General features: G+C 45.3%; 2 protein-coding genes across 2 annotated transcripts; one reads left to right on the top strand and one right to left on the bottom strand.

The window, feature by feature from the left end:
- The first annotated feature begins 398,148 nt into the window (after positions 1–398,148).
- SELENOP (selenoprotein P) lies at positions 398,149–424,225 on the top strand. The gene is made up of 5 exons (XM_069627213.1): positions 398,149–398,701; positions 400,173–400,393; positions 407,997–408,209; positions 410,985–411,102; positions 422,342–424,225. Exons 2-5 carry the CDS (start codon positions 400,191–400,193, stop codon positions 422,678–422,680), a joined length of 873 nt encoding a protein of 290 aa, XP_069483314.1. The 5' UTR covers positions 398,149–398,701; positions 400,173–400,190; the 3' UTR covers positions 422,681–424,225.
- On the bottom strand, positions 423,771–1,115,778 carry CCDC152 (coiled-coil domain containing 152). The gene is made up of 7 exons (XM_069627214.1): positions 1,113,633–1,115,778; positions 1,067,637–1,067,705; positions 733,646–733,710; positions 666,349–666,451; positions 626,465–626,592; positions 561,951–562,037; positions 423,771–424,433 (listed from the first exon to the last, which is right to left on the bottom strand). The coding sequence occupies exons 3-7, from the start codon at positions 733,673–733,675 to the stop codon at positions 424,311–424,313; spliced, it is 471 nt and encodes a 156-aa protein (XP_069483315.1). The 5' UTR covers positions 733,676–733,710; positions 1,067,637–1,067,705; positions 1,113,633–1,115,778; the 3' UTR covers positions 423,771–424,310.
- Positions 1,115,779–1,153,433: the final 37,655 nt, after the last annotated feature.

Raw genomic sequence — 1,153,433 nt, 5'->3', positions numbered from 1 at the left:
GTGCCTCCCCCGACAAATACTACACCCCACCGACCAACGGCACCCCCGCCATATGAAAGCACAAGGGAGCGAGCCCAGACAAGTACACAAAGGGTGGACATAGAAAAGCTAACAGATGATTTACAATCAAGGTTCTCAATAGCGAAAGATGAGCTCTCAAGGATAAAAGACATATGTGAACAAACAGCACTTAATGCTGCAAGATCAGGGCGCACGTCTAGAGCGCCGAGCGAGAATAGAACACTTGAAGATGGGTGGAAAAAAGGTGAGATACTGTTCAGAATTGAGGAAGAACCAACACGAATAATTGAAGTAGGGGCACGAGAGGGAGGTATCAATAATGAAGAAAGGCCTATAGGGGACACAGAGGAACTACTATGTGATATAAGGGACGATGTAGAAGAAAGCGACAGGTTGAGCATGGCGATGGGAGGGGGAAGTGAAGGGGTGGATGGTACATGCTCACTGAGAACACTGGATGATGAGTGGACGGGGCGATTAAGGAACAGGGTGGGGAAAATGGCATCACTGGGAACATCAGCAGCCAAAACAGGTCCAGATGCAACGACAAAAGGAAGGCTACAGCTCCCATTGATACATTGGGGAGGAGGGAGGCCGAATTATATCCCATGGGCTCAGATGGATAAAGCCAATTTATTAAAGCTATTGCCCCCGTTATCGGGAGGGGCAAGTAAGTGGATATACGCCTTCGAGAAACACACTGCCGGGGTACCCCTAGCAATAGGAGATGTAAAGAGCTTGCTCGTATCAGCAGTGGGGGATCAGGCTGAGAGAGTATGGGTTAAGGCCGGTTTCCCGGGAGTAACATTAGACTGCGACCGCCATGACGGAGCCTCCTTTAACACAGTGCGTGCCAGGGTTTGGGATGCCTTGCGGGAAACATTCCCAGATACGCCAGACTTACAGTCAGTAATGCAGTGTACATGAATGACGGGGAGGAGGCTATGGATTACATTTTTCGGGTCCAAGAGATGTGGAGAGCAGAAACGGGCACGCCCTGGTATCAATCGACATCTTTATTTTACTTCATTATAAAAAGAGGGCTCCGAAAGGAAGTGCAAAAGGCGCTCGACAAGATAGCAGGTATTGAAGCAAAGGGATGGCCTGAGATTCAGAGCATAATAGTACAACATTGTAAGCGAATAAAAGAAAGGGAGAAGGAGGTGGCACAGAAAAGATTGGCAGACGAAGCGAAATTAGTACAGACAAAGTTGGTGAAGGTTGCAGCAGCAGTAGCCGCGCTCCCACACAGCCGGGAGGGAGATGATGAGGAGGAGGGGCTGATAGCAATACAAGGAAGGATGGCAACTAATTGGGCGGGAACAGGACAGCGGCAGTGGAACGAGCAGGAGCAAGGTGGAGGTCCGCAGTGGCAAGAGTGGACCCCTCGAGGGGGACGAGGTGGGTTCAGGGGCCGAAGAGGAGGTGGTCCAGGGTACGGGGGAGTGGGAGGAAACGGATGGCAAGGTCCCAGAGGTGCACAAGGAAGTTGCTGGAGCTGCGGGAGATGGGGGCATTACTCTAGGGAGTGCAGAAGCAGACCCAACAACGGGTTCCAAGAGGTAGAACATTATGGCCACCCCCACCCGGGGAGCCCATATGGTCTTCCGATGGGACAACAGCAACCGATAAACCCAGGCCAAGGAAATAATGAACAACAACAGAGACACCAGTATAGAACACAGAGCCACCTACAAAACAATGACAATATGCAGTATACTCCAGGCAACCCTTTTGTGACAGCAGCAAACGGGGCCCCCGCGCCCGCACCTTATAGCGGCGTATCAGTGATTTCAGGGAGTGTCTTTAATGAAGGGGGGGCGATGAGACACCCCGCATAGGACAGCCCACAGAGAACACTTGCGTGTCCAGTTCTATCTACCACCTACAATGCAGCAGAGGAACCATTGGTAGGGGCGCAGATAGGAGACAAGCAGTTCAAATTCATGGTTGATTCGGGAGCGGAGAAATCATGCATTAGAGAGGGCCGGTTCCCGTTATCTAACCAGAAGTTAGAGACGCAGGGGTTCTCTGGGGCTGTAATTGAAGTTCCTTACACAGAAGCATTGGATGTAACAGTGGGGGGTAAGACTGTGAAGACACCTTTACTGTATTATGAACACTCGCCAATAAATTTATTAGGAAGGGATCTCCTGAGTAAACTCAATATGACCATATCCTTTACTGAGAGGGGTATAGTGTGTTCAACGCCCGGAATATGCCCATTGCGTGCAATGTTGTTAGTACAAGCTTACACAACCACACAAGAAGTACGGGGGTTGCCGGAAAACGAGGAAATGTTTATCGCAGGGCTAAAGACATTGGCCCTCATAATTCCAGAGTTGAGAAAATGGACTGGAGGATCCCAGCAGAGTTCCTCTTCCGCCCCATAGGGTGCCCCGATACAGCCCCAGGGTCAGTGGTATCATTAGACCTGCACGCTGTACAGGTATCAGCGAAAAGGATTGTTGTGATTGGATTAGATACGGAAGGATGTGAGTGGCGTACAGTACTGTGCACGGATGCCAATATCGCCCTAAGAGACCTAACAGACGAGGATCTCTTTTCAGATACAGAGGGGGATGGTGAAATTGTAATGGAAATAGCAATGCCCTGTGACATTTTGATTCAAGCTAGGGAAGTCCCCGCTCAACTGATGGCAGTGGTGGGAGCACCGCCGTCATTTTTTGATGACGACATGAGGCTCGTACCAAATAATTTGTGGACAACAGGCCCCCATGATGTAGGGCTGTTGCACGGAGTACAGCCTGTGGTAATAAAACTAAAGCAAGGAGCGATTTTACCCCGAGTGAAACAGTATCCATTGTCCCGTGAAGCTGAAGAAGGGATAAAAGAGACAATAAATGCACTACTAGCACAAGGGATAATAGTGCCTTCAAACTCCCCATGTAACACATGTATTTATCCAATCAAAAAGGCAAAAGGAGGGTCCTGGAGGATGATACAGGATTTGCGCCCTCTAAATGATGTAATTCAGAAGGAGTTCCCTCTGGTCCCGAACCCTACATCAATACTATGCAGCATCCCGAAAGTGGCATCACATTTCACAGTAGTAGACTTGAAAAACGCATTTTTCTCAATACCCCTGGCTGAAGAGAGTAGATACCTTACAGCATTTACACTGTGGGGTAAAAGATATGAACACTGCAGACTACCACAGGGATACTGTGAGAGCCCGAGCATATTCAACCGCATATTGCATGAAGACTTGGGAAACCTATCAGTTGAGAGTACGATTATTCAGTATGTAGATGATTTATTAGTGTGTGCACAAGATGAAGTAACATGTAGAAAGGATTCAACAACCCTCCTCACTCTACTAGCTGACAAGGGGTACAAGGTAGACAAGGAGAAGCTACAGTACTGCCTGACAGAGGTCTTATACTTGGGACAGCTGATATCAAAAGATGGAAAAAGAATAATTCCCGACAGGGTAGAAGCAATAAGATCAGTAGGAGAACCCACAACAGTGAAAGACATGCAGAAATTCTTGGGGATGTGCAACTATTGCCGAGCATGGATATTAGACTATGCAGCATACACGAGGCCCCTCCTACAAGCACTCAAGGAGGCACAACAGGAGAACAAAAAAATAGAATGGTCAGAAGAAATGAGCACATCATTCCAATCATTAAAAGAGCTAATTTCAAGCGCTCCAGTGCTTGCAAACCCTGATTATGGACGCGATTTTTTCCTATTTTCACACTGCAAGGGAACACTCATGACAGCTGTACTGACACAAAAGACGTCCCTGGGACACAAGCCTCTGGCTTACTATAGTGGTACTTTAGATGCCTTGATGCAAGGCCATTTCGCGTGCGAGCAATCGCTCGCTGCAGCCGCGTTCGCGATTGAGAAAAGCGCCACAATAGTAATGGGTTGCCCTGTGACGTTGTTTGTGGAACATTCATTATTTGCAATACTTGAGAGGTCAAAAAGCACACTGACAACACAGCGGGCAACAGCCTATGAGATCATATTGTCTAGCGCCAATATCCATGTGGTGAGATGCAAGACAGTAAACCCCGCAACATTCATTACGGAAGCATGCACACTAGAGGACATGCAGGAGCACAATTGTGCTACTTACACAGGAGAGAGAGGGGAGGACACAGTGGTGTGTGAGAACGCTCTGAGCGAGGGGGAAGTGTACTTCGTGGATGGGTCTGCATCAATTGACGTGGACACGGGAGAAAGACATGTCGGTATGGCAGTAGTGAGGTTAGAGGACGGTGAGTATGAAACACTGGTACAATACCGCCTCCCATCACATTACTCCGCATAAGCAGCAGAACTGATTGCGCTCATTGAAGCACTACATGCAGCAAAAAGTTGCGCAGTGACAATATACACAGACTCAGCTTGCATGACAACGACAGTACATGGAGGTCTAGCGAGATGGGGACGGAGGGGATTTCGACGGGCAGACGGAACACCAGTACAACATGCAGAATTGTTGAAAGAGTTGATTGAGGCCCTACAAAACCCTACTGCAGTAGCAATAGTGAAGTGCCAAGCACATACATCGAACACGGACGTTGTGTCTTTGGGAAACGCGGCAGCGGACGCTGCCGCCAAGGAAGCTTCCTATTTTCAGAAATATGAAGCAGGTGAGTACCTGTTGCAGCACAAGACAAACGACGAGCTCCCAGAAGGCTACAGCATGATGCCTATATCACAAATATTAGAATTACAGGAAGGAGCTAGTGCAGACGAAAAATTGATGTGGACAAAAAGAGGGTGCAGCAAGTCGGCAACAGACTTACTGTGGAGACAAAACAACTCCGGGAAAGTGGTAATGCCAATCAAGTTATTAGAAATTGCGTTTCAACAACTACACTTCCCTGCACATAGTACCAAACAGCACATCGCAGCAGAAATACAGGAAGAATGGTTCGTGCCCTGTCTCCAGGAGCACGTATCTCGATTAGCAATGGAATGCACAACATGTCAGATCTACAATTCAGGAATGACATTACGCACACTCCGGGGAACAATTCCTAAACCCATTGGCCCATTCAGAGAACTGCATATTGATTAGGCAGACATGGGGGAAAGGTGTAATGGCGCACGGTACATGATCGTGGTTGTGTGCCCATTCTCAAGGTGGGTGGAAGCTGGACCATGTGCACGACCTGATGCCAAAAGCGCCGCCAAGTTCCTAGTGAGGGAGGTGTTCCCGCGCTGGGGAATTTGTGACGTGATTCGCTCAGATAATGGCACTCATTTTGTAAATGAACTTTTCAAGGAAGTCACTACGTTATTGGGAATAAAACACAAGTTGTGTTCGATTTATCATCCTCAAAGTAATGGCGTAGTGGAAAAGATGAACGGACTGTTAAAAGGCAGGTTATCAAAACTATGCTTTTCACTTAAAAAGAATTGGATTTACTGTCTGCCCCTTGCGCTATTCGAGCTGAGAAATCAGCCGAGCAAAGACCACCATTTGTCCCCGCACGAGATCGTGACTGGGAGACGAATGTGCACAGCACACTCTCCACTGCGCGAACACTCAGATGCACACAGAAGCGCTGCGATATTGGGGGATGAATTTACAGATTATCTAAAGAAATTGACAAGGGCAGCGCGCGCGATATCAAAGCAACTCTCTCCACCCTTCACTAGAGAGGAGGGAAACATAGCAGGGTCTGTTACAGAGCCTGAACAACAGCTACAGCTGATGCCGGGTGACTCAATTTATGTCAGAAGTTTTGTGCGTCGATGGAATGCACCACGGTTCCATGGCCCTTACGAGGTAGTGTTTTGCACACCCACAGCAGTGAAAGTCAAGGGTTTAAGGTACTGGGTTCACTTGACAGATGTACGAAAAGCATATAGTAGCGTGCAGGAGGAGGTGGATGAGGAGACACAGACAACAGCAAACGATGCAACTGAACAGAGTGTCTAAAAATGGACTTGTGTATGTGTGTTAGTGCTGGGCCTGAATGGGAAAATGACTGATGGGTATACTTGCATTGCCTTTTAGATGTTACTCAAAAAAAAAAAAAACGAGTTTTTCCTTTTTTTATCCTGAAGACTTATATCAAATAAATGAAGTGATCAAATTATGACATGTTTACACCCTTATCTGTGAATACCCTTCCCCGCAACCCTACCCACTTCCATTCGCCGTCAATATATATAATGGCACTGATGGTGCCAACAAAATGTTTACATGCAAGCACTTAATGCACTTTTATATCTCAAACAGGAGCTACCATGGCATCTAACGGGCAGCCTGCAACGGATAGAATCAGTAGAATAAGAGAATTAGTACATGAGAGATGCAGATATTCGTATGAGTGTGGACTATCTGTGTGCATTACGTTGTTTTTTATACTAATGTTTGGCCTGGTTACATATTGGTTTGTAGCGTTCATCTCTATCGAGATGTACGAGGGGGGAGGGATTAACAGTACTGGGATTAACAGCACTACTGGGACCAATACAACTGCAAGTGTCAATACTAGGGAAGGTGATTTTTTGGTATGGTATGGAACTAAACTTGTATGGGGCTATCATACCACACCATCCAATGCTGTCATCTTACAAAAGAAAGAGCCACAAGGTGGAATGCAAAACAACACAGTGCCTCCACCAGGGATATCTAATTACAATGCCCACAGTTTAAATGACCGAAACCCGTCTGCCATATCATGGTTGTATAACACCCCCACCAGCCAGCCTGCCCCCATACTAAAAAACAACCTGCAAGATAACGTCAGGGACGAACAGAAAAAGCTGCTAGCAATACACAAAATATTATATGATGCATGGGCCGAGGGGGGCGGGAATGAGAAAGGGGGGTCTATTTTATCTCTCTGCCAGGAAGTTGGGAAGTACATGAGGAACAAGAACAACAGACGGAAGAGAGAAGCAGGGAGAAGAAAGTATGATGAGTACTATGGGTTAGGTCTAGATAAGATGGAAGACCCACGACACCCCCACCAAACAAATAAATGGTATGCAGATATGAGTGCCACAGCTAAACAAACAACAAATGAGAGCTGTTATGTCTGCTCCCTCATCCCTCACGCTTCAGGTACACCCAAAGTATTGCTACCCAAAGAGTTGCCAATTATAGATGCCCAATGTCTCCTTCATCTCACGTTATGCAGGATTAAGAACACCTTCCAGGCACACAAAGTTACTTTTCGAATGCTGCAGAACGGGAAAACGTGCTATCCAAAAACGGTAGGGGTGGTATGTTTGAAAGAACCGTTTTTTGCAATACAAGGGACACTTTTTTCTGATAACAAATGGAAGGATGAAGAAGTAATGTGCAAAGCTGAAGCACTGAGAGGTGTGGCACCAGAGAAATTGCAGTGGATAGAAGAAACATGCACACCAGTATGGAAAGAACACATTTCAAAACTAACTTGGGTAACCGCCATTAAAAAACCTTTCAAACTACAGAACGAAATAGACTATGAACTATGCTTTAAAGGAGAGGGGAAGACCTCTATGGGAACAAACAAGAACTGTAACAAGACCCTCACCATCCCAGATCTGAGAAAAGGAACAGCGGCCCTCATGGACACAAACTGGGTATGCGGCAACCAGGCATACCTACACCTCCCCCCGTCATGGAGTGGCAGCTGCTCAATGGCCACTCTGCACTCAGCCCTAATGGTAATACCAGAAAGCCACATCGACGGGAGCAAAAAGACACAGAAACAAATACAACAGAGTGCAGCCCAGCCGACTGCGGAGTCACAAATGTATGTCCTGTCTTCCGGAAACAAGGGAGAGGTGCTGACCCGTAACAGACCAGCATCAAACTACATATCAAAGGAATCATCAGAACTATTTGCTCAGATCCCAGATAAATATCGATTATTCAGCTCAGCAGAAACATTCTTTGCCTCACTCGTCTCAAGTGTCCAAGCAAGAGCAAATGCAAAATGGCTCCAGATAACACGCTGGGAATTGATTCAGCTGGCGAACGACACTGAAGAAGGGTTCAACGTAATAAAAGTGGAACTAAGGGCTTTACGGCTGATGACCATGCAAAACAGGTATGTCCTGGACCTGTTGACGGCGATGGATGGAGGTGTTTGCCGAAAAATAGGAAGTGCCTGCTGCACTTTCGTACCTTCTGAAGACGCAGAAAATGGCTCCCTGTCCCATGTGATCGAAGCAGTCCACAAACTAGGAGAAAAAATGAAAATGGAAGGTGGAGCAGAAGACAGTACGTGGTTCGATAACATCTTCTCCTGGGTCCCCTCATGGCTTGGAACAACTGTGAAATTTTTGATGCCAGCTGTGGTGTTCCTCCTTTTAATTTTTTGCCTGTGCCAGGTTGGTCTTCGAGTTTGTGCTAACGCAGTACCAAATGGTGCAATGATGATGGTGACAATGGGCAACACCCGTGGGACAATACAAAACATGCAGGAAGTGCAGGTACAAACAGGAACAGATGACACACCAAGATATCAGCTAGTGCCTATCTATCACGACAAAGATATCATAGATAAAGCATGGCACACCACCATTAGAGAGCCCCGTGTACTAGAGTGGTACCAGGAGGTGTGGGTAGATTTGGCGGGAGATGGCGGATGTATATACCTGACTTGTACCCCGGATGAATATGCCAGAAGAGGGGAAAGGTTACGGGGGGTGTGCAGAGCATGGATGCCCATAAAAGGCACACCTGCATGGGACGAGGCAGTGATGGACGAAGCAGAATGTAGAAGGCTGGAGGACTTAAAGTATTCGTTACTTAAGTAACGAAAGGGGGGAAATGTAGGGGAGGAGTGGTCCAAAAGACCCCCCTCGCCCACATCTCCACCCCAGGTGAGGGCCATGGCTCATCGGGCGTCCCCTCCTTACCACCAGGGCCCAGGTGGTGGATGGCTCACCTACTGAAGACATTGCCCGCATGTATTGAATTTAGCTAGGCCTCAGAAACCATTTTGTCCACTAAAGATGGTGTGAGCTCAGCGCACTGTAGCACGGCCCCCACCCTCGGAGGGTTCCAGTTATCCCTGTCACCGCAGCACCCTGGCAGATCCGCTGCGAGCCCGTTCCCACGAACAAGACGGACATGAGCTAGCATACTACATTAACATTGTAACATTTCACCTTCCGCAGTGTATCCTCGCTCCCAGCATGACCCGGCCAGCGGGCCTGGGCGATGAAGAGAACGGTAAAATGGTCATCAGATGGCAGAAAGTCTTTACATATTAATGCCAAGACCACTTGCAAAGTATGCCTTTCTCCACAAAATCTCTTATATTACAAGAACCTGTAAAATGTATAAACATAGAAAGCATGCTTCCATGATATAAGCAACAGCGAGCCCACACCACTGCAGTTGGGTACTAATAATGAAGGAGCGTTCCAGGGATCTATTTGTTACGTGTATCACTGGGAAACTTACACTCCATGGTTTTGCGCTATAACTGAACTAATGCTGCTAGAGTACACGAGAAGACGAATGCAACCACACAGAGGGCTCATGTGAAAGATGCGCGAGAATGCACGTGTCATGTGTGTATGTCTAAGCCCCTTATGTGCCACCACCGTCACGTACAGTGGCGGGTCATTTTCTATGTACTCCACCAACCTTACTCTACTACCTCACTTACTGCAAATGTATATGCATATAACCAAATACTGTAGTTGTTAAAGCATAGTGTACGGATAAGGTGCTCAGACTGGGTATAATCGAGACACATCCAGCAAAGTTGAAATGCATGTTTTAAAGTGATTTGAATAAGTATTATAGAGTGTTCAAATGTGTGTGATGTTTTTACCTAAAGTCGGCAACACACGAGGGAGATACCTTTGTGAATACGTGCAAGGCCATTCCCCCTCCCACCCTGCGAAGGCTGCCAAAACATGAGAGCAGAGGCCCGCGCCGCGCTGCTCCACCTCCCCCAACCAGACTGGAGCCGCTTCAAAGATTTGTAGCCCCCTCTGCAGCACCCAAGGCCGCGGCCCGCCACCTGCATTATTTACAGCACAGCAGTAAACCTCTGCCTGAACACACACTTCCAAAGGCGCCCCCTCGTAAACCCCCTAACCCACCGGATCATCTTAGACTTATGGCCCTGTGCAATCAGGACACCCAACACTTTGACAACACACAGCGGCACATCCATAACAACTTCTAACAAGACAGAAAGGCCTGTACCGCCCGTCCCAGGCCCTGAAGCTTAGCACCTCGACCTATGGCCCCGGTCAACAGGACACTGGTAACCATGTCCTGACGTATTACCATCAGACCCCTCACAAGGTGCATTCCTCCTGTGTTGCATTAACCTGTAGAATAACCTATTGGAAGATTTACTAAAGAAGATAATATTGCAACGACTGAATGACTGCGGTGTGCATGGCCTAGGGCAAATAAGTCAGGAAAAGACATTCATCTCTGACACTGGCCGCGATGGCACAACAACACCGCCCGGATGAACTCAGCCAACCTACCAGGCCCAGCCCAACCCACGAGGCTGACCAGTGACGTTCTCCAGCCAAGACCAACCGCATCGCAGCAGCACCTATAGTTAGTCATCGCCACCCAATCCCATTGAACTTGTGCCCCCTATAGTATGTAGGTTCTTATGACGTTTTTTGTAAATATATACGCCTGTCTTTGCTATTGTCAGACAGAGCGCTCTCGGAGTTTGCAGAGTTCTTTGCATGCCCTATTCTGATTGATAAACTCCCATTTAAGCTCACCCGCACTCTGTCTTGGCTTTATTCCCGATTTGGGAGAGTCCTTTATTGTCTCTCATTGCGGGGAGGATCGTGCTGGCTGGGGACGCATGCCTTCATCTTCCATGAAATAAAAACGACACAACGCATACCCGATTCCTGGAAAAATCCATACTGATCCCATTATTTAAGAAGGGAAATCAAAGTATACCTTCAAATTACTGGCCTATCGCTTTACTGGATATCCCAGGACAGATTTTCGCGAGATTGCTCCTAAAAGATTTTAAAAATGGCTTAAAGAAGCAAAATTGATGGTCCGAATCAATCAGTCTTCATAGCAGGATTAGGAACAGCTATCTATCTGTTAACCTTAACACCTCTAAAAAAGAGAGCCTGGTCATCTAAACAACCAATATACCTGGCATTTATTGATTTCCAACAGGCGTTTGATTCTATATCTAGGGTGCATCGTCGGCAAAAATTAGCAAATGCAGGCTGTCCAAATTACCTCTTGCAAACAATAAAACTTTATTTAATTACCTCTGTGAAGGTCAAATTAACGCAGGAAGGTCTGCTATCTAAAGACATCCTTACGATGAAGGGTTTGAAACAAGGGTGTATTCTAGCTGCAACACTCTTTAATCTTTATTTTAAAGATCTGTCTAAACATCTACAAGGTGCACAAACCTACCCACCAAAACTGGGCACGGTACATATTACATACCTTCTGTACGCAGATGACTTAGTCATATGTGATCAAACCCCAATCGGGTTGTAAAGACAACTGCAAAATCTAGCTCAATTTGCTTCAGACACCAGGCCTGTCATAAATATAAGTAAATCAAACATACTGCGGTTGATGCCAAACCCAACAGCGAAGAAATTGTCAGTATTCTATTGGAAAATAGGAAAACAAACAGTAGATATAATTCACAAATATAACTATCTAGGAATAATCTAAATAATAAAAGAGGAGCTAAAACATAAAACCCAATTAATGTGCTCACAGGCAAAGTTAGTCCACAAGAAATCCAGAAAATGTTCTTACCTTCCAGTAATAACATTTTATAGAGAAAAAGTAATTCCCACCATAATTCAAGGCGCACACGCTAAACTACCAGAAGACCATCCAGATTGGGATTATTTGGAAGGGTTCTTCTGGAAGAATATTCTAATGAGCTAGGACTGGCATCAATGAAGGCAATTGTATCTTGGAATGCCATAACTCTTATAATACATGTGTGAATAAGGAACCATTCCAGGAGTCGCTTATTCCAATATTGGCTACACCAGTAGAATCCCAAGGAACCTGCTGATCTCATGGAAAGAATATTGTCTAGCAAGCAAGGCCTTGGCAGATATTGGCAAAGCGTTGATTAATACGAACCCTAACAGAGCCAAACAGAAATGTTGGCCTGCTGATTGGAATGCAACCTGGTCAGACTGTATTAAATATAAAGCCTTCGCTAATGGGCACTTCATATTGAAAAAAATTCAATGTGATTCCACAGTATCTGGTAAAGTTCCCTGACCAAATATATCGGACCCAACTCATGCGCTTGCACTTCAGACTTTGACCAACAAATGCGCTAGTGGCAGTAAGACTTTGTGACAAATAGAAAGCAATGTGTGGCTTTTGTAAATTGCCATCCCACCCAGAAACACTAGAACACCTGGTGGTTGAATGTACACTGCTGAAAATGTTAAGACATGAGCATTTCCATACATTTTTCTTAGGCTATCGTATGTTAACCCTTCAGCAAACGTGGATAATGATTTTCAATGCCAACCACATATGTCTAAATATAGCCGCAATGAGGTTCTTTGACGAAGATAGACGTTAAGCATGAGATATTGTAGAAACTACATTGGTTTGATACATAGAAAATGTAAATGTGTAGTAACATAAACAAAGATATTAGTGCCAGAAGGTAGCCCATGTGTTGTATTGCCTTAGTCAAATATATTGTATTACATTTAGTTGTTATATGATTTTAAGAAAACGAGAGAAATTGACTGTATTGTATGTCTTTTCCCTTTGTATTTTATCTGATTGCTTTTGTTCTTTTTTTACATATATTTGTAAAGTTGAATGTCAAATAAAACAAGTAATTTTAATTAAAAAATTATGAATAGATTTTTTCCCCTCAAAACAAAGAAAAGGAGTCTAAGGGCCTCATTACGAGTCTGGCGGTAAACCCGCCGGTGATACCGGCGGCTTGCCATCAGACTTGAAAATGACTGTCGTCTGGCTTCCCGGTAACACAGAGGTATTGCAACCCCGGTGGCCAGGAAGTCAGGCGCCAGTAATTCTGTAAGGCCCTATTCCCATGGAGTCCCATTGGACTCCATGGGAATGGGGACCACGGAAGCCCCAGCACTGTGTACAAAGGTGCCGATGCTTCGTGAAAATCTGCGGGCGGGTGCATTACGAGTGTTTGGTAACAACGGTGCCGGTAGGCTTACCTGCACCGTTGTTACCGGACCGGCACACTCGTAATGAGGCCCTAAGTGTTTGTTCCTCCTCCTTCACTTCATCCCATTCACAGCCGACATATAGCTTGATACAGCAGGCAGCAATCAACAGACAGTGGGCCTCATTATGAGACCGGCGGTAGCCGTGCCGGTAAAACAGGCACGGCTGCCACTGGAATAATTTTTTTGCCGGCACCCGGGAATGGGCAATTACTGGGGTTTACGGCCCCTGCGGACCCGGTAACAACGGTACCGGCAAGCTTACCGGTACCGTTTTTACCGGACCGACAATCTTATAATGAGGCCCAGTAAGACTGATCACACCTTTAAAGCCCTCTGATCACTTCATCTGTGCTGGACACAGATCCTGTATTGAACGTCCCAAAGAAGTCTCATGTTCTTTAGCGAGGCATACTGCACAGCATGGTTGGAGTTACTGAGTGAGTTTAAATGCCAGGTGGATGTACAAGACCATAGCATGCATGGTTAAAGGATACAGATGTGTACCTTCTCTAGCATACACACATTAGAGGGATTTGAAGCAACAGCCCGAGGGATGTACACATGCACCGTACTGTAGCATAGATTCAATCAGGACACTGCAGAAAAGAATTAAGCCCCAGGAAGTCCTCACCTCAGTCCACTGCCACCCCCTCGACCATTCCCCACTCATCAGCTACATACTGCTGCCATATGTTTGGTTTCCAGGTGTTCTGTGTTTTTGTGCTCTCTGTATTTCTCTTTGTTTCTTTAATGTTTGACATAACTGTGTCCCTCTCTCTGTCTGACTAAACTCCCCCCATTTCTTCTGTAACTTACAGTGCTCCAATTCTATGGTACTGGGCTATATTGAATTGAAAAGACAGTTTCACTTTATTTTTTTTTACAAAAGCCCCCTGCGCCAGAGATGGCCATCATCTGGCTATAAATGTGGACACTGGCAGGCACCATTCGGCTCATCCTGGACAAGGTAAGTACATTGCTCTGCTCACCATCTGCTAGGTTCTCCCTATGTCTCTTTCTGTTTCTCTCTCACTCTCCCCATTTATCTCTCTGCCACTTTTGCATTTCTCTCTCTTTCAGTTGCTCTCTCCCATGACACACTCTCTCTCTCTCTCTCTCTCTCTCTCTCGCTACGTTCATCTGTCGCTCTATCTTTCTTTCTCTCTCACTATCTCTGTGCATGTCTCCCTCTCTCCATGTATATGTCTCTGCTCTCTCTACCTCTCGTTGCCTCTCTCTCTCTCTCTCTCTCTCTCTCTCTCTCTTTCTCTCTTTCTTATGTTTATAGTATGTTTATTTTTCTTTACAGAAGCCTCCCACCCATGAAATGAAGAAGGGGTGAGTCTGCCGGTCCCCCCAGCACCTCAGGATGCTCTCAGTTTTCTAGCCTGAAAACCCTGCACCTTCCATCCCACCACAGACACACAGCACAGCACTTGTTCACAGAACTGTCACATCACAGGGGGCTTTTGCTGAATCGTATCCAAAGTGCACACTGGTTCAGTGACACTTTCGACATGCTGTTGCAGAGCAGGTGGGCACCTTTTTTTTAAATCAACTATTGAACTTAAATTTGCTAAGGAGTATCAGGAGGTTGACGATGGAGTGGGATTGTACCAGACCTGATTCCATGTCCAACAGCACTGATCGACTTCCACCTTCTTGTCAATCCTGCCCACACAAGTACCTCCTGCATCTTCTCACAGGTACCCCTGCCTTCTCAACCAATAACCTCAAAAGTTTCACCTGCCCTCAGTCAAATACCCCCACCTTCTCCTCATCTCCCATCCAGGTTCCCTGCTTTCTTCTCACCCACGATCACCCAGGTACTACTGCCTTTTCTCACCTGACCAACCCAGTCACCACTTCCTTCTCTCCCACACCTACCGAGATCCGACTGACTTCCACTGCCCTTCCTGTTTTATGCTCAAAATGCTAGGCACACCCAAAGCCCACTCCATGGCTCCAAAGAAAAAGATATTCTACTGCTAGATTACGCACTGGACATCATTTCAGTAGTGCACAAGTACGTCATTATTAGTATCTGTAAGCAATGCCTGAATGATATCATCTCCTTATTGTTCAGACCATGGGCCACTTTTGAGTGGTTTGAGCAGCAGAGAAAATAAGTGAATCTCGATGTATTGGACAACAGGGCATGCCTTCATGCGACGACAGTCCTTGCCTTCGTGCATGCAAGGTTGGATACCGGGCTTGTTAAGAATAAAATAAACACATTCTTGTAGATGCAAATGGGGAAGTCATGATTACCCCCTCTTACACTTCACCCCTATGCCCTTTATTCCCCCGAAACCAGTAGCTGGCCGTCAAAATCTCCCTGCCCCATATTCCTATTCCATTTCTCGCCCCAGGATCACTGAGACCACTGGCTGGTCTTCTGCCAGTTATCGAATGTCCTCTCTGTTCCTGCCCCACCTCTTGTATCCTTGGTCCTGAAACCCAGTGGTTGGTCCACTGGCAGCTTTTTTACATTCCCCCCTCTACCTGACCCACCCCTCCACATCTTGGTCCCGGCGATGAGTGGCTGGTCCACTGGCACCCATCAGGCTTTCCCCTTCACATCCTTCAGATACAATGGGCCGCTCTTTGCTGAAATACTGCATGTAATTTACTATACTATGATTCACTGATGATCTTGCTTCCAACATAAAACCTTTGTCAACGGTTATAGTAAGTACTTATTAATTTTATTTGTTAGGCGACTGACGCGGTATAAAGATTGAATTACACAATATATGGCTAAGAGCATTCAAGGGGAGCATGCAGTTCATTTGCATATAGTTTGCTGCCCCATTGTACTGCACCACCATGGGCAGCACCTTTTTAATGTGGGTTATAATCCTTAACCAGGTATCTGGGGTCAAGGCCTAACAAAAAACATTGAGGTGCTCTACACAGAGTACGAAGTGAGTAGAAGATATCAGCAACCAAGTTTCAGTACCTTTGTTTTGTACTGGTAACAGTTCCACTACTTTTTACAAACATTTTCACCATTCTGGAACTATTCTTTTTGAAGTTGAAGCATACTTCTTAATTTTACCACACTATAGCAGTTACGCCCACACTGCAATCTCTTTAACCATACATTCATGATAGCTGGATGACCTCTTAGTCTGGATGAACTTAGCTAGCATCATTTTAGCCAGGAGAAGATGGAGGGAGTCCTGCCAATATAAAGATGGAATCGCTCCCCACAACCATCTTCTCCTGATGTTTGGCAAAGTTGTCAAGTTATTATCCCAGGTTAAATGCTTAGATGATAAAGTGGATAAAGATACAGGACATTTGCCTGGGGTGTTATTTTATCATCAGGTGGGTATGCACGATTTGTCCCTTTATGTCACTGGACAAGTGTGCAGTTGTCATAGGAGCCTCAGTGGCTCGTTGTTTGGACAATTCTGATTCATTGTTGGCAAGTACTTCAATGAAACGTATTAAAAGACCCCATGTGGCACAAAAATCCTTCATTTATGGATGTAGGAAAAATGATCTTCTCCAAGCTGCTCACAGGAACCTTCTGCAGCTTTCCGTAGAGTAGCGAATTCACCTTAAGATTCTATGCATCATCCTCCTTCTGCCTAACTGAAGGATGGCATAACTGAAGGGGCCCCTGAGGGACCCTCGCATGTAGAAATAAGGCACAATCACCACACACGAACTGATACGCCAGACACAAGGTTGTAGTCGCAAAATCTAGGGTTTATTGCAAAGCAAATAGTTTCAGTTGGCCAACTGGTCTCACGCCCCGCGACGTGTGTGCTACCAGACCTCAGGGGACGCAAGAACCCAGAAGAACATACAACAGTTACATATATACAAAACAAGCATCTTGTAATCAGTAGTGACACATTCTATACCGCCCCTAATGCATTCCCTTTGAACCAGGAACGATGATTGACAATAGTGACGAGTATGACACATTCTAACATCTATTTAGCAACAGTTTGCAATTTCTGCAAGCCCGCAGACACAATTCTTCGTTTTAAGAACACAGCACTTCGGTTTCTACAGGCAAGCTGTGCGTAGGGAGAGACACATTCCAGGCCTTGCTATCTCTTCGTTTCTATTAGTGTACCGAGGGGTCAACTTGCTCTCCAAGGTTCTACCATGCTCAGGAGAGGGGGGCCACAAAGAAGAGCGAAGGAGAGCATAATTCAAGTCATTTTAATGTTCGCTGTAGCATTTCTTCTGTGCTTACCCAGACTAGTGGGCACCTGTTCTGATTAAAATGCCTCACTGTTCATCCTTCAAGGATATATGCGGGAGGGACCGGGCATTTCTGTCTGACCTACTGGGTTATGCTTCAACATGCCACTCGCGGCCTTGCATCGCGCACCAGTGAAGCAGAATGTTATTTCAGCAAAGCAGTTTTACATGGGGCAAAACGGCATCGTTAGAGAAAACAGGGAGAAGACAAAATGGCGATTTTAGTCACTTTAAAATGGCCGCACCTTTGTCAAGCTTAAGCTACATTTTTCTAATACTAAACACATGAGGCGGTTGGTCTTCGGACAACAAAATATCGATCGAGGGGGTGTCTATTTTTTCTGGACTGACAAACCCCTCCTTTTGGCTGTATGCCAAACGCCTCATCCATACATTGCATCTTCCTCTGATGAAGTATCTGAGTCAGATTCTCGCACACTACTGGTCTCCTCTTCATTGTCATCAATATCAATTGACATGAATTCTTTTACTGTCTTTGATTCCTCATTACCGTGAGTGTTTGTTTTAGTAGTGTTTTTTCTTTCTACCATTTGTACACATCCTTCACTTATCTCTACGGGCATACTATAGGTAGACAATGTATGCAACAACAACATGTCATGAATATTCCTAGTATCGCTACTAAGATTGCAAATAGTTTCCATCCCCAGGATCGTAACACTTCCCAGAACCAGGAACTTATGTTAATTTCCCAACCTCCTTCAGAGGGATGAAGATCAGAGATCAAAACATGCAATTTTCTTATCGCTTCGAAAATCGTGGGGGAGGAGTCACTTACAAATACGCAACACACTGATCCAACAATTTTTCAAACACTGCCGCGATCAACCAGAATTATATCTAGCGCCATTGTATTTTGAAGTGACATTAATCTAATTCCTTTTTCCTCAAGGCATTTCCGGACTCAAGCTCGGAGTCTGCCTGTACCACTTTGACAGATTATGGCGGGCGCCCACGTGAAGATGCAATTTTTGTTTCAGGCTGTGGTATGGCAAGAGATGGTGGGCACCAAAGCGGTACACGTTTCGTGTCAGCCAGCAGTAATGCAGATTCTGCTGGACAACGTTGGGGCACTCTTTGCCTTTCCTCTTTTACAGCAATCTCTTCAAGCTTTATTTCAAAATCAGGCAGTTTTTGTGGCAGAGATCTGGCAACTGTGTCTTTTGTTTCTGTAAACGCTGCTTCTTTCTGGTCCCCTCGATCAGTCAAGTTTGCAGATGGTGAAGGGACCTTCTTGGCGTGGGTTGCGTGTATCCACGCCTTGCGCCCATCCACTCAAATGGCCGTCTGCGTTGTCAGAAGTATCAGATAGGGACCACGCCACCATCTGGGTGCTAATGATGTTTTTCTCTCAAAAATTTGAATTAGCATCCAGTCTCCTGGCCCAGGTGCGTGTCCCGGGCCAGTGTATCTGATCAGCTATTCCTTCTGCACCTGCTGATGAATCAAACGCAATTTCTGGATTAACAGGTTACAATAGATGCTGAGCACAGGATATTCCATATCCCTCAGCCTTCTCGGATGAGGGGCATTCTAAACATTCGCCGTTCTCCCCATGACTATTTCATATGAGGAGAGCCCAGTTTTTGCCTGTACAGATGTTCACATGCACAGTAGCGCTAATGGTAACGCATCTACCCAATTTAGCTTGCTTCCTGCGCATATCTTACTAATCTTAGATTTCAAGATTCCGTTGTGGTGTTCAATAAGACCGGCCGACATCGGATGTCTCAAACAATGGAATCGCTTATCGATCTGGAGACCTGCGCAAATCTGTAGTATTACCGCGCCCACAAAATGAGGATCATTGTCCGACCATATAACACGGGGTAAGCCAAACCGAGAGAAGTACACTTTTAACATTACTTTCGCCGTGCTCATGGCAGTGCAGTCTTTTAAGGGATACGCTTCCACCCACTTGCTAAATGCACATATGACCACCAGTACATACTTCAAGTTTTGGCAGCTCTCCATCTCTATGAAATCAAAATGGATTACCTCAAATGGCATAGAAGGAGGGCCAAAACTGCCTGTTGAAGTCACTGTTCCCTTTCCCACATTGTGTTGTAGACATGTGATGCAGTTCTGGACCAACCTCTCTGCATTTTTCTTTGTGTGCATTCTCCCATACCGTGGCTAGATGCTGGACAGTTCTTTTGGCACAGGTATGAGTGGGGCTGTGGGCCATCATGACAATTGCCTTTAAATAGGAATTGGGCAGCATCCACTCTTCTTGTCCACCCAACAACCCTCTAGATCTAACTCTGCAGAGCCCTCAGCCCACCCTCTAATTTCATCAGCAGTAGCTGCAGTAGCATTTCATCAGCAGTAGCTTCTGCCTGCATCTCTTTGACAGTAGCTATTCCATTTTCTATCATGCAGGGCACTTCTTCCGACTGTACTGTTAACATTATGGTATTCAAGTCAGTGGCAGTTTGCTTCGCAATCCTGTCTGCAAATGCATTTCCCTCTCCCACTTTGCATGTTACTTTTTTATGCGCCTCGCATTTCACTATCGCCAGGTGCTTTGGACACATAAGTGCAGACAATAATCGTACAATCAAAAGGCCATGTTGTATTCTAGCCCCATGTGATGTTAGGAAACCTCTCTCAGCCCATAGTCGGCCAAAGCTATGAACCACGCCAAAGACGTACTGACTGTCAGTATATATATTCACACTCAAGTTCTCTGAAATCTCACAAGCTCTGGTCAATGCAATTATCTCTGCGGCTTGTGCAGAGTTGTAGGGGATTCTTTTACTCTCCACAATACTTTTCAATGTGGTGATAGCGTAAGCGGCAGTTGATGTGCCATCAGGTAATTTAAAACAAGAGCCGTCACAAAACAGCTCTCCATCTGGCTCTTTTTGTGGGGTATCTGTTAAATCAATTCTCCCCTTCGTTTCTTCCTCAGTAACCATTAAACAATCATGGGGAGGTGTTTCATTTACATCAAGTTCCTCCGTGTGCAGTGGCATTAATTCAGCAGGATTCAAAGCGCTACACCTCATAATTTGGATGTGTGGTACAAAAAGGATAATTTCACGCTACAGGGTCAAACGCAGAAGAAAAATAGCCGCATGGCCTATTTCTTCCACCTTGTTCCTGTGTCAAAACAGCCAACGCACAGCCTTCGCTCTCATGCACAAACAATCTAAAAACTTTTTCGTAATTTGGTGTGCCCAAAACTGGAGCAGAACACAACACAGTCTTGAGTACCTCAAATGCTCTCTGACATTCTTCATTGCACTGCAAAGGCTTCACCACATCCTTCTTTGTCAGTTCCACCATCGGCTTCACAACTAATGCGAAGTTGACAATCCACTGCCGGCAATAGGAAGCCATGCCTATTATAGCTCTCACTCCTTTCTGTGTTTTTGGAATAGGCATACCAGAAATGCTTTCTATTCTCTCTGGCATCAGTCTTCTCCCTTCTTTCGAAAGTAGGTAACCCAAATAAGTCACCTCCTTTCGAGAATATTGAAACTTTTTTAAACTTGCTTTGTGGCCATGCGCTGCCAAATGTGTTAACAACAAAACAGTACTTTCTTTACAAATCTCTTCTGTATCTGCAGCGATCAACAAATCATCTATATATTGCAACAATACACAACCTGTCAGTAACTCTAGCATATCTAGCTGTTCTTTCAATGCTCTACTATAAATACTTGGACTTTCTGTGTAGCCTTGCAGGATACGCGTGAAAGTGAATGATCATCCTCCTAACGTGAAGGCGAACAGATATCTGCTCTCCTTGTGTACTGGAATACTGAAAAGAGCATTCTTCAAATCAATAACACTAAAATATTCTGCAGATGCAGGAATCATTGTCAAAATCGTGGTGACACCTAGGACCAATGGAAAATGAGGATCTACTACCTTGTTTAGTGCACGCAGATCAATTATGAAACAGAACGGTACCTCATTACCGCCTTTCTTATACGCCGGAAGAATGGGGCTGTTACATATACTACCTGTAATCTCTTCAATCACTCCCAACTTTACCAAATCAGACACGATGCTCTTCAATCCTTTTCTCCTTCTGCTGAGATTTTGTACAGCGGAATACCTGGTAACGTTACTCCTTCTTTTAATAACATTTTCACTGGCTCTATCTTCAAACATCCCACATCATTATCATTTGTTGCCCATACACAAGTTGGCACTTCACTTAATTCCCCTGGCAAAGGTTTAGACAAAAATTCAGATACTGGTACATCCTGCGGAGAAATGGTCAAAAATACTCCATCCGGCGTACAGTGGATAACTGCACTCAGCTTTTTCAATAAATTCAATCCCAATAGATTCTCCCCACAATTTTCTGTTAAAAGGAATGGACAGTACTCAGTGAACAGGCCTAACGTTACTGCTACTGGTTGGGACACTGGGTTAATCACTGGGGTACCTGCGAACCCTACTGAAATATTTCTTTGCCCTGAGAGTGGTATTTCTGGAACCAAGTGTTGGTCTATCGAACACTTTTGTGCCCCCGTATCCACGAGGAATCTGTGCTCACTATCCCCGACTTTCATTTCTACATAGGGTCCTTTCTGATTCACGGGAATAGACACTGGTTCCAACCCCTGTCTTGGGCTGTCCTATTGGGGAAATAACACATCATCCGATATGTAATCGCTGCTGTTATTATAATATGCATTCGCGCGAGTATCAAAAATGTTCCGGGCCCTCCGTCTATTTCCATTTTGCATATTCTGCTGGCCCTGATTCTGAGGAGGGGTTTGATTTTGGGTTTGGACACCATTCCCTTGACTATTTTGGTGTTGCTGCATATTATTTCTGTTATGCCCAATTGCTCCTGGATGCCCTCTGTGCTATCTTCTCTGACCGTACCCATTTCTATTTTGCAGGTGTGGGCATTGCGCTCGCCAGTGACACTCTTCTCTACAATATGTGCATTGATTCAATCCCAGGGGCCCTCCGTGCATGTTCGAATTACCTCTGCCCTGGGCGTTTCCTCTGCCTCGATTGTGATTGTGTCCCGCTACCTGTTGGAGTAGCACCTCAACCATTGTTCGCAATGCTTCTATTCTCATCGGCAAGGGGTATTCATTACATATCTCATTTATTTCCTTTGCAGGAATACTAGGATCTGAAATCCATTTCAACGCCTCTCGCATACACACTCTTAAGGTCAGTCACCTGTCTTTCTTGATGACGGCAGATATCGCCGTTGTATATATGGCTCTACCGCTTCAGTTCTAACTCTCCTAATTACCCTACTCCTATACCCAGGTGTGGCAAACATTTCAGTATGTTCATCGTCAAGTTCTCCTTTCAGTTCAAAAAGCCGATCTACATGTTCCCTGATCTCTACATCCTTCCCTCTACAACGGGCCAGAGCATTCAAATCTAACAATCGTTGCGGTGGTAACTTCCCAAGTTTCTGTTTCCATCTTGCCACCAAATATTCACCCATGCATTCCAACAATACCTGTCTTTCATTGCTTCTCCTGAAGTCAAATATCGAGGCCATCGCTGCCGTCTCATCATTCCCATCTATATACAATTCGGCCTGTTCTCACAACTCCTACTTTCTTTCCTTACTAATCGCGCTACGAGTCACTCTCGCACATCCACTCTGCCCGATCCCTTCTTCCTTTTCACCAGATTCAAGTTCACTTACAGGGGGGGCAGATGGGACAGAAACGATCTCCACAGATGGGGCCACGGGAACGGGCTGTATCTGTATCTGTTGCAATGCTGATTGGCTAACCAGAGGCACCGTGTGTGCAGTCTGTGGCTGTGCTAGGGTCTGAACAGATGGGAGGGGCTGAGCAACAAGAGGGGGTTGACTAACAGCTACTGACGCAGCCTTCTGAGTGTCTTGCCTTGGGCCTTGCTTTGTGTCAGTCAATATTTTTTCTATCAATTCGTCTGATGAATGCAATTCTCGTTGTTGATATATTTTTTCTATACTCAACTGATCGCGTCTATTTGATTTTCTCAAGCTATTACTCCACTCCTCCTCAGATTTTGATTTATGCCTGCGCGCATGTTTTTCTATACTTTTAAAATGGAGCATGGCTTCCCTCCTCCAATCGCTAAGGATATCAAATGCCGCAGGGCGTGTTTTCTTCTTCATTAACACCTTCTCCAAATTAGCTATCCTCGCCATCTCGAAACTCCCATGTTCCGGCCACTGAAAATCTTCCTGCTTTCTGGTTTGTCTATGCCAAATCTCACAAAACATTATCGCTCCCACACCATACTTCACATACATCTCATACGCAGGCGTTCCCACCGGTGGCGCGACCTGGCCAGTTTCCAAAGATTGTCCGCTGCAGCGGAAAAACCCCGCTAGGGTGGACAATACCCCAGGCATGTTTTAACCTTACCCTCAGCTAATCAAACTTACACTGGGCGTTTGATTTTGCAAAATCAACTCTCAACCAATATCAGGATTACTTAGAAATCGGGGCACGACTCACCTGATTAATCAATTTGTCTTTTCAAGACACAATTCGTCTGTATACTGACGCAACCAATGACGTTGTGTCTGCGTATCTTGGCTCACTCTGCCTCGTTTCGGGCCCCTCGCCTCCTTGTTCTCTGGCCGGGCACGTCGATCAGGGATCAGATGTGTGCAGACCTGCAGAAAGGAGTCTCATCGCTTACGCAGGAGCGCCCCGAACACCTCTTGATCCCGGCTCGATCGTCCCGTCCTTGCCGTTCTTTCCGCCTTCCTTATTTCTCAACATACACGATGGAACAAGTGGGGGAGGGTCCCTATTCGGGCCTCATCTAGAAGGGGCCCCTGAGTGACCCTCGCATGTGGAAACAAGGCACAATCACCACACACAAACTGATACGTCAGACACGTGGTTGTAGTCCCAAAATGTAGGGTTTATTACAAAGCAAATAGTTTCAGTTGGCCAACTGGTCTCACGCCCCGCAACGTGTGTGCTACCAGACCTCAGCGGACGCAAGAACCCAGAAGATTATACAACAGTTACATATATACAAAACAAGCATCTTGTAATCAGTAGTGACAAATTCTATACCGCCCCTAATGCATTCCCTTTGAACCAGGAACGATGATTGACAATAGTGACGAGTATGACACCTTCTAACATCTATTTAGCAACAGTTTGCAATTTCTGAAAGCCCGCAGACACAATTTTTTGTTTTAAGAACACAGCACTTCGGTTTCTACAGGCAAGCTGTGCGTAGGGAGAGACACATTCCAGGCCTTGCTATCTCTTCGTTTCTATTTGTGTACCGAGGGGTCAACTTGCTCTCCAAGGCTCTACCGGGCTCAGAAGCTGGGGGGGCCACAAAGAAGAGCAAAGGAGAGCATAACTCAAGTAATTTTAATGTTCGCACTAACATTTCTTCTGTGCTTACCCAGACTAGTGGGTACCTGTTGTTCTGAATAAAATGCCTCACTGTTCATCCTTCAAGGATATACGCGGGAGGGACCGGGCATTTCTGTATGACCTACTGGGTTATGTTTCAACATGCCACTCGCGGGCTTGCATTGCGTACCAGTGAAGCAGAATGTTATTTCAGCAAACAAGTTTTACATGAGGCAAAAAGGCATCATTAGAGAAAACAGGGACAAGACAAAATGGCGATTTTAGTCACTTTAAAATGGCCGCGCCTTTGTCAAGCTTAAGCTACATTTTTCTAATACTAAACACATGAGGCGGTTGGTCTTCGGCCAACAAAATATCGATTGAGGGGGTGTCTATTTTTTCTGGACTGACATAACATGATGTGCCCCGAGCCTAACATTTGGTCTATGGAGGGTCATAGACTATTAATCTCTGGGACTCTGCCACACCAGAGAAAATAAGACTTTTGGTTTTGTGACCCGGATACAGGAATACAATACGTTTTTCTAGCAGAGTTCTGACCAGCGAGTAGAGGTGATTGATTTCACAACAGCAATATATAAATGTTCCAAATGACTGACTGACTGAGAGACAAAATGAAAAACAATACAGAGGGGTCACCTTTGCCCGTTCCACACACGTAGCTGTGAACCTGCCCTGGTAACAACCTGTGACTGATGTGTTGCATCATACACCATCAATCCCCTGCCGGAGCCTCACTTGCACTACTCCATTTAGTATACTTCTACCAGTGGCCCTGAAAGAGTTCGGCTCTGTTGGTGGGTTTGTGCGTATGTGTGAGGTACCCTTTAAATTGTGTCCAGATTAATTTGATAGGCTTTCAGTCAGGTGATTCTCAGGGCATTAGTTACAAAGTGAGCCCCTGTTACCACATAAAGTACATTTAGATGAATCATTGTCCTGTCCAATGTGTAATTTCCGGGTTAATGCTGCTTCATATATGACAAATGCTCATTAATTATCTGCTTTATAAAGAAGGCTGTGTCCCTTATGCCCTCAAAAGAACTTAGTGGACTTGGCACCTTCTTAAAGATGCTGTACCAGTCCTTTACTTTGTCTGAATGCTTTAGGGCAGACTAGCTCTTAAGGAGTCCTTTCCTCCTGAAGGCCATCATGTTGATCCATTCCAGGGGTAGGGTAGTCTTGTCCATAAAAAGGAAACCCTCATAGTATTCCCCAGTCTCCAACCATGCCTTCATGTGGCCCACCCACACTTCTTTATTGACATTGCAGATCAAAGAGCATAGCCCGCAGAGTCAGAATTAGGTATGGTTGTGATAAAATAAATAAAGACTGCCATGGTTATCACTCTAATATAAAGAAAAGAGGACAAAGGAAAGCCAAAGCAGTACGAATAAGTCATGGTCATAATAAAAGAAATGAGCACTGTCCTGGTCACCACCTTAATCAAAGCAATAGAGGGCAAGAGAGGCCTAAGGATTCAGAATAAGTAATGGTGAGACATATCATAGTTTCTGATCTTGCATGTGATGCTGCATGCATCACCTCCCCAGACAAGCAGCCAAGTCCAGTAACTGATCTTGCTGCCCTCCACTTCCAGCCCAGCAAGAATGGTATATGAATCCTATTCTGAACCTGATTCTGTGATCTCATCATCGACATTAGCTGCCACACAGTTATCTCATTGTCTTGTTGACGCATCTGCTCTACTGTTGATGTTTAAAGTTGAGCACAAATACAAGGGAATGTCACTATACGGTAGCAACAGGGGTGTGTGCGAGCATGTATGTGCTCGACCGGTGCTCTGTCTGTAATCATTTACTCAGTGGTTAGTATTGAGTTGAATGCATGTGCACTGCAATACATGAGAAGGCTGCCTCACCCTGACACAGTTAGGTGGGAGAAAGAATACATCTATGTAAAATAGCATTTTGGTCTGTAAAATTGGGAGTCTAATCACTATATAGCGATGGATAACAAATATGGTAGTCCGCATCCTAAAGTATAAAGTACCACACCCCACAGCACCCACATCATCTACAGAATACAGTTATGTATAACATTTACCCATCTCCCTGCATAATTCTCCTCTTTGGTCTGCAGCCTTTCCCACTGGCGATGTAATAGATGTAAATCACAACAGTTATGAGCCATTGCTGGATTGCCATAATAAAATAACCAGAACTAAATATCTCCTTTAGCTTGCCACTCTGGGCAGATGTATTGTGCTGCAGGTACAGAAGCTCTCTAAGGTGAAGTAGTTAATTGGTTGCAATACACAAAGTATAACTGGACAGTTGTCTTCAAAATGGGGTCCGTTAAATGGGGTAGAACGAGAGGAAGAGGGGCGCAGAATGCATAGAAAAGCCCGTGGTTTCATTGGGTACCATCTAACGTGCAGCCATCAATGCTTAGCACCTTCTTCAGCACTTCTTTAAATTCTGGGCAGACAGAAATAATCCAGGTAAGATGGTGAAAACACCTTGCAAAAGGTCATGGGTGGTACTGGGTACACTGCCCAAGGATAACATCTCCATTTCAGTGAGGCGTCCTCACCCACAGTAACCCAATGAAAAATGTAAAGGCGGCAATGAACAAGAGATACATCTGGAGCCAAAGAATGCAAGATACTCCATAATATGCGTATGGCTTTTAAAAAACAGAGCCATGATAAACAACAGTAAATGACAATCACATTACACGCTGCAATGCAAGACTGACTACTGGTCAGGACATGTCTATTTTTATGTGGAATGTTTACGGATTAAGCTTTACACCATATAGCTCTTTGTTACAAAAGCAACAAGATCAAAGGAGGCGGAATCGCAGTTATACACAAAGAACAGGGCCGAGCATCACACATCATCACAACCAAATCAGAAGACTATGAATCGCTCCTCATCAAGAGTGAACACAATGACCAATCCAACATAGAATTCCTCCTAATCTACAGACCACCATCTTACAACCCTAACTTTGCAACGAAACTAGTGGACACGGCCGTCATGCTATCAACCCACCATGACAACCTAGTCACACTTGGTGACTTCAACATATGGTTCGAAAAAGCAAATGATTCCACAGCAAACTCACTCTGCGCACTCCTGGAAACTTTGCATTTCAAGCAAATGGAATAGTGAATGGATCCACACAACGCCGGACACACCCTGGATGCAATTTTCTGCATGGAAGGACTATGCGCATCCACGCCACCAACACCAATGGTGTGGAGCGACCACCAATTAATACCATTGTACATCACATCCCAAACCTGACTATGGGATGGGAATGAACTACTCCACACCATCAAAAATAAAATAAAAGAACGTGGACCTAGAGGCCCTAACAACTCTTCTAGATTGAACCGTCCCAAGAGAAAGAGAACCCACTGATACAAGCATAGATACAACAGAAGACACACTCAACAATTGGATCACCATGGCCCTGGACCAATTAGCACCAGCCAAAACATTCAAAGCAAAACCAAAATAACTGGCAGCAAAATGGTTCACAGAAGAAATGAAAGAACTAAAAAAACAAATATGCAAAATGGAAAAGAATGGAGAGACCAATACACCGGACAAAACATAATAAAATAGCAAAGACAACTTAAACTGTACAGTCCTCAAAGCAAAAAACAACACCACAAGAATAGAATCGGAAAACAATCCACAGAAAGAACTTTTCAAAATCATCAAACATATTAAAAAAACCTCTTCCTACAAAAATTCCATCACTCCAACACAAACGCTTTGTGACAACATCACCAACCACCTAAGAACAAAAAAAGACACAATCCAAGATATCATCAAGCTAGCTCGGGCAAATACAATCATCACTGCCAGACCACAGACACCAGACGATACACAAATTACAGCAAAACTCACCTGCCTAGAACCAATCACAGAGGAAACCTTTGCCACACTATTCAAGGACACCAATCTTGCAGGATCTCCAAGGGACGTCTACCCCCGGGCGTCTTCACGGGAATACTCAACAACTTAACCCCTGCAACACACTTCCGGAACCTAATGAATCTATCTCTGAAAAGAAGGATAATACCTTCCTCCTTCAAATCAGCATACATTACCGCTGATAAAAAAGGAATCAGAAAGCGGAGAAGCCACACAGCAACTACTACAGACCGATATCCAACCTGCCCTACCCAGCGAAGATCCTGGAGAACCACGTGCACAAAATCCTTTTCAAACACATTGAAACAAATAGAATATTCGACCGATCACAAGTTGGATTCAGACCAATCAGAGGAACAGAATCAGCACTCTCATCAATATGGGATGGTCTGAAAATAAACGCAGACAACAATTCCCAATCAGCCCTCATTCTACTACACATATCAGCGGCTTTTGACACAATCAGCCATGCAACACTAATAGAAACATTTATGGAATGTGGCATACAGGAATCCACACTACAGTGGCTTACCTCATTCATAACAAACCGAACCAAAAGGCCTACCTACCACAGTTCACCTCAAACACCAAAAATGTATCCTGCGGAGTCTATCAAGGTTCCAGCCTCTGCCCTCTACTCTTCCAGATGTACATGTGGCCACTGATGAAAATCATCCGATCCCATGGACTTATCACCTACAATTACGCAAACGACACACAACTGATTGCGAAAACAAACCGAACATAGGAACAAAATAACAACCTCAACAACTGTCTCTACAACTGGATGACAATGAACAACCTCAAACTGAACGCAGCAAAAACAGAAATAATGCGCTCACCCACAGGATTCAACGGAGGGAACCCACAACTGGACTGGCCGACATCAAGGGAACGCAACCAGAAACTACCGATGTAGTAAACAACTTAGGAATACGCGTGGACAACGGACTATCGCTGGAACCGTAAGTCAACGCAATCGCCAAAAAATGCTTCTTCCTCCTACGACTACTCAGAGAATTACTCAACTACCTCTCCATCCCTCACAGAACCATCACAATCATATCCTTGATACTCACAAGAATTGACTATGCAGACAGCATCTACTTAGGAATGCCAGAAAGACTCACCAATAAACTCCAAAGAGTGCACAATACATTAGCAAGGATCCTACCAAGACTAAACAGAAGAGACCACATCACTCCAGCATTGAAAAGCCTACACTGGTTCACAGTAAAAAAGTGCATCAAATTCCAAGTGCTCTGCATCGTCCACAAAGCCTTGCACAGACAAGGAGCAGAATTCCCCAAAGACAAGATTAGCGTTATCGGCCAGGAAGGGAACTAAGATCCAGCAACGACCTACAAACAAAGACATTACAAAAAGAGGAAATTCTGCGGAACAGCGTTATCAAGTTGAATCGCCAACACCTGGAACAACATGGCCAAGTATTTAGAATCACAGAAGACGATTTCACCTTCAGGAAACTGGCCAAAACCTGGCTATTCAGCAGACAATGACAACCTAGAAGGGACAGCGGCAACAACACCACCACAAACAAACAACAAGAAAGGAGACGAGATAGGCCAGAGAACTACAAACAAGAACCTGGCTAGATACCATCAAACGGCAACCAAAGGGCCATCCAGATAGAGGCCACAACAAACTGGCTGACCTTACTAACCTTTCCCTTCCTGCTACTCCTACATAACTGACACCTCTGCATAAGAAACTGGACGAGCCACACTACATTTAAAGCAAACATAGAACCATTACTATGCCCACACCTAGAGTACAACACCCTGCATAGCCCATAACAGTTAACAATGCATCTACACATCAGGATAGAGTATTACCTTGCAGATAGGACCACCTGTGATTCTGGATCCCTTATGGACACTATCCAATCCAGTGCACACAACAAACCCCTTGTAACACACAAGGGCAACACAAAACACTACCACACACGCGAGGAACATAATCATACCCATATGGTGATAATGCATGAGGCCTCTCACTAATAACCACATGCAAAACAACACTCACAGATGCCAGTACCTCCTGGTTCTGAATCTATCCTTTCACCCTTCTGCCCATTAACCACCCCTCGCCCCTCCCCTCTTGCAGAGCCACACGAGCGCCTGGAGACTGCCCCTGGGTGGTAGCGGTGCGTGGTACAAATCAACATAACATAACAAATCAAATATAAAAGCCAAAAAATAGGCCATCAGAGGTGAATGCCCTCACTCATTTTTGCAAACCACACTCGATTTATTTATAAGGCCATTGGGGGAGCTGAGAGTCTAAACCAGCTCCAATAGCTTCTCACCATTGAAGGTTAAGGCTCTAGAAACTACACTATCAATGCTATGGCTATGAAGCACATATAAGCATGGACACATCATCACACACCTCCATGCGCTCAAGTCGGGGGAATCGTGCACCAAGCACAGTTTCCATCTGCCCATAAATAAAAGGGTAGATACACTTTATCCTTATATTATTGTAACACTCATTTTGACAAAGAAGTGCATTTATTTTAATCCTGTTGTTCTTTAATAAATCAAATGAAAACAAAACAAGGTCTAGTCAAAAAGGCGAAAATAGAGGTGGTTTTCAAGCCCAGGTCTCACAACTGCTCCCATTTAAGCATAGATGAACATTAATGCACCCCCATTTGTCACAGTGCACTCAGCTCGGGCAAAACCTAGTGAATGAGCAGTACTGTGTGTAGTGCCACATTGTAAACCTTTTCTGCAAATAAACGGATTGTAATATATCAACACACTAGCCAACCCCACCCAAGCACCCTAAAAGGAATACTCTTTCCTGATCCATAGAAACTGCAGCATCACCAGTGAATATAAAGAACATGCCCAATGCCCGCAGCAGTGACTTCGCGACTATGGATACAATACATGATTTTCCAATCAGGTGTACAAAAGACCCCTTTGTACACATCACGGAAAGCTACTTGTTGAGAAAGACAAGCCAATACAACACAAAGGATAGTTTGTGTTAAGACCTTTAGCAAAAATTGCTCTGACATCAAAACATGTCTTAAAGAAGATTGTCCAATGGTAAAAGCCTGTCTGCATGCTTATGGAGACCCTCTCTTTGCCCTCAAAAGAGGTAAAAAGGGATTGCCAAGTGCACACACATATTTAAAACAAATATCCACGGTAGCATTTTCCCCTTGGTTGACTCATTTTTGAACTTCCAGCCAAGAAGGTTTCACCTAGAACTCTTTTGGGTCCTCTGTCATAGAGATGAAAACAATGACTACCAATGAAGAGGCTCACCTTTGTCCTTAACCATCCTGAGGGCCTATGTGGGGTGAATAGCTGGCTGTAGAATTCCTATTTACACTGGAACACTGGTACCCAGGACTCTGCCTTCTGGTGGTGACATAATCCTCCAAGTTCTCTATAAAAATCTTCCTGGTTGGGAAGGGCAGAAGAAAGGACTCATCTTGCCCCTCGGAACCATGGACTGGGTCTCCCCGCTGAACTAAGAAAGCAACCCCATGCTTTGCCAGCAGCTCTAAACTCCCTTAATGCTGGTGTGGGCAACTTCGTCACCATCCAAGCGCCTGCAACTGAACCATCTTTGACCTCAACACTTAACACCCTCTGTATCTTTGAGTTTCGCTCAACACTGACGGTGCAGAGTCTTCCAGTGCTGCCAACCCAACATAACCTTCAATTCCCAGTGACTTACACCCGCAGGCCATCGCTGAGGCCTTCAATTCCCAGTGACTTACACCCGCAGGCCATCGCTGCGGCTGAATAGCACCTCCTCGCTGGAACCTATCGCTGATGCTCCCTGAATAAAGTGCATCTCAGCAGCGAAAGTACCAAGACTGCCATTTCAACTCTGAAAACTCTGGCTTGGGGATGATCAATATAAAGACAAGGACATAAGTATTTGACAGGGCCCTATCCCCGTTAATTGCCTTAAAGGACCATATTGACTTTTAAGCCCCTCTTTACCTTCTAAGAGACATGTTCAAATACCTTGATATTTTTCTGCTTAAATCTTTACTTGAGCTACCCTGTATGCAAACCCAGAGTGACCCTTATTTTAAAGTTCTTTGAGTTTTCCCTTATAGGGGTTGGGTCAGTAGTGTTTTTATTAGTTGTTAGCATTTTTGTTAGTTTAATAAAATCTCCTATTTTTAAAGAAACTTGGTATTTTGGTATCACTGCACTATTGTGGTTTGAGTTGCTTCTGTACCAGCTTGCCTCTCTTGAAGAGTATAGCCTGCCCTCGGCCCACGTTAACAAAAGAGGTGACAGAGGGATACTTGGCAGCCTTTTTCACCTTAATGTTTGGGATCACTGCTGGTTTAGTAGTCGTGTGTGGAAGAGAAAGGCGCATTAGCCACTACTCATCGCTATATCCTTGCAGATCAGTAGTCATTTTGTCATATTTCTTATCTTGATGGATAACAAAACTTTTCTACAGTGGAACATGTGAGCAGTTAAACCTTGTTTCTATGATGTTTCTTTTTTTAATGTTTTGTTCTCAGAGAGAACTGGATTAGAGGATTCTGGAGAACCTCAACCTCTCCATATTTTAATGACAGGCCATAGGTTCATCTAATTGGTAGGGTGATCCTTTGACCTAGAACCAATTGGTAGACTGTTTATGCACACTGGCACCGAGCATAATCAATAAAGTATTGCGCTTAAAGTTTTTTTTAAACATAAACAAGGAAGGTAAAGGAGAGATAAAGAAAAGAATATATGAATTATGGCTTTCACTCCTGCTGTGAGGGGTGGACATGGACTTTAACCGCCCGCCAGCCCATTCTCAGGTAGGCCAGAGTGAAGTAAAGGCCTCAGCGAGGGCTGTGGAGCGTTAAAGGACATGCCCGCCCCCCACAATTGGGGTGAAAGCCATTTGCCCCAGGATATCCGGGGTGCCAATGTTTATTTTATTCTCGGCAGACACACTAAAATACAAAATGGCCACCACCATAGAGAAAAAGGGGATTAGTACCTTTTCCATTTCTATGACGGCGTCTAGTAGACGGAAGGAGTACTGTGTAGGTAAGTGGGTAAGGAGGGAGGGCGTGGAAAGGATTATGGTTTGTTTTGGTGGGATGGAGAGGTGGGGAGGCAACAGTGAGAGACTCCCTTGTTGCCTTCCCACATAAAATAAGATGGTGCCATCCAGGGAAGGGTTGGTGTATTCTCGCCCCCTGTTTCCAGCCACCTGATTGACTAATTACTCTTCCTGGGGTGTGAATAGCAGAGTAAACTGTCAACAATGCTTATTCAGAAACCAACCAGCAGACATATCAAGTGCTTGCAATCTATTTAGCTCTGTGCATCAGTCATACAGTGTAGGAGGTGTATCTGCCAAGCACCTGTTCATAAATTGCTTGCAGCAATAATCACTAAAAGAAAAAGTAACTTCACCTTGAGAAGCAGGGATACTGGGAAATTGACAATCAGTGTAACTAAAGTGGGACTTTCCCGAACCTCTTTCTAAAATATAATAAATAGATATTTACCGATCTTGGAACAACATTTTATTAGCATGGATAGGAAGTAAACTGGCCACTTCAAACAAACTTTTGCACCATATTTTAATATTTTGTTCAAACACATTTAGCATTTTTTAAAGACTGTAGTTGAAACAAAGTATGCCTTTGTAGGCTGTCTTTTAATATGCAGCTCTATAATTAATATTTTAATTCCATAGCTTTCTGCAATGAGATAGTTGGCATGACCTGCCCTATTTATTCATCCTCATAAAACTTGTCTTGAAGTGGATTTGTACAGACATTTATAGCCTTTGATAAGCAGGATTTGAAGCCTTGAACTATTGGCATTAATGTCTACTCTATCCAAGCCTTTCTCAGTATTTGAAGATAAACATGGATGGTATCAAGTTTCCTGTGTGGTTCTGAGGGTCCCTTGAGGATTGACTAAGGGACTGTGAACTTCTCAAAGCTGGAGGGTCAGCAGCTGGGGGTTGGAATGGGGAAGACCCTCTTGCCCCAGAGGTGCCCTGCAAAAATATATGTGACAAACCGCAGAGGCATTTAGAGCTTCTCACTGGTGATCGATTCTGGAACTTGAATCAATTGTGGACCCATACACCTGGGAAACATAGACCACATGGAAGAAGGGAAGTCAGGCTCTCCCGAAAACTCCATGTTTTCAATTCCACTGAAACTGGAGACTTTGTAGCTACCGCTCTTTTAAGGAAAGCGAGATACAGTGGTCGAATAGAACCATCAACATCTTTGACTGTACTCACATGGGTGCCGGAATCCCATCTAAAGCTACAGAGGGAGAGAGATACATTAGGAATTGGAATGGAGACACCAGAGTTAGCCATCCATCACACTAGGCCTCCATTCTCTCTTTTTTTATATAATTTATTTACATTTTAACAAACATAACATTAAATAACATTAAACAATCTAAACATCAAGTGAAAAAAGTCAAATTTCATAATTAAAAATACTTGAAAGCAGAATAGCATCCACACTAGCCAAACCTAACCCCCAACTCCCGCCTCTGGCAAAAAAATAAATTCTATTACTAAAAACCAGCGAATCTCCCCCAAATCTTATGGTAAGAGGTCAATTTGTTTTTCAGTTTATAGATCATCCTTTCTACCTTTGACAGTTTTTGTATCTCATTAATCCCATCCTCCAGTACAGGGGCTATCTTAGACTTCCATCCCCGAAGAATCATACATTTACCAACTATAGCACCTCTGAACAACCATTTCTTTTGAACCTCCATTCTCATACAGTTAAGAGAAGATCAACCAAGGGAGTCACCTCGAGTACAGGGTTAGGACATGAAAAGCAGAGAGAAGACTGCCCACGAGGAGGAACCACCAAGCCCTAAGTCCCTAATCATAACTGGAAGCCATTCTCAGGGTTGAGGCTCACCAGCTGATCCCTACACCAGCCCCCAGAAGAGAAGGATCTGTGTGATTTATTTGCTGCAAAATTTCCCGTGACAGAAATGTCTGCATTTAAATGTTCTGTTTTTTTTTCTTCGGGATAGCTGCGGGGGTGTCCCCCGCAACTCCCACTCACTATACTGTAAAGTATGGTGAGCGGGGTTTTGCGGGGGACACCCACGCAGCCCCTGCAGCCTTTTTTCTTTTTTTACGGACCCCACCAAAACATACATACCACCAAAGGTTCGAACTTTTAGTAGTTCGAACTTTCAGTGGTAAGGTTTTTAGGTCTTTTGGTGGGGTCGGTAATATTGACCCAGTAATTTCGTCCTATACTGAAGAGAAGCCTGAGTTCCTTTAACCTTAAAATAGACTGAACGCAGGATCAGGGTATGTCAGGGGAGAGAGGACTGCACAAGAGGGGCGGCAAGCCAAACTCAAGGCCCACAACAAGGATGGAAGGCATCCCGGGGGGAGCCCAACAGCCAATCCCCCTCCCAGCTAACACACAAGTTCCCTTTTACCAGAGAGAGGCTGAAAGGTGGGAACTCAGCACTATCTGTTTGTCATAGTGAGATTCATAGCCGGTCAAGTGGCACAGCGAGTAGAGCGCTCGCTTTGACATCAGTGCAGAGCTTGCGAACGCAGGTTCGAATCCCGGCAGCGCCAAACTCAGCGTTTCATCCTTCCGAGGTCGATAAATGAGCACCACACACCGTGGGTAATAATAAGCAGCGCTCAGATACCTGAGGGTTCGTAGCGCTATATAAATGCCAAATTATTATTATTATTATTATTATTTTGGAGTAAGTTCTGGAGACAAGAGATTGGAGACAGGTTTTTTTGCAGGAGGGGCAGAGCCCAGGATACAGGAGGAGAGGGACCAGAGGGCTAGGCCACATTGGAGCCTGAGAGCTGGACCTGAGAGCTGGAAGAAAGGCCCAGGAGATCAAACAGGGGATCTACGAGAACTGGGATAGGTAGAAAGGGAGTGTGAGCATGGTGGCTAAAGAGACCAACACTAGTAAGTTGACAGAAGACAGTGAGTATACTAACAGAAGTGAAGCCATAGGTGAAACATGTGGGGATAGTAACAACAGTGCCCAAAGGGGTGAAGAAGAGAAGAATAGTAACAACAGTTCCCAAAAGTATGAAGAAGGAGGGTGGAGTGACAACAGTATGTAAACGGATGAATAAGGTGGTGATAATGGTGATAATGTCAATAATGTTGAAGCTGGTCAAGAAGGTGAGAACAGCGGCAGCAGTGCCCAAATGGGTAGAGAAGGCGATAAAGAGAGTATACAGATCAGAGGTCATTGCATAAGGCTGAAGCTTTGGACAGGAGAGAATGTTTATGGAGTACCTGCTAGAGGGATGTGAAATTGAAGAGTGGGAAAGAGAGTATTCAAACCTAGAGTGGTCACAAGAGTAGAAGGAACTGATGAGGAAAGAAGAAACCAGAGAGCAGAAAAAGGAGCCCGAGTGTTCAGTACAGTTCCTGAAGGTGATTGATAAGAGCAAGAGAGAGCCCCATGCACTTGGAATAAGAGATGGTAGAGCAACCCGACGGGAAACAGCAAAGTAGTCTGATACATTCTGGTCCACATTACATGTTTGGAACTTACCATGCCAGCGGCGCAGGCTCTTCCATCCCAGAGTATTGGATCCTAAATCTCCCATGGTGGTAGAGCACTGTAAGCCACAGAGGATGGGGATACTGAAGGAAGACAATACACCAGCAATCAACAACACAAGGTCCAGAACGAAAAAAAGTAAGAAAAGTGAGACTTCACTGTGAGATCGGTACTGCTGCGAACCATCAGAGGAACACATGAGAAGGAACATTCACACCCTTCCCTCACCTCCCATCGAGGAGTACGATACACTCCTACTCAAAACCAATCCTCAGACATCCATCACCATTCTTATAATCTATGACAACCTATTGTGTCTAATACACCATACACCGACATTCCCCTTCTCATTACAACCTTCTTAAAACCAGCCACAAAATGTATAATCTTAGGTGACCTTAACCTGGGGTTCATTGATCCTACGGATCGCAAAGCTGCCTCTTTGGTTCCTGCACTTCAAGATATGCACTTCACACAACTTGTCACTGCCCCCACCCACACCAAAGGGCGCACCCTTGATTGGATATTGACAACCAACTCTTTCATTGACATTACTCACATCAGCTCTGTGCCCTGGTCTGATCATCACTTGATGGAATTTAAATTGACTTACACCATCCTTGCCAACAACACCCCTCCCAATACCCACACAAATCTTGGCCAGAAGCACAAGAAAACTCACACGAAACACTGAAGCCCCCTTTAATCGCTCACCTAGAAATCCGTCTTCTGATTGCAAGAACCCCACTGCTCTCACCAACCCCTACCACTCGAGCCTCCTTGCCACGCTAGATCAGCACTCCTGAATAAAAACAAATCATCGAAACCATACAAACCTACCAACACGTGTTATACAGATGAGCTGGTTTCGCTCCGCAGAAAGAAAAGAGCTATTGAGCATCTGCATAAGAAACACTCCACCTCTATCAATGCCACCCTCTTCGCCACCGCCTCCAAAACATATAAAAAGCAATTCTCCACACCAAAGCTACTACCTATGACAATAGAATCACGAACGCCATCTCCAACAGGAACTTCACTATGCTGCATGAATTAAAGAACCTGAGTGCACCAACCTCTCCAGTTAAACCAGACAAAGCCTGGTGCACCAACATTCAAACCACCCTTTCCTCTAAAATCAACCTTCTTTGCAGCAATATCTCCTCCAAGAAAGCTCTGCTAGCAGCCAAACACACTCCATAGAATACCACTATACCACCCGACCTGAACTATTCCACCTCCCTGACTGAGTCGATCGCCCGCTTCTCCTTCTTACCTGTCACCCAAAAAATGGTACTTAATACTATCCAGGATCTTAAACCCTACAATTGTAAGGGAGACACCTGCCCTGCTCACATGATAAAGCTTTACGCCCCCAGCCTGACTGACCCCTATCATCACTGAATTTGTCAATTCCTCCTTCGAATCCTGTGAAGTACCCACAAATATTAAAGCAGCTACCCTTCTCTTGACCCTACAGTCCCCACAAACTACAAACCTATCACAACAGTACCTTTCCTGCTCAAAATCATAGATCGCATTGCCTACCTCCAATCCCAACAATTAGTACTGAAACACCTCTCCTCGACCGATGAATTCAACTCTATAGAATCAGAGGCACTGGCAACCTGTCCTCCCTCCTCTTTCTGCACTTGCTGACTGCTTTTGACCTGGTAGACCACGATCTGCTCTGCCAAAACCTCTCCTCCACCTTCCACTTCCCCCCGGACAGCATTCCCTAGATAAAATCCGTCCTTACCGACCGCACATCCAGAGTCTTCATGGGCAACCATGCAGATGATCCCATCCCTGTCCCCCTGGGTGTCGCACAAGGCTCCTGTCTCTCCCCCACTCTCTACAACACCTACACTAAACCCTTTTTTGACATACTTTTTTTTTTTTTTTTAATAGATTTTTATTGATTTTTCAACTCAAACAACAATGCAAACCAAACAGCAGTGCAATGAACAATATTCCAATAAACATTTAACCATTAGTGCGCACTACTCCCCTGATCCCTCCCCCCGCGAGCCATTTTCCATGTCTTGTTCCGCTTCTGTTGCACATGAGCGAGCATCGTCATCATCTGGATCTCCCGAAACCCCTGTCCCGAATATGCGGGATATCAATGTCTTCCATGCCATCAAAGAGCCCAATTCCTCCTCCCAGGACATACAACTCGCCTCCTGCCACACCGCTGTCTCAGCCTCCGCCCATTTCTGTAGGTCATTCCACCACACCTCAACCCGTGGCTTGCTACATTTTTTCCAGCCCATGGCTATTCGTCGTTTGGCCAGCACATACGCTAAGTCTTTCAGTTTGCTTACATGTTTCTGCTGCCGAGGTCTGGGAAACCCACCCAGAAGGCATGCCCAGGCGGTGTCTATGGCAAGCGTGACCCCTCTCTCTCTCAGCTTGCGCGCCACCTCCCTCCAGAACCCCTCCATCACTGGGCACGCCCAAAACATATGCGTCATGTCCGCATTTTCTTCGTCGCATTTGGGGCACGCCTGTCTGCCTGCATTCCGAAATTTGGATATCCTCAGAGGGGTCATGTACGCTCTGTGCGTGACGTACAGTTGTATTTGCTGCAGTCTGGCATTTCGAGACACTTTCCTGTGGTACCCCAAGGCCCGTTCCCACGTCCCATCTCCCATTTCGATCCCCACCTCGCTCTCCCATTCCAATCGTAGGCTTGTCAGTTCCTTCCCAACTTTCGACATCACCATCTCATACAGCCTAGAAATTTCATGTCCCCCTTCCGTTGTATCGTATATCCCTGCCATCGTAACCTCCGAATCATCTGCCATGGTATTCTCAGGCCACAGTTCCCGAATTTTCTTCCCCAATCTGTGGTATGTAACATATTGGCCTTCGTGCAATCCAGTCTCCTCGCTAAGTTCTACAAACCCCTTAATGGCACCCTCCTGCCACACATCGCCCAATGTCACCAACCCCACCGATTCCCAGTAGGTCCTAATAATACCCCTCAGCTGTCCATCCACCCCCGCCAGGGCAACCAGTGGAATTTGCGGAGAACACGGAAGTGGGTCACCCATCATTGTACATGCCCGTCTCCACACCTTCCACCCCAGCTTCACCATCGCCGGGTACCTTCTCGTGACAGCCTCGGGCAACCAAATGACCTCCTTTAGGAATAATGGGGCACAATCTTGCCCGAATAGTCTGAGTTCTGGGGTCTCTTCATCGGACAGCCATTTAGACACAAACTGTAGTTGGCTCGCTATGTAATACGCCTCAAAGTTTGGGAGTTTGACTCCCCCCTTTTCATGAAAGTTCTGTAACTTCCAGAGCGCTACTCTGTTACGAGTACCATGCCACAGAAACTCTCTGCAAACCCCATTTATTTTAGTGAAAAAGCCCTTAGGGATCATGTATGGGATGTTGCTAAAGTAATGTAGCAGCCTAGGCAGAACTACCATCTTAATCATCGCCCCACGCCCCATCATCGCTAGGGGCAACTTCTGCCAAAAGCTCATACATGCGCGTATCTTCTCAACAGCCATCTCCGTGTTGCACTTGTGTTCTTCCTCCACCGTGTGGTAGATATCTATTCCCAGGTAACGGAATGTATTGACTGACCAGGGCACCTGGAGCACCGGCAGCCGCTCCGTGGGAACACCCCTATAGCAGCCCAACGGGAAAATGTACGATTTCTGGGGGTTGACCGCTATGCCCGACAACCTCGCATATCTCCCCATCACGTCCAGGATACATTGTAAATTCTCCTCCGGATGACTCAAGTACAATAACAAGTCATCCGCATACAGGGATATCAGATGGTTTTCTCCCCCCACCTCAATGCCCACGATATCATACTGCTGCCGCAGGTACAGTGCCAAAGGCTCCAGGGCCAAGATATACAACATCGGGGACCAAGGACACCCCTGTCTAGTGCCTCTACTAAGCTGCCATCTCTCGGATATAATCATGCCCGTCCGAACTCTAGCCAGCGGAGCGCTGTACAGCAGCTCCGCCCATCTAATATATCCTGGTCCCAGTCCGTATTCTCTCAAGGCCGCCAGCAGCCACTTCCAATTAACCGAGTCGAAGGCTTTAACAGCGTCCAACGACACTATCGCCATTTCCCCATCACTGTTAGATCCCATTTCAATCACCCGGTGGAGTCGTCTATGGTTTTGGGCAATGTTCCTCCCCGGGACATATCCCGTTTGGTCCGGGTGTACCAGTTTGCCTATCACCCTCCGCAGTCTGTTGGCCAGGACAGCCGTTAGTATTTTGCTGTCCTGATTCAGCATAGATATTGGTCTGTACGACCCACAACTATGCCCGGGTTTATTAGGCTTAGGGAGCGGTATAATAATCGCTTCCCTGAGCGATTCCGGCAGCCTCCCCTTCTCGAACGCCTCATTAAGCATATCAAGCATCGGGGGGAGTACTTCCGCTCCAAAAGTTTTATAAAATTCACTGGGCAGGCCGTCCGTTCCTGGGGTCTTGCTAGTGGGTAGCTGCCGGACGACCGCCTCCAACTCCCCTAGTGTTATTGGGGCATCTAGTTCCTCTCTCTCCTCCGTGCTTATCCTGGGCAGCCCGATATCTTGCAGGGTCTCCAACATTTCCTCCCGGTCGCCGCCGCCCGGATCCCCATACAATGCTTTATAGTAATTTACGAATTCCTCATTGACACCCTCCTGGGTATCTATCTGCTCCCCATCTTCTCTAATTATTGTCCTAATCGGGGGACTTGGGGTTTCTCTTTTATATAACCATGCCAAAAGACGACCCGTTTTATCTCCTCCAGCATGTTGCCTCTCAGTATACTTTTTGTAATTTAGATTACAGAGCCTCCCCCAATGTTCTGTACACTGCTGCTGCAGTTTAAGCACCAGCTCGTTATCTATATGCTCGCTCTTCAGCGCCTTTTCCAGCTCTCTCTCCGCCTTCTGTAAATCGACCAGGGCCCCGTTCTGCAAACCTTTCGATTTAGCAATCGCCACCCCTCGTACCACAACCTTAAAGGCCTCCCACAGAGTTCCCGCCGAGTCAACGCTGCCAGTGTTGGTATCGAAATAGCTAACTATTTCCTCCCGCATGTCTTCCCTAAAAGCCTGGTCTTTAAGCGCCTCTGCGCGCAGGCGCCACGTCGGATCCGCGCTCTGGGGCGGCCATATTGCCATCCCACCACCATAGGCGAGTGGTCCGAGAGGACCCTCGCTCTATATTCCGCACTAGACACATCCACCAAGACGTCCGACGTGGCAAAAATATAGTCTAGCCTAGTGTGCAACCGCTGCGGGGCCGAGTAATGCGAGTACTGTCTCTCATTGGGGTGCTTGGTCCTCCACACGTCATCGAGCTCAAAGTCCCGCAGCAGCGTCCGCAGCGCCCGGGCTGCCGGGGCGGGCCTAATCACCTTATCGTCGGATCTGTCCATCCCCGGGTTCAACACACAGTTAAAATCCCCTCCCCAGAACACCGCACTCCCCACACACCAGCCCAAGTTGGTACTCATGGTCCGGAAGTACTCTGCCGTGCCCTGGTTCGGGGCATACGTGTTCACTACACACATCTCTCTGTTCTCGACTACCCCTCTCACCATAGCCAGACGCCCATCAGTATCCACAAGTTCCTGCTGCAGTTGAAACGGGACATGCGGCGCCACCCAGATCAGCACGCCTCTAGCATAAGCTGAGTACGCGGATCCTACCACCGTTCCACCCCACTTTTTCTTCACCAGCTCTAGTTTGTCTCGGGTCAAATGCGTCTCTTGCAGTAATGCGACGTCTATCTTTTGTCGCCTCAAGTACAACATAACTTTGTTCCGTTTAAGATAGCTATTGAGGCCCCTGACGTTCCATGTCAACAATTTTAGCTCCCCCATGATGTACTGATATCTTGCACTCTCCCCCCGACCATCCCCGCTCGTTCATGCTATCCAGAAGTCTCATCCAAAATCTTCCCTCAGGGCTCGCGATCCCATTCAAACCTCCCAACACTATGTACACCCCAACTACCCCCACACCCCCCATTCCCCCTGCCCGTCCCCTCCCCCCCAACTCCCTCCCCAACTGTTGCCCAGCTCCTTCCCGGGAACTCAGGCCCCCCCACATCTAGTTCCGGCTGTTACACACAGAGCCCAGTAGGGTAAAGTCGCCCTAGCGGCCACTTAACTAAGAAATACTAAACGGGGGTGAATGGACCAGCCCCGAAAGGCTCCCATGTATGACAACAATTACAGTGCAAACAGTGCATTTAACATCCAGTTCCAAGCCCGGCCTCCCCAGGCCACAGCAATAACTATAGTCAAATCCCATAGTCTCCGGCAACCCCCTCTCTCGTCGTAGAGCACTTATCTCTCATTGCCACCTTCATCCGCCTGGACCTCCGACTCCTGGGGGCTGCCCTGCATGTCCAGCCAACCCATGGCTTCCTCCGGTGACTCAAAAAACAGGGATCTATTATTGTGGATCACCTTTAATTTGGCCGGGTAGAGGAGCATATATTTCTTCCCTGCCTCTCTCAGTCTTCTCTTGACCGCCCCGAAGTTCATCCGACTCCTCTGCACCATCATGGTGTAGTCTGGGTAGGCCGTTATAGTGGCCTCCCCCCTTTTGATGGTTCCTCCTTTACGAAAATGCTCTAAAATCCTTTCCCGGTCACGGTAGTTAAGGATTTTGGCTATCATTGGCCTGGGCGGACCGCCCGGTGGAGGCCTCCTAGCCAATGCTCTATGTGCTCGCTCCACCGCAAAACCCTGCGACAGCGCACCCCTGGTGATCTCTTGGAGCAACATATTTTCAATGAAGTCCGTGGGGTTATGACCCTCCAATCCTTCCGGGATGCCCACAACACGGATATTGTTCCTTCGGGCGCGCCCCTCCGCTTCTTCGGCCCTGTTCTCCAAGTTGCGTACTTTCTGTTCCAAAATATGCAGGTCGGCCTTGTGTGAGGCACAATCTGCCGTGTTGGCGCTGCCCTCCTTTTCCAGGCTCTCTGTGCGCTCCGATAGGGCCTTCACATCCTGTCGAAGCAGGTTCACCTCCTCCCGAACTTCTCCGACTTTGAGGTCGAGCGCTGTTTTCAGGTCCGCCACCACCATTTCAAGCTTGGCCTCCCAAGCGCTTTTCAAGTCCGCTTTCAGTTCAGCGAGAGCAGCTAGCACGTCCTGATTTGGGCTAGCCGCGGCCATGGGTGGCTTCTCCTTGGTCCGAACACTCTCTGGGCCCGTCGGTGTCTTGGTAAACTCGTCCAATGTGGGCTGCTTTACTCTCTGTCTGACGGCCTTATTCGCCATTCCACAGCCACTGTATGCCGTGGGCCCGTACACGCGACCCCGTCGTAGGATCAGCCACTATCCGAGTGTCCTCCAAAGGTCAGGGCCAAAGCACGTGGTCCGTTACACCGGTCAGCTCAGGCGGGTCCTAGTGCCGACCGCCGACCGTCGCCGACCGTTTCCCAGGCCCACGTTGGGTCATCGGTGCCCACAGAGAAGCGCCGACGCTCTCCCAAAGGCTTATCTTTATCTCCACGGCCTGCACCGCCCACGTCGCCGCCGATCACCGCGAGGGTGTACCTTTCAACGCGTTTGTGTCCCCTCCATTGTCCGGTGTGGCCGCCATTTTCTCTCCGTCCGGTCCGCAACTCCAGGAACTTTGATGGTATTTATCTACCGTTGCCGGGCTTGTGGAGGTTTCAGCTCTTCAATAGTTGTGCAGCTCACATTCATGGACGGGTACTCTCGTTTCTGGCCTGCGGGAGTTAGTGCCAATGCACTATTGCACAGGATGAATGTAGGATCTCCGGGAGCTCTCCCAAGAGCGCGTCCTCTCACATGGCTTCCAAGCCACGCCCCTTCCTTTTTTGACATACTTGATGCTCTAGGCATCATCTATACCAACTTTGCAGACGACATGCAAATTCTCATCCCTATCTCAGGCAACCTCACAAATGACACCAACATCTTTAACAAAATCTTCTGCACTATCCAAAACTGCATGGCCACCCATAATCTCTGTCTCAACAATGAGAAGACTGAGCTACTCATTGTGGGCTCTCCCTCTCGCCTCAAATCCCTTGACCCCTCCTACTCCGTTCTCATCATACACGGCACAGCTATCCCTGTCCTCAAACATGCCAAAACCCTGGGAGTTTACCTTGACGCTGATATATCCATGACAAGGCACATCAATTCCCTCTCCAACTCTACAGCCCACACTGCAAAACGCATTGCACTGAGCAGACAATTCCTAAACTGTGACAACTGTCTCACCCTCTCAACAGCGGTCATCCAGAGTAAACTTGACTATTTTAACGTGCGGTTCAGGGGCACGCCCGCTTCCAACTTAGCAAAGCTCCAATTGCTACAAAACAAAGCGCTTGGCCTCCACAAATCTGACCACATTTCAGCAACTCGTCGTGAGGTCCACTGGCTACCAATAAAATCGCAAATTGATTTAAAAACACTATCCATTGCACACTGCTGTATCTACAATGATGCACCTACATATCTGAACAGTCGCATTACACAGAAACATCACTGTCGCTCTCTCCGCTTTTCTAATCATCTCACCCTGATGGTTCCACGCTTCAAACACGCTACAGCAGGATGGATCAGCTTCAGCACCACTGCCCCTTCTTTCTGGAACTCACTCCCTTTCCATTTAAGAAATGAACCTTCCTACCCAGCCATCAAGAGACTATTAAAAACCTGACTGTTCAGTAAGTACGACCAAACCTCACTCTGGATTTACATCCTACATTATGACCTGATTATTGACTATCTGCTACTTTGATTGTATCTCTACTCTATTATTGCCACCTGTACAAACACTGGAATACCAGTGGGTCTGGATGTTACACAAATGTTAAAAATACAAATTAAATAAAAATATTATATGTATTTAGATGTAGCTCAAGGCGTGCCTTACAGACAGGAGACAGTCAATGAAGTACTAACCCATATGTATTCTATCAGTAGATATGTTCCTCTAACCAACCCCTCACGTCAGTAAGTTTTACAGTTTGCCACGTAGGATGACATCATAAATGATGCGAATTGGGTATAAAACCTCTGTGTAATCAAGTTTGTGTATGAGTGTGCAAGCACCAGTCCAATGTCTGCCAGTTTGTCCTGCTTTATTAAATTGAGAATAAAGTAGTACTTTGCCATATTATTTGAGTCTGTCCGGTTATTTGGTCTGAGATCTTTATTGGTAATACCATCTAGCTCAAGAAACGCTTCAAGGTGCTAGAACACATTTGTTTTACAAATACTTCATTGTGATAGCAGTATCTAGACCAGATGAGACTGGTATTTAGAAATTGATAGCTCAGGGAATTCATTGATTACCGCTAGTTATTCTTCTCCTACATCACATCACAGTAAACCCTACTTGTTTTACACACCACCACCAGGTCCAATAAATATGTTTTTTAATATATTCAGATTCATTTAGCATGTGGTTTGGTGGCTCACATATCTGCGTTAAGAAACATAAGCAAATGTGCCTGCTCATGAAAGAACACATGCAAACAAATGAGTATGCTGGTGTAAAATTCAAGATGGGATGGCAGGAGATGTGCATAGTTCACTGTCTCCAATGTACCTAGTACAGCACAAGCATCATATTCGCTGCTCGAACAACATGTGTGATCTTGGGCGGATCAGGTTACCTCACGGGGCCTACTAACTTCTTAAACTGAGATCACCAAAAGTGATGCAGTACAGTTTGCACTATAAAAACAAGCTAGCTGTATCCATGTATGTCTAGCATGTCGGGCGTTACCTGGCAAGGGGTGACAGAACACAAGAACACGGGTGATGGAGTCTACAAGCAGCAATGAAACCCAGCACTTGCGAGGCTGCAGCTTCAATGATCGCTGCACTTGGTGTTTATAACAGTGCCCATCATGTCAGGCAGTTTCTAGCCTGGTATGGATGCAGCGGGCATGTGAGGCTTCAACAGATAAAAGAAGATGGCAGTGACTGGCCGTATGAGGCAGTCATATGGAAGCAGTTCCCCAGGCCTATGATGGTTCTGATAGGTGAGTGTCCGGCATATCATGCAGCCATTCAAATCAAACTTTAGAATCAACAGGGGTAGCAGGAATACGATCCCATTCTTTTGGAGCCCACTGATGACATCACAGGAATTATCAGGCCATGGCCCAAGACTTTGGTGCAAGCTTCGCTGAATCACGTGGCAGAAGCATTTTCAACAGTTGTTATTTGGCACACACAGGTATCTACGAAAACTTGCAAATCCAAGAAACAGACTTAAGCCTGCTTGCAGCCACTAATTTGGGGAGCCTCATTATCACAAGCATAATGGCCCGTACTATGTGGTGGCATACCATAATATGGTGTATGCAAAGTCCGCTGCCAGGCAGCTGCTGCAGACAGAATGTTTGGAATGAAGGTGATAGCAAAGATTATTGATTGCATACTTCGCATTTTGATTGGTCTAGAGGAAGTCAATAATGATGTCCATGGGCTAATTACTATAAAACTATTCGGCGTCCGATTGGTTAAACCGCAGGGTTTGCAATGGAGTCTGCAGGGTTTGCCAGCAGCAACATAGGGGCAGTGGTTGTGAACCCAAAGTACCCCTAGTGTGTGTTTATAGAGGTAGCCAGTTAAACTGAACATTCCTAGCCCCAGTCACAGTCTGCAGTCGGAAGAATGAAGCGAACCTTGACCGTCAATGGGTTTGAATTCGCCTTTTCTCAACAGACTGCAATGTGGCGTGATAGTGCCACGTATTTCATCATAGAAACTGCACCTGGTAAATAAAGTAGCTCAAAGTTTACCGGAGGATTTCAAAAACAAACTGGAGATTAAAGCTGGGCAAGGACGCCGATCACAATCGTGCACAGTTAAAATCAGGCCTCGCTTCCTGAACAATGAGAGAGCCAGTGAGCGCAGGCCCGGAAGGCCGAACACACAGCTCAGGTAAACATTAACTCAAGTACTGCAGCCAGAAAATGGGCCTTCCTGGAAGCACTGCCAGAGTGGGGATTATTAAGGATTCGGTCAAAATGATGGTGGTTTAGGTCATTTTACATATACAGCATAGTGAGCGGGGGTTGTAGGGACACCCTGTAGCTGACTAGACCCAACCAAAAAAAAAAAGGCTGCCGGGGTGTCCCCGGCAACACCCGCTCAGCATACTATGCAGTATAGTGAGCGGGGGTTGCAGGGGACACCCCTACAGCTGTTCTGACCAAAAAAAGAAAAAGGCTGCAGGGGTGTCCCCCGCAACATCCTGCTCACTATACTGTACAATATAGGGACTATACAGTATAGTGAGCAGGGTTTGCGGGGACACCCCTGCAGCTGTCCCAACCAAAAAAAAGAAAAGGACCCTGCGGTGCCAGTTCCCGATCACGGAAGTGAAAGGGAGCTGGTGTTGCAGGGACCAGCGAGACGGAAGGAAAGGTAAGTAGGGGTGTCGGGTGTGGGTGGGGATGGGGGGATGGAGGGGGTTTGAGGGAGTTAGGGTTTCTATAGATTTGGGGTTGTTTTCCTTTGGATGACCGAATGGGAAATGTACAAACAAGATATACTCTGACTTACGGAAACCTGGCTAACAGCCACCTCGGGCCCCATGTTTCCCCAATTCTTGTTTGAGGGGTATAAAATAATTTATGAAGACAGGATAGCTGTTACATTTAATGCCACCCTTAACGTTACTACTGTACGGTAGTCCACGATTTGACCATGGAAGCTTTTTTAGTGTGCTTGGAAATCTCTGCTTCCGACTTTATTCATTTTCTGCTGGTCTATCGTCCGCCTGACCCGTATACGTATTTCCTACTACCTTTTCCTGGAACTTGTGGCTTCGCTTCACCTGAAATATGTAAATCTTATAGCGCTAGGTGACTTTAATATCCGCTTTAACCCTCCTCTTGTCCCTACTCTAGATGCTTTTTTTGAGGGTTTTGTGGATCTGGGTTTAACCCAACATGTCACTTAACCCACCCATCTTCTTGGGGGGATCCTGGATCTGCAGTCCCCGGTCTGGTAGTCCACCCCTAAGTGCCTGACCCTTGGTCTGAAAACTTTCTGATCCCTTTTTCAGTACCCCTTGGAAGTTCCCCTCCTACACCGTCTAGAGGCACGGTTCTTAAGAGGAAATGGCATGGCATTGATAAGTCTGTCTTGGCATCTGCGATGAAGACTAAATGTCCTAGTGACTTGCCTGTGGATTTTGCCACCCTATCTCATGCGCTGCTAGCTACTGCAGATCAGTTGGCACCTTTTAAAACCATGCAGCTACATGGCCGCCCGTCTCAGGATTGGTTCACAGAACAATTGAGAGTGGCTAAACTGGGACTTCGCCAAGCAGGGAACCAAGAAGCGCTCTTCTTAGGGTCCTTGTGATAAATTGGCCTTTGCCTCACTTTCCAGAAACTACCATCTGGGTATTATGTCAGCCAAACAGACATGTTTTACTATCAAGATTGAAACGGCACTCAATCAACCGAAGGAGCTGCTTGAGCTAGCTACCTCTGGCTGGGATACCTTCCCTGTATTCTCTGATGAGGCCATATTGAAGGCCATCACTCACCTGAAATCCGCAGCTCCATCAGACCCTTTTCCTCTATTCTTAAAGCTCTCTTGTCTGAGATTATCCATCTGGTGATGCAGGCGGTAAACCATTCTTGTTGCTCTGGTGTGATCCCTAAAGAACTTAATCAGGCTATCGGGGTCCCTCTTTTAAAGAAGACGTCACTCGAGGCCTCTTTTCTGTCCAACTTCCGCCCTATCTCTCTATTTCCCTTCTTTATGAAGCTTCTTGAGGCCTTGATATCTCCACTTCTTTCCAGGTTCTTGAGACCCCTTTTAGTCGGGTTTCCACCCAGGAGAGGTACCAAAAGTGTCCCTGTTTCAGTAATGGATGATATGGCCAGGCTGGTCGATGGAGATAGGGTGGGGGCCCTAATTCTGCTCGATCTATCAGTGGCCTTCAACACTGTCGACCACCCCATACTGGTTCCATGTAATAACGTCCCTGCAAAAATGTCGCCTGGCAAAAAAGTAACCCAAAAATTGCCGTTTTTGCAGGGACATTATTACATTGAAATTTCTTTGTTTTTCAAGAGGAGCGGGGAAGCCCCACAACACCTGCTCCCCTTCATCCCATATATATGATAACCACATACAATGTCACCCTGAACTTTTCCCAGCGACATTTTGTATGGTGACCATATATATGGGGACATTTTTACCGGATATCTCCATACTCCTATCGCGCCTGACCTCTATTGGCATCTCAGGTCCTGTCTTGTCGTGGTTTACCTCTTTTTTGACCGGTCAGGGCCAATCAGTATCTTTACCTCCTTTTTTTTTCTCGTTTCTCTCTTCTCTTTCCTATGATGTCCCCCAGGGCTCTGCCTTGTCCCCAATGTTATTTAACATCTATATGTGCAGCCTTTGGTTGACCTCATCCGCTCTCACGACTTCAGGTGCTACTCATACGCAGATGACATGCAAATCCTGGTCCGTTTTGATCGGGACCCGGAGGAGGTGTTGTGCTGTCTGTGTGAATCCTGGTGACCGTGGGGGAGTGAATGGGTGCCAATTGTTTCAAACTCAACGGGGACAAGACTTAGGTCCTGGTGGTGGGCTCCTCCTCTGAATCCTGTTCTTGGTCCTCAGCCTTCTGGCCATCCTCACTGCGTGACTTTCTTATTCCAGTGACGGTAGTTAAAAATCTTGGGGTCTATCTCTCTGCTTCTCTGTCCATGGCGTCACAAGTGAGTGCAGTGTGTCAGACTGGCCACTTCTTACTGAGGGTACTTCGGAAGATCCTGCCCTTTCTTCCTCCTTCTCTTCACCCTCTAGTTGTGGCGTCTCTTATTTCCAGCAAGCTGGACTATTGTAATGCTCTCTTCCTGGGCCAGTCCTCGGGCATAATCCATCGCCTGCAACTGCTGCAGAACCTGGCTTCTCGGACAGCCACAGCCACCGCTTATGATATGATATGATATTTTATTTGTATCACGCTCGTACACAAGTGTTTCAACATTAGCCCAATGCTACATTCTTTGCACTGGCTCCCGGTGAAACATAGAATAGTCTATACATCTCTCTGTCTTGTTCACTGGGCATACTACCAGGATTTTGCTGATTGCTTGTGGGATAAATTCACTCACTATATTCCTGGCCGCCCTCTTCCATCAAGTAGTGACTGTCTGGTCGTTGTCCCCCGATTTCATCTTCAAAGAGTGGGCGATCAAGCCTTTTCGGTGGCCACCAGTAAGTTAGGGAATGGTCTCCCTTTACCTTTGAGGCTGACCACGAACCACCTGCACTTCCATTGCTTGTTAAAAAGTCTGCTCTTTCATTAGTCCCCTAGATTTATGCTATACTACTGTGATTATCCTCATGCCACGATGCCTTTGGGTGTACGGGCACATTTTAAATCTGAGTAACATAACATAACATAACATAACATACTGATGCTCTTTGAGGAGTAAAGATAGCTACAGATTCTGCTCGGTAGGGGACACATGCGCCCAAGGATTAGCAAGCATATGCCACAGCATGGTAACCACAGGGGTGAGACCATCACCAGGGACACTGACTGACCAGCAACTGAACCCCTGGATAGGAACACTATCATGCATTTACTGCAATTGATATAGCTAATCGTACAAAGTGACATTAACAGCCACAATGCCTCAAACCCTCTAAACAAGCTGGAATCCATCATCCATTTCTCCGCCACCGGAACATTCCAACATTCTGTTGGCTTCTTGAATGGAATGTCGCTGCCAAAATGTTCAGGTCTCCCGACCCAGGTCTTAGAAGCGCTTCCGCAACATGCCCATAAATGGATTTGGATCCACGCAACTCATCAATGTCAATAAAGAGAGGGTTGACTTCCCAAATATCGTAAGTGCCCTGGACTGCACACATGTCCCATTGGTCCCACCTTAGACAAGGAAGCAATTGTTTAGAAAAATTGAAACAGCACCCCACCAGAAGCATCAAAATGACATGCGATGCTGATCTTACCATCACCCACTACTTTCCCCTGGTTCCTGCACACATAAACGCACACAACGTAGTGATCCTGTGGAACAGTCCCTGCCAGGCTTTATGGAGACCCATATCACCTGACAGGCATGACATCTAGTTACACAACAAAACCTCTGTAATGGTGGCAGAAAGTGATGCCACTAACCACACATCAACAACCCTGTGGGCCAGATGCACCCTCCCCATTCACCCATTCCCCTCACTGCCACCCCACTCGCCTCCCTGGGCATACTCATATGGTGTCCACTGGTGGGTGAAGAGGTGGGGGTGAATAAAGATACCGCGGAATAGCACAAGGTACGCCTCAAACTCTGCATGTGGGAATTCTGTGACTTCTCAGTGTTGGCATCCAGAATATCCCATGGGCTACCACTGGAACTGTATCAGACCACAGACAATTCAGGGAATTATTAAAGACTCACCTGTTCCTGCAATAATCGATTGCTTAATCGCTATGGTTCTCTAGCTACTGTTCCATCTACTAGTCCATTAAACCCAGGAGGCTGTTTCCGGATGAAAGATGAGGGGTCTAGCACAGTTTTGCTTGAAGACGTTGTGTATGCCCTCACACTATGCCATGTCTATATAAGGCAGTCAACTCATGATATTGCCGGTTGCCCTGGTAGTTGACTCCACATGTATGCACATGAATAGATCACAAATATCATTAAGGTCTTTTTAAGGCAAGATTCAAGTTTCTCCACTGAACAGGTGGACGCCCTAGTGTATCCCATTGAAACAGGGGGAAATAACCATTGGTTGTGCACGCTGCATACATCATGCATAAGGCATTGTGTGCCAATTCCAGCACGAGAACATACTGGCAGACAGTGATTATGATGATGATGATGATGATGATGATGAGAGATATCTAGGACGTGTGCAGCCAGACAGGCGGGATGGGTGGATTTTCCCACCAGGAGGTTCTTGACAATTTCTTAGTTAGGGAGTGGATGCCGGTGCCCAATACTTACTTCACACATGGGTGTATGATGCAAAGTCATTTTCTACAGTTTTGAACGCAGTTACAGTACCAAAAGTATTACAAAGATCCAAGAATGTATCATTTGAACACATGTTTTTCCTTAATGATATTGTATATCACCCCACACCCCAACAACAGTCCTAAAATACATCATCCTCACCACCCGCCACACTGTCCTCAACAGCACTCCTTTTGAGGCCTATATTTTCTATGCCCTGTACTCCATGGTCTAGCAGAGTAAGGAGGTGGGGAAGACTGGAAGCTCAGGTGGGTCTCTGTCAGGGACTGCTGGCTGCTGATTCCTCAGTGGGGGGCTGATGTAGTGGTGATGGAATCCACATGGTCTACCTGTTGTGCCAGGGTCATGGCTGGCTTCAGTCTCACCAAACTCCTAGAGGACCCCTGCAACATACGATGTGTGGCCCCCCTAATATGCTGGCTCTGCAGGGTCGTAGCTGATTCCAACCCCATGAAGTTGCCAGAAATGCCATGCAGAGTGAGTCCCAACTTCTTTGTCATGTGGCCATAATTCTCCTGGATTTGCAGCTGCAACACCACCTGCTTTTCCGCCTTTGGCATCCTGCTGCTGATGCATTGCAAGGAGCCTCCTCATCACTTTCTGATGTTGTGAAACAGTGCAAAGGCCCCAGGACTCTTCATCCCCCTCACGCCCCGTTGGAGGGTTGGTGATATCATCAGAGTGTAATCCCCACCCTGTTGCGCCTACAGGATCCTGGTCATCATCAGGCATGCTGGGATTTATTTATGATGATGACAAAGGCGAATATCCTTTGCTTGCTGTCCCCCATGATGGACTAGGCTCAGTTACATATGCAAATGGTGGCTCCTCCTCAGCCTTCCCATTGACATAGGAACCCCAGGCAGTAGACAGTGGAGTACCCCTTCACCTAGTACCAATGGTGTTGGGCTGAGAGGAGCTGCAGTGGAAGGCGTGTGTTGATGTGACTGCCATAGCCAATGGCTTTTTCCAAGGGTATCTTCAGCACCAAACCCTCTGGCCACCTGCAATAGCTGAGTTGGCAGGGAGGGGGCAGAGACTGGGGTTGAGCAAGTGCCAGTGGGAGGGTCCAACTCGATGTCATCATGAGGACTCAGCTGCACAGACACCTCAGCAACCACCCGCCATTTTGGAATAATACATTTGGAATATTACATATACCTTTGAAATTCAATGGTCACTTGGCCAAATGCACATATATTCCGCTCTACATCAACAGCTTAAATATATATTTCCCCATTGTCATACTTGTACTACTGCTATTGTAGGTGCGAGCCCTGCTACTCAAATATACTTCTGTATTCAAATACTTAAACATGGTGGTATGTTTGACACCTAGGCGCCTGTCTGTGGAATGCTTAAATGTGCTGGCCCATTTCACAGGTATATTATACCTCTACAAACTCACGTAGCCTGTTCCGCACACATGTCTCTGACTTCAAATGCTTGAACTTGCTGGCCTAGTGTACACATGCCAGCCCAGATAACGCATACCTTTGCTATCACACGTCAGTACCTTTAATTATGAAGCATACATTATAATGCTCTGGCACCAGAACAGAAGCCCGCTCAGAAAATAAATACATTATTACATTAAGATTCTCGAATCTACGCAAATATAAGTAAGGGTGGACAAGTGTTGGTGTGCTTTATTGTGTGCTATGTGTTTGGTTACAATCACTCCTCCATGAAACGTAACAGTTACGTTAATATAATTGTGTATTTTGAAAATAAAATTGAGTTTTTCTGGTCTTTAATTGATTAGGCAAACATTGGCCATTTTCAAATAATTGTTGTTGACATAAAATAGCAGTATTTGTGGGTAGGGTTTAGGGATTGTATAATTGAGGGAGGGTTACCGTGTCCTTGACCTATGGACTTCATGCCTTGTAGCCAGGCAATAACCTGACTGCCCATTGCTCTCGCAGTTCAAGCACACATTTTACAGCCTTCCTGATACGACAGACACGTCCCGGAGACAGTGCCTGATTGCTATCGTCACATGATATTGCTGTGCTGATAACCCGTGCTGTCGCTAAGCAACACAGCAGACAGGGCTAGAAGATGATGGAATGCCAGATTTCAGCATGCTTCACCCCCCTTTGTAGCCCTCCTCGAACAAACCACTATCTTTCCTGGCCATGCGCTACACTGGGAGCTAAGGCACTAGGGCTTCTGCATATCCTCTTTACTTTACCATTTTGACTTCTTCATACTGGTACAGAAAAGGTGTGACTTTAAGGGGTTAATAATCACTACCATTGAGAGATGCCATTGATGTCTGGGGGACTTAGTAGCGCCCTGGCAAGGAAGCTCTTTACTTTGCAAAGACCGTGAGATCGACAAGTGCTGTCCTGGGAGGGAGCAGTCCATCCTTTTCTGGAGGAAAAACCCATAGGAGATGACCAAGGGGCACTGGCAGCAGGGGCTCTTGAGGTACACATGAAGACACATGCCCTGCACTTCATTTTGGAAGGGGAGCCCATCTGTGAGAGGCGGGGTAGAAACCCCCTCAGAGGAGACAATCCTTGAACAAGCAAAGAGGAGAGCACTTGTGTTCCAGCCCCTCTCTTTTCACAAGAAATCCCTGCAAAAGAGGCTGTGCTGGCTGGGGTATGGGCAGCGCTAGGGGTTCCATCTATCTGGGCATAGCATGGCAGTACAGGTTGGGCGGATGTGTCTGTGTCAGAAAGGTGAGCACTCCAAGAGAAACCTTTGGTCATGTCTGGATACCTGGGTTTTGGTCAGGGAAAATACCCGGCACGTTAGGTTCACAGGATCAAGACTTGACTACTGTAATGCACTGTTCCTGGGCACCTCTACCAAAAACATGACCAAACTTCAGACTATACAAAACGGTGCTTTGAGAGCAACCACAGGAATACCCAAGAAAGAGCAAATCCCGTCAGCTAAGAGGAACACTGGCTCCCAGTAAAAGAAAGCACTTGCCCTCACCCATAAGTGCATCCACCTCACTGCTCCACCAGTCCGACCAAAACTCCATATGCAAACATGCTCACGATCCCCAGAATACCTAACCGCACTGCATTGAAATGCCCTGCCACCACCCCTGAGAGCAGACGTCTCTCACCTAGCATTCCATAAGCCGCTGAAAACTATGCTCTTCATCTAAAACTCATCAAGGACAGAAGCTTTACTCATTCTCATGTTGTAGCTAATATCTGTATCTGAATGCGCATAGAATGCAAAGAGAATGTACCACAAACTCAGAAAGTAACTGCACTCCTGATATGTTTTCCATCACATGTATGTAATGTTTTCGTAACTAAGTCTGCCACAAGTAACAGTGCCGCGATGCCTTTGAGCTGCATATGCACTATATAAATGTAAAAAATAAAATAAAAATAAAATAAATAGGTTGTTCGGGTATGCATACACCAACATATATCATTCGGGCCTGGCATGAGGAAAAGCTGGTAAAGTGTGTGTGTGCATAGTGTACGTCTCAAGCAATGACAACCTTAAAAGAATGTGGAGTTACCGAAGACAACTTGTGTGCACATGCCCGGCCAGAGTTGCCTGTTTGCCTTCATCATGTGTCAGTTGACTCTGCATTATTCTTGGGGGATTGAATGATGTTTAACCCCTTATTCCCCCTGCCCGCCACCTCCCCCACACAGAACCGTTGATTTTCAACCATTGTGGAAAACACCACTTTGTCAAGTCAAGTAAAAAAATGCGAATTAAATGAGCAGGCACAAAAGAACATAAATAGACATGAAACAGAAAACATTTCCAAAAAAGCATGTACATTTTTTGCGTTTCCTCCACATAATATGATGACGTATATGAGGTGGACATTTCATTTCAGTAAATCTGATTAAAATGATCTGTAGAAAAAAAGGTGCATTCGATTTCAGACTGGTAAGTCCACAATCAGTGAAAGAGGGTCATTTCAGTAGTCTTGCGAAGTGTCCCCCTTCTAAATCCTCAAACTTACCTCATCTTCGTCCATATTCTGCTCGTCTTGTAACTTGGCTAGCTACATTTTCTTAGCAAAATCACTTGTATAAAAAAGTTTTTTTTAAATAAAAATATTTTGAAAAGTGTAAATAATACGTTTTGATACATCTGTATTGAATTAATAATAAACATGGTTTTATTAACATATGTTATAAACACATTTATGTAACCTATTTTATAAATAGTTTTCGTTTTTTCCCAATTCCCGTCATAAATGTGACGTCCCAGTTTATGGTAGCGCGCATGCGCGGGCCTCGTTGTGGACCCGCGCATGCGCAGTAAGAATAAACTGCGTCCGTGCGGCAGTTGCCGCCGGGACGCGTAGCAAGCAACATCACGTCCCGTGTCCTCCTTACATGAGTGCGTGTGCATATGCATGTGAGGGCCGCGGGCCATATGTAACAACTGGCGACGAGGCGGGATTGCCGCCACAGCGTTCGCCCAACGTACGTCGGCGCACAATCAGAATCATTGCGCGAGGACACGACGTGGACCGAGCGTGAACGTCCTTTTCTCCTCAGAGCAGTAGCGGCCTGAAAAGGTGCTCGTGCGCTGCTACCCAGAGAAGAGAGGGTGAATTTTTGGAACATTTGACTGTCCCCAACAACCTGGGGACAATCCAAAAAAAAAAAAAGAAAAAAAAGCCAGACACAAGGGAAAAAGGCGACAGACAACAGCAGGAGGTACGTTGAGCCTTACACCAGCCAGGTTTGCGGCCTCTAACACACCCAGAGGTGCCTGTGCAACCTGTGAAGATGGCCAGTAGCGACGAAGATACAGAAGTTGCGACAAGAGCGGTGAGGACACAACAGGGGTCGCTGTTGCCAATGCAGGAGTTTGACACGTCGGGGCCCCCGTCCAAACTAGGACCCAGGTGGCTACTATGGGTTAAGAAGCTTGAGATGTACTTTACAGCGACCGGAACCACCAACGATGATGCAAAAAGGGCGTCCCTTCTGTATTCGGCCGGGCTGGACGTAATGCGCATCTACGAATCACTCACCCTGCCAGTAGTTACTGACAACACTGTCAAGACTGCGCTAGAAAACCACTTCATTCCACAGTCGAATGTCGACTATGAAAGATTTTTGTTCTGCAGAGAGAAGCAAAGGGAGGAAGAATCTCTCGATCAATTCTGCGCCAGACTGAGAGTGATGGCCAGCACATGTCGCTCGGACAACAACGAGTTGATGATGAGAAACCAGGTCCTCCAGGGCTGCAGCTCAGGTAAATTGCGGCGACAAGTGCTGAGAGAGCCGGGGTGGGCACTGCAGCAGATACTAGATAGTGGCCGGACGTACGAGCTGGCAGAATCCATAGGAGCGAGCATGGACGCAACGGTTAGGCCAAGCGCGCGGGAAGAAGCTTTTGCCATAAACAAAAGGACAAAGCTGAAGGACAAGTGGGTCCTGAAGACAACGGAGGGCAGAGATCCTACAACACCCGGATCACTCTGCCAAGACTGCGGATATGACCTGCCATATGTAGAGGAGTGTCCTGCTAAAACAAGATCCTGTGGACGGTGCAATAGACCGGGGCACTATGCTCGCATGTGCCGCGCCCCTGCTCCGGTGCCTACGCAGAGAGGCCCCGCGAGAGCAAGGGGCAGCGGTTTCAGAAGGCAGCGCAGCATCGCAGCTCTCGAACAGGAGGTACGGAGATTGCAACTTGCAGAGGAAGAGGAAGAGGAGGAGGAGGACGAAGAAGAAGTGTTTTTCATTTCAAACATTGCCTCAGAAAGCAAACGGAAGAGACAACCCAGGTGTGTGGTGAACATACTGGGCGTGCCGACGCAGATCTTCATCGACACCGGAGCATCCGTATGCGTGCTGGCGGAGGAACATTATCTAAGACTCCCAGGCCCGATGGCACTGGACAAGTCCATGGCGAAGATATTCACTTTTGGAGGAGACACCCTGTTGCCACTCAAGGGTGTGTTCGTGTAACCGGTATCGAGAGGGGAAAACACCATCAAGGCAAAATTTTTTGTCACGAACGTTAGCCCTCACTCGCTACTCAGCTGCGCTGCATCGGAGGCCCTCAATTTGGTTCACTTTGCATATGGAGTATACCATATTGACATCGAAACGCTGCTGGACGAGTTCTCAGGCATCTTCGAGGGAATAGGGAAGCTGAAAGCACCCCCAGTACGCCTACATATCGATGAGTCCATCAGACCGACAGCCCTCAAGCACCGTAGGATTCCGTTCCACCTAAGGGAGAAGGTGAAGGAGGAACTCCGATCACTCGTGAATATGGACATTATTGAGAGAGTGGAGGGGCAGACACCCTGGGTGTCACCGATTGTGTTGGCTCCCAAGCCGAAACAGCCCGGGGCGGTGAGAATTTGCGTGGACATGCGCCTCCCAAATGCCGCAATCAAGAGGGAGAGGCACATTACTCCAACTCTAGATGACATTATCGGTGAGCTTCAGGGGGCAAGAGTATTCTCAAAGCTGGACCTACGAGCTGGCTACCATCAGCTTGAACTGCACCCGGACTCCAGATTCATAACAACCTTCATGACGCATGACGGCCTATACTAATTTAAACGCCTGAGCTTCGGTGTTTCGTCAGCTGCCGAAGTATTTCAGAACACCATCAGGGGGGCGCTGGCTGGCCTTAAAGGTGTATTGAACATGAGCGACGACATCTTAGTTTTCGCGGACTTGGAAAGGGAGCACATGAAGAGGCTGGAGAACACGCTCCAGAGACTGAAGAACTTAGGACTCACCCTACATCGACAAAAGTGCGAGTTCTTCAAGGACCGCATTGGTTTCTTCGGATTCATCTTCCATGCGGCCGGTGTATCACCTGACCCGGCCAAAGTCAAGGACATTAGGGAAGCTGCCCCCCCCACAGTCCCCCACGGAAGTAAGGAGCTTCCTGGGCATGGTAACTTACTGTGGGCGTTTCATCAAAGGGTTGGCGTCGCTGGAAGAACCGCTCAGAGTGCTAACAAGGAATGACGCCGCGTGGAAATGGGGTGCCAGTGAACAAGAGGCATTCCAGACCCTGAAAAACGCCCTATCCGATGGGGACACCATGGCATACTTCAACCCCAAGGTGGAATCGGAGGTAGTGGTCGATGCGAGTCCAGTGGGAGTAGGGGCTGTGCTGCTGCAACCCGATGAACGCGGGGACATGCGTCCCATAGCCTATGCAAGTAAGGCCTTTTCAAACACGGAAATGAGATACTCGCAGATCGAACGGGAGGCGTTGGCCATCCTGTGGGGCTGTCGCCATTTCCGTTTATACATCCTGGGAAAACCTGTCGGGGTGGTGACCGACCACAAGCCGCTAATGCCCATACTGGAAGGCGTGTCATCTAAGCCGCCCCCCAGGATCGAAAGGTGGATGCTGGCCCTGATGGAGTATGGGGTGAAACTAATTTATCGACCAGGAATGAACAACCCGGCCGACTACCTGTCGCGCCACCCCAGCAAGGAAAACTCTGTCACCGACATTGGGGCGAACGAATGCCACGGGCTGCTGTGTCAGGTGGTGGATGGGTCCCTTCCAATGGCACTCTCAAGAATTGCAATAGCGACGGAATGCTCCAATGACAAGGTTTTTTGCCATCATCAAAACCGCCGTGAGGAGCGGTGATTGGAGGGAGGTGCTGCGCAACAACTCGCGCCGACAAGTAGAGGCCCAGAGAGACCTCCAAGCACTCTGGAAAGTGAGAGATGAACTCTCCGTCTCAGACGATGGGCTAATTCTTCGAGGGAGACAAATCGTCATCCCACGGGCACTGAGGACAAGGGTGCTCGAACTGGCCCACATTGGTCATCAGGGGGTTGTCAAAACGAAGGCTCGGCTGAGACCCAAAGTATGGTTCCCGGACTTGGAGGGGAGAGTGGAGAGCTTTTTGAGGAGATGTGTGGCATGCCAAGCGGCAGCCCCAGGAGACAGAGCCCCGCCAATAAGGTCGATGGAGCGCAGTAGCACACCATGGGGGACTGTCCACGTGGACTTCGGTTCGACTGGTCGTGGCATGTACTTTCTGGTAGCAGTTGACCAATGGTCCAGGTACCCCGAGGTGGAAGTCGTAGAGTCGACGGCGACGGAGTTCGCGACGAAGGCGTTGGACAAAATGTTTGCCACACATGGATTCCTGGACCTCCTGTGCTCAGACAACGGGCTGCCGTTCACGGGTAGCCAGTTCGCAACTTACCTCCGGGAAAGGGGGATCCGGCATCGCAGAGTGTCCCCACTCTGGCCACGAGCCAACGGGGAGGCCGAGAGAATGATGCAGACTCTTAACAAGGTCCTAAGAATTTCCACCAGCGGCGGTGAAGACCTGGAGAGAAAATTAGTGGCGTTTCTAAGAGAATATCGCACGACGCCCCACCAGTCCACGAGAGTGGCTCCCGCCGAAGCACTGTTTGGACGATGCCCGAGGGGAATGCTACCGGAAGAGGAGGGCCGTCTGCCAGGGATAATCAACAATGAGGGAGTCCAGGAAGAACGGGCCAGGCGTAACGACAAAGAAAGTGAACGGAGGGGTCTGCAGGAAAAGGAGGTGCGAGTAGGGGACACAGTCCTGGTCAGAAACCGGCACCCCGAAGGGAAGCTGTCCCTGTCATTTGAGCCGCGCCCGTGGAAGGTAACGCATGTGAAAGGCACGATGGTGACGGCAGCCTGCGACCGAGGAACAGTCACGCGCAACTGGTCGTTCTTCAAGAGACTCGAAGTGCCCGCTGAGAACGGGGCTCCGGAGGAATCCGTGGGTCGGGAGGAGCCACCTGGAGATCAGGAGGGTGAGCAGAACAGGGACTCCACTGGCTCTGAACGGGAGTGTGCCACTCCGCCCACCACCTCGCCAAGGTACCCGGTCCGCCGGGAGCGGAGGCTACCAGGGCATCTCAAGGACTACGTCCTGGACTCAGGTGACTGAAATGAGAAAGTGAGGTGAGACTTCAAGTTGTTAATGCGACCGCCCACATGGTCACCAGTTGTGCAGGGTGTGCACACCCCGAAAGTTTACACTGTTTTGGTTAAAGTTGAAAAGGGATGTGACGTCCCAGTTTATGGTAGCGCGCATGCGCGGGCCTCGTTGTGGACCTGCGCATGCGCAGTAAGAATAAACTGCGTCCGTGCGGCAGTTGCCGCCGGGACGCGTAGCAAGCAACATCGCGTCCCGTGTCCTCCTTACATGAGTGCGTGTGCGTATGCATGTGAGGGCCGCGGGGCCCTATGTAGCAATAAACATGCATTATTTGCCTTGAAGAAGCCTTTCTGCCGTGAAACTTGGGTTGGCACTGAATTAAGGAACTGCAATGATCACATGCACGCCAACAACAATTAATCAGTTTCATGTATTTCTTTGATGCATGCATAATTGCTCGCAAAAGATACAAGGAGATCAAGCCTCTCAGGTCTGAGTTCACTCTTTACTAAACCTGTTTAGTAAGAAACTTGCTGTAAAAGCATCGATTTGTATTCTTTTGTGCACCTGAGATTGCGTTGTTGTAATCTGAGTGTTGTGGGTTTAGTACTTTTCAGGTTTCGTGGTCTTTGAGCTGTACCAAATGTGCCATTCGTGCAGCTTCGGTGTTTGTGTTCTGCACCTTTTGTTTTCATTTACAGGGGGCTATGGCCTGGGATCTCATTACGGAATAACGGCGGATGGAAATTTTCCCCCCACTTGATAGTTAACCCCACTTGGTAGTGGGATTAAACATTGGTGTGCAACCAGCAACTCAGATGTTTTTACCTACAATATTCCTTATTCTGCAGTATTGACTATGATGGCAAGGGATGATGGGAATTGTAAGCCAACATTTATGCAGGGCAGCAGGTTTCTCACGCCTGAATTACAAGAAATATTCTATTATGTCTGCCCAGATGGTAGGAAGGACTTAATGGTCGTTTTGTACCGCCTGCCTAACCGTTTCTGTCCCTTAGACCTTTGTGACCACGAACCATGCCCTCAACCAATGCTGTGGTCTCTGCAAGGCCCCCCAGTTCCTCCCACTAAATCTGCCCTATTTTAGACTTCCTTACATCTGGTTTACATTGTGTGGGCTTCCTCTATCTGCCATGGGCTGCGTAATACTACAAAGTTATTCAGATCTGGCAATACTGGAGGGAAGGGCTGAATTACACAAGGGGATGCTAATGCAGTCCACCTAGTCCTACTCCACTCAGGCCAGTGTAAACAGTGGTCCCCACTGGTGGTCTTTCTAGTACCGGCAGGAGCCTTCATCTGATGCCACGTGGTTTCTGTAATGGTCGGCGGGGCCACCCACTGCCCCCATATCTGTACTGAGGCCATTTCATGAACATGGGCCTGCAGTGTTCAAGGCAGGGAGTTTTCTTGGCCACCAATGGCCAAGCAAATTCTGTACACCTTCCTTCATCACCATACAGTGGCAGCCATTTTGCAAGGAACAGTCGATCCGTATCAGGTAATGAGAGATGTGCTGAATGCTGTATTACAGGGCTTACATTTTGTTTTCATGCTGTTTGGTACAGTGATGCTTTTTTCACTTTTGTGCTACTGGTGTAACTGTATTATTGATAGAGTTTGATTTGTTGCATGTTACTAATAAGTGATTTTTTTTCCATGCCGTTTGTACAGGTCAGTAGTACATGTGGTTAATAAGTGGTGCTGTGCAGTCTGACACACGTGCCTAAATACGGACACATTTTTGTTGCCCACCCTCTCTCACATACTAAAACAACTGATTAAGTTAAGTAGGCAGTTGGGCAACTACCGGAAAAAAATAGCACAACAACATTTTATAAGTCTGGGTTACTATGTACGTTGTGGTTATAGTTGTAGATTGTTGCCTGTAAAACCTCCTTTAGTGTACCTTACCTAGTGCAGTGCTATAAGTTCCATCCATTTTCAAAATGAACATGTATTATCCTTTTTTAAAGGGAGCAGGCACTTCCATGATGCTTGGCCAAACAAAGACACATATTTGGAGAGGCGGCCATTCTGATCTGCGTGGGAATGTGTTATCTATGTCCCATTGCATTGTGCAATACTCTGGTGGCTGGCCCCACAACCTGGTGTACAGGTGTCCATTATCACAGGCTTTCCATAGATATTCAGCGTTGCTGCAGCGTATAGGCCATTCATTGATGGCACTATGTAATAGGGCACTCATACGAGCATACATCAGTTCACTTGCACACATGGTTAATAGGTGGCACTATGCAGTCTGGCACAAGTCATGTAAATGCGGCCATGCTAAATCTGTGCCACTTTGGGTCTGGTGAAACATAGGGCTTTGAGTTTGTGCTTCTGTAGTTTTCACAGACCTTTGCATTGACATTTATTGTTTATTTAAAGGGAGCACGCTACTAAATGAAACAGGGCTGAGCACTGACAAATGTTGGTGATGTGCCCAGTCTGATGTGCATGGGTAATCTACTATTTTAATATATGTACCATGGCAGTGTGCAGTACTGCTGAGCCATGCACCTGCCATTGCTGTACAGGAGTGCTCTATCACAGACTTTAATATGCAATGCTTCGCAGCTAGGCACCAACATAGAATAAACAAGCTTGCAGTACTTTAGGCCATACACATTGGGCGCGTAGCCAAACTAAACCTGTGCGTCTGTTGCATTTGACACGTTAAAAACACCGGGCTGTGAGTCTGTGCTTCTTATGTGCTTCTCACAGGTGTTTGCATCAGCCCGTTTGCAGTTTTTACTAATTGACCAGTTGTAGAATAGATGATGCCCTCTTTGTGTTATATACAAATAAAAGAGATGTCGAAAAGACACACACACATGCGCGTATTTTCCAATGCTCAATGTAGGTTGTTTTTCTCCACTGAATATAAAGTAATCTCATTTGCATAATTTACATATTAAGCGCACATGGGTGTTTGCATACGGAAATGTTAAGTAATGTAACTTCAAGTATAGGTCTTATAATATGAATAGCCAAAATGAAGTGTGAATTTATATGGCAAACAACCTTCTATAAAATACTCTTATCTCAAGGAAAGACCACATGTCTTCACAAAATTTTGAGAAATAATGTCTGGTTTTAAAGCAGTTTCTGTTAAAGCCCTTCTGTTGTAGAGTGAGTTAGGTGGCATGCAGGTCAACATGGAATTGAAAAGCTAATTGTCAAACAAAGTCATAGGCAAAAATGATGCTGCCATTAATGGGACAAGTTTGGATGTAGTGCACACAGTGAGCGTCCCGTGAAAATGTGATTTTTATAAACTCTGAGATGCACAGAACCTATAATTATACAATTGTGTAATTGCTCTCCTGAATGTTTGTGATTCAAAGATGTCAGATCCTGGAAGAAGGGAGTAGCAGGAAATGAAACCAGAACATATAACCGGGATTCCTGTATTTAGACGTTTTATTTGAAAAAGCCAATAGGAAAGAAGTGAGTGTTAGATGTTTCATTTTCCTTTGGTATTACATGACATTTTGCAATTAAAATAAGAAAATCACACATCTGTTGGATACACTTACCTATTTATAGAACACTGTGGAATCATTCTGCCTAAAATCTGTAATTCAGTGATGTCAGTTGCTATTGGGAAGGCTAATAAGCAAATTAAACCAACATGTAAGAAAGCATTCTTATGTGAGAGAGCCAATTGGAAAAAGGTGGGTGTTAGATTTTTCTGGAGACCAATCAAATAAATCGACTAATAGGAAACAGCTGTATATCTCCTTAAAGGTAAAATTTGCTTGGTATTAAAACTCAAACACACTGGACGAAGGGAGAGTTGTGGAAAAACAAAGACACACGGGAGCCCATCCAACAGAGTTCACCAGGGAGAGAAGGCAGATTGGATGACCTAGCTAATGTGTAAATACCTTTAAAGGGAGAGCATAGCTGAAACTGATTTGACTGAATGCAGAGGCATATTTCCCAATGTAGTGCTAGTTAACTTGAAAGTGATTTTGAAGCATGAGCAAAGACAGAACTGTCAGCTTACATGACAGAGCTGTGTGTGGCTAGTCAGCGTGCTTACCTGACCTGTGACTTTCAAAGAGAAATAACAAGTAAGAACCTATTCACTGAGATTATTTAGACATTTCCCTGAGAATGTATTACATCCCAGATAGCATTTTAAAGCATTTGGGGAGCTCTGTCAAAAAGTTATTTAACTGAAAATGTGAATATAGCACAATATGTATGTGCTCCTTGATTTATTATTAAAAGTGAACTCTTTGGTGGTCTCATTATATTAGGACTTTCTCCTACAATGTGGGATCTCTGAAAGCTTTAGACATCTCACATTAAATGTGGAATGACAAGTTCTATGGTTGCTGTCTGTCATGGTCTATAAAGTAATTGAAATCTAGTCCTCAGTGGCACATTGTACTGGGTGTTGTGAGAGTGAAATAATTGATTCCTTTAAATTAGTGAGTGAATTAGGCCCCACTGTCACAGTATTCAACAAGAAGAAATAATTCTGAGAAATCCAAGCTTTCATAGTTGTTTCCAACATGTCTAACATCATAAAAGAGGCAGTCGAGTAGTGTCTATTCCTGACATTCCGTATTCTGAGCACAGCTTCACCTTTTGATGTCAGAGTGGATGTGTGTTTAAAGTAAGCATATTTCTGTGATGCCAAAAGTTGATAATGGGTTCACAAAAGATTAAATCAATATTCATTTGTTTACATACATTTTGAGTGAAGTTGACAATTAGTCCTGATTTATATTCAAGCACAAGTACAGTACCATTGTAATGCAAGTCTGCAATCACCTTTCTCATTATTTTGATGCCAGTTTATTGAAATGTCTTTGAGAGTGAGGGTGGGATAGTTATGCTAAATTATTAAACTCAAGATTGTCCAAGAATGGAAATAGAAATTCAAAATACAAATGTTAACACTAATCTTGTTCGGGGAAGGGGAAGGTTCCTTGGGTAGAGTATCACCCAAATGATAAATAATCCAAGAACACACACTTCTCTATTTGCTAATATTCACTAATCTCTCATGGTATTTTTTCGGCACATTCAATGGCTACTACAAACATACACAACACATGTCTTGGGAGGATAGCTCAGTGGCAACATGCTCGCCTTGGAAGCAAGACGACACAGAGCAACACAGGTTTGATCCCTCGGTCTGCGCTTAGAAACCTCTGGGTACTAAGCGTGTTATAAATAACCTATCATATTATGTCACACATTTATATAATTGAACACAAAAGACGATTCCTTAAAGACTTGTGTGTTCCTATACACATTTGTCCAAAGGACTCTAGGAATGATAGCTGCAAAGCAGGAGCATAGGAGAAACAATAAAGCTGGGGGCAGGGGGAATAATGAAAGCAATGTGATATATTACTGACACGTCCAATCTTAGAGCAAACCAAACTGCAACTGCAGAGTTTCTGTGTTCCTTCAAGGCATGTATGCATTACTCTATTTTTTGAGGGAAAGCAAAGTATTCCAATATTACAATCATAATGACTCTCTAAATTGCTGTTTATTCACATATTGCTTGGTAGTGACAATTGTAAACAAATATGTGTTTCCAGATATTATTTATTTTACTCATGATAGCTCAGTCATCTCTCTAGGCCATCATTACATATTAAATATATCAATGCCATCCACATCCAAGCAGAATATGAGCAGTATGTGGTTGACTGCAGAGAGATGCTTACCTGCTCATTTTAAATACAGAGCCTTACAGAAAATTGTGGGCAGGTCAATTTTTAACCTACAAAGACCCCAACTGTGTCAGTTTAACTGATAATTGGATATCTGGTATTTGGCAGGCCATAGGTGAACGATTTTGCATGTCAATGGCTGAAGAAGTCAATTTATATTCTTGTGGTTTACTCTTGTCTTTTGGACATCAATATAATGTAATAAAAATGCAAGTTCTGCTTGGTGAAAAGGTGCGCACTTATCAATTGTGAGAGTAGCACTGTAAAAGGGGAGGTGCTCCTTTTAATCGTTAGATAAATAAAGCCCAAAATAAAAGTAACGTTATATAAAAGAAATACAGGGGCACTGGTAAGTATAACCAAACCTAAGGGTAGGCTAACACTTGGTAACTAGGCCTTACAGCATGCTTTGCAGCAAACGTGTGTTAGCTTTTTATTAATTTGCAGCAAAGCCACATTGGCTGGTAACACATTGCAGGTCCCATGATCCCAGGCTGTTATGGTAAAAAGCAAACAATAGTTGTTATTTTTCTGAGGTCACAGATTAGAACCCATGAGCGCCGCAAAAGGCAAGGAGAGCATAACCATTTAATAACATTTAATAATTCAAAATGTTTAGATGGAGTCAAAAGAACCATGGAAGATAGATTCAAATTGCCCCTTAGTACATTTTGCCTGTGAAGAAGGTTGGAGAGTTCTGAATATGTAAAATGTTATAGCAGTATATCCGTGGTTCAAGGCTCTGATAGTGCCATGGTAGAATGCATTTCTCATGAGAAAGTAAATGAGATGACCGGGACAGATGAATAAAGTTTGCTGGTCATCTGAAATGTTTCAATGAATTGTCATTATAATGTGGGAAGTGGGGGTCGGACTGTGTAGTCACATATTATAATTGAGGGTGGTGTGGGAAGGTTTATGGACCCAATTACAGAACATAATGTATGTTTTTCTATAAGGGTACAATGTGCGAGCGCCAATCAGCTCAGCGTGGAGAGACTTTTTTATGTTGCAAAGTTACTAATGTTGATTAGCTTAATCGTTATAAAAGTCTTAGATTTAGGGGCATTTCATTGACAGGGCCTTTTCATGCAGTTCTGTTCCACGATATGTTTGAATATAGCTGTCCCAGCTGCGTTTGGGCCCTGAATAAACCTGCGTTACGTCTGGCCTGCATACACTCCTTATTTGACAACTTTTGCAATTTTAATTGGTGAGTTCTGTGGCGACCCCCGCCACCCGAGTATCGAAATCCCAGTGAACCCTTTTGTCCTGCATCCCCTGCTCAGAAGAGTGAGGGGATAAGTGCTTGTCTAACCTCAGACTCTGAAAAGTGAGGAGATAAGGGCACACTCCACCCTCTCTGCTTCCTCTGCCCCTATCTTAATGCCATCTGAGAATGTAATATAGCAACTTAAAATACAGGGACCCTTGGTATGGATTAGACTTATGCTGTATTCAATAAACAAAATTCTCAGGAGGGGGATACCATACTGGTGGATCTAGTCACAAACACAGATTTCTGGACTTTGATTTTGTCACCCAGAGTGCTGACAGTGCCATTCTACATATAAACAGCAGCTCTTCAGCACAGGCTTTCATTTAGGTAATGTATGTAATGTAATTTGTCAATTTGTATAGCGCCTTTTCCCATTGGTATGGCCTCAGAGCGCTGTAACAACCTTGGGGGACCGAAGTCCAAGGTATGGGAAAATTCATCAGAGGAGTTTAGAATGTGTGGTTGCATTTTAAGCAATAAGAACATGGACCGGGTTGGCCAAGTTGTAGTAAAGCAATGTCCATGCTTGAGATAGGTTGCTTATAAGTAAGTTTACTTCCAGTTCTTAGGTTATATGTTACAGGACAAGACATCAAGTATAAGACAATAGATCACCGGCACCCATCACCCAGGGAGGAAGGCACCAACTGACCTGTAACAGAACACTCACCACAACATTCTCACACTCATACATCAACATTCCACTTGCTACTTGCATGACATCACTGAGCAGCTCAGGCAGGCTGAGGAGTGTATCATAACACATCTCCCTCCTTACCGAAACATATACACAAACAATAAGCACTTTACATACAGGCAAGTCACATCACCTTCCACCATACAACTTCACGAGTACTCCCACAGCTATGCAATTCCAAACTTCACCTACATATTCAGGTCACTCTCAATACTAACACAAATCACCTTCAGTCTATCCCTGCCACGGACAGACTCTAGACTCTCACTCTAGACACAGCCAGCCCGTACACAAGGCTAAAACTACCCTACAAACCAAACGCCCACCAAAATAACATATATTCTTCTGCCCGCCCCCGCCACAGGCGAGCCTCCAGGCTGCCACCCTGGAGCACAGCTTGTCATCCCGGCGCAATACTAGACATCCAAGAAGACAACAAAATCACCATGCCTTGTAAGAAAACTCATAAAACCGCTAACCACTGTTGGAATATCGCCAACTATGCCTAAATCACGAACATACACAGATCATCAATGGACTAGGCCATGAAGCCCACTCAACCACACCAAGGTATACAGATCCTGCAATAACTTGAAGACGCTGGCCATCCATCTCCAAGACCACCAAGAAAACAATGGGGTTGGCCTAAACGCTCATCTCAATGGCAGTACTTACATGTCCCATGATCCGGACCTTGGATTACCTTGGCCAGGATTTACATCTAACACACACAGAAAACAACTGGTAAGACAACTCTTCATCTTGGACAGCACACTTCCCTTTAGCCAATATGTTCACCAGAGGGCGTCCCCAACCAGTACAACAGGTATTTCTAAGAGAACCACTACCACAACTTCATCCAACAAAACCACCTGTCCATTACAGATACGAGTCAACTTCTTCAAACAGTGCACTACTATTGTTCCTAAAATCACAGGTCCTTAAACACCTTATGAGCCCCATCTCGCTCTCCTGGGCGCAGCACTCCCAATTAGCTATGGGCTGCTGAGCTGGGACAGAAAGACTGTTGCAGGGCTTTGTGCTGTGGGGCTCCTACCTCCTCCCTTGTCCACCCTGGGTGATGGGTATGCTTACTTGGGGGCGGTGATGTCTTCTTCTTTCCTTTGTCCTGTTGGTTCCTGCACCCTCCGCAGCAGGCCTCTGCAGTCCCCCTCCTTTCCAGCTTTCCTTTTTACCAGGGTTCTTCTTCCAGAGATCCTCGTCGCCATTGTAGTAAAGCAATGTCCATGCTTGAGATAGGTTGCTTATAAGTACGTTTACTTCCAGTTCTTAGGTTACATGTTACAGGACAAGACATAAAGTATAAGACAATAGATCACCGGCACCCATCACCCAGGGAGGAAGGCACCAACTGACCTGTAACAGAACACTCACCACAACATTCTCACACTCATACATCAACATTCCACTTGCTACTTGCATGACATCACTGAGCAGCTCAGGCAGGCTGAGGAGCGTATCATAACACAAGTCCCTCTTAGCTACCTATGTTGAACTGGCATGTGGATGGGTGCTGTGAGTTAATCAGGAGAGTATGTGAGTGTAGGGGACTCATGTGTCCAGCTGGACTGAATTTTTGTTGTGGGACATAGCTGCATTCTTATGGAGAGGTGTTGTGTGACGTGCCTTAAAATAGAGTATGATAGCAGGTGCGTGTGGGTAGGTGGCCTTGCCTTCAGCTACCTTCCATCAATATGTCGTGCGATATATACCCCTGTGTCATGGCTTATTTCTAAGTTTCACAGATGTGGTGCAGATTCTGTCCTGTGATCTGCTGGAGTATATTCTCACTGTTGTTCAGTACAATTCATGAAGCGTTCATTGCTTCCTCGCCAATCTGGCAGGTGGTTAAATAACCCAAAGTGTGGAATGGGTTTGTCATGGTGTGGGGGGCAGGTCTTGAGGGCCTTTAGGAAGGCGAGGTGATCCTCTAAGCAGCAAATGCTAATGGGAATTGAGTTCCATATGGTGGGGACATGGACGAAGGAGGATTCCCCTATTCTAGTTTATTAAAAGTGAGGGCTTACAAGGAGGAGTGTGGTGCCTGATTGCGGCTTTCTATTGGGTTGGTAATGGTTGAGCTTGTGTTGAAGGTATTCTTGGCCTCTCTTGTGGAAGGTATGGTGGGTGATGCACATGGCTTTGAAAACGGACCTTTGCCCGACAGGGAGCCTGTAGAGGACATGGGGTGGGTTTGATGAGCTCTTTGGGGACAGCGGCCAGGAGTAGGTTAGCTGTGGTGTTTTAGACCTGTATAGTATTTTATTGTGTAAGTCATTAGTAATTCAATGGTGTTCTGTTTTACATTGTTATTCATATGTACAGATGGGCTATACATATGGAATGTAGAATGTACTGGGAAGCCAGGATACTAAAATGTTAGACTGTATTGGTTGTAGGAATGATGCACAGGAAAGCATCAGTTATGAAGCTGTTTATGATGTGACCGGTGGGTTATTAATCCTATACTTAAATAAACATATAAAACTACAAAAGTGGTGTGAGAAGATATTTCAGTGGCGACGAGGATGGGATACTTAAAAAATGGCAACACACCGATTAGCCATTGCTTATAAAACATTATCAGGAAGATTAAGCATTTTAAGGAAGAAAGAAGTATCTTGGAAACGTGGGAAGACTTTTCTGTAACTACACTGCTTCATTTGTTTATGGAGGCATTTGGACTTGGCAAAGAGGCATATCTGGAGAAAGAGAAGCTTCACTGAGAACAAGTAAGTCAGGCACTTTGCATTGAACAAGTATCCCCATTGGATTAAGATATCCAGAATGTGTGTGTTTTAAACATAGAATAGGCATGAGACTGTATTTAATATCTCTACTGGAGTTGCGAGTTTTCAATCTTAAAGGATCTCTCATGTGAGTTTAATGTTACTTAACTGGAGTAAATGAGAAAGTACGATGCAAGGCTTTTAAGTTTTCATAACAAAATAAATGTGTGCCAGTGGAGGAAAACTCGTAATACTGCATATGTGCCAATAATAAATATGTTTTAATTGTGAACAAAAACCACATACGGCACCATTGCAGACCACATAGCTGAAGTTGTATTATTTGAAACACACGATACGCATTATTCAAAGAGCTTCCTAAATAAGTGATTCATCGAACAGCTATACAATTCATTAGCAGCAAACAGAACTCCCAACAAATGTATGGATTGAAAAACATGCTGAAAATGAAAAATTACATTTAAAATTTGCTGTATCCCAATTAATTACAATGCCAGAATAAAAGGAACATTTGCAGATTAACACCTTCTACAAGAAATAAAGGTGATAAGGAAACAACAATCACAATAATAAAGTGAACAATTTTAAATCAGAAATGCTGAAACAATTGAACATAATATATATAAAGATATATGGAGTAAGCCATAAATAACAAACATCAAGATATATGTAATGAAAAATAATTCTTCCAAGTAAAGAAACATAGCTAGGTATATCACCTCTCGATTATTTCATGAATACAAAGGGTGAACCAAACTTTCCATGGAAGCGATGGAAAAAAAGATTCAATCATTATGTTCTTGCTGCCCATGGATTGAACTTTCCTAATGAAAGAAAAAAATGTCTGTTGATACATTGTTTCGGTCATTATGTGCAAGAACAATTTGCAAATTTACCAGCACTTTCTGAAGAAGATGCTTTTGGTCTTACTGAATATGAAAAATGTATCAAAATATTAGATAGCCATTATGACAAAACAGTCAGCATCATTCTAGAAAGATATCATTTTGGCAATAGAAAGCAAGAAGAGAATGAAACTGTTAAGCAATATATCACTGCTTTGCAAGGTTTGGCCACATCCTGTGATTTTGGGATTACACTTAATTAAAGACTTTGTGATCAGTTCATGTTATAATGCAAAGATAGCAAAATAAGAGAATCTCTTTGGGCAAAAGGAAATCCTTCTTTAGAAGAAGTAATTAGAGTTTCAAAAGAGGTGGAGCATACCAGTAAGTGTGTGAAAGAACTTGAAAGGAGAAATGATGATGATAATAAGAAAGAGAAAATGGCACATATTCTAGATGTATTGGCTATAGAGGGAAATGACTATACAAAGAAAAAAGGTTTTATCAAGAAGGAAATAATGAACGTGAAGAAAAAATATATAAAGACTAAATACAAAGGAGAAGAACATGAAAAACGTTGATGTTACTGGTGCAATAGCCTGTTTCATTTAGCTTCAAGTAATAAATGCCCAGCCATAAAGGAGTTATGCAAGAGATGTAATAGGTGAGGGCATCTCACTAAGTTTTGTAAAACTAAAAAGGAAAACATAAATTGTTTGGAAGAACTATGTGAACGTTCTGAAGAATGTACTTTTTCGGTTGTTCATTGTTAGAACAAGAATGATGATGATGCTGACAAGGAAAGGCCCATGGCTATGATAGAATTGAATAGTAAGAACCTGGAAATGGTAATTGATTCTGGTGCTAAATATACCCTATTGCCCAATAATGGGCCTGATTCATGGAAGTGTTTTATAATGGCGTAGTCCCATAGGAAAATGTTCCATGAATAAGGCCCTATATGTTTGAGAAAATATTTGGAACCAGTGTAAACATAAATGTGATTGACATTAACCCAGTGGCGTATGGACGAAAGCGAATTGATCTTATTGGGTGGTTTTGGGCAGAAATGAAAGGAATGCAACCACTACTAAGCTGGTCTCACCAGGCTAGATTGAAGATTAAGTTGGATGCGGCTGTGGAGGAATCCATTTATGCGGTTTAGGTACCCTGTTACCAAATATAGCTGAAATTTTATGCTAAGATTACGAGTACGTTAGATCTAAGGTCAGCTTACCACCAAATAATGTTACATCCTATGTCCAGAGATATTACGGCATTCATTACAAGTGAGGGTTTGTTTCGGTGCAAAAGGATGCCTTTTGGTCTTGTATCTGTGGCATCGGTGTTCCAACGTGTGATGTATCATCTTTTCAATCAAATGCAAGGAATTTTGTGTTTTCAGGATGATGTCCTGATTTATGGTAAAGATCAAATGGAACATGATGATAGATTATACAAGGTATTCGATATATTTAAAGATGCTGGACTTACCTTGAGTAAAGATAAATGTAAGTTCAATAGATCTATCATATTTTATTTGGGCCCTGAAATATCAGAAAAAGTAATTAGTCCTAAAGAGGATTTAGTTAATAACATCCTGAATTTTCCTAGTACAGAAAAGAGAAACATATTTCATTTTTAGGGATGGCTGAGTATTGTGCAAAGTTTATTCCTGAACTAGCCAGTAAGACATTTCAAATGAGGAAGTTAGTAAAAAAAAAGTGAGATTTGATTGGAATAAGTTATGTGAAAATGAGTTCAACAATATCAAGTTAGATTTGAAAGCTGCACCCACTCCTAAAGCTTTCAATCCAAACAATACTATTATTATTACAACTGATGCCTGTAATCACAGTCTTGGAACTGTTTTGTCGCAAATAGATGGTAGAAGTGAGTTTCCCATTGTGTTTGCGTCAAGAGTGCTAAAACAAGCTGAGACAAATTATTCCACAATTGAAAAGGAGTTGTTAGCTGTAAGATGGGCTGTTGAAAAATGTAGATCATTTATATGGGGAACTAAGTTTGTGATTAGGTCTGACCACAAACCCCTTAAGGAAATTCTCACTACTAAGGGACTTGACAAGACGTCATCCAGAATTAGGAAATGGGTAGCAAGTCTACAAGAATACAATTTTAGTGTTGAATTCATTCAAGGAGTAAAAAACAAATCAGCTGATTGTCTGTCGAGATTAACCAATGTGGTTGAAAGTGTGAAATATGAGCAGCATTGTAATGATGAGGAACACATTTTGAGTATATGCCAAGATATTGTATCTGAGGAGGAATGGCTGACAGCAATTAATCTAGATGCAACTCTCACTAAAGTGAGGGAATTACTAACAAGTGGTATGAAGGATAGTGAGATCAGGAAAGGTGTATTGCCAGATGCAGTGAGACATGTATTTGATGAGTTACATTTACATGATGATTTGGTGTTAGGAATGGAAAATTATTTCCTCCTGAAGGAGTGAGGAAGAAGATATTACAAATAGCTCATGAGGGACATCAAGGGTTGACCAAAACTAAGCAGAGAGTTAGACAGGATTTCTGGTTGCCTGTTGTTGATCTGGAAGTGGAAAGACTCATTTGTGATTGTTGTACCTGTGAAGACTCAGCTAAGGGCTATGTAACCAGGCAGATTCTGATGACTATAACCTCAATTCCCACTATGCCATGGGATCATGTTGGATTAGATATTGTAGGTCCTGTAAGAAGTCAGGGCAATTTTAAATATTGCATGGTACTCATAGACATGTTTTCCAGGTGGGCAGAAATTGAGTGGGTGCAAAACATTTGCTCGAAAGATGTGATAGCGTTTTTGGATAACATTTTCAAATGTGAGGGATATCCAACCATGATTATCACTGATAACAGTGTACAATTGGTGTCACAAGAGATGAGTTTGTTTCTTAAGGAGAATGGAGTTGAACACAGGACAAGCTCTATCTATCATCCCCAGACTAATGGAATCGTAGAAAGATTCAAAAGGTTATTAACAGCATTAGGTGTTCATTAAGTGACAATACCGATGGGAAAAAGGCGGTAGAAGATACCATATTTGCTCATAGATTTACACCACATTCCACTACGGGGATTTCACCATTTGAGATATTAAGGGTTAGGAAACCCAATACCAGGTTGTGTCCAGCAATGTCCAGCAATGTTGATTGTGAAGAAGTTAGCAGAAAAGTGTTGCAGAGGCAGGAATATAATAAAGAGTGGTATGATGTGAGAAATGCAGTTATGGAGTCCCAAATTAAAGTTGGTGATTGGGTGAGAATAAAACTCCCAGGGGTCAATGCCAGAGGTTTGATCAAATGGTCTGATCCCATTCAAAACGTTTAAAAGATTTCATGGTGCCATGAAGGTATCAGATGGGAGAGTGTGGCATCTCAATAGAGTATGTAAATGCTCAAAACAAGAGAATGATGGGAAAAGACAAGTTAAGGTTAGAAAGGAAGTGGAACAAAACAGAGGCATTCAAGCTTTTAAGAATGATCGCAATAAACGTATATTTACAAGACCATTGTATCTGAAAGATTATGTAAGTTGAAATTGTATCTCATGTTGTTCTGTACATCTCTGTCAGGTACTGCATTGCATATCCAAGTTACTTTCAACTTAGTAAATAATCGGAATACTTCAACATCAAGTGTATATTTTTCTGTACACATGTTACATTTTATTGTTGTGAGTCACTGTAACGAATGGAGGTGTGTAGTATTTTATTGTGTAAGTCATTAGTAATTCAATGGTGTTCTATTTTACATTGTTATTCATATGTACAGATGGGCTATAGGTATGGAATGTAGAATGTACTGGGAAGCCAGGATACTAGAATGTTAGATTGTATTGGTTGTAGGAATGATGCACAGGAAAGCATCAGTTATGAAGCTGGTTATGATGTGACCGGTGGGTTATTAATCCTATACTTAAATAAACATATACAACTACAAAAGTGGTGTGAGAAGATATTTCACCCGGATGGAGCTTTCTAAGTTGATATACAGGGGTGCCCAGATAAAGGGAATTAGCTCAGTCTAGGTGGGAAAGAACAATAGTCATGATTTATGTGACTCTGTGCAGGTAGGAGAGGTAAGGGAAGATGCGGCTGAGAATGGAGGGATGTAAATAGCAACATTTTGACACAGTGTTGATGTGGTGTGAAAGTGTCAGATCAGCATCCATGGTGCATCCCAGGTTCTTTACGGAGTTGGATGTGGCTGGAGGATGGCCTATGGAGGACGGCCAAGGGGTAGGTTGGGGGAACAGTGTTGTGTGGGTTTTTCTGCCAAAAGTTTTGGTTCTTTGATGAGCAGGTGGCAAGTCGTCATCCAGTGCTCAACTTCTGAGAGTCATGAGGTGAGGTCAGGTTGCATATGCATTTTGTAGTAATACTTTGGTAACTACTTTTGTAGAATTAAGGTACTATGAGCTGTGTAAATGTGTGTGTGCCATGTATTTCAGTCATGGACCTGCTTTTGGTTTGCTGAGTTTTAAGTGATTTTAGTGGCAGAGTAGATTGGTTACATTTGGAGGTGGGCCTGCAGGTCATACCTTGTCTTTAAGTGTTTGAGGATGTTGTCTTTTTGGTCAGTTAATTTGTCTATGTTCTTTGTTGTGATCTCTCCGGAGTCAGGCTCAAGAAGAGTTTTATGTGATGCTAGTATTCCTTAGATAATCAGGAGTATAACTTTAGGTGGGCTATAGACAAAGCTACACATGTAGGTAATTTAGATGGACATTGATGAGTCTGTAAAGTAAATTTATGGACAGTACAATGTTCTTAACGCTGTTCCCAGAGGTACCCTTTTCGCTGTTAGTGCACATGTGTAGTATGAGTGGTATATGTGTTTGGGGGCACAATTGCACGTGAGAGTGGTTTGTCTGGTGAAATTAAGTGCTTAGTGCACATACACATGCTGCTCTTGATGCTTGTCTGGGGCTACGTGTGTCTTTTAATACTGAATGCATGTCAGGGTGTGTGGACCTCTGGTGACGCAGTGTGTCTGATTACTTGGAGTGTCTAACAACATGGGTGTTGCATCTGACAAAAGGGATGCAGTGTGCTATTTACCTGACCCCTGGCAGAGGTAGCTGCAGGGGTAGTTTGTGTCTAAGTGGAAAACTGTCTAGGTTGGCATGTACTGTACCCACACGGGAGGCACAAGATAAGTCTGTAGGTTTGAGTGGTATGCCTCTTGGTTTCCTGCTAAGTGTCCCCTTTATGCCACAGTTGTCATGCGCAGTGCTGGAATCTTTGTGTTGATAATAAGTGGGTCGGATATCAGTTGGAGTTTCAGTTGGCCTGCGTTTGTGAATGGGTTTTAGTATGCCCGGCTTTGGACATCCGTGTGAATGAGTGATGTAGCATTTCAGTTGGTAGTAAACAGGTATATGTTGCATCTTTGGCTTGTGAGGCTGCATATCGTGCATGACATCCAAGAATGTTTGTGGAATGCTGGTGCATGATGTGTGAATGACAGTTCAGGAGAATGTTGGATTCATGGTTTCAGTGAGTGTCACTGAAATAAGGCTCCAGTCGCCCGTTCCGGGTAACACCTTTACTTACAGTTCTCAAGATAGTTACAACAAAGCCCACCGACGTCTTCCTTGCCAGTCTCCCTCTTCTACCTGGCTCTTTTAGAACTTTCATCATGTCGCTGTGACTGGATTCCGTTCCACATTCTACTCCAACCTGGCTTCACATGAACACTCTACATACCCATGTATGTAACACACCTCCCTTCCTTTCTCTTATCACATCTCACACATAGCTTGGTATCTTCACCCTAGCCACTCTCCACTGGTTCCACACTTGAACACCTTCAATCCTTATCACCCCCTTCATCGCCATCTCAACCCACGCTGGGTCTTTAATTTAATTTTTTATTTTATTCTTTTTGCATTTTAAAGCGCTCACACAGCCAGGGGGCATCGAGACGCTGTTACAGAATTTTTTTGTTGTCTTTTTAAAACATTTTTTTTTATCATCTTTATTTATAATTTCCAAACAAATCCAAACAAGGAAGGATAACAACATAATAAGAACAACAGAAACAGCTTTAAACCTTCCCATAAATTCCATTACATTAAGCATTTCTCAGATTGAGATACATGGAAATGAGCAATAAAAAACAAGAACAAGAGTGCATATTTATAACGCGCTTAAATACACAGAGGTTTCTAAGCACGACCCAGGGATCAAAATACAACGTATGCCTCTTCCTTTTGGATTCTTACCCAATCTCCTTCCTCAATGAATGTCACCTTCTCTGGCCGTTTTGCATTCGCCTTCCTCACTCCGTCATTCCTTCTGCTCCATACCTTCTCTCTTCCATACTGACCACTGTTGACGCTCTCGCCCATGAAGGACACATTATGCTATTGGCTTTCCTTCTCCTCATCATTTCAAATGTGCTCACTCCTGTGGTAGCATGCAGTGTCATCCTAAGGGCACACATCCTCTCTCCCATCACCTCCTTTTTTCTCTTTCCAGATACATCCGCCATCCTCACTGCTTCCATGATACTCCTATTCATCCTCTGTACCATCCCATTACACTCTAGATGGTATAATGCATACTTTTGTGCACTACACTGACTCCATTAAATTATTTTTCCATCACATCCCCCGCAAGCTGTGTTCCAATATCTGTCCTGTCAGTATACTTCTTGGGAAGTGCTGCCTTTCAAATATCTGCTCCAAAAACCTCCACCATTAAACCATTCAAATTCCTCACAATTTTGAACTGAACAATTTGGAAAACGTATCCACTAAAACCACCACAAATCGGCCATGTGACCCTCCAACATCAAAGGCACCTAAAATGTAAATGGCCAATTCTTCCTACACGTCCTTCGGAACCTCAACATCAACCCAGGACAGCCTCACTGCCTTCTCTCCCTTATAAAACCTTTCACATTTCACACAGCTTCCCAGTCTCTTCTCTATCACCTTTTTAAATCCTGGCCACTAATAATCTTCTCTTAATGATCCCTTGGTCCTAATGATACATATGTACCCTGAATGGGCTATGCCCATCAATGTATTACTCTAGCTTTCAGGGACGACCTCTCTGCCCCAACTTTATACTATTCCTTCCTCCACACTCAGTTCAATCCTCACTTCCCGCAACATTCTCGTGTCCCCTTTCAGTGTCCATTTTTGTGGCCATTCACCTTTCATACCTTGTATGGCACACATGATATACTTGGCAGTGGTTGAGAGCGGTGCTCTACTTTTTAAAATTAAGTTTTACTGTTCCTTTCCTTGTATTTTAAACGAAACCATTCCGAAATGGTTTTGTTTTAAAATAAAAGTGTAGGAAGAAGTACAAAATGGTACTTCAGTGCATTGCACTGAATGTTCCCTTAAACCGAAGGCACATTTGTTTGAGGGTTTGTATTGTGCTTGGCAATGGGTTTTGTGGGGAGCGTGTCATGCTAGCTGGGAACACAGCTCCACTATTTCTTTACATACACTTCGACCATTGATCCTTGGCCTTCCTCAATGCATATGTCCATCTGTGCGACCTGTCACACCATCATGCCTTACAAATTCTTGCTCCATCTATCATACATCGTCTCCCGTCTCTTTACCACCCAACCATGATAAACAAACAGCCATTTTGTTGTCACGACTTGGTATTACTGGTATTGTATATGTGTGACTTTGCACTCTAGCTGCCAAACCTACAACAGTTCGTGACATTTGATCTAATCCCTTTGATTCTAAAATATCCTTTAGTGGCCTATAATCTGTTGGGCCTGTTTTATTTGACCATGCTGTCTAACTACAGCTGGTATCTCTCCTGAAGAGGATACTTTACATATTTGGGCGGGGGGGTGAGTGGTATCTCCTTGGCTGGCCTGCCATACCACTTATTATGGGCTCCTGTTGTAGGTTCCTGAACGGTTGTCACGACTCTTGTAAATAACATGATGCTTTCCTACTCATAGAGCCATTATGAGCCTCTTGTAGAAAAGTTAGGCTACTTCATTATACACAAAGTACAGGTCCAAGTAACTTTTAGTCTATGTTACGATAGGACCAGCCCACTGGCCATCTTCATCCTTTCCAGGTCATATCCAACTGACACTCTCAGAACATTCACTCAAAACAGGTTCCATGTAATAATCTCCCAGCAAAAATGTCCCGACAAAAAAGTCGTCGTTTTTTGCGGGGATATCATTACATTGAACATGCGGGGGACACCCCCAAAACCCCTGTTTTTTTTATTCTTTAATTGGGAGCAGGGGACATCCCTGCAACCCGTCCCCATGCATAATATCTCCATATATAATTTTGCCAATTGCTTTTCCCGGCAACATTATTTATGGGGACATTATTACCTGATACCCTCAAAACATACATCTAACTTTCTGTTGATCTATCACTCATGCATCCGACACAACAGTCTGCTAGCATTCATAGATGGTCAGCAGAGCAAGCAGCCGTACAAACATAAGATACACAATCATACCATATAAACCTTCAATTCTGGCATGTTTCAGATAACCTTCTTATGCTTAAATATTGGACTATAGCAAACACACCAAGCTCTCATGCGGTTAAAACGTAATGTTTGTGGGCAGTCAGGGTTGATAGAATGGGTAGGGAAAACAGGGGAGCCCACCCAGCTTTGGACAGTAGTGTCTTAAAGGTCCTTCCGGAAATGTAAAATGGAATTGGGGGTCAGTGATATCTGCGTTGGTAACTTGTTCCAGATGCAGTGCGCATAGCAGGAAATTGACTTCTTCGAAAATGCTGCTTCACTCAACACTTATTATTCCCCTCTGAAGCCCCTTCCCCCTTCCATGCCAGCTCCTCTGATACGACTGCACCTTTATTTGTAACCCCTGAGTGTGTCCCCTTTGTACAGCCCTCCGCTGCATCCCAGCTAGGTTTGCATTTTTGTCATTTTGTTATCATCAAGTTAACACAAGGTTTGCAATGATCTTCAGTAGTGTAAGAAAAATGGTGGTCTCCTGGTTATCTCGCTTGGAAGTTAGTGAAGTAATTACTGTGACACTTTGTTCCATACGAATTGGTTCGTTTTTATTAGTGGTGGTTGTACTTGCATTGAGTTATTACATACTCATAGTTGTTTTTGAGAAACACTGTTTCAACCTAGATAAGCAAGTTAGGTCAGCCGACACGTGTTTCGACCCGTACGGTCTTTCTCAAGGCATTTAATTCTGGTGTGTGCCCTCTGTGGGGCTCTGTTAGAATGTGGACTGTCCTTACAGCAGTCCAGGCTCCTGTTGGCGCACCGCCGCCGAGGACTACAGAGAAGCACTCAGGGCCCAACAGGAGCCTGGACTGCCGTAAGGACAGTCCACATTCTAACAGAGCCCCACAGAGGGCACACACCAGAATTAAATGCCTTGAGAAAGACCGTACGGGTCGAAACACGTGTCGGCTGACCTAACTTGCTTATCTAGGTTGAAACAGTGTTTCTCAAAAACAACTATGAGTATGTAATAACTCAATGCAAGTACAACCACCACTAATAAAAACGAACCAATTCGTATGGAACAAAGTGTCACAGTAATTACTTCACTAACTTCCAAGCGAGATAACCAGGAGACCACCATTTTTCTTATCCAACCAAACAGGGGCTTGGGCTAAATCCCTACAATTACTCCTGTGATCTTGCTCATGATCAATATAACTGGAGCTCAGCACTGGCAGGTTCCAACCCTAGAGCCTAAAAACTACCTTATCTTCAGTAGTGTGTTGCACATGCTTAAGGATACTTCCAATATAGCATGCGTTCAGTCTTTTGTAATTGCAAACATCACTCCCTCATACATTTTTCACCTGTGCAGTGCTGACGAAGACTGAGAGTTTGGTAGTTAAATCAGTAATGCCCCAAAACGCTGAGATGATAATACAAAGAGGTAAAAAGGATGGTTACCTACCAAAGTCACTCAAATGAGTAATTACATTCTGCTATTGAGGGGAAATGAGAACTAGTGCGACATTTTGTTTTTAAAGCCATCGAAGTACAGCACCCTCTTTTAGGACTTCCAGGAGCTAGTCTAGACATTTGGAATTTAGAGTACCTAGTCCAAATAAAACAGAACCCCGACCTGATGTCTTCAGAGATATGATTTTGTTCATGTCATTAGTCAGGAATCCAATCAAAACTGTTGCTGTATAATGTTTAAGACGATATTTTGCTGCTACTTTGAAGCCCAGTCAATTGTCTGCAAATTGTGGAGTAACGCCTAAAAGCTCACACCAAAAAAAATACAACCCAATAGGGAAAAAAGGCCCAGCACACCTCTCTTAAGGAGAACAAGGTTTAATTTCACAAAAATACAAGCACGTGCCAGCAAAGAATTCCGCAGCCACGGAGTGCTTTGATGAAAACTGAATGAACAGCAAGTTATAAAGGTACACAGCGCAACAAGTGATGTAGATCACGGTTACCAGTCAATTGGTCGAAAACATTTGGTCGACAGGACAACTGGTCGACACCATTTGGTCGAATGCCAAATGGTCGAATTTTTTTTTTTTTTTTTTTTTTTACCCCTTTTTTTTTTTTTCCCCACACGAAAACCCACAAAACACATATAAAATAAAAAAAAAAATTCGACCATTTGGCATTCGACCAAATGGTGTCGACCAAATTGTAGTCGACCAGTTTGCTGTCGACCAATTGACTGGACACCGTAGATCACATAGGTTACAAATCCGGGTAGCTAGATCTGCGACCCTATACACATATACCCTGCTCAATATGGGATGGCAGGTGATTGGTCCCACCATCATCTGTCCATCTTCTTCCATGTGGGTTCTTCCTTCTTCCATCATCGGGTACACAGGCACTAATTGGCAATCTAGTTATACAATTCATTATTTTCATAGCACTACAGTGCACCTGGTAACAAGGACATGAGCGAGGCGGATAGTTTCGATGTTGTGATAAACTGCAAGAACCCCCGCTCAAATACCAGACACGCCAGCGCCTCCACAACTTCCCCACCCACAGTACTAAATGTGTTACCTTCTCCCCTGGCACCTCGCACCACAAATCACATGAACCAATGGTGAGGGCAATCCGTCACTGCTCTCTGATCTTCCTGATCGTTTGGCCATTTTATGTATTTATGACCAGGGGTCTTGTGCTGGTCTGTTGCTTTAAATTCTTGTGTCCTGTGCTCGGGGATCCCTGGCCTCTATAAAGTAGAAATAGGGGCTAGCGAAGGCTTGGCGCACTCACCCTCCTTCTCGTGGGATAGCTCTTCAAAGACTGAGTACGACCCTCTCTTGGTCTTGCAAGGCAAATTCCTTCTGGGTGACATGCATTTATGATAACAGATAATGGAGAACTGTGTGTTTTAGATTGAACTAACTTCTGCAGGGCTGTCAGGGCTGCGAACAAGAGACACACGTATACCTTGTTAGCTCTTGGGACAGAATTAAGCATACTGGCATAGCCATGTCACTAGGCCTCAATTTCAAAATGGTGTCTTACTTCTAAAATGGCATCTACTGCACAAGTGATGTAAATACTAAAATTCACTATGTTTCCACTACAATCCTGCTTCTACGGGGGACCCGCTCCACATTCTTCATGTTCCCTGACAAAATATCTTTCTGCAATTGCCTCATCCGAAATCGCAGAGGAGCCTGGGACATCCGCTCCTGCTCCCCAACAAAATGTGGCAGATGCCTATGTGTGACTTAATTCCCCACAGGAGGAGACGGTGCTCACTTGTAGCTGAATGAAGAATATTACCAGTGCACTGAATATAGATAATTGTAGAAGCTGGCCATCTCTCAGAATCTAGACATATGTAGTTTATGGCCCCGTGTTCATCCCAGTTTAATTTGCAATGTGCCCGCTGTACTGAATTTGAGTCATTGAAGATTGCAACCATTGTATGGAGGCTAATTATTCAGCTGAATAAAGAATTTAGCCTGGGCACTGAATCTAGGCGAAGGAAGAATTAAGTCAATGTCTGAATCTAGAGGAATGTAGATTGTAGCCAGTCTTGAATCTGATAGAATGTCGAATGCAGCTTTGCATAGATCTTAAGTGCTTTTAGAATGTGGCCTCCTAATCAAAGTTAGGTGACCTGAAGGGCATTCGTGGCAGCCGTGGCATTAAGTCCAGTTAATTGTCAGAATGTAGTCAATGCATTGAACCTTTCACACTCCATGAATATGGAATCTAGCCGAAGGCATGGCCATCATTCCGCATGCATCTGCTATCATACACCACTCGAAGACTCTATGCACAACACCTCTGCCATAAGAATGCAGCTACGGTTCACGACACAAATTCAGTAGGTAGCTGCACACATAATGACTCTTCCCCTCTCACATACCCTCTCTACACCATCCATCCACATGCCAGCTCGACATGGGTGGTTAGCAAGGACATGGCCACCCCTCAGATCATAGTACTGGCTAATATGCACACACACATAACAGCATCTCCTCAAACTTTCCCTTGCCTGGACTTTGTTTCCCAAGGGCATTCAACCTACAGCGAGTTGTGACCATAATAATGGTGAAAGGCGCTATAGAAATGATGCATTCAATTACCTGTAGACATCTCAGGTGGTGCTTATGCTCACATATTCCTTGTTTGGAAATGATACTGGATGCTTACCTTCTATGCTACAGCACTTGCATGATCCGAATTGTCGCAAGGCCTAGTAGGATCGTTTTGTCATTACCTTGTCCTTGTTTTTTCCTGTCTTTTCCTGTTCTTCACCCCCTGCATTGCATTGTTGTTATAGCACTTGCATGTTCCGAATGTCTCAAGACCTAGTAGGATCCTTTTTATTTAGTTTCTCCCCTGCCCCCCGCCCCCACCTTTTTGTCTTGATGCACTTTGAAACACCATTTGGCTGTATAAGCGCATTACATATAACCAATAAATAAATAAAAATAAATAAAATATAAGATAAATGGAACTCTGTGATAGGGTCAGTAGCCTCCAAGCAAATTAAACTGATTGTGAAGTAGTTCAGGGTACACCTGGTACATTCAGAGCCACTTCTCCATATCCTGATGAGGGATATACTGACTCATGGATAGCAGAAGCACAACACGCACACCTTGAGAACAGGACAATGCTGTGTAACATGGATTCAATAACCCGACTCTCTCATTCATCCTCCCAATGTAGATAAATTGAGTATTACGAATATTACATCACTTAGAAGCTGAAAGAATGAGCTATGGACCGCTATACAAATTTATGTATTTATTTGTTTATTGGTCACTTGTTAGGTGCTTATACAACAAGCAAAACCGTCTCAAAGTGTCCCCAGGGAAACAGGGTGGGGACAGGGGAAGGTAGACAATGAACTACAACAAAGATAAATAATTGAATCAATAGTACAAACAAATCATGAGAATATAATTGGGCATTGTGAGGAGTCAGAATGTGCAAGTGCAGAGGGGTGGGGTGTAAGGGATAGGTGCTGTGGTGCTCATGAAGAAGTGCTTGGGGTGAAGTGCTAAGAAGGGAAATGTAAGTGCAACCTCCCATGGGGAGGGTGAGCCTAAGCAAGTGCAGTAAATAGACAGCAGCTGGGATGGGAGATGTGGGGGGTCAGGGCCCCGATGATACATAAGATCCCTGCACATCAGTCATGCTACTGTATGATTAGCAGGGAAGAGAGGAGGAGAAGGAAGATGTAAAGAGAAAGGTCTTTAGGCTTTTTTGAACTTGAGGAGGTCCTACTCAGGACGCAGAGGGGGAGGGAGGTTATTCCACAGAAGGGAGGCCGCCGAGGAAAGGGATTGATATTTAGCAAACCGTTTCACATGCAAGCAGTTGGTGCCAGAGAAACGCAGGAGTCTAGATGGTGAATATTTGGTCAGGAAGCGTTGAAGATAAAGTGGTCCCTGGCCCCAGATAGCCTTGTGGATGATACAGAGGGATTTGAATTTGATCCGTGCTGAGACCGGGAGCCAGTGAAGGTTTTGTAGGGCAGGAGCGATGCGGTGCCTGAGCTTGAGGCCAAAGATAAGTCTTGCTGACCTATTCTGGGTTAGCTGGAGGGGTCGCAGGTTAGACGAAGGAAGATTACGGAAGAGGCTGTTGCAATAGTCTAGCGTGGGAAGAACCAGAAGACAGGTAACATTTAGTCTCGGTAGATGAGGAAGGGTATAGTTCCTTTGAGAAGTAAGAGCTGAAAGTGGGACTTCTTGACAATGACCTGAATATGAGGGATGAAGGAAAGGGAGGAGTCGAAGATGACTCTGAGATTCCGGGCTTCAAAGGAGGGGGCAAGGGGAGAGCCCATGGGGGAAGACCAGAGTGAGCGGAAGAAGTAGGGTGCATGGGACCCAATAGAGAGAATCTCTGGTTTGCTGGCATTGAAGCAGAGGTCATTAGCAGTGCACCAGGCCTGGATGGCAGAGAGGCAGTCAGGGATGAAGGAAGGTGCAAGGGCGTCAGTAGGAAGTTTGAAGAAGAGTTGTGTGTCATCAGCGTAGCACTGGAATTTGGGGGAGATGGAGGCAATGAGGCGTGCCAGGAGAGAAAGTTATATGTTAAAGAGGCAGGGTGAAAGAATGGAGCCCTGGTGGACGCCACAGGTGGAGGAGGAAGTAGGGGAGGAGAAAGGGCCCAAAACAATTTTGGAGGAACGGTCAGTTAGGAAGGAGGTAAGCCAGTCCAGTGCCCGCTCCGAGATACCAAGGCTATAATGGAGCCTTTTTATGAGGATGGAATGGTTCACTGTGTCAAATGCAGAATAGAGATCAGGGATGCAAGCAGTTCTTCAAGAAATATGAATATAAGTTCCATATAATGGTGAATACATAGAGTTCTCGTGTAAATTGCATTTTTTGTTGGTGATCCCTGAAAAAGGCATGAGGCCTGAAGAAAATGTATGAACAAGAATTCCCATAACCACTCCCTCACTAGACTTCTTATCTGCCATCCTTCCACCTTACACTAAACATATCCGAGGACCAAACATACCCCAGCAGGCTATCATCTTGAAAATCCCACACGTCTGTCTACTAGCTCCTGACAAACTCCACACCAAGACACCCCATTACATCCCACTCCATCATACACACCCGCTCAGACATGCTTGCAAGAAAGGACTTGCTAGGAAGCAATGGAGCATGATAACAACACCTAGTACACCCTTCTGGCAAATACCACAGGTGCCCCAACGCTTCTCATTTACAATCTTATTAGCACCATCAAATTGACTTTCTTGATCTTCATGCATCAAACCATCAGGTTACATACACATCTTGCCTTTCCCATGTTTCCCCACTAACTCCAACCCCTCCCTCTTTCTTACAGGACCTATCACCAAGAGGCCACCAAAAAGTCGCAAGGTGTGCAAGACCCGATTGCCTTACATCGTATTACTCTGAAAGCACAGCATATAAGCAGTGAATAAACTGTCACACACCTATAGGAAGACTCTTGCAGACAATGGGGCTCGTGTCTGAAAGAGAGCAAATAGTGAAAAGCAGTATATTTCTGGCTTAGAAGAAACCCTTCACCTCCACTCTCCAAACTCAAGAAATTGAACTTGCTCTCAATCGTCAACACTAAGGACGTGGCACGGCCCTCGGCCCCAGGGATCAGGCTCCACTGCAGGTTTTATGGGGAAAGCACTGTATTGGTGACAATCATTAGACAGAAAATTCAGCAGGCCCTGGGAGAGGGCAATTTCATTCCTTTGTAAAATGTCACCCCATCAGTGGTAACACAAGACACTCCTCTCCTCCATACCTATTCTTATCGTGAAGCAGAAACTCCTGAAATGTGATTCACGTCCAGAAATGCGGCAAAGCTGTATATTGGGAGCAGCACGCCACGATATGCTGGAGAACTCTGTTTTGTTCAGAATCAACACGTCAACGGTTTTGTGAACATTGTCAAGCTTTCAGGCAATTGACCGTTTGTGAACTTGACTTATGTCTACGAGCGTTTTACTTTTTTTTGTTGTACCAAAGTTAATAATTGCTGAGATGTGCTTTTTGGTTCACATACACTTGTATGACCTGCACTGTTGATGCCTCACACATCACGAGCAAAACAACATTTCTGCTGATTCTGCAGTGATTTCCCTGCCGTGGCTTCCTGTCTCATGGCTGAGGGAACTAACATTGCTTAGCAGATTAAAAAGGTTAAGTAAAAAAAATAACTTGTCAGCAAAAATAAAATTGAAATTCTGGATTCTTCGCAGAGTAGCTGACTTATTTAAAATTAATGCCCCCAAATGTTCCCCTTAACGAGAAAGACCCCCCAATGCGTTTTCGTACACGCCTCGAAGACCATTTTGTGTTCACAGTCAATCTCGTAACAAAACATATTTACTTATTCAGAAAATATTGGTTAATTAATCATACTCTGTAATAAAAAATGTATATCATCCCACTTCAATAGTGCAAAAATATAACAACATTAATATAGACGTCATGAAAATCTCCACTCACATTTAAGACAGCAAAGTTATCCTACACTAAACGAAGCAAAACAGCTACAACACAAACACTAAAGTGCATACAACCGACATAGATATCATGTGCAGAAATGCAATGTGGATTCCAAGTCAATGTAGGCTGGACCTTTAGGATAGCTCAGGGGCAATTCAATGACGGGTCCGAGCCTAGAAACCGCTGGGTATTAAGTGTGTTATAAATAACCAATTACAATTACAAATGTAGAAACGGGATTGCCACAAGTCCACCCTATTTATAAAAGCTTTCATCAATACAACTGTTTTCACTATTGCCTGCCAACTTATGTTTCGGCTGTGGGGGTCCAAAGATTCCTTGAACCAGCCTTCTTCGGGGCATGTCGCTTTAAGACAAGGGAGACAATTATCTGTAGTGCATCTAAAAGATAAATAGAATACATTTTTATTTGATCAATGTTAACCCCTTATTGTCTATTGAAACAAGCGATGCATAGTAGATTCATGCACCTTATTAGCTGGAGTTGTTTGGCTCAACTGCCAATTGTGTGTGGATTTCTCAATGTGTCTTGGTATGAATGAATGGCCCCCTCAACGTGCATTCTGGGTGCAACCCCCATGCTGCAATCAGGAGAAAAACGATGGCGACCTTCACAGTAGTTTACTGTGTTGTAAAACACTATATGGAAAGCTAATACTGCTCTCTAAAGGAAGCCTACCTAGTAGAGTCTGAATCAATCGTGTTTCGTGTAGTGTGCTTCCACCTACAAGACCATCAAACTAACAGGTTGTACACCTGAGTTCAAATCTCTTTAATTTCCTAGAACTGTCAGTGTCAGGAAATGTAATGGTGACCGTATACGATTTTTCAGTTTTGTTAGACACCAGGTCCTAATTCACAGAAGTATTGTATAATGGCAACACCCCATAGGAAAACGTTCTGTGAATTAGGCCCTATATGTGAAATTGGTGGTACTTTCTCATGGTAGCCTGCCTTACCTGAGCCATGTTTTGTGTGCAATGCTCCCACATATAAGACCAGAGCAAACCGATTCCCTTTGCCAGAAACCTAGCACATCTGCATCCATCAAACATCTTTTATTCATACACTTAATATCAAAGGAGCAGAGCCTAAGATGGGCACTTTGTGTAAAAGGGCCACTCTAGCAACTAGTGTTCAACGCCATTCAGAAACCCCACTTACTTAAAGGAGGAATGAATGTTCCCTTCTTAACGCACTGTCAAGTCTGACATAAATGCTTAAGGAACAGCTAGGATTTTCTATGTATAGGCCGAAAGGTACTCATTTATGAATTGAAGGTTCAAAAGGTTTGGAGTTTTGGTCGGGATAGCCGGTCCCCTGCGCACAGTTTTAACATTGTATTATAATATTGCCTGCAGCCTAGCACATGGTTTGTCAGAGAACCAAAACTCCAAGGTTCCCGAGAGGTTAGGTACTAGGTGGGGTGGCAAACCTTGTTGAGTGTGGGCGCTGGCAGTTGGTGGTTGTCCAGCTTCTGTGAGGTTATCTTTGTACTGAGTTTAGATAGTTTGTTGAAAATAGAGACACATCAATCCTGAGCTGTTTTTGTATATGTTTTTTAATGTACTTAAGAACATATGAAAATGTCTGGCAACATAAGCCGTGTGAGGTGAAACAAAAAGCCGACACACGTTTCGACCGTAGTCTTTATCAAGGCTGTGATATGTGAAGTGTTCGGTTATATATGTGCAAATATTGGCGGCACAGTGGTGATTATCGGATTAAAACATTCATGGTTACAGCACGGTCAGGTAAGGAAACCATAGTCAGCAAAATGGGTAAATTAAAGAAAAAGGAAGTGACAGTGTTGGTCGCTTTACATAGAATTGTTCGCATGTTAAAGTGGTGTGGCGTGAGTTGTGGTGGTTGGACATCACATTACAAGGTAGAGATAAACATCATAAACATCCATAATGGTACATGATAAGGATCATTTGCTAGCAATTTAGCATGAGTAGCACAGTACCAAGGAAAAGGAGGAAGAAAGAGGAAAAATAGGGAGAGAATTAGGGCAAAATTGTGTTGCATAGAGTCAGAGGTTTGAATGAGCAGTTGGGCAGGGCTGCCCATGCTTACCAGACAATTGTGGGTGTCTTTGTTGACAGTTGAAAAAGTCAGCAGGCATCCCTATTAGGGTGCAACCTGCAAGCTGGATAGCTTATCTGAAAACAAGATAGGTGGAGCTGTCAGGTTAGGAGCTCTGGCTGGTGTGCACAATTATTGATAGGGCAATTAATGAGAGTTTGTTCATTAAGGTTCTCCGTTCAGATCAATTTGAAGGAGGGGTCTCTATGCGTTGGTAACAATGATTGAGGGCGAGTGCTCCTGTGTGGTTATGGTCCGTTGGCCTGGGTCAGCAAGTTGTGATGTGAAGGGTCTGAGGTGAAAAGGTTGGTGGTGGAGTCCCACTGTATGATATTCATAAAGGCAGCTAAAACAGCGTGAAAGTTGGAAAATGAAGTAACCACGGTATGCGTTGCAATAGTCCATGTGACTAGTCACCAAAGCTCCTATAACTGCAGACATTCAGAAGGAAATGGCCTGTAAGGGGAGATTTGTTCTTAGTGTTAGCAGGACCTCATCCACCTGCCCTTGTTGTAAGCCAGATGGCATGGTCCAGGCTTAGGTGTCGTCAATGCTCCGTGATTGGGTGGTCAAACAGATTTCAGTTTAGCTCTAATTCCTATGGAGTGGTAAAATGGAAGGGTATGTTTTAACTTCAAAATACAGTACGGGAATGGTGACAATGTTTGGAAGAGGTAGTGGCACTGTTAAAATTAAAAAATAAAAGTATTGAAACTCCTCTCCAGGGAAACCCCCCGCAACCCCCCACCCAACGCAAACCCCCCAAAACCCCATATATATATATATATATATATATACGGTCAATTGTGAAAAGGTCAATTGTGACCCTTTAAAATTGGTCAATTGTTCATTCGAACAATTGTAAACAATTTGGTGTATACCGGTCTCCTTGCTCCAGTGCTGCTCTCCAGGAATGTGAAATACCAGCACTGTTGGGAGTGCTCATGGGACTCTGGTCACATTTCTAATACCTACCTTGTGGTCTCACTACTCCGGTGACCCTGCCACCTCTATAGTGGTGCCACCGCCACCATACATACGAGGTCCTTTGTTTGTTTGTGTTTTGGCTCTGTAGGAGTATCCACCATTTGATGTATTTCCAGACAGAGCTCACAGGGGATTTGTCCTAAAATATCTATACTCACCTCCAACACTTCTGTATAGGAGGTGAGTATGAAAAGGGTAGCAATGCAAGAAGTTACTGTTCTCACATTACTTGAATTTGTAAATTGGCTAGGATGACATTGAGTTATGAAGAGAGTAATTAGTTTACTATTGTTTTTTAGATTACGTTGCTCAACCCATCCTCCTGCGAGGCAACACACAGTTGGTAGTTATCCTCTGTCCTGATAAAGGTTGGCAGAATTGAAGGGCAAGAGATGTGATGCCCTACTCAATATCAACCGAAACATGTGTCACCTGTGAAATCTCCTGAAGTAGATACAGAGGTACACACCTGTAAACTAGAATTGGTTTAAGTTTATATTAATATTGTGTTGTATGATATGGTGACACTATGACATCATTTTTTAATACATTAGAGAGTTTGTGTGTGTGAAGAGTGTGAAAGTGTATGAATGATGGATTTAAGGCTATGAGCATCTTTTTAGATATGAAATTTGTGATGTATTGATATGTGATGAATTAAAATCATTATCTATGAATCATTGAAACATAAGCCAGAGTACTCTGTCATCTTTTATCTATTGGTCAATTTTTTTGTCACATGTGTTTACTCACCTGGAGGACCTTAGATTTCGACCAGGTACCGTCTATTTTTCTAGCTGCCAAATCCTCCATGAACTGGGCATAATGTTAGAGCAGATATCGGAGTTACATTGGTCACAAGAACTTGCCGAGACAAGGGAAGAACACATGGAAGGAGCCCTAAAAGCAATGAAAGTGGAAGACATTAAGGCAGTACAGGGTTGTCTGTCACCAAATGTAAGAGGCACAGGCAAAGGTGGGCTATGCATAGACAGACAAATACTTTGATTTCAACAACTAAACAGTGTGAATATTATGGCAGTCATTTATCACATTCAGGGAGGCATCCTGCATGAGCCAGATGTGCGGTTGTTGTAGGAAACCGAATCACTATTCAATGGTCTACCACTTATTGGTCTACACTCAATGGAATAGCACAACCATGAACACATACAATTAATGTGGCCAGCATCAATCTCATCATGGTAGACCTATCTACCATAACCAGTGGTGAAGAGAGGCAGACAAAGTCTTCCTCAATTCAACAATCTTTGTGGTCACATCAAGGAAAATATGGCCATCTAGGCGTAGGGTGAGAATTGACATACTGGACTTTCTCGTTCTTTTAGGTATAGATCTGAGAATCACTGTGATGGCTAAAAAACAGTTTCCTTCTATCGAACCACGTCCATCATTGCTAACTGTATTTTTACATTTTTTTATTTGTATTTTAGCAACTCAAAAAAGAAGCTCCATTTAATCCATCATCAATCATATATTAATCCTAATACTCTAAAAAGAACAGAAAGCTGAGAAACGGAGAGAGAGGGAAGGAAGAGGGAGGGGAAATGATATGATATGATATGGCATTTGTAACACGCCTATACACAAGTGTTTCAAGGCGCAGACGAGGCATGGGGGGAACTAGGGGAGACAGACAATGATCCTACTAGGCCAGGTGTCATTCAGATCGCGCAAGTGCAAGGGTAGAGGGGAAGGGAAAAGTGCATGGGGGAAAGGGAGAGGGGAAAGAGCAGTACAGGGTTATTAGCATACAGCATACAGGATACATAACAAGGGCCAGCTAAGTGCATACAAGTGCTGGGAAGGGGGGCTGTAGGGATACAGACACAGTCCCGTAGTGCAGGGGTTGCCAGGGAGGCAGTGCAGGGGAGAGTGGCTGGGCCAAGGACCGAGAACGGTGAGTGGCCCAGTTGCAGATTCAGTGCAGTTTCAGTAGTATTAGCAGGGGAGAGGGGGAGAGAAAGCAGAGGCAAAGAGGAAGGTTTTGAGGTGCTTCCGGAACCGGAGATGGTTCTCCTCAAGTTTCAGGGAGGAAGGAAGGCTGTTCCAGAGGGAGGCCCTTGCAGCGGAGAGAGATCTGCCCCCAACTCGTTGTTTGGAGAAGCGGCTGACCCTGAGGGAGTTGGAGGCGGATGAGCGAAGAGCTCGAGAAGGAAGATATTTAGGAAGAGAGAGTTGAAGGTATTTTGGCCCAAGGCCCCAGACGGCCTTGTGGACAATGCAGAGGGTTTTGAACTTGATCCTCGCAGTCACTGGGAGCCAGTGTAGTGATTTCAGTCCTGGAGAGATACAGTTCCTGGGCTTGAAGCCAAGGACAAGTCTCGCAGTCCTGTTCTGTGTGAGTTGCAAAGGGCGGAGAGTAGAGGCGGGCAGATTTAGATAGAGGCTGTTACAGTAGTCCAGCTTCGAGAGAACCAGGGCTCTAGAAACAGTGAGCTTCTGGGGGAAGGAGAGGAAAGGAAGGATACCTCTGAGGAGGTGTAGCTGGTAGTGTGACTTCTTAGAGACGTCGGATATGTGAGGAGAGAAGGAGAGTGTAGAGTCGAAGATGACCCCAAGGTTTTTTGCCTTGCAGGTAGGAGCAGGAAGAGGGCCCAGAGAGGCCGGCCAGAGAGCTGCAGGGAAGGAGGGAGTTGGTGTGCCGATGAGTAGAATCTCAGTCTTACTGGCATTAAGGCAGAGGTCGTTGGCGGCACACCATTCCTGGATAGCAGAAAGACAGTCATATATGAGGGAAGGAGAAGAGGAGGCCGAGGGTAGCCTGAAAATGAGCTGTGTATCATCCGCATAGCACTCAAAGTTGGGGCCGAGAGCAGCGATGCGGTGGGCGAGAAGTGCCAAATACTGGTTGAACAGCCAGGGAGAGAGGTTAGATCCCTGGGGGACACCACAGGTAGAGAAAAAGATGTCAGAGAGGAAAGACCCCAGTTGGACCTGGGAGGGCCTATTGGAGAGGAAAGAGGAGAAAGGAATGAAGTAATTCCACATAAGTCCTCATTAACAGCACTTGCAATCTTATATCATCCTTAAGCCATTTACAATGACACGTTCAGTTATAGTAATCCAGCCTCCCATGTTCACCTCGCCTTTTCATGCTTGCTCTTAAATACGGCCTCCAAAAACTGAACGGCTCCAAAAACCAAGGTTGATCAGTCTCCACACAGTAGCAAATTCCACCAATCGTCTAGGGAAATTGAAGTAAACTTATTCAGAGTGCTTAAAAAGAGTTTTTTTCTTAAGCTCCTAAATGTTCTAAAAAAGATCAGCAAATGTCCCAGGTTTTCCTCCGAATCCAAGTAATTACAGAACCTCCAATGTATTGTTTGAGTCCCCTTGAAGTTTGTATTTCATCAGAGTGTAATCCCACTCCATTCATCCTCACCATCAGAGTTGTCCCGGTGTGCAGTGCCTTTAGCTGTTGCAAGATGTCCTTTGGACAGCCCCACCTTGATAGCTTCTCCCGCAGCATGGGTCTGCTCACACTGTCGAACGCCCAAACAAAATCAATAAAGGTGACGTACGTTTTTGATTTCCTCTCCAAGTCCCTGCTGTTAGGCAGAATCCTGGGCAGTGCCCTTAGGGACCACTACACAAGATTAAGACTACAGGTGGTAGTACAATTTCACCTTTGGTACAAGCCTGTACTACACAGTCAGAGTGGTATCAGTAGCGGAGCAGCCAGACTTATCTCAAAAGCAAATGAGCAGTAGTAGAGATTACACAAAGGACTACAATTACTGTGACTCACGCAAACACTGACTAAAGGGTTTTGGTTAAAAAAGTAAAAGTACATTTATTTTAAACCATTTGTTCACAAAACACCTCACTTCTAATAAATTAAAACCACACTTCAAAATACACTACACACAACCAATTCCCCTTGTGCAGAACAATTCAAGGTAAGTACCTTTGGATTTGATAGACCGGTGTTGTGAAACAAAGACGTTACCGGGGGTTATCACGCGGTCACTTTTTTGACAGTAATGACGGTTTGGTCTTACGAAAGAGAAGCGTACCCACAAACAGAAATGTTACCGTAGTCAAACACACTTAGCACATGAATTAACACAAGAGAGTTGGGGATAAAAATCATAGCAAGAAAAAACAATTTCCCAGGAACAAGCTACCTATTGGTGTCACACATTTGGGCTTAAGGTCTAGACAAAGATTTGGCACATTTTGACAATAATCTTGTGTTTGAAGTAAATACCACAAGATATAACGCATAGGCTAGTGTTTTACCACAAATATATTAAATTTTATTAATCTTCATAAAATATTGAGCCCGGTGGGTTCAATTATTAAAAGAACACAAAAAACAGTAGAGATAAATCACAATCCTGTTAAATAGCATGAAACAATCATATAGAGATGAAAAATGTGAGTCAACTTGTTTCATCCTGATCCTATATCAAAACACTGTTGTTTCTCAAGGTGATGTTAGTAATTCTAAGGGTGACTTGTCAACATGAATATTTTCATAGTGAAGCTATTACAAAAAGTCCCCAGTTGGTACAATCTGTGGGCATAAGCCCATCTATACAAAGTGTCAAAATGTTGTATATATCAAAAGAGGCGAAATGTTGATGTCATTGTGAGATAAGAACCGGTCAGAGATGTTGTTGAAGATCATATGTTCACACTCATTTTAATAAAATAAGATTGTTGCAACCTCTCATAGATGCAGGATTGGGATTATTTAAACCGGAATAGACCCTAGATATAAGGATGTTCAAAAAGAAGAACAAGGTGAAGCAAATTACCACGTAATTATTTGTGTAAAAAAAGGTTCCATTCGATATACAAATTTAGTCCACTGTTGACCGAATCTTGTTTATGGATCCATTTTTGTTCTAATTTGCGTAAATTGAGGTCCCTGTCTCCCCCTCGGGGATGTTGATCGAGAGTTTGTAGGACAAACCAGGTGAGATCATTGAAAGAGTGTTTCATTTTACTATAATGATCTACTAGTGGTTTGTCTTTGATGTTATTTTTGATACATGAACGATGTTCCCCTATTCTCGTTCTTGCATTTCGAAAGTTTTCATCCTCACTCACTTAAAGAAAATCTTCCATTTGGACAGTTTCTGAGGATTAGGCGAAACTGCTCAGAAAAACAAGATTTCCTAGTCCACAGCGAAAAACTAAAAAATAACCTAAAAGTAAGGGGCTATCCGCCCCATATCATCAGAAGATCCTATAAAAGGGCAAAAAACACCCCTAGAGCTGCCTGCCTTGTAAAACAGGACCGTGTAAAACAGGACCGTACGCAGTTGAAAAAATCACCTGTGTAACAACCTACACCCCGATCAGTAATGCTTTGAGGAGAACCATTCTCAAACACTGGAAAATGATTAATACTGAAGCTTTTTCTATTCCTCCCCCCCGTTTTGCGTTTAAACGGTTACAAAATATCGGGGATAGATTGGTTCACACGTATCCGAGACAACCCACTACGTCATTGACTCAACCCACATTATGGAGTCTCCCGCCAGTTGTAGGCCATTTTAAATGTGGAAAATGCCTAATGTGCAATTTCACTAAAAATGTCAAAAGCGTTGAAGTAAAAACAGGAACATGGACTTTGAAAACCTTTTCCAACTGTGCAACGAAATGGGTAATCTATTGCATCATTTGTCCATGTAATCTCATGTACATTGGTAAATCCAAACGTACTATCAGAACGAGAATAGGGGAACATCGTTCATGTATCAAAAATAACATCAAAGACAAACCACTAGTAGATCATTATAGTAAAATGAAACACTCTTTCAATGATCTCACCTGGTTTGTCCTACAAACTCTCGATCAACATCCCCGAGGGGGAGACAGGGACCTCAATTTACGCAAATTAGAACAAAAATGGATCCATAAACAAGATTCGGTCAACAGTGGACTAAATTTGTATATCGAATGGAACCTTTTTTTACACAAATAATTACGTGGTAATTTGCTTCACCTTGTTCTTCTTTTTGAACATCCTTATATCTAGGGTCTATTCCGGTTTAAATAATCCCAATCCTGCATCTATGAGAGGTTGCAACAATCTTATTTTATTAAAATGAGTGTGAACATATGATCTTCAACAACATCTCTGACCGGTTCTTATCTCACAATGACATCAACATTTCGCCTCTTTTGATATATACAACATTTTGACACTTTGTATAGATGGGCTTATGCCCACAGATTGTACCAACTGGGGACTTTTTGTAATAGCTTCACTATGAAAATATTCATGTTGACAAGTCACCCTTAGAATTACTAACATCACCTTGAGAAACAACAGTGTTTTGATATAGGATCAGGATGAAACAAGTTGACTCACATTTTTCATCTCTATATGATTGTTTCATGCTATTTAACAGGATTGTGATTTATCTCTACTGTTTTTTGTGTTCTTTTAATAATTGAACCCACCGGGCTCAATATTTTATGAAGATTAATAAAATTTAATATATTTGTGGTAAAACACTAGCCTATGCGTTATATCTTGTGATATTTACTTCAAACACAAGATTATTGTCAAAATGTGCCAAATCTTTGTCTAGACCTTAAGCCCAAATGTGTGACACCAATAGGTAGCTTGTTCCTGGGAAATTGTTTTTTCTTGTCATGCTCTGACCACATCCCACAAGCCCCTAATAAAAAAGTGGTCCCTTGCTCATTAAATTTCCCTAGATAAAAATCATAGGCAATATTTTTGTCAAGGCAGATAGAATCAAGAGACACTTTCTAAAACGTAGATAAAAGTCAATAATCCTGCGCCAGTGTCAATGGGACAGGGGTCCTCTTGTCGAGGATCACAAGGTTAGAACAGTTCACGATTCGAGATTGCCAGGAGTACTTAGATATTGTCAAAAGGGAAGCAAAAGTTATAAGAGGGAAGGAAGATAAGGCCAAGCCTTTGGTAAGGAGAAAAGGGGTTCACACTAGTTCCTCGAAGTCAGACACAGTACCTTATTCGTATGAAGAAGAGCTGGTGCCAAGGCAGTTGTTCCTGGTAGTTCCTGCAGACTCACGGTTCCTGAAGCTTCAGTCGTAGGGACAAGAAGGAGAACATCTGGAGCGATCTGCACTACCCAGGGATGAAGCCAGCAGCAGCAAAAGCAACGGTGAATAAAAGGTGCACTCCTTTAAAACAGGAGAGGCTCTTCAGATGGCTATCTGGACCACTACAGCTGTGTGCAGCGATTTCGACCAAGAAGAGGATCCTCTGCCTGCGGAAGGTGAGCTGGTTGATTCCACCAGGCTCAAGGGAAAAAGACTCCGGACTGGATCTTCTCTTGTCGTTAAACGGTAGATAGCTCAGGACTGCAGCAGGGCTTCACCGGGACTCGGGAGGTTCAGCAGCCGTCTTCTTCTCCGCTTCTCTTCGGTTCTTTGCAGTTCCAGTGGCGACTCTGACTTTCAGCTCAAGAGTCCTGCCTGTTATGCCAAAATCCCCCATTCACACAGCCTGGCTGTCAATCACTCAGCAGGGGGGTTGTCCGGCCTGGACAACACCTCAGCCAATCACGACAAAGTGTGACTTGGGTTTCCAAGGATACCCTCTGCAGAGGGTGACTACACCCCTCCCTCACATTCAGCCCACCTAGACACCTAGAGACAAAGGAGGGCTTCTGGACTGAAGCCTGCCAAAGGTCGGCGAACAAAGGAGGCAAACCTGGTTTGCCGCGCAAAGTAAAACACAAGAAGGACTTTAACAAAAAGAAATGGCGATAAAACCCAACCAGGGCCGAAATAAAAAGTATTTGGTCAAGCGGGTTTAAGTTCATGGCTAATATAATAGCCTAAAACAGTACTCCGTTTATATAGTATAATCGCGGTAGAAAAGTTAGGGTAGATACCACTGCCACCAGCCAAGTCTTAGTATTAAGAGAGCAAAATAAAGCTCAGAGAGGTACAGACAAGGGACGGGAATTAACCCTTTGCAATACTCCATGTAAGATGGGGTCTACTGGGTCTGTAGTTTTAAATGACTACTTAAAGTAAATGGCAACTTTACCTGTTTCTGGGGGACAGTAGTCAGCCCCAGAAAAATGGAGTCAGAGGGAAGTCTCAAAGACAACCCTGTGTCACTGCACGGAAGGTGCTGTGTAACACACAAAAAAGTGGGGCTCATGGAGTGGTGTAGCTCCAGAGCCCAAGATCACACAAACAGTAAAAATACACATGGCAAAACACAATTAAGAGTGGGAAAAAGGGCTCACACTCTTACCAGGTGGAAAAAATAAACCCCTGAAATCCAGCAAAGCTGCTGAGGGACTCACTAGGTGAGGGAAATTAGCCATAAATGAGAATTCTCCCTAACACCTGCTTTTCAAGAGTGTAATTAGTGCAATATTCGGGCTAGTACCAAGCCCTTTTACAAAGCCCGACTGGAGGCAGTCCATGTGGCCCTCGCTTTCAGCCCATCTGTTCAGCCGTGCCAACAAGCATGACCCAAATATCTTCCCCATTACATCCAGGCAGGCGATAGACCAATAGTTCTCTGGATCGTCCCTACTGCCCCTCTTAAATATTGGGATGATAACAGCCCGTCTCCAGGAGTCAGGGATAACACGTTCCTGCACAATGCTTCTAAACACCATGGACAGCAAATTCGCCCACAACTCCGGCTTCTCTTTTAGCATTGCATTAGTCAGGCCCATCGGGGCCGGGGACACGAGATGAGCAGGACTTCCTGATCAAACCCAAAAGGTCCTCCACGTTCTTCTCTGCCTGCCATTCACCTTTCCACCCATCCTCCTTATCCACTACCATTTGGGTTTTAGAGGAATAAAGGGATTTATAATTGGCCAGCCAGGCGGCTTTTGAGACTGCATTTGCTTGATTGGCGTCTTGAGTAGAATTAATATTCTTCATTAGGGCCCAGACCTCTCCCGGGCTCTTTTTACTTAGTGCTTTCAGCATGACCTCTAAATTCTGCAGCAGCATGGCGGCTTTCTGCCCCCGTAGCTACTACTTATGTTATGTTATGTTATTTTGCATTCATATAGCGCCTTATATACCATTGGTATGGTCTGAAGGCGCTGGTAGGTTGAACGCCCTTGGGAACCGAAGTTCGGGTCAGTAGAGAGAGTAGAGAGAGTCCAAAGGTGCGTGTGCGCACCAGGTATGTGTGCAGCTGGTGCGGAATTCGTGTGGTAGCTGCTTCTTGGCGGTAGGTGTGGTGGTTGAGAGATCAGGAGTATGTGTTCGCTCTGGCAGGATTTATCCAGACTGAGTGTGGCTGTGTTAGGCCTGAGGAGAGCGCCTGGCTGGGGGTGTGAAACCAGCAGTGTTTACTTAGAGTGATGGGGAGTGAGCGGGAGATGTTGATATGAGAACAGTTATACCGAATGGTGTCATAGTATCTCTGTGTTCTAGTTGAGTGGTGGTGTAAAGAAGAGAGTAAGCGTGGGGTATGGTATGATATATGTTCTAGCCATTCTTTAGGGCCTTGGTAGCCAAAGTTAGGGACTCCTCATCCAATTCTTTTAGGCATCTTAGTACTTTCCTTAGTACCCTTCTTTTGGCTACGACAGCGCTGTTATAGGTGTGGAAGTGTTTTCCTAGGCCACTTCTTTGACCACATTTTGTAGTCATAAATGACTGCAAGATCAGAGTATAGTCATAGAGGGTATCGAATACTTTTGGTTCCTATACATTAACTCTTTCTGAGTATTGTGCAGACAGGCACTTTATGCTCTTGCAGGCCATGCTTAGGCTCCATTGAGTGCTTCTACTGACGAGCTCATCCCAGTCTCGGCCTTCCGATTGAAAACTTCCATCTTCAGTCTTAGCAAGTTATGATCACTTGCTTTAGTTTTCTCCAGCTCAAATGTTTTTATTCTCGGGATTAGGTATCTAGAGACAAAGATATAGTCAATTATCGTTGATTGCATACATCTAGACCAGGTTGGCTTACAAGGGATATCACCATTGAAACAGCCATTACCAATGTGAAGATCCCCTTGGTCCATTGCTCCTATCCATGCAAGCCCTCTTCTTTCAGATTATGTTAAATTCAATTTCTCAGTTCTATTTATAGAACCCTTTTTATTTAGGCACGTGATGTTCAGATCCCCAAAAATTATTAAGGAGGATGACTCTTCGGTCACATAGGTTTCATCAATAAGATCGCCGGTTTTACTTATAAATTCCACCACACCCAGCTCCACTGGGTTCCAGTTGACATTTATAATTGTCAGATGACCCTCTCTCCTTTTTGGTCTGGCCAGATTGGTGTACTGCCAGCGTAGGGCCAGCTTTTGAATGAAATTATTTGGGTTCACCATGCTCATCACTTAGAGGCCCATCCCATTTCTTAGGCAAAATGACAGACCTGCAGATGGTCTACCCACCACTGCCACTTAACCTTTATCAATGCAGACAGTGTAGCCACCCAAGCTCGGTTTTTCACACATCCAGGTCTTCTGCAGGCAAATTAGGTCAAAATCTCGTAGCTTGACTCCCCCCGCCCCCTTTTGAACAAATGGGAGAATCCCTTGGTGTTCCAAGAGCTTAATTCCAGAGACCTGAAGTTGCGTCTCTCGGACTGTTACTGGAGGTGTGGTCTTGCTAATACCCTCGGTAGCCAAGACCATGAGTTTTCCCCTGGAGTGACGGTTGTCACCTTCTTGGGAATTTCCACCTTTCTTACTGACTTCAAATCTCCATTCATTGTGATCGACAGCCTCAGTTTTTCTCTTCCTGGATCAGCATGCTCTTTTTCTTCATTGAGTCTGTAAGGACCCCTTGGCTGCCTTGATTTTGTCACGCCCACCATATCAACCATGTCCACTTTGTTCTGTGTTTGTTTGGTAATACTCAGATGACACCTTTTTTTAGGAAGATAGTCCTCACTTTTTCTGGGGTTTGGTTCGATAGACTCTCCATTCCCATCACTGTTGTAAAGTCGAAACCCAAAAGTCTCAAACTCCCACATGTTTCCATTAAAATGTGTTTCACAACAGGTGAACGAATGTGGAGAATAACTGCATCCATCTGTGCCTCGGCTATGAATTCAATCACAGACAGGTCTTCCGTAGAAATCTGTCTCAAGTTCGGGATGAAGTGAAATAAAGCTAGGATGTTATGTCTATTCAAGATTAAGGACTCTTCTCTATCCAAGATTCTTTCCACACGCAGGCTGCAAGTTTGGCCTCCTTTTCTTTCTTTTCTGGGTCCACACTCATTCAGTTTTATTAGTGGGCAATCTTATTTTAGGAACCCTATTCGTCGCTACTTGTGGTATTCTACGTTTTCTCCATAAATGCTCTTTTTTGCTCCAGTGTTTGTTTGTTTATTTATTTGTATGGTGCACCGAACCAGGGGATATCTGGGCGCCTTAGCATAAGAGGTTACAAGTATATTTTCAGCTTAGTTACTATAGATACAATGGTTACAATATATACAATGATACAGTAATACAATAGCTGCAATGAGTTATACACCGAAAGAAAGAGTGAGGGAGCACATATACAAATGTAAAAGTACAGAAGAGTTACAAGGTAGACGGAGGATGTTACTAGGTGGAGTCATAGGCGTTGGAATAGTCAATGAGTAGTCAGTGATACTTGTGTATGCCAGGCTAGCGCTGAACATTAGTGTCTTTTGTGACAAGCCACTTAATGGTGTTGTGCCTGAACATGAGGAAGGGTTGGTTGACTCACAGTGAAAGGGGTAAGGCGTTTCAAGCTTGCGCTGACATGACAGGGAAACTACTTCCCCCCTGCCTTTTTTAACTTAAATCTGGGCACCACCAGGCATGCTCAGTTGATTGCCCTAGTGGGACGTGTGGTGGCTTTGTTAGTGATTCTCTCACAGAGGTAGATAGGGGCTGCTTGATTAACGCACTTATGCGTTAGTGATAGAGTTTTAAGCATAATTATGTCCTTGGTGGAGAGCCATTTGATCTGTCTCCTTAGGTGCGAGATGTGTTCTCTCCTGGGTATTCCATGAGCTGCTCTAAGAGCATTACTTTGCAGAATCTGGGTTTTGTTAATGATGTGTTTGCTTGACCCCAAGTACAGAGAATTCCAATAATCCAGTTTAGAGAGGATAAGTGCACGCGCTAGAATGGTGCAGCTTTCTTTGGACAGTAATGGTTTGCAGGCTCTGATCAGCTTACACGTGTAAGCTTTAGAAGATGCCATGGTGCTGACTTTTTGGTTGAGTGTGAAGGTGGAGTCGAGGTAAAAACCTAGGGGTTTTACTTCTTTTGCCACTTTAACGGCATTGCCATCGATATTGAAGGTAGTGTAGTTTGATCCTAATTTGTTGAGGTTAGTTGTGGAGCCGAGTATTCGAAGCTCGGTCTTATCATCATTTAGGCATAGGCCGTGTGTGGCTATCCAGGCCTGGATGATGAGGTATATTTTATTCACCAAGTCCTTGTCATACTTACCCGAGAGAGGTATGAGGATCTGGGTGTCATCTGCATAGTTAGTGTTGGTGACACCCAGATGGTCTAGGTCATCGAACAATGGGTTTGTGAATATATTATACAGTGTCAGAGAGACACAAGAACCTTGTGGCACACCACAGGTTATCGGGATCGGGTCTGCCGCTGCTAGTGGCGAGAAGACTTGCATGGTCCTGTTGTTCAAGAATTAATTAATCCAGGTAATGGCGCCTTGTAAAAAGTGCGCCGCCGAGGTCAGGTGTTTGCAGAGAACTTGGTGGTCCTCCAGATCAAAGGTGGCCCAAAGGTCAAGAAGTAACAGCAGGGCTGTTTTTCCTTTATCTTTTAGTTCATCACTCTGTGTTTTAAATCTATTAGAGCTGTCTAAGTACCATGACTTGGTATAAAGCCTGATTGGCGGGAACCAAGGAGGAGGTTTGACTCTAGGCAGTCCTGAATTTGGATATACGCTACTTTGTCAAGGATCTTCAGTAGAAATGGTACAGTGGTGATTGGACTGTAGTTGGTCGGGATTGATGGATCCAGAGACTGTTTTTCCAGGAGGGGTAGGACCCAGGACTCCTCAGATGAAAATGATGAGTTGATTCATTTGGTTATGAATGGTGCCAGGTCTCTAGCAGCGTCTTTTATTATCGGTGCCGGGCAGCTGTCTCCTTGACAATTAGAGGGTTTGAGTGAGAGGATGACCTTTTCTACCTCATAAATCGAGACATGGGAGAAGCTGAACTGGTTTGGAGGTTTGCTGGTAGGGGATAGTGTTAAGCTGTGCTTATCAAAGTGGGGTAGGTTAGCTTTTTTATTGGCAATCTTACTTTGGAGTGATGAGATTTTGTTCTGTAAGGCGTTCTGGATACTTGTGCACCAGGGTTTGACCTTGAGAGATGGGAGCTTCCATTTCCCTTAGGATGGTTAACAGTTCCTTTGAGCTTGAGCTAGCTTGTTGATCCTTTCATTATAGGATTCTTGTTTGGTACGTATGATTTAATTTTTGTAGAGGGTGGCTAGGTTGGTCAGGTTGATTTTGTTTTCCTCAGTAGGATTGAGTTTCCACAAAGATTCAAGCTTTCTCTTTTCCGTTCTCAGTGCTTTTAGGTGGGGGGTGAACCATGAGTTCAAGTGTGCTTTTGGTTTGCCTTTCATCATCTTAAGTGGGGCAATAATGTCTAGAGCTTTTGTCATGGTGACATTATAGGCGTCTACTAGGTTGTCTGGACTCGTTGAGTTTGGAAGTAGGTTGAGAGTGGGTAAAATGAGCGGAATAAGCTTATCTGAGGTAATATTCTTTTTGTTTCTCGTGGGGAGGGGTGGTGCAATTGGAATGACCTTGGACTGGCAAGGTAAATGATATCAAGCAGTGATCTGTCCAGGATTGAGGTGTTTTTGATGTGATAGAAGTTGCTCAATTGAGGTCTGCTACCCAGTCAAGGGTTCTCCCTTTGTTATGGGTGGCTTGGTTCTCTCTTTGGGTAATCCCCAGTTCTGTTAGTACGTTGGAGATGGCTAGAGCGTGGTGATCGTTAGGGTAATTGAATCCTAGGTTAAAATCTCCTAGCAGGAGAATTTGGGAGGTCAGTTTGGTGTTCTCGGAGAGAATTACAGAGAGGTCTTCTTCGAATGACCTAATCGGTCCTGGTGGTGAATATATTAAGTATAAAGTTAATATGTAAGAATTGGAGATTGGTCATTTAGCTGTGAGTAGTTTACAAGAATTAATGGCAGGAGAGGGGTAAATGCTCATAGCAGGTTGGATTTGGCAATGAGAGCCATGCCTCCACCTGTGGTGTCAGCTCTGTCTGCTCTTATGATTTAATATTTATCAGGTATAGCTAGAAGGAGGGTGGGGCCTGCGGCGGCGTGAGGCCATGTTTCTGTTATAGCGAGGAAGTCAAAGTCCTTAGCAGTGATCAGATCTGCTATTTCAGTAGGATGTGCCACTAGGGATCTGACATTGATTGAGGCGCCCTTGATATTCGAAGGGTCCTTAGCTGCTACCTGCGGTTTGTTCTGGGCTGTTTTGGTATGAAGGTGGATGGGGTCGTTAATTATTATGTGTGATGTACCATGACATGTTTTAAGAGTTGAGCCTGCAGGAGAGGCTAAGTAAGATTTTTTGTTTCAGGCGTGAGTATTAGTTATGATGTTGTTGTTGCCCATGGGGTAAGGTTTGTTTTAATGAATTGTATTAATTTATTTATTTATTTAGCGCACCAAGCCCTGAGGCAACTGGTCACATTTCTTAGTACATAAGGCATAGCATATTTACAGTTACAGGAATAGTAAATCACATAATTTACATGCAAGAAAGAAGTCAATTTAAATATCACACAGAGTACAAAGTATATACAGTATGGACAGTTGGAGGAATGAGTATTCACAGAAGAACTGGTGTGAGGTGATCGGCATCGAGGTAGGTTAATTTTAATTTTCATTCAGAGTGAGCCAGGATTTGGCCTCATTGCAGAATTTGTGGATGGATGGTTCTAACCTAATGTTATGTGGTAGTGGATTCCAGGTTTAGGCTGCGAGGACTGGGAAGCTTTTACTCCCTGTTTTTTGCAGTTTGTACCTTGGAATGATGAGGTAAATAGAGTGGGAGGATCTGGTTTGTCTTAGTGAGGAGTGGAGTTTGAATTTGTCACAAAGGTATTTGGGTGTCTGATTATGTGTACATTTGTGTATGAGGGAGAGAGTCTTGAATTTGATTCTTTGGTTAATTGAGAGCCAGCGGACGCTGCATCTCATCTCAGAAATGTGCAGTTTTCTGGGGAAGTTGGTGGCTACTCTTAGTGCATTGTTTTGATAGAGTTGTAGTTTGTTTAGGTTGTGCTGGCTAGTGCCTAGGTAAAGTGCATTGCAGTAGTCTAACTTGGTTAGTACAACCGCCCTGGCCAGGGTGATGCAATTTTCAGTCGTAAGGCAAGGTCTGCATTGATGAGCTTGCATGTGTAAGCAGTGGTGGAAGCTGTAACATTTATGTGTTTGTCTAGTGAGATGGTGGAATCAATGTACATACCTAGTGTTTTGAAGTCTTTAGAGACTTTGATGTTATTACTGGCAATGTTGAAAGTGTTAAAATTGTTGTCTAATTAATTCAGTGGGTTCCCACTAGGAGAAGCTCAGTCTTGTCGTCGTTGAGGCAGAGCCCGTGTTGTGCCATCCACGCTTGGATGATAAGGTAAATGTTGTTGAGTCGTTGTGAGTTTGTGTCGTAGTTGCCTGTGAAGTGTATGAGAATTTGTGTGTCGTCGGTGTAATTGGTGTATGAGATGCCCAAGTAGTCAAGTTTGTCAAAAAGAGGTTTTGTGAATATGTTGTATAGTGTAGGGGAGATACAGGAGCCTTGAGGGACCTTGCATGTGACCGTCTCTGGTGGTGCCGATGACGTGTGTGCGAACACTCTGGTTGTTCTGTGGTTCAGGAATGACTGGATCCAGGAGGTGGCGTCATTGGAAAAGTCGACAGCAGAGGTGAGATGATTGCAGAGGGTTTTGTGGTCGACCAAGTCAAACGCCGCTGATAAACCTAGTAGGAGAAGGATGGCAAGGTTGCCTGAGTCCTTGATATTCTCAATTAGGGTTACTAGATCTATCAAGGCTGTTTCGGTGCCGTGTCTGGGTCGGAATCCGGATTGACGTAGCCCTATGAGGTTCTTGCTTTCCAGGTGGTGCTGGATCTGCAGGTAAGCTGCTCTATCGATGCTCTTCTGGAGGAAAGGTACGGTGGTGATGGGTCTGTAGTTGGAAGGGTTATTGGGATCAAGGGATGGTTTCTTCAGGAGTGGGGTCACACATGCGTCCTTGAGGTTGGTAGGGATGGAATTAGTCTTGAAGGAGGTGTTGATTATGGAAGTGATAAACGGGGTGATCTCCTTAGCTGTTTCTTTTATGATTGGTGCAGGGCAGATGTCGCCCATGCATCTGGAGGGTTTTAGGCTTTGTATTATTTCTTCTACTTCTTTGACACTGAGTTGGTTCAATTTGAATAAGTCTTTTTTCGGCAGGGAGTGGTGTGCTTATTGTGGGTGCCGGGGGTTTGTTTGATAGGTTTGCTTTTTTGGTTTCAATTTTCCTTTGTAGGAGCTCAAATTTGTCTGACAACGCCTTTTGGATGTTCTGACACCAGGTAGCGTCTTTGGAGCAGGTAGTTGGGGGAGGTGTGGGAGATTCTAATTCTCTGGGAATATTGAACAATTCTTTGGTATTCGATTTGGCATTTTGAATACGGTCGTTATAGGAGTTGGATTTGGCTAGAAAAATGGCAGATTTATAGGTCGCAGAGGCTTCTGGGAAGTTTTCTTTATTTGTAGCTGATGGGAGGTTTTTCCAGCTAGCTTCAGCTGCTCTTTTGTTTTTGTGCAGAGTTTTCAGTTGTGGGGTGAACCAGGTATTTAGGTGGGCAGTGGGTTTGGCTTTGCAGAGCTTTTGGGGTGCCATTTTGTTAATGGCGTTTAGGAGGGTGGTATTATAAAGGTTGACCAGATGAGTGGGGTCCTCACTGGGGAATGAAGGAATTGGAAGGTAGTTCGTGGAGTTTAGTTATTCTGGCCCGAAGTTTAGAGTTTCTGACTGAAGGCGAACATGGAGGCTTGGTTTGGGTAAGGGGTGGAAGGTGTGTCGGTTGGAGGGTGGCATGCGATTAGAACCCATACTGTAGGCGGGTCCTGGCTGTGTAGTAGAAGTCAGCAAAAGATGGGCATGGAAACATTGGATGGTTAGAGGTAGATGGTCATCTTTGAGCTGAGGGTACAGTCTGGGAGACGTAATTGCAGTAAAGATATTGATATCCTTGCTAGTCCAGTCAGCCCTAAGGCAATTGTTTGGGGTTATTGCACACACTTGTGATCTGACATGAAGTGTAGAAAACAGTAATTTTAGCAACAAAATCCTGAATACGTGCATAGTGCAACCTGCCCCTGTCATCCAGCCCTCTGGCCTACCAAGACGGCTACTGGCCACCCAACACCAGCCACCTACATATCCGGGGACAGATGATGATGCCTTACAAAAAGCTGGGGACAGCACAGAGGGGTCACCAGACCACACATCATACCATCGGCCAGCCTTCAGCCCCTCTGACCTACACAGCCCACCTCCACCACTAATGCCCAATAAAGGGGACATGAATGCACACATCTGCAGCATCAAGCAGAGTCACAGTGAGATGGCCGATCTTGTGAGGCAGCAGCTCACAGAGTCCTGCATGATGCGTGAATGTGTGCAGGCCAGCAGCCGGCGCTGTCCCCTTGCCCTATGCCAACCTACCCCCGTCTTGATTGTGCTGGCACAAACAGTCCCGACGGGAATGAGGGTGTCTCTGCACTTGCAGAGTCCCTCACCCATACCCTGCAGGCAACCCTAGACTGAAGGGATGTCCATGGATCCGACCCCCCCTCCACCATCACCACACCAGCCAGCTCACATCAGAGGAGCCAGCTGCTCCCTGCAGCTGGCAGGGTCACCAGGACAAGGCAAGGCCTGTGACAAGAAGCCAAGAAAGTGACTGTGACCCACAGCATCACTGAAGCCCTCTGATTTGTATTTGGAAGTGTTTGGGGAGGGAGTGTTTGGGGGTGTTTGGGGTGGGAGTGTTTGGGGTGTGTGTTTGGGGAGGGAGTGTTTGGGGTGGGTGTGTTTGGGGAGGGTTGGTGGGTCACACAATGTATCATGCAAATTTTTCTGTTCAATAAATACATATTTTTTATTTTTATTTTTATGTAACATATAGTTTATTACAAACTTTTATTACACCACACCAGTACTTGCTCTTCAATTGTTCACTCAATTATTATTATTATTTTTTTTTTATGGATTGACTCCACCTCTGATTATTTACTTCTTTCCACAATCAGTCCATGATTTTATCCAGAAAATGTAGTACTGAGCAGGTTAAGTGCACCGAACTCCCACTCAAGATACAGAGCCAAAAATCATCCATATTGTCAGTTTTTGGTGCAAATTTACTCAAATGTAGTGATCTTTGATCGTTAAGTGAGGGGCATTCAATGATTAGATGTTTTATGGATTCAGTCTTTACTAAGCAGTATCTACAAACATCGTCCTTTGCGTCACCAATATGTCTCAAAACCAACATTTGTTTAGTTTTATATGCATTTAAGCGCAATCGAAGAAAACCATCACAATGATGGCGGGAAGGAAATTGTTGCAGATAATTAGGCATTTTTTCCAGTTTATTCATCGTGGTTCCAAGGTCTAATGCTGTGGGCAAACTTTCATACTTCGACAGATTTTGGATCCGAGACCACTGTTTCAGCCTTTTTTTTTTCTCGCAATTTGCGGGTGTACTTACAGGGTTTCCATCGGGATGTTGGCTGCTTGCATGATTGTTTTCACCCTTTGAGACCATGACAGAAGTATACCAGCATACGGATGGTTGTCAGATGGTGCAAATATTTTGTATGCTGGTTCAGGATTGGAAATGATCATCTTTCTCAATAGTGCCATTGATTTCCATATCACAACACCATATAGTCCATCCAATGCTAGTTCATGTCTGATAATGGTCGTGGATATATAATTTGACAACCTCAGGAGACGCCTCCAAAAAATGCCTTCAAGTTGTGGCCAGATCTTATAATCGATGCTCCATCCTGCTTCCACCCCAAATGTAATCGCGGGTACTACTTTCTGCAGGTAGAACGTGCGTATTGGTGTTAAGGTGAATTTTCCAAATAAAGTCTGAATTCTGGCTCCTTGTAGGGAAAATGTTCGAATACGCTGGTATAGATCTTGCACCCAGCTCCATTCCCGTATCGATGTATTGACCATTATCCCCAAATATCGGATTTCATCAACTGCTTCAATCACTTCATTATATAGTTTCCACTTGAAGTTATTGTTTTTTCTTCCTCTCGATGGACCGAATTTCATAATATTTGTTTTTTTAACATTTATTCTTAGTTAATTCCCGTCCATGTAACTTTGTAGTTTTAGAAGGAGTCCTATTTGGGTTAAATCAACCAAGACCAGGTCATCCACATATGTTGCGCAACTAATATGATGGCCATTAATTTTGGGAGGGAAGCAATTGACGTTAGCTAGGGCAATAGGAACGTCAACAATAAACAACTTAAATAGTGCCAATACCAGGGGACAGCCTTGTTTTACCCCTTTGTTTGTGACAATTGCTTCAGAAAGATCTCTTTTTTCATTTAATCTGATCCGGATTGATGTTTTTGAATGTAATGCTTTTATCGGGTGCAACAAAGTTTTCAGACACTTCCAGTTTACAAGTTTCTGCCATAGCATCTCATGATTTATGGTATCAAAGGCCTGTTGCAGATCAATAAAAGCCAATAAAAGATTATACTTCTTTTTCACTGCTTCGAATTTTAACATGTTTACTATTTCCAAGTTGATCTCAGTACCGACACCCTTGATAAAACCCACCTGACGATCATCTGATATTTTGGTCTTGTTTGCCCACGCTGATCATTTTTGTTGTAGAAATGTGGCAAATACCTTGCCGATCGTATCCAGAAGGGCAATCGGGCGATAGTTAGCCGGATCAGCCCGATTGCCCTTCTTAAAGATCGGCAAAATTATCGCCTCAGTCCGCGAGGATGGAAGTGTCCGTTGTTCAGCTATTTTACTGAACAGCTTCTCAATGAATAAGAACCACTCATGTTTGTGTGCTTTCAGCTTCACATTAGTGATACCATCGGGCCCTGCAGCTTTTGAGTTTTTAACTTCACAATAACGTTACATATATCTTCGTTGGTCTCTCTTGTTTCCCAGCAAATGTCATCTGACACTATTTTCTTCTGAGTTGATGTTAGTGTCGTTGAAAAAACCTTCTGGAAATGTTTTATCCAGTCGCCTTCAGCTACCCCATTTGTCAACATAGCAGGTTGATTTACAAACCCTCTATTCAAGATTTGCCAAATCTCTCTTGTGTTATTTGTTTTATTTAATGACAACATTTCCTCCCCCCGTTCTTGATCTCGCTGATAGTCAAAAGCTTTTAGCCAATTTCGATATTTTTGTTTTCGTTGTTTAATCATTCCAAGGGCAGATACACCAAGGCGAGATTTTAGTTCACGTAAATCTTCCTTCAGTTGTTTCCTTTCTTTCTTTAGGCTCCAACTCCAAGTATGAGTATGTATTTTTACATTTTGCATTTTCTGTGAGGTTCTGAGGCTTAGACATGGTAATAGTGCAGCATAGTTTATCGAGTCACACGTTACTTTGTCTACAGCCTGGAAGGCTTTCGGTCAATTTAGTTATTTGTTTCGCATTTAACCTAAACCTATTTCGCCCGCAGTTTACTTGTAATACTTGACACGACTTTGCAGCCACATATTTTCGACATATCGACCACGACATCACCAGCACATCATGGTCGCTGTTTTCTGTTGGCACAATCCTTAGTTTGTTAATTTTGTTAGCCCGATTTGTTGACGTCCAGATGTAATCTAGGATCTTATTGTACCCCATGTTGTGCCAAGTGAAGTTCGGTGGTATATCACAATTAACATTGCCATTAACCATGTCACAGTCACGTGCTTCCATTTCAGCATCCCATCTGGATTTTCTAGATTTTAAAATCTGTTCTTCATTATTATGATCCAATATTGGCTCCTTGTTAACATCAAACCATGTACTGTTCATGTCCCCACACACGATAATCGATATGTCTTGATGACTCATTTGGTTGTTATCGATTATCGTCATCACTGATGATATAAATGTCTCTGAGGTGATCTTTATGTGGTTCCAATAAACAATGCTCAAGAGCAAATTGTGTACTTTCTGTATTAGTCCAATAGGATGTCAAAGCAAGGTTGATTGAACAAAACTGTTTGGGTTGTTTTCTTCTATCACCTCCCAGTTTGTGCCAATATTCAGCATTGTTATTAAACCAGAGAAGGGACGACCTTGAGAATTTTTCTCAGCTGGATTTATCAATGTTAGGTCGTCGTCCTTTACTGGTGGAGTTTGCATCCATGTTTCCTGTAAACATATGGAAAAGTTGTCAGTCAGATCTACTGGGAAGTCATTGTATAAATGGCGAACTCCACGATTGTTCCAGGATATCAGTGTCGATAGTCCATCATGTCCAATTTTATCTAGCAAATGCTTCCTTATCACATGTTTGGAGTTTCCAGTCAGTGAGTGAGAGAATGATTCGGTATTCAGATGTTTCCTTATCTCATCACGTCGCTGTTCAATGGAATTCTTGGTGCCAGGCTTCTCATTGATATCAACTTGGGTTGAGCTTGCAATCGGTTCATCTTCAGAGATCTCGGAGCCCAAACGCAATAAGTCTTCTTTCGCAGCCATCAGGGTTTTACGTACTGCCTGTGATTTTATGTACAGCAGGACCCGATCCACATGCTCTTCTGACATGTATTCCACTATGCAAATATCTTGAGTCGTGATGGTCCTTAACGCAGGCACAGAATGCAACAGCCGAATAACATTTCCTCTATTCAGGTTGACATTGTTGTCGTCAATGAAGACATTCTCAGTCCTGATTTTTTGTGTGAGAGCTTTCGGTTCTCCCTGGTATTGATCTTCAGCTAAATAACATTTTCTCAATTGTTGAGCTGACGCTTGTTTTGGATTCAATGACGCTTGAGTTTTACGCTTGGCGTCAGATTCACTCTTTACTTGTCTTTGAGGATTTTTTTCTGAAAAATCAGCTGGTACAACAAGTCCTTCGGTTAAAACTCCTTTCAAGATTTTATGGGCCTGTGATTTTGCAGGATGTTGCGCCCTGTTTGGTCTCTGTCTCACAATCTCTGAGGAACAGTTTTGGTGGTTTTGGAACGCCTCTTGAGAATCCAAACTACAATCCTCCTTGATGCCATGAGAGTACGTAGACAGGTTGCAGAGATATACAGTTGGGGCCAAAGAAAGGGTGGTATTTGCGTCAGAATCAAATCTCAGCAGCTTTTGATGAGCTTTCCGCATTTTTGACCTTCTTGGTATGGTCAGTTTTCTCTCTCGAGAATAACTTTGGTTTACAGGGTGTAGTTAAATTCATTATACATTTTCTTGAGGTGCTGGTCTGTTTTTTAAGATAGAGCTGTTTTTCTTTTTTTCCGTTTTTTTGGTGGGGCGAAGCGCCATGTCTTGAGTTTTCGGTGTATTCACTTTGATGGGTGGATTCTTTGCACCGCCACTGCATATCCCATAAGACACTTTGGAGGTTGAGCAATGAGGAATTTCAGAAAGCTTTTCAGCAGATTTCGCATTCTCATGCTCCCTATTTGTTGTATCAAGTATCTCTTCAGGGCTTCTTTCAATATGCTTTAATGTCCTCGGTGGAATCACCATGTCTATTCCAAGTGGAGTGCTGCTCGCCGACCCATCAGTGATCATAGTGCTGCATGAGCTCGGCGACCGAGAGTTTCCTACCAATTGAACTGTAAGAGCTTTCATTCCATTGACTTTGCTCATATTCCTCCCATCTACTTCCATACTGCATTGTGTACCAGCATGTTTTCCACAATGCTCCGATCTCGATTTTGAGGTTGTTATTATGTTGGTATTCACAGTCGTTTGTTTCGTATAGCCAAGGACGGCCTCCATTAAGGAGGTCTTTTCAATGTTTTATTTCAAAATTAGATTGTGTACTCTGTTAAACCAAGATTCAGACTTTCCGGCTTCCATTTCCAGTCGTAGTTGGAGCGCCAAGGATAAGCTTTCAATTTTTGCTATTTTTTCATTTAGATGACCTATTATCGCTCCATTGTTTTGAATCGCTTCATTTAAGTTTTCCTACAATTTTATAAACGGTATTAGTGCCAATGAGGTGGCGGGCAGCACATTGTTGTAGATCTGGATTGCCACTGCAACAGACAGATTCGATTTTATATCAGCCTCTTTCACAGCTGGGGTGCATAGACTTCCATTACTTGTGTTCCATTGCTCAATACGTGTACAGATTGGAGGACTACTCGTCCCTTGTGGCAGCTGGGCAGAGACACCCAAAATACTTGGTGTCTTAGGAGTTGAGCAGTTTGATGGCCTCTTTCCCCTTTGCTGAATTTCAACAGCTCGTTGTTGGGGGTTATCAAGATGGCCGATTTGTAATACTGCATCTGTTCCTTATATATGTTGGAATTCAAACACTGGCCCCGCCCCACTCTGACGGTCGTCGGCTACACTTCGTGCTGTCGAACTTATTTGCAAGTTTTGTGGAGGTAAGCCTGCTCCATGTATTTGATGTTGAGCGATGCATTTATTAGCGCTAAGCCATTTGTTGTTTCTGTGGTTTGATTTTGAAAAGCTCTCCGACAAATTTTCTCTCATCATTTCAAAATCAGCTTGTAATCTCTCAGTCAATCTCGCCTCGCGTCCCACTAAATAGAATCCCATGTTCGGTGTGGCCACTGTATTCACTGGAAACAACCGACTGGTATTACTGCCGTGCGGGAGGTGAATGCTAATGGCGGTTGCCATGCCTGTTGATCCTTTCTTCTCAGTCGCCTTAAAAAGCATGGTATTTTTCATTGCAGGTGTGCAGGCATCGTTATTTCCTCTCACAACATGTCCTGTATGATATCGCTCTGTATCGGGGTTGATGACACCATTGATCGCCTGAGGGAAAGTGAATTTGAACAAGTGTGTGTCGCTGAACGAACATGGCACCTCAAGCTCAAGAAGCTCAGTGTCGGTCACATCAAAAGGAGATTGAAAAGCTCCAGCGTTCACTTCAATCACAGCGGAAACATCACTGTGGCTTAGAGGCACATTAGAATTAATGATGCCTGCGTCGCTGGCACAGGCAGCTCCTGATGTAGCAACAACAATCCCTGCACATTGAACTTCAACAATAGGATCAATCTCAGCCGGTGCAGCAGCAGTCTCTTTCATTTCCGCAGTACTTTGTTGTGGCCGCGGACATTGCAATACTAAAAGTCTGTCCGCTACTATTTGTGCCAGAGTAGGACACAGGACTGTAGCTGAACCTAATGAAGGGACAGGCAACAGCTCCTCATACTGATCACTCAACCAATCATACCCCCTAAGGTATATGCATACATATAGTTACGCACAGTAATTCAATACGCCTGGACATTCATCATTTGTGTGGTCTGCTTTATTGGTGCTGTATGTCACGTGCAGTGAGGGCCATTGGTTGTATGCAGTGGATGGGTGGTTAAAAGAAGTTCTCAATAATTTCCTGTAGGGCTGCACGCCCATCCCTGACATCAATGTGTACATGTTGTCGCATGTCTTGAGCTGCATCCCCATCTCTATCGTCTTCAGCGTAGCTGATCTCATGTCCGGTGGTAGGGGTATGTTGCATCTGATGCACATATTGTGCTACATCACAAAGGCCAGGGATATCTTCCCCACCTTCAATGACCTGTACATGAGTGCCCCCCGACCAGTGCAGAAACCGAAACGTACCTTCAACAGTCCAAAGGTCGGCTCAATAGTTTTCTGGGTTCGCACGTATGCACGATTGTAGGCCAATTCCTGCTTAGTCTGGAGGTCTCCCACATGGGTCATCAACCACGGCACTAAAGGATACCCTGGATAATTAGCAAGGGATTGGACACAAGATGAGCCATTACATGCAAGTGACTGGACAGTGCTTACATCTATGGATGCTGCTCTGAATGTCGTCCTGGATGAGCTCCACGAGTTCCAGCATGGTCTCCCTATTTAGACGGTACAGGGTATGGATTTGCCCATCAGTCATGGCCCAGGATGTTCCCCTTGTACGGAGAATTGGTGCAACCTTGCGAGTCGCCACTTGCATGGCATTGTTCATCATCCTCCTCCTCCTCATCCTCCTCCTCCAGTGCCTGTCCTCCTATTACCACTGATGCAGCTCCTGCTCATACAGCTGCACTCCAGTGTGCAGTACCACCAGGTCCATTGCTACGACTATGAGTGGCAGCATGATTGTTTTGGTCAGTGCGTGTGGAGTGGGTGGGGTCCTTTTTAGCAGTTTCAGTGCTCATTGTGTGCACCTGGGTGCATTGGGTGCACCTTTGGCCTGTTCTTCTCCACCTGGGCCTGTTTACCGCCTGCTCCACGATGCCTGTGTTTCCGGAACGGATTTGCCATTAATACCGGCATTTTTGTGCCAGTGTTTCCGTTAAAACCGCTATCGTAATGCTGCCTTATTTCCGTTGGCCCAGTGTTTTTCGGCACTGATTACACTAGGTCCCGTTGTATCCGTTAACTGTGCTATTGGAAATGGTGGCACAGTGTGCAGTGTTACCGGCATCAGTGTTACCAGCATTGCCTCTGATAGTACTGCGGTCCGGAAAAAGTGCTAGTAAAATGATTTACCAGCACTTTATTTCTGGACCGTCACACTTGTAATGACCCCCATGGGCTCTTAGGTTTGCTGATAGAAGTCAAGAGATAAGGGGGAACTCAAGGAATAATTTTCAAACAACGGTACCCGTGTGGAGAATGTCCCGATCGGATGGCAGGCTTAGAAGGCATACATATATAGTAGCTATTAAAAGGTCAAAGCTAAGAAAGATAAGGAAAATCTAAATAAGCAAGAAATAAAAGAGGATGGGCAACTCAAGAGGAACATTGCATACCAGAATTCAACATCACATATGTTGTGCAAAGACAATCCTCTGCTTTCCCATGCATAAATATTGGGACAATGGGGACAAGCATGGATGCTTTTTAGCCCACAACTAAAGAGTTCGTCAATAAGAAACTATATTAATCATAGATGAGGCCTTTAGACAGCTTCTGTGCAGCACAAAAATGCCAAAACAGCTCCCTCCTGGAATATTACCAGACACTATTCAGCGCTAGTCTGTCAAAAGAAGAAGAGATGAATAATGTTCTGGCAGGTATCAAATCCCAAACTGACACTACAGGAAAGTGAAACCATTAACTCACCACTAGGTGTTTCAAAAGTTGATATGGGTGATATTGGAGACACAACAGAGCAAGTGCCTGTGTCCCAATGGCCTCTCAACAGACCTTTAGCATTTCTTCCTTCCTGAACTAGTGGGCAGTCTATGCCCCATTTATAATGATGGCTTTTCATTTGGCTGTGATAAGAAGGTTTTCCAGGAATCCATAATCAATGTTACTGCCAGACCAGGAAGAGACTCTGGTGTATGTGGAAACTACAGACCCATCTGCTTCATTAGCAGAGACATTACATGATTGACTCAGATCTTAATGAAGAGGATTGAATGCCTGGATCTGCGGCTCCTGCACCCCGAACTGGATGGCTTTTTGAATAATTGGAATATCCAACATTATAGGAGATTACTCACAAGTGCCATATGCCACAGCCACAGAACGAAACCACTGGGGCCCTTCTTAGTGTCTGCTTGGAGAAGGCATTCATAATCTTAGGCCAGAATTCTACTTGTGGAGTTCCCTTGTCCCAAAACATGTGGCTTGTTCCCTGCTGGTTTTCATGAACCTTTGGCTTTTATCGTGGGGGAATTCTACTGAATTCTACTGAAGTCCCCTTGCCAGTGCATACCTTTTCATGCCCTGGCCCTAGGATGATTCAATCACCCTACAATTGTGTTGTGGAATAGGCTGAGGCAGCTGCATCTGTAACTATTGGGGTGCTAATGTACGTTTTAAGTCCTACCCCCAACCAGTTTGTTTTTTGCTATCCCTTTATCTCTGTGGACCAAAAGGCACACCTAACATGGCAATTATGCTGATGTTGGCTCACTCTGAGGCCAGCGCTGTAATCCCTTGGTGTGGTTGAAACTGGTTAAGCCTGGTTTTCTGCCCCAGAAATGCTAAATGAAGAACATGTAAGAATGGACCTGAGTGTGTGCTGTTTTTTGGCGCCAGCCTGATTGGTTGGCTCCCAAAACATTTGTGTGTCCGCTGTGTGTGTGATTAGAGGGTTGTCTTAGGTCAACCCCCAACTGAATCTCTTTATGTAGGAGCATCCCTGTCCATTCCTCATGTTCTCATCTGAATTCCTGGAGGATTACACTGAAGATGGGATATTGCATTTGAGGACCTGGTTTAGACACAGTGGCAGAATCCTGGCTCCTTTGTCCCAGTTTTTTTCTTGGCTGCTGGAATTCCTCCATGAGCTTTTCTTTGTCCTCCCAGCCTACCCGCTGCAAAACGAGATGTCCCATGCTTGGATAGTGTCAGGGTTGTTGCTGTGCTCCTTCCCCAGGAAATCCTCCTGGACAAACCTTCTTGAGATAGGGAGCCCTACAATCCTTTAATAGTGGTGGGACACCACACCACTATTCAGCTCCATCTTGATCCATTTTAGGAAGCTTCCATCCATTGGTCCATCATGGAACAGTACTTTGTTGGCTGGCTGCTCTGCCTTGCCCCTGAGCTACCCTCGTTCCTTGGGTTGGGTCTCTCCATCTTCCTGGTGCCTTTCCTGTCGTTGATGCTGGTTCTGGCCAATAGTTCACCCTCCTGAAAACACAACACAGATTCTTCTTCTTTCCATCTGTCTTTGTCAACGCTGGCCCATGGTACCGCCCCAGCCCTGAAAAACAATCCTTGCACTTGCTGGGTTCTCCTGCAAAATCTACAGTTATTGGTAATGTAAGTCCTACGTTGAAGGCTGGCACACAAGACTGGAGCCTGTCTGTACCCGGCCTTCCACAAGAATCCTGTGCCTTTACTACATTGTGGCCCCAGTAAGCTGTCCTTCACACATGGTGTGTGCCGTACCTTCAGGGACTACCATCCCCATTCTAACAAAGGACCCAGAGGCACGTCTAAAGATGGCCACCACGGCCTACTGCTGCAGGCAGCATCTCCGAGCAAGGCCCGCAGGAGTCCCTCTTCCCTGCTCTGATTGGTGGATGGAGAGCGAAGCCCTCATTGTGCCGAGAGCCGACAGGCGAAGCTGGCACAGTCTGACATCGAAGGCCAGCAGACAAGGCTGGAGCCTGTCTGTGCTGGGCATTCCACAAGAATCCTGTGCCTTTACTACATTGTGGCCCCAGTAAGCTGCCCTTGACACATGGTGATATGATATAATATGGCATTTATAATGCACCTATACACAAGTGTTTCAAGGCGCGACAAGACAAGGGAGGGGGACAAAGGGAAGACAGAGACAACGATCTTACTCGGCCAAGTGACATTGAGATATGATAAGATATGATATAATATGGTATTTGTAACGCGCCTATACACAAGTGTTTCAAGGCGCGACGAGGCAGGGAGGGAGGGAAACAGGGGGAAGACAGACAACCGATCTTACTAGGCCAGGTGTCATTCAGATCGCGCAAGTGCAGAGGTAAGGGGAAAAGGAGAAAGTGCAGGGGGAGGAGGTGGGGGGGAAGTGCAGTACAAGGTAAGTAGCGTAATAAAATAATAAATAATAAATAAAAAGGGCCAGCTGGTGGCAAGTGCGAGGTAAGTGCAGAGCAAGTGCTGAGAAGTGCTGGGAAGGGGGGCTGTAGGGATACAGTGACAGTCCCACAGTGCAGGGGGAGCCAGGGAGGCAGTGCAAGTGGAGAGTGGCTGGGCCCTGGACCGAGGTCGCTGAGAGTGGCCCAGATGCAGGTTTAGTGCAGAATTCAGTGGGGAGTTAAGCAGGTTTAGCAGGGGAGAGGGAGTGAGAAGGCAGAAGCGAAGAGGAAGGTTTTGAGGTACTTCCGGAACCGGAGATGGTTCTCCTCAAGTTTCAGGGAGGCAGGAAGGCTGTTCCAGAGGGAGGCCCCTGCTGCGGAGAGAGATCTACCCCCAGCTCGTTGCTTCGAGAAGCGGCTGACCATGAGGGAGTTGGAGACGGATGAGCGAAGGGCTCGTGAAGGAAGATATTTAGGAAGAGAGAGTTGAAGGTATTTAGGCCCCAGAAGGCCTTGTGGACAATGCAGAGGGTTTTGAACTTAATCCTCGCAGCCACTGGGAGCCAGTGAAGAGATTTCAGTCCTGGAGAGATACGGTCCCTGGGCTTGAGGCCAAGGACAAGTCTCGCAGTTCTGTTCTGGATAAGTTGCAGAGGGCGGAGAGTGGAGGCAGGCAGATTAAGATAGAGGCTGTTACAGTAGTCCAGCCTTGAGAGAACCAGGGCTCGGGAGACAGTGAGCTTCTGGGGGAAGGAGAGGAAGGGAAGAATACCTCTGAGGAGGTGCAGCTGGTAGTGTGACTTCTTAGAGACGTCAGATATATGAGGAGAGAAGGAGAGTGTGGAGTCGAAGATGACCCCGAGGTTTTTAGCCTTGCAGGTAGGGGCGGGAAGGGGGCCAAGGGAGGCCGGCCAGAGAGCTGCAGGGAAGGAGGGAGTGGGTGTGCCGATGAGTAGAATCTCAGTCTTACTGGCGTTAAGGCAGAGGTCATTGGCAGCACACCCTTCCTGGATAGCAGACAGACAGTTGGAGATGAGGGAAGGAGAGGAGGAGTTCCGAGGGTAGCCTGAAAATGAGCTGGGTATCGTCCGCATAGCACTGGAAGTGGGGGCAGAGAGCGGCGATGCGGAGGGCAAGGAGTGCCAGATACTGGTTGAAAAGCCAGGGAGAGAGGTTGGATCCCTGGGGGACACCACAGGTGGAGAAAAAGATGTCAGAGAGGAAGGAGCCCATTTGGACCTGGGAGGGTCGACCGGAAAGGAAAGAGGTCAGCCATGCCAGAGCCTGACCAGTGATACCCAGGTTATCACGGAGACGGTTGAGCAGGATGGCATGGTTGACAGTGTCAAAGGCAGAGGAGAGATCGAGCAGAATGAGAACACAGGGAGTGTTGGAATCGAGGTTAAGGAGCAGGTCCTCACGGATGTTCAGGAGAGCAGTTTCCGTGCTTCTGGCCGCTCTGAAGCCGGATTGATGGTCATGAAGATTACCAACAGATTCAGCATGGAGGTTAAGCTGGGAGATGGCCAGTTTCTCCAGGAGTTTGCCCAGGAAGGGAGTAATTGAGATTGGGCGATAGTTGGCCGGGCAGGAGGGGTCGGAAGAGGGTTTCTTGAGGAGGGGGTGCACAAGGGAGTGCTTGAGGGGGGATGGGAAGACTCCAGAGGCGAATGAGTGGTTGCAAAAGTCAGCCAGGGCAGGAGCCAGGGAGTCGATGTGGTCCTTGATGGTTTTGGAGGAACAGGGGTGAACCTGTTTAGACGAGGCTTTCATAGATCGGACTTGTCTGGAAACCTCATCAGCAGAAAAAGGTGGAAAAGCAGAGAAGGAGGGCGGAGGGGCTGCTGCAAGAGAGCAAGAGGAAGAGCCGGGAAGAGAGGGAGGGAGGAGAGCGGAGGAGAGCGAGGACAGGATGTCCTGAGTTTTTGAGATGAAGTGCGAGGCCAGTGCAGTGCAGAGGGCCTGGGAGGGGACAGGAGAGGTAGAGACTGCAGCAGGGTTGGCCAGCTCCTTGCAGATTTTAAAGAGTTCGGCCGAGTTGTTAGATGCCTCAGAGATGCGGGCTTGGATAAGGGCTCTCTTCTTGGTGAGAACGGAGAGCCGGTATTGCCTTTGGAGCAGGCGGCAGGCCAGTTTGTCAGAGGATGAACATGAAGCACGCCATTTCCTCTCTGCCACCCTACACTTGCGTTTTAGGGTGACGAGATCCGAGTCATACCAGGACGCCATTTCCTCTCTGCCATCACGCAAGTGCACGGGAGAGGGGTGGGGAAAAGTGTGAACTCCACATAGGCATAGTGAATGCATTTTATGACATGATTGGGTTCCATGGTGTGAGTGGTGCCATTGATTGCACCCATGTGTCACTCAGACACCCCATAGCCACTGAACATCTATTAAGAAACAGGAAACACTGGAACTCTGTGAATGTACAGATCATATGTGACTTGGCCAATATCAGGAGAGGAGAGAAGAGGGGGCAGTGCAGTACATGGGATCACACAATAACAAGAAGTGCGGCCAACGGGTGGCAAGTGCAAGGTTAAGTGCAGACAGCAGGTGTCAAAAGTACAGGTATGAGGACTGTAGGGTTACAGATACAGACCCAAGTGCAAGGTTTGCCCGGAGGACAGTGCAGGTGTGCAACTGGGCGGGAAGGGGACCCGGGCCTGAGATCCGAGGGTAGCAAGGTGAACAGTGCAGTTTCAGCCAGGAATTCCACAAGGGAGAGGAAGAGAGAAGGCAGAAGCAAAGAGGAAATTATTGAGGTGCTTCCAGAACCGGAGATGGTCCTCCTCAAGTTTCAGAGAGGCAGGGAGGCTGTTCCAGAGGGAGGCCCCAGCCAAAGAAAGAGAACTACCACAAAATTGTTGCTTGGAGAAGCGACTGACCCTGAGAGAGTTGGAGGCAGAGGAGCGAAGAGCTGGAGTAGGAAGGTATCTACAAAGAGAGAGTTGGAGGTATTGAGGCCCCAGACCCCAGAAGGCCTTGTGGGCAATGCAGAGGGTCTTGAACTTAATCCTCACAGCCACTGGGAGCCAGTGCAGAGATGGCACAGCTGGAGAGATACGATCCCTGGGCTTGAGGCCAAGAAAAAGTCTCACAGTCCTGTTCTGGATGAGTTGCAGAGGGCGGAGATTAGATCCAGGCAGATTTAGAAAGAGGCTGTCGGAGTAGTCCAGCCTAGAGAGAACCAGAGCTCTGGAGACAGTGAGCTTCTGGGGGATGGAGAGGAAAGGAAGAATACCTCTGAGGATATGCAGTTGGTAGTGTTCTTAGCCTCACTGGTGTGAGCAGGAAGAGGGCCAAGGGAGGCCGGCTAGAGAGTGACAGGAAAGGAGAGTGCAGGTGTGCCGATGAGAAGAATCTCTGTCTTACTGGCATTAAGGCAGAGATCGTTGGAGGCACACCACTCCTGGATTGCAGAAAAACAGTCAGAAATGAGAGAAGGAGAAGAGGTGGCAGAAGGGAGCCTGACAACGTGCTGAGTGTCATCCGCATAGCACTGAAAGTTTGGGCAGAGAGCAGCAATGTGGTGGGCAAGAGGTGTCAGGTATTGGTTTAACAGCCAGGGAAAGAGGTTACACCCCTGGGGAACACCACAGGTAGAGAGTGAGATAGAGGAGAGGAAGGACCCAAGTTGGACCTGATAGGGTCGATCGGAGAGGAAAGTGCTCAGCCAGGCCAGGGCCTGATCGGTGATACCCAGGTTATCACGGAGTCGGTTGAGCAGGATGGCATGGTTGACCGTGTCAAAGGCAGATGAGAGATCGATTAAAATGAGGACAGAGAGAGATTAGTATCGAGGTTGGAAAGATGTTCAGGAGATCAGTTTCCATGCGTCTGGCTGCTCTGAAGCCAGACTGATGGTCATGGAGACAACCAACAGATTCAGTATGAAGATTAAGCTGGGAGATGGGCAGTTTGTCCAGGAGTTTGCTCAGGAAAGGAGTGATGGAGATAGTTAGCGGGGCAGTAGGGGTCGGCAGAGGGTTTGCTGAGAAGAGGGTGCACAAGAGAGTGCTTCAGGGGGGGAGGGAAGGCTCCAGACCAGTGTTGAAAGAGTGGTTGAAGAGTCAGCCAGGGCAGGAGCAAGGTGTCAATGTAGTCCTTGATGGTATTGGAAGAACAGGGGAGACACTGTTTTGACGAGACTTTCATAGATCAGACTTGTCTAGATACCTCATCAGGGGAGAACAGAGGAAAGGCAGAGAAGGAGGGAGGAGAGGTGGCCAAAGGCGGGCCAGAAGTAGAGCAGAGAGTAGAGGGAGGAGGGGGAGAGGACGTGAGACTGGACAGGCTGTCCTGGTGTGTGCATTCCCTTCTAGGACTATCATGCCTGTTCTACCAAGGGACCCAGAGGCACTTCTAAAGATGACCACTGCCGCCTACTGCCACAGGCAGCATCGCCGAGCGAGTCCTGCAGGAGTCCCTCCTCCCCGCTCTGATTGGTGGATTGAGAGCCAAGCCCTCACTGTGCCCCGGAGCCAGCCGGCAAAGCCAGTTCAGTCCGACATCTAAGGCGGCAGACAAGGCTGGAGCCTGTCTGTGCCTGGCAGGCACCCACACTTTATGGTATGTTCCCATACACGCTTGCAATGCCATGTCACTCTCCACAGACCCCGAACCATCACTTGCACCACATGATTGCCATCACTGCACTTTATTTGATCTGATTACCTTTTATGACCAGGAGACTGCCCTGGCTACACATGTCTCTATCTCCCCCCAAAATGTACAGCAACTGCAGACCTTGTCATCGCCCCCTCCCCTGTTTCACTATATCCCTAAAGGCACTAACGCCTATCAACATCACGTTATTCTGCTGATCACTTGCAGAGCCTTGCCTACGTTGCAAATATAACTTCTGGCATCCTACCTATCACAATTTGTGCAGCCAAGTGCTGCTAATGTAACATCCTGTAATTTACCTACTGTGACTATGACTTGTGCAGCCTTGAGCTGCTAATGTAACTTTTTGCAACCTTCCTATCATGACTTATGCAGGGCTGCGCTGCTAATGTAAGTACCTATAACCTACATATTATGACTAGCGCAAACTTGAGCTGCTAATATAACTTCCTGTAACTTACCTACTATGACTAGTGCAAACTTGAGCTGCTAATATTACTTCTGGTAACTTAACTACTATGACTTGTACAGCCTTCGGCTGCTAATGTAACTTCTTGCAACCTACCTATCATGATTTGTCCAGCCTTTGCCTGCTAATGTAACTTACTGTAACGTACCTACTATGAGGTGTGCAGCCTTGTGCTGCTTATGTAACTTCCTGTAACTTACCTACCATGACATGTGCAGCCTTGTGCTGCTTATGTAACTTGCCTGAAACCTACTTATTATGTCTTGCACAACTTAGGGCTGCTTATGCATTAACACCTGACATCAACTTGTAACACCTTTATCCACTGTAAATAGCGCCTAGATGCCTCAGGGCTTTGTGCGTGGCTGTATATGCAAAATAAATAAATAGTTGTCTCCAGGCAGAGGCGTAGCCAGGATTATCTAACAAGTGGAAGCTAAGGTTGTCGGTCCCACTGCAGTGACATTAACATATCTAAATGCCCCACACAGCGCTGCTGAGTGGCCATTTACAGATTTTGGATAGGCCTTGCCCGCTCAGGTCCTACCCTGTTTACGCTTCTGTCTCCAGGTCATGGAATCTTGATATATATTGTTTATCTTCAGGGATTCCCTGGGACTAGGATTATAGGGGTTTGCTTCCCCACTCCACTGTGTGTCGCCACTGACTCCCATTGGCCTGCATCCTGCTTGCATCTATGCTTCTACAGCTGGCTGGATCTTGGAGCAGGAGGTTCTTCGGCTGCACCTATTGGATAGAACAACTACTTGCCTCGCTTTAACTCATACTTGCTGCTTTCCTTTGGACTTTGTCTCATAATTTTGCATGGGAACCTTTTACACATTTTTAAACTCCCCATAAAGTGAAATTAATACTTACCTGAACCTCAACAATGGTTCTGGGTCTCTCCATAGGTTCCTGGAGTTTCACACCAAAGACTAGATTTTTTGCTGATAGTTATTTTAATTCAACCTTTTTTTATGAGTGGTATTATAAGCCATATTATTATTTTAACTTCTGATGATCCTCTTGATATTGTTTAAATTGTTTAACCTATTCACCTCCTATAGCATCCATATTTAGATACAGGATTTAGCTGTGGGTAACCAGTTTTACTGAACACTAGAGGCTTTGAGAAATACTGTGTCTCTTAGGTATTGGCATAGTGAATGTGACTGTGCAATGTATTTTACTGATGTGTGGGAAAGCCTTTATTATTCCCTACCCTTTACATTATACAGCGCTGCGCCTGACACCAGTTGTAGATCTGCTACTATCTATTAGGAGTGGAATGTGGCTGACCTAAGACCCGTTACTGTTTTCATCTGTGTTGGGTTCAATTGCACCTGTCCACCAAACTTCTCCCGTCCATGGAGGGAAACCTGACATCTCTGCCATTTCTACCCATGGAAGATTTGGTCTATCTTTTGGTTGGAACCCAGACTTGCCTTTAGTATGGATGGGTTCATCACCCCTCACCAGGCAGCTGTGGAAAAATCTTCTTTACACATGCCGGGGATGTGGATTGGGGTTTCCTCTTCAAGACTCTTGTATGGATGATCTCTGAAGAGCCATTTGTCAAATTGTCCAGCAGCCTCTATGTGGGGTTTACTGCAAAGATGAACTCCACATAGGCATAGTGAGGGCATTTTATGACATGATTGGGTTCCATGGTGTGGGTGGTGCCATTGATTGCACCCATGTGGCACTGAGACACCCCATAGCCACTGAAGATCTTTTAAGAAACAGGAAACACTGGCACTCTGTGAATGTACAGACCATATGTGACTCGGCCAATATCATCTGGAATGTAAATGCCAACTTCCCAGCCATAGCACATCAATTGAAGGCAGGGAGTATCGGGGAGATCTGGTTGCTTGCTTGGTTACTCCTGACACACAACCCTCAACACACGCTTCTCTGAGAATATGCAAAGACTCCTCACCTGATGCTTCTCTTCTCCACAGATGACAGTGAGTACTCCCTGAAAAGACACCTACTTACCCCTTTCAGCAACCCATTGATGGGGGGTGACATCAATGCTACAACACAGCACAGCTCACACACCCAATATCCCATAGAGCAGGTATTTGGACCACTCAGAGGCAGTGCTACTGTATGACCTACTGACCGTATGCACCATAATAGTTATCTGTGCAGTGCCACAAAACATGGCAGTCAGACGAAGCTTGCAAATTGAGATCTACCCAGATGTACGACTACATCCTCCCATCCCGCATGGTGCAGTTGATGGACAGAGGAGGCCAGCAGCTGGATTCCGTTATGACCTAGTTTGGGGTATTCAGGGAGAATCTCTCTGCGACCTGGATGAGTCCCTTTGATTCGTAAAGTTAGTCTGATTATGACCTTTGTCGCATATGAGCCATCTGTGGAGTTAGCTCCTTACTCCAAAAATGGGTAAGTAACGAAAAAATGACACTACTCAACATGCGCCATTCCGTTTTTTTTTTCTTCAATTATGGCCTTCGGTTTACACGTGTTTCGGCCTGGGGGCCTTTTTCAAAACCGAACATGAACCCAATGATGCATAACTTTACTTCTTGCAATTGGGTAAGATAGTGTTCATAGATAGCTCAGTCCCCAGTCAATCCCTTTGCTATTCTAGATTGAAGGAGTTGAGTTCTCCTGGCCACAATCCTAGTAAGGCAAGGAGGCCGCCAGGAGTACTCAGCTTGTGTAAACGAAGGACATACTTGCAAATAAAACTGAGTGGCGCATGTTGAGAAGTGTCTTTTCCTCGTTTTCTTACGTTATGACCTCGTTGCAAGATGTTTCACCTGAGCAGGCATGTGTGCTGGATAACCCCCCCTGCCAGCATGCATGATGACAAAGTGAGTGGTCAGGCAGCGGCCGAGACTGTATCTGACATGCAAGTGCCCTCAGAGGCACATCCCATCCCTTGGCAAGAATTAGGATGCCAGGTAATAGAGGGGTCAGGGCAATGTAAGTATACCATTGATCAGTACACTTTCCCTCTGCTGTAAGCAAATAATTATTTATTTATTTATTATTTGTTTTAACCTCTTTGGTTTTTACAAAAATCAAAAATCCATCTTCCAACTTGGGACACCACTTTTGTCCGGCGAGCAGACTCCCTGTCGAGCTCGCGAGCACTTCTACTCCATGCGTGCTGGTAGGCCACTTGTGACAGGAGTATTGGCCCTTCTGAGTGCAACGTCCAATAATTTAGCTGTCATCCTGGTCCATCTGGGGGAGTCTCCTGCGATTAGCCGATACCAGCGAGTTTCTTCGTCCAGTGTAGTTTCATCTGATGTAAGTGGTGCCAATTATTTTTGCCTTTCTGCTTCTAAGGCTGGGCACGACATAAGAAGATGGTAGATCGTTTCAGCTTGAACTGTATCTTCACATAGGCGACAGTGGGAATCAGGGACACGAGCTTGTGAAGCCAAGATTTCCTTTGTGTTCAGTAAATTTAGTCGCGCTCTCATAAACATTTTCCTCAGCTTCTTCTCTGGGAATCTCTCGCAGTATTTTAAAGGGACCCTCGGACAATTGTGGGTAGGAGGAAGGTGCTCTAGGGATTTGTACTGCAGGATCCTTTCACTGATGTTGATCCAGTCCTGGTTTTCCAATTTCCTCTTTACTCTCCCAGGATTACTTAGGAGCGTTTCAGTCGAGCATGCCACTTCGTCCAGTTTTTCGTGCATTTTTTTGACCCATTCTAGTAGAGGTTTACAGGTTCCCTTGGAGATTTCGGTTTCCATGAGTCAAAAAATCGGCGGCGAGCTGGGAGACAGAATTTTCCTGTACCGTTGTACAGCACTTTGGGTTACCACTGAGGCTACAGATGGTAAGCCTAAGTCACGTCGTATTGCTGGCATGGGTGCAGATTTTGGCAAAGCCAGGACTGACTTCCATAGGTAACCTTCGAGCTTAGTCCAGGTTTCCGGTGGTAGGTTCAGATTCGCCGCCATTCCATAGGTTAGTGCTGGTATTACTTTGGATTTGTAAAACTGGAGCGCTGGTGACCACGAACATTTTCCAAATTTGTTATCTACAGCACGAGTTTGGGCTGTTAGGCTTTGGATTTTTTCCCACAGAGAGTTCAAGAGGGAGTTATCTTTCAATGTGTTGTCAATCACAACGCCCAGGTATTTGAATTCTTTCACTGATTCGATTTTTGACTTGTTCAGATACCATGAGTGTGTCGTCTGTGATTCTTTAGTGGTTTTGCAGAAAGAAATGATTTTGGTTTTCTTTGAGTTGATCTTTAGGTTGTTATGTTCCATATATGTGGATAGGTTGTCAATCTGTCTTTGGAGGCCAATGACCATTTGATCCAGTAGGATCAAGTCATCCGCATACCACAGTCTTGATATTTTTACTTCTCCCAGCTTCGGAGGGAAGGCTCGCACCTGATCTTCTGTTGTTTGAAAGTCGCCGATAAAATCTATGAAAAGTGCAGGTGCCAGCGGTCAGCCTTGTTTGACGCCTCTTTTTGTGTAAATCCTGTCTGATAGGGTTCCCTGTTGGCTTAGTCGAACTTGGAGTGATGTTTTCGTGTGCAGGGCCTTGATTGGGTCGAGAATCGGCCCTGGACATTCCCAATTTGCTAGTTTGGACCATAGTATGTCTCGGTCCACTGTATCAAAGGCCTGCGATAAGTCGATCATGGCCATGTGGACGTTTGGGGCGCTTCCCTTCACTTTGGCCTTGATGGTGTTAAGGATCAGAAGGTTTATTGCTGTTCCCGCTCCCTTTTGAAAGCCGGTCTGGAGAATGTCTAGGGCCGGTGATTTCTTGGCCCACTCTTTGAAATGGCTGAGTATCAGTGAGGCAAATATTTTTCCGATGATGTCTAGTAAGACAATTGGTCTATAGTTGGATGGGTCGGTTCTGATCCCTTTTTGTAGATTGGTACGAGGACTGCCTCCGTCCAGGTCTTCGGGATCTGTTTTCGTTTTACACATTGGTCGAACAACTCTCTGATCATACTCGCCCAGGCTTTAGGATGCTGTTTCAGGTCTGTGTTGGTCAGTCCATCTGGTCCCGGGGCCCTGGAGGATTGTAGGCGTGAGTTTGCACTCAAGATGTCTTCCAGAACTGCCACGTTGGTCCAGCAATCGTTTTGGCCCCCAGAGAGTTGGAGTGGCGTGAACGGCGAGGTGCCGGGGGATGGTAGGGCATAGAGTTCCGTAAAGTGTACGATCCACTGTTGTTCTGTGACGTCTCTGAGGATCTGGAAGGAATTCTGGCCATTAGATGATTTTAGTAGGGACCAGAAGTCGCGGCTGCTCTTTGAGGCCCAAATTTTTAGCATGGCCTCTGCGTCATTCTGGTATAAGTTTAGCCGTTCTCGCTTGAGCCATGTTTTGTAGATTGCTTTCCCCCTTTGCTAGGCCGTCCAAGCTTCATCGATGTTACATTTGGTCGCCACTCTTTTCAGTTTTCTAATTTCTTTGCGCTTGGCTACTAGTGTTGCGTTGAACATGTGGCTGTAGGTGGGTCAGTGCCGATTTATCCCCCCAAAGTTCACTTTGTGAGGTACCAGTAGCGATACATATTCTGGCCGAGGATCTTCTGAGCCATTAAGCAAATAATGACTCAAGGGCGACTTCTTTGATAAGTTCTCAAGAACAACCTAATAATCCTACAGTATCTCTATACCCACGCATGCATCTTCCATCAATATTCCTGTATTGATTGGCCACAGCACCACTTGTGAAATGGTAAAGACATACCCTCATCTCCTTGGTAAGGAATGCGATGCACAGCACAGCTGCAATTAACAACAACACATGTCTTATCCTCAGACATAAATAATAATAAAAATAAATCATGATGCCACCAGGCACTAAATGACCACATCAACACAACGAGAAATGAAGAATGGAAACATATGCCTGTGGACAGAAAGTAATGTACATGCGTGCGCTTGCTGTGTCTCAGCAATGTCCCCTCTCCGCTAGGACCGTCTCTTCTTGCAGGTTGGGCTGCTGGTGTCGAGGGATGCTTTGCAATGGCTGACACAGGATGAAGTGCTCCTACTGGACCCTTCCGGCATTTCAACCACCTATCCCTCTAGAACAGCTTCCATTAGGTTGACTAAAGCCATGCGTTTAGCAAGATGCCTAGTCAGTAGCCTTCACTGTCTACTGGCTAATCACTGGATGTCATTATGCAGTACTGACAACCCTTCCTCAGTTGTCCTAAGACCTTCCTCAGTTGCCCTGAGCCCTTCCTCAGTTGCCCTGAGGCCTTTCCCAGTTGCCCTCACCTCTTCCTCAGTTGCCCTCAGCCCTTCCCCAGTTGCCCTCACCTCTTCATCAGTTGCCCTCAGCCCTTCCTCAGTTGCCCTAAGATCTTCCCCAGTTGCCCTCAGCTCTTCCTCAGTTGCCCTCAGCCCTTCCTCAGTTGCCCTCAGCCCTTTCTCAGTTGCCCTCAGCCCTTCCTCAGTTGCCCTCAGCCCTTCCCCAGTTGCTCTCAGCCCTTCCCCAGTTGCCCTCAGCTCTTCCTCAGTTGCCCCCAGCCCTTCCACAGTTGTCCTGAGCCCTTTCTCAGTTGCCCTCAGCCCTTTCTCAGTTGCCCTCAGCCCTTCCTCAGTTGCCCTTCCTCTGTTGCCCTCTGCCCTTCTCCAGTTGCCCTCAGCCCTTTCTCAGTTGCACTCAGCCCTTCCTCAGTTGCCTTTTGCCCTTCTCCAGTTGCTCTCAGCCCTTCCTCAGTTGCCCTCAGCCCTTCCTCAGTTGCCCTCAGCCCTTCGTCAGTTGCTCTCAGCCCTTTCTCAGTTGCTCTGAGCCCTTCCCCAGTTGCCCTCAGCCCTTCCTCAGTTGCCCTCAGCCCTTCCCCAGTTGCCCTCTACTCTTCCTCAGCTCTTCCTCAGCTCTTCCTCAGGTGCCCTCTGCTCTTCCTGAGTTGCCTTCAGCCCTTCCCCAGTTGCCCTCAGCTCTTCCCCAGTTGCCCTCAGCTCTTCTTCAGTTGCTCTCAGCCCTTCCTCAGTTGTCCTGAGCCCTTTCTCAGTCGCCCTGAGCCCTTCCTAGTTGCCCTGAGCCCTTCCTCAGTTTCTCTCAGCCCTTCCTCAGTTGCCCTAAGCCCTTCCTCAGTTGCCCTCAGCCCTTCCTCAGTTGCCCTTCTTCAGTTGCCCTCAGCCCTTCCTCAGTTGCCCTTAGCCCTTCCTCAGTTGCTCTCAGTCCTTCCCCAGTTGCCCTAAGCCCTTCCTCAGTTGCCCTCAGCTCTTCCTCAGTTGTCCTGAACCCTTCCTAGTTGCCAGGAGCCCTTCCTCAGTTGCCCTGAGGCCTTCCTCAGTTGCCCTGAGCCCTTCCCCAGTTGCCCTCAGCTCTTCCTCGGTTGCCCTCAGCTCTTCCTCAGTTGTCCGCCGCCCTTCCTCAGTTGCCCTCAGCCCTTCCTCAGTTTCCCTCAGCCCTTCCCCAGTTGCCCTCAGCCCTTCTCCAGATGCCATCTGCCCTTCCTCAGTTGCCCTCAGCCCTTCCTCAGTTGCCCTCAGCCCTTTTCCCGTTGCTCTCAGCCCTTCCTCGATTGCCCTCAGCTCTTCCACAGTTGCCCTCAGCCCTTCCTCAGTTGCTCTCAGTCCTTCCTCAGTTGTCATGAGCCCTTCCTCAGTTGCCCTGAGCCCTTCCTAGATGCCATGAGCCCTTCCTCAGTTGCCCTCAGCCCTTCCTCAGTTGCCCTTCCTCAGTTGCCCTCAGCCCTTCCTCAGTTGCCCTCAGCCCTTCCCCAGTTGCCCTCAGCCCTTCCTCAGTTGCCCTTAGCCCTTCCCCAGCTGCCCTCAGCTCTTCCTCAGTTGCCCTCTGCCCTTCCTCAGTTGCCCTCAGCCCTTTCCCAGTTGCCCTCAGCTCTTCCTCAGTTGCCCTCAGCCCTCATCCAGTTGCCCTCAGCTCTTGTTCAGTTGCCCTCAGCCCTTTCCCAGTTGCCCTCAGCCCTTCCCCAGTTGCCCTTCCTCAGTTGCCCTTCCCCAGTTGCCTTCAGCCCTTCCCCAGTTGCCCTCAGCCCTTCCCCAGTTGCTCTCAGTCCTTTCCCAGTTGCCCTCAGCCCTTCCTCAGTTGCCCCCAGCTCTTCCTCAGTTGTCCTGAGCCCTTCCTCAGTTGTCCTGAGCCCTTCCACAGTTGTCCTGAGCCCTTCCTCAGTTGCCCGCAGTCCTTCCTCAGTTGCCCTCAACCCTTCTTCAGTTGCCCTCAGCCCTTTCTCAGTTGCTCTCATCCCTTCCTCAGTTGCTCTCTGCCCTTCCCCAGTTGCCCTCAGTCCTTCCCCAGTTGCCCTCAGTCCTTCCCCAGTTGCTCTCAGCCCTTGCTCAGTTGCCCTCAGCCCTTTCTCAGTTGCCCTCAGCCCTTCCTCAATTGCCCTTCCTCAGTTGCCCTCTGCCCTTCCCCAGTTGCCCTCAGCCCTTCCTCAGTTGCCCTCAGCCCTTCCCCAGTTGCCCTCAGCCCTTCCTTTGTTTCTCTGAGCTCTTCCTCAGTTGTCCTGAGCCCTTCCTCAGTCGCCCTGAGCCCTTCCTAGTTGCCCTGAGCCCTTCCTCAGTTGCTCTCAGTCCTTCCTCAGTTGCCCTCATCCCTTTCTCAGTTGCCCTCAGCCCTTCCTTAGTTGCCCTTCCTCAGTTGCCCCAGCCCTTCCTAAGTTTCCCTGAGCCCTTCCGCAGTTGCCCTCAGCTCTTCCTCAGTTGCCCTCAGCTCTTCCTCAGCTGCCCTCAGCCCTTCCTCAGTTGCCCTTCCTCAGTTGCCCTTCCTCAGTTGCCCTCCCTCAGTTGCCCTCAGCCCTTCCCCAGTTGTCCTGAGCCCTTCCTCAGTCGCCCTGAGCCCTTCCTCAGATGCTCGCAGCCCTTCCTCCCTCAGCCCTTTCTTAGTCGCCCTCAGCCCTTCCTCAGTTGCCCTACCTCAGTTGCCTTGAGCCTTTCCTTAGTTGCCCTGAGCTCTTACCAAGTTGCCTTCAGCCCTTCCTCTGTTGCCCTCAGCCCTTCACCAGTTCCCCTCAGCTCTTCCTCAGCTCTTCCTCAGTTGCCCTCAGCCCTTCACCAGTTGCACTCAGCTCTTCCTCAGTTGCCCTCAGCCCTTCCTCAGTTGCAGTTCCTCAGTTACCCTTCCCCAGTTGCCCTCAGCCTTTCCTCAGCTCTTCCTCAGTTGCCCTGAGCCTTTCCTAGTTGCCCTGATCCCTTCCTCAGTTGCACTAAGCCCTTCCGCGGTTGCCCTCAGCTCTTCTTTGGTGCTCTTTGCTTCCTGCACTATGGCCAGACGGTATCCACACCTTCCCTGGATAGGCCTCGAAGCCCCTCACGTAGAGTGCTTTAAAGGGAGGTCAGGTGCGTGGAAATCGTCATCGGGTACATCCCATCCTCTTCGGAGGTGTATGGAGTTAACCTTTGCCTGTTTCCACAGGTCACACAGGGTTTATTGTCATGGTGTTAGTGGGGCTGGTTAAGTACTATGGTCCTGGTCCTCCTCTGTCAGAGGTCTTCACGTCAGCCTCACTCGGGGTTTACCACTACCCTCACTGTCATTCTTCATCCCGCTCCACAGTGGCATGTAAGGGTTGACTATTTAGTTAGTGGCTTCCTACTGAGCAACATTTTTGTGGAAAGGGGATTGTGCATTATTCAATGTCTTTCTTGTGGTGCATATGATGCCATCAGAATCATATCAGAGCAGGTCTATGGGTTATGACTCCTGGGATCTCCTTACCTGGTCATTGACCCACATTGTCACTTCAACTATGAGTTACACACATACGCGCACCGGAGCAAGTCCCGGTCAAGTCCCGCTTAGCCGCTGATCGCTGCTGACCACATTTGGATTTTTGTCGTGCTGTGTGAACTTTGGACATTGTTTACTACAACGCCCAGAAGGCTTTGCTGCCGTTTGTGTGGGCGGTGCTATAAAGCACTGGGAGCGCGCGCACCGCACGCGCGCACCAGAGCAAGTCCCGGTCAAGTCCCGCTTAGCCGCTGATCGCTGCTGACCACATTTGGATTTTTGTTGTGCTGTGTGAACTTTGGACATTGTTTACTACAACGCCCAGAAGGTGAATTATAACTGAATTTCACTACGATCTACATGAGTAGATTTGGACTGGAACTAATTCACTTTTCTCTTTCATAGGCTTAGCTGCCGTTTGTGTGGGATGTGCTACAAAGCACTGGGAGCACCGGCAACGCGCGGGCGCACCGGAGCAAGTCCCGGTCAAGTCCCGCTTAGCCGCTGGTCGCTGCTGACCACATTTGGATTTTTGTTGTGCTGTGTGAACTTTGGACATTGTTTACTACAACGCCCAGAAGGTGAATTATAACTGAAGCTCACTACGATCTACATGAGTAGATTTGGACTGGAACTAATTCACTTTTCTCTTTCATAGGCTTTGCTGCCGTTTGTGTGGGCGGTGCTATAAAGCACTGGGAGCGCGCGCACTGCGCACGCGCACCGGAGCAAGTCCCAGTCAAGCCCCGCTTAGCCGCTTTGCTGCGCTTGTCGCGGCGTCAGGCGAGGTTATTTACTCTGTATTTTTGTTGCCCTTTGATATTGTTGTTTTTGACCGCTTTTGACTGAAAATGAAACGCAGCATTTCATCATTAAAAACAGGCATGCCCCCAGCCTCGGTTCTACATTTCTCAAATGGAGAAAACCTTGCTAAAAACTTGTCATCTGCCAAAATCAAGAAACCACGCTTGAGTTCCACTCCTCGTGTGAACAACGTGAGTTTAAAATCTAAAACCAAAGCAGAAATATTAGCTGGGATGGATATTCAGCCTTTTTGTTGTGACTCGAGTGTTTCATCCCTAGCTATACCTACCAAAGCTAATAATACACACAATCCATCTGGCCGCTCGAATGATTTGTCTGTTGCTGAAAAAATGGATTCAGTTGTCCCCACAATCAAGTTGGTAGCGGAGGAAGGCATAACAAAAGACTCGGTTGAACCCGCCCTTGCGGTAGCCGGCACCGTCATCTTTGCTAAAGAAAATGTGTCTCTTACAGACAGCATCTTATTAAATAATGTATTGACAGGTACTGCTGTTCCTCCCACTGAATCTCTTGAGCCTGCTGTCAGTTCTATAACTGCCTCCACGAAGTCGACAACATCTCCTACTCCAAATATGGGGGTTATGCCTGTAATTGATCTTGACTTCAATGCTACTGCTTTCTCATCTTGCACTCGTTCAGAAAATTTGTCAAAATCCCCCATACTGTGCACAAATATCAGTGCTGCTCAGTCTTTAGCAAATTTGTCATTCATAGCCCCTACTCCGCGTAAAATTCCTACTCAGGGCATCATAGAATCAGGGTCGGTTGACCCCCCTAGCGTAAATAGAGGGATTGCCCTCATGTCTATGAATACTGCCATCTTAGCCTTAGCAAAATTGGTTGAGGCTCTAGTCACAAAGGCTGATTTGCACTCCACTCAACTCAATCAGCTATTGGCAGAGCATCTTACGCTTGCTTCCAAATTGGAGAGCTTGTCTCAAGCTGACATCCCCCTGAGTAGCAAGAGGTCTATAGCCTCTCAGACTTACCTCCCGTCTCCTGTCTGCTCACATGCTTACCAGACTATTCCTTGTTTTTTGAACCCCATAACTGATCATGTGAGTGGCACATATGACACTGCCCTGGGTCTCCCTCAAAAAGCCACATATCCTTTGTTTGATGGAAATTCAAACCCTTTTGATGTTAGTAGGTTGTGGTTTAAAAAGCCTCCCCCCGCAAAAAAATCTAAAAACATTAAAGCTGTGGCCAAATGTCCTTCGCAAATTAAATCTTTTTTCAAAAACCTCTCCATTCCAGCTGCAAATGCTGTAGTTGCGGCCAAAGTGATCGCCAAAAAATACTCCGCACAATCGCAGACACGAAAAGCAGGTTCCTTCCGTTGTCGGTAGCCCCGGTGGTCGATCATAGTCCTTTAAATGACCTGATTCGTGTTGCTACTGACATGTCTAAAAACTCTCAGCAAAATCAGGCATCTAATGATCCTTCATTTAATGCGGCCCCTTCGATGATTTGAAGTATATAAAGTAACGCGACTCAAAGAATGAAGGCACGCGATCAATGAATACATGGCACTTAAATCTGTCCCTAAAAATGTGACTTTTACCACAAATGACCCAACTCTTGCTGTAAAATCTGCTGTGTCTGATGCACAGCGACCGCAAATACCCTCACAGAATGTTCCGAAGGCTGCGCCTAGACAAACTGTCCCTCTAGCGCATCCTCCGATTGAACCAATTGTCTCTTCACGTGAAACTGTTGCTGCTGGAGACATAGAATTGCTGATCCAGTCCTCTTTGACCAAGTTTTTCGAGAATTCTGTTTTTTCTCAAACTAAAGCCTGTCCAGTAGATCAGCAAAATTCTAAAATTTTGCCTCCAACAGAAAATAAAAAGCGCAGGACAGTAGGATTTAAGCGCCCTGCGGTTCATGCATTGACACTTACCTGTCTGCCCGCACCAGCCAAACAATACAATCTCAATCGTGCTTCTGTCCTGGCAATTCTTGGAGAAATAAACAGGGAAGTAAGTGGGCACCACTAGTTTAGAAATTTTTATATATCCAGGAAGATGTAGAGGTAAAAAATGTATAATGGTAGATATTTGAATGGAGCTCGCTGTGACAAGTCTGGAGACACCCGGACTTCAAAATACACCAACAGCTAAAGACCAAGTAAGAATACAAGGTCACACAACCTCTCTCAAAAAGGGCCCAGATCCGGGCATTCAGTCAAGACATTCAAAAAAAATATAGTTCTTATCAAGGTATCACAGAAGTACTTCAAGGTTGGTAAATAATAAAGATGAGGTTGTCAGTTGATTTTCATATAGTATTTTATCGGAAGAATAAAGCTGTCACTAATATTTCCTTAGTGAGGGAGCATTTGCCGCAACCCATATATATTTCAGACTAAAGCCAATGCATTTCGGAACATTTTTCCTTCATCAGGGCAGGTCTATGTAATTCAACATTGAAAAAATAATATGCCGATTATAATACACACAATACAAACAGTGATATAAATAATGAAAACATACCGATCAGTAGCAAGTCTACACATGTTCATAAAATAGAGAAAAACAAAAATAGAGAAAAACAAAAATGTAACATAGTAAGTGGATTAATGGTAACCAAATACAAAATGAGAATCAGAACAAGAACTGGTTTTACCTTGGAAGATTTGTATGGGAGCTGACAAGTGTTAAAGCTGCCCACAGTAGGGTGCAGCGGTGCGGCATGCAGCAGGCAGCCGTAATGTTAACACGTACGTGTTTCAGAGTGAAATCTGTTTGGAAACAAAGGTCGGGTTGAGAATGTCAGCGTGTCTGACAGGATCTGTGATAAAGGCAGAGTGAAATGGAAATGCTAGCGAAAATCGCGGCGAGAAAGTCGCGTACCTTAACGCATCTGGAGCACAGAAAAGCTCCTGCGTGTAGCCGCCGTGCTTAGATTCCACTGAGCAGTGTTTAGGCGGTTGCCTGGACGACCGCTCGTGTTATCGTACACGTGACTCACGAGCGCCATTAAGTAGCCAGTGCTCGCGGATCACGCTGCATACAGGTGTGGGCCTGCAACATTACACAAATTAACCAATTTAGAGGCATGCTAGGGTGAAATTAACCAATTTAGAGGCATGCTAGGGTGAAATGCATCCTAAAAATCAAATTTAGCTAGAACCTAAAATGTGGAGATTTTCATAGATATAGAAAAAACACTCAAATATGATGAACATGGGTGATGAAATAAACAAACAAGTGTGGATGTATCTAAAATATTGGAAGTAAAGCAGAAAACAAAACAAAATACAAAATGCAAGATACACGTTTTAGCGGGATGCACTATGTTGAAAATTAGTGCATAGGCAAGGCTGGTACAAATATGTGCAGTCATGAAAAGTAAAGAAAGGTCAACAGACAGAATTCATTAGGCATATCCTCGTCCAAAGTGGTGTTGCCCACAGGAGGCAGCATTCTTGTTTGGTCAGTATGTGATCCATCTCATATTTAAACATGAAACAGTTGGCGTAAATTGGTGCCATGGTGGCACCATGGTGCCTGAGGTTTGTAAATAAAACTTATTGCAGTGTTGAAAATAGGAATTTTCAGAGATGAATTGCAACAAAGCTAGAATAAATTCTTTTTGTGCGCGTACATCCGGTGATTGAAGTAACAGCCATTCAACGGCTTCAATGCCGAGGTTGTGTGGAATGGAGGTGTACAAACTTTTGACGTCTATGGTGAACATAAATTGGTTCTCTTGTGGGTTGACTGAATTCAGTTTTTGCAGAAAATGGGTAGTGTCTCTGGTGTAGGTCGGGGTTTTCTGTATCAGCGGTTGAAGGAAAAAATCAATGTAGATTCCTAAGGGTTGGTTGAGACTGTCCATCCCTGCGACTATGGGTCTCCCAGGGGGTTTTCTGAGATCTTTGTGGATTTTTGGAAGTGTGTAGAAGTTGGGAACTCGTGGGTGGTTGTTAAGGAGAAACTTGCGTGTATGTTCATTAATCCATTCCAGTTCCAATGCTTTATCAAGCAGGATAGCCAAGTTGTTTCTGATAGAGACAGTGGGATCATGATCTAGTCTGGCGTATGTAGTATCATCCTGAAGTTGCCTATAACATTCGGCATCATAATCCACAGTATTGAGAATCACAAGGGCACCCCCCTTGTCAGCTGGTCGAATTGTGATTTGTGTATCGCTGTACAAATCTTTAATCAATCTCATTTCATGCGGTTTAAGGTTTTTGTATGGTGGAGTTCTGTAGTTGATCCGTTCAAGATCGTGGGTAACAAGCTTCTGAAAAATCTCTATAGAGGGTACATTGATGGGTGGTACAAATCCGCTTTTAGCCCTAAATTCCTGAAAGTCTGACATTTGGTCTGGTTTGTCAATGATTTCAAGTTCTTCGAAAAATACTTTAAATTTCAGCTTTTTTACAAATTTATATAGTTCGATCTTGCTATTGAACAATGTAGTCCCATAGGTCGGTACAAAGCTGAGACCTTTTTGGAGTGTTTCTTCTTCTGGTTTCCTTAGGATCCTGTCCGAGATGTTAATGACTACATTTTCCTCTGTTGTAGCCGTGTCTGTGGTTTTGGTCTTTGGTTTCCTCCTCCCCCTGCGGGTTCTTTTGGGCGGGCGCCTAAAAAAGCCGAGGTGGGGGGTATTTGTACTGATGGACTAGTTGTGCGTTCCGGGATGGTAGTTGTTTGTTCTGCCGACATGTGGACCCGTTATATCGACGATATCTTCGGTGTATGGACAGGCACTGAGCAACGATTCGATGAGTTCCATGAATATATCAATAGCATTGACCCACGGATACAGTTTACCAGAGAATCATCACGAGAGAAAATTACATTTCTTGATGTGCAAATTACAGTGAAAGATATGACCTACAAGACTACATTATTCCGGAAACCAACCGATCGTAATAATCTTCTCCACAGGCTGAGTTTCCATCAACCCAGCCTTCTCAGGAATCTACCATTCAGCCAACTACTACAAGTGAAAAGGATTGTTAGTGACCCTGAAGACTGCATTGCACAACAACTGGTAATGAAAGAGAAATTTCTTCAGAGAGGCTACCGCCAAGAGGAACTGGATCTTGCTGCTAATAGAATCAATAGCCTCGATCGGGACACCCTACTCTCTGCTTCAAAGAAACCGGTTAGGGAATTGAAATCACTGATGTATGTCTCGAAATTTTCAATTCAAAGTAACAAAATCAAGAACACAATCAAGAAACATTGGAACATTTTTAAGGACGACATAAGAGTCCAGGATCTATTTAGTGAAGCACCAGTATTTGCCTTCCAGAGGAGCAGGAATCTTAGGGATGAACTTGTCCAGACAAGATTACCTCCAACCAAAATGTTTACACAGCGCATGGGTACATTCCCCTGCCTCCATTGCATTAACTGCAACTCGGTAATCAAAGGAAACGTTATCTTTCACCCACGAACAGGCAAAAAGATTTTTCTAAAAACATTTGGTACCTGTGACAGCACCAACATCATTTACGGCATTAAATGCCCATGTGGAAAATATTACGTGGGCCAATCCACCAGAGCTGCAAAGATCCGATGGAACGAACACCGATCCTGCATCCGAACTTCCAATCCAAACTCTGCTGTGGCACGACAATGGGCCACGAATAACCACAATTTGTCACAGATCAAATTCCTGGTGTTAGAAGTTCTAACCAGAAACAATCCCCACGAGGACTTGGGCCTACGTCTTAATCGTAGAGAAACATTCTGGATCGATAAACTCTGTAGTTTGGTCCCCCATGGTTTGAACGAAGAGATAAATTACCATTGTTATATTTGAATCCATTTCTGCACGCTTATTGTGCTGGCTGTTGATGTTCCTGTTGTGCTCATACCAATACTGACCAATATGTTTAAAATGTTTAAGACATCATGCATCACTAGGACTGCTTGTGATCTTTGTATTCTCCTCGTCCAACCTCCCGGACCTTGGTCTGGGACCCAAGGTGCTGCCTCCTGTGGGCAACACCACTTTGGACGAGGATATGCCTAATGAATTCTGTCTGTTGACCTTTCTTTACTTTTCATGACTGCACATATTTGTACCAGCCTTGCCTATGCACTAATTTTCAACATAGTGCATCCCGCTAAAACGTGTATCTTGCATTTTGTATTTTGTTTTGTTTTCTGCTTTACTTCCAATATTTTAGATACATCCACACTTGTTTGTTTATTTCATCACCCATGTTCATCATATTTGAGTGTTTTTTCTATATCTATGAAAATCTCCACATTTTAGGTTCTAGCTAAATTTGATTTTTAGGATGCATTTCACCCTAGCATGCCTCTAAATTGGTTAATTTGTGTAATGTTGCAGGCCCACTGTATGCAGCGTGATCCGCGAGCACCGGCCACTTAATGGCGCTCGTGAGTCACGTGTACTATAACACGAGCAGTCGTCCAGGCAACCGCCTAAACACTGCTCAGTGGAATCTAAGCACGGCGGCTACAAGCAGGAGCTTTTCTGTGCTCCAGATGCGTTAAGGTACGCGACTTTCATGCCGCGATTTTCGCTAGCATTTCCATTTCACTCTGCCTTTATCACAGATCCTGTCAGACACGCTGACATTCTGAACCCGACCTTTGTTTCCAAACAGATTTCACTCTGAAACACGTACGTGTTAACATTACGGCTGCCTGCTGCATGCCGCACCGCTGCACCCTACTGTGGGAAGCTTTAACACTTGTCAGCTCCCATACAAATCTTCCAAGGTAAAACCAGTTCTTGTTCTGATTCTTATTTTGTATTTGGTTACCATTAATCCACTTACTATGTTACATTTTTGTTTTTCTCTATTTTTGTTTTTCTCTATTTTATGAACATGTGTGGACTTGCTACTGATCGGTATGTTTTCATTATTTATATCACTGTTTGTATTGTGTGTATTATAATCGGCATATTATTTTTTCAATGTTGAATTACATAGACTTGCCCTGATGTAGGAAAAATGTTCCGAAATGCATTGGCTTTAGTCTGAAATATATATGGGTTGCGGCAAATGCTCCCTCACTAAGGAAATATTAGTGACAGCTTTATTCTTCCGATAAAATACTATATGAAAATCAACTGACAACCTCATCTTTATTATTTACCAACCTTGAAGTACTTCTGTGATACCTTGATAAGAACTATATTTTTGAATGTCTTGACTGAATGCCCGGATCTGGGCCCTTTTTGAGAGCGGTTGTGTGACCTTGTATTCTTACTTGGTCTTTAGCTGTTGGTGTAATTTTTGGAGAAATCCCGGAATTGGATGACATCGGCACTATTGATATTGAGCTTGTCGAATTTATTAACCAAACAAACCGCACGTCTGTCAATCTTTGGTTCAACTTGAGGATTGTGGTAAACATCATATGGGCTGTGAAAACTCAATTGTTTGAGCTGGGCTTTAAGCTCCAGACCATGTCGGACTCTTCAGACTCTCTGGTAAATAGTCCTTGGATTCCACACCTAAACCAAACTTTAAGTAAAAACCAGTTATCAATTCCCAAAACATGCAAGTGTGACGCCAAAATCAGTCAATGTTAGAATCAGGTTTTGATAAAACCAGCTTTGTCCTTCATTAGTTGGAATTCTAGAGGTCACAGTCATTTGTTAAATAACAAGAATGTGTGGTTAATTGATCATGATGTTGTTATGTTGCAAGAATCCTGGTTCATTAATGTGCCATCATGGAACAATTTTGATGTTCTTTTAATCCCAGCAGTAAAAGGATTGTGGGGTCATCCCACATCGGGCTTGTTGACGGCCGTTAAGCAGTACACATCCTTAAAAATCGAGCCCTGGTATTCTCCAAATCCTTTTTTACAAATGACAAAAATCTTTGGGACCAAGCTTTCTTGTGCTGCTATAAATGTCTACTGGAATCCGGCGGGCATTTCGGATGATTGCTTCCTGGATTGTATGGCTAAAGCCCTTGATATTGTCATACTCGAAAGCCTTACTGACCTTATCCTTGTAGCTGGTGGCCTAAACCTCCATTGTCTGGGGCCTCCACGTCATCTTGAAAGAACGCGGCTCGAGAAATGGTTAACCTTTGTGAAGTCCCGAAATTTGCACATGTTAAATGGAGTCTTCCCACAGGACATTCCGCCGAGGTCTACCTGGCATCGAGGTGGGTCCACAGGAATTATAGACTTCATGTATACTTCAGCACACATGTTAAATAATGTCACAGCTTTTCAAATAATTCAAACAGAAGCAAGTGATCACAATATTTTACATATGATTTGGACCTCAAAGTCTGAGATTAATCAATCTTATTCTGTATCCATTCCGGGTTCCTTTAGCGTAAATTCTGCTCGGAACAGAATGACATGGACTGAGTCTTCCCTAGCAGCATTTAGGGACTGCTATCACGCTGAGTTGATGAGTGGAAAGGGAGGTCCTGGCTCTGACAATATACTATATTATGATCTAATGCAATTATTTCAACCAGGGTCCATTGCACACAAACATAAACAAACTCCTCATCTCCACACTCATGATCACGAAATAGGAGCTAGGAAAGCTAGGCTGCATGCAGATAAAAGAGCTATTGCCAAGTTGCCGCTATCTATGCGTACTGGCGCCCTATCCAACATCAAAACTAAATATAGAAACTGGGTAAGAGGTTTAAGAGCCAAGCTTTATCAAATTGATGGAAACAACATGTTGAAGGCCTTGGCCACTAAGAATACAGCTCAGACATGGAACATCATAAATCAAGCCACAGCAGGGCATCAGGTGGCCATTCAGATGAATGATGTCACGGAGGACAGGTGGATTCAACATTATTCTGCCTTATTTGCTGCTCCACCTGCACGGTCAGGTTTATTTATACCTGACTCCTTACCTCCTTTCCACATAGCATTTGACAAAGATGATATCTTGTGTTGTATAAAACAAGTAAGTAATTCCGGGGCCCCTGGCCCGGATGGTCTGTCGAATAGACATCTTAAATGTTTCCCAGCTATTTGGGCAGATATCCTTCTTCTTATATTTGAAACTATCAATGCCACTCAGAAGATTCCCTTGTCATGGAAACAGTCTATTGTTATTCCCATCTATAAGAAGGGTGAGAGAGCCAATCCAGCCAGCTATCGTCCCATTTCACTCCTTGACGTACCCGGGAAGATTTATTCCCGATTATTATTGAGGAAGTTGAAAAACTGGGCAAACAAATGCTCCAATGTAGATCCCCTGCTATCAGGCTTTGTCAGTGGCCTAGGCACTCTACCCAATATGATTACAATAAACATGCTTAAGTCTAAATATGCCATTAGAAAACAATCTTTATATTTTGCTTTTATTGATTTTCGTTCAGCGTTTGACTATATAAATCGTAACTTACTATTCCACAAGTTAAACGCTCTTGGATGTCCCGCTTCCTTGTTGTCAATTATCATGCAGCTACATACTGAGACCTCCATGCGTGTAAGGCTCTCCATTGAAGGCCATCTTTCTTCATCTTTTGCTACTTTTCTGGGTTTAAAGCAGGGGTGTATATTGGCGTCAATTCTGTTCAATCTGTTTATTTTTGACATGGGTCATTCCTTTCTTAGAATACTTTCGGATGCCCCTGAACTAGGTGGCCAGTGTATTCCGTGGCTTCTTTACGCTGACGATCTTGTATTAATTTCCCAAACGCCAATGGGTCTTCAGAATTTATTATCTGCCTTATCCAAATATGCTCTGGAGAACCAACTGATTGTAAATCTTGAAAAACCGCAGATTATGGTCTGTAGGCCCCTGGGGAGAGCAAACTTACGAAATATTGTTTGGTACCTACAACAAGAACCAATGGACATAGTTCTGGAATACAAATATTTGGGATTATTTATTCAAAATAGTGTGGGTGACTCTAGATACTCGAACATGTTGCGAGCAAAACTTTTTCTTTTACATCACAGGCAAAAATTCTTGTCTACAAGTATGGAAAATTTTCGTTAAAGCACCTGCTATTGTTTTACGAGCAAAAAGTCATCCCCATTCTCACATATGGCGCCGAATCAAAACTGTACTCCAATGATCAGGCTTGGGACAAATTGGAGGCGGCCTTTTGTAGAAAGGTACTCCACTTGCCAAACTGTTTGCCCATGCCTATCCTGCGTTTTGAATTGGGTATAAAACCATTATCCAGCAGGGTCAAATGGAGCATGTGCTCTTTCTTTCGTAAGTGTTTGCTTGGTGTCACTCACAATAACATATTGAGCACGGTTGCCAGATATTTGTCTTCATCCTCTCTGACCTTCCCCTCGAAATGGCGAAGTTCAGTTTTGAATACTCTATTGGAAGCTGATATTTCCTTACAGTATTTAATTGAAAATCCATCAAGAGCCAAAGCTAAATATTATCAATGGGTTTGGATTCAAAACTATGATATTTGTTTAAAATATAGAGACTTTAATATAAAAACTTTTGGTATTAAACGGTTGGGGCAAGCTGCCGGCTATCTTGTGAAATGTCCTTTGGCAAAAATAAGGAATCAGTTTTTACGAGTAAGGATGAACTTGTGGCCCACGCGGGAAGTACTGGTGAGGCGAAAAATCATTCCTGCTGATCAAAATTGTTGTCGATTTTGTGAATCTTCTTTTGCAATAGAAACGTTGCAACATATGATAGTAACATGTCCATACTTAAAGGCCATACGCACTAAACAATTCACTAATTTAATGAACTTGCATTTGGCATGGGATGAAGGTGAGACATGGAGCATTTTAGTTAATAGTCCTAGATTTACGGTCATGAAGTCCTTGGTACATTTCTTGGAAACCATTTTACCTACGGAAATTTGTTTTTAAATTACTTAGTGTCACAATTTATGTGTGTTATCTTGTTTACATGGGTCTAGGCATGCATACGTGTTTTGTGTTCTCTGTGATTTTTAAGTTGCTCCAGTGTCTTTCTTTTGTCCCCTTTTGCTCCAATGTGAAATTCGAAATATTCATAGTTTTATTTTGTATAATTAATTATGTAATTTTGAAAAGTTGATTTATTTCAGCTGTATCAAAAAAAATAAAAATAAAAAGTTACACATATTTTCATGTCAAGCCCCGATGTAGCTCTTTGCATTTCCCTTTGTGAGTTGATGTCAATGTGCCATTTCAAGCATGCGGCTGACATACAAACACACAAGATGACATGACTACATGTCCCATAGGTGTCTGCACATGTGTACACTGTGAGATTTGGAGATGGGCCTACTTGTGAATAACACGCTACCACACATGCTATGTGAGGCACATAAGTTGGGTACACAATGTGGCTGCCTGCTCCTCTGAGCATTGCCTCTCCGCAGCGCAGACAAATGCACACAGATTGATTCATGACCATGAAACTTTAAAGTCTCGCCTGGCCCAGATGTGGCTCTATCTGGTCTGCTTATGATGTGGTTTGATTTGAAGTATTTATATAGCGCCAATAGTAATCCAAGCAGACTGTACTGCATCTGGGCACAGGTGTTATGGGTGATAAGGACTATGCACCTATGGCCTCTACAGCAACAGTGTTTATCATGTGAGCTACAGCCTCCTCCGCTGGTGTTAGGGTGTTCTCATATGGTGGTGTAATGGCTGTGATGTGCTGCCTCTTTTTGTAACACCAGCGCTTTTATATTTCTTTGGGGTGTTGTGTGGTCCTGCATACAGCATTGGCATTTATTATTATTATTTATTATTATTATTATTATTATTATTATTATTATTATTATTATTATTATTATTATTATTATTATTATTATATTTATTGAGCACTGACCTAGCTTTGAGAAGCAATGGAGCACTTTACTGAGGTAACAACAGAATGGATATACATCAGGATACAGAGGGGCAGAGAGGAGGCAGAGAGGAGGGGTACACCTATACAGGGTGCCGGGGAGGAAGGGGGCAAACGAGGTGCAATGTGTCAGGAAAGGAGGTTCCATGTTCTTGGGGCGCAGGCAGAGAAGGCTTGTTTTCTAGTGCTTTCCTTTTTGCAGCAGCAGATTTTAAGTCTGCACGTGTCCTGGTTTCCGGTGGTGCACTGGATGGAAGTTCAGCTCATTGGGTATTTCTGAAAGCAATACAGGACCTTTGGAATTGCAGGTTGAGTGTGTGTACATGCTCCATCATATGTATCTTTTGATGGCATCCCGCACTTCCTGCTTAAAATCTCTTGCACGCCAACCTTGACCCCTTCTTGTCTGCCCCCACTGTCACTGCTGTAACAGGGGGCCCGCAGCCCCCGTGGTGCTGGGGGCCCAGCCAGCACATGTAGTGGGAAGGGGCCCCAATTGGAAAAAAAAAAATAATTTAAATTTTTTTTTAATTTCTTTTTGAAATCACTTTGCCTTCATAAAGAAATTATTTCTGTAACAGAAATAATCTGCCTGATTCATGGAACTATTTGAGTGTTTGAATTATTTGAGTGAAAAACGCACGCAAATCATGAATAGGCTGAATGTCTTTATGAAGACAGAGTGACTACAAAAAGAAACTTTCTTTTTGAAGTTCGAGGGCTCCCCATACCTCATGACATGGAGGACCCCAGGAATGAGGCCTCCATGTCATGGTGTGGGGGAGCCCTATGACTTCAAAATGAAATACTTTATTTTTGAAGTCACTCTTCCTTCATAAAGAAATGATTTCCGTTATGGTTGGGTCCTTAACAGAAATAATATCTTTCTGAAGTCAGAGTGATTTAAAAAAGAAACAATCAGCCTTATTATATGTTTGTCAGTAGCCTTGCCGGTAAAACTGGCAGGCTGCCGCCAAACTTGCGCTTTTTTCCCAGCACCCACGAATGGGCAATTACCGGTTCATTAAGGCACACCGGACCCGGTAATTGCCCATTCGCGGGCGCTGTAAAAAAATGCTCCCCATTCCCATTTGATCCCCATAGGATTCAATGGGAATGGGCAGCTTGGATGCACAGGCACCATTCAAAATGGTGCCGGTGCATCCGACATGCTCTGCTCGCAGGTGCCTCCCCGGCCACCAGATCTGACCTGGAGGGTGGGAAGGCACCCGCGAGCAAAACTCGTAGTTTGCCGGTCTGGTAACAAATGTACAGGCAAGCTTTCCGGGACCGTATTTACCGGACCAGCAAACTTATACTGAGGCCCAATTTCTTTTTGAAGTAATAGGGCTCCACTCAACCTCATGACGTGTGCCTGTGTGATTGTATTGTGAAAGGGTGTACACTTCAATGTAGAGGTGGCTGCCTGTGTGAGTGTATGGTGAAAGTGTGTACACTTAAATGTATGGGTGGCTGCCTGGGTGTGCCTGAATGGTGAAAGGATGCACACTTAAATGTATGAATGGCTGCCTGGGTGTGCCTGCATGGTGAAAGGGTGCACACTTAAATGTATGAATGGCTGCCTGGGTGTGCCTGCATGGTGAAAGGGTGCACACTTAAATGTATGAATGGCTGCCTGGGTGTGCCTGTATGGTGAAAGAGTGCACACTTAAATGTAAGGATGGCTGGGTGTGCATGCGTGTATTTGGTGAATGGTGTTTGTGCTTGTGTTGAGGGGTACAACAAAACCTACATTTCGGGGGGCTGATCCTTCAAATGTTTGGAGAGGCGCTAACTTCAAGGGTGGTGGGGGAGGCAAACTTATTTGTGTGGGGGCATCTAACTTCTTTACGCTTTTTAATGAGACTATTCTAGAGCAGCTTCAATGTTACAAACAGTTAACTCTCTCCTTTCAGTGTGAAAGCACCCACTTATGAACTGTTGTGAGAATGAAAGGTCTCCTGTTCCCTTTCTACCCTTCCAATCACTTCCCTGGCATGAAAGTTCTAAACATACATCACAATTTCAATTGCCTAAAAAATTTAGCATTTGAATGCAGGTACTAACAGTGAAATGCTTTACGTTAGTAACTGCTGGGCCCTTGTTAACAGTGAAACCCAGGTGCCATGTAACATCTGTGTCCTATTCTGTCCGCCAACTGCTGTGAAGGTCAGCCAGGTTGAGTCAACATAGCCCAAAGTTTCTGGGGGTGAGTGCTGCAGCCTAGTCAACGGAATATTGTTAAGCCCCTACTTTTGTTTAATGCCTTAATTACTTATTGGTAATCATCATTACTCCTAGCCCTATTCTTCCTTGTCCCTGTACTTGTGTATGAGGTATTATGCCTCAGACACAAGCACTGGGATGAGGTAGAGGTACATGGAGGTAATGACTGACTTAGCTACCTAGATCTTCATTATTCGTAAACCACTCTTCTTCATCCCAGTACTTACCTATGAGGTAAAGAGCCTCAAATGTAAGCTGAGGGACGTGAAGGTAATTCTGGGCCAAGGAGCTGATTTTGGAGGTTGTGGTAGGGCATGGGAGGGAGAGGGGATGTGTGGGCGGTGGGATTGTGTGTTAAATCATAATGGTTGTCCAGGTCCAGGCTAAACAGGCATGATATGTGGTATTAGTGGCTAGAAGGGCATTTTGGTGCAGCCAGTCTAGTTATTCCTGAGTTTGGTATGACTTTTTTTTAACTGCACATTTCTGATGAAGCAGTCCTGCTAAGTGTAATTACCTGGCTAGATTGGCATTTGGGTGCTGCCAGTCTAGCCATTTCTTACTGCAGCGTTGTATATTTATTTGAGCATCTCTGATAAAATGATATGATATAAGTCTATTATAACATGCCTGTACACCAGTATTTCTTGGCGTGACAAGCAATGGAGTGACGGTAGAGGGTAGACAAGACAAATGATCTTGTGTCATTCAAATCGTGCAAGTGCGAGAATGAGAAATGCAAGGGGAAAGGGAGGGGGAAGTGCAAGGAAGAAGGGAGGGGAAAACAGGGCTGTAATGCTCTGAGAAAGTGCAGCCAGGACAGTGCGGCTCTGGGTAGTGCAAGGAGAACAAGGGGCTGTAGGATTACAGTTACAGTACCTAAGTGCGTGTTAGGCTGGAGGCAGTGCAAGGGTGACTGATCAAGAAAGAGCCTGGACTTAGTGAGACTCTGAGGGTAGCCAAGCAACCAGTCGTTACAGCAGACAGGTAGGTCAGCAGGGGAGGGAGAGCGCAAAAGCTGAGGAGAAGAGGAAAGCTTTGAGCTGCTTCCGGAACATCAGGTGGTCCGCTAAAGTTTGAGAGGGGCAGGGAGGCCATTCCAGAGGGAGGCATCTGCAGAGGAGAGAGATCTACCCCCACTCTCTGCCTGAAGAAGCGTTTAGCCCTTAGAGAGTTGGAGGTAGCCGGGGGAAGGGCTTGAGAAAAAAGGTATTTGGAAGAATGAGTTGGTTGTAGTGGGGGCCAGACCCCAGAAAGCCTTGTGGACAATGCAAAAGGTCTTGAACTTGATTCTTGCAACCACCGGGAGCCAGTGGAGAGATTTCAGGGCTGTAGAGATATGATCCCTGGACTTGTGGCCAGAGATAAGTCTTGCTGTCCTGTTCTGGATTAGCTGCAAAGGGCAGAGAGTAAAGGAAAGCAGCTTGAGAAAGAGGCTGTTGCAGTAGTAGACAAAAGGGCTCTGGAGTCAGTGAGCTTCTGGGGGAAAGTGAGAAAGGGGAGAGTCCCTTTAATGAGGAGCAGCTGGTAGGTAGTGGGACTTCTTGGCAATGTCTGAGATGCGAGGAAAGAAAGAGAGAGTGGAGTCGAAGATGCACAAAGGTTTTTTGCGTCACAGGAAGGCGAAGGAAGAGGGCCCAAGGTGGGCGGCCAGAGTGAGAGAGGGAAAGCAGGAGCAGGGACCCCAATGAGATGGATCTCCATCTTAATGGCACTAAGGTAGATATCGTTGGAGGTGCACCAATCCTGAATCACCGATAGACAGTCAGGAATGAGCAAGAGATGAGAGGAGCCTGAAGGAAAGCTGAGTGCCATCCGCATATCACTGAAAGTTAGAGGAGAAGGTAGACATCATGTGGGCCAAAGGGGCCAAGTAGAGGTCGAACATTTCAGGGTGAGAGGATAGAGCCCTGGGGAATGCCAGAGATAGAGAGAGAGGTGGTGGAGAGAAAGGGGCCAAGTTGGACCTGGAAGGGGCAGTCCAAGAGGAAGGAGGTCGGCCACTCCAGGGCCTGATCCATGATGCCCAGGTTCTCACGTAGTCGATTGATCAGGATGGCGTGGTTGACTGTGTCGAAAGTAGAGGATAGATCAAGGAGGATTAGGACAGAAGGAATGCTGCAATGAAGGTTCGAGAGCAGATCTTCACGGGTGTTCAGGAGAGAAGTTTCCGTGCCTCTGGCAGCTCTGAATCCTGACTGATGATCATGGAGACAACCGACAGATTCAATATGGACAGTAAGCTGGGAGATGGGCAGCTTTTTTCCAAGAGTTTGCACAGGAAAGGGGTGATGGAGATTGGGCGATAGTTTGCCGGACAGGTAGGATCGGCAGACTGCTTCTTGAGGAGTGGTGCACAAGCGAGTGCTTAAGGGGAGAGGGGAACATTCCTGTGGTGAAAGAGTGATCACAGAAATAGGCCAAGGTGCAGCGAGGGTGTCAATATTGTCCTTGATGGTTCTGGAGGAGCAGGGGAGCACCTGTTTGGATGATGGCCAAAGGAGGTCCGAGAGAGGAAGCGGGAGAGGAAGAGGAGATAGGATGTCCTGAGTTTTAGCAGAGAAGTGAGAGGCCAGAGCCCTACTTAGGGCCTGGGAGGGAACAGGAGAGGTGGAGACCGCAACTGGATTCACCAATTCCGTGCAGATTTTAAAGAGTTTGGCTGTGTTGTTAGAGGCAGCAGAGACGCGGGCCTCAATGTGTGCTCTTTTCTTGATGAGTGTTACTGCTTCGACTGGCATTTTTGTGCAACCAGTGTAGGTATGTTTAAATGTGGCCTGGCATGCTTTACTGGAATGTTATAACGTGTCTACACTGGTCTACATTGTGCAGCCAATGGGACATGTTTTCAATGTCGCATGGCATTTTTAATAGCAAAGCATTAATGTTCCTGTGCACTGTTGGTAACTTGTATGTATTGGATTGATGTTACCCTACAAAACACTCTGGCTTTTTAGCCATTTATTCTCAGAAAGTGTGCTGTATATTGCATTAAAAAACATATTTATATATTTCTCCTAGTACAGTGTGGGGCATACCCCTTCAGCAGCACGTTCATGCGTATTGTGCAGGCGTGATAATCTGGGCCTGCCCAGAGTGTAGCACGACCCATGATAAGTTGCCGAGTTGGGGGCGGGGGCTCAGCATGGCTCGCAGGGGGGCCCCACATTTTGTGTTACGCCACTGCCCACTGTCCTTGGTTACATCTCTTTTCTGGGGATGCCTCTGGATGGTGTTTGCTGGCTTGCAAAGGAATCTTCTAGTGCTGTGTGCTGATTGAATGGTGCTTCATGGATTTTCGTGAGTTTTCGTGGGAGGTTGCGTACAATTCGGGGGCATCTGGCTTGATGCACACGTTTCTGATGCAACATTATACACATAACTGCATTTTGTTTATTTATTTATTTTTTCATTTGTTACAGCGCACAAAGCCCATGCGCATCTAGCCGCTATACGGACATTTACCAGGTAACAAGACAAAGAAGCAGTTTGGAGGCTATTCAAAGATGAGACGCGCATAAACATAGGGAGACCAATAAGTAAGTCTTGAGTTTTTTCCTGAGCAGAATGTAGGATTCATGCGTGCATGCACATTTGAGAGATTCGCTTGTAACATGCACATTGCGTGAGGCATACCATTATTTGTGCTTCATTTGCACACGTACCCGAGCATGCCGTGCAGTGCATTTATTTTTGCAATGTTTCATTGTGATACATGCCGCACAGTGGGATGTGCGATGAAGCAGGCATCTCGTTGAGATGCCGATGCTTTGGAGCATCGGACCCCCTGTGGTTATGTGGATGGGAGGCAAGGGATGCAGCATAATGGCAGCACAGTGATCAGGCTATTGATAAGTCTTCTGTTTTTCGTCAGTTTTGCAAAGATTGCGTAAGAAGAAAATAATTCATGTTTTGAACTGACAGAAGATAGTTGCACAAGAACTGGCATATATGCAAACTCCTGCGGCCCTCGTGCCAATAAAGCAAGCTTAGTCATGGGACATTTTGGATGAATGCCAAGGCGAGTGGCTGCAGGCATTTGGATCGGCGCATAACGCATTGAAAGAACTGCTGCTGCACCCTGGGACCACGAATCAATTGTTTGTTTTTCTGTGTTGAATTCTTCTTGTGATGAAGGCGGGTGGAGACAAGGCAAGTAGTTTATTGAAGGGTGCAGGGTCGAAGGGCAGTGAAGTAAAAGGCACATTCTGTAATTTAAACCCACAGAAAGAAATGTTTAGAATCGTAAAGGAAGGTAAAAAAAAAGAAACTTCCTGCAACAACAATCTTGTACCTGCGTTATCCCTATGCAAATAGCATTACAGCCCACCTAAGAGCAAATAAAATAGAAGCACTACAACAGGCCACCGCCACCCTCCCCTTCCGCCGCAGGACCACAAATAACAACCTTGCAGAAACCATCTCTCCAACAGCACACACAACACTCGATCGATTTGAAGCTATACGTTAGGACTTCTTCGACAAACTATTAAAAGATACCAACATTCAGCGACCCATGGACTGACAGCCTACAACTAAGCAGAGGACACAGAACTCATTTTCAAGATAACTAACGACCCAGACAATGCTCTCAATAAATGCCTCACCAACATAAACACCTGGATGGCAATAACAACCTCAAACTAAACAACCTCAGGACTGCTGTCAGACAGCAATGGTACGAGCGCAGACCCACAGCACAGCACCTAAGAAGGTAATTGTTGTCACCATCTTGACCACTTAACTTAATTGTAATTAGAGGAAAATCGCACTTTGTGCTTAATTTGTAACATAGAAGGAAACTGCTAGTGTGAAAACCACAGAAACTAAGTTTGGATATTTGCAGCACTCGGTTGTGATTATTGGACTAGTTTGACTTTGCAAACATTCTGATCCTTGACTGTATGCTGGAGGAGATTTAAACTCCGGTATACCACGTTCTCACTTTCTTGCCACCACTTTAGTTACCTTGGAATTGCAGTGCATCCCGAGCATTCTCGGGCTACAACACGCACCAGAACTGGGAACTACATTTCCCAGAATACCTAACATCACATTTAGGGAAACGTCAAGCACTTCAGCACCGGCGCTTCCGCAACGAAGCCGGTCTACGCCAGTCCATGGCGCCCATCGGCGTGTCGGTGGAAAACTCTGTCCAAATCGCTCCTGCACTGAAACAAATCAACAGGTATGGGTTATTCCAAAATTTGCCACCTGTTGGCACAAACAATAGGCTTACAAAAGCAACAGTCAAAGCCTACCTTAACTTCAGAGATGTCGTCACTAGCACACACACCAAAGATAATTCTTTAAAACTTATTGAAAACCCAGCTTCTGACAAACCTACTGTCCACCTTAACAATACCGACCACAGACAAATGCACACTGAAAACACACCTAAAAAATCAAACACAACAACCAGACTCCCTGACCTACCACAACTTAAAATCGGGCTACTCAACACAAGATCACTAAACAAGCATTCCCAAGAAATACATGACTACATATCAGATAAAAAACTCAACATTCTATTTCTCACTAAAATATGGCTATGAGAACCAACAGGCCCTACCATTGAGGTTGCCGTACCAACAGACTATACCATCTATTTTAAAAACAGAGAGACAGGGAAAGGCTTCGGAATGGCAATAATTGCCAGACAAACCCTAAATCTCTTCCTAGCACCAATACAGTGCACCGGCTGTGAAGTCTTGCTCCTCAAACTCACACCTATTCAAAATAGTTGCCTCAATATTATCGTCATTTGTAGACCACCCTCGTTAGTTTCGGATTTCAATGATGAACTCACACTACTCCTAAACAATCTCAAATCACCAAATGTAGGCACTATACTACTTGGTGACCTTAATAAATGGCGAGGAAACACCAAAGACTCAGGAGCCATACATCTAGAACAGGACCTACTCAACTGCTCCTATTTAATAATAAACAATGAGCCCACCTCCATCTCAGGAAACCAACCTGACTGGATAATTAACCACAATATTGAGACAACAGTTCCAGCAACACACCCATGCATTTGGTCCGACCACTACACAATTGAAACCATACTCACACCAAAACACGAAATTGACAAAACCATAAATACCCCAAACAAAGTGCAAGGGAGGAACCTAAAAAAAAATAACACTGCTATACTCACTCAAGGAATTGAGCACATCATGAGCACTTCAAATGACAGTGATTCATGTGATAAGATAATACAAACCTATAACAACCATTTTCAGGAACTCCTAGAAACCCATGCTCCTGTAAAGGTCAAACAGGTCAGGCCCAACATAAACCATCAAAAATGGTTCAATGAAGAATCCATTGCGCTCAAACAAGAAAAAAGAAAACTTGAAAGGAAATGGTTAAGAAGCAAATAAAACCAACTGGAAGAATGCACACATGGAATACAAGAATAAGCTGACCACATTAAAAAAAAACACTTTAATGAAAAAATTTACTCGGCCACAAACTCCACAGGTAAACTCTTCCAAATTCTGAAATCCATAGAGAAACCCAAAGCCCTCTCCCCACAATTTCAACCCACCAAGGCGAAAATGTACAAATAGCATTTCAAAACAAAATACTCAAAGCTAGAGAGACTATAACAAAGTGCAAGACAATCATCCCACCCCAACCCAACCATATCAGTGAAGAAACCCAAAAAAACAAACTCACAGTCCTACATTTCAGTTCACACCTATAACCACAGACATAATGAGGAAAATTCTCTTCAAAATAAACTGCATATCATGTACAGAAAACGTACTATCACCAAAACTGATCCTCGATAACCCAGAAATATTCATTCTATTCCTTACACGAATGGTAAACGCCTGCTTCAGAGACCACATTGTTCCAACAACAATGAAAACAGTCAAAGTCACACCCCTGCCCTAAAAACCAGAACTAAATCAACAGGACCCATCAAATCTTCAACCCATCACCAACTGTAATTTCCTATAGAAAATATCAGACAAGATTGAGACAGAACTACAAGAGTAAGTAGACAGCAACAATCTTCTCCACCCACAGCAGTCAGGATTCAGAAATGCACACAGCATTGAATCCGCCCTATTGGATCTACAGACAGAAATGCTGGGACTACTGAACAGGGGTAAAGCAGGATTGCTGATCTTGCTGGACCTCTCGGCAGCTTTCGATTTGCTGGATCACCGGAAGCTCTGAGATGCCCTAGACCATGTCGGAAACTGCTCCCAGGGAGCCATTGATTGGATATTGTCTTTCCTCTAAGATAGAGAATCTAAAATAATCTGGGGAAACCATGCATCTACAACTAAACCAGTAGATTGCGGTGTCACAGAAGGAGCCAGCTTCGCTCCACTTCTGTCCAATTTGTACCTACAGTGCCTATGCACATTGCTAATCCAACCTGGCATATTATTTACGAATTTCGCTGATGACACACAGTTGGTGTTCGAACTCACTGGAGATTATAACCAAAATAGCACAAAACTAACATTCATCTACAACACCATCGAAGCCTGGATGAAGGCTAACTGGATGTGCCTCAACGGCACCAAAACGGAGCTTATGATCTTTGGCTCACCTCATGCCAGAAAAAAACTCTGTCCTGTTTACTCTACATATAATATCAAGGAAACACCAATTATAATGTCAGAAAAAGTGAAAACACTGGGAATCTATATGCAGGCATCACTTGGAGCAGAAGCCCAGGTAGCATACTTAAAAAGAAACTGCCAATACTACCAAAAGCTCCTGAAGAAAATCAAACCCCTATTAAATAAGCAAAACAGCACAACCATAGCTAGAGCCACTATTCTTTCAAGATTAGACTATGATAATGCCCTAATTATGGGAGCCAGTAAAAAATGCATAAATCAATGCAAGGTGATCCAGAACAACGCGGTCAGAACCATCACAGACAAAACAAAAAGAGAACACATCACAGGAGAAAGGAGGGACTTGCATTGGCTAGCAATAGAGGAACGAATCACATTCAAATCTTTGATGTTGGTTAACCACTCCACAAATGGAAATGGCCCTATATACCTCCAAAAGCAATTCAAGAGATACGAACCAACTCGAAATCTCAGATCCATGAGCAAAGGTCTCTTACAGACCAAGCCATCAAAAAACTCAAATGGCGCAGGCAGGGCTAACCCTACCAAAGCAATAGCGAAATCAAACACACTACCAGAGATTTTAAGAACCGACTCAAATCTGAAATGTTTTAAAAAGAAGCTAAAAACCTTCCTATTTAAATAATCACCTTCTAATTTGAGCACCGTTTAAATTGATCCACACACACTTAATTGTTGTCCCGTCACCATGTCCATGTCTGTATGGAAAGCGCTCTGATGCCTGTGGGTTGCAGCGGTATACAAATAAATAAATAAATAAATAAATAAATAAATAAATAAATAAATAAATAAAATAAACCTAACCATAAAATGAATATTAATTGCCCCACAAGAAAACAGTCCAAAACAGGCATCCCTCTCATGGCCCCGGACAATGAAAACCCAACCACAGATGTCAACAGTGATGAAAAATCTGAGACTCACGGACAACGGTCTCATCTTGGAGCCACAAGTCAACGAGATAGCTAAAAAATACTTTAACCTCCTCCAATTAATAAAGGAATCTTCCTTTACCTCAGCTTCGCACACAGAACACTCACATTCATCTCCTTGGTATTATCAAGAATATAATATGCAAATAAGATATCCCTGGGAATGCCCGAAGGCCCCACCAAAAAACAACAAGGCATCCAAAATACTGCAGCAAGACTACTCCTGAGATTAAAAACAAGGGACTGTATCACACCTGCCCTATAATGTCTACACTGGCTACCAATAAAGAAACACATCAACTTCAAAGTCCTCTGTATTGCCCATAAATCACTGCACGGACAAGGAGCCAAATTCATCCAAACAAAAATCACCCAATACCAGCCGAGGGAGGACTAAAGATCCAGCATCGACCTACAAATAGAAACAAGACACTATGAGAAAAGAAGATTTGGAGGAACTGCCTTTTCCTGTCTAATAGCCAAACTATGGAACTGAATACCAAGAAAATAAGAACAACGGAAGACCACCTTATTTTCAGGAAAAGTCTAAAAACATAGCTTTTCAACTCTCCGAGACAAACACAGACCAACCATTTAACAACCGCTCCATAAAAGATCCACCCAACACACAATCAAAAACTGGAAACGAGGAAAACTAGGGATACATTTGAAATGGGAAAAACAATCATAACTACAAACACCAGGCTCTCTAACCGCTCCTTCTCTCACACACAGCCCACACTCCTCACCTACAACACACGAACATCACTCTAACCAAGCTACAAACCCAACCACCTCAGAACACAAACAAATCAAACACTGTCCACTGCCCATACGGACACAACAAACTCAGTGCACAAAACAAAGCACATCCAGAAATCTCACACACACAGACACCAGTTGCTCCTGGTTCTATATGCATTGACAGATGAGCACAACATCTATCCTATCCCTCTCTCCCTTACTAATCAACCCTACCCACTTTTTCTTACAGAGCCACGTGGGCACCTGCAGGCCAAGAAAATGTCAACGGTGCGTGGTATAAATCAACATAGCATAACATAGATGGAACATAAGGTAGAGCCTTTGCAGGCATGACAGCATGGTACAAGAGTAGTAGGGGAGCTATGCACAAAGGAGGCAGAATGTGGCATGCTCCCCCCTGTGCTGAGTAATGCTGCACAGGCGAAATGGCATGCAGGGAATGCACACTCACAAGGCAAAGGCTGAAAGAGCTTGTGGGAAACATGTACTGGTCTCAGAAATTCGGTGAAACAGTCTGCAAGAGCCACAACAGGAATAACCCAGGCCCCCTGTCTTTCTACCATTGACCACCAACTGCATGCCAAAGGCTGAACGTACTTTGAGTCACGAGGGTCTGCAAAGGCAGGCCAGAGGCTCCAAAGTGCCTAGAGAAGGTGTGCACAAGGAGCGGGACCAACATGCAACTGCAGCCAGAAAACCGAGGAAGGACGTGGAATTCTGGTAACGTTGAGTCCCATAGTTGTCACCAGAATATGTTGCAATGAAAGAGGCTAGAGACAGGATATCGTAGGTTGTTTATTGAGTGGGAAACACGGGTTACACATCTGGAGGATAGTAAAGTAATGGCCATAATGAGCAGCTTGAAATCCTGGAAAACAGACATTCTCAGATGGAGCATCTTTCTTCTCATGGAAAGGAATAGAAAAAAAAGAGGGCAGGGACAGCCACATGAAAACAACTCAGAACACAGAACCTAATCCTTATTCTTAGTTGTGTATCCTCTCATACGTGTTCTTAACCTGGTTAGTGATCCCTGCACATTCATGTCATCGGAGCTGCATGAGGAAACAGGATTATCAGTAATCCCACGAGTGGCATTTTCTGGAAATATAATTTTGAAAACAATATCACCTTCCAGGATACTTTACCGAGCATGGAATAATAAATAAAGTAAGAACACAATGGTGTTCTAATTTAGTAGCATAGAGAAATGGCTCTTAAATCAAGATGCACAGAATGCAGCCCTTAACATTCAGACAGACAACACAAATCAACCTCAGTTGGAGACTGATATAATATGTGTACATTATCTATGATTGGACTCAATTTATCATTTTGTCTTGATAGAAAGACTCTTAAAGGAATGGTTCGGTCAGAAATTTTTATTGCAAAAATAGATAGGCAATAATAAATAAAACTGATTGGCACTTTCTTTTTTTTAAGTCCCTATGTAAAATTTTGAGCAATTGAAGCTCAAAATTTACAAAAGCAAGCACATGAGGACATCCATTTTGTGAAATCGATGCCCGCCTGTGCTTGCTTTTGCTTTTACGGCACTAATGAAGGAAAAGCCAGCCAGCTGTAGTAAACAAAAGCTACCACTGGGTGGCTTTTCCTTCATTGGTGCCGGGACTCGGAGGACGCAGACCGGAGACTACAGGCAGAAAAGCTGCAGCAGCATCTCGGTAAGTGCTATTTTTTTTTAAAGCACTAGCTGCGTTTTTTTTCCTACGTTTTCCGGGCTGGAGGAGCCCGGAAAACTTAGAAATAAAACTGCAGCTTTAAAAATGTTGTATTTATGTTTGCGGTAGCTTTTCAAGCTACCACAAACATAAATACAACGTTATTGTGTTAATCATCAATAACATTGTGACGTCATCAATAACATTTGTGATGTCATCTTTGATGTCGTGGGTGTTAGTCTTAGCAGTGCACGGTGGTGGCGTGAGTTATGGTTGCTTAGCTTCCCATAACTGGCGTATTTCTGGGGGTTTTCGGTTTTACTCGTAACCATAACATCCTGTTGAGAATGTTATTTTACTGAATTTCATAGGTTTTTACCAGTGCACACTTAATCTGCTACAAGTTCCGTATATTGTACTCACCCCCAATGTAGTATCTGTAGGATGCGTGGACGGTACAAATGTCCACGGACAGAAGATAGCATCCCCAATGCCCAGAAGGACAGGGGAGAACAGAAAATGTTCTACCCATCAACCAACAAACACATATACATAAAGCAATGTTAGTTATATTTACTACACCCAAATATACCTTTTTGTAGAAATGATTACTTGAAAATGTGCAAATTATTTATTATTTAATGACACACAATATAATGGAATGCACCAAGCATAAACCATAAGTGTACACTTCATATTATCACTTCAATACAACTGTTCATAGAGACTGACATACACCAAGCGCTTATTCTAAAACAAAAAGCAACATATTTTCATTTTGACAGAAATGGCTAACAGACTTGAATGGTTAGAGGAGAAATTCCCAAAAGAAGAAATGAGTGATGATAACATCTCTAATGTAAAAAAATAACGGCATTTGTATAGACCTCCCTAAAATAATCTTTTCTTTTTTTCTTACAGTACATAGTTTTCATGAATAAACACGCCGCAGTTTTATTATACACAATCCCAAGAATCAAAAAGAGAAGCCTTATCCCCAACTGTAAATAATCAAATCATGAATTTATCTACAGAATTGGATGAACTAAATAATGATTTTTTAAGAACTTTTACAATATGTAAAAAATCATGTCATTAAACTTTTCCCCTATCACTTTCCTTCTTGCACCTGCCCCCTTGTCCTCAGCAATCATCCCCATCAAATTCTGAAAATTAAAATCAAAGACACTTTGATGAAACCTCACTCCCTTCTCCCCATCATCATTATTGTACAGAAATATCTAATTCTCCTATTTATTTTTCCCATTCCGATACCCCATCCTTTTCATGAATAAATGTATTTTTTTATACTATGTTGCATATTATTGTGTGATATTATGAGTCCGCGGACAGTATGACTGTCCATGGTGTCCACACTCAAAATGGAGGTGCCCCTGGAAAGGCGTGGTGTCCGGACATACCTGTTTACGCATGACGGTTTTAATTAGCCTGCAGACAGCACACCTGTTCTACAGACACCCACGCGCATGCACCCTCTGATTCCTGCCCGATGGGTGTCCGCGGACGGCTGTCATGACCGCGGACGTCTCCAGACGTCATCATGTGAACGCACCCATGCAGCATGACAGCCTAGTCGCCGACGGTGTTCATGCTCCGTGGACTGTTTAAAAGTGCATTTTCAGGCAATCTAAGGTGTTTCAAGCAGAAACTTTACCTTTCCACCGCTCACAGACCCATTCATGATTGATCTGGCAAATCTTTTCTACTTTTCCATGACTATTTATGACTCGGTAGTCCGCGGACAGCACGCCTGTCCATGGATGGTTCCTCTGAAGGGACGCTCCCATTACCTTTCCTCAGTCTCAATCTGGCTATCCAGGTGAGAGCATCTTACAGCATCTGCAATACTGCATCAATGAAATCTGATATGGTCAATACTCCTCCACCACCACCACCATCACCATCTGGAGGGCCTGGACAGGGGAACAGGCCCAATGATACAGATCAGGATGAAGAGGAACATGAAGATAAGGTGGAGAAAGTCCCTATATCCAGCACCCAGAGTGAGTCCTGGGTGTGGGAATTTTTCACAACCATTGAGGATGTCCCAAAGGCTCATGCAGCGAAGTTTAGATGCACTGAGTGCAAAGTCTTACTCAGTCACGGAAAACCCAAGTGCTCTGAGGAACACAGTACCTGTCTCAGGGAAAAGTAGACTGTATTTATTTCATTATTATTAGTATTCATAACGTAAACATGTATTACAAAACAAAAAGCACTATTTTTTTCATTTTGACAGAAATGGCAAACACACTTGAATGGTTAGAGGAGAAATTCCCAAAAGAAGAAATTAGTGACGATAACATCTCTAATGTAAAAAAATAATGTAATTTGTATAGACCTCAGTAAAACAATATTTTGTTTTTCTTACAGTACATAGTTTTCATGAAGAAATACACCCCAGTTTTATTATACACAATCCCAAGAATCACAAAAAGAAAAGCCCTATCCCCAACTGTACATAATCAAATTATGAACTTATCTACAGAATTGGTTGAACTAAGTCATGATTTTTGAAGAACTTTTACAATATGTGAAAAATCATGTCATTAAACTTTTCCCCTTTCACTTTCCTTCTTGCACCTGCCCACTTGTCCCCAGCATTCATCCCCATCAAATTCTGAAAAGTCAAATCAAAGACACTTCGATGAAACCTCACTTCCTTCTTCCCCTCATTATTATTATACAGAAATACCTAATTCTCCTATTTATGTTTACCATTCAGATACCCCATCCTTTTCATGAATAAATGTTTTTATGTATTTCGCGAAGGACGACAAGGACTGTTGACTGTGGGAAATGCTGCTGGAAACGCTGCTGGTGTGAACGCGACAGCGCGGGTCTGATTGTAGCGTGCAGCGTTGCCGACGAACGAAGGCGCGTGGAAGGGGGACGTCTTGTAACGCAACACAGGAAGCTGCCTGGAGGTGAATTGTGAAAAGATTTGCATGGACTGTATGCAGAGAGCGTGTCAGTTAATAGCCACGAGTGTGTCAGGTAATAGGCACTTAATCGACTGCCTGATTACAAGCATACCAACGATTTGATAATTAGTTAAAAAAAAAATATATATTTTCTTTTCTTTAGGCAGCTGCTATTGGTCTGGTGTGGTGTGACAGTCCCCCGCTAACCCCACCCGCTTGCTATAATTACCCAAGGTGCAGCGCACCTGCGCACGCACGGCGAAGGACAACAAGGACTGTTGACTGTTCACTGTTAGCTGTTAGCTATAGCACGATAGCTATTTCTACATTAGAACATATTCAAACAGAATTCAGTCTAAGACTAGTGCAGGTAAGAAAAAGAGGTAATTTTTGACTACGGTTGCGAAAAGTTTGTATCATTGTTAAAAATGAAAAATAAGAAATCTAAACTGCCAACTGTCATTAAAGACCCACGGGCAGACTTTTTTGCGGCAGTATCCACGCGCAGAGCTAGCTTAGCTAGGGCTGCGGCTTTACCACTCCCCCGCAACAGTCTGATGAAGAAGAAGAACAAATTGCAACTGTTCAAATAACTTGAAAATAGGCAAGGATAAGGGAATTGAGGAGCTACAACTGAATGTTAACTCACAATCCTTGTTTGCTGAAGAACTAACTGACCTCTCGCAAAAAGAGGTTTTGAAAGAAATGTGGTCTGAGTTAGCTAACACACAAGGGGAAGTAGGCTCAATCGAGCAATTGGATGATGACACCCCTAACGTATTTAGAACAGCTGACTTACACACCTTTCAACCGGACGATACTTCTGTTTCAATAGTCTCCAATGGAATGGACTCGAATAATGAGTTACCTTTGGACAAGTCTGACAATACTGATATTTGCACAATGATGGGGATTTTTAACCAGTTAATTTTAAGTGAATCAAAAAGACAAACATATCTACTATTACAAATTAACATATCTGTCCAGCAGGTACCGGTTAAGCTTAATGAAATCTTAGCTAAACCAGTAATAAAACCTGCAACCGGTAAAAAGCCAGAGGTCACTCTTATGAATTCTGAAAAAATATCTAATCCTGTAGCTATTGTTATAGAAGACTCGCAGAAACAGAGTAACCCAAATAAAACAAACTTGGCGGGGTCTAAGACTACGGTATTAGCGACTGAACTTTGCCTCCATCCAAATGGGGAAAAATTAGGAGGAAAAGTAAATATATCAAAAAAGGAAAAATAAAAGCTAACACAGATGCAAAATAAAAATAAAAACAAACATTTCTCTAAAACATCGCGTACATTTTTAAGAGATGTGAATTTCAAAAACATGATAGAAACTGAACGGCAAGATCTGATAGGTCCGGACAAGTTTAACATTGGAAAGAAACACACAGATACGGAAGAGACCACTACTGTAAGAGGTGGGGAGGCTAAAGCTAACCAACTCTTGCAGCAGGAAGTTTATCATGAATCTGAAAAAAACATCTCTGAAACTATGAAAAAATAAAAGAAGGAATCCTTAGATATCGCATCACAGCTGTCGTCGTTAAAAACTGGCATGGCAGATATCTTTGAAATTTTTAAAGCCAACGCGATAATACCTATTGCAATACCGAAATCTAAAAACCCGACAGCTGGGAGTGATAAGTTTCCGGTAGGCAACACTGTAGGCCCAATTACAATTTCTGAAGACTACAACACTAAACAGGTGTTAAACTCGAATATAAGTCTTAAAACTAGATCGCCTGGTGTGACTACACCAACCTGCGCAGGGCGTATGTGGCAACAAAATGAAATGCTAACTTCTGATAGTGAAATTGTGAATGCACTTTTAGAAGATATTAGTAATAAAACGGAACTAAGCAAGAAGGAGCACATTAATAAAATCGAAGAAGTGAATAGTAAATGTGCAAATGAGACGGAAAAGGAAAGGGTCTTAACCAACAAGACATTACTAAGATAGTAAGAAAGATTTTAGAAGAACATAATAACAATAAAAATTCACTCGAAGAAACAAAACCTGGTCTAGAAGTGAGAAATACACAAAAACCGTATGAAAATTACGAAGAGGACGATGAACTTCTAGATTTGAAAAATCCAGCCAAGGATGAATTGCCAAGCCTAATACTCACTACTTTATTTCCAGAAGGTAGAAAGATAATCTTGAACCGCCCTTATATCATGTCACTATTTGCAACGATCCCTGCACTTGAAATGATATCCCCTGCTGAAATTGTATTGGTGGACTTTATTCATAGAAAAATACTGGACTATGTCCGACTAGTAATTCCATCAGCGCTAGTCAGAATGTTGCTGTTAAAAGAGGCCGAAACTTTGCAATGTAAAGGGTTTGACATATATCAATTTGCTGACCCTGACCTCAAGCAAGGTGGGAACTATGCCTCATATGGGAAAGAAACGTACCCTAATTCAGAAATAGCTAAAGCATCGTAAATAGCTGATATACGCACGGAGAAGGTGGAACTAAGAGGCCTGACCCTTGCCTTGAAAAATGCAATTGAATCGCTGAAGGTTTTGGCTAAGCCACTTTAGCCATAAAGGTAAAGTCTCCATAGCATCCTGGAATTCGAGAGGTCACGCTCAGTTGTTATGTAACATAGAAGTAACAGATTATTTGAGTAATTTTGAAGTGGTGTTTATTCAAGAAACTTGGGCAACTACGCAATTAGCTTGGGAGAATTATTACACTTGGCAGATACCCGCTGTCAAAGGCGAGAAAGGAAGACCCATGGGTGGCCTCCTCACTGCGTGTAAATTTACCATGGAACCCGCCAACATAAATGTATGGGCAGACCTAGAGGTTTTCCTAGCAGTTACTTGTAACATCAGAATAGGAGACACCCGTATGAATGTATGCATCATCAATATCTACTGGAACCCTCTTAAATACACCGAAAGTCAATTGTTAAAAGAAATAGACACTGTAACACATAAAATTGATGTATGGAGGGAAACAAAGTCCAACAACTTTGTGTTAATGGCTGGTGACCTAAATGCTGACTGCACTCTTAGTAAGGCAGAGATTAATGAGCTGCTATGGAATATAGATGGTGCAGATAATAAATCCAAAACTATGTCATCTAGCAACAAACGAAGAGGCGCCATTTGGATGAACTTTCTGGAAGTGATGGGGTTAACCAAAATTCATAATGACAAACAGGCATGGCATGCTAGGGGTTTTTGCTCTATAGTAGACTATCTTTTTGTAACTGACGGTTTGCAACGTTTTATGTCACAGCTAACAGTAGTAGAAATGCCTACTAGTGACCATAACCTACTTTTAATAGAAATCCCACATACAGAGAATTTGAAAAAACACTCAATCTGTGATGAAGAAATACTTACTAACATCAAAGGTACGAGGATACGATGGTCTTATACCAAAACTAAAAAATTTACTTCGGCACTGTTTAAAGATTGAGGATTCATGTCGAATGAAGAGAAAATTACAAATCTGTCCGTAAATGGATTTACTGATTATATAAACACAATTACACAAAAAATATGCACAAACAAAGTAAGTAATACTAAAAGAAGGACTCATATTCCTGTGTTCGATAACCAGACCTTAGTAAAAAAAAAAGAGTTGAGACAAGAAATTCGCAAGTTGAATAACGGTACCGATTCCATATCGGAGAAAACTAACCAAATAAAAAAATTAAAACAAGCATATAAAAACTGGCTAATTGCTCAAAAAGTGTATCGGGAGCAAACTGATGGAGAAAAAATGCTTGCAGTAATTAATAGCAAAAACACTTCCAATTTTTGGTTACTGCTAAATGATACTTTGATTACGCAAAAAGAGATTCTTTTCACGCAAATTAGTGAAGACACATGGAAAAAACACTTTGTAGCTTTATATGAGATGCCCTGTGATGAAAAATTATCTGAAACTAATCTTATGAGAAAAAATGAAAAGGTTATATGGGATCTGGATATCTCCTCATTCTATATATCTAAGATGATTGGGAAAGCTAAAAAATCGGGAGGCCCCGGGCCAAACAACTTATCTAGTTTGATAATGAAAACGGATATTTACCTGTGGGGGGAAATTTTACATATACTGTTTACCGACATAATTGTTAACAAAGTAATCCCAGAATCATGCAAGCTTGCTATTGTGATTCCTATTTACAAAAAGGGCCTAAGGTCTGCCCCTGAAAGTTACAGGCCTATTCAATATCAGACCCTGACTATAAGAGTTTTACGTCCATCATACTAAAAGATCTGGATGAATGGATTATCAGATGTAATGTTCTTGATATCAAACAAATAGGTTTCAGGAAAAAACTGGGCACAGACTGTGGTGGTTTGGTCTTGAAAAGTTTGCAATCAAAAACTCTCAGAAAACAAGGTGCCTCAATTTTTGTGGCGTCGATGGATCTCTTTAAAGCTTTTGACCTGGTGGATCGACACATACTATGGGAAACATTAAGAGATCTATCTATTTCGCCTCATCTTCTTGAAATGATTATAGAGTTATACTCTAACACAAAAATTTAAATCAGACTTAACTCTGAAGGGAAGTTATCCTCTGAACAGCTAATTCCGAACGGATTGCGACAGGGCTGTAAACTGGCTGCCACTTTATTCAACCTTTACGTTTGTAGAGCTGGCAAATAAATGAAAGGTAAGGGCTTGATAGCACCCAAATTAGGTGATACCTTCATAGAATGGTTAGCCTACGCAGATGATTTTTTACTTTTGGATTGTACCAAGGATAGTCTGCAGAGACTCATAAATGCTTTTATGGTGTTTATCTCCAGTATTCGGTTAAAGATCAATGCAGATAAAACAACTATTATGTGCCCGTGTAAGACTTGTAAAAATCATTTGTGGTTATCTTGGTCTTGTCAAGGAAAAAAAAATCACCTGCCAAAAGTCTTTCAAATATCTAGGATATCATTTTGTAGGTAATAGCTCTACGGTGATGGTGAAAAGACAGTTAAGAACTAAAGCTGACAAAATTTTAAGACAGATGCGTAAATTTGATGCGAAATTTGGGAGATTTACAGCAATACTGTTAAAACAATTTTACATCATGTCATGTATCCCTAAATTGGTAAATGGTCTAGAATTTTATGAGCTGGAAAATACTGATTTGATAAAAAAAACTGGAAAGTGTCATCTGGAAAGGGGTTTTATACTTCATTCCCAATAATATTTCAGTCGAAGTAATCAGATATGAATTTGGTTTACAGTCTCTGAGATCCATTATTGCTTGGAAAAAAATACTATTATGGAGAAAATGTTCACTCACAAATATTAATTCTCTATATATGTTAGCGGGGAAGGGTGCAACAAATGTTTTTTGTACAAAATTGAAAGAAGACACTGAAGAAATACTGGGGAATTCAGGTATATCATTTGAGCTGCTAGTAAATACTCCGCTGAAAGTAAAAAACATTTTGAAATTTAATGATTGGCAACTGACGCTTGACGCAGTAGCACAATCGAAAACAGTGAATCAAGTCTATTCATGCTGGAAACTCAAACCCCGATTGGAATTTTATTTGGAAAAATATCCGTCAAGAAACTTTAGAAATATTTTTATGAGATTCCGTTTTGATGTTCTTAAAACTAACTATGTTTTAAAAAGATGGAATATGTTAAAAGATGAGTGGAGCTGGTGTAAATATTGCAAAAAAGAAGGGGTGAAAGAAACCCTGTTGCACCTGATTCTGTTATGCCCTGCACTACTGAAGGAACAAATACAATATTTTCAGCAATTCATAAGATACCTGCACTGTGTAGACAGGGACTTGTTATGGTTTCAGATTCGACATAATAACTCAACGGTATTGAAACTTAGAATCATAGCTTTTTTAAAGAACTTCTGTGCACTTTCATGAAATGTTATACTAACTTTGATATGTAAAACTTGTATTTTATGAAACTAAGATTTTAGGAAAACTCAAATAAATAAATAAATAAATAAATAAATAAATAAATGTATTTATAGTATGTTGTATATTATTGTGTGATATTTCATTTTTTTAAACCCCAATTATGAGTCCGCAGACAGTATGACTGTCCGTGGTGTCCACACACAAAATGGAGGTGCCCCTGGACAGGCGTGATGTCTGGACATACCTGTTCTTGCATGACGCACCTTTAAGTAGCGCGCGAACAGCACACCTGTTCTACAGACACCCACTGCATGCACCCTAAGATTCCCGCCCGATGGGTGTCCGTGGACGGCCATCATGGCCACGTATGTCTCCGGACTACATAATGTGACCGCACTCATGCAGAGTGATGACCTGTTCGCAGACGGTGTCTATGCTTCGCGGACCGTTAAAAAGTGCATGTGTCTCTATCCCTCCCGCCCACCCCCCGCTCATGCCCCGTGTGTCTCTCTCCCTCCCCCCACCCCCGCTCATGCCCCGTGTGTCTCTCTCCCTCCCCCCACCCCCGCTCATGCCCCGTGTGTCTCTCTCTCTCCCCCCACCCCCCGCTCATGCCCCGTGTCGGTGGCCAGCAGAGGGCTGAGGAGCGGGATCTGCCGCACATACTCATGTCCGTGTTTTTGTTTGTCCCGCCCACCCCCTGCTCATGCCCTGTGTGTCTCTATCCCTCCCGCCCACCCCCCGCTCATGCCCCGTGTGTCTCTATCCCTCCCGCCCACCCCCCGCTCATGCCCCGTGTGTCTCTATCCCTCCCGCCCACGCCCCGCTCATGCCCCATGTGTGTCTCTCCCCCCCACCCCCGCTCATGCCCCGTGTGTCTCTATCCCTCCCGCCCACCCCCCCGCACATGCCCCACGTGTCTCTTTCCCACCCTCCACACCCACGCTCTTGCCCCGTGTGTCTCCCCCCCCCCCACCCCCGCTCATGCCCTGTGTGTCTCTCTCCCTCCCCCCACCCCCGCTCATGCCGCGTGTGTCTTTAGCCCTCCCACCCACCCCCTGCACATGCATCGTGTGTCTCTAGCCCTCCCACCCACCCCCCGCTCATGCCCCGTGTGTCTCTAGCCCTCCCACCCACCCCCCGCTCATGCCCCGTGTGTCTCTAGACCTGCCACCCACCCCCCGCTCATGCCCCGTGTGTGTCTCTCCCTCCCCCTGCTCATGCCCCGTGTGTGTCTCTCCCCTCACCCCCTACTCATGCCCCGTGTGTCTTTAGCCCTACCACCCACCCCCCCGCTCATGCCCCTAGCCCTCCCACCCAGCCCCCGCTCATGCCTCGTGTGTCTCTATCCCACCCACCCACCCCCTGCTCATGCCCCGTGTGTCTCTATCCCTCCCACCCACCCCCTGCTCATGCCCGTGTGTCTCTATCCCGCCCACCCACCCCTGCTCATGCCCCGTGTGTCTCTATAACTCCCACCCACCCCCCGCTCATTCCCCGTGTGTCTCTCCCCTCACCCCCTACTCATGCCCCGTGTGTCACTAGCCCTCCCACCCACCCCCCGCTCATGCCCCTAGCCCTCCCACCCACCCCCCGCTCATGCCCCGTGTGTCTCTATCCATCCCACTCACCCCCGCTCTTGCCCCGTGTGTCTCTATCCCTCCCACCCACCCCCCGCTCATGCCCCGTGTGTCTCTATACCTCCCACCCACCCCCCGCTCATGCCTCGTGTGTCTCTATATCTCCCACCCACCCCCCGCTCATGCCCCGTGTGTCTCTAGCCCTCCCCTTACCCCCCGCTCATGCCCCGTGTGTCTCTCTCCCTCCCCCCACCCCGCTCATGCCCCGTGTGTCTCTATCCCTCCCACCCACCCCCGCTCCTGCCCCGCGTGTCTCTAGCCCTCCCCCCCACACCCCGCTCATGCCCGTGTGTCTCTCTCCCTCCGCCCCAACCCCGCTCATGCCCCATGTGTCTCTCTCCCTCCTCCCCACCCCCGCTCATGCCCCGTGTGTGTCTCTCCCTCCCTCCACCCCCTGCTCATGCCCCGTGTGTCGCTCCCCTCACCCCCTACTCATGCCCCGTGTGTCTCTCTCCCCCCCACTCCCGCTCATGCCCCGTGTGTCTCTCTCCCTCCCCCCACCCCCGCTCATGCCCTGTGTGTCTCTAGCCCTCCCACCCACCCCCCGCTCATGCCCCGTGTGTCTCTAGTCCTCCCACCCCCCACTCATGCCCTGTGTGTCTCTAGCCCTCCCACCCCCCGCTCATGCCTCGTGTGTGTCTCTCCCTCCCCCACACCCCCCGCCCATGCCCCGTGTGTGTCTCTACCTCCACCCCACCCCCTGCTCATGCCCCGTGTGTCTCTCCCCTCACCCCCTACTCATGCCCGTGTGTCTCTAGACCTCCCACCCACCCCCCGCTCATGCCCCTAGCCCTCCCACCCACCCCCTGCTCATGCCCCGTGTGTCTCTATCCCTCCCACCCACCCCCCGCTCATGCCCCGTGTGTCTCTATCCCTCCGACCCACCCCCCGCTCATGCCCCGTGTGTCTCTCCCCTCACCCCCTACTCATGCCCCGTGTGTCTCTAGCCCTACCACCCACCCCCGGCACATGCCCCTAGCCCTCCCACCAACCCCCCGCTCATGCCCCGTGTGTCTCTCCCCTCCCACCGACCCCCCGATCATGCCCCGTGTGTCTCTATCCCTCCCACCCAGCCCCCACTCATGCCCCGTGTGTCTCTATCCCTCCTACCCACCCCCCGCTCATGCCCCGTGTGTCTCTCTCCTTCCCCCCACCCCCTGCTCATGCCCCGTGTGTCTCTCTCCCTCCCCCCAACCCCCGCTCATGCCCCGTGTGTCTCTATCCCTCCCACCCACCCCCGCTCATGCCCCGTGTGTGTCTCTCCCTCCCCCCCACCCCCGCTCATGCCCCGTGTGTCTCTATCCCTCCCGCCCACCCCCCGCTCATGCCCCGTGTGTCTCTCTCCCTCCCCCCACCCCCTGCTCATGCCCCGTGTGTCTCTCTCCTTCCCCCCACCCCCGCTCATGCCCCGTGTGTCTCTCTCCCTCCCCCCAACCCCCGCTCATGCCCCGTGTGTCTCTATCCCTCCCACCCACCCCCCGCTCATGTGTCTCTATCCCTCCCGTCCACCCCCCGCTCATGCCCCGTGTGTCTCTAGCCCTCCCGCCCACCCCCCGGTCATGCCTCGTGTGTCGCTATCCCTCCCGCCAACCCCCGCTCATGACCCGTGTGTCTCTATCCCACCCACCCACCCCCCGCTCATGCCCCGTGTGTCTCTATCGCTCACGCCCACCCCCCGCTCATGCCCCGTTTGTCTCTATCCCTCCCACCCGCCCCCCGCTTATGCCCCGTGTGTCTCTATTCCTCCCACCCACCCCCCGCTCATGCCCTGTGTGTCTCTCCCCCCACCCCCGCCCCGTGTGTCTCTATCCCTCCCACCCACCCCCCCGGCTCATGCCCCGTGTGTCTCTATTCCTCCCATCCACCCCCCGCTCATGCCCCGTGTGTCTCTATCCCAGCCACCCACCCCCCGCTCATGCCCCGTGTGTCTCTATTCCGACCACCCACCCACCGCTCATGCCCCGTGTGTCTCTATCCCTCCCACCCACCCCCCGCTCATGCCCCGTGTGTCTCTATAACTCCCACCCACCCCCCGCTCATGCCCTGTGTGTCTCTATCCCTCCCTCCCACCCCCCGCTCATGCCCCGTGTGTGTCTCTCCCTCCCCCACACCCCCTGCTCATGCCCCGTGTGTCTCTCCCCTCACCCCCTACTCATGCCCCGTGTGTCTCTAGCCCTCCCACCCACCCCCGCTCATGCCCCCAGCCCTCCCACCCACCCCCGCTCATGCCCCCAGCCCTCCCACCCACCCCCGCTCATGCCCCGTTTGTCTCTCCCCTCCCACCCACCCCCCGCTCATGCCCCGTGTGTCTCTATCACTCCGACCCAACCCCCGCTCATGGCCCGTGTTTCTCTATCCCTCCCACCCACCCCCCACTCATGCCCCGTGTGCCTATATCCCTCCCACCCACCCCCTGCTCATGCCCCGTGTGTCTCTCTCCCTCCCTCCCACCCCCGCTCATGCCCCGTGTGTCTCTATCCCTCCTGCCCACCACCCGCTCATGCCCCGTGTGTCACTCTCCTTCCCCTCCTACCCCCGCTCATGCCCCATGTGTCTCTCTCCCTCACCCCCACCCCCGCTCATGCCCCGTGTGTCTCTCTCCCTCACCCCAACCCCCCCGCTCACACCCCGTGTGTCTCTCTCCCTCCCGCTCACCCCCGCTCATGCCTCGTGTGTCTCTAGCCCTCCCACCCACCCCCCGCTCATGCCCTGTGTGTCTCTAGCCCTCCCACCCACCCCCCGCTCATGCCCTGTGTGTCTCTAGCCCTCCCACCCACCCCCCGCTCATGCCCCATGTGTCTTTATCCCTCCCACCCACCCCCCGCTCATTCCCCGTGTCTCTCCCTCCCCCCACCCCCTGCTCATGCCCCGTGTGTCTCTCCCCTCACCCCCTACTCATGCCCCGTGTGTCTCTAGATCTCCCACCCACCCCCCGCTCATGCCCCTAGCCCTCCCACCCACCCCCCGCTCATGCCCCGTGTGTCTCTATCCCTCCCACCCACCCCCTTCTCATGCCCCGTGTGTCTCTATCCCTCCCATCCACCCCCGCTCATGCCCGTGTGTCTCTAGCCCTCCCACCCACCCCCGCTCATGCCCCGTGTGCCTCTCTCCCTCCCCCCCACCCCCGCTCATGCCCCGTGTGTCTCTCTTCCTCCCGCTCACCCCCCGTTCATGCCTCGTGTGTCTCTCTCCCTCCCCCCACCCCCGCTCATGCCCCGTGTGTCTCTAGCCCTCCTACCCACCCCCGCTCATGCCCTGTGTGTCTCTAGCCCTCCCACCCACCCCCCGCTCATGCCCCGTGTGTCTCTAGCCCTCCCACCCACCCCCCGCTCATGCCCCATGTGTCTCTAGCCCTCCCACCCACCCCCCGCTCATGCCCCGTGTGTCTCTAGCCCTCCCACCCACCCCCCGCCCATGCCCCGTGTGTGTCTCGACCTCCCACCCAGCCCCCGCTCATGCCCCGTGTGCTTCTAGCCCTCTCACCCACCCACCACTCATGCCCCATGTGTGTCTCTAGCCCTCCCACCCACCCCGCGCTCATGCCCCTAGCCCTCCCACCCACCCCCCGCTCATGCCCCGTGTGTCTCTCCCCTCACTCCCCGCTCATGCCCCGTGTGTCTCTAGCCAGCCCTCCCACCCACCCCCCGCTCATGCCCCATGTGTGTCTCTAGCCCTCCCCCCAACCCCCTGCTCATACCCCGTGTGTCTCTCCCCCCACCCCCTGCACATGCCGCGTGTGTCTCTAGCTCTCCCACCCACCCCCTGCTCATGCGCCATGTGTCTCTCCCCTCCCTTCCACCCCCCGCTCATGCCCCGTGTGTCTCTCCCCTCCCCCCACCCCCTCTCATGCCCTGTGTGTCTCTCCCCTCCCCCCCACCCCCGCTCATGCCCCGTGTGTCTCTCCCCACACTCCGCGTGTCTCTAGACCTGCCACCCACCCCCCGCTCATGCCCTGTGTGTGTCTCTCCCTCCCCCTGCTCATGCCCCGTGTGTGTCTCTCCCCTCACCCCCTACTCATGCCCCGTGTGTCTTTAGCCCTACCACCCACCCCCCCGCTCATGCCCCTAGCCCTCCCACCCAGCCCCCGCTCATGCCTCGTGTGTCTCTATCCCTCCCACCCACCCCCTGCTCATGCCCCGTGTGTCTCTATCCCTCCCACCTACCCCCTGCTCATGCCCCGTGTGTCTCTATCTCGCACACCCACCCCTGCTCATGCTCCGTGTGTCTCTATAACTCCCACCCACCCACCGCTCATTCCCCGTGTGTCTCTCCCCTCACCCCCTACTCATGCCCCGTGTGTCTCTAGCCCTCCCACCCACCCCCCGCTCATGCCCCTAGCCCTCCCACCCTCCCCCCGCTCATGCCCCGTGTGTCTCTATCCATCCCACCCACCCCCGCTCATGCCCCGTGTGTCTCTATCCCTCCCACCCACCCCCGCTCATGCCCCGTGTGTCTCTATACCTCCCACCCACCCCCCGCTCATGCCTCGTGTGTCTCTATCCCTCCCACCCACCCCCCGCTCATGCCCCGTGTGTCTCTAGCCCTCCCCCTACCCCCCGCTCATGCCCCGTGTGTCTCTCTCCCGCCCCCCACCCCGCTCATGCCCCGTGTGTCTCTATCCCTCCCACCCACCCCCGCTCATGCCCCGCGTGTTTCTAGCCCTCCCCCCCACACCCCGCTCATGCCCGTGTGTCTCTCTCCCTCCCCCAACCCCGCTCATGCCCCATGTGTCTCTCTCCCTCCTCCCCACCCCCGCTCATTCCCCGTGTGTGTCTCTCCCTCCCCCCACCCCCTGCTCATGCCCCGTGTGTCGCTCCCCTCACCCCCTACTCATGCCCCGTGTGTCTCTCTCCCCCCCACTCCCGCTCATGCCCCGTGTGTCTCTCTCCCTCCCCCCACCCCCGCTCATGCCCCATGTGTCTCTAGCCCTCCCACCCACCCCCCGCTCATTCCCTGTGTGTCTCTAGTCCTCCCACCCCCCACTCATGCCCTGTGTGTCTCTAGCCCTCCCACCCCCCGCTCATGCCCCGTGTGTGTCTCTCCCTCCCCCCCACCCCCCGCCCATGCCCCGTGTGTGTCTCTCCCTCCCCCCCACCCCCTGCTCATGCCCCGTGTGTCTCTCCCCTCACCCCCTACTCATGCCCGTGTGTCTCTAGACCTCCCACCCACCCCCCGCTCATGCCCCTAGCCCTCCCACCCACCGCTTGCTCATGCCCCGTGTGTCTCTATCCCTCCCACCCACCCCCCGCTCATGCCCCGTGTGTCTCTCACCTCACCCCCTACTCATGCCCCGTGTGTCTCTAGCCCTACCACCCACCCCCGGCACATGCCCCTAGCCCTCCCACCAACCCCCCGCTCATGCCCCGTGTGTCTCTCCCCTCCCACCAACCCCCCGATCATGCCCCGTGTGTCTCTATCCCTCCCACCCAGCCCCCACTCATGCCCCGTGTGTCTCTATCCCTCCTACCCACCCCCCGCTCATGCCCCGTGTGTCTCTCTCCTTCCCCCCACCCCCTGCTCATGCCCCATGTGTCTCTCTCCCTCCCCCCAACCCCCGCTCATGCCCCGTGTGTCTCTATCCTTCCCACCCACCCCCGCTCATGCCCCGTGTGTGTCTCTCCCTCCCCTCCACCCCCGCTCATGCCCCGTGTGTCTCTATCCCTCCCGCCCACCCCCCGCTCATGCCCCGTGTGTCTCTCTCCCTCCCCCCACCCCCCGCTCATGCCCCGTGTGTCTCTCTCCCTCCCCCCAACCCCCGCTCATGCCCCTTGTGTCTCTCCCCTCACCCCCGCTCATGCCCCGTGTGTCTCTATCCCTCCCACCCACCCCCCGCTCATGTGTCTCTATCCCTCCCGTCCACCCCCCGCTCATGCCCCGTGTGTCTCTAGCCCTCCCGCCCACCCCCCGGTCATGCCTCGTGTGTCGCTATCCCTCCCGTCAACCCCCGCTCATGCCCCGTGTGTCTCTATCCCACCCACCCACCCCCCGCTCATGCCCCGTGTGTCTCTATCGCTAACGCCCACCCCCGCTCATGCCCCGTGTGTCTCTATCCCTCCCGCCCACCCCCCTGCTCATGCCCCGTGTGTCTCTATCCTTCCCGCCCATCCCCCGCTCATGCCCCGTGTGTCTCTATCCCTCCCGCCCACCCTCCGCTCATGCCCCTTGTGTCTCCATCCCTCCCGCCCACCCCCCGCTCATGCCCCGTGTGTGTTTCTCCCTCCACCCCACCCCCGCTCATGCCCCGTGTGTGTCTCTCCCTCCCCCCCACCCCCGCTCATGCCCCTTGTGTCTCTCCCCTCACCCCCGCTCATGCCCCGTTTGTCTCCAGCCCTCCCACCCACCCCCCGCTCATGCGCTGTGTGTCTCTATCCCTCCCACCCACCCCCCGCTCATGCCCCGTGTGTCTCTATTCCTCCCACCTACCCCCCGCTCATGCCCCGTGTGTCTCTCCCCCCACCCCCGCTCATGCCCCGTGTGTCTCTATCCCTCCCACCCACCCCCGCTCATGCCCCGTGTGTCTCTATTCCTCCCACCCACCCCCGCTCATGCCCCGTGTGTCTCTATCCCTCCCACCCACCCCCCGCTCATGCCCCGTGTGTCTCTATTCCGACCACCCACCCCCCGCTCATGCCCCGTGTGTCTCTATCCCTCCCACCCACCCCCCGCTCATGCCCCGTGTGTCTCTATAACTCCCACCCACCCCCGCTCATGCCCTGTGTGTCTCTATCCCTCCCTCCCACCCCCCGCTCATGCCCCGTGTGTGTCTCTCCCTCCCCCACACCCCCTGCTCATGCCCCGTGTGTCTCTCCCCTCACCCCCTACTCATGCCCCGTGTGTCTCTAGCCCTCCCACCCACCCCCCGCTCATGCGCTGTGTGTCTCTATCCCTCCCACCCACCCCCCGCTCATGCCCCGTGTGTCTCTATTCCTCCCACCTACCCCCCGCTCATGCCCCGTGTGTCTCTCCCCCCACCCCCGCTGATGCCCCGTGTGTCTCTATCCCTCCCACCCACCCCCCGCTCATGCCCCGTGTGTCTCTATTCCTCCCACCCACCCCCGCTCATGCCCCGTGTGTCTCTATCCCTCCCACCCACCCCCCGCTCATGCCCCGTGTGTCTCTATTCCGACCACCCACCCCCCGCTCATGCCCCGTGTGTCTCTATCCCTCCCACCCACCCCCCGCTCATGCCCCGTGTGTCTCTATAACTCCCACCCACCCCCCGCTCATGCCCTGTGTGTCTCTATCCCTCCCTCCCACCCCCCGCTCATGCCCCGTGTGTGTCTCTCCCTCCCCCACACCCCCTGCTCATGCCCCGTGTGTCTCTCCCCTCACCCCCTACTCATGCCCCGTGTGTCTCTAGCCCTCCCACCCACCCCCGCTCATGCCCCCAGCCCTCCCACCCACCCCCCGCTCATGCCCCGTTTGTCTCTCCCCTCCCACCCACCCCCCGCTCATGCCCCGTGTGTCTCTATCACTCCGACCCAACCCCCGCTCATGGCCCGTGTGTCTCTCCCCTCCCACCCACCCCCTGCTCATGCCCCGTGTGTCTCTCCCCTCCCACCCACCCCCCGCTCATGCCCCATGTGTCTCTCCCCTCCCACCCACCCCCCGCTCATGCCCCGTGTGTCTCTATCACTCCCACCCACCCCCCACTCATGCCCCGTGTGTCTATATCCCTCCCACCCACCCCCTGCTCATGCCCCGTGTGTCTCTCTCCCTCCCTCCCACCCCCGCTCATGCCCCGTGTGTCTCTATCCCTCCTGCCCACCACCCGCTCATGCCCCGTGTGTCACTCTCCTTCCCCTCCTACCCCCGCTCATGCCCCGTGTGTCTCTCTCCCTCACCCCCACCCCGCTCATGCCCCGTGTGTCTCTCTCCCTCCCCCCAAACCCCCCGCTCACACCCCGTGTGTCTCTCTCCCTCCCGCTCACCCCCGTTCATGCCTCGTGTGTCTCTCTCCCTCCCCCCACCCCCGCTCATGCCCTGTGTGTCTCTAGCCCTCCCACCCACTCCCTACTCATGCCCCGTGTGTCTCTAGCCCTCCCACCCACCCCTGCTCATGCCCCCAGCCCTCCCACCCACCCCCCGCTCATGCCCCGTTTGTCTCTCCCCTCCCACCCACCCCCCGCTCAAGCCCCGTGTGTCTCTATCACTCCGACCCAACCCCCGCTCATGGCCCGTGTTTCTCTATCCCTCCCACCCACCCCTCACTCATGCCCCGTGTGTCTATATCCCTCCCACCCACCCCCTGCTCATGCCCCGTGTGTCTCTCTCCCTCCCTCCCACCCCCGCTCATGCCCCGTGTGTCTCTATCCCTCCTGCCCACCACCCGCTCATGCCCCGTGTGTCACTCTCCTTCCCCTCCTACCCCCGCTCATGCCCCGTGTGTCTCTCTCCCTCACCCCCACCCCCGCTCATGCCCCGTGTGTCTCTTTCCCTCCCCCCAACCCCCCCGCTCACACCCCGTGTGTCTCTCTCCCTCCCCCTCACCCCCGCTCATGCCTCGTGTGTCTCTCTCCCTCCCCCCACCCCCGCTCATGCCCTGTGTGTCTCTAGCCCTCCCACCCACCCCCCGCTCATGCCCTGTGTGTCTCTAGCCCTCCCACCCACCCCCCGCTCATGCCCCATGTGTCTCTATCCCTCCCACCCACCCCCCGCTCATTCCCCGTGTCTCTACCTCCCCCCACCCCCTGCTCATGCCCCGTGTGTCTCTCCCCTCACCCCCTTCTCATGCCCCGTGTGTCTCTAGATCTCCCACCCACCCCCCGCTCATGCCCCTAGCCCTCCCACCCACCCCCCGCTCATGCCCCGTGTGTCTCTATCCCTCCCACCCACCCCCTTCTCATGCCCCGTGTGTCTCTATCCCTCCCATCCACCCCCGCTCATGCCCCGTGTGTCTCTAGCCCTCCCACCCACCCCCGCTCATGCCCCGTGTGCCTCTCTCCCTCCCCCCCACCCCCGCTCATGCCCCGTGTGTCTCTCTTCCTCCCGCTCACCCCCCGTTCATGCCTCGTGTGTCTCTCTCCCTCCCCCCACCCACGCTCATGCCCCGTGTGTCTCTAGCCCTCCTACCCACCCCCGCTCATGCCCTGTGTGTCTCTAGCCCTCCCACCCACCCCCCGCTCATGCCCCGTGTGTCTCTAGCCCTCCCACCCACCCCCCGCTCATGCCCCATGTGTCTCTAGCCCTCCCACCCACCCCCCGCTCATGCCCCGTGTGTCTCTAGCCCTCCCACCCGCCCCCCGCCCATGCCCCGTGTGTGTCTCGACCTCCCACCCAGCCCCCGCTCATGCCCCGTGTGCTTCTAGCCCTCCCACCCACCCACCACTCATGCCCCATGTGTGTCTCTAGCCCTCCCACCCACCCCCCGCTCATGCCCCTAGCCCTTCCACCCACCCCCCGCTCATGCCCCGTGTGTCTCTCCCCTCACTCCCCGCTCATGCCCCGTGTGTCTCTAGCCAGCCCTCCCACCCACCCCCCGCTCATGCCCCGTGTGTCTCTAGCCCTCCCCCCCACCCCCTGCTCATACCCCGTGTGTCTCTCCCCCCACCCCCTGCTCATGCCCCGTGTGTCTCTAGCTCTCCCACCCACCCCCTGCTCACGCGCCATGTGTCTCTCCCCTCCCTTCCACCCCCCGCTCATGCCCCGTGTGTCTCTCCCCTCCCCCCACCCCCTCTCATGCCCTGTGTGTCTCTCCCCTCCCCCCCACCCCCGCTCATGTGTGTCTCTCCCCACACCCCGCTCATGCCCCATGTGTCTCTCCCCTCCCACCCACCCCCTGCTAATGCGCCGTGTGTCTCTCCACTCCCACCCACCCCCCGCTCATGCCCCGTGTGTCTCCCTACTCCCACCCACCCCCCGCTCACGCCCCGTGTGTCTCTTCCCTCCCACCCACCCCCCGCTCATGCCCGTGTGTCTCTCCCCTCCCACCCACCCCCCGGTCATGCTCTGTGTGTCTCTATCCCTCCCACCCACCCCCCGCTCATGCCCCGTGTGTCTCTATCCCTCCAACCCACCCCCGCTGATGCCCCGTGTGTCTCTATCCCTCCCACCCACCCCCTGCTCATGCCCCGTGTGTCTCTATCCCTCCCACCCACCCCCCGCTCATGCCCCGTGTGTCTCTCCTCTCCCCCCCACACCCCGCTCATGCCCCGTTTGTCTCTATCCCTCCCGCCCACCCCCCACTCATGCCCATATCCCTCCCACCGACCCCCTGCTCATGCCCCGTGTGTCTCTATCCACCCACCCACCCCCGCTCATGCCCCGTGTGTCTCTATCCCTCCCACCCACCCCCGGTCATGCCCCGTGTGTCTCTATCCCTCCCACCCACTCCCCGCAGATGCCCCGTGTGTCTCTAAATCTCCCACCCACCCCCCGTTCATGCCCCGTGTGTCCCTCCCCTCCCCCCCCCCCTGCTCATGCCCCGTGTGTCTCTATCCCTCCCACCCACCCTGCTCATGCCCCCTGTGTCTCTATCACTCCCACCCACCCCCCGCTCATGCCCCGTGTTTCTCTATCCCTCCCACCCACCCCCCGCTCATGCTCCGTGTGTCTCTATCCCTCCAACTCCCACCCCCAGCTCATGCCCTGTGTGTCTCTATCCCTCCCACCCGCCTCTTATGCTCCGTGTGTCTCTATCCCCTCCCGCCCACACCCGCTCATTCCCCGTGTGTCTCTATCCCTCCCGCCCACCCTCGGTCATGCCCCATGTGTCTCTATCCCTCCCGCCCCCCCGCTCATGCCCCGTGTGTCTCTATCCCTCCCGCCCCACCCCCCCGCTCATGCCCCGTGTGTCTCTATCCCTCCCGCCCACCCCACGCTCATGCCCCATGTGTCTATCCCTCCCGCCCACCCCCCGCTCATGCCCCGTGTGTGTCTATCACCTCCCGCCCACCCCCCACTCATGCCCATATCCCTCCCACCGACCCCGTGCTCATGCCCCGTGTGTCTCTATCCCTCCACCCACCCCCGCTCATGCCCCGTGTGTCTCTATCCCTCCCACCCACCCCCGGTCATGCCCCGTGTGTCTCTATCTCTCTATCTATTAAGAAAACAATTATCATTTCAATATTCAACATATTAACATTACGAATATTATACCTTCATCTTGTACGCTGCACACAATGTTATGTTTCTGTATGAGTAGCTTAGTATACCAGATAGAACCCCATAATAGAATGCTATTTATATCAATGCATCGTCCAATGCACTAATTAGGGTATGATATTTATTGCAATGATCCTTGACACTTGTTTTGCAACATTATAATAAGAATCCCTTGTACACATATTTCATGAAAAGTCCATACACATGTGATGTCATCAGTGATGTCATCAATGACATTTGTGATGTCATCTTTGGTGTCCTGGGTGTTAGTCTTAGCAGTGCACGGTGGTGGCGCGAGTTATGGTTGCTTAGCTTACCATAACTGGCGAATTTCAAGGGTTTTTCGTTTTTTCTTGGAACCATAACGTCCCTTTGACAAAGTTTTTTCACTGAATTCCATAGGTTTTTAGTAGCGCAACTTAACCATAACGTCCCTTTAACAACGTTTTTTCACTGAATATATATATAGATATATATATAGAGAGAGAGAGAGAAAGAGAGAGAGAGAGGGTTCCTGCTACTTACCCTGTAATAAGCTTCTCAATAAGCATATTCTCTTTTTTAACCACTCTTTTTTTTTCTTTGAATACTGTCACTTTTAATACCACTTCTCCCATTATAAAACTCAGCGTTAAAATTCCAGAATGCAAAGTTAAAACCAGGACTTCATGGAAGCTTGCAAAGTATTACATGTACATTGAATGAAAAATGGAAAATGCTGCACATTTATAAATATTTCTTTTACCAGCATTTTCATTAAAGTTTTAATAGAAAGCAAATGCAAACACTTTTAAGTGCCACTCGGTGTGTGTACGTTTAATAACTTTGGAGCACATACATACATACATACTTGCTAACATAAAACATTCCAATCTGCAGATGCATATCCATTCCTACTTGTTTCTCTGCATTCTGGGACTTGCAGTCAAACTCTTCTAATAGAAAAAGTACAACTACAACTCCCACAATACAAAGACAATACCCAACACTTAATTAGCACGTACATATTAGAATGCATCATATTGACAAGTATACATGCACTGCCAACATATTAAACTTTCACACAACAGGTGCCACTTAAAAATGTTCTGTACATCTTTACCATCTGCTTTTCTTTTCTTTTACAAAAAAGTTACACACAGTGCTGCTATAAATTCACATATTAATTTTTTAACTTTCATGAAAATGCTCCTAAAAAGAAACATTTTAAATGCTCTGCATTTTCAATTTTTCATTCCTTATGAATGTCACACTTTCCAGCCCCACTAATTACATCCCTTACACTGCCACCATTCTTCAGCTGCTCACACATACATGTATACCACCAAAGTATCTATATGCAACACTTCCCCTTATGTATGAAGTACTCTTCTTTCCAAACCACTACTAGAAGATACCACACACTGCTGCAACAATAATCCTCCATTGCATTACTACCAGGCTACAGTTTCCCTATTGTTTAAAAACAGTGCAACACATTACAAATACATTGCACCAGAAACACAGCACTTCCTTCATTACAATCAGCAGCACTAAAGTAAGCTACAAATAAACCTTTTTCTTACACACATTTTTGCCCTGTTCCCTCTAACCTACCAAATAGCACTACTCATATTCCAATTGTTCTAACAACATATTGGGCCTCATTACACGGATGGCGGTAAGGGTTTACCGGTACCAGTATTTTACCAGTACCGGTAAATCCTTACCGCCTTACTACGAGGTCCCTTTGCGGGTTGGGGAATTTAACGCCTGCTTTTTGAAGGCGTTAAAAACCAACCCGCAAAGGGACCAGGGAGCTAATTAGCGCCTTCCCCATTCCCATAGAGCCCTATCGGGCAAAAATGGGAATGGGGAAGGGCAATGGTGGAAGGGGGAATTACCGCCCCGCCAACCTTGGAATAGGGCGGTAATTCCCCTTTCCACCAAGGCGGTGCCGGTATTTTACCGGCATGAACTATGGCGCTAATAGCGCCATGGTTCACCGCCATCCGTGTAATGAGGCCCACTGCTTTAAAACAAATTTTATTGATTTTATTCAACAATCAACCAAACACAAAACCAAACAATAAACAACTGTTCTACATTTCAAGTGTCATGTACAGTTTTTAATATGTCCACCGCCCCCTGACACCGCAGTCGCCCCAGTTGAGCCTACCCTACATCACCACCTTCTACCTCTCTCTCTGAAAGCACTTCTCCCTCCTCCCCCTTCAAGGAACCATCGTCCTCTGGGCCCGTCTGGGCAGACCCGGACAATGTAGCTATTAGATGTCTCCAAGCTGTCAATGGGCCTCATTACGACTTTGGAGGCAGGCTGCCTCCAAAGTGGGGTCCGGGTCCGGGTTCCTTGAATGAGGAATTACCAGGCCATTCCAACCTTGGAGGACCCGGTAATTCCTCATTCAATTTACCCATCCCCATTCCCATTTGAGCCCCCATAGGGCTCAATGGGAATGGGGAGGGAGCTAACAGCGGGCCCGTTAATAACGGCCCCGTTGTTAGCTCCCTGGTCCCCTCGCAGGTCCCGCAAATGACATCTGGTCTGACCAGACGCCCAGAGCGGGTCCTGCAAGGGGACCTCGTAATAGGGCGGAATGGTTTAACGGCCCTGGCACCTTTACTGGCGCTGTTAAACCCATTCCGCCAGCCTCCTAATGAGGCCCTATGTCTCTGTTTCATCTTCTCCTCCTCTATTAGCTGCCTAACTCCACACCACCGTCTCTGCGTTTGCCCATTTCAATAGGTCGTGCCACCATACTTCTATTTTTGGTCTATTGCTTGCTTTCCAGCTCATCGTAATTATATGCTTGGCAAGTATATAAGCCAGGCCTTTGAGTTTGCTCACATGTTTCAACTTCTGCGGTCTAGGGATCCCCCCCACCATACATGCCCATACAGATTGCACCTCTAGACTAATCTCCTTCTCACTCAACCGGTGGGCTACTTCCCTCCAGAATCTCCTTATTTCCGGGCACGCCCAAAACATGTGTATCATCCCCACATTTTCCTCCTTGCATTTGCGACATGTTTGTGTTCTTGCATTTTTAAACTTGGCTATTTTCTGAGGGGTCATGTACGCTCTATGGGTGGCATACAGCTGGATTTGTTGAAACCTCACGTTTCTGGACACTTTTTTGTGGTATCCCTGCACTCTTACCCATAGCCCGTCACTCATCATCTCTCCAGCTTCCTCTTCCCAGTCCCGTCTCAACTGGATCACTTCCTCTTCCACCTTTGACATCAGCAGTTCATAAATTCGGGAGACCTCATGGCCTCCGTCCGACACATCATGAATTGTTTCTATGACCGTGGCGGGCTGACTTTCCAGCGCTGCTTCCGACCATGTATCTTTAATTTTCCGAATTAGCCTATTATACGTGATGTACTGTCCTCGGTGTATCCCCGTGTCTGCCACCAGTGTGTCAAACTCCACCTCCTCCCCATCCTGCCATATATCCCCCAGTGTTGCTATACCACTCGGATCCCAATGCTTCGGGACTGCCTTCGGTAGTTGCTCATCTACTCCATATAGTGCCACTAGCAGTATCTGTGGGGAACACAGAACCAGGTTTTCTATGGTCGTGCACACCTGTCGCCATATCTTCCATCCCAAATCTAACATTGTAGTCCCCCCGCCTTGCTGTGTTTTCATCAACCATATCCATTTGTTCAGGAAAAATGGGACTAATTCCACTCTCAACAGCCTGGACTCCGATGTGGAGTCCTCTGATAGCCACCTCGCTACATATTGTAACTGGCTGGCCAGATAGATCTCAAAATTGGGCTTATTGATGCCTCCTCGGTCATGTGTATTTTGCAGTTTCCATAATGCTATCCTGTTCCTGGTATTGTGCCATATGAACCCCCTGCATATGCTCTGGAGTTTGGAAAAGAACCGCTTGGGTTATTTACAAAGTAGTGCAGTAGCCTAGGCTGCACTACCTTATTCAACCGTGCTATCCTATCCCTCATGGTTAATGGTAGCCTGGCCCAGAACTTCATGCTGCTCTCAATGTTAGTCACTGTCTTCACTATGTTTTGTCTATGCTACTTTTCTGTGCTGTGGTATACATCAATCCCCAGGTATCTAAAGGTTCTGGTTTCCCATTGTATCTGTAATATCGGCAATTTCTCCCGTGGTATTCCTTCATATCTACCCAGGGGGAATATGCAGGATTTCCTGGGGATCACTGTGATGCCCGATAACACAGCGTATTGGCCCATTACTTCCAGATATATTGTACATTTTCTTCGGGGTATCTTAAATACAACAGCATATCATCAGCATACATTCAGATAAGGTGCTGTCCCCCTTTCGTGCTAATACCCACTTCTCAATACTGCTGCCTCAGATATATTGCCAGGGGCTCCAGCGCCAAAATGAACAGCATCGGAGACCACAGATAGCCTTGCCTAGTACCCCTACTGAACTGCCATCGATCTGGGATGGTGCTTCCTGTCTTGACCCGAGCCAGCGGCTTACTGTACAGCAATTTAACCCATCTCAAGTAAGTGGGCCCAATCCCATATTCCTTCAAGGCCGACAGCAGCCAAGGTCACTTGACGGAGTCAAAGGCCTTCACTGCATCCAGCAAAATTATTGCAACTTCCTGGGGTTTCTTTTCTGTTTGTTCTATTACGTGATGGAGCCTAATGAGATTATCAGATATACTTCTGCGTGGAACATACCCAGTCTGGTCAGGATGTATGAGCTTGTTAATAACCGGTCACAGCCTATTTGCTAGCACTGCCGTAAGTATCTTACTGTCTTGATTAAGCATGGATAGCGTTCTATAGGACCCACAGTCCATGCTTGGTTTATCAGGTTTGAAAAGCAGGATGATAATTGCCTCCCTCAGAGACTCTGGCAGCATCCCCTTCTCCAACGCCTCATTGAACATTGCCGATAATGGAGGGAGCAGCTCTACATTGTACATCTTGTAGAACTTGCTAGGGAGTCTGTCCGCTCCTGGAGCTTTTCTGGTTAGTAAGAGCTTGATTAATGCTTCAAGCTCCTCTAACATAATTTGGACCTCTAAGTTCTCTCTCTCTAACAACATAGTTAACATACTTTTTCCATAGCTCAACTTTATTACCTCTTTTTTCCAACAACGCCTCTTACATTCATAAATAACAGACTCTTTTACTAAAAGTACTTCACCATGACCATATATACCCACTAACTTCCTTTTACTATTACAGGAAAGAAGGAAATTCCTGAAGACACCAACCAGATGAAGACTACTCTTCACATCCTACACAGTAAGTACATTATTATAGTATTAATCTGTCTGTTATTGTAACAGTATAGTTCCGCTGTAAATTAGTCTACAGTATTTGTTTCAAATCAACAACATTTATGTCACTCGTACTCATTATATTTCAACATGCGCACTCTTTCTATTCTCATCTAAACACCATCATTACAACACCTACTGTTCTCCTCAAAACATCATAATGTCCCTACTTATTCATTCACACTGCCACTCTCTTACTCGCTAACCCAAACCCTTCAAAACTCTACACACTCTTACTCTTACAACCTTCACACCCATAACAATCATCCCACTGCAAAATCGCACAGCACTCTATTCATCTCTACCATCGCATTCTGTCATGCGCCAGCCGTGGAAGTGCTAGCAGCAGTAGATTTTCCAGTGACAGATTGTGCTATCTGTCCTTAACATTCTAGTCTTCCCTCAAGATGGCCACCGCATCTATATAGGTGGGCGGTGACTGCAGCTCCCTGAGTTATATGCTTGCACTGTGCAGTTTTGGGAGTTCTAGTGTTTGTCCTCTTGTAGTTTTTCCTTGCCTTTATTCTTCTCTATTCTGTACTCTGTTCTTCCCGGTTTTGCTTTACCTGTTTGTCACCCACGTCTCTGCGGTTCTTTCTGTTGCCTATCATCCAGCTGTTGTCCTACTTTAACCACTCTAGATCTTAGTCCGCTCTTTTTGTGCAGTTTCTGAAAATACTTTACCTTTTTCTGAACCCTCTCTTGGGTTCTCGGTTTCTCCCGCTTCGGCCGCAACCTGTTCTGCGTTTCACTCTGGCATCTGCTCTGTCGGCATTCTAGCCAGTACTTCTCTTTCTCACTACTCACCTGCAAGGGCACTCTGTGTTCGGCTCTGCTTTCTGCTGGCAACCTTAGAAGTTTCCAGAGTTCTCCTCTCGGTTCTGTGCTCACGCGCAGCATATCTTCCATCTGTTCTGTCCTTAGTCTGCAGTTAACGCTTAACCTGACTCGGAGGGAGCAGACCGTGTGCCTCGTTGTGTAAGCTTCACTCACGGCACTAGGCACCTTTCCTCAGGTGTTTCCTAACCTTCACCTGACGCCTTCTTCCAAAGGAGGAAACAACCATCATAGAACTCAGTTACCTGTGCATCTTGTCACCCAGCTCCACCTTGTCAACTGTAGCTCCGTAAGCAGAGACTCACACAGCTGGACTACCTCAAAGCCTGCATTCCTCAGTTGTCATCAAACCACCAGGCATTCAGTGTTTTTTAAGCCAAGGCGGCTTTGTCCCTGATTTTGGGAGCTTGCCCCTCGGAGTTCCCCTGGGCGTGGGTGAGCTATCAGGCCAAGGTGGCCTCCGAGGGAGCTTGTCCCTACCTTCACCAGAAGAAGAAGAAGAAGCCTAAGTAACCCAGGAAGTCTCATTGCAAGAAGTGTTCTGAATCCCAGGACAGCTCAGTGGAAGAAACAGGTGAAGAGGACTCACGGGAGGGATCCTCCATGCTTGACACATTCACACACCGATACACAATACATCCATATACTTTCCACAACTTTCACACCCACATTTTCTTTTTCCCAGCAGACCCAACAGAATGCCTACTAAAAAGCAAATCCGTTGAAAAAGAAAAAATACAGCAGATGAGAAGAAAAGCAAGCCATAGGTCATCAACCTCTAAAACAATGTATAGAACACATTAAAACAAAGCTGCACTACCGTCACTCAACAAAACTGAACCAGCAAGCACTAAAAAAAGTAAGGTCCCTCTTCCAAAAACTAAAACTAAAAGAAAATGTATTAAAAAAACCAAACCTACTAATGAACCTAACATTATATCTACCAATGTTAAAACAGCTGAAAATTCACTATGTACCCTTAAAAACTACCATAGAAGGTTAATCCAAGAAGCTCTAATTAACAGCACATTTCTACTGAAAATAAAATTGTTTATATTAATTTTAAACAGAATGAAATCACTAACTAAATTAATCAGTAAATTACAAAAAACACTTCTAAACATGTGCAATATCAGTATAGCTTTTCAAACTTCTGTGAAGTTGAATGGGTCCACACATGCAGCACAGAAACATATTTCAATGAAGAGGCTTATAAACAAGAACAAAACAAAAAACAGTTGTCATAGACAGTAATGGCTGACGGTATGAAATGGTAGAATACACCATTATTCGCATACACAATCCATCCAGTATACAAATGGACATGCAGCTCAATCTGCAACGTACGCCAACAATCCCTCAAATCTTTACGACAATTCCTCAATCACTATGTGAAACTAAAAGACAAAAGTAGAATGAAAACTTTACAAATCATGCACTCCTGTCCAGTGCCGCAGCCACACTGCACTGTGAGGACATTCATTACCCTGCAGTTCGGGAACTGTTTGCAAAAGCAAATTCCAGAACATCAAAATATTAGCAACACACCATTCCACTGTACAGAATCTTGTGAATAGATTGTACTATGCAAAATATCCTGCTCTGCAACTGCTAAATTTAAATAACATTCTCCTACATGGAACAGCCAAACAACTCCTCCAACAAATAGAGCACACTGAAAGTAAATATCTTGGAACTGAAGTTCACTTAGGAAATGTAGTACCTTCAGAAAACATTAGTGAAAACCTTACAAACACCAATCTCCTAACAAACAAATACAAAAGGAAATAGCATAGTTTCAAAACGCATCTGCTGAAATACCAGACCAAGTATGTGTCTGTTGTCGCAGAATGTTTATAAAAAACAGCTCAAAAATAGTAGATATGGCCTACAAAATAGATATAGGACAATGAGGAATCCCAATGGTTCCAATTAGCTTTATATCTAACAACAGAAAATAAATACAAAATAACTGACCCCTCAATAGTTTGCACATACTTTAATGCAAAGCTTGAAACTAACCAAATGCAATATGTGCTGTCACTAATAACTTATAAATGTTCCCACTTCCAAAGGCTCTCAGATAACTTAACTTACATGAGAGCATTATAATCCCACAGTACACCCATTTCAAGCTCTAATACGCCTTCAACCTAAAACAGCCAACTTGCCTCCTTCTGTGTTACTAAAAGGCATTCATGGCAAAGTAGTATATTCTAGGAGTACAATGGCCAATAGATCAATCTTTGATTGTACTAGTTAATAGTGTACCAACAAGAGACAAAAACATTTTGCAACAACTTGTTGACTTAAACAAGGTTAGACAAGCCCTACAGTATCTGAGAGAAAACAATGAATACTACAAAGATATAAATCTATATAGAGGAGAACGTAAGAGAATCCACCCAAATAATTTGGAATAGACCACCAACTGGCCAATTTGAATGTGTTGATCCTATTACTGCAGCCAACATTTTGGACCAGTATACAATTCACCCACTTCACTCCAAAGGCACCATAGAAGATGCATTAGAAACATTTCACATGTGTCAAGCCAAAGGAGCTCCAATGAGCATATAGGGGAAAAGTGTAGAAGCACGGTCCATTCCTCTGCTCTTTCCTACAGGAAAAGGTAGAAGATATGAGGAAAGATCCACACAAATAACTGCATCAGAATATCGCTCTTTACAAATGTATTCTAAAGACCCCAGATTCAGACAAAATGTAGAATACATTTTCCACCTCATGTACGAAAGTGAACTATCAACTCTATGTTATGGATTTGCACACACATTAAAAACAGGATGTCATTTTTTAAACATGTCCGCTACCCAACTGCTTCAAAAGATAAAAGACAAAGATGACGTTTTGCAGTCAAGTATCACAAATCACTCACTTGGCAAACATGCGTGGTACAAAAGAATACGGGTTCCGACATCACACTGATGTACGTTGTATGCTGAGGAACCTAGGCCCACCCACGTGGTTTGTTACTTTAAGTTGTGCAGAATACACTTGGGATGACTTGCATGACTTCTTACACACAGCAAACCAAAATACAGATGGAATAGACATATAAACACCAGGAGAACTCTGTTTTCTTGACCCTGTGGATGTTCAAGGTACTTTCACCACCGCTTTATTGCCATGCTGCACTTCATCTGCAATAAAACTACCCCTCCACTGGGAGAAGTGGAACACTTATTTTGGAGAAAAGAATATCAATCCAAAGGAGCACCACACATCCACATGGTTTTGTGGATAACGGATGCACCCAAATTTGGCCCTGACAGTGATTCCACTGTTTTACAGTTTATTCAAAAATACATAACCTGCAACATCCCCTCAGAAAACACACATAGTGACCTACATACACAAATCTTGTGCTCCCAAAAACATACGTGTGGAAAATACTGCCGACATAGATATAAAAAACAAAGGTAAATAATATACCAAATGTCACTTTGGCTTCCCTAGACCAGTTACAGAAAAAAGAAAAAGTAAGTATCTTGATACCTTCTGCTAGACACAGTGTAAAAGGCAAATTGCCTAAAAACACATTCAACATTAAAAGGGACGAAGCATCAAAGTTGTGCTGTTGCAAGATATGTGACAACCTATCTCACCAATGCTGAGAAAACAGAACTAAAAAAGACCTCTGGGATGACATATCATCTGACAAAACACTGTCACAAACAGTGTACAGCTTCAGTATAAAAATGCTCTCCCATAGAGAATGCGGATGCTATGAAGCTGCAGACAGTTTAACAGTTACAGCCTTATATGGCAAATCTGAACACATTATCTGGCTAAACCTTGATCCAGCTTTATCCCGAAAAAGAGGACTGACATCCTACCAAGAGATAGAAACAATAGCCACAAATGATCCCAACAGCTGGGACATTTAAAAAAATAATTTAATAGACACATACTACCCAAACAGAAGTCCTGCTTTGGAAAACATGTGCCTGTACCACATAGCCCAAAACTACTCCACCTAAAATAATGTCACACCAGATGAAACAACTGGCAAATATGTAGCCTCAACTTGTGAAGAAAGCCTAGTCAGATTTACCAAACCCAGTATAATTAATCATATTAAATTATCATTTAAATCTCTGCAACATAGGGAACTTTATTACATGGCCCTAGTGCAACTTTTTAAACCATGGAGAAAAGAAGAAGAATTATTGGTTAACCATGCCTCATTTGAAGCTGCATTCAATGCAAATGAAAGCAGTATAACAAATGCCAACTTCAAGCAATACATAGAAATGTTGGACAATGAACACCAACAAGAGGAATATGTTGAAGCTCAACTAGATAAAGACACTTCGGGGGCAGTCAACCTTCCCTTTCAGGAAGCCAAAATCCACCTGGAGAACCACTCATTCTAAATGAAGCAGAAATAGCCATGACCGAAGTAGAAAACACCATGTATCCATATAAACAATCGGAATAAGACTTGTCAGTGCTTAAATCACAGTTGAATGATGAACAACTCACCATTTATCGAGAAGTCACTTAAGAAATTGAACATGGTTTTAAACATGAAACTAATAGTTGTAGCTGTACAAATTATAAACCTCTGCTCCTGTATGTAAGTGTGCAAGCTGGTTCTGGAAAAACATTCTTAATTAAAACAATCAGCACATTTCTACAAAACTTAGCAAACAACCTTTCGGCTGTTGTAACAGCCCCCACAGGTGTAGCTGTCTACAACATAGGAGGTGTAACCTTACACTGACTACTGCTCTTTCCAGTAGAACACTAAAGCAAATTAGAATGCTACAAATTGTCAGCAATATGCAGAATTCAATATCAAATCAAAGTGCCCCTAATAGATGAAGTAAGCATGTTGGCTTTAATTCACCCCAGAATTCAACTGTTTGGAGGAAAACACATTAATGTTTTTGGAGATCTCCTACAGTTGACACCAGTGCAAGGCCAACCTATTTTCAAAACATTAGGACACAAGCAATGCTGCAAAACACCCAACAGCATAGGAAATGTACATCTCTGGCAACATTTTCAGTACAGAGAACTAACTCAAAACATGCATCAGTCTGCAGATGTCACCTATGCTAACATTTTAAAAATCATCAGATTGGTCTACTTAGTAAAGATGCTAAATCCATGCGCTGCATGGGTGAACCACATCTGCTGCTGATGTAATGGAACAATTAACTCAACAAAATATAAAATCCATGCCCTTAATCCCATCCCTAGCAAACTGCAGGCAATTCAATGAAACAATGTTAAAAGAAGAAATGCAACCCATACATCATATCGGCTCCACAGACAAAAGAGAAGTGCATGGCATGACCCTCCCTATGTGTCAGCAAGCAACAGCATAACTAAATAGTTTAGAAACATCTATCTCCAACAGAGCTGTATTGTACAAAATGTTAACATTGGGTCTCATTACAAGTTAGCCGGTCCGGATATAACGGTGCCGGTAAAACATTGCCGGCACTGTTTTCCAGACCAGCTAACTACGAGTTCTGTGGCCATGTGGTGGTACACCCACCAGGACTGACCTGGCGGGCATAACACCACACAGCCACAAACAGACGTGGAAACACCAGCACCATTACAACATGGTGCCAGTGTTTCCACTTCCCCTTTCCCATGGAGTCCTCTGGTTTTACCGGCACGGCTACCGCTGTATTCGTAAGGAGGCCCATTGTGTCTAAACTGCAAAGTAATTCTAAAACGTAACCTTGACATAAAACAAGGTTCAATCAATGGAACAATTGGTACAGTTGTTGCATCCAAACATACCCACATGACTACAACATTCAGTTTGTCAACATCCACTTTGACAAACTTGCAGAAGTTAAAGAAATCAGACATCACTAGCATGATTCCTTCTTTTCAAAGACATATATGTATGCAGAGAACACTTTTCTCTGTCTCTTGCATATGCTGTCACTATTCACAATTCGCAAGATCTAACCCTAGATCACGCATTGATTGACATTGGCAGCACAGTCTTTAAGGAAGATATGAGTTACGTAGCACTTTCACATCTACGTTCACTTGAGGGTTTATTCCTAGTTAACTTTGATGCAAATAAAGGCAATGCTGACATTCCTTGCATCCTTGAATATGACAGGCCATGTAGACTGTACATTCCATGTCTAGCTATGTACCCTGTACCTCAAAAAATTAAACCTTTAAAAAGAAAAGTAATACATACAGAACCAAGAAGAGATCTCCCAACAATACCACCAAAGAAACAAAAAAACAACTGCTACTCCATCAGAAGACATAAATACAACTATTTCTTCTAAAAAAAACAAGTGCAGGCCTATCTAATAAACTAGAATCATAATTCTCTGGTTCATTTATATTTAGCAACACAACTGGAGTAAATTGCTTTGCAAATGTAGCAATTCATCTTCTCTTCGAATTACCACCAATTGTTCAAACATTTACTTAAACAGCTCAGACCAGTTGTGTTTACAAATGGTTGTCCTTGATAGAAATGCCACAAATAACCCTGACAACACATACAGTGTGTCAGGTATAAGGCTAGAATTGGACTTTTTTTTATATGAATGGTGAAATCCACCATAAACACACAGGAAGATCCACAAGAATTTCTAATGTACTTACTACAAGTACTAGAGACCAAACACATACCTATAAATCAAATCTTACAGATTTCATACACATGGAAACATACATACAGTCTCTGCAACCATGTTTCACAAAAGAGCATCCCTAATGAACGATTTGTGTATGTATCCATACCAAATTGTGAATCCGTTCCATTTCACCAGCGTCTGTTTAATGCAAATCATGGTATATTATGAATTTTTTGCAATTCAGACAATCGTTCCACCATACAATAAACTCACATATAGGAAATCTGATACTAATGCTTTTATGGTACAATGCAGATAGTACCAACAACAACTGTAAGCTTACTAGCTACACACACGGCCAAGTATCTCTTGGCAAGAAAACCTTCAAAACAGTAGGTATAATCTACCCCGCTGCTGCCACAACCACTGCAGGCCACTATACTGCATATGTTAAAAAAATAAGTGGTTGGTTTGAATGTAACAACACTTCCGTTACTCTAAAACATAGGTTACCAGCAAATCTAACAAATGACTACTTAATATTCCTTAAACCCACATTTATCCACAGTTAGAATACACCAACTGGTATCTAACTGTATACATAATACTACAATACTACTTTTAAAAGTCAAAATAGTTAGAATATGCCAACAGGTATCTAACGACTTTCTAAAATACCCTTCATTGCACTACACTTCAAATACGCCATCACAATTCTTCTTACTAGAACACTTCTTCTAACATCAAATATACTTAGAGTACACCAACCGGTATCCAAGCACTTTAATAATTCACTTAAGTACTTCAAAAAAACATGCTGTCAAACGCACACTCACATAAATGTAATTTCTTTTAAAAATCATGTATGGATTTTTTTTTCCCAGTGACCCAATGATTATTTCATGTCAATACAACTTTTACGAATTAACTTTAACACAAAGTCAGTATGTGATTGATTGACAGCACCTTCTAATTTTTCTAAAAATCTATTTTTGATTACATACAAAAAATACCAATAAAATACAATAGTGTAGCACACACTAATGTTGTACCAAACAAAGTACATAGAATGTACTGTTTATGAGGCTCTAAAAAGTACATACATATGTGAAATTGTATGTACTTAAGCATTTTAAACTATCCTGCTTAACATATTATACTGTGTTTTTTCACAGAGACAGAACCACAGATGTCTCCTTCATCACCATCTGCAACTAAGTAAACCTACCAAATGTAATCCTATTTGCTATGGTCACAAACAAACAAATACAAATTCGATAACCACTACCCTCAATTGTGCTGTACTTCAATTGTATTATGCCACCATATTACAAATACTGTATACTTCCCCTACCGTACCTATAATTACTATACACATATTACTATAGTGTATGTAGCCACTGGCCATATTCTTGGAGGCATGGCCGCTACCCTGAATTGTACCGTACTTCAATTGTATTTTGCCACCATATTACAAGTACTGTATACTCCTGAACAGTTATTAACAAACAATGGGGCAATTTCTATAAATTGACAGGGTATTGCCCTAAGTAAGTAATGTTCACACAAAAAGTTAGGCAACACACAACTGTGTAGAAGCTACTAGCAGCTATCTAAAAACCCAAGACTAGGTCCAGTTCGTAAAACCAAACCCGGAAAAGGTTTTTTACTGTGGGGTGGACTCAAATCTATTCATAAAGAGAAGGAATAGAACAAGGTTGTGGCTGAGGACAGAAGGATAGAGCGAAATAGGAGTGCTATCCCTGCCTAAGGTGCACTGTTAGCTAGGTTGTGGTGTTACAACGCCTATCTAAAAGTGATAGAATAAGAATAAAATTACCACTTCTATGATATGTAATACGTTCAACCTTGCGAGTCCCAACCCACTCTCTTCCAGATTACTTAGATCGGGAGAGACTACCAGTGAAAACAAGGGAAAGGAAAAAAGAGTAAGCCCAGTCCATAATCTGATGTAATTTATATGTTTTTCAGTTGAGATAAAACAATACTGTGGAGTGAATTGGTTAAAGGTTGGGTTCCCACACTGTGGGTTACCCGCATTAAACCCCATAGTAAAAGTCCTGGGGCTGTTTGTCCCCTTTGGAGTGTGTCATAGGGTTACTGTGTGGCAACATACAGTTTTGTTCTTTATTATTCTTGTCTGTCCCAAGTGGCCTTGAGACATTTGCCCCTTTGCACCTGAAATCTGGTTCAGTAATACTTGTTAAACAGAGTTTGCTTATTGACCTTGGAAATCTTGAAACGTAATCTCCTTGAGATATTTGATAGGAGAATCTGCACAAGTCTGTTCACCCCTTTCCCCCGCTTCTCACTACCTTCAGCCCACCTGGCCAGGTTGATCTCTTCCTCTCAGAGTGGGCTGACCTCTCCTCTTCTCTCCTTGTCTCTACCTCTCAACTTCTCGTCCTGGAGACCTCAACATCCACCTGGATGCTTCTAATCACACCTCAGGACTTTTTTTTCCGCAATCTCTATGACACACTCTCTCTCTCCATTCTTCCATCTGGTCTGACACACCTGGCCGGACATACATTCGATGTTCTCATCTCTTCTAACATCCTCCTCTCTAACCCACTCACCACTCCCCTCTCTTGGACTGACCACTTTCTACTCTCCTCTCACCTAAAACTCTCTGTACCTCAGACAAAGCCCACCCCAGCACTGCCACCTACATTTGCGGTTATTCGACCCATGAAGCGTGTCAGTGGATGCTTTTGCCACTACTTTCTCTGCCCCTCATACCCCTGCGGCTGACTCACACCCGACAGAGCACTCTCCAATCTGCGTCTTTCTATCTCCAACACTCTGGACATCCTTGCCCCAGTCATGAGAATTGGGCTAAAGTCTACCAAAGGCAATACAGACACTCTGTCTTGTCCAAGAAGAGAGTCCACATTCAAGCCTGTGTCTCTGCAAACTCTAACAACACGGCCAAACTCTTTAAAATCGGCAATGAACTGGCCAATTCTGCTGCAGTCTCTACTTCTACTGTTCCCTCCCAGGGCCTCTGTATGGCACTAGCCTCTCACTTCACCACTAAAACTCAGGACATCCTGTCCTCTATCTCCTCTTACTCTCACTCTCCCTCCTCTCGCAGCCCCCCTCTGGCCAACTCTCCCTCTCCTCCCCCTTTCGCCTCTTTCTCTCTGACAACACTCAACGAGGTTTCTAGACAAGTCCGATCTATGAAAGTTTCTTCAGACAGGTGCTTCCCTGCTCCTCCAGAACCATCAAGGATCATATTGACACCCTTGTTCCAGCCTTGGTCGATTTTTGCAATCATTCCTTCATCACTGGAACTTTCCCCTCTCTCCTCAAGCACTCCCTTGTGCACCCCTTGCTCAAGAAGCCTTCTGCCGATCCTACCTGTCTGGAAAACTATCACCTGATCTGTATCACCCCTTTCCTGGGCAAACCCCTGGAAAGGATGTCCATCTCCCAGCTTACACTTCACACTAACTCTGTTGGTTGTCTTCATGAGCATAAGTCTGGCTTCAGAGCAGCCAGAGGCATGGAAACTGCTCTCCTGAACACCTGTGAAGATCTGCTCTCTAACCTTGATTCCAGCATTCCTTCTGTCCTCGTCCTCCTCAATCTCTCCTCTGCTTTCGACACAGTCAACCAAACCATCCTGATTAATCGACTCCGTGAGAACCTGGGCATCACAAGTCAGTCCCTGCAGTGGTTGACCTCCTTCCTCTTGGACTGCCCCTACCAGGTCCAACTTGGTTCCTTTCTCTCTGCCACCTCTCTCTCCACCTGTGGCATTCCCCAGGGCTCTATCCTCTCACCCTGGTTCTTCAACCTTTACTTGGCCCCTTTGACATACCTGATCTCTACCCTCTACTCTAACTTTCAGTGTTATGCAGATGACACTCAGCTCTCCTTCAGGCTCCCCTCAGCCTCCTCTCCTTCCTCGCTCATTCCTGACTGTCTATCTGCGATTCAGGCTTGATGTGCCTCCAACGATGTCTGCCTTAATGTCAGTAACATGGATATCCTTCTCTTAGGGACCCCTGCTCCCTCTTTCCCTCTCTCTCTCTGGCCGCCCTCCTTGGACCCTCTTCCTTCACCTTCCTCTGAGGAAAAACACATTGCTTTCATCTTTGACTCCACTCTCTCCTTCTCTCCTCACATCTCGGACATCGCCAAGAAGTCCCACTACCAGCTTTCCCTTCTCAAAGCTACTCTTCCCTTTCTCACCTTCCCCAGGAAGCTCACTGTCTCTGGAGCCCCGGTTCTCTCTAGGCTGGACTACTGCAACACCCACTTTCTCAATCTGCATTCCTCTACTCTCCGCCCTCTGCAACTAATTCAGAAATGGACTGCGAGACTTATGCTTGGCCTCAAGCCCAGGGACTGTATTTCTCCAGCCCTGAAATCTCTCCACTGTCTCCCGGTGGCCGCAAGTATCAAGTTCAAGACCCTTTGCATTGTTCACAAGGCTTACTCGGGCCGGGCCCGAATTACATCCGACGCTCTCTTCTTAAAAACCTTCCTTCTCAAGCCCTCTGCTCAGCTACCTCCAACTCTCTAAGGGTCAGACGCTTCCCCAGACAGAGAGTGGGTGGTAGATCTCTCTCCTTTGCAGGTGCCTCCCCCTGGAAGGGTCTCCCTGTCCCCCTCAAACTTGAGCCAGATCACCTGAAGTTCCAGAAGCAGATCAAAACTTTTCTCTTCTCCTCTGCATTCTCTCTCTCCCTCCCCTGCTGACCTACCTGACTGCTGCACTGACTGGCTGCTTGCTACCCTCAGAGTCTCACTGGGTACCAGGCTCTCTCCGGATCAGTAACTCTGCAGTCCCTTGCCTCCTTGCACTTACCCAGAGCCACGCTGCACTGGCTGCACTACTCGGAGCATTGCTGCCCTGTTCCCCTTCCCTTTCCCCAGCGCTCCCCCACTCCCCTTGCACGTCTCGTTCTCACACTTGCACGATGTGAATGATACAAGGCCTAGTAAGATTGTTTGTCTTGTCCTCCATCTGTTTTCCCTCCCTTGTCTTGTAGCGTCTAGAAACACTTTTGTACAGGCGTGCTATAAATGACGTATCAGTTCATATCTATTAAAAGACACGGAGGTGAGCATTATGCTTTAACTCTCTTTATTGCCACTCTGCAGCAGCTTTAAAATTAAACATTCTTTATTTTTTTCTCTTCAAAATACTGTTAAAAAAACATAGAAAACTCAGGGGACTACAACACCCCATAAGTCTACTGTCTCTTGTAGTCCTGAACAACTTATTATTTTTATTCATTTTTACATTTATATAGCGCACACAAACCCTTAGGCCTCACAGCATTAACTCTGCAGTCCATCAATCCTGACCCAGTTATCCTTATGAGCCACATCCTGCCCGGGTCCCTTCCTCTTTCTTTTGCTGCTCTGACAGAAGATGAGTATTGTTTTCTCTTGGCGCTTGGCCTTATGATGTTTATACAGTTAGCGCTGTCAGTGGATTGATCCCAGACATTTGCATATTGTTATTCGGTCTAATTCTATTAATGATTTTCATTTGTATCTGGTGTATTGCGCATATGAGCGCATCACCATTGGAAGCCCGGAGGTAGCCACTCTCAGGCATAGTGTGTTAGGAGCAAAGCTGTACCAGAGCCGTAAGTGAACTTGCCCACATAAGGCTGCAAATTCAGCACTCGCAACTCATTTTAGCGGTTTCTGCAAGTCATTCCGCAGGGAGCCCTGAGGACCTTCGGGGAGTGGTTTGGAGCGACCTCTGCTGCGATAAGCAGCAGCTTGCCCGTGTGACATCTGTCGCTCACCACAGCACGACACAATGACGGTTAGAGGCTGCGGCAGCAGCAACGTAGCAATGGCACCACGCCCGAATTTCCAAAAGCCTCAATTTAGCTGGCGATATCAACCACAGGCACCCAAATTCTCGCAAGTTTGAATTCCTGAACAAGAGACCCCATAGATTTTTTTTCCCAAGTATGGGGCTGAAATGGTGCATTTTACAGCAGGAAAAGTTACCAAAAAGCCATAAATTTACAATCAGTTCTAAAGGGGAACATGTACATTCGATGTCACCAACAGCAGGCAAGAACATTGTAGAACACAACACATTTGAATGATCACTGTTTCCACAGTGTAAGACAGCACTGTCACTGATGTAACACATTGGCATGCTGGTTGTGCCCAAAATATGCCTCTGTAGCAACATGTCTATGCTGGCTGTTCCCAATTTAGGCCAACATTGTCCTGTACAAATCATTATTTGATGCTGCCTGGGCAATATATATGCCAGCTTGTCTCGGGTGGAATATCATAATTAGACAGAGGTAGCTCAGTATGTTTGTATGCCACGGTGCTGCTAGTCTTATTAAAGTCATGTGCAATATGCTAGGGTGCCGCTCAGTATTTCAGGATCCTGTTCAATGTGGCAGAGGTGCTGCTCAACATGCCTAGGAGGCTGCCAGCAATATTATACTGCTGCTTGATGTTCTTTAATGCAGAGAATAAAAACAGCATGCTGTTCTATGTGCCAGAGTCCTGTGCACCATAGTAGGGGGATTCCACACTGCAGGACACTGAGCAATGCAGCATTGGTTTGCCATCAGTATGGCAGGGTGTTGCATATATGTCTAGCGCTACTTCTCAGTGTGCTGCTGATATTACAAATTTCTACTTCATATGCTACTGTGCTGCTAAATATGGCAGAGTGCCCATCAATGAGTCAACGTTGCTTAATGTACTGGGATGAGATTTAAGGTATTGGGGCACAATATTAAGACAGCAGACAGTTCCTTGCTGACTCCCTTCAGTAAGCTGTCCTGGATGCCCCCCAGTGATGATTCAGACCTGCAAGATTACCTAAACCCCAACTGAGTAGATTTAATACATGATTAACCTCCACATAGCTCTCCAGGAGTCTGGCCATGAATAGAAGATTTGAAATGGGCATGTATGTAACAGAGTGATCTCAGCTAGATCTTTAAAGAAAATTAGTTCTAAGAGCATGTTTGTACTGGTTGGGATATATGTATTAGGTACGTTGGTACTTGCCTGAAGGAGGCGTGTACCAGTTAATTTACTTAGGTAGGGAATCTCAAATTGCAAGGCAAATCTATGGCTGGGTGTTGGCCTGATTCAAAGTGTTTGTGCTCGAAGTCATAATAATGCATTCATTAAGCCACAGGGAACATTGCCTAAAAGTACATTATGTAGCTGTGTTTTGAAACTGGTCTTAAAGCTTCCTGTCTTAGTTTTCTCTCTCCGACATTATATCTCCACAACCTGGTTTCTATGCAAAGATGGCTTCTCCTCGTCCTATACAATTTATTTTCTTAATATGCTCTGTGTGCGCTTGGTTTAATTCAGAGCTCTCTCGCTATTTGTAATGTAGAATACCTTTTGCCGGCACTCCCGCGTGGCTTGTTTTTTACTCCATTTGCAGGCCGATTCATGGAATGAATGAGCGCTGAAAAAACCGCGCACCCGTGCGAAAACGTGCGATTCGCAGTGAAATCGCAGTGCAAGTGCGATTATCGCACAGAAAACAGCGCACATCTATTCATGGAAGTCCGTGCACGCGCAAAATGTGGGATGTGCGCTGAAAAAGTGCGTAGCGCACGCTGGCGCACACTGGCGCACAGGTCATCGAATGCCGTGCGATAAGGCCACAGCGAATTCGCACATAGCGCGGCGCACATAACAAAAGTAGGCGTAACACGGGGCGTTACACGCAGAATGGGGAACAACTCGTGAAAATGTGGGCGTCACGGGGGAAGTACAGGAGGCAAGTGCGTGGAACGCCCACACGCTCGCCTACAACACGTATTCATGGAATCGAATAGGGAAAAACAGCGCAGAGAAGTTTCACACGCGATCGGGCCTGGGGGAGCGTGTGCGTGTATTTCAGAGGTGCGCGAGAAGTTTCACACGCGATCGGGCCTGGGGGAGCGTGTGCGTGTATTTCAGAGGTGCGCGAGAAGTTTCACACGCGATCGGGCCTGGGGGAGCATGTGCGTGTATTTCAGAGGTGCGAGAGAAGTTTCACACGCGATTGGCCTGGGCGCGTGTATTTCAGGGGTGCGCAAGAAGTTCCACACGCGATTGGCCTGGGCGCGTGTATTTCAGAGGTGCGCGAGAAGTACCACACGCAATCGGGCCTGGGGGAGCGTGTGCGTGTATTTCAGAGGTGCGCGAGAAGTTCCACACGCGATTGGCCTGGGCGCGTGTATTTCAGGGGTGCGCGAGAAGTTCCACACGCGATTGGCCTGGGCGCGTGTATTTTAGGGGTGCGTGAGAAGTTCCACAAGCGATTGGCCTGGGCACGTGTATTTCAGAAGTGCGCGAGAAGTTTCACACGCGATCGGGGCTGGGGGAGCGTGTGCGTGTATTTCAGAGGTGCGCAAGAAGTTTCACACGTGATCGGGCCTGGGGGAGTGTGTGCGTGTATTTCAGAGGTGGTTGAGAAGTTTCACACGTGATTGGCCTGGGCGCGTGTATTTCAAGGGTGCGCGAGAAGTGCAACACGCGATTGGCCTGGGCGCATGTATTTCAGATGTGCGCAAGAAGTTCCACACGCAATCGGGCCTGGGGGAGCGTGTGCGTGTATTTCAGAGGTGCGCAAGAAGTTCCACACGCGATTGACGTGGGCGCGTGTATTTCAGGGGTGCGCGAGAAGTTCCACACGCGATTGGCCTGGGCGCGTGTATTTCATGGGGTGCGCGAGAAGTTCCACACGCGATTGGCCTGGGCGCGTGTATTTCAGAGGTGCGCGAGAAGTTCCACACGCGATCGGGCCTGGGGGAGCGTGTGCGTGTATTTCAGAGGTGCGCGAGAAGTTTCACACGCGATTGGCCTGGGCGCATATATTTCAGAGGTGCGTGAGAAGTTCCACACGCGATCGGGCCTGGGGGAGCGTGTGCATGTATTTCAGAGGTGCGCTAGAAGTTTCCCACGCGATTGGCCTGGGTTCGTGTATTTCAGGGGTGCGCGAGAAGTTCCACATGCGATTGGCCTGGGCGCGTGTATTACAGAGGTGCGCAAGAAATTCCACACGCGATCGGGCCTGGGGGAGCGTGTGCGTGTATTTCAGAGGTGCATGAGAAGTTCCACACGTGATTGGCCTGGGCGTGTGCATTTCAGTGGTGCGCGAGAAGTTCCACACGCGATTGGCCTGGGCGCGTGTATTTCAGGAGTGCGCGAGAAGTTCCACACGCGATTGGCCTGGGCGTGTGTATTTAAGGGGTGCGCGAGAAGTTCCACATGTGATTGGCCTGGGCACGTGTATTTCAGGGGTGCGCGAGAAGTTCCACACGCGATTGGCCTGGGCGCGTGTATTTCAGAGGTGCGCGAGAAGTTCCACACGCGATCGGGCCTGGGGGAGTGTGTGCGTGTATTTCAGAGGTGCGCGAGAAGTTTCACACGCGATTGGCCTGGACGTGTGTATTTCAGAGGTGCGTGAGAAGTTCCACACGCGATCGGGTCTGGGGGAGCGTGTGCATTTATTTCAGAGGTATGCGAGAAGTCCCACACGTGATTGGCCTGGGCGCGTGTATTTCAGAGGTGCGTGAGAAGTTCCACACACGATCGGACCTGGTGGAGCGTGTTCGTGTATTTCAGAGGTGCGCGAGAAGTTTCACACGCGATTGGCCTGGGCGCGTGTATTTCAGAGGTGCGCGAGAAGTTCCACACGCGATTGGCCTGGGCGCGTGTATTTCAGAGGTGCGCGAGAAGTTCCACACGCGATTGGCCTGTGTACGCGATTCCATTGGACCAAAGGCCCTGACAGCGCAGGCGCGTCTGTGACGTGACACGCGCGGGCGTGTCCCTGTACCCGGGGGAATGTTACAAGACCAAAAACTGCACGTCCAAGTGTCAGCCCGCGTAATTGGAGGATAGTGCCTGAGTGCGTATACGCGGAAGTGACGTTGGACGTGTGGTGCAGTTTAAAAGGTACGTGTAGTACGTCATTTCCTTGTACGTGCTTCTTGTGGAGAGCGAGTGGGTGAAATCTGTACTTCTTGTCGGTTCACACGCGATTTACTTCACAGCGTTTCTAGTTCGTACTCCCTGTTACCTCTGTCAGTATTTTTCTGATTTTCTCTTCGACCTGTTTCCTCAAACAGCATTGACTTCTCCTTTTGTCCTGTCTCCTCAGACAGTGTACAAATCTTCTTTTGGCGGGGGTGTTGCCAACGCTCTTTTCCCAGGCAGACAGTGAGTCGCGCACGTATTTACCAACTGTGCTAGCGTCGTGTGTAGCGTACCCCTTCAGAGGTCATTGTAGGCTGCGTGTGACACTGCATGTGACACGCATACGTTCATTTTTGTGTTTCTTGGTTCCACAGCGTAGTGCGGGTTCCTTTTCCCACGCACGTGGTCTATGAGGGGTCGCGTGCACATCATTTTCTGTTTTAGGGGTGCCTGTGTGTTGCGTGACCCGTCATCTTTCCCCAGGGGTTCCATACAGCCTTGCTAGAGCACTTGGGTACGGATTCCATCTAGTACCCTACCCCTTTGACCCCCAATTGCCCAGGACAATTGTCCACTGCAACTCCCATACGCACAACTCCATCAGTGCCATGGCTCGGAGGCGAGCAAGTGGTAACGGTGGTAAAGGTGGCCGAGCCTCAAGAGGTGGGCATGGTGGGCGCGGTAGGGGACGTGGCCAGGATTTGCAGACTACCCCTAGCCCCCCACGTGTGGAGGACCAGTCAAGGACACACCCCCCCATGGTTGAGGGAAACGTGGCTGACACCATCCCTGCTCAGCCCTTGTTGGACCGGCCCGTTGTGGCACCAGACCTAGCACAGGGTGACTCCCAGGCTGACTTCCAGGTCGCCAAGTCTAGGCCACGGGTGGCGGCGCAAGCCAGTGTCACCAGGCCACGTGGTACAGGGGCAGCCATGTCATCTGCTGCCCCGAGTAGGCGGGATGGGGAGGCTGCAGGGGCAGCTGCAGCTCCGTCCACCCCAGCTCTGACTCTCCCAGCCAGGACAGTGTTGGTCCCGGTACATCACACTGAGGTTCCCCCTGCCATCATCACACTTCAGCTAATGCCTGCAGAAAGTCATGTGGTCAGTGTGCCATCGCACACTACTACTACACAGTCCACCGGTGCTCCTGCCTCTAGTGTCCAGAGCGGCGTAGGGCACTCTGGATCCCCACCACCCACAAAAAGAAAGAGGAAGAGTGCTCGTCCAGTACAGGCTGATGACCCCGACACGGCTACACGGTCCGGCACGCCAAGGAAGCCTAGCTTCAATGATGCCAAACTGGATGCACTTGTGCAGTATGTGTCCGAACATGACGCCGAAATGTTGGTCACTTCATGGTGTAGGATCACACCTGCTCGACGTCAGGCACACTGGCAGTCCATCGCGGACAGCATATGTGCCCTTGGGTTTGTGAGACGCACAGCTGTTGAGTGCTACAAGCGCTGGAACGACCTTAAGCGTAGGGCAAAAAAAAGCTGGCCTCAAGTCATGCTGCAACTCTGGTGACTGGAGGTGGGTCTCCACAAGAGGACATTGAACTCACTCTACATGAGCATGTTGCTGGGACCTACGTCACAGAGGAGCAGATCCAAGGTGTGGGAGAACTGCCAGATTACGAGGCATTGTCCGGTGAGTGCACATGCATGTGTGTGTGATCCATGTGTATGTTGTTTGTGGGAGGGGTTCTGGTTGAGTGCCAGGTCAGGGTGTGTGTGCCTGAGTGTTTTGGGCCACCCATGTGCTTCATCCAATGCATTCAGCGCCCCGGGATTTGGGTATTACAGTATCCCTTCTGCCCACAGTAGGCATTTTGCACTACATCGCGCCAGTTGCCCTTGAAGTGGCATCTTGCAACAACATTGTTCCGTATTTAGCTGTGTTCATTCAGGCTGATTGTAGAAATTCACCCGGTTCTACTGCGCATCACTCTGCCCTATTGTCACATATATGACATGCCTATGGTACATGCCATCTGTGTGATGGCATGTGTCATGTATGTGTATTGGACATGCCACTCCCAGGCCAATGTGTGATGGCACTGCTAGCCAGCATGCAGCTAATGTGTTGCTCTCCCATCTTGGTGTCATCAGTGTCTGACATTTTCCTCCCCTTCCAACTCATGGACAGTGCATGCATGGGAGAGTTATAGTTATGTGGGATATGTGTAAATCAAGTACTGGTACTGTAGCTTGTCTGGCCTAATAGCGTGCCATGGTGCTAATGCCTGTTTCCATTTTTTGTCTTTCATGTTTTTGCAGAGGATGACGCACCTGATGCTGTTGAGGGAGAGGAGATGGTGCAGGCCCAGGAGGGATCTGAAGCATGACCAGGCACCAGTGGGGGACGTGGTTTGTTGGTGGGGGAGAACCCTCTCTTGCTGCAGGCCATACTGTCCAGGGGTGTCCCTGGCTGCACCTCCCCAGAACTCTTTTCAGGTGTTGATTCGGATGAGACCTATGTGGATTCGCAGGTATGTGTTCATGGAAGGGATACTGTTCTGTCCGACCCACCTGCACCAGGGGTAGAGCCCATTATGGGGATGTCATTGTTGGTAGGTGCGCCTGTGGTGGTTACGGATGCAGGGCCACACTCCGCAACATCTGATCCTGTTCCTGGGCCAGCAGTTCAGAGGGGAAATGCAGTCCTGCAGCCTCAGGCAGTGCCGACACAGCAAGGCGCAGTTCGCCTTGCCCCAGACAGGTGTGGTGCCCGCCAACACGATGGCCGTCCGCCACCGGGCAATACCGCATGGGAGCAATCCATATACGGTATGGCCAACCAACAGGCAGCATCATCAGAAATGATTGCTCAAGCCATGGAGAGGGTGGCCACTTCCATTGTCCCCCCAGAAAGGCAGATGGAGCTACTACAGCAGGCAACAGACTCCATTTGCCAATCAGACAGGGAGGACATGTTGGCGTCCAACAGGGACAGACAGGCGGCCCTGGACAATCTGAGGGAATCAATTTCTCTAGATGCCCAGGGACAGAGGGAAGCCCTGAGGGGAGAGGTCCGGCACCTCAGGCAGACTCTTGTGGACCTTGAGGCTTCCACTGTCACCAGGACGGAACAGCTGCTGGAGCGCATCACCCGTACGGTCTCAGCAGAGATGCAGGCAACTCGGGCGGAGGTCCGGGCAACACGTCGGGTGTTGCATGGAGATCTCCGCACCATATCCCTTCAGAACGAGGCCTTCCACACCCGCATGCTTGCTGCCATGGAGGACCAAACTAGGGCTTTGCGTGGGCTGCCTCCCATAGCACCACAGCCTCATGTGGCAGCAGCAGCAGAGGTTGAGGAGAGCGAATCCAGCAGTGAATCTCCCACAATTTAGTAGCCGTGCAGGCCATGAGCCCATGAAGGTGTTTCTTTTCCCCAACATTCACACAGGTGGCTGTTGGTGGGCACCCTGTCCTCGGACCTCCTGGGTGGCCTCCCCCAACCCCTCTGGCCCACACATGGCCATTTTTGATTTTTGATTTTTGATTTTTTGTTGCAGTGTGTTGCCTTGTGTGGCTCACGTGGGCATCCACTGTATTCCGGCTGGGCACATGCAGGCTTGTCCTGAGTTTGGGTTAGATGCTTGGGTTCGTGAGACACACACCCCTCCTGCTTCCCGTTTCCATGGGCTTGCAAAGGGTGTGCCCAAGTGACAGTGACTTACACAGTGACGTTGGACTCCCACGACATGTGTGGACAGTCTGTAGTCAATGCTGTGTATACATTCCTAGTGCATATTGTTGTTGTATTGTGCACTGCATGGTGTATTGATGTGTGCTTGTGCATCCATGTCTCCCGCCTAATTTGCAGGTTCATTCCTCATGTCTTCACAAGGCCTCCACTTTGGAGATGGAGCTCATGTTGTGAGCAGTGGACTTACAGATGTGCTTGGCAACAACACTGTACAGTTGGAGGTGGTGGATGTGCTGGCATTCTCATGTTGTAAGACTACGTATCCTTTACCTTAGTACTGTCATGTTAATGCTATGTCGATTGTATTGTGGTAAGTATTTGGTCATGTCTGTTGTTATTTCTACATTTATGTGGGCATATTGTGTGTGGCCAGTTTCCATTAGGGACACTGTACTTTGTGACACGTGTCATGTTTGGGGGATGACTTTGTTTGCTCTCACATGGCATGTCATGCCATGGTGTGTTGGGTGGCGGTGCTGGGGAGGGGTTGGGTGACATGGCACTGTTGTCATGTTGTATCTTGCAAGGGGGTAATGATTTTAGCAGCATAGAATTGTGTCTTTTGAACACAGCATTGGTGGTGTTTGTGTAGGTAGGGAAGCACACAATGGAACCTTTCCAGATGTACAATCTCAGGCTGGTATGGTTGTGACAGTTGACTGTCCATTGACACATCATAATTGTCAGTTACAATCATCATTGATTGTCAGCTGGTATGTGCCAGGGCTGTGTGCACTCCACAGGGGTGTGATTTTATGTGAAGTAATTAGCCACGAGCTGCGTACGGGCTGCCTCACCCCGTGCCCTTTCCCCTCCCATGCGCAGTGGGCATGCATGTGGTTGGGGATGTGGGGGCACCACCATGTCCACGGCCAGGCCCCGGCGTGTTGCAACGTTGTGCCACTATTATCCTGCACACTACTGGGGGAGCGTATAACAGCTGCCCGCCAGAACGGTCAAGGGAGCGGAAGCGTGACTTGAGCACTCCGAATGTGCGCTCCACGATGCCCCGGGTTGCAATGTGGGCTGTGTTGTATCTTACCTGGGGTGGCGTGGTGGGGTTCCGAATTGGCGTCATCATGTGGGTGCTGAGAGGGTAGGCACTGTCCCCTGGGGAGGTGGTGATGGGTATCATTAGTGGGGTTGTGACATTACTCAGTATTTGACATGCATGCATGCGCAGTGGCATTTATACTCACCGAGCAGCCATGTATCGCCATGCCGCCCAGCTTCTATGTCCCGGTTTAGGGTAGACATTCTGTAGATGAAACTGTCGTGGGTGGAGCCTGGATAGTTGGCGTATACCGAGGTGATGATTTCCTTGGCATCACATACTACCTGGACGTTGATGGAATGCCAGTGCTTGCAGTTTCGATAGATGTGCTCAGTTGCCCTGGGGGGACGTAGAGCCACATGGGTGCAATCAATGGCACCTAGCACTTTGGGGAATTGTGCCAACCTGTAGAAATCCTGGGCGACAGCCTGCCTTTCTGCAGGTGTTCTGGGCAGGTATATGTGCCTGCGGACTGATGGGCGTGCAGTGATGATGGCCAAGACCTGGTGTAGGCAGCGTGACTGCGTGGCCTGTGACACCCCCGCCCACTATGGCACTTGTCCGCTGAAATGATCCAGTGGCCAAGAAGTGCAGTACATTGAGGACCTTCTCCAGGAGGCTGAGTGCTTGGGAGCACAGGGTGGTTGATGTGAGGTCATCCTCCCACTCACTGACCAGGTCGAGTATTATGTGAGGTGGAAACCTGTACCTCCCATACACATGGTCATCAGGCATCCCAAAAAGGCTGGTTATGGGTGTAAAAATTCTGGCCCTGACTATCCTCCTCCTCCTGCGGTATCCCACGGCCACTGCTGCTAGGAACGGTATGTTCATCCTGGCGTCTGAGCTTGTTTGTTGTTTGCGTGCACTTTTATGCTGTGCGGGTGGACGTACGCCTACTTCCTGCTGGCGTACGTGTTTCCGGATTGGCCACGTTCGATTCCATGAATACGTGTTGTAGGCGAGCGTGTAAAACTTCCCGCGCACCCCTGGAATACACGTACCCAGCCCAATCGCGTGTGAAACGTCTCGCACACCCCTGAAATACACGTACCCTGCCCAGTCGCGTGTAAAACTTCTCGCGCACCCCTGAAATACCCGCACCCAGCCCAATCGCGTGTAAAACTTCCCGCGCACCCCTGAAATACACGTACCCTGCCCAGTCGCGTGTAAAACTTCTGGCGCACCCCTGTAATACCCACACCCAGCCTAATCGCGTGTAAAACTTCCCGCGCACCCCTGAAATACACGTACCCTGCCCAATCGTATGTGAAACTTCTCGCGCACCCCTGAAATACACGTACCCAGCCCAATCGCGTGTGAAACTTCCCGCGCACCCCTGAAATACACGTACCCAGCCCAATCGCATGTGAAACTTCCCGCACACCCCTGAAATACCCGCACCCAGCCCAATCGCGTGTTAAACTTCCCGCGCACCCCTGAAATACACGTACCCAGCCCAATCGTGTGTGAAACTTCTCACGCACCCCTGAAATACACGCACACGTTCCCCCAGGCCCGATTGCGTGTGGGACTTCTCACGCACCCCTGAAATACACGTACCCAGCCCAATCGCGTGTGAAACTTCCCGCGCACCCCTGAAATACACGTACCCAGCCCAATCGCGTGTGAAACTTCCCGCGCACCCCTGAAATACCCGCACCCAGTCCAATCGCGTGATAAACTTCCCACGCACCCCTGAAATACACGTACCCAGCCCAATTGCATGTGAAACTTCTCACGCACCCCTGAAATACACGCACACGCTCCCCCAGGCCCGATCGCGTGTGGAACTTCTCGCGCACCCCTGAAATACACATACCCAGCCCAATCGCGTGTGAAACTTCTCGCGCACCCCTGTAATACACGTACCCTGCCCAATCGCGTGTAAAACTTCTCGCGCACCCCTGGAATACCCGCACCGAGCCCAATCGCGTGTGGTACTTCTCACACACCCCTGAAATACACACACATGCTCCCCCAGGCCCGATCGCGTGTGAAACTTCTTGCGCACGCGTGTTCCCGAAACCCGTAATACACGTTCCCCGCTTTGCGTTTGCTGTTTGCCAGTCCGGTGAACTGGTCCAGGGTTGGCGCAGCCCTTGGCGATGGTTTTGCGATCTTGATGGCTTTTCCTTGCGCGAAGGCGTTCTTGGGGGCATAACTGGCGCTGCTGCAGGCTCGCTGCGCCACTCTGTGCCACGTCTGCTTTTGGAGGCGAGAATCCATGAATACGCTGTGCGCGGAAATTGATTTCATCGCACGCGGCTGGCGCAGACATTCGCACGGGCACGCTGTGCGCCAGCCGCGTGCGACACTTTTGTGAGGAATTACATGAATCGGCCTGTAAATGTCGTGTAGGATTAGCGTAGCATTTAATGAATTGCTCCCTTCCACAGGCACCAGTGAAATGATGTCACTTGCAGAAGCTTACTTTATCCATGTGTTTAACACAGCACATTTTGTTTAGGTATAAAATCCCTGCACGATTAAAATCTGTTTAATATCTGTCTTAATGCAGATTCATTGCCCAGGCTATTGCCAGTGAAACAGCAGTGCTGCTCTTCGCCACCCACCTGCCCTCTGCTCACAGAGTCCCCACAGTGAGTAGGGTGACCTGGGGCAAGAGAGAAGCCCTGCCCCCTCGCCAAATAAATAAAGAAGCCGGCCCGATTAATTTATTCATTTGGCCAATGTTTGTCGGGTCCATGGACCCGATTAATTTAATTCTGTAATGTTGGTCGGACCCGAACAACATTGCAGAAATAAATAAATTAATCGGGTCCACGGACCCGACAAACATTAACCAAATAAATAAACTGGGCCGTGCCCTGTAACTTCCTCCGGTGCCCCCTTGCATGGGTCACCAGAGGCAGTAACAGTCCTACCCCACGTGCCGCTCCTCTACCACAGACCGATTAATGTATTTATTTGGTTAATGTTTGTCTGGTTCGTGGACTCGATTAATTTATTTATTTCTGCAATGTTGGTCGGACCCGCCAAACTTGTAATGAAGCCCATAGTCGCAATTTGCCATTAGACGTACTAGTGAGCACCGTAGGGGAGATCCACTATGAACTTTCAAAAAGTCCAATTATGTATCTTTCCCCTATCTCAACTGGCATTCTACTCAACTCCTTTCTGATCATAACTATCCTAAGTCTGTGCTTGGTTAGTATAGCTCATTCACACAGGACTCTTTAATGCCACCTCCACTTAAACTGCTAATCTTTTAGTGGAAAACACGGGGATACTGCTCCTTAATATCATGGTAAATTTGTAATTCCACATTGCAGAAACTGCTCTTTCCAGGAGGATTACCTTTCATTCATACGTCTCCCCTGAGAACTCAGCCGACTAAGGAAAGTCTCTTAGTAGCAGCACAACGTTTGGCATGGGTGGAACACCCCCTTATGTGCCACTCTCATATGATATCATCAAGTTTATATAATCGGATTAAGGTTATTGAAATAAGTAAAATTCATAGAGCATTGCAAACAAAATGTGCCTATAGGAGCAAAGACAGCCAACCACAACAGGGAAAAGGCACCACTAACCACAACGGTAGCTGGAAAGGAAGGTGTGTATCTGCTTTCTAACAGGTGAGAGGTCATATATTAGGTGAATATTTGCCCAGGAAGGGAGTTCCAAATCCTCAGCACCTGACCAGCCAATGTAATGTCGTCTCTAGCCTTGTCTTTGGAATGTGGCTCCAAGAGAAGTATCAGATTTGTAAACCAAAGGACTCCGGAAGGGTATAAGGATAGAGGTTTGCTGCTAAATGATGAGTAGTCAAACCGTGGAGGATTTTAACACCAAACAGCAGATCTTAAATATATTCTGGCTATGAACAGGCAGACAATTGAGCAGCGAGGAGAAATGATATACAAAACCAGAATATTTGAGGCAAAAGATCAGTATTCTGGACAGACTAAAGATGTTGGGTCTTACAAGAAGAGAGTTCAATGTCAATAGAATTCACATAATCCAATTCTGAATTAATCTACAACCCACCACAACATGAGGGGCATCCATTGGGATAAAAGGTAGGGTACATCTTAGCTGTTGAAGCTTAAAGAACAAGATCTTTATTGGCTTGACTTTCTTAATGAAATGTGGACGATAGTGAAAAAGAGACGAAGGATGCAGAATGTGTTACAATATAGATGACAAAGCCCAAGAAGACCTTCTGTTCTTGAAGAGGTAAGTTTGAGGCCACTGTCTCTAATCGATGGCTAACCATCTCTATGTATAATGAAAGTTAATCACCTGAGTAAATACTGGCATAGAGAAATATTTGCATGTCATCGGCCCAAGAATTGTAACAGTAGCTCAGAAAGCAAAGAGGATTCATGAAGGGGACCATATGAATATTAAACTGAAGTAAGGGAGACAGGGTGCACATCAGGATGCCAAAGTTCACCACTAAGAGAGCAAGCTGAAGGATACAAACTCAATTGAACAGTGTGTCTTTCTCCGAAATGAAAGAACAGAACCAATTCAAAGGGACCCCATGTACATGTGTCGATTGTGACAACCTGTTAATCATCAACTCATGGTTGATGCCATCAAATACAGTTGCGAGGTCCAACAGGATGATTTGGAATAGGAACTCCAAATTGGCCTGCTTCAGGTGGTCTTCTCAGACGGCCAGAAAGGTAGTTTTGGTGAAAAACCAAACTAAATGGTATCCAGAAGTGTATTTTGTTCCAGATACTTTACTTAGCTATTGTGGGACCTCTTTCCCGAGTTTTCTTTATAACATCCAGTGGGGTCCAGCTGCAGTGCAGATATCTAAGAGGATAGTGGGGTCCCAGGCAGATTCCATCAGCAAGTTAACATGAATTGTTTTAAAGGAAGAGGTACTATGCCCAATGACAAAAAAAGTGCCCCAGCAAGGTAAAGGCAGAGAAAATAGGTCAAGCGGAAAGGTATTTTTAAAGGAGAAAGAGTCACAAGGGATTGTAATCCAAGAATTTATGAGGCCAAGTAAAAAGCAAGCATCCTCGCAGTCTGAATATCTTCAAGTTTAGTTGCAAATAAAAGGCTCATGGTATCATAGCTTACCTGGGAGCCAGTGCCTTCTCATGGTACATGGAGGAACAAGAATGTCCTGGATAATTTATAATAATTTCTGGGCTTGTTAAGAGCTGTGCATAATTGGGTCTACACAAAACAAATTTCAGCTTCAAAAATTGCTTATTATTCATTACAGGTTATTGATTTCTTTAGGGAATCGGTTCACAGACATCCAAAAAAACAATTGTTTCATTGTGTACGAACGCCTAGGTTGCCAGGTTGCACTTAAGGAGCAGATGTGTGAGTTTGACTCACAGGTTTGTAATGTTTAGATGTAAAACTTTGAGTCAGTGCAGCTATGCCTGAGGCCTTTCCGATGGCTAGTTGAAGTGTTTGAAGAAGGTCAAACTGGACTTATTGTCATGTTGGAATGGGTCAGATTTGTTAATAGTGTAATAGAAAAGATTAAACAGACACAGGACATGATCTGACATGGGGAGCCCTAGTGACATCTTGGGATAGCTTGCTATTCTGAACAGAACTCGGTCCAGTGACTCTTGTTGTGAGAGGGAGTTGGCAGTCATTAATGCTGCGAGTTACAATTATTGGCACTGGCAGATTTAGAAAGTAAATCTATCAGAAAGTTAAAATGGATCAATATCAAAGGGGATGACGCACCCATGCCCTAAAAACGCAAGAGCTGAGGAAACTTGATATTGGTCTCGTGTATGTGTGGGCAACAGCTCAAGAGAATTTTCAAAATCGGGTTAGCCTTATTTAAGCCCCATAAGCACTGCTGGAAATAGAGTAGGAGGAGAGGGGAAATTGCAAAATCGTATGTGTTTTTTAAAGAGAAATGCTAGGCCACAGCCCTATGTGTTCTCCCTATTAGCCGATACAATAGTATTGTAGTATGAAATTAAGGTTTGAAACATGGTTGAACAATCACCTTCAGCCAGGATTCCACATTAAAAAATCAAAGTCAAATTCATGAACGTTACCACAATGTGAGAAGCATTAGTGGCAGCCAATCTGACATTCAGTAGGGCACATTTGAACTCAGAAGTGGGGATGTTGTGTCTTCTGTGTGTTCTATACTTTATTTGTCATGTTGCTATGTCCATTCCCGCTCCATGGTTACTAGAATGTTTAGAGGAGACTGAAGGGTGGTTCTCCACAGTGTGGTGGAAGATACTGTTGGGGAGGGAAGAGACAGAGGGCAACCTGGAGCAGGGGCTCACTGTATAATTCATCACCTCTGTTGAACCTACATACCTGTCTGCTTGCAGTGTATGGAACATATTTGTAATGAGGTGGTCCTGAGGAAGCGAGCCCCTGTTGGAGGTTCTCTGCTGGTGATGCATGTGGAGCCAGTGCCAAGCTAGCATCTCTCCCCTAATGACTGCAGCAAAGTGTGCTGCTATGGTTTTTTGTGTGGCTGTGATTTGGTGATGGTCGTGGTCTCCGGGTGTCAGTGAAGCCCCGGTCTCCATCACTCCTTGTGAGTAACGGACCACTTGCAGTTTCTCCGGTAAGGAGGAGGTGGGAATCATGGATTGGAAATTGTGGATTTGGATAGCGCATATTGTGACCCCCCTCTGCTGACATCCTTGGCGCTCTTCCTCCCCCAAAGTGGTACTGCCCAGGCGCAATCCCATGCACGAGGGGCTGTAGGTGTTCATAACGAATCACATTCTGCTGAAGCAGTCGGCAGGGTTGAATCAATTTTAGAGGAAAAGATCATCCCACATGGAGAGGAATACAAATGGAGGGAAACCATTGCTTGTCCTAGTACTCGCAACATTATGGTGAATGCGTGAGAACACTTGTTGCGGTGGTCTCACACATGGGAGGCAGAAAGACTAGTCAGAGAAGGTCTGCCCCTTTAGACCCTCTCCCAGCAGCCTGGTAAACAGCTGTTCTCTCTTTAACATAAATAAGGGGGAAGAGGAGTGTTTCATTGCACATACACAAGGAAAAATAAATACATATACAAGGATAACAGTGTTGCAAAATGCAGAATGTTCCTGGTCCTCCTGCGTTCATGGCACACCCAGGTAACCTTAAAACAAAATTGGACATGAAAAAAGGGTTCCTGCGCTGTTTAAGGATAACATGGTGATGGAATGAAGGGATGGATAGGAAAGTGTTTCTACTCATGCATTGCCTACCAAAGAATATGATACCCTACTGGCCATGGCGAAGGGGGAGTGAAATTGCTAGTGAATTGGATTGTGCGTTGAGGAAGCTGGACAAACATTTCAATCCAAAAGTCAGCCGCATCTTGAAACGGTATAATTTTGCCATGTCAGAGCAAACATCTGGAGAATCAGTAGAAGAATATGTAATGGCATTTAGGAAACTTGCGGGGACGTGCAAAGTTGGGGATAAATTTAACAAGCACATATGGAATCAGTTTATGGTAAAGTGCAGTCAAGATAAAATAAGAGAGCAACTATGGCTGAAGGCCGAAACTACTTTCTATACCTGCTGCATTAAGGGAAAAGGGGAAAGAGTTGAAAAGATTGTGCGAACAAGGGATAATAGAATGTTCTGGAGCTGTGGAGTGGTTGTCACCCTTGGTGGTAGCCAAGAAGGCAAATGGAGATGCAAGGTTGTGTGTGGATATGTGCGAAGTGAATGAGTGTGTTGTAGTTGATCCGCATCCTCGACAAGACACTTTTGAGCCTGATTGATGATGCGAGTGTGTTCACCAATATGTACTTGGCATTTGCATATCATCAGATTGACTTACATCCTAAGTCTAGAAGGTATACAGTGTTTATATCCTACAATGGGATATTTTAATTTAAACGTATGCCATTCAGATTAGTATCAGTGGCTTCAGTATTCAAAAATGTATGTATAGACTGTACAGATATCTGAGAAATGTGTTCTGTTTTCAGGATAACATTTTGGTTTGTGTGAAGGATGTATTGGAACATGACAACATTCTAGAGAAAGTGCTGATTTGAGTGAAAGGGGACTTACCTTGAAAAAGGACAAGTGTTTCTTTAGACAAAACAAAGTTGAGTGTCTGGGCCATGTGATTTCTAAAAGTGGGGTGAAGTCAAAGGACCTTAAAATTGGTGAAAGTACCACAAAGTACTGCAGTGAAAGAGTGAGCTTTGATTGCTTTTAGGGCTAGTTGGGTTCTATTAAAAGTTTATAAGAAACATCTCTGAAAAAATTGACATTATGAGGGAGATGTTGAGGAGGAATGCAGAATTTCAATGGGATGATCATTGTGATGAGGAATTAAAGGACATAAAAGGTAAAATTAACTTGCAGGACCATTAGGTCAAGTTGAGACCAGAGGTAAAACTATAATAATCACAGATGCAAGTGATACAGTGTTGGGTGCTGTGTTATCTCAGTTGATAGTGGCAGGGAGGTGATCGTTGCACATGTATCAAAAGTTTTGAAGGGAGTGGAATGTAGGTATTCCGTTATAGAGAAGGAAGCATTAGGATGTGTGTGGGGAATAGAAAAATGTTGATGTTTTGTATGGGATCACACATTTATATTAAGTGACAGACCACAAACCTCTTAAAGATATTTTTGAAAGTAAGGGTATGGAAAAGGTATCCATGAGTTATGCGAGTTGGGTAACACACCTACAATGTCATGTTTTTGAGGTGTAAATTGTATCTGGAGAACAGAATGTGTTTGATGATCATTTGTCAAGGATGAAGATAGAGGTGGAGCGAGGGCGTGAAGTGGCTGGATGAAATAAGCAAGTATATGCTACCCATAATGGGATCATCGGAAAAAAATAATGGGAAGCTGAGTGTTAAAATGATGTATGTATTAAAGAAGTTAGAGGGTATGTGGAGGGGAGGTAAGAGGGCCAAGTTGCGCGAAGAACAGATTCTAAGGACAGAAATTAAGAAGTGATTTTGGGAAATGAAGAGTGAACTTGGTTTAGAGAATGGTTTATTGTATCGGTCAGGTAGAGTGGTAGTGCTGTGTGGTCTCAAGGATCGACTCATTGACATAGCACATGAGGGGCATATCAGATTTCCAATACAAAAGATGTTCTGAGAGCAGATTACTGGTGAATGGGTTTTTAGCAAGCAAGTGGAGGACAGGCTGAAAATGTGCTCAGGGTGTAATGAGTATGCAAAGGGTCTTAGAGCATTGGAACAACCGTTGATGATGCACAAGCTACCCAAGGGTGGGTGTGAAGAGCTTGCTATGGACATATTAGGATCCATGAAAGGTGGGTCTCGAGCTGAAAATCATGTGTTGGTTTTCGCAGATTTGTTTTCCAGATTGGTAGAAGTAAAGGTGGTTAGGGAGACCACTGTGGAGACTATTGAAAAGTTCCTTCAAGAGATTTTAGCTTGAGAGGGAGCTCCGAGTAGCATTTCAACTGACAACTGACATCAGTTTGTGGGAGAAGGAATGAGGATATTTCTAGAAAAGCAAGGAATAACGCACAAGAGGATAGCCTTATATCATCCACAAATGAATTGGGTTGTGGTGAGAGAAAATACATACCTTGTTGAATGCATGTAAAGGAGAATGCTAATTAACATTATCACAAGACAAAGTGTGTAATGAGAGCAGAATCAGAGAGAGGTGATGCAGTAAAGATAAGGATGGGTAAGATGCAGTATAAGAAAGGGGCTAAGTATGGGCCCTCAGTGAAGTTCAAGGATGTGCTGAGTGGTGGGGTCAGGTTGGAGAATGGTCAGGTATGGAATATGATGAGGGGGGTCATAGCGTAAGATTGGTTGTCATCAGATGCCAGAATATAAATGGCTGTATAGAGTTAGAGTATATGAATAATAAATATAATGTGGAACTCTATATTATAAGGAAAGGAGATATTTTGTATCTTCTGTGTATTCTATACTTGTATGTGTTATATTGCTATGTATATTCTTGCTCCATGGTTACTAGAATGTTTAGAGGTAACTGGAGGGTAGTGTTCCAGAGTGTGGTGGAAGAAATCGTTGGAGGGGAAGAGACATTGGGCAACCTGGAGCAGGGGCTTACACTGCATAATTAAGAAGATCAGTTGAACCTACATACCAGTCTGCTTGCAGTGTATGAAACAGGGCCAAGGCAGGTAATAAGTGTGGTTAAATATTAGGGAGTAAAATCATGAGGATTCCATTATGAAGCTTTAAGTGCATGTCCCTGTGGAAAGTATTGATATATCTCATCTTTATGACCAACTCTCACTAACTGACAGGAGAAAGTCAGCATGGGTGAGATTTAGGATTAATTCCCCATTGAAAGGTGTCTATAAAGGACAGAGGAGAAAGTGGGTAGTGGAAAACACAAAGAATGCCACTTCATACCGGAACAGCACCTAATAGGAATGGTGCATACGCAAGTGTTTTAAGCCCTGTGGAGCCTGCAGATGATGCTGAGTGGCTGGACATTTCAATCCAACTACCTCCTTAAATCCTTACCCACCATGCCCTAAGGCTATGCCTAGCCACTTAATTTTTCTGCCTCCACTCACTTCCTAACTTTACTCAATGCACAGAATAGTATATGTAGAGCATGACTAGACCATACCTCCTAGGGCTAGAGCATCAAATATTACTGTTCATGATGGTTTGACAGGATGTTTAATAGGTTTGTCACCCTGTGCCATCAGTCCATAGTCTTCAGACTTGGGCAGCACTGCCTCAACCTCACTGTTTACACAATTCTCCCTATCTATCTCTGTGTCCAGGAGCACACTGTATGAATCTAGATGTAGATTATATATCATCAGGTTCTACCACCTGTATAACAGTTTCCACCTGCAATACCATGTGTTTAGAGGAGGGGAACATATCACCATCCTGTGCTTCATGACCCCCCTTAAATAGTTCCATCTACAAGTCCGACTTCCTATCTCAAGGCCCTACTCCTTGTGGTGCAACAAATTGTGGCTTGAGTTTTGCTACTTGGATTTCTTCCATATTTGAATTTGCCCCAAGAGGGAAGGTTTAAAAGCTGTGAGAGGTGTCAGGGGATGTAAGCCTAATACAAGAGACCGGAGCTTGAAGTGCATGTGACATGGATATGGTTTGGGCGTACAAAAATGAAATGAAATTAAATTGGGTTCCTATATCGCACTTTATTATGGATTTCTAACCCATGCTGTGCAGCATCGCCTTGCATCCAAGATAATCATGTTGCCACTGAGGTATCCTCCTGGGCTTGTCACCAAAAGAAAGATAAATGCTCATGCCATCATAGGATATGTATTGAATGCCCCAACTCTTGTGTGGAAGCTGAGGGGCATGAGGGATAAGCTACATCCCAAGGTTCTGGAGCTCTTCCTGGACATTTGGTTGCACAGAACATGCCACAGCTGTATTCCCTGCCTGAGGTTACATCTGCTGCTGGTGTGGCAAACTCTACCACTTTGCTGCACTCTGCCAGTCAATGCATAAACTTCAAAAGGGCTGCTACAGGCTTTGCTCTGTCCATATGGGCTGAACTGATGATAATGCTATGGACCACATTAAAACCCAGGATACGCCAAACATAAGGGGGTATTGCAGGTTTATGGAGTGAATAACAATAACAAGGGTCTGATTGTACCTCTCAAGTGCAGGATCATCATTGTCAAGTGCAAGACAAATTCTGGTGCAAAGCCCACCAGCCTGTGGACCTCCTCGTCCTTAAAGCACTCTGTACTACCCATCAGGCACGCATCACTGAAGCCCAGCGATTATTTTATTTTGTCCTTGGTCAGGTGTTGTTGTAAAAAGCCACGTTTTGTGAGATTTGTGAAATTGGAAAATTGTGGCAGCATTCTGAGCTGATACCCTGGATTGATTTCCAGAGGGTGAGTGCCTGACAAGAGAGGAATTGTTTTTAGATCATCTCTCTGCAGACTAGTATGTACTACTAATCCACAACAATTGCATTAGCCTCCGATAGGAGCAACACCCTGTTTGCTGCAGTCAGACAATGCTCCAGTCCAGACCCAGAAATACCATAGTGCCTGGAGAAATGCACCTTCATCAGTACTTCTTTATCACTAAAATTGACACAATTAGACAACACATTCAATTGCACTGCCGATAAGATTTCCACCTTTCATATCCCAACTGTGAATTGCATTTACCACCTCTGTCTGCCAATACTCTTGCCGATACTCTAATCTCACTAAAGCCACCCAGTTACTGTGAAGATATTCTACCTTCTACAATATTAAAAAAGATCACAGAACATGCCATCACTGCTCTCCTCCAAATAGTTAACTCCTCGCTCATTCAGGATATCTTCCCAAGCTGCCTAAACGCATGACTGTTCCACGCCTTAAAAAAATCCACCATGGACCTAGAGTGCTGTGCCAACTACTGGTCAACCACCAGCCCCCCATTTTATTGGTTAAATCATTGAGAAGGCAGTTGCCAGTCGACTACATGAGCAGATCATCCACCACGACCTGCTCTAGGATTATCAATCCGGGTTCTGTCCCAAATACAGCACTCAAACAGCTACTATCTTGGTAATTGATGATGCTCTACAGATCAAGGCCAAAGGGGAGCATTGTCTCCTGCCCCTTCTTGACATTTCTGGTGCCTTTGATATGGTGGACCATCATACTCTGACCAGCATCCTTGCACAAACAATGGGCTTCTCAGTTTACAGTTCTCAATTGGTTCTCTTGGTTATCTGTCAGGCAGGCACCAAGGTAGTCAGATGGGCACCTTCAGATCTGTTTGATGTCTAGTTACCTGCAGAGTTCCACAACCCCACAATGATGCAAACATCTCTACACATCTGTCTGCACCAATCAGACGATAACCAGCTGTATCTCAGAGTGAACTGCTCCCATGCATCAAACGCCTCCAGAAATACCTTTCCACCATTCAAATGTGGATAACAAGTTTATACCTAAAGCTCAGCCCCATCAAAGCAGAATGTATTTCCCTCAGTCACCCATCCAAACAGTAAATCAACCAAGGATGGCTGAATGACAAGCACTTGGATGGGTTCAACCCCCAGCTTGTCCCCTCTGCCAGATTCTGCAGGTTCATTGTAGACAGCAATATCTCCTTCTATCAGCATATTGCCAAAGGGGCTCACACTGCTTGGTGTCATCTCACACTGCTTGGCAATATTTAAGCCTTCCTCTCACCACAGAACATCTGGACCGCAGTACAGGCCCTCATGATTGCTCAAGATGGGAGAAACAACCATAACGCTGGGTTCCCTGCAATACATTTGGCCCCTCTTAAGGTGATCCACCTTGATGTAGCACACCTGATAACAATTTCCATGAAATGCAACCACATTTTCCTGAATTGTCATGACCCACACAGACTACCTATCCCCATGTGTGAAAAAACCCTGTATCACTGTGAAGACATCAGAAATTAGACACAGACAACTCAGTTAAGCAAAGGCTATAAGCGTGTATTAAAATCAAAAGAAGGCTGGGAAAAGGCCCAACTTGCCCTATGCTAAGGTGGGATTTCCCTACCTAACAGAAACTAATGTTAGTCTGTGTCAAGAAGTTGAAAGTAAATGTCTGTCCGTGTCCAAAACCTATACTTTCACTCACATCTACTTGTAAAGGGATGTCAGCATCAATATGAGAAGTGTTCAAACAAATGTTCAGAGCTTCTTTCAGCTCTTGGTTGGAAAAGAGTTCTCCCTTCCCCAGGATTCAAGACAGTTCACTTTACCAAAAAGGGGGATTTCCCTTCCCCAAGCTTTCAGGTCTCTCAAAGTTCCAAAATAGCACAATTCCTTGGGATACGTCCCAGCTTTTCAGGCTTCTGTGTCTTTCACCAATATCACAAAGTTCAGTTCCTTAAGTTCAAAATACCCACGCTTTCCTTGGCATTCAATCACAAACTTATAGATGAGTTAAATGGATTTTCCTTTAGTTGGGTGTACTTGGTCTAGGCGCAGTTGTTGGGCCACACAGTCCACCCATTACAGGACACAGAACCGATGCACCTTACTTGCTCCTTTTTCAGTTACTCTGCCAATGCTTCAGCATAACAGTGGTATTGGACTTATCCTCTTGCAGCTTTCTCGATACTTGTTTTTCCACCATTCACTTGTTAGATTATTAAATCTTCTCATAGCTTTTTCTGCTGCTTAATCTTTCAAATTACACAGTTCACTTGTATTCTTATGGCTCTTGCCAATGCTTGTTCTCTTCAGTTTAAACAGTTCACCGTTCCTTTGTATCAGGGAACTTTACCAACAGTTTCCAAACCAATTGATATTCAATTACTGTTGCTTGCTTTCAGTTCGATGTACAAAAATAGAATCATTTTCTTCCAATCAGTCACATTAAACAAAGCAACCTCAAATTTCAAGTTTACTCTCCTGCTGGGAATTTGGACCCTCTTCACAGGCGTATTCACACTTTCAAAGTGCACTGCTTTCCTGACCCTTCCTTGGCCTTGTCGGCTTCATTGGATTTACAGTTCGGTATTCACAAAATCCTTTCATTCATTTCCTTCTGCCTTCAGCTTATTGTAGTTATCAATCATCTGTATTTTAAGCTGGACTGGCATTTCACTTGTTTACACGGCACCTCGCTCACTTGTGAGCGATCCCATCTGCATAAACCATGCGGTTCGCACCACAGCATCCCAGAGTCATACAAACTGCTGTGACTCATCGGGTACGCTGCCTCCAGGTGCTGTTCTCCACATCAGCAGGCCCTCTATGGCTGTCTATGGCTGTCGCTGCTCCTGGCTTGGCATGCGTCTCTTCCAGGGTCTCCGCCACCTCGGGTTAATAGAGAGGGAGTCCTCCTGACTCCAGGAGGTTGGCAGAACAGCCCTTCTGAATGCTCCCACCACGATCTGCTTCCGCTGCACCAACTCTGCAGCTCCTTGGTGCTTCGGGCACTCGTCTCCCTGCCTTCACCTCCAGCTTCTCCTGAAAGCGTTCCAATCTCCTTAGCCTCACCTGAGTGGGCAATTTTTTCCACCCCTTTGGCCTCAGGGGAAGGTGATGTTCTTCACCTACATAACAATCTTGGTACTCAGCATCCCTCTTCCTTGTTTCAGTACCAGAGCAGTGTTTGTGTATGTCTGAGTTAATAAAGGAAGGATGTATGGTCCTATGTTGTCTCTTCCTCATCTCAGTACCAAATTGGTATGTATTGGGAGATGGTTTTATAGAAAAATAGGGAAGGGATTCGTAATAGGTAAAAGCCTGTGGGACATTTGACTCCTTATGAAAGGGAAATGGGGGATACCGTCTCTCCCCCAAGTGTGCCTCATCCCCAATCCCCAAGTCTCCTCCACCCAGGTGATCCTCCCTAGCATATCCACCCCCAGGGTCAGGTTCCGAAAGCAACGGTCTTTCCCTGGCCACCTGGGAGGAGGATATTTTGTGCAAAGAAGTGAGAACGCCCTCAGATTCCTCACTCACAGACAGGCAAGGCAACCACTGCCTAAACACCTTCCTACCCTGCTGTTAGACCTACCACCTCTAGCAGAACACCCTCCTCCAGGACCAGTCCATTAAACGACTTTACATAAAACAGGCATGCAGGGGGAAGTCCAGGAAGCAATCATTCCTCCTTGTATACCCCAGAATACTAAAATGCCATCCCGGTTGTGACTACGATGTCGCCAGTGCAATTCAGAAAAGAACTTAAGGCCCTGACTGGTAAGGAATTCCAAGTTGTGACCTAGGCTCCGCTGTCCCCAGTTTACCACTGCTCTGAGATTGCCTTGTAAATGTACCCACCTTGTTCTCTCCAATGCATTTACTGCACACTGTTGCTCCCGAGCTAGGTAAACCCTTGAAGATCATGATATTTGCCGTCAGCTGAACCATTCTCCTCCTGCTGGTGGGTGGTTTCACTCCTGCCCAGTAGTACAAAGTTCTTGAGACTTCAGGGAGGGAGTATTTTCCACCAAGACTGGGCCCGACATGCTACTTAGCTGCAAAGTGGAGGAACGTTTGTCCCTCATCAGGTTCAACTTCAACACCCACACCTCTGGGCTGGATATTTTCTTTTAATTAATGCATTTATTTGATGTTGTATAAAGTATCAGTGGTGTACATTATACTTCAGAGCGTGTAGATTGAAGAGGAGGGAAAGGAGACATGGTCCTGTTTTTTCAAGCCAAAGATTAGATGGGATTTACTGTTTCGTATAACCATCTGTCCATGTATCTCTTTTTTGGGAGTGTCCATTTGGATTTTCTGTGGCATATGTGATTCAGGAAATACTCTCTGTAAAAGGTTAATCGTGAAATGACAACTCTTGACTGTATATATGCTGGGCGTGCTAGAGCGACTGGTTGAATATAACTCCCAGGTCCCTGATCAAGGTTTTAGGGGTTGTTCTTGGGTTACAGCCATTGGGCTCCCAATTTGCAGAGGGTGTAGTGGCAGACAGATCACTAATCAGCATCTCATTCTTCCTATGTTTAAGGCATAATTCGTTTTCTGCCATCCATGCTTGAATTGGGGTAAGGCACTGCAAATGTAGGATTTAATATTTGGTTGTGGCCATCCAGGTGAAATCCTAATTGTGTATAATCAGAACTAAATATTGAAATTCGTCCTATGTTGGTCAAAGACCTCTGTTAGAGGTAAGGTGTGGATTTATAGAGCCAAGAGGACTGCAAAGGACCCAGAGTCATACCACAAGTGATAGCTGATTTCTTCACTTGATGTGTGCTCTTTTGGAACAGGATCAATACATTTTCAGGGTTTTCTCTTGATCCCCGTGTGGGATCCCAAACTAGATAGGCGGCTAGTGTGATCCACAGTGTCATACGCTCCAGGAGTAAGCCTTGCAGAATATTCTCTCTCGTAATCATCAATGTCATTTCTATACTTCTTCTTGGTCTGAAACCTGATTGTCTGACAGGGAATAAGGAGATGCAGTCATTGTACTCTTAGAGTTGTTTGATTACAATCATTTGATTATCTTGGCTTCAAATCGGAGGTGGGAGTTGAGCCTATCGTTCACCATTATGAAGGGATCTTCACCATATTTCTTTGAACGAGGTGACATGATTACTTCTGTGAGAGAGGCTGGAAGCTCTCGCGTGGAGAGTGGGGTATTACTAAGAGCCTTTGGGGTCAGGGGGCAGGCTGCAAAGTCTTGACATGAATCTTGATGATTTGTGCTAATCAGAGTGTAACCTGAGCTTTGGAACTTTGGAGGGCTTGATTTTAGTTATACCTTTCAAAATATCCCTGCAAGCTTCTGTTTGGTCATTTGCAATACAGTGCTTAGGACCCCGCTTTGATGGACTTGGTCGTTACGGACTGGGATAGAGCCTGTGATGGAGGTCACTGTAGATATATAGGTCACTGTTTGCATATCTTTTGCCAGTCCATGGGAAGTTTCGATTGATGGGGTAGATTGTTCAGCGTCAGTGAGATTATTAAAAATGGAGAGCAGTTCTCATCTTGTTATTTACGCTGTTTATCGGTTGGCTGGTAAACTCAGATTTGTTTTAGATTGCTGTTATGTGTGTTCCTTGTGTGTTGTAAATATTTCATTTTGTAAGTAGGGTTGCCTGATTTTGACCCCTTCACTCCAGTTTGCACCCCTCCATCTTCATAAGGGCCGTGTGGTTATGAAATCGGATCTACGTGTTTACAGCGCATTAGTAAATTGTGAATCTGAAAAAATCGTATCGCAATATTCCACTGTGGGATGATCGCATAGATTATGCTCGCTGTTATCCCGCATACCCTACTCCTCTCTCCTCCGACCCTGCAGCATCAGTTCCCTCCCACTAACATGGGTCAGAGCTGACGCCACAGGTTCCCTTTTTCTCTTTTCTGCTTTTTTAAACATGTTCTTTGTTGTCCACCGCTTCCAGTGCCATGCAATCCCCGCTCCCCATGTTCGTCGTTATGGGCTTCGATTTATTTGCAAGCCGAATGCACAGTAATTGCGAATTCAGATTTTTCTATGTTTTCGGGAAATACCAATCAAACCATCTATTTCTAGATTTTTGTTTGCATTTTATGCAGCTGGACATAATCAGACTAATGATGTTTAGTGTTTTTCTGTGTGAAATACATTTGCAGCCAGTTAACCCGTAGATGGGATCCCCGACAGATGCAAATTGTACTCCATGACACGGTGAAGAACGGCCCAAATTGATGCTCCTGTCCTGAGACTCAGACACAAGCATGCTCCCTGGGGATCAAATCATGTGGCCTTCTTGGGCCTTTTATTTCCAATTCCCGGGTTGGAGGAAGTTTCTCCCGCGCCACTGTAACATCAGTTCCCAGTTTGCTAGACAGATCATCATGACCAGGAATTACGCTTTGTGTCTTGAAGATGGCTGGGGTATGAGCAACAGCTCTATCACCCAGCCGAAACTCGAGTAGACACCTTTTTCACAGGTTCCATTGGATAACAAATGCTGGATAGCCCTATATGAACATTGAGGCGATTTATTGTATTAGATAAGACATTATATATATATATGCCAGTACCTGACTACAACAGTGTATTTATGGTCAACACAGCACATTGCACTTTAGGCCAACTTGTAGGACCTATCTTCTTTAAAAATGGTATTTTAGCATGTTTGCACTATATGGGTGAATTATGTATGGGAATGAGTGTGGTTTCAATTGAATGGTTGGAATATTGGTCAGAGATGTGTGTGCATTTAGCAATAATTATGGAACCATTGATTTGACATGTCTTTTAAATGAATGATTTTTTATTCATTGTGTTTTTTGCATGTATAAATAAAATAAAGAGTGTTGTGATAACAATTGAGATTTGTTTTGTTGTAAGGAGATTGTTACATGACCGTATCCAGTAAAAGCTGTGAGAGTTCGTATATACCTCTTGGTATAGACGTTGTTAGTGTGTTTCTGATGCATTGCTCAGATTTGTGAGTAGATTCTATGTGCCATCTGAGAATGACTGATCATCAGGACTGAAGGAGAACCTACTGTTTCTGACTCACTTTTTGTTCATGGTTGACGCTAATAAGATGTAGCATTGGTGGAGGATTCTGCTGGTTGCCCGGTGGGATAGGTGCAGATTAAGGAGTGAGGAAATCACATAGAATGAACAGTTGTGGCGTTATGTATAGAAGAATAGTTGCAGGTGTACAGTACATTCCCTGTGCAGGCATGATTGTAGGTGGCGCCTTGGATGTTGTAGGTCGTCCATGGTTGACAGCAGATCCATCGCTTGTTTTTTTTTTTTTCAATGTCCTCAATCCATGTGTTCAGGTCCCAAGTCATCAGTATGCTATCTGCTGCATTGGTGAATGATGCATACCTTCTTCAATGAAAACAGGGATATAGCCTGGAGGAAAAGTAGGCACTAACTAGCCACTTGCTAATTGCTTTTTTTAGTTTAGGCTATTAGATGTCGCTTGCAACACTTATAAGTCGAAACTATTGCATTAGAGTACAGATAGGGAGGAATGGCATATGAGGAGGGACACAAAGCTTGAAGGTGTTGTTTGGTTATGTGCCCACCCATTCACTGCCCCTGACCATGCTAATCCCTATGGCCATTCCCACCCAGTTCTTGCCCCTGCCCACCCAACGCAACTCCACGTGGAAACTCTTTGAGCTCCCTTCAATCAAGCCTTACCATCCAACAGTTTTGACTTGTGTGTAAGTATTAGTCTTTTGCCAGGCACTGCCATTAGATGGCCAAATACTCACACCATTTTGCACCTGCTACCATCAATGGTCAGTTAATACCGCTATGACTGCGTCTGGCAAGTGTCTTTCCAATGCAAAAGCTTAAACTGTTGGCATTGCCAATGCTTGTTATTGTCTGTGTTTGGTCAAGATTTCAGAATGTCCTGTTTGCCAAATTTCAAGGAGTACTCACTGCATCAGCGCCTTCAAAAATATGTTCATCAAGCATACAATCTACAGTGCAATTCAACACAGAGCCACAAGACACTTCAGACATTTTAATAAGTGAGTGAAGGTAGAGAAAGGCGTGATAGCCCACGGGAAGCATGCTATCATTGAAAGGATACAAGATACAACAGAATCGTTGGCACAAGAAATGTTGCTCAAACAGGGCAGGTACGCGTCAGCGCAGTTATGCTCCTGCAAGTGAGGAATCAGCAGAAAATGACACATCACCCTCACATGTGATGACTTGTTTGCAGACCTAACAGGTTCCCCTGCCTTATCCAAACCTGACATATAAACTAGGCATCACCAAACAAAACTGAGCCAGGAATCACCCCTGGGAAAGCGCTCCATGCATGTGGAATTTCAAAGATACTGGAAGTTGATCTTTGGCATATTCTACATGGCAGTAGTGTTCCCACGCACCATTTACTGCATTCTTGCCGCCTCAGGGGCATCATCAACATGCGTGTTCACACTTTGGTCTATGCCCAAACCGAAGATGAGTACCTGCCAAGATTGAGAGCAATACTGCAGTGGCTTACTGGCTGCCACCAGACCTTTCACATGGAGAATTGTAATTTCTTCCAACGCCATCTGCATTTCTTTAGGTGTGTGTTCAGCCACAACCGCATCATAGCTGTGGATCCTCAAAAGTCTTCGTAAGCCGCCCCAAGTGATACCCAGCTTCCTTGGCATTGCCATCCATTGCAGGAGATACTTCCAAAGCTGTCAATGCTCACTGAAGACCTGTGTGCCCTTACCAAAGTGTCATTGGTCTTGACAGTGATGGGTCTGGGGATGAGGCCGAATACTCAAATGACGAGGTCCTTTGCACTGAGTGAGTGAGTGAAGCACAGCACCTTGCCTTTGTTGTCTTCAGGTTTTGTCGTGGCCGGCCCCTCTAGTTTGCCAGTGGTTAAGCACATTGTTTCCTGCTTGCTTCTCCCTCCAAAACACACTTCACCAAAATGCTAAATATAACATTACTGAATGCAACAGAAGTAACTCACAGCTTGCATACTTCCTAAATGTAATGATATTGTAATGATGGACCGCCACACTTTGATGGGGAGCTGTTAAGCTTTATTTCCAAGTTACATGTAGGAATAAAGACCCCCAACCATCCTCCAACAGATCTCTCTCCAACTGCCCATCTCAAGCACAAACACATTCTCCTACAGAACCTTAACATCATGTTCTATCATAACATTCCACCCCTCCTGCCGGAGCATAATACACAACACACCTCCCCCCTTTACTGACCCCAAAAGAAAAATAAATAAAACTTATTTATTGCTTTTGCAGTGCTGCTAACCTGCACACTGCGAAACGAGATGCAAATTTATTTACAGTTCAAATAGAAGTCCCTTTGCCGCACAACAAAGATTCCTGTGCCACACTCCCATCTAGGTTGTAAAGCTCAATTCATAAATGAACCATGCTAAATCAGTACAATTAAAGAAACTGTAGCATACCTTTGTCATTCTTCCCCCCCCCGCCCCTGATCAGATCTTAAAATCACTTTAGCAATGCTAGACATATTCAAAATCTGCCCACCTTGTACTCACACCACACCTCTCAACACCGGCGAAACTCGTAATGGCTCAGAATACATCACATCACCTTTCCTCTTGATGACTCCCTTCTTGACTCGTACCCAATATCTCACCTCAATTTCACTTGCCCTCCTCAGCACGTTCTCATTCGTCCTTCCCACCCACCCAGCCTTCCTCACATCCATCATCCATTCTCCTTCTCACTTCCTCCCCCACAATTACATTGTTTAGCTCTTCCCAACCATGGCAGCAAAACCAACGTATTTGGCTTTCTGCCCCTCATCAACTCAAATGCACTAACTCCCGTCTCTGCATGTGGCGCCAAACGCAATGCATACAGTCGCTCTCTGATCGCAATTTTCTTATCTTTACCCGTTACCCCACTCATTCGTACAGCATCCATGATACAATGATTCACCCTTTCCGCCATCTCATTAGTCTGAGATTGGTACAAAGCGGTTCTCTTATGCCTTATTCCACATAACTTCAAATAATCCTGAAACAATCCTCCAACAAACTGTCTGCCATTGTTGGTCAAAATGGACCTGGGTAATCCTTCCCTTTCAAAAATACTTTGTAAAAATGCAATCATACACCAAGATGACACATCCCTCACAATTTTCAACTCCGTCCATCTGGAAAATAGATCAATAACCACCACTATAACCTTTCCACACCCACATCCCAAATCCATCGGACCAGTGATATACACACATCACCACAACACGCTTTGCAGACATCTCACACTCAACACATGACTCTACCTCCCTCTCTATATCCCAGTCGGATCCTGGTGTTAAAGATGGCATCACTAGGGCGCAGCGTACCTGTTCGTCCGGAAGTCGGCTTAGTAGACGATGCCAGAATGCCAGAAGTTCTGTGGTGATGTGAGAGTGACACAAGGAACCAACCCAACTCCCGTCCAAATGGATACTGGACTGGAGGTGAACCAGCTCCCGATGCCACAGGTTAGCTCACCCCTGATTAATGTGGCATCAGGACAGTGCAAGCACTGACAGGGGGAGCCTGATAGTCTTTGGCTTTCAGGCTCCCCTTGAGAGAGAAGTTCTCTGCAGACAACTGGAACAAGAAGAGTTGCGAGTCGAATCCAGGAGCAGGAATCCAGGAGGCAGCAGAATGCAAGGGAAGGCGGGAAGGCAAGGGAACCAAGGAGGACCAAGAACCCAGAGGAAGAACAGAGAACAACTGAGAAGGGAGGAACCACCCAGCAGGAAGGGAGCAAGGAGAAGGGAACCAGGGAGACCCCCTACCCGGGCAAGGAAGGGCAGGTCTATACAGAATGGACTGGAAAGACCAGGCAGGACAGAGCGGAACTCAGGTCAAGGCAGGAGCAAAACAACGATCCGGTCAGACCACGTTGATCAAACCGCCGGGCTCCTTAAGTAGGGCCTCCCACACCCAGGAGGCTTGGAACGCAAGCCGTGCTGTTTCCCAGGTGCTGGGAGGCCCAAAGCGAGGCTTGGGCCGCAAACCGGCGGGGAGCCGAGAGCATCGTGTACCGCGCATGCGCGGAAAGCGGGAAGGGGTCGGCCGCGCATGCGCGGAACGGCACGCCCCAGGAACCCGGAAGAGCGCGGGAACCGGAGCGGCCGACCGGGTACGCGCGAGACCAAGCGTCCCGAAGATCCAGGAGCAACCGGTACCCAGGACCGCCCCGTACCCCCCAGGCGAAAGCGGGGGTAAACCCTCCAAGGCGTGGCACGCCGCATCAGGTAAGTGGGCTGGAACAAGCCCGGGTTGGGCGGCGTGACACCATGCCCCCTCCCAGAAAGACCCGGGGCCCCAGGCTTCCAAGGAAACCGGAGAAAAAAGTCACGGACAAGGCGAGGTGCATGCACGAAACCGTGCGGTTCCCAGGTACGGTCACAAGCAGGATAACCCTTCCAATCTACCAGAAACTGGAGCACACCTCGACGAATCCGGGAGTCACATATCTCCTGCACTTCGAATTCCGTCCAAACGTGTCTTTCACAAAGGGTTTTAACAGGGAAACGTGAAAGACTGGGTGTACCCGCCAAGATTGGGGCAATACCAATCGAAAAGCTACTGCAGATATGCACTTGGAAATCTTGAAAGGCCCAAAAAACTGAGGTGCCAGTTTAGTGGGCAGATTACGTACAGGTAAGTTCTTGGACGACAACCAAACCTGATCTCCCACCTGAAATCTGGGTTCAATGGTCCTTCCCCGGTTAGCCTGCTCCCTCATGCGCTGTTGAGCATCTGCCAGGGCACTCCGAGCCAAATCATGCTGCTTCTGGATAACGCGGATCATCTGGTCAGCCGATGGGACGGCACTGGGTGGCACAGGACAAAAGGGAAACAGCTTAGGATGCTGTCCGGTAGAGCAAATATAAGGACTGACACCAGTGGCCGCGTGGGTTGCATTGTTGTAGGAAACTTCCGCCAAATCCAGGTACTTCATCCAGTTGGATTGGGTGGCGTTAGTGTAGCAACGTAAGTATTGCTCCAAGGCTGATTCGTTCTTTCAGTCTGCCCATTAGTTTGCGGGTGATAACCCGAACTCAGAGCTCTGCGTATTCCAAGGTGGCTGCACAACTGACGCCAAAAGGAGGAGAGGAACTGAGACCCACGATCCGAAATGATCTTCTCTGGTAACCCATGTAAACGGTAGATGTGATGCAGAAAAGCCAAAGCCATTTGAGAGGAAGTAGGAATCCTGGAAAAGGGAATGAAATGCGCAGACTTAGTGAAACAATCCACCACTACCATGATGCAGGTGTGTCCCTCTGATGGTGGAAGCTCGACAATGAAATCAGTGGCTATGGTATGCCAGGGATAGGGTGGTAGTTTAGTGGGTCTGAGCAACCCCAAAGGTCTTCTCCTGGGCGTCTTGGTCTGGGCGCAAACTGGGCAGCTCTCCACATATAGTTTGGTTTCCTTAGCCCAACCCGGCCACCAGAATTGCCTGGCAATCAACTCCTGGGTCGCCTTGATGCCACGATGACCTCCTACTTGCGAATCATGGAACCCATGGAGAATGTCCAAGCGAAGAGATCTCGATGCTATGTACAACCGGTGTAGGAAGAAAAGAAAACCTTCACGTTCCGTGATTTGTGGACGTTTCAGTAGATTGGTGCGGTCTGGGTCTGTCTGAGTCTCTTGGAAGATCTTCTGCAAATGGGGAGAGATCGTGAGAAGAAAGTGCTTGGGAGAAATCAATGGAATGGGTTGGTTGACCTCCTCCACCTCTCTTTCCAAGGAGCGGGATAAAGCATTGGCTTTTAAGTTCCGGGCACTAGGAATGTATGTGATGTTGAAATCGTAGTGGGAGAAAAAAAAGGCCCATCGAGCTTGACGGGTGGTATGACACTGCAAAGATCGCAAGTGCTGCAGGTTGCGGTGGTCAGTGCGGACTTCTACTGAAAAGCGACCACCAAGCAAATGATGCTTCCATTCCTCAAACGCTGTCTTGATTGCCAATAGCTCTCTTTCTATGACTGAGTAGTTCTGTTCGCAAGGAGAGAGTTTGCGTGAGTAATAGGCCACAGGATGTTTGTCACCAGTAGAGGGATGTTTCTGCAACAGGACTGCGCCAACAGCAAAGCTGGAAGCATCGGCTTCGACGATGTAAGGCATCTCATCATTGGGGTGACAAAGTACAGGTGCAGTACAGAATGCAGACTTCAAGGCATCGAACGCCACTGATGCCTCAGTATCCCAGAGGTAGGGTATCTTCACACTGGTCAGACGCGTCAATGGAGCTGTGAGACGTGAAAATTGCGGAATGAAACGCTGATAAAAGTTTGCGAATCCCAGAAATCGCTGAAGTGATCTCACGTCCTGTGGTTGTTTCCAGTTCTGAATAGCCCGGACCTTACCGGAATCCATGCTAATTCCTGTACCAGTGATTACATATCCCAGGAATTCCATCTCATCCCGATGAAAGGAACATTTCTCAGCCTTGGCAAACAGATGATGTTGTAACAATCGTTGGAGAACTACACGAACGTGGGAGATGTGTTCCTCTCGGTTGTCGGAGTAGATCAAGATGTCATCTAAATACACCCAAACAGAGATGCCAATTAAGTCGCTGAAAACATAGTCCATAAACCGTTGGAAGACAGCCGGGGCGTTACACAGCCCGAAGGGCATTACCCTGTATTCATAGTGCCCGAAAGGTGTCTTGAAAGCTGTCTTCCATTCATCTCCCTCCTTGATTCTGACGAGATGATAGGCTCCGCGGAGGTCTAATTTAGTAAAGACCCTGGCTGAACGTAAGGACTCCATGATATTCCAGATCAATGGTAACGGGTACCTGTCTTTAAGGGTGATGTCGTTCAGTTGGCGGTAGTCAATACAAGGCCGTAAAGAGCCTTCCTTTTTCTTCACAAAAAACAATGGGAAACCTGCAGGTGACTTGGAAGGAACGATGTATCCTTTCTTGATGCAATCATCGAGATAATCCCGGAGGACCTGTTTTTCAGACTGGGTGAGGGCATACACCTTTCCATGTGGCATCACGGCTCCGGAAACCAATTCTATGGAGCAGTCAAAAGGCCTGTGAGGCGGCAGTGCGATGTCCCTTGGTTCGGAGAATACTGACATCAAGTCAGCATATTCAGACTGTATCATAGACAAGGAACACAAACCAGATGATTCTCTACCTGGGACTAAGGCTGTCGAGACAGACGTCTCTGAGGACGTGTTAGGGCTACAGCATTCTTGAAGGCAAAAAGAGGAGGTGAACTCCAGAGTACGTGTCTCCCAGTTTATTGTGGGGTTGTGTCGCTGAAGCCAAGGTAGCCCCAAGACCACTTGATATGAAGGTGTCCTTATAACATCCAGCGCGATTCTCTCTTCATGTCCTTTGATGCGTAACAACATACCCACAGTATGTAGTCGTATGGGGCCAGAAGCCAATGGGGTTCCATCAATGACTTCTACTGGAATCGCTTCTTCTTTGGTAAGCAATGGTATGCCGTTGTTGATGGCAAAGCGCTCATCAATGTAGTTCCCAGAGGCCCCACAATCCAACAACCCATGGATCTCGACTGTCTTATTCAGCCACTTGAGACTGACCTTCAGAATCATTAGGACTGCAGGCAACATGGGTGGAAACACAGATTCAGGGCAGGAAAGGACTGGTGGTTTAATCAGACCTGTCGGGGCCTTTCCAGAGCACGACAGGTCACCTAGTTTCCCCCTTTCTTGATTGGTCGTGGAGGACAAGTACCCAGAAAATGACCTGCGGCTCCGCAGTACAAACATAGGCGTTGGCTTCTCCTCCGCTTCTTTTCTTCCTCAGACAAAGGGCCCCTTACGGCGCCTAGCTGCATAGGTTCCTGAGTGGTGTTCGAAGACACTGGTGTCCCAGCAGGCGGAATTGGAGGTCTGAGGTCCAATTTCTCAAAACGGCGCCTTTCGCCTCTTCTCTCAGCCAATCTCTGATCAATCTTTAGCACCTGTTCAATGAGCTTCTGTAGATCTTCGGGTTCAGGAATGTGTAACAGCTCGTCCTTGTACTCTTCTCTTAACCCACGGTGAAACAAGGTCTTCTGTGTTATCTCAGGCCATTGGGAATCAGTTGCTAGTTGACGAAAACGGCCTATATAAGAGATTATGTCTGTGTTGGCTTGTTTTAAATCCATTAACTGGTTCTGTGCTGCTGAAGCCAGATTGGGGGACTGAAACACTTCCAGAAATGCCTTTTCAAAGGCCAAAAAATCGCCGAGAATGGGACTGTTAGAAACCACAAGCGGTGTCACCCAAGCAAGAGCGTTGCCAGACAAATTGCCCAAAATATATCCAATCTTGGCTTTATCGTTATTGAGGTGGGCTGAACGATACAGGAAATGTATTCGGCAATGGTTGCAGAATGCCCCCACACGTCTGGGGTCTCCATCGAACTTGATGGGAGTGGTGTGTGCCATAGCACTCTCAGGTGGAGGAACAACATTTGAGCTCTGGGTTACCATCTGGCGTAGGGTTTGGTTCTCCTGGCGGAGTGCAATCATCTCAGCACGTAAGGCCTGCATCTCATCACGAAGACTGGTGTCCTCATCCATCTTCGATTCCGAAGAGCCTGAAGCCTGGCGTCTCAATCTGTTAAAGATGGCGTCACTAGGGCACAGCGTACCTGTTCGTCCGGAAGTCGGCTTAGTAGACGATGCCAGAATGCCAGAAGTTCTGTGGTGATGTGAGAGTGACACAAGGAACCAGCCCAACTCCCGTCCAAATGGATACTGGACTGGAGGTGAACCAGCTCCCGATGCCACAGGTTAGCTCACCCCTGATTAATGTGGCATCAGGACAGTGCAAGCACTGACAGGGGGAGCCTGATAGTCTTTGGCTAGAAGTTCTCTGCAGACAACTGGAGCAAGAAGAGTTGCGAGTCGAATCCAGGAGCAGGAATCCAGGAGGCAGCAGAATGCAAGGGAAGGCGGGAAGGCAAGGGAACCAAGGAGGACCAAGAACCCAGAGGAAGAACAGAGAACAACTGAGAAGGGAGGAACCACCCAGCAGGAAGGGAGCAAGGAGAAGGGAACCAGGGAGAACCCTTACCCGGGCAAGGAAGGGCAGGTCTATACAGAAGGGACTGGAAAGACCAGGCAGGACAGAGCGGAACTCAGGTCAAGGCAGGAGCAAAACAACAATCCGGTCAGACCACGTTGAGACGCGGTTTGATCAAACCACCGGGCTCCTTAAGTAGGGCCTCCCACACCCGGGAGGCTTGGAACGCAAGCCGTGCTGTTTCCCAGGTGCTGGGAGGCCCAAAGCGAGGCTTGGGCCGCAAACTGGCCGGGAGCCGAGAGCATCGTGTACCGCGCATGTGCGGAAAGTGGGAAGGGGTCGGCCGCGCATGCGCGGAACGGCATGCCCCGGGAACCCGGAAGAGCGCGGGAACCGGAGCGGCCGACCGCGTACGCGCGAGACCAATCGTCCCGAAGATCCAGGAGCAACCGGTACCCAGGACCGCCCCATACCCCCCAGGCGAAAGCGGGGGTAAACCCTCCAAGGCGTGACACGCCGCATCAGGTAAGTGGGCTGGAACAAGCCCGGGTTGGGCGGCGTGACACCTGGCCACCAGTAATCTCCCATGAGAAGTTCCTTTATCTTAAAAATCCCAACATGACCTTGGTGACCAATCTCAATCAACCTTCTGCGCAAACTGCCTGGAACAATAACGCGGTCCCATCTATATAAAATATCATTCCTCACACTCAACTCTGATCTCATATATATATGCACCATGAGGTGCACCCTTATCTACGAGCTCTTTTTTAGTGTGGGTTTTGGTTTCCCTGTTTGTTCTGGCCTGTGCCCACAGGCAACAGCAATTAAGAAACAAGTTGGTACACACACGAAACAGCATGTAAAGAAAGACACGCAGTGGTATTTGGGGCATGTTCTACTGTTGTGCGATAAGCACAAAATAACCGTCTGCAGTATGTACGTTTTAATGGCAGATAACAAATAACAATGAATCAAACAGTAAAGGACCTGCTGCCTTCCCGGAATACTCCTTCAAATATAACACTTAATGGGGACTAATGGTTGCCTTCTTGATGTTTGTGGCCCACAACCACTAACTTCTTTCAGTGATGCAGCATGGCATAGAGGTAGATGTCAGGCCAGTCTTCCAATTGTGGGAAGATTAGGGGAATCTGGGCAGATATGGCCTCTTAATAGCAGTGGTTGAATAACCTACGCATAGCTCTTTAGAGAAGTATGGGGTACAATACAGAGGACAGCAGGGCTTTAAGTGGGCCGGGGCCTGCCGGGGCCAGGCCCCGGCAGTCTCCAAAAAGTGGGACTGAGCCGGGGCCCTGCCGGGGCCCCCGTCCCACCACACGCAACATTGGCGGGATGAGATGCGCCTGCCATGAAGTCAGGCGATCTGACAGAAGTGGCAGCCAACCACAGCGATGCTGTGCCTGGCTGCCACTTCTGTAAATCATAGTAACTGCCTCTGGTGACCTCTCGCGCGAGGGGTCACCAGACGCAGTTACTGTCCCTTTGTTTCCCCAGGTCGCCGAGGCGTCTTTAACCCTCGGCGAACCTGGGGATTCCTTGACATTTTTCGAGGTTTATGAAAGAAGGCTTGAAAAGTACACAATTCAAGCCATCTTTTATAAAGCTTTGCCGACGGACAATTTTGTCCGTAGTCAAAGCTTTATAAAAGATGGCTTGAATTGTGTACTTTCAAAGCCATCTTTTATAAAACCGAAATGTTTAAAAAAAAAATGGCCTGAAAAGTAGGCAAACCGTAAGGTATGCACACACACATATATATGCATGTTATATATCTGTGTGCGTACCTTACTATGGTTTGTGTACTTTGCAAGCCATCTTTTCTAAAAATAGAAATACATATTTCTATGTTTAGAAAAGATGGCTTGCAAAGTACACAAACCATAGTAAGGTATGCACACAGATATATAACATGCATATATATGTGTGTGCATACCTTACGATTTGCGTACGTTTTAGGCCACGCCCCCGCAAGCCACGTCCCCAAATGAGGGCCCCCCCTCGATTTCTTACCCCACTTAAAGCCCTGGAGGACAGAGTAGTCCAAATCTACGCTGTCATTTCAGTAAGGTCCAGTAGGTGTATCTAATAGGGCCTCCTTTAATCATATTGATTTAAATTGCCCCACGAAAAATGGAGCTATTATAAAGAATCAGTCTCTTGAAGGCATGTACCTCTGTGTGCACACTCCAGAGTAAATTCAAACCATTAGGGAATAAAGCCAAGAGTTTTGCAAGGATAACAAGGCTTTACTTGTACAAAATACAAGTGTCAGCAAAGAACTCTGCTGCCCGAGAGCCCTCTGCTGAGCAGCACATTAAAAAGGCCCAAAGCGTCATCAGTGACATCATTATATACAGTAGAAATCCACATGGCTGGTTGGTACAAACATATACGTGAGCCTGCTCCATAGGGGGATGCCAGGCGCTAATTGGCTGGTTCTTCCTCATCGATCTTGATGCACGTGGGTCAGCTGGGTTCATCCTTGCGGTGAAGGTCAGTGCATGCATAAAATACAATATATCTAATCTAAGCTAAACACCTGAAACCGGCTATTCATTCATTGTGACGGGCACCGGGGCAACACAGGAAAGGGGTGCCAGGAAGAGGGGAGGATAAAGTATAGTTGTGCTGACCCCCACATTCAGGGCTTCGTTAATACTGCAGTTCCCACACCCATGGTCTCCCCCCTGGGGATTGATCTGTGATTTACCATTCCCGGTACCTCATGTTACAGGAGACGTGTGTTGCTAATGCAGAGATATACAGTCGTGTGAGCTTTAGATATGTGGTGGAAGCCTCAGGGAGGTCAGGGCCTGGGGGTCGGATGCTTATCATTATGTAAAATAGGTAGGGGGTCGGGTTGGTGGAGTGTGGCTGGCTTTGGCCTGGCTGGGTGGGTGTCAGAGGCACACTGGCAGTTTAGTGGAGATGGATGGATACAGCGCTGGAGCCTGGTACTGTCTCACGCCCTTCGCAGGGCGCATTCTTGGAAGTGATACAAGATATTTACAACACTGAAGGGACAGGAGGGAAATGGACTTCTGTGGGAACAGGACTTGTGTGGAGCGGCTTGGTGTGCTTATCTTGAGCTTGGCACCTCTTAGTGAACTCAGGACGCGTGCATCGCAGACCATCAGCGTCCCTTTTCTTGGCATACTACAAAATGGAGTTTTGCTGGGCAGGGACAGGTCTAGCGCTATTTGCCTATTTTTATGCGCTACAGGGCCTTTATAGGTGCCCCGTGGTCAGGGTCTGCTTCCCCCTTGTGGGTTATATCACTTCATGTGGGGTTTGCCTAACTTGGAAGCACCTAGGGGGGTGGGATAGGCTCATCTCCATCCCAACACTCTCCGTGGGCCAATTCTCTTGCAGTACTCAGGTACCAAAGGATTACATTGTAGTAGAAAGAAACCAGAGTTCCAGTGTTCAATGGTTGGGTGAGATTTTCAAAAACTTCCATAGGAATGGTGAATCTTTGCTGTCCAGAGCAGGTCTAGCGCAGCCTCCAATTTTGGCAGAGCTAGGTTCTGGCGTACAGGCCCTCAGATGCTCTGTCTTTCTTTAGGGTACGCAAAAGACAGGGGTCCGGCTCTGCAGAGCGTCTGATAGCCGGTGCAGGTTAAGAGTGGAAGATGGATGGGTTTCTCCTCCAGGCAGCAGAACAACCTGCATTTCACCTTTCTTCATGGGGGTCGACTTTCTTTTTTTCAGATGGACAGATAAATGAAGTCCAAAATGCAGGTGTGGACTGCATTACGATGGCTCTTCAAAGCCTCTTGGATCTCTTTAGACTCTTGCAGTTCCTTGGAGCAGACTGTCAGGCGAGCACCTTGTTCAGTCCAAGCTCATGGCATATGAACTGGCACCGTTGGCAAAGGAAAGGGGTTCTGAGTCACCCTATGAGAATTAAAGTCTCTACAAGAAAGTGCAGAAAGACACAATTTTTATGGGATCAGGCCTTCAGGATGACCTTTAGATTCCCATTATCATTAATTGTATTGAAAGTCACCATTCAAAAAGAAACTGCCCATGATTTTATTAGTCTACCTGCTCAGTCAGTATTCAGGAAGGCAACGATTCAAACAACAAAACCCTCACTTGCTTTGTAGAGTCTTCTTCTGTGGTTTGCGGACATGCTTGGACTATCACGCAGAATCTTATTCATTCCAAGCATGGAGACCATAATCTTCTATTGTCTGCCGTTGGATTTATTTTGCCACCTGACCCTTGTTGACGTGTTGGTCATGCCTTCATCATTAAACTATCAATTCCAGAAATACTGTTACCAACTGTGATTGACCAGGTAACAGACACAGGACTGCCCATTGTCTGAATCTATGAGGTAGATGTGTATTCCTTGAACCCACAAAGTTTGTAGGTGTGCATTCTCACATGCTGAAGTGCACTAAAATTGGCCATTCGGTCTCCGTGTTCTTGATGAGGTCAGTCAGGAGAACCAGAAAAGGTTAGAAAGGTTCCAGGACTGCTCAAAGCTTGCAGATCTCCAGGCTTCCTCTCGTAATGTAGGTGCACTCCTTGCCCACCGCATCGCCGCTCTCTGCCCCAACTTTCAGTGCTATGCGGATGATACCCAGCTCATTTTCAGGCTACCCTCGGCCTCCTCCTCTCCTTCCCTCATCTCTGACTGTCTGTCTGCTATCCAGGAATGGTGTGCCGCCAATGACTTCTGCCTTAATGCCAGTAAGACTGAGATTCTACTCATCGGCACACCCACTCCCTCCTTCCCTGCAGCTCTCTGGCCGGCCTCTCTTGGCCCCCTTCCTGCTCCTACCTGCAAGGCAAAAAACCTCGGGGTCATCTTCGACTCCACACTCTCCTTCTCTCCTCACATATCTGACGTCTCCAAGAAGTCACACTACCATCTGCACCTCCTCAGAGGTATTCTTCCTTTCCTCTCCTTCCCCCAGAAGCTCACTGTCTCCCGAGCCCTGGTTCTTTCGAAGCTGGACTACTGTAACAGCCTCTATCTTAAACTGCCTGCCTCTACTCTCCGCCGTCTGCAACTTATCCAGAACACGACTGCGAGACTTGTCCTTGGCCTCAAGCCCAGGGACCGTATCTCTCCAGGACCGAAATCTCTACACTGGCTCCTAGTGGCTGCGAGGATTAAGTTCAAAACCCTCTGCATTGTCCACAAGGCCTTCTGGGGCCTGGGGCCTAAATACCTTCAACTCTCTCTTCCTAAATATCTTCCTTCTCGAGCTCTTCGCTCATCCGTCTCCAACTCGCTCAGGGTCAGCCGCTTCTCCAAGCAACGAGTTGGGGGTAGATTTCTCTCCGCGGCAGGTGCCTCCCTCTGGAAAAGCCTTCCTGCCTCCCTGAAACTTGAGGAGAACCATCTCTGGTTCCGGAAGCACCTCAAAACCTTCCTCTTTGCTTCTGCTTTCTCTCGCCTATCCCCTGCTAAATTCTTGACTGAAACTGCACTGAATCTGCAACTGGGCCACTCTCCCCGATCTCGGTCCTTGGCCCAGCCACTCTCCACTTGCACTGCCTCCCTGGCAACCCTTGCACTGCGGGACTGTCTCTGTATCCCTACAGCCCCCCTTCCCAGCACTTGTCTGCATTTACCTTGCACCTGCCACCAGCTGGCCCTAGTATGTATTTGTTGTTCTACTTACCCTGTACTGCACTTTCCCCCCTCCTTTTCCCCTTGCACTTTTCCCTTCCCTCCACCCATGCACTTGCGGGATCTGAATGACACCTGGCCTAGTAGGATCGTTGTCTGTCTTCCCTTTGTTCCCCCCTCCCTGCCGCGTCGCGCCTTGAAACACTTGTGTATGGGCGCGTTACAAATGCCATATTATAGCAAACCATTAGGTACATGGTCCCCCCTCTAAAGTGTCACATGATACCTACACGTATAACATCTCTCGCCGCCCACTAGATTTCCTTTTTACTTGACAAGAGTTCCAATTTGGAGCCTAAGTCTCTTTCGATTTTACCCAGATTATTTTAACGTTGACCTTTGTTTAGGGTTATTCATTTGGTGTTTTCTGTAGGCGTCAAGCCATGTATGCAATTCTACAACTAGTTTATGAGCACTCACTTTAAGGCACTTGTTCCTCAAATCGCTGTCTCTCTTTCTCTCCACTCCAGTTTGAAGAAATCGGTCAACAAGTATCCTGAGTGCCAGCAAAAACGAGCAAGTAGTATTGAGAGACAAGAGTGGGATGGTCCTCCATTTATGTATTTATTTGCTTTTTATATATATGTATGGAAGAGCAATGCTCTTCTGATCACAAAAGAACGTACAACCGATAAGATATCAGATTTGATGGAAAGCGGTGCGCCTCTTACAATGCGGGTGAGTTTGAGTGATATTCTGACAAGGTTGTGGAGGGGAGTAAATGGAACAGTCACCAGGGTCAATACATAGGTGGACATACATATATTAAAGACAATCAACATGAGACATTTTTTAAGTGCAGTAGAACTAGATAAGCAAAATCATGAGCACCGCTGCATTTGAATGAGTGTGCACCACATGAGAGTTCTCTAAAGTTGACATGCTTCCTTCTAGACATCGCTCAGTAGAGGCATGGCAAATATGGAAACAAAATGTTCTTTCTCTGGAATGAAAAGTATAGCTGACCTTCGCACTAACACGTTAAATAGTGTCCTGAGTCCACATGAGCAAGAGTTTAATAAGTGGGCCATTAACTGTGTTAATGATCCAGCAGAAATTTCAGAAATACAGTTTCCCATAGATTTCAAAATCCCTTGGAGGTGAGGCGCTCACTGGCTCCAAGTCATTAATGTAGCATTCAGAGGTTGAGTGCAGACACAAAGGGTATAGCGAATGTTCCAATCCAGGCTACAGATCAGCTCTAAAAAGAAATAACGAAAGTGAGGAGAGATAACAAAGCTCCGGTCTCTTGAAAGTCAACATTGGGTGCTTCACATAAGATGCCATCTAAAGTCATTATTTGCCGAAAGAATCGAATACCACCTCATGAGGGGCAATGAACTAGCTATGAAAATGGGAATAAAAAGGACGAACTGGCTCTTGCAATGAAAACTGCATCTTCTGCATAGTGTAACAAAGCTAGTCTTGGCTCCTCCAAAATTGGGGTGTCATCAACGACCAATCGTAACTTACCATTCAGGCTATAAAAACGTACATTAAAAAGTCGAGATGTGAGTGCACATCTATGACTGACACCTATTGAGGAAGGATAAAAGGGCGCGCATTCAAATCTGTCACTGAATAATCCTGTTGTTCGTCAGACGATGAGGCGTGACCATCTCCACAAGGGTGCTCCAAAGTCTGACACTTTTCAATTATCCAAAGACAATTCCATTCCTCTTCAGTTGTTCCTAAGTCCTTATAAAACAATATTAAATGTAAGACAATGTATATGAACTATACCTTTTGTTATGAGTCTTTTATAATGCTCCATATCACCACTTAGTGGTTTCACAGCACTGAAACCTGTCCGGGAGGTGGTGTACTGTGACCCATCATGGATTCCCAGTCCATAGTCTGTGAAGGAAAAGGTGAAAGAAGGTAGCGAAGAGTTAAAGTGGGTATTTACGATTGGAGCACAGGAAGGAACCCTTGGAGAGAGGCATGGTCTTCCCTAGCTAAATTATGATGCCAGTTGAGACAGAGCAACGTGCACCCTGAGACCTATGGGTAAGTGGCATGTTATAAAAATTTTAATTAACAAATAAATAGAGCTGTGGCACAATTCATAATGGGATCATAGATCAATTATTCTCCAATACCTAACAAGGTTATGACTTTAGCTGTGTATACAATTTTCTTGCAAAATGGCACTAACTGCTGAATATATACTAACCAGGGAGGACGATATAAAAGCCCTCTTCGCACCAAGAGGGTCCACCCTCAATCCCTTCAAACGACTTACCTCAGAAACTCAGGACCTTAGGTCCAAGTTGATGAAACTGGAACGACTCAGTATCAGGGAGATAAATACATTTTTGGAACAAACCACTCTTACACATTACTTACAAGAAAATAAAATTCCAAGAGGTCTGCGCATATTGATTCTGCCGGACTTTGAAGATCCAGCAGACAGCGACCTTGCCACCGAATGGGAAGCAAACCTCACAGCCAGTTCCATAACATGCTCAAGTTATTAATTGAACTTGCCAAACGAGAACACTCCCATATTGTCACACAAATTGATGCTCTCAAAGAAGAGATAGAATTAATTGATGCACCCAGTGCAACAGTAGAAAAAAATTACAAAACCCTATATACTAGACTTCGCAGGCACCAGGACAATGTGAAACTTCGGAAATCACGAAAATGTTCACGTGATGACCGAGATTATAGGGATAACAGAGTTTACACCTATCTGCCAAAATATGATGAAGTTTCACGATCAAGGAATAGTAGTGCTGTTTCGTCACCAGCAAGCTCAGACATTGGAAGTGACGTTGAACGACCAGGGACAAGCCAGGAACCTGCCAATTTGGCATCTACTGATGAATCTGATCTCCCAGATTCTAAGCTATCAGTTGACACCCCAGCTCGAGGGGGTGAGAATGATACAATTACTGAACGTCTCCTTTTTTGGAGCACATTCGTCGCTACAAAAAAGGAAACCGGCAAGCTGCAATCGCGGCCATGAAAAAGGTCAGGTTCCAAGTTCCCCTTGCTACAAATATCTCAATCCCAGGTCCAGATCCAGGAGTGCAAGGGGTGGCAAGCCCCGTAGGAGGAAATACCCCACTACCTCAATGCAGAGTGGCAAGAGCGTCGTACCAACAGAACTCGAGGAACCAAAACAGATAAATCTAATTTGTAATTTAAGCAGTTACGAACTCTCTCTAGACCAATGTACGGTCCCAAATAAGGGCCTTTCCTTTGCTCCATCTGGACACAATGATTTTGTCCAGATACAAATTGATCTGTTAAAATTTATCTGCAAGATCAAACTCAAAAAGTATTTTGCTACTCAAGTTAAATTCTATAAAAGCAAAACCACTGTACCTATCCCATCAGACATCACGATGCAAACTATGCTAAATACACATGTACTTCTCTCACTAGAGGAATGTGAACAGAATCCATTCATGAATATAACAGAATGTATGCATGATCTTGATATTCAGCAACAAAATCTAAAAATTCAAGAATTATCCAATAAATCAAAATTTGTACCAATGTTTCCCAAAGACAATGTTATTGATACCTTTCATCAAGCGGTTCTGAATGATATCCACCGATTACAGGATAAACCTAAAAGCAAAACAAGGAACTCCAAATGAACAAAAAGTTTTACGTGAACTAGCATTGATGGATTCACTGATCATCAAGGAGGCAGACAAAGGGGGAAACGTAGTAATCATGGACAGAAAGGATTACATTACAATGGGATTAACACATCTTGCATCTCCAGGTTGCTATGAACACCTTCCCTCTAACCCCTTACCACAGCTGAAAACAGCAGTTTGTAAAATTATTTCCTCCTGGCACTCACGGGGACTGCTGACCGATGTAGAGAAGCAGTTCCTGCTAGTAGAAGGTCCAACTATGCCAACATCTTACTTTTTACCAAAGATACATATGTCTTTTGATACAATACCTGAAGGTCAACCAATACTTAGTGGTGGAGGAGGCATATTGGAACCTTTATCTATTTACATTAATGAATGTTTGTCTCCACTGGTCATTACCATACCACCTTACCTTAGAGATACTATGCACACACTACAAATACTTGAGGAACTCAAGATTAAATCTGGATTACTTTTGGTGACGCTTGATGTTAAGACATTGTACACCTCAATAGACCATGACAAAGCAATTGCAAGTGTTGAGTATATGTTTAGAGGCCATTGAGCATCATTTTTTGACCATATAGCAATGGTTAAAGAATTTCTATCCTTTGCATTATCAAACAACGTATTTCTATTTAACAATGTCTATTACAAACAACGTATCGGTGTTGCGATGGGCGCGAGCCATGCTCCGGCTCTCGCCAATATCTTCATGCATCACTTTGAACAACAATTTGCTTTTGTTAATAACCCCTTTGTACAACATATTCATATTTGGAAGCGTTACATTGACGATGTTCTTTTGGTATGGACAGGCACAGTGGATTGTTTGAATGCCTTTGTTTCATTTTTGAATACCAACAGATGGGGAATTCAATTCACTCATGAATACAGTCGCACCAGTATACATTTTTTAGATCTTACAATTAGCATAACTGACAACATGCTTGTAACAAAAACATTCCGCAAAGGAACAGCAGTGAATTCTGTGTTGCATGCTTCTAGCTGTCACAAGAAGTCTGTCATTCGTAACATACCGAAGTGTGAATTTATTAGAGCCAGAAGGAATTGTTCGAACAATGTTGATTTTCAAGAGGAATGCCAATTCATATGTAGACAATTTCTGTCAAGAGGCTATGATAAGAATGTTGTTAAACAAGCTGAAGCATCAGTCATGAGTCTGAAGAGAACCGCACTGCTCACCCCCAAAACCAAAGTGAATGTACCTTACAGTAAGAAACTTCAATTTATTACGAGTTTCAATGCAGATAGTTAAGATGTCTACAATATTATTAAAAAACACTGGCATTTACTTAAACTTGATCATGATATCACACCCTGGCTAGACTCTCAACCTAGTTTCATTTTCAGTAAAGCAGCTAATATAAAAAATATCTTATCACCATCCTTTATGGCTAATGAACAAACAGCTAAGACTTGGCTAAGCCAAACTAGTAGTCATGGTTTTCACAGATGTGGTAGCTGTTCGATGTGCGATTATGCACTAGTAACCAGTACAATAGACTTTGACAAATTGGGTTCATACCGAATCAATTCCTTCATTAATTGCAACCCGAAATTCTGTGTTTATTGTATATTATGTGTATGCATCAAGCGCTATATTGGAAGTACTATCAGACCATTAAAGATAAGAATACAGGAACATTTGTCCACTGTCTCTAATCAGGACTCCAAATACCCACTGGCAACACACTGGCAAAAAGAACATCAACTTGATGATAAATCCAATATCAGATTTGTGGGTATGGTAAAAGTTACGTTGCCTCAACGTGGTGGCAACCTAGTTCTGAAATTGAGGCAACTGGAAGCTAGACTTATTTGCCAGTATCGCACGGTCGCACATGGCCTTAACACTGACCATGAACTATTTGTGTTCCTCTGATAGATATAAATCACACATATCACCTCAAGGAACTAATCAGTAGTCGAATCTGGCCATGTAAATGTCTCTTGCATGTAAAGTTATCTCTCCCACTCCATGTACATGTTACCATAATCCTTTATACATAAGGATTTTTTCTTGCCAAATCATTATTTAGATATGTGACTTACCAGAGATTTTGGTTTTAGGACACATGTGCACAGGGTTACCACCCAGGTAAATCATAGCATGTATTTCGGACTCCTATATGCAGAGGGCCAGACTTGGTCCCCTTCCAGTACCTTTCCCATCTTTTCGGGACTACAGATGCATAACTTTGTCATCACATATATTTAAGCCAATACTAATTAATTACTTCACAGCCGCTAATGGCTCTTATCAAATTGCTCTTCTTATTTTATCAATTTAACTCCATTCTAACTATCAGTGAATTTCCTTAAATTTGGTTTTAGACTTAAATTCAAATCACAAATGTTTCAGATCGCACCAACTATATAATTATCAGTTAACTCTTATTTTTTCCAATCCCCGATTGTTGGTGAACTGTAAGTGCAGGGCTATGAGCATGGTATTCGCGAGTAAATACAATTCTAACATGGCGGCCCTGTAGAGCCAGTTATACAAACGTTGCGTACGCTCTAGCTTCGGCACGAACGCCTCAATGTCTATTTACAGCGGCTTTGAACCGTGGAGCCTTAGCTCCAGTTCACATTGGCGGAGACGCTGGTGAGTGCGGGTCTTTCGAGCAAGCCCATAGACCTTACAATCAGTCTGGGGGGCTACGCATGTGACCAATCAATCTTCATTATGTAGTATCATTTAGTAATTGGTCTTTTTCTCTTTTTTCTGCCCTCTCCATCTTTCTCTGGGCAATTTGCCTTCTTTTACTTGATATGCAGGCACTTCTACGCAATGGAAGTGGCATATATTTAGGTACGCCTTTTTCAGTTATTATTATGCACGGTTGTTGTTGTGCTTAATCTGTTGAAATTACCAAATAGCTATCCTAAGTGGGTTTTGTCTGTGTTTCTCCCACAGTGGTGCTCACATTATTTATGATCTGGAATATGATCCAATATATTGGTAAGCATTTATACTTCTAGTAATTTCTCTTTATAACAGAAGAAATTCCTTTTTCTCTTTGTTTCTCCCTATATGGACTATAATTAATAATACTCTAATTTACAAATACATTTCTCAGTCAGGCTGACCCACCTTACAAGAAATACAAGGTAAATTATTATTCAATTATGGCTTTTTCAGTATGCCCATTGAGTTGAAGAGACATTACTTTTCTTGCTTCTGCTAAATAGTTTCTTGGCTTATTAATTGATGCCAATTTGGCTTTTTTCTTTGTCTTTCTCTTAAATTCACATATCCTACTACGTTTCTGGCAATTGTGGATGCATTACATTATATCTTTTTCAAAACTAACATGAGATCTGATGAAATGTTTAAAATTTACTTTATGTACATTAATGTCGGTTTATTATGTCTGTTCAACTCATGAATCATGATTCTGCGGGCCTTGCCACACATGTAACCCTTTAACTGGATTTGCGGTTGTTGTTAAATCAATGTTAACTCATTGTGTTCAATTATGTTGATCCTTGCTTGAATTGATGATCTGAATCTTTGTATAACGATGTACAGAATTATCAGCCTCTGATGACGAGCCTCTTAGCTCGAAACACGTGTCAGGCTGTTCAAGGAATCTTTCAATTAAAACTCATGCTAAATTTAGTTTGAATTGTGTTTTTGTGCACAGATATCAGGCAAACCACCCTTTTGTCTCACTTATGATAATAACTTATCATGAACCTCAAAAACGAAACCGCGTTGTTATGTTACGAAGCAATCATCCTCATAAATGATAGAACACAGGGTCTATAAAACTAGAAAGAAGGCAAGGCCATATTTACAAAATGGAATTGTATGCTGGGGTCTCAGAAACATTCATGCCTGTTAGGCAGAATCATATGCAGTACCTTTTGGGAACACCACACACAATTAAGACTACAAGTGTTAGTACAATGTCACCTTTGGTACAAGCCCGTACTACACAGTAAAGTGGTAGCGATGGCTGAGCAGCCAGACTTATCTCAAGAGTAAAGTGAGCAGTATCAGAAGTTACACAAAGGAAAGCAATTACTATGGTTCAAACAAACACTCATTCAAGGTTTCTGAGTGAAAGAATATACATTTATTTACACCATCAGTTATAAAACAGTTCACAAATATAAAGCAGCGGAAAATCACAATCTTAATACACTACAATAAACCCCAATCAATTCTGGTCAAGTTAAGCTCAAAATGAAGTGTGAGCAAAATGGCACTCCAGCTCCTCGTTGGTTCTCTCGTTCCAGTGGCGACTCTGCCTTCCAAGTCCCAGAGCCCTGCTTTTAAGCAGTTTTCCCCCATTCACACAGCCTGGCTGTCAATCACACAGCAGTGTGGCTGACCTGGCAGGACAGTCACCTAGCCAATCAAACTAGAGTGCAACTTGGGTCTCCACGAAGACCCTGTTCAGGGGGCCTCAAACCCCTTCCTCACATCCTGTCCATCCAGACTCTCAGGCGCCTAAGGAGGGTGTCTCTGCAGAAGCCCACCAAAGGACGGTGAATAAAGGAACCAAACCTGGTTTGTGCGCAGAGTAAAACACGAGAAAGACCTTTACAACAAAAAAAGGCAAATAAACCTGACCGTAACCAAATAAAAATAAAAGGTATCCAGCGGGTTAGAGTTTGAGGCTACAACAATAGCCTTTAACGTTACTGAGGCTATTTTCATAGGTCGAGGTAGAATAAAATTGGTAGATACCACTGCCACCAGCCAAATCTTGGAGAAAGGGGAACAAAATAATGTTCCCTGCGAATCAGACAAAAGGGATAACTATTAACCCTTCCAGTACTCTATTGGAAGATATGTTGTACTGGGTCTGTACATTTAAAAGGACTAGTAAAGTCAGTGGCAACTTTACATGTTCTGGGAGACAGTAGTCAGTCCCAGAAAATGGAGTTTAAAGTGGGAAGTCTGAAAAGACAACCCTGTGTCACTGCACTAAAGGTGCTGTGTGACACACAGTAAAAAGATGATGCCTATGGAGTGGGTGAGACTCCATAGTCCATGAGCAAAAAATGTACACTACACAGCCAAAACACATGTAAGAGTGGGAAAAAAGGCTCATAATCTTACCAGGTGACAAAATAAATCCTAGAGATCCAGCAAAGCTGCTGAGGGACTCAACAGGTTTGGGAAATTAGCCATTCTGGAGAATTCTCCCCAACAATGCCTAGTGATGCTTCAGTGGTGGAGGAAACATGCATTCATAAGATAATTCACAACAAACATTACAAATAAGAAAAACACAAACACATTTATTATAACAAAGTGACTCAAATGAAAACAAGCAATGTAAATGTTATGCTATGTTATGTTGATTTATGCTGCACACCGCTACCATCCATGGGCAGTCTCCAGGTGCTCCTGTGGCTCTGCAAGAAAGAGGAAAGGGTTGGTTATTGAAGGTAGAGTGATAGGAAAGGTCCAGTAGCTGGGGAAATTGGTGTCTATGTGTGTTGGCTTTCAGATGGTTGATTGGGTGCAGTGGCTTTTTGTAACCGTACGGGTAAGGCCAAATGCCTGTTTTTTTTCTATGTGAATGTGTGTTATATTGGGGGGGGTCTGTGTGTTTTATGTGTAGATTGGCTGGTATTTATGATTGTGGTTGTGTGCATTGTCTGCCTTGTTGAATCCGTTTGGGTAAGGCCCCGTGTCAGGGATTGGTTGTTGTATGCAAGTCTTACTTATGTTGGGTGTGTGTTTGTGTATAATTTGTCTAGCCCAGTGAGCATGTGTAGTAGTTAGGTGGTGTGTTGGAGGGAAGCAGGAGCGGTGTGGTTAGTACATTGGCTACTCTCTGAATTCTTCTAAGTGGCTAATATACACAATTATATCTATGACAAATGACTAATCTTCACAAACTAGTGATAGGCATGATTAATTTCACTTCCAATCTAACTGTGACTTGTAGCTAATCTTGACAGAGCTATCTAAATGTGACACATGGCTAATCTTCACAAATGTATCTAAATGTGCCGCATGGCTTAAGTTCACAAATCTAAGTGTGACACATGGTTAATTTTCACAGTTCTATCTAAGTTTGACGCGTGGCTAGTCCTTGCAATTGCTAGATGCAGACTATTGCTACCTTACCCAGTTAGGCTAGATGCAGAATATGGCTACCTTACACAATTAGGCCAAACATGGGATATGGCTACCCTACACAATTAGCCTAAATGCGAGATATGGCTATCACAAATGGGCTAAAAGCAAGGTAAGACTACCTAACACACTTAGGCTAAAGGCCAGCAATGGTTGACTAACACAAATAGGCTAAATGCCAGATATGGCTGCCTTGCACAATTAGGCAAATGCAAAATATGGCTGCCTTACAGAAGTAGGCTAAATGCCAGGTATGGCTGACTAAATCAAATGGGCTCAAAAGCAAGGTAAGGGTACCTTACTGTTAGGCAGAAACCTGTGCAGTTCCCTTGGGGAACACTGCAAAAGATTTAAGACTACAGGTAGAGCAGTAAACCCCTTTGGTAGCAGTCTGCACCACCCAGATTTACCTGGTAGCTGTGGCTGAGCAGTCAGACTTCTCTCAAGAAGAGTTAGGCAGTATGTAAAGTATACACAATATGTACCAAAACACAATAGCACAAGCAAACACTGACCAGAGCTTGGTTTCAAAAGTATATAGTTATTTATTTAAAATACACATAAGTTAAAAACACTCTAGCAAAAATATAGTAAAAGCACTTCAACACAGTTATACTGAAAGTAAATTCAATCCTTTCTCCTATCTAGACAACTCTAGGTTAACACCACTTAATTAAAACAGAGGTGAGTGCTTAACGTTAGATGACACTCTAGTAGTTTCCAAGAAAGGGAGAGAAAAAGCAGAAATAGGTTAGACACACCACTCTAAGGTCCAGAACACTTGCAATAGGCTTAAAGAAGAATAAAGTCACAGGTGAGCAAAAGTCACTAGGCAGGGCCCACTCTTAGAGTAGCCGGAGCGAAAATGTGCCCAAGATCACACTGTTAGTTAGAGATTCAAAGTCTTGCAAAGAGTCAAAAAGAGTTTAGAGTGGCTCAGAAAGTTTAGCCAAAGTGTCCCAGGCACTCCCAGGTTCGAAAGCCGGGGACTAAATCTACCCCGTACAGTCGGTAGCAAGGGAAGCCAGGCGGAACACAGTACCTTAAGCGGAAAGGATCCTCCAGCGGGGGCAGTTTGTTCCAGGCAGCGACAGCAAGGCTCGACGTCGGTCAGGGGAGAAGAATATCTCGCTGAAGAGCAGAAGAGAAAGGTCGTAGCACTGCCCGGGAAGAAACCAGCCGCGGAGTCCTCCGGTTCAAGGGTTGGTACCGACTTTCGCGGTATGGGGGTAAAGTGTGGTATTCCGGATGCCGGGGTGCTTGGCACAGGCAAGGCGGCCACGAGATACCTCAAAAGGACGGAAAGAAGGCGAAAACTGGTTGTCCCCACCAGTCAAGGGAAGGAGCCACTCCGTTAAGAGTTCTCCTCGGTCGTCGGGAAAAAGTGGTGAGACGGTTCAGCAGGGCTCCACCGGGTGGTGTCGTCGAAGCAGGTCGGCTCAGCTCTTCCCTCGTCGGATTCTTGGTCCTGTGGCGACTTCTGAAGTCCCAGTCCCCAAAGCCCTGCTTTTATGCAGCAAACCCCCATTCACCCAGCCTAGCTGTCACTCAAACATGCTAAGTGGTGAGCCGGGCGGCTCACCACTTGGGCCAATCAGGACGGAGTGCGACTTGAGTTACCAAGGTAACTCAGTCCAGGGTGCCTAAATCCCCCTCCACCCCTCCTAAGTACCCCAGACAGAGTGGCACCACTTTGGAGGGCTTCTGTGGAGAAGCCCGCCAAAAGTGGAACAAAGGGCTCCACTTTGGGTCAGAGTTACAGAGGCGAACACCAACGCCATTTTAGAATCAAGTTTTGGCAAAAAGTCCCAACCGGAGTTATAAAAATAAATATATAAACCGGCGGTATGTTTAAGGCTACCGTAAATAAATAATTAAATGTGTTAGCCTAAAACAATGGGAAATCCCATAGGGAAATATTCGCGGTCGAATATAAAAAGTAGTTTCCACTGCCACCAGCCAAAACTCGATCAGGGGGGACGGAGACGTGCCCCCTCGACTAACAGACCCTGGGGCAATCGAATTGCCCCAGCCAGTACGTCCACAATATGATGGTTTGTACTGGTTCTGTTCAGGATTCAAGACTAGCAAAGTCTTTGGTGACTTTACATGCCCTGGGAGACAGTAGTCAGTCCCAGGGTATGGAGTCTATGTTGGGGAGTCCCTAGGACACCCCTGGGTCACGGCACAGAGGGTGCTGTGTGACCCACATCACAAAAATACATGAGGCCCTATGGAGTAAAAGACCCCATAGCCCATTCAACACAAGGTTTAACCAAGAAAACACACTTCAACATGTCCAAGAGTGAGGGTAAAAGAGTCTCACTCTTGGCAGGAGAAAAAAATTAAACCCCAGAAATCCAGCAAAGCTGCTGGGGGACTCACTAGGTAGGGAAATTCAGCCTAACCAGAGAATTCTCCCTAACACTCGCCCCCCCCAGACTAAGGGACAGGAGGATTTAATCCACTCCTGGATGAACCTCATACCTCTAGTCGATGATATACATCCTAGAGAGTCCATCAGCATTTTGATGGTGACACCCTGACCTGTGCTCAATGGTGAAATCAAACCCTTGCAGGCAGATTGACCATCTCAATAGTTTTGGATTTTCCCCTTTCATTTGCATTAACCATCTCAAGGGTTGGTGGTCAGTCTGAATAACAAAAGTAGAACCATACAAGTATGGCCTAAACTTCTTCAGTGCCCACACAATAGCAAAGCATTCTCTTTCGATAGTTGCCCACCTTGTCTCAGGATCCTTCAGTTTCCTACTGATGAAGCAAATGGGGTGCTCCCTACCCTTCTCATCCAGTTGGCTTAGAACTGCACCTATACCTACATTGGAAGCATCAGTTTGTACAATGAAAGGTTGGTGGTAGTCAGGAGCTCTCAATACTGGAGCCTGGCAAAGAGCTCTCTTCAGTTTTTCAAAGGCCTGATTGCACTCCTCATTCCATTTTACCTTCTTAGGGAATTTGGGAGAGGAGATTACATTCAGTGGAGAAGCTATGGTCCCATAGTTCTCAATGAAATTCCTGTAATACCCAGTGAGGCCTAGAAAAGCTCTCACTTGGGTTTGAGTAGTTGGTGTTGTCCAATTTTGCACAGCTTCAATCTTGCTGGGCAAAGGCCTTATTTCTCCACCTCCTACCTCATGTCCAAGGTAGACCACTTTACTTTGACCAATCTGGCACTTACTGGCTTTGATTGTCAAATGGGCCTGTTTCAGAGCCTGCAACACATGTCCTAGGTGGTTCACATGTTCTTCCCAGGAGTGGCTGAAGACTGCAATGTCATCCAAGTATGCCATGCAGAAATCTTCCATCCCAGCCAGAACCTGGTTCACCATCCTTTGGAATGTGGCAGGTGCATTTTTTAGTCCAAAAGGCATGACCTTAAACTGGTACAAGCCAACTGGGGTCGAAAATGCAGTTTTCTCCTTGGCATGGTCTGTCAGGGCTATTTGCCAATAGCCTGACGTCAGGTCAAATGTGCTGAGGTACTTGGCTGCACCAAGTTTATCCACCAACTCATCTGTCCTGGGCAAAGGGTGGGCATCAGTCTTGGTGACTGCATTTAGAGCTCTATAGTCCACACAGAATCTCAAGTCTTTGGATCCTGCCTTTGGTACTAACACAACTGGGCTAGACCATGGACTAGTAGAGGGCTCTATTACCCCGAGATCAAGCATCTTCTTGACCTCTCCTTTGATGTGGGCTCTGATATGTTCCGACATTCTGTATCTTCTGCTTTTGACTGGCAGACAGTCACCAGTGAGTATCTCATGCTGGCCCCAAGGGGTCAAGCCTGGTGACAGTGAGAACAGGGAGGCAAACTGATTTAACATAGATTTGCACTCCTCTTGTTGCTCAGGTGTCAGGTCTGAAGAGAGATTGACTCCTTCAACTTTTTCATCTAAAGGTACACCTCTGAGGAGATCAGGGAGAGATTCACTCTCTTCCTCCTCTGCAGCTGAAGCTAGGAGCAAGGCTCCTACATCAGGTCTGGAGATGTAGGCTTTTAGTCGGTTGGTGTGGAAGACTCTAGGAGCTTCCCTGGGTCTGCCCAGATCCACCAGATAGTTGACCTCTCCAAGTTTTCCCACAACCTTGAAGGGTCCCATCCATTTGTCTTGCAAGGCCCTCTGCCTTGTTGGGAGCATAACTAGAACTAGCTGGTCTTGAGTAAACTCAACCATGTTAGCCTTCTGGTCGTGCCAATGTTTGACCAGGGCTTGACCAGCTTTCAAGTTGTCACTTGCTTCTGCCATCATGTGTGACATTCTCCTCCGGAGACCTATCACATAGTCAGTCACTCTGACTGGCTTGAGGGGAGGAGCACCTTCCAACCCCTCCTTAATCAGGGCCAATGGACCTCTGACTGGATGGCCATAGAGAAGCTCAAAGGGAGAATAACCTACTCCCTCCTGAGGGACTTCTCTATAAGCAAAGAGAAGGCATGGCAGTAGAAGGTCCCACTTTTTCTTAAGGGGTTCTTCTAAAGCACCTATCATGCTCTTCATGGTTCTGTTAAACCTTTCAACCAACCCGTTTGTCTGAGGGTGGTAGGCGGTTGAGAACTTGTAGGTAACTCCACAGGTTTTCCACATGGCCTTCATGTAGTGGGACATAAAGTTTGACCCCCTGTCAGAGATTACCTCCTTAGGAAACCCAACCCTGGTAAAAATACCAAGGAGGGCCTTAGCCACAGCCGGAGCTGTAACAGTCCTCATAGGAATGGCCTCAGGGTATCTAGTAGCATGGTCTACTACAACAAGGATAAACCTGTTGCCTGAGGAGGTTGGAGGATCAAGGGGACCAACAATGTCAATCCCTACCCTCTCAAATGGGACTCCCACAACTGGGAGAGGCACTAAAGGTGCCACATTCTTGGAACCAACCTTACCAGAAGTCTGGCAGGTATGGCAGCTCTTACAATATCTATCTACTTCAGCCCCCATCTTTGGCCAATAAAAGTAGAGTGAGAGCCTTTCCTTGGTCTTCTTGAAACTCAAGTGGCCAGCCAAAGGTATCTCATGGGCTAGTTGTAAGAACTGTTGTCTGTTTTCTTGTGGGACTACAAGGCGTTTGTAGTCTCCAGGTTCAGACTCAGTGGGTTCACTGTAGAAGAGGCCATCTTCCCAGTGCAACCTATACTTCCCAGGCTCTTGCCCATCAGCTTGAGAAGCTGCCTGGTGGCGGAGACCCTCCAGAGTTGGACATTCTCTTTGCCCCTTACGAAAAGCTGCCCTGCTAGGCCCACCTTCTGCCAGTAAAGACTGCAGCTCAGGATGGTCCTCAGGGTCCAAATCTCCAATAAGGTTGGGGCCTCCTTCTAGCTCTTCCTCAGAGTCTAGCTCAACCACACAGGGTTGTACCTCTCTCTCAGCCTCAGCTGGAGGGGGAGTTACAGGTGTAACTTTGGACAACCTAGGGGAAGTCCTTGTTGGAAGCACTGGAGTGCTTGCTGCTGGCTTTTTCCTAGGAGTCTTGGGTTGCCCCTTTGCTCCTGATCTGGTAGTTACTGCAGTAAGTTGCTCCAGTGGTAGAGGAGTGATTTCTGTCATCATCTCCTGAGATAACCCTCTCAGGGTTTTCTCCCTTGCAGGTTTTGTGAGTTCCTGAAACCTTTTGCTAGGAGGTCTGGGGGTATGAGATACAACTCCAAGAGCTTTGAGGTCATTACCCAACAGAACCCTACCTGGCACTTCACATTGTACACTGACAGGTATTTTTACAGCCATATCATTACATTGGATGAGAACTGGTAACTGGGGACACATCTGCACAGGCCCACCAGCTAACTTGGTGAGGCATTTGGGTGCCTTAGCAACATCCTCTGCCTTGAAAAATGATTCATCCACCACAGTTATGCTGGCTCCAGTGTCCCTAATGGCAGGAGTCTCCTGACCATTCACCTGGACACTGTCCTTATAATACTCTTTAGTATTATCTGGGATAGAGTTATAGACATCTAAATTCTGTTGCTCCCACAACCCCAGAGAGACTAACGAAACACTAGCTGAGACTCCAGTGGGTTCATCAGCTAGTAATAGAAAGTTTCCACTTGCCATATGTACTTCCTCTTCTGGAGCGAAGGCTAAGGAGGCAAGCTGGACCCCTGAAGGTTTACCCTTACATCTGGGATCTCCTTTCACATGGTCAGTAGCCTTACAAACAAAGCATGAGCCAAAGGCTCGCTGGAATGGAGGCTTGTTCTGACCTCCTTCTGGTCTGGGACCAGAAGGTACACTAGCCTGATTTGGTTTCCCTTGTGGCTTACCCTTATAGTTTTGTTTGGGGCCCTCTTTGGAATTTGTAGTATTAGAATTCTCTTTGGAGTCCTTCTTAGACTGTTTTTCCCCATCCTTCTTCTGAGTTACCCCAGAATCCTTGTGAGTGGCCCTGTTGGCAACCCACAAGTCAGCAGCCTTAGCTAGCTTCCGGGAATCTAATTCCCTGGAATCAGCCAAGTGTTGTCTGAGCTCAGGAGAGCAGGCATCATAAATAGTCTCCAACATAAACAAATTCTTCATACCTTCATAAGTGTTCACCTTGTAACCCTTAATCCATCCCTCTAAGTTTTTCAAACATTCATTCACCCAGGTAGCCCAAGGGGTACCATCATGCTTTTTGAGGCTCCTAAACCTCTTAAGATACTGGGAAGGGGTCTTCCCAAACCTAGCTATCAAAGCTAGTTTCACACATTCATAGTCCTTCCTATCCTCCTCCCCCATCTCCATTACCACATCAGTTGCAACAGGGGGAAGCCTAGAGAACAACCAGGTGAGTAAGTCATTTCCTGTGATGTTCTGGAGCCCATGATTATATTCAAACAGAGACAACCAATCCAACACATCCAACTTAGGCTCATACATACCAACCAATTCTTTAGGCATCCGGGGTCTTTTAGGACTGGAACTTCTAGAGGAGCCAGAGAGAGAAACATTCTCAACAGATAATTTCTTCATTTCTAAGTCATACTTGAGCTCCATTTCCCTTAGCCTTAGTTCTTTGTCAGTTTGAGCATTAAGTTTCTTATACTCCAATTCTAGCTTCATTTTCTCCAGTTCAAAGTACTGAGGACTAAATGTGGGACCTGGTAAAGGTCCAGTAGGCACAGCAGGTAGAGCAGGCAGAGGCCTAGGGGGGACAGTTACAACAGCCTCACCCTCCTCTTCTGACTCTTCCTCAGAAACATCAACATTTTGCTCCATGTTAACTTCAATACTGTCATCTACAGTTGCTGGAGTGGTAGGCTCCTCTGAACCATCACCCAGACTTTGGTTAGCTAACAATCTTTCAATCAGCTCCATTTTCTTGCCCTTAGTCAGGAGATCCTTATGTTTACAGAGCACTCTTAAACAATCAGCAGTTTTGGTTGCAAGGGACTCTTGACTATAGCTTTCTATAACTGACATGTTAGAGGTTTTACTTTTTCAGTGCTAAGCTTTGTGGTTAGTTGCACTAAGGTATCTAAAGCACAATAAAATGTATACTCAATACAAATCCCACCGCTGCCACCAGTGTTAGGCAGAAACCTGTGCAGTTCCCTTGGGGAACACTGCAAAAGATTTAAGACTACAGGTAGAGCAGTAAACCCCTTTGGTAGCAGTCTGCACCACCCAGATTTACCTGGTAGCTGTGGCTGAGCAGTCAGACTTCTCTCAAGAAGAGTTAGGCAGTATGTAAAGTATACACAATATGTACCAAAACACAATAGCACAAGCAAACACTGACCAGAGCTTGGTTTCAAAAGTATATAGTTATTTATTTAAAATACACATAAGTTAAAAACACTCTAGCAAAAATATAGTAAAAGCACTTCAACACAGTTATACTGAAAGTAAATTCAATCCTTTCTCCTATCTAGACAACTCTAGGTTAACACCACTTAATTAAAACAGAGGTGAGTGCTTAACGTTAGATGACACTCTAGTAGTTTCCAAGAAAGGGAGAGAAAAAGCAGAAATAGGTTAGACACACCACTCTAAGGTCCAGAACACTTGCAATAGGCTTAAAGAAGAATAAAGTCACAGGTGAGCAAAAGTCACTAGGCAGGGCCCACTCTTAGAGTAGCCGGAGCGAAAATGTGCCCAAGATCACACTGTTAGTTAGAGATTCAAAGTCTTGCAAAGAGTCAAAAAGAGTTTAGAGTGGCTCAGAAAGTTTAGCCAAAGTGTCCCAGGCACTCCCAGGTTCGAAAGCCGGGGACTAAATCTACCCCGTACAGTCGGTAGCAAGGGAAGCCAGGCGGAACACAGTACCTTAAGCGGAAAGGATCCTCCAGCGGGGGCAGTTTGTTCCAGGCAGCGACAGCAAGGCTCGACGTCGGTCAGGGGAGAAGAATATCTCGCTGAAGAGCAGAAGAGAAAGGTCGTAGCACTGCCCGGGAAGAAACCAGCCGCGGAGTCCTCCGGTTCAAGGGTTGGTACCGACTTTCGCGGTATGGGGGTAAAGTGTGGTATTCCGGATGCCGGGGTGCTTGGCACAGGCAAGGCGGCCACGAGATACCTCAAAAGGACGGAAAGAAGGCGAAAACTGGTTGTCCCCACCAGTCAAGGGAAGGAGCCACTCCGTTAAGAGTTCTCCTCGGTCGTCGGGAAAAAGTGGTGAGACGGTTCAGCAGGGCTCCACCGGGTGGTGTCGTCGAAGCAGGTCGGCTCAGCTCTTCCCTCGTCGGATTCTTGGTCCTGTGGCGACTTCTGAAGTCCCAGTCCCCAAAGCCCTGCTTTTATGCAGCAAACCCCCATTCACCCAGCCTAGCTGTCACTCAAACATGCTAAGTGGTGAGCCGGGCGGCTCACCACTTGGGCCAATCAGGACGGAGTGCGACTTGAGTTACCAAGGTAACTCAGTCCAGGGTGCCTAAATCCCCCTCCACCCCTCCTAAGTACCCCAGACAGAGTGGCACCACTTTGGAGGGCTTCTGTGGAGAAGCCCGCCAAAAGTGGAACAAAGGGCTCCACTTTGGGTCAGAGTTACAGAGGCGAACACCAACGCCATTTTAGAATCAAGTTTTGGCAAAAAGTCCCAACCGGAGTTATAAAAATAAATATATAAACCGGCGGTATGTTTAAGGCTACCGTAAATAAATAATTAAATGTGTTAGCCTAAAACAATGGGAAATCCCATAGGGAAATATTCGCGGTCGAATATAAAAAGTAGTTTCCACTGCCACCAGCCAAAACTCGATCAGGGGGGACGGAGACGTGCCCCCTCGACTAACAGACCCTGGGGCAATCGAATTGCCCCAGCCAGTACGTCCACAATATGATGGTTTGTACTGGTTCTGTTCAGGATTCAAGACTAGCAAAGTCTTTGGTGACTTTACATGCCCTGGGAGACAGTAGTCAGTCCCAGGGTATGGAGTCTATGTTGGGGAGTCCCTAGGACACCCCTGGGTCACGGCACAGAGGGTGCTGTGTGACCCACATCACAAAAATACATGAGGCCCTATGGAGTAAAAGACCCCATAGCCCATTCAACACAAGGTTTAACCAAGAAAACACACTTCAACATGTCCAAGAGTGAGGGTAAAAGAGTCTCACTCTTGGCAGGAGAAAAAAATTAAACCCCAGAAATCCAGCAAAGCTGCTGGGGGACTCACTAGGTAGGGAAATTCAGCCTAACCAGAGAATTCTCCCTAACACTTACACAATTAGGATGAGTGCAAGATATGGCTACCTTACGCAATTAGGTTAAAAGCAAAATATGGCTACCTTACACAATTAGGATGAATGATAGATATGGCTGGCTAACACAAATGGGCCAAAGCAAGGTAAGGCTACCTTACACAATTAGGCTAAAACCATAATATGGTTATCTTAATAAGAGTGGTGGGGTTTTAATGGAGTACAGTAAGGGCTGTACTCCCTGCCCACACCACACTTACCTTATCAGTCACTGTAGGTAGTCTGCGTTGGACGTCCCAGGCGATCACAGGCAAACACGGAGTGGAGCTACTTAGGACGGAGCTGCCCTTTGCCTCTGGCCCTTAGGCGCTGGCTGTCTGGGCAAGGCTGCCCTGGGTTCCTCAAAAACGAGGGGGGTCTGCAACGGGCCCAATCAGTCACTGGGAGGTGGGGACAGCAAGAGGGTGGGAGGACTAACAGGGTAAGGGTCCAATAGGGGTCTGTTGATCCACAGGGAGCGGGTCGGCGCTGGGAAACAAGGAAAACCAAAAGAAAATGTACAAAATGGGAGAGAAAAATACAAACAAATGGAGGGTGCAGTGGTTACACTCACCTGGCCAGGACGGTGCAGCAGGTCCCTACTTTCATGGGCCTGCTGCAGCTGGAGAGAATATCCTGGTCACATACCTAGAAGGGAACTTGGCCTGCAATGGGCACAGCCAGTCACAAGGATGTGGGGGCGGCAAGAGAGCATAAGGACTAACAGGAGAGGGATTCGGGAGGGAGGTGGAAGCACAGGGAGATGTTCGGGGCTGGAAAATGAGGGAAACCAAAACAAAATTAACAAAACAGGAACAAAAATGGGAAAAAATGGAGGGTGCAGAGGCGGACATTCACCTGGCTAGGACGGTGCAGCAGGACCCGCTTTCAAAGGCCTGCTACAGAGGTAGAGATTGCCTTGGTCACATACCTAGCAGGGAACTTGGCCTGCAACTAGCCCAGGGAGGTGGGGGTAGAAAGAGGGCAGGAATACTAACAGACCAGGCATCCGGGAGGGAGGTGGAAGCATGGTGGTGGGGCTGGGAAATGAGGGAAACCAAAACAAAATGGACAAAACAGGAAGAAATGCAAAGAAAATGGAGGGTGCAGAAGGGGACATTCCCCTGGCCAGGACGGTGCAGCAGGGCCCGCTTTCACTGGTATAAACGGCCCCATCGACCTAATCAGGGGCTATGGGATCTTTCTGCACAGAATAGAGATATGACCCAAGAACTTGTCCAAATAATATGAACTGTATGATTGCACCCATTGTAAACATACAATTCAACAGTTAAAAAAGGCTGCATTGACTAATCATGGGTCAGACCTCTGAGCCTATGATTAGGTAGATGTGGCATTTGCTTAGCTGTTGAATCATATGTTTAGGCAATCAGAGAGGCAAGTGGCGCAATCATACCATTTGTATTATTTGGGCAAATTGTTGGGCCCTCCCACTGCGCTATCTGACGGACATATCTCTATTCTGTGTTGAAAGTATTTGTATTATTGTATTTTTATATTTTATCCATAGTATTCTCTTTGGATCACACACAAAAAAGCATATATGTGTTTAATTTCTAACTATATAAGGAGATGGTATATTAATCAAATACACCTGCAAAATAACAGCAAAATAAATAACTTGCCAGACAAGAAAATAATGTTTTGCCTACTTGAATTGCATACGGTGGAAATGTCCAGGGCTTTGATTGAAACTGCGAGGGACTAACACGATTCACCAAGTACTCTGCAACCACCTACAGCTATGAGTTATTAGGAATTTGTTTCCATTTAGAAATCATTTCCTGACAGGACACTTTTTTGGTTTAGGATTATACTTCCCCCAGTCTGAGTAGGGGATTGCCCTTGAGTTTATAACTAGATTGTTGGGCGGTATTGGTGAGGCTTCTCCAATGCACTGCAGGAAATTGACTGTGTAATTCTTAAAATAATTTCCAAGAGAAAGAAGGACAAGCATTGGCCAGTCCAACAATGTTAACGTTGCTATGGGGAACTTCTTTGACCACAGAGGCCTCCTCACAAGACGCTTTGAGGGAGCCTGAACAAGCATTCTGCGTGTCCGGAAGGGCACCACTGTAAGTGCAGGAGTGCAGTGACACTGCACACCAAGAGAGCACATTTCCGTGTGCACTGTCTGCTGCATGCCGCATCCCACATGTTTATAACAATATCCTTAGTTCAACAAAACTAATAATGGTGCTTAATCGCCAACTATGAAACAATACGTGACTGTCATGACTCTCAAGACACATGGTAAAGATACATAATTTATCAGCGTTTCAAGTGAAAGTTCCAGAGATTTCCTGTAATTTATGGGATACATGGAGGTTGAGAAAGTCAGAAAAGAGTAGAGTGTTGAGTTTGTGTTGTCAAGTGCTCTGCTGGATGGATTATTATTATTATTTATTTATTATGCGCAACATGCCAATAGGCCTCAGTTCACACAAACAAAACAGAGAAATCAACAGAGTAGTCAAATCAAAGGATTGCCATAGTCCGGAAATAAACCGCACCATATACGGGCGCAGCCTAATCCTTGAAATTAAACAAAGTGGGTCTTTATGGCCTTCTTAAAGCTGGTAAGACATGAGATGTTGAATACACTGGGTGGAAGAGAGTTTCATAGACCTGGTTCACAGGCATCAAAACGGGTGACACCATTTTTCAGCTCATATCGAGGGGAGGCTAATTTGTTAGATCTGTTAGAGTGAAGAATTCGCAAGGCTGGGGCCATATGCAACCGATGCAGTCAGGTGCTTTGCCGGCGAGACACCTGTGGGTGAGAGAGAACATTTTATGAGATATACACAGTTGTACTGTCTGCCAATGCAAGGATCTCCTTGCCTTGGTGAGATGGTCAGGTCTGCCAGCCCACATATTGCCCTCACTGCTCTGTTTTGAGCTACCTGAAGGGTTTTTAAATTGCCTTTAGAAGTACCAGCCAATAAGCTGTTGGAGTAGTCAATTCTTGTGTTGATCATTTCAGATGCCAGTGATGAAACATTAGTTGACAAGTAAGGCTTAATTTGTCTAATCAATTTAGGAGTGTAGGAATAGGTAGCTTTTACATGGAAAACATGTTTCTTCATAGTGAGGCGAGAGCCAAGATAGACTCCTAGGGTCTTCACAAATAGACTAACTGGAATGATACAGTCAGAAATGTTGAACTGGCTATACCTGGCATCCCGTTTTTCTATGCATGGGTTCGAACTCCCAATCATCAGTTCAGTTTTATTATTATTAAGAGCCAATTAATTAGTGATCATCCAATCCTGCATGAGGTCATATGTCTGATTGATTTTGGTCACGTCCAAATCATAAACCCAGTTAGCTCAAATACCACCTGGTTGTCATCAGCATAATTGGTATATTTAATGCCAACACCATCCAGAGGTCGAATAGAGCAAACAGGTATATATGTTGAATAGAGTAGGTGAAGGACAGGGCCCCACAAGACAGCGACTCAGGAAATGCCTGAAATCCACCAGGGGCTACTCTGTCCCTTCACGGCCCGAGAAAAGAGGCCATCCAAAAGATGGTGGATCTAGAGCAGCTCACAATCTCCCCACACCTCTGGAGTAGCAAGGGATGATCCACCAGATGAAATGCTACCAAGAGGCCTATGGACATAAGCAGGGCAGCCTCCACAATCTCAACTTAGCCCTGAAGGTGGAGCATTGCAGTCTTGGTACCATGCCGTGCACAGAAGACTGATTGGTGGACACCCAATAGACAGTTTCTATCTATATGCTCTTGGAATTGCAGGTAAGCCACCCTATCAATGGTTTTCAAACGAAAAGGGACGCTAGTGATCGGACGGAAATTACCTATGGATCAAGGGTTTCCTTCTTTAATATCGGGTTATGCATACGTCTTTCAGACATGATGGGTCCACTGAGGTAGAAAACAAGGAGTTAATAATGCTGTTAATAGAGGGCGCAAGGCAACCAATTGAGTTTTTGATAATAGTGGCCGGACAGGCATCACCAGCACGGCTGGTGGGCTTCACTGCCTGCACAACACTATTGAGCCTGTCTTCCATGACTTGATTTAGGCAAATCTCAGGTAAGACACAAGGGCGCTCAAGCAGAACCTTATCATCACTCAATAGATGACCAGCAGAGCCAGATAGGGTCTGTCGACGAATTTTAATAGTGGCCTGATGTGACTTAATGTTTGATAAAAACCCATTTTCAATGTTTGCACTTCAAGAGTCACTCTTATGTCCTACAGGGCGTATACCTTTTTTGCCCTCTAGTTCTCTGAGGATAACAAACAACCCTCTCTAGTTGAATTTTGCATTGGTTATCCTACTATTTAAATTGCTTCCCTTGGCAGAAAAGATTGCATTCCTATAATCAGCCGCAGCAATTCGATATGTATTGAGGGTACCTTGACAAGGGTTTTTTCTCCAAAGTCTTTTGCAAAGCCTCTTAGTTTTCCTATAGTTTATATTTTTAAGGGAGAAGCCGGGTGTACCTAAAACCTCTGTTTTTACCTTCTTAAAAGAGATGGGTGCCAGTGTGTCAATGACAGAAGTGGTAATATTAAAAAACTGATGAACTAAGATATTCGTCACATTGGATTGAACCAGATTGGAAATCACTGGGAGGGCGGGATCTGCAAAGGCCTTAGGAGAAGCCTTTCTGAGATTTCTCGCCCTAGATTCTAATCTGGGGTAGGTGTTGGCCCTTTTGCGAATAACAGGAAGAAGGAGATCAAAGGATATCAGGTAGTGGTCCGTCCATGGACTGGGAGAAACAGTGAGAGATATAAGCAAGAGGTTACGGGTTAGTACCCAATCAAGGGTATGTCCCTCTCTACAAGTAGGATCTTTAACCAGTTGAGCAAGCCTCACTGCATACAGAGCAGTAAGAAGAGATAAAGCATCTTCGTCAGTGCTGTTGTGTGCCCAGAGATCAAAATCTCCAAGTATAATAGAATAAGTGGTAGACTTAAGAAAGTCATCTATCAGGGTTAAAAGATGTTCCTCAAAAAAGGGTATGCTAGTAGGTAGTAAATATATATCAAGAATACACATTGTATTAATATGTTCGACACTTAATTTGATCAGGGAATATTTGCGCCTTTTGAGATGAGTAAAATTGATAAACACGATACCTCCGCTTCCACCCCCAGCTCGATCTGTTGGAAGCAACCTAGTCTGGAATGTATGAGGTTGGAGAGAATGCTGGTAGGTAGGAGTGTTGATGTATGAGTGGGGGAATCATAGTGTGCTGGCCTTCCAACCCAGGCAAATGGAGATATGTATCCTGGATGGTGGGAGTCAGTGGGTTCCTCTCTTGTGACTTAAGGATTTACGAGTAACCAGGAATAAAGGATCTTCATTGTAACCTACCTGATGCGGCAATGGACATTTAGGATAGAAATTTAAATGTGTGTTCCAGCTGGAGGAGAACACCTTGGAATGATAGTACTTAGGATGTGCAGGATTTTACACTGCTCAGTGTTAGGTCGTTACCCTAACATTTTGATAATTTGTAGGTTTAGGACATTCAGGACAAGGAGAAATTATCAAATTACATGCATTAGCAAATAACCTTTGCAGGAGCTGCATATTAGTGCTGCCTAAGCAGCAAATTGGATTGTTAGGTAATGGATGCCAAGATAGAAATATCTTGTTATGCTTTAGCATTTCTATGGTGTGTGGTGCTATGGTTCTCTTTAGAGAGCTGGCGAAATATGTGGTGTATTGTACACCATGCTGTGTTATAGGCTTTGTGGTTGTAATGTATGAAGGTGAAGAGGTGCCGGGAGTCAGTTGTCTATTGAATATGTCAGTTGTGAGGATGTTGAAGTTGATTTTGTACTACATGAGTAGTACCAGATGTGAATGTTGTGTTATGTAAGTGTTACCAGTGTTGAATTGTGTGCTACATGAGTGGCACCGGATGTTGTTTTGTGCTACATTGAGTAGTAGCGGATGTTGAAGTTTGTGCTAGTTGAGCAGTACCAGATGATAAATGTGTGCTATGTGAGTAGTACCGAATAAGTTATTGATGTACCGTGTGGTACCGGGTATGGATTTGAGCATGCTAAGTGTTTGGTTCTGTGTAATACTGGATACATGGATTGCAGGAGGCATCAGTACATAGGTTTACTTGATGTGTATGTGGGACGGATGAGTGATTAATTGTTTGGGAGGTGCTTTCAGTACGCTGTATGTGGTTGGGACCATGTGGCTTCCACTTGTTCTTGATCGCTGCAGTGGCGTTGCTGCTGCCTCATCTCTATTCCATGGATTTCATAGTTCTGTTAATGTGAGGTTTGGATTTGTATGTATGAGTTTGAATGATGCGTGGGTATGTAGTAAGGAAGCTAAGCGTGTTGTGAAGTGCTTTGCTGGATGGATGGATGCAAACAAGTCTGGAACAAATGAGGTCAGAGAGAATGTTGGAAGGTAAGAATGTTTATGTATGAGTGAGGGAATGCTAGTGTCCTGGCATTCCATCCCAGGCAGTTGGTGATGTGTAGCCTGGGTGGTGGGAGTCACCCGGTTCCTCTCTTGTAATTTAAGGACTTACTACTAACCGGAATAAAGTATCTTACTTGTAACATTCCTGACGTGCCCGTGGATTTTCTTTACAGCAGTTACTTCTTGGGTTAGCAGGCGTGCCGGATCCATGGGAGCACAAGGACTCCTCTTCAAGATGTCCACCATTTTGTCACGTGAACTAATTAAGATGTAGGTGGGTAGGCACATTCATGTCCAGGTCGTCCCTGAAAGAATCACTCATAGTGTTGTCTTCGGTTCTGTGCAGTGTTTGCCAATCAGTCCCTTGCACAGTACTTTTGTGTTTTGTTTTGTGTGGTTCCTTTTCCACTTTCATTTTTTTTCCCCTCTCTGACTTTATACTTATAACTGTCTCTGACTTTATACTTATATCTGTGGCTTCTTCTGAGATGTTCTTCTGTGTTTCCTTTCCTATTTTCTCTCCCACACTGCATTGTCTTCGATACATGTGATTTTTCTGCTCTAGTTGTGTGACTGCTCTCCCTACTGTGCCTTGTTTGCCCGTCAAGTCGTCTGTTAACTGGCTTTCACTGCTATCCTGTTTTGGTCCTGGTGTTATGGAGAATTCTCTAGAATGGCTAATTTCCCTTACCTACTGAGTCACTCAGGAGCTTTGCTGGATTCCTGGGGTTTATTTTTTTCAACTGGTAAGAGTGTGAGCCTTTTTTCCCACTCTTACATGTGTTTTGCTGTGTGTGTTTAACATTTTCTTGTGTTCATAGACCGTGGAGCCTCACCTACTCCACAGGCATCATCTTTTTACTGTGAGTTACACAGCACCTTCATTGCAGGGACACAGGGATGTCTTTTTTTGACCTCCCAACTGCGACTCCATTTTCAGAGACTGACTACTGTCTCCCAGAACATGTAAAGTTGCTATTGACTTTATTAGTCTCTTTTAAAACTCACAGACCCAGTACAAACTATCTTAAATAGAGTTCCGGAAAGGGTTAATACTTATCCCTTTTTGCCTGTTTCGCTTGGAGCATTGTTTCACTCCCTTTTCATTAAGACTTGGCTGGTGGCAGTAATAACTACCCTATTTTTCCTACCGCAGTTATCTTAAATAGCCCCGGTATTGTTTTACGCCATCTTGGTAGCCTCAAACTTAAACCCGCTAGACCATATACATTTTTATATCGTTCCGGCTGGGTTTAGTCACCATTTCTTATTGTAAAAGTCTTTCTCGTGTTTTACTCTGCGTGCCAAACCAGGTTTGGTTCCTTTGTTCGCCGTCCTTTCGCGAGCTTCTGCACAGAAGCCCTCCTTAGGCACCTGTATGTCTGGGGAGACAGGATGTTAGGGAGGGGTTTAGGATTCCCTGCACAGGGTCTACTTGGAGACCCATGTCGCACTCTGATCTGATTGGTTGTGGTGGCTGTCCCGGCGGGACAGCAACCCTCCTGGATGATTGACAGTCAGGCTGTGTGAATGGGGGAAAACTGAAAAAAAAGCAGGTCTTTGGGGCTGGAAAGGCAAAGTCACCACTGGAACGAAAGAACAGAAGAGGAGCTGACAGAAGAGGACCCCTACAATGACTGAACCTCCCGGTGAAGCCCTGCTGCAGGTCCAAATCTTCAGACTCCAACGACAGAGAAGATCTGCAAGGAATTTTCTCCCCTTGAGCTGGTGGGAACAACCAGTTTACCAAACGGCTCGCCAGGCCTCCCTTCTCTGGTCGAATTTGCTGTACAGAGCTACAGTGAACCGGATAGCCGGAGGAACGGACCCTGCTTGCATTTTAAGGAGCGCACCTTTTATTTGTTGCTTCGCTCTGCTGCAGGACCCTCGAGTCTTCCTACTTCGTGTCAGTCCGACAGACGCTTCAGGAACCGTGAGCCTGCAGGACCTGCCAGGAATGTCCGCCTCAGCTACAGCCTTCTTCTCCATTTAAGGTACTGTTCAAATCCGGTTGTTCGTTTCGTCCAGCCGCGGTGAAGGTGTGTGAAACCTTTCGCCAATCCGAGGGCTTGTCCTTCTCCATTTTTTAAGCTAACTTTTCTGCCGGCCAACTTCGTCCTGAACTCTTGGCAAAGACTTAACCGCGAACTACCCTGAACTGTGTGATCTTGAGCAAAGACTTTGGTCCATTGACTTTGGGCCAGGCCCCTTTAATTTGATTTCCTCATTGTAGTTCCTTTTTCTAGACTGCCCTCCTTACTTACTTGTTGGTGCTGCTCAATTTTTGTCTAACTTTGTATTTGCCTCCCTTCACACTTCATTTTGAGCCTAACTTGTCCAGAATCTATTGGGTGTGGTGTAGTGTATTAAGAGTGTGATTTTTCAACTGCTTGATAATAGTGAAATGTTTTACAACTGATGTGTAAATAAATGTATATTCTTTTACTTAGAAACCTTGAGTCAGTGTTTGTTTGAATCATAGTAATAGCTGTCCTTTGTGTGACTATCGATACTGCTCACTTACTCTTGAGATAAGTCTGGCTGCTCAGCGATCGCTACCACTTTACTGTGTAGTACAGGCTTGTACCAAAGGTGAATTTGTACTGTTACTTGTAGTCCTAATTGTGTGTGGTGTTCCCAAAGGGTACTGCATATAATTCTGCCTAACACTGGTAATTACCGGAAGCATTAGTCCTCCTCTCTCCACCAGAAACTGTCTTTATGCACGGGATTCCACAACCTTTCTCAGTACTGCACTAGCTCTCAGCCAGGTAAGATTACTCCGTGTCTATGTTAAATCTTTTACTTTCACCTAATAACCTTTTTACTATACAGTACAATTTTATTTATACAGCAGCTTCATACAAATGTGTCTCGATACAGTTTACTGGCACAATAAAAAAAATACACTTCCTAATGTCAAATGTGATTCTAAGAAATAAAAATAGCTGGAGGCACAGAGGGGAAACTGATGCGGTACGAGGACCCCCATGCAAGACCACAGGGCACAGGGTGGCAAAACGGCCCATGCACCATGCTGGGGGGGGGGGGTGCTTTTACAGATGCGATATGGGCCCCCTTCAGGAGACAGGACCACAAAGTTGGGGTGAGGAGCGGGAACAGCAGGTGTGGCACGGATTGGGCAGCAGATGCAGTGCGAGGATCCCCCAGAGGAGGAAAACATACAGGGCTGTGTGGAAGGGTGGCCAGCAAGGCATGGGGACTGCGGGTGTGACACAGAAAGTGGAGCGGCATGGAAGGTTGTGAAACAATGCAAATAGGCAGCAAGGGGCGGGGGTGGAAGATGAACCGAGGGGAACGAAACCTTGGAGTTTATCTTGGTCTATTCTCCTACAACTCAAAAAGCAGATGAACGAGTAATACAGCACATGTGCTCTTTCTGAAACAGCCCCCTCGCTCTACGAAGCGGTAATTGAATGAGCTCCAAATCTGACGACTTGGTGTGAATCAGAAGCACACAGGGGAGGGGATTGGTCTTTAATCTAGAAGAATTTGGGTTTTGCAGATGAGACTGCATGCCTATCGGATGGCAGTCCCTTCTCTGCAGCATGACATGCCCGCCCAATGATGGAACAGCTCTCCAATCCACAAGAGGGATATCTTCAGGATGCCCTCCCTTTGTTTTGTCCCCTTTTGTCTACTTCTTCCCTGTAGTTCCAGAGCAGGAGGTTTTTTCCTCTTCTTTTAGTGTCACCGTGGAGCTTGGTGGGTTGACATCTAGATCTTAAAGTGCCATATAAAAGTGAAAGCAAACAGTGATGTGAAAATGCCACATCTGAGTCAAGATTGTGTAGTATAGGGAAATGAGGAGACCTTTTTCCACTTTGCAATTCCATATCACTCTCTATTTAGTCCTATGGAACAGCCACCCCCTCCCTCTGAGCAGGATCTTCTTAAATTCCGGTAGCTCATTAAGCCTCTCCTCTTTACCTCCTCCTTCCCTTCTTCTCTCCCGTGCTAATCCCACAGTTGCTGCGATTGGTGTCCTGGGCCCTTATGCATCCTCGGGGCCCTGACCTGGCGCCCCCAATCCGCTCAGCTCTTGTCTATCTTCTGCACTTGCACTTACACCATCCGCCTTGGAGGCTGGCACTTACACCTCTCGCGGCTCCAGGCCGTGTAGCACTCAACATTTCTAGCACTTCATCTGTGGCTCAGCCATGAGCTCAGACTCCCAGCACTTACCCGCTGCCCTCTTCCTTGCTGCACTTGCACGTTCCTAATACTCACAAGGCATAGTGGGTTTGTCCTCTTTTCCTTTTCCCCCCACTGCTTTTAAATATTGTATTTTAATGTATTTCCCACTCCTGCTTCCTCCCTTGCCGTGTGGGCACTATGAAACAGTATTTTCTTATTGTATAAGCGCCTAACAAGCAAACAATAAATACACATTAATAAATACACATTCTATACTATTGTGTTTTTCTCACTAGGTGGTCCTAAAGCACCACCTATAAACCGAAACTAAAGAGGGCATGTTAGTCTTCGGAGGAGGGTATGTTGTAAGGAGAGAGCATGATCTCTTGGCTGTTTTGGCATGTCTGCCTGCTGATCACATTGGTTGCAGTCTGTTGACCAGATCCATCAGTCTGATCCCAGCTCACCTGGGTGACTTGCTGCACTCCGCATATTGCCATAGGACTGCAAGGACTCCGAGAAGTCATGCTGAAGTGCACTCAAGGTCTTTGCAAGGAGCATGTGATCTCGTGTTTCCTCTTCCAAGAACCCAGCATTTGTTTCCTGTTTTAAACAGCGATTGCTTTGTAAGTGATAAGGCACAAAGCAACAACAGTTTCGTTGGCTAAGGGACTGTTTCGCTTTCTGGAAGCGAGGCCCTAGCCAACAAATTCAATCGGTACACTTGTGTTCCAGCAAAGACTTGTATAAAGGCAGCGTTGCAGTTGCACCCCAACGAACATCTCCAGAAAATTACAATAAAACAAGTGTATCCAAAATTTGCTTATTTTTATAATGGAAAAACTATTAGCAAATGTTGACATGAAAAATTTAAAATGGTGACTGCTATATGAATTACCTATATATATATATATAGATATTTGTATGAAGCTGCTGTATAAATAAAATTGTACTGTATAGGTATATATATATATATATATAGATATATATATACCTATATCTATATATATATATATATATATATATATATATATATATATATATATATATAGATATAGGTATATATATATATATATATATATATATATATATATATATATATATATATATATATATATATATATACCTATATCTATATATATATATCCTGGAGGCCAGAGCTCTTCCGTGATTTTATTATGTGGTGCATGTGTAGGCTGATGAATTTTATCATATGATTTTAAAATTCAGTAGGAATGATTTCTCATTCTATTTCTTTTCATGAGGAATTCTTGATAAGCGGGGCACCACCCAACCTTAAGGCTTGATTTACGGGTCAGGAATAAGGATTTATTGTTTCACTTCTTTTGTTTTTTTGATATAAAATGGAAATAGGTACAAATGTACACCACAGTTCCCTTTTAGTTTGTGTTATGTGTATATACTGTTCACATAGGTGATGAGTCCCATAGAGGTTTTTCTGACTTCCCTTTGTCTTCAATCCCGAGAGGGCTATACGATTCACAAGGAAGTTGCTGACTTACTCTCGCCTTACTAGCAGTAAATCAGAAGTAGGTCAGAGTTACTGATGCTGTTCCCATCTTCAGCTTGTGTCCTGGCTTGCAACATTATGTGTTACTACTGACTTCTGCAATTGCATTCGCTCTTACCCCCAACCCCTCCAGCACTATCTGAAATGTCATCAGGCCTAGCACGATAGTCGCTTTTTTGTTCCTCCCCTTCCTTTCTGCACAACCTCTCCCTCACCTTTTGTTTTTCTCTGGCTCTACCAGAAATATTGTCAGGCCTAGTACGGTAGTCTCCTGCCTGTCTCCATTTCCTTCCCACTCTCCCCCTCCCTTCCTTGTTTGTTTGTTTGTTTGTTTATTGGTTTGATAATGCGCACCAAACCCTTAGGTAGACGGGCACAACAGTACAGGAATTCTCGAGGCTTAGAAACAGTGCCAGTCTCAGGCAGGTGCATACAAATGAATACAATACAATATAATACAGTGCGATATAATACAGTTTATGATACAGGAGTTGGCTGATCAAGACACAGCTCAAGACCAGACTGGGCATTGCTTATATTTAGGGTGCGTATATACATGTGAATACACCATATAGTGCAATATATAATACAGGATCTAGCTGATCAAGGTGCAGGTCAAGGACCAGGGCTAAGCATAGTCTAAGTTGACAGTGAGGGTAGAGTGGCAAGAGAGGGCCGAGAAGGTTATAGGTCGTTGCTGCGGAGCCAGTTGATAGCATTGTGTCTAAATTTGGAATAGGGTAGAGGGCGTCTAAGGTCAATTGGAAGTGTATTCCAGAGCAGTTTTTTCTGGGACACTAGCTCCTCCAGCCGTGGACAACTTAAATCGAGGGGTTTCGAGCATGAATGAATTGGCAGATCTGGTGGGTCGGTTCGTGGTTCTCCTAGAGATTTTTTCCGCTAGGTACGAGGGAGCTAGATTGTTTACGCATTTGGATGTGATGGAAATAGTTTTAGTAGGATTCTGTCTTTTATTTTTACCCAATGGGTCTCTTTCCTGAATTTAGTGATGTGGTCTCTAGTTGGGATGTTCAGTGCTGCTCTTAGGGCATTATTTCGCAGTCGTAGTTTGTCAGTGACATATTTGTTAGCGCTATAGTACAAGGCGTTGCAATAATCTAGTCTGGACATGATTAGAGCGTTAGCCAACGTGATACAACTGGCACTGGAGAAGAATGGTCTGGTAGCTCGGATTAGCTTGCAGGTGTAAGCTGTGGTGGAGGCGAAGGAGCTGACTTGTTTTTTGAGGGTGAGGGAGGAGTCTAGGTAGAAACCTAGTCTTTTTACTACAGGCGTAACTGTGATGATATTGTTATCTATATTGAAGGATGTGTAGTTAGGGGGTAGTTTTTTTAGGTTAGTGTCAGATCCGAGGAGCAGTATCTCAGTTTTATCGTCATTCAGGCAGAGGCCGTGGGTCGCCATCCATGACTGAATGAGGATGTATATTTTGTTCACCAAAGCCAGGTCTGTTTCATAGTTGCCCGAAAGGGGTATGAGGATCTGGGTGTCATCTGCATAATTTGTGTAGGTGACGCCCAGTCTGTCCAACTTGTCAAACAGTGGCTTGGTGAAAATGCTATACATAGTGGGTGAAACACAGGAGCCCTGTGGGACTCCACATGTTATTTGGATAGGATCAGCGCTGGTTGAGGTTGAAAAGACCCTCATAGTCCAGTTAGCTAGAAAGGATTGGACCCATGCTATGGCTTCTCCTGTGAAATTGGCAGCAAGCCTGAGGTGGTTGCATAGAACTGCGTGATCCACCAGGTCGAAGGCTGCAGACAGGTCCAGTAGAAGTAGCAATGCCATTTTTACGCTATCCTTCAACTCCTCAATTTTAGTCTTGAGGTCTAGTAAGGCTGTTTCGGTACCATGGAGGGGGCGGAAACCAGATTGCCGAGAGCCTAGCAGGTGGTTGGCTTCCAGGTAGTCCTGGATTTGTAAGTAGGCCACTCTGTCAATCATTTTGAGAAGGAATGGCACGGTAGTGATGGGTCTGTAATTAGTTGGGATGTGTGGATTAAGGGTTTGTTTTTTTAGTAGGGGGAGGACCCAAGATTCTTTCAAGTTGGTAGGTACTGTGTTAGATTTAAAAGAGGAGTTTATCAGCTTTGAGATAAAAGGGGCTAGGTCCCTAGCTGCGTCCTTTATTATTTGCGCTGGGCAGCTGTCGCCCTTGCAGTTGGACGGTTTCAGGGAGAGAATGACTTTTCCAGTGTCAATAATGGAGATAGTTTTGAAATTGAAGGGAGGGATAGTACTGGGCTCGATAGGCAATGGTGCTTTTTGATCAGAGAGGGGCAGAGAGTCATTTTGTTTGTTATTTTGTGTTGAAGGGTGGTGATTTTGTTAGATAGGGTGTTCTGTATGTTAGTACACCATATCTTGTTCTTGGGAGTGGTGTCTGCTGGTTGAAAGGGGGATTCCATTTCCCGGAGGATGGAAAAGAGTTGCTTGGTATTTGATTTAGCTTTTGTGATTCTATCGTTGAATAGATTTCTTTTTGTATTAATGATTTCTTTCTTATAGAGCTTGGATAGTTGGGTTAGTTTAGCTTTGTTGTTTTTGGTAGGTGAATTGCGCCAGATAGCTTGAAGCTTTCTTTTTTGTTTTCATAAATCCTTAAATTGGGGTGTGAACCAGGCATTCAGGTGAGCTTCCTGCTTACCTCTGCACAGTTTAGTTGGTGGGATGGTGTCTAGTGCGGTGGTCATAGCTTTGTTGAAGGTATCCACTAAGGTGTCTGGGTCAGTGTTATTGTCCAGGCTATTAATAGCCGGGAGGAGAAGAGGGATGAGTTTCTCGTCAGTAATATCTTTTTTGCTTCTGGTGGGGAGGGCGGGTTCCTTATCTTTGTCTTAGCTCTTGCACTATCTGAAATGTCGTCAGGCCGAGTACGATAGTTAATTTTACATCCTTACTGGTCATGGCCTGTAAGAATGTCATTGTATTTTCCCTTGTTCCCTCCCTTGCCTTGAAGCCCTTTGAAACACATTGTGTAGGCGCTATATACATAAACTATCATATCATATCATATGATGAAACACTTCTGTATAGTCACGTTATAAATGCCATATCATATCATATCATTGTGGCTTCTTTGTCGATCAGCCAAATGGTGTTTTTACTCCGTCTATAAAATTGTCTACATGAGTTCTGAGGTCCCCAGTAAAGCGCATCAGAGACTGCAAATGACTCAATCTCGTCAAGCTGCCTGAGAGGCCCTGGCAGAGCCAGTGGTTAGGGTGGAGGGTTTGAGGACTCAGTCGTCCCCTCTGGCCCCTCCCTGATGCTTGGTTAGACCTCTTGCCACTGGCTATTCCAGTTTAGTTAACCACATTGCTCAGCAGCGTGATACCTTGTGTTCTAGTCCTTCCAGGGGGCACCAGCGCTGCACACCGGTATTCTTTCCCACTTGCCACCCAGTGCTGTGCCCGTGCCCCTGTCCTATGCACCTCTGTGGCTTATGAGAGAAGACAAAAACTACAGTAAGTGTGTTTTGTGTAATGTGCATATATACTAGAGTGTGTGTGAATGCAATGCATGCTGTGTAAGACTATTTGGGTGAGTCTGTAGCTGTGTGTCTATGTTAACATAAATTAGTATCAGAGTGTGTGCGTGCGTGTGTTTGCACGGTGTGCGTTGGGGGCATAGTGCTTATTACTAATCCGTTTTCAAGCTTCAGTGACTAATACTTGCATAATAGATTGTGACCTCACTCAGACTCAATCCAAATGGTTTGCAATGGCCATTACTGGTATATTTAGGTTGTGACAGCAGCTTTCTGCATGTGACTTAACAGCAATCGTTATTGGCAAACAGAGATTGTTACTGCAGTTTAAGTTCATTGAAGGGATTTACAGTGACCATTACTGGCATAGATTGGTTGTGGCAAATATGTCATGCATCTGATTTACAGCGACATTACCGGCAAATAGGGATGCTGGCAGCAGCTTCAATCATGTGATTTACAATGATCAGTACTGGCCTAGATTGGCTGTGGCAGTCTCAGTAAAAGCTATCTCCAACAAACCTTACTGGCATAGATAGGTTGTGGCCACAGCCTCATACATGTGATTTATGGTGGTCAGTGATGGCATAGATAGGTTGTGGCCACAGCCTCATGCATGGGATTTATAGTGGCCAGTGCTGGCATAGATAGGTTGTGGCCACAGCCTCATGCATGGGATTAATAGTGGGCAGTGCTGGCATAGATAGGTGGTGGCCACAGCCTCATTCATGGGATTAATAGTGGCCAGTGCTGGCATAGATAGGTTGTGGCCACCTCCTCATGCATGGGATTTATAGTGGGATTTATAGTGGCCATTGCTGGCATAGATAGATTGTGGCCACAGCCTCATGCATGGGATTTATAGTGGCCAGTGTTGGCATAGATAAGTTGTGGCTACATCCTCATGCATGGGATTTATACTGGCCAGTGCTGGCATAGATAGGTTGTGGCCACCTCCTCATGCATGGGATTTATAGTGGCCGGTGCCGGCATAGATAGGTTGTGGCCATATCCTCGTGCATGAGATTTATAGTGGTCGGTGCCGGCATAGATAGGTTGTGGCCACATCCTCATGCATGGGATTTATAGTGGCCGGTGCTGCCATAGATAGATTGTGGCCACATCCTCATGCATGGGATTTATGGTGGTCAGTGATGGCATAGATAGGTTGTGGCCACAGCCTCATGCATGGGATTTATAGTGGCCAGTGCTGGCATAGATAGGTTGTGGCCACAGCCTCATGCATGGGATTAATAGTGGGCAGTGCTGGCATAGATAGGTGGTGGCCACAGCCTCATTCATGGGATTAATAGTGGCCAGTGCTGGCATAGATAGGTTGTGGCCACCTCCTCATGCATGGGATTTATAGTGGGATTTATAGTGGCCATTGCTGGCATAGATAGATTGTGGCCACAGCCTCATGCATGGGATTTATAGTGGCCAGTGTTGGCATAGATAAGTTGTGGCTACATCCTCATGCATGGGATTTATACTGGCCAGTGCTGGCATAGATAGGTTGTGGCCACCTCCTCATGCATGGGATTTATAGTGGCCGGTGCCGGCATAGATAGGTTGTGGCCATATCCTCGTGCATGAGATTTATAGTGGTCGGTGCCGGCATAGATAGGTTGTGGCCACATCCTCATGCATGGGATTTATAGTGGCCGGTGCTGCCATAGATAGATTGTGGCCACATCCTCATGCATGGGATTTATAGTGGCCGGTGCTGGCATGGATAGGTTGTGGCAAATATGTCATGCATCAGATTCACAGTGACATTACCAGAAGAAAGGGATGCTGGCAGCAGCTTCAATCATGTGATTTACAATGATCATTACTGGCATAGATTGGCTGTGGCAGTCTCAGTAAAACCAATCTCCAACAAACCTTACTGGCATAGATAGGTTGTGGCCACAGCCTCATCCATGTGATTTATGGTGGCCAGTGATGGCATAGATAGGTTGTGGCCACAGCCTCATGCATGGGATTTATAGTGGCCAGTGCTGGCATAGTTATGTTGTGGCCACAGACTCATTCATGGGATTTATAGTGGCCAGTGCTGGCATAGATAGTTTGTGGCCACAGACTCATGCATGGGATTTATAGTGGGATTTATAGTGGCCAGTGCTGACATAGATAGGTTGTGGCCACAGCCTCATGCATGGGATTTATAGAGGCCAGTGCTGGCATAGATAGGTTGTGGCCACATCCTCATGCATGGGATTTATAGTGGCCAATGCTGGCATGGATAGGTTGTGGACACATCCTCATGCATGCTATTTATAGTGGCCATTGCTGGCATAGATAGATTGTGGCCACAGCCTCATGCATGGGAGTTATAGTGGCCAGTGCTGGCATAGATATGTTGTGGCCACAGACTCATTCATGGGATTTATGGTGGCCAGTGCTGGCATAGATAGTTTGTGGCCACAGACTCATGCATGGGATTTATAGTGGGATTTATAGTGGCCAGTGCTGACATAGATAGGTTGTGGCCACAGCCTCATGCATGGGATTTATAGTGGCCAGTGCTGGCACAGATAGGTTGTGGCCACATCATCATGCATGGGATTTATAGTGGCCAGTGCTGGCACAGATAGATTGTGGCCACATCCTCGTGCATGGTATTTATAGTGGCCAGTGCTGGCATAGATAGGTTGTGGCCACAGCCTCGTGCATTGGATTTATAGTGGCCAGTGCTGCCATAGATAGGTTGTGGCCACAGCCTCGCGCACAGGATTTATAGTGGCCGGTGCTGGCATAGATAGGTTGTGGGCACATCCTTGTGCATGGGATTTATAGTGGCCAGTGCTGGCATAGATAGGTTGTGGCCACAGCCTCGTGCATTGGATTTATAGTGGCCAGTGCTGCCATAGATAGGTTGTGGCCACAGCCTCGCGCACAGGATTTATAGTGGCCGGTGCTGGCATAGATAGGTTGTGGGCACATCCTTGTGCATGGGATTTATAGTGGCCAGTGCTGGCATAGATAGGTTGTGGGCACATCCTTGTGCATGGGATTTATAGTGGCCGGTGCTGGCACAGATAGGTTGTGGCCACATCGTTGTGCATGGGATTTATAGTGGCCAGTGCTGCCATAGATAGGTTGTGGCCACAGCCTCGCGCACAGGATTTATAGTGGCCGGTGCTGGCATAGATAGGTTGTGGGCACATCCTTGTGCATGGGATTTATAGTGGCCAGTGCTGGCATAGATAGGTTGTGGCCATGCCCTCCTGAGAATGGTGTCAAGTGCTCCTGTTTGCAACCTGGCATTTACTGGATTTTTTCATGCGCTACCCTAGAGAATCAACTGTCAGTTGTATTGCTTTTCATTATGCTGCAAAATGCATAATTTTAACACATTATTTTAAAAATGTTATCGGGGAGAAGAACCCCCAAAATCCTCCTTAATTATTTTGAGCTTCCACACTATGTATGATAGGTCACTCGCACTAATTTGAAGAAATATTTAGGCCCCTCCACTCAAAATATACACTGGAAATGACTCCCCGGGGATCATGAAACTTACTGGATATGTTCATGTCTTTCCCTGCTGAACCAATTGTACATTTCATGGCATTTTCCCTCATTTTTCTCAACAATTGTTCAACAAAATGCATAATTTCAGCACATTATTTAGAATAAATGTTCTGGGGGGGGAGCTTCCTGACCATTCCTATAATTACTTTGGGCTCCTACGTACATGCTAATTTCAGGAAATATTTTGGCCTCTCCACTGAAAACATTCACGACCCGTGAGGTGAGAGCCCCTCACCCATGAATCCTTTAAAATATTGGTGCCCCTCGGGAGTTACCAACCCCTTTGTTTGCCTCCCCTACCTACTCTGCGCCAAAAGCTGCCTCCACCACCATAGCGGTGCAGTTAATGGCTGCTATAATGTTGTTCGCTCTTATCAATACCTAAAGCCCAGTGGTGGCTAGTTTCCAAGTCTTTCCATGCATTCAAATGCTCACTATCGTTGAAGCTGCCTAAATAGCCCTTTTACAGTAATCTCTGGAAGACACAGGGTTCAGCGTTTCTTCACTCACCTGAAAACCAATGCTAGAGCTTGAAAGGGTGGTTTCATGTCCTGTTGGCAGTAGCAAGAGCTTTGTTGCCTCTGCGGATGTCATTAGGCGGTGCCATAGTTACCCTGGGGAGAAGCGAGTAAATCATTAACCCGCCTCTGGAGCGGAGCGGCTTGTGCACCGAGCGCCTCTCAGTTCTTTATTTTACAAAGTTTGAGCTCATATCAACACCAGGGTAATAACTCTGAGGAGAGGTTGTTTCTTGGCAGAAGGTTTAGGAGTTAGGTCAATAAGGATTGCTGCTCCCCATTGCACCTCTTCATTGTTTACCACCACAAACCAGCAGAACCAGTTTCAAAGTACAGAATTGGCCAAGCCCACAGCTTACCTTCATGGTACCCTTTTCGGCAGAATATTTTGAAAAGAAAATGTCGAATGTGCGTTTTATGCCCATTCGGCATGGGAAAAAATAAGGAATTCCCATTAAACCCCCCACCCCCGTTCCTCCTGAGCAACATTATGGGAATTCGGGGGTTGAGGAGGTGTCCCCCGCTTCTATAACAAGGAAAGAGAGGGAATAGGAAAGTTAAAAAACGGACACTGCTGCGAACGTTACGCCCCATAATGGGGAGGCGGAACGCACACTGCAGGGAAACAGTCACAGGTGGCACCTCACCTTACATAGGGGTTTAGGGGCGTCGTGTAGGCGGAATGCGGGCAGGGGCCTTAGAACGTGTAAGCGGATGTATGTAAAATATTCTTAGCTCAAACGACCCTTGAAAACCAAAATGCATCACTCAATCTATTTCGCGATGTGAAGATTTACACGCAGCGCTTTTGCGACGCATACATTTGATCTACGGCTTTTTTACATAGATCCATGGAACCTTATGCCACACACACAGATCCCTGCCAATTCGATAGGTACAACTCGCCCACCATGGATTAGGGCTGCACGTGGGGCCATGTTCATAGTGCTGATGCCCCATCATGAAAGAACCCATAACCTTCAACCATGGTAACTAAGAGGGTGTGCCCAGTTAAAAAAATCCAATGTAAACCTTTATGGAATTTATACATTTTAAAAATTGATTTAAGTGATCGCTACACGTCAGTGTTACTATCATCAAAGGGGAATCCCCCAATTATTTAGCCTTGATTGATGGTGGTGGGTAGTTTTGTACTTGTATCCTGTTTTGTAGGAGAAGGGTTTACACAAATTAGGATTTTTTATATAAAAATAGCTTGGTTGTGTATGGCTTCCATAAGAAGTCATTAATAGAAAATATGTTTTCAAAGAGATGTTTCCCCCTAACATGATCTCACGCCAGTATGTATAGCTTTCCATGGCGTGCACACGCATTGGGACCACAGTCTTCAGACCAGGACTCGTGTGCCCATGTGTAGAACTCAGCCGTGCAAAGGACAGAAAAATCTGGGCATCCGCACAGACAGCAGCTCATGTATACACCTCCCTTGTAGCAGGAGATATACTGACCTATTTCGCCTGATCTTTAGTGCGTCACCTGAAGAGATGACCACTGCACTTGCGCGATCTGAATGACACCTGGCCTACTAGGATCGCTGTCTGTCTTCCCTCCGTTCCCCCTCCCTTGCCTCGTCGCGCCTTGAAACACTTGTGTATAGGCGCGTTATAAATGCCATATCAAATCATATCATGAAGGATTTACAGAAATAACCACCACTACAACCACTTCTTTTCTGAGAGTGTTATCATGTGGGATCCTCTCATGACACACTGGAATAAGATGTCATCTTCCAGTGGCATGACATCATGGCAGGAGGATACAGTGTTCTTCTGCTTGCCCGGGTATCCCCAGTCTCGAATAAAGGAGAGGAGTCTGTGCAGACTCCTTCCGGTCCCGCAGCAGGGATTTCAAACAAAGGGACAAACACAGGATGTGGCACTGCTCAAGAAACAAGACTGTTGCCGGCAACAGTCCAGGAGAAGTACCAGGTTCTGCAAAAGACATCTCCTTGGCAGACGCCTGCTACAGAAATCTGCTGTGGCAAAATGCCAACTGGCAAAGGTGTGAAAGCCCCGGCATGTTTTATTCTTATTGAATAAAATGATGCTGGTAATTATGTTTCTGAAAGGGCAGTCTGCTAAACAGACCCCCTTTCAACCAGGCTCCATGCCGAAATTATAGTGCGCACATGTGCCTTGCGGTAACCAGTCTCCTGAAATCTATAGAGCCAGCTCTGCCGTGGCAAAGACCAGGTTCAAAGGTCACTGGTGCATGTCTGACAGCTGCTGGACCTCCAAGCCCCTGCAGGCAGATGCAGCATTTTAATCTCCCGCATTGCTGACTTAAATTCAAATGGTTGTGTAAGCTAGACAGACTGATAGAAGGCACATCCGTAATTATAAGCCATGCCTGGTTTAGTATAGTGATTGCTAGAATCACTCAATTATACAGGCAAAAATATTTGATATCACACAGTGGGCCTCATCACGAGTTGGGCTGTATTCCCGGCTGTAATACCGCTGACTGTAATAGCCCTAGCGCCGACCGGTCCGGCGGTATTACCACTGGATCACAGGTTGGGCCTTAACGGTAAATCCCCATTCCTGAATGGGTCCATTGGATCCAATAGGGAATTTTCGGTGCTAATACTGCGGGCTAATACAGCCGGCTGTAATACAGCCGAAAACAGGGATTTTCACCTCCAGAAAAAAGCTGGAGGTAAAACAGCCGATTTAGCGCCCAACTCGTGATAGGGCCAGCCCTTAAATGCGGCGGTAATACCGTTACCACTGCATTTAAGGGCTACAGCCCAACTCGTGATGAGGCCCAGTGTCGGCTCTGTGAGCAAGGCCAGCTATGTCAGGACTGATGTAAGATGGTGTCTGATCTGGATGTCTCCACTACAGCCATATGGAACAATAGCCGGGATGATGCCCTTTGATTTTCAAGGAGGGATGGGGAACCCCTCCTCTCAAGGCACCAGAACATCCCCCAGAGAATCCCCTCGGTATCACGCTTCAAAGGCACCCCTGACGTAACAAAAGCCTCCCATGCCTCCCTCACACCACAGTGCTGACCATTGGAGTCCCATTGAAGTCAGAGGCATGGGAGGGGACAGGGTTAGAGTGGCCAGAGAGGGAAGGTAGGCCTGCAGACGGGTCTTATCATCTTGGGTTCTGATGCAGTCCTCTTCCTTTTTCCCTTTTTAATCCATTTTCTGATTGCAAGGTATTCTAGGTGTGATGTCATTAGGCAAAGGGCATCTGTTCCAAAAATAAGATTGGCCCTCACTAACGCAGGCTTAAGAGGGGTATCCCATCAATCTTTGATTAATCACTGGAATGCTGCAAGAACAATCAACCTCTTTTAGTGCTCTACCTTGCTCATAGCTCTTCCTACCATTCCTACCAATCAGCTAGCCCGTCTTCGTTCTATCTATAACTTCTCAATTCATATACTCTTTTCTCTTCCTCCTCACTGCCCTATTTCCACTTTCCTGCTTTCTCTACCCGGCTCTCTTTTCAATCTCATCTTCTGTTTCACTTCCTTTCTGTGGATTGTGAAGTGTCTTTATGGCCAGACTCCTCCTTAAATGTCCTCACTCATTTTTCTTTACTCTCCAACTTGGCCTCTGCACTCCAAATCTCACTTCCTTCTCTCCGTTCCCAAGCCACCCTGTGCCTAGTCCAATTTCCGCAATTTTTCACTACTTGCTCCTAATCATTGGAATTCTCTTCCTCTTCCTGTGTGTTCTACTTCACTCTATTTCTTCCACTCTCGACTCCTACTTTCTTCTCCCGCCTAAAGTAACTTCTTGTTTAATTTTGATTCTTCAATTTAGTGTACTGTTTTGTTTTTGTACAGCGCTTTGGTGTAAAGTGCTTTATAAATGAAAATAAATGTTAAAAGTAAAAATACAAACAAGATGAATTAATGAGGACCTCTATTGGGGATAGTCTATTCCAAAGTCTTCTGCCAAGGAGGTGAAGACAGAAAGCATCCAAGGCAGAAGAGAGCTTTGTCTTCTGACCAATGGAAAAGTGGTTGTGACTGATGTTGAACAAACAAGGTTCACTGTAAATGCACTGGGACAGGAACCGTGTGATTGGGGGTAAAGGAACCTCTGCAGGTGCCAGACAGTCTCCCTGGAGTGTGAGTGCATCAGATGGATTCACCCAGCCCTTGAGCCACTGTTTTGGGACCCCGATCAACCTCAAAATTCACATCCGAATTGCACTTCGAGCTGGCACAGGACCTACAGTGTTGCTTTTGGCACTTCACAAACTTCAAGTTGCTTACTTGCTTCTTCAAGCCATCTCAATGCCGTCTCAAACAAGTGAAGCTCAACACCGCCTCAACTCAAGTGCTGTTCACCGCTGTGGAAGTATCCTACATGCCACATCCTGGGCATCACATCCACCCACCAGAACCTCATCTTGACCCGACTCTACCCCTGGCGCGACTGCTGGAAGCCATCATTTCATATGCTGACTCAGCCCAGCCGAAGAATCATTTTGAACCGACTCCAGCTCCGATTCAAACCGGTTTGGGCATATCGACTCGAATCGTCTTAAGCTCTGTCCCATCTCGACATTGGGCCTCATTCTGAGTTTGGAGGTAGCCATGGTGCTATTAGCGCCATGGCTGCCTCCAAAATCGGTCCGGGTTGGGTTCCTTGAATGGGGACTTACTGGGTAATTCGGGTCCCCATTCAAAATACCAATCCCCATTCCCATTCGAGCCCCCATAGGGCTCAATGGGAATGGGGAGGGAGCTAATAACGGGCCCGCTAATAGCGGGCCCGTTATTAGCTCCCTGGTCCCTTAGCGGCTCCCGCTAAGGGACATCGTAATGTGGCAGAAGTGGTTAACGGCACCGGCATCCTTACCGGTGCCGTTAACCCCTTAACGCCAGGGTCGGAATGAGGCCCATTGACTCAAAGTCAACTTGCACCATCTTAATGATGGCTCGACCACAGGAAATCGCATAGTAGCTCAGCTCAACGTTGTCGAGTACGCAAGGGAAAGAAATAAGGTACTGTGAAGAGACCCCTGCACCCATCCACTTTTGGGATCATATTGACTTTTAAGCCCCCTGGACTGCCTTTAGCTTACAAGACACATTCTTGAACATTGACACTGTGCGCATTGGGTGCCTTAACTCCTCTGCTTACCTATCCAGAGTGATATTCTGTAGCAGATTGCTTTTTCTGTGTTTCTTTGCAGGGTTAGGTTTTTGGTTGTGATGTTAGTTAGTCACTTGATTTTTATTGTTTAATTTAAAACCTATATTTTTATAGAACCTTGATTGGATCTTCTTTTATTTGTGAGTCTTTGTACTATTTCTGTTTGGGGTGCTACTTTTACCACCTCACACTAATTCTGAAGATATAGCCTGCCCTCTGCCTGTGCTACCACATAAGGAGAGGGCTGTATGCCTTTCAGGCTGCACCTGTTCCACCTTTATGATTGGGATCACTGCTGGATTGTGTTATGATATGTTCTAGATTGTGATCTAATCTAGAATGTGGAATGCTCAGGCAGAATGTATTTCATGAATTGTACCTCAGGTTTCAAGCACAGCAGTTTGAGTTGTTGACTAGAAGGGAGAGAGCTGTGTTGGGGGTCGTTGTATTTATCTTAATAAAAACATGTTTCAGGCCTACCAGCATCGTATTCTACTTCACATCAATGGTGACGAGGAGGGGATGAAGAAAATGACCCCCAGCATGTGGACATCCTGAGAAGTGCTGCACCGCTTGCGGTCCACTAATACCTCAGAGAAACTGCTCTGAAGGAAGTAGCCACCCACCAACGCAATGCTGCCACATGTGCCCGTGAAGAACTGAGTAATTCCAGGCACCCAAGCGGCTAAGCCGTGCCTGGTGTGCAGTGTGTCCGGTCCGGTGGGCAGCTTTCCTGGTCTGGTATAAAGGGGCCTGCAGGGCAGAGGTAAGTCAAAGTGATAGAGAGTACCTCCACCCAGCAGTGCCTCAGTTCAGGCACACTCAACCAGCATAAGGGATTTCACTCTCATACCGAGGAGGAACTGCAGTCTCACGCATTCTTGCTGAAGCAAAACAGCCTCCAGCACCTAGCCGTAAGTGTTAGAGTAAAGAACACTGCGGCATGCAATTACGTGGAGGCATTTTATTTCCCCAATGCTACCAAGGCAATGGACCAATGGAGAAAAACAAGGCAGTCAAGGAACTTATCAGTGCCTTATTGTTTATTTCTCCACAAAAAGAAACGGCACAGGTAGGCATAAAAGAATTAGGCATATATATGAGATCTGCTTATAGCAAATCTTGTGCATACTAGTGACACTACCAGAGAGAAAAGCCCAACTGCTCAACACTGCTCCCAGCCAGCAGTAGCATAATAAAGATCAAGTTATAAAATGTACACTGTGTGAGAAAATAATAAATAATTAAAGGGGAAATATAACAATAAGAACAACATGGGGATGCTTGGTGTGCCTGGCCCCAATTTATTTATATCTTCTCCAGGACCAGTAAATACAGTCGGGGCAAAAGAAAAAAGGGTTTTTACATGATATAAAAGGTGTTTGTGGAAATTAATTTCCAAGTGATAGAAAGCTATTCTTATTGATGCCCTTTCTGGGTTACGAAGGACAACGTATTTATGACACACTACCTCTGGTAATGGGTGATAGTGGTGCTGGTGATCCAGTCAGTGAATTGGAAGTAGCCCTTTGGACTTGCATTTCAACCCTAAGACCATCACCATTCTGGAAAGATATAATTTCGGTGTATGTATTCAAGAACAAGGGGAACGTGTTGAAGAGTATGTAACAGTGCTTCACCATCTTGCACTTTCCTGCAAGTTTAGAGATTCTTTCGATTGAATATATTCGAGATCAATTTATGATCCATTGCAATAGTAAGAAGATCAGAGAGGAATTGCGTTTGAAGGATGAACCCACCTTACATGAAGTATTGGATGCTGCGAAGCACATGGAACATTCTATGGCTTGTGTGGCAAAATTGAATGAAAATGTGAACAAAGAGACAAAGGTAGAGCTCCTTAAGGTTTCAGATGGCAAAAAAAAGAAGAAGGTGAAGCCGAAGGTAGCAACCATAGCAGGTGAGGACAATAAAGCTACCTGAGTGAAGGGCCAGAAAATGGAAGAGGGTGTATGTTTTTGTTGTGCCAGTAATACACATTTTGCCAGATCAACTGACATGTTCTGAGCGTAAAGTTATATGCTCAAAGTGCAAGAGAAAGGGGCATTTAGCTAATTGTTGCAATAATTTTTGGTTCAACCAAAGGAAAGAAATGTACCTGAGGAGGAGGATCATGGATTGTCTGCTGGAGAATGAGACTGTCACATAGAAAATGTTCAGTCAATGTTATTCAGGGTGTGGATGAGGAGAAGTGCGAGCACCCATATGCCCTAATATGTGTGAATGGCAGATAAGTGTCAATGATGGCTGACTCAGGTGCAAAGATATCGCTCATATCTAAAGATGAGTTTGAAAATGTGGTTGGTGGTAATGTGCGAAATTTATTGGAACAAGATTTAAGTCCTGACAGTTATAATCTTGATAAAATTGAAATACTAGGATATTTCAATGCAAATTTTGAATTTAAAGCGCCCATGCGCGGTCAATGTAACAAGGAAGGGAGCAACGTGGTTAGGATGGCATTATCAAAAGGGTTAGATATTAGGCTAAACCCTAACACACAGGAGCAAGTGCTACATGTGAATACCTCAGTATGGGAGAAATTTAGAAAAGGTTTTCAAGAAGGGTCTGGACACAATAAAAGGGATGAGGAATCACATTATTTTCAAGAGAGGAATTGTCACTGTGATTGCTAAGTTATGTGCTGTTTCTTTGGTATTGCAGGATGGGGTGAAGAATGAACTTGATAGATTACTTAGCATGGGCATAATTGAGAGAGCAGGTGGAACTCAATGGATTTCACCTTTAGTAGTTGGAAAAAGCCACCTGGAGAGTTGAGATTGTGTGTTGATATACACCAATTAAATAGATGTGTGGTTGTGAATAAGGATCCCTAGCCCAATATGAATTAAATGTTAGCCATGATCTGGCATGGAAGAGTTCTTTCCAAATTGAATATGGCTTCAGCATATTACCAATTGGGCCTGAAAGAGGGGTGTAGAAAATTGACTGCATTTATAAAACATCAGGGAATGTTCCAATTTCGGGGGATGTCGTCTGGACTGGTGTCAGCATCCTCTGTTTTCCAAAAAGTGATGGATACATTGTTTAGAGGGATGAAAGGTGTGTGCTGCTTCCAGGATGATGTGTTAGTATGTGGAGGGGCTGATACTGAACACTATAGGATGCTGGAGCAAGTGTTGACGATATTGGAACAAAGAGGAGTGATATTGAGTTAAGAGAAATGTGTTTTAAGAAGAAACAAAGTTGAGTATTTGGGACACAAAGTGTCAGAGGCTGGTATAAAACCTAAAAGTGAAATGGTAGATCATAATCTAAGAGTGAATTACACCAATTTCGAAGTTTATGATAGAATTTTACCAAAAGTTAGTAAAAATACTATGTGGATAAGGTGTCTGAAGTGAGAAAGTTGCTTAAGAAAGGATTATTTGATGAATTGTTATTTTATAACACGCTCAATACCAGCGAGTGGTTTCTAAGTGTGGAATCAGGATTCAAAACAGTGTTCTGCTGCATTGTCTTGCTTCCAAGACAAACGCATTGCCCTGAGCTATCACTCAGTCTCCAGAATTTTCCTGGAGTGAAAGGCGTCAAAGGGAATTCTGTGAGATAAAAAAGGAAATAGATTTGGCATGTGCTTTGAAGAGTTTTGACACACACACATGATGAGTGCGAAACACAGTTGATGCCAGTGATAATGTCATTGGAGCTGTTTTGTCACAGATTAACAAAAATGCTGAAGAGGAGGTGATCATTGCCCATGCCTCAAGTGCTCTGAAGGGCTTGGAAAGGAATGATTCTGTCTTGGAAAAGGAGGCGTTGGCCTGCCATTGGGCGGTTGAGAAGTTCTGAAATGTTGTATGTGGGACAGAGTTTGTTATAAGGACGGCTCTTGAACCTCTTTACTCTATATTTGAATCTGAGGGTTTAGATAAAGTGTCAAGGCGAGTAGCTGGTTGGGCGACAAGAATGCAAGGTCACAAATGTGAAGTGCAAGTTATACCGGGGAAGGAAAATATTTTGGCAGACTGTCTATCTAGGTTGGGTAGTCAGAGGGAAGAGGAAAGAGTAATAGAGAGTTCTGAAATGGTCTATGTGAACCATGAGGGAATTGTAAGCAAGGATTAATGGTGGGAGGCTATAAATAAGGAGGAGGTATTGATGCATTTTAAAGCATACGTGAGATCGGTAGGGCCGAGTTAACGTGAACTAAGTCAGGATGACAGGCCTTTTTGGGAGGTGCTTGATGAATTATGTGTGGTGAATGAATTGTTTTTTCGGTGGCAGCGGGCAGTTGTTCCTTTATTCATTAGAAATAAAATAGTTGATTTAGCCCATGAAGGTCATGTTGGCGTGACAAAGACCAAGGCGGTACTGAGGGGAGAATATCGGTGGCCAGATTTTGATTGAGATGTGGAAAGGAGATTATAGGATTGTATTAAGTGTGGTAAAGTAGTGAAAAGTGAATTTGCCAAATGACAACCAGTTGTGCAGGATGATATTCCCAGAAAAGTTTTGGGATGATTTGGCAATAGACCTTTTAGGGCCTGTGGAATTCGGAGAAAGATGAGAAACATTATAGTGTTGATTGATTTACTGTCTCAGTGGACGAAATACAAAAGTGTGCATGAGATTAGTGGTGACGCCATAGTTGAGTTTATTCAGGAGGTGTTTGCAAGAGAAGGAGTAACTGGTAGAATTTTGATGGATAATGGAACACAGTTTACCAGAGGATATTTTGGAGAGTATGTGAAGAGGTGTGGAATAAAACATAAGAGATCAGCACTGTACCATCCAGAAGGAAATGGCATGGTTGAAAGGATGAATAGATGTATCATGGATGCCATCTGCATGGCCGGTGCATGTGTCAAGGATAAGAAGGTGGTGATACAGAAGAGGTTGTATACATTGCAAATATCGCCACATGCTGTCATGGCCCTAGGTCCATTTGAATTGATGAGAGGTCGGAAGGCGAATACCAAAGTGGTTCCTCCGCGGCTCGAAAGAGCGAGGGAATCATACTGCGTTGTGGATGAATTGAGGACGACATTTAAAGAAAGAAAAGGAGAATGGGTGATGAGAGAAAATAAGAAATGTGGGAAGAAGGAATTGAGAGTTGAGTGTGGAGATTGGGTGAGGATAAGGAAAGGTGTGGTGAAGAGAAAGGGAGATTTGTTGTACTCTGACCCTTTGCAGGAGGAAGCTGTGTTGAAAGGGCCTGTAAGAGTGAGGGCGGGTCAGGTGTAGAATAAAAATAGAATTACGGTGATGAAGAGGGGATGTGCTGATTGAAGGGGAGGAGATGTGTTGTGGTATGTTCTAGATGGTGATGTAATCTAGTATGTGGAATACTCGGGCGGAATATATTTTATGAATTGTACCCCAGGTTCTAAACACAGCAGTTCGAGTTGTTGAGCAGAAGGGAGATAGCTGTGCTGGGGGTCGTCGTATTTATGTAATAAAACCATGTTTCAAGCCTCCCTGCATTGTCTACTACAAATCAGTTTAGTACTAGTGTGGGCCCGAGCAGGCAGTTTAGCCACTACTTATTCCTGTATTCCTGTAGAGCAGTAGTCATTTCGTCATAACTGCTTTGCTTACCATTAATGCTCGAGATTCAGGTCTGTGATAGGTCTGCAGCTGCAGCGCTATAATTTACAAAAGCACTCCAATAAAAGAATCGGATGGCAGTAGGTGGTGCCTAAATAGATGAGAGATTTACATAAATATATGCCATCACAACAAGTTATCTTCGGGGCGCTTTATTACATGGAACCCGCTCACAATTATCAAGGTGAGTGAGCTACAACCATACAGAGTCCAACCTCACCTCTGTTCTTCCTTCAAACAGAAGGGCAACCCCAGATACAATGGCACCAACAGAAACTCTTGATTCTTGCATAGATGCACCAGAAGGTGCCAATTATACCTCTGCACAGAAAAGGGCCTTTATAATTAATAAGATGGGCATTACAGGGCAAAGGATGTTCAACAGCCTAATGTTTTATGAGCGTCAGGACGATAAAAGAGATCCTTACGCAGAAGTGATCAAAACAATTGAGAAGAGATTCAAAGCCAAAGCTAACATAGCAATGCATAGATCAGTCTTTCACCTCAGGAAATAAAATACCCATGAAAATATTGGCAAATGTATTGTGGCACTGAGAGAACGATGGATTCCGGATGATCTTAAAGAAACTGATGATGTGAAGGTCATAGTTCATTGTACTAATGCAAACAAACTCAAGAAATATTGCTTCAGGCTAAAGTCCCAACTCTGGAAGAAACAATAATCACATGAGCAGTGGAGAAAGCAAGTGTGTCACAATGAAATGAAACGTGTATTCAATTGACCAAAGTACAAAGGTAGATTTAAAGATTAACAGAGCTGAAGAATGCAGGTAAAATAAGTTTGAACTATGAAGTGCCAGAGTCTGCTACAGTTGCACACAATTAAACAAAATGTACGACCCATACCAGCTAGAGCATGTGAGGCATTGTGCAAACTCTTTGATGACCTACAAAACGACAGCACTATGCAGTCAATCAGAGCAACCGTACGGTTTAGCCAGTAGTGCACATTTAGAAGAACATACACAAACAGGTCTCGGAGCCCATCTAACGAGAACGAACACAGCCAAATAACCTGTTCAATGTGAAGGTGCCCACTCAGGGGAGAGGGGGGGAATTCTACAACCATGCTCACTGTACTTTTCATAGAGGAGAAAAATCCATTTGCATATCAGTCTGGTCCCACTAACTTGTCCCACCAACTTCGGCAGTTCAACACCAAAATGCTAGGCAATTCTCCTCTAAACAAGAGTACCAGCAGCAAAGCAACCCCAGACATGTGTTTTGGCCTTGTTGGGCATCATCAGTGAGGTCGAGCTGGGCCCCTCTAAGCACAGTGAGCAATTCGTCCAAGTCTGGATTACCATGGGTAATTTAGGGTGAAACCCCAAGTTGCTAAACATCCACAAAGAGGTCTGGGAGCCCCTCTACAGAGAACAAACACAGCCAAATAACCTGGGAAGGCGAGCTAAAATGTGGTTGTAGACCCTCCTGAATGGAACAAAATTCCATAGAAAAGGGTATTTGACCCAGGTTCGTTCTCAGTAGAGGGGCTCCAACATTCTTGTTTCACATTTAGTAGAAGTGTCAAACAATGTGCATTTGTGTCTAGATCCCCATAGTCTAAGCAGTCAGATAGTATCAGATAATTACCCATCACCCAGCATTTCAGGACCCAAATTCATACTGAAGAAAGTGGTGCACTTTTAAGAACTTGTCTTGAAAAATGTGTGGCACCAAATATGATTACACAAGGATTCAAAGTCCCTAGCAGCATCTATTTCACCATTTGAAGTGTTCAAATACTCGATGAGGCTATTCAGACTCCCCTCTCTGGCATCCATTGTTCAGTAAATAATATAGCAATAATACCCGATCTGGCAGACCGGATTAGGTGATAATGGCCCAGGGCCCAGGTTATATGCCTGAGCACAGCAAGGATATGGTATTATTGCTATTAGCACTCCAAGTTTTGAATCCGGAAATCCGGGGTGCTGAGAGCAATATTTCTTTGTTTAAATGAACGGGATGCCTTTGTTATCACTACCAAGGTTTCACAAAATGTCCACCTTCCCGCCCACTCTGACCTTAGGTATGACACTTCTAAGCCAACATCAAACATTGTCCAGCAAAGAAATTGGAGCATGGAAGGCAGTGATTCCACAGAACAATGGTGGGAGATCCTTAGCTTTTCACCAGTTCTCAGAATATGACCCACGTGCCACGTAGGATATTAGAGTGGAAGGTATTCTTATACCATGTCTATGAAGACTCCCCCATTCAATTTTGAAACAGATTCACTGAACTTGTAAATTTGATGGATCCAGCTGTAGGCCCACAACTAGAGAGGGAACACTGAGAAGCCTCCACACTGGTGCAACTGTCATCTGAACCAGCAATGGCGAAAGGAAATTGAGATAATTTCAAACATAGGGCAGCAGGTGGAGACAAATTGGTATTTTCAGAGATGTAAAGACATTGCACATAAAGGGGAAGGAACATGTTCGCAATTGTCAAAAATCCATAATAGAACAAAAAGTTAAAGAAATGGTAACCCACAATAGGAAATCGTTAAAAGTATAGCGAGGTAAAGATGACCTCAATTACATCACATAATAACCTGGAACATGTATCATTTTCTTAATGTATGTTCAATCAAGAAGCCTTACATCTGGTCACCATAGCGATTTTTCTTCTCACGTGTTCCTGCAATACGGTCCACAGGGATATGGAATTTTTCCTTTTTAGTTAACAGGTAGGGCTTTCTCAGTATCCAGTGTGTACAATCAAGTAGCCTAAAGGTATTCAAACATTTTAGGAACCATGTTTTTTGTCAATGCCATATTTTCTCTTTCTATGAAGTATGAATTTCAGACCACCAATTAAAAAATTGTAAAGTCAAAAGTATCTTCACTTTTTTTACCTTCAACCAACTACGGTCTCATTTGGTGGCCATCTTTTAATGGTATATATAAAATCGAGAAATAGGGTTACCTATAATTTTCATTCTAAGGTGACTCAAACTAAAAACAAGTTTGTATATATTTTATAAATAAAAATGCAATTGAGGATTTGCCTTTTTATTCCAATGGCAAGAAAATCTGATGAAAGACTGCTTAATCAACACAGTATAAAAAGACCATCAAACTCAAAAGTATAGTGTTAGGACGATGTTCTATCGTTATATAAAACAGAACCATAATAACTGATAGCCACATTTTTCCTTTATGCTGGAGTTCCACCAACCTGAGTCGTGTACCTGCCTTAAGATCACCGGACCTTAATTAATTCCTGAGGGCTACACCGATGACAATATTACTCCAAAAAACAAGAACTCGGTTCAAAGGAAAAATGTTATCCAAGTTTAATACCTTAACCCCATCTTCCTAAATTCATATGAACTATATACTAAGAACAAAATGATAATCTCGTTCGCATCTACATTAACAGTGAATATTCAATCATTGATTTGATATCACCCATATGGGTATTTAGACTTATCATCCATCTTTGTTCAACAGCAGTAGGGGTTTGTTTGGCAATTTTCTGTTTTTTTACATTCTGGGTGCTTTCAATTATCCCCCTTTGAACCGCCTGTCATAATGTTCAAATTCAATGTAGTGAGCTACCAGAGATCCCCATAAGTTCGCATATCTGATTCCAGAGTGGTGCTCACTAATTCTTCTTGTAACAGGATAATTCTGTCTTCCCCACATTGTAGTTCTGACCTGAGCAACCCTGAAACCATAATAATCCTAATTAAAGTCGCTGTCTCTGATTCTCCAGTTTCTATGAAGGTGATAGACAAATGGCTTCAGGTGGAGCCTGGACATGGACAAACGCTTATGCAGAAGGCCATGTGACCTTGTACCTCCAACAATTGACACACCAAAGCCTGCTGTCATATAAGTGATCTTTATAATGCCTTTTACAAGCCTAGGTCATTTAGCAATTATTAAAGTATTCATGAAACATATGTATGTTAATACTTATTATAACACCCTAGCGGGTGTTTGGAATTGGTGATTGGTCAATCTGCGGGCTATACGCACTGGTATTGCCCGCAGATTGATTACAGCCCGCAGTTTTCGGGCTTCTTTTTCTTACGTGAACACGTGTCATTTCGGAACGGAAAGAGTTCACTTTCCAGTCGGAAAGGCAGGTTGCAAAACCAACGTGTTCATGTAGGAACAAGTGAAAGCGAAGGTAACGCTTTCGGTTTTAATTTAGATATGGAAGCCTTTGGATAAGTGAAAAAGAAGCAGATATGAGCTTGAGCAGCACTGTTCAACGTGGAACGTGGGGAAAAGCTTTGTGTTTGACAAGACAGTTAAAAGCCATTTTGCACGCACCTCGGAATGTTTAATGGACCATGGCAATGGCAATATCAAAGAAAGGCACAAAAAGATAAGTGAATTGCCTGTTTATTGAATGTACGTACAGATGCAGCTTAGTGACTGCATGTTTGTGTAAAGTAATTTGAACCTTACATTTGTGTAGTGGGTGGGCACTCGTGAATGAAACTAAATTAAAGCAGGGGGCAAGCATACCCACACATGATTACACTTCGGTAGCATACTCCTCCGACCCTAGCAACTTACACCAACCTATAAAAAAATTAGACATGTTTAGATGAAGTACAAACAATGTCTGCAACATTTATTTACCGTTTTGCAATTTTTTGTACTTCAATTAAACATGTCTCATTTATTCAACTATAATTAAACAGTGAGGGTGTTCTAATAGCTTTATAGACCTGCAGCGAGGTATGGTGTCTCATACCTCGTTAAAGGCCCTCGCTTCACTCGGGCCATTAACTCGGTCTTCAGGGCCCATAACGCCCAGTACTGCCCTCGCTGCAGGTCTATAAAGCTATATTAGGAGCCACAGTACTGCTTATGCAAGTATTAAGACTTGGGACAGTTAATCATTAACCTAAACATACAGTATTAGGTATTCCTGTTGCATTCTATGCCCTGCTCCATGGCAGCACTGGAATGTTTATAGGAAATGTGCGAGGGGATTCGATCAATGCTGACGGTTGAAGAGTGAGTGAGGACAGTAGGCCTGGAATAGGGGCTTTAATATTAAACTTAATAAAGAACACCAAAAGGTACCCAGACGTCACAGAGCCTTATTGGACTTAACACACACTCCTAAGAAATCTGTGAACACAACATAATACTGGTTGGAGAAGAAGAAAGTGATCATGTTGGTTGTATGCATGACCATTTGGGAGTAAACAAAATGAGGGCTGTTAGGTAAGATTGTATTTTGTTCTACTTTTACAGCCTCGTTCCTTGATACCCCCAGAATATTTACTGACTGATTTGGTTCTCTTACTGTTTTTTTATATTCTCCAGCAAGTTAAATGCTATTTTCACACACAGTTCAGAGCCCCCTGAACCCCATTTCCCCTTTGTGTAGCGATACGAGTGTGCTTATGGCTAGTCATGAAGGGGGCCATGTCCCCCAAACCCTTGACTCTGTACATCTTTGTATAGTTGTACAGTGTGTTCCTGACAGGCAGATATAGCAGTATATATGTTCTCACTGATGCAGTATTCTGCACCTTTATTTGTACTGTGAGAATGCATTTAGCCACCTACTTATTTAAGCCCTGTCAACTTGAACCACCGGCTTTGTCTGGCTGTCTTCCTCCTCTTCAGAGTTAGGAATGGCTATATATGGTCATGCCTCTTCACAGACTCTATCTGAAGCACAAGAAATGCACCTGTATGCTTCAAACGGGTTTGAATGTGTAGGGAGCCCCAAAAAATTGAATCTGTATCCAGGTCTACGTAATGTCATGGATGCATTTGAGAAAGCTATTTAATTCTGATGATGTTCGGCCACCAACGGAGGCACGACATTTGTGAAAAGTCTTAATAATGCTTTCTGGCCAAAGTGCCACAAACTGGAAATGACATTCCTCAGATGGGATTCAGTGAAAGTGATGTTGAGTGCCCCAGACTGGCAGATGCATTTAGGTGTCAGTCAGCTCTGGATGCAAAAAACGTCTCTTCAGAATCAGTGGAATGTTCTTTTGCAGTGTTTCCACTTTATAATGGATGGTTCTTCCAAGTTTTGTTCACCTTAAGGATTATGACCAGACAATATCCTCCTGAAGCTGTAAGTCCCTTTTCTATGTTGTGAGAATGGAATGCAGACAAGTGCCGGTATTTACATATACCAACACTTTACTGGACTGGCAGAGGTTAAGTATGCCGGTGGGGGTAACCTAACTTACCTCCAGCCAAAAGCTGGAGGTAACTCAGGCCCCCAACGGCATAAAACAGTCAGTATTTTTGGCACCAATGTTGCCGGTGCCGAACATACTGGCAAATCCCCCCATGTAATGGGGATTTACGGGTAGTTCCATCATCTGTAATGTCCCGGTATTGCCGGGGTATCAGGCAGCAGAAACAGTAGTTGCATTTGCCGGTGTCCTGGTGTCTTTTCCGCCAGGATGCTGGCAGACTTGGAATAAAGCTCAATGTCCCGCTTCTCCTGTAGTTTCATATTAGACTGCACCAAGGCTGATCTTCTTAATAGATTATAAGGACTGGGAGATATTAATTTACTAAACTCATCAGTAGCGAAGCAAACTTTATATCGTAACTTCCATGGACGATGTCTAACATCCACTGTCATACACGGATTGCTGCCATTTGTCTAAAGAAAACTGAATGCGACCTACGGTCACCCACTCCAGCCCCCACTTGGTGTAGTCAGAAATGCTACTACTTTTGTTACAGTGAGTATGTTTTCTGTACATTGGCTAACAAGGTGAAACTTCTATCTGTGTTCCACCCCATGACGTGACTATGTCATCTGGCTCGGGGGTATAGCGGGGGTAAACTGTGAGCCAGGAGGAAGTGACTTCACAGAGCTGCCAGGGTGCCACCAATAGGATGGAGCCCTAGCATTGGTTAAAGGAACGTTTTACTGCTGGTGAACTGTGCCATGACTCTGTAGTGGATGGAGAAAACAGTGACCCTTCTGTTTGGGGAAAAACAGTTCCAGTGACCATGTTCCCGATCCATAACCTGGATGTATGGCACTGGGATTTTCTAAAAACAGTAGATGGGCTAAGGATGTTATGCGCACCGGTTCTCTGCCTCCAGTGTTGAATATCCTCAGGGCTTTCCTGCCTGAGGTTTAGCTATCCCTGATGCACCCTAGACCTGGGGTACATCTATGAAGTTGTTTGTATGGTATTATGCTTAATCGTTACACATTCTGCTATTCCTAGTTAAGGCGCATGTGTAACACCACTGTGCTGAACAATATCACGTTCCAGTATGGAGATAGGTATCGCAGCAAACCAGATGGCAAACTATAAAGAAAAACATCTAGTGTTGGCTTTATTCACCCAGCCCCAGGGGGGGCTGATTACATATTCACTTATTACAGAAAGCTGTGGAGATGGAGAGGCAAGGCTCCTCCAGAATGGCGTTAGCGGTAAAGGAAGCAACTCCAAGGCAACACATGGGATTCTCACAGTGATAAAATAACTTTATGCCAACACGACAGTGGCAGTGCGCCTAGATGATTTTGGGACATTGTCTAGTAATATAACAACTAATTATCGGCTAAAGCAAGGGTGTGTGTTGGCACCTGTGTTGTTTAACTGGTACACATTGGACGCCCCAAATACCTAGCAAATGTCGTCCTAAAATCGGAGATGTTCCGATGTTATGGCTAGGCTATACTAAGGATTTGATTGTACTATATAGAACTCCCATAGGCCTCCAGCATGCATGAAACACAATCGAAACATACTCCTCTGAACACTCATTGCAGATAAACATTGAGAAGACTATGGTCATGTGTACTGGGCGGAAGCATACGTGAAATATAATGAGGGCCATATAAGAAATGGGAATTTTGAGATGGTGAACTCATACATATATTTGGGGATGTTGATAAGGTCCTCCAATTCAAAGCAGCCGATGTGGGAGAGGAGAGAATTAAAGGCTAAACAACACAAATGTCCGTGTTACATAGCTTCACAAAATGTTATGATGGTTACCGTATGGAGGGCATAATTCCAGTATATAAACAGAGTAGTGTATCGGTTATTCGGTCGGATTTTGTACGGCACTCAAAACGCCTAAATAGCACCTCCCTGCAGGGATTTTTTTTTAAATTCAGGGGGTTTCACCCCCTGAATCCCCTTTACTTCTTGCTCCCCACCACATACACACTCAAACACGCTACCATTTTCATTTCCCAAATAATATAGATATTCATTCCATACTCTTAGAACTGGGGCTAATTTCACTGTATACTTGCGCTAGAATTACACAGTGCATCTTCTATTGGAAAATAAATGTTCATATGGCGATGACCGTATCTTTGCCCTGTTAGCAAAAATAATGGATAGAGAGAGCTGCCAAGCACTAAATAAGTACATGGGAAATGTGCTCGTATTTCTTACTGAAATAAATGATTCGATTGATAAAGAAGTAGATATATACACCCAAAGGGAAAGATTGGTAATAAAACCACAAATATGGGATAGAAATCAGAGCATGAATGCCATCACCCCTAAGCAAAGTGTTGAGGAAGATATACTACAGACATAGACTGCAGATGGCTGCCAGCCTTCCTTACTGAAACTCCCTGCCAAGACTCTCAGAAGGATATTTCCACTCCTGCGCTGGACCTTGCAAGGCTGGGACCGCTGGCTATCTAAATATGACTAGCAAAATCCGAACCTCAGCCTGAGGCTTACACCGAACTCTCCTCCCCCCATAGTAGCTCGGAATCCGGAGCAGTGGCGTGCAATGCGCACCCCCCCCCGATGCGCTCCCACCTCAGACAATGATTAGCCAGGCCTCACTGCAAAAAGCATCCAAAACAGGACCCCCATGACCTACAGCACCCCCGCATGTTCTGTCCCCCCCTGTTCCCACTGTCCACCCTATCCCCACTCGGTTATGTTTTTGATTTGTTGTGTTTCATCTCTGTATGAATCACCCGATAATCGAACTCATGCTCTTGAGATGTCTGTTTACTATCAAAATCAAATAAAAATATTGGTTGAAAAAAAAATATCCCTCCTGAAAAGCGGACTTGCAGGATATGTAGAGAAAATATAAAAGAGACATGGAAATATGTATCATTAGAACGTGATCACTTAAAAAAGAAGAGATACATGTGATTACATGGTTTGTCTGTGACATGCGGGTTCAAAAGAACTCTGATGAATGGCAAAGATGTTAAACAGGAAGGGGGCGTGGCCAAGCCCATGGATGATGGCCGCCTACATCACTGAATAATATGTATGGCATTTTATGTACTTTTTAAGTCTATTTTGTTGTTGTGTCCTTTCTCCTATGCTGTGCTCGCATGCAGACGGCTGCAACTCGAAACCCTGACTCTTCTTGTTCGCGTGAAGCGGACGCGCCATCCCTCATAGTTCCAGCACCACCCACGCACAGCAGTAGCCGCCCCGCGTGAGGAGACTTTCATATTTGTTTATAGCACAGTGCGCAGGCCTGGCCCACTCGACAACAGCGCCACCACCGGAGGATTCTAATTACTTCAAAGCCAGCAACGATATACTACACTAAGTTAAGTCTTTCTTACACGTACAATTAATATCAAGTTACATACCGTTTACTCTCTTGCTTTGCTTTAATGCAATCTGGACTGCTATACAGAGGTGTGAACGAGAGCTGTGAAAGGATGTTTATGTAGAAGAGAAAAAAAAGGGAAAAGAATAGGAACAAAAAGAGGAGGAGAGGAGAGGGAAAGCAGTTAATATAACTACTCTTCTACTAATTTGTGGCTTGTGAGAGACATTAATTAACAAGAGTGAAAAGGAGCAGAAAATAGGCACTAAAGGATTTGATAAAAACTGAAGTGAACTGGAAATATAATTACAAATAAGGAGCACCAAAAGATGATATCTAACTAGCTCATGAACATCAATGCTCATCGTTAATATATCCTTCAATCTTTTCTCTCAATTTAGTCAGCACTTGGATATACCAGCTCCTCTACCACTCTTTGTATCCTACTACTGATTTTGTGTAATCATTCCTATTACCCTCTGTATAATTCTTGGCTTGCTTAAGTAGCCTCTCTTGTTTAGCTGTTGCTACTCTTGGTGTCTATTATCTGGCGTCTTCTGCAACAATGGCTACTAGTAAAAATAATCAGAAGGCTTCATCAGTTGTCAACGACGCTAACTCTTCTCCAGCAAACCTGAAAAGGCCAAAAAGTGATTCACCACCTCCTCTCAGCTTGATTGATCCAGTCATTGAAACTATTATGCAAGAAATCAGAGTACTTAAGCCATTTATTGAAACAACTAATCATAAACTTCAACAATTGGATGACAGATGGAAGGGCTTTGAGGATAGAATGGAGGAGCTAGAAAGAAGGGTTGGTCTTGTAGAAGATGTATCCCCTAGAGTGGCGCAGCTTGAGAAAACTATCAATGACCTCCAGAAACACAATGAGGATTTAGAAAATAGACTTACACATTTCTGGCCTGCCTGAAGGTTGTGAAGGCTATGACCCCATTGAATTTGTACAGAAGCTGCTACTTGCCCTACTTCATCTTCCAATGGAAACATCATTGAATATTCATAAAGCTCATCGTATTGGTCCATTAAGAAACACTGCTTCTTCTTGCCCTCATACTCTATTTGCTTGAATACACAGAGCTCCAGCTAATAATATTGACTGTTAAGGAAAAACACTCTCTTGCATGCTTACATGGCATGGAAATAAAAAAAACATATCTCACTAGACTATGCAAGCAGTACAGTCCTTTGTAGGAAAGCATTCCTATACTTCCGTCCTGCATTAAAACAGCTTAATATTAGATATGGTTTGTACCACCCATGCTCTTTCAAAGTCACTCATGAAGGGTGTACAGCCATGTTCGCCAATCCTGCTAATCTGAAGGCGTTCATTCGATCTATCAAAACTGAGGGCATGGACACATCCTCTCCTGTCAACGCCTCCACCTCTCCCGGAACATGACATTGTTGTTCTATTTCTGTTTTGCCTTGGTTGGGCTTTACTTAATGCCGTTATTAACTCTATGGTATAACATTGGTGAGTCGGGCACTGCTATGGTGTCCCTCTTCTGCAGAGCGTCGTCTTTTTCCTTTTGACGGCTCGGTAGGTGTCACCTACTCCTTTTTGCCTTTTTCTCCCTTTTTTTCCTTTTTCCTGGTCTGATCTTCTTTTTGTTTTTCATATTGGATAGGCTTTTTCATGAATTTGAGGTTTTTTCCTCACTTTTTGATTCCGAATAGGCTGTTATGGATCGGACCCCCCTCTCTATACCCTCATTCTTGAATGTTTTACTTTAATGTTTTATCCCCGATGTAGGAGGTTTCAACTGTGTCTTTACTTCAATGATTTTTATTGTTCATGCATTCCACATTTCTTTCAGGTTTACTTGTATTTTTTGCCCATTAATGTTCTGCATTCTGTTTTTGCAATTTCCTGACCGTTTAGATGTTATTTAAATGTGTTACCTGGAACGTTAAAGGTTGCAACAATCCCATAAAAAGATGTGAGACTTTATCTCATCTCAATAGACTCAAACTATCCCTGGCATGCATACAAGAGACTCATATAGCTAATATTGAAGCCATGAAGCTCAAATCCCTATGGGTCAAAGAGGTCATCACAAGCTCTGAAGTGGGCAAGAAAAATTGAGTCACTATACTTCTAAGCAAGAAACTATTTTTCAAGATTTAGGCCAAGATGCTGACACTATTGTGTGTTTGGTGTGGGTGGGTCAAGCTTCTGATTGGATCTGTTCATGTCTCCATTCTGAACATCTATGGTCCTACTCTAACCGATCCTAGCTTTTGGGTTTCCATCAAACAAATGATTCTTAAGAATGATCTCACAAATCTTATTATGTGTGGGGACGTCATTTGGGTCCTTGACCCGTTCCGAGATCAGAAATCTAATTGTGTTTTTAAAACATCCAAATCCCACAAATCCTTTGTGGGCTGTCTTGCCAAGATGTGCCTGATTGATTCATGGAGGCTTTCCCATCCCGCACAGCTGCACTTTCCATTTCACTCGCTTCCACACAATACACTCTCCCACCTTGATTACATCTTCTCCTCCAAATCTCTCATGGGCACCATTATTGACTCTTCTATCTCTAATATTATCATTTCCGATCACGCCCCTGTTTGTACCTCCTTCAACTTTGAAGATATCAAAAATCCGTCTTTCCTTCAGATGGAAATTCAATAATTATTTATTACAAGACCAGCAGTTTATTCAATCTGTTCAGTTATTCCTACAACAATTCTTCGCTGACAAACACCATGATTGTGACACTTCTGTAGTGAACAATTGGGATGTGTTCAAGGCTGCACTTAGAGGCCATGTTATGGCTTACTCTGGTAAATAAAAGAAGCTGCGCAAAAAATTTCTAGATAATATTTACATCCAGCTGTCCTATGCTGAAAAAAGTTATTATCAAGACTCCAACACAACAAACCTTCGTCTGGTCATGGCCTTACGCTTCCAAATTAACAATGAGCTCACTTACTTAGCGGCTGGGACTATACTAAAATATAAGACCAATATTTACCAGACTTCTAACAAAGCTAGTAAATCACTTGCCTCTTATTTAAAAACCAGGAAAGAAAGAACATATATTTCGCATATTAAAGATTCATCTGGCATCTCCTATAATGGCCCTGATGATATCTTGAATTGGTTTAAAACATTTTATTCTGATATATACACCCCTCATACCAATATCCCTTCTGAGAAGATTGACTCATTTCTTAGCAATATTAATAGATGTTCTCATCCCCAAACTGACCTATCTCATTTAGATAATGACATTGCACTTCCAGAAATCACTCGCGCCATCAAAGGGTTAGGAAGGGGAAAGGCCCCTGGACCGGATGGTCTTTCTACAGAATTCTATGATAGTCTGGCTCATTCCCTTACCCCCAAACTTAAATTGTTATTCTCCTACTTCATCTCTCAGAAATTGTTACGCTCACCTGGTTCCCACAGGGGCATCGATTGGACCCGGACAGCTGCGGTCTCCACCAACGTGATGCGTAGTGAAGAGATGACAGTCTAGACTGGCCCGCCTAATCTTGTCTGCTGGACTCGTAGAAGTATTCTCCTGCAAGTAGAGAAAGGGATTTAGCCACCCGTGGGCTTTAGTGATGGTCCCCCCCCAACAGTTCTCGTTCTCCCCACTAATCACCTCCGATATCCCCTTTTGGTAACCTCACCTTATGTTTTTAAATGATGAGCTCTCCATCCTGCATGGCATGCAGGGGCGCGTAGATACGAGTTACTTCACTGGGTTGAAGGTACTGGAGGAGTTCCGGAGGAATATTTACTCCAGTGTCTATAAAGTTCAAAGAGTTTAATATGACCGATGTTCACTCTTGTTCCATTCCCTCGTTAGGTTGCAGATGGGTCCAAAAGAATATTGCCTGGAGGCAGCTGATGGCGTTCAGGTAAGAGTCTGTATTACCAAACACTGTCCGGTGAAATTGCATGAGTTTAACTTGCTGTTTTCTCTCCCTTTATAGGTGCGGCATAGGAAGATGCAGCGAATTAAAGAATAATACCTCCGGTGGTAAAGCAGGTAAGCCTATGGTGGCAAGAGATTGTCTTTGTCGGTTTTCTCGGCTCACCTTGTTATTCCTTTTGTTTTCCCCCCAGGTGCTGCATTTCGACGAAGAAAATGATGGAGGCAGCGCCGAGTCGAAAGATGCGGTGGACTGGTGAGTATAACGTGGCGCTGCTGCTGGCGAAACGACGCGTGCTGAAATAATGTCCTTTCCAGGCTCGGAGATGTGCTGGGTCCGGAATCAGGTAAGGAATCAAATAATGTCCGTGATCTAACCTCTTCTCCTTTCTTTTCCTTTTGTCTAGGAGCTCCGGATTCGAGGCGGGCGTGGCAGAAGACTGGATACTGACTTGCAGACATGGTGAGCGTCACGCTGCTGGATGCAGAATAACGCGAAGCATGGGCTGCTGTTCGGGCGTGGTTTAAATAGCCTGCAAAGTAGTCCCAGGTAAGAAGTTCCCCAGAACAACACCCGAGTGAAAAATAGTCCCTGTAATAAAATAGTCCCATCCAGGCCTCACGTTGGCTTGGACTCATTTGCAGCATGGTCTGCATAAGGTAAGTAAAGTCTATGAGCCTGGCAACTATGGCGCCAGGACTGATTTCTATGATGAGCCTGGCGCCTAAGGCACCAGGACTGAATCCAAACAGCCCCCAGGCGGGGCTGTTGGGGTTTTAATGAGTATCTGGATGCCTGCTCCCAGGGCTGATGGACTCGATCCGGATGCCCGGGGGTAGGCATCATGACAGAAATCCTCTTCTGGCTCCTTTTCTGAAGCTCTTCTCATCTTATTCCCCAAAGTCGACAAGGACCCCACTCTTCCCAATAACTATCTACCAATCTCTCTCATTAATGTTGAAAGTAAAATCTTTGACAAAATTCTTGCCAACAGAATCGAATCGTCTCTTCCCACCTTCATCAAATCCAAACAAGTTGGATTCGTAAAGGGGCGGAACATCTCTGCAAATACTAGAGTATTGCTCAATTCCCTTCACATAGTTTCTAAAGATAAGAAGAATAGACAGGGATATGCAGCTATTGCACTTGATGCAGAAAAAGCTTTCAACCGGGTCAACTGGGATTTTATATTTCAGTCTCTCCGATGGCATGATTGCGGCAAACAATTTACCTCCCTGGTCAAACTTCTTTACTCCTGTCCCAAATCAACAATTAGTATTAATGGTCTATCCTCATCCTTCTTTTCCCTACGTGGAGGTACTCGACAGGGCTGCCCTCTCTCCCCCATTCTTTACATCCTCTCTCTCGAACCTTTGCTAAAACTTATCAGATCTGACAGAAACAGCCCCGGAATCCCTTGTAGGACCTTGATTATTAAAATAGCTGCATATGCTGATGATATTCTTATCCTTATTAATAACCCCAAACTTCACCTTCCTCATCTGCTAAAGAGACTCCATCAATTTTCCCAAGTATCTGGCTATAAACTCAACAAAGAGAAATCTGAGATTTTACCCCTGAACTCCTTTTGCTTCAAGCATGATTTAGATCTTCGGTTTTAAATGGTGTCATGATTTTATTAAATATTTAGGTGTTCATTTTGCCCCTACAATATATGACACTATCAAACTTAACATGCAAATATTGTTAGATAGAATTAAAGAATTCACCTCTATGTGGTCTTCCCTCTACCTTTATTGATGGGGCCGACTTGATACTATTGAAATGATGCTGTCCCCCATTGTTTTATACTACTTGCAGCTCCTCCCGGTCCCATTGTCCCGTTCATTTTTCAAATCTATCTGCTCTAAACTTCTCAATATCTTATGGGGTCCTGGCAAATGCAAGAGGATTGCAGTGGCCAAGTTAAAAGCTCCATATGACATGGGAGGGGTTAGGTTTCCGGACTTCAAATCAAGTAATTCTGCATTTCTTCTCAAACAATACAGCTACTGGTTTGCTCCTCCTGTTGCTTCAGATATTCCCTCCTGGTATATGTTAGAAAAACTTCTGGTACATCCCTATGTGTTAGCTGACCTTATTTATGTATCTAAATACTCTTCATGGTTCTTTCTGACCCAATTAAGGCCTCTATCTCGGCCCTAAAAACGTTTCTATTCCCTCATACCAAAACCCTGTCTAAGCATCTCTCCACGATGATATGGCACAATAAAAATATGACTATTAATAACAGAGTCTTATGTCGCAAATCTTGGTTAAGGAGAGGCATCAGGTTTATTCAGCAAATTGTTAATGGCCCATCTATTCTATCCTTTCAACAACTAAGACATCTTTTCTCCATCCATATTTCAGACTTCAATTTTTATAATAACTTGGTTAATTCTTGCCTGGATGCACTCCATCATTTCTCGAATATTGTCTATTTTTGCCTGATGCCTCTAGACTATTACAACTAACCATGGTTTCTCATATTAAGGCCTCGAAATTCAACAATTTCTTTACCTCTGTGAGCGTTGTATGGCCTGTGCACTTATTATGGGAAAATGTCTTTGACTGTGCTCATAGCAACCACATGTGGTCTCAGGTATACTCTAGGATCAGGGGCATATTCGCTTCAGTCAACATAACACAGCATCTATTTTTCTTTATTCACAGAGCATTTATTAGCCCCTTGAAATTATCCCAATCCAAGAAAGATTCTGATGGTAAGTGTTGGTCATGTGGTAGAGCCCTGCTTCATACAAACACCTGTTATTTTAACTGTCCATTTGTATTGAAGTTTTGGCAAGATGTTTGGAAATACCTCAAACTCATCTTTACTGTAGATGTCCCACTATCTTTTTTAAATATCTTTTTGGGGAGCCCAGCGGTCACAAACGTGGATTTGCTTTCCCCAGCTAAGCTATATGATTTGTTCATAGCCCTTGCTCTGAAGATCATCACTGCAAACAGGAAGGACTTGCGCAACCTCTCTGCCAGGATCTGGTGGAACAGCATCTGTCACGTACAAAGACTTGAGTTATGCATGGCTCCTAGCCTGGACACTATTCCCAAGTATAATACCAAATGGACTTTTTTATTCGTTATTTAGGCTGCTTCAATGCTTTCTCGCAGGCTCTTCAGTTTTTGTTTTTGTATTGAATCTCCTTTCTTCTCTTTTGGAGTAACACCTGATTTCGTTTATCTACCTATCAGGTTTTTTTTCATTGCTATATATGAAAAGTATCACATATTATACTGCCTCACTTACCTCCCCCAAACCCCTACTTCCATATGTTCTCTTGTCTGTTCCTTCATTTGTCCCCTGTTATTCTTAGCATATGAACTTCAATTCCATTGCAGAACTCATTGTGGTTGAACCTCCCTTATTAATTATTCTTGTGTTTTACCCATTTAACGATTAATTTGCTGATGATGTATCCAGATTGCCCCAGATCGTATGTTCATTTATGATTTTCTTCATGAATTCCTGCATTGTTATTAACTTGTACTGTTCTTACTTTTTATAATCGGAATAAAAATTATCAAAATAAAAAAAAGGTGTTAAACAGAAAACCCTTTAGGCCCAGCTGTAGCAGTAGCAAAACCGCGGGCAATAATACATGAGAAATATCTGAAATCTGAGAATGGATTACTGCACGATGCTAAAATGAGCAATAATTGAACACTAGGTTGTACCTAAATAAGTGCAAATAGTGTGAAATTGAGGTATAGATACATATGAATGTATTAGGATATATGGGGATAATGCATGTTTTTACTATGCGTATATGGTGGAGAATATATATGAGGTTTCTTTAATTGTGTAAGAAAATAAATGTTGTGAGGTATATTTTTATATGTGTGTAAAGTCTGTAAAGAAACAAATTCACATAATAAATAATAAAAAATGTAAACAAACACACATGCTCATCACTTGTTAAATGATAGCCTATTCTATTGCAGAGAATGCTGCTACAATGCCTTGTCTCCTGCAGTAAAGCAGTAAATACTTGTACAGGAAGAAACAGTGCAGCCAGAGATTTGATGCTTTGCCATTCATTGTGTGAGCGGCGACTTCTATCCTAATGTTCCCTTAGCATTCTGGGACTTGTACTCTTGATTGGCTGTTTGTATATGAAGTACTGCGTGCCCCAATTCATTATCAAAAACAGCACTGGGTGAGATAATTATGGCGTGGCTTCGAAATGTTGGGATCACAGATTGGCCAGGACTTCAGAGATTTGCTGCCTCGAGGATGCTGTGACGCCTCATTCCCTGGTTCAGCAGGGACTGCAAGAAAATGCTGCTGCAGGGACCAGTCTGTTGCTGTGCCACTGGGGCTGCAGGAGAATGCCGCTGCCAGGACCCTTTTTGTGCCTTCCAGGGGATGGCATGTACTGCTGCAAGCTCTTGAAACCAAATACAGCCTTCACAATCATAGTATCACCCTGCCCTCAGCACACACCTACGTTCTCCTCACCTAATGCAAGGAACTCCAGGGGCAATCTTGCATGCACAGACTACTCTTCACCATCTTGCTAGATTCCCACATTGCCCTTACTTAGTTTTCTGAAACTACCAGTTGCTTCCATTACACATCCTCTCCATCCGGTGCTCGCAAGAGGGCCTGCAGAACATCACCAGAAAACTTGGCAGCAGATTTATCATCTCGACCATAAGCTATTCAGTGCACCTCAATTTCGATGCCTGACAATGCAACCATCCATCCCAGAAAGTGTGCTCACCCTCAAGGTCAGGTACTGATAATTCTGAAGCCATTACCTCTCAGCAAAATGTTTGGAGCTAACAATGGTATGGAAACATGTGATGTTATTGCTTTGATGTTACTGCTTGATAAAGCTAGTTTAAGGAGAACCCAGGAGGATGTGTTTTGAGTGGGGAGAGGGTACTCAGTGGGAATGGCCAGAGGGGTTAACATGGCCATGAGCAATCAGTTAGTGGGAAAATAACCACAAGGCACCCACAACCTGTGTCTCCCCTCACGTCATCTCCCACTGAGCTGTACTCCAGTGCAGCAGTTTTGTCTTGTAGATAGCAGATAAGCACCTCCTAATAGCCAAGATTAAAAATTAGTGCACGAGGACTGAATGTAAACACTGTTTAATCCAGTGAAAAGATGGGTTAGGAATACACTTAGAGGAGCCCTGCTTGAGAACAATGCAGGGATAAAGTGCCCGATCTTATGTCTGTCGCAACCTACACACCCTTCCCTCACAAAATGTGTCTGTGCATTCTAAATAATTGGCATATCCTGAATAGAGGAGAAAAGAAGTTTCAAAATGCTAGATTTGCTTTATGAACAAACCCTTCACATGCATGTTAAACTGGTGCGATCTGTTGCAGCAAAAAAAGTTTCTCTCTAGGATGTGCTTCAACATAGTGTCCAAATATTCTGTGGCAACTGTTCAGTGTTCCCACTTCATAACTCGCACAACCAGCATTCAAATTGATCTAGAGTTCGCATGGATACAGAGGACATTATCTGTCACGCTAAATGTGTGATTTGTCTGATTATTTGTAAGTGTGACTGTAAAAACATTGGGCCTCATTACGAGGTTGGCAGTAACCTGCCGGTGCAAACCAGTGGGTTGACGCCTACCCCGTAACACTGAACTGCAGCACCTGACTTCCCAGGACCATTGCAAGTCCCGGCAGCGCAGGAAGACAGTCGCCGGGTTTTGTCCATTCCCGTGGATTCCCATAGCACTCCATGGGAGTGGGGGGAAGGATGCACCAACATTGTTGCTAACCCTGCCGGTGCTTCCTTGATGAATCTGCCTTCCAGGGCCACTGCACCCGGAAGGGTCAGACCTGTCAGACGCAGCAGCCCAGCAGGCAGACTCGTAGTGTAGTGGTCCAGAAAAAAGGGCGAGAGTGAGCTTATCGGCACCCTTGTTTACAGACTGCCACACTTGTAATTAGGCCCATTATGTGGTTATGACTGCACATGATGTGAAATGCTACATAATTATAAAAAACAAACGATCAGGAGGACCGAACATGGTGTACACACTCCAAAAGTTGCTCAGTTATCTTGCTAAAGGCATTTTTGAAATTATAGAGAGTACATTTTGGTTCTTACCAGATGCTTTAATGCATGCATGAGTGTTTTTAGAAAAAATTGTAGCAGGACATATATTATTGACAATACAATATCTAAGAATGATACATGAATGTTTACCCAGTAATGTTGGGTGGGCATGAATATAGAATAACATGAATTGTCCCAAACGTCATTCATGGATCATGGTAAACAAAATATATATGCACAAAGTAAAACACATGAAAACATTTGCAGTGTTGACATTTAACACTGGGGGGGAGTCGACGCAAACGTGTTTCGACCAATCAAGAGCTGTTCTGTGTAGATGAAGAAGGGATGTCCTTCATCAGGACAGGAAAGAAAGGTAGGGTGATGTGGTCCTGTTTCTCTCGTGATCTTGGTACTTTCACAGTGTTTAATGCAAGTTCCGAATTTGACTTAAGTGTATCAGGTTGCACGAATGGCTAAATTCTCTCAGTGTTCCCTGTGTGTTTGTCATTACGAGATTGAGCCCCTTATCCGTATGTGGTGGGGTTGATTTTTCACTCCGCTAGGCTGGAGACAGTTATTAGAGAAGTGTATAGAACCCAGGGGCACACCTATTTTAAAATAAAGATGAAGGCTATTAATTGATTAAGTAATGTAAGAATTGAATTATTTAAAGTTTGTTTGAGGTGCGGGGCAAAATAGACTCAACCTTGGCATCTAGGTTGGATACATAAAGAGACAAAAAGTGGTTGTTCACAAAGATTGGGGAACTCCCATCCCCTGCACACTATCTGCTATCTGCAAATGCAGATCAATAACTTAATAAGGTAGCAGACAAATTATACTGACAGTTTGAAAGACATTTTACAATGAGTAGTTAAGACAGTAGGTCAGTATGGTTAAATAACCATCTCACAAAACAAAGATTTATCCAAACAATTCACATTTTTATTGTACATAGTACAGCCCAACACGTTTCGAGTTTTTCACTCTTCGTCAGGGGCAATAGCACAATTCCTCAAGTTTCTACAAAGACAAAGGAATATGTACATCTTATCATATTAGATGAAGTCATCTGTTACATATATAGATAACACTTTTTCAACTTAATTAGCTATACTTCATTTGGCAATCAGCAATTCAAATGTGTACAATCTAATGGATCCTTTGAAACCAAGTACACATCAAAACAAACATAGACCCAACATATTGGTAATTCAGTCAATCAGAATGACTCATTAGACAATCTGTAATCTAATTAGACCTTAGAACAAAGATGATATTCCCCTAATTGGGGTAATGGTCGTTTGAGCGAGAGTTATAAGCCCTTATCAGTCTGGGAGTCATCCTATGCAGGATAGGTAAGTAATAGGACATTGTGTGTTATTATTAAAGAACAGTGTAACACAAGGGTAAGTTGGAGAAAAACTTACCACCTAAAGTAGGATGATTAAAAAATATTGTAGAAAGGAGTAATAGCAGATCCAATATCCGGGTTTAAGAGCTTCTGATATTTTGGGAATATCTCAACAACTGTAATGATAGGATCAAGCTAAAAATCAAAATTGGCAAACCATCTGTCAACTTCTTAGATGTCATTATTGAGATCACCAACTGTGGTCTAAAACCTCAAATTTACAGATAACCTACGGATGTAAATAGCACCTTGCATTTCTACAGCTTCCATCCAAAACATTTAAAAGAAAATGTACCATACAGCCAACTTCTTTGCCTGAAGAGAATCACCTCAGAGGCCGGTAAACTTCAAGATTAATATACAATTATGAAGTCTAGATTTAAGGACAGACACTTCCCAGCCGAACTCATTGACAAAGCCATACTCAGAACCGAAGCACAAAGTCGGGAAGACTTATTGGACACTAAAACTAAAGAAGTAAAAACTAATTTGATACACACGTTAAAATACTCTAGCCAGAGTTTTCAGATAAAATGGATAATTCACAAAAGCTGGGACATTATCAAATCGGATCCACAACTAAACCATCTTTTCCCAGAATCACCCATGCTTGCCTACAAGAGGGGCAGAAACTTTCGAGACAAATTGATTAAAGCTGAAAAACGTAAACCAACAAACCACACATTTTTTAACAAACCAAAAAATGGTACTCACCCATGACTGAATTGCCAACATTGTTCCAATGTGATAAAGGGAGACCATATCCGACATGGTAACACCGGTAAGAAAATACCATTAAAACAATACGCAACCTGTGACTCCAAAAATGTCATTTACGCCTTACGATGTCCCTGCGGTAAATACTATGTCGGGAAAACATCTAGAAAAGCGAAGGAAAGATGGACGGAGCATAAGTCGAACATCTGTACTAAAAATGTCAAATCTCCAGTCTACAGACATTTTAGAGATCACCAATACACGGTGGCAAAAATGAGAGCAGTAACACTTGAAGTTGTACACCCACTCCTGAGAGAAGGTGACCTACAGAAAATCTTATCACAGAGAGAACTCTTTTGGATTCATTGCCTTGACTCACTTACCCCCCTTGGGATGAACGAAAATTACTATTTGGGCCCTTTCTTATAAATATTCTTATAAATTGTCTTTCTTATAAATTGTCTTTTAAATATCTGGTTCACCTAATTGGTTAAACATATTGAGCTTGACTAATTTTTAGAACAAGTGTACTTCAGAGCTGACACTGGTATAGTCTTCTGACCTTTTTCCATCATCCTAAAAAAATATCCCCCTCTTTTTCCTCCTTTTAACAGTCTAACTACTAGGAAATAGTATGGTATGTTATTCATCTGAACAGTACTCCATTTTTGTGTGATGTTAGGTCAATTTACATACTTTACTTGACCATTTTAAATGTATTTTAAACAATATTAGAGTGTGCATCCAGATTGGAACAGGAAATATTTATCATGGAAGTTTACCTCCGTTTATATAACTCATTAGACCTATTTTTGCTTGACTGGTGGCTCGAACGATATTGGACTGCTTTTGTTGTGGTTCTAGCCATAACAAGGACCTATTTTCACCCTATGTCCTTACTAACATCACCCCTTCTTTAATCTGTAATTCCCCTTTCTTTTTCAGTCTTTTCCAATGATTAATCTCCACGCATTAGTATTCGTGACTTTTTTGAAATTAGTGCCTGCGCGGTTGGACGTCATTTATTTTGATGCGAACCGCACATGAACACTGTTTCATCATCAGTATGATGTTAGCCACTCAGGGTTTCTTTCAGCAAGAGACAGATGCACGGTCTGTCCTTTCACTGCCGCGCATGCACGCTTACGTGTCTTCACACTGACAGTATTTAAGAAGGGTTCTCAAAGTGGAATTGCATCCTCTCACGGCAGATGGGATCCACTATGGCGAACTCGAGTGTCCAGACCTTTACCCACAAGTAAGTTACTTAGCTTTTCTCCTGGTCTGAATGACGGGACTTTATCCTTCAGGATATTTCATTTATTTCTTTATTTGTATTATTATTTTTTTCTTTGCTTGACTCTTCAGTTGGACCTTTGTTCAACCGTTTGTCCACCATTGAACATTATTCTTCCACCGCCTAGAAATTGCATCCCTCAACTGTGGATGCTATTGCTCTCCATTCTAAGTGTAGCGAACACTCTTATGACTACATGTAAGTCTTTTTTCTTATTAGGGGTTGCATCTTCCAAAATTTTGCACATTTTGTAACTCATCCTTACCACATATGTCTCCTATTTAAGTTTGGTTCTTAATATAAGGAAGAGTTGGGACGGCATCTTAAGCCCAGATATTGGATCTACTATTACCCCTTACTACTCTATTTTTAATCATCCTACCTTAGGTGGTAAGTTTTTTTCCAACTTACCCTTGTGTTACACTGTTCTTTAATAATAACACATAATGTTCTATTACTTACCTATCCCGCATAGGATGACTCCCAGACTGATAAGGGCTTGTAACTCTCGCTCAAACGACCATTACCCCAATTAGGGGAATATAATCTTTGTTCTAAGGTCTAATTAGATTACAGATTGTCTAATGAGTCATTCTGATTGACTGAATTATCGATATGTTGGGTGTATGTAGGTTTTGATGTGTACTTGTTTTCAAAGGACCCATTAGATTGTACAAATTTGAATTGTTGATTGCCAAATGAAGTATAGCTAATTAGGTTGAATAATTGTTATCTATATATGTAACAGATGACTTGATCTAATATGCTAAGATATACATATTTCTTTGTCTTTGTAGAAACTTGAGGAATTGTGCTATTGCCCCTGAAGAAGAGTGAAAAACTCGAAACGCGTCGGGCTGTACTATGTACAATAAAAACTTGAATTCTTTTGATAAAACTTTTTTTTGTAAGATGGTTATTTAACCATACTGACCTACTGTCTTAACTACTAATTGTAAAATGTCTTTCAAACTGTCGGTACAATTTGTCTGCTACCTTATTAAGTTATTGATCTGCATTTGCAGATAGCAGATAGTGTGCAGGGGATGGGAGTTCCCGAATCTTTGGGAACAACCACTTTTTGTCTCTGGAGACAGTAATTGTCAAGTCACTTATCTTGCTTGTTAAGCAGGCACTTCATTCAATTCAGGCGGCCGTGCACAGTAGATCTCTTCTACAGACCAGCTCACATCGCGAACGCTACAAACACGCGCGGGCGCCCGTCTGAATTGATTGACCCTAATCCCACCCCCAACATATATTTAGGGCAAAATCCGATAAAAATCATTTGAGGAATTCTACTTTGATTGAATCTGCTGCAGCCAAAACTCCTGTTACCGAAAAATAGTGTGCTCCATTATCTCACAACAAGGACTATGTGGGCAGTAAAGACTATCAAGAACTGAACAGGACCCTGAACATACTGGACATTGCCACAGGGTTGAGAAGTCCAAGGTCTACTGCTCCACCAACTCTGAGATCTTATCTAGTGGGTAAGTTGTCAAATTAACCACTGCAGATCCTGGTCGAATCACTATCTTCCAGCTATCACCCTTAAACAAATTGTGTAATCTTTGGGAAAAAGACTAAGTTGGAAGCATGTAGAATCTAGCTCAATGCTGGTAAAAAAAAAGGCAATCCAAGGACAATGTACTAAACAGACTATATGAATAACACCACATCACCAAATAAATGATATACTTGCAAGAAGCGCATTACAAATTGTTTCACACACAGTCAAACAAACAAGTACACAAAACACATGTTCATGCTCAAATACTATTGGCTTAGCCTGTGCTTGCTAATGGCACCACCCTTCTCTTTATCAACTTCAGAAAGCACATATTGTAATTATTATGCAAGTTTCCTTTCTTATTTTGAAACTATAGTGCAGATTCAGAATTGAACCCACCCATGCCAAGTATTTAGACTACACAAATGATACAAAAGGACTATTGATTCATCCTCATCGGAATTCAACAAACAATTGCAGAAGGGGCTCAGCTATAAGGAAACCAGCTTTGCCACTACCCCAAAAGAAGCAGTCTATCCCAAGGTCCCAGGACTGCCCAGTGAACAAGTAAACCTAGTGTTGTACTCAGATGTAGATCCCTTGCTCACTGCCCTGGAAACCAATGCATCAAGTAATGGATGTTGCCCAACTAGGCAAATCATGTCTGAAGTGGCTTGTGCTCTCCTGAATAGGGGGCATGAATATTTCAGAAGGCTGGCAGATCAAGCAGGCAGGGTGTGTGAACTAACTCCATGGGACGTGTAGACTCATGCCCTCCCACCCACTCTGATCCCACATCCATGTCTGTAGCCCCCCCACCACTCCACCAGGACCATATACTGCTGTTTCTCTGGGAACACTGGAATCCATCCCTTGAACCAGTCCTGAGCCCAAAAGAAAAAGCTATGAGTTAATAATAGTGTGTTGCTGCCCTTGTTCTCTCTCCCTGGAGGTGCTTGTTGTGCTTGAGTACACACACACACACACACACACACACACACTGCGTGACTTAAATCCAATCACGTAACAACTCTTAGATGTAGTGGACTAATCAAACGGGCTTCATGCTCTGTCATTGTCATGCGGTTGCTTGTCATCAGAGTCCATGTAAGATTGCTATACATTAGATCTTCAAAAGAATGAACACTCAGCAAATGCCCTGCAGGAAATATGCAGGTTGGTGTTGTTTTTTATATAAACAGTTTGTTTACATTTTTTCTAGACAAAAGAAAATCAACCCACACTGTTTGTTTGGCTAACATGATATTCCAACTGCTCTTTGGCAGCAGGAAATAGAAGTGGCACAGTCAAATTGCACAAGTCTAGAGAGATAAATGCTTTTGAGAGGGCAGTTAAATTCCTACGGCTGCCTGGCAGCTTTATGTGCCACTTCTTTTGACTTGGAATGCACTGCCATTAGTTTAGCAGATTCAAATTTGCCATATACCACCCAAGGATAAACATATAACATTTAGTACTTCTAATATTAGGTGCAACATTAGCAATTGTTTACTTAAATGTTCAAGTCGTAAGCAAAAAGCAAGCGCAAAAGTGAAACCAATGAGGACAATTTATTTGTGGCAGTTTGAGGTAGTAGTGTCAGAGATGGGGAGATACTGAGGAGGAGAACCTTGGTGGCTTTCACAGTAGTGCTGCAGATGAATCCCCGCTTCAAGGGCTTATGGAAGTTGTGAGAAAACTGATGGTGTCTCCCTAGCTAGTCCCCAGGGATCTGTCATCCAGGAGGCCAGAACACGGCCATCGCTATTTGATCCTGTTCCTGGGGGTGGACCAGTGATGGAGGATCACCTGGTTGGGGGGTCCTTGGGGAGTGAGAGTGGGACACCGATGGGTGAGACACGGTATCCCCCTTCTTTCAACACCTTTTCCCCATCCTACCACGTAGGATATTCCAAAACACTGCACCCCTTCCGATACAAAGACTTTTGCACAACACGAAAGACAACGGACTAACACCAGAGCCAGTTACCTGACATGTCCAAATACAAGGGTCAGTCAAAGTCAGGCAATTGACCAGAATCACACACACCTTTCCCCTCCCCCTTCCACACAGGGATAAAAGGTATATCACGAGAGCACAGGACGAGTAAGCCAGACCGCACGACTTGAGAGCTAACTCAGCACAGCAGTTCAAGAGGAGGTGAAAAATGGCACATACCGAGAAGGTGACAAGGAGAGAAGTGACCTTGCCCTTTGCGAACAAGGCCTGTGAAACCTCTGCAGATTGAAACATAAGACAGAGAACAATAGCCAGCGTGTATTGCAGCAGATGTCAACGGTACACAAGACCCTCCTGCGCTGATTACCAAGCCCGGGAGAGACGCTAGTCTCAGAGGTACCAACCTTGACTCCAAAGAGAAGGAAAGCCAAGCGGTTCCTCACAGTCGGTGAGTGGAGGGGAGAGTCGATAAGAAACTGAACTGTGTTGAATGAAAATTAGCTAACGGCTAACTTGAACTTTGAAAGGTTTAAAGAAACTATTGATGAAAGAGGGGAAAACCAGCAACAGAGGCGTCCGGCACCATGTGGTTGCTCACGCAGGCAACTCATGGCGATTACCCAATGGTAGAGACTACCGTAACCAGAAGGCCTTGGGAAGAGGCAAAGAGAGGTCAAAGTCATACTGGGTCTTGTAAAATCCTGTCTACCATCGAAAGTCTTTGACCGACAGATGATTGTGAAGGAAAGGGAGATGAATCCCGCTATGTGAAACTGGCGCATGAACTGTGTGTTGTAAAGGTTGCCAAGAGTAAACCCGGAGGAGGGATGCTAACAAAAAGGGGCAAAGTCTTAAGTCCTGACATACAGTGAACTGTTTAGCAAAAGTTGTGAGGAGTAAACTCGCAGGAAGGATGCTGACAGAAAGGGGCGAGGCCTGAAGTCCCTATGAACAACGTGTTCACAGGAGTGAACCTGACCGAGGCATGTCCACAGTAAATTGTTTGTAAAGACATTAAGACTCATGAAAGTAAGAACAGCCATAGTAAACCTGAAGGAGGAAGGCTAACGTTTCAATTGTTTAAAAGGACATTGTGATCCGTGAATGCAAGAAAAGCCATTGTGACTGAGGGAGTCTGGCATTTGAAAGGGGTCTGAATCCGAAAGAGGGGGATCCAGGGGCGGAATGACATCACCCAAAGTTCATTGAGAAAGGAACTGTTTAGTTGATTTTGTTGAATTCGACTTGTGAGGGGTCTACGCCCAGAAGAGGGGGACTCAGGGGTGAAGCCTTGTTGAAAACATCAGACCCTCAAAGGCAAGAGGAAGAACCTGATAAATGGAACCGAACTCTCGACTCAGCTTTGAAAACTCGAGTGTGTGCTGTGCTCAGGAGATCCACCTTGTCCTGTGCTCAAAACGTGGGGAAGGGAGATCCCTGGCAATCACATCCTGACTTATTATTTGGGAACACTTTTTTCTTTATTGAAAACCCTATCCCACACTCTTTCTGTAATTAGTTGTAAGGATTTGGCAACAGTTTTTTTAGTATAGGCCTTTTTACTTTGACAAGACGCCTTATTTTTCATTTGATGATTGAAACATACTCCCATCTTAAATTTAGGTTTAAATTAGCCGTTTTTCCACCCTGCCTTTACAGTTTAATAAACACTGTTGATCTGTGATCACTTGTCTGCCTTTACTATTGCCACCATGAGTTCCTTACAAAGCCTGCCAAACACCCACTGATGGAGAAAGAGGAAACAATCTGCAAAGAGGAGTAAGGAGAGAATGTAATGTTCAATATCGGTGAGAATGGAAGGACAGTAGCAGGGGCAGTGCAAACAATGGAGGCTCCAGGAGAGCGCTTCATGACAAAATGGAGAAAGAGTGACATTGAATATGAGGCAGGAGATGGCCTCAAAATGGCGGTTAAGACCGCGTTCTGCCCCACTGTTATCAATGCGAACGCCAACTTTCCAGAGTGCCGTGGTTTGTTAATGAACACATGGTTCATTATTTCTTATGTTATGTTACTGTGTGTGTCTGCTACGCCGAATCACCACAACAGTAGTTTCAAAAAGACAATCCTTCTTTGTTTCGTATTTAGCCCCAGCCTTGGGAAGCTAGACCTTTGTCTGCTTGGAAGGGGAGCCGAGCAAAAGCGACCTTTGAAGGAGGGAAAGTGGGGAAGTAGTTTGCAGATGCAAGGAGGAAGTCATGCAGGTGGGACATGTGTTGCATTACTGTGGATGCATGGGGAGTGAGATAGACAGAATTAATAAAGTAAAATGTGTTTATGCTTGGACCCTACGCGTAAAGGTAAATTATGTTATTGTGTTCATAGTTCTTCTTTGTTATGTAGTAATGCCTTAATGCTGACAGCCAAACATCGGTGGCAATTGGAAATGGGTATAAAGGGTTTGGCCTACATAGCGCCCATTATCTACCGATAAGGATACATAATATTTAAGGGAACCAACTCTGAGACTATCTAATATAACCATATTGCTTATTTGGCCTGTTATTTGTTTTTTACTCACTCTGAATAATTAGAAGCTTTTCTAGAGCTTGGTGACATAGGGAGAGTTTATTTTTTATTTTTTACAAAGTCTTCTGAACAATGTAGTTCCGTCATGCAATTGTACAAGATGGCCAGACCATGCCTCACAGGTCTGTTCTGACTTGCTAGCTGTTGTGATGGCAGATGTGAGAATCAGACACCATGGTAGTATGCACAATGAAAGGAAGGTCTGAATTTTTTGGAAGTCAGAATTCCAGAATTCAGTCTAAAGTGTAGACCCTTACCTTGGCGACGTACATGAAAGATCAGACATCCCAAACCAAGACAAATCAGTATTATCAAATATCCTAATGCAATCTGAGTTAGTTTGCCCTTTTGGGAAGAAATCAACTCTCAGTAGACGGGAGGAGTATAACTACCAGAGACACCAGGGATAACCCTTGTCAGATAACCACTGAGTTGGAGAATGCAAAACAGCTTTTGGATAAAAAATCTGTGAAACAGAGAAAACTGTTCTCCAACCTGCAAGCTCTGGCTCCCGATATATCCACCACAGATGGAAAGCTTGCTCTACCGTCCTTGCTAACATAAGAAGGAGCCCAAGATGATGTACTGCTTCCTCAACAGAATATCACTGACCCTGAATATTACCACCGCAGAAACGTGCATATTGGCAAAACCTGTATGTTTGTATGCCCCCAATTTCTGATGACTTCATGAAGATAACTGTTATGGACCATAGACATTTTGTCATCACCAGTGTGGAGACTTCAGTGGGACATGAGCCCAGGGATGTGAATAGGAGACAGACCCCCCTCACTTAAACCAAGCGTAGAAAAACTTGGTGGGGTGATCTATGCCTTTAAATGTGCAGAAAACTGAAATCATAGTGCTTCATAGCACAAGCGCTTTAAACTGAGTTATGTTTATAAGGTCAGAATGCTTTAAATAATGAAAGGCTTAGTAAGTAGTACATGATAAATACATGTCCTAAGAAAACTAGGCTTAAAACTAACCAGGTGTCAAGATGTGACCAGAAATAGGGTAATCCACCATTTTGTGATAGGCAAGCACCTTAAAGAGAGATTCTGTGTATTTAATTAAGTGAATTTCTGTAGAATGGTGTTGAAATGAAAAAGAATTACCTCTTGATAGTTCAATGACATTCAAGTAGCCAGAGAACGGGACTTCCCAGACTTTCATATATCTAATCTTGACAGTGTACTCTATGGAGTGAGATAAGCAGTCTAGGAGCAGACAGGAGTGACACATTTGGCTGGTTCAGTTAGCAGAGGTGATACAGCTGATGACCAAATTAGGGCCTCTGGGACAGGAAGCTGTGTGGCTGGTGCCAAAATAAGTCCAGACGGGACATCAGAAGCATTTCCAGTTGAAGGTTATGTACAGAATAATTAACTAACAGATGTGGGATTGACGTGAATGGAGAGCCTTGCTTTGAGAGTGTATTAAAAAGGATGGGGGCCAGTCTCAGCTCCCTAGAAAATGTATAAAAGAGGACTGCATTCAATGTTAGAGAGCTGAGTCCCAGAGATGTGTCTGATGGTGTATCCTGTGTGTAAGCCTGTTGGAAAATAAAGCCTGATTTCTTATGAAAAAACCTGCTTCAGTCTCCTGCTTGTTCCTGAGTCCTCTTTCTGCCATTTGGAGATGCCAAAGCCCAGCAGAGCAGAGCAGAGCAGAGGGGGGTCCCCGGACCCTTCTTAACAGATGCCCTAAGAAACAAAGTGCTGGCAGGGCTACGTCAAAAGACTGTGCCAGGTGTTATAAGAATGTCAGACCTCAAAAGTATTGAAAGGGTTAAGATAGAACAGCTGTGTACCCAGAATGGCAGAGACTGTATACTGGTGGGTTGTGGTATAAGTAATCTGCCATCTTTTTTGTCTACTTGTAATGACCTGTGAAGAGCCTCATCTGATTTGAAGATAGTTGTTGACTTTTTTGCTCTATAGTTTTGTTTGAATGTAGAGCATGGACTCTTTACCACCCATCCTGTATTATTATTTGTATTATGTGTTTGTCTTGTTTTTTGCTGTGCTCTTCCACCTGTGGGCATGTGGCGCATTATAAGAATTAAAATAAATAAAATAAGTCCAGTATTGTGGTGACTGACACTGTGAAGCGATTTAGAGGAGCAATGGGGAATTCATGATAGTTAGTGTTTGGCTGTGCGATGGGCTAAAGACGTGTTGCAGCTGCGCCAAATTATTCCACAGAGCGAACTTCCAAATTGTAATTCCGGGCTGCCATGTAAGAAGACCATACGTGTCCCGGTCTAGGATAGACTGTGTGAAAGATGTGTGTAGTTGGAGAACTAAAGACTAGGACGGGCAGCTATGGATACAAATGTTTCAATATTCTGACAATATATTGTCTCAGAGTTCAGTCAATGCACAGCTGGGAGCTGCATATGTTACATGGCAGTTACAATGAGACTATTATGAATGTATCTTCAATGATAGGGAATACAAATGTTTATTTACTAAATTGAATACATGTTGTCACAGATGGTCTCAAAAACACATCAAATCCCCAAAACAGGTCAGGGGTTAGCTTTGTAGTCGAAGAGGTTCTTTGAGGGCCGTCCCTCTCTATATAACCTCTAGGGGTGGTGGATCTCTCTGTAGACCAGGTATCTCTCAATCCCAAACTGGTCCATTTTGATTGTTAACCCCTACTATCCAAAAACTGCTGCGCTCAAGGTGGTGGCCTAAAGGCAAATGCTTTATTTGTCTAAACTTTCTCAGGGAAGCATCTAATTGAAACCTAACGGGGGTCCCAGATGGGTATACTTTAAATCAAATAGTGTGTGTCTGTTGCCCTCGTGGCCTTCACCCTGCTTCCACTCCCTTCTACTCCTTTCCCTGATGATCTACCTCTATTCTCCTCTGCTCTCTTCCCTTCCTGTGTCTCTCCTCTCTCCCTATCACTCTCTTTCTCACTCTCTCCTCTACCTGCCACTCTCTGTCCCTCAAAATGTCTTTTATTCTCTCGCCTTCCTACAACTCTCCCCTTTTACACTGCTAGTACTTTCCCCTCTTCACATTACTACTCCCTTCTCTGCACTACTACTCTCTCTTCGCAACACTAGTACTCCCCTCTCCACAGTGCCTCTCCTCTCCACACCACTACTATTTCCCTCAACATTCTACCACTACTTCCCTCTTGACTCCACTACTCCCACCCTCTCGACACCACTACTACTCTGTGCTATACTGCACCCACAGTCACCCTCCTTCCCTTCTCTCAGTCACCTTCTCATGCATTTCCTACACTCTTCTACCAATCCTACTCACACTCCTTTCACACACCGTACACCCAAGTAACAGTTTCTCTAACCAAGCAATACCCCATCTTTCACACTACATCAATAATTCTGCTTCACGCTCCTCTGTTCCATCATTCATCTGCCTGGTTTGATGGTCTACCTCCAACTCCTTTGAACTGACCCGAACAACTCACTCCTTTCTGTTTCCATCCTTCCCTTTAATCCTCCCAGTTTATTTTAATTATTTTTTTTACATTTATAGTAGCGCACAAAGCCCTGAGGCATCTAGGTGCTAGTTACAGTTACGTGAATGTTACAGAGTGGAAAAGATATAGGGACATACATCTTGAGCATATTCTATGGGATATACCCCCAACCTGGGTCCATAATACAACACAATATGCATGCCGTATCGTAGCAGGCATGCATTGGAAACAGTGGACGCTAGTTATCATTACTGGCATGTTACAGAAGGAAAAGGCATGGAGACATACATCTTTAGCTATTAAATCAAGACATAACCCCCTTGCTAGGTTAATGCAACAGCACCATGGATGTGCAGGATGATAGATAGGCATACATGGAGAATAGTGGACCGGTAGGCTGCACAGGGCTATTGCTTCATTAAGTAATATATACAGCAGTGAACAGTGTGGAGGGACTCACGATGCAAGCCAGTAAAGTCACACCCTTAAATCTGGGGGCTACATCAGCTATACGGGGCTGCCTCGAGTTAGTAAAGTGTATTGTCTTTTGTGCCCTCATTGATGGTGAGGGTAACACTGTGTCTGTGGTTAGCAGCATCTCGAGCTGCAGATTGTTCAATAGAACGACTGCCGCGACCAGCCAGCATTGATTGGTAAATGCAGTGAGAGGCGTAGGCAAATAATCCATCACGGGCAGTGATGAGACACCAATTGTAGGCAACCCACATAGACAGGAGTAGGGGTGAGCGGAATAAGATAGGAAGTAGAATGGGGGTGGCAGGGTAGGTGGTGAGTATAATGTGCAGAGAAAGGCAGCAGTATGCTGGCTCACCTTGTTTAGGGATTTCAGAGTTCACAAGCAATTCTATCAAGTCAGAGCCTCCATCGCCATGTGAGCATTTGGGGATACTGTTATGCACCGAACCGAGACGAGTAATGAAGCAAAGGTGAAAATGAATCGAGGCGATGGCTGAGCGACAGCCGCATGGATAGGCACAGATCGGGGTCTTGGGCCTTAAAAGCAGCCCTTGTAAGGGGGCTGGCTTCGCCTGCTGGCTCCCTGGGGAAAGCTCTTGAGGATTTTTTAGTGGTCAATCCACTGCCTGCAGAGGCAGGCGGAGTTTGATTGAAGCCCATGGTGGAAAGCCGTGGTTGCGGGTGCAGGTCTCCCCATAATTGGCTTTTCATTTCCTCTGGTTCCCCAGGCCAACTACTGTCTCTCCCTTTAGCAGAGGCTGGGCTATACAGATCAAAACAGATAAAAGGGGGTTTAACCCCCACCCTCTCTTCTTACACAACTCCACCTGGTTTTGTCAATGGCTGCAGGCTACCATTGTAGCAACCGTCCTAGCACATATGGGCCCCTGGTAGCATATTTATGTTGTTGGTTCGCAAGAGAGACCACTCTGTGGTCCTGCCATGTGAAGTTAAGCAGTTCTTGTGAGGAACTTGTAGTGCACATTGCTCACTTACTCTGTGTGTTTGCTGCTGGTAAGTTGAGTGTCCTAGTTTGTTTCACACAAGACGCTGAAGCGCCTGAACCACTGTGTGGGCTTCTCCACACGTAATAGCGGGTATTAGCTCTGATGATGCTTGACATGCTGGTCAAGCATACTGGTCCTTAAAGTTCCATAGGGAAGACAGAAAGACAATGACCAACACTTTGTGTGACAGGTATGGGGCAAGGAAAGATGGTACTGTGTTCATTCATACAAGAACAAAGGGACAAGACAGGGAATGGGGCCCTCCCAACTTCCCCTCTGGGGAAGGTGGCAGTTGTGCCCAGATACCTTTGGGTTAGGTGCGCTATACAAATAAAGAAATAAAATAAAATAATAACAGGGTCTTGACCAGAGAAGACACTGAGACTGATGTAGGAACAGGAAACATTTTTACTGAAGTTCCAGTTTTAGGGAACATCAGGTAAGTTACAAGGGTTAACATCTGCCGTCTCCTCTCTGTCAATCCATCTTCCAACTGACACTCTAAGAACCAGTCAAAAGATAACATTTTCACACACAGCATTCCATGTCAGTCACTCCCTGCATTCCATGTATACAGGTCAGGGTGCAGGGAAAGGCAAGACACAACACATCTTCCCTCTTCAACAACACAAGAAAAAACTCAGGAAGTAAGAGACATACACCCACACACAATCCCAACAGCTGGCTCTGGCTTCCACTGTGGTAGGCCTCCCAACCCAGGCTGCGAAGGTTCCCCATTCCCTCCTGTCAGGGACAGTTTACTGACCCCTTCACATTGTATAATACTATAGTTCAAGCAATGTCTTGTTTATGTTATTTCTCTTCCTTCTTTGGGATTATACTGCAAAGGTTTTCATACCTGGTTCTTCCATATTGAGTTTATAATTGGCACCAAGGTCCTAGATACAGTTGGGTGCATCCATATTTGTTTTACTTACTGTAACTTAACTCATAGCTGCACCTCACCATGCCCATCCCTAATTCCTTTGATACTGTGGACCCTGCGTACGCAATCCTTTGCTCTCCAAATGGTTTGCACTACAGCTCCTACCACCCCTAGCTAGGAGAGTGAATGGTGAGGGATCATCGGCATCATAGACCAAACCACCTGGAGAACCACAGGTTTCTGCCACTGCTATAGTTAAAAGTGACACACATCTGCTAAAATCAATTTCCTTTGACAATCAACTTCCATCATTCACCACGGACAGTCCTTTAAATCTTCATCAATGTGCAAAACCATTTCATTAATTCCTTGGATCATTTCTTCCTCCACACACTTCCGCTATTTACAGATACCTTCCTTGTACACAATGGCCAAATGCCCTTTTCTCCCACACATCTTGCATGTGACACTCATTGCCCAACACTTGCTCTAGCGACCTCAACTTCGTCCCTTCCTTGAAACCTTTCCCGTTACTACCTCCTTTATTAACCACTGTATCTTCTTTTTCTTGCACAATGTGCCCCTCTCCATGGGCAAGCTTTTGTTTAAATACCATGCCATACTCTAAATATTGTTCCACTATTTAGAACATCCCAACAGTCTGATTAAAGAACAGATCCTCCACCAGTAGTAGACGTTCTCAGATCTTCTTGTAGCAACATCAGACCACTTGGCCCCTTATCAGACCATCACTCAATTCCCCACATTCACAAATCTACACTAGGCCTGTCAGTACAGCCACATACCAACAACGTTTTCATTGAGACCCTTTTATCCCATTCAAAACAAATGGCTCTTACAAACCGAGAGCTCACAGATATTTGTGTCATTGCCCTTTCCTCCCTCGATACAAACGCCAAGCAAAGGGCCTAATCGGGGTTGGGCGGAGTGGTAAAAATTTGGTGGTATTTCCTGGAGGTAAAAAAACCCCCTTTCTGCTTATTTTCAGCACTATTACCGCCAGTGGTAATAGCGCTGAAAAGCCCCATAGAGTCCTATGGATTCAAAATAAATGAGGATTAACAGCACCACCACCCCTCGGAATCCAGGGCAAATTTAGCCAGACCGAGTTGCAGTAACGCCTATAGCATTGGGCAATATCCTGGTGCATTTACCGCCAGGATATCACCCAATTTGTGATGAGGCCCAAAGTTTCAAAAAAGACTGCCAGATCTCCCTTGACCTCTCAGCAGTTCAATGAAATGGCCTGTTGTGTTTCATCATGAAAGTTCTATATTTGTGTTAAGAAAAGATGTTCCAGTGACCCCATGGGGCAATAGCTTTATCACGGGGTAACATGAAAACGCAAGACGGATAATTAGAACTTCCTTCAAGTCACATGTAAAACAACAAGCTAAAACAACTAACGACATCACAAGGCAAAACAATTAACTAAAATAATTAACTACCACAATAACAGGTGAATAAAAAAATTAATTGCACTCGCATTCAACTTTAGTATCCAATTCTTTAATGTAGTTCCTTCTTCCTCTATGTTTGGTGCTACGTTGTGTACCAAATGAAGAGAGCATGGCTTCAGAGTTCCGAAGGGGGCTAGGGTGGCGGGTGGGAAGGGAAGGGAGCATCAAGTCTAGTCATGTAGGGTTGGGGTAGAAAGGTAGGGAGAGGCTACTGGCTGTGTTCACAGTGAGCACTCATGGATCTATTCCAGATACCGAGGATACAGCAAGAAGGAGTAAAGCGATATCACAGCAGAGAGTTAAGACCAAGGCCATCAACACAGCCTAAATTCACCTTTTACTCACTCTCTGGAAGTGCAAGCCCACCCCACTTACTATGTATGCAGTAGTAGTCAGGCCATCCATCAAGGATACTGTGCTTTGCAAAAGAACCCAGCACCTGTAGGCTGCCCGCAGCCGCCATGTTTCAGGATACATTTCAATGGGCTGTGCAACCGGAATCCCAATCAGGAAATCCCAAGATGATGCGACCAAAGTGAGAATGAAAATCAGGTTCCATGTCATTTCAGCGCGGGATGAAACAACGATTGGTTTTTTTCCATTGATATTTCAACGCGAAAACTCAGTTTTTAATTTTTTTTAATTTTTGGGGGGTTCCCCCCCCTTTATCCCATCCCCTTTCATTATTTAACTATCCCAGAACTCCCACACCCCAGCTGTATATTTTTTTAACCCCCTACAAAATTCAATGAGTTTTCATGTTGAAATGACAACAGTGAAAAACTCAGGGTCCTTTCATCCTACGATGTACCGATACAAGATACCAACACTTTAAATGTTATTTCGTCAACGTAGCACGCAAAAGATACAGCATTATTAAAAAACACATTCTATATTCGTTGCTGCCGCATTCCTTTCAACAACCACTGCCAAAGCCCTTTTTTAATGGAGTAAATCTAGTTCTTACAGATGCCATCAATCAACTTCGCCTTGTTCATGAACCCCTTTAAATATCCCTTGTGGTGCATCCACCATTTTGATCGGATTTAAATATGGAGACTCAGAAGGAGTTCTAGACCAAGAACTACTCTGGCTCTCAATTAATCCTTCAACAGAGGCATGTCCGATATTGGCTTATTGTGCCCCACCCAGGGTAAACCAGACCATGGTCTGTGGTGGTAAAGATAAGGAAAAGGCGTGAGAAGGGGGCCAGTGAGCCACAGACAATGCACTCCTCGAATACTGCTATGTCCATCATGCTCTAACAGAGGACTGTCAAACTATGGGACCAGATCCATTCTTGGAGATTTCAGTCCAGAGGTTGACCTCTTCTGGATGCCTCAGCTGTTGTTATCTAGACAGGTGCCCTCTCTCCTGAAACTCCACCTTGTTGAACCGCTGAAGTACGATGCATGTCTCCTTCTTTAACAACATGTTGATCAATACTCACCTGTCTTGATCCACTGTTTTGCATGCAAAATGCATTTCTGCTTGTTATTTCATGGATCATTGGTCATAGCCTAGAAAATAGTACAAACACAACATTAGTGCAGTGTACAAATGCAAGCAATGCATGTCAATACTGCAAAAAAATATAAGGCACATTTTTAAGCTCCTCAGGTTACAGCCCTAGCATCTAAATTAAAATGTTTCCCATTATAAGCCTAGGACTACAAGTCCCATAATGAAAAGCAAAAACAGGATTGGAACAGCACCTACTGATTGGAATCGATCAAGTTGTCATATTGGAATATATCATGCTGGCAAATAAAGGTATATGTACTATAAAAAAAACTTCACAAAAATAGCACAAACAAGTCTCCTTCATCTGCATCAGCCCAGGCTAACCGAAATGTGTAGCTCACGTTGCAGCTCCTCCATTTGTAACTGACAGTTCACCAGCGCAGTAGATGACTCTATTCATAAAATAACTTTAATCCTGTAATGAGAGAACACCTGAAATGTTAGGTTAGTCATAGTTTGCAAGTAATCTTACTTAAGCAGGGTGCCAACCATCTCACACAGGTCATCAGGTCACCCCTCACCCCTCCTGCCACCTGACTCACTCAATGCCTCACTCAACGTACCTCTCCTCCCTCCATCCATAGCTGTAGCCCTCCTCTGTGCCCCTCTGTATCCTACCCCCACTGTATATCCGTTCTGTTGTTAGTGTTACCTATGTAAAGTGCTCCATAATGCATCTGTTTTGTTTCATACCTCTGTAAAGCGCTCTGGTGAAGCAGCGCTTCACAGAGTTATTAGCACAGGAGCAAAGTGTTGGTCTTAGGGTTAGGTACGGTATTAGGCGCATTGTAAAAAAATAAAAAACAATACAGATACATAACGGAGCTCTTTACAGAGGTATGCAACAAAACAGATGCATAACAGAGGTTTTAAAGGTACACAGCATCACAAGTGACGTACATCACATAGGTTACAAATTCAGGTAGCTGGTTGGTGTGACCCTATACACATATAGCCTGCTCCATATGGGGTGTCAAGCAATTGGTCCCTTCTATCAATCTCCTTCCATGTGGGGATCTTCTTCTCCCGTCATCAAGTACGAAGACTCTAATTTGCAATTTGGTTACACAATTCATAATTTCATAGCTCTACGGTGCACCTGGCACCAAGGATATGAGCGAGGCAGCTACTTTCGAGGTTGTGATAACTTCTCAGAACTACGTGAACCCCCGCTCTTTCCCAGACTTGCCAGCGCCTCCACAACTTTCCCACCCACGGCATACATTTGATACCTTTTCCCCTGGCACCTCACATCACAAATCATATGAACCGATGGTGGGGGCAGCCCGTCCCTGCTCTCTGATCTTTCTGATTACTTGTCCACTTTGCAGTTTTATGGCCAGGGGTCTTGAACTGGTCAGTGCACTCAAATGTTTGTGTGCGGGGATCGGCTGTCCCGTGCTACTATAACTTAGAGATCTGGACTGCTGAAGGCCTAAAGCCCTCACCCCCTTCTCATGGGATAGCTCTTCACAGATCCATTGCGACCCTCTCTTGGCCTTGAAGGGCACATTCCTTTTGGTTACATGCACTGATGATAGGGCACAATAAAGAACTGTGTGTCTTCAGGAAATTAACCTTCTGCAGGGCTGCCAGGGCTGCAAGCAGAAATCGCACACATACCCTTCTAACCCTCAGGACAGGATTGTAAGTGTACTGACAAAGCTATGGCACGATGCCTCAATCTGAAGACGGTGTCTAACTTCTAAAATGGAGTTTCATTACACACGTGATACTACTACCAGAATTCACTACATTTCAACTACAGTCCAGCTTCTATGGGTTGTCCCATTCCCCTCCATTCTCCTGGCTACCCTACAACATCTCCTTCTACAATCACCTTGTTTTAAATTGCTGAGGTGCCTGGTACCCCTAACATTCTCAACTTTCATTAATTCTATATTAACTAACTCCCTTGCCATCCTCTTATCCTTCTCATAGTTAAACGTTCCTTTCTTGGGCACGCACACTCTACATACTGAACGCAAACTTTCTCCCACTTGAGTGTACTGCTCAGGGGTCGAAGTAAGATATATACAGCCACCTTCTCCTTCTATGTCAACCCAGTGTTCCCAATCGTTTTCAGGATCTGGTGGGGCCATAGTGTCTGTTCCAGGGGGATCAATTTTTTGCTCTATTCTCACTACTCGGGGCATATCTGGGTCATCCGTTTGTACCCCCCAATCTTTTTTACCGCGGGGTGCACTGCTTACCTCAATTGAAACCATCATCATCACACTATTAGGGATCGCTTTAGCACAGCATAAGAGTCCCAATTGACAAGTGCAGAAGATCACCATCTTAAACACCACGACTGGCACTAGTACCTTTGCAGCTGCTCCTATCCATGACGGTGCCCACGAGAAGAGATCATCGAACCAATCACTCTGATAAATCCCTGCTTACCTCTGCATATATTCTCCATGGGTGTGCACGGCCTCTATTATTTGTGTGAGAAACTCATTCACGGCATCGTTTGGGGGTACGTTAGTACAGCAGAATTCTCCTAATTTTTTTACAAATACCCCCTTACATGGCTGTGAGCAGATCGCACACATACCAGGCTCTCAGTTCATCAACCTTGTAACGTTGAATCCTTATTCAGTGTCATTTGCCAGCTGTATCAGTTCCCATCTAACTATCTGCAGCCATTTGGCATTGGCCGCTGTATGTATCCCTGACACTAACAGACACATTGGCCCTCATTACGACCCAGGCAGTAAGTTACCGCCTGGGCCGTGACTTTACCACCATGGCGTAAACTACGTTTACGCCATGGTGGTTGGCGGATTTACCGCCCCATTCCGACCTTGGCGGGGCGGCAAGTCCCCAATCCCCATTTACCCTTCCCCATTCCCATTTTTGCCCCATAGGGCATAATGGGAGTGGGGAAGTCGTTAATTACGCCACCGTAAATTACGGTGGCATAATTAACTCCATGGTCCCTTAGCGCCATGGATTTTAACACCTGCTAAAAGCAGGTGTTAAATCCGCCATGGCGCTAAGGGACCTCGTACTCAGGCGGTAAGGGTCGGCGCTGTTTACGGCGCCGTAAACCCCTTACCGCCTGAGTTGTAATGAGGGCCATTGTGCTACATAATTGTATAGTCTGTATTGATAAGGTATTTCTTGAAGCAATTGAGCTGCGATTTTTGACAGTTAGACCTCTTTTTCATTTTTAAAAGTATGTTTCCTTTTCCCCTGGCAAGATCTGGAAGACAGGGGGCTGTTGTGACGATGCAGAAGCAGTTGGCCCTGGTGGTGGCATGGGGGCAACCAAGCTCCCTGGTCTCATGGCTAAGTGTGCTTCAGGAACCACAAGGAGAGCTGAGTGCAGTGTGGTCAGCGAACATATGTCCCTCCATGATGGTGGGAGGTGCAGGAACGCCTGCTGGCCCCTGACCCAGTACATATCCATCACTGCTGCTGTGCCTTTCTTGAGGTCTGGAATGTTTGTCTCATTGCACTTGTCATTGGTGCCCACACAGTCATCTCCTGCATTATAGAAGCACAGTTGATATTCTTCGTGTTTCTGCACTTTCACTGGCTTCTCCTTCAATCCATGTTAACTTTGCCATGTGCTTCCTCCAGTATTCTTGACATGCTTTGTTCACCCTCTGAATCACTTTTTCCTATGACATATAAGTCCTCCTGCCATACATCTCATCACAGTCTCTTCTCACCGATTGGCCACGAGAGTCACTCCTTCTAACTGCATCTATGGACTTTGTAAGCACTGTGGGCTTCGGGCACACTGTTGTTCATCTGGATCCATTATCACAAGGTGTATGCACTAGGAACGTGCTTCGCAACCTATATAGTGCTAGATGGAGAAGGCATTGAGCATCCAAAAGTGGAACCTCTTGCGGTATTAGCACCTTAAGGGCTCCCAACGCATGTGGTATTAAGGAGCAAATATAACAACTCCATTTACCCTCTGCTTCCCCATCAAACTCATCTCCGCGTACAAGTTGTTACTCATCTCTGGGTGGTGCACGTCCTCTATCATGTCAAAACGTAATCCTCTGTATTTATCATACTTTTCTCAGTTTGTCTTCTAAAATGTTTTAATATGCTTGCATATGACACATATCACTTTGCATCTGGTAATATATCAACATTAATTTTCTGTGTCATTGCATTCCCATTTATTAGTGTATTAATGTCAATTCCTGTATTGTGTTATTGTTCCCATTCAGATATGTACACCCGTCCCTGGTACATCTCTCTCGCATATTCCCCCCTTTTATCCAACCATATAAAATTACATACTAAATATAGTCCTAAACAAACATAAAAATACAAAATATTTTCAACGTCAAATGCATGACACACATATACATAGAAAGAAACGCAGTATTATCAGGTCTCTTCTTAGCTCCATATCGTACATTAGTACATTTGTAACAGGTGCATCGATAAGTAATCGCACTTGCATCGTTAGAGAAAAGGAGAAGGAAAAGGATACTTTGGTCAAAACAGTGGAAATATCCTAGTGTTTAAAATAAAATGCAAATCAAAACATCTTTCAGTTAAAATAGATAATTTGTGAAATCCTATATTTATATACTTGTGTACATCCAGTGAATTCCTCTGCAAGTTCATGCTCACGCTTAGTAGACACTTTTCATGTACTACTGTTGGGCGCGTTTATGGGGGTTGCAGCATTTGGAGCCCTTTGGACATCAGAAAGGTGCACCCAGTATCGCAGCTCCCAGACCTTCACCGCAAATGGAGTGGCATACACAACAGTAAAACGCCCATTGTAGCTTGGTTCACTCCACCAGCGTACAAAGTTCCTAATGAATACATGATCACCCAGGGACAATTGAAGAGGCTGTGATGTCGTTGAAGCAGATGCAGCGCCGGTTGTTTCTTCTGACCGCTGTGGTGCTATCTGATGGAAAATAAAATTGATTAGTCAAAACAGTCAAATAATCCTTAAATTCCTCACCCAGAAAGGACGCTGCCATGTGAGCATCAAAGGCCTTGCATACAGGAGATAGAGGTGTATGTATTCGCCGGCCTGTTACCACCTCAAGTGGCGATAACTGATGATCATTACAGAGCTGTGTGCGTAATCTGAATAAAGCAAGAGGGAAACAATGCACCCAGTTTCTCTTAAGGGTAGCACACAATTTAGATGAATTAGCCTTCAGCAATCCATTGATCCTCTCTAGAACCCTGTTGGCCTAGTGGTGGTAAATTGTGCACATCTGATGTTTGATTCCCAACCACACGGTCACTTCTTTAAAATGTTTATTTAAGAAATGGGTGCCATTGTCTGACCGCAGCACATCGTAAACACCCCAGCGAGGAATTACCTCTCTTACAAAAGAAAACATTTTGCAGCACTTTTAGCGTCTGGGTGTGCATAAGGACCTGCTTTAACCCACTGGGAGAAGAGACACTCTACAATGATTATGTACCGGCACGCATTGCACCGCTCTCCCATATCAGCATAGTCTATACGGAGCTCCCGAAAGGACCAGGTAGGGCGGTGCAGTGCACCTTGTATCATTCTCTGGGTGTGAAGACAAATACCAAGTATCCTGGATCGTGCGCTCCAATCTTCATTTATTTGCAATTTTCAATTTTTTCAATTCTCTGATGCTTTATGCACGTATTTGTATGCTCTTGTTTACATTTCACATGTTACTGTCGTACATTCATTCACTAAATAATTCATTTAGCATTTGTGTTCCCTCAACACGTGTTTCCCCATTAGTTATACTGGTTCTTCAGGAGGGATTTCCAAATTCTTTATGCTCTAAACATTTGGAACAAGAGACATTAATAAATTGCGATGCCTGATAACATTGAATAATCCATGTTAACACGTGCAGTATATTCAAAATAAAATAGTAGTTTTGTGAATTGATGTTATGCTCACCTGGTCTCCACAGGGGCGCCGAACGGAGCTGGATGATCCGGTGATGAGTGGTGTCTTGCTCCCCTCTGCCTTCGTCACGAAAGCAGTCTTGCCTAGAATGTTAAATCACATGTTACCCAACCATATGGACGAGGGCAACTCCCGCCTCCCGTGGCGTCCTCTTGCACCCCCCACTGCTATATCTCACCTTTGTGTTATGAATAGCGGGCTCTCCGTCCTGCGACTGTTTGCAGGGGTGCATAGTAGTTCAAGGATCTAGTTACTTCACTGATCCTAACAAGTTCCAAACAACTGTGACTCAATGGTAAGTCTTATTCCAATGGTATGGATTGCTTAAGAGTTCAAGTTGTTAAAGTTAACTCCTGTGCCCCCTTCCTTACAGGTTTCCTCTTCGTGCTTAAGATGGAGCGAGGTCCTGTGATAGCTGGCTTTCAGGTAAGATTTGCGCCAGCGCTATGCGAAAGTCCTTCCACACGGTATAGTTCTCTGCACAACTAACCTGCTGCTCTTTATATTCTGCAGGGGCGGAACCTCCTAGACAGAGGTTGAGTGATGAAGTATTGCGAGTTGCGCAAAATTATAAGTCTAAATGAGGCCTTCCCCACTGCACCGCTAACCTGATGTCTTTCCTTGTTTTCTACAGATGCGGCAGCTCCGGAGCGATGATCGGATGATGGAGCGGCAATCATGTGATGGTGCTCCTGGATCGCTGGTAAGTATTAGCGTTGTGCAGAACTGCGATGAAGATTGCATGGGCTGCGCGGCTAATCTGGTGTCCTTTCCTTTTCAGCGCAGAAGAAGCGGCGACTCCAAAAAACAGCTGCGAAGGAGAGTCAGGTAAGTATCTTGTTCTGTTCTCTATTCTCACTCTTTCCTTGCAGGTAGCTTGAGGCAACTAGACGGGCGTGGCTGATGGCTGGCCTGGAGCTGCAGACACGGTGAGCGTTACGCTGCAGGAGTGCAGAATAACGCGAAGCATGTTCTGTACCAAGGGTGTGGCTTACATAGTCTCCTGAAAGTAGTCCCCAGGGAAAGTCCCAGCAACCACACCCAAGTAAATAGTCCCAAGGCAAGTAATCCCTTCAACCTGCTTCAGATTGGTTTACACGTGCTTCATTGGGTTTGAAACGTGCCATGTTGGTGATGGCAGTATGAGCCTGGCGCCAATGGCGCCAGGACCGAGTCCAGGAAGCCCCTGCGAGATCCTTTGGGGTCTTTAAGGCCCCCATGGAACCCAACGCCTTGGGCTGTTTGGTCTGTACCTGATGTTTGGGGGTATGGACCATGACAATTGTGCATGATAGTTTGGAAAACACTCACTGTGCTCCTTGTACTGTATTTGTGATGTAGATCTGGCATGTGAAGCAATCTATCACCATTTTAGTAAGAAATGTGTGTAGATTGCAGACAAACCAGGCCTCCTGCATATCTGCAGTAATATGTTGCTTTGGCACATGAGACGGATAATGCAACTGGTCGAAGGCAACCAGTAACAGTTTGTGTGCATGCCAAATTTACCCGTGCTTTCTTGTCACCACAACAAATCTATGGGGGATTGTGTACAAACTCTTTTCTGCCATAACATGGTCGTCTCCTGTGGGGCTCGGCCTTGTAATTCAATAATTTGTGCTATTGGAAGTGAAGTGTATGGTGCTGGCAACTGCTCTCGTCCTCGTGCTATTACTGAATACTCAGAGATGATAACACTGGGAGATAAGTGGCATGTGACTGCAGAGTGAAACTTTGTCTGTGTCATTGGTATGGGCAGTGCATTTAACCACTGCCGTCATGGAGGGCTGGGAAAGGGCTTCCATCATTTTATCCAATAATGCTACATGTTGGACCGGAGACCCATCAGCCCTTCTAAACCCTCTCCTTTTCCACCTCCCAAGCCCATAAATGCAATGTTGTTGTTGCATATGCTGAATCAGAATAAATAGTCATTCGGCACCCCTGGGAGGCTAAAAGTGCTTCAATAAGCTATATGAGCTCTGCTGCTTGGGATGAGTAATGTTAGTGCAGCCTTTTGTGTGCTAATACCTCTTACACACCATCCACTAGGCAGACAACTGCAGCACCAGTATGTCTCAGGCCTGTCCCCTGGTCAATGTTTGCTGAACCATCAAAAAAAGTATTTCCCCCTTCAAGCAGGCTTTTTTTGCTTTTGGTATGCCCTCTCCCCCTCAAACATTAGAGTCATGCCTAGCAATGTATTCCTCAGTACACAGTTCTGTCAGGAATGTAGCAGGGTTTACTGTCTTGCACTGCACTATGTGGATGTTTGGGCTGGATAAAATGACCTCATATGCGGATGCCCTCTGTGTAGTTAACGTTGATTTAGATAGTTCTAGAATGGCAAATACTGCTTGCACCATGTACAATGTTACAGAACACCCCATGGTGATTGTGGAGCTTTTTTCCTATTGCAAATGAAGCAGCGGCAAGTGCTTGCTCGCAAGTCAACTGCGCTGCATTAATGAGTCTAGCACTTCACTCTAATAGGCCAAAGGCTTGTGGCCCATATTGCTCTTCTGAGTGAGCACTGCCGTCATCATCCATCAATCAGAATGGGAGAAAAAGTTAAACACTTGGCTGTAGTCATGGGTTGCTAACACTCGGGCAGTGGAAATTATCTCTTTTTGTTTGTTAATGCTCATAAGCATGTCCTATGTCCATGTTATCCTATTGTCTTTCTTTTGTCCTTCTTTAAGTCCTTGCGACAAGGGCCTATTGTACGCAGCGTAATCTAGGATCCAAGCTCTGCAGTAATTACACAACCCGATGAAAGTCTGCATTTCTTTGACGGTTTTTGTCTGGGGAGCACTGCACTCTGATGCAGCGCATTTTGGTATTATTTTCTTTCCATGAACGGATATCAATTGTCCAAAATAAAGAACTTCCTATAGGCAGTATTGTAACTTGGCCTTATCTGCTTTGTACCTTGTATATACTAACAGCTAGAAGAGTGTGAGAGTCCCTTTGGCATTGCTGTTCATTATCACTGCATACTAGCAAGTCGTCGACATATGGAATGTTAGAGCTGGGTACCTGTATATTTCCCAAATCTGCATATTCTGTTGAAGATGCTAGGGGGATTCACAATACCCTTGTGATCGTCTTGTGTGCTGGTACCGCTCCCCCCAGGAATAAACACAGTGAGGTACTGAGAGTCTGGGTGTTTGGGTATGGAAAAGAAAGTATTTTTCAGATCAGATCTACAACAGTAAAATGTATTGCTTGCTTTGGGATGCTGCACAGAAGGGTCGTAGGATTAGGAACTACCGGAAATTCTGCCTGTACAATACCATTCAAGGGGTGGGGATCTTGTATCATTCTCCAACTTGATCCCTTTGCCTTTTTGATTGGGTATATAGCCATGTTAGAAGGGGACCTGGAGGGCACAATAATCCCTTGATTTAGGAGTGCGGAAATGGTATCTCTTATCCCCTTTTCTGCTCCTTTGGACAGTGGATATTGCCTCACCCGGGGTAACATTGCACCTTGTTTGAGTGTGATTCGAAAGGATGGCACTTTCTGTAAGGAGCTTAAATCATGGGCACTAGTTGTCCACAACCTCTCAGGAACCTGTGCTAGGTTGTTTTCAGTGAAAGGGGGTGCTGTTACCAGGGCCATCATAGACCACTGTACTTTACGGTATTGCAACATTATCTCACAAGGTATCTAATAGCCAGCACTATCTCACCTTCATCAACCCGATCCCCAAACAATTCTGCCTCTGTTACTTCTTTCAAGGGTACTGTTTGCTCAATACACAATATGGTACGCCACTCACACTCATCTGGATCAGTCCCAGTTGCCACAATCCGCTTTTACGACACCGCCAACCCCTCCGGGTCCAGTGAAATTATTGTCCCTGCCACAAACCCCGGGGGTCACAACGGGTCTACAAATAAAATCAGATTGCATCCGCCAAACACACTTTTCCGACCAGGGGCACTGCATTAAATAAAACTGCAATCCCATACACAAACATGTCAGGGTGAACAGGAATGCCGCGAACCACCACCCCCCTCCTCTGGCATGTATTATCATCATTGCTCTGAGAGCACAAATTCCTGGGGTAGCACATACTATCCCTCGATCTGTAAAGGAGATGGTCATATTATGTTTGCTCAAGATATCATGGCCTAACAAATTTACTGGTGAGGTTTCCATATATAGTAAGGGTGGACGCACCAATTTGCCTCTTATTTTGATTGATACATCTTTTGTTAAGGGAACCGTTGCCACAGCCCGAGAGAAGCCTTGCGTGTCGAGAGTTTTACCTGAAAACAGTCAGTTTCCTTTACTAATACATGATTTAGTGGCATCCATGTCAACCATAAAGATTAATTGTTTATTTCCTATCTCAGCGCCCACCAAGGGTTTCTCGTCTGGGTGGATAGTCCAGGTCTGAGAGCGCAAGAACATTCTGTGAGCTGTCCCAGTCAGAGGAACAGCCCCCACTAGGAACAGCATTGCTTTCGGGCATTTGTGTGCCATATGATTGGCTAGGTGACGCAGATTGTGTTGGGATGTCGGGGGGGGGCAGGTAACTGTGTCTGAGGGGGTCGTGGTGCCAGCTGTGTATTCGCTTGGTGTATCTCATATGGTATTGACATGGGCATCAGGGGCTCTGGAAATTGTTGCTGCTGTGGCATGGGGAACGTGGAAGTGTACGGATTGTATCCCACCTCCATCCTGCTTCTGCATTCCCTCACAACACAGAACTGGTCCCGCTCCTCCTCTCGGCCCCATGCCTCCAAATCCACCTCTGCCCCCCTTCCTCCTTGAAACCCCCCTCTTCCACGCTGCTAACATCCTTGGTACCACTCAGGGTACTGTAACTGAGACCCACCATTCCATTGCCCTCCACCTGGCCAGAACGCTGCTATTCTTGCATTCGTTCACGCAGCTGCCTGCTCTGCTGAGTCTGTTTGAACCTTTGTGCCATTTCCTTCTCTCTTTCTTTGATCTGCACACAGTGACGTATAATAATAGTCTGTATTTCGGCACACCCTTTTTTCCTCTATACCCACAATAATTTGGAGAGATTTCTGTTCTTCCTTGAGCAATCCTCTTTTAATAACAAAATAGAAAAGTGGAACTGATTGGTTCCACTATTCTTCTGTCTCTGCCCTCCACATCTCCTGTGCTTTCCAAATAGATTGAACAGGGTCTTCATCATCCCCCTTTGTTTACTGCATTATGGACTGCAAATCCGGTGTATAAGAGTATGCCCACTGAACGTGCAGCCCATACCTGTGCCCTGATATTGTTAAAGTGGGCCCCATCATGTACATCATCATCTATCTTAACTCCTGGGTATCCAGCCTTAACCCAATCATCCCCTGCCTGATCCCCCACAGTTCATACAAGCAAATGTTTTATATCTCCCACTGCTAAAGGGATACCAGCTGTTTGTTTTTCTAAAGCATAAATCCATTTCCCAGCCCCTGCAGTGAGTGGCGAGAGTGCTTTAATTAGGTTGTTTTTTTCCATCTGAGCCCAAGGCACATACTGCGCCCTCTCAGGACCTTTATGCAATAATGGCAACTGTGTCCCCACTCCCATTCTCCCCTTCTTGCCGTCATTCGTCTTTTTCCTTGCCACTGCTGCCCGCCCAAATCTGTTCCACAACTGCGGACCTCACAAGCTCTCTGGGGTAATTACCGGCATCTCTTCCTGATCCTTTAATTCATCCACTGTGTCCCAATCTTCCCCCTGCAACTGTACTTGTGTCTCCATCCAACCTCAGTGTCCTCTAATCTATACTCCCCAGCTCTAATTCAGTACAATTCCCCTTCTCCTTCTCAATATGAACATCCTTGATCGTGGTGCTATTCAATCTAAACAAAATGTCTCCGGCCCTCCATTCGTCTAGTCCACAACCCGATTTTCTCCCAACTTCCTGGAGGGCTCTCATCCACGTCAATTCCATTTGTGCTGTCTAGAATTGCTTTTGGGTAATGGGCGGCAATTGATGGTTCTTGCCCAAATTGATTGTTTTGTTTTGATATAATTAATTACAGTAACAGTAGAATAAAAGGTTTGGTAGGTATTGGCAGTTAAAAATGACTTTTCATTATGGAAGACACTCCTCTTTTACACTTGTGCAAAACATTACCGAGGTACACACCGAAGATTAGGAAGTATCATGCTGAATGGGTAAGTGGCACGGCTGACAAAAAGTTCATGCCTTGGCCTCAAGGGGGTTCTCTATCAAGAGCAGTATTGCAACACATGACAACATACTTACATTTTGTGTACACAGGGAAGAATCTACACAAAAGGTTAGCTATTTTAGAGCTATGAAAAATGTATCAGAGCGAGAGAAGGCCAACCGAGAGGGATTGGATGCTTAATCAGCATGAGGGAGTGGGCGCAGCGCCATCAGCTCCTCTTTCTTCTTCTGAAGACAAGAATACAGAAACTGAGAAACAGGGATTCGATCGATTAAAGGAGGTAAAAACAGCAGTGGGGTATATTAAGCCGATATATGGAACCCCCTGCTTATGGTAGTGAAGATAGAACAAAAGAAAGTAAGACTAAAGAACGCAAATACATGTCCAGATGTAGCAAAAGTGAAGAGCATAACGGGAGAAGGGACACATTGATAGAGATAGAGGAAGAAACAAAGAGACAAAAAAGAGAGAAAGACAAAGCCAGTGAAGTGATAAATATACAGAATGAGTGGATGGGAGGACAAATATTACTCAAGTTAGACAGAAAAGCTATAGACGAAGTTGAAGAAAGAGAGGAACAGGAAAGAAAAAGAAAAAAAATGAGAAAGGGCATCCAAAGATGAGACGGAAAAGGAGAGGAAGCGAAAGGAAGAACAAAGAAGGTATGAAGAGCAGGTAAAAGAGAAAGAGAGAAAAGATAGGGTGAAAAGAAACGTGAGGAAATAGAAACACAGAGATTGAAATAAGAAGGTTGCAAAGAAGGAGAGAGGGAGAAGAGAAGAACGAGATGAGAAGAAGAACAAAAGGAAATGAGAATAAGTAGAGGACAACGGGAAGACGAAATAGATCACATCATTAACAGATGTAGAATACCAGTTGAAGAACGAGAATGATGGGAATATGAGAGAGGGTTACACCAGCCCCGCAGGGAGCTACACAACATACCTAGAACATTGACATGGGCTGATGAGCATAAGGCAGAAAGCTTAGGGAAAAGGATCAGGGAAATATATAGACAGATGAGGAAAAAAGACGGCTATAAGACCAAAGAGAGTATCGAAGGATCTCCATCAAGAGAAACAAGGGATAGATCAGATGATGTAATGATCGACAAACATAGAACGCTATCCTTAAACAGACAAGATCTTGATGATGAGGAAAGGGATAACAGCTATACCAGTTGGGGTATAATGATGTCAGATGAAGAAAGGGGAGAAAAAAAGAGAGCGTGAGGAGAGGGTGCGTGTGGCTCTTCAATAGATCCAGATGTAGGAAAAGGGGTAATGTAGGGGTAAAGTGGTCAGATTTAGAAGAACCAGAAATAAAAACACGAGAGTCTATATCATATCCCGAATGACCAAAATGATGGTCACATAGTGTAGGAGAAATGTCCTGCCTTATGTAAGTAGATTGAGGTCATTGCCATGATGAAGACCAATGGGTGAAACTAGCCCTACCTGGAAGGTGGGTACAATTGTAGAACAGGGTTCACAAAATTCCTTTTATTAGAGAAAGGTGGAGGAAACCCACAATATATACCATGGCCACAGATGTATAAAGATCATTTAACATGTAAATTACCTAGTTTGATTGCAGGAGGTAGATTTATGAGTTGGAAAGAATGACAGTGGGAAAGACATTAGCAGTGAGTGACACACAAGTGACACACAAGTACTACTAGCAGCTATCCTAGGGGAGAGAGCTGATGACATTTGGAGATGAACAGGATATGCTAGTGTGACACCACAATACACAATACCAGATGGAGGGCCATTTAATAATTGTAGAGCAGATGTAGGGAGGGCACTTTGAGTACAGTATCCTGAAAGGTCAGACATGGGCACAATTATGACAAGGAGAATGGGAGAGAACGGAGACCCTGTTGCTTATATTCAGGAGATTCAAGAACAGTGGCGTCTCAAGACAAGGGAACCGTGGGATGAAACAGTAGCATTATTTTATCATATTTTATGTCAAGGACTGCCTGAGCAAGTGCAGAGGCAGATGAAAAAACAAGTAGGGATGGAAGCGAAACCATGGCCGTAAATGCAGTTGACTATCGTACATCGTTATCGATTTTTCCAAGAGAAGAATAAGAAACAAACAGAAAATAGGATGCTTCAGGATGCTAAATTAGTTCCGAAAAAATTGGGGAAATTCACCATAGAAGGAGCAGTGTTGACAAGTGGTGAAGGGTGGGGTTACAGGAGTATTACAGCCTACACAGCCACTCAATGTAGGGTTTCCAATAGATCAGGTGGGGACAATTTTTGGCCACGTGGTAGAGACAATAGATCTAGAGGACGAGAAGGTGCATATCAAATCCCTCAAGTGTAAGGAGGATTTAATGGAGGACAACCACAGCAATGCTGGTATTGTGGGAGAATGGGACATATGACCAGCACATGTAGAAGTATAGCGGCCATCCAGCAGAACTGGCAAGCTCCAAGAGGGGGACAGGCTATTTACTGAGTATTATGCCCAAGATAACATGCAGTATCAGACACGTGCGCCAGAAATGCAGCAAATGCAGCAGATTACACTGCAATCATAATTGCCACAAGAGCAACCACAGCAAGCGCCTATGCAAACACAAGCACAGACACAACAGGCAATGATGTCAAAATGGAATATGAATACAGGATCCCCACAAACACCTACACCCAGGATACAGAGTGTGACAGTAGTGGGAGGAAATCCTTTTACGGATACAGGGATGAATTTATATCCACAATAGGAAATCCCACAGAGTGACCTGATGTGTCCAGTACTATCAGTGACACCAGAACCCCAAGAGGAACCAAGGGTCAGGGTAATGATAGGAGGCAAAACATTTTAATTTCTTGTAGACACGGGAGAAACTCATTCAGGAAGTATCCAATGTCTGGCATTGCCATGAAGGCGCAGGGATTTTCTAGGGCTATGAGTCTAGTTCCTTTTACTGATGAATTACCAATTTCAATAGGAGAACATGACTTGTCTATGCCGCTATTGTATTCTCTGCAGACACCAGTTAACATATTAGGACGTGACTTCATGACAAAACATAACATTACGATATAATTTACTGACAAATGGATAGTACATTCCACATGCAGTAGCCCCAGCAAATAGATGACGTGCCATGTGCATCTCAGAAATTGCAAGAAGAAAGAAAGATGATACTGCATACCAAGCCAGTAGCATAGAGACCAAGATATCACATTCCATGTAGCCACCTGAAGAGGACTGTACAACGCTATAGGGCAATCATTTAGTGGCAGCATTCAGTGCAGTTCAGTGCAGTTGTTTCGGATTCAACTCTGGTCTCGTGCAGCATGATTGTGACTCTTTGCACAAGAACCTTTTTTCATGTGTTTGGGTCATCAGGAAAGTGGGACATTGAGACCCTACTAAAACCAGTCGACCATTTAAGTTTTGGAGTGTCTGATGAGTAACCAGATATCCATGACGAATGTATTTGTGTGTGTTTTAATGGTGTTACAAGTGAACAGATGAGTAGGGGATATTAAAGTAGTACAAACCCCCCCACTTATGCTCCTTGATATGGCTTGGCTGGATTTTACAAATGTAAGGGACTAATTGAATAATCCTATTGACTGTGTTGTTGCTCTGTTATGAACACAGTGGTCCAGAATAATTGAGGGCTAGTTTTCTATGTCGATCCCCTAATCCTAGATTGGCGGCACACCAGCTCCCATTAGTGCCAGTCACTCTGCGAGGGATAGTTAGTTTTGTTGGAGGGAAAGTGTGTAGCCTAATTATATGGCCATGAAAAGGAATCTTTAGTAAAACATTGATATCTGTACTTTTGTGTGTATTCTGTCTATGGGCCTTTTGTCCAGATAGAGTGGCCCATTTGGTCCTGTTGTGGATTTTATAATATGTTCCACTTCAGGGATACATTAAATGAATGTAAGAGAATTTATATTTGTATTTACAGGCCAAAAAGCATTGTGAGGTGTCCCCTTGGACCCAGCAGTATTATTGTATGGAGTAAACATTTTGTTGACATGGCTTCCTGGATTTATAGGTACATTGTTGAGAATACCCAATTAACTTTTGTTTAGACTGCAGATACCTATGGATGATGAGGAAGGACAGGTTATTCCCATAGAACTAGAGGCAGCAGCGGTAAGAGAGGAAAGAGTGATTGTTCATGGGACAGACAATGATGGAAGAGCATGGAGAACAGTAATAGCTCTTGACAAAGGGTATAGACTAATAGATTTGACAGAGTTGTTCAGAGACGAGTAGTCAGATGATGAACTAGTATTTTTCATAAGGCTTACATATTGGATAAAAGTGGAGAATAGAGAAACCACAGAGAATGGCATTGGTAAAAAAAGAAACCATAATTTTTCCAAAAAGATTTAGAAAAGGTGCCAAGCTTCTTATGGACCAACAGTGCATATGACGTGGGGCTATTGAGAAGAACATGAGCAGTCAGAATCAAGCATAAACCAGGAGCAATTTTACCACGAGGAAAACAGTTTGCCATGTCCAGAGAAGTAGATGAAAGTATATTTGAAATCGTTTCGCTTTACTACAGCAGGGAATAATGGTACCATCAGATTCTCCTTGTAACATGGCTCTGTACCCAGTAAAGAAATGAACTGAGGGGTCGTGGGGATTTTTTCAGGATCTCCACCCCCTAAACAATATTGTCAAAGCAGAGTTTCCTCTTGTTCCAAGTCCAGCTACGATAGTATGCATCATCCCAGGACAGCCAAATATTTTACATTAATTGATTTAAATAATGCATTCTTTTCAATTCCCATTCATGAGGACTCTGAAGATTTGACCTCATTTCCATATAAAAATCAGCGGTAGAAACATACAAGATTACGACAGGCGTACTGTGTGTCCCCATCAATCTTTAACAGGGTTCATCAGATGTTCCAAGGTAATGTACAACTTAAGATCACAATCATTCTGTATGCATATGAAAATTAGTGTGCAGCGAGACGGAAGACAAATGCAGAGAAGATTAATTCCAGTTAATGAGGGTAATTGGCAGAGAAAGGATACGAAGTGGACAAAGAGAAATTACAGTATTGCCATGAAGAGGTCCTGTACATAGGACAGGTAATCTCTCAAGAGGAGAGAAAAGTGACACCTGAGAGAGCAGAGCGATCATGAAAACTCTAAGACCTAAGACAATGAGGGAAATGCAGCCACTTTTAGGCCTATGTAATTATTGTAGGGCTTGGGTTTTTGATTACAGTACACATATTAGACCACTTTTGAAAGGATTTAAAGAAGGACAGATAGGTAAAGATGACATAACATGGACAGAGGTGATGACAGAAGGGTTTGAAGAATTGAAGAAGGTGATTTGTACAGCCCCTGTTTTAGGGATTGTTGATTATAGTGAGGAGTTTTATTTATTCTCGCATTCAAAGAGAGTGGTAATGACAGCAGTCCTCACGCAGAAGACAACATGAGAACACAGACATAAACCATTAGCTTATTATAGTGGGATTTTAGACCCAGTAATGAGAGGGCAATGCCCTTGCGAACAAGCATTAGCTGCTGCTACTTTTGCAATTGAAAAAGCTGCAAGTATTACAATGGGGTGCTCAATGACGTTATTCGTTGAGCGTTCCTTATTTGCCATTTTGGAGAAAACTAAATGTACGTTGACTATACAAAGAACATCAGGATACATCATCAGTTGATTATTTTGAACCCAGCGATCAAAATTGTTAGATGTAGAGTAGTGAATCCAGTGACATTCATAGCAGAACCAGAAGAAAGGGAGCATTATGTACATGATTGCACGACGTATACTGAGTTTTATAACAATATTCCCCACTTAAAGAAAATGCTCTAGGAGATTCTATTCATTGATGGATCTTCAAAAATCGGCCAAATGACAGAAGAAAGGCATACGGGATCGTCAGCAGAGAAATTTAAAAAAATGTTTAAGTAGTGACCAGTGCAAGATTGCCTTCCCATTGTTCAGCACAGTCTGCAGAGTTAGTGGTGCTTATTGCTGCACTTCAGAGATGTGAGCATGAGGAAGTGACAGTGTACTCTGACTCCACCTATGTGACCTCAACCATACACGCAGGGTTGTCTCATTGGAAATGGAGGGGTTTCCTCTGCACAGATAGCAAGCACTTCAGTGCAACATAGGCCGCTATTGGACACACTTATTAAGGTATTAAAGCTCCCACTGGCTATCACTGTGGTGAAGTGCGCAGCCGATACAACGAGGACTGACATGCTTTCTTGTGATAATGAAGCCGGAGATGTTAAAGCAAAAAGAGCAACATATGTTCCTAATATTTTTAACTTTGAAGTAGAAAGTGTTAAGCAAATGTCAGAACATTCCATGATGATGAAGAAAGGCTTTAATATGTTATCCATTGTACAGTTAATTGAGCAGCAGGGTCGAGCTTCACAGGAAGAACAGGATTTATGGATAAGTCGGGGGTGTTCTTTATCAGAGGCTATATGGAGACAAGATAGTACTGGTAATCCAGTAATGCCCCTAGCATTATTGAGAGTTGCATTAAATCAGCTTCACTATCCTGTGCATAGAACCAGAGAGAATCTTGCTGCCACAATCACAGAAGACTGGTTTACTACAAATGTATTCGAACACATTGCACAGTGTATTGTGAACTGCATTGTCTATCATAAATTCACAACAGGGCATACCTTGAGAACAGTGAGAGGAGCAATACCCTGGCCTAATGGTCCTTTTCACCATCCCCATATAGATTATGTGGATATGTTGGAAAATGCAATGGCTACAGATACATGTTAATAATCGTGTGTCCCTTTTCCTGATGGATTGAGGCAGGTCCATGCGTGAACCCCGATGCCACATGTGATGCCAAGTTTCTTGTACATGAGGTGTTTCCTATGTGGGGTGTATGCGAAGTCCTGCGGTCTGATAATGGGCCGGATTTTGTAAATGAGATGTTCGGACAGATTATTCTTCTATTAGGCGTAAGGCATACATTTTCATCTGTTTATCACCCATAGGCAAATGGTATTTGTGAGCATTTAAACAGACTCCTTAAAGAGAGGATAGCTAAAATAAAGATGACTTTGAATAAGGGATGGCTACATTGCTTACCCCTTGCTCTATTTGCCCTCAGAGACCAGCCTGCTCAGATCACCATCTGACTCCTCATGAGTTGGTGACTTGGCACCGCATGAGAGTAGCACTTGCTCCTCCCACTCCAGTAGAAACGGATACCCATATTGTAGAAAAAACATTAGGGGATGATATGCATGATTATTTGACAAATATGACCGCTAGTGTTTCTTTTATTTTCCAACAGATCAAAAATATCAGAGGGAAGGGTCAAAGAAGATTGAAGAAGACAGCCATACGATCAATCCTGTAGAATTGTTAAAGAAACCTACTCTGTATCCAGGGGACCAAGTGCTTGTTAAGAGTTTCGTTCGCACTTGAAATAAGCCTCACTTTGAAGGACCGTACCTAATAGAGCAGGTCACTCCCAGAGCTGTTAAGATTCAAGGAAGTTGAGCTTGGCTACATCTGAATGACATAAAGCCCTACAAGGGAGAGACACTTACCCCTCTGGCGCCCGTTGACAGTGATGCAAGAGAAGAAGTTCTGCGAATGCAGACCCAGTCAGCTACCAAGACCCAACTAGAATCATCTAAATAAAAACAATTAAAACACATTATTCCCAAGTTTAAAGGGAAACGAACAACTTTTTAGAGTTCACAGAAATATTCCTGATAGATTAAAGAGACAATGGGCCTCATTACAAATCGCCCGGTATGGAAACAACGGTGGCGGTAAACCCGCTGCCACCGTTGTTTCCATGCCGGGCAATCACAACTCCTGCAGGCAGAGGCGTCAAACCCGCCAGGTCTGACCTGGCGGGTTTAACACCGCCCGATTGCAGGCGGACGTGGAAACACCAGCACAATCACGAGATGGTGCCGGTGTTTCCATGATCCCCGTTCCCATTGAGTCCTATGGGACTCAATGGGAATGGGGATTAACACCATTCCGCCTCCGGAATTCCCGGGACACCAGGGTTGTAATGCCCTGGTATTTACGAGAGTCACAGAGGCGGAATGGTAACCAGGCGGTTTTACCACCTTGGTTACCGCCGGACTCGTAATGAGGCCCAATGTTTTAAAAACAGAAAAAAATAAGAGCACACAACACTTCATTTTTTACATATATATGTTGATCTTATCCAGCTCTAGTGAGAGAAAACGTTGATATTGTCACCTTTTTTTGAAATCCTTAGACAGCCCCTATTATTTACAGGATCATCATTGCAATAATATCACAATTTCTGTTATAAAAGAGTGTGGTTGTTATAAAGAATAACAAGAACTAAACTTTGATAAAAAGAGAAATGGGAATTTTCCAGTTTATAAAAGACACATTGCTAATGAGAAGGCCGATTAATACACAAAATACAGTACGGCGTATGAATTCTTTTGCAATATTCCTTGTAGCTATGTTTGGTACAATGTGGTGTCTTTTCTGCCTTATTATTATAGCATTTCGTCAAGATGAAGTGTCCAACAATGAGACCTCTATTTCTATGCCTAACAAAAGCAAGAGTGACATTTTTGCTGATATTTCCAAACAAATTATTTCACTTAAGAAGGATACTGGAGAAGATCATGAGGCTTTACATACATATCTAGATAATTCAGCCCATTTTAAAAATAAAATCTGGTATTAGCACATTAAAGAGGTGGGGAGGAGAACGTCAGATGAGAGCTGCTATATATGTTCTCTCATCCCTTATGCCATGAGCACAGCCAGAACATGTATAGCAAGAGCAATATCTACACACGATGCAAAATGTCTCAGTCATCTAGCAGCATGCATGACAAGAGGACAATTTGAAGGAAAATGGGCAACACTATGATGGATGTCAAAGAGAACATTCCCAAATGAAGATACATAACAACGCAAAAGATGATAACAGAACAGAATTAGAAGGGCATAATGCTCCTGTACTCATTCAGTGGTCTGATTGGAGAACCAATGAGCATTGTTGAACAAAAGAGATTGGATTGTGCAGACCCATGGAAAAAAACAGGATTGCCAGGATGCTGGCAGAGTCCTCAGCTATTGGTATATGGACGAGTAGTCACCAGTACAGGATGGGAAGAAGGAATGTTAGGATGCATTGCACACCTATTGATGACAGCACAAATGATGATAGTGCAAGTAGTTAGTGATAAATGCTTAAAGAATGGGCCAAGCATTCGAAGTTACTAACATGGGTTGGAAATGAAGCAGGACCTGTATCTATATTGCTGATGAAGTGTTTCAGCGACAGCGGTTTGACCAAAGTTGGAGAAAATAATGGATGCAAGCAAATAATTGATGTGCCGGGAATGAATGGAGGAACTGCTGTGCTAATGAACCACTGTTGGGCCTGTGGATCCAAAGCTTATATGAAGCTACCTAATAATTGGGGAGGAACATGTTCTATAGTGATAATACATGTGATCTCCCTATCGTTCCGAAAAGTGGATGAACATCAAAGAAAGAAGAGGTTACTCAACCTCATCCAACAGAAGAGAGAGAACAACTTTTCGGCATTATCAATTAAAGCTTATCATGACATTCCAGATGAACATAAAGGGCCTGAGGCATGTTATACTTTGCAGGTTCAAATTGACTTTGCATTGCTGAAAAGTGACTTTGCACTGCTGACAAAGAACCCTCATTCATGGAACGGTACAAAGTGTATTTTTGCAGGGCAAAGTCAGTGCAAAGGATATTTTGTGCTGCAAAAATGACTTTGCACCAACTTTGCCCTGCAAAAATATACTTTGCACAGTTACATGAATCAGGGTTTGTGTGAGCAGTGCAAAGTCACTTTGAACCTGCAAAACATTCCATGAATCAGGCCCATTGTGTTTGCACAATGTGAAACTGTATCATATGCCTGTGGATGGCAATCAGGGATGCTGTAGCATGGAAGGTCATCAAGAAGCCCTCTGTGGATGTGAAATAATGATGTCAGCTTTACCTTTGCAGCAACATTTTGTGACATTTAAGTTAATTGGAAGATCTAGGCAAGTAGTTGGGAGCTCTAGCTAGTCTATATAAACTACTGACTTGGTGTATATCATGCTGGTGTTTTTAAAAGTACATTTGTCAGCGAAGGTGGCAGCAATTCTATTAAGTAGGGATTAGTGAAAAAAAGACTTTCCATGTACTAAAGAATTGCAATCTTACCTTTAACCAGCAGTGAATCTCTGCTCATCTGTCCCTTTATGGCTTCAATGGGTAGATATTTCCAGCATTCAGACTATAAATGCTTTAAAGCCAAAAGTAGATGTGGGAGAGACTCCCCCCATAAATCACCATTAGAACTATTTAGTAGACATGGAACAGTGCACAAACCATATAGGCCATGGAACTCTCTCAACCCTCTCATAGCATCTGACACTCTGACTATTAGATACGGGAGATAGTTATTCCAATGCAATCTTTTATTAAATAACATATTGAAATATAAAAACGTGTTAGATATTTCAACACAACCATTATCTGCAACCAAGTGACTGGGGTTGAGCATGCTATTATGGTTGAATGTAATCATCATCACAAATCTCCAGATCGGATCAAATGTTCTAAGGTTGTGTCAGGCAGATGTGTTTTACTACTCCAACCTGTGGAATGGCCGATTACTAGCCAGGTCCTCCATTTGAAAGGAAGAACTGCGCAGTTGGAACAGAGTGGCCATCTGGTGAGGACAGCATAGCCAAAGCTTTTTGGATTATTATTCATATAAAATGATGTGGGAAATTCTGTTGCTGAAAGGGAGGTCTATTCTTTCACAAAGGCCCATGACAAAATTATAGTGCACACATGTGCTTTTTCTGGAACAGCCTACAGGCGTCGCCAATCTCCTGCTCTGTTATAGCACAGGGCAGGTTGAAAAGGCACATGTGCAACCCTGACAGTGGCTGGGACACAAAGTTTCCTAGGCAGAAATGGCTTTCTTTAATCTTCTCCAACTCTGATCTGAATCATGATAATGATATGCCTTAGTCGGTCTGGTGGCATGTAACTCTGTAAATATAAGCCATGCCTAGTTATGGCATGGATACTGATTTGATCACACAAAAATACATTCCCAGCAATTAAATATCACACAGTGTCAGCGTGTGAGCAGGGCCAGCTGTGACAGGAATGATGTGAATTGGTGGCTGGTCTAAGAGTCGACACTAAAGCCACATAGAACAATAGCCATGATGCTGCTCCTTAGATCCTCCTGCAGGAAGGATAAAACCATCTCCCAAGCCAAAGGCACTTCCACCAAGAGGTCTCCTGAGAACCAGTGATTCAAAAGCAGCACTAAAATAATAAAATCCCCTCTTACACCAGGGAGCTGATCGCTGGAGTACCTTTTAAATCAGAAGGCCTGGTAAGGGGGCAGCATTAGAGTAGAAAGAGATAATAGGTAAACCTGGAGAAGGTTTCCACCATATTTCTTTCCATTGGTTTTCTTTCCCTTTTCTGGTCCCCTCTTTTTTCTGCAGTCAAGGTGCTCTGTGTGTAATGCCATAAGGCCAAGGGCACTTATTATAACAATGCTTACATCTTAGACACTTATTACAGGAAATTGACCTTGGTCTTTAAAAGATGAGGGGCACCCCCTCATTCTTTGATTCCTCTTTGGACTTCCACAAGGATAGGAATTCATCTGGACCTCTATTGGAGATTTAGTCATTCCTAAATCCTCTGCCACGCAGGTGAAACAGAATGCATCAAAGGCAGAGGAGAGCTTTGTCCCCTAAAAATCCTCAGAAAACAGCGTGGGTAACTGCTGTTGGACTTCATACTGGCTGCATTGCAACTAGGTTCCGTTTTACTGGTGGTAAAGGATCCCACAAAGGTGCAAGCCAAGCTCCCTGGAGTGGGAGTGCAGGAGGACTCATCAGGTCCTGGAGCCTCTAGATTGAGCTTCTCAACAACTGCAGAAGCAAGGAAGCAACCCATGGCTCTCCCTGTATCTCTGACCCACATTGACGATGATTTGGGAACCTTCAACACAATCCAAGCTGCTGTGCGGGAAGTGCCATAGACCTCTTTGACTTCGACGCCCAACTTCATTTGCATCTCTTAGTGCCAATGACAATGCCAAAGGTCTGCTGTCTCTGTCTCTCAGAACCGCAGAGTCCTCTAGCATCCACAACTCAACACCACCACCTGGTCACCAGCTTCTTTGAGCTCCAAACCAACCCTGCTGCAGCACCCCAACGTCATGTTGAGCTGGCCAACGCTGCTTGTCGCTGGCCAGTATCCAATTCTTCTCTCCTTAGACTACTGAGTCTACCAGCGCCGCTGACCTTACATAACCTGCCATCCCCATAGTCTTTCATCTGCAAGTTGTCACCCCTTCAGACCCACACTGCATTGTTGGACCCTGCACCGCCGCTCCTCAACTCAATACTGGCTTGGCGGCACTGAAAGGACCTACACTCCTGGTTCGAACCCAAAAAGCCTGGCTCAATTCAGTTGAGCCCCAAAGACAAGAACATAACTTACTGTGAAGAGACCCTGTTCATCTTGTCCACTTTTGGGAGCATGGTGACATTTATGCCCCTCTTATCTACCTTGTTCTTGAAGACATATCCTTTGAACAATGACACTGTGAAATTAGTGTGCCCGAACAACCCCAGTCATCTACCTAGATGGTCCTTCCTCAAAAGTCTGCATTCTCTGTGTTCACCCTTACAAGGATGGGGTTTTCCTAGTGCTGCCTGATTAGTTGTTTGCATTGGAATGTTTGATTAAAACTTCATATTTTTATAGGCCCTTGACTGGCCATTCTTTTATTGTGGACTATTGTACTTAAAATGTTGGGGTTACTACTGTTATAAGCTCACACCCCTGAAAAATATAAAGCCTGCCCTCTGTATGCACTACCGAGCAAGGCAAAGGAGGTTTACTTTCGGGAGGTGCTGGTTTCACCTTTATAATTGAAATGACTGCTGGTTGTGTAGTAGTGTGGGGATGAGCAGGCCTTTTAGCACTACTCAGTGCTGTACTCCGACAGAGCAGAAGTCATTTTGTCAAAGGAGCAGAATGCTACTTCCTCTGTGTGTATCCCCCCACCCCCCACTCCTGCTGCTGAAACTTTAGTGAATACCTTGAGATAGTTACGTGGAATATCGCTTGTTTTGCCAACCTTTTACACGGATCACTACACCAAGAAAAGTCAACTAGCAAATCAAACAAATCTGTTTGCTAAGGTATTTGCTAATGGCGGAGTGAGCATGTTGACTAAGGGCTCAGAATCTAAGCAAGAACACGTGCTTGCTTTAGCATCTTTAGAACGTATGTTCCAAATATGTATGGGTATCCATGTCTACAAGCGCGCTGTATTACTGGACAACTGTGGGCAACAGTTGCTTGTTGCTTGGCTACATTTTCAACACCTAACTGGGTTGTGAAAATGGCAGGCACAGTGCTGGTCTAAAGAGCAGAACAGGCCATCAAAATTATTCACCCTTAACATACAGGTTCCAAAGAGGAGAAAAGGCCATTGTGTTACCTTAGGAAAGTCATTAAAGGTTATGGGAGATGAACAGCCCACATTGAAAAAATAGGGCAGGGTGTTTGGCAGTGGAAGCAGATTAACCTTAGAAGTCGTTGTGGTATTTTCTTGTACTTCTGGCATCCCTTATTCAGAAAAAAAGTTAAAGGACGGGGGAAAGGGCTCATGAACTTGGATTATGTCCCCTTGCTTTTGAAATTGAAAGATTGGACATCATGGAGCACATGTTGCTCTGTGACGTGACGTAAATGAAGAGCAGAATAGCCTTGCATAAAGCTTTAACGCCTTTCATTCACGCCACGCTCCATTTTCATGGAGTTGCAGATCGCAAGTTACGATTCCGCCACCCCCTTCCTCTCCGCCATATAAATACTCTAGCATTTGCTCCAGCATGCATTTTCAGGAACCTATTCTGCATACACTGATACAGACGTAAGCCTCATCATTAGCAAATGTGGTGGGTGACTGGCCATGTTTCTAAATGTATGGCTGGCGGTGTCCAGACATTTGGTCGACCTAAAACTGGTCGAATGACATTTGGTCGACGCAATTTGGTCGAAAACCAAATGGTCGAATTTTTTTTTTAATTATATATTTATTTTCCGGGTTTTCGTTTTTTACAAAAATGGGTTTTTAGAAAAAAAAGGGGGTAAAAAAAAGGGGTGAAAATAAAAAAAATAAAAATTCGACCATTTGGTTTTCGACCAAATTGGTTCGACCATTTGTCTGGTCGACCAATTTTTTTCGACCAAATGTCTGGTAACCTGGCTGGCCATGTTTCTGAATGTATGGGCCAACGTGTGATGAGGTGTTCCTTGAAGAGCAGGTCTCCAGCTCTTCCTGAAGTGCAGGTTCATGATCAAAGAGTAATACTGTGGCAGGACTGAGACCATTTTGAAGTATTTCTCACATCTCAATGTCTAGCATAGGATTTTCTCATAATGGCTTAACATTTGCTAATAATGTCCTGGAGTTTAACCACCAAATACTTCAGCATTTTCTTTTCATAAAGGTTACATTTGCATGCTTTTCTAAGAGCTCTATGGCACACCATCTCGGAAATAATAACGCAGTCTGAAACTGAAGTGTTAAAAATTAAGAGGTTAAGCTGAAAAGAATGTGAAATGTATAAACAAAGGCACACCATACATAATCACAAGCGCCATTGCCACCCTACTCTGCTCTTCTCATCTGTGCTAAACCATACTGCCCTTGACCAAAAGTGCTCTTCTTTTTGTTGTATACATTATAAAGTCAATATCAATTATTCCAACATTGTTTCATATAGACAAAGGTTCTTGATAATTTATTCGAGCAGCATGTTACCTCTTGAAACACTTTCAACCAGATTACAAGTTTGGCGGTAGTGGCAAAATGCCCAGTAATCGCAGTGCTTGACCACTCCGACACATTATGAGTTTCATTTAGATTTTACTGCCACACAAAACCAGTACCATATGCATGAATTAATCGGTGCTATATTGCCACATGCATTAATAACCAAATCCCGATGGGGAATGTTGGTATGGTGGTCCGCATGACTCTGAATCGTGCTGTCCTATGTGGTCACCTCATAATTCCTGTATATGTCAACGTTAAACGACTATGGGGGTATTACTGGGTGTAATACCTCCAAGCTCGTAATCAGGCCTGCTATTCCTTCCAGATTGTCCACATTGTAATATCTTCTATGTCTTGTTTTTATCTAATAATCCCTTGCAACAGTTCTGAGACTAGTGTGGGGACAGAGGGGACACCTGTTGTGTTCTCCTCTCTTGAGAAAATGCTATGGAAGTTGATTGCTCCATTCTTGTTAAGCCTGTTGTGAAGAATCCAGGGAATTTCTACCTTCTCCCCAACGGGGAGCCCCCCTTTAAGACTAGATAGGTGAGCCCGCTAAGCAAAACCCTCCCTAGGAGTTTGTGCAAGTAAGATCTCACTGGGGATGACTCCACCTTAGGGGGCAAGGACTCCCAATCTCAGAAGGCAATGAAATCTCCCTAAAATTCCAGGTTTTCTGCCAACATGGGAATTGGTAATTTCCCCTTTGCCCTGAATTAATGTGAGCCCGCCCAAAACCTAAGTCCTGGCAACAAATGGGGTGGTGCTTCTCATTGCGAAAAACGAATTAGTGATATAACAGAAAGATACTGAGTACCCGAAAATTGTGAAAAAGGAGGGCCAGTGGGTCTGAAGGAGATATAAGTTAGAGACAGCTGCATAATTTCCCAGAGACATGTGTACACTGAGCTTAAGGGTAAAGGCACCCCCAATAGTATCCAGTAGGGCTCACCAGATATCAACCTGAGAATACGTCACTTGGCATACTCCAGGAATTAATACAAAACATAGGATTTAAATGTATGAAGCTTGTTTAGCGAAACTGGGAGAGACCAAGGAAATCCCCACTGTTATATCCAGTGAACCACAACAAACCTTTTCTTAGTGACTGTAGAGATTATAAAAACATTATTTTGATTTATAAGGATTGCGCAGGGAGCAAGGCCAGTGAAGGCGGGAGAACTATCCCATCCATCTCATCAGACTTTAAGACTTTGTTGAACAAGATTGTGTAACGGAGGCCCAGGGGGGCAAAACCAGAGAAGAACCAAGTTGGATATAGACATTTGTTTGGGGAAAAAGTCACCTACCAGAGCAAATCGAATCTAGCTACTGATCCCTATTGACTTTCTTCCTTTGTTTTCTGTAGTGGTAGGGCCATTTAGCTAGTATAGGTTTTGATAAGATTATTTTGATTAGAAATCCCGACAAGCACCTCGATTTTAAGTTTGAAAGATAGAGGTCAAAGTCCTCTTTCTGGCTCATCTCATTGGATACCAGTACCTCTTTCTTAGGTACAATAGGGATAGAGCCACTCAATCGCGTCAAACTCTTAAGTTAATAAATGGCAGAATTTAGTTACCTATGCTATCAAACCTAATCTTACTATATGCATTATCCTGTCAAGTGGGTGTTCTGAGATTGTGTGGGCAATAAACTGCAAGTGAGCTATGCATGCCAGACACCTTATATTTTAGGGGTAACCACTCTGTGTGATAATGTTCTCCAAAATGTATAGATCAACATTCAAAATTGAAATGTCATGGAGCTGCCACACACTAAGTGAGTCTTCCCTGGGATTCAGTTCTAATGGTAAGCACTACCTGTTTGACCAACTTCCCTAGGTCCAGAGGAGGGGCCGGCCTCGCCCTCACCATGACTAACATTTTCTATCAGGGTAAAATCAGGATGAGGGCTGTGCGGGGAAGACTGTGGCTGGCTGGTGGCATGGGAAGAGGGGGCTCTGCCTCCGGGAGCCAGAGGCATGGAGAGACAGAGCAGACCACCAGGCCAAAGCTGCTACGGGAAACAAGTAAGAAAGCCTTTTTTAGTATGTGTAGTGTGTGTGTAGGTGTGTATTATGTATGTATTAAGAGCATATCGGATATGTATGTATGTGTATATGGGTACCTGCATGTTAAAAGTGTATATGTATGTATGGATGTGAGTGCCTGTGTCGTCGTGTGAATGAGAATGCAGTGTGTGTGTGAACGTTGGAAACGGTGTATGGGTGAGTGACTTGTGAGTGAAGGGATATGGATGTGATTATTCGTATGTTTGAATGTTTTAGGTGGGTGCCTGTGTGGAGACTGCAGTGTGCGTGAATCTGACAGTCTGAATATTCTGGGTGGGGGCCCATGCGGAGAATGCAGTGTGGGGGAATGTGAGATAAAGTGTATGGGTGACTGACTACTGGGTGAACGGGTACGAATGTGATTTTATGAATGTTCTGGGTGGGTTCGCGTGTGGGAAATACAGTGTGAGTGAATGTTTGAGAAGGTGTATGGGCGAGTGACTGGTGGGTGAATGGGTATGCATGCGATTACGTGTGTGTGGATTTTCTTCATGTGTGTTTGTGTGGAGAATGAACTGTGAATGAATGTGGGAGAAAGTGTGTGACTGAGTGACTGGTGCATGAATGGGTATGGATGTGATTATGTGTGTGAATATTCTGGGTGGGTGCCTGTGTGGAGAATGGAATGTGAATGTTCTGGATGCGTATGGCAGTGAATGTGAGAGAATGTGCGTCTGAAGGGGGACCTGAGGAGCATTGGAGCATTATTGACATTTCTTTAAAGTAGCATTGACATGTTTTAATGGCATTTTTGAGCAAAGCCTACTTGATGAGTGCTATTATGTGGCAAAGCTGAGATTTTGGTTTCTAGCCATTTCTTACTGTGACATGACATGTGTTACTGGACCTCTATGATAAAGCATACATGATAAGCTGTCTATAACATGATAAGTGATATTATGCGGCTAGGCTGGCATTTTAGTGCAGCCAGTCTAGGCATTTTGGTGCAGCCAGACAAGCTATTTCTTACTGTGGCGTGTCATTTTTTACTGTACATCTATGATAAAGCAAGCATGATCAGTAGTCTTACTTGTCTGGACTGGCCTACATTCGATCCAGCTTAGACTTGTTTTCGTATTGTGACATGGTATTTTTAGTGGTAAAGCAAACATTAGTATGTTCTTACGTGGGGGTAATGGTATATATTTGCATAGCCAGCTTCCACCTGTTTTCTTATAGCATCATTAATGGCATTATGCGCAAAGCAAACATGAGTATGTTCTTATATGGGAAAATGCCATATACTGGTGCAGCCAGCATGGAAACATATGGGCACAGCCAGCAAGAAAATATTTTTTATACTCCCATACATCATGGGGATAGGCATGAACATGTATTGGGAAATGCTCATGTGCACTTTTGGTGACTTGCATCTATTGTATTTTTCATTGAGTACCCTACAAAACTGATTGCAAACTGTACTGCTTTTTTCCCAATTTTTCACAGAAAGTGTGCTGTAGTATAATGTGCCATTTTAACACATTGGTCAAAACAGTTTCTCATGGCGCGAAACCCCCCGAAACTCATTGCATAGGTTGGGATAACTCACTACGCTTGGTTGCTCTTGCATACTTATGGCAAATATTTACATCCCTCCAAATAAAAACGTTACCAGCCCCAACTGGCTGGTATATTTGGTTGCCATGGTCCAGGCACCACTCCCTTATTTATACGCTACGTGAAAGATTAAAATTTTGATTAAAAAACACCCTTAGATCTTTCCCGGAAAACGCATGCAGCGGCATGATCCACATGGGAACTGTGCACGCGTGGTGGTCAGGCTGGCCCAGAGTTTGCCACGTCCCAGAAGCTCCGTCAGTATGGCTCGCAGGAAGCCCAGAAACAGTTTGAGTTATGCAACTGATTCTCGGGGATGGTGTGCTTGTTTCAATGATAAATGATGTATCTTTGTAAAAAATGGGTGAGAGTACCCACAAGTTTTTTACACATTTCTACTGCAAAACACTTAGGGCCAGGTGGTCACTTGGTTTTCAGGCCTTTGACGCCACAGTCACGGCCACTGGCAACTGCTTCTCTAATACTACTTAGGCTTGGCAGCTTGACAGGTGGTTTGATTGTCTGCTTACCACAAAAAGACCTGCGATTGTGGGCAACCGGTGTGAAGGAGCAAGGGAAAGGATTGTGACTATTGAGGGTACGAGGGAAGAAGCGGGAATGAAAGAATGGAGATTGCAGGGTGGTGTCTGCCAGTGGAATAGGACAGGGTGCAGTGCAAAGGGAGGGACACATATGCTGAAGAAACCTTCCTCATGGAGATTTGCAGTTACCGATATGTTAGCCACTGGATCCAGTCGAAGCCATGTGTTAATGACCGAGTGGGATTTCCACCAGAACAACCCGCTATTCAAGTAAAGAAACCTGATAGGGATTGCACTTCTCAAGTCTTTCACGTCAACTGACCGGAGGTCGTGCTACTGGAAGATTAATTTGCCATTTAAGTAATTACTTCAACTGAGTCCAGTTCTAACATATAGGTTTTTAGATACTGGAACATTGGACTAGACATGCTGCTTTAAAAAAAAAGAAAAATCAGTGGGTATTCCATTTGACCTGTTGAATGAATGAGTACTGTCCAAATATGTCAAGATCTCCAGAGTTGTCACCAATGTGCACCTCCGCCCCCCACTCCAGATGCAATGATTTAAAAAAGTAAATGTAAATGTTTTCTTGAAGGCTCTGTTCTTGAGTAGACTGCTTGGTTAAAATGTTTGGTTACAGGTGGGTCCACTTTATTAATTAAGGCTGGTGTGTGATTGCTGAAGTGAATGAATGACACCGGTTGTTAGGCCTACAGGTATTTTTGTGTGTTCTGGGGTTGACGCGGAAGCAACGTTTTGGGAATATATGAGTAGGAGTTGGGAAAGTGCCAAGTGCTGACCTGGCACGCGAGGTATCAGTTATCTTGCTCTTTGGCCCTCCTCTCAGCCACTTGCCTGCCACTGTACTAGAGCAGGCCCTGCCACAGGGTCCCACAATCCCTCTCCTTGCAGGGCCATTCTTCCTTACAGCTGCTTCAAATCAAAGCAACAACACCAAACACATGATTGAACATGTGTTATAAAGCCATGGCTACTAACTTTATCTACTATAAAGTATACAGGAATTAAACTAATTTGAGGAAATTGCATAGTTAATGTGAGCTGTCCACTTTACTAATTTTGTTTCTTTTATTTTTATTTTTCTAACTGTGTTTCTCTTGTTACTTTTTGAATGATTTTGATGATGATGGATTATAAGGAGTATGTTTAATACAATGTGCAATAACCTGAGAGTTGTGAAGCTCACTTGAAAAACTAAAGGAGTGGAAGTTTAATGTTCTTTGTCCTTTCAAATGAAATAGTATAACCATAGGTATGTGTTAACATAATTTTTCCTAAATTCAGTTTTAGTTTGTAAGAGGTTATCACTTTACTATTAATAACCAGTATAGTTCTTGAAGTATTTCTATAGTTATGGGCACTAGGCGAGGTGCCTTCACCTGGTTTAGTGGAGCCGCTTTACCTGAACATATTCTTCTATATGTGGTTGCTTGCGCAGGAAACGCGATTATTGGGGTGCTTGTTTCGGATGCATTTACGTTGAGAGGCTCAGTTCTTCAGTATTAGACTTAACAAGCCAGATGCTTCTGAGACTTTTCTGGTTGACACTGAATAAAAGTCAGAGGAAGGTTTTAAATATATTGTTTAACTATGTTATATATGTACGGTACACTTATAGATATGCATGTTGAAAATATAGTGCTAAGAGGTGGAAACCCCAAGTTCCCATGTCCAGACATTAAAAGTAGATAACATTTAGGTTTCTGATAAATAGCAAGGTCACTGTGGTTGTGTCCTCAGTGGAGCTGCACCAAGTCCATATGCAATTACAGAGGTTTTACCCAAGTCCAGCGAAGGATTCTCAGTGTAACCATGTTCTTGAGCTTTAGGAGAGAGATGGCTAAACCGGCCCATAGGAAGATGATCCTGATGCTGAGCAAAAAGAGAAAGGACACAACGGTGGCATACTCAGTGGTGGCTTCTGGTTAACATGTACATTTTGGATAACTGTCTCTTGTGACTCTTGTTCTCCCAATCCCCCTTTTACAATCAGGTGTCCAGAAATGGGCAAAAGAAGGAACAGTGTGGCCAGAGGCAGGCACACCAATGAGGATGGCACCTTGTTGAGCAAGACTACTGGGGTATTGCCAGGACTGTTAAGTAAGATTTTCGTAACAATGTTAAATCTTCCTGACCTGTGTCAACCCCAGAACTGTTTGCTTTACTGGCAGATTATTTTTCCCTATACCTCAGTGAGTGGGAGTCTTTTTCCACACTCACAGAATCTTTTACTGTTTTTAAGGCGCTCCATAGTGTCTTTTTAATTTCATCCTCATTGACAACTTTTGGTATATACTTTTTTATTGTTGCAGGGTTGCCCTTAGGGCTCCCCTTTTAACTTTCTCTGGCTAACGTTGTGAGAACTACAGTTCCCATGGGTAGAGAGGATCTTTGGATCCCTTTTACATTTTGTTAGGTGGAACCAGCACACCCCACCTTATGTGGAGCGCTGGGCAGACGCAATGTATCCCCTTTTAGCTGTAACATTTCTGTTACAGGGACAAGCTTCTCTTTAATGGCTGGTGGCCGTGAACCTTTTTACTAATTCAGTGCACCTTTACCATGGGCTGTTTCCCATGGGTGCTCATTTTACCAAAATAGCACTGTCTTCTTTTTTTGCCATTTCAATATTCCTTGTCCTTTATTGATCCTTCCCCTGGCCTCCTAGGTGGGAAATCGTTTCTGTCCATTTTGTCTTCGGCGGAAATCCTGTGGATGCCCCCCCCAGGCTCCAGAGTGTCTCTGAATGCAGTAAGCGAGGGAGGAGTCCAAAACTCTGCAGCCATTTGTCTTCCAGCCTGACTGCAAGAATGCAGTTCAAACTGGGAGGCTGGCTGTCCTGAAAGGACTACCAACCCCCCAGGTTTGAACGTTGCATGGCTGTTTGATTGGCTGGGTTCCTGCATAAAAGTCTGATCCTGGAAACTGAAGAAGTAGTTGACCACTGGAACCAAATCCAAAGAGGATGATGAAGAAAACGCAGCTGAGACAATTTCCAGCGACCAGAGAGCCTGCTGTGTAACCAGAGTCTGCTGTTACCCTTACTTTCAATCGACCTGGGGACTCCAAAAAAAATTACCCCTAACCAGAGCCTGGTGAGACCCACTAGACTCAAGAAGACCTGCATCTTGAGCCATCCCACGTTATGATTTGACCTTGCAGGGCTGCAATAACCCAATACCCTGGGATCTCAAGCCATTGTGCAGTGCATGGTCTTCCAAATTCCAAATCTTGCTGAAACTTTGTGGGCATCCTGCTGGACTCCCGGAGACATGAATCAAGTCTGCAAAGTCCCCTCAGCAGAGTGCTGGACCTTGCAAATGCCAGTAATCTGAACAGCGATATTCAGTCTTCTTCTTGACCCTGAAAAGGGTGCCAAAACCACAGAGCTGTATCCAGCCACAAGGAAACTCTTGCCTGGAGCCTTCTGCATCGATTCTTGCTGAAAGAGCCCATCCAGGGTCATGTCTTCTGCCTTCATGATAAGGAATTCAGCGCCTGGGGTTTTGGCTACAATTATTGGAGCACCTTGTGTGTGCTACAGTACTGTGCTGGCTTGGGAATATCCTTACCTTAAGTCTCTTATGATTTCATTGTAGCTTTGGGGGGATTTCTGTGATTGGGAGTCCTCTGACCCAGTTCACCCAGTATCTTGCTGGAATCCCCCTAGGGTGTCTTATCTGAAGTCCCTGGACCCTCAACTAACTTTGACCGTAGAAAACCTACTTGTCTGAACAGTCTTCCTCAGGACCTCTGACTTTGCCTGCAACTGAGCCCTATCTCACCCTGCCTACAGCTGACTCCTAGACCACTAGGATCCCTCTACTGCCTTTGAGAGAGCTCATGTAATAGAATTGGGAAGGGCTGGAACATTAAGGGGTCTTCCTTGAAAAGTAAAACAAGTGTTAAAAAGTGTACTTGTAAAAGAAGTTAGTTGGTAACTGAGTGAACAGCTACAAATGTTCTTAGCTTGAAAGCGTTCTGTCACTTGTAAAAGTATATGTAAGGCTTTCCTTTGAAACTGTTTTGCCATTCTAACAGAAAGTAGATAAAGGGTTAATTTAATCACCTGTGAATTGAGTCCCCCTCTTCCTGCCTAGAATAGCTGTGTGTCATTCTTGAAAAGTGTTCTTAGGTGTAGCTAACCTTGGTCTGTCTTGAGCCATCCAAAAATAGTGAAATACGTTCTTACTGATATTAAATTGTGTTTCACTGAGCTGAGAAGTAAGTGTAATTGTAGATTACACCCCTTGGTTCATATAACTGTGTTATCCTGAATCAGAGTTATAGGTTTATATTGTTCTTGGAATAAGTGTTCCACTCTTCTGAAAAGTATATTGTCCCGTTGACTTACTATGTGAGTTCTTGCTGAGCATCACCGTACAACTATTAAGGTGTACTACTCTTGTACTACAGAAAGCAATTCAAAAGTAACGTTTGTTTTTGTTTTCCCTAGAACTACTGTTAGGTGTTCCAAATAAGGATATATGCTTTGGTCTGTGCACCTTCAAGCATAGTGTTGTATTTTTATAATTGTGATTATATATAATGTGATAGTACTTATTTCCCCCAAGATTTATCTCGGCCTACTTATATTTAAAAAACCATTTATATTTACATTACATAGGGCCTCATTATAAGTTTGCCAGTCCGGGAAATACGGTACCAGTAAGCTTGACGGTACTGTAGTTCCTGGACCGGCAAACTACGAGTTGTGCTTGCGGGTGACCAGGCGGGGAGAGCGGCACCCACGAGCACAGCATGTCGGATGCACCGGCACCATTCTGAATGGTGCCGATGCATCTGACCTCCCCATTCCCATTGAGCCCTACAGGGCTCAATGGGAATGGGGAGCATCTTTTTCCAGCGCCCGTGAATGGTCAAATACCGGTTCCGGCCGGGCCAGAATGCCCTGATAATTGCCCATTCGCGAGTGCCAGAAAAAATCACAAGTTCAGCGGCAGCCTGCCGGTTGGCTGCCATCAAACATGTAATGAGGTCCTATAGTGTTTCATTGTTTCTTTGGACCATTTGTATTACAATTTCTTTGTACTGATTCTACAGCCCTCTCTCCTCCTAAGTTAAGCCTGGCTGCTCTGTCCACGCTACCCTGAACTCAGATGGTACAGCCTTATACTAAGAGTGGAATCTTGTACTGTCTCATTTGTATGGTTTTGATGAAGTCAATGATAGTGCTTCAGAAAAACTGTCCTAACAAGGACCCGTTGTCATATCCACAAGGAGGTACCTTGTGTCGTGTGATTCTGGAAGACTTTGGCCCTGTGCTATCAAAGGTTTGGCTTCTGGGGTCAGGGCCTGTTGTGGTTATGGGATACCGATCCGTGGGATTCCGTTGGCTGAATTGGAAATGGATCTTGAGGAACCTAAGCCAGAATGGGAAGGATGAGAAAATTCTTGCAGGGATTAAAGCTGGTTAGGATTCATCGTGAAAATCAAAATATGGTGCCGAACCTCCTGACGAGTGATGGTATGGAGGTGTGAAGTGAGAAAGTCTAATAAAGAAGAATATTTGTGGTGTAACACACAATGTAGGGCCCCCCTGCAAACCCTGCTGATGCTACCCGCACCGTGAACCTTCTCAAAGAAGCAGGGGCTGAGAGGGGGGCCCGCTACGCGAGTGTTAGTGCACCATGATTGGTTCCCTCGATGGCTCAACTCCCGGGGGATCTCAGTTCCCTTAGGTCCTTGAACATAGTAATTGGGTCACATACTTGAGATGGCCGGTGAGGAGAGGTGGCAACAACAGATGAGAACTTCCCAGCTCATCTTATTGAGACAAAGGAGATGAGCCTGGCCCTAGACTCACCCTGGGAAATAGGTAGTTCAATTTGCTAAGGTATTGGGTAGAACTTCACCTCAAGAGTCTTCTTCTGCAGGGCTTTTTCACGAAATACGTGAGAAAGCATCTTTTTCCATACCTCCAAAGCCGAAATTGGGCGGGACCTGCTCATCCTTTGAAACCTTCTGGAGCACCCTTTCAGTGAAGTTTGCTAAAATCACTTTCGGATGCATCTTCTGGTTCAAGGTTTCGGGATTTGCATTTACTGCGGACATTCCATGTTCGCTTGGCTCACTGTGCATTTGGAGGTCCCCAGCAGGCAAGACACATATGGCTGTATTTGTATCATAGACACACCTTGAAGGAACAATGCTGTCTGCCGGACCCTGTCCTGTATTTTCAGAATGGAGGGGCAAGTGGGTACCTCCAAAGAGTTCAGCCATGCTCCCTGAAACTGTTAGGAGGGCAGACACCAAACCAAACCAAACCGGAAAAGGTGGGGTCTGTACAGTCTGTCATGCAGGGATGCTTTCATGGGGAACCCAGATGGACATTGTGTGCCTTCTAACCTCATCATGTCAAGATCTGGGCGCAGAGCCAGGCAGAGAACTGCTGTGAACTAATCAGAAAAAAAGCAAGACAGTTGCAGCGACACTCATACACTGCATCACACTCTACCACTTTCTGCATTACAGGTGGAAGGAGTGGGAACGGGTAAGGTGCCCTATTTATCACTTTGCCCAACACCAAATGGTACAAAGCCACCTCTCGAGGGGCGTCAAGGCCTATGTGAAGGTAACGCCTGAGTGTCATCATATGGCGTGGAATGGTGGTGGTGGTAAAATCTTTATTGGGAGATGTAAAAGAAAAGATAATAAAAATGCTACAGCAATAAAAACATTTAGATAAAATCAAAATCATGTAGTCGGCTAAGTATACTAAAATCGTTTATCTGTACATAAAAAAGCCTATGTAACTTAAATCCACGTTCAGTGTACAAATACACTTTATGGGCCGTCAGCAAATCTGGGGCTGACAATAAAAAATGACTGCTGATTGCACATGTCTAATCTTGGAGGTTCCTAGTGCTGGGATTATAAAATCCTTTCTTAGTTTTGTTAGGGTGGGAAAAAAAGAAATGCAACAAATCATTTTTATCACTCTCACAGCTAGGACAGTTTCTTCTCACAGTGTGATTTGCTGGTAAAGAAGGCCCCCTTTCTCCAGTGAACAAGAGATGTTACGATAATAAAATGGTATGCTTTGTTTCTGCAAGTAACTTTTGTTCTTTGCTCTTGCTCTTTGAGGGTAGAAGGCCTCTGTTAGCTCTCCTCTGGTGGTGTTACCTATCCGTGACTCGTCACCAAACAAATGGCCAAGGCCAAGCTCTTGTAGTGAAGATTTTATGTACTTTAACCAAGGCGAGGCAACCCAAGAATGTGTGGCCATGAGATCCTTCACTAGGGCTCTAGTTGTTGAAAATTGAGGCCTCTGCCATAGACGCAGCCAATAAATCAAAGGCTGTATTTCTATGTGGTCTCTACATAAACCAGTTCAAGTTCTTTGTGTAGCAGGTGACCTGCAAAGCCCTGTGGCAAACCCATGATGTTCCTTAGAAATGTGTTTTCAGTTATTTTTGTTTTGTTTGATAATGACCCCATACAGCCGCGCCGTATGTTAACAGCGGTGTTGATTTAACTGTGTAAATTCTCACAGAGTGATCCAGGGGTAATCCACACACTTTTGCCCCAAATCTCAGGAGTGAAACGTTGATTTGTAACGCCTTTATGGTTTTCTGCTTTATATGTAATGACCAGCACAAATCACTAGAGATCGTCACCCCAACGTAACAAAACTCGAGACTTGTCCCTGCTACCAGTATGGCATTCCCTCGTGGTTTACTGTTGCCAACACACATACGTTTTGTCTTCCCTACATTAATTGCCAAGCCTCCTTCTCTCATATAATCAACAAACTGATCTACCAATTTCTGAAGGGTGTCTTTTGTCCTAGCCATTAGGACTGCCTCATCTGCATACCAATATGCACACACCCTTTGTTTACCCATCCTTGGGATTTCACTCACCAAGTCTGCTAAAACATTTGGTAATGAGTTTATACAGAGATTGAAAATCAATGAGGCCAAGACACAACCCTGGCGGCATCCGCGGGAGATCTTCAAAGCTTGCGTTTCTTGGCCCTGGTTTCCCTGTTTTACCTTTGCCGTCAGGTAAGCATGCATATGGACCAAGATATTGAATATCTCGCCTGGCTTTCCCATGGAGAGCAATACACTCCAGAGGTTGCCGTGATCAACGCAATCAAAAGCGGTCCAAAGGTTCATCAAGGCTAGGTAGATCGGGCCCTTATTAGCACGCACATATTTGTCCAGAACCAAGGCCAAGTTTACGATCTCGTCAACTGTTCCTCTCACATCGAGAAACTATGGTCTTTTAGAGGGTGCGTATTTGCAATGAATGGCTTTCATGGCTGAGAATATCAGTCCTTCCTGATGCTGTGCGCTTAAGTGCGAGTATATCAGGCAGCACTTAAGCTCTCCATAATGTCATTTGAGTTTTAAGGCGTGCAGCACTTCCTTAAATGTATTGGTGTCTGCAATTAATACTTATTTGACGGGAGGCAGAGCTTAGTTTGCGTGCACTTTGAATTTTAAACAGTCACATGTTGACAGAGGGGCCTTGCAAACTCATCTTGCTCCCCCCTTTATTGCAGAGCAGCTGATCACTACCGGTCACAAGGCAAGCATGTTGTCGAAGAATTGGCATGGCGCCACACTTACAGCTAACACAAGGCTGCTTCTATAATGACAATATAAGGTGGCGAATGAATGTGGTGTAACAGATTTAACAACTGCCAGGCTAGCCTTCTAGATTGCGATATTAGCCCCATCGGCTCTTCAACGCGGACTCGCGTCATTCCTAACTATTCATGACCATTCATTCATGGAACAGTTTTAAGCAGCCTGCTAAACAGGTGCACAGTTGAAAGGACTTGAATGGATAAGTAAGGACCATTTGTTTACGGCATACAGTGGAATTCTCAAGTCCCCTTGGCGCTAAGCAGATAACACAAAGGGCACGTGTGCGCTTAGTAAAAAAAGGTCTGTTTTAAAGGCAGGAGACAACTGCGAGGAGAACTTTTTTTTTAATCTGAGGACAAAGCATAGCAGATGTTTTATTAGCACATGGAACTCGTTTTGACCTCCCAGCCAATCAAATGGTTTAGAGCGCAGTCAATAACTACTGGTATTGACTACATTCTGAACATTCTGATTTCAGAAGCAGACAGGGAAACAATGCAATTTCCAGGCAATATTCATTTGAACAATACAATTCCTCTCTGGGAGTACCATTTCTTGGCAGAAACATGCTATTTAACACATGAAAGATAAAAGTAAAACATTGGAATATGCTTTCACTTTTTGCATTACACCTAGTGCCTTCGCATGTAAAACCTGTTGCAGTTCAACCAAGATGCAATTGTAATGCTTAACTTATGAAGACAACCAAGTTATTTAAATACTACAAAATAAAACCACATTTAATTTACTAGCTCAGTTTCTAGTTTACTCACTGCTGAAGTAAGATGTTTTGCTTCACTACCAAAACGCCCAAACATTAAGTGCTACCACCATCTACTAATAGCCGTGTAGACCCAGTGCCTTGGCTTCGACTCAGGCCATAAATTGGTGTTGGTCATTATCCCGGGATAACGACTCCTCCCTCAGTCTATAAGGCCATGTTAAAGTATACGTCGTTTTATTTAGCACTGGCCTACATTTGCTGAACAGCGAACATTATTAAGAAGCACTATAAATACACATATGCATGGAGAATGTCCAGTACATCATTGAGAAAACGTTCAGACTAGAATTCAAGCAAATATGATTAAAAGAAACAGATGTAGAGAGCATTTAGGAAACTCATTAAAGTTTGTTTGGTCTGCATTTTTAATTGCGGGAAATTCATGAGAACCAGGCAGGCACATTGTTGCACTGGTATATACATACTTGAGCTTGTTTTTAAGTCTTGGCTCACAGGCGTCAGCCAAAAATGAATATAATGAGTTAGACGAGGGGAGGACACCACCTAGTGAGGGATCAACCTATATCCAGAATAAATCAACATCCTGGATGTGCACTGTTCATCAAGCAATCAGTGAGTCCCATAGATTAATTGCCGATTTTCAAACTTCTAAAAATCTTAACATATATCCCAAAGGACTGAGGATGAAGGTCGGCCTTTTGGGATGTCAGGAAAGGAAATGGCTGCTGCATGGTGCGGATTGCTGAGAAACAGCCCAATGACCCTACTGCATGCTTCAATTAAAGCCAACATGTAAAAGGTCAGCCTCTTAAAGCCTAATTGAAAGGAGAACGGAACCTCCAAAGGGAGACTAGAAATGCCCTCACAGTAAGGATCTCACTCATGCTGCAATCTGTCAAACTAAAGAGAGGTGTGCTTCGATTGCATGCCCCTGGCCTTCCCCTCATCACTTCATGAATAGGCCCATTTTCAGAGGTTACCAAGCACTGCAGAAAATCAACATAAAAAGAACAGGAGGTTTAGGAAAAACCACAGATGAAATGTATTATTCCCTGCACAACCCGGTCATATGTAGGATTCGGATATTGATCACAGTGAGGGAATTAAGATCAAACAGCTGAGCAGGGGCTTGCAATTCATCCTTGTAACCCGGCAATATAATACTGCCAGCATGCAGAAAGAGAGGTAAACACCTGAAAGAAGAAGCAGGCTTGCAGAATTCTGCTAAAAGGAATCAGATGGCGATCAGCCATTCTGCACGCCAGATCCATGTAAGGATTACCACCTTCCAAAACCCTGGATGCCGGACATTATGGAATGGCTCTTGTAATGTACAGTTTGTCCATGGAATGGCTCATCAGAAAATCCACACCGAAAGGAATGTTGACAACATCACCAAAGGAAAAATAGAGAAGCTATTCAAGTTCATGTTTCAGATGTGCACAATAAAACACACCAAACCCTATATGCATAATAAATGCTATGTATCATAGAGTCATGAGGAAAAACAACGTTCCATTACTAGAAACAACCAAGTCATACCTTACCATTCCATGAATCACCACTATATAACATTTGATCATAACAGCAGGTAGACAGTGGACCTAAATAAATTATTATATGAACATATATTTGAAAAGACTTATCGGTAGCAACATTCTTATTAGGGCCTGCTGGCAGCCTTCAGAAAGCTTTTCCTGATTCTCAGTGCCCTGTTGGTATACTGATCCAGTGCCCATCTTGCAGTCGGATCTTGCATCATAAGACAGTAGCACAAGGCGGGCCTAAATTGAGAGATGCCTCTTGGTTTCAACAGAGGTCTTGAGGTTTTCTTGCGGATTCATTCATAGGTAGGAAGGAAAAAGAGAAAGAGACCAAGTGATTAAAGCTCCATTGGGCAAAAGGGACAAAAGCCACTCTCAGTCCCTGGCCCCTTCCAGATACATGCAACTTTATTTAATAAAAAAATGTAATCTTATTTGGAACAAGTTAATATCCTGTTCAATTCTTAGGCAAGAGTCGACATAAGGATCCAGTCGCCAAGGAGATGAAATTCTAGAAGGAGAAATGATTTATCAACAATGTTCTTTCTATGGATTGTTCTCCCACATATTTCTCATCTTGATAGATATCCATCGAGCATCAATTGCTCTGAATATTTTTTGACAGGCGGCTTGACGTTGTCTCTCAACTCCCTTGTGTTCGGCCGCACTACTTCTCATAGCTGGACGTGACTTTGATCGCTGTATTGAAGGTATTCACTTTGTCCCTTTACCTCAGTCCCTCCACCCACGCCCCGCCCGCCCAGTTCATCACTCGAAAGGAAATTTACACACATGGGGAAGGCCAATTTAACCAACATTCTAAAAATGCAACACCAAACGTTTTTTGTGAGGAACAAACCAGAAATGGTCAATTTGGGTAACCAATTCAATGCTTTTATTTTTGTATTTCTTCCTAGTGCTTTAAGTGGGGGGAAAGATATCTCAGGGACAAAGGGTTTGTCTTGGAAGCAAAGCAATGCGGCGCAACCCAGGTGTGAATACTGATCCTGCGCTTATAAACAACTTGCTGGTATTAAGCGCATTCTAAATGAACAATAAAATAAATACTAAATTGAGGGGGGCTCTCGCTAGGGGGAATGGCATACATACATGTGTACTTAGGCAATGCCCCTAACGAGACCCTCCCACCCCCATTGCCTAAGGTGGGGCTGGTGTAAGCAGGGGAATGGAATACACTGGCATTATTACCTTTGGTGCCCCCAGCCCACAGAAGGAAGGGCTGGGTGCACCAAAGGTGTGACGCCAGTGTGCCCAAACTCTCAGGTACAGCAGGCAGCCCTTTCTTCAAGGAGCTGTGTGGTTAAAAACCATGAGCTCCTTGGGAGAAAGGACTGTCTGCTGCTGATGACTTTTTGCACAAAAACAGGAGGAGGGCTACAGGGCCCTGCTAACATACTGTTTCTGAGTAAAGAGTCATCACGCAGCATGAAAGACCATTAACCACGCAGTTAATGGGCGTTCATGCTGCGTAATGACTCCTTACCTAGAAACAATAGGAGAGCTGGGCCCTCCAGTCCTCCTCCTGTTTCTGAGTGAAGAGTCATCAGGCAGCCCATGTAGCCGAAGCCACGGTTACACGGGCTGTCTGTAGGTGTCAGTACTTCAGGTTGTAAAAAAAGAAAAGGCTGGGGCTAGTCGTGGCTGGGTCCCGACTCAGGAGCACCTTCTGGAGACTGCCCGGGCTTGGCCGTGGCTAGCCCCAGTCATTTTAAAACCCTGTTTCTTCCTCTTGTCATCTGCACATAGCGGTGTGAAAACAGACAGCAGAAAAGACTCATGAACTTCCAAGCAGGGTAGGCTGGGAGGGTGATGAGGAATCTGTGGGAGAAGAATCCATAGAAAGAACATTATTGGTAAATTCTCCTTCAATGAATTGCATTATCCGATATATTCCTCATCTTGTCAGACCCCCCAAAAGCAGTGTCTGCGACAGTGGAGGGATGGAAGTCACCCCAAGAACCTTTGTGAGTTCGCTCATCAAAAACGAGCATCAGCCCCTCTGACAATATCAAAGCTGTAATGCTTGGCAAACGTATGCAACGAATGCCATGTAACCGCCTGACAAATGTCCCTTACTTGCAGCCCACTCTGAAGCACCTGAGAGGCTGAACCCCTCTGGAGGAATGTACTCTAAGCCCGGAAGGCAACTCCTTGCCTCCGCATTCTGGTAGCACTCTGAGATGCATTGCACTAATCATCAGGGGATTGTCTGCTTAGTAACAACCCGCCGTAGCCTGGATTGCGAAAATGCAATGAGCAGTTCATCATCCTTTCTAAAGAAGCGTATTCTGGCCAGAGAAAAACTCAGCACCCTCTTAGGATCCAGCCTGTGGAGCCTCTCCTCATCCTTGGATGGTGGAGACAGAAGGAAGGACACCGGATGAGCTATACTCTGGCACAAGTGGAATTCTGACACCACTGTCGGTAAAAAAAACCTTTTGGCAAAACCTTCAAGGATACCTTCTCTTTGTACAACTTCAGAAATATGGGCCTGAAAGAGAATGCCTGAAACTCACTGACTCCGATTGCCACCAAAAAGGATGTCCTAAATGCGAGATGCCTGATTAAATAGAATGTAAAGGCTCAAACGGAATCACCATTAAAAAGGCCACAACCAAGTTCAAATCCCAATCAGGGACTACAAAAGGTGAAGGAGGAAAAGAATCAGGAAAGAATCAGGAAGTTCCCAAGGAACTTAGTCCACCACAGGTATGGAAATACATAGAACCTTGATCTGGTGTCCTTTTAAACAAGGAAAGGGCTGCCTGGAATGTCTTTCCTGTACCCACTAATAGGCCTATACTGTACCCACTTGTAGGCTAGAGGAGAATTGTCTATCATTTCACTGCTGGACTGACAAGTGGGTGGGAATAGACTGATATGTAGATGGTGGTAGACTCTTTCTCTCTATTGGGCACCTTCCCATAGAACAGGTTATTAAGCTGTGTTAATTTCCATAGAAGCGCTCCTCTTTGTGTATGTTTAGGAACTTGAGGTTTCACCGTACGTTACCGAGTGTAATCCAGACATTGACCCCTTGTTCACTGTGCTTAGAGAGGCCCAGCTTCACAACACTGATGAGGCCCAACAAGGCTAAAACACGTCTCTGGGGCTGCTGGGGACCAGACTGATGTGCAAATTGGTATTTCTCCTCTGTGAAAGGAGCAGTGAGCTAAAATGTGGTTGTAGACCCTCCTGAGTGGCACCTTCCCAGAGTTATTTGGCCATGTTTGTTCTCGGTAGAGGGGCTCCCACACCTCTTTGTGTCTGATTTGGCTACGATCAACAAAAACTCTATGACCGTGGAGGTGGGACACAACATAGGGTCTACTCCCTTTGCCTAACACTATGTCACAAACCTTCGCCACCTGCATGCGTACAGTGACCTAATGGACGGCGTGTGTGCAGCCAACAACACCTTAATACCTCATCAACCAGATACCAGTCCACGTACCTTAGCCTCTCAAAAAGCCACACATGCAGATTGAGCGGTGCTGGGTTTGAGTCCTGACTGCGACAAGAAGTTGTCCTCCAAAGAAACCAGAGAGGTAGGCTCAGGGCCACTGCCAGGGGGTCTGAGTACCATGTCCTCCTCGCCCAGCCCGGGCGATCAGGATCAGGCAAGCCCTGAACCTCTTCAACCTCTTGAGTACCCATGGGATGACCACTAGCACTAGGTACGCATAGTGAAGGTCAAAGACCTACTCTACCTGGAACTTGTCCCCTCCAACTACCTAAAGTAGAACTGTCAGGTGCCCCACTGGGGGAAGGTCTCCACAATGACCTCAGAACAAAGCGCCCACTCGTGGGAGACCAATCTCTGCTCAGTGCATTCTCCATTCCTGCCAGATGAGCTGCAGAGGCTCAGAGGTTGTTCTCCAGCATCCAGAACCATAGTTGCGTGGCCTCCCTGCACAAGGGCAGTGATTGCATGCCTACCTGCTTGTTGATGCAATGCATGGTCACTGTGTCGTCTCTCAGAGCTCTGACATGTTTGCCCTAACCGCTAGCCTGACTGCCCACAGCTCCAGCAGATTGATGGGAAGAACGTTCTTTTGAGACCAGTGGGCAGCCACTGACCTGGAGAGGGCTGCAATGAGGCCCCAACCCCTTCAACAAAGCGTCCGTGACTACTTGTGCCTACAGGCCACAGTGCCCCGAATGTTTCTACTGCCAACATGTTCGTCCTGTCGCTCCACCAAGTCCAGTCATTGACAACAGGCTTCGACATTTGGGATACACCAGACAGCTCAACCGAGTACTGCGACCATGGGCTCCTAAGAAGCCACTGCAGGGATCTCACTTGGAGCCTCGCCTGTGGCACTACGAAGATAGAGGATGTCATGAGACCCAACAGGTGCAGGAAAGCAGATGCCAGGAGACTTATGGAATTCTGAACACGATTGACCATTTTCGCAACATTGTTGACTCTCTCTTCAGCAAGAAAAGCATTTCCTTCCCGTATGTCCAGGATGGCTCTGATGAACTGGAGCTTCTGTGCTGTTGAGACCTGCAATTACTGCTATTTCAGGGAGAAACACAAGTCATGGAGCAAGTGTCCTCGAGGGGCCATGAAACCTGCTCTAGAGACCAACCTTGGATCAACCAGTCATCCAAGTATGGGCATTTATTAGGTGCTTATACAACAAATACTTTGGGTTTCAAAGTGTCCACGGAGTAACAGGGAGGGAACATGGGATGGAAAACAATTAATACACTGGAAGATAAAGACAAGCATACTTGGCGTTGTGAGCATTCAGAGCATGCACGTGCAGAGAGAAGAGAGGGGAAGAGGGAGAGGTGGGGAAGTGCGCAGGAACTTTCATCTGTAAAAATAAAAAGAGAATTGCTTGGACGTTTGTGGAAAACCCTGAACTCCTATGGTAGGCTGATCTGTGCAACACCATTGAAGTGCCCATGACACGACCCACACAGTCCACGTCGTCCAAACTAGCCTGGAACGCCTGGCAAGAAATCCCCTTACCATCACAGACAATATCCATGTAGCAGTCCCTAACTTCCTGCACTTATAGTTGGCTGCTTCAGTGATAGTGTTCCACAAAATGTGCAAGTATTTTACAAAAGCAAAAGAGGCATTGGTAGCTTTAAGCGCCATGCTTCCCGAGGCAAACACTTTTGTTGCTAAAGTGTCAACCTTCTTTGATTCCCCATCTGTGGGAAGTTCAACCTCGAGTTTGAATGCCTTGAGGTAACCGTCGCAGCCTGCATCATGAGCCCTTCGGGTTTTGGATGCGCCGTTAGGAATGGAAGGCCACCGCTCGCCGGTTTATACTTCTTTATTAAATCTGTGTTGACCACTCACATCTAACACGGATTCAGCCAAAGACGCATGCCGAGGTCTGTTGTGGCGACGTTGAACGGTATGGCTAGTTCCACCTGCAATCCTCAGTCAAGAATATCAGTCAAGTCATACTGTATCAACAGCTTTGACAGAGAGCCGAGCCCGAGCGTTACAATGACCTTCTCGACCTCATTGTGGTACTAAGCATTAGGCTGCTTGTATGGGCCACCTGTCAAAACTCGACATCCGGGGACGTGTCCTGTCCGCTCGCATACTCAAGGCCGTCCGATAGCTCTAGTAATCCTGCTTAGACTGCCATGAAGATCCATGGCCTAGCCCACTTGTGGCTCCATCCCAAAAGGGTTTGGGTCACCTTCCTCATCCAACATAGTCAGAAAATTCCATTTTCGATTCCTGCACATAACTTCGGTCCTGCAGAAATATCTGCTGGGTGAGACGGTATCAGTGCTGGCGCAGGTTTACCACTCGAGGGTCGAGCACATCATTTGCATAAGCCAATAATGGCAATTGTCATCTCCCTAACTGTGGGAAGTCAGGGGTAGACTGCTCCAAATGTAATTGTAGGGCATGTGTATATAAGTTGAATAGGATCAACGCCAAAACACACCACGGCCATAGGCCTCTAGTTGACCCAAATGACAGTGTACAAGTTCTTCGCGATTTATAAATGACAACACATTCCGTGTCAGAGTATAACAGAATTATGAGTTTTAGTAAACCCTCCGGAATACCCATATCTGACAGAATGGACCACAACTGGTCTCTGGCCACTAGATCGAAAGCAGTCGCAGGTCCATAAATGCCAGATAAATACTTGTTCCTTCATGGTTCTATATTTCTCTGTCAGTGTCTGAAGATTCAATACCTGGTTCACTGTTCCAAACCCTTCAATTAATCCCAGCTGAGCGTCCCCCAAGTTATTATTCTAAGTCACCCAGTTCAGTCGCTGGTTTCATGATCTTAGAAGAGGCATCTAGGAGTGCAATCGAGCAATAAATACAGAGCAGCAATGTGTCCCCTTTCTTATAAATCATGATTGCAATGGAGCATTGGCAGGTTTGGGGTTTTAGAAGACTTTGAGATTGTGTTAAACAAGTTACATAATATGGTAACCCACAGGTAAATGTTGTACTGATATAGATCCAGGGACTTCATTTCACCAAAATGCCAGGAGTAGCGGAAGTGACATCACATGACCCTTGCCCTCTGATGACATCACAGGAAGTGATATAATTTGACCACCACCCACAAGTGTCATCACAGGCAGTGATGGCACGCAACCTTTCACTCTTTGACAAACAGCAAGTGGCATCACATAGCATTGTTCTTCAGTACACTAAGAGAAATATGGTTACGATATCACTTTAAAATGATATACATTTCATAAACAAATGGATCAAAATATGTTGTGTTAATATCAGTGTGTATAGGCCCATCTTAGGCCCATTTTACCAAATGACTGTGGATGTAAGCAGATGTCCAACACAATAACTTGGACTATAGTACATTACTCAGGCTAAACTGTAAACAGACAGAGAATCTCTGAGAGGCCTAAACCCCAAAGCACAGACATCTAGTGCCTGCCAAGGGTCTGGCCACAGACTGGAAACTGCAACTGACCAACACAAGTCCAACCAGAAAAACAATGGTCTGGAGGGTTGCCCATAGCTGTGCCAGTGGTTATGCATGATTTGAAACCTTCCAACCATCCTTGCTGTTTTGCCTATCTGGTAAGTAACCCACCATCTTTTTTTGTTAGATGGGAGATAGAGGGGAAAGAAGTGTTGCAGATCACAGTAATTGCAGGTTTTTTAAATTTTGAAATGTAAACAGCAGCAGCAGGTCCATGACATCAACCCTAGAAAAGGCTGATTTTATCATTTTTCTTTGGTCCTTTATATCTGGCTTAATGCCAGCCTCCTCCAGCTTCTAAGCACTGGAACAGGAACTGAACCCATGCTGCACTGCATCCTCTTGTTCCCAAAGCAAGTGTGTTGCCCATGAGCTATGCTTTCAAATATATATATATATCTTTTTTGCTTGAGGATGCAATAGATGGTTTACTTCATGTAAATTAAATATCTCACCTTGCATCTAACTACAGTGTCCCTGTGATGCAGGTCTGGCACATCTGGGAGAGGTCACACAGTGCCCAGGCAGGATTGGTGGTCGGAAGCCACTGGGGCACACACCTCTCACCACAGACCCAGTGGCTCCCTGGATGTGCAAAACAGGTAATGAGACACACTGATGAGATTGCAGGCTGCTCTTACCCATTTCCAACTAGCTAGACCTAGACCCCATACACTTCCTGGACTGGGTAAAAGCTGCACAGACAGTCCTGCCTCTGAACCCAACCGTTCAGGCTTTCCTCACTAATAGACTGCCAACATTGTTACTTCTTCTACCATCTAGATTCCAGGTGAACAAAAATGTGAAATGTGTGCTGCATTTACAACCACCTTTTTCAGGTGCAACACAGACATCTGCTCTTGGCATTGCCTCTTTGTCCGCCGGCCCAGATATAGCAGGACAGGTCCAGGGGTATCAGGGGGGGCAGGAGTAGCAGTTGCTACCCCTGGCTATCCCAAATGGCGTCCCTGTATAGATCTGATGGTATGGTTTAATGTCGGAACCTTGGGACTTATTTGGCTTTTGCATTGTATCACCTTTACAGCATATAGATAAGCAAAATTAGCACCAGCCCCAAAGCCAACCCCTCTCCTTTCTTTACAAATGAAAACAATAAACAATGTAAGTCTTTCTATTTTTCTTCTGGAGTGTTCTTTTCAAAAGCAAAACACTGCAATTTTTAAATAGGTACATTTTACTTTCAAAAGCCTGACCCTCACCAACAAGCTATGTATCATGGGAGATATCTCTCTTGGCCCTCTTCCTGCTCCCATCCTGCTCCCATCTGCAAGGCAAAAAACCTCGGGGTCATCTTCGACTCCACACTCTCCTTCTCTCCTCACATCTCTGATGTCTCTAAGAAGTCACACTACCAGCTGCACCTCCTCAGAGGTATTCTTCCTTTCCTCTCCTTCACCCAGAAGCTCACTGTCTTCAGAGCTCTGGTTCTCTCTAGGCTGAATTACTGCAACATCCTCTTTGTAAATCTGCTTGCCACTTCTCTCCGCCCTTTGCAACTCATCCAGAACAGGAATGGAAGACTTGTCCTTAGCTTCAAGCCCAGGGATCGCATCTCCCCAGGACTGGAATCTCTGCACTGGCTCCCAGTGGCTGCGAGGATTAAGTTCAAAACCCTATGCATTGTCCACAAGGCCTTCTGGGGCACAGGACCTCAATACCTTCAACTCGCTCTTCCTACATATCTTCCTTCTCGAGCTCTTTGGTCATCTGCCTCCAACTCCCTCATGGTCAGTCGCTTCTCCAAGCAACGAGTTGGTGGTAGATCTCTTTCTTCAGCTGGGGCCTCCCTCTGGAACAGCCTCCGTGCCTCCCTTAAACTTGAGGAGAACCATCACTGGGTCCGGAAGCACCTCAAAACCGTTCTCTTTGCTTCTGCTTTTTTTCCTCCTCTCCCCTTCTGACCTCCTGGCTGTAACCGGAACTGCACTGATTACCTGGACACCCTCTGATCTCAGGCCCAGGTCCCTCCCCCGCCAGTCTCACACACCTGCACTGCCTGCCTGGCAACCCCCGCACTTGGGGACTTGTATCCCTACAGTCCCCCTACCAGCACTTGACACCTGATGTCTGCACTTACCCTTGCACTTGCCAATTGCTGGCCGTTACTTTTACTTATTGTTACTATCTATTTCCGTGTACTGCACTGTCCCTTTCCCCATCCCATGCACTTGTGCGATCTGAATGACACCTGGCCTCGTAGGATTGTTGTCTGTCTTCTCTTTTGTTCTCCCTCCCTTGCCTCGTTGCGCCTTCAAACACTTGTCTATAGGCGCATTATAAATGCCATATCATATCATATATTAAGGATTATGTTTTCAGGGCAGCCTGCTCTCCACTAAATTCTATTAAAAACACTGCTGGATTCCGCACTTTCTGCCTCTTTTAAAAATAGGTTTAGGGTGCAACCCGGCCGCGCTGTTTCAGAAACTGTGCATTTTCCCTGTGGGAAAGCCAATGCAAAATATAAAGAGCACGCTTTATCGGATGCTTTATAACCTTTGGACCATTTGATAGATTTTCACCAGACTCTCCAGTTACTGGGCTCCCTGGCTAAACAATGCCTTTTGACAAATGTCATGTTAATGCATCAAACAGGTCAAAAGCTATTAACAATACAATTTTGGAAATTCAATAGCTCAAAATGCTCACCTTGACCAAAGGGTGACTTGTTCCGCCCTAATGCCACGATTGGTTAGGATTGGTGTATCCTCATCCTGCACCTTTTGGTGTATCTAGCTATATTTTACTATATGAAGCCAAGGTGGACAACAAAACTCTATTAACAAACTTGTCAACTGTACCTTTTGCCATAGTTAAGTTATGTTATGTTATATGAATTTTTACAGCACGGTCGCCCGAAGGCATCATGGCGCTAGAGAGGGAGGGCAAGCCATTACTGTTGAGGCCACAATACGAAGGCCTAAAAGAGGGTCGTTTTCTGAGCTCTTCTAAAAGCTAAGTGATTAGATGTTTTTCTCAGAGAGGAAGGCAGTACGTTCCAAAGATTAGCCGCGACTGTGGGAAAAGCCTGAGCACCTATTCTGGTGCGCTGAAATCTCGGGACAACCAGGTGGTCAGCGGAGGAGGAGCGAAGATCCTGTGCAGGATGGTAACTGAGGAATTTAACCTGCAGAAACTTAGCTCCTTGGTTATGAATGGCCCTATGGACAATACACATAGCCTTAAAAAGGATGCGCTGATTTACCGGCAGCCAGTGAAGCGAGCGCAATACCGGGGAGATATGAGCTTCATATGGAGTGCCCGTAGCCAGCCTAGCAGCTAGGTTCTGTATTTGTTGCAGCCGTTGTATCAGGCGATTGGCTGGGCCAGGTACAAAGAGTTACAATAATCAAGGCTGGACAGAACCAGTTCTGCAACAACCGGAGGACGAAGGGGTTTAGGTCTCATAGGAAGGACCCTCTTCAAGATCTTAAGTTGATAGTGGCCGGCTTGGCATACAGCCACCACCTGATTAGTCATGGAGAGAGTGTCAGACAGAATAACCCCAAGATTTTTTACTTTACTGACTGGGCGAGGAAGGGGACCTAAAGTGGAGGGCCAGAAGGCAGAGATTCACAGTGAGGCATCCCACCACCACCTGATCCTGATCAAGCCAGATCAGGATTTGGGTACTGTTGGCCTTCGAGTAAGAGTTGAGGCCGTGGGCGCGGATGAGGCACACTAAAGCCCAGATATAAATGTTAAACAAAATCGGGGACAAGGAACAGCCTTGAGGGACACCACAAGTGAGGGAACAAGGTAAATAAAGAAAAGGAGACATGGCAAGAGTTTGTGAGCGGTCCGACAGGAAAGAGGTGAACCAGGCGAGAACCTGGCCAGAGATTCCGATCTGGGCCAGGCAAGACAATAGGATGGGGTGGTCAACCGTGTCAAATGCCGCTGAGAGATCAAGCAATACCAGGGCTCCCAACCCCCCTCCCCCCAGAGTCAACCAGTCTGGACATATCATCCTGTACGGACACCAGCACACTCTCAGTGCCTCTACCAGGTCTGAAACCTGCCTGGGCGGGATTAAGAATATTAGTGGTTTCCAGAAAGGAAGATAATAGAGGAGAAATTAGTGATTCCAAGAGTTTAGGAAGAAAAGGGAGCAGGGAGATAGGGCGGAAATTAGCAAGAACCGTGGGATCAAGCGTAGGCTTCTTTAAAAGGGGTACAACCCTAGCTGATTTCAATTCTGGAGAGACAAAACCGGATTGGCAGGAATCATTTACAGCAGAAGTGAGGGCTACCAGAAGTTCAGGAGCGATCTTCTTCATAACCTTCATAGGAATAGCATCCACGGGAGAAGAGGATTTGATTCGTTGAATAGCTGATAAGACTTCAGCCCCGGAAAAAAGAGGAAAAGTCAACCAAATGGCAGAATTGTCAGAGGACGAGGCAGGAGATGTATTGTTACTACTAGAGACCGCTGTAGCTAGAGATTTAGCAATGTTAGTGCAAATAACCTCTATTTTGTTGATAAAAAGAGGGACAAATCGTTGCACAGTTCTTGGGTAGGTTTGACCCTGGAGGTAAGAGCTTCAGAGGAGGTTAGAGATTTAACTACAGAGAAGAGGTTTTTGGGTTAGCAGAGTGCTGTTTTAATCTTATGGGAAACAAAAGGTAGGTGTTGTGATATCAGGTGTTGTGATATTCTGAATCAGTGAGTGGTTTAGTCTGGATAGAGGTACCATTGAACCGCTTGAAATCGTGGGCATTTTCTAATTCCAGTGTTCTTCCGATACCACTGAATTCTCAAACGTCTTCCTCTCACTACTTCTCCATGTGCTTTGATGAATTTTCCTCATGCCGGATATTTGTTCTGGCACTTCCTCTCGGGATTGTAATGCTGAACTCCATTTTTCCTTGTTCTTGTTCGCTTTGACATCACTCTGGGTTTCATATTTGTGTGTATTGCACCCATCTCCCTTGATAAATGATGTCAGTGTGTCTAAGCCCTTGTTTCTAAAAGATATGATCATGATTCTTATGAAAAATCTGCAATAGAGGTGCACAACTTGAACGTAAGCAAAACTGAAGGTTACTGGCTGAAAGGTTTGAATCAATCCTAACCCTCCAGGCCATCATTTTTCAACCTACCATGCAATTGTTTTCGGGTCTGCGACACATGTGTGTCTGTTGCAACGCTGTTAACAGACACACTGGTGTCGCAGACCCGAATTCGGCCACCATATAGGTAATTATGCATTATTAAGCAATCATGCTACAGACCATGTACAATCTCCTTCAGACAGTAAACAGCATATTGGCATGCTTTTTTAAGCACGAAAGCCCTGAGGAAGAACGCATCTGGTCAAAACACGTGTCGGCTGACACATTGAGAATACTTATTTATAACTACGAGTGCGTGTGACCAAGTCGTTATTACAAATTTGGCACAGGCTGAGAGTGGGATACACACATCCCATTTTACAATTTCTCTGGAACCCTTGGCCTGAGTTCCTGTGTATCACCCTACCTGCAGCCTTGCTTGGTGACAACTTAAAATAAATGAGGAAAGCTCAGACCCAGGAAAGGCCCTTTTGTGTATCCAATAACATACTGGCCTTGGAAAAACATGTAAAGATGGTCACTTCATTCTGTGCTCAGCTCTCCATTTCTTCCCTTTTTCTTTGTGGGACTGATTCTTTCCCTATTCGTTTTTAGTGTACTCCTCACTTATCTACTCCACCTGGGCGCCAGGTTCCTTGCAGGGCATCATGACAGGGCTATGCTCTGGCAATTCCTTACTTGTGTGGTTCACCAGTACACAGAGCATATGTATTCCATGTCTGGATGAGAAAGCATAGTGCCAGGTCACATCTATTTGTATTGAGTGGGGGTCTGAATTACTCCTGAAGCTGGAAATCCATGCTATGCATGGTTGTGTAGAGTTCCTTACCAGGGCAAACTCAGGGATGGGTTGGCTGTGTCTCTGAGGCAGCATTACACAGGCTTTGCTCTCCCTGTTCTCTCACCAAATGAATGCTGCTCCTTATCAAGGGTGTTGCCATGCCTGGCAACCACACCCAGCTTCTGTAGCTCTGTGGGCTATACAACCACCTTCCTACCTAAAGAAGTCACCACACTTTCCAGGCTATTACCAGATGAATGATGACATACCTCTAACATAAGGCAGAAGCCCCAAAGATCGCCGTCTACATCTGCCTGAAAACAGTCCTGGCCCTACTAAGTGATTCAAAGTCTCCCACAGTGGCATGTATTGAACATATACATAAAGTAGCAAATACACTATGTGACCCTCCAAAGGGTATTTCAAATTATCCCCAAGGGGCAAATATAGTGCAACTATAGTGCAACTATCAAGATGGATGCCATTAGGAGGATATATCAGGATGGGCCCGTCAGGGGGACATCCAGCTGAGGTGTACTTTTTTAATGCTCTCAATGTTGGATCTCCAATGAGCTACCAGAATAATATGATGAAAGCAATAACCTCCTCCACAAGTGACAAAGTATTGAGACCAGAACAACGAGAGGAACAGAATCAACACTGTGATGTATATTATTCACGCGATAATATAATGTAGGTGGGAGCTGGTTTATTGCACTGATCAAACTGAACATTTTCACTGTTTTCAAACCTATCAGGCACAAGATCCTTCTTGAAGGATTGGAGCATGTTTGAAAAAAGAACTAGCTGCATTCTGGAATATTTCACTTCTCACTGATATGACAAGGACGTAAACAGCACAACTGCCCCTCATCAGGTCATGTCGCCTCAAACTCATGTGTGGAGCACCACAGGGATCCATATGTCACCTCACATGGTTCAACTATGCAGAAGCTTCTTAGATCACTTATAAACTCACAAACAACTCTGCATCACATGGACTGGATCTCACCACATGCCTTGCACATGTTGGCTCATGGATGACGACAGGTAGACTGAAACAATAACCAAACTAAAACCAAGCTTTTGATTTGTGGCATCATGCCACCGAACCATACAGCAAGCCCCTTGCCTGAAAAATTGGGATCCTGCCCTCTGCCTGAAACAATGGTCAAAAACGTTGGGGTCTTAATGGACTGCAACTTCATACTTAACACACAAGCCATCATAAGGAGCTGTCTCTTTCAACTCTAAACTGTTCAACGCATTATGCCTTACCTGAACGTCATGCACAGCAGCATGACAGGAACAGCACTAGTATTCTCTGGATTAGATTATGCCACCAGACTCTACCAGGGTACCTGGTTAGGGGACTACAAAGAGGCTAAAACAAACCAGCTAGATGTCTTCCCAGACTTCAAAGACAGAAATGCATCACCCCGGCCCTATGAAAGCATTCCATTGGCTCTTTATGAAATGGAGGATTCATTTCGAAATGTCATTCACAGCCCACAGTGCCTTTCATGTCATGGGGACAGGCAGAATCCAATAACATTGCAATAGTGACTGTGCAAAGCTTTAACCAGAAACGCTGTAAGCAATCTTCCTTCTTCTTCCTCTCAACCAAACTATGGAATTCTGTGGCCATAAATCCATACACTAAAGAAAACCACCTAGCCCTCAAAAAATCTCTGAAAGCTTAGCTATTCAACTGACAACAGTATAAGAACAGAACAAAAATCCCCAGACACCAGACGCCTACTCTCGGTAGCATTGATGCGGCAGAACCTCTTCTAACTAAAACTACTGAATCTATGCACATCTCATCACCCTTAGAGATGGGAATCAATCAGGTTAGACTCCCAACAGCCATCGATTAGCACTGGATCAACACTCTCACACGCATGCATTGGACAATTACACAACGCACCAGCTAAGATGCAGAGGACATCATACACATTTGTGTCTGTCGCCCCTCACTGTTTAAACTAAACTGGAACCAAAAAAACTCTTGTTAAGTGAAAGCATAACCAAATATACCAACACTGCCAGTAAACAGTCTTGAACAAAAACATTCACTCTCGCTCAACCATTACACCCCTGTAACGTTCCACAATCTAATCTCCCTCTGCCTTACACTACTCACACCGTAACACTTGCACACAACAGCAACTGCCTACAAACCCACCAAAGTGAGCCACGCTGATGCTCACTTCTCTATGCCTATCAAGCCCCCACACATGCCAGCGGTTAGCTACACAATAACAGCACTGATTCCAACTGATCGATCTTGGGCTCACCCTTCTGTTTAAAACACACACCGAAAACTCCCTTGGCAACTGCCCACCTAGAGGGACACTTAAAATCAGGACTCGAGTACTTTCGGCCGACAAACATCAACTTCACAGGATTCATATCTGCCTCTTCCTCTATCCCATTGCCAGCCATGCCCTCTTTTCCTGAGGGTCATGTGCAGAGAGGCCGTCAAAAAGGCAGACGTACACTATACAAGACCACTTTACATTTCATTGCTTAACAAGCATGTCTCTCTCTTGTGCTCTAGCACCTTGAAGAGTTTCTTGAGCTAGATGGAATTACCAATAAAGATCTCAGACCAAATAACCAGACAGGCTCAAAAATTATGGCAAATACTACTTTATTCTCAATTTAATAAATCAGGGCAAACTGGCAGACATCGGAATGATGCTTGCACACTCACACACAAACTTGATTACATAGAGGTCTTATACCCCAATATGCGTCATCTATGGTGTCATCCTACGTGGCAAACTGCAAAACCTATTGGTGGGAAGGATTGGTTTAGGGGTTATATGTACTTCATTGGCTGACCCTTATTTGTAAGGCACGCCTCACACTACCTCTTAATACAAATAATACTGATTATAGTAAAGAAAATGGCAGTGGATTGGTCCATGGAACATTGTATAGCATGTTGCCCCATAGACCCTCTGATTGGTTGGCATTCTCACCCAACCTTGGAGTTTCGGCTAGTTAGCAGCACATAAGCAAAACTAAACCCAGGTGCTTGAGTCATATCAGATTACTCTCCACTTTCTCAATTAATCCATCATCTCTCATCAGTCTGGCCATAAGCCAAGGTTTCCCGTCTAAAGTTGACCTTGTAGTTGCTCTCTGTTCTGGGACATTTGAGGCAGTGTTAGCACATCACTATCTTCATCCAAAGCTTAATGAATAGCCCTTATTTTCGACTTCTGAATCACGTGTGAGGAGACTGCAAATGTGTCCATTTCAACTGCCTAATTTACTGCTATTTGATTGACTTATACTGGGTGTTCTTGCTCCTTTCGGCCTCTAGAGACTTCTTCACGCCATCTTGTATAAACCTTAACCACTGTTAATGGTCCAATACTTGTCTCTTGCAAATGTTTTCTTATTCGTTAAACTAAGATATATATGTCTTACGTACATAGCTAATCCGTCTGCCTCCCTTTGTGCCTTGCAATTTTTCCTAAAAATAGCACCCTTGATCTCAGGCCAACACAGATTCCTCTTTATTTTGCACAAGAAGCTATTTCTCCTGCGTCTCCTGACTCAGCATCCCTGGTCTGTCTCTGAGGTAGCAGGATTGTGTCTTGACCCGAGCCGACGCCCATATTCCTATTATGGCCACCTTAGCCACGTTATATTTTCCTCTACAGCAAGCGTCTATATGTCTCATCTACCCTGCGTTACTGCATATTTACACTTATTGGTCAGTAAGTTACTTTATCTTCTTTGTATATATGATTACTTTATCATTTCATACATGTTTCTTCTGTCACTTCAGTTACATCATTACTCTTAAGTATTTTCATATCATTTCAGTATGTTCTCATATATCTTCTTCATGACATCACTCTGCCTTCGTCAGATTTCACTCAGTGCTCCATAATGTCCAAAAGTGCGTGCTGACATCCTCCCACTCTTTCAATATGAGGGTACATTCAGTATGGTTGCCTGAGTGCATATCGTCTCTCATACACTCGATGCAGTATAGGGACAACACATGGGGTCCCACATGGCCCTTCTCCTGCTGTTCCAATATGACGGTGCTGAGGGGGCAGGAACTGGAGAAAACGCATCCACCTGCCCCTCTACACACTGGTTTCAGTAAACATTATTGGCAGTAATCAGGGTCTATTTATTTTGACTTATTTATTTATTGTTGAGTTTTATAACTTCCAACGGTGCTGCTTCAAAGTCACTGGGAGAAGAAAAAAAGGACATCAAGTATAATACACAGGTGTAACATATATACAAGGAATAGGAAGCATGGGAGGAGGTGACACGCCCAAGTAATCTGCTTAGTTACATTCAGTAACAGAGAACTGAGCTAACAATTGGGATGCATAGTGTGGGTAATGTTAGGCAAGAATTGATGTAGTAACCCTGTGGGAAACTACACAGCCCTTGTGCTCTTTTTATTGGCTAACCCACCTTTTGGTATAGGCCTGTACTACACAAGTTGGTAGTGTGACTGACCAGCCAGGCTTATCTCAAGAGGAGTAAATGTGAGCTGTAGAGCTGTAGCAATGAAATCCGCAAATAGTAGCCAAGTAACACTTTCTAGGTTTGAATTATAAATAATGATGTATTTATTTAACAGCAGTTTTTAAATAAGCGTTCTATTAAAAGGGCAATTTATGTAACAATCAAATATGCTTTAAAATACTTTTCCAGAATCAACACAAAGCTAGAAGATACTCTTTAGAGATGCTTTTTACATACTTCCTACACCATGAGGTGACTTCACTAACTCAGATGGTAATGGCATTTATATATCACTAGTACATTTTGTAGATTGTGAGGTTGGTAGAAAGGAAAGGTTAAGGGAAGGGAAAAGGTTAAACAGGTTTTCAGAGTGTGTGAGCACTTAAATCTTCCAGTGAAGTCTAGATAAAAAAAACATTTCCCAGCAATAATAGTTAAAAACCAAGTTATCACCAATGAGGGACAGTAAGTATCAAAGTCATATGGACTTGAAGAGTCTGCAGGGAGCCAGGACAGCCAAAGTCAATTGGAGCACAGTCTATGGAGCTGAGGCATTTCATAGATAACACGGTCTTGCACAAAGTTAGAGAGTTTGTTGAAGAAAAATCACTCTAGGGTCACAAGCTGTTACTCTTGTGAAGGGTAGAGCTGAAATTGACTTTAACAAAGTAGCTACTGCAGGTTTCAACTGAAAACAGCAAAGCTAAAGACACTGACGTAAGTATCCTGAGTCAGAACAGTACCTTTGGTTAGAAGAAGAGTGGTCCAGCTGGCTTCTGTCTGGTTGCAGTGATGCAGATCCTGGGTTCCTGGGCCTCAGTCTCGGGGACAAGTGGGTGGATGTCTGGAGGAATCCTGCGACAGCAATTCAGAGGTCAGTGGCACTTCGAGGTTTCAGCGCTCGGTAAACAGCACCACCACGGATCTTGGATACTGGTTGGGCTTCCTTCACTCCTTGAGCCCTGCACTCTGGTGAAGGGACTCGAGTTCTGGTCATCCTGCTTCTGGAGGGTCCTGCGAAGACTCCTAGAGCTTCTGCCTGGATCACAGACTGTTAGGGAGAATTCTCTGTTTAGGCTGAATTTCCTAACCTAGTGACTCCCCCAGCAGCTTTGCTGAATTTCTGGAGTTTGTTTTTTTCATCCTGCCAAGAGTGAGACTCTTTTCCTCCCACTCTTGGACATGAATGTGGTTGATTCCTTTGAATGTCAATGTGTTCTATGGGCTACCGGGTCTTTTACTCCATAGGGCCTCATGTATTTTTACTATGTGTGTTACACTGCACCCTCCGTGCAGTAACACTGGGGTGTCCTAGAGGATCCCCACCATAGACTCCATACCCTGGGACTGACTACTGTCTCCCAGGGCATGTAAAGTCACCATTGGCTTTACTAGACCTAAATTTACTAACAGAACTAGTACAAACCATCCTATTGTGGACGTACTGGTAGGGGTAATTCGATTACTCCTGGGTCTGTTGTTCGAGGGGGCACTGTCCCGTCCCCCTCGTCGAGTTTTGGCTGGTGGCAGTGGATACTACTTTTTATATTCGACCGCGAATATATTCCTATGGGATTCTTCCCATTGTTGGAGGCTAATACTTTTTCACGTTAGTCTCTAACATACCGCCGGTTTATTTGTCTTAAATAAATCCACCAGTTGGTATTTTCTGCCAGAACTCGGTTTTTAAAATGGCGTATGTGTTCGCTTCTGTAACTCCGAACCAAAGGTTGAGCCCTTTGTTCCATTTTTGGCGAGCTTCTGCACAGAAGCCCTCCAGGGTGGTGCCATTCTGTCTGGGTACCACAGGGGGTGTGGGAGGGAGTTTAGGCACCCTGGACTGAGTTGCCTTGCCAACTCAGGTCGCACTCTGGTGTGATTGGCCCGAGTGGTGAGCCGCCCTTCTCACCACTTAGCATGTTTGATTGACAGCTAGGCTGAATGAATGGGGGTTTTCGGCATAAAAGCAGGGCTTTTGGGACTGGAACTTCAGAAGTCGCCACAGGACCTAAGAATCCAACGAGGGTAAAGCTGAGCCGACCTGCAACGACGACACCTCCGGTGGAGCCCTGCTGAACCGACTCACCACTTCCCAACGACAGAGGAGATCTCCCTGCTGGAGAGTCTTCTTCCCCTGACTGGTGGGAACAACCAGTCCCTTGCTTTTTCTTCGCTTCCAGGACGTCTAGTGGTCGAATTGCCCGTGCTGAGCACCCCGGCAACCGGATAGCCACTAACCACTGTACCGCAACCAAAAGGTGGTGCCTTGTGACGGAGCACTCCGCGGCCGGTCTCTTCCCTGGTGGTGCAACGATCTTCAACTTTTCCTCGACGACGGGATCCTCTCATCTTCTGGCAAAGTCCCGACTTGCATCCACCACCAGGAACAACTGCCCCCGCCGGAGCTGTCTCTTCACTTGCAAGGTACTTTGTCCGCCTGGCTTCCCTTGAAACGGTTAGCGTGAGGTGTCTTAAATCCTTACATTTCCCTTGGGTCGCCTACAGACCTTCTTAACTTTTTGTTCTAAAACTGGTCCAACCTTCTGTGACATTTTTCTACAAAGACTTGAAGTGAATTTCCACTGTGATACTTTTGGGACATACAGCCTTGCCTCTCTCCGAGTGGGCCTGGCCGCTGAACTTTGTGATTTACTGTAAAACCTGCCTTGCTCGCCTTGCATTTGTTTTGTAAAAGTGTTGGTACTGAGTTGGTTTCATACCCTGCCTTTTTCTCTCCCTTTCTAACAAATACTAGAGTGCCATCTAGGTTAAAGCATTCACCTCTGTCTGCAAATAAGTGGTGCCGTTGAACCTAGACTTGTCGAAATATTGTTCAGGGATTGATATATACTTATAGTAACTGTGATTGAAGTTGTTTGCCATATTAGTGCCAGTGTGTTTTCCATAGATGTGTTTTTAAATAAATAATTATATATCTTTACACCCAAGCTCTGTTCAGTGTCTGCTTGTTCTACTGTGCGAATTGCCCTATCCTGTATACTCCAAATATGGCCTAACTCGTCTTGAGAGAAGTCTGACTGCTCAGCTACAGCTACCAGGTAAATCTGGGTGGTGCAGACTGCTACCAATTGGGTTTACTGCTAACTCCTGTGGACTTACACTTTTTGCAGTGGTCCCAGAGGGAACTGCACAGGTTTCTGCCTAAAATAGATGCTGCACTCGACTACGGATTTCTCGACCATTGGCACTCGGTTCCTGCAGCAGCAAAGAAGTACAGCCAGTCTGGGAAGATGTTCCAGTGGAGTTCCTCTCAGGGTTAGTTGGTCCCACTAACCCAAGGGAAGTCGTCCGTTCCGAAGCTTCTCTTGTCGATTCGAAAAAGGAGTCTCAGGACAGCAGCATGGATTCACCAGGCAGTTCAAAGGTCCAGGAGGATGCAGCAAACTTCGTTCATGGTTTCTTCATCGGGTTGTTCTTCCCAGTGGTCGACTCTTTCTTCAGACCCAAAACCCTCGCCTTTTAAACAGGTTTCTCCCATTCATGCAGAGCATAGCTGTCACTCAAACAACAGGCTGGATGTCCTGAAAGGACAGCCAGCCAGCGAATCAGGACTAGGCGAATTCAGGCATTCTTAAAGACAAAGGACAGGGTAGTTTTGGGAACCAACCTAACTTTCTGCCCTCCCAGACACACTGGAGCCAGAGGCAGGATTCAGTACTGAAGCCTGCCAAAGGCAAAATGAACAAAGGGCTCAAACCTGGCTTGGCACACAGAGTAAAACCCAAGTAAGACCTCACAAACAGAAAATGGTGAGAAATGAAGACCTGGGCCATTCTGAGAAAATGGTCACCCATGGGTGCTATACTGCAGCTGATGATTCAGCCTGCGGTAGAAAAGTACATGGTAGAAAAATTAAACCACTGCCACCAGCCATTTAAAGTAGTGAGGGTAACATAAACAATGTTACATGAGTAGGTAGGATAAGGGGCTTCTAGGTATCCCCCCAGCACTCCACATAAGATCGTGTGTGCTGGACCTACCAAGAGAAAAGGTAAGTAAAGTCAATTTCACTTTACTATTCTTGGGAACAATAGTTCACACAAGAAAAGGTATTTAAAGCTTATGAGAAATCTAAAGGATTTCTCTGTGACACTGCACTGAAGGTGCTGTGTGTCACCATACAAAAAGTAGATGCCTATGGAGTTTGTCAGACTCCAAAAATGAAGGAAACACACAATCCAAATCAGGTCAAAACACATGAGAGAGTGAGAAAAAGAGCTCACTCACTCCAGGGTTAAAATGAAAAAGTCCTAAAGTCCAGCAAAAGAGCTCGGGATCTCTAAGGTTTAAGGGAATAGCACAGAAATGAGAATTCTCCCTAACAGGTGACACTTTTGCTTAGGACCCGTCAGTTACAGAAACTCTGGTGCTTGCAGATAATTCATATTACAGCAAACGTAAAACAAGTGGAGGTAGGAAACAGTCAGGTAATTGTTTGCAGACCCAAGGCAGACAATTAATTGAGGTTATTACGTAATTGCTAAATGTGGCCATGGGACGGACGCACTAAATATACGGTATTGGTGTGGTAGAGGTAGAGTCACTTATAGGAGTCCTGGGGGGTGGTTATTTGGTTTATGCATGAGGGCATATCTGAGTTCCATCTTCAGTTCACTGAGCCAGACTTTCACATTCCTTATGAACCTCTTGAGGGCATATTCTGTTTTCAGGTTTGTGGGGAAGTCATTTCAGAGTTTCAGACATAATACTGCGAGGGATCTCCCTCTGTGCTTCAGATGTGGAAGCTGTCCTGTGGTTATGGTTGGGGCAGGTCATGCCTGGTGTGGGTTAACGCAGAATACATTCAGCTGGGTTGTTATGGTTTGGTAAATGACTAGATCATTAGTGATTTCCAGAAGGCTAGGTGGTCATGAAGTGCACAAATTCCCTTTGGAAGTGAGTTCCAGAGTTTGGCTGTTATGTTAGAGAACGAGGAGAACCCCTGCCCCTTTTTGATGTATTGTGGAAGTCTTAGAGGTATCTATCTCACTGCTGCCCATTGTCGGCATGTCAGGGTGATTTTCTCTTGGGTGTTTTTTTAGCTCTACGGCTCTGAAGGGACTGGTGGGTGATGCAAAGTGCTTTAAAGTATGTCGGTGACTTTGCAGTGCTTGTGTGGTGTCTCCAATCGATTCTTACTACCACTTTGATCTAGGCTCAGTAGCATACTTGCAATTGCATTTTGGAATTGTTTGCTGATTCATTTTTTCAGTGTGCAGGGGTGCCAAGGTATTTGCTGTTGATGTAATTGGTTTTGGAGAGGACCAGTGAGAAGGCTGGTGTCTGGGATGGTGTGAAGGAGTATAGCTTGGTTGGCTAACTTCAGCCAAGAGTGATCATCCAGAGTTGGATGGATTACCGCGCAGCATATTCCTCAATTGTGCATCCTACCATTTCCAAAAATAGAAAATGTTTAGTATTGAGATGATCCAAGTTATATTATTTTCCACTACATGAAATGCATTTTAAAACTGTTTTACTATAGAGTCATCCATATAAAGGTCTTCTGTGGGGATGCAGCCGTGCAAGGTTATGTCCCGTGCATTGGTCTTGTGAGACTGCAATGCGATGTACGCGTCTTGGCGGGCCGCACGACCATGAGACAAAGTGCACTCTCCCCGGTGCTCCCCCTGTTGAAGGCTAGGGCCTTCTATTAACATTAATGACAAGGAGCCTCATCACGAAATTGGGCGGTAGCCCTTAAATGTAACGCTATTACCGCTGCATTTAAGGGTTGGCCCAACCATGAGTTGAGCGGAAAGTGGTACTTTTACCACCAGCTTTTTGCTGGAGGTAAAATTGTCCCGTTTCCGCCAGTTTTCAGTGCTATTAGTGTGGCGGTAATTTCGTCAGCGCTAATAGCGCCACCGCATACTCATTAAATCCAATGGACCTAATGGGGATTTACTGCTTTACCACTACTCGTGATCCGGCGCGAGTAGCGGTAACGCTATTTGCGTTGCTAGTCTCCCGGCACAAATACCACCAGGATACCACCAACCTTGTGATAGAGCCCAGGAACTCCAGGCAACCACTTGTTCGATGGCTGTCCCGAGCGAAGCAACTAATAATAGAACTCCTATGGCAGTGTGCTGATTGCCATATCCGTGCCGGATTTGTGAGCAGCTGAATAAACCCCCCCTTAATCCTCACTCTGTGCAGTGTCATAACTGAATCCACTGCACCTTTCGTGCAAACGATAAGAAGGAGAGAAGAAACAACCCTTTCAAAACGAGGTTAAACGAGAGATAAACGAATCGGCAGAAATGCCTACAAAGCAAATCCACCGAGTTTGCTGAACAACTTGAGAGCGCGAGGCCCTGCCTTGCCCAGTCGGACTGTACCACTAACACGAAAAGGGGGCAGAGCCTGCATAGCATTCTTCTGTTAACCCCGTTAACTGCTCTTTGGGAGTAAACAATCTGTTTATGTTGAGTAGCGTTTTCCTTTTGCGACCTGTCAAAGATAAGCCAAGTGCTTTGCTTGCAAGGACGTTCCATGTAAAACTGCTGAACTTTGCACCGCACTGGCCCCGGCCCAAGAAGCCGAGTAGTATAAAGGCAGAGAGCAGGGGATCGCCAGCATGTTGTTTACTGAGGAGAGGAGAAGCGGAGCGACAAAGGAGAAGTGAGTACTGCTGCTTATAAAATATATATATGAATCTACTCGTGTTTTCTAGACACTGCAACGAGCCAATGGAACGGAATTTAATAGGGAGTGTGCGAATGCAATAGCAAGTAGTTTAATCATTTGTAATTCTAAATTGCATGATTTCAGGAGAGCGCCTGGGGGCTGCCCCTGGGTGCTAGCGGTGCGCGTTATAAGTCAACATAACATCCTACTATTATTGTGCACAGTATGTGCACTTCTTGCTGTTTTCAACGAGAACAAATAATGAAAAAAGCAAGCATGAAAAGGACATTACTTTATTTTCCAGTTTTGAGATGTATTTAATATATATATATTTATATACACGTATGTGTATATACATCTCACACATTAGCTAAAAATGTTACATATGAACGTATTTAAAAGTGAAATGCGACGTTTAACCCAAAACGGGTCCAGCATATGGTGTTCAAACTTTTGCAAATAATACATTTAGTGCATGCCAAGAGAAGGCTGTGCCGTTTCAGCAGTGGCAGCCTGGCAAGGCGGGTGCCGCCCGAGGACTTCTCCCCAGCTCCCCAGCTCTGCTCGTCGTCTCGCACCCACTCGCACACCAGCAGGTCCCCGCTCTTCATGGGTTCCGTACGCCTCTTTTTACGATGAGCAACGTTTTACAGTCAAGATCCGGGCAAAACCCTCCTTTAAGCATTGTGTTCGATGTTCAACTGTTGGTGGGGGCAGGGCAGAGTTATGCTTCTATTTTGTGGACAGTACCAAACCGCTTCTATTTTGTGGACAGTGCCAAACCGTAGCATTATTAATTTTACTTCTTATTTTGGAGAATTTTTAGAAGTACCATGAGGTGTGGTTTCAATGGGCACTGGTCCCTCTGTTCGTTTTTGACACAATGCTGCCATCGTGTGGAATTTTTATTTCTATAATTGACGTACTCTTTCCTGCCCCGCTTCACTTTTTCCCCAGAAATTGTTGAACGTGAAGAATGTTATTATTAAAAACGAATATTTGACCATGAACAGTGACGCTATTAAGCCCCCCGATGCTGGACTAATAACGACTGTCGCAGCGCCTGGAAGCTGGAGGAGTGAAACATTAAGCACCATATGCAAAATATGCGTATGGTTATATGCATCTGTTTCCCACTCCTTCAGTTTACAGTATTTCCATGACATTTGATGCGTTTAATCGCGCGGCCTAAACATGTCTTTGCCCTGTTCACACCGTTGCAGAAGTAAAGCCGTTTAAAGGTACAGTACAGCTCGGCTAAACAATCGGCAAAGATACACACGGTAGCGTTAAAGTACACCGCGAAATGCCATCCCCGGCAGATAGCTCCAGCTTGAAAAACAGTAAATGTTATTTCGTTTTTATTTCGATAATTTGATTGCGTTTGTCTACATGACCCCTGCATTGATTCAGCACAAGCATAATGTATTGAGGTAACTTGTACGCACTTTTTTATTTTCTACAGGCAGAGTTAATCACGACGATGTGGGGAGGGCTGGGGATTGCCCTGGTTCTCTGCATCCTCCCAAGCGGGGGAGCAGAGAGCCAGGGTCCAAGACCCCACTGCAAAAAGCCCCCGGACTGGTCCATTGGCGAGCGAAGTCCGATGCTGGACTCGGAGGGGCAAGTGACGGTGGTGGCCCTTCTCGAGGCGAGCTGATACGTGTGCCTGTTGCAGGCTTCCAGGTATGGCTTTTCAGCTTTGTGATATTATGCGAATCCTAGGACAGGCAGTAAAATGACCGCTGGGCCGAGACACAAAATGGCGCCACCCGCATATGAACCTGCGAGGCCATGGGCCTGCAGGGAGATTGACTTCAGGCTGGTGATTCTAAAATACAAAGGAGGGGCTGCCCAGTACTTAAGAGAAACAGAAAACCCTCTCATGACAAACATTTATTCACCAAAAACAATTACTAGTCTAAGAATTGCAATGCATACTTTCTATAGTGGGCATTTGGATCCGTGTGGGTTGTTGGGTTTGCATGGGTAGGTAGAGATGTGCAGGTGCTTAAAGAGTGCTTTTGGAAAGTGCGCTGCTCTGCGCCTTGATGCCTACGGGTTTACAGCGCTGTATAAATGTATAAATAAATAATGCAGCCTGAGTCAACAAGGAACAAAAGACTTTGTGAAATGTAGTAGGGCTCAGGTTCCAGGTTGGACTGGGAGCCAACAGAGGCCCTGGAAATAATGTTCAAACGGGCCCCCTATTACACATTTTCAGTAAGCCAAACCCTTTCCCTATGAGAAAATTTGGAAATAAAATAAGTTACCTCACAAAAGTGGCCCAGGGTCCAGAGGCCTACTGGGAAATCTGCCAGTCCACGCTGGGGCTCGGCAGTGACTCAGTATGTGCTTGGGCGAAAGGTCTACATGCCTCCATCCTTGCCTTTCTTCAATCTTATCCAGCCAGGGTGTCAGCGCTGTAGACATCTGTACTGCGGCGGCCGTTCCACATAGAGGATCCCTGTTTGGTATTATGGCCCATGTTTCCAGGACCCCAGCAGTGGCGGCTGGTGAGTTTGAAAGCTGGTGGAGCGTACATTTCCCTGGGCGAATTTTTGAGCGAGCACGCGCAGCGCGTGAGGCCACAACACCCAAGGGGGGGACATTTTTGGGAAAATGGGCTCCAAAATGTGCAATTTACTGTCCAAAAACCCACCGAGATATGACAAAAGCATTAGGTTTTACATTCTAATGGTGGTTCACACTCCTTAAACACCACACTGACATACGACAGATAATCACACCAACGATTTACATTAGCAGCCCGGAGCATGCATAAACCGCTGCTCCAGACAACTCACAAAATATCTAACACCTGCACAACACAGAGTGCCCTATCTTTTCAGCTCTGCACATGTCAACGTTGCAACAGCAACCTTGATCTGCTACATATGTTCCAATGTTAGTCGGTTACCCCGCCTATTGCAGAGCCATAAGCTCCAAGAAACCGTATAAACAGCAGCAGTGCTATAGAAGACTCAATAGCATAGCATGACATGGTACAGTGATTCCCTCATTCTTCTGGGTGGCAGGACTCTGGGGGGTCCGAGCAACTTCTGTGACTGGCAGCAACAAGGGATGTGAATGTTAGTTCTGCTGCAGTCAGTCTGCTATACGAGCATCTGCGGCACACCGACTGGCGGGTCTATATCTGCCTATCAAATCAAGTGATGTGACACTGAGGGAGTGGCAGTGCCACAATAACGCAATTCTAAGCGGCGGTCTCACAGACCATTTTGTCCCTATGATATGATATGGCATTTATAACATGCCTATACACAAGTGTTTCAAAGCGCGACGAGGCAAGGGAGGGGGAACAGAGGGAAGACAGACAACGATCTTACTAGGCCAGGTGACATTAAGATCGCGCAGTTGCAGGGGAGGTGGGATAGGGAAAGTGCGGGGTGGTGGGGTAGGGGGCAGTGCGATACATATAGGATCAACAGTACAACAGTAAAAAATAAATTAGATAAATAAAACAGTAGGTAAAAGTGGCAAGTGCAGGGGTGAGTGCAGACATAAGAGGTCAAGAGCTGGGGGGGGGACTGTAGGGATACAGAAACAGGCCCAAAGTGCTAATTACATCTGCCCCCTTTGTAAAGGGATAAAAAATGTTTTAAAGCTGTGAAAAATGTGAAAACTTATAAGTGATGTCACAGTGAGATAAAAACAATTTATCCAGGATAACAAACTTTAGTTAAATGGTGAAGTGGTGTAATGTTTGGCTTAGCAATACACTCTGTTTCAAAGAAATGACTTAAAAAGTACACAAATCATAAACAAATTTGACATATCTATAAGCCCTCATAGAAATAGGTTGAGCAAACTGAGTATTATAGTAACTTCTCTCTCTCCCATCTTGCCTAAAAGACAACTACCACAATCCAAAATCGTGTGCGTCGGGTAACCTGTGCATTACAGTAACATGAATTCGGTGGTCACTGCTCTTAGGGGGTAACTTAGGTCCAGGTGCTTGTACAGCATCGCATTTAAATGCACCAAATAACCTCGGCACGTAATGCTCTGCCCTCCAGACTCTCTTGGAAGTTGTGTTGTAGCCAGCCGCGGCCCGCCACCACGTATCTGCTATTTGTGCCGTTTTATATTTTCAGCATTTATTTTCGGAAAATGGCGAAAATATAAAACGACACAATTAGCAGATGCATGGTCGCAGGCCGCGGCTGCCTGAGTGGGCAGCAGCAGCGCACGGCCAGTGCCTGCCCTGGGCCTTGCGCACCGGTCCGGCATGGGGCACGGACCGGGGTTAAAACAAATAGGCCCAGGGCAGCGGCCCTCGCCTTGGTGGTAGCGGGCCGGGCGGCCCGCTACCACCAAGGCTCGCAGCTCGGCAGCAACACTGAACGACGTGTAGGCCAAGGCCTACACGTCGTTCAGTGTTGACTGGGCCTGGGGCCGTGGTGGACCACATAGTTTGGGCCCGGGGAGGGGAGTGTAAGTAACACTCCCGAGTCCCCGGTCCCAAACAGAAAGAAAAAGTAAAACAAACATGGGGATGGCCCGGCCGGATCATGGTACTTACCGCGGCGCCGCTGCAGCAGCACTCGTAGTCGTGTTTGATGTGCACCCACTGCACCGTGAAGAAAAGAAAGAGAAACAGACGTGTGAAGGCGGCGCAGGCGCACGTACACACCCTGCGCCGCCAGTGAGTCATCATAGATACAGTAATGTCATTGGCTGTTTGCCAGCCAATGACATTACTGTATCCATGGCAGGGGAGGGAATCTGAATTTAAGTGCGCTGTTTACGCACATTTTATACTGGCGGGGCCAGCCCTGAAGCGCCCCGCCAGGCTTCCAATTAAAGGGGCTACGTAGAGTGCGTGGGGCTAGGAGCTCCACGCACTCTACTATGGAAAAAAATAAACTAAATTGGGACGCGCCCCGCTGTTAAAGCCGGGCCCGGCCCTGATACATGATTACCTTGCCACAGCGCCCCCGCGCTGTTGGCAAAGGAAATGCAGGCATTTTCTAAGCTAAAAGAGATTCAATCGGAGAAGTTCTCTGATTGAATCTCTTTTAGCTTCCTCTTTCTTTTCTGGGGGGGGCGGCGCCCGGCCGCCCCATGATAGCAGCCGCCACTGGACCCCAGCATTTCAGTGGGAAAGGTTTGGATTTGATTTGCTCATACGGACTGCTTTTAACTCCTTTCTTTTTCTGAGAAGAACGAGGTAAACAACCTTGGCAGCATTAAATAAAACCTAGAATGTTCCCAAGAAATCCTATGGGCAGTGTCTGTTATTTTTAGTTTCTATCCTCTTGCTGCTAGCTGGGCCACCTGTCCATGCGGCCATCTGAGCCAATGCCCTCACATGCTGCCCATGCCACTGGATCCCAATTCCTGCACACCCTTGCACCACAGGAGCCGAATTCCTGCGCACCCTCCCACCAGGGAGGCCAATCCTGTGCACCCTCCCACCAGGGAGCCCAATTCCTGTGCACCCTCCCACCAGGGAGCCCAATTCCTGCACTCCCTCGCACCAAGGGAGCCTAATTCCTGCACACCCTCGCACCAAGGGAGCCCAGTGCCTGCACACCCTGGTACCACGGGAGCCTAATTCCTGCACACCCTGGCACCACGGGACCCAAGTGCCTGCACACCCTGGCACCACGGGAGGCCAATGCCTGCACACCCTGGCACCATGGGAGGCCAATGCCTGCACACCCTGGCACCATGGGAGCCCAGTGCCTGCACACCCTGGCACCACGGGAGCCCAGTGCCTGCACACCCTGGCACCATGGGAGACCAATGCCTGCACACCCTGGCACCATGGGAGCCCAATGCCTGCACACCCTTGCACCATGGGAGCCCAATGCCTGCACACCCTTGCACCACAGGAGCCTAATTCCTGCACACCCTTGCACCACAGGAGCCTAATTCCTGCACACCCTCGCACCATGGGAGCCCAATTCCTGCACACCCTTGCGCCACAGGAGCCCAATTGCTACCCACATCCCCCCACAGGAGCCCAATTCCTGCACACCCTCGCACCATGGGAGCCCAATTCCTGCACACCCTGGCACCACGGGAGACCAATGCCTGCACACCCTGGCACCATGGGAGCCCAATGCCTGCACACCCTTGCACCATGGGAGCCCAATGCCTGCACACCCTTGCACCACAGGAGCCTAATTCCTGCACACCCTTGCACCACAGGAGCCTAATTCCTGCACACCCTCGCACCATGGGAGCCCAATTCCTGCACACCCTTGCGCCACAGGAGCCCAATTGCTACCCACATCCCCCCACAGGAGCCCAATTCCTGCACACCCTCGCACCATGGGAGCCCAATTCCTGCACACCCTCGCACCACGGGAGCCCAATTCCTGCGCACCCTTGCATGCGGCCCACGCTGTGGGAGACCAATTCCAAAACACACACCCTCGCATCATGGGAGCCCAATTCCTGCGCACCCTTGCACCATGGGAGGACAATCCTGCACACCCTCGCATCATGGGAGCCCAATTCCTGCACACCCTCGCACCACGGGAGCCCAATTCCTGCACACCCTCGCACCAAGGGAGCCCAATTCCTGCACACCCTCGCACCACGGGAGCCCAATTCCTGCACACCCTCGCACCAAGGGAGCCCAATTCCTGCACGCCCTCGCACCACGGGAGCCCAATTCCTGCACACCCTCGCACCAAGGGAGTCCAATTCCTGCACACTCTTGCACCATGGGATCCCAATTCCTGCACACCCTCGCACCACGGCAGCCCAATTCCTGCACACCCTTGCATGAGGCCCACGCCGCGGGAGCCCAATTCCAACACACACACCCACGCAGCACGGGAGCCCAAATTCCATAACACCCTCGCTCCACGGGAGCCAAATTCCTGCACACCCTCGCACCACGGGAGGCCAATTCCTGCATACCGAGCACATGCGGCCCAGGTCACATTCCTTGGGCATGTAACCCCCACCCCCGGCCCCCTGGAAGAATGAAAAAAGGAGAGCAGCAACTCGACCTGCAGGGTGGATTTGGGTGCACCCCCTACACTAACATTAAACACTGGTCACTGTAAGCGTTTTGGGACTGCCATGACTGGCCACCACCTAGTTGTTCAAATGCTTCCATATATTTTGCGAGTTAAGTAGCCACTGAACACTGGGTAACTTTCCGCATGAAAAGCAGCTGGGATTTCGGTGCAGAACTGTGCAGCTCTGTGGGTTGCAGCTGAGCGGGATAGACCTTATTCCATTGGCCAGGTATAAGGGCGACCTTATAACGAGTGGATAATACGAGTGCCGCTTTTAGCCAGAGTGGCAACTCACTGTTGAGGCACAGCCAGGCCAGGGTTACCCCGCGCGACAGCGTGTGGGAGGGCAGTCTCCTTTCCTGTTTGAAAGACCCAGTGCCATTCTAGCGCGCTGCAGGGGTGTTAGCAGCGTATAGAGGCTTGGTGGCATGCGTTTACTTGAAGCTTTTTCTATATGTAGCATGGAAACCGCCTAGTGCTTTTGCCGCAGTGTTAAGCAGGCAAGAAGAGTACAAGCAGCAGCGGCTTTCCTAGACCACACCGAGAGCTGGATCATCCGTATTCACAAGAAGTAAAATGCGTCCACACCAGTGCTGGTCATTGGGCCGCCTCTCGGCGGATCTGAGATCCGGCACCAGATATGGAGCCGGATCTCGGGATCCGGCCGAGTCAACCACCCAAGCCCATGAACAAATAAATAAAGAAATAAAAAAGCTGCCGTCGCGGTGTTTTTTTTTTTGCATTGCTGGATGTCCACTACAAGCCCTTCTAGACCACGCCTCCTCGGGCACCACCACCCCCAGCTCCTCCCCCACCCCGGCCCTTGTGTTGTGGGATCCCCCACCACTTTTTTTTCCATTTCTACCACTGGTCCACACCGACAGGTTTCACACCTTAATACCACACTGCCATTTTATGACACATTACTTGTGACCACATAGCGACAGGGGTAATTAACTAACACATGCGACTGCCACTGTATACCCAGGAGATGCATTTCTTTAGGGATCAGAGGCTGAGGCCAACTCCTTGGAGGAAGGCTATTAGTATCTCCAGGAAACCTAGACCCACGGCTGCTACTTCTAACTTTTGCACAGCAGGTTTTACACCATCAAACCTTGCAGCCTGATCAACTGGTGGCAACTTCAGGACCAATAAAAACATAGGTTAAAAGCGGATGTGCTGCCATGATCCTTTCCTTTTGCTTGATTGGTCCAAGGCAGACCTCAGGAATGGACTCATTTAAGTATCCATGCCTGCCTCACTTCACTACCGATCAATTTGTGTACGGTTGGCAGTGCCTTTAGTGGCACTGCGAAATGAGCCAATGAGCCGGGCTCATCAAGGGGCTTGGCCTGACGGTAGGGTGTCACCTGCTGGCTTGTTAGGCCACGCCCCTTGACAGCTCCGGCTCAATGGGCTCCAGGCACCCCCACCAGGCAGCCTATTGTAGACATCAGCACCCTCTCCCCTTTTTGGATAGGCTTGCCTGGCAAGGGACAGTGCCTCGCCTATTCAGCCTTAACGGTGGATCTGCCCCTCGCCAGCTGGTGACGGGCAGCGGCACCATTAAGGCTGAAAGGGTGAAGCTGCTGGGAACAAGACTGAAACCCCTGCAAATGCGCGGGAGCTTCAGAGTTTAGAAAACCAGGCCTCTACTTCCAGTGGCCTCAAGTTTCTCTCCATAATGGTGGCACCGGCCCACGGGCCTCTCTTGCTTGAAGAGATGCCTCGCAGGTGCGGCGCCACCATTATGGATGAAAGGCATTTTTTGTTTGAAGCTTGAAGCTCTCGCACACGAGCGAGAACTTCAGGCTATAGAAAAAAAGCTTTGTCATGTAGGGTCAGCGCTGCTAGGGGAGATGAGCGAGCCCCGGCAGGGTTCTGCCTCAAAACGAGATCTCACAGCCTGCCAGGGCTCCGCCCGGCCCACTTACCCCTTAAAGTGCATGGTCTGGCACTTCTGCTCTGCTACCTTTAATCCGAAATCATCAATCTCCATTTCAATAAAGAGAAATGCAAATATTCCAAGTTCCATGATACCATTTTGCTGACCTTGTTCTGTCATGGACTCGGGTGTTTCAAGTCGCCTCTCCGAAAGTTAAACACATGTATGATTTTAATGCGTTTGCAGCTAATACATTTTTTTTCTGGACTAAGGTTCTTTTGCATGGTTTGGGAAAATAATATTGGTGAAAATCACTGTTAAAAAAAAAGGAGGCACTGAAATCAAAAGGCCTGTGGGGAAACGTCTCAACTTTGTTCTTTTTATATTTTATGACTAGGTTGGAAGAGCTGCGGTCCAAACTGGAGAAGGATGGCCTGGTGAACGTCTCCATTGTTGTGGTTAATCACCAAGGGAAGGCCTCTCAGCAGGCGTACCATCTTCTAAAAGAGAAGGTCTCCGAGCACATCCCCGTGTACCAGCAGGATGAAGGCCAGCCTGACGTCTGGAACACGCTGAATGCAACCAAGAGCGATTTCCTTATATATGACAGGTAGGGATTGCACGCCAGGGAAGCCTAGAAGAGAAGATGCTATTTCATGGCCTTTGATTCACCTGCACAGAAGCGGCGCGCGGGTAGCTTGGCTGCAGGTACAATGCACAGTACCACCTATTGGCCACTGTCTGGCAGAAGGTTGGTGCCAGACTACATAACGCCCCCTATTGGCCACCTACGGTACTACCCTTTGCATCCAATGTTGCTGCATATTAAAGCCTGTTGTAGTACACTCCTGTAAGGCAGCTGCTGGTTCCCGGCCCAACAGCATTTGAATGTCATTTATCGGGCGCTTTTTTTAAGCATTGCATATAAAAGAGTGGTACAGAAATGAGTCCAACAATAACAAGCCAAAAGAAGAACAATTAGGTCATAGGAGAAAGTAGGTAATTTTTAAGGAGAGAACAGAAGATAAACTAACAGGGGATCGATGTGATGAGTAGGTGCAAAGCGTTCCATAGTCTGGGGGCAAGTAAAGAGAGCACGGAAGCAAGACTGGGCACATGGCGGCTTAGTTTAGTTTATATTATTTGCAAAGCGCCAAATAAGGCCCGTAGGCCTAAGGGCGCAGTTAGTAGAAATGTAGACTTGGAGCGAAGTGACAGACGGAACGTACAAAGAAACCAATGAGCAAAGATGAGGTGGTGCCAATCTATGGAGACATTTCGCGGTGATGCAGATGAAATGGAGCTGTAGATGAATAGACAGAAGACAGTTAGAAATAGTATCATGAGGAGTGTCTGAGAAAGCAGAACAAGAAATATAGAGTTGGGAACCACCTGCCTAAAAGTGCAAAGATATCTCAAATGAGGAATTTATAGAAGGTGAAGTGTAAAGAGAAACAAGAAGGGGACCCCGGACTGTTCCTTGAGGAACCCCGTGGACCAGAGGAAATGAGGGAGAGATGGAGCCACCCCAGGAAACAGAAAAAGACTGTTTGGGCAGATGTGACTTCAACCGAGAAAGAGTGGAACCAGAGAAGCCAAAGACTGAATAATGGACATAAGAGTAAGGTGATCCGCAGTGTCAAAAGCAGCAGGGAGATCAAGTGAGGTCAGAATAGGAGCGAGCTTAGGATGTCGAACGGAAAGGAGAGAATTCGAGATGGAAAGAAGGGCCGTTCCAGTACAACGAAATGGCCGGAATCCAGAATGGGTTAGAGAGAGAAGAGAGTTGTCATCAAGACAGACGGAGACTTGAGTATAGACCATATGTTCCTGAATTTTACAGATAAGGAGGTAGATATAGGATGGTAGTTTGCGAGAGAAGAGATATCTAAAGAGGTGTTTATTCAGAAGAGGAAGGATCTCCAAACTCGTAAATTCATCCGGGAAGGTAGCAGAGGTGAGAGAGAGAGATTAATGAGGGAGGTACGGTAAGGCAACAAGAGAGGGAAGAGCCTAATGATAAGCATGGAAGGGATAAGATCACGGGGAGAGACCGTATAGAGTAATGCATGCTAGATAGATTTAAATGGTGGCATACCCGCTTGCATCAGACTGGCTCCTCCTCAAATATCTCTCACTCTTCAGCTATACAACATGTAGCAGGATGTTCCTCTCCCAAACAATACAAATATAAAAATGCAGCAAAAGGTGGCAAAGTAGCAATGCACTAGGCAGGGGAGATTAAAGAAGCGTCAAGAGGCACATTCTACAGCTCTATCCCCAACTTGCACACTAGCCTTGGCTTCTGCAAAATGGCTGATGTAGAACAGCGACTTCAGCACAATGCGCTTAGTAGCCATTTTGCTAATGTTCAGACTGATTGTGTGTTTCTCATCTATGTTCCAGTTCTCCCTCTCGCTCTTCAGTGTTATCAGCTTTCTACCTTGTAGTGCAGGAAGAGGAATGCTGCATCCATGTCGTGGTCACACACATGTACTTGTCAGTGTTTCGCCATGCGTCATGGAGCAGCCTGCACCATTTACAAAAAATAATTAGAACAAATACAAATGCAGCACAAGAATGAGAAAAATCATTGAACGAAGCAGTGTATAGAAAATGAGCTCTTGAGGCACCCTTCTACACCTCTCCAGAATTGCCTTTTTAGCTTCGGCTTATGGGTGGTCCTAGTGCAGCAACTTTAAGCCAAAACTATTGCAATGGAGTAGAGGCAGAAAGGTGACGACATGAGGGACACACAGCGTATCAGTGTTTGGCTATCTACCAACCCATTGACTTCCCATGGTCATGATAATCCTTATGGCCATTCTCACCCACTACCTGCCCCTTCCCACCCAAAACACACACCCCTGTGATCTCTGAACTCCCTCTCAAGCAGTAATATCAGGTTTCAGCCTGACCATGTAACCTCTAAGCAGTCTGCTGATAATTAATGGGTTAATTCCAGCCTTAAATGGCTACTCGTGTAATATAAATGTCCTACCAAGTGTGTCTAGGGTCCATTGATTTTAGATCTCTTCCTTGCACTGGAGTGCTCTGACAGACGAGCACTAATAAAGACAACAGATTTGGCTTGAGGTATTAAGTAGGCCTTTGCCTAGTACTGCCATCATTTGCCCAGGTAATCACTTAATATTCCAGCTGTTGCAATCTTATGACCAGGTTGTACGATTACATCAGTGCCTAGCAAATGCCTATCACATGCCTATACAAAAGCCCAAACTTTTGGCTTTGGCAATGCTTAATTTGTGTTGCTCTTTGGTGGCATAGCAGTTCAAATGTTCACGTAGGCATTAAAGCAACATCCTGAGCTTCTTACAATTTAAATATTGATTGCATCTTTATTTATTTTTTCATCCTCAATTAGGTGTGGTCGACTTGTATCTCATCTTGGTTTGCCGTACACCTTTCTGTCTTTCCCGTACGTGGGAGAATCTATCAAGTCAGCATACTGTGAAAACAAATGTGGCATCTGCAAAAACACGGTAATTACTTACCAATTTATGTTATGTTATATGATATTTGTATAGAGCCTGCTGCCAAGTGTTGTGGCTTTGGAGCACTGTAGATTTAACGGCCCTTTGGCAGTCTGTGGTCCGAGCAGAAATGAAGCAGTGGAGCAACACATTGCATGGAGGTAGACAAAATCATCTACACAATTGCTAGCAGAGATGACTAGTGCAGTGACCTAGAATAAACTGAGGTGGTGTGCGATTAGGATGAGGATATCAGTGGCTGTGAACCGCTGGCCCAAATTATTCCTGCGGCTCAGCCATATTTCATTGGGCACAGCACTAGGTGAAAGGGAGCTAGTACCAATTGCTGGATCCATCTCGAAGCAACTGTCTACAGTTGTCGGCTCTGCAGTATATGCGTTAAAAGCCGCACAGTGGAGGGAAATGTGATGGCATACAAAATAAACATTTTTATTATATAATGCAACCATTGTCAAGTAACTAAAAGATACAGTGAAGCTTTTTTCATTTGTCAAGTCATAATTGTGGGAATCTGTAGTTCTAAAATGTTAGTGGACAGAATCACTAGCTGGGCCAGACCCTGTATGGAATACGGGGTGGGGTAGGAGGTACTGCTCTCAAGGAGGGAAAGGTCGATTCCCGTGGACATTCACAATCCCCGGACATCAACTGATGACCTTGCCTAAGGGATTGCATATGAGTCAAGTGTTGGAACTCCTATGCAGTTCCAGACAAATAAAGATTTGTCGAATAGTACCTCAGTCTGCAGGGGACAAAACCTTGTGATGTTAAGACAGTAGATGACAGATTGATGGGAGGTTAGTTCTGGGAGTGGAGCACCTGATAGGACTAGCAGGCAAGAGAGAGAGGATGTGTCACTGCGTCATAAGTATGGGCTAGTGGCCTAAGTGAACAGCAGAGCATCATGTGACAGGAAGTCTGACATTTCTTTGATATCTATTCAATCAGAGTATTAGTGTGCGAAATGCAGCGCATACTCATGGTTAATCTAGGGTACGGAGTCTCCCAAGCGGAAAGGAGACAGACCATTTATAACAATGATCCATTACAAAGTACGGAATGATTGGCATAGTCCTAACTCCTGAGTCTGCAGCACTGAGTCAAGCTTTGTTAGTCTTCAGCAGGATTTGTTGAGACGGAGAGGAGGGTTGAGAGAAAAGTAGTGTCATAGCTGAGCCAGGTCTCATTGCAGCTTAGATGTTCCGTTGCTCTGGATAGGATTGCGCCTTCCTTTTCCTTCAGTTTGGGTCATCAATCGTGCAGCGCCAATCTGCCCCGCATGTGGTGATCCATCAGAACCAAGCTGGGAGTTGGGTCAGTTCAGTTAGTAAATTGGGAGGATTGTTATAATTAAAATTGAACTAAACAAAACATGGACAAATTCAGGTGGTTCTATAAAAATGGAACAATCGTGCATATATGTATTTCATTCTGTCAGACTTTTTCAGTTGTAAGTCTTATGCAGTAGGCATGTAGTCCAAACCTAGAGAACACACAAGGGCATTGGTTTTCTGTATGCGGCACTTGCAGTTCACATGTTCTAATGTGTTAAATAGCTGTCATAGAATTAGAATGATCAATGAGGCGTGACAATTCACCCTCAACCATACACATTGATGTCAAACCTGCTTAGTCATTTCTAAACAAATGAATTGGAGCATCAAATGCGTTTTATAACTCGCTGCTTTAAAACAGGGCTTTATTTTATTTACACTCATATTGATTACTTTGAAGCAACGCCAGACTAAGGTGTCCCTCTTCATTAATACCAGTGAGCAGTGGACTAACATACAGTTCCGTCTATTAGTCTTACTCAGAGCACTGAGCGCTTTTTGCCTAACTTTTATCTACTCGGTTACTTTGGCTATGTACATACACTCAAAAAAAGCAAAGTATCTTTCAACTTAAAAAGGCGTGTCTGCATGGTAATTATCAAACCGTTCTACTTATTGGTACCTCATTTGGTTCAGTCATTCCCTTTTCTTGCTTCGCTTTACATAGGATTTTGCATGCTGTATAATTGTAATTCTGAAATGTCCTGACATTGTAAAGGCTAATTAGTTGAAAAGATTAGTATAAGAAATGCCCCCGTCAGGTAATGGCTGCCTCTCTTTTTGGCGTCATTGTCCGAGTGCGAGCAGTATTCGTCATTCTTCCTGCCTCGTCACAGTCCTCGGTCTGAAGGGTGTTCCACCCTGGAGACAGATTACATACAGTAGTAAAGCTCTTCTAAATATATAAAATGTACTCCAGCTCCTAAGCCCTGTATGAATCCCTTTCCCCTCATTGACTACGTCTGTATTTTCCTAGCATAAGTACGTTTGGGGAACATCTTCAGAGAAAGGGAGAGAGAAATGCAGAATAAAGAAAGTTACTCGCCATAGTGACTACTGTACTCCCAGTACAAAGGTCCCTTTCCTCCATACAATCATGCGTGTGGTTCTGCCCATTGCCTCCACCCCATGCTCCTTCCCCCTTAATCGTTTCACCCGCCGCAAGGCCAGACAGACTAAATACATTTTAGGGGGGTGGAGGGCAGACCTTCTGGAGGGAAGGAGACTATGAACTGAGTGCAGTAGTCACCAAGGTGAGCATCTTTACCTTTCTCCTTCATCCCGCCCCCTTCTTCCATACTTATAGGAGAGTACCACGCATCACCCTAACCGGGAGGCGGAACCTAAACTGATGCAAAAACTTTCATGAGGACTTATTACCCAAACTGGGCATAACCTCGGAATCTGGTGTCAAGCGAGTAGTGTTTACAGAATGCAGAGGTAGTGGCCAATTTAGCCGCTTTGCAGTTCCCTTCCTATAAAAATAGGTCTCTGAAATGCCACAGCCATGGCTTTAGACCTCGTCAGGTGGTCATGTAGCCCTTTTGGTGGAACCTTGCCCTGCAGCCTAAAACAGCGCTCTTAGCAGGAGACTCTCCATCAAGCAATAGTTGTTTTGGCTGTTTGCCAACCTGGGTGAGAACCTTCAAAAGTTACAAAAAGTCTGTCCAAAGATTGCAGGGTTCCCGTTCTGAAGATCGGAAAAACCGAGTGCTCTGCGAACATCTAGGCGATGAAGGCTATGCTTTCCCACAGACTGTGGATCCAGAAAAAAACCTGCAGAACTATCTCCTCATTAATATGAAGTCTGGCCCCACATTCGATAGGAATGGGGGTTTATTAAAAGTACAACTTTGTGAAAAATAGTGTAGGGTTCTGAGACCAAAAGTGCCTGTAACTCGCTAATACTATGAGCTGAGGCGATGGCCACCAAAAATACTGCCTTCCATGATACAGGGCTAAGGCCTGCTGAACTCCTGGGCTTAAGGGGTTTGTGTGCCAAGGCTGTCAATAGCACTTTAAGATCCCATGGGAGAAGGGGTCTGCTCCATAGAGGAAAAAGATGGAAAAGTCTGGAGAAATGGCATTCTATTGCAGGGTTTGACCGGGATTACACTGTCTGCCGGACCAAGGGAAGCACCTAAGGGTGCCAAGTACTTTGTACAGGAAGAAAGGAGAGCATATCATTGGCAGGTGCCAGCAAGCGATCCTTGGAGTGACCCAGCATCTAATGGCAACATCTCTGCCACTTCCCTTTGTACTGCGAGCACGTCGACTCTTTCATAGCCACAGCCATCACCTCTAGATTAGACTCAAAGTCCCAAATGGCCAAAAACGACATTTTCAGGCACCAAACCACCAAGGAATATGATATATGGCTACCACATTGTCCATGAAAACCAGAATTCTGGACTCCAGAACAACTGCCAGAAATGCCAGAAGGGAAAGGACTATCTTAAACTGGAAAGCTGACGTGCTCCTATTCATTAGACTATTGACTGGCAGACCACGCCTAGAAGGTTCTGCAGATTCGTTGTTGACAGGCTCGGAAAACTCTTCCTGATTAGCCAGTCATCTAAATAAGGGTAAAGGATGTATGTAGTGAAGATAAACAAATGTAGCCACTGCTGCCATCAGCTTTGTAAAGACTCTGTGAGTGAAGCTGAAGCCTATGGCAAAACCTTCAACTGAAAATGCTCATTGCCAATTGAAAAACAAAAGTGTCGCTGGTGAGAAGGCAAAATCATTAATTGCAAGGACGTGCCCCTTAGATACAGAACTACCATTCAATCGCCTGGCTGCAAAAGAGTTCTGCAAAGAGTTTCTTCTGGTATTATTTGGAGAGGCAGAGCTTTGCCACTGGATTCCTCAGCATCCACATTTAAAGGGGAGGCACATTCTGCTGCACTGAAAGCTGTTGTCCTGTTACTGATGGGTGGGAACTCCACAAATATGGTGGAAGGAAGACAGGGTGAAGTATGACATTTACCCTACATAATAAAGCATTACCTCTCATGGAGCATTCCTTTTCGTCAAAGTACTAATAATGTTAAGATCCAGAAAGCCGTTCCATAGACGTGACCCACTCACACACAATGCAACAAACTGCTGCAAGCACTACTTTTAATCAATGATCTCATCTTACCAAAATGAGTGCAGGACTCCTAAACCAAAGGTGTAGGAAGGAGATTCCTCTATCAAGACACTCTATTGTCACATACAGATGTGAGATAATTTTAAGGTCAAGCATTACAAATATACGACCTTGATGCAACTTGGTCCTTCCAAAAGAGGCCATCATGCCTCTGGTTGAACGTCCTTGAGCTTAACCAGGGAGAAGAACTGATGCTTGTGAGTAAGTTTCAACAACAGCAGTTCTGATCAATCTGCTGAGGGTTGAAGAGGCTGGCGTCTTCTCTTTTGCAGGCCCACCAAATGTCACAGATAAACAACCGTCTTTCCGGAAGGAAAGCAGTGCAATTATTGTAGATTGTGAAAGCTCTTGTCACAGTAAAGGAATGCAATTCCACTTCTTTTGGTGGTGGAGGATCTTTGTGGAATACTGGCAAGACTGTGGGGAGTCATTACGATTTTGGGATATCCCTGTATTAGCAGGATATTACAGGCGGCAGGAATGCTGATAATTCCCCATAGGACTCCATGGGACTGGTGCTGGTAATTCTGGCATTATTTTGCCAGTGGGGGCATCGGGTATCCCCCCACCAGCAAACCTGTAGTTTCTCGGTACAGGAAAAGTGCTGGTGACAGATTTACCAACAATTTTACCAGCAGATCTACTGCACCGTTAAACTTCTAATGACCCTCATGTCTGGATGCATGTGGAAAGGGGAACCCATCGTTCAAACTAGCTCCAGTCCCGGTCCTAAAGCCATCATGTTGGGGAGACATGTTAAATATGGTTCTGTCATCAGTAAGGTGTAAAGCTCTTTGATGTATCTTGTAGAAGTTATTGCAACCAAAAAGGCACCTCCCACGATAAACTTCAGCTTTCATTCCTCCTGCCGATTGAAGGAATGTGCCTGTAGTTGCACCAAAGCAAGGTCCCAAGGTGACAGTGGAGCATAAGATGGAGAATGGTGAATCTTGAAACTCTTCAGGAGCTCTGAAAACAAAGACCTTAATTTACAACAGAACAAGCAGGAACACAAAGTGAATGAATAGCCATCAATTGAGAACAGAGGGTTATGATGTGATATGATAGGCTATTTATAACACGCTTAATACCCAGAGGTTTCTAAGTGCGGACCCGGGGATCGAACCTGTGGTGCTCTGTCGTCTTGCTTCCAAGGCGAGCACGTTGCCCGTGAGCTATCATCCCGAGGGTTGTTGATCCTAATCCAACTTCAATTCTCTTTTCAAGGAAGTCATCAATCCTCCTTTATTACCTGACACAGGAGCAAATGATGACAATGATGTGCATAGGAAATAAGCATAGCATCCTATGAGATAGTTTAATTGACCTGGCAATACTCACAGGTAACCGCAGACTCATTAGTCCTTGGAGTACCTCCAACCTGTCAATAAAAGGAATACAAGTGCTGACTGTAGGAGCTACAGGAATCTGATTGGTGGAGGCGTCAATGCAAAACATCAGTGGGGGATGAGAAATAAAGGCATCATAGGACAGAAAGAAACCAACTATAACACTCGAACGTTGTCTTTCATCTGCCTTAACATCCAGATAGTAAGAGTCAATGGAGAGAAAGTGTAATAGAGATCTTCTGGCCAACAAACTGGTAAGTGATCACTGTCCATTCAGCTGGACCTGGATGATGAGCACACAACACAATGAAAGGAGGGAGCATAAGGAGGGACCGTGTATCATCTGAAAACTGATCAAACCAAGACAGACGCATCTTGTCTATCAGAAGATTGAATGTCCACGGGTCAAGACACCATTTCACTGAAGAATGGCATTCCCAACACATACACTGTGAGATGTTCTCCCTGCCTGGCATGTTAGAAAATTGTCATGATCTTCTGCCCATTGGCTAGGCTGCATGAACAGATTATCCAGTTGAACTAATGTTGTGTTTCCTTGCATGTATGCTAGTATGCTCTGGTCCCTTCGTTGTCTGTACACTTTAAAAATCTCTTGCTTACTATCAGTGGTTGGCAGGTCTGTAACACCCTGCATTATTCTGCCAGGAGCCTCCTCCAATTGAAAGACTGAGCTGCTTTAGGGACTGTCCACTGGTCCAACTGCCCTGTCATCCAAGGACACACCCAAATCCAAGAGACTGGCATCCCCGCTGAGGACTTCTAGTGTTGGTGTGTGCAGAAGCACACAATCTTAGGAGATTTTCAACATTCAGCCACCAAACTATAACCTGCATCAGATGACCTTCACCGGAATGATGTGCTTGTTATCTTTCAAAGTTAGAAACACTTGGAGACTGAAATGGCAAAACAAAGGTTGCATATGATGAAGTCGGGGTCACTGAGCCCAAAGCCACATCCATGTAAAGTTCTTTTTAAGACAAATCTGATAAGGCAGATCACATTGGAGACACTGGCCTCTGGAGCCTGGTTAAATACCCTTCCCAGAGTCGGAATGGGATTCGATTCGACTGTACTGCATACCGTAAATTGGGGCTTAGACTTATTAAAGTTTATATTGAAACTATGACTTGTTCGAACCCGTACAAACCATTTATTTGAGTGACAGATTATTCCATGTAAACATGGGTGTGTGTATATAGACTATGTGCACATGGAGTTGACCCAGCAAAGACACCAGGACTTTGCTGAATACCTTTGGACCCAAGGACAGGCTGAATGGAAGCATATGACACTTGAATATTAAGATCCCGTTTTAAATCTTAGAAACATCTGTCAAGTTTCCAGAATTGGGATATGTAGATATGCATCTGTCATATCTGAGCCAATCCCCTGATCGAATCAGAAATATTGGATGATGAAAGGTATCAATGCTGATAGTGTGATACTTGCTGTTATGATTCAGCCACTTCAGATCTAAGATTGGGCAGAAGCCTCTATATGTCTTTTGGACTAGAAACAGAATTGAGAAAAGAAACGTGTGTTCAGTCACCTATGGAAACCAGTGAGATAGCCTTTTACTCTATAAGATATTGAATTTCCACTGTTAAAACATATGGTCAGTCACCTATGGAAACCAGTGATAGCCTTTTTCTCTATAAGATATTGAATTTCCACTATTAAAACATATGGTCAGTCACCTATGGAAACCAGTGATAGCCTTTTACTCTATAAAATATTGAATTTCCACTGTTAAAACATATGGTCAGTCACCTATGGAAACCAGTGATAGCCTTTTTCTCTATAAGATATTGAATTTCCACTATTAAAACATATGGTCAGTCACCTATGGAAACCAGTGAGATAGCCTTTTTCTCTATAAAATATTGAATTTCCACTATTAAAACATATGGTCAGTCACCTATGTAAACCAGTGAGATAGCCTGTTGGACAATGGTGGCAGAAGAGTCTGGTGAGGTTAAAAGCTACTAGGAGCTTCTTTTGACTCCCAATGGCAAATGCAAACACATCTATGGGAAGTATTAACTGTTAGGTATTTGGGAATGCGTATATAGAAGACGCTTAATAGCATAATGGATCACGTGTAATGGACAAAATGTGAAACATCTGAAATGGAAGTTAGATTTGTGGCGTGCTGTGTGCTGGCTGCTGATTCCCAAGAGGGAGATCCCGTCTACTGGGTGAGGCCTTTTACCCATGAGCTGGATTTAGCTGCTTCCAATCCCAAATTTGAACCCTGCATTGAGGAAGAGGGGTGGCAGGTTTAATGGACTCTGAGGGCAGAGTGTGAAATTGATATTGATATTTTATTTCTATCACGCTCGTACACAAGTGTTTGTCGCTATGGCATAGCCATCAGAATCAACATCTTGCACCCATAGTTCTGCCACAAACCGCCATATTCTTTAAACAATTGAACATTGCCCGCAGCTGTATCACTCCCTAACGTGAGGCTGGAAGTCATGCTTTTGGAGGAGGGAGGAGTGTTTGGTGGACGACCTCTTGTTAATAAAATTCTGGTTCTTCCTTGAAAGGGACTCTGCACCCCTGCCGTTGGGACAAATTAACTTTGAGATGGTCCCCCAAGTGAAGGATCTAACTCATTGTGTCAGTCATCTTCCGTTTGTTTAGACAGAGATGTCTCTTGGCTGCAAACATTGGAATTTTGCCTAATGCACCTCCTCTAAGGATCTTTTTAACTGTTGTAGGATATTGGGCTATAAACTGGGACTAGACATCCACCGGAAATGATTATGCTGTTTCTACTTGAATATGACAATCAAGTTAATCTCTGAATACATTCTTTCCAATGCATTTATTATCTTGAGGTCCACTAATTCACTAAGGATAGGCTGTTCTAGTGAAACAAATGGATTGACAAATTAGGTCTCCCAACTGTGGTTCAACCTTGACGTTTCTAGGGCATTTGTCATCAAACCCCCCAAGTGGGTAGAATGCATGTCACTCGGAAAAGAAGGGTAATCTTACTTTCCCTTTAAGCTCTTTCAGGAGAAAATTCTCAATGACATGATATAAGTGAAATGTCACTCTTGGAGCTCCTTTGAACTGCTTAAAAAGGTATTTTCCATAGCAGAAGATGGGAAAATCTAAATAGTAATGCATGTGGAAAGACTAGATTGCAGGTTGATTTTTCACATAATTGCCTGAGGTTATCCGAAGGATCATCCTCTTCATCCTCTGCTCTTGCATTTCCTCCACTGTTAGCTGGGAATCCACGGTGTATGCTGAAGCTGGATTTTGCAACACTGAATCACTGGTTTGAGCAGTTGGAGACCGAACACACTGCATAGCCGCTGCCACATATATTTTTACCAGGCTCGCAATCTGAGCAACTAATATAGTTGTGGATCTAGAACAATATTAGTTCCTTGGTGTTTGCTGTTCCCCTCAGGAGAAGGTGAGCTTTGCCTGGCCTTAGAGGCGTGCTTCAACAGTCACTCTAACTGAAAAACAGCTGGTTGGACAAGAAGGCTGAGATCCCACAACAGCATGATCCCCATCTCTTTAAGATCACTAGATCCCACTTCCAGACCCACGATAGCGTTGCTTAAAGAACAGTGACAAAGAATAATGCTAAGTGACTGTAAATGCGTGGGCACAAGGACTCAAATAGCAGGACTGCAATAACATGTCCCTATCAATGTTCCTACCCATGTCCCTGACCGTTCTCCTCAGTGGCTGCAACAGGGCTACCCAATGTTTGGGGTGGACAATTGTTTACATGTACCTGATCCTGTAACTACGCCAACCAGGCAGACTCCAACTGCCCATACCGGCCACTGCCACAGTTGGCTGCATGCTATTGTCTAACAAAGACAGAAAATACTAGGACATTTTGTGTGACGGGAAGGGATTTCCCCCAAGTGTAGGGCTGGAATACGTTCTGTGATTCTAAGATTGCAGTATTAGTTTATCGGTTTTAAGTGCAGAATAACCTTCAAACTACGTGGACTGTGACGAGGAGGAAGTATGGAAGATAATGTATATCCTAATCGTCTTATTAGAATGTTCTGAGTTTTTTAATCAGAAATCTGATGATGTACACCTGCATCTCCATATAGTAAATTAATTCCAATTGCCCCCATTTTCCTGTGCCAAAGATATATCTTAAACTTACTCGACTTATCTACGTCTTCCAGTTTGTGAACTATGTTCCAAAATAGCCAATGCAGTCTTCATCGCGCTTCTCTGTATGTCATGTGGAAAAAATCTAGAGCCAAAAGGCAAAAGATCTTGTTGTTTTCCTTCAACTGTATTCCATCAAATGTCGCCAGAATGTCCAGAATGGGAGTGCAAGACATATCCTTGGCTTCAAGCCCAGTGAACGCATCTCTCCAGCCCTCAAAACTCTCAGCTGGCTCCCAGTTGCTGCAAGGATCACATTCAAGACCCTCTGCATCATCGACAAGACTTTCTGTGGCCTGGAACCTTGCTACATCCAACTTTCTCTCCCTAAATACCTCTCTGCTACAGTCCTTTGGTCCTCTACGTCGAACTCTCTGCAGATCAGACGTTTCTCCAAGCAGAGAGTGGGGGTAGATCTTTCTTCGGGAGGAGCGTCACTCTGGAACAGCCTTCCAGCCACTCCATCTTGAGCGGGATCTCCTTAAGTTCTAGAAGCTTCTCAAGACCTTCCTTTTCTCTGCCTCCTTCCCTCTCCCCCTCCCTTGCTGATCTCCACCTGCCATTGCGACTGGTTGCCTGTGTCCCCTGAGTCTAAATGCAGCCAGGCCCTCCTTCAACCAGTCGTCCCCTGCTCCCCTTACCAGCGCTTTCCCTCGGGCACCCTTCCCCTACCATATTTCTATTCTGGACCACCCTATCCCTCGCACTAGTTACCCATACCCCTGTTTTCCCTTGGCACTTGCCCCACTGAGCTTCCCCCATCACTTGCTCAACCCTTGAGGCCCCTCCCCCGGCACTTCCTCCTGTTCTTCCTATCCCATCCCTCCCCCTTCTACTCCCTGCACTTGTTACTGCACTTGCACAATCCGAATGTCACAAGGCCTATTAGCACCGTTATTATAGTTTTTTCTCCCCTTCCTCCCTCCTCACCCCCCTTTTTTGTCTGGTGGCACCTGGAAACATTTTCTGCTGTATAGGTGCCATACAAATGTTCAATAAATTAATAAAAATTAACATAAGTACATAAACTGAAGATTTGACAAAACATGAAGTTGGGGGAAAATTAACGTAGTATAAAAACAAGAAGTGAGGTCACATTAACATTTCCATAGATCTATGTGTACTGTGTAGTCCTATGTAAGAATGCAAATACTTGTATATCAGTTCGTTTTTCTTGCCTAAACGTTTTCTGGTTGATATTTTAGATTGAAAGTGTTGCTGAAGTGTGCAATGCTTCACTGAAATTACCAGCAGAAGGTGTTGTTGAGGAACAGCAACCAGAGGACACCCCCAAAACACACCGAGATGAACCGAGAGGTCATGGACACCGCCATCACCATCATCACCACCATAACCATGAACGTGACCATCTCCCAGAAGATCCCGACTCAAAGCCACACCCTCACCATCATAACAGGGCAATGGGGCCAAACAGACATGGGCAACGAAGTGGCCAACAAGTTGTCGATGCACTTCCACAACCTGATGTGGTAGGCGGTTCCCCTCAAAGGGAAATGAAGCGTCCTAACCGCATTAGACAGTGAAATAAACAAAGCTGAAACAAGCAGTTCATGTGAGACCAGCAGGACGTGTCAGGCTCAGCTTCTTCTAGCTGATGCTGACACTGACGGCAACTCTCACTGTCTGAGTCACCAAAGGCAGTCACCTGACAGTGCAACAGTGTGCTTCCATCTTCCTGTAAGTGACAGGAGCAGCTGTCAGAGGGTGCCTCTGAATCTTGACAGTGACGCGTGTCCCCGGCTGCTTGACCTTCCCTAGCTGTAGACCAGCTGCATGAACAGCTGCCCAGTGAGTCAGATCCCAATGTTGCTTGACAGTGACCAAAAGCAACAGGCACTTGACAATGACAGGTTCTGACAAATTAAACACCTGAAGTGCGGAATATAAATTGCGTTTGCTATTTTGGATACTGTATTGCAGACCAGACTAGTTTTGTTAAACCTTTCTGGTAAATAAGTAATCTTTTCCAATTTGGTCAAATGTATGTATCCATAATAACAAAGCAATTCCTGTCATGCACTGTGTGCCTTTAAAGCAGCTAGGGGGCAGAATGCTGTCTAAGAACATCTGACAGCCATCTGTCATTTCTTATCTCTTGTGTTTTCTCCCAATGTGTAGTTTGCATTAATGAAGGCAGAAGCATAAACTGTAACCCAGGGGCTTTTGTTTGATACTTTAGCAATCAACCATGAGAGGAGGCCAGAGAACCACTTCTTGACCACTTCAGATTGCCTAACATCTTAGAAACAATATAGCACCATCTCTAAAAGAGGAACTCTCATACCCTTCAAAAGAAATATCAATGTGTCTGTGCGGCACCACCAGCTGCCACATGAAGATGTCATGCCAGCCTGGAAACCAAAAGCCATCAGATGCATGCTGGCAGAGCCGATGCTGGTGTGGCAAAATAGGGTTTTGTAGGTAGTGCTGTTTTCAGATCTTTACCATAACATCTGATTTTTCTTTTTAAAGAAACGAATGTAAAGCAAGTCATATAAAGCAATACAGGCAGACTAGGTGCATGATCACGCTTACCTCGTGTATCACCTAGTGACTATCACAGAACCCTACACCAAAGAGTGCATAGAATGAAAACCATGTAAACAAATGTAGTTCATGTTCCTTAATAATGCTTTTTTATTAAACTCTCTACTTTGCGAACAGGACGTTTCCCAAACAACTGTTATAATGTAAAGCAAATACCAAAAACTGCTATTGAATTGTGCAAGAGTTGCTATATCTCTATTTCTCGAGTTTTGTTATGTCTTAGATTATGGCAGAGGTATTGCTACTACAACGAATGAAGCACCTTCTCGTTTCACTTGGCATACCCGCTGTATCCGTTTTAACCCAAATTAAATGTTGTCATGTGTATTTGAAGACCTGAAAACAATGTTTTGATGCGTTGCTTTCGAGTCCTTTACCATATTTAATGACGGTTTGTAGGACAATTATCCATCCTAGAAAACCTGAAAACTCATATGGTGACCGCACCGAAGCATGGATGTAGAAAGGAAAATAAAGGGGAAATACGTCTCTCTAATAAAACATGACGTTCCAACATTTCATTTATATTTCCCTTGTGTTTTTTTACAATGCAAACATATTTCTCGGAATGTGTGGGTGTTGTGTGGAACAATAAGTACTCTTTGGTCAGAAGCGTTTGCGCTTTAGGTGGGAATCTTGATAGATGCTAAATTGTTGTTGCAGATTTTTAATAGTGTTTCGCAGAGTTTCAATTTCCTTGTTTTTTTCATCCTGCAGATGTTGAAGTTTCTAAAAAAGAAAAAAAAAGGCAAACCTTTTCTTTACAAATAATGAATACAAGTTATTTTATACACAGCAATACATAAAATGGCCTTTTAAAATGCTGACCGACATTTTCTGGCAGGATCTGCTTGATTGAAAAAACAACCTAGTGGTTTAAGCTGAGAGTCTGCAGTGCAGCCATTGCGGCTGCAATGTATTACACTGCTTTGAGAGTGGTAGAGAGAAAAAGGGAAAGAAAATATGTATACCCCAAGCATTTATGTGGTTTGTTGGACATGAGTTACCCTGACTAACCGACTCCCCTCTAAGATCTACCTCCTTACGCTACACACATCCAACAAATACGCTCCCACAGATGGCCACCACAGGGCTAGCCATTAGCGAATTAACACTATCCGACCCATGACTAAGCTCGGTAATAAGTACACATATAGTTTTCAAATGATCGTTTAAAAAAAAGATCGATTTAGAAAGACTGCTCTGTGACTGCACTGAGCGGCCTTTCGAAATTGATCTGTCAGCCCCTGCGATGCACACGAGTGCACTCAGGGGCTGACAGGCACTGCGCGAACGAGAGTCGTCGCGGGATTGTCACGTGAGTGTGCTTTTGTTTGTGTGTGTCAGAAAATGAATGTTTGAGAAGGGGAACGAGGGGTGGCAAATGCTATTGTTTGTGTGGGGTGGCAAATGCTATTTGTGCGTGTATGTATTGAGGAGCGGGGCGTCAAGGAGGAAAAGAGGGCTCAGGGGTGATACCCCTCTACCATGTGCATTTTGGGCTTTTTGAGGGCCACACATAATCGACCAAAATAAATCTGTCTTTTTTATGTGCGACCTACAAAAAGCAGAAAAATGACATGGGACCCTAAATTGACCTCTTTTGCCCTTACACACACTTCCACAATTGCAGCTAACTAGACCCACTGCGCTGTAGTCTCTGAAATCGTGGGGTCTTCTCTGTGGTTAACATACTCCAAAGGTTTTCCACCAAAGCTATAAAAATCAGTTTGGTTTGGGTCGGAAACACCCGGTTCCTGTGTGCCAATCGACACCACATATTTCACATCTGCCTGTCCCACTAATGACTCCCCTTTTCTTAAAGAACCAAATGCACCAATGCCACCAATAGTGGCAGAAGGGCACTGTGAAGAACCTCTTACAATACAATACTGTTAACACATGCACATGTGGACTGCTGCAAGGCCTGCCTAACCAATACTGTTAACAAATGCGGCCTACTGTGAGGCCTTCCTTGACAATGCTGTAAACACATGAAACCTATTGCGAGGCCTGCCTTGCCAATACTGATAACAAATGTGTGAGGAATTTCCATCTGGCAAGGGAACGAAGCCCTGGCTTTTTTGATTGTATTAGTACATAAAATTATGCATGTAATTCCATCTACATAAGGGTAATCTGCAAACCAGATTCCCTTTGACGACCAGTCCATGCCAAAAGCATAGTGTACTTCTGTAACCTCCTGCATCAGTAGCCTGATTCGGAGAGCCTGCTCTACTCTTGGCGCAGAGCAGGTTGGAAGGTCACAAGATGCCCACTTCACAACCGCAGCGACAGCCAGTCTCTGCAGGGGCGGCATTTAAGATATGCCCCCATACCAAAACTACGATGATCATAACCAACCCATGCTGGTGACAGGGAAAACTCTAAATAAAGCTATGCCTAATTTAGGCATAGTACATGGCACTACTTATGATCATGGCCACCGCATTCCAATTGATATTGCACATGTGTCAGCTCCTGGGAGTCAGCTCTGCTGTGGAAGGTGATGTGCATTCTGGTCAGCCGGGGGGAGACTGCCAAATGGCAGGACAGGAAACTGGAGGACCCGGCCTCTTCTTTGATCTCTTTGTGAGGGCAGGTAACACACTCCGTCAGAGACAGCCTCCCAACAGGAAGCTGTCCTGGGCCCGGGAATCAAAGGAGCACACCTGTTCAAAAGGAGTAGTCTCACACCAAGGTGCTGAATCCCTAAGGCCTTAGTTCTTAGTTAGCTAAGGAAAAGGGCAGGGTTAGATTACACAGGAGTGCTATGGTGAATGGAAGGAGATTTTCACCATCTTTGTTTTCTCTGCCAATCTTCCTCTTTCGTGTCCCCTCTGCTTCCTCTGGAGCAAAGCACTTTTGGTGTGGCATCAGAAGGGCAAAGTCCACTCCATTCGAGAGCAGGGATTGTAACATTAAGGCAGGCTGACCTCAGGCTAATGGCACAGTGCAAAGATGTATGAGCAACTTAAGGAAATCTCTACAGTCACACATTTGACTAACAAATAATAGAGCACATAACATATAAACTTCTCTGAGAGTACAGAAACGCAACCCAAAATTAGACACAAGTAAGTCCTTCCTTAATAATGTTTGGATGACAAATTTCCACATGACTACCTCATGCAAATGACTCACATAAAGCACACAAAGGCTCATTTTGGAGTCCTTCGTAATTAGAAAGCGAGGAACTGTTATGTTTACACTTTTGTGTAAACGGGTTCCAGCTCCATAATTTTCCTCATTTCCACAGGTGGGTGCAAAAGGGAGTGTAAAAAGATGGTATACACGCTTGTAGGCCGCCCTTTTGCCCTATGCTGTGCAAATGAAGTAAATGCTGCCCGCCATGTATACGTGGCTAGCAGCGTTTACAATGGATTCCTATGAAGTCACCTGCTTTTTGCCAGAGTAAAAAAGCATACAGACTCCATAGGAATCCACAGCATTTGCATCCCATGAAAATCCATGCTGGCGCAAATGCTGCTCTTCATGCAACGGGAAGTTTTCTGAAATGGATGTCTGCTATTGCGTTGCCCCACCCAGCACCCCTTCCCCTTGGGCTCCATCTCCTTGTGTCTATTTCTTGCATTCTGAGTCTCTCTGTCTCCGTGGGACCCCAGAACCCTCTTTCTCCCTCCCCCTTCCCAACCACTATCCCTTCCCAAGACTCCGGTCATATATTTTACAGGGACAACCGCGAGACATCTGTCACCTCCAGCTCTCCCATTCCACATTGAATAGAGTGTACCCGTTTGAGATTGCGTTTAGGAAGATTTTTGGGGTGCACGCACACTCCCTTGGATTGCCAGACACCAGCCTCCCCGCCTGCTGCAGTTCCGTCTGCGATCTTCCTCCTACCCCCAGGCTCGCCTCTCACAGTGCCTATTGCCACTGTTATGGTACGCTCTAGACCCCCGCTGAGCTGTGCTTTTTCCTCCTACCCCCAGGCTCGCCTCTCACAGTGCCTATTGCCACTGTTATGGTACGCTCAAGACCCCCGCTGAGCTGTGCTTTTTGTATGTCCTCTGCAAACGCTTTCCCACCGTGCTTTAACCCACCTCCATGCCCCCCACATGCGTGCGTGTTTCATAATTGTTTAGAGTTGTCCCCTCAACTCACAGGCTTTAAGTTTCATAAATAAGTGTTCTCAGAATAATGAGGGTTGAGAGGGGGACATTTGTTCGGGAGAGGAAATAAGTGAATACAAATTGGAATACTATATTAACACCATTAACCGTGTAGATCACGTGAACTGTGCAGAGTACACACACAGTGCCAATGCATTTACTGTAGCAAGTAGTCGCATGGCGCTGAGGAGAGGTACAGACGTTTCGTACCTTACATACCTGCCAACTGACCTCCAGTGTTTGACCCTCAATAAAACACCAAACCCCTGAGGCTTGAGAGGTGTCAGAAAACCTGCGAGCAGGGCAAGCTGAGAAAGCAGGTCCTCACGTGACCAATGAGATGCTTATATTCAATGCAAAGCGAGAACCTTTTTATCTCCTTACAATATCTTTGCTGAAGTATACTGCTATAAACAGTCACACGGCGTTGACTTCCTGTGACACAACTTTGCAGACTTTGGCCTGGGCCAGGGCTTCCCTCTCCTGGGGACCTTGCAGTGGCCAACCCTAATTACAAAACAGTGCATAGGAGGCTGATGTGTGTAATGCCAATCCCCAAACATGGTGTTAGGGCCTTGCAAATCACTTCACTTGTCTGTACATTTCAAATGACAGCAAGGCTTGCAATTTAGAATTAACGTATGGATAAGAGCTGATGGGTACCTTTGCATGTTAAAGTCCCCTACTGGAATTCTGCATCGAATCGGAAATTGACCCCCTTTTTTACATTTTAAACTGCCTAATTTCCATGTCAAGGACAAAGTGTTTTCATTTTATTTACATTTTCAAATCTTCCATATACAAACTGAAGATTGTGTTGCCTTAAAGATTCAAATTAGGTTGCATAACCAAGAGGAGAATAATTTATTTTACATTACATGTTACTTGCATACTTTCACTCTGAATGGGAATAGAATTATACAGTTGTTCTCTTTTTGCCTAATGTATTTCTAAAAGTATATATATATTTTGCATATTATTTTATTCAATATTTTTAACAACCAGACCTGAGAAACTACGAGGTCAATCAAGGAGCCTAGATTGCAGATTCGGCTCAAAGGCCAGCTTCTCGAAAACTGTGATTTTGGACACATAATTATTTCTTACTGTACCTTGTCTGTACAAATATTTAGTCTGTACAAAAACAAAACCACGCGATTTAAGTGTCAAAGATTCAATTTCACAAGTTATTGGTAGGCCCCAGTTACAAATAAAGCATATTTCATAAAATAATAAAATAAGCATTTCACTAGTGAACTAGATATACAATTGTTTACAATTTGGTTAATTGTAAGTGCAGACAATTATATTTATTCCATTACTATATATATATATATATATATATATATATATAAATGTATGATGTTTGATGGTCCAATATGTGAAAATAGTCACTAATAGTGACCATAGGAGCTCAGAAAATCTTTGCCCAAGATCACAAGACACTCCAGTACATTCCCACCACTTCCCTAAACGCTAACTCAAAAGTACATTGCAAATACACACTTTCACTGAGTGACGCAAGTAAGATGAAGTGCTCACCTGTGAAACAAATGGCAAAACAGTCAACTAAGAAGCAGTCATCTTTATTGCGGCAAATATAATTATCAACACTTTTAATAACTATAACAAAAGATACATCAAAGTGAACTGTGCTTGTTCCTGATTCTAATGCCATTTGCCCTCAATGTGGTGGGTGCATTTCACAATGTGTCCTTTTTCTGCAACACACATCCTTAACTCGAGCCAACCCTAAAAAGTTGTCATCTTGTAAAAGCAAGAGAAAATTTCGAGGCTCAGTACCCCAAAAGGAAATACACCAAACACAGAATAAAGATCTGTGAATCTTTATAAACCTAAGACTGTACAGTTTACAAGGAGACAAAGTATCAGATAGCTATCTGGCCCTCAGTACATCACAGCGAATACCAGCCCTTTCGGTGTGAGAAGTGAGAGGTACTGGACGTCTAAACAGTTATGCTTTTTGTACATTTCCAATCATAATGTCCAGCCCCTCTACGGGTTAATGATACTCGGTTTAGGGTTTGTGCCGAGTTCATATCTAGTTTGTCCAACTATATGCGTGTGGATCATCTTCAGTTTACATGTCAACAAGTCACAATGGCAACAGTGTATTCTCGGTTTTAACATTAAGCCTTAACAAATGTCTTATACAATGCAATTCAGCCAGTGTCCACGTTCAGTGTTGGCACTACATTGAAGTTGATGTATGTCCGTGGATCGCACTTGTTGGCACAGGTAATCCTCTGTCTACAAGTCAGGCATGAGACAAGGTCTCTTTACTCAACCCAAACATTCGGCCAACAGACAGTTTACACATTAACTTATGTACAAAGGTCAGGACGGCTCAGTTACAAGCGGGAAACACTGACCACCATTTTAGAACACAGAATTACTTTGGAGTGGAAATCAAAATGGCGGACGGACCTAAAATGGCGACCAAGTCGATCTAAGATCGGAACTTTGAAACGCGGTTTTCTTCGTAGAGCGACTGGGCTTAGGCCAATATATACAATAAAGGAGGCACAATATGATATCCCATTTAATAAACCCTCCTTTTGGCCTAAGCCAAGCGCTAAACTACTTCTAGTTATTTTACGAGTAACTCCTTGTCTCAATGTCCATACATCCTTAATCACTATTGGAGATATCAATTGCCATGAGGTCGGATACTGAGATTTCCTTCAGCATGAATTCATTAGATATTTTCTCTCAGGCATATACCTTGTGCCCTAATGTACCTATTGCTTGCGCACAGCATCCTCCTAACATCGAACACATACCAGGAAGACATTGTATACAACAGCAGAAAAACACCAGAATACCTAAAATAATCAGCAAAACCGAAAGTAGCTTCCATCCCCAAGATCGCAGGAAATCCCAGAACCAATACTAAGATCCCAGTTTCCCTCAGGGACATGCACTTCTGAACTGAGAACATGCAGATTTTGAATCGCCCTAAAGATAGTTGGGCACGAAAACACAGCAAGCGGACCCCACTAATTTACATACCCCACCACGTTCTGCCAGGATGACATCTAATGCCATCCGGTTCTGAAGTGCCACTAAATGTATTGCTTTCTGTTCTAAAGTCATATTATAGAGTATGTCAGTGGTCCGATTGATGGTCCTCGCCAGTAGTCTCGCTAGTCTCTTGATATCTTCAGAGTTCAGTATTTGTCCCCAAAATGGCACAAAGGATTTAGCTACATCGGCCAGAAACTGTGCTGAAGTATCGCTATTCTCGTCCCTTCGTGGAAGAGCCTTTGAAATTTCTATAGTGCTAGCAATGAATACCCCGGGTAACAGAATCCCTAAATAACAGGTTCCCTGCCAATCCCTGGGAAACCATGGAAATGCTACATTACCGCAAACAAAGTAGACAGGTTTGCCTACATACAAAGGTCTGTCCTCACTAGTCAAATTCGCAACGTTGGCGCAACCCTTGAAATCTCCCATTGACTGAGTACCATTCCTCTGTATGCAGAAAGAAACTGAATCAGGGCTGTGGTTGACAGTATAAGAAGGTGGCGTGGCATCCCTATTGCCTATGGGAGCCATCTTGAAAGAGATTAATGATTGAAAAGGATGGGACAGTCTATCAGAAGGCCTAATAGAAGCAACATTTGACTTGCTCCTATTCGCAAAGAGTGAGCATCCTATGGGCGTTAGAACACGTTTCTCAAAATCATTCAAGTTAGTTCCATCAAAGTTCCCCGAGATGCTATCGTTCCATCCGCCAAAGAATAGTGGCCTTAGAGAAGCATAGCAGGCAGTTGCCAAAAGGTAAAGGATGAATATACCAACCCAGCCCCTTATCCCCGTGTTGCGATAAATACGAACAGACCCAGCAATTGGACTTGTTAAAAATGGCCTGTGTAGCATTCATAATGAGTAATAGAGTGTTGTTGTGGTAACTCTGTCTGTGCTGAGAGTCTCTAGGAGATAGAGTGTGCAGATGCACGAAAGGCGAAGAAACAGTGGGTACATTTTCAGTGGGTAACACATTTTCAAGCGGATGTACTTCTTCCAGATACCAGAATCTTAAGGCAATGAATATTGTAAAACCAGTTAACATTATCACAAGACAACAATACGTTTTCGGGGCCCACACATTAGATTGTTCATTTTTACAGCCGGTCACACATTCTCTTATCTGTTCCATACGAGTGGGAGCAGTTGCAGGCATTGTTTCTTCAAACGATTGCACCAAAGCTATTTGCTGGCGATCTCCAGATCGAGTGTCTTCTTAGTCCTTTCACAAACCCTAGCAAACAGAATCCCCTTATGTACAAAAGATCGGGCCAAAGAGACAAGCCCTTCGATGATTTTTCCTTGATGGCACAGCCGAACCGTGCAGTAAGTCTACTTCCTCGGACGTAGATCGTACCTTATGATCCCTGGTACTGAATGATCTGTGAACAACGTGTCGTCACTTCCTGATGGAAGCAGCGAATGCAAAGCGAGATCAGACACAAGATTCGGAACAAGTTTTGAAAAAGGAACTGTTGGAGAGTGTGGAGATGAAGTGGCTGTTTCCCCAGGCCCCACAGGCTCAGGGAGAGTCTCCGACGCACTCTCGATGCTGGTTGCTGCTTCGTGATCGTTGGTTACAGCATTGTTGAGGGGTTCTGTATCTTCTGTAGTATGTGGCAAAGGGTAGCGAATCCTCTTGATGTGATACGTGTGGATCCAATGCCTCCTTCCCTCCACTCGACCAGGAGGACTTGATGGGGGGCCTGCCAACAAGGTGCGAGGCAAGAAGATCGCTCAAACGACTCAAAGGACCCAGTCTCCCGGGCTGTATGCTGTGACTGGGGCCCTCGTATCTTACAGGTAAAGCCTCTTGCACCTGGTGATAAATCAAATACAGATCTTTAGTTAACTGCCCACAGTAATCAGAAAGAAGTACATTTTCGACCTCACGTAAAGAACGGGGCTTCGGTATGTTCCAAATGTTGGCTGGCCTACTCATGGCCACCTCAAAGGGAGAGAGCCCAGTCTTAGTTTGAGGGGTCATTCTCATGGGCAATAACACGATCGTTAAGGCGTCCGGCCATTTTAGTTTGGCGCCGGCACACGTCTTAGCGAGCTTGTTCTTGATGATGCCGTTTTGTCTTTCTACTAATCCAGCACTCTGTGCGTGTCTGGCCGAATGGAACCATTTATCGATCTGTAATCCCGCGCATATCTGCAAAATTACAGCAGCGATAAAATGTGGACCATTGTCCGACCAGATGACTCTTGGCAGACCAAATCTAGGAAAATATTCCTTCAGCATGGGTCCGCCGTGGTCATAGCGGTGGCATCTTTGACGGGAAAAGCTTCGACCCATTTGCTAAAAGCACAGATAACAACTAGTACATATTTGAAATTGTTACAATGCTCCACTTCAATGAAATCAAAATGTATAACCTCAAAGGGGACAGAAGGTGGACCAAAACTACCCCTAGGAGTCGATGTGCCCTGTCCCACATTATGCTGCAAACAGATCATACACCCTTGAACGAAGCACTCAGCTACCTTAGGGATTTTATCATTTACCCACACATTTTGCAACATGTTGGTGACTTTATGAGCACAAATATGGGTGGGACCATGAGCCATAACAACCATCATCATAATATACCCATCAGGCAGTAACCATTTCCCTTCAACTTTGTCCACCCAACACCCGACATCATCCAAAATTGCCAAACCCTCAGCCCATTTCTTAGATTCCTCTAACATGGCATCGGCTTGAATGTTCTTTACAGATTCAATACCCTCAAACAAAGTACAGGCATTTGTGGCTTCCCTTGAAGTATATATTTCTGAAGAGAGATCAGTGGCAGTCTGTTTGGCTATCTGGTCAGCGAAAGCGTTCCCTTTTCCTACATTATCTATAATCTTCTGATGTGCTGCACATTTCATAATTGCTAGCTGAATAGGGAGGGCAAGCGCTGAGAGTAACCGTACTATCAAGGAACCATGCTGGATTTTAGTGCCATGTGAGGTCAAGAAACCTCTTTCTGCTCAAACTGTGCCGAAGTTGTGAACCACACCAAAGGCATACTGACTGTCAGTATATATATTTACGGTAAGCCCTTCGTAAAGTTCGCAAGCTCGGGTCAATGGTATAATCTCTGTGGCCTGCGTGGAGTTATGCGTGATTCTTTTGGTCTCCATGACTGTGCATGGTGATTGCATAAGCAGCTGTGGATGTACCATTCGGGAGTTTGAAACAGGAGCCATCACAAAACAGCTCCCCTTGTGGGTTATTCAAAGGTGTACCTTTCAGGTTGATTCTGCCTTTTGTCTCTTGCTCTGTAGTGTAAAGGCAGTCATGTGACTCTTCGTCACTGCAAGCAGTACCTTGCAGGAAAGGTAAGAGTGCACAAAACATGTAAAGTTTCCAAAAGTCTGCTTATAAAAGTATAAATTTTGCCCAATTTTTTAAATGAATTCCATCTACTTTATGATATCAGTATCATTAAATATCTGTGGCCTAATGTTACCTTTGCAGTTAAAATAAATAATCAGCCAGAACAAAACAAAATATGAAAAAAGGAATATTTTTAATTATTGTGATTTAATTATTAGTGAAAAATGAAATAAGAAACATAAAAATCTTGAAAAAAATATAAACAGATTATTATATCCAACAAGAAACAATGAAAAAATAATTTGTATAATTCTTGAAGGCTAAATAGTCAGTTTCAAAATTGCCTGAATAACCAAATTCTCAATTTATCTGAAACAGGTTTGCCATGAATTGGTAAAGTATGTTTGTCTGTAACAGGTTTTGCCTAAATAACCAAATTTTCAATTTACTTGGAACAAGTTTACCATAATTAGTAAAGCATGTTTGTCTACAACAGGTTTGCCTACGTAAAAAAACAACTTAACATTTGTTGATTATGGGGTCCGATGAGGCTATAGTTCTAATTTGTTAAAAGTCCCAAGATGTTTTTTCGTTAACTGATGACCTCAATTACATTTCGGCATGACCACCTGTTAGGTCAAAATTTCACAAAGTACGCCTTCCTCAGGGCATTTATTTTAAGGGAAAAGCAATCCCTATGAGGGAGGCAAACACAAAAAGAAGGCTTGTTTAAGAGAGATGTTGTTCTGACTGTGTTTAACTTCAAAGGTAAATTTTGTCAAAATACAAAAAATAAAAATGATTGTTGACTAAAATTACTGCCACAATTCTTACCATCCAAGTTTGTAAGGTATTGACAGAGGCAGTCTATCCCATAACCGAGACCCGCTGTCACTGGATTGTGGGGTTCAATATTCTACAAACAAAATTATTGGGAAAGAAAAGGAATTCTTCTCCTTCCTGTTATCTTGAAGTTTCTAAATGTGAAAAAGATAAATAACACAAAATAAGCTTATGAGTTGCCTATTTCATAGATATAAAAAGCTGCAAACAAATAACAGCTTAGGATAAAGGTACTGTTTTTACCTTATATTTCTTTAGACCATGCGTATGCGGATAGTGTTTCAGTTCACATCCAGGTAATCGAAGCAACAATTAAGTTTCGTGTTTGTTTTAATTGTAGTTTTCAAGGTCGAAAATTAGTTTTTCAGCATCAGCAACCCGAAAAAGTCTGAAAAAATAATAAAAATTCGAGAAGAGAGGTGTTTTAAAATGCATTATCCCTTTAAATAACAGGCTAATACATTTTCTTTATCAACAAAAAGTGACTCGTAATAACAGATGGTGACTTGAAAAAGAGAGGGTACTGGGGTGCGCTGTTAAATCCATAATTTTCATATTTGCTAATTACGAGTACCCAATCCTAGTCTGTAATTTGCAAAGTCAAAGGCAGACAATGTGATTCCATTTTAGTAGCTTGCTACGAGAATCATATAAATGAGTTATGGCCAAATCGTTGGTGCCAGAGCAAACCAAATCCCATATCAAGTCACAGAGGAAAGTTACAGGGTGAGAAAGTGACAAACCTTCCTTCACTTGAAATAAAAAACGTAGGGTAAAAAGACTCACCCTTTCATTTGGAATTCGCAGCAACGTTCGTTTGGCTCCAATGTTCCAAGTAGACGGCTGTATACGCCGACTAACTATTACGTTCACAACACGTAGTTGTTGCGGGACGTATGCTCACTGTTCATTGGATATAGCGATCGCTTCCGGGACTCACGTAGCAGTGTAACGTAGCGTAACACGTTCTGCCTGTTTATTGGATGCTAATTTTATATGCTAGATCACGTGTCACTGTAACCTAGGTTACATGGACACAACTACGCTTCTAGCGTTAAATCTTACACTAGTTATCTTAGAAATAAAATAAAATAAAATGAATGTTTTTAATTTTACGCCTAGTTGTGTATATATTAATGTCTGCAGACAAACAAAATTACCTTGGTCATATGAAACGGATCTCAATACCACTCACGTTGCGCAATGAATCTTTCACAAGTATTTAAAGGATCCCAGTGTGCACAGTAAAATGCCCTCCCCATTAAGAGGATTTTTGTTTATTCAAGGGGCATTATGAAGCAGAGGATTATTGTTTACTCAATGTTTACTTACCTTTGTTTATTAAAAGAGATATTTCAAATGGTGATGTAAGAAATAAGCAATGAACCCTTCTTTTAAAAAAAGAGGAACATTTAAAAGGGTGGAATAAATTCCTCATTCGTTTATTCAAAGCAGTATCACAATTGTTGAATAAACAATAATCCCTTCTTTTATTCTAAAGGTGGAATATTTAGATGGGTGGAATACATTTCTCATTCAACCCCTTACCTCATCAAAGGTAAGAGTGCAGCAGGATTAAGGACAAAACACCTCTTTATTTGAATGTGTGGTGCAAACAAGATCAATTCGTATCTCGTTAATCGTGCAGGGGTGAGATGTTGCGTTTGTGTTCTGTTTAATAGAACATCTACAGAGTGAGGTACCATTAGGGTTAAAGCATGGCCTAGGACCATTCCCTCGCTCTGTTTTACGGACGCAGCAGAAGCAGCAGAGACAGCTCTCAAACATCTTGGCAAAGCACATGCAACAGGATCAAGGGTGGAAGAAAAGTAGCCGCACAGCCTATTCTTCCCTCCATGTTCCTGTGTTAATACAGCCAAAGCACATCCATCACATTCATGCACATAGAACACGAAGGCCTATTCATAGTTTGGTGTACCCAAAACTGGTGCCGAGCACAATGCAGTCTTGAGCAGATCAAATGCTTGCTGGTGTTCCAAGTTCCACAGGAATGGCGAAGAAATGCCCTTCTTCGTCAAATCCAACATTGATCTAATCACTAAGGAGAATTTTGGGATCCACTGTCTACAGTAAGAAGCCATTCCTATCAAGGCTCTGACTTCCTTCTGTGTATTTGGGAACAGACATGCTAGAAATGATTTTTATCCGCTCAGGCGTCAACCTTCTTCCCTCCTTTGACAGGAGATAGCCTAAATAGGTGACCTCCTGTCGACAATACTGATTTTTTTAAGCAAAGCTTTGTGTCCATGTTGTGCTAGGTGGATAAGCAAAAAAACGGTGCCCTCCTTATAAGTGCTCTCTGAGTCAGCAGCTAAGAGTAGATCATCCACATACTGGATCAGTATACAAGTGGTAGGCAACTCGAGTGTGTCGAGCTGCTCTTTCAAAGCCCTACTGTAGATGCTAGGACTCTCCGTGTATCCTTGCGGCGCACGGGTAAAGGTAAACAAGCGTCCCCCTAAGGTGAACGCGAACAGTATCTACTGTCTTTGTGTATAGGAATACTAACGAAGGCGTTCTTTAGATCCACAACACTAAAGTGAGTAGCTGAAGCCGGAATCATAGTTAGTATAGTCGTCACATCGGGTACAATAGGAAATTGTGGAGCAACGATCTTATTGATGGCACGTAAATCAATAATGAAACGGAAAGGAATTGCATGATCACTGCAAAGATTGGAGGGGGGTGTCTGTACTTCTGCTCTCTATATGGTAGAGGAGAGGCACAGAAGACCCCAGCCAAGATTCTCTATTATGGTAGCAATGGACGAGCAATCAAGGCCTAGCTTCTCAGGAGGTGATGCAGGCTGGTTCTTAAGTACAGTGTGGTCCCTGAACCCCCACAAAGGAATGTCCACACACTGTATTACTGAAAACACAGTCTTTATATAATTAATATTCAAAGGTATGTACACGATCACAATAACGCACTTTGTACTCGGAAATTAACAAGGATAAATATATACAATTCTAAAGTGGTACCACCAATGTTATCGAATCTCATTAAAGTGCATCAACTGTACGGTTAAATGTCACACAGATCAATAACGCGGAATCCAGCAATAGAGATAGGAAGGAAAGCAAGATGGTTGAAACAATTGGCAGAATACTGGCCCCGTTACCTAGACACAGTTCTGTGTGGAGATCCCCCCACCTGAGCAACCTGTAAAATAAAGATATATAGCACAAGCCCAGTCCATATATTGTTCAATAGCCTTGTTTCCTCCTATTAAGGTTTTACCCCCCAATGTACCTGGTGGAGTAGAGTTCTTCGAAGACACGTCGAAGGATCCTTTTTGAGTGACTCCCTTTAAAGCAGGAGCCACGGATCGTCGAGAGGCATCGAAGATGGTGAACTTGTCGTCGACGGTGGTGATGAGAAGTTCAAGGGTGCCGAGACACCGATGTCGATCCAGGCGGTGCTCATCAGCGATGTCCTGCGAGGATGAGGTGTGCGGGGCACCTCGGCAACAGATTTTTCAGGACCCCAAAGATTTTCAGAAGAACTGTGGCCCAACAAGGGCGTCGAGTCGTTGAGATCTTTGGGGCCTTCAGGTGGCGGGAAACCCACCAGCGGATTCTCCTCGGCGCGTTGGTCGTCCTCGACCTTCTCCAGCGGGACAAAGCGGTCGACGGTGCGGACAAGGGAGTCCTTGGATTCAAATGTTCTTAGGCAAAGGAGCGGGCAGCACCAGTCGTCGGCAGCACGGCGTCAAGTGGTCCCCACGGCTAGCCAACAAAACTTCGACGGGCCTCCAGCGGTTACACAAACCTGCGAACCCTGGTCGACGGCAATAGACTTCGACAGCGGTGAAGTCCAGGTGCTTTGCTTCGTTCTCCTCAGCTGTCCCGTCTCGGCAGCCTTTCGAGGTCTGACTTCCAGGGAGCTTCGGCGAAGGTTAGCGGTGCTCGATGGTCCCTCAGAGCACGGGAGAGGGCGCCTTACCAGGTCCTCTCTCGGATCAGTCCTTAACGAGTTTGGCAGCTTTCAGATCGGTCAAAGCAAATTCAACAACAAGTCTTCTTCTTCCAGCTGGGCGTCGAGGATCAGCAGTTCCAGGTACTCTTAAAGTGTAGACACAGCTTCTGAACGCTTCTGAACAATTTCCAGTGGTGAGAGGTCCCCAGATATACTATTCTGTCTCTCATCCACACTGCTGGGTCACTCTCAGCAGCCAATCATACAGAACGGCATTCATGCAGTCAGTTAGCCAATCAGTCACACAGTGCATTCAGGCCATCCTCCTCCCTCTCAGACACTCACAACAAGGATTGTGGATTGGGACAAGTACCCAGCCATTCAACACTACACACTGCATTCAGGCAAGTTTCGGGCAGGGCTGTCTCAGTCTTTGTCTTTCATGCCAGAAACCAGACAACCACAACAAGAAGTGCATATTCGTCACACACTCCATTCACCCAGGTCCCACCCACAGGAGGTACCCACAACATACAATCGCTGGGAAGGCTCCAGCTAGTCTGGCCGGGCATTCACCAAAACACCATATATGGCACTTCCACCCAACAGCCAGTCAGGGGGAAGGGACAGAGTCAGGGCTTCCCAGGACTTTGGGAAAACAAGGTAATAGGTAATAGAAAGCAAGAGGCCACAGGGGCCATCTTGTTTTCCATCAGGAATCAACTGATTCCAATGGCAGGTCCTGGGGATCCCCAAAATGGAGGATACTCAGCCACCTGTCAAAGTCAGCATGGAGCTGCCACCAGCCCATACCCTGCTCTGCGGGCCACCCACAGGTGCCCAAAAACATACACTAGGGGCACAGGGTTGTACCCCCACCCATGGGTGCCATAAGGGTATCCCACGGGTCCGTTCACCAAACCAAAAGAGAGAGAGCTGCACCGCCAGGAGTCCCACATGAACTCCTGCGCGGAAAATACGACAGAACACATGATAAAAAGCAGTAAAGGACAAGGATACGGAGGCCCTGTCCCTCCGATGCATTTCCAGCATCACAATGACCTTTCTTGTACACGGGCAAAATTGGACTATTGCACAAACTGCCTGCAATTTCCTCAATCAGCCTTGATGCTCAAAATCGGAGAGTATGCATTTCAAAGCTTGCTCACCATCGGCTTACTTCTGACTGAGGCTTCGCTTGCCAAGCGCTGGGGAATACGTGGCAACTTCACTCCATGTTTCAAAATAATCTTAACAGGCTCAATTTGCAAAACACTGACATCATTGTCGTCAATTGCCCACAAACACTCCGGAACATCACTGAATTCCGGCAGCAAAGGCCTGGCCAAGAATTGAGAAACAGAAAGTTGCAGTGGTGAAATCGTCAAACACACTCCATCAGAAGAACAATGAATTACCACATTTAATTCCTTCAACAGATTCAACCCCAACAAATTCTCTCCACAATTCGTAGTCAAAAGTAATGGACAGTGGTCCGTAAATGGACCCAAAGTAATCAGTACCGGCGAAGAAACCGGACAGACTACTGGTGTGCCAGAAAACCCTACAGAAACATTGGTTTGCCCTGACAGTGGAATGTTTGGAACCCTTGAATGGTCAATGGAACACTTCTGTGCTACTGTATCTATCAAGAATAGATGCTTCCCATTTCCCACTATCATCTCAACGTAGGGACCTTTCTAATTAACGGGAATAGGCATTGGTTCCAAACCCTGTTTCGGGCAATCCTAGCCAAACAGAATGTCATCGAAAGGAAGTTCTTCAGAGAGGTAAGCAGCAGAAGGATTATCAAAAATGTTTCTATTATCCACACTTGGTGCCGGATTGTCCTGTGAAAAAGGTTGTTGTGAATCCTGTGAAACTGACTTCTACCAGGGCCCCCTGCCACAGGGCGGCCTCAGGATCGTCTAACCATATTCCCAAATGCGTTATTCGACAACTGCTGAAGGATCGGGCATTGTGCACGCCAATGACCCTCTTGTCTGCAATAAGCACACTGGTTTATGTTTACAGGACCCAATGGCACATTTCCCTGTGGAACATACTGACCCCTAATTTGCTAATTACCCCCTCTAGGGCCTCTAACAATTTGCTGCAATAGTACTTTTGTCTTTAAGTCACCTTTTCTCTTTTCAACTCTCTTTTTCGTTATTGACACGATTCTCATAGTAGTGAGCCATATGCAATACTTCTGACTGAGGCTTCGCTTGCCAAGCGCTCTCGGAGGACATCATTTGTGACTGGATGTCAGGCAGCAATCGGCGCACAAATTTATCCACGAATAATCGTTTCCCAGACTCTGTGCTCAAGTCTTGCCCACTGAAATCTGAAAATACTTGTTTGAACCCATTAAAGAACTCGGTAGCACCCTCAGACTTCCCTTGGACACAGGCAGTAAGCTTGTCCCAAATAATCATTCTTTCAGGAATTATAGTTTTCAATTTCATAACTATTCTATCAGGCAAAGTCAATATTACCTATGGTGATCTCTCGCCAGCTGGCCTTTCTCTATCGAGTCTAGCCATATTATCCCATGTATCTCCTAACCCAGGTACATCGTCTACAGTCCTAATCTGCTTCCACAAGTCAATAGGCAGGAGTACGGGAAAATAACAAATCAATATCACTTAAGGTAAACACTGATGATTGTAAGACAGATTCTATTTCTCTGTAGAACCCTGTCGGATTCTTCTTAATATCGAGAATAGATTATTTAATGGTGTTCACTTCGAGAACGGGACGTGAACAAACTGTGACACATAATGTGCAGCGATATCTTGCGCAGGTGCACCCGTTGCAACATTAGCGGGAATCTCTACTTTTGGGACAAATGTCGGAGGAGCCTCTCTCATAGGCAACTGAGAAGTAGGCAACTCAGAACGCTTACTAAGCAACAGAGCTAGATTGAGCGCTAAAGCAGCCGAAGAAGTGTCAAACGAAAAAGCTCTCTTATAAATACTCAATAATGCGGGACAACTAATCTTTCTTTTTACACATTCATCCTGTAGGTACTCTACCATTACCTGTATCACTTTCCTCTGCATTTCTGACGTATACTGACTATACGTGTCATATACTTCAACAGCGGTTATCGACGTGTCTGAAATCCACCTAACCGCATCTTTCATACAAATTCGTGTTTCCTCATTTATCGATTTGCGACAAGGAAAAGCTGTGTCTGTAATGACATAGCGTCCTAACTATTACCATCTACATCTTCAGTCCGTAACCTTTCCAACTCCCTTCTATACACAAAAACCCTCTCGACATGCTCATGTACTTTCTCCGCAGTATCTCTAGAAAATGCTAAAACATTCAGATCCCTTAACCCTTGTGGGAGATCTATATCATTTAACCTGTTCCACATTATTCATAAATGAACTCCTAATCCTTCAATAAAAACATTTTTCTCAGGAAAACTTTCTAAGTTCGAGAGTGTGGCAAAAACATCAGCTTGTGCACCCTTCTCCATACAATGTCTAGCCCATGCAGTCAATTCATGCTTTCTCTCTGAAGACACAGTATTACGAGTTACAATTCTTGATCCCGCTCCCCGATGAACTACAAGCGGTACAGAACCACTTGGAAGAGGGAGAGTAGGCAAAACTTGTACATTCGGAAATAGAGGTGTTATTACTAGTGCAGCAGGCAAACCCACCGGACCATAACAGCAGGCAAAGGTGGAGGAGCAGGCGGGGGAGCAACAACAAGAGGAGGAACAACAGCCAGAGGAAGAGGAACGTTAAGAGGAGCAATAGGAGCAGGAGGAGCTACGGGAGGAGGAATAACAGCAGGAAGAGGAACATACGGAGGTGGCACAGTGGTACCAGGCCTTCGTTCATTTAAAAGTTTGTCAATCAGCTCATCAGATACATGAAAGTCTTTAGAAGGATATATTTTCTGGATACCAAGTGAAAAAGCCCTATCCATATTCCTAACTGACTCAGACTGTTTATTCTGGTCATATAACAAAGCTTTTTCGGTGTTCGTCATATGACGGCGCATGCTTTTCTCTACTCTTAAGCTGCTGCATAGCTTTTTTCTTCCAATTCTGTAATACATTGAATGCTGCAGATCTAGCCTTTTTCTTTAATAATATGGATTCTAAGTATTCAATACAAGGAATTTCAAAACTACCATTGATTGGCCACTGAAGTTCGGAAGCATGTCTAGTTTGTCTGTGCCAAATATCATAAAACACTATACTACCAATGCCGTGCTTACAGTACTAAGTACACGCCGGCGACCCCTCCATTGGCGCCGGTCGGCCAAATTCCAAAGATTGTCTCTCACTGCAGAATAACGCCCTGAAGCAGGCAGACAATTTCCCAGGCATATCAGAATACTGGTGTTACCTGGTCAATAATTGTACTCGCGAGTGCAATCCGCCAAAACTAATTATCAGGATACTTAAGAATCGGGTCACGACTCACCTGATCAAATCCTAAGGAGGTCCGATCGGATTTCAAAGTACTAACAAAGGTCCCACGTGGTTGGTGTTTTCAGCAAATCTGCCTGCCTCGATATATGGACCCTCGTCAGGATGCCGACTCGGACCGTGGGCTCACCGTCCAGGGATCGGGTCGTGCAGCGCTGCTGAGGTGTTGCTTCTCATCCAAGAAAGGGGCCCCCTTTGTCACTGTCTGATCCCGGTCTGATAGCCGCATCAACCTTCAACGAGATGGCATCAATCTTGAGGGTCCCTATTCGGGCGTCATCTTTAAAAGCAAGAGGAAATATTGAGGCTGAGTACCCCAAAAGGAAATACACCAAACACGGGTTTATAAAGATTCACAGATATTTATTATAAGACTGTAAGGTTTACAAGGAGACAAAGTATTAGATAGCTATCTGGCCCTAAGTACATCACAGCGAATACCAGCCCTTTCGGTGTGAGAAGTGAGAGGTACTGGACATCTAAACAGTTATGCTTTTTATACATTTCCAATCATAATGTCCAGCTCCTCTACAGGTTAATGATACTCGGTCTAGGGTTCATGCCGAGTTCACATCTAGTTTGTCCAACTATATGCATGTGGATCATCTTCAGTTTACATGTCAACAAGTCACAATGGCAACAGTGTATTCTCGGTTTTAACATTAAGCCTTAACAAATGTCTTATACAATGCAATTCAGCCAGCGTCCACGTTCAGTGTTGCCACTACATTGCAGTTGATGTATGTCCGCGGATCAGACTTGTTGGCGCAGGTAATCCTCTGTCTACAAGTCAGGCATGGGACAAGGTCTCTTTACTCAACCCAAACATTCGGCCAACAGACAGTTTACACATTAACTTATGTACAAAGGTCAGGACGGCTCAGTTACAAGCGGGAAACATTGACCACCATTTTAGAACACATAATTACATTGGAGTGAAAATCAAAATAGCGGACGGACCTAAAATGGCGACTAAGTTGATCTAAGATCGGAACTTTGAAACGTGGTTTTCTTCGCAGAGCGACTGGGTTTAGGCCAATATATACAATAAAGGAGGCACAATATGATATCCCGTTTAACAATCTATGAGCTTACCATCCACAAACGAGCAGCTTGGGGCGCCCTGTGGTTTTGCGCCGGTTTAGTGCAGGGTGCATATCGTGGGAGAGAAGGGGAGCAGAAAGCAAAGTATATAGTAGGAGAGTAGGGTCTGGAGGAGCAAAATCACTGTGGGTCTGATTCACAGTTTTTTCCAATGGGGTTGTGCCATTATAAAGTGCTCCTGTGAATCAGGTCCAATTGCCATTCACAAACCAAAGTTGAATCCTGAGTCTCTCTCAGGTGCTCTATCAATAAGATTAAGCACACGCGCCTCAGTGTAGCTGTTATCACCCCAAGGTGTTCTTTAGCCATGAGTAAATGGGCAACTGTTTACCACTTAAGGGCCACATGGAATTGTTTGCATGGTTCAAAAGTGACTTTGCACTGCTTAAAAGGGACTTTGCGCTGCTGACACAATCCCCGATCCTGGAACTGTGCAAAGAACAAGTTACTTAACAGCTGGTAACGTTCTTTCAATTGGATGTTACTCCAACGTATTCTTCATCTTAGATGTATTCCGTCCAGCTTTAGCTGCTTCAGAAATGTTTTCTCGGCAGAGGGCGCCGTGCGGCGATGTCGTTGAGTCGATGGCTCCTCGAAGGCCTCCGTCGAGGGTGATGTCATTGGGCATACAAGTAGCACGCGTGGCGCCCGTTGCCCTCAATTCTGTTTTTCCCCCTCTTGCTCTACTGTGTAGATTGTGCCGGTAGTCAGGTATCAGCCTTTTGAGTGGTGAAGTGGCAATAACCCAGAAAATCTACAGAGGGGTAGGATGGGAGGGCGCTGAGGAATACGTTGGAGGAACATCCAATCGAAAGAAGGTTACCGGTTGGTAAGTAACTTGTTCTTCGAATGGATTGTGTCCTCCAACGTATTCCTCATCTTAGATAGACTCCCAAAGCAGTATAGACCACTCTCTGGAGGAGGGCATAGATTTTGGATACCATTATGTGGTGGAATATAGCACTGCTTTACCAAAAGCAAGCTCCTTAGACTGGGAAGCATCCAGACTATAGAGTTTTGAAAAAGTGTGCAGAGATGACCAAGTTGCTGCTTCACAAATGGATTTTATGGGAGCACCTCTTTGAATGGCTGTCGAAGAGGCAATGCCTCTAGTGGAATGGGCCCTTAAGCCTTCTGGTGGGTCTTTTCCCGCCAATCTGTAGCATTCTGAAATGCAAAGCACAATCCAATGTGATATGGTTTGTTTTGACACCGATTGACCCAATTTCCTTCCGGTGTAGCCAATGAAAAGTTGATTATACACTCTAAGCTTGGAAAGCCTAGAAATATAAAAGCTTAGAGCTCTTCTCGGGTCCAACCTGTGCAATCTTTCCTCCTCCTTACTAGGATGAGGTGGAGGGTAGAATGCGAGTAGAACAATTTTCAGATTTAAATGAAAATCAGACACAACTTTAGGGAAAAATGAGGGTTTAACCCTTAATACCACTCTGTCCCTATGGAACACATTATAGGGTGGCCCTGAAGACAGTGCCTGCAATTCGCTCACTCTTCTTGCAGATGTTAAAGCAACTAGGAAAACGGTTTTCAATGTTAGTAATCTTAAGGGACAAGTGTGCAGGGGTTCAAAAGGGGCACACATTAAGAATTTTAGAACCAGATTAATATCCCAAATTCGTACTTGGAAGGGATAAGGAGGAAACACATTGGTGAGTTCCTTTAAGAATTGTACTACTAAGGGAATTTTGAAATAGGAGCATTCTTCCAAAGAGCGCTTGAAAATGGAAAGCGCTGGAAGATAACCTTTAATGGTCCCCACATTTAGCCCTCTATGTGCTAGGGACAAGAGGAAGGACAACACTTCCGGAATGGAACATAGAAAAGGATCAACATACTTTTCTCTGCACCAGTTGCAAAAGTTTTTCCAACGGCAACGGTATAGAGATTTTGTTGCTGGCCTTCTTGCAATACCCCCATGACGTCATCTGGAAGGTCCCAATCCTTGTATCTCAGCCTTTCTGATACCAAGCATGAAGGTTGATATTTTTGAACTCTGGATTGAGAACCTGGCCCTAAATTTTGAGAGAAGGTCCTCTCTCCGAGGAAGACGTAACAGAGGACAGATGGACATGTCTAGAATGTCCGGGTACCACGTTCTCCTGGCCCAATCCGAGGCAATTTGGATCATGCGGTTTCCGAACCGTCTCAATCTCCTGATGACCTGAGGAATGACGGGAATCGGAGGGAACGCATATAATAGTGGGAAGTTCCACTCCACCACGAATGCCTCCCCTAGGGCTCCTCTAGGGGAAATTCCCTTGAGCAATACCTTTCGCACTTCCGGTTGATTCCGGTCACAAACAGGTTTACTTGCGGGGTTACCCAAAGGGCGAAGATCTCTTGAAGGACTTCCTGAGCCAGTTCCCACTCGTGGGACACCGTGCTCTGCCTGCTCAAAGCGTCCGCTGTCATATTCTCCTCCCCGGCTAGATGAACTGCCGTTAAGGAGATTCCTTCTTGAATTGCCCAATACCAGAGCCGCATTACCTCTCGGCACAGAGGTAGTGACCCTACACCTCCTCTTTTATTTAGATAATGCATGGCCACTGTGTTGTCCATCATTATCAGGACATTTTTTGCTCTGACAGATGGCAGAAAAGCCTTCAGCGCTAGTCTGATTGCTCTCAGCTCTAAAAGGTTGATGTGTAGTTTGGACTCCGATGGAGACCAACGACCGCTGATTGTCAGATCGTTGGCATGAGCTCCCCACCCCATGTGTGAGGTGTCCGTCACTACTGTACTCTCCGGCCATGGTTGCCAAAACTGTTCTCCTTTTAGGATATTCTCTGTGCAAGTCCACCACAGAAGATCCTGCTGAACCTTGTTTGGAATCTGAAGAAAATCTGTCATTTGACCTGAGAACTGGGACCATTGAGTCTTTAGAGCCCATTGTAGGGATATCATCCTCAGGCGTGCCTCTGGCACTAGGAAGATGCAGGATGCCATGAGGCAGAGCAACCTTAAGAAGTCGTAGGCCAGGAGATTTTGGGCATTTTGGAATTTGGAAACCATCTGAAGAATGTCTTGGGCCCTCGACTTGGGAGGCAAGCTCTTTCCCAAGGATGTGTCCAATACAGCCCCTATGTACTGGAGCTGTTGGGAAGGCGTCATTTGTGACTTCTTGAAATTGAGGGAGAAGCCCAGTCTGTGGAGGAAGTGGCAGGTGACTTTCAGATGATCCAGTGCTTGTTTGGCAGAACGTGCCCTGATCAACCAATAGTTCAGGTAGGGGTAGACGTGAATCCCCCCTCTCCTAAGGTGCGCTGCCACTACTACCATCAACTTGGTGAAGACCCTCGGGGCGGAGGTCAATCCGTATGGCAGGACTCGAAACTGATAGTGTGATTCGCAAACTACGAACCTCAGGTATTTTCTGTGCTTGAGATGAATTGGCACATGAAAATAAGCATCCTGGAGGTCCAATGACACCAACCAATCCTGATGTTGAAGGGCCTGAAGGATCTGAGAAAGAGTGACCATCTTGAACTTGTCCTTCCTGAGGAACTTGTTCAAGCTTCTTAAGTCCAAGATGGGTCTCAGTCCTCTGTCCTTGTTGAGAATCAAAAAATACGGAGAGTACCATCCATTGTTCTTCTCCGCAACAGGTACTGGCTCTACAGCACCTTTCTCCAGCAGGGTTAGAACTTCCTGCTGTAGGAGCGGGTCTGAAAACTTAAAAGGGTGTCTCCCTGGCGGATTGTTTTGAGGTTGCATTAGAAAAGGAAGGCAGTAACCTTGGGCTAATATTTCTAGAGCCCAAACATCTGAAGTATTGGCTCGCCATTCTTGCAGATGCTGTGACAGCCTGCCTCCCACAGGTGTCTTGTGATGCAAGTCCTCAAAGTGGCTTTGTGGCGGTTGCTGCAGCCGCTGATGGCAAAGAGGCTGCAGCTGGAGCTGGCTTTGCACGTTTTCCTCGTCCACCACAAATGACCTTTCTCTGGCCCCTTTGACTGGGCATTCCTCTCGTCTTTCCATATGAGGAGTAGTAACGATAGGATCGTCCCCTCCAAGATTGTCCTGATGCACGAAATGGCTGAGGTTGTCTAATAGCAACTCCTAAAGACTTGCCAGCTGCTTTTGAGGTCTGCAACCTCTCAAGGATCTCATCAGCCTTGTTTCCAAAAAGGTGAGACCCGTCAAAGGGCATGTTCAGAAGATGGATTGCACGTCTGGTGCAAAATCCGACTTCTGTAACCACCCAAATCTGTACATTACTGTGCTAGTGCCCATGGACCTGCTCACACTATCTGCAGTGTCCAATCCAGGCTGAAGGGATTCCTGCATGGTCTCCTTTCCATCTTTAACAATGGCTAGGGATCCTTCCCTTTCATTCCCTTCTGGTATGTGCTCCGCTGCCACTGCAATGTACTCCCACAGAGTGTACGAAAATCTTGCCAAGGCACATGTGGAGTTGGCCGACTTTAACGCCATACTCCCAGCTGAAAATACCTTGCGTGCCCAATCATCCACACGCTTGTTGTCCCTATCCAGAGGGACGCCACCTTATTTGAAGCTGTGGCTGCCTGGACCACCAGACTCTCGGGAGTAGGGTGTTTAGACAGATAGTCGGGGTCGCTACTGGAAGGGCGGTATTTTGAAGTCAGGGATTTATTCACCGGAGGAATAGAATCCGGAGTCTCCCAATTTTTGGCCACCCTATTTTGCAAGGTTACATGGAAGGGTAATATCGGATGTTCGGTGGGACCATGATCTAATATATTGGTCAGATCCTCCTGGATGAACTGAGTTGGTGGTCTAGCCCATCCTAAATATTCAACCACCTTTGTCATTAGTATGAGGGACTGGCATGTTCCCCTGGTTCTGGCCTGCCAAAATCTGTTTCAGGCAAAGTATCAATACCACTTGCATTATGCAAGGTTTCCACCAGGTGCCTCATCCTGCTTTCCTCATAAATCAGACATTCTGGGACATTTGGGTTGCCATACTCCAGTCCAAAAGGAACATTCTCCTCATCAGACGTCTCCTGTTCTTCAAAAATTGAAGTTAAGGATTTGAAAAATCTTTCCTTAGAAGAGGTTTAAAAACCTTTTCTGGGAGAGTTGAGAGAGGTGTATCAGTGGAACCTGAAGGCATTACAGCCTTTGCAGCCTTCTCTTTTGCTGTTATTTTTACTGAACTGGAGCCTTTGGAATATTTGGCGCCAAGGGCTTCGGGGTCGACGTCGACAAAGGCGTCGATGGCACTGACGAAATAATGGTCGTCGACGGAGCTGGCTTCGAGGGCATCGAGGCGCTCTTTGAAGACTTGCCCTTTGAGGTGCATCGGGTTTCAGATGGCGTCGGTGACCTCGAACGGTCAACTCGACTCGAGCTGTCTTTTTCGCTCGGCGTCCTGGAAGGTTCCCGATCCTTCCTCCTTCGATCACCCGGGCTCGAGGGCGCGCGAGTGTCGGAACGATAACGCTCTCGGTCGGCTTCAGAAGAAGGCGCGCACCGAGGCTTAGCTTTTTCAAACACTTCTATCATTTTTACCCTGAATGCTTCCCACTCTTCGAACGAAGAATGTTTTGTGGGGCATTTCATCCTTTTTGGGGATTCGTCCGAGGACGAGGTGGAAGGGGACCAGTGGCGTCTTTTTCTGGACTTTTTTCGTCGAAGACGAAGAGTGATGAGAATCGCTACGGGACCTAGACCGATGCCTTTCGTGTCGAGGAGATTTCTCCTCACGGGAGCTCGACTCGCCGATAGAGGCTTTTCGGTCGGGTTTACGACCTACCTGCAGTTTTCCCTTCCTCTCTCGCAAGGCCTTCCCCGTCATCGCCTGACACTTTGTACAGGCCTCCATGTCGTGGCCTTCCCCAAGGCACCATAGACATTCCCTGTGCGGGTCCGTGATGGACATTTTCGAACCGCAGGATTTACACTTTTTGAATCCCGATCGCAGGGTCGTAGTCGGGGTCGATGACGAGGACATACCGAATATCTTCAGTTATTTACTGCGTCAGAGAACTACTCGAGGCGCGCCGAGTCTCCGAAGCAACACGTACTGTGGAAAAACGGAACTGAGGCCAACGGGCGCCACGTGCGCTACTTGTATACCCGATGAGGTCATCCTCGACAGAGGCCTTCGAGGGACCATCGACACGACGACATTGGCGCACGGCGCCCTCAGCCGAGAAAACATTTCCAAAGCAGTTAAAGCTGGATGGAATACATCTAAGATGAGGAATACGTTGGAGGACACAATCCATTCGAAGTGTATTTTTTAGTGCAAAATGACTTTGCACTGCAAAAATACACTTTGCACAGTTCCATGAATCAGGGTTTGTGTCAGCAGTACAAATTCACTTTTCAGCAGTGCAAAGTGACTTTGAACCGTGCAAAAAATTCCATGAATCGGGCCCTAAGTGTATTTGTGCCTAATTCAAGGAATTCTTAGTGTGGTGCAAAGAAGTGACTTTGCACTGCCAACAAACACCCTGATTCACAAAGCGGTGCAAAGTGTATTTATGCAGTACAACCAGTGCAAAGTCACTTTGCACTGCATAAATACACTTTGCACCGCTCTTATAATCAAGATGTTTATTGGCAGTGCAAGTCACTCTGCAACGCGCGAAAAATTGTATGAATCAGGCCCAAGTCTTTTCTTTTCCACTGCGAAGCACTGAGAACACGTATTGTAGATCATATTGCAACAACATGACTCCTTTTATTAATTGCAGATGGCTAAGTATGGGTACAGCGCTGTACATATTTATGGTGCATTGCTTTGTTATCCTGCATTTACGTATCGCACCTTGTAGTACATTGAATACATTTATCCAGTGTCTGAATTTACTCACATGGGACCTGCACAACGTTCACTACTGACACAGAATTATACAATGTAAATGGTGAATTTATCTGTTATTATATTTCGCTATTACTTAGCAGTTCAATGATGAGTAAAAATAAAACGAACGAATATGTATACGTCTTACTCTGCATTGCTGCATTCATTCTGAACAGTGTTGAGTAATCTTACAGAAATTACGTGTTCCTCTGTAATTCTACACAGCTGTGCGTGTGCCTTATGCACAGCGCGGCTATGTGCAGCACTTCATGAAAATGAATACCATGTTGCAATTTCTTCTCACTGTGCAGTGCGGAGTGAACTCGCATCACTGAACAATAGGAATTATGTTTTGGTCTGTTGTTCCACAGGGCGGGACCTGCGAATGGATGCATGTATGCACATATATTTAAGAAATATATTAGGCTTTGATGCTTTACAAGTCAAATGTACTAAGCCGAGAGCAGGCCCAGGAATTCACATTTCACAATGCTGCGTTGATATGTTATTCTGCCGTTTTCTGCACTACTTTCTTGCACTTAGCACGTGTGTACATTTTAACAATGAACAATCAACCCGTTCCCTGACTTATCCAAGGGTACTTATATCTTTATATTCTAATGTGCGCAAACTGCTTTGAAGTTACGGATGTGTACACTTCATCCAACCCACAACAGCAGTACGTAAAAAAACACAATTTTCTTAGCACACTTTCCTGGTATACATGTCATGTTTATTCTTTGAATGCGTTAATCAATCCCCTTTCTTACAATTAAAACGCGTGAACCCGGATCTTATACAGCAATGGTGAAAGGGAGAATAATAGAGGCACTACCAGGAAACTCATTCAGCTGAAAGGCAACATATATCTAGCTAACACAACAGACAGAGGATCCAAAAGTAGACTCCTCCCTTCCCCCCGCACACTCTCACAAGCTGTAAATCAGTAGGTACATACTTTAGAAACACAAGAGAGTGACTGATATGCCTACCTCTGGGTTTCCTATAGCACGATTGATCTCACGGCTATGGATTCGCCCTATTATGAAACACTGAGGCAAGATCTAAATTGGCCACATAATGGGGATTTGTGTCCTGTTGAAAAGTTCGCCTTTATAGAAGTGGCTCTGGGAACACTGGAGGGGGTAGGTTGTTTTACTTAGACTTTTTATCCGTAGTTCGTCTTAGTGTATTTTTTTCATATTGGGAGATTTCTATGTATTTATGAGATTATGGACCCTCGTGAGAATATGGATATTTAGGACGCGCTTCCCTATTGGCGTTCTCTTTGTTACAGTGACCTCTTGAAGTCTTGTGAACACATTGGTTTCCATTATTGCCCCGTTGAATTAGACATTGCCGTGTTAAGGTGACCGAGAAGTGGAACCGTGACATCTGCTCAAGGTTGGTTTCATCTAACTGCATTGAACCATTGCATCTAGATGTGGTGTGTGGTGGGTGCAGTTGTTTATGCTGGTCCTCCATTCTTTATGTGTAGGATTTGGTTCCTTACTTCAATGTACAGTTTTTTGTGTGTGTTGCTCCACAAGCACAGAGCCCAGGTAAGCTCCTATGGGATCTATGGGCTATCACTACACTTCTTTTGCATGGAAGAGGTGTTTAGAGATGGGATAACAACGATCTAGGTTTTTGGGGATTTCTATCAGCACTCTTGGCTCATCCTGATGTGGGGTCTCATCCATAAGGCTATTGGTGATGGATATTCTCATCCCAATATTGTATCAATACTATCCACATGTGAAATTGACTTTTGTGCCTAATATGTTATTTTTGACTATTTTAAGAGAGTATGTAGTTTTGATTTGATATTTTGTCATTTTTCCTCTTTAGTCCGTTATTGCTCCTGAAGGGGTTCTAACCCAGCAACGCGTCAGCTCACTACAGACTTTGTAGCTGCTACAGATAATTTGATGCTATTGAATCTTTGTTTTTGTATAAAAGCGATATACTTACTCTCTTGTGTTTCTAATTTATGTACCTACTGAAATGTTCTACATTGAATATTGGCTGTACATATAGCTTATGAGAGTGTGCAGGGGACGGGAGGATTCTACTTTTGGATTTTTTACTGTTGTATTGTGTTGTGATCTTGTGCCAGGGTCATAGTTCCTCCCCCGCACCTTTAATCATTTTGAAGTTTTTTCCTTCTGAAATCTTAATACCTAGCATTTTTGAGATTGGTGTGCACTAATATTTTATTTATTTGCATTTATAAAGCGCACAACAGCCCGTGGGCATCGCAGCGCTGTTACAGAAGGCTTACATAGTTACATATGTGCTTGCAAGAACATACAAAAACATACATGTTGCCTAGCCCCATGTTGCAGGATGGCATACTTAGTTACATAAGTGCTTGCAGAACATACAGGTTGCCTAACCCTATATTGCAAGGCGGCAGCCACTTACAAATGCAGAGTCAGTTTAGGTGGCACAAACATGTTGCCCAACCCCATGTTGCAGGGCGGCAGTAGCATACAAATGCAGAGTCAGTTTCGGTAGCACAAACATGTTGCACAACCCCATGTTGCAGGACGGCAGCAGCAGCATACAAATGCAGAGTCAGTTTAGGTAGCACAAATATGTTGCCCAACCCCATGTTGCAGGGCAGCAGCAGCATACAAATGCAGAGAGACAGTTTGGTGGCACAATCATGTTGCCCAACCCCATGTTGCAGGGTGGCAGCAGAAGCATACAAATGCAGAGTCAGTTTAGGTTGCACAAACATGTTGCCCAACCTCATGTTGCAGGGTGGCAGCAGCATACAAATGCAGAGTCAGTTTAGGTAGCACAAACATGTTGCCTAACCCCATGTTGCAGGGCGGCAGAAGCATACAAATGCAGAAGAGTCAGTTTAGGCAAGCGTGGCTTGGTGGAGAGGGAAAGGAGAGAACAATGAGAGGGAGTGTGGGGGGCACTCACAGCAACACAGATGACCATGGGGGGACACACACAACACCACAGGCGACCATGAGGGGATGGGAGTTACACACAACACCACAGGTGACCATGGAGGGCACACACCACAATACAGGCCACCATAGAGGCTGTGGGGGGCACACACACAGCAACACAGGCAACCATAGGGGTTTGGGGGGCACACACAGCAACACAGGCATCCATAGGGGGGTGGTAGGCACACACAATAACACAGGCAACCATAGGGGGGGCACACACAACACTACTTGCGACCATAGGGGGTGGTGGGGGCATACACAGCAAAACAGGCAGCCAAGGCGTACCTATAGTGGGTTGGTTATAGTAAGCAAGTAGGACAGACTGGAAAAGCCTGACCTGATAATGCACAAGGGCTACATCAAACCACGAGTTGGTGGTAGATCTCTCTCTTTGGCAGGGGCCTCCCTCTGGAACAGCCTTCCTGCCTCCCTGAAACTGAGGAGAACCATCTCCGGTTCCGAAGCACCTCAAAACCTTCCTCTTTGCTTCTGCTTTCTCTCTTCCTCTCCCCTGCTGATTCCTGGCTGAAACTGCACTGGTTACATGGCCACCCTCTCTGCTCACTGGCCCGGCCCTCCCAGTTGCTCACCTGCACTGCCTCCCTGGCAATCCTGCACTTGGAGACTGTTTCTGTATCCCTACAGTTCCCCTACCTGCACTTATGCCTGCACTTACTTTGCACTTGCACTAGCTGGCCGTTTATTTATTCTTATCCTTCTATCCCATGTACTGCACTTTCCCCTCTCCCTGCACCCTCGCACTTTTCCCTTTCCCACCTCCCATGCACTTGCGCGATCTGAATGACACCTGGCCTAGTAGGATCGTTATCTGTCTTCCCCTGTTCCCCCCACCCTTGCCTCGTCACGCCTTGAAACACTTGTGTATAGGCGCGTTATAAATGCCATATCATATCATATCATGTGGAAGCGAATCAGAGAACAATGTAAAGGTACAGGCGTTATTAGTAGGTTGTGCACACATCAAGCTAAGGGGGCAAAGAAAGCTAGTAACAATGTCGACCCGCAGCTCAAGGTCTTAATCGGTAAGAGTGCCACATGAAAACAAAGGGCAACAAAATGTTAGAGAAAGCCAAGGTTTACATCGCAACAGATCGCACACTTCATATTCTTCAAAGCGGGCTAGAATATCCAGCCTAACATGAATATGAAGAGCTGACAAAAGTAGTATGAGTATGTTTGCTTTGCCCTTGATGTGCAGTCACTAGGCATGAAGGGCAAAGCAAAACTGTCAATCTGTGGCTAGCTGGCCGACGTATGTAGGCCAGTCTAGCCACGTAATAACTCTTCACTTACCATTTTTGCTTTACATTTGATGCATGCAAGGGTAAAGAAACAAAGGGATGGGGATGGCACAAACACGGACAGAAACAGCACTTTCACCAACGCATTAACACCCATTCATACAACTCCTTGCATGCACACGTTCATAAAAACAAACACACCAACATGCAAATATGCATACAATACATACATGCAAACATACGCATTACATAAAACACTTACATTACCTCTAATCAACCTCCACACAACCCATGCTGCAACAGGAAGGATTGTATGGCTCTCCCCTCTTCTCTGCAATGTCAACACCCTGACTAACAGGAGGGGACTCCTCTCCTGTCAGTCAGCATGTTTATGCTGCTAGTACAATATTGAGAGGTGTCAAGGCCGTGCTTTAGCCGCCTCTCATTATTTTGCGCTGTTTGTTGTGTAAAACGAAACAAAAACATAGCCGGGGTTGCATCCCTGTTCAGAGGCAGGTAGCACACTCCGAGTGCAAATTAAGCAAACAGGTGACTGTGCTGCCTGCCACTCAGGTGAGGGAGCGGCCTCACACTCCGACAAGAAGGCAGAAAAGTCCCACCCCCCGCTCAAAGTGATGGACAGTCACTGGTGGGACCGTGTCTAGATTAAAATTCACTAGAAGAGGACTGAGCTCTATGACAATCCGCAGGTAAACAGGCAGTGGTCAGATCTGAAGGTACCCACCTGGACAGTCAGGTATCTATCTGAAAAGTAGGAGGAGAACCAGCTTAGAACTTTTTCTATGAAGTCCATTGTTTGTGTGACTAGCCTGATCAGAGTTTGGTGGTCCACATTACCACAGCTGGCAGATAGGTTCAAAAGCACGAGGGGGAAGAACTCCTCTATGTCCATGATTTGGAGAGCATCATCAATGACCTGAATAGTGGCTTTTTTGGTGCTTCATTTAGAACAGATCCTGGATTTGTAGTCCTGGAGCAATGCTTTTGAAGTTTATTCTCCACTATTTTCTCAATGATTTTACCAATGAATCAGAAGCTAGTGCTTGATTGCAGTTGCTGAAGTCTTCTGGGTTCAATGTGAGTTTCATAAGGAGTGGGCGGATCAGCCCTGTTTTTAAGCAGCTTTGGAAAATGTCCTGGTTAAGGAGGCATTAACAATCCGAATGAGCACAATGCAGGACAGGAACTACTTACTGGTAATGTTTTTTCTATAGACTCTTCTCCCGCAGATTCCTCATCTGATAGATATCCCTTCCAGTGTCAGCTGCTCAGGAACCTTCTCAACAGGGGGGCAAGCGTAACTCCCGGCTACCCACAGAGAGAAGGCAAAGTGCAAGCAGGGCTCACCATCTGAAGAAACTGTGTTGACAGAGCAGAAACAGAGAAAATAGCTGCCCGATGGAGATGCCGGGGACTGGTAAGTGAAAAGGAGCGAGCACTCAAACCGGGGTGTTCCTGGGGGCTGTTGTAGAGTATGTGTCCGATATCGTGATCCCAAAGCAACGGGTTAGGAGGAATAATCTGAACAAGATGAACTATGAACCGCAGAATGAAAAATCCAATTAATTGAATACCGAACTAAAAAGAAAGCTTTTCACACAGCTATGAACAGATGATAAGTTTGTATAAAATACATGTACAGTATATTAAAAGCTAAGAATTAATCGTATGAAAAACCGGGTGAAAAGCAAGTATGGAATATTGCTGAAAAACATGAAAGCAAATGTTGTGACGGAATGAGAGCACCACAAAGTGAACTGTATGGGAACACACATTGTGACAAAGCCAAGAGGCAGACCAAGAAGATAACACATTGTGGCAAAGTCAAGAGGGTGACAAGAAAAAGACAAGTGAGTATGAACCAGCACACAGGAACTGATACAGAAGAACCTGTGTGGGCTAGAAGGTTTAGGGTTCCTGGTTGCGTGACGTGTAATCGGTGGACTGTGTGGTCGGACAACTGCACCTAGAGCAGGCATACCCTACCTGTGAAAAACAAAGAACTGTATCTTATGACAAAGGCAAGTGGATTAAAGAGATTGCTGAAATGAAGCAAAAGAAAGAACTCTGTATGCACTGTCAAGACAGCAGAAGGAATGTTTTGAATATTGACAAATTGAGACTAAGTACAAGTTGACAAGTTGACAAGCTGGAGTCTTGGGGAAGGAAAGATGTGACTTTATGAACTTTGGTGCTATCTTGAAGAAGGGAACTTCAAGGCCCCTGTTTGGCATTGTATTGTCTTCTTGGGGAAAGGAACCCCGAGATCTCCTTTGGAACTGTGTTGTCTACTTGGGGAAGGGAACAAGTAGACTTTGTGGAACTGTCTTGAACTTGGCGAAGGGGAGCTGGAAAGTAAGCCAATAGCTGGAACAAGCTCAGATCTTTATTTGGAACAATATTTATCTGACATCCATACACATTGTTTAGCTTTAGTTGTGAGGGCAAGTATACGTTTTGGACTCAGACTTTTAAGTTGAACTTACTGAGTCAGACTTTCCTTAGTTTCTTTAGGTAGCGAGATCCCATCTTAGTGTAGGGCAAGTTAGGCCTTCAACCACCCTGACATTTAAGTTAATAAAAAACTTTTGTTTAAATGTTGAATCTGTTGTCTGTGTCTTGCTTCATGATGCCTTCACAGGGCGTAGTGACATAGTATATATACGACGGCCGCCGTCACATCCGCTGCATCGAGTCTAGGTGGATCGACGGCCGAGTCGAGTTGCACTACGCCCCTTGTCAAAATGTTTTCCGAGCAGCTCACGCTGGAAGAGATATCTCTCTGATGAGGAATCTGTGGGACAATGCAATCCATTGAAATGTAGCGTTATACAAATGGTTTGAATTTCATGTATTAATAAAATTACAATACTTAATTGCAGAGAAACTACCTGATTCAGGTAAATCTAATGCAGGTATTTCAAACATAATTATATATAATAATAATACAAAAATAACAATAGTTAGAAGTAGAAACACTTTTAATAGTAAGTGTTATGAAAAAAGTAAATTGTTGCAATTACATTTACAATTCTCATTACTGTAATAACATTACATGAACACACTGTTTTCTAAATGGAAAGATTTATAAAAAAGATATTCACTTCTAAGTACATGCCCATGTTCATTGTGATAGCATAGAATCTAAGAATTCCAGATTCGGTCAATTTAATAAAGAATACAGATACTTAGACTACATCATTACATTTATAGACAAAATGAAGATTAGAAAGTAAATATTTAATTATAGACATTACATAGTAATTTATTTGGAGAATAACTTACATCCTTTCATTCTACTATAACAGATTTCCTTCCAAATTACATGTATGCTTATATATTGTTCTTCTTTGTAATTTCTGTCATGACTACAAGTATGAAATATGTACACATATTTTATGTAGCAAAACAGAGTTGTGATTCTTTCAAAGGTATTGTATCGTATCAAAATGTATAGAGCGCTGCAAGACCAAACGGCATCAAGGCGCTGAACAGAGAAAGTGTGGCTGTACATCAGAACTAAAACAGGAACGTTTTTAACTGTTTTCGAAAGGAACTGAAATCAGGAATGTAACGAAGCTGTGGAGGAAGGGCATTCCATAATGAGGGGGCAAGCATAGAGAAGGATCTTCCTCCCACCCAAGCCCGCTGTAAACAAGGGAAAATCAGCAAGGACTGATTAGCTGATCAAAGAGACCTATAAGGTTGGTACAGTACAAGTCTTGATTGAAGAAAGTCAGCCCCAACATGGTGCATTGTAAGTGACTTCAACCCAGCAATCCAACTAAGTCAATGCTTAGGATGGGATGCCCAATGGAAGCCCTTATTTGTATATTTTTACATCAAAGTTCTTTAAATCTGGATGATGAACCCTTATATAACACCCCTCTCTTTGAATCCACCTGACCTTACTGAGCAAAGAAGGTTTGTTTTGCAAATTAAAAGATTTATTTGAAGAATTAAACAATATATATATCACACTTTTATGAACAAAATAATATCTGAATAGCACACTTATGAATATGGACGGTAATCAACAAGGGGTAATATTACAAAATTGACAATCTCTTTAATCACTTAGGAGTATGAATATGAAGGATACTGTAGCAGAGAATACTTTATATGATTCAAGGAACTGCAATAATGGGAAAGAGTGCAACACAGAAATGGACTTACTATGATTTCAATCAAAAGATAATATGGTCATTTTTTCCCCTGTGACTACTCACTCCCCCCCTATGTAATATGAATAAATGGAAATGAGGGCACACAGGTTTCAGGAATATTAATCAACAATGCAATTCAATCCCAGTTCCCCCAGAAAACTTAGAGAAACAGGTATGATTTTAAGACAGGCAAAATGCTTCTGAATATGATTGCAATGAAAGGGAAATATGCTAAAATAATTTTAATTCACTAAAGGATATTCAGGATAAGTGATAGTTACTTTAGATTGGTTCAGGTCAACACTAGCAATGATTCATGAATGATTATCAAATTGAAAACAAATTTTAGCAATTGAGAACAAGGAGCAGTTATTTTGACAGAAAATGAAATTGAGCCAAATTGCAATTCGCAGCAATTTTTCCACGTGCGTAAATCGATTACGGAATAACTATAATGAATTGGAATGTCATTTTGGGTTTGTTTGAAAGCTAAGGATCTTAGCTTTAAAATTTCGCTTCTAGGACGTGCGGTTCAAAAGTTACAGTTGTTTTTGTGGAGGTAGATTTTGCAGAAATAGAATCAAGATTTCAGAAATGACAAATGTGCTTTAAAGATTCGGAACCAATAGGATGGACACAAGATTCTATAATGCTGTTCTGGACAGGTTAAGATGGATGGAAGAGGATTACTTTAAACTAAGAGATTGGTTCTGGACAGTTCTAGACTAGATACTCACTCCTAGCTTTGGAATGGAATGGGCCTCGTCAAAGATCTGGTCAAGGTGTTTGGCTTCACTCTCACCACCGGACGGTCACAGGCACTGGTTCTGCTCACAGCACTGCCTCTGGTCTGGGTCTGACTGGTCTGGATACAGCACTGCTCTCTCTGGGTCTGGATCTGGGTTCTAGTACAGGGTTCTTAGCTAGAACAGCAAAACAGCACAGCCAGGCTGTTAGATTCTGAGATGCCCCTGGGAAGTTTAGGGGTTAGAATCAGGTTGCAAAGATTCTGGGGCCTGTTGAAAAGAATTCAGCTTTTGGGATTGGGCCTTTGCTTCAGGGTTCTAGAGCTTGGTTCTAGAGTCTGGTCTCTGGATTTATCTGGATTCTGGAGTCTTCCGGCAGAGCGCTTCACCAAGAATAGTTGAGTAGTGGAGAAAGTGTGTTCCCTATCTGTCCTAAACAGATTCTCTATGCCCAACCCCCTAAGGATTTGATAGGTTAGAGGATTCTCTGTCCCCTGACTGGAGAAAAGATGAGCGTGTCAGAATGAGTCATGTTTGTGGCTTAACTGCAATCCCTTCCCTTTGCTTTTACAGAGAAAATCAATTTTACCCCATAAACATATTTCCCAGATACCCAAGTTGTTCATAATACCTATACACATCACAAATTACTTATGGTACATTCTTGTCCAACTCTGATCTTCCTAAGAGCTCTAGTTCAGAAATGACAACTTATTTGCGTTTTTGGTGGGTTTACCAATATTGGTTCTGCACCAAATTTTACACAAACATACATATCCTCTCTGGGCACATTCCTGTACTGCAGCTGCAATATTAATAATTCCGGGGTTTGGTCTCAGAACATCACACAGCGTCCAGCTTAGTCTTAAATTGTGGGTGAATTTTTCATTTTAAGAATCCCAAAGTTTTATATTTCTGTCAGCTTGGTAAAATTTGTTATACGCAATTTTATAAAACATATATTTGCTGGGCTATCTGAATCCACAATGTTTTGTCCCCGCCCCTAGGGCTGGCTGACTCTGAGGGTCACATGTTTTGTCTCTCCCAGAGCAGTTGTTGACCAGTCACACCCAAATCAGCATATTCCTATTCATCCCAAAGCTTCCATTGTCTCGACCGAGAGCAACAGGCCAGGGTGCCACTCCCCAGTTCCTGTTCACACCAGCTTGTCAATCTCTTATCCAAGGGCAGAAGGAAGCTTCTTTGTCTAGGGATAAGGTGTGAAGGGTTCCCATGAACAGAAGGCCTCTTGAAGTTTTAACTAAATCAGATTACCTTCTAGTCAATTGTAACCCACTTCCTTGTGAAAAAATATAACATTTATGAACTTAAAATAAGCAACATATCTTAAATCAAGTCTTTTTCCACATTAAATCAATGTGTGGCACTCTATAAAGCATTTTGATGGAATTCTCTTTTTTGGCATATTTAACTTCTGAAACACCAGTTCTCCTGTCAGAATTATAAATCGCCAGCACCTGACAGAGGCGAGAAACGGTACTGTAACCATTTTTGACAGCTGTCTTTCCATCAGTGTCTTTAAAATAGGATTTTACTCTGAGAACATATGATTCTTGCTGACATTGTATAGATGTGGATTCTTGCTGTAGAGTAATGTGGAACACCCAACAAGAGGTTGGATCTTTTAGGTGCTTTGTGAGCCATGATTTTAGCACATTTTTGACAATCAAGAAAACAGACTCCCAAACAGCTCTGTGTTTCTTTTGGCTATCAGCATTGCTATTTCCCAGTGGTTTCAGGCTGCTTTGTGGGTAGCCCAATGGTGGTTTTAGGCAGTGATCCCCTGTGCTCACTAAGATAGGCAAAAGTGGATGGCAGCCTATTTTTCAGGTTTTCACTGCACATTTTCCGGTGATTTCTAGCAAGCAGCATGTTTTCCAGTGGCCATTATGATGTTTCTGCTGCCAGCAATGCCTAGTGATGTTGCAGGGCTTGGATGAGTGGGTTAAGACATCCCACAAGCACCCCTCTTAGATGGCCATTGATCTTTCATAAATGGAACTTTGCAAGACTGGGATGTCAGCCTCATCTCTCCGGATTCCACAGATGGCAAAGTTCAGCATCTTTTCCTCCATCAGGGGTGGATCGATCGGTTCTCCTCGCCAGTCCTGATGGGAGTATTGAGCGATACCCCGGGCCCCTCGGATCTTTGCTGCCGGTCCCTGGGTTGTCCTCCTTGGTCAGTCTCCATGGTTTCTCTCTCCTAGAATGACAAAGCAAAAAGGCAACAACATGTTCGTAGACATTTCCCCACCGCTATAAATGTAGTAGGGCGGGCAAATACATTTTGTAAATCATGAGACATTTGCATTCTTATTATTGTATTTTATAGACTGTGTGGAATGGTTTTAGAGTTGGAATTTTATTGATCTGGAGTGGCCCCCTCTGGGATTCCAGAGGATTCCTCCAGTTGCTGCAGAGTGTGCCTGGGATGGCAACACTTTAGCTGATTCATATGGACTCACTTATCTTCCCCCTCTGCCAAACTGCCTTTGGGGATGTGGATCTTGTAGGCGACTGGTGAGATCTTGTCTACAATTTCAAACGGTCCCTTCCAGGTAGGCAGAAATTTCCGCTGTTTGGCCTGCTTCCTTTGGAAATTGTATAGATAGACCTGGTCCCCTACATTGTATTCTTTCTTGGTAGTCTTCAAGTCATAGTGGGTCTTCATGCTATCGGCTGATCTTTCTAGATCTCGCTGAGCATAGGCAAAAGCATGTTGAAGGTGTTTTCTTATGTTTTCAACATACTCATGAGTTGTGGAGGCATTGATCAATGTCTGCTCTTAGGTCCTGTAAAGCAGATGCTGGGGAAGCACCATCCTGCGTCCAGTCATCAGCTCAAACGGTGACATTTTAATTGCAGATGAAGGGGTAGATCTGATGGCCATTAGGACAAGAGGTAATCGGATATCCCAACTTGGCCCAGAATCTCCCACAAACCTTTTAAAGATGCTCACAATGGTTTTGTTGTAACGTTCTACTGCTCCACTAGAGGCTAGCAGGTAAGCAATATGTAGCTTTCTTTTAACCCCAAGTATCTCCCACATCTTTGTCATTACTTCGCTGGTGTAATGGCTACCTCTGTCTGACTCAATCCTTTGGGGTAGTCCAAAACGCGAAAAGATGTGATTGATCATCAGGGCAGCTGCTGTTTCTGCCTTGCAGTTTGGGGCCAGGAGACATTCCACCCATTTAGTAAATAAGCATGTCACGGTCAACATGTACTTATTCCATCTAGAGGAGCAAATCACGGGCCCGATAAAGTCGACTTGTAAATCTGACCATGGCAGTGTCATCCCCCTCTTTTGGAGAGGCGCACGGTTTGTGAGGGATGTTGGCTGAAATTGTGCACCCACAAGACACCCCTTCAAGTATTGGTCGAGGTCCTGCCCCATGCGTGGCCAGTATGCAACCTCTCTTAAGATTTCAAGTGTTGTATGAAACCCCCTATGACCGGCTGTGGCCGCATCATGGGCGTGACTTAACATCAGGCTTCGGAATGAGGTAGGAACCACCCACTGATCATGGCCTGCTTGGGATTTCCTTACCAGCAAACCGTCTTGGATTCGGAACATTTTTGGACATTTCATCAACACTCTGAGGTCCTCTTTCCCAATGTAATCGGTATCCGTCAGGGGGAAGTTCTTAGGGTCCTCAATGTGTTGATAAAACTTACCAATTATTGGATCCCCTTTCTGAGCTGTAATCAAATCAGCATCTGGGGTCTCCTTACTCCATTGTGCAGTTGAAAGATCATTGTGAGCATTTGTCTGGGCCCTAGTGATAGCAGTGACCTGGATTTCCCCCAACAGGGACTCAATCTCAATTAGATCCCCTTGGATGACCCCGGTTTTGGCCAGCTGATCAGCTAAGTCATTTCCAGTTTTGTCTGATCCCTCTACTTTGGAATGACCCTTGATCTTCTTCCAGTAAATGGTCATCCCATTTGAGGTGACCAGATCATCAATATTTTGAATTAACTTCCCATGTTTCAAGGGCGTGTTATTAGCACATAGCATGCCTCTGGTTTACCAATTTACCAGGTTCTCCACGAATCCATTCCATTCATAATCCGAATCTGTGATTATGACCAGTTCGTGGAGTTGATGTTGGACAGCAGTGAGGATGGCTTGATGCACAGCCATCAACTCTGCCACTTGACTACTTTGGGGACCAATCTTGTATCCAGCGGAGGGTTCTGGGGACTAATTCACCCATGCATTCCCTACGCCGGCCACACGTTCTTTTTCCCTGTTATTGTCAACATGGTAAGAGCATCCATCCACATAGACAGTGGGCATTCCCTCACACTTGTCTTCTTCAAAGACTTTGTGTGGGGAATTCAGGTATGCCTCCATGTTGTCCTTGATTTTTAGACTTTCGTCCTCGAGACAGTTTTCTCTGGCACAATCATGCAAGTCAGCCAGACCTTGCGCAAGGGGACTCTTCTTGTTTTAGCCATATTTGACCTCCACAGAAAAGCCTTGCATTGACAGAATCCAGGAAGTAATTCGGGAATTACTCACATTTCCGGCCCAGATTCTGTCACTTTGGAGATATTGCAGAGGCAGGTGTGGAGTCTCCACTATGATGTTTTCCCCCTGGATAAACGGGCAGTAATTCTTCAATGCCCATACCGTTGCCAGGAGTGCCTTCTCACAATTGTTGAATCTTTCCCCCACAGAGGATAAAGTTTTACACGCATAGGAGATTACTTTATTGACCATGCTTTTGGTATACTACTGCAGTCTTGCATGTACTAGAGAACCCTGTCTCCAGAAAGAACTCCTTGTTTCTGACAGGGTAAGCTAGGCAAGGCGCTTGTGAGAGGATTCTTTTGAGTTGTCTTACTGCCTCGATTGTCCTGGACCCCATTCCCACTTGACCCTCCCCATCAAAAGATGAATCAGGGGTCTGGTGATCTCTGCGTAGCCCTCAATGAACTTTCTACTGTAATTAGTCAGTCCAAGGGGGCTCCTTAGTTCCCGCAGAGTTGTGGGGTCCTTCCGTTTCTGGAGTGCTTCCACTTTCTCTTCCTTGGGACAGAGACCCTGAGGAGTGATCTCATCCCCCAAGAAATTAACACGGGTTCTACACCACTGTGCTTTCTGAAAGGAATGTTTTGCTCCGGCGGCCCTCAACTGGGTCAGAACATAACAGATCTCCGCTATGTGTTCCTCCACAGTTGAGCTTTTGATGAGGACATCATCTACATAGGGCAGGTTACCCGTCGCACTCAGGTCGGGCATGGCCTTATGCAGAAAAATGTTGAACTCATTGCCGGAGTCGAGGTATTCGAAGGAAGTCTGGGTCCATGTGTACTGCTGGCCCCCAAAGGTAAAAGCCAGCTTGTATTGGTCCTCCCTACTGACAGGCACGTCCATTGGTCAGGTCTATTGCAGTGAATACCTGTGACCCCTGGATCTGGGCCAGCCCTTGGTCAATGTAGGGAAGAGGCCATCGGGAAGTATGGACCCGTTTGTTGAGTTCCCTAAGGTCGGCACAGAGTCTCCACTGGCCGTTTGGCTTCAACATCCCCAGCACCGGATTATTGAAGGTGCTGTGGACTGGACGGATTATCCCGCGGGACTCAAGGTTCTTAATTATTTCAGTAAGGGACTCCATTGATACGAGAGGGAAGCGATATTGCTTCACAAACCCTGGAGTCATGCCAGGGTCCGTGGAAATTGTTGTTGTGTGGATGTTGGTGCGACCACAGTCATATGAGTCCACCTCAAAGAGACTGTTTCAGCCTTTGCCTCTGCTCCAGAGTCACACAGGCATCAGCTAGGTTGACTCTCTCTTCAACCATCTGCCTGAAGCCGAGAAAGACTTCTGGTTTCGCTATCTCAGCGGCCTCCTCCAGCCGGGTGGAGAAGTCCCTGGTCAGAGTGCTGATTTGGACTGGTGGCTTCAGGTGGGAAAGGCAGCCCTCATGGACCTGGAAAATCACATCATCCCTCCTGAAGTCACAAGTCACATCTTCCTTACCATAAGGGCAGGAAGTGTACACCAGGAAGTTCCCCCCATGCCGGGTAAAGATCCTGTCTGGTGTTGTGTTGTCATCACTGTCACTGTCAAAACAGTCCTTGGGGATTGGTCCTAACAGTTCATTGCCTAAATCAATGGAAAAATGTCGGTCATCAACCGCCATTCCAATAATGGTGCCTGCGGCTAGAGTGATACTCTTTAAGTCGCTGTTATCCACCTCTATTGGAATGGTGTCATGTTCTACATTGACTAATGGTGTTGGGTTTACCCCCAACCCTTGCTGGTGGAGAGAAGCATTTAGATGAATATAAGCATCAGGGTTTTTCAATTTTTGTCCTCTTTTAACTTTCACTTCCAGGGAGAATTGTCGGGTCCTTTCTGGGATGGTGACTTCCTCTCCAATCTGAATTTCAAATGCATAAGGTAGCAATTTAGCTGACCTAAATGCTTTCTCTGGATCATCAAAGCCCATGGGATTATCAGCTAATGGGGACCAAGCCTTGAAGTTTATTAGGTCCAAACTAATGGCAAAGCGATTGAGAATGTCACTGCCTAAGTAAGAGGCGGCAGTGACGTCTCGCACGACCCAACAATTATGGACTATGCTCTTGTTGCCTATGGAGATTTTGAGCATACATCTGCTTGGCAGGAGATGTTTGGAATTAGGTGCTTCCAGGTCCATTTCCCATTTGTCTATGAGTCTAAATGTGGGAATGGCTGGATCTTTTGGGAGTTGGCGGAACATGGCTTCGCTGATGAAGCTCTTACCATTGTTCACACACACTTGGGTGAGAACAGAGTCCTTCCCTTCATTTAACTGAACAGGGATGAACAACTGCTCTCCAATTTGCTGAACATCAGCCAGGCACTGAGCTGATTTCACATCCTTCTGGACTATAGGAGTGGGAATGTCTGATTCTGGATTGGTAAATAATTTCAGAGTATGTCCTTCCAGTGTGGAATACCACCTTAAACTGGAAGGAAGGTTGATTTTCAGAAATAGAGAGGACCCCCCATCACCAGTCTGTTGTCCTACTGCTATTACTGTCATGTCTGGAATTTGGTTGTTCTGGAAGTGAAATTCTACTTGGTCAGATTTTTGTTCAACCATGTGGCATGTGCCGTTTGAACTAACATGGTTGACACTCTGTTTTAATTTTATGGGTTGACTAGTCTGGGTCCAGAGGACCTTGTTTACACAGTCTATTAGGGGTGACAACCTACTCAGGAGGTCATTCCCTAGTAAACAAAGGGTGCCCTCTGGAGTCACTATTATGACCGGGTGTTTCACCTTGTGTCGCCCAATTTTAATGTCCAAATCCGCAGTCCCTTCAACGGGAATTTCCTTCCCGTCTAAGTTCTGAAGTTGTCCAGGGAGAGAGGTGAGAGGAATTTGGTATTTCTCCCCCCTCCCTGAATTTAGTTCATCAAAGGCCTTTTTGGACAGAAGGGTAGCTTGGGATCCAGTGGCCACCAGTGCCAAAATTGTACCCTGCCCCTGTACTTGTACCGGGGCATAGTATCTTCCCTCCTTCTCCGCAAGGGGGTACAGATAATGCACATTTTTGGACAACTGGTGGGCTAATTATCTGGTTTTGGACATTGAGGGAGAAGAGATTTGGGCAGAATTCTGTGGAGAGTCTTGGGAATCTGAAAGAAAAAGTTGGCAACTGGAGATAGGAGCGGTTTTGAGTTCAGCTGGTTCCGGTTCTGGGCCGCCCCCTATCCCCCTTTTTGGAGGCAGCCACCAGGATGGGTTTGAACCAGGGGATTTTCTTGCTGTTGGTTCTGGGATAAGAAGATGGGCGGCGCTAGCTCAGTCCCCACATCTACCCAGTCTGGATTTGAATCCCTAGGGACCCATTTTCCTTTGGGAGGAGTTCCCCCATCTCTGAAGGAGAAGATCCTTTTCCCAGGATCCTCTGAGGATCCCTATCCTTCAAATTGGAAGATCTGTACCTCCTCCTCAAAATGGGTCTGTTTGGGTCCTTTGTTTCTCCTACCCCCTCTCTGCTCCTTGGGTGGCAGACTTTCATGGGTAGGAGATTTTGTTTCCGGTTCCTGGGTTTCCAGGGGCTGTTTACAAGTGGGAAGGAAGCTTCCTCCAAGGCTTTACACCCCCCTTCCCCTTGTGCCTCCTCCCTGGCAACCGGCGGGTTATCGGGGTGCTGCCCCATCATTGTTCTGGGGTACCAGGTCCAGCGTTTGGGGCATTCTGCGCCGGCATGCCCATCTGAGGGTTCTGCTGAGCCCTCACCATGTGACCCAGATCCTGTGCCATGTTTTGGACCTAGCGCTCGAGCTGTGAAACCTGCTCAGGCTGATACGGGGTTCTGTTTTCTCCCCTGGGCTGATCCCAGGAAGAGTAGCTATCCCTTCTCTGGTAGTACCCCGGGTTGGGAAGATTTTGGTACCCCTCCACCCTTGGCCTCCCCTCTCCCGGATTAGGTGGTCTGGGCTCAGGGAAGTGGGGAAAGAAGGATGGATGATTTTGGGGTTGGAAATTTTGTGGATACCTGGGGAAAAAGTTCTGCCCAGGATTTGGTGAATTTCTGCCCTCCTGGGGGAAGTTAGGAGGGAAGTTCCCTGGGTTAGGTGCTTGGTTGGATCCCCCCCCTTGGGCTGGAGGAGTCCACACATAACCCAGGATGGGTTGGTTTCCCTTGTAGCGGGGATTTACATAGTCAGGGGAGTGGGGGCCCCATTTGTGGTACTACCTCCTTGCCTCCCTGTCTGTGACTGGCCCGAGGGCCTTCTGGGCTTGGAATTATTCTGTGCAGGAAAGTTTTTAGGCCCCCCATCTCCAAATCCAAAATGGGGGCAACATTTACCTCTGCCACCTTGGCAGCAGCAGGGGTGCTGGTCGGTTTGGGGGTTTTCTGAGCATTATTTTTAGTTTCTATGGGCTTCTGCACCTCATAGATTCGGGTGGCCTGTTCAATGACCCAGTCTAGTGACCTTTTCTTATGAAAATCTCTCACTAGCTGGGTCATGATGTATTTGGGTAAGGCATGGAAAAACGTATTTACAAATTCTTTACTGTCCATGCGCACCCTTTTGGTACTCTGCGCAAAGGCATGCTTCAACTCCTGCACAAATTCTTGTGGGGCCTGATCCTCCCCACATTGTAAATTGTAGGCTGCCTTGCGAGCCTCTTGGGGATTTCTATGAATAGAAAATTGCTTTAAGATGGCCGCCCTATATATGGACCATCTTGAATGATTTTGGTCCTCCAGCCCCGCAAGGAAACTGGAGTATTCTGGGGAGATTGTCCATTTTACGTACTGAATGCAGCCACTGCTGTCTTTCAAATGGAAAGTCTCCATCATTTGCTCAAAGAGTTCCAAGTGTTCCCAAACAGAATACCTGGAGTTCTTATGATAAGGAGTGATGACGCTCCTTATTGCTTTGATCTGTTTTAAGGGGTCCTTAAGCAAGGCCTTTTTTGCCTTATTGGCCTTCTTTGTTCGGTTAACCCTGGTCCATTCATCCTCTGACTCAGAAGCACTGCTCCCAGAGGTGCCTGTCTGACCTTCCAGGTTTTCCCGGATTCTGTGAGCCTGGGAATGGCTGGCAGAATGTGGAGACCTAGTCTCCTGTGTCCTGGGACGCTCAGAGGAGTTTTCTGATTCCTCCTTGCTCCCAGGATTTGATGGGTACCCCCCCACTGACCTAACTGGGCAGAGGTTTTCAGGATGTCCTTAGTGGGCCTACCCTCCTGGGGTTCCCCACTAAACTTCACAGTACTTGGGTGCCCATACCCGGATGCCCACCCATCCATTCCTGAGAGGTACTGGCATATGAGCCCCATACTTCTGGCTGGATAGTAATCTGCCATCCCCGTGGCCCTGGGCTCATGTGCACCAGGGGAGATGGGGGTGGCAGAGTCCAGGGACTGGGAGAGATGAAGGCCTCTGGTACAGGGGGTCCTGAGGTTATGCTCAGGTGTTTCCCTTTCCCAGCGAACCTCATCTCTCTCAGCCCCTGCTCCCTGTTGCCATGAAAGAGCCTGTGCTTTCAGTTCCTCTATCAAGGCCTTACTAGACTATATCAGTCTCTCCTGCATGGCTACCTGTTGCTGGAGCCTATCATTGTGCTGACAGAGAGCCTCATTTTCTCTCTGTGCTTCCTGGTTGGTCCTGGAGTACTGGGCCAGTCTTTACAGCAGGAGGGTTACCTCCTGAGTCCCGTCCCTACTGGCCTGCTCCTTTCTTGCCAGAGCATCTTCCACCCTCCTGGTGTGCTCTAACAAGTTTTGATGCTCTTTTTGGAGATCACCCAGTCCCTGGAGGGCCAGGTGATTTTCCTCCAGCTTCCCTTTTAAGTGAAAGACTTCCTGGCCTAAGGTATCCCTTTCCTGAGTAGGAGCCTGCCTCTGTGCCACCAGGTCGTCCCTCTGCCTCTGAAGGGCACCAGCTTTCTGGCGCTCTTCATCAAACTCTGCCTGGGTGTCCAGGTCTTTCAAAATCAGCGTGTTGCTCTCTGCCTTCACTCTATCTAGGTGATTTGCAGGGTGGCTACCTGCTCTGTGCATGCCCTGTCGAAGTCCAGTTGTTGCTCCAGCTTTTTCTGGCTGTGCAGTAGGGAGTCCAAACCTTCTTGGTACTCCATCTGCAAGGCCAGAATTCTGGTATCCTGGTCTGCCCTTTCCTGTTGCAGGATACCCATGTTTTCTTTTATTTTAATTAGGTACTGCCTACTTTCGTTTTCTGACTCCTGGCTTCTCTGCAGCCTCTGCTCAGAAGAGTCCAGATCAGATTGGGCCTTCTCTAATGCCATCAGTTGCCTATTTGCCAGATCTTGGCCTTCAGCACATTTGTCCTGTATGGCTCCCATATAAAAATATAAATATGCCGCTATCCTGGCAATCTTGTTGTGCTCATTTTTGGCCTTAGGGGGCATATATAGTTCGCTCAGTGCCACATGTAAGGGACCCTGGTCTCTCCATATATCTGATCCTGTTGCAGTGATCTGAGGTGTGATTGCCTGCAACCACACATTCTGGTCCTGCTCAGTCCACTCACCTCTCACAAACAAGTTATGCAAAAGGTGCTCTCTAGCTATCTTGATATCTACCAATGTCACCATTCTGGAAATTGATTTCCTTCCTGACTTACAGAAGTTTATTATTTAATTTTGCAAAACAGACCGTTTCTTGAGAGCGTTCCTTTTTGACGGGTGCTTTTACAGCGTAACACAGCGTTGTAGCCCAACAGGTTTATGCATCCTATTAGTGAGCACACTGTATTAAGCTGCACAAGTGGTAGTTCTAATCCAGAAATCCCAGACGAGCCCCCAATCTGTAAGTGAATTCAATCCAGCAATCCAACTAAGTCAATGCTTCGGATGGGATGCCCAATGGAAGCCCTTATTTATATCTTTTTATGTCAAAGTTCTTTAAATCTGGATGATGAACCCTACATAACGACCCTCTCTTTGAATCCCCCTGACCTCACTGAGCCAAGAAGTAGGTTTGTTTTTGCAAATTAAAAAATGTATTTTAAGAATTAAACAATATATATATATATCACACTTTTACGAACAAAATAATATCTGAATAGCACACTTTGAATATGGACGGTAATCAACAAGGGGTAATATTACAAAATCTCTTTAGTCACTTAGGAGTATGAATATGAAGGATACTGTAGCAGAGAATACTTTATATGATTCAAGGAACTGCAATAATGGGAAAGAATGCAACACAGAACTAGACCTAATATGATTTCAATCAAAAGATAATATGGTCACTTTTTCCCCTGTGACTACTCACTCCCCCCTATGTAATATGAATAGATGGAAATGAGGGCACACAGGTTTCAGGAATATTAATCAACAATGCAATTCAATCCCAGTTCCCCCAGCAAGCTTAGAGAAACAGGTATGATTTTGAGACAAGCAAAATGCTTTTGAATATGATTGCAATGAAAGGGAAATATGCTAAAATGATTTCAATTCACTAAAAGATATTCAGGATAAGTGATAGTTACTTTAGATTGGTTCAGGTCAACACTAGCAATGATTCATGAATGATTATCAAATTGAAAACGAATTTCAGCAATTGAGAACAAGCGGCAGCTAATTTGACAGAAAATGAAATTGAGCCAAATTGCAATTCGCGGCAATTCGATTACGATTAAATCGATTATGGAAAAACTATAATGGATTGGAATGTTTTGGGTTTGTTGGAAAGCTTAGGATCTTAGCTTTAACATGACTGTTAAATTTCGCTTCTAGGACGTGCAGTTCAAAAGTTACGGATGTTTTTGTGGAGGTAGATTTCACAGAAATAGAATCAAGATTTCAGAAATGACAGATGCGCTTTAAAGATTCGCAACCAATAGGATGGACCCAAGATTCTATAATGCAGTTCTGGACAGGATGAGATGGATGGAAGAGGATTACTTTAAACTAAGAGATTGGTTATGGACAGTTCTAGACTAGATACTCACTCTTAGCTTTGGAATGGAATGGGCCTCGTCAAAGATCTGGTCAAGGGGTTTGGCTTCACTCTCGCCACCGAACGGTCACAGGCACTGGTTCTGCTCACAGCATGACCTCTGGTCTGGGTCTGACGGGTCTGGATACAGCACTGCTCTATCTGGATCTGGGTTCTAGCACAGGGTTCTTAGCTAGAACAGCAAAACAGCTCAGCTAGACTGTTGGATATTGAGATGCCCCTGGGAAGTTTAGGGGCTAGTATCAGGTTGCAAAAGATTCTGAGGCCTGTTGTAAAGAATTCAGCTTTTGGGATTGGGCATTTGCTTCAGGGTTCTAGAGCTTGGTTCTAGAGTCTGGTCTCTGGATTTATCTGGATTCTGGAGTCTTCCGGCAGAGCGCTTCGCCAAGAATAGTTGAGTAGTGGAAAACGTGTGTTCCCTATCTGTCCTAAACAGTCTCTTTTTATGTGTTTCCAAAGTGGGTGGGTAGGCTGATTCTCTATGCCCAACCCCCTAAGGATTTGATAGGTTAGAGGATTCTCTGTCCCCTGACTGGAGAAAAGATCAGCGTGTCAGAATGAGTCATGTTTATGGCTTAACTGAAATCCCTCCCCTTTGCTTTTACAGAGAAAATCAATTTTACCCAAAAAACATATTTCCCAGATACCCAAGTTGTTCATAATACATATACACATCACAAATTACTTAAGGTACATTCTTGTCCAACTCTGATCTTCCTAAGAGCTCTAGTTCAGAAATGACAACTCATTTGTGTTTTTGGTGGGTTTCACAATATTGGTTCTGCACCAAATTTTACACAAACATACATATATATATATACATACATATATATCCTCTCTGGGCTCATTCCTGTAAATTCTTATGTTCATAGCAAAAACACTGCAGCTGCAATATCAATAATTCCGGGGTTTGGTCTCAGAACATCACACGGCGTCCAGCTTAGTCTTAAATTGTGGGTGAATTTTTCATTTTAAGAATCCCAAAGTTTCATATTTCTGTCAGCTTGGTAAAATGTGTTATATGCAATTTTATAAAACATATATTTGCTGGGCTACCTGAATCCACAATGTTTTGTCCCCGCCCCTAGAGCTGGCTGACTCAGAGGGTCACATGTCTTGTCTCTCCCAGAGCAGTTGTTGACCAGTCACACCCAAATCAGCATATTCCTATTCATCCCAAAGCTTCCATTGTCTCGACTGAGAGCAACAGGCCAGGGCGCCACTCCCCAGTTCCTGATTACACCTGTTTGTCAATCTCTTATCCAAGGGCAGAAGGAAGCTTCTTTGTCTAGGGATAAGGGTTCCCATGAACAGAAGGCCTCTTGAAGTTTTAACTAAATCAGATTACATTCTAGTCAATTGTAACCTGCTTGCTTGAAATAAAATATAACATTTATAAACTTAAAATAAGCAACATATCTTAAATCAAGTCTTTTTCCACATTAAATCAATGTGTGCACTCTATATGGCATTATGAATCTTTGGCATATTTAACTTCTGAAACACCAGTTCTCCTGTCAGAATTATAAATCACCAGCACCTGACAGAGGTGAGTAACAGTACTGCACCCATTTTTGACAGCAGTCTTTCCATCAGTATCTTTAAAATAGGATTTTACTCTGAGAACATATGATTCTTGCTGACATTGTATTGATATAGATTCTTGCTATAGAGTAATTTGGAACACCCAACAAGAGGTTGGATCTTTTAGGTGCTTTGTGAGCCATGATTTTAGCACATTTTTGACAATCAAGAAAACGGACTCCCAAACAGCTCTGTGTTTCTTTTGGCAATCACCATTGCTATTTCCCAGTGGTTTCAGGCTGCTTTGTGGGTAGCCCAATGGTGGTTTTAGGCAGTGATCTGCTGTGCTCACTAAGATAGACAAAAGTGGATGGCAGCCTATTTTTCAGGTTTTCACTGCGCATTTTCTGGTGATTACTAGCGAGCAGCATGCTTTCCAGTGGCCATTATGATGTTTCTGCTGCCAGCAATGCCTAGTGATGTTGCAGGGCTTGATTGAGTGGGTTAAGACATCCCACAGGATAGCATGGTGGACCACACATAGGACTTTAAACCTCACTCGGCCCCTAACCGGGAGCCAGTGCAGGTGATGAAGGAGGTTTTGTGAATGAGCCAATTTAGGGGCCTCGCCGCAGAGTTTTGGAGGATCTGGAGATGTTGGAGCAAAGCCTCTGGGGGGGAAAGGTAGATGCCATTGCAATAATCAATTGACCCCATAATGGCATTGGTCAACATTTTAGACCTAGACTCGCACGGGAGAAAAGGCAGAACCTTCCTAAGTATTTTACGTTTGACAGCGCCTGTTTTACAGACTGTGGATATTTCGGCCTCTCTGGATCCAGGGGACGTGATTTTAATTCCAAGACTCTTAACTAGTGGCGATGGTTTAGGACATGGACCAAAAGATGTGGGCCAGTAATCCAAAGTCCAGGATTGTCTTGAGGAAATTGGACCAACCACCGATGTCATGTATGATGTCATTAGTGATGGCATCAGTGATGTTATCAGTGATGCCATGAATGACGTAATTAGTAATGTCACCAGTGATGTAATTTGTGACATCATTGCGGTCAAACGCTGCGTAACAGGGGGCGCATGGTTAAGGTGGACTTGCTTGAAATGCAAGTGCTGTATATCAGAGTTTTGTTGCTTTCAATTTGATCACCTTAACTCTCTCTTACCCAAAGCATTATGCCTAAACTGCATTTCCACAGCACTTTCCATAGAGAAAAAAAGGAAGAAATTCCAGCTCGGCAGCCTTCACAGCAGAAGCTAAGGAAAGGACACTATGACTATAAGATCACAGAGAGTGCATCTCCCATGATGCAGCACAGTGACAACTGAAGTCAGTTATTCTTTCTAAGCTCTATGTGAGGATCCGGAACACTTCCCTCCGCAGAATCCATCTTTATTCATCCAATTCGACTAAAATGTCTAATTTTGATAGCTTTGCTCAACATAATTTTGTCTTTCTCTTCATGTGAAAGTGGTTTTCCTGCCCATATAGGCCATTTTTATTCCTGATTTATCACAGCGTTTACTGTTGGTTTATTTGAAAAACACTTTGTGCCACTTTTTGATAAGTGCGCTTCATGGGGATAAAGAAATCAGTCAAAGAGGATCATACCTTCTATATTGTCTGTTGTCAACACCCACCACTGTTTACTGTGCCGAACTCCAGGATGTCGTCACTGATTCTGAAGGGCTAACCCCTTCCCATGAGGCCAGGGTGGTGAAGGCTGCTACCCGATAGTCCCCCTGGGGGAGGTACTCATTGGGTGGATCTCATGGGAGGGGAAACCCCCTTTGGGACCAGTGAGGACCATATCAGGAGAACGTGGTATCCCTGCCAATCACCTGACCCCAGACCCCCTTCCTAAAATAACCCCACCTCTCCTTCTCCTCCTCCCTCTCCACCCATACCCTCATACACCATGCACAAGGAAGATCTCTAGTGAGTTGCAACATCATAACTCACTTAGTACTGAGACGAGGAGGAGGCACGGAGCAGTACAGAATACTTAGCAGCTACACTTTGACCATTCTAGTGGTTCCCGACGGGCGATTGGAAGAAACCATGTTAAAGGTAAAGAAGGACAAGCCCCCCTTGAAGGAGCTGCGAGAGCAAGCACAGACCAGGAGTGAAGGTGGAAGCTGACCGGGACACAGAGAACAGAGGGAGAGAGTCTGCAGCTGGCCCAGGACGTGAGAATCATGCTGTTACTCACCGCCTAGCTGAACAGGCCGGGGTGTTGCTCGACCTTGTGACACCAGAGGAGAGGGAGCTGCTCCAGAGTATGTTCAGCCTAAGCTGGAGTGATTCCCATTGGGGAATGTGCCAGAACCAGGACTCCTCAACTTGAGGATCTCTTTTATGCAACACACCCCTTTGTTATTATGATAACAGAATCAAAGGAGTTGGTTACCCAAAAGAGCAGGGATACCCACATCCCCACACCAAGGCTGTAAGGAGAAAAGCAAAACACAAATGAGCACACAGTGGTACACAATAGCAGACACAATTCTAAAGGCAAGTAAACTACCTGAAAAGACCTGGGAGAAGGTGGAATGGCAGCTGCAGGTGTAGACAGGACTTGTTTGACTATAAGAAGAGATAGGATAGGTTATTCCCCAGAAACCTAAACAGAACTCTATGGCAAAGAAAGGCAAGGAGCTTACTCCTGAACAGGAGAATGGTTGAGTCAGATGTAGTTGGTACAACAATAGGGAAAAATAACAAAAGGGAACGTTAGTATAGGAAGATTTCCCGAACTGCCCGAGGGGCGCAACTGGGGCCGGGATAGTGCACTATTAAGCAGGAGAGCATTCACACATGCACAGCAACAATTAGTGTAGTAAAGGTCCAAGTCTTTCAATGCAGAGTATGGACGTAGAGGTCAAGAGTTCCCCAAAACAGGCAATGAGTAGTCCCCAGGGGGTAGAGCAATGACAGGAGGTTGAGGCTCTGTGCATTTTCAGCTTCATATTAGCATTCTACGTGGAACAGACAACGTGCAAAGTACAGCGGTTGCAATTCCCAGAGACTAAGCAGTAAAAAATTGCTTACCGCACTGTGCGTCAAGGTTGTGCTACAGCGCTGGTCGTCGCGAAGCACAGGTAGCCGGATGTCAGGACAGCAACTTCTGCGAAGAAGGGAGCGGCAGCCAGCATGAAGCCGACAAGGAACGCCGAAAGGCGTAAGGGTCGTTAGTCAGGCGGGACCGTTAACGAGTGGAGGAAAACAAGTAAACAATCCAAAAAAGGGGCTGGCGAATAGAGGAGTTGAGGGACGTTCCCTGGTCAAGTAGAGAATTTGAATGAGTAGAATCCGTAGAATTTTGCAGTAGTAACGCTAATTAGAAGCAGCGTTTGTACATTGCAAGTTCCTTTTGAATACCCCACTACCTGCGGGGCAGGATCTCCCACGACGTGACAACAGCTGATTAGTCACGTGAGCAGTATGGAGACTGGAGGCTGAGAAACCACATCTCCAAGGCAACCACCAGCGTTGCAAGAAAGGAGAGGCCCTAATACGGGTTACATGGAGAGGCGCAACCTGCGGGGATTTTGTAACACACGCAGCCAGCAGACCGGCTGAAACTCTGGGCATCCAAGAGACCAGGGGAGCGTGCAAGAAAGAAACTGCACTGCTGCGAAGGAGAAGACTGCAGAACCGCCGCAGAGCGAGGGAGACTCCAGAACACCACCAGAGTCCCCTGACTGAGCCCAGCTGCCTCCGAGGAGCCGACACAAGTGCAGACCGCACGGCAGGGTATGCAGGTAGCCAGAGAGGCGCTATAGGCCCAAAGAGGTAGGGGCATGAACTAAGAGGCTGGAAAAGAGCATGTAGGACCCTCAAACTGTGGGAGAAACGGTTGAATAGACATGGGCTTGTGCTAAGGCTTGGCAGAAGTGTAAACCGAGCCTACAAAGTGGGAAACTCTGCAGGCATCAATTTGAAGAACCATGTCCAGAAGTTTGCTGAAGGCGGTTGGAATTAAAGTTGGAATTGCAAGCCTGGGAATTGCACCCACATAGAAAGGACTGTACAACTAATAAACAGTTCATGCAATACTTGGCAGGCAAGTAAACCAAGTGTGTGTGGCACAGCCTCAGAGTACATTCAGGATGTTTTTCTTCATCACTGTAACTGGTGGGAGGACGCCAGATTTGCCAACCAGGGTCAGGGACCCACTACAGCTTGGGGAGTGCATCCAGACTGTTCTTCTTCGCTGCAGTACCTGGTGGGAGGAAATCTAGTCTACCAACCTGGGCCAGGGACCCATCTCATCTTGGGGAGTAAATCTAGGCCGTTCTTCTTCGTTGCAGTACCTAGTGGGAGGAAACCAGGACTGCCAACCAGGTTCAGGGACCCACCACAGCTTGGGGAGTTCAGCTAGGTTGCTCCTCTTCGTTGCAGTGGAAACCAAGTCTGTCAACCAGGGTTGAGGCCCCATTTCCAGTTGGGAAACACATCCAAGTTCTGCCTGTTCTGCCTGGTGACTGGTGAAAAGGAACCAGGGTTTTTCAATCAGGGTCGGGGACCCAGGGCCAGTAAAGAAGCCTGAGAAGGGCAACAAGGGGATACAGTTTCCCCCAACAATTGTTGAACTTTTCAAGAAGCCTGAACAAGGCCCGGGAAGGGAGATATTCCACAATACTTCAAGGTCTGAAGATTCCAGAACTGTCTTTCATCCAGGGGAAGGGTACCAGTCCCTTTGAGATAGAAGACCCCTTTTCCATTTAATTTAAACTTGGAGTATGAGGGACAGAGTTAGAATTCTGACATTAGACATTGGGACTTTTAATTTGGACTTTTTGACACTAGTTTTTTCAGTTGAGGAAGGGAAACCCCTCTTAGAGTTAGGGCGAGATAGGGTTTTCTTTTCTTTTTTACACTTGAATAAAAGTTTAATCAACCTGACCCCTCAGAGTCTTACTTCTGCACCCTTACATTACATAAAATGGTTTATTAATATTAGATGCTGTGGACCCTACCTTAGAGTTGATAACTGTTTACCAGACAGCCCTGCAGTTGAAGAATTCCCTAACAACCAAAAATGTCTCTCAGGAGACTGAAGGACAGGGAAATGATGAGGCTCCAGATCAGGTTGGGAATATAAACAACTCAGAAAAGAGGTTTCTGGAAAATGGGACTCAAGCAGTGCCCATTTTGATACCTCTGGCGGGGGACATCAGAACATCATTGGTGTCAACATCATTACCACGACCACCAATCAACTTCGACTGACTTGGCATTGAGAGCCTCGCTGATGGTGTGCTCAATGCCCAAGTAAGGCATAACATCGAAGTCCTGCTCAACGCTGACCTTCTTGCTATTGAGAAGATCCTCTCCAGATTACTTTGAATAATCCCCCACCTTGCCGTCTCCACCTCTAGCCAACATTATAACATCACAGAAATGCAGAAAAGTGTGGCCAGTAAGCTCATAATTCAAGTGTCAACACACGCGGAGTACACTTTGATATTATTTGAGTCTATACAGCCCAGAGAACCTCAAAGGCCTTTAATCCCGCTAGTGCCTGTTCTGTTGATACTCATTAAGAACACTTTCAGAGCACCAATAAACATCTTGCATACGCAAAGGTGATACAAAAAAATACAGGGCTCCAGAATCTGATACTTTATTTCTACGAAGACATCTGCCACCAGACACTCTGTATCTGTTCGGAAATCCTGCACATGGGGCGATTCAGAGCCCGATTCTTATCTTGGCGCAGTGAGCGTGCTAAAAAGCAAGCTTCACTGCGCCAAATCTGGACGCCCAGGCTCCACCACTACTCTTAAGTGGGCCTGGGCATCCTTGGAGTGCACAACAGTGCACCGTCTGCATTCCGCCTGTTTGTGGAGACAACGGGCGTAATGGAAAATCTCTGCAGCACTTTAGTTAAATAACGAGAAAATCGTAATTTTACTAAAGTGCTGCCGAGATCACAGCGGCACCCGGAGAGGAAGAATGTGGAAACACACATGATTCTAGGGGCTTTGTGGAGAACTGCATCGTTCTAGTGAACAAGATAACACATATGGCACAAGTAACAAGACAGGACAGGATGGAGAAGGAGTCAAAGAACGTTGGTAAAAGTGGAAAGCGTGAAAGAAACTTCAATGGCAGTATTACCTTTTTCAGTGGATAACTGGAGGACAGAAGTGCACAGCAGTGTGTGCTGTAAAGGAAATGTGTCAAGGAGGGGATACAAGCAACTTTTACTTTTGTAATGGAATTGTAAGGTCACCTAAAGGAAGGTGCCATTGTGAGGGGTGAAAGAGGGTAGCATTCTGATGGCTGGGCAAGATGTGGAAGTGCAAAGTGGAGGCCGTATACGGAAGACGAAGTTCACTGAAGTGGCCCTGGGTGTACTTGTGGATGGGGTGATAACAAATTAAAGAGTGGTATTTGGCGCAATGGCGCACCGAACACCTCTTTCTGTGAAAAATAGCCTTTGGGAAAGCATTGCCATTAAAGTGAATGCTGTATCGAATACTTTGGGCATGGTTGAGGAAATGAAGAAAAGGTGGTACAATGTGTGGCGCAGGGTTCGCAAGAAGTATATAGAGAGCAAAGAGCACAGTAAGGGCACTGGTGGACGTTCACCGTTTGACCCAAATTATTCACCCAGAGAATTAAAGGTGTTTTCTGTCATGGACTCTGGAAGCCTAGAGGGATTTTTGGAGGCATGGAAGCACTAAACACTCTTAAGTAGACATTCTTGTGCCACTTAATTGACCTATAAAATATCATATGTGTGGCGGGCATCTGTTGTGCATTTCTGCAAACCCTACTGATGTGTGCCCTCCACGTTCTTTATGGTATTCACAGGTGTGTGCACCTCGTAGCTTTTTTACAATGGTGCCCCTTCATCTGCTGTCATTCAAGCAACTGTACATGTGCAGTGGGTGTGTGTTTGTGTCCCTTCGAGCACCATGCCTTTTGCATGATCTTAGGTGCCTGTTAACCCCAACATGTTTGTTTCTGTCATGTCAATTAGATTACATGTTGTCTTTTCTTGTTTTGTAGAGTGACTGAAGGTAACGGCTTACAAAGTATTCCTTCAGGAACATAGCATGTGAAGAGATAACAATAGGTTAGCCCTTCATTTTGGGCATGCATGATGTACCCACATTCAATTGTGTTCCCCTGCTGTTCACTAGTATGATCACATTCCATGGTGCTATGGGCCCGTTGTAATGTGGTTTTGTCATACTGTCTTTATGTGTGCAGGTACTTCATTGTTAGGGACTGTTGAAGCCGCAGCAGAGTCTGTGAAAAGCCTTCCTGAAGGAGAAGATAATCTGTCAATGTCAGATGAGTATCAAGAGGATAAAGAAATTACACTGTATGAGTACTTTGAGGATTAGAATAATGCAAGTAACATGGCCGATCTAGTGGAGGACTTAGCTATGGAGCACTCATTTATTGAATCAAGCCTGCTCACTCAGCCACCACTGACGTAGGATGAGCACAGTGGAAGAACATCAAGTCTGGGCACGGACGACTATTGCTGTCTCCTTGCAACCACAGAAAAAAAACCTGCTGCACGCCTGCAAATGCGTGGTTACCTGAAGACTCAGGTGGGTACTCTTAAGAAGGGGAATTCAGTTGCACATGCAGATATGGTATGTTTAGCTGATGCATTGAATGACATGCAGCGAAACATAAGCACACTGTTCTCATCAATAGATAGTGTCGCAGTAGCGGTTGGCAAAAGTGCCGAAATGCACATACAATTGCAAAAACAAAATGCAGAAATCATGAATGCTTAAACGGAGGCAGTACAAATGTGCAGTGCCACAGTTAAGGGGAATGCATTGTGCCCGCAAACACAGACCGATCTATTGAAAGTGCAGGAAAAGGACTACTGCCTATGGACGGCCAGCATGGCTGTGCCAGTTTTGCTCGAAACCAATCCAGCATTGGTATCGTTCACTGCCCTTAGCACCTCTAACAGCAACGATGCATATGAAGCTGTAGTGCCAAGGAGACCAGAGAGAGAGTGTAGGCGAAAGTAAGGTAAGAAAGAGCACTATCTGAAAACATATTGGCAAAGGTTTTTTCAACGTTTGGTTACTTAATTTACTTGAATAGCTTTGTGATGTTTGGTAGTGTCATGTTGACTGTAGTTTTGGGGTGGCGAAGGGGTTATTGATGAGGAAAAGTACTTATGACATACCTGGCTTGCACATTGAAGATGTTGACGCATCACCATGCAACACCAATAGTCAAGTTGTGTGCAAATGGACCATTTTCTGATGGCTTATAGAGAGAATGTTGCCTTCACATAAAGCAGTTGTGGACAACAATGTGCATGGTCATACTTTTATTGATCAATGTTTAATTTGTTAAGTTTTCAATAAACCTTCAGTGAGAAACTCAATGGAACTAATGTGTGTTGCCCTATTATTGCACATGTTGCACAATCATACATTTCAGTGTTGACAAAATTATCTTTAAACACATTAAATACTTGCATTGACCACCGCTAAGTGGTGTCACACGAAAGAATTGGCTATAACATCACTATGCACTTTATGGCCATCGTCCCCGTACTCCTCATAGTGTAGGGGGTCCTCCTCCTCTGATATACCATCCACTGGCTCGGGCACTCAGCGCTGAATGGCTAAATTATGCAGCAAGCAGCGCAGCACAGCACTACAATTTTGCAAACGTTGTCTGGGGCATGCATGAGATCCCCTCCATACACATGCAGACACCTAAAATGACTTTTTAGGAGGCCAAACGTCTGTTCTATTGTGTTCCTTGTCCTTATATGTGCTGTATTATACTTATGTTCTGATGCAGTGGTTGCATTCAAGATTGGTGTCATTATCCACAAGTTCATGGGATATGCTCCATCCCTAAGCAGCCAGCTTCTGTCTGCTGACAAGCCACTCATTACCACGGGCAAGTTGCTGCTACACAGAATGAATGACTCCAGTGCAGCAATTACTGATTTGTGAATCCGCCTGCATGTCATCTCAATGTTCAGTGAGTAGTGCATTTTCGGATTTCTAAACGTGTGTTCCCTGTCACAGGGTGTTACTATGCGGACATGGGTGCAATCAATTGCCCCTACACCGTTGGGAAACCCAGCTATTGCAAAGAACCCACACTTCACAGCGGCTAACTCAACTGCTGTACGTGGGAAAGTAATGAACGTGGATATGTGCTGTAACAGTGCAGCCAAAACCACTTGAGAAATAGTACAGAAACTTGACATCCCTGCTGCCATTGCAACAGTACCCTGGTACGAACCAGTTACACAAAAGTGGGGCACTGGGAGTACTTTGACAAAGGTTGGCATAGCTGTAGTTAATCTTATTGGTGCTTCCTTCCAAGTGTCCCTTTATTACCTCTACCAGGTACAAAATGGCATCAGCATCCAGCCGGTACAGGTGAATGATGGGTTTGGATGACATGTTGAACTATTTAACCCTGGTGCAATAAATAAGCTCTTTATTTGGACGTCTTCTTCTTTGTCTGGGATGTTGGTGGTCAGCCAGCATATTTACCACTGTTGGTTGCACAGGTTGCTCATGGGTGGCACGCTTATGGCAAGCTAAAAAGTAGGCTGCAACAGCACTTGACATGGGTGCAGAAAACGCACAGCTCACTATTGTTTGGAAAAACTGCACACACTACTATGTATGTGTACACTAGCAGTAGATGTTCATGTAGCACCTGCACTGAAAAGAGTAATAAATGAAGTACGAAAACAGTTTCCACACATTCCTAAAGTAATCCTGTATTTGAGGCAACATGTAACCTAAGTCTACACCTTTTGAAGTGCAAACCCATTGCGAGCAACACACCAAATACAACAATCAGATATTCGTAGCTCAATGGGGAAGCCACAACACAAGGCCATTACACAACTGTGCAAATTTGATGCCTCCCAGCAACCCTGCTTTGCATACGTTATCACCCTTTTCACCATGCTACAGCACCTTGTAAAAGGCATGCACTGCAATCGTACCTCTATGAAGCACACTTCTCTCCCACTTCTGGATAACAGTGCACGTGTGTGATAAACACCTTTTGTTCAGAGTGAATATGGAGCACATAAGTATTATGTCGTCCACTACCCATGCCACAGTACTATCATCCTCTAACAAAGGGAAAAATTGTTATGATGTGGCTTGAAGGGACACAATGACAGTGGAATTCAGTGAGGTCATGTGGGGTGTTTGTTCAGGAGTATTCCCTTTCAGTACCAGAGTGATGTATGTTTACATTTGTTGAGATTCTATTTTATTCAGTTGGTGGACCCAGAGGGAGATCTGGCTGCATGTGGGCAGCTGGGTGTCCTTTCATGCTAATAACTTTTAATAAAATCCTTTGAACATATTGTCTGGCTCTCCGATGTTTGGAACATAACATTGGCGACGAGGATCTACCCAAGATCAAAAGAAGAAAGTATCAGGAAGGATCTGGAGGGACCCCTGGCAAAATCGAGCCGGTGCCTGCCCCACACCTGGCTCCAAAGCCTCTCCGCTGTATTGCCGTTGCAGCGCAGCGGAACAGGCAGGAACTGCTCAGCAGGTACGTAATGGGCAAAAGAAGCAGGCAAAAGAGAGAGGAGGGCCGCAAAGAAGCAAGAAAGTGGCAAGAAGCAGGCAAGAGATAGAAGGGCAGCAAAGAAGCGAGAAAGTGGCAAAGGGTGTAGCACGCATGAACATGACAAACAAATATTGAAGGTGCACAAGGCGAATATCAAGCAGATATTAAAGGTGGTGCACAAGAAGCAGGCAAGAGAGAGAAGGGCAGCAAAGAAGCGAGAAAGTGGCAAAGGGTTTAGCACACATGAACATGACAAACAAATATTGAAGGTGCACAAGGCGAATATCAAGCAGATATTAAAGGTGCTGCACAAGACGGACATCAAGCAAATACTAAAGGAGGTGCACAAGGTGGACAGTGCGTTATTGCAGTATTCTGAGCAGTGAACTGTGCTGGTGCTGTGAACCAGAATGGCGATGTCAGGAATAAGTGGGCCACCAGTGTTCATACCTAACCCGGAACGCCGAAGATTGCGTGGTCACAGTGGAAGAAAGACTTCCAACATTATTTGAAAGCAGCATGCAGCAACTCATATCCAAATGATAGGAAAATGGCACTACTTATGCATTTCCTTGGATACGAGGGGCAGAGAATCTTCGAGATTCTTCCCCAGATGCAGGATGACGGGACTGGAGATGCTCCAAATGAACTAGATAGTGCTTTCCTGAGACTTGGCCAACACTTCAACCCAAAAAAAAGCACCATTTTGGAACGTTTCAACTTTCGCATGCAGATTCAAGAGTCAAATGAATCTGTGGAAGACTATATTACTGTTCTGCATCATTCGGCGCTGTCATGTTAATTCCATGATGCTTTTGATGAACACATAAGAGACCAATTTATGACTCACTGTTGCTCCAACAAGATTAGAGCTGAACTATGGTTAAGGGATGAGCCGTTTTTGGATGAAGTGTTGATAATTGCACGCAGGGTTGAGCATTCGTTGGCATGTGTGGCTAAATTGTCAAAGAATGAGAAGACCATATGTAAGATGTAAAACCTGAAATTATGGCTGTAAATGAGGCTAAAGGCAAGAAGAAATATAAGACCAAATAAAATAGTCGAGAAGGAGGAGAGTCGGACGCCACACAAAGCTATATAAAGAAAGGAGACAAGAAAGAGGGAGAAAAGAGAGAATATCGCCTCTGTTTTTGTTGTGCTAGCGGAAGTCACTTTGCAGCGTTTCTGTGATGTCCTGGAACGAGAGGGACATGTTCTAAGTGCAAAAGAAAAGGACCTTTTCTTAATTGTTGCAAGAACTACCAGTCTGGACAGTTTAACCAGAGGAGAGTACTATATGTTAATGATGAGTCAGACAGAAGATTGTCAGATGATGAAGAGTCACCTTATGTTGAGAATATAAATGCTGGCACGATAAACATCACTGGTGATGATACCGATGACGATGATTGCGAGCATCCGTATGCATGTATTAATGTGAATGGTCAGGATGTGATGATGATGGCTGACTCAGGGTCCAAGATTACATTGGTGTCCATAGAAGTGTTTGAAAGTGCGCATTTGTGGAAGCGCTTTGTTTAAGTGTTTTGCCGCTGTCTCGCTGTCCGCTCCTGTTGTCATTATTGCCGGCTCCAGGACTGTTTGATTTATTTACGGAGCGTGAACCGAGGTTGCTGTCCCCCCACATTGCTCTCAGCTGCTCACGGATTGGATGTGAATCACACGCCCATCCCTCTTCAGCAACATATAAGCACTGTGTGCGCGCATTTATGCGCGCGCTTTTGTGGAAGTGCTTTAAGTGTTTTGCAGCTGTCTCGCTGTCCGCTCCTGTTGTCATTATTGCCGGCTCCAGGACTGTTTGATTTATTTACGGAGTGTGAACCGAGGTTGCTGTCCCTCCCACATTGCTCTCAGCTGCTCACGGATTGGATGGTATGCGCATTTGGACTTTCAAAAAGGAATCTGCTATTGGTTTCTAGCAGTAATACTGACATTTGTTAGCCGTTACGGCATTTGAACTCACTGTTTTTTTGTTTGTTTCCAGTGAATCACACGCCCATCCCTCTTCAACAACATATAAGCACTGTGTGCGCGCATTTATGTGCGTGCATTTGTGGAAGTGCTTTGTTTAAGTGTTTTGCAGCTGTCTCGCTGTCTAGCTTTCTAGCGCACAGCGAGGCGTTATTGTTGGACTCAGTTAAACCGTGAGTTTTCATTTTTTGTCTTGCATAACATTTACTTTTATTTATTTATTTACTATTATTATTATTATTATTATGATTATTATTATTATTATTATTTTTTGGGTGTGACACAGGCCATTATGCAGTCTAGACTGCCCTCATTGAAAACGGGGATGCCTCCATCTATACAACCTGTGCGGCCCAAATTTCCTCGTAACTCGCTTTTATTAACAGCTCAGAAGATACCAGCTTTAACTCTGTGCTCGACTCCAGTCTCGAGTCGTAGTCGTAATGGTACTAGAGTATGCTTTAAAGGGCCCTTTTTGCCTGATATTCGGCATTTCTACAAGAAGGCTCCTAAGGCCCTCATGTCTGACATGTTGAGAGCTATTCCAGCTTCTCAAGCTGAGCCTGCGATTAGGCCTGTGCAGTGTGACTGTAGCCTTGCTCTCACCCAAAAGACAGACCTTGCCCTTCCCCTACAAAAAGTGCCCCGATAACATTGAACAAAGCAACTACACTTAATGCCATTTCTACTCGTGGTAGCTCTGTGTCTTGTATTTCTCTTTCTGATAGCGTGTTGCTACATAATTTGCCACCGTCAGTCCCAGCATTTGCTAAGGCTGTCCCGGTTGCGCCATCTGATGCTGCTGTTATCAACTTGGATTTGAATGAGCCAGAGTTTTCACAACAGTTACCTCCGGAGGGATCGCCCCTCAATTTGTCACAATCCCCTGTCATGTTCTCAGAGATTGAACCAACTGTTCGGCCATTGAAGCCTCGTACCTCGCCCCAACTCCACGCCGCGGTGTAGAACTGCTGGTGCCGTCTGGCAAGGTGGATGCTGTAGTGGCTAACAATAATATGGTAAACTTTACTTTATCTGCTATGCATGTATCGTTGCAAACGCTATCCAAACTTTTTGATTCAGTGATTAACAACGTGTGTGATCATTCCCAAAAACTGGACAAGATTTTAGCTTGGCAAGCTAGTGCCACTTCTCTGTTACAACAAAAAAGTGCCCTATAATTATGCCTGCTGATGTAAGCGACTGCCCCCATACTCTAACTGCTTTGTTAAGTACCCAAACCTCGTTTGAGGTGCAGGGACTGGTAAATCCTAATTGTGTTCAGTCTACCCTGGTAAAGACTCCCTTTACTGTGGCAGTGCCGCTTATTGAAGGTATTATACTGGATAACATGGCCCCGTCTGGATTACCTCCACCAAATCCTGTTATTCCACCTGTAAGCGTTGGAGCAACCCCGTTGGTGAGTGCTCCTTACACAATTTTCACCCCCAAGGCAAGTTTTAATGGTCCTAAAATCGCCTCAAAAACTCTGTGCAAAAAATCTAAAAATCAAGCATCAGCCAAGAAGGATAACTCGTCAAAAACTAAAAGTTTCCTTCGTCATATTCAAGTTCCGAAAAAAGGCACTCTCATTGACTCATCTGCAGTTTCAAAAAAATATCACCAAATCGTTATAGCGCGTAATCCAGCTCCCGACTTATTGGATCCATCCAACATTCCACCCTATGCCCCACTCGATGCTTTGGTGGAAGCAGTAGTGGGTGTGGAGAACTCTTTTACTACAAAGTCAGTGCCTTCTAAGGTTACTTTTGTAGGTCCTCCCCCCCAAAAGTGATCCAAGTAAAAACTTGCCTTTGGATTTCCATCGGCAAGAAATCCGTCGCGCGGTTGATGCTTACATGTCTGGTCATGCTTTTTCTGCCCAATATCCCCCTTCTTCCACGCAATTATCTCAACCTAAGTGCTTGTCAAGCGTAGCTGAGCTGTCATCTTCAACAGTGGTTCCTGTTACCGTTGAGGCCGCCCGCTCTATTGCACTGCTCGACAAACCAAGTGTTGATCCTTCTTATTTACCTGTTTCCCAGGTTCCCCCGAGTCTACCCAAACAATCTCTTTTGGCGGAAATTGCTCCTGAACTTCTTGAGCTACTGCAGGTTGCTTTTCAAAAAGAGTCTAAACCACTGCTATCAAATCCATCTGTGCCTCTGGTATCTGGTAAAGGACCCGCTGCCCTTCGGCCATTACAAAAGCGACCAGCAAACTTTTGCCTATTGATGAACTGTAAGCCACCTCCATGTCCACAATATGTTCTAAATCGCAATTCCATTCTGAGCATCTTCGCCGATGTATCAGCATTAGAAGATATTAGTTCTCAAGATTTAACATTGTTGGACTTTTTTGATAATTGCAATGTGTATGCATTTCGACTTTGGATGCAATCCCGAGTCATCCAGAATGCCATATGGTCTGCAAGAAGACAACCGTGTGATTTGGGCTTTGAGATTTCTTTGGAAGCAAATGATAATGTTCAGCCTGCTCAGCAGCAGCAATCCTCTAACGTAGCTCATTATGCCAATTATGAAAGCCTCTCCCATGGGCAGAGAGGACCAAGATTCTCATCTGAAACTCACTCTCAGCAGTAACTAGTCCAAGTAGAGAAAGCTAGTAAATTTCCTGTTATTAGCTGGAATACCAGAGGATTCTCTAAGTTATTGAACAACGATTTCAGCTCTCTAGGTAAATATAAGTTAATTTTGCTTCAAGAGACTTGGCTGACCTCTAACTCCATTTGAGATGCTCATGATGTGCTCACAATTGCGGCTCATAAGGGATTCTGTGGAAGACCCACTGGTGGCTTATTGACTGCAATTCAAGCCGACATTAATACCAGCATTACTCCTTGGGCTTCTCCTAATGCATTTATTCAAATGACTCGGTTGAAATTGGTCTCAACAACGTATGCTATCGTAAACATATACTGGAATCCAGTGGGGATAACAGGTGAATGCTTCCTAAAAGCCCTAGGTGATATGTTGAACATAATCCTCTTGGATGGTTCCGTACATAAACTTTTGATTGCAGGTGACTTCAATCTTGATTGTATCTGTGCTAACAACAAAAACAAGCCAAACCGCATCAGAAAATGGACACAATTTGCGAAACATCATAATCTCATTAGGCTTAATGGAGCATTCAAATCTGATATCCCCCCGGGTTCGACATGGTCAAGGGGCACCTCCTCATCTATCATCGATTATATGTATATGAGTGCTAGCTTGTTTGCTGATGTCTTAGACTTAGAAATTGTGAATTCAGATATGAGCGATCATAAACAATTAACCACCCAATGGCAATATTATATCGATCCTAGCTCAGAAAGAGACAAAATTGCTCAAGGCCAGTTTATTGTTAACAATGCAGGTAATAGACTCTGATGGACGGGAAAGGCTTTGGATTCATTTCAAAAACGTCTGACCCATCAGGTCATAAATTTACAGGCAGATAGTAGCTCTTTAAATGTCTGTTATTTTGACATGATCCAAACCTTCTGATCCCCTGTACATGGCTCCACGGTAAACTCTGTACATTGCACCCCCACTTTGCATGTTTTCGATATGGAAATTAGAGATCGTAAGCGTTTGTTTAGACACCAGAAAAGAGAAGCGTTGAAGATACCAGTTAACATCCGATATCAACACCTTATAAACCTTAGAACAAAATACAAAAATTGGGTTAAAGCAAGGCGTGCCAAGTTATACCACACCGACAGCCAATTACTTCTGGCCGCAGTACAAAGCAAAAACATGGCTAAAATTTGGTCCTTCCTTAATCAAGCCATGATCGGTCCGCAAGCAGCTATACAAGCAAACGAAGTCTCTGAATCCGCTTGGATTGCGTACTTCTCCGATCTTTACAAAGTGCCTGATGGTGGTGTTCCTTTAAATTCAATATGTCTCCCGTCTAATTTTTATTTACATTTTGACTTGGATGACATTCTGTTTTTCATCAAAAAGGCCAGCCGGTCTGGTGCTTGTGGTCCGGATGGATTGTCCAACAATATGCTAAAAGCCCATCCTGAAATCTGGGGGCTCATTTTATTTCCAATTTTCACCCTTATCATGAAGACACAAAAACTGCCACCCACTTGGACTCATTCTATTATTGTCCCCATTTTTAAAAAGGGAGATAGGCAAGAGCCATCCAGTTATAGACCCATAGCATTGTTAGACACACCTGGAAAGATTTTCTCTTGTTTAATTTTGAGTGATTTCCATGAGTGGACTAAGCAGGCCCAGCTTAATGACCGCTTTCAGTCGGGATTTGTGGCAGGTTTAGGTACCACTCCTAACATCATTACGCTCCACATGCTTCTTTCGGACTATGCTGCACGTAAACAGACTTTGTTTTTTGCCTTTGTTGATTTTAAGGTTGCGTTCGATTCAATTGATCGAACCCTTCTTTATCACAAATTGGTCAAATACAAATGTCCATCATCCCTAATAGCCCTTATAGCTCTGTTACATTCCAAAACATCCATGCAGGTTAGACTTGCTTTGGGTGGTGACATGACCTCGAAATTTTTCACGCATAGAGGGCTGAAGCAAGGGTGCATCTTGGCTTCATCGATCTTCAATTTTTTTATACATGATTTGGGAGTTACTCTAGGTAAAATCTTGAGTGATCCTCCCAGTTTGGGTACTTACAGAATCCCCTACCTCTTTTACGCAGATGATCTCATTCTTATTTCCAAAACCCATAGTGGACTCCAGAAGCTCCTGGACGGCCTGGAGTCCTATGTAGACTCTAATCATTTACAAATTAATACCACCAAAACACAAACAATGGTCTGTAAATGGCATACAAGCTGTAAAGTTAAGCCCTTGAAGTGGAGTTTACATAATGTTACGCTTGAACGTGTGTCTAGCTATAAATACTTGGGCACACTAATTGTAGACACTCTAGTAAGCCCTGGGTTTGACTTAGAGACCAATGGTAAATTGCGGTCCTTAGTTGCACAAGCAAGAGTGCTCATGGGCAAATTTGGAAAATTTACAATTAAACATGTGCTAACGTTCTACCTTCAGAAGTTGCTCTCAATCTTAACCTATGGGTCTGAAGCACAAAGTCCTAGAACTGCAGTTTGGTGGGATAAATTAGAATCATCCTTTTGGAAGCAAGTTTTACATTTGCCAATGTGTACCCCTCTACCTCTGATTCGCTTTGAATTGGGCTCTCTATCTATGTTCTCTTATGTCACCTGGCAATACTGTGCCTTTTTTAGCAAATGTCTTTTGTCACTGGATCGGTCTGACATTTTGGGAAAGGTGGCAGCTCATTTACTTAAGCAAAATCAGACATTTTCTCGGAACTGGTGTGAATTTACCATGAATGCATTGTCTGATGCTTCTGTGGAATTAGAATTGCTGTTATCCAATGAAGGTCGGGCGAAAATGAAAATTCATCAACGTGATTTGTGTGTAACCCAAAACAAATGCTTAAATTACAAGGATTTTGATCGAAACTTATTTGGTCACAAACGTTATAGAGTGATGGCTGATTACTTGGTCAAATTTCCTTGTCCAAAGCTTTGACAGAAGCTTCTTCGCTTCCGCCTGAATCTTTGGCCGACCTTAGATGTACTGGCTCGTAGAAAGCAAATTCCGAAAGTAGAAAATCAATGTCGAATTTGTAAAAATCCTGTGCAAAAAGAAACTTTGGAACATTGCTTGGTTTATTGTCCACAATTGTCTAACATTCGAAAGAAATGTTTCAGAATTTTTTTTTAAGAATAAAATATGTATACACAAAAGAACATGTGGCAGTGCATCTTCTCGTCTTCCTCGCTTTCAATTAAGATATCTATTGTGCAGTTTTTGGATGTAGTTTTTCCTGATTAGTACTATTCGTTTTTTCCTTTTTTTTTAAAGTGTTTTATTAGTAATGATTATGGGTGTACATTTTAGATGTAGTCCCTCGCCTGGTACAGGCATGTACATAGTGAATATTGAGGTTAAAATGTATCTGTCGCATTGTTACTATATTAGTGATAATTTGCATGGTTGTTTTTATTCTTGTGTGATTTTGTTGTTTATGTGAAATTAATTTCGAAAAAGAATTTTAATGTATTGTACTGCTTTGGACATGTTGATATTTGAAAGGTTGATTTTATCAACCATACAAATAAAAAAAATAAAAAAGAAGTGTTTGAAAGAGATGTGAAGGGAGAAGTTAGGCTGCAAGTGAAGCCTGATATTAACCCAGGTTGATACAATGAGGATAAAATTGAGTTGGTGGGTTACTGTGTGGGTCAATTTGAATTCAAGGGTCGCTTATGTGAGAGAAAAATGTATGTGTCAAAGAAAGGCCTCACGCTATTAGGATGGAGAGAACAGAGAAAGTTGAAAATAAGATTACACCCCAATCAGAAGGAGCAGATCCTTCATGTGGGTTGTGCAATAGCTGAAAGTTATCCACATGTATTTAAGAAGGGTGTTGGGAAAATTAAAGGGGCCCAACATCAAATAATTTTGAGGAAGAGTAGTAAACCTGTTGTAGCGAAGCTGAGACTGTACCCATGAATCCAAGAGAAGGTGTCAAGAAGGAAATATATAAACTCTTGCAGATGGATATCATCGAAAGGACTGGGGGTATAGAATGGACATCCCCGGTGGTAGTGGTGAAAACGAGCTCTGGAGAGCTCAGGTTGTGTGTAGATTTACGTGAACTTAATAGATGGGTTTTGGTATATCGCCATCCGCTTGCTAATATGGGGGAGATGTTAGCGAGGTGTTTTCAAAACTTGTCATGGTGTCAGCATATCATCAAGTGGAGCTTGAGGAAGGGTGTAGAACTCTAACTACTTTTGTTACCCACAAAGGGGTTTTTCAATTTAAGTGGATACCTTTTGGGCTAGTATTGGCATCATCAGTGTTTCAAAAACTCATGGACAGAATGCTGAGTGGCGTAAAAGGGGTCTTTTTTTTTCAAGACAACGTGCTCATTTGTGGTCAATCCGTTGAGGAACATGACGCCATACTCGATGATGTGTTGAAGATTTTTTAAAGGAAAGGCATTACCTTGAGAGAGGAGAAGTGCTTGTTTGGTGTGAGTCTGGTGGAATATTTGGGCATGAGGTATCAGGAAATTGGGATAGGCCAAAGAAAAGTTTAGTTGATGCTATAAAGGTGGTGGAGAGGCCTACAAACAAGGTAGAATTGAGATCCTTTCTTGGTTTAGCTAAATTTTACCAGAACTGTGTGGAAAATTATGCTTCTAAGGTTGTGGAATTGAGGAAGTTGTTAAAGAAAGGGGCTGAGATTGTTTGGACACAAACATGTGAGGAGGAGTTCATAAGAGTGAAAAAGGACATTGATTTGGCACAACCGTTAGGGTGCTACGATACCAGACGGAAAAGCGTTATAATGGTTGATGCATGTGAGACGGGTGTTGGTGCAGTTTTATCTCAGATTAATGCAGATGGATCTCATGAGATAATAGCACATGCAACGCGAGCATTAAGGGGTACACAAGAGAGACTTCTGGAGAAGGAGGCGTTAGAGTGCTATTGGGCAGTAGAAAGGTTTAACAATTTTGTATGGGGAACTGATTTCATAATTCGTGCTGATCATAAGCCGCTGAAAATCATTTTTGAGAACAAAGGATTAGATAGAGTATCAAGGAGGGTCGCAGGATGGGTCACCAGGATGCAATGCCATTGTTTTCAGATGGAAGTAATATCCGCAGGGAGAATGTCTTAGTGGACAGCCAATCTAGACTAAGGGTAGCACCGAGTACAAGGGAGGATGAAGAGATGCAAATGGAGATGGTGTTTGTCAATACTGAAGGTATAGTTCTGAGAGAGACATGGTTGCAAGAAGGAAGGAGACACAAGGTATTGTCACGTGTCATGACATATGTCCTAGCTCGGTATGGCCCAGATGGATGGACTTATTGGAAGGAGAGAAGCACTTTTGGGAAGTTAGGGATGAACTATCTGTAAGGGATGAGGTGTAATTTCGATGGGAGTGCGCAGTAGTTCCGATTGGACTACACGCCAAAGTCATTGATTTGGCCCATGTTGGGCATATTGGCATCACCAAAACCAAAGGGGTGCTTAGGTCGGATTATTGGTGGCCTGGTTTTGGAAGGGACATTGAGAACAGAGTAAGGTAAGTGATTGTCAGGTGTGCATGAGGTCAGGAACGGGCCTGGTCGTGATGAAGCAACCATTGGTGGAGGTGAATATTCCCTCCGGTGTATGGAGAGAATTGGCCATGGACATATTAGGTCCGGTCAACCTGGGCTATGGAAGAGGTAGATATGTGGTACTGATCATGGACACGTTGTCCAGGTGGTGTGAGTTTGCGATTTTAGGGAGATTTCCAGTGAAAATATGGTTGATGTCTTACAAGACATTTTTGCTAAGGAAGGTGGGACGCAGTTTACTGGAGGATGTTTTCCTTTGTATTTGGAGAAATGTGGGGTTAAGCACAAGAAGTCGGCTCTTTACCATCCAGAGACAAATGGGATGGTGGAAAGGGTGAATAGATGTGTGATGGAAAGCATACGAACGGCTCAGGAAAGTGGCTGTGATAAGAGAGTAGCCATCCAGGAAAGAAAATGGGCTTTACGAATGGCTCCACATGTGGAGACAGGTTTAAGTCCTTTTGAGCTGATGCAGGGTCGCAAACCAAACTCTGTAGTGAGTCCGCCATGGCTGGGCGTGTGTAGAGAATCCGACATGGTGGTTGAGGATGTGAGGACGTTGTTAAAGAGGAGGAAGCAGGAATGGGTCATGAGAGAAAATATGAGGAGAGGCAGAAAAGAACTGAGAGTAAGATGTGGTGACATGGTGCGAATAAGAAAGGCAGTTATAAAAAGGAAGGGAGACTCTTTGTATTCAGACCCTGTGAGCATGATTGCGGTGTTGAAAGGGGCCGTTCGCGTTGCGGGTGGTCAGGTATGGAACAATAATATAGTTGCTGTGGTTAGGAGAGGTGTTGTGTGATTGTGTGGAGTGGAGTGTGAGAGGATGTTTAATTTTATTAAATTGATGTTTAATTTGTTCCATTTGTTATATATAAAACGAGGGAGATGTGTTATGATGTGGCTTGAAGGGACACTTACAATGACAGTGGAATTCAGGGAGGTCAGTGTTTGTTCAGGAGTATTCCCTTCCAGTACCAGAGTGATGTATGTTTACATTTGTTGAGATTCTATTTTATTCAGTTGGTGGACCCTGAGGGAGATCTGGCTGCATGTGGGCAGCTGGGGGTCCTTTCATGCTAATGACTTATAATAAAATCCTTTAAACATATTGTCTGGCCCTCCGATGTTTGGCACATAAACAGGTATGTTATGTTAAAACCACTTTTTCAAATGTACATATATGGCAATGTAAGCAACACATGCACACGTGCACACATGTATCACTACTCAAATACACTGTTCCTTTCTTCATTTACACATTCCTCAACAGCACACCCTTTCATTCACACTCCTGTGGCCCTGGGCCAAAACACATACACATACAAATACAAATACAAATACAAAGCAATCATGTACATCAGAGGTTTGTGGCGCGAGAACAACAGCATTTCAGCAGATATTGTAAAACAATCATGTGCCAGCTGTATGGTTACAATAATATTTACCCACCCACCCAACCATTAATATTTACCCACCCACCTGCACTGAACGAGCTGCTTCCTGCGGCACTCCTCCACAAAACCGGAACAAAAGTGGTACCGTATATCTGTGCCACTTTAAGGCACATTCTTAAGTGGAGGAGTGCCACAAGAATAGCCGTGTTAAATGGCAGTTACCGAATGTGGTGGTTGCTAGGATGACTCTTCGGATGAATGCGCCACCTTCAGAAAAGGTCTTAAAAGTACCGAAAAGGTCATTAACGATTTCTCCGACCTTTTCGGTACTTAACGCCTATTTCAGAATCGAGCCCTCTGTGTTCATGAATTTTATAGATCTCATGATGACTAATTTGGCTTGTTTACTTTCATGTTTGCCCGGCCCATACAATTGAATTCTTCATTGTTTGGCCGAGTAGGAGTCTGAATATGTCCCTAGTCCTCAGTGCTGAGGGAGAAAATGTATGTCCTCACTCTTTGGGCCCTTTGAAATGTTGCAAATTATTTCCTTAAATGGAGAGGCTTCCATTTCTACTCTGGATGTTTGCACCTGTCTAGGGGGCTAGAATGGCTCTCTTCGTGGGTCACCCTCCTGAGAAGGAGTCTCCTTAAGGACTTGGGTATCCCCTTTCCTTTGTGGTGGTCCATGGTGTGAATAGGGAAGTTGGGACTATGAGAGCCCCAGTGCTTACCACCTTGGCATTCTTGTGTAGTTGTAGGGGTTGAGTTCTTCTATAATTGACCATCAGGTGGTCATGACATGGGTCAAGGGGTAAGGAGGTGAGTACTCTGTGACTTCCCCCTGCCTTCGCAGTGGATATACCTCCTCCAGGCCTTGCATTACCGGCATGCCAGTAATGGCTGCACTGGCATTCCGGTAAGGCCCTCCAAACCCCCGATAGCGGCATCATCCATGCCGCAAACACAGGCACTGGCACCCTAGATGCCGTAAAGAATGGTACCGTTCGTTCCGGTACCGCTCATACCGGAAGCAACATCATTGCGCCGGAACGGGAAATGCTCCGGCGGCAATCTTTAAAAACACAATCCCTCTGCCTACAGCACCTGGATTTGGAAACTGTGGACAGTCTTAGCAAGGACATGGCCAAGGCAACCCAGAAAGGCGCAGTGAGACAGAGAAAGCCACGATTTTCAGATGAGGAACTCAACATGCTGGCCGACACTCTGGTCCAGCACGCAGATGTCAGGTTCTGTGCAGACCTGTGCTATGCGGCACAAATAAGAAAAAATAACATCTGGGAGGAGGTAGCGCAAAAGGTCTCTGCAGTCGGGACAACGCCACGCACAGTCAAAGACTGCAGGAAACGTTGGGTCAATCTGCAACTGCGTGTCCGCAACGTCCTGTCGGCAAACCACAGGCAGGCCCAGGCAACAGGTGGTGGAGCATCATCGCCAATAAAGCTGGCACGGTGGGAAGAAACCTGCAGCTCAGTAATAGATATGGACGCCATTAAGGGTGTTGGCCATTCAGAGATGGGAGTCCCATCATCGGCGGAGTGACTACATGGCCCATCACCTCCCACCTAAAGTCAGCCCCTACAAAAGCGTAACATCCCTGCCATGAAAACACACAACTAATGCCACTGACACAAACCACATGAGTCCCCATTTACAAACACAAGCACCATCTGCATGCACACACACACACATATATATACATCACCACAAAGATACAGGCCTGACCATTGTGCCATCCCATTGCATGGTGCACACATCATCTCTGCCGATTGCACACTTGACACACCCACCACGACCATGCACAAAGTGTAAACACCAATGCAACAACGCACATTGTGCAAGCACGTCAGACCCACATCTAAACACCACATGGCACACAGCCCCTGAGGCATGGCCAGGACATGCAAGCCACGATACACCTGTCGGCCACCCAACAGACACCATGCCCATCATGGCTGCACCAGAAGAATGCCCAAACACTGCACCCTCCACAACTCCTGTAAGCACCATTGCTGCCCCTCAAGCATGTACACAACAATGCACAGGACTCCAAATGTACTAGAATCGATGTATATAGGATGTACGTTCACCCATAACTGATGCCGTGCCTCTCTGTCCCCCACAGGCACAGCATCAGACAGCGAGGTCGAACACACTGCTGCAACACCGAAAAAGCCAACATCACGCCTGAGCAGAGGGACCGACGATGCCTCCAGGCCGTCGACATAAAAGGCATACCACTGCTCCCAAGCCACAGCCCCGTAGCCAACAGGGCACACAGGCTGGAGAAGCAGATGAGCACCTAGCTCCAACACCTAGCCAGGAGCCCCAGCAACAACACACTTGAGCCATCAAGGCATCTATGCCAAAAGACAGACCTGCCACCAAGGTGACATCAAGAAAAACTCCTGCACCACAGCATACACCACAGGTGGATGTCGAGGGGCCACAGTTGACGGCCTCGAGGGACCTCACTGAGGCGGCACAATCCGCACAACATAGCGCAGAGGAGGAGGAGGAACTGGAGGAGGCGGACACCGAAGGCCTTTGCATGTCTGAAGAAATGCCACACACCCCTACCATGTCGTCTACACCAGTGTTCTCCTCTGAACCTGGCTCTGATGGACGCAGCTCTACGGAGGACATGCCTGTGGTAGCATTCATCACCGGAACCATGCAGACACCACCTCCCGTGCAACCACCAGCTACGGAATCCATCCGGGACTTGGAAGGGCGGTTAACCTGCATGGAGGAGCGCCAGCTGGCCCTGCAGGATGTGGTCAGACAATACATAGGGGAAGGGGAAGCCACACGCAAGGCCATGCACGATAACACAAGGACAATAAGCCGTGCCATCTACTGTCTGGCCCGGCGCGTGCTTGAGGGCATGGAAGCAATGACAGATGCGGTCACCCAGTTAGTGGCCACCATGGCCCAACATCGCACTGCAAAGCCCGACCAACAACCCCCCACCCTCGACCAGTTCAACACCAGCGAGTTCCACTCAGACGAGCCCGGAGCGAGGGCCATGCGCAGTCTGCGACGGCCAGACGAACAACCCCCTCCACCCAAAGGGCGCGTCAGTAGCCTGATACAGTTGAACTTGAAATGGGTGCAGGGTGTGGGTGTGTGGGGATGTTGGTGGGAGGGGTGTGGGGGATGTGAGGGTGTGGGGATGTTGGGGGGAGGTGGGTGAGGGGTGTGGGTGTGTGGGGATGTTGGGTGGAGGGGGGTAGTTTGTTGCATATTGAGGGGTTCCTGTTCACTGTACATAGTTATGAATCATTTAATACACCTGGTGTGCATAAGAAAAACACATGACTGGAAATTGCTTTTTCAGCATGTGTCAATTTATTTCTCAACAGTGCCCAGTGTCCCCCATTCCCCAGTCCATCAAAACTAATGTGCAATCAAAGAATGGAAGACTACACATCCTTCATTCACATTGTGCCGTGGTCGATATGCAAAATCTCCACCATCATCCTCCTCTTCTTCTGGTGGAATCTGCTCCATGTTAGGGGGCAGGCGTTTGTTGTGCCAGATGCACATGTTGTGCAGCATGGCACATGCCAACACTATCTTGCCCACCTTCTCAGGCCTGTATATGGGTGCCCCACCCGACCTGCTGAGGTAGCGGAAACGGGCCTTCAACAGGCCAAAAGTCTGCTCAATCGTGACACGAGTACGTGCATGTGAACGGTTGTAGTCCTCTCCATGCCTGTTGACTGGTTGCCTGAAGGGATCAGGAGCAACAGCTTCAGGGGATACCCGGCATCACCTGCACAGGAGCAATGGAAAGTGTATTTGTGAGGTTGCCAGACATTTGGTCGAAAAAAATTGGTCGACCAGACAAATGGTCGAACCAATTTGGTCGAAAACCAAATGGTCGAATTTTTTTATTTTTTTATTTTCACCCCTTTTTTTTTTTTTGGGGGGGGTCCCCCCCAACCCCCTTTTTTCTCTAAAAACCCCTTTTTTAAAAAAACGAAAACCCGAAAAATAAATATATAAATAAAAATAAAAAATTCGACCATTTGGTTTTCGACCAAATTGCGTCGACCAAATGTCATTCGACCAGTTTTCAGTCGACCAAATGACTGGACACCTATTTGTGAACATTGTTGTCATTCCTTGTGTGCAATGCCTATTCAGTGTTCATGGTCACATGCCACAGATTAATTATGTCTGCACTTACATTTCCTCATAGTGAGACCCATGTAAGTGCACTTAGGGGTGACCCATGCTTGGGGGGTATGTGTGCCATTCACGTCTAAGGAACCTTTCCATTAGGTGAGGCACGCACACAAATGAGTTGATAATGACCATCATCTGCCGACATCTGATGGGTGTGATGCATTTGAAATTTGTACTATACGTGTGGAATGCATCATGACATGTTTGCCTGATGTGCCTCATGATACACTGTGGTTTGCTAATCATGTTCACGGCTACTGGATGTCACCATGTACTTGTCCATCACTGCCTTCCCCCATATGACCACGGCCCAATGGCAATGGTGGTATGGTCCGCCAGTGATGGCAAACATTTCTGTGAGGGGGCTGGGTGTGTACTGACATGGTGGTGCAGAGGTACTGTGGATGGGTCCTTCGCGACTCACTCATATGTTAGTGGTGGTAACTGATCGTGATTACATAAGTTTCCTTGCTTGCACCATTGCAATTGTAAGTGTTCCTTAGAGATGCCTTGGCCGGTATACTGGTCTGCGGTGTACCTGTGGGGTGGGTGCAGTGACAGAGATTTCCATGTGTGGTAGTTGGATTTGCCCCAGGCATGTCTGCATGTCCTGTGATGGAATTTGCTCCGCTCATGTATTCCATGCATTGTGCCTGCAGGGTGGTGTATCGTGGTACCCGTGGTTCATCATGTCCGATGTTGTGCAAGGTGCATGTGCTGGGGTGGGCGCTGTGTTTGTTGCTTGCATTTACGCACAGCCGTGTAGGAATGCCACATCTGCATCCATTGGTTGTGTCAAACATTCTGTCGAGGTGATTGGAGTCACAGTTTTGCCACCCAGGTCGCTGTGTCCCCTCCCCCCGGCAACACCCCTCATACCCCAGCCAGTGGACAGGCTGCCTATGTTTGTGCCCCCCAGCAACACCCGTCATACCCCAATCAGCAGAAAGGTTGCCTATGCTTGTGGTTCCCCCCGGCAACACTCCTCATACTCCAGCCAGCAGACAGGTTGCCTATGCTTGTGGTTCCCCCCCAGCAACAACCCTCATACCCCAGCCAGCAGACAGGTTGTCTATGCTTGTGGTCCCCCCCAGGCAACTCCCCTCACTGCCCTGTTGTTGGACTAACCCAGCAGCCAGGTACGTTGTGCAGCGTGTCGTGCCATGTAGCGGGGGAAGTGTGGCGTTGCGCAGCACCATGGCATCATGTGTGGATCCCGAGAATCTTGCACAGAAATGCGTGATTCATTGCCTTGCATCGCACACCATCTGGACATTCAGAGAATGGTAGAGCTTCCTGTTGCGGTACACTACCTCGCCATGTCGGATTATCAGCTCCACATAGGTGCAGTCGGTGGCACCAATTACGTTAGGCATGCCTGCCACTGCAGAGAATGCTATTTTGGTATCATTCACCTCCTCCACAGTCCGTGGTAAATATATGTGGTCCCTTCCATGTTTCAGGAGGGCATCTAGCACCTGGTTGAGCACACGGGAGAAACATGGTTGTGAGATGCCATGCAGCTGCCCCACAGTGTGCTGGTAGGTGCATGTGGCAGGGACGTGCAGCACAGACACTACCTTCTAAGTAACATAAGGGACAGCCCTGGAAAGGGAAGGACTAAGGGCTTGCTAGAAATATATGCGCAGGAGGCACGTCCTACCCTTAATTTTTCATGTTTGTGTTACAATTCAAACAAACCTAATTTTTGTCATATATCGTACACATTAGCATATGCTTAATCGTACCGTATGTATCATTTACGAAATTCAAGAGCAAAAAACACAGTTGCAACAACAACATTCAGGAAATTTTCCAGCATTTATTAATTTGCTGTTCTTTTTGGCTTAGGTCTTTTTTTCTTTCATTTTTTAGGGGTTTTTCAAAGAAATTCCTGCATTACATTATCTTCATTTCTTATAGACTTGAGTCTTTTCTATAAGATTCTTAAACTCATTGATGAGTGGTGATATTTGTGATATACCTTCTCCTCCAGTGATTTGTGAGTAAAAATAGTTAGACACATTTTGATAACAATCACAGTTGAGCAACATATGTAGTTATGGTTGCAATGCTGGGCACGAAGCAAGGGGTGGCCTAATGCTAGGTCCCTAGACTAATGCTAGTCTATAAGAAATTAAGATAATAAATGGAGCTAAAAGGAATGAATTGCCATTTGTAAGGGTGGGCCACTTTTTCATTGGTGCCCAAGACAATTTTATGCCCCAGTCCGACCCTGCCTACGTCTCTTCACTTCCTGCCCTCATCAGATCCTTAACCTCTCTTGCCACAATTATACTAACGACACATACCTCATACTAAAATTACGGCGCACTAACATTGCTGAATGCATTTTGGCAATACACCAGTAGATGGCGACCCATCACCTTCTCTGAACCTTGAAGAAAGGGAAAAGACATCTCTCCACACAACTTTATTTCTAGCAAATGCATGGCTTTCTTTAGAAGCTACAACACAAATGAAGAATGCAGGTGCCATCGTGGATTATACTTAACACACCTTAAAATGCTCTTAAAAACAGAGATCGAAGTGGGCGGGAGCGGTCGGGAGCGGTGCTCCCATACTTTTTATTTTTCAGTTTCACTGTTCCTATACTTTTATTTTAAAAAGAAACCGTTCCGGAACGGTTTAGTTTTAAAATAAAAGTGTAGGAAGAAGTTGAAGCTTGCACTTCAGTGCACTGCACTGAACATTCCTTTAAATAATAGGTGTGTTTGTTTGGGGGTTTGGACTGTGTGCGGGAGGGGGTGCAGCGATGGGGTTTGTGGAGAGTGGGGCAGACTGGCGGGAACATAGCTCCACTACTCCATAGCTCGTACACTTCGACCACTGCTTAAAAACATACAATTTTCCAGTTTTTGTACAAAAATACATGACCATCACAGCAATCTTTGCATTTAGATCGGATTATGCGAGTAGTCTCTTTCTGGGAGCGCCGTCGCTCGTCCTGTACAGATTAGAGAGCAATACATACTGCAGACTGACTAACACTGAGATTAAGGCTCAGAGGCCACATATCGCCTGCACATTCAGCCACCCTCTGGCTTCCAGTAGGACAAGGGATAGCTTTTAAAGTACTATGCCTCCCAGGCAAGGGGGTCGATGGTGTAACTAACGCTGGATGGACCTTTTTTTATATAAAAAAAAACACGAGCGGCTTCACATTTTCACGACTCGCGACCGCAGTTTTGAAATCCCTTTCTCTCCGACATTAGATTAATTATATTTCGTGCGTTTAAAATAGCGTTGAATCCCAGAAACAGGTGCCTAAAATGATTCTTGGCGAGACACTATTAAGAAATAACCTCCAATTTTAATTATGACTCTGCCGCATGGGAGCAGTTAAAAAAACACTTCACTTGTGCGCGTTTAGTTGTCCTAGAATTACATTAATTAGAAGAATTATCCAGTTGCGCTGAGAAAATAATAAACTAATTGCTACAGTTTAGCCTTTTATACATCAATTAAACCATAAACATTCATCAAAATCAATTAATATAGTAATTTTCAATTACTTTTTCAATATTCAGGATTTACAATCTTTGCAACCACCATTTACTTTCTATGGGTACACACAACAAACATTTTATGAGGTTTTCACACTTGACATTGAAAATTCCTCTATAGTTAATTGAAGCTTTCTCTATAGTTAGCCTTGCCAACACGTGTTTCACATGTTGGCCTTTGCTAGTTTATTAAAGATAGTGCTTCATAAATAAAAAAAATTCATATACTTTTTTCTAATTGTTTATTCAGCACCTTGTTTCCAAGGTTATGAACCACTGTCACAATCCTGCATGGTTCAGCTTTTCCACACCAGCACTATCTTCCATTACAAAGGAACACCTTCTGAGAACTTGTTGAAACCGGTAAATCTCACTCCTTATCAAAATGGGATGAAGTATGAATACTGCGAGAAAAATTTAAGAGGTTCCCATAATATGAGAAAATCTCTCAGCAGAAAGCATTTAATAAGAGCCCTGAAGAAGCTCACTATTAGGTCTTTAATCAACTAGCAAAGACCAACAAGTGTAACGTGTTGACAAGGCTAACTATAGAGAAAGCTTCAATTAACTGTAGAGGAGCAGGTGGACATGTTATCCCTAATTCCCACCCCTTCACCTCTGTCATATTGGAACAGTAAGAGAAGAGCCCTATTTGGGACACGAGGTATCATCCCAGTATCATCCCAATATCTAATTGAGTGTATGAGAGACAAATCAAATGTACCCTCGCACTGAGAGAGTGGAAGGATGTCCTAGAGCTATAAGTGAAATCTGACAAGACCAGCGTGACATCAAAGAGTAAAGATACTGAGACCTACCGAAATGATATGCAAATACTCAAAGAATAAGGATTTAACTGAAGTAACAAGAGAGACATGTAATTCAATATGCTAAGAAGATACATTAACCTGCTGACTAATAAAAGTATATATGCCAAAACGCAAGGTAGACAGGACATATAGAAGCTTGTTGCAGAGGAAAACATAAGATGGCTAGAGCGGCCAGGATGGAGAGATGGACGTCGGACTTGTATTAAAACCATTCAAGCTACCTTAGAGACAAACCAGGGCTCCAGAATGAGGAGACACTGGAAAAACAGCTTTATGTAAGGAATAAAGAGGAGTCTATTGGCCTGGCATCAAGGATGCCACTTCAAGGAATAATTGCAAGGCATAAGGGGAGTCAAAGGGATAAGCCATATTTCTCTTAGATTAAGCGAAGGAGAAAACATCTGCAAGAGCCAAGTATTAGACAATTAAAGATGCGGAAAACCCATGTAAGATAGAGTGAGCAAGTCTCTAGAGGCCAAGAAGGGAAATTACACTCAAATCAAATTAATCAAATAGCAGTAAATAGAAGGTTGAGATGGACTTATTTGTGGTCTGACACGTGATTCAGAAGATGAAAAACAAGGGCTATTCATTAAGCCCAAATGAAGATAATAGTGTGCCTACACTCCCTTGAATGTCCCACAGCAGGCCTCAGCCTTGGCTTGGGTCCTGACTGATGAGAGACGATGAACTAATTGGTAAAGTGGGGAGTAGTCTGACGTTGCTTGCAGCACCGCAGTTTTGTTTTGCTTACGCGCTGCTAACGAGCCAAAAGTCTAAGGTTGGAAAAGAATGCCAACCAATCAGAGGGTCTATGTAGCAACATGCTATACAATGTTGCAAAGACCAACCTGCTGCCATTTTTTCCTTTATAATCAGCATTATACGTATTTAGAGGTAGTTTGAGGCGTGCTCACCAGATAAAGGGCAGCCAATTAAGTTATAAACACATATATAAAATAGGTACATATGTTCCCTTACCCAATCCCTCCCGTCAATAGGTTTTAGTTTGCCACGTAGGATGATGTCACAGATGACGCATATTGAGGTATAAAACCTTTGTATAATCACACTTTCGTGTGAGTGCATGAATTACTGCCAGTTATTCGCCAGATTGCCCTTCTTTATTTCTATGCTGATAATAAAGTAGTACTTTGCCATATTCTTTGATTCTGTCCGGTTATTTGGATCCGAGATCATTAGCGGTAATTCCATCTAGCACATGAGACGCTTCAAGGTGCTAGAGCAAATAATTAGGAATTTTCAATGTCAAGTGTGAAAACTTTTAAAGATTTTTGTTGTGTGCATCCATAGAAAGTAAATGGTGGTTACAAAAAGTTCAAAATAGCCATCATTATCATTCAATATAACTTTATTCACAGGGTATACATGACTCCATCAAGACTTCACATGATCAGTCTACAACAATCACACACCTGTCCTAGATGCAAGGGGGAGATGTCCAGTAATCCAAGTATGTTGGGAGGAGGTTATGGATAAGACTAATACCTGGACTGGTAGTACATACCTAAGCACACCCGAAACCTGTCTATGGGGCATACTGCCAGGGGGGAAGCACACGAAACCCAGGAGAAAGAAGGAGGCCTTTCTTCTTATACTGACCAAACGCAGAATTGCGATCTCTTGGAAACACCCATAGGGCCCAGCAATCCAACAATGGTTGAAAGATGTATACTGCTGGGGGAAAGCAGAGATGGAACTGCTTGGAGACCAAACTACACCAGGATAGAAATGATGAGACACAAACTGTTCTCTACTGAGACCCGTACTAAATGCAGAGGCGATGATCTGTGTCAAGGATGTCATGAGAGAAGCCCACACCTGTGCAGCAAACAGGTGGTACAACTACCGACTCTCCATTTAGAACAATCAAGGCTAGTACCCCTGCATCACGCTAAATGCATGGTCTGCTTGCACTTGTGAAGTGAATGATTGGTGATTACTTCTTGTTTCTTAACCTACACAAAAATTGTCGACATGTTGATTTAACGTTCATTTACAATAGGCTGTGTCCATTCATCAATAAAAAAAAAGAAATAGCCTTCAGAACCTGTTTGTTTCCCATAGTAGATAACCTTCAATCGAGTAATATTTGCAAGAGCATTCTGTACCGAAATTTCCTCGGTAATGGCAGCCTCACATTTCGGACACAAGCGTGCAATTAAGATGCAACATTTACATGAATCAATGACCATGTCACACTGAACATGCCAATTATGATCAGTCCACATAACAGAAATGATCACACATGGCGCTAACCTAAACATAATACACCTGACAAGTGACAACTACCTCCCGAGGACGCCGTACAGGGCAGGCTGAGGTACACAAGGATTAGTAACTTGCTGGAGTGTTATGGAATCAGCATACAAAGCCAGGTTATTGCACTCTAACATATTTACCCAAACCCAACTAGAAATGCACAGATCAACAGGAGATAAAGGTTGCTTGATCTTGCTCTCTCCCCCAACATAGAGGGTAATTCATGGAATCCGGTGCACAAGTGGCACACGCGGCTGGCGCACAGTGTGTGCGTGCGGCAGTCTGCGCCAGCCACGTGCACCAAAACCCATTTCCGCGCACAGCGTATTCATGGATTCTAACATCCGTAACCAGCCGTGGAGCAGAGTGGCGCAGTGACCCTGCAGCATCGCCAGTTACGCCCCCAACCCCGCCCCGTGCGCCATGAACAGCACACAAATCCCGTACATGGCGCACAGGCCAGTGGACCAGCCTACAGCCCCCAACCATGAAAACGACTGTAAAACTCCCTGCGCACCCCTCCGAATACATGTACCCTGCTGCGCGGGGAGAATCACACACAAAAGGGCTTGTGCGAACGGGGTACGAGTATTTCGGGGGTGCGTGGGGAGAATCACAGGCGATAGGCCCTGTGCGAGCGGGGTATGTGTATTTCGGGGATGCGCATGGAGAATCACACACGATAGGCCATGTGCACGAGGTATGTGTATTCTGAGGGGTGCGCGTGGAGAATCACACATGATAGGCCCTGTGCGAGCGGGGTACGTGTATTCTGAGTGGTGCGCGGGGAGAATCACACGCGATAGGCCCTGTCTGAGCAGGGTACGTGTATTTCGGGGGTGCGCGGGGAGAATCACATGCGATAGGCCCTGTGCGAGCGGGGTACGTATATTTCGGGGGTGCGCGGGGAGAATCACACGCGATAGGCCTTGTGCACGGGGTACGTGTATTCTGAGGGGTGCGCATGGAGAATTACATGCAATAGGCCCTGTGCGAGCGGGGTACGTGTATTCTGAGGGGTGCGCGTGGAGAATCACACACGATAGGCCCTGTACGAGCAGGGTACGTGTATTCTGAGGGGTGCGTGGGGAGAATCACACGCGATAGAACCTGTGCGAGCGGGTACGTGTATTTCAGGGGTGCGCAGGAAGAATCACACGCGATAGGCCTTGTGCGCGGGGTACGTGTATTCTGAGGGGTACGCATGGAGAATCACACGCGATAGGCCCTGTGCGAGCGGGGTACGTGTATTCTGAGGGGTGCGCAGGGAGAATCACACGCGATAGGCCCTGTGCAAGCGGGGTACGTGTATATCGGGGTGCACGGGGAGAATCACACGCGATAGGCCTTGTGCGCGGGGTACGTGTATTCTGAGGGGTGCGTGGGGAGTTCCACACCTGAATTGGCAGTGTGGGTCCTCCCAGGTGTGCCCCGTACCCCCTCCCCAGCCCCTGCAGCCAGCCCACACCAAAGGGGACTACCCTGCACCCCTCGTCAAGTCCCATAGGAAGCCCATCCACCCTGGCTATGTCCCCCAGCCAGCCCACATGTCACCATGCACCACTGAGCACCGAGTCATGTCCCCCTGCCCCCCCACCCACCCAGCATTGACAGGCACCTGCCAGCAGGCCCGACCCATGTCTCCCTGCATCCCCACCCCCTCAGCATTGACGGGCACCTGCCAGCAGGCCCAGCCTCATGTTCCCCTGCACCCCCAACCCCTCCAGCATTGACAGGCACCTGCCAGCAGGCCCTGACACATGTCCCCCTGCACCCCCACTCCCAAAGCATTGACGGGCACCTGCCAGCAGGCCCCGACTCATGTCCCCCTGCACCCCCAACCCCTCCAGCATTGACAGGCACCTGCCAGCAGGCCCTGACACATGTCTCCCTGCACCCCCACCCATCCAGTATTGACGGGCACCTGCCAGCAGGCCCCGACTCATGTCCCCCTGCACCCCCAACCCCTCCAGCATTGACAGGCACCTGCCAGCAGGCCCCGACACATATCCCCCTGCACCCCCACCCATCCAGTATTGACGGGTGCCTGCCAGCAGGCCCCGACTCATGTCCCCCTGCACTCCCACCCCTCCAGCATTGACAGGCACCTGCCAGCAGGCCCCGACTCATGTACCCCTGCACCCCCAACCCCTCCAGCATTGACAGGAACCTGCCAGCAGGCACCGACACATGTCCCCCTGCACCCCCACCCATCCAGTATTGACGGGCACCTGCCATTAGGCCCCGACTCATGTCCCCCTGTACCCCCACCCATCCAGTATTGACGGGCACCTGCCAGCAGGCCCTGACTCATGTCCCCCTGCACCCCCACCCATCCAGTATTGACAGGCACCTGCCAGCATGCCCCGACTCATGTCCCCCTGCACCCCCACCCATCCAGTATTGACGGGCACCTGCCAGCAGGCCCCGACTCATGACCCCCTGCACCCCCACCCATCCAGTATTGACGGGCACCTGCCAGCAGGATCCGACTCATGTCCCCACCCAACATGTCATAAAGATGCACATTCATGGGCCTCATGTCCACCAAAATCCCACTGCACGCCACCCCAGTCTTGAGACACAATCAAGTTTCCCATCCACCCCACACTGAAAGGCCTATTTCTTGTCATGAACCAAAAGTCAACTATGCACATCAACACATGTCCGTCACACACACACACACACTGGGTGCCAGTAATTGTGTGAACCCACATTGTGACATGCATTAAACCAATGAGCGAATAACACACATGGAAGTAACAAATCAAAATGTATTGTGCACAAAATGAAGCAAATTGAATCAAAGCATGAAAATAATTTAAAACAAGAAAAAATACATGTCCAAACATGAAAAAAAAACAGTCACAATCCAAAGTAATCCAAAATAAAGTTAGTCAAAACTCCTTGTCCACCAAAGCAAATCCAAAGGAAACCTAAATTCAAAAATCCATTGATCCATGGTGATGTAAAAAAAATAATGTCTCGGAAATCCACAACCCAACTATATACAAAGATTGAAACCAGGGTCCATGAGCCGAACAAATTGATTGAAACCTGTAAAAAATACCCTACCTAATTAAGAACTGTATACAAAAACGTGGGGCATTGTCCAAGCATCCCAAAAGAAAAAAAAAGAGAAAGGAAACCTAACACCAACTAACTATATACAATGGCGGCGGGCAAGTCCTACGGCTCACTCTGTGATGTTGTGGGCCAGGGCATCATTGAACTCCATGTCAATCTCCTGGAGGCGGGCGTCTGCCCTCGCCCGAGGTCTCGCAGGGATGCATCCATGGCCTGTTCCAACTCCCTGCGAGTTGCCTCGAGGCACTCAGCCCGTCTCAACGCCCGGCGCATGGAGAACTCTGCCCTGACCATGGAGAGGCGCCTCTTCCGCCCGCCGCGGCTCCACATATATCCGCTGGCCCAACCGCAGCCACACGGAAGACACTCCCATTCCAGGGTCCTCCTGCCCTCTGGCCAAGGCCTGCCCCTCTGATGTTGATGGCCCCGAGCCATCATCGCTCCCACCTAGAGCCTTCTGCTGCTGCTGTCCATGTGCCCTGTCCGATGATGCCTGCACATCCTCCATCTGCTGGTCTCCAGTTGTTGGGGTGTCCACCCCAGCTGGACCGCCGACTCCCGACTGTGGCAGGGATGGGATCTCCACCAAGCTGGCTGTGTTGGTCAGGCCAGGTCCACAGGGGGCCCTGGTGGAATCTGGGCCGGAAGAGGGCAGGGAGAATGACTGGCGCATAGTCTCGGCAGAGGAGGAGAGGTCTGCTAGAGTGCGCGACACATGTAGGAACCCACCAACCATGGCCCCTCCCAACTGTGCCACGCTGCCATGCAGCTCTTCGTGATGGCGTGCGTGGTCCCCCCAGGAAGCACGCACGTCATCACGAATGACATGCATGCGCAACGCGACATAAATCAGGACGGAGCCCATACGGTCATGGGACTCCTCGTCCGCAGGTAGTGGAGAGCCAGATGACGTGGGCCTCCCCCTACCTGCGGGCGGGCCTGGGACAGAGCATCCCTGCCGCACCATCTTCCGTCATTGCAAGCCCCTGTGGGGGCTCACCTGGCCCTTCCGCTACAGCCGTAGTGGCAGACGCGGCACCAGACCCCTTGCTCCCGGATGATGGCAATTCCTGGAAGGGTGACTGGGCCTTGCGTCGCCGCCCCGGTGAAGGCATCCCCGCTGCTTAGCTCCACAGCGCCGTCTCCGCCCTCTTCTTCACTCGACGCTGCGTAGAGGGAGACATAGAACACAAGCATCAGGGTACAGTACAATAGTCCCCTAGACAGGAAGCAATAACACGAGTGGCACTGTCAAACATCACTTCCATCCTGTCCCTCCACAGCACATGGGTCAATGCAGGCGACACACATGCAGAAACAGGCACGGCACATTAAATCAACATCAGCATCCATGTACAAGGGCCACTATTGACATAAATGTTGCCTTCAAACTCACATGCATCATGGCTCATACTGATCCCATGCACACACATCACCAGAGGGTCATGCATCATGGCACGTACACCACAGACACAGTGGATACAAGGGTGATTAGACTGCATAAGTGAATCTACACATCGACACGGACATGTGTCATGCATCCATGGCGTTTCAAAGGCACACACACGCTTCTCAGACACACAGACATGTCCACCATACATGTACATGAGAGCAGCACCCATCTCTCACCCACATCCATGTCCAAAAACAGGGACAGGCATGCATTCATGTGTGCATTCCGCATGCTGCTCCCCATGTTGCATTGGAACACATGCACCATCCATGTGGTTCACGCATTACTGGTCTCACATGTATTACCATGATGTCCCTGCACACACACATCCATACATGGCCTATGTTACACACACAGGCAAATAGCTGACTACCAGCACACTGCAACATGCCCTGTCTCACACAGCAATGCATGGCCACTTACCGCTCGACTCCAGATGGGTCTTCCTCCGAAGGATCTGGGTTTGGAGCGCTGGGCTTATGCGTTCCAGGACCCTCATCTGGATGTTGCTCAGGCTGACCTGGCACCCCTCTGCATCCTCTGCCTTCGCGAGGCACCGGGCCTTGTTGAGGGTCCTGGACCTGAAGTCCTCCCAGCGCTTCCGGACGTGCTTGATGTCGCGGGTTGCCACCACGTCCGCGTTGATGGCAACCACTACATCCTCCCAGATCCTCTCCCGTCCTTCCTTGTCGGCACTCAATGACATGAAGAGGGCATCATAATGCCCCAGAACTTGCTCCACCAGCACACCAACTTCCTTCTCACTGAAGCTGGTGGCCCTCTGCCTCTCTGGCTGGGGGTCGCCAGTGGTCTCGGATGGTGTTTGCCACCGACATGGCGACCCCCGAGGCAGGTGTGGGTGGGCAACTGGGTCCTGGGGCTGGGCTGTGGAGCGATGGTATCCCAGTCGGGATTCTTCTGTTCCAGCAGGGGTGGACACAGCAACTGGACCCCTGCAGATGGATGACGTGCAGGCACCAAATAGAAGGGCACGTGGGCAGCAGGCAGGCAGGCAGCAGCAGATGGCAGGTGGGAGCGTGCTCGGGGCTCTAGGGGGCAGGAAAATGGCCTTTTGGGCAGGAGCGTGGTCTTCCGTGTGTTGTCGCGTGGCCAGCTTGATACGGAGTGATTTGGCACGTGAAAAAAGTGCACATCAGCGTGTAAATTGAGGAAAGGACCTTAGCGCGTAAGCGCATCTCTGACGTTACGCGCGCGGGCGTTTCCCTCGTGACGGGTGCATAGTGATTCAGCACGTGAAAAAATTGCACGTCCGCGTGTTAATGCGTGTAATCCAAGGGAAGGGCCCACGTGCATAAGTGACGTGACGCGCACGGGCGTTTCCCTCAGCACGGGTTAAAGGTGAGCGGCTCCTGGCAGTTCGCTGTACGTGCCTTTCCTGGAGACCGACGTGTGTGTTGCTACTTCGTGTTGTTTCGCGCACCATCACTACTTCACAGCGGATCAAGGACGTATCTCTTCTTTTGGCGAGGGTATTGGCTACGCGTGTTTTTTCTTTATCACGCTAGTCTGACGGTGAGTCACGCACGCTATATTTCCCACTTCGGATGCCCATGTGTATCCCGTACCTGTTTTCGAGGTCATATTAGCCTGCGTGTTCCATGCGTACGTTTTTTTCCGTGTCCCTGGGTGCCACTGCATACTGCGGGAGGTTAATTACACACACGTGGGCTACCGGGGTGCGTGCATGGTTTTACTGCAGTTTTGGGGTGCCTGAGTGTTGCGTGACCCGTCACTTCATTACCGGGGTCACATACAGCCTTGCAGGTGCAGGAGTGCTTATAACATCTTGTATCCCACCCCCTTCACCCCAATTGCCCAGGACAATTGTCGTGTACACCTCCCATTGGCACTTCTCCACTTTTGCCGTCACTACTCCATCTGTGCCATGGTTGGGAGGCCACCAAAGGTGAGGGGCGCCTTAGCTGGGCATACTCCTCGTGGCGGGCGTGGTCAGGGACGTAGGCAGGGTGACCAGGGAGTAGGGGGAATCCAGGGTATCCAGGGTGGCTGCAGACGGGGAAAGGGAAGGGGTGCGCCAGCTCGAGACGATGTTGTGCCACATGTTGGTGCCACCGCCCCCCTGCGGCCACAGGAGATGCAGTTCTTGCATCTAGCACTGGTGCCTGTGTGACCCGGCAGTCCGTTTCATCAACTGCCACGGGCTGAAGGGTAGTGGTAGCTGCAGGTGAAGTTGTGGACACCACCACCCAGGCTCAGGGTCTGCCAGCACAGGCTGCGTTGGCACTTGAAAAGTGGAAGATTGCCAGGTGGTCAGGAGGCACACCTTAGGTGCACACAGGGCTGCCCAGACCGAGGCACGCATCCGTGGGGCAGTAATTCCATCTGCTGCCCTGACCAGCCAGGTGTCGGCAACTGCAGGGGCAGATGCAGCCGACACGACCCCGGTTGTGAGTCTACCAACCAGGACAGTCCCGGTCAATGACCCTGGCCCAGCGGATGTTGCTGTGCAGGGTCCATTCCAGGGCACCCAGCAGCCACTGATGCAAGTCAGGGCCTCACTCCATGTTCCACCTGCAACTCCCTCGGGTCTTTCCACCAGTGCCACTGCCCATACTGATCAGGGCGGCATTTGCCAGCCTGGGTCCAGGCCAGCCTCCAAGAGGAGGAAGGTTGCACCTGCAGTACAGGCTGGGATCCCAGACACAGCTACGGCCTCCTGCACGTCGAGGAAGAAGCCTTTCTGCAAGCAGGAACTGGACTACCTCGTGGACTACGTGCGGGACCACAACTGTGACATGCTAGTGGGGCCGAATTGTCAAACTACGGCTGCCCATCGTGATACCCACTGGAGGCAAGTTGCGGAAGATGTGAGTGCATTCGGCCATGAGGTGCGCACAGCCCAAGAGTGCAAAAAGCGTTGGAATGACCTCAAACGCAGCGCTAAGGTGAAGCGTGCCTCAAATTACAACATGACTCTGGTGACTGGCAGTGGGCCAGCACCTAAGGAGGTAGACCTCACTCCGCACAAGTCACTCGTTGCGGAGTTCATACCACCAGAATTGGTCGAAGGAGTGGGAGAGATGCCGGACTTTGATGCCCAGTCCAGGGAGTGTTGCTGCGTGTTTGTCGAAGCCATGGTTGTACTACTTGTGTCATGTGTTGGGCTTGACTGCCACTACATGTCATGTGTACATGGTTCTCATGGGTGTCCTGTCAAAGATTCAACACCAAAAGGATTGAATGATCCTTAGGTCAAGGTAATTGGACCTAAGACAAAAGGGTTGAATTTCTCATACAGAATATATATGGTTAATGGTTTTTGTATAGTTAATAATAAAAGTGTTTTTTGCTACAGTAACTAGGGTTGGGACCCCCAAACTATTGGGCAAAAAAAATGGACCCTTTGGTTTTTTGGTCCTTTTGTTTCGACCCTTTGGTCATTCGATCGTGTGCATTTGAACATTTGACCTAGAACCCTTTTCATGTGCAAGTCATGCAATGCATCACTGATGCGTGCCTGCTGTGCAGGATGGTGGACATGTTGAGAACACAGGGACTGTCCTCATCACCACACTTGCACCATACTCACATGCTAGTCACCCGGACGCCCCTCCGGTCCATGTTCCAGCTCACTGGCCATTCTGCATGTAGCCTGGGGTGTCCTTCCTCTCAGCACTGGGACTATGTCATTGCATGTGTCCCCTGCCTGCATGCGGGTACTCCACGTAGGCATGCTCCCTTGCCCTTCCATCCCCCCTCCACCCTAATTTCACCATTGCACTGTTGTGCATCATTTTGCGGTACTGCAATGGCCTGTTCAAGCCTCCTGTGTACATGCTAACTTCCACCAGCCAACCTGCCAGACACATGCAGTGGGGTACATCCTCTGTCCTTCATGCAGGGTGTCTCATTTGGACTGTGCAGATGCTCCGCAGGGACCTGATTACCCATTCATGCTCCATGTGCATTCCATGCGTCCCCCTATGTGTCCTTGACTGGATGATCATTGTAGTACGTGTTCAGGGCGAGCTACATTTCAGGGCATTCCACCATCCATCCCATGGCTACTCTGGCCCAGTCCTGCATCACACACATGTTTAGGGTGTCACAGTCTGTGTGGGGCACAGTCCTCCCCCAGTTTCAGGCCCACTGATTCTGTCCAACTGGTGTAGTGGGTTTTGCACACATGGGTGTACTACTGAGGGTTCGTCATGTATCCTGCTTACTCTCCCATCATCATCTGCTATGTTGTCAGTTGACTCAGATGATGCCATTGATGCTAGTCAACACTGGCTGCCAATACACAGGTCTCTGGTCACCCTTTTGCTACCATGCAAGGCATCCCTGCATTTTCATTCGGGGGGGGGGGGTTTGCTTGTAGCCATGCAACCCATTGCATGCACATTGCACATGATGCCTGAACTTGCCCATGCACTGCCTTCACGTGTTTTGATACACATCATGAAGTACTTGTTCATGTAGATAGTGAGTAACGTACACATGTTCTGCACTACATCAACCCACTTCTGAGCCATGTAACACCGTTCTACATGCGTACTCACTGATGCTATGTCAAATTGCCCAGGCATGCATTGCAGGTTCTCTTTTATGTGTGACATGTCTGCTTCATGTGTTGGCTGTCTGTGTGATGTCCATGTGTGACTGTGTCGTGTGCTTCTAACATGTGTACTAATGTTTTTTTCCTCTCCACTTTTCAGATGATGACGCAATGGAGCCAGAGGATGGTGTTGTCATGCCAGGCACAGGGTTGATATCACAACCGCAACCCGGCACAAGTGGGGGTCATGGGGTGGTAGACCACGAGAACCCATGTGTGCTACAGTCCATTTTGTCTTTGGCTGGCAATGAGTCCAGCCCAGATGATCACTCTGACGACCATGTTGAGTTGGATGTGCATCTGGTCCATACGTCAGGGGTGAGTGATTCTGATGTGGACACTCCTCTGTCCGCGACACCTGCACTGAGGGGCCAGACAGTGGTGGGACCTCCACCTGTGGTGGATCGGGACGCAGGGTCACCCTCCACACCAGTTGCTGATGTGCCTGGGGCATCACGTAGACGGGGCATGTAGTCGTGCAGCCGCGGGCGGTGCCAACCCAACGAGGACGCCCGGTCCTTGGGTCCCGCAGGTGTCAAGCCCAGCAACGCGGGGGCCGCACGCCACCGAGGTATATTGAGTGGGAGCAAGACATGACTGCCAACTCAGAACGTCAGGGGGCAGCACTTGATAACATCGCTGTGAGCATGGAACGTGTGGCCCAATCAGTGCTCCTCCTGCGAGGCAGGTGCTTCTCCAGCGGCAGGCGGCGCAGTCCACGGCCCGCTCGCTCAGGCTGGGCATGGCGGCCTCTGACAGGGCACGCCAGGCTGAGATGTTGTCTCTGCGTCAAGCAATTACTGCTCATACTGAGGCACACATGGAGGCCCTGAGGGGTGAGTATCGGTCCCTCAGATCCACTCTGGGTGCCCTCTTGACGTTCCTGAGGGTGAGGTCAGAGGAGAGGTTTGAGCAGCTTGAGCGTACCATCTCGGCTGAGCTACATGCTTGCCGGGAGGTGCATCAGTTGTCCAGCCAGACCACGCAGGAAGAGCCCTGTGTTACACGTGTTACCTTGCAAGAGGAAGCACGTGTATCACGGGAGGTTCTGCATGCAGACCTGCGTGTCATTGCCGCACAGAACCAGGCTCACCCCTCCGGCAAACTTGCTGCTGACTAGGGGCAAGCTGCGCCTAGGAGTGGTCAGGCTCCTGGCCCACGTCCTCCTATTCATGATAAGGCAGACTCGGACGACGACATTTCTCCCACACAGGTCATGCTGTGCAGGCGTTGAGCCCATGGAGGTTTTTTTGTGTCTCAACATCATCGCTTTGGGTGTTGAGGAGCACCCTGTGCCTCCCCCCTCCTGGGTGCCTTCACCCCCGGGTCGTATGTGGCCATTTTTGATTTTTGCTTTTAGTTTAGTTAGTTCATATTAACTATTTGATAGTTATTTTAATTAGGTTATGTAGATTGCTCATTGTTAGTTTAATTAGGTAATATAGTTTAATATTGTTTGTCTATTGTGCATTCATGTGATGTGATGGTGTGGTGCTTTGTGGCTTTTGAAAGCATCCACTGTCTGTTCCAGCTGGGCCCTTCAAGCTTGTCTTGTGTATGTGTTTGCAGCTTAGGGTCCTGACTCACAAAGCCCACTCCTGCTTCCCTTATCCATGGGCTCGCTAGGATGGTTCGGTGTTACAAAATTGTACACAAGGACTTTGGACTTTCTTAATAACTGTGGTCTGTCTGCTGCTGTACTACTTGTGTTAACACCCCTAGTGGGGATTGGTTGCGTTTTATCCACCCCATGTCTGTTATCGATTCGGGTGAGTATGTGATTGATGTCTACATTAATTGATGTGGATTGTGATGTATGTTATTTTCTTGCCTGTATATGTGCTTGATGCACTTCATGCTGTAGACAGTAGCCTGCACACTTGGCCTGTCAAAGTGACACTGATGGTGGGAGGAGTTTGGATGTAGGTCTGTAACCTGGCCCAGTAACAACCAGCATGTAGACACACAGGGACATTTCCAGACTTATTGATTTATTTTATGCCCTTTCTGCAGGAAGATGAGCCTCCAGACTACCTTTGACAGCAGACACAGGGACAACTGATCCAGATAACTGGCCACTTTCAGTGGTGCAGACGTGTGGATGTGTGTGCAAGCAGAAGCACAGGGCTTGTGCTCAGACGTCCGACAGAAGCAGGCGTGTTTCCAGGAGCTCCTGGCAAGGTGAGCAACACAAGGGCCCACACCGCAGACTACCTTCCACCAAGCCACTTGCACATGGATGCTAAGTTGCACCAGTGCTGGGGAGCTTTGCCAGGCATTGTTGGAGAAGCACACAGTACATCTGACATGTGTTGAGGGCCAAATTCAAAGTGGCTTTACAAGTTGTCAGGGGCACACGCAGGGGCCATCAAACATATCCTCGAGTACCACCAACTCCATTGAAGCTGAGTAATGAGGGTAGTGGTGTTCCTAGCCAGAAACTGATACAGCGCACAGGGACAACCAGCGAGGCTCAAACTCGTGGTGAGTGCATGTCCTTTACATGTGGAAATTGCCACGTGCACTACCTATTTGAATCTGTGGCGGCCAGAACACAACTTGTACTGAAGTTGCAACTTGCTATACGCGTCTAGCAGCTCACCCAGGGACCATTGTATCATGTGTGATTCGTGACCCATTGGTCTTCCATTTCCCATGCGGCCACAAGCACCGGCCTTACTGCATTGTGTACAGTGTATGTACCATCAGGGGTCAAGCTAACATATGGGTACATAGCAGCAGACAGGAGTGTTTGTTTGTGGAGATGTCACTTACTTTGGGGCATGGATGGGTTTGTGTGTGTGTTGTAACACACATTCAGATTAGTAACTCATGCTCTCTTTGCAGCATTGAAGTGCTCCTGTTACCGGACCTGAGAGTGCGCAGGCAGGAGGCCAGCACTCACCCCAGAGATAAGTATCTCTTTGGCTTGCATTTGACTAATTCGGTACAATGTGCACGGTGAACATGTTTTGTATGATTGAGTATGTGTTTTTGTGAATAGTTGTATTTTGCCTACTTTCCCTTGCAAATCCACATCCACTCTCCTGCCCCTCTTTCCGGTTTTCCTGAATACCAATGCCTGTCCATGCAACATATCCCTGACCCTCCTTCCCCGCCGGGGTCTCAGAGGCCTGTGTTAGTTTGACCTTGCAGGCGCCCAGACCACGGAGGGAGAGGTTGGTTCGTGCCACTCATGCGCCTGGACACCAGCGCTGTGACAGTACCCATCAGTTGTTGCATCATCATTATATGTTATGTACCGTGAATGGTACCCATCCTGTTGGACCATTGTTCAACAGTGCTACCTTGGTTGTTCTATCATTGTACTTGTACATGTGCTTTGACATTTCCTGCTACTTCAAGTCATCTACTGGAGACTCTTCCAGGGTTTTTTGGTGCCTACAGCCTTTTTCCCTGTTTTGTGGGTTTGCCTACTTGGAGTTCTCTGCGATTTGGGATTTTTACCAGTCAAGTTGGCCTCTGAGGGGACGGGCCCTATTTACACGCAAGCTGGAACATGGAGACCAAGGGGTAGGGTGATCCTATAGCCAGGTAGACTTGAAGGGAGAAGGCTACATACCCCAGAGACAGTTGTTCAGAAGGTCACAGTGATTTGCAACAGAGGGCCTTTTGTTGTTGGACAGTTGGCTTGGCCTACAGTGTTTTGGGCATTCTGACATTGTAATTGGGGGGTACTATGTACATGATGTGTTGTGCTGCTCAATTCCTGTTCCTGTGTTGTCTGTACTTTTCAGGTGTCAGGGGATTGGTGTGATTTGAGATGCTGTGGTGTTCACATGGCCAATGTTCACATGTGATGTGTACAGGACACTGAGGGTCACTTCATTTCACATGCATATATTGAGTGCATGTCCCTAATGACACACACAGTTGTACAATGATCCACCACACGTACATCCACCCTTCCATGGCCACAGGTGCACACAGATTGCATTCTCAGGCCCGCGGTGTCCATGCAGCACATGATCTATTACCATTTGGGTATCCTGTACATGCGTCATTTGGTTGTAGATTTCATTAGTCTTTTTCATGTGATGCTCAAGGTGTATCTGCAACACAATGGCTGCTCAATGTGCTGTGTGCTGAGCAGTGTGTTGCAGGAGACACACACAGCACACAGGTTTGGGAGTCGGGATTTTGCCATACACAATGTGCATGTGAACAGGCATTCAGTGTTGTGTTCATGCTACGACTGTTGGAAGTCATTTGTGTCTGACTTTGTATGTGTGGGAGGTTGTTGGTCAGTCATTTCATCTGATTCCATGTCAGGTATCATTGTCTCATGCCAGTTTTCATTTATGACATGTCAATTTGTATATTATTGGTCATGTGTTTGTCTTTAGCTATTGCATGCCATGTCATGGTGTAGCAGACAAGGGTGATGGGGTTTGGGAGGGTTTGGGTAACATACCAGGGATTGTGATGGACTGTTTTGCAGGGGTGTGTGATAGACACCTTGCATGTGTTCCTTTTAGTCGCACAGGATTGGTTATGTTTAAGTAGCTAGGGATGCACACAATGTGGCACTTCTGTGGCAACATTCTCAGGGTGGTAAGGTTGTGACAGTTCACTGTCTCTTTGTCATCATCGATTGTCACCTGGTATGTGCCAGACTTGTGTGCACTCCGCTGGGGTGGGAATTTAGGTGAAAAATATGTCCACAAGCTGGGTCAAGGCTGCCTAGCCACGTGCCCTGTCCCGTCCCATGGGCAGCGCCTGTGCCTGTGGTTGGGGATGTGGGGGCACCACCATGTCCACCGGTACCTTCCGCCGTTTTGCAACATTGTGCAGGACACATGCTGGCACAATGATCCTGCACACTACTGGGGGTGCATATAGTTGCTTCCCGCCAGAGCGGTCAAGGGAGCGGAAGAATGACTTGAGCACTCCGAATGTGTGCTCCACTATGCCCCTGGTTGCAATATGGGCATCGTTGTATCTTACCTGGGGTGGTGTGGTGGGGTTCCGGATTGGCGTCATCATGTGTTTGCTCAGAGGGTAGGCACTGTCCCCTGGGAGGTGATAATAGTTGAGATTATTAGGGTTTGGATATTTGTCTGTGTGTGACTTGCATGCATGTGCACAGGCATTTGTACTCACCTAGGAGCCATGTGTCGCCATGCTGCCCAGCTTCCACGGACCGGCTCAGGGCAGACATTCTGTATATGAAACTGTCATGGGTGGAGCCAGCGTAGTTTGCATAGACAGAGGTGATGATTCCTTTAGCATCACATACAACCTGCACGTTGATGAAATGCCAATGCTTGCAGTTTCGATAGATGTGCTCAGTGGCCCTAGGTGGACGTATGGCCACATGGGTGCAATCTATGGCACCGAGCACTTTGGGGAAGTGTACCACCCTGTAAAAGTCCTGGACCATGGCCTGCCTTTCTGCAGGTGTTCTGGGCATGTATATGTGCCTGCGGACTGAGGGGTGTGCAGTGATGATTGCCAACACCTGGTGTAGGCAGCGTGACTGCGTGGCCTGTGAGACCCCCCCACTATGGCAGTAGTCCGCTGAAATGACCCAGTGGCCAAAAAATGCAGGACATTGAGCACCTTCTCCAAGGGGCTCAATGCTTGGGAGCACAGGGTGGGGGATGTAAGGTCATCTTCCCACTCCCTGACGAGGTCTAGGATGATATGAGGTGGACACCTATACCTGCCATAGGCATGGTCGTCAGTCATCCCAAAAAGGCTGTTCTGGGGAAAAGAAATGCAGGCCCTGGCTATTCTCCTCCTCCTGCGGTGTCCCACGATCAGTGCTGCGACAAGTGGGGAATTCGTTGTAGCTGTACATACGTGTTTGTTGTTTGCGCACATTTCTATACTGTGCACTGGGACGCTTCCGCCTGCCTTTGTGTGGCGCACGTGTTGACGCCTTTGCGCGTCTTTTGCCGTGCGCGGCTTTCCCGTATTCGAATCCATGAATACGGGTTATTCGCGTGCGTGTGGGCGTTTCGTGTATTTCCCTGCAGTACTTTCCCAGTTACGCCTTCTTTTTCACGCTTTGTTCCCCATTCCGCGTGTTACGCCCCCCTGTCCCGCCCCCTTTTTGGTGTGCGCGTGGACATTGTGCGCTTTCGCTGTGCGCATCACGCACGGCGTTCGGGATGTTGCAATGACGTGTGCGCCCGTGTGCGCCACGCACGGGTTTGGCGTACATCCCGAGGGAAACACACGCAGGGACTTCCATGAATTGCACGCGTGCGCGTGTTCTTCCTTTTTCACGCTTGCGCCTGCCTGCGCCACATTTTTCGGTGCACGTTTGTTCCATGAATCTGCCCCATAATGCACAATAAAGCAAAATGTTTTTGCTGAATTTCTTTTCTAGTGTTACATCATGTTAAACATTGTTCAACAATTACATACATGCATATTTACCAACGGTGACACAAATGTAACTTGATAACCACAACCTAACCTTTTTTGTATTACACATGGTATTGTCTTCGTTTTTGCCTTGAAAGGAAATTTAACTATTATGTACTACTACGACCCACTTTTTTACTCTTAAAGGAAGTCGCCAACCTTTAAAATGCACAATAATATTAGGTTCAAAGCTGAATATTGATTAGCAAATCTTTTAGCATAGGTATTCCGACAGCCCTCCGACCGCTACAATTTTGACTATGTCATATATATTAGGAAATCTAAAACGAGTTATTCATATAGCCTACGGTACACCTACAGCTCTGCAAACACTCAGGATTTACATTATAAATCAGAAAGCCGTCACGCCTATTCACAATAATGCTCGAATGTGGCATACTTTATAACATCCCACAACAGAACTGACCATACAAGGGAGCTTCTTCATCAATTCCCCATCGGGTTTAAACATCAATGCCTTCCCATCAGGTTCTATACATTATTGGGAGTACAGCCGAGTTCCAGCTCATAGTACAGTAAACACAACTGAAGGAAACTAGATCCTCGAACTTGAAGGCTGCCAGGATCTCATTAAGATTAATTTAGACCCATGTTAATCTCGCTACTTTTGTTTTAAAATTATAAAATTATGGTCTCCCTATTTCCTTCTATTTTCTCCCTGGCTTCCTAGTCTCACACTTAAGGACTCACAAAGATCACCCCTGGTCCTCGGACTTGGGCACTTTCTAGAAATAAGGTACTGGGTTTAAACCTTTGGAAACATATAAGATACTTCAGACGGAAGTGAGCCTGCTCACTAACAATGTCTGCTTGAGCACATCTCGGGACCCACACATACAGCCAATGCACACTTGTTTACTCAAATGGGCTGCTTGAATGCATTATGGGACCTACGCACACCAAATGTACTACAGGAACAGTTTCTATAATCTGCCTTAAATGGCCTGCTTGAGCACATCTCGGGGCCCACACACACCCAATGCACCATTTTGTACTCACACAGTCTGCTTTAGCACATTTCCGGGCTCACGAATTCCAATGCAACAGTGTTTACTCCAGAATCACAGTCTGCTTGAGCAGATGTCAGGACCCACACACGCCCAATGAACCATTCATACTTTGGGAGTCAGCCCTTCCCTCCATCCCCTCCGCCAGTTCCCCCTTTAAATTATTTTGCTCCACACACCTGCAGAGGAATCCCAAATGGGGGTCACAATATGTCAATAATCAGACAATCAGAGGCAATCAGAGACCACCCATGGTGAAATGATGCAGTATGGAAGTATGTGTAACATAACATACTATTAGTAATGCTCGTATATGATCACTACAAGAAAATAAATACACAGACTAAACAGATGAGTGAGAGCTTTTGTAATGTGTTCCTATTTTAGAAGTATAATGAGGCATTATATTTCAACTGTAAATGCTTTTTGCTTTAGTGATACAACTAAATAGGGATGATTGGTGACATCTAGTGTTAATCATGTAATCATGTACACAAAGATGATGAGAGTAGTTCACAGATTTTCTCTGCGTAGACCCACAACACGTTTTCTGACTAATAGTAAACCTGTCAGGTACTCCGGGCTAGAGGGTGCTCTCTGGAATCTTGTGTAAGGTTAAGCACTATTCCCTGTCGCAAAACCTGCAAGAGTCCTAGTAGGGCTTTCTTTTGTCGTGGTTAGGCCATGGCAAGCAAGGTATGATAATAATTATTTTTTTTATTTGTATGTGGTTTCAAGAACCTTTTACAAAAGGAGTTACATAAAAATTGAAAGCAGACATATTCATAGCAAAGCCATTCTAACAAAACAAAAACAATAAATGATCCCTTACATTGTAACCACAAACATTCACAACAAATTTCTTAAACAGTATAGATAATAAATAGTTCATATTGCTTCTCAGTTAGGGTTCCAAAACCCAAAGGCCTAATTTTGGGCATCCAATTTCTTTCCACCCGAAAAGTTAAGCAGTCCACCACAATCCACAAATTCCAGTGGAGAATGGCTTCAGAAGACGGTGTTACTTCTTTCTAAACCTTTCACCACATTTATTGTTAATGCTGTTTCGTGCCCAGAGATCGGTCTGTCCCAGAACATGTCTGACTCCATTCTCTCCTCCCTGTTCACAAATCTCCCAAACAAGGCCACTCTAGCGGGCCAAGGCTCACACTTCATTAGCAGATGTTTTAACCTTTGATTTAGTAGATTTCTACATCTTTCACATAGTTTGTCAGCTACTTCACCTTGCCTTCGTTTGGCCAATACCTCTCAAGTGTGAATTAGATTCATTCGAATTCTAAGGAAGTTTTTTTTGACCTTCCAGTGGGGGAATATTAGCAAGTATCTAGGAAGGTAGCCCAATTTCTTGTCAACATAAATTAATTTAGAGGTACTGAGTTTTGCAGATTTTCAATTGTTGCAATCCAGTTGCTCAATTCCACTGCCCTCTTTACTTTTAGGGGATTATTAATTAATTTTTCAAGATCTACATCTGCTTTAACAAGGATCTCCTTAACCCTTACCTCCAAGTTCGAGAGGATCTTTGATTTATTTATTTTCAAATTTGTTTATTGGCATTTTCAATAATATCAAACAAGTTGTGTGCAATAGAGCCATTCTTAAATAGCAATAGTCATATGTTTAACTTAACGTCAAAAAATTACAAAGACAAAAAAAACATAACTGTTTCCATATTCTGTCCGTTTCATATATCGTCAACTGCTATGGGGGAGGGTGGGAGCGAAGGGGAACCATCTGGCAACTTCAAAAGGGGGAGGGCTTCCGAAAGGTCTCTATCCTCTGCAGCACTTCCGCTGCTGCTGGCTTTGTGATAGGTCCCACATAGGCTTAGATTGAGTTACAAGTCAGGGGGGTTTATCATCCGAGGGGTGGAACATGTGTCTGGTGAGTTCCTTCTCAAGTGACATACTGGAGTCATCCGTGGATCTGGCCACACATTCCTCCCATGCCACGGTCTCGGCTAGCACCCACCGTTCAGTCTCTTTGTGCCATAGTTTGAACTGAGGGCCCAGGGGTTTTTTCCCGGCCATTGCGATAGTTCTTTTGGCCAGTATGCACGATATGTCCCTTAGCCATGTCGCATGCTTGAGTTTGGTTGGTCTGGGTTAGGTTCCCAGGAGGCACTCATCGGGTGTCCAGTTATATTTGCTCAGGCCTGCTTTTTCGCAGGTTTGTTGAACCTTCTCCCACAGAGCCCTTGTACTGGGGCATTCCCATAACATGTGGATCAGATCTGCTTTTTCCCCCTTGCACCAGTTGCAGGTCGGTTGTGCCTGGGGATTGAAGGTGGCTATGCGGCACGGGGTCAGGTAAGTTCTATGTAGAATGTTCAACTGAATCTGCCTGAATCTATGGTTTCTGGACACCATTTTGGGGAATGTAAGAGCTCTGTTCCACTCCCCTTCAGACATTTCCCGGCCTATGTCCACCTCCCATTTGCTTTTCATTTCCATGCTCCGAGGATTTGGCATGTCGATCAGGTAGCCATATATTTGCAAAATGGGTTTACCGCCCTCTCCCAAGTTGTACATCAGAGTGAGGAGTGGGTCTGTAGCTGGTTCTTCCGGCCACGAGTCCTATGTGCGTCGGGCCACAGCACGGGTTCTTTGGCAGCATAGAAATTGGCCGGTATGTATGCCCTCCGTCTCCTGTAGCCAGATGAACTCCCTGAAAGTGCCTTCATCATACAGATCTCCCCAGGTGTAGACCCCCTTCCCTCTTCCAGAGCCTGATGTGTTTCAAATCAGAAAGTGTTGTGCATAAGTCTGCGATCAGGGGAACTTCCGGGGCATAGGGGTTCTGTGAGTTAGTGAGCATTTTCGTCCCTGTGCCAAATTTTCTTCCCTTGATCAGCCAAAAAGGGTGGAGTTCCCAGCAGTTTGGACGGCGCCCAGACCAGTTCTTTCAGATGGAATTGGGGCAGCATGGCCTGTAGCAATGGTGTTTCAGATGTGGGTTCATCATCTAGCCATTTGGTCACAAAACTAAGCTGTGCTGCTAGGTAATATCTTTCTAGATTTGGAAGTTGAGTACCGCCTTGGCTATTTGGTAGGGTTAGCACTGCAACGCTATCCTATGGCTGCCTTTCCCCCATAAGAACTCTCGCAGTATGGTCTCGAGCAGTCGGAAGAAGGGTTTGTGTATATAGTAGTGTACATTTTGAAACCCATAAAGGAAACGTGGGAGAACGAACATTTTGATTATCAAAGCCCTGCCCATCATCGAAAGGGGGAGTTTCGCCCAGAACGTCATTGATTTTCGTAGAGCTGGGAGTGCTGCCTTTGTGTTTTGTTCGTGCATTAACTCGGGGGTATGCATAACGTGTGCACTCCAAGGTAGCGGAATGACACATTCTGCCACTGGATCCCCACCTCAGGGAGTGCTTCTAAATTCTCTGCTTTCAGGGCTGCCAGGGGGAACATACAAGACTTCGACCTGCTAAAGCTTATCCCAGAGACCTTGGAATAATTGTCCAATACTTCTAGCATGGTTGGTACATTGAGGTGTGGGTCCCTGACGTATATGAGAACGTCATCCGCGTAGAGCGAGATGATGTGATCCACGTCTCCCAGTCTTATGCCTGCATCGAAGAACTGCTTTCTAAAGTAGACAGCTATGGGTTCTAGTCCCAGTATATAAAGCATTGGGGATAGTGGACAGCCCTGTCTAGTCCCCCTGCATATATCCCAGGCCTTCGACACATACTTCCCAGATTTCACCCTTGCCTTAGGTTTAGCATACAAGATGTTAATCCACCTGATAAACCCGGGACCAAAGCCAAAATCCCTGAGCACTGCTACAAGCCACTCCTAGTAGATGGAGTCAAACGCTTTGACTGCGTCCAGAGACAGCAGTGCGTATGAGTCCTTGTCTTTATCGGTTTGCGCTATAATATGTTGTAGCCTGCGTAGGTTCATGGATGTATTGCGGCCCGGCACGAAGCCGCACTGGTCTGGGTGAACTATGTCTCCTATTATTCTAGAGAGCCGCTTTGCTAAAATCGCAGTCAGGATTTTAACATCATAATTTAACATTGCGATCGGGCGATATGAGTCACATTGGTCTGCCGGCTTGTTGGGCTTGAGGATCGGAATCACAAGCGTCTCCCTCATGCTTTCGGGTAGTATTCCTTCTTCGTATGCCTCCTGGTATACTGCGTGTAATAGGGGGGTCAGGGAGGACTCATACGTTTTAAAAAACTCTGTGGGCAACCCGTCTGTTCCAGGTGCTTTGCCTGTGGCCAGGTACCTAATTGCATCGGTAATGTCTTCGGGCGTGATTTCTGTTTCAAGGATATCGGCTTGCTCAGGGGACAGCCTAGGGAGCCCTATCTCCTCCAATGTTTCTATCAACCGTTCATGGGGACCAGCTCCTCATGTGAGTACAGGTGGGTGTAAAAGCGAGTGAAAGTGTCATTTATGCCCTGCTTTGTATAGTGTGTGTTTCCATCCTCATCTTGCAGTGAGGTGGTGGGGTGTTGTGGGTGTTCTTTTCGGCAGAGCCAAGCGAGTAATCTGCCTGGTTTGTCCGCCTCAACATGTTATGTTCCTCTCTCTAAGTTCCGCAAGCTCCTCTTCTCTCTGTTGTGTATCTACGGGGGTAGTTTCAAGTCGCTCAATTTGCCGTTCCACTAGGTCTAGTTCTTTCCTGAGCAGCTTCTTGATACCTCCCGCCTTTGCAATAATTTCTCCCCTGGTTACCACCTTTAGAGCCTCCCATACTGTGCTATTATAAGCTACACTACCGGTGTTAACCTCTAGGTAGGCATCAATAGATTTGCGTAATTCCTCTCGGAAGGCTGGGTCCTTCAGGGCGTCTATGGGCATTTTCCACATGGGAATGGGGGGTCTGGGCCCTTTGTGATTCCATGTCATCAGGAGCGGGGAGTGATCAGAGATAGTCCTCCCCAGGTATTTTGCTCCCTCCACCCGGGGTAAGTGTTCCCTGTCTACGAGTATATAATCTAGTCTTGTGTGTAACTTATGTGGAGATGAGTAGAATGAGTATTTGCGTGCTTCAGGATGCTTTTCCCGCCACACATCCGTCATGTCCAGCCTCCCCAACATGGCGGACAATGCTGCCGTAGCGGTCGATGGGCCTCCAAGCTGTGGTGTGGACCTGTCCAGCCTTGGGTCGTGTACACAGTTAAAATCTCCCCCCCCAAATAAAGAGATTGTTCCTATACTGTGTAACTCTGAGGTACAGTGTGTTCAGGTAGGACGGTATGTTATTGTTAGGGAGATAGGAGTTCATGATGCATACTACTTCTTGTTCAATGAATCCCCAAATTACGATGAACCTACCTTACGGGTCTATCTCTGTTTTGTCCACCCGGAATGGGAGCTGTGGGTGGATCCAGGTGTAGACCCCTCTTGCGTATTTAGAGTAAGCGGTGCCAAATCCCTGTCCTCCCCACTGTGTTTGTAGCTTGGGCACCAAGTCCGCCGTGCAGTGGGTCTCCTGTAGTAATGCTATCATTAACCCTTTTCTATGCAGGTAGGTTTTAATCCTGTTTCTTCGGAGATAAGTCCTCAGACCCCTTACATTCCATGTCATTATTTTTATGGTGGTCGCAGCCATAGGGGTTCAGTAACGGATCCGTTGTCCCCCCTTTCCCTGTCTCTGCCGCCCCCGGGCTTGGACCTGCTATCCAGTGGTCGGTCTGTGTTGGGGTTGGTGCGCGAGCCACCTCCTTTCCTCCTTCCCTTCCTCCTCCCCTCTCAGTGTCACTTGGAGACTTATTAACATTAACAATCCTCATTCTAGTGAACGAGGGCAACAAACCTTTCAACTAAAAACTGCCCCCAGCAGTTGCTTCAAACTTGCAGCGCTCGGGGGCGCCCGATCCTTCCAGGCCTTTCCGGGCCTCCTGGTGCAGGTGGTGTGTCGGCAGTCGGCCTCCACGTGTTTCAGGGGGTGCATCGGCTTTGTCGTTATTCGCATGGGCCGGTGCGCTCCTGCCCGTCGTAGCGTTCGTGGAGTTGTAAATCTCAAGCGGTCCTGTATTCATTCGGCAGTTGTGCGAACCTTTATTTTTCCTGTTGCTTGGTGCATTCAATGGCCTGTGACTTCTTGCGCAGTGCTTTCCTTTTCATCTGCAAGGTTGTTGTCCTCAAGCCACATATTTGCCGCTGCTGGGGTCTCAAGAAAGATAGCTTTCCCCTTGTATATTACCTTAAGGCGGGACGGGTACATTAGCATGTACTTGAGATTTAGCTTGCGTAACCTAGCTTTCACCGGTACAAATGAGTTCCGTGCTCGCTGCACCGCGGGGATATATTCTGGATAAATGGCTATTTTGGCGCCATGTTTCTTGATTTCCCCTCCTTCTCTTGAGAATCTCAATATAGGCTCTCTGTCGCGAAAGTTCAAGACTTTTGCATTTATTGGGTGCGGTCGGGAGCCCAGGGGGGGGCCTTTTTTGAAGTGATCTGTGGGCCCGTTCTATCGAGAAGCCCTGGTATCAGTTTGCTGGCCCCAATTTCTTGCAATAGCATCGTTTCTACGAACTCAGTCGGGTCTGGGCCCTCTGTGTCTTCCAGTACCCCCAGGATTCGAATGTTGCCGCGGCGGGCACGTCCTTCTGCGTCTTCTGATCGCGCCTCTAGCCGCGCTACTTGCAATTCAAGGTCTTGGACCTTAGATTTAAGTTCTGCGGTGTCGTTAACATTGTCTTGGAGCGTTGCCCCCACTGTAGTCACCCTTTCAGTAAGGTTACGGGCATCCTGTCTCATCAGCTGCATGTCCGACTTGATTTCATCGATCCTGGTTTCGATGGACGTTCGTAGCGCTGCTATAGCTTGTAGCACTTGCATATTTGTTGGATCGTCCTCCTTACGCGTCGGGTCGTCTGCTGCTTCTGTTCCCTGCTGTTGTTTCGCCCTGACCGTGGTGAAGGAGTCCATGGTCGCGGTTTTTAGTTTGCTTTTGGGGGGCGACATCGCCTGTCTTTGGGTGTGCTCCATGGCCTTTTCACGTTCAGCGGGGACGTGTATGTAGGGTCGATTGCGGGGGCGGTGGCCGCAGATGGGGAGTCGTCAGCTCGTGGATGTTCCGGAGGGAACCGCCCGTCGCCTTCTCCCTTCTTCGTGTCTCTCTGTGTCTCTCGCGGTCTCCCGCCAACCGGCACCGCTCGGGGCCCTTCTTCCACACTGCGTGCGCGGGTTCCCAGGAGACGGCGCACCCAGCAGTCTCGCATGGAGGATCCTCTCCTTAGTCTCCTCCTCTCGGCTCGCAGTCTCGGAGGCAGAGACCCGGGCCGCAGCTATCAGCGGGGCTCAGTCCCCCCCGGGGTGTTGCCGGTTCGCCGGGTTGTATGCAGCGGACACTTCTCTCTTGCTTCCGGAGGCTATCCGCCCTCCAACAGTACACCTCAGATAGGACCCGTGGGCGCAGCCATTTTGTTGGGCAGGGGCCTCCTCTCTGTTCACCTCGAATAACCGTTATCCCGGTCCGATTTTCATGCAGAAACTTCATCGAGGGTAGGGAAACGGTTCTTCTTCCCGTAGCTACTTCAAGTGTGCTTGTTCAGCTTAAGCAGGCCGAACGATTCGGTCCGTTGTAGGATCTCGAGCAGGAGCACGAGGAAAGCACGTCCTCACTCCATGCGCGCTGGCCACACCCCCCAAGGATCTTTGATTTAGAGTGCTCAAGGTGTGCTTTGATCTCACTGTACAATCTGCGGTCCTGTGCAGTGACAATCTGGCGAAAGAGAGACAGCAATTTCCACTCTAAAAGAGAGCCCAAGGATTTTAACCCGAGCCCAAATCTCAGGCTAGAAGTTAGTGCACTCATTGGTAACCCAAGAACTCTCTTTCATATAAGGCCCTCCAGTTTTTGCCAGTTTATATACTAAAGCAATGGTTTGGCCTCTAGTCCATATAGAATCACAGGGGTAACTTTCGCTACGTAATATTTTATCAGGGGGGAATCGAAAATGTACAATATTTAGCAAAACCCTTTTTCATTTGGGGAATAAGCTACACAATTTTCCCATTCACATCCAACTCTACTTTATTTACTGTTGGTGATGCGTATACCATGTAGCCCAAGTAGGTTATTTCTTCAACCCTTGGAATAGCCTGGCCATCCAGTACCCATTTAGGGTAGAGGATCTTTTTTTGCGCGTGCCTAAAGACGGCAATCTTAGATTTGATTGGATTGATGGACAGTCCCTTTATCTTGGCATACTCGCCTAACCTGGTCAGCAGACACTGCAACTCTATTGCTGTTTTATCCAACAGAACAATATCATCAGCGTAGGGCAGCCAATAGATCCTCCTCCCGTTGATCACTGGGCTGGCCAACACTGATGATTCTAGAAAAGGTGCCCATATCTGCCAGATACAAATTGAAGATAAGAGGAGCCCCCAAGCATCCCTGTCTCATTCCTCTCTCTCTCCACCCTGATGTGGCCTTTGAGAGGTCACAGGGAAAGATAAATAGGAACATGGCCACTGACTCTAATCAACCAAACAAGTCAACCAAACAGTCTCAAAAGCCACACACAGATCTCACGGTAATAGAGCCACTACTCCTGCTATCCAGTTCTACTCTGATTTTCTTAAGAACATTCCATTACCCCGGTTTTGTGCCTCTGCAAGGTCTGACATAAGCTCAGAGTGTTTGCAATATGTGGTATGTTTTAAAGAATTCCTGCAGTTGCATCTGGACTGCTTTGTCCAGATGCTACACCATATAAGGAATGCGAGATACAGAGCAAGATATAGACATGTCTTTCAAGGCAAGATTTGGCTCGTTAAGAAGGTGGGTCACAACCACATATTTAAATGTTAATGTTAAAGGATATTTATACTGCGCACTATCTCCACCAGAGTTGTCCCATGGCACACTGGCGGTTCCGAAAGGAAAGAGGGTAGGATGGGTTAGTAGGATTGAGCGGGAAAAGTGCAAGAGAGCTGTGATGTGCTCTGGGCAGCTTCAGTTTGATGAGCTTAGGTGTGTTTTTGGTTGGTAGCCATCATGTACTGTTGTGGGAGGCTATGTGTGATTTGTTTTGTTGTTACAGTGTAGTGAAGTGTGTGCGGTTTGGTGTGTTTTTAGAGGTATTGTTGTGTTTAGTTAGAGATTGAGAGGTGTATGCAGAGGGGTGAGATTATTTAGCAGGGTTCTTTAGTGGCATCCCTATCTAGATGAGAGACATGGTTATCTTCACAATTCTGTCCAGATGTGATGAAAGGCGAATCTCCACAGTTCCATGTAGATGTGACGCAAGGGTAATCTCCACAATTCTATCCAGATGTGATGCAAGTCGAATCTCCACAATTCTCTAGAGATGTGACGCAAGGTTAATCTTCGCAATCTTATCTAGATGTGACAAAAGCTAACCTCCACAATTCTGTCTGGATGTGACGTGAGCTAATCTTCACAATTCTATCTAGATGTGACGCAAGTTAATCTTCATAATTTTGTCTAGATGTGATGCAAGCTAATCTTCACAATTTTGTCTAGGTGTCACGCATGTTTATCTACACAATTCTGTCTAGATGTGATGCAAGCTAATCTGCACAATTCTGTCTCAATGTGACGCATGTTTATCTACACAATTCTATCCCATTCCTATAGCTCAAATGCAAACTGTGGCTGAAATAACATAATTGGCATGATTCAGAGTGTGGTCACCTTACACAATGAGGCTGATGTCAAGAGGAGGGGAGAGGAGGTAGAGAATGGCAAATTGAAAGAGAGTTGTGCTTCATCTGCATAACACTGGAAATTAGGAGAGAATGTGGAGATCAAGTGGGCCAGGTAGATGTTGAAGGGCCATGGAGATAGGATAGAGCCCGGAGGAATGCCACAGGAAGACATTGAGGTGGAGGAGAGAAAGGGACCAATTTGCACTTGGCAGGATCTGTTTGAAAGAAAGGAAGTCAGCCACGCCTGTGCCGGGTCTGTGATGCCTAGGGTATCACGGAGACGGTTTATGAGGATGGAGTGGTTGACTGTGGAGAAAACTATTCTTAGTGAAGAGTCAATGGCTGACTGAAAAAGTGCTGCAGTTGGTGGGAGTTCTAATATTTTGTTTTAAACTTTTTGTTGGCAAGGTCTAATTGGCAGACGGAAAACTTACTTGTAGCAACTAAATTCATGAAGGCTTCCATAGGGAGTAGCAAAAAGGCGTGAACGAGAAGTAGATGCCAGATTAGAGAAATAGTTGACGAATACCAATATGAGTGTAATTTATTACTGGTCTGAACAGCAAAAGCTTATATTAGTTATAGCAACAATTCTGAAAGTCAATTGGAGAGATATTCTATTGGATCATGATTCTGGTTACTTTGTAATAGTGGGAAACATAATTGGTCAGCTTAGTACAGTGATATTCATTGAGTTTAATTTGCAGATAATTTTCGTAGCATGTGCAATATTTTGGGGGATGATTTCTGCAAGGATAGACTTCTTATAAAACAATGCCGAGAAGTCAGTCCAGGTAATCATATAAGATTGTTTGCTTTCACTGTGGTATGAATGGTAAATACCATATCAAGAGTACGTTCTTATCGCTGTGGGTGGTGCATCCAATACTCAATTACGATTCATAGGCTGGGGATGAACAAATAGCATTCGCTGAGATGGATCGGAAAGTCATTCAGCTGAATTTTAAAATCTCCAAGTACTGTGAAATATTTGTAGAGCATGATAATAGGTGCTATGAAGTGCAGCAGTACAGACAATTATTCCTTACGGGGAACTGGTAGAAGATAACTAAATAAGACATGCTTGGGAATTCTTAAAAAAGAAATTAAAAGGAAATTACTTCAGTGGGACTGGGACTGTAATTATAAGTATTTAGAGAAAATATTGTATCAGAAATATGTGAACTATTTTTCAGAGTAGCAGACAATAAAAATATATATTTGTAAAATCCCTGTAGGGAGAAAAGAATGTTACTCACCGTTGAAATTACTATACTCTTTTGTCCCAAAGTCCCCTTTCGTCCATACCTATGGAAGCTTGCACTAAGCGGCGGCGGGACCGGTGCCTGTGTGCAGAAATGTACATTTCCCCCTTTAATTAGCCGGACTGCCTGCGCAAAGCACAGCCACACCCTAGTCTCCAGTCCCACGCTCCGAGCCCCTCAGTTACTTTATCTGTCTAGAAGACCTGGAGGACTGATTACATTTTAGGGGGATTGAGGGTGAATATATGGGGGAAAGGGACTTTGGATTAAGAGTACAGTGGTCACTACAGTGAGTACGTGTTCCTTACATCTAGGTCCTGCCTCATTTCCCCCATATTTATGACAGACTACCAAGTAATAATCTACTCTCTGTGTGGAAGGAACCTAAGCTGATGCATAAATATTGTGGGGGACTGCTTACCCAAACTGAGCGTCCACTCTAGCATTGCTGTGAATAATGTCTGGCCGATGGAGAAGACCAGGTGGGTGGCTTTGGAGATTTCATCCAATTAAATGTGTCTCTGAAAAACTTCTGCTAGGGTTTTTGCTCCAGTCAAGTGGCCATGAAAACCCCTAGGTGGAGGCTACAGTTCCTAACAGTGAATAATGCAGGACACAACCCATCTTGGTATAGTGTCCTTTGCTGCCTGTTTGCCCAAATGAGGGACCCTAAATTTAATAAAAATTTGGTCTGAAGACCAATAAGGTGAAGTCCTTCAAAATAGAACCTCAGTGTTCTACTTACATACAGACAGTGTAAGATTATGTCCGTCTCCACAGTATAAGATTATTTACGTCTACACCTCGGGGTCCGGAGAGAACACTGGTAGTGGAATTTGTTCATTTATGTGGAACTCAGAGACCACTTTGGCAGGAATGAAGGGCGAAGTGAGGCGAAAGTGTTCTGTATGTTTCCTTCACTCTGTTATACTATGAGAGGATGGATCGAAAAGACGCTGCTGTGCCCAGAATGGCTGGAAGTGTCTTGAGCGCTGCACTGTGCCTTTAACTGGGCGGTTCATAAATACCAGCGGCTTCGCAAAGCGATGTGAGGCAGAAGTGTTCTGCGTGTCCCCTTCACCCTGTTATACTGCTATCGAGCGCATCAAAAAGACATCGCTGTGCCCAAAAATGCTGGAGGTGTCTTGAGCGCTGCACTGTGCCTTTAACTGGGCGGTTCATAAATACCAGAGGCTTCACCAAGCGTAGCGAAGTGAGGCGGAAACGTTCTGTGTGTTCTTTGGTGAACTTGGTGGACGCAGCTCATTTAGAGGCAGTAAGTGTTGCACAATACACGCATTTGCTTTGCCCTTTGTTCGGCTCTACTTCCTCTTTTGTTGACTTGAGAAGTCTTTGGTGACCTGGGTGTCCTGGGTGACTAAAGGAACAAAGGTTGCAATTGTTTACATTTGGAACCTTTGAACTCTAGCGCTCACTCCTGTGTTTATTCATTCACTACGACCAAACATGTTCCCAATTGGAGTCCCCAAAGAATCTCTGCAATAAGAAATTTGTATCCACGCTGCTGGAGTGACTGCTAGCATTATAGCCTTTGAACTCCAACTCTTTCTGTCTCCATTGGGGAACTGTTGGTAAAGAGTTTCGATCCTAATAGGACTATCCCTCCTCCTCTTTTCCTTGCCCTGCTTGCTGCAGCTTATCGCAATTGACTAATTGTGCTTTTTATGCTGAAAACTTGAAGGAACAAACAGCATATTAGAAGGTGTAAACTTCAACTGTGGAGACCGGTCTAAGTTGTGGACACGCTATGTGTAACTTGAGAAGTGGAGTCTACAAGGATGATCAAATGGCTATTGAGGTGGATTGTGAGGAACCCAATGCTAATTTGCTGGTAGCAGAGTCTTCTGGCATGTCCAGAAAAGTTCAAGTGAACTCAGTAGTTTCAATCATGATGTCTCTTATGTCCTCCCCCCAATTACATCTAGGGGCTCTTTTTCCATTCGCAAATTGTAAGGAATACACCCTCTCCTCCTCTTCAATAAAAATAAAGATACATTATTGTCTTCCGTCCGGCCAAAATTGTACTTTGTCTGATATGGTTGCTCAGGAGGGGTTAGGAATACAAATATAACTGGGTCAACTTCACAGGGGCCTGCTTTGATCACTTCAACAGCTCTCAAGCCACAGGAAATCCTGTTTTCCAACCAGGTCGCTGGTAGAAAAATGGGAAACATTTCCTTTGGTATGAACGAAGTCCCGCAAATTAGTCCAAACTCCCTAACAAATAATCTGGCAGAGAGGGTCCCAATTGAAGTGCCAGAGAAGCCCACTCTGCCGGATGTAGATTCTTCAGAAAACCTAAAGGATTCCTTTTTACCATCGGTCCAAACTAACCATCCCCACTCAGTGCTTGTGGCGATTCACATTGTTCTAACCTCTATGCTAAAGGTTTTTGAATTACTGAAGGGAGAGGTCCTCGTCCAATCTGGTACACTATTATGAAGGAAGTGGGGGACAGGGGGTAGGTGTATCAACTATGGTTGGGCTGAAGTCGGCAGTGAATATGTTTTTTTCAGAAAATCTTTCATCAAGCCGGATGTCAGTTCCCAATCTTTGACCCTTAACATCTTACAAGGGGACGTTGCTTCCTTGAATCAGCAAATATCGGGATTGGACATTAAAATCGTTAGTTTGATTGAGATGGTGTCCTCCATGAAATTGGTGGAGGGTTGTTCCCCCCCAGGTGCCCCTTTTGATATTCTACACAACTCGCCTCTTTCTCTCTCAACAATGGAGGAGTTTATTAGGTTGGCTCAAATTCTTCCAGACATAGATTTTTGTGATGATGGAGTAAATGTGGGATCTGCTCCCTTTGAGAAGCAGGTTGCAATTCAATGCCCAAACGTCCCTACAGAATCCAACCATAAAAAGACTTAAAAAAAATGTCAACACTAAAAGTGATGAGGAGAAGGATCACCAGCTCCCCTGCCAAAAAAAGTCTACAAATCAAAAGCTAAAAAGAACTAGGAGAACTGGTAACCAGCAATTTTTCAATGTATTGGCTGAAGCCGGCGAATCGTCAGATGCTATGGAGGCCTTAGGTCTACCAACACCAGCGAGAGAAGCTAAACGAAAGGGGAAACCAAATCGGAGGAAGGTGGCGGAATCAACCCAAGGCACTAATACAGTTCAGGATCAAACCAGCACAAGATTAACTGATTCTGCATCTCAAACAGATGATGTTCCCTCGTCAGTTAACGTTCTTGTTGATTTGACTTCAGAACATCCAAAGAAAGTCATCAAACTGGTCCCAATATTTTGCGGAGGAAAAAAAATTATAACCCCCATACCTCCTGTTTCTGGCCCCGTTCCTTTGGTGTCCTCTTCCTCATCTGTTTCAGTAAATTCTGATTTGGGAGTGCCAGGTGTGTCTGAAGTGGTAAATATGGTTGTCTCTCCTGTTGCCCTTCTCTAATTTGGTACCGGCAGAATATGGCTGGAATGTAAAATCCCAAAATCAGATATGGAGGTGCGTTAAAAGCATCGTCTCCCACTACAGCTACTCCTCCAAACGGCGCTGGCGCACCATTTGCGGCGGTGAGAAATGGGTTGCTGAGTGCGTGTATTATGTGATTCTGTTGCGTCAGTCGCTGCTGTGTACCCTGTGGCGGTGCTCTGTGTTTGTGTGCATACCAGGGATAAATTTGCTCTTCTTGTCTATATCCTCACATTAGCAGGCCAGAGGGGGTACCTGGGTGGGGGTGGCCATACTTCTGTTCATTCTGATAAGGTGCCATGGGGCGGGTACGACATTCCCTTGCAAAATGCCCCCACCTACCAAATGCCCAGCACACTCCTTGTCCTCCTCCTCTGGGCCCCTGGTCCCATAACCCCCACTTTGCCCTCAGTACCCACCTTGTCCTCCTCGTCCTGCTCTTCCTTGCCATTGTGGCCCTCTATACTGCTCCCGGCCAGCCCATTGCTCTTGTCCATTTGCTGCCCAATTTGCCGCCATTGTTACCTGTGTTGCTATTGGCTCCTCCTCCCCATCTTCTTGTTGTTCTGTTGGGAGGGCTGCAGCTACTGCTGCAACCTTCACCGATTTCGTTTGTACAAGCTTCGCTTCGTCTGCCATCTTTTCAGTGCTATCTCTTTTTCCCTTTCTTTGATCCTCCTACAGTTGTGTACTATAATACTCTGTATTTCTGGCCAGCTTTTGGCTTCTACCCCAGCAATTTAATCAAGGGCCTTCTGTACTTCCTTTGGGAGGCCTCTCTTAATTATGAAGTAAAAAAGAGAGGTGGATTGGTCACAAGCCGTGCCCGTCGCTGCTCTCCACATATCCTCCACTGCTCTTCCTTGCCATTGTGGCCCTCTATACTGCTCCCGGCCAGCCCATTGCTCTTGTCCATTTGCTGCCCAATTTGCCGCCATTGTTACCTGTGTTGCTATTGGCTCCTCCTCCCCATCTTCTTGTTGTTCTGTTGGGAGGGCTGCAGCTACTGCTGCAACCTTCACCGATTTCGTTTGTACAAGCTTCGCTTCGTCTGCCATCTTTTCAGTGCTATCTCTTTTTCCCTTTCTTTGATTCTCCTACAGTTGTGTACTATAATACTCTGTATTTCTGGCCAGCTTTTGGCTTCTACCCCAGCAATTTAATCAAGGGCCTTCTGTACTTCCTTTGGGAGGCCTCTCTTAATTATGAAGTAAAAAAGAGAGGTCGATTGGTCACAAGCCGTGCCCGTCGCTGCTCTCCACATATCCTGCACCCGGAGAATGTACGCCGCTGCATCTTCGCCCTCCTCCATGGTGCATTGCATCACTGATTGTAAGTCGAGGCTGTCTGGGAATGGGCTCCTCAGTTCATCCCATACCTGAGCCCTCACAGTGTTAAATGACACCCCATCATAGTGGTCACACCCCAATGTGACTCCAGGGAATCCTTCTTTCACCCACACCCCGTTAGCCTGATCACCTACTGCTGACACCAACAAGCTTTTGACGTCACCAATTGCTAAAGGAACCCCTGCAGTATTTTTCCCAAAGGCGTATCTCCATTTACTCGCTCCCCCTGAGAGTGGAGGCAATGTTTTCAATAGATTAGCTTTGTCCATTTGTGCTCAGGGGATATAATGAGGCCTCCCCGCTCCCTTGTGTATCAATGGCATCTGTAAGTTGCTCTCCCCTTGGTCACCTCTGCTCCCTTTTTCCGTGGTATTGCCATTCTCCCTATTCTGCTCCTCAATCTCCCTGGGTTGTCCATACCCCCCCTTTTGATCATAAGGATGAGGAGCTGTTGCTGATGTTTTGGGGGAAGCGCTCGGCTTTGGTACGTACATGGGGTCACTATATCCCTCTGCAGGTTTCGTTAGCAGTGGGTATAACTTTTTAGGCTCTGTTTCCTTTTCCATATTCTCTCCCCTTCCTCGTTGCTACTCACTACCTGGGATGATGGTGCACCTTTGCCATTGTTCTTGCTCGGGGGTATTTCTTCGAATAGCCTTCACAAATATACCACTTCTCTTCTGTTTTGGAGTTGTTTAACTTTATATTTGATGGTCAAGTATGTTGCTACCATGTCTAGCATTGTTTTATCGAACATCCCACTTTCTGGCCATATCTGGGGCATTCCCTCTACTTTCATTTCTATTCACCACTGTTCATGGTATTTCTTTATTTTCTCACTATACACAGGTAGGCTCTGGCATATATGCATGAGTGGTGCCTCCACCCCCATTGTGCGTTTATTATTGGCTGTGAGGTGCGTGTGTGAAGGTGTGAACACTCTAAGACCCCTTTTAATAACCTTTGGTTATGAGGTGCTCTCTAAAAAAACTTTTAAACAATTTTGTAGTACCACTGCCACAATATGCTTTTGTTAAATCTTTGAACACTTCATACCACCAAATTAGAACATTGGCCAATTGACGTTTAACGCACAAATTGACATACACACATACGACATGTAACATTAGACACAAACGTGAAACATGTGCAGGAACCACAACCCCTACCTTCCTGTTCTCCCTTGCTCCTTTACTTCACCCAGAATCTACCCCCTTCCCGGTCCCTTGTTGACCTCCCTCTGGAGACCTTATTTCCTTAGAAAGAAGAGAAAAGAAAGCAAAACGAATTCTATTCCGAGTCTTCTCCTTATACGAGACTCCTACTTTGTTTATTTTCTCACCATTTAACCTCTTATACTAGTCGAGATAGCACTATGCGGCGCCGCCTTCTACCCCCTCGCGGAGCTACGTTCCTGTAACTCTGTTCACCTTGTCACCTCTTATAAAATCCTAATGGCCATATGCAGAAAAGAGCATTAAAGAGAAATGACCCTTCGCGTCTACCCCTACCAAATGTCCCCGGAAAATACCTGAATCTGACTCCCTTCCCATTCCCCTCACCTTCTTTTAGGGTCTCTCGCAATTGCTACTCACATGTCCGTATTGATCTGAGATGCTCCGGACCCGGTCGGTCAAGGTGCCGCCCCATGCTCAATGGCCAGACCTGGCTCCGGCGATCGGTACAGCCGGTTATTTGCAAAGCCGGGACCCGTGGAACCTTCTTTCCTAGCGTGCGCACTTCTAAAGGGTACCAGTTGCCATAGGTGGGCATCTTTGACAGGGGCGCACTAGATCTCGCCGCTGTGGCTGGGGGACGTCCCATATCAAAAGAACGAAAGAACGCTATTGCATCGGGGACACCAAATGAAAACTGGCATTCCCCACTCATACAATGAAATAACCAAATAATAAGACACCAATGGATACACCCAAGTAGAGAATGAGACCAGGACCAATTGTGAGTGAGTAAGAGAGATGCCTTTATATAAAGTTGAATGGGGCACGCAGAGAACTCTGCTACTCCGAGAGCGCTCTGCCCAAGATACAGAAAATACACATTATATTACAAAAATACATCATTGATGACGTGTGCTATAGGGGATACAATAAGTATTTCTCATTGGTTGGAGAAGACCAGACATTACAGATCATATAATTGTGCTGCCACAGGATTGGTCAACGCTGAACTTTCAATTTCTTGAGGCACATGGGTCAGCTGGGCTCATCTGGTAGAGGTGCGGGGTCAGGCGATGTCCGTGCAGTTATATTTCTTGCTAACTAACACTTCACACTAAGCTATGCAAGATTTAATATGGTACATATACTTCAACATACACATAGACATTTGACCTGGGCCACAGGGAGAGCGAAGGTACATGGGTCCAGGTGCCTTATCTAACACAGTATTTCAGAATACATTGATCAGACGTTTCTTAGATCAAAAGTGGCTGTTTTACAATTTGTTAGTACAGGAAAAATATATGGCCTCACAGGATTAGATACATGGGGGTGAACTAGGGTGGCACATGAGCGGGGGTCTTGCAACTGTTACATCAAAGGGACATAAGGTTAGGGGGTTCGAGGTGCATCATTCTCAAGGAGGGGTTTGTCGGAGTGGAGGCAGATTTGTGGAGATAGATGGTTTTTCTATGGCCAGGCTTTAGCCAGGTCACCCACAGGACAGTGATCTCAGAGGAAGAAGAGAGATACAGTGTTAGCGTGCAACAATTTGCGCCCAAGCTTCCGTGAGAACAGGGCAGCCCTGGAGCTGGCAGAGGGGAGGAGGTGGGGGGTGGCAGCCTGCCTGTGCGCTGCGAGTGAAAGGGAGAGGTGCATGCTCGCGTTCAGTGTGTATGTGCGGCCTAATAGATAGAAAATAGAGTCTGCAGTTCAGGAGGATAGTTCAACAGCAACGTGCATGACTTGGAAGCAGACACGGAGCAACACATGTTCGATTCCGGGTCCGCGCTTGGAAACCAATGGGTATTAAGCACGTTATAAATAACCAATCATATCATATCATACAAAATGGAGTCTTGTGGTGCATAGGTCACGCACAGTATTGTATCATTCAATGGATACCTCACACCTTGGCCAGAGGTGCGCTGTCAACCGTGGAATGAGCTATTCGTGTGCGTCATCAGGAATAAAGGGGGGCCTGGGAGACCCTTCCTCCCTTACAGTTATTTGGAAGTGCTGTTGGAACAAAAAATAGTTTCCCTTTATCGATCCATTCTAGTTTCGAAGGTGAGCTGTCTGTACGAAGATGTAGCTATACCATATGAATCAGGGTAACCCATCAAATTTGACGAGATTGAAAGATCTAGCCACAAATATCCTGACTCACTTAGATAGAGCACCAAAGAACTTGCCGGGGAACTCGTAAGGTGTTAGAAAAGCTATCTTTATCCAGGATTGGATTCAAACAATAGATTCCGTTCGAAATTTGAAAATGAGCAAAATCCTCTCAATCCTGGATAAACCCAGAAGTCTTCTTCCAAGATACTTGACTAAATTTCCTGACCCTCATGAAAGGCAAATATTTCTCAGGACTCGATTATTTGTAATCGTGACAGGAGAAATAACGGCTTCTCTGGACCACTTGCGAATGGAAAAGGGCATTTGTCCATTGTGTGGGAAAGGGGAACTACAACATCTCAAAAATATAGTCATCAAATGTGTTGCTTTACAAGAAAAAAGAGTGAAATATCTCTCTCAATTCGCCCATAGTGAAGCTAGGCTTCAGACGGCTGAGTTTTGGGAGAGAGCAGGCTCTGGCTATGAAACCAAATTAACTTTGGGGTACTAAAGCTGTTGAAGACTGCTGGATTCATTTAATATTTATTTTTTATTTGTATTTACCTCCCTTTCTTTGATTGTAATTCACTTTTACAATTGTAAATCATGATGAATAATATGTATTTTAATTTTGTCATGACTGTACATTTTAATTATGTAATATTCTCTGTTTTTGTAAAAAGCTGACACTCGACTAAATACAATTTAAAAAAATAAGTTTGGTCATATAGCACAACAAGTTCATCGCTAGTTCTGACATCTGTGCATAGCCTGCTGCTGCAGGTTCGAACCCCAGCAGGGCCGAATCAGCCTTTCATCCTTCTGAGGTCAATACATTGAGTACCACACAGTGAGATAATAAATGTTATTAAAGCGCTTAGATACCTGCAGGTTTGTAGCGCTATATAAAAACTAGTTATTATTATTATTATCGGTTTGAAGCACCACTTTATCTCTGCGAAAGGTAATGTATGGGTTGACAGAAAGCAAAGCCTACAACTCACTGATTCTGCACGTTGATGCTATCACCACCAGGAATTCTGTTTTTCATGATACAAGCCACAATTGCACCAAAGGTCCAAAACGTTAATGGGTCAATGCTTAGGCCAATGCATAGGTGGAAACAAGTGCAAGAGCCCCACAAAGTGGCACTTGATAACTGGGTTGGACACAGTTGTAACCCTCAGCTCGCTCTAGTAAAAGGTTGCCAGTGCCACCAAGTTCTGTAAGAGGATACCTGCATCTGTGAATGGACCATGCCTGACAGAAAGGACACAGCATCATTCACCAAAGCTTGCAGAGGATTTTGGGCCCTCTCGAGCATCCAATGACAGAATCTAAGCCACTTTCCTCTGTATTATTGGCTAGTGGATCCTCTGATAAGCCAAAATGACCAAAGGTCACATATTGGGGAGCCAGAGTGGCAATGAAAGTGAGAGGGGTACCACACTTTCCCTTCTTGCTGGTGAAGATGAGCCGGAAGGGATGGGAAAATGAGGTGGTCCAGATGCCTAGATGCCTCATGCAGGAGGTCGGAAAAACAGTGGGGAGCAATCAAGAGATTCTGACAATTCCTGGATATTCAAAACATTGGCAGTACCTTGGGAATTCGAGGAAGAGTGAGGAATGCATAGTTTGACAGAGTGTCTCACAGGATCGACAGAGCATCCACCAGAGAACTCTACCCTCTTCCCTTCCAAGAATCGTAACGGTTGGCATTTGCAGTTACACTCTTTTGTAAAGAGGTCCACATTAGGAACAGATATTCTGTAGAAAATCCCTTCCAGAGAAGTTCTGACTCGTGGTTGGGGTATGGCACGCTGCTCAGAGTTTCCACTTCCTCGTTGCCTGTCCCTGTCAGCTGGGGTGATTGTAATCAAATATCATTCTGAAGCGCTCTTTCCTATATCTGTACTGCAAGAGCACACAACTGGGTTGGTTTTTTGCCTCCTTGCTTGTGTAGATAAAACATGTTCATCACGTTGTCTGTGAGAATCATGACTCTGATCCCTTTTCGAACAGGCAAGATAGTCTGACTCACCAGAAAGACTGCCTTCAGTTCCATGTAGTTTATGTGCTCTGTTGATTCCTGTGGACTCCATATGTCATGAATCTGCAGTTTCCCCAGGGTGCTGCCTTAGCCTGAGAAAGAAGAGTCTGTTGCCATTGTTAACTGGTGTGGAGGATACTGGAAGAGAGTCCCTACTAGAAGGCCTGGCTGGTCAACCACCAAAGGAGATTGTTCCTGAGTCACTGTGGAATGTGAGCAAGCTAGTCTTGGGGATCCCTCATTTTGGTCTCAATGCACCACTAGGCTAACCTATGTGCAGTGCATATGGAGCCTCACCGTGGACACTGTCAGCTCGCATGACACCCTGAGCCAAAGAGACGTTGCAACCACCACACCAATATCTAGCCATGTGCTAGGAAGAAGAGTGCCATGGCTAAAATATATATATGGGACACACCCTCTCTTCCTAGTATCCCATTATTTTAATTATTTTTATGATTGCTTATAGAGCTAACCTACCTCAAGAGCAGCACAGCGATTTACAACATGAGGTTTCCAGCACTAGGTATGGCATTTTATACAGGAGCACTGTACTGTTGTTGGAGGGAGAGAGGGATTCATATTCACCCGACAGGTATTATTGAAAGAGCTAAATTGTTAATTGTTTTGATAGGTGTGCAGTTTAACACATATGTCAGTGTTCTGTTCGAGACTGCTTTGTAGGTGATACATGCAGTTTTTAATATTATCCTGGCTAGGAAGGTGAGCCAGTGAATATTGTGCAGTATTGGAAAAGAATGGTTGAATTTGCAGGCACCTGTAATAAGGCAGGCTGCAGTATAGTGTGCGGCTGGAAGCCTAGTAAGGAGGGTGTTTGCCCTGTCGATGTGTAGGATCACAAGGCTTGCACCACCGTGCTGGAATCATGCAGGTGATAAAGGGTTTGATTTTGTGAAGTGTGAAGATCTGTAGCTAGGCGGTTTGTCCATTTTACCTATGTACTTGTGAAAGGAAAGGCTAATGTCAACAAAGGTGTCACAGTGAATGGCACAAGGTGTTGGGGCCCTCCATGGATGTGATATGTCGCTAGCCCGGTTTGTGTGTGTGATGTTCTGCTTTGTCCCTTGACCTTGTATGCCCAGGGCCTTTTGCAATGTGTCTACCCTGATGCTGCTTTGTTTTTGTTTGTTATATGTTTATTTATTTATTTTAGATTTATACTGCGCCGGTAGCCCACAGGTTTCAAATTATAATAGAATGTGTTATAAAAGAAAAACAATGTCGTCCGAGGATTTGGCTGAGTTTGACAGCTGAAGGTGAATCCTTCCAGGCACATGCCATCCAGCTATTGTTGCATGAGTTGTTATTCGGTGCGGCCACCAATGAGGATGAATTCAGTCTTGGTGGGGATCAGTTTGAGGTAGGCATATGACATCCATATTTGGATGGTAGCCAGACATTCACAGAGGTGAGCAATGTCCTGGGGGTTCACTGACCTTAAGGTACAGCTCAGTGTCGTCAGCATGCAGATGGATGCCGATGTTGGCGCCATTTAGGAGAGTTCCCATTGGTTCCATGTATAGATCAAAGATAATTGTGGAAAGGATGGAACCTTGAGGAACCCCAACGTGACTGTGAATTGGTTGGATCTGAACGACCCCATTTGTGCGTTTGTCTACCGTTTTTCAGTGGAGTGAAGCAGAGTGATAACTACTGCAGTCAGACAGTGGCTACATTGTTTCAACATATTTATTATTTATCCATCCTCAACCTAAGCTAAGTGAAATTGACATCAGAGGTCACTGTGCAGATCCTGAAGCTCTATAGCCCCTTGTGGAGATTGGATTGGACTGACGGTTTGGCTGTCAGCAACTATTTAATTGGAAGAGGCACAGCGCATAGCTTTCACATGCATTTGGCGAGTATTCTTCAGCGGAGTGAAGCAGAATGATAACTACTGCAGTCAAGCATCCGTGCAGTCAGGTGGACAAGTAACTGGAGACTGTCACAACGAATAAGGCTGTGCATCAGCTCCTTGATCCTCCAATGCACTAACGATCATAGTTGCAGCTGTTACCGAAGTGCCGAGGAGTCCTGTTCAGTAGCTCATGGGACATGAGATCATCCCAGGGAAGTACTGCATGAGCTATTGAGGTAACATTTATTGATGAAAACTGAATAAGTAACTGGACTGGTGTCAAGTGGCCAGTAGTCTGGTTGTGATTATTGCTGCAAGAGCATATATGATTTAAGGAGTGGAGCTAACCAACGTAGTGAAATGGTGGCTGTGTCTCAAGTTCAACATCTTTCAATAATCGACCAAGAAATGTTACTGGCAGTAAGTCTTCCGCTTCCCGTGTCACTGGGAGTGGATTCGCATGCATTTAACCAAAGTGGTGCTGCGAACGGAGATCTGACTTCTTCCCTACAACCCTCCACTGTGGGGAAATCTAAATCAGGCACCTATTCATGGAAATTTACAGTATTCTTTCCCTCTTACCCTGCAAACTCGACTCCCGGGCCTACCTGTGAAGGTCCTCTTGAGCGAATGTCTTATCACCAAAAGTCTGCCAGATAGAATTACGCAGGCCAAGTACTGATTTTATGGTGCAAATGGCACTTAATGGAGGCATTGCCTTGCAGGAGGAGGAAGTGTCTTTAAGGGAGAGGTAGGAGAGGAGGGATTCTGGTCTCCGTTCACCCAAAATCATTTGTTCAAACACTTTACCCATGATGGACACTCCACCCTATCCCGTGACGTTTGTGTCTCAAGACTTGGATTCCTCCATCTCATCTTTTATTTCCACCTGACCCAAGCCCTGCCGAGGAGGCCTTCTGCCGCCCTAAGAAATATGGATCACAGGCTGGGTATAGTGCTGTACATGATTTTAACGGAAATAAACCAGGTCTTATGCATATTGGTTACTCTATATGAGCAAATTGGTTACTCTACATGAGGGCATAAAAGCGGAGACAAAGCTTCATTCGGCATTGCTGGAGTCACTTATGTTTAAATTTGAGAATAATACAGCTCATAACAATGTTACAGACTTTTTCTTTAAACAGTACCAGCAATCTGATATGATCTTGGAGGGCGGCATAGTTAGTAAGACGATGTGTATTGATGTGGAGCTAGCTCCAGATAGAGGCGTGCATGATTGTGCTACTGGCAACGTGGCTCGAGACTCATGTGAACTTTTGCAAATTAATGTCTATTTAATGTCATGTACTATGTGCAGGGTTGCCCCTCTGGCGGGTCTGACTACTGTGGCCCCCACGTCTGTAATTGAGATTGAATCTCGTAAGACATATTGAAGGTTAATTGTGATGTACCATGTCTCATTGCCCAGTACAAGATGAGCCTAAGGTTGATAACACTGAGGTGGTGGATCGACCTTCAGGTCTGTTTAACATTCAATGTGCGGAGACTAGCGTGGTGTTAAAGAAACCTAAGAAATAAATTGCTTAAAATCTTTCCAAACAGGCTTCTAAAAGAGTTGTTATCACTTTTCTGAACCAACCAGCAATTAAGGCCATCCTGGAGAAGGTGGTGCTTGCAATTCCTATTGCCAGGAATAACGATGGGGGGGGTTCGTCCACCCGATGACCACCTATCAGATTGTGTAATTGTAGATAACACAGGAGTTTCTAACTCTGAACATCTAATCTCGGCATTGGCAGGCTGGGAAGGCTCCAAAGGGGTAGAGGTGTACTGACGTCAAAATCTGGAGAAGTCAGGTGTTGTGTCCCATCCAGCGCAAAGAGGGGCGTTTTGGAATGAGAAGTCGGTGACTGCCCCTACATTGATATGCTTAGGAGGGTCATGATCTTCCATGAAAAAAGAAGTAGTGCATGTGGGGACCTCAAATCAGAGATGTCTTCCTATTTAGGGTGTGCGGGCCCCTCCTATAAAAGACCCTGTCAAACCAGAAGATGCCTGTTCAGTGAAAAAAATTCAACAAGATATACATTGTCTTAAAAGGTTTGAGGGGTTGTGACAACTGTGACACCACCTTTGATCCCCGAGGCCCGGTAGGACCCCAGGCATTGAGAAATGGAGACGCAGTGGTGGGTAGGATTCCCCAGAATGAAACAAAAGTGTGATCATAAATAAGATTCTTATAGAGAGTGTTCTTCGATACAACCGCCATGTGCTCCTAAATCGGGCTAATATTGTAACGACTTCTCGTATGAGATCCATACCTTGCAAGCATTGTCGTCTCCAGATCTCGATCAGGTAGACTTTATTTACCTGTTTAGGACCGATCGAGCCTAGATATACATCAGCTAAAAAATTATATTTGAATCCATTATGAGGGAAAGGCAGTCAGTGCAGGCTCTTGGGTTTGATATATCTTACATGCAAGAGAGGGAGTCTAAACTTGAGGATGTCTTTTCTACCCCCTGCCTACCATCAGAAATTATGATTTTATTAGAGGCTAGTAGAGGTCTGGCAAAGTTGTTTCCGGTGCAGAAAAATTGTACAAAGTTGGTCTATCAGGTAAAAGACTGGTCATAGCTGGCTGGTTCCCTGCGTGGGATGGGTGGACCGCAGCCTGGATGCCAGCCTGTGCTGTTTTCCTAAAAAAGAGACAGGGGATAACTTGTTAAGGTTTTTGTCCTGGAAGGAACACCAGAGGGCACAACCATCTATTAACCATTGTGGCTGCGGGTCTTTTTTGGAAAACGTATGGCATCATCTCCCTACAGGAGACATGGTTGTTAAAGATTCCGGTTCTGGACGGTTTTGTATTAAATGCTCAAGCAGCCAAACAAGGGACTTCTGGCCCCCCGTTTAGAAGCCGACTAACTTTGGTGAAGTCAGTCAGGGAGATGTCTGTTGTCAATTCTGTAAATGTTTGTTTTGGAATGCTGGCACCCATGTAAGAATATCATTACCCTTTGTGCAAAATCTGTTAATACTGAATGTTTATTGGCATGCAGGCATGTGTTATTTGGATTGCTTCATTAAATAACTGACGCTGTGCATAAATGAATTGTATGATCATTGCCAAGGGGGACGAATTATCCTGTCTGGGGATCTGAATGCACCCTGTCCGATGCCTGATTCAAATTGGGTCTCGTTGCCAACAATAAAAGGAAAACAGCTGTGTGGCTTAGGCCTGAATATGCTAAATGGGTCCATGATGAGAGACAGTCCAGCAAACCATACTTGGTTTACTGGTGAGACATGCCCCATTTTAGAATACATCTTCGTTGGGATTCACCTGTTTGAAAAATGTAACCACCTGCAGATTATTTGCATGGACTTTAGTGATCCTTGTACCCTGTCTACCTCCTTTAATATGGGGAAAAGTTCTGGTGGGTGTAAGGAATGTATGTCCACAAGCTTGAGGGTGAATCAAACAGTGAACACAGATTTATGGAATCCTGATACAATGTCACTGGTTAATGAGACACCAGCAAATTATATCTCAGTGGTGTCGAAAGACTGGTTGTATGAGACTGAGTGTGCCAAAGTATAGCGATTTCCTCATACATCTGCTAGAAGCCAATGAAAAGCATCAATGATGGTTTGGAAAGGAAGCATGTGGGAAAAATAGAGATATGAGAATTCAAATAAAAACTTTGGAAAAACAGACTGGGTTAACACAAGTAGAAAGGAATATTCAAATTAAACATCGTGCAATCAGGCTCCAGCGTGATGCAGAATCCATGTTCTACATAATACACATTCACAGGTTGTTTGGAGATTAATAAATGACTCTTAAGCTCCACAAGCCTCTTCTCAGATAAATGCGGTTTCTGAAGCGAATTGGGCACTTCACTACCAGAAGGTTTTTGCGCTACCAGTGACTCATGAAAATCATGAATGTATTTCTGTCTCCAAAATGGGGAGGGTGGAAGTTTATTGTGGAGAAGGAGCACGTTGCGGAAGTGATCACGAAACTCTGCACTTCACGTGCTGTGGCCCAAATTAATTATCAAACCATTTATTCAAGTGGAATCACTACATTGCTTATATTGTACATATTTTCAAGCTGTGCCTTAGATCAGATCGGCAAAACTACAGGCAGGCAGCGATTTGGCACGGATAGTAAGGTATTTTCAACCTTACTGCTGGAACATCTAGAGAATTGGCAATGCGGTCGGGGCCTATAATAAAATGGCAGACATGCTTTAAAAAGTTCTTAAGTACTTTGCTCAGTGGGCTCTTGTTAAAGACCATCTAGAACTACGGGTGGCTGGGCAAAAATGAATCAGTCTATGTAGCTACCATAGATCCTTCTGCCGCGTTTGACGCGGTAGATCGAGGGCTGTTGTCGAAACAGCTTGGATCATGGGGCATCTCTGAAGGATTGCTGTGTTTGATAATTGGGCTGCAGGAGGGATCGAACATGCAGATTAGTTTGGATCAAAGGGGGTCGTTATCCCATAACATGTCTACATTTAGAGGTGTCAGGCAGGAATGTGTATTGACTCCCTTCCTGTTTAACCTTTATTTGTCTGACATTGGTCATTGTCACAAGGCATCTGCATTCGCCACACCAAAAACGTAAAGATTAAAACCAATATGGGCCCACATAGGGACGTGATACTGTCACCCCTCATAAGGTCCTCATTCCTTATACATGTACCAGCTTGGATGAACACAAATAGAATCACCTATGAACCTTGACCCCACCAAGCTAATAAGAGAACACCAGTTCCTCCCCCATCAGGGGTTGATAGGATTATTGTATCCCAGGATAGCATCACTGCACTTCTTTGTCCACTTTGTCTGCTCTTGATGCCAAGAACCACCACCTGTGGAGAAATTGTTGGTAACACACTTGGTACACCTTCAGTGTTGTAAGCTTGAGAATACTAAATGAGCATGTCAAATAGATCCTGTGTAGCGGTTTCTGCATTGTCTTGAAGCATTTAAGCCAGAGTTCACAAGGCTGAATAGGAGTAAAGCAAGAGCATTTGTTCTGTCTACTATAGTTTGGTTCTTGGCACGATCCATATACGACCATATACGAACATTGGGCATCTTTACGAGTTTGGAATATTTACCAGTGGTAAATCTGACAAACGTGTATTACCGCCGTATTACCACCATGAACCTGGATGCAAATCATTCATATTCCAACGTAGCAGTATTTTCAGTTATGGTGCCCCAAAGGGCTCCATTGGAGTTTGAAAAAATAATCACTGGTGTAATTCCTTAATAATTCTGTTGTTTTTGTAAGTAAAATGGAAGAAATTCCTTTAATCCAGGGCAAGAGGTATTTCCTCCACTTAACAAGTCTAAATATGGAGGCGTGGCAAATCTGGAGGTAATTTCACTAATGCCACTTTTCTATCTGCACTGCCAAACATGTAATGAGGCCTCTTGCTCTTTGTCAACAGTACTTGCCTTCTATTGTCTTAATGAACACTGACCTTATATTCCAGTATAGAGATTCCACAGGCAGGCAGTGGCAGTTATCACCTCCTATGTGTTTAGAAGGTCCAGTCATAAGAAACAAGTACCATAAAACTTCTACGCAATAGAAAACCATACTGCAGATTTTAAGATCCCAAGTCCCAAAAATCTTCATTGCAAAAATCTGATTCAGCTCTGCTAGTAGTAACCTGTCATCAGAAAACAACATGGTTGCTGGGTACGGACAAACTCTGCCTCTAGCTACTTATATACAATTCACGCCAGCCTCATCCCCTTGCCGTGCTAAGATGTCTACAAAGACATGTACATTACTAAATGTATGCTACTACATGCAGAAGCTCTTGAAATATTCTTTATTTCAAGGAATCCGCCGGTAGGTGGATGCTTATTTTTTCTTGTATATCTTTCTCCACCTACTTTTTGAGGATGAAACTGAACTGTGTATAGCAGCGGATCATATCATATCATTATTTTTTTTAATGTAGAAACGGGTCTTCCCCTTTCTGATGTAAATGGGTGGAAGGATAGCTCATGGGCAACGCGTTTGTCTTTGAAACAAGACAACGCAGGGCAACATATATACGAATTGTGATCCCAGCGCGTTATAAAAGAACAATTATAATAATTATGCATATTGGAAAAGAGATGACATCAAAAAAGCCCACCTTTTCATACCCTCTTGGTGCACCATGCAGATTTTGTTCTGCATTGAAGGGGGGAGATTGCACTCCCCAAACTGAAAGAAAAAACGTAAACAAATATAAAGGTGCTTTTAAAAATGTTTAACTCCACTCCTCCTGGTGGAGGTAACAATCGGAGGTTCTTATATTATGAATGTATGAATACCGCATGTGGTGTATACTCCCAAATCCAAAATATGGTGGTGAAATACCTCCTATTTTTCCGCCTTAACCCCAGAATTGTGCCCTTTATAATTGTTTACACACCTTTTGACTTGAATGGCTGCCTAGGATAAACTCTACTCTTCTCCATATTTAACCCTCATCACTAAACTCCTTGCTCATATTTTATCTCGCTTAGGATAATACTGCTTTATTTTGGCAAGTGTAGTATCAAGCAATAAGTCTTATCATTTTCAAAATGTACTTTGCCCACACATTTTGCTCCTTATCACTAACTATATTGACCAGGGGGCGTGGCTTGGGCAGCATGGAGTAGGACGTGCTTCCTGGCAGCTCCGAAGGATCCGACAATGATCCGTGAAAAGTACCTACAAAATCACTCTATTGGGCCCAGGAATGACTGCATATACATGGGAACGTGTGCTCTGCACACTGTATAAAGGTCGAGTGATCCGCGGGTGGAATTCAGGAAGAATCACTTGACGAAGACGGCTGCTGCTGGATACTTTGTCCCACAAAACGGCCGACAACAAAGGAAACGAAACTGCAGTACCCGGAGCAGCTGACTAAAGCTGGCAGCCGTGGGGAAATTATGATGATGGGGACGCAAAGCGGAACCCCCGCGGCGGTATGCCGTGATGCTACATTGTGTCACGTCAGCCCGCGACGCGGACCACAATGAGGGCGAGCCGACCTGGAAGATAAGTGTCCGGGGACAGTGGGGTGCAAAGCGAGGGGCTGGCGCGCAGCGCTGCGTAGTCCCTGTTCGCTCGCTGCGGGAACACGAGCAGCGCACTGCGAGCGGCGCAAACCCATGAAGGATCGAGTGAGAGCCCGGGACACAGCGTTGGCGAGAGGTGCGCGCCTGGACAAAGTCCTGCGCAGAGCCACTTGAACTAACGGGCCGCGCCAGGATGGTTACATGAAGTACTCGCCCAGCACCGAGTAACGAGCGGTGGACCACTGTAAGAGGCGGCGAATGGTGCACGTCGGCTGCATACAGCGTATTACAATGGTTGATGAGAGTGGAAAAGGACACCCGGCAGCAATGTCAATTGGGACACACATGTGACAAACACTAAACTGGCCCTATTGATACTATGAGGAGCTGCTGACAAAACGGTGGGCTATAAGTTGCAGTTGTCCTCTGAGCAGCCAAGGAATGAAAGGTGGACGCCACCAAATAAAAGCATGACATGTATGGCGAGCTCAAGTGGATGGGGTCACAGACAATGATGCTCTGACTACGTGGAGCCTGAAGTTAGGTGGTCGCATAATGGGAAAGCGTGGCCTCTAGGACACGGTGGGACACCCTGATATGTGGGAGAGCACAACCCATTCTGAGTAAGGGCTCAGCAAGCGTAAGCTAACGCCGGGGCTCATCCGGGATAATCGCCCTACGGGTGGGAAGGCACATAGGCGCTGAGCTGATACAGAGAAGCAGAGCTGACACACTCGAGTCCAGGCAACCTCGGGAGCATAAGGGAGGCCGCAAGATGGCGACGCAAGGGGTTGTGAGCAAGAATAAGAATAAGCAATCCACAATCGATATTTTTGCCACAACACAACAATCTCCTGTGGCCATCACGCCCAAAGGCCCGATAACAGCAGCGTAGGGCACTGCAGCGACCAAAAACCATCATATATTAGCGGCCATAACGGAGCTGAAAGACACATGGGGGATAGCGATGTCAGACCTGCGCGCTTCTCTGGAGGCTAAAATAGATGCAGTGGGCATAGAAGTGCTATGAGGAGCTGAGGCAAGATGTCAGGGGTCTGGCGGAACGAACGATCAGCCTGGAAAGTGCGGTGAAAACCAACACGGAAACCAGCACCGACAAGTAAAGGAGATCCACGTACTTAAACAACAGGTTGCCAACCTGGAGTCTCCGGCGGAGAAAGCAGAAGGGAGAGTGAGAAGGAACAATATCCGTGTGGTGGGCCTGCCGGAGGGAGAGGAAGGACAAGAACCGACAGACTACGTTGAGAACCTACGCTTGCAAGGAATAGGGGCCGGAAAACTCTCGCAGGGATTTGCAGTGGAGCGCGCACACAGAGCCCTTATGAGGAAGCCGTGGCCAGGGGCCCCTCCCCGTTCGATAATTGCCAAAATATTGAACTATAAGGATCGCGAGAAGATACGGGAGTGCTTCCGAAAAGGTGGAACAATCGAAAGGGCCTCAAGCACCGTCACAGCGTATCCGGACTACACAATGTTGGTCCAGAGGCAACGGTACTGCTATGTGGTGATCAAAAGGAGGATACGCGCGGCTGGGATAAAATATATGCTCCTGTACCCTGCGAAATTGAAGGTGGTGCACAAGAGCAAAATGTTTTTTTTTGATACCCCGGAACAAGCAACGACATGGCTGGATCTGCAGGGTTGCCCGGAGCGAGATACGGAGGAGACTCAAGACGAACACGATAAGTGACTGGGATACTGTATGTATACTGTTAAAGCGGAGAGTGAGCACCCCAGGGGTGCTTAGATGTAGATTAGATTAACGGGTGTGGCTAAGTGAGGCCGATATTTTGATAGGATACCGCTGACTGTAACAAACTTGAAGGACTGGAATATAGTAGCGCGAACATATGCGCAAATTGTGCAGCAATGTGTAGTTAACCTAAAAGGAAAATAGGAGCAGCAGGGCGAAAGCACCCTACCCACCGAATTATAGTCGTAGTAGTAGTAGGTTAGCCATTAGGGCGGCCTCACCCTGCGGAGCTTCGAGTACAGGCGAGAGCCAGAAAGAGCTAGATGCGGGGGAGCCTGAGATCCAGGGATGGAGCTGGGCAATAGTTGAGGGGAGTGATGTTGGGGAAGGGACGGGAGGTTGGAGGGTGATTGAACGGGAAGTTTGGGGTGTTTTTGGTTATGGAGAGTTTACAATGGGGAACGAGCCTATAGAGATTGGATTGGAATTTAGAGTCAGACCGCATCTGTGGGAGGAGGTATGGAACTTGTATAGGCCATGGGTGACCTCAAAATAGTTACATGGAATGTACGGGGGCTCAACAGCTATTTAAAGCGGAACAAAGTTATGTTGTATCTGCGCAGGCAGAAAATAGATATTGCATTGCTGCAGGAGACCCACCTTACGAGGGAGAGAATGGATAAGATTGCAGGGGAAGTGGAAGGGGGTACTGGTGGGCTCATCGTACTCTGCTTATGCAAGGGGGGTGCTTATTTGGGTGGCGCCACATGTCCCTTTTCAGCGATTGCAGGTAGTAGCTGAGACAGACTGGTGGATGGTTATACTGAGGGGACTGGTGGAGAATAGGGAGATCAGCATAGTCAATACGTACGCCCCGAATCAGAACACAGCGGCGTACATTAGAACTTTGTGTACTAATCTGAGCGCCTGTGTAGGAAGCGCGGTGATCTGGGGAGGGGACTTCAACTGCGTGCTGAATCTGAAGGTGGACAGGTCGGATGGGAAGAAGGATAGACCGGCCCCTGCAGCCAAAGCGTTACAGACATTGCTGAGTGACTTTGGTTTGGAGGATGCATGGAGAGTGAGACACCCCCAGGAAAGGCAGTATTCACATTATTCTGCCCCGCAACAGTTATTCACGAGGCTGGATTATGTCTTTACATCACCTGAAATGTTAGCGGAGATTACACGAATAGAGTATAAAGCCAGGGTCCTTTCAGACCACTCGCCCTTGCTTCTCGAATGGCAATACTGCCCCCCAAGAGAGCGAGGATCCCGACATGGCGTCTACAAGCGGAAGCGTTGAGAGACCCCTGTTTTAGGGAGGACTTGAGGGAGGAGATTGTAAACTACTTTGAAATTAACACTGGGAGTGTGGACTCGGCGGGAACACTATGGGAGGCCTTTAAAGTCGTGATGAGGGGGGTAGCCATAGCTAAATCTAAAGGGCTACAAGGTGGGATTTTGGCTGAACTACAGAAGACGGAGGAGAAACTTGAGGAGGCTTTAAGGGGAGAAGATGATACAGCAGAAAAGTTAGAATTGACGCTCATGCTACAGCAAAAATGTGCAGAATATTGGGATAGATTGTGTAACCTCAATTATAAAAAATACATAGAGAGACAGCTGGGGAGACTTTTGGCGTGGTTATATAAGAGCAAGACCCCCAGAGTCACAATCAGGACTATAGAGAAAGAAGATGGTAGCGTCGAAGACACCCAGGAGGGAGTTAACAAAGAGTTTGTGGATTATTATAAGGTATTATATGGGGACGATGGTGAGAGCAGTTGCGCTATTATAAGAGAAACACTGGAAGATATAGGGTTGCCCAAGATATGCGAGGAGGAGGGTGAGGAACTAGATGCCCCGATTACCTTAGAAGAATTAGGGGAGGTGGTGAGGCAGTTGCCTACTAGCAAAACCCCGGGGTCAAATGGACTCCCAAGAGAGTTCTACAAATTATACATAGGAGAGGTCCTCCCCCCACTGTTAGAGATGCTAAACGAAGCGTTCGAGACGGGAAGCTTAGCAGAGTCGCTAAGAGAGGCAGTCATAATACCGCTCCCCAAACCTAATAAACCTGGGCACAGCTGCGGCTCCTATAGACCCCTATCGATGCTGAATCCAGACAGCAAGATATTGACCGCTGTTTTAGCAAACAGACTGAAGAGGGTTATTGGTAAATTAATACACCCGGATCAAACGGGCTATGTTCCAAATAGAAACATTACCAACAACCATAGGCGGCTCCAAAGAATTATTGAGAGTGGCAGCGAAAAGGATGAGGAAATGGCAATTGTGTCTTTGGATGCAATCAAGGCCTTTGATTCAGTTAAATGGACATGGCTGCTCGTGGCCCTAGAATGCTACGGGTTAGGGCCTAGATATGTAAGGTGGGCGAAAATATTATATAGCGAACCACTGGCTCGAGTTAGGACAGGATCTGTGATATCGGGAAGGTGGCAGCTCAGCAGGGGTTCCAGACAAGGATGACTGTGGTCTCCACTGCTTTATATATTGGCCCCTGGAACCTCTGGCAATATACCTGGGGCAACAATATGACACCATAGGTATTGAGGTGAATGGGGAGCAGCACCTGATTTCCCTATATGCAGATGACATACTAGTGTACCTGCGATTCCCGGGAAGAAAATCTCCAGCACGTCCTAGAAGTGATGGAGAGATACGCTGTGTTGTCCGGCATAGCAGTGAACCCCCAGAAGTCCAGCATGTTCCCATTAGGGGGGTATATGGGGATTCCATTGGAGTGATTACCTGTATTGCAAGTGCCATGGGTGGTTAGCACATTTTGGTACCTGGGGATAAATATATACCATACTGTGGAAGAGGAGCATAGGTGCAACACAGAAGTAGCCCTTAAAAGCATTGAGAAGTGCATGCAATTTCTTTGGACAAAACTACCCTTGGCTATGATGGGGCGTGGAGCAATGCTAAAGATGGTGGTCCTGCCAAGGCTCCTACACTATTTTGGGAATATACCGTACCTGATTCCCAGAAAGTTCTTTACCAAACTGAATAGCATGTGTAGGGACTTTTTGTGGCATGGCACGCGAAATAGAGTGGCGTTATGGAAGTTACAGAACTTTCATGACAAAGGAGGGATACAACTGCCCAATTACGATGTGTACTACGTGGCGAGCCAGTTACAATATGTCGCTAAATGAGTCTCTGATGAGGAGACATTGGAATTTAGGCTGTTCGGGCGCGATTGCGCACCATTTTATTTAAAGGAGGTGATGTGGGTACCCAGGGCGGAAATGATAGGGCACCCTAAAATGATGCTACTGGGGTGGAAGATGTGGCGCAGGGCATGCCAGATGATGGAGAACCCGTCCCCATGCTCTTCACAGATACCATTGGTGGCATTAACGGGGGCAGATGTGCAGCTACGAAGGATACTCAGGAGCTACTGGGAACCTGCTGGGGTGGCAACAATGGGTGACATTTGGCGGGAGGGCTCTAGTATTGCTTTTGAGGGGCTGCGGGAGCTAACTGGGTTGCACGAGGGCCAGTACATTACATATCATAGAATGGTACAGAGGATCAAGAGAACATGGCCTGAAACAGTGTTGGTAGAGGAATCAGATACTACCGTAGACATGATATATGACATAGCTGAAGGGGGCCATGAAATTTCCAGACTATATGAAATGCTGATGTCAAAAGTTGGGAAGGAGGTCACGCAGTTGAGATTAGACTGGGAAACGGAAGTTGGAGCCCCTATGGAGGACGGGATGTGGGAACGGGTGCAGGGGTATCATAAGAAGGTGTCTAAAATGCGAGACTGAAACAGATTCAACTGTACATAACGCATAGGGCATATATGACGCCTTGGAGGATATCGAGGTTCGAGAATGCAGGACGGCAAGCATGCCCCAAATGTGATGAGGAGAACGCGGGCATGGTACATATGTTCTGGTCATGCCCGGTCATAGAGCACTTTTGGAGGGAAGTGAAAGGGAGACTGGAGAAAAAGGGGGTCAAGATTGTAGTGGATACAGTGTGGGCTTGTCTGCTGGGGGGGGAGGGTTCCCGAGATCATAGAAGCTTAAGCATGTAAATAAATTGAGGGATCTGGCTTATGTGCTTGCAAAAAGGAGAATTGCCATGGGATGGAAGACATGCCACATGCCAAATGTGGATGTATGGTGGAGAGATCTGCAAAAATGGGCGGAAGCGGAAACCATGGTATGGCAAGAAGCGAGTAGCACTGGGGGGGAGGAGGATACTGAGTCCCTGATGGCCTGGAAATCAATGATAGCCGAGCTGTTTGGGTCGATGGGGGACCCGGCGGAACCTGTAGAAGAAGAGACCGTATCACAGGTTGCGGAAACAGAATGTTTAAAGCAATAGACTCGTATAGGGGGGCTGGGATGAGGGAAGTAGTGGCTAGAAGCTAAGAAAGTATAATGTAACTGTTGACATATACACTGCTTGTTTGGTTTGTATTGTTTGGTTGTGTTTATAAAACAATAAAATGTTTTTTTTTTAAAAAAAACTATATTGACCATTGATTTAAATTAATTTGTAAAAAAAAAAAAGTGCCAGTGCCCAAAAAATATTGGGCCCCATAATGCCGGCCAGAGTGCGGACGCGCAGTGCGGGCGCGCAGCCCGGGCCAGTTCAGTGCTAGACCTAGATTGGCCCACCACTAGCCCATCACACTGCTGCTGCTCCATGTCACATGTTTGGCGCTGCAGCAAATGCTGGCACAGGCTAGTAGTGGGATGGGTGGGGAAGGGCACACATGGGTTGAGGAAGTATAATGATTTAAAGTGCATATTTCCACAGCGGCGGCCCGCGCAATAATAATGTTAAGTAAGCGGCCTGGCTGGCACTTACCTAACATTATTATTGCATCGGTCTGCCGCCGTGGAAATGCATATTTCCATACCAGCGGCCCGCTGCAATAATAATGTAAGTTAAGCCGACGTGCGACATGAGAACTTTCAACTTACTACTTACCGCGTTTTGTTGAGTCCTCCTGTCGGGTGCCGAGCCGGATTGGTACCGCACTGAGCAAGCAGAGCCTGCACCTGCCAGCCCTGCCTGCCCCTGAGGAAGTTAAGCGCTACAGCTACTAGGCCGCACACGTGCAGGGGAGGCTCTCAGGGTCGACTGCAGACTAGTGCCACGCCATAACAAATGGTGGCGCTGCTGCCTCTGCAACCAAGACCCACGTGAACACCCACCCCCAACCCTACGTCACCATGTCATTTCACTGGCTCACAAGAACAGCCAATGAAACCTATACATTCTGTGTTACTATACAGAATGTATCAAACACTGCATAGTAACAACACAATGTTGGTTTTCATTGGCTGTCCTTGTTGTGCTGCACTCCCAGGTCCAGCCAGGCCCTGCAAGCAGAGCAGACTCTGAAGGAATTATTTATGATGGAAGCTTAAATTGGAACAAACAACAAAGCAATTACACGTGTGATGTTCCGTTGCCCAAAAAAGAGTGCCAGTGTTGCCCACCAGCTAACACTGGCACAAATTAAGCACTGGTCTCATTCCCCATATCACCTCTAGCATAGCTCAAGCCTTGAGCTAGGACACATTTCCAAACGGAGAGCAAAGGCTGTGTTAGGAACAGTGGATACATTTGCCTGTGGATAAGGTGTCTGCAGGTGTGCTTTGAAGTGAACTCATGCAATACTTCTTCTCCTGAGTTCCTTACAGCATATCCAAGAGAAAGGGCTATTGAGAGTGGTGAAATGGGAAAAACCTCAGATTTCTGAGGGAGATCTGTATTCATGATTTTCAAGGGTCCAGAATATCAATATGGGATGTTCTCAGGTGATGAGATTACGCATTAAAACATGTTGCTGAAGTGTTCCGTTGGCATGTATACAAAAACAGGGATCTATTGTTGAACGCTTGTATTGCACTTTGAAGAACATTACCTCGGAACAAAGAACGCCAACTATACAAGTAGTGGAGGTAAAATTAAAACAATCAAATGTTCAAAACGCCCACTCACAGTTGTTACTTTCAATTAAGTTATGCGTGTGTTAGTAATTTCATGATTAGAAATCAATGTTCACCAAAAGCAATGGAAAGAAAATATACAGTACCATTCTGTAGATATTCTGCGGCAAAACAGCTGCATCTGGACACGACTTTGCTGATTTACTTTGCTGTCTCGCTAGCTTTGCATTACACTAAATAAAATACAACACAAATTTACCAATTACTACCTATCAACATTATCACGCTTTAAAATTTCACTTTTGAATTAAGAAATAATCCCCTCTCAACAGGGCATTTACAAGCAGTGCAGACGCAGACCTTTAATAATGCTTAACGATTAATGGGACAGTTCTCTTAAAAGAGCTGTTGCGAAAGATTTCTCTTTTAGACAACTTTCCCCCCATATTCTATGCACCCCCAAACCTTAGCTGACTTTTTTGACGCTGTCCGGACTTTTTACAGAGAAGTGAAGTCTTCAGCTTCACTTCGTTGGCCTTTTTGCTCATTTGTCATGGATAAACTGACTATTCCTTCAGACTGACAGTACTGGGAACATATTTTTCCCTTATGTCTTTTACTTGTTACCTGCTTTCAATGCAGTGCAATTGGGATACTTTTGTATCACCATAGGCTTTTAACAGAGGGATTTTTGGGTACTTTTGAATGTGCCTAAAGACAAGCTGGTGGCAGCAGATACTGCTGTGGTTTCCGGACTCGTACGGTCAATGATGATTTGCAGTTCTGCTTCCATACACAGTGCTGCATGCACAGCGGTTTCTTGCTCCGATTTCTCAGCGTTTTTTATATTTTTATGAGCAAGTCTCCGTTTGCATTGTATGGGAATTATTCATATGAGACAGAGCGGCGCCCTGCAAAATGCATTAGCTGTGTTTTTCTGTCTTCTTCTCTCTATGTTTTATTATGATTTGTATCAAGTAATAGAATTTTCTATTTTGCATTGAACAACTATCAAGCCCTTCTTGATTGCTTAATGTTGAAACAAAGTTGATTTTGCTGTATCTGGCTGCACTAATTCTGTGAGCACACAACATTGGGGCTTCCGTAGCCCCAATCATCTTTTGTTAGCAGATACCATTTTACAATTTTTCCTATATTTTTAACATGCACATTTGCATTTACCGCATTTGCCAACTAAAGGTGGCTAGTGTCCTAACATGGCCGTGCCACGAGATATTTCGTTTGGTCTTTGGCCATTTTATTTTTAGGTCTTCTTCCTGTCTTCGAAGGCCAGGAAATCCCTAATATGGTCATGCATTTGCCCAGGAAAGCTGCTGTCTTTGCGGGTTAGTGCATGCCATTTGCATGTGGATGCAGGAAGTGGGTTGGGAATGTTTGGTCGCAATCCAAAAACTGGTGCCAGTGAGTCAGACCCACAGAGGTCCCTGATTGGAACACTACTGGCTGAGTGAGTGGTGCAGATCCTTAATATTGGAGGGCTTAGTGTTTTCACTAACCTGAATTGAGGCTAAGAAGAGGAGTCCTGCATCCATTCCAGCCGACTGAACATCAGTGGACATTTTTTAAGAGGCCTGGCAACCCTTTCTGCAACTGCCTGTGCAGGGGACGGGAGTGTTCCATAAGTCTGTGTACACCTGTTTGTCTTATGTTATTACAGTCACACACCTTAGCGAGAAAAAGTATGTTGTCCAGCATTTCAAAAGGAACACCCTGACATGCATACACCCATTCTATTAACAAATGTGTCCAGGCCAGACCAAATAGCTCCCCTGTAAACATCCAGAATAAAATCACCTTCACAAACAGCCCGAGAGTTAGCAACACTTCCAATGGGTTTTCCCTGAATTGACTCAGGTAGTATCATGCCCCAAGAATAATAAGCCATGGAGAAAATCAACCTGATCCAGAGCCTTGAGATACCAACCACATGTTTCTTAACCATGGCCCTGGATCTAAAGCTAGAAAGATGGAGTCGCAAAGCCTGAAGGATGCAGTCCAAAAAAATTATGTCCTGAAAGGCTGTCCGACATTCAGTGCATGAAGAAAAGGAGACATGCACTCAGACAGAGAGGAGGACAAAGTCTTCATTCGGGTGAAAGAAAGACAAACTCTTGGGCCTAATCTCAGGAGCGGTCCTGTGGAAAAACTCTCAAGAAGTAAGGTAAGGTGGAAAGATGGGCCCTTTACTGAAGCCACTGTGAGACCATGCCGAGGTGAGTAATGTCTTTACTTAGATTCAGGTAGACAGGATTTCAGGTATCAGGTAAGTACTTGAGGTAAGAGACATAGGAATACATCCACCGGCACCCTATCAATGAAGCAGCTCCCTTTCAACTGACACATGGGGAACAATCAAAAACAAAAAAAGCTCAACATTCCAGAGGCAGGGATTCCAAGCACACAAGCTCACAGCACAGGGACATGGGAGAAGTCAAGACGCAACATAAGGGTTGCTACAAATCAGCACACCTACCTCCACCAATCTCCTTGCCAGAAAATGTCATAATAGTCCTACTTTGACTACCATTTAACATATAGTATACTCAAATAAATGTCTATACCGAAAAGCCTGACCTGAACATATCCAGTTTTTTAAATTGTTTTGGGTAATGCCTGGATAATTTTGGTTTTGGGGACGAATGGAAGCATTACTCCTGGGAGGCTGCTCTTCTCAAGAAACCCCCTTCCGCACAGCGGTCGAGTGACAGCACCAGCTTCTTTAAATGGCTGCTCACCTTAAGCTCACTGCTCACATTTGTTCAAACCAGACTGACTGCTATAAGCTATCAAGGCCAACAAACATACTGCGTGCTGCAATGTAGCACAGGTAATGCCTTTTCTGGAGAGTGTGAATTGACACCTTCAAGGTGATACCGTCCCACAGCATGGCAGCCCTTAAAAACAGAAAAAAGTAAGATTGTGCATGACAGAACCTTTGCTCTGCATCTTTCCACATCTGTGGGTCATTGTTGATAGGCCTGGTGAAGGGCAATGGACAGGGAATCAAACCTGTGTACTCTCCGATTCCCTGCAGGGAAACCAATAGCATCTCCACCAGCATCACAACCTGGCTGAGATCGTTATAGACTCTTCTGCTTTTTTAAGCATTAAAAAAGTGACAAAATCCATATGGATCTCTCATTATAACAGAGGCGATGTTTGTATATGGAGGCCGCCATTACTGATCACTGCTATATGGGCTGATGCACACAGCACTGATTAAAGTTCATTTTCCATATGTGGCAGAAAATGGGATAGGAACCTGGGACTCCAATGCCATGAACCACCCCAAATGGAAAAGGATTACAAATCGCTAGACATGAACATGGATGCAGTCAGGAACACATTTTCAGTCTGCTCCACCAGAATCACCTGCTCCAAAAAAACAGGGCTATTAATATGTGCTTGATCAAAACATGACAGATTCCATATGTGATGGAGCATACACATTTTAATACAGCAAAGGAAAAATACCTGTTCAGGTCAAAGGAAAGAGCAAACACCCCAAGTGTGACCAAGGGGATCCCAAAGCCAACCTATACGGAGAAATTGAAGCACCTGAGCAGCACAATGTAGCAGTCAGATAAATACTACCCTTCTTAGCCCAGGAATCCACAATGCCCTTCATGGAACGACCCTAAATAGTGAGGCATGGAGAATATGGGCTAAATCATAGGTCAAAGGAATGGCCAATCAATGTCATGTAGGGATGGAAGACCGTTTGCCCCTGGATACAAAAGAGGTAAAAAAGAGAATCACAAGAAAGAAAAGGTGGTGCAGAAGAGGGTAATCTTCACAGCCCTCCCAACACCTAAGAAGTGAAGCCCAACCTCAGGATAAGCTAGCCCAAACTCGGAGAAAACAATGAAAAGACAAGCTCTTTATTTAGGTGTATGTCAAGAATTATCTCATGGACAATAGAACAGGCAAGTGTGGGCTACCAAGACATCAGAAATGAAACAGAGAAAGGGGTACCTTCGTGTCAAAGAAGGGCACATATCTCACCCATTTGAGAGGCACAACTAAAGCTTTGAGGAAACAGACCTTAGCCAAAAGGATCTTTAGGGGAACCTCGGAGAGATAGCCTTTCAGTGACTCCTGTAGGGCATGAGGACCAGTAGAAGATCCCAGGAATAAACATGGGATCTGGCTCTAAGTCTATTTAGGTCAAAGCTATGGAAAAGCCACTTGACCTAGACATCGAAGAAGCAGTTCTCAGACTGACTCGGGTTCTCAGAAGGTCCTGCAAGATGCAAGTAGGGCCCTTAAGGGAAACACACAAAGGCCCAAAGTAATCTCTTCTTGAGGAAATCAAGAACCCTAACAGGGTTATAGGGAATGGTGTAGGGAATGGTGTAAAAAGCCTTTTACAATGCACCAGCAACAAAAGAAGTGCTATTGGTGGACAAAAGCTTTTAGGGTGGTGTGGTGCCCAAACAGAATGCATGACATGTGATAAATATTATTATTGGCGGGGTGGGAATGGGATAAACACAGGCTTAATGGGATAAACACAGGCTTATTTGCAATGGAAAAAAATGATCTAGTCTCTGAACTTTGAAAACAAAGCGCAAAAAGGAGATAAAATGTTTGGGGGTTTACCTTTCTGGTTGGTATATTTGGTTCTAAGTTCATAGTCTTGTTTCAGGGTTATAGCATTCTGAATGCTTATTGACACCACAACACACAATCAGTATAGATCACCCAGCACACTTCTTGGCACTGTCATATGTTCGACAATGTCCAATATCTGAAAAAACAGATACAAGTATGTGCTTAACAAACGATTTCTTAGTGACAATCCACAAATTGGTCCAAAAAGAAAACGGGTATACTGAAGTAAACACAAGTTGTCAGGATGGTGCTTCTCCAATATTTCTTTATTACATTTTTTATAGAGCACAAACAAGGTACCAAGTGCATCTCAGCAGTGTACATGGGGCAATATATATGAAAAAATACAAAAAACACAATAGCAATTAAGAAAAAAGACAAGAAACAATACTCGATAAAACATATAAAAGTACCATTTCTGAAACTACAGGTACGAATCACCAAGATAACATAAGAGCAAACCAGACAGTACTAAAAGAATGACAAGCTGAAATTAAAATTAAAAGTTCCATAGCGATGTTCCGAGCGGACGCAGGCATTTGCATACTGAGAGCCACCTGCCCAGTATGAATATGGGAAGCAGCGCTCCGACGGTGTCCAGTATTTACAGGGATGGACGCATCTCTGTAGGGAATTCCACCCCAGAAAACAACAACTTCTTGGACGGCTGTAGTGAAGATTTTCTGTAGTTGATGGCAACACATATGCCCTGGAGAAGATGAAAAGTTGCTGCCATGGACTGCCTTGTCTATGCCATGGAAGTTGTTCTTAGCAGCCAATTGTCTATATAGGGGTAGACATGGTGGCCTTCGCTGCGGAGACTGGCTGCCAACGGTGCAAGGCAATTTGTGAATGTGTGTGGTGCTGAATTCCGCAAACGGAAGCACCAAGAATTGATAGTGAGCATTGTTGACTATGAACCGTAGGTACATTTTGTATCTTGGGTGTATGGGGACTGGGAAATACAGGTCCTGGAGATCCAGGGACGCCAGCTAGTCATGATGTTGAACAACTTTCATTACCTGTTGAATTGTGGTCATGGTGAACGTCTGACATTTCATACATTTGTTAAGTTTCCGTGGATCCAGAATGGGTCTCCACATTCCTTCTGGTTTGCGGACAACAAAGCACCGGGAGTAGACTCCGTTCCCCCTGAGCCTTCTGGGAACTTTTTATATGTAGCATGAGTTCTACCTCCTTGAGGATTGCGCTTCTGTGTGCCTGAGGCTAGTGGACTGGGGGCATGGGAGGGGGCCTTTTTGTAAGATCGAAGAGGTGTCCATATGTTACTGCGTCCAGCACCCACTTGTCTGTTGTTATTTGTCTCCAGTTGTGGGCAAACCTGGAGACCTGCCCACCCTATGGGTGTGTGCTGTGGTAGATAGTCACTGCTGAGTTTTACCCTGCGGCCCCCTTTGAGAGCTGGAGGATTGTTTCTGCCGCTGCATCTGCCTGAAATCCTTGGAATTGTGGTATCCTTGGTACAAACTTTTATATCCCTGGGAGTAGTATGATGACCCCCTCGGGTATTGCTGGGGCCTCTATTGGAGGAGGATGTAGATGCCCATCCTGCAGCTCCCCTGAAGGGATGAAAGGACCAGCAATTCTGCAGGGACATTAGGGACCGGACTGTATCCGTATCTGTCTTAATGGCCTTGAGGGCTTCATTGATCTTCGGGCTGAAGAGCTTCCCCCTTCGAATGCCATGTCCACCGCCACCATCGGAGCAGAAATCCGTACATCTGTGCCTTGCCTGGTGTCTTAGCACAGCATCATTTCCCACCTGTTTAAATCCTGCCTCCCTGAGGCCCACCGTCATATTAATGCTATGGTTCGAGGCTTCCTCCCCTTTCTTGAGGATCGCCTTCGCCTCCTTTCTCTTTTTTTCCAGGCGATGCTCCAGGATTGGGGCTAGTTTGTGCCACATTTCCCTGTCATAGGGTTTGATAATACCAAGGGAATTGGCCACCTTTGCTGTGGCGGCCCCTGTCGCTAGTACTTTCTTCTCGAACATGCCTTATTTGCGTGCCTCATTGTCTGGAGGCACTGCACGTTTCTGTTTGTACGACTTGGTCTTGCGGCCTGCCACCGCTGTTACTACTGACTCCAGTCAAGGTTGAGATGTGAGGCACTTTGCTGCATTCTCTGGAGGGTTATATTTCTTGTCCAGCTGGCCTTTCACCACCGGTGCCGTGACCGGGTGTTTCATCACCTTGAGGCCTTTCTTCCATACATGATCGTGGATCGGTATGAAAACCACCGCCTTCCTCCTCTTGCCCATGTGGTCGAACAAGAAGCATCATTCTTTTTCGTCTTCGGAGGCAAGTAGGCCAAATTCTGTGCATGCCCTTGTGATCATCGAGTGGAAGTCCGAGATGTCATCCAAGGGCGAGGGCTTGGAAGATTCCTTTTCTGGTGGGTTTTCTTGTGGGCAGTCTGGTGTCCCAGTCATCGTGTCTCTGGGGGGGAGGGAGTGAGCGATGATGTAGACAATGTGTCCGAGGGATCCTCCGCATCTGTGTCCGTCAGTTCACCCTCCTATAGTGTAGGTAGCCTTGGGGGCGAGAATGTGCGGCACCTCTTGAGAGGGGACAAATTCAACACTGGTGACACACTTCTACCCCTCGATTGTGCACTGGGCCTAGAGATCCTGGGGGGCAAGCAGGAGACTGATCTGGATCTGGGAGGTGAGGGCTGATGCAGCATTAGAGCCTGAGATGGTGGCTGCTGGGGTGGCGGTTGTAGGGCAGGCAAAGCTGGCTTCATCAATGTGGTGTCTAGTTGTGTAATTATCCTCTGTTAGGACGAGAGAACTTGCAAAGACAGTAAGGCCTGCAGATTTGTTAGTAGCAACTGCTTTTCCCTCTGGTGAGATTCTAAATGGCTGAGACCCGGAGTAGGAAGAGGCCCTGCATTTCCACATGGCTGTTGGAGGCCCCAACCTGATTGGTCCTCTCCAGGAACATGACTCCCTGGTGTCAGGCCTGACAGGTGCAGTAACAGACTTTCATGGACGAGTCGACAAGGTGGAAGAGGAGATTGAGGCCATGGAAACTACCATTAGTCAGTAGACCTGATAGAAATGAGAGCAGAATGTCGCATGCAGGACCTAGAACAGAAAGGGAGATACTTGGTCCTGAAAATCGATGACCTTGCGAACCGTGAGTGCAGGTCTAACATAAGAATCATGGGCCTGAAGGAAATGCAGGCAGATTCCCTTGCTGCACTTGAGCAATGTGTTAAACTGTTGGTGAATGGTCTCTTTGAAGTCCCGCCAGATCCAGAGATCTCCTTAGACCGAGTCCATATACCCAATGGTCCCAGGTTGATCCTCACCAAATGCCAGTATTACAAACATAAGGTTGAGATACTACAGAGAGCCAGGGCCAAAGGGGAGATTTCTTTTGAGGGGTCCCTAATCCAAATTTACCATGACTTGTCATCACTGGCACTAGCCAAGAGATAAGAATGTCGCCCTCTGATGCAGTGGCTCCAAGAAAAAGGAATACGCTACCGCTGGGGTTTCCTGTTCGCCTTGGTCTTTGAGTATCATGGAGAAGATTTCAGGGTCACCATGATGTAAGAAGCAGAGGGCGCCCTGAGCAGGCTAAAGACAGAGGGCGGCGATGCTGAGTCAGATGGCTCACCCAAGGACACACTCACAGAACAAGGGGTTGGGCACCTGGCTCGAGGAAGTACTGAAGATTCAACACTCCTTTACGGCCACTTTTTACTCGTACCTATGGTCAAGGGACGCGGGCCTTGGGGTAAACAGACCTTAACCGGACTGCGACAGCTGGCTCATGAACATTGCAGAAGCAGAAGCCCCCTGTTTGCACTGGTGGTTCTCTTTACACTGTTCAATGTTGCATCAAAAAGTTTATTATTGGAATGCGAGGGGCCCATTTTTGCTGGCCCTCTTTTTCTCAGGGCGTCTCTGCCATGAGAGAGTCGCCCCACTTCCTGTCGGAATAACGGGGCGTGATGGGGCAAAGGGTAGGGTGGTCAGTGGGAGGAAGCTTACCAGTCTAAGGGTAGGCTCCTTGAACATCAAAGGGCTGAACTCACCACAAAAACGCTCCACATTGTGGTCAGAGAGTTTGGGTTGTTGGGATTGGACATTCTCTACCTGCAGAAAACTAAATTTAAAGTAGGCAGCAGTACGCCCTGATAGGGAAGGGAGTGGGACATGTTCTGTGGGCAACCGGACCAGCTAAAAAAGCCAGGGTGGGGATGCTGATCAAAACATCAATGGGCCTGGAAATACTGCAAATTAAGAGAGGGTTCAAAGGGAGGTTGCTAGTGGTAAACGGGAACATAGGACACATGTCGGTAATGCTTGCCTCGCTATATGCCCCAACCATGGGCAAATCCAGTTCTGTGCTGCCATGTTAGAAACCCTGAGCCATTGGAAAACAGGAGACCTAAACCAAATTGTGGACCCCACAATGGATTGGAAGTCCTTGAAGCCCAGTGTGAATCCTCCTGTGGCACAGAAGGGCAACGCACTGTGCATCCCCTTGCAGGATCATTATTTACTAGTCACTTGGAGGATACTCCACCCACAAACACAGGCAAACATATTCTACTCCCCACCCCATATGACCTACAGCAGGATCGATTATATACTTATGGAGGCCTCTCAAGAACACAGCATAATTGATTCAGGTATACAAATAGTGGGTTGGTCAGACCATGACCTGTGCAAGTTAGCTATAGATGTTGGGCCTCAAACCCCGCTCGATGCACGTTGGGTCTGGCCTTCATGGAATCTCTTCAGAAGGGGATCACCACATTTGTCCAAATTAACACCGGGAAGGATACGCCTGTTCACTTAATATGGGAAGCGTCCAAGGCCACCTTCCATGGCCTCTTGATCTCAGAGGGTGCAGCAAAAAAAGGAAAGGACACTCGCTGAAACAAACCTGAAACAGAAAATGTATGAAAAAGAGAGGGCCCTAAGGGACCAATCACGGGATATGGAGGAAAAGGCAGCCGAGATCAAAGAACTTAAGAAAGAGCTGGGGGACACATGGAGGGGGAAGGCCATAGCGTATATGCGCCATATGAAGCAGAAATATTACAAAAAGGTGGACAAAGTGCACACTCTGCTGGCAGCGCGCCTGAGGAGGCAGAAAGTGGAACGTGCCATCTATAAGATTAGAGATGAAAGGGGGATAATGCACACTGTGGCTATAGCCCAGCAGTTTGTCGAGTACTATACCCGGCTTTATACCACAGAGAGTACAGGGTCTGTGAGTGATATAGGAAACTACCTCGACAGGCTGACACTGCCCCTTCTCAACCCAGAGGACAGAGCAGCTCTTGAGTCCACAATAAGCAATTAGGAAGTGCTCAATGCTATTGCCAAACTAAAAGCGGCCTCAGCCCCGGGGCAAGATGGATATACTCGGCACTCTATACATTTCACGGCACTTTAGTGGTCGTATTCCTGATGCAATTATTCAATAGTATATTAGAAGGCGGGCAGGCCCCTGAATCATTTACCCACGCATGTATCATTGTTCTCCTGAAAGAGGGCAGGGACAAACTCAGCTGCGGCTCCTGCAAACCCATTTCTTTTTTTAATGTGTTTATTTGTTAAATAAAACCTTTTACACAAACAACTCACAAAAGCAAAGAATTTGCAATTCCCATACAATACAAATTTAGTTTTTCATACAGATTAAAATAGAAGATTAAAAAAGAAGACATTTAAAAGGGAAAAATCAATAATAAATTAAATTCATACTCTCAATTTCTTTAAAATCTCTTTGCATAAATAGAACAGATTAAAATTCATAACCAGATTTTCTGCCATAAAAATATAAGACCAGAATTCATCAGTATGGATAAAATCTATGGAGTGTACCCGATCACCATAGGCTCTTTCATATAGTACATTTAAATTTTCACAGTTGGTAAATAGATGTCTGGCAGTCTTTCGACTTCTCTTTTACATAACCTACACTGCTGCTCCTCATAAGGTAAATTAATCCAAGCACTTAAATTCATGAATGTCAGAAGCTGATTGAACCTTAAGAGCATTAAACAATGCCTGACCTCTACATTATGCACATTTTTAATATACATACAAGGGGTGTTCACACAGAAGGATTGTCTGGCGTATTGAGCATATCTGGTCTTCTTTGATAAATAGACCCACCTTTCATTTCTGTCCCTGATTGCTGGTTTGTTTTTGTTTGTTCATTAAATTTGCTAGCTAGGTTATCAGTAGAATCACACGTACATCCTTTGTTTTCAAAGAAAGTATCAATGTCATTTCTACACTCTTTCGAAGCTGCAAAGCTTTAAAAGGTGCCTTCTTTAGTCAATAAAAGGGCGATGTAAAGTTTTAGTTTTATCCTGAGTCATTTGTATATACAGATTACATGATAGAATCATTTTCCTCATGGCTTGAAAAATAATACCTAAGTCACAGCAAATTGCTTCCACCGGGACAGACTGAGATAATACTAACGTAGTTCTCCAAATCTTTCCCTCTAAGGTGCTTAACCAAGTTGTTTCGTTCACGGTATAAACCTCTAACCCGTATAAAATGGCCAGTACCACACATGTATTATATAGGTGTATCAACCCTTCAATGGAGTATCCTATCGATTTATGAATAGAAAATTTTATTGCCTTAAACTTTGTTGATAGTCTGTCTATAAGAGATTTGGCAAAAATCTCTGTATTCATGTTATTAGTGATCAATGATCCAAGGTAAACATAGCTGGATATTTCCTCAATTTTTTCCCCTTAAATCTTTTTATGTTTCGTCTATTAGCATTAATAGTCGTAATCTTAGTTTTAGCTCAAACTTTTCTAGCGCCTTTAAGCTATTTTGTAAACCCAATGCTGTTTGATCAAATAAAACAATATCGTCTGCATACAAGAGCCAAGCCAACAGGCATCGCACAATGCGTGGTGGGTTGTTTTTACATATCTGACAATGGTAAAAGTCTCAACAAATTGGTCAGTAGTGGAAACCTTTAATCCAAACCTCTTTCTACAAGGCACGCTAATCAAATGGCGTTCTCCTGAAAAAGCATGCCCGCCGAAATTATTGCTGATAAACAACTATTGGAACTCAGCAATGATTAGTTGAAATACGTATATAAAAGCTATAACATCACTGATAGACGACTGCATGAGGAATTCAAAAAATCTAAAAATAATATGTGGAAACTTGAACTACTCATGGTGTAAAAAAGAACAAAAGACTCACATAAATATCCCCATTCCATTTGCAAATTTGTCAAGTAAAGGTCTGAAATGGAAATCTGCTTTGAAATGTCGGAACTGTAAAATGGTCAACGGGAAAGTTTATGGCGATACACTGCCTAAAGATACGTGGCTCCGAAATCAGAGCCAAAAGATTCTCGACTACATCTGGGTATCACAAAACTTAATTGACAAAATAGAAGAATTATGTGTGATACCAACAACAAACAGTGAAGGAAAAAAAAGAAGCTGTTCCTCACCTTTGTGGACATGCGACAAGCTTTCGACAGTTTAAATCGCAAATTTCTATAGCAGAAGCTGTTAAATTGGAATTGTCCGTCTGAACTACTTAATCCTGTCAAAGCATTAAACACCGAAACCACCTTTAGAGTCCGTATAAACCAAGCAGGTGAATTGACCAGCGAGATAATGTACTCAAGATGACATGGTCATCGAATAGAATTTTGTCATCACAAACCTATGAAACACCATTGATTGTGAACCCAGGAGAAAATCGATTAAAAATGAACGGATTCCAGATAGACGATTTAAGAAAAAATTGCAAATGGCTTCTTTGGGTTTGAACAGTGAAACAAACTATGTGCCGTTATTGAGGCAATTCATGGTCAAAACAAATTCCAAAGACATAGTAGGCCATGTAAACAAAATCTCTATAACCACACCGTACACCTTGAAAAAAAATGCCTTCATAAAGACATAAGGAACCTAAGGAAAATGGCAGGCAGAAATATGGATACTGCCATCAGGTTACGGCGACAACGATACCGGAACTGGGCCAAATCCTTTCATATTATTCAAGACCAAGAACGAGCTGAAATAATTTTGAAATTAATAGCTAAACACAAACCAAGAGAAATCTGGGCAATTTTAAACAGCGGAACTACAAAGTGTAATCAAGTCTTCGTAAATGAAGTACCAGCAGTAGTATGGGAAAGACATTTTAACAATGTGTTTAAAAAACCCAACTGACACAAATATGTTGAAGATCACTGATAATAAAAAATCTTGGAACATGTGTGAGACACAATTGGAGATTGAAAATTCCATCTCACGCTTGAAGAACTCCAGAGCCGCTAGCCCAGACGGCATCACAAATGTGATGCTGAAAAAAAATAAAGAGAACTGGGCCAAATCTATAGAGGCCCTGTTTGCAAAGATCTCTATCTCAAAGACCATCCCAGTGTCTTGGCGAACTGCAGTGGTTGTTCCCACTCATAAAAAAGAGAATCGGGCTGATCCCGCTAATTATCACCCGATTGCTTTATTAGACACAATTGGAAAGATCTTTGCATCTTTTCTGCAAAAAAAAACTAGCAGACTGGGCCCTAAAAAACAATATTGGTGATCGACGACAAACTGGTTTCATGAAAGGGGAAGGAACAGAGGTCAATCTAACGCTTTTGAACATCTTAAAGTTGGAAACTTTGAAGGAAAAAAAGAAGCTGTTCCTCACCTTTGTGGACATGCGACAAGCTTTCGACAGTTTAAATCGCAAATTTCTATAGCAGAAGCTGTTAAATTGGAATTGTCCGTCTGAACTACTTAATCCTGTCAAAGCGTTAAACACCGAAACCACCTTTAGAGTCCGTATAAACCAAGCAGGTGAATTGACCAGCGAGATCTCAACGCTAAAGGGAGCCACACAAGGATGCCCTTTAGCTGCTCAACTATTTAAGTTGTTTATTTCGGATTTCATGGAGGCTCTAGAGGGGGTAAAATGCTTTGCTCCAAAAGTAAACGGACAACCAATCAGATGAGTAACATATGCCAACGATCTAGTCCTAATAGATAGGAGTCAAATAGAGTTACAGCCACTACTAACTAAACGCCAAAAATATCTTTCAGAAAATGACCTAGTGATAAACACGACAAAAACAAAAATTATGAAAATTGGAACCCAAGAAGGAGAAATGGATACAAAATTTAAATGGTTTGTAGCGGCAGAAAATATTGAAACAACAACTGTGATACACTAACTTGGAGTGTTGTTCAACACATCTGTTCGAGAATGGCCGTGGCAACAAGATCTAAAAAATAGAATGTCTACCTTTGCCTTACAAGGCGCAAAGTTACATAATGATTATGGAAAATGTTCATTATGCCCGGTTGTGACGTTCTATACCAAAAAGGTAATACCAGCTATCACCTTTGGAGCAGAAACAGCATGGAACCTGGATTACAAAATATGGCAAACTTTAGAAGGCCAATTTTGGCGAAGGGTGCTTCGCCTGCCAAGATATGCATCAATGACAAGTTTGCGCGACGAGCTTGCTTTAAACTTCTTATATAGCATAGTTGTATGGAAATCCTGCTCAGTTTGGAGGAAAATGCTGCTAAATCCATCTTTGCCAGCCTATGACATCCTATTCTGTACCAGAGAAAATGACTTGCTGAAATGTTGGACAAACAAATTAAACAGATTTTTGAGTTCAGCTGACATATAAAGAGAGTCTCTAGTAGCACACCCTCAGCTGGCAAAAAAAAAGTTACAACATTGGTTTTGGATAAAAAACACAGAAAATCAAGCACAATTACGTAAGGCCTTAAAGCTTAGAATAGCTGATAATGGTCTTGACGTATTACCAAGATATCTTCAACGTTGTCCATTTATTTTATTTTATTTATTTGCATTTGTTAAGCGCACTTGCAGCCCATAAGGCATCGAGGCGCTGTTACAGAGGATACACAGTCTTAGTTACAGATTGGCAGGCATATATGCAGTGGATGATACAGCTTCAAGTTAGACAAAAAGTCTAGTTTTGATAGCCTTACAAAAGGCTAGGTGGAACTCAATGAGTCTTAGGTGAGGCGGCAGAGTGTTCCAGTGCGTGGCTGCTTGGGTGGGGAAGCTGGAGCCCCCAGCGCGCACTTTACATGTCGTAGGCGTAACAATTTAGTTAGCATAAAGGGATCTGAGAGGTCTTGTGGCGATGTGTCTGGTAATTCTTAGTCAGGTAAGGAGGGGCAAGTTTGTGAAGGCATTTGTGGGTGAGAGCAAGAGTTTTAAAGATAATTCTCTCTTTGACAGGGAGCCAGTGCACTTGCCTTCTGATTTCGGAGATATGGTTTCTTCTTGCGGTGCCGGTGGCTGCCCTTAGTGCATTGTTTTGGGCTAGCTGGAGTTTGGCCAGGTTTTTGTTGGATGTCCCCACGACAAGGGCATTACAGCAGTCTAGTCTTGACCCAATGATTGCCCTGGCAATTGTGAGGCAACTTTGACGGGCCAAGAAGGGCCTGGCTGCGTTGAGGACTTTGGAATAGTAGGCTGAGGATGCAGCGATAGCATTGACCTGTCTATCCATTGATAGGTCGGAGTCAAGGTAGACTCCGAGTGTCTTAACATGGTTCGAGACCTTAATTGGAATGTTATAAATAATGAAGGAGGCGTACTGATCTCCGAGGTTACCGAGAGTGAAGGGTGCCCCAATGAGGAGGAGTTCGGTCTTTTCGCTATTGAGGCAAAGCCAATTCTCCGCCATCCAGGATTGGATGGTAGAGTAGATAGAGGTGAGGGTGTTGGTGTCTGCTAGGTAGTCGCCCGTGAGTGGGATGAGTACCTGCGTATCGTCCGCATAGTTGGTATATGAGATACCAAGGGAGTCCAGGATGCTAAACAGGGGCCTAGTAAAGAGGTTGTAGAGCGTGGGTGCGATACAGGATACCTGAGGGACACCGCAGGTGAGGAGGCTAGGGGTGGCAGCAGCAACTTCAGAAAAGACTTTCATGGCCCTTTCTTGGAGAAAGGAAGTGATCCACTGGCAGGCTTTAGGGGAGAAGTTGGCTTGGGTGGCTAGGTGGTGACACAAGGTATTGTGGTCAACCAGATCAAACGCTGCGGATAGGTCGAGGAGCAGTAGGAGGGCAGGTTTGCCTGCATCTCTGAGATCATCCATTTGGTTCTTTAGGTCTAGGAGGGCCGTTTTAGTGCCATGTCGGGGGGAACCCAGATTGCTGCAGGCCGAGGAGACGGTTGTCCTCTAGGAACTTTTGGACTTGCAGGTAGGCTGCTTTGTCCAAAATTTTGAGCAAGAATGGTACAGTCGTGATGGGCCTGTAATTCCCCGGGACAGTTGGGTCGAGTGAAGGTTTCTTGAGGAGTGGACGTACCCACGCTTCCTTAAGTCCTGATGGGACATGGCCTGATTGGAAGGAGGAGTTGATAACGACTGTAAGGAAGGGGGCTAGGGTAGCTGCAGAGTCTTTGATGAGGCTGGCTGGGCAGGCATCACCTTTGCAATTGGAAGGTTTGCTAGAGTTGAGCAGGGTGATGACGTCTTGTTCAGTGATGTCTTTGAATTCGAACAACGGGGATGACGTGGTCTTGGTGGGTGGCTTGGCGTGCATGTTCGCTATAATGTGGGAGAGGGCTTTTTGGTGGCCACGAATTTTTGTTTGGAGGGTGTTGAGCTTCTCTCATCATAGAGACCAATTTCTAAAACTACGGCTAAATCTTCTGACACCCAAGGAGATGCAGTGGTTAAGGAAAGACAAGGAAATAAAAGACAACATATGCAGACATTGTAAATCAGATATAGAAACTCTAACACACTTGACTACAGAATGTGTAGCTATTTCAAATCAGCAAGCGTTTTTTCTGGGATTTTCTGCCCCAGCAAACGGGAATATAAAAGAATGGTGGACTCGGGTGTTATCAGGCCATAACATCAAATTAACATGTGCAGTTGTAGATTTTATGGACGCGATTCTAAGTAAAGAATAGTGGGATGTTGAATGATTGAAGTTCAAGTTGCGTAGGGTTGTCTTTTATGTTTGTTTTTGTTTTGGCCCTAGAAAGAAAGGAGATGGATATGTCTGTTTGTATTAAAACGTTTGTATAAACTAAATTTTACAATAAAAAAACATATAAAGAGTCCTATTTCTATCCGGTAGCGTAGTACGAATAAAAAACATTAAAATCCATTAATTAGTGATTGTGCTAAAAACCCTTTCTAAAGCCTGATTGAGGGACACTAAAAATCTTCTCCTTCTCAATCCATATATTTACATACTGTAAAAGTAATTTGCAAAATATCCTCACACTAGAATCTATCATAGCAACAATTCTATAGTTCCCTGGAGAATCCCTTGGTCCTTTCTTATAAATTGGGATCAGCTGAGACTGTTTCCAAGAGCTAGGTATCTGGCCAGTGGACACAATATTCTGAAAGAATAACAAACAGGATTTGAGCCCAGTAATTATGGTGAACCTTGAATAATGCATTTGGGAGGCCATCTGGCCCAGGTGCCCAGGATGGTTTTAAATCTTTAGTAATTCTTTCAATGTCATCCAGAGAACTTAAAGAACCCTCTGTCTTGCATGTTGGCATAGCTATCATTTTATTACAAGACCATATCTCTAAAGTATAGTTTCAGGATATCATTTTCCCATACCTTACTCAAGATAGGGTTAGTTTCTTTCCCTGTTAGATGATTCATGTTATGCCTATGATAAAATGCCAGAATGTTCTAGAGTCCTTACCTTTCAAGGTAGAGAACATGACTTTCCACTGGGTGGAGGCCATAGAGCCATTAAAGTCTTATTTTCCTAATCTCGCAATATTGTTCAGTACCAACCTCCACATTTTCTTTTACCCAGCGGATATTCTTAGATAATTGTTTTTTCTTTAGTGCTACATTAGGATCATATACTTTTTGGTGTATTACATTTGATGAGTGAAACTTTTTTCTCTGGCCAATTGCGAGGTCAGAGAATACAGAATAATCTGATAAAATGATTAATTATTTTCAAAATTCATAGCACTACTGTTCATTATCAAGGACAACAAACAGAGACCTATTCCTGGCAGATTACCGTCTGTCCATCTAATTCTATTCCCATACTACAGATAGAGAATTTTCCAGCTAGTTGTGTAGACGAAGACAATGAGTCAAGGTCAAGAGTGAACTCCATTACCACATGATCACTCAAGACATTTGGGATTTGTGTGAAAGTGCATATCATCCTTGTTAGGCAGAATCATATGCAGTACCCTTTGGGAACACCGCACACAATTAAGACTACAAGTGCAAGTACAAATTCACCTTTGGTACAAGCCTGCACTACACAGTAAAGTGGTAGCGATGGCTGAGCAGCCAGATCTCAAGAGTAAAGTGAGCAGTATCAGAAGTTACACAAAGGACAGCAATTTCTATGGTTCAAACAAACACTGACTCAAGGTTTCTGAGCAAAAGAGTATACATTTATTTACACCATCAGTTATAAAACAATTCACTAAAATAAAGCAGCAGAAAATCACAATCTTAATATACTACACAACACCCAATGAATTTTGGACAAGTTAAGCTCAAAATGAAGCGTGAGCAAAATGGCACTCCAGCAATTTAAAAAGGGAGGGAAAGACAATGTTATTCAAAATCAAGCAGCACCACCAAGTAAGTAGGCAGGGCAATCTAGAAAAGGCTTACTACAACTAGGATTTAAATCAATAGGCCTGCGCCAATGTTAATGGTTAAGAGTCTTTGCAGAGGATCACACAGTTCAGAGTAGTTCGCGGTTAAGTCTTTGCCAAGAGTTCGAAACGAAGTTGGTTGGCAGAAAAGGTATTTAAAAGAGTAGAGAAGGACAAGCCCTCGGATTAGCAAAAGATTTAAAACACTTTCACTGCGGTCAGACGGAATGAACGACCGGATTTGAACAGTACCTTAGTAGAAGAAGAATGCTGTAGCTGAGGCAGAAGTTCCTGGCAGGCTCACGGTTCCTGAAGCGACTGTCGGACTGACAAGAAGGAGGAAGACTGGAGGGTGCTGCACTGCCCAGGGAAGAAACCAGCAGCAGAGCAAAGCAACGAATAAAAGGTGTATTCCTTAAAACCCAAACATGGTCCGGTCCTCCTGGCTATCCGGTTCACTGCAGCGGTGCACAGCAAATTCGACCAGGGGAGGGAGGCCTTGCTTGGCGTTTGGTGAACTGGTTGGTCCCACCAGCTCAAGGGAAGAAGATTCCTTGAAGATCTTCTCTGTCGACGAAGTTTAGGAGATTCGGACCTGCAGCAGGGCTTCACCGCGAGGATCAGTAGTTGCAGTAGTCCTCTTCCTTCAGCTTCTCTTCGGTTCTCTCGATCCAGTGGCGATTCTTCCTTCCAAGTCCCAGAGAACTGCTTTTTATGCAGTTTTCCCCCATTCACACAGCCTGGCTGTCAATCACACAGCAGGGTGGCTGTCCTGGCAGGACAGTCACCTAGCCAATCAAACAATAGTGCGACTTGGGTCTCCAAGGAGACCCTCTGCAGGGGCCTAAAACCCCTCCCTCACATCCTGTCCACCCAGACTCTGAGGCGCCTAAGAAGGTCTTCTGTGCAGAGGCCCGCCAGAGGACGGACAAACAAAGGAACCAAACCTGGTTTGGCGCGCAAAGTAAAACATGAGAAAGACTTTTACAAAAAGAAATGGCGAATAAACCCAGCCAGAACCAAATTAAATTAAAAGGGGTCCAGCAGATTAAAGTTTGAGGGTACTAACACAGCCTAAAACAGTACACAGGCTATTTTCATAGTCCGCGGTAGGGAAAAATGGTAGATACCACTGCCAGCAGCCAAATCTTAGTGAAAGCGGAACAAAATAATGTTCCATGAAAAATAGACAAAAAGGAATAACTATTAACCCTTTCCAGTACTCTATAGAAGATAGTTTGTACTGGGTCTGTGAATTTAAAAAGACTGATAAAGTCAATGGCAACTTTACATGTTCTGGGAGACAGTAGTCAGTCCCAGAAAATGGAGTTTAAAAGTGAGAATCCTGAAAAAGACAACCCTGTGTCACTGCACTAAAGGTGCTGTGTGAAACACAGTAAAAAGATTATGCCTATGGAGTAGGTGAGACTCCACAGTCTATGAACACAAAAATCTAAAACCCACAGCAGAACACATGTAAGACTGGGAGAAAAGGCTCACACTCTTACCAGGTAAAAAAAATAAATCCTAGAAATCCAGCAAAGCTGCTGAGGGACTCAGTAGGTAAGGTAAATTAGCCATGCTGGTGAATTCTCCCTAACAATCCTGAAACCCTCATGCGTAGTTAATAAAAAATCAATCATTGAATGCTGCACTCCATTAGACCAGGTGTAATATAAATCATCCGTCCCCACATTCACCAATTGCAAAAGTTGGTACGCTTGAAAGAATAATAACCAATTACTAGTGTTATATCTTGATACTTCTTCAGAAGGTCCTAAAGCCCCCAATTCAAATTCTTTTTATAAAATAGAAATATTCTTTGGGAGATGGTGACAGCTTTTTCTTTGTATTGCAGTCGATGAAAGGTAAGATCACCTATTGTATAATATAATCCACGTGGATATACAGTCTTCCAATGAATAATCAACCCTTCCAGGTGATCAATTATCTGAGGTAGTTTAACATTACCCGAGGGTTATACACATTTATAAACAAAATAGGAACATTCCCACCAGACCCTGCACATTGCACTGTTACAGCTAAAACCTGATCCATTTGCTGTACAGGATGGATTCTATAGCCTTTAAATGATTTGCAACTCCTATAATCAGCCCCCCAAATGGTCTACCCTTCTCAGATCCACAAGCCTTCCTTTGAAATATAGCAGAACCAATCAAAAAAAGATCCTGCATTAACCATGATTCCTGGAGGAGAAAAATATCTGTTGTTTTAAGATGGAAAGATTTAAAACCCCTTGTGTTGCAGGAACTAATGGATAGTTTCCTAGATCGCCATAGTCACTCTACATCCTCAATTTCACCATAAGTGTAAACTTCAGCAAAATGATCCAAACTTTCTTTTTTTCCGGAGCGAGGAACATATTTTTTTCACAATGTCCCTTATGACATGTTCTGGAACATTTTCACCCAAATAGGAATTTCTGATAAAACGTCCTGTTTTTGCTTCCACTTTATCTCTTTTATATAAGTTTGTATCCCATCTGCAGAAAACCGTTGGCTTGTGTCATAATTAGCTCTGTTAAAATGGGGGACACAGGATGAATCACCGCCCAAATAGGCTGCCATGATAACCGTGGTTTCAACTAATTTAACATCATGACTGGTGATAGTTTTTAACAGAGCGATAAAAAAATGGGCTTGCTGAGGTGGCATATAGATCAATGATTCTTATCCGATTAGAGGATACTTTTAATGTTTGGGATGAAAGAAGATCAAGATCGAGCATGGTACAGTGCTCAGCCTCTATTGACTCTGAAATATCAAGGAAGTCAATAACCTCCTCCTCCTCCAAGGCACTAAGGTTCCGGGAATGTGTACCAACAGACGATGGTGATTCCTTATGCTCTTTTTCTTTATTGGACACAGATGAGAAGAAGTTATATTTAGTTGACTTCAGGGCCGCCCCTCTTTGTATGGTTGGGCTATTTAGATTTTTTATTCCAAGATCAGGAATATACCCAGACTTGGGTGGTTTTTTAGCATCCTGAGCCTTCTTAGACACAATGGAGAAGACACTGGATTTCTCCTGACATACCAAATTACTAGGGAAAGCTACGGCCAAGCCTTGCTTAGCCACCCCTATTTTTCCCAAATTAGTTCCTTTTACAGCCGCACCATGTTTGTTTTGGCCAAGAATTCTTTATTAGGTCTAGAGTGTATAAAGTTCGGCTCTAACTCAGGTAATTCTGGAGGTGGTTGGCAGATATTAATTTCTGGGTTTATTTGTACACATGGATTGGATAATAACTAATAGTAAGTTAGATGCATTGACCTCATTTTTTGATCTTTCATTAGTTAGGGGTACAGTTGAAATTTGCAATGGGAGTATCATGACCCTTGCCCCTGGCCCTCACTGGCAAGTCAGCCTTCCAGTTAGGGCCAGTTCAAAGGCCTTAAAACCTCATCCAAGACTCTTGCGCCAGGCTCATAACCATGATGAAGACCAACATTAGAATGGGACGATTTACTTGGGACTATTTAACTTGGGGGGGGGTTCAGCCAACATGGAGGCCCACACATAGCTCAATTACAAGGAACTGAGCTATGCGGTCTAGTCTTTTGGGTGTGGCAGGCCTGGGACTACTTTACCTGGACTATTTTGGGTGTGGCAGGCCAAGGACTATTTTACCTGGACTACTTTACCTGAGACTATTTAAACCACACCGAAACAGCAGAACATGCTTTGCGTTATTCTGCTGTGGGCAGCGTAACACTCACCGTGTCCAGTTCTTTGATGCCAGTTTACCTGAAATCAAGGACCTGCAGAGAGAGAAAGAACACTACGAAACTTAGCTGGATCAGTATCCTGTCTTCAATCCATCGCCGACTTCATTTCCACTCACCTGAAGGTACGAACTCCATCATCCGGCACCGCATGCATCCTGGAATACCATAACCTGGAAATAGGAGAAAGAAAGACAGCATTAGTAAGCGTGTACTCACGTTTCCTCCTGAATGAAGAAAGCCGCACAATTCTTACCTGGGTAGTCATCTCCTGGTCAGTATCATTGCTGGAACATTACGGCGCTCGGCGAGGAACATCGCAACCTGCAAGCAGAGAAAAGACACAGGTTAGCAATATAAAAGGCAAAACAGCGCCGCACGTCACGCTTTACTCACCGGCCAGCATCGCGCACACCGCGCTTTCGCCTACCGGCCCATGCTCATCTTCAAACTGCATGACAACACCAAAATACCTTTCCATACCTAAAAGGAAAGAAGACATTATTATTCGAACTAGGAGGAACATAAGAACTGCATATAAAGACTGTAAAGCAGAAAACCTACGGAGTCGCAGCAGGCCTGCATTCACACAGGGGGGCTTGCACCAGTGAAGTAACTTGGTCGCTGCATGCCCCCCACATCTATGCGCCCATGCCACGAGGAGCAGGACGGAGAATCCACCTTTTAAAATATTAAGTTGAGGAGAGGGCCCAAGGGGGAGGAAGGAGTTGAGGCCAAGGGAGGTGGGAAAACATAAAGACAATCTGGCATTGAATCCAGCTCTCGTATATTGCAGACCCATCTTTAACCAAAGGCCTTACCAAGGGACTGGGAGAGGGTTCAAGAGTGCAAATCATCCAACCAGGGCTGGGTGGCGTCCCCGTGGATACCAGGTGAGCGTAACAGGGAGCAGCATCTCTGTAATCTCATTTAGCTCCTGTTTATTATCTGTTGATCTTTGTACATATTATTACAAAGGGCAAACAAGGCTTTAAGTAGGATCATGAAGTCCGGTTTAATGCAAGAGTCGTCCAAAGAGGAGGCATCACTAGAAGAGAAGCTTGAGGACCGTTTTGGTGAGGAGGCATAAGCATTCATAGTGATTACAGTTAGATTAGGTGACTTTGTCAGATTCATGGATGGAATAGGGCAGGGCTCCATGCTGCCAATGGTCTGTTCCGCCATGATGGACGCTTGATTCTGTAAATTAGATCCCGCCTGTAGATTTAAGCACAATTTTAGTAGTAAATTATTATCAATCCGGTTTTCCACCGATAAGTAGCGGTCAATCGGAACTAATTAACTCTTTTGAAGGGATCACCGAGGTAAGATCACTATTCTGTAAAAAAAGAAATTGGTTTGAGGAAGGCTGTAATTTTGACACATTCTGAGTTTTCAGTCTCGTTTATGTCTAAAATAGAGTGTGCAACTCCTGCTAACAGGGATTTTGATTGGGAATGAAACTTCTTTATATTATTATTATTATTCTTTTCCAACGTGCGACTGGCTGTCAGTACACAGGAACATATAGCTCGATCCTTTGAGCGAAGCGCGTAGCTACAGCTAGTGGCTAGCATCATGGCACAATCAGCACCAGGCCATGGGTGCTTCAACGTTTGTTAGAATATAAAAAAAAAGATGTGAGGAGGTGACTTTTCACATAAACGCTGACTGTGCCAATTTGTGATCCTTACTTGAACTGTCCTCTGGGGAGGGCTGAAATAAAAGTATGGGCCAGTAAATTTCAGAGGTTCAAAGGCTTTAAGCCCGCAGACACCTCCAGACAGAGTAGCCATATCTTGATCAGCTCCCCTTGAACGGTCCTTTCCTCCGCTGTCAGATCTCTCCCGCCTTCGAAGAGTGAGCGGTAGACGGGGCGAGCAGAACAAGCGCTGCCTTCCATGAGCAAAGAAAATCCTCTCACCATCCCCACCAGCACGTCAGTAGCCACAAATCAGAGCTCCCCGAGGATTCTGTGCAAAAGTTAGAATCTTGAAGATCAAAGTCAGCATAGATCTTACCGTAGTAAGCAGGAAGCAACCAAACAAAAGTCCCCTGCTGCCAAAAGAACAGCAGTTAGTGCAGCATGATGATCCTGTAGGAAAAGGGGAGTTTGGGGGGGATGGAGGTACAAGGCTCCCGCGCCACATGTCCCAGAAGGCTGACTCTGTAGCAATTGAAACTTCTGTCCATCCCCAGCAAACACTTTGTCCACTTTGCAGGCTTGTGGTTTCCTCGACCCGCTCAGCCGAAGCACCCAAACACCAAAACACTCCTGCAACACTCCGTATTCACTCCACGAGAGTGTGGGGGTTTTAAACAAGGTTCCTCCCAGTAAAAGCGGCCACTGAAGAAAGATTATGTTTCACAGTGCCCAAGTGTCAACAAACTGTATAGTACCAAAACACTCCTGCAACACTCCACGTTCACTCCGCGAGAGTGTGGGGGTTTTAAATAAGTTTCCTCCCAGCAAAGGCGGCCACTGAAGAAAGATTGTGTTTGAAAGTGCCCAAGTGTCATTAGTCTGTACGGCACCAAAACACTCCCGCAACACTCCACGTTCGCTCCACGAGAGTGTGGGGGTTTTTAAAGAAGGTTCCTTCCAGCAAAAGCGGCCACTTAAGAAAGATTGTAAGTAGTTGAAGCAAGGGTGTAACTGTATATGGTGCGCTCAGCTTTCTCAAATCATGTCTGTATGCAGCATAAACTACACTTGAGGTTCCCCTTGGTGCCTCAAAGAAAATATATAAGATATTTATGTTGTATAGTTAGGTTGAGCAACACAGATTAATCAGTCATAGTATCCAATACTCTTAGAGTAGAGTTCCTCTGACTCCTGTTTCGACCATTCAGGTCGTTCTCAAGGCCAACATGTTGCTGTGGGTTTATCCCCAAAAGTGTTTGACAGAAAAGCTTCAATGAAGAGAGTTCTATGTTGTAGTAAGTGAGACAAATGTCTCTTGTAGTGGGTCCTGTGGAGGAATGCCCACTTCCAATATGGCTCAAATGCCTTCAAAGGAAGAAAAAATGGGGTAATGCGAGATGGCCAGTTCTTTCAAGGTAGGGATCTTTCAGTAAAGTAGGTTCAAATACCTTGCACTGTAACAGGGCGTTATTAGATACTATGAATGATTAATCTGTGTTGCACAACCTAACTATACAACATAACTATCTGAAGAAAGACTGTGTTTCACATTGCCCAAGTGTCAACAGTCTGTAGGGCACAAAAACACTCCCGCAACACTCTGCATTTGCTCCGCGAGAGTGTGGGGATTTGTAAAGAAGGTTCCTCCCAGCAAAAGTGGCCACTGAAGAAAGACTGTGGTTCACTGTTCCCAAGTGTCAAAAGTCTGTAAGGCACCAAAACACTCCCGCAACACCATTTTATTGATAAATGCGCACTGGCGGGCCGGCTGAGCCCAGTTGTCCCAAAGCTTATACACACAGATCAGATGGGGCTTATAAGGGGCAGGCATTGGGCAGACAATATACGTGAAACTGTAAACATCATAGCCGGAATCAGAGATGCAACAGAGAACCATATCCTGCTATCAGTGGATGCCAAGAAGGCATTGACCGGGTGGAGTGGCAGTTTATGAAGCAAGTATTGCAGAGAATGGGCCTTAGACCAAGATGGCTCACAGGGGCAATGGCTGTGTACCGTAATGCAAAAGCCAAGGTTTTAGTAACTGGCATAGCCTCCGCAGAGTTCCGGCTGACCCTGGGGACGTGGCAGTGCTGTCCGTTATCTCCTTTGATTTTTGCACTTTTGTTGGAACCACTAGCAGTCGCGGCCTTTGCTGAGGGTCGAGTGTGGGGTATTCGCCTAGGGACAGCTTAGTATAAACTGCCCTTGTATGCCGATGACATATTGGCATACATTTCACTCCCAGGCTCCTCAGTTCCCGCCATCATTGAGACTCTCGCAGTGTATGGCCGACTGTGGAGTTTGAAGGCCAATATGACCAAGACATTGGCACTCCTACTGACGCCTCCCTCGCCTCTCATGGTGGAGGCTCTAGCAAAGAAGGGTATACTGGTTCAGGGTTCTAGCTTAAAATATCTAGGAGTAAACATCACTTCGAACATCATAGATATGTTTAAAATTAACTACCTACCCCTATGGGAGATGATAAGGCAAGACTTGACAAAATGGTCGAAATTGGCATTGCCTTGGGCGGCCCGCCACTCCTTTGATAAAGATGAATGTTCCACTGAGGCTCCTCTTTATTCCGCACTCTCCCAGAAATAGTACCAGACCAATTCTTAGAAGACATAAAGAGATCCACTCTAACATTTCTGTGGGCAGGGCTGACACCTTGGATCGCCCATAATAACCTGGTCTTGCCCAAGGTGGCAGGAGGCACAGGCTTTCCAGACTTTTGATAATACTGTAGGGCTGGCCAGCTCCGGGCATTGGTTGATCCTCTACGAGAGAATAGGTAGAAACAATGGGTCACAATGGAGAACAGTCTGTTTACACCTGTCTGCCTGGGGGAGTGGCTGTGGGTCCTATATAGGAAATTGTCAATAAAGATCTGGTCGCAATCAGTCTTTTCGGTCCTCTGGCACCTCTGGAAACCCTGCAATGAAATGAGAGGCGTCACTTCCTAGCCATCCCCATTAAGCTGCATCTGGGCTCCCACCATAAGGGACTCGACAGCAGAACCCCTTAGATTGCAGCCATACAATGAGGTAGGGCTAGGCAGGGCGGACCAACTGTGGAAGGAAGATTCTTTCCTACCCAAGGCAAAGTTGGAAGAAGAACTGGGAATCCCCAACACCTCCCCCCAGAAGTACCTCCAGTTAAAAGGGGCATTATCAGAACAGAACCAGGCTGAGAATCTGAGTCACCCTCTAACCCCATTCAAGCAAATCCTTAACTGAGTCTCAGGCATGAAAGACCTCATCGTCACAATATACTAACCAGGGGCCACTTGCCCACTCCGAACACACAGAAATCGTGGTCTATGGACCTGTCCCTACCAGAAGACACAAACATATGGCATACCATTTATAGAGCAGTGTGGTCGTCCAATATCGTGATACAATACAAAATGCATAATGGTAAACTCCCTTATAGGTGGCATCTAACCCTGCAAAGGCTCTCCAAAATGTATTGTGAAGTCAGTCCCCTATGCTGGAGAAACTGTGGTGTAATAAGCATGTACTGGCACTGTGGCACACATGGTGGGGGTTCCCGGTGGCATTACAGTTCTGGAAGGAAGTTTTCGGTTGCACCAAGGAAATAGACGGCATAGACAGGGACCCAACTCCCATTCTGATCCTATCCGGGATAGAGGGAAAGGAGGGAGAATATACGTTACTGCTGCACATGCAGAGAAATGTCTGATTAGCAGCCAGGGCATGTGTCACCCTTCACTGGAAGAGAAGTAGTCTCCCGACACATCAAAAATAGCTAGCCAGGGCGTTTTAAACATATGACATGGAGAGCCCCACAGAGAGCCCCGCGGCTTCTCTGCTTGAATCGCATGGACACATTGACATACTATGGGTGCCCTTCCTGGAGTACTACATGGGGGGAGTGGTACCCTAGCTACAATCCCATCACCCTAAGTCTCCACCTCTGCCCTTATGCCCCAAGATGGGGGAATTTATGAAATGTCCCTCGACTGATTAGTCCTTTTGTTCTACTATTTAGCATGTAGGCAGCGACCCAGCCTCCAAAATAGCGCCTCACAGCTCAGCCGGGGGGAGGAAATCAGGGGTCTGGGGGGCTCCTGCCGAATACTTGTCAAACTATTCGGTATTCAGCCGAATACTTAAATCTACTATTCTAATAAGTATGGGGTTTTCCATCAAGAATGTATATAAAATGCCATGCAAACCTGAATGGGGGCTAGTTAATCCGATGGGACAAGCAGAGGAGATGCTGTCAGAGGGTCCTATCATAGCTGACAGATCAAAGCCACAGGGGGTGTCCTGTCAGACTTAGAAACAGGCATTCTATACGTTACCAAGCTGGGGAATATCTTTTTTTAAATGTGTGCTCTGGCTGGTCATTACATTTTTAAGGTGATAGATGATTGATTCATTCATCATTTAACAGTGCTTTCATTGTTGCATTTTGCAATATCTTGATAGATGATTGGTTCATTTAACATTGTGCTTTCATTCTTGCAAAGATATATTAGGCTATATGCTCGTGTTTAGTTTAAATTTGAAAACCTAGCATTGGCAGGTTTTCTTTTGACTTGGTTGGCGTTGAAGCTTGTGGCTTTTTAAGGAGAATTGTGATTTGCCCATGTGGTATGAACAGAGTAGCTTTGGGGTTTTTGAAATGTGGTTTCTTGCAGCCCTTGCTCATGTATAGAGTTTGATAATAAATATGACCTAGGCTCTGCAAGGGGTTTGATTTGAGTTGCTGGTGATTCACTAAAGAATGAACTGTGGGATATCTTATAAATAAAATGCATTCTTTTATACAATAGTCATTTTTGACTCACTGTCAATGTGCAAATATTGTGCTGATGTATTATGTCATTCTGTTTGTTCTTCTCTATCCCTTTCTAATATGTGTGTGAAGTAACAATTTATTTAGTAAGGTGTATGTAAGGGTTATGTAAAATGTGCTCATGTGAAAGGGTTGAAAGAGGGTACCTGCTTTGAGTTCCCAAGAGGCAAACTAACAAACCCAATCAATCAACAAATACCTTTGTAGCAAAGCATAAAATGGTGTTGAAGGAGAGGCGTCTTCTCGAATCTGAGCCAACGTCCATATGCAATTGTATCGCGTATAAGGGTGCTAGACCTTTCCTGTCATCCTATTGGCTGCCTCGAATTGAGAAAAGGCTACCTTATTTTGAGGAGTAGACCTGGATAGGGGGGGAGTACAGTTGTCAGGCTGCATTCTTTCAGTCCCTCAAGAGGTCTAGTCTAGTGCAAAGGTTGCCTTCATGGGATGTTCCGTGTGGAAAGGCTTGTTTCCGATTAGGGCTGTACATGCATAGCTTGTAAGGAGAACCAGAAGATGGTGGCCTTTGCTGCCGTGAAGGTTTTTGTTGGGGACAAAGAAAAGAGGAATGAAAATTACTGTGTGCTTCCGAGAACCCCATGGTGTGAACTGGAGCACTGTGTCGAATCCCTTTCAACGCTGCCGAGTTCTTAGCCCTACATATAAGACATGAGAGAAACTTTGCCCTGGATCCCCTGTTACCAGGGCTCCAGGTTGCCTTAAGGTAATTCAAGGACTGCTGTGTCATTGAATGCTCCTACGTCTGGGGAGGGAGCACCGCCTCATGCTCTCAGTTGCCTCCAGCCTTGCACTCACTATGCACCCGTGCATGAATTCAGAAAAAAAGGAAGTCCTCAGTGTCCTGGGCTGCTCCATAGTACTTCTGCCTGGGTGAAGCCGTTGGAGCCCCAGAGATGTCTGCTTGTGCTGTACTCTCCATTGCATTGCGACTCATGCATTCCTCAGAGTACTTCCACTGGCCCAGCACTGCATATAAGTCAGGATGGTTGTGTTCTTCATTACCTGAGTGCAAAAGCTCAAGTGCCTGCCCCGGCTAGAGCCCACTGTACTGCTTGCCTTCCAGCTCGTTCTCACTCCCCAGGGTAATAAAACAATAAGGCAAACCCTTAATCTCCAGAAATGACCTGCCACCGGCGGCTCAGGGTGGAAAACAGGAAATAAATAATCAACTGGGGGCTGGGAGAGACTTGAGCAATAAATAAAATCTCACCACAGTGTGCTCTGGGTATCCCTGTGAGCATTCAAACAGGATGTTGGCATGCCAGTGCATTAGTCCCCGTTACCCCTGGTGGTCCTCCTGCTCTCATGTGGCTTAATTTACAAGAATAGAAAATAATATATCAAAATTACAATCTGAGCCTTTTATCCAGCATGAAGAAGATAACACAAAAATTATCTAAGCTGCACTAGTGCTCCCCATATAAAGAGCCTGCAAGTCAAAAGAGACCACCCCAACCTTTACTGATTCAGCTAGCCAGGCTGCAGCTTCAGCTTGCTGCCCACTGCATGCGTAAATAAAATAAGCAAATCAACCAACTGAGAAGCTGCTTCAGGGCTACCAGCATCTACAGTGCTGACAAGGCCACCAAGCTGCATTATAATCAGCCACCAGCAGACCAGCACAGCACAGCCTCTAGAAGTAAAATGAAGCTTCCTGACCAGCACCGCCAGCCCCCTCATGAACAAAACTCCAGAAAAAGAAAGCAACCCATTCCGACTAAGCCTTCTACCCAGCCAGTATTAGCCTCCATCAGACCCACCCAGCCAGCATCAGCTATGAGCAGGTGTTACACAACATTCACATAAACCTGTTAATATGTTTCCCTATATTTTTAGTTTTGGGCTCCCTAGTATTCCTTTGGCTTTTGCAAATTTGGTAGTACTTTGATGATGTTATTTTATTTTGCTAGTCTGCAGCCACTGTTAGTTAGAAGTGAGTTATAAAGTTAGGGTGAACTCAGAAGCTTTCTAAAGTATATACAATACAAACAAGTAGCAAGGCTGGTAAACGTGAAAGTGGACACGTAGTGTCTGATAGAGCACAGTACAAAAGGAGAATTAAGAAAGGGTCTAGGTGAAGATACCAAAGTTCTTGGTAAAATAAGAGACTGGAGATAAGACTGTATTCAAACATAATGTGTGTGCGCACAGTTCTGCACCCACTTCCCTGTTATATGTTTATATATGCATGAACAAGAAGAACTGTGAACTTTGTTTAAGAAATGAATTATTATTTTTCTTCGTCAGGGTACATATTGTTCATTTATTATAAGGAAGTGAGTTAAGAAAATCATTTTATTTCAAATCTGTTTACTATGTATTACTGAGCTACTTGGATCTGTTCTTTATTTATTGTATATATGCTCTATACTAAGAGGGGTTTTAAAAATCACCCAGGAATGGAAATGTTTATTCAGATGTTCTTTAGTTGAATTGTATGACTTTATACCTGTATTTAGAGAATTGTTTAATCTTCCTTTACAGGTGTAGATTTAAGGAGTATTCCCCACATTCACTCCAGGTAGAGGCACTATATTCAGGCAGGAATGAGTAGGTACTACTGATCTCCCTAGGCCCCAGACCGTTTCGTTGCAAATATATCAGGTACTTGTGTGACTGTAGCCCATCTGTTTTTTTCCACCTACCAGCTGCCTTATTTCCATTTACATATTCAGGGACCACATAGAGCAGCTACATAACAAAGAAAGGGTTACTTATGCATTCACAAAATGTCAACTGATGGCAGAATGAAAACTAGTGAGGACTTTTCTAATCTGGAAAAACAGCTGCCTACTACTTGGTTTATTTGAGCAATCAGAGGGTGACACTCATGTTACAACGCCGATCCATTTGATTTGTAGGAGAACCTAAGTATACTGTCCAAATATGTCAGTCACAGATATCAGCAGATCTGACACAAGTCAACATCTCTGTTCATGCAGCATTAAACCTGAACCGGTTCCTGTCCATCCAATCACCAATTGCTGACATGCATCATACAAGACTATCAAAGATGGAAGGGATGCTGTTGTCCAAATGCAACAATAAATGTGTGTTGTCGGCGTGAGTTTAAAGTAAGATAACAATGAATTATGTAGTTAGGCAAAACTGACATTTTAGCTCCATGGGGGACATCACATAATACCATATAAGATGTCCATTTATAGGCACTGAGGGAAATGGTCTGGGCCCAGTTCAATAAAAAAACAAAACATTTGGATCCCATTCAGTATGCTTCTCGAATTCCAAAACTCATGAGATGACCAAACAGTATGGTATGGTCAACTGTGCTGAATACTGCATAGAGGTTCAAAGGGACCAATATTCTGGTTGTATCCTTCTCTGCCATCCACCTGATGGTGTCGATAACCAATGTTACTTTGGGCGCTCATACCAGGATGAAATGCTGCCTGATATGGATAATAATGATAGTATGGCACAGCATGCTGCTAAACGTGTTTTGCTGCCAATTGATTCCATGGCTTTAGCCAAGAAAGATCTAGACGGATATCGGCCTGAAATTGGCAGATCTGAAACATCAAATTTGCCGTTTTGACCAACGGAAGAACTAGAGCATGCTTGAACACATAGAGAAACACACCAGATCTCAATGAGTGCTTCACCGTTAATAAGAGCTCCTTATTTAAAAATGGGAGGGTTTGTTCATAATTTTAGCAGGGCCAGGATCATTAGGTGAACCAGTAGGTTTTGCATTTAGCATAATAAAATCAATGTGTGAAATTGGCGTAGAAGAAGAAAAACACCTGGGATAAGAGATTTGGCCCCAAAAAGGATTGTTCGAGCCATATTTCAAATTGGACATTTACGTGTTAGAGATACTGGTGCTAGGAAATTCTGCAATATCATTTTAAACCTTAAAAAGTGGGCATACTGTTAGCAGCATAGCTGTTCACATATTGCTGTTCATCCAAGCGCTTAATATATAGCGCCCAGTTCGCTTCTTGGCTTTCACTTAAAGTATTGGGTATAAATCACCAAGCACTCACAGTCCCCTGGATGTAGACCCAGCATGCACCTTGGCTCCTACTACCTGAAAGTATCCCCCCCCACTTGCTTTAGGGTGCGTGACAGACTCAGACATTGCTACCATCCAGCTGTGTGTCAGCCTCCTCGGCCAATAATGCAAATGATATCTTTGACACTCTCTTACCAGCAAGTATTTTCCTTCAACTGGCTAAGCTTTAATGCTACCATCTTACTGAGAAAACATTCTCCCTCTTCCCAATTTACACAGTTACCTCAGAGTCTATGAAATAGCTGATTCTTGAACAGAGTCTACATGACAATGCAGTCATCAGACATTTTTCTTTTTTCAAGGAGATTTTATGCTTTTCCCACTTACTAGGACCTCCCCTTTATAACCGCTCTCAGGTGTAAGTGCTTTGGTGCTGCAAAACATGATTGGCTTGTTTGGCTAATCACACTGTTTTCAAACCACTCTGCATTCTGTGCTCCCCGTCTACAGGTGAGCTAATATCTGGACATGGCGCCATCTTGGATTCTCTGTCTTTACATGAACACCATGAGCAAGCAGAGTATTGCTCCGTAATATGCAGGTTTTAGCCACACGCAACAAAACACTGACAATAGCAAATCTTACTGTGAGTGGGGCTATGGGGGGAACAGTGAATTCTATTTCTGCATCCATCAACGTGAGGCATTCATGGCCTTGTTCTAAGCCACACCAGTATAGCCAGTGTTTTGTGGCTATGCAACTGTTAAGGATCCAACCACTACAGTACATGAGTCCCTTAAAGGGACAATCCCATTTACTGGATTCAAGTGACATGTGCCTGCCATGCGGCCAGGGTGTAGTGGAGGGGGCAATGGAATCCTCCAAATGTCTTCCTTAGGCTCTGCATCACGTAGTGAGTGGCTCCACCTAGGCAGAAGTACTATGGAGCAGCAACTGGCCCTATGGTCACCCAATCCTCCATCCTCAGTGCCTGGCAGGAAATTGTATCCCACGTCTAGGAAACCTATCTATTCCCCTCCACTGACTGCTATCAATTCAGACATCTTTGGTCTGTCCCTGTTTGCAGACCCAATAGTTTGGAAGGCATGCCAGCAGGAAAATTGTGGATGTTTTTGCGTTGGGGCGAGTGTTATTTTGGGAGAAAACAGGATGCATATTAACTTATTGGCTGAAAGAAACACAGGCATACCTATAATAATCTAACCACATTTACATTTGAACTGGATCTCCCAGCCCTTTAAGATGAGATAGCAATACCCTTGAGATAGATGGGGATGCAGAATTTTATTCAAACATCAATAATCGAAACAACTCAGGTAGTTGGCAAAGGATAACTGTTTTAATATCAATTATCTTAAACAAGGAGAACAACAGACATCAGCAGATGTCTCTCATCATGATATCAAAGCATTTAATAAAAAATCATACTTTTATAGCATATATTAGTCATTGATGTCGTTAACCTCCGTATCACTAACGTCATCCTGTGTGGCAAAACTTCAAAACCTAAGGGGGAATGTGATAGGGTCTAAACAGATCATCTAGGTATACGATCCATACTCGTCTGGGCAGTGAAATAAAGTGATAGGCTTCTTAACATCAGGTAGGGCAACTAAGCCCTTCCCCAAAATATGTCACTATGAACGTCACTAAATATATGACCTTTAATTGGCTACACAACTATAGGACCCTTGATCATGCGGTCCTCTATCATTGGTTACTTCCTAACCTCCGTCAGTACTTCCTACCTATGTATAGCAGCGCGCAAGCTGAGCGTCCACGTGCTGGAGAGCTCATCTTAACTGTGCTTCCCACCAATTAGCATGATCATCCATCATCACCTCAGGGTTCAGCCATGAATTAGGGCTTTGAACTAGTCCTTGGAAATGTTCCTTGCTCTGGAAAATTCAGGGGTGTGAAGGCACGCTTTGCCCTTGTGCCTAGGTGTGACATGCGCGTCCAACTTCTTCTCCCCACATGACTATAAACCACGAAATTGAGCTTTCAGTGTATTAAAATGTTATTCTCTAATAGATCTCTGACGTCTTCTTGTTTTTGTCCATGCCTTCTGAACAGGAGCTTAATTCTTTTGAATGATTTGTATCCAATGTCAGCTCACCCCAGTTTGATATGGCCTTGGCTTCTTGGCTCATCCAACCTTACTTTTCTGAGTTTCGCCTATATTCACTTGTTTTCTAACTGCGCCACACTTGAAAAATGAAAAAAACGGCCTTCCTTCTTTTGTCAGCACTGCTATCGTACGTAGTGGAAACATCCATCCTTTACTGACTCCAATATATATATATATATATGTATCAAAGAAACTGGAGGAGAAATATGTATATGTATATACATGTTGGCGCATGCCGCACTCTATTCACTATAAAGCTAGCCTTAAGAATACTTCATCTACTTGCATATCTTCGCATATTTACACGTGTGAAATCGCTTGATATCTTCGGAATTTCTGTAGTATAAGTATCTTCATCTTGATCCCAAGATGTCATTGATCTCAATACTTTCTTGATGCTTTATAGAATTGCCTCCATTCTCATGTCCCTGCATCTCCTCTATGTACATCAGTTCTGCTCTGCATGACGTCATTACGTCTCTTTATTATTCAGCTGTTCTGTTTTCCTCCGGACTATCACTCGGACTGCCATCATACTGTCTCATATGCAGGTATGGTTGTCTCAATGGGAACCTTGCTACCAGGATTCTCCTTGGTATTTGTAGTTCAAATGGCTTTGTCCATGTCATATTCTGATTTCCAGCAGATAGGCAATATGGGTGAGATGATTGAGGTGGGGGTACTTAGCTCCTTCTCTACACATTACACATAAAACAGCATTGTCCCAAAAACTCAAAGGTTGAGAAAAATACACCCCATCTACACATCCATCTGAACTCCACCAACACACCCAACTATACACCACAGCACATCACGCACACACAATCAAAATAACTAATGGATTTTCAAATGTGTGTCTTACATTAGTTTCTCCTCTTGCTGCCCTTGACATGGATGTATTTATGTGTACTTTTTTATCATGAACGTAATCCCATGGGTGGACGGAGCAATAAAACAACAAAACAAGTATAACATATAATGAACTCTCATGGGGCAAACTTCAACAGAGCAGAGAGAGAAGGGAAAACCCTCGTGCCTCAACCAATAAAGACAACCAACAAAGACAAGCTAAAGAATAAATAAATAAAGAGGAGGGGAATACAAACTTGCTTTTCAAGTTGACATGCTGGAGAGTGCTGAGTCTATGTACATTTTAAAGGTTAAACACTTTTTGTTGTCAATTTGTGTTGTGGCGAAATGCAGGTTAATTCCCCACACTTAACACAATCCCTATGCTTTTCGCATTCTAGTATATGAATCATTTTAGGCTTCATCAGATTTCCACACAACACTGCAGTTGGCCCGAGCTTGTCATTCAGCCATGCCAGAATCTCGCTCTGCAGTGCTACCTATGGTTAACACCAATTATGATTTAGGATGTTCTTTTTAATAACAGCTCTCCTATATATATTTTATACTGTTGCCTAAGTGAGCATCCTGTACATTCACCATTTCTCGTTAACATTTCAAAATCTCATCTGTCTGAATAATTGTGGGAGTGCGTAAGATAGAGTCTCAATGTGCAGCACATCAGACTTAACATTGCTTCTACTGGAACATGATAATGATACAAGTGGTGCCATATCTATTTAGGGATTTGGAGAGTTTCTTGAAGTGATAGAAATATTACTCCAAGAAAACACTCTGGGATATAAACATGGTGTTCTCTGCTGGATGAGGGCAGTGATTGTAATATAATTATTTGAGTCAAACAAATTACGAGATGCAATAATTTGAATCAAACAAATTAAGGTTTTCTCTGCAGAATGGGGTTGAGGAGGGATGCGTTGAATATGAGGTGGTGGGTGAAGTGCAGTGCGAAGAGTGTGGCTCATCCGGTGCGTGAATGTTTGCTGTATAATTGGAGGTTTGACTATTATAGGGACCGGTGGAGGAGGAAGGGGGGCACTTTGAGGTTTCACATGTGGGAAAAGGGGGTGCAGTGGGGTGTGGGCGAGTTTTTGGCTGTGATGGGTACGGATTTGGTGAGATGGCCGATGTGGATGATGGGGTCTCCAAAGGTGTGTTTGGAGTTGGCGAGTGTGGTGTCGAAGAAGCAGCGTTTGCGGGGTGAGATCAAGGTCTTGGGTCAGGCGTATGTGGCAGGGAAGGAAGGGTGTAAGGTGTTCACGGATGGTTCGAAGGATCCTGTGTCTGGGAGAGTGGGTATGGCGTTTTATCGGGAAAGCACTGGGGAGTATAAAGTGGGGCGACTGACGAATGACGTATCAATTTGTACGGCTGAGTTGGTGGCGATTGCATTGGCGATTGATAGGTTGTGCGAGTTGGGGTTTGAGAAGGTGGTGGTGTTTTTGGATTCATTGAGTGGGTTGCAGGCGATTGTGGCAGGGGATGGTGATAGGAAGGATGGGATTTTGGACATCAGGAGGAAGATGGATCGGTGTGTGCGTGGGGGGATAGATCTGGAGTTGGCGTGGGTCCACAGTCACAGTGGCATTTTGGGTAATGAGTTAGTGGATTTGGCAGCGGGTGCGGGTATGAGGAGAGGAGCGGTTGATATGAGGATACCTTTGAGTGTGGATGAGGTGAAGGCTGTGGTGGTGAAGCGGGTTATGGATGAGTGGCAGGAGAGGTGGGAGAGTGGGGTGAAGGGCAGGTGGATGTTTGGTGTTCGTGAGAAAGTGTCTGTGAAGGTGGATGCAGGGAAACTGGAAAGGAACAGGATGCTGAACCGGTTGAGGATAGGGCATGTGGGGCTGAATGACAGTCTGTTTCGAGTGGGGAAGCGTGAGTCAAGGGACTGTGCGGTTTGTGGGGTGCCTGAGACTGTGGGACATTTTTTGCTTGCGTGTGAGAGGCATGTTGAGGAGAGAGAGTTGATGAGGGTTCGGTTGTCTGCGCTGGGAGTGGCTGAACTGAGTGGGAAGGCTTTGCTGGGAGGAGTCGGGTTGAGAGTCAGGGAGAGGAGCAGTGTGCTGCTAGATTTTGTGGGGCAGACGGGGCGGTGGGATGAGTTATGAGAATGTGAGGTCTGTGTGTAAGATTGGTGGGGTAGGTGCACATCATCCTTTTGGATGGGGAAGCGCCTGCGTGGGTCCACCCACACATTCGATAATTTGAAAGAAAGAAACAAAGAAAGGATAGTTTGAGGAAACCATCCATCACCCAACTTCTTTTGGAGTTATAGTTTTCATTGACCAACCTGAATTTTTCATTTCTCCACTAAGGTGAATAGTTCTGAATATGATGGAACTAGTAACGAACTAGGAATAGTCATTAGTTGAGAATCCTACACAAAGAAAAACGGAATCTAGAAGCGCGTTGGAAAGGTAATCCTATTGAAACAAATAAAGCAAGTATAGCCCTAGCCACCCTGAACTACAAAGAGGCCATACTTCAGGCTAAAAAAGACACCTAAAACAAACGTATCGAACAAGCTAAATCCAACACTAAAGAGTTATTCAGAATACTAAAAGAATTGGAATCCCCTGTCACCCCACCTGACATCTGTAGCAAAGACAGTACTTTATGTGCCAATATTCAAAAGGCGCTCCTTGGGAAAATAGCTACTCTCCAAACCAAAATCAACGACAAAAAAACTTGTTTGCGTACTGACCCGCAACCCAAAACCCAGATGGTCAGAAATAACACCAATCTCGACTCGCTGAAACGATTCAGCTTTTCACCCCTCTCTATCACGGAAGTTGAAAATATTATTAACAACCTCAAACCCTCTAACTGCCAGGGTGACCTATGCCCTGCTCCTATTATTAAAGAGACCTATCATAATCTTGCTCCTTTCATTACCACCTTCATAAATGCCTCATTTAGCTCCGGGATTGTCCCTGACAACCTGAAGGACGACTGGGTCATCCTGCTCCTTAAAAAACCATCACTGGATGCCAGCATACCAACCAATTACAGGCCCATGACTACAGTGCCATTTTTGCTAAAAAATCTTGATGAAGCTGCCTATATGCAGATCCAAGATTATCTGGAAACTAACAATCTCCTCGGACTGAGGCAATCTGGGTTCCGTCCGCGGCACGGTACTGAAACTGCCCTTATTGATCTTAAAACACAGAGTGAAGACCTAAAAGATAAGGGTAAACTGGCCGTACTACTCTTACTAGATCTATCTGCTGCGTTTGTCCTGGTCAATCACCAAATTCTTTGCCGACACCTCAAACTTGCTGCTCACTTCTCTGACAAAGCTACGGCCTGGATCAGTTCATTCTTGGATAACAGATCCATGAGGGTTTTCACCCTCTCTGCGGCCGCGGACCCTTCACCAGTCACCTGCGGGGTACCACAAGGATCGTGTGTTTCCCCTACACTTTACAACGTGTTTATGAAGCCACTATTCGATATGCTGGATTATCTAGGTGTCACCTACACCAACTATGCAGATGACACTCAGATACTCATCCCCATTACAGGTGATCACATAACCAACACTCTTGCCGTTAACTCTATCTACCAAGTCATCCAAGCCTGGATGGCACAACATGAACTTTGTCTGAACGACAAAAAGGCAGAGCTTATCATCTTAGGCTCTCACCAAAGACTCAATAAACTATACCCCTCACTTAAATCTTTCATCATTGATGGTAATATTATCAAGGTCACGAAGGATACTAAAACGTTAGGCATTTATATTGACTTCACCCTCTCTCTTGCCAGACAAACTAACGCATTATCCTCAGCTGCAGCATACACATGCAAGCTCATCACAGCATGCCGTCCTTTCTTATCACCAGCCAACAGCACCACACTAGCCAGTAAATTGGTTATGTCTAAAATGGACTATTGCAACGCCCTCTATCTTGGCACCAACCTTTTGAATATCATCAAGTTACAGATCATCCAAAACAATGCCATTAGAGCTGCATTAAACATCCCTAGGAACCAACACATTTCTGACACCAGACGGAGCATACGTTGGCTCTCAGTAACACAAAGAATCTCTCTAAAAGCACTTGCTCCAACTCATAAATGCCTTGCCAACCAAGCGCCCAGCTATTTGGCCAGTAGATTCTCTATCCATACTACCAACAGACCTCTCAGAAGTGCACATGCCAACTGCCTCTCCATACCCCATTTCAACTTCAGAGATCTGGCGGTATCAGTTTCCCAGTCATGGCGGCGACACTATGGAACTTGCTCCCCACCCCACTTAGAGCGGAACCCTCCTTCCTGGCCTTCAAGAGCAAGGTCAAAACCTGGCTGTCTGCCCAAGACCTGCCCTTGATTCAGACCGCTCGTTAGCGACCTATCATGCCCCGGCCTGTGGCTTACTCTTGTGTAAATATGTAATTAACTGTCCTTACATACTGAAACTCGTGTGTAAATATGTAATTAACTGTCCTTACATTCTGAACCTGTATATAATTCTGTAAATGCTCTATTTGCGTGCACTTGCTTATCTTCCTGTTGTGCTATGCTTATACTTTCTTGTAACCTAAGTGATGCGCCCGGATGCCTTTGGGCCTGGTCCGCTATATAAATAAATAAAATACAAATACAAAATTAGGATAGAATCCTGAGAAGCAAATGCATATATTGTACAAGATCGGACTATGACCTCAGCTTTTGAATTATGCAGAGTCAACTGGAAGAAATTGAAAAGCACCAGTCCCATCTCTAAGCTTACGATCAGCACCCACATGGTTGGAATTGTCTTGTTGTATGACCATGTCTACTGGGGGGTTGAACATGACATGCAAAGTAGTCTAATCCCTAGCGACTCTGCTTTCTTCAATTTCCCTTCTGCTTTTATCCATCACAGACTGAATTCTCTGTTCACTCCTAAGCATTATTTTAGACAGAAAGGCATATACCCAAGCTAAAGTCAAATCTTTTCTGCCAGGTAACCCTTGCTAGTCTCCTTACAATTCCTCAACCTCCAATTCACTTCCTTATGAGGTCATCTTTCACAGGCAACAGGAACAACATTAGTAGCCTTTAAAGATGGTAATCCCCCCATACTAGTTAGGGAGAGGTATGGTAATGTTTATTTATAAAGCGCCTATACACGTGCAGTGTTTCAAAGCGCTCAAGGAGGGTGGGAGCACAGGGAAAAACAACAGTCGCTCAGAGCCCTTGAATTTCTGAGACGATAGCGGTCTGCACAGACACAGTAAGTGACTATGATACATTTAACAGTTTAGATACAGCAAATAGGCCTGACGGCGATTATGCAGTTTTTTCAAGTGCACATTAAGTGGTGAAGACAAGGAAGAACAGACAGACGATCTTCAGTTAGAGCTGCATTCAGATTGTGCAAGTGCAGGCCGGGCAAGGGAGTGGCAGGGGTCCAAGTGCACCCAGTCGGTAGAGACTGGGGTAAGTGCAGAGAGAGAAGCTGTCTAGCATTTATTCCAAGTGCAGTGAGGGGAGTGGGGTGCAGGGCCCTGGTGCAAGTGCAGAGAGGACTAGCAGGGGTGCCTGGGACCTGTGAGACTCTGAGGTACACCAGGCGACCAGTCAGCAAGCTGTATGGAAGACGAGGGAGAGATGGAAGAACAGACAGCTAGGATAACAGCGTAGGGGGAGAGAGAAGGGGGAGGAGAAGAGGAAGGTCTTGAGGAGTTTTCCAGAACTTAAGAAGATCAGGCTCAAGACGGAGGGTGCCAGGAAGGCAGCTCCAGAGGGAGGCGCCTGCTGAGGAAGGGGATCTTCCTCCAAATCTCTGCTTTGAGAACCGGCTACTCGCAGAATGCTGGAGGTAGATGAGCTGAGGGCTCGAGAGGGACAGTGTTTAGGTAGGCAACGTTGCAGGTAAGTAGGTCCCACACCCCAGAAAGCCTTGAGGATAATGCAAAGGGTCTTGAATTTGATCCTTGCAGCCATGGGGAGCCAGTGAAGGGATTTCAGCACCAGAGAGATGCAGTGCTTGAGCTTGAGGCCAAGGATAACTCTTGCGGTTCTGTTCTTGTTGAGTTGCAGAGCGCGCAGGACAGATGCAGGGAGGTTGAGGAAGAGGCTGTGCAGTAGTTCAGCCTAGAGAAAACCAGGGCTCTGAGGAGGTGTAGTTGATAGACATTTTTGAGATTTCAGAAATGTGAGAGGAGAACGAGAGAGTGGAGTCGAAGATGACCCCAAGGTTTATGGCCTCACCAGTGCGGGTGGACCCAGGGCCAAGTGAGGCCGGCCAGAATGAGAGTGGGAAAGCGGGAGCAGGGGTCCCAATGTGACTGAAGTTTGGACAGAAATTGCATCTTCATTGCACTTGGATACCAAATCCCAATTAATGTCTACCAGATGTCTAAAGTAGTCTATATATTCAGTGTTGACATTTCTTTCAGGCCTCCAGTTAGAATACAGTACCTGTCCTCGTAAACTGAAAAATTGTCCAACACACAATGCACCATTTTTCCTGATTTGAGAACCCTTATCTCGTTGATTGACCTCTTCCTGATTTATTTGATATAGAATAACGACACCTCTCCACTCGCACCATTGATGGGGGCATGTATTGTGGTTCTTGCAGTAAGGGTGTGAGCTCCCAATGCAATCCTTGTCTGATCCTTTCTGCGGCTACCAATGCTGTCCATATTCATGCCAAAAATCATTCTCCTGTAGGGGAACCCAGCGCCCATCCAGTCAGCCTTTCCTCGATGAAAATCAGAGCCGGGAATGCAGAGAAATGAGCTCTGAAACTGCAGCCCCCTGCGATCCAAGATGGTGGCCCCTGCGGCTATGTGAAGCCTCTGGAGCGGCTCACGGACACTGCTGATCTGCGTTGCCTATGCTGGGCAGACCTTTTCCTGGTGAGCTGCTTGCTTCACACCTAAACTAACAGAACTGGTGGCTGATGGTGAACAATTAAGTGAATCTTAGTTTTGTCCCTCATGTGTCGCTGAGGGTGTAGGTTGGAACGCATATCCAGCCCTTAATGGAGCAGAGTCAGAGTGGAAACATGTAGCAAACTTGATCATCCGCAACGTTCTCTGTGGTACTGCCCACCCGAAGCACTGCCCTGTAACCCCACCTGTGCGCTGTCAAGCAGCGCGCCTGTGTGAGATAACTCCCTACTGATTTTGCTTAGAGGAGGAACCATCTGGGAATAGGCAGAAGCCGCTGAACTCTACGCCACTGCAGCCACCTTACAACTTGAAGCTTTGCCGGCATGGTCCACTACCTACTGCGACTTGCTGACACTCTGGGTACTTTCGATGCAACCCCTTGACTGCCCCAGTGTCCCAGCCCCTTATAACTTATAGCTCCTGCTCAAAAGTGGCCCTTACACCTTCATCGGGTGTCCCAGGGGCACAGCTTGGCCACCTGGCGGGTGGGTCAATGCGCAGCCTGTTTCCTTGTTGGTTGTCACCCGCTGAGCAGGTCTAGTCGCCTTTGTTATAGCAGTGGGGGTCTGCCAAGCCCTTCAGGTTCTTCACTCATGTAAACATTGGTGAGCAGCGTCTGCTTATTACAGCTGCACTGAACTCTGTTCCCTTGTTTGGACTGCAACCATCTAGTGGTTTCACTGCTATTACTAATTGCTTGGCCTGAGTGGGACCTCATCTACAAAAGAGGCTGAATCAATATAATCCAGTGGCACTACGCTTACGGAGCCCTGTGGACCATTACATCCTCAATCTGGCCTTTGTGACCATGACGGTGCAGTACTACACACCCCACACCGTCTCTGTCCCCAACCTCATAACATGTCGCCTACTAAAACAAGCAAAAACCTACCATTATGGATTCGTTTGGTGGCCAATGTAGACACTCTGGTGCTCCCCAGATGGCAGGCGATGAACAGTCAGCGTCGCAAGCATCCACTCAGCACCCACAAGAAAATCAGGATATTGCTGCCATGTGGTCTCCCAAGAGACCAAGATAGACAAGGTCAAGATTGATGCACAGCTTCTCCGGCAGGACGTCAGACAATTGACTTAGAGGGTCACAATAGGAGAATCACTACTAAATGAAACTGCAATCACCACCAAAGACTTTAGAGGTGAGAGTCAAGGAGCTCGAAAAGAGGAATGTTACACTGGAATTGCGTGCTGAAGAGGCCGAGGCAGATCACAGAGGAATAATATATGCGTGCTTGGCTTACCAGAGGGCCCTGAGGGACCAGACCCGACCTCTTATATTGAAAACCTGCTACTACAAGAGATTGGCCCAGGCAAACTATCACAGGGTTTTGAAGTCAAAAGAGCCCACCGGTCCCTCCAGAAGGGGCCACCCCCAGGATCCCACCCCAGACCAGGGATTGCCAGGATCGGTAACTTCTGCGGTAGGAAGGTAAGTTTACGGTACTCTAGGGAGCGGGGGCGATATATTAAGATATAGTTCAAGAATTGCTATCGACCCAGACTATACGCCTGCAGTTCAGAGGGCCAGAAATGCATTTGTGCCTACCAAGCCGAGGCTAAGACAATTAGGAATCAAATATATGCTCATGTATCCCTCTAAACTGAAGATCCTTTACAACAGCAAGTCCCAATTCCTTGACAACCCTGAAGCTGCAACCATGTGCCTGGAGCACAACAATTTATCTAACAAAAGCGGTGCAGATACCTGACAAAAAGAGTGTCCCAACATGATTCTATTTCAGCATTTATCACTCTTCAACTGACACGCTGCCCCCGCTTCTGTGGGGACTCTTTATATGAATTGGAAAGCTGACACTGAGTTTTCATATTGCTCTCAACCTGCATGAATGGTACGTTCAGGACTCTTGTATATTCCTCTGGTTTCCTCTGACAAATGTCACAAAAACTAAGACTCAATGCCGCTACAAATGTCCTTTTTCTTTCGGTGGGGGGGAAGCTCAGTTACCCACTGTTGGTCTTATCCACCCGCTCACAGTTGACACTGGGCACCAGCCTGTTTCTGGTCCCACTACCTGGTACACAATGGCCACTCCAGGCCTTGGAGGTACGGGACTGCCTGGAACAACATGTTTTTTTTCGGCAATGTTTTACAGTTGTGTTGTTAATGTTATATTCTTGTTTAACCCATACATCACGGCTCACAAGGGATTATATATGGCTGAATCGGCGGGCGCTGAGGTTGCTGCCTCAGGATATCTGTAATAATGTTAAATGCACTGCAAACCAACATATTGTTATGTCTGTCCAGCGAGGGTTGGGATTGTGTGAGATGGTCCTTACATTCGGTGGCGGGGTCCCACTGGGGCTACTCAGCAACATGACAGAACCATGGCTTCCATCAAAATATTTGATGGAAGCACACTTTGTAATCTCATTGCACCTAGATGCGAGGGTTTCCTTTTATGGAGGGGAGAGTTTAACTGAGTTAAAAACACTCGATAGAGCCTATCCCCCAAGGTGGCCCTTCCCCAGCCACTATCGCCCTGAACACAACGCTAACTGATCTAGATTTGGTGGAGGTCTGGAGGGAACTGCACCCAACCACTAGAGGGTATTCTTATTTTTCATCTCCCCACAACCTACACACAAGAACTGACTATTTATTTGCTGGGTCAGGGCAACAAACTGAACTTTGTAGCGCAGAGTATATGGGCCACACAATGTTGGACCACTCGCCCTTGTTGGTTGAGTGGAACGTTATGAGCCCCAGACCTCCTATCTGGACATGGTGCATGCCTGTTAACAGTTTGACGGATGCAGTTTTCAAGATAACATTATTGGACTCCTCGATCAACTTTTTTTACCATAATGTCGGGAGCGTGGACAGTTGGTGCACCATCTGGGAAACCATGAAAGTAGTAATCCGGGGCGAGGTCATAGCAAGTGCAGGGGGCATTTGCCAGAAGTTACAGGGGAATTTGGAGTCCCCATCAAGGTAGAGATTAGAACATTAGAGGCCCAACACTGAAACTGGCATAGCTCTTTAAACGTGAATATCCTAGACCCCCGACCACACTGCTTTTTGACAAATGTGGGGCCCCGTGGAGATCCCAACAGGCGATTAATGACACCTTCACTTCCTCATATACTCAACTATACAGCCCTGATGATCTAGTATCCCATGAGGACTTAGTGAGGCTTTTTCATTGATCCACCTCCTGAAGCTCACTGACGATCACCGTACCTCCCTAGACCAACCAATTACTGTGGATGAATTAGGTGAAACGATTGCCTCCCTGACCACCTGTAAAACACTGGGTAGTGATGAGCTCCCGTTGGAGTATTACAAAGTATATAGCTCTACTCTGGCCTCAATACTTCCAAAGGTCTTTGAGGAGGCCTACGAAAGGGGCATACTTCTGGCTGGTATGAGGGAGACCTTGGTGATACCCATCCCCAAACCTGGGAAACCAATGGACAGGGGCGACTCTTACCAGACCGTTGCTATGCTGAATTATGACGTGAAGATACTCATAACGGTGCTAGCGATGCGCCTTTGTAAAGCTATCACCTCCTTGATACAATCTGACCAAACCTGGTTTGTGCCAGGACGCAGCACCGCCCTGAACCTCTGTAGACTGCAGCACATCGTCGACCAAACAAACTCCTGAGAAGAATATTACGTGGTGGTGTCCCTTGACACCACCAAGGCCTTTAACTCAGTCTACTGGGAATGGTAGCTTACTTCACTGCAGAGCTTTGGGATGGTTGAGTGTTTCACCAGGTGGATCAAGTTTTTGTATACTTCTCCTACAGCCAGGGTGAATCTGGCCACCATATATCTGGAGTGTGGCACATATGAAGGGGGACTGGTCAGGACTTTCACCCATGCTATACATATTAGCCATGTAACCCATGACAGCTCTTTTGTGTCCGTAATACCTGGATGCGGGCATCATGATTGGTGGACTCAGACACTTGACATCACTTTACGCTGATGATGTCCTGCTCTACCTGTGTGAACCACAACAAAACCTTCCCATGATTCTAGACGTGCTGGACAGGTTTGCATTGTTATCTGGGATCTCCTTTAGTCAGCTGAAGTCTTGCCTCTTCCCTCTGGCTGGTCTCCGTGGGGAAAGCACAGCCACCATGACAGATCTGGGCCTCCCATGGGAGACGCAATCCTTTAAATATCCAGGAATTCAAATTACGCGTACACCAAAAGATATACACACACAACATGGTCAAAGTGGTGGGTGGCCTTAAGAAATCCATTGTCAAAATGATTATCCTTCCTAGATTACTTACAGTTTCACTAACGTGCATTACTATATAGGGGTACCCTTTTTTCATCTTCTTGATTCATTAATTAGGGATTTCCTTTTGCGGCCAAGGTCGACACAGGTTGACCCTTAATGTGCTTGCCCTATAAAGACGGAGGGCGCAATTACCAAGGCTTTACTATTTAGCTGGCCAATTGAGCTTTGTTTCAAAGTGGCTATCTGATGGACCCACGTCTGAATCATCACTACTCATTTAGTGACACCTGGCTGGCTCAATAAAATATTATGGCTACCAGAATGCTGCATGAATTCTCTGGGCCTCATTAGGAGGCTGCCGCCTGTATTATTTTTTCTTTTGCGCCCAGGGATGGGCAATTACCGGGTCATTACGGCCTTGCCGGACCCGGTAATTGCCCATTCCTGGGCACCAGAAAATATTCTTACCCATTCTCATTTCAGCCCCATAGGACTCAATGGGAATGGGGAAGCCGGATGCACCGGCACTGTTGTAAATGGTGCCGGTGCATCCAACATACTCTGCTCGCGTGTGCTGGTACGCCCACCAGGTCAGACTTGGCGTCCGCAATGGCACCTGCGAGCAGAACTTGTAGTTTGCCGGTCCGGGAACTACGGTACTGGCATGCTTACCGGTACCGTAGTTCCCGGACCAGCAACCTTATAATGAGGCCCTCTGTCTTTGATTGTCGAGATAGGTAGGCGGCTTTGGACCAGAACTTTACCTAAGGTGTATCGCTCCTATTCTACCAATGCACCAATAGTGGCTGATGTATGTACAAACAGGGAAGACCTGGGTGTTTCTAGGCGCTGGGAGGATTGGGGCATATATACATGTGGGGACATGTACGATAAAGGTAAATTTAGAGATTTGGATAACCTGACTCTACAGACAGGACTGCCCAAGGGACACATTTTGAGGTACATGAAGGTGAGGGGAGTGGCAAATCGTAGATGGAGCCAGTGGCCCGAGGAGCCAGAAGAGTCAGCACTCTTAGCCTTGATTTACTCCCTGAGTATGACTGGAGGCCTGTAGCAGGATTACACAGTTGCTTATTAAGTGGTCCTAGCACTAGAAACCACGGACTGAAACTGTGATGGGAGACAGATATGCATACCAATGCAGAGTGGGAACAAGTGCTAGGTTTCCCCAAAAATGTATCCCGGAATGCTAGGTTTAGACTGCTACACATTAAGGTACACCATCGCACATACATGACCCCCATGTAGAGTACCTAAATTCAGTACAAACACGAAACCGGCCTTTCACTGGTGCCACCAGGATAACGCGGGCCTAATCCACATGTTCTGGAAATGAGTAAAAGTGCAGGTCTTTTGGTCCTTAATCGAACAGGCTTGGAGGGTGGCCGGTGTTACCCAGTGGTCGAAGTGTACAAAACGTAGAAGTGGAACTATGTTTCCTGCTCCCAGCACCCACTCCCCACAAAACCCATCACCATACCCCTCCCACACACAATACAAACCCCCAAACACATGCACCTGCTGTTTAAGGGAACGTTCAGTGTAGTGCAGTGAAAGTGCAAGTTTCAACTTCTTCTTACACTTTTATTTTTAAAACGAAACTATTCTCGAATGGTTTCTTTTTAAAATAAAAGTATAGGAGCAGTAAAACTTAATTAAAAAAAGTAGAGGAGCACCGCTCCCAACCGCTCCCCCTTAGTTCAACTACTGGTGTTACAAGATATGACTGGACCTGCTGGAGTGTCTGTTGGGTGCATATTCTAGACAGGGCAAACATAAACATGTCATCAGATTTATGGATTTACCATGTATACTTGCGAAAAGGCAAATTCCCATGCCTTGGAAATCTCTGAATGGCCCTCAGTACAAACTATGGCTTTGTGAATTCGACATTTGGGCTGATGCTGAAACGAAAGCTTGGGCTGTGTCACTTCAAACCTATGACGATGTTCTTACCGAGACATTTGAAGCTTGGAAATCACTAGTCTTCACCATCTTTCACCCGTCTGATGATAAATCACCACGAATGCCTCATTCAACCACCTTTTAATTAATGTTAAAGAAAAAAAAACAATGACCCCTGCTGTCTCCCGACTCCCACACATGTTGAGATGCTGGCTTTTCCATTTCACTACCCCATAGCGCATGCGGCACTGCCCATTTTGCAAAAACAAGCTGTCCTATTTTTAACTTGTGCATAGGCTTGTGTTTATGTATGGAAAGTTTATGTTCCCTGTCTTGTGTACAGGTATTATGTTTATTTTCTAACTGGCCTCAGAATGGATAATGCTGTATTTAATTCTACTGTAACCTTGCTTTTACTGGTGCTTTGCCAGTCATGTCTCAATAAACAAACCTGAAAATAAATAAACTCCACTTGTTGCATGGTGTCAGGTGTGAGAAACCTGAGAGTATTCTCACTCCTACTCCCCTTGGATCCTCTACGCAGGTGGCCAGGGAAAGGCCATCACTTTTGGATCCTGACCCTGAGGGTGGAGAAATGAGGGATGATCACCTGGGTGGAGGGTCCTTGACGATTGGGAGTGGGATGCCCTTGGGCGAGACATGGTATCTCCTTTTCCCAGTTACAGTCAACCAAACACTCCCCCAACATTCATAGGCTGTTACAAGCCAGTTCCCCATCTTATTCCACACACAACACCTGACAGTACTGAGACAAAGAAGAGGCAACTAAGAGGGATGACGATTACCCCTCTTCACCACTTAGGTGCAGGGACGAGGAAGCTATATCCCGGACACTGGGAAGGTCAGGCATGTCTGCCTAACTATGGTCAGGCAGATGCAACTGATCAGGCACACATGCAGCCTGTTAGAAGGCTGCAGGTGAATAAAATGAGAGGCGAAAAGCTGAAGAGAGATTCCGCCAAAGATTCCACCAAGGAACCCATGAGAGAACCCACAAGAGAGCCTGCAAGGAGAAGCGTGAAGAAGAAGAAGGGAGGCCAGCATGGCAGAGGCCAGCAAGAGACCCGTTCTTCGCTGCAGCAGCCGTGGTGGGACTGGATGCTAAACCAGGCCATCGGCAGACCCCGACCACAGAGGAAGCTGTCCGGGTTCACCAGAAAAACGAAGGGCAAGAAGGGTTCGCATTGGTGGTGTTCCCCGCCTCAGAAGCGGAGCGGAGATAACAGAAGAAGCCACCGGGAAGAGGAGCAGACCGCTGGTGAGTGTCAGAGGGATATGCGGACACCGGGGAGCTCCAAAATGAACCAGAGGCTAGAGGTGCAGACCGTTTGTGAGTGTCGGAGGGACACGCAGACACCGGGGAGCTACGAAACAGACCACAGGCAGGTGCCAGTCCATATAATGAATACCGAACTATATGAAAATGTAACATTGTAAGAAACAAAGGTATACTGAATACGGAACTATATGAAAACTTAACATTGCAAGGAAAACCAGGTATACTGAATACTGACCTATATGAGACTTTTACACTAAAATAAAACAAATACCTATTGAACACTGCATTAAAGGGAAACTTCCCATTGAACTGAGCACATTGAATAGCAAACTTCAAGATGCTTTAACTTTGAGACAACGCGAGTGTGCAGTAACACCTGAATTTAATTAAGCAACATGGGAACGCTTTTGAACTCTGAACTGAAACCCAAATCATAGTAAACCTATGTTGCACAACAAGTTACATCTAACTTTACAGTTGACTACATTAAAGGTTATAGAAAACGTGAATGCATTGTGGCAAAGAAACAACCTGGCGAAGGGTGTGTGATACATGGTGGCAGAGCCACGAGGCAACCAAGGAAAGCCAAAGAAATATAAGATTGAATCCTGAAGCCAGAAGGCCAGTACAGACGAGTCAAATGAAAGTAACTTGGCACACAGGAGCAAGTGCCAAGGAACTTTTGTTTGGGGCTGAGGAGTCTAGGAAACCTGGTTGCGCGACCTGTGATGGGTAGACCATGTGGTCTGACAATTGCGCCTAGACGAGAGGACCGTGAAGGATGAAAGCTAAGGACACCACGAAACAAGCTCAACAAAACCACTGCAACCATTTTAAAAAGACTAAGGCAAGTGAAGTCTTGGGGGAGGGAATCCAGAGACTTGAAGAACTATATTTGTTGTCTTGGGAACAGAGTCCTGAGACCCTTTTTGTTTTGGATTGTGCAACTTGAAACTTGGGGAAGGGAACCCCAAGGATTGGTCATGAACTATATTGCCTGGAACTGGAGAAGGTAATCTTTGAGACTTTTCTTTCATGGAACTTTCTTATGCTTGGGGAAGGGGAGCTGAAAGAAAGCTGTGAGCTGGAAGAAGTTCAGAACTTTGAGTTGAACACTATTTATTTTGAGTTTGACATCCCTACACATTGGTTTATCATAGTTGTGAGGGCAAGGATAGGTTCTGGACACAGACAGACTTTTAAGTTGAACTCTTTGACCCAGACTTTCCTTAGTTTCGTTCAGGTAGGGAAAACCCACCTTAGCATATGCAAGTTAGGCCTTCAAACATCCTGACATTTCAGTTAAATAAATACCTTTTGTTTAAACTTGAAGTCTGTTGTCTGTGTCATACTTCATGATGCCTTCACAGGCTGAAGTGGGAGAATGGGATAACACCCTCCCCCTAGTCTCATCCAGACCATGGCCTAGGGGATCACGGCCCAGACCCCCTCCACGAGATGAGTTCGCCTATTTGCCAGACGACAAAATACCTTGGTTCAGGAACTTACACATAAGAGGAGTATGCCCACCAGTACGATCAACACCAGCCCCCATGGCTCAAGACGATACCTGCGGCATGGATGAACTCGACTAGAGCAACGACTACAAGTAACCACATCGTTAGAGATGCCATGACGACATAGCCACCAGACAAGAGCACATGTGCCACCATGCACACTGGTCACTCACACACCAATCTACATTAAGAACATACTCAGTGTTATGACGTAGCGGACCATCACACTCACGGATGTGCATTGTTTTTATTTTTCACATAGGCCTTCTACAACGCCGCAGAAATGCAATACGCCTGAAGAGATCGTGTATATGCTTGCTGATGCTTCCTTGCCACCTATCTTTATAAAACGCTGTCACGTATACTTAGTGCTACATATGATGATGATTTGTCACTCTATGACCACCATATTATGGATTATGTACCACCACCCATGAACTAGGCCTGAGTAGGCCGCGAGCAAGAGTCCCCAGGTCAGAGCCTTGCAAACGAAAACCCTTTCAGAACAAAATGCAAGTGCTGATCAGGCAGAATAAGCCCCTAACGAGGGCCCACAGCCAAGGCCACGATGTTGCAACTCGCATACCGAAAGCCCAGCGCCAAGGTTACACCTGCAAATGCTAAGCCTCCAGACACAGAATACTAAAATCAAATGCTCATAATTCTGCTCCAGCCACGGTCTCTCCACACGTGACCAAGCCGAACAGACAAGGTGCCAAGTCTATGAGACAGAGAAGCAGCCAGGGTCTCACAGGTTGCAACAACGAAGCGGCAGGATGGACACCTACAGCGACGGGAACGATTTGCCTATGAACTTATGAGCAGACCTGTCCGTTGTTTGCACAAACACATAGTTGTACATTGTTACTAATGACAGATACACTGCGAGCTGGGAACGACGATGGTCCCAGGCTTGGGGGCTTGCGGGAGAACCAATTAGAACACAGGGGGACTCACTACTGACGCCATTACTCATAGCCAATCACCAGGGGTCCCCTTGTTGCAATTCTGAAGTAACAAATGTTAGGGACAGCCCAAGTATACCACCTGATCTGGTCCCTTACAATAATAAATTTCTCTATATGCTAACCATACTAACCCTACCACTCGGAGAGCCAATCCTGAGTGGCGATAGGTTTTTGCGTTAACTTTCTCAGGTGACGCAGGTACCGCGTCATACTGTAGTAAAAAGGGTCTGCGAGCCCCTCTGAGAGTGATTTGCGAGCTTTCTCGAATGCATGCGAGAAACCCGTCCCTGCCGTTGTAATAAACTGCAGTCTCAGCCTTGCTCTTTGTGTGTGTCTCATACTCATTTTTGGGGACACGGGAGGAGTTGGGGCCTCCCAGCCTGGAGGTCCGCGGACGGCTCTGCCGACTCCGGGATAACCACCCCGACAAGTTGGAGGCACTGCTGAGATCTGTTGAGATCTATCCCCTTGCGTTTTTATTCCAAGGCCTCTCGTTGCGAGGCGGCCCAGCAGCGTGGCCCCCTCTGCCGCTGACCCCTTTTGAGGACTACAGGACCATTGCGGAACTGCAAGAAGACCGGACGGCGCAATCCGGATATTGGCCCTCGGGAGCCGATTGAGAAGTATCCCGCCCGCGGTTGGCGAGTGTCCGGATGAGTCCAGACGAGGGGAGGTGGTGAGCGGCTTGGAGGGGTGCACGCGGTCGGGCGGCACCGCGTCAAGGGAACTTGGTGAGTATGGCACACCCAACAAGCAATGTAATGTTGTAAGGGAGGGGGGAGGATTTGTGAAAAGGGTGGCAGGGTTTTTTTACGGTGTGTGCTAAGGATTTGAATACTAAGTGACGACAGGTGGGCGAGCAGTGGTGAAGGCAGGCACGAGGGCCGCTCCCACTGTGTCGCAGAGGAAGGCAGGTGGAGCCGAAAGGCACACGTGATCGTTAGAAGGCCGTGATTTGTTGGTGGTGTGGATTTCCTATGAATTGGCATTTTAGGTCAATGGGTAGATGTGGATACCTACTAATTGAGTGTTCAAACTCGTTAGATAGATGACGTTTCCCTGTAGGAGGTAGCTAGAGTGTTGCCGAGTGCGGAAGATAATTGGCTGGATGAAGGCACTACTGACTCAGAAAACAAGCATGGGGCACAAGCCAATAGCATTTTACAGTGGTCACTTGGACCCCGTAATGTTAGGTCACTTCCCTTGCGAACAAGGTCTTGCAGCAGCCGCATTTGCGGTTGAAAAATCCTCATCAATAACAATGGGGTGCCCCACTACAAGCCCAAATCTACGTTGAACACACAAAGGGACTCAGATTATGAAATAATTTTATCTAGACCAGAATTGACAATTGTTAGGTGTAGCACTGTAAATCCAGCCAGATGTCTAGCAGAAGTAATTGAAGAAGGTGATTACGCCCATGAGTGCACACAAACCACTAAAACCACTGAAATGTACTCATGCACAAGGAAGGTTGAAGAGGATGCCCTAAAAGAGGGTGAGATAATGTATATTGACGGGTCCTCAACTATTGACCAGACAGATGGAGTAAGGAGGACGGGAGCAGCAGTGGTCAAAATGACAGAGGATTTGCTGTATGTCCCTGTCAAATGTGTCCAATTGCCACAGCATTATTCGGCCCAAGCAGCAGAATTAGTGGCACTGATTCTAACAGTAAAGGAAAGTTTTGACAAAAAGGTCACCATATACTCCGATAGTGCATATGTAACATCAACAGTACACTCGGGATTAATTAAATGGCAGAGAAGGGGTTTTAGGTGAGCAGATGGTGCCCCAGTACAGCATGCCCTCTTACTAGCCGAACTAATAGAAGTAATAAACGATCCCCAAGAGGTGGCATTGGTTAAGTGCCAGGCACACACCAATGGTGATGACTATATCTCGAAAGGTAATGAAGTAGCAGACGCACACGCAAAACATGCTGCGTATTTTGGTGAACTGTGGACAACCCCAGAATCAGAGAGAGGGAGGGGGAGGTTGAAAGCAAGACAAATGTTAATGAAGGATGGGTACACACATCTCCCTGCAACACAGATTATGGAATTGCAGGCGTCTGCGCCAATGGCAGAAAAGGAGCTGTAGGTAAAAAGAGGATGTACAATGTCCCCCACAGACTCAGCTACATTATCCGGCACATACAGGAAAGGAAATGATTGCAGCACAAATTAAGGATAACTGGTTTTGTCTCGATTTGAATTCCCATGTTGCCAACTTCATCAGCAAATGCCTAACATGCCAACAGTTTACGGCCGGTCACACACTGCAAGTGATAAAAGGTCCTATACACCGGCCAGAAGGACCCTTCCTGCACCTTCACATTGACTATGTTGACATGATCAATGTTTGTCAAGGACGCAGGTACATGATAGTTGTAGTATGCCCATTCTCCAGGTGGATCGAAGCTGGGCCCTGCACACACGCAGACGCTTTCAGAGCTGCCAAGTTTTTAGTGAGAGAGGTCTTCCATAGGTGGGGCGTTTGTGAAGTGCTACGGTCAGACAACGGCCCGCACTTCGCAAACGAACTATTCCAGCACATCACTGCCCTTCTGGGAATTAAGCACACATTTGCAGGTGCATACCATCCGCAATCAAATGGCCTGTGCGAACGCCTGAACAGCCTCCTAAAGGAGGAGATTGCAAAGATCCAACAGACAACCAAGAAGAGCTGGTTGTACTGCCTCCCCTTGGCACTATTAGAGCTGAGAAAAAGACAAGGTTCCGACCACCACCTCACCCCCACGAGGTGGTCACTGGTCGTCAAATGCGTCTCCCTTTAACGCCCGCATCAAGGGCACTGACTGACAATGAAAGTTCTGCAAATGTTTTTGGTGATGAAATGCATCAATATGTGTCCTCTTTGATTACTAGTGTCGCCTTTATCTCTCAACAGCTCGAGCGCACGCGGGGCGGGTCGAAGAACACCCAACGCGAAGAATCAGCCGAAGGACAAGAACAGCAAGGACTGTGTAAAATTACAGAGGGCGACAGTGTTCTCCTCAGGAACTTTAATCGTTTCACAGGGCCACACTTGGTAGAGGCAGTAGCTCCTCGAGCAGTAAAGTTGGCAAGTAAAAGCACTTGGACTCATCTTCACGACGTTAAGCCCTACAACTACAAGACCCGCCCTCAGGTTGACAATAGGGCCACCGTGTAGACGACATCATCAGCAGCACCGTCACCGGACAAACACAAGGCAGCAGCCAAAGAGGACAATTGTGACTTTACCCCCAATCTACCCCCAGCCACGGACATCTTAACGGAATTCGGAAAATCACCCCTAGCCCATCCCATGATTACAAGGTCCCAAACGAAAGGAAAACTTGTTCAGTTAGCCCCGCCCTGCCCATTCCACCATTGAGTAAAGGACATTAGATAATGACATTGAATGTTGCATACACCACTATAAACACTGGTATGTTCTCTTTCTCTTTTCTCTCGCACATGCAGGTACTGCATATTACTGTATTGTATAGAAAGTGAAATAACTAACGTGGTGTTCTGCCCAGGAGTAAATGCTGCTCGCAGATGATAATAACCCTGAAGCCCTATCACACCAATTTGTATACCATAAGAAGACCAAAATACCTGAAAAGAAGGAGGGTATGTGTGTATTACACAGCCTTCATTTTGGCCATAGAACAATCATTTCCCCATCTTCATGAACAACTACCAGCTCTGAGGGATAGGTCCCTGAGATTAATGTGGAACAGCTTTTCGCCTGGGCAATGAACAATTACCTGATAGGGAGAGCTTAATTAACAACACTAACCATAATAATGCATACCTTCAGAATTTTCAGGCGGGCAACTTTAATGGAGCAAGAATAAGCTGCAAGACCGCAGCAAAGGTAAGAGCAAAATGCCAGTGAGATTAGTGGCTGCAATAAAACTCCTAGGTGTGTTGGTAATCACTGGTCTATTGGCTGCCTCTGTCTGGCAGAACACCTATGCTTTGAATATTATGGCTGCACCTAAAAATAACATACCCCCTCCCACGGCTGCAACAGGTACAGTATCAGGTGGTACAAGTGCCCCTAGAGATGAGGGTAGTAGAGTTAAATGCAGCACATACGCAGAAGAGAAGGAAACTAACACATATTTTACAGACTCAGCACACGTATCAAACAACATGTGGTATAAGCACATGACCAAAATTGGTAAGCAGACAACGGAAGACAACTGCTACGTTTGCTCATTGATCCCATATGCCATGAGTGCATCAGGAACATTTGTTGCTACAGAAGTACCAGCAAAAACAATGCCATGCTTGATATATTTAGCGCTATTCCAGACAAGAGGACGATTCCAAGGGACGGTGGTGAGAATAGAATGGAAAACGAGGGACACGCATCCATGCGAAAATAATTATCTCAAACCATACTCGGCCTACCACAAGTGGAGCCTACATACTGAAGCCTTTAGGTACATCACTGACGACCCCGACAAAGGAGAAACGAAGAAGGTTACGTTGGACTACCTGCCATGCGATTGGTATGCAACTGAAACAACTGGAGAACAAGGGTGCTGGGAAAGGCCCCTCATAGTGATAACTGGGAAAGTATATATGAACGATGAATGGCAGATAGGAGTAGTTGGGAGCAATATGGTAACAAGAGAAAACACTACCACCATACAGGAACACAATGATAGATGTTGGAGGACATGGGGTATGTATGTACCAATGTTAACATGGATGGAGAAGGATGAAGATCCAGTAAGAATACTACCACTATCTTCACCCACATTATGCTACCAACACAGAGGAGATGTGGATGTAGGGTACAACGCCAACTGTAAAGACATAGTGTAGTTACCTGAGGGGGGTGCTGGCACAGCGGTACTAATGGATCACTATTGGGCCTGCGGTGACAAGGCATATCATATACTGCCCTCCTCTTGGAATGGAGTATGCACTATGGTACCCATCAATGTGCCATCATTAGTTGTGCCTCAAAAACACTGCAAGATGGATTAAGGGAACAAGAGAAGGAAGAGGTCATTGAAGGTTACCGTAGGTGATGAGAACAACAACAATAATGTCTTATCAAGAGCAAAGAGACAAGGGGAAGCGCTTACAGGAAACTACCTGTGGGGATGATCAGAAACAGCACTCACCTCCATTCCACCAGAGCACAGATTATTCAGTAGAGCGGCGATGTTCTTCTCATCAATAATACATCCAGGATTGCAGGCATAGGCTAATGCGAAGTGGCTTCAAATTACACGGTGGGAGCTGATGATGACAATAAATTCAACTGCCAATGGATTCAACGCAATAAAGGAAGAGCTGCGAGCAGTGAGAATGGTGGCGCTACAGAATAGATATATGCTGGATCTCCTCACGGCAATGGAAGGAGGGGTTTGCGTGAAAATTGGACAATCATGCTGCACATTCATTCCACCTAATAATGCGGACAATGGAACACTTACTGAAGCAGTATCCCAACTTGCCCTGATGCACTCCAAGATGGAAGAAGAGAGTAAGGGAGTAAAGAAGGACGACCGCTGGTTTTCCTTTCTGTGGTCATGGATGCCTCCATGGCTGTCAGATGGGCTAAAATTACTGGTAGGAGTAATAATATTGGGTACAGCTCTCTTGATTATGATAAAGTTTTGGAAAGCAAGAAAAGCATACTCAGTGGATGAAATGATGGAAATGGCCGGCATGCACGCCTTACTACCAGCAGATGACGCTCTACACACGGATATGATAATAAAGGAAAGGGAGAGGCTGCGCAAACAAATTATCGACAACCACAAGGATCCATCATCCCTGAAAGTGGAGAACCCAAGAAACCCGAGAAGCTATGTAGGGTGATGGGTATACTGCAAACCTGGCGGCACCTGTGCATATTTGTACTGGTCTTTTGAAGATCATGCGAACCATTATGGACACTTGGCTGAAATAACTAAAGTATGGAGAGTAAAAGGAGATAAGGAGAAAGATGAGTTTGTGGTCGACAAGTCGACCAGAGGGGGGACTGAAGTGGGAGAATGGGATAACACCCTCCCCCCAGTCTCATCCAGACCATGGCCTAGGGGATCACGGCCCAGACACCTTCCACGAGATGAGTTCACCTATTTGCCAGACGACAAAATACCTTGGTTCAAGAATTTACACATAAGAGGAGTATGCCCACCAGTACGATCAACACCAGCCCCCATGGCTCAAGACGATACCTGCGGCATGGATGAACTCGACTAGAGCAACGACTACAAGTAACCACATCGTTAGAGATGCCATGACGACATAGCCAACAGACAAGAGAACACGTGCCACCATGCACACTGGTCACTCACACACCAATCTACATGAATAACATACTCAGTGTTATGACATAGCGGACCGTCACACTCACGGACGTGCATCGTTTTTATTTTTCACATAGGCCTTCTACAACGCCGCAGAAACGCAAGACACCTGAAGAGCTCGTGTATATGCTTGCTGACGCTTCCTTGCCACCTATCTTTATAAAACGCTTTCACGTATACTCAGTGCTACATATGATGATGATTTGTCACTCTATGACCACCATATTATGGATTATGTACCAGCACCCATGAACTAGGCCTGAGTAGGCCGCGAGCAAGAGTCCCCAGGTCAGAGCCTTGCCAACGAAAACCCTTTCAGAACAAAATGCAAGTGCTGATCAGGCAGAACAAGCCCCTAACGAGGGCCCACAGCCAAGGCCACGATGTTGCAACTCGCATACCGAAAGCCCAGCGCCAAGGTTACACCTGCAAATGCTAAGCCTCCAGACACAGAACACTAAAATCAAATGCTCATAATTCTGCTCCAGCCACAGTCTCTCCACACGTGACCAAGCCGAACTGACAAGGTGCCAAGTCTACGAGACAGAGAAGCAGCCAGGGTCTCACAGGTTGCAACAACGAAGCGGCAAGATGGACACCTACAGCGACGGGAATGATTCGCCTATGAACTTATAAGCAGACCTGTCCGTTGTTTGCACAAAACACATAGTTGCACATTGTTGCTAATGACAGGTACACTGCGAGCTGGGAACGACGATGGTCCCACGCTTGGGGGCTCGTCGGAGAACCAATCAGAACACAGGGGGACTCACTACTGACGCCATTACTCATAGCCAATCACCAGGGGTCCCCTTGTTGCAATTCTGAAGTAACAAATGTTAGGGACAGCCCAAGTATACCACCTGATCTGGTCCCTTCCAATAATACATTTCTCTATATGCTAACCATACGAACCCTACCACTCGGAGAGCCAATCCTGGTTTTTGTGTTAACTTTCTCAGGTGATGCAGGTAGCGCGTCATACTGTAGTAAAAAGGGCCTGCAAGCCCCTCTGAGGGTGATTTGCGTGCTTTCTCGAATTCATGCGTGAAACCCGTCCCTGCCGTTGTAATAAACCGCAGTCTCAGCCTTGCTCTTTGTTTGTGTCTCATACTCATTTTTGGGGACACGGGAGGAGTTGGGGCCTCCCAGTCCGGAGGTCCGCGGACGGCTCTGCCGACTCTCGGATAACCACTCCTCAAGGCGCTAGGTGGAGAATGCACTGTCCACACATAGATGTTTGCCCGCAGTGGGTTAAATGTGCCCCCCTTGATATAGAGAGGTTAAATGCCTGCTTTGTCTGATTAAAAGAGAGTTTGAGATTCAGGCTGTGGGACATATAAAAGTTATATTCTTCCATGGTTGGGGAATATTGCAAAACGTAGAAGAACTGTGATGCATTTGAATATTGCCTGGGCTTTTAATGGCACTCTGGCCTGTGTCCGGGTAGCAAAGATAATTGTATGCTTATTGCGGCACCCCTCCCCCAGAGATGTGGAAAGCATACATTGAGGGGCTAACAGGTGGCTGCGGGAGCAGTTGAAAGTACGAATACCTGTGTACTACCTTTTTTTTTCTTTAGCTAGGAAGGTGGTTGGGTCGAACTAAGAAATTAATGTGCAATAACCTTTTTTTCTTGTTGGTTCATAGGGGCTTGTGAAAACAGCGGCTGTCTATTCTTACAGTATGTTCTCTGACTAATGTGAGTGAGTGGACACCTGAAGGACATTATGGGTATACAGCTGGAATTAGCCCGTACCCTTCAGCAATCTTTCTCATAAACAGGCACAGGAACTGGTTTCTTTGTTCAGACCAATACTAGATTTGATGAGGTGAGAGCTGTTTGCAGTTTGCGTATGCTTGTCAGTCATAGGACATTACTGTAGCTTGGTTTACAAGATGCCCTTGCCCCTGATCAGTATAGAAATGCTGTGCACCCAACCTGGTATTTTGCAGATCCAAGTTTTTCATGGACAGTACAGTAAACACATATCATGGCAGTAAATGTTGAGGTCTGAAACCCGCACCTCATTGGATATTTTGTACAAGAACTCCTATGACCCCTTACCAGTGACCATACTGACTGAGACAAAAAACTACTAACCTCTCTGTAAAGTTCTCTCTGATGGATGTTCCTGCCACTGATTCCTCAGCTATGATAAGGCCCAGTTGGGGATTGATCAGGATTAACGTGGTATCATACTACAGGTGCAATCTCCTTAGAACTAGCGGAATGGCAGGGATTGGCGGGAAAACATAAAGGAGGTTGAAAGTCCACTGAACTGTTTGTGCATCCCCCAGAGCTCCCTGACAAGGACATTCCCTGGAGCAGAACAACCCACACTTCCTGTTCACACTGGAAGTCCACTTGAGGAGTTCCCACAAAGGAGAAGATCTCCTCCAGAACTTTCTGGCAGAGATCCCATTTGTGGGAGGCTGAAGTCTGTCTGCTGAAGGCATCCACTGTGACATTCTCTCTTCCGGCCAGCCGGCAATGTGACGCTGTTCTCCAGAGCCCAGAACCAGAGTCACATTGCTTCTCTGCACAGAGGCAAGGACCCCACGACAATGTGTTTGTTGAGGTAGTGCATGGTCACTGTGTTGTCCATATGATGAGCACAGTTTTGCGTTTCACAGAGGGGAGGAAGGCGACCAGGGCCAACCTGATCGCCCGCAGCTCCATCAAGCACAGTCCACTCACAGTTAGATACCGTCTCCTAGGGCCAAGGTTGACTAAACAATGCGCCTCTCAACAAGTTGTCTCGCACTGCCCACCACGCAAGATGCTGAGACACCTGGACCGAGACCTGTAAAAGGTCCCAAATGTTACCCTGAAACTGTGACCTTTGGCTACAGAGAAGCCACAGAAGTGACCTCATGCGCAGCCTCGCCTTCAGCACCACTGGGATGCAGGTGGCCACAAGACCCAGAAGGTGAAGGAAGGCTGAGGCTGGGACTTGTTCTGGGATTGGAGATTATTGACCATCCAAAAGATGTTCACCACTCAGTGTTTGAATGGGCATGCCCTGCCCAGGCGCAATGTCCAGGGACTGGGACCGTGAAATCGGAGGCTTTTTTGAAGTTCAGGGAAAAGCGTAGGCTATGCAATGCAGTGCATGTGCACAGAATATGCTCCGTCAATAGATCTGGTGAGCAAGCTTGGACAAGACAGTCATCCGGGTAGGGAAATAGATGAATGCCTTCCCTCCTGAGGCGAGCTGCTACCACTGCAAGCAGCTTGGTGAAAACCTTCGGTGCCGAAGGAAGACCGAATGACAGGACTCTGAACTGGTATTGATGTTGTCACCACGCACCTTAAGTACATCCTGTGTTTCCGATGAATTGGCACATGGAAGTAAGTGTCCTGAAGGTGCAGTGAGACCAACCAGCTCTGCAGATCGAGAGCTTACAGGATCTGAGCTAGTGTAACCATCTTGAATTTGACCTTGTGCTGTAACAAGTTCAACAACCTCAGATCCAGAATGGGACGCCAGCCCCTGTCCTTCCTCTGCACCAGAAAATAGGTGGAGTACCACCCCTTGACTCGTTCAGAGTGCGGTACCAGTTTTAGCACACTTTTTGACAGATGCTGACAGACCTCCTCCTGGGATCTGGAGGCAAGATGCCTGTGTAAGGGTTGTGGTAGGGAGCACACTCCTCAAAAGGGAGACAGTAAACCTGTTGGAAGACCTGCATGGTTGGGACATGGTTTTGACCCATTCCGTGCTGAATAGGGAAAGTCTCCCCCCACAAGGGAACTGCGGCACAAAACCTCACAGAGGTTTGGCTCCTTGAGATGCTGAAGGGGCAGTGGCTGCTGCCACACCTCCTCTGGGGGCACCTCTACCTCTACCTCTCGGGAAGCGTCTGCCCTGAAGTCTTCCCAGGGCAGCCTGCCCACAACCTCTCATGGTGTATGAGCCAGAGGGGCAAAACCCACAGCCCCTTGCTGAGGATGTGGAGGGCTGCTGCACGGCTATTCCCAATGACTTTGTCGTGGCCTTTGTTGCCTGAAGTTTCTGCAGGGCTCCATCAACCTTTGGCCCAAATAGATTTCAGCCTTCAAAGTGCATGTCCAGGACCCTAGCCTGCACATCAAGTGCGAATCAAGATGTCCTCATCCATGATTGGTGGCTGAGCTTAGCATTCGTGGCCATGGACCTGACCATACAGTCAGCTGCGTCCGACCTTGACTGCACTACACAAACAACTTCTTCCCCCAAGAGCCCATTCAGAAAGTCCCCTTTCTCCCTGGTGACAAGTGGTTCAAACCCAAAGGGTACCTGGTCCCGCTCCTCGTTGTAGATGTCACACATATTCAACATATAGGGTTGAAACAGAAGAGGTGCATACTCCCAAAGTTCTAAGGCGCTTGTGGCACCTACCAATGTCGATGATGAAGTCGGGGCTGGCACCAAGTCGGGCGGAGGGGAAGTTCTTCCCTCTTTTTGATCAGACTCGAGCCCATAGGCGTATGGGAGCGGACCACAGTGGGCACCCTGCCAGTCGCTGGAGACAAGGTGGGTCCCATCGGCGCCAGAGGTCAAGCATCTTCTGGCAAAATTGTTCCCATTCCTGTGGGGTGAAGGATTGGTTGGGGAAGGGTACCCTTCACAGCTCTGGAAAACCTCTGGATCAGTGACTCTTCTTGTAAGAGAAGGATGAATTCTGGTGCGATGATCTACTGGAAGAGCAGGATCTCTTGCGATGCTTATTCTTTTTCTTCTCCTTTTCCTTACACAGAGGGGATCTCTCCTCAGAGTGATGCTTTGCGCAACGTCACCTTTCATCTTGTGCACAAAGGTAAAAGGTTTTGCCGCCCATTCAAAGAGGGTCTTCGGATGCATGGACTGACACAACACACAATCATGGGTGTTGTGTCGCTCACCCAAGTAATACAAACACATCTGGTGCAGATCCAAAAATGACATGTGCCAGCTGCAGTTTGCGCACGGTTTGCACACTGAGGCCTTTGCAGGGTTGGGCATGGCAACGACGAATTTGAATACTCAAAGAGCATGTTCATAAACCAAACAGAGAGCAAAAAAGAAAAGCATAATATATAACCAACGCTGCAGTGGTAAAATGTACGAATTAATAAATGTCTTCTTTTTTATTTCTTTCAGTGCTTTTGTCATGATGCTATCAAACTATTACAATACCAAACACAATAAGAAAATAATAAACTGTACAGTAAATACACATGAAAAAATGGGGCGAAACAAAACAGGGAAGCATTATTCAATACATAATCAATTCTGCAGGAGTAACACGTACAAAGTAATGAAAGCATTGAAAGTAGCAGAGGTGGGCAGATTGAATTCAGTGGCCCATTTGACTGAGGGTTCACCCAACTGATGAGGGGTTTGCTCAATTGATGAGGCTCACACTAGTTTCAAACCCAGATTCTCAGTCTATCACCCGATAGGCGTTCAACCCTTCAGTCACTGCTGAAACAGAGAACGATGAGCGTTTGTACTCCTATATGCTTGAAAGGACACCTTCATCAAATTCTCCACTGAAAGGCAGCATACCTGTGGCCAGTGCCAGCACATGAAGGAGCAGATGCTCCCAACCCCGTTGAATGGCAAGGAGCTACGTAGTGGTGAAATGATAAATATTGTCTCAAAAGGCTGTGCACGATCAATATTGATGATATATTGGGACCAAACTACCACCGAGGTCTATAGCCGATCGGGCCAATTCTGCCGACATATACAGAACACACTGGCAGGTACAATAAAGCTCCCAAATGAGGACAACTCCACTTGGAGAACATACGCTTAACCTACAATTCCTATAGTTGTGTAAATCAGATCCCAAAATCGGGTTTAAAAATGTCCGTGTTAATAGCTGCTTAAGTGATCTTCTGCTCATCAGCCCTGGAGAACATATGAACAACTTCATATAGACGTTTCATATTTAATTGTTCCATACTATACCTCTATTTGCATTTTGATGATTTCATTTTGTTTTTCCTTCTCTTGTGCTCTTAATTGTCTGTTTAACTCTTTGCATTCCATCTCTTTTCTTTTCAATAAATCATTGTGCTCTTCTTCTTGAAGTTTCACTAATAATAAAAAGAAAAGAACTTCAGGCAAGTCAAAGTTATTGTCACTGATTTAATTTCTTGCAAAAAGGGCCGGTCCACCGTGAACTGAGGACAACTACAGGGCACACTTTATGCTGACATAGTCAGTTTTGATTAAATAAAGTGAATCAAATATTGCACAAAATGAAGTGGATTTAATAAAGCAAAATCGTTATGTATTACTTGTAAATTCAACAAACTTAATAACAACAAAGTGCATTACATAATAAAGATTAAATGATCACAAGAAGTGGTACATGTTTATACAATAGTCATCAAAGACAGATAAAATGATTTCAATATGTAAATATAGAAGAAATAAATACAAGAGTGAATAACACTACAGTCTCCTTCGAGGGGCTTGGGGCACTGATAGATTTATAAGGTGCAGTGCTGCTCCTCGTGCCTACTATGCGTTTCGGGCAATTGGGCCCTTCGTCAGGTATGGGAAGTAGGATGAATTCTGCAAAAAATGAATACCATATATGTAAGGTATGGATTCAATATCGGTGTTTGATGAACAAGAAATTAATGTGGAAATAAATGAATGACTGACCTGTGTTTTACTATTAGTTTAAGGTCAACTGGATAAGTATTCGATAAATCGATATGGCATACCTAGAAGAAAATCATATTTTATAAAATCAGAAATGGAAAAAACACTTTAAATTCTTGGCCAGAAACATAGATGACCTGTTCGGAATCTGGGAAGGAACTGAAGAAGATCTAGCTGACTTCTTTAAATTCATGGACTCTATGGCGCCAAGAATCAAGTTTATTTCCAAAACCAGCAGGACCTCAATTGAATGAAGATTTACTTTAAAACAGGAAACGTACACACCACAATCTTCACTAAAACTACAGACAGAAACAGCTTATTACATGCAACAAGCTTCCACCCCAAACAGACATTTTAGAGCATTCCGCTCAGCCAATTCCTAAGATATAGGCGAATCATTTCTGATGAATAAGAGTACACTCATAAAGCTGAACTCCTTACTGATAAATTCTTTCAAAGAGGATACGATCCAGATTCTGTAAATCATTGTGCTCAGATAATTAAAAACGTAACCAGAACTGATGCACTCACATTGAAACAACATCAGACTGAAGAACTTGGCATATGTAACCACCTACTCTCAACAAAGTACACTGATTAAGAAAATCGTGAAGAACACTGGAACACTGGAACACGTTGCTATTATATCCAACACTTGCTAAACCTTTTCCAACTCCATTAGAGATCATTTGATTAAGGCAGACTTTTCAACCAAGAGGACGAAAGACCTAAAGTATAAGGGGACATTACTGTGTAACAACTGTAATAATATTATCAAAGGCAATTTGATTGCCCATTAACACATGGGTCACACAATTACCCTTCATAACACTTCTACCTGTGATACCAAAAACATCATTTATGGCATCAAATGCCCCTGAGGGCTCTGTTACGTTGGCATGACAAGCAGAAAGGTCTGAACATAAATCAAACATCAGACTGAAGGCTGAAAGATCAACTGTGGCACAACACTTTATCAAAGAAACACACTCAATAGCACAAATCAAATTCATCATACTGGAGCATGTACATCCCCCGAGAAGAGGTGGCAACCTCACTAAATTGTTATTACAACGAGAACTCTTTTGAATAGATTGGTTAGACTCAATGTCCCACAGAGGGATGAATGTAGACTGGGATCTCAGCTGTCATCTGTAAACTGTAATCCCACCCAAATGTACTTAATTATTTGGTTTGACTCACTGGTCTTAAGAGTACTAACATTACGGATATACACAAATGACTTTAACTGAGCTTTCTCTACTGAAGCACCTATATCATTACACACGTTTATCCCTTTCCTTCTAACAACTTATCCGATTCCCCCCATTTCACTTTGCTCTCACTACCTTTAGCGCCTTTACAACCCTCTGCGGATTTCACTCAAGTGCTTCCCTAACATTTCCCAGCTTTTCCCTCCCCTGTTTTTCCAATGCCCCACAGCTCGTGGCAAAATATATACAATTTATTATAGATTGCGATTTATTTAGTTAAGCCTTTCTCTGCAATTCAAGCATTTCTGCTTGTTCATTCCATTGAGCTTTTCGCTATTACCCAAATTGACCTTTTACAATTGACCTTTGTCCTAATTTACCTAATAAAAGTGGTCCGAATTGACCTTCTGCACAATTGACTTGTACCTTTATTTTACTTTTATATATATGTTTGGGGTGAGTTTGGGGTAATAAATAATATAATGGGATTGGGTAGGGGTTTGGGGGGTTTTGGATTGAGTGGGGGGTATATGTCCTAATTGACCTTCATTTCACGATCAATTGTGAAAAGGTCAATTCTCCCGCGATCAATTGTGAAAAGGTCAATTAGTACACATCCAGCTTTTCATTTACCCCATTGATATCTGCAGCAATCCACTGCAATATCATGCATGTTTTGACTTTCGAAGATGGCGCCTACAAGTTAATTCGATCTGGAATCTTTAAATGTTTTACTCATGAGCGTCACGGTTACCGTGACAACCTAGCTAGCCTGGCGGATGCTGTTCCTCTGACTACACGAACAGAGGCGTGTCTTGTATTCAGTAAGTCGCCTGATTCCAGACTTAAACAATATGTTTATTGACAAGCTTGTCTTGTCTCTTTTCGCTGAAACACACTTCATGCCTTACAAGACACGCGGATGCAACATGTTCAACTGATCACTATGTCGGCTTGCCTGACATACCGTGCGAGTCTCAGCTGAGTCAGAGGAATCTGACACCCTCTGACTGCGATAACCGAGCAATCCTCGCGGGCGCTGTTCCTTTCAATACACAAACGGAGCCACGTTTTTTTTACAGTAAGTCTCTTGATTTGTCACCAAAAGAATATGATAATTGACAAGCTTGCCTTGTCCTTTTTCATTGAGACCCTCTTCCTGCTCCACAGGACACAAGGATTTAATGTGATTAACTAATCACCACGTCGCCTAGCCTGGCATTTTGTTCAAGTCTCAGTGAAGTCAGCTGAATTTTACTCCATCCACATTGGTGAGTTTATTCATTTTCTAACCATTTGCCTGCCATTAAATACGATAAACGCATGTCTGTGGTGTGGGACGCAGCGCTTTTTTCCGAGTGACTGGTCCCACACACGGCCATACACAACTTAGCGATTCATACCACACTCCTTTTTCTCCCCAGTATCCACATTACTGGCAAAATAACTGTCTGATGGATGCTAAAGATGTATTGAATACTTACCCAGTTGACCTGGAACTAATAGTGAAACACTGGTCACTCATTCAGAATTTCCACATTAATCTCTTTTTCATCAAACACCAATATTGAATCCATACCTTACATATATGGTAATCATTTTTTGCAGAATTCATCGTACTTCCCATACCTGATGAAGGGCCAATTGCCCGAAACGCATAGTATGCACGAGGAGCAGCACTGCACCTTATAGATCTCTGTTAGTGCCACATGCCACTCGAAGGAGACAGTAGTGATATTCACTCTTTTATTTATTTCTGCAATATTTACATGTTGAAATCATTTTATATGTCTTTGATGACCCTTGTATAAACATGTACCACTTCTTGTGATCATTTAATCTTTATTATGTAATGCACTTTATTGTTATTAAGTTTGTTGAATTTACAAGTAATACATAACGATTTTGCTTTATTAAATCCACTTCATTTTGTGCAATACTTGATTCACTTTATTTAATCAAAACTGACTATCTCAGCATAAAGTGTGCCCTGTAGTTGTCCCCGGTTCACGGTGGACCACCCTTTTTTGCAATATATTCCTCATCTTGTAGCCAAGATTTACTCAGGAGCACCTAAAATTATCTTTGAAACCCATTTAAACATATTTCTTCCTTCTGCCCAGCGAACTTCCGAAAATCGGGAGTGCACCTCTACATCATTCGTTTCACTGATTTACTTTCTCTCATATGCAAGGAAATTAAAAGTTACCCTAATATCTCTTGTATTTTTTGTAACTATTTAGACCCCTCCTCTTGAATCCTGTGATGTGCTCTCCAATGTTGGAGAGGACAAAAGCTGGGTGGACAGCAAACTTGGGGTTTGACTATGGCCTTGCAATATAATCAATGACATACCGTAAGAATAGTAGGGAGAGCCCACAGCAGTCCAAGTTCACTGGGTGGCTCATCCCAGTGGATGGCAGATGTCCACGCTCCAATTCGTTTATGGCCCAGACCCTCCAACCAATGACTTTGCATACATAATAGGTATTAAAGACAACTGTGAATAAGAACATTGCCCAGATTTAGGCATGGCTTTTGCTAGTCTAAATAATGTGGTTTTCCATGGATCTTGTAGAGTCCAGCAGCATGGCGGATTTCTGACTTAGGGGTGGTGTGCTAATTATGAAGCGGCAGTGGCCACCTCCCCTGGTCAGGTACACCTCACATTTCCCTTCACTCAGATGGTTTGGGATTCATTCAATTGTTGGCACAACACCCAATTTTGAGTATCTTTGCTGAGATCAAGAATTGGCCCTGCCACGGTTCTATACTGTTCGTAATTCTGCTGGATGTAGTTAAGGGCATTGTGACCAAAAATGTAATTGTACAATTCTGTTTGAAAGCAGAATACTTACTTAAGAGCGTCTGTGGCTTGAGATCTATATATCATCTGACTTCAGGCAATACTGCTTAAGACCTCCCTGTGCATATGGTGGTAGCAAAAACATGTATTTTTTTAAGTCCCTTTCAATTTTTAGACCCTTAAAGCTGGATGTCTATGCTACATCAGTTAATGCCTGGATTACTTACCAGTGATCTCCAGTACTTCTAGTGCTACCCTTACTCGTCCCAGTACTTTACTCTATGATGACCTCTGCCTTCCCAACAGCCATAACCAATATAAACTACATTTTTTGTATGGATCCCAACCCCTTACCTGGAGGCGCCCCTAAAAAGGGTGGGCATCCAAGGAGCCGACTGAAATGCCAACAATCAGTGTGCCTCGCTACCAGAAGCATGGGTGGGAACCAAGTACTAGGATAAGGAAGAGTAGGGCTAGTGTTATTGAAGATTACCCATAAGTAATCCATGCATTACCTCCACGTCCCTCTTCCTCGTCCAGGTATTTTAATTTATGAAGCACATCAACTACCTTGCTGAGGGGCATAAAGAACCACACAGACCAAGAACCCGCAGCAAACTCAAGTCCTTTTATTCTGTGTAATAGTTCATCATGACACAGCACTCAGGAGAGACTTTGCAAATGACTGATCCTTAAGTCCAAGAAACAGTAGATGATAATGTCTCTGAAATTACAGGGGAAGTAGCCACTGTGCAGATGTCATAGTCTGAAGTCCCCATGGCCTCTGCCCAGGAGCCCCACATACCTCTGGCAGATCTTCCCAAGACACCCAGAGGGCACTAGGACCACTCACTAAGTAGGCCATAGCAACTGATTCCTTCAACCACCTGCTGATTGTAAGGGAGGAAGCATTACATCCTCGCTCTGCCACCCCATAGGTGACAAAAAGACAAGGGGATGATCAAAACCTCATCATTCTCTCAAGATACATGAGGAGAACAGCCCTTAGATCCAAGCAAGAAAGGGCCTCAGCCTCCTCTTCTGGAAGATCCACTGGAATGGTCGGGATGATGGTCTCTTCTGATAATTGGAAAGGGGATACCACCTTGGGGCGTAATGCAGGATCGCAACTCAGGGTGATAGATTCCAGAGAGACAGTAAGATAGGAAGGGGAACAGACATTATAGGTTCAAAGAGAGGCCCCTGCAGAGCATGAAGGACCAGTGGTAGATCCTAGGAAGGGGCTAGAGTTTGCACCCTGAGGCAAGAAATTTAGAAATTCCATAATAGGTGGCCAATGGTAGGGGCCACTGCTTAGACAGAAAAGATTGTAGTTCGGGAGGATATCTTGCGCTCAAACCATACACTTGATCTAAATTTTAAAATTTTACAAGTCCAACATCATTATTCATAAAGTCACTCCAAGTGTTCCTTCAATATGAATGTTTTTAATTCTTCTATAGAAAAACACAGCCGACACGTGTTTCGTCCACCGGTCGTTCTCAAGGCTGTACAAAATTACACATTCATTCAATATATACATTTTTCAAAAACCATACCATATTGTGTCACATGTCAGGTCAGGATGATGGAAAATTCACAGCATAATCAAGAATTTCAATCAGTGTTTAAAGAAAAAAACATAAATTTAAGACCACAAATTAGTGTCTCAATCAAAATATCTCTGTTTGATCAACAACAATAGACAGTTATTATCTGTATTCCACAATTAGATCCACTAATGTATTCATTATCAAATTAAATTAAATTGAGTCAGCATAAAAACAATTAGACTGCAATATATAAACTTCATGCATGGTTAGTTACTCCAAAATAAGAAACTTGTACCCAAACACCTTGTGAAGCCATTCCAACATGACCAAAATGTGAGTTGCCAAAATAAAGGTATAAGTGTGTCTTAAATCTTATTAGTGCTTTGTTAAACAGTGTTACTATAATCGGTGCTTACCCCATGTACACTCCCTATATCTCTTAAATTTGAGATCTCAATGTCAAATGATCACACTTGATCTTATGTTGAAAATTCAGAGTTCCAATCCTATATAGAGAAAACCTTGAATTATTATACTTTAGTAAGTAGAACTGAAATGCCATAAACTATATTCATAAATGATTGGAAATGCTCATCTACCTGTAGGGATAAGTCTATTGAGTCAAATGAGTATTGGAAATTCCCGTAGTCTTATAATTGTGAGTTCTAGGCTCCAAAATTCAAAAATCACCTACAAAAAACACAATGGGCTCAACTTAGTACAAGTATTTAGGAGTCCCATCTCTTTTACTTCATTCACTTGCTCTGGTAATCTCAGTAATAGGCTCCAATCTGTACCATTATATCAAAAACATCACCTCCCTCAAACTATCTCTTTCCTTTATCAGTCAAAAAATATAAATGTAATGAGTTCATCTTGATCCTAGTATCAAAAAACCATCACCTTCTTTAAACCACTTGTTGACACTATCACAATCTATCACTTTCCCCAAAACAGTTAAATTGAGACACAATAAACAGACCCTTTCCCTCTCAAAATTGGCATTGGCTTATACATACCATTTACTGGGCTTGATCCCAATCTATGTTCATCTAGCTTCACAAAAGGGGGGGTCCCACGCATTACTGCCTCCTTTTTAAATGCTAAATGCGAGCGAAAAAGCGGGCAACATCGCAGTGACGTCACACTCACGTGATGACGTCATACGCCCGTGGTCGCGATGACGTCATGCGTACGCGCATGCAATGACGTCACACGCACGTTAGTTGTAAACAACATTTTTTTTTTATATTTCAAAAAATATATATTTAAAAATACCCAATTATCATACGCGGTATAGCTTACAGCCCATCACTTCAATTCCCAAATTGTTATGTGTTAGCCTATATCAGCCTTAGATGAGATATATTTAAAAAATATACCCAATTATCATAAGCGGTATAGCTTGTAGCCCATCACTTCAATTCCCAAATTGTTATGGGTTAGCCTATATCTGCCTGCACAATTATAATGTTGACATTTTGACTAAATCCATATAGTGCTACATGATTTTACTCCGGTGTTACACCTTTGTTGTGACTAAGTAAATATTTAGTCAGGATCTTATTCTTCAATTGTATCCTATATTAAACATATGTGAATTAGTGTATTACTCATAAATGGAAGCCCAAAACAAATCTATTTCTTTAGTGCATTAGTATGTCTTTCTCTGAAAATGGTTTGGCTGATGCGCCCCCATATATAATGTTTTACTAAATGGTTGCCATTTGGTTGCCATATGTTGCATAATTCAGGTAAGGCTAGAATGACTTCACAAGCGGTGAGCATGTCAAATACTGACAGAGAGTATTGTTGGTCCTAATGAATATTCCATAGAAATACATGCATTTCATGGTCCTGGTTAAGTCCAACTATGGTGCTTTTTAGGAAACAAATTAGCTTGCATTCTTGTTGCCTAAGTTTGAGCCTAAGGTTACCACCCCGTTTCCCCATCTTGATTCGCATTAGTCCAATAAATCTTAAGTCTTCCTGATTGTCAAGCTGGTATTGTAGCTGCCAGTGTATGGCCAATGGTGACTTTGGATCAGTATTCCTATCCTAAGACTAGCCAAATGTTCCCTTATTCGGATTCACAATTGCCGAATGGTGCTACCAAGGTAAAGTTTGCCACATTTATAAATAATAGCATAAACAACATAACACGTTTTACAGTTAATGAACTCATTAATCTCAATTGTCATTCCATTAGCATCAGAAAAAGAAACGCAGTTTGCATGAGCATATTTGCACTGGTTACAGTTGCCACATTTAAAAAAAACCTTTTTTCCTTTTAACCAATTTTCTTTAGTATTATCTTCCTTAACATTCAAGAAAGAAGGACTAAATTTTTGTTTGATAGTAATTGCTCTCGTGAAAGTAAACTTGGGTTTCTCAGTCAAAAAAGGAAGTAGATCTTTATCTAGTCTTAGGATGTCCCAATGTTTGGACACCATGTTGTAGAGTAAAGAGGAATCTTGTGAAAACTGCGTGATTATAGAAATATGATCTGTCCCTGATTTCTCTTTCGCACGGTCACATAAAAGTTCTGCTTGACTGCACTCTTTGTACTTATCAGCCGCTTCCTTTATGCATCTCAAATTGTACCATCTCTTTTTTGAATCTATCCATAAGCAGATCGGACTCCTTAAAATAATCCAAATCCAAACTACAATTTCTCCTGGCTCGATAGAATTCTCCAGCTGGGATGTTGTCTATTGTAGATCTTTGATGACTGCTTTGTGCATAAAGTACAGAGTTTACCTCTGTTGGCTTACGGTATGTTTTAGTTTCAATCTGCCCATTCTTAACAAAAATGTGTACGTCTAAAAAGTCTATACGGTGTGAACTCGCTGAACCAGTAAAAATCTGTTGTTGTTGGCATATAGCACAAAACTTTCAAAAGATGCAAGAGACCCTTTCCATACTGCTTAGACCCCTCGCCTCCCAAAGGTTCCCTAAAGGCCCGAGCAGCTGCCCACTGGACCCTGAAAGAGGAAGGAGACAAACCCTGTCAAACCCATCCTGGAGAAATTGGGAAAGAGGATCCACACCACACTTCAGAGGAAGAACCCCATGACCCTCACACCAAGTCACAAAAGGATTTCCAGTGGCGGTCATAGGAGGAAAATCGAGCAGGATCACGGGAGGCCTGTACCGAGGCGGATATACCAGATTTCACACCTCATCTTTGCAAACCCCCCCTCTCAATAACCAGGCCCAGTTGTTGGTGAGGGGACAGTCACGCACGCTGCTCACAGTAGGATGGGAGTGGAGGGGACACAATAAATTGGACTAGGTCGGCAAACCAACCTCTCTGTGGCCACCAGAATGACCTGGGATCTGCTGTTCCGTATGATGCGGATTACTCGAGACAGAATGGAGTGGGGGAAAAGGAGAAGACCAGACACTCTGGCCACTGGCAAGTCTTGGCATCCACCCTTCATGCCCCAAGCTTCTAGAGTCTGTAGAAAAACCTAGGAAGGAGACAATTCAGGGTAAGGCAAACATGTCCACCTAGGGGGGTCCCCCATCTCTGGCACAGAGACCAAAACTCTGCCCTTGACAGTCTTCAATCTGAAGAGGCAGGAAACCTCAGCTCAATGAATCTATCATACCATGCTCGATCCCCTCGCATGAACTGCCCTGATGCCCAGTAAATTGAGATTGATCTCTGCCGAGGCCCCAAGGGAGCAAGACATTCTGTTCTGGAAGGGGGGCCGAGAGCCCCCCTGATGGCTGATGTAGGTAAGTAAAAACGTGTTGTCTGTCCTGAATAAGATTCTTTGACCCTGCACCCTCCTGACGAAGGCAAGCAGGGTGCACCTAACCGCTTCCAGCTCCCTGCATCTTGCTGATATAGTGGTTTAGGCCCAAGTTCAATGACCGTGATCTGTTGTCTGGTTCAACACTGCTTCCCAACCGATGGCACTGGCATACGTGGTCAGAGCTCGTTCGGGCTGGTCCAGGGGGAATCCTCTCAACAGATTCTCCTTCTTTAGCCATCATTGCAGCTGCCTCACAGTGTCGGTGCCATGGGGATGAAATGCTAGATGTCTATTGATTCAGGAGACCAATGGAGGTGAAGGTGCCCAAGAAGGGGCCGGAGATTAAGCCAGGCCCACGCAGTGACAAACACTGTGTCAGCCATCAAGCCCTAAACGCACAACCACAAACAAGCTCAAGCCTTTTGAAGCTGGCACAACCTCGTCACGCCCTCTTGTAGAGAGCATGCCCTGTCCTCCAGAAGACCGGCCCAGCCTGCTTCCATGTTTATAACAGGACCTATGAATTCTAACTGCTGGGCCAAAATCCGGTGAGATTGGTTCTGGTTGACCAAAAAAACATGCAATGTCAGCATGCTGAGGGTTCTCGTAATGAATCGAATGGCCACCATACTGGACTACCGCTGGATCAACCGTTTGTCCAAGTAGTGGAAGATGGTGATCCCCTCCTCGTGCAGAGATCCCACCAAAGGCGGCAGGACTTTTGTGAACATTCTGAGAACTGAGCGAAGCACAAAGGGAAGTACCACAAACTAATAATGAGTCTGTCCGGCAGCAAATTTGAAATACTTCCAGAAATCCAGATAGATGGCAATGCGGAGGTAGGCATTAAGAAGATCAAGGGATGTAAACCAGTTGCCACAGGAAATCAGAGAGATAATGTGTTCCAATAATTTCCTTTTGAAGGAGATCTTCCTCACTACCCAGTTTATCCCTCTTAAGAGGAATCACCTCGATGCCTTGGGTACCAGAAAAAGAATGGAGTAGCACCCGCATCCCACTTCTGGCTGAAGGACCTCCACAAAAGCTCCCTTATCCTTCAGGAGAAGCATCTACGATGTTAAGGCACCCCGCTTTTTAAGATCCTTCGGGAAAGGACTCACCACTGGTCCACTATTGGCTGCGTATGAGGTGAATTCTGTCCTGAAACCCTGGGTAACAATCCCAAACATCCAAGGGTCGTTGAAGCTCGACTCCCATTGGTGTCCAAAATGTTTCAGTCATGCTCCCACTAAGAGAGGATCAGCATAGTCAGGAAGGCTGATTCTTAACCATTGGGACCTCCCACTTCTGCTGGGCAGCTTGTGGGACCCTCCAGCAGCCTTTGAAAACTGGGCGTCTACCTCCTGCTAATGCCCTGTAAGGTGGTTTCCAAGGGCTGGACCAATCTATGCCAGCCCGAGTGAGGACAGGACCTCCGCCTGAGTGAGCCTGCATTCTTTGCCTGTTTATGGGCTTCGTACACTCTGATCTATAAATAATCACTGAAAAGTTTGGCCCCAAGGAAGGGAAGGTGGAGGGCCAGTGACATCTCAGAGTTTGCGGTCTTCCAATCTCTATCGTAGATGTGCCTTATGGCCGCTCCAGCAGATAACAGGGCCAGAAAGGCAGCCCATGCCTGATCATACACCAGGTCCCATAAAGGTCCAGCCTGCATATGCATAGCCTCAATCAAATCAGAACAGCCTGCAACATCTACCATTCAATCATAAAAATCCTCCAAAAGAGATTTGGCCGTGTATGAGGCACAGGTCCCCTCTCGAGTCCAGGTGGGATCCAGGTTAATTTTCTTAAGTGCTGAATCTACCTTTCGATCTGTAGGATCCCTCACAATCACATGGCTGACACTGAAGATTTTCCCATCAGGCTCGTCAACAAGAAATCCACCTTGATGTTCAACCGCAAATTGGCCTCCTCTAACAAGGGGTAAATCTTCTTTATAAACCTGGATACGGATAACTTCTCGGGCTGCTTCCAGTCCCTTCGGATCTCCCTTCCAATCACAGGAATCACTGGGAAACCTTTCTTAGGTCCGTCATCGAAGTGTTCGACCATAGGGTCTTGAACTTCCGTCTCCATTGTGGGGTCCTTAAACTTCCTACAGTCTGCCACCCTATGCAGAACCTTACAGATGGCCTTCTCATCCAACAATTTACCCCTAACCCCTTCTTCACTGTCGAGAAGGCAGGGGTAGATGTAGCAGAGGATGATAAGGAGGAAGAGGTGGGGGTCCTCTTTCTTGTTCCCCTTTGTGTACAGGCTCGCTCCTCTATCAATCCCGTCCTTAGCACCTTCAACAGTCTGGCCCCTCAGACTTGGACTGCGAGGGCTTACAACGTTATTAGGGGTCTCATCTATGCTGGTGGAGGAACTGGAGGAGGGAGAAATGTGCCTGCTCTTCTCCTTTTGCTTACCCATGTTAAAGTCTTAAAGCACTGAGTTGTTACCACCATCTACCAACAATGAGAAACAGGAATTGAAAGACCCTTAACCAGCTCCCATATCCTGCCATGCCCAATCTCCTTCTCCTTAACCCTAATAGAGGCGGTGTGGGGCTGGTCACACCTGGCTTAAGGACTGGCTCTAAACTCTGAGCCCAACTCAGGGCCATTCCACACCCACATTCCTTTGGTTTTTGGTGGGAGAGGGAAGTCCTGCATTCGCCAGACCGACTAGCCAAACCCCAGGAAGACCACCACATCCTCATCTGGGAGGAATACGAGCTATTCAGGCCCTGCTCTGGCAGCTGCACCACTGGTACTACCTGCTCAAAGCACCCATGCACGGGATCCCTGTGCCTTCTCCCTTAAGTGCACATCCCTGAGGGGTGCCATACCATGAGCCAGACTCCTTGTCGGGGAGGAAGAAGACTGGATAGCACCACTGCCTCCCTCCCACCCCCCGAGCCCAGCTCGGGGCCATGGCTGCACTCCCAACCTCAACTACCTGGAACTGGGACTACACTGTTAGAACTGATATAATATTGTTTCGTCCTCATTGTATATGTTGGCCTATGCCCAGTCGCTCTGCGAGGAAATCCGTATTACAAGGTCGTTACCTTAAGTGAATCAAGCCTCCATTTTAGGTTAGAGCCGCCATTTTAGTTTATTGTACAAAGTCACCCTGTGGCCTAAAATGGCCGTCTTGTGTTCTCTTGTTCTTGCTTTAACCTCTTCAACCTCTGGAGGAGAGTTAATGTCCAACCTGCCTTCAGGCTACATGTTAGGGTCATGTAGACCTTGTCCTTTGTTGACCTCGAGATCAGGGGATTACTTGAATTGGCGATGTTAACCTACAAGTATACAAGAGCAATAACGCTATCTAAAAACGACATGCAAAACATTTGTTTGGTCTGTATTAAAGCAATGTGTAAAGAGTGTAAAGTTAAACTTAGAGAATAATAGTGTTTGTTAGTAAATGTATTAAAAAGTAAACCACATGCACGAGATATGTAAATTAGGAACGAACCTGGCGTGACCCTAGCCCAGTACATGATTAACTTGTAAGAGGCTGGACATCGTTATAACGAAACTGTATAAATACGCTGATGTCCAGCTAGCAAATCCTGTTCACTGCTCACATTGAACCCTGCTGGTGGTCTCTGTGATGTACTGACGGCCAAATAGCTATTTGTGTACTTTGTTTGTAAACTGTACAGAATTGCAATAAAGATTCTGGGAATCTTTACAAGCCCGTGTCGGTATATTTCTCTTTGCATGGTGTAAAAGCCTTAATATTGTATTTTCTGATTCCACAGATGGCGCCCGGATAGGGACCCTCAAGATCGACTTCGTCTCATTGAAGGTTGGCTCGGCTAGCGGACCAGGATCGGACAGTGCCAACAGAAAAGGCCCCTCTGGACGAGAAGTGAATTCCTCGACAGTACTGCACAATCCGATCCCTGAACGGTGAGCTGTAGCCCGAGACGACGTCTTGACGAGGGCCCATATATCGAGGTGGGTACATTTGCCGAAATCACCAGACACGTGGGTCCTTAGCATTGTCCTTAGTAACCCGATCGGGCCTCCCAGTCCTTTGGTCAGATGGTTATTATGGCTCATGACCCGATACATGTCTGCGCGCGTAAATTGACTAAAATGCTACACAGTGTATGGGCCAATGATAAGATTTTCAAAACTGCGGAGCGCTTTGTCCAAGGGTGCATGGTCTGCTTGCAGCATAATGTAGGAAAAGGTACCTCGACTCCTAGAGGAAGTTTCGCTCCACCTTCTGTTCCGTTTGAGGTTATTCACTTTGATTTTATTGAAATGGAACGTTGCAATAATCTTAAATATGTGTTGGTTGTCATTTGTGCTTTTAGTAAGTGGGTTGAGGCCTTCACTGTTAGATATGCAACGGCCATAACCACGGCAAAAACTCTGTTGAAAGAGTTTTTTCCTAGGTTCGGGCTGCCGAGAGTCATCTGGTCGGATAATGGGCCACACTTTATCGCTGCTGTAATCATACAAATATGCAAAGGATTACAGATTGATAAACGGTTCCATTCGGCCAGACATGCCCAAAGTGCCGGATTAGTGGAAAGGCATAACGGCATTATAAAGAACAAGCTCGCTAAGACATGTGCTGGCACCAAGTTAAAATGGCCGGACGCCTTACCGATCGTGTTGCTGTCGATGAGAACAACCGCTCAAACTAAGACTGGGCTCTCTCCCTTTGAGGTGCTAATGGGGAGACCTGCTAATATTTGGGGTAAGCCGAAAAATCGCTCGTTGCGGGATATAGAGAATTTGCTTCTTTCAGATCACTGTAACCAGTTGACTAAAAATTTGTTTTCAATTTATCACCAGGTGCGAGAGGCATTACCTGTACGTTACGAGGGTCCTGGTCACAGTCTACGACCGGGGGACTGGATCGTCACGAAAGTTTTCGAGAGGTCGTCTTGCCTTGCACCTGGGTGGAGGGGTCCCTACATGTCCTGCTAGTCACCCAGACTGCTGTGCGGGTAGCGGGTCGTAAGAACTGGATCCATGCGACGCACACCAAACGGATCCCGCAGCCCGTGCCATACGATACAGAAGACACAGAATCCCTTTCCACTGCTGTAACCAACGTGCCCGAAACAGCAATAATCGACACGAGAGTATCGGAGACCGTTCCAGAATTCGCAAGGCCAGACAAAACGGCCATCTTGTCTCCGCACTCTCCAACAGTGGTACTTCCGGATCAATAATTTTCTGATCCCATTTCCATTCACTCGCCACCTCCAGTGGGAAGTGACGACATTTTGCTTTCTGATCCTTCAGCACCGGAAATTGTGAAATATAATTTATGTCCAAGGAAATAGACGTACAGCACGGTTTGACTGTGCGATTGAGGAAATCATTTGAGGGCTTGCCTTTTGGCCCGACTGTACGGAAGGATTCTGTTGGCTAAGGGTTGTGGGAAAGACATTAAGAAGACGCGCGACTGGAGTCGCCAGCAAACGAACAATTGGTGTTTTTTCGATTGAAGACTACAATGTCTGCACCCGCTACAGCTCGTACCAAACTTTTAGATAAATATGTGACTAGCAGAGACAATGATCAAGCATGCAATGGGACCCCCAAAGTGTATTGTTGCCTTTTTGTAATAATAACTGGGTTTTTAGTAACTGTTGGTTTTGGGTTAAGGTATCTGGAGGAAGCATATCCGCTAGAGGACTTTTTACCTATTGAAAATGTATCTGTTTTCCCCACTCCTTCCGTGCAATTGCATACTTTATAGCCTAGAGATTCTTCGCATAGACGGAACTATCAGAATAATACCCTTTTGTTAATAATGAATGCCACTCAGGCAATTTTAAATAGGACCAATTGCTGGATCTGTTCACATCTACCGCAACATGGGGATAAGGGGCTAGGTTGGTATATACCTTTACCTTTGACAACTGATTGTTATGCTTCTCTTAGAGCACTATTCTTTGGCCGATGGAATGACAGCATCTCAGGGAACTTTGATGGTACAAATATGAATAGTTTTGAAAAACGTGTTTTGATGCCCCTGGGATGCTCGCTTTTTGCAAATAGGAGTAAACCAAACGTTGCTTCTGTTAGGCCCTCTGATAGATTGTCTCGTCCTTTTCAGTCTTTGATCTCTTTCAAAATGGCTCCTATAGGCAATGAGGATGCCACGACTCCATCTTATTCTGTTAATTATAGCCCCGATTCAGTATCCTTCTGCATACAGAGGAATGGAACACGTTCAATGGGTAATTTTAGAAAGTGAGCCAACGTTGCGAATTTGACTAGTGAGAACAGACCTCTGTACGTAGGTGAACCTGTCTATTTTGTTTGCGGTAATGTGGCATTTCCATGGTTGCCCAGGGATTGGCAAGGAACCTGCTATTGTGGGATTCTATTACCTGGGGTATTTATTGCCAGTACTGCAGAAATTTCGAAGACTCATCCACGACGAGGTGTGAAAGGGGATACTCCAGCGCAAACTCTATGGGACATCATGAAATCCTTTCTGCCATTTTTTGGGCAAATTACGAATTCAGAAGATATCAGGGGACTAGCGGGAGTATTTGAGAGAACCATCAACCGGACCACTGACATACTCTATAATATGACGTTAGAACAGAAAGCGATAAGATTAGTGGCTCTTCAGAACCGGATGGCATTAGATGTCATTCTGGCTGAGCGTGGAGGAGTATGTAAATTAGTGGGGTCCGCTCGCTGCGTTTACGTACCAGACTCCTCTCCAACGATCTTTAGGGCTATCCAAAATCTACATGTTCTTAGTTCAGAAGTGCATGTTCCTGAGGGAAACTGGGAATTTAGTGCATGGTTTTGGGACCTCCTACGGTCGTGGGGATGGAAGTTGTTTTCGGCCCTGCTGATTATCTTGGGACATTTTCTGTTCCTTTGTTGTTGTATACAGTATCGCCCTTGTATATGTTCAGTATTACGGGGGTGTTGCGCGCAAGCAACAAGTGTATTAGGGCATAAAATATACACCCCAGATAAGGTTTCCAAGGAGTATGTGTTGAAAGAAACTCTAGTGTCTGATCTAATGGCAATAGATATGTCTGACAATAATTTGGGGTGTATAGACGTTGAAATGTGGAGTTAATCGCAAAGTGATTGAAGGTAGTTTAGCGCTTGGCATAGGCCAAAAGGAGGGTTTGTTAGAACTGATATAATATTGTTTATCCTCATTGTATATGTTGGCCTATGCCCAGTCGCTTTGCGAGGAAATCCGTATTACAAGGTCATGACCTTAAGTGAATCAAACCTCCATTTTAGGTTAGAGCCGCCATTTTAGTTTATTGTACAAAGTCACCCTGTGGCCTAAAATTGCCGTCTTGTGTTCTCTTGTTCTTGCTTTAACCTCTTCAACCTCTGGAGGAGAGTTAATGTCCAACCTGCCTTCAGGCTACATGTTAGGGTCATGTAGACCTTGTCCTTTGTTGACCTCGGGATCAGGGGATTACTTGAATTGGTGATGTTAACCTACAAGTATACAAGAACAATAACGCTATCTAAACACAACATGCAAAACATTTGTTTGGTCTGTATTAAAGCAATGTGTAAAGAGTGTAAAGTTAAACTTAGAGAATAATAGTGTTTGTTAGTAAATGTATTAAAAAGTAAACCGCATGCACAAGATATGTAAATTAGGAACGAACCTGGCGTGACCCTAGCCCAGTACATGATTAACTTGTAAGAGGCTGGACATCGTTATAACGAAACTGTATAAATACGCTGATGTCCAGCTAGCAAATCCTGTTCACTGCTCACATTGAACCCTGCTGGTGGTCTCTGTGATGTACTGACGGCCAATAGCTATTTGTGTACTTTGTAAACTGTACAGAATTGCAATTAAGATTCTGGGAATCTTTACAAGCCCGTGTCGGTGTATTTCTCTTTGCATGGTGTAAAAGCCTTAATATTGTATTTTCTGATTCCACAACATGTCCCCATCAGCAATTTGCGGGATTCCCGCGCCCTCCCACCTTCCCTTATTCTCTAGAGAGGGGCTTGTGGACCTCCGAGTTTGGCCCAGCCAGGGACCTTCCACAGCCGTGCACCTGGCCCCCTTACCTTCCTTGCCACAAGGTAGCCGCTGCTCCCTCTGCATCCCGCCCTGCATTAGAACTTGAAGAGGGAGGTGACTGCTTCACCCCCCAACCCCTGCCCCACTGCCCTGGAACATGTGTCTAGGGACAGAGTGGTCTTTGGGGCAAGTCACATTTGGGGCCACGGAAGCCCATCGCCACAGCCTTTGCTTCTACTGCTCCAGCAATAAGTGCACCAGCCCAGCAGGTCCACTGACTGTCCAGGGAACAGAGTTAAAAAGAGGCAGTTCATCAGATGCCAGACCCTTTTAGTGGTGCCTGGAGGGAATTGGCTGGGGACACAACAAAAAACTGAATTTGTATTGATTATGGCTGTCAGGAAGGCAGGGGTCTCCGCAGAGTAAAGGACTGGGATAAGGATATGGAGCTAATGCCACATTAATTGAATTGGATGTGATAAACAGTATGCAGGGGTCACAAAAAGATGTAGGGCTTCATTCTGAGTATGGCGGTCTGGAAATAAGGGGCAGGAAGCAACGCACCGGCCCCCTTTCCGGACCGCTATACTACAACAATGCCGGTAGGGGCCACGGAACTGCCCTGCCAGGTTTTCAGGCACCTACAGGCATGGTTGTCACGGAAGCACCGGCACAGATAGCAACGGTGCCAGTGCTTCTGCGTCCCCATTTCCATGGAGTTCTATGGGACTGCTAGAATCACTGCTTCAACCCTTATGTTTACACTTGATTGAATTCACTAATGGCAAAGTCCCAAATCCGATAGCCAAAGCCGCAGCTGTCTCTTGTTACAAAAAAGGGTGCAAAATCATAATCTGGAATAGCACCACACAACTCTGGTTTTCTCTGCTCGTTCATTGAGAGAAATGGGGCTCTGTTCTATCAGCCCTATGCTTCCACTGTGTGCTTACATTATTGGCTTTAGCACAGGGCGAAACCTGCCATTTCATTAATGTAATTTCATAAGAATTCTTTCTTGGGGGTGCTAAATTCACCAGCTCCACAGGCCTGAGGAAAGAAAGATAATGGCTCACCCGTGCCAGGAAATAGGACGTCTTGCAGTGTGCAAGAATTACAACTTCAGAAGGGAGCAATTTCAGAAGAAGTAATGGAGGATCTGCTGACTACCCTTCCTTTTCTCCACTGGCAAGAACAGAAGACTGCCAGTCAGGAGCCTTTGCACTGCGGTAGTCTGTTTCCATCAGACATGAAAATTATGATTAGGCACATTATATTATTAAAGACAATGGGATGAATGTGAATCAAAATGTGCATGTTTAAGAGAGAGATTATGTGCGTGTGTGATAATGCAAGTGTAGGAGACTGTAGTGTGTGAGAATGCAAGAGTGTTGATGGCCTGTCAATAACCAGAAATGTTGTCTTCCACGATCAGAGTATCAGATGCAGATCTGCTTTTCAAACCAGATACACTGCATTGATGTGTGCTTTTTCCTTGCAAGTTTAATAGTATCAACGGAAATAATATCCTGAGTTGGGTACACAACATTCGCACCTTGGGAAGGGCCATCAGCCAATCAGGTGGCGGGAACAGCGGGCGAGAATACACAATCCCGCCCGCTGTTCTAGCCACCCGTGATCCTTCCCCGGGTGGCGCCATTTTATTTATTTATTTACTTTTAACAGGGGGTGGGGCACAGGGAGCGTCCATTTCCGTGAGCTCTCTTAACACGACTCACTGTAAGAAGGTGGGCAGTCACGGATCGGAGATCCCTGGTTGGCTGATTTATTAGAACCTTTTCCTTGAGATACCTGGGGGCAGATCCACAGATACACTTATGACAGAGGGTCAAAATGTAAACAAGATCCTGGCTGACACTGGTAACCAGTGCAATTGCTTCATGGCTGCAATACTAGGTTTGTTTCGCGTCATACCGTGGACAATACGAACAGCAGCATTTTGAATTTTTCTGCAGACTAATAGCACCGCCCAGAAGAGCGGAATATGACAGCCCTAACCAACTTGGCCCGATTGACTTTGGAAATCATGGGAGCCACCTGTTTTAGACCTCTCAAGTAATAGTTCATGCTTTTTACAATGGAATCTATTTGTGCACCTGCATTCAAGGTGGCTTCCATATACGTGCATAAAGTTTTCACTTTGATAGCTACTGCTATCCTGCTACCGTCGACCATAAAAGTAGAAAAAGCCTGATCCAGGCTCTCCCTTGACTTTTTTTACCCATATATCATTAGTTTGGTTTTCCTTGCATTCAGACATAACCAATCAATGGTCATCCAATTGTTTATGGTCTGATAAACCTTGTTAAGCTTGTCCTGATCCTCCTTATAGTTTCCGGTAATCTCCATGGACAGATGGAAGTCATCCGCGTAATTCGTAAAAAAGAGTCCCAGTCCACAAGACGGTGATGGTGAAACCAGAATTTATCAGGACAGACTCCTGCAGAAGTAGGCGGGGGGTCAGGGGGAGCAGGGTAGAAGAATCAAGAATCATGAGGTGCAATTCCTTATATAGTAAAATTTGAGCTAAATATTTTCAAGTCTGCAGTCTATTTGTCATCTTATTAGCTCTTTCTCAATAAAAGTCATTTTTTTTATATTGCTCTCTCTTTAATTGAAAGTATTGTTATTAAGGTAAGGAGTTGACATTATTTCTAAAGTGAAAACCCATGCAAGAAACAGTTTCTGTCCATACAGTTGCAATCAAATGTCAAACACTAGTTGTTGATTCTACAGTGTTATGATGAAGTCATAAAAAGTACTGATGGTCTATCGGTGTTCGATGTGAATTTTAACGGAAGCATGTACCGAACTAAGATAGAAAACAAAACTGTTTAGCAATTATTCTGATTTTTCCCCTCATAAAAATATATCATCAACGAATCAGTCATAGAATACTGAATTGTTTTGAATTGGGATGTCTTTCAAAGTAACACACTAAGAGATGTATCTGCTGGGGACCACATTTGAACTCTTTGGCATGCCACATATTTCTTTTTTTGTGTTTGGAATCTTAAGTAATTATCTTTCAAGATGAACTGTAACAATTGTAGTAGTATTTTATGATCAACTCTCTCTGCTCGATGTCCATGGTTGAGTCTGAAAGTATTAGGACGTATAGACTTTGACTGCCCTGGAAACATCAGTTATGGGAAGAATCCCTTTAGTGTTATGGCCCGTTAGGCATTACACCAACCCAGGAACTTTAGTAAATAAAGGTTTTCGAACCAATCATCTTTGAGTCAGTGTCTCTCTTGATACCATGCCGGTCTCACAGCCATTACTTTGATAAATGTGTACTGGATAGGAGGACTCTTGCCTTTATGCCTTTGTGCAGCACTCAGGCACATATTTGCAAACTGTATAGCCCCATGACACGCAAACAGTTAGTGCAACCTCGAACACTAGAAGGTGGAAGGTGAGGTGTCCATTAGGGGCCCATTTTAAAGCCTTATTAGCTGCTACTTTATGTGTCTGGTGATCTAACAGTTTTTAGACTTTTTACTGTACCTTTGCAACACGCTCAGTGCTCAGCTCGCACTACTTCTGTGTTGATTCCCGCTTTCGTGTACATTCTACCGCAGTCCTCTTTCTTTGCCCATGAGGCTGAGCTTCCCCGACTCCCACGTGACATTTACTGGCATTAAATGTGCCAGGGCTTCCGCACGTGCAGCGGGCGGGCGCAGCGGGCGCGCTGCCAGCGCGCCAAAGGCGCGCATAAGGCAAGCCCATCTGTGCCAGGTATGTGCCAGGAGTACTGACCGGATTTCCTGACCGTCATTTACTCATCTCCTTGGCGCCCCCTGAAACCATCTGGCCCGCTGGCTTTCTTAAAAGCCTTATTGCACCGGCCATCCAGAAAGCAAAAATAAACCTAGTACCCCATCACCAGCACATCCTTGCTTCATTGCGGTTTGCTAAATACGCGCTCGTTGGCCATGCATGCTTTTGACTGCCATGATCTGATAACTACAAGTCAGCCTGACTTATTGTTCCTTACTGAAACTTGGCTCCGTGACTCCTCGGGCCCTTCTATTGTACAAGCCCCCCCCAATAATGACAGTCTTATTCATATCGACCGCCCTTCTATACATCCTGGCGGGGGGGTGGGAATTATACATAAAGATTCCCTCAATATCTCCTACTTGGTACCAGTACATTCACTGAAGATGGAACGTCTTCTTGCCATTATATCCATATCGGCTTCAACAACACTTATTGTTCTATAGGTATACCGCTCCCCTAGGGCGGATGCCACGTTCTATACTGACTTCCCTGACTTGGTATCGGCTCTCCAAGTTGACCACCCTAATCTATGGGTGTTAGGGGACTTCAATCTGCCTGCCAACTCCACTTCGGCGACCCAGGTTGAACTCTTTCTCTCTCTTATGAGTGATCTCAATCTTCCTCAACTGATTCAAGCGCCCACTCATCAGTTGGGCAATATACTTGATTTTATTTGTGCTCCCAAGTCACTCATTGCCATTACTTCCTCTTGCCCTGTACTCTGGTCTGACCACTATTTGATCTCCTTCACTGCTGTTCTCCCCAGCCCTGTCCGTCGCCCTCTCAAGCTGCCCACCTTGAAAAGGAACTGGTGCAAGGTCGATCTCTCTACACTATCAGTTTCACTTCTCTCTCACCGTGCTCCTCCTAATCCCTGCACGCTGCAGAATCTGGGTGTGTTCTTCCTGGCAGCTGCTGGCCAACTTGCGCCGGCCAGGCTTGGTAAGGAAAGAGCCCATGTGTCTGATCCTTGGTTTTCGGATGAGCTCAGAGCACCCAAACTTAGATGCCGCCAAGCTGAATGTAAGTGGAGGGCCAGCTATACAAAGGATACAAGAGTAATCTTTCGCTGTGCTCTAACAACCTATCAAAAAGCCACTCCAGCTGCAAAAAAAAACATTTTTGGCGGGAAGATTGAGGATACTGTCAATAAGCCTAAGGTGCTTTTTGAGCTAGTGCAGTCTCTATCCATGCCTTCTAACTCTGGCCCTTCGATCGAGCCTTCACAAGCTCTGCGCAAATCTCTTTCCTCCTTCTTCCATTCCAAGATTATCGCTATACGTGAAGACATCAAAGTCAACCTTGATGCTTTAGCAAAAAATGAATCTCTCCCTGACCCTCCTACTCCTACTGATTCTTGGCTCTCTTTTCCTGTGGTCTCTGAACAGAATGTTCTGAAAGCCATTCATGGGCTCAAGTCAGCATCTCCCGCTGATGCCATTCCTCTAGACGTGCTTAAAGCCATTTCCCCTGATATTATTACTGAAATTACAACAGCCATTAATGCACCCTTTCAAGAGGGGCTGATACCTGGCTTTCTGAAACACGATCGGGTGCTTCCGCTCCTGAAGAAGCCCTCTCTGGACCCTGGTGTCCTGGCGAATTTCCGTCCCATATCTCTTCTTCCATCTATGATGAAAACGTTTGAAGCATTGGTCTCTCCCCTACTTTCTTCTTATATTGAATTGTCAGGCTACTTTGATATTTTCCATCGGGATTCCATCCTGGGAGAGGCACTGAGTCAGTCCTTAACTCTGTATTCGATGACCTTACCCGGCTAGTTAATCAGGACGGGCTGGGAGCCTTGCTTCTACTTAACCTCTCGGCCGCGTTCGACACAGTTGATCATTCTACACTAATATTCTGTTTGTCGGAAGCGGGCCTGGGGGTTTGATGTTGAACTGGTTCGCAAATTGTCTGACTGATTGGTCTCAAGCAGTCTTTATGCCTCTCTACTGCTCAAAATCAGTTGCCCTGTTCTGTGGAGTTCCACAAGGCTCAGCTCTATCGCCTATTCTTTTTAATATTTACATCCGTCCAATGCTCCTTCTCATTCTAACTCACGGTTTTCGATTTTATTCCTACGTAGATGACACGCAGATTCTGGTACGTCTGGATCTCTCGCGGTCTGACACTGCAGCCCGTTTTAGGAACTGTCCTGAAGGTCTTGGTGCGTGGATGGCTACCAACTCTCTCAAGCTTAATGGTAGTAAAACAGAAGTCCTGGTGGTAGGGACAAACACCCCCCTTAACTACTGGACTCCGGACTTCTGGCCCACATCTCTTGGCCCCTTCCCTCTCCCTTCTCCTACAGTGAGAAATCTGGGAGTTAAGTTTTCATCCTCTATGATGATGACTGAGCAAGTGGGCGCTATCTGCAAAGCTGGCCACTTCAAACTGCGGACTTTGAGAAAGGTTCTCCCTTTCATCGCGGGCCATTTTCATGCCCCAGTGGTTGGAGCACTGGTTCTTAGTACAGTGGATTATTGTAACTCGCTGTACTTCGGCCAACCAAACTATCTGCTCAATCGGATCCAAATGCTTCAAAACGCTGCTGCTCGCGCAATACTGCGCCCGCCAGCATGCTCGCATATGGGCCCCCTCCTGCGACAGTTACACTGGCTCCCCATTGAACAACGGATCCTTTTTAAAACTATGTGCCTTGTTCACTGGTCCTTTTATAAGGCTGGAGCTGAATATTTGCAGGAGAAGTTTATCCACTATGTGCTTAATCGCCCTCTGCGCTCCCAGACTGCGCTACTTCTTCTGGTTTCTCCCGTCAAATGCACTCAAACTGGTGGACGCGCCTTCTGGGTGGCCGCAGCCAAGGTATGGAACCAACTCCCATTGGCTCTCCGTGCTACTTCTAATAATCTGGCCTTCAGACGCGCTCTGAAGATGCTTCTTTTCTAGTACTCTTTTCTCACCTGCTACCCCCTAGCGCCATGATGCCTTTGGCATACGCTGCGCTTTATAAATCTACATAACATAACATAACATAACTAACATACACTGGAAAAGGCAACAGTTCTGGACAATATTGTGCAGCGAGAAAGGCAGAGCTCTTAAGGAATGACAATGTCCTGCTATGAGTCTTACGAATATTGATCAGATCCAATGCATTTCAAATGAAACATCACAAAAGACGAATATTGCAATGACAAGTCCTGCATAAGTTTTCGTTTTAAATATGACAATGCATTACTTACCGTAAAAGCATTTCTGATGGTTGTATCTGCTTAGATTCACATGCTTTGCATAGTCCGACATCCAGTGGTCACTTCGGAGTATTGCAATTTGTTTTTCGTAGTCGAAAAGGGGACGTTGACAAGGCGTGTCTGTAACACTATCCCTATAGTGACGTGCGGTGTACCCACAATCCCTCACGCGTCAAGGTCCCTATGTTTGTATTTTTTCTGCCCTGAGGGAGCCTTCTAGACGTGAGTGAGTACAGAAAAGAGAGATATAAAAAGATGTCTATGTTCCTTCCATCCGAGCGGGGAGGAAGGGTGGGCGCATGTGAATCTAAGCAGATACAACCATCAGAAATGCTTTTACGGTAAGTAATGCATTGTCTTCTGATGTTTGTTAATCTGCTTAGAATCACATGCTGTGCATAGACTAGCAAGCAGTACCCGGAGTTGGAGGTGGGTTGTCAGAACGAACAGTAGAGAAAAGATGTCTTAATACTGCTTGTCCCACTTGGGAATCAGATCTAGAGTGAGCATCTAGACAGTAGTTTTGTAAAGGTGTGTACAGAACTCCAGGTTGCCGCTTTGCAAATGGACTCGAGGGGAACATTTGCAATGAATGCTATGGATGCCCGAGTGCCTCGAGTAGAGTGTGCTTTTGGCTTGAAGGGTAGTTCTCTCTTAGCAAGAGTGTAACAGAGAGTGATGCATTGAACAATCCATCTAGATATAGTGGACTTTGAGACTGCATCCCCTTCTCTTCCTGCTGCCACCGAGACAAAGAACTGATTAGTCTTTCTTAGTGGTCTAGTTCTTTCCATATAAAACATAGTGTATGCAGGCTTTTTTCTCCCAAATTTGAAGGGTTTTGAAAGAACGTTGGTAGTTCTATTGACTGGTTGACATGGAATTTCGAGATGAATTTCAGTGCAAACCTCGGGTGTGTGCGTAGAACCACTTTATCTTTGTGAACTGTTACAAAGGGGTCTAGAACAGAAAGAGCCTGTAGTTCACTTACTCTCCTAATGGAGGTGATAGCTATTAGGAAAGCAGTCTTAAGAGAGAGGTCCTTAAGAGTTGCCTTGTGCATGGGTTCAAAGGGTGAGCCCATGAGCCTGGTAAGTACCACATTTAGGTCCCAGCCGGGAGCTGGGTTTGCTATCGGAGGGTGTATTCTCTTTACCCCCTCCATGAAGGCTTTGATAACTAGGACTTTCCACCATGACACTTTAAGTTGGGAAGTGGTGTATGCAGAAAGTGCCGCTAGGTGGACTTTAATAGAATTGAACACTAGATCTGAGTCCAGTAAATGGGTCAGGTACAGAACAATGTGCGTGGGAGAGCAGTCAACCGGGTTGATACTTCTTCCTCTACACCAGATGACAAATCTATTCCATTTGCTAGAATAACAGTGACGAGTGTTAGGCTTTCTAGCCTCCCTGAGGATGTCCATGCATCTCTGCGGGAGCTGTAAATATCCAAATTCTATGATCTCAGGAGCCAGGCTGCTAAGTTCATGGTCTGAGGGCATGGATGCAGAGTCCTGCCCTTGTCCTGTGACAGATTGTTGTACGGGCAGGGAAGTTTCACTGGAGGAGATAGAGACATCTCCATCAAGTGAGCGAACCATGGCTGCCGGGCCCACATAGGGGCCACTAGTATCATGGTAACTTGTTCCTGGTGCATCTTGTGCACAATCTTGTTGAGAAGGGGAGTCGGGGGAAAAGCGTAAACAAATTTCCCTGACCATGGAATCGATAGACCGTTCCCCTTGGATTGGTTCTGGGGGTACCTGGAGGCGTAATCTTGGCATTGTGAGTTCTCCAGAGTTGCGAACAAGTCTATTTCTGGGAATCCCCATTGTGTGAAAACGTCAAAGACGATGTCTTCGTGTAACCGCCATTCGTACTTTGAGGGCAGAGGGAAGTCTCTGCTGAGTTTGTCTGCTAGCAGATTGAGTTTCCCTGGTACATGTTGTGACAGTAGGAACATGTTGTGTTTGAGAGCCCACTTCCAGATGTTCTGGGACAGCTTGGACAGTCCTGGAGAGTGAGTGCCCCCTTGCTTGTTGAGGTAGTACATGGCTGTGGTGCTGTCCGTGAGGACCATCACTGTCTTCCCTTGTAGGTGTGGAAGGCTTTTAGTGCCTTGAACACAGCCAGTAGCTCCAGTAAGTTTATGTGCTTGGATGCTACGCTCGGAGTCCGTGAGCAGTATGATGGGATAGGTGAGCCCCCCATCCTGTGAGGGATGCGTCTGTGGTTAGAGTGGCTTCCACTGCGGGGGTGGCAAATGGTTTCCCTTTTACCAGGTTTTCCTTCGACCACCACCGTAGCGAGAGAACCAAGGCCTGCGAGACCGCCACTAGATCGTCCCATTGTCTGCTGGCCTGACACCACTGTTGAGCCACTCTTGCATTGGGCACATGCGCAGGCGCGCGTGAGGTACCAAATAAATACATGACGCCATAATTCCTAGCAAGCGCATTGCTCTGCGCACCGTCACCTCTCGACCTGCCACATATTGAGGGATCTGAAACAGCATGTTTTGGACCCTCTCGTTGGAGGGGAAGACGAGGCCGTCCTTTGTTCGAATTAGAGCCCCTAGGAATTGTTTGATCTGGCTGGGGTCTAAGATGGAATTCTTCTTGTTGATGGAGAAGCCCAGTTGGAACAAAAGGTCTACAGTCTTTTGGGTATTTGAGAAGCATGTTTCGTAAGAATCCCCTGTTATGAGCCAATCGTCGAGGTAAGGGTATACTGGGATGGACAACCTGCGCAGGTGGGCCGGTGCCACTGCCAGTACTTTCGTGAATACCCTCAGTGCTGATGCTATGCCGAAGGGTAGCACTCTGAACTGGTAGTGTTTGCCCTCTATCATGAACCTGAGGTATTTCCTGTGCGCTGGCAACATTAAAATATGAAAGTATGCATCTTTCATGTCCAGTGTTGTCATGTAATCTCCTTGTGATAGCAGGGGGATCACTTCAGGTCACCATACAAAACTTTTGAGGTTTGACAAATTTGTTTGCTGGGCGCAGATCTAGTACAGGGTGCATGGTTAAGTCCTTTTTGGGTACAAGGAAGTACACTGAATAAATACCTTCCGTTACCTGAGATAGAGGCACGACCTCTATGGCCCCTTTTTCCAGTAGCTGGTCCACTTCTTGCAGAAGGATGGCGAGGTGTTCTGGTGTCATGCATCGTCCCCTTGGGGGTCTGTACATTGGGGAACTGTTGAATTCTATACAGTAGCCGCGGGCTATGGTTGATAGTACCCAGCGGTCTGATGTTATTCCCTCCCATGCTGGAAGAAAGGATGTTAATCGGCCCCCGACCGGCGATGCATGGGAGGGACCCGAATCTTCGAGTCATTTGGTGTTGGTGGCTCGGGAACCTCTAGGGGTGGAACCCCAACCTCTCCCTTTGCCACGGCGTTGTCCTCTCTGGTTGTATTGTCCACTGGTACCTTGGTTAGAGGACCAGTTGTTTGCAGAGTATTGCTGCTGCTGATTTTGCTGCTGCCGTTGGCCTCGAAAAAAGCGCCTATTGCCATAGCCACGTCTGTTAGGAGGCCTAGAAATCTGGTCTAGGGTTTTGATGGTGTCAAACTCTTTCTTTGCCGTTTCTAGTGCCTCATCAACCGCCTTCCCAAAGAGGTTGGCATCTTCTATAGGCTTGTTGATTAGAGATGCTTGTGTTTCAGGTTTAAACCCCGAATTACGCAGCCAGACATGGCATTTGAGGAGTATTCCTTGGACTAGGGAACGGCCAGCCGTTTCTGCAGCATCCAGAGTGTTTTTCACGATGCTTTGGTTGACTAGGGTCCCTTCAGTAATTGTGGCCAGAAGCCGTGTACGTAGGGGTTCTGGCACCTCCTCGATGTCCTTACGTAGCTTGCTCCATTGTGCATCTGCGTAACTTGCTAGCAAGGAGTTGTTGTTTGCAATCCTTGCGGAAAAAGCAGCAGAGGCTGTGATCCTCTTCCCTAGGGCATACCATTTTTTACCCTCTTTATCTGGTGGTGCCTCACTGGTTGACAGCGGGACCCCTGCTCTTTTCCTTGCATTTGTGACCACTAGGGAGTCTGGTACAGAGGGGCCCCTGACGTACAACGGGTCTGAAGGAGAGGGACTGAATAGTTTTTCTATCCTCGGGTTGACCCCTCTGACCAACGCGGGGGTAGATAGTGAAGGGATAATTCGTCTCCTTATTGAGGCGAGGAGGGGAATGGTTTGGCTGACAGGGGGTTTCTCCTTGATTACCTTCTCCACAAAGTCAATGTCAGGAGAAATCTCCCCAGTGTCTATTTCGAAATTGCACTGCTGCCTTGCGTAGTAGTGTATTAAATGTAGGTTGATCGTCTATAGGTGACGGGTTCCTATTAGGTGAGTCCTTGGGAGGGGACAGGTTTAGGGCATCAGGGTCCGAAAAAGCTGATGGGGACTGCCAGGGCTGTGAAGGACCTTCCTCTGGGTCTTTGTCCGAAGCCCCCTCCACCTATATCTGGATTATCTTCAAAATCCTCCTCCTCTAGGTTTTGTTCCTCTTCGTTGCCTAAAAATTCGTCCTCCTCCTGAAAGTGGGGGTCCTCTCCAGTGAGGTCATATAAATCTATATCCTCTTGGGAGGGATTAAACACCCTAGGGAATTTAGCCCTGGGGTCCTCCTGAGGTCCCTCTCTTGCCCTTTTGGTTGTTGGTAGGTTTTGAGTCTCCATAAACCTCTCCATCTTCTCCATACAGAACTGGAGTCTCTCCAGGGTCTCATGAGTACCCCTGGGCGGTCTGGGGGAGGAGGGAATAGGGTATTCGGCCTGAAAACGCTTTGACATATCCCATAACGTCGAAGAAAGGTTTCCGTCGCCGTCTGAAAAGCCTTCTGGCAGGCTAGGAGTCCCTCTAGATGAAGGGGGCAGTTCCTGCCTTCCTTCTGGCCTTTTCGGCGTTTCTCTAGCCTTCTGAGTGGTATTCGATGTATCTTTCAACGTCCGCTTCTGGCTATCGGTGGAAACGATCCTCTCCAGGCTCTCGACGATTAATCTGTCTGTGGAGGGCTTTGGTCTCGACGTTACGGGCGTTGCGTGTTCTACGGCGACGGGTGCTCTCTGACGGAACGCTTCATCTGGTGGTTTGGGGGTAGCGCCCTTATCTGGGGGAAGCCCAGTCGCTGGTCGCGTTTGCGGTTGCGAGGGGGGCTTAAGACTCTTACGGTCTGAGGAGGACGCCAGTGGAACCTGCGTCTCCGTTGGCGCTGATGGTTTCTTCATCTTCGACAAAGAAGAGCCGTGGGTTATGTGTATATGGGAGTGTTTTTTGTGTGCGTCAGTGTCGCGAGGGCTGTTCATCCCCATAAGCAAGGCGTGAGCCGAGCTTGTCGGGGCCGGGGACAGATGACGAGGAGCGCAAGCGCTCCTTAGAGAGGTCTACGACTTCCGAAACGGATGTCGGGTTATTACATTCCTCGTCACTTTCTGCGGTGGCGGCGGCGGGTGAGGAATTGGACCTCGACATGGCGTAGGCCGCCCACCTCTTGACCCTGCGTTCCTTTAAAGTCTTAGGCTTAAGAAGATGACAAGCCGCGCAGCCGTCTTCCTTGTGATCGAGGGGCAAGCAACGGTTACACCGTTTATGCTTGTCTTTCCAGGTGAACTTGCCCTTGCAACGCGGGCAAAACCTAAAGGGTGTCCTCTCCATAGCTGGGGAAATATTTAGCTGTGATAACAACCCCGAGGGAAAGGGAGGGCATTCTCAGAGAGAAACAAGAAAGGTCCCACAACCCCACTCTCCCTACTGTCTTTTGGCCGGCGAGGCCAGGCCACGTGTTCGGCAGCGCCGAAGGATCTCCTCCGTCTCGTCCCTGCCGTCAAAGTTCTTGCTCGGCAGAGAAACAGCTTCGCAGCTACGTCGAGGGAGGAATCTATGTAATGGATATTAATAAGGAACGACCAAAGGTCGAGTAATGAGTTTGCAATGTCTCTCGAGGAGCTCCGCGTAAAGGCGACCAATATCTGGGCGGAAAAAAACAATCTGAGGGACCTCGACACATGAGGGATTGTGGGTACACCGCACGTAACTGTAGGGATAGTGTTATAGACACGCCTTGTTGACGTCCCCTTTTCGACTACGAAAAACAAAATGCAATACTCCGCAGTGACCACTGGATGTCGGACTATGCACAGCATGTGATTCTAAGCAGATTAACAAACATCAGAAATATTTTTATTTGAATTATTGTTAGAACACACATTCACCTCCGTCAACCACTGTGACCACTTTTGACTAGAAGGGAGAAACCTCCCCATCTGATGCTCCCCCCATAGCTGGAAGCCCAACTAGGCATCCCATGGACACCCGGGAACATCCACTCCATGTGAAGATGGCCACCACCTTTTCCTCACCAAACTTGATCTATTGAGCCACAGGGTACATTCCCCTCTGATGACCACTGCAACTACCTTTGTCTCGAAGGGAGCAACCTGTGGACACCCAGGAGCATCCACATGAAGATGGCCACCACCTTTTCCTCACCCACCGCACCAGACTTGATCTATTGTGATATGATATGATATGGCATTCATAACACGCATATACACAAGTGTTTCAAGGTGCAGCGAGGCAAGGGAGGGGAAACAGAGGGAAGACAGAGACAACGATCTTACTAGGCCAGGGGACATTGAGATCATGCAAGTGCAGGGGGGAGAAGTGCGAGGGGAAAGGGGGAAGGGGCAGTGCAATACATGGGATCAACAGAATGAATAAATAGAACAATAAATAAGAAGTGTCACCAGCTGGTGGCAAGCGCACGGTTAAGTGCACACAACAAGTGTCAGGTGATGGTAGGGGACTGTTGGGATACAGAAACAGCCCCTGAGCGCAGGATTGCCAGGGGGGCAATACAGGTGTGCAGCTGGTGGGTAGAATTTGGGCCCGAGATCAGAGGGTAGCCAGGTGACTAGTGCAGTTTCACTTTCAGCCAGGAGTCTAGCAGGGGAGAGGCAGAGAGGAAGCAGAAGCAAAGAGGAAGGTCTTGAGGTGCTTCCTGAACTGGAGATGGTACTCCTCAAGTTTCAGAGAGGCAGGGAGGCTGTTCCAGAGGGAGGCCGCAGCCGAAGAAAGAGATCAACCACCAACTTGTTGCTTGGAGAAGCGACTGACCCTGAGGGAGTTGGAGGCGGATGGGGGAAGAGCTCGAGAAGGAAGATATTTGCGACGAGAGAGCTGAAGGTATTGAGGCCCCAGAAGGTCTTTGTCGACAATGCAGAGGGTTTTTGACTTAATCCTCGCAGCCACTGGGAGCCAGTGCAGAGATGTCAGTCCTGGAGAGATACGATCCCTGGGCTTGAGGCCAAGGACAAGTCTTGAGTCCTATTTTGGATGAGTTGCAGAGGGCGGAGAGTAGAGGCAGGCAGATTTGGAAAGAGGCTTATGCAGTAGTCCAGCATAGGGAGAACATGAGCTCTGGAGACAGTAAACTTCTCAGGGAGGGAGAGGAAAGGAAGAATACCTCTGAGGAGGTGCAGCTAGTAGTGTGACTTCTTGGCGACGTCAGAGATGTGAGAATAGAACGAGAGTGTGGGGTCGAAGATGACCCAGAGATTTTTAGCCTCACAGGTGGGAGCAGGAAGAGGGCCAAGAGAGGCCGACCAGAGAGAGACAGGAAAGGAGGGAGCAGGTGTGCCGATGAGGAGAATCTCAGTCTAACTGACATTAAGGCAGAGGTTATTAGCGGCACACCACTCCTGGATAGCAGACAGACAGATGGAAATGAGAAGAGGTGGCGGAAGGGAGCCTGAAAATGAGCTGAGTGTCATCCGCTTAGCAATGAAAGCTGGGGCAGAGAGCGGCAATGCAATGGGCAAGAAGTTCCAGGTATTGGTTGAACAGCCTGGGAGAGCGATTAGACCCCTGGGGAACACCACAGGTAGAGATAGAGATAGAGGAGAGGAAGGACCCAAGATGGACCTGAGAGGGTCGATCAGAGTGGAAAGAGGTAAGCCAAGCCAGGGCCTGGTCAGTGATACCCAAGTTATCAAGGAGACAGTTGAGCAGGATGGCATGTTTGACGGTATCAAAGGCAGAAGAGAGATCAAGTAAGATGAGTATTGGAATCAAGATTGGAGAGCAGGTCTTCACGGATGTTCAGGAGAGCGGTTTCCATGCTTCTGGCAGCTCTGAAGTCAGACTGATGGTCATGGAGACAACCAACAGATTCGGTGTGACCATTAAGCTGGGAGATGGCCAGCTTTTCCAGGAGTTTGTCCAGGAAAGGAGTGATGGGCGAAAGTTAGCCAGGCAGGAGGGGTCGGCTGAGGGTTTCTTAAGAAGAGGGTGCACAAGGGAATGCTTCATGGGAGAGGGGAAGACTCCAGTGGCAAAGGAGTGGTTGCAGATGTCAGCCAGAGCAGGAGCCAGGGTGTCAATGTGGTCCTTGAGGTTTTGGAGGAACAGGGGAGAACCTGTTATGACAAGACTTTCATAGTTCAGACTTGTCTAGAAACCTCGTCTGGGGAGAACAGAGAAGGAGGAAGAAGAGGTGGCCAAAGTAGGGCTGGTGGGAGAGGGGAGAGTAGAGGGAGGAGGGGGAGAGGAAGAGAGAGAGGACAGGATGTCCTGAGTTTTAGAGATGAAATGAGAAGTCAGGGCCATGCAGAGGGACTGGGAGGGAACAGGAGAGGTAGAGACTGCAGCAGGATTGGTCAACTCCTTGCAGATTTTAAAGAGTTCGGCCGAGTTGTTGGATGCTGCAAAGATGCAGGCTTGGATGTTGGCTCTCTTCTTGGTGCAGACAGAGAGCCGGTATTGCCTTTGGAGCAGACGGCAGGCCAGTTTGTCAGAGGATGTACCAGTAGCACACCATTTCCTCTCAGCCACCTTGTACTTGAATTTAGGGTCATACCAGGAGTTGCGCTTTGCTTTGGGCTACAGGCGGATCCTCATAACAGGGGCAAGAACATCAAGAGTATCAGATATAGCAGAGAGGAGCATGGAAAGGGCTGTGTTAGGGTGTGAGTCAGCCGAGGGTGGGGGGATGAGAAAGTGGTGGTGAAAACCTCAACTGACACATGCCTCATGGGTTGGATGACCGAGAAGGTAGATGGCAGTGTTGGAGTTGGCTTGGCCTGTGGGGTAGAGAGGGTGAGTTGGGAGGAAAGGAAAAAGTGATCACTCCAGGAGAGAGGAGAGGTGAGAGGGATAGAAAGGGGAAGGTCTGAAGAGATCAGAGTGTCCAGAGTGTGCCCTGTAGAGTGAGTTGGGCCAGAGGGGAGGATAGAGAGTCAGAGAGAGTCGCAGAGGTTGCGAACGAGTCCAGAGGAAGGACAGGAAGCATCCCGGTGGATGTTAAAGTCTCCAAGAAGGAGGAGTTGTGTGGTCGAGACCAGGAGGGAAGAGGAGAAGTCTGCCCACTCAGAGAGGAAGGAGGAGATCTGACCAGGTGGCCGATAGATGGTAACCACAGTTAGGGAATGGCCAGGAGAGAGAGAGCCTGCAGACGAGCGATTCGAAAGAGGAGTAGGCCTGCATCCAGAGGAAGGACAGGAAGCATCCAGGTGGAAGACCATGAGACCCTGTGCAACACTTCTGTGATTGGGCCCTTATCTCGGGAGGATAGCTCAGTGGCAAAGTGCACGCCTTGGAAGCAAGACGACACGGAGCAACACAGGTTCGATCCCTGGGTCCACGCTTAGAAACCTCTGGGTATTGAGCACGTTATAAATAACCTATCATATCATATCATATCTCCCGCCACAGACTTCCCCAGCTGGGAGAGCCAGCCCTCACAGAAGGCCTGCACATAAGGCCACTGATGCAGCCTGTCTGGGCCTGTCCTGGCCTGGCCGGGATAACCGGCCCTCCAGTCTGTCATCCCGTCTGCTCCGACTTTATTTAGCCTTTGGATTCTTGGAAACTGCTGTCACGCCCCTGCTGGACCACAGTGCCTTATGATCCTGCTCCACACTCTTATCCCTCCTCCTGCCTCATTTCTAACACCACTTCGCCACTTGCTCCCCTTTGGGTTCCCATTCCCACAAAGACCCCCTCATTTCTATGAGTACCAGTCTGGGTCTGCTTCACTCGTGGTCGGCTCACTGCCCGTGGCCCGTTACACACTTCCCAGCCCCACGCACATTCACCCTGCCCTTCAGTCCCCCCATCCCACCTCTCCCTTGATTTTTCCAACATAAGCCCTGACCCCAACCCCTCCCTTCCATTCACCAGCCCCCAATGACTATACAGGCTCTCTGCTTACACCTTAGGACCAGCCCAAAGCCCCACCAGATTCTTACTACCAATGGGTGGTGAGGCTAGATACATTTGGCTCTCCTCCTGCACTAGCTCCTGCTTCTGTCCCCCCACCTTCTTCCCTTACCTCCCCCTGTCCTAAAGCATACACCTACCCTGCGCCCCCTCCAGCAATCACACCTCTTGTTCTTCAGGATTCTACCCTAAATTGTGCATTACTAAATACCCACTCACATGGTGCCCATGCTACCCTGGTTCATGACCTCATTATTGACTACCATTTTGACAACCTGGCCGTCACTAAATCTTGGCTCCATGGTGCCTCTTGCCCCTTACTCGCACTGGTCATTCGACCCAACTATTCTATCCTTAGAGCTGACCGCCTTAACTCTTTAGGAGGCGTAGCCCTCATTGCCAAATCTGAGTTACAGATTAGACTAATCCCTAATCCCGCGATATCAGGCTTTGAACTACTACTCGCCAAATGTACCAATGACCTCCAAACTACTATCAACCTCCTACTCCTCTATCGTCAACCCAGCTATCAGAGTCCCCCTGATGTAGATATACCACTATTGATCACTCCGCTTATTATGGCCTCTACCAAATGTATTATTCTGGGTGACTTTAACTTGGGCTTCAATGACCCTGACGATTCCAAAGCTTCTGCCCTTGCCAACCCTTAGGCAGAAATTTACTTTCCCCGGCAAGTCTCCTCCCCCACCCATGCCAAAGGACGCACCCTTGACTGGATCCTCAGCACTAACGCCTCCATCAAGGTCTCTTCTGTGAACCCAGCGCCTTGGTCTGACCACTCCTTGATAGAGTTCGGCCTATCCCACCACCCTCCTAGCTCCATCCCCTCAATTCCTCCCATCCCTACATTGGTATGCAAGTCTTGCAAGCTCTCAGAGGTTACTCTTGCGCCGACCATCCTAGAGGTTCTTTCCACAAATATCACCCATAGCAAGGACCCGCAGACTTTAGCTGACCTCTATACACACAGCCTCCGCCAGACCATCGACCTTCATGCCCCCCTCAAACCTAACTAAAATACTGAAGCCTCACAAACCAGCCAACACCTGGTTCACTGAAGATCTCGTTGCCCTCCACAGATGTAAAAGAGCTCTAGAGCACCTCTGGTCTATGCACCCTATTTCCAATAACCTCAAAGCTTTCCCCAAAGCTGCCAAAACCTACAAAAGGCCCTAATTTAATCCTAGGCCAATTTTTATAATCCCAGGATCACCAATGCTAGCTCCAATTGCAAAGAACTCTTTTCCATTCTCAGACAGTTAGAAAACCCGGGCACTACCACTTCACAAACCCGGTCGGATAAAGACTGGTGATCCACCATCCAAACCGCCCCAGCCAACAGGATTGTCTACCTGAAGTACCAATCTCCCTCATCCCAGCATAACCCCCCTCCATATGCCCCCTTCAGCTTCTCTAAAGTCTCACAAGCCGATGTCTTCAAAACCATTTGCACGCTAAAACCTTCCAATTGCAAGGGAGACTCTTGCCCTGTCCACATAGTCAAGCTATGTGCCCCACTCCGACTCCGATCATCACCAAATTCGTCAATGCCTCCTTTCTAGTCAACTCCGTCCCTAAGTGTCTCAAAGCAGCCTGGGTTACCACGCTTCAGAAAAAATATCGATAGACCCTTCCCCTCTCCACGATCGCCCCATCACCACTGTTCCCTTCCTCCTCAAAATGCTGGACTGCACAGCGTACTCCCAAACCCAGCTATTCCTAGAACAACACTGACCACTCGGTGTAAGACAGTCTGGCTTTCGCCCCAAACACAGCACTGAAACAGCGCTACTTGATCTCAAAATTCAACTAGATAACATCTGCGACTCTGGTAACGTTGCCATTCTCCTCCTCCTTGACCTCTCGGCTGAATTGGACCTGGTCGATAATGACATACTCTGCCAACATCTCTCCTCAAACCTCCATTTCTATACCGAGGCCACTACCTGGATCAAACCCTCAATGAGCGAGCGCACGTCCAGTGTTTTCATCGGAGACACCACGGCAGACTGCATTGCGACCCCTCTTGGAGTCCCCCAAGGATCCTGCCTCTCTCCTACACTTTATAACACATACGCAAACTGGATTACTGCTATGCCCTTTTCACAGGTACACCTGCAAAGAACATCGCCAAACTCCAACTACTGCAGAACAAAGCCCTGCATGCTGGCTTGGGTCTAATACACACTGACCACATTTCATCTGCCAGTCGTGATGCCTACTGGCTCTCCATCAAAGCTTGCATCGAATTTAAAATGCTGGCTATCACACCGCTGAGTACACAAATAAGTGCCCCTAAACCCTTTGCGTGCCCTCTATGGTCTTCATTCAGGTTCACCCTGCTTACTGCACGGTTCAAAGGAAAAAGGGCAGGTGGCGCAACTTTCTGTGTTACTGCACACTCCCTCAGGAAGGATCACCTACCCAACATCAGAAATGAGCGCTCCTACCGAACCTTCAGAAAATTGGTGAAGACGTAGTTGTTTAACAAATATGACTAATGCCACTCTGTTTTGACTGCAATGACTTTCCTCACGACCTTTGTACAAATGCTGTGATACCACCAGGTCTGGGCGTTACATAATGTAATAAATACATAAATAAAAATAAATGAAATATGTGTATGTTTCTTGTTATTGTTGATTCCACTGAAAAAGGACACATCTTTCACTGAGAGCATTTTTTAGGTGGTTGCATGAAAACATTGGCCCTCATTACAACAAGTGCGGAATGGGTTTAACAGCGCCGGTAATGGTGCCGGCGCCGTTAAACCCACTATGCACTATTACGAGGTCCCCTCGCGGGACCCGCTCTGGACGTCTGTTATTTCCAGACGTCCATAGCGGATCCCGCGAGGGGACCAGGGAGCTAACAACGGGCCCATTTGTAATGGGACCGTTGTTAGCTCCCTCCCCATTCCCATTGAGTCCTAGGGGGCTCGAATGGGAATGGGGAAGGACCGGGCCCGGGTTCCCTGAAAGAGGAAATACCGGGCCCTCCATACTCGGAATGGCCCCTTATATCCCCATTCAGGGAAACCGGACCCGGACACGATTTTGGAGGCAGCCTCCAAAGTCGTAATGAGGCCCATTGACTCTGATTTGGTGTGAGGGCAGCAACTGAGCCTGAACCCTCTACAGTTCTGTAGGGTAGCATATGAAATAACAAAGTACTTCAGATTTCAGTTATCCCTGCCCCTGATTTGCCTCAATGTCACTTTCATTGTCCCAATTCTGTCCAATGTCGCTCTTGCTGCCCTCCGTTGTATCCCAGGTCTCTCTGATTGCCTCGGTTCTGACCATGTCACGTTCACTGCATCCAGGATTGACCCTGGTGCATCTCATTGCCCTGATAAGGCCCAATGTCACTCTTATTGCCCCAGTTCTGCCTCAATGTAAATCACATTGCACAGCTATGCACTGTGTCAAGCTTACTACCACAGTTGTGTCCTGTACCACCATCACTGGACCACTGAGAGGTAGCTACACCGAGAAACAACACGGGTAAAGAAAAGTGACAAAGGGGGAACCATGCAGCCACATATCATCCCCCCTCTCACTCCACGCACAGTTATCCTACTTCAGCAGTCAGGACCCATACAGACAAATAATGAAGCAACACGAGTACCCTAGTACCAACGCGGGCTGCATCGGTCACGATGTAAGAGAGACCTGGTGGCCCCTGCAATAGACGGAATGTAAAGAGAAAGCACCCACCATTACCAATGATGCCAGAGTGCATATGACATGGCAACACACTCATTTTGCACCTTTATTTCAGCAACACGTAAGGGGGTCAGGGCAAAAACACTAAGAAGCAAGTCAGAGCATCAGGGCATATACAGTTCACATGAGGCTCAACACTCAGCACTCAACGTAGAGCATACCATTTTGTCAGCTCCATGACGGGGACTGCAGAACTCTGCAGACACTGAGAACATAATGTCCCCCAGGCATTTCTACAAGGCAACATCTGGCGCCCATCAATGAATTACAAAAATAAGAAACATACAAATCAGAAGGTGCATGTTTTTTCAGCAAGGGGTCAGGAAGCAGATGAGCTCTTCACTGAGACAGTCATCTTGTTGCTGTGCCCTCTAGTCCTTCCTCTCTGACTTTAGAGTTTGATCTCCATTTGAAGAAGCATGCCTTTTCATTCCTTAACTGTATATGAGTTTTAAAGCGCAGCTTTACGTGCTCTTCACTTCACTCGGAGGGCACTTTCCACATTAATGAATGTACTGAAAAAAGTGACAGCCTCCCCTTGCCTGAGAGGAAGGGAAGAGGAAGGCCACTAGGTGGTCTTGTTCACCAGAAACCTTAAACGACATATGGTCCTTCCCAGGACTACTGTCAGATACATTCCAGTGATGGTAGGCAGACAAGGTATTTTTGACAACTTTTAGTCAATGTTTTCTCTTAATATCATATTTCGATTTTTTTCATTTCAGAAATTCTGTTTATATTTGATGTACCTAACCATTCATGTTTTAGTATACACATTACTTTTGGATAACATTTAAACATCGTGAAACCTTATGAAATCCTACATTTTCTGTTCATTTCACTTCGAACATTTGTTAGTTCCAGCTCGTATTGTTCTTCTTTTACTTTTATTTCTGTAACAAGCCTCTCAATTCGTGCCTTAAATTCCTGAAAATAAAAAACCAGATGTCATGAAATAAAATATTTCCCACAACCAGATCAATATTATTATTTTGAAACCGACTGGGAAACATACAGTATTCAAACAAACACATTAAACACAGTATGTGCAGCAAATCAAATGCATGTTTTATATCAACAAATTTATATTTTCTTTAAAACAATTTTGTTTTCTGTGTTATGAAGAGATTGGCAATCATCACATACTTATGTTCCACGTGTGTGCTTTATTAGTATGTTTTCAGAATCTCCAGCATTAGTATTGGTCATAGACTCACATGTCATGCTAGGAATCCTTGGTACATTAGAAAAACAGTTTACATGTACACAAGAAGGAACTGGCCTCAATTTAGTGTTCGATCAGCCTCCTTTTAGGGCATCAGCCCCTTAGCTAATGGGCAGTCATCCAAATAGCTCTGTCCCTACAGACCATATTCTGATTCTTTCAACACACGGTATGAATACCAAAATGTGCTTTAAGTGGGGTTGGCATGCGAATGTATGAAAGCTAACAAAGCCGGAGAAGTGTGTTTACAGATAAGTGACTTTTTCTTCTCAAGCATTAGATCTTTCATAATGCACGTCCTGTTAAATAAATTTAAAAAAGTTTAACAATGTTAACAAAGCGAGGAGAAGAAGAAAGGCTCACTTTAGATACCCAGGCTGCGCAAGGCAGCCCATCCGATTCTGCAGTCCTCTGCCATCTTCTTGTCGAAACAGTAAACTATTCTCTAGGTGTAGGTCACCTTCCATGCTGTGGCTCTGCAGATGTCTTCAAGGAATACACCAGCCAGCAGTGCAGAAGTAGAAAACATGGTTCTCATAGACATGGTCTCATGCCGACTTTCCTGTGGAAATATTCTGTACAGGGTGATAGTCACCTGGCGATGTGGGCCTTTGATATTTCCATGCCAGTGCCACAGGGTCCAAAGGCCACAAACAGATGAGTAGAACTTCAAAATTGTATCGTTCAGTCCATATATTATCTTAGAGGGTGGTGCATTTTTATATGGGAGGGGCGCAAATGTTCCTCACAAATATGCAGGTGTGACTGAGCATATCAAGGGTACCTGAACCAATCTAAGGAGGGTACGGGGAGGAGTTGCCCCCTCTGGCAACATTTTAAAAATAATGCTTTAAAATGGTTTGTTCTACAACACACTTTCTGAAAAATCTAATGGATGCATGTTACCAACAGTGCACAGAACATTTTCCAAATCATTTTCAAGATGCCTTTGCCCACAATATATACCAGTATAAAAATATGTTTATGCTAGCTGTGACTATAAATATCCATGCACCCCGAGCACCAACATATCGCAGTTTTGCCATATAGGAACATACCCCTGTTGGCTTTGACAGTGAAACATTCTATGCCACAACAAGAAAATATGTCCTGATTGGATGCCACAATGAAGGCCAATATGGCCACATAAAAACGCTCATCATGTTGGCTTTACCCTTGATGCCAGTAAAACATGCCACTCCACAGTAAGAACATATTTCAAGAATGGCTGCTCCAATGTAGGCCAGTTTGACCAAGTAATAACATCATGTATTTTCCCTTGTTCCCTCCCTTCCCTTGAAGCGCTTTGAAACACATTGTGTAGAGGCACTTTATAAATAAACTATCATATCATATCATGTTTGCTTTAGCATTGATGCCCAGTAGCAAAAGCCATGCCACAGTAAGAAAACATAACTGGACTGGCTGCACCAATGTAGGACAGTCTAGCCATGTTATAGCACACATCAAACTGACTTTGCCCTTGATAATAGTACAAAATGCCACATTAAGAAAATATGTCCATACTGCCTGCTTCTGCTCAAATGTAGCCCCCACATATAAGGGGCCTGCTTCATGGCACACGCCTTCATACACATTCACCCATGAACCTATACAGCATTCATATACTCTTTTACCCGCGCATCCATAAAACATACTCTCTCTTTCACACAGGTACTCATACAATATACACTTTTTCATTCATGCGCACACCCAAACATACACTCATTCATTAACACTCTGACACTCAGACATACAAGCATACGATCATACATTTTGTTTCCTTACCTGCAGCCCTGCTCCAGAGACTGCTCCTATTCAGGCTCCCACAATGGCTCAACGTACATCATGAAACAGGAAGCAGGGAGAGCTTCCCGGTTCCTAGACATGTGTGGTGGCCCAGGAACGGCTCCGACTCTAAGACCTAGGCTCTCTGAATGAGCGTAGGGGAGTGCCTACACATACAGGCACGTAGTACCCAAACCTTCATTCCATGTGTGCTGTGCAAGGCTGGGGGAGCAAGTCACCCACAGCCCTCCATGGCACAGTGGGCATTTCTACGGGTACGGAAAACGGTAAAAGAGAAACAGTGTTAAAGCTTAAACAGGCATGCTCTAACAGCTGCTTGGTTCACTGGCTGGCTCATCCAGACTCCAGAGTAGGTGGTGAGTCAGCAGCCCATTACCCATTATCGACAAGCTACCCCAACCTGGGGTTAATGGATAACTTAAGAAAGTTGGTAACAGGAGCGATTGGTTTAATCTCGGATTTGTCTGAAGAATCAGCATGTCCTTATGAAACTTATAGACTGCAAGGTTTTTGAAGTTACCCAACCTTTCCAGCTGAGGTGATTGTCACCAGAAAGACTGTTTTTCAGGGGAAAAAATGTAATGTCTGATTTATGTATGGGCTCAAATGGATGGTCCATCAATTTGGCAGTAACTTTTGATGGGGCTATTTTTTCACAGGAGGGCAAGTCCTGAATAAACCCTTCATTAATTATTTCACAATCCTTTGAGAGCACATAGAAGAAGTCCTAAATCGATGAGTGTAATCAGAAGTAGCTACCAAGTGAACTTTAATAGAAACAATTGCCAAAGCCTTCTTTTGCTAGCTTCAGCAAATAAATAAGTATTTGGTGTGGTTATGATATGAAAATCAAACAGCTGGATGTCTTGCCGCGAGCGTCATATGCATAACTTCTTCTGCTTTTCAGTATAAAACTTGTTGAAGGATAGATCTCTCGCCGCCATTAGGATCTCTCTGTACTATCAGGTATTTCTACATCTCTGAACTCTCAGAACTCAGATGCCAGGCTCTGAAGTTGTGAGAGAGGGGACTGTAGAGGAGAAATGTCCCCTCTTCCCTGGACAATAGATCGTTTTTTGGTTAAAGAACAATAAGCACTGCCCTGGAAGTACATATGAGCCCAAGCAAGGGCATTGAGAATCAGTTTGCACGGGTGCTGTCTTATGGTGAAAAGGACCCTTTGGATTAGTGGTAAAGAGAGAAAAGTGCAGAGAAACCTGGCCTTTCTTAATGTGTCGTCAATACTGTCACTGTGAACTTTGTGTCCCTCAACAGTGCTCTTATAACTAGATTCAATGTGTCCTGCTATCACAGGACATTTCTCAAAAATGCTGCTGTGAGTGGGTTTTGGGTGACTCAATCCTCTCGAGACCTGCTGCCATCAGGATTCGAAACACTTATGTTGAGAGGACATGTAAAGCCTGCAATTCTGTATCAGAGAATTCACAACAGTATTTAGAGAAGACATGTGTATGTGTGTACTGTCACCACTTGCTTTGACTTCAGACCTCAGATCTTTGACTGGAGGCCCAAGAGCTATTCATCCAAAGGCCTTGCTGTCGAGGCCATGGTAGCTATGGAATCCTGAATAATTTTGGGAAGTTTACAGAACCCTAATGATTCACTACCATCTCAGTTTGTTTTGTAGCATGCTGCACATGCTCCTTTCATGGGAGCCAGAATCAGCCAGTCATCTAAAGAGTGCTGGATGTGGAGGCCCTGTCATCTCAGGTGGGCAGCCACCAGTGCTAGACACTTCAGTGAAGATCCTCAGGGCCAACTTGAAGGCAAAGGGAAGCACATTCAATTTTATTTATTGGCCAACTACTATGAAACGAAGAAACCTTCAGAGTTTGGGATGAATGGAAATGTGGAAATATGTGTCCTTCAATTCCAGGAAGTTGAAAAAAATCGCCACTTCGGAGTTGCCCTACAACTTTCTGCAATGTGACCATCTGGAAAGACTGTGGTCTGAGAAACTTGTTAAAGCATATGGGATTCAGCCCCAGTCTTTTTTCCAAACCAGCTTGGTTGATTGTCCTATTAGGATTAAAGGAGTCGTCTACAGCCCTGAGACATGGCCTTATAATGCTCTCCTGTTGCATAGGAGGATCCTCAGTAGAACTCGGACAGGTACAATTTCTGGGAGTCTCTTTCTGATCTTTGAGTATTGATCTCTGGAACTAAATTAAAGGTGCAGGCTTCTATGCTGCATGGTTCCTAACAACCAGGGAGTATTCATGTCAGTTTTGATGGGTAGCAAATTATCATCCACTTTTCTTCCGAAAAGAACTTCTACATTGAAGGATATGTGCATTACCTTTTCATGTACATCAGGCCATAAGTGTGTTGCTTTGAGCCATGCTTTATTGCACAGCACCGTCCCATTATCGATCTACCAGAAGCTAGTGTCTGTGATGTCCACTGCCCCTGATATTGCATGGCCGAAAGCCATTTCACATACCCGCAAAAGTGACTGGAAGAAAGTAAGACATGGCGCCCATGTTATACCAATTCTCCTCGTCGTACCTTGCTAGGATAGACAGAGAGTTTGACATTTTCAACGATGTTGCTGCAGTTCTGATTACTCTTTTGCCAAAGGCATCTAAATGTTTCCCCTCCTTGTCTGAAGGAACTGCATGAGGTGAAGAAGGATATGCCAAACTCTTCCCGGCGCCTGCAGAAGCCACTGACTTAGGCTTAGGTTATAACTGCAAACATTTTGCAGCGTTCTCTGGTGCTCTATATTTTTGCTCTAACCGGTGCTGTGAAAAGGTTTGCATTGCTAGTAAGCCATCGTCACAAATATCATGTAGAATGGGGGATGGACATGACTATATTTCTTTCCCTTTCCCTTATTTGGTACAGAAACCTTTCTTTTCTCTGTACGGAGCAAGTCAAACATCTTGCCACTTTGGCCATTGTGGTATGGAAAGCTCCAATTTCATTTTGCGGTGAATCTCTAGGTGGTTGCTCTTTGGGTTTCCCGTCTCAGGGAATGAGCTCTTTAAACTCATCTGATATGGATGAGTGTGCTGAAGCTGTATTTGGAGAGGTTTCTTTCTGTGATTCTGAGTCTGAGATGAGATAAATCTCTTCTCTTGGTCTCTGTGGTTCTCTTCTGCCGTCGCTCTCCCAATGAGGGCGAGGGGTAGCAGCCCACTGTCTGGGATTTTCAGGCATGTGCATGTGTGGAGGCTGCCGTGTTGGAGGCCTTGGAGGAAAATGTGGCACTCTTATTTGTAGGTCAGTAAATAATGTATTGAGCATTTGGAGGATGTCAAATCATAACTAATGGGCTTGTACTTGCGATGATGGCAATAGCCCAGGCTTCGGCTGTCCCATAGACCCTGGTCCAGCTCACATGTCTTCTAACTCCTTTTCCTCAACATCCAAGAAAAACCCTTTCGGACCTGAAATTGAGAGTCAGTCTCATGTTCAAGGATGTCCTCAGGCAGGACTTTTCATTGCTAAGAGAGTAGATGTTACGCTCTCCTGGCTCCCACAGAGGCGTCGATCTGAACTGGACAGCTGCGGTCTCCACCAATGTGACGCGTAGGGCCGAGATGACGGACTGGACTGGCCCACCTAGCTTCGTTTGCTTGGCCCGTACGAATATTCTTCTGCGAATGGAGAAAGGGAATTAACCACCCGTGGAGCGTAAATCCTCCCCACAGATCACCTTTGATGTCCCCTCCTATAGTCTCACCTGATGGTTTGAAAAGATGAGCTCTCCATCCTGCATAGAGCGCAAGGGGCGCGTTGATAACCAGTTGCTTCACTGGCTCGAAGGAATTGGTGAGTTCCAGAACAATATTGACTCCGAAAAGTATATAGTTCGTAAGAGTTCACATGTCCGACTTTCACTCTTGTCCGATTTCTTGCAGTTTGCAGCTTGACCCCAGCGAAGAGTTCCTCGTGGTAGCTGACGAAGTTCAGGTAAGGATTTGGCTTATCCTACACAGTTCAATAAAATAAGGCCAGAATGTAACCTGTGGCTTGCTCCCTTATTCAGGTGTGGAGAGAAAATATGAAGTTCGGGGAATAATGCCTCCGGCGGTAAAATTAGGTAAGTCTATTGTGGTGAGAAGAGTTCCCCTTGTTTGTCCCTTCGTCTCACCTTGTTGTCCTTTTGTTCCCCTTAGGGGCCGGGGTACGGCGAGGATGCAATGGAGACTGCGCAGACCCGTGAAGAGGAATAGTACACCCGGCGGTAATCAGGTAAGTCTATGGGGGCAGTTACTATTGCCTCTGTTTATTCCCTTGGCTCACCTTTGCTGTTCTTGTGTTCCCCTTAGGTGCCAGAGTGCGGAGGGAACGTGCAGAAGGATGCGGTGGATCGTGAGGATGCTGCGAGACCTGCTGCCATCGGGATTCGAAACACTTATGTTGAGAGGACATGTAAAGCCTGCAATTCTGTATCAGAGAATTCACAACAGTATTTAGAGAAGACATGTGTATGTGTGTACTGTCACCACTTGCTTTGACTTCAGACCTCAGATCTTTGACTGGAGGCCCAAGAGCTATTCATCCAAAGGCCGGTGAGTTCAGCGCGGCGCTGCAGCAGGCCAGGCGGTGCTCGTAAAATGCTTCTTTCTTCCAGCTCGAAGGCGCGGTGGATCCGGAATTCAGGTAAGGATCGAAGGTTTTGCTCTTATTCTAACCTTTTCTCCTTCTGTTCCTCCCTTTTTCTAGGAGCTGCAGGCTCGAGGCGGGCATGGCAGAAGACTGGATGCATGCTTGCAGATACGGTGAGCGTTACGCTGCTGGATGCAGAATAACGCGAAGCATGTGTTGCTCTTCGGCCGTGGTTTAAATAGCCCCCAAAGTAGTCCCAGGTAAGTATTCCTCCCCAGCCCCGTTGAGTAAAAAATAGTCCCTAGGTAAAATAGTCCCTTCCAAGCCTCATTTGGCTTGGAGCTCTGCAGCATGGTCTGCATCAGGTAAGCTTGCAGCATGGTCTGCATTAGGTAAGTTCTACTCTATGAGCCTGGCCCCTATGGCGCCAGAACTGACTCTCGATATGAGCCTGGCGCCATAGGCGCCAGGACCGCACCCAAACAGCCCCTAGCAGGGGTTTTTGGGCTTGCTCAAAATAACTTGATGCCTGCTTCCGGGGTTGCTGGACCTGGTCTGGTTCCCCGGGGATAGGCATCATGACAGTAGAAGGGACATACTGTCAAAGTGAGAACCATCTCTGTCTTGGTCATTTTGGTGATCGAGAAACCCATCATGTGGGTTCAGATGTACCCCACGCCCTGTCGTCATAATTGGTACCTTAGATGACGTTGCATATATCTCTTTGCCGAATGCAACAATGATGGTTTAGAGAACTTGACCATGGACGGGCACGTCGTTGATGGAATTCACATTGATTAGATAGGTTGGAACGACAAGTTCATGGTCAGTCATCGACAGGGCAGCCATCGACACAGAGGTTGTTAATAGGCGTGGAGATGGCATAGCCTGCTCATGAGATATTTCTCTCTTGGACAGGCCACTTTGACAGGGAATCTGCCAGGTCAAACTGAGGCAGAACTTCTTCTTGATGCGGTGAAACAGGTTCAATCAATTGAAAAAAGCAAAGGCTGGCCAGTAACGTAACTCCAGGATTTGCATGCAACTTCAAAGTCACAGGTGCTATTCCTGAGAGGTTTGCCATTTATCATTACAAGGCCATAAAATGACTAGAAATGGATTAGGCTGGTAATATTAAATATTTTATTCACAGTGCTTCCGTACTCTGCTAAAAGATATGCTGGTAAAGTAGCTTAGTGGGATTAGCACCAGCAGTAAAATGAGAAGTGTTGAGTTGAGATCATTCCTTTTATTTACACCTCATGCAGGCATTTTGAAATTAGCACTGAAACATAACATGTTACTATTGAACAGTGTTAAAAGTCCATGCTTTACCTGTGCAGTTTTTATTGATGAAAAAAACATGCGTTACCACATACCGCTAGCTGTTAAACTACTTTAGTCGTATGAGTACCTGCTATGGAAATCTCTGTGTAACCTGCAGGTCACAGGCACCAATCCTATCAGGGTCAAAACTTTCCATCGAGGTTAGTAAAATCATATTCCCGAAATTGGCCATTTATTCATTTCATTATTGAAGCAACAACTGATGGTGTGTGCCCTATGTGTCATAGCCGGGGAGCGTCCCACCTTTGACATTTGAAGTCACAAACCTACACTAAGAATATTTTTAACAATGCATTTATTCAACTAATAATAATGACAGTATTATTATTAGTGCAGGTTTGTGACTCACAAGTGAAAGGTGGAAAACGTCCCCTGCAGAGAGATGTTACGGTTGCCTATTAGGGTGTTTTTGCATTTAGGGATTTTGATTTGCACTTTAATTCTAGTCGCCTCCACACCTCACTTTCAGACCATTCAATTGACCTTCGAGTAAAAACATGTATGGTCTAAAAGGAGCACAGATCTTGTACATCTCCTGAGCAGATTTTGACTTCTGTCTGAGTGGTGGCTATTGGCTCCCAAGGCAATTATTTTAGGAGCCAAATCACATTTTCAGAAACACATGGCTACCTACAAAACACCAAAACACACAACACGCTTCAACAACGGACGCCTTTAATCACAGTTACCCCCGTCCCGCATGTAAGTTCCAGTCCACGGTGTGTTCCCGCCAGTTCAGGGGTCCAAAATATAGTCATTCAGGTGGGAAGGCTTCCTCGTCCCGACCCTTTGGGGATACCTCCTGCCCGCCACCCGGATCGGGCCCTCCTACCTGAGCTCCCCCGAGCAGGGGAGCTTGGCTGACATGCCAGGCCACCGCCCTCATCCGGAACCTTCGTCATGTCCCTTCTCTGTGCTGTCTCTTGAAGAAACTGGCGTTGCGAGTAACAGAAGCAGTCCCATTTGACGCTGTTACCATCGATCAGTGCACGGCAACCACTTCCAAGGGACCAGGTTCAAAGGTCAACGACAGCTTCCCTTGTGGATGGCGATTCCTGACCAGCACCTCATCACCCGGGACCAACTGCTGAGGGCGAAGTCCTCTTCGGATGTTCTCCTGCTCGGTCCTTACTTCCCTCTCCCTTTCCACCTGCTGATTGTTTAGGACCGCTGGCTCACGTTCACCCACTTCCGGAATGAGGAATTGCTCCAGCTCAATCACTTTCATGATCTTGACTTGTGGGATCACGATCCGATCACCCCTGAGCAGCAGTCCGGCCTCGGAGAATGCCAGCTCATCTCTGACCCTCCACAGCTGTTCCAACGCTGCCTTCACTTCCTGGTTCCTCAGCGCCAACATTTCCATGATAGTCCTCCACGAGCCTTGTTGCAGGGCTGCTTTCAGGATGATGAAGCACTTATTATCTGCTGCCGCCTGTACCAGTTCACCAGTCGGCACTGAGTTTGGGGTGCCCACCCCCACCACCAGCCGTACATGCTCCTCACATTCCTCTGCACTGATGCTTTGCGGCCCCTTCGTTTCCCTCCTCGGGTGCCTTGATAAGTAGTTGGGCGCATTGTTGTTACCGGGCATGTACACGAGGCACACACTGTATTCCAGCAGGGCCAACATCCACCGCTGGATCCTGGCAGGCGGCTTTGAGGACAACCCCGCAAGTATGGACACAGTGTCTTGTGATCAGTGACCACTGCCACAGGCCTTCCCAAGACGTACAGCCGGAAATGACGACAGCCCCACAGGACCGCCAGGGCTTCTCTCTCGATCTGGGAGAACCTCTGCTCAGTCTCTGTTCTCTATTAGGGCCTTGCTGGCGTACGCAACCAGTCGAACCTCCGAGTTGTCATCGATCTGGGTGAGAACAGCACCCAAACCAAACGGGCTGGCATCCACTACAATCTCAGACTGAAGAGACGGATCAAAGGCGGCCATGGCGTCTTCAACCGTTAGAGCCCCTTTTATGTCCTCAAAGGCGGCCTGCTCCAGCGTCCCCCACTGCCAGGCGACATCTTTCTTTATCAGGGCTTGCAGCGGCTCCGACCGAGACTCACGGTTCTTGATTAACCGGCCACACTACGTGACCATTCCTAGAAAACTTTGAACTTCGGATATGTTCTCCGGAGGACGTGTCTCCACACCCCCTTCTTTGAACACAAAACCGAAGAATTCGATATTCATTTTCAGGAACTCACACTTGTCCTGATGTAGTGTCAGACCAAGGGCCCGGAGCCGCTCGAAAGTCTTCGCCAGTCTGCCCAGATGCTCAGCCTCCGACCGGGCGAACACTAAAATTTCATCACTAATGTTCATTACCCCGTCCAGGTCAGCAAGGGCACCGCAGATGATATTCTGGAAGACCTCAGCTGCCGATGATATGCCAAAACTCAGACGCTTATAGCGATAGAGGCCGCGGTGGGTGGTGAATGTTGTGATGTACAGTGACTCAGGGTGTAGCACCACCTGATGGTATCCAGCTCTCAGGTCGAGTTTTGAGAAGAACATGGCTCCTTGCAGTTCAGGGATGATGTCATCTATAGTGGGGGTCAGATGGCGTTCCCTTTTAATGGCTTTGTTTGGAAGCCTCATGTCCACGCATATCCGCACAGAGTCTGGTTGCTTCAACTTCCGCGCAATGACGATGGGTGAGACCCATGGTGTTGGGCCCTCCACCTTCTCAATAATGTCCAGGGTGACGAGATTATCCAATTGTTTGTCAACCAAGTCCTGCAGATGAAATGGGACTCAGCGATGTTTCAAGGCAATTGGTTGAATGGACTCTCCGATGTGGAGCCTCACTGGGTCACCTGTCATGCACCCTATGCCCTCGAAAAGACGGCTGTACTTCGCCAGTAGCTCCTGCGCATCCTCCATGTACACCGAGCAGGCGAAGCAGACAATGCCTAGCGCCTCCGCCGCCGCGCAGCTCAGCAAGGTGTTCCACGTTGGCTATGAAAGCCCCATCCAGCGGGATGGGTTGTGCCCCACAAAATGCAAAAATGCGTGCTTTGGGAGTCAATAGCCTCGGCGGGCATTCCATGGCATCATAGAGTTCCCGCGCCATGACATTCACCGAGGCCCCTGTGTCTACCAACATTGGAACCGATGACCCGTCCACCTTCACCAAGCACTTTGGCTGCCTCCTAGTCTTGGATCGCAACACGCCTATAGTGGATACGTAGAACACATTTTCCTCCTCTTCCTCATCATCGTCCTCCTGAGGGGTGTCTTCCTCCCCCTGGTCAACTTGGGCAACGATGACCTGGCGTTGTTTCAGAAAGAATCCCGCCCTGACGGGTCCTCTTGGGACAATGACGGACAGTGGAGCCCGGCACATACGAGCGTAATGGTCCGACACTCCACAGCAGCCACACGATTTCCCTTGCGCATGGGCACTCTGCGGGGTGCGGGAGATCATATCCGCATTTCAAACACGAGTCCATTGTTCTGGTAACCCGGTCACATTGGTTCCCCCCTGGACGCCTCGCGCCTCTGCTGCCCTGGCCATAGCCCACTGCACACACCTCTTCCGACCTCCCTGTGCGTACACCCACCTCCATTCTAGACGCTCTCACCTCCGACATTTCTTGACTCCTTCCCAGCTCCAAAATGCAAGGCTGCGTGATCCCGGGCTCACGCAGCACCTGCCTGCGTAGCTTGCCTGACGCGCACCCCTGGATCAGTTGGTTACAGATCATTGCATCTGGATTGTTCACTAACAAGGCAGGGCGAGCCGGCGCAACTTGCCATAGAAGGTGTCCAAAGTCTCATCATCCTTCTGGCGAGTGGAGCCCATTACGAAGCGCTCATAGTCCGTGTTTGCCAGTGGCAAAACATATTCCTGCTGAGCGGCCTTCGCGGCATCATATGAAGCATTGAGAGGTTGCAGGGACTGGAACACCTCATGCACCGCAGGCCCCGCCAAATATAGCAGCGTTGCCACCTTGCTGTCATCATTGGTCTCCTTTGTGGCTCTACAGTACATATCCAGCCCGTAAATCCACATCCTCCAGCGTGGCCCCAGACTGGACGGAGCGCCTGAGAAGTCAAATTCAGGCATTGACTGGAGTGCCCCTTGTTGTCTCATCCCAGGTAGTGCCACGGGTACCGGAGCCAGGGGCACCAGAAGTGCCACCACTGCTTGATCAGCCTGCATAATGGTGAGCGCACAGGCACCCCACCCAAGTCAGATGGGGACGCAACTCACCACATAGCACCCAGAGGATGAGTGTGACGATGTCCGTCAGGCAGTGAAGACGTTGCCCACACAGGATGAGTGTGACACTGATGATGAGCCCCTGCTACTGTGATCTTCAGATGACTCCTTCCCCCACCAAGCAACCAGTAGGTCTGTGTGTATGTCAATGTCCCCAAAACGTCCAAAAGAAGAAAAATTGGGGCACTAGGCATGCACTATAGTCACAAATGCGCAGGGTGGGCAGATGTTGCTTCCAAGGGACCACCTAGCCACTCCAGTGGCTCCAAATATTGAGTAGGGTAAGGCCAAGGGAACAACAAAGGAAATTGCAGGCCTCACCCAGCTCCTCACCTCAAACGCAATGTAAAAAGTGAAGAAAATGACTTCAAAGGCAACATATGTGCATAATCAGCTGTTCCACTAACAGGATGTCCAAAAATTAAGCCCAGATGGCGCACAGGTACTCTAAAAAAGAGCCACAACCATCAAGAGCTTGCTATTCAAAATGGCGTCCAAACCGCATGGCTCTCCCCCTCTCTGCGGCTTTCGGAATGTTGGGTTAAGATCCGATCATCAAACAAAGAAAAATAACTTCCCCATTCTCACCTCTGTGCCGGGTCAAAGATTGCCTGCCTCGTCGCCACTGTTGTACGTCCCCGCTCACGGAGTACCATGAGCCCCTCCCCCAGCAGACAGAATCCCACGGACACACGTACTGCTGGTTCGGGCTCCCCGGTCGCACTGCCGCAGCAGGGACCGCCCACTTTATTTATAGTGCATGCAGCGGAGTGCAATGTCACTCTGCCGCGTGCGTGTGCCCTTAAAGGGGCAGCACCACATTTTGAGCTATCTGGTCTGCATTTGAATTTGAGCTGTAGAAATGTTATTTGCTGATTATTAGACAGGTGATGTTGGGAGGGAACTTATTTCAAAAGTAAGTGGAAAGCTTTAGTTATTCTACTCAGCCCCGTGGCATGCATTAATCATATCAGGTGGCTGGGAGAATGGGCGGAATCTGCCAGTGACTGTCCTTGTTCTCCCAGCTACCCGAAAACCTTGTTGGGGGTCAGCATTTGTTTTGCTCTCAGTGCCCACTCCTCGTGACCCACTCCTCCCTCTTTGCCCACGGCATCCCTCACCCGCACCCTTCCTCTCCCCCACTTGACAAACCTGCTTGCATCTTGCATCAAGGCATCTTTCAACGGGCGATTTCACGCATTCACTGTCCTCACCACCATAAAACTAGAAAAGGGTACCCTTTCCTCTTTCCCATGGCGATGTCCATCTTTGCATTTTTGTTTTCTGGACGGGCAATGGCCACACGCACAACGTGTTGGGCTCATCTTCTGTTAAAACATACTATTTGCAAGTGGGAGGAAGCCATGCAGTGCAATAGGGATCAATGCCTTGTTCGTGGAAGTACAGGGTCTGTAACAGCCCTGAGCCCTCGTAGAGGCACTTGATTCATTCGTGCCTACCTTTGGATCAGGCTGGTGGGCCATTACCAGTCCTGTACATCCCCAAACGTGGTGGTGATGACTTAAAGCATTATTGAATTGTTTTTGTCTATGCTGAGTCAGCGTCGGCTTTGATGGGGACCAGTGGAGCGGTAGCAATCACAGTAAGTGATGTAGCCCTGATACCAGAAGGGGTGTGGCTCTGGAGCTTTAATGCTGCAAGCATTTTAATGTGTTTAATGCAAAATCTACCTCAGACTGGAACGCATATCACCAAAATACACAGTGAAAAGCCATTGTTGACAAGTAGTCTTTTCACTATGTCTGTTGGAAATGCAATGGGCCTCATTACGACCCTGGCAGATGGATCATGGTGCTAATAGCACCATGGTCCATGCCGGTAACTTTCCGACTCCGCCATGGCGGAATGGGGAATTACCACCCCATTCCGAGGTTGGCAGAGCGGTAATTCCCCCTTCCGCCATGGCCCTTCCCCATTCCCATTTTTGCCCCATAGGGCATAATGGGAATGGGGAAGGCGCTAAGTACGGTGCCGCAAATTGCGGCACCGTACTTAGCACCAAGGTCCCTTTGCGGCATGGTTTTTAACGCCTGCAAAAAGCAGGCGTTAAAATCACCATCCCGCAAAGGGACCTTGTAATCAGGCGTTAAGGGTCGGCGCCGTTTACGGCGCCGTAAAACCCTTAACGCCTGACTCATAATGAGGCCCAATGTGTGCAAGCATTCCAGCCCGAGTGTTTGCTTACTATAGATTCACACATGGCCCTTCTCTTTAGGAAGAAGTGTTGGTTGTCAAGCCTGGGTAGTTACAGTCTGAAAGATAAGAACACATCCTACTTACCTTGTAACTTTGTTGCATCTCTTCTTTTGAACAATCACCAACACCAGTAACGTACCAATTTACAGACACATTCTGGGGAGAAATATTGTGGCTCATGTGACTTTTGGGCACAAGGCCCCATTCTTCTTAGGAATTGGACTGCTTAAGATAGGAATATCACTTGTGACTAGATTCCATTTTCACTGCATCACTTTACTTACCTCCTTTGTTGATTTAAGTCACTGAATGCATTTTAAGAACCTATGGTGAATGTATATTTTTTAAATTTAAATATAATGTGCTGCAGTACCAAAGGAACTTTTCACATCTATAAAAAACATAATACATACTAGATCAAAATTATATAATTAATCAAACAATTTTAAAACATACTTAAGATTCCACACAAGAACATTTCAAATGCTATAATACAATGCTTCTCGACTATAATTAGAAATGCAAGTCTTAATAGTTTATCCCTTATGTTTCCACAAAAGAACATGACATGTGCATTAATACAATGGTTCTCAACTCTATAACTTAAAATGCATGCCTCAATAGTTTATTCCTCAAGAGACTCAGTTTATGCAGCCATAACAGTTCCACACATACCCTTATTATGTTACATTTAACCTTACTGTGATCTTCAACCAAACTCTATATAAAGTGATCTGTAGAGAGACATTACCAGTGTTCGGGCAAAACTGCAAGAACTCATCACTGTGGATTCTGTCATAATTATGCAGACATTTTGGCAGATTAAGCACATATAAGGGCCCCATTTCACTACACGAAGTCAACACATGGTCTCAGGGATTGTAGTGGATTAACAAATTCGGCAGGTACGAGCCTCCCGGGCGATTTGCAATTGGGGACCAGTTGTCAGGATAGGTAATTGGTTTAATCTCATCAATAGGATACATCTTCTAAGAGCCTGGGAAGGGCATATTATGAAGTATCTTTGAGGTCTGAAATAGGTATATTGCACAGGCCCATAATTGGAATATCTTTTAAGCATATCAAGATATTCACAATTTCTGCCAGACCCGCAAATCAAGTTTATGCTCAAAGTCAGTTTTTAATCGGGAATAATCGTCATCCCAGTCCGGCGTCCATTCAATTTTTTCAAATATCTTTGTGACAGTTGAATGGAAGACAGCCATTTTACCATCAGCAGATTCAACAAGGGGCATTTGGGATCTTTAATAGCTTTAAAGTGTCCCATGCTTCTTTAGGGCAAGTCCACTAAGGGATCCCAGTCCCATTTCAAGTCAACTAAACTTGACGGGTACTGCCAGGGGAACATTCAGTATGCTGCACCAGAATTTTCCTTGAGCCAACTTTTGCCACTGATAATCCTCAAGCACCAGAGCCTCAAGCCCATAAAGAAGGGAAGGGCAGAAAAACTGTTTATACAATTGGATTATATGCAGCAGGCTATATCCAACCGAACCGTTGGCAAATCCTTTTTATCAGAGCCATAAGTAAAAAGACTTTACAGTGTTTATTGGCTATTAGGGATTCATAGGTGTTCTTTTGGCCTATCAGAATCCCAAGATATTTGTATTCATTTACCAGCTCGATTGTACCCCCCAATGAATTTATCAGAGTCTGCGTATGAACCTTATCCCTGTGGCACATGTATTTCGTTTTTTCAGTGTTTAAGGTCAAATTATTCTCTTTTGCATAAATGCACAACTTATTCACAGTTCTCTGTAGACCAACATAGGTATGATCCGCTATGATGATATCATCAGCATAAGATATCCATACAATATGGGAACCTCCAATCTTGGGCGAGCAGTTATCTACCTTATGTAACCTAGAAGGCAGATAAGCAATATATAAGTCGAGAAGAAGGGGGGTGAGCACACATCCTTGTTTTAAACCTCGGTTTGTCAAAAAGGGATCTGTGCGTGCCCCACCACTACTCAGTCTTACCTGAACCAAGGTTTCATCGTGCAACTGCATCAATACCTGCAGCAACCAGGCCAATTTCTGCCACAACTTTACACGATCAACAGAGTCAAATGCTGCATTCAGGTCAACATATAAGACATACAAAGAAGTGCCCTCCTTGCTGATCTTATCAATTTATCCAGCAACATGATGTTATGAACTGTTTCGGAACTCTCCCAAACAGAGTCAGCCCAGTCTTGAAGTTCTTTCAAGACTAAGGACGCAAATAATTTGCTAGTAACATCGAGAATTGAGAGTAAAGGATAATTCGAAGGCAAGGTCCATGGACCCTTTTTATACACAGATATAAGTCCAGAATGCCGCCAGGAGTCAGGGATAACTCCTTCTGAGCACACTTTCCAATACAAAGTAAACAAAACATGGGCCCACGTCTCGGGATCTTGTTTTAACACAATATTAGCCAGGCCATTGGGACCAGTGGCATGCAACCTCTTGAGTTTCTTAATGGCAAGCTCAATACTATCTATGTCCAATGATAGGTTAAAACCAAAGCACATTTCACTGGGCATAAAATTGTTTGCGTGTTGTCAGGGTAATATGTTTTAGGCATTTAATTCTTCCAGTAACTTTTATAAATAGGGTTAATAGAGTTTTTTGTTTGGATTCCATTTTAGGTGCTCAGAATCTCCAGATGCGTTTTATATTACGGCCCGCTAAGGCTTTCAACATTTTTTGCCACTGTGCATTTTTAACTGTAAATGTCCTCCTTTTAATCCAATTAGTATATCTATTCTTTATTTTCTTAATAGCAGTTACAGTCTCATAGCTGTCTCCGTTCCTCCTCCTAAAGTTCCTAATCTCCCTTCTAATGGCCCGTTTTGCCTTTAACTATTCCACATCGAAGGGTTTCCTTTATCCTGTCCATTCTTGGTTATATTCATATTACTACTAACTGCAAATTTTATTGGTGAGCGGAGTAATCCAACCCTTTAATTTATTCACAATCATTTTATCTGGCAGAGGAAACTATTCATAGCCCTTACTGGCAAGAAAATAACTCATTTTACTTAAGTTACCAGCCGCCCAGCTAATACTGTTTCCACCATTGTTTACTAATCCTTCTACCGAACAGATCTTATCATCAGGCTTTAAATCCAGACAAACGTGCAGACACAACGCAACGTGATCACTAAAGCCATTTGGTACCAACACACGTTTTTTAACAATTGTTAACAGTTTACTGCAACAAAATAAGTAGTCTATAAAGCCTTCTTATCCCCACAATGCCACGTCGCGCCAGCTGGCTGATCCCCTCTAATGCGGCCATTCAGCATAAACAGTTACCATTTAGTTCAAAAACGGGATTATAGCCTACCCTTTCTATTAATTCTATGTGTAAACAGGTCACTCCTTCGATTCACACATTGATTGCCCTCAAATTCATTATGATCTTCGCAGTATGCATTTAAATCTCCCCCAGAAGAACCATATCCATAGCTTCATTACTAAACCACTCAACCATCGTTGCAGTGATACTATCAGAAATTCCCTCTGTGTAAGTCCCACCCGGGGGATCGTATACATTCAATAGTAACAGCCTCTGTGTAGTGCTTTTCTCTTTGAAGCCTATTTCAACTGCAACTACATTGTTCTCATGCGGGTGAACAGGGACCACCCTGGCTTTAAATGAGTTTATCACCCCCGTCAGCAAGCATCCAAAAGGGTGTCCCATTGGACCATTTTGTGCAAAATGTTAAAAAGTTGATATTCATCAAACGAGATATGTGAAATTAGGCAGCATTTTTGTAGCATAAATATCTTACTTTTCCTTAATAGGTCAAGAGAGGCAGCCAAGTCCATAAAATGTTTATACCCATGGGTGTTCCAGGATAGAATGCAACAGGTTCATGGGCGTGCTCTAGGATTGCTTGGAAGAAAGCCAGAGAGCCATTCTCATGTGTACACGTTATGTCTAATAGGTCCAACTGTCAGGGCACTCTGTTCTCCATGCTTGGTCGTAATTAACATCTCTTCCAACTTCCACACAGTTGATTCAGAGTCCCGTCTTCCCTCAAAAGTTCCTTCAATATCCAGGTTAAAACCCAATCTCAGAAAGTTGGCCTTGCAGGTTATCATCTCAGCAACTTCTGTTGAACGACAGTGTACTCGTGAGGCATTACTTCTTAAGCCTTCAAGTAATTCAACGTATTCGAAGTCACAAGATTCAAGGACTCACGGGAAGAATACACTGTAGCAGATTTAAAAAAAAACATTTCTATTAATTCATTCCTCTCGTCTCTCAGGGAATAAACTAATCACAGTTAATGATTTAGATGCCTTAGTGTCCCTGGGTCTCGCTACTTTAAGGTCTTCATTCTGAGCACCAAAGGTAACATTTTTCCTGATGACTGGTATTGTGATTAGTCGGTCAGGAGTTGAGCATCTTTCTAAAGTGATAATTTGGCTGGTGTTTATCTCAGATCCAGTCTCATCAGCTTCTTAATGATCAGATACTTGCTCATGTCCTAGAGTCCCGTGATTTTTCAGTATCCAACTGGTTAGTGTACCCGCACTCTTTGCAATTCTCTTTTCCTCCTATTGGCTTTTTTCCTGGCCTTTTAGAGCTATGTGTAATTGGAAGACCATTTTGTGCCTCTGGATTGCTTAGAGTAGTACTAGGCCCCGATTTGATCTCACGCCTCAGTTTTCTGGTTAGATAGATCTCAGAAGAATCACCCCCCACTTCAATTGCCTCAGTGTTAATTATCTCGTCAGGTGGGACCTCTGAGACTGCAGTAACAACAGCCCCTGTATAGGGGACAGAATCCACTTGGGCAGCATCACCACCCAACATATTATAGTGGACAACATTAGTTTGACCACTCATGCTTATCCAGTTCTCAATGCGTTGTAATATCTTACCTTGATGGTGTATCTCTTCATGCGTCCTTCCACAGATTATTGATAGGATTTTTAAAAGCATACTGAAGAGTGGAGATTGCACTTTGTAATTCAGAAATACTGTTTCTGCACTTGTAGCTTAAGTCGCTGCACTTTCAACAAAGAAGTCTGGAGTTGCAGTTAAGCTGTTACTCATTACCTTCTGCGCAGCTGTTGCTTGCTCATTTGATTGCATGACTTTAGTGCATGTTCCAGGCAAAGATTATGCAGCTATTTCAGATAGTAAAGAATAGCATAGATTGAGCATTGAATTGTTGTCAATGTCGATATAATTAGAATTATTCTAGGCTATGGCATGAGATCCACTTTCGGCAGTCTTTTCAGTCTCCTTAGAGAGTAACTCTGGCTGAAAATATGCTGTGATTTTTCTGTTAGCTTGCTGTGCGGCTTTATCCGTACAGAAGGCGGTCGATGTTTCCTGTCCACTTACCACAATTGAGCCCTGGTATCACGTATAGCTTGCACTTAGGAGCTTTCGAGGTGATTTTGGGTTTATTTCTCAGATTGAGCTGCCCCTTTTTGCTTTTAATTTTGCTCACCATTTTTCTGGGCTAAACCTGCAGTCAGATCGATGCTCCAATACAATAGAAAGTAAACTCATTCTTACCTCACTCAACCCCCACCGTTGCCAAGCTGCAGACTGTGCTACACTTGTCAAAGCACTTGCTGAACGCTCACGAACAGTGCATGGCTCTAGCATCAGTGTCTCTACGGAGGCTCATCCATGTTAATGGAGCACGGTCGGCAACAAGCCTGAATTTTCTGCCTGTCACGTAGTATTTGATGTAGGTTATGGCCTACTTAATTGCCAAAGCCTCTAACTCAAGAGTTGCATAGTCTTTCTCCCTTGGAAACAATGTTCTACTTATAAAGAGGATAGAATGCTTTATACCATCATGTTCTTGTGAAAGAACTGCCCAAGGCCAGTATGCAAAAGTGTCTGTTCGTAAAATGAATTCCTGGTTGAAATCTGCCACTTTCAACAACGGCTCACTATATATAAGAGGTGTTTGAATTTGTCAAAGCACAGCTGATCTTCTTCGCACAATTTAATTTTTTGGGATACCGCGTTTTAGAGTTTGTCAATAAGACAGGAAGTAATGGTAGAGGAATTAGGGATACAGCTTTTGTAATATCCTACCAAACCCAAAAAGGCTTGCAGATCTTTTTTTTCGTCTTGGGGCTTAGGGTTTCTTTAACTGCCTTTACCTTTTCAATTTGTGGCTGGACCAGTCCGTTTGGTACGAAAAACCCAAGATACTTAACTGCTGATCCAGCTGAGTGGCACGTTTTAGGATTGGCAGTAAGCCCAGCTTTTCTTAATGCCCTTGTGACTAAGTACAGGTGATATACATGCTCTCTCCAGGTTTTGCTGTGGGTGATGATATCATTGATGTATGCTCCAAAGAAAGAGCACAAGGGCGTAGGATTTGGTCCATTAACCTTTGAAAGGTAGCTGGTGCCCCATGCAAACCAAAAAGTAGCACCTACGACTGAAAAAGCCCAATAAGTGTAGAAAAAGCTGTCTTTTCCCTATCTGCTGGATTGACAGGGACTTGCCAGTGCCCTTTAGAGAGATCAGTCATGGAGAGGTAAACGGTGGATCCCAATCGATCAACAAGATCATCAATTCTGGGCATGGGGTAGCTGTCAAATTGGGAGACTGTGTTTACCTTCCTGAAGTCAATGCAGAATCTCCATAAATGATATGGGGATGACCAGGGGTTCTGAGAGGGCTCAATAATATCAGCCTGTAACATATTTTCTATTTCGTCCTCAATAATGCTTTTTTCTGGGCTCAGATATTCGATATGGCTATAAATAGATTACTGTTCCATGGAGGTGTACAAATATAATGATACATTCCTTTAACTCGACCAGGTTCTGTTTTGAAAACATACAAAAACTGTTTCAAGAGGTTCCTTAAGTCTTCCTTTTGATTTTCTGCTAAATGGGAAGGAATCAGGGCATTCGCATTGGTTTCATCAGACAGCAAACTGGTTAATACCACAGAAGTGTCTTCAATGGGATTCTCTCTCCAGTCTTTAAGAAGATTCATGTGATAGATGTGAGTCTTGTTCTTTCTGTCTGGTTGCGAAACTCAGTAATCCTGTCTGCACTATTATTTATTAGGGACCATGCCACTTAGAAAGAATTTTATTTTCAGATGAGGGCAGGAGGACTAGGATCTTTTGTTCGATAGAAAAGGATCTTAATACAGCTTTCCTATCATAATACCATTTTTGTTCTTGTGTTTCAGACATATTAATTTGTACTATGGATCTAAATGCTACCATATGTTCTTTTAGCCTTTGGGCAGTTTGAGATAGTGGTAAAGTAGCTTTCTCTCATTCCTCCCAGGTTTCACATAACATATCAAGAACATTTTGTGGCTCCTTCCTATATAAAAGTTAAAATGGGGAAACCCTGTCAAGAATTGTGGTGTTTTTCTTATAGCAAAAAGGGCCCATGGTGTCATAACATCCCAATTTGTTCTGTCAGCTTCAACCAGTTTCTTCAAAATATGCTTTAAAGTCTTGTTGAACCATTCCACTAAGCCATCAGTTTGAGGGTGATATATAGAAATATGCAAGGTTTTGATCTGGAGAATTTCATTTACTTCTATCATGAGTTTACTCAAAAAGGCAGATCCTTTGTCTGTTAAGATCTCCTTCGGAAACCCAACTCTAAAAAATAATGGAATTAAAAGTTTGCGATTGTTGCCTTGTGTTATTCCGTACAGGAAAAGCTTCAGTGTAACGTGTTGCACAATCTAATATCACCAGTATGTATCGGTTTCCCAATTTTGATGGCTCAAGGGGTCCAACGACATCCATATCCATGCATGAAAAAGTATATCAATAATGGGTAAAGGCTGTAATGGAGCCGGAGGGGGCATTTGAATACTGGTCTTCTGACATAGGGAGCAAGTGATGTAAGGAACTCATGGTTGCAAGAGTAAAGACAGATACAAGTGATCGCAGTTCAAGGGTGTTTATTAAACTGCAAAGGTAGGTTGGAAAAACACCTAATCTAAACCTAAATCTAAGATGGGAGCAAGTGTTGACCATCAAATAATAAGGCAGTCCTAGTGGTGTGGTGTCAAATAAAAGGGCCTATACTAAGAAAAACCTATTGCTAATCCTTACGCTAAATACAAAAGAAGTGTGGGATAATGTTCTCAAGAAAGAAGGAAGTGTTCACAAATAATGTCAGGATGCAGTATTTGAGGTCTCCCTTCCCCACGTTTTTAGCACGGGACAAGGGGGGCCTTTGGAGCACAGCACACGCTCGAGCTTTCCCAGCATGAGCTAACAGGTCCGCTTTCAGCAATCAGGGCCCTCGCTGGTTAAGTCTCTTTTCTACCAAAAAGACTCTGACATCCTTAGACCTGATGTATCAAAATAATAAACAAAGAGTTCCTTTTTCACATATACCTTGGGTGATGCCTTTTCCACACCTGGGTCGCCCTCTTCCAGGCTCCGACCAGTCTCAATTGTTAGCGTCCCTCCGCCGGGTTCAATATGACTTTCAACACAAGCCTCTCTTGATTCTTCATAAATCTTAATGACTTTTTAAACAGTTCACTGTGGACAACCCTTGGCCGGGTTCACTCTTGTCAACACACTGTATTTCGGGACTTTAGATTTCGCCCTCTTTTATCATTATCCTTCTTTCGGTTTCACTCTTGCCAATCTTGTCAATCGTGCCTTTCTCATTCAATTCTTACAGTGCAAGTTTCACTTCCCTTAACTACACAATCATGTGTCGGTCAAAGACTTTCGACTGTACAGAAGATTTTACAAGACTCATGTATGACCACTTTGACTCCCTTGTCGCCTTTCCCAAGGCCTTCTGGTTATCGTAGTTTCAACAATCAGGTAATCACCCAGAGTTTCCTCAGTGAGCACCCACGTGATGACGGACTCCTCTGTTGCTGGTTTTCCTCCTTTACTCATCAACAGTTCTTTTAAGCTTTCACAGTTCAATTAGCCGTTTGCTACTTTTCGTTCAACACAGTTCGGTTTCTTATCGACTCACCGGCTGTGATGAATTGCTTGGCTTTCTTTCTCTTTGGAGTCAAAGTTCGTACCACGGAGACCAGCATCTCTCCCTGGCTTGGTTATCAGCAGAGGAGGGTCTTGTGTGTTGTTGACATCTGCTGCAACACACGCTGGTTATTGTTCGTGGTCTTACGATTCCTTCTGCAGAGGTTTCACGGGCCTTGGTTGGAAAAGGCAAGGTTGCTTCTCTCCTTGTGACCCTCTCAGTAAGCGCCATATTTCTCCTCCTCTTAAACTGCTGTGCTGAGTTAGCTTCCTGGACGTGAGGTCTGCCTTGCTGATGGTGTGCCCACGTGCTCCACCTTTTATCCCTGTAGGGAAGGGAAAGGGCCGTCAGGTGTGTGCGGCTCTGGTCAATTGCCTGACTTTGCCTGACCCTGGTGTTGGGACATGTCCGGTAAATGGCTTGAGTGTTAGTCCTTCATCCTTCGTCCTTTGTAATATGCGAAAGTGTTTGCGTTAGAAAAGGGGGGGTAAAGTGCTTGTGTATCCTACGTGTGGGGTAAAGTTGTCATGAGAAGGGGGATACTGCGACTCACCCGCCGCAGTCCCACATAGGGCTCAATGGGAATAGGGATGTCGGATGCACCGGCACCATTCCTCTTTTCCCAGGAGGGATAATAGTTTTCCCACTACTGCAGATATCAAACCCTATTGATTCCTTGAGGCAATGGAAGGGTTAGAGACTCTCTGACTAAGTTGTTTGAACCTGTTGGGTTCCCCAAGTTGTTTCAATTGAGTCACATCCCACTCTGACACTCTATGTAAGGAACTCATGGTGGCAACAGTAAAGGCAGACACAACTGATCACAGTTCAAGGGAGTTTATTGAACTGCAAAGGTAGGTTAGAAAAACGCCTAATCTAAACCTAAATCTAAGATAGTAGCTAAGCTTCGACCATCAATTAATAATAAGGCAGTCCTAGTGGTGTCATGTCAAATATAAGGGCCTATACTAAGAAAAACCTGTGGGATAATGTTATCAAAAAAGAAGGAAGTGTTCACAAATAATAAGTCAGGATGCAGTATTTGAGGTCTCACTTCCCCACTTCAGCACAGGAGAAGGTGGGACTTTGGAACACAGCACACCCTCGGACTTACCCAACACAAGCTAACAGTCCTGCTTTTCAGCAATCAGGGTGAACCTGTAGGCCCTTCTAAGTGGAATATCACTTTGTCGTTGAGTTTGCTCAATTTCCAAAAAAGTACCATTCTCAGCATTCCTCATTGTGCCTGTAAACTACCTTTAAGGAAGGAAAAAAACCTTTTAATCAGGCAATTCTGTTAGATAGTCAGGTAACTGCAGGATTTGTTCAACTATTGCCACAAGCAGCCTCCTGATTGCAGGGCCATTCTTAGGATCATGCAGAAAAATGTGTATATCAGTACTGCGCCCAACAAGAGCAGGATAAGCTCGAAGAATATAAATGAAAACAACGAAAGGAACTTATGGGCATCGACATCAGATAGGACCATTGGCTTAACTAAGCAGAAACTCAGTGAGGAACGAATCTGGAAACTGCTCACGTTTCCAGTCGTCAAATTCGAACCCCAGATTTGGCATGTTTATAGCACATCAATACTTTCTAAAGTCCAATTCAAAAGATTCCTGTGACTCAAGAACTAAGTGTGCACTCATGCTATAATATCTATTAAGAGTGTCTGATGTGAGTCACAGTCCAAATTCACACTTGCATTTATTTAATCATCAACCTTAGTGTCCTTCCTCGTCATCGATCGAGTCTGTACGTGCTGAGCTTCTTCTCCTTGTCTTGCTTCTGAATCGATAATTGGGGGTGCTGCGGCCTCGCCTGTATAGGGTTTCACGTCACTGAGATGTATCCATGCATATCTCCCTTGGACTTTCACAGCTGATGGAGTAATATCCTGCACTATGATCGGTCCTGAGAGTCGCGGCTCATGCCACTTTCTGATGAAATTGCGTATTAAAACTGCATCTCCAGAGAATATTCTAGGTACAGGTAATAATGTTGAAAGTCCTATTGCTGAATGGTCTTCATCTGTGTTCTGAGACTGAGCCCAAGCCCCTTAGGTGCTTGAGTTGATCTGAAATGACAGAGATACTAGCGGTCATACACATCAAATAAGCACGTAACTCATTTCCTAACATTTCTGCAGTCTTCTGGGCATCACTTCTTCTCCTCGATGGAGGAGACAAAGGCGTTCTCATTCACCTCCATGTCACTAATTTGTGGGGCGTGAGGTGGTGGTGCGACCCAGGCCGATTCCTTAATGCATATAAGGCTAGAGGCAGGCAATGGAGTAATCCTTTCATCAGTGACAATTTGAGTTTTGCAATTCTCTCTTTAAGGAGACCATTCAGTTTCTCACATATTCTATTCGCATGCAGGTGATAAGCAGAAGAAAACTTATGCTTAATGTTAAATAATAGACTAATCTGTTCAAATACTTCATTAACAAAATGGGGGCCATTGTCGGATCTCAGCATCTCACATACCCCCATCTTGGAAGAACTTCTCATACTAGAAACTTTGCTGCGCAAGTGGCATCAGGGTGCATACAAGGACCTGCCTCGATCCACCTTGAAAAGGGACACACCACCACTATCATATATCTATATCCACTACAAACTTGCAGCATATCAACATAATTGATATGAAAATGCTGAAAAGGACCAATCGGTCGAGGAATCACTCCTCTGATTGTTCACAGTGTATGCCAAGCAGTAAACTTTTGACATACGATGCAATTTACTACATAAAATGCAACATGTTCTAACAGTTTCGGTACAAACCAGTCCTTCGCAATAGCTGCTGTGAGGCATTCCCTTGTTACATGCGTGGGGTAGTGCAGCTGTTCAAGCGCTACCCGTAATAATGTGACTGGCATCACCGGCTTTCCAGTGCTGTCCTGCTGCCACAATGCTTCCGTGGAGGACAAAGAGCACCCCCTTCATTTCCACAATTCTTGCTCTTCCTGTGGTGCACTGCCTTGAACTTCCATCAACTGTGTTTTTGGCAAATGGTTAAACCCTTCCCGCATTATCATAGACATAGTCACCCCTTTCTTATGCTAGGAGTATCAAAACTCGAAATATCTGAAGAATTTGCAACCCTTTTGGCCTCTACATCTGCGGCTTCATTCCCGTGAGAAATAAAGTCAGTTGTCTTAGTATGTGCTGCGCATTTAACTATTGCAATGGCTGCTGGGAGCTGTAGTGCTTTAATGAGCCTGTCCAATAATGCTGCGTGTTGCACTGGAGTGCCCTCCGCTCAGAGGTAGTCCCTCCTTTTCCAACGTGCTAGCCCTGCGTGCATGGTTCACGTCACATAGGAGGAGTCACTGTACACCGTCATTTCCTGCCCTTCGAATATGTTAAGCTGGACAATAAGCGCCACCAATTCTGCTGCTTGTGCCTTATGCCTGCCACAACTTTAAATTCGCCATTTTCCCTATGTCTCACTACAGTTGAGCCAGAATGCCTTTTCCCATCTGTTTGATCAATTTTGGACGACCCGTCAATAAAGAGAATCTCTCCTCTAGACAGCGCATTTTCCTTTACATGCGGTATGCCATCATAGAACTCCACATAGCTAGAGCAGTCATGCACACGCTCATCCTCTACCACGGGCTCGGCTACAAATGTGGCAGGGTTCACTATTCTACACATGACTATTTTAATTGCTGTGTTTGATATAACCACTTCATATGCAGACACTCTCTGAGATGTCAGTGTACCCTTAGGTTTTTACAAAATGGCAAACAAAGTATGTTCAACAAACATCATAGAACACCCCATCAAAATACTGGTAGACTTCTCAATTGTGAACACGGGTGCAGCCAGCGATTGTTTGCAAGGGAAGTGTCCTCTCATAACTGGATCTAGAATCCCACTGTAATATGTCAGAGGTTTGTACCGTAGTGTAGTCCTCTGAGTAAGCACTGCTGTCATGACTATCCCATTCGTGTGCGAGAATAAAAAGAACTCCTCAGCATATTTTGGAATTCCTAAAACTGGACCTGTACAAAATGCTTTCTATAATTCTTCAAACCCTTCTTCCATTTCCTCAGTTCATTCTATTTATTCCATGTTCACTTGTGCTTTCTTTAGAGCCTGCAAAAGGTGTCTTGTGTATGAACTATAATCAAACACCCACGCTCTAATGAAGTTACATAATCCCAGAAATTGCTGCATTAGCTTTATCGTGTGCTGTTTTACTGTTTTCAAAATTGCCGCAGCTCTTTAAGGTGTGACCACCTTCCCCTCATGTGAAATCAACTGGCCTATGTACAACACTTCTTCTTGACAATATTGCAACTTCTCTTTATCTACTTTATATCCCTTATCTGCTAGTATAGTCATTAACTGAATTTAGTCTTGTCTACACTCATCCTCTGTTGTGCTACAACCAAAATCTACATACTGTATCACAATGCTTTTCAAATCAATATTGCCTAGGTCCATCTGGAGGACCCTATTAAAGATCGATGGAGACTCACAGTACCCTTGCAGAAAAAAAGTGCTCTTTAACTTGGTTTGGCGAAACGTAAATGACGTCAAGTCTTGGGAGTCCTTATGCAACGGGATTGAGAAAAACATATTTTTCAAGTCAATCACCGTGAAATATCGTGCCTCTGCTGAAATGCTACATAATATCGTCGCCGGATTAGGAACTAAAGGAAACTCTGCCTCTACAATCTGGTTAATTGGTCTCATATCTTGTATAACTCTCCACGACTCTCCCTTTGATTTTTTGATCGGATACACCACGGTATTGCACGGTGACTGACGTCACTAAGATAACTTGCTCCATCAGAGCTGAAATAGCCTTAGAAATCCCTTCATCTGCCTCTTGAGACATGGGGTGAGGGTAAAATTTCTCCTGGCTTCAGCCTTATCTTAACCTCCCCTAACCAATTCAATAAGCCTACGTCATAAGGGCTTGTAGTTCATAAAACACTTGGCACTTTTTCTAAGTCTTTGTCAAAAAATGCTGGACGCTGCCAGATTATCAACATTCGCTGTGGGACCTCTCTTTTCTCTATTCTGATCCAAATTGTACTACTTATCTCAAATATCACCTCGCCATCTGCTAAATCATCTCTAAACATGTCATTGTCAGTGATGTCAGTCAGTCTACACCCTTCCCCAATGGCAATCACTGTTCTCCATGACCTGCCCTCGTCATCGATTCATCTGAGCATGGCCATTTCCCCTCGTACTATGGCTGCATCTTCTGTCCCCCCTCTTCAACCATAGGTATCTGTGGTCTGAATAGTAACTCATCAGGTTTCCTCACAGTCTTTCCCACTAGGCCGGGTAGCCACGTTAACAGAATGAGTATCCCAAAAAGAAAAACCTCTGGCTCCATTGGCCATGTGCCCTGTAAATGCCAATATAAATTCGCCCACATTCATAAAAGTATCCCTGGAGTAGAACACACTATGCCTTCATCAGTGAAAGAAATCGTCATGTTAAGTTTCGTCATTAAATCTCGGCCCAGAATGTTAACTGGTGTCTGCCATGAATACAATAATGGAACAGACATGTTACACTCTCCTGTGGAGACTAGTTATTCATCAGTAAAAGGAACTCAACTCATAGCTCCAGAGAATCCCTGCGCAATCATGGCAATTCCCGGCATTGGATATTTGCTCTCTCGTATACATGAACAAGTAGCCCCAGTGTCTACTAGAAAAGAAAAAGATTTGCCTTCTATCGTTACTTCAACCCTTCGTTCCTCTTGAGGGTCTGGCGTCACTGATAGAACTGAACACATCAAGTCGCCCTGTGGGCTGTCCTATTGTGGATACATACTCATAATGTGCAAACCCGTCCCAAGCCTGTGGGCTATATGCTGGAGGATAGGATGCCGCCTCTTGAGAATTGCCCATTCTGTTAATACCCTTGGCTTCCACAAATGTGCGCAATGTGCCCTGTCATTACACATATCCAACAAATAGGAGGAGCTCTTCTGACTAGCCCTCCTTGATTAAATCCCCCTTACCCGTTCTGATTATCTTTCTGCATATTCTGAAAACCACCCCTTCCTCTATAACCCATTCCTCGTGGCATGAACCCATTCCCTCCTTGGTTCATCTGGCACCGATTATTCGCCTGCGATGTACCCACTGCTTCTTGCATTCCTAGTCCTTCTCCGCTTGTCAATACCGCCCCTTCTGTGGTGTATTTTGACAATTTCTTCTGAACTAACTTGGCTTCAATAAGCTTTCTATCCTCTTCCCTTTTCCTATTTTTCTCTTGCAACAGCCGACAGTGATGCACTATGGTCAACTGTATCTCTGCCCACGGCCTTGCTTCCATTCCCACTAATTTATTGAGCTGCCTCTGTACCTGCTCTGGCAATTCCTGACATAGAATGTGGTAAAATACTGCCACTGTCTTCCCCCACGGTTCCCGCGTTTCAAGGGTCCACCGTTCTTGAATACTTTGATTATAAGCAAGCAGATCTTCGTCTTCTTCCATCTTACATGCCATAATTGCACCCATATATGATGTGTCAGGATACTGTACCCTGGGAGCTCCCCACACATCTGCTCTACAATTATTAAATAGCGCTCCATTGTGCACTGTGTTCTGCACTGTGACACTTGAATAGCCTGCTCTTGTCCAAATGTCATCAGCCCTTTCCCCAAGAGTGGCTGCTAGGAGACCCTTAATGTCCCCTATTATTAAAGTGTTTCCCTCTGTCATTTTCTCCAACTTTTAGATCCATTTTCCTGCACCCGCCGTTAAACTAGGAAGTTTACATCTTTAATTATCCTTATCCATCTGTGACCATGGAATATACTGTAGTCTTGCTCCTCCTTTCTCTAATAAAGGGAACTGTGTGAACCGAAATCCGCAATCAGCTCCTATTGACTGCCTATCCATAGTGGGGACAATGGTTCCTGATAATTTTCTACCTGGCAATGACCGTAGCCTGCTCACATATGGTGGCGACTCTCCCTTCTCACTATGCGATCGTTCTTTAGGATGTTCTGGATATGCCACGGGATCTGGTGTCCTATCTTTGGGCTGCTCTAGATCAGACCATCTTACTTACTACATGCGCTTCCCCTCCTCCTCTCCGTGGAAGGATTCCCTCTCTTCGTCTGACACATCTAGCCCACAGCTAGTGTGATTCTCATCCCCTTCACCTTTATTTAATGTCAGCCTGTCTAGAGATAGTGCTCTATGCTCAAAACTAAACAGGTCTCTCTCTCCGCTACGTGGGTGGAGGACCAAGTATTGATCTTCCGTTCCCCCGGCTTTCCGCTCAGCGCTACTTTCCCTTAAATCTTGATAGGCCTTATCGAATCCATCTCTGATGCTACCTATGTCAAAACGTTCTTCTAGGGCTGCCCTAGATGGCACTGGAGCTGCCTCCTTTAACAGAGAAAACTCCTCTATATTGCCCCACTGTAATACTGGATTTGGTTCCATTTACTCTTCCTGAATATGATCAATATCGCAATCCCGCTGTCTCCTTTTCCATTCCATTTCTGCGTCTAATTCTCTTCACTTTCTTGCCTCCCATCTAACTCTTTCCTCTTCTTGTCTCCTCTCTTCTTGCCTTTCATTCACTCTTCCTCTTCCCTTCATCTCTGCATCCTTTTGTCTCTTAATGTCTGCGCTTCCTCCTCTTGTCTTTTCCTTTCTGGTCTATCCCGTTCTTCGATTGCTCTCTGCCTGTTGTCATACGTTCTCTGCTCCTCTGCACTTTCTTCCTTCTTTTGCTGTTCTTCCTGATACATCTGTTCTCGCCTCTGTCTGCTCTTTCTCTTGTGTTCATCCTCTTTTAATCTTTTTTCCCGTTCCCTGTCTTTTTTATCCTGTTCATCTTGATCTTCCCTTTGCCTGACTTCCTCGCTACTTTTCCCATTAAGTTTGAGCAATATCTGTCCAGCCATCCACTTGTTCTGTACAAGTACTATTTTGTCAACTCTATCCTTTTCTCCTTTCCATCTCTTGATCTCTTGTTCTATATCTGTAGTTACATTCGATTGTTTGTTTTTCCCCTCCTTATCCTGTAAGATCTTGAAGATCTCCTCTTTTCTAACCTTTTCTCCAATTTCTTTCCAGTGTACGCTGCGTGCAAGTATGTGGTCATGTGTTGCAATACCGCTTTTGACAGCGATCCCCCTTATGGCCACGGCATGAACATTTTATCTGCTGTGCCCTTTACTCATTCTGCACTGTACTGTTTGAGCTTGGGCATATGTTTGGGTAAAGTTTTACACAAATGCATCAGTGGAGTAACTTCTCCCATTATGACGAGTCTCAATTGACTGTCAAAACTTACCAGCACACTCCAACCTTCGCCGCTCAAAGCCTTTATTTCACAGTTATCTTAATCTACTTAAGATAGATGGTAACTTTTTATCTCTACTTCAACTTTTACACAGCTTATTCTTGTCGCTCTTTGACACTCCTCCTTTTAATACATAATACACAAACAGACCAGACTAGTTGACTTTTCATATATACACCATGGCACTCCTTTTTTCACTTAGCCCCTAAAATACTCCGATTGGAGTGGAAGTCATTACCTATCATAAACCTGTTTATGTGCCGCCTAGTTTACCCTGATTGGGATTTGAAATTACTTCTTCTACAGCTCCTTGAGCTAGGAACCCGGGCTTCAAAACGCTCCTCGTATTTTAAACACTCCCTGTTTTATAGTAAACAACCCCCAATTACTTTTCTATGTTACCACAATCCCATCCCCACATTTTGCCATTCCCCTTAGTCCACCCACCATTCGCTCTTCAGCTCAAGGCCTTCGGTATCGTCTGCCCTCCTTCAATCGACCACTTTCGCCTTCCATCTGCTCAGCGCTTGTGGAAACCAGGAGGGATTTTGTCAAAGAGGGACCCGTCCCACCTGTCTCTATTTTCTTGTAAGTATTCTATATCAGCCTCTCTCCACAAGAAACCTTGCAACCTTCTGGCTAGGTGGCGGAGGGTGTCCGATTGTCTGAAAATCTGGAAACATACTTATCAATGAGTTCTTCTATAACCATCCTCTGCTACCATGTGTACCTGTAGGCCCTTTTAAGTGGAATAGCATTTCATTGGATGGATGCGGATGCAAAATTTACTCTTACACCAAATAATAAAACCGACTCAAGAAGTTGGCAAAACTTCGCTGTTTTATTGACAATTATCTAAAACAGGGACTACAACGGACATCAACAGAGGTCTCACAGCATAATCTCGAAGCATCACATGAAAAAATACACTTTTATTGTGAAAACACATCATCGTTGATGTCAAACTACATGGTAAACTAAGACAACCTAAATGGGATTGTGATAGGACAACAGGGAACATCTAGGTATACTTTCTATGGGGGATAGGATTGTGGTTGGGTCTCTACAGTCAGTTGGACAGCTATGCCCACCCCTAGCGCAAGTCATCTTCATTGTCATAGAATACACAAAGTTTCATTGGGTCTCAAACTATAGGGTTCTTTGCTACGTGGCCCTCTACAATTGGTTGACATGCTTGTACCCTTCTGGAATATCCCACTCGCTAGCAGCACGCAAGCTGGTACCCCAGGTGCTGGTGGGTTGGACTTGACCATGCCTGCCCACCCAATTAGCCCATCATCACTCAAGCCATATGCCGTTTGAAGTGTCTTTGAATTTGGCCTTGCAAAGTATCACTGCTCCTGTGAATGGAAGGGAGTGTGAGCATACTCTTATCTTCAAGTTTCGGCATAGCTTGCCCACAGTCTATTTCCATCTAGACCATATGAAAGGATACCGTGTTTGAGCTCCTTCTTCACATTTAAAGCTATTAAAATGAGTAAAAATTGGCACTCAGTCTTTCCATCGCACCTTAAAAGGAGCTCATCTCGCTTCTCACGTTCATGGTATCTTTCCATGATAGATAACCAGTTTCTTAGCTGCCCTAACCCTTGACACATGGCCAGACTACCCTCCTTGATTCTTCCTCCATCACCAGCTGTTTTTATTCTACAGCGCCACACTTCCAGCCCTTCTGTTCATAGGGTCCTGGTTTGCTAAAACACAACGTGGAACATCCAGATTCTATATAATGGTGGCATCGCCTGCAGTCTATTCACTACGTATGGCAAGCCTTCATAAGTACTTAGTCTACTTGCGTTACAGCATCTGTACAATTATGAAAACGGACGTAGAGGGTCACTTGATCCTCTACTTTGTCATCAGATTTTATACGGTCTATTCATCTTCTCTCTTGAGATCTCTTCTTGGTGCTTCGTCCTTGCTTCGTGTGATGTCACCAGTCTTCTCTTTCATTCATCTTTACATGTCTTCAGGGATCTCCCCTAAGAGACCGTCAGCTCTTCGCGGATACATGAAGAAAGGTTTTCTCAATGGATATCTTGTCTCAAAGGTTTTTCCGGTTCCCAACATATAGGCAAAATAGGGGTGGGACTTCCAGTAGTGGCATTTGGCTCCTCCTCTACAAAGGTCTTCGGTGGTTGTGTCTCTTTTCTACCAAAAAGTCTCTGGCATCCATAGACCTGATGTATCAAAATAATAAACAAAGAGTTCCTTTTCCACATATTCCTTGGGTGATGCCTTTTCCACCCCTGGGTCGCCCTCTTCTGGGCTCAGACCCTTCTCAATTGTTAGCCTCCCTCCGCCGGGTTCACTATGGCTTTCAACACAACCCTCTTTTGGTTCTTCACAAATCGTAATGTATTTTTAAACAGTTCACTGTGAACATCCATCGGCCGGGCTCACTCTTGTCAACACACTGTTTATCGGGACTTTAGATGTCGCCTCCTTTTATCGGCATCCCTCTTTCGGGTTCACCCTTGCCAATCTTGTCAATCGTGCCTTTCTCATTCAATTCTTACAGTGCAGGATTCAGTTCCCTTAACTTCACAATCATCTGTCGGTCAAAGACTTTCGACTGTACAGAGAATTTTACAAGACCCCTGTATGACCACTTTGACCCCCTTCTCGCCTTTCACAAGGCCTTCTGGTTATCGTAGTTTCAACAATTGGGTAATCACCCATAGTATCCTAAGTGAGCACCCACGTGGTGCCGGACTCCTCTGTTGGTGGTTTTCCCCCCTTTTCTCATCAATAGTTCTTTTTAGCTTTCACGGTTCAATTAGCTGTTTGCTACTTTCCGTTCAACATAGTTTGGTTTCTTATCGACTCTCCCCTTGACTCACCAGCTGTGATGAACTGCTTGGCTTTCTTTCTCTTTGGAGTCAAGGTTGGTACAACGTAGACCAGCGTCTCTCCCCAGCTTGGTTATCAGCAGAGGATGGTCTTGTTTACCGTTGACATCTGCTGCAACACACGCTGGTTATTGTTTGCAGTCTTACAAATCCTTCTGTAGAGGTTTCACAGGCCTTGGTCGGAAAGGGCAAAAACGCTTCTCTCCTTGTCACCCTCTCGGTATGCACCGTCTTTCTCCTCCTCTTGAACTGCTGTGCTGAGTTAGCTTCCTGGACGTGCAGTCTGCCTTGCTCATAGTGTGCTCTTGTGCTCCACCTTTTATCCCTGTGAAAAAGTGAAAGGACTGTCAGGTGTGTGTGGTACTGGTCAATTGCCTGACTTTGCCTAACCCTGGTGTTGGAACATGCCAGGTAAATGGCTTAAGTATTAGTCCATCGTCCTTTGTAATATGCCAAAGTGTTCACATCAGAAAAGGGGGGGTAAAGTGTTTGTGTATCCTACGTGTGGAGAAAAGTTCTCATGAGAAGGGGTATACCGTGTATCACCCATAGGTGTCCCACTTCCACTCCATGAGGATCCCCCATCTAGGTGATCCGCCCTCACTGGTCCACCCCCAGGAACAGGATCCAATAGCGATGGCTGTGTCCTGGCCACCTGGATGACATACCCCCGGGGACTAGTCAGGGAGACACCTTCAGGTTTCTCACAGTGAGCACAAAGTGCTTTACATCTGCATAGATTCCGGCCCAATAGAACCGGTTCCGGATATGTGCCTGAGTTTTGGTAGTCCCTAGATGTCTGCTTGTAAGGTTGGAATGAGCGATTTTGTTGATCAATTTTCTTGTGTCTTTTAGGTACTGTCATTTGTGATCTAGGGTTACCATCTGTCCCATTATCTACTGTATACAACAATCCACTCTTTAGGAAAAAGAATGATCCACCTTTCTTCCTTCCCTTCTCTTCGGGTAATACCTGAAATAAAGGCTCAGCAAGTAAAGGATTGTTCCTTTGAGCAAAAGGTTAAATCAGGGATAACTTCAGGTTATTCTTCATATAAGGTGAACTGTCTCTGGTGTTCTATAGGACTATGGCTTTCTCCACAAAACCCTTACTTCCTCTCTTGGTTTTATGAGAGGACTTAACTTCCTGGGGTTTAGGAAACAGTGCCTTTTCCAACACTTGTTTGGGCTATTCTATCGCTGCCTTCACTTGATACGCCTGTTTGTCATTATTTTACATTAAGATCTTTATGTCTCCTCTATAGTCAGGGCCTATGACTCCTTCTAATACATCCAGACCATGCCGCCAGGCTAAACCGGACTTATAGGCCAGCCTAATGTAGGTTCCAGAGGGGAATGAGGACTAAGTCAGTAGGTATCAAAACTCGGTCCCCAGGTTGAATCAGTTCCCCTCTACTGCTACACAAGTCAAATCCGATAGAATGTTTTGATATATGATATATATTTTATTTATAGCACGCCTATACACAAGTATTCTGTAGCAATCAATGGATCGGAAGCTCGGTTACTGAGCTTCTCAAATCAAAGGGTTCCCCAGTTTGTATCAACTGAGTCTGATCCCGCTCTGACACCATATGTGAGGGGTCAGAAATGAATGCCGGACAAAAGGAGGTCATGTTTTGGTTATAAACTTTTACTCAATTTAAAAGGGTTGGTAAAATACCTCTCTGGCCGTATTCTAAAGAGGAATTTCCCTTCCTAAAAACCAAAACTAAGGATCTGTCTTTGTAAGCATGTCGTAAATTAAAAGTCATCCTCGTGTCCAAACAATCTATCCTGACCCTCAAACTAAAACAAAAGAATAAAGTGATAAGGGAAATGTTTATAACCTGTGGTCTGTAAAAAGTGTTCTTAAACAAAAAATAGAATAACCCCAACATAAATGTTCTCCAAAGTATAAGTCCTTGGATCCAGAGTGTGAATTTCTTTCCCTGGATTCTTAAGAAGAATGGCACATTTCTCTTTTACTAACAGTTCCTCTGTGGCTCTCCTTGATTCACAAGGATCATGTTTAGAGATCAATTTTTGTACCCGTCTTTCTTTAACACAAATTTCGCCCAGGTTTAGAAAACACTGTCTTTCTTTTACATCTCTGGAAGCTTTGTAATTTGCCTGGCATACTCCCCTGCCAGGACTTTTTATACAGTTCCAACAGCCTGGTGTAATCTCCTGCCAGGACTCTTTGTATAATGGCACCTGCCTGGTGTACTCTACTGCCAGGACTTCACTTGTGGTTTTCACTTGCCTGGTTTTCTCCCCTGCCAGGACTTCTTAAGCATTCAATAATCTGGATCTTGCCTTCTCTGGATTTCTCATACAGTTGCCTGGTGTTTTGCTTTACCAGGACTTTTCATGTATTTCACAATTTTCACTGTATAAACAATATCCTATATATTGGTCTTGGCTTGGTTTATATGTTCGCAGTAAGATTTCTTCAGGTTTTGCCCCACGATTACGTTTCATTCATCCATAGATCATGGGGGTTTGTATTTTGTCTTTTCTGTATTCAAATACTTTTCCTGCAGTCTTAACAACAGTATCACATCTTCGGCGCGGTTGCCGGCACACCCCGGGGTCTCCACTCACCTCGGGTAGACTCACTGGTTCTCTTCAGCGTCTCCGGTTCACACAATTTTGCAGCATGAGGCTTTCACCCGCTTTCCCCACTAGAGTGTGTGGACGGACTTCTTGCTTTCTTCATGGATCCGTGTTCAAAAGATTGCTTCCTTACAGGTCCCGGAATAGAGAACATTGCCTCTGCGAGATGCTGAGTGCCCAGGACCTCTCTCTTGGCTCCCAGCGTCCCCATGGCAATTCTGTTTCTCACACAGCGTTTCCCCTTCAAACTTGGCGGTCTTCTCTGATTCGCCACACCAGTACGTGATCTCCACGTTCCTGAGTCTTCATACAGGAGTCAAGGTCTTCCCTGCACTGCCTTTCCAATCAATGCGCTTGCCTTGTTTAAATGTCCCGTGCATAGGTGTATTGAAAGAATGACTAGACTGCATGTTGTACTTCAAGTGTTTGTTACCCTGCTCAAACTCCTTCATCTTCTTCGTCTCAGTACTTGAGGGATTTTGGGATCTGAGGTCCACAGGTTTCATTGGACACATGTAGTTTAAACAGTTCTTGTTAATATATTTACATAAATGCACCTTACAAGCAAAGGGTATTGTTTTAGAGCTGTGTATGTTTGTGTCATATGTGGGTGTTTGACCAAAAGGATACAAAGAAGAGGTTTCTTTACTTCATCTACCGGGGGGGGGCAAGTAGCTGACAATAAGCCATTAGTGTCTTGGGTATTGTTGGGTTTTCCTCAAGGAAAAAGGCTTTGTATATTAGAGGGTATTCCTCAAGGGAAAGGGGAGATAATGCCTCTTGTCCAATGAAGTCGTGACATCTCCCGGTAGTTGTCTCTTCCCATGTCATCCTCCCTCGTAAAGCCACCCCCAGGGTCAGGATCATGTAGCGGCTGCTCCCTGGCCACATGGGAGGAGGTCACCGCCGGGTAATCCGTGGATTCATCACAATATAATATATTTTATATTTATTTATTTTGACATTTGTAAAGCGCACCTAATCCTGAGGCATCTGGGCGCTGAAGTAATGACAGAAGTAATCACAGTGAGACTCCACTGAGCAAAAAAATAGCCACACAGCTTCATTTGATAGCATGTCCTCATCAGTTCTTCAAATGTCAACCCAGCCTTCATGTGTTTGGCAGGTTGCATGCTCCTTTCTCAAGGCATCTTGGGTAAAATTACTTTAAGACCCATAGTTCTGCATTCATTCATATGCACATCTTGTAAAAATGGGATGCCTCAAGGGAAAGGGGAGATAATGCCTCTTGTCCAATGAAGTCGTGACATCTCCCGGTAGTTGTCTCTTCCCATGTCATCCTCCCTCGTAAAGCCACCCCCAGGGTCAGGATCATGTAGCGGCTGCTCCCTGGCCACATGGGAGGAGGTCACCGCCGGGGGAATCCGTGGATTCATCACAATATAATATATTTTATATTTATTTATTTTGACATTTGTAAAGCGCACCTAACCCTGAGGCATCTGGGCGCTGAAGTAATGACAGAAGTAATCACAGTGAGACTCCACTGAGCAAAAAAATAGCCACACAGCTTCATTTGATAGCATGTCCTCATCAGTTCTTCAAATGTCAACCCAGCCTTCATGTGTTTGGCAGGTTGCATGCTCCTTTCTCAAGGCATCTTGGGTAAAATTACTTTAAGACCCATAGTTCTGCATTCATTCATATGCACATCTTGTAAAAATGGGATGCCTCATCTTATTGAGGTTAGTTAGATCAGACTAGGGCAGACGCTGTCACTCTGTTACGCTGCAGCGCCATACTAGATTGTTGATAATTTCAGTTGTTGTTAGTGAGAACTGTACTGTTACTACTTCTGCATGCTGTATTTGTCTGCTCATAGCCTTTAATCAGGATTGCCTAAGAGTCTGCCAATTACCAGCTTGCACGTTACGATGCGGGTGTCGGAGGATCTTTAAACTTCTACACTCCGCCTTGGGAAAAGAAAACTTGTTACATCTTGCATATTGCATTGACAAATTTACTTACCCTCAAAGGACCAACACGCTCTCTACTGCTGACAGGCTTGGCCACACACAGCCTCGCACGCACCAGAACGAGGGAAACACACCCAGGGAACTACAATTCCCAGCAACATCGGCGTCGCATATCAGTAAATGTCAGGCACTTCAGCGCTGGTGCTTCCACGACAAGCCGGTCTACGCCGGTCCCGCCGGACCAATTATAATCCTTCTCTTCTCATCCACCTGAAGGTTAGTTAGATCAGACGAAGGCAGACGCTGTCATGCTGTTACGCTGCAGCGCCATACTAGATTGTTGATAATTTCAGTTGTTGTTAGTGAGAACTGTACTGTTACTAATTCTGCACGCTGTATTTGTCTGCTCAGAGCCTTTAATCAGGATTGCCTAAGAGTCTGCCAATTACCAGCTTGTACATCACGCTGCGGGTGTCGCGGGATCTTTAAACTCCTGCACTCCGCCTAGGGAAAAGAAAAATAGTTACATCTGGCATATTGCATTGACAAATTTACTTACCCTCAAAGGACCGACACGCTCTCTCCTGCTGACAGGCTTGGCCACACACAGCCTCACACGCACCACAACGAGGGAAACACACCCAGGGAAATACAATTCCCAGCAACACCAGCGTCGCATATCAGTAAACGTCAGGCACTTCAGCGCCAGTGCTTCCACGACAAGCCAGTCTACGCCGGCCCCGCCGGACCAATTATAATCTTCTCTTCTGATCCACCTAAAGGTTAGTTAGATCAGACGAAGGCAGACGCTGTCATGCTGTTACGCTGCAGCGCCATACTAGATTGTTGATCATTTCAGTTGTTGTTAGTGAGAACTGTACTGTTACTAATTCTGCACACTGTATTTGTCTACTCAGAGCCTTTAATCAGGATTGCCTAAGAGTCTGCCAATTACCAGCTTGTACATCACGCTGCGGGTGTCGCGGGTGTCTTTAAACTCCTACACTCCGCCTAGGGAAAAGAAAACTTGTTACATCTGGCATATTGCATTGACAAATTTAATTACCCTCAAAGGACCGACACGCTCTCTCCTGCTGACAGGCTTGGCCACACACAGCCTCGCACGCACCAGAATGAGAGAAACACACCCAGGGAACTACAATTCTCAGCAACACTGGCGTTGCATATCAGGAAACGTCAGGCACTTCAGCGCCAGCGCTTCTGCGACAAGCCGGTGTACGTTGTCCATCGGCATCCGGCAGGATATTCGGGTTTTACTATAATCCAACTTTTTGAAGCCCCAATCTAAGGTATGGATTTGGCTTCAGATAAGCAGAGAAAGATCCAATTCAAAGAAACCCCTCTGGTTGCACCAACAAAGACCATTGAGGTCAAAGTGGGCCTCTTAAACACCAGATCGTTAAACAAACACGCACAAGACATCCATTACTACATCATCCAGGAAGACATTGACATCTTGTGTCTAACAGAAACGTGGTAGCAGGAACCAGTCGGTCCAACCATTGACACGGCTGTCCCCCAGGGATACAAGATCTACTCCAAAAAGAAGGAAAGGGCGAAGGGAGTGGCTATAATAGCCAAACAAGATCTGCATCTCTTCCCCTCCCCTATACACTGTGCAGATTGTGAAACACTCCTACTCAAGATGACACCAACAAAAAAAAGCTGTATTAACCTCATTGTGATCTACAGACCTCCCTCAGTTATCTCGGAATTTAATGATGAGCTAATCCACTTGTTAAATAACCTAAAAGGGCCTAATACAGAGATAGTACTCTTGGGCGATCTTAACAGGTGGCGAGGGAACAACAAAGATAAGGAAGCCTTATCTATCGAGAAAGAGCTACAAATCATAGACTTCCTCGTGGTAAACAATGAAGCTACTTCAAAATAAAGGAAACTAGTTGGAATGGGTCATCTCTAACAACGTTGAAATAACCATTTCCATGCATCTAGCCCGACCACCAAAAAATTAATTAAAACTAACACCTAGAGAAAATGTCACGAAAAAGACCAACACACCAATCATAGTCCAGGGAAGGAATCTAAAAAAAATCACGCCCACTATCTTGACACAGGGCATAGACTCATCATGAACACCACGACTAATGATGACTCCTGTGATCAGATTGTGTCCATATACAACAGTCACTTCCTTAAACTGTTGGATCAATATGCCCCTATTATAAATAAACAAGTAAGACCTAACCTTAATCACCAAAGCTGGTTTAATGACGAAACAAGTATACTTGAGAAAGAAATACAACTAGAAAGGAAGTAGTTAAAAGACCCCACATATAATAACAAAGAGAATTGGAAATAAATTGACAATTTAAACAGAAATAAATTTACAGAAACAAAAAAAAAACTATTTTAACGAACAAATCACTATGGCTTCTAACTCAACGGGTAAACTATTCCAGATCCTAAAATCGGTTAAAAAACCAGTTACCATGTCTCCACCCTTCCAACCGTCTCAAAAAGACTGGGGCAAAGTTCAAACAGCCTTCCACAATAAAATCCCCGGGACACTACAAAATCTTGCAGGGTAAATGAACAATCCCTCCAAGCTCTTGTCAACCACGAGCATAGTCAACTTGACAGGAAGAAATATAGTTTCACTCCTGTCACCAGAGAGGAAATGAACAAAATACTCTTGACTACTAACTGTACATCTTGTTCAGAAAACATACTACCCCCGAATTTAATTCTGGAAAATACTGACATCTTCACTCCCTATCTTTGCACAATAGTAAATGCCTCCTTTAGGGACCATAAAGTACCTGGGTCAATTAAAACTGTCCCGGTAACACTGCTAGCTAAGAAACCAGGCTTAGAGCAACAGGACCCTGCAAATCTTCGCCGAATCAAATATTTTAACTTTTTATTAAAGATACTAGACAAAATTGTCACTAGCCAACTTCAAGAAGTTGTAGAGACAAACGAACGCCTGCATCCCCAGCAATCAGGCTTCAGAAGAGCCCAGGAATGGAAACAGCATTGCTTGATCTCTAAAATGCTCAGTATTCTGGATGAGGGAAAGGCAGGCATGCTAATATTATTGGACCTCTCTGCAGCATTCGATTTGCTTGACATTCGGGAAGGCCCTAGATAAATCAGGAAACTCCTCCCAAGAGGCCATGGACTGGGCAACCTCTTTCTTGGAAGAGAGATGCTCTAAGATCAAATGGGGCGACCACTCCTCTACTCCACGATGGGTTGACTGTGGTGTACCTCAGTAAGCAAGCTTCTCGCCCCTCCTCTTCAACCTTTATTTGCGTCGTCTATGCACTCTGCTCACCAAACTAGGAGTATTTTTCCCACATTTTGCCGATGACACTCAATTAGTCATCGAGCTGAGTGGATGTCATCCCACAGACAATAACAAGCTCACTTACATCTACAACTCCATTGAGGCCTGGATGAAGTCCAACTGGATGTGCCTCAATGGCGGACAGACAGAACGTATGATATTCGGTTCCCCGCAGGCCAGAGCAAAGCTGGACCCAGCCTATTCATTTTTTTTAATTAAAGACTCTAAGGTCAAGGTCGCCGACAAAGTGAAGACACTTGGTGTCTACTTACAAACATCGTTAGGAGCTGATGCTCAGGTGGCATATTTAAAAAGCAATTGTCAATACCACCAGAGACTGCTAAAACGGATCCAACCACTACTGAGCCAACAAAACAACGCTATCATTGCTAGAGCTACGATCTTATCAAGATTGGGTTATGGAAATTCGCTGATGCTGGGGGCCAATAGCAAATGCATTAAACAATGCCAAGTCATCCAGAACAAGGCGGTTAGGACAATCTCAGGCAAATCAAGAAGAGAACACATTACTGGAGACAGAAGATCTCTTCATTGGTTGGCTCTAGAAGATTGCATCATCTTCAAATCCATGTCCATTGTTCACCATTGCATATTTGGATCAGCTCCTACTTATCTTAAAAATCAAAACACCCTTTATGAACCTAGCCGTACCTTAAGGTCTAAGACCCTAGGTCTAGTGAAAGTCAGCCACCCAAAAAAAAACAATGGTGTAGGCATGGCCTTCCCCATTAAAGCAGCCACCAAATGGAACGATCTTCCTAACCACCTAGGTTTGGAATCCAACTACTTACAGTTCAGAAAAACACTGAAACCTCACTGTTTAAATAATTATCTGCCAAGGCTAAACACATACCATCACTCATTATTGAAACTCAGTGTCCTGTTCTTATGTTCCGTCTATGTTTTCATGTAATGCGCCCTGATGCCCGCGGGCTGCGGTGCTATAAAAATAAATAAACACAAATAAATAAAATACATTTTACATCAAATTAAATAAAGTATAGCATTGCTCTTTATAATATTAAATAAAAGTATATTGGATGTTTATAATGATTTGGAAATTCTATCCTGGAACATTGCTGGGTCGGAAAGAAAGTATGATATGCTACTGTGGTGAACCAGCAGAAGGAGTCGGACTAAGGTGTGACATGTTCAAGGGTGTTATGACGATACACTACATATCGTCACTTCACCCCAAGAGGGAGCCCTTTTCCATGAGGCCAGGGAGGTGAGGCCTCAACGTGATAGTCCATCTGGGGGTGGTACAATGAGGGAGGATCTCATGGGATGGGACTTACCCTCCTAGGTAGAAGGACAACCATCTAGGGTATAGCCCACATAAAAACATCAGACCCCCACAGACTCTGGCCCCTGCTTCTTCTGCTAACCTCTTTGTAGACAGTAGACCTATTTACTGTGTTAAGATAGACTACCTTAAGGTTCTTGAAAGTATTGAGACGAAGAAGAACATCAGGAACCTAGGTAATTCAAGTACCAGGGTGAGGTGGGACACAGGAACAAAGAAGAGTAAAACCAAGAAGGAACAGCAGCAGTATAGACTTCTGCAGAGGCGTGGTTCCTTTTAGGTCATAAAAACCAAAGAAAGACTGCCTATCGTGGAGACACAGTCAACCAGGACGAGAAACTGGGAAGCACGAAGGCCAGAGATGCAGAGAAGGCCAGGATGGGGCCGAGAACAGTACGCTCCCGGAGTCAAGAGGACAACGGGACTCCTTTGTCCGAGGGTGTCCAGACAGTACTGGGAAACTCGCAGACGGTGACGCGAACGCAAGAGGCAGACTCCATAACGTTGTTCCAAGGGTTGTGCAAGAGATCCACAAGGTGAAGGCACTGAGACACAGAGACGCCCATGCAGCATTCGGAGCAGACAAGGGACCCCAGGAAGTGTAACAGGAGAGGTGTGGGGACCGGTAGGGGATGGAATGCACAGGAGGGAAAAACTCTGTACGGACATGAAGAGCAGGACTATCCGCATATCCGTACTTGGCAAGCAAGGCAGCCAAGGGGACCTAAAGAGAAGGGGAGAGAAACAAGGGTCAAGGACCCAAATCAAGAGAGTCAGACAAGTCATCTTCTTAGTTGCAGTACTTGGCAGGGAAGTGAACCAAGTTGGCCAAAGAAAAAGAAGAGAAACCAAGGTCAGGGACCGAGTCATATGAGTCATCTTCCTCGTAGCAGTACTTGGCAGGGAAGTGAACCAAGTTGACCAAACCAAATAAGTAGAGAAACAAAGGTTGGTGGACCCAAACCAAGAGAGTCATACGAGTCATCTTCCTTGTGGTAGTACTTGGCAGGGAAGTGAACCATGTGGGCCAAACCAAAGAAAAAGCCGATCAGGGGAAGAGAGTAATTCCCCCTGGTTGTAAGACATTGCTTTGTAATTACCAGGAGAAGGGAGTCATTCTCTTAGCAACTCATACCAAGAGGAAGGTCCAACAAACCTGGGGAAGGGAGTCATTCACCTGGGTTTTTTTAGACCGCGAACAAACACCAGCAGAAGGAACAAGTTACTTACTTGTAACTATTGTTCTCCAACATGGGTCTGAATATTCCCTGTCATCAGCTGGGAATCCTCGGTAAAAGAAAAAAACAGTCTCACTTTCACTTACAAACTGTATTTCTCCTTTAAACCAATCACTGTCCTCTGGGTCATACTGCCTCCATCCAATGACAGTCCTCTCCCTAAGCCCCTTCTCTGGCAGCCATTTTCAGATTTGGTAAGCACGTGAAGTGGCAGTATGACCAATAAGAGCCGCAGAGGGGTCGAAGGGAGGGTTTGCATGTGAATCCATGCTAGACCCATGCTGGAGAACAATAGTTACAGGTAAGTAACGTGTTCTTTCTCTAGCATGGGGTCTGGCATGGATTCACATGCTCATGAATAACGAACATAGCAGTACAACATTCCACAACCACAGGAGGTGGCAAGGCTCAACAGAAGTAATTAACTCTTACCTCCGGAACAGACCCACCTCAAGCGAACAGGTTGCGTAGCACTGCCTGGCCAACTCTGTACTCCTCCCTGGAATCCCTGTTGACGCAGTAGGACTTTTTGAAGGTGTGCATGGACCTCCACGTAGCAGCCCTGCCGATGTCTAGCAGGGCAAACCAGCAAGGAATGCCGTCATCGCAGCGAATGCCCTGGTGGATTGGGCTCTTGGACGGCCGTCTTCTGGTATGGCGGGTTCTGGAATCCTGTGCCTTGGGCGATGTTGGAGCGAACGCCTCACCATACTATCGCCTGCCGGAACTTGTCGTTAAACAAAATCTTGTCCATGAAGATTCTAGACACCTGTATCCAGCTGGCGCCCAGGAATTCCCAGAGCGGTCGCATCTGCAACCTGCAGAGCCGGGCGAGGCAGATGCAGGACGACAGCCGCTGCACCTTCCCCAGAATGGCTACTATCCTCTGTTCCGATGGAGACGCCAGGCAAGACACCGTATTGAGTCTGGCGCCTGGGAACAGCGCATTCTGTGATGGCATCAAGCAGGACTTTGGATAGTTGATGGAGAATCCCAGACCCGTTAGTAGCCGGCGGTCGCTTCTGTGTGTCCTTCGGCCAGCTCCTGCGAGCGGGCGCAGGAGCAGCCAGTCGTCCAGGTATGGATACACGTATATGCCATGTAGTCGTAGATGGGCCGCCACTGGTGCCAGGCACTTTGTGAACACTCTGGGGGCCGACTTCGAGCTGAAAGGTAGGGCCTTGAGCTGGTAGTGCTGTCCCTGCACCACAAAACTCTTATGCTCACCTTGTCTCTGCAGGGGTGTTCGGAGCCTCGATACTGGGATGTGTGCTTGTCCTGTCCTCACTCCTCCCCAACTCGCTTTCGTGGCACGAACCCTGATAGTATTAGTAGGTGGGCTCTCCGTCCTGCTCTTCGGCAGGGGCACAATGTCCGTGCTTGTCCGTTGTCCAAGTCCAGTTACTTCACTGACTCGGAAATGATAGCCAGACCCAGTCCAGCTGCGGTGCTGGCATGTTGAATGTTGCAGTTCTAGTCATGCTTGGGTCACAACCTTTGTGCCGCCATGGTGCGGCGTTTTTTCCTCTATCTTAGTTCACTCTCTGTTTTCTTGTCTTTTCGCAGGTGCGGCCTTGTTGGTATTCAATGCCGTGGATCACTCTGTTGCGGCGATGCAGATGTAAGTATTTCCCTTATGCTGCGAATTAAGCTATGCGTGTATGGAATTGCACTGTTTAATAAATGCCTCTACCTTTCCTTCTGCAGGTTTCCGTTCGTATGGATGAGCGTTAAAACAGCTGAGGTAAGTATGCTAGCGCTGCTTTCTCTGCACTGTATGGCGGCGTATGCTTACTTTAATGTTTAAAGTCTCTTTCTCTTCTTCCTTCCGCAGGCTTCTGTTCGCGCTGATGCGTGCTGCAGTTTTCCAGGTTTGTATGTTCTGCTGCTCTTGATGCACGATTCAGCCCTCGATTCCTTACTCACAATGGTTTGCCGCCGGATGGGTGTTCAGGATGCTGTGGACTCGGTAAGAGATCGTGGATGCTGAATGCTTGATGATTGTTCGAGGATGCTGAAGACTTGATGCAGGTAAGCCATGTGCTCTTGATGTCTGATCTAACGATGTTTCTTCCCACAGGTCACAGTGAGCAGCACGTCGCTGCTGCAGAATGATGCGAAGCAAGGCTCCAGATGCAGGTTGTGGCTTATAAAGGCAGCTACACCCAAACACCACTAAACACTAGAGCGCATGGATGGAAACCCAGGAACTAGTGAGTCACCCATGTTAGGAGAACAGGAAATAGCTCAATTATCAGTCCAACCATGAGCTTGGTGCCAAAGGCGCCAAGACAGTGTCCATGCTCGCTTCCTTTGTTTCTTGCTGGTCTCTCTTGGCCCTGCACTACTCAAGGCCTTCCTATGTGATGGCTCCATAGTAGAGGAATGGGAGCAGCATGCCAATGAATGCTCCGGTTGTGGCGGGGTTGGCCTAGTGGTCTTGACAGAAGCGTAGGCATTTTTTCGATGTTTCTTGTGAATGGGGACGTGGAAGTAGGCGTCCTCCAGGTCCATCAACGTCAAGAAGTCTCCTCTTTCCAGTTGGCCGAGCACGTGTTGCAATGTGACCATCCTGAATTTTTGGGACTTGAGGTATTTGTTCAGACGTCGTAGGTCTAGAATGGGCCACCAGCCCCCTGTCTTCTTTCTGACCAGAAAGTATCTGGAATAGACTCTGGAGCCCCAGAGTCGCTGGGGAACTAGCTCTATCGCCCCTTTTCGCAGCATGGCCAGTACCTCTTCCAGGAGCTGAGGGATGTGCTGCTCCTGACGGGCAACCGGAGGGATCCGCGGACACCTGTGCTGAAACTCCAGGGTATGTCCTTGGGCAAGAGCGTCCAGCACCCATCTGCCAGTGGTGATCTTTCTCCACTCGCTGACAAACCTCGTCAGCCGGCCTCCAACCGTGGTGCACGGGTGGGGGCCCGACGTCCTGGTGGTTCACGCTTGATTTGGCGCTGGCATTCCGCTAACGTAGGCCTGGGAACGGCCTTTGTAGGCTTCCTGAGTCATGGATCTGGAAGGCTGACGGTACGATGAGGAGAAACCTTTGGAAGACCTGCCCGACTTACCCTTGAAGGAGCGAAAAGAAGAGCAGTGCTGCTGGAGGGTGCCCAGGGAACTGGCCGTCTCAGTATCCGCCTTGATGGCCTGGAGGAACTTGTCGAAGACCTCCCCAAATAGGTTATCTCCATCACAGGACATGTCGAGTACCTTCGCTTGGACGTCCTGGTGGAAATTCATGGCCTTCATCCAGCCCTGGCAACGAAGGCAGACACCGTTCCCCATTTGTCGGAACCCAGTGTTGGCGACATCCAATGCAACCGTGATGGCGTGATCAGACGCTACCTCCCCTTCCTGGAAGAGAGCGATTGCCTCCATCTTCTTATCATCGAGGAAGAACTCCAAAATCGGCCCCAGCTTGTACCACAACTCCCTGTCGTACCTGGCTAGCATTGCTAGTGAGTTGGCCACCTTAATAGTGGACGATGCGGTGTAAATCTCCTCCCTTCCCATGGCGTCCATCCTCGTCCCATCGCTGTCCAGTACCCAATACTTCTTATCCAGCCTATGCCTTTTGGCTGGATCCGTGCAAGGGTTCTTCATGAGGGACAGGCCCTCTTCCCAAATGTCATCCAGAAGGGGTACCACCATGACCGTCTTTCTCTTGGCTTTGCGCCTCTGGTACAAGAAGCCCTCCTTCTTAGTTTCCTGGAATAGCTCGGATGCTCTTGAGATCATGGAGTGGAACGATCCCACTTCATTCAGCGGAGACACCCGATGTGGAGCATCCAAAAGTGGGGATTCGCTTCCGCTGCAACAATATCCTCGTCGTCATCATCTGTTGTCGTGGCCGTATCCGTCCCCGTGTCTGGGTGTACTGGGGAGAAGGGACACGACGTGGTGGCAGAGGTTGTAATTGGAGCGTCGTATGACGCTTCCTCTTCTTTGTTGGAGGCTGATCAGGGACCTCGGGAACCACAGGTACCGAGACAGAGGCATCCGCATCTGGTTCTCTGACACCAAGGTGTGTAGAGTCAACAGAATATCCAAGGAAATGTACCTATGCAGAGATGGCAGAACAGGAAAACTAGTCCCTGTGCCGTCGTCATCTTCCTCGTGGACCGTGTTTAAGGACTCCTGGTCTTCGTTGTCCAGAGACCTCCACGGCTTGGGTGACAGCCTGCGAGGGCTGTTTCGAGGCCTCCTAACCACCCCTTTTTTACCCCCTGAGGGTCTTGAACTGGGGCCTGAACCGGTTAGTTCCCTTCTGGCGTGCCAACAGACTTTGCCAAAGTCACTGCAGCGGTGTCGCGCCTTGGGGGTAGGGACACCTTCTGAGCTGCAGGGGCTTCCTTTGCTGGGTCAGCGCCCTTAATTGCAGCAGTTTCCAACTCCGTCACCAATGAGGTTTTAGCCTGAGTCAATTGGGCCTGCTTGGGCTGCTCAGCCTTTTTCTCCTCGTCTGCGGCTTCTCGGATTTCTCACAAAGTTTAGCCAGGGTAGATGACTTCCTCTTCGAGGAGGAGCTTGATTGCCGGCTGGCAGTGGAGGCAGATGGTGATGTCGATCGAGCCCTATCCACCTTGCGACCCGCTTCAGTGGCAAACCTGGTGGACTCGGACTTGCGGTTCTTGGCCTTTTCTTGGGCCCCTCGGATGAGACGCCCTCAAAGGACTTAGAAGACCGTCCCTCGGACCGGCTGGTCCTGGGTGAGGCATGACCCTGCTTGTCACACGGGCCAGAGGCCAAGGCGTTGAGCCACGCCGCCAGTCTACTGTGCCTGTCCCTCGTCATCTTCTTGGAGAACCCGAGGCAAATTTCGCATTCCACCTCCTTGTGGTCCGGGTGCAGGCAGTAGAGTTTGTCCTCTACAAACAGGTTCCGTAGTTTGCATTTGGTGCAGTGCTTGAAGAGGGACCTTCCCTCCTTCTTCTCCTCCGTCATGGTCAGACCGTGCTAAGTAGGCCTGATGGCTTTCTAGAATCTTCGACGATCGTCGCCCTTGAGGGGCGCTGACATTCCTCCACAACAGATCCCCGCTGTTGGCAGATGGAGAAGAGAGCACACAGGCTCCTTAGAAGAAAAAATAGAACCTGTTTCCATCAAAAGCCACGAAACAACATACAAATACTCGGAGAGCACACTCGAAGACTTCCAACACTGAAGCGTGCATTGAAAATCTGAAGATAGCTGCCAGTGGAGGGGCAAACACCCTTGGATCTACAGGCTGTAGCAGTCTCTTTGGACATGCAAAAGGCAGGTGTGTGTGATTTAAGTCAGTTGCCTGACTTTGCCTGACCCTCGTGTCGGGACATGTCAGCTAAACAGTCTTATTACAAGTCCGTTGTTTTCTACATCAGGGAAAAATGTTGGCGTCGGGAAAGGGGAGCAGTAGAGTTTCTAGATATTCTGCTTGGTAGAATGGGGATAAGGTGTTATCAGGAATTATGGTCTTCATATTGGAAAGAGGAGGGTTTGGAGTGTCAGAGTATCCTACGGGACGGGATAGGGAAGGTTTGTGAAATGGACGAGAATGACCGGGATGGAGAACAGAACATAGGGGATTGTGGGAATAGTAGTGCTCTGTCCTAGTAGATTGGGTGTTCGGGACAGAATAAATAGAGAAATGTGGAAAGAAATGCAGAGGGTTGTTTGGATGAGATGCAAGCGGGTTAGAGATCTTAGAGGATGGGTTTTGTATGGAGGGTTTATTGGATCTGGGTAGTAGAGATTTAAGGGGGGGGCAGATGTATTGTAACCTACGAAGGCACCAGCGATCTCGTCCTCTTCTTCCTCCTCGGTACAGTACCACGCCTCACCTTGGATATCCTCCCAAACATAACCCCTGTCTCCCTTACCCAGGTGATCCTCCCAAACTGGTCCTCCCCCAGAAACTGGATCCCACAGCGATAGCCATCTCCTGGCCACCTGGATAAGGGATTCCTGGGCTCTACCTTGGAGAATAGCTTCAGGTTTCTCACATGCCCTTCCCCTATGCTGGTTGGACAGGGGGGATTCATGGTTCACTAGGGAACACCTAGACTGCTGGTCCAAGTCTTCCAGCTTATTATTGGGATTGTCACTGCTGGGATATTTAACCCTTTCCTGAGGATCCATCAACTCTTCCTCTAGATTGTCAGGGCAGACTTCGTTAGTATGGCCCCACTCTCCAGAGAATAGACACTGTTCAAATTGTGAGGTTTCTAACTCATCTAGAGAAACTTTAGATATTGACCCTCTTCTGCTCTTATTCAGGGGGACAACATTTTTTTCTAGGGTGTTATAATTCTCTGGATTTTGACCCTCCTGGATTTCTTTGTGTCTCCACGCTTGGGTGTCTCTCCTTCTCTCTCCCTTGCTTTTTCTCTACTGCCCCCTTTGAATAGTAAATATGGGGTTCTGGGACTTTAAGTAACAAGAAAGATAAAACTATTGGTACATCCGGAGCAAACCCAGACTTTCTTAACCAGGCAAATCTGCACATTACGGTGCTAGCCGCCATAGCTCTGCTGATACTGTCCGCAGAGTTGAGACCACTTGGAAGGGATTAGCACATGGTGTCCTTCCCATCCTTAACAATATTCAAACAAAAGTCTCTTTCTGCCCCTTCATGGATATGTTCAGCTGCCATTGATATGCATTCCCATATGGTAAATGTGAACTTAGCCAGTGCATTTGCCGATTTAAGGGCCATACTTCCAGCAGAGAAGACCTTTCTTGCCATTGCATCAGAGCATTTGTCATCCCTGTTGGGGGGGAATTGTTGGGTATGCAGTCTGTTTAGATGTGGATGTGGCGCTCTGTACCACCAAACTTTCTGGAGTAGGATGTTTACTTAGGTAAAAGGGGTCACTGCTTGACGCTCTATATTTGCTTGTTAATTTTTTATTAACTGCTGGAATTAATTCCGGCGTCTCCCAGTTGGCATTGACCCGCCTTTGTAAGGCTACATGAAAGGGAAGAATAGGGTCCTCCTGGGGTCCCTTATCTAAAATATCTTTAAGATCATCCTGCTCAAAATGTGGTGCAGGTCTACTCCATCCCGGATATTCAATGACTCTAGACATTAGTTGCCTGTACAACCCATCAGCATGGTCTGAGGGATGTGGTCTTCCAAATTCAATTTCGGGAGAAGTATCTATCTAACTTGCAGTTTGCAGTCTCATGCAGATCTTTTATCCTTGATTCCTCTGATATCAGAGCTTCTGGAACACCTTGTAGCCCATATTGAAAACCAAAAGGACGTAATTCAGGAGGGTTCATGGTCCTCATAAATTGAAGAAAGTGATTTAAAAAAAATCAGTGCTTGATAGTGGGAGAAAAGAATCTCTTCGACGTCGAGGCCTTCGAACACTAAGGCGTTGATGACGTCGAAGATTTTCCCTTCAAAGAAGTTTTTTCTTGACTTGATGGAACCTCCCAAGGTTCGAGGAGTTTTCTCATGGACACCCGGGCCCGAGGGCACACAGGTTTTGTCTTTTGCCTTCTCTTTGTCGGGTTTCTCCTGCTCCTCTTCGAGGGGGTTGAGGTTGCATTCTCGAAGACCTGGAGCATCTTCAGTCTGAACTTCTCCCATTCAGCCGGTGAGGAAAGTAACCCATTCAGGATGGAACACGACGACAAAGACAGCGATCTGTGACGCCTTTTCTCCGAACGTCGTGAAGATGACGAGTGGTGAGACCCACTCTTAGAATGATGTATCTTTTAGCTTTCTTCCGACAAGGAGAGTCGCCCCTCAACTCGTCGTCGGAGGATCGCTTTTTCGACAGTCGTTGAAGGGGATTTATGTGACGAACCTGCAGCTATTTTCCCTCTACGCTCTTTCAGGGCTTTCACCGTCACCGATAGCCATGATCCACACTCTGATGTTTTCTGATCGGATCCCAGGCACCATAGACACACCTAATGGGGGTCCGTAAGGGAAATATTTGCCCCACAATCGTGGCATTTTTTTAAACCTCGATTTTGGAGTCGACGATGCCGACAGAGATGCCATTATTTTTCACAAATATCGATAGGTTTATCGAAGGAACCGAAGCGCGCCCATCTTCCGAAGCGTTAGCTCTCGCAGAAAAATTGAATTTAAGCCAATAGTGGATGCTCGCTCTATATACCAGTGATGATGTCGACATCGAGACGGATGCCCTCAAGGGACATCGAGTCAACAGGCATCGACGCCCAGCGCCCCCTGCTGGAAAAGATTTCCATGGAGATATCAGAAGAATACATGGGAGGACACAATCCATTAGACATGTTCGGTATATGTGTAGTATATTTGTGTGTGCAAACCTGTACATTGATACCAGTAAAATCCCTTCTAACAATGAAACCATGGGGTTCTGCTACATTACTATGTAGAGAGTATTGGGATAACTTGGTGGGCACCGCATGCACACACTAAAAATATGACTTACTATTTTTATTTTTTTATTTTTTATTGGTTTATTTAAACCTTTAAAACAGAACAGATTTACTTCAATATTTATCCAATATCATAACACACTTAAAAACAAATGGATATCAGTCTCATGGATGTTCTTAATGCAATGTTGCTTTCTTATTTTTGAGGTCCTTGTAAGTCTGGCTCACAGCTCGTCTCAGCTAGTCAAACTCGGATGACTTTCAAAAGAAATGTTAGTGCAAATATCGGTTCCATCAAACATGATTTGCCACCAGTCATCTGCACTTAATGTTTGTTGTTTGGCAAACAATTGGCCCAGATACCTTGTTCTTGAGGATCGTAGTTTTGTACAGAATAGAGTTAGATGTTTTAACGTTTTGTTGTGTAGTGTACAAAACCGACATGTTTGATTCAAGTCAGCATATGTTGACCATGTTCTTAGACGTTCTTTTGTTTTGAATGCGTTAAGACAGAACTGCATGTAAAGAAATTGATGGTTTTGGTCAGGGAATAGCGAAACCTACTCTTGCAATTTGTTATGCTATCTTGCTTGGCTAGGGACGTCTTGCATGAGCTTGGAGTTTCTTCTTTGTTCACTCATTTGAAACCAGTCAGATCTCCATAATGTCCTTTTTGCCAAATCCGGGTTTTCAAGAAGCGTGTTTAGATCAATGTTGTGTTCTTTTAATACTTCTACACATCAATTGTTCTACAAGGATAGCATGGTATTTGGATTGTCATTGCCAGGATTGTGGAAGATTTGGAACTGTGGTAAAGGCTTTTTTATCGTTGTTTTCTGAAAGAGGGTTAGTAGGTTCCAGCATACTTGTGATCGAAATTGGCTTAATTCATGACGTAAGCAGGCGGTAGAGGTTCCATTTGGTAGCTGGAGTACTTTAACCCAAAATATGTTTTTCAAGGTGGACCAAAGTTCATAAGACCATAGATTAGTGAAGGCACTGGCTTTTGTTGGTAGAAGTTAATTACCGGTCTTAACGAAAACTTCCCATATTGTTTGTTCAATATGAGTGCTTGGCATGCTAACTGTCGACATTTACTTTCAGTAGTTTCAGGCCATGGGCTATCATTGACATTTGAGCTAATCCTCATACCTAGGTATTTGGTATTGGATGTTGTGTTTAGAATCTCCTTTTCTATACTCCAGACACATTTTTTTTTTGCTGGTGTTTCCTCTGGTCACCAGATTTTGCAGGGACATTATTTCTGACTTCTTTTTGTTAATGTGGAAACAGTTAGCTTTGACGTATGCTTCGACTGCGTTCAATTTACGTTGTAAGCCAATTGGGGTCATATCTAATAATATTAAGTCGTCAGCATACAATAACCAGCTCACGTGTGAGCCGTTTACTTTCGGTGGAAATGATGGAACTCTGTTGATTGCAGTGCCAATATCGGAGATAAATAACCCAAAAATAATGGATGCAAGGGGACATCCTTGTTTCACACCCCTAAGCGTGTTAATTGCTATGGATAAGGTTCAATTTTGATCCAATCGGATTTTGATGTTGGTATCCGTATGAAGTTCTTTAATGGCTGCTAGTAGGCTAACAGGGCAATCCCAATCTCTCAGCCTACTCCAAAGCTTTCCTCGGTCAATACTATTGAAGGAGTTTGAAAAATCTATGAATGCCAAATAGATTTTATTCTTGGTTCTTAGCACCTCCATTTTGAGTAGGTTTAGGATTAGTAGGTTCAAGCAACAGCCCACACCCTTTACAAAACCTGCTTGTCTGATATCAATGTGATTATTTTCCGAGGACCATTTAAGCAACTTTTGTTGGAGGAATGTTGCATATACTTTTCCCAAGACGTCTAGCAACGCTATCGTTAGATAGTCTTTTGTATTGGATCTATTGCCTTTTTTAAAGATTGGCACAACTAGTGTGCTTTTCCACGATCTTGGGGTGGCACGTTTGGTGGTGATTCTCTTGAATAGGGTGTCGCAGAGTTCTGCCCATCTCTCTGGATTTCTCTTGATTGTAAAGTTTGTCAAGCCATCCGGTCCGGGGGCCCTCGATGCACTTGCTTTGTTAATGGTACTCAATATGTCATTTTTATCAAACTCGAGATCCCAATAAGTAAGGTGAGGTAGATTTAGATCGTCCTCTCTTTTTTTGCTGACTAGTTCGGTGCAAAATGCGATCCAAGTTGCCTCGGGGACCATGTTCGTCTGAAGAGCTGTCTGTGGTGCACTTTTAATGTTGATGATTTTCCAGAACTCTGCTGAGTTTTTGTTCTTAATTTTCGGCATCATCAGTTCTGAATCATTCTGTAGCATGACTGCTTTGTGTGCTATAATCCAATTTTTGTATTTTTGTTTTACAGCTTTTTTTGCGATTTGAAACCTTGTTGTGTCAGCTCGTGACAAGTTTCTTATTTCTGCTCGCATCAGCCGTTTATGCTTTGAAATTTTGAGGTCGTATTTATGTTTGGGCGCAAAGTGACGTTGTTTTAGGCCTTGCTTTTTTTCCGTGAATTGGAGTAATAGGTGCTGGTAATTAATGTGCTCCTCATCATTGCAGTATTTTAGTGCAATTTGATTTACGTCGTCGTCTTTAAGTTTAAGTCTTATTCTATTTGAGTCTACCGACACAGCATGGTTCCATTCGAATTGTTTGTTGCTGCTAGGTAAGAGTAACCTCTGCTTCACCATAGCGTGATCACTAGAGGCCATTGCTTTTATGTCAAGACTTTTGGCCAATGAGTGTATATAATAAAATGTTGTCAAGTGTGAAGGTTTGATTGAGCCTTCTCCATGTCAGGATGGCCGGGATGCCTCCGACTATGTTGCCATTTAGCATGGATATTTTTTTAAGATCCATCTCAAGGCACCATTGGGTTATCAGTTGATCCTCTGCATGCATACCAAAGCTAGTTTTGTTCTGGTGGTTTATGCAGTCAATATTAAGATCTCCACAAACTATTATGGCAGACGAGTTTGATTCTTCTTGTATTACATCTATAATCACCGTAATTTGATCAATTAATGATGTGCTACCTGCTGCTGCATGATTCCAATATACGTTGATGATGAATAATGACTCATCTTCATCATTGAGTTTCTTCGGCCGCGTAATGGTGGTTACTTGTATGTAGGGTGAGATATTTTCAGATTTTAGGATCCTGAATCCAGAAGATTGCTTAACTATGGTTAGTAAGCCAGCCATCGGTCTTCCTTTTGGCTTTTGTATGGCCGGGTTTATTGCGATTTCAAATGCATTCGTCATTTGACACTCTGTCACCCAGGTTTCTTGAAGTCAGGCTATATCTAGATCATTTAACCAGTTGCTTTGAAACAGATGCGTGTGCCCTCGGGTGTTCCACAATCCTAAGGTGTATGTGATGAAATGGCTGGATCCTGGCGTTAGATTTGAGGATTTGCACTTAGGGTTGTGGCTAGCCACGACCATTCGTTGTCGATGTCTTTCGGCCGGTTTGACTCGTCACTCATACTTGTCTTATAACCACTGCCGCCTTCAATAGTTATTTGAATTGGAACTCCATGCTGCAACTTTGAAAATGTTTCTTCGACCGGTTCTTGAAGAGAACCCAAGTCTGGTGATGGAGTCCAGAGAGCGGAATTCGATAGGCTGTCGGAGGCCATTATGTGCTCGTTCTTCTGTAGATGATTTTCGTTCGGTGTCTCCTCTCTCTGGAGACACGAGGGTTTGTCTGTGGTTTTGGATATGTCAAAACCAAGTGACATGAGCACTGCAGTTGCTTCCAGCATTATATCAGACACTATTTTCGACTGTAGATGCAGGATCACTTTGTCATTTCTTTCCTCATCTATAAATTCCACTATTGTCAAGTCTTCTGATTCAATCGCCCTTAGGCTCGGCACAAGATGAAATAAAAGTAGAATGTTATGTCAATTTAAGATTAGGGCATTGCTCGGCTTGATCCGTTCCAGCCTCAACCTATAAGGAGCTTGTGCTTTAGGGTTGCCCCTTGTTTCTGCTCTGTTGTGTGTTGAGTAACGGCAGCTTTGGACCTTTTTGCTGTCAATTAATTGGGCACTCTTCTGGTAGTGTGACGGTTTCGCTGCCACCACCGACAGTATGCAATTTGTAACACCGGTGTTCTCAGAGAAGGTAGTTCTTCCCGTCAATGAGTTTATAGATTCAATTCCTCCTTTCTTCGTGGTCAAGATCTGTTTGTGTAGGGCTAAGCGCTCCCATTTTTCATTTAGGGCAGTAAATATGGGACTGGAATTTTCTAATGTCTTTGTTTCAGATGTCGTTTCACTCTGTACTAGCGTACATGTTCTTGTGGGTTTGGATATATGAGACAAACAGTTTTTTGCCATTGGATCAGCCTTTTTGATGACTTCTTCAGTTGTCAGTGAGGGGATACTGGGGAGGGTCTTTTCAAGTTCCACAACATCCTCATAAATTGACATATTCATTAGGGCAGCTGATATATCGTTTATGCAGGCTATCTCACCCTCTGTGTTAGATTGGAGTGGTAACTTTGCGTCAGCACTTTCCTTAGGATTGGTTGTTTTTTTCTTGTAGCTGTTGCTGTTGACCTTTACATTAACGGTCTTGATGTTACGGAGGAACTTCCTTGAGTTGTTACATCGCTGTTTCTTTTTTAGCTACTTGATTCTTGGTCTTTTTTGTTGATCCACACGTTGCTGTTGACTTTATGGCACTGTCAGATGTAGCACTTGGGTGCCCTTTAAATATTGAAAATAGGCCATTTTCGCTGATGCCGCTAGGAGCCACAAGATCAGAAGTCCCCATTGTTTGTCTATAGCCTCCAGTCCGCATCGGGAGGTAGAGGCTGTTTGGGGATTTTGTAGTGCAAAATTTCCAGTTGTCATACTGTTTGAAGGGAATATTCAATTCTCCTCTCTTCGGAGAGAGATCCTTCAATACTGTCTGTTTGTCTATTATAGTAACCCCTTGTTCAGCTTGGTCTTTGCCACTGAGTTGTGGATTTTGGGTTTCATCACAGGGAATTTGTAAGGACTCAATTGTGCCATTTGAATTCAGAGTTGTCATTGTTTTTTGCGTGTTTTTCAGCCTTGTGTTGTCTTTTGCTACGTCAAGTGATTGAGCATCTGATTTCAGAGCGCGATTTGGATGAGTCACAGTGGGCACAGTTTCAATCAAGCTGACATGCTGTATGTTACATTCGTTGTTGGTGTTGCGACTCAGCAACTCATCAGTATTTGTGGCTTGATGTTAGTCACTATCCTTTGTGTTGCAGTGCCCAGCGGCAGTCGTTTGGTTTTTAAACAGCCTCAGCGCCTCTTTTGCCACCTCTGGCAACAGTTTTTTTCCAGGTTGGTGTTTTTGGTTTGTTCTGTTAAGATGTTCAAGGAAGCCTCGATTTTTTTGTTTAAGTTTGAATTAATTTCTTTCATGTCGTCCTTCTCACTTTCCAGCTTAAGTATTTGTGTGTTAATTAAGGCGACGAGAGTTGACAAATCCTTAATGTTGTCATTCAGGTGATCATACAGTTTGATGAACAACGCAATAGTTATCGCCATTGAGGACATTATTGTTGATTGCAATTCTTGAGTTAAGTTCTCCCTTTGTGCACTGTTGATGTCGTCACGCTTAGTGGGGAGAGTGTGCCTGGAATTCCGCTTCGCTCGCCTTACTTTTGGAAAGGCTCGTTCCATAATTGATGAATCTGTCGTGGAGGACTGCGAAGACGACGATCTATGTAGAGTTAATAGTTCCGGTTTCGACTGCTTTAGTTGATTCTTACATTTAGCCTCAGGCACCTCCTTGCTTTTTACTGTTGTTTTTTTAGTGTTTTTCTGCTGAGAGGAGCTGATGCTGGGTGATACACTATTCTCGGTTCATCTGCGTATGGCTTGGCCACTCGACCAGGTTTTTGTAGGTGTGCTGGTGCACATCGAGACAACAGTGTTTGATGTTGGTGAACTATACCCAGCTTTAGTCAGTTGGACGCCCAAGACACTTTTAAAGTTGTGATCTTTATTTATTCGCATTAAGTCAACCAGCAGTTTGTTCACCAATACTAGAGAATTTCTTCTGTCACTTTGGATGAGAGTTGTTCCTTGTGTGACACTCTGGGGTTCTTCTGCACTTTTTTTTGTTCATTTCAACAAAGTCTGCGGTAGGATAGAAAACGTCTTATTCATCCAAGGCGGTCAAGTTACTGTTTGCTATAGCAGGATGGAAATCAGTAGGGCTTGCAATTGTACTGAAGAATTGTGTTTGCCCTCGTTGTCTTTGAGCAGTGGAAAGTCGTACTGCCTCTTGCTGAGTGTTACACAGATCTAAGTTCACCACTTGTTGCTGAGCCTGCTGATTCTGTAGGAAATGTGACTCTGTCAGCTTCTGTTCATTGCCAGTTGTCGCCCCTTTGCCAGGATGCGTGAGTTGCCTATAAACACGCAAGGCAAGCACGCGCAGCAGGGGCACTGGGGGCGTGCCTCTCACGAGGGCTGGTGCAAGGGCGGGGCAGACGGCACTATCTGCGCTACCCATGTCAGTCTCGTCATTTACAAGCAGCTCTGCCTCCTTATGCTCGAATGTGTTATCATTTTGCAGTGAGCAAAAGTTTGTGTGCGTGTTAATCGCTTAAAGCGAATATTTCCTTTGGCACAAGATGTGAGACGGCATGCACACATGGAGAGACAGAGTTTGTCCGTGTTATGATTCATGCCAGCCACAAAAGTGAAGTAGACATGTTAGTCATCTCAATTGTGATTATTTTACTAGAGCCCACCGCGGGATGACTTACTTGCTCTTGGGCTAAGACTCCAGTAAGCAACCCACCGGCGAACAAAGCTTCAGATGTCTCGATCCTCCTCTGGGCACGTGTCCTTGGTGACACGGCTGCTTTAGTTTTCTCTCGCATGCTGTTGCTGGTAGTCGAGGGATTCAGGCTTCGCGCAGAGTCAGAGTTTTTTCTTCCCACTTCCACGACTTCCACTTACTCCACAGACTCTGCTAGACTCCGCGGTGCGAGTCAGCTTTTGAAGAGTCACACCCACTGCTCAATGAACACAAAAAAACACTCTGCAGCAAAGCACCAGTCGGTCTCATGTCTGACTTCACAGACTCTAATAGACTCTGCCTTCAATCACTGAGATTGTGAAAAAAAGATTTCTATGATTTTTTCCAATGAGCTGTGATAGCTGTCAAACATTTATGCAAGCAAATTGTAAGCCACATTTAGCCAACTAAAAATGATAAGGCAGTACCATCTCTTCCTTACATATTGATAGGTTACATCTATTGTCTAGACACCACTTAAAAAACCTCTTCCACTTGAAAAAACATGAGCTGCATGTAGAGGGTCTCTTTACTTCATTCAAAGCATCCATGATGTCTGGAGGCATATTCAAATGGCTGTACTGCAGGTACTCAGAGGCCATGTGGTCGAGTTCAGCGATGGTAGTTTGTGGTGGAATATCTGGCGGTTCATCCTAGACAGAACATAATGTCTGGATGGTAGTCTCATGTGAACTGAAGGATGGTCCATCAGTTCTAAACCTCAGCACTGGAATGGCTGACTGGGCTACCAAGATCATCATTGTTTTGGGTTCTTTGGCCCTCATTACAACTTTGCCGGTACACAGTAAAAGTAACGGTAATACTGTTTACCGGCACTTTCACTGGTCCTGCAAAGTAAGAGTTTGCCGGAACACAATTGCAGGAACTACCTTCGACAGTAATACCAGCACAATGGCATCACCAGCATATTACGAAATTGGATGTGCCGGTAATACCAGTAGATATTTGCCTTAATGCTGCCAAATCCAAGGTGGAGATAACAACACCTCAGCTGGTAAATAGACACAGGTGAAGGAAAAAAGGCCACAGGTGCACACAGTCCACCCAGGTGCACCCTATGCACACAGGAAGAGTATGAAAGGGCCACACCAACCCAAAAACACTTCCAAACACAACCATGCTGTCACTGTAAACATGGAGCTGGAGGCACTGCATGCCAATCTACAGCTGTAGGGGCTGGAGTACCAGCAGAGGCAACAGTAGGCCAGGGAGAGAAGGAGGTGGAGGAGGATGATGGGGATGCAGGTTTAGAGGCAGAGGTGTGTTGTGATCCCTAGGAACTCACTGACGGGCAGATACTAAGTCTGTACCGCCTAAACAAGGACCCTATACTTCCACATCCAGGAGGACATTGAGAGCAGGATCAGCATCAGGTCAGCCATAAAGCTAAAGCAGGTGTCGGTCCTGGCCAGTGGCACATTTCAACACTCACAGCAATTCGCAGCCTGCCTTGTACAGAGTGCTGGTGCAGGTACTGGCGGCCCTCCTGCACCATGTGGGCCAGCACTTCGCATTCCCGACCCCCCTGGCACAGTTCAACGCCTCCAAGGCCCACTTCTATGCAATTGCGGGTATGTCCAATGTGGTGGAAGCATTGCACTGCACACATGTTGAGCTGGTGGCTCCCCATGCCTCAGAGGAGGTCTACAGGAACCGGAAGCAGTTCCATTCCCTGAATGGCCAGGTCACCTGTGACGCCGACCTTACCTTCATGCACTCCTCTGCCCAATTCCCAGGATCAACCCACAACGCAACGCTCCTTCGGAACAGCACGCATCCTGCCTACAAGGAGCGTCACAGAGGACATAGGACCAAAATTCAACACCCCCCTAAGCAGTGTAATATGCATGCAAGGACTGTAACATGAAGCAGTGTGACACAATGTGACATGGGACATTCATACACAGACTGACCATTGAGGTTCTGCCATCACAGGCATCACCACTGCCGAGCATTACTCACAGCTGTGTCCTTACCCCTTGTAGGTGACTCTGGATACCCGCTGCTTCCTGGATGATGACCCCTCTGAAGAATCCCAAGATGCTACAGGAAGTGGCATACAACGGAGCCCATGTGAGGACCAGGGTGACAACGTTTCAGATACCTACATGGGCCTGGGGCTGCGCTCATGTACAGGCCATAGAAGGTGGGGCAGATATTCCTGGCCTGTGCATGTTGCACAACATCTGCATCAGGTGCAATATACCCCAGCCCCCAGATCTGGACATTTCTCCAGCAGAGGATGATGTGGTGGTGTAGGTAGGGCGTACAGCCATTACTGTATCACATAAACTACCACACCTCTCTCATTACCTAGTATCCTACTTCCCCAGCATTCAGCCTATTTATGTTTATCAGCCATAGTTTGCATTTAACCTACTTGTATAAGGCAGCCATTGAATCTAGCCTCAATCTGTAGGGAGACCATACTTGGCATTAAGCCAATTGTGTACATTGGCCACAGTTTGCATTTTGGCCAGTTTAAAGGGGATAGAAATGTGGAGATTAGTATGCATCACATCTAGATATAATTGTGGAGGGATAGAATTGTGGAGATTATCTGTGTCACATCTAGATAGAAATCTGGAGATTAGCATGCATCACGTCTACGTAGAATTGTGGAGATTAGCATGCGTCACATCTAGATAGAATTGTGGAGATTAACATGTGTCACATCTAGATAGAATTGTGGAGATTGGCATGCCTCCAATCCAGAGAGAATTGTGGAGATTAGCATGCGTCACATCTAGACAGAATTGTGGAAATTAGCATGCATCACATCTAGATGGAATTGAGAAGATTAGCATGTGTCACATCTAGAGAGAATAGTGTAGATTAGCATGCGTCACATCTAGATAGTGATGCCACTTGATATGATATGATATGCTATTTATAACAAGCAACAAGTGCAACCCTACTAAAAAACTCACCCCTGTGCATGCACCTCCCAAACTCTGAACCAAACACAACCATAACTCTACAGCAAAACAAACTACACGCACATCACTACACCACAACAACAAAACAAACCACACATAGCCTCGCACAACAGCATATGATGGCTACCAACCGAAAAACACACCTAAACTGAGCAAACCGTGCAAACCGAACTGAAGCCGACAGCAGCACATCACAGCTCTCTTGTTCTTTTCACTCACTCAGTCCCACTAATCTCCACCACTCTCTTGCGCTCTTACCTTACAGATCCCCCAGAGAGCCACGGGACCACGCATGTGGTGATAGTGCGCGGTATAAAAAACCTTTAACATAACAGGATGATCGGGGCATGTCCCGGTGTAACTGTCCCGACGCCAAATATTCTCATATGATGTGGGAATGTCCAAAACTACAACTGTTCTGGGGGGATGTTTGTACAGTTTTATCGGAAATTATAGGCAAAGAGATTCGCCCCATTCCATTGTCTTGCATGTTCTACATATTTGACTCTCTCATGGGTAGCATGTACACATTTGTAAAGTTGTGCCTTCTTCTTGCTAAAAGATGCATAATGATGTGTTGGACGAACACAAACGTCCCCAACAAGGACCATTGGTGTTGTGTGGGCCAACGACATGGAGGAACACTGGGCACAAATGCAACCGATTGACTCTCGTCCAAGAAACATTTGGGTGCCCTTCACGGCATACCTCTTAGGAATAACGCCAGGTGCCGACACAACCCCAGTCTCCTAAGTGAAGTGTTGAATGTAATCAACTGTTAGTCTTCTGGGAGTCATATCTCGGGCTTTCATTACACTCATGCTACATTGTGTGTGTCCTGCTCTTGTCATGCGGCTTCTTCAGCCTGTTTGCTCCAATGTGTGCTTCTACATGTGGGTGGAGGGAGTGTACATTGACTGTTGGTCTGCCAAGGTGTCTTGCTGTTGTGTGTGTGGTAGGCCTATGATTCCTGTCCTGTTCTCCCTTGGCACACATGGGTGCTCATCATGGGTCCATGTGTGGGGCTGTACATTTTGGCAACAGTGCTTGTGCATCGCTACGTCTACCTGCATCCCCTGGTATGTGTATGTGATCGGGCCATTTGCTGTCACCGACACGTGTTGGACCGGTTCCCTTGCCCATTTGTTGTTTCTCTGCCTGGGGATGCATGTATTTGGACTCAACATTTGCATTTACATGGGGTTTGTTGTACTTACCACCATCACCTTGGGTTCCAGCTCCTGCCTCTGCTGTCCCGACTACCTCTATACCCTCCATGTGCATGATGGAGCTGCACCTCTCCTCCCAGGGCATGAGGTTTAGAGGTGCCACCGTCCCATCTACTGTGGCAGCAGATTCCCTCTTGTGTGTTGCTAGGAGGTTGCGTCCCCTGAGGCACAAGTCGTCCTACCACTTATAGCAGTCCCTTGGAGTGCAGGCGACTGTCCCCATAGGCGTGACCCTGTCTGCCACTTCTTGCCAGATGGTTGTCTTTCTCCACTGGCTGGTCCTCCTGTGTCCAACCCCAAAGAGGGTCTCGGCATGATGCACCACTGTGTCGGACAGTGCAGCCAGCTCCGCCTCCGAAAACTTTGGTTTCCTTAGGTGGAAGGCAGGGAGTCTTGACTTCTTACTCCCAGACATTTTGGCACCTCCTGGTGTAGTGGATGGCAGTTGGAAGTGGGGGATTCAAAGTGGATTGAATTTTCAAAATGGCAGCCAGCGAGCTTCCCGTTCCGGCGGTGATGCTATTTCCAGCACCGGTAATTCCAGCAGTTTTGGTGCCAGTATCAGCATTACCAGCACATTTCCGCCAGTAGTACCGGCTGATTGCTGTTGACCCCGTTAATTCCAGCGAGCCGGTATTACCGTTTCCGGCAGGGGTGTGTAGGTACGCCTGAGGACCAGTAATGCACCAGTATTTTCGGTGGTCGCCCCTGCCAGAGACAATAATACCAGCAGGCCAGAATTACGAGCGTTTACGGCAAACTTGTAATGAGGGCCATAGCCTGATTAGCTTCACACCGGGAGGGAGCCTGAGGTTTGGTTACTGTACGAATGTTTGGAGGAATGAGATCTCAAGGGAGCTAGAATTAGGTCTCCATGAACATAGTACTAGGATCCCTTAAAGGGGAGACGATATGTTCTGACTGCGGCAAACCCCTGTACACTGATTGGGGCATTGTAGTGCAAGCAAAGAGGATCTTTTCCACACTGCCCTGGGCCCCTGCATCACTTAAAGGGTGGCAGTGCCTGTTAGGCAGAATTATACGCAGTACCCTTTGGGAAAACTACACATAATTAAGACTACAAGTGACAGTATAATTTCACCTTTGGTACAAGCCTGTACTACACAGTTATAGTGGTAGCAGTAGCGGAGCAGCCAGACTTATCTCAAGAGTAAGTGAGCAGTACAAATAGTTACAAAAAGACAGCAATCACTATGATTCAGGCAAACACTGACTCAAGGTTTCTAAGTAAACAAATATATATTTATTTACTCAACAGTTGTATAACATTTCACTATTCCAAGCAAGATCAAAATCACAATCATAAATACATCACACCACTTCACTTAAATTCCAGACAAGTTAAGCTCACAAAATGAAGTGGGAGCAAAATGGCACTGCAGCAATTTAAAAGGGAGGGAAAGACAAAGTTATTAGAAATTAGGCAAAACCAACAGGTAAGTACTCTGGGCAATTGAACAAGAGAGACTACAGTGAGGAGATCAGCTAGAAAAGGCTTAGGGCCAAAGTCAATGGGTCAAAAGTCTTTTGCTAAGGATCTCACAGTTCAGGGTAGTTCGCGGTAAAGTTTGTGGCACAGATTCCAGACAACCGGATTTGCACAGTACCTTAAAACGGAGGGGGGGCTGTAGCTGAGGCAGACGTTCCTGGTAGTTCCTGCAGGCTCACGGTTCCTGAAGCGACTGTCGGACTGATCAGAAGCAGGAAGACTGGAGGGTCCTGCACTACCCAGGGAAGAAACCAGCAGCAACGCCAAACAACGAATAAAAGGTGCGCTCCTTAAAACCCAAGCAGGGTCCGACCTTCATGGCTATCCGGCCCACTGTAGCTCTGTACAGCAAATTCAACCAGAGTAGGTTGGTCCCACCAGCTCAAGGGAAGAAGTTTCCTGGAGGATCTTCTCTGTCGTCGGATTTGGAGATTCTGACCTGCAGCAGGGATTCACCTGGCGGTTCAATCGTTGTAGGGGTCCTCTTCTTCCAGTTCCTCGTTGGTTCTTCCATTCCAGTGGCGACTCTGCTCTTCCAGTCCCAGAGACCTGCTTTTTATGCAGTTTTCCCCCATTCATACAGCCTGGCTGTCAATCCCCTTAGTCAATCAGACAAGAGCGTGACTTGGGTTACCAAGGGATCCCATGGCAGGGGTCTAAAGATCCCTCCCTCACCTCCTGCCTACCTAGACTATCAGGCGCCTTAAGGAGGGCTTCTGTGCAGAAGCCCGCGAAAAGACAGCGAACAAAGGAGTCATCCCCGGTTTGGCGCGCAGAGAAAAACACGAGAAAGACTTTAATAAAAAGAAATGGCGACTAAACCCAGCCGGAACCAAAATAAAATGTATTTGGTCAAGCGGGTTTATGTTCGAGGCTAATATAATAGCCTAAAACATTGCCACGTTTATATAAGATAATCGTGGTAGAAAAGTTAGGGTAGATACAGGATCTATGGTTCTATGATGCAGTATCTACTGAGAGTAATCCAATATATTATGAAATTGTGTCATTTTATAGGTTTCCTTTTCTCTCTCCTTGAATGGTGGGGTTCTCCCATGCGTCACAAACCCCAATTCACTGTTAGCCCATATTCCAAACACCCCCGGAATTCTAAACTCTATTTGGGATTTTCCCTTTTGACTCTCATTTGTAAAAATGTGTTTGTAAAAACAGGGCGATTTGCGATCTCTCACCTGCTCACAAGTATTTAATTTCTCCTCCATAATCCGTGAATTTTTCTTAAGTCTTTCATTTTCATCTAAGAAAAACAGAATCATGTGGAAGAATATGTTGGACACAGAATTATTCCCATAAGGATTAAAAAGCATTATTTATATTCTTTCAAAGTCATTGAACTCATCGTTTTGAGAATATTTTTACAACATTTCATCATTGGTGTCTTTACAAATAAATTATACACGGTTTTAGATGTTCGTAAAAATATATTTCATGCCAAGGAGGAACTGCACAGGTCTCATCCAACTACACTCATAAATATTCTAAAGAGGAAAGACTGACCCACTGTGTCTTTTAAAGGAGTGTTGAGAGAGAATTGTTGTTCACGATAGGTTGCAAAGGGAATCTGGTCGATATGGACTGCTGAGGCCTACGGGAGAGCGGAGCGGCTTCTACCAAAGTGGATGTGGAGAGTAAACTTGTGAATTTGTAACTGGATAGATGAATGAACAAGAAATGTACAAAAACGTGCTGCAATGATCAACAACCATCAAGATCATTGCAGAAAACAAAACATTGTTGTTAACAAATCACAGGAGGCCTGAGACTTGTCAGAGATTGATGTAGAGACAAAGCAGACCTAAATCCGACCCTTCCCTTCGATGAAGACAACTGATGGGGAACCCTCCAATGGAGAAACCAGAGAACAGAATGTTTTTACACAACCAGGTGGGCCGGTGTATAAGAGAAAGTCCATGATTGAGGCAGCGACCACATTCATTTGTATAGTGGAGGCTTGTGAAGGGAGAGATTCACCCTAGCATATCACTGTGGGAGAGCAGTTAGCTGTATTGAAATGGTAGAAAGCAAAGCAATGTAGATTAGAAATTGTAGCATCACAATATTTGGCTGCTGGGACCCCTTTGTTAACAATGAGGCAACACATGCTTCTTGGTTTACAGACTATAGCACACAATTTGGTTACATTTGAATGTTAAAAAGTGATGTAAAGGTACACTGGAAAACCCCAGTCTAAGAGGAACAGATAGGCCTGGGAAATCCTGTACCCAATTACAGAAATAGTCAAAGTAAATGGCAAAACCCTGCTTTAACAACAATCCACATAAAACAGGGACGGCATACAAACAAAATAGTTGTGAGCTCTCATTCTTCTCAAGCATGACAAAGGTTTAAGAACAGAAAATACATCACCATTGATATCTCATTATAATCTTGGTTAAAAAACCTACCGGGTACGGGGTTTGGTTAAGAGAATCAACAGCATATAGAAAATAAATGGGTTAGTTCTTTGATTGGTTATACTGCTATCTGATGGCTCCACCTGGGACCACCTCTGAATTGATAGCAAAGAGTATATGTCATGTTTAAAGTTGACTATTGGTTACTGCAACATGTACTGGGCGGCACGGCATAAGAATTTTCATTGGTTGGCACCAAGCTCACCAACCTTGGCAATGACAGGTCATCAGCATATGAAGTAACAAGCATTGGCAAAGCCAACAGTTTTGACATTTGTGAAGTCAGGGAATAGTTATTTTCCAGGCACTACCCTAATATCACTACCTGACCATAACTCAGCAACAGCTGGAGCATGGTTTGAATACCTGGGTATGTGATGGCCCAGGCAAATGCTTATCTAATAACTATACACAAGCCAAAAGGGATGGGTCTGCCAATGCGTGTTGTTAACAGGACTTCAGTGCAAGGAACAATTCCAAAGACACACATACTGCCTATAAATCAAGTGCCTGAAAGCACACTTGGTTAAGAAATGTATATTAAGTGACACCAGCAGCTCATTTACTGGTGTAATTAAGCCATGAACAATCATAACACTTGTTAGAAATAACAATGGCAGGCCAACGTTTGATGTTACTGAATGATCGAGCTAGCTCATAGAGATCCCAGGAGGCTGTGTTTGAGGCAAGGAGAGGAAGGCAGTAGGTGGGAATATCCATAGAGATGTGCATAGCCATGAGAGGTCAATGGATGGAGAAAAAAAACAAACAATGCCCACAGGTTATCTATTCTGTCTAACATTATTATTATTATAATTGTTCTTTTATAACAAGCATAATACCAATGAGTGGTTTCTAAGCGCAGGATTGGGATTCAAACCTGTGTTGTGCTGCGTTTTCTTTCTTCCAAGACAAACACGTTGCCCCTGAGCTATCCTTCCCTCCCCCAATATCGTATCTCCCTTCTATCTGTACTCGAATGCAATTGTTTCAGCTTATAGGTGGCACATAATAGGCAAAACTAAAGAGCTCTATAACATTTTCATCAGTCATCACCTTGAAAATCATATTGTTTTTAGGGATAACCATGTGAAGAATAAAGAGTGACTATAATGTTGAGAGCAAAAAACAACCCACAGTGGCATTGAAATGGGCCATATTTCGAGAAAAAGCCAGAAGTACTCAGCTCCTTCATGCTGCGCCCTTGGATGCATGGATTTTCTACCAAGTGCATATGGCTGTCCAGTTTCCAGGTATACCCCACCCCTTCTGCTAACTTCTGGGAGAATGAGTGTTTCCTTCGAGGGTCAAATGTGTTGAGTACCAGCCATCAGCTTCTACGGACCTTGACTGGGGCACATTAGTGTGTTGGCATTTTATTCTGATCAGGGTACTTCTGTGCCAAAAACCAGTCGGATCAGGAGGACTACGAAATCTGTGCTTACATTCTTGCTACACTATAGAGAAAAGTTTATTCAGTTTACATATTTTCTTATTGCAAATTTTTTTAAAGTAATACATTAGAATTTTAGTCTATGAAAAACATTATTATGATTAATATCATTGAGTGCGCACCTGCCGTCGGGAAGCAACACCGCGCTTTACAATACATATTTGAGTTATTGTCGTGACTCACTAGTGCATATCATTTGGACAGTACATAATAAAATAACTAGCGATTTGTAGCTAGTTTTTCGGGAGAAAATTAGGTCAGCGCTTGTGTAGCTACAGCTCCTTTTTTCCTCGTAAAGTGTGTGGGTACAACATGAAGACAAACTGTGAATGTTACATTCGAGCCAACACTATAGCATATATTCCATGACACTGCCAGCCACCCTTGTCCAGCGTAAAGTCAACAACCCAAAGAAAGTTAAGGGCAACTGTATGCGTACTTGCACGCCATATAAAAACATGTCCACCCTGCTACTGGGAACTGTCATCGTCTATGTTTGATTGGTGACGTTTTTGCCACTGACACCCTGGTAAAAATGCAATGTCCGTCATTTTAAGGTTAACACATTTCTGTAAAGCTCCCTCTTTGCTCCCCTGGATGGAGAGCATTGGTATCTTGCCAGGTAGTGGTGCCCGAGGGACAGGCAGCAGTGGGCAGCCTCTCCCTGCACTAACAGCATGCATAAACACGAAACCTCCAATTCTCAGAGATTTGGAGGGAAGGTCACAGAAGCTCTGGAGCGAGTGGCTCATTTGATACGTGTAAGCCAACTCAGTGATGCATGGCGACGAGTAACGTAAGATTGTTTAACATGAGTGAAAGTTTCACTTGGAAAGGCTGTTCTTTTGCTGAAATAACATGAAATGACGTCTATACGGCGGGTAAGAATACCCGTGCAGCACGCGTTAGGACAAACAGGGTTCAGTCAATGCCAGGCTTGTTGCTACACTGCTTGCCCCTTTCCACTGGCAGCTGACAAAGACCGCTCTCGGCACTGTGGGTCGCCGTTGGTGTCCGTAGGACACTCCCGGGTCTATTTTGCCCTGTCCTAGGAATGTGCAGGGAGAAGCGAAACCAGAGGCACAGGAGAGCTGCAGCCTGCACTGACCGTAACATGCCTGTCGGGAGCATGGTTCAACAACAGCCGATACAATTCACAACGCTGTGCACAGAGGTGGCCTCTGCAGTGGTACAAGAAAACCCTCAAATAAATGCACACCCAGTACAGGAATGGGATGCCAGAGACGTTTTTATAGGAGGCCAAAAGGGGCACTTGCCCAGGGCACCCACCTTGGAGGGGGGCCCCACAAGGCTATCTAATCTGAAGAAGTAAGATTCCATTGTTCACCATTCTTAAATAGTACACGTCAGGATATTTTATGGGGTGCTGCTGAGGGTCTAAACCCATTGCCTTTCTGTTTTGACAAGTACATTCTGCCTTGATCAATTCCTCATGTAATGCTTTCTGTGTTCACTGTGGTATACATAGTTTGTATGTTCCTTATGGAAAAACTCTGTAGCATTCTGTACTTCCTGTGGGAATTATGTTGATCATGTGTAATAGGCCATGGTTAAATGCATATTGATAAATTGAGTGCCACAGTCGTTCAGAAGTTAGCTCAGTGTGTGAAGCACCCATGGCAGTGATATGTGCTCGTATGCGCAATTAGAATATCATATTCCAGCAAGGCTGGCTGAGCCATTTCCTATGTCTGAAGTTTATAAACCTGCCTACATACGTACTTGGGTTTGCAGAACAACATCTCCTTTTATCAGCAATGTACCTGCACCAGCTAGGGGTTGCTATAAAAACTAACATATCATCCGCATGGTGAAGGTCTAGAATTGGTTTGTTCAGATGGGGTGTTGTAAAACCTAGGTAATCGCCTCCAACGATGGCATAAAATGTCAGTCCAAGAGGTCAATAAGTATCCAAATTCGAGACTATGGAACAAAAGCGGTTATGCTTGCATCCTGGATTTGCCATCAGACGATACAGTGCTCCTGGTCAAATAATGTAATATATCTTAAATTACTGTGCTGTCTTCTGTGAGGTTTGCCTTCTTGCATGCTGCTGGTATAGTTTAGCCCATTATTTGATCTTTCTTCTCATGAAGGCCATTTGGGTGGAAGGGATGGTAGACAGAAGAGAGCAGACCATATGTTGCAGGTCTCAGGCGAGCATATTTTAAGGTCTGCTTGTTTGACACAAAAACTGTTTGATTTTTGGTCAAAGACAACGTTTTTTATGCACATTTATAAATTAAAATACCACAAGTCTTGTATTGCCTAACGAATATTGTCAGTCCCTAAACCTTTCAAAATTGTCAGCCGTTGAGAGTGATTTCCTTCTCATGGTATGATCTTCATTAAAGCCTTATTCATGGTTTCACTATGTTAATACTGAGCATATTTATATTGCACACCACATGCAGTTGTTCCTTTGATCTCTAATGGCAAGACTATTTGAAAACCATATTCCACTTCTAATCTCAGTCTGTCTGGATAAAGATACCTTCCTGGTAGCTTCTAATCTGCCTCCACTATCCATGCTATGGTACGTGTAGTGTTTTCCTTCCTTCTAATTGGTGGTCTCTATCCATTCACAAGCACTTTTGCATTCTATGAGGCAGCTAATGTGAGTTCTCTGTCTTGCAGCATAATAAGGAATGCATATCAACCTATAGGTTGTGAGCGCGACGGGTGGGGGGAGTGACCAGTATTCTTGGTCCTGTAAAATTCCTTTGATTTAGTGGAGGGGGGGCTCAAAGATGTCTGTGCCCAGGGCCCCATAAATGCTTAAGATGGCCCTGTGGGATGCTTCGGAAGCCCTCCTTTACTAAAGTACACACACTGGTCTGCGAAACTTAAGACTTAACAACAGGTCCGAAGGTCTAGGGGGCAGCAGAGAAGAGCAGCTGGAGTCCACAAGTCAACGAGGATAGGGCAGCTAATTCTTACCTGCTGCTCAGCCGGACCCCAGCTCAGCGCAGGACACAGCAGGATCAGGATGCAGACAGAGCGTGTAGCTCAGGGCCAGTCTACAGGACTCACTGCGCTGCCAGACGAAATCTGGTCTCATGTTCACTCGCATTCTTCGTGGTTGACAGTATCCCAATGGGGAAGACACTGGCCAGCGCGGAAGGGCCATTGCTCCACGGACACAGAGTACAGCCTGCTACTCCGGCGCCCCCTTGCTCTGGATGAACAGTTTCACTGCCGGGACCAGGCAGCGGTAGCATGCCCAGTGCATATCTGCAAAACACACCAAGCCCAGCTGTGCTGCAACACCAGAGGCTCAAAGGTACGTGGACCCCGGCAGCAAAAGGAACAGGACCCACACAAATTAACACAGAGGCCATAGACTTCTGGGTTCATAACCAGAATTTGATGAAACAAAATGGCTGCCTTGTGTAAAAAACACATAATGTACACCCAATCACATCCTACTGACAACACAAAACTGCAGATCCAATCAGGTACTGCTAACAACACAACTGAGTAGAACAACATCTACCAATAAGTACATGAACATTTTCAGAGACATTTTTTAAAAAACGCATCTATAATAGTAACGTGTACTAAATACATTAAAATATTTAACATAACTTAAAAGCTGTAATTAATATTTTTTAAAGCATCAATCAAGTCAAATAACGTTTAAGAAACATTAACATATGGCAACCTCATTTTGGAAGTCAAAATGGCTGACAAATTCAGCACACAATACAAATGCAGGTAAAGAGTGCAAGACAGGTATGGTTTTGGGCGACAATGGGATGAAAACCATATAGATTTGACTTAGAGATGGCCATTAAATGGGTGGGACACATAGCCAAACAACACAACTCCATCCTCATATGTCATCTGCATTGAAAAGCATCAGAGACCCTCATTCAAAGTCCCTCTTTGAAGCTCTTCTGTTAAAGCCCTAATTTTAATGACAATAGTTTTGTCTTAAAGGTAGCACTTTCAATGCCACCTAATAGCCAAAACTAAAAATGGGAGTAGGGGGTGAGAAGTCCAAGACCTGCATTCTTCCAATTAAATAATACGCTATCCCTTATCTGTAGGCCATAAGCCAAAATATTCCTTTGTATTTGATCTTTATGGCTCAGTGATTCTGAGAATATGTGGGGAGTCCAGGCAGGTGCTGGTTCATGTTTGGCCCTAATGAATAGACACTGATTTGGAATTATGGGTCACGTGTGAGGAGACCATGTTGTGGATTATTCTGTCCTGTATTTGTTGAGATTTTAGCTAATATGAACACAAGTGTTATTACTTTTTCAGCCACTAAGGTCTTGTTTTATCCATTCCTTATGAGGTTTTAACTTATAATTAATTGGCAACTGCCATTCAAAGACTGTTTGTTCCTCCATTATTGTAAGAGAAATATGTCTTCATCCTTGGGAATCCTTATCTCATGTTCTCTTCTAGACCGTTCAAGCCCTTTCTTAATTCTTCCATAACCTTGAAGAGGGGCCGCACAGCCGCTGCCAGCCCCCTGCACAAATCTGTACATCAGTGGATTCAGCAGTTTGCGTTTTCATAAAACGTCGAGACCTCTATTAATTTCAATGCATGTTATGACTTCGAAGTTGACAAAAATTGTGGCCTTTTACTGTTACGGTTCTACGTTAATAAACTAACAACGTATATCACTTGTGTAGCGTTTCAAGTTATACATTGCTTGTGTTATATTCTTTGTGTCTATATGGTGCAAGCGATATTCTTCATTTGTAAATGCATGTTTGACCTAATGTCTGCGTTTCTTTAGGGTTAGTGCATATTTGCTTTGTCTTTTACATGCGCGTATATCAGTCTCACAGCAGATTTGTTTATTCTTGACATCTTCAGTTGTATCCTGCCCATCTCTTTCTGTATTGATCCGGTATAAGGCCTATATGGTCATCTTCGTCCATAGTATTTCTCTCCATTACGATATTGAGGCAGGGAGGGGTAGTTGCCATTAATGATGTATTCACCCCTCTCTCGACATTCCCCCCTCTGGTGGAGTCCTAGACCACACCCTTATTCTGGCCCCCCTCCGCGTAAGATACCTTGGGTATCCATATTTTAGTCACCCCTCTCAGGTCATCCGCATGTATTATGTGCTCATCCACACTCCAGGTCATGAAGCAGCACTCCCCATCTGGCTTGCAGAATACCCAGAGTCCTACATAATTCCGCGGGTCTGTGGGTAAGAGAACTTTGATTATGGAGGTGTGATAGGGCTTTCTCTTACGTGCAGATGAGGAAGGTTAACGGTTTGTGTGTATTTGTGTACTTTAGTACCCACGTTTATCACTATTTTCATTCCCACCGCCTTTTTAGCATTATTCTTGCATTAACTTATGGCTATTCTTAAGGTGCAGAATCCTAGTAGTACTTGTACCAGTATTGCTATAAGTACTTTGAAAGCATTAGCCAGCCAGGAGGGCATCCAGAAGAATAAATAAGAGAGTCAGTCATCATCTAGAATGTCTTCCACCTCCTCTTCTATTTTTGTGTGTAGATCCGTTAACAGAGTTATGGCCTCTGTAAGGGTCCAATTTTACTCATTGTGGGCAGGCACGTACATGCGGCAAGACGGGCCAATTTTTGCACACATGCCCCCTCTCAGTGGCCATTATAAGATAAAGGATGTACCTGTTCTGAAGGGTCATTAGTCTCATGGCCCTTAGCTCTTCTTTTGTGGCATTATATCCCTTCATTGTTGTATTGATTGTTTGCAACAACTCCCATCTCGTGATATGGAGCCATTCCGCATTTGCAGCGACCTGCACTCCAGGCAGGAAAATAGCAGAGAAAATCACTGGTGTTTTGCTAAACAATTTGTGCCAGTCTGGTATCTCGTCATAAGCATCTTCTGATTTTGCTGAGAAATAGTTTTCCCTTTTCTTACGCGTGAGAGTGAGGGATCTTCTTTTTCCAAAATGTGCTTCTATTTAAGGGAATCCAGTAATGTGTACAAGCCCTATAGTGGTCCATCAACACTACTGTTCATGTTTTCAGGACTGGTAAGTCAAAAATACCTTATTGTACCATTATTTTGGAAACCTAGTGTTGCAGGGGTATTATTCGTTATGAACCCATGTGAGTAATTTCGTGACATAGGTTGAGACATAGTTTGCCTTTACCACTACTTCTTCTCTTTGTCCCAAGACCGCTAGTGTATTGCATAATAGTCGTCCCTCAGCCCACCCCTCAGGTGTGAGCGCAGTTCCCTTTATTTGCAATTGACCTCTTTCCCAACACCCGGGTATTTCTTTTCCATTCTTATCATTACATTGGAGCATCCTAGGTTCGCTGGGACACGATCATGGCAGAGGGAACAAGAGAGCATACATAGCAGCTCTCATTAGATGCCTCTCTCCCCACTCGTGTCATGTGATGATACCATCAATTATTACTCAATTATTACCATCAATTATAACTTGGGCAGAATTAGTTCTATAGGAGTTCATGACCCTGAAGTCATTTATCACACTACGTTTAAGCCTCTTCATCTCTTTAGTGAACATGGGAAATTCTGGGGTTGTTTCATTTGTCACAGTGATAAGGGTCACATTGCTATAGATGGATCTAGCTCATTATACAGGACCAAATCTTGTAATACAATAAGAATACAAAAATCAAGACTGCAAAATGTAAAAAAAACTCTGCTAAAAGCATTATTGCCAGCGTATCTACTCTTTGTAAATAATAACGTGCATGATTTTGTCAAAAGGTCAGAAGCGAGTACCTAACAGAATTAGGAAGTCACATTTCCTTCCTTCAAAACGTCTCTTTTCAGTTCTACGAAATGTCAATGTTTTACAGATGAAATTGGATCAATATAGCAATACAAATACTTTACAAAAAGGAAGCGTGATTTGGAATCCCTAAATGAGCAGCAAGCGTGGTGTTTCTTAATCTTAATGAAATGAAATTATATTTTATTTATATCGCGCTCGTACACAAGTGTTTCAGAGCACGGCCAGGCAAAAAGGGAGGGGAACAAGGGAGAGAAAAAACAGAAAAAAACAGCGATCTTACTAGGCCCAGTGACATTTAAGAAAGCGCAAGTGCATGGGAAAGGAAAATGGGGGAAAAGTGCAAGGAAAGTGGGGAGTGAAAAGTGTGAAACAGAGGAGAGAAAACATAAATAAATATTAAATAGAATAAATAATAAATAAGGGCTTTACACCATGCTAATGCAGCCAGAAAGTGGCAGGTGAAAGTTAGTCAGAAAGGTATATCTGATAAGTGCAGAAGAAACGTGGGAGGAGGACTGTATGGGTACAGATACAGAACCCAAGTGCAGATGGTGGCCTGGAGGCAGTGCAGGAGGGTGGCAGGATGAGCAGATACCTAGGCCCGAAAGAACAGAGGGTGGCCAGGTGCACAATGCCATGAGAAGAAACAGATCAACAGTGGAGAAGGGGGGCAAAGGCACAGGCAAAGAGGAAGTTCTTGAGAAGTTTCCTGAACCGAAGATCTTTTTCCTCAAGTTTCAAGGTGGTCGGGAGGCTGTTCCAAAGGGAGCCACCAGCCGAAGACAGGGATCTACCCCCAGCTTGTTTTTTTGCAAAACAACTAACCCTGAGGGAGTTAGAAGTAGAGGAGCAAAGGGCTCGAGAGGGGAGGTATTTACGGAGGGATAGTTGAAGGTATTTTGCACCCATGCCCCAGAAAGCCTTGTGGACAATGCGGAGGGTTTTAAATCTTAACGCAGGATACATATCTACTAAGTAAGTAAAAACTCATAACCAATAGGGTTTGCAGAGAAAACATTTAGCGTAGCTACCTTTCTTCTTCGTGAAAGTGCTAGTCTTTGTCGTGTGCAGGTAAGATGTTTCAGAGAAAAATGTCCCCTAGAGTTCTTCCACTATTATTATTTTTTTTAACAAACTTTTTTTTTAAGAAGTAGAAGGGAGCAGCATATAATCAGCATGAACACAGCAGGGCAGTAAACATTACCAGTAGTCCAGGTTAGTCGGGTATTGTCCAGACAAACATCATAAGCTTGTTAGATTGTACACTGCCAGTAAACTAGTTATGAGCTAGTCACAAAGTCAGCAATCAAGCACTATAACAAAACAAAATGTCTATACAGCCTTTGTTTATGTCCCCCAAAATAGGAATCCTGGGTGTAGCCGATAAAGGGAAGCCAGGTTGCGACATAGATTGAATATTTCCCTCCAGCCAATGCAGTGATTTTCTCTGCTGCTAAGATTTCCCAAACTTTGCCCCACCACATTGGGAAATGTCCAGTTCCGGTGAGTGATCAATTTAGCAGTATTACCTCTTAGCGGATGGAAACTTCCTGCACTGTCCCCCAAAAAAATAACCAAAGGGCCCATAGCAGCAAAAAACGATGAGCATCAATTTAATATGTGAGAGGACCTCTTTCCAAAATGCCTGGCTTTGGGGCAGAGCCACCACATGATAGTAGGTTCTTCTGTCCGGATATCCTCTCCTGCAGGCATCAGGGGAGACAGGAGTAAAGTGATGTAGTCTATCAGGGGATAAGTACCACCTGTAACAGAGCTTAAGATGACTTTCCTTATCAGTGACGCATCTAGATCCTTTGGGATTCCTCTCCCAGATCCTAAGCCATATCTCTCCCCCGATTTGGGCCCCTATGTCTCGTTCAAAGTTTTTCATATACGTCAGATGCTCAAGGGAGTCGTACCGGTCTAGGAGGTTGTAGAGCCTCTAGAACGGCCTGCTAAGAATGTGAGCTCCAGGGCATCTTTGTCACTGGGTGGCTTGCCCAATTGTGTAACTGACAGTACCTAAATCGTTCCCCTTCACGTAATGAGAAAGCTAGTTTGCATTTGTCAAAAGTAAGTGGGAATCCCTCCCGGAAAAGTTGCTGGAGTTCCCGTAGGCCACCCGCCAAGAAGAGAATGCCTTATGCTGTAGACCCAGGGTGAATTCTGGTTTGCAGACAATAGGTGAGATTGGGCCTAATCCCAGAGGGGTACCCTACCTCCTAATAGCAACATTCCAACACCTAAGAGCATGAAGTGAGGGGACTGGAAAATCCGGGGCAGATTTGAGAAATGGTAGGTGCCGCAGCGCAAGCTGAGACCTTGAGTGTTCCACTTGGGAGACTCTTTGCAACTCTGGGATTACGATGTTGCCAAATAAATGCCAGGATTCGGCCCCGAAGCCAGTGTAATTTGTGTAACGGGATCAGTAGCGGGAGGGCCGTGAAGCGGTAGAGAAGCCTAATGATGATTTTCATTTTAACAGCTGTGACTCCGGCCCAGCCACGAGAATGTGCATGTGTCCCAGCGTTTGAGATCTGTTTCAACCTGGGCAAGAAGAGAAGGAAAATCTGCACCGTAAAGTGATTTAACTTAGCGTGAGATCTTTATGTCCAGGTATTCAATCCAATCCCTTTTCCACTTTATAGGGCAAATCTCCCCAAGCCCATCACAATTGTCCGGTGGTGTTGCTAGGTCGAGCCCTTGGGATTTAGAATAGTTGACCTCAAAACCAGAAACTGTACCAACGGCAGCTAGCTCCATCATCAGGGCCGTCACCGAGGCAATGGAGTCCGTCACCGTGATCAGAACATCATAGGCGTAAAGAGCAATCTTATACTCCTGTTGCCTACATGGAATGCCCTTTATGTTCAGATTGTTGCAGACCTGAATCGCTAACAGTGCCATAGTGAGCGCGAACAGAAGAGGCGATAGGGGGCAGCCTTGGCTTGTCGCTCTGTAAACCTAGATGAGGGGGGTGGCATGCCTATTGAGCAAGACCCGGGTGGAGGGCGAGGAATAGATAGTCAGTATGGATTGCCGGAATCTGGGGCCTAGACCCGCATGCTGGAGAACAGTACTGAGATATGACCAGCCGAGACAGTCAAAAGCTTTGTGGGTGTCAAGAGCCATAAAGTTGTCAGTAAGGGATGACAAGCCCACTACTTTGACCAGGTACAGGCCTTCCTGATGTTGTTGTACAACGTCTGGCAATGAAGCCTGTCTGGTCTTGTTGGACCAATTTAGGAAGAACCTTCATCAAGCAAGAGGCCAGGACCTTAGAATAGATTTTTACATCATTGTTAAAAAGGGAGATTGGCCAATTGGAATCTGACGACTCAGGGTATTTATTAGGCTTCAAGAGTAGGATGGTAGGGGTTTCGAGCATAGTGGGTGTGGCAGAGAGCCTGCCTCCAGGAACATTACCTAAAAACTAAAATAAATAAATCTCATCTTTAAGAAACGTGTAAAAACCCTTCTCTTCGATAGGGTCGACTAACCTATAATCTTGTTGATTTGACCTATCTTGTTGTTCTGCTCTCCTCTTACTTGCCGCGCTCTGAGGCCTTTGGACATGTGGTGCCTTACCTAAAAACTAAAATAAATAAAATGTGTGGCTAGGACCTCACTATAGCATTTATAAAATGCTACATGTGTCCGTTAATTGGTCTGGCCCCGGAGTGGTGTTTTTGAGTGATTTAATGGCTGCAAGTACTTCCTGTCCCTGTATGAGCTGTTCAAGTAGCATTATCTCTTCCCATGGAAGAGGAGGAAAAGCAACTGAATGTAGATATTCTGCTAGGGGCCCCCTCTGGAGGGGTAGTAGAGGCTGATTTAGTGAAATACCTATGAGCCCAAGCCAATTTGTCCTGGTCTGTATAGAGAGGTAAGCCCCTCTCATCCCGCAGGGTCCTAATGTTATTCCGGATCCAATTATTTGCTGGTTTGTGGTCTAGGATCTTGTTGGCCTTGTTACCAAAAGTGTAATGATATTGTTTAAACTTTAGGAGAGCCTGGGCTGTTCTTTCTGCCAGATGGGCCTCAAATTTGGCGTTAGCGATTTTTAGATGGTGCTGCGCCTTAGCGGAAATCGTGACTTTATGTGCAGCCTCCCTCGCTTTAACCTCCCCCTCTATTTGTTCCCTCAACCGAGCCCTCTCTTTAGTATAAGACGAGGTTAGACTCATAATGACCCCTGGGAAAACAGCTTCATGGCATCCCAAACCATTGGGACAGCCATCCGCTGGGTGAGGTTGGTGTCAAAGTAAGAAATTATTGCGGATTTAAGCTCCTTGCGGATGACCAGGTCCTTGAGAAGTGGATTGCACAGACTCCAGGGCTTGCGGGTTGGGGGAGGGAGGTCTCGGATGGCCAAGGACAGTCACTCCGGGGCATGATCCGGGAGGGTGACCACATGTATGGTGGAATCCGGGATACTAGGGACCAAAGAAGAAGAGGCGAGAAGAGCATCTATCCATGAATAGCCGTTTTGTACATGCAAGTGTGTAAAGTCTTTGTAGGCAGGATTCCGAAATCTCAATGCATCAATCAGATTTAGATTGCGAGAACCTTCATGAGAGCTAATGAATTCAGAAAATCCCCCCTAGAGGCGTGCAAAGTCTTGTCGATGGTAGGGTTGATAGCCAGGCCAAAATCCCCCTGATTAGTAGGGAACGCTCTACAAAGAACAGAGGTTTGCCAAGGAGGTCATGGAGGAAGAGATCCTGCTCATCGTTAAGCGCATAAAGTGGAACGTAAGTAAAGATGTTACTCATAAATGAAGTCTTAATCCCAATATATCTCCCATTTGGATGTCTGAAGACCCCTGACTTGACAAAGGGGGTAGACATATCAAACAGAATGCCCACCCCACGTCTTTTCGCTCTGCTCATGGCACAAACCACTGGTGCAAAGCTCTTATGGGCAAATCTACCCTCACCCCCGCAGAAGCTCGGTCTCTTGAAGAAAGGGTACAGCAGGGTCAAGATCGAGTAGTTTGGTAATCACTGAATTCCGTTTGACAAGTGAGTTCAAGCCCTGGACATTCCATGTGAGAATGGGCAGTGAACAATCTCGAGGCAGACTATCAGAACCCAACATCAGAGTCTAAAAGAAGAGTAAGCATGCAATGAAAGGAGTAGGTCAGTCCTGCTATGAAGTGAACACGAAATGATGCTGCCAACCTTCCGCTCTCAATTTGACTCACACCCAAACAAACACCCCCTCGCTATCCCGTCCCCAGAAAATTCAACAGCAAGCCCCAACATTAAACTAAAACAAGATCATCCAGGGACCCAGTTATAACAATGGGGATGACATGCACCCAGGAGATATATAGTGCTAAACAGGCAGTAAAGGTAGCATGTGCTTCATAAGTGAGTGAGAGAAGCTTGAATAATGGGATGCCGGTCAGCGTAGGGTCTGACTAGCCTGGTTGAAACGCTGAGGACAAGGCGGCAGCGACATAAGTCACTTAATTCCCGATCATGTTGTATCAGTTTGTGGAGTCTGGGCTTTCTTCTTTCTGCGACCCCTCTCTACCTTGGACCAGGGACCGACCCTGGCAGCAGGTCTCTCCCCAGCAGCATAGCCACAGGATCGAAGTTGGGAGATGAGGCCACAGAATCACGCACCAGGAGCTGCTCATCCCCTTCATGGTGGTGTCGACCATGGCCGGTGAGCGTATATGTAGTGGAGGGCATGTGAAATGAAATGTGAGCTAGTCGGTGAGGGGGCAAAGGGTCTTCCTCTTAGCAAGAGTGACACCGACTTGGTCCTGATAGAGGGCCAAAGCTGAACCTCGAAAGAGGATTTCGACTAGGCCTCTGGCATGAATAAGAGTCTTCTCCTTCACCTTATAAAAATGAATCCTGGTGAGAATGTCGGGGACAAAGCTCTGCCGCAATGGGTTCGACCGACAGACCCTATGTGTTCTATCCAGCTCAATTGGCTCCTCTGCTTCTGAGTCAAGTATCTGACGGAAAAGGTCCTCAATGTAGGCCTCAAGCTCCTGGTCTGACATCTCCAAGGGAACTCCTCGTATCCGTATGTTGTTGCGGCGGAACCGATTCTCAGAGTCTTCGAGCTTAGTTTACGCCTGATGGTCCCTATCTTCCAAGGCCTCTATGTTCTGTGCCCACTTGCTGATCTTGTAGGACTGTTCACACAAGGTGGTTTCGACCTCCTCAATCCGGGATATCATCTCAACCAGCGGTTTGTCGTCTGATTTCTGGGTTCTGGCTTTGGTGGGACCTGGCACCCAAAGCCAGTGTCTGAGAAAGGAGAATCAGGAAAGAGTCTAAGCAAGCCAAGCATCGAGAGGGCGTCAGGGCCACTCAACCCCTAACCTAGGAGATCACGATCCAGCAGCTGGCAAGTGATACCCTGGAGTAGAAAGCAACCCCTCTCAAGCCCAGGTTGGGAGCCGAGCTGCTCCCATCAAGTTCACCCTTCCCCAGGGGCAGCCACTCCAGACCAAGAATAAAAAAGGAGGCAGGGGAACCAAATTCGGTTTGCGAAGATCCAGGAGGAGCACCCACCCTCTGCAAGACTACATGTAGGGTTGTCAGTAGTCCGACAGCTTTATGTGGCCCAGCTTGGCAGTGGTTCCTTAATGGAAATGGCAGCCTCCTATCGGGATTTCCTGTGGCGTGCTGAGCAGCTATTTAGGGAAGGACGACTCCTCCAATGTGGATGGCTGGTGGGCCTACAACATCCTCTCAGCCTCCTCGACCCCAGGCTCACCCTATAAATAACACAGCAGGGCGGTAGGGGAAAGTGTAGCATGCGGTGCGGCAATCCTCTGCACCAGGATGCCTACCGAACCATAGGTCAAGGTTGCTGGGCGTGGCAGGGCAGAGTGACCCCCCCAGCACAGCCGGTTGTGTAGAGCGGAAAGCTCCCAGGCATCCAGCCGCCAGGCCTGCGGGCTGCAGAGCGGTGACAAATCAGTGGGGGCCCTCTCCCCTGCAATGCCATGTAGTCCTCAACGAGACTTTCCAACACCTCCTCCGGCACCTAGGGTCCGACGCAGGAGCTAGCTTAGAGGACGCCGCTTTGGTTGGCATAGGTTGGCAGGAAACCGCTTCCACACCTCTGACCAGGCCCCCGCAGTCTCTGTAAGATCACACTGGCATCATCCCGTCCCCGGCCACAGTTCAAGCGGTTACTCGGTCGTTGCGTCACCCAGCATCCGAGAACTAACTGCTATAGTACCAATGCTCAAGCTAAGCAGTTACAGAGGCAAAAACATGTTAATTTATCTCTGAGGTGGCAGAAGCACTCAGGTGGCCATGTCTTTCCTTTGTGCGCCACGCCACGCCACTCCCCCGTCCTTTTACTATTATTTAATCCTTTGGCTGTTGGTTGGCTCGGCTGGAAGACTGCGTCTGGACATGTATCATCTATTCTTCACCTTCAGATTCAGCGTGTTGCGGCAGGGAGGTCTCTCCTTTGTAGGGTTTAACATCACCAAGATGCAGCCAGGCCCTTCTTGCCTGCACCTTCACCGCTATGGGTGTCACCTCCTCTACGATATGTGGACCATGAAAAATCTGCCTATGCCAGTGCCACGTAAAGCTCCCAATAATGATTCTGTCTCCCGGATATAACAATAGGGGTTTCAACACTGTTGCAGGATCAATTTGTTCGTTGTCTTCATCAGACGGGCACAGAGCTGTTGAGACATAAAAGCAACACTCGCCGTCATAGCAGTCAAGTAATAATGCATTTCATTTCCAAGTACACTAGACATGCTATCAGCATCAGTTTGTGCTCATGTGGGAGGAGCAAGATGTGCACGCATACGTCGTCCTGTCACCAGCTCAATAGGAGTCAGGTGATGGTCTGAGTCAGGCAGATTGCATAATGCAAATAGGGCTACGAGTAGGCAATGGAGCCGTCCTTTTTTTCAGGGTCACCTTTATTTTGGCAATGCGTTCTTTAAGGAGGCCATTGAGGTGCTCACATATAACGTTTGCTTGCAGGTAATAAGAGGAAGAGAATTTGTGCTTTATACACAGCAAGATTGTGATGTGCTCAAATACTTTGCACACTCCCCACCTCGGGAAGACCTTACGTATGAGAAAGGACATACGACTATAAGCATATATCTGTAGCCGTTACACACTTGGAGCCTATCTACATAGTCGATATACAAATGCTGGAAGGGTCCAGTAGGACGGGGTATTGCTCCTCTCACCATCCGTAGCATGTGCCCTGCAGTGTACTGTTGACAGACCGAAGGCGGCAACATGCTACGCCAGATTAGGTATGAACCATTCATCTGAAATTAAAGCTGCAAGACTCTCTTGTGTACTATGTGCTGGGTAATGCAGTTGATTTAATGCTACATTAATTAATCCAAGGGTCATAACTGGATTCCCAGTGCTGTCCTGCTGCCACATTGAATCTGTGGGGAACCATGAGCACACCCTACTCTTCCACAGGTCCAGCTCCTCTGGCAGGGCACATCCCTTCAACGCGATAATTTGGGCATATGGGCAGTACATTAAAGCCTTCTTTCATCACACTGTTTTGGGTTTGTGTGCGTTTATTTGAAGCAGGAACATATGATGCTTTTTTGGCATCTAGGTCGGCGGCCTTGTTGCCAAGGGAGACAAAATCTGTACCTTTAATGTTGGGTGTTCACTACATAGATGGCCGATGGGAGCTGTAGTGCGTTTATGAGCCTGTCCAATTGCAGCGCATGTTGCACTGGTGTGCCATCTGCGCTGCATAAGCCACGCCTCTTCCAACATGAGTCCTGCTTGTACTGTTGATGTCACGAGGCGGAGTCAGAATACACTGTTACTTCCTGGTCCTATTGCGTTTCAAGTGCCAAAATAAGCGCTACCAATTCTGCTGCTTGAGCTGAAAAATACAAAGGTAATCTCGCACTTGCCATTGCGATTCAGTTTTGCTTTTACCACTGCTGTCCCCATGTGCCTTTCACCTGTGCTCTGGTTAATTGTTGATGACCCATCAATGAAAAGCCCCTTTCTTCAACATGTGGTATTTGATCATGATATTCAGTGATATCCCTCCTGAGTGGACCAAATTCCATAGAACTGGGTATTTGACCCATGTTTGTTCTCAGTAGAGGGTCTCCCACACTCCTTTGGAATTTTGTAAGCCAAGGGTAATGCAGACAAGGTTCACTGTGCCTTAGAGATGCCCAGCTTCACCTCACCGAGGAGACCCAACGAGGCTGAAACATGTGTCTGGGGTTGCTGATGGTACTCTTGTTCAGAGGAGAATTGCCTAGCATTTCGGAGCTGGACTGCCCTTGTGAGTGGGATAAAGACTGATATGCAAAGGGATATTGGTCCTCTGTAAAGGGTGCAGTGAGCTAAAAGGTGGCAGTATATTTGGTGCAATCATGCACATAGTGTCCTTCTACTGGCTCACCTATAAATCTTGCTGGGTTCACTACTCTGCAGCTAATAATTTTGATTGCTGGATCTGATATGATCACCTCATAACCAGATGCTTGTTGTGTGGTTAATGTGCTTTTAGGCTTTTCAGGGATAGCAAGCAGGACATGCTCTACATATAATGTTACTGTACAGCCCATCGTAATACTGGCAGATTTCTCAATTGCAAAGGCTACTGCCGAATGTGATTGTTCACAAGGGTAATGACCGCTCATAACTGGATCTAAGATCATGTTGTAAATGGCTAGTTTTTTGTGTACCATTGTAGTTTTTTGTGTGAGGACGGCTGCCATTACTACTCCATTTGAATGGGAGAACAAAAATAATTCTGCACTGTAATCAGGGATCCCTAACACGGGTGCTGGGCATTTTGCCTTTTTCTAACTCATCAGAGGCCTTTCCAGACTATGTCACCGTCATCATGCTACACTTCTTTGAGTCCTTTTAAGAGGGGTCTGGCGCAAGACAAGGATTCAGTGTTGAATGGCACAGGTATTTAGCAGCGAAGGGGATGCAGCGTAGACAGTGAGTGTGGATGACTTACCCTCCTGTCTGCGCCCGCCAGGTAAGAAGTTGCGGGGTGAGGCTAGCTTGCTTCTCTCTACGTAACCCCCCTGACCTGGTGCCCATTCTCACTCTTGCACTCGCGTTGTTCCTCCCGTGACCTTTCCTTACCCCCCACTCACTAAGCACCCTTGCAATCCCTGATCGCATGCGTTCACTTGCACCCTAGGCCACATGTGCTCCCTTTTATCTTAGGCTGTGTTCGTTCCCTCGCAATCCTTGATTGCTTGTGCCCCCTCGCGTCCTAGGACGTGTGTGCACCCTCACAATCCTAGATCGAATGCACTCCTTCACATCCTAGACCGCATGCATTCCCTCGCAATCCTTGATTGCTTGCGCTCCCTCACTTCCGGGGATGCGTCCATACCCTCGCAATACTTGATTGATTACGCACCCTCGCATCCTAGGCTGCGTGTGTACCCTCGCTAACCTAGATTGCATGCGCTCCCTCGCGTCTTTGGTAACTCGCCCTCTACAACCCGCGGACCCTCGGTTTCCCCTCCCCGACCTATTGTGTACTTCTGTGATTTTGTTCTCAATGGCTGTTGCATTCATTTTCCTCTAGGTTCCTTTGGTAGTCTGTTCCAACTATTTGTTGTTTTACTATCCATAGGTGCTTGCTTACATCGTACTGCCTGAATACCTGTTGTTCACTCTTTCTTCTAGGTTGTTTGCTTGGTTATTGCATTCTTTTTTTCCTCTAGGTTCCCTTGGTAGTTGTTCTGCCAGGTGCTTTACTATCCTTGGTTGTTTGTTTGTATTACATGCATCCTTGCGGTTTATTCCTTCTTCTAGGTTCCCTGGTAGATTGTTCTGTTTTTGGCATTGTGTTTCTTCTTGGATAATTTGCCTCTGTGTATTGCCTGCACCACTGCTGTGTTCATTCTTTACTTCTAGGTTTCCGGTGGCCACTGAATTTGTGTACATATTACATCTGGGTTCTGTCATAGTTCTGTCTGCTGTGTACCCCTCCTCCTTCTGTATACCCCCTCGTCTTAGTGTCCCGCCACCTGCTCCCTAGCTCACCCTCCCGCTCTCCACTCTCTCTTTCCCCTCCCACTCGTCCCTCCGCACCCTCTATAGTGCTGTCTTTCTCTCCTATCTTCTCTAAGTGCTTTTCTATCGACAATCCTATCCTTCTCACTAAGTCTGGTAGGAGGAAGTTCAAAAGGGATATCCTGGTCTCCAACCCAGGCTTCCCTATCGCCCATACCTACACCAGTGCTTCCTCCAGACAGAACCTTAGTGACATCCTCTTTGTCGTTCCTTCTCTGCGCCTATTAACTCCCCATGTGGTCTCTGTTTTCTCTCCTTTTTCCTCTTCACCCATTAATGGTGGTACCCAATGGGAGGCCCCCTGGTCCCCTTCCACTCCTCCAAGACCATCATGAATGTTTACCTAAATGGTACCGTCTTGGTCCAAGGCCCTCAGGTCAACCTCCTCCTTTTTGATAGATGCTTCCCGTGCCTTATCAACTTCTTTTCTTCTCCTGCTGTCCCTTCTTTCCCCTATCTGGCTCCTCTGCCTCCTCCATCATCTGCCACCTCTACGGCTGCCTCTGCTGCTTCTCTGGCCACCCTGTTGCCTCCTTCATCTGCCACCCTTCTGGCACCCACCTCTTCTTCCTTGGCTACCTTGCCCTCTCCTCCTGCTTCCTCTGCCCATCTTGGGCGCCTCCAACACTTCCGCAGGGCGTACCTCTGACCTGTACCCCTCCACGGAAGTCCTTCAAAGGGGGCAACCTGCTCCACATTGCCACTCTCAACTCTCGCTTAGCTGTCAAACACTCCTCTGACATCTGCCGTCTCCTTAAAGAACTCGATCTGGATGTTCACGGTCAGCCCGAGACGTGGTTCACGGCCAGCTCTGTCATGAGCTTTGACACTCTCCTTCCAGATGGCTACAACATCCTCACTACACCCAAAACCAACCGTCCCGGTGAGGGTGTAGCCTTGATCTTCCTGGAGTGTATGCTTGGTTCTATCATTCCTATGCAGGACTACTCCTCCTTTGAATGCCTGGTCTGCAGCCTCTCTCTATCTCCTGGCCTTTCTCTCACTGTGGCCACTATCAACCGGCCGCCTGGCCAGGGAACCTCTTTCCTCTTTGAGTGGGCGAATCACTCTTCCTCCCTCCTCGCCTCTACCTCTCAACTTCTCCTCCTCTGAGACCTTAACATCCACTTGGACGCTTCCTGTCCTTCTGCAGGACTTGTTTGTAACCTCTGTGACTCCCTCCCTGTGACTCTGTGACTCCCTCTCGCTCTCTATTCATCCCTCTGGCCCAACTCACTCTGAAGGGCACACACAAAACCTCAAACCTCCCCCTCTCCAACACTCTCACCACTCCTCTCTCCTGGAGTGATCACTTTCTCCTTTCCTCCCATTTCTCTCTCTCTACCCCTCAGGCCAAGCCAACTCCAGCACTGCCACCTACCTTCTCGGTCATTCGACCCATGAAGAGTGTGTCAGTGGCAGTGCTGCTACCTTCTCTCCTTCTGCACCTTTGGCTGACTCACACCCTGACACAGCCCTTTCCAACCTTAATCTTTCTATCTCTGACACTCTTGATGTACTTGCACCTGCCATGAGGATCCTCCTGAAGCGAAAATCCAAGTGCAATTGCTGATATGACTCCAACCTCGTCATCCTTAAATGCAAGTGTAGGGTGGCGTAGAGGAAGTGGAGGGCAACAGGTGCACCCTCTGACAAACTATTCTGCCGTCTGATCCTAAGGCATTACAGGTTCTCTGTCCTCGCCAAGAAGAGACCTCACATCCAAGAACGCATCTCTGCGGTATCTAACAACTCGGCCAAATTTCTAAATCTGCAAGGATCTGGCCAATCCTGCTGCAGTCTCTACCTCTCATGTTCTCTCCCAGGCCCTCTGTAAGGCTGTGGCTTCTCATTTCACCACTAAAACTCAGGACATCATGCCCACCCTCTCTTCCTCCTCCTCCACTCATGGCCTTCTTGTGGCCGCCTCTCCTCCTCCCTTCTCTTCCTTTTCCATGTTCACTCCTGACAACGTTTCTAGACAAGTCTGATCTATGAAAGTCTCGTCAAAACAGGTTCTTCCCTGTTCTTCCAGAACCCTCAAGAACCACATCGACACCCTTGCTCCAGCTTTGGCCGATTTCTGCAATCACTGTTTTGACACTGGAACCTTCCCCTACCCCCTGTACCACTCCCTTGAGCACCCCCTCTTAAGAGCACCCTCTCTTAAAGAAGCCCTCTGCTGATCCTTCCACTCCGGCTAACTATCGCCCAATCTCTATCACTCCTTTCCTGGGCAAACTCTTGGAAAAGCTGGCCATCTCCCAGCTTAACCTTCATACTGAATCTGTTGGTTATCTCCATGACCATCAGTCTGGCTTCAGAGCGGCCAGAAGCACAGAAACTGCTCCACTGAACATCTGTGAAGACCTGCTGTCCAACCTTAATTCTAACTGTCTTTCTGTCTGCATTCTCCTTGATCTTTCTTCTGCTTTCGACATGAGTAACCATGCCATCCTGCTCACATGCCTTCGTGATAACCTGCCTATCACTGATCAGGCCATGGCCTGGTTGACCTCTTTTCTCACTGACCGACCCTCTCAAGTCAAACTGGGGTGTTTCCTCTCTTCTATCTCTCTCTCTATCTGTGGTATTCCCCAGGGGTCTAAACTCTCTCCCTGGCTGTTCAACCAATAACTGACACCTCTTGCCCACCGCATTGCTGCTCTCTGCTCCAACTTTCAGTGTTATGTGGATGACACCAAGCTCTCTTTCAGGCTCCCCTCTTCCACCTCTACTCCTTCTCTCATTCCTGACTGTCTATCTGCAATCCAGAAATGGTGTGCCGCCAATGATTTCTGCCTTAATGCCAGTAAGACTGAGATCCTCCTCATCAGAACACCAGCTCCCTCCTTTCCTCCCTCTCTCTGGCCGCCCACTCTGGGTCCTCTTCCTACTCCTACATGTGTGGCTAAGAACCTTGGGGTCATTTTCGACTCCACCCTCTCCTTCTCTCCTCACATCTCCGAAGTCAAACTATCAGCTGCACATCCTCAGAGGTATTTTTCCTTTCCTCACTTTCCCCCAGAAGCTCACTGTTTCCAGAGCTCTGGTCCTCTCAAGGTGGACTACTGCAACAGCCTCTTTTTAAATCTTCTTGGCTCTACTCTCCGTCCTCTACAACATACCCAGAACAGGACTGCAAGACTTGTCCTTGGCCGCAAGCCCAGGGATCGTATCTCTCCAGCCCTAAAATCTCTTCATTGGCTCCCAGTGGCAGCAAGGATCAAGTTCACGACCCTCTGCATTGTCCACAAGGCTTTCTAGGGCCTGGGGCTGCACTACCTCCAACGCTCTCTTCCTAGGTATCTCCCTTCTCAAGCTCTCCACTCATCCACCTATAACTCTCTGAGGGTCAGTCGCTTTTTCAAGCAGAGAGTTGGGGGAAGGCCACTTTCTTCGGGTGGGGCCTCCCTCTGGAACAGCCTCCCTGCCTCTCTCAAACTTGAGCAGAACCATCTCTGGTTCCGGAAGCAACTCAAGACCTTCCTCTTCGCTTCTGCTTTCTCTCTGCCTCTCCCCAGCTGATGACCCATCTGTTCCATGCACTGGTCACCTGGCCACCCTCTGAACTTGGGCCCAGCTCCCTGCCTGCCCAGCTTTCTGCACTTATTAGCCAGCCATTGGCTGCACTTTTTGATTACCTGCACTTCTCCACCCACCCTTTTTGCACTTCTCCCCTTCCCCTTCCCTGTGTGATCTGATTGACACAAGGCCTAGCAAGATCATTGTTTTGTCCTCCCTCTGTTTCCCCCTCCTTGTCTTGTCACGCCTAGAAACACTTGTGTACAGGCACGTTACAAATTCCATATCATATCATATAATACTATAATCAAAGACTCAAGCTTTGCAGTAATTGCAGAGGCCCAGAAATTGTTGCATCTTCCTCACTGTTTTTGGACTGGCTGTTCTCATGATCGCTTCTGCTTTCTCAGGGGTCCCTTTTCTTCCTTCTTAGGATGTTAGCTTCCCTATATACAGAACTACTTTCCGTCAATATTGTAACTTCTCCTTGTCAACTTTATGCCCCATCTTTGGCAAGACTGTCATCAGCTGTATTGAGTATTTTCTGCACTGTTCATCTGTATCACTGTACACCAAAACGTTGTCTGCATGTTGTATCAATATGCTTTCGAGATATACGTTTTCTAGGTCCATCTGGACACTCGATTGATGAGGACTCACAGTACCCCTGAGGTAGCCATGTGTGCAGTCATGCAGCCTTGTATGTTTCCACTTGGTCCCGCGCTAGGAAAACAAAGTCAAGTCGAGACTCTTCGTGAAGGGGGATTGAAAAGAATATATTTTTTAAATCAGTCACTTTGAAATATTGACCTTGGGATGGAATGTTGCAATATATAGTGGCAGGGTTTGGCACCAATGGGAACACTGCTTCAACAATATTGTTCAGGGGGTGTAAATCCTGAATAAATCTCCACGACCCCCTGTCACCTTTTTTGCTGGGTACACTGCAGATTCTGATGGCACTAATATCCCTTGTTGTACTAGAGCGGAAATGGTATCACAGATGCTCTCATTTGCTTCTCTCGACATTGGGTACTATCTTACCCGCTGCAAAATAGCTCCTGGTTTCAAAATAATTTTGACTGCACCTAGTCCTTTTAATAGGCTATCATTTGGACTGCTAGTCCACAGTATGCTCAGTACCTATGCCAAATCTTCCTGGAGAAACAACTGTCTTTTTTATCAGTGACATTCTATGTGGCGTGTCTCTGTTCTCAATTTTCAACCAATAGGAAAGGCTTATGAAAAACACTGCCTCATCATCTAAGTCATCATCTGTACACAAGTCTTCATCTGTCAAATCGGTCAGTCTGTGTCCCTTGTCAAGAGCTATCACTGTTCTCCAGTTTTTTCACTCATCATGAATCCCGTAAAGAATCACCCTATCTTCTCTCACTATTACTTCTTCTAGCTCTATTGGAATCACATGCCCTTCTTCCTCATCCACACGTACTTCTGGTCTGAATACATATTCTATGGGTAGCTGCAAAGTTTTGCCCCTTATTCTGGGATGCCATGCTAACATTATGTGTTCTCCATAAAGGAATACTTCTGGGTCTAATGGCATGCCCACTGTGCTTTCTGGCCATAAATAGGACATATTATTTTCTGGCCAGTGAAGGATATTGTCATGTTGAGTTTGCTCATCGAGTCTCTCCCAAGTATGTTGACTGGTGTCTTGTGGGAGTACAATAGTGGCATGGGGTGATCATGTTCTCCTATAGTGATAGGTAAGTCGTCAGCAAAAGGAACCATACTTGTCGCCCCATAAAAACCTTGTGCATTCATGGCAATACCTGGCTCTGGGTATCTTCCCTCTCTAACACAGGACCTGGTTGCCCCTGTATCTACAAGAAAGGAAAATGTTTTGTCACCTATATTTACGCTGACCCCTGGTTACTCTCGTGGGTCTGGTGGAACAGACAAGTCTTTTTGTGGGCTGTCCTATTGTGGATTTAAGTTTAGCCGTGTACCAGTGAAAGGGTTCCCTCCCACCACATTCACACTCCCTATCCTGAGTGTAGATGCCTGGGGCCCGCATTTGTGTTGCATCAGGTCATTTCATTCTGTTGTATGGGTGCTTGTGGCTGCATCTGTATTTACTGTGTCTGCATGGGGGATTGTTGTGTCTGCATCAGTGCTTGTTGCACTTGCATCAGCCTTCCCTGCTGTGCACGTTACATTTGTGGTATATGTGTCTGATAATGCATGTGGTCCTGGGTATAATATTCAGGTTGCTCCGCACTATACGGTGGAGGATATACTGTCCCCCCTCTTGTATCTTGCCAATTTTGCTGCATCCCTCCCCTACTTCTACATGCTTTCTGTTGCCATGGTATGGCTTCCATTCAATTGTCTCTGCACTGGCTCGGGTAATCTCTGACACAATATGTGATAAAAAAGATACTGTTTTATCCTACCACTATCTTGTTTTAAACCACTATTTTTCTTGAATCCCTTGAATGGAAGCATCTGGATCTTCGTCAGCACACATTTTGCGCATCATGCTTGTGCTCATGTCTGATGAATCGGGATATTGCACTCTGAGTGCTCGCCATACATCTGCACTACAATTGTTAAACAGTGCTCCGTCATGAGTAGTATTATGTGCTGTTACTCCGGGATACCCCGATTGCAGCAAGCAAGCTTTTTATCTCACCCACTAATAATGTCATCCCTGTTGTCATTCTTTTTAATTCATAAATCCACTTGCCTGCTCCCAATGTCATCCTCTGTAGTTTACAGACTAAATAATTCTTGTCTTGCGGCCACAGTATATATTATGGCCATCCTCCTCCTTTTTGTAACAATGGGAATTGCGTGATCTTCATGTTCTGTCTAACTGCAGTTAGCAGAGTCGTCACAGAAGCACCGGCACCATTAGCACCTGACAACCCGCGGCGGCGGATTTTTTAATGTCCCGGTCGCACCGGGATGTCAGGCGCCGGATTTGGGGTGCTGGATTCAGTGTTACAAGGTTGGCGGTAACCCGCCAGTGGCGCCAGCGGGCTACTGGCAACCTCTTAATGAGGCCCATTGTCTTGGCATCCTTCTTGCTGCAAGCAACCCATTGACAAGTAGTGTGGGAAGTGGCATTGAGAAGGCTTAGACTGGTAATCTGACACAGACACGTTTTCTCTTTTTTTGTCCTTCTCAATCCTCAGTGAATCAACCCAACTCAAAACCCTAACATACAAAATTGTGTACATTGTGCCACCCACCCACACGAGAAAGGAGAACAGCCTGAGTCAAAGCCCAAGCCCGGGGAAGTAACATCCAGGTAGTGACAGCATTAACCTAGCTGTAAACCCTGGAATCTAATCTGTTTGAATCAACAAGAACGTTTACCCACATACACCACTACTACATGAAAGCTCGGGTTAGGTAGGCCCAATGAAACCTTGGCATCAGTTACCCCCAATCCAGTGTTCTTACCAAACCCAATCTGAAAGGTGACAAGAAGGAACACGGAGAACATTTGTCTGTCCAAGTCCCCAAACCCTTTGAGCAGCGCCATCCAAATTCTGCAAAAATGCACCAGCAACACCTGAGTGCTTTTAGGATACAAAATCATGTGACACTCAAGGAGATGTTATACAGAATGTACTTTCTGGCATGAAAATGGATAAGGAGGAAAACGGCAAGAAGATCAAGGAATATCTGGTCCTGGTGCAGTTTATGGCCTCCTACCCATTCTTTCTGCAGAGACCGGTGAGACACCTCCACACACCAACCTTGGAGTTAACCACTGTAACTGCCAATGGGCTTCAACAAATATAGCAGTGGAGGCATGCTGGAACAGGCCTGCCAGATCAGTATCCAGGTCTGGTATCATCCAGAGGAGACCCTGTGCTTGTTGGAGGATCCCGAGCATAGGTTGAAACCAGACCCAGGAACATGGCCCCAACACGAAAATCAGTAAAACAGCAGTGACATCCAAAGTCCATCCCCATGAAACGTATCAGTGAAGTCCAGAAGTGGAATCATACCCAGATGCCAGTTCTAACACCTGAGTACCCCGCCAACAGGTGCTACACATGAAGTCAATGTGGGACATTTGGCCTGTGCCTGTCCAACCCAACCATACCATTACCGAAACAGGTGAGCACACGCTTTTATTTCCCAGAAGATAGTGATAAAGTAGATGGTACCCTCCAGCTGGAGCCAGAATTCCTGATCCTGGAAATAGCTGTAGAGGTATAAATCCTAACGCAAGCATGGGCAGGGTGCACCTACACCAATTGCATTAACGCTGATGATCAGCCAGTATGTATGATGTTGGGCTCAGGAAGTCGACACACCGCATTCCAGATGGGCCCAAAAGTTGTAAAACAGGTCAACCTAATGCGTCTGGTGCCAGTTACATGTGTGACCGTGATATGTACCCAAAGTCCTGCTTAATGTACAGCACATAACAATGACAATGTGAAACTGGCCTTTAGAAAATAAATGTTGGTTCCGACCAACTAAGGGATTTTGAGTGGCCACAGGATTTCCTTTCAGGCAATGATGGAATCACATCCAAAGCAAGCCCTGCCCAAAGGATTAAAATTAAAGAGGAGCTAGTGAAAAGGGGATATATGTGCTGTTGTTTTCTGCTTAGTTCTTGGGACTGACAAATGAGTGACTCAGTGTGCCAGGTGCAACCCCTGAACAAGTCTATGTTGGACCTGTGAGCAATATGGGGAAGACCTTGGTAACTCGAAATGGCAGTGGACAGTCACACTGACCCAGTGTGGAACAATCTGGATCGGCTCAACCCTCCTGTAGGGTGAAGTGAACCAAAACCTGAACGATAAAAACAATACCAAATAGGCCAAATAGGCGATGCACCGTTTTCAAGGAAAACAACATTTTATTACATACAAATAGTAACCGACAATCCCGTGGAACCGAACTAACGCGTAGCTCACCCCACCCAAAGAAGTTACAGCTTTTATAGTGGACTACCGCAAATTAACAAAACTATGCATTATAAAGATTACAACATGATCCTGCACTCCCTATTGGCAAACACCAACATACGATTCTAATTATCCTCTATAGTCCTTACCGTATTGGCCACACATTATCCAAACACATTCCTCCAAACACATGACCTTCTACATCATCAATACAAAACTCTAGAGTTGATTGACTTCCAGGTACATTGTTACCATAATATATTTCTTTAAAAAACAAAATATTCTTGATCATCACGTGATGTACAGCCCCCCGTCGGATCCTGATCAAAGTGTGACTATCGAGGCAAACTCTGCTTTGATAATTAAATGGGCCTTGTGAGAAACCTGATGGTCTCTCACCTGCTAGTCCCTGGGGATCTGTGATCCAAGTGGCCAGAACAAGACCATCGCTTTTGGATCCAGTTCCTGGGGGTGGACCAGTGCGGGAGGATCACCTGGATGAGGAGTCTTCAGCGAGTGGATGTGGGACGCCGACGTGGTATCGCCTTCCTTATAACACCTTTTCCCCATCCTACCATGCCTAGGAAATCAACCTCTGCCCCCTTTCCCGACACAAACACTTTCTCACAGACAGCCCACCGTGAGGGACAACAGACTAACACCAGAGCCATACACCTGACCTGTACCAACACCATGGTCAGGCAAGATCATGCAGTAATGGATCATTACACACACCTGACTTCCATTACACTTCCCCACACAGATAAAAGGCGGAGCATGCAAGCCCACTCTGAATGGGGCAAAACACACTAGGATACAGCAGTTCCCAGATGGCAGTTTAATACAAGGAGAACGACGGCAAGACCAGAGAGGGTTGCAAGAAGGGAAGTACCCTTGAATTCTAAAGACCATTACTTTCGTGAACCTTGGAAAGTAAGAAACCGAAGGCCAGGAACGAAGGCTGATCAAACCTGTACAGTGTGTCGGAGGTACCCGGGCCTCTCCTCCGTCGATAACCCAGGCGGCGAGGAGCAATTGCCACTGTGGTACTGACCTTGTCTCCAACAACAAAGCAGCGCCAGAAGAAACAGCACAACCGGTGAGTTGGAGTGAATTATATCAAACCAGCTTGTGTTTCGAACCAATGTTGCAAGCTGCAACTTTGTACAAAGAGAAATGAGAGACATTTGCAATGAGCGAGGCGAATATAACTGAAAGCTATCAGGACTGATTGTAATTTTGGAAGGTCATGCAAAGATACCATATACTACAGAGTGGTCCGGCGCCATGTGGGTGCTCATTCGAATGTCTCTGTTAGGTATTCAACTGCTGCTTTATGTCAAGAAAGGAAGATTGAGATTGAAGTGGTCAAACAACGGGTCAAGATAGACCCTGTGTACATTCGAAGGTCTTTGATCATGTAAAGTGCATCGGTATTGGTCCAAGCCCGGCTGAGGGAGACTAATTGATGTGAAAAGGATCTGAGCCCAGCTTAGGGGGATCCAGGGAGAACCATGGGGCACCCAAGAAAGAATCCTATGATATTGCTGTGAAAGGGATCTGAGCCCAGAAGAGGGCAATCCAGAGTGAACACCTTCCCGGTGGATACCGGTGCAAGGAAAAGAACATTTGTTTTGTACAACAGGCCCCTTTGAGTCAAGAGACTTGCAAGAGGTAAAGAGGCTGGGACGTAGAAGGTCTGGAACTGCTGAAATTGAACTGTATCTTCATGCTGCAGAAGCCAGAGAGTGTGTTCTGCTCAAGTGCCCCACCTTACCCCGTGCTGAAAACGTGGAGAAGGGAGGACAACGGCCCGAGCATCCTGACCTATTATTTGTGAACATTTCTTTCTTTTTCATGAACATTACCCCACATTATTTGTAAATTAGTGGTAAGGATTGGCAATCGTTTTATTTAGTCTACGCCCTTTTTATTTGACAAGACTCCACTAGGACTACACTATTATGATTTGATGGTTGTAGCTTGCTCCCATCTGTAGATTTAGATTTAGATAGGCGTTTAACACACCCTTGCGAAAGTTCAATAAACACCCTTGAACTGTGGTCACTTGTGTCTGTCTTACTACAGCCACAATGCATTCATTACAGCCTACTCATTATAACAGACACTGTGGCATGCACTAAGAGCTCACGGGCCCTTGTAGATACATGTATTGGCATCACCTCTGCGCCTCCCATCCCAAATCACGGTACAGCCCTAGCACACCTCCTTCCTTATCTCTCTGGGAATAAGTGTTTGGGGCACTACTCTTATATATGAATTTAGCTTATTTATTGATCCCTAGAGTGCAGAGCCTGCAGTTCAAATAGGATGACCGCTCTTCGGGTGAGGGCAGTAGTGCTCTAAATCTTCACCAGGCCTCTTGGCATCACAGAACCCCATGCCCTGCTTAAATGAATTCAACCTTCTAAAGGTGCATCCATATCCTTCCTCCATTGACCCAACATTCCTTTCCCAGCTCCTCCAAACTATGCAGCTGGACTCAATTAACTTATCGACACAGTGTGGCTGTCTATGACCTTGAAAACATAACTTCTCTCTGGGGAGAAAGAAGGGGGATTTATCTCAGAATCAACTGGACAGAGCTGCAGCTCCACGTTAGGCCCGTTTCCCATACTTTCAAAACACATACTGTAACAACCCCTAAAATCCAACATGGCGGAACTCCTGCTACCTTAGCCCCCGGACCTCACCTTTACTGCAAAGCTTCTCTAACTCCATCTCACACTCCTACCTATGTTAGCTACATACTCACACATCCCTTAAAACATAACACTGTACACTACCGCTAAATACAAAATACATTCACATCCAGTGGCTATAAAGTCACTCTCACTGTTAAGGTTTTAATTGCCCTGCCTTTCTTTTCTGGCATGACTTGACTGCTTGCTAGGTATTTGAAGAAGCTCTCAAAATGTTACATACCTTCAGGTTAGCTCCAAGAGAACAGCAGCACCACCACCCCTGGTACCTTGGATCATCTGGGTCATCTGATTGTGGGCCAGGCCTCCGACTCTTCTAGATCTATTTTGACATCATGTTGTGCCCTTGGGATATCAGGACCTCCAAAGGTGCTACTCCTTCACCAGGGTTTAGGAGCCTTTCATAGAACTCAAACCCAAGTCAGAACTCATATCCCTATCTTTCTGCCCCCATTAATTGAAACATTTTTCATCTAATGTAGATTAATTACATTTTTCACGGAAAATGTGTATGTAGAATTTACCAATTTTTGGGATTATCTTTGAGGGAGGTTCCCCCAAACCCCTGTTTTCTGTCCTTTAAAACACCCCAAACATTCCCAAATATTTTCTCTTTTTTTTATTGGAGGCTCCCCCCAAATCCCTGTTTTACAAATGTAACCCTTTACCCCACCCAAACATACATACATATATTTTAAATAAGAAAAATAATAATTCAAAGATTTTTTCGATGAAAAAAGTTTTCAATTAAACATTTTCTATGAAACATCTTTCACTGAAACATTTTCCAATGAAAAGACTGTATACCGGCAAACTCTATGGGCCCTAGGGATCTTAAGTTGTGCACCCTTAAATATAAGCAAAGGTAACTGATTTGTCTGTAATCGTAATATGACACTCCAAACTGCAGGATTAGGGCATTGTCTCAAATACTTATGAATTTGCAAGAATATATATGTAACTCTTGGACCATATGTATAAGAGTGTACAGACATAGGATGCACATAATTATTTACCCAGTCCCATTGTCTCAATTGTTTTTTTAAATATGAATTTCAAGGTTACAAACCGGGTACCACGATCATACTCTGGGCACCAATTTATACAGTTGTACAAATTTTCATTCAGTCGATTAAAATCACCTACACCAAGGTCATGTTTTATCCCAGTAGTACTGCCTAGCAAGGCAAGCAGTTCTCATTTAGGTCGTGAATTAGCTTTTAACTGGAATACTCCCTGGCATGCCCGCAGCAAGACCCTTAGTGAGACTAAACCCAGCTCATGTCTCAAACATTCAACCGGGGTACAAGGTGGCAGTTTGAGTATCCTTCACCAGAAATAGCCCTGAACTTTGTCCAGCCAACTTAAATCGGACATAGCTAATGCATCAAGGCCATATAAGACCATGGGGCAACAGCTCTGGCTATAGAGTGTAATAATACCTTCTATGGAGCATTCAGCTGTTTTTATTACAAATACCTCTATTAGGCGAGTCAGATGCCGGGCTTTAACCACCTTTGTCTCTTTTATATAGGTATAGGTACGGCTGGCACTCCTTTCTAATCCCAAAAAAGGGTATTTTGTAACATAATCCAGAGTCCCCACGCTGGTATTAAAACAGGGCAGCTTAACCTTCTTAGCAGATACCTTCATGACCTTGGTTTGCGCTTTGCTGATAACTAAATCATATTCTGCATCATATCTAGCCAAGGTAGTGAACATCCCCCTTGCTCCACTAAAGGTGTGGTTAAACTTCCCAAGGTCGTCTGCCTAGAGCATACACAAAATGATCCTTCCCCAAATTTTGGAGCAGCAGCTGACCACTGAAGTGAAAGAAAGGGGAAGGTTAGGTAGATATATATTATACAGGAAAAGGAATGAGTTTACAAAATTGCTTAACTCTCCTATCAATTGGCACACAAGCCGACATAGTACCAACATCATCGAGTCTGACTCTCCCACCTGTATTATGATGCATGCCCTTCAAGATACCCATTAACCAATTCAGGCAACCCAAGCCTTCCATTTTATGCCAGAGCTTCTCCTGATTCACACAATCGAAAGCGGACAGGAAATCTTCAAAGATCGTGTACAATGCCGATCCACCCAGGGCAGCAGCCCTTCGGAATAAAATATCCATGGCACTCAGGTTGTGCGTGGTAGAACTCCCGGCCGAAACCCCCTCTGGGTAAACTGTAGTAGCTGCTTTTCTTCCACCCATTTCTGAAGGCCAGACCAGTGAAGAAAACAGTTTCCTGTAGTATCTAAGAGTGAAAGCAATCTGTAGTTTCCCAGCAGCAGCCTATACCCTTTTGTATATTCCGGGACAAGTACTGATTGCTGCCATGACACTGGAATTTCATGTTTCCAATGGACCTCGTCGAACAAAATGTTTCAGATTTTCTCCCACCTGCTGGGCTATTGCTTTAGAACTACATTAGCAAGGCCATTCAGGCCTGGTGCCCTGGAGTTATTCAGCTTATTGTTTCTTTATCTTCCTCAGTAGCCAAACGTGGCCATCCCTCAGGGATATATTGCAAGACTGGCTTACTGACCGCACTATGTCCATTATCTTTCAAATGGAATATCCATTCATGCTCTTTAATGGGATTTAGAATCTTCTTCCTACTGCCCCCCTTAGCCCATGCTAGAATCAACCATATATTTCGGCTCTGCAGCCTCTGAGAGTACAAATTATCTTTCGCCAATGGCTGTTGTTAATCGAGCATCTGCCCCACTTAAGTCACTGCCTATATTCTCTCTTAATGCTCCAAGATCGACTAGACTTATCTAGGTCCGAACAGCCCGACCTAGCCACTGCTCTCAGGTTTCCCCTCCTATTTCTTTTAGCCATACATATCACTCTGTCATATTTGTTTGCATGTTTATCAACTGCCATCAAGTGCCCCACTGGTGCCGTGCCCGTTTTGGTAGCAAATATTTTGGGCCAATCCTCAATTTCATCACAATTTAGTCTATTCAGTTTGTCTATTTCCCCATCAGTGAGCTGAAAGAAAAGTTTACGTGCCTTAAGGATATGGCTGGCCGTCCAACGTATATTAGGTATGCAGTGTTTATATAGAAAATATTATATTGAAACACATATATATCCAGTACTTTATTACGAAAACCTGTATACCGAAGGTATTTGTGGGTGGGGTAAAGGGTTAAATATTTTTGGGAAATGTATGGGGTGGGTTTTTAAGGGTGGGAAACGGGGGTTTGGAGAGTACCACCGCCCCACCCCCGAAAAAAAACCAAAGAAATGATTTCGGTATATAGGTTTTCGTTATAAAATACTCAATATATGTGTGTTTCGCTATAACATTTATGATATAAAGACATGTAACCCGTATATTATTGCCTGCATGATTCAATTGTATACCAGTACAGCCTGGGGACTCCGTTACTCACCTTTCTTTACTATTTGTAAGGACCAATATATTGTGGTCACTGTTGTCATTTGGTTACACCTTTAGCTCTACAGTGGCTGCCAGGCAAGCATAATTTCTAAAGAAATAATTCAAGGTAGCCCTGCAGTGATATCCACTCCACGTGTATTGCCCCGGGATATCTCCCCTCGTTCGACAGTTCAATAGTGTGAGTTTCGCTTTCATACCCTTACTTTTACCTCTCTTTTGCACCATCGAACATGTTTAGTAGCATTACAGTAAGCAGCACACTCCTGATCATCAACAATCCTTCCATTCAAATCACCTCCAAGGAGGATTCATTGGTTCACCTGCACCATTCCACTTTCTTTCGTTGTAACAACCTGTCTTGATTTGATATTTTGTTTCACACCAATTCTCAACTCCCGAAATGGTCTACCTCTAACACCCCTATTTGCCATCACTTGATATAGATGAAACCTGTCAACCTGCATAGGGGCATTGAGCCAGGTTTCCTGTAGTAGGAAGATGTCCTACTCATCAAGGTGGCACATAGACCCTTCTACCTGAATTAGGTGACCAAACGGTCTAGTGTTCCAACTACCAATCCAATAATTTAATTCCCTCTAATTGGAGAATCCATCACAGACACCCTACCTACATAGGCCGAGGTCAATTGCACTGTCTCCTCATCCAAGTGCTTATTCCCATAGGTGGTACGAGTTGTATAAGGGACATTATAGTATTCATATAAGTGTGGTTTTCCGATCTGATGGGGCCTTTCCTCCTGTGTAACCACACTGTATGGAAGGCCATAAGGTGCCCCTATATTCGGTACACAACAAACAGTCCATTTAAGCCGTAGACCATATATAATGTCTACATTAGTGCATAATAATGAGACGGCTGTAGTTGATGCAAATGGAATCAATACCCAATTTCTGGAAGTTCAAGCTGCAATATATCCGAAGTGGTGATCGTGGACAGCCAAGGAATTGTAGCCCACTACCGTAGTAGAGAAGATCGATTTAGGAATGGGCTAGATTCTGTTGGTTGTATTTCTTCTAACTTCACAAAGGAACCCAATCTCGTTCTCCTCATTTCGATACTACTAGTTTGTGAAGTATTAACATAATCGTCCCTCGCCTCGGCAAAGCCCAGGTCAAATGAGACAATCTGAGGACCCCTCTTTAGTTTGGCTGCAAGCCTATTATACTCCTATATACTATAAAGACAAAGAAAATGAAATGTGCAGCACCACTGGACCGGTAGCCACTTAAGGCAAGCCAAAAATCAAGAAATATGAGAAGACGGAAGAAAGATAGAAAAGAATGCTGACCACACAAAGAACAAATGTAAAGGGGAAAAAAGCAAATTTGGGAAGTCCAACATAGATTGAATAACAATAATACAAATGGGACAAAACCAAAGTTTGAAGCAGCGTTTTGGCGGAAGAAAAAGTAAGCAAAAGACGAATCTTCTTAATATTAAGTAAATGAAAATGATAGGAGCCGACGACTAAGGAGTCTGAAAGGAAAAGGAGGGATCAAATAAGACACCAAGGTTACGGAAGAAACAGAGGAGGAAAGAAAATAGAAGCAGAGAAATGTTTGAGGAGGAAGGAAAAAATAAGATTACAGTTTTTTAAAATTCAAACAAAGAAAACCATCCAGGAGGAGATAGCCGCATGACAATGTTGTTAATGTTAATGTTAAAGGATATTTGTACTGCGCACTGTCACCAGCAGAGTGGTCCCCTGGCGCTCTGGCGGCTCTGAAAACAAAGGGGAGGTGGGGGGTGAGTTAAAGGGGATACGCTGGAAAAGTGCAAGAGAGAAGTGACGTGCTGTTGGTGGCCTCAACCCGGTTAACTCCGTTGGCTGGGCTTGGGGTGTTTTTCGGTCGTTAGTCATCGTGTGCAAGTCTATGTGTGGTTTGTTTTGTTGTTGCAGTGTAGTGAAGTTTGTGCAGAGTGTTGTGTTACAGGCTTGTGGTTGTGTTTGGTTAGAGTTTAAGAGGTGTATGCAGAGGGGTGAAATTGTTAGTGGATTGGTTAATTGGCATTGCTGTCTGGAAGCGAGGTGCTGAACTTTCATATTCTCTCCAGGTGGGGCACGCAAGCATCTCCGCATCTCCATCCAAATCTCGGATCGGCTGACACACAGTCCCTTCCATACTGACGCCCACTCACATTCATAACCTTGTCCAAGTTCCGCCCCGGCCACCTCCGTTCAACCTGCATGTAAGCAGGGCAAGCAGGTGTTTGTGAGTCCATCCAAATCTAGCCTGGATAGCATTCCCAATCCAGTCGGTACGCGGCATTGGTTAGCCAATGCTACTCCATCCATATGTGACAGTGGTCGGCATTCATCGTCTTATCCAGATGCTCATTCAGGTTACCGCTCACAGCCCCTTTGACGTGTGGCACATGCTAACGCTTGCATTCATGTCCAAGCGCGGCACCTGTCATCATTTACAATTACATCCGTGCTCGGCCCATGCCGATGTCCAGAACTTAGTTCAAGGGTGGTAAATGCTAACATTCACACAACTCTATTCAAATATGATACCTGGTAGCGATTATGGAACCAGTGAAGTTGTTGGCTAGGGTTGGCTAGGGATGCTGATTCTGTCCTCATGGAGTGTGGGTCCTCAATATGTGTTTGCAGAAGCTTTCTTGAGTAATTGAACATACTGGTTGGGTGCAGAAGAAATTTTGTTTATATAGTTTGATAATGTTTGTCACTGTCTTGCAGAAGTGTTACTTGCACGCCATACATACACCCAGAGGTTTGATAGACCCCTTTGACATAGGGGGTTGATTGGTATTCAGGTGTTATACCATGAACAGTAACAGCCCCTCTCCTGTACAGGAACAGTGCTACAGCACAGCCCTCACACCATAAGAGGGGTTGCAAGAGTGCACAATGTGTTGGTACAGGAGGTTTGTTGCTCAAGCGTTCCTTAGTTCTCTGGGGGAAGACAAGAGGAAAGACGAGAGTGAATCCTGTCATTGAACTAAATAAAAGACAGAAAGAACTTGGTGTCGGTCAGCAAACAGATGAACCAGGAAATCAAAGTCAGTGATTAGAGAAAACAATGAGGAGGTAGAAAGCGTGAAGACAGGACCCAGAACAGACCCTTCAGGGACACCACGAGGAAGAGAGGAAGAGCGACAAATTAAACCCTTCCAGGAAACAGAAAACGAGCGATTAGCAAGAAAGGAAGAAAACCACTTTAGAACAGTACCAGCAGGGCTTTAAGTGGGGTAAGAAATCGAGGGCCATAGTATGGTACGCACACAAATATATAACATTTATACATTTATACCATTTGCGTACCTTATGGTTTGCATACTTTTCAAGCCATATTTTTTAAACATTTCTATGTTTATAAAAGATGGCTTGAAAAGTACACAATTCAATCCATCTTTTATAAAGCTTTGATGACGGAGAAAGCCTTTGGCGTCTTTGTCCGTCGGCAAAGCTTTATAAAAGATGGCTTGAATTGTGTACTTTTCAAACCATCTTTTATAAACCTCGAAATATGTAAAGGAATCCCCAGTCACCAATCACCTGGGGAAACAAAGGGACAGTAACTTCCTCTCGTGACCGTGCGAGGGGTCACCAGAGAAACTTACAGTGACTGCCAGAAGTGCCAGCCATCCGCAGCGTTGCAGTGGCTGGCTGGCACTTCTGTCAGCTTGACTGACTTAATGGCGCAGCCGCAACCGGATAATGCATCCCGCCAATGTTGTGGTGGGACAGGTGGCCCCGCCCCACTTAAAGCATTGAGTACCAGAAAACCCAAGAGAAGAAACAGTCGAAAGTAAAATGGAGTGATTGACAGTGTAAAATGTGGCACTGAGGTTGAGCAAAATCTGCAAGGAAGTTACAGTGACAAGTATGAAGACTATAATCAGATACAGAGAGAAGAGCAGTTTCATTCCACTAACCAGACTGGAAACCAAACTGAGTAGAAGGGAGAAGATTATGTGAATTAAGGTAAAGAAAATGTTGAGTATGTACAGACGTTCCAGCAATTTAGAAAGATATCGAAGCAAGGAGTTGGGCCGGCAATTCGAGGGGTGCGATGGGGAGAGAGATTTTTTTGAAGAGTGGAGCAACTATTGCAGCTTTGAATAACGAATGGAAAAAAGCAGAAAACAATAATACATTAAACACCAAGACCGACGGGATCCCAATGTCATCTCTGTGACTGTTAGGCTGGACTCTTTAGGATACTATGGCAATAAGGGTTTTACCGTGGAGGGCAAGGATTTGTATGTTCTTGGGTCTCACGTTTGAGTTTCAGATAGACTGGGCCAAGAACAGTAGGCCCTGTTGAACTCCCAGTGGGTTTTATGTCTGCTTAGCAATGGAGTGCTGCACGTACTTCTTGGTCATGGATCCCTTCCAAACATTTTGTTGTACATATTTCCACTTGGACCCAGTAAGGTATCAGGTGAGACAGTGGAGTTGGGCTTTCCGGGCCTTCTTTTCTTTTTAAGTTAATTTACCTATTAATAGACGTGAACCCTTCAAATTACAAATTCAAAGCAAACATAGAAAAATAAATAACCCTACAAATAGCTAGGTGCAACAAACACACATATTCTTTGCGTTAACTAGTAAGCATGCATATCAGCTGAAGTTAGCCCAGCAATAAAGAGAGCCCAATGTTAAAATACGTAGTACTCTGAACTGAAACCAAACTACTAGCAAGCAGCCAATAGCCTCACTTGTCAACCCGCCTATCAGGTGGCTAAAGAAAAAGACAGAACGAAACTGTCCATGAGTAAAATGAAACGTGATGAGGTACTTAAAATGGAAGGGGCATCGTACTCCACCTGAATCCGACCCTGCAAAAGTTCAATATGTATATTTTTTTAATGGTCTAGTTTTTTAACAAAACTTTTCATTTACTTTCATAAAACATAATATTTCATCTAAAAAATAATTCTTTTAACAGTCTTTTTGACTCTGCACTTGTTTGTTTGTCGGTATGGCATTTTCAGTCAAGTCTTCTGAGTGTGGCTCCATGATAAATTACAGGAACTGGGCAATTGTTATCATGGTATTGATGTTTATCCCCAGAACAATCTGTACCCATCTTTTGGTCGGGTCAGGAGGTATTTTTAATGTAGTCAACATGTCCCTAAAGAGGATTCGTTTTTCTGTTAGCTTTGGGCACTCCATTATGATATGGTGTAGTGATTCTGTGATTTCCCTTTGTGCACAAAATCGACAGTATTGAAAGGATTGTGGAATTTGTCTTGTCTTCGAAAGTACCTCTCGTGTTCGGAAAAGGTTAAGTCTCAGCCTCATAAATTGATCTCTAATATGTTGACCCGGAAACTTTATCAGATATTGTGGCAGTCTGTTAATTGGTCTGATGTCCAGATCGCAATTGATGTTCAGTTGGTATTTCTTTTTTGCATTGATCGTGTCTCTCCAGTCGAGTTGTTGAATTCGTTTCTTTGCGTGTTGTGGCCTCTGAGTCAACATGTCCAAGCTGATCTCAAACTGAGTTAGTTTCAATTCTGCTGCCTGTTTCCATATATTAAGGGCTGTGTCAGCTATTGAATTCTTTCTCTTTCGAAGTATGTCTATTGCCAGTATATATTCATTGTTACACATTTTCTGTATAAATCTAGATGTTTCCAAGTAACAATGGAGTTAAGTGATTGGCCCTCATTACGACCCTGGCGTTGGACCATGGTGCTATTAGCACCATGGTCCATGCCGGTCTCCGCCATGGTGGATGGCAGAATTACCGCCCCCATCACAAGGTTGGCGGGGGCGGTAATGCCCCATTCACCATTTGCCCTTCCCCATTCCCATTCTGCCCCATAGGGCATAATGGGAATGGGGAAGGCGATAAATACGGCACCGCTAATAGCGATTGCCGTAATTATCGCCAAGGTCCCTTTGCGGCACCCACTTTAACGGCTGGTCTACACCAGCCGTTAAGTACGGGTCGCGCAAAGGGACCTTGTAATACGGCGGTAATGGTTTAACGGCGCCGCCGCCTTTTAACGGCGCCGTTAAACCATTACCGCCTGGGTCGTAATGAGGGCCATTGTATTGCTATTTCATGTCTGATTCGAGGTATCGGATATGTCGGTGATAGGGTCCAAATTTGTCCCCAAAATATGCCTTTGAGGGTCTGCCAAGTCGCTTGGTCTATATTTATCATGGCTTCACTGCCATAAGTGAAGATGGCTATGACTTTTTGCCTGTAAAAGGTGATAACAGGTTTCATTGAAAATGTTCCAAATTTTTGAAGGATACATAACCCTTGACGTGCCAATGATCGGACCTTCGATTTGAGATGGTCAGTCCAGTGTTTCTCAGTTTCAGATTGGCGAATCCAGAGTCACAGATATTTGATCTCTTTTTCATGCATCAATTTTACCCCGTCAATGAAGAATGCCCTTGTTTTCGTTTTTGATATAGGAATCTTCGTCAAAGTCATAGTTTTTGTTTTGCTTGTATTGATTTGTAAGTCATTTTTGATCATATATTCTTGTAATTTATTGAGACTTCTTTGAAGGCATATAGGGGTTCTGTCCAGTATAACTATATCATCAGCATATGACACATGGGGAATCAAGGTGTCGTTCAGTTTAGGTGGATTGGTTGTTGTAAAACGGTCACCTTCTGCAATATCAGAAGTGTCTAAATTCAAAAGAGTTGCAGCAAGTGGGCATCCCTGTTTCAGGCCATTAGTCGTGAGGAAAGGAGCTGTAACTATTCCATCTTTTGACAGTCTTATTTTAATGGTAGTGTTGAAGTATAGTTGTTTAATTGGCTCTAGTATTTCCGCTGGGCAGAACCAGAGCGTGCGTTTCTCCTACAATTTTGTTCGATTGACCATGTCGAAAGCGAGATGCAGATCGATGAAGGCGACATATACTGGACATTTGGTCCTTATTGATTCCTGTTTAATCATGTTCAGTATGATCAAGTTGATGTTAGTACAAGTGTTTTTAACAAAACCAGTTTGTCTAATGTCAAATCTTGAGGTGTTTTTGATCCATGATCTTAGATTTTTTAGCAGAAGGGTGGCGAAGATCTTACCTAGAGGATCCACTAGGGCGATGGGACGGTAATTAGACAGGAGTTTTCGATCGCCACGCTTGAAGATGGGAATCATCGTCGCCGCTTGCCATGATGATAGTATTTGTTTCTGTTCTTCAATGGCTGTGAATAGTTTTGCACATATGGCTGCCCAAGTGTCGGGGTTACGCTTTATATTCATATTGATAAAGTGCATGTGTCCCGTTCCTCTAAACGGTTACAAACGTTCCTGTTAAAAACATACCTATCCAGTGCATCCCATACTTTTCCACAATATTTCATCAGGTCCTTCACACAAAGTGTGCTTTTCTCTTGAAAAAAACATTTTGTGAACTTAGAATGCCATTGGTCTAGTGAGGGAAAAACCTTGCTCGTGCAAAATCTGGCAATAATCAAATAAGCTAACAGAATGCCCCATAATATCTCAGGTAAAATATAATGAATTATCCGATGGTGCCAAAACCAAACTATCATCAAAACAAAATAAAATGACAAACCAAGTGTGGACAATGTCGGCGCAAGTCGTGCAGCTGCCCAGCATATGTCCATTCCTGTCTGATGTGCGCGAAAGAGACTCGTGCAGTGAAGGCCCTGAACGGGGAGTTGCTGTGTGCACGCCCACGCAGGGGACATTCTTGCAAACACATTCAATGCTGCTTGGCAACAGTCTCTGGTCTCAACCCACCTCCCCATTCCTTCGGACATTCCAGAGGTATGGAGGAATGGGCGGGGACAGGATGTAACAGTATTGATATAACGTGTTCTGTTTTTTGAGGGATGCATGCCTTAAATAACTTAGTACCGTTTCAAATGAAATGTTCATGTGAGAGCTAGAGGGTGACTGCGAGGAAGCCGTGTAATTAGGTAGCGTGTGGGATGTATCAGTATCTTTTCTTAACACTCTGTGCATTTAGGCATTGCATGTTTTGTGCTGTTTCAGCATTTTATTTATTAAGCTGCAAACGTGTGACATATGATTTTTAAAGTTGTACATTAGCAAATCCAATTTTGTGTAAACATATATGTTTAGGCTGGATGTGAGTGCTGTGAAATCTGGGATTAAGGATTCAGTGTTGTTTGGTCATATGTGATTTCTAATGAAGCCACGCAGTGCGAAAGAGTGATTGGCGCTGGTGATGATGTAATCCATATCGAGCATTGAGATGTCTCGTGTATTTCTACGCCCTGTGAATTGGTAACATACGTTCTTTAAAACTGCATAGTTGCAAAGTTGCAAGTCAAATGTATGTATACGATCATGTGTCTTGGCCGGGGCGCAAGTGGCTGACTGTTGACTTTAAGGATTCTCTATTCTTCAGATAAACGGTTTGCTGCGTTATTTAATAGGGTCGAGACAAGGTTAAGTTGTGGTGTGAAAGGGTGCTAGGTCGTGGCTATGAAGGTTCCTTGCCATCTCTCATACAGTCTTTAGTTGTTTCGGGTGGTGCCTGCTTGTTGAGATTAGCCTAAATAAACATTATTCAGTCATATGTTTTCTCCAGGAAAAGGTACAATGTTAAAGCACCCATCACATATAGGTCTACCTGCGCTTTTCAGAATAAGGGATTGCATGGGTGTTCCACTTTGCACGATACCTTTTCAGTTGTGCAAGTATCCAGTTAATGCCTGCCTCCCAGTGGCAGCAATTATAAATGAATCTCTGTCAGGCGATAAAGGTTCATGATGAGTTTATAGCTCGCAACGCTTCTCTCGCTTTATATTGAAGCAGTCTCCATGGTCTCACTTTACTTTAGGGAAATAATCTTAGCTGCATTTCTCTTTAGAAGGCCATCACCCTAGGCACTCATTAATGGGCAGCTAATTACACTTTACCGGCTGACCAGGGAGACCATAACTGACTCATCCGAATGCAGGCAGAATGAAAGAGCAGGATCAACATAAGAACAGCAATTCCAATTCTATTTAAGCTTGTCAGAGACATTTTTTACACGCTTTCCTGCAGACTGTGGGAATGCTACATGGCCTGCCGCAGCTCATGTTGTCCAGAGTTCTTGTTCAGGCAACTAGATGCACTCATGCAGCATTTACTCCAGCCCATCCCCAGTCATACACCAACTAATATGCCTCTGCATGGCAACGTGAGGCCATGACAGAAATGCATAATCCACATGCACAAAGGTTGAACTGCATTTGGGAACTCATACAGAGACAGGTCAGGGCACAGATCCCCTGTGGAACATGACAGTGCAGCACATACAGGTAGCAATTTTATGAAGGTATCCCTCGTGAATCGTATTTCCTTTGTGCATGGTCACTATCACAAATTACATATGAATATCAGAAAGCATAACAGACACATGCATGAGTGTCAACTACAGAACATTCAGTAAGAATATAGGAGGAAATACTAACTGTGAATCGTTGTTAGAAATAGTGGGTTCAATGATCCTGGCAATAGGGGATTTTGTTAATGATGTACAGCATGTTGCCCCTTACTTCTGGAGATACGGCACAACAGAGTGACACCAAGAACCAAGGAGGATTATGGAATGTTGACATGTACACTGGCTCAATATTAGGCCGTCAAGCCATACCTATTGATTGCTCCCATGCATTGTACAGCATCCAACAACCATCTCCATTGTATTTGCAGATAACTATGTCTATCCATAGCTCCCTTTGCAGATGACATCTGCCAGCTACCCTCAGCAAGCACAGTAAACGGTATATAATGAGGCACTGATTATAATCTGGCTTTGTAATGAGAGTACCTTTGGCCAGCTGAAGGAAAGGTTCTGGTGCTTCAATCTGGAGGTACCCTAAATTGCACACTCAACAAAGTTGTGAAAATATTTGAAGTGTGTGCCATGCTGTTCTGCGAAGTTTGTGTTGAACATATAATTGTATTTTCTTATGTTCTAATTGTAAATATTGTAAAATAAAAGAACATTTTCAACAACAAAAAAAGAAGACGTGTACCAATGCCCCCAGACTCCAAAAAGAAACCCCTAGAGGAGGATGACAACCTACATGCTACCGACCACATACCGCCACGCAGTGCTCGTGGGGAAGACAGGGAAAGGCGTATCATGCATCGTGGAGAATGGTTTCTAAGGCCATTTAATTATACCAACACTACATCAATTCCTATTCCTCGCAAGGTTGAATAACTGGCTGTAACTTTCAGAAGGGTGTATTATAGGAGTCAGGACCTCTTCAGTCGTAAAAGGACAGTATTGCTTTTTGACATACTTGACTGTAACTACCAATCTAGCCATCCTTCCTCTATGGCTGTAGTTTTCAGAAGTTAGCAATGCAGGGAATCACTCAACATGTATTTTTAATTAAGCAATAACCCCGATGGGCAGGGGCATTACTGGGTCAGAAAATGTCGCAGGGCCGAGTTATAAGCGTGAGCGAAGTTTTACTGGGATGCTAATAGCTTTTTTTCAAGTTGAGAAACGGCATAGTTCCCATTTCTCAAACTGAAAAAAGCTACAATACAAGATGGCCACCATGGACAAGGGAGAAGGGAACTACACATTGCCCCTTCAACCTTTTTTAGGGAGTTGCGAGGGTCTATGAGTAAGAGACAGAGAGAAAGGTGGCATGTTGATTGGCAAACACTTATTAATAAGAAAAATGGTGGTGGTGGAGGAAATAATAACTAGCCCTATCGCTAAGAGGGATTTCCCTGCCTCATCCAAACTAGCTAATTAAACTGTTGGTGTCAGAATGTCCAAAGTATAGTTTGCCGTCCTGTGTCCAAATCCTAACCTGTCCCTCACACTCAAAACTAACAAAAGGTAAAAAAGGGTAAGGTCTCTTGGCTGTCGGCCTACAGCCCAGCTTCAGCTTCGCAGTTCATAAAACAAAAGTTCCAAAAAGGTGCAGCAAAGTAAACAAAAGTTCCACTAGACTGAAGGGTTTGATTCACTTTCCGCAGAGTCGTTACAGCTTTCTCTAGGTTTATCTTCTGTGGGCAGACTCTTACCCTAAGCACTGCAACAAGGGAAACTGCTTGGTTCTCTTCTCTCAAGGTCTGCCATTATCCCCAGTAACCCTCTTCATGGTGCACTTTCCTGCCAAGTAGGGTACACAACATTTGTATTCTTAGTTCTGTCTCGCTGTTTTCACTTGCACACACAACCTTGGTTTACTCGTCTGTCAAGGACTCTGAGTGTCACTCATATTACTCTTGATTATAACTCAGGGAGCACTTCCACAACATGGGTCCCAGACCTCCTCCACTTGATCATTCACACTGTTCTTTATGTCCAACTTTCCTTTGTCCCACAGCCTTGTTTACTCTCCTGCCAAGGTCTTTGAGAGTCGCTGGTAAAAGCAAAGTTTGTTTTTCTCCTTGTTATGGTTAGGGGTGCACTGTCTCAGTATGGGTCCCAGACCCCCTTCATGTGTTCATTCTTACATTTCTCTTTCTTTAATTCCTCTTCACACCACAGCCTTGGTTTACTCCACTGTCAAGGTCTGTAGATATCACTTGTGCATATAAATCTCGTATCACGTCTTACTTCTGTTTGGGCTGTCTTCCCAGAGTGGGTCCCAAACCCCCTTCACTTGGTATCTCTTCCCCAGGGACTATTCCTTCTGTAAATTGCATTTCTCTTCACTCGCTCTCTGGGTCTCCCAAACACTCGGATTGGCCACCCTATTACCTGTTGGGTCTTAGCCATCACCCTCCAGTTGTTCGCGTGTCTCCCAGCACCTGCGGTTGCTTCTGTGGTTCACTGGGGCCTTCCTTAGCTCTCTGTGCCTCTTTTCTGTGGTTCAGCGGCTCCCCGGGCTCACCCGAGATTCCTCTGTGCCTATGTATGTCTTTCAGCAGCCAATGACGTCCCGAGAACGAAGACGCCATCCTTCTCTTCCGTCACCTACTTTGAATGGAACCTGACCAATGATATCGCTCAAAAGACTAGAGCGTGTAAATTTGTTCTGGTCAGTAATCCTTATTACTCATTGCCTCTTCCTCGTCCCAGTGATTTCTACTTGGGATGTGTTTCAGAAGTACATGGGGGCATTAGGGAATGGGGATTATGAGAGGTTTTGAGGAAAGGTAGGAGGGTCTGAGGGATACCATATTCTCCCAAGATGGTCCCTACTCTCAATGGGGACCTCCCTCCCCATGAGATCCTCCCACTGAGTACCACCCCAGGGGGACTATCGGGTAACAGCCTGACTTCCCTGTCCTCATGGAACGGGGCTCCCCTATCTAAAGCAGTGACGATATCTCAGGATTTGTCACCAGAGGCCATTACCGCAACAGGGATGTGCGCGGAACACCGAGTGCTCCTGGCACGGGACAAGGAAGTTTGAGCTAAGTGGGGCGGGGTTTGGGGTTGGTGAGAAATGTGGAAATTGGGGGTGGAGAAGGAACAAGTTACTTACCTGTAACTGTTGTTCTCCAGCATGGGTCTGGCATGGATTCACATGCTCATGAATATTCCCCGTCGTCAGGCTGGGAATCCTCGGTAAAGAAAAAACCAGTATCAGTTTCGTTTCTGATCTGTCTTTCGTAGTAATAACCAATCACTGGTCTCTGCGTCATACTGACCACAGCCAATGACTGCCCTCTACCTAAGCACCGCCTCTGGCAGCCATCTTCAGATTTGGAAGCACGTGAAGTGGCAGTATGACCAAGTGAAGAGCCGCAGAGGGGTAGGCGGGAGGGTTCGCATGTGAATCCATGCCAGACCCATGCTGGAGAACAACAGTTACAGGTAAGTAACTTGTTCCTTCTCCAGCATGGGGTCTGGCATGGATTCACATGCTCATGAATAAAGAATACATAGCAGTACACACATGCACAACCACGGGAGGTGGCAAAGGCTCAACATTAAGCATCACATCAACTCAACATTAAGCATCTTACCTCCTCACCAGGCTCACCTCAGGCGAACAGGTTGCGCAGCACTGCTTGGCCGACCCTGGACTCCTCCCTGGAATCCCGGTCGACGCAGTAGAATTTCGTGAAGGTGTGCGTCGACCTCCACGTAGCAGCCCTGCATATGTCCAGCAGGGGCACACCAGATAGGAACGCCGTGGTAGCTGCGATCGCTCTGGTGGAATGGGCTCTCGGACGGCCAGGCAGCGGTCGGTTTGCCAACCGGTGACAGCACATGATACAGCCGGAGAGCCATCTGGAGATGGAAGCCTTCGAGAGAGCCTTCCCCTGATTGACAGGTCCAAAGTTCACAAAGAGTTGTGACGTCTTCCGAAAACCCTTCGTGCGGTCCACGTAGAACTTCAGCGCTCTAGCTACATCCAGCGAGTGCAAAGTCCTCTCAGCCGGCGACGAAGGCGACGGGAAGAACACAGGTAACACCAAGGGTTCGTTGAGATGGAAGTCCGACGGTACCTTGGGCATGAAGGAGGGGTGCGTCCTGAGCACTACCCTCGTGTCGTGGAAAGTCAAGTACGGGGCCTTGCAGGAAAGGGCCTGGATCTCTCCCACTCGTCGTGCGGAGGTGATGGCCACAAGAAAAGCTGTTTTCCACGATAGAAACTTCAACGGGGCCGAGTGCAGAGGCTCGAACGGAGGTCCCATGAGCTTGGTCAGCACCACGTTGAGCTCCCACGCCGGGGCCGGAGCCTTCACCGGCGGGAACGATCTGAACAGTCCCTTCATGAACTCCTTCACCAGACGATGAGACCACAAGGACGTCCGTCCCGTGGTTCTGGTGTATCGGGAGATCGCAGCAAGATGAATCTTGATGGACGCGTGTGCCAGACCAGCTTTGGCCAGCGTCAGCAGGTACGGCAGTACTTGGGGAGCCGTAATCCATAGAGGGTTAATCTTCTGTGCGTGGCACCAGACAGAGAACCTCTTCCATTTGTGTCCGTAGCATTTAAGAGTCGAGGACGCCCTGGCCTTTGCAAGAACCTCTCTGCAATCGGCCGGTATGTCGTATCCTCCAAACTCTAGCGCTGCAGGAGCCAGGCCTGCAAGTTCAGCGACTTCGGGTCGTGGTGGAGGATGGCGCCTCCTTCCCTGGAGAGTAGATCCGCGTCCGCCGGCAGCTTGATCGGCGGGGACGCTGACAAGTCCAGCAAGTCCGGGAACCATATCTGCCTCGGCCACGCAGGTGCGACGAGGATCATCCTGCACCGTGACCTCTTGAGCTGGTTGACGAGCCGGATTAGCAGAGGCAAGGGAGGGAACGCGTAGAGGAACAGGCCCTCCCAGGGGAACGAGAAAGCATCGCCCATGCTCCTCGTCTGGGGAAACCTGCTGGCGAACCTCCGGCACTTGGTGTTCGTCGCCGTCGCGAACAGGTCGATCTGGGGTGTGCCCCACCGTCGGAAGAGGCGATCCACCAGATCCTGCCGTAGTTCCCACTCGTGGCACGAGCGCAGCTCCCTGCTGAGTGAGTCGGCGATGGTGTTTTTTATCCCTGCCAGATGAAACGGCACCAGAAAAATCCCTTGGGCGACGGCCCAATGCCACAGGTCCTGCGCCTCCTTGGACAGCGCTGGGGACCTGGTTCCGCCCTGTTTCCTGATGTAAAACATGGTGGTGGTGTTGTCGGTGAAGATCCTCACCACCTTGCCCTTGAGGGACGGAAGGAAGGACCTGAGGGCCCAAAACACTGCACGGAGCTCCAGGACGTTGATATGCAGGGACTTCTCCGTCGGGAGCCAGAGTCCCCTTGCGTGCAGATTTTCGGTGTGCGCTCCCCACCCTTCCAGGGAGGCATCCGTGGTCACAGTCTCCTGGTGGGCTGGGGTCTGGAAGTCCATGCCCGCCGTCAGATGCGCGCGGGTGCCCCACCACCGTATCGCTCGTCGGAAGCTCTCGTCGAGCTTGATCCTTTCCTCGAAGCTGCCCGTCGTCTGGATCCAGCGCGCATCCAGGAATTCTTGCAACGGGCGCATCCGGAGCCTGCACATGGGAATGAGGTAGATGCAGGAAGACATCATCCCGAGGAGGGACTTGATGGACCTCACTTTGGCCGCGTCGGCCACCAACATCCGTTGCACCTTGCCCAAGATGGTCCTGGTCCTCTCCTCCGACGGGGAGGCCAGAAGGGACACTGTGTCGAGCCTCGCTCCCAGAAACAGTGCGACTTGCGCGGGCACCAGGTGGGATTTGGCGTAGTTCACGGCGAATCCCAGGTCCGTGAGGAGTTGGACGGTCCTTGCAGTGTGGACCACGGCGAGCTCCCTCGTCTTGGCGCGGATGAGCCAGTCGTCCAGGTAGGGGTAGACGTGAATCCCCTCGCGGCGCAGCTGCGCCGCCACCGGTGCGAGGCACTTGGTGAATACCCTGGGTGCCGACCGTAGTCCGAAGGGAAGGGCTTTGAATTGGTAATGACGCCCTTGGACCACGAACCTGAGGAATTTTCGGTGCCCCTTTAGGATGGGAATGTGGAAGTAGGCATCCTCCAAATCCAACGACGATAGGAAGTCTCCTTCCTCCAGCTGACCCAGGACGTGCTGGAGGGTGACCATCCGGAACTTCTGCGCCTTGATGAACTTGTTCAGACGCCGCAGGTCTAGGATGGGGCGCCATCCTCCCGTCTTCTTCTTCACGAGGAAGTATCTCGAGTAGACTCCGGAGCCCCGAAGCCTCTTTGGGACGAGTTCGATGGCGCCCTTTCTGAGCATCGCCTTTACCTCCAGGAGAAGTTGAGGGACGTGAAGTTCTTTCCTGGCCACGGGGGGGACGCGCGGGCACCTTCTTTGAAACTCGAGCGCGTGGCCCCGGGCCAGGGCGTCCAGCACCCAACGGTCGGTGGAGATGGACTCCCACACGCTGACGAAGCCCGCCAGCCGGCCTCCCACCGGGGTGCTTCGGTGGGGGCCCGACCCCACGGCCGGTTCAATCCTGCTTGGACGCGGCCTTGCCGCCTTGACCTCCTTGGCGACGACGGCGGGGTCCGCTAGACTTGCCTCGTCCTCTGTAGGCCTCTTGTCTTGCGGCGCTGGCAGAGGGGAGTCCGACGGGCGAGCAGGGGCCCCGTCGGTATCCTCGACGATGTCGTCGTCGTCACCTGCGTCGGGGTCCAATCCGACGGGCTGGCCTTCTTCCACGCCTAGGCCGTGGCTTAAGACCTCGATCAGCTCCTCTTCTGAGGTTGAGGCCGAATCTACGACGACGCCCTGCCCTCCCTTCTTCTTCCCCACGGAGGGTTTCACGGGGGTCCTATCGATGGGCACAAAAGAAGACTCCCTCCGAGGAGGCAGGGAGATTCTGGGCCCTGAGGTCGCCACCACTGGTGCAGCCACCACAGGCTGAGCCAGGGCCGCCGCGACTGTTTCGATAGAGGGCTTGGTCGGATGGATCAAGGCCTTCACCACCTTAGGTGCGCTCACCGCCTTATCCTTGAGGGAGGGGGCACTGCCACGCTCCTCCTCTGCCTTAGAGCTCGACCGGGGCCTCTCCAGGAGCTTCGCCGGGTGCTCGGCCTTCCTCTTACCCGACCCAGAGCGTTGGCTCGTGGTTGATGGTGCCGGGGAGGGTGCGCCCTGCCTGGCGCCCGTAGAGCCCGACCGTTCGGCGCTCCCGGTGCCAGCGGACTCGCGGTGCTTGGCCTTATGTTGGGCCCCCGTCGCCGGGGCGCCCTCAAAGGTCTTAGAAGACCGCTCGGATTTCTTCTTCTTCTCGCCAGACGGGCTCTTACCCTCCAGCCAGTTGGCGAGACGTTGATGGCGGTCCTTCATGGTCCGTTCCGACATGTTGCCGCAAAACGCACAGTCTTTCTCCACGTGCGTCTTGTCCTCATGAAGGCAGTAAAGGCAGAAAGAGTGTTCGTCCTCCTTAAAGACGTTTTGCAGCTGGCATCCAGGGCAGACCCTGAACAGCTTTCCGGGCGTCGAGCTTCCCTTCTCCTGGGCCATCTCCGAGACCGGGCCTGAGAAGCTTCTGGAGTCCTCCGAAGTGTAGCTCGACGAAATCTTCACCCTTGAGGGGCACAGATGAATCCGACACGGGTCCCCGTTGATCGGATGTAGGATCGGTGGAGCTTGAGGCTCTTTTGACCGAAAGAATCGAAGTTTTTTGTGAAAAAGCACGAAAAATAGCACTAACGCTCGAGAGCAATAGCACGAGGATCCCAACACATGAACGTGCGGTAAAAATCTGAAGATGGCTGCCAGAGGCGGTGCTTAGGTAGAGGGCAGTCATTGGCTGTGGTCAGTATGACGCAGAGACCAGTGATTGGTTATTACTACGAAAGACAGATCAGAAACGAAACTGATACTGGTTTTTTCTTTACCGAGGATTCCCAGCCTGACGACGGGGAATATTCATGAGCATGTGAATCCATGCCAGACCCCATGCTGGAGAATGGTGGCAATGTTTCAAATTTAAATAGAGGTCCCATAATAAAGATGTTTCTCTGATAAGAGGCACACAGACAATTATGTAGATATACTTTTAGGCGTGAGGAAGTGCATGTGTTCAATTTACTAGTCTCATTGGCACTAGCATATAACCTTGATGCTGTTGGCATTTTGCACAATAAACAGAGAAAAAGATCAGTTTTGAAGTATGAATCCTGAATTTTGCATTGAAGCGCATAGCTTTGCATGTGTGTATGAATGAATGCTATGTTGCTATAAAACACAAACTTACCTTATGCTTGCACATGAGTTGATGTCTGCATCTGGTGGTTTGGGTGGCTCACTGCAGTGAGTCCAGGTCTCGAACCAGTGCCTGTAGTGTGTTACTGGAGGCATCATAAGTGTTCCGTGCTTGATCACTTCACAGTGGCATGAACTTCGGGGTGCGTTTGGCTATTTACGTAGTGTGGTTACAAAGGGCGTTTTTACCGTAAGACATAACATTTCTTGCGTGTACGTTGTCACAAATAGTGGATTGTGCTCGGGTAAGCATTCATTGGATTATGCAAACACGATTGGTGTGACGTTGTGCTGTTGCATGGTGTGTAGTCTGTGTCGTATGCGGAATATGATGGCCCACCTTACTGTACGTGTTACATGAAGAAAGTGGTGTGTGTTTGTGTGTGTGTGCGTGCGTGCGTTTTGTCACCCGAGATGTGTGATAATAATCTTGAAAAATAAAGCAGACAACTTTGAGATGGTACATTTTCAGCCTTTATGGATAGCCCCATGCAATCATTTTTGGCATGAAAATATTTTTGCAAAATTTAGCATGAGTGTATGCATTTCAGAGACCTGCATAATTTGGTGGCCTATTAATGACAAAAGTTAAGGAGAAAAGCATTTTTGCAGAATCAAAGATGTAATCTGTTAAAATGCAAAAGTATCCATTTGGTATATGCATCTTCTTTCTGCTTTCTAATATTGACATTTAATGTACTGAGACACTAATAAAGTTTATTTTAGGACCACAGCCATTAGGCCTCCTGTGACAATAATACAAGCCCTCAAACGCTAGGGCTGCTAGCACGATGAACATGTTAAGAAAGAGCATTGGCCTATAAAAATAGTGGATTTGTATAAGAAACTGCACTGATGGAAAAGCACAGACTGCCAAGCGTGAGAGGAAGGCAGCCTTTAGCACTCAGGCTTACTGCTGAGTTCGAGAAAGTTTCTGACACTTGACTAATTAATACAGGTGGCCAAGACGGAGAAGAAGGGCAGGCTGTAAAAGAACGAACAAGGTGGAACTCGGTCTCAAGGCGAATGAAGGAGTCTTGCCAGGAGTGGAAGACACTTCAAAGCCACATTAGCTCATAGTGATAAGATGTTCAGTCATCTGTTCAAGTTATCCTATAAAAGAGCGCAGTTTGGGGGGCAGCAGTTAGGTTGCTGCCTGATATTTAGAAGGGGACTTGCTGCTTATTTATTTTACTGAAATGCAATGTAATAAGTCAGGGCCAAGTGCTTGTCATACCTCTGGGGTCCTCGCAGGTATTCCCCCTTGTTTTCCAAATGCAATAAAACAAGCTGAGCAAATGTCATTTTTGTCATGGAATGTGGCAGGAGTTAAAACACAGTCTCTATTTGAAGTGATGGACGTCCACCTGCTGCAAGAGACGTGGTCCCAGGATGGAATCAATGTGGGTGACTATGTCTAGTATTTGGAGAAGGCCCAAAGAAATAAGAGGGGCGGAACCATGGAGGTTTGGGTACTTTGGATAAATCCAACCTTGTGAGCGGTCTGGTTGTATTGAAGTCCCCAGTCTCTTTTATATTGGTGGTTAGGATTTCTAGACCTGGTACATATGACATATTGGTTGTTAATGTTTGCAATAGTCCACACTGTCAATTTGAGAAAAACTACTTACATATCCTCGCTTCAGTGTTAGAGGACTTTATTCCTCAGATGACCCTGAAAAATGTGTTTGGTGCTGGGGGTTGGGGTGTGGGGGGTGTTAATGCGAATTTGGGAGGAGGGCTGGGTAATATGCTGTATGATGACATGGAGGATGTGGTGGTGGGGATTCCGCCCCCAGCTATGATGGCCTCCAGATTATGTGCAGAAGGGCAGAGGCTATGGCACTATCTATATGACTGGGAGTTGCGCACTGTAAACGGCCGATTTGGTGCTGACATTCCAGACAGGTTAACTTTTTCATCCACGTTGGGTAATTCAACCCTTGATTATTTCTGTGCCCCAGTCACATTTTGGGCTGAATTGGTGGAGTTTAAAGTGATGGATAATATCTGCAGTGACCACTTCTCTATTAGGCTTAACATCCGATTGGCACTTAGGGATGTTCCTCCTTGGCAGGTCTACCTTCCGGAGGTGTCCTTGAACGCTGCCGGACGTAGACTTAGGTGGAACCATGATAGGAAAGAGGAATTATTGAGAAAGACAATCCACTCTAGCCCACACGAATTGGAGAATCTATTGTCAGGGACTAGGGATCAGAACTTTATCTCGAAAGTGTTTGGGTCATTATTATCTAATTTGTCTTTGGTGTTTTCCCACACAGCGGCTAAAAGAATGGAATCAGGGAAGGTTGGTTTAACTCTGATTGTACCAGAGCCAAGTCCCACCTGCTTCCAGTACTGGGAAGTCCACTGGCCTCTAGAACTCTATTATCTGTGCTAAGTCTTATTATAAGAAGGTACTGGTCAAGAGGAAAAGGGCCATAGAAGATGAGACATGGGATACGTGGGTTAGAGCTTCCAAAGACAATACGGCAAAACTCTTATGGGAAATTGTGAAACGTGGTCCGCCACATACATTTCATCAGAAATTCCTGGTCTGCAATGTATCGGATAAGGATTGGCTGGATCACATTTCATCCTTATATAGTGTATGCCGTGGGGAAGTGTATCGTAGCCCTGCTACCTTGGGTAGCATGGGAAATTTGGTGGAAGGGGCCATGATGCAAGGATCGTATTCACGGTGGATGAAATAGTTAAAGCGATTAGCTGCCAAAGCTGTAATCTGGCAACAGGACCAGATAGTATCCGGGCTGACTTGTTTGTCATGGCTCCGGAATGCTGGGCCCCTGTTTTGACTCAGGGTTTTAATGCGATCTGTGGGGGGGGGCAATTAACCCATCCTGGTCTTGTGCCATTATGCAGCCGATATATAAAAAGGGGCCACAGGAATCTCCTGCCTCATATGGGCCTTTATCGTTACTGAATTCCTTTTGTTTAAATGCTGGGTCATGCTATTCTTGCTAGGTTAGAGGACTGGGTTGTGAGTAGTGGGGTTATCTCATTGGTGTAGTTGGGATTCTGGCCAAATTTGGGTACGGCCAAGCGGTCCCTTAATCTCTAGTTGGTAATTGTGTTAAATTAGAGGAGAATCTGATCCCCAAATAGTCAAAATTGTCGACTCTGGGGATCACAGCACTCTTGCAGTACATAGCCCTACATTTTATAGTGTGCCTCCCCCTACAATAGGCCATCACAGCTGGCTTCTTGGCATTTACCACCAGGTCCAGAACATCCATAAAATAGACATAATCAGAAATGAGCCTCTGCAAAACTCTCGAGGTACGCAGATTATCCGTAAGTGGTGTCCTTCATTTGGGTTCACACAGTTAACCAGTGTATGATGTAGTAAGTGCAACCATGGACTGGGCTCACAGACAAAGTGGCAAGGGGTCGAGCTGTGTTTGAGGTTTGTGGGGCTGGGCAATGTAATATGTACCTTCGGGGGTCGGGTCTGTAATCGTGCAATCTGTGAGAGTTTGTTTCAGGCCAGGTTTAGAAGAAGTGCACATGTACACTGTACCATTACACAACAATGTTAGGAGCATTTCGAGTCAGTCATTTTGTTCACTTAAATGCAGTCAGTCAGTCTGGGAAATTGTAATCAGTCCGCAAGTCCTGAAACTCACATCAGTCAGTAACATGTAAAGTCTGCTCCACGATAGCCTGAATGTTAGAGGAATTAACCAGAGTAGAGAATCCTGGACACTGGTGACATGTGTAAGGATGTGCATGAAGTTGTTCTAGTAAACCTCTGCTTCCAGCTGCACCCATGAACCAACTCTGGCAGTGGATATGATGACTCCACTCTGGAAGTTTGCATCAAAATCAAGGGGGCGCCAGGGGAAACACCATATACAGATGGCTTCTTCTGATTCCTTCCACGCCCTGCAGAGCTTTCACAAGAGAACTATTTCCTTGCATATCACAGGGCCACTTAGCAGAGTTTTTGCCATTTCTTGAAATATCCCAATTTTCCCCACTCAGGGCCAAAGTAAAGTGCAGTCTACCTTTGTCCTTTCCTTTAAGGCGGTCTGAGATTTGGCGTGTAGCGTCTTAGACATAATATTAGGGTGTACAATTATGTCTATACCATCAAAGGCCACTTCTGCAAACTATCCATGAAATACAATAGCAGGACATGTAGATAGATAGCAGAATGGCATGTCTTATAGCAGGAAAATCAGCATACCCAATTCCTGGCACAGGGAACTTGCGATATCAATAAAATATGACCTGCGAGGAGATATCTTAAACCTAAAAAAGACAAAAATCGGATCAACTCTGCAGCTATTCCATGGTTAGCTCCTGGCCAACCACCTTGCTGAATGAGCCTCTGTTTTACCTCTTCAGGCATTACTGCATGCATAAGTTTGTTCATATCAGGATATGTGGAGTTCTAGTATTGTATCAAATCCTCAGGATATTCAGCAAATGGTTGTGGTTCTTCCCTGATGTTTTGAAAAGTCTTTGACTACATTTCTAAGGTCCTCCACTGTCCAAAGTGCAAGCACAGTGACAACGTGGTTTCCTACAACAGAACTCCTGGGTCGCTGTCTTGGAGGAGCTTGAATTATCAGTGTCTAACACCTATACGTGGTTTCTCCTCAGGTGAATGATTGTTGGAAAGGAGAGCTGTGGGGAATCTGGATGTACTCTCAGAGCCACCTCTTACAAAAATCCAATAACCCTGTCTTTTACTTCAAAAAATACAACACTAATCAGTGACAGACTGAGGGATAACTTTGTCATGAGTCTGCTGATACCCATTGTTCAATATGGTCCTTAGAAGTAATAGGTTATAGAAGGGCAGTCCGTTTCATATCTAGTAAATCAGCTAGAGGAAAAGAGCAAAGATGTGATGGCCTTGAGCTCGAGAATGATGACCAAGGAACATGTGGCAGTAAAACCATGTACTGAGTAACCTAATTCACGACTAGGAATTCCATGAAGAACAGTTCTTTCCTGAACTGCAGGAGCACTGGAGTGGTCCCGATTGCCACTCAGATGGTGTTCCAATATGCTGTTCCCAATATGACGCCACCTGCCCCCGTAACAACATACCTGTGATGGCTTCACATCCACATGCCAGCATCAGACCCTGTAACACAGCTACCAGAATTTTCCCCTCTCATGCCAATTTCTGCCCCTTTAAGAATACACCTGCAATGAATTCCCCCCCCCCCACATGTAATTATCTGCATTGTATCAACACATCTAATGGTTTAATGGTTTTACCCTTACATGCACGTATCTATATCTGTAAATACAAGCATATGATGGCTTTGCTGCTACATGCTGTTAGGGTGTAGGAGTAAGACTCAGACACAAGGGTGGCATGTTGATTTTCAAAGACGTTTATTAATAACAAAAACGAGGAAGGGGTGTTGGAGGAAATCCTAACTAAACCTACCTCTGAGAGGGGTTTCTCTGCCTCAACAAAACGACCTAATGAAACTTTATGTGTCAGAATGTCCAAAGTAAAGTTCGGCGCCCTGAGTCCAAATCCTAATCTATCCCTCACAAGCTAAGCTCAACGTAAGGTGAAAAGGCAAATGTCTCTTGGCTGTCAACCAGCAGACCAACTTTGTAGTTCCAAATAAAAGTTCCAAAAAGGTGTGGAAAAGCAAACAAAGGTTCTACAAGACTCAAAGGGGATGATTACCTTCCACAGAGTCTTTCCAAGCTTTATCTATATTGTCTCTGTGTCTTTAGTTGTCAAGATAGGTCCTTATCATTACTTGGCAGACCTGACTCCCAGGCAGTACCACGAGGGTCCCAGGCCCCTTGTGTGCAGACCTGGCTCCCAGGTACTGCAACGAAGAATAATAGCCCGGTTATCTTTTCCAAGCTTTGCTGAGGGTTCCTGACCGTTTCTGAGCAGACCCAGCTCCCAGGTACTGCGACGAGGAAGAATAAGCGCTGATCTTCGTCTCAATTGCTACGGATCCCAGACCCGGTTCACTCTCCTACCAAGTAGGGTACTCAAAGTTCTCGTTCTCACAGTTCTCTCTTTGACTTCGCTTTCACCCACAGGCTTGATTTACTCTCCTGCCAATGTCTCTGAGTGTCCCTTGTAAACGCTAGCTTGGTATTCCTTTTTATTACTGTTTAGGGTGCATTTCCCCAGTTTGGGTCCCAGCCCCCCTTCACTTGTTTACTATCACAGTTCTCTTTGTCTGATTTCTCTCCAACCCACTGCCTTGGTTTACTCCCCTGCCAAGGTATGTGAGTAGCATTTATATATGTAAAGTTAGCATTCCTCTTTATTACTGTTCAGATTATGCTTTCCCAATATGGGTGCCAGTCTCCCTTCACTTGGTCACTCTGTCCCGGTGAAGATTTCTTCTGTGCTTTGCTTTGGGCTCCATGCACCCTCTGGGTCTCCACAGGCTTGGGATTAGCCACCCTAATATCTGCAGGGACTTGGCCGTCAGCCTCCAGTTGTCTGGGTGCCTCCCAGGATCTTCGGTAGCTTCTCTGGCTCACCAGGGCCTTCCCCGGTCTTCCGTGCATCTCCTCTGCAGTTTCGGTGTGGTTTCTCCAGCGGCCTTGGTCCTCGGCGGGTATATTTCCTCTTCTCCTGTCTGCCTTCTGCTTTGCAGACCTCAAGTGAGTGCATCTCTCTCCTGGACACCGTCTGCTTCCTTGCTCTGCGCATGCCAAGCTGAAAACTAAGCCGCCATTGTTCTCGTCCTTCTCTGCTTTTGAATGACAGCCGACCAGTAGTATCATTCAAAAGACTAAAGCATGTGCGATCGTTCTGGTCAGTGATCTTCATTACGTCTGGCCTCTTCCTCGGTTCCATGTGTTAAAATCGTGGCAAAAATGGCCATGGACACAAAATATCACGGCAAAAAGGCAGTGGTTTTGCCGCCGCAATTCATGTAAACGATGCGGGGACAGCCCCGCAACCCCCGCTTCCCTTAAATGGTGTAATGGGGTACACCTTTAACGGGTCAAACCACAGCATTTTTGCCACGATTTTATCACTGCATACCCTCTTCCTCGTCCCAGTAGTTCTTACTTGGAATATACTGCAAAAATACATGGCAGTATTAGGTAGTGTGGAATTTGAGGGTTTTTGAGGGAAGGTGAGAGGGTCAAAGGGGTACCACGTTTTCCCAGAATCGTCACTAATCTCAATAGGGCCCTCTCTCCCCATGAGATTCTCTGGCTGAGTAGCACACCCAGCAGGACTATCAGGTAGCGGCCTCACCTCCCTGGCCTCATGGGTGGCTTCCCCATCTAAAACAGTGACGATACCTCAGGATTTGTCACAATGCCAGCATCTGCCCCTGTTAGCACGCATCTGCAATGGCTTCTGCCTCAACATGCCAGTATCTACCAGAGTAAGCACACCCCTATGATTGCTTTGCCCCCATATGGCAGTACCCATAGATCATGATGGTCCCGAGGTGCAATATCTATTTATTTAGTTTTGCATTTGTAAAGCGCCTAAACCCTTAGGCATCAGGGTGCTGTTATAACCAGTTACATATAGTGAGGATCAAAGGAGGTGTTACTTTTCCTCTGTTTAACCTGAAACTTTATACATATGGAGCACATATGGTTGTCTAATGGTTCTGGGACGCAAGTTCTCAGATGGGGTGTCATCATTGGGCAAATAACCAGTTTTTCAGTGATTCAACCTGCTCTGGCTCGGGTGTATTTCGGTAGAACAAGACGATGGGTGTGGGAAGCCCTTACTGATATGGTAGATTGTGCTCTCACGATTTTATGAGCGAGGTATGCAGGGGCGGTGTTGGATAGACGTACATCTGTGGGTGATAGACAACGTTTTGAAGATGACTCTTTCTCAAATGGGGAGCCAGTAGACCTCCGTTCTTGCTGGTGTTATGTGGTTTCTTTTGGGAATGTTGAGGGACGAGTGTAGGGCATTACTTTGAATTACTTGTAGTTTCTTCAGGTTCTGTTTGGAGGTGCCAGCAAATAAGGCATTGCAGTAGTCGAGTCTAGCCCCTATGATTGCTTGAGCAAGGTGGGGCAGTTAGAAGGAGATAGGAATTGTCTGGGTGCATTGATCAATTTTGTCGTGTAGGCCGAGGAGGATGCAATCACGTTCACTTTTCTTGTGAGGGAAAGGGCAGCATTCAGGGTTTATAATGAGTCAGAGATGGGGATAAACATTTCCTCAATTTTGAAAGAAGTTTGTTGGGCTTTTTCAGAATTGCTGGGGAGCCTATCAGCAGGATCTCTGTATTGTCATTATTGAGGCATAGGTGATTCATGTCCATCCATGCCTGTATTGGCCGGTAGATTTTATTGAGGGCGAGGGAGTCAATGTCATAATTGCCCGTCAAGGGGAGGAGGATTTGGGTGTTATCCGCATAGTTAGTATACGATATGCCTAGGGAGTCTAATATGTCGAAGAGAGGTTTCGTGAAGATGTTGTAGAGGGTGGGGGACACAAAGGATCCTTGTGGGACACCACAGGTGGTGGTAGCTGGTGGAGCACTGGCTATTTCTGAGAGGACTTACATGGATCTGCCATTAAGGAATGAGGCAACCCACGTGGAGGCTTCTTGGGAGAAGTTGGCCGATGCCGAGAGGTGGTGACAAAGTATTTGGAGGTGTTATTGCAAAGCAGTTCATTTCATGTCTAGCGGATACAGGGAACAGTAAATAAGCTAGACAGTAAGAGAAAAACTGTAATTGCCTTTCCCCACCATGCCAGTGGGTGCCACTGTATCAACACACCTGTGATAGCTTTTCTCCTACATGCTATTATCTGAACGTGTAAGCACACCCCTGTGATGACTTTGCCCCCACATGTCGGTACCTATCACTGAAACAACATAACTGTGATGGCTTTCAACACATCTGAGATGGTATGCCTCCACATTCAAGTACCTAACTTTGTAACAACACAAATGAAATGGCTTTGCCCTCACATGCTTGTATGTGCCCCTGTGACAACACACCTGAGATGGCTTTGCCGCACCATGCCAATATATGTCCCTGTAATGACATGCATGTGATGGATTTGCCGCACCATAACATTATTTGCCCCGTAACAAAGCTTTGATGACTGTGCGCCATGGTTCCACTATCTGCCAATGTTAGAACGCAGTTGTGGGGTTTTGCACCCACTTTGCCAGTATATTTTCCTGGTAGAACACAATTGCACTGGCTTTGTTCAGAGGCCACACAAGGTTGCCATGTCTAGAGACCCAAGTTACACCTCACTGATGATGGTTAATGAGCCTGAAACACATCTGGGGTTTATTGTGGTCTTGTGCAGAAGGGATGTGGTCTACCCGTTCAGGCTGGACTGCATACTTGCCAACCCTACCGATTTAGGCGGTAGGATACCGCTTTTTAAGCAGTCCTACCGCCTACCTATTTTGTAACAACAAATACCGATTTTGTTTTGTAAAAAAAAAAATGTTGAATTATTTTTTTTTTTTACAGATTTTTGTTCATAGAATATTGTCATGTATGCAAATAGGCCAGATTGGGCTGTGTCTCCTGACAGTTTGCCAAAGATAATGACATGAGATAAATGATTGTGTGCGTGATGCGTCACAAAAAAGCATAACTCAACTTGGTGAAGTGATGCAGCATGTACAAGTGATGTGTGTGAGATCATTGGAGACTGCATCTAACAACTGCAGTGCAGCTGGTGGCAGCTTTTGGTTCTGCCTAATCCAGTAGCTGCAATAGTCCAACACAACCTTCCTGGGCACATGTTCTGCTCATGCAGTTATGTTGCCATACCAAAGCATACACAAGAGAAAGACTAATGTCGGGAACACATCTCAAGTCCTTTGATTTCAGTGTGCTGGTCCTATGTCCAAGAATGCAAGAACCATCACAACATTGCCCATCAACCAAGGACGGTCTGACTAGTGTGTGGACACAAAGCCCGCTGCTAGCGTGCTGTTAAAAAATGGTTTCAATGCCTGTCACTTGGTTTCATCAAGTGCTTTACACAATCCTCAAGCAGGCAATATAGAGTTACACACCAGACCAGACAAGCTTTTTTTTTTGGCCTGGCTGCCTGAGGCCCAGCACAGCATGATCAGCATCCTCTGGTGGCCGTGTTAATGGCCCTTCATTTTGATTGATCATTACGTGCCTGGCCAGCGTGAAAGAGACACTCTACACTGCCCTGTGCACCCCGTAGTCCAGGCAGTCACTGTCAGCGTGAGACGCCTGCCATCCCATGACAGGCTGCTCTCTGCCTCATCATGATCGTGCTGTGAGCTCCGAGCTGGTGTCTCTCACTAGAAATTCTTCGCTGGTCCCGGTCTCTGCTCAGCTGAGCTGCAAATATACAGCTGCTAGTTGCAAACCCGTCTTCTCCCAAATTTCTGCAGGTAACATTTGTGAATTATTACTTTGTAAGTGTTCAGGCAAAAATGAGGGTTGCAGATCAAAGGATAGCACTGCGAAAATGACCATGTGTAGTCAGGCTCTGGAGGCACTAAAAAAGGAAAAAAGTCACACACTCCGCAAAAAAATGTGTTTCAACCCTTGTGGAACAATTGCACACACGCACGTTAGGCTGCTTTTCCCTATTGATGTTTTCGAGCCAACAGCCTCTTGTGACTGGCGCTCAATAATGTGAGTTGGCTCCTGTCCTAGAGTTGGAAAAAGGACTTGGGTTAGTGCAAGAATGCCCCACACTTGTGCAGAGTATCACATAAGGGGGTAGCCGCCAAACAATAGTTAAAACATACTTTAAGTTCTGTATGTCATTACTTAAGGAGAAGACGCCCTACCTTTATTGTAGTAGACCTGGTATCAGCATCTTAATGTAATAAATCTATACTACGCAAAGCTCTTTCTCTGTCAGTACTGTGCTTACATGTATGAATGACTTTACCTGTAGCCCTTACTCCATAGGGTCCTATAGACTCTGCCACAAGTTAGGCCTAATGGTGACCTTTGTAAACACCACAACTACTTCTCCTTAAGTAATGACATACAGAACTTAAAGTATGTTTTAACTATTGTTTGGCGGCTACCCCCTTATGTGATACATTGTTTACTTCAGCCTTAGTTTGCGCCTTTTGGGCTGCCCCTTCAGTTAAACCACACGTGTGCACAAGCTACTTCATGAATGGAGGCGCCTGGATCCTTGAATAGCAAGACTTTTGGGTAGGGGGCCATACCCGAAAGCCCAGTGTCCTGTCATCTCGGGGCAAGTGATAGAATCATGTCAGCGCTGCCATCCCTCCGGGCCCCGGCCAGACCTATTAGCTCCATTACGTAGATTGAAACTTAGAAGGAAAAGCTTGACTGAAAGAGCAGAGCAACGCGATCTGGGGTGGCAGGTAAGGAGAAATGGGGGAGATGGAGAGTGAGGGAGGGGTGAGAGAGGTAAGCAGGGGGTCGATAGGAAGGCAATGAGCGACTGCTTGTACAAGAGAAGCCTCAAGAGAGGGGGAAGAGAAGAAATCCAGAAGTTAAGCAAAGCGATGGGAAAAATGAAAGTATCAAGGAGGCTGTAGGGGGAGAGGAAACAGGCAGGTAGATGAGAAAGATGCGAGGAAGGCAGGAGGTACTGAGGGAACAGGAGAAAAAACAGGCAGATGGATGAGAAAGATGAAAGGAGGGTAGGAGGCACTGAGGGGACATGAGAAAAAACAGGCAGAAGGATGAAAAAGATGAAAGGAGGGTAGGAGGCACTGAGGGGACATGAGAAAAAACAGGCAGAAGGATGAGAATGATGAAAGGAGGGCGGAGGCACTGAGGGGACGTGAGAAAAAAACAGGGGATGAGAAAGATGAGAGGAAAGCAGGAGGTACCGAGGGAACAGGAGAAAAAACAGGCAGATGAATGAGAAAGATGAAGAGGGCAGGAGGCACCGAGGGGACATGAGAAAAAACAGGCAGATGGATGAGAAAGATGAAAGGAGGGCAGGAGACACTGAGGGGATATGAGAACAACTGTTAAAAAGCCAAGCAGCGATTAAGGGAGCCCCCCCAGCAACTGCCCCATGTTGCCATTTAGCGGTCTCATACCCTGACAATATATTTATCTCTATATTACTTTTGTTCAGATGAGACTTGCCATACAAGCTGTATTTGTGGGAGCCCTTGCGGCTGTCACTTCCGTTGGGGTGAGGCAGGTTTAATTAGTAACTTTTTGAAATATCTGATTTGTCAAGGGCATGAAAGGCATCAGGGCTTTTCAACCTTTTAGTTGAAAGTGGCCATGAGCCTGAGGGAGGCCCCCAGCAACTGCTGCATGTTGCCAGTCAGAAGTTGTATAACACAGCAATATATTTTTCTCTATATTACTTTTGTTCTGGGGCTTGCCTTACAGGCTGCATTTGTGGGAGTCCTTGCGGCTGTCACTTCTCTTCGGGTATACAGAAGTGTTATCACCTTGTTGTCTTTCACACCGGATCCTCCACAGCAGGCACTTGTTCAAATAGAAGGATTTGTAGCTTTTCAGTGGGTATTTTGTGTTTCAGCTCCCTGCTGGCTGGCCATCTTGTGATTATCAGCGGGTATGTTCGAAGAGGAAATTATGTGTTAATGAGGAAGAAGCTGGTCACACTGCTCACAGCTCACGTATTTGGTACATTTATGTTTAATGCTGGGTCAGAGGATTTTTGGATAGGCCACACCAGGCAGTCTTTTCCTGTGATCTTTTCAAGGCCATATGCTACTTCAGGTCATTTTCTGTGGTGACTGAAGGCCAAAGTTCATGTGACATCATTTCATGGGATATCATCATTATGCTAGTTACTATTTTTGAAACTTTAAGATTCCTACAGATGTTTGGTCACAGAATGGTGGCATGTATGGGACTGCCACTTTTGAGGTGAGATCAAGCCTGATTTGCAACTGGTCTTCCCCCTTCTCTAAGGGCACGGCAGGCTGAAAGGGTTGCCCTGAGCAATGCCAGATGTTAGAATTAATTTGGAACCTTCCAGCCATCACTTTTCTGTTTAACTTCTTCCTTCAACATGGCAGTATCTATTTATGTTAGAACCGATTTGTGCTGGCTTTGCCCCCAAAGTAAGGTAGCTTTCCATTTAGAGCATGGGTGACGCTTTAAACCCACATGCCACTGTAAGTCCCTGTAATAACACACCCGTGATGGCTTTACCCCCAAAGGCCAGTCTCTTCCCCATTTAGAACACACTTGCACTTGCTTTCCACCAAAAGCAGGGTCATTATCATCCCCAGTAACCAACCAGCTGCTGTTACTCTGACCCCAAAGGTCAGCATTCTACCCTTAGAACACGTTTGCAATGGCATTGCAAACAAAGGCCTGTATTTGTCCACTAGCACACACTCAGCGATGCACAGGCACAAGTCTCCGCCCCAAAAATCTACCAAACATACATGTACACCCTGTAATTCTGCGTCCAGATATGCATTCACACCAACACCCACATATCTCGCCCCTGCACATTCTTACGCACACTCGCACTGCTCATTTACTCACACGTGTGCACTCGCCCGCTGATCACCTTCTCTAGCACACACACACACACACACATTTATTTTTCCGACTTACCGGAAAGCGGGATATGGATTGCACTCCTTCGGCCTTTTTTCCACAATGGTAGTCTTTTTTGGGGAGAACACAAGGAGATAAACCCTGTAATGCGACGACTCTCCCTACCAGCCCTCTGAAAAAACAAGTACTGGCAATGGCAACAGTTTGGGATTTTGTGTAGGCATGGGAAAGGCACTTGCCAGACACAGTGATATTTACTGGCTATCGATGGTAGCAGGTGCAACATGTTTGAGTCTGGGCATCTAATAGCATTGCTTAGCAAATGCCCAATACTTATACACAAGCCAAAACTGTTGGCTTTGCCAATGCTTTTTTAACACGACTTCAGTGAAGGACATGCTTATAAATCGAGTGGCTGAAGGCAGACCAGGTTAAGAATGTTTTTATTTCACCAGTAGTGTGTTTACAACTCCTATTAAATCATTAACTCTTAAAAGACTTCTTTGAGAAAACACTGACAGGTACTTGAGTGCAAAGTATGATGGTAATGCTTGATTAAAGCAAGCACAAAGAGTTCCAATTAGAAGGTGTTTTGGGCGGGGAGGGGCAGGATCTGTGTGGGAACGGCTATAGGGATTAGCATGGCCATGGACAGTCAATAGGCGGGCAAATAACCAAACAACACCTACAAGCTTTGTGTCCCTCCTCATATGTCATTTCTCCCTATCTGTACACTAATGCAATAGTTTTGGCTCATAGGTATCACAAAGCGCTACCTTATAGCCCAAACTAAACATTTTTTAAAAGCAAAGACCTTCAGGAGTCAGAAGGTGGAGAGACCCACAGCGCTGCCTGGCTCTCCCTTGCCCACCTTATGCAGAACTTTAAAAACAAAACACACAAGAAACCATCAGCTGGTGGCAGATGAGCCGCACATTGCTCCTTCTATACCCATATGTATGTGTTCAAGAGCTTTGCAATGGGGGAACACTGAGTAAAGATGGTCATCAATTTACACATCCGCTGAATTTCAAGTTTTACCTTAACTCTCTCTTAACTAAACCTTTTTCCACAGAATTTCAAGGGTTTTGTTATACTATAGTTTCTTCAGGGCACACTAGCCATGGATTTCGACCATGGCCTCTGTACATGTTGCCCCAGTAGGTTTCGTTGAGGCCCACTAGCCATGTGATCACTGTAGGTGAACTATTTTATTTTCACTCGCTATTCCTGCAATAATTTCCTAGAAATTAATCCTGATAATGCTGATTCCCTCAGTAGTGTAACAGTACTCCAATTCTAGCGAGATTCCCCATTATGCCCCTGATAGCATGCAACAATTATCTTCTTCCCCCTCACAGGCACTCACTATGTGCCCGCCCTCCTGTTTTCTTGTCCCTCCACACTCCTCAATTGGGGTTTCCCCTCCCTGGCTTTCTCCCATTACGCCCATCACTCTTGAGTTCGTGTGACGAAGTTTCTTTTCCAAGGGAGTCTTGCAGAATTGTCTCGGTAATCTTGCAAGACTCCCCCGGTATTCCCCTGATAACCCAACATTTTTCTTACTGTAATTGGCTTCCCCGCCAAGCCCCAACTCCCCATCTTCACATAGAGTACACTTTCCGTAATCCCACCTTTAGCCTGATGCAACTGTATTCTTTTACCTCCTCCAAATAGCTCTTGAGCACTTTTCATTTCCGGCTTCCCCAGTATTAGCACAGGGATTGCACGCATCAAGTAAAAAATAAGACAGCTATTCATTTTTGAAAATCCTCACTGCTGCAAAGCACAATGGGAGATATATAAAGGTTTTTAAGAGCAGGGGGCATGCCCTTCTCCCCGTTGAACATTTAAAAAAACTACTGGATGGATTTACCCCAAACCAGTCAAGGAAATTAAGTCAATGCATTGTGCCGAAGTTGTTTCTTATATGGTCCAAATCCGTCCAGCGGTTGTTGTGTTACGGCTGTTATCAAAAGGTACTTTTTCTTTATAGGAAAATTAATGGGAGTAGGACGAAAACAAGGTTATTTTGTTTTCTTAATAACTTTTTCATTTTTTAACAAAACTTACATCCAAATTCATCCAGCAAGTCAAAGGTTTATTAGCAATAGAATTTTGAGAAAAGTCTATGTAACTATAGGGCGACGTATATGTAATTCTGTCTGTAATTTTGAACAAAAATAAATAAGACGTGCATTACTTACCGTAAAAGCATTTCTGATGGTTGCATCTGCTTAGATTCACATGCTGTGCATAGTCCGACATCCAGTGGTCACTGCAGAGTATTGCATCTTGTTTTTCTAAAGTCGAAAAGGGGACGTCAACATAGGCGTGTCTGTAACACTATCCATATAGTGACATGCAGTGTACCCAAAATCCCTCACGCGTCGAGGTCCCTCTGTTTGTATTTTTTCTGCCATGAGGGAGCCTTATGACTAACGTGAGTGAGCACAGAAAAGAGAGAAAGTCATAAGACCTCTATGTTCCTTCCATCCGAGCGGGGAGGAAGGGTGGGCGCATGTGAATCTAAGCAGATACAACCATCAGAAATGCTTTTACGGTAAGTAATGCATGTCTTCTGATGTTTGTTAATCTGCTTAGAATCACATGCTGTGCACAGACTAGCAAGCAGTACCCGGAGTTGGAGGTGGGTTGTGAGAAGGAACAGTAGAGAAAATATGTCTTAGTACTGCTTGTCCCACCTGGGAATCAGATCTAGAATGGGCATCTAGACAACAGTGTTTTGTAAAGGTGTGCATAGAACTCCAGGTTGCCGCTTTGCAAATGGACTCAAGGGGAACATTTGCAATGAATGCTATGGATGCCGCAGTGCCTCGAGTAGAATCTACTCGAGGCTTGAAGGGCAGTTCTCTCTTAGCAAGAGTGTAACAGAGAGCGATGCACGGGACAATCCATCTAGATATAGTGGATTTGGAAACTGCATCTCCTTCTCTTCCTGCCGCCACTGAGACAAAGAACTGATTAGTCTTTCTAAGTGGTCAAGTTCTTTCCATATAAAACATGACCGCCCTGTGCACATCAAGTGTGTGCAGGCTCTTCTCTCCCAAGTTTGATGGGTTTTGAAAGAACATTGGTAGCTCTATAGACTGGTTGACATGAAACTTTAAAATGAATTTCAGTGCAAACCTAGGGTGTGTGTGTAGGACCACCTTATCTTTGTGAACTGTTACAAAGGGATCTAGAATAGAGAGCGCTTGTAGTTCACTGACTCTCCTAATGGAGGTGATTGCTATTAAGAAAGCAGTCTTAAGAGTGAGGTCTTTAAGGCTAGCTTTGTGCATAGGCTCGAAGGGGAGCCCATTAGCTTGGTTAACATGACGTTCAGATCCCATCCGGGAGCTGGGTTAGATATAGGAGGATGGATTCTTTTCACTCCCTCCATGAAAGATTTAATAACTGGTACCTTCCACCATGACACCTTATGTTGTGACGTAGTTTAGGCGGAGAATGCAGATAGGTTAACTTTAATAGTTAAAGACTAACCCTGGCTCCAGCAGGTGAGTCAGGTATAAAACAATATGCGTGGGAGAGCAATCAACGGGGTTGATGCTCTTTGAATTACACCAGATGACGAACCGTTTCCACTTACTAGAGTAGCAGTAATGAGTGTTCAGTTTTCTTGCCTCCCTGAGAATGTCCATGTATCTCCGAGGAAGCTGCAAATGCCCAAATTCTATGACCTGAGAAGCCAGGCTGCCAAGTTCAGGGTCTGCGGGCATGGGTGCAGCGTTCGGCCCCTATCCTGCAACAACATGTTGTTCGGGCAGGGTAGTTTCACTGGAGGAGATAGTGATATCTCCATCAGATGAGCGAACCAGGGTTGGCGGGCCCACATGCGGGCCACCAGTATCATGGTAACTGGTTCCTGGTGCATCTTGTGCACTATCTTGTTGAGAAGGGGAGTCGGGGAAAAGCGTAGACAAATTTCCCTGACTATGTTATCCCGGCTCCGTTTCCCTTGGAGCGGTTCTGGGGGTACCTGGAGGCGTAATCTTGGCATTGGGTGTTCTCCAGAGCTGCGAACAAGTTGATCTCTGGGAAGCCCTATTCTGCAAAAAGGTTGGAGACGATGTCTCTGTGTAATTGCCATTCGTACTCTATGGGTAGAGGGAAGTCCCTGCTGAGTCCGTCTGCCAGAATATTGAGTTCCCCTGGTACATGTTGTGATAACAGGAACACGTTGTGTTTGAGAGCCCACTTCCAGATGTTCTGGGATAGTTTGGACAGTCCTGGAGAGTGAGTGCCCCCTTGTTTGTTTAGGTAGTACATGGCCGTTAGGATTAGCACTGTCTTTCCTTGTAGGTGTGTCTGGAAGGCCTTCAGTGCTTTGAAGACCGTCAACAACTCCAGCAGGTTTATGTGCTTGGACGTCACACTTGGACTCCAAACTCTGTGTGCAGTCTGATGGGATAGTTGAGCCCCCCCATCCTGTTAGGGATGCGTCTGTGGTTAGAGTGGCGTCCACTGCGGGAGTGGGGAAGGATTTCCCCAACACAAGTTTTTCCTCTGACCACCACCGCAGCGAGAGAACCAAGGCTTGCGAGACAACCACTAGATCGTCCCATTGTCCGCTGGCCTAACACCACTGGCTGTTGAGCCACTCTTGCATGGGGCGCATGCGCAGGTGCGCGTGAGGGACCAAATAAATACATGATGCCATCATTCCTAGCAATCGCATGGCTTTGCGTACCGTCACCTCTTGACTGGCTACATATTGAGGGATCTGAAACAGCATGTTTTGGATCATCTCGTTGGAGGGGAAGACGAGGCCGTCCTTTGTTCGAATTAGAGGCCCTAGGAATTGCTTGACTTGGCTGCGGTCTAGACTGGACTTCTTTTCGTTGATGGAGAAGCCCAGGCGGAACAAGAGGTCTATAGTCTTTTGGGTATTTGAGAAGCATGTTTCGTAAGAATCCCGTTACGAGTCAGTTGTCGAGGTAAGGACAGACTGGAATGGACAACCTGCGCAGGTGTGCCACTGCCACTGCCAGTACCTTCGTGAATACCCTTGGCGCTGAGGCTATGCCGAAGGGTAGCACTTTCAACTGATTGGGCCTCATTCCGAGTATGGTGGTAGCCATGGAGCAATTAGCTCCATGGCTGCCTCCCATACCGGTACCACCTCCGGCTTGGTGCAATGGGGACTTACCGGTCCATTCCGAGCTTGAAGGGACCGGTAAGTCCCCATTGGCAAAACCATTTCCCATTCCCATTTCAGTCCCCATAGGGCTCAATGGGAAGGGGGAAGGAGCAAATAACGGTACCGCAAATTGCGGTACCGTTATTGGCTCCAAAGTCCCTTAACGGGTCCCATCCACAATGCCTGGTCAGACAAGCCATTAAAGGAGGGACCTGCTAAGGGACCTCGGAATTGGGCGCAAAGGGTTTACCGGCACCGGTGTTCTTACCGGTGCGGTAATCCCTTTGCGCCCAACTTGGAATGAGGCCCATAGTGTTTGCCTTCTATCATGAACCTGAGATACTTTCTGTGCGCTGGCAACATTGAAATATGAAAGTATGCATCTTTCATGTCCAGTGTTGCCATTTAATCCTACTGTGTGAGTAGGGGGATTACTTCCTGTAGAGTCACCATCCGAAATTTTGAGGTTTTACAAATTTGTTCGTTGGGCGCAGATCTAATACAGGGCGCATGGTTAGATCCCTTTTGGGTACAAGGAAGTACACTGAATAAATACCCTCCTTCACCTGTGATAGAGGCACAACCTCTATGGCTCCTTTTTGAGCAGCGATTCCAGTTCCTGAAGAAGGATTGAAAGGTGTTCTGGTGAGAGACATCTTCCCTTTGGAGGTCTGAATGTTGGGGACCGACTGAATTCAATACAGTAACCGTGGGCTATTGTTGACAGTACCCAACGGTCTGTGGTAATTCCCTCCCATGCTTGCAGAAACGATGTTAACCGGCTCCCGACCGGAGATGCATGGGAGGCGACCCGAATCTTCGGGTCATTTGGTGGTGGTAGCCGGGGAGCCTCTAGGCATAGGGCCCCGACCTCTCCCTCTGCCACGACGTTGTCCTCTTTGAGCATACTGCGTGTTATATCCACTGGTTCCCTGAGGGGAGGACCAGTTGCTGGCTGAGGTGTACTGTTGTTGAGTTTGTCATTGGCCACGAACAAAGTGCCTATTGCCATAACCATGCTTATTAGGGGGTCTCGTGATTTGGTCCAGGGTCTTTAATGTTTCGTGCTCCTTCTTAGCTGTCTCCAGTGCGTCATCAACCACCTTACTAAACAAGTTGGAATCTTCAAGGGGTTTGTTGACGAGGGACGCCTTTGTTTCTGGCTTGAAACCTGAGTTTCTGAGCCAAGCATGTCTCTTAAGCAGTACGCCCTGGACTAGAGAACGGCCAGCTGTTTCTGCAGCATCTAAGGTGTTCTTGATGATGCTATGGTTCACCTGAGTGCCTTCTGTAACAGTGGCCAATAAGCGGGTACGCAAGGGCTCAGGGACTTCTTGTAGGCCTTTGCGCATCAGGCCCCACTGGGCATCGGCGTAACTAGCCAACAGAGTTGTATTGTTGGCAATACGCGTGGCAAAAGCTGCAGAGGATGTAATCCTTTTCCCTAAAGTTTTTTCCCCTCTTTATCGGAAGGTGCTTCACTGGTGGATAGCGGAACCCCCGCCCTTTTTCTCATGGTTGTCACTACCAGAGAATCTGGTATGGAATTACCCCTAGTATATAAGGGATCTGAGAGTGAGGGGCTAAAAAGCTTCTCGATCCTTGGGTTCACACCTCTAACTAAAGCAGATGTAGATAAAGAGGGAACGAGGCGTCTCTTGATGGAGGTGAGGACGGATATGGCTTGGCTAGCAGGTGGCTTCTCTCTGATTATTTTTTCTACAAAATCTAGTTCTGGGGTAGTCTCCCCCGTATCAATCTGAAAATGTGCTGCTGCCTTGCGTAGCATTGCATTAAATGTGGGTTGAAGAGGGCGCTAGAGAGCCAACCAAGATGGCGGCTTCCTAGAGAGCTCTGTGCAGCTCCTAATTAATCCTGCTACATTGATGCCTCTGTGGTGACTAGAATATCCAAAGTTAACACTGGGCCCATCTGCGAGACTCTGCAAAACAATTCAAGACCACTTTCGTCTCTGGCGGTCAAATATTTCCAGAGCTGCAGCTCATACATCACAGGCCTGTCGGCCCGCAAACGGTAGGGGAGGAGCCCTGCGGAGTTCCGAACCATTGCCGGTGACGGGCAGCTAGCGAAAGCTCAACCAACCGGTCGAATACACCGAGCCACTTCAAGAAAGCGGGAGAACGTGCGCACCCCTGGTGCCCTAGAGACACCGGAGTCTCGCGTTGCTGACCCAAGCGAGCGAATCCAGACTGGCGACCAGGTAGGAGCACGCAGCAGCATGCGCGACTCGCAGTTCAAGCCCCCAACAGGCCCGCAGCACCTTCCGACCTGCCTGCGCAACCAGCAGAGCCAGCGGACGGTGCAGAGTCAAACGCCTCTGCTGGCTTCCTCCTACAGCGCTCTGGCGTCGGGGCAGCCTCCCGTGAGGCCACGGAAGGCAACACGCTCCCCTCTCCCACGCCCCCTTAACGCACCTATATTAAAGCGGTGACCGCCCAGATAACCTGAACCGTAGGACCTCACTGTGGCTCAGCCTTAAATAACTCCAGTAGACAAACAATATCACGGTCACTGCGAACAATTTCAGTAAATGCAAGTCCCGAAGGCGGCACCGAGCAGCACAGATAATCCGACGCGAGCAGATAACACCTTCTAAAGATTTGCCCGCCGGAATCTAGGCCAACTCTGTGCAAGCTGTGGATACTGAACCCCCCCAACCCACCTAAGTGATACCACCGCAACGATTAGTCACAACCCCTCAGAGGTTGATAACAGAGCGGGATACAACCACTGGCGAACAGCTTGTACCCCGCGACCAACAATGGTGCTGGGATTCAGCCACCATAACAGCTCTCCACAGCATCCCAGTATCAGGTGATCAACGGAACGTCCTGCTCAAACCACCAGGCCCCATTTGCATGCGCCAACAGCTGCATTTCACCGCGGTACTCTAAGCACAAGGGCCATAAGTATCCGAGCACTCTGGATTCCCACACGCTGCTTTAGCTGGAAACACTGCAAAGCAAAGTTGGAGCGAGGCAACAATCAATACCAACCATAAGGGCAAATAGCGGAGGGGCCATGACAAAACTGGTAGACAGCCGACAACCCGCCTCCGGGACTGCAGCAGGAACGCCACAACAGTGGCAAGAAAGTCAGTCAAAGATTCCCAGAGCTATGCAATTCCCCCATATCAGCCACCATCGCAACGGCGTGAACAAGAAAACGGAGACTCACGCTAACCTGCAAGGTAAACCCAACACTATCACCAGGATGATCCCAATCAGCTACATCAAGCATCAATCATTATCCAGTCTTTTCCAAACCTCCTAAATCAACAGCAAAAGCACCTCCAGTAACTGACCATGCTCGAACATCACTATCAGCGGCCTAAGCTACCACCTTCCACAACCTATAGGGAATAAATCAAAATAAACCATGGGGAAAATGGACAAGTCCCAAAAAAAACTGAATTTTGAAGCCACTTCCTCTAGCAAACCCATCTCCAACAGCAGACCGGCGTCACCAACACCTGACATAACCCCAGTGGAGGAGCAAGCCCCAAATGTTGACATTAGAGAAATCCTGATGGACCTAAAAGCTGGAATTGGTGGCCTCGGGAGCAAATTAGACACTCTGTCGTCCAAGGTAGATCAACTTCAGCACTGTCTCGATAAACACGCAGACAGGCTGGACATTGTTGAACAACGCGTATCAGACCTCGACGATGGCACTGCAGTCCTGACCTCCAAATGAAGGCAGTCTGCGCTAAAAATGAAGATTTAGAAGGGCGCTCCCGCAGGAAGAACATGTCGAACAGATGTGCATGGAACTATTTGGGAAAGAGACTCTCAGCTATTTGTCATAGAAAGAGTGCACAGAATCCCAAATACCAAACCAGTCCCAGGCGCAAACCCCCGACCAATTATAGCAAAGCTATTAAACTACAAGGACCGGGATGCAATACTCAAGGCTGCCAGAGAAAAAGGGAAACTCCAATACAATGGAGATCCAATCCAATTCTTCCCAGACTTCTCCCCAACAGTACAGGCGCAGAGACGCTCATATACAATGGTCAAGCGGAGACTGCAAGACAACCAAATACTCTACTCTATGCTATTCCCAGCAAAACCCTGAATTCAACACGAGGGGAAAGTTCAATTCTTCAATACACCAGAGGAAGCCAATGACTACCTAGACCGCGTCAGATGTAGACCCGCCTCAAACAACCCAAGGCCACGACGTGAAGACCCCATGCGAAGAGACCCACCGTAACCACCGATTTCAGCAACAAATATTGGGGGTACCATTCCACCCTGACCTTCCCGCACGACAATCACCATAGAAACAAAATCCTACCTCAACAAGGAGCCCTTCCCCCCACTTGGAAGGTTACTAGTGCCCCAAGCACAGCAATGTTCACAGTTCTGTTCACAAGGGTGGGCACACCGTGGGCCAGTTGGGGGTTGCCCACGCAGGGGAGGGATGTTAATTTCACTAAGTTATTTTTGACTGTTCACCAACGTTCTACTGCAAAACAACCGTGTTGCCCCGCCTCGATGAGCATAGATATCAACAACTTTTGTTCCGCGCCCAAGAATCAACCGCAAACAGCCTACCATGCTCTGCCCTGCAGCCTTCATCCGCCGTACACCCCCACCATGAGGATCATAAACTTCAACAACTTCTCTTCCATGCCCAGGCATCAACCGAATCCGGCCGTTCACGCAGAACCCAGATGCCCCCATCTAACCATTCCCAATGGGTTCGTTTAAAATAGCCACCTGGAACATCAGAGGTGGCAACCAACCAGCTAAACTCAGGAGGATCCTCCAATACCTCAGGAGACACAAAATCAATATTGCCACCCTACAAGAAACCCATCTCATGCCCACTGCTGAACAACACTGGGCCCGATCATGGGGTTACCATAGATATTTCTCTTCATACTCATCTTTTGCAAGAGGGGTCGCGATCTTAATTGACAAAAAGGCCAACTTCAGCTTAATTGACTCAAAGAAAGACGTAGAGGGAAGGGCTCTTCTGGTGAGGGAGTTACTTGCTGGAAAAGAAATAGTCTTGGTGAACTCCTATGCCCCTAACATGGACGGACAAAATAACTTTAACTGGGTCATTTCTCATTTGGAAATGCTTACCTCAGCAACAATCCTCTGGGGCGCAGACCTCAACACCCCGCTAGACCCCGAAAACAACAAATCCCTCAACACAGTCAACAAACCCTCCAAAGCGAGCCAGCAGGTGACAGAGATCTGTCAAGCTTTTGAATTGTCTGATATCTGGAGACACACCCATCGAGACATACGTGAATATACATTTCACTAAGCAGTCCACAATACCAGCTCACGCATTATATATATATCATGGTATCGACCCGAAGCCCATACAGCTGGAGATCCTGTCAAATCTTCCCACGTTCCTTCTCCGACCATTCCATGGTAACACTCGAGTTTACGCTGCCTAAGACCAAGGTGACGGCCCTCAACTGGAGATTCAAAGCAGATTCACTTTCTGATTCTGTTTTTGCATCAGAACTCCAGCAAGAGATCAGAACTTTCCTAGAAATCAATCCGGACTCTGTGAGCTCTGCCGGTACTTTGTGGGAAACGCTGAAATGCTATGTACGAGGTGTGTGAATGGCAAAGGAAAATGGCATTCTAAAACTGATACGTCAAGAATTGACACACAGTGAACAACGGCTGAAGGAACTCAAAACTAAATACACAATGGGCCTCATTACGACCGTGGCGGTCCGGAAATAACGGTGGCGGTAAACCCGCTGCCACCGTTGTTTCCGGACCGCCTGATCCCGACCCCTGCAGGCGGGAGGTGATGTTCCCGCCAGGTCTGACCTGGCGGGTTTAACACCGCCCGCCTGCAGGCGGACGAGGAAACACCGGCAGCATTACAAGATGCTGCCGGTGTTTCCATGATCCCGATTCCCATTGAGTCCCATAGGACTCAATGGGAATGGGGATTTACACCATTCCGCCTCCGTGATTCCCGGAAAACCGGGGTTGTGATGCCCCGGTAATTCCGGGAATCACGGAGGCGGAATGGTAATACGAGTCCGGCGTTAACCAGGCGGTTTTACCGCCTCGGTTAACGCCGGACTCGTAATGAGGCCCAATGTCCAGAGATCCGCAGTCTCAAGCCAACCTGAAATAAGAACTACTGAAATTCCAAGAATCAGCTGAACGAGAACTGAAGTTTCTAGGTCACAGACTCCAGATCTGACAATACGGCGAGGGCCATAAATCCGGGGCACTTCTGGCACACCTGCTAAGAATCCATAAAACACTGACCCGCGTGGAACAGATCCGACACGCACAAGGAAACCTGGTCTATACAGCAGAGGAAATAGTAAATACATTCCGCGATTTCTACCAAGACCTGTATAGCTCCAAAAGCAACACCAGTACTGAGAAACTTCAGGATTACCTCAACAACACCGGACTATATTGGTTGGATCAAGAACTCTGCGAACCACTAAATGCACCCATCTCACAAGAGGAAATAGCAGAAGCAATTAAATTCCTTCCAAACACTAAAGCTCCAGGCCCCAACAGCCTCACAGGAGAATTCTACAAAGCACATGTGGCCATCATAGCTCCATTACTCCTTTGAGTATACAAAGAAGCCCTAGAGCAGGGGATCCTTCCACCCACACTCCGCAAAGCCAATGTATTTCTAATACATAAACCAGGCAAGCCCCAAGAAAACTGTGCCTCCTACAGGCCAATTTCTTTAATTAACCTTGACAACAAGATTCTTGCTAAAATTCTAGCAACACGACTTCTCCCTCTCATGCCCGCTTTAGTTTTAGGTGACCAGGCCGGCTTTATCCCCGGGCGCAGCACAACCTACGGCATCCGACGGCTGTTTGGCGTCATCGCAGCTCTTGATCCAACACAACAAGCAATCGCCGTCCAACTGGATGCCGAAAAGGCCTTTGATTATGTAGAGTGGCCCTATCTCTTTGCGACACTTGCACAAATGGGCTTGGGAAAATTCTTTATTAAAATGATTTCCCTGCTTTACAACGATCCCCGATCATACATCACCCTAGGTAACAAGAAATCCCCCTGTATCAGGCTAGAACGCGGCACCAGGCAGGGTTGCCCCTTGTCGGCCTTCATCTTTGCCCTAATCATGGGACCCCTAGCCTCCAGACTAAGATCCCACCAGATCAATAGAGGCCTCACCCTAGGTCCGCATAGATTAGTAGTCTCTCTCTATGCTGATGATGTTATGTTATTTGTCAATGATCCCCAAACAAATCTCAACCTGATAATGCGCGAAGTGATCAAGTTCAGCAACATCTCAGGCCTGAAAACCAATCACTCCAAATCAGTGATATTTCCGCTAACACCGAATACCCCCAAGTTTCCCGATGATCACGGATTAAAATGGGAATGCTCCAAAGTCCGATACCTCGGCATCTTGATGTCACTGAATTCCAATGCAATATTTAAAGACAACTATGGAAAGACAGTAAACTCCCTCCAGGAATGCATTCAGAGATGGAAGTCTCTTCCACTAACGCTATGGGGGCGGGTCTCACTGACCAAAATGGTGATTCTCCCCAAACTTCTTTACTTATTCACAAATATACCCCTAATACTACCACACTCATTTTTTCAAAAAATGTAAAGCCTTATCCTTTAACTAATATGGGCTGGAAAGCCAGCAAGTGTTGCGTACACAACTTTGACATTACCAATATCGCAAGGCGGCCTTGCACTCCCCGATATGGATAAATACTACTGGGCCGCGCAAGCACGATTCCTGAGCCATTGGTACACCATATCCTTTATACGCCCACATGTGCAGGTCGAACGGGCCCTAGCTTCTCCAAACCTCTTAAGAGCCGTTATTCTAAGCAATCTCCCAGTACCACACAACACGATGAACACTGTCCTATCCACCTACGCCATTTGGAAGAAAATCGCAAACAAATACGAAATACACACAAGATATTCCCCCCTACTACCAATCAAGTTCATCCCCGGCATACCTTTAACAAGCGAAAAGATATTTCACATTTGGCTCAACAAAATCAATATCCAATCCATAGGTGACCTTTTCCCCGAAGGAATGTTCATAACCCGCCAAAGAGCCAAAGGGAGAGGAGGTAACACCTCACTCGAGATATTCATTTACTTTAGATTAAGCCATACCCTACAAGCCCAGTTCCCATCATTTCCCAAACAACCAGCGACATGGAAATTGCTACACAACGTGATTCAGGCAAGGGGGGAGGGAAGACAAGTGTCCATGATATACAAATCACTAACAGACACGATAATCACCGACACATGAGCAAAACGACGATGGGAAACAGCTCTACAGTCGACAATACCAGAAGACGACTGGACCTACATTCTTCGCCAAACTCAGAAAGTCGCCATAAATACCCGCTTCAAACAAATTCACTTCAACTTAGTACATCAAACCTACTACACCCCCGCCAAAAAACAACGCCATCACCCCGAAGCATCAGCTCAATGTGAAAGATGAGGCGCCCCCGCCGCAGACTTTATCCACCTCGCCTGGAACTGTCCCGGGATAGCCCAGTTCTGGTCTTCGATCCTACAGATAACGGCCGACGTAGTGGGAGAGGAGATGACCCCTCGTCCTACCATCGTGCTTTTAAGTTTGACCAAATACTTGCAACCTCCGTCGAGGAGACTGGCTGCCCTTCTCCTGGTGCTTGCACGCAGAAGGGTTGCCTTGACATGGGGCCGCGGTCCCCTTCCCACACTAACAGCATGGAAAAAAGACATTACCTACTGCCAAGACATGGACACCGAATTCATAAGAACCTTACCCCTCCACGCGCGACCTCCCGACATCTGAGGCTCATACATCGTCTACCTACTCTCCAACTCAGACACCTCAGACTCTCAACCACAACCCTACCAAACTCAGAGGGCTAACGTGTCCATACCTGCCTCAACTAACGCAGCTAGCTGAAACACAGAGAACAAGTCAACAGAAGAGAGCCTGCACCGACTGTTATAGGAAGGGAGGGGGTTAAGCGGGGAATTTTGTAAGTCATGAACGTATTTTTGTTGGCTGCACCCAATTGGCGCAGTCTGTTTTTGTTTATATTTGAAAAACCTAAAAATAAAGTTAAAAAAAAAGTGGGTTGATTGTCCACAAGTGAAGGATCTCTTACAGGCGTAGTTTGTGGAGGGGCCAGGTCCAAAACATCAGGGTCCGTCGACGCCCCTGAGGACTACCAGGGCTGTGGCTCACGTATGTCAGTGTCCTCGTCAAAGTCTTGTAAATCCTCAGTATTTAATAATTCATCCTCTTCCTGGAGGTGGGGATCCTCTTCAGTGAGGTCGTATGTGTCTAGTTCTTCCTCAAGTGGGTCAAAAAGTCTTGGGAATTTGGCTGTAAGGTCTTGAGGGAGTACCTCCCTTGGCCTTTTAGGTGTAATTTGTTCAGAAGTGGACACAAACCTATCTAGCGTGTTCATACATGATTCAAATCTTTCACTAGTCCAGTGGGATGTCCCAGAAGGGTATAGTGGCGGAAATACAAAAAAGGTAGCAGGCGCCCCTCTCTCAAAAGAACAAGGCATGATAACCTGTTCAGTGGTTATTAACCACATTGAGAGTTCGCAGCCATTGCTTTTTGCTCACTGTACCTTCACAGATGGGAAATATCCATTTGCATATCAGTCTTTGTCCCGCCCACAAGGGCAGTCCAGCACCGAAATGCTATGGCAATTCCTCTCTGAACAAGAGTACCACCAGCAACCCCATACACGTGTTTCAGCCTTGTTGGGCATCATCAGTGAGGTGAAGCTGAGCCTCTCTAAACACAGTGAGCAGGGAGTCCACATCTGGTTGCCCCCAGGTAACCTAGGGTGACCAACCCCAAGTTCCTTTTCAAAAATACAAAAAAGGTAGCAGGCGCCCCTCTCTCAAAAGAACAAGGCATGATAACCTGTTCAGTGGTTATTAACCACATTGAGAGTTCGCAGCCATTGCTTTTTGCTCACTGTACCTTCACAGATGGGAAATATCCATTTGCATATCAGTCTTTGTCCCGCCCACAAGGGCAGTCCAGCACCGAAATGCTATGGCAATTCCTCTCTGAACAAGAGTACCACCAGCAACCCCATACACGTGTTTCAGCCTTGTTGGGCATCATCAGTGAGGTGAAGCTGAGCCTCTCTAAACACAGTGAGCAGGGAGTCCACATCTGGTTGCCCCCAGGTAACCTAGGGTGACCAACCCCAAGTTCCTTTTCAAAAATACAAAAAAGGTAGCAGGCGCCCCTCTCTCAAAAGAACAAGGCATGATAACCTGTTCAGTGGTTATTAACCACATTGAGAGTTCGCAGCCATTGCTTTTTGCTCACTGTACCTTCACAGATGGGAAATATCCATTTGCATATCAGTCTTTGTCCCGCCCACAAGGGCAGTCCAGCACCGAAATGCTATGGCAATTCCTCTCTGAACAAGAGTACCACCAGCAACCCCATACACGTGTTTCAGCCTTGTTGGGCATCATCAGTGAGGTGAAGCTGAGCCTCTCTAAACACAGTGAGCAGGGAGTCCACATCTGGTTGCCCCCAGGTAACCTAGGGTGACCAACCCCAAGTTCCTTTTCAAAAATACAAAAAAGGTAGCAGGCGCCCCTCTCTCAAAAGAACAAGGCATGATAACCTGTTCAGTGGTTATTAACCACATTGAGAGTTCGCAGCCATTGCTTTTTGCTCACTGTACCTTCACAGATGGGAAATATCCATTTGCATATCAGTCTTTGTCCCGCCCACAAGGGCAGTCCAGCACCGAAATGCTATGGCAATTCCTCTCTGAACAAGAGTACCACCAGCAACCCCATACACGTGTTTCAGCCTTGTTGGGCATCATCAGTGAGGTGAAGCTGAGCCTCTCTAAACACAGTGAGCAGGGAGTCCACATCTGGTTGCCCCCAGGTAACCTAGGGTGACCAACCCCAAGTTCCTTTTCAAAAATACAAAAAAGGTAGCAGGCGCCCCTCTCTCAAAAGAACAAGGCATGATAACCTGTTCAGTGGTTATTAACCACATTGAGAGTTCGCAGCCATTGCTTTTTGCTCACTGTACCTTCACAGATGGGAAATATCCATTTGCATATCAGTCTTTGTCCCGCCCACAAGGGCAGTCCAGCACCGAAATGCTATGGCAATTCCTCTCTGAACAAGAGTACCACCAGCAACCCCATACACGTGTTTCAGCCTTGTTGGGCATCATCAGTGAGGTGAAGCTGAGCCTCTCTAAACACAGTGAGCAGGGAGTCCACATCTGGTTGCCCCCAGGTAACCTAGGGTGACCAACCCCAAGTTCCTTTTCAAAAATACAAAAAAGGTAGCAGGCGCCCCTCTCTCAAAAGAACAAGGCATGATAACCTGTTCAGTGGTTATTAACCACATTGAGAGTTCGCAGCCATTGCTTTTTGCTCACTGTACCTTCACAGATGGGAAATATCCATTTGCATATCAGTCTTTGTCCCGCCCACAAGGGCAGTCCAGCACCGAAATGCTATGGCAATTCCTCTCTGAACAAGAGTACCACCAGCAACCCCATACACGTGTTTCAGCCTTGTTGGGCATCATCAGTGAGGTGAAGCTGAGCCTCTCTAAACACAGTGAGCAGGGAGTCCACATCTGGTTGCCCCCAGGTAACCTAGGGTGACCAACCCCAAGTTCCTTTTCAAAAATACAAAAAAGGTAGCAGGCGCCCCTCTCTCAAAAGAACAAGGCATGATAACCTGTTCAGTGGTTATTAACCACATTGAGAGTTCGCAGCCATTGCTTTTTGCTCACTGTACCTTCACAGATGGGAAATATCCATTTGCATATCAGTCTTTGTCCCGCCCACAAGGGCAGTCCAGCACCGAAATGCTATGGCAATTCCTCTCTGAACAGGAATACAGATTGGAATTGCCATTGTATTTCGGTGCTGGACTGCCCCTGGGCAGGACAAAGACTGATGTGCAAATGGATATTTCCCATCTGTGAAAGGCACAGTGAGTAAAAGCAGTGGCTGCGAACTCTCAAGTGGTTAATAACCACTGAACAGGTTATCATGTCTGTTCTTGCGAGAGAGGGGCGCCCGCTACCTTTGTTAAACTATTTGTTAAGGAACCTGGGATTGGTAACCCTAGGTTTCCTGGGGGCAACCAGACGTGGTCTCCCTCTCACTGTGCTTAGAGAGGCATCAGCTTCACCTCACTGATGATCCCCAACAAGGGTGAAACACGTGTATGGGGTTGCTGGTGGTACTCTCGTTCAGATTGGAATTGCCATTGTATTTCGGTGCTGGACTGCCCCTGGGCAGGACAAAGACTGATGTGCAAATGGATATTTCCCATCTGTGAAAGGCACAGTGAGTAAAAGCAGTGGCTGCGAACTCTCAAGTGGTTAATAACCACTGAACAGGTTATCATGTCTGTTCTTGCGAGAGAGGGGCGCCCGCTACCTTTGTTAAACTATTTGTTAAGGAACCTGGGATTGGTAACCCTAGGTTTCCTGGGGGCAACCAGACGTGGTCTCCCTCTCACTGTGCTTAGAGAGGCATCAGCTTCACCTCACTGATGATCCCCAACAAGGGTGAAACACGTGTATGGGGTTGCTGGTGGTACTCTCGTTCAGATTGGAATTGCCATTGTATTTCGGTGCTGGACTGCCCCTGGGCAGGACAAAGACTGATGTGCAAATGGATATTTCCCATCTGTGAAAGGCACAGTGAGTAAAAGCAGTGGCTGCGAACTCTCAAGTGGTTAATAACCACTGAACAGGTTATCATGTCTGTTCTTGCGAGAGAGGGGCGCCCGCTACCTTTGTTAAACTATTTGTTAAGGAACCTGGGATTGGTAACCCTAGGTTTCCTGGGGGCAACCAGACGTGGTCTCCCTCTCACTGTGCTTAGAGAGGCATCAGCTTCACCTCACTGATGATCCCCAACAAGGGTGAAACACGTGTATGGGGTTGCTGGTGGTACTCTCGTTCAGATTGGAATTGCCATTGTATTTCGGTGCTGGACTGCCCCTGGGCAGGACAAAGACTGATGTGCAAATGGATATTTCCCATCTGTGAAAGGCACAGTGAGTAAAAGCAGTGGCTGCGAACTCTCAAGTGGTTAATAACCACTGAACAGGTTATCATGTCTGTTCTTGCGAGAGAGGGGCGCCCGCTACCTTTGTTAAACTATTTGTTAAGGAACCTGGGATTGGTAACCCTAGGTTTCCTGGGGGCAACCAGACGTGGTCTCCCTCTCACTGTGCTTAGAGAGGCATCAGCTTCACCTCACTGATGATCCCCAACAAGGGTGAAACACGTGTATGGGGTTGCTGGTGGTACTCTCGTTCAGATTGGAATTGCCATTGTATTTCGGTGCTGGACTGCCCCTGGGCAGGACAAAGACTGATGTGCAAATGGATATTTCCCATCTGTGAAAGGCACAGTGAGTAAAAGCAGTGGCTGCGAACTCTCAAGTGGTTAATAACCACTGAACAGGTTATCATGTCTGTTCTTGCGAGAGAGGGGCGCCCGCTACCTTTGTTAAACTATTTGTTAAGGAACCTGGGATTGGTAACCCTAGGTTTCCTGGGGGCAACCAGACGTGGTCTCCCTCTCACTGTGCTTAGAGAGGCATCAGCTTCACCTCACTGATGATCCCCAACAAGGGTGAAACACGTGTATGGGGTTGCTGGTGGTACTCTCGTTCAGATTGGAATTGCCATTGTATTTCGGTGCTGGACTGCCCCTGGGCAGGACAAAGACTGATGTGCAAATGGATATTTCCCATCTGTGAAAGGCACAGTGAGTAAAAGCAGTGGCTGCGAACTCTCAAGTGGTTAATAACCACTGAACAGGTTATCATGTCTGTTCTTGCGAGAGAGGGGCGCCCGCTACCTTTGTTAAACTATTTGTTAAGGAACCTGGGATTGGTAACCCTAGGTTTCCTGGGGGCAACCAGACGTGGTCTCCCTCTCACTGTGCTTAGAGAGGCATCAGCTTCACCTCACTGATGATCCCCAACAAGGGTGAAACACGTGTATGGGGTTGCTGGTGGTACTCTCGTTCAGATTGGAATTGCCATTGTATTTCGGTGCTGGACTGCCCCTGGGCAGGACAAAGACTGATGTGCAAATGGATATTTCCCATCTGTGAAAGGCACAGTGAGTAAAAGCAGTGGCTGCGAACTCTCAAGTGGTTAATAACCACTGAACAGGTTATCATGTCTGTTCTTGCGAGAGAGGGGCGCCCGCTACCTTTGTTAAACTATTTGTTAAGGAACCTGGGATTGGTAACCCTAGGTTTCCTGGGGGCAACCAGACGTGGTCTCCCTCTCACTGTGCTTAGAGAGGCATCAGCTTCACCTCACTGATGATCCCCAACAAGGGTGAAACACGTGTATGGGGTTGCTGGTGGTACTCTCGTTCAGATTGGAATTGCCATTGTATTTCGGTGCTGGACTGCCCCTGGGCAGGACAAAGACTGATGTGCAAATGGATATTTCCCATCTGTGAAAGGCACAGTGAGTAAAAGCAGTGGCTGCGAACTCTCAAGTGGTTAATAACCACTGAACAGGTTATCATGTCTGTTCTTGCGAGAGAGGGGCGCCCGCTACCTTTGTTAAACTATTTGTTAAGGAACCTGGGATTGGTAACCCTAGGTTTCCTGGGGGCAACCAGACGTGGTCTCCCTCTCACTGTGCTTAGAGAGGCATCAGCTTCACCTCACTGATGATCCCCAACAAGGGTGAAACACGTGTATGGGGTTGCTGGTGGTACTCTCGTTCAGATTGGAATTGCCATTGTATTTCGGTGCTGGACTGCCCCTGGGCAGGACAAAGACTGATGTGCAAATGGATATTTCCCATCTGTGAAAGGCACAGTGAGTAAAAGCAGTGGCTGCGAACTCTCAAGTGGTTAATAACCACTGAACAGGTTATCATGTCTGTTCTTGCGAGAGAGGGGCGCCCGCTACCTTTGTTAAACTATTTGTTAAGGAACCTGGGATTGGTAACCCTAGGTTTCCTGGGGGCAACCAGACGTGGTCTCCCTCTCACTGTGCTTAGAGAGGCATCAGCTTCACCTCACTGATGATCCCCAACAAGGGTGAAACACGTGTATGGGGTTGCTGGTGGTACTCTCGTGAAGATTGGAATTGCCATTGTATTTCGGTGCTGGACTGCCCCTGGGCAGGACAAAGACTGATGTGCAAATGGATATTTCCCATCTGTGAAAGGCACAGTGAGTAAAAGCAGTGGCTGCGAACTCTCAAGTGGTTAATAACCACTGAACAGGTTATCATGTCTGTTCTTGCGAGAGAGGGGCGCCCGCTACCTTTGTTAAACTAAATATAGTGGCGGAAAGGCTTGCTCCTCCGCCTCTAGGCGTCGAGATCTCTCCCATAAAGTGGAGGATATACCTGCGCCGCCCTCTGAGAAACCTTCCAGTGGGCTCGACGGTGGGGAAGTATGTCTGGGTTTTCCCTTCGACGTGGGGGAGGTTCCAGCGTCCCTTCACTAGCTTTCGGCATGCCCCTGACCTTTTGAGCGGGCTCCGGTGACTCCTTCACCAGCAATTTCTGAGAGTATTGGGAGACTATTCTTGCTATACTTTCCACGACTAGCTTCTCTGTCGGGGGCTGGTCTTGAGTAGTTTTCGATGGAGCCGGAACCTTGCCGTCGACGGCCGCCTTTTTCCAAGGCGTCTCGACGGATGATGTTTTTGTGGTAGCGCCCTTAGTACTAGACTGCCCAGTCGCTAGGCGCGAATGCGGCTGCAGGGAGGGCTGCCGACTCTTACGGTCGGTGGAGGCAGCTGGCTGTGCCGGCGTCTCCGTCGGCACTGAGGCCTTCCTCGATTTGCTCGACGAATGGCCGTGGGTTGTGTGCTTAGTGATTTTTTTATGTGCGTCAGCATCGCTGGGGTGTACAGTCCCATAAGCAGGGGCGGAGCTGTGCCTTTCGGGGCCAGGGACAGATGCGAAGGAGCAAGAGCGCTCCGATTAGGGTTCAACAACCTCTGTTACAGAGGTGGAGTTATCACTATCCCCCTCGTCACACTCGACGGCGGCGGCAGCGGGGGAGGAATCGGCCTTCGACAATCCGTAGGCTGCCCACCTTTTGACCCTGCGTTCCTTTAAAGGTTTTTTGGTCGAAGGAGCGTACAGGTCGTACAACCGGCCTCGTTGAGGTCGAGGGGTAAGCAGCGGTTGCACCACTTATGCTTGTCCTTCCACGGAAATTTGCCCTTACAACGTGGCCAAAATCTAAAAGGAGTCCTCTCCATAGCTAAGGAAGTAATCAGTGATAACAACCCGAAAAGAAAGGGTGGAGAAAAGGAAAGGCATTCTAGAAGAAGCAGAAATGTCCACCCCGACCCCCACTCTGCCGACTGTGTAGGCCGGCGAGGCCGGGCCACGTGTTCGGCAGCGCCAAAAAGATCACCATTCGTAGAAAACCACTGCCATCGAAGATCTTGTCTCGCGGAGGAGTGGAATGGCTGTCAAAAGAGGGCTGGAGGTGATATGAGTTATCAATCATTAACAAAATCGACCAATGGTCGAGTTAATGGCAATGGCCCTCATTACGACCCTGGCGGAAATCTGAAAACGATGGCGGAAATGCAATACCGCCATCGAATAGCGCTCGGTGCGACTATGACCCGTCACCGCAAAGTACGAAGCCATTAGCGACACCGTAGTGAACGCCAACGCTAACTGCACCAAGCACGCGCGCGCGCGCCATGCCAAACCGTAAATACCACCATGGCGCAAGGGTACGCGAATTCCGACCCTAGCGGACATGTACCTAACGCCATCAAGCATGGCGGAATGTACCATTCCGCCATGGTGAGAAGTACGGCATCGCGAATCAACCGTAAACGGCCCCACTGAGTGCCTGTACACCGCTCCCTGCCCACAAAGTACAACTCCCCGTAGGTGCAATGAAGTCACAATGCAACCAGTGAAATGTACAAGTCACCCATGCATGCCAACGAACAAAAGAAACACAAGAGGGGCCAATGGGAGCTGCAGGGCACAGATGGCACGAATACAGAAGCCAATCCAATGGACATGACCACAGTCCCCCCCCCCCCCGAAACGCATGCAAACACAGGCACATGTGACCAGCAATATTTCGAAAATCACATCATTCCACCAGTCCACCTGGCTGACCGGCATCTGTTACACAAAACCCAATCCCCCGCCCCTGAGCATGACAACATTCAAACAGTCATATTGGCAGCCCCCATCCCTGACCTCACTGGGCTTCGTAGGCAAACGCGCCCAGTACAGTACCACGCAACTAAACTCCAAAGCTGGAACCCAATGCAGATCTCCACCCAATACATCGCTCCCCAAATAGGAATATGCCACATCACTTGCAAAGAAGAACGCTACACGGGCCAAATCAGAATAGAAATTTAATGCACGACAAAATCACCAAGCCCATACAGCCATTAGGCCATGAACTCCAAAACACATTTCACCATTGTGGGCTGCATCCGCAAGAAATGACCAGCCACTACTTGTGTGACGCCCTGTTCCATCATGGTACACAGAGCCACATGCACGTACGAAAAGGCAACATGGAAGCGCACAGAACCGCAGGGCCGTCCCAATGGGGAGGCACTAGTCCAGCTGAAAGGCCGAAATGTTGCTCCGAGCCACCAGTACTGCGTAAGGGCATGTGGCCCATTGGCGATCGTCCCATAAGATCGTAATGCTGCTCCACTGATTAACACGAAGCAGCAGGTGTCGGGAGTAAAAGCCATCTGCAGGAGTGGCATACAGATGGCAGTGGCAAAAGGGGAGGAGATACCAGTCAACCAAAAGAAAAGAAAAAGAACAGAATGGCCATCAGAACTACATCCGAACAACTCACTTCAATGATCACACTAAATCCACAGCCATATGCATGCTAGCCCACGCCAAAGGATCATCACCACCCCAAAACCACTTGCGACTCATAACCATCTATACCGAGGTGTAAACACCATCACAAACGAGTGTACCTGTGCATGCGTCTGTCTAAACAGAATCCATCAGATGGGATTGGTAACGTGCATGGACACAAGTGTCTGAGGGCGCGTCGAGACAGGGAGGGCTCAACAAGGCCAGATAGACGATGGTCCCACTATGGCAGCCCTGCATCACATAGCGCAGGGGAGGCGGATAGATTCCAAGAAGCCCTGTACATGGCAAACTCTGTATCAAATCACCTGCCCATGCATCCATTCATCATTCCCTCATCCCGGGATTAAAACGCCTGAATATTTACTCACATGACATTAGAAATATCCATTGAGTCTGTGCGTTATGCAGCCTGCAAAATCCACAGTGCCCCAGCCCGTAATTCCAGTGTAGTGAAGTAACATGTATTTGGGAACGTCCGGCCTCATCGCCCACGTCGCTATTGCGCATCCCAAACTATTCATATCAATCATTGCATCCTCGCCATGGCCCCTGTCTCAAGGACATTGAACAATAGAACGTTATATTTGCAGTCAGACCTGTGGGCATCTCCTCGCCGCTAGCTGAAAACCGAAAGCGCCGCCCTTCGAATTCCTCATTTGCAACATCACGTCGAAGAGGCATCTGTGGCCGTTTGAAATCACTAATGAATCCATCTAGTGCGGCTGTGTGTGAAAATGGCAACTGCCTTCACCCACAAATGGGACGCCCCGCCCGTCGTTGCAACTCGGTACAGTGATGCATGAGGGCCCACCGTTACTCGAGTACTACGTTCCACTGACCCTTCACAAGTCTGTTCGCGACTGCACAGATAGTATGTGAAACAATGGAACCACAGTAGAATGAACATATCAACCAATGTTACACGTCCATCGGGTACAAATACATGATTGCAATAGCAAGATGCCATTCCTCGAATTGCAGCGTTGTGTGCGGGACGTGCTCGGCCAAAGGGGAGAGCAGTTTGCACAGGTGGAATGAATCACCACAGGTGGAGGCCATACAGCCTGAAAACACATAAATTGCACACCCAGTCTCCTCCCACAACCACACCCACTCCGAAATGCTACCGGCAGGACTCGCGATGTTGGCCCTGGGGGACCTGATAGCACTGCAAGTACTCCAACTCCAAGAAGAAGACGAACACCAACTACAACCGGCCGCACGGAGGGGACGCAGGAGGAGGAGGAGGCCAAGGCAGGGCCAGCAAGGGCCGCCAGCACAGCCACTACCACCACGCAGGCAGCCCGCAATCCCACGCCTCCGAGCACATCCGTTCAACCTCACTGATGAGCAGATCCACACCCTCTACCGTTTGGACCGGGACACCATAACCTCCATTGTGGACATGACACAGGCTGACCTTGTCAGCATGATAGATAGCCCAACCGCCATCCCACCCCTACTGAAGGTGGTGTCTGTACTCCACTTCCTGGCCACAGGCACCTACCAGCACACAGTCGGACAGTTGCATGGCATATCACAGCCACTGTTCTCACGGACACTATTGCAAGTGCTCGATGCCCTCCTGAAGCACGCAGACGACTACATCTCTCTACCACGCTCGGAGCAGGAAATTACAAACACAAAAGTGGGATTCCATGCACTTGCCGGCATACCGGGTTGCATTGGTGCCATCGACTGCACCCATGTGGAATTGGTCGTCCCACATGCCATGGAGGCCCAGTACCGCAACCGAAAACAATTTCATTCCCTGAATGTACAAATGGTGTGTGACTCCAACAGGATCATTACACATTGTTGTGCCAGATTCCCTGGATCAACCCATGATTCTATGGTCTTGAGGAACTCTACTATACCACGCTACATGGAGCGACACGCAGGGAACAGATCCTGGCTACTCGGTGAGTCTCATTTCATGCATGATGATGTGGGGTATGTGATGCGGCAATGACCTGGCAGGAAGGGGGGGGGGTGTGCGTACGTAGCAATGTCATTCCACATCATACGTTTCTCGTCCACATACAGGTGATGCTGGGTATCCACTGAAGAGATGGCTCCTCACACCAGTCCGGAACCCACGGGACCAGCATGAGGAGGACTACAACCATGCCCACTCACGTACCCGTGTAGTCATTGAACAGGCATTCGGCCTACTGAAGACTCGTTTCCGCTGCCTCAGCAGGTCTGGCGGGGCACTCCTGTACCGCCATGAGAAGGTTGCAAAGATGGTCATGGCATGTGTCATGCTCCACAACATGTGCGTACGTAGAAATGTGCCCATGCCCCCTGACGCAGAACTGCAAGCACCTGATGATGGTCATGATGAGGGTGGGGATGTGGCAGCACCTCAAGGAGTCTGCGAGGCACCGGAGGGCCGTGACATTCGTCAGCATCTCATTGATGCATGCTTCTAGCACTCACGCCTGGTGGCTGATACATGGACACGGGACTCGTGGCACTGTGTGTGTCTGGGACATGCACAATATGGACTGTACGCCTATGATGGCCTAGTACACAAAGATCAATGTCCACACATCTCATTGGTTGATCGTGCACTGTTTATGGCATATGTGATATCATGTTGAACACCCTATCGACCCGCCACCCAAGTGAGCCCAACACACCCCCTCCACCCTCCTACCTCCCCCCCGAACACCAGTGTCCAAAGATGCTCATTGTCAGTGGGCTGTCGCTATTGCAAGCCCCCTCTGCGGGTATCAGGGGCACCCCTGCCTGTGGAGCGCAGGTTCCTCCCAGATCTACGTTGGGGGCTGCCCTGGACGGAACTTGCAACGGATGATGTCTCTGCCTGCTCACGTCCATGCATGTCCCTAAGGGTTTGCGAGAGCTCAGTGAGCACACGGCGCACTGCGGCAAGTTCGGCACATACGTCTTTGGACGTCGCATGCAGTTCCCCCCTCAGGCTCTCGGTGCTTCTCTCCATTTGGACTCTCAGGCTCTCGGTGCTACTCTCCATTTGGACTCTCAGGCTCTCGGTGCTACTCTCCATATGGACTCTCAGGCTCTCGGTGCTACTCTCCATTTGTGCCCTTAGTGTCTCTGTACCTCTCTCCATTTCTGCCCTAAGTGTCTCAGTTGATGTTTCTATGTCTGCCTTAGTGCCCCCACATTCATCGGCATGGTCCTTGAGGAGCGTGGCTAGTCGCTGCTGTTGCACGATTAACTGGTCGAGGGACTGTTGCCTCTGCTGGGCCATGGCCATTTGCGGGGGTGTCACAGAGGGGCTGTTGACCTCATGTTGCCTTGCCACAGGGCTTGTGGGGGATGGCCAGTCGTCGTCTTGTGGGTGCCCCTGCGTGGTATCCTCATGTTGTACGGGATGGGACAGACAGGGGGATTGGGACAGGTCATGGATGGATCTGACTTCGACATCCCCGTTTTCTGTGTCCGAGCATGCTGCCATCAATGGGGTGTCACCTATGGTGCTGCTGCCACCAGAGGCAGTGCCTTCTGTGGCATCCGTTGGGGGGACCTGTGGTGGTGGTGGTGTGGGCATGCTGGTTGCTGGGGTGCCTGTTGATGTTCCCTCCTCTGTGCTGCCACCTGATTTGTGCTGCTGCCGTGTCTTGATGCGTGCAGCTGAGGTGGAGGGTCTTTGGCCGTTGGTCTTGGCCCTCTTTGCAGGTGTGCTGGTAGGGGTGTCCTGATGCTCGTCGTTTGGATCGGACCCTGTGGTGGAGTAAAGGAGGGCGAGGGTTATTCATGGGTCTGTGGAAATTGGAATGGCATTGTATCACATGCATTGGGGTGGTACCTGAGGGTGATTTGGGTCGGGGCCTTGGAGGTGCTTTCATTTGTGTGTGGAGTGAGGGTGCAGTTGTTTGGCAGCCTGCAGTTAGGGTGTGCCTGCTGCACGTGTAGTGCGTGTTTTAGGGGTTTTTAATTAATTATGTATTTATTCTGGGTTTTAACGTGCGCTATCAGGCCGATGTGTGTGGACGTTCTCCTGGACATGTGTTTCTGTTGCACTATGTGGACACATGGTACTTCGCATGATTGGACATTGTGGATTTAGCATTGTTTTATCTGGCCCACCTACCTGAATCTTCGGATGTCTGCACTCCTTTCTCCATCCCTCCGACTCCCTCTATGCTCTCCATTCCGATGGTGGAGGCACAGATTTCTTCCCAGGGGTCAACTTGATGGGTGATTCAGGACCTCCCCCGGTGGCTGTGGCAATGTTGCGGTTGGCAGAGAGTATGCTGCGGACGCGTATCCGCAGGTCGTCCCATCGCTTCCTGCATTGCTGTGGGTTGCGGGGTGCGGTCCCCACCGCACTTACCCGCTGTGCCACCAGAGCCCATATGGCCTTCTTGTTCGCAAGTGACGTCCTGGTCATTTGCGTGGAGAAGACAACGGCTGCATTCTCCTGGAGGGTCTCTGTTAGCACGGTGAGTTCCTCACGGGAGAAGTGGACCTGCCGCTTGCGGTCGCACGCTTTCTTCGCTACTTTTCCCATTTTTCTTGGTTTCGCTAGGGTGGATGACGGGTTGGGGTGTGTCTCAGGGTAGTGTTTTTGGTGGTTGTGTGGTTTTAGTGGTTTTATAGGTGTACGGCGGGATGTTTCCCGTTCCGGGCCCATGTTTTTACTTCCGTTTCCGTATATTTCCGGTCACCGTACTTTCCGGTAGGCGCACACTGCGGTGTCCGCTGTGATGGGTGGCGGTGGTGCACCTAGGGCGCCGTACGGCGGCGGTGTGGGCCGTTTTGGGGTCATTTCCGCCATCGCGGACTTTGCACTTCCGCCATGCCGTGGTGCTCGTGCCCGATGGGTCGGAATGGGCCGCACTTTGCTCCTTCGTGCAATGGCGGAAACGCTATTTACGCTGTGGCGGTCCGGTCAGTCACTTTCCGCCAGGGTCGTAATGAGGGCCAATGTCTCTTACAAGCTCTGCTTAAGGCGGAAAAAAACAATCTGAGGGACCGCGAAGCGTGAGGGATTTTGCGTACACTGCACGTCACTATAGGGATAGTTTTACAGACACGCCTATTTCGACGTCCCCTTTTCGACTTTCGAAAAACAAGATGCAATACTCTGCAGTGACCACTGGATGTCGGACTATGCACAGCATGTGATTCTAAGCAGATTAACAAACATCAGAAATATAGGATACATTACACACCATAATCGTATTTCTGATGCTTGTATCTGCTTAGATTTGCGTGCTAAGCATAGGCCGGCATCTAGTGGAAGCTGCAGAGTATTACAGTTGTTGTTTTCGAAACTCGAAAAGGGACGTCGACAGGGCATGCCAGTAATACTATGTCTATTCTGACGTCCACTGTGCCCATGGTCCTTCACGCGTCGAGGTCCCTCAGATTGTTTTGTTCTGACATGAGGACAAGAGGTTGCATGAAGTGTAGTGTAAGTACAGTTGTATCCAAGCAGATATAGGAAGAAAGCTCATATAACATCTATGCACCTTCTCTCAGGGGAGGAATGCTATGCAAAGATTAGCGAGCAGTGTTAGGAGAAGGTGGTGGGTCATGAGAAGGAGTAGCAGCAAATAGATGTTTTAGAACTACTTGTCCCACCTGTGTATCTGTCTGGGAATGTGTGTCAATGCAGTAGTGCTGAGTAAATGTGTGTACTGAGCTCCATGTAGCTGCTTTGCAAATGCTATCTAAGGGGACATTTTCTATAAAGGCCAGAGTAACTCCAGTGCTCCTTGTGGAGTGAGCTCTTGGTGTAAAAGGCAGTGTTTTGTTTGATAATGAATAGCACAATTGAATATATCTTACTATCCATCTGGAGATGGCATTTTTAGAAATACAGTCCCCTTCTCTGCCTGGTGCTATGGAGACAAACAGTTGATCTGTTTTCCTAAGCGGTGTGGTCTTGCTTACGTAGTAAAGGACTGCCCTCCTCACATCCAGTGTGTGGAGTTTTACTTCAGCTGAGCTAGTTGGTCTCTGAAAGAAAGCCGGAAGCTCTATGGATTGGTTCAGGTGGAATTTAGAAAATGAATTTAGGGGAGAATCTAGGATGAGTACGTAAAACCAATTTATCTTTATGTATGATAAAGAAAGGGTCCTGCACTGACAATGCTTGCAATTCACTAACTCTTCTTATGAAAGTAATAGCCACGAAGAAGGCAGTCTTGTATATCAGGTGTTTAAAGCTTGACTTATGCATAGGCTCGAATGGGGGCCCCATGAGCTTTGCTAGCACTACATTGAGATTCCATCCCGGTGGTGGGTTAGAAATAGGAGGGATCAGTCTTTTGACTCCCTCCATGAATGCCTTAATTACTGGAATTTTCCACCACAATACCTTGCTCTGAGAGGTGGTATAAGCTGATAAAGCCGCAAGGTGGACCTTTATAGAGTTGAATACTAACCCTGAGTGTAACAAGTGGAGCATATAGTTAAGAATGTGTGAAGGAGTACATTCTATGGGGTTTATTTGTTTGGACTGGGTCCAAATTACGAATCTCCTCCACTTGTTAAAATAACAGTGTCTAGTGTTAGTTTTTCTTGCCTCCTTGAGGATATCCATACACTGCTGTGATAAATTAAGGTGTCCGAAATCTATGACTTCAGGAGCCATGCTGCCAAGTTCATTGAGTGTGGTAGAGGGTGTACTGTTGTGCCCCCGTGTTGAGTTAACAGGTTGGTTAGGTATGGGAATTTGATGGGATCGCACATCGCCAGTTTGCGCAGATGTGGATACCATGGCTGTCTCGCCCACATAGGAGCAAATGGGATAAGCGTCATCTGTTCTCTGTGCGTTTTGTTCACTATCCTGCTAATGGAGTCGGGTGGGAAAAGCGTAAGCAAATTTCCATGACCAGTTCATCCATAGGGCGTTCCCTTTGGAGTCTAGCTGGGGGAACCTGGATATGAAGTCTTGGCATTGCTTGTTTTCTCCTATAGCGAACACGTCTATTGTGGGGTAACCCCAATGAGAGTCTAGTTGCCACTCGTGTTCCTCTTGTAGGGGTTCTCTGGTCAGAGAGTCTGCTAGAGTGTTGAGTACCCCTGGAAAGTGTTGTGAGGATAGGGATATTCCTCATCTGAGTGCCCATTTCCATATTTTCTGTGCCAACTGGGACAGACTTGGAGAGTGTGTGTCCCCTATTTGTTGTAGAGCATCACAGTTGTGCTGTCCGTCAGAATTTGAACCGACTGGTTTGTCAGTTGCACTTCGAATGCTTGGAGTGCTTTGAGTACTGCTAGTAGTTCCAGCAGGTTGATATGGTTCTGTGGGGTGACCTGCGTCCACAGACCATGTGCTCTGTGGTGCAGATAGTGAGCCCCCAACCCGGAGAGTGACGCGTCTGTTGTGACAATCGCTTGCGCTTCCGGACCGTGGAAGGGTTTTCCCTTTAACAGATTCTCTCTTGACCACCGGCGTAGGCTCTGTACTAGTGTTGGGGAAACAACCACTAGATCGTCCCACTGACCACTTGCCTGAGACCATTGTTTTGTTAACCACTACTGCATTGGTCGCATGCGCAGACGTGCATGTGGGACTAGATATATGCACAATGGCATCATGCCTATCAAACGCATAGCTTTGCGTACGCTTAACTGGAGACCGGCTTGATACTGTGGTATTTGCCGAAGAATGTTCTGGACTCTTTCCATGGGAGGGAAGACTAAGCCTGTTTTTGTATCTAATACAGCTCCTAGGAACTGTTTTGATATGTTTGGTACAAGACTTGATTTTTTCGTGTTTATCAAGAAGGCCATTTGGAAGAGAAGATCTATGGTTCTTTGCGTGTTTAGTTTGCAAAGATGGGGAGTCTCTCCGGTGATCAGCCAGTCATCCAGATAAGGGTACAATGAGATTGCCTCCCTGCGCAAGTGCGCCGCCACCACCGCCAGCACCTTGGTGAATACCCTTGGAGCTGATGCTATTCCAAAGGGCAACACCTTGAATTGGTAGTTCTGGTTTGCTACTTTGAACCGCAAGTGTTTTCTGTGCGCTGGGAGCATTGAAATATGAAAATAGGCATCTTTCATATCCAATGTTGCCATGTAATCCCCCTGTTTTAGTAGGGGAATTACTTCTTGTAGCGTTGTCATGTGGAACTTTTGTGGCTTTACATAAGTGTTCGCAGGGTGCAAGTCTAATACGGGGCGCATTGTCAGATCTTTCTTTGGTACAAGGAAGTATGTTGAATAAATACGATCGTTTACCTCGTTGTATGGTACAATCTCGATGGCGTCCTTGAGGAGCAGCGCGTTGACCTCTACTATTAAGATGCATTGTGTGAGATGTTTTTACACCACTAGTCCAGGCCCTGCAACATTCCTGTGCGCTGCTTGCATCAGGAACATCAGAATGGGCGCTGGAAAGCATTATGCATGCTAAAAATCACCCTGAAGTGCGCAGGAAAAATCTGAAAAATAGGCCACCATCTACTTTTGCCTATGTCAGTGGTAACACAGGAGACCACTTCCAAAACCCATCATTTGGCTGCACACAGAGCAAACTGACTGCAAAAGAAACACAGAGCTGTGTGGAAATCCGTTTTTCTTGGTTGTCAAATTTGCAAAAATCATGGCTCACAAACCACCCAAAAGATCCAACCTCCTTGTGGGGTGTTGAACATCATTCTACTTCAAGAATCCACATAAATATAATGTCAGCAGAAGAACAAGTTACTTCTTACCTTGTAACGTTCTTTCGACGGGATGTTCCTCCGACGTATTCCTTATCTTTAATAATACGTTTCCAGCTTGCTGGCCTCGGAATTTTTTTCTGTAGAGGGCGCTGCGCGTCGACGTCCGCCGAGTCGATGTCCCTCGACGGCCACCGTATCGGCGCTGACGTCATCATGCCCATAAATAGCCACGCGCTGCGTCTGTTGCTCAGTTCTGTTTTGTAGCATAAGAAAAGTCATGCCTGAATTGGTTATTGACCTTGAAGGAGTGTAAACTGCAACCACAAGGGAAGTATCACTGCGGGGATGGTTGGGAGGGGCGATAAGGAATACGTCGGAGGAACATCCCGTCAAAAGAACGTTACAAGGTAAGAAGTAACTTGTTCTTCGAAGGGATTGTGTCCTCCGACGTATTCCTTATCTTTGATAGACTCCCGTAGCAGTGGCATGTAATTGGAGGTGGGAGTGAGAATGCTATCTATCCCTTTAGGGATGGACCGAATGTAATACGGCCTTGCCAAATCTGGTCTCTTGAGTAGTGGAGGAATCCAGATTGTTACATTTTATGAATGTATGTGCGGACGACCATGTGGCAGCCGCACATATGTCTCGGACCGGTACCCCTCTTTGGAGAGCCGAAGAGGCTGCGATACCCCTGGTTGAATGAGCCCTGAGATTTTGGGGTGGCTCTTTCCCTGCCAGTTTGTAATATTCCAGAATGGCCAAAATAATCCACCTGGAGATGGTTTGTTTTGTTATGGGTAGTCCCAACTTGTGACCTGAGTATCCTACAAACAGTTGGTCTGCTTGCCTGATCCTAGCCATTCTGCTGATGTAAAAGCTGAGAGCTCGCCTTGGGTCCAGCCTATGTAGCCTTTCCTCCTCTTTCCCCGGATGGGGAGGAGGGTAGAACGAAGGTAAGGTAATTTTCTGAGTAATATGAAATTCAGAAACCACCTTTGGAGGAAATTAGGCTTCACCTGTAGGACAACTTTGTCCTTGTGGAAGATTGTATGTGGGGGTTTACAGGAGAGAGCTTGTAGCTCGCTCACCCTCCTAGCAGATGTTAGTGCTACCAATAGGACAGTTTTATGCGTGAGAAATCTCAGCGCACAAGAGTGAAGTGGTTCAAATGGAGTGCCCATTAGGAAGTTTAAGACTAAATTTAAGTCCCATAAGGGAACCTGGAATGGTTTTGGAGGATAAACATTAGTTAATCCCTTGAGAAATTGTACCACTAGAGGAAGTTTGAAATACGATGGTTCCTCCGCAGTGCGCTTGAAGATAGAAAGCGCTGCGAGATAGCCTTTTACAGTGCCAACTTGAAGGCCTGAGTTTGCCAAGTAGAGTAGAAACGATAACACCGTTGGTGTACCACATGAAAAAGGGTCGATATTCTCTTCCCTACACCACCTGCAAAATTTGTTCCAACGGCAGCGGTATAAAGACTTTGTTGCTGGCCGTCTGGCCGAAAGCAACACCTCCATGACGTCATCAGGGAGATCCGAATCTTTGTACCTCACCCTTTCAGAAGCCAAGCGTGAAGGTTGAGAGTTCTGGTGTCTGGATGGAGAACCTGACCTCCCTTCTGCGAGAGAAGATTCTCTTTGAGTAGAAGACGGATTGGAGGACAGATGGACATATCTAGAAGGTCCGGGTACCACGTTCTCCTGGCCCAATCCAGGGCAATTAGGATCATGGTTTTCCAGAATCTTCTCAACCTCCTGATCATTTGAGGAATAACAGGGACTGGTGGGAATGCGTAAAGGAGTGGAAACTCCCAGTCCACTACGAACGCGTCTCCTAGAGCTCCTCTCTGGGGAAATTCCCTTGAACAGAACAGATCGCACTTCATGTTGGTGCTTGTGGCGAACAGATCCACCTGAGGGGTTCCCCAAAGGGCGAAGATCTCTTGAAGGACTTCCTGAGCTAGCTCCCACTCTTGGGAGACTGTGCTCTGCCTGCTCAGAGCGTCCGCTGTCAAGTTCTTCTCTCCGGCTAGGTAGACTGCCGATAGAGAGATTCCTTCTTGGATTGCCCAAAATCAGAGCTGCATCGCCTCTCTGCACAGTGGCAGTGATCCTACGCCTCCTCTTTTGTTGAGGTAGTGCATGGCCACCGTGTTGTCCGTCATTATCAGGACATGTCTCCCCTGTACTGATGGCAGGAAAGCTTTCAGCGCTAGTCTGATCGCTCTCAGCTCCAAAAGGTTGATGTGTAGTCTGGACTCTGATGGAGACCAACGACCGCTGATGGTCAAATCGTTGGCTTGGGCTCCCCACCCCGTGAGTGAGGCATCTGTGACTACTGTTATCTCCGGCCATGGTTGCCAAAACAGTTCTCCTTTCAAGATGTTCTCTGGATAGGCCCACCATTGAAGGTCGCGGGCTACCTTGTCCGGAATCCGGAGGAGATCTGTCATTCTCCCTGAGAATTGCGACCACTGACTTCTCAGTGCCCACTGAAGAGATCTCATTCTCAAGCGAGCCTCTGGCACAAGGAAGATGCAGGATGCCATGAGGCCTAGCAACCTCAAAAAGTCGAAGGCTGGGAGACGTTGGGCATTTTGAAACTTGGTGACCATCTGTAGAATATCTTGAGCCCTCACCTCTGGTGGCGAGGCTTTTCCCAGGGAAGTGTCCAGGACCGCTCCAATGAACTGGAGTCTCTGTGATGGTATCATCTGTGACTTCTTTAAATTGAGGGAGAAGCCCAGTTTGTGAAGGAAGTGGCAGACATAATCTAGCTGGGCCTGGGCCTGTTCCGAAGATACAGCCCTGATCAGCCAATCGTCCAGGTAGTGGTAGACGTGGATCCCTTCCCTCCTTAGACTCGCCGCCACTACCGACATCAGCTTGGTGAAGACCCTCGGGGCAGAGGTCAGCCCAAATGGCAGAACTCGAAATTGATAATGAGAGTCGCCAATTGCGAACCTCAGGTATTTCCTGTGTTTGAGATGGATTGGCACATGGAAATAAGCATCCTGAAGGTCCAGAGATACCAGCCAGTCCTGGAGCTGGAGGGACTGAAGGATCTGAGAGGGAGTTACCATCTTGAACTTGTCCTTCCTGAGGAACTTGTTCAATTCTCGTAAGTCCAGGATGGGTCTCAGTCCTCTGTCCTTCTTTGGTATGAGAAAGTAGGGGGAGTACCAGCCCTTTTTCCTGTCCGCTACATGTACCGGTTCTATGGCACCTTTCTCTAGCAGGTCTATAATTTCCTGCAAGAGGAGCGGATCTGGAACTTTTAGAGAGCTGTTCCCCGGTGGATGACTCTGAGGAATGTGTAGAAAGGGTAGGCAGTAACCCTGAGCAACTGTCTCCAATGCCCAAGCATCTGACGTTATAGCCTGCCATTCCGTCAGATGGTGAGTTAACCTGCCCCCTACAGGTGTATTGTGTGGGAAGGCCTCAGAGTGGTTTGGGGGCGGCTGATGCAGATGCCGAGGGTAAAGAGGCACCTGCTGCTGCTGCGGCCTTAGTACTTTTGACCCGTCCACCTCGGGTGGATCTCCTTTGGCCTCTTTGAGCCGGCTGTCCTCTGCCTTTCCCAAATGCGGAATAACCTCTCCCAGAGGTTCCCGAGGGGCGAAAAGGAGTTTGGCGGATAGCAGCTCCTAAAGATTTTGCTGCTGCTTTAGAAGTCTGCAACTTTTCCAGACTGTCATCAGCCTTTTTCCCGAATAGTGAAGATCCGTCAAAGGGCATATTCAAAAGTCTGGCCTGTACATCTGGAGCAAAGCCAGATTTTCGCAACCACGCATGCCTGCGGATTGTTGTACTTGCCGCCATGGCCCTGCTGATACTGTCAGCGGAATCAATGCCAGTTTGAAGTGATTCGCACATGGCATCTTTGCCATCTTTAATAATGTTAAGGAAGGCTTCCTTTTCCTCTCTTTCGGGTATGCAGTCAGCCGCTGATGAAGCACACTCCCATAGTGTGTGACTGAACCTGGCGAGCGTACAGGTGGCGTTGATGGACTTCAACGCCATACTACAAGCAGAGAAGACTGTCTTCACCATAGAATCGTACCTCTTGTCATCTCTATCCTGTGGGACAGTAGGGTAAGCGGTCCTACTGCTAGATGAAGTTGCCGCTTGAACCACCAGGCTCTCTGGAGTCGGGTGTTTTGATAAGTATTCAGGGTCAGCAGCCGCTACCCTATACTTGGCTGACAATCTTTTATTGACCGCAGGGATAACTTCAGGAGTTTCCCAATTAGATGTAATTTTCCTTTGTAAGGCTGCATGGAAGGGGACCACAGGGTCCTCCTGTGGACCTTTGTCTAATATGTCTGTTAGGTCATACTGTTGAAAAACAGGGAAGGCGCAGACCAACCCATAAATTCAATAATTCTTGCCATAAGGGTTCTATAGGGTGTTTCGGCATGTTCCCCTGGGTCTGGTTAAACAAATTCCACTTCTGGGGAAGTGTCCAGCCCACTTGCCTCATGTAATGACTCCTGTAGGTCCTTCAGCCTTCTTTCCTCAGAGGTGAAATCCTCTGAAATAGGCAGTGTGGTCCTCTGTAACCCAAATGTTTCCTGGTCAGCATCTTCCCCCTCTTCATAAATTGAAGATAGTCCAGGGCACTCTGACCTCTGAAATGGTGTAAAACCCATCTCTAAGGCAGAAGGAGCCAAACTCGTCATTATTGGGCGAGAAAACGTTGATGTCGTCGACACCGATGTGACAGGCTTCGAAGGCGCCGAGAACGGTGTCAAAAAAACTGGAAGGGGTCTCGAAGAACTCGAGAGGATCGGGATCCTACTCGAGGACATTGACGACGGTCTCGGTGTCGTGCCGGAGGCCCTTGGAATCACCGTTGGCTGTGGAGTGGCCTTCGTCTTCTCTTTCATCGGCATTGATGTCGGTGTCGACGATGGCGTCGAGTCGATCGACCGATGCATCGCGGAACCCTTCGACAACGGTGTCGATGGCGCCGATCCGTGCGTCGAAGGAATCTTCGACGACGGCGTCGACGATGGTGCCTTCTTACCCGATGGCTCGTGGCGCTCTCGGATGGAATGTTTCGCCGGGTGCTGCGACTGGCAGCGTTTTGATTTTTTGGGTTTTTCACCCGGGGTATCACCCTCAGCTGTCTTCGAGGGGGTCGAGGCTGCGTTCTCGAAGACGCTTAACATTTTCTTTCTGAATTCCTCCCACTCAGCTTGAGAGCTGTGTTTAGTGGGACAGGAAACCCTTTCTGGGAACACAGAAGATGACGAGGAAGGGGATCTTCGACGTCTCTTTTTTGAGTGTCTTGATCTCGACGAATGGTGGGAGCTACTTCGAGATCTAGAATGGGAATGTTTTAGACGGCGAGGAGACGAATGCCTTGACTCAGCCGAAGAAACCTTTGAGGAGGTTTTGACTGACTTACCTCTTTCGAGCTTCCCCTTGCGCTCCTTCAAGGCTTTCGCCGTCATGGACATGCAGTCCTCACACTCCGAACAATGGTGCTCGAATCCCAAGCACCACAAGCAGATCCTGGGTGGATCCGTTATCGACATTTTTTTACCACAGTCTCGACATTTCTTGAAGCCGGATCGTGGCGTCGTCGGTTCCGATGAAGATGCCATCGAGAACGAGAAGGTATTATTCGAGTAGATATAGTAGTTATCCTGACTGAACTGAGCAACGACGTTCCGAGGCCCCATGAAGCGCGGAAAAACGGAACTGAGCAACGGACGCGGCACATGGCTATTTATGGGCATGATGACGTCGGCGCCGATACGGTGGCCGTCGAGGGACATTGACTCGGCGGACGTTGACGCGCAGCGCCCTCTACAGAAAAAATTTCCGAGGCCAGCAAGCTGGAAACGTATTATTAAAGATAAGGAATACGTCGGAGGATACAATCCCTTCGAAGTATATTTTATCAGAACAAAATCTACCTTTAAGATGCTTGCTGGAAAGAAATATGTCAACAATGGGTGCAATACCGTTACTCGCCTCTGTCAGATGCTGGTGATCTCTAAATCTATCAGGTGAAACTTGTGTCTCAAAAGCTAAATATGCCAAAGAAGGGACTTCCATCAAATGCAATGTAGGGTTCCACACATTGATTTTCATGTTGAAAAAGACTGGAATTGAAGAAATGTTTGATTATTTTTAAATTTGTAACTTACATTTTTCACAAGGAACAATGTCACAATGTACTATAGGTAACCTGATTCAGCTAAACTTCAAAGAGGTTTTCCCCCACTGAGAACACACCATCTTGTTCCTTCCCACCAAAAGGAGAGAATATCTCATGGGGTTGCTAATGAGAAGGGGAGGAGACTTCCTCTGCTGCTCTGGGAATGAGACAATGGGTTCCTTGAACTGAAAGGAAATGCTAATTCGGGTGTGACAGAAACCAAGCCCAGGCAGGAAGACAAGCCCATGTGACTCTCTAGCCCAGCCAAGACCTTGGAGGCGGGCCAGACTGAAAATGTGGATTTGAAACTGGAGTAAATATATGTTTAAGAAAAAGACTTATAACAAATTGTACTGAACTGGTCAAAATATGGAATTTAGAGGTTATTAAAATGAAAAGATTGCTCACGGTTTAAAACTAACCTGGAATCTCTGCGATGTTCTGAGACTGAACCACAAAAATTTTAATATTGTAGCTATTGTGATTATGCTATGAAGATGAAAATGTACAGACGTATGCCCAGATGGTATGTGCAAGTTTGTGTAAAAAATTGTACAGATCCGAAAATGTGTAACCAACCAAAAGCACAAAAAATTGTCATTTGTGAACCAAAACTCGTAGGAATATGAGACTTTGACAGAAGCGTACCTTAAGTAATCTGTAATGTAAATATGCATTATCAACAAGTTTGTGACATTGGAAATATGTTTTTTATGAAAAGTAGATTTTCTGGTTAGACACAAAGGGGAGTTTTTTTCCTTTGGACCATAAACACAGTGTCACTCTGACACATCATGACACATCATGACACACTGTTCCCTTCTCAAATCAGGAGAGGGGTAATTCTCTGACCTATCAGATCCTTTGAGGGTTGGGTATTGTATAATCAGCCTCCCCACCCCTTTGGAAGATGGATAAATAGGGACTGATCCACTGGCGAAGAACCCTGCAGGAAGATCCAGAACCTAAATCCAGACACCAGAACCCTGAAGGAGAGGCCTAACCCAAAAAGCTGAACCCTTTTCAGCAGGCCTTGAAAATCTAGCAACCTGATTTTAACCCCTAAACTTCCACTGGGCCTAAACCATTCAACAGCCTGGCTGAGCTGTTTTGCTGCTTCTGGCCATGAACCCTTGCTAGAACCCAAGATCCAGATCAGTCCAGCAGAGCTGTAACCCAGAACCCATCAGATCCAGTCCAAGAGGCCGTGCAGACCAGAGTGCCTTGCTGAGAGCAATCCAGGTGTCCTGAATCCTGTCCGGTGGCGAGTGAAGTCCAAGCCAAACCTTTGACCAGATCTTTGACGGGTCCATTCCATTCCAAAGCCATAGTAGTGAGTATTTAGCATAGAACTGTCCATAGTCATCTCTTAGGATTAAGTAACCCAATACAACCCATTCCAACATATCCAGACTGCATTATATAATCTCTTTTGTCTATCCCAAATTCTTCTCTCATCCGCATAATCCTGTGATAGTTGTAGTGATAAGCATCTTGGTGCTAATATATATTTTCTGGAGAAAGGCAATCGTCTCAGGCAGATTGAAACCATCCGGAGGCGCCTCTGGATAGGTGGCTGTGCTGTCCTTGTAGTTTGCGGCTCCACAGACTCTCTAGTGTTAAGAAGTCTTTGTTCCAAATCTTCAACAGCGCATCTTTAATTTTGAAATCTTGACTCTTTGGCGAAAAATCGACCTTCACTAAAACCTCTGTAACTTTTGAACCGTACGTGCTAGGAACGGAATGTCATTTTGAAGCTAACATTCTCAGCTTTCAAACTAAGAACCACATTCAAATTCCTTATACTTTTGCTGTAATCGTGTTTTTCGTGCGCTGAAAAGTTTGCCACGATTTCGCATTTGGCTCAATTTCACCACATGTAAAAACAGCTATTTCTTGCTTTCAACTTCTGAATTTCGTTTTCCATCTGTTAACCATTCAACAATCATTGCTAGTGTTTACCCGAATCAATCCAAATCAACTCTCACTAGTTCTGAATCCCATTTAGCGAATTAAGAATCATTTTTAGCATTTTTCCCATTCAGTTCAAACCACATTAAAAGCAATTGACCTGTTTTAAAATCATTACTGTTCTCTCTAAGCTTGCTGGGGGAATCGGGATTGAAACTGAAATTGTTGTTTGTTATTCCTGAAACCTGTGTGCCCTCATTCCATCTCTTTATATCACATATTGGGGGGAGTGAGTAGTGACAGGTGGAAAGAGTGATCACATTGTCTTTGGTTGAACTCATATCAAGTTCATTTCTGTGTTGCACTCTTTCATAACACTGCATTCCTTGAACCCATACAAAGTTATTCTCTGCTACATTATTCTTCCTATTCCTACTCCTAATTGATTAAAGAGATTGTTGATATTGTCATATTACCATTTGCTGATCATTATATTAATATTCATAAGTGTGATATTCAGATATTGTGCATATTCATAACAGTTTGATATATATATATATTGTTCAATTCTTCAAATAAATCTTTTAACTTTGCAAAACAAACCTTCTTCTTGGTTCAGTGAGACCGGGGGATTCAAAGAGAGGGGCGTTATATAAGGGTCTATCATCCAGAAATAAAAGAACTTTTGACATAAAAATATATAAATAAGGGTTTCCATTGGGCATCCCATACTAGGCATTGACATAGGTGGAGTGCTGGGTTGAAACCACTTACAGATTGGGGGTTCGTGCGTGGGATTCCTGGATTAGATCTACCACTTGTGCAGCTTAATACAGTGTGCTAACTAATAGGGTACATACATCCTGTTGGGCTACCACGCTGTAAAAGCACCCCTCAAAAGGGAATGCTCTAAGGAAACAGTCTGTTTTGCAAAAATAAAATAAAAAACTTCTGTAAATCAGGAAGGAAATCAATATTTCCAAAATGGCAACATTGGTAGACATCAAGGTGGCTAGAGAACACCTTTTACATAAGTTATTTGTGAGAGGTGAATGGACTGAGCAGGACCAGAATGTGTGGTTGCAGGCAATCACACAACAGATCACTGCAACAGGGTTAGATATCTGGAAAGACCAGGGTCCCTTACATATGGCCCTGAGTGAACTATATATGGCCCATAAGGCCAAGGATGAGCAAAATAAGATTGCCGAGATAGCGGCATATCTATATTCATCTATGGGAGCCATGCAGGGTAAATATGTTGAAGGCCAAGATCTGGCAAGTAGGCAACTGATGGCATAAGAAAAGGCCCAATCTGATGTGGACTCTTCTGAGCAGAGGCTGCAGAGGATCCAGGAGTCAGAAAAGGAAAGCAGGCAGTATATAGTTAAAATAAAAGAGGATATGGGTATCCTGCAACAGGAGAAGGCAGAACAGGATACCAGAATTCTGGCCTTGCAGAAGGAGTACCAAGAAAATGTGGACAGAAAAAGCTGGAGCACCAACTGGATTTCAACAGGGCATGCGCAGAGCAGATAGTCACCCTGCAAAGCCACCTAGATAGAGAGAAGGCAGAGAACAACAAATTAATTTCTGAAAGACCTGGACACCCAGGCAGAGTTTGAGGAAGAGCGCCAGAAAGCTGGCGCCCTTCAAAGACAGAGGGACGACCTGGCGGCACAGAGGCAGGCTCTTGCTCAGGAAAGGGACACCTTAGGCCAGGAAGTCTGTCACTTAAAAGGGAAACTGGAAGAAAATCACCTCGCCCTCCAGGGACTGGGTGACCTCTAAAAAGAGCATGATAGATTGTTAGAGCACACCAGGAGGGTGGAAGATGCAAGGAAGGAGCAGGCCAGTATGCACAGGACTCAGGGGGTAACCCTCCTGCAGCAAAGACTGGCCCAGTACTCAAAGACAAACCAGGGAGCACAGAGAGAAAATGAGGCTCTCTGTCAGAACAATGATAGGCTCCTCAGGCAGGTAGCCATGCAAGAGAGACTGATAGAGACTAGTAAGGCATTGATTGAGGAACAGAAAGCTCAGGTACTTGTATGGCAACAGGGAGCAGGAGCTGATAGAGATGAGGTTCGCTGGGAAAGGGAAACACCTGAGCATAACCTCAGGAACTCTAGTACCAGAGGCCTTCGTCTCTCCCAGTCCCTGGACTCTGCCAACCCCATGTCCACTGGCGCACATGAGCCCAGGGCCACAGGGATGGTAGATTACTATCCAGTCAGAAGTATGGGGCTCATAGACCAGCACCTCCCAGGAATGGATGGGCGGGCATCTGGTTATGGGTATCCAAGCACTGTGAAATTTAGTGGGGAACTCCATGAGGGTAGGCCCACTAAGGGCATCCTAAAAACCTCGGCCCAACTAGGACAGTGGGGGGAGGGCACCCATCAAATCTTGGGAGCAAGGAGGAATCAGAAAACTCCTCTGAGCGCCCCAGGACACAGGAGACTAGGTCCCCACATTCTGCCAGCCATTCCCAGGCTCGCAGAATCCGGGAGAACCTGGAAGACCAGACGGGCACCTCTGGGAGCAGTGCCTCTGAGTCAGAGGATGATTGGACCAGGGTTACCCGAACCAAGAAGGCCAATAAGGCAAAAAGGGCCTTGCTTAAGGACCCCTTAAAACAAATCAAGGCAATAAGGAGCGTCATCACGCCTTATCATAAGAACGCTAAGTATTCTGTTTGGGAGCACTTAGAGCTCTTTGAGCAGATGAGGGAAACTTTCCATTTGAAAAGACAGCGGTAGTTGCATTCAGTATAAGAAATGGACCTTCTCACCAGAATACTCCAGTTTCTTTGCGGGGCTGGAGGACCAAAATCATTCTAGACGGTCCATATATAGGGCGGCCATCTTGAAGCATTTTTCTGTACACAGAAATCCCCAAGAGGCTTGCAAGGCAGCCTACAACTTGCAATGTAGGGAGGATCAGGCACCACAATAATTTGTGCAGAAATTAAAGCGTGCCTTTGTGCAGACCACATAAAGGATGCGCACGGACAGCAAAGAATTTGTTCATACTTTTTTCCATGCTCTACCAAAGTACATCATGACCCAGCTAGTGAGAGATTTTCATGAGAAAAGATCACTAGACTGGGTCACTGAACAGGCCACCCGGATCTATGAGGTGCAAGAGCCCATTGAAAACAAGAATACTCCTAAAAGCCCCAAATCAACCAACACCCCTGCTGCTGCTAAGGTGGCAGAGGTAAAGGTTGCCCCCATTTTGAACTTGGAGATGGGGGGGCCTAAAAACTTGACTGCACAGCAGAATGATCCCAAGCTCAGAAGGCCGTCGGGCCAGTCACAGACAGTGAGCCAAGGAGGTAGTCCCACAAATGGGATCCCTCACTCCCCTGACTATATACGTCCCCGCTACAAGGGGAAGCGACCCATCCTGGGTTTTGTGTGGACTCCTCCAGCCCAAGGGGGGGAATCCAACCAAGCAGCACCTAACCCAGAGAACGTCCCTCCTAACTTCCCCCAGGAGGGCAGAAATTCACCAAATCCTGGGCAGAACTTTTTCCCCAGGCATCCACAAAATCTCCAACTCCAGAACAATCCATCCTTCTTTCCCCACTTTCCTGAGCCCAGACAACCTAATCCGGGAGAGGGGAGGCCAAGTGTGGAGGGGTACCCAAATCTTCCCAACCCGGGGTATTACCAGAGAAGGGATAGCTACTCTTCCCGGGATCAGCCCAGGGGAGAAATGAGAACCCCGTATCAGCCTGAGCGGGTTTCACAGCTAGAGCGCCAGGTCCAAAATATGGCACAGGATCTGGGTCGCATGTTGAGGGCTCAACAGAACCCTCAGATGGCATGCCGGCACAGAATGCCTCCAACTCTGGACCTGGTGCTCCAGAACAATGACGGGGGCAGCACCCCGACAACCCACCGGTTCCCAGGGAGGAGGCACAAGGGGAAGGGGGGTGTAAAGCCTTGGAGCAAGCTTCCTTCCCCACTTGTAGAAAGCCCCTGGAAACCCAGGAACTGGGACCAAAATATCCTGCCCCTGAAAGTCTGCCACCCAAGGAGCAGAGGGGGGTAGGAGAAACAAAGAACCCAAACAGACCCACTTTGTGGAGGAGGTACAGATCTTCCAATTTGAAGGAGAGGGATCCTCAGAGGATCTTGGGAAAAGGATCTTCTTCTTCAGAGATGGAGGAACTCTTCCCAAAGAAAAATGGGACCCAAAGGATTCAAATCCAGACTGGGTAGATGTGGGGACTGAGCTAGCGCCGCCCATCATCCTATCCCAGAACCAACAGCATCAAAATCCCCTGGTTCAAACCCATCCTGGTGACTGCCTCCAAAAAGGGGTGGGCGGCCCAGAACCAGGTGAACTCAAAACTTCTCCCATCTCTAGTTGCCACATTTTCTTTGCAGATTCCCTAGACTCCCCACAGAATTCTGCCCAAATCTCTTCTCTCTCAATGTCCAAAACCAGAAAATTAACCCACCAGTTGTCCAAAAATGTGCATTATCTGTGCCCCCTTGCGGAGAAGGAGGGAAGATACTATGCCCCGGTTCAAGTACAGGGGCAGGGCACAATTTTGGCACTGGTGGACACGGGATCCCAAGCTACCCTTCTGTCCAAAAGGCCTTCGATGGACTGAATTCAGGAAGGGAGGAGAATTACCAAATTCCTCTCACCTCTATTCCTGGACAACTTCAGAACTTTGACGGGAAGGAAATTCCCATTGAGGGGATTGCGGATTTGGACGTTAAAATTGGGCGACACAAGGTGAAGCACCCGGTCATAGTTGTGACTCCAGAGGGCACCTCTTGTTTACTAGGGAATTACCTCCTGCGAAGGTTGTCACCCCTAATCGATTGCATAAACAAGGTCCTCTGGACCCAGACTAGCCGACCAATAAAGTTAAAACAGAGTGTCAACCATGTTAGTTTAAACGGCACCTGCCACATGGTTGAACAACAATCTGACAAAGTAGAATTTCACTTCCAGAACAACCAAATTCTAGACGTGACAGTGATAGCAGTAGGACAACAGACTGGTGATGGGGGGTCCTCTCTATTTCTGAAAATCAACCTTCCTTCCAGTTTAAGGTGGCATTCCACACTGGAAGGAAACCCTCTGAAATTCTTTACCAATCCACAATCAGACATTCCCACTCCTATAGTCCAGAAAGATGAAAAATCAGCTCAGAGCCTGGCTGATATTCAGAAAATTGGAGGGCAGTTGTTCATCCCTATTCAGTTAAATGAAGGGAAGGACTCTGTTATCCCCCGAGTGCGTGTGAACAACGGTAAGAGCTTCATCAGCGAAGCCATGTTCCGCCAACTCCCAAAAGATCCAGCCATTCCCACATTCAAACTGATAGACAAATGGGAAATGGATCTGGAAACACCCAATTCCAAACATCTCCTGCCAAGCAGCTGTATGCTCAAAATCTCCATAGGCAACAAGGGCATAGTCCATAATTGTTGGGTCGTGCGAGACGTCACTGCTGCCTTTTACTTAGGCAGTGACATTCTCAATCGCTTTGCCATTACTTTGGACCTAATAAACTTCAAAGCTTGGTCCCGATTAGCGCATAATCCCATGGGCTTTGATGATAAAGAGAAAGCATTTAGGTCAGCACAATTAATGCCTTATGCAGTTGAAATTCAGATTGGAGAGGAAGTCACCATCCCAGAAAGGACCCGACAATTCTCCCTGGAAGTGAAAGTTAAGAGGACAGAAATTGAAAACCCTGATGCCTATATTCATCTAATTGCTTATTTTCAACAGCAAGGGTTGGGGGTAAACCCAACACCACTAGTCAACATAGAACCTGACACCATTCCAATAGAGGTGGATAACAGCGACTTAAAGAGTATCACTCTAGCCGCAGGCACCACTATTGGAATGGCGGTTGATGACCGACATTTTTCCATTGATTTAGGAAATGAACTGTTAGGACCAATCCCCAAGGAATGTTTTGACAGTGACAATGATGACAACACAACACCAGTCAGGATCTTTACCCGGCATGGGAGGAACTTCCTGGTGTACACTTCCTGCCCTTATGGATTTGACCTGTGACTTCAGGAGGGATGAGGTGATTTTCCAAGTCCGTGAGGACTGCCTTTTCCCCCTGAAGCCACTAGTCCAAATCAGCATTCTGACCAGGGACTTCTCCACCCAGCTGGAGGAGGCTGCTGAGATAGCGAAACCAGAAGTCTTTCCAGGCTTCAGGCAGATGGTTGAAGAGAGAGTCAACCTAGCTGATGCCTGTGAGACTCTGGAGCAGAAGCAAAAGTTGAAACAAGTTTTCTTGGATTTTCAAGATCTCTTTGCGGTGGACTCATATGACTGTGGTCGCACCGACATCCACACAACAACAATTCCCACGGACCCTGGCATGACTCCAGTGTTTGTAAAGAAATATCTCTTGCCTCTCGCATCAATGGAGTCCCTTACTGAAATAATTAAGAACCTTGAGTCTCATGCAATAATCCGTCCAGTCCACAGCACCTTCAATAATCCGGTGCTGGGGATATTGAAGCCAAACGGCCAGTGGAGACTCTGCGCCGACCTTAGGGAGCTCAACAAACGGGTCAATACTTCCCAATGGCCTCTTCCCTACATTGACCAAGCGCTGGCCCAGATCCAGGGGTCACAGGTATTCACTGCAATAGACCTGACCAATGGATACTGGACTGTACCTGTCAGTAGGTAGGACCAATACAAGCTGGCCTTTACCTTTGGGGGCAGCAGTACACATGGACCCGGACTCCCTTCGGATACATCAACTCCGGCAATGAATTCAACATTTTTCTACATAAGGCCATGCCCGACCTGGGTGAAAGGGGTAACCTGGCTTATGTAGATGATGTACTCATTAAACGCTCAACTGTCGAGGAACACATAGCGGGAATCCGTTATGTTCTGACAGAGTTGAGGGCCGCCGGAGCAAAACTTTCCTTTCAAAAGGTACAGTGGTGTAGAATCCGTGTAAATTTCTTGGGGCATGAGATTACTCCTCAGGCTCTCTGTCCCCAGGAAAAGAAATTGGAAGCACTCCAAAAATTGAAAGACCCCACAACTCTGTGGGAACTAAGGAGCCTCCTTGGCCTGTCTAATTACAGCAGAAAGTTCATTGAGGGCTACGCAGAGATCACAAGACCCCTGAATCATCTTTTGAAAGGGGGGTCAAGTGGGAGTGGGGTCCAGAACAAGCCGAGGCAGTAAGACAACTCAAAAGAAGCCTCTCACAAGCGCATTGCCTAGCTTACCCTGTCAGAAACAAGGAGTTCTTCTTGGAGACAGGGATTCCTCTGTGGAGGAAAAATTCAACGATTGTGAGAAGGCACTCCTGGCAACAGTGTGGGCATTGAAGAATTACCGCCCGTTTATCCAGGGGCAACACATCATAGTGGAGACTCCACACCAGCCTCTGCAATATCTTCAAAGTGACAGAATACGGGCAGGAAATGTGAGTAATTCCCAAATTACTTCCTGGATTCTGTCAATGCAAGGCTTTCCTGTGGAGGTCAGATATGGCCAATACAAGAAGAGTCCCCTCGCGCAAGATCTGGCTAACTTGCATGATTGTGCTCGAGGACGAAAGTCTAAAAATCAAGGACAACATGGAGGCATACCTCAATTCCCCACACAAAGTGTTTGAAGAAGACCAGTGTGAGGCAATGCCCACCGTCTATGTGGATCCATGCTCTTACCAGGTTGACAACAATGGGGAAAAAGAACTTGTGGGCGGCGTAGGGAATGCATGGGTGAATGAGATCCCAGAACCCTCCGCCGGGTACAAGATTGGTCCCCAATGTAGTCAAGTGGCAGAGTTGATGGCTGTGCATCAAGCCATCCTCACTGCTGTCCAACATCAACTCCACGTACTGGTCATAATCACTGATTCAGATTATGTACGGAACGGGTTCGTGGTGCACGTGGTTAACTGGAAAACCAGAGGCATGCTATGTGTTAATAACAAACCCTTGAAACATTTTAATTCAAAATATTGATGATCTGGTCACCTCAAATGGGATGACCATCTACTGGAAAAAGATCAAGGGTCATTCCAAAGTAGAGGGACTAGACAAAACTGGAAATGACCTAGCTGATCAGCTGGCCAAAACCGGGGCCATCCAAGGGGATCTAATAGAGATCGAGTCCCTGTTCGGGGGAATCCAGGTCACTGCTATCACTAGGTCCCAGACAAATGCTCACAATAAACTCTGAACTGCACAATCGAGTAAGGAGACCCCAGATGCTGATTTGATTACGGCTCAAAAAGGGGATCCAATAATTGGTAAGTTTTATCAACACATTGAGGACCCTGAGAACTTTCCCCTGACGGATACCGATTACCTAGGGAAAGAGGACCTCAGAGTGTTGATGAAATGTCCAAAAAATGTTCCGACTCCAAGACGGTTTGTTGGTGAGGAGATCCCTAGCTGGCCATGATCAGTGGGTGGTCCCTACCTCATTACGAAGCCTGATGTTAAGTCACGCCCATGATGCGGCCACAGCCGGTCATAGGGGATTTCATAGAACACTTGAAATCAATTTCAGCCCACATCCCTCACACACCGTGCGCCTCTCCAATAGAGGGGGATGACACTGCCATGGTCAGATTTTCAAGTCGATTTCATTGGGCCTGTGATTCGCTCCTCTAGGGGAAACAAGTACATGTTGACCGTGACATGCTTGTTTACTAAATGGGTGGAATGTGTCCCGGCCCCAAACTGCAAGGCAGAAACAGCAGCTGGCCTGATGATCAACCACATCTTTTCACGTGTTGGACTACCCCAAAGGATCGAGTCAGAGAGAGGTAGCCATTTCACCAGCAAAGTAATGACAAAGATGTTATGTTATGTTATGTTATTTTGCATTTATATAGCGCCTTACATACCATTGGTATGGTCTGAAGGCGCTGGTAGGTTTAACGCCCTTGGGAACCGAAGTTCAGGTCAGTAGAGAGAGTAGAGAGAGTCAAAGGTGCATGTGAGCTCCGGGTATGTGTGCAGTTGGTGAGGTATTTGTGTAATAGCTGCTTTTTAGCAGAAGGAGTGGTGGTTGGGAGATCAGGTGTATGTGTTCGTTCTGGCAGGATTTATCCAGAACAAATGTGGTTGCGTTAGGCCTGATGAGAACGCCTGGCTGGGGGGGCTGTAACCAGCAGTGATTCCTTAGAATGATGGGGAGTGAGCGGCGGATGTTGGTATGAGGACAGTTATACCGAATGGTGTCATAGTATCTCTGTGTTCTAGTTGAGTGGTGGTGTAAAGAGGAGAGTAAGCGTGGTGATGTGATATGATGGGGTTATATGCAGTTTCAAACGTTCCCTGCATTCCAAACCATACTATGTACGTCACACAGTTGAATGCGCTCCGGTCCGTTCCATGCACTCTTATTCATTCCATGCACTCGAGTCTGCTCCACACACTCCGGTCTGCATGATGCACTCATGCATTCCAGTCTGCCCCGCGTGCTCCAGTCCGCTCTAATACTCCTGACAGTCCCATATATGCACTCCTGTTCGCCTCATTCATACATTCCTGTCAGGCTCATGCATGTACTCCTTTCCGCCACTCGCACTCCTGTCCGCCACTCGCACTTCTGTCCGACACTCGCACTCCTGTCCGCAACTCGCACTCCTGTCCGCCACTCGTGCTCAAAGCTGCTCTATTTACTCCACGCCCTCATCCCCTCTACGCCCTCATCCCCTCTAGGCACTCGTCCCCTCTACACACTCGTCCCCTCTACGCACTCCTCCCCTCTACGCACTCCTCCCCTCTACGCACTCCTCCCTTCTACGCACTCATCCCCTCTACGCATTCCTCCCCTCTATGCACTCCTCCCCTCTACGCATTCCTCCCTTCTACGCACTCCTCCCCCTCTATGCGCTCCTCCCCCTCTACGCGCTCCTCCCCTCCCCGCACTCATCCGCTCCCCGCACTCATCCGCTCTATGCACTCATCCGCTCTACGCGCTCATCCGCTCTACGCACTCATCCATTCTACGCACTTATCTGCTCTACGCACTCATCCGCTCTACGCACTCATCTGCTCTACGCACTCATCTGCTCTATGCACTCATCCGCTCTATGCACATCCGCTCTATGCACTCATCCGCTCCATGTACACATCCACTCCATGTACACATCCGCTCTTATGCACTCGTGCTTTCCACACATTCAGCTCAACTGCTCCTCGCACTCGTCGGCTCGCCTTACTCATCCGCTCGCCTCACACATCTGTTCCCCGCACTCATCTGTTCCCCGCACTCATCTGTTCTATGTACTCATCCGCACTATGCACTCGTGCTTTCCACACATTCAACTTGTCATCTCTCCGCACTCATCGGCTCCCCGCAATGCACTTGTCCGCTCTATGCACTCGTCCGCTCTATACATTCGCCAGGTCTGCACATTCATCTGCTCCAGCGATCTACACACTCTCCTCACTTCCGTACTCATTTGCTAACCACACTCATTCCACACTCATCTGGTCTACATAGTCATCCGCTCTACACACTCATCCAGTCTACGCTCATCCGTTCTGTACATTCATCTGTTCTATGCACTAATGCATTCTATTCGCTTCTCTGCATTTACGCACTCGTCCGCGCCACACACTCGTCCGCTCTACACACACAACCGCTCTACACACGCAACCACTTAACATGTTTATCCATTCTATACACTCATCCGATCTACTCATGCTCATTCAATCTATATAGTCATCTGTTCTTCCACTCATTCATTCTTCACAGCGCATTCATCTGTTCCACATGTTTCATCCATTCTATTTCATCCACGGCATTCACTTCGTTCGCTCCTCATGCATTATGTTCATTTTCAGTAGTTTACATCTCTTTATTGTTTCCCTATGATTTATTCTTATGATCCACTTCACTGTTTTGATCTATTTTACTCGTTAAATTCTGTTTGTCCTTCTAGTTTATATTCGGGGTTATTAGCTGTCAATTTCTCACATCTGGTAGTTTGTTGGATAGATGTCATTGAGATGCTGTTAGTCTGTTCGGGTTGGTTTGCTACCGGTCGGTTTTAGGGGAAAAGCCAGGCTTTCAGCAGATTGCGGAAGGACGTTAAATCCTCAGTTAGGCGGATATGGGGTGGGAGCAAGTTCCACAGGGTGGGGGCCAAGGCTGAGAATGATGATCTGCCCAACCTGGCTGAGTTTGTCTTAGGTATGATTAGCAGGCTGGCTGAGCTTGATGTTAGGGTGCGTGGGGGGTGATAGGGTTTTAGCTTGTCTTGAAGATATTGAGGTCCGGTTTTATGCAGTGCTCGATGGGAGATGCATAAGGTTTTGAAAGTCACCCTTCGGGCTACTGGAAGCCAGTGAAGCGTCTTAAGGGCTTGGGGGATGTGGTCTCTTGGGCCGAGCGCAAGTAGCATTTTGGCTACAGCGTTTTGTGCCCTTTGGAGTTTATTTGGTTGGTACGCGTGGACACCGAGGTATAAGGGGTTTGCGTAGTCCAGTCTTGATATAACGATTGATTGGACTGCAGAGAGTCTGTTGGGAAAGGAGAGATATGGAAAGATGCGCCTAAGGGTTTTAAGGTGGTAGTGGCAGGACTTTGAGACGTTGACTTGGCACGAGAGTGTTAGGTCAGAGTCAAGGGTGCATCCAAGATTTTTCACTGAGTTGCAGGGTGTAGGTGAGGTGCCCATGGCGGGTGGCCAGGGTAGCAGGTGCAGAAGAAGTTCGCCGTTGATTTCGGTTTTGGAGGGGTTTAATAGGAGGTGGCTTTGGGTCATCCAGAGTTCTATGTCGAGGAGGCAGGAGGCCAGGTCAGGTCGGGAGTTGGGTTTTGAGTTCATTAGTTTTAGAATTAGTTGAGTGTCGTCAGTGTAGTTGTAACACAGGATGTTGTGTGAACGAATTATTGGTGGGAGGGTGATCAGGTAGAGATTGAACAGGAGGGCGGATAGGCATGCTCCTTGTGGGACTCGTGTGTCGACTGGTCGGGATTGGGAGATATAGGTGGAGAGAATCGTTATTTGGTACCTATCTTTGAGGAATGAAGCAATCCATTTAAGAGCGGTTCCACAAATTCCTAGGGAGTGGAGGCGGTCTAGGAGGATTGAGTGATTGATTGTGTCAAAGGCAGCAGATAGGTCAAGAAGGATTAGTGTGGCGCATCCCGCGGAGTCTGCCGTCATTTTAAGGTCATCCCAGATTGAGGTTAGGGTGGTTTTGGTTCTGTGACGAGCTCTGAAACCTGATTGTGCGGGGTCTAGGAGATTGTTGGCTTTGACAAAGGCATTTATTTGGGAGTAGGCGGTTCGGTCAATGAGTTTGGCAAGCAATCTGGTGTTTGAGATGGGGCAGTAGTTTTTAGGCTCGAGAGGGTTGAGGGGAAGGTTTTTTAATTAGCGGTTTGACATGAACAGTGTTGAATGTGTTGGGAAAGATACCAGAGGAAAGGGAGGTATTTATGATGGATCTTGCGTGTTCTCCTGCACAGGTGGAAGCGAAGATCTCTTTGAGGGTTGTGGCCGGGCAAGGCTCCAGCGGAGAGCCAGATGGTTTGCAGACAGATAGGAGTTTGAGAAATTGTTCAGGTGATATTGGACAAAAGGATTCTAACGTTGGTTGTGTAGTGGTCGCAGCTGGTGGGCTTGCCAATATGGGGGAACTATTGCCTGGTGGCTGTAAGAGAGCCAGTTTGGTGGCTAGAGTATTTGTTCTTTCGAGAGCCGTGGTGTAAAAGTGCAGGGAGAGTGAGTTGCACATTGATTGTAAGGGGGTCGGGACGGTCGCGGTGCAAGCCGGTTTAGTGAATTCAGAGATGATTTTGTGGAGTTCTTTGCTTGGGTTTTTGCAGTTTAGGATTCGGGAGTTGTAGTGGACTTTTTTTGCTTTCGGATTTCGGCCTTGTACTGATAGAGGTGTCTGACCAAGGTGGCCCTGCTCTCTTTGGTTTTGTTTTTCTGCCATTTGCGTTCTAGGTATTTATATAGTTATTTAGTGGTCTTCAACTCAGGAGTGAACCATCTGGGGAAGAGGCCACGGCGGATTGATGGTTTGCAAGGGGGTGTGTGCCGCATTAGAGGTGCGTTGAGCCATGAGTCAAAGGCATCAGGGGTTAGTTGTTTATTGAGTTGGCAAGCAGGTGGTGGAGACTGGAGGAGTGCAGCCGACGATTATTTGTTTTTTCCAGCATTTGCGTAGATTCGGTGGTTCAGATTCGAGTACGGGACGGGGGTCGGAAGTTCGAATGGCGAAAGAGAGAATGAAGTGATCGGACCAGATGATAGGGGTGGGGGGTTTAGATGAATCCGGATGTTGGAGCTAAAGATGGCATCAAGAGTGTGTCCTTTATAGTGAGTCGGGCCATTTATGTGGGGTTGGAGGTTAATTGCGTCTAAACCGTCAACCAGAGAGTGAGTCATAGGGTTTGTGGGGATGTCGAGCCATATGTTGAAGTCTCCAAGAAGGGTGAGGTTGGGATGGTTTAGTTGAAGGGTGCCAATAGAGTCGCAGAGGTTGTTTGAGAATTGTCTATCGTAGCCAGGGGGCTTGTAGATTATTAGGAGGCTGTGTCAGAGTGATGGGGAGAGGGATAGTTTAACGAGGAGTGATTCGCAGGCAGGAATGGAAGGTTGGTTGTCGATGATTGAGGCGTGGAAGAGAGACTTGAAGACGAATGCTACTCCCCCTCCTCTAGTGGGACGGTTCAGTGGGATGAGGGAGTAGTCAGGGGGGAAGGCTTCACTGGCGATTGGGGCGAAGTCGTCAGAGAACCAAGTTTCGGTGATGAAAACCAGATCTGGTTTGTCAGATGCGAGGAGGTCAAAGATGGAGTATCTGTTTTTTGCTACAGATCGGGCATTAAATAGGATGCAGTTCACATCGGCGGTTGAGGTTGGTCTCGGAGCAGGAGCGGAAGGGGGTGGTGGCGGAGAGAGAGGGAGCTGGAGAGGGAGAGGGGTAGGGTGGGAGCTGATCGATGGGAATAGTGGGCGAGCAGAAGAATTGGCAGGTTTCAGGCGCGATTGGGTGGCTGCGTGTGTTAGGATGATCGGGTTTGGCTTGGGGGATTTAAGGGTGGGGTGTAGGCGGTTAGGAGTTTCAGTTGCAGTTGATGAGAAGTCAAGGGAGAGTGGTTTCAGGAAGGGTGAAGCTACGGGGAAAGGAGGCGGTGGATCGAGACAGGGCAGGCGAAGAGTGCTGAGAGATTGAGGGGGACCAGGTACGATTCCTCTTTAGTTTCTTTATTGCGATTTGAGTGTGGGAGAGGGTAGGGGGGTCAGAGGGGGAGAGGGATGCGGCTTCGGTTCTTGCTAAGGCTAGGCGTGCAGTTTTTAGTGAGGGGAAAGGGTGCGTTTGGGGGGAAGGGTGTGGGGTTTTGTGGGCAAGGCGGGGGTGGATGCTTGCAGGTCGGGGTGAGCCCGCTATGATAGTGAGGGGAGCGGGCATGGTTAACGTAGGCTGGTTGGTGGTGGAGTTCGGGGAAGGAGTGGTCTTAGGGTGGTTGGCTCGCCATCGTGCCCCTCTGGCTTGGTGTTTGGAAAGGCGAATGTAAGGGAGTGCAAAGGAGTGTGGGATGATTTGGGAAGGGGGTGATGGGAGGGAAGGCAGATCGGGAAGTGGGGGTGGTTCATGGTGGTAGTTTCCGACTGACTCTGGTGGAGTGGGTGCACTCATGTTTGGTACGAGCTGTTAGGTGTAGTCTCAAGTGCTGCTTACAGTTTATTGGACTTTATAAGTTCGGCTGTATCACTGGCAGTAAGTAGTCTTGAATTCAGGTAATAGCCTGGCTAAGAAGTTGGGTGATATTTTTCACTTATTCTAGGTTTTAGTGTACTATTTGTACTAGCTTGCAGATATTAGGCTGTTTTGAAGTGTAGCTAGCCCTAGGATATGCAGATTAGGCGGCCTATTTAGTTGAAACTATAGCACAGTTACGCTGTTGGGTAGGCTTTCTTCTAGTAAGCAAGTAATACAGGTAAGCTATTATTAAGGAGAAGTTGAAAGTAGCAACACTCTAGGTATGGTTTTAGTTGGACTTTAGGTGGAGATTGGGAGGGCTTTCTAAATGTAGGTCTAAATTCAGCGGGGGCACGCTATTAGGCACACTTCCAGGTTCAATATGCACAGAGATTATATTAGACTATTAGGTGCACTTCTTGCTTCAACTGTACACAGAGGTGATATTAGGCTATTAGGTGGTATTAGGTATACTTCTAGATTCAACTGTATACAGGGAGGGTTTTCGACATGATTCTAAAGTCAACCTTGCACAGAGGGGTTATTAGGGAGATTAGTCAGTTCAACCGGGCACGGTATTAGACTATTAGGATATTGGGTGCATTTCTAAATTCGACTTTCGGAGGGAGGCTATTGGGCACACTTCTAAATTCACAGAGAGGTTATTGGGTACACTTCTAAATTCAGCTTTTCACAGAGAGGCTATTGGGCACACTTCTAAATTCACAGAGGGGCTATTGGGCACACTTCTAAATTCAGAGAGGTTGTTGGCCACACTTCTAAAATTCACACAGAGGCTATTGGGCACACTTCTAAATTCAGCTTTTCACAGAGAGGCTATTGGGGCACTTCTAAATTCAGTTTTTACTTAGAGGCTATTGGGCACACTTCTAAATTCAAGAGGCTATTGGGCACAATTCTAGATTCACAGAGAGGCTATTGGGCACACTTCTAAATTCAACTTCTAAACTCAACTTTCACAGGTATTCTATTGTGCATACATCTAAATTCAGCTTTCACACAGAGGCTGTTGGGCGCACTTCTAAATTCAGTTTTTACTTAGAGGCTATTGGGCACACTTCTAAATTCAAGAGGCTATTGGGCACACTTATAGATTCACAGAGAGGTCATTGGGCACACTTCTAGATTCACAGAGAGGCTATTGGGCACACTTCTAAATTCAACTTTTACAGGTATGCTATTGGGCGCACTTCTAAGTTCAACTTTCAATGGTATGCTATTGGGCGCACTTCTAAATGCAACTTTTCACAGAGAGGCAATTGGACACACTTCTAAATTCACAGAGAGGCTATTGGGCACACTTCTAAATTCAACTTCTAAATGTACTTCTAAGTTCAACTTTCACAGAGAGGCTATTGGGCACATTTCAAAATTCAACTTTCACAGAGAGGCTATTGGGCACACTTCTAAATTCAACTTCTAAATGTACTTCTAAGTTCAACTTTCACAGAGAGGCTATTGGCACATTTCTAAATTCAACTTCTAAATTCAACTTTCACAGAGAGGCTATTGGGCACACTTCTAAGTTCACAGAGAGGTTATTGGGTACACTTCTAAATTCAACTTTTCACAGAGAGTCTATTGGGCACACTTCTAAATTCAACTTCTAAATGCACTTATGAATTCAACTTCTAAAAGCACTTCTGAATTCAACTTCTAGATGCACTTCTAAATTCAACTTTCACAGAGAGACTATTGGGTGCACTTCCAGGTTCACAGAGAGGCTATTGGGCACACTTCTAAGTTCAGAGAGGTTATTGGGTACACTTCTAAATTCGACTTTTCGCAGAGAGGCCATTGGGCACACTTCTAAATTCGACTTGTAGATGCACTTCTACATTCAACTTTCACAGAGAGGCTATTGGGCACACTTCTAAGTTCACAGAGAGGCTATTGGGCACACTTCTAATTTCAGCTTCTAAATGCACTTTTAAATTTAATCTTCACAGAGAGGCTATTGGGTACACTTCTAAGTTCACAGAGAGGCTATATTGGGCACACTTCTGAATTCAGCTTCTAAATGCACTTTTAAATTACATTTTCACAGAGAGGCTATTGGGTACACTTCTAAGTTCACAGAGAGGCTATTGGGTGTTAAGTACACATCTAAGTTCACCAAGAGGCTATTGGGTACACATCTAAGTTTACAGAGAGGCTTTTGGGCACACTTCTAAATTCAGCTTCTAAATGCACTTCTAAATTCAACTTTCACAGAGAGATTATTGGGCACACTTCTAAATTCACAGGGAGGCTATTGGGCACACTTCTAAGTTCACAGAGAGGTTATTGGGTGCACTTCTGAATTCAACTTTTCACAGAGAGGCTATTGGGCACACTTCTAAATTCAACTTCTAAATGCACTTATGAATTCAACTTCTAAAAGCACTTCTGAATTCAACTTCTAGATGCACTTCTAAATTCAACTTTCACAGAGAGACTATTGGGTGCACTTCTAGGCTCACAGAGAGGCTATTGGGCACACTTCTAAGTTCACAGAGAGGTTATTGGGTACACTTCTAAATTTGACTTTTCGCAGAGAGGCCATTGGGCACACTTCTAAATTCGACTTGTAGATGCACTTCTAAATTCAACTTTCACAGAGAGGCTATTGGGCACACTTCTAATTTCACAGAGAGGCTATTGGGCACAATTCTAAATTCAGCTTCTAAATGCAGTTTTAAATTTAATTTTCACAGAGAGGCTATTGGGTACACGTCTAAGTTCACAGAGAGGCTATTGGGCACACTTCTAAATTCAGCTTCTAAATGCACTTTTAAATTAAATTTTCACAGAGAGGCTATTGGGTACACTTCTAAGTTCACCAAGAGGCTATTGGGTACACTTCTAAGTTTACAGAGAGGCTATTGGGCACACTTCTAAATTCAGCTTCTAAATGCACTTCTAAATTCAACTTTCACAGAGAGGTTATTGGGCACAATTCTAAATTCACAGGGAGGCTATTGCGCGCACTTCTAAGTTCACAGAGAGGCTATTGGGCACACTTCTAAATGCAATTTTCACAGAGAGTCTATTGGGCGCACTTCTTAAAGCAACTTTCACAGAGAAGGCAATTGAGCACACTTCTAGATTCAGAGAGAGGCTATTGGGCACACTTCTAAATTCACAGAGAGGCTATTGAGCACACTTCTAGATGCAACTTTTCAGAGAGAGGCTATTGGGCACACTTATAAATTCACAGAGGCTATTGGGCACACTTCTAAATACAACTTTTCACAGAGATGTTGGGCATACGTCTAGATGCAACCTTTCACAGAGAGGCTATTGGGCACACTTCTAAATTCCCAGAGAGGCTATTGGGCACACTTCTAAATGCAACTTTTCACAGAGAGGCTTTTGGGCACAATTCTAAATTCACAGAGAGGCTATTGGGCACATTTCTAAATTCAGCTTCTAAATGCACTTATAAATGCAACTTTTACGGAGAGGCTATTGGGCACACTTCTAAATTCACAGAGAGGCTATTGGGCACACTTCTAAATGCAACTTTCACAGAGAGGCTATTGGGCGCACTTCTTAAAGCAACTTTCACAGAGAAGGCAATTGAGCACACTTCTAGATTCACAGAGAGGCTATTGGACACACTTCTAAATTCACAGAGAGGCTATTGGGCACACTTCTAGATGCAACTTTACACAGAGAGGCTGTTGGGCACACTTCTAGATGCAACCTTTCACAGACAGGCTATTGGGCACACTCCCAAATTCACAGAGAGGCTATTGGGCACACTTCTAAATGCAACTTTTCACAGAGAGGCTTTTGGTCACAATTCTAAATTCACAGAGAGGCTATTGGGCACATTTCTAATTGCAACTTTCACAGAGAGTCTATTGGGCACACTTCTAGATGCAACCTTTCACAGAGAGGCTATTGGGCACACTTCTATATGCAACTTTTCACAGAGAGGCTATTGGGCATACTTCTAAATGCAACTTTTCACAGAGAGGCTATTGGGCACACTTCTCAATTCACAGAGAGGCTATTGGGCACACTTCTAAATTCACAGAGGGGCTATTGGGCACACATCTAATTGCAACTTCACAGAGAGTCTATTGGGCACACTTCTATATGCAACTTTTCACACAGAGGCTATTGGGCATACTTCTAAATGCAACTTTTCACAGAGAGGCTATTGGGCACACTTCTAAATTCACAGAGAGGCTATTGGGCACACTTCTAAATTCACAGAGAGGCTCTTGGGCACACTTCTGAAATCACAGAGAGGCAATTGGGCACACTTCTAAAAGCAACTTTCACAGAGAGGCAATTGGGCACACTTCTAAATTCACAGAGAGGCTATTGGGCACACTTCTAAATGCAACTTTTCACAGAGAGGCTATTGGGCACACTTTCAGATCCAACCTTTCAAAGAGAGGCTATTGGGCACACTTCTAAATTCCCAGAGGCTATTGGGCACACTTCTAAATGCAACTTTTCACAGAGAGGCTATTGGGCACACTTCTAGATGCAACTTTCCACAGAGAGGCTATTGGGCACACTTCTAAATTCACAGAGAGGCCATTGGGCACACTTCTAAATTCGACTTGTAGATGCACTTCTAAATTCAACTTTCATAGAGAGGCTATTAGGCACCCTTCTAGGTTCACAGAGAGGGTATTGGACATATTTCTAAATTCAGCTTCTAAATGCACTTTAAATTTAATTTTCACAGAGAGGCTATTGGGTACACTTCTGAGTTCACATAGAGGCTATTGGGCACACTTCTAAATTCAGCTTCTAAAAGCACTTTTAAATTAAATGTTCACAGAGAGGCTATTGGGTACACTTCTAGGTTCACAGAGAGGCTATTGGGTGTTGGGTACACTTCTAAGTTCACCAAGAGGCTATTGGGTACACTTCTAAGGTTACAGAGAGGCTATTGGGCACACTTCTAAATTCAGCTTCTAAATGCACTTCTAAATTCAACTTTCACAGAGAGTTGTTATTGTTTCCCTATGATTTATTCTTATGATCCACTTCACTGTTTTGATCTATTTTACTCGTTAAATTCTGTTTGTCCTTATAGTTTATATTCGGGGTTATTAGCTGTCAATTTCTCACATCTGGTAGTTTGTTGGATAGATGTCATTGAGATGCTGTTAGTCTGTTCGGGTTGGTTTGCTACCGGTCGGTTTTAGGGGAAAAGCCAGGCTTTCAGCAGATTGCGGAAGGACGTTAAATCCTCAGTTAGGCGGATATGGGGTGGGAGCGAGTTCCACAGGGTGGGGGCCAAGGCTGAGAATGATGATCTGCCCAACCTGGCTGAGTTTGTCTTAGGTATGATTATCAGGCTGGCTGAGCTTGATGTTAGGGTGCGTGGGGGGTGAATGGGTTTTAGCTTGTCTTGAAGATATTGAGGTCCGATTTTATGCAGTGCTCGATGGGAGATGCATAAGGTTTTGAAAGTCACCCTTCGGGCTACTGGAAGCCAGTGAAGCGTCTTAAGGGCTTGGGGGATGTGGTCTCTTGGGCCGAGCGCAAGTAGCATTTTGGCTACAGCGTTTTGTGCCCTTTGGAGTTTATTTGGTTGGTACGCGTGGACACCGAGGTATAAGGGGTTTGCGTAGTCCAGTCTTGATATAACGATTGATTGGACTGCAGAGAGTCTGTTGGGAAAGGAGAGATATGGAAAGATGCGCCTAAGGGTTTTAAGGTGGTAGTGGCAGGACTTTGAGACGTTGACTTGGCACGAGAGTGTTAGGTCAGAGTCAAGGGTGCATCCAAGATTTTTCACTGAGTTGCAGGGTGTAGGTGAGGTGCCCATGGCGGGTGGCCAGGGTAGCAGGTGCAGAAGAAGTTCGCCGTTGATTTCGGTTTTGGAGGGGTTTAATAGGAGGTGGCTTTGGGTCATCCAGAGTTCTATGTCGAGGAGGCAGGAGGCCAGGTCAGGTCGGGAGTTGGGTTTTGAGTTCATTAGTTTTAGAATTAGTTGAGTGTCGTCAGTGTAGTTGTAACACAGGATGTTGTGTGAACGAATTATTGGTGGGAGGGTGATCAGGTAGAGATTGAACAGGAGGGCGGATAGGCATGCTCCTTGTGGGACTCGTGTGTCGACTGGTCGGGATTGGGAGATATAGGTGGAGAGAATCGTTATTTGGTACCTATCTTTGAGGAATGAAGCAATCCATTTAAGAGCGGTTCCACAAATTCCTAGGGAGTGGAGGCGGTCTAGGAGGATTGAGTGATTGACTGTGTCAAAGGCAGCAGATAGGTCAAGAAGGATTAGTGTGGCTCATCCCGCGGAGTTTGCCGTCATTTTAAGGTCATCCCAGATTGAGGTTAGGGTGGTTTTGGTTCTGTGACGAGCTCTGAAACCTGATTGTGCGGGGTCTAGGAGATTGTTGGCTTTGACAAAGGCATTTATTTGGGAGTAGGCGGTTCGGTCAATGAGTTTGGCAAGCAATCTGGTGTTTGAGATGGGGCAGTAGTTTTTAGGCTCGAGAGGGTTGAGGGGAAGGTTTTTTAATTAGCGGTTTGACATGAACCGTGTTGAATGTGTCGGGAAAGATACCAGAGGAAAGGGAGGTATTTATGATGGATCTTGCATGTTCTCCTGCACAGGTGGAAGCGAAGATCTCTTTGAGGGTTGTGGCCGGGCAAGGCTCCAGCGGAGAGCCAGATGGTTTGCAGACAGATAGGAGTTTGAGAAATTGTTCAGGTGATATTGGACAAAAGGATTCTAACGTTGGTTGCGTAGTGGTCGCAGCTGGTGGGCTTGCCAATATGGGGGAACTATTGCCTGGTGGCTGTAAGAGAGCCAGTTTGGTGGCTAGAGTATTTGTTCTTTCGAGAGCCGTGGTGTAAAAGTTCAGGGAGAGTGAGTTGCACATTGATTGTAAGGGGGTCGGGACGGTCGCGGTGCAAGCCGGTTTAGTGAATTCAGAGATGATTTTGTGGAGTTCTTTGCTTGGGTTTTTGCAGTTTAGGATTCGGGAGTTGTAGTGGACTTTTTTTGCTTTCGGATTTCGGCCTTGTACTGATAGAGGTGTCTGACCAAGGTGGCCCTGCTCTCTTTGGTTTTGTTTTTCTGCCATTTGCGTTCTAGGTATTTATATAGTTATTTAGTGGTCTTCAACTCAGGAGTGAACCATCTGGGGAAGAGGCCACGGCGGATTGATGGTTTGCAAGGGGGTGTGTGCCGCATTAGAGGTGCGTTGAGCCATGAGTCAAAGGCGTCAGGGGTTAGTTGTTTATTGAGTTGGCAAGCAGGTGGTGGAGACTGGAGGAGTGCAGCCGACGATTATTTGTTTTTTCCAGCATTTGCGTAGATTCGGTGGTTCAGATTCGAGTACGGGACGGGGGTCGGAAGTTCGAATGGCGAAAGAGAGAATGAAGTGATCGGACCAGATGATAGGGGTGGGGGGTTTAGATGAATCCGGATGTTGGAGCTAAAGATGGCATCAAGAGTGTGTCCTTTATAGTGAGTCGGGCCATTTATGTGGGGTTGGAGGTTAATTGCGTCTAAACCGTCAACCAGAGAGTGAGTCATAGGGTTTGTGGGGATGTCGAGCCATATGTTGAAGTCTCCAAGAAGGGTGAGGTTGGGATGGTTTAGTTGAAGGGTGCCAATAGAGTCGCAGAGGTTGTTTGAGAATTGTCTATCGTAGCCAGGGGGCTTGTAGATTATTAGGAGGCTGTGTCAGAGTGATGGGGAGAGGGATAGTTTAACGAGGAGTGATTCGCAGGCAGGAATGGAAGGTTGGTTGTCGATGATTGAGGCGTGGAAGAGAGACTTGAAGACGAATGCTACTCCCCCTCCTCTAGTGGGACGGTTCAGTGGGATGAGGGAGTAGTCAGGGGGGAAGGCTTCGCTGGCGATTGGGGCGAAGTCGTCAGAGAACCAAGTTTCGGTGATGAAAACCAGATCTGGTTTGTCAGATGCGAGGAGGTCAAAGATGGAGTATCTGTTTTTTGCTACAGATCGGGCATTAAATAGGATGCAGTTCACATCGGCGGTTGAGGTTGGTCTCGGAGCAGGAGCGGAAGGGGGTGGTGGCGGAGAGAGAGGGAGCTGGAGAGGGAGAGGGGTAGGGTGGGAGCTGATCGATGGGAATAGTGGGCGAGCAGAAGAATTGGCAGGTTTCAGGCGCGATTGGGTGGCTGCGTGTGTTAGGATGATCGGGTTTGGCTTGGGGGATTTAAGGGTGGGGTGTAGGCGGTTAGGAGTTTCAGTTGCAGTTGATGAGAAGTCAAGGGAGAGTGGTTTCAGGAAGGGTGAAGCTACGGGGAAAGGAGGCGGTGGATCGAGACAGGGCAGGCGAAGAGTGCTAAGAGATTGAGGGGGACCAGGTACGATTCCTCTTTAGTTTCTTTATTGCGATTTGAGTGTGGGAGAGGGTAGGGGGGTCAGAGGGGGAGAGGGATGCGGCTTCGGTTCTTGCTAAGGCTAGGCGTGCAGTTTTTAGTGAGGGGAAAGGGTGCGTTTGGGGGGAAGGGTGTGGGGTTTTGTGGGCAAGGCGGGGGGTGGATGCTTGCAGGTTGGGGTGAGCCCGCTATGATAGTGAGGGGAGCGGGCATGGTTAACGTAGGCTGGTTGGTGGTGGAGTTCGGGGAAGGAGTGGTCTTAGGGTGGTTGGCTCGCCATCGTGCCCCTCTGGCTTGGTGTTTGGAAAGGCGAATGTAAGGGAGTGCAAAGGAGTGTGGGATGATTTGGGAAGGGGGTGATGGGAGGGAAGGCAGATCGGGAAGTGGGGGTGGTTCATGGTGGTAGTTTCCGACTGACTCTGGTGGAGTGGGTGCACTCATGTTTGGTACGAGCTGTTAGGTGTAGTCTCAAGTGCTGCTTACAGTTTATTGGACTTTATAAGTTCGGCTGTATCACTGGCAGTAAGTAGTCTTGAATTCAGGTAATAGTCTGGCTAAGAAGTTGGGTGATATTTTTCACTTATTCTAGGTTTTAGTGTACTATTTGTACTAGCTTGCAGATATTAGGCTGTTTTGAAGTGTAGCTAGCCCTAGGATATGCAGATTAGGCGGCCTATTTAGTTGAAACTATAGCACAGTTACGCTGTTGGGTAGGCTTTCTTCTAGTAAGCAAGTAATACAGGTAAGCTATTATTAAGGAGAAGTTGAAAGTAGCAACACTCTAGGTATGGTTTTAGTTGGACTTTAGGTGGAGATTGGGAGGGCTTTCTAAATGTAGGTCTAAATTCAGCGGGGGCACGCTATTAGGCACACTTCCAGGTTCAATATGCACAGAGATTATATTAGACTATTAGGTGCACTTCTTGCTTCAACTGTACACAGAGGTGATATTAGGCTATTAGGTGGTATTAGGTATACTTCTAGATTCAACTGTATACAGGGAGGGTTTTCGACATGATTCTAAAGTCAACCTTGCACAGAGGGGTTATTAGGGAGATTAGTCAGTTCAACCGGGCACGGTATTAGACTATTAGGATATTGGGTGCATTTCTAAATTCGACTTTCGGAGGGAGGCTATTGGGCACACTTCTAAATTCACAGAGAGGTTATTGGGTACACTTCTAAATTCAGCTTTTCACAGAGAGGCTATTGGGCACACTTCTAAATTCACAGAGGGGCTATTGGGCACACTTCTAAATTCAGAGAGGTTGTTGGCCACACTTCTAAAATTCACACAGAGGCTATTGGGCACACTTCTAAATTCAGCTTTTCACAGAGAGGCTATTGGGGCACTTCTAAATTCAGTTTTTACTTAGAGGCTATTGGGCACACTTCTAAATTCAAGAGGCTATTGGGCACAATTCTAGATTCACAGAGAGGCTATTGGGCACACTTCTAAATTCAACTTCTAAACTCAACTTTCACAGGTATTCTATTGTGCATACATCTAAATTCAGCTTTCACACAGAGGCTGTTGGGCGCACTTCTAAATTCAGTTTTTACTTAGAGGCTATTGGGCACACTTCTAAATTCAAGAGGCTATTGGGCACACTTATAGATTCACAGAGAGGTCATTGGGCACACTTCTAGATTCACAGAGAGGCTATTGGGCACACTTCTAAATTCAACTTTTACAGGTATGCTATTGGGCGCACTTCTAAGTTCAACTTTCAATGGTATGCTATTGGGCGCACTTCTAAATGCAACTTTTCACAGAGAGGCAATTGGACACACTTCTAAATTCACAGAGAGGCTATTGGGCACACTTCTAAATTCAACTTCTAAATGTACTTCTAAGTTCAACTTTCACAGAGAGGCTATTGGGCACATTTCAAAATTCAACTTTCACAGAGAGGCTATTGGGCACACTTCTAAATTCAACTTCTAAATGTACTTCTAAGTTCAACTTTCACAGAGAGGCTATTGGCACATTTCTAAATTCAACTTCTAAATTCAACTTTCACAGAGAGGCTATTGGGCACACTTCTAAGTTCACAGAGAGGTTATTGGGTACACTTCTAAATTCAACTTTTCACAGAGAGATTATTGGGCACACTTCTAAATTCACAGGGAGGCTATTGGGCACACTTTCAGATCCAACCTTTCAAAGAGAGGCTATTGGGCACACTTCTAAATTCCCAGATGCTATTGGGCACACTTCTAAATGCAACTTTTCACAGAGAGGCTATTGGGCAAACTTCTAAATTCACAGGGAGGCTATTGGGCACACTTTCAGATCCAACCTTTCAAAGAGAGGCTATTGGGCACACTTCTAAATTCCCAGATGCTATTGGGCACACTTCTAAATGCAACTTTTCACAGAGAGGCTATTGGGCACACTTCTAGATGCAACTTTCCACAGAGAGGCTATTGGGCACACTTCTAAATTCACAGAGAGGCCATTGGGCACACTTCTAAATTCGACTTGTAGATGCACTTCTAAATTCAACTTTCATAGAGAAGATATTAGGCACCCTTCTAGGTTCACAGAGAGGGTATTGGACATATTTCTAAATTCAGCTTCTAAATGCACTTTAAATTGAATTTTCACAGAGAGGCTATTGGGTACACTTCTGAGTTCACATAGAGGCTATTGGGCACACTTCTAAATTCAGCTTCTAAAAGCACTTTTAAATTAAATGTTCACAGAGAGGCTATTGGGTACACCTCTAGGTTCACAGAGAGGCTATTGGGTGTTGGGTACACTTCTAAGTTCACCAAGAGGCTATTGGGTACACTTCTAAGGTTACAGAGAGGCTATTGGGCACACTTCTAAATTCAGCTTCTAAATGCACTTCTAAATTCAACTTTCACAGAGAGATTATTGGGCACACTTCTAAATTCACAGGGAGGCTATTGGGCGCACTTCTAAGTTCACAGAGAGGCTATTGGGCACACATCTAAATGCAGCTTTCACAGAGAGGCTATTGGGCACACTTCTAAATTCACAGAGAGTCTATTGGGCGCATTTCTTAAAGCAACTTTCACAGAGAAGGCAATTGAGCACACTTCTAGATTCACAAAGAGGCTATTGGGCACACTTCTAAATTCACAGAGAGGCTATTGGGCACACTTCTAGATGCAACTTTTCAGAGAGAGGCTATTGGGCACACTTCTAAATTCACAGAGGTTATTGGGCACACTTCTAAATGCAACTTTTCACAGAGAGGCTGTTGGGCACACTTCTAGATGCAACCTTTCACAGAGAGGCTTTTGGGCACAATTCTAAATTCACAGAGAGGCTATTGGGCACACTTCTAGATGCAACTTTTCACAGAGAGGCTGTTGGGCACACTTCTAAATTCACAGAGAGGCTATTGGGCGCATTTCTTAAAGCAACTTTCAAAGAGAAGGCAGTTGAGCACACTTCTAGATTCACAAAGAGGCTATTGGGCACACTTCTAAATTCACAGAGAGGCTATTGGGCACACTTCTAGATGCAACTTTTCACAGAGAGGCTATTGGGCATACTTCTAAATTCACAGAGGCTATTAGGCACACTTCTAAATGCAACTTTTCACAGAGAGGCTGTTGGGCACACTTCTAGATGCAACCTTTCACAGAGAGGCTTTTGGGCACAATTCTAAATTCACAGAGAGGCTATTGGGCACACTTCTAGATGCAACTTTTCACAGAGAGGCTGTTGGGCACACTTCTAGATGCATCCTTTCACAGACAGGCTATTGGGCACACTCCCAAATTCACAGAGAGGCTATTGGGCACACTTCTAAATGCAACTTTTCACAGAGAGGCTTTTGGTCACAATTCTAAAATCACAGAGAGGCTATTGGGCACATTTCTAATTGCAACTTTCACAGAGAGTCTATTGGGCACACTTCTAGATGCAACCTTTCACAGAGAGGCTATTGGGCACACTTCTAAATGCAACTTTTCACAGAGAGGCTATTGGGCACACTTCTCAATTCACAGAGAGGCTATTGGGCACACTTCTAAATTCACAGAGGGGCTATTGGGCACACATCTAATTGCAACTTCACAGAGAGTCTATTGGGCACACTTCTATATGCAACTTTTCACAGAGAGGCTATTGGGCATACTTCTAAATGCAACTTTTCTCAGAGAGGCAATTGGGCACACTTCTAAATTCACAGAGAGGCTATTGGGCACACTTCTAAATTCACAGAGAGGCTCTTGGGCACACTTCTGAAATCACAGAGAGGCAATTGGGCACCCTTCTAAAAGCAACTTTCACAGAGAGGCAATTGGGCACACTTCTAAATGCAACTTTTCACAGAGAGGCTATTGGGCACACTTTCAGATCCAACCTTTCAAAGAGAGGCTATTGGGCACACTTCTAAATTCCCAGAGGCTATTGGGCACACTTCTAAATGCAACTTTTCACAGAGAGGCTATTGGGCACACTTCTAGATACAACTTTCCACAGAGAGGCTATTGGGCACACTTCTAAATTCACAGAGAGGCCATTGGGCACACTTCTAAATTCGACTTGTAGATGCACTTCTAAATTCAACTTTCATAGAGAGGCTATTGGGCACCCTTCTAGGTTCACAGAGAGGCTATTGGACATATTTCTAAATTCAGCTTCTAAATGCACTTTAAATTGAATTTTCACAGAGAGGCTATTGGGTACACTTCTGAGTTCACATAGAGGCTATTGGGCACACTTCTAAATTCAGCTTCTAAAAGCACTTTTAAATTAAATGTTCACAGAGAGGCTATTGGGTACACTTCTAAATTCACAGAGAGGCTATTGGGCGCACTTCTTAAAGCAACTTTCAAAGAGAAGGCAATTGAGCACACTTCTAGATTCACAAAGAGGCTATTGGGCACACTTCTAAATTCACAGAGAGGCTATTGGGCACACTTCTAGATGCAACTTTTCACAGAGAGGCTATTGGGCACACTTCTAAATACACAGAGGCTATTGGGCACACTTCTAAATGCAACTTTTCACAGAGAGGCTGTTGGGCACACTTCTAGATGCAACCTTTCACAGAGAGGCTATCGGACACACTTCTAAATTCACAGAGAGGCTATTGGGCACACTTCTAAATGCAACTTTACACAGAGAGGCTGTTGGGCACACTTCTAGATGCAACCTTTCACAGAGAGGCTATCGGACACACTTCTAAATTCACAGAGAGGCTATTGGGCACACTTCTAGATGCAACTTTACACAGAGAGGCTGTTGGGCACACTTCTAGATGCAACCTTTCACAGACAGGCTATTGGGCACACTCCCAAATTCACAGAGAGGCTATTGGGCACACTTCTAAATGCAACTTTTCACAGAGAGGCTTTTGGTCACAATTCTAAATTCACAGAGAGGCTATTGGGCACATTTCTAATTGCAACTTTCACAGAGAGTCTATTGGGCACACTTCTAGATGCAACCTTTCACAGAGAGGCTATTGGGCACACTTCTAAATTCACAGAGGGGCTATTGGGCACACATCTAATTGCAACTTCACAGAGAGTCTATTGGGCACACTTCTATATGCAACTTTTCACAGAGAGGCTATTGGGCATACTTCTAAATGCAACTTTTCACAGAGAGGCTATTGGGCACACTTCTAAATTCACAGAGAGGCTATTGGGCACACTTCTGAAATCACAGAGAGGCAATTGGGCACACTTCTAAAAGCAACTTTCACAGAGAGGCAATTGGGCACACTTCTAAATTCACAGAGAGGCTATTGGGCACACTTCTAAATGCAACTTTTCACAGAGAGGCTATTGGGCACACTTTCAGATCCAACCTTTCAAAGAGAGGTGTAGGGATTTGGTATTATCCTGCATCCTAATGGAACCTTTGGTCAGTGTATTGATGACATTATATGACCATCATAATGTACTGGAACTAAATAAAGAAGTTACTGGAACTTCACCTGAGGTCATGGTCATCTGTGGGGACCAAGGAGTTCTACAAGAGGCTATTGGGCACACTTCTAAATTCCCAGAGGCTATTGGGCCCACTTCTAAATGTAACATTTCACAGAGAGGCTATTGGGCACACTTCTAGATGCAACTTTCCACAGAGAGGCTATTGGGCACACTTCTAAATTCACAGAGAGGCCATTGGGCACACTTCTAAATTCGACTTGTAGATGCACTTCTAAATTCAACTTTCATAGAGAGGCTATTAGGCACCCTTCTAGGTTCACAGAGAGGCTATTGGACATATTTCTAAATTCAGCTTCTAAATGCACTTTAAATTGAATTTTCACAGAGAGGCTATTGGGTACACTTCTGAGTTCACATAGAGGCTATTGGGCACACTTCTAAATTCAGCTTCTAAAAGCACTTTTAAATTAAATGTTCACAGATAGGCTATTGGGTACACTTCTAGGTTCACAGAGAGGCTATTGGGTGTTGGGTACACTTCTAAGTTCACCAAGAGGCTATTGGGTACACTTCTAAGGTTACAGAGAGGCTATTGGGCACACTTCTAAATTCAGCTTCTAAATGCACTTCTAAATTCAACTTTCACAGAGAGATTATTGGGCACACTTCTAAATTCACAGGGAGGCTATTGGGCGCACTTCTAAGTTCACAGAGAGGCTATTGGGCACACATCTAAATGCAGCTTTCACAGAGAGGCTATTGGGCACACTTCTAAATTCACAGAGAGGCTATTGGGCACACTTCTAAATTCACAGAGAGGCTATTGGGCACACTTCTAGATGCAACTTTTCACAGAGAGGCTATTGGGCACACTTCTAAATTCACAGAGGTTATTGGGCACACTTCTAAATGCAACTTTTCACAGAGAGGCTATTGGACACACTTCTAAATTCACAGAGAGGCTATTGGGCGGATTTCTTAAAGCAACTTTCAAAGAGAAGGCAATTGAGCACACTTCTAGATTCACAAAGAGGCTATTGGGCACACTTCTAAATTCACAGAGAGGCTATTGGGCACACTTCTAGATGCAACTTTTCACAGAGAGGCTATTGGGCATACTTCTAAATTCACAGAGGCTATTAGGCACACTTCTAAATGCAACTTTTCACAGAGAGGCTGTTGGGCACACTTCTAGATGCAACCTTTCACAGAGAGGCTATTGGACACACTTCTAAATTCACAGAGAGGCTATTGGGCACACTTCTAAATGCAACTTTTCACAGAGAGGCTTTTGGGCACAATTCTAAATTCACAGAGAGGCTATTGGGCACACTTCTAAATTCACAGAGGGGCTATTGGGCACACATCTAATTGCAACTTCACAGAGAGTCTATTGGGCACACTTCTATATGCAACTTTTCACAGAGAGGCTATTGGGCATACTTCTAAATGCAACTTTTCACAGAGAGGCTATTGGGCACACTTCTAAATTCACAGAGAGGCTATTGGGCACACTTCTGAAATCACAGAGAGGCAATTGGGCACACTTCTAAAAGCAACTTTCACAGAGAGGCAATTGGGCACACTTCTAAATTCACAGAGAGGCTATTGGGCACACTTCTAAATGCAACTTTTCACAGAGAGGCTATTGGGCACACTTTCAGATCCAACCTTTCAAAGAGAGGTGTAGGGATTTGGTATTATCCTGCATCCTAATGGAACCTTTGGTCAGTGTATTGATGACATTATATGACCATCATAATGTACTGGAACTAAATAAAGAAGTTACTGGAACTTCACCTGAGGTCATGGTCATCTGTGGGGACCAAGGAGTTCTACAAGAGGCTATTGGGCACACTTCTAAATTCCCAGAGGCTATTGGGCCCACTTCTAAATGTAACATTTCACAGAGAGGCTATTGGGCACACTTCTAGATGCAACTTTCCACAGAGAGGCTATTGGGCACACTTCTAAATTCACAGAGAGGCCATTGGGCACACTTCTAAATTCGACTTGTAGATGCACTTCTAAATTCAACTTTCATAGAGAGGCTATTAGGCACCCTTCTAGGTTCACAGAGAGGCTATTGGACATATTTCTAAATTCAGCTTCTAAATGCACTTTAAATTGAATTTTCACAGAGAGGCTATTGGGTACACTTCTGAGTTCACATAGAGGCTATTGGGCACACTTCTAAATTCAGCTTCTAAAAGCACTTTTAAATTAAATGTTCACAGAGAGGCTATTGGGTACACTTCTAGGTTCACAGAGAGGCTATTGGGTGTTGGGCACACTTCTAAGTTCACCAATAGGCTATTGGGTACACTTCTAAGGTTACAGAGAGGCTATTGGGCACACTTCTAAATTCAGCTTCTAAATGCACTTCTAAATTCAACTTTCACAGAGAGATTATTGGGCACACTTCTAAATTCACAGGGAGGCTATTGGGCGCACTTCTAAGTTCACAGAGAGGCTATTGGGCACACATCTAAATGCAGCTTTCACAGAGAGGCTATTGGGCACACTTCTAAATTCACAGAGAGGCTATTGGGCACACTTCTAAATTCACAGAGAGGCTATTGGGCACACTTCTAGATGCAACTTTTCACAGAGAGGCTATTGGGCACACTTCTAAATTCACAGAGGTTATTGGGCACACTTCTAAATGCAACTTTTCACAGAGAGGCTGTTGGGCACACTTCTAGATGCAACCTTTCACAGAGAGGCTATTGGACACACTTCTAAATTCACAGAGAGGCTATTGGGCGGATTTCTTAAAGCAACTTTCAAAGAGAAGGCAATTGAGCACACTTCTAGATTCACAAAGAGGCTATTGGGCACACTTCTAAATTCACAGAGAGGCTATTGGGCACACTTCTAGATGCAACTTTTCACAGAGAGGCTATTGGGCATACTTCTAAATTCACAGAGGCTATTAGGCACACTTCTAAATGCAACTTTTCACAGAGAGGCTGTTGGGCACACTTCTAGATGCAACCTTTCACAGAGAGGCTATTGGACACACTTCTAAATTCACAGAGAGGCTATTGGGCACACTTCTAAATGCAACTTTTCACAGAGAGGCTTTTGGGCACAATTCTAAATTCACAGAGAGGCTATTGGGCACACTTCTAAATTCACAGAGGGGCTATTGGGCACACATCTAATTGCAACTTCACAGAGAGTCTATTGGGCACACTTCTATATGCAACTTTTCACAGAGAGGCTATTGGGCATACTTCTAAATGCAACTTTTCACAGAGAGGCTATTGGGCACACTTCTAAATTCACAGAGAGGCTATTGGGCACACTTCTGAAATCACAGAGAGGCAATTGGGCACACTTCTAAAAGCAACTTTCACAGAGAGGCAATTGGGCACACTTCTAAATTCACAGAGAGGCTATTGGGCACACTTCTAAATGCAACTTTTCACAGAGAGGCTATTGGGCACACTTTCAGATCCAACCTTTCAAAGAGAGGTGTAGGGATTTGGTATTATCCTGCATCCTAATGGAACCTTTGGTCAGTGTATTGATGACATTATATGACCATCATAATGTACTGGAACTAAATAAAGAAGTTACTGGAACTTCACCTGAGGTCATGGTCATCTGTGGGGACCAAGGAGTTCTACAAGAGGCTATTGGGCACACTTCTAAATTCCCAGAGGCTATTGGGCCCACTTCTAAATGTAACATTTCACAGAGAGGCTATTGGGCACACTTCTAGATGCAACTTTCCACAGAGAGGCTATTGGGCACACTTCTAAATTCACAGAGAGGCCATTGGGCACACTTCTAAATTCGACTTGTAGATGCACTTCTAAATTCAACTTTCATAGAGAGGCTATTAGGCACCCTTCTAGGTTCACAGAGAGGCTATTGGACATATTTCTAAATTCAGCTTCTAAATGCACTTTAAATTGAATTTTCACAGAGAGGCTATTGGGTACACTTCTGAGTTCACATAGAGGCTATTGGGCACACTTCTAAATTCAGCTTCTAAAAGCACTTTTAAATTAAATGTTCACAGAGAGGCTATTGGGTACACTTCTAGGTTCACAGAGAGGCTATTGGGTGTTGGGTACACTTCTAAGTTCACCAAGAGGCTATTGGGTACACTTCTAAGGTTACAGAGAGGCTATTGGGCACACTTCTAAATTCAGCTTCTAAATGCACTTCTAAATTCAACTTTCACAGAGAGATTATTGGGCACACTTCTAAATTCACAGGGAGGCTATTGGGCGCACTTCTAAGTTCACAGAGAGGCTATTGGGCACACATCTAAATGCAGCTTTCACAGAGAGGCTATTGGGCACACTTCTAAATTCACAGAGAGGCTATTGGGCACACTTCTAAATTCACAGAGAGGCTATTGGGCACACTTCTAGATGCAACTTTTCACAGAGAGGCTATTGGGCACACTTCTAAATTCACAGAGGTTATTGGGCACACTTCTAAATGCAACTTTTCACAGAGAGGCTGTTGGGCACACTTCTAGATGCAGCCTTTCACAGAGAGGCTATTGGACACACTTCTAAATTCACAGAGAGGCTATTGGGCGGATTTCTTAAAGCAACTTTCAAAGAGAAGGCAATTGAGCACACTTCTAGATTCACAAAGAGGCTATTGGGCACACTTCTAAATTCACAGAGAGGCTATTGGGCACACTTCTAGATGCAACTTTTCACAGAGAGGCTATTGGGCATACTTCTAAATTCACAGAGGCTATTAGGCACACTTCTAAATGCAACTTTTCACAGAGAGGCTGTTGGGCACACTTCTAGATGCAACCTTTCACAGAGAGGCTATTGGACACACTTCTAAATTCACAGAGAGGCTATTGGGCACACTTCTAAATGCAACTTTTCACAGAGAGGCTTTTGGGCACAATTCTAAATTCACAGAGAGGCTATTGGGCACACTTCTAGATGCAACTTTTCACAGAGAGGCTGTTGGGCACACTTCTAGATGCAACCTTTCACAGACAGGCTATTGGGCACACTCCCAAATTCACAGAGAGGCTATTGGGCACACTTCTAAATGCAACTTTTCACAGAGAGGCTTTTGGTCACAATTCTAAAATCACAGAGAGGCTATTGGGCACACTTCTAAATACACAGAGGCTATTGGGCACACTTCTAAATGCAACTTTTCACAGAGAGGCTTTTGGGCACAATTCTAAATTCACAGAGAGGCTATTGGGCACACTTCTAGATGCAACTTTTCACAGAGAGGCTGTTGGGCACACTTCTAGATGCAACCTTTCACAGACAGGCTATTGGGCACACTCCCAAATTCACAGAGAGGCTATTGGGCACACTTCTAAATGCAACTTTTCACAGAGAGGCTTTTGGTCACAATTCTAAAATCACAGAGAGGCTATTGGGCACATTTCTAATTGCAACTTTCACAGAGAGTCTATTGGGCACACTTCTAGATGCAACCTTTCACAGAGAGGCTATTGGGCACACTTCTAAATGCAACTTTTCACAGAGAGGCTATTGGGCACACTTCTCAATTCACAGAGAGGCTATTGGGCACACTTCTAAATTCACAGAGAGGCTATTGGGCACACTTCTAAATTCACAGAGAGGCTCTTGGGCACACTTCTGAAATCACAGAGAGGCAATTGGGCACACTTCTAAAAGCAACTTTCACAGAGAGGCAATTGGGCACACTTCTAAATTCACAGAGAGGCTATTGGGCACACTTCTAAATGCAACTTTTCACAGAGAGGCTATTGGGCACACTTTCAGATCCAACCTTTCAAAGAGAGTCTATTGGGCACACTTCTAAATTCCCAGAGGCTATTGGGCACACTTCTAAATGCAACTTTTCACAGAGAGGCTATTGGGCACACTTCTAGATGCAACTTTCCACAGAGAGGCTATTGGGCACACTTCTAAATTCACAGAGAGGCCATTGGGCACACTTCTAAATTCGACTTGTAGATGCACTTCTAAATTCAACTTTCATAGAGAGGCTATTGGGCACCCTTCTAGGTTCACAGAGAGGCTATTGGACATATTTCTAAATTCAGCTTCTAAATGCACTTTAAATTGAATTTTCACAGAGAGGCTATTGGGTACAATTCAAGGTTCACAGAGAGGCTATTGGGTGTTGGGTACACTTCTAAGTTCACCAAGAGGCTATTGGGTACACTTATAAGTTTACAGAGAGGCTATTGGGCACACTTCTAAATTCAGCTTCTAAATGCACTTCTAAATTCAACTTTCACAGAGAGATTATTGGGCACACTTCTAAATTCACAGGGAGGCTATTGGGCGCACTTCTAAGTTCACAGAGAGGCTATTGGGCACACTTCTAAATGCAGCTTTCACAGAGAGGCTATTAGGCACACTTCTAAATTCACAGAGAGGCTATTGGGCACACTTCTTAAAGCAACTTTCACAGAGAAGGCAATTGAGCACACTTCTAGATTCACAAAGAGGCTATTGGGCACACTTCTAAATTCACAGAGAGGCTATTGGGCACACTTCTAGATGCAACCTTTCACAGAGAGGCTATTGGGCACACTTCTAAATTCACAGAGATTATTGGTCACACTTCTAAATGCAACTTTTCACAGAGAGGCTGTTGGGCACACTTCTAGATGCAACCTTTCACAGAGAGGCTATTGGACACACTTCTAAATTCACAGAGAGGCTATTGGGTGCACTTCTTAAAGCAACTTTCAAAGAGAAGGCAATTGAGCACACTTCTAGATTCACAAAGATGCTATTGGGCACACTTCTAAATTCACAGAGAGGCTATTGGGCACACTTCTAGATGCAACTTTTCACAGAGAGGCTATTGGGCACACTTCTAAATTCACAGAGGTTATTGGGCACACTTCTAAATGCAACTTTTCACAGAGAGGCTGTTGGGCACACTTCTAGATGCAACCTTTCACAGAGAGGCTATTGGACACACTTCTAAATTCACAGAGAGGCTATTGGGCGCACTTCTTAAAGCAACTTTCAAAGAGAAGGCAATTGAGCACACTTCTAGATTCACAAAGAGGCTATTGGGCACACTTCTAAATTCACAGAGAGGCTATTGGGCACACTTCTAGATGCAACTTTTCACAGAGAGGCTATTGGGCACACTTCTAAATACACAGAGGCTATTGGGCACACTTCTAAATGCAACTTTTCACAGAGAGGCTGTTGGGCACACTTCTAGAGGCAACCTTTCACAGAGAGGCTATCGGACACACTTCTAAATTCACAGAGAGGCTATTGGGCACACTTCTAAATGCAACTTTTCACAGAGAGGCTTTTGGGCACAATTCTAAATTCACAGAGAGGCTATTGGGCACATTTCTAATTGCAACGTTCACAGAGAGTCTATTAGGCACACTTCTAGATGCAACTTTTCACAGAGAGGCTATTGGGCACACTTCTAAATGCAACTTTTCACAGAGAGGCTATTGGGCACACTTCTAAATTCACAGAGAGGCTATTGGGCACACTTCTAAATTCACAGAGGGGCTATTGGGCACACATCTAATTGCAACTTCACAGAGAGGCTATTGGACACACTTCTAAATTCACAGAGAGGCTATTGGGCGCACTTCTTAAAGAAACTTTCAAAGAGAATGCAATTGAGCACACTTCTAGATTCACAAAGAGGCTATTGGGCACACTTCTAAATTCACAGAGAGGCTATTGGGCACACTGCTAGATGCAACTTTTCACAGAGAGGCTATTGGGCACACTTCTAAATACACAGAGGCTATTGGGCACACTTCTAAATGCAACTTTTCACAGAGATGCTGTTGGGCACACTTCTAGATGCAACCTTTCACAGAGAGGCTATTGGACACACTTCTAAATTCACAGAGAGGCTATTGGGCACACTTCTAAATGCAACTTTTCACAGAGAGGCTTTTGGGCACAATTCTAAATTCACAGAGAGGCTATTGGGCACATTTCTAATTGCAACGTTCACAGAGAGTCTATTGGGCACACTTCTAGATGCAACTTTTCACAGAGAGGCTATTGGGCACACTTCAAATGCAACTTTTCACAGAGAGGCTATTGGGCACACTTCTAAATTCACAGAGAGGCTATTGGGCACACTTCTAAATTCACAGAGAGGCTATTGGGCACACTTCTAAATTCACAGAGAGGCTATTGGGCGCACTTCTTAAAGAAACTTTCAAAGAGAAGGCAATTGAGCACACTTCTAGATTCACAAAGAGGCTATTGGGCACACTTCTAAATTCACAGGGAGGCTATTGGGCACACTTCTAGATGCAACTTTTCACAGAGAGGCTATTGGGCACACTTCTAAATACACAGAGGCTATTGGGCACACTTCTAAATGCAACTTTTCACAGAGAGGCTTTTGGGCACACTTCTAGATGCAACCTTTCACAGAGAGGCTATCGGACACACTTCTAAATTCACAGAGAGGCTATTGGGCACACTTCTAAATGCAACTTTTCACAGAGAGGCTTTTGGGCACAATTCTAAATTCACAGAGAGGCTATTGGGCACATTTCTAATTGCAACGTTCACAGAGAGTCTATTGGGCACACTTCTAAATGCAACTTTTCACAGAGAGGCTTTTGGGCACAATTCTAAATTCACAGAGAGGCTATTGGGCACATTTCTAATTGCAACGTTCACAGAGAGTCTATTGGGCACACTTCTAGATGCAACTTTTCACAGAGAGGCTATTGGGCACACTTCAAATGCAACTTTTCACAGAGAGGCTATTGGGCACACTTCTAAATTCACAGAGAGGCTATTGGGCACACTTCTAAATTCACAGAGAGGCTATTGGGCACACTTCTAAATTCACAGAGAGGCTATTGGGCGCACTTCTTAAAGAAACTTTCAAAGAGAAGGCAATTGAGCACACTTCTAGATTCACAAAGAGGCTATTGGGCACACTTCTAAATTCACAGAGAGGCTAGTGGGCACACTTCTAAATACACAGAGGCTATTGGGCACACTTCTAAATGCAACTTTTCACAGAGAGGCTTTTGGGCACACTTCTAGATGCAACCTTTCACAGAGAGGCTATCGGACACACTTCTAAATTCACAGAGAGGCTATTGGGCACATTTCTAATTGCAACGTTCACAGAGAGTCTATTGGGCACACTTCTAGATGCAACTTTTCACAGAGAGGCTATTGGGCACACTTCAAATGCAACTTTTCACAGAGAGGCTATTGGGCACACTTCTAAATTCACAGAGAGGCTATTGGGCACACTTCTAAATTCACAGAGGGGCTATTGGGCACACATCTAATTGCAACTTCACAGAGAGTCTATTGGGCACACTTCTATATGCAACTTTTCACAGAGAGGCTATTGGGCATACTTCTAAATGCAACTTTTAACAGAGAGGCTATTGGGCACACTTCTAAATTCACAGAGAGGTTATTGGGCACACTTCTAAAATCACAGAGAGGCAATTGGGCCCACTTCTAGATGCAACCTTTCACAGAGAGGCTATTGGGTACACTTCTAAATTCACAGAGAGGCCATTGGGCACACATCTAAATTCGACTTGTAGATGCACTTCTAAATTCAACTTTCACAGAGAGGCTATTGGGCACACTTCTAAGTTCACAGAGAGGCTATTGGGCACACTTCTAAATTCAGCTTCTAAATGCACTTTTAAATTTAATTTTCACAGAGAAGCTATTGAGTACACTTCTAAGTTCACAGAGAGGCTATTGGGCACACTTCTAAATTCTGCTTCTAAATGCACTTTTAAATTAAATTTTCACAGGGAGGCTATTGGGTACACTTCTAAGTTCACAGAGAGGCTATTGGGTGTTGGGTACAATTATAAGTTCACCAAGAGGCTATTGGGTACACATCTAAGTTTACAGAGAGGCAATTGAGCACACTTCTAGATTCACAGAGAGGCTATTGGGCACACTTCTAAATTCACAGGGAGGCTATTGGGCACACTTCTAGATGCAACTTTTCACAGAGAGGCTATTGGGCACACTTCTAAATACACAGAGGCTATTGGGCACACTTCTAAATGCAACTTTTCACAGAGAGGCTTTTGGGCACACTTCTAGATGCAACCTTTCACAGAGAGGCTATCGGACACACTTCTAAATTCACAGAGAGGCTATTGGGCACACTTCTAAATGCAACTTTTCACAGAGAGGCTTTTGGGCACAATTCTAAATTCACAGAGAGGCTATTGGGCACATTTCTAATTGCAACGTTCACAGAGAGTCTATTGGGCACACTTCTAAATGCAACTTTTCACAGAGAGGCTTTTGGGCACAATTCTAAATTCACAGAGAGGCTATTGGGCACATTTCTAATTGCAACGTTCACAGAGAGTCTATTGGGCACACTTCTAGATGCAACTTTTCACAGAGAGGCTATTGGGCACACTTCAAATGCAACTTTTCACAGAGAGGCTATTGGGCACACTTCTAAATTCACAGAGAGGCTATTGGGCACACTTCTAAATTCACAGAGAGGCTATTGGGCACACTTCTAAATTCACAGAGAGGCTATTGGGCGCACTTCTTAAAGAAACTTTCAAAGAGAAGGCAATTGAGCACACTTCTAGATTCACAAAGAGGCTATTGGGCACACTTCTAAATTCACAGAGAGGCTAGTGGGCACACTTCTAAATACACAGAGGCTATTGGGCACACTTCTAAATGCAACTTTTCACAGAGAGGCTTTTGGGCACACTTCTAGATGCAACCTTTCACAGAGAGGCTATCGGACACACTTCTAAATTCACAGAGAGGCTATTGGGCACATTTCTAATTGCAACGTTCACAGAGAGTCTATTGGGCACACTTCTAGATGCAACTTTTCACAGAGAGGCTATTGGGCACACTTCAAATGCAACTTTTCACAGAGAGGCTATTGGGCACACTTCTAAATTCACAGAGAGGCTATTGGGCACACTTCTAAATTCACAGAGGGGCTATTGGGCACACATCTAATTGCAACTTCACAGAGAGTCTATTGGGCACACTTCTATATGCAACTTTTCACAGAGAGGCTATTGGGCATACTTCTAAATGCAACTTTTAACAGAGAGGCTATTGGGCACACTTCTAAATTCACAGAGAGGTTATTGGGCACACTTCTAAAATCACAGAGAGGCAATTGGGCCCACTTCTAGATGCAACCTTTCACAGAGAGGCTATTGGGTACACTTCTAAATTCACAGAGAGGCCATTGGGCACACATCTAAATTCGACTTGTAGATGCACTTCTAAATTCAACTTTCACAGAGAGGCTATTGGGCACACTTCTAAGTTCACAGAGAGGCTATTGGGCACACTTCTAAATTCAGCTTCTAAATGCACTTTTAAATTTAATTTTCACAGAGAAGCTATTGAGTACACTTCTAAGTTCACAGAGAGGCTATTGGGCACACTTCTAAATTCTGCTTCTAAATGCACTTTTAAATTAAATTTTCACAGGGAGGCTATTGGGTACACTTCTAAGTTCACAGAGAGGCTATTGGGTGTTGGGTACAATTATAAGTTCACCAAGAGGCTATTGGGTACACATCTAAGTTTACAGAGAGGCAATTGAGCACACTTCTAGATTCACAGAGAGGCTATTGGGCACACTTCTAAATTCACAGAGAGGCCATTGGGCACACTTCTAGATGCAACATTTCACAGAGAGGCTATTGGGCACACTTCTAAATTCAGAGGCTATTGGGCACACTTCTAAATGCAACTTTTCACAGAGAGGCTGTTGGGCACACTTCTAGATGCAACCTTTCAAAGAGAGGCTATTGGGCACACTTCTAAATTCAGAGAGAGGCTATTGGGCACACTTCTAAATGCAACTTTTCACAGAGAAGCTTTTGGGCACAATTCTAAATTCACAGAGAGGCTATTGGGCACATTTCTAATTGCAACTTTCACAGAGAGTCTATTGGGCACACTTCTAGAGGCAACTTTTTACAGAGGGCCTATTGGGCATACTTCTAAATGCAACTTTTCACAGAGAGTCTATTGGGCACACTTCTAGAGGCAACATTTCACAGAGGGCCTATTAGGCACACTTCTAAATGCAACTTTTCACAGAGAGGCTATTGGGCACACTTCTAAATTCACAGAGAGGCTATTGGGTACACTTCTAAATTCAACTTTTCACAGAGAGTCTATTGGCACATTTCTAAATTCAACTTCTAAATTCAGCTTTCACAGAGAGGCTATTGGGCACACTTCTAAGTTCACAGAGAGTCTATTGGGCACACTTCTAAATTCAACTTCTAAATGCACTTATGAATTCAACTTCTAAAAGCACTTCTGAATTCAACTTCTAGATGCACTTCTAAATTCAACTTTCACAGAGAGACTATTGGGTGCACTTCCAGGTTCACAGAGAGGCTATTGGGCACACTTCTAAGTTCAGAGAGGTTATTGGGTACACTTCTAAATTCGACTTTTCGCAGAGAGGCCATTGGGCACACTTCTAAATTCGACTTGTAGATGCACTTCTACATTCAACTTTCACAGAGAGGCTATTGGGCACACTTCTAAGTTCACAGAGAGGCTATTGGGCACACTTCTAATTTCAGCTTCTAAATGCACTTTTAAATTTAATCTTCACAGAGAGGCTATTGGGTACACTTCTAAGTTCACAGAGAGGCTATATTGGGCACACTTCTGAATTCAGCTTCTAAATGCACTTTTAAATTACATTTTCACAGAGAGGCTATTGGGTACACTTCTAAGTTCACAGAGAGGCTATTGGGTGTTAAGTACACATCTAAGTTCACCAAGAGGCTATTGGGTACACATCTAAGTTTACAGAGAGGCTTTTGGGCACACCTCTAAATTCAGCTTCTAAATGCACTTCTAAATTCAACTTTCACAGAGAGATTATTGGGCACACTTGTAAATTCACAGGGAGGCTATTGGGCACACTTCTAAGTTCACAGAGAGGTTATTGGGTACACTTCTGAATTCAACTTTTCACAGAGAGGCTATTGGGCACACTTCTAAATTCAACTTCTAAATGCACTTATGAATTCAACTTCTAAAAGCACTTCTGAATTCAACTTCTAGATGCACTTCTAAATTCAACTTTCACAGAGAGACTATTGGGTACACATCTAAGTTTACAGAGAGGCTTTTGGGCACACTTCTAAATTCAGCTTCTAAATGCACTTCTAAATTCAACTTTCACAGAGAGATTATTGGGCACACTTCTAAATTCACAGGGAGGCTATTGGGCACACTTTCAGATCCAACCTTTCAAAGAGAGGCTATTGGGCACACTTCTAAATTCCCAGATGCTATTGGGCACACTTCTAAATGCAACTTTTCACAGAGAGGCTATTGGGCACACTTCTAGATGCAACTTTCCACAGAGAGGCTATTGGGCACACTTCTAAATTCACAGAGAGGCCATTGGGCACACTTCTAAATTCGACTTGTAGATGCACTTCTAAATTCAACTTTCATAGAGAGGATATTAGGCACCCTTCTAGGTTCACAGAGAGGGTATTGGACATATTTCTAAATTCAGCTTCTAAATGCACTTTAAATTGAATTTTCACAGAGAGGCTATTGGGTACACTTCTGAGTTCACATAGAGGCTATTGGGCACACTTCTAATGTTACAGAGAGGCTATTGGGCACACTTCTAAATTCAGCTTCTAAATGCACTTCTAAATTCAACTTTCACAGAGAGATTATTGGGCACACTTCTAAATTCACAGGGAGGCTATTGGGCGCACTTCTAAGTTCACAGAGAGGCTATTGGGCACACATCTAAATGCAGCTTTCACAGAGAGGCTATTGGGCACACTTCTAAATTCACAGAGAGGCTATTGGGCGCATTTCTTAAAGCAACTTTCACAGAGAAGGCAATTGAGCACACTTCTAGATTCACAAAGAGGCTATTGGGCACACTTCTAAATTCACAGAGAGGCTATTGGGCACACTTCTAGATGCAACTTTTCACAGAGAGGCTATTGGGCACACTTCTAAATTCACAGAGGTTATTGGGCACACTTCTAAATGCAACTTTTCACAGAGAGGCTGTTGGGCACACTTCTAGATGCAACCTTTCACAGAGAGGCTATTGGACACACTTCTAAATTCACAGAGAGGCTATTGGGCGCATTTCTTAAAGCAACTTTCAAAGAGAAGGCAGTTGAGCACACTTCTAGATTCACAAAGAGGCTATTGGGCACACTTCTAAATTCACAGAGAGGCTATTGGGCACACTTCTAGATGCAACTTTTCACAGAGAGGCTATTGGGCATACTTCTAAATTCACAGAGGCTATTAGGCACACTTCTAAATGCAACTTTTCACAGAGAGGCTGTTGGGCACACTTCTAGATGCAACCTTTCACAGAGAGGCTTTTGGGCACAATTCTAAATTCACAGAGAGGCTATTGGGCACACTTCTAGATGCAACTTTTCACAGAGAGGCTGTTGGGCACACTTCTAGATGCAAACTTTCACAGACAGGCTATTGGGCACACTCCCAAATTCACAGAGAGGCTATTGGGCACACTTCTAAATGCAACTTTTCACAGAGAGGCTTTTGGTCACAATTCTAAAATCACAGAGAGGCTATTGGGCACATTTCTAATTGCAACTTTCACAGAGAGTCTATTGGGCACACTTCTAGATGCAACCTTTCACAGAGAGGCTATTGGGCACACTTCTAAATGCAACTTTTCACAGAGAGGCTATTGGGCACACTTCTCAATTCACAGAGAGGCTATTGGGCACACTTCTAAATTCACAGAGGGGCTATTGGGCACACATCTAATTGCAACTTCACAGAGAGTCTATTGGGCACACTTCTATATGCAACTTTTCACAGAGAGGCTATTGGGCATACTTCTAAATGCAACTTTTCTCAGAGAGGCAATTGGGCACACTTCTAAATTCACAGAGAGGCTATTGGGCACACTTCTAAATTCACAGAGAGGCTCTTGGGCACACTTCTGAAATCACAGAGAGGCAATTGGGCACCCTTCTAAAAGCAACTTTCACAGAGAGGCAATTGGGCACACTTCTAAATGCAACTTTTCACAGAGAGGCTATTGGGCACACTTTCAGATCCAACCTTTCAAAGAGAGGCTATTGGGCACACTTCTAAATTCCCAGAGGCTATTGGGCACACTTCTAAATGCAACTTTTCACAGAGAGGCTATTGGGCACACTTCTAGATGCAACTTTCCACAGAGAGGCTATTGGGCACACTTCTAAATTCACAGAGAGGCCATTGGGCACACTTCTAAATTCGACTTGTAGATGCACTTCTAAATTCAACTTTCATAGAGAGGCTATTGGGCACCCTTCTAGGTTCACAGAGAGGCTATTGGACATATTTCTAAATTCAGCTTCTAAATGCACTTTAAATTGAATTTTCACAGAGAGGCTATTGGGTACACTTCTGAGTTCACATAGAGGCTATTGGGCACACTTCTAAATTCAGCTTCTAAAAGCACTTTTAAATTAAATGTTCACAGAGAGGCTATTGGGTACACTTCTAAATTCACAGAGAGGCTATTGGGCGCACTTCTTAAAGCAACTTTCAAAGAGAAGGCAATTGAGCACACTTCTAGATTCACAAAGAGGCTATTGGGCACACTTCTAAATTCACAGAGAGGCTATTGGGCACACTACTAGATGCAACTTTTCACAGAGAGGCTATTGGGCACACTTCTAAATACACAGAGGCTATTGGGCACACTTCTAAATGCAACTTTTCACAGAGAGGCTGTTGGGCACACTTCTAGATGCAACCTTTCACAGAGAGGCTATCGGACACACTTCTAAATTCACAGAGAGGCTATTGGGCACACTTCTAAATGCAACTTTACACAGAGAGGCTGTTGGGCACACTTCTAGATGCAACCTTTCACAGAGAGGCTATCAGACACACTTCTAAATTCACAGAGAGGCTATTGGGCACACTTCTAGATGCAACTTTACACAGAGAGGCTGTTGGGCACACTTCTAGATGCAACCTTTCACAGACAGGCTATTGGGCACACTCCCAAATTCACAGAGAGGCTATTGGGCACACTTCTAAATGCAACTTTTCACAGAGAGGCTTTTGGTCACAATTCTAAATTCACAGAGAGGCTATTGGGCACATTTCTAATTGCAACTTTCACAGAGAGTCTATTGGGCACACTTCTAGATGCAACCTTTCACAGAGAGGCTATTGGGCACACTTCTATATGCAACTTTTCACAGAGAGGCTATTGGGCATACTTCTAAATGCAACTTTTCACAGAGAGGCTATTGGGCACACTTCTCAATTCACAGAGAGGCTATTGGGCACACTTCTAAATTCACAGAGGGGCTATTGGGCACACATCTAATTGCAACTTCACAGAGAGTCTATTGGGCACACTTCTATATGCAACTTTTCACAGAGAGGCTATTGGGCATACTTCTAAATGCAACTTTTCACAGAGAGGCTATTGGGCACACTTCTAAATTCACAGAGAGGCTATTGGGCACACTTCTGAAATCACAGAGAGGCAATTGGGCACACTTCTAAAAGCAACTTTCACAGAGAGGCAATTGGGCACACTTCTAAATTCACAGAGAGGCTATTGGGCACACTTCTAAATGCAACTTTTCACAGAGAGGCTATTGGGCACACTTTCAGATCCAACCTTTCAAAGAGAGGTGTAGGGATTTGGTATTATCCTGCATCCTAATGGAACCTTTGGTCAGTGTATTGATGACATTATATGACCATCATAATGTACTGGAACTAAATAAAGAAGTTACTGGAACTTCACCTGAGGTCATGGTCATCTGTGGGGACCAAGGAGTTCTACAAGAGGCTATTGGGCACACTTCTAAATTCCCAGAGGCTATTGGGCCCACTTCTAAATGTAACATTTCACAGAGAGGCTATTGGGCACACTTCTAGATGCAACTTTCCACAGAGAGGCTATTGGGCACACTTCTAAATTCACAGAGAGGCCATTGGGCACACTTCTAAATTCGACTTGTAGATGCACTTCTAAATTCAACTTTCATAGAGAGGCTATTAGGCACCCTTCTAGGTTCACAGAGAGGCTATTGGACATATTTCTAAATTCAGCTTCTAAATGCACTTTAAATTGAATTTTCACAGAGAGGCTATTGGGTACACTTCTGAGTTCACATAGAGGCTATTGGGCACACTTCTAAATTCAGCTTCTAAAAGCACTTTTAAATTAAATGTTCACAGAGAGGCTATTGGGTACACGTCTAGGTTCACAGAGAGGCTATTGGGTGTTGGGTACACTTCTAAGTTCACCAAGAGGCTATTGGGTACACTTCTAAGGTTACAGAGAGGCTATTGGGCACACTTCTAAATTCAGCTTCTAAATGCACTTCTAAATTCAACTTTCACAGAGAGATTATTGGGCACACTTCTAAATTCACAGGGAGGCTATTGGGCGCACTTCTAAATGCAACTTTTCACAGAGAGGCTGTTGGGCACACTTCTAGATGCAACCTTTCAAAGAGAGGCTATTGGGCACACTTCTAAATTCAGAGAGAGGCTATTGGGCACACTTCTAAATGCAACTTTTCACAGAGAAGCTTTTGGGCACAATTCTAAATTCACAGAGAGGCTATTGGGCACATTTCTAATTGCAACTTTCACAGAGAGTCTATTGGGCACACTTCTAGAGGCAACTTTTTACAGAGGGCCTATTGGGCATACTTCTAAATGCAACTTTTCACAGAGAGTCTATTGGGCACACTTCTAGAGGCAACATTTCACAGAGGGCCTATTAGGCACACTTCTAAATGCAACTTTTCACAGAGAGGCTATTGGGCACACTTCTAAATTCACAGAGAGGCTATTGGGTACACTTCTAAATTCAACTTTTCACAGAGAGTCTATTGGCACATTTCTAAATTCAACTTCTAAATTCAGCTTTCACAGAGAGGCTATTGGGCACACTTCTAAGTTCACAGAGAGTCTATTGGGCACACTTCTAAATTCAACTTCTAAATGCACTTATGAATTCAACTTCTAAAAGCACTTCTGAATTCAACTTCTAGATGCACTTCTAAATTCAACTTTCACAGAGAGACTATTGGGTGCACTTCCAGGTTCACAGAGAGGCTATTGGGCACACTTCTAAGTTCAGAGAGGTTATTGGGTACACTTCTAAATTCGACTTTTCGCAGAGAGGCCATTGGGCACACTTCTAAATTCGACTTGTAGATGCACTTCTACATTCAACTTTCACAGAGAGGCTATTGGGCACACTTCTAAGTTCACAGAGAGGCTATTGGGCACACTTCTAATTTCAGCTTCTAAATGCACTTTTAAATTTAATCTTCACAGAGAGGCTATTGGGTACACTTCTAAGTTCACAGAGAGGCTATATTGGGCACACTTCTGAATTCAGCTTCTAAATGCACTTTTAAATTACATTTTCACAGAGAGGCTATTGGGTACACTTCTAAGTTCACAGAGAGGCTATTGGGTGTTAAGTACACATCTAAGTTCACCAAGAGGCTATTGGGTACACATCTAAGTTTACAGAGAGGCTTTTGGGCACACCTCTAAATTCAGCTTCTAAATGCACTTCTAAATTCAACTTTCACAGAGAGATTATTGGGCACACTTGTAAATTCACAGGGAGGCTATTGGGCACACTTCTAAGTTCACAGAGAGGTTATTGGGTACACTTCTGAATTCAACTTTTCACAGAGAGGCTATTGGGCACACTTCTAAATTCAACTTCTAAATGCACTTATGAATTCAACTTCTAAAAGCACTTCTGAATTCAACTTCTAGATGCACTTCTAAATTCAACTTTCACAGAGAGACTATTGGGTACACATCTAAGTTTACAGAGAGGCTTTTGGGCACACTTCTAAATTCAGCTTCTAAATGCACTTCTAAATTCAACTTTCACAGAGAGATTATTGGGCACACTTCTAAATTCACAGGGAGGCTATTGGGCACACTTTCAGATCCAACCTTTCAAAGAGAGGCTATTGGGCACACTTCTAAATTCCCAGATGCTATTGGGCACACTTCTAAATGCAACTTTTCACAGAGAGGCTATTGGGCACACTTCTAGATGCAACTTTCCACAGAGAGGCTATTGGGCACACTTCTAAATTCACAGAGAGGCCATTGGGCACACTTCTAAATTCGACTTGTAGATGCACTTCTAAATTCAACTTTCATAGAGAGGATATTAGGCACCCTTCTAGGTTCACAGAGAGGGTATTGGACATATTTCTAAATTCAGCTTCTAAATGCACTTTAAATTGAATTTTCACAGAGAGGCTATTGGGTACACTTCTGAGTTCACATAGAGGCTATTGGGCACACTTCTAATGTTACAGAGAGGCTATTGGGCACACTTCTAAATTCAGCTTCTAAATGCACTTCTAAATTCAACTTTCACAGAGAGATTATTGGGCACACTTCTAAATTCACAGGGAGGCTATTGGGCGCACTTCTAAGTTCACAGAGAGGCTATTGGGCACACATCTAAATGCAGCTTTCACAGAGAGGCTATTGGGCACACTTCTAAATTCACAGAGAGGCTATTGGGCGCATTTCTTAAAGCAACTTTCACAGAGAAGGCAATTGAGCACACTTCTAGATTCACAAAGAGGCTATTGGGCACACTTCTAAATTCACAGAGAGGCTATTGGGCACACTTCTAGATGCAACTTTTCACAGAGAGGCTATTGGGCACACTTCTAAATTCACAGAGGTTATTGGGCACACTTCTAAATGCAACTTTTCACAGAGAGGCTGTTGGGCACACTTCTAGATGCAACCTTTCACAGAGAGGCTATTGGACACACTTCTAAATTCACAGAGAGGCTATTGGGCGCATTTCTTAAAGCAACTTTCAAAGAGAAGGCAGTTGAGCACACTTCTAGATTCACAAAGAGGCTATTGGGCACACTTCTAAATTCACAGAGAGGCTATTGGGCACACTTCTAGATGCAACTTTTCACAGAGAGGCTATTGGGCATACTTCTAAATTCACAGAGGCTATTAGGCACACTTCTAAATGCAACTTTTCACAGAGAGGCTGTTGGGCACACTTCTAGATGCAACCTTTCACAGAGAGGCTTTTGGGCACAATTCTAAATTCACAGAGAGGCTATTGGGCACACTTCTAGATGCAACTTTTCACAGAGAGGCTGTTGGGCACACTTCTAGATGCAAACTTTCACAGACAGGCTATTGGGCACACTCCCAAATTCACAGAGAGGCTATTGGGCACACTTCTAAATGCAACTTTTCACAGAGAGGCTTTTGGTCACAATTCTAAAATCACAGAGAGGCTATTGGGCACATTTCTAATTGCAACTTTCACAGAGAGTCTATTGGGCACACTTCTAGATGCAACCTTTCACAGAGAGGCTATTGGGCACACTTCTAAATGCAACTTTTCACAGAGAGGCTATTGGGCACACTTCTCAATTCACAGAGAGGCTATTGGGCACACTTCTAAATTCACAGAGGGGCTATTGGGCACACATCTAATTGCAACTTCACAGAGAGTCTATTGGGCACACTTCTATATGCAACTTTTCACAGAGAGGCTATTGGGCATACTTCTAAATGCAACTTTTCTCAGAGAGGCAATTGGGCACACTTCTAAATTCACAGAGAGGCTATTGGGCACACTTCTAAATTCACAGAGAGGCTCTTGGGCACACTTCTGAAATCACAGAGAGGCAATTGGGCACCCTTCTAAAAGCAACTTTCACAGAGAGGCAATTGGGCACACTTCTAAATGCAACTTTTCACAGAGAGGCTATTGGGCACACTTTCAGATCCAACCTTTCAAAGAGAGGCTATTGGGCACACTTCTAAATTCCCAGAGGCTATTGGGCACACTTCTAAATGCAACTTTTCACAGAGAGGCTATTGGGCACACTTCTAGATGCAACTTTCCACAGAGAGGCTATTGGGCACACTTCTAAATTCACAGAGAGGCCATTGGGCACACTTCTAAATTCGACTTGTAGATGCACTTCTAAATTCAACTTTCATAGAGAGGCTATTGGGCACCCTTCTAGGTTCACAGAGAGGCTATTGGACATATTTCTAAATTCAGCTTCTAAATGCACTTTAAATTGAATTTTCACAGAGAGGCTATTGGGTACACTTCTGAGTTCACATAGAGGCTATTGGGCACACTTCTAAATTCAGCTTCTAAAAGCACTTTTAAATTAAATGTTCACAGAGAGGCTATTGGGTACACTTCTAAATTCACAGAGAGGCTATTGGGCGCACTTCTTAAAGCAACTTTCAAAGAGAAGGCAATTGAGCACACTTCTAGATTCACAAAGAGGCTATTGGGCACACTTCTAAATTCACAGAGAGGCTATTGGGCACACTACTAGATGCAACTTTTCACAGAGAGGCTATTGGGCACACTTCTAAATACACAGAGGCTATTGGGCACACTTCTAAATGCAACTTTTCACAGAGAGGCTGTTGGGCACACTTCTAGATGCAACCTTTCACAGAGAGGCTATCGGACACACTTCTAAATTCACAGAGAGGCTATTGGGCACACTTCTAAATGCAACTTTACACAGAGAGGCTGTTGGGCACACTTCTAGATGCAACCTTTCACAGAGAGGCTATCAGACACACTTCTAAATTCACAGAGAGGCTATTGGGCACACTTCTAGATGCAACTTTACACAGAGAGGCTGTTGGGCACACTTCTAGATGCAACCTTTCACAGACAGGCTATTGGGCACACTCCCAAATTCACAGAGAGGCTATTGGGCACACTTCTAAATGCAACTTTTCACAGAGAGGCTTTTGGTCACAATTCTAAATTCACAGAGAGGCTATTGGGCACATTTCTAATTGCAACTTTCACAGAGAGTCTATTGGGCACACTTCTAGATGCAACCTTTCACAGAGAGGCTATTGGGCACACTTCTATATGCAACTTTTCACAGAGAGGCTATTGGGCATACTTCTAAATGCAACTTTTCACAGAGAGGCTATTGGGCACACTTCTCAATTCACAGAGAGGCTATTGGGCACACTTCTAAATTCACAGAGGGGCTATTGGGCACACATCTAATTGCAACTTCACAGAGAGTCTATTGGGCACACTTCTATATGCAACTTTTCACAGAGAGGCTATTGGGCATACTTCTAAATGCAACTTTTCACAGAGAGGCTATTGGGCACACTTCTAAATTCACAGAGAGGCTATTGGGCACACTTCTGAAATCACAGAGAGGCAATTGGGCACACTTCTAAAAGCAACTTTCACAGAGAGGCAATTGGGCACACTTCTAAATTCACAGAGAGGCTATTGGGCACACTTCTAAATGCAACTTTTCACAGAGAGGCTATTGGGCACACTTTCAGATCCAACCTTTCAAAGAGAGGTGTAGGGATTTGGTATTATCCTGCATCCTAATGGAACCTTTGGTCAGTGTATTGATGACATTATATGACCATCATAATGTACTGGAACTAAATAAAGAAGTTACTGGAACTTCACCTGAGGTCATGGTCATCTGTGGGGACCAAGGAGTTCTACAAGAGGCTATTGGGCACACTTCTAAATTCCCAGAGGCTATTGGGCCCACTTCTAAATGTAACATTTCACAGAGAGGCTATTGGGCACACTTCTAGATGCAACTTTCCACAGAGAGGCTATTGGGCACACTTCTAAATTCACAGAGAGGCCATTGGGCACACTTCTAAATTCGACTTGTAGATGCACTTCTAAATTCAACTTTCATAGAGAGGCTATTAGGCACCCTTCTAGGTTCACAGAGAGGCTATTGGACATATTTCTAAATTCAGCTTCTAAATGCACTTTAAATTGAATTTTCACAGAGAGGCTATTGGGTACACTTCTGAGTTCACATAGAGGCTATTGGGCACACTTCTAAATTCAGCTTCTAAAAGCACTTTTAAATTAAATGTTCACAGAGAGGCTATTGGGTACACGTCTAGGTTCACAGAGAGGCTATTGGGTGTTGGGTACACTTCTAAGTTCACCAAGAGGCTATTGGGTACACTTCTAAGGTTACAGAGAGGCTATTGGGCACACTTCTAAATTCAGCTTCTAAATGCACTTCTAAATTCAACTTTCACAGAGAGATTATTGGGCACACTTCTAAATTCACAGGGAGGCTATTGGGCGCACTTCTAAGTTCACAGAGAGGCTATTGGGCACACATCTAAATGCAGCTTTCACAGAGAGGCTATTGGGCACACTTCTAAATTCACAGAGAGGCTATTGGGCACACTTCTAAATTCACAGAGAGGCTATTGGGCACACTTCTAGATGCAACTTTTCACAGAGAGGCTATTGGGCACACTTCTAAATTCACAGAGGTTATTGGGCACACTTCTAAATGCAACTTTTCACAGAGAGGCTGTTGGGCACACTTCTAGATGCAACCTTTCACAGAGAGGCTATTGGACACACTTCTAAATTCACAGAGAGGCTATTGGGCGGATTTCTTAAAGCAACTTTCAAAGAGAAGGCAATTGAGTACACTTCTAGATTCACAAAGAGGCTATTGGGCACACTTCTAAATTCACAGAGAGGCTATTGGGCACACTTCTAGATGCAACTTTTCACAGAGAGGCTATTGGGCATACTTCTAAATTCACAGAGGCTATTAGGCACACTTCTAAATGCAACTTTTCACAGAGAGGCTGTTGGGCACACTTCTAGATGCAACCTTTCACAGAGAGGCTATTGGACACACTTCTAAATTCACAGAGAGGCTATTGGGCACACTTCTAAATGCAACTTTTCACAGAGAGGCTTTTGGGCACAATTCTAAATTCACAGAGAGGCTATTGGGCACACTTCTAGATGCAACTTTTCACAGAGAGGCTGTTGGGCACACTTCTAGATGCAACCTTTCACAGACAGGCTATTGGGCACACTCCCAAATTCACAGAGAGGCTATTGGGCACACTTCTAAATGCAACTTTTCACAGAGAGGCTTTTGGTCACAATTCTAAAATCACAGAGAGGCTATTGGGCACACTTCTAAATACACAGAGGCTATTGGGCACACTTCTAAATGCAACTTTTCCCAGAGAGGCTTTTGGGCACAATTCTAAATTCACAGAGAGGCTATTGGGCACACTTCTAGATGCAACTTTTCACAGAGAGGCTGTTGGGCACACTTCTAGATGCAACCTTTCACAGACAGGCTATTGGGCACACTCCCAAATTCACAGAGAGGCTATTGGGCACACTTCTAAATGCAACTTTTCACAGAGAGGCTTTTGGTCACAATTCTAAAATCACAGAGAGGCTATTGGGCACATTTCTAATTGCAACTTTCACAGAGAGTCTATTGGGCACACTTCTAGATGCAACCTTTAACAGAGAGGCTATTGGGCACACTTCTAAATGCAACTTTTCACAGAGAGGCTATTGGGCACACTTCTCAATTCACAGAGAGGCTATTGGGCACACTTCTAAATTCACAGAGAGGCTATTGGGCACACTTCTAAATTCACAGAGAGGCTCTTGGGCACACTTCTGAAATCACAGAGAGGCGATTGGGCACACTTCTAAAAGCAACTTTCACAGAGAGGCAATTGGGCACACTTCTAAATTCACAGAGAGGCTATTGGGCACACTTCTAAATGCAACTTTTCACAGAGAGGCTATTGGGCACACTTTCAGATCCAACCTTTCAAAGAGAGTCTATTGGGCACACTTCTAAATTCCCAGAGGCTATTGGGCACACTTCTAAATGCAACTTTTCACAGAGAGGCTATTGGGCACACTTCTAGATGCAACTTTCCACAGAGAGGCTATTGGGCACACTTCTAAATTCACAGAGAGGCCATTGGGCACACTTCTAAATTCGACTTGTAGATGCACTTCTAAATTCAACTTTCATAGAGAGGCTATTGGGCACCCTTCTAGGTTCACAGAGAGGCTATTGGACATATTTCTAAATTCAGCTTCTAAATGCACTTTAAATTGAATTTTCACAGAGAGGCTATTGGGTACAATTCAAGGTTCACAGAGAGGCTATTGGGTGTTGGGTACACTTCTAAGTTCACCAAGAGGCTATTGGGTACACTTATAAGTTTACAGAGAGGCTATTGGGCACACTTCTAAATTCAGCTTCTAAATGCACTTCTAAATTCAACTTTCACAGAGAGATTATTGGGCACACTTCTAAATTCACAGGGAGGCTATTGGGCGCACTTCTAAGTTCACAGAGAGGCTATTGGGCACACTTCTAAATGCAGCTTTCACAGAGAGGCTATTGGGCACACTTCTAAATTCACAGAGAGGCTATTGGGCACACTTCTTAAAGCAACTTTCACAGAGAAGGCAATTGAGCACACTTCTAGATTCACAAAGAGGCTATTGGGCACACTTCTAAATTCACAGAGAGGCTATTGGGCACACTTCTAGATGCAACTTTTCACAGAGAGGCTATTGGGCACACTTCTAAATTCACAGAGATTATTGGTCACACTTCTAAATGCAACTTTTCACAGAGAGGCTGTTGGGCACACTTCTAGATGCAACCTTTCACAGAGAGGCTATTGGACACACTTCTAAATTCACAGAGAGGCTATTGGGCGCACTTCTTAAAGCAACTTTCAAAGAGAAGGCAATTGAGCACACTTCTAGATTCACAAAGATGCTATTGGGCACACTTCTAAATTCACAGAGAGGCTATTGGGCACACTTCTAGATGCAACTTTTCACAGAGAGGCTATTGGGCACACTTCTAAATACACAGAGGCTATTGGGCACACTTCTAAATGCAACTTTTCACAGAGAGGCTGTTGGGCACACTTCTAGATGCAACCTTTCACAGAGAGGCTATCGGACACACTTCTAAATTCACAGAGAGGCTATTGGGCACACTTCTAAATGCAACTTTTCACAGAGAGGCTTTTGGGCACAATTCTAAATTCACAGAGAGGCTATTGGGCACATTTCTAATTGCAACGTTCACAGAGAGTCTATTGGGCACACTTCTAGATGCAACTTTTCACAGAGAGGCTATTGGGCACACTTCTAAATGCAACTTTTCACAGAGAGGCTATTGGGCACACTTCTAAATTCACAGAGAGGCTATTGGGCACACTTCTAAATTCACAGAGGGGCTATTGGGCACACATCTAATTGCAAATTCACAGAGAGTCTATTGGGCACACTTCTAGATGCAACTTTTCACAGAGAGGCTATTGGGCACACTTCTAAATTCACAGAGGTTATTGGGCACACTTCTAAATGCAACATTTCACAGAGAGGCTGTTGGGCACACTTCTAGATGCAACCTTTCACAGAGAGGCTATTGGACACACTTCTAAATTCACAGAGAGGCTATTGGGCGCACTTCTTAAAGCAACTTTCAAAGAGAAGGCAATTGAGCACACTTCTAGATTCACAAAGAGGCTATTGGGCACACTTCTAAATTCACAGAGAGGCTATTGGGCACACTTCTAGATGCAACGTTTCACAGAGAGGCTATTGGGCACACTTCTAAATACACAGAGGCTATTGGGCACACTTCTAAATGCAACTTTTCACAGAGAGGCTGTTGGGCACACTTCTAGAGGCAACCTTTCACAGAGAGGCTATCGGACACACTTCTAAATTCACAGAGAGGCTATTGGGCACACTTCTAAATGCAACTTTTCACAGAGAGGCTTTTGGGCACAATTCTAAATTCACAGAGAGGCTATTGGGCACATTTCTAATTGCAACGTTCACAGAGAGTCTATTAGGCACACTTCTAGATGCAACTTTTCACAGAGAGGCTATTGGGCACACTTCTAAATGCAACTTTTCAGAGAGAGGCTATTGGGCACACTTCTAAATTCACAGAGAGGCTATTGGGCACACTTCTAAATTCACAGAGGGGCTATTGGGCACACATCTAATTGCAACTTCACAGAGAGGCTATTGGACACACTTCTAAATTCACAGAGAGGCTATTGGGCGCACTTCTTAAAGAAACTTTCAAAGAGAAGGCAATTGAGCACACTTCTAGATTCACAAAGAGGCTATTGGGCACACTTCTAAATTCACAGAGAGGCTATTGGGCACACTGCTAGATGCAACTTTTCACAGAGATGCTATTGGGCACACTTCTAAATACACAGAGGCTATTGGGCACACTTCTAAATGCAACTTTTCACAGAGAGGCTGTTGGGCACACTTCTAGATGCAACCTTTCACAGAGAGGCTATCGGACACACTTCTAAATTCACAGAGAGGCTATTGGGCACACTTCTAAATGCAACTTTTCACAGAGAGGCTTTTGGGCACAATTCTAAATTCACAGAGAGGCTATTGGGCACATTTCTAATTGCAACGTTCACAGAGTGTCTATTGGGCACACTTCTAGATGCAACTTTTCACAGAGAGGCTATTGGGCACACTTCAAATGCAACTTTTCACAGAGAGGCTATTGGGCACACTTCTAAATTCACAGAGAGGCTATTGGGCACACTTCTAAATTCACAGCGAGGCTATTGGGCACACTTCTAAATTCACAGAGAGGCTATTGGGCGCACTTCTTAAAGAAACTTTCAAAGAGAAGGCAATTGAGCACACTTCTAGATTCACAAAGAGGCTATTGGGCACACTTCTAAATTCACAGAGAGGCTATTGGGCACACTTCTAGATGCAACTTTTCACAGAGAGGCTATTGGGCACACTTCTAAATACACAGAGGCTGTTGGGCACACTTCTAGATGCAACCTTTCACAGAGAGGCTATTGGACACACTTCTAAATTCACAGAGAGGCTATTGGGCACACTTCTAAATGCAACTTTTCACAGAGAGGCTTTTGGGCACAATTCTAAATTCACAGAGAGGCTATTGGGCACACTTCTAGATGCAACTTTTCACAGAGAGGCTGTTGGGCACACTTCTAGATGCAACCTTTCACAGACAGGCTATTGGGCACACTCCCAAATTCACAGAGAGGCTATTGGGCACACTTCTAAATGCAACTTTTCACAGAGAGGCTTTTGGTCACAATTCTAAAATCACAGAGAGGCTATTGGGCACACTTCTAAATACACAGAGGCTATTGGGCACACTTCTAAATGCAACTTTTCACAGAGAGGCTTTTGGGCACAATTCTAAATTCACAGAGAGGCTATTGGGCACACTTCTAGATGCAACTTTTCACAGAGAGGCTGTTGGGCACACTTCTAGATGCAACCTTTCACAGACAGGCTATTGGGCACACTCCCAAATTCACAGAGAGGCTATTGGGCACACTTCTAAATGCAACTTTTCACAGAGAGGCTTTTGGTCACAATTCTAAAATCACAGAGAGGCTATTGGGCACATTTCTAATTGCAACTTTCACAGAGAGTCTATTGGGCACACTTCTAGATGCAACCTTTAACAGAGAGGCTATTGGGCACACTTCTAAATGCAACTTTTCACAGAGAGGCTATTGGGCACACTTCTCAATTCACAGAGAGGCTATTGGGCACACTTCTAAATTCACAGAGAGGCTATTGGGCACACTTCTAAATTCACAGAGAGGCTCTTGGGCACACTTCTGAAATCACAGAGAGGCAATTGGGCACACTTCTAAAAGCAACTTTCACAGAGAGGCAATTGGGCACACTTCTAAATGCAACTTTTCACAGAGAGGCTATTGGGCACACTTTCAGATCCAACCTTTCAAAGAGAGTCTATTGGGCACACTTCTAAATTCCCAGAGGCTATTGGGCACACTTCTAAATGCAACTTTTCACAGAGAGGCTATTGGGCACACTTCTAGATGCAACTTTCCACAGAGAGGCTATTGGGCACACTTCTAAATTCACAGAGAGGCCATTGGGCACACTTCTAAATTCGACTTGTAGATGCACTTCTAAATTCAACTTTCATAGAGAGGCTATTGGGCACCCTTCTAGGTTCACAGAGAGGCTATTGGACATATTTCTAAATTCAGCTTCTAAATGCACTTTAAATTGAATTTTCACAGAGAGGCTATTGGGTACAATTCAAGGTTCACAGAGAGGCTATTGGGTGTTGGGTACACTTCTAAGTTCACCAAGAGGCTATTGGGTACACTTATAAGTTTACAGAGAGGCTATTGGGCACACTTCTAAATTCAGCTTCTAAATGCACTTCTAAATTCAACTTTCACAGAGAGATTATTGGGCACACTTCTAAATTCACAGGGAGGCTATTGGGCGCACTTCTAAGTTCACAGAGAGGCTATTGGGCACACTTCTAAATGCAGCTTTCACAGAGAGGCTATTGGGCACACTTCTAAATTCACAGAGAGGCTATTGGGCACACTTCTTAAAGCAACTTTCACAGAGAAGGCAATTGAGCACACTTCTAGATTCACAAAGAGGCTATTGGGCACACTTCTAAATTCACAGAGAGGCTATTGGGCACACTTCTAGATGCAACTTTTCACAGAGAGGCTATTGGGCACACTTCTAAATTCACAGAGATTATTGGTCACACTTCTAAATGCAACTTTTCACAGAGAGGCTGTTGGGCACACTTCTAGATGCAACCTTTCACAGAGAGGCTATTGGACACACTTCTAAATTCACAGAGAGGCTATTGGGCGCACTTCTTAAAGCAACTTTCAAAGAGAAGGCAATTGAGCACACTTCTAGATTCACAAAGATGCTATTGGGCACACTTCTAAATTCACAGAGAGGCTATTGGGCACACTTCTAGATGCAACTTTTCACAGAGAGGCTATTGGGCACACTTCTAAATACACAGAGGCTATTGGGCACACTTCTAAATGCAACTTTTCACAGAGAGGCTGTTGGGCACACTTCTAGATGCAACCTTTCACAGAGAGGCTATCGGACACACTTCTAAATTCACAGAGAGGCTATTGGGCACACTTCTAAATGCAACTTTTCACAGAGAGGCTTTTGGGCACAATTCTAAATTCACAGAGAGGCTATTGGGCACATTTCTAATTGCAACGTTCACAGAGAGTCTATTGGGCACACTTCTAGATGCAACTTTTCACAGAGAGGCTATTGGGCACACTTCTAAATGCAACTTTTCACAGAGAGGCTATTGGGCACACTTCTAAATTCACAGAGAGGCTATTGGGCACACTTCTAAATTCACAGAGGGGCTATTGGGCACACATCTAATTGCAAATTCACAGAGAGTCTATTGGGCACACTTCTAGATGCAACTTTTCACAGAGAGGCTATTGGGCACACTTCTAAATTCACAGAGGTTATTGGGCACACTTCTAAATGCAACATTTCACAGAGAGGCTGTTGGGCACACTTCTAGATGCAACCTTTCACAGAGAGGCTATTGGACACACTTCTAAATTCACAGAGAGGCTATTGGGCGCACTTCTTAAAGCAACTTTCAAAGAGAAGGCAATTGAGCACACTTCTAGATTCACAAAGAGGCTATTGGGCACACTTCTAAATTCACAGAGAGGCTATTGGGCACACTTCTAGATGCAACGTTTCACAGAGAGGCTATTGGGCACACTTCTAAATGCAACTTTTCACAGAGAGGCTGTTGGGCACACTTCTAGAGGCAACCTTTCACAGAGAGGCTATCGGACACACTTCTAAATTCACAGAGAGGCTATTGGGCACACTTCTAAATGCAACTTTTCACAGAGAGGCTTTTGGGCACAATTCTAAATTCACAGAGAGGCTATTGGGCACATTTCTAATTGCAACGTTCACAGAGAGTCTATTAGGCACACTTCTAGATGCAACTTTTCACAGAGAGGCTATTGGGCACACTTCTAAATGCAACTTTTCAGAGAGAGGCTATTGGGCACACTTCTAAATTCACAGAGAGGCTATTGGGCACACTTCTAAATTCACAGAGGGGCTATTGGGCACACATCTAATTGCAACTTCACAGAGAGGCTATTGGACACACTTCTAAATTCACAGAGAGGCTATTGGGCGCACTTCTTAAAGAAACTTTCAAAGAGAAGGCAATTGAGCACACTTCTAGATTCACAAAGAGGCTATTGGGCACACTTCTAAATTCACAGAGAGGCTATTGGGCACACTGCTAGATGCAACTTTTCACAGAGATGCTATTGGGCACACTTCTAAATACACAGAGGCTATTGGGCACACTTCTAAATGCAACTTTTCACAGAGAGGCTGTTGGGCACACTTCTAGATGCAACCTTTCACAGAGAGGCTATCGGACACACTTCTAAATTCACAGAGAGGCTATTGGGCACACTTCTAAATGCAACTTTTCACAGAGAGGCTTTTGGGCACAATTCTAAATTCACAGAGAGGCTATTGGGCACATTTCTAATTGCAACGTTCACAGAGAGTCTATTGGGCACACTTCTAGATGCAACTTTTCACAGAGAGGCTATTGGGCACACTTCAAATGCAACTTTTCACAGAGAGGCTATTGGGCACACTTCTAAATTCACAGAGAGGCTATTGGGCACACTTCTAAATTCACAGCGAGGCTATTGGGCACACTTCTAAATTCACAGAGAGGCTATTGGGCGCACTTCTTAAAGAAACTTTCAAAGAGAAGGCAATTGAGCACACTTCTAGATTCACAAAGAGGCTATTGGGCACACTTCTAAATTCACAGAGAGGCTATTGGGCACACTTCTAGATGCAACTTTTCACAGAGAGGCTATTGGGCACACTTCTAAATACACAGAGGCTATTGGGCACACTTCTAAATGCAACTTTTCACAGAGAGGCTTTTGGGCACACTTCTAGATGCAACCTTTCACAGAGAGGCTATCGGACACACTTCTAAATTCACAGAGAGGCTATTGGGCACACTTCTAAATGCAACTTTTCACAGAGAGGCTTTTGGGCACAATTCTAAATTCACAGAGAGGCTATTGGGCACATTTCTAATTGCAACGTTCACAGAGAGTCTATTGGGCACACTTCTAAATGCAACTTTTCACAGAGAGGCTTTTGGGCACAATTCTAAATTCACAGAGAGGCTATTGGGCACATTTCTAATTGCAACGTTCACAGAGAGTCTATTGGGCACACTTCTAGATGCAACTTTTCACAGAGAGGCTATTGGGCATACTTCTAAATGCAACTTTTCACAGAGAGGCTATTGGGCACACTTCTCAATTCACAGAGAGGCTATTGGGCACACTTCTAAATTCACAGAGGGGCTATTGGGCACACATCTAATTGCAACTTCACAGAGAGTCTATTGGGCACACTTCTATATGCAACTTTTCACAGAGAGGCTATTGGGCATACTTCTAAATGCAACTTTTCACAGAGAGGCTATTGGGCACACTTCTAAATGCAACTTTTCACAGAGAGGCTTTTGGTCACAATTCTAAATTCAAAGAGAGGCTATTGGGCACATTTCTAATTGCAACTTTCACAGAGAGTCTATTGGGCACACTTCTAGATGCAACCTTTCACAGAGAGGCTATTGGGCACACTTCTATATGCAACTTTTCACAGAGAGGCTATTGGGCATACTTCTAAATGCAACTTTTCACAGAGAGGCTATTGGGCACACTTCTCAATTCACAGAGAGGCTATTGGGCACACTTCTAAATTCACAGAGGGGCTATTGGGCACACATCTAATTGCAACTTCACAGAGAGTCTATTGGGCACACTTCTATATGCAACTTTTCACAGAGAGGCTATTGGGCATACTTCTAAATGCAACTTTTCACAGAGAGGCTATTGGGCACACTTCTAAATTCACAGAGAGGCTATTGGGCAAACTTCTAAATTCACAGAGAGGCTCTTGGGCACACTTCTGAAATCACAGAGAGGCAATTGGGCACACTTCTAAAAGCAACTTTCACAGAGAGGCAATTGGGCACACTTCTAAATTCACAGAGAGGCTATTGGGCACACTTCTAAATGCAACTTTTCACAGAGAGGCTATTGGGCACACTTTCAGATCCAACCTTTCAAAGAGAGGCTATTGGGCACACTTCTAAATTCCCAGATGCTATTGGGCACACTTCTAAATGCAACATTTCACAGAGAGGCTATTGGGCACACTTCTAGATGCAACTTTCCACAGAGAGGCTATTGGGCACACTTCTAAATTCACAGAGAGGCCATTGGGCACACTTCTAAATTCGACTTGTAGATGCACTTCTAAATTCAACTTTCATAGAGAGGATATTAGGCACCCTTCTAGGTTCACAGAGAGGGTATTGGACATATTTCTAAATTCAGCTTCTAAATGCACTTTAAATTGAATTTTCACAGAGAGGCTATTGGGTACACTTCTGAGTTCACATAGAGGCTATTGGGCACACTTCTAAATTCAGCTTCTAAAAGCACTTTTAAATTAAATGTTCACAGAGAGGCTATTGGGTACACTTCTAGGTTCACAGAGAGGCTATTGGGTGTTGGGTACACTTCTAAGTTCACCAAGAGGCTATTGGGTACACTTCTAAGGTTACAGAGAGGCTATTGGGCACACTTCTAAATTCAGCTTCTAAATGCACTTCTAAATTCAACTTTCACAGAGAGATTATTGGGCACACTTCTAAATTCACAGGGAGGCTATTGGGCGCACTTCTAAGTTCACAGAGAGGCTATTGGGCACACATCTAAATGCAGCTTTCACAGAGAGGCTATTGGGCACACTTCTAAATTCACAGAGAGGCTATTGGGCGCATTTCTTAAAGCAACTTTCACAGAGAAGGCAATTGAGCACACTTCTAGATTCACAAAGAGGCTATTGGGCACACTTCTAAATTCACAGAGAGGCTATTGGGCACACTTCTAGATGCAACTTTTCACAGAGAGGCTATTGGGCACACTTCTAAATTCACAGAGGTTATTGGGCACACTTCTAAATGCAACTTTTCACAGAGAGGCTGTTGGGCACACTTCTAGATGCAACCTTTCACAGAGAGGCTATTGGACACACTTCTAAATTCACAGAGAGGCTATTGGGCGCATTTCTTAAAGCAACTTTCAAAGAGAAGGCAGTTGAGCACACTTCTAGATTCACAAAGAGGCTATTGGGCACACTTCTAAATTCACAGAGAGGCTATTGGGCACACTTCTAGATGCAACTTTTCACAGAGAGGCTATTGGGCATACTTCTAAATTCACAGAGGCTATTAGGCACACTTCTAAATGCAACTTTTCACAGAGAGGCTGTTGGGCACACTTCTAGATGCAACCTTTCACAGAGAGGCTTTTGGGCACAATTCTAAATTCACAGAGAGGCTATTGGGCACACTTCTAGATGCAACTTTTCACAGAGAGGCTGTTGGGCACACTTCTAGATGCAACCTTTCACAGACAGGCTATTGGGCACACTCCCAAATTCACAGAGAGGCTATTGGGCACACTTCTAAATGCAACTTTTCACAGAGAGGCTTTTGGTCACAATTCTAAAATCACAGAGAGGCTATTGGGCACATTTCTAATTGCAACTTTCACAGAGAGTCTATTGGGCACACTTCTAGATGCAACCTTTCACAGAGAGGCTATTGGGCACACTTCTAAATGCAACTTTTCACAGAGAGGCTATTGGCCACACTTCCCAATTCACAGAGAGGCTATTGGGCACACTTCTAAATTCACAGAGGGGCTATTGGGCACACATCTAATTGCAACTTCACAGAGAGTCTATTGGGCACACTTCTATATGCAACTTTTCACAGAGAGGCTATTGGGCATACTTCTAAATGCAACTTTTCTCAGAGAGGCAATTGGGCACACTTCTAAATTCACAGAGAGGCTATTGGGCACACTTCTAAATTCACAGAGAGGCTCTTGGGCACACTTCTGAAATCACAGAGAGGCAATTGGGCACACTTCTAAATGCAACTTTTCACAGAGAGGCTATTGGGCACACTTTCAGATCCAACCTTTCAAAGAGAGGCTATTGGGCACACTTCTAAATTCCCAGAGGCTATTGGGCACACTTCTAAATGCAACTTTTCACAGAGAGGCTATTGGGCACACTTCTAGATGCAACTTTCCACAGAGAGGCTATTGGGCACACTTCTAAATTCACAGAGAGGCCATTGGGCACACTTCTAAATTCGACTTGTAGATGCACTTCTAAATTCAACTTTCATAGAGAGGCTATTGGGCACCCTTCTAGGTTCACAGAGAGGCTATTGGACATATTTCTAAATTCAGCTTCTAAATGCACTTTAAATTGAATTTTCACAGAGAGGCTATTGGGTACACTTCTGAGTTCACATAGAGGCTATTGGGCACACTTCTAAATTCAGCTTCTAAAAGCACTTTTAAATTAAATGTTCACAGAGAGGCTATTGGGTACACTTCTAAATTCACAGAGAGGCTATTGGGCGCACTTCTTAAAGCAACTTTCAAAGAGAAGGCAATTGAGCACACTTCTAGATTCACAAAGAGGCTATTGGGCACACTTCTAAATTCACAGAGAGGCTATTGGGCACACTTCTAGATGCAACTTTTCACAGAGAGGCTATTGGGCACACTTCTAAATACACAGAGGCTATTGGGCACACTTCTAAATGCAACTTTTCACAGAGAGGCTGTTGGGCACACTTCTAGATGCAACCTTTCACAGAGAGGCTATCGGACACACTTCTAAATTCACAGAGAGGCTATTGGGCACACTTCTAAATGCAACTTTACACAGAGAGGCTGTTGGGCACACTTCTAGATGCAACCTTTCACAGAGAGGCTATCGGACACACTTCTAAATTCACAGAGAGGCTATTGGGCACACTTCTAGATGCAACTTTACACAGAGAGGCTGTTGGGCACACTTCTAGATGCAACCTTTCACAGACAGGCTATTGGGCACACTCCCAAATTCACAGAGAGGCTATTGGGCACACTTCTAAATGCAACTTTTCACAGAGAGGCTTTTGGTCACAATTCTAAATTCACAGAGAGGCTATTGGGCACATTTCTAATTGCAACTTTCACAGAGAGTCTATTGGGCACACTTCTAGATGCAACCTTTCACAGAGAGGCTATTGGGCACACTTCTATATGCAACTTTTCACAGAGAGGCTATTGGGCATACTTCTAAATGCAACTTTTCACAGAGAGGCTATTGGGCACACTTCTCAATTCACAGAGAGGCTATTGGGCACACTTCTAAATTCACAGAGGGGCTATTGGGCACACATCTAATTGCAACTTCACAGAGAGTCTATTGGGCACACTTCTATATGCAACTTTTCACAGAGAGGCTATTGGGCATACTTCTAAATGCAACTTTTCACAGAGAGGCTATTGGGCACACTTCTAAATTCACAGAGAGGCTATTGGGCACACTTCTGAAATCACAGAGAGGCAATTGGGCACACTTCTAAAAGCAACTTTCACAGAGAGGCAATTGGGCACACTTCTAAATTCACAGAGAGGCTATTGGGCACACTTCTAAATGCAACTTTTCACAGAGAGGCTATTGGGCACACTTTCAGATCCAACCTTTCAAAGAGAGGTGTAGGGATTTGGTATTATCCTGCATCCTAATGGAACCTTTGGTCAGTGTATTGATGACATTATATGACCATCATAATGTACTGGAACTAAATAAAGAAGTTACTGGAACTTCACCTGAGGTCATGGTCATCTGTGGGGACCAAGGAGTTCTACAAGAGGCTATTGGGCACACTTCTAAATTCCCAGAGGCTATTGGGCCCACTTCTAAATGTAACATTTCACAGAGAGGCTATTGGGCACACTTCTAGATGCAACTTTCCACAGAGAGGCTATTGGGCACACTTCTAAATTCACAGAGAGGCCATTGGGCACACTTCTAAATTCGACTTGTAGATGCACTTCTAAATTCAACTTTCATAGAGAGGCTATTAGGCACCCTTCTAGGTTCACAGAGAGGCTATTGGACATATTTCTAAATTCAGCTTCTAAATGCACTTTAAATTGAATTTTCACAGAGAGGCTATTGGGTACACTTCTGAGTTCACATAGAGGCTATTGGGCACACTTCTAAATTCAGCTTCTAAAAGCACTTTTAAATTAAATGTTCACAGAGAGGCTATTGGGTACACTTCTAGGTTCACAGAGAGGCTATTGGGTGTTGGGTACACTTCTAAGTTCACCAAGAGGCTATTGGGTACACTTCTAAGGTTACAGAGAGGCTATTGGGCACACTTCTAAATTCAGCTTCTAAATGCACTTCTAAATTCAACTTTCACAGAGAGATTATTGGGCACACTTCTAAATTCACAGGGAGGCTATTGGGCGCACTTCTAAGTTCACAGAGAGGCTATTGGGCACACATCTAAATGCAGCTTTCACAGAGAGGCTATTGGGCACACTTCTAAATTCACAGAGAGGCTATTGGGCACACTTCTAAATTCACAGAGAGGCTATTGGGCACACTTCTAGATGCAACTTTTCACAGAGAGGCTATTGGGCACACTTCTAAATTCACAGAGGTTATTGGGCACACTTCTAAATGCAACTTTTCACAGAGAGGCTGTTGGGCACACTTCTAGATGCAACCTTTCACAGAGAGGCTATTGGACACACTTCTAAATTCACAGAGAGGCTATTGGGCGGATTTCTTAAAGCAACTTTCAAAGAGAAGGCAATTGAGCACACTTCTAGATTCACAAAGAGGCTATTGGGCACACTTCTAAATTCACAGAGAGGCTATTGGGCACACTTCTAGATGCAACTTTTCACAGAGAGGCTATTGGGCATACTTCTAAATTCACAGAGGCTATTAGGCACACTTCTAAATGCAACTTTTCACAGAGAGGCTGTTGGGCACACTTCTAGATGCAACCTTTCACAGAGAGGCTATTGGACACACTTCTAAATTCACAGAGAGGCTATTGGGCACACTTCTAAATGCAACTTTTCACAGAGAGGCTTTTGGGCACAATTCTAAATTCACAGAGAGGCTATTGGGCACACTTCTAGATGCAACTTTTCACAGAGAGGCTGTTGGGCACACTTCTAGATGCAACCTTTCACAGACAGGCTATTGGGCACACTCCCAAATTCACAGAGAGGCTATTGGGCACACTTCTAAATGCAACTTTTCACAGAGAGGCTTTTGGTCACAATTCTAAAATCACAGAGAGGCTATTGGGCACACTTCTAAATACACAGAGGCTATTGGGCACACTTCTAAATGCAACTTTTCACAGAGAGGCTTTTGGGCACAATTCTAAATTCACAGAGAGGCTATTGGGCACACTTCTAGATGCAACTTTTCACAGAGAGGCTGTTGGGCACACTTCTAGATGCAACCTTTCACAGACAGGCTATTGGGCACACTCCCAAATTCACAGAGAGGCTATTGGGCACACTTCTAAATGCAACTTTTCACAGAGAGGCTTTTGGTCACAATTCTAAAATCAAAGAGAGGCTATTGGGCACATTTCTAATTGCAACTTTCACAGAGAGTCTATTGGGCACACTTCTAGATGCAACCTTTCACAGAGAGGCTATTGGGCACACTTCTAAATGCAACTTTTCACAGAGAGGCTATTGGGCACACTTCTCAATTCACAGAGAGGCTATTGGGCACACTTCTAAATTCACAGAGAGGCTATTGGGCACACTTCTAAATTCACAGAGAGGCTCTTGGGCACACTTCTGAAATCACAGAGAGGCAATTGGGCACACTTCTAAAAGCAACTTTCACAGAGAGGCAATTGGGCACACTTCTAAATTCACAGAGAGGCTATTGGGCACACTTCTAAATGCAACTTTTCACAGAGAGGCTATTGGGCACACTTTCAGATCCAACCTTTCAAAGAGAGTCTATTGGGCACACTTCTAAATTCCCAGAGGCTATTGGGCACACTTCTAAATGCAACTTTTCACAGAGAGGCTATTGGGCACACTTCTAGATGCAACTTTCCACAGAGAGGCTATTGGGCACACTTCTAAATTCACAGAGAGGCCATTGGGCACACTTCTAAATTCGACTTGTAGATGCACTTCTAAATTCAACTTTCATAGAGAGGCTATTGGGCACCCTTCTAGGTTCACAGAGAGGCTATTGGACATATTTCTAAATTCAGCTTCTAAATGCACTTTAAATTGAATTTTCACAGAGAGGCTATTGGGTACAATTCAAGGTTCACAGAGAGGCTATTGGGTGTTGGGTACACTTCTAAGTTCACCAAGAGGCTATTGGGTACACTTATAAGTTTACAGAGAGGCTATTGGGCACACTTCTAAATTCAGCTTCTAAATGCACTTCTAAATTCAACTTTCACAGAGAGATTATTGGGCACACTTCTAAATTCACAGGGAGGCTATTGGGCGCACTTCTAAGTTCACAGAGAGGCTATTGGGCACACTTCTAAATGCAGCTTTCACAGAGAGGCTATTGGGCACACTTCTAAATTCACAGAGAGGCTATTGGGCACACTTCTTAAAGCAACTTTCACAGAGAAGGCAATTGAGCACACTTCTAGATTCACAAAGAGGCTATTGGGCACACTTCTAAATTCACAGAGAGGCTATTGGGCACACTTCTAGATGCAACTTTTCACAGAGAGGCTATTGGGCACACTTCTAAATTCACAGAGATTATTGGTCACACTTCTAAATGCAACTTTTCACAGAGAGGCTGTTGGGCACACTTCTAGATGCAACCTTTCACAGAGAGGCTATTGGACACACTTCTAAATTCACAGAGAGGCTATTGGGCGCACTTCTTAAAGCAACTTTCAAAGAGAAGGCAATTGAGCACACATCTAGATTCACAAAGATGCTATTGGGCACACTTCTAAATTCACAGAGAGGCTATTGGGCACACTTCTAGATGCAACTTTTCACAGAGAGGCTATTGGGCACACTTCTAAATACACAGAGGCTATTGGGCACACTTCTAAATGCAACTTTTCACAGAGAGGCTGTTGGGCACACTTCTAGATGCAACCTTTCACAGAGAGGCTATCGGACACACTTCTAAATTCACAGAGAGGCTATTGGGCACACTTCTAAATGCAACTTTTCACAGAGAGGCTTTTGGGCACAATTCTAAATTCACAGAGAGGCTATTGGGCACATTTCTAATTGCAACGTTCACAGAGAGTCTATTGGGCACACTTCTAGATGCAACTTTTCACAGAGAGGCTATTGGGCACACTTCTAAATGCAACTTTTCACAGAGAGGCTATTGGGCACACTTCTAAATTCACAGAGAGGCTATTGGGCACACTTCTAAATTCACAGAGGGGCTATTGGGCACACATCTAATTGCAAATTCACAGAGAGTCTATTGGGCACACTTCTAGATGCAACTTTTCACAGAGAGGCTATTGGGCACACTTCTAAATTCACAGAGGTTATTGGGCACACTTCTAAATGCAACTTTTCACAGAGAGGCTGTTGGGCACACTTCTAGATGCAACCTTTCACAGAGAGGCTATTGGACACACTTCTAAATTCACAGAGAGGCTATTGGGCGCACTTCTTAAAGCAACTTTCAAAGAGAAGGCAATTGAGCACACTTCTAGATTCACAAAGAGGCTATTGGGCACACTTCTAAATTCACAGAGAGGCTATTGGGCACACTTCTAGATGCAACTTTTCACAGAGAGGCTATTGGGCACACTTCTAAATACACAGAGGCTATTGGGCACACTTCTAAATGCAACTTTTCACAGAGAGGCTGTTGGGCACACTTCTAGAGGCAACCTTTCACAGAGAGGCTATCGGACACACTTCTAAATTCACAGAGAGGCTATTGGGCACACTTCTAAATGCAACTTTTCACAGAGAGGCTTTTGGGCACAATTCTAAATTCACAGAGAGGCTATTGGGCACATTTCTAATTGCAACGTTCACAGAGAGTCTATTAGGCACACTTCTAGATGCAACTTTTCACAGAGAGGCTATTGGGCACACTTCTAAATGCAACTTTTCACAGAGAGGCTATTGGGCACACTTCTAAATTCACAGAGAGGCTATTGGGCACACTTCTAAATTCACAGAGGGGCTATTGGGCACACATCTAATTGCAACTTCACAGAGAGGCTATTGGACACACTTCTAAATTCACAGAGAGGCTATTGGGCGCACTTCTTAAAGAAACTTTCAAAGAGAAGGCAATTGAGCACACTTCTAGATTCACAAAGAGGCTATTGGGCACACTTCTAAATTCACAGAGAGGCTATTCGGCACACTGCTAGATGCAACTTTTCACAGAGAGGCTATTGGGCACACTTCTAAATACACAGAGGCTATTGGGCACACTTCTAAATGCAACTTTTCACAGAGAGGCTGTTGGGCACACTTCTAGATGCAACCTTTCACAGAGAGTCTATCGGACACACTTCTAAATTCACAGAGAGGCTATTGGGCACACTTTTAAATGCAACTTTTCACAGAGAGGCTTTTGGGCACAATTCTAAATTCACAGAGAGGCTATTGGGCACATTTCTAATTGCAACGTTCACAGAGAGTCTATTGGGCACACTTCTAGATGCAACTTTTCACAGAGAGGCTATTGGGCACACTTCAAATGCAACTTTTCACAGAGAGGCTATTGGGCACACTTCTAAATTCACAGAGAGGCTATTGGGCACACTTCTAAATTCACAGAGAGGCTATTGGGCACACTTCTAAATTCACAGAGAGGCTATTGGGCGCACTTCTTAAAGAAACTTTCAAAGAGAAGGCAATTGAGCACACTTCTAGATTCACAAAGAGGCTATTGGGCACACTTCTAAATTCACAGAGAGGCTATTGGGCACACTTCTAGATGCAACTTTTCACAGAGAGGCTATTGGGCACACTTCTAAATTCACAGAGAGGCTATTGGGCACACTTCTTAAAGCAACTTTCACAGAGAAGGCAATTGAGCACACTTCTAGATTCACAAAGAGGCTATTGGGCACACTTCTAAATTCACAGAGAGGCTATTGGGCACACTTCTAGATGCAACTTTTCACAGAGAGGCTATTGGGCACACTTCTAAATTCACAGAGATTATTGGTCACACTTCTAAATGCAACTTTTCACAGAGAGGCTGTTGGGCACACTTCTAGATGCAACCTTTCACAGAGAGGCTATTGGACACACTTCTAAATTCACAGAGAGGCTATTGGGCGCACTTCTTAAAGCAACTTTCAAAGAGAAGGCAATTGAGCACACATCTAGATTCACAAAGATGCTATTGGGCACACTTCTAAATTCACAGAGAGGCTATTGGGCACACTTCTAGATGCAACTTTTCACAGAGAGGCTATTGGGCACACTTCTAAATACACAGAGGCTATTGGGCACACTTCTAAATGCAACTTTTCACAGAGAGGCTGTTGGGCACACTTCTAGATGCAACCTTTCACAGAGAGGCTATCGGACACACTTCTAAATTCACAGAGAGGCTATTGGGCACACTTCTAAATGCAACTTTTCACAGAGAGGCTTTTGGGCACAATTCTAAATTCACAGAGAGGCTATTGGGCACATTTCTAATTGCAACGTTCACAGAGAGTCTATTGGGCACACTTCTAGATGCAACTTTTCACAGAGAGGCTATTGGGCACACTTCTAAATGCAACTTTTCACAGAGAGGCTATTGGGCACACTTCTAAATTCACAGAGAGGCTATTGGGCACACTTCTAAATTCACAGAGGGGCTATTGGGCACACATCTAATTGCAAATTCACAGAGAGTCTATTGGGCACACTTCTAGATGCAACTTTTCACAGAGAGGCTATTGGGCACACTTCTAAATTCACAGAGGTTATTGGGCACACTTCTAAATGCAACTTTTCACAGAGAGGCTGTTGGGCACACTTCTAGATGCAACCTTTCACAGAGAGGCTATTGGACACACTTCTAAATTCACAGAGAGGCTATTGGGCGCACTTCTTAAAGCAACTTTCAAAGAGAAGGCAATTGAGCACACTTCTAGATTCACAAAGAGGCTATTGGGCACACTTCTAAATTCACAGAGAGGCTATTGGGCACACTTCTAGATGCAACTTTTCACAGAGAGGCTATTGGGCACACTTCTAAATACACAGAGGCTATTGGGCACACTTCTAAATGCAACTTTTCACAGAGAGGCTGTTGGGCACACTTCTAGAGGCAACCTTTCACAGAGAGGCTATCGGACACACTTCTAAATTCACAGAGAGGCTATTGGGCACACTTCTAAATGCAACTTTTCACAGAGAGGCTTTTGGGCACAATTCTAAATTCACAGAGAGGCTATTGGGCACATTTCTAATTGCAACGTTCACAGAGAGTCTATTAGGCACACTTCTAGATGCAACTTTTCACAGAGAGGCTATTGGGCACACTTCTAAATGCAACTTTTCACAGAGAGGCTATTGGGCACACTTCTAAATTCACAGAGAGGCTATTGGGCACACTTCTAAATTCACAGAGGGGCTATTGGGCACACATCTAATTGCAACTTCACAGAGAGGCTATTGGACACACTTCTAAATTCACAGAGAGGCTATTGGGCGCACTTCTTAAAGAAACTTTCAAAGAGAAGGCAATTGAGCACACTTCTAGATTCACAAAGAGGCTATTGGGCACACTTCTAAATTCACAGAGAGGCTATTCGGCACACTGCTAGATGCAACTTTTCACAGAGAGGCTATTGGGCACACTTCTAAATACACAGAGGCTATTGGGCACACTTCTAAATGCAACTTTTCACAGAGAGGCTGTTGGGCACACTTCTAGATGCAACCTTTCACAGAGAGTCTATCGGACACACTTCTAAATTCACAGAGAGGCTATTGGGCACACTTTTAAATGCAACTTTTCACAGAGAGGCTTTTGGGCACAATTCTAAATTCACAGAGAGGCTATTGGGCACATTTCTAATTGCAACGTTCACAGAGAGTCTATTGGGCACACTTCTAGATGCAACTTTTCACAGAGAGGCTATTGGGCACACTTCAAATGCAACTTTTCACAGAGAGGCTATTGGGCACACTTCTAAATTCACAGAGAGGCTATTGGGCACACTTCTAAATTCACAGAGAGGCTATTGGGCACACTTCTAAATTCACAGAGAGGCTATTGGGCGCACTTCTTAAAGAAACTTTCAAAGAGAAGGCAATTGAGCACACTTCTAGATTCACAAAGAGGCTATTGGGCACACTTCTAAATTCACAGAGAGGCTATTGGGCACACTTCTAGATGCAACTTTTCACAGAGAGGCTATTGGGCACACTTCTAAATACACAGAGGCTATTGGGCACACTTCTAAATGCAACTTTTCACAGAGAGGCTTTTGGGCACACTTCTAGATGCAACCTTTCACAGAGAGGCTATCGGACACACTTCTAAATTCACAGAGAGGCTATTGGGCACACTTCTAAATGCAACTTTTCACAGAGAGGCTTTTGGGCACAATTCTAAATTCACAGAGAGGCTATTGGGCACATTTCTAATTGCAACGTTCACAGAGAGTCTATTGGGCACACTTCTAAATGCAACTTTTCACAGAGAGGCTTTTGGGCACAATTCTAAATTCACAGAGAGGCTATTGGGCACATTTCTAATTGCAACGTTCACAGAGAGTCTATTGGGCACACTTCTAGATGCAACTTTTCACAGAGAGGCTATTGGGCACACTTCAAATGCAACTTTTCACAGAGAGGCTATTGGGCACACTTCTAAATTCACAGAGAGGCTATTGGGCACACTTCTAAATTCACAGAGAGGCTATTGGGCACACTTCTAAATTCACAGAGAGGCTATTGGGCGCACTTCTTAAAGAAACTTTCAAAGAGAAGGCAATTGAGCACACTTCTAGATTCACAAAGAGGCTATTGGGCACACTTCTAAATTCACAGAGAGGCTAGTGGGCACACTTCTAGATGCAACTTTTCACAGAGAGGCTATTGGGCACACTTCTAAATACACAGAGGCTATTGGGCACACTTCTAAATGCAACTTTTCACAGAGAGGCTTTTGGGCACACTTCTAGATGCAACCTTTCACAGAGAGGCTATCGGACACACTTCTAAATTCACAGAGAGGCTATTGGGCACACTTCTAAATGCAACTTTTCACAGAGAGGCTTTTGGGCACAATTCTAAATTCACAGAGAGGCTATTGGGCACATTTCTAATTGCAACTTTCACAGAGAGTCTATTGGGCACACTTCTAGATGCAACTTTTCACAGAGAGGCTATTGGGCACACTTCAAATGCAACTTTTCACAGAGAGGCTATTGGGCACACTTCTAAATTCACAGAGAGGCTATTGGGCACACTTCTAAATTCACAGAGGGGCTATTGGGCACACATCTAATTGCAACTTCACAGAGAGTCTATTGGGCACACTTCTATATGCAACTTTTCACAGAGAGGCTATTGGGCATACTTCTAAATGCAACTTTTAACAGAGAGGCTATTGGGCACACTTCTAAATTCACAGAGAGGTTATTGGGCACACTTCTAAAATCACAGAGAGGCAATTGGGCCCACTTCTAGATGCAACCTTTCACAGAGAGGCTATTGGGTACACTTCTAAATTCACAGAGAGGCCATTGGGCACACATCTAAATTCGACTTGTAGATGCACTTCTAAATTCAACTTTCACAGAGAGGCTATTGGGCACACTTCTAAGTTCACAGAGAGGCTATTGGGCACACTTCTAAATTCAGCTTCTAAATGCACTTTTAAATTTAATTTTCACAGAGAAGCTATTGAGTACACTTCTAAGTTCACAGAGAGGCTATTGGGCACACTTCTAAATTCTGCTTCTAAATGCACTTTTAAATTAAATTTTCACAGGGAGGCTATTGGGTACACTTCTAAGTTCACAGAGAGGCTATTGGGTGTTGGGTACAATTATAAGTTCACCAAGAGGCTATTGGGTACACGTCTAAGTTTACAGAGAGGCAATTGAGCACACTTCTAGATTCACAGAGAGGCTATTGGGCACACTTCTAAATTCACAGAGAGGCCATTGGGCACACTTCTAGATGCAACATTTCACAGAGAGGCTATTGGGCACACTTCTAAATTCAGAGGCTATTGGGCACACTTCTAAATGCAACTTTTCACAGAGAGGCTGTTGGGCACACTTCTAGATGCAACCTTTCAACGAGAGGCTATTGGGCACACTTCTAAATTCAGAGAGAGGCTATTGGGCACACTTCTAAATGCAACTTTTCACAGAGAAGCTTTTGGGCACAATTCTAAATTCACAGAGAGGCTATTGGGCACATTTCTAATTGCAACTTTCACAGAGAGTCTATTGGGCACACTTCTAGAGGCAACTTTTTACAGAGGGCCTATTGGGCATACTTCTAAATGCAACTTTTCACAGAGAGTCTATTGGGCACACTTCTAGAGGCAACATTTCACAGAGGGCCTATTGGGCACACTTCTAAATGCAACTTTTCACAGAGAGGCTATTGGGCACACTTCTAAATTCACAGAGAGGCTATTGGGTACACTTCTAAATTCAACTTTTCACAGAGAGTCTATTGGCACATTTCTAAATTCAACTTCTAAATTCAGCTTTCACAGAGAGGCTATTGGGCACACTTCTAAGTTCACAGAGAGGTTATTGGGTACACTTCTAAATTCAACTTTTCACAGAGAGTCTATTGGGCACACTTCTAAATTCAACTTCTAAATGCACTTATGAATTCAACTTCTAAAAGCACTTCTGAATTCAACTTCTAGATGCACTTCTAAATTCAACTTTCACAGAGAGACTATTGGGTGCACTTCCAGGTTCACAGAGAGGCTATTGGGCACACTTCTAAGTTCACAGAGAGGTTATTGGGTACACTTCTAAATTCGACTTTTCGCAGAGAGGCCATTGGGCACACTTCTAAATTCGACTTGTAGATGCACTTCTACATTCAACTTTCACAGAGAGGCTATTGGGCACACTTCTAAGTTCACAGAGAGGCTATTGGGCACACTTCTAATTTCAGCTTCTAAATGCACTTTTAAATGTAATCTTCACAGAGAGGCTATTGGGTACACTTCTAAGTTCACAGAGAGGCTATATTGGGCACACTTCTGAATTCAGCTTCTAAATGCACTTTTAAATTACATTTTCACAGAGAGGCTATTGGGTACACTTCTAAGTTCACAGAGAGGCTATTGGGTGTTAAGTACACATCTAAGTTCACCAAGAGGCTATTGGGTACACATCTAAGTTTACAGAGAGGCTTTTGGGCACACTTCTAAATTCAGATTCTAAATGCACTTCTAAATTCAACTTTCACAGAGAGATTATTGGGCACACTTCTAAATTCACAGGGAGGCTATTGGGCACACTTTCAGATCCAACCTTTCAAAGAGAGGCTATTGGGCACACTTCTAAATTCCCAGATGCTATTGGGCACACTTCTAAATGCAACTTTTCACAGAGAGGCTATTGGGCACACTTCTAGATGCAACTTTCCACAGAGAGGCTATTGGGCACACTTCTAAATTCACAGAGAGGCCATTGGGCACACTTCTAAATTCGACTTGTAGATGCACTTCTAAATTCAACTTTCATAGAGAGGATATTAGGCACCCTTCTAGGTTCACAGAGAGGGTATTGGACATATTTCTAAATTCAGCTTCTAAATGCACTTTAAATTGAATTTTCACAGAGAGGCTATTGGGTACACTTCTGAGTTCACATAGAGGCTATTGGGCACACTTCTAAATTCAGCTTCTAAAAGCACTTTTAAATTAAATGTTCACAGAGAGGCTATTGGGTACACTTCTAGGTTCACAGAGAGGCTACTGGGTGTTGGGTACACTTCTAAGTTCACCAAGAGGCTATTGGGTACACTTCTAAGGTTACAGAGAGGCTATTGGGCACACTTCTAAATTCAGCTTCTAAATGCACTTCTAAATTCAACTTTCACAGAGAGATTATTGGGCACACTTCTAAATTCACAGGGAGGCTATTGGGCGCACTTCTAAGTTCACAGAGAGGCTATTGGGCACACATCTAAATGCAGCTTTCACAGAGAGGCTATTGGGCACACTTCTAAATTCACAGAGAGGCTATTGGGCGCATTTCTTAAAGCAACTTTCACAGAGAAGGCAATTGAGCACACTTCTAGATTCACAAAGAGGCTATTGGGCACACTTCTAAATTCACAGAGAGGCTATTGGGCACACTTCTAGATGCAACTTTTCACAGAGAGGCTATTGGGCACACTTCTAAATTCACAGAGGTTATTGGGCACACTTCTAAATGCAACTTTTCACAGAGAGGCTGTTGGGCACACTTCTAGATGCAACCTTTCACAGAGAGGCTATTGGACACACTTCTAAATTCACAGAGAGGCTATTGGGCGCATTTCTTAAAGCAACTTTCAAAGAGAAGGCAGTTGAGCACACTTCTAGATTCACAAAGAGGCTATTGGGCACACTTCTAAATTCACAGAGAGGCTATTGGGCACACTTCTAGATGCAACTTTTCACAGAGAGGCTATTGGGCATACTTCTAAATTCACAGAGGCTATTAGGCACACTTCTAAATGCAACTTTTCACAGAGAGGCTGTTGGGCACACTTCTAGATGCAACCTTTCACAGAGAGGCTTTTGGGCACAATTCTAAATTCACAGAGAGGCTATTGGGCACACTTCTAGATGCAACTTTTCACAGAGAGGCTGTTGGGCACACTTCTAGATGCAACCTTTCACAGACAGGCTATTGGGCACACTCCCAAATTCACAGAGAGGCTATTGGGCACACTTCTAAATGCAACTTTTCACAGAGAGGCTTTTGGTCACAATTCTAAAATCACAGAGAGGCTATTGGGCACATTTCTAATTGCAACTTTCACAGAGAGTCTATTGGGCACACTTCTAGATGCAACCTTTCACAGAGAGGCTATTGGGCACACTTCTAAATGCAACTTTTCACAGAGAGGCTATTGGGCACACTTCTCAATTCACAGAGAGGCTATTGGGCACACTTCTAAATTCACAGAGGGGCTATTGGGCACACATCTAATTGCAACTTCACAGAGAGTCTATTGGGCACACTTCTATATGCAACTTTTCACAGAGAGGCTATTGGGCATACTTCTAAATGCAACTTTTCTCAGAGAGGCAATTGGGCACACTTCTAAATTCACAGAGAGGCTATTGGGCACACTTCTAAATTCACAGAGAGGCTCTTGGGCACACTTCTGAAATCACAGAGAGGCAATTGGGCACCCTTCTAAAAGCAACTTTCACAGAGAGGCAATTGGGCACACTTCTAAATGCAACTTTTCACAGAGAGGCTATTGGGCACACTTTCAGATCCAACCTTTCAAAGAGAGGCTATTGGGCACACTTCTAAATTCCCAGAGGCTATTGGGCACACTTCTAAATGCAACTTTTCACAGAGAGGCTATTGGGCACACTTCTAGATGCAACTTTCCACAGAGAGGCTATTGGGCACACTTCTAAATTCACAGAGAGGCCATTGGGCACACTTCTAAATTCGACTTGTAGATGCACTTCTAAATTCAACTTTCATAGAGAGGCTATTGGGCACCCTTCTAGGTTCACAGAGAGGCTATTGGACATATTTCTAAATTCAGCTTCTAAATGCACTTTAAATTGAATTTTCACAGAGAGGCTATTGGGTACACTTCTGAGTTCACATAGAGGCTATTGGGCACACTTCTAAATTCAGCTTCTAAAAGCACTTTTAAATTAAATGTTCACAGAGAGGCTATTGGGTACACTTCTAAATTCACAGAGAGGCTATTGGGCGCACTTCTTAAAGCAACTTTCAAAGAGAAGGCAATTGAGCACACTTCTAGATTCACAAAGAGGCTATTGGGCACACTTCTAAATTCACAGAGAGGCTATTGGGCACACTTCTAGATGCAACTTTTCACAGAGAGGCTATTGGGCACACTTCTAAATACACAGAGGCTATTGGGCACACTTCTAAATGCAACTTTTCACAGAGAGGCTGTTGGGCACACTTCTAGATGCAACCTTTCACAGAGAGGCTATCGGACACACTTCTAAATTCACAGAGAGGCTATTGGGCACACTTTTAAATGCAACTTTACACAGAGAGGCTGTTGGGCACACTTCTAGATGCAACCTTTCACAGAGAGGCTATCGGACACACTTCTAAATTCACAGAGAGGCTATTGGGCACACTTCTAGATGCAACTTTACACAGAGAGGCTATTGGGCACACTTCTAGATGCAACCTTTCACAGACAGGCTATTGGGCACACTCCCAAATTCACAGAGAGGCTATTGGGCACACTTCTAAATGCAACTTTTCACAGAGAGGCTTTTGGTCACAATTCTAAATTCACAGAGAGGCTATTGGGCACATTTCTAATTGCAACTTTCACAGAGAGTCTATTGGGCACACTTCTAGATGCAACCTTTCACAGAGAGGCTATTGGGCACACTTCTATATGCAACTTTTCACAGAGAGGCTATTGGGCATACTTCTAAATGCAACTTTTCACAGAGAGGCTATTGGGCACACTTCTCAATTCACAGAGAGGCTATTGGGCACACTTCTAAATTCACAGAGGGGCTATTGGGCACACATCTAATTGCAACTTCACAGAGAGTCTATTGGGCACACTTCTATATGCAACTTTTCACAGAGAGGCTATTGGGCATACTTCTAAATGCAACTTTTCACAGAGAGGCTATTGGGCACACTTCTAAATTCACAGAGAGGCTATTGGGCACATTTCTGAAATCACAGAGAGGCAATTGGGCACACTTCTAAAAGCAACTTTCACAGAGAGGCAATTGGGCACACTTCTAAATTCACAGAGAGGCTATTGGGCACACTTCTAAATGCAACTTTTCACAGAGAGGCTATTGGGCACACTTTCAGATCCAACCTTTCAAAGAGAGGTGTAGGGATTTGGTATTATCCTGCATCCTAATGGAACCTTTGGTCAGTGTATTGATGACATTATATGACCATCATAATGTACTGGAACTAAATAAAGAAGTTACTGGAACTTCACCTGAGGTCATGGTCATCTGTGGGGACCAAGGAGTTCTACAAGAGGCTATTGGGCACACTTCTAAATTCCCAGAGGCTATTGGGCCCACTTCTAAATGTAACATTTCACAGAGAGGCTATTGGGCACACTTCTAGATGCAACTTTCCACAGAGAGGCTATTGGGCACACTTCTAAATTCACAGAGAGGCCATTGGGCACACTTCTAAATTCGACTTGTAGATGCACTTCTAAATTCAACTTTCATAGAGAGGCTATTAGGCACCCTTCTAGGTTCACAGAGAGGCTATTGGACATATTTCTAAATTCAGCTTCTAAATGCACTTTAAATTGAATTTTCACAGAGAGGCTATTGGGTACACTTCTGAGTTCACATAGAGGCTATTGGGCACACTTCTAAATTCAGCTTCTAAAAGCACTTTTAAATTAAATGTTCACAGAGAGGCTATTGGGTACACGTCTAGGTTCACAGAGAGGCTATTGGGTGTTGGGTACACTTCTAAGTTCACCAAGAGGCTATTGGGTACACTTCTAAGGTTACAGAGAGGCTATTGGGCACACTTCTAAATTCAGCTTCTAAATGCACTTCTAAATTCAACTTTCACAGAGAGATTATTGGGCACACTTCTAAATTCACAGGGAGGCTATTGGGCGCACTTCTAAGTTCACAGAGAGGCTATTGGGCACACATCTAAATGCAGCTTTCACAGAGAGGCTATTGGGCACACTTCTAAATTCACAGAGAGGCTATTGGGCACACTTCTAAATTCACAGAGAGGCTATTGGGCACACTTCTAGATGCAACTTTTCACAGAGAGGCTATTGGGCACACTTCTAAATTCACAGAGGTTATTGGGCACACTTCTAAATGCAACTTTTCACAGAGAGGCTGTTGGGCACACTTCTAGATGCAACCTTTCACAGAGAGGCTATTGGACACACTTCTAAATTCACAGAGAGGCTATTGGGCGGATTTCTTAAAGCAACTTTCAAAGAGAAGGCAATTGAGCACACTTCTAGATTCACAAAGAGGCTATTGGGCACACTTCTAGATGCAACCTTTCACAGACAGGCTATTGGGCACACTCCCAAATTCACAGAGAGGCTATTGGGCACACTTCTAAATGCAACTTTTCACAGAGAGGCTTTTGGTCACAATTCTAAATTCACAGAGAGGCTATTGGGCACATTTCTAATTGCAACTTTCACAGAGAGTCTATTGGGCACACTTCTAGATGCAACCTTTCACAGAGAGGCTATTGGGCACACTTCTATATGCAACTTTTCACAGAGAGGCTATTGGGCATACTTCTAAATGCAACTTTTCACAGAGAGGCTATTGGGCACACTTCTCAATTCACAGAGAGGCTATTGGGCACACTTCTAAATTCACAGAGGGGCTATTGGGCACACATCTAATTGCAACTTCACAGAGAGTCTATTGGGCACACTTCTATATGCAACTTTTCACAGAGAGGCTATTGGGCATACTTCTAAATGCAACTTTTCACAGAGAGGCTATTGGGCACACTTCTAAATTCACAGAGAGGCTATTGGGCACATTTCTGAAATCACAGAGAGGCAATTGGGCACACTTCTAAAAGCAACTTTCACAGAGAGGCAATTGGGCACACTTCTAAATTCACAGAGAGGCTATTGGGCACACTTCTAAATGCAACTTTTCACAGAGAGGCTATTGGGCACACTTTCAGATCCAACCTTTCAAAGAGAGGTGTAGGGATTTGGTATTATCCTGCATCCTAATGGAACCTTTGGTCAGTGTATTGATGACATTATATGACCATCATAATGTACTGGAACTAAATAAAGAAGTTACTGGAACTTCACCTGAGGTCATGGTCATCTGTGGGGACCAAGGAGTTCTACAAGAGGCTATTGGGCACACTTCTAAATTCCCAGAGGCTATTGGGCCCACTTCTAAATGTAACATTTCACAGAGAGGCTATTGGGCACACTTCTAGATGCAACTTTCCACAGAGAGGCTATTGGGCACACTTCTAAATTCACAGAGAGGCCATTGGGCACACTTCTAAATTCGACTTGTAGATGCACTTCTAAATTCAACTTTCATAGAGAGGCTATTAGGCACCCTTCTAGGTTCACAGAGAGGCTATTGGACATATTTCTAAATTCAGCTTCTAAATGCACTTTAAATTGAATTTTCACAGAGAGGCTATTGGGTACACTTCTGAGTTCACATAGAGGCTATTGGGCACACTTCTAAATTCAGCTTCTAAAAGCACTTTTAAATTAAATGTTCACAGAGAGGCTATTGGGTACACTTCTAGGTTCACAGAGAGGCTATTGGGTGTTGGGTACACTTCTAAGTTCACCAAGAGGCTATTGGGTACACTTCTAAGGTTACAGAGAGGCTATTGGGCACACTTCTAAATTCAGCTTCTAAATGCACTTCTAAATTCAACTTTCACAGAGAGATTATTGGGCACACTTCTAAATTCACAGGGAGGCTATTGGGCGCACTTCTAAGTTCACAGAGAGGCTATTGGGCACACATCTAAATGCAGCTTTCACAGAGAGGCTATTGGGCACACTTCTAAATTCACAGAGAGGCTATTGGGCACACTTCTAAATTCACAGAGAGGCTATTGGGCACACTTCTAGATGCAACTTTTCACAGAGAGGCTATTGGGCACACTTCTAAATTCACAGAGGTTATTGGGCACACTTCTAAATGCAACTTTTCACAGAGAGGCTGTTGGGCACACTTCTAGATGCAACCTTTCACAGAGAGGCTATTGGACACACTTCTAAATTCACAGAGAGGCTATTGGGCGGATTTCTTAAAGCAACTTTCAAAGAGAAGGCAATTGAGCACACTTCTAGATTCACAAAGAGGCTATTGGGCACACTTCTAAATTCACAGAGAGGCTATTGGGCACACTTCTAGATGCAACTTTTCACAGAGAGGCTATTGGGCATACTTCTAAATTCACAGAGGCTATTAGGCACACTTCTAAATGCAACTTTTCACAGAGAGGCTGTTGGGCACACTTCTAGATGCAACCTTTCACAGAGAGGCTATTGGACACACTTCTAAATTCACAGAGAGGCTATTGGGCACACTTCTAAATGCAACTTTTCACAGAGAGGCTTTTGGGCACAATTCTAAATTCACAGAGAGGCTATTGGGCACACTTCTAGATGCAACTTTTCACAGAGAGGCTGTTGGGCACACTTCTAGATGCAACCTTTCACAGACAGGCTATTGGGCACACTCCCAAATTCACAGAGAGGCTATTGGGCACACTTCTAAATGCAACTTTTCACAGAGAGGCTTTTGGTCACAATTCTAAAATCACAGAGAGGCTATTGGGCACACTTCTAAATACACAGAGGCTATTGGGCACACTTCTAAATGCAACTTTTCACAGAGAGGCTTTTGGGCACAATTCTAAATTCACAGAGAGGCTATTGGGCACACTTCTAGATGCAACTTTTCACAGAGAGGCTGTTGGGCACACTTCTAGATGCAACCTTTCACAGACAGGCTATTGGGCACACTCCCAAATTCACAGAGAGGCTATTGGGCACACTTCTAAATGCAACTTTTCACAGAGAGGCTTTTGGTCACAATTCTAAAATCACAGAGAGGCTATTGGGCACATTTCTAATTGCAACTTTCACAGAGAGTCTATTGGGCACACTTCTAGATGCAACCTTTCACAGAGAGGCTATTGGGCACACTTCTAAATGCAACTTTTCACAGAGAGGCTATTGGGCACACTTCTCAATTCACAGAGAGGCTATTGGGCACACTTCTAAATTCACAGAGAGGCTATTGGGCACACTTCTAAATTCACAGAGAGGCTCTTGGGCACACTTCTGAAATCACAGAGAGGCAATTGGGCACACTTCTAAAAGCAACTTTCACAGAGAGGCAATTGGGCACACTTCTAAATTCACAGAGAGGCTATTGGGCACACTTCTAAATGCAACTTTTCACAGAGAGGCTATTGGGCACACTTTCAGATCCAACCTTTCAAAGAGAGTCTATTGGGCACACTTCTAAATTCCCAGAGGCTATTGGGCACACTTCTAAATGCAACTTTTCACAGAGAGGCTATTGGGCACACTTCTAGATGCAACTTTCCACAGAGAGGCTATTGGGCACACTTCTAAATTCACAGAGAGGCCATTGGGCACACTTCTAAATTCGACTTGTAGATGCACTTCTAAATTCAACTTTCATAGAGAGGCTATTGGGCACCCTTCTAGGTTCACAGAGAGGCTATTGGACATATTTCTAAATTCAGCTTCTAAATGCACTTTAAATTGAATTTTCACAGAGAGGCTATTGGGTACAATTCAAGGTTCACAGAGAGGCTATTGGGTGTTGGGTACACTTCTAAGTTCACCAAGAGGCTATTGGGTACACTTATAAGTTTACAGAGAGGCTATTGGGCACACTTCTAAATTCAGCTTCTAAATGCACTTCTAAATTCAACTTTCACAGAGAGATTATTGGGCACACTTCTAAATTCACAGGGAGGCTATTGGGCGCACTTCTAAGTTCACAGAGAGGCTATTGGGCACACTTCTAAATGCAGCTTTCACAGAGAGGCTATTGGGCACACTTCTAAATTCACAGAGAGGCTATTGGGCACACTTCTTAAAGCAACTTTCACAGAGAAGGCAATTGAGCACACTTCTAGATTCACAAAGAGGCTATTGGGCACACTTCTAAATTCACAGAGAGGCTATTGGGCACACTTCTAGATGCAACTTTTCACAGAGAGGCTATTGGGCACACTTCTAAATTCACAGAGATTATTGGTCACACTTCTAAATGCAACTTTTCACAGAGAGGCTGTTGGGCACACTTCTAGATGCAACCTTTCACAGAGAGGCTATTGGACACACTTCTAAATTCACAGAGAGGCTATTGGGCGCACTTCTTAAAGCAACTTTCAAAGAGAAGGCAATTGAGCACACTTCTAGATTCACAAAGATGCTATTGGGCACACTTCTAAATTCACAGAGAGGCTATTGGGCACACTTCTAGATGCAACTTTTCACAGAGAGGCTATTGGGCACACTTCTAAATACACAGAGGCTATTGGGCACACTTCTAAATGCAACTTTTCACAGAGAGGCTGTTGGGCACACTTCTAGATGCAACCTTTCACAGAGAGGCTATCGGACACACTTCTAAATTCACAGAGAGGCTATTGGGCACACTTCTAAATGCAACTTTTCACAGAGAGGCTTTTGGGCACAATTCTAAATTCACAGAGAGGCTATTGGGCACATTTCTAATTGCAACGTTCACAGAGAGTCTATTGGGCACACTTCTAGATGCAACTTTTCACAGAGAGGCTATTGGGCACACTTCTAAATGCAACTTTTCACAGAGAGGCTATTGGGCACACTTCTAAATTCACAGAGAGGCTATTGGGCACACTTCTAAATTCACAGAGGGGCTATTGGGCACACATCTAATTGCAAATTCACAGAGAGTCTATTGGGCACACTTCTAGATGCAACTTTTCACAGAGAGGCTATTGGGCACACTTCTAAATTCACAGAGGTTATTGGGCACACTTCTAAATGCAACTTTTCACAGAGAGGCTGTTGGGCACACTTCTAGATGCAACCTTTCACAGAGAGGCTATTGGACACACTTCTAAATTCACAGAGAGGCTATTGGGCGCACTTCTTAAAGCAACTTTCAAAGAGAAGGCAATTGAGCACACTTCTAGATTCACAAAGAGGCTATTGGGCACACTTCTAAATTCACAGAGAGGCTATTGGGCACACTTCTAGATGCAACTTTTCACAGAGAGGCTATTGGGCACACTTCTAAATACACAGAGGCTATTGGGCACACTTCTAAATGCAACTTTTCACAGAGAGGCTGTTGGGCACACTTCTAGAGGCAACCTTTCACAGAGAGGCTATCGGACACACTTCTAAATTCACAGAGAGGCTATTGGGCACACTTCTAAATGCAACTTTTCACAGAGAGGCTTTTGGGCACAATTCTAAATTCACAGAGAGGCTATTGGGCACATTTCTAATTGCAACTTTCACAGAGAGTCTATTGGGCACACTTCTAGATGCAACCTTTCACAGAGAGGCTATTGGGCACACTTCTATATGCAACTTTTCACAGAGAGGCTATTGGGCATACTTCTAAATGCAACTTTTCACAGAGAGGCTATTGGGCACACTTCTCAATTCACAGAGAGGCTATTGGGCACACTTCTAAATTCACAGAGGGGCTATTGGGCACACATCTAATTGCAACTTCACAGAGAGTCTATTGGGCACACTTCTATATGCAACTTTTCACAGAGAGGCTATTGGGCATACTTCTAAATGCAACTTTTCACAGAGAGGCTATTGGGCACACTTCTAAATTCACAGAGAGGCTATTGGGCACATTTCTGAAATCACAGAGAGGCAATTGGGCACACTTCTAAAAGCAACTTTCACAGAGAGGCAATTGGGCACACTTCTAAATTCCCAGAGGCTATTGGGCACACTTCTAAATGCAACTTTTCACAGAGAGGCTATTGGGCACACTTCTAGATGCAACTTTCCACAGAGAGGCTATTGGGCACACTTCTAAATTCACAGAGAGGCCATTGGGCACACTTCTAAATTCGACTTGTAGATGCACTTCTAAATTCAACTTTCATAGAGAGGCTATTGGGCACCCTTCTAGGTTCACAGAGAGGCTATTGGACATATTTCTAAATTCAGCTTCTAAATGCACTTTAAATTGAATTTTCACAGAGAGGCTATTGGGTACAATTCAAGGTTCACAGAGAGGCTATTGGGTGTTGGGTACACTTCTAAGTTCACCAAGAGGCTATTGGGTACACTTATAAGTTTACAGAGAGGCTATTGGGCACACTTCTAAATTCAGCTTCTAAATGCACTTCTAAATTCAACTTTCACAGAGAGATTATTGGGCACACTTCTAAATTCACAGGGAGGCTATTGGGCGCACTTCTAAGTTCACAGAGAGGCTATTGGGCACACTTCTAAATGCAGCTTTCACAGAGAGGCTATTGGGCACACTTCTAAATTCACAGAGAGGCTATTGGGCACACTTCTTAAAGCAACTTTCACAGAGAAGGCAATTGAGCACACTTCTAGATTCACAAAGAGGCTATTGGGCACACTTCTAAATTCACAGAGAGGCTATTGGGCACACTTCTAGATGCAACTTTTCACAGAGAGGCTATTGGGCACACTTCTAAATTCACAGAGATTATTGGTCACACTTCTAAATGCAACTTTTCACAGAGAGGCTGTTGGGCACACTTCTAGATGCAACCTTTCACAGAGAGGCTATTGGACACACTTCTAAATTCACAGAGAGGCTATTGGGCGCACTTCTTAAAGCAACTTTCAAAGAGAAGGCAATTGAGCACACTTCTAGATTCACAAAGATGCTATTGGGCACACTTCTAAATTCACAGAGAGGCTATTGGGCACACTTCTAGATGCAACTTTTCACAGAGAGGCTATTGGGCACACTTCTAAATACACAGAGGCTATTGGGCACACTTCTAAATGCAACTTTTCACAGAGAGGCTGTTGGGCACACTTCTAGATGCAACCTTTCACAGAGAGGCTATCGGACACACTTCTAAATTCACAGAGAGGCTATTGGGCACACTTCTAAATGCAACTTTTCACAGAGAGGCTTTTGGGCACAATTCTAAATTCACAGAGAGGCTATTGGGCACATTTCTAATTGCAACGTTCACAGAGAGTCTATTGGGCACACTTCTAGATGCAACTTTTCACAGAGAGGCTATTGGGCACACTTCTAAATGCAACTTTTCACAGAGAGGCTATTGGGCACACTTCTAAATTCACAGAGAGGCTATTGGGCACACTTCTAAATTCACAGAGGGGCTATTGGGCACACATCTAATTGCAAATTCACAGAGAGTCTATTGGGCACACTTCTAGATGCAACTTTTCACAGAGAGGCTATTGGGCACACTTCTAAATTCACAGAGGTTATTGGGCACACTTCTAAATGCAACTTTTCACAGAGAGGCTGTTGGGCACACTTCTAGATGCAACCTTTCACAGAGAGGCTATTGGACACACTTCTAAATTCACAGAGAGGCTATTGGGCGCACTTCTTAAAGCAACTTTCAAAGAGAAGGCAATTGAGCACACTTCTAGATTCACAAAGAGGCTATTGGGCACACTTCAAAATTCACAGAGAGGCTATTGGGCACACTTCTAGATGCAACTTTTCACAGAGAGGCTATTGGGCACACTTCTAAATACACAGAGGCTATTGGGCACACTTCTAAATGCAACTTTTCACAGAGAGGCTGTTGGGCACACTTCTAGAGGCAACCTTTCACAGAGAGGCTATCGGACACACTTCTAAATTCACAGAGAGGCTATTGGGCACACTTCTAAATGCAACTTTTCACAGAGAGGCTTTTGGGCACAATTCTAAATTCACAGAGAGGCTATTGGGCACATTTCTAATTGCAACTTTCACAGAGAGTCTATTGGGCACACTTCTAGATGCAACCTTTCACAGAGAGGCTATTGGGCACACTTCTATATGCAACTTTTCACAGAGAGGCTATTGGGCATACTTCTAAATGCAACTTTTCACAGAGAGGCTATTGGGCACACTTCTCAATTCACAGAGAGGCTATTGGGCACACTTCTAAATTCACAGAGGGGCTATTGGGCACACATCTAATTGCAACTTCACAGAGAGTCTATTGGGCACACTTCTATATGCAACTTTTCACAGAGAGGCTATTGGGCATACTTCTAAATGCAACTTTTCACAGAGAGGCTATTGGGCACACTTCTAAATTCACAGAGAGGCTATTGGGCACATTTCTGAAATCACAGAGAGGCAATTGGGCACACTTCTAAAAGCAACTTTCACAGAGAGGCAATTGGGCACACTTCTAAATTCACAGAGAGGCTATTGGGCACACTTCTAAATGCAACTTTTCACAGAGAGGCTATTGGGCACACTTTCAGATCCAACCTTTCAAAGAGAGGTGTAGGGATTTGGTATTATCCTGCATCCTAATGGAACCTTTGGTCAGTGTATTGATGACATTATATGACCATCATAATGTACTGGAACTAAATAAAGAAGTTACTGGAACTTCACCTGAGGTCATGGTCATCTGTGGGGACCAAGGAGTTCTACAAGAGGCTATTGGGCACACTTCTAAATTCCCAGAGGCTATTGGGCCCACTTCTAAATGTAACATTTCACAGAGAGGCTATTGGGCACACTTCTAGATGCAACTTTCCACAGAGAGGCTATTGGGCACACTTCTAAATTCACAGAGAGGCCATTGGGCACACTTCTAAATTCGACTTGTAGATGCACTTCTAAATTCAACTTTCATAGAGAGGCTATTAGGCACCCTTCTAGGTTCACAGAGAGGCTATTGGACATATTTCTAAATTCAGCTTCTAAATGCACTTTAAATTGAATTTTCACAGAGAGGCTATTGGGTACACTTCTGAGTTCACATAGAGGCTATTGGGCACACTTCTAAATTCAGCTTCTAAAAGCACTTTTAAATTAAATGTTCACAGAGAGGCTATTGGGTACACTTCTAGGTTCACAGAGAGGCTATTGGGTGTTGGGTACACTTCTAAGTTCACCAAGAGGCTATTGGGTACACTTCTAAGGTTACAGAGAGGCTATTGGGCACACTTCTAAATTCAGCTTCTAAATGCACTTCTAAATTCAACTTTCACAGAGAGATTATTGGGCACACTTCTAAATTCACAGGGAGGCTATTGGGCGCACTTCTAAGTTCACAGAGAGGCTATTGGGCACACATCTAAATGCAGCTTTCACAGAGAGGCTATTGGGCACACTTCTAAATTCACAGAGAGGCTATTGGGCACACTTCTAAATTCACAGAGAGGCTATTGGGCACACTTCTAGATGCAACTTTTCACAGAGAGGCTATTGGGCACACTTCTAAATTCACAGAGGTTATTGGGCACACTTCTAAATGCAACTTTTCACAGAGAGGCTGTTGGGCACACTTCTAGATGCAACCTTTCACAGAGAGGCTATTGGACACACTTCTAAATTCACAGAGAGGCTATTGGGCGGATTTCTTAAAGCAACTTTCAAAGAGAAGGCAATTGAGCACACTTCTAGATTCACAAAGAGGCTATTGGGCACACTTCTAAATTCACAGAGAGGCTATTGGGCACACTTCTAGATGCAACTTTTCACAGAGAGGCTATTGGGCATACTTCTAAATTCACAGAGGCTATTAGGCACACTTCTAAATGCAACTTTTCACAGAGAGGCTGTTGGGCACACTTCTAGATGCAACCTTTCACAGAGAGGCTATTGGACACACTTCTAAATTCACAGAGAGGCTATTGGGCACACTTCTAAATGCAACTTTTCACAGAGAGGCTTTTGGGCACAATTCTAAATTCACAGAGAGGCTATTGGGCACACTTCTAGATGCAACTTTTCACAGAGAGGCTGTTGGGCACACTTCTAGATGCAACCTTTCACAGACAGGCTATTGGGCACACTCCCAAATTCACAGAGAGGCTATTGGGCACACTTCTAAATGCAACTTTTCACAGAGAGGCTTTTGGTCACAATTCTAAAATCACAGAGAGGCTATTGGGCACACTTCTAAATACACAGAGGCTATTGGGCACACTTCTAAATGCAACTTTTCACAGAGAGGCTTTTGGGCACAATTCTAAATTCACAGAGAGGCTATTGGGCACACTTCTAGATGCAACTTTTCACAGAGAGGCTGTTGGGCACACTTCTAGATGCAACCTTTCACAGACAGGCTATTGGGCACACTCCCAAATTCACAGAGAGGCTATTGGGCACACTTCTAAATGCAACTTTTCACAGAGAGGCTTTTGGTCACAATTCTAAAATCACAGAGAGGCTATTGGGCACATTTCTAATTGCAACTTTCACAGAGAGTCTATTGGGCACACTTCTAGATGCAACCTTTCACAGAGAGGCTATTGGGCACACTTCTAAATGCAACTTTTCACAGAGAGGCTATTGGGCACACTTCTCAATTCACAGAGAGGCTATTGGGCACACTTCTAAATTCACAGAGAGGCTATTGGGCACACTTCTAAATTCACAGAGAGGCTCTTGGGCACACTTCTGAAATCACAGAGAGGCAATTGGGCACACTTCTAAAAGCAACTTTCACAGAGAGGCAATTGGGCACACTTCTAAATTCACAGAGAGGCTATTGGGCGCACTTCTTAAAGCAACTTTCAAAGAGAAGGCAATTGAGCACACTTCTAGATTCACAAAGAGGCTATTGGGCACACTTCTAAATTCACAGAGAGGCTATTGGGCACACTTCTAGATGCAACTTTTCACAGAGAGGCTATTGGGCACACTTCTAAATACACAGAGGCTATTGGGCACACTTCTAAATGCAACTTTTCACAGAGAGGCTGTTGGGCACACTTCTAGAGGCAACCTTTCACAGAGAGGCTATCGGACACACTTCTAAATTCACAGAGAGGCTATTGGGCACACTTCTAAATGCAACTTTTCACAGAGAGGCTTTTGGGCACAATTCTAAATTCACAGAGAGGCTATTGGGCACATTTCTAATTGCAACTTTCACAGAGAGTCTATTGGGCACACTTCTAGATGCAACCTTTCACAGAGAGGCTATTGGGCACACTTCTATATGCAACTTTTCACAGAGAGGCTATTGGGCATACTTCTAAATGCAACTTTTCACAGAGAGGCTATTGGGCACACTTCTCAATTCACAGAGAGGCTATTGGGCACACTTCTAAATTCACAGAGGGGCTATTGGGCACACATCTAATTGCAACTTCACAGAGAGTCTATTGGGCACACTTCTATATGCAACTTTTCACAGAGAGGCTATTGGGCATACTTCTAAATGCAACTTTTCACAGAGAGGCTATTGGGCACACTTCTAAATTCACAGAGAGGCTATTGGGCACATTTCTGAAATCACAGAGAGGCAATTGGGCACACTTCTAAAAGCAACTTTCACAGAGAGGCAATTGGGCACACTTCTAAATTCCCAGAGGCTATTGGGCACACTTCTAAATGCAACTTTTCACAGAGAGGCTATTGGGCACACTTCTAGATGCAACTTTCCACAGAGAGGCTATTGGGCACACTTCTAAATTCACAGAGAGGCCATTGGGCACACTTCTAAATTCGACTTGTAGATGCACTTCTAAATTCAACTTTCATAGAGAGGCTATTGGGCACCCTTCTAGGTTCACAGAGAGGCTATTGGACATATTTCTAAATTCAGCTTCTAAATGCACTTTAAATTGAATTTTCACAGAGAGGCTATTGGGTACAATTCAAGGTTCACAGAGAGGCTATTGGGTGTTGGGTACACTTCTAAGTTCACCAAGAGGCTATTGGGTACACTTATAAGTTTACAGAGAGGCTATTGGGCACACTTCTAAATTCAGCTTCTAAATGCACTTCTAAATTCAACTTTCACAGAGAGATTATTGGGCACACTTCTAAATTCACAGGGAGGCTATTGGGCGCACTTCTAAGTTCACAGAGAGGCTATTGGGCACACTTCTAAATGCAGCTTTCACAGAGAGGCTATTGGGCACACTTCTAAATTCACAGAGAGGCTATTGGGCACACTTCTTAAAGCAACTTTCACAGAGAAGGCAATTGAGCACACTTCTAGATTCACAAAGAGGCTATTGGGCACACTTCTAAATTCACAGAGAGGCTATTGGGCACACTTCTAGATGCAACTTTTCACAGAGAGGCTATTGGGCACACTTCTAAATTCACAGAGATTATTGGTCACACTTCTAAATGCAACTTTTCACAGAGAGGCTGTTGGGCACACTTCTAGATGCAACCTTTCACAGAGAGGCTATTGGACACACTTCTAAATTCACAGAGAGGCTATTGGGCGCACTTCTTAAAGCAACTTTCAAAGAGAAGGCAATTGAGCACACTTCTAGATTCACAAAGATGCTATTGGGCACACTTCTAAATTCACAGAGAGGCTATTGGGCACACTTCTAGATGCAACTTTTCACAGAGAGGCTATTGGGCACACTTCTAAATACACAGAGGCTATTGGGCACACTTCTAAATGCAACTTTTCACAGAGAGGCTGTTGGGCACACTTCTAGATGCAACCTTTCACAGAGAGGCTATCGGACACACTTCTAAATTCACAGAGAGGCTATTGGGCACACTTCTAAATGCAACTTTTCACAGAGAGGCTTTTGGGCACAATTCTAAATTCACAGAGAGGCTATTGGGCACATTTCTAATTGCAACGTTCACAGAGAGTCTATTGGGCACACTTCTAGATGCAACTTTTCACAGAGAGGCTATTGGGCACACTTCTAAATGCAACTTTTCACAGAGAGGCTATTGGGCACACTTCTAAATTCACAGAGAGGCTATTGGGCACACTTCTAAATTCACAGAGGGGCTATTGGGCACACATCTAATTGCAAATTCACAGAGAGTCTATTGGGCACACTTCTAGATGCAACTTTTCACAGAGAGGCTATTGGGCACACTTCTAAATTCACAGAGGTTATTGGGCACACTTCTAAATGCAACTTTTCACAGAGAGGCTGTTGGGCACACTTCTAGATGCAACCTTTCACAGAGAGGCTATTGGACACACTTCTAAATTCACAGAGAGGCTATTGGGCGCACTTCTTAAAGCAACTTTCAAAGAGAAGGCAATTGAGCACACTTCTAGATTCACAAAGAGGCTATTGGGCACACTTCAAAATTCACAGAGAGGCTATTGGGCACACTTCTAGATGCAACTTTTCACAGAGAGGCTATTGGGCACACTTCTAAATACACAGAGGCTATTGGGCACACTTCTAAATGCAACTTTTCACAGAGAGGCTGTTGGGCACACTTCTAGAGGCAACCTTTCACAGAGAGGCTATCGGACACACTTCTAAATTCACAGAGAGGCTATTGGGCACACTTCTAAATGCAACTTTTCACAGAGAGGCTTTTGGGCACAATTCTAAATTCACAGAGAGGCTATTGGGCACATTTCTAATTGCAACTTTCACAGAGAGTCTATTGGGCACACTTCTAGATGCAACCTTTCACAGAGAGGCTATTGGGCACACTTCTATATGCAACTTTTCACAGAGAGGCTATTGGGCATACTTCTAAATGCAACTTTTCACAGAGAGGCTATTGGGCACACTTCTCAATTCACAGAGAGGCTATTGGGCACACTTCTAAATTCACAGAGGGGCTATTGGGCACACATCTAATTGCAACTTCACAGAGAGTCTATTGGGCACACTTCTATATGCAACTTTTCACAGAGAGGCTATTGGGCATACTTCTAAATGCAACTTTTCACAGAGAGGCTATTGGGCACACTTCTAAATTCACAGAGAGGCTATTGGGCACATTTCTGAAATCACAGAGAGGCAATTGGGCACACTTCTAAAAGCAACTTTCACAGAGAGGCAATTGGGCACACTTCTAAATTCACAGAGAGGCTATTGGGCACACTTCTAAATGCAACTTTTCACAGAGAGGCTATTGGGCACACTTTCAGATCCAACCTTTCAAAGAGAGGTGTAGGGATTTGGTATTATCCTGCATCCTAATGGAACCTTTGGTCAGTGTATTGATGACATTATATGACCATCATAATGTACTGGAACTAAATAAAGAAGTTACTGGAACTTCACCTGAGGTCATGGTCATCTGTGGGGACCAAGGAGTTCTACAAGAGGCTATTGGGCACACTTCTAAATTCCCAGAGGCTATTGGGCCCACTTCTAAATGTAACATTTCACAGAGAGGCTATTGGGCACACTTCTAGATGCAACTTTCCACAGAGAGGCTATTGGGCACACTTCTAAATTCACAGAGAGGCCATTGGGCACACTTCTAAATTCGACTTGTAGATGCACTTCTAAATTCAACTTTCATAGAGAGGCTATTAGGCACCCTTCTAGGTTCACAGAGAGGCTATTGGACATATTTCTAAATTCAGCTTCTAAATGCACTTTAAATTGAATTTTCACAGAGAGGCTATTGGGTACACTTCTGAGTTCACATAGAGGCTATTGGGCACACTTCTAAATTCAGCTTCTAAAAGCACTTTTAAATTAAATGTTCACAGAGAGGCTATTGGGTACACTTCTAGGTTCACAGAGAGGCTATTGGGTGTTGGGTACACTTCTAAGTTCACCAAGAGGCTATTGGGTACACTTCTAAGGTTACAGAGAGGCTATTGGGCACACTTCTAAATTCAGCTTCTAAATGCACTTCTAAATTCAACTTTCACAGAGAGATTATTGGGCACACTTCTAAATTCACAGGGAGGCTATTGGGCGCACTTCTAAGTTCACAGAGAGGCTATTGGGCACACATCTAAATGCAGCTTTCACAGAGAGGCTATTGGGCACACTTCTAAATTCACAGAGAGGCTATTGGGCACACTTCTAAATTCACAGAGAGGCTATTGGGCACACTTCTAGATGCAACTTTTCACAGAGAGGCTATTGGGCACACTTCTAAATTCACAGAGGTTATTGGGCACACTTCTAAATGCAACTTTTCACAGAGAGGCTGTTGGGCACACTTCTAGATGCAACCTTTCACAGAGAGGCTATTGGACACACTTCTAAATTCACAGAGAGGCTATTGGGCGGATTTCTTAAAGCAACTTTCAAAGAGAAGGCAATTGAGCACACTTCTAGATTCACAAAGAGGCTATTGGGCACACTTCTAAATTCACAGAGAGGCTATTGGGCACACTTCTAGATGCAACTTTTCACAGAGAGGCTATTGGGCATACTTCTAAATTCACAGAGGCTATTAGGCACACTTCTAAATGCAACTTTTCACAGAGAGGCTGTTGGGCACACTTCTAGATGCAACCTTTCACAGAGAGGCTATTGGACACACTTCTAAATTCACAGAGAGGCTATTGGGCACACTTCTAAATGCAACTTTTCACAGAGAGGCTTTTGGGCACAATTCTAAATTCACAGAGAGGCTATTGGGCACACTTCTAGATGCAACTTTTCACAGAGAGGCTGTTGGGCACACTTCTAGATGCAACCTTTCACAGACAGGCTATTGGGCACACTCCCAAATTCACAGAGAGGCTATTGGGCACACTTCTAAATGCAACTTTTCACAGAGAGGCTTTTGGTCACAATTCTAAAATCACAGAGAGGCTATTGGGCACACTTCTAAATACACAGAGGCTATTGGGCACACTTCTAAATGCAACTTTTCACAGAGAGGCTTTTGGGCACAATTCTAAATTCACAGAGAGGCTATTGGGCACACTTCTAGATGCAACTTTTCACAGAGAGGCTGTTGGGCACACTTCTAGATGCAACCTTTCACAGACAGGCTATTGGGCACACTCCCAAATTCACAGAGAGGCTATTGGGCACACTTCTAAATGCAACTTTTCACAGAGAGGCTTTTGGTCACAATTCTAAAATCACAGAGAGGCTATTGGGCACATTTCTAATTGCAACTTTCACAGAGAGTCTATTGGGCACACTTCTAGATGCAACCTTTCACAGAGAGGCTATTGGGCACACTTCTAAATGCAACTTTTCACAGAGAGGCTATTGGGCACACTTCTCAATTCACAGAGAGGCTATTGGGCACACTTCTAAATTCACAGAGAGGCTATTGGGCACACTTCTAAATTCACAGAGAGGCTCTTGGGCACACTTCTGAAATCACAGAGAGGCAATTGGGCACACTTCTAAAAGCAACTTTCACAGAGAGGCAATTGGGCACACTTCTAAATTCACAGAGAGGCTATTGGGCACACTTCTAAATGCAACTTTTCACAGAGAGGCTATTGGGCACACTTTCAGATCCAACCTTTCAAAGAGAGTCTATTGGGCACACTTCTAAATTCCCAGAGGCTATTGGGCACACTTCTAAATGCAACTTTTCACAGAGAGGCTATTGGGCACACTTCTAGATGCAACTTTCCACAGAGAGGCTATTGGGCACACTTCTAAATTCACAGAGAGGCCATTGGGCACACTTCTAAATTCGACTTGTAGATGCACTTCTAAATTCAACTTTCATAGAGAGGCTATTGGGCACCCTTCTAGGTTCACAGAGAGGCTATTGGACATATTTCTAAATTCAGCTTCTAAATGCACTTTAAATTGAATTTTCACAGAGAGGCTATTGGGTACAATTCAAGGTTCACAGAGAGGCTATTGGGTGTTGGGTACACTTCTAAGTTCACCAAGAGGCTATTGGGTACACTTATAAGTTTACAGAGAGGCTATTGGGCACACTTCTAAATTCAGCTTCTAAATGCACTTCTAAATTCAACTTTCACAGAGAGATTATTGGGCACACTTCTAAATTCACAGGGAGGCTATTGGGCGCACTTCTAAGTTCACAGAGAGGCTATTGGGCACACTTCTAAATGCAGCTTTCACAGAGAGGCTATTGGGCACACTTCTAAATTCACAGAGAGGCTATTGGGCACACTTCTTAAAGCAACTTTCACAGAGAAGGCAATTGAGCACACTTCTAGATTCACAAAGAGGCTATTGGGCACACTTCTAAATTCACAGAGAGGCTATTGGGCACACTTCTAAATGCAACTTTTCACAGAGAGGCTTTTGGTCACAATTCTAAAATCACAGAGAGGCTATTGGGCACATTTCTAATTGCAACTTTCACAGAGAGTCTATTGGGCACACTTCTAGATGCAACCTTTCACAGAGAGGCTATTGGGCACACTTCTAAATGCAACTTTTCACAGAGAGGCTATTGGGCACACTTCTCAATTCACAGAGAGGCTATTGGGCACACTTCTAAATTCACAGAGGGGCTATTGGGCACACATCTAATTGCAACTTCACAGAGAGTCTATTGGGCACACTTCTATATGCAACTTTTCACAGAGAGGCTATTGGGCATACTTCTAAATGCAACTTTTCTCAGAGAGGCAATTGGGCACACTTCTAAATTCACAGAGAGGCTATTGGGCACACTTCTAAATTCACAGAGAGGCTCTTGGGCACACTTCTGAAATCACAGAGAGGCAATTGGGCACCCTTCTAAAAGCAACTTTCACAGAGAGGCAATTGGGCACACTTCTAAATGCAACTTTTCACAGAGAGGCTATTGGGCACACTTTCAGATCCAACCTTTCAAAGAGAGGCTATTGGGCACACTTCTAAATTCCCAGAGGCTATTGGGCACACTTCTAAATGCAACTTTTCACAGAGAGGCTATTGGGCACACTTCTAGATGCAACTTTCCACAGAGAGGCTATTGGGCACACTTCTAAATTCACAGAGAGGCCATTGGGCACACTTCTAAATTCGACTTGTAGATGCACTTCTAAATTCAACTTTCATAGAGAGGCTATTGGGCACCCTTCTAGGTTCACAGAGAGGCTATTGGACATATTTCTAAATTCAGCTTCTAAATGCACTTTAAATTGAATTTTCACAGAGAGGCTATTGGGTACACTTCTGAGTTCACATAGAGGCTATTGGGCACACTTCTAAATTCAGCTTCTAAAAGCACTTTTAAATTAAATGTTCACAGAGAGGCTATTGGGTACACTTCTAAATTCACAGAGAGGCTATTGGGCGCACTTCTTAAAGCAACTTTCAAAGAGAAGGCAATTGAGCACACTTCTAGATTCACAAAGAGGCTATTGGGCACACTTCTAAATTCACAGAGAGGCTATTGGGCACACTTCTAGATGCAACTTTTCACAGAGAGGCTATTGGGCACACTTCTAAATACACAGAGGCTATTGGGCACACTTCTAAATGCAACTTTTCACAGAGAGGCTGTTGGGCACACTTCTAGATGCAACCTTTCACAGAGAGGCTATCGGACACACTTCTAAATTCACAGAGAGGCTATTGGGCACACTTTTAAATGCAACTTTACACAGAGAGGCTGTTGGGCACACTTCTAGATGCAACCTTTCACAGAGAGGCTATCGGACACACTTCTAAATTCACAGAGAGGCTATTGGGCACACTTCTAGATGCAACTTTACACAGAGAGGCTATTGGGCACACTTCTAGATGCAACCTTTCACAGACAGGCTATTGGGCACACTCCCAAATTCACAGAGAGGCTATTGGGCACACTTCTAAATGCAACTTTTCACAGAGAGGCTTTTGGTCACAATTCTAAATTCACAGAGAGGCTATTGGGCACATTTCTAATTGCAACTTTCACAGAGAGTCTATTGGGCACACTTCTAGATGCAACCTTTCACAGAGAGGCTATTGGGCACACTTCTATATGCAACTTTTCACAGAGAGGCTATTGGGCATACTTCTAAATGCAACTTTTCACAGAGAGGCTATTGGGCACACTTCTCAATTCACAGAGAGGCTATTGGGCACACTTCTAAATTCACAGAGGGGCTATTGGGCACACATCTAATTGCAACTTCACAGAGAGTCTATTGGGCACACTTCTATATGCAACTTTTCACAGAGAGGCTATTGGGCATACTTCTAAATGCAACTTTTCACAGAGAGGCTATTGGGCACACTTCTAAATTCACAGAGAGGCTATTGGGCACATTTCTGAAATCACAGAGAGGCAATTGGGCACACTTCTAAAAGCAACTTTCACAGAGAGGCAATTGGGCACACTTCTAAATTCACAGAGAGGCTATTGGGCACACTTCTAAATGCAACTTTTCACAGAGAGGCTATTGGGCACACTTTCAGATCCAACCTTTCAAAGAGAGGTGTAGGGATTTGGTATTATCCTGCATCCTAATGGAACCTTTGGTCAGTGTATTGATGACATTATATGACCATCATAATGTACTGGAACTAAATAAAGAAGTTACTGGAACTTCACCTGAGGTCATGGTCATCTGTGGGGACCAAGGAGTTCTACAAGAGGCTATTGGGCACACTTCTAAATTCCCAGAGGCTATTGGGCCCACTTCTAAATGTAACATTTCACAGAGAGGCTATTGGGCACACTTCTAGATGCAACTTTCCACAGAGAGGCTATTGGGCACACTTCTAAATTCACAGAGAGGCCATTGGGCACACTTCTAAATTCGACTTGTAGATGCACTTCTAAATTCAACTTTCATAGAGAGGCTATTAGGCACCCTTCTAGGTTCACAGAGAGGCTATTGGACATATTTCTAAATTCAGCTTCTAAATGCACTTTAAATTGAATTTTCACAGAGAGGCTATTGGGTACACTTCTGAGTTCACATAGAGGCTATTGGGCACACTTCTAAATTCAGCTTCTAAAAGCACTTTTAAATTAAATGTTCACAGAGAGGCTATTGGGTACACGTCTAGGTTCACAGAGAGGCTATTGGGTGTTGGGTACACTTCTAAGTTCACCAAGAGGCTATTGGGTACACTTCTAAGGTTACAGAGAGGCTATTGGGCACACTTCTAAATTCAGCTTCTAAATGCACTTCTAAATTCAACTTTCACAGAGAGATTATTGGGCACACTTCTAAATTCACAGGGAGGCTATTGGGCGCACTTCTAAGTTCACAGAGAGGCTATTGGGCACACATCTAAATGCAGCTTTCACAGAGAGGCTATTGGGCACACTTCTAAATTCACAGAGAGGCTATTGGGCACACTTCTAAATTCACAGAGAGGCTATTGGGCACACTTCTAGATGCAACTTTTCACAGAGAGGCTATTGGGCACACTTCTAAATTCACAGAGGTTATTGGGCACACTTCTAAATGCAACTTTTCACAGAGAGGCTGTTGGGCACACTTCTAGATGCAACCTTTCACAGAGAGGCTATTGGACACACTTCTAAATTCACAGAGAGGCTATTGGGCGGATTTCTTAAAGCAACTTTCAAAGAGAAGGCAATTGAGCACACTTCTAGATTCACAAAGAGGCTATTGGGCACACTTCTAGATGCAACCTTTCACAGACAGGCTATTGGGCACACTCCCAAATTCACAGAGAGGCTATTGGGCACACTTCTAAATGCAACTTTTCACAGAGAGGCTTTTGGTCACAATTCTAAATTCACAGAGAGGCTATTGGGCACATTTCTAATTGCAACTTTCACAGAGAGTCTATTGGGCACACTTCTAGATGCAACCTTTCACAGAGAGGCTATTGGGCACACTTCTATATGCAACTTTTCACAGAGAGGCTATTGGGCATACTTCTAAATGCAACTTTTCACAGAGAGGCTATTGGGCACACTTCTCAATTCACAGAGAGGCTATTGGGCACACTTCTAAATTCACAGAGGGGCTATTGGGCACACATCTAATTGCAACTTCACAGAGAGTCTATTGGGCACACTTCTATATGCAACTTTTCACAGAGAGGCTATTGGGCATACTTCTAAATGCAACTTTTCACAGAGAGGCTATTGGGCACACTTCTAAATTCACAGAGAGGCTATTGGGCACATTTCTGAAATCACAGAGAGGCAATTGGGCACACTTCTAAAAGCAACTTTCACAGAGAGGCAATTGGGCACACTTCTAAATTCACAGAGAGGCTATTGGGCACACTTCTAAATGCAACTTTTCACAGAGAGGCTATTGGGCACACTTTCAGATCCAACCTTTCAAAGAGAGGTGTAGGGATTTGGTATTATCCTGCATCCTAATGGAACCTTTGGTCAGTGTATTGATGACATTATATGACCATCATAATGTACTGGAACTAAATAAAGAAGTTACTGGAACTTCACCTGAGGTCATGGTCATCTGTGGGGACCAAGGAGTTCTACAAGAGGCTATTGGGCACACTTCTAAATTCCCAGAGGCTATTGGGCCCACTTCTAAATGTAACATTTCACAGAGAGGCTATTGGGCACACTTCTAGATGCAACTTTCCACAGAGAGGCTATTGGGCACACTTCTAAATTCACAGAGAGGCCATTGGGCACACTTCTAAATTCGACTTGTAGATGCACTTCTAAATTCAACTTTCATAGAGAGGCTATTAGGCACCCTTCTAGGTTCACAGAGAGGCTATTGGACATATTTCTAAATTCAGCTTCTAAATGCACTTTAAATTGAATTTTCACAGAGAGGCTATTGGGTACACTTCTGAGTTCACATAGAGGCTATTGGGCACACTTCTAAATTCAGCTTCTAAAAGCACTTTTAAATTAAATGTTCACAGAGAGGCTATTGGGTACACTTCTAGGTTCACAGAGAGGCTATTGGGTGTTGGGTACACTTCTAAGTTCACCAAGAGGCTATTGGGTACACTTCTAAGGTTACAGAGAGGCTATTGGGCACACTTCTAAATTCAGCTTCTAAATGCACTTCTAAATTCAACTTTCACAGAGAGATTATTGGGCACACTTCTAAATTCACAGGGAGGCTATTGGGCGCACTTCTAAGTTCACAGAGAGGCTATTGGGCACACATCTAAATGCAGCTTTCACAGAGAGGCTATTGGGCACACTTCTAAATTCACAGAGAGGCTATTGGGCACACTTCTAAATTCACAGAGAGGCTATTGGGCACACTTCTAGATGCAACTTTTCACAGAGAGGCTATTGGGCACACTTCTAAATTCACAGAGGTTATTGGGCACACTTCTAAATGCAACTTTTCACAGAGAGGCTGTTGGGCACACTTCTAGATGCAACCTTTCACAGAGAGGCTATTGGACACACTTCTAAATTCACAGAGAGGCTATTGGGCGGATTTCTTAAAGCAACTTTCAAAGAGAAGGCAATTGAGCACACTTCTAGATTCACAAAGAGGCTATTGGGCACACTTCTAAATTCACAGAGAGGCTATTGGGCACACTTCTAGATGCAACTTTTCACAGAGAGGCTATTGGGCATACTTCTAAATTCACAGAGGCTATTAGGCACACTTCTAAATGCAACTTTTCACAGAGAGGCTGTTGGGCACACTTCTAGATGCAACCTTTCACAGAGAGGCTATTGGACACACTTCTAAATTCACAGAGAGGCTATTGGGCACACTTCTAAATGCAACTTTTCACAGAGAGGCTTTTGGGCACAATTCTAAATTCACAGAGAGGCTATTGGGCACACTTCTAGATGCAACTTTTCACAGAGAGGCTGTTGGGCACACTTCTAGATGCAACCTTTCACAGACAGGCTATTGGGCACACTCCCAAATTCACAGAGAGGCTATTGGGCACACTTCTAAATGCAACTTTTCACAGAGAGGCTTTTGGTCACAATTCTAAAATCACAGAGAGGCTATTGGGCACACTTCTAAATACACAGAGGCTATTGGGCACACTTCTAAATGCAACTTTTCACAGAGAGGCTTTTGGGCACAATTCTAAATTCACAGAGAGGCTATTGGGCACACTTCTAGATGCAACTTTTCACAGAGAGGCTGTTGGGCACACTTCTAGATGCAACCTTTCACAGACAGGCTATTGGGCACACTCCCAAATTCACAGAGAGGCTATTGGGCACACTTCTAAATGCAACTTTTCACAGAGAGGCTTTTGGTCACAATTCTAAAATCACAGAGAGGCTATTGGGCACATTTCTAATTGCAACTTTCACAGAGAGTCTATTGGGCACACTTCTAGATGCAACCTTTCACAGAGAGGCTATTGGGCACACTTCTAAATGCAACTTTTCACAGAGAGGCTATTGGGCACACTTCTCAATTCACAGAGAGGCTATTGGGCACACTTCTAAATTCACAGAGAGGCTATTGGGCACACTTCTAAATTCACAGAGAGGCTCTTGGGCACACTTCTGAAATCACAGAGAGGCAATTGGGCACACTTCTAAAAGCAACTTTCACAGAGAGGCAATTGGGCACACTTCTAAATTCACAGAGAGGCTATTGGGCACACTTCTAAATGCAACTTTTCACAGAGAGGCTATTGGGCACACTTTCAGATCCAACCTTTCAAAGAGAGTCTATTGGGCACACTTCTAAATTCCCAGAGGCTATTGGGCACACTTCTAAATGCAACTTTTCACAGAGAGGCTATTGGGCACACTTCTAGATGCAACTTTCCACAGAGAGGCTATTGGGCACACTTCTAAATTCACAGAGAGGCCATTGGGCACACTTCTAAATTCGACTTGTAGATGCACTTCTAAATTCAACTTTCATAGAGAGGCTATTGGGCACCCTTCTAGGTTCACAGAGAGGCTATTGGACATATTTCTAAATTCAGCTTCTAAATGCACTTTAAATTGAATTTTCACAGAGAGGCTATTGGGTACAATTCAAGGTTCACAGAGAGGCTATTGGGTGTTGGGTACACTTCTAAGTTCACCAAGAGGCTATTGGGTACACTTATAAGTTTACAGAGAGGCTATTGGGCACACTTCTAAATTCAGCTTCTAAATGCACTTCTAAATTCAACTTTCACAGAGAGATTATTGGGCACACTTCTAAATTCACAGGGAGGCTATTGGGCGCACTTCTAAGTTCACAGAGAGGCTATTGGGCACACTTCTAAATGCAGCTTTCACAGAGAGGCTATTGGGCACACTTCTAAATTCACAGAGAGGCTATTGGGCACACTTCTTAAAGCAACTTTCACAGAGAAGGCAATTGAGCACACTTCTAGATTCACAAAGAGGCTATTGGGCACACTTCTAAATTCACAGAGAGGCTATTGGGCACACTTCTAGATGCAACTTTTCACAGAGAGGCTATTGGGCACACTTCTAAATTCACAGAGATTATTGGTCACACTTCTAAATGCAACTTTTCACAGAGAGGCTGTTGGGCACACTTCTAGATGCAACCTTTCACAGAGAGGCTATTGGACACACTTCTAAATTCACAGAGAGGCTATTGGGCGCACTTCTTAAAGCAACTTTCAAAGAGAAGGCAATTGAGCACACTTCTAGATTCACAAAGATGCTATTGGGCACACTTCTAAATTCACAGAGAGGCTATTGGGCACACTTCTAGATGCAACTTTTCACAGAGAGGCTATTGGGCACACTTCTAAATACACAGAGGCTATTGGGCACACTTCTAAATGCAACTTTTCACAGAGAGGCTGTTGGGCACACTTCTAGATGCAACCTTTCACAGAGAGGCTATCGGACACACTTCTAAATTCACAGAGAGGCTATTGGGCACACTTCTAAATGCAACTTTTCACAGAGAGGCTTTTGGGCACAATTCTAAATTCACAGAGAGGCTATTGGGCACATTTCTAATTGCAACGTTCACAGAGAGTCTATTGGGCACACTTCTAGATGCAACTTTTCACAGAGAGGCTATTGGGCACACTTCTAAATGCAACTTTTCACAGAGAGGCTATTTGGCACACTTCTAAATTCACAGAGAGGCTATTGGGCACACTTCTAAATTCACAGAGGGGCTATTGGGCACACATCTAATTGCAAATTCACAGAGAGTCTATTGGGCACACTTCTAGATGCAACTTTTCACAGAGAGGCTATTGGGCACACTTCTAAATTCACAGAGGTTATTGGGCACACTTCTAAATGCAACTTTTCACAGAGAGGCTGTTGGGCACACTTCTAGATGCAACCTTTCACAGAGAGGCTATTGGACACACTTCTAAATTCACAGAGAGGCTATTGGGCGCACTTCTTAAAGCAACTTTCAAAGAGAAGGCAATTGAGCACACTTCTAGATTCACAAAGAGGCTATTGGGCACACTTCTAAATTCACAGAGAGGCTATTGGGCACACTTCTAGATGCAACTTTTCACAGAGAGGCTATTGGGCACACTTCTAAATACACAGAGGCTATTGGGCACACTTCTAAATGCAACTTTTCACAGAGAGGCTGTTGGGCACACTTCTAGAGGCAACCTTTCACAGAGAGGCTATCGGACACACTTCTAAATTCACAGAGAGGCTATTGGGCACACTTCTAAATGCAACTTTTCACAGAGAGGCTTTTGGGCACAATTCTAAATTCACAGAGAGGCTATTGGGCACATTTCTAATTGCAACTTTCACAGAGAGTCTATTGGGCACACTTCTAGATGCAACCTTTCACAGAGAGGCTATTGGGCACACTTCTATATGCAACTTTTCACAGAGAGGCTATTGGGCATACTTCTAAATGCAACTTTTCACAGAGAGGCTATTGGGCACACTTCTCAATTCACAGAGAGGCTATTGGGCACACTTCTAAATTCACAGAGGGGCTATTGGGCACACATCTAATTGCAACTTCACAGAGAGTCTATTGGGCACACTTCTATATGCAACTTTTCACAGAGAGGCTATTGGGCATACTTCTAAATGCAACTTTTCACAGAGAGGCTATTGGGCACACTTCTAAATTCACAGAGAGGCTATTGGGCACATTTCTGAAATCACAGAGAGGCAATTGGGCACACTTCTAAAAGCAACTTTCACAGAGAGGCAATTGGGCACACTTCTAAATTCCCAGAGGCTATTGGGCACACTTCTAAATGCAACTTTTCACAGAGAGGCTATTGGGCACACTTCTAGATGCAACTTTCCACAGAGAGGCTATTGGGCACACTTCTAAATTCACAGAGAGGCCATTGGGCACACTTCTAAATTCGACTTGTAGATGCACTTCTAAATTCAACTTTCATAGAGAGGCTATTGGGCACCCTTCTAGGTTCACAGAGAGGCTATTGGACATATTTCTAAATTCAGCTTCTAAATGCACTTTAAATTGAATTTTCACAGAGAGGCTATTGGGTACAATTCAAGGTTCACAGAGAGGCTATTGGGTGTTGGGTACACTTCTAAGTTCACCAAGAGGCTATTGGGTACACTTATAAGTTTACAGAGAGGCTATTGGGCACACTTCTAAATTCAGCTTCTAAATGCACTTCTAAATTCAACTTTCACAGAGAGATTATTGGGCACACTTCTAAATTCACAGGGAGGCTATTGGGCGCACTTCTAAGTTCACAGAGAGGCTATTGGGCACACTTCTAAATGCAGCTTTCACAGAGAGGCTATTGGGCACACTTCTAAATTCACAGAGAGGCTATTTCACAGAGAAGGCAATTGAGCACACTTCTAGATTCACAAAGAGGCTATTGGGCACACTTCTAAATTCACAGAGAGGCTATTGGGCACACTTCTAGATGCAACTTTTCACAGAGAGGCTATTGGGCACACTTCTAAATTCACAGAGATTATTGGTCACACTTCTAAATGCAACTTTTCACAGAGAGGCTGTTGGGCACACTTCTAGATGCAACCTTTCACAGAGAGGCTATTGGACACACTTCTAAATTCACAGAGAGGCTATTGGGCGCACTTCTTAAAGCAACTTTCAAAGAGAAGGCAATTGAGCACACTTCTAGATTCACAAAGATGCTATTGGGCACACTTCTAAATTCACAGAGAGGCTATTGGGCACACTTCTAGATGCAACTTTTCACAGAGAGGCTATTGGGCACACTTCTAAATACACAGAGGCTATTGGGCACACTTCTAAATGCAACTTTTCACAGAGAGGCTGTTGGGCACACTTCTAGATGCAACCTTTCACAGAGAGGCTATCGGACACACTTCTAAATTCACAGAGAGGCTATTGGGCACACTTCTAAATGCAACTTTTCACAGAGAGGCTTTTGGGCACAATTCTAAATTCACAGAGAGGCTATTGGGCACATTTCTAATTGCAACGTTCACAGAGAGTCTATTGGGCACACTTCTAGATGCAACTTTTCACAGAGAGGCTATTGGGCACACTTCTAAATGCAACTTTTCACAGAGAGGCTATTGGGCACACTTCTAAATTCACAGAGAGGCTATTGGGCACACTTCTAAATTCACAGAGGGGCTATTGGGCACACATCTAATTGCAAATTCACAGAGAGTCTATTGGGCACACTTCTAGATGCAACTTTTCACAGAGAGGCTATTGGGCACACTTCTAAATTCACAGAGGTTATTGGGCACACTTCTAAATGCAACTTTTCACAGAGAGGCTGTTGGGCACACTTCTAGATGCAACCTTTCACAGAGAGGCTATTGGACACACTTCTAAATTCACAGAGAGGCTATTGGGCGCACTTCTTAAAGCAACTTTCAAAGAGAAGGCAATTGAGCACACTTCTAGATTCACAAAGAGGCTATTGGGCACACTTCAAAATTCACAGAGAGGCTATTGGGCACACTTCTAGATGCAACTTTTCACAGAGAGGCTATTGGGCACACTTCTAAATACACAGAGGCTATTGGGCACACTTCTAAATGCAACTTTTCACAGAGAGGCTGTTGGGCACACTTCTAGAGGCAACCTTTCACAGAGAGGCTATCGGACACACTTCTAAATTCACAGAGAGGCTATTGGGCACACTTCTAAATGCAACTTTTCACAGAGAGGCTTTTGGGCACAATTCTAAATTCACAGAGAGGCTATTGGGCACATTTCTAATTGCAACTTTCACAGAGAGTCTATTGGGCACACTTCTAGATGCAACCTTTCACAGAGAGGCTATTGGGCACACTTCTATATGCAACTTTTCACAGAGAGGCTATTGGGCATACTTCTAAATGCAACTTTTCACAGAGAGGCTATTGGGCACACTTCTCAATTCACAGAGAGGCTATTGGGCACACTTCTAAATTCACAGAGGGGCTATTGGGCACACATCTAATTGCAACTTCACAGAGAGTCTATTGGGCACACTTCTATATGCAACTTTTCACAGAGAGGCTATTGGGCATACTTCTAAATGCAACTTTTCACAGAGAGGCTATTGGGCACACTTCTAAATTCACAGAGAGGCTATTGGGCACATTTCTGAAATCACAGAGAGGCAATTGGGCACACTTCTAAAAGCAACTTTCACAGAGAGGCAATTGGGCACACTTCTAAATTCACAGAGAGGCTATTGGGCACACTTCTAAATGCAACTTTTCACAGAGAGGCTATTGGGCACACTTTCAGATCCAACCTTTCAAAGAGAGGTGTAGGGATTTGGTATTATCCTGCATCCTAATGGAACCTTTGGTCAGTGTATTGATGACATTATATGACCATCATAATGTACTGGAACTAAATAAAGAAGTTACTGGAACTTCACCTGAGGTCATGGTCATCTGTGGGGACCAAGGAGTTCTACAAGAGGCTATTGGGCACACTTCTAAATTCCCAGAGGCTATTGGGCCCACTTCTAAATGTAACATTTCACAGAGAGGCTATTGGGCACACTTCTAGATGCAACTTTCCACAGAGAGGCTATTGGGCACACTTCTAAATTCACAGAGAGGCCATTGGGCACACTTCTAAATTCGACTTGTAGATGCACTTCTAAATTCAACTTTCATAGAGAGGCTATTAGGCACCCTTCTAGGTTCACAGAGAGGCTATTGGACATATTTCTAAATTCAGCTTCTAAATGCACTTTAAATTGAATTTTCACAGAGAGGCTATTGGGTACACTTCTGAGTTCACATAGAGGCTATTGGGCACACTTCTAAATTCAGCTTCTAAAAGCACTTTTAAATTAAATGTTCACAGAGAGGCTATTGGGTACACTTCTAGGTTCACAGAGAGGCTATTGGGTGTTGGGTACACTTCTAAGTTCACCAAGAGGCTATTGGGTACACTTCTAAGGTTACAGAGAGGCTATTGGGCACACTTCTAAATTCAGCTTCTAAATGCACTTCTAAATTCAACTTTCACAGAGAGATTATTGGGCACACTTCTAAATTCACAGGGAGGCTATTGGGCGCACTTCTAAGTTCACAGAGAGGCTATTGGGCACACATCTAAATGCAGCTTTCACAGAGAGGCTATTGGGCACACTTCTAAATTCACAGAGAGGCTATTGGGCACACTTCTAAATTCACAGAGAGGCTATTGGGCACACTTCTAGATGCAACTTTTCACAGAGAGGCTATTGGGCACACTTCTAAATTCACAGAGGTTATTGGGCACACTTCTAAATGCAACTTTTCACAGAGAGGCTGTTGGGCACACTTCTAGATGCAACCTTTCACAGAGAGGCTATTGGACACACTTCTAAATTCACAGAGAGGCTATTGGGCGGATTTCTTAAAGCAACTTTCAAAGAGAAGGCAATTGAGCACACTTCTAGATTCACAAAGAGGCTATTGGGCACACTTCTAAATTCACAGAGAGGCTATTGGGCACACTTCTAGATGCAACTTTTCACAGAGAGGCTATTGGGCATACTTCTAAATTCACAGAGGCTATTAGGCACACTTCTAAATGCAACTTTTCACAGAGAGGCTGTTGGGCACACTTCTAGATGCAACCTTTCACAGAGAGGCTATTGGACACACTTCTAAATTCACAGAGAGGCTATTGGGCACACTTCTAAATGCAACTTTTCACAGAGAGGCTTTTGGGCACAATTCTAAATTCACAGAGAGGCTATTGGGCACACTTCTAGATGCAACTTTTCACAGAGAGGCTGTTGGGCACACTTCTAGATGCAACCTTTCACAGACAGGCTATTGGGCACACTCCCAAATTCACAGAGAGGCTATTGGGCACACTTCTAAATGCAACTTTTCACAGAGAGGCTTTTGGTCACAATTCTAAAATCACAGAGAGGCTATTGGGCACACTTCTAAATACACAGAGGCTATTGGGCACACTTCTAAATGCAACTTTTCACAGAGAGGCTTTTGGGCACAATTCTAAATTCACAGAGAGGCTATTGGGCACACTTCTAGATGCAACTTTTCACAGAGAGGCTGTTGGGCACACTTCTAGATGCAACCTTTCACAGACAGGCTATTGGGCACACTCCCAAATTCACAGAGAGGCTATTGGGCACACTTCTAAATGCAACTTTTCACAGAGAGGCTTTTGGTCACAATTCTAAAATCACAGAGAGGCTATTGGGCACATTTCTAATTGCAACTTTCACAGAGAGTCTATTGGGCACACTTCTAGATGCAACCTTTCACAGAGAGGCTATTGGGCACACTTCTAAATGCAACTTTTCACAGAGAGGCTATTGGGCACACTTCTCAATTCACAGAGAGGCTATTGGGCACACTTCTAAATTCACAGAGAGGCTATTGGGCACACTTCTAAATTCACAGAGAGGCTCTTGGGCACACTTCTGAAATCACAGAGAGGCAATTGGGCACACTTCTAAAAGCAACTTTCACAGAGAGGCAATTGGGCACACTTCTAAATTCACAGAGAGGCTATTGGGCACACTTCTAAATGCAACTTTTCACAGAGAGGCTATTGGGCACACTTTCAGATCCAACCTTTCAAAGAGAGTCTATTGGGCACACTTCTAAATTCCCAGAGGCTATTGGGCACACTTCTAAATGCAACTTTTCACAGAGAGGCTATTGGGCACACTTCTAGATGCAACTTTCCACAGAGAGGCTATTGGGCACACTTCTAAATTCACAGAGAGGCCATTGGGCACACTTCTAAATTCGACTTGTAGATGCACTTCTAAATTCAACTTTCATAGAGAGGCTATTGGGCACCCTTCTAGGTTCACAGAGAGGCTATTGGACATATTTCTAAATTCAGCTTCTAAATGCACTTTAAATTGAATTTTCACAGAGAGGCTATTGGGTACAATTCAAGGTTCACAGAGAGGCTATTGGGTGTTGGGTACACTTCTAAGTTCACCAAGAGGCTATTGGGTACACTTATAAGTTTACAGAGAGGCTATTGGGCACACTTCTAAATTCAGCTTCTAAATGCACTTCTAAATTCAACTTTCACAGAGAGATTATTGGGCACACTTCTAAATTCACAGGGAGGCTATTGGGCGCACTTCTAAGTTCACAGAGAGGCTATTGGGCACACTTCTAAATGCAGCTTTCACAGAGAGGCTATTGGGCACACTTCTAAATTCACAGAGAGGCTATTGGGCACACTTCTTAAAGCAACTTTCACAGAGAAGGCAATTGAGCACACTTCTAGATTCACAAAGAGGCTATTGGGCACACTTCTAAATTCACAGAGAGGCTATTGGGCACACTTCTAGATGCAACTTTTCACAGAGAGGCTATTGGGCACACTTCTAAATTCACAGAGATTATTGGTCACACTTCTAAATGCAACTTTTCACAGAGAGGCTGTTGGGCACACTTCTAGATGCAACCTTTCACAGAGAGGCTATTGGACACACTTCTAAATTCACAGAGAGGCTATTGGGCGCACTTCTTAAAGCAACTTTCAAAGAGAAGGCAATTGAGCACACTTCTAGATTCACAAAGATGCTATTGGGCACACTTCTAAATTCACAGAGAGGCTATTGGGCACACTTCTAGATGCAACTTTTCACAGAGAGGCTATTGGGCACACTTCTAAATACACAGAGGCTATTGGGCACACTTCTAAATGCAACTTTTCACAGAGAGGCTGTTGGGCACACTTCTAGATGCAACCTTTCACAGAGAGGCTATCGGACACACTTCTAAATTCACAGAGAGGCTATTGGGCACACTTCTAAATGCAACTTTTCACAGAGAGGCTTTTGGGCACAATTCTAAATTCACAGAGAGGCTATTGGGCACATTTCTAATTGCAACGTTCACAGAGAGTCTATTGGGCACACTTCTAGATGCAACTTTTCACAGAGAGGCTATTGGGCACACTTCTAAATGCAACTTTTCACAGAGAGGCTATTGGGCACACTTCTAAATTCACAGAGAGGCTATTGGGCACACTTCTAAATTCACAGAGGGGCTATTGGGCACACATCTAATTGCAAATTCACAGAGAGTCTATTGGGCACACTTCTAGATGCAACTTTTCACAGAGAGGCTATTGGGCACACTTCTAAATTCACAGAGGTTATTGGGCACACTTCTAAATGCAACTTTTCACAGAGAGGCTGTTGGGCACACTTCTAGATGCAACCTTTCACAGAGAGGCTATTGGACACACTTCTAAATTCACAGAGAGGCTATTGGGCGCACTTCTTAAAGCAACTTTCAAAGAGAAGGCAATTGAGCACACTTCTAGATTCACAAAGAGGCTATTGGGCACACTTCTAAATTCACAGAGAGGCTATTGGGCACACTTCTAGATGCAACTTTTCACAGAGAGGCTATTGGGCACACTTCTAAATACACAGAGGCTATTGGGCACACTTCTAAATGCAACTTTTCACAGAGAGGCTGTTGGGCACACTTCTAGAGGCAACCTTTCACAGAGAGGCTATCGGACACACTTCTAAATTCACAGAGAGGCTATTGGGCACACTTCTAAATGCAACTTTTCACAGAGAGGCTTTTGGGCACAATTCTAAATTCACAGAGAGGCTATTGGGCACATTTCTAATTGCAACGTTCACAGAGAGTCTATTAGGCACACTTCTAGATGCAACTTTTCACAGAGAGGCTATTGGGCACACTTCTAAATGCAACTTTTCACAGAGAGGCTATTGGGCACACTTCTAAATTCACAGAGAGGCTATTGGGCACACTTCTAAATTCACAGAGGGGCTATTGGGCACACATCTAATTGCAACTTCACAGAGAGGCTATTGGACACACTTCTAAATTCACAGAGAGGCTATTGGGCGCACTTCTTAAAGAAACTTTCAAAGAGAAGGCAACTGAGCACACTTCTAGATTCACAAAGAGGCTATTGGGAACACTTCTAAATTCACAGAGAGGCTATTGGGCACACTGCTAGATGCAACTTTTCACAGAGAGGCTATTGGGCACACTTCTAAATACACAGAGGCTATTGGGCACACTTCTAAATGCAACTTTTCACAGAGAGGCTGTTGGGCACACTTCTAGATGCAACCTTTCACAGAGAGGCTATCGGACACACTTCTAAATTCACAGAGAGGCTATTGGGCACACTTCTAAATGCAACTTTTCACAGAGAGGCTTTTGGGCACAATTCTAAATTCACAGAGAGGCTATTGGGCACATTTCTAATTGCAACGTTCACAGAGAGTCTATTGGGCACACTTCTAGATGCAACTTTTCACAGAGAGGCTATTGGGCACACTTCAAATGCAACTTTTCACAGAGAGGCTATTGGGCACACTTCTAAATTCACAGAGAGGCTATTGGGCACACTTCTAAATTCACAGAGAGGCTATTGGGCACACTTCTAAGTTCACAGAGAGGTTATTGGGTACACTTCTAAATTCGACTTTTCGCAGAGAGGCCATTGGGCACACTTCTAAATTCGACTTGTAGATGCACTTCTACATTCAACTTTCACAGAGAGGCTATTGGGCACACTTCTAAGTTCACAGAGAGGCTATTGGGCACACTTCTAATTTCAGCTTCTAAATGCACTTTTAAATTTAATCTTCACAGAGAGGCTATTGGGTACACTTCTAAGTTCACAGAGAGGCTATATTGGGCACACTTCTGAATTCAGCTTCTAAATGCACTTTTAAATTACATTTTCACAGAGAGGCTATTGGGTACACTTCTAAGTTCACAGAGAGGCTATTGGGTGTTAAGTACACATCTAAGTTCACCAAGAGGCTATTGGGTACACATCTAAGTTTACAGAGAGGCTTTTGGGCACACTTCTAAATTCAGCTTCTAAATGCACTTCTAAATTCAACTTGCACAGAGAGATTATTGGGCACACTTCTAAATTCACAGGGAGGCTATTGGGCACACTTTCAGATCCAACCTTTCAAAGAGAGGCTATTGGGCACACTTCTAAATTCCCAGATGCTATTGGGCACACTTCTAAATGCAACTTTTCACAGAGAGGCTATTGGGCACACTTCTAGATGCAACTTTCCACAGAGAGGCTATTGGGCACACTTCTAAATTCACAGAGAGGCCATTGGGCACACTTCTAAATTCGACTTGTAGATGCACTTCTAAATTCATCTTTCATAGAGAGGATATTAGGCACCCTTCTAGGTTCACAGAGAGGGTATTGGACATATTTCTAAATTCAGCTTCTAAATGCACTTTAAATTGAATTTTCACAGAGAGGCTATTGGGTACACTTCTGAGTTCACATAGAGGCTATTGGGCACACTTCTAAATTCAGCTTCTAAAAGCACTTTTAAATTAAATGTTCACAGAGAGGCTATTGGGTACACTTCTAGGTTCACAGAGAGGCTATTGGGTGTTGGGTACACTTCTAAGTTCACCAAGAGGCTATTGGGTACACTTCTAAGGTTACAGAGAGGCTATTGGGCACACTTCTAAATTCAGCTTCTAAATGCACTTCTAAATTCAACTTTCACAGAGAGATTATTGGGCACACTTCTAAATTCACAGGGAGGCTATTGGGCGCACTTCTAAGTTCACAGAGAGGCTATTGGGCACACATCTAAATGCAGCTTTCACAGAGAGGCTATTGGGCACACTTCTAAATTCACAGAGAGGCTATTGGGCGCATTTCTTAAAGCAACTTTCACAGAGAAGGCAATTGAGCACACTTCTAGATTCACAAAGAGGCTATTGGGCACACTTCTAAATTCACAGAGAGGCTATTGGGCACACTTCTAGATGCAACTTTTCACAGAGAGGCTATTGGGCACACTTCTAAATTCACAGAGGTTATTGGGCACACTTCTAAATGCAACTTTTCACAGAGAGGCTGTTGGGCACACTTCTAGATGCAACCTTTCACAGAGAGGCTATTGGACACACTTCTAAATTCACAGAGAGGCTATTGGGCGCATTTCTTAAAGCAACTTTCAAAGAGAAGGCAGTTGAGCACACTTCTAGATTCACAAAGAGGCTATTGGGCACACTTCTAAATTCACAGAGAGGCTATTGGGCACACTTCTAGATGCAACTTTTCACAGAGAGGCTATTGGGCATACTTCTAAATTCACAGAGGCTATTAGGCACACTTCTAAATGCAACTTTTCACAGAGAGGCTGTTGGGCACACTTCTAGATGCAACCTTTCACAGAGAGGCTTTTGGGCACAATTCTAAATTCACAGAGAGGCTATTGGGCACACTTCTAGATGCAACTTTTCACAGAGAGGCTGTTGGGCACACTTCTAGATGCAACCTTTCACAGACAGGCTATTGGGCACACTCCCAAATTCACAGAGAGGCTATTGGGCACACTTCTAAATGCAACTTTTCACAGAGAGGCTTTTGGTCACAATTCTAAAATCACAGAGAGGCTATTGGGCACATTTCTAATTGCAACTTTCACAGAGAGTCTATTGGGCACACTTCTAGATGCAACCTTTCACAGAGAGGCTATTGGGCACACTTCTAAATGCAACTTTTCACAGAGAGGCTATTGGGCACACTTCTCAATTCACAGAGAGGCTATTGGGCACACTTCTAAATTCACAGAGGGGCTATTGGGCACACATCTAATTGCAACTTCACAGAGAGTCTATTGGGCACACTTCTATATGCAACTTTTCACAGAGAGGCTATTGGGCATACTTCTAAATGCAACTTTTCTCAGAGAGGCAATTGGGCACACTTCTAAATTCACAGAGAGGCTATTGGGCACACTTCTAAATTCACAGAGAGGCTCTTGGGCACACTTCTGAAATCACAGAGAGGCAATTGGGCACCCTTCTAAAAGCAACTTTCACAGAGAGGCAATTGGGCACACTTCTAAATGCAACTTTTCACAGAGAGGCTATTGGGCACACTTTCAGATCCAACCTTTCAAAGAGAGGCTATTGGGCACACTTCTAAATTCCCAGAGGCTATTGGGCACACTTCTAAATGCAACTTTTCACAGAGAGGCTATTGGGCACACTTCTAGATGCAACTTTCCACAGAGAGGCTATTGGGCACACTTCTAAATTCACAGAGAGGCCATTGGGCACACTTCTAAATTCGACTTGTAGATGCACTTCTAAATTCAACTTTCATAGAGAGGCTATTGGGCACCCTTCTAGGTTCACAGAGAGGCTATTGGACATATTTCTAAATTCAGCTTCTAAATGCACTTTAAATTGAATTTTCACAGAGAGGCTATTGGGTACACTTCTGAGTTCACATAGAGGCTATTGGGCACACTTCTAAATTCAGCTTCTAAAAGCACTTTTAAATTAAATGTTCACAGAGAGGCTATTGGGTACACTTCTAAATTCACAGAGAGGCTATTGGGCGCACTTCTTAAAGCAACTTTCAAAGAGAAGGCAATTGAGCACACTTCTAGATTCACAAAGAGGCTATTGGGCACACTTCTAAATTCACAGAGAGGCTATTGGGCACACTTCTAGATGCAACTTTTCACAGAGAGGCTATTGGGCACACTTCTAAATACACAGAGGCTATTGGGCACACTTCTAAATGCAACTTTTCACAGAGAGGCTGTTGGGCACACTTCTAGATGCAACCTTTCACAGAGAGGCTATCGGACACACTTCTAAATTCACAGAGAGGCTATTGGGCACACTTCTAAATGCAACTTTACACAGAGAGGCTGTTGGGCACACTTCTAGATGCAACCTTTCACAGAGAGGCTATCGGACACACTTCTAAATTCACAGAGAGGCTATTGGGCACACTTCTAGATGCAACTTTACACAGAGAGGCTGTTGGGCACACTTCTAGATGCAACCTTTCACAGACAGGCTATTGGGCACACTCCCAAATTCACAGAGAGTCTATTGGGCACACTTCTAGATGCAACCTTTCACAGAGAGGCTATTGGGCACACTTCTATATGCAACTTTTCACAGAGAGGCTATTGGGCATACTTCTAAATGCAACTTTTCACAGAGAGGCTATTGGGCACACTTCTCAATTCACAGAGAGGCTATTGGGCACACTTCTAAATTCACAGAGGGGCTATTGGGCACACATCTAATTGCAACTTCACAGAGAGTCTATTGGGCACACTTCTATATGCAACTTTTCACAGAGAGGCTATTGGGCATACTTCTAAATGCAACTTTTCACAGAGAGGCTATTGGGCACACTTCTAAATTCACAGAGAGGCTATTGGGCACACTTCTGAAATCACAGAGAGGCAATTGGGCACACTTCTAAAAGCAACTTTCACAGAGAGGCAATTGGGCACACTTCTAAATTCACAGAGAGGCTATTGGGCACACTTCTAAATGCAACTTTTCACAGAGAGGCTATTGGGCACACTTTCAGATCCAACCTTTCAAAGAGAGGTGTAGGGATTTGGTATTATCCTGCATCCTAATGGAACCTTTGGTCAGTGTATTGATGACATTATATGACCATCATAATGTACTGGAACTAAATAAAGAAGTTACTGGAACTTCACCTGAGGTCATGGTCATCTGTGGGGACCAAGGAGTTCTACAAGAGGCTATTGGGCACACTTCTAAATTCCCAGAGGCTATTGGGCCCACTTCTAAATGTAACATTTCACAGAGAGGCTATTGGGCACACTTCTAGATGCAACTTTCCACAGAGAGGCTATTGGGCACACTTCTAAATTCACAGAGAGGCCATTGGGCACACTTCTAAATTCGACTTGTAGATGCACTTCTAAATTCAACTTTCATAGAGAGGCTATTAGGCACCCTTCTAGGTTCACAGAGAGGCTATTGGACATATTTCTAAATTCAGCTTCTAAATGCACTTTAAATTGAATTTTCACAGAGAGGCTATTGGGTACACTTCTGAGTTCACATAGAGGCTATTGGGCACACTTCTAAATTCAGCTTCTAAAAGCACTTTTAAATTAAATGTTCACAGAGAGGCTATTGGGTACACTTCTAGGTTCACAGAGAGGCTATTGGGTGTTGGGTACACTTCTAAGTTCACCAAGAGGCTATTGGGTACACTTCTAAGGTTACAGAGAGGCTATTGGGCACACTTCTAAATTCAGCTTCTAAATGCACTTCTAAATTCAACTTTCACAGAGAGATTATTGGGCACACTTCTAAATTCACAGGGAGGCTATTGGGCGCACTTCTAAGTTCACAGAGAGGCTATTGGGCACACATCTAAATGCAGCTTTCACAGAGAGGCTATTGGGCACACTTCTAAATTCACAGAGAGGCTATTGGGCACACTTCTAAATTCACAGAGAGGCTATTGGGCACACTTCTAGATGCAACTTTTCACAGAGAGGCTATTGGGCACACTTCTAAATTCACAGAGGTTATTGGGCACACTTCTAAATGCAACTTTTCACAGAGAGGCTGTTGGGCACACTTCTAGATGCAACCTTTCACAGAGAGGCTATTGGACACACTTCTAAATTCACAGAGAGGCTATTGGGCACACTTCTAAATGCAACTTTTCACAGAGAGGCTTTTGGGCACAATTCTAAATTCACAGAGAGGCTATTGGGCACACTTCTAGATGCAACCTTTCACAGAGAGGCTGTTGGGCACACTTCTAGATGCAACCTTTCACAGACAGGCTATTGGGCACACTCCCAAATTCACAGAGAGGCTATTGGGCACACTTCTAAATGCAACTTTTCACAGAGAGGCTTTTGGTCACAATTCTAAAATCACAGAGAGGCTATTGGGCACACTTCTAAATACACAGAGGCTATTGGGCACACTTCTAAATGCAACTTTTCACAGAGAGGCTTTTGGGCACAATTCTAAATTCACAGAGAGGCTATTGGGCACACTTCTAGATGCAACTTTTCACAGAGAGGCTGTTGGGCACACTTCTAGATGCAACCTTTCACAGACAGGCTATTGGGCACACTCCCAAATTCACAGAGAGGCTATTGGGCACACTTCTAAATGCAACTTTTCACAGAGAGGCTTTTGGTCACAATTCTAAAATCACAGAGAGGCTATTGGGCACATTTCTAATTGCAACTTTCACAGAGAGTCTATTGGGCACACTTCTAGATGCAACCTTTCACAGAGAGGCTATTGGGCACACTTCTAAATGCAACCTTTCACAGAGAGGCTATTGGGCACACTTCTCAATTCACAGAGAGGCTATTGGGCACACTTCTAAATTCACAGAGAGGCTATTGGGCACACTTCTAAATTCACAGAGAGGCTCTTGGGCACACTTCTGAAATCACAGAGAGGCAATTGGGCACACTTCTAAAAGCAACTTTCACAGAGAGGCAATTGGGCACACTTCTAAATTCACAGAGAGGCTATTGGGCACACTTCTAAATGCAACTTTTCACAGAGAGGCTATTGGGCACACTTTCAGATCCAACCTTTCAAAGAGAGTCTATTGGGCACACTTCTAAATTCCCAGAGGCTATTGGGCACACTTCTAAATGCAACTTTTCACAGAGAGGCTATTGGGCACACTTCTAGATGCAACTTTCCACAGAGAGGCTATTGGGCACACTTCTAAATTCACAGAGAGGCCATTGGGCACACTTCTAAATTCGACTTGTAGATGCACTTCTAAATTCAACTTTCATAGAGAGGCTATTGGGCACCCTTCTAGGTTCACAGAGAGGCTATTGGACATATTTCTAAATTCAGCTTCTAAATGCACTTTAAATTGAATTTTCACAGAGAGGCTATTGGGTACAATTCAAGGTTCACAGAGAGGCTATTGGGTGTTGGGTACACTTCTAAGTTCACCAAGAGGCTATTGGGTACACTTATAAGTTTACAGAGAGGCTATTGGGCACACTTCTAAATTCAGCTTCTAAATGCACTTCTAAATTCAACTTTCACAGAGAGATTATTGGGCACACTTCTAAATTCACAGGGAGGCTATTGGGCGCACTTCTAAGTTCACAGAGAGGCTATTGGGCACACTTCTAAATGCAGCTTTCACAGAGAGGCTATTGGGCACACTTCTAAATTCACAGAGAGGCTATTGGGCACACTTCTTAAAGCAACTTTCACAGAGAAGGCAATTGAGCACACTTCTAGATTCACAAAGAGGCTATTGGGCACACTTCTAAATTCACAGAGAGGCTATTGGGCACACTTCTAGATGCAACTTTTCACAGAGAGGCTATTGCGCACACTTCTAAATTCACAGAGATTATTGGTCACACTTCTAAATGCAACTTTTCACAGAGAGGCTGTTGGGCACACTTCTAGATGCAACCTTTCACAGAGAGGCTATTGGACACACTTCTAAATTCACAGAGAGGCTATTGGGCGCACTTCTTAAAGCAACTTTCAAAGAGAAGGCAATTGACCACACTTCTAGATTCACAAAGATGCTATTGGGCACACTTCTAAATTCACAGAGAGGCTATTGGGCACACTTCTAGATGCAACTTTTCACAGAGAGGCTATTGGGCACACTTCTAAATACACAGAGGCTATTGGGCACACTTCTAAATGCAACTTTTCACAGAGAGGCTGTTGGGCACACTTCTAGATGCAACCTTTCACAGAGAGGCTATCGGACACACTTCTAAATTCACAGAGAGGCTATTGGGCACACTTCTAAATGCAACTTTTCACAGAGAGGCTTTTGGGCACAATTCTAAATTCACAGAGAGGCTATTGGGCACATTTCTAATTGCAACGTTCACAGAGAGTCTATTGGGCACACTTCTAGATGCAACTTTTCACAGAGAGGCTATTGGGCACACTTCTAAATGCAACTTTTCACAGAGAGGCTATTGGGCACAATTCTAAATTCACAGAGAGGCTATTGGGCACACTTCTAGATGCAACCTTTCACAGAGAGGCTGTTGGGCACACTTCTAGATGCAACCTTTCACAGACAAGCTATTGGGCACACTCCCAAATTCACAGAGAGGCTATTGGGCACACTTCTAAATGCAACTTTTCACAGAGAGGCTTTTGGTCACAATTCTAAAATCACAGAGAGGCTATTGGGCACACTTCTAAATACACAGAGGCTATTGGGCACACTTCTAAATGCAACTTTTCACAGAGAGGCTTTTGGGCACAATTCTAAATTCACAGAGAGGCTATTGGGCACACTTCTAGATGCAACTTTTCACAGAGAGGCTGTTGGGCACACTTCTAGATGCAACCTTTCACAGACAGGCTATTGGGCACACTCCCAAATTCACAGAGAGGCTATTGGGCACACTTCTAAATGCAACTTTTCACAGAGAGGCTTTTGGTCACAATTCTAAAATCACAGAGAGGCTATTGGGCACATTTCTAATTGCAACTTTCACAGAGAGTCTATTGGGCACACTTCTAGATGCAACCTTTCACAGAGAGGCTATTGGGCACACTTCTAAATGCAACTTTTCACAGAGAGGCTATTGGGCACACTTCTCAATTCACAGAGAGGCTATTTGGCACACTTCTAAATTCACAGAGAGGCTATTGGGCACACTTCTAAATTCACAGAGAGGCTCTTGGGCACACTTCTGAAATCACAGAGAGGCAATTGGGCACACTTCTAAAAGCAACTTTCACAGAGAGGCAATTGGGCACACTTCTAAATTCACAGAGAGGCTATTGGGCACACTTCTAAATGCAACTTTTCACAGAGAGGCTATTGGGCACACTTTCAGATCCAACCTTTCAAAGAGAGTCTATTGGGCACACTTCTAAATTCCCAGAGGCTATTGGGCACACTTCTAAATGCAACTTTTCACAGAGAGGCTATTGGGCACACTTCTAGATGCAACTTTCCACAGAGAGGCTATTGGGCACACTTCTAAATTCACAGAGAGGCCATTGGGCACACTTCTAAATTCGACTTGTAGATGCACTTCTAAATTCAACTTTCATAGAGAGGCTATTGGGCACCCTTCTAGGTTCACAGAGAGGCTATTGGACATATTTCTAAATTCAGCTTCTAAATGCACTTTAAATTGAATTTTCACAGAGAGGCTATTGGGTACAATTCAAGGTTCACAGAGAGGCTATTGGGTGTTGGGTACACTTCTAAGTTCACCAAGAGGCTATTGGGTACACTTATAAGTTTACAGAGAGGCTATTGGGCACACTTCTAAATTCAGCTTCTAAATGCACTTCTAAATTCAACTTTCACAGAGAGATTATTGGGCACACTTCTAAATTCACAGGGAGGCTATTGGGCGCACTTCTAAGTTCACAGAGAGGCTATTGGGCACACTTCTAAATGCAGCTTTCACAGAGAGGCTATTGGGCACACTTCTAAATTTACAGAGAGGCTATTGGGCACACTTCTTAAAGCAACTTTCACAGAGAAGGCAATTGAGCACACTTCTAGATTCACAAAGAGGCTATTGGGCACACTTCTAATTTCACAGAGAGGCTATTGGGCACACTTCTAGATGCAACTTTTCACAGAGAGGCTATTGGGCACACTTCTAAATTCACAGAGATTATTGGTCACACTTCTAAATGCAACTTTTCACAGAGAGGCTGTTGGGCACACTTCTAGATGCAACCTTTCACAGAGAGGCTATTGGACACACTTCTAAATTCACAGAGAGGCTATTGGGCGCACTTCTTAAAGCAACTTTCAAAGAGAAGGCAATTGACCACACTTCTAGATTCACAAAGATGCTATTGGGCACACTTCTAAATTCACAGAGAGGCTATTGGGCACACTTCTAGATGCAACTTTTCACAGAGAGGCTATTGGGCACACTTCTAAATACACAGAGGCTATTGGGCACACTTCTAAATGCAACTTTTCACAGAGAGGCTGTTGGGCACACTTCTAGATGCAACCTTTCACAGAGAGGCTATCGGACACACTTCTAAATTCACAGAGAGGCTATTGGGCACACTTCTAAATGCAACTTTTCACAGAGAGGCTTTTGGGCACAATTCTAAATTCACAGAGAGGCTATTGGGCACATTTCTAATTGCAACGTTCACAGAGAGTCTATTGGGCACACTTCTAGATGCAACTTTTCACAGAGAGGCTATTGGGCACACTTCTAAATGCAACTTTTCACAGAGAGGCTATTGGGCACACTTCTAAATTCACAGAGAGGCTATTGGGCACACTTCTAAATTCACAGACGGGCTATTGGGCACACATCTAATTGCAAATTCACAGAGAGTCTATTGGGCACACTTCTAGATGCAACTTTTCACAGAGAGGCTATTGGGCACACTTCTAAATTCACAGAGGTTATTGGGCACACTTCTAAATGCAACTTTTCACAGAGAGGCTGTTGGGCACACTTCTAGATGCAACCTTTCACAGAGAGGCTATTGGACACACTTCTAAATTCACAGAGAGGCTATTGGGCGCACTTCTTAAAGCAACTTTCAAAGAGAAGGCAATTGAGCACACTTCTAGATTCACAAAGAGGCTATTGGGCACACTTCTAAATTCACAGAGAGGCTATTGGGCACACTTCTAGATGCAACTTTTCACAGAGAGGCTATTGGGCACACTTCTAAATACACAGAGGCTATTGGGCACACTTCTAAATGCAACTTTTCACAGAGAGGCTGTTGGGCACACTTCTAGAGGCAACCTTTCACAGAGAGGCTATCGGACACACTTCTAAATTCACAGAGAGGCTATTGGGCACACTTCTAAATGCAACTTTTCACAGAGAGGCTTTTGGGCACAATTCTAAATTCACAGAGAGGCTATTGGGCACATTTCTAATTGCAACGTTCACAGAGAGTCTATTAGGCACACTTCTAGATGCAACTTTTCACAGAGAGGCTATTGGGCACACTTCTAAATGCAACTTTTCACAGAGAGGCTATTGGGCACACTTCTAAATTCAGCTTCTAAATGCACTTCTAAATTCAACTTTCACAGAGAGATTATTGGGCACACTTCTAAATTCACAGGGAGGCTATTGGGCGCACTTCTAAGTTCACAGAGAGGCTATTGGGCACACTTCTAAATGCAGCTTTCACAGAGAGGCTATTGGGCACACTTCTAAATTCACAGAGAGGCTATTGGGCACACTTCTTAAAGCAACTTTCACAGAGAAGGCAATTGAGCACACTTCTAGATTCACAAAGAGGCTATTGGGCACACTTCTAAATTCACAGAGAGGCTATTGGGCACACTTCTAGATGCAACTTTTCACAGAGAGGCTATTGGGCACACTTCTAAATTCACAGAGATTATTGGTCACACTTCTAAATGCAACTTTTCACAGAGAGGCTGTTGGGCACACTTCTAGATGCAACCTTTCACAGAGAGGCTATTGGACACACTTCTAAATTCACAGAGAGGCTATTGGGCGCACTTCTTAAAGCAACTTTCAAAGAGAAGGCAATTGAGCACACTTCTAGATTCACAAAGATGCTATTGGGCACACTTCTAAATTCACAGAGAGGCTATTGGGCAAACTTCTAGATGCAACTTTTCACAGAGAGGCTATTGGGCACACTTCTAAATACACAGAGGCTATTGGGCACACTTCTAAATGCAACTTTTCACAGAGAGGCTGTTGGGCACACTTCTAGATGCAACCTTTCACAGAGAGGCTATCGGACACACTTCTAAATTCACAGAGAGGCTATTGGGCACACTTCTAAATGCAACTTTTCACAGAGAGGCTTTTGGGCACAATTCTAAATTCACAGAGAGGCTATTGGGCACATTTCTAATTGCAACGTTCACAGAGAGTCTATTGGGCACACTTCTAGATGCAACTTTTCACAGAGAGGCTATTGGGCACACTTCTAAATGCAACTTTTCACAGAGAGGCTATTGGGCACACTTCTAAATTCACAGAGAGGCTATTGGGCACACTTCTAAATTCACAGAGGGGCTATTGGGCACACATCTAATTGCAAATTCACAGAGAGTCTATTGGGCACACTTCTAGATGCAACTTTTCACAGAGAGGCTATTGGGCACACTTCTAAATTCACAGAGGTTATTGGGCACACTTCTAAATGCAACTTTTCACAGAGAGGCTGTTGGGCACACTTCTAGATGCAACCTTTCACAGAGAGGCTATTGGACACACTTCTAAATTCACAGAGAGGCTATTGGGCGCACTTCTTAAAGCAACTTTCAAAGAGAAGGCAATTGAGCACACTTCTAGATTCACAAAGAGGCTATTGGGCACACTTCTAAATTCACAGAGAGGCTATTGGGCACACTTCTAGATGCAACTTTTCACAGAGAGGCTATTGGGCACACTTCTAAATACACAGAGGCTATTGGGCACACTTCTAAATGCAACTTTTCACAGAGAGGCTGTTGGGCACACTTCTAGAGGCAACCTTTCACAGAGAGGCTATCGGACACACTTCTAAATTCACAGAGAGGCTATTGGGCACACTTCTAAATGCAACTTTTCACAGAGAGGCTTTTGGGCACAATTCTAAATTCACAGAGAGGCTATTGGGCACATTTCTAATTGCAACTTTCACAGAGAGTCTATTGGGCACACTTCTAGATGCAACCTTTCACAGAGAGGCTATTGGGCACACTTCTATATGCAACTTTTCACAGAGAGGCTATTGGGCATACTTCTAAATGCAACTTTTCACAGAGAGGCTATTGGGCACACTTCTCAATTCACAGAGAGGCTATTGGGCACACTTCTAAATTCACAGAGGGGCTATTGGGCACACATCTAATTGCAACTTCACAGAGAGTCTATTGGGCACACTTCTATATGCAACTTTTCACAGAGAGGCTATTGGGCATACTTCTAAATGCAACTTTTCACAGAGAGGCTATTGGGCACACTTCTAAATTCACAGAGAGGCTATTGGGCACATTTCTGAAATCACAGAGAGGCAATTGGGCACACTTCTAAAAGCAACTTTCACAGAGAGGCAATTGGGCACACTTCTAAATTCACAGAGAGGCTATTGGGCACACTTCTAAATGCAACTTTTCACAGAGAGGCTATTGGGCACACTTTCAGATCCAACCTTTCAAAGAGAGGTGTAGGGATTTGGTATTATCCTGCATCCTAATGGAACCTTTGGTCAGTGTATTGATGACATTATATGACCATCATAATGTACTGGAACTAAATAAAGAAGTTACTGGAACTTCACCTGAGGTCATGGTCATCTGTGGGGACCAAGGAGTTCTACAAGAGGCTATTGGGCACACTTCTAAATTCCCAGAGGCTATTGGGCCCACTTCTAAATGTAACATTTCACAGAGAGGCTATTGGGCACACTTCTAGATGCAACTTTCCACAGAGAGGCTATTGGGCACACTTCTAAATTCACAGAGAGGCCATTGGGCACACTTCTAAATTCGACTTGTAGATGCACTTCTAAATTCAACTTTCATAGAGAGGCTATTAGGCACCCTTCTAGGTTCACAGAGAGGCTATTGGACATATTTCTAAATTCAGCTTCTAAATGCACTTTAAATTGAATTTTCACAGAGAGGCTATTGGGTACACTTCTGAGTTCACATAGAGGCTATTGGGCACACTTCTAAATTCAGCTTCTAAAAGCACTTTTAAATTAAATGTTCACAGAGAGGCTATTGGGTACACTTCTAGGTTCACAGAGAGGCTATTGGGTGTTGGGTACACTTCTAAGTTCACCAAGAGGCTATTGGGTACACTTCTAAGGTTACAGAGAGGCTATTGGGCACACTTCTAAATTCAGCTTCTAAATGCACTTCTAAATTCAACTTTCACAGAGAGATTATTGGGCACACTTCTAAATTCACAGGGAGGCTATTGGGCGCACTTCTAAGTTCACAGAGAGGCTATTGGGCACACATCTAAATGCAGCTTTCACAGAGAGGCTATTGGGCACACTTCTAAATTCACAGAGAGGCTATTGGGCACACTTCTAAATTCACAGAGAGGCTATTGGGCACACTTCTAGATGCAACTTTTCACAGAGAGGCTATTGGGCACACTTCTAAATTCACAGAGGTTATTGGGCACACTTCTAAATGCAACTTTTCACAGAGAGGCTGTTGGGCACACTTCTAGATGCAACCTTTCACAGAGAGGCTATTGGACACACTTCTAAATTCACAGAGAGGCTATTGGGCGGATTTCTTAAAGCAACTTTCAAAGAGAAGGCAATTGAGCACACTTCTAGATTCACAAAGAGGCTATTGGGCACACTTCTAAATTCACAGAGAGGCTATTGGGCACACTTCTAGATGCAACTTTTCACAGAGAGGCTATTGGGCATACTTCTAAATTCACAGAGGCTATTAGGCACACTTCTAAATGCAACTTTTCACAGAGAGGCTGTTGGGCACACTTCTAGATGCAACCTTTCACAGAGAGGCTATTGGACACACTTCTAAATTCACAGAGAGGCTATTGGGCACACTTCTAAATGCAACTTTTCACAGAGAGGCTTTTGGGCACAATTCTAAATTCACAGAGAGGCTATTGGGCACACTTCTAGATGCAACTTTTCACAGAGAGGCTGTTGGGCACACTTCTAGATGCAACCTTTCACAGACAGGCTATTGGGCACACTCCCAAATTCACAGAGAGGCTATTGGGCACACTTCTAAATGCAACTTTTCACAGAGAGGCTTTTGGTCACAATTCTAAAATCACAGAGAGGCTATTGGGCACACTTCTAAATACACAGAGGCTATTGGGCACACTTCTAAATGCAACTTTTCACAGAGAGGCTTTTGGGCACAATTCTAAATTCACAGAGAGGCTATTGGGCACACTTCTAGATGCAACTTTTCACAGAGAGGCTGTTGGGCACACTTCTAGATGCAACCTTTCACAGACAGGCTATTGGGCACACTCCCAAATTCACAGAGAGGCTATTGGGCACACTTCTAAATGCAACTTTTCACAGAGAGGCTTTTGGTCACAATTCTAAAATCACAGAGAGGCTATTGGGCACATTTCTAATTGCAACTTTCACAGAGAGTCTATTGGGCACACTTCTAGATGCAACCTTTCACAGAGAGGCTATTGGGCACACTTCTAAATGCAACTTTTCACAGAGAGGCTATTGGGCACACTTCTCAATTCACAGAGAGGCTATTGGGCACACTTCTAAATTCACAGAGAGGCTATTGGGCACACTTCTAAATTCACAGAGAGGCTCTTGGGCACACTTCTGAAATCACAGAGAGGCAATTGGGCACACTTCTAAAAGCAACTTTCACAGAGAGGCAATTGGGCACACTTCTAAATTCACAGAGAGGCTATTGGGCACACTTCTAAATGCAACTTTTCACAGAGAGGCTATTGGGCACACTTTCAGATCCAACCTTTCAAAGAGAGTCTATTGGGCACACTTCTAAATTCCCAGAGGCTATTGGGCACACTTCTAAATGCAACTTTTCACAGAGAGGCTATTGGGCACACTTCTAGATGCAACTTTCCACAGAGAGGCTATTGGGCACACTTCTAAATTCACAGAGAGGCCATTGGGCACACTTCTAAATTCGACTTGTAGATGCACTTCTAAATTCAACTTTCATAGAGAGGCTATTGGGCACCCTTCTAGGTTCACAGAGAGGCTATTGGACATATTTCTAAATTCAGCTTCTAAATGCACTTTAAATTGAATTTTCACAGAGAGGCTATTGGGTACAATTCAAGGTTCACAGAGAGGCTATTGGGTGTTGGGTACACTTCTAAGTTCACCAAGAGGCTATTGGGTACACTTATAAGTTTACAGAGAGGCTATTGGGCACACTTCTAAATTCAGCTTCTAAATGCACTTCTAAATTCAACTTTCACAGAGAGATTATTGGGCACACTTCTAAATTCACAGGGAGGCTATTGGGCGCACTTCTAAGTTCACAGAGAGGCTATTGGGCACACTTCTAAATGCAGCTTTCACAGAGAGGCTATTGGGCACACTTCTAAATTCACAGAGAGGCTATTGGGCACACTTCTTAAAGCAACTTTCACAGAGAAGGCAATTGAGCACACTTCTAGATTCACAAAGAGGCTATTGGGCACACTTCTAAATTCACAGAGAGGCTATTGGGCACACTTCTAGATGCAACTTTTCACAGAGAGGCTATTGGGCACACTTCTAAATTCACAGAGATTATTGGTCACACTTCTAAATGCAACTTTTCACAGAGAGGCTGTTGGGCACACTTCTAGATGCAACCTTTCACAGAGAGGCTATTGGACACACTTCTAAATTCACAGAGAGGCTATTGGGCGCACTTCTTAAAGCAACTTTCAAAGAGAAGGCAATTGAGCACACTTCTAGATTCACAAAGATGCTATTGGGCACACTTCTAAATTCACAGAGAGGCTATTGGGCACACTTCTAGATGCAACTTTTCACAGAGAGGCTATTGGGCACACTTCTAAATACACAGAGGCTATTGGGCACACTTCTAAATGCAACTTTTCACAGAGAGGCTGTTGGGCACACTTCTAGATGCAACCTTTCACAGAGAGGCTATCGGACACACTTCTAAATTCACAGAGAGGCTATTGGGCACACTTCTAAATGCAACTTTTCACAGAGAGGCTTTTGGGCACAATTCTAAATTCACAGAGAGGCTATTGGGCACATTTCTAATTGCAACGTTCACAGAGAGTCTATTGGGCACACTTCTAGATGCAACTTTTCACAGAGAGGCTATTGGGCACACTTCTAAATGCAACTTTTCACAGAGAGGCTATTGGGCACACTTCTAAATTCACAGAGAGGCTATTGGGCACACTTCTAAATTCACAGAGGGGCTATTGGGCACACATCTAATTGCAAATTCACAGAGAGTCTATTGGGCACACTTCTAGATGCAACTTTTCACAGAGAGGCTATTGGGCACACTTCTAAATTCACAGAGGTTATTGGGCACACTTCTAAATGCAACTTTTCACAGAGAGGCTGTTGGGCACACTTCTAGATGCAACCTTTCACAGAGAGGCTATTGGACACACTTCTAAATTCACAGAGAGGCTATTGGGCGCACTTCTTAAAGCAACTTTCAAAGAGAAGGCAATTGAGCACACTTCTAGATTCACAAAGAGGCTATTGGGCACACTTCTAAATTCACAGAGAGGCTATTGGGCACACTTCTAGATGCAACTTTTCACAGAGAGGCTATTGGGCACACTTCTAAATACACAGAGGCTATTGGGCACACTTCTAAATGCAACTTTTCACAGAGAGGCTGTTGGGCACACTTCTAGAGGCAACCTTTCACAGAGAGGCTATCGGACACACTTCTAAATTCACAGAGAGGCTATTGGGCACACTTCTAAATGCAACTTTTCACAGAGAGGCTTTTGGGCACAATTCTAAATTCACAGAGAGGCTATTGGGCACATTTCTAATTGCAACGTTCACAGAGAGTCTATTAGGCACACTTCTAGATGCAACTTTTCACAGAGAGGCTATTGGGCACACTTCTAAATGCAACTTTTCACAGAGAGGCTATTGGGCACACTTCTAAATTCACAGAGAGGCTATTGGGCACACTTCTAAATTCACAGAGGGGCTATTGGGCACACATCTAATTGCAACTTCACAGAGAGGCTATTGGACACACTTCTAAATTCACAGAGAGGCTATTGGGCGCACTTCTTAAAGAAACTTTCAAAGAGAAGGCAACTGAGCACACTTCTAGATTCACAAAGAGGCTATTGGGCACACTTCTAAATTCACAGAGAGGCTATTGGGCACACTGCTAGATGCAACTTTTCACAGAGAGGCTATTGGGCACACTTCTAAATACACAGAGGCTATTGGGCACACTTCTAAATGCAACTTTTCACAGAGAGGCTGTTGGGCACACTTCTAGATGCAACCTTTCACAGAGAGGCTATCGGACACACTTCTAAATTCACAGAGAGGCTATTGGGCACACTTCTAAATGCAACTTTTCACAGAGAGGCTTTTGGGCACAATTCTAAATTCACAGAGAGGCTATTGGGCACATTTCTAATTGCAACGTTCACAGAGAGTCTATTGGGCACACTTCTAGATGCAACTTTTCACAGAGAGGCTATTGGGCACACTTCAAATGCAACTTTTCACAGAGAGGCTATTGGGCACACTTCTAAATTCACAGAGAGGCTATTGGGCACACTTCTAAATTCACAGAGAGGCTATTGGGCACACTTCTAAGTTCACAGAGAGGTTATTGGGTACACTTCTAAATTCGACTTTTCGCAGAGAGGCCATTGGGCACACTTCTAAATTCGACTTGTAGATGCACTTCTACATTCAACTTTCACAGAGAGGCTATTGGGCACACTTCTAAGTTCACAGAGAGGCTATTGGGCACACTTCTAATTTCAGCTTCTAAATGCACTTTTAAATTTAATCTTCACAGAGAGGCTATTGGGTACACTTCTAAGTTCACAGAGAGGCTATATTGGGCACACTTCTGAATTCAGCTTCTAAATGCACTTTTAAATTACATTTTCACAGAGAGGCTATTGGGTACACTTCTAAGTTCACAGAGAGGCTATTGGGTGTTAAGTACACATCTAAGTTCACCAAGAGGCTATTGGGTACACATCTAAGTTTACAGAGAGGCTTTTGGGCACACTTCTAAATTCAGCTTCTAAATGCACTTCTAAATTCAACTTGCACAGAGAGATTATTGGGCACACTTCTAAATTCACAGGGAGGCTATTGGGCACACTTTCAGATCCAACCTTTCAAAGAGAGGCTATTGGGCACACTTCTAAATTCCCAGATGCTATTGGGCACACTTCTAAATGCAACTTTTCACAGAGAGGCTATTGGGCACACTTCTAGATGCAACTTTCCACAGAGAGGCTATTGGGCACACTTCTAAATTCACAGAGAGGCCATTGGGCACACTTCTAAATTCGACTTGTAGATGCACTTCTAAATTCATCTTTCATAGAGAGGATATTAGGCACCCTTCTAGGTTCACAGAGAGGGTATTGGACATATTTCTAAATTCAGCTTCTAAATGCACTTTAAATTGAATTTTCACAGAGAGGCTATTGGGTACACTTCTGAGTTCACATAGAGGCTATTGGGCACACTTCTAAATTCAGCTTCTAAAAGCACTTTTAAATTAAATGTTCACAGAGAGGCTATTGGGTACACTTCTAGGTTCACAGAGAGGCTATTGGGTGTTGGGTACACTTCTAAGTTCACCAAGAGGCTATTGGGTACACTTCTAAGGTTACAGAGAGGCTATTGGGCACACTTCTAAATTCAGCTTCTAAATGCACTTCTAAATTCAACTTTCACAGAGAAATTATTGGGCACACTTCTAAATTCACAGGGAGGCTATTGGGCGCACTTCTAAGTTCACAGAGAGGCTATTGGGCACACATCTAAATGCAGCTTTCACAGAGAGGCTATTGGGCACACTTCTAAATTCACAGAGAGGCTATTGGGCGCATTTCTTAAAGCAACTTTCACAGAGAAGGCAATTGAGCACACTTCTAGATTCACAAAGAGGCTATTGGGCACACTTCTAAATTCACAGAGAGGCTATTGGGCACACTTCTAGATGCAACTTTTCACAGAGAGGCTATTGGGCACACTTCTAAATTCACAGAGGTTATTGGGCACACTTCTAAATGCAACTTTTCACAGAGAGGCTGTTGGGCACACTTCTAGATGCAACCTTTCACAGAGAGGCTATTGGACACACTTCTAAATTCACAGAGAGGCTATTGGGCGCATTTCTTAAAGCAACTTTCAAAGAGAAGGCAGTTGAGCACACTTCTAGATTCACAAAGAGGCTATTGGGCACACTTCTAAATTCACAGAGAGGCTATTGGGCACACTTCTAGATGCAACTTTTCACAGAGAGGCTATTGGGCATAATTCTAAATTCACAGAGGCTATTAGGCACACTTCTAAATGCAACTTTTCACAGAGAGGCTGTTGGGCACACTTCTAGATGCAACCTTTCACAGAGAGGCTTTTGGGCACAATTCTAAATTCACAGAGAGGCTATTGGGCACACTTCTAGATGCAACTTTTCACAGAGAGGCTGTTGGGCACACTTCTAGATGCAACCTTTCACAGACAGGCTATTGGGCACACTCCCAAATTCACAGAGAGGCTATTGGGCACACTTCTAAATGCAACTTTTCACAGAGAGGCTTTTGGTCACAATTCTAAAATCACAGAGAGGCTATTGGGCACATTTCTAATTGCAACTTTCACAGAGAGTCTATTGGGCACACTTCTAGATGCAACCTTTCACAGAGAGGCTATTGGGCACACTTCTAAATGCAACTTTTCACAGAGAGGCTATTGGGCACACTTCTCAATTCACAGAGAGGCTATTGGGCACACTTCTAAATTCACAGAGGGGCTATTGGGCACACATCTAATTGCAACTTCACAGAGAGTCTATTGGGCACACTTCTATATGCAACTTTTCACAGAGAGGCTATTGGGCATACTTCTAAATGCAACTTTTCTCAGAGAGGCAATTGGGCACACTTCTAAATTCACAGAGAGGCTATTGGGCACACTTCTAAATTCACAGAGAGGCTCTTGGGCACACTTCTGAAATCACAGAGAGGCAATTGGGCACCCTTCTAAAAGCAACTTTCACAGAGAGGCAATTGGGCACACTTCTAAATGCAACTTTTCACAGAGAGGCTATTGGGCACACTTTCAGATCCAACCTTTCAAAGAGAGGCTATTGGGCACACTTCTAAATTCCCAGAGGCTATTGGGCACACTTCTAAATGCAACTTTTCACAGAGAGGCTATTGGGCACACTTCTAGATGCAACTTTCCACAGAGAGGCTATTGGGCACACTTCTAAATTCACAGAGAGGCCATTGGGCACACTTCTAAATTCGACTTGTAGATGCACTTCTAAATTCAACTTTCATAGAGAGGCTATTGGGCACCCTTCTAGGTTCACAGAGAGGCTATTGGACATATTTCTAAATTCAGCTTCTAAATGCACTTTAAATTGAATTTTCACAGAGAGGCTATTGGGTACACTTCTGAGTTCACATAGAGGCTATTGGGCACACTTCTAAATTCAGCTTCTAAAAGCACTTTTAAATTAAATGTTCACAGAGAGGCTATTGGGTACACTTCTAAATTCACAGAGAGGCTATTGGGCGCACTTCTTAAAGCAACTTTCAAAGAGAAGGCAATTGAGCACACTTCTAGATTCACAAAGAGGCTATTGGGCACACTTCTAAATTCACAGAGAGGCTATTGGGCACACTTCTAGATGCAACTTTTCACAGAGAGGCTATTGGGCACACTTCTAAATACACAGAGGCTATTGGGCACACTTCTAAATGCAACTTTTCACAGAGAGGCTGTTGGGCACACTTCTAGATGCAACCTTTCACAGAGAGGCTATCGGACACACTTCTAAATTCACAGAGAGGCTATTGGGCACACTTCTAAATGCAACTTTACACAGAGAGGCTGTTGGGCACACTTCTAGATGCAACCTTTCACAGAGAGGCTATCGGACACACTTCTAAATTCACAGAGAGGCTATTGGGCACACTTCTAGATGCAACTTTACACAGAGAGGCTGTTGGGCACACTTCTAGATGCAACCTTTCACAGACAGGCTATTGGGCACACTCCCAAATTCACAGAGAGTCTATTGGGCACACTTCTAGATGCAACCTTTCACAGAGAGGCTATTGGGCACACTTCTATATGCAACTTTTCACAGAGAGGCTATTGGGCATACTTCTAAATGCAACTTTTCACAGAGAGGCTATTGGGCACACTTCTCAATTCACAGAGAGGCTATTGGGCACACTTCTAAATTCACAGAGGGGCTATTGGGCACACATCTAATTGCAACTTCACAGAGAGTCTATTGGGCACACTTCTATATGCAACTTTTCACAGAGAGGCTATTGGGCATACTTCTAAATGCAACTTTTCACAGAGAGGCTATTGGGCACACTTCTAAATTCACAGAGAGGCTATTGGGCACACTTCTGAAATCACAGAGAGGCAATTGGGCACACTTCTAAAAGCAACTTTCACAGAGAGGCAATTGGGCACACTTCTAAATTCACAGAGAGGCTATTGGGCACACTTCTAAATGCAACTTTTCACAGAGAGGCTATTGGGCACACTTTCAGATCCAACCTTTCAAAGAGAGGTGTAGGGATTTGGTATTATCCTGCATCCTAATGGAACCTTTGGTCAGTGTATTGATGACATTATATGACCATCATAATGTACTGGAACTAAATAAAGAAGTTACTGGAACTTCACCTGAGGTCATGGTCATCTGTGGGGACCAAGGAGTTCTACAAGAGGCTATTGGGCACACTTCTAAATTCCCAGAGGCTATTGGGCCCACTTCTAAATGTAACATTTCACAGAGAGGCTATTGGGCACACTTCTAGATGCAACTTTCCACAGAGAGGCTATTGGGCACACTTCTAAATTCACAGAGAGGCCATTGGGCACACTTCTAAATTCGACTTGTAGATGCACTTCTAAATTCAACTTTCATAGAGAGGCTATTAGGCACCCTTCTAGGTTCACAGAGAGGCTATTGGACATATTTCTAAATTCAGCTTCTAAATGCACTTTAAATTGAATTTTCACAGAGAGGCTATTGGGTACACTTCTGAGTTCACATAGAGGCTATTGGGCACACTTCTAAATTCAGCTTCTAAAAGCACTTTTAAATTAAATGTTCACAGAGAGGCTATTGGGTACACTTCTAGGTTCACAGAGAGGCTATTGGGTGTTGGGTACACTTCTAAGTTCACCAAGAGGCTATTGGGTACACTTCTAAGGTTACAGAGAGGCTATTGGGCACACTTCTAAATTCAGCTTCTAAATGCACTTCTAAATTCAACTTTCACAGAGAGATTATTGGGCACACTTCTAAATTCACAGGGAGGCTATTGGGCGCACTTCTAAGTTCACAGAGAGGCTATTGGGCACACATCTAAATGCAGCTTTCACAGAGAGGCTATTGGGCACACTTCTAAATTCACAGAGAGGCTATTGGGCACACTTCTAAATTCACAGAGAGGCTATTGGGCACACTTCTAGATGCAACTTTTCACAGAGAGGCTATTGGGCACACTTCTAAATTCACAGAGGTTATTGGGCACACTTCTAAATGCAACTTTTCACAGAGAGGCTGTTGGGCACACTTCTAGATGCAACCTTTCACAGAGAGGCTATTGGACACACTTCTAAATTCACAGAGAGGCTATTGGGCGGATTTCTTAAAGCAACTTTCAAAGAGAAGGCAATTGAGCACACTTCTAGATTCACAAAGAGGCTATTGGGCACACTTCTAAATTCACAGAGAGGCTATTGGGCACACTTCTAGATGCAACTTTTCACAGAGAGGCTATTGGGCATACTTCTAAATTCACAGAGGCTATTAGGCACACTTCTAAATGCAACTTTTCACAGAGAGGCTGTTGGGCACACTTCTAGATGCAACCTTTCACAGAGAGGCTATTGGACACACTTCTAAATTCACAGAGAGGCTATTGGGCACACTTCTAAATGCAACTTTTCACAGAGAGGCTTTTGGGCACAATTCTAAATTCACAGAGAGGCTATTGGGCACACTTCTAGATGCAACCTTTCACAGAGAGGCTGTTGGGCACACTTCTAGATGCAACCTTTCACAGACAGGCTATTGGGCACACTCCCAAATTCACAGAGAGGCTATTGGGCACACTTCTAAATGCAACTTTTCACAGAGAGGCTTTTGGTCACAATTCTAAAATCACAGAGAGGCTATTGGGCACACTTCTAAATACACAGAGGCTATTGGGCACGCTTCTAAATGCAACTTTTCACAGAGAGGCTTTTGGGCACAATTCTAAATTCACAGAGAGGCTATTGGGCACACTTCTAGATGCAACTTTTCACAGAGAGGCTGTTGGGCACACTTCTAGATGCAACCTTTCACAGACAGGCTATTGGGCACACTCCCAAATTCACAGAGAGGCTATTGGGCACACTTCTAAATGCAACTTTTCACAGAGAGGCTTTTGGTCACAATTCTAAAATCACAGAGAGGCTATTGGGCACATTTCTAATTGCAACTTTCACAGAGAGTCTATTGGGCACACTTCTAGATGCAACCTTTCACAGAGAGGCTATTGGGCACACTTCTAAATGCAACCTTTCACAGAGAGGCTATTGGGCACACTTCTCAATTCACAGAGAGGCTATTGGGCACACTTCTAAATTCACAGAGAGGCTATTGGGCACACTTCTAAATTCACAGAGAGGCTCTTGGGCACACTTCTGAAATCACAGAGAGGCAATTGGGCACACTTCTAAAAGCAACTTTCACAGAGAGGCAATTGGGCACACTTCTAAATTCACAGAGAGGCTATTGGGCACACTTCTAAATGCAACTTTTCACAGAGAGGCTATTGGGCACACTTTCAGATCCAACCTTTCAAAGAGAGTCTATTGGGCACACTTCTAAATTCCCAGAGGCTATTGGGCACACTTCTAAATGCAACTTTTCACAGAGAGGCTATTGGGCACACTTCTAGATGCAACTTTCCACAGAGAGGCTATTGGGCACACTTCTAAATTCACAGAGAGGCCATTGGGCACACTTCTAAATTCGACTTGTAGATGCACTTCTAAATTCAACTTTCATAGAGAGGCTATTGGGCACCCTTCTAGGTTCACAGAGAGGCTATTGGACATATTTCTAAATTCAGCTTCTAAATGCACTTTAAATTGAATTTTCACAGAGAGGCTATTGGGTACACTTCTGAGTTCACATAGAGGCTATTGGGCACACTTCTAAATTCAGCTTCTAAAAGCACTTTTAAATTAAATGTTCACAGAGAGGCTATTGGGTACACTTCTAAATTCACAGAGAGGCTATTGGGCGCACTTCTTAAAGCAACTTTCAAAGAGAAGGCAATTGAGCACACTTCTAGATTCACAAAGAGGCTATTGGGCACACTTCTAAATTCACAGAGAGGCTATTGGGCACACTTCTAGATGCAACTTTTCACAGAGAGGCTATTGGGCACACTTCTAAATACACAGAGGCTATTGGGCACACTTCTAAATGCAACTTTTCACAGAGAGGCTGTTGGGCACACTTCTAGATGCAACCTTTCACAGAGAGGCTATCGGACACACTTCTAAATTCACAGAGAGGCTATTGGGCACACTTCTAAATGCAACTTTACACAGAGAGGCTGTTGGGCACACTTCTAGATGCAACCTTTCACAGAGAGGCTATCGGACACACTTCTAAATTCACAGAGAGGCTATTGGGCACACTTCTAGATGCAACTTTACACAGAGAGGCTGTTGGGCACACTTCTAGATGCAACCTTTCACAGACAGGCTATTGGGCACACTCCCAAATTCACAGAGAGTCTATTGGGCACACTTCTAGATGCAACCTTTCACAGAGAGGCTATTGGGCACACTTCTATATGCAACTTTTCACAGAGAGGCTATTGGGCATACTTCTAAATGCAACTTTTCACAGAGAGGCTATTGGGCACACTTCTCAATTCACAGAGAGGCTATTGGGCACACTTCTAAATTCACAGAGGGGCTATTGGGCACACATCTAATTGCAACTTCACAGAGAGTCTATTGGGCACACTTCTATATGCAACTTTTCACAGAGAGGCTATTGGGCATACTTCTAAATGCAACTTTTCACAGAGAGGCTATTGGGCACACTTCTAAATTCACAGAGAGGCTATTGGGCACACTTCTGAAATCACAGAGAGGCAATTGGGCACACTTCTAAAAGCAACTTTCACAGAGAGGCAATTGGGCACACTTCTAAATTCACAGAGAGGCTATTGGGCACACTTCTAAATGCAACTTTTCACAGAGAGGCTATTGGGCACACTTTCAGATCCAACCTTTCAAAGAGAGGTGTAGGGATTTGGTATTATCCTGCATCCTAATGGAACCTTTGGTCAGTGTATTGATGACATTATATGACCATCATAATGTACTGGAACTAAATAAAGAAGTTACTGGAACTTCACCTGAGGTCATGGTCATCTGTGGGGACCAAGGAGTTCTACAAGAGGCTATTGGGCACACTTCTAAATTCCCAGAGGCTATTGGGCCCACTTCTAAATGTAACATTTCACAGAGAGGCTATTGGGCACACTTCTAGATGCAACTTTCCACAGAGAGGCTATTGGGCACACTTCTAAATTCACAGAGAGGCCATTGGGCACACTTCTAAATTCGACTTGTAGATGCACTTCTAAATTCAACTTTCATAGAGAGGCTATTAGGCACCCTTCTAGGTTCACAGAGAGGCTATTGGACATATTTCTAAATTCAGCTTCTAAATGCACTTTAAATTGAATTTTCACAGAGAGGCTATTGGGTACACTTCTGAGTTCACATAGAGGCTATTGGGCACACTTCTAAATTCAGCTTCTAAAAGCACTTTTAAATTAAATGTTCACAGAGAGGCTATTGGGTACACTTCTAGGTTCACAGAGAGGCTATTGGGTGTTGGGTACACTTCTAAGTTCACCAAGAGGCTATTGGGTACACTTCTAAGGTTACAGAGAGGCTATTGGGCACACTTCTAAATTCAGCTTCTAAATGCACTTCTAAATTCAACTTTCACAGAGAGATTATTGGGCACACTTCTAAATTCACAGGGAGGCTATTGGGCGCACTTCTAAGTTCACAGAGAGGCTATTGGGCACACATCTAAATGCAGCTTTCACAGAGAGGCTATTGGGCACACTTCTAAATTCACAGAGAGGCTATTGGGCACACTTCTAAATTCACAGAGAGGCTATTGGGCACACTTCTAGATGCAACTTTTCACAGAGAGGCTATTGGGCACACTTCTAAATTCACAGAGGTTATTGGGCACACTTCTAAATGCAACTTTTCACAGAGAGGCTGTTGGGCACACTTCTAGATGCAACCTTTCACAGAGAGGCTATTGGACACACTTCTAAATTCACAGAGAGGCTATTGGGCGGATTTCTTAAAGCAACTTTCAAAGAGAAGGCAATTGAGCACACTTCTAGATTCACAAAGAGGCTATTGGGCACACTTCTAAATTCACAGAGAGGCTATTGGGCACACTTCTAGATGCAACTTTTCACAGAGAGGCTATTGGGCATACTTCTAAATTCACAGAGGCTATTAGGCACACTTCTAAATGCAACTTTTCACAGAGAGGCTGTTGGGCACACTTCTAGATGCAACCTTTCACAGAGAGGCTATTGGACACACTTCTAAATTCACAGAGAGGCTATTGGGCACACTTCTAAATGCAACTTTTCACAGAGAGGCTTTTGGGCACAATTCTAAATTCACAGAGAGGCTATTGGGCACACTTCTAGATGCAACCTTTCACAGAGAGGCTGTTGGGCACACTTCTAGATGCAACCTTTCACAGACAGGCTATTGGGCACACTCCCAAATTCACAGAGAGGCTATTGGGCACGCTTCTAAATGCAACTTTTCACAGAGAGGCTTTTGGGCACAATTCTAAATTCACAGAGAGGCTATTGGGCACACTTCTAGATGCAACTTTTCACAGAGAGGCTGTTGGGCACACTTCTAGATGCAACCTTTCACAGACAGGCTATTGGGCACACTCCCAAATTCACAGAGAGGCTATTGGGCACACTTCTAAATGCAACTTTTCACAGAGAGGCTTTTGGTCACAATTCTAAAATCACAGAGAGGCTATTGGGCACATTTCTAATTGCAACTTTCACAGAGAGTCTATTGGGCACACTTCTAGATGCAACCTTTCACAGAGAGGCTATTGGGCACACTTCTAAATGCAACCTTTCACAGAGAGGCTATTGGGCACACTTCTCAATTCACAGAGAGGCTATTGGGCACACTTCTAAATTCACAGAGAGGCTATTGGGCACACTTCTAAATTCACAGAGAGGCTCTTGGGCACACTTCTGAAATCACAGAGAGGCAATTGGGCACACTTCTAAAAGCAACTTTCACAGAGAGGCAATTGGGCACACTTCTAAATTCACAGAGAGGCTATTGGGCACACTTCTAAATGCAACTTTTCACAGAGAGGCTATTGGGCACACTTTCAGATCCAACCTTTCAAAGAGAGTCTATTGGGCACACTTCTAAATTCCCAGAGGCTATTGGGCACACTTCTAAATGCAACTTTTCACAGAGAGGCTATTGGGCACACTTCTAGATGCAACTTTCCACAGAGAGGCTATTGGGCACACTTCTAAATTCACAGAGAGGCCATTGGGCACACTTCTAAATTCGACTTGTAGATGCACTTCTAAATTCAACTTTCATAGAGAGGCTATTGGGCACCCTTCTAGGTTCACAGAGAGGCTATTGGACATATTTCTAAATTCAGCTTCTAAATGCACTTTAAATTGAATTTTCACAGAGAGGCTATTGGGTACAATTCAAGGTTCACAGAGAGGCTATTGGGTGTTGGGTACACTTCTAAGTTCACCAAGAGGCTATTGGGTACACTTATAAGTTTACAGAGAGGCTATTGGGCACACTTCTAAATTCAGCTTCTAAATGCACTTCTAAATTCAACTTTCACAGAGAGATTATTGGGCACACTTCTAAATTCACAGGGAGGCTATTGGGCGCACTTCTAAGTTCACAGAGAGGCTATTGGGCACACTTCTAAATGCAGCTTTCACAGAGAGGCTATTGGGCACACTTCTAAATTCACAGAGAGGCTATTGGGCACACTTCTTAAAGCAACTTTCACAGAGAAGGCAATTGAGCACACTTCTAGATTCACAAAGAGGCTATTGGGCACACTTCTAAATTCACAGAGAGGCTATTGGGCACACTTCTAGATGCAACTTTTCACAGAGAGGCTATTGCGCACACTTCTAAATTCACAGAGATTATTGGTCACACTTCTAAATGCAACTTTTCACAGAGAGGCTGTTGGGCACACTTCTAGATGCAACCTTTCACAGAGAGGCTATTGGACACACTTCTAAATTCACAGAGAGGCTATTGGGCGCACTTCTTAAAGCAACTTTCAAAGAGAAGGCAATTGACCACACTTCTAGATTCACAAAGATGCTATTGGGCACACTTCTAAATTCACAGAGAGGCTATTGGGCACACTTCTAGATGCAACTTTTCACAGAGAGGCTATTGGGCACACTTCTAAATACACAGAGGCTATTGGGCACACTTCTAAATGCAACTTTTCACAGAGAGGCTGTTGGGCACACTTCTAGATGCAACCTTTCACAGAGAGGCTATCGGACACACTTCTAAATTCACAGAGAGGCTATTGGGCACACTTCTAAATGCAACTTTTCACAGAGAGGCTTTTGGGCACAATTCTAAATTCACAGAGAGGCTATTGGGCACATTTCTAATTGCAACGTTCACAGAGAGTCTATTGGGCACACTTCTAGATGCAACTTTTCACAGAGAGGCTATTGGGCACACTTCTAAATGCAACTTTTCACAGAGAGGCTATTGGGCACAATTCTAAATTCACAGAGAGGCTATTGGGCACACTTCTAGATGCAACCTTTCACAGAGAGGCTGTTGGGCACACTTCTAGATGCAACCTTTCACAGACAGGCTATTGGGCACACTCCCAAATTCACAGAGAGGCTATTGGGCACACTTCTAAATGCAACTTTTCACAGAGAGGCTTTTGGTCACAATTCTAAAATCACAGAGAGGCTATTGGGCACACTTCTAAATACACAGAGGCTATTGGGCACACTTCTAAATGCAACTTTTCACAGAGAGGCTTTTGGGCACAATTCTAAATTCACAGAGAGGCTATTGGGCACACTTCTAGATGCAACTTTTCACAGAGAGGCTGTTGGGCACACTTCTAGATGCAACCTTTCACAGACAGGCTATTGGGCACACTCCCAAATTCACAGAGAGGCTATTGGGCACACTTCTAAATGCAACTTTTCACAGAGAGGCTTTTGGTCACAATTCTAAAATCACAGAGAGGCTATTGGGCACATTTCTAATTGCAACTTTCACAGAGAGTCTATTGGGCACACTTCTAGATGCAACCTTTCACAGAGAGGCTATTGGGCACACTTCTAAATGCAACTTTTCACAGAGAGGCTATTGGGCACACTTCTCAATTCACAGAGAGGCTATTTGGCACACTTCTAAATTCACAGAGAGGCTATTGGGCACACTTCTAAATTCACAGAGAGGCTCTTGGGCACACTTCTGAAATCACAGAGAGGCAATTGGGCACACTTCTAAAAGCAACTTTCACAGAGAGGCAATTGGGCACACTTCTAAATTCACAGAGAGGCTATTGGGCACACTTCTAAATGCAACTTTTCACAGAGAGGCTATTGGGCACACTTTCAGATCCAACCTTTCAAAGAGAGTCTATTGGGCACACTTCTAAATTCCCAGAGGCTATTGGGCACACTTCTAAATGCAACTTTTCACAGAGAGGCTATTGGGCACACTTCTAGATGCAACTTTCCACAGAGAGGCTATTGGGCACACTTCTAAATTCACAGAGAGGCCATTGGGCACACTTCTAAATTCGACTTGTAGATGCACTTCTAAATTCAACTTTCATAGAGAGGCTATTGGGCACCCTTCTAGGTTCACAGAGAGGCTATTGGACATATTTCTAAATTCAGCTTCTAAATGCACTTTAAATTGAATTTTCACAGAGAGGCTATTGGGTACAATTCAAGGTTCACAGAGAGGCTATTGGGTGTTGGGTACACTTCTAAGTTCACCAAGAGGCTATTGGGTACACTTATAAGTTTACAGAGAGGCTATTGGGCACACTTCTAAATTCAGCTTCTAAATGCACTTCTAAATTCAACTTTCACAGAGAGATTATTGGGCACACTTCTAAATTCACAGGGAGGCTATTGGGCGCACTTCTAAGTTCACAGAGAGGCTATTGGGCACACTTCTAAATGCAGCTTTCACAGAGAGGCTATTGGGCACACTTCTAAATTTACAGAGAGGCTATTGGGCACACTTCTTAAAGCAACTTTCACAGAGAAGGCAATTGAGCACACTTCTAGATTCACAAAGAGGCTATTGGGCACACTTCTAATTTCACAGAGAGGCTATTGGGCACACTTCTAGATGCAACTTTTCACAGAGAGGCTATTGGGCACACTTCTAAATTCACAGAGATTATTGGTCACACTTCTAAATGCAACTTTTCACAGAGAGGCTGTTGGGCACACTTCTAGATGCAACCTTTCACAGAGAGGCTATTGGACACACTTCTAAATTCACAGAGAGGCTATTGGGCGCACTTCTTAAAGCAACTTTCAAAGAGAAGGCAATTGACCACACTTCTAGATTCACAAAGATGCTATTGGGCACACTTCTAAATTCACAGAGAGGCTATTGGGCACACTTCTAGATGCAACTTTTCACAGAGAGGCTATTGGGCACACTTCTAAATACACAGAGGCTATTGGGCACACTTCTAAATGCAACTTTTCACAGAGAGGCTGTTGGGCACACTTCTAGATGCAACCTTTCACAGAGAGGCTATCGGACACACTTCTAAATTCACAGAGAGGCTATTGGGCACACTTCTAAATGCAACTTTTCACAGAGAGGCTTTTGGGCACAATTCTAAATTCACAGAGAGGCTATTGGGCACATTTCTAATTGCAACGTTCACAGAGAGTCTATTGGGCACACTTCTAGATGCAACTTTTCACAGAGAGGCTATTGGGCACACTTCTAAATGCAACTTTTCACAGAGAGGCTATTGGGCACAATTCTAAATTCACAGAGAGGCTATTGGGCACACTTCTAGATGCAACCTTTCACAGAGAGGCTGTTGGGCACACTTCTAGATGCAACCTTTCACAGACAGGCTATTGGGCACACTCCCAAATTCACAGAGAGGCTATTGGGCACACTTCTAAATGCAACTTTTCACAGAGAGGCTTTTGGTCACAATTCTAAAATCACAGAGAGGCTATTGGGCACACTTCTAAATACACAGAGGCTATTGGGCACACTTCTAAATGCAACTTTTCACAGAGAGGCTTTTGGGCACAATTCTAAATTCACAGAGAGGCTATTGGGCACACTTCTAGATGCAACTTTTCACAGAGAGGCTGTTGGGCACACTTCTAGATGCAACCTTTCACAGACAGGCTATTGGGCACACTCCCAAATTCACAGAGAGGCTATTGGGCACACTTCTAAATGCAACTTTTCACAGAGAGGCTTTTGGTCACAATTCTAAAATCACAGAGAGGCTATTGGGCACATTTCTAATTGCAACTTTCACAGAGAGTCTATTGGGCACACTTCTAGATGCAACCTTTCACAGAGAGGCTATTGGGCACACTTCTAAATGCAACTTTTCACAGAGAGGCTATTGGGCACACTTCTCAATTCACAGAGAGGCTATTTGGCACACTTCTAAATTCACAGAGAGGCTATTGGGCACACTTCTAAATTCACAGAGAGGCTCTTGGGCACACTTCTGAAATCACAGAGAGGCAATTGGGCACACTTCTAAAAGCAACTTTCACAGAGAGGCAATTGGGCACACTTCTAAATTCACAGAGAGGCTATTGGGCACACTTCTAAATGCAACTTTTCACAGAGAGGCTATTGGGCACACTTTCAGATCCAACCTTTCAAAGAGAGTCTATTGGGCACACTTCTAAATTCCCAGAGGCTATTGGGCACACTTCTAAATGCAACTTTTCACAGAGAGGCTATTGGGCACACTTCTAGATGCAACTTTCCACAGAGAGGCTATTGGGCACACTTCTAAATTCACAGAGAGGCCATTGGGCACACTTCTAAATTCGACTTGTAGATGCACTTCTAAATTCAACTTTCATAGAGAGGCTATTGGGCACCCTTCTAGGTTCACAGAGAGGCTATTGGACATATTTCTAAATTCAGCTTCTAAATGCACTTTAAATTGAATTTTCACAGAGAGGCTATTGGGTACAATTCAAGGTTCACAGAGAGGCTATTGGGTGTTGGGTACACTTCTAAGTTCACCAAGAGGCTATTGGGTACACTTATAAGTTTACAGAGAGGCTATTGGGCACACTTCTAAATTCAGCTTCTAAATGCACTTCTAAATTCAACTTTCACAGAGAGATTATTGGGCACACTTCTAAATTCACAGGGAGGCTATTGGGCGCACTTCTAAGTTCACAGAGAGGCTATTGGGCACACTTCTAAATGCAGCTTTCACAGAGAGGCTATTGGGCACACTTCTAAATTTACAGAGAGGCTATTGGGCACACTTCTTAAAGCAACTTTCACAGAGAAGGCAATTGAGCACACTTCTAGATTCACAAAGAGGCTATTGGGCACACTTCTAATTTCACAGAGAGGCTATTGGGCACACTTCTAGATGCAACTTTTCACAGAGAGGCTATTGGGCACACTTCTAAATTCACAGAGATTATTGGTCACACTTCTAAATGCAACTTTTCACAGAGAGGCTGTTGGGCACACTTCTAGATGCAACCTTTCACAGAGAGGCTATTGGACACACTTCTAAATTCACAGAGAGGCTATTGGGCGCACTTCTTAAAGCAACTTTCAAAGAGAAGGCAATTGACCACACTTCTAGATTCACAAAGATGCTATTGGGCACACTTCTAAATTCACAGAGAGGCTATTGGGCACACTTCTAGATGCAACTTTTCACAGAGAGGCTATTGGGCACACTTCTAAATACACAGAGGCTATTGGGCACACTTCTAAATGCAACTTTTCACAGAGAGGCTGTTGGGCACACTTCTAGATGCAACCTTTCACAGAGAGGCTATCGGACACACTTCTAAATTCACAGAGAGGCTATTGGGCACACTTCTAAATGCAACTTTTCACAGAGAGGCTTTTGGGCACAATTCTAAATTCACAGAGAGGCTATTGGGCACATTTCTAATTGCAACGTTCACAGAGAGTCTATTGGGCACACTTCTAGATGCAACTTTTCACAGAGAGGCTATTGGGCACACTTCTAAATGCAACTTTTCACAGAGAGGCTATTGGGCACACTTCTAAATTCACAGAGAGGCTATTTGGCACACTTCTAAATTCACAGACGGGCTATTGGGCACACATCTAATTGCAAATTCACAGAGAGTCTATTGGGCACACTTCTAGATGCAACTTTTCACAGAGAGGCTATTGGGCACACTTCTAAATTCACAGAGGTTATTGGGCACACTTCTAAATGCAACTTTTCACAGAGAGGCTGTTGGGCACACTTCTAGATGCAACCTTTCACAGAGAGGCTATTGGACACACTTCTAAATTCACAGAGAGGCTATTGGGCGCACTTCTTAAAGCAACTTTCAAAGAGAAGGCAATTGAGCACACTTCTAGATTCACAAAGAGGCTATTGGGCACACTTCTAAATTCACAGAGAGGCTATTGGGCACACTTCTAGATGCAACTTTTCACAGAGAGGCTATTGGGCACACTTCTAAATACACAGAGGCTATTGGGCACACTTCTAAATGCAACTTTTCACAGAGAGGCTGTTGGGCACACTTCTAGAGGCAACCTTTCACAGAGAGGCTATCGGACACACTTCTAAATTCACAGAGAGGCTATTGGGCACACTTCTAAATGCAACTTTTCACAGAGAGGCTTTTGGGCACAATTCTAAATTCACAGAGAGGCTATTGGGCACATTTCTAATTGCAACGTTCACAGAGAGTCTATTAGGCACACTTCTAGATGCAACTTTTCACAGAGAGGCTATTGGGCACACTTCTAAATGCAACTTTTCACAGAGAGGCTATTGGGCACACTTCTAAATTCACAGAGAGGCTATTGGGCACACTTCTAAATTCACAGAGGGGCTATTGGGCACACATCTAATTGCAACTTCACAGAGAGGCTATTGGACACACTTCTAAATTCACAGAGAGGCTATTGGGCGCACTTCTTAAAGAAACTTTCAAAGAGAAGGCAATTGAGCACACTTCTAGATTCACAAAGAGGCTATTGGGCACACTTCTAAATTCACAGAGAGGCTATTGGGCACACTGCTAGATGCAACTTTTCACAGAGAGGCTATTGGGCGCACTTCTAAATACACAGAGGCTATTGGGCACACTTCTAAATGCAACTTTTCACAGAGAGGCTGTTGGGCACACTTCTAGATGCAACCTTTCACAGAGAGGCTATCGGACACATTTCTAAATTCACAGAGAGGCTATTGGGCACACTTCTAAATGCAACTTTTCACAGAGAGGCTTTTGGGCACAATTCTAAATTCACAGAGAGGCTATTGGGCACATTTCTAATTGCAACGTTCACAGAGAGTCTATTGGGCACACTTCTAGATGCAACTTTTCACAGAGAGGCTATTGGGCACACTTCAAATGCAACTTTTCACAGAGAGGGTATTGGGCACACTTCTAAATTCACAGAGAGGCTATTGGGCACACTTCTAAATTCACAGAGAGGCTATTGGGCACACTTCTAAATTCACAGAGAGGCTATTGGGCGCACTTCTTAAAGAAACTTTCAAAGAGAAGGCAATTGAGCACACTTCTAGATTCACAAAGAGGCTATTGGGCACACTTCTAAATTCACAGAGAGGCTATTGGGCACACTTCTAGATGCAACTTTTCACAGAGAGGCTATTGGGCACACTTCTAAATACACAGAGGCTATTGGGCACACTTCTAAATGCAACTTTTCACAGAGAGGCTTTTGGGCACACTTCTAGATGCAACCTTTCACAGAGAGGCTATCGGACACACTTCTAAATTCACAGAGAGGCTATTGGGCACACTTCTAAATGCAACTTTTCACAGAGAGGCTTTTGGGCACAATTCTAAATTCACAGAGAGGCTATTGGGCACATTTCTAATTGCAACGTTCACAGAGAGTCTATTGGGCACACTTCTAAATGCAACTTTTCACAGAGAGGCTTTTGGGCACAATTCTAAATTCACAGAGAGGCTATTGGGCACATTTCTAATTGCAACGTTCACAGAGAGTCTATTGGGCACACTTCTAGATGCAACTTTTCACAGAGAGGCTATTGGGCACACTTCAAATGCAACTTTTCACAGAGAGGCTATTGGGCACACTTCTAAATTCACAGAGAGGCTATTGGGCACACTTCTAAATTCACAGAGAGGCTATTGGGCACACTTCTAAATTCACAGAGAGGCTATTGGGCGCACTTCTTAAAGAAACTTTCAAAGAGAAGGCAATTGAGCACACTTCTAGATTCACAAAGAGGCTATTGGGCACACTTCTAAATTCACAGAGAGGCTATTGGGCACACTTCTAGATGCAACTTTTCACAGAGAGGCTATTGGGCACACTTCTAAATACACAGAGGCTATTGGGCACACTTCTAAATGCAACTTTTCACAGAGAGGCTGTTGGGCACACTTCTAGAGGCAACCTTTCACAGAGAGGCTATCGGACACACTTCTAAATTCACAGAGAGGCTATTGGGCACACTTCTAAATGCAACTTTTCACAGAGAGGCTTTTGGGCACAATTCTAAATTCACAGAGAGGCTATTGGGCACATTTCTAATTGCAACGTTCACAGAGAGTCTATTAGGCACACTTCTAGATGCAACTTTTCACAGAGAGGCTATTGGGCACACTTCTAAATGCAACTTTTCACAGAGAGGCTATTGGGCACACTTCTAAATTCACAGAGAGGCTATTGGGCACACTTCTAAATTCACAGAGGGGCTATTGGGCACACATCTAATTGCAACTTCACAGAGAGGCTATTGGACACACTTCTAAATTCACAGAGAGGCTATTGGGCGCACTTCTTAAAGAAACTTTCAAAGAGAAGGCAATTGAGCACACTTCTAGATTCACAAAGAGGCTATTGGGCACACTTCTAAATTCACAGAGAGGCTATTGGGCACACTGCTAGATGCAACTTTTCACAGAGAGGCTATTGGGCACACTTCTAAATACACAGAGGCTATTGGGCACACTTCTAAATGCAACTTTTCACAGAGAGGCTGTTGGGCACACTTCTAGATGCAACCTTTCACAGAGAGGCTATCGGACACATTTCTAAATTCACAGAGAGGCTATTGGGCACACTTCTAAATGCAACTTTTCACAGAGAGGCTTTTGGGCACAATTCTAAATTCACAGAGAGGCTATTGGGCACATTTCTAATTGCAACGTTCACAGAGAGTCTATTGGGCACACTTCTAGATGCAACTTTTCACAGAGAGGCTATTGGGCACACTTCAAATGCAACTTTTCACAGAGAGGCTATTGGGCACACTTCTAAATTCACAGAGAGGCTATTGGGCACACTTCTAAATTCACAGAGAGGCTATTGGGCACACTTCTAAATTCACAGAGAGGCTATTGGGCGCACTTCTTAAAGAAACTTTCAAAGAGAAGGCAATTGAGCACACTTCTAGATTCACAAAGAGGCTATTGGGCACACTTCTAAATTCACAGAGAGGCTATTGGGCACACTTCTAGATGCAACTTTTCACAGAGAGGCTATTGGGCACACTTCTAAATACACAGAGGCTATTGGGCACACTTCTAAATGCAACTTTTCACAGAGAGGCTTTTGGGCACACTTCTAGATGCAACCTTTCACAGAGAGGCTATCGGACACACTTCTAAATTCACAGAGAGGCTATTGGGCACACTTCTAAATGCAACTTTTCACAGAGAGGCTTTTGGGCACAATTCTAAATTCACAGAGAGGCTATTGGGCACATTTCTAATTGCAACGTTCACAGAGAGTCTATTGGGCACACTTCTAAATGCAACTTTTCACAGAGAGGCTTTTGGGCACAATTCTAAATTCACAGAGAGGCTATTGGGCACATTTCTAATTGCAACGTTCACAGAGAGTCTATTGGGCACACTTCTAGATGCAACTTTTCACAGAGAGGCTATTGGGCACACTTCAAATGCAACTTTTCACAGAGAGGCTATTGGGCACACTTCTAAATTCACAGAGAGGCTATTGGGCACACTTCTAAATTCACAGAGAGGCTATTGGGCACACTTCTAAATTCACAGAGAGGCTATTGGGCGCACTTCTTAAAGAAACTTTCAAAGAGAAGGCAATTGAGCACACTTCTAGATTCACAAAGAGGCTATTGGGCACACTTCTAAATTCACAGAGAGGCTAGTGGGCACACTTCTAGATGCAACTTTTCACAGAGAGGCTATTGGGCACACTTCTAAATACACAGAGGCTATTGGGCACACTTCTAAATGCAACTTTTCACAGAGAGGCTTTTGGGCACACTTCTAGATGCAACCTTTCACAGAGAGGCTATCGGACACACTTCTAAATTCACAGAGAGGCTATTGAGCACACTTCTAAATGCAACTTTTCACAGAGAGGCTTTTGGGCACAATTCTAAATTCACAGAGAGGCTATTGGGCACATTTCTAATTGCAACGTTCACAGAGAGTCTATTGGGCACACTTCTAGATGCAACTTTTCACAGAGAGGCTATTGGGCACACTTCAAATGCAACTTTTCACAGAGAGGCTATTGGGCACACTTCTAAATTCACAGAGAGGCTATTGGGCACACTTCTAAATTCACAGAGGGGCTATTGGGCACACATCTAATTGCAACTTCACAGAGAGTCTATTGGGCACACTTCTATATGCAACTTTTCACAGAGAGGCTATTGGGCATACTTCTAAATGCAACTTTTAACAGAGAGGCTATTGGGCACACTTCTAAATTCACAGAGAGGTTATTGGGCACACTTCTAAAATCACAGAGAGGCAATTGGGCCCACTTCTAGATGCAACCTTTCACAGAGAGGCTATTGGGTACACTTCTAAATTCACAGAGAGGCCATTGGGCACACATCTAAATTCGACTTGTAGATGCACTTCTAAATTCAACTTTCACAGAGAGGCTATTGGGCACACTTCTAAGTTCACAGAGAGGCTATTGGGCACACTTCTAAATTCAGCTTCTAAATGCACTTTTAAATTTAATTTTCACAGAGAATCTATTGAGTACACTTCTAAGTTCACAGAGAGGCTATTGGGCACACTTCTAAATTCTGCTTCTAAATGCACTTTTAAATTAAATTTTCACAGGGAGGCTATTGGGTACACTTCTAAGTTCACAGAGAGGCTATTGGGTGTTGGGTACAATTATAAGTTCACCAAGAGGCTATTGGGTACACGTCTAAGTTTACAGAGAGGCAATTGAGCACACTTCTAGATTCACAGAGAGGCTATTGGGCACACTTCTAAATTCACAGAGAGGCCATTGGGCACACTTCTAGATGCAACATTTCACAGAGAGGCTATTGGGCACACTTCTAAATTCAGAGGCTATTGGGCACACTTCTAAATGCAACTTTTCACAGAGAGGCTGTTGGGCACACTTCTAGATGCAACCTTTCAAAGAGAGGCTATTGGGCACGCTTCTAAATTCAGAGAGAGGCTATTGGGCACACTTCTAAATGCAACTTTTCACAGAGAAGCTTTTGGGCACAATTCTAAATTCACAGAGAGGCTATTGGGCACATTTCTAATTGCAACTTTCACAGAGAGTCTATTGGGCACACTTCTAGAGGCAACTTTTTACAGAGGGCCTATTGGGCATACTTCTAAATGCAACTTTTCACAGAGAGTCTATTGGGCACACTTCTAGAGGCAACATTTCACAGAGGGCCTATTGGGCACACTTCTAAATGCAACTTTTCACAGAGAGGCTATTGGGCACACTTCTAAATTCACAGAGAGGCTATTGGGTACACTTCTAAATTCAACTTTTCACAGAGAGTCTATTGGCACATTTCTAAATTCAACTTCTAAATTCAGCTTTCACAGAGAGGCTATTGGGCACACTTCTAAGTTCACAGAGAGGTTATTGGGTACACTTCTAAATTCAACTTTTCACAGAGAGTCTATTGGGCACACTTCTAAATTCAACTTCTAAATGCACTTATGAATTCAACTTCTAAAAGCACTTCTGAATTCAACTTCTAGATGCACTTCTAAATTCAACTTTCACAGAGAGACTATTGGGTGCACTTCCAGGTTCACAGAGAGGCTATTGGGCACACTTCTAAGTTCACAGAGAGGTTATTGGGTACACTTCTAAATTCGACTTTTCGCAGAGAGGCCATTGGGCACACTTCTAAATTCGACTTGTAGATGCACTTCTACATTCAACTTTCACAGAGAGGCTATTGGGCACACTTCTAAGTTCACAGAGAGGCTATTGGGCACACTTCTAATTTCAGCTTCTAAATGCACTTTTAAATGTAATCTTCACAGAGAGGCTATTGGGTACACTTCTAAGTTCACAGAGAGGCTATATTGGGCACACTTCTGAATTCAGCTTCTAAATGCACTTTTAAATTACATTTTCACAGAGAGGCTATTGGGTACACTTCTAAGTTCACAGAGAGGCTATTGGGTGTTAAGTACACATCTAAGTTCACCAAGAGGCTATTGGGTACACATCTAAGTTTACAGAGAGGCTTTTGGGCACACTTCTAAATTCAGCTTCTAAATGCACTTCTAAATTCAACTTTCACAGAGAGATTATTGGGCACACTTCTAAATTCACAGGGAGGCTATTGGGCACACTTCTAAGTTCACAGAGAGGTTATTGGGTACACTTCTGAATTCAACTTTTCACAGAGAGGCTATTGGGCACACTTCTAAATTCAACTTCTAAATGCACTTATGAATTCAACTTCTAAAAGCACTTCTGAATTCAACTTCTAGATGCACATCTAAATTCAACTTTCACAGAGAGACTATTGGGTGCACTTCTAGGCTCACAGAGAGGCTATTGGGCACACTTCTAAGTTCACAGAGAGGTTATTGGGTACACTTCTAAATTTGACTTTTCGCAGAGAGCCCATTGGGCACACTTCTAAATTCGACTTGTAGATGCACTTCTAAATTCAACTTTCACAGAGAGGCTATTGGGCACACTTCTAATTTCACAGAGAGGCTATTGGGCACAATTCTAAATTCAGCTTCTAAATGCAGTTTTAAATTTAATTTTCACAGAGAGGCTATTGGGTACACGTCTAAGTTCACAGAGAGGCTATTGGGCACACTTCTAAATTCAGCTTCTAAATGCACTTTTAAATTAAATTTTCACAGAGAGGCTATTGGGTACACTTCTAAGTTCACCGAGAGGCTATTGGGTGTTGGGTACACTTATAAGTTCACCAAGAGGCTATTGGGTACACTTCTAAGTTTACAGAGAGGCTATTGGGCACACTTCTAAATTCAGCTTCTAAATGCACTTCTAAATTCAACTTTCATAGAGAGGTTATTGGGCACAATTCTAAATTCACAGGGAGGCTATTGCGCGCACTTCTAAGTTCACAGAGAGGCTATTGGGCACACTTCTAAATGCAACTTTCAGAGAGGCTATTGGGCGCACTTCTTAAAGCAACTTTCACAGAGAAGACAATTGAGCACACTTCTAGATTCAGAGAGAGGCTATTGGGCACACTTCTAAATTCACAGAGAGGCTATTGAGCACACTTCTAGATGCAACTTTTCAGAGAGAGGCTATTGGGCACACTTATAAATTCACAGAGACTATTGGGCACACTTCTAAATACAACTTTTCACAGAGATGTTGGGCATACGTCTAGATGCAACCTTTCACAGAGAGGCTATTGGGCACACTTCTAAATTCACAGAGAGGCTATTGGGCACACTTCTAAATGCAACTTTTCACAGAGAGGCTTTTGGGCACAATTCTAAATTCACAGAGAGGCTATTGGGCACATTTCTAAATTCAGCTTCTAAATGCACTTATAAATGCAACTTTTACGGAGAGGCTATTGGGCACACTTCTAAATTCACAGAGAGGCTATTGGGCACACTTCTAAATGCAACTTTCACAGAGAGGCTATTGGGCGCACTTCTTAAAGCAACTTTCACAGAGAAGGCAATTGAGCACACTTCTAGATTCACAGAGAGGCTATTGGACACACTTCTAAATTCACAGAGAGGCTATTGGGCACACTTCTAGATGCAACTTTACACAGAGAGGCTGTTGGGCACACTTCTAGATGCAACCTTTCACAGACAGGCTATTGGGCACACTCCCAAATTCACAGAGAGGCTATTGGGCACACTTCTAAATGCAACTTTTCACAGAGAGGCTTTTGGTCACAATTCTAAATTCACAGAGAGGCTATTGGGCACATTTCTAATTGCAACTTTCACAGAGAGTCTATTGGGCACACTTCTAGATGCAACCTTTCACAGAGAGGCTATTGGGCACACTTCTATATGCAACTTTTCACAGAGAGGCTATTGGGCATACTTCTAAATGCAACTTTTCACAGAGAGGCTATTGGGCACACTTCTCAATTCACAGAGAGGCTATTGGGCACACTTCTAAATTCACAGAGGGGCTATTGGGCACACATCTAATTGCAACTTCACAGAGAGTCTATTGGGCACACTTCTATATGCAACTTTTCACAGAGAGGCTATTGGGCATACTTCTAAATGCAACTTTTCACAGAGAGGCTATTGGGCACACTTCTAAATTCACAGAGAGGCTATTGGGCACACTTCTAAATTCACAGAGAGGCTCTTGGGCACACTTCTGAAATCACAGAGAGGCAATTGGGCACACTTCTAAAAGCAACTTTCACAGAGAGGCAATTGGGCACACTTCTAAATTCACAGAGAGGCTATTGGGCACACTTCTAAATGCAACTTTTCACAGAGAGGCTATTGGGCACACTTTCAGATCCAACCTTTCAAAGAGAGGCTATTGGGCACACTTCTAAATTCCCAGAGGCTATTGGGCACACTTCTAAATGCAACTTTTCACAGAGAGGCTATTGGGCACACTTCTAGATGCAACTTTCCACAGAGAGGCTATTGGGCACACTTCTAAATTCACAGAGAGGCCATTGGGCACACTTCTAAATTCGACTTGTAGATGCACTTCTAAATTCAACTTTCATAGAGAGGCTATTAGGCACCCTTCTAGGTTCACAGAGAGGGTATTGGACATATTTCTAAATTCAGCTTCTAAATGCACTTTAAATTGAATTTTCACAGAGAGGCTATTGGGTACACTTCTGAGTTCACATAGAGGCTATTGGGCACACTTCTAAATTCAGCTTCTAAAAGCACTTTTAAATTAAATGTTCACAGAGAGGCTATTGGGTACACTTCTAGGTTCACAGAGAGGCTATTGGGTGTTGGGTACACTTCTAAGTTCACCAAGAGGCTATTGGGTACACTTCTAAGGTTACAGAGAGGCTATTGGGCACACTTCTAAATTCAGCTTCTAAATGCACTTCTAAATTCAACTTTCACAGAGAGATTATTGGGCACACTTCTAAATTCACAGGGAGGCTATTGGGCGCACTTCTAAGTTCACAGAGAGGCTATTGGGCACACATCTAAATGCAGCTTTCACAGAGAGGCTATTGGGCACACTTCTAAATTCACAGAGAGGCTATTGGGCGCATTTCTTAAAGCAACTTTCACAGAGAAGGCAATTGAGCACACTTCTAGATTCACAAAGAGGCTATTGGGCACACTTCTAAATTCACAGAGAGGCTATTGGGCACACTTCTAGATGCAACTTTTCACAGAGAGGCTATTGGGCACACTTCTAAATTCACAGAGGTTATTGGGCACACTTCTAAATGCAACTTTTCACAGAGAGGCTGTTGGGCACACTTCTAGATGCAACCTTTCACAGAGAGGCTATTGGACACACTTCTAAATTCACAGAGAGGCTATTGGGCGCATTTCTTAAAGCAACTTTCAAAGAGAAGGCAGTTGAGCACACTTCTAGATTCACAAAGAGGCTATTGGGCACACTTCTAAATTCACAGAGAGGCTATTGGGCACACTTCTAGATGCAACTTTTCACAGAGAGGCTATTGGGCATACTTCTAAATTCACAGAGGCTATTAGGCACACTTCTAAATGCAACTTTTCACAGAGAGGCTGTTGGGCACACTTCTAGATGCAACCTTTCACAGAGAGGCTATTGGACACACTTCTAAATTCACAGAGAGGCTATTGCGCACACTTCTAAATGCACCTTTTCACAGAGAGGCTTTTGGGCACAATTCTAAATTCACAGAGAGGCTATTGGGCACACTTCTAGATGCAACTTTTCACAGAGAGGCTGTTGGGCACACTTCTAGATGCAACCTTTCACAGACAGGCTATTGGGCACACTCCCAAATTCACAGAGAGGCTATTGGGCACACTTCTAAATGCAACTTTTCACAGAGAGGCTTTTGGTCACAATTCTAAAATCACAGAGAGGCTATTGGGCACATTTCTAATTGCAACTTTCACAGAGAGTCTATTGGGCACACTTCTAGATGCAACCTTTCACAGAGAGGCTATTGGGCACACTTCTAAATGCAACTTTTCACAGAGAGGCTATTGGGCACACTTCTCAATTCACAGAGAGGCTATTGGGCACACTTCTAAATTCACAGAGGGGCTATTGGGCACACATCTAATTGCAACTTCACAGAGAGTCTATTGGGCACACTTCTATATGCAACTTTTCACAGAGAGGCTATTGGGCATACTTCTAAATGCAACTTTTCTCAGAGAGGCTATTGGGCACACTTCTAAATTCACAGAGAGGCTATTGGGCACACTTCTAAATTCACAGAGAGGCTCTTGGGCACACTTCTGAAATCACAGAGAGGCAATTGGGCACACTTCTAAAAGCAACTTTCACAGAGAGGCAATTGGGCACACTTCTAAATGCAACTTTTCACAGAGAGGCTATTGGGCACACTTTCAGATCCAACCTTTCAAAGAGAGGCTATTGGGCACACTTCTAAATTCCCAGAGGCTATTGGGCACACTTCTAAATGCAACTTTTCACAGAGAGGCTATTGGGCACACTTCTAGATGCAACTTTCCACAGAGAGGCTATTGGGCACACTTCTAAATTCACAGAGAGGCCATTGGGCACACTTCTAAATTCGACTTGTAGATGCACTTCTAAATTCAACTTTCATAGAGAGGCTATTGGGCACCCTTCTAGGTTCACAGAGAGGCTATTGGACATATTTCTAAATTCAGCTTCTAAATGCACTTTAAATTGAATTTTCACAGAGAGGCTATTGGGTACACTTCTGAGTTCACATAGAGGCTATTGGGCACACTTCTAAATTCAGCTTCTAAAAGCACTTTTAAATTAAATGTTCACAGAGAGGCTATTGGGTACACTTCTAAATTCACAGAGAGGCTATTGGGCGCACTTCTTAAAGCAACTTTCAAAGAGAAGGCAATTGAGCACACTTCTAGATTCACAAAGAGGCTATTGGGCACACTTCTAAATTCACAGAGAGGCTATTGGGCACACTTCTAGATGCAACTTTTCACAGAGAGGCTATTGGGCACACTTCTAAATACACAGAGGCTATTGGGCACACTTCTAAATGCAACTTTTCACAGAGAGGCTGTTGGGCACACTTCTAGATGCAACCTTTCACAGAGAGGCTATCGGACACACTTCTAAATTCACAGAGAGGCTATTGGGCACACTTCTAAATGCAACTTTACACAGAGAGGCTGTTGGGCACACTTCTAGATGCAACCTTTCACAGAGAGGCTATCGGACACACTTCTAAATTCACAGAGAGGCTATTGGGCACACTTCTAGATGCACCTTTACACAGAGAGGCTGTTGGGCACACTTCTAGATGCAACCTTTCACAGACAGGCTATTGGGCACACTCCCAAATTCACAGAGAGGCTATTGGGCACATTTCAAATTGCAACTTTCACAGAGAGTCTATTGGGCACACTTCTAGATGCAACCTTTCACAGAGAGGCTATTGGGCACACTTCTATATGCAACTTTTCACAGAGAGGCTATTGGGCATACTTCTAAATGCAACTTTTCACAGAGAGGCTATTGGGCACACTTCTCAATTCACAGAGAGGCTATTGGGCACACTTCTAAATTCACAGAGGGGCTATTGGGCACACATCTAATTGCAACTTCACAGAGAGTCTATTGGGCACACTTCTATATGCAACTTTTCACAGAGAGGCTATTGGGCATACTTCTAAATGCAACTTTTCACAGAGAGGCTATTGGGCACACTTCTAAATTCACAGAGAGGCTATTGGGCACACTTCTGAAATCACAGAGAGGCAATTGGGCACACTTCTAAAAGCAACTTTCACAGAGAGGCAATTGGGCACACTTCTAAATTCACAGAGAGGCTATTGGGCACACTTCTAAATGCAACTTTTCACAGAGAGGCTATTGAGCACACTTTCAGATCCAACCTTTCAAAGAGAGGTGTAGGGATTTGATATTATCCTGCATCCTAATGGAACCTTTGGTCAGTGTATTGATGACATTATATGACCATCATAATGTACTGGAACTAAATAAAGAAGTTACTGGAACTTCACCTGAGGTCATGGTCATCTGTGGGGAACAAGGAGTTCTACAAGAGGCTATTGGGCACACTTCTAAATTCCCAGAGGCTATTGGGCCCACTTCTAAATGTAACATTTCACAGAGAGGCTATTGGGCACACTTCTAGATGCAACTTTCCACAGAGAGGCTATTGGGCACACTTCTAAATTCACAGAGAGGCCATTGGGCACACTTCTAAATTCGACTTGTAGATGCACTTCTAAATTCAACTTTCATAGAGAGGCTATTAGGCACCCTTCTAGGTTCACAGAGAGGCTATTGGACATATTTCTAAATTCAGCTTCTAAATGCACTTTAAATTGAATTTTCACAGAGAGGCTATTGGGTACACTTCTGAGTTCACATAGAGGCTATTGGGCACACTTCTAAATTCAGCTTCTAAAAGCACTTTTAAATTAAATGTTCACAGAGAGCCTATTGGGTACACTTCTAGGTTCACAGAGAGGCTATTGGGTGTTGGGTACACTTCTAAGTTCACCAAGAGGCTATTGGGTACACTTCTAAGGTTACAGAGAGGCTATTGGGCACACTTCTAAATTCAGCTTCTAAATGCACTTCTAAATTCAACTTTCACAGAGAGATTATTGGGCACACTTCTAAATTCACAGGGAGGCTATTGGGCGCACTTCTAAGTTCACAGAGAGGCTATTGGGCACACATCTAAATGCAGCTTTCACAGAGAGGCTATTGGGCACACTTCTAAATTCACAGAGAGGCTATTGGGCACACTTCTAGATGCAACTTTTCACAGAGAGGCTATTGGGCACACTTCTAAATTCACAGAGGTTATTGGGCACACTTCTAAATGCAACTTTTCACAGAGAGGCTGTTGGGCACACTTCTAGATGCAACCTTTCACAGAGAGGCTATTGGACACACTTCTAAATTCACAGAGAGGCTATTGGGCGCATTTCTTAAAGCAACTTTCAAAGAGAAGGCAATTGAGCACACTTCTAGATTCACAAAGAGGCTATTGGGCACACTTCTAAATTCACAGAGAGGCTATTGGGCACACTTCTAGATGCAACTTTTCACAGAGAGGCTATTTGGCATACTTCTAAATTCACAGAGGCTATTAGGCACACTTCTAAATGCAACTTTTCACAGAGAGGCTGTTGGGCACACTTCTAGATGCAACCTTTCACAGAGAGGCTATTGGACACACTTCTAAATTCACAGAGAGGCTATTGGGCACACTTCTAAATGCAACTTTTCACAGAGAGGCTTTTGGGCACAATTCTAAATTCACAGAGAGGCTATTGGGCACATTTCTAGATGCAACTTTTCACAGAGAGGCTGTTGGGCACACTTCTAGATGCAACCTTTCACAGACAGGCTATTGGGCACACTCCCAAATTCACAGAGAGGCTATTGGGCACACTTCTAAATGCAACTTTTCACAGAGAGGCTTTTGGTCACAATTCTAAAATCACAGAGAGGCTATTGGGCACATTTCTAATTGCAACTTTCACAGAGAGTCTATTGGGCACACTTCTAGATGCAACCTTTCACAGAGAGGCTATTGGGGCACACTTCTAAATGCAACTTTTCACAGAGAGGCTATTGGGCACACTTCTCAATTCACAGAGAGGCTATTGGGCACACTTCTAAATTCACAGAGAGGCTATTGGGCACACTTCTAAATTCACAGAGAGGCTCTTGGGCACACTTCTGAAATCACAGAGAGGCAATTGGGCACACTTCTAAAAGCAACTTTCACAGAGAGGCAATTGGGCACACTTCTAAATTCACAGAGAGGCTATTGGGCACACTTCTAAATGCAACTTTTCACAGAGAGGCTATTGGGCACACTTTCAGATCCAACCTTTCAAAGAGAGTCTATTGGGCACACTTCTAAATTCCCAGAGGCTATTGGGCACACTTCTAAATGCAACTTTTCACAGAGAGGCTATTGGGCACACTTCTAGATGCAACTTTCCACAGAGAGGCTATTGGGCACACTTCTAAATTCACAGAGAGGCCATTGGGCACACTTCTAAATTCGACTTGTAGATGCACTTCTAAATTCAACTTTCATAGAGAGGCTATTGGGCACCCTTCTAGGTTCACAGAGAGGCTATTGGACATATTTCTAAATTCAGCTTCTAAATGCACTTTAAATTGAATTCTCACAGAGAGGCTATTGGGTACAATTCTAGGTTCACAGAGAGGCTATTGGGTGTTGGGTACACTTCTAAGTTCACCAAGAGGCTATTGGGTACACTTATAAGTTTACAGAGAGGCTATTGGGCACACTTCTAAATTCAGCTTCTAAATGCACTTCTAAATTCAACTTTCACAGAGAGATTATTGGGCACACTTCTAAATTCACAGGGAGGCTATTGGGCGCACTTCTAAGTTCACAGAGAGGCTATTGGGCACACTTCTAAATGCAGCTTTCACAGAGAGGCTATTGGGCACACTTCTAAATTCACAGAGAGGCTATTGGGCACACTTCTTAAAGCAACTTTCACAGAGAAGGCAATTGAGCACACTTCTAGATTCACAAAGAGGCTATTGGGCACACTTCTAAATTCACAGAGAGGCTTTTGGGCACACTTCTAGATGCAACTTTTCACAGAGAGGCTATTGGGCACACTTCTAAATTCACAGAGGTTATTGGGCACACTTCTAAATGCAACTTTTCACAGAGAGGCTGTTGGGCACACTTCTAGATGCAACCTTTCACAGAGAGGCTATTGGACACACTTCTAAATTCACAGAGAGGCTATTGGGCGCACTTCTTAAAGCAACTTTCAAAGAGAAGGCAATTGAGCACACTTCTAGATTCACAAAGATGCTATTGGGCACACTTCTAAATTCACAGAGAGGCTATTGGGCACACTTCTAGATGCAACTTTTCACAGAGAGGCTATTGGGCACACTTCTAAATACACAGAGGCTATTGGGCACACTTCTAAATGCAACTTTTCACAGAGAGGCTGTTGGGCACACTTCTAGATGCAACCTTTCACAGAGAGGCTATCGGACACACTTCTAAATTCACAGAGAGGCTATTGGGCACACTTCTAAATGCAACTTTTCACAGAGAGGCTTTTGGGCACAATTCTAAATTCACAGAGAGGCTATTGGGCACATTTCTAATTGCAACGTTCACAGAGAGTCTATTGGGCACACTTCTAGATGCAACTTTTCACAGAGAGGCTATTGGGCACACTTCTAAATGCAACTTTTCACAGAGAGGCTATTGGGCACACTTCTAAATTCACAGAGAGGCTATTGGGCACACTTCTAAATTCACAGAGGGGCTATTGGGCACACATCTAATTGCAAATTCACAGAGAGTCTATTGGGCACACTTCTAGATGCAACTTTTCACAGAGAGGCTATTGGGCACACTTCTAAATTCACAGAGGTTATTGGGCACACTTCTAAATGCAACTTTTCACAGAGAGGCTGTTGGGCACACTTCTAGATGCAACCTTTCACAGAGAGGCTATTGGACACACTTCTAAATTCACAGAGAGGCTATTGGGCGCACTTCTTAAAGCAACTTTCAAAGAGAAGGCAATTGAGCACACTTCTAGATTCACAAAGAGGCTATTGGGCACACTTCTAAATTCACAGAGAGGCTATTGGGCACACTTCTAGATGCAACTTTTCACAGAGAGGCTATTGGGCACACTTCTAAATACACAGAGGCTATTGGGCACACTTCTAAATGCAACTTTTCACAGAGAGGCTGTTGGGCACACTTCTAGAGGCAACCTTTCACAGAGAGGCTATCGGACACACTTCTAAATTCACAGAGAGGCTATTGGGCACACTTCTAAATGCAACTTTTCACAGAGAGGCTTTTGGGCACAATTCTAAATTCACAGAGAGGCTATTGGGCACATTTCTAATTGCAACGTTCACAGAGAGTCTATTAGGCACACTTCTAGATGCAACTTTTCACAGAGAGGCTATTGGGCACACTTCTAAATGCAACTTTTCACAGAGAGGCTATTGGGCACACTTCTAAATTCACAGAGAGGCTATTGGGCACACTTCTAAATTCACAGAGGGGCTATTGGGCACACATCTAATTGCAACCTCACAGAGAGGCTATTGGACACACTTCTAAATTCACAGAGAGGCTATTGGGCGCACTTCTTAAAGAAACTTTCAAAGAGAAGGCAATTGAGCACACTTCTAGATTCACAAAGAGGCTATTGGGCACACTTCTAAATTCACAGAGAGGCTATTGGGCACACTTCTAGATGCAACTTTTCACAGAGAGGCTATTGGGCACACTTCTAAATACACAGAGGCTATTGGGCACACTTCTAAATGCAACTTTTCACAGAGAGGCTGTTGGGCACACTTCTAGATGCAACCTTTCACAGAGAGGCTATCGGACACACTTCTAAATTCACAGAGAGGCTATTGGGCACACTTCTAAATGCAACTTTTCACAGAGAGGCTTTTGGGCACAATTCTAAATTCACAGAGAGGCTATTGGGCACATTTCTAATTGCAACGTTCACAGAGAGTTTATTGGGCACACTTCTAGATGCAACTTTTCACAGAGAGGCTATTGGGCACACTTCAAATGCAACTTTTCGCAGAGAGGCTATTGGGCACACTTCTAAATTCACAGAGAGGCTATTGGGCACACTTCTAAATTCACAGAGAGGCTATTGGGCACACTTCTAAATTCACAGAGAGGCTATTGGGCGCTTTTCTTAAAGAAACTTTCAAAGAGAAGGCAATTGAGCACACTTCTAGATTCACAAAGAGGCTATTGGGCACACTTCTAAATTCACAGAGAGGCTATTGGGCACACTTCTAGATGCAACTTTTCACAGAGAGGCTATTGGGCACACTTCTAAATACACAGAGGCTATTGGGCACACTTCTAAATGCAACTTTTCACAGAGAGGCTTTTGGGCACACTTCTAGATGCAACCTTTCACAGAGAGGCAATCGGACACACTTCTAAATTCACAGAGAGGCTATTGGGCACACTTCTAAATGCAACTTTTCACAGAGAGGCTTTTGGGCACAATTCTAAATTCACAGAGAGGCTATTGGGCACATTTCTAATTGCAACGTTCACAGAGAGGCTATTGGGCACACTTCTAAATGCAACTTTTCACAGAGAGGCTTTTGGGCACAATTCTAAATTCACAGAGAGGCTATTGGGCACATTTCTAATTGCAACGTTCACAGAGAGTCTATTGGGCACACTTCTAAATGCAACTTTTCACAGAGAGGCTTTTGGGCACAATTCTAAATTCACAGAGAGGCTATTGGGCACATTTCTAATTGCAACGTTCACAGAGAGTCTATTGGGCACACTTCTAGATGCAACTTTTCACAGAGAGGCTATTGGGCACACTTCAAATGCAACTTTTCACAGAGAGGCTATTGGACACACTTCTAAATTCACAGAGAGGCTATTGGGCGCACTTCTTAAAGCAACTTTCAAAGAGAAGGCAATTGAGCACACTTCTAGATTCACAAAGAGGCTATTGGGCACACTTCTAAATTCACAGAGAGGCTATTGGGCACACTTCTAGATGCAACTTTTCACAGAGAGGCTATTGGGCACACTTCTAAATACACAGAGGCTATTGGGCACACTTCTAAATGCAACTTTTCACAGAGAGGCTGTTGGGCACACTTCTAGAGGCAACCTTTCACAGAGAGGCTATCGGACACACTTCTAAATTCACAGAGAGGCTATTGGGCACACTTCTAAATGCAACTTTTCACAGAGAGGCTTTTGGGCACAATTCTAAATTCACAGAGAGGCTATTGGGCACATTTCTAATTGCAACGTTCACAGAGAGTCTATTAGGCACACTTCTAGATGCAACTTTTCACAGAGAGGCTATTGGGCACACTTCTAAATGCAACTTTTCACAGAGAGGCTATTGGGCACACTTCTAAATTCACAGAGAGGCTATTGGGCACACTTCTAAATTCACAGAGGGGCTATTGGGCACACATCTAATTGCAACCTCACAGAGAGGCTATTGGACACACTTCTAAATTCACAGAGAGGCTATTGGGCGCACTTCTTAAAGAAACTTTCAAAGAGAAGGCAATTGAGCACACTTCTAGATTCACAAAGAGGCTATTGGGCACACTTCTAAATTCACAGAGAGGCTATTGGGCACACTTCTAGATGCAACTTTTCACAGAGAGGCTATTGGGCACACTTCTAAATACACAGAGGCTATTGGGCACACTTCTAAATGCAACTTTTCACAGAGAGGCTGTTGGGCACACTTCTAGATGCAACCTTTCACAGAGAGGCTATCGGACACACTTCTAAATTCACAGAGAGGCTATTGGGCACACTTCTAAATGCAACTTTTCACAGAGAGGCTTTTGGGCACAATTCTAAATTCACAGAGAGGCTATTGGGCACATTTCTAATTGCAACGTTCACAGAGAGTTTATTGGGCACACTTCTAGATGCAACTTTTCACAGAGAGGCTATTGGGCACACTTCAAATGCAACTTTTCGCAGAGAGGCTATTGGGCACACTTCTAAATTCACAGAGAGGCTATTGGGCACACTTCTAAATTCACAGAGAGGCTATTGGGCACACTTCTAAATTCACAGAGAGGCTATTGGGCGCTTTTCTTAAAGAAACTTTCAAAGAGAAGGCAATTGAGCACACTTCTAGATTCACAAAGAGGCTATTGGGCACACTTCTAAATTCACAGAGAGGCTATTGGGCACACTTCTAGATGCAACTTTTCACAGAGAGGCTATTGGGCACACTTCTAAATACACAGAGGCTATTGGGCACACTTCTAAATGCAACTTTTCACAGAGAGGCTTTTGGGCACACTTCTAGATGCAACCTTTCACAGAGAGGCAATCGGACACACTTCTAAATTCACAGAGAGGCTATTGGGCACACTTCTAAATGCAACTTTTCACAGAGAGGCTTTTGGGCACAATTCTAAATTCACAGAGAGGCTATTGGGCACATTTCTAATTGCAACGTTCACAGAGAGGCTATTGGGCACACTTCTAAATGCAACTTTTCACAGAGAGGCTTTTGGGCACAATTCTAAATTCACAGAGAGGCTATTGGGCACATTTCTAATTGCAACGTTCACAGAGAGTCTATTGGGCACACTTCTAAATGCAACTTTTCACAGAGAGGCTTTTGGGCACAATTCTAAATTCACAGAGAGGCTATTGGGCACATTTCTAATTGCAACGTTCACAGAGAGTCTATTGGGCACACTTCTAGATGCAACTTTTCACAGAGAGGCTATTGGGCACACTTCAAATGCAACTTTTCACAGAGAGGCTATTGGGCACACTTCTAAATTCACAGAGAGGCTATTGGGCACACTTCTAAATTCACAGAGAGGCTATTGGGCAAACTTCTAAATTCACAGAGAGGCTATTGGGCGCACTTCTTAAAGAAACTTTCAAAGAGAAGGCAATTGAGCACACTTCTAGATTCACAAAGAGGCTATTGGGCACACTTCTAAATTCACAGAGAGGCTAGTGGGCACACTTCTAGATGCAACTTTTCACAGAGAGGCTATTGGGCACACTTCTAAATACACAGAGGCTATTGGGCACACTTCTAAATGCAACTTTTCACAGAGAGGCTTTTGGGCACACTTCTAGATGCAACCTTTCACAGAGAGGCTATCGGACACACTTCTAAATTCACAGAGAGGCTATTGGGCACACTTCTAAATGCAACTTTTCACAGAGAGGCTTTTGGGCACAATTCTAAATTCACAGAGAGGCTATTGGGCACATTTCTAATTGCAACGTTCACAGAGAGTCTATTGGGCACACTTCTAGATGCAACTTTTCACAGAGAGGCTATTGGGCACACTTCAAATGCAACTTTTCACAGAGAGGCTATTGGGCACACTTCTAAATTCACAGAGAGGCTATTGGGCACACGTCTAAATTCACAGAGGGGCTATTGGGCACACATCTAATTGAAACTTCACAGAGAGTCTATTGGGCACACTTCTATATGCAACTTTTCACAGAGAGGCTATTGGGCATACTTCTAAATGCAACTTTTAACAGAGAGGCTATTGGGCACACTTCTAAATTCACAGAGAGGTTATTGGGCACACTTCTAAAATCACAGAGAGGCAATTGGGCCCACTTCTAGATGCAACCTTTCACAGAGAGGCTATTGGGTACACTTCTAAATTCACAGAGAGGCCATTGGGCACACATCTAAATTCGACTTGTAGATGCACTTCTAAATTCAACTTTCACAGAGAGGCTATTGGGCACACTTCTAAGTTCACAGAGAGGCTATTGGGCACACTTCTAAATTCAGCTTCTAAATGCACTTTTAAATTTAATTTTCACAGAGAAGCTATTGAGTACACTTCTAAGCTCACAGAGAGGCTATTGGGCACACTTCTAAATTCTGCTTCTAAATGCACTTTTAAATTAAATTTTCACAGGGAGGCTATTGGGTACACTTCTAAGTTCACAGAGAGGCTATTGGGTGTTGGGTACAATTATAAGTTCACCAAGAGGCTATTGGGTACACGTCTAAGTTTACAGAGAGGCTATTGGGCACACTTCTAAATTCAGCTTCTAAATGCACTTCTAAATTCAAGTTTCACAGAGAGGTTATTGGGCACACTTCTAAATTCACAGGGAGGCTATTGGGCGCACTTCTAAGTTCACAGAGAGGCTATTGGGCACACTTCTAAATGCAACTTTCACAGAGAGGCTATTGGGCACACTTCTAAATTCACAGAGAGGCTATTGGGCACACTTCTAAATGCAACTTTCACAGAGAGGCTATTGGGCGCACTTCTTAAAGCAACTTTCACAGAGAAGGCAATTGAGCACACTTCTAGATTCACAGAGAGGCTATTGGGCACACTTCTAAATTCACAGAGAGGCCATTGGGCACACTTCTAGATGCAACATTTCACAGAGAGGCTATTGGGCACACCTCTAAATTCAGAGGCTATTGGGCACACTTCTAAATGCAACTTTTCACAGAGAGGCTGTTGGGCACACTTCTAGATGCAACCTTTCAAAGAGAGGCTATTGGGCACACTTCTAAATTCAGAGAGAGGCTATTGGGCACACTTCTAAATGCAACTTTTCACAGAGAAGCTTTTGGGCACAATTCTAAATTCACAGAGAGGCTATTGGGCACATTTCTAATTGCAACTTTCACAGAGAGTCTATTGGGCACACTTCTAGAGGCAACTTTTTACAGAGGGCCTATTGGGCATACTTCTAAATGCAACTTTTCACAGAGAGTCTATTGGGCACACTTCTAGAGGCAACATTTCACAGAGGGCCTATTGGGCACACTTCTAAATGCAACTTTTCACAGAGAGGCTATTGGGCACACTTCTAAATTCACAGAGAGGCTATTGGGCACACTTCTAAAATCACAGAGAGGCAATTGGGCGCACTTCTAAAAGCAACTTTCACAGAGAGGCAATTGGGCACACTTCTAAATTCACAGAGAGGCTATTGGGCACACTTCTAAATGCAACTTTTCACAGAGAGGCAATTGGGCACACTTCTAAATTCACAGAGAGGCAATTGGGCACGCTTCTAAATTCACAGAGGCTATTGGGCACACTTCTAAATGCAACTTTTCACAGAGAGGCTATTGGGCACACCTCTAAATGCAACTTTTCACAGAGAGGCTATTGGGCACACTTCTAGATACAACTTTTCACAGAGAGGCTATTGGGCACACTTCTAGACGCAACTTTTCAAAGAGAGGCTATTGGGCGCACTTCTAAAAGCAACTTTCACAGAGAGGCTATTGGGCGCACTTCTAAAAGCAACTTTCACAGACAGGCAATTGGGCACACTTCTAAAAGCAACTTTCACAGAGAGGCAATTGGGCACACTTCTAAATTCACAGAGAGGCTATTGGGTACACTTCTAAAATCACAGAGAGGCAATTGGGCACACTTCTAGATGCAACTTTTCAAAGAGAGGCTATTGGGCGCACTTCTAAAAGCAACTTTCAAACAGAGGCTATTGGGCACACTTCTAAATGCAACTTTTCACAGAGAGGCTATTCGGCACACTTCTATATGCACCTTTTCACAGAGAGGGTATTGGGCATACTTCTAAATGCAACTTTTCACATAGAGGCTATTGGGCGCACTTCTAAAAGCAACTTTCAAACAGAGGCTATTGGGCACACATCTAATTGCAACTTCACAGAGAGTCTATTGGGCACACTTCTATATGCAACTTTTCACAGAGAGGCTATTGGGCATACTTCTAAATGCAACTTTTCACATAGAGGCTATTGGGCGCACTTCTAAAAGCAACTTTCCAACAGAGGCTATTGGGCACACATCTAATTGCAACTTCACAGAGAGTCTATTGGGCACACTTCTATATGCAACTTTTCACATAGAGGCTATTGGGCACACTTCTAAATTCACAGAGAGGCTATTGGGCACACTTCTAAATTCACAGAGAGGCTCTTGGGCACACTTCTGAAATCACAGAGAGGCAATTGGGCACACTTCTAAAAGCAACTTTCACAGAGCGGCAATTGGGCACACTTCTAAATTCACAGAGAGGCTATTGGACACACTTCTAAATGCAACTTTTCACAGAGAGGCTACTGGGCACACTTCCAGATGCAACCTTTCACAGAGAGGCTATTGGGCATACTTCTAAATTCCCAGAGGATATTGGGCACACTTCTAAATGCAACTTTCCATAGAGAGGCTATTGGACACACTTCTAAATTCACAGAGAGGTCATTGGGCACACTTCTAAATTCAACTTTCACATAGAGGCTATTGGGCACACTTCTAGGTTCACAGAGAGGCTATTGGGCATATTTCTAAATTCAGCTTCTAAATGCACTTTTAAATTGAATTTTCACAGGGAGGCTATTGGGTACACTTCTAAGTTCACAGAGAGGCTATTGGGTGTTGGGTACACTTCTAAGTTAATCAAGAGGCTATTGGGTACACTTCTAAGTTTACAGAGAGGCTATTGGGCACACTTCTAAATTCAGCTTCTAAATGCACTTCTAAATTCAACTTTCACAGAGAGGTTATTGGCACACTTCTAAATTCACAGAGGTTATTGGGCACACTTCTAAATGCAACTTTTCACAGAGAGGCTGTTGGGCACACTTCTAGATGCAACCTTTCACAGAGAGGCTATTGGACACACTTCTAAATTCACAGAGAGGCTATTGGGCGCACTTCTTAAAGCAACTTTCAAAGAGAAGGCAATTGAGCACACTTCTAGATTCACAAAGAGGCTATTGGGCACACTTCTAAATTCACAGAGAGGCTATTGGGCACACTTCTAGATGCAACTTTTCACAGAGAGGCTATTGGGCACACTTCTAAATACACAGAGGCTATTGGGCACACTTCTAAATGCAACTTTTCACAGAGAGGCTGTTGGGCACACTTCTAGAGGCAACCTTTCACAGAGAGGCTATCGGACACACTTCTAAATTCACAGAGAGGCTATTGGGCACACTTCTAAATGCAACTTTTCACAGAGAGGCTTTTGGGCACAATTCTAAATTCACAGAGAGGCTATTGGGCACATTTCTAATTGCAACGTTCACAGAGAGTCTATTAGGCACACTTCTAGATGCAACTTTTCACAGAGAGGCTATTGGGCACACTTCTAAATGCAACTTTTCACAGAGAGGCTATTGGGCACACTTCTAAATTCACAGAGAGGCTATTGGGCACACTTCTAAATTCACAGAGGGGCTATTGGGCACACATCTAATTGCAACCTCACAGAGAGGCTATTGGACACACTTCTAAATTCACAGAGAGGCTATTGGGCGCACTTCTTAAAGAAACTTTCAAAGAGAAGGCAATTGAGCACACTTCTAGATTCACAAAGAGGCTATTGGGCACACTTCTAAATTCACAGAGAGGCTATTGGGCACACTTCTAGATGCAACTTTTCACAGAGAGGCTATTGGGCACACTTCTAAATACACAGAGGCTATTGGGCACACTTCTAAATGCAACTTTTCACAGAGAGGCTGTTGGGCACACTTCTAGATGCAACCTTTCACAGAGAGGCTATCGGACACACTTCTAAATTCACAGAGAGGCTATTGGGCACACTTCTAAATGCAACTTTTCACAGAGAGGCTTTTGGGCACAATTCTAAATTCACAGAGAGGCTATTGGGCACATTTCTAATTGCAACGTTCACAGAGAGTCTATTGGGCACACTTCTAGATGCAACTTTTCACAGAGAGGCTATTGGGCACACTTCAAATGCAACTTTTCGCAGAGAGGCTATTGGGCACACTTCTAAATTCACAGAGAGGCTATTGGGCACACTTCTAAATTCACAGAGAGGCTATTGGGCACACTTCTAAATTCACAGAGAGGCTATTGGGCGCTTTTCTTAAAGAAACTTTCAAAGAGAAGGCAATTGAGCACACTTCTAGATTCACAAAGAGGCTATTGGGCACACTTCTAAATTCACAGAGAGGCTATTGGGCACACTTCTAGATGCAACTTTTCACAGAGAGGCTATTGGGCACACTTCTAAATACACAGAGGCTATTGGGCACACTTCTAAATGCAACTTTTCACAGAGAGGCTTTTGGGCACACTTCTAGATGCAACCTTTCACAGAGAGGCTATCGGACACACTTCTAAATTCACAGAGAGGCTATTGGGCACACTTCTAAATGCAACTTTTCACAGAGAGGCTTTTGGGCACAATTCTAAATTCACAGAGAGGCTATTGGGCACATTTCTAATTGCAACGTTCACAGAGAGTCTATTGGGCACACTTCTAAATGCAACTTTTCACAGAGAGGCTTTTGGGCACAATTCTAAATTCACAGAGAGGCTATTGGGCACATTTCTAATTGCAACGTTCACAGAGAGTCTATTGGGCACACTTCTAGATGCAACTTTTCACAGAGAGGCTATTGGGCACACTTCAAATGCAACTTTTCACAGAGAGGCTATTGGGCACACTTCTAAATTCACAGAGAGGCTATTGGGCACACTTCTAAATTCACAGAGAGGCTATTGGGCACACTTCTAAATTCACAGAGAGGCTATTGGGCGCACTTCTTAAAGAAACTTTCAAAGAGAAGGCAATTGAGCACACTTCTAGATTCACAAAGAGGCTATTGGGCACACTTCTAAATTCACAGAGAGGCTAGTGGGCACACTTCTAGATGCAACTTTTCACAGAGAGGCTATTGGGCACACTTCTAAATACACAGAGGCTATTGGGCACACTTCTAAATGCAACTTTTCACAGAGAGGCTTTTGGGCACACTTCTAGATGCAACCTTTCACAGAGAGGCTATCGGACACACTTCTAAATTCACAGAGAGGCTATTGGGCACACTTCTAAATGCAACTTTTCACAGAGAGGCTTTTGGGCACAATTCTAAATTCACAGAGAGGCTATTGGGCACATTTCTAATTGCAACGTTCACAGAGAGTCTATTGGGCACACTTCTAGATGCAACTTTTCACAGAGAGGCTATTGGGCACACTTCAAATGCAACTTTTCACAGAGAGGCTATTGGGCACACTTCTAAATTCACAGAGAGGCTATTGGGCACACTTCTAAATTCACAGAGGGGCTATTGGGCACACATCTAATTGAAACTTCACAGAGAGTCTATTGGGCACACTTCTATATGCAACTTTTCACAGAGAGGCTATTGGGCATACTTCTAAATGCAACTTTTAACAGAGAGGCTATTGGGCACACTTCTAAATTCACAGAGAGGTTATTGGGCACACTTCTAAAATCACAGAGAGGCAATTGGGCCCACTTCTAGATGCAACCTTTCACAGAGAGGCTATTGGGTACACTTCTAAATTCACAGAGAGGCCATTGGGCACACATCTAAATTCGACTTGTAGATGCACTTCTAAATTCAACTTTCACAGAGAGGCTATTGGGCACACTTCTAAGTTCACAGAGAGGCTATTGGGCACACTTCTAAATTCAGCTTCTAAATGCACTTTTAAATTTAATTTTCACAGAGAAGCTATTGAGTACACTTCTAAGTTCACAGAGAGGCTATTGGGCACACTTCTAAATTCTGCTTCTAAATGCACTTTTAAATTAAATTTTCACAGGGAGGCTATTGGGTACACTTCTAAGTTCACAGAGAGGCTATTGGGTGTTGGGTACAATTATAAGTTCACCAAGAGGCTATTGGGTACACGTCTAAGTTTACAGAGAGGCTATTGGGCACACTTCTAAATTCAGCTTCTAAATACACTTCTAAATTCAAGTTTCACAGAGAGGTTATTGGGCACACTTCTAAATTCACAGGGAGGCTATTGGGCGCACTTCTAAGTTCACAGAGAGGCTATTGGGCACACTTCTAAATGCAACTTTCACAGAGAGGCTATTGGGCACACTTCTAAATTCACAGAGAGGCTATTGGGCACACTTCTAAATGCAACTTTCACAGAGAGGCTATTGGGCGCACTTCTTAAAGCAACTTTCACAGAGAAGGCAATTGAGCACACTTCTAGATTCACAGAGAGGCTATTGGGCACACTTCTAAATTCACAGAGAGGCCATTGGGCACACTTCTAGATGCAACATTTCACAGAGAGGCTATTGGGCACACCTCTAAATTCAGAGGCTATTGGGCACACTTCTAAATGCAACTTTTCACAGAGAGGCTGTTGGGCACACTTCTAGATGCAACCTTTCAAAGAGAGGCTATTGGGCACACTTCTAAATTCAGAGAGAGGCTATTGGGCACACTTCTAAATGCAACTTTTCACAGAGAAGCTTTTGGGCACAATTCTAAATTCACAGAGAGGCTATTGGGCACATTTCTAATTGCAACTTTCACAGAGAGTCTATTGGGCACACTTCTAGAGGCAACTTTTTACAGAGGGCCTATTGGGCATACTTCTAAATGCAACTTTTCACAGAGAGTCTATTGGGCACACTTCTAGAGGCAACATTTCACAGAGGGCCTATTGGGCACACTTCTAAATGCAACTTTTCACAGAGAGGCTATTGGGCACACTTCTAAATTCACAGAGAGGCTATTGGGCACACTTCTAAAATCACAGAGAGGCAATTGGGCGCACTTCTAAAAGCAACTTTCACAGAGAGGCAATTGGGCACACTTCTAAATTCACAGAGAGGCTATTGGGCACACTTCTAAATGCAACTTTTCACAGAGAGGCAATTGGGCACACTTCTAAATTCACAGAGAGGCAATTGGGCACGCTTCTAAATTCACAGAGGCTATTGGGCACACTTCTAAATGCAACTTTTCACAGAGAGGCTATTGGGCACACCTCTAAATGCAACTTTTCACAGAGAGGCTATTGGGCACACTTCTAGATACAACTTTTCACAGAGAGGCTATTGGGCACACTTCTAGACGCAACTTTTCAAAGAGAGGCTATTGGGCGCACTTCTAAAAGCAACTTTCACAGAGAGGCTATTGGGCGCACTTCTAAAAGCAACTTTCACAGACAGGCAATTGGGCACACTTCTAAAAGCAACTTTCACAGAGAGGCAATTGGGCACACTTCTAAATTCACAGAGAGGCTATTGGGTACACTTCTAAAATCACAGAGAGGCAATTGGGCACACTTCTAGATGCAACTTTTCAAAGAGAGGCTATTGGGCGCACTTCTAAAAGCAACTTTCAAACAGAGGCTATTGGGCACACTTCTAAATGCAACTTTTCACAGAGAGGCTATTCGGCACACTTCTATATGCAACTTTTCACAGAGAGGGTATTGGGCATACTTCTAAATGCAACTTTTCACATAGAGGCTATTGGGCGCACTTCTAAAAGCAACTTTCAAACAGAGGCTATTGGGCACACATCTAATTGCAACTTCACAGAGAGTCTATTGGGCACACTTCTATATGCAACTTTTCACAGAGAGGCTATTGGGCATACTTCTAAATGCAACTTTTCACATAGAGGCTATTGGGCGCACTTCTAAAAGCAACTTTCCAACAGAGGCTATTGGGCACACATCTAATTGCAACTTCACAGAGAGTCTATTGGGCACACTTCTATATGCAACTTTTCACATAGAGGCTATTGGGCACACTTCTAAATTCACAGAGAGGCTATTGGGCACACTTCTAAATTCACAGAGAGGCTCTTGGGCACACTTCTGAAATCACAGAGAGGCAATTGGGCACACTTCTAAAAGCAACTTTCACAGAGCGGCAATTGGGCACACTTCTAAATTCACAGAGAGGCTATTGGACACACTTCTAAATGCAAATTTTCACAGAGAGGCTACTGGGCACACTTCCAGATGCAACCTTTCACAGAGAGGCTATTGGGCATACTTCTAAATTCCCAGAGGATATTGGGCACACTTCTAAATGCAACTTTCCATAGAGAGGCTATTGGACACACTTCTAAATTCACAGAGAGGTCATTGGGCACACTTCTAAATTCAACTTTCACATAGAGGCTATTGGGCACACTTCTAGGTTCACAGAGAGGCTATTGGGCATATTTCTAAATTCAGCTTCTAAATGCACTTTTAAATTGAATTTTCACAGGGAGGCTATTGGGTACACTTCTAAGTTCACAGAGAGGCTATTGGGTGTTGGGTACACTTCTAAGTTAATCAAGAGGCTATTGGGTACACTTCTAAGTTTACAGAGAGGCTATTGGGCACACTTCTAAATTCAGCTTCTAAATGCACTTCTAAATTCAACTTTCACAGAGAGGTTATTGGCACACTTCTAAATTCACAGGGAGGCTATTGGGCGCACTTCTAAGTTCACCGAGAGGCTATTGGGCACACTTCTAAATGCAACTTTCACAGAGAGGCTATTGGGCACACTTCTAAATTCACAGAGAGGCTATTGGGCACACTTCTAAATGCAAATTTCACAGAGAGGCTATTGGGAACACTTCTAAATTCACAGAGAGGCTATTGGGCGCACTTCTTAAAGCAACTTTCACAGAGAAGGCAATTGAGCACACTTCTAGATTCACAGAGAGGCTATTGGGCACACTTCTAAATTCACAGAGAGGCTATTGGGCACACTTCTAGATGCACCTTTTCACAGAGAGGCAATTGGGCACACTTCTAAATTCACAGAGAGGCTATTGGGCACACCTCTAAATGCAACTTTTCACAGAGAGGCCATTGGGCCCACTTCTAGATGCAACCTTTCACAGAGAGGCTATTGGGTACACTTCTAAATTCACAGGGGCTATTGGGCACACTTCTAAATGCAACTTTTCACACAGAGGCTATTGGGCACACTTCTAGATGCAACTTTCCACAGAGAGGCTATTGGGCACACTTCTAAATTCACAGAGAGGCCATTGGGCACACTTCTAAATTCGACTTGTAGATGCACTTCTAAATGCAACTTTCACGGAGAGGCTATTGGGCACACTTCTAAGTTCACAGAGAGGCTATTGGGCACACTTCTAAATTCAGCTTCTAAATGCACTTTTAAATTTAATTTTCACAGAGAGGCTATTGAGTACACTTCTAAGTGCACAGAGAGGCTATTGGGCACACTTCTAAATTATGCTTCTAAATGCACTTTTAAATTAAATTTTCACAGAGAGGCTATTTGGTACACTTCTAAGTTCACAGAGAGGCTATTGGGTGTTGGGTACAACTCTAAGTTCACCAAGAGGCTATTGGGTACACTTCTAAGTTTACAGAGAGGCTATTGGGCACACTTCTAAATTCAGCTTCTAAATGCACTTCTAAATTCAACTTTCACAGAGAGGTTATTTTGCACACTTCTAAATTCACAGGGAGGCTATTGGGCGCACTTCTAAGTTCACAGAGAGGCTATTGGGCACACGTCTAAATGCAACTTTCACAGAGAGGCTATTGGGCGCACTTCTTAAAGCAACTTTCACAGAGAAGGCAATTGAGCACACTTCTAGATTCACAGAGAGGCTATTGGGCACACTTCTAAATTCACAGAGAGGCTATTGGGCACACCTCTAGATGCAACATTTCACAGAGAGGCTATTGGGCACACTTCTAAATTCAGAGGCTATTGGGCACACTTCTAAATGCAACTTTCACAGAGAGGCTATTGGGCGCACTTCTTAAAGCAACTTTCACAGAGAAGGCAATTGAGCACACTTCTAGATTCACAGAGAGGCTATTGGGCACACTTCTAGATGCAACCTTTAACAGAGAGGCTATTGGGCACACTTCTAAATTCAGAGAGAGGCTATTGGGCACACTTCTAAATGCAACTTTTCACAGAGAGGCTTTTGGGCACAATTCTAAATTCACAGAAAGGCTATGGGGCACATTTCTAATTGTAACTTTCACAGAGAGTCTATTGGGCACACTTCAAGAGGCAACTTTTCACAGAGGGCCTATTGGGCACACTTCTAAATGCAACTTTTCACAGAGAGGCTATTGGGCACACTTCTAAATTCACAGAAAGGCTATTGGGCACACTTCTAAATTCACAGAGAGGCTATTGGGCACACTTCTAAAATCACAGAGAGGCAATTGGGTGCACTTCTAAAAGCAACTTTCACAGAGAGGCAATTGGGCACACTTCTAAATTCACAGAGAGGCTATTGGACACACTTCTAAATGCAACTTTTCACAGAGAGGCTATTGGGCACACTTCTAAATTCACAGAAAGGCTATTGGGCACAATTCTAAATTCACAGAGAGGCTATTGGGCACACTTCTAAAATCACAGAGAGGCAATTGGGCGCACTTCTAAAAGCAACTTTCACAGAGAGGCAATTGGGCACACTTCTAAATTCACAGAGAGGCTATTGGGCACACTTCTAAATGCAACTTTTCACAGAGAGGCTATTGGGCACACTTCTAGATGCAACCTTTCACAGAGAGGCTATCGGGCACGCTTCTAAATGCAACTTTTCACAGAGAGGCTATTGGGCACACTTCTAGATGCAACTTTTCACAGAGAGGCTATTGGGCACACTTCTAGATGCAACTTTTCAAAGAGAGGCTATTGGGCGCACTTCTAAAAGCAACTTTCACAGAGAGGCTATTGGGCGCACTTCTAAAAGCAACTTTCACAGAGAGGCAATTGGGCACACTTCTAAATTCACAGAGAGGCTATTGGGCACACTTCTAAATGCAACTTTTCACAGAGAGGCTATTGGGCACACTTCTAGATGCAACCTTTCACAGAGAGGCTATCGGGCACGCTTCTAAATGCAACTTTTCACAGAGAGGCTATTGGGCACACTTCTAGATGCAACTTTTCACAGAGAGGCTATTGGGCACACTTCTAGATGCAACTTTTCAAAGAGAGGCTATTGGGCGCACTTCTAAAAGCAACTTTCACAGAGAGGCAATTGGGCACACTTCTAAATTCACAGAGAGGCTATTGGGCACACTTCTAAATGCAACTTTTCACAGAGAGGCAATTGGGCACACTTCTAAATTCACAGAGAGGCAATTGGGCACGCTTCTAAATTCACAGAGGCTATTGGGCACACTTCTAAATGCAACTTTTCACAGAGAGGCTATTGGGCACACCTCTAAATGCAACTTTTCACAGAGAGGCTATTGGGCACACTTCTAGATACAACTTTTCACAGAGAGGCTATTGGGCACACTTCTAGACGCAACTTTTCAAAGAGAGGCTATTGGGCGCACTTCTAAAAGCAACTTTCACAGAGAGGCTATTGGGCGCACTTCTAAAAGCAACTTTCACAGACAGGCAATTGGGCACACTTCTAAAAGCAACTTTCACAGAGAGGCAATTGGGCACACTTCTAAATTCACAGAGAGGCTATTGGGTACACTTCTAAAATCACAGAGAGGCAATTGGGCACACTTCTAGATGCAACTTTTCAAAGAGAGGCTATTGGGCGCACTTCTAAAAGCAACTTTCAAACAGAGGCTATTGGGCACACTTCTAAATGCAACTTTTCACAGAGAGGCTATTCGGCACACTTCTATATGCAACTTTTCACAGAGAGGGTATTGGGCATACTTCTAAATGCAACTTTTCACATAGAGGCTATTGGGCGCACTTCTAAAAGCAACTTTCAAACAGAGGCTATTGGGCACACATCTAATTGCAACTTCACAGAGAGTCTATTGGGCACACTTCTATATGCAACTTTTCACAGAGAGGCTATTGGGCATACTTCTAAATGCAACTTTTCACATAGAGGCTATTGGGCGCACTTCTAAAAGCAACTTTCCAACAGAGGCTATTGGGCACACATCTAATTGCAACTTCACAGAGAGTCTATTGGGCACACTTCTATATGCAACTTTTCACATAGAGGCTATTGGGCACACTTCTAAATTCACAGAGAGGCTATTGGGCACACTTCTAAATTCACAGAGAGGCTCTTGGGCACACTTCTGAAATCACAGAGAGGCAATTGGGCACACTTCTAAAAGCAACTTTCACAGAGCGGCAATTGGGCACACTTCTAAATTCACAGAGAGGCTATTGGACACACTTCTAAATGCAAATTTTCACAGAGAGGCTACTGGGCACACTTCCAGATGCAACCTTTCACAGAGAGGCTATTGGGCATACTTCTAAATTCCCAGAGGATATTGGGCACACTTCTAAATGCAACTTTCCATAGAGAGGCTATTGGACACACTTCTAAATTCACAGAGAGGTCATTGGGCACACTTCTAAATTCAACTTTCACATAGAGGCTATTGGGCACACTTCTAGGTTCACAGAGAGGCTATTGGGCATATTTCTAAATTCAGCTTCTAAATGCACTTTTAAATTGAATTTTCACAGGGAGGCTATTGGGTACACTTCTAAGTTCACAGAGAGGCTATTGGGTGTTGGGTACACTTCTAAGTTAATCAAGAGGCTATTGGGTACACTTCTAAGTTTACAGAGAGGCTATTGGGCACACTTCTAAATTCAGCTTCTAAATGCACTTCTAAATTCAACTTTCACAGAGAGGTTATTGGCACACTTCTAAATTCACAGGGAGGCTATTGGGCGCACTTCTAAGTTCACCGAGAGGCTATTGGGCACACTTCTAAATGCAACTTTCACAGAGAGGCTATTGGGCACACTTCTAAATTCACAGAGAGGCTATTGGGCACACTTCTAAATGCAAATTTCACAGAGAGGCTATTGGGAACACTTCTAAATTCACAGAGAGGCTATTGGGCGCACTTCTTAAAGCAACTTTCACAGAGAAGGCAATTGAGCACACTTCTAGATTCACAGAGAGGCTATTGGGCACACTTCTAAATTCACAGAGAGGCTATTGGGCACACTTCTAGATGCACCTTTTCACAGAGAGGCAATTGGGCACACTTCTAAATTCACAGAGAGGCTATTGGGCACACCTCTAAATGCAACTTTTCACAGAGAGGCCATTGGGCCCACTTCTAGATGCAACCTTTCACAGAGAGGCTATTGGGTACACTTCTAAATTCACAGGGGCTATTGGGCACACTTCTAAATGCAACTTTTCACACAGAGGCTATTGGGCACACTTCTAGATGCAACTTTCCACAGAGAGGCTATTGGGCACACTTCTAAATTCACAGAGAGGCCATTGGGCACACTTCTAAATTCGACTTGTAGATGCACTTCTAAATGCAACTTTCACGGAGAGGCTATTGGGCACACTTCTAAGTTCACAGAGAGGCTATTGGGCACACTTCTAAATTCAGCTTCTAAATGCACTTTTAAATTTAATTTTCACAGAGAGGCTATTGAGTACACTTCTAAGTGCACAGAGAGGCTATTGGGCACACTTCTAAATTATGCTTCTAAATGCACTTTTAAATTAAATTTTCACAGAGAGGCTATTTGGTACACTTCTAAGTTCACAGAGAGGCTATTGGGTGTTGGGTACAACTCTAAGTTCACCAAGAGGCTATTGGGTACACTTCTAAGTTTACAGAGAGGCTATTGGGCACACTTCTAAATTCAGCTTCTAAATGCACTTCTAAATTCAACTTTCACAGAGAGGTTATTTTGCACACTTCTAAATTCACAGGGAGGCTATTGGGCGCACTTCTAAGTTCACAGAGAGGCTATTGGGCACACGTCTAAATGCAACTTTCACAGAGAGGCTATTGGGCGCACTTCTTAAAGCAACTTTCACAGAGAAGGCAATTGAGCACACTTCTAGATTCACAGAGAGGCTATTGGGCACACTTCTAAATTCACAGAGAGGCTATTGGGCACACCTCTAGATGCAACATTTCACAGAGAGGCTATTGGGCACACTTCTAAATTCAGAGGCTATTGGGCACACTTCTAAATGCAACTTTCACAGAGAGGCTATTGGGCGCACTTCTTAAAGCAACTTTCACAGAGAAGGCAATTGAGCACACTTCTAGATTCACAGAGAGGCTATTGGGCACACTTCTAGATGCAACCTTTAACAGAGAGGCTATTGGGCACACTTCTAAATTCAGAGAGAGGCTATTGGGCACACTTCTAAATGCAACTTTTCACAGAGAGGCTTTTGGGCACAATTCTAAATTCACAGAAAGGCTATGGGGCACATTTCTAATTGTAACTTTCACAGAGAGTCTATTGGGCACACTTCAAGAGGCAACTTTTCACAGAGGGCCTATTGGGCACACTTCTAAATGCAACTTTTCACAGAGAGGCTATTGGGCACACTTCTAAATTCACAGAAAGGCTATTGGGCACACTTCTAAATTCACAGAGAGGCTATTGGGCACACTTCTAAAATCACAGAGAGGCAATTGGGTGCACTTCTAAAAGCAACTTTCACAGAGAGGCAATTGGGCACACTTCTAAATTCACAGAGAGGCTATTGGACACACTTCTAAATGCAACTTTTCACAGAGAGGCTATTGGGCACACTTCTAAATTCACAGAAAGGCTATTGGGCACAATTCTAAATTCACAGAGAGGCTATTGGGCACACTTCTAAAATCACAGAGAGGCAATTGGGCGCACTTCTAAAAGCAACTTTCACAGAGAGGCAATTGGGCACACTTCTAAATTCACAGAGAGGCTATTGGGCACACTTCTAAATGCAACTTTTCACAGAGAGGCTATTGGGCACACTTCTAGATGCAACCTTTCACAGAGAGGCTATCGGGCACGCTTCTAAATGCAACTTTTCACAGAGAGGCTATTGGGCACACTTCTAGATGCAACTTTTCACAGAGAGGCTATTGGGCACACTTCTAGATGCAACTTTTCAAAGAGAGGCTATTGGGCGCACTTCTAAAAGCAACTTTCACAGAGAGGCTATTGGGCGCACTTCTAAAAGCAACTTTCACAGAGAGGCAATTGGGCACACTTCTAAAAGCAACTTTCACAAAGAGGCAATTGGGCACACTTCTAAATTCACAGAGAGGCTATTGGGTACACTTCTAAAATCAGAGAAAGGCAATTGGGCACACTTCTAGATGCAACTTTTCAAAGAGAGGCTATTGGGCGCACTTCTAAAAGCAACTTTCACAGAGAGGCTATTGGGCACACTTCTAAAATGACAGACAGGCAATTGGGCACACTTCTAAAATCACAGAGAGGCTATTGGGCACACTTCTAAAATCACAGAGAGGCTATTCTAAATTCAGCTTCGCACATGTATAGGATAGTTTCCAAATGGAAGTATACTACAAATATAAGGAGTTTACGCTGGTGATGCTTTGTTAGATGAGTGGTAGAGTAGTATGGTGTGAGGTAATTGCTTCTGGCCCCGCCCTTGCCACACTTACTTGTTGTCCATTTTTTGCTTCTCCTGCGGATACCTGCAGATACTGCTTGGAGCTGTCTCAATAGGAGCCGTCCTTTGCCTCAGGGTCCTTAGCCGATGGGCTGCCAGGCAGAGGGCTGCCCTGGGAGGACTGGCAATGAGGGGGATCTCCTTGCCAGGACCAATCAGAGTGGGAAGGCGTGTCAGAGGGGGATATACCAATGGAGGTGCGGAGGGCCGGGAATCAGGAAATGGGATCGGGGAGGGAGAGGGGGATAAAGCAGATACCTGGGGGGCTGGGGGACCGCAGATGCCACCAAAAGGTGCGAAAAAGACAGCAGACCTTCTAGGCACACTCACCGAGCTCCGATGGTGGAAAGATGTGGGAGATACTTGGGTTTAAAAGGAAGCTACACATTGTTTACCGGATAGCCTCTAGTGGTGCAGTAGAGAGATACAAAAAAACAATTGTGAGCATATTAAAAAAGTTTGTGGCAGATTCTGGGCCAAGTTGGGATATTCGATTACCTCTTGTCCTACTGGTCATCAGATCTACCCCTTCAAAAAGTCACAGTTTGAGCTGATGACTGGACGCAGGATGGTGCTTCCCCAGCATCTGCTCTACAGAACCCAAGAGCAGACATTGATCAATGCCTCCACAACTCATGGTTATGTTTAAAATCTAAGAAAACACCTTCAACATGCTTTTGCCTATGCTCAGCGAAACCTAGAGAGATCAGCCGACAGCATGAAGACCCACTATGACTAAAAGACGACCAGAAAAGAGTACAATGTAGGAGACCGGGTCTACCTGTACAATTTCCAATGGAACCAGGCCAAACAGCGCCCATTTTTGCTTACCTGGAGGGGTCCTTTTGAAATTGTAGACAAAATCTCACCAGTCGCCTACAAAATCCACATCCCCAAAGGCAGTTTGGCAGAAGGGGAAGATAATTGGGTCCATATTAATCAACTAAAGTGTTGCCAGCCTAGGCACACTCTGTAGCAACTGGAGTAGTCTTCTGGAACCCCAGAGGGGGCCACTCCAGCTCCATAAAATTCCAACTCTAAAATACTCCATATATAATCCATGATTACCATGTGAAAATGTGTCCTGATTTATCAAAATGTATGTATCCGCCCCACTACATTAATAGTGGTGGGGAAATGTCTACAAATATGTTTTTGTTTTGTCATCATAGTTGATTAGAAACCATGGAGACGAACCAAGGAGGACTACCCGGGGACCGGGAGGAAAGATCCGAGGGGCCCGGAGTATCGCTCAATACTCACACGAGGAGGACCGATTGATCCACCCATGATAGAGGAAAAGATGATGAACTTTGCCATTGGTGGAATCAGAAGAGATGAAATTGACATCCCAGTCTTGCAAATTCCCATTGATGGACGATCAATGCCAAATCGTAAGAGGGGGGCATGTGGGATGTTTTTACACCACTAGTCCAGGCCCTGCAACATTCCTGTGCGCTGCTTGCATCAGGAACATCAGAATGGCCACTGGAAAGCATTATGCATGCCAAAAATCACCCTGAAGTGCGCAGGAAAAATCTAAAATAAAAGGCCACCATCCACTTTTGCCTATGTCAGTGGTAACACAGGAGACCACTGCCAAAACCCATCATTTGGCTGCCAACAGAGCAAAATGAATGCAAAAGAAACACAGAGCTGTGTGGAAATTTGTTTTTCTTGGTTGTCAAATTTGCAAAAATCATGGCTCACAAACCACCCAAAAGATTCAACCTCCTTGTGGGGTGTTGAACATCATTCTACTTCAAGAATCCACATAAATATAATGTCAGCAGAAGTATATTTTATCAGAACAAAATCTACCTTTAAGATGCTTGCTGGAAAGAAATATGTCAAAAATGGGTTCAATACCGTTACTCGCCTCTGTCAGACGCTGGCGATCTCTAAATCTGTCTGGTGAAACTTGTGTCTCAAAAGCTAAATATGCCAAAGAAGGGACTTCCATCAAATGCAATATAGGGTGCTACACAATTGGAATTGAAGATATGTTTGATTATTTTTAAATTTGTAACTTAAATTTTTCACAAGGAACAATGTCACAATGTACTGTAGGTAACCTGATTCAGCTAAACTTCAAAGAGGTTTTCCCCCACTGAGAACACACCATCTTGTTCCTTCCCACCAAAAGGAGAGAATATCTCATGGGGTTGCTAATGAGAAGGGGAGGAGACTTCCTCTGCTGCTCTGGGAATGAGACAATGGGTTCCTTGAACTGAAAGAAAATGCTAATTCGGGTTTGACAGAAACCAAGCCCAGGCAGGAAGACAAGCCCATGTGACTCTCTAGCCCAGCCAAGACCTTGGAGGCGGGCCGGACTGAAAATGTGGATTTGAAACTGGAGTAAATATATGTTTAAGAAAAAGACTTATAACAAATTGTACTGCACTGGTAAAAATATGGAATTTAAAGGTTATTAAAATGAAAAGATCGCTCACGGTTTAAAACTAATCTGGAATCTGTGCGATGTTCTGAGACTGAACCACGAAAATTTTAATATTGTAGCTATTGTGATTATGCTATGAAGATGAAAATGTACAGAAGTATGCCAAGATGGTATGTGCATGTATGTGTAAAAAATTGTACAGATCCGAAAATGTGTAACCAACCAAAAGTGCGAAAAATTGGCATTTGTGAACCAAAACTCGTAGGAATATGAGACTTTGACAGAAGCGTACCTTAAGTAATCTGTAATGTAAATATGCATTATCAACAAGTTTGTGACATTGGAAATATGTTTTTTATGAAAAGTAGATTTTCTGGTTAGACACAAAGGGGAGTTTTTTTTCTTTGGACCATAAACACAGTGTCGATCTGACACATCATGACACATCATGACACACTGTTCCCTTCTCAAATCAGGAGAGGGGGAATTCTCTGACCTATCAGATCCTTTCAGGGTTGGGCATTGTATAATCAGCCTCCCCACCCCTTTGGAAGATGGATAAATAGGGACTGTTGAGGAACCAGAGGACACACATTCACTCATCAACTGATCCACTGGCGAAGCACCCTGCAGGAAGATCCAGACTCCAGAACCTAGAACCAGACTCCAGAACCCTGAAGCAGAGGCCTAACCCAAAAAGCTGAACCCTTTTCAGCAGGCCTTGAAAATCTAGCAACCTGATTTTAACCCCTAAACTTCCACAGGGCCTAAACCATTCAACAGCCTGGCTGAGCTGTTTTGCTGCTTCTGGCCAAGAACCCTTGCTAGAACCCAAGATCCAGATCCGTCCAGCAGAGCTGTAATCCAGAACCCGTCAGATCCAGTCCAAGAGGCCGTACAGACCAGAGTGCCTTGCTGAGAGCAGTCCAGGTGTCCAGAATCCTGTCCGGTGGCGAGTGAAGTCCAAGCCAAACCTTTGACCAGATCTTTGACGGGTCCATTCCATTCCAAAGCCATAGTAGTGAGTATTTAGCATAGAACTGTCCATAATCATCTCTTAGTATTAAGTAACCCAATCCAACCCATTCCAACATATCCAGACTGGATTATATAATCTCTTTTGTCTATCCCAAATTCTTCTCTCATCCACATAATCCTGTGATAGTTGTAGTGATAAGCATCTTGGCGCTAATATATATTTTCTGGAGAAAGGCAATCGACTTAGGCAGATAGAAACCATCCGGAGGCGCCTCTGGATAGGTGGCTGTGCTGTCCGGGTAGTTTGCAGCTCCATAGACTCTCTAGTGTTAAGAAATCTTTGTTCCAAATCTTCAACAGCGCATCTTTCATTTTGAAATCTTGACTCTTTTGAGCAAAATCGACCTTCACTAAAACATCTGTAACTTTTGAACCGTATGTGCTAGGAATGTAATTTAAATGTCATTATGAACTAAGAGCCGCATTCCAATTCCTTATAGTTTGGCTGTAATCGCATTTTTCGTGTGCTGAAAAGTTTGCAGCGATTTCGCATTTGGCTCAATTTCATCACATGTAAAAACAGCTATTTCTTGCTTTCAACTTCTGAATTTCGTTTTCCATCTGTTAACCATTCAACAATCATTGCTAGTGTTTACCCGAATCAATCCAAAGCAACTCTCACTAGTTCTGAATCCCATTTAGCGAATTAAGAATCATTTTTAGCATTTTTCCCATTCAATTCAAACCACATTAAAAGCAATTGACCTGTTTTAAAATCATTACTGTTCTCTCTAAGCTTGCTGGAGGAATCGGGATTGAAACTGAACAAATAACAAAGTTATTCTCTGCTACATTCTTCTTCTTCCTACTCCTAATTGATTAAAGAGATTGTTGATATTGTCATATTACAATTTGCTGATCATTATATTAGTATTCATAAGTGTGATATTCAGATATTGTGCATATTCATAAACGTTTGATATATATATTGTTCAATTCTTCAAATAAATCTTTTAACGTTGCAAAACAAACCTTCTTCTTGGTAAGGTGAGACCGGGGGGATTCAAAGAGAGGGGCGTTATATAAGGGTACATCATCCAGAAATAAAAGAACTTTTGACATAGAAATATATAAATAAGGGTTTCCATTGGGCATCCCATACTAGGCATTGACTTAGGTGGAGTGCTGGGTTGAAACCACTTACAGTTGTTCTTCTTCTGATGTTTTCCTTTGGTGCGGAGGGAGGTTTGATGGTGTTCCTATGAGCTCCACGCAATAACATACTGCTACTGTTGATAACACCCACTTGTCTGTGGTTATTCCCTCCCATGCATGGGTGACGTTTGAAATGTGTCCCCTAACAGGGGAGGCATGGGAGGGGACCAGTAGCGGGTTGTCATTGTTTGGGAGGTGTTCCTCCACCTCTGGAGGCTCTCCCCCTGCCACGTCCCCTGCGCTGGCTTCTAGGATAGCCCTGGGACGCTTGACCCTGGTTGCTGTTCCATGAAGAATTATGGTTTTGTAGATAGCCTGAGCCTCTTTGGGAGTTTTGTAGCCGAAAACGATGTTGTTTCCGCCCCTTTACCCAGTTTGTTTGTTGGTAAATTGGCCAAGAGATTTGAGAGTTTCATACTCCTCTTTGGTCGACTTTAGAGCATCCTCTACTGCTTTGCCGAATAGTACATTTGGTTCCACTGGCATGATGAGCAACGTTGCCTGTGTCTCCAGCTTAAAACCCGATTGGCAAACCCAAGCATGGAGCTTGAGAATTGTTCCTTCAGCAATTATGCGCCTGGCATTGTTCGCAGCGTCAAGGTTATTTTTTAGTAGACTGCTGGCAGCAGCTTTGCCTTCAGCTGCTACAAGTGTAAGTTTACTTCGTAGAGGCTCTGGAGCAGAATCACTAAGGGCCGAAATTTCATCCAATTTATTGCAGTCATAGCTCACCAACAGTGTGGAATTGTTGGTGATTCTAGCTTGGTACGCTGCCGAGGATAGCACTTTCCTACCCAAGGTGTAGAGCTTCTTGCTCTCCTTGTCTGGCTAGAGGTGTACCCGCCCTCTTCCGGGTAGTTGTGACTACAAGTGAATCTGGTTAAAGCTGTCCTCTGATATATAATGGATCAGATTGTGCTGGTCGGAATAGTTTTTCTATTCGTGGATTGACTTCCCTGGTTTGATTGGGCATTTCAAGAGAGGGTTGGATCATCCTTTGAACAGACTTTAATATGGGTATAAACTGGGTAGCCGCTTTTTTTGTCCCCCAGGATATCTTCTGCAAAATCCTTTTCTTGCTGAGTTCCGTGGATTTCTTTCCCAAAGTGCTTAGCTGATTTGATTAATAGATCATTAAAGACTGGCTGATTATCCACTAGGGAATCAGGTAAGGGGGAATCTTGTAGAATAGGAGAGTCTATAGTGTAAACCTCTGATCATTCTTATCATCACCATCATCCCCATCATAGTATTAATCCTCCTCCCAGACCTCCTGATCTCCCTCTGTGTCTGCATGCATGTCATAAAGGTCTGCATTGCGAGACCTTTAAGTTGGAGGTTGGGATGAAAACAGGGGTTGAATAGTGGAAGACCTAGGCTGAGAGCTTGAGGCCTGATCCGTTGGAGGTGTATTTTGAAAACGTCCTAAAGCATTAGGATTTATTTTTAAAAAATCTGCAAAAAAAGACATTCTAGACATAACTCTATCTATGTCTTCTGATGACCACTTAGCTGAGCTGGGGAAGACCCCAGAGTAAGGTACAGTAGGTGCCTGGGTAAGATCTTTACTATGTAGGGGCTCACTTAATGGGCCCTCCCACTCATTTTGTGGGACATACTGTTCCTCCACCCACTGAGACTTTTCTTTATGGATCTCAGTCTTCTGGGACTTGTCCTTATGATTCGGGCTCTTAGAGGAAGATTTTTTGGAATTAGAACCTCTAATAAGGGTTTCTGGGACATGTTTTTGAATCAGGTGAGATAACCCTGAATTTTTAGGCTTCCCTACCGGTTTCGACGAAACGCATTGAGTTTCGGCACTGGAAAGGACCTTCGCTGAGCCAGCTGACGTTTGTTGTTCGGTTATAGAGGTTTTGTGGGCAGCTTCTTTATTCTTATGGGGCCTGTCATGAGGCGAACGTGACTTGGAGTTCCCAGAGGACAGGGAATCCACTGATCTGCCCCTAGACGCGGAATCTCAGTATTTGTCTGGCGGAGCCGACACATCGCTGCGGGTTGTGTGTTTAGTGTTGTGAAGGGAAGATGTCGTGCTCTTGCCGCGGGGTGTAGTTCCCACAACAGAGTCACCGGCCTGTCTCCCAGGGTTGGGGGGTAGCACTTGGGAATGTGACTGTTCCCTGTCACCGTCACTGTCCGAAAAGGCGGCGTTGCTGCCATCACTGGAGGCTCCCTCCACGTCCATGGTGGCCTCGGCCTGCATGGCGTGATGGGCCCAGCGCTTCGTTCTGTGATCCTTAAGGGTCTTGGGTTGAAAGAGCTTACAAGCACGACAGTGCCTGTGGTCGCGGTTTAAACAGAGGTTACAGACCCAGTGTTTGTCGATCCACATAATTTTTTTATTACAATTTGTGCAGAATTTAAAGGATGTCTTATCCATGTCTGGGGAAGGCAGCCGGGTGATAAGGTGAAGGGGAGGAAAATACATTGGATAATGACCACCTCCCTCTCTCCCTAGTGTAAGGGCCTACACCCGTTGGGCCTTCCAAGGCCGAAAGGGGTCCGTCGACAGTTGACTTCATCCGACGGAGGCTAGTCCTTTTTCCTGATCTTCACCGCGTCAAGAGCACGGCGTCGGTGTAAAAGGACAGAAAGATTAACTATCTTTTAAACTTTGCAAAAGCAAATGGCGTTAGCCGAAGTTGAACTCCGCTTCATGCAACTGCTCACGATGGTGGAAAAAAACAATCTGAGGAACCTCGACGCGTGAAGGACCATGGCTACAGTGGACGTCACACTATGCATAGTATTACTTGCACGCCCTGTAGACGTCTCTTTTCGAGTTTCGAAAACAACAACTAATACTCTGCAGCTTCCAATAGATGTCGGCCTATGAATAGCATGTGATATAAGCAGATTCCACAAGCCTCAGAAATATATATACATGAGATACATTACTCACCGTAATCATATTTCTGATGCTTGTATCTGCTTAGATTCACATGCTCTACATAGTCCGGCATCTAGTGGAAGTCGCAGAGTACTACAAGATTTGTTTTCGAAACTCGAAAACAGACGTCGACAGGGGGTGTTAGTAATACTATCCCTAGAGTGACGTGCACTGTACCCATGGTCCATCACGCGTCAAGGTCCCTCAGATTGTTTATTTCTGAATTGAGGTTGCATGAAATGTAGCGCGAGTTCAGATATGATAAAGCAGAAACAGTGATAACCCAGAAAACATCTATGCGCCTTCTACCCCAGAAGGGAAGGAAGGGAGGGCGCATGTGAATCTAATCAGAAATATGATTACGGTGAATAATGTATCCCTTCTGGAGCATGTGGATCTACTTAGATCACATGCTCTGCATAGATTAGCTAGCAGTATCTGGAGAAGGAGGTGGGAAGTTAGAAGGTACAGAAGCAAAGATATGTTTTAGGACCGCTTGTCCCATTTGTGAATCTGCTTTAGAGTGTGTGTCAATGCAATAATGATGTGTGAACGTAAGGATGGAACTCCATGTAGCAGCCTGGCAAATGGCCTCCAGAGGGAAATTTGCAATGAAAGCTAAAGTAGCTCCTGTGCCTCTGGTAGAGTGTTCCCTGGGGGTGAAAGCTAAGACTTGCTTGCATAGCAAATAGCAGAGCTGTATGCACTTGACTATCCATCTTGAGATGGCGTTCTTTGATATGTGATCGCCCTCTCTGCCAGGCGCTAAGGAAACAAAGAGTTGGTCTGTTTTCCTTAGAGGTTTAGTTCTGTTCACATAGTACAAGACCGCCCTTTGTACATCAAGTGGATTGAGGTTTCCAGTTTTGTAAGTAAGATGCTTTAGGTGGATCCATGAGCTTGGAGAGCATAACATCGAGATCCCAACCCAGAGGAGGGTTGTAAATTGGGGGTTATAGCCTCTTTACCCCTTCCATGAATGCCTTAATGACAGGAACTTTCCACCAGGACACTTTGTTCTGTGAAGTGGTGTAAGCTGACAGGGCCGCAAGATGCACTTTTATGGAATTAAATGCTAGGCCGGAGTCTGGTAGGTAAAGCATGTAGTGTAGAATGTTAGCTGAAGAACATTTTGTTGGGTTTAGTGTTTGTGATGTGCACCATATCACAAATCTCTTCCACTTATTAAAATAGCAGTGTCTGGTGTTGGGTTTTTGTGCCTCCTTAAGGATATCCATACACCTTTGTGGAGGATTTTGGTGGCCAAACTCTATGACTTCAGGAGCCACGCTGCAAAGTTCATAAACTGTGGGCGCGGGTGGAGGGATGATCAACATGTTGTATGGTCACTGAAGCTTGATTGGGTTGCACATCGCCAGTTTGAGCAGGGGTGGAAACCAAGGCTGTCTTGCCCATATAGGAGCAACCAGGATCAGAGTTACTTGTTTCTGGTGCATCTTGTGCACTATCTTGCTCAGGAGTGGTGTCAGGGAAAAGCGTAAGCAAATTTCCCTGACCAGTTCATCCACAGTGCGTTCCCCTTGGACCCTGGTTGGGGAAACATGGATGCGAAGTCTGGGCGTTGTACGCTGAGGTTTGTGGCAAACAAGTTTAGTGGGGGGTAACCCCATTGTGAGAATATTATGTCTAGGGTATCTCTGTCGAGTTGCCACTCATGTTCTTCTGGTAGAGGGTGCCTGCTTAGGGTGTCTGCCACAGAATTGAGTTCCCCTGGAACATGTTGAGATGTTAAGAACAAGTTCCGCTTGAGTGCCCACTTCCACATTTTTTGGGATAGCTTGGACAGACTTTGAGAGTGTGTGCCTCGCTTATTCAGATAGAACATTGCCGTGGTGCTGTCTGTGAGGACCTCCACTGTTTGACCCATGAGATGTTGCTGAAAGGCCTGAAGAGCCTTGAGGACTGCCAAGAGTTCTAGGATGTTGATATGTCTTTGGGCAGTGGCCACTGGCCATGGGCTGTGTGGTGATGGAAGTGGGACCCCCATCCGGTGAGTGAGACATCTGTAGTTAGGATCGCTTATGCTGGTGGGACGCAAAAGGGCTTTCCCTTTAGCAGGTTGTCCTTGGACCACCAGTGAAGAGCCTGAACCAGGGTTAGCGAAACAACCACTAGATTGTCCCACTGTCCGCTTGCCTGAGGTCATTGTTTTGCTAACCATTCCTGCATTGGACTGGTAGTGTACTCCAGCTATTTTGAAACACAGGTATTTTCTATGTGTACGATGCATTGAAATATGAAAGTATGCATCTTTCATATCCAATGTTGCCATGTAGTCCCCCGTTGGAGCGTGGTCATTCAAAACATTTTAGGTTTGACTTATCTGTTTCCAGGGCGCAGATGTAGTACTGGGTGCATGATAAGGTCTTTCTTTGGAGCAAGGAAGTACGTTTTTGCCATCTCCACTGCTGGTGCAGGTGAGTGCCTCCTGAGCCCTGCCATTGTGTGAAATTGCGGCCAAATCCTGAAGAAATCGTCCGTGTAGGCCCCTTCCCTCGCCAGTATCCCGCTTCCTGATTCCTTCTCCCAGCCCTCCCCTGTGCCCGCCCACCTCCTCTGATTGGCCATTGTGTGTTAGGCCCTCGAGCCTAGCTTCGGCTGCACAGGCCTGCCCCTTCTTTGCCATCTCCACTGCTGATGCAGGTGAGTGCCTCCTGAGCCCTGCCATTGTGTGAAATTGCAGCCAAAACCTGAAGAAATCGTCCGTGTAGGCCCCTTCCCTCGCCAGTATCCCGCTTCCTGATTCCTTCTCCCAGCCCTCCCCTGTGCCCGCCCACCTCCTCTGATTGGCCATTGTGTGTTAGACCCTCGAGCCTAGCTTCGGCTGCACAGGCCTGCCCCTTCTTTGCCATCTCCACTGCTGGTGCAGGTGAGTGCCTCCTGAGCCCTGCCATTGTGTGAAATTGCGGCCAAATCCTGAAGAAATCGTCCGTGTAGGCCCCTTCCCTCGCCAGTATCCCGCTTCCTGATTCCTTCTCCCAGCCCTCCCCTGTGCCCGCCCACCTCCTCTGATTGGCCATTGTGTGTTAGGCCCTCGAGCCGAGCTTCGGCTGCACAGGCCTGCCCCTTCTTTGCCATCTCCACTGCTGGTGCAGGTGAGTGCCTCCTGAGCCCTGCCATTGTGTGAAATTGCGGCCAAATCCTGAAGAAATCGTCCGTGAAGGCCCCTTCCCTCGCCAGTATCCCGCTTCCTGATTCCTTCTCCCAGCCCTCCCCTGTGCCCGCCCACCTCCTCTGATTGGCCATTGTGTGTTAGGCCCTTGAGCCTAGCTTCGGCTGCACAGGCCTGCCCCTTCTTTGCCATCTCCACTGCTGGTGCAGGTGAGTGCCTCCTGAGCCCTGCCATTGTGTGAAATTGCGGCCAAATCCTGAAGAAATCGTCCGTGTAGGCCCTTTCCCTCGCCAGTATCCCGCTTCCTGATTCCTTCTCCCAGCCCTCCCCTGTGCCCGCCCACCTCCTCTGATTGGCCATTGTGTGTTAGGCCCTCGAGCCTAGCTTCGGCTGCACAGGCCTGCCCCTTCTTTGCCATCTCCACTGCTGGTGCAGGTGAGTGCCTCCTGAGCCCTGCCATTGTGTGAAATTGCGGCCAAATCCTGAAGAAATCGTCCGTGTAGGCCCCTTCCCTCGCCAGTATCCCGCTTCCTGATTCCTTCTCCCAGCCCTCCCCTGTGCCCGCCCACCTCCTCTGATTGGCCATTGTGTGTTAGGCCCTCGAGCCTAGCTTCGGCTGCACAGGCCTGCCCCTTCTTTGCCATCTCCACTGCTGGTGCAGGTGAGTGCCTCCTGAGCCCTGCCATTGTGTGAAATTGCGGCCAAATCCTGAAGAAATCGTCCGTGTAGGCCCCTTCCCTCGCCAGTATCCCGCTTCCTGATTCCTTCTCCCAGCCCTCCCCTGTGCCCGCCCACCTCCTCTGATTGGCCATTGTGTGTTAGGCCCTCGAGCCTAGCTTCGGCTGCACAGGCCTGCCCCTTCTTTGCCATCTCCACTGCTGGTGCAGGTGAGTGCCTCCTGAGCCCTGCCATTGTGTGAAATTGCGGCCAAATCCTGAAGAAATCGTCCGTGTAGGCCCCTTCCCTCGCCAGTATCCCGCTTCCTGATTCCTTCTCCCAGCCCTCCCCTGTGCCCGCCCACCTCCTCTGATTGGCCATTGTGTGTTAGGCCCTCGAGCCTAGCTTCGGCTGCACAGGCCTGCCCCTTCTTTGCCATCTCCACTGCTGGTGCAGGTGAGTGCCTCCTGAGCCCTGCCATTGTGTGAAATTGCGGCCAAATCCTGAAGAAATCGTCCGTGTAGGCCCCTTCCCTCGCCAGTATCCCGCTTCCTGATTCCTTCTCCCAGCCCTCACCTGTGCCCGCCCACCTCCTCTGATTGGCCATTGTGTGTTAGGCCCTCGAGCCTAGCTTCGGCTGCACAGGCCTGCCCCTTCTTTGCCATCTCCACTGCTGGTGCAGGTGAGTGCCTCCTGAGCCCTGCCATTGTGTGAAATTGCGGCCAAATCCTGAAGAAATCGTCCGTGTAGGCCCCTTCCCTCGCCAGTATCCCGCTTCCTGATTCCTTCTCCCAGCCCTCCCCTGTGCCCGCCCACCTCCTCTGATTGGCCATTGTGTGTTAGGCCCTCGAGCCTAGCTTCGGCTGCACAGGCCTGCCCCTTCTTTGCCATCTCCACTGCTGGTGCAGGTGAGTGCCTCCTGAGCCCTGCCATTGTGTGAAATTACGGCCAAAACCTGAAGAAATCGTCCGTGTAGGCCCCTTCCCTCGCCAGTATCCCGCTTCCTGATTCCTTCTCCCAGCACTCCCCTGTCCGTGCCCGCTCCCTGCCTCCTGGTCCCTCCAACTCCCACCTCTTGTCCCTCCCCCTGTGCACCGATTGGTCCCAGCACCATCCTACCTTGGCCATTAACGACCCTCCCAGGGCAGCCCTCTGCCCGAGCAGCCCCCTAGGCTAAGGACCACGAGGCAAAGGACGGCTCCTACGGTGGCGGCTCCAGATCGTATCTGCAGGTATCCGCAGGAGAAGCAAGAAGCCAACAATAAGTAAGTGTGGCAAGGAAGGGGACAGAAGCAATTACTTCACGCCATACTACCCTACCTCTGATATAACAAGGCACCAACAGTGAAAGTCGAATCTAGAATTGCTTTGAAACTGTGCCCAATAGCCTCTCTGAGAAAAGTTGAATCAGATGTGTAAATGATTGCTTTTTGAAGCTGCGCCCAATAGCCTCTCTGAGAAAAGTTGAATTAGAAGTGTTCCCAGTTGCATTCAGAAACTGCGCCCAATAGCCTCTCTGAGAAAAGTTGAATCAGATGTGTAAATGATTGCTTTTTGAAGCTGCGCCCATTAGCCTCTCTGAGAAAAGTTGAATTAGAAGTGTTCCCAGTTGCATTTAGAAACTGCGCCCAATAGCCTCTCTGAGGAAAGTTGAATCAGATGTGTAAATGATTGCTTTTTGAAGCTGCGCCCAATAGCCTCTCTGAGAAAAGTTGAATTAGAAGTGTTCCCAGTTGCATTCAGAAACTGCGCCCAATAGCCTCTCTGAGGAAAGTTGAATCTGATGTGTAAATGATTGCTTTTTGAAGCTGCGCCCAATAGCCTCTCTGAGAAAAGTTGAATCAGATGTGTAAATGACTGCTTTTGAAGCTGCGCCCAATAGCCTCTCTGAGAAAAGTTGAATTAGAAGTGTTCCCAGTTGCATTCAGAAACTGCGCCCAATAGCCTCTCTGAGGAAAGTTGAATCTGATGTGTAAATGATTGCTTTTTGAAGTTGCGCCCAATAGCCTCTCTGAGAAAAGTTGAATTAGAAGTGTTCCCAGTTGCATTCAGACACTGCGCCCAATAGCCTCTCTGAGGAAAGTTGAATCTGATGTGTAAATGATTGCTGTTTGAAGTTGCGCCCAATAGCCTCTCTGAGAAAAGTTGAATTAGAAGTGTTCCCAACTGCATTCAGAAACTGCGCCCAATAGCCTCTCTGAGGAAAGTTGAATCTGATGTGTAAATGATTGCATTTTGAAGTTGCGCCCAATAGCCTCTCTGAGGAAAGTTGAATCTGATGTGTAAATGATTGCATTTTGAAGTTGCGCCCAATAGCCTCTCTGAGGAAAGTTGAATCTGATGTGTAAATGATTGCTTTTTGAAGTTGCGCCCAATAGCCTCTCTGAGAAAAGTTGAATTAGAAGTGTTCCCAGTTGCATTCACAAACTGCGCCCAATAGCCTCTCTGAGAAAAGTTGAATCTGATGTGTAAATGATTGCTTTTTGAAGTTGCGCCCAATAACCTCTCTGAGAAAAGTTGAATCAGATGTGTAAATGATTGCTTTTTGAAGCTGCGCCCAATAGCCTCTCTGAGGAAAAGTTGAATCTGATGTGTAAATGATTGCTTTTTGAAGTTGCGCCCAATAGCCTCTCTGAGAAAAGTTGAATTAGAAGTGTTCCCAATTGCATTCAGAAACTGCGCCCAATAGCCTCTCTGAGGAAAGTTGAATCAGATGTGTAAATGATTGCTTTTTGAAGCTGCGCCCAATAGCCTCTCTGAGGAAAAGTGGAATCTGATGTGTAAATGATTGCTTTTTGAAGTTGCGCCCAATAGCCTCTCTGAGAAAAGTTGAATTAGAAGTGTTCCCAATTGCATTCAGAAACTGCGCCCAATAGCCTCTCTGAGGAAAGTTGAATCAGATGTGTAAATGATTGCTTTTTGAAGCTGCGCCCAATAGCCTCTCTGAGAAAAGTTGAATTAGAAGTGTTCCCAGTTGCATTCAGAAACTGCACCCAATAGCCTCTCTGAGAAAAGTTGAATCAGATGTGTAAATGATTGCCTTTTGAAGCTGCGCCCAATAGCCTCTCTGAGAAAAGTTGAATTAGAAGTGTTCCCAGTTGCATTCAGAAACTGCGCCCAATAGCCTCTCTGAGGAAAGTTGAATCTGATGTGTAAATGATTGCATTTTGAAGTTGCGCCCAATAGCCTCTCAGAGGAAAGTTGAATCTGATGTGTAAATGATTGCATTTTGAAGTTGCGCCCAATAGCCTCTCTGAGGAAAGTTGAATCTGATGTGTAAATGATTGCTTTTTGAAGTTGCGCCCAATAGCCTCTCTGAGAAAAGTTGAATTAGAAGTGTTCCCAGTTGCATTCACAAACTGCGCCCAATAGCCTCTCTGAGAAAAGTTGAATCTGATGTGTAAATGATTGCTTTTTGAAGTTGCGCCCAATAACCTCTCTGAGAAAAGTTGAATCAGATGTGTAAATGATTGCTTTTTGAAGCTGCGCCCAATAGCCTCTCTGAGGAAAAGTTGAATCTGATGTGTAAATGATTGCTTTTTGAAGTTGCGCCCAATAGCCTCTCTGAGAAAAGTTGAATTAGAAGTGTTCCCAATTGCATTCAGAAACTGCGCCCAATAGCCTCTCTGAGGAAAGTTGAATCAGATGTGTAAATGATTGCTTTTTGAAGCTGCGCCCAATAGCCTCTCTGAGGAAAAGTTGAATCTGATGTGTAAATGATTGCTTTTTGAAGTTGCGCCCAATAGCCTCTCTGAGAAAAGTTGAATTAGAAGTGTTCCCAATTGCATTCAGAAACTGCGCCCAATAGCCTCTCTGAGGAAAGTTGAATCAGATGTGTAAATTATTGCTTTTTGAAGCTGCGCCCAATAGCCTCTCTGAGAAAAGTTGAATTAGAAGTGTTCCCAGTTGCATTCAGAAACTGCACCCAATAGCCTCTCTGAGAAAAGTTGAATCAGATGTGTAAATGATTGCCTTTTGAAGCTGCGCCCAATAGCCTCTCTGAGAAAAGTTGAATTAGAAGTGTTCCCAGTTGCATTCAGAAACTGCGCCCAATAGCCTCTCTGAGGAAAGTTGAATCTGATGTGTAAATGATTGCATTTTGAAGTTGCGCCCAATAGCCTCTCTGAGGAAAGTTGAATCTGATGTGTAAATGATTGCATTTTGAAGTTGCGCCCAATAGCCTCTCTGAGGAAAGTTGAATCTGATGTGTAAATGATTGCTTTTTGAAGTTGCGCCCAATAGCCTCTCTGAGAAAAGTTGAATTAGAAGTGTTCCCAGTTGCATTCAGAAACTGCGCCCAATAGCCTCTCTGAGAAAAGTTGAATCTGATGTGTAAATGATTGCTTTTTGAAGTTGCGCCCAATAGCCTCTCTGAGAAAAGTTGAATCAGATGTGTAAATGATTGCTTTTTGAAGTTGCGCCCAATAGCCTCTCTGAGAAAAGTTGAATCAGATGTGTAAATGATTGATTTTTGAAGTTGCGCCCAATAGCCTCTCTGAGAAAAGTTGAATCTGATGTGTAAATGATTGCTTTTTGAAGCTGCGCCCAATAGCCTCCCTGAGAAAAGTTGAATTAGAAGTGTTCCCAATTGCATTCAGAAACTGCGCCCAATAGCCGCTCTGAGGAAAGTTGAATCTGATGTGTAAATGATTGCATTTTGAAGTTGCGCCCAATAGCCTCTCTGAGAATAGTTGAATCTGATGTGTAAATGATTGCATCCTGAAACTGCGCCCAATAGCCTCCCCGAGAATAGTTGAATCTGATGTGTACATGATTGCATTTAGAAGTTGCGCCCAATAGCCTCTCTGAGAATTGCCGAATTTGGAAGCGTACACGATTGCTTTTAGAAGTTACGCCCAATAGCCTCTCTAAGAAAGTCGAATTAGAAGTGTCATAATTGCACCTAGACATTTTCCCAATTGAATTTGAAGCTGCGCCCAATAACCTCTCTGAGAAAAGTTGAATCTGATGTGCACATGATTGCATTTTGAAGTTCGCGCCCAATAGCCTCCCTGGGAAAAGTTGTATTAGAAGTATACACAATTGCATTTAGAAGTTGCGCCCAAATAGCCTGTCTGAAAAAACTCAACTATAAATGTCCTAACTGCATCTACAAGTGCATTTGAGATCTGCGCCCAATAGCCTCTCTGAGAAAGTTGAACTTGGAAGTGTACTTAGAAGTTGCGCCCAATAGCCTGAAAAGCTGAATTTGAAGTAATCCCAATTACATCTAGAAGCTGCTCCCAACAGCTCTCTAAGAAAAGTTGCATTAGAGGTATTCCCAATTGTATCCAGAAAGCACCAAATAAGTCGTCGACCAGTTGAACCCGAAAGTCTCCCAAAAAAGCGTTAATCATCAACCCTTGAACTACAATCAGAAACCCTCCTAAATCAACCCAAAGCTCGCACCAATCATGAGTGCAGGCACTCCCCCCACTCCTGCCAGAAACGACTCCCGTGGACCACCTCCATTCCCCGATCCGCCTTCCCTCCCGCCCCCCCCTTCCCATATCAGCCCACTGTCGTCCGCAATCCTTGCCACCACCCTCTCCAAACACCAAGCCAGGGGTGCACGATGGCGAGCAACCCACCCTAAGACCACACATCCCATAAACCCCACCGCCGACCTGCCATCAGTGCCCACTATGCCCACTCCCGCCCTCCTTACTATCATATCTAGCACACCCGACCCTCCATTCGCCCAACCCCCTCCTTGCCCCCATACCCCTACCACTTTCACCGGCCGACTGCACCATTTCCCATCCCTAAAAACCGCACGCCTTGCACTAGCAAGAACCGAAGCCGCTTCCCTCTCCCCCTCTGACCCACCTACCCTCTCTCACACACCTGTTACAGCAAAGAAACTAAAGAGGAAACACTCCTGGTCCCCCTCAACCTCTCAGCTCTCGTCGCCTCCCCTATCTCGACCCTGCACCTCTCTCCCACACTCTCCTCCTTCCCCCGTGGCCTCTCCTTTCCTGAAACCCCTCTCCCTCGATTTCTCCTCGACTGCAACTGAAACTCCCAAACGCCCACTCCCCTTCCTCAAATCCCCCACCCCGAACCCGATCAACCTATCACAAGCAACCACCCAACCACGCCCGAAGCCTAAATACTTCTTTACTCGCCCACTTTTCCCTAGCATCACCAACCTTAACCCCCTCCCTCCAGCCTCTCCGCCCCCCCCACCCAAGCACCAAACCCAACCCTGCCTGCAGATGTAAACTGTATCCTTTTTAACGCGCGTTCTGTAGCTAAAAACAGACACTGCATCTTTGACCTCCTCACCTCTGTCAAACCGGACCTAGTTTTCATCACTGAAACCTGGTTCTCTGATGACTTCGGCCCAATCGCTAATGAAGCCTTTCCACCCGACTATTGCCTCATCCCACTGAACCGTCCGTCCAGAGGAGGGGGGATAGCATTCGTCTTCAAATCTCACTTCCATGCCACAATCATGGACAACCAAACCTCCATTCCATCCTGTGAATCGCTCCTCGTCAAACTATCCCTCTCCCCGTCGCTCTCACACAGCTTCCTAATAATCTACAGGCCTCCTGGCTACGATAGTCATTTCGCAAACAACCTTTGTGACTCCATCGCCTCCCTCCAAATCAATCATCCCAACCTCACCCTCCTTGGAGACTTCAACATATGGCTCGACAACCCCACCAACCCTATGACCCACGCCCTGTTTGACGGTCTAGATGCAATTAACCTCCAACCCCACATAAACGGCCCGACTCACTTTAAAGGACACACTCTCGATGCCATCTTTAGCTCCAATACCCTGATTCACCTAAAGCCCCCCACCCCTATCATCTGGTCCGATCATTTTATTCTCTCGTTCACCATCCACTCTCCCAGCCCCCTTCCCATACGCACATCTGAGCCTCCGAACCTACGCATGTGCTGGAAAAAACTAAAAATCACCCCTGACCTAGCCGAGGCACTCCTCCAGTCTCGACCACCTACCTACCGTCCCCACAACCATCTAACGCCTGAAGCCTTTGACTCATGGCTCAATGCATCGCTGACACGACTCACTCCCCTGTGCAAACCATCATCACGCCTTGGCCCTTTTCCCAGATGGTTCACTCCTGAGTTAAAAACCACTAAACGGCATTACAAATACCTCGAACGCAATTGGCGGAAAGAGAAAACCCAAGAGAGCAAGACCACCTTGGCCCGACAATTGTATCAGTACAAGGCCAAAATCCGGAAAGCAAAAAAAGCCCACTACAACACCCGAATCCTAAACTCCAAAAACCCAAGCAAAGAACTCCACAAAATCATCTCAGAATTCACCAATCCAGCTTGTAACACAACCATCCCGACCCCGTCACAATCACTGTGTGATTCACTCTCCCTCCACTTTTACACCACGGCTATCGAAAGGACTAAAACTCTAAACACCAAATTGGCTCTCCTACAACCAACTGACACTCAGCCGCCCGCACCGGCCAGCCCCTCACCTGCGACCTCAACGCAACCAACGTTCGAATCCTTTAGTCCATTATCACCAGAGCAATTTCTCAAACTTCTATCTGCCCGCAAACCATCTGGATCGCCACTAGACCCTTGCCCAGCTAAAACTCTTAAAGGAATTTTTGCCTCTATCTGCGCAGGGGAGCACGCAAGATCTATCATAAACGACTCCCTCTCCTCCGGTATATTTCCCGAGACATTCAAAATGGTATACGTCAAACCTCTAATAAAAAAATCTTCGCTCGACCCTAACGACGTCAAAAACTACCGCCCAATCTCAAACACCAGGTTCCTTGCCAAACTCATTGACCGAACCGTCTACTCCCAACTAAATGCCTTTGTCGAAGCCAATAACCTCCTAGACCCTGCTCAATCAGGTTTCAGATCACGTCACGGAACCGAAACCACCCTAACGTCGATCTGGGATGACCTCAAAATGACAGCAGACGCCGCAGGATGCGCAGCACTAATCCTCCTTGACCTATCCGCTGCCTTTGACACGATCAATCACTCAATCCTCCTAGACCGCCTCCACTCCCTAGGAATCCGTGGAACCGCTCTTAAATGGATAGCCTCTTTCCTCAAAGACAGGCACCAAATAACTACACTCTCCAGCTTTACCTCCCAAGCTCGACCAGTCGACACGGGAGTCCCTCAAGGAGCATGTCTATCTGCCCTGCTGTTCAATCTCTACCTGATCACCCTCCCGCCAATAATTCGCTCACACAACATCATATGTTACAACTACGCTGACGACACCCAACTAATCTTAAAATTCCTGAACTCGAAGCCCAACTCCCGACCCGACCTGGCAGCCTGCCTCCTTAACATTGACCGCTGGATGACCCAAAGCCACCTCCTGCTAAACCCCGCCAAAACAGAAATCATGGTGTGCGGCAACTCCGATCTTCTTCCGCACCCTCTTCCCTGGCCACCCGCCATGGGCAACTCACCGACACCCTCCAACACAGTGAAAAATCTTGGTTGCACCCTAGACTCCGGCCTAACACTCTCGCGCCAAGTCAATAATGTCTCAAAGTCCTGCCACTACCACCTTAAAACCCTCAGGCGCATCTTTCCATACCTCTCATTTCCGAACAGAGTCTCTGCCGTCCAATCAATCGTTATATCCAGACTGGACTACGGAAACCCCCTATACCTCGGAATCCATACCTACCAGCTGAATAAACTCCAAAGAGCACAAAACGCGGCAGCCAAAATGCTGCTTGAGCTAGGTCCAAGAGACCACGTATCCCCAGCCCTCAAGACACTGCACTGGCTTCCAGTAGCCCGTAGGGTGGCTTTCAAAACCTTATGCCTCACCCATCGAGCACTGCATAAAACTGGACCTCAATATCTTCAAGAAAAACTAATACCATATCATCCCTCTCGCACCCTAAGATCAAGCTCAGCCGGCCTCCTAACTATTCCTAAGACAAACTCAATCAGGATAGGCGGAACATCATTCTCAGCCCAAGCTCCAACCCTGTGGAACTCGCTCCCACCCCACATCCGCCTAACTGAGGACTTAACGTCCTTCCGCAAACTACTGAAAACCTGGCTCTTCTCCTAAAACCAACCGGCTTCCAAACTAGCACCATCACACCGACCTATTGAAGGGAAGAGTGTCGAGGGCGGATGAGTGTCGAGGGCGGATGAGTGTCGAGAGCGGATGAGTGTTGAGAGCGGATGAGTGCTGAGAGCGGATGAGTGTTGAGAGCGGACGAGTGCTGATGGCGGACGAGTGCTGAGGGCGGACGAGTGTTGAGGGCGGACGAGTGTTGAAGGCGGACGAGTGTTGAGGGCGGACGAGTGTTGAGGGCCCATGAGTATTGAGGGCCCATGAGTGTTGAGGGCCCATGAGTGTTGAGGGCCCATGAGTGTTGAGGGCCCATGAGTGTGGACGGCGGCTGGATGTGGAGAGCGGCCGGGTGTGGAGGGCGGCCGGGTGTGGAGGGCGCCCAGGTGTGGAGGGCGGCCTGGTGTGGAGGACGGCCGGGTGTAGTGAGTGAAGACATGTGTGGAGAGAAGACGTGTGTAGAGAGAAGACGTGTGTGGAGAGAAGACGTGTGTGGAGAGAAGACGTGTGTGGCGAGAGGACGTGTTGTGGCGAGAGGACGCGTTGTGACAAGAGGACGTGTGTAGCGAGAAGACATGTATGGCGAGAGGACGTGGGTGGCGAGAGGACGTGGGTGGCGAGAGGACGTGGGTGGAGAGAGGACATGTGGTGGCAAAAGGACGTGTTGTGGCGAGAGGACGTGTTATGGCGAGAGGACGTGTTGTGGCGAGAGGACGTGTGTGGCGAAACGACATGTGTAGCGAGAGGACGTGTGTGGCGAGAAGACGGGTGGAGGGCCGACGAATGTGCAGAACGGACGAATCGCTTAACTGCATGAAGTCCATATTATACCTAGAATGCATGGATCCTTTAAAAGATCATACCTCATATCACACCCCACGCTTACTCTCTCCTTACACCACCACCCAACTAGAACACAGAGATACTATGACACCATTCGGTATAACTGTTCTCATATCAACATCTGACGCCGCTCACTCCACATCACTCTATGTAATCACTGCTGGTCTCGCACCCCCAGCCAGGCGTTCTCCTCAGGCCTTACGCTGCCACTCTCGGTCTGGATAATTCCTGCCAGATTCGAACACATACTCCTGACCTCTCAGCCACCACACCTACCGCTATGAAGCAGCTTCCACAGGACATTTCGCACCAGCTGCACACATACCAGATGCGCACTCGCACCTATTGGACCCTCTCTCCTCCCTCTACTGACTAGAACTTCGGTTCCCAAGGGCGTTCAACCTACCAGCGCCTTCAGACCATACCAATGGTATATAAGGCGCTATATAAGTGCAAAATAACATAACATAACATAACGTTGAATAAATACCCTTGTTTACCTGGTTTGCCTGGACGATCTCTATAGCGTCCTTCTCCAGCAGCGCCTTTACTTCTTCCAACAGTATGTGTTGTTCTTCTGTTGTCATTTCCTCTGTCTTGGCGGGCGGTAGGGTGGTTTATGTAGCAACTCGATACAATACCCGCCTGCCACGATTGACACACCCACTTGTCCAACGTTATCCCCTCCCATGCGTGGGTGAAGTGTGAAATTCAGCCTCCTACTGGAATGGCATGGGAGGGGACCTGAAACGGTGTGCCATTGTTTGGGAGGGGTTGAGCCTCTCCCAAGTGAGTTTGGGGAGCCCCGTTGGTAATAGGGTTTGTTTGTCAACTGTCTAAGGGATTTAATAGTGTTGTATTCCTCCTTGGCACTCTTAAGGGCATCTTCTACGGCCTTCCCAAATAACACATTTGGCTCCACTGGCATGTTTAAGAGGGTTGCCCGAGTCTCGCTTAAACCCTGACTATCTGAGCCAGGCGTTGCGCTTCTTGAGCGTTCCCACTGCTATGATGCGTCCTACATGATCTGCCACATCAAGGTTAATCTTTAGGATGCAGTTTAACATCTGCTTGCCTTCTGAGATGGTCTTCAGCAATTGAGCCTTTAGTGGTTCTGGGAAGGCTTCAATCTGGCGTTCCAGGTCATCCCATATGTGGCAGCCATAACTAGCTAACAGAATAGTGTTGTTAGGGATTCTGGTCTGCAGAGGAGGTGACCTTTCTCCTGAAAGTATACATCTTTTTGCTTTCCTTATCTGGTGGGGCCTCTGCAAATGCCAGGGAAGTGCCTTCCCTCTTTCTGGTTGTGGTGACCACTAAGGAATCTGATTTAAGCTGACACCTAATATACAAGGAGTCACTGAGCACAGGTCTGAATAGTTTCTCTATTCTGGGGTTGACCGCCCTTGTAAGGCTATGCACCAATAGGGATGGCTGGTTGCATCTTTGGACGGACTGCAGGAGCGAGATAAACTGGGTGTTAGACCTCTTGTCCCCTAGAATGTCTTCCACGCAGTCCTTGTCAACCTTTGCCTCCTGACTGTCGATATTAAAATGCTGTGCCACCTTTAGTAGCAGTTCATTGTACTGAAGTTGACTGTCAGCAGGCGAATCTGCTACCGGCTGGTCCTCGTGGTCTGGTGACTGGATCCCGTAAATGTCATCATCACCGTCGTCATAAAACGGGTCTTGGTATTGACTATAAAGGTCCCCCTGAGACCCTGGGTGTCCTGAGGGTTCGTGACAATACAAGTCCTGAGAGGGGTCTTGGTATGTATGAGAGGGGTCTTGGTATGTTGAGGCCGGAATGCCTAAAGCATGTGCTAGGCTGTGGCTCAAGACAAGATCTTTTGGCAGGGGGCTGCTGTGCTGATGCCCCTGGCTGTGAGGCATCTTTAAGTGTTGATAATTGGTCTGGGTGTCTGTCCATAAACTCTACGAAACTTGACATCCTCCTTAAGATTTTATTTGTAATTGTTTATTTGTAAAGCGCGTATACACAAGTGAACTATTGACTAATTCGCGCCTCGAAACACTTGTGTATAGGCGCAATATACATAAAAAATGATAACCTATCATAACTGTTCAGGTGCAAATTCTCATGACAAAAGAAAGGGTTCCCGTCTTGCTGCGCCGACACACAATAATACTACACACTGCTGCAATTGCAGATTTATTTAGTACTGAGACAGCCTGACACGTGTTTCGAGCAGTCCTTGGGGCTCGTCTCATTCCGTGCAGTATACCACCAGTCCCGACTCTTAAATTTAAGAGCATGCCGCAACAGCGATGCATCTGACTACATGAGATATATATCTCCCAGGAGCTAAGACACTTGTTCAACAATTTTAAGCCTCAGATGAAGAGCAAGGACTGCTCGAAACACTTGTCAGGCTGTCTCAGTACTAAATAAATCTGCAATTGCAGCAGTGTGTAGTATTATTGTGTGTCGGCGCAGCAAGACTGGAACCCTTTCTTTTTTCTTGACATTACGGTGGTATACCTGGGCAAGGTACCCACAAACCCCAGTCCACTGCAGCCCTCCGTTCACCTATTGCATGGTGCAAGCGCTTTGTTCTAATTTAGGTTTGCTTTGCCCATACCCTTTCAGAGTATATTCTCATGAAGGTGGGGAATCTGACATGATAGAGGTGGCCTGGGAGGGAGTGACATCCTTGTGGCGCATGGCCCCTGAGAGTGTCTGAAGGGGTGAAAAAAACTGCCTGTGTGTCTTTTGAGGCCAAGGGCATCGAAATCTGTGATTTTTTTCAGCGATTTCGCTTTAAGCGGGCACACTGACGTGTTTTTTTATTAGCGCCAGCATTTTCTGCGTTTTCTTGGGGGATGCCAAAACGCCTTTCTTTGCCTGTTATTCGGCACATGAAAGGAGGGCCTTTTTATGTGCGGTATCCGAACCGACTTTCACTTTCAGTTTAGGAGAACTGTTGTTAGGCGAAAGCGTACGCGATAGCCCAGACGACAGTGAGTACCTGAGGCTTTGTCCCTAGACACCGCATGGACCTCAATGCTCGATGGTACCGTCTAGAGTCGGCCAGGGATATGTTATTAATGTCTTTGTGCTTGTGTGTGCCTTGTCCGCTGGGTTTCTTCTCCATCACAGAGCCGCCGGCCTGCTTCTTCGAGTCAGGGGTCTGCACATGGGGTTCCGACGGACCACGCTCGCCTTCGGCATCACTCATAACCCCGATACTGCCCTCTCTGGAGTCTTCCGTCACATCAATGGAGGCCTCGGCATGCATGGCGTGAGCAGCCCAGTGTTTGGTCCGCTGATCTTTTAACATTTTCGGTCGAAAAAGTTTACAGGATTTACAAACTTTTTAGAGGTGTTCCCTCAGGAGTCAATAATTGCACACTCAGTGCTGTTAGGGAGAATTCTCATAAATGGCTAATTTCCCTTACCTAATGAGTCCCTCAGCAGCTTTGCTGGATTTCTAGGATTTCTTTTTTTCATCTGGTAAGAGTGTGAGCCTTGTTCCCACTCTTACATGTGTTTTGTCTTGTGTGTTTTTACCATTTGTGTGATCTTGGGCTTTGGTGCCTGGCCTACTCCAAGAGCACCATTTGCGTGTGTGTTACACAGCACCTTCAGTGCAGTAACACAGGGTTGTCTTTTAGACTTCCCTCTTACTCCATTTTTCTGGGACTGACTACTGTCTCCCAGCAACATGTAAAGTTGCCATTAACTTTATGTAGTCTCTTTAAACTACAGACCCAGCACACCCCATCTTGCATGGAGTATTGGAAAGGGTTAATTCCTATCCCTTTTTGTCTGTGTCTCTTGGAGCACTGTTCGCTCCTTTTACATCAAGACTTGGCTGGTGGCAGTGGTAACTACCCTAATTATTCTACCGCAGTTATTTTATACAACCATGGTATTGTTTTAGGCTATCATATTAGCCTCAAACATAAACTCGCTTGACCAAATACATTTTAGTTTGGCTCCAGCTGGGTTTATTCGCCATTTATTTTTGTTAAAGTCTTTTTCGTGTTCTTCTCTGTGCGCCAAACTGGGGTTGATTCCTTTGTTCACCGTCTTTCATGGGCTACTGCACAGAAGCCCTCCTTAAGGCGCCTGAAAGTCTGGGTAGGCAGGATGTGAGGGAGGGGTCTTAGGACCCCTGCCATGGGTTCCCTTGGTAACCCAAGTCGCACTCCTGTTTGATTGGCTGGGTGACTGTCCTTGCCGGACAGCCACCCTGCTGTGTGATTGACAGCAAGGCTGAATGAATGGGGGAAAACTGCATAAAAAGCAGGTCTCTGGGACTGGAAAGGCAGAGTCGCTACTGGAACAAAAGAACCAATGAGGAGCTGATGGAAGAGGACCCCTTCAACGACTGAACTGCCCGGTGAAGCCCTGCTGCAGGTCCGAAACGTCAGAATCCACCGGCAGAGAAGATCCTCCAGGAAACCTCTTCCCTTGAGCTGGTGGGACCAACCAGTTCACCCAAACTGCAAGCCAGGACCCTCCTCTGGTCGAATTCGCTGTAGAGAGCTACAGTGGGCCGGATAGCCAGGATGGTCGGACCCTGCTTCGGTTTTAAGGAGTGCACCTTTTATTCATTGCTTTGCTCTGCTGCTGGTTTCTTTCCTGGGTAGTGCAGGACCCTCCAGTCTTCCTACTTCATGTCTGTCCAAAAATCGCTTCAGGAACCATGAGCCTGCAGGAACTACCAGGAACGTCTGCCTCCGCTACAGCTTCCTCTCCGTTTTAAGGTACTGTGCAAACCCGGTTGCTCGTTTCGTTCAGCCGCGGGGAAAGTGTGTGAAATCTTTCTCCAATCCGAGGGCTTGTCCTTCTATTCTCTTTGAACTCACTTTTCTACCACCCAGCCTCGTCCGAAATCCATGGCACGAACTTTACTGCGAACTACCTTCAACTGTGTGATCTTGAGCAAAAGACTTTTGTCCTATTGACTTTGGCCCTAAGCCTTTTCTTCCTGATTATACCACTGTAGTTCCTGTTGCTCCATTTCCCCGAGTACTTACCAGTTGGTGTGGTTCAATTTCTGTTTAACTTTGTCTTTCCCTCCCTTTTAAATTGCTGGAGTGCCATTTTGCTCCCACATCATTTTGTGAGCTTAATTTGTCTGGAATTTAATGGAAGTGGTGTGGTGTATTTAGAGTGTGATTTTTAAACTGCTTATAATGGTGTAATGTTATGCAACTGAAGAGTGAAATAAATCTATATTCTTTTACTTGAAAACCTTGAGTCAGTTTTTTGCCTGAATCATAGTAATTGTTGTCCTTTGTGTAACTATTTGATACTGCTCACTTACTCTTGAGATAAATCTGGCTGCTCAGCCATCGCTACCACTTTAACTGAGTAGTACAGGCTTGTACCAAAGATGAATTTGTACTGTCACTTGTAGTCTTAATTGTGTGTGGTGTTCCCAAAGGCTACTGCATATAATTCTGCCTAACACTGGTGTACAGCGGTGAGGATCAAAGTATAGTAATTACACTTAGAGTGCTGCTATTACCTTGGATCAACTAACCACAAGGCTAACATCACCAAAAGCAATATTAATCATGTCTGATATGGAAAGCCACAGTCAGGAGACCCTCCTGAGTTAGAGTGCTGATTATCTGAGAAATCAGAGTAAAGAAAGGAAACTCTCTGTCAAAGGCAAAAAGACTGAAATGATTGAAAAGTTGTTAAAGAATCCAAGTCTAGGGAGTGGGTCTGAAATGCCTGACCCCCTGGCAAATGTGCAAAGTAATGAGGATGACTATATGTCTGTTAATGATGAGTTGGAAGAAGTAGATGTGTCTCTTAATGTAGGTCTCTCTGCTCCCTTGCCTGCTCAGCAACCTCAAACCTTGTCCACTGGGACCCCCACAGGTCCTACACACAGTCCTGAATTCATTTCTCTAGAGAAAATTAGGCTTAAACTGGAATTCAAACGTCTAAATGTTCAAATTGAACAAAAACACCAAGAACTTAAGCGCAGAGAATTGCAGTTGAATCATGAACTAGAAATGAAAAGATTGTCTCTTGTAAATGCTTCTCTCCCAGAGTCTTCTAGGTCTTCCAGTCCTAAGACACTGTATGCCTAAAGAAATTGTGGGTATGTATGAGGTTGATATTTTGGATCGGTTGGCAATGTTTGAATATAACCATGGGATTCAAGGTCTTACAGGGAATCAATTGCTTCCCTGGCTCTTCTCTAGGCTACCCCCTGTTGCATTTGATGTTGTAATGGAGTTGGGGGAGGTGGATAGGATGGATTATGAGTGTGTGAAGCTAGCGTTAATTGCTAGATTTGGGAAGACCCCTTCCCAGTACCTTAAGAGGTTTAGGACCCTCAAAAAGCATGATGGTACCCCTTGGGCTACCTGAGTATGTGAGAGTTTGAAGAACTTAGATGGTTGGATTAAGGGTTTCAGAGTGAACACGTATGAAGGAATGAGAAATCTTGTTATGTTGGAGTCTATTTTTGTTGTTTGCTCTCCTGAGCTCAGACAGCAATTGGCTGATTCTAAGGAGATAGATCCAAAGAAGCTAGATAAGGTTGCTGACTTGTGGGTTGCCAACAGGGCTAATCACAAGGATTATGGGGCTACTCAGAAAAAGTATGAGGGAAAACAGCCAAAGAAAGACAACAAGGAGAATTCTAATACCTCCATTCCAAAAGAGGGACACAAACAACAACATAAGGGTAAACCACAGGGAAAACAAAATCAGGCTAGTGCACCATCTGGACCCAAACCAGATGGAGGTCAGAACAAACCCCCATTCATCAAGACATTTGGGAAAGGTTATGTTTGTAGGTGAACTGACCATGTGAAAGAGGATCCCAGAAGTAAGGGTACATCTCCAGGGGTCCACACTGTCTCCTTAGCCTTCTCCCCAGAGTAAGAAGTAACTATGGCAAGTGGAAACATTCACCTACTGGCTGATGAACCCATGAGAGTCTCAGCTAGTGTTTCTTTAGTGTCCCTGGGCTTGTGGGAACAACAGAACGTAGATGTCTATAATTCCATCCAGGATAATACTAAAGAGTATTATAAAGATAGTGTTCTTGTGAATGGTCAAGAAACCCCTGCCATCAGAGACACTGGAGCCAACATAACTGTGGTGGATGAATACGTTTTTCAAGGTGGATGATGTTGCTAAGGCACCCAAACGCCTCACCAAGTTAGCTGGAGGCCCTGTGCAAATGCTTCCCCAGTTACCAGCTCTCATCCAGTGTAATGATATGACTGTCAAAATACCTGTTAGTGTGCAGAGTGAAGTGCCTGGGAGAGTCCTGTTGGGTAATGACCTTAAAACTCTTGGAGTTGTGTCCAGCACCCCTAAGCCTCCCAGTAAAAGGAAACAGGAGCTCACTAGGTCTGCCAGGGAGAGAACCTTGAGAGGCTCTCCAGAGGAGTTGATAGAGGAAACTATCACTCCCACTCCACAGGAGTTGCTCACTGCCATTTCTAAGAAAACAGAGACAAGGGGAAACCCAAGACCTCCAGGAAAAAGTCAGACAGCACCCCTGTGCTACCAACAAGGACATCCCCAAGATTGTCCAAAGTCACACCTGTAACTACTCCACCTGCTGAGGCAGAGTGTGAGGTGCAACCTTGTGTGGTTTAGCCAGCATCTTAAGAATCATATCTGGAAGAAGACACTGTCTTAGTTGGAGATCTTGACCCTGTTGAACATCCTGAGCTGCAGTCTTTCCTGGCAGAAGGTGGACCCAACAGGGCAGAATTCAGCAAAGGACAGAGAGAGTGTCCTACTCTTGAAGGTCTTCGTCAGCAGGCTGCTAACCAACTTGATGGACTAGAACTTGGAAAGCAGAGGTTAAGCTGGGAAGATGGCCTCTTCTACAGTGAACCAACTGAGTCTATCCCCGGGGACTGAAAAAGAATTGTAGTGCCCCTTGACAACAGACTCCAGGTCCTACAGTTAGCCCACAAGATACCTTTGGCTGGTCACTTGAGTTTCAAGAAGACCAAGGAAAGGCTCTCTCTCTACTTCTACTGGCCTAAAATGGGTGCCGAAATTGACAAATTCTGTAGGAGCTGTCACACTTGCCAAACCTCTGGCAAGAGTGGAGCCAAGAATGTGGCACCCATAGTACCTCTCCCAGTGGTGGGAGTTCCTTTTGAGAGGGTGGGCATTGACATTGTCGGTCCCCTTGACCCTCCCACATCTTCAGGGAACAGGTTTATCCTGGTTGTAGTATAGACCATGCTACAAGATACCCAGAAGCCATACCTATGAGAAATGTTACGGCTCAGGCTGTGGCTAAGGCTCTACTTGGTATTTTTACCAGATTAGGGTTTCCTAAGGAAGTGATATCCAACAGAGGATCCAACTTTATGTCCCACTACATGCAAGCCATGTGGAAAAACAGTGGTGTCACTTACAAGTTCTCTACAGCCTACCATCCACAGACAAATGGACTGGTAGAGAGGTTTAATCGTACTATGAAGAGCATGATAGCTGTTTTAGAAGAACCCCTTAAAAGAAAGTGGGACCTTCTACTGCCATGCCTTCTCTTTGCATATAGGGAAGTCCCTCAGGAGGGAGTTGGTTACAGTCCCTTCGAACTTCTCTATGGCCATCCAGTCAGAGGTCCATTGGCGCTGATCAAGGAAGGGTTGGAGAGTGCTCCTTCCCCCAAGCCAGTCAGAGTGACTGACTATGTGATAGGTCTCCGGAGGAGAATGTCACACATGATGGCAGAAGCAAGTGATAACTTGAAAGCAGGTCAGGCTCTGGTCAAACATTGGCATGACCAGAAGGCCAGCATGGTTGAGTTTACTCAAGACCAGCTTGTATTAGTTATGGTGCCAACAATGCAGAGGGCCTTACAGGACAAATGGATAGGACGCTTCAAGGTTGTGGGTAAACTTGAAGAGGTGAACTATTTGGTGGATTTAGGCAAACCTAAGGAGGCTCCCAGAGTCTTTGACACCAACTGTTTAAAGGCTTATGTGTCGAGAGCAGAAGAGGGAGCTTTGCTTCTAGCTTCAGCTCAAGAGGAAGAGGAGAGTGAACCTCTACCTGACCTCCTCAGAGGCCAACCTTTAGATGAACAAATAGAAGGAGTTAATCTCTCTTCTCAACTGACTTCTGAACAACAGGAGGATTGCAAAGTTCTGTTGAATCAGTTTGCCTTCCTGTTTTCACTAACACCAGGCTTGACCCCTTGGGGCCAGCATGATATTCTCACTGGTGACTGTTTACCTGTGAAAAGCAGAGGTTACAGAATGTCAGAACGTGTGAGATCCCACATCAAAGGAGTCCATTTGTTCTAGTACCAAAGGCAGGATCAAATTAGTTGAGATTCTGTGTGGACTATAGAGCTCTAAATGCAGTCACTAAGAATGATGCCCATCCTTTGCCAAGGACAGATGAACTGGTGGATAGACTTGGTTCAGCCAAGTACCTCAGTACATTTGATCTAACCTCAGGCAACTGGCAAATAGCACTGGCAGACCATGCAAAGGAGGAAACTGCATTTTCTACCCCAGCAGGCCCCTACCAGTTTAAGGTTATGCCTTTTGGATTAAAGAATGCACCTGCTACATTTCAAAGGATGGTTAATCAAGTTCTGAATGGGATGGAGGACCTCTGCATGGCATACTTGGATGAAATTGCAGTGTTCAGCCCTACATGGAAAGAACATATTGATCACCTGGGATATGTATTGCAGGCTCTTGAGCAGGCCCATCTGACCATAAAGGCAAGCAAATGTCAAAATGGTCAGAGTAAAGTGGTCATGAGGTATGAGGAGGCGAGATAAGGCCATTGCCCAGCAAAGTACAATCTGTGCAAAAATGGGCCACCCCTACTACTCAAACCCAAGTGAGAGCTTTCCTAGGTCTCACTGGGTACTACAGGAATTTCATAGAGAACTATGGGTCCATAGCTTCTCCTTTGAATGTGATCTCCTCTCCAAAATTCCCTAAAAAGGTTAAATGGAATGAGGAGTGCAATCAAGCCTTTGAAAACTTGAAGAAAGCCCTTTGTCAAGCTCCAGTCCTAAGAGGTCCTGATTATCACCAACCCTTCATTGTGCAGACAGATGCCTCCAATATAGGTATAGATGCAGTCCTTAGTCAACTGGATGAGAAAGGTAGGGAGCACACTATTTGCTTCATCAGTAGGAAACTGAAGGAACCAGAAACAAGGTGGGCAACCATAGAGCGTGAATGTTTTGCCATTGTGTGGCCTCTGAAGAGGTTTAGACCATACTTGTATGGATCTACCTTTGTGATTCAGACAGACCACCAACCCTTGAGATGGTTAATGCAAATGAAAGGGGAGAACCCAAAACCTCTCAGATGGTCAATCTGCCTGCAAGGGTTTGATTTCACCATTGAGCACAGAGCAGGATGTCACCACCAAAATGCTGATGGTCTCTCTAGGATGTTTTTAACCGACTAGAGGTAGAGATTCATCCAGGAGTGGATTAAATACTCCTGTCCCTTAGTCTGGGGGGGGCGAGTGATAGGGAGAATTCGCATAAATGGCTTATTTCCCTTACCTAATGAGTCCCTCAGCAGCGTTGCTGGATTTCTAGGATTTCTTTTTCACCTGGTAAGAGTGTGAGCCTTTTTCCCACTCTTACATGTGTTTTGCTGTGTGTGTTTTTACCATTTGTGTGATTTTGGGCTCTGGAGCCTCACCCACTCCAAGAGCACCATTTTTGTGTGTGTTACACAGCACCTTCAGTGCAGTAACACAGGGTTGTCTTTTAGGCTTCCCTCTGACTCAATTTTTCTGGGACTGACTACTGTCTCCCAGAAACATGTAAAGTTGCCATTAACTTTATGTAGTCTCTTCAAACTACAGACCCAGCACACCCCATCTTGCATGGAGTATTGGAAAGGGTTCATTCCTATCCCTTTTTGTCTGTGTCTCTTGGAGCACTGTTCGCTCCCTTTACATCAAAACTTGGCTGGTGGGAGTGGTAACTACCCTAATTTTTCTACCGCGGTTATCTTATATAACCATGGTATTGTTTTAGGCTATCATATTAGCCTAAAACAAAATTTAAAGGGAGTTTTGTCAATTATATTTTAAAAGGGCAGATTGCTGAGAAAAGAGGAAAGGGCATGATAGAACAAGCATTCCCCCCTCTCTCCCTACTGTAATGGGCCAAAGCCCGAAGAGGCCCGTGAAGGCCACGTCTGGTCGTCGATCAGTCAGTCGGCGACAATGAGGGTGTTCGACGAAAGCCATCGAGCAATCAGTTGGTTGTGCGGCAAAGCAAACAATAAAGGAAAGAAAGAAAGTCTACAATTACAACTTTCAGCTAATCACAGGCATTAGCCTGGAAGTGAACTCTGCATTTGCGACCGACTTCGATGGAGATAAAAAACTATCTGAGGGACCTCGAGGCATGTAGGACCAGGGGTACAGTACACATCACACTAGGAATAGTACTACTAACACGCCCTGTCGATGTCCGTTTTCTGAATTCGAAAAACAAACATTGTAATACTCTGTGACTTTCACTAGATGTCGGACTATGCAGAGCATGTGATCTAAGCAGATCCACAAGCTCCAGAAATATTTATATATTATAGTTAAGGTGAGTCGGACTCCCATAGGAACCTCTCAAAATTTTATCGGTAATAACTTTTGATTCGAGCATATGATTTGACTGAAATTTCGAAAGTGATTAAGGATTTGCGCCCCCCACCGCCCCCCCCGACTGCAAAGTTTCGTAAAGACAGCACATTTCTTTTTCCAAAAATGCGGCCTACTTCCCATAAACTTTCCCATACACAAACAAGGTAAGTTTATGCCAAAGCGCTCAGCCCAAACCGCAGGATGGATTTGGACCAGGTCCAAAACAACTTGGGCACTGACTCAAGAACCATGCATGGTTTGGGGTTATTATGTACAATAGTTATTTAAATATTTGACGGAGAAGGGGGTCCCCCTTCTCAAAAATGAATAGCTATGTCGGGATTTACCAGAAACCGTTTTTTTTTTAGAAATTAAACAACCACCATCTTGTTTTTCAAACAATGCAAGAGATATCTGCGGCTATAGCCGAGGATATTGGAAAATTAAATGCAGGAAAAAAGCTATTTGCAGGACAAAAAACATGGAAATTTCATCAGGGTGGGGGGTGGCTAGAGGGCACCAAGTGAAATTTGGGAGTTGGAGGGAGGCTAGGGGCTGAGTTTGCAACACAAAGCTTTCTGTAGCCTCGGCTATAGCCTTGAATAGCCGACATCTCAAAGCAAACAGCTTCACAGAAACAGCATGTGTTGCGGGGAGAAAGGAAGAGAGCATGGGAGGCGAGGAGCCCATCTGGGAAGTGGGGGGAGCTGGCACAGATGAGGGGGCTGGTTGGTGAGGGCGGAAAGTATTGTTTTTCAGCCATTTTGCCGATATTCGTGGCTTGAAAGGACTACCAAGAACCCATGCGTACAAGTAGCTCCGTGCCCACAGCTATACATTTTGGGGTGTAAGTGTTTTATTTCTTTTTGAAAGGTATTTTTTATAGGTATAGTGATGTTGAGGGTGAAAAATCACTTCCGATGGCCAGTGACACGCTAGGTATTTGGGAGTCTTATCTATTTTGGCTGTGTGTTTTCAGACTTTCGTACATGTGAGACTGTGGAGAAAAACAGAAGAAAATAGTCTTAAAAAATGTATACAAAAAGGTGCCACCCTACTCTAGTTTTAGATGCCCCGTACATTGTATTTTAGTCTGTGTACTGTCACTCATACTTTATATCATGTGCCAATTAAATGTTTCCCTACCTTGTTTACTGTCATGCATTATTCTCTGCTTTCGTTATCTTCAGCTACCTTACATAACTACATGAGCAGTGTTGTACTGTATTGATCCTTAAGTTCTATTGTATTATAAAACCCAAAGTGAGCCCCCCCCTCTAACTAACAATTTGTAACTGCGGTTATAATAAAAGTCAATGAGCTGTAGCTTCATCGGTTAGGTGTACGCCATCAGGTCTATAGAAATTGGCCATGCACAACTGTATGTTGTTTGAAATCCATAATTGGTTACGGTCTCTCATGAATGCTGAAACTACTTTATTAACATTTCTTAGTGATTTCTCAATTGTACCATTAAATCTAGTGGTCCATCTCCATTTTTGCCTCTGAGTCAAATTGGAAAAGATAAAGATTGTGTGAGGACATAGTTCCATTCATTTTCCCATGTCTTGTTTGATCATTAAAGTAAGGGTACACCTCATTCATTCCCCAAATCATTGCCTCCACAATGAATTAATATGACGGCTGGCTGCCCTGTACTTCTCAGACTTAACAATTTTGGAACCAACGCATCCCACGCAATCCAAACCATTTAATTGTAAAATCTCTCAAACCTAGGTCAAAGTTAATATTTAGGGCCTGATTCATGGAAGTGTTTTAAAGGCGCAATCCCATAGGAAAACGTTCCATGAATCAGGCTCTTAGTTTCTCACATAAAACCAGTAACCAAAACAGCCAACTGTCGCCATTCAGCCACACAGTTTTAAAACCAGCCATGATATATGCAGTCTTTCTGTTTCCAGGAAAATTATTGTTAGTTTGAATTTCTAGTTGTTTGTATGGGCAGGTTATGTATGATGTGTGTGTTTTCGAGTTTGTAATTGGTTAATGGTACTGTTGATATTATCCGTGGCTATCCAGCAGCCACTCAGTGTGCGGCATTGTTACCCAGGAGTAGATGTGATATCCTGTTCAGCTGCTGCCATATCGTGGGAAATGACGTTGTGTGTTTGGGGATGCGTGACAGTTTGGGTGGAGTAGCATCATAGATGCATTCAGTGTTTTGGGGGATTGGGAGGGACTAGGTGAGTGGAGGAGGACCATGGGCAGTGGCGGGGGGATGGTAGGCATGTTAGGGACACTTGTCTGGAGTTTGGGGGAATGGAAATACATATTTTTATTTGTAGTTTTTTTAGTAAAGCCACAGCTAACTGCAATCGAACATGCAGGGCGTTTCTATAACCGCCTCTATTGAAAAGCATGTGCGTAGGTGTGTCAGTGCTTTTTGTCATATTTACTGGTTGTACCCGTAGGCGCGGTTATATTTAAAGCTGCGTCTATAAACTATAAATTGTCTGTGCAATAATCAGATTTATATGTGGATGATACAGTACAGAATTTTATTTGGGTGTGTTATTTTATCTGCTTAGGTGTTCTCTTACATCATTTGAAGATTTGGTTTTGGGCTGGCAGAAAAATGTACGTTTAGACGCGGATAAAAAACAAGCTCTGTAGCTGTGTCAAATAGCCGCGGCTATGAAAGATGTTGGGTGGGGGAAAAATAGATTTTGTTATTTTCATTATTTGTTATTGGTTGTTGTTACTTTTCAATTTGTGTACCTCTCAGTGATAGGTTGTGGTGAAAACGTGTAATTAATTTTAGTAGTTCTATTGGTATATAGTCCTATTTTTTGGTATTTGTTTTGGAAAGTATAAAAGGCACCATTTTCTGCAGTTTTATCCCTTTAATTGCAGAAGTTTCACTGTGCACATGAGAGGAGTGTGGCTGATGTGAAAGTAAGTGTTAATGAATATTTATATATTTGAAGGTTTATTTGTATTGTTGTGTGTGTTAGTTATAGTAACCAATGTTATCAGGTGGTCATTATGATTTTTTTCATCTGCTCGGATTGTGGGGCAAGTATATAAGTGGCAGAGTCCTTTTTGTGTTTTGTATTTTCTTTACAGTTTTTATTTTTCCTCCACTGTCCTGCATTTCAATATGACTACGACCAGCAGTGATGATGAGGTGGTTAGGGTTGCTTCAGCTTTACTGTCACGGAAGAAGCAATGTGCACAAAAAACATAGCTGACAGTTGGCAATATTCCGTGTAACAGACCAACACAGCAAAAGGAGATTGTGGAGGTCTTGTGTAATTTTTGCGGTAAGGTTTTACACAGGGAACCTTCACACAAGCCATCACAAAGTTTGGAGACATCAAAGTTAATTCAACATCGTGTTTGTGTTCATTGGGATGAAGTGGATGAATCATATAGGAAGGATCATGTAAAACATAAGGTACAAGCACATGGAACAAGATCGGCACAGCAGTATCTGTCATCTGTGCCAGAGAATTCAAACACGATTACTAACTATTTTCCACAATCTAACACCCAACATCATTCCATCCTGCCTGCATCTGATCTTTCTAACTTTATTCTGATGTGCAAAACATGTTACAACTTGATCAAGGTGGGAGGTGGCACCTTAGACGGTTCGAGCAAGGCTCTTTTGGAACATACGGCCAATTGCCAACCCTAGGTATATTTTTAAGTGGCCATTTTTTTTTACCCTAACCTTTGTTATATGTATGAATCCTAGTGTTTTTCCCTTTCCAGTTGCTATCTCTTTTTTCATTCTTCCCCAAAACAGTCCTTTTAATAGACAATAAAAACACATACTGTAAATATCGATCAAAGATGTTTAATTGATCCTTTCAATACAGTGTGTGTTATATTTTATTATAGCAGCTGTTATCGCATGTGGGAGCCGCGGGTAGACCCCCAGCCGTTGCTGCATTTAGCCATGTATATATTTTAATAGCCGCGGCTATAAAACTGTTTTTTTAAAACGTATGTAGATTTATATGTGGGCAGTAATCTTGTAAAGATATGTTTTAGGATACATTGAGTGTAGTCTTTGTACACAGTTACTGTAACACTTTAATACATTTCTATTCATCAACAGTGCATATAAAAATAACACTTTAAAAAGTTAAGTAAATATGCAAACAAAGTTTTTTAAGAACAGGTTTATTTGGGGGGAATGTGGTTGCACAATTTCTTTTTATTTTACTTTCTACACATGATACATCGTTTTCATTAGCACAATTGTCTGTAATATTAATGTCAATTATGTATGGAATAATAAAACGCTTGAAAATCTAGGAAAAAACTTAGTTGCAGAGATATATAGGTGAGAACTTAACGCAACAAAACCCCTGAAATTCAGCTAAAGCCACCTTAACTTTGCGCCCCCTGTTGCGCAGCCTAACATCACAGTGATGACATCACAGATCACATCACTGATGACATCACTAATTACATTACAACAGTAACTGGCATTAAGCATGATCTTCAGCCATGGTCAGTGTGCATGGCCAAATATGTTTTAACTCATAAATGGGTACTAGTCATGGCCTTCAGTTATGGACAGTGGTCACAACCTTCACCCAGGTACACTGAATATTTTAAAACACTAACAGGCTACCAACCATGGTTTTATCTGAATTTCAGGGGTTTTGATCTCACCTTAACATCCCTGGAACTACATTTCTTCCTTGTATTTCAAAGGTTTTGTTACAAAGTATTTCTCACCGTAAAGTCCCTGCAACTAAAGTTTTTTCCTTGAATATATATGTATAAATATATATATGTATAGAGATCGAGAGGTCGATGAGGACCATGTCAATATCCTATGTCCTTTCATATCTGACATTTTTCTTCAGCTCTCTACGGCCCATGTGTTTACTAAACTGGACATCCATAGGGCCTCAGGTTTGGTTTGATGAGTGAAGGATGGCCTTTATAACTCAGCTACGCTCATTGGAATACTAAGTTATGCAGTTTTTTAATGAACTCCCCAGCTACTTTTCAAGTGTTTGCCAGTTTGAGTTTTCAATGATTATCTTTGGCTACTATACTCCATGGAGATCTAGCGCTATCTATAAGCAAACAATATTGCAGTGGAGTACAGATAGAAGGGAGATGAGCTTTGAGGAGGTTCAGAATGTTTGACTATTTTTTGGCTTTTTACCCACCCATTCATAGACCATGGTCAAGCTACCCCGAAAATAATTCCCTATGCGTTTTATATCAAGAAACCATTAACCATGGGGGCATGGCCTGGCTGGGACCTAATGGAGCTGTAACCTCCGAGGCTCTGCAGCCCTACGCTGTTTGCTGACCTGCTGAAAGCCGAAATAATGGTACCAAGCTCCTTTTCTGTCAGTTTTCGCAATCGTTAGGTGTCAAGCAGATGCAAAGGCTGTCTAGGTATGAGAAGAGCCCGTAATCGCCTGATATTGGCGGCCATGTAAGTTGGGTCCAGACCGACATTCAAAACAAAGATGGCCACAGAATCCCATAGAGACGCTACAGAGGTAGCGCGTTCGCCCTGAGGCTGAACACTGTGTACGGTGGAGTCAGAGAAGCCTTGTATGGAGTGAGGCTTGTGCCGGAGCACATCTGATCGTCCTCTGCCCTCCCTCCACCCATGGTGAGATGAAATCCAGGGGGCGGGTGCAGACGCGCCAGAACCGCGCAAGCCTCCTGTCCCCGGCACCCAGGGAGCAACAGCGGCACCAACGAGACCCCTCGCAGGCAGCCTGGATGGAGGCCCGTCTTAGAGGGTGACGGCGGTGGCGAATCAGGAGACGGATGCACAGACAGAAGCCTGATGGTGGGCTGGAAGTAGGGGTCGGGGGCGAGCCGTCTATCCAACACTGCATCCCTTACCCCCTGGCCGGAGCATTGGAATGAACCACTCGGCTCTAACCGAACAAACAGCCCAATGCGCTGAGCGAGGGAGGAATAAAACTAAGATAAATATAGCAGCTTGCACCATTCGCAATCTACAGTTTGGACATGTGAGCCATTTGAGAACACCGAGGAGGGATACGATTGGGATCATTGAAGCCCCATGCTGTGCAGAGGAGACATGCAGCTCCAGAAGGAGGAGGGGCACCCATGATCTTAAAATCTCAACGGTTTGCAGAGGGATAGCCATTAAGGTTACTGGACCATGCCAGGCACATCTAAAAGCTTCCCGGGAGGGGAATAGTGGCAAGAGACCCCACTCACTCGTGGGCAGTGGAATACAGAGCCTAAGGCATATAGCAGACAAGCTAGGCAAGCACATATCTCCAATAAAAACACAATAAATAACGGTCCTCTCCAAAGGTGTGGTGTGAGTTCATATTAAACACCTGTCTCAGTGGGCAGTGCCAGCAACAGGCTATCTATCCCAGGGAATAACCACATAGTTGAATCTGTTTGCCCCACGCCGCTTCAACTGTAAAGAGCCCTGTTACCCCCCTGTTCGGTAATTTCGCATATGGGCAAGATGGAGGCCAGCAAATCCAAAGAAAAGCCAGGGGCATCAATCAGGGACATGCTTCAACACCCTAAGCCACCATCAGAGTTGTCCCCACCACTTGAGTAAGAGGCCCAGCCAGCCACTAAACGATACATTGTACGCCTATTCCAGTCACTGCAAAAAGAAATGGCGTCCACGACTAAAGATATTAAAAGAGCTTTTCAGGAACGGTCACACACAGTCCAACAAAATGAATCTAAGATGGATGACCTAGAAACAGCCTTTTGTGAGCAGACGCAGTTCTATGATCAGCTTGAGCAAAGGGTGTCGACACTAGAATCCAATCAGCGCACTGCGGAAGAAAAACTCGAGGACACTGAAAATCGCTCCTGTAGGAACAATATACGAACAAGAGGTGTGCCAAGGGAAGTCTTGGATCGGGATCTCGAAGGATACGTCCGGAATCTGTTCCAGGAGATACTAGGGGAGGAAGCAGCACACCTCACGTTGGATCGCACGCATAGGGTAATTTCTAACTTCCAGACAAGACAAAATCTTATCCCGGATGTCCTAGTGCGAGTCCACTTCTTCAAAACCAAGGACCTCCTTTTCCAAAAGGCCAGAGCGAAGGGGGACATACTATTCCGTGAATCGGCAATACAACTATTTCAAGATCTCTCTCAGGGAAAGATACCACGCCGCAGACAAATGAGGTCGTTGACGACATGGCTTACTGAAAAGGGGATCCGCTATAAATTGGGCTACCTGTTCCGGATCTGGTTCCAAATGGATGGATCTCAACATCAGTATACTCCGCTGAGGGCAGCGATGGAAACCTTGAAGAACCCAGAAGCGCAGATACATGTACTGGATGAGCAGACACCAGAAACATTGGTTCCTCCATGGACACAATCCAAACCGAGAAAGAGCAGGTGCCACAACCGCAGAAGACCATCAATGGACCAAAGAGAAAGGAGCAGAGAAGAAGAGGCACCAAGCTGAAAAACAGACATAGGACACTTACTCTCACTACAGCTGCTCATTAGAGAGCGAGTTAGTGACTTTTTGAGCTGGGCTGTCTTAAAACTCAACACCAAAGCACTGCATTCCAATGACGATAATTGTAATGGCAGCAGCAGGTTGGTTATTTTTGCAAGTTGTTCATAGTTCTAACGGCAATAAGACCACGAGCCCTTGTTCAAGCAGAGTGCTTGATGAAGACCTCATATGAGGTTGCATTCGTTTTGGGTGGTGTTTTTTTAAAAATATTTTCTGTCTCTTCTTATTTATTTTTACTTTGAGTGTGGGGTCACTAGCTCGAAAAGGGAGAGAGAGGCATCATACCAATGTGAGAAGGAACATGGGGTGATGCTTTAAATGGAGGGACAAGGGGTACAGAAGCAGAGACGAGCACCAGTTCTATTTGTGCATTGGGTCTCAATGCATGACATGGTTCGACGGGACTATACCATTTGGTTGTAAATGATGGCGGATGTAAATATATTGTCCTTAAATGTACAAGGGCTCAATTCACCCAGAAAGCGGAAAAGTGTTTTGTCAAAACTAATTGATCTAAAGTGGACATTGCTCTTCTTCAAGAGACTCATTTGTTGACCCGAGATGAAATAAGAATGAGACGTCCCTGGTTCCTGCATCAGTATTATGCCTCATCAGCTACCAAGAAAGCGGGGGTTGCGATCTTAATAGTGAAATCCCTACAGTTTGAGCGTATGAAGGCAGTAAAGGACACTAAGGGAAGGTATAGAGGGGTAGTTCTACACATAGCAGGAAAAGACCTTACAGTGGTGTCAGTATATGGTCCCAATGAACAACAAGCACAGTTCTACACAGACATATTCCCCCAAATAGAGCAATTTCAGCAAGGGGAGTTAGTTATGGGCAGAGACTTTAATGTGGCATTGAAGGGAGTATAGACAGATCGGGCCAGGAATCCACAGCTGAATCGGCGAAGACGGCTCCCTCAAAGGGTCTATGGCCGACTTACAACTGGTTGATGCTTGGCGGAACCTTTATCCTCAATGTAGAGATTACTCTCACTACTCGCATGTATATCACACATATACCAGAATTTATTATTTGTTGGTGTCGCAAGCCCTGGTTGCCAGTATCGCGGCAGCCACCATAGAACTAGCTTAAGTATCAGACCATTCTCCCATCACAATACACCTAGAAAGAAATGACCTGGGAAGTAGAAAGATCCTTCGGTGGAGACTGAATGACTCCCTTCTTACTGATATAGCCGTCTGCACAGACATCACTGATCGCATCACTCAATACTTTCACGAAAATCTTACAGGTGAGGTGTGGGTATGGGAAGCTCTCAAGCCCACCTTAGGGGGATAACTGATTAGTATAGCTACGGCCCGCAAAAAGCTACTAACCGCCCAGAGGGTGAAAGCAGAGGAGAGAGTATCCGACTTGGACACTCGGTATAAACGAGATGGGGCCAGGAAAACATATAGCCAACTTCAAGTGGCCAGAGTGGAGCTGAAGGCATTGTGGGCGGGAGACATTTCATATAAACTACTCCATACAAAACACTTTTACTTTAGCACCTCTAATAAAGCGTCTTCCCTACTAGCTTATAAACTCTGGGCTCAGCGGAATAGTACTGCGATAGGAGCTTTAAAAGATAACAAAGGTCAATTACATACTGAAGAATATGAGAAAATACGAATTCTGTCGCATTACTACTCCGAACTGTTTGCAGCAGATCCAACTACAGACTAGCAACAAGAAACCTTTATAAGTGAGGCTCAGCTCACACAGATGACAGCCGAGAAACAGAGGCAAACTCTTGAAGCACCGATTACTTATTGCCTTCCCTGGCAATAAGGCACCGGGCACAGATGGCTTCACGGCCAACTTTTAAAAAAGATTCTCTGCAGTCTGTGCATCTCATATGGCAACGTTGTTCAATTCTTTTGCCGAAACAGGCATGATTACACCCACTATGGGGGAATCGTATTTTAACCCTATTAGATAATCCAGACAAGGATCCCACCCTACCGGCCGACTGCTGTACTCAACTACGACTCACGTATTTATTCAAAGGTGTTGGCCACAAGGCAAGTCTGCTTTTTACCAGCTCTGGTGCTACCTGATCAAACAGGGTTTATACTCGGGTGCCGAGCATCCGACAACATTCGGCGAACAATAGATTTATCGGCCTGGGAGCACAAACACAAGCAAAAAATGGCCTTACTCTCGATCAACGCGGAGAAGGCGTTTGACTGTGTTGATTAGTCATATCTATCCAAGGTACTGGAGGGTTTTGGACAGGGCCAGCGGTTTTCTAAAATACTACTAGCTAACTTTGTGCTGCCATGTACAAAGATTAAAGTGAATGGGACATTCTCCAACCCAGTGCGCCTATACAGAGGAACCCGCCAAGGGTGTCCGCTGTCCCCATTGCTGTTTGCCCTATCTATTGAGCCATTGACCTGTTTGGCACGCTCTCCAGTGGGTATTGAAGGGTTTGAAATAGCGGGCTACCATCACAAGCTAGCTCTATATGCGGATGACCTTCTCTTTTATATGCAGAACTCCGGAACTACTTTGCCACACATTATCACGCTAATGGAAAGATTCCGAGAGGTTTCGGGCTTTAAAATTAATTTGGCAAAATCTACTACTTAATATTTCGGAGGCAATGGAGACAGTAGCACGGCTGAAGAGAGACATCCTTTTTTCATGGGCCCTGCAAACTTTGAAATACCTAGTAGTGAACCTAACACTGAGATTTGGAGACTTGTACGCAACCAATATGGGTCCGTTGCTCAGTAGATCTAAGCAGGATCTAGCTAGATGGGAGGGTTCATTGGACAGCATTGGAAATCGCATGGCACGCTAGGCATAAAGGAATGGTGGGCCAAGGTGTGGTATGTGGTGGCAATGTCCAAAATTGAAGCAGTAATGAGGGGAACAATGGCGAAGTTTTTGACAGATTGGGCCCCACTGATCACATTTGTGAATCCATTCGACAATCCTAGTATTCATCACAGACCTCACGTCTTCCTTCTCATTACTGTAGAGTGTAAATCCACTTACCTTACTCCAATTGGGGGAAATAACCTTACGTAGAAGCGATCCTCACTGACCAGAAGCTAATATGGCATGACAGACCCACACGAAATGTATTATTTTATGTTCAGTTGTGTGTTATATGATTTTTATTCTTTTTCTATTTGCCTTTTACCTTCTTATTTCTTTCTTACTAGAGATCGATCTGTAAAAGTAAGGAAATGCTGAGTTTGTAATGTTCTTAGAGAGGATACTAATATGAAAATGGTCATGAAAGGTGCACGACATCATATAAACATGGTCTGGTGCCAAAAGGAATTTGGCGACTGTAAACCGCAAGTCCTATTGTATCATGGAGCGGGTTAGCTCTGCAATGTTGATGAGTGCCTGCTGTTGAAAATGACTCAATAAAGTTTAAATTGCAAAAAAGAAACCATTGACCTTTGAGGTTGCTGTATAAGCAGAGAGGGATTAGAAGTGAATCACAAGAAAACATAGGCAACTGACACCTGAGTGGTGCGAACTAACAAAAAGACCCTCAAAAGACTTCTATGCTTCACAACCTATTATTGTCAATTAATTCTATATAGCACTAAATCTAACTGAACTGTTAAAACAAGATTGTTTTTTGTTTGGTCTCCAGATGCAGGCAAATCCTTTTTGTCTTTCAAAGAATATTTTAAATATGCCTCTTTACTGGTGCATACAGATCACCAATAGGAATTTTGTTTTGGAGACAGATCGATTTCCTTACGGATAAGGTAAGTATTGATGGCAGCGCTGTTGGCCTTAAAACAGTGGCAGCATTATTTATAAAATGGTCTTGCTTACCTGTCTGATTGATTACCAATCACAAGAATGTATCCTCTATACAGACTACCCATTGTACAAGTCCTCGATTAACAAATTGGATACTTTCTTTTTTTAACATGTCTTTGTGAATCTGATCTAATTATGTACAGCCCCCATACAAGCCATTGCCAGGTAAATTAAACAAGTTGAGCCAAAACTGTGTGTAAGGAAAGCACCTCTTCTGAATCCCAAGCACTAGCCAACGGGACCTTGTGGTGGCCAGCTTTGAATGTTTTGTCAGTTGGACACTGCCTGCACCAGTAACAACTAAGGAGACTGTGCGCCCACAATCTCTCCAAGAAAATAATTGTCTGAGAACAAAAGCCAAGTTCATCCAACAACCATGCTTTGGTCCCAGGCAGCACCAACATCTATGTCACTAAAGTAAATATAAAAATATATATAATAAACTAAATGAAAAACAAAAAATAAAAAATAAAAATATAAAAATATATATATTGATTATAGTGCACAATGTTTTACATGCACCATCTAAAAAATTAAATAATGTTTTCCTTTTTCTCACCTCTAATGTAACACTGATTTATAATTGAATCTTGCAGTCCTTTGATGACCGTTTGAAGCTTAGCACAATCTGAAAAAAGAATTAAAAACCTCATTTGAGTGATGACTATTTGATTCAATAAAATGCCCAATTTCTGTGAATATTTAGTATCCATAATCATGAACGCATTCAATAATATACATTCTACATTCTAAGAAAAAGAAATTGAACATGGATGAACCAGAAAAAAAAATGCAGTTTTAGAATAAAGAAACATTACTTAAATGCGTACAGGGGCTGATTAATTGCTAAAGAAACAGTTTCAAAACAAAGCAATTTAAATGTGTCACACGGCCTAGATGACAGTATGAATGTTGGTGGAGATTCAAAGTATACAATATTAAAGAATGACATTTTACTACGAAATAATTCTGATACTATTAGCTCTACTAATCTTGAGAGCGACTTTTCAACGTATCGCTCTTAATAAATGCCCAAAACAGCCACTCTTTTTACAGATATCACCACTACTTTATCCCCAAAAGATCCTTCATAAATGGCCAATTCAGCCGTGTTAGATACTGTATTGTTTAGACACTATGCATCTTCTTGGCATTTAAAAGGGTTCATTCAACAGGGGTTATCATGCATGCGCGCGCATACAGGCTCTGCTAGCTATGCATACAGACATAAAGGGCTGAAATTAGGCTCATAAGTGATCAAAGTCTCATTAGAGTGCTGATGGTCCACAGTTTAGGAAACGCACCTAGGAAGCGAGCAGACTGTAGAGCTGTGGGTTTGATCCTCCCAACCAATGACCTTATATTATACATGTTTTGCTCCCATTATTAAACAGTGGTTTACTGCTTCAGGAATAATTCTTTTTTCTTCAGGAATAATTCTTTTGGTAGATGATTGGGCAAGAAAAGCTGAAAATACTGACAGCACATCATCATAGCCAAAATAAAGATTCTATATTTTCTTCTACTGTACCTCAGGCATTTAATAAGACATACAAAGGGGACTCCATTACAGTATCTAGTCTAGAGGTAAGTACTCAGTTCAATCCCTCGTAGGTAGTAGGGGAACTGGCAAACCTAATACCTCGAGTGGTCAAGCAATGGATAAAACACCCACATTAAGAAAAGGTTAGTCACTATAAAGAATAATGAACTGTAATCCAAAGTTCCCTTTCCTCCCTACCTTTTGGACATTTAGTCCTTCAGGATGGGACCAGAGCCCTTTTTTGTAGCAACAAAAGAATTGTAATTTAATTGTTACGTGATGTCCAGCGCATGCGTGACATTGACCCTCCTTCCAAAATCCCACCCTGAGCCTCGCCCTTCAGTCCTTTTCCAATCACCAAGATAGGTGCTTGACAGACAAGTAAGGAGTTTTTAAGAGGGGAGTGCAGGCGGGCCTATGGAGGAAAGGGCACTCTGGACTAGTGGTACATAGGATTCCCAGGGAACTATGAGATGTGACCAAAGCCACCTTGGCTCTTACTAAGTGTGCGTAAAGACCTTTTGGTGGAATAAACCTCCAGAATGCAAGATATTACCCATTTGAAGATGTAGGCCTTAGGAGCTTGGGCACCCTTAGTTGCTCTGCCAAAGGTTAGAAAAAGGCAAGAGCAGTTTCTGAATTTCTTTTATCTTAGTCGAATTTGGGGGCTCTCTTAACATCTAGGCAGTGTAACACTCATTCCACATCAAACAAAGGTTCAGAGAAGAACACTGGTAAAGAATTTTCCTGATTAATAACATTCTGTAACAATTTTCAGTAAAAAGGATGGGTGGATTCAGGGAACCACCTTATCGTGGTGAAAGGTTGCAAAGAGTTCTTCAACGCACAGAACTTGTAGATCCCTAACTCTTCTCGATGAAGTGATGGGAATAAGTAAATCCACCTTAATATGTGTTGTAGTCATCGGATCAAACGGCCGGTGAAAAATGGCTGTTAATACTACATTTAAGTCCCCAATTTGATGAGGGGAGACTTTACTGGAGGATAGAGATGGCATAGACTATTGAAATGTCATTTCACTAGAGGATTGGTCAAGGAGAAAGAATGATGTCCGAATTGAAGTATGCTCCTAGGGCTGACAGCTAGGTTCTGCAAGATATTTGTAGGCCTGTGGCTGTTAGCTCTGAAATGTATGAGAGTACTTCACCCATAGAGGCTGGCAAAGGACAGTGACAACCAGTGACAACATCTCAACCACACATGTTTTTCTGAAAGGCAGAAGTACAGTAAGGATCCAACTTCAGAAACCACGCCGCCAAGCTCAGCGATCGTGGTGAGGGGTGTGAAACCAGATCGTTCCCCTGACATAGAAGATCCAGTAGATCTGGAAATTGAATGGGAGGAAATCTAACAAAATTCACAAGGTCGGAAAGCCAAAACCATACTGGCTACCAGCCCGCAATGAATATTAGCATGCAATTGGACACTGTCCTTAACTTTAGTAGTGCTCGATGAATTAAATGGAGATGGGCAAATGCTTGCACTGTCATCTCATTGCATTATATCTCTATACATCCCCTTAAAAGTTGACTTCCTGATCCTCTGTCGAGGTATAGAGTATGCTTTTTTCCTGTCTATTGCAAATAAGTTGAACTGTGGGGAGTCCCCACTCATTGATTATGTAGATCAAAACATCATTGCAAAGATGCTACTCATGGTTGCGTGTAGTCAAATGACTAAGGGAATCCGCTATTGAGTTCTCTGTCCCTGTGAGATGAACTGCCTGAAGCCAGATTACTCTCTGTATATCCTATTTCCAGTTGCAGGATGTTGATGTGTGCTTCCCTTTCTAGGGATGACCATGATCAAAGACTTGCAAGTGAAGCATGATTGCAACCCCACAGGGAAGAATCTGATGTGAGTGTGATCTGAGAAAGGGACTCCGAAATGGAGTAACCCTCCTACAGATTCTTGAAATCCGACCATCATAGGAGGTCCTGCCTCTAGTCCCTGGTGACTGGAACCAGTTGATACTTAGGTTCTGACACCTGTAACCAGGACAGTCTCAAAATAATATAAGCTATCCAGTCTGGCAAGGGCCACTGCCAGAGTGCATGAGGCCATATGGCCCAGCAAGCTCTGAAACCACCAAGCGCTCAGAGTGGCAAGTTGAGAAAACGGGAACAAGTCCAAAATACTCTCTGCAGTAATTAATACTCTAGTTTGAGCCATATCACAGCAAAATTCTATTTAATTCAGGTCCTGAGAGACAACTAAAGATGACTTTGGCCAGTTTATTGGCAGGCCCAGATGATTAATAAGATCCAGAAGAATGTTTGCTAATATTCTGCCAGACGTGGACAATGAGACCTCAGGAGCCATTTGTCAAGGTATGGATACACATGGACTCCCCAAAGTCTGAGGAAGGCTGCCATAGCCATCATCTTCATGAAGACTCTTGGAGACAAGTTGAAGTCGCAGGGCAGGACCCAGTGCTGAAATGGGAGTCTCCCGATGAGGTGGCAAAATGGGGAAATGAAGATAAGTATCCTTCTGATTCACTGAACAGATCCAATCTCCCGGTTGATGAGTAGACCGAATCTGGGCAGGTGTGATCATCTTCATTTATTTCTTTGTGGAATATGCACCTGGAAATCTGACAGGTTTCATATAGTGCATACGCCACCATGGTTTGTCTCGGGCACTGTAGAGGTGGGAATAAAAACCTTGCCCCTCTCTGTCAGGGGTGCCGGGAAGGAGGAATGGGGGTAAAAGGATGGTGAAAACCGTTGCAGGTCACCGGCGGACCCATGAGTCCAACATGACAGTCCTCCAAGCTTCTTCGTGCTGGGACACACATCCCCGAGAGGTGTCCCGCACAGCAATCCTGACCATCTTTTAGAGGATTTGGCAATGAAGGGAGAGAATGCTCAGGAAGGTGATGGAGGTGGGGGGAAGAACTCCCTCCCCGAGTTTATTTGTTGTTTTTTTTTGCTGGGTGATCAGTCTTTTGCCTCAGCTTCCTGCAGAAAAGGGCAAAACTCGCATCTTTGTAAAATGAAGATTTCTGGGATGCTGCCTTTGTCAAGTCAAACATGGATTTGGCAGTCAAGGTGCTAGTTTTCCTTTTATTAACCCTATTGTCTGTAATGAAAAAGATATGTTCCATCAAACATAAGGCCACAAGCCTTCCTGCACTTCTTTTGTAAACTTTGAGGAAGGGAGCCATGCCTGACGACATATATATACTCCTATCGATACACCGCTGACAGAGGTATCAACATGGTGTGCCGCTGCCCCCAGTACATCCTGGGCAATAACTCTTACATCTGCAAGACCTGCCTTAAAGTGTTCAATTTTGGCTAGAGGAATGTATTGTTCAAACTCAGAAAGTTCTTTCAAAAGTTTAAGGTTTGCTGTTGCCAGAATGGCTTCAAAATTGGCTTGTCTAAGCTGAAGCACAGTATTTGAGAAAAACCTTCAAATGCTTCATCGTCTTTGCTAAGTACCTGCGATGGTGATGAAGCAGAAAAAGATTACCTAGAATAGAGAGTAGGAGCCGCCACCACTGTGGAAGATGGTTGAGGGCAAGTCATCAGAGTTACCGCTTCAGAATACATCTGTGTGTTCATTTGATGGTTAAGGTGTGTGCTAATGTGACGCTTTTCCAAGAGCCGTCTGGCCTCTGATAAAACATATTTTTGCAAACCAAGTCCTGAGCGCTCAGATGATTTTAGTGACCGAACACCCGCTAACACTTATGGCTGTATTGGGGAAGAACCATTAACAGATGCATTAACAGAAGCTCTGAGCTGCGTTACTGCACAGGAATACTGACTGGAGGAATATCAAGTTGTTCCACATTAGTAGGACCTTTCCACTAATCTCTAGTCGGAACACTGTGAACTTGGAGAGAAACGCTTGTGAGATGAGGATGCTGCTGTAACATTTCCCTGCTTATTGTCATTTTTCCTTGTATACACTTTGCAACAGCCTTCGTCCACACACACCGCTTGTCACCTGCAGGTTGTGAGAATCCAGCTACGGCGGGTCAGCAGATGCAAGCACTGGTGAGTGTACTGAAGTACTATAGTTCACCGAGGGACTGTACACAGGGTTGGACTGGCCGCATCGGCCCATCGGCCAGTGGCCGATGACCTTTGAGGACCTGGGGGGCCAGTTTTCATGAGGTCACCCCTGGGCCGGTTTTTTTGCCGGTAAAATGTTTAGTAATATATGCAGCGCGAGTCGGCGACTCACTCACAGAGTGTCTGCTGCGGCCTGCGGGCCGCGCATGGCACGGCCTAAGCTGGGCCATCATTATTTGTTTAACTTTTGTTGTAAAATTGTTGATGTCAGTCTCACTATCAATTATGAAGATAGATGTGTGTTCCGTGGGCGGCAGCCTGGGTGCGGCCCGAGCAGCTCGCCTGAGGCTCGGGGCCAGGCCAGCATCAGAAAGGAATTTGAGACTCTGGGTGGGGCCGGGCAGGGGCCAGGGGGGGATTACAGCCATGTTCCCAGGGGCTGGAGCCAGGCTGCCTGGAGCAAGCTGGAGGAGCTGCCTGGTGCGCTGCTGGAAGCATAATTATTCATCAACGCAAGGTAACAACACATTGTTACCTTGCTTTGATGATTTGCAATTGCAAATTGCATGCATGCATCAGGGCCGGCCGCCGCCACCAGGCCGGCGGTGGCGCAGCGGGTGGTTGGTGGCCCGGTGGCCGTGCGATGTGCTCCTGTGATGATTGATGAACTGAAGTCCTAGTCAAGTCGACTCAAGTGTTAATACAATTACGATTGTGAACATTGCACCGGGCCCGGGCAGCGCCGGCGGCCTAGTGCTACTGTCTCTGCAGCAGCAGAGCTGGCTGGGCTGGGGGCGGGGAAGTTCACACAACAAGTTCAACTTTGCAGGAACTAACAACAACGTTACATCACGTGTTGCTTGCCCTGCAAAGTTGAAAGCAACTTGTGCCTGGGGCTGGGGGTCGATACAGACTCTGTGTCGCCACAATGAAGTCGGCGGAGAGACACGTGACTCAGTCTGAGAATAAAGTGGGCCTCCCCTCCTCACCCTGGGCATTATATTTTGGCCACCCGTCACCCGACCCCACGACGAGACAGCCAGTGGACTGGCTCTGGCAGACAGTACCCACTTGACGTGACGACAGAGGACACACACGCACCGCAGCACCAGCCCAGCAGGCAGGCCCCCCGGCCCGAGAAGACAGGCAGGGACCGTCCGTCGACCGAAGTGAGTGCAAGCCTGAGCCCAGCAGCAGCACCACCAACTGGCAGGCAGGCAGCAGTTGTTGACCGGTGCTGCGGGCGGCTACACTTAAATACAGAAGAGTCGACTACTCTCTCGACCGTGTCCGTGAGGTAAGAAAGATTGATTGATCCACACAGGGCCTATGCTTTAAGGCAAACATTTAGCACTTTTTCTGCTAAATGACGACTAGGCCTCATAGGAAATGTACTATAATACAGCACCCACCTTTCGGCAGGTCCTGACTCCTATGCTCCTCATCACTCGCCCATCACTTCACCCCATGCGCAATGTGACCTCTCTTCCAATTTCCCACCCCGCCAGCACCCTATAGTACACCAACCCTCGCCTACTCCACCCCCCCGACCATGTCCATGACTGTCCAGGACCCCACCCAGCCTGAACTCCCAATTCACTCCAACGAGACATCCCTCCCTCCCTGTACTCCCAACTCCCCCACCCTGCCTGGGCTCCCATGGATCTGACGCTCTCCCACACCCACCCCTCACCTTCCCTACTCTCTCACATCAATCGCATCCCATCTCTGACTACTCCTAACTTCCCCCCACTCTGCCACACACTGTTCTGCCTGTCGCGCTCCACTCTAGGTTCCCAACACACCCCACCAACACCTGTGCCACTGCCTGCCTCGGCCCGCGTCTCCCCTCGAATATACCACACCGCCCCACCTGCCACACACACTGTGCCCACTGCCCCAACTCTCTCTGACTCTCTCACCAACCCGATTTCCCCCATTTGCCATACCATCCCCTCCCGCCTCAGTCCCTCCTGCTAGTACTCCATACTCTCGACACTTTACCATCATCCCATCCCTCCCACCGCCTCCCCCAGCACATCTCAATCCACTCTTGGCCCCACTAACACCTTGCTCCCCAGAGTTGCCTCCTCCAGACAATGTCTGTCTGCCCCCTCCCACCTCTTCTCACCCCTGTTACTCTCCGTTCCTTATCTGCCTGTTTCTATCCGCGCCTGCCCTCTTCCCCACCACCCTGCGTCCGCCACATCCCTGATTAGTTCCTTCTCCCTCTCTCTTCCAAGTTCCAACAGTTTGCCCCCTCTTGTCTGCGGGCCCACCATCCTCTCCCCCCCACCTGCTCCTTCCTCGGACCTTGTTTTTAAAGCCCTCCCCTTTTTCTGACCCCACCAGTTTCTAATCCACACATGTTTCTAACCTTCCCTCCCCAACTGTTTCTAACCCCTCCCGCCCCACCACGTTTCTGATCCCTACCTGTTTCTGTCTGATACCCCTCATTCCTTGCCATGCTTCCTGGCCTCTGTTCATTTCTGTCTGTACAGTGGTCCATTTTATTTCTAAAGCTATATTAATGCAACTTCCCCTCCTTTCATGCTGCCCTTCCCATGCCCCCCCACCCCCCACTCATATGCGCCTCTGCCCCTTTTTTCCTCATTTCCTTCTCTTGACTCCTGCCCTCCAACTTGCTCTCCTGCCTATTCCTCTTCCGCATGCCACACTCGGCCCCTCCTCCTTCTTTTTCTACTCTCCATCATTTCGTCTCCAAGGTGGTCCTTCATTTCACGCCTTACTCCTTCACTCGTATGTCTGCCTGAATTCCCTTCCCTATACATCCTTCCCCATCTCATCCTCGTCGAGTTCGGCTTCTCCCTCCTTTCCAGTCCTCTCCCCCAACCTACACACTTTACTTACTCTGACTGCTCAATCTTCTTGCTCTCCCCCATCCTCCTAAACTCTCATTCCCGACACACACTCCCTCAAACGTAACAATTCACCCGCTCTCATTTCCAATGCCAAGTTGCCTCACTCGTCACCCCTAACTAGTCCCCTCTTTTGCTCTTTCTGTCTCATTATGAACACACTTAAAACAGCCACTGCAAGAGACTTTACGTTTCATTGCGGTCCAGATGTTGGCGTGCATGCTTCCTGCACTAATGTAAACGTAGCACTGCCTGGATATGTTAATGTTATGTTACAGACATCCACGTTCTGTAATACACAAACACAACTGTTAATTGCTTTCTCTGACACAAGCATTGATTTCCATGGATGGGGCACACCGGCGGCACTCTTCTCTGGCTCTTTCAAACAGTAGCAATTTAGTTTAACCTGGTGTTCTTAAAGGCCATTGATGTGCAGCATTTGTACAAATAGAAACAAACACGGCGTGGAATTTGTTTTCTGGGTGTTTAACAGATTTGCTAAACTGCGTGTGACAAGCCGTGTGTGCTGTTGTGTGTGTGTGTGTTCTATAATCTGGCCATGCACTCTCGCTAGCCTCGACAACTTGCGTCTTGCCTTCAAACGTGTTCCTGTTTGTTGAGTTGCAAGTGTCACTGCATCTGTGGCTCCCCCAGCAAATTACGACTCCATCCATTGCAGCCTGATCACTTATTTATTATGGTTGGCTACTTTACATTTTTGGGTGAAAAGTTTTGTAATTTGTTATTTGTCTTTCTTGTTCTGCGTTTGTTTTTGCCATATCCCCACGTAGTCACATGTTATTTTAGGCCCGCCCGCATTTACTTACGTTGACCCAAAATATATATCACTAAAAACGTCATTTGGTATTTTAGAAACGTTAGTTGGGCTGCTGGTGGGCAAAGGAGGGCTTTAGAGAGCAGTGTGTTCTGTTTATGTTGGCCGGGCAGCCATCCTACCTTGATCACTACGCTACACGTTACGCACGCGCATCTTAGAAGTGTTTCCTATCTGTGCATGAATGACTGTCTGACTGTGTGCACTGAAACGGGTGAGCTTGGGTGCAGCATGTTAACGCCTCACTCACCTTCTTTCACGAGGCCAGTGTTTAAGGTAGATGGGGGCATTGCAATGCACGCATTTGGGTGTTTACTGTTGTGGGCCTGCCTCTATTAGCTACCTCTATCCAAGTTCCTTCTTCAGGTTATTCTGCAGTCGCATGAGGGCCACTTTTTTGAGGTGGGGGGTGGGCCACTTTTCTGAGGCGAGGGGTGGGCCACTTTTCTGAGGCGAGGGGTGGGCCACTTTTTTTTGTGTGTCCGGGCCTATTTCTAGTCCCAGTCCGACCCTGACTGTACAAACTAGCAAAGGTAACATGTTTCACTGACTTTGAAGCCGAACTGTGTACACAACTATTATTGTTCTATGTATGATCTCAGGAGTGGCTCCAAAGGAAATGGAAGCCGTGCCACAGAGCTGTCACGTCCCCATAACGGATCAGGAAATGTTAATGGCAGTATCCCTTCCATTGCCTCCATCACCGGGGGCATGTGCTGTAAGTCAAGATCCAATGGAGGGTGCGTGTAATGAAAACATTTTCCCCTTCTTGATCGAGCCGTTGGTGGACCCCTGCTTATAAAACTCCAATCAAAGTAATTCTCCAGAGGGGCGTGGCTAGGCAGCGCGCAATGAGGCTGTGCCTTCTGTGAGCTCCACCGAAGGGTGCCCAAACAACGTAATGTCAGCGTTTAGCAACTTTATCTCCAGAAGATTTTGGCAGGACTAACTGGAGAATCTAGTGCAGAATCCCCGGATCGCAAGTTCCAGAGGTAACGGAGCGTTAATGCAGAGGAAATTAATAAAACTCTCCCCGGGGCCTATACTCTCAAGATGGCGGAATGCGCCAAAGAAGCAGCAGGACTCCTCGTAGCACCGAACAGCCTGGGATGACTGCTGAAGTGTTACGTGCTGGGGCCGTTTGCGGGTAGGTGCTGCGCCAAAATCGTTGTGGCTCTATACTGCGGGCAGGAGGAATCGAGAGCCTGCGGTGCGAAAGACAGAGCAAACCCGATGACAGCGGCTGGTGGCCCCGAGGACCTTTTGGGGTGCTGTCTGTGCTGACTAGAGGAGGGGCGCTGTGCGGGTCCATGCTTACCTGGGGCTCAACGGCTTGGATCGTGCCCTGCTGTCCTGGGGATGCCACCGGAGCCCAGAACCAGAAGAAGCCCTACTCACGCGCAGAGGAGTGCGGAGCCCCGGTGGGTTGGAGCGTCCTGCCTCCTTGAAAACAATGGGGGACGCTGTGGATCCTCGACCAGCCGATAGCAGCCCTGTAAAGGGGAAGGCTAACCTAACAAGCTGCATGCCGGGTAGGAAACCTGGCCTAAAGATATGAAGGTGAGCGGAACGAAGCAATCGTCCTGTCTCCCCTTAGTTTGGGAGTTTGACCCATACTAGTGCACTGTCCTGACTGTCTGTCTGGGGTGGTCCTCGCCCTTACACCCTCCTCAGAAGCTCTTTCCATCAAAGGCCCCCACAGACCAGCAGCTACATCTTGAGGCGCTAAACTCTGGCCAGTGAGTGGCTCTTGGAATCCTATACCAGTGACCCTGGACTGTATTAAGCCATAAGGTGGGAGGCGTCCCTGGTGAACATAGAGAGCCAGATTGGCTTAGTCCAAGGCCTTTTAAGGGGGTCTAGGTCTGGGAGGCCCCCTGTAACCCTGTATAACTCCATACAACTGCAGCCCAATAGCGCCAGCTCGTTTCCCAGTTCCATATGGGCATACACCTAGCCCTTGAAACACTCAGTATCTGCTCTCTCTGAGATGCCTAAAACAATAGGGAAGCAGAAAACACAGGACATTAAAGCCTTCCTAGCATCTCAGACGGCACCCACCCTCCAAAGACACACAGTGACAGCAGATATTCAGCCAGCCCCTGCTACAGCGAAATCTCCACACATGGCATTCTCCAAAAATGACTTTGAAGAGATGCTAAAATCTTTTAAACAAGAGATTACCTAGGAAATCAAATCGAAGATCAAAACTTCAAAAAACTCTTTGGCCAGATCGCTGTCTGATTTAACTACCCATCTTGGAGGACTCCAAGTCAGAGTCAATGAACTAGAAAATATAACATGCGAACAAACACGAGATACTGAAGTGCTCACGGAGCGGGTGAAGACAATCGAGGAGCACCTAGAGGACATCTGAGGAAAGCAGGCAGATCTTGAAAATAGGTCAAGGAGGAATAACGTGAGCCTTCGAGGGGTTCCCCGGCAAGTCTCAGACCAGGAATTGGCTAGCTATGTAAGTGAACTGTTCCCGAATCTGCTGAGTCTTCCCTCCTCTGAGACACTAATCTTAGACAGGACACATCCCTTATACGCGTCGGTCCTTACCCGGGTGCACTTCTTCTGCCAGAAAGAAGAAATTATGGCAGCGGCCAGGAAATCTGAACCAATACAATTCCACGGAGCATCAATACAGCTGTCTCAGGATCTGTCCCCATACACCCTCGCGAGCCGCCGTCATTTGCAGGGGGTGACCTCATGGCTGAAAGGCCGGAAAATGTGCTACCACTTGGGATTCCCTTGTAAAATCTCTTCAGAAGAGGAGGCGAAAGATCTAATGGCGGAAAGAAGCACTGAAGTCACCCCAAAGCGAGGCTCGCAGGAATGGGTATATCATGACCTTCAACTCACGCCAAAAGACAAGCGGAGAATGCTCAGGGGTTGGTGGTGAGTGGGGCAACCCCCACACCAGGAAATGGAAACCACGGATGGCATAGACACTCAGCACCCACTGAACGACCCGAGCACTCACCAAGAAACATTGGCCATGGAATCAATGGAGAACATGATAGCACCTTGTTGACCGGTGACAGGGCCAGCTGAAAGGGAGATGCACTCCTACAATCCTTTAGTATTATGCTCTGAGCAACATGATAGGCTGCGGCCCCGGAACATAGCATGGAGATCGATCTCGAAGGGGCTCACTATGCCTCCACCAAACAACTCAAAAGTCATCCGGGAAGAGACCACCAGGGGGCGTGAAGCATAATGGACCATTGAGGCTTGCGCCCCGCCATCACCGCAGGGCCTAGTGTGCTTTCACAATCCCCGGCCGGGATTTCAGAGCTGAGCCGAGGGAGATTGGTCCCTGGGTGGACCACCCTGGGTGCCACGACGGCTGGGAGACCCTCTCCCACAAAAATTGCCCGCATCCACGCGTCCAGGAGAGCGGCACTGGGGGGAGAATAGCTGGGGTGCCGCCTCTAGTTGAGCACAACACGCGCCTCGGATCTAGGAGGCGGTTCTCGCCCTGGTGTCGTGGGCCCCCCTGAGAAATCCGTGGAAGACCAGAGGTGTTGAGGCCATCCACCGCACACACAGAAGAAACGGGAAGGCCAGACGCTGAGGGAAGCATCTGATCCTACGCGGCCCTGAACGAGGAGCACCGCGTCTTCGAAGCGGCTGGAGCACTGCGCCGTGCCGCATGGGGAGAGAGGCAGAGGTCGGCCTGCACTCCGAGAAAAAGAGCGGAGCCCTGGACCAGAGGAGGTGAGGGAGGCAACCTCCGGCACCCCAGGCGCCCCTCACCCGCACCCCTTCGGAGAGCCCCCAGTCGGAACGGGAGAGCCAGCACAGTGTCCCACGTGAGGAGTGCCTGAGCACAGACCGAGGACACATGCCAGGCACACGGCGGAGTCGGACCAGGGGGCTCCAGCTAGAAAGAGAGGTGAAGTGGCGGAGGAGGAGAATCGGACCATCGGGGACGCAGGGGCAAAGATCCCTCCCACAGTCCCAGACCCACCTCCCCAGCACCATAACACGGACCCCCTCCTGTCAGGGGAAAGGGCCTGGGCAGCCTCTCCCACGCTTGCCATGGAAACGAGAGTTGTGGAGAAGACCCCCGGCGCACAGAACCGGTACCCTCACAAAGCCACAGACCAGCACGAGAGCCCCCTATCAAAACGGAGTGCCCCTAGGGTTAAGAGGCGATGCAACCACTGAAGAGGCCCCCAGAACCTCACCGGGAGGGCCCTGTTAGCGACTTCACCTCAAGGTGAAAACAGGGAGCGCCACCCTGGAGCAAGTCTCGCCTAACAGGACAATCCTCTCACTCCAACGCTTCCGCTGGGCACCCTTAGCCCGAAGCGAGATCTTGGCCATGCCAGCAGAAGGCACCCTCCCGTCTGTGGTACTCACTAGAGAAGACCTCAAGGATATCCTCCAAGAGATCAAGGCAATCCGTACGGACATTCAGGCCTCCGTTGTGGATGTCAGGGGGAGAGTGGACACCCTAGAAGAAAAAATGGAGGGGATGGAAAACAATCACCTCCAGATGGATCTGCTGGACATGAAATACGAGGCGAGACTAACGGACTTGAAAATGAGGGAGGAGGACATGGTCCTGAAGATGGACAACCTCAAAAACAGGGAACGCCGAAATAACCTCCGAATCATAGGGGTGTCCCAGCAAAAGGAGGAGACAGCAGCGGATGCGGGGCGGAAGGTTCAAGGCCTGATAAACCAGCTCTTCACGTTGGAGGGGGGCAAGGAACTCCAGCTAAAAAGAGCGCATCGAGGTGGAGGTGGCAGAGGGGGAAGCCCCAGATCGATTGTGGTGCGTTTTCTCCGCTACAGAGAGAAAATGGAGGTTTTGGAAAAAGCAAAAAGGCTGGGAAGCTTCCTCTTCGAAGGGGACACAATTAAGATCTTCCAGGACCTGTCCTCCCTCACCCGCAGACGAGAATGCAGCCCGCTCACCCAGTGGCTCACAAGTCAGGACATCAGATATAGATGGTCGTTCCCATTTGCCCTTTCCTTCGAGAGGACCGGGGTGGACTATAGAGTGACCAATGGCAAGGAGGCCTCACAAGTGTTGCAGGTGCTAAAGGGAGACATCCAGACGGAAAGCAATGAAGAGGGCACACGGGCATCGCCGGAAACCAAAAGAGAACCGGAGGGTCTCTGATCCACGAAGAGGAAAGCAAAGGGCAGAGGAAAATTTAGAAAACCAAACACCCCGACGAGGGATGTAGGAGACGAATAGGAATATGGAGATACTCCAGTGGAGAATGCAAAGGTAAAAGTTATACATCCCCGGCCGGGGACACAGAGTTAACCAGGAGAACTGCGATGGATGGGCATAATCTCACCCTGGTGGCTTGCCCATTGGCAGGCGTCATTAACATGGGGGGAGGGGGTCTGGGGGAGGGGAGAGGATTAGAGTCAGACATTCTTGGATTCAGCATAGATCCAACCATATATGGGACCAGAGCAGCTCACACAAAACCGGATGGGTCAGGATAACAAGGCAACGACCCAATGTTAGACAATAAGAGGAAGGGCCGGGTCGAGACTCTCAGGATGGGCTCGCTTAACATCAAGGGGCTTAACTCGCCAGTGAAGTGCTCTGTGCTGGGGAGGGAAATGAAGAATGCAAGAGTGGACGTCCTCTTCGTGCAAGAAACTAGAACGATAAAAGGGAAGGAGAGGGCCATCCCGGGAGCACATGTGGGTCAGACTTTCTGGGCATCCGGCCACACAAAAAAAGGGAGTATAGGCATCATTCTACATAGAAACCAAAAGCTCACAGAAGTATTGCAATGGGAAAGGGAGGATGGGAGAGCCATGGTGGTGTCGAGTAACCTGCATAATTCAAGGGTCTCCATGACAGCAATATACTGCCCCAACGTAGATCAGATCTAATTATCCGAGAAGCTCTGGGAGAGGTGATGTCTAAAGCCGAGGGACTCCTACTCATGGGTGGGGATTTCAATATGTGGGCAGATCGGGAGCAGGATCATAGCGGGAAAATCATTCCTCTAGACAGTAGAGGAGGACGACCACAGGGGAGGTTCCGTGCCCTGATGAGGGAGCACGGGCTGGTAGACATGTGGAGGGAACTACATCCAACCAGAAAAGGATACACATTCTTCTCTGTGGCCCATGGCACTAGAACTAGAATTGATTACCTATTTACTGGGCATCAACATATGAGCAGGATAGAGGCTTTGGAGATAAGACCAATCAGCTGGTCTGATCATGACATGGTCTGGTCAGACATCAGTATATCAGGCCTGAAACCTAGGGAATCCCTATGGAAATGCAATGACTTCCTCCTTAGGGATGCTGTGTTCAAGGAGGAGATGACAACGGCAATTAGAGACTTCTTCGAATTCAATGACACGGGAGAAGTCAGCCGTGAGACAGTATGGGAAGCGGCAAAGGCTACTTAGAGGGGCAGGCTGATCAGAGAAGGGGCTTCCAAGAAACGGGTCAGGACCCTCCTTGCACATAAACTGAGGTCGGATATACTCCAACTAGAACAGTCGGAAGAAAAGGGGGAGGACAAGAAGGAGAGGGACCTGAATAACGCAAGAGAGAAGAGACAGGAACAGGGGGAACTAGAGATGGGCAAAATAGTAGCGGGTCTACAACATCTCCGCCAAAGATACTACGAGAAAGGCGACAAGGCCGATGCCGTGCTAGCAGCCAAACTTCGAGGCCAGAGAGCGGATAGATGGGCTACTAGAATAACAAGTGGAGATGAGGGGGAAAGATCGGACCCGGAAGGCATAGCGTAGATATTCACCGGTTTCTATGTGACCTTGTACATGAGGGAAGGGAACACAGACCAGGAAGCGCTAGACAAATACCTCAAAGGGGTCACCCCCCCACCCTCGGAACTACAGTGGTGACCACCCTAAACACCCTGATAACAGAGGAGGAGGTACTCAGGGCAATGTCGGATTTGAAGCTGGGTAGGGCCCCGGGAGAAAATGGGTTAATTGCAGGCTTTTACAAGGCCTTCTCGGGCCACTTGGCGGGATTTCTGGCAGGCCTCTTCTCCAATATAATGACAACAGGGAAAGCCCCCCCCCCCATCTTTTGGTAAGGCTCTAATCACAGTGATCCCAAAGGAGGGGAAGGACCCGGCAGACTGTCGGTCCTACAGACCAATCTCACTCCTAAATGTGGATGCCAAACTAATCACTAGAATCATTGCCACGAGGCTCGAAGACCATATGCCGGGGGTTATCCATTCTGATCAGGTGGGTTTCATACAAGGGAGACAAGTGGCAGACACCCTTAGGAAGATCCTACACCTCAGGCCGCAGCACCAAGAGGGAACAATCCAGTCCTGGTGTCCATCGACGCCGAAAAGGCATTTGACCGGGTGGGCTGGGGATTCCTACATGGTGTGCTCCAAAAACTAGGTCTGGGGAGGGGATCCGCCAGGCTATTAAGGCCCTATATGTGACCCCATCAGCTAGAGTCACGGTAAATGGGCACCAGTCACGCATCTTCAACCTTCAAAGGGGGACCAGGCAGGGCTGACCCCTCTCCCCGCTCCTGTTCGCCATGACTATGGAGATACTTGCAGAATACATAGAGGCTCCACTAGGGTACAGGGCATCGAAGTAGGCGACCGCACCTTCAAGCTGGGACTCTATGCTGACGATATCCTGCTACATTTGAGAGACCCCGCCAGGTCAGTCCCAGCTGCCCTACAGGTGATTGAGCCGTTTGGTGGTTTCTCAGGCTTCAAGATAAACATAGGTAAATCAATGATCTTCCCCTTCGCATCAGACACAGATAGGAACCTGGAGGAACTGACCCCCCTGGGCCTACAAATCTGCATCGAAGGAATCAAATACCTGGAAATTAACATAGTTAGACACAACGAAGACTTAAATCAGGCTAACTACCCCCCTCTGTTCGACATATTATTTAAAGACATGGAGGGATGGGGGGAAAGGACAAATATCCTGGATGGGAAGAATAAATGCCATAAAAATGAACCTTCTCCCTAGGGTGCTATACGTCTTCCAGGTGCTCCCACTAGAAGCCCCAGAGGCATACATCATAGAAGCCAAACGGCGGATACTAAAATTTATATGGGAAGGCCAAAAACCTAGAGTAGGATACGAGACCCTCACACTCCCCAGAGAAAAAGGAGGACTTGTCCTCCCAGACCTTCAGACCTACCATAGAGCGGCCCAGCTCAGAGCATTGGCCCCCCATCTCAGAGAGGACCCCAATAAGCAATGGATATATCTCGAGAATTTCCACCTGAGCCCAGTCACAGTAGGAGAATGGCTATGGGTCCCACTGAAAAAGCTCCCAAACAGGATTAAGAACCACCCAATTCTAGGCGCCATGTGGAAAGCACTGGCAGGAAAGGATAACAGAGAAAAAATAACCACATGGCCCTCCCCATTAAGCCACATTTGGTCCACGCCAGTACTGGAAGAAATACCGGGCCACGAACACTATCAACCCTGGTTTGACGCTGGACTTGGTAGGGTCGGCCAACTTGTGAGAGAGGAGACATTTATAGGTATCCAAGAACTGGAGGAGGCACTGGGAATTGGCACGCTCTCCCCACTCCTATACCTCTGCCTCAAACTAGTCTTAATGAAACCCAAACTAAAAACCATGCGTACAACAAAAGCTCTTCCCCGTTGAAAGAATCTTGGACACCAAAGTAGAAACTAAAGGTCTCATATCCCTCCTCTATGGATCGCTCCTGGCCAGCCGAGAAGGAACAACTAAAAGTCTCAGGAGAAAATGGGAGGGGGACTTGAACATCAGAATCGGAGATAATCTCTGGGGATGCCTCTGTAGTAGGGCATTCAAGACTTCAATCTCCTGCCAATATAAAACACACGCCATTAAACTTCTCCACAGGTGGCAGTATGACCCAATTAGACTCTCCAGGATGTTCCCGGATGTTGTCCCAACGTGCTGGCATGGCTGTGGGGAAAAAGCAAACTACTGGCACATGTGGTGGACATGCGATAAGGTCCAAGCATTCTGGGCGGAAGTCCTCAGCTGGCTGAAGGAAGCAGGAGAGGGGGCTTACCCGCTAGACCCCATGTTGTTAATATTTGGTCTGCAGCAAAAGGATGAACACTGGGAAAAGCTTACGGACCTGACACACTCCTTATTACTGGCGGCTAGAGCCGCTCGAACCTGGAAGAGGGCTGCGCTTCCTGCAAGGAGAGAATGGGTAGCATTAGCCAAGGACATTTACTTCATGGAAAGGCTAACGGCAGCGATCCAGGGATCGATTTCGCATATAGAATCCGAGTGGCTACAGTTTATGGAGGCGTTTGGCAATACTGGGGACAAGACTTGATGACCCCATGGGTGCTCGACCTGGCCCCATAAAATCCACCCGAGCCTAGAACACATTGTACTTGAGTCAAGGGAGTCGGCCTACCACCGGCGGACATTTGCCCGGTTGGAGCTGCCCAGAGAGGTTTCTTTATGGACAAGCTGATCTGAGATAAGGGGTGGGGGGTAGTGGGGAAGGGGGGGTGAAAAACAGTAGAGAACCGCAGCCTCTTTATTTGTGTTTATTAGGGCATGTGCCCAAAGTTGTTTAAACTGAATGTGCCTCTTACTCTCACTGAAAACTAACAAAGATCATCCGGGAGAGACACTTAACTGAAAGGAATCGATTGAAGAGGATAGACAATACAAATTAACCTCCGGTGGCTCGAACCTAATCGGGGGCTTTAGGAAGACTATGATGACATGGAATTGCCCTGATTCCCCCTGAGATGGACTCGGGACTGGGTCCTATCAAGAGCGTTGAGACCCTACGCCTCCCTGTAAGGGGCTTCAGGGACTATCGTCGTCCGACGGAGGAACCACAGTGCTAGCCTCACAGGATTCTGAAGCGGAGGTGGAGACTACCTACTGAGGCGCTTCAGCACGGCATCTGTTAGACTCAAGGGAACCTCACGGAGTTTAAAAGTTGCATAAGATATTTTACTGTGGCGCCCCAGACGGATTGCACGCATAGTTGCTGACGGTTTGTTAAAGTTGGATATGAGATCGAGGCTATTAGGAGCCTCTTATGGTTTTGTTTTTATGTCTAGTCTAATTTTGTTTTTCCTTGGTTATTTTTCGATCATTCTGCCACTAGGTCTTTCTCATGGCCCCAAACATCTTTGGTCAATCACAGGTCACAGTCTAGCTTCCAGCCCCCTGGGCGGGGGTTCCTCTTTGCCCCCCTTGCGATCCTCCCAGACTGCTCGTTGTCTCGAGCATATAAGTTGAAGCTTTGGGGTGCTGTGGGGGGGGTTGATGGGGGGGTCCCTGTCGGGGGAAAAAGAGGTCCACCAGCGTATCACTGAAGCCTGCACGTTCTCAGAATGGCGACCTGGACATTAAATTTACCACCCTCAATGTCCAAGGTTTGAATTCCCCCCTAAAACGCAATGCATTACTCCAAAGACTAACGACGCTTGACTGCGCGTTACTATTCCTCCAGGAAACCCACCTTCAACCCGCTGATGAGTTTCGTCTTAACAGTAAACTCTATCCCACAAAATTCTTCGCCTCCAGTGGCTTGAAGAAACGCGGGGTCGCCATCCTTGTGCGTAAGGGCATCCCCCTAAAAGCATTAAAGATAATACGCGACAGGGAGGGAAGATTCCTCCTTATAGTGTCAATACTGTGGGGGCGGAAAATTACTCTGGTCTCGCTATATGCTCCAAATGCTAAACAAGATTTGTTTTTTGCTTCGCTCTCGGAAACCCTGACACAGCATGCTGAGGGTGAGATAATTTTAAGTGGGGATTTTAATGCAGTGGTCAATCCCTTAGTTGATAAAACACTACTCCCAATGGCAAACGACAGGAAAAACTTCTTAACCCTTACCACGTTATTGCGGGAACATTCCCTTATCGAAGTGTGGCGGTTCCTACATCTGGAGGAACAAGATTACACATACTTCTCACCAGTTCACAAAGGGTTCTCCAGATTAGACATGTTCCTTCTCTCTGACACACTTATCCCATGGGCGGCAGAGGCGGAAATTCTCCCAGAGGCCCCCTCAGATCATGCCCCAGTGCGCCTAACACTAACTCTCCCCCAGGCAACCCCACCCCAGAGACCACCTTGGCGATTAAATGATCTCCTATTGGAGGACTTTTCAGTCCGTCCTCAAAAAGCGGAAACTACAAAATCTCTTCTTTCGAGAGAATGACACAGGGATTACGGTCTGGGACGTAGTGTGGGATGCTGCAAAGTCAGTTATTACAGGGCATCTGATAAAACAAGCCGCGCAGAGGGGTAGAGCCAGAAAGGTCAACTGGAGGGGGGGCCCTAAATTCGAAGAAATACATAAAGAGAAGGGCTTGCGCCACTCCTTGAGAGATCTTTGCATTGCACAGAAGGCGCTAGAAGTGCACCATACAACAAGAGCAGCGCACCATATGATGTGGACAAAGCAATACTTTTACACAAAAGGGAATAAAGCTAATAGATTGTTGGCGGCTAAATTAAAAAAGCAATCAAAACGGAATAGGAAAGACTCTCTGCGAGACCACTCAGGCAGATATGTTGCCTCTGAAGAAGGCAAACTCTGCATTGTGGAGAACTTCTTTAGGGAGCAAACAGCCCCCCATGTTGGGGATTTACAAAGCGGCAAAAAATGTATAAAGGATGCACGAGTCACGCAGGTCCCACAAACCTTACGCGGCTCATTAGAGGACCCTATAACTGCCCAAGAAGTTGAAAATATGATCAAAACTCTTTCCCTTGACAAATCCCCGGGCCCAGATGGGTTTACAAATAAGTTTTACAAAATCTTTAGAGCTGAGCTCACACCCCACCTCACAAAACTCTTTAACTCCCTGTGGGAAGAAGGAACTGTAACACAGACGATGGCAGAATCGGCCACCACCCTGATCTTGAAGCCGGGAAAGGATCCAACAGAATGCAATCTATCGGCCTACAGCTCTCCTTAATTCAGAGGCGAAGATATACAGCAAAATCATAGCTCGCCGCCTGGGGGAGGTTCTACCTCTCATTATAGACAGAGATCAGACTGGATTTATCTAGGGCCGATCGGCGCATGATAACATCCGCCGAGCTATAGACCTGATATCCTTGGCCCGTCAATCCCGGGCATCCTTTTGCTTCTGTTCTTGGATGCCCATTGGGCCTTTGATAGCATGTCCTGGGAATACCTGGATCTAGTCTTAAAAGGTTTTGGCTTTGGCCCAAAATTCTCCAGGCTAATCTTGTCAAACTTTCAGACTCCATCCACACGTGTGCGAGTCAACTCGCAGTGGTCTACTCAAATACTGCTGCGCAGGGGAACTAGGCGAGGTTGTCTTCTGTCGCCATTGGTTTTTGCCATGGAACCCCTAGCCCAACAGATCCGCCTTCACCCGGGGATTCAGAGGTTCGAGGTCAAAGGGCAATGTCATAAAGTTGCGTTGTACGCGGATGATGTGCTCTGATTCCTTAGAGACGCCTGCAGCTCCCTACCTATCCTTATGAACTTATTGGCCCAATTTGCTAGGATCTCCGGGTTCAAAATAAATTCGGAAAAATCAATGGGAATGGGCCTGTCGGAATCTCCGGCCACTTTAGTGGCACTACAGAACACATACCCCTTTCAATGGAGGTCCACATACATCACGTACATAGGTGTGCGCTTGTCCCCAATTTATGAGGGCCTGTTGAAGGCCAACATTTCTAATCTTTTAAATATTAATCTTTTAAAGGAAGCCCGGGACTCCTTGCAAAGATGGGCAACACAGGAGATAGCATGGCTCAGTCGTATTAGTGCAATCAAAATGTCCCTACTCCCGAGACTTTGATACATATTTCACGCCCTCCCGATAGCAATCCCGGAACGAGATCTTCTCGAGCTGCAAAAAGAGATTGGCTGTTTCATATGGCTAGGGAAAAAAAACGAGACTCCCGCGCAGACTTCTTACGAGGGGAAAAGAGTTCGGGGGCCTGGGGCTTCCTTCTATCCCGAGATACTTCCGAGCAGCTCAAGTAGCGATAATGCTGGGTTGATCCGACCCAAGGGAGGTCTCACCTAAATGGTATGACATTGAGCAAACAGCGGCTTCCACTCCCCTGAGCCTCCTGCCGTTCCTCCCAAGAGAAGCACGTAATTACCAAAGCTCCCTACTGCCTACCACAGCAACTACGCTCTGTTGCTGGGAATACAGCCTATGCACAACGGGGCTTCTCAATCGGATTGGGCCCTCTTTCTCCTATCACACAGAACCTGGCCTTCTCTCCGGGTCTTCAACCTAACGCATACCGGCTCTAGTCGGATGGGAAACCGTTAAGACTACGAGATCTCTATGATAATAACTTATCCCTAACTTTTGAACAATGTAAAGAGAAATTTAAGCCCCCCGAAACAGAGAGATTCAGATAACTACAACTGCGCCATTGGGTCACGCACCCGAGCATAATTCGAGCAGCCACTAGACCCCCCACAGGGATAAAGTTAACAATTGTGGTGGGCCAATGGTCCCATAGAATAGCTGCTTGTTACCGTCTCCTGGAGAATGCCCCAATGGAGGAGAAATTACCCTATATGTTAGAGTGGGAGAGGGAACTAGGGATAACGATCTCCCAGGACTCTTCGCAAAAGATATGGGGTAGAGCCGACAAGACCTCACGATGCACGGCAGTTAGGGAGGGTGCTCTCAAACTATGCTATCGCTGGTATTTATCACCACATAAACTACATTCAATGAACCCAGATTATGCAGACACATGCTGGCATGGGTGTGGCGAGAGAGGCGATTTGGGGTACCTATGGTGGCATTGCCCGACCATAGAATCTTTCTGGTTGGAGATAAGATCTAAGATTAAGGAGATTTGCGATACATTGCTTCCAATGGACCCATGGTGAGCCATCAAAAATGAATGGTGTTCTGAGCAGAGAACAATACAGAGAACAATTGGGCTTTATGGGGGATCCTTCAGTGTGTGTGAATGCCCAGGTCATGAGTGATATCTTGAGGATGAGGGCAAACAGTGGTGCATTTTCACCTGGCAATAATGATCTGAACGTCTCTGCCATTGTTGATACGCCCCCAGATGTTTCAAGTATGGGTGCACAAGAGTCAGATTCATCTATCTCCTAGTTTATGTCTACCCTGACTCATGTTCCCCTGAGGAGACTCTCTGCGGTTTTAAGCCACATAGATCACAGACTGGGGGCAAGACTGGGGGCAAGACAGGATGATATACTAACAGAAACGAATCAAGTTCTCTGTTTACAGATGTCACTCTACGAGACAAAGATTCATTCCGCACTGTTAGAATCTCTTTTTTTGAAGTTTGAGAATGCCAAAACGCATAAACAAATGTTAGAGAATTTTAGTTTAATCGGCATCAGTGTGCAGCCTCAAATCTGAAGGCTGGGGGAGGGGAGGCAAGCTATTGGTTTGCACGGGTGTGGACCCCACCCATGATATGAGGATTACGGTTGAGAATGATGGTCCTTCAACATCCGGTAATTGTGTCCCTCCGATATTGATCGGACAGGGATATCTCTTCTGTAAATGTGCATAGCTCAAGTGAAGCTATGTGTAGGACTCGCAAAGGGCTATGTCTGTTAATGAGAGGCCTGTGAGTGTTTTTCAACCAATGTGTGTGAGCCAGCCCGGAACAGGGCCTTCTGTGGGAGTATCTCCCTCAGTGGATCTACCTACCTGGGTTTATTTACTGGGGTGTGATTTTAGGCAATGTAGCTAGAGCCGACTCGACTAGGTGAGGGCCCTATTGGGAAATACCCCAAATCAATCTATAGTATCTTAAGGGGATCGAAAGGAAGCAAATTTAGCAACAAAGCTTTTGAGCCACGCGGCCCAGTGGGTCCAAGAGCACTTAGAGAAATGGTGGTGATGGGAGGAAGCAAAATACCAAATGTAGTGGGATCGCTATCAAATTTGCGTGCGCTATTTTCCACTCTCGTACTTCAAAAAATTTAGTACAATAAACATATTTCTTATAGGTGAAAGCCATTTTTGGACCTAAAACATTTCGAATATAAAGACTATTGGAACAATTGGTATTCTAAGAACATAGATTTTCAGGTTGGTGAACATTCTAAATTTCAATCTATGCTATAATATGGGATAAAACGTTTATGTAATCCATACCATTAAATTTAATTTAAAGGGTCTACAACATAGGGATGGAAGATATTACTAAATGACATAGAGAGGGTAAGTTTCAATTCTATTTTCTAATGTTGCATTTTGAATATTCACATATTCTCTGGTCATGTTGGAATGGTGTCACAGGGTGATAATCAGTAATCTGTGTAACCAATATATTGGGGTTGAGTTTTATTGTGAAAACAGTTGATAACTGGATATTATGTTGAACACACATATATTTTGTAAAGAAAAACTAAATTATTGTTTTATGTTTATTTTTCTTTGAATATTCATCTTATTTCTTGACTATGGCGTGAATTTTCCCATAACCTGACCTGACATGTTGGCACCATATGGTATGGTTTTTGAATTTTCTCTTTTCTATTCCTTTTTTCGTTATATTGAATGAATGTAATAATCTGTACAGCCTTCATAACGACCAAGGGTCGAAACACGTGTCGGCTGTTCTTGACCTTGGAAGATAAATTAAATTATATTGAATTGACGAGCATTGTGTAACTTGAAGACTTTTTTGAACCTATCCTGAGGAATTTTAGTAACAGTGATAATAGGTTTCATAAAAAACTTATTGGTGTGAGCGCGAGATATCCTCCCGAACTCTGATATTCTTGTTTACTTTGTACAAACTTTGTGGGAAGTTTGAGGGAGTGATATCACTTGCTGCCGACCCCATCTTTCTTATATATATTTTTTTGAAGTACGAGAGTGGAAAATAGCGCACGCAATTTGATAGCGATCCCACTACATTTGGTATTTTGCTTCGATTCGCTCTGTGTGCCTGCTGAAATCCACTACTAATGATGGCAGATTACATGTGCAATAGGGATGAAGACAGAGCAGCTCTGTTTGCACCGAGGGGGAGTATGTCGAACCCTTTTAGGAGTAGTTATACCACAGTAGAAACTCTCAAACAGAAATTTATTAAATTGGAACGTTTGTCGAAAAAAGAAATTAATAAGTATTGGGAACATGCGTCTTTGGTGAATTACTTAGAAAATGGTATTATTCCTCGTGGTTTGAGAGTTCTGATTTTTCCTAATTTTGATAATGATGAGGATGCTGATTTGGCAGAAGATTGGGAGAAGAACTTAAATCAGAGTTCTAAAACTATGTTGGAACTACTAATAACTCATGCTACAAGAGAGCATAAAAGAGTCATAGTATCAATTAACAAACTTAAGGAAGAAATAAAGGCCATGCCAAATGCAGAAACTACCAAGGAAAAAAATTATGAGAAAATGAATGAAATTTTGCGAGAATATCAGGATGATATCAAATTGAGGAAATTTAGAAAGTATTTCAGAGATGATAAGGATTATAGACAGAAACGTGTATACACTTTTCAAGCTAAATATGATAATATAATACCACAAACCAGACCTAGTTCTTCCAACAATACACCTGCCAGCTCAGATCCTGATTCAGAGGAAGAAGTTAGAGAAGGTGAAGCTAGTAATCAAGAAGATATAGAATCCACACACAGTGGAGGCCGAAGTTTTTTAGAACAAATTCGCAGACACAAAAAGGGAAACATGCGATTTACAAATTTAAAACAAGTCAGATTTGCAACACCACCAACAGGCACTACACCAATACCAGGTGCCACACTAGGGGCAGGAGAGGGGGCAAGCGGAAGCGGGAGTGGAAGCTCCGACGAAGATCAGGGTCGGCCAGGAATTCTGACCAGATTGAGCAGCAAGAAACGTCAGGTGAACCAGTAAATTGTGACTTGGTTATTAATCTGTCAGATAAATGTCTTACGTAGGCTGAACACGCTGTGTTGAATAAAGGGTTTTCTTTTGCACCAGGTGTTAGAACAGATTTTGTGAACTTTCAGATAGATATTTTCAAATTTATAAGAAAACTGAAATTAAAAATTTTTTTTGCAACTCAGGTACAAATATTTCAACCTAAGACCACTCTGAGCCCACTTAGCTCATATACTATTTCAGATATTCACAATATCACCACCTTGACCACCTTAGCCCAAGACAGTACAGCGGATTTTGAATCTATTTGCCTATCACTTGGTGTTAATACCAGACACCTTAATCTCAAAGAATTGAAGCCAAAGTCTAAATACACACCTAATTTAGGAACAGAGAATGTAATTGAAACCTTCCATAAGGCAATCATTAAGGATATACATAAGCATATGGACAGCAGATTCTATAAAAGAAAGCGAACTAAAACTAATTTGAGTAAAGAGGAATTGGTAGCTTTAGAAGCTTTAATGAATGATAAGTGCATAACCATCAAAGAAGCAGATAAGGGGGGCAATATTGTGGTGATGAATACGCAGGATTATATTACTATGGCAATGTCTCATTTGAACACTCCACAATGCTATACCCCTCTTAAATCTAATCCAACGAAGAGAATTGTTTCTGAACATCTGGAATTAATCCAGTTATGGTATGATAGAGGCTTTCTAACAGAGGATGAAAAGAGTTTCCTGACCAATACAGAACCCACCATGCCCACTATGTATTTCTTACCCAAAATACACAAGACTTATGAAATTTTACCAGCAGTCAGACCCATAATGAGTGGGATAGGGTGGGTCACGGAGGGTATGTCCCAATATTTGGATGAAGCTTTAAAACCCTATGTTCTCAAAATGAAATCTTATATCAGAGACAGTGCACATGTTTTGAAATTTTTCAAATCCTTGAAATGGGAATCAGATTATCTTTTGGCTACCCTCAATGTTTCAGCACTTTATACTAGTATAGATCATGACCTAGCAGTTCAAACAATTGACTACACCTTTGGGAATTCTTCTGCTTCTTATATGCAGCATATGCAAATGCTTAAGAGTTTTCTTGAATTTACTTTGCAAAATAATGTATTCATTTTCAATGGACAGTATTATGCACAAGCCAAGGGAGTGGCCATGGGTGCTAAATTTGCGCCATCTCTGGCGAATTTGTTTATGGCCCAATTTGAAGAAACACATATTTACAATCAGGAGATCTTCCAAACAAATCTAATAGCATGGAGAAGATATATAGATGATGTTCTAATTGTATGGAAAGGGTCTCCTGCTCTATATGACACCTTTGTGCTACATACCAATAACAACAAATTTGGTATTAAGTTTACAGGTTTAGCAAGCACATAAAGCATTGACTTCCTTGATCTGCATATTTTTGTGAATAATGGGCAGATTGAAACACAAACATATCGTAAATCAACAGAAGTTAACTCAATACTGTATGCAAAAAGTAGTCATCAGAGATCTACAATTGATAATATCCCGGTGGGTGAATTTTATCGGGCCAGGCGAAACTGCAGTTTAGATTTGGATTATCAGAAGGGGTCTGACCTGCTTACGCAAAGATTCCAAAAGAGAGGATATAACCTGAAATGTATAAACAAAGCGGCAGATAAGTACAAAGAATGTAGTCAATTGGAGCTTTTATGTGACCGTGTGAAAGAGAAACCTGAGAGTGATTGTATTTCCATAATAACTCAATTCTCGCAAGACTCATCCTTACTCTATAAAATGGTATCTAGACACTGGGATATTTTGAGACTCGATAAGGATCTGTTACCTTTTTTGACTGAGAAACCTAAATTTACTTTCACAAGAGCACATAGTATCAAACAGAAGTTGAGTCCCTCTTTTTTGGATGTTCAGGCAGACAGTACTGAAGGAACTTGGCTAAAAGGAAAGAAGGGATTTTTTAAATGTGGTAATTGTAATCAGTGCAAATATGCGTATGTTAATTGTGACTCCTTTACAGATGATAATGCAATGACAATTAAGATTAACCAGTTCATTAACTGTAAAACGTGCTTTGTTGTTTATGCTATTATTTGTATATGTGGTAAGCTTTACATTGGCAGCACTATTCGGCAATTGAGAATACGAATAAGGGAACATTTGGCAAGTTTAAAGAGTAGTGATGCTAAGACACCAATGTCCATTCATTGGCAGCTGCAACATCAGTTGGATAGCCAGGAAGATATTAGATTCATTGGTCTCATGCAAGTGAAGATGGGTAAACGGGGTGGTAATCTTAGGCTTAAACTTAGGCAACAAGAGAGTAAACTAATTTGTTATTTTAGAAGTACTACAGTCGGTCTTAACCAGGACCATGAAATGCATGTTTTCTTATGAAGTAATAACATGATTGACATTCCTCTTCTTTTCTGATTTACAATGAATGAAATCAGCATAATTGGTAATGCCATCTATTGTAATTATCACAACTTGTGATGCCGTTCCAGCCTTAGCAGAGTATTGTTACATGGGATCAAAAAACATAGGATCTCAGGTACTCATTAGTGAAAGTACAGCCATGGAAATGAAATAGTATATTTTTCATGAATTATATCATTTAAATAATTTAAGGGTTACAATGGGATTTATATGTTTGGTGGACGTATGTATATCATGAGGATGTAACTGTAGAATTAGTTGTGGTTTTATTGTACTATTTTGTATTCACAGAAAGTTAAATTCGAGTTGAAATAGCCCTTTCAATTTAAAGTATTGGGTAACTGTAACTGAGTGACACTAGCCAATGAATAAGATATATTGGCAATATATCATGCTTTCTTAATAAGGGGACTCTGTAATAATGCCTATATAATGCTGAGTGCGCGTGTGTATGGCGCCGTCGCGCGCGCTTGCGTGTGACGTCATTGCGCGTGCGTGCGCGTGATGTCATCGCGCGCGCGTGACGTCATCGCGCGTGCGTGCGCGTGACGTCATCGCGGTGCGGCCCGCGATCCTGTGAGTGTCAATACATTTAAATGGAAGGGGAAACTCGTGGGATCCCCTTAGCATAACGAGGTTCTGGGATTCAGCCCATGTAAAGGTAAGCCCATGGAAAATAAGAATACTAATAGGGGTATGGTATGGTATTTTAAACAGGATATATTCTATTTAACAGAACCATCCTTTTGGAATGGTTGAGGGAGGTCCTTCAGTAACTCATGATGTGCATATGGGAACTGAACATAATGCAATATTATTATATTATATATTTTCTTGTTCAAAAATATAATTTAAATGGCATGAGGGATTTATTGACCGATGAGTATTTTTAACTATGGAAATGATTAATATGGGGATCTATAGTTAACCCTATGAAGCATAGTACAATAAACATATTTCTTATAGGTGAAAGCCATTTTTGGACCTAAAACATTTCGAATATAAAGACTATTGGAACAATTGGTATTCTAAGAACATAGATTTTCAGGTTGGTGAACATTCTAAATTTCAATCTATGCTATAATATGGGATAAAACGTTTATGTAATCCATACCATTAAATTTAATTTAAAGGGTCTACAACATAGGGATGGAAGATATTACTAAATGACATAGAGAGGGTAAGTTTCAATTCTATTTTCTAATGTTGCATTTTGAATATTCACATATTCTCTGGTCATGTTGGAATGGTGTCACAGGGTGATAATCAGTAATCTGTGTAACCAATATATTGGGGTTGAGTTTTATTGTGAAAACAGTTGATAACTGGATGTTATGTTGAACACACATATATTTTGTAAAGAAAAACTAAATTATTGTTTTATGTTTATTTTTCTTTGAATATTCATCTTATTTCTTGACTATGGCGTGAATTTTCCCATAACCTGACCTGACATGTTGGCACCATATGGTATGGTTTTTAAATTTTCTCTTTTCTATTCCTTTTTTCGTTATATTGAATGAATGTAATAATCTGTACAGCCTTGATAACGACCAAGGGTCGAAACACGTGTCGGCTGTTCTTTACCTTGGAAGATAAATTAAATTATATTGAATTGACGAGCATTGTGTAACTTGAAGACTTTTTTGAACCTATCCTGAGGAATTTTAGTAACAGTGATAATAGGTTTCATAAAAAACTTATTGGTGTGAGCGCGAGATATCCTCCCGAATTCTGATATTCTTAGAGATGGGAGGAAGGAATCATCATAAAGATCATAACAAAGATGGTGTTTTCAAGGTCCTCATAGAGAGCCTCCTCCCAGATAATAAGCACCTAGTTCTAAACTAGCATAAAAATGTGGTAACTAACAAGGTTGTAGGGCTCCTTTTGAAATCTTCTGGAATAATCTCCTTTCAGGAGACATAGCTTTTGAAGATCTTCTCTCTCGATGGGTTTGCTGCTAGCTTTCAGGTAGCTAAAAGGGTGTATTGGGTCGTCTGCTTTGGGGGCCTTTTAACATTGGTAATATCTTGCAGGGTGATGTTTATTGTTAACTCTGTTAGTGTTTGTTTTGGGGCCCAAGTGACCCATGTACAGACTTCCTTGATGCTTAAGATCTCTTAATATTGAATGGTTATTGGCATACTGTCACGCCTCTTAGGAAGCGCTGGTCCCTCTGGCATCGGTGGACTCGACGTTATGCAGCTTCCATTTTTTCTCCCAAGGTGGCGGCTCGGTCCGCGTGCAGAGGTCTAGATGTTCGACTCACGAAATGCAGTGGGTCTCCGCCCCCTACTCCACGAACAGCTTATCTGGCGTCCACTCCAGCAAACCAATGCGTTGCTACTCTCCTACGACAACGCTTCGTAAGTACGGACCTAGGCTTGTCTCTCTGTCCTTTCTTACGTACTCTGAGCTACTAATTCTGTTTCTTTTTCAACTGATAGAAAAGAGCGACTAGTACCCCCAGACCAGAAGCCTCTACACTTTATCTCGGGAACAAACGCATCCACATACACACACACACCTCATTTGCGCGCCCATTCCAATTCCTACCCGGCTTCCTCTGAGGTAAAGATACGTTTCTACCGGTACATGCTACCGATATATGCTCAGTCACTATCATTTCTCCCTGTCTGATCTAACATTGTTTCTTAAATTGTGGAACTACCTTTGCATCCGGATCTTCAGTCCCAGCATCCGTTTCCCACTAATCTACACTTTAAGGGTATCTAGTCCAGTCATTCCTTTCACCTACCTCACTTACTCTTTGCTTTACAACTACTTACCATTTCTATTTCCCGTCTTTCCCTGGATAGACATCTCCGTCTGGAACCGGGCTTCTGCCTAGAAGAAATCCGTGAAGCAGACGATTCCCAGACGTGCAGGGATTTATTCCCCCAGAGGGTTTCCCTGGGGTTCTTCTCTCTGACTGAGACTTTATGTCGCGGCCTGGGAGAGGAGTTCCAGGGGGATTCCTATAGCATCGGTTCTCCGACAACTCTGACAAAGACGCCTCCCGGAATCCACTCTGAAGGTGAGATCTTGAAAAAAGGTCCAATCCCTGCCATATCTTTATATTGTTAAGAGGTAAAACTATCGAATTTGTTACAGATAGCAACGCCCAAAATAAATAAAGATTCGAATAGACAGGATTGGACCCCTAGTAGAGAACTCCGGCGTAGTGTCGATTCACAGGGATGGACCCAGCTCAGCAACAACAATTGCTAGCTGCTGTTCAAACTTGGACCGCAGAAGTTCAGGCTCTAAAGCAAGAAAATGCTATGCTTCGCCAACATATGGGAAGAGTTCCTAGTTGTTCTGAATTGCCCCCGGGTCCCATTCCTCGGGGTTTATACAATGGAGACCCCCATAAATTAAAAGCTTATATAGAAGCTTGTACTGTCCAGTTTTCATTCAAATCCGCATTCTTTCATAATGATCGAGACAAGGTAGGGCATATCATTTCAAATTTAACCGGACCCGCCTTAGCCTGGGCGACTCCACTGGTAACCACCAACAATGCCTTGTTAGATTCCTACACGGCCTTTTTGAATAGTCTCCGGGCTATGTTCGGGAGGCAAGAAATCACTATTTCAGCCCAAGAACAGCTTTTAGATTTCAGACAAGGGTCACAAGACCTGCTATCATACATTACCAGGTTCAAACAATTGGTGGCAGGCACATCCTGGGCGGACGATGCCCTAATCACCATATTTAGAAGAGGATTGAATGAGGAATTAAAAGACGAGTTATCAAGAGTGCCTTGTTCCCCAAATGTTGCAGAACTAATTTCCCTGGTGATGCAAATGGATTACCTCTTACAAGAAAGGCTTAGGGAACGTCGTAAGACTAAGAATCCGCAAAACTCTTCTGAATTTCCCTTTTCCACTGCCGCCAAGGCTCATACAGACGAGCCCATGCAGATTGGTACGACGGTGTCCAGTCAACTGGTCGACTGCAATTTGGTCGACTGCAATTTGGTCGACGCAATTTGGTCGAATGCCAAATGGTCGAATTTTTTTTTTTTATATATATATGTGTTTTGTGGGTTTTCGTGTGGGGAAAAAAAATAAAAAAGAAAAAAAAGGGAGTTGGGGGGGGGACCCCCCCCAAAAAAACCAAAAAATGGGTAAAAAAAAAAAAAAAAAAAATTCGACCATTTGGCATTCGACCAAATGGTGTCGACCAAATTGTCTGTCGACCAAATGTTTTCGACCATTTGACTGGTAACCTGGTACGACACATGGTCGCTTGACTCCTGATGAACGCAATCGATGTCGTTAACTCAAGCTATGCATGTATTGCGGGGCAAAGGATTGTGCAGTCCAAAACTGTCCCATTGCTCCTGTAAGAGGGCAGGGAAACGCACGCACCCTACCGTCAGGGGAACCACGGATAGGGAATTAATGAAGAGTTCCTCACCAACACCAGTGCACTCACAAAGTACAGAAGTCCCTGAAACTCATATGGTGGTTTTAAGCATTACTCTTCAATGGAATTCTACACAGCCTGTGGAAGTGTCAGCCTTAGTGGACTGTGGGGCCGCGGGTAACTTCATTGATTCTTTTTGGGCAAGGCAGATGGGAGTACCAAGTATATTGAAATCCCTAGCTATCCCGGTGGAATCAGTAGACGGAAGTCCGCTAATTTCAGGACCCATTACCGAACAGACACAAACTCTTGCAATGAAGATAAATTCAGATAGCGAGATCATCACATTGGATATTATTCGCACCACTCATTATCCCATCATACTTGGATTACCCTGGCTCTGGGTTCATAACCCCTATATAAACTGGACAGCTGGGACCCTTTTCCTAGGGTCAGAATATTGTTTAGAAAACTGTCTCTCTAGCGGTGCATTGGGCTTTCATCCCGTATTGTCCTCCCAAAAAAGCAAGTCGAATAGCACTGTTCTTAATCATATACAAGGGGTTCCTGACGTCTACTAAGCATTCCATTCGGGGTTCTCGAATTCCGAATATGCTGAACTTCCACCTCATCGGAGAGACGACTGTGCTCTCGATCTAAAACCCGATGCCCCTATTCCTTTCGGACGGATGTATGTTTTATCATCAAGGGAGAAGGAAGTTCTGAAAGACTACCTACAAAATAACTTCTGTAATGGTCTCGTTGCAGAATCTACATCGCCTGCCGGGACGTCCTTGTTTTTGTCCCAAAGAAAGACACAACTGAACTCAGGCCATGTATTGACTATTGTGGGCTAAATAGGATCACTGTTCCCGATCGTTATCCCATGCCGCTCATCCCTGACATTCTTGAGGCAGTGAAAGGGGCTGTAGTCTTTACAAAATTGGATCTTCGTGGGGCTTACCATCTTATCCGAATTTGAGCGGGTTGACGAATGGAAGATGCAATTTCGTACACCTTTTGGACATTATGAGTATCGAGTTATGCCTTTCGGTCTCTCTAATGCCCCTGCCGTATTCCAGCGCTTCATGGATCACATCTTCTCTGATCTCCTCATCTACTCATAGTTGTACATCTGGACGATATTCTGGTCTTCTCATCTTCCACGACTGCACACATACAACACGTTACGGAGGTACTCCTACGTCTCTCTGATAACCACCTATTTTGTAAATTGGACAAATGCGTGTTTCACAAGGAAAGGGTGGCATACCTAGGATACATTTTATCAGCCAGTGGAGTTTCCATGGACCTGCAAAAGATTTCTGCCATTACCGAATGGTCTGCTCCTAGCAGTGTAAAAGAACTACAGAGGTTCCTCGGTTTTGCTAATTGTTATCGGCGATTTATCCCTAATTATTCAGAAAAGATCTTACCGATGACCGCCCTTCTCAAGAAGGGGGTGAGTTTCGGCTGGTTAGAGGCCGCTCAATCATCGTTCGAAAAACTCAAGAAAAGTTTTGTATCCGGACCAATTCTCAAAACTCCTGATCAAACTAAAAGGTTCATTGTTGAGTCGGGTGCATCACACCACGCTTTAGGAGAAGTTCTTTTACAAGAGAATGCCCACGGGGTGGAGTGTCCTGTGGCCTACATGTCAAAGACTCTTTCCCCTTCTGAACGGAATTACACGGTCCTTGAGAAGGAATTGCTTGCTATCAAACGGGCTTTTGAAGAATGGAGACATCTTTTGTTGGGAGCCAGCCATGCTATTGAAGTACAAACTGATCATAGTAATCTACATGCTCTACAGTATGCCTAGACTCGAAACAGTAGACAAGCCCGCTGGGCTCATTTCTTTTCTCCTTACGATATTGTCTTCACCTTCATACCTGGTAGAATCAATCTCAGAGCTGACGCCTTGTCAAGAAAGGATAACACCCTTTCTAATCCTTTTCGATCAGAGCCTCTCTTTCCCCGAGCTACATTCCTCCAAGTAGTCATCACTTTTTTGCAATCCGTCGCGGAATCTACAAAACTCCTGTTGGATTCTAAACCCAATGTGCTGGATAACCTGAAGCTGGTCCTGTTCCAAGGTTGTGCCTATCGTGAGAAACGTTTGTTCATTCCATCTGAAGATCTCAGAAGAACTGTGATGCACCTATGTCATGACTCACAGGTGGCCGGACACAGGGGAATTGCCAACACTACAGAATTGGTTCTACAACATTTTTGGTGGCCAAATGTGGGTAGAGACATACAAGACTGCGTTTCAGCATGCTCTATCTGTTTACAGACCAAGACCCCGCGTTCAGCTCCATTGGGTCTCCTTTCCACGATGCCTGTTCCAGTTTGCCCGTGGCAGTTCATTTCCACCGATTTCGTGGTTTACTTACCTGTTTCCGAAGGTTGTACCACAATCATGGTGTTCGTGGACCATTTTATAAAGATGGCTCATTTTTTCCTACTCCCTCGGGTTCCCACTGCAGCGCAGATGGCAAGAACTTTCATCTCATGTATATTTTCATTACCTGGTCTTCCTGATACCATTGTTTCGGATAGGGGGCCTCAATTTACCTCTAGATACTGGTGCCAAGTCTGCAAGAGTCTTAACATCAACCGGGCTCTGAGCTCTGGATTCCACCCGCAAACCAATGGTCAGACGGAGAGTTTAAATCAGACACTTGAGGGATATTTACGCTGTTATATTTCTGCCTCCCAAGACAACTGGTACGAATTGTTACCTATGGCCGAATTTGCCTATAATAATTCCAGACATTCTGCATTGAAATCCAGTCCCTTCTTTTGTTCATATGGGTTTCATCCTATCTGTCTTCCTGTGGGTCTCTCCTCCCCATCGAGATCCCCTGATGTGGACAGTCTACTACTGGCTATTCGGGATGGTCAGCGATCCACTCGAACCTCACTTCTGGCCACTCAGGAACAGGTTATACGTTCTGCCGATAGTCACCGCTCGCCTGCCCCGCGGTTGGTTCCAGGGGACCTTGTATGGTTGGCTTCTCGCTTTTTGCCCCATCACCTGGTACCTTCTAAGTTGTCACCTAAATACTTTGGTCCTTTCCCGATTGTTCAATTTGTGGGTTCTGCCGCCTTTCGGCTGCGTCTCCCTCCCTCTTGGTCCCGGATTCACCCTGTTTTCCATGTTTCCCAGCTAAAGAAGGATGTGGTGGACCGCTTTTCTAGGATCAGGAGTTCTCGCCCTCCACCTGTGTATACTCCGTCAGGTCCGGAGTTTGAGGTTGCTGGCATTTGCGACTCTCGCTACTACAGGGGTCGCCTTCAATACCTGATTGATTGGCGTGGCTATTCTCAGGCGGAGCGTTCCTGGGAACCCGCGTCTGCTGTTCATGCTCCCGATTTGCGTATCCGCTTCTATCGTTGTCATCCCTGTAAACCGGGTGCCCCGTCCCTTCGGAGGGGACATACTGTCACGCCTCTTAGGAAGCGCTGGTCCCTCTGGCATCGGTGGACTCGACGTTATGCAGCTTCCATTTTTTCTCCCAAGATGGCGGCTTGGTCCGCTTGGAGAGGTCTAGATGTTCGACTCACGAAATGCAGTGGGTCTCCGCCCCCTACTCCACGAACAGCTTATCTGGCATCCTCTCCAGCAATCCGATGTGTTGCTACTCTCCTACGACAACACTTCGTAAGTACGGACCTAGGCTCGTCTCTCTGTCCTTTCTTACGTACTCTGAGCTACTAATTCTGTTTCTTTTCCAACTGATAGAAAAGAGCGACTAGTACCCCCAGACCAGAAGCCTCTACACTTTATCTCGGGAACAAATGCGTCCACATACACACTTAGGGAACGTCGTAAGACTAAGAATCCTCAAAACTCTTCTGAATTTCCCTTTTCCACTGCCGCCAAGGCTCATACAGACGAGCCCATGCAGATTGGTACGACACATGGTCGCTTGACTCCTGATGAACGCAATCGATGTCGTCAACTCAAGCTATGCATGTATTGCGGGGCAAAGGATCGTGCAGTCCAAAACTGTCCCATTGCTCCTGTAAGAGGGCAGGGAAACGCACGCACCCTACCGTCAGGGGAACCACGGATAGGGAATTAATGAAGAGTTCCTCACCAACACCAGTGCACTCACAAAGTACAGAAGTCCCTGAAACTCATATGGTGGTTTTAAGCATTACTCTTCAATGGAATTCTACACAGCCTGTGGAAGTGTCAGCCTTAGTGGACTGTGGGGCCGCGGGTAACTTCATTGATTCTTTTTGGGCAAGGCAGATGGGAGTACCAAGTATATTGAAATCCATAGCTATCCCGGTGGAATCAGTAGACGGAAGTCCACTAATTTCAGGACCCATTACCGAACAGACACAAACTCTTGCAATGAAGATAAATTCAGATAGCGAGATCATCACATTGGATATTATTCGCACCACTCATTATCCCATCATACTTGGATTACCCTGGCTCTGGGTTCATAACCCCTATATAAACTGGACAGCTGGGACCCTTTTCCTAGGGTCAGAACATTGTTTAGAAAACTGTCTCTCTAGCGGTGCATTGGGCTTTCATCCCGTATTGTCCTACCAAAAAAGCAAGTCGAATAGCACTGTTCTTAATCATATACAAGGGGTTCCTGACGTCTACTAAGCATTCCATTCGGGGTTCTCGAATTCCGAATATGCTGAACTTCCACCTCATCGGAGAGACGACTGTGCTCTCGATCTAAAACCCGATGCCCCTATTCCTTTCGGACGGATGTATGTTTTATCATCAAGGGAGAAGGAAGTTCTGAAAGACTACCTACAAAATAACTTACGTAATGGTCTCATTGCAGAATCTACATCGCCTGCCGGGGCGTCCTTGTTTTTGTCCCAAAGAAAGACACAACTGAACTCAGGCCATGTATTGACTATCGTGGGCTAAATAGGATCGCTGTTCCCGATCGTTATCCCATGCCGCTCATCCCTGACATTCTTGAGGCAGTGAAAGGGGCTGTAGTCTTTACAAAATTGGATCTTCGTGGGGCTTACCATCTTATCCGAATTTGAGCGGGTTGACGAATGGAAGATGCCCTTTCGTACACCTTTTGGACATTATGAGTATCGAGTTATGCCTTTCGGTCTCTCTAATGCCCCTGCCGTCTTCCAGCGCTTCATGGATCACATCTTCTCTGATCTCCTCATCTACTCAGTAGTTGTATATCTGGACGATATTCTGGTCTTCTCATCTTCCACGACTGCACACATACAACACGTTACAGAGGTACTCCTACGTCTCTCTGATAACCACCTATTTTGTAAGTTGGACAAATGCGTGTTTCACAAGGAAAGGGTGGCATACCTAGGATACATTTTATCAGCCAGTGGAGTTTCCATGGACCTGCAAAAGATTTCTGCCATTACCGAATGGTCTGCTCCTAGCAGTGTAAAAGAACTACAGAGGTTCCTCGGTTTTGCTAATTGTTATCGGCGATTTATCCCTAATTATTCAGAAAAGATCTTACCGATGACCGCCCTTCTCAAGAAGGGGGTGATTTTCGGCTGGTTAGAGGCCGCTCAATCATCGTTCGAAAAACTCAAGAAAAGTTTTGTATCCGGACCAATTCTCAAAACTCCTGATCAAACTAAAAGGTTCATTGTTGAGTCGGGTGCATCACACCACGCTTTAGGAGAAGTTCTTTTACAAGAGAATGCCCACGGGGTGGAGTGTCCTGTGGCCTACATGTCAAAGACTCTTTCCCCTTCTGAACGGAATTACACGGTCCTTGAGAAGGAATTGCTTGCTATCAAACGGGCTTTTGAAGAATGGAGACATCTTTTGTTGGGAGCCAGCCATGCTCTTGAAGTACAAACTGATCATAGTAATCTACATGCTCTACAGTATGCCTAGACTCGAAACAGTAGACAAGCCCGCTGGGCTCATTTCTTTTCTCCTTACGATATTGTCTTCACCTTCATACCTGGTAGAATCAATCTCAGAGCTGACGCCTTGTCAAGAAAGGATAACACCCTTTCTAATCCTTTTCGATCAGAGCCTCTCTTTCCCCGAGCTACATTCCTCCAAGTAGTCATCACTTTTTTGCAATCCGTCGCGGAATCTACAAAACTCCTGTTGGATTCTAAACCCAATGTGCTGGATAACCTGAAGCTGGTCCTGTTCCAAGGTTGTGCCTATCGTGAGAAACGTTTGTTCATTCCATCTGAAGATCTCAGAAGAACTGTGATGCACCTATGTCATGACTCACAGGTGGCCGGACACAGCTCGTCTCTCTGTCCTTTCTTACGTACTCTGAGCTACTAATTCTGTTTCTTTTCCAACTGATAGAAAAGAGCGACTAGTACCCCCAGACCAGAAGCCTCTACACTTTATCTCGGGAACAAATGCGTCCACATACACACACACCTCATTCGCGCGCCCATTCCAATTCCTACCCGGCTTCCTCTGAGGTAAAGATACGCTTCTACCGGTACATACTACCGATATATGCTCAGTCACTATCATTTCTCCCTGTCTGATCTAACCTTGTTTCTTAAATAGTGGAACTACCTTCTCATCCGGATCTTCAGTCCCAGCATCCGTTTCCCACTAATCTACACTTTAAGGGTATCTAGTCCAGTCATTCCTTTCACTTACCTCACTTACCCTTTGCTTTACAACTACTTACCATTTCTATTTCCCGTCTTTCCCTGGATAGACATCTCTGTCTGGAACCAGCCTTCTGCCTAGAAGAAATCCGTGAAGCAGACTATTCCCAGACGTGAGGGTTTTATTCCCCCAGAGGGTTTTCCTGGGGTTCTTCTCTCTGACTGAGACTTTATGTCGCGGCCTGGTAGAAGAGTTCCAGGGGGATTCCTATAGCATCGGTTCTCCGACAACTCTGACACAGACGCCTCCCGGAATCCACTCCGAAGGTGAGTTCTTGAAAAAAGGTCCAATCCCTGCCATATCTTTATATTGTTAAGAGGTAAACAATACCTCCCACTGCCACTCAAATCTATCTCCAACCATCTGGCTTTTAGGAAAGCTCTGAAGACCATTTGATTCTAGTTCCCTGGCTTCCTACTGTCTTTCTCAGCCAAGCAGCCCCCTCATTAGCACCATGATGCCTTTGGGCGACCATGCGCTCTACAAATTCAAGTAACATAACATAACGTAAAACTATCGAATTTGTTGCACATACAGGTGTAGACCAACTCATAAACAAAATAAATGAGTGGTATGATAGTTTCCTGGGGGGACAAATAATTCTCTCAGGAGACTTAAATGCTATCTGCCCACTTTGTGATTCAAAATGGGTAGCACTCCCTAAGAAGGTGGTAAAACAACTGTATGGCTATAAATGGTGGAAAAACATATGTGGTATCGGACTCTCTATGTTGAACGGGCCCATACAGGGAATTAAATAAGATAACCATACATGGGTCAATGGCAGGTCTTCTACCCTGGACTACATCTTTGTAGGGAAGGGTCTGTTTGAAAAATGTAATTGTATTGAACAGAATTTAGTGATCATTGCACCCTTTCATCCATCTTTGATGCAGGTAAGAGGATCGATGTAGTACGCTATTGTATGTCAGCAGGGCTAAGGGTGAACCTGGCAGGAATAGAATTCTGGTACAGTATCTCATGTAAACAAAACTCTTGCTAGGCATCTCATATCTATGTCCTATGAATGGTTGTACGAGATGCTGTCTGTGCCGAAGTATGGAGGATTTTTGACAGATCTCATGGAGGCCAGTTTGGTTGTTAAGATAAGTGCCAATAATGGCATAGCACTAAGGCACCTACATGGTGGCAAGTAATACAAGAGTTATGAGAGCAGAAATAAACCCCTTGAAGGAACAGATGGGGCTCACTCAACTGGAACAATCTTATAACATTAAACATCTGAAACAAGGTTATACCAATTGGCTAAGGGGCTGCTGGGCGTTAAGAAGTCAGCAAGGCGCAGAAGCTGTGCTTGAGGTTTTGAAAAATAAAAACTCCCATGTCTTTTGGAGAGTGATGAATGATTTGGAAACCCCTCAGGCACCTTATCAGATTAACGCAGTTTCAGAGGAGGACTGAGTAACACATTTTCAGAAGGTATTTGCACTGACCATGCCGCCAGGGAAAGCACAAAACCAGCTCTTACCCTGGCTCTTCTGTGATTTCAATGTGATGCTTATTTTGAATGGGGACGCATTTGTTTCTAAATTTACCAACCATTGTGCCACCCTGTTTGAGAAATTAGGGTTATCCTGCAATGACCTAGTGGAGAATCCGAGATGGTCCTTTACAAAGCTGATTGGGCCGCCACCATGGACGAAATGCATGGATACTAATCTTTGAAACATCTGGCCACGGATTATAAAAGGGCTGGAGGGTTGGCTCCCTACCTGCAACTTTACCCTGATAAAAATGTGCAGAGGAATTTCTTAATATTCAAGTGGAATCTGATGCTAATGAGGGAAGTACTTGTGAGATTCGGCTTTTTGTTACATAAACAGGAAGATTGTAGATTCTGTACAGAGAATGGATACATGGAGTCACTGAACCATCTCTTTATCAGTGCATGGAAAGAGAATGAACTATTGTGAAAGATTCATTAACTTTTTAAGTTTAGGTGATGAAGACATAGTGTAGAATGATTGTCTGGCAGGAAGGGCTACCTCTGTAGTAATCACAGCAATTGGCTTTTTGAAATCAATACAGCTAGGCAACACTGATCTTGACAAAGCGTGTTTGACCTGCTGAAATGAATGAAAGGGTCTTTGATGAGGTGTTTAATGCAGAATTTGCTCAATGTTATTTTGGATGAAATTAATGTGTCCAGGATTTTATGGGAACACAGTATTGTATTATATTTGCTGTTTTTAGATCTTTTAATTGAACATTAGTTTGATAATGAGACTTTTTATCTTTTTTATAAGTTGGAAAGTATGGAATGAAATTGAATCTGTTTTTCTTCCTTAATTGTGTGTTCATCTTGTTAAAAGTTATTTTATAACTGTATAACAATAAAATAAAATAAACAAAAACTAAATTGGGGAAATCCAGTATAGCTGCTTCATCTTTGCCCTACTTTGTCTCTTTGTCATTCTTGACTATGGGAATTTCAGAAGAGTCTTTTGCTCTGGTGCCCGTGGTGTCAGAACTATTGCGACCAGCTGAGGATTACGCTGGCATTCTTGAGGTTCAGGCAGGTGCACCTCTTGCAGTTTTGGGCCTGGAAATGGATCTGGTGGAGTTTTAAGTAGTTGATAAGGATCCTGAGACCCGAAGACTTAGTTCATTTTAAAGGTCTTTGAAGTAAGCTTTCATTGGGTCGGAATGCATCAAGGAATTACATTTGCCGAAAAACATCCACCGATGATGGACAGAGCTGATGCTATGAAACTATCTGTCTTCAAGAATCCACTGAAGTGGTTTGCCACAATGGTCACCCGAGCCATGGATCAAGGTAGTACAGAGGGAAGGATTTCGCAGGTAGGGATCTTTTGAATAGCCGGCTACAATGCGTGGCTGTCTCTATGGGTAACTGCAATTTGAGAAATTGAGTTAGCACAGACACCTTACACAAGCAGACCACAACATGTTGAGCAGTCCAAGGGGCACAAAATATTGATTCTCCAGCAGTGTTTATTGGAATGGACCTTGAGCTTGGTTTAGTCTTCCCGGGCCCAAGTTTTGTGTGGCCTGCACCCCAGGTGTACCTCATGTGAAATTACCAACAACAAGGAGTAACTGGGCCTCTTTCAAGCACCAGCAATGCCTGTTGGGTCACTGAGACACAGAGAAGTTACACCACCCATTGAAGATAGATCTTCAGTACAGAACACTGGCCAATTAAAGATTTTAGGAATACAAAGAACTTAACGGAAAAAAACAATGTCTACAAACACCAATGTGATCTAAAATTAAGAGTGTGTTTTTTTGTCCTGATGAGGGCCCGGGCTGGAGATCTTCCTTAAGCCTGGCCCGAAACTCGAGTCAACATGACAACAGTTTAAAATCCTTTCAGGAAAAAGAATGTGTTATATTTTTTTCTTGTAATCTACAAAGATGTGGCAATTGAATATATTAGAATGATTGCAACATATGCCAAAGGTACACTAAACAAATGATATATTTTAGAGGGCAACGAACAACGTCTGACATCAAGGGTCTAAAGGTTATGCCCATCGGTTGTTTTTAACCAAAATGGTATTACTGTGTTTTTTGCACATGTATGAATGGGTCTTTTTGAATGAGGATGGAAGCGATTGAGATGAATGGGTTCACATGAGATCACAGTATGGTGTGGTGTTTATAGACAATGAAATTGTACTAAATTAGTTTTTAGTTCTTATTGTTTTTCACTCAGGTTTTTCATGCAATGTAAGTAAGTGATTGCCATTTGTGTATTTTTGTATTACTGGTTATGAAAAAATTTAATTTTTGAAATCAATCTTTTCAGAAGTTATTGCATCCTATTTATTTATAAATAATACAAATGCAAAGAGAGTCAGTAAATGCCCAGTGACATTTGTACTTTTTGTATTGCAGGTAGGGAGCAAGTCAGAGGCAAAGACATCCTTGTCGGAGCTAGCTGCTCAACTCTCGCTGCAAATGGGTCTCTTCCTTGAGAAGCACTCGGCATAGACCTTGGTCTTGTTTCCATTTACAAGGGCGCAGAGGTCAACGAGGAAATCTCTACAGCAGAGTTATCCTGTGAGATAGCCGTTTTGAGCTCTGAGGATTTGAAGTGCATCACTACCCTCACAGGATCACACCACAAGACGACCAACCAAGTCGCCATACATGTCTATTTTTTTAGTTCTCCATGACAGTAATAGCACACCAATATAACAATGACAGCTTCTGGTGCCTTTCCTCAGATTGTTTCATCCTGTGTGAATCACTGCTGCGAGTGAACACCTTGGTGTGCAGAGTTGCAGTGGCAATGTTGCAGCAGCCAGGCAGTCCTTTTTCCCTTTCATTGGTGGGTGCAACATGCTTCAGCGTCCACTCCTCTAAAGTGCACAGGACCTTCCTGGTTGGGTTGAACTGTTGGGCACGCCTAAAGTGCCCAAACACCAACCAAATGTCCTAGAGGTAAGAGGCACCTGACTCAACACCATCCTTTGACAGGGCTGTCACAGTGAAGTACCACAGCTGTGTTAGGCTTGCCACAGGATCCATCAGTGGCACATTACCGGCAGGGGCTTCTACTGGACTAGTAGGACTGCACCAAAAGTAGCTAATCGGCAGTGCTTTGTAAAATGACTCTTTCACACCGTAAAGATATGTCCAGCGATATGTTTAATTGCATCCATGAAAAGCCCCTGCAACAGCATCTTAGCCCTTCCTCCCAGACGGCCACCTTGAATGTCACTGCAGCGCTTAGCAGCCAAGAATGCTTCTTCAACCGTCCTCCCTAAAATCTCCAGCATCAGGTGTTCTAGGTTGCTTCTGAAAAGATTATTTAATGTAAATGAAACATATTTTATTAAATCAATTATATTGTGCCTGGCCTTTCCATTCCCATATTGTTAATCTCACAAAACATTTTTTCAAGCAAATGTTCTTCACAAACAGTGTAGTGCAGCCGTGTTAAATAAGTGACCCATAAACTGTATAAAGGCCAAAATCTTCATACAGGTATGACCCGTTAACCTCAGGAAAAGCCATATCCCATTAAACAGTGCATGTCTTCTCCATGGATAGGGTAGTGATTAACTCCCTTCGACACATGCAATGCAGAGCCATTGAAATGCTAAGTAAAAAATGCATTCATTTAACTGCCACCAAAATAAAAAAATCCTATTATAAGTCATAACTTCTGAACACTTTGCTACATAAAATAAAATAATGATTTTTATACAGCAAATTACTCTCCTCTCATAACGTTATAAACACGATATTGGGGGAACTTGTGACCCCGGCCAAGTTGGTCGCAGCTCGCGTGTGAGCTCCACTAACACAGTGATGTTTTTACATTAAAACCTTGCATTAATCCTAAATGTTGTCCTAAAATTCAGGGGTTGGGAACTGGAAGTGGTCTTGGGCTGCTCCGAGGCTCATTGGTAGCCCATGCGACTGAGAGGAGTGTCGCCGGGCAGAATGCAAAGATCATGAGACGCATGGAGCCAAGGGGTGTGCCAGGGCCACAGCAGTGAGCAGGGCATGCAGTGGAAGCCCGGTGAGTTAGCACGAGGCACACAGAGAAAGCTCCACTCAGCGGCGCACCCCAGCAGCTGGTGATCATGTTAGGGTAAATTGCCGGTTGGGGGAGGGCAGCTTGGGTATGCTGCAGCAGGAGAGTGAACCGGATTATCTGCCCTGGTGGAGTCCGGCCTGGGCCCCACACGTGGGTGAAAGGCCCAGCGCTCTTATTCTCTCCAGTGCAAAGGTAGAGGGAGAAGTAGCCAGCTTGGGAAATCAACGAGGAGCCGCCCACTTCATTGTGATCCTTGTTGGGCACTTATTAAAAGAACAGATCCCTGAGAGCAAATGCAGAGGTGGGATGCATTTTTCATGACTCTGCAGTGAACAACAGCAGTATGACACAATGGGCAAACGTGATAAGCAGCAGCCAAGTTTTTTTTTATCTCTGAGGGAAGTGGCAGGAAAGACAAGACTGTGGGGCCAACGGTGAAGGAGTCACAGCAATTCATTGGTCTTAAGGAAACAGAATCTACTGATAGTTTGTTACTAAAGGACACATTTCAACAATTAGAGACAGGTGTCAGCATCTTGGACCCACAATTAGATTTGCTTACAAGGCTTGATGCTGCCGAGTAGGGCTTATTGGCTACGGAAGACATTACGCCCACTATGTCATCTGATATCACCACAATGCAGAAGCTCCAGAAAATCCTTATTGAAAAGAATTATGATGTTCGAATGATTGGCGTTGGGGAATCGGGATCCATAAGATTGAGGGAGCTTTTTATGAAACAACTATTAATGAAAACGGAGTCCTTGTGATATATGGATGGACTGAGCTCATAGAGTGCCAGGAGCCCACCAACATCCAATGTTATTAACTATCCGGATAGAGGCATTATTCTGACATTGGCTCTCAAAAAAAGGAAGTCTAAATTATAAAAGTGAAGATTCATATATTTCCGGATTTCTCTACAAAGATGCAAGCCCCTAGGCCATCATTTATGAAAGTTAAGCAGGCTTTGTGAGCAAGAAATATTAAATCTGCCTGTTATTTCCTGCTAAACGGCAAGTGCAGTACAATGGAAAGGTACACTACCCATCAAATCTTATTGATCATGAATGTGGTCCTTTGATATGTGAAGCCATCCATGATGTTACTGGTGATGTAATCAGTGATGTCATGTCTGAGGTCATAAGCAAGGCTTAGCACACTGCGCAAAGGCTACAGCCATGACACTTCCTTCGGTATGCAGGCAAATACAACTGCAGTGTCCTTTTTTGGAAAAACAGATATCACAATTAAATGCAATCAGAATTGGCAAGTGCTTTGAAATTTCAATATGTGAAAAACAGCAGAGCTTTTAGTTACTTGGAGGACTATGTAAAAAGATCTTACCATTAATTGCAATTGAACAGTTTGCCTAAAATGCAAGAAGATCTTACCGTTGATGATACCATTTTCCTTCGTTTCACCTAGTTTTAATAGCCTAGTCGATTTTTCCAGCTGAATTTCAAGAAGGTTATTTTTCCCATTAATTTCGTGTATCTTCTGTTAAAAAGAAAAGAACACATTTCAGAATACATGAAAATGGCAGGACAAATACTCCAGGACCTATACTTTTAATACGTTTAATATGTATGTGCTTCTAGGCGAATAGTATAAATCATCTAAGAATAGCCCATATAATTACAATAAATGGCAAATGAATACAGCTTACACTCTGGCCATAAACTGTATATGCACTGCCAAATACTTCTAAAACATGTAAAACAGTGATGAATCCTTGAATGTTACATTTGTAATTGTAAGAAAAAAATATGCAGGCATTACGATTGTCGGAAGCAGCTGTTCAATTCTCAGTTTCACCGCGCAGGATTGAGGAATAGGCGTCGCGTGGTCCCTTCCTCTAATGAGGTCAGTGTAGCAGCGTGGCGGCATCAGAGCCGATAGAGGCAGGGTGCCGGGAGTGCCAAGACAGCATTGAGATAGTGCTCAAGGTGAGGTGGTAAGTCCCTGAAGTGTCTGCTAACAACCGAGGCCCACAGCGAAGTGCCATTCTGAGACCAGCACTCCTGGTAAGACCTACAGTGAGCTGCTGCCTGCCCTATCCATTTCGGTAAGAGACCGTTTTTGTTCTCCTTTTTTCTTGTTTAAACAGGTGCGCATTAAGTGGGTAGTAGGGGGGCAATAATCCCCCCCTCACCAGGGGTGGCCCAGCTCTGGCTGGTTACGGCTTAGCTTGTTGTCAACCTGGTATATGGTCATGATAGAGTGCTGAGAACCTGCTTGTCCTATTTAATTGGTGCTCTGACTGTTGAACACTACTGTTATTGTATACCTGACCACTGCTGTCAGCAGAGACTGTGGGGTTTGTCCCTTTGATCTGCTGTTGCGGAGTGAACTGTATCCTCCGATTTGGCTTACATTTCTGGCTATTGTGACCGAGACTGGGGGATTGATTCTGCTCTCTTGACTTCTCCCTTTTAACCTTTTAACCGACTATATAGACTGAGGCTGAAACCAGTTCTTAGTTTTCCTCGCACCTGTTCATCCATATTTGTGTACTCCCATTTGTTTATTGGCCATACTGCCGTGGCTCTCTACACACAACATGAGTTGTGTCTCTGTGGTCGCAGTCGCTGCACCTCGCATGAGGCATCAAGCGAAGCGGGTGGGTAAATGACTACACTAGCTGCTAACGAGCAAACACTTTTTAATGCAACCTGCTTTCTACCTTGTGATGCAGCCCTTGTTGAGGGAACCATAAAAGACACTAACATCTTCCATACAGACTCAGAATTGGGCATAGAATGTGAGAACTTATCTAAAGTAAAACAAAAAAAAGACCTACCATCTAAAACGTCAGATCCTCCCCTGCTCTGCAAAATTGAATTTACACCTTCCTCTGCACGAAAACCTCAGTAACACGTTACCAACAAATTCCATCAACGACTTGGAAAATAGACCTCCAAGATACAGGGTTCTCGATTTAATGGACGCAGAAATGCTGGAGGCTGATCTGCCGCCGTCTACTGAGATGGAAACCCTATTTTGAACAGGGAGTCCCGGGCCGCATTGTCTCCCCCCGGATCGGTAGATTATCGACCAGTGTCAGTGATGCAAGTGAAGGACCCGATGGCTCTTCCGGAGGGACGGCAGCTGGGGTGCATGATGAGGGGGTGCCTCGGCACCCTGAGCGTACCATGATCAACTCTCCCGAAAGGGCGAGGTCCTTATCTTTGGCTTGTCCTCCATCTGAGCCGAAAGTTGACGGGCTAATGTCTGTAACACAGACGTTCAGTCAGTCCCCGGTGACACGACTCAAAGGATAAACTAACAAAATGACAAATGTCTTGAATCCTAAAAGTATTAAACACACAAAAGGGAGTACACCTTTCAGAAACAAATTTGCTCATGAGGACCGGCTTGGCCCCAAACGTCCTCTTGCTGAAAGTCTTACCGAATTTGATCCGCTTTACAACTTTGAGTGTCGAGGGACTTTATTATCTATCTCAACGAGGAAATTAACAACATCTAAAGAAGATAAGAGCCTTCTATTAGATTCATCTTCATTGCTTGATGACTATGTTTTCTCCTAAAATCACTGTGGAGGCATCAAATCCTTTAAGCTCTACGCCCTTTTTAAATCCACTGTAACGTTACGGCAGCGTTAATGGTTTCTTTGGCATCATTCATTAAATTATACGAAACCATTAACGAAAACTACAAGCAGCAAGCGACTTTGCTTGCTATGATCCACTAAAAGATGATATATTTGGAATTTTTCATAACTTTCTACAAGCAAGAGTGGATCATGAAGCAGCAACCTCTATTTTTTTTATTTTTTTTATTGTGCACATAGTCACATAAAAGGGCTTTTTACACATTCTTCATCCGATTTAAATGACAATTAAAGAAAAAGAAAAAAACAAAGTTTCAATATGAATTTCATAATGCTATATTTCTCTAACCAAGAAACAGTTGTCAACTAAGAAAAAACATAAAAGACAAAACATGTCTAAACTAAATTACTATTACAATAAGACAATATAAAATGCAACTGATAATTATTACTATAATTAATTCAGTACGATATGTGTTATTACAGTGAGATATTTATGAAAATCAATTCATTTAGGTATTTAAACAAAGCAATAGACAAAGGGATCTCCTTACCAGATGAAATCCCATACCAAAAGTTATGTGTGGAGAGCCAAACTGGATCATGAACAAAAGGTTAGAAATATTGATAGAAGAAGTAAAGGAACATGAAATAACCAAGTGTCTCAGGTGTTGTACCAACCCTTCACCACACAATTTACATTCCCATGCAAAGGGGTCTAATTTTAAAAATTTCTGCTGCGTTTCGCTTGTTTTGATGAGATTGAGATGGAAAAGCAGTAACTCGGCTCTCCAGACATGGTTCAGAAAACGTCTTATGTATGGAAGAACTTATTTACTGTGTTTTTCACTTAAAGTAAAAATGTTTTAGTATTCTTTAAATTGCTAATCGAAGCTCAAGTACTGACCCAATCTGATCGCATAAGTGCGCGCTTAACTTTATCAGGGTTTTCTATTACAATAGAGTTAGAGCATTCCCAATTGGATAAGATTGATTTTGCATCGTAATGTAGACTTTTCAAATAGGAGTTCTTAAGCACAAGGAGAGAGGCATGAATGTACTTGTAGAACAAATGTTCTTTGGGAATAAGAATTAGTCTATATAGGGCGAGAACCTTCCAGTTGTAATATGATTTCTGTGAGTACAGACCCAACTCATAGCGCAACTTTGAAATAGGTAGAGAAGAGGGTAAAAATAGTACCTTTTTCCACAAACATCCTTCAAACCTGTCCCAATTAATGTTTTTTGCACAAGGGTTATACTCTACGCCGTATAAAATGGATGGAATGATCTTTCCCTTATGGTAATTAATAAGCGGCATAAGAGAGAATCTACAGAACGAATGGAGCAGTTTTTTCATTTGGCACATACATTTATAACATTTTTTCTCAAGTTCCACCTTCAAATCCTGCACTGAGTGGTTAGAGTGTAGAGTAAATCCCAAATATTTTACACTTTTCTCCAATAGAATGACTTTGTTATCAAGAGACCAATAAAGGTTAGATGTCTTTTTGAGTTGTTGTCACAACATAATAATGTTTGATTTATTAGGATTGATCAAGTCATTCTCTTTGGCATACTCTTCAAGAGTATTTATTGAACGTTGAAAACCTATACGAGTGTTGTCTATCAGTGCTATATCATCCACATATGCAAGAAAGAACAGTTTACAATTGTCTATGGTGGGAGAAACAAAATTTGAGTTTTCTATAAAAGCTGCTAGATCTGTGAGATATAAGTTAAAAAGAAGAGCGGCCAAGAGACATCCTTGCCTTACCCCTTTAGCTGTAGATACCAATGTGATTAGTGCACCCACTAGATCAATTCTAACCTTGATTGATGTATGCCCATGGAGCGCAATAATAATTTGCAGCAGGCCCATCGTAATATGCCATGATTTTAATTTGGTCCAAGGTTTTGACCTATTGATACGGTCAAACACCTCTGACAAGTCAATTAAGGCAATGTAGGTGGGGGTGACATTGTCTTGTTGAGATTGGGCTTTGATAATATTAATTGTTAACCCGTTCAAGATAGTTGATAACCCTTTCCGAAAACCAACCTGAAATTTAGAAAGTATGTGGTTACTAGTGACCCAATTTTGAAGATCTTGCAGAACTAACCTGGCACAGATCTTACTGTCACCATCATTTAAGATGATTGGCCGATAGTTTTTGGGGTCAGTTCGTTCTCCTTTTTTATAAATTGGGATTACAATAGCTTGTTTCCATGACGTAGCTATATTTTGAGAATCGATAAGCGTCTGGAAAAGTTTACTAAGAATAAATGCCTAATTATGAGGTTCAGGAGTTAAACTTTAATTGGTTAATCGATTAGGGCCGGCTGCACGAGATTTGGATAGTTGTCCGGTTATTACCATAATATCATGTTGTACAGTACAATTTTTAGCAACCATGGAATATTGCAGTCTACATGTGTAATCAAAGTTGTATTTAGAGTTGTATTGTCTCCAAAAAGGTCTCCCATACAACTGCTGAAATAATAATGTTTTGTCGGGCCGTTTGAGATGAATTTATATGATTAATTAAGGCCCAAACGTTTTTCGTTTGAGTTGGTAGAACGGTTGTGCGCATACACTGGCCATCATGGATGTTATGCAAAATTCTGTGACCTCGAGACCAGTGTTTGTAATTGTTTTTCAGTTTGGTCCTTATGATGGAGTAGGTATCTGATGTCAGACACTCTTGTTTTTAAGTCTCGTAACTTTTGATTGAGAAGTTCTCTTTTGCCCGGGATTTAGATCTTATAAATTCAACAAAAGTATCCAGAGAACAAAGCATATCAAGATCACCGTCACGCCAATACTGTACTTTGAAATCCAGTTTGTTATTTAACTTGCAACCTCAATTTCTAAAGCGGGTAATACGATTATCCTGTGCATTAACAACCAATTTCGCATCATATTTAGTTTTAGAGACTTGAGAAACAACAGAGAATGCAGTTTGGAAGGCATTATGATCACTATGCAACATCGGAACTACATTAAGCCATAGACAAAGCTGGAACAATTCAGGACATGTAATCAGATAATCTATTATGAAGTACTTTTCCCATTTGACCAAGTCCATGCTGGTGGACAATCAGAATCAATGTTTCCATTAATGATGTTTAGATTCCAATCTGCAAATACTGTCCTTTGATTTGGAAGAAAACCTGGCAAAGGGGAGCAACATGCATTAATGTCCCCTCCAATCAAAAGAATATGATTAGGGAAAGAAATGTTCAATTCAGTCAGAGTGTCCGAAAAGTCTTCAAGGAATGGATTCAGTTCATTAGTTGCAGGGTTCCAGTATATATTGATTAGTTGGAGACCGCAGACCTTCGAGTCCCATCTAATTTGGAACCTAAGTGCGAGAATGACAGGAATGTCTTTATTGGAGCATAGGACTTCAAATCCAACAGTATTGCGTATTGCGGTTAGAAGACCGCCAGGGGGGCACCCGCAAATTGGATTTGTAGCTTGCTGACAAATTATGGTAAATCCATCCAAGTACAGATCAGTCCTAGACCATGTTTCATGAAGGTTGACAAAGTCAAAATCTTGAAAAATGGTCTGGCTGATATCTTTATGTTTAAATGACAAGGCACCCCTCATATTCCAACTCAATAAAGTGATTTTTTCTTGTACCTATAGTTTGGTTTCTGTGACAGTGAGGCAATAAACGACTTCAGTCATTATTTCAGAAAGTGAAGAGAGTAATTGTGTTTTGTCTTTAAAACTTTGATTTGGACTTAAGTTTTGAGAAGAGTTTCCACCCAGAGCTGACACTTGAACAGTATGTAATGATGATTTCTGCACATCAGATGTTGGACAGGATTCAGACGTTTGGCGAGAAACTTGGGGTAGTGGGCGAAGTGTTGAAAGTACCTCATTTCCTATGATTTTCAAATCTTTTGCACATGCCAGCAGTGCAATTGCTCCTTCATTTGATTTTAATATTATTTCCACAATATGAGTGTTTTTATCGTAAGGGAATGAAAGTCTCTCAATATCATTTGATGAGAATAGATAAAGGTCAGGGATCCATTTGGTAAAGGATAACACATTACTGTGATTAAGTGCCATTTGACCTTTTTTTAGGTTAACTTGTTGCAGCCATAATTTCGGTGCTGCAAAAGGCTTGTGCGATGCAACAGAAACTGAAGTATTAGGAATCTGAGCAGGCAAGAATAAAGGATTGACATTGACCTCAACAGAATTTGTAGGCACAGATTTCATGTGCGCGGGGTCAGGTATTATATATAATAGCACTTTCAATTTCCCCGATTTATTTAGATTGAATTTTTTTGCAAAAACGTGGGGCTAATTTCAAAGGTTTGTCTGAAGTAATGCCTTTAAATATTTGATCATTAGTTTGAGATCCTGTGGTCATTTTAGATATCTTGATATATGTGTTGAGGCATATCTTTGGTTCCGATATTGTGTCTACTGGAATGGGTACTTGAGGGTCAGGGTTGACACCAGATTTTGAGCAATTTGCAATATTAAGTCTTTTGTCACTGCCCTTGCTTCTATTGTCAAGGGCTTTGAAAAAGTTTCTTTTGCCTGCTTTTTTCCGTTTCCCACTTGGTTAGTTCTGCTTAGATTTTTGTGGTTGAATGTCCTCATCGCTTTTCTTTTGGGTGCTCTTTAGGGGTTTTATCTTTGTCTTTTTTTATTAGCTGACTTCATTTTATGAGGCTGAAAGTCAATTCTGGGATTGAAGTGGCTTGACTAGCATTTTCAACTTAAGAGAGGCCCTCTTTTAGTGGAAGGTGAAAAATCAAGTTGGAAGTATTGTGCAGTTGCTCAGGGTTACTCATAAGTAGCAAGTCTGTCTCGATATGTAGATCTACCATCTGAGCTAAACGTATACAATCTTCTATCACTGAGGCAGATAATGCAGTTTCTTCAACTCCTGATAACTCATGTGGGACTGTTTCAGTTTGACCTATTACGCTGAGGTTTGCAGTATTTGAGGCCAAAAATAAGTTTTTAATGTCAGACCGCATGAGATCGTTTTGAGACTTAAGTGACTTTAGGTTGTTTGTTATGTTTATCACACCTTCAATGAGATCTTGTTCACTCATTTTGAACTGGGTTGCAATTTGTTCAAATTGATGGTGGAGGGCTCCTTTAAGAACGACCAAAGAAGAGCCGCAATTGCTCACTTCCTTAGTGAGTTTCATGACAATTCCTGAGTAGGTATGGACATCATCTTTTAAAGATTCGAAGATGTTCACCAATGAGTTCAACACGAAGCTTAATGCTGTTAGTGTGGGAATCTTGACATCGTTGTTGATCATTATGGACATTTTTATCAGGTGAGTTTGTAGCTTGTCCTCGTCTTTCCTTAGTTTGCAATCCCAACATTGTTTTTGGAATAGGCATAACTGAGGGGTGGGGATTTTCATTATATTGAATGGTTTTGCATCCTTCTTATGATTCAAAATCGCATGTACATCACTGAAAGTATGAGTGAGCCTGTTTGATTCATTTAAATCAGCTTTATAACGTTGATTTTGTTGAATTGGACTGACTGCCCACGCAAGGGATTCCAGTCCGTTCAGACTACGGGATCTTAGTTTTTTTTCAGTTCAGTTATAATGTGGTGTTCAATTGTTGAGGTCGGAACAGTAAATTTCACGTGTTTTTGACTAAATGAGTGGAGGTTTAAGGCAGTATTGAGGACTCCACCGTCTCAATTGAAGTTATCACTAGTGAAATACACCCAGAGATAACTTTTTCTGGTATATTTATGTTGGATTGGGTATCTATTGTATCATTTGATGGTCAAGAGCAATTGGCTAAAGCCATGTGACGATTATCACTGCATTCCAGATGTCCATCTATTTCAGGGCTTTTAGCTCATCCCTGAAGATGATACTATGCAGGTTGTACATTTCTGTTACGTTCAGTTGTAGTTTAAAAGTAGGTACAGGGAGAAGTAGATAAAAGAAAGCTGGATGAGCCTGCCAGTAAAATACACGGTCAAAGCGTGTTAATCTGATGAAAATGTGCTGCAGGTAAAAGAAAGAAAGGGAAAAAAAAGACCAAAATGTGTTTGCTATGTACGTGGTGGAGAAATTGAATATGCAGCAGCTTCGGCTACATCAATACATTATCCAGAGTGTGTACTGATTTGTCACTCAGGGGCTCAAAGGCAAATGCCCGCAGTCGCCACAGCAATGTGCTTTCTCACTTGAGTCTGCGTGTAATGAAAGTGAACTTTGAGCCGTCTGCAATGGAATTCCTCAACAAGTTCAGGGGCACTAGGTCTTTTACAACAGTCATGGTTCAAAGGCATATGCCCACAGTCACCCCGACTGATCCCAACAGATGGTGGCTCTTATTAACCGTGTTGTCAAAGCTCTATCAGAAGTGAAAGCAAAGGCTTTAACGTGCGATTTAAAGAAAAAACAAATGTATGGTTACGAGTTTTTAAAGTTTCCTGAGTGAATATAATGAAACTGAAACTTACTTGCTTGCTTATTGCTTACTTGTGCTTGCAAGCTTACAACTCCACTGCCGACCACAGCAGCAACCTCTATGCAACTACAAAAAAAAACATCAGGAATCTCTGGATTTAGAACAGGCGGACAAGAAAAGTATATTAGGTGCACTGTTGGAAACTTTAAAGGAGATAAAGAGACACAAACTATCTCTTCGGAATGATTTCTGACGGTTGTGAGGGAGTGAAGGGCTGTTTGCCCCCCCCCTGTACATTCTACACGAGGTGGACCACTTGCTCACGCACTAGCGGGGGATGCCTCCATCGCCCTTATGCTAACATCAGCATAGTTAGGACTATTGCGAGATACACTTGGCTTCTATTTTGTGTGCCCTCGACTCCATCTTTGGACTAGGCTGCACTCCAATACTCCAATACTACGAAACACCTTCTCCGCTCTCTGCAAAGCTGCGCACAGCACGCTCATGGCCCCCACCTTTTCTTCCCACTGTCTGAAGCTTCACAAATCCCTTTCTCACGCATGTGCCGGGGATAATTGAAACAAATAACCAAATGTAACTTATCATTCTTCCGCTGTGCTCACTGTCCTGTGTGTGAACCGCCTGGAACCATGACTTGTAGCTCATCCATCTCCACAAACCTACTCCTGCCCCTCTTACCCCCGTTGTTGGAAAATTACTGCCAAAGTAATCATATGCCCTCCTAAGGTATTCTCCTGATGTACCAGACGTGTGATCCTGCTGTGCAGCCCACCCCAGAGTGCCCCCACTAAATCCAGACTCCTGTCGCAGTATATTGTGCCCTAAAAATAACATTTTCTTTATTATACTTGATTTAATTGAGATTAAAACAATTTTTACAAGTCTTATCCCAGGAGAAGAACAGGTCCTTTTTTAATACTTTAGCTTTGCTTCTGCCTCTGCGTTAGTGGAGTCGGACATCTGCTGATAAGTCGGAGGTTTTTAAAGAAACCTACGAATGCTATTATCTAGGTCGTCTTCCCCCCGCTCATTAACCGGCTCCACCATTCTTCTTCGTCGTACTGCGAAAGATTACTGAGAAAGTGACCTAGATGGAATCAACCCTGGACAGTTTAGCAGATGTTTGACTGTTTGAATCGCTTCTGGTTGGGTGCAGCAGCGGCACGTGTTTGTGGCGGATTGTTTCCTTCTTGCCTGGATTTCGTTCGTGTGCAGGATGTTTAGACGGATACGCAAAACATTTTCACGAAGTTTCCTATCCGTGCATTTTGCCAGGTAAGTTCTTGTTGCATTGATTTTTGTCATATTTACAGGGAAATCGGAAATCAGCTTAGAGGGGCTGGCCTCCTCCAGTATTTGAATCCAGTCCCTCTCCAATAATAATTTTTTTTTTTTACTTTTTCGGGATTAGAAATGAGCTCTTCTGTTGAGCTGCCAACCCACTCCAACAGCAGATCATTCTTTGTTGCCCATTCATGGAGCATAGAGCAAGCTCCAGCACAAATTTCCTGGTTTATTGCCTTCAGAATGAACAGAGGCAACGGTAGCAGTGTTTTTCTGTATAGCATGAGACCGTTGCGTGCCACAATTGAGCCCAGTGATTGCATATGTCATTGTACTCCCCACTTGCCTTGATGTGCTAAGACCCACCCCGTCACCCAGGTTATTTCGGAGGACAGGACCCTGAGCCCTGTATCTCATAAAAGTCCCAATGAAGGACGAAGTAATCATGTAAATGCAATTTATAGATTTGCAAAGATTTACTCAAAGGTGTATCAACGGTTGTCATTTATTATATGTCTAGTGATAGTTTCTCATGCTAGATTAGTTAGTGTCAACTCTATCTCACCGTGACCTAACCCTCACCCCTCCTGGACACCGGCAGCTGGACCTTGTGATGCTCACCCTCCCGTCAACTAGGCAGCTATCCGGAAGAAGCAGCGCCTACAGGACTATATGTACCATTGCTCCCCATCCAATCCTGTACTAATGTTAACCCCTATGTAATGACCTCACCGATGATGCTGTTTTACTTCATAATATCATGTACGTGTAGTGTTTGCCAGAGCGCTCTCGAGGCAGCAGAGTTCTCTGGATGCCAATTTTACATAAAGACTTGTTAACCTTGCAACCTGTTCTCTTAGTCTCATTCCCTACTGGGAAGTGTTATTTTTTATAAGTTTGTATTGGTATTTTGAGGAGTGAGCCTTTACATTTGGTGACCCCCGTGACGTGATGGAGAAGGGTGCACCGAGAGAGGCCCTCCGTGCCATGCGGCGAGATCCAAGATGCCCCCAACAAAATCATCGCCTCTGCGGTCGAACAGTGTGCGCACAAAAAAGAAAGGTTGCAAGGGTCCCCATCATCTTTGCAAATACCCAACCGCTCGCCGAGGCAGGTCACGGCTTGGTTGGGTGCAGCCACATTTGTGGATAGACCATGATAGGAGGCTCTCGGACCACCCCCGACACGTGAGCACTGGTTGCGAGATTCTCAAGTGAGGGGCAAAATCGTAAATTATTGGTGTAGAAAATAAGGGCGACAGAATAGTGGAAATTAAAATGTTGACTTTAGGGACTGTGTGAGTGAAACTGTTAGGCTTTTCTTATCAATCCTTTATATGGCCATTAGGTTGTTGTGGACGAAGAGATAAAAGGGAAAACGGGATCCTAGCTCCGAAGGGTGGTAGAAGGCAGAGCCGCGTAGCATTGTCTTGACCAGTGCAGGATATAAGTGGAGATAAAGAAAAAACATAAGAGTCTCATATATTTAGTAAGCTCGGAGTAGTAATTTAGAATATTCTTTTCCCGTGAGAGCAGAATTCTTATAGAAGACAGCCTGAGGGGGCTCAGAGGTGGGGAGTGAATGAGAAAATGGGGATATGAAATGAGAGAATAGAATAAAACAAAGAGGGAATTAACACGGGATGGTAGTACATGTTAAATGTTCAATGTTGATGAAGTCAATTGTGTTGGTCTGTCGATAAGGAATGTGTGTATTTATGTTGCCTGAAAAGAGGTGTAAGTAATAAAGGTCATTGAAATTTAACCCGGTGTGGGGCAGAAGGTATTGAAAAGAGTAACAGAAAGTGTCTCCTTATTTAGATTGTGTAACATACCAAGTAGGGGAGCGAAAAACACAGGAGATTGGGACGAGAAGTCATGGGAGGGAGTACATCGTTAACCCATATTTGTCAACACCTCCACTTGTACAGTGAGAAAATATAGAAATACCACGAACAGTGGCTTACCAAGATAAAGGGAGAGGACTCGTCCCAAATATGGCCGGAGGGAGGATCCTCTGAGAAAAGAGTGTTAGATCTCGTAACAACCTATTTGTTAGCAAAGTACCGAGGTAAACAACTGCAAAACGACGTGAAATTCTAGATTTATGGCCGATGTTTGAAGAAACATCCCCGGTCGGTGACACAAATAAAGAAGTGTCCTCGGAAGGGCGGACAGCCCCGAGAGAGGAGGGAGTTACCGCAGAGGAGTGTACAGTAAAAACAGGGGGAAATTACCTCACCAGGCTTTACCCATTATTAACTAGGCCTGCTGCAGGGTATAGTGATTCTATGTACGTGCCCGCGCCAAGTGTCCTGACAACCCCAGCTGCCACAGCCCTGCAACCTTCTAATCCAAGAGGGCTATACAGGCCCACTAGTGCCCCTCCGGTAAACAAAGCACAACTTACTGGGGATTTAGAAAGACTACTTGCCAGTACACAAATGGAGTTAACACGATTAAGGGCTCTGTGTGATGGGGGACAGATGTTGCCTGGAGGAGGAGAGGCACCGCCCAATATAGCCAGAGATTTGACGCCTCCGCCTAGTGTATCGGGGAGTCTACCCCCTCCCCTCCGCCACAGGGAAATGTACCTAAGGTACCAGAACATGAGTGGCAATCAGGAGAGTTTTTCTTCCATTTAAATGACAAGCCAATAAGAATCGTACGAGCAGAACCTGCAGATGACCAGGCAGGAGAGGGGCAAGGAGATAGAGATTTGGATGGGGAGATAGATGAAGTTTGGAGTGATCTAGATGAATATGAAGAAGGAGCAATGGCAGCAGGGTTTTCACTTCCATTACGGGAATACCCAGAGGCCGGGGGAGGCTCCCAAGATGGCAGGGGAGACTAAGGCAGCGGTAAGGAAACATGTCATTAAGCAAAGCAAATAAGGTAACAGTAAGTAAAAAAGGAGGTATGGAAAAACTACAAATGCCTCTGATACATAAGGGGGCAGGGAGGCCCCACTATATACCATGGGCACAGATGGACAAAAATAACTTGTTGAAACTGCTCCCTCAACTTTCGGGTGGGGCGGTGAAGTGGATACATGCATTCGAAAAGAACACCGCACGGGTACCCTTGGCTATAGGGATGTAAAAAGTTTATTAGTGTCCGCAGTTGGTGATCAAGCAGACGGGGTGTGGGTGAAGGCTGGTTTCCCGGAAGTAAAAATGAACTGTAACCGCCATGATGGGTCATCATTCAACAATGTGAGGGCGCAAGTATGGGATGCATTGCGGAGAGCCTTCCCAGACACCCCAGACTAACATCTAGTAATGCAATGCACTATGGGAGAGGAAGAAGAGGCTGCGCAATTCATCCTTCGGGTGCAGGACCTGTGGCGATCAGAAACGGGCACAGCATGGGACCAATCCACCGCCCTGTTTTACTTTATAATTAAGCGAGGGCTCCCGAAGGAGGTACAGAAGGCTTTGGATAAAATAGCTGGGATAGAAGCCAAACGCTGGCCAGAGATTCAGAGCATAATAGTGCACCATTGTAGGAGGATCAAAGAGAGAGAAAAGGAGATAGCACAGAGAAGGTTGGCAGACGAAGCAAAGTTGGTTCAGAATAAGTTAGTGAAGGTCACAGCAATAAATTCAGCCCTATCCATAGAAAGACAAGGAGAAGGGGAGGAGGGGTCCGGAAATACACCAGTGAGGATGGCAGCAATTTGGTCTGCAAACGGACAAGAGCAATGGGTGGGAAAAGAGCAATACAACGGACCTCAATGGCAGGGCAGACCCGCAAGAGGACGAGGTGGGTACTGTGGACAGAGAGGAGGATCTGAAGGAATAGGAAATAGAGGATTTGAAGGACAAGGAATGAGGGGAGGACCCCAAGGGTCATTTTGGAATTGTTGGAGGTAGGGACACTTTTCTAGAGAATGCCAAATGAGACTGATGGGATATTACCAAGGGCCGCCTCCCATGGGAAACAAACAGCAGTTTGGTCACCCACATCCATGCAGTCCCTATGGGTTACCAATGGGTAAGAGTGAGCAACACGAACAGTGCTACAATGAGTACCTGGAGAGAGCAGAACAAATGCCACCCAGACAGCAACCCCAGCTGCAAGGTATGCAACCACAGATGGCACATCAAAACACGATGGGAAACACTCACACTAACATTTTTGCAAGAACTGCAAATGGTGCACGAGCACCATTCTGCTGCACAGCAGTGGTAGGAGACAATGTTTTTCAAGACCCAGAACAGAGAAATACCCAGATTAGGACAGCCTACAGAAACCACTTGCATGTCCAGTCCTATCAACTACCCTACGTGCAGAAGAGGAACCACTGGCGGGTGCCGAGATAGGCAACAAACAGTTCATCTTCATGGTGGACTCAGGAGCTGAAAAATCGTGCCTTATAGAAGGCCGGTTCCCGCTCTCAGGAAAATATTTGGAAACGTAGGAGTTTTCTGGGGATATTTTGAAAGTTCCTAAAAAAAAGATCTAGACATGACGGTGGAGGGAAAGACTGTACGAGCACCCCTATTATATTATGAAGACTTGCCCATAAATTTGTTAGGAAGAGACCTCCTGAGCAAGTTGAACATGACTATCTCCTTCACAGAACGAGGGATAGAATGCTCCACCCCAGGGGTATGCCCAGTAAGAGCCATGTTAATGATAAGCACTATGACAAACAAAATTGCAGTGAGAGGAGTGCCCATAGATATTGATATGTTCATTTATGGAATACAGGTACTTGCTAGAGTAGCGCCCGAGATAACACGAAAAGAATGGAGAGTGCCATCTGATTTTGTGTTCCGCCCCATTGTGAACTCAGATGTTGTGCCAGGCACAATCTTGTCTATTGATTTGGAAGGGGTACAGGTTTCAAGAAAATGTATCGCAGGAATGGAGAACAGTGCTGTGCATAGATTCCAATATAGCTTTGCGTGATTTGACTGATGAGGAATTGTTCACTGACAATGATACTGATGGGGAAATTATAATGGAAATAAGTGTACCATGTAACATAATGATTCAGCACAGAGAAATACACAACCCCCTCATGGCCAGCGTTAGTGCACCACCCACTATAGTAGATGAAGACGTGGAAAAGGTGCTGCCAGAATTATGGACAACAGGCCCACACGATGTAGGGTTTTTGCAAGAGGTCACGCCTATTAAAATAAAACTGAAACCAGGTGCAATACCGCCTAGAGTGAAGCAATACCCATTATCAAGAGAGGCAGAGGAAGGAATAAAGGAAAAAATAAATGCGTTATTACAACAAGGTGTAATAGTGCCATCAAATTCACTATGCAATACAGCAATTTACCCGATCAAGAAAGCGAGAGGCAGGGCTTGGAGGATGATACAGGACCTCCGCCCACTTAATGATGCCATACAAAAAGAATTCCCTCTAGTACCTAACCTTGCATCCATTTTGTGTAGTATCCCAAACGAGGCTACATGTTTCACGGTTGTAGATTTTAAAAACACCTTTTTCTCAGTGCCTCTCGACCCCAGTTGTCAGTATCTCACGGCATTTACATTAGGGAGAAACAGATATGACCAGTGTAGATTGCCACAAGGGTACTGCGAGAGCCCCAGCATCTTCAACAGGATTTTGCATGAAGACCTTGGTAATGTAGATGTAGAGAGAACGATAATCCAATATGTGGATGATCTCCTCATCTGCGGTAAGAGTGAAGAACAGTGCAGAGCGGATTCTATCACATTGCTAAATTTACTAGCTACAAAGGGGTACAAGGTGGATAAGGGCAAACTTCAATACTGCCTAGCAGAAGTGGTATACATAGGGCAGTTGATTTCAAAAGATGGCAAGAGAATTATACCAGACAGAGCACCAGCAATATGTCACACAATAATACCCAAGACAGTGAAGGACATGCAAAAATGTCTTGGAATATGTAATTATTGTCGTGCATGGATACTGGATTATGCAGCCTATACACGCCCATTATTGCAAGGGTTAAGAGAAGCCCAAAAGAACAGCGCACAAATAAAATGGACCCAAGAAATGATGACACAATATTTTAAACTAAAAGACTTCATCACACACGCACCGGTTTTAGCGAACCCCGATTATGACCGGGAGTTCTACCTCTTTTCACATTGCAATGGAATATTGATGACAGCAGTTTTAACACAGAAAACATCACTAGGCCACAAGCCATTGGCCTATTACAGCAGCACCGTAGACTCAGCAATGAAGGGCCACTTTGCATGCAAACAAGCTCTCGCAGCAGCAGCCTTCACGATAGAAAAAAGTGCCACAATTGTGATGAGATGCTCGGTGACACTGTATGCAGAACACTCTCTGTATGCTATTTTGGAGAGATCAAAATCGACACACACAACACAAAGGGCAACAGCATATGAAATCACAATATCCAGCCTGAACGTCCATGTGGTTAGATGCAAAACTGTAAACCCTGCTACATTCATTACAGAGCCACGCACTGTAGAAGACATGCAAGCACATGATTGCGCCACATATGAGGGAGAAGGAGATGACATTCCAAAAGCAAGTGCAAATGCCCTCGAAGGGGGGAAAATATACTTCATGGATGGGTCAGCATCAATTGACGGTGAGACAGGAGAAAAACATGTAGGGGCAGCAGTAGTGAGAATAGAAGGAGAAGAGTACAAAGTTATAGTGCAGAAACGCCTCCCATCACACTATTCAGCGCAAGCTGCGGAATTAATAGCACTAATTGAAGCACTACGTACAGCTACAGGATGTGCAGTGACAATCTATTCTGACTTGGCACACGTGACAACGACGGTACATTCAGGGTTGTCACAATTGCGAAGAAGAGGATTCACGAGGGCAGATGGCTCGCCTGTACAACATGCAGCACTATTAAATGATTTGATTGGGGCACTAGCAGAACCATCAGTGGTAGCATTGGTAAAGTGCCAGGCACACACCAATAACACGGACCCGATCTCGCTCAGGAACGCGGCAGCAGACGCAGCCGCAAAAGAGGCAGCTTACTTTAAGGTCCCCCAGCCGCTAGAATGCCTTGTAAAAACATCCACACAAGAAGTGCAAGAGGAAGGGTACAACTGCACCCCCATACTGCAGATAATAGAGTTACAAAGACGTGCGCCCCCAGAAGAGCAGGAGTTATGGGGAAAAAGAAGGTGCAAGCAATCACCCACAGACTTAATACGGCGACAGGACATGACAGGTAAAGTCATAAAGTAGTAATGCCAGTAGAATTGGTAAAAATTGCATTTCAACAACTACACTTTCCAACGTATGTAACAAAACAACATATTGCAACAGACATTCAAGAAGAGTGGTTTGTCCCCAGTTTACAGGAGCACTTATCCAAATTCACAATAGAATGCACAACATGCCAAACATACAATTCAGCTATGACACTCAGAACATTACGAGGAACGCTGCCACGGCCTGTAGGGCCTTTCAGGGAGCTCCACATTGACTATGCAGATATGGGAGGAAGATGTAACGGGGTGAGATACATCATTGTGATAGTTTGCCCCTTCTCCCGGTGGATGGAAGCTGGTCCATGTGCCCACCCAAACGCAAAGTGTGCCGCAAAGTTTCTGGTGAGGGAAGTATTCTCCAGGTGGGCCATATGCAATGAAATAAGGTCAGATAACGGCACCCATTTTGTAAATGACCTCTTCAAAGAAGTGACCACGTTGTTAGGAGTAAAACATAAGCTATAATCGATTTATCACCTGCAAGCTAACAGGATGGTAGAAAAAATCAATGGCCTGCTCAAGAGTAAATTGTCCAAGCTATGCCACACATTGAAAAATAACTGGGTGTATAGCTTGCCCCTAGCACTGTTCCAACTCAGGACACAACCAAGTAAGGACCACCATTTGAGCCTACACGAGATAGTGATGGGATGGCGCATACATACGCCACTATCGCCAGTAAGAAGAGCATCAGACGCTCACAGAGCTGCCACAATGCTAGGGGATGAATTTCAGGAATACCTTACCCAGATGAGACATGCAGTGCGAAGTATAGCAAGACAAATAGCACGCCCATTCACACAGGACAGTGAAACAGATACAAGAACGCCAGCACAAGACAGCCCCACGGGTCAGCTAATGCCAGGAGAAAATGTATATGTTCGCAGTTTTATGCGGGGATGGAACTCCCTGTGATTTCACGGCCCTTATGAAGTAATTTATTGCACGCCCACTGTAGTGAAAGTTAAGGGGTTGAAGTACTGGGTGCATCTCTCAGATGTGAGAAGGGCACACGATAGCACAACACCCCAAAGTGAACAACAGAAGAGCCAAGATGCTGCAAATGCCTAATATAAGGGAAAGGAACACAGAGTACAAATGAGAAGGGGAAAACCGGCAAAAGAAGAGATTGAAAAGTGCACGAGAAAATAAAAATGAGCAATGTATATAAAAAGGTTTTAAATGATTATCTAGTATCTCTCTTTCTCTCGCTCTGTTTCTTTCTCTCTATTTATCTTTTCTGATTATCTTACTGTATTATAATTCAAGTTAAAAGAGTGAAATTAGAAAAATGAATATCAGAAAAATGTGGTTAACGCCTATCAAATGTTTTGTCTTCAGGAATAAATAAACACCTACTAGTGGAGAAATGTGTAAATACTAATGTGTGTGACAGAATAGAAAAAGAAAAAATACAGATATATACATACTGTTTTTGTGTACTTAACCCTCTTATAGCGCCCCTCCTGGTGGAAATATGAGTGAGAGGAGGGCCCTCACTAACAACGACTCCAATTTAGATAGTGATAGGGTAGATAATAGAGTTAATAGAAACTACAGCTATGACTGCGGGTTGTACTTCATAGCAATATTATTTCTGTAATGTTAGTTTGTCTTGGGTTGTATTGGAGTTTGACATTCATATTGGGCGATATGAAGGAGGGGGAGTGGGGTACACCTAATACAAGAAGGATCAAGCCTTATATGACAATTTGTCATACGACAAAGTTAAGACAATTTGGTCACATAATGCCTCCCTAAATGCTGATCTCACAACGTTGTGTAAAAACCGAACTGACAAAACCCCCGTTCTTACATACGCTGCTATGGGTTATGATATTGATGATGAAACCAATGAGTATGATGGTGATTATTCCGTGTTCGGTACCCCTGACCTGACATATACAAACACGCATGCAACCAAAGAACCTCCTTCATATGGCACTGACATGCACTTTAGTCCAAATGCCCCAACCACCCAAGATCCTTTGGTACCACAGTACTGGCAAAATACTAATGAACAGAGTGATGCAACATGGGCAAACCTTTTCCTATAAAGTATCAGAGAGTAAATGATCAAGGGGCGAGCAGGAGGCAAAAAAGAGGGGCGGGAGGGAAGAGTTATGATGCATACCGTGGCCTGGGATTAGATGAAATTGAAGACCCCCACCACCCAGACCAGTCCAACAAGTGGTACTCCGACATGAGTGCAACAGCTAAACAAGCAACAAATGAGAGCTGTTATGTTTGTTCTCTCATTACTCATGCCTCTGGTGCGCCCAAGGTCCTCATACCCCAAGAAGTGCCCTTGTCGGATGCCCAGTGTTTGGTTCATCTAGTATGGTGTAGGATTCAAAGTACCTTCCAGTCACACATAGTTACAATAGAAATGCTGTAGAATGAAAAAACCTCTACGAGTAAACCACAAGGAGTGATCTGCATCAAGCAACCAATTTTTGTCATCAAAGGGACAAGGTTCACAGAAAACAAATGGCATGATGAGACAATCATGTGTAAAGCAGAGGCATTGAGAGGTCTAACTGAAAATAATTTTCAATGGGTCAAAGAGACATGCACTCCAATCTGGTCCCAGCACATCGCAAAACTTACATGGGTTACAGCTCTCGAAAAACCCATCAAAACACAGAAAGAAATTGCACACAAACTTTGTTTTCATGGCAAAGGGAAAGTACAGGTGGGTTGAAACAGAGAGTGCAACAAAACCATCATTATTCCAGACATGAAAAAGGGTACAGCAGCACTAATGGACACTTACTGGGTATGTGGCAAACAAGCATACCTGCATCTCCCGCCATCATGGTGGGGTACCTGTGCCATGGCCACACTGCATTCGGCATTAATGGTGATTCCAGAAAGCCATATCCAAGGGGGGAGAAATTAGGCAGACATATCAGCAGCACCCCAGCCAGCAACAACAGAGCCCTCCACATACGACATCCTGTCTGAAAACAAACTACAAGACAGAGTGTCCCGCCAAAGGAGGTCATCCAACTACATCTCCAGCAAGTCATTGGATCTCCTGGCTGAAATTCCAGAAAAAAGCTCTTCAACTCTGCTGAAACGTTCTTTGCTTCCCTTCTGGTGCCAGGACTTCAGGCGCGAACAAAAGCCAAATGGCTGCAGATCGTCCGCTGAGAGTTGATCCAACTGGCCAACAACACCGAAGAAGGATTTAACGTGATAAAGGTGGAACTTCGCGCCCTGTGGTTAATGACAATTTAGAACCGGTACGTCTTGGACCCCCTCACAGCAATGGACGGTGGTGTTTGCCGAAAAATCGGGAGTGCCTGCTGTACATTCGTACCTTCTGAAGACTCAGACAATGGGACCCTTTGCCACATCATCTCAGCGGTGCACAATTTGGGGGAATGAATGCAGAAGGAAGGAGGAATAGAGCCATGTAACTGGTTTGACGATATCTTCAACTGGATACCATCCTGGTTCAGCATGATGATGAAAATGTTTATCCCACTCATCATTTTTCTGTTACTATTTTTCTGTGTGCCAGATGGGAATTCGATATTGTGCAAAATTGTGGCCTAGTTCAGCAATGATGATGGTAACAATGGGCAAATCGACAAGGGTACAAAATATGAAAGATGCACAGATCCAAACTGGGGAGCTGGGTCCCTCTAAGTATCGCATGACGGCGGTATACTGACATCCTGGGGATAGAGTGGATAATTTGTAACACACCACAATTAAAGAGCTACGAGAGCTACAATGGTATACAGAGGTTTGGGTGGATCTGGATGGAGATGGGGGAATATACATGACATGTACACCTGATGAATATGCTAGAAGAGGTCAGACCTTACGAAGTGTTTGCAGTGCGTGGATGCCAATAAAAGGGACGCCCGCATGGGACCAAGCAGTGCAAGAAGAAGAGTATTATCGGAATAAAAATAAGGTAAGGGATTACCGGCACCGAATACCGCTCCGGGCCATTATCACTCAAGAACCCGGTATTAGCGGCACCGCTGATACTGTGCTCTCCCCTACCGGCATGCGCACGGGCATGCGGCCCTTCAGGATGCCACTAACAGGAGGAAATCACAAGTCAGGCGGACATGCAAATACCGACATCATGAAGTCGCTAATAAGGGATACTGGGATGCCGGCAATACCGGCATCACGAACCACCTCCAAACAGCTATGTGCAGTGCTCTCAACTGCCACAGGTGCACACAATCAGCACAGGTGGAGGCAATGGAGCCTAGCCTAGCACAAAAGGAGCACATCCACACACCACACCCCTTTCCACACCAAAATGATTCCACCTGTAGTAGCAATACTGGGGCTGGAGGACATGCTTGCATTGCTACACCAGCAACAACAACAAAAACAGCAGGCACCACAGAGGAGACACAGGAGGAGAAGGAGGGTGAGACAGGCCAAGCAAGTCTCACCAGTGCAGCCAGTGGTAGCACGCAGGCAGCCCTCAAACCTCGCATCAGAGCCAGTCCATTCAACCTAACCCCTGAGCAGATCCACACCCTGTACCGTCTGGACCGGGACACCATCACCACCATTGTGGACATGATACATGACGACATTGTCAGCCTTATTGAAATACGCACCACCATCCCCCCTCTCTGAAGGTAGTGTCTGTGCTCCACTTCCTGGTCACAGGCACCTACCAGCACCACACAGTGGGGAAGATGCATGGCATATCACAATCCTTATTTTCTCGAATGCTGAACCAAGTGCTGGATGCCCTCCTGAAGCACTGAAGGAGCTACATATCCCTACCACGGACTGCCCAGGAGATATTTGACACAAATGTTGGCTTCCATGCACTGGCAGGCATGCCAAATTGAATTGGTGCACTTGACTGCACCCATGTGGAATTGGTGGTCCTGCATGCAACGGAGGTGGTGTACCCCAACCATTAGCTATATCACTCCATGGTATGTGACTCCAGCAAGACCATCACACATTGTTGTGCCCGATTCCCCAGATCAACTCATGACTCAATGGTCCTGCGCAACTCCACGCTACCACGCTACATGGAGCGACATGCAGGACGACGTGCCTGGCTGCTTGGTAAGTTGCATGACATGCACATGGCAATGTAATGGGGTGAGAGATACACACACCACCATGGTGTCATTGTTGTAGTGACTGCACAATGTCCACATCCCAAAACACAGTGCCCCGAAGCATCCCAAACTGAACATGACAACCAATCCCCATAGCAATGATGGAAGCTGCACACCAAGCACAACAGTCCGAACTTCCTACCACCCCAAATCCCACAACACGTCCACCACCCATCATCAGTCCTCACCCTCCCTAACACAATCCAGCAACATGCTGTGAGCATGTACAATGTAAATGTCTTCTGCAAATCACTACACAGGACAAGCATCCACGAGAATACACAAATCAAAACCACCAAGGGAATCCACTGATTGTCACAGGGCCACCACTACAGTAGCGCAGCATGTTACCATGGGAATAATGAGCGCTAAATGTGAAATAATGCAGAGACTACTGCCAACGCTGCCAGTAAGTAAATCATACTGAACACTACACATCACATATTTAATACAAACACAGCGGTATGCGTCCACAGTGCATGACAAACATCAAGGCAGTGTACACCGTGTATCATCTTGAAGACGCAATCCACAGAAGACCATGGCACAGCACACATTGTGGCAAGGTAAAATGTTTGCATACAACCAGGGACATGTGCATGTGTACCACAAATATCTGCAGGCAAGTGTGATAAGTACAGCTGTCCATCATGATTTGACTGACACATACCTTATTTTGCACCCATACAGGTGATAGTGGCTATCCCTTGAAGACGTGGCTCCTCACCCCTGTCCGGAACCCACAGAACAGGCACGAAGAGGACTACAATCGTGCCCATACCTGTACCAGTGTGGTCATCGAACAGTCTTTCGGTCTGTTGAAGGCACGTTTTCACTGCCTCATCCGGTCGCGTGGCGCACTCCTCTCCAGGCATGAGAAGGTGACCAAGATCATCATGACATGTGTCATGCTGCACAGCATTTGCATCCGACGGAACGAGCCCCTGCCCCCTGACACTGAACAGCAACCACCAGGTGACGATGAAGAAGATGAAGAGGATGTAGACGCACATCATCGCGGTGGTGATGCACAGGAGGGATGTGCCGTGCGCCAGTCTGTGATTGGCCAATATTTCGGAGAGACATGGGTGCAGAGGGTGCCATGAAAGTGGGATTGAGGGCCCTAGGTGTGGGAGTACATGGAAACTATGCACTGTAAACAAATAAATGACACATGCACAATAAGGAATGGCCACTAAAGTATTTTTTCTGGTACACAACGTGTGTATTAAACTGTAAAAAGTAAAAAGTGCTCATACCTTCCACCTCTCTGCCTCCCCCTCCCCCCGCCAACTCCACCACACACCCTCGCCCCCCTCCGCCTCCCCAACTCCCCCACACACCATCTCCCTCCTCCCCCCCTACAACCGCCCCACACACCCTCTCATCCCTCCCTCTCCCTCCACAACTCCCCCACACACCCTCACCTCTCTCCCTCTACCCCCACAACTCCCCCACACATGATGTCCAATCAAATGCTGCAGTTTTCAGCATCATTTGCCATAATCAGGCTGCCCCATCTACTTTTGACCACTTCCCGCATCTGGTGCTTGCATGTCTCAGCGCTGCAAGGTGCACGCAGACCTGTGAAGGGGGCTAGCCTGAATGGAACTGGAAGAGGAGGCCGTGCCCGCTTGCTCCAGTCTCGGGGCAGGACGCTCTGCCTCCAAGGCATCCGCTATTCGGCAAAGGACCTGCCTAACAGCAGACAACTCCTCGCAGATACGAGTTGTGCTGGCCTCAATGACCTGTCTCAAGGACGCAGTGTTGTCCCGGCCCTCCTGCCTTGCCTGGGAACCGTCCGAGACAAACTCTCTGACTAGGCCTGTCAGCTCCTCCTGGGGCTGCTCTGTGTGTGCCATTTGCTGCATCCCAACCCGGACACCATTGGAGGTGGATGCTGCATGTGGCACATGTCCAGAATCATGTTGCTCCTCTGTGGGGCTCATGCCTCCTTGCCCTGGCTCCCCTCTAGACTGATCCTGTGTGCTCTCGACGGGGGTGCTGAATGGTGTGATCTGGGGTGATGGCAGGGAACTGGGTGTGGCAGGTAAGTCTGATGACTCGTCCTCAACAGGGACACACACCTGGCCTTGGCTCTGGTCATCCTCGTCGCTATGGGGTGCCGTGGCTGTCGCCTCCCCGACAGAGCTGTTTGCAGCTGAAAGGGCCCCATCGGCCACTGGCTCCTGTGCAGTGCACACAGCTTTTGTGGGGACTGTGACAGTGGCAGTGGCCCTTAGCTGCCCCAGTGACGTGGCATCCTGTGGTGCCTTCCCCTTCTGTGGCAGTTGTGGCTTACCTGGGCCTTTTGATGTCGAAGGCCTGTTGCCTTCTTCCCTTCCCCTAGCCTTCTTCCTGGGAGTTGTTGCCTGCGCCGCTGAGTCGCGAGCCTCGCTGTCAGGATCTGAGCCTGTGGGGGATCGAGAGAGGGAGGGCATCAGTGATGGTTCTACATGCATCATGCATACATTGGTATTATTGCTGTTCTACACATTACAGGGGATTAGGTATTGGAGTTTTGACATTCAGGTTGCTTGCTATATGGGGGAGCATGCAGGCATTCGTCAGGGTCACACATGTTTGAGGTGGTGTATGCTGTGTGACATGCATTTCTGTTGTGGACTGCGTGCAGTGTGACTAATGCTGTTTCCATGTTTGTGGGGTTTGTCTCAGGTATGGCATTGGCATGATGCATGCATGTGGATGTGTCAGTGCTGAGGACGGCATCTAGGCAGGGATGTGTCCATGCGTCTGTAATGGGCCATGCATTGCCTCATGGCATGGTCACATTGGTGGTCTATCATCATACTTTGCATTACAGTGTTTTCTTAGGACACTCACCTTCATCTGTGGATGATGTGAAGCCATGTTCCATCTCGCCCACACCTTCGATAGACTCAATGCCGATAGTGCTGGTGCACGATTCCTCTCATCGGCTGAGTTTAATAGGCGAGCTAGGGCCACCGCCAGTAGCCAGGCCCTGCCTTCGGTTGGCCGACATGATGTTTCGCATTCTGAGGCGCAGGTCGTCCCACCATTTGCGCACGTCCTTCACTGTGCAGGGGGTGTTCCCAACTGCACTCACTTTACGGGCTATTTCTTCTTGAGCTGGGCTGCTCTCTTGAGGTCATTCGCAAAGAGGACCTCAGCATTTTCTGCCAGCGTGTCTGCGAGCATTGTGAGCTCGCCCTCGGAAAACCACTCCTTGAGGCAGCGGGATGCCCCTGTTTTCACTGCCTTTGGCATGATGCTGGTGTTGTAGATGTTTTTCCTCTGTCTGAAAGATGACCGCCATGCCCATTCCCGTTTCGGCGCAATGATGTTACTTGCTATTGCCATATCCTTTTAAACCAGGCCCGTTGTTTAGAGGTAGACGGCGGCGGTAGTGCTGTCTGCGCTTCCCATGAAGCCGCTAAGGGGCTTTTTTGGGACTTTAGAGGCATGTCGGTAATGTCGTTACCGGCATGCCGCTACGCTCGTGCAAGCGAACTCGAATAGGCCACTGTTAGCAGCCTCTTTCCTACACAGACACGGTGAAGCCTTATCTCACCGTGACCTAACCCTCACCTCTCCTGGACACCGGCAGCTGGAACTGGTGACGCTCACCCTCCCGCCAACCCGGAAGCCTATCCGGAAGAAGCAGTACCTACAGGACTATATCCCCATCCAATCCTGTACTAATGTTAACACCTATGTAATGACCTCACTGATGACGCTGTTTTACTTTATAATCTCATGTACGTGTATTGTTTGCCAGAGTGCTCTCGAAGCAGGAGAATTCTCTGGATACCAATTTTACATAAAGACTCGTTAACCTTGTAACCTTTTCTCTTAGTCCCATTCCCTACTGGGATGTGTTATTTTTTATCCGTTTGTATTGGTATTTTGGGGAGTGAGCCTTTACACGGTCACTGTGCTAAAAACAAATGATACAACAACTAACCCGCCTGCAGTGCTACCTAATCAAAACTGTTCTACAGAGATAAATTAACAACATTCTGCTAGGCCTTCTATGGAAGATGCTTTTTCACTTACTGAAGACCTAATCGCTAACGTGAATGCTTTCAACAGTCTTTTACAAGTCCCAAAAAACTTGGTAAAACCCCCTTCATCTAATGCTGAAGCTATAGAATCTCCTCCGATTGCTATAACAACCACCAGCTTTACCTCTGATGTGCTACTAGCGGATCCATATCCGATCTTTTAAAAGAGGAAAAAAAGAAAATGACTTAATAAAGACAATAAGCAGGACTCCCAAGTAAAAAAAACAAAAAACATCCAGCAAGCGAGAAGAGGGAAATCTAACGGGGCAAGGCAGTTTTTGCGTAACATATCAATGCTGACCCCTTTTTCGAAGTCTGAAAAAAAAAAAACTGCCACATTTTCTTGGATTAGTACAAGACCGATCACAATCTCAAGTGGTGACCTCATCTAAAATTTCCAAAGATTCCCAGAGTACAGCCCAAGATGAAGCTGACATGTTGGATTTTTCAACATACTCGGTAGACAACGAAGAGGACGAAATGACAAACTCAGAATATGACATGCAAATGTGCAATCTGCCCGGCAGAGAGCAAGATGGCCGGGAAGGTGAAAGATCTAACCTTGATGACGAATTAACGACGAACCCAGAACATGAGATACAAACGTGTAACCTGTTTGACAGGGAGCAAGAAGGCCGGTAAGGTGAAAGAACTAAGCTTGAGGGAAATCAGCCCTTCTTCACGCTAGCCAAAAGATGTAAGATGGTTGAGGGAAAAATTTAAATCGGGGAACAATGACCCAAAACACAACCTCCCTAATAAGGCCCTAGCCACTAAAACTGAAAACCCAATCACAGACAGAAAAGACTGTGGTCCGAATTTGGGATTTTTAAGATATGATAAATCAAACACAGGGCGAAACTCATATATTATTAGTGGATGACAGTCTCATTCTGAACCGAGACAACGTTTTGCAGCTATTTTTTCCTATCCCTGTTTTTAACTTTATCAATACTGGGGATATTAAGATAGTAGAATTTCCTAACGAATCAGGAAAGGACAATGTGATCCTTCATCTACAGTCTAGAGTGATTAAAGTGTCCTTGCTAGAAATTGCTTATTTGCTCGTCCTTTTGCGATTTGAATTGGCTGAAGTATTGACTAATGGAATGGCTACAACAAAAACACCCTTTGTGAACAAAACTCTTGCATCTAAAACAAAACCATTGGTCTTGGAAAAGTCTACCCTGCCAAAAGGAGAGGTAAAATCTAATACTTCCACAAAGAAAGTGAGAGAGACTCAAATAGCTTTGGTCTAAACGTTAAACATCCTTTACATCCTTTACAGGTTACATTCAGTTGCACATACAGAGCGGACCGAAAATTAAAAGGACTCTGGGGAACCTGCCCTAAAGCACCAAAAATCGAACAGTGAACTTGGATGTCAGAGACCCTCAACTCATGTAAAAAATAACATCAAGTTCCAGTACTGGATGAGGATTGGCTATTGCATCGTAGCCGGTCAGATAGCATAGCGAGTAGAGCGCTCGCTTTGACATCTGTGCAGAGCCCGCCGACGCAGGTTTGAATCCTGGCAGGGCCAAACTCAGCCTTTCATCCTTCCGAGGTCGATAAATGTGCCTCACACACCGTGGGTAATAATAAGCAGCGCTCAGATGCCTGAAGGTTCATAGCGCTATATAAATGCTAAATTATTATTATTATTATTATTATTGTGGAACATGTGCGGTTTTGTGCATTTATTTAACAGCTGTGAAATTGATGTATAGTGCTTCCAACAGACATGGTTGCAGTCCACACCTGCTCTTGTTGGCTTTCGCCATGTCCTCAATCCTGCTTATAAAGGAACTAGGGGGAGACCCTGTTCCGGCCTCCCAACCCTGGTGAAAAATGGGATGGGTTTTGAAGTTCTTCTATCCTGGAACCTGTAACAATGCAGCTGAATGTTATGAATAAAACTCTGAGTCAGCGTAAACTTTGTATGGATTACAACGAGAACCCAATTCTTTTATTAACATCAACACTTTCTCTTTTAGGTTGTTGGAAAAAGGATACGTCTTTTCTCTGCTTCTTCCGGCTTCAGCACCAGGATGTGACTTGAAGGTAAGTTCAGGTAAGAGTCAATAAGGTAATTTAGAGTCTTTGCTTGTTCGGAGATGCTTTTCCTGTCTGCGCTGTTGCTTTTATCAGTCTCTAAAGGTGTCTCTCCTGCTCTCCTGCACTGCCTTTTCCTCTATTTCTTCTTTCTCATCTCTTCCTGTAGCTTTAATCTTAGTAGCCGTACTGTACTCTTTTGTTCCTTAACCTCCTGTACATTAACAGTTTTATATGATGGCAGGACGGTGTATCAGATTGGAGTTTCTCAACGACTACTAATCTATCTTATCGAGTTACACTTCTAGTGTTTATGCTTTCTTTCATCACAATGTTAGCCCCATATTACATCAGGGTTCATACTTTCTCTGGCAGCTCTTCAGCATTCGGCTGAATAGGACGTGGGGCCACGGAGCTCCCGCTTCTGCCCTTTGCTTTGACAACACTCGTCTTCCCTGAGAAACATCAACCATTTGTAAGCACAACGGCGCTGAGTTCATTAAGAAATTGCAATGGCGCTGAGTTCGTTAAGCAAGCGCAACAGCGCTAATTTCCATATGGCTGCGCAACGGCGCTGAGTTCAACAAATTATCACGGCGACAACGTTCGCCTCGGACCCTTCACATGTCCCTCTTCACTCACGGTAAACAGACGTTCGTAGGACAGTTCATCAAGGCTGTCCTCTAGTGACAGCATAGCATTTCTAGCCCACTAGACGTCATCAATCAGCTCATTACTTTTTTCAGCTTCGCTTTACCTTCAGGCTTTTTGTTGTACAATCGGGCGTCACAAGCCCCAGTATCGGACCTTCGTTTGTGCCGGGAGTTCGCAACAACGATCGCCACCGTTTGTTCTCTGCTTTCCTCCTTCCTGCAGCACCTCTTAGCAAGGCGACGGCAGGAACCCGTCAACGTCCTTCGCCTCACTCAGCTTCTTCTCTGCTGCTCAGAAAGTCTTTCGCTCATACAGCTACTCTTCGGCCGCTCGGCTGTTCAATCCCCGCTCGGCTCAATATGCCCAGCTGCAACTGTCACTTTCTCGCTCGTCCTCTCGAGCCCCGGTCTCCTAGGCAACCAAGCACAACACAAAGGCATTAGAAGAAAGTCCCTACAGGAAGGACTTCCTGGTTTATGCCCGGCTCAAGATCACGATGAAGGAGAGTCTGCGAGGCATGCTCCACAACGTCACAGAACCCTAACGCTTTTATCCAAGGAACTTGTCTATCATTTGCACAGGGCACTGCACATAATGCCCAACAAGTTCTGTTTATTCATTTATATTTGAACCCGAATGCAACAACATCTAGCTATTTTATTGATTCTGTTATGGACATTTTGGAAAATTACAGTGGCCAACCAAATCCTCCCCATATGTAGTGATCCGAACATTTCATTTTTGGATAAAAGAGGCCATATTACGAAGGATTTTGATGCTGTGGCAAAAAAAGTCACACGCTAGAGCCGTTGGTTGGTTGGCTTCAATACAAACTAGAGCTTTCCAGATGCTGAATGGCCAAACTAGAGGGGACTCTCCAGGAAAATCAACTTGGTCAATACAAACTAGAGCTTTCCAGATGCTGAATGGCCAAACTAGAGGGGACTCTCCAGGAAAATCAACTTGGTCAAAGTGGGATCAATTGGCTGTTCTGGATTATTTTTTTGTTTATGATAATTTGATTAAACATGTAAGGTCTTTAGAGGTAATGGTTGTTTATTTCTATTTGTGTATTAAGCACCAACGCCCATAGGCATCAGGGTGCTACATGAAACAAAGAACGGAAACAGGCTAAAAAAAAACAAACAAGAGGGCCAAAAGTTTCAACCCAGGCCCTACCTGGATACGCTGAAAAGCGACCATTCCCTCTTAAAAATTACATGTAATATCCAGGCGCAAGTTAGACTTGAGTATTATCCAAAGAAGTTTGAGATGAGATTCTAGATGGAAGAAATAGATTGTGTATACACCGATAAGATGTGTCAGTTTTGCTATTTAAATACAACGAAAAGTTGAGTAATAATCAAGGGGAGGTGAACTATAAACTGCTACTCCTTGATTTCATGGTTCCAAACAACAAAGGGGGCAAGCCGTTTTTTAAACATTAATGTGATCGCAAGTATAAAAAAACAACTATGGCAGGATTTATGGGAAATTCGTTCCTCCAAATCTGAAATTGCTGTGGAAGAGGAAGCAGAAACACATGAACTGGCTGATCATGTATAGAGCTCAAATCCTTCAGTCAGACGCTGAATCCATCTTGCGAGCCATCGAGAAGTGAACCTCCAGAGAAATCTGGCAGCTCTTTAACAGGGCTACTCCCTCTCAGCCCGCACTCTTGACATGCATAGTGACAGAGGATAATTGGGTAGAATTTTATACTAAATTGTTAGGACCAGAAGGGAAAGTCGAAAACCCCCCAATAAAGAACGTCAATGGCTCGTGGCTTATCCCATTTGAAATTTGTGACTTGGAAATGCTTATCACGAAAGCGTATTCGTCGAGAGCACCTGGCCCAGATGGCCTTACGAACAACATGATTAAAGTGAACCCTGAGGTTTGGACTCATTTTATTTTTAGAATAATCGAACAGGTAATGCACTTGGGAGTCTTTCCTGACTCCTGTAGATCAGCGATAATAGTTCCCATATTCAAAAGGGGCAATAGGTCGGGCCAGAGTAACTACCACCCTATTGCCCTTTTGGATGCACTGGGTAAGCTGTTTGTGGCAATAATATTAAAACATTGTCATAGCTGGGCCAGTAAAGTGGGTCAGTGTGACCCGCGTCAAACAGGATTTGCAAAAGTTGTAGGCACCCAATTGAACCTATTCCTCCTAAACCTCCTAAAAATAAAAGCCATAAAAAAGGACAAAAATCTATTTGGCTTTCATTGACCTCAAGAAAGCCTTTGACAGTGTCAACAGGCAAACCCTTGGGGCCAAATTAGAGGCGTGGGTTTGCCCATGTGACCTGTTATCGGCAATCAGGGCCCTGTATACATAGACTACTGTACAGGTTAGACTTGATTCTCAGGCCCTATTGTCTAAGGACATTTCAACATCTAGAGGATTGAAACAGTGTTGCCTGTTGGTCCCAATTTTCTTTAATCTCTTTTTATCGGATTTGCTGAAACATTTAATCTCACGCCGTCATTTCCCCCCAAAATTAATGCCCATCCTTTGGTGTGGATTCTCCATGTGACTTGTTGAGCATGGACCCCAGTTATGCCACAGGGACACTGGATGTCTGCAGACTTGGAGAGCCCAACTCCCTCCTTCCCAGATACACAGAGGACTCAGTCAACAGCAAGTTCAAACTGTGGTTTATTACAGGCGAAATAAACAGGGATCAACACAGGACTAGAGAAAATCCATGCAAATCTTGCTCTTCCTCGGCTCGAAGGCTGGTTTTACAATACAATACATCAGAGAGAAGTCACAATCTGGGCCCCTCTCCAGAAAACCTATCGGGCCCCACAGTTGGCCATTGAGTATTATATAACCTATAGTGGACTATATAGATGTTATTCTACTGGCTCTCGCATTTCAGGTGGTGTCACGACCCTCGCCCAAAACCCCCTCTGGCAAACCCATTGGCCGGGTGGAGTCAGGACTCGGGCCTCTAGATCCTGGCATCCTCTTCGAAAGCCCTCAGGCTCATACACCATGAACAACAATGTGCTTGGGAACTACTTTATTGTATTGTCAGCCAACATGGAGGCATCCACATAGCTTGGTTCCCTAAGAACCAAGCTATGCGGTCTAGTGTTTTGGGGGTGGCAGGCCTGGAACTACTTTCCCTGGTACTACTTTACCTGGGCTATATAAACCACACCCTGACTGCAGAACATGCTTCGTGTTACTTTGCAGCTTGCAACAGGACGCTCACCGTGTCCAGCTATTCCCTCGAACCTCGGAGAAGCAGAACCTGCAAGGAGACAAAAGGAACATCATTAGCAGCAGCATCTTACCTGCAGTCTTCATCTTGAAACACTCGCAGCTACTGAGAACAGCTTCCTCGAATCTGCACGCCTCCCGGACAGAAAGACCTGAAAGAGGAAGATAGAGGCAACATTAAAGAAAGCTGTAGAGACATTTACAAATTACGAACTGCTCAAAAGGCTTACCTGGCTGGTCGCCTCTCGGCTGGCACCACTCCGGACATTCCACTCGCACTGAAGAACACCGCAACCTACAAGGAAGGAAAACACAGGTTAGCAAAGGCAAGATTTCGCAGCGCTGCGCATAGCGCTTACCGCATCATAGCGCTCTTAATGCGCCATCATTTGCTATCATTTACCAGCGGGGCTCAACCAAGCCAGTTCGCCGCGCTGAAGCTCCGCATACCTAAGGGAGAAAAAGGAGACATTTTAAACAAAGAAAGGCATGCAAGATAGCAACAAAACTAAAGAACAGCAATAAGACCTACCTGAACAATATCAAACGGGCTGGCGTCAGTGAAGGAACTGGACCGTACTCGCCCATGAAAGACAACGCGCCCCTGCAAAGAAGGCAGGACGGAGAGCATGCCTAATTCTACCACAAAGTGAGGAGAGGGCGCCAGAGGGACTGAAAGCATACGGGGTGGAGGGAGGATACTTACCCCAGTCGGTCAGTCTTGAACACAGTCCTCCTGTATTTTCAGGCAGAACCTTCCCCGCAGACCACATCAGGGCAAAGCTGAGAAGCATACCAGCGAGTAACCCGGCTGGGTGGTGTCCCTGTGGATACCAGGTGAGCGTAACAGGTGGCTGGCCTGGTCCATCCCCCAGTTACTATCTATAACAATGTTGCAGTGTGGTGGGCTTACCATTGGTTATTGCCCATTGCTACCAACCCCTAGGGTACTAAACTGTGATTGGCTAGAGCTGACGATCTGCAATAGTTTTCAGCTCGGTGTGTGCCTTTTCAAGGTAACAAGAACGACTATGCGTCAGCATTGTAACTTGTGTACACCACCTTAGCTTATGAGAGATCTCTCCTAACCAACGCAACTCTTGGTACGCATTGTTACATATTGGTGTCTGGGAGCCCGAGACCAGCTCTGCTTTCCCACCACTGGTCGCTGTCCATTGTTTGCTTCGGCTGGGTCATGTGTTCAGCCACCATGAATTTGAGCTGTGGAGCTCTGAATTATGAGGATGTATTGGTCTTTACTGCAGCTGGTCCCTTGTTTGTCTGTGGATTGGAATGTTATCTGTAACTGTTGGCCTAGGCTGTGGGTCCTTTCTCACATGTCTTGCTCTTGGTCCCGGCTGATTCAGCTCAGCTCGTCTATTGCTCTGAGGCTCGAGGCCTGCTGAAATTTTCCTAAATCTTATAATGCAGTTTCTACAGTGTCCATACTATACTACAATTCCATAGGTTAGTCGCACGTGGCTCAGTCAGGTCCCGTAGGTGCTCCTGCAGTTCCATAGGGTTAATTGCATGTACGCATCTGCAAGCCGTGCTCAGGATCTCTTGCCTTTTGCGGTTTCTGCGTTGTTGCATTTGGCTAATGGCAAAAATAGTAAAATGCCTCGCACCGGGCATACTGATCTTCTGATTTCTGATCTTCCATCCCTTATGGACTTGGCTTCCCTTGAAGATTCTGACTTTGATCCTTCAAATACTTATCTCACTGAGTTCGGCATTGACCCTGACTGGGATGTGCGTACCAAATTTAAGGAGAAATCTAGGTTCAATCCACAATTTTCTGTCGGTGGATGTATTGAAGCATTCTATGATCTTTGTATCAGTGACCTTAGGAAATTACGTAACAGTACCAGCAAGAGCAAATATAATCTCACCTCTGCTCAGCTTACGGCCATCAGTGAATTACAAAACTTGCCGAATATTATTATTAAACCGGCCGACAAGGGTTCAAACATTGTGTCATGATCTCTGCTTCCAAAAGGTCAGGGTTTTCCCAACTCCATTGGAAGCAGATCCATAACCCAGGTTCCGAGTGCCAACCAGTCCCAATTGGGACCTTTTGGACCCAGTCCTGGCGCCAGTGGCACCAGGCTCATAAATATGCCCAGTCCCAGCGCTGGAAGCGCCGGGCTCATAATGCTTGGGAGGACTTACCTTCAGCAGACCATGCTGCTTACTTGCCTGCCAGTTGAGCCTCTGATCCTCTTCTGTTTGGAACTACTTTTCCTGTTGGGTGGGGCTGAAGCCACTCCCTAGATTCAGAACACTGGAACTCTTCTGGAAGGCAGGAACTCTTTTCTTACCAGGAACTCTTTTCTTACTTAGGCGTGGCTGTGGAAGGAGACACCTAAGCACTACAGGAGGCTATTTAAACCACACCCGGTGGATGAATCTTGCTTTGCGTTATTCTGCAACCTCTGCAGCAGAACACTCATCGTGTCTTCTGCATCCGGTCCTGGGCCTAAGGAAAAAGGCTTACCATCCTGAATCCAGTCGTCAGCAACACCTATAAAGACAAGAAAGAACAGGTTAGCATTGCGGCATCTGAAAGGCAAAGGCTTACCATCCTGAATCCAGTCTTCAGCAACACCTATAAAGACAAGAAAGAACAGGTTAGCATTCCGGCATCTGAAAGGCAAAATCTTACCTACTCTTCGCACGCTCCGGAGGCCTTCGGCGCTGCATCCCGCATCTGAAAGACAAAACAAGGTCGTTTAAAGACATTGGGGAACTTTAATACTCACGTGCCATTACTCCTTTCCACATCTAATCCAGTGGGTATTCCGGCACCCTGCAGCCGCTCCGAACTCGTACCTGCAAAATAAAAAGACAGTTAGAGCGCATCGTGAAGCAGGCAACAAGCGCTTACTTACGTGCTTCCAGGCGCTTCTATTCATCACACGGGCTCCATCTTCAACTCACTTCAGCCTGTCATCCGCCATCGCCGGAACCCTGCAAAACAAGAGACATCATTACTAAAGACTTTAAAGACATTTGAATGACTCGAAACTTACCGTTCGTGCAGTAAACGACGGACAGCAGTCCTCTGAAGTCAAGAGGCCTGCGCTACCTATCCAGTGAAGAAACTGGTTACAGCACCCTGCCCCGAGGCAGATGGAGAGCTCGGCATTCACTTACCTAAGGTGAGAGCGTTAACCTTTGGGGGTCTACAGGAGAGGAGAAGAAGAAAGAGATAGGGACACCCCAATAACCCCAGTTCATTAACCCCATATTTTCTATCTGCAGACATCTTACTCTACACGTCAGGCATACAGTGCACAGAGATCCAGCCCAAAGAGCCAACCGGGTGCTACACATCACCTTTGAAGATACGGTAGTCGCCCAGTCAAAACCGGCGCCTCTGCGAGAATCAGGTGAGCGTTACAGAACGCAAAGCCTACCGCAAAACTCTCGCCCAGGCGCTATGGAAACCTCGGATACTGACCCCCTAGCCCGGTTACTTGGGGAATTAAGAGCAGAAGTGCATGCAGCTCGTCAGGAAACGAATGCTCTAAGAAGGGAACTAATTATTTCCAAGGAGAGAACAGACAATCTTGCTAGACAAGTGCTACAGTCACAAGCCGGACAGACCCCGTTACCCGCATCAGGGGGAAATCTTCCTTCAACATCCTCTATGAATCCAGTGCAGATCAACCTACCTGGGAATGTACCTCTGGCTCCGCCCGAACGATTTTCTGGTGACCCAAAGAGGTTTGCAGTATTTATCAATCAGTGCCGGTTGCACTTCTTATGCCGGCCAGCAGCCTTTCCAACTGATCAAGCAAAAGTAGCTTTTGTACTTTCGTACCTTAGTGGCAATGCGGCAGACTGGTCGATCCCTCTAGTTAATCAAGATGATCCGGTTCTCCATGATTTTCAAGCCTTTCAGCTTAGTATGGAAAAACTGTTCGCAAGACATTCACAGGGGCAGGCCTTGGACAATGAGCTTCTTTCGTTGCGACAGGGTAATCAAGACCTTTTGGCTTATATTTCATCTTTCAATAGACTAATAGTGGAAACTCAATGGCCTGAGGACAAAAGGATTACGCTGTTTTATAGAGGTCTACGTGGAGAGCTCAAAGACGTTTTAGCCCAAGTAGTGAATCCCCCACAAGACTGTTCGGATTATATAGACTTGGTCGTTCAAATAGATCACAGGCTGCAGAACAGGAAGGCCGATCGTTCCAAGTTTGATGCTCGAGTATTTTCCAAACCGCCAACTCCTTCCAAAGGAGTAGACTCCGGGGAACCCATGCAAATAGGGGGTCTGAAAGGTCCTCTAACACAAAGGGAGCGGGAAAGGAGGAAACAGTTGCAATTATGCCTATATTGCGGAAACTCAGGGCACTTTCTTCGAGACTGTCCGGTGAAACCTGCCAAGAAGGCAGTAGGAGCTGCAGTTACCAAAGTTACAAACTCTGAGCAGGGAAACGACCTCGCCCGACAAGAATAGAGGTCCTCTTGCCGAGCGTGAAAACCAGTTCCGTGACCTCGCATTTCGTGATACCTATGGTCCTCATTAGCCCTGATAATCCGGATCGATTACATGCAATTGAAGCTTACGTCGACAGCGGTGCCATCGGCAATTATGTGGATCATGAAATGGTTTTGAGGATGAATCTAACTCTTTGTCCCAAGGCTGTAAAGGACGTCATTACTACGGTGGATGGTACGGAGATAGCCTCCGGGCCAGTAACACATACCACTCAAGAGGTGACGCTAGTAAGTCAAGATGGACACCATGAGAAGATCGTGTTCGATGTGATCAAGGCCCCTCAGTTTCAGATTATTCTAGGAATACCTTGGTTAGAGAAACACAATCCTCTGATCGATTGGCGAGCAAGAACGGTCCAGTTTCCAGAATGTGTCTCTACTTGTCACCCTCCACCTGGTGTTGCACTGGCCGCAATTTCTTCAGAGACTCCCCAGTTACCTCCCGAATACCTAGAATACCAAGATGTTTTCCGGAAGGATCAGGCTAACTCTCTACCTCCTCATAGGTCTTATGACTGCCAGATAGACCTGATACCTGGATCTACTCCTCCTTGTAGTAGAATTTATGCCCTCACCGAGCCTGAGAACCTTCACCTTCGACAATACCTGGATCAATACCTGGCAAATGGGTTTATTCGTCCTTCCAAGTCCCCTGCTTCTTCAGCTTTGTTCTTCGTTCCAAAAAAGGAAGTAGACCTTAGAACTTGTATCGATTATCGCTCCCTGAACCAGATCACCGTTAAGAATAGATATCCGTTACCTTTGATCCCTGAACTCCTGGACCAAGTCAGAAAAGCATGCATATATACAAAGCTGGATCTTAGAGGAGCTTACCACTTGGTACGAGTAAAAGAGGGCGATGAATGGAAGACGGCCTTCCGCACGAAGTATGGGCTATTTGAATATCAGGTCATGCCCTTCGGACTTTGCAATGCCCCGGCCGCCTTTCAATATTTTATGAACGATGTCCTCAGAGAGCTCATAGATGTATGTGTTGTTGTTTACATCGACGACATCCTCGTTTATTCTTCATCGGAATCTGAACATCGGAAACACGTGAAAATGGTCCTCGAAAGATTGCGTCAACACAAACTTTTCGCTAAGTTGGAAAAATGTGTTTTCAATGTGACTGAAGTTGAATTCTTGGGATTCATATTATCACCTGGCGGAGTGCGTATGGATTCAAAGAAGGTCGATGCAGTCCTCAAATGGCCATCACCATCCTCCGTAAAAGGTGTGCAAAGCATGTTAGGCTTCGCTAACTTTTACCGCAGGTTTATCCCCAAATTCTCTCGAATAGTCCAGCCCATCACTGCCTTGTTAAAGAAAAACAAACGTTTTGAATGGTCTACCGAGGCGGAACAAGCTTTCCAGGATTTGAAGACTAAATTTATCTCTGCACCAATCTTAAAACACCCTCGCCCCGAACTCCCCTACATCGTGGAAACTGATGCTTCAAGCCTTGCCATGGGGGCAGTTCTATCACAAAAGGACCCGGTAACCAATCAGTTGCATCCCGTGGCATTTTGGTCCCGCAAATTCTCGCCTCCTGAAATCAATTACACGATTACTGACAAGGAACTTCTGGCTATCAAGTCTGCCTTTAAGGCTTGGCGGCATTATCTGCTGGGGGCCGACACACCGTTACTGTGATTACGGATCACCGAAACCTGCAATATTTGAAGACCGCAAAAGCCCAATCCTCTAGACAACTCCGTTGGGCATTATTCTTTGCCGAGTTTGACTTCATAATTACCTATCGACCTGGTACAAAGAACGGTAAAGCCGATGCCCTTTCTCGGATGGGAGTGGAAGAACACTTGGTCAACCCTAAACCTGTACCAATCATTCCCGAACAAAGAATTCTGGGTGTAATCGCCACAGAATCCATAGAGGAAGTTAAGGATAAAGCCAGGCAACTTGTAACTCCAGCAGACATACAGAATTGGCATCTGCAGGGAAAGGACTTTGCAGTAAAGGACAACTTATTGTATTTCCAAGAACGATTATACCTACCCAGCACAGATTTACAGAAAAAAGTAATCTCTTGTTATCACGACTCTTTAATGGAAGGTCATCCCGGTATAGCCAAGACCTCAGAAAAGATCAAGCGCTACTTCTGGTGGCCGTCTTGGAAAAAAGATATCAGAGACTTTATAATGTCCTGTGGAGTATGCGCCCAAAACAAGAGTCAAAAGGAAAGACCAGCAGGCCTCTTACGCCCTATTGACATCCCACCTCGCCCTTGGCATACGCTTTCTATGGACTTCATCACCGATCTACCTCCATGCTCCGGATACAATACGATTCTAGTAATCGTGGACTTATTCTCCAAGATGGCGCATTTCATTCCGCTCAAAGGCTTGCCAACAGCAGCAACTCTGGCCCGAGAATTTCTCGAAAACATCGTCCGACTGCACGGTTTTCCTTCGGTTCTAATTTCGGATCGAGGTAGTCAATTTATTTCTCATTTTTGGCGAAGTTGCTGTCGGTCGGCTCAAATTGATGTGAGACTATCGACCAGTCACCACCCTCAGACCGACGGACAAACCGAGAGGACCAATCAAACTCTGGAACAGTATTTACGCTGCATGCTGCAACAAACTGAAAAAACTTGGAAAGATATCCTTTGGATAGCCGAGTATGCCTACAATAACTCTGTCCATTCGGGAACTGGGAAAACCCCGTTTTTCCTTTTGTACGGCAGTCACCCTCGAACCTCGGAGTTGGATCCCCTCCAAGATCTTGAAACACCAGCAGTAGACTACCTGCATTCTACAATCACCCAAGCCTTTAAGGAAGCTGTTTTTCACCTTCAAAGGGCTAAAGAACAATACAAGAAAGGAGCAGATCAACATCGGAAGGAAGCCCCTCACTATCAAGTAGGGGATCAAGTATGGTTATCCACCAAATATCTATCTCTAAAAGGGCCATGCACATTCAACCCAAGATACCTTGGTCCCTATTCCATCACTACCATAGTAAACCCAGTAGCGGTCAAGTTGGACTTGCCCCCGCACATGAAGATACAT

The sequence above is a fragment of the Ambystoma mexicanum genome, chromosome 6p (genome assembly GCF_040938575.1).
Source record: "Ambystoma mexicanum isolate Mex_15411 chromosome 6p, UKY_AmexF1_1, whole genome shotgun sequence".
In the NCBI taxonomy this organism is placed as follows: Eukaryota; Metazoa; Chordata; class Amphibia; order Caudata; family Ambystomatidae; genus Ambystoma; species Ambystoma mexicanum.
Note: the sequence above shows the minus strand (reverse complement) of the source record. Positions and strands in the feature narration are given on the sequence as shown.

What these genes read in the sequence shown, in the direction of transcription:
- CCDC152 (XM_069627214.1), bottom strand. Translation starts at nt 733,675, where the DNA reads ATGGAGGAGAAATTAAATACTTGTGAGCAG. An exon ending in AATTAAATACTTGTGAGCAG is followed by an intron (nt 666,452 to 733,645) that starts GTGAGAGATCGC and finishes TTTTATTTTCAG; the next exon opens with GAATTTAAGGCACGAATTGA. An exon ending in TCATCAAAATGCAAATAGAG is followed by an intron (nt 562,038 to 626,464) that starts GTATAGTATGGA and finishes TATTTTATTTAG; the next exon opens with TGTAATGCAAAGCTAGCGAG.